The sequence below is a fragment of the Balaenoptera ricei genome, chromosome 1, assembly GCF_028023285.1.
Source record: "Balaenoptera ricei isolate mBalRic1 chromosome 1, mBalRic1.hap2, whole genome shotgun sequence".
Taxonomy (NCBI): Eukaryota; Metazoa; Chordata; class Mammalia; order Artiodactyla; family Balaenopteridae; genus Balaenoptera; species Balaenoptera ricei.
This window is the reverse complement of record NC_082639.1, coordinates 166965410-168057741: the sequence shown is the minus strand read 5'-3', so window position 1 is coordinate 168057741 and position 1092332 is coordinate 166965410. Positions and strand designations below refer to the sequence as shown.

The 1092332-nt window shown below is 39.3% G+C and overlaps 5 protein-coding genes, 2 long non-coding RNA genes, 1 other non-coding gene and 4 pseudogenes across 18 annotated transcripts in view; 5 read left to right on the top strand and 7 right to left on the bottom strand.

Annotated features, from left to right (window-relative positions):
* Positions 1 to 60762, top strand: part of LOC132372542 (kinesin-like protein KIF28P) — a 75578-nt gene extending 14816 nt beyond the window's left edge. The window contains exons 3-23 of the mRNA XM_059934652.1: positions 3728 to 3931; positions 14431 to 14466; positions 18246 to 18470; positions 20114 to 20268; positions 23953 to 24064; positions 25755 to 25822; positions 27734 to 27843; positions 30263 to 30369; positions 31831 to 31921; positions 33245 to 33299; positions 34880 to 35003; positions 36043 to 36187; positions 41464 to 41582; positions 42225 to 42332; positions 52045 to 52319; positions 53833 to 53967; positions 54754 to 54920; positions 55172 to 55278; positions 55538 to 55685; positions 55971 to 56161; positions 60561 to 60762. Of these exons, the coding sequence (XP_059790635.1) occupies positions 3728 to 3931; positions 14431 to 14466; positions 18246 to 18470; positions 20114 to 20268; positions 23953 to 24064; positions 25755 to 25822; positions 27734 to 27843; positions 30263 to 30369; positions 31831 to 31921; positions 33245 to 33299; positions 34880 to 35003; positions 36043 to 36187; positions 41464 to 41582; positions 42225 to 42332; positions 52045 to 52319; positions 53833 to 53967; positions 54754 to 54920; positions 55172 to 55278; positions 55538 to 55685; positions 55971 to 56161; positions 60561 to 60713 (2835 nt within the window). The 3' untranslated portion in view covers positions 60714 to 60762. The remainder of the gene's footprint in view (positions 1 to 3727; positions 3932 to 14430; positions 14467 to 18245; positions 18471 to 20113; positions 20269 to 23952; positions 24065 to 25754; positions 25823 to 27733; positions 27844 to 30262; positions 30370 to 31830; positions 31922 to 33244; positions 33300 to 34879; positions 35004 to 36042; positions 36188 to 41463; positions 41583 to 42224; positions 42333 to 52044; positions 52320 to 53832; positions 53968 to 54753; positions 54921 to 55171; positions 55279 to 55537; positions 55686 to 55970; positions 56162 to 60560) is intronic.
* LOC132354568 (U6 spliceosomal RNA) lies at positions 47438 to 47541 on the bottom strand. The gene has a single exon (XR_009499338.1). It is a non-coding gene; the product is annotated as a U6 spliceosomal RNA (small nuclear RNA).
* Positions 60763 to 63155: 2393 nt separating the features above from the next.
* SCCPDH (saccharopine dehydrogenase (putative)) lies at positions 63156 to 112251 on the bottom strand. Its single transcript, XM_059941193.1, has 12 exons — positions 111935 to 112251; positions 110129 to 110241; positions 104713 to 104793; positions 102444 to 102573; positions 100292 to 100341; positions 94228 to 94358; positions 93449 to 93566; positions 91521 to 91640; positions 91375 to 91431; positions 66108 to 66219; positions 64860 to 64941; positions 63156 to 63793 (listed from the first exon to the last, which is right to left on the bottom strand). The coding sequence occupies exons 1-12, from the start codon at positions 112122 to 112124 to the stop codon at positions 63688 to 63690; spliced, it is 1290 nt and encodes a 429-aa protein (XP_059797176.1). The 5' UTR covers positions 112125 to 112251; the 3' UTR covers positions 63156 to 63687.
* Positions 112252 to 112325: 74 nt separating this feature from the next.
* On the top strand, positions 112326 to 117571 carry LOC132375911 (uncharacterized). Its single transcript, XR_009506157.1, has 3 exons — positions 112326 to 112785; positions 116380 to 116438; positions 117303 to 117571. It is a non-coding gene; the product is annotated as an uncharacterized LOC132375911 (long non-coding RNA).
* A 36819-nt stretch (positions 117572 to 154390) lies between these two features.
* On the bottom strand, positions 154391 to 154889 carry LOC132353864 (hypoxanthine-guanine phosphoribosyltransferase-like; annotated as a pseudogene).
* A 15573-nt stretch (positions 154890 to 170462) lies between these two features.
* Positions 170463 to 300305, bottom strand: CNST (consortin, connexin sorting protein). 2 transcript variants are annotated; one of them, XM_059941142.1, is made up of 11 exons: positions 299929 to 300305; positions 248473 to 248907; positions 221256 to 221461; positions 212854 to 212884; positions 210983 to 211069; positions 210425 to 210539; positions 208370 to 208391; positions 208096 to 208192; positions 199855 to 200744; positions 177525 to 177660; positions 170463 to 173366 (listed from the first exon to the last, which is right to left on the bottom strand). In XM_059941142.1, exons 2-11 carry the CDS (start codon positions 248855 to 248857, stop codon positions 173161 to 173163), a joined length of 2175 nt encoding a protein of 724 aa, XP_059797125.1. In that variant the 5' UTR covers positions 248858 to 248907; positions 299929 to 300305; the 3' UTR covers positions 170463 to 173160. The 2 variants fall into 2 exon arrangements, with proteins under 2 accessions (XP_059797125.1, XP_059797117.1); XM_059941134.1 differs by having other exon boundaries at positions 170464 to 173366; positions 299979 to 300305.
* Positions 300306 to 300318: 13 nt separating this feature from the next.
* On the top strand, positions 300319 to 315776 carry TFB2M (transcription factor B2, mitochondrial). Of its 4 annotated transcripts, none has more exons than XM_059941181.1 (9): positions 300321 to 300471; positions 300584 to 300812; positions 301504 to 301592; positions 304792 to 304945; positions 305278 to 305426; positions 307752 to 307841; positions 310390 to 310452; positions 313715 to 313866; positions 315334 to 315774. In XM_059941181.1, the coding sequence occupies exons 2-9, from the start codon at positions 300602 to 300604 to the stop codon at positions 315509 to 315511; spliced, it is 1086 nt and encodes a 361-aa protein (XP_059797164.1). In that variant the 5' UTR covers positions 300321 to 300471; positions 300584 to 300601; the 3' UTR covers positions 315512 to 315774. The 4 variants fall into 4 exon arrangements, with proteins under 4 accessions (XP_059797146.1, XP_059797138.1, XP_059797164.1 ...); XM_059941170.1 differs by having other exon boundaries at positions 300321 to 300496; XM_059941155.1 differs by having other exon boundaries at positions 300320 to 300812.
* A 14176-nt stretch (positions 315777 to 329952) lies between these two features.
* Positions 329953 to 330932, bottom strand: LOC132372451 (translocon-associated protein subunit alpha-like; annotated as a pseudogene).
* Positions 330933 to 331462: 530 nt separating this feature from the next.
* Positions 331463 to 1047203, top strand: SMYD3 (SET and MYND domain containing 3). Of its 7 annotated transcripts, none has more exons than XM_059905320.1 (12): positions 331463 to 331719; positions 504049 to 504112; positions 525727 to 525834; positions 527427 to 527484; positions 529488 to 529624; positions 885518 to 885585; positions 887135 to 887237; positions 897506 to 897616; positions 936567 to 936654; positions 940817 to 940991; positions 1028957 to 1029065; positions 1046901 to 1047203. In XM_059905320.1, exons 1-12 carry the CDS (start codon positions 331556 to 331558, stop codon positions 1047000 to 1047002), a joined length of 1287 nt encoding a protein of 428 aa, XP_059761303.1. In that variant the 5' UTR covers positions 331463 to 331555; the 3' UTR covers positions 1047003 to 1047203. The 7 variants fall into 7 exon arrangements, with proteins under 7 accessions (XP_059761303.1, XP_059761313.1, XP_059761324.1 ...); XM_059905338.1 differs by lacking the exon at positions 331463 to 331719 and adding an exon at positions 458309 to 458332; XM_059905348.1 differs by lacking the exon at positions 331463 to 331719 and adding an exon at positions 522990 to 523048.
* On the bottom strand, positions 521077 to 522467 carry LOC132353822 (heterogeneous nuclear ribonucleoprotein A3-like; annotated as a pseudogene).
* On the bottom strand, positions 546103 to 561362 carry LOC132375886 (uncharacterized). Its single transcript, XR_009506142.1, has 3 exons — positions 561270 to 561362; positions 553454 to 553543; positions 546103 to 546198 (listed from the first exon to the last, which is right to left on the bottom strand). It is a non-coding gene; the product is annotated as an uncharacterized LOC132375886 (long non-coding RNA).
* LOC132353818 (non-histone chromosomal protein HMG-14-like) lies at positions 900084 to 900471 on the top strand (annotated as a pseudogene).
* Positions 1047204 to 1092332: the final 45129 nt, after the last annotated feature.

Sequence of the window (1092332 nt, the reverse complement as noted above, 5' to 3'; positions counted from 1 at the left end):
TGGGATACAACGGGGTACAAAGGAAAAGTGGTCATTTCAATCTGGACAGAGCTCATTAAGCTTCTTGAATCTGTGGGTTTGTGATTTCCATCAAATTTTGAAAAAATTTCAAACAATATTTCTCCAAGTATTTTTGGTCTCTCCTATTCCTTCTGTGACTCTAGTTACATGTATGCTTGAGATTGTCCCATAGGTCACTGAGGTTCTTTTTTTTTTTTCTTTTTTTTTTTTTCTTTTTTAACATCTTTATTGGAGTATAATTGCTTTACAATGGTGTCTTAGTTTCTGCTTTATAACAAAGTGAATCAGTTATACATATACATATGTTCCCATAGCTCTTCCCTCTTGCGTCTCCCTCCCTCCCACCCTCCCTATCCCACCCCTCTAGGTGGTCACAAAGCACCGAGCTGATCTCCCTGCGCTATGCGGCTTCTTCCCACTAGCTATCTATTTTACGTTTGGTAGTGTGTATACGTCCATGCCACTCTCTCCCTTTGTCACAGCTTACCCTTCCCCCTCCCATATCCTCAAGTCCATTCTCTAGTAGGTCTGTGTCTTTATTCCCGTCTTGCCCCTAGGTTCTTCATGACTTTTTTTTTCTCTTAGATTCCATATATATGTGTTAGCATACGGTATTTGTTTTTCTCTTTGTGACTTACTTCACTCTGTATGACAGACTCTAGGTCCATCCACCTCACTACAAATAACTCAATTTCGTTTCTTTCTTTGGCTGAGTAATATTCCATTGTATATATGTGCCATATCTTCTTTATCCATTCATCTGTTGAGGTTCCCCTCAAAATTAAAAATGGAACTACCATGTGATCCAGCAATCCCACTTCTGAGTGTTTATCCAAAGAAAATGAAATCACTATCTTGATAAGATATCTGCACCCCCATATTCATTGCAGTATTATTTACAATAGTCAAGACATGGAAACAACCTAAGTGTTCATCGACAGATGAATGGATAAAGAAAATGTATATATACATACATATACATACATACACAATGGAATATTATTCAGCCATAAAAAGAAGGAAATCCTGCCATTTGCAACACATGGATGGACCTTGGGGGCATTATGCCAAGTGAAATAAGTTGGACAGAAAAAGACAAATACTATATGATCTCACTTACATGTGGAATCTTTTTAAAAAATGAACTTTTAGATACCGAGAACAGATTGGTTGTTGCCAGAGGCAGGGGTTAATGTTGGGTGTCGGGTTTGAGGGGGGTGGGGGTGGGACACGGGTGAAATGGGTGAAGGTCATCAAAAGCTACGAACTCCCAGTAAGGTAAATAAGTCCTGGGGATGTAATGTACAGCATGGTGATATACAGACAGACCTCATTTTATTGTGCTTTGCTTTATTTCGCTTCGCAGATACAGTGTTGTTATTGCGGGGTTTTTTTCTTTTTCTTTTCTTTCTTTCTTTCTTTCTTTTTTTTAAAACAAATTGAAGTTTTGTGGCAATCCTGTATCAGGCAAGTCTATTGGTGCCATTTTTCCAACGTTGCCCACTCCGTGTCTCTGTGTCACATTTTGGTAACTCTCCCAATATTTCAAATTTTTCTATTTCTCATGGTGATCTGTGATCAGTGATCTTTGATGTTACTATTGCAAAAAGATTATGAAGGCTCAGATGATGGTTAGCATTGTTGAGCAGTAAAATATTTCTAAATTATGATGTATACATTGTCTTTTTAGACATCATGCTATTGCACACTTAATAAATTACAGTGTAGTGTAAACACAACTTTTATATGCATTGGGAAAAACAAAACTTTTTGTGATTCACTTTATTGCATTATTTGCTTTATTGTGATGGTTTGGAACTGAACCCACAGTATCTCTGAGGTATGCCTGTAGTTAACAATACGGTATTGTATATTTGAAAGTTGCTGAGAGAGTAGATCTTAAAAGTTCTCATCACAAGAAAAAAAATTGGGGGAATTCCCTTGCGGTCCAGTGGTTAGGACTCTGTGCTCTCACTGCTGAGGGCCCGGGTTCGATCCCTGGTCAGGGAACTAAGATCCCACAAGCCACACTGCATGGCCAAAAAATAAAAAAACAAACAAACAAAAACTCTGTGAACTAAATTTATTCTGGTAATCATTTCTCAATATATACATATATCAAATCATTATGCTGTACATTCGAAACTAGTATAATGTTATATGTCAATTCTCAGTTTTTTAAAAGATAGTTTTAAAAGACTGCAAAAACTGTGCTGTAAAGAGACTTGATTAACTTTGTCAACAGCTTTCCCTCTCATCCTCCCTATCTTTTGTTGACCACCTATTAAGATACTGCAGAATTATAGCTTTACATACTGTAGTGTAGGAAAATGTTTCGTATAGTTGATTATAGGATGAAGAATAGGAAGAAACTAGAAATGTAGCTCTGTGAATTCTTGGCTTACCTAATATGCAAATCACTGACATCCAAAAGAGATTTCAGTGGAAACTATACAGAAAACTCTACAGCTAACAAAATTTACAGAATGATTCTATTCTCTAAGATTTTGTTTATTTAATAAAATTCTATGTTGCTTGTTTGAAGTTTTCAATTCATAAAAATTGGCAATAAAAGCATTTCCCCCAAATCTCCAAATAGCACAGAGGAAAAAATGATAGCAAAACCAGTTACTTTACTAAGCTTAGTGAGCACTCCTTAGGTTCAGCTAATAGCTCCTAAGGTAGAGTGGATATCTATTACATAAATACATTTTTTCTGGTAAAAGTATGGTCTCAACGTTCTGGGAAACCACCGGCCAGATTCCACATTTTAAACCTAGAGCTCCCCTAACACTTATAGTGTAATACTTTTTATTCCTTTCTCATGAGAAATGAGTAGTGTAAGAAAATTGATTATTGCCTATTGTCCTTATATAAATCACACTACGTTGGTATGTGCATCTTTCTCAGAAATAAAAATTATATAAATTACACAAATGTATACATTGCAACAAATGGAGTGTATAATGCTTACTTACTATTTTATTGATATTAGAGAACAGAGAAGAATATACACTTTGAAACAGCCTCAAATAAGAGAATTATTCCTGGCTATGACAATAACAGATAATATCTCTCATATTATAGATAACATAATAGATAATAATAGATAATCAGATGATAGATAATAAAAGCCAGACCGCATCTTCTCTTTCAAGCAATTGTGGGCACAAGCATCTGTGTCTGCCACTTAAAAAAAAAGGGTGCACATATATATGTGTGTGTTGGCTTCAGAACCACTAGGTCTTGTTAAAAAAGAAAGAAAGAAAGAAAGAAGGTTCAGGAGCAGCGAGTTAAAATTAGTGTAGGAATTTTGTAACGTTGTTTGGATTAAAGAATACAGAGAAAGTAGAAAACACTTTGACTGGTCTGTGTCCCTTGGTGCCTTGAAATTTTTGTCTAATTGATGAATTTTAAAGACCTAGCCCATGTTTTGTCAAGGCTATAAAATACTCAAATCCATTACTGACGAATACTGGCTAGTTGAATATCCATGGTGATTTGTGGTGATCAGCGTTTTCCAAACTGACAAATCCCTTTTTGGTTGCCAGCTTTATTTCACTGGTTCTAAGACAGCATATGAGTTATATTTCAAGTAAGTCATATAATACTAATTAAGGTTGAACTCACTAAAACCAGAATATTAGATTTTAAGAGTACTGTGAAAAGTCAGTGCTGAACTTGATGCCTGTGGTCTTCTTTCCAGAGAGATGTTTTCCACGATCTTGGCAGGGGAATTCTGGACAGTACCTGGCAAGGCTATAATACTACTCTCCTGGCTTATGGCCAAACTGGCTCTGGAAAAAGCTATTCCATGATTGGGTTTGGGGCAAACAAGGGTATCATTCCAAATGTGTGTGAAGAGCTATTTCAAGCAATTGAGAACCGGGAGAAAAATCAAGAATACCAGGTATGTATTATTCTAGAATCCCTTATTTAAGGAATTTTTTTTTCATTTTGGAAATTCTCTGCCCCCAATGAAAGCTATCAGCATCTCTATTTTAGGATAATGTTAATTTTCCATACCAAAACCTTTACATGATTACAAAATCAAGTTGTAGCTAAATAAAATGTTGAATTGTTCTGGTTCTATGGAGGTAAACCCAAGGAGATATTTTTAAAAGGCATTTTGAGTACCATAGAAACAGGAATGCTGACAATAGCAAGGGATCATTGTTGAGGCTTATAACACAAAACCTTAGCTAACTCAAGTTTCTGGTTCCCTTTGCTCCCCTCTCCTACCAAGGTTGTGGGTGTGTTATCATCTTAATTAATTTATTTTTACTTCTAAATAAAGAATGTTATTTTGTTTCTTAATTATCCCAGCATAGTTTCTCACGTGCCCTAGCATAGAAGGCCCAAGAAGGTGAAAGAGCTGTGCCTGAAAGCTATAAGACACTGATGAAAGAAATTGATGAAAACACAGATAAATGGATGTACATCCTGTGTTCATGAACTGGATGAATTAATATTGTTAAAATGTCCGTATTACCCAAAGCAATCTACTGATTCAATACAATCTCTATCAAAATTCCAATGGCATATTTCACAGAAGTAGAACAATTCTAAAATTTGTATATAACCACAAAAGATCCCAAATAGCTAAAATAATCTTGAGAAAGAAGACCAAAGCTGGAAGCATCACACCCCCTGATTTCAAACTATACTACAGAGCTATAATAATAAAAAAAAGTATGGTACTGACACAAAAACAGGCACAGAGATCAATAGAACAGAACTGAGAGGCCAGAAATAAACAAACACACATATAGATGATTAATTTATGACGAAGGAGCAAAGAACATGCAATGAGGAAAGGACAGTCTCTTCAATAAATGGTGTTGGGAAAACTGGACAGCCATATGCAAAAGAATGGAATTAGACCACTATATTACACTATACACAAAAATTTACTCAAAATGGATTAAAGACTTGAATGTAAGTTTTAAAACCATAAACGTCCTAGAAGAAAACATAGGCAGTAACCTCTATGAAATCGGTCTTAGCAATGTTTCTGTGGCTCTGACTCCAAAAGCAAGGGAAAGAAAAGCAAAAATAAACAAATGGGACTAATAAAACAAAAAACCTTCTGCACAGAGAAGGAAACCATCATTAAAATGAAAAAACAAATAAAAAGAAATGAAACTGAGTTATTTGTAATGAGATGGATGGACCTAGAGTCTGTCATACAGAGTGAAGTAAGCCAGAAGAGAAAAACAAATACCGTATGCTAACGCATATATATGAAATCTAAAAAAAAAATAATAGTAATGAAGAACCTAGGGGCAAGACGGGAATAAAGACACAGACCTACTAGAGAATGGACTTGAAGATATGGGGAGGGGGAAGGGTAAGCTGTGACAAAGTGAGAGAGTGGCATGGACATACATAGACTCCCAAATGTAAAATAGATAGCTAGTGGGAAGCAGCAGCATAGCACAGGGATATCAGCTCAGTGCTTTGTGATGACCTAGAGGGGTGGGATAGGAGGATGGGAGGGAGGCTCAAGAGGGAAGGGTTATGGGGACATATGTATGCATATGGCTGATTCACTTTGGTGTACAACAGAAACTAACACAGTATTGTGAAGCAATTATACTCCAATAAAGATCTATTTTAAAAAAATGAAAAGGCAACCGACTGAACGGGAGAAGATATTTGCAAATCATATATCCAATAAGAGGTTAATATCCAAAGTATATAAAGAACTTATACAACTCAACAGCAAAAAAACCCCAAAAAAAACCCTATTTAAAAATGGGCAGAAGGGGGCTTCCCTGGTGGCGCAGTGGTTGAGAGTCTGCCTGCCGGTGCAGGGGACGCGGGTTCGAGCCCTGGTCTGGGAGGGTCCCGCATGCCGTGGAGCAACTGGGCCCGTGGGCCACAAATTGCTGAGCCTGCGCGTCTGGAGCCTGTGTTCCGCAGCGAGAGAGGCCGCGATGGTGGGAGGCCCACGCAACATGATGAAGAGTGGTCCCCACTTGCCGCGGCTAGAGAGGGCCCTCGCACAGAGACGAAGACCCAACACAGCAATCAATCAATCAATAAATAAATAAGAACGTGAATTTCTAAAAAAAAAAAAAAAAAAAAATGGGCAGAAGACCTGAAAAGGCACTTCCAAAGAAGATATACAAATGAGCAACAGGGACATGAAAAGATGTTCAATGTCACTAATTATTAGGGAAAAGAAACTCAAAACCACAATGAGAAATTGTTACCAAAAGTGGGGTACAGCTGCTCACTGCTCAAAAGCCAACAAAGGGGCAAGGTTGGTGGAAAGGAAAGTTTGCTTTATATTTCAGAGGCTGGCAACCTGTGGGGGAGGGTGGACTCCTGTCCAAAGGCCAACTGCCACCAACAGTCAGTGGGCAAGAGCTTTTACAGAGAAAGGAGAGAGGGGGCTACATGTAGAAACAGTAGTGTCAGCTCTGACATCTTGAAATTGGTCGTGTGGTGATCTGATCAGCATCATCTTGATTGTTTTAAGTATGGTTAATCTTCAGTTCCAGGGTCGGTTTGTTCCCATTTTTTTGAGGCCAGTTCTCAGAATTGTGGCAGCTTTTGTCATGGCTACAGTCTGGTCATCATGCAGTTAACTTCTTCCACCTGGTGGAGTTTTTTAGTATGTATAAGACAGCTCAAAGGATATGGCTCAGAATGTTATCTACAGCCCTTGGAGAGGAACTAAATATCCTTGACTATGCTTAATGGCCATCTGTATGTCTTCTTTAGAGAAATGTCTATTTAGGTCTTCTGCCCATTTTTTGATTGGGTTTTTTGTTTTTTTAATATTGAGCTGCATGAGCTGTTTATATATGTTGGAGGTTAATCCTTTGTCCGTTGATTTGTTGGCAAATATTTTCTCCCATTCTGAGGGTTGTCTTTTCATCTTGTTTATAGTTTATTTTGCAGTGCAAAAGCTTTTAAGTTTCATTAGGTCCCATTTGTTTATTTTTGTTTTTATTTCCATTACTCTAGCAGGTGGGTCAAAAAAGATCTTGCTGTGATTTATGTCAAAGAGTGTTCTTCCTATGTTTTCCTCTAAGAGTTTTACAGTCTTACATTTAGGTCTTTAATTCATTTTGAGATTATTTTTGTGTATGGTGTTAGGAAGTGTTCAAATTTCATTCTTTTACATGTGGCTGTCCAGTTTTCCCAGCACCACTTATTGAAGAGACTGTCTTTTCTCCATTGTATATCCTTGCCTCCTTTGTCATAGATTAGTTCACTGTAGGTGCGTGGGTTTATCTCTGGGCTTTCTATCATGTTCCATTGATCTCTATTTCTGTTTTTGGGCCAGTACCATATTGTCTTGATTACTGTAGCTTTGTAGTATAGTCTGAAGTCAGGGAGTCTGATTCCTCCAGCTCCGTTTTTTTCCCTCAAGATTTCTTTGGCTATTCGGGGTCTTTTGTGTCTCCATACAAACTTTAAGATTTTTGTTCTAGTTCTGTAAAAAATGCCACTGGTAATGTGATAGGGATTGCACTGAATCTGTAGATTGCTTTGGGTAGTATAGTCATCTTCACAATATTGATTCTTCCAATCCAAGAACATGGTATATCACTCCATCTGTTTGTGTCATATTTGATTTTTCATCAGAGTCTTATAGTTTTCTGAGTACAGGCCTTTTACTTCCTTAGGTAAGTTTATTCCTAGGTATTTTATTCTTTTTGTTGCAATGGTGAAAGGGATTGTTTCTTTAATTTCTCTTTCTGATCTATCATTGTTAGTGTATAGGAATGCAAGAGATTTCTGTGCATTAATTTTGTATCCTGCAACTTTACCAGATTCACTGATTAGCTCTAGTAGTTTTCTGGTGGCATCTTTAGGATTCTCTATGTAGAGTATCATGTCACCTGCAAACAGTGACAGTTTTACTTCTTCTTTTCTAATTTATATTCCTTTTATTTCTTTCTCTTCTCTGATTACCGTGGCTAGGACTTCCAAAACTATGTTGAATAATAGGGGCGAGAGTGGACAACCTTGTCTTGTTCCTGATCTTAGAGGAAATGTTTTCAGTTTTTCACGATTGAGAATGATGTTTACTGTGGGTTTGTCGTATATGGCCTTTATTATGTTGAGGTAGTTTCCCTCTATGCCCACTTTCTGGAGAGTTTTTACCACAAATGGGTAAAACGTTTGTCAAAAGCTTTTTCTGCATGTATTGAGATGATCATATGGTTTTTCTCCTTCAATTTGTTAATATGGTGTATCACATTGATTGATTTGCTTATATTGAAGAATCTTGCATCCCTGGGATAAATCCCACTTGATCCTGGTGTATGATCCTTTTAATGTGTTGTTGGATTCTGTTTGCTAGTATTTGGTTGAGGATTTTTACATCTATATTCATCAGTGATATTGGTCTGTAATTTTCTTTTTCTGTAGTATCTTTGTCTGGTTTTGCTATCAGGGTAATGGTGGCCTCATAAAATGAGTTTGGGAGTGTTCCTTCCTCTGCAGTTTTTTGGAAGAGTTTGAGAAGGATGGGTGTTAGCTCTCCTCTAAATGTTTGATAGAATTCACCTGTGAAGCCATCTGGTCCTGGACTTTTGTTTGTTGGAAGATTTTTAATCACAGTTTCAATTTCTTTACTTGTGATTGGTCTGTTCATGTTTTCTATTTCTTCCTGGTTCAGTCGTGGAAGGTTATACCTTTCTAAGAATTTGTCCATTTCTTCCAGGTTGTCCATTTTATTGGCATAGAGTTGCTTGTAGTAGTCTCTTAGGATGCTTTGTATTTCTGTGGTGTCTGTTGTAACTTCTCTTTTTTCATTTCTAATTTTAGAGTCCTCTCCCTCTTTTTCTTGATGAGTCTGGCTAAAGGTTTATCAATTTTGTTTATCTTTTCAAAGAACTAGCTTTTAGTTTTATTGATCTTTGCTACGGTTTTCTTTGTTTCTATTTCATTTATTTCTGCTCTGATCTTTAGGATTTCTTTCCTTGTACTAACTTTTGATTATGTTTGTTTTTCTTTCTCTAGTTTCTTTAGGTGTAAGGTTAGATAGTTTATTTGAGATTTTTCTTGTTTCTTGAGGTAGGATTGTATTGCTATAAACAACTTCCCTTTTAGAACTACTTTTGTTGCATCCCGTAGGTTTTGGATCATTGTGTTTTCATTGTCATTTGTCTCTAGGTAATTTTTGATATCCTCTTTGATTCTTCAGTGATCTCTTGGTTATTTAGTAACATATTGTTTAGCCTCCATGTGTTTGTGGTTTTTATGGGGTTTTTTTCCCTGTAATTGATTTCTAATCTCATAGTGTTTTGGTTGGAAAAGGTGCTTGAGATGATTTCAATTTTCTTAAATTTACTGAGGCTTGATTTGTGACCCAAGGTGTGATCCATCCTGGAGAATGTTCCATGAGCACTTGAGAAGAAAGTGAATTCTGTTGTTTTGGGATGGAATGTCCTAAAAATATCAATTAAGTCCATCTTGTTTAATGTATCATTTAAGGCTTGTGTTTCCTTATTTATTTTCACTTTGGATGATCTGTCCATTGGTGAAAGTGGGTTGTTAAAGTCCCCTACTATTATTGTGTTATTGTCAATTTCCCCTTTTATGGCTGTTAGCATTTGCCTTATGTACTGAGGTGCTCCTATGTTGGGTGCATAAATATTTACAATTGTTATATCTTCTTCTTGGATTGATCCCTTGATCATTATGTAGTGTCCTTCTTTGTCTCTTGTAATAGTCTTTATTTTAAAGTCTATTTTATCTGATATGAGTATTGCTACTCCAGCATTCTTTTGATTTCCTTTTGCATGGAGTATCTTTTTCTATCCCTTCACTTTCAGTCTGTATGTGTCCCTAGGTCTGAAGTAGGTCTCTTGTAGACAGCATATATATGGATCTTGTTTTTGTATCCATTCAGCAAGCTTGTGTCTTTTGGTGGGAGCATTTAATCCATTCACGTTTAAGGTAATTATCGATATGTATGTTCCTATGACCATTTTCTTAATTGTTTTGGGTTTGTTTTTGTAGGTCCTTTTCTTCTCTTGTGTTTCCCACTTAGAGAAGTTCCTTTAGCATTTGTTGTAGACCTGGTTTGGTGGTGCTGAATTCTCTTAATTTTCGCTTGTCTGTAAAGCTTTTGATTTCTCCATCGAATCTGAATGAGATCCTTGCATGGTAGAGTATTCTTGGTTGTAGGTTCTTCCCTTTCACCACTTTAAGTATATCATGCCACTCTCTTCTGGTATGTAGAGTTTCTGCTGAGAAATCAGCTGTTAACCTTATGGGAGTTCTCTCGTGTGTTATTTGTCATTTTTCCCTTGTTGCTTTTAATAATTTTTCTTTGTCTTTAATATTTGTCTATTTGATTACTATGTGTCTCAGCATGTTTCTCCTTGGGTTTATCATGCCTGGGACTCTGCGCTTCCTGGACTTGGGTGGCTATTTCCTTTCCCATGTTAGGGAAATTTTCAACTATAATCTCTTCAAATATTTTCTCGGGTCCTTCCTCTCTCTCTTCTCCTTCTGGGACCCCTATAATGTGAATGTTGGTGCATTTAATGTTGTCCCAGAAGTCTCATAGGCTGTCTTCATTTCTTTTCATTCTTTCTTCTTTATTCTATTCTGTGGCAGTGAATTCCACCATTCTGTCTTCTAGGTCACTTATCCGTTCTTCTGCCTCAGTTATTCTGCTATTGATTTCCTTCTAGTGTATTTTTCATTCAGTTGTATTGTTCATCTCTGTTTGTTCTTTCGTCTAGGTGTTTGTTCTTTAATTCTTCTAAGTCTTTGTTAAACATTTCTTGCATCTTCTCAATCTTTGCCTCCATTCTTTTTCCGAGGTCCTGGATCATCTTCACTCTCATTTTTCTGAATTCTATTTCTGGAAGGTTGCCTATCTCCACTTCATTTAGTTGTTTTTCTGGGGTTTTATCTTGTTCCTTCCCCTGGTACATAGTCCTCTGCCTTTTCATTTTGTCTATCTTTCTGTGAATGTAATTTTTGTTCCACAGGCTGCAGGATTGTAGTTCTTCTTCTTCTGTCTGCCCTCTGGTGGATGAGGCTGTCTAAGAGGCTTGTGCAAGTTTCCTGATGAGAGGGACTGGTGGTGGGTAGAGCTGGGTGTTGCTCTGGTGGGCAGAGCCCAGTAAAACTTTGCTTGTCTGCTGATGGGTGGGGTGGCCTGAGGCGACCCAGCACTGGAGGCTACAGGCTCTTTGCTGGGGCTAATGGTGGACTCCAGGAGGGCTCATGCCAAGGAGTATTTCCCAGAGCTTCTGCTGTCAGTGTCCTTGTCCCTGCTATGAGCCACAGCCACCCTCAGCCTCTCCAGGAGACCCTCCAACACTAGCAGGTAGGTCTGGTTCAGTCTCCTATGGGGTCACTGCTCCTTCCCCCTGGGTCCTGATGTGCACACTACTTTGTGTGTGCCCTCCAAGAGTGGAGTCTCTGTTTCCCCCAGTCCTGTCGAAGTCCTGCAATCAAATCCCGCTAGCCTTCAAAGTCTGATTCTCTGGGAATTCCTCCTCCCATTGCCAGACACCCAGGTTGGGAAACCTGACATGGGGCTCAGAACCTTCACTCCAGTGGGTAGACTTCTGTGGTATAATTGTTCTCCAGTTTGTGAGTCACCCACCCAGTGGTTATGGGATTTGATTTTATTGTGCTTGCACCCCTCCTACCATCTCATTGCAGCTTCTCCTTTGACTTTGGATGTGGGGTATCTTTTTTGGTGAGTTCCAGTGTCTTCCTCTCGATGATTGTTCAGCAGTTAATTGTGATTTCGGTGCTCTCACAAGAGGGAGTGAGAGCATGTCCTTCTACTCTGCCATCTTGAACCAATCCTAGACTGCTTTCTTTTGTTTCTGCATTATCTCACTTCTCTGATTAAACTTATTCTTTGACTAAACTTTTTCCACACACAAAAGGCAGGATGAAGACATAGTGGGCAATGACCATAGGGTCCTGCTCCATTTCAATGCCACCTTGCACCTGTTAGAATGGCTATCATCAAAAATGACAAGAGATAGGGAATTCCCTGGTGGTCTAGTGGTTAAGATGCAGGCTTCCAGTGCCATGGGCCCGGGTTTGATCCCTGGTTGGGGAACTAGGATCCCTCCAGCTGTGTGGCATGGCCAGAAAAAACAAACAAACAAACAAAAAAAAATGACAAGAGATAAGTGTTAGTGAGGAAGTGGAGAAAAGGGAACACTTGTGACTATTGGTGGGACTTTAAATTGGTACAGTCACTATGGAAAAGAGAATGGAGATTCCTCAGAAAACTAAAAAAGAACTACCATATGATCCAGCAATTCCACTCCTGGATATTTATCCAGAAACAATGAAAACAACAATTCATAAAGATACATGCACCCCAAATTGCATAGCAGCATTATTTACAATAGCCAAGATATGGATGTAACTTAAATGTCCATCAAGGATGAATGCATAAAGAAGATGTGGGCATATATATATAAAAAATAATGAAATCCTTCCATTTGCGACAACATGGATGGACCTTGAAGGCATTACAGATGGAGAAAGACAAATACTATATGATTTCACTCATATGTGTAATCTAAAAAAACATGGTCTAATCCTTGACCATTTTTTAAATTTTAGTTCTTCTCTGTTAGTTCTTCTTTTAGTTTCTTCCCTTGTGGTTTGATGATTTTCTTTAGTGGTATGCTTGTGTCCCTTTCTCTCTAGTTTTTGTGTGTCTATTGTAGGTTTTTGACTTGTGGTTATCATGGGGTTCATATATCTTAACCTATATCTACTTGTTTGAAACTGGTGGTCATTTAAGTTCAAACATATTCTAAAATCTACATTTTTTCCTCCCTTCCCCTATGTTTTGTGTTTGTGATGTCATATTTTGTATCTTCATGCTTACCCCTTCACTGTTTATTATAATTATAGTTTATTTTATAATTTTTTTGTCTTTTAATCTTCATACTAGTTTATTTAAGTTGTTGATCCACAGCCTTTACTATATATTTGCCTTTACTAGTGAGATTTTTCCTTTCCTATAGATTCTTAGTTGTTGTGGCCTTTTCTTTTCCACTTAGAGAAGGCCTTTTAACATTTCTTTTAGGGTCGATTTAGTATTGATAAACTCTTTTAGTTTTTGCTTATTTGGGAAGTTCTGGAGATGAAGGAGCTAGGGCCAGAGCCAGGTCTGACCTGGGGCTTCTCAGTGGCTGTCACTGCCCCATAGGGGGCAGGGTCGAGCCTCAAGTTACTGGAGCAGAAGCCTTTAGGGTTGGGTCGAAGCTGGCTTTTAAGTGTGTGCTCTTCCCCCTCCCAGCACCTTCACCCCAGAGGGCAGCAGTGCTGGGGCAATAGGGGCTGGAGCAGGTGCGTGACTCTGGCTGGGGCATGCCAGGGCAGTTGCAGGAAACTGGCCAGAGTCCCATGCAGTTTTAATCTGCTTTCTCTGCCTTGTTTCTGGAGTAAGCAAGTGTGTGCACACTCTTCATGAGTGGAGTCTAGGTTTCTTACAGCCCTCTGTCGGTCTCACTGGTTTTCAAACCAGCGAGGGGGACTCATCCTCCCGGTGTCAGACCCCAGGGCTGGGTTGCCCACTGTGTGTTCAAACCTCTCACTCCCCAGGAGGATCTCCAAGCCTGTGTAATACCTCTCCTCTTCTGTGTCCCTCCCAGGGGCACAGGTCCCGACTTGATTGCTTCTCTTCCCTTCCGACCCGATTCTGTGTGGATCTTTCTTATAGCCTTGGTTTTGTAAGCATCCTTCTGCTGGTTTCCAATTAGTTTTCAGTGAGAATTGCTCCACGGGTAGACGTATTTTTGATGTGTTAATGAGGGGAAGTGAGCTAGCGTTCTCCTGTGCTGCCATCTTGATCTCCCCTCCCATTTGTTCATCTTAAAATGTGATGCTCTCTGAAGCTAGTTGGAAGCTCTGGGGAGGTAAGGTTTGACTGGCAGGACTCACTACAGGGTGACTAACAGACAAGCCAGCTTTTCATGGGTGCTGGATTGTGGTGGCAAAATGTCAGTATCTTAGAGCCTTTTCTCTAGACTAGAGTCATTCAGATTCCTCCAATCTCCTGTTTAAGAGGTGTAAGCTTGGCTAGCATTACTCCAAAAGCATAGTAGGGTAAAGACCAATCTTTTTCTCTGCATATGTTCAGATCAGAGAGTGAGCAATAAAGAACAACCTTTTACTCTTCACAATTGAGACTGAAACACACACACACAGGCACACACACATGCAATGTTTTGTATCTGTTTTTAATTTATATGAAGAACTTCCTCCATATCATTAAAATTATTTGAGAATCTCCTATTGCTTGTGAAAAAGAGCTTTACTATATTTAATATTTAGCTTTTTCCTTTGTTGTACATTTATCTTGTTTCCATAGTACTTTTTTTTTTTTTCAAAGATGACTGTTTCAAGAGAATCTTAATTTACTTTATGCCCTTTTTTATACAGGTTACATTCAGCATGCTGGAAATTTACAATGAACAGGTAACTGTGATTATATTTTCTGACACACAAATCTGACTGACTCTCTGCAGCTTAATAAATATCAGAGGCTCCCCCTCACCTATCCTACAGATAAAGTCAAAACTCTTTAGCCCTAACTATTCAGCCCTAACCTACCTCATTTTAGGTAGGTTCCACTTCATTTTATGTCCTTGTATCTCCACACATTCTATTCTTCAGCCACATAGAACTATTCTTCCTTTCCAGAATATGTCATTCTTTCCTACATCTATCTTCCCCTACCTGGAATACCCTTCCTGCTTTCTCTGGCCTTAAAGAAACTACTAAACTTCAAATCCAGCTCAGATGTCAGCTCCTCTATACATCCTAAGGCTTCAGTCAGTCTGGCTTCAGTACAGTGGTTGGCAAACTTTATCTTCAAAGTCCAGACAGTAAATATTTTAGGCTTTGAGGGCCATAAAGTCTCTGTCACCACTACTGTATTCTGCCCTCAGAGCACAAAAGCAGCCACAGAGGATATGTAAGTGAGTGGACGTGGCTGCATACCAATAAACCTTTGTTTACAGACACTGAAGCTTGAATTCCACCTAATTTTCACGTCACAAAATATTTTTCTTTTGATTTTTTCAGCCATTTAAAAATGTGAAGAACATTCTTACCTCAATGATCATACAAAAACAAGTGGAGGGCCGAATTTGGCCCATGGGCCATAGTTTGCCTGATCATAGTTAGAACCTGGTTTCAAATCCCAGCTCTCTCATTTACTAGCTTTGTGACTCTGGGATATCACTTTATCTCAGAGCTCAGTTTGCTTATTTATAAAGTAGAGAATTTAAAATAAGACACTACACTTTGAGATGCACTGAATCTTAAATTTCTAACGTAGTGCTTATCAAACACTAGACATTGAGCAACCTTTCCTCTTTGTGCTTATATCATACTGTAAAATTTTATTTACATATTTGTATCTCCAGAACAGATAATTGCACCTTTCTATTGGCAATACTTAGTATAATACTTGGTTTAGAATGGATGCCCCTAAGGTTTGCTGAATGGGTAAATTGACAGAGGTATCTATAATTGTAAGTTTCTTAAGGGTAGTTTCATACCCCAAGATTTCTTGTGTAACCCCAAGCACTATCCCAAAGCCTTGCACTTAATCATTACTAAATAAATATTATTGAAGGAATAAATCTGTCAGTGTTTTTCTCTTTATATTAAGGAGAGAAAATATCCATTTTTTTCCTCATATGCTTCCATGAGCCATTTATCACTGTTGAAGGTTGATAGTAAATTCAAATGGGTTATTATGTTAAGGTCACAGATTCAGTTTCTATTTCTTTCAAGTTGATGGGCTTGGGAGACAGTATAGCTCCTTTATTTCATACCAATAACTTCAGGAGGACAACTTCACTTCCCTTATTACGAAGTTCTTGTGAAAGGAACGGGGGGGAAATGGCATCACATTGTGGGTCCTTTACTGATACCTATTAATGAGGATAATCTCTCTGGAGTTCTCTTTTCTTATCTCTAAAATAAGGACATTGGACATCCTAAATACTTCTTCATGTCTCACCTTCTATGAGTCTCTGGTATTTTCCAGCAGTACTTCAACAAAGGGACATTTATTAGATACTTTTCATGTTTCAGACATCATACTAGACTCTGAGAATGAATAAAACCTAAGACATGATTCCTGCCATGGAGAAGTTTCGTAGAAGATATAACATCCACTGCAAATAGTAATAAAATATATTACATATGCTGCATGAATGGTGAAAAGAAAGGCATAGAAGAGAGAGAATTAATACTGCCTGGGATTGTTGGTGTTGTTTGTCAACAGAGTTAGACTGGACCTTGAAAGATATTTATGAGTTTGGTGAGGCAGTAGGAGGGCTGGGGGGCACTTTAGGCAGGAGGATTCGTATTTAATAAGTCCAGGGATACGTGAAAGCACATGGCGTTTAAGGGAACAGTGAGGGTCCTGTGTAGCCCGAGCTGGAAGCATGTGGGGAGGTGAGAACAGGGAAGCATCCGGAGATGGAGCTAAACATCAGTTGCTAAAAGGCAAAGGTTCTTTGTCTGGGAGGCAATGGAGAGTCAGTGAAGGGTTCTAAACAGGGAAATAAAAGAATCAGACTGGGGTTTTAGAAGATTTCTCTAGCGGCAAAGTCATATTTGAAGGAGTGCCAGGTAGAGACAGACTTAGGAGAGTTCACAAGAGCTGAGGTGAGTGAGGAAGTTCTCGTGATAACCATCGATTCAATCTACAGGTACAACCTGGAGGATCCGGTACCAGGATCTGCCCTTGTCTCTGGGCACTTCCATATTCCATTTAGATAAACCTACTTACCTTTTTTCTAATAAGCCTTCTTCAGACACATCTTCAGCCTTAGATGCCGCTTCCTACAATTTATAATCACTCAGTGGAAGTTATAGAAAAGGCTTCCTATCTAAGGCAGAGTTGCCTCCGTTCTGATGTCTTCTTATCTCTGGCCTTTTTGTCCACTGTCCTAATTTGCTTTCCTGAATTCAATCTGTGATCTTGCTTTGACTCTAGGACTTAAAGCTACAGAATACTTGGGGAGATCTTAGAGACCATTTTATCCATCGCTCTTCTCTTATGAGGAGAAAACTGGGAATGTAAGAGACTTTCCAAAGCTCTTACACTTTGGAGGCAGAACCAAAACTAAGAACCCAGGTCAGATACCCAGCCCAGATCTCCCTGCATCGTATAACACCAACTACCTGCTGTAGGGGCTCTGGCTCTACCAGGCTCCCATAGCTCAACCTACTGTGCCTTGGCAGAAGTGGCTTTTTTGGGGGAGAGTCAACATTGACTTTCACCTGAGACCATGGTCTAAGTGTGACATCACACAAATCTCCAATAATAAGAAGAAGATCCAAAGAATTACCCACAGTCTCTTGTTAGGTTTGGCTGTAGCAAATACTGTTTGGGTTAAATAAGTTTCCCTTGGAAGTAGATATTCACAGTGGTGGCATTTGTTGCAGCATGATTTAACCTAGGCAGAACATTAGGTACTTTGAATGTTACTAACTTTTAACTATTTTAAGTTTCATTTATCACTGTTCTCAGGAAAGTAAGACTTCATTACTTTGTAATACAAAATTTGTGATAATTCAGAAAGAGGCTGGGATCATTATTTTTATATTATTCACAAAGGAGTTGTGAAACAACTACAAGAGTTAACAAGATTTCTAGGAGAATATTTAGGATAATCCGAGAACAATGTTTTCAAGCACAAAAGCTTTAGAATCAGCTATGTAAAGTCAGACAACTGTAGATACCGACTAAAATGTTTTTTCATGCTACAAAAGCAGTTCCGCCAATACTCCATATTCAGTGTATTAAACATTACTTGTTAGCTTAGCTTCAGTTACACTATCCTCTCCACAAGCATTCACTGAGTTCCTACCACATGTCAGGAACCATGTTAGGATTTACTGTCCTAGTAAAGAAACATGCCCTGCCCTCAGGGACCTCGCAGTCTTGTTGAAGTGCTCTAGGTACTTGAACATAATAAAACTGAATTTCTAAAGAAAAATATGCTTCTGATTTCACTAATTACAACAGGTTTCCATATTTTCTTGCTTGTCATTTCTCTATTCCTTACTTATTTAAATTATGAGGTGGTCTGGTACCTACAGAACTTAAACATTTATTCATTCATCCAATACATATTTACTGAGCACTTAATATATTCTAGGAGCTGTGACGGTGAAATAAACAAAAATCCTTGCCTTCCTGAATTTTGCATTATTTATTCTTTTTTCCACAGGTAAGAGATTTGCTGTCCAAAACCAAGAAACCTGGAGGGCTAAAAGTAAGGGAAGACCAACAACTGGGCTTTTATGTGGATGGTCTAAAGTCAGTGCCTTGTGAGAACTATGCCCAGATTGAAAGACTGATGGAACAAGGAACAAAAATAAGGACCACAGCTTCGACCAACATGAATGCCAGCAGCAGCCGGTCTCACATGGTCATCACCATTCAGTTCAAGCAGGTGAGATTCAAGTGGATGCCATTGTCCCCACCTCCCTCCAAAGGGGTCCAGGGAAAGGTTCCCAGTAGCGTTATGGGCTGGTGAGTATTATGGAATCTTTTTAGATTTGATCTATGGATTAAGGTGGCTCTTTCCAAACATAGACTATAGGGTCAGGAGCAGGAGAAAGTGAGGCACTTGTCTTCTTGCCTCCCTCCCCCGACACCCACGCCCCCCAACCCCAGCCTAAGTGAGCCTGTTACTAACAGAGGGGTGGCAGTAAGACCTACCAGATCCCAGAAATGCCCCTGGGACTAAAGACTGCTTTCCCTCAAGTAAATTCCATGCTCTGGGAAACAGGTTTTGACCCCCAAGTTGATCAAACTGTGGAGATATGAGAGTGGGTCTGTGGTTTGTCATGGAGAATTCTACTAGTAGGCCTTGTGTGCATCACCAATATAATAATGCCCAACTTTCAGATCCATGAGCCTAGGGGACCACCAGATACTGAAGTGTCTTTCTGATATTTGGAAGTACAAAGATAAAGTCTTTGAAATCAGGTAATCCATGTAACGCCCCACTAACTAGAATCTTTGATAAACTAGAGCACACTTTTCTCCTCCATTCACCTTGGTGGATATCACCGAGTGATCTCTACAATTATGGACAATTTGATTCAGACATGGTTATTCACAAAGCCTGGTTAAACATTTAGCTACAATTTTACCACCTCCATCCCCTAAGCCACAGCACTAGTAATAGATAAAATAGTAATAAATAAAGATTGTCCTGCTCTAACCAGGAATAGTGGAAAAACACTAGACCATGTATGACTCTGTTTACCAGTTCTGAAACTTTGGGAAGTAACTTACCTTTCCTAAGTCTCAGTTTCTTGTTCTGTAAAAATGAGATGAATAGTTATCCTCATAGGAATGCTGAGACGTTTAAATAGCATTCTGCATTTTAAAGAACCTTGTAAACTTTAAAATATTATTCACTTAATTTTACAATGTTACTGCAATTCATAAACTTTAAATATGGTTTGCCTTGCTATTTTTTAAACTTGATATTTTAGAGGCAAGAGACAAAATTAACTGGAAAAGAATGATTTTACTCTGTTTATTGGTGTCAGTAACAATATTAACACCTATTAATGTATGCCAGACATGGTTAGAACCATTACATCTATTATCTTTTACCCTCATAACATCCCAATAACATGCTATCATCCCTATTTTACAACTGAGAAAGTTGAAACTCTGAAAAGTTAAATCATTTGTTCACAGTTACATGACAGAAAGGGAATCTGTAGTGTTCTTTCTATTACGTGACTACGCCATCCTGAACAGTTACTTATTTTGCAGATTTCACAGTAGATTTAAAATACTTATTGATCACAGAAATACTAGGGCAATAATTGATATCTAATATATCGTTGGAAGTAGCTTTGCAGAATTGGGAAGGGGCAACTGAGACATTTGAGCCTAGTAATGTTATTGTAAAATGTCATTATAAAGAGGATGGCATTTTAACTTGCAAATTTTATTACATCTTTTTTGAGTGTGAAATACATTTAGAAAAAATATTTTAGAAGGTGAAATAGATTGTCTTCTTGTGTAGTCTGCTACCACTCTAATAGCATGACCTGTGTTGCTTTCCTACAGGTTTTCCTAGACAGAGACCTCAGCAAACAATCCAGTATTAATTTGGTGGATTTAGCTGGAAGTGAAAGGCAGAAATCTTCAGGATCTGAAGGTGATAGACTGAGGGAAGGATCACGAGTTAACTTAAGTTTAACCAATTTAGGAAATGTTATCAGGTAAATAATCAGTGAATAGGTATTTATTTGTGCCATAAAAATAAACTCAAATATCAAAATTTAGATTAATCATGACCCTTGGTTCATGACCCACTATCATCATTGGTTCATTCCTGGCCCTCCTGTAGATTTTATTCTAAACTAATTAATTGCTTTTAAATGAAATAACACACACTAATAAAACCACCACCCAACCCAAGAAACAGTTGATATTCCTCTCCTATTCTCCCCTTGGAGGTAACCACCATATTGAATTTTATGTTTATCTCCCTCCCTCCCTACTTCCTTCCCTCTTTCTTTCTTTTATCATTTCTTGTTTTATCGCTTGTGCACATTATTATTTATTAGTAGCACTGATTTTTGACTTTTATAAAAGGATAAAATATTATATTGCTTTCTGGATCTTGCATTGTTAAGGTTACTTAGGTATAAATTACATATAGTAAAGTGCACAAATCTTAAATGTTCAGCTCAATGGATTTTTATATATGTATATATCTATGTAATTACCACCTAGATTGAGTTTTCTGAGTTTTGGATATTGTCTTTTACATCTGGCTTCATTCACTAAGGATTGTGTCTATGAGACTAATCCATGCTGTTTCACTTAGCAATTATTAATTGTTTTTCATTGCTATGCAGTTTTCCATTGTAGGAATATACCACTATTTATCCATTCTCCTCTTGTATAGGCATTTAGTTTGTTTCCAGGTTTTGACTATTATGAATAAAGTTGCTATCAACGTTCCTGTACATGTACTTAGGGGAAAATAATTATTCATTCCTCTTAAGTACATACCCAGGAGTAGAGTTTGCTTTTAGAGTCAACATTATTAACAATATCTATCCATGTTATGTGTGGCTCTGGTTAATTTATTTTCTGTTCTTTTACTAAACGTTCTGTGTATGAGATTCATCCATGTTGTTACAGTAGTAGTTGTTACTTCTTTTTCATTATTGTGTAGTATTCCGTTGTGGGAATATGTCACAATTTATTCCTTCATTCTCATGTTAATTGGCATTTTGGTTGTTTCCAGGTTTTTGTTTGTTTTTTGCTATTACAAACAGTACTACTATGAACATTCTTGTACAAATCACTGGGTATCAATATTTCAAAGTTTTTTTGGTATAGACAAAGAATTGAAATTTTGGGGTTTTATATATAAGGTGTGTGAATACCTTATTTTTCGAGATGGTGACAAATTGTTCTCCAAAGTAGTTGGACCAATTTATATTCCCAGCAGCAATGTATAACATATCCCATTGATCCACATCTTTTCTAAGGCTTGGTATTGTCAAATTTCTTGATATTTAACAATTAAGTGGGTATAAACATATTTTACTATGGTCTTGATTGCATTGGTTACTAACAAGCTTGAACATCATTTGATTTGCTTATTAGCAATATGTTTCCTCTCAAAATACCTGGCCTTATGTTTTTCCGATTATTCTATTGAGTTATTGTCTTTTTGATTGATCTGCAGACATTTTTTTTTTTTTTTTAATTTATGGTTGTGTTGGGTCTTCGTTTCTGTGCGAGGGCTTTCTCTAGTTGCGGCAAGTGGGGGCCACTCTTCATCGCGGTGCGCAGACCTCTCACTATGGCAGCCTCTCTTGTTGCGGAGCACAGGCTCCAGATGCGCAGGCTCAGTAACTGTGGCTCACGGGCCTAGTTGCTCCATGGCATGTGGGATCTTCCCAGACCAGGGCTCGAAACCAGGTCCCCTGCATTGGCAGGCAGATTCTCAACCACTGCGCCACCAGAGAAGCCCTACAGACATTTTAAACTATTTTTATTACCCTTTTCTCAGGTATATGTATTGTAAATATCTTCTCCCAGTCAGTAGCTTGACTTTTCACTTTTTTAAAGGTGTCTATTGTTGAGCAGAAGTTATTGCTTACGTTTTGCATTTTTCCATTTTCTTTGTCTTGTTTAAGAAAATTTATACTTAAGTTCCTATCCATCTGGAGTTGGTGTGTAGTAGCGTAAAGTGGGCATCCTTTTTGTTATTTTTTTCCTTATAGATTACCAGTTTTTTCAGATCATTTGCTAAATAGCCTCTCCTTTCCCCAGTGATCTTCTATGCTACTTCTGTTATATGTCAAAATTCAGTATATGCTTACTGTTCCTTGGCTCTTTAATCTGTTCATCAACATCTAAATATAATACACACTTTATCCTATTCCTGGATAATATGAGTATCTCCATCTTACATATGCTATTGTTGATATATATTTTAATTCTATTCTTCTTTAACCCCAAAAGACATTATCATTACTATCTTATACAGTTAGTGTTCATTCACATTTATTCCTTTTTATTATTTTTATTCATTCCTTCTTAAACATCAGAGTTGCTCTGTAAGATCAATTTCCTTCTGGTTGAAGTATGTTCTTTAGAATTTCTTTTAGTGTTCATCTGCTGATGGCAAACTCAATTTTTGTTTGGTTGAAATGTCTTTATTTTACCTTATTTTTGAAAGATAATTTTGTTGAGTATATAATTCTGGATGGACAGTATTTTCTTTCAGCTCATTAAGGATAACATTCTCCTGGTTTCTATTCTTGGTCTAATTGCTCTTCCCTTGAAGATAATCTTTTTCCCTACCTGCTTTTAAGCTCTTCTTTTTTGATGTTCTCCAATTTCATTATGTTGCATTTGAGTGTCAGTTTGTCTTTATTTATCCTTCTTGGAATTCCTTAGCCTCCATAGCTCTGTGATAGTGATTTTCATCAATACTAGAAAATTCTCAGCCATTATCTCTCACGTATTGCTTCTATCCATTTTTTTTTCTCTTTTCTCTCCTGAAACTTCAATTAAACTATCTGAATCTTCTCACCCTGTCTTCCATGTCTCCTAACCTTTCTTTCTTGTTTTCCATCTCTATGTCTCCAGGCTGCAACCTGGATTTCTTCTGAACTATCTGGTTCACTAATTCCCATTAGGGCAGTGTCTAATTTGCTGTTGAACCTATCCATAGTGTTTTAAATTTCAATTATTATATCTATTCCTTTCTAGATGCTCATTTTGTTTCTTTTCTAAATCTGATGGATTAATTTTTTAGATTTCTTTTCTCTGTTTGTGATTATAATTTCACAGAGATGGGATTTCCTCCCTCCTCTTCCCCACTCTCTTCAGTGACAACACTACTTTCTCTATAGTGCCCTGAGCAGGGCAGGAACTAAGCTGTTATTTCTCTTATTCACTGTTACTCTGATGCTGTAGTCCTATGGGGTCCTAACGCTATGGGATCTTCCTAAGGCAGTATGAGAGAAAGGCAAGAAAAGGACTTAAACCCACTCTCCATTCCTATCTTCACCCTGCTAGCCTGCCACCCTCTTCCTCAGATCACAACCCTTCCCTATACATAAATTTACAATAGCCTGCAGGCTCTGGGTTTTCCTCCAAGGTTTAGTGTGTTAGTGCCTCAGATCTGGGCTTCTCTGTTATGGTTTCCCCAGTGCTGACCTTGGAGATGGAACCAGCAGCCTGTGCTGCTGTCTTAACTTCAGCATCTTTGTACAGAAGGTGTCTCAACTATTGGATATTCCTTAGAGTCATGTCTCTAGTATATGGGGTCGACAAGGGGATTTGAGGGGTGTTTCTGACTTATCCACAGGGAAGCAGATTTCTTCTTGATACATGTAAAAAATTTTGTTGTTTTATATTTTCTTTTGATTCAGTGCTCTGGCTGATGCAGCCATGGGGAAGAAAGTCTTGCACATTCCCTACAGAGACTCTGTTCTGACCAAACTGCTCCAGTCAGCTCTGGGTGGGAACAGCAGAACTACTTTGGTAAAGTGATTTTCTTACCACATTTTAGACTGTTTAGACTCATGTAGCTGTCATTATTGCTGTTGTTATTATTATTATTAAAGTTATTCTCTGTGGACCACTAAACACAGCACTCTGCATTGATATAGCACGTTCTGACCTATGATCTCATGACTCCCGGAGCTCTTTCCATGGCGATGTTCGAATAGTGTCTATATTGCTAATTTTGATTTTTTAATTTACTCTTTTCTGTAGTTTTCAGGTTCTCTACAGAAATATATATTATTTTTATTATCAGGAAGAAATGAATACAGTTTTAAAACTAACACTAACAATGTCATGTTATTATAAATCAGCAGTCATTCCATGGCAAGACTGGAAATCAATTTTTGACTGTTTTAGACACAGGGCAGGTGTTTAACCTGGAGAGTAGCCAAATCGTGTCATCTCAGCAAAAGACTCCAGACTCTATTATTGAAAGTTTGCCAAGTGGTACCGTGTGCAGTGTGTTAAGTCAGGGCGCTCCGCTCTCAAGCTTCAGATTAGGGAAGGAACAGAACTGGGCAAGCTCTGCTTCCAGCCTCGTACTGGCCTCCAGTCTGTCGTCCTGACTAGGAGAGAAACGCTTGCTGCTGGATCTGTCTTTATCATTTATTCTTGCCTAACTCTTTTCAAACATTTTGTTTAAAGTCTTTCTGGTTGTCAGTACCTGTGGGCCTCACTGGGCCATCCCCCAAGAGCCCGGACTAAAAGAAGGTCCATAAGACTCCTCTGAACGTTAAACTACAAAATCAAATCTAACAGGCCTGAGCAGATGTGGGCAAGTTCTCCCAGGAGAGAGGATGACTTCCAGGTCTGCAAGACGAGGCCCTGGCTGAGGTGTTATGACGCTTTAGCAAAAAGTATGTGGTGGGTGGGAGGTTGGGGGAGTGGTCACCGGTCATCTCAGGAGGCGAATGAAAAAGAGGTTCCACAAAGCCAACATCCAAGCTCCTGGGTCTCCATGGCTCCAATCCCAGTTTCAGCATACTTACCGTGTGACCTCCTTTTCCTCCTTCCTAAAGTGAAGATAACAATATCGCCTTGGAAATACTGCTGTGGTGATTAAATGGGATGATATAATGAATAAGCTTTAAAAGCTGCAAAGCTGGACAAAGATAAAGGATTATTCACCAGACCCTTATGCTCTGAATCTTGACCTCCAGGACCATAAGTTACAAGCTGCTGCCTGGGCAATCACACTCCCCCCTGTTCACCCTCAGTGACCCTGCCCACCTCCAGCTCATCAAAAAGTTTGTTTTCTCATTTGAATTCTAGAACAATTAAGCCAAAGTCAATAGCCAGACTTGAAACCATACAAGTGGCTACTCAGTAATGATTTATTGATTGGTCTCTGCAGTGCCAGTGTTCAACAGTCATTTAAATCCCCGAGGAAATCTGCTGGGGACTCAGTGCTGAGGGACACGTAGAACAGAGGTTAGCTGCACACGTGTCAAGTCAGGGCTGGTTCGGTTCCCAGCTCTGCCATTTATTATCTGAGTGACCTTGGCACATTATTCTTCTCTAAGCCCGAGTTTTCTGTCTGAGTTGTAAAGTTTGAACAGTACCACAAATTACAAGATGTTCCATGACTGTTAGTTGTGTAATATCGACAACAATAGCTCTAAAACCTTATATGAAAAACAAAATCTGAAAAGGTTATTTTTTACAGATAGCAGCCATAAGTCCGGCTGACATCTGCTATGAGGAAACTTTATCAACATTAAGATATGCTGAAAGGTACGTTTATGAATATTTATTATCCACAGTGGTTCTAGGTTCTAAATCTGGCAAATTCTTCTAGTACCCTTATACTTGATGGGTTGGCGTCTTGGGAAGGGGTCCAGAAGAAGGAAGAACCAAAGGATTTGTGAGAGAAGAGTGAGAGAAAATAAAACAAATAAAAGGAGGTAGAACTGGGGGCTCAGGACCCTCCTGAGCCTGTCATTCTGTCACTCCAGCCCTGGATGGGGGAGGAGCCGCGGGATGAAATCCATGGGAGGAAGCACTGATCCCAATCCTGATGTGGTTACTTATCTGTCCCCCTGCATTTTCCTGCCACATAGCATGACCATTCACAGATTCCCCTTCTGTCGTATGGGACACAGGTAGAGCATAGTGACAGGCAGGGCATTTTTGTGCTAATAATAAAGATGAGCACGTCAGAGGCACTCCCAAAGTTGGGAACCAGTCCCGGCTCTGCAGCTTTCCCTGAGCTGCTTCTCATTTCTCCAGGTCCCACACGGCAGGTCACAGGCACCTCCTCCCTGTGCGGGTAGAGGGGGGCTCTCACTGCTGGTTCCCTCCCTTCGGACTGGCCGGGGAAACAAGCCCACTCGATTAGCCCCTGCAGGACGCTGTGGAGGAGCCTCTAACCAGCGGTAGAAACCGCGTGCCGCCACCACCCCTGCATCCTATTCATGTGGCAGATTTGAGAATTCACCTCTGCAGTGTTCCCATCAGCTCCATTCAGGAGCTTGGAATTCTCAGCCTGTGTTCCAGGCAGCTGCAGCTGGCATGTGAAATGGACTTGGTTCCTATTCTAATAGGTATGGGCCTGTGTGTCAGAATCTGGCCCTGCCTGCTATGGGACCTGAACCTCGCTGGCCCTCGGTGACCTCACATGCTGAAGGAGGTGATACCTCACTCTCTGGGTGTGGTGAAGACCACCTGAGATCGTTCATGGACCGTTTCTGGCTAAGTTCTGCTTGGCATGGGGCTGAAGCTCAAAAATGGTAGTTGCTATGATGCCCCCAAGTAATCGCCTGTCCTTCTGGTCTTCCCTTGGCCTCTTCTCAGGGAGGGGGCCCTTGCATTTTGGTCACAAACACTTGCATTCTCATTCTTCACTGTGTGGTCTCAATATCATCTTACTCCAGTAGACATTTTCTTCCAGCATCTGTACCACTCAGATCTTGAATTTTGTCTTTAGTAATATTTAGAATGTTCATTTTCTCTCTGCTTATCAGATGTAAATCTGTTGCTAGCACTTTTTACGTGAGACACTGTGTGATGCAGAGGAAGGAGAAAATGGTCCCCAGGGGCCCTGGGCTCCAGGCCCAGATCTGCCGTGGACTGTGCGACTGTGGGCTTGCCTTGGAAACCCTCTTCCTCAGTGAAAGGAGTGAGGTTGCCAGATTTAACAAATAAAAATATAAGCCGCCCAGTGAAATTTGAATTTCAGATACAGAGGAAGTCATGTTTTAGCATAAGTACACCCCATGCCACACTAGCTGGGAGTGAACTCGGTGATCTCTAAGCCCACTGCTGGCCTGGAGCACATGGCAGAGAGTCACTGGGAACCTCCAGGGTTTGTGGTCCTATAGCAGCAGCAGCAGTGACTGAAGAGAGTTTTTCATTAACCAAGTCAGCCCAGCTGGGGCAGTGTGTTCAGGGCCCAGAACACGTGGCGGGCAGGCTCCAGGCCTCGGTTGAACTGCTCCTGTTTATTTGAACCATGGATATCTCTGAGTCCCTTCTGGTCTTCATGGTTTACTGGAACCTTACATGGTGGAGTTTCGAATCACTTGGGCATGAAAGGCTCCCACTTTGACCTTCTGAGACCAGAGCCCAGTTTCCAGACAGTGATCTGGTGGTACTGCTCCAATTGCAAAAGGTCCAGGGCCTGGTTGTGTGTCCACCTTTGCACAGGGCTAAGAAGATCCGGAACAAAGCCGTGGTCAACACCTCGACCCTGATGAGAGAGTCCAGGGCAGAGAACAACAAACTGCTGCTTGGACGTGGAAACTCCAGAATGGCAGGTAAACCGAGTCAAGAGTTAGCGCGGGTCCAAGCCAGGAGCCAGGAGGCTGGGAGCGGGAGGGAGGAAGGGAGGGGCCGTGGCCAGGCCCAGGCCTGGGGGCCAACCCCTGGGTAGAGTCTTAGGGGAGCCCTAGGGCAGGTTGGGGCACCCCTGGGCCTTTGTCCAGGACATTTTGGCCTGAATGTAGATTCACAGCAGTTATAAGAAATAATGGCCCCGTCCTTTTTAAATGGTCATTTTAATCTCATTTTTTTTAATTGCCATTTTTATTTTGAGGTTATTCTTTCCACCGGGACTACTTTTTCCTTACCAGATTTGGACGGTGGCCGTATGGCGTTTATTCGGCTGATGGCCTCATGCAGTTAAGTGATGTTTGGAGCTAAGAAGCACTAGCCCCAGCACCCTCTTCTAAGACTCTGCTCAGCCCCGGCTGCACGTTACAGTCACCTGGTGACTGTGCGCCACCTGGACCAATTAATCCATCCCGGGGGCAGCAGTGGTTCTTAAAGCGCCCACCTTAAGGCGGCCCACTGTGCAGTTATTGAGGACCACTGCTTTGAGTGAAGGCCTGAGATTTCAGCATGGCAGCATGAAGTGTGTGTAATTTTATGCCCGTGAACAATTTAGAATGGTATGGATGGAAAGGGCAAAATATAAAACTGTTGAAGTAGAACTGGTAAAAGTGTTCAGCATCAAAACAGCCAGACCAGAAGGTCTGAAAGCCCTGCGCTCAGTGCTCTCAGTGGAGTGTGCCCCATTGTCATCGTCCGGCCCTTGGTAGCCGTTCCCCTCGCCCGGCCGGGCTCCCTCGTGCCACACGGGCTCTCCGTCTGGCAGCGGCAACACTTCCCGACCACAACTTGCTCCCACATGCACACACCTGGCTGCCCCCATGGATGTTCCGCTCGAGGGCAAGTTGGCACCACCTGGCATATCTCTGGGTTCCCAAGTCCTGACTCACTAAGGCTTCAGCCTCAACAAAGCACCTCCTAGATTAGAGGCTGTGCCCACGTCTGGTCCAGGCATGACTCTGCTCTGTCACAAATCTCTGTACCTCTAAAATCCGGACATGCGGATTAGATACCTAAATATAGCATCTAATTCCCATTATTCATAAGCACAGACATGGAGCACATGAAAAACAAGGTAAGATAAATCTTTGATTCTTCCTGAATCCCCTGACTTTACAGGAATACCCTGAAATGCTCTCACATGCCCACATGATTAAAAAAACAATTGTTGAGCTTCAGTGCTCCGCCTACAAAGGACCTCCTTGCTCTAGTTTGCTATGAATTAAGAGGTGATCCTAGTCTTTTTTTTTTTTTAATTATTGAAGTATAGTTCATTTACCATGTTGTGTTAGTTTCTTTTTTTTTAATTTATTTATTTATTTATTTTTGGCCGTGTTGGGTCTTCGTTGCTGCGCACAGGCTTTCTCTAGTTGCTGCAAGCGAGGGCTACTCTTTGTTGTGGTGCGCTGGGTGGCATCTCTTGTTGCAGAGCATGAGCTCTAGGCATGTGGGCTCAGTAGTTGTGACTCGCGGGCTTTAGAGCACAGGCTCAGTTGTTGTGACTCGCGGGCTCTAGAGCGCAGGCTCAGTAGTTGTGGCACACGGGCTTAGTTGCTCTACGGCATGTGGGATCTTCCCGGACCAGGGCTTGAACCCGTGTCCCCTGCATTGGCAGGCGGATTCTTAACCACTGCGCCACCAGGGCAGCCCTGTGTTAGTTTCAAATATACAGCAAAGTGATTCAATTATACACCTACACATACATATATATATTATTTTTCAGATTTTTTTCCCATATAGGTTATTACAAGACACTGAGTATAGTTCCCTGTGCTGTGCAGTAGGTCCCTGTTGTTTATCTATTTTATATATAGTAGTGTGTATATGTTCATCCCAAACTCCTAGTTTTTCCCCCTCCCACCTCCCAGCTATCCCCTTTGGTAACCATAAGTTTGTTTTCTATGTCTGTGAGTCTGTTTCTATTTTGTAAATAAGCTCATTTGTGCCATTTTTTTAGATTCCACATATAAGTGATATTGTATGGTATTTGTCTTTCTCTGACTTACTTCACTTAGTATGATAATCTCTAGGTCCATCCATGTTGCTGCAAATGGCATGATTTCATTCTTTGTTTTGGCTAACCTTCCATTGTATATATGTACCACATCTTCTTTATCCATTCATCTGCGGAGGGACACTTCGGTTGCTTCCACGTCTTGACTATTGTGAATAGTGCTGCTGTGAAGATGGTAGTCTTTATAGAACTTGCCAAGTGCAGTCAGTGCAGTTCTACTTCCCACTCCTGCTGAGAGTGCCATGTTTTGACTGAGACATTCTGTGCCTCACCTTTGACACTGCAGACCTTAAATTGGCCTTAAGTTGCTTAAAGTATCTCCCTCCTTCCAGAGCTGCCAGCCTGTTGGCTCAGGCCTCCCACTGATCAGATGAGCTGGGCGCACCAGCTGGAGCAGGCCCGGAGTGAATGGCAGCAGCACTTCGTGGCCATTGCCCAGGTGAGCTCACCACCTCCACCTGCCGAGGCTGACAACCTGGCGGGGGGTGGGTGGCCTTGCCCCTTACCCAGACATGTGCCAATGCCTGGGTTGATGCCAGGTGGACAATTGGGGTGAGGTGTATTATGTATAATATGTGAATGTGACATGTTATATGTGACGTATGACTTTTAATTAAATTATTGGCAGAGTTGGGAAGAGAATGACAGGGCATGAAAGGGAAGGAAGCAAAGAGGCCATGAGGCTGAGGATAGAATTCAAGGCTGTGGATAATTAGAATTTGGGGAGGATCTGAGGAATATGATTGTCTTCTGGGGTCTATGAGTTGTGACCCTGAACCACGTATCTGGCATTCACCTCCAATTCCAGATCATAAATGGGCTGGGGTGTGGACTTCGTACCTGGGCCAGGGAGTTGTCCTCTCTGCCTCCCATGACCTTCCTCCCCAAAGCCACGAGGCTCTGGACAAACTCCAAAGTCATGGGCCAGCCCTGGAGGACTTTAGAAGTGGTGGGAGGGGTCCAGTCCAGATTCCAAAGGGCTCATGACACCAGAACAGATGTGAGCCTCAGGTGGAAGGAGTGGAGTCGGGTGGAGGTCTGTGGCAGCAGGGGGTCAGGTTAAGTTAGGGTCCAGGAACTCTAGAGGTGTGGATGTAATATGGCTGCACCCAGCAGCCAGAAGGGCCAAGAAAGTACCATCCTGTGTAAGGGGTACCTGGGTTTGTGCCTCTTGGCTGCAGGGGTCAAGTAGGATCCAGAGTGAAGAGCTAGGACTCTGTTCTGTATGGTCAGTTAGAACCAGAAGGACTCTCATCCTCTTTACTCTTTATGAGAACTTCAGGATTGAAAAGCTTTCCTTGTGCCTGCATAGCTTATTCCAGTTCTGTTTGACTATCAAACCTCTATAACCGCAATACCAATCAATACCTGTATTAAAAAATGAAGTGCATTTTGGTAACCAAGAGAGGGCAATGCAATAGGCCCCATTTTGCCATCGACACCTGAGGGGTGATGAGCTCGCCAAAGGACTTGGGGGAATGAGATGTAGGGCAGGTGGTTTAGTGGAACCTGGGAAGAATTACCCAGGTGGGGCACCAGAATGGGGCCTCCTGACAGCTGGGGATGCCGGGGGCCTGAAGAAATGGCAGGGGTAGAAACCAAAGTGCAGGGAACCATGCAAGAGCAGCTGGGAATGGTGAACAGAGTCGGAAATCGGCTGTGCTTTGCAACAGTCCTGACGGGGTGAATGCAGGCCCCCGACCGCTGACCTGCCGGGATCGCACCCGCCCTGTCAGCGAAGCCCCTGGTCACACTTTCCTCCTCTGGGTTTGCTTTATGGGGTGAGTTGACGGGATGCACAGACAAATGGCTCTGAGGAGCAGTGGAGAGGAAGGAACGTTGCCGTCTGTGCTGTGCTGCCCTGTGTGGTGAGGAAACCCTCTCTCTGTTTCTCCTCCAGGAGCAACAGATGATGAAGACCTTCCCGCACCTTCTCAACGTCAATGAAGACCCGCAGCTCACGGGGGTTCTCAAGTACTTCATTGAAGCTGGTACTCACTCCTCTAGACCCGTCCTGATCATGCTCATGCTTCTTGCCCCTCTTTTCTTTTAGATTTTTTTTTTGTGGTAAAATACACATAACAGAAAATTCACCATGTTAACCATCTTTGAGTGTACAGTTCATTGGCATTAAGTGCCTTTGCATCATTGTGCAACCCTCACCTGCACTCATCTGCAGATTGATTCTGTCTTCCCAAACTGAAACTCTGTCCCCTTTATGCAATAATTCCTCATTAGCCCCTCCCCCAGCCCCTGGCAACCACCATTCTACCTCCCGTCTCTATGAATTTGACTATTCCAGGTACTTTGTATAAGTGCAATCTTACAGTATTTGTCCTTTTGTGTCCGGCTTACTTCACTTAGCATAATGTCTTCCAGGCTCATCCATGTTGAAGCCTGTGTCAGGATTTCCTCCCTTTTTAAGGCTGAACAATATTCTATTGTATGCGTGTACCACATTTTGTTGATGCATTCATCCACTGGAAAATGGCACCAGTATTTAGTCCCATCTGGTTTTCCCACCCTAGCCCTGTGCACACTCAGGACAGGAGAGGCTCATGCAGGGCGGCAGTGGGGGCTGGATGAGGGGGCAGCCCCAGGAGGCTGGTGTGATGGTCCCAGCACTGTCCTTGGACTCAGTCACTGGACAGAAACAGAGCTTCACAGACCAGGGCCTTCCCTGTGGCCAGGCTTCAGTGGGTCTCCTAAGGCCCAGATGCAACAGTTTCTTCTTCCAGAAGTCCCATGAAGAAGGTAGAACTTTAAAAGAGTTAGGAAATTGAGACATTGGGGTTGACATATACTCACTACTATATATAAAATAGATAACTAATAAGAACCTGCTGTATAGCACAGGGAACTCTACGCAATACTCTGTAATGACCTATATGGGAAAAGAATCTAAAAAAGAGTGGATATACTTATATGTATAACTGATTCGCTTTGCTGTACATCTGAAACTAACACAACATTGTAAATCAACTACACTCCAATAAAAATTAATAAAAATTCATTTAAAATAACAATAATAAATCCATTAAATGACACATAAATGACACATTCTTAAATAAAAAATATTTTCCTAAACAAACAAACAAAAAGTTAGGAACATCACAAAAAAGGTAGAAAGTAGAACAGTTATCCTCAAGGCAAGGTGATGTCCATGTACCATCATGATTGAAAATCGCAGTGAAAAAATCCCTTCACATGATCTAATTGGAGAGGAAATGGCACTTCCCAAACATCAAACATGTTAACTTACTAATGTCAAATCCTGAAAAAATTTGAAAACAACTTACCTTAATTCTTTTCAGGTTCGTGTGATGCTGGTCAGGCAGCTTCAAATGCCATCACTCTTCAAGGTTTGGGGTAAGTTGACGTGACCCAGCACCTCTGTCCAGCATTAGAGAATTGCGACCACTGCATCCAGAGGAGACCCTCAGAATTCATCTAGTTGTCGTCAGGCCAGGCCACAGACCCTGCCGGACAACCAAGGACAAGATATGACCAGACCTTCCTCAGGACCCACTCTAACGCTTATGGAAAATCACCTTCAGAGGGTTTTCTTCTGTCACCGAAATCCCTTGTGCCGCGCTCACTTTGTTTCCTTGGCTCCGAGCTTGGGAGAAAGGGAATAATTCTCCACAAATGGACATGAGTAGATCGGGCAGGAAGTGAAGAGAGTTAGGAGGACAGGCCCCCTACGGGTGGCCCATGCCTTTTGTGGTCCCACCACCAAGAGCAAAACATCCTCGGATCACTGTGCCCAGAGCCCTCACCAACCAGACTAAGGCAAAGCCCAGACTTTGAGCTGATCCCCTCCCTGAGGACCCCACAGGATCCCCGCAGGAGCCCCTGTGGAACCCCAAGGCGGGTTCGTAAACTCACAGTGGGGCCTCTCTCCTGGGGAGGCTGCGGCTCCAGGGTTTCTCTCCCTCTCCCAGGACCACTGTGTCCTGACTGCCCACAGATTTCCAGCCAATAGACTCAGTCAGCCCCTACAAAGAGGGACCTTACTGACCAGTCCCCCCCACATACCTCAGCCCTCCTGAGCCCGCCCGGGGCCTGTGTGTGTGTGTGTGTGTGTGTGTGTTGGTGGCTGGGAGGGGGGTGGAGAGGGGAGGCGGGGGACCAGTGGGCACTAACTCATCCTGACCGCTGGCCTCCAGGCCCTTTGCCCTGATTCTTCCTGGGGACCCCCTCATCTCCCTTTCCAGACCACTTCTTGCAGCAACCCTAGTCTAACACACAGGTCTGGAAAGGCTGAACTCCAGATGAGCTGAGGGTCAAACCTTCCCACAGGACCCCTGAGCCCCAGGCCAACAAGGGCTCCGGGTGGTTGTTGTGTGTCTTGACTTCCCGAACATTCCATGACAGCCAAGGAGTCCAGGAACATTCTAGAACAGCCAGGAAGCCGGTCATTCAGGGCACAGAGATGACGTCTGTTGGGCAGCCAATCTGACACCTCTGATACTGACCCCAAATCCTGTAACATCTCAGGTCTGGATTTGTATAGATAAAGACCAAGAACCAGACCTAAACTTCTCAGCAATATGTGGGCGCATTATTAAGTCACCTTCCCAAGTGTCTCTTCTGAAACACCTTTCTTTCCATTTCCCCTCCTCTCAGTCCTACCGGCCTGTGCATCCCTGCGGGCTCTAGCTTGACCCTGGGTCTCCTGGCTCCTCACACTTCTTGGGGCTCTAGTATGGGGGTGGATGAGGGGTGGTTCTACTAAGAAATGATAGCTTTGTCATCTCCCCGCTGGAGGCAGGGTCCCTCGCACCCACCTCTCCATCTCCACCCACTGAGCCAGCACACAGGAGCCCCACAGGGCTTCCTTGGCAGCTGTAGGGCTTATCTGATTGTGCAAATGAGAAAGAACGATCTAAACTGTTCACTAAAATTGTAATTTATTTGGTCTCTTAGACACAGTCTTATCCTTTTAGAATTTCAGATAAACACGCTTCCTTCACAAATTCGGATGGTAAGGTGACGGTGACTCCACACGGCAAATGCAAGGTCATCGTTAACGGGGTGCCCATCACGACCAAGACAAAGCTGCAGCATTTGGTAAACTCTCCTGTGGAGCCACAGGGTTTCCTAAGTTTGTCCGAGAGAGCTGGAGGGAGGTGGGCAGTGCTGGGAGCTAAGGCCCTCATGTCCCTCTGCTACCGTGTCACAGTGATGACAAGGTCACAGCTGTGGGCTCAGGAGACCTGAGATTAACTCCCCGTGTGTCCTGGGGAAGTCACTTCACCTCCTTGGACCTCGCCTATAAAGCAGAGAGGGGTGAACTAGGTGATCGCCAAAATCCTTCCAGCTCTAAGCCTTGTATGACATTTTAGATTTTTAAAACCGGCCATGAAGAGGGACTGCCAGCACCTTGCCAACACCGGGCTCTCCCCGTCTCCTGCCACCACCCCGGCCCGAGTCCCAGCAGCACAGGGGCTCCAGACCCCTCTCCAGTCCCTTTTCCGCCTGTAGCCACAGAGAGCCTTTTAGACAAGCACACTGCAGCAGGCCACCCCTTTCTCGGAAATCCTTCGATGACCTCCCTTTTAGGACACCCGAGGGAGCCGGCCCATCTCCTGCCTCTCTGGCCTCACTGCTCTGCCTGGGCTTCCCTCGCTCACACGACCCCTTGGATGCTCAAAACGTGCCAGGCTCCGGTGGGCAGCGGCCTTCTCAGCCTCTCCGAAACTTAACACACTTGAAGTGTCACCTTAAATAGTGCACCTTCCAAGAGGTCTTCTCTAATCCCCAGTGTAAATTAGGCCCCATTCACTCCGCGGAAAGCCCGCCCTTTTCCTCCCAGCATCCCGAACGCGCTGTGATTACATCGCTGTGGTTACATGGTTAGTTCATCAAGTCCCGGAGGCGGGGGGTGGGTCTGCCTGGTCCCCACCGACTCTCAGCGCCTGGTGGAGAGTGTGGAATAAAGGAAGGAGTCAGTGAAAGCACGAAAAAGCAAGAGGTCCCCTCTTCCCTCCTCGTTTATGGGTCTCTTCCCTGTTTGGGGGATTCACAGGGTCTCAGGATTTACACAGAGGAGCAGGCTGACCTCACTTCCTCTGGCCTCTTCCCTCTGAGCCCACTCTCTCCTCCCTAGGACCGAATTATTTTGGGATCCAACAGCGCCTACCTCTACATCGGGTTTCCTTCAGAGCGAGGCAGTGAGGACTTGAGCAGATTTGATTATGACTTTTTCCAGCTGGAGAGAGCGGCTTCGGAGGGAGTGAGTGTGGACAAGCTCGGTGAGCAGCCTGGACCTGACTGCTGGCATTTTCCATGGGTGGATGTGAAAGCAGCTGCTTTCACTGTGTGCTCTCCTGCTTTCCTTAAGAAAATAATCTTTTATTGTGTCAAAATACAATGTTTAGAAAGTTAAGGTATGATTTTCATACAGAGTGAGCACACGTCGAAGATTTGTTTAGAGGAGTAGAGAGTGGATGCAACACTGGGATAGGAGGATGCTGAAATGGGATTGCTGGGTCCGGCAGAGCTAATTCGTGCCTTCAGGGCGATAATCTTCTCCTGGACAAAAATTCATTTCAGAGTGCCAGTCTTCTAAATTTAGTCTTCTGTAAATTAACATCTAACGGCTCAGAGTCTGGCCCTAATCAGTAGTCAGTATTGAGGGTACCCCCTGCCCCCTGTGCAGCCCCCTGGGGGACCAGAAGCTCCTTACACGGGCTCTGCTAGGAAAGGGAAGTCATCCTTTGGCCCCATTTCCATGCTTTGTAAGACTTCTTGACAGCTCTCCCTTTTGCCCCTGAAACCTTTTCTTCTGTGGTCACCATGTGGCCCTCTCATGGGCACACTTCCCAAAGCATCTTGGCCAAGAGTCAGCCAGCTTGTCTCCGAGCTCAGACGCCTTTAGCCCCAGTTCTCTGGAGCCCCTTGCCAAGGTGGGCAAGCATTTTGTGGGTTATTCTTAACTCTGACATTTCTTGAAAGGTACACAAAAGTTTCAAGAGTAGTGCACTGAACTCTCAAACACACTCTGCTCAGATTTCCTGTTTAAATATTTTACTACATTTGCTTTATTATATATGTATATGTGTGTGTATATATATATATGTACACATATATATATAATTTTTTTCCTGAACCATTTCAGAGTAAGTTGCAGACATGATGCTCCTTTACCCTTAAATACTACATTGTATACTTCCTAAAGAAAAGAACATTATTCTCTTGCAAAACTACAGTATAATGATCAATATCAGAAAATTAAGATCAATATAATACTATTATTTAATCTATGAATTTTGCTCATATTTAACTAATTGGTTCAATAATTTCTTTCATAAAAAAATATTTTTTGGATCCAGGGTCCAATCCAGGACCCCGTTTAGTTGTCGTGTCTCTTTGGTCTCTTTAAATCTGGAACAATTTACCAGGTCTGTTTTTGTCTTTCATGACCTTGACATTTTTGAAGAGTAAAGGCCAATCATTTTGTATAATGTTCCTTTGTTTGGGCTTTTATGATGTTTCCTCCTGATGGGATTGGGGTGATACATTTTTGGCAGGAATGCCAGCAAAGTGAGGTTGTAGCCTCTGTGCCTCACATCAGAAGGCACATGGTGTCAGGTTGTCCATTTTTTGTGATCCCTTGGTTAAGGGGGTGTCTGTCAGGTTTCTCCACGGTAAAATGACTAATCCTATCTTTTTAATTAATAAATATTTTATGGGGAGAGACTTTGATATGTAGATATCCCATACCTCATCACACTTTCATCCACTAATTTTATCAGCCTTTGATCATTGGATGATTAGTATGATTTTTGTCAAATGGTGAATTTCTAGCTCCACCATTTCTTCTACCTTTATTTGAAACAATGTTACTCTAAGAAATGTTTTCTCTCCTATTTATTTGTTTATTCATTTATCTATGTCACTGTGAACTCATAGAGTCCTGTTTTACTCCATAAGTTATGATCTGTTGCTTTCATAATTCATTTTGATGTGCAAATCGTCCTGGATTTGGCCAGTGGGAGCCCCTTCAAGCTGGATTCTGTGTCTTCCTGACATTCCTCCTCATTCTTTAAACACTAGCCTACTTTCTGGCATCAAAAAATGTTCCAGGTTTGTTTCGTGGGCTCTCAGTCCCAGCTCTGGTGTCAGTCATTTCTCCAAGGATCCTGATTCCTTTTGGTGGAGAAGGACATTTATAAATCAAGATCTGGGACTACGTGTGCAAACTGCTATATAGATACATGGTTCCCACACACATATTATAGCTTCACCTACTCTGTAAAACCATAAGTTAGTTATACCTCCAATTCCAGTTCAATACCACAGGGTTTATTTTTATCTTTCTCTTGGTGGGCGAACATAATATGTTTGCCCATTTTCTCCATCTGTCCTCTGGATTCCATCCCTCTCAGCTTCTCAAGCATTTGTCTCTGAAGAGCCCCCTCCCCCCACCCTCCGGCATCACTAAGTGCTCTCCATGGGTCATTCTATCACATTCAAACATGCTCCACTATCTCCCACCATAAAAACAAACAAAGTCCTACTTAGACCCACATCTCCCTCGAGCTACTGCCATATTTCTTTTTGTTCCCTTTTATAGAAAACTAGGAAGTTGTTTCCATTTTCTCATCTCCAGTCTGGCTTCTGTCCCACTCGTGCCTTGACCCTGATCCCTCTACGTTCCACATCCAGCACTTGTCTGCACCCATCTTACCAAGGTCTCAGCAACATCTTACACGGTTGAGCCCTCTCTCCTTTTTGAAATATTTTACTCTTGGGACCGTATGTTCTCCTGGTTTTCTTCTAGGCCACTTCTTCCACATTCCCTTTCCTGGCTCCTCCTCATCTAACCCATCTTGAAATTCGGAGAGCCCCAGAGCTTGGACCTTGGGACTCTTCTCTAGGTGGATGCTTTCCCCACTCTGCTCTCATCATTCTCGGTGGCTCTAAGTGCCATCTGTGCTAACAACCCTCAGCTCCTCTGTCTTCTTGCTGTCCCTTGATACCCCGATTCAGCTGCCTTCTTGATATCTCTGCTTGCATGACTCACAGACATCTCAACATGAAAGTGTCCAAAACAGAGCCTTGACTCCCCACTCACTCCAAGCCTGTTCTCATTCCCAGGACTTATCATCTTGGCAAACTGCTCAAGGCAAAAATCTAGGCCTCCTCCTTTCCCTCACTTCTTCATCCAGTCTGCCTTTTCTCCGGCCTCCTGTGCCACCACTTCAGTGCAAACCATCATCTTCTCCTGCCTGAACAGTGTAGTCTTCTCTGAACTTATCAGATCATGATACGCTCGGGCTGCAAAATACTCACCAACTTCTCAGTGTTCTTAGAATAAAACCCAAGCTCCCTGCCACGGTCTTGAAGGCCCTGTGTGATCTACCACATGCTCTCTCTCCAACCCCATCTCACACCACTCTCTCCTCACCCCAGTTTGAACCTCACTGGTCTCCTTTCTGCTCCTCCAACACATCAAGCCCTTTCTGCCTCAGGGCCTTTGCACTTATTGCTTGTTTTTCTTTTCATCTTCGGCTCATTCTCATCTTTCATCTCTCAGCTCAAATATTACCTCCTCAGATAGATCTTCCCCTTTCTTGGCTTTGTTTGTTTACTCTTTCTTACTTAACTCTATTTCTTTCCTAGCATTCATCACATTTTAAAATTATTTTATTTATTACTTTGATTATTATTCATTTGTCCACCTGAGAATATAAGCTCTAGCTGGGATTTTTTTTCTCTTGTTTACCCATTCATTTATATATTCCTTCACTCAACAAGTATTTACTGAGCTCCTACTATGTGCCAGATGTGGTTCTAAGCCCTGGGGATCCAGCAGTGAGCAAAGCAGTGCCCTGTCCTTACAGAGCTGACGAGAGCGGGTGCACTTCTGAATCCCCAGAGTCTGATAACGGCCTAGCAATGGGCCTTCAGTAAGTGTTTGTTGAATGAAAGATGAATGAGATTAACCAGATCAGCTCCCACACAGAAGCTTAGTCATGCACACGTGCATGACCTAGGGCCCAAATTTGGGCACGTCCTGCTCTGTTCTGTCTGAGAACACCCTGCCCCAGGAGCCCCATGCCTGGACATCGGGTTCCCCCCAGGGCAGGGCAGGCTGGGGTCTGTGCTCCCCACTCACCTCCCAGCCCCACCCAGGGGCCTTCTGGGCCTATAGAAGCTACGGCCCAACAGCTAACGATGCTGACTGGGGGCCTGGAGAGACGGTGATGAACAAAATCCAGATCCTAGCCTAGAATAAATTACAGCCTTAGGTTTCTGAGTCACAGGCTCCCCTTATCCTCTCAGCCCAGCCTCCACTGCCCAACAACCTGGGATTCCTCATCTGCAGGAGCATTCAGGAGCTCTGGCATCTTCCTTTGTCCATCTCTTCCCTCGCCTCAGATGGAGGCTCTTGACCACCTTACCTCCTCTCCCATCTCCAGGCCCCGGCTCACTCCCCTCCGGGGAGGCCATGGTACCAGGGCCCCTGGAAGCCACGTGAGCTTGGGCTCCACTGAGGTCTCTGGCTGTGCTGGGCTTCCCAAATGAGAAGCATCTCACGTGTGCCGGTACCTTCTCTCCAGCCCTCGCGCCCTGCCTGCACTTGCCTTATAAACCCATGCTTGGAGAGCCATGGGGTGTGCCTACATATGTGCAAAATAGTTCCTCCCTTTTTCATATACCAAAGATTTTTCTTCAGAATTTTAGCAAAATAAACTGACAACACACCTGCCTTCCCAGCCCAGGGCTGGCAGCACAATGAGGTCGAACAAGCCCCAGACGCTGGGCTGAAGGTGCTCAGCGCCAGCAAAGACTGTAGGTCCTCAGCAAGGCGGCTGGTGGGCAGTTCTGGGGAGTCGGACCTCAGGGCACGGAAGCCCTAAATAGCTGAGAGTTCCTGGCACAAGGCAGCACCAACCGGGGTCTGGCAGGGGGATTGGCTCACGCTTCATCTCCGTGATCCCCTCCTCCAAGCCACCCCAAGCAGAAGTAAGAACAGGTTGTTTCTGTGCCAGCTGCGGTTCTCGAGAAATCCCCAGACCTTCCTTTAGCCAACTGTATTCTTCCTGCCCCAGCCTCCTCCCTGGACAGTGTGGAGCCACCTTGGGTCAAGGAGCCTGAGACCAAGATGGGAAACTGGAGGCAGAAGGCCTCCTGTCACGATGCTGCCGAGATTCTTGGGTTAAGTTCAGCAGTTGCTTAAGTAAAGCCAGGCAGTGTCCTCTCCTCCTCGCTTAGTTTTCTTTCTTGGTTTTTGTTTGTTTGTTTTATTACATGCTTGTCATTTTTTTAAACTTTTTATTTTATATTGGAGTATATTTGATTAACAATGTTGCGATAGTTTCAGGTATGCAGCAAAGTGATTCAGTTATGCATATACATGTATCTATTCTTTTACATGCTTGTAATTTTAAAATGTAAATATTTGGTGAACAGTTGAATGAACGACTGAATGAAGGAACCAAGGAGCGTGTACATTTATTCATGGCTGAAAAGTATCCTAGAAGAAGTGAGTGACTTTCCCTTCCTCTCCGATCTTTCCTAGGTGCTGTGAACAGTGGGGATGGCAAGGCAGACCCCAGTGTCCTGGCTGTGTTCCAGGACTACATCAAACTGATGCCACTGGTTGCAGAAGCAAATCAAATGAGTGAAGAGCTGAAGAAGGTAAGGCTAGAAAATGGTAAAATCCCAGCTCCAGAAAGGATCTCAGAGAACAGGTTCAATGCACCCCTCACTCCCATTGCCCTGCACTGGCTTCATGGTGTAGACACGCCTGAAACGTGGGCCTGGAGAGGGCGGGTGCTTTGCCCAAGACCCCACAGTGAGCTAGTGACAGGGCCTCAGCCAACACCCGGGCCTCCCCAGTCCCAGCCTCGAGTCCGTTCCTTCCACCTCTGGCCCCCACGGCTCTGGGACCACCAGGACCCCAGACCAACACTAGCTTGCCATGGCCACCCCACCCCAGACTGTCCTCCAGAGGCCCTCTCTGGGTGCCGGCACCCTGGTGGCTTCTCTGCCACAGAGAAGGCCTGGGCTGGCATTCGCTCTCTGGTGACACAGGATCCCAATCATCGGGAAACTTGCATGAGATTCAGTCACTTTGGTGAGGCCTACACGTGTTAGTTCCAGAATACCGTTGAGAAATTCTGGTGCTTTGGCTTTTCTCTTGACAGGAATTCCAAGGAGCAAGAGGTGGACCATCTTCTTTTAGAAAGCCTGAGTATGGAGAGAATGAAAAATAAATTTCAAAGATGGTATAGGCTGATAAAAGTAGGATTATTTAGTGAGAAGTATTTTTCTTATCAGGGACTTAACATGGAGCTGAAAGTGAAGAACTTAGCGTCATCAGATTCCAGGGGCCATGACCTACAAAAAGAGGTCATGGTGAAGGCGACCAATCAACGGACTCGTCAGGTGAGGCTGCTCCTTGGGGGCAGGTGTGAGACTCCGCAAGGGTTTCTGAGGAGCTTTCCTAGGGACGCAGGTTAGTTTTACTTGCTACAGCTTGTGGGGACCCAGCGAAGGGGCCAGACAGGTTCCAAGTGTGAATGGGGTTCTGGGGGACAGCCTCTGGGGAGAGGGGACCCTCTCCGTGATCCCCTCCTCGGCATCTCTCCCCGACAGCACCAAGACCTGGGATCTTTCCCACACACAGGCTTTCCCACACACGCTTTCTGCTTACTTTTATCATGACTCCAGAGCTTTAGAACCAGAAGGGAGCCTGAGAGTGTGTCCAACTGATACTGCTGTTCGTGTGAGTGCTCGAGAGAGACAGAGCTGCCGTTCTGAGCAATGAGAAAATCCGCACTTTCATTAAGACGCCAGAAGAGGCCGTAAACTCCACTGGCTGGTCCATTCCCATTTGTGACATTGCTCACTGTCAGGAAGGCCCTTCTTAGGCACTTAAGACCCCTTTCCTTTCCCTCTGCCTAACAGAAAAGAGTGGGCCTATAGTTGGTGTCCCTTATGCCTTCAGAGCAGCCCTCCAGCCAAATGTTCACTCCTTACTGCATCTTCAGAGGATGTGCCCCTAAGTCTCAGGTGACCTTTGGGTGGGCTGCTCCCTCCGAGTCCTCGGTGTACACATGCCTCCTTAGCTGTGAGTCTTGTAGCAAACATGCCTCTGGAGGAGGGGCTGGCTGTGGCTGGGGACTTTTCCGCCATTGGATGATCTGCTCCGCCGAACAACTAACTGGTGCTTCTCTGGGTTTAACTTTTCTGCTCATTGCCCTAAAGTTGCCAAAATTTTCTGGGTCAAGACCAATCTTTAAAAACTTTTTAAAATTGTGAAATATGACAAACAGAGAAAAGTTTATGAATGTATCTGTTCACATGGTAAACGCTTGAGTACTCATCAGCCAGGTCAAGGGGCTCTGTGGCTGCCAGGTGCTGGGGACACCAAGACCACGGATTGAACTGTGGGCGCCCAGAAGTCACACCTGAGCAAGGCCGCTCCTGAGCCACAACCCCTGAGATGTGTTCCTGTCCTTTTCTTCTTTTCCTCTGACCAGCACCAAGGTGGCCTCCCCTCCATCCCCTAGGGTTGGAAGAAGGCAGAAACATGTCTTAGTCCACCCAGGCTGCTACAGCAATATACCAAAGACCAGTGCGCTAAACAACAAACAGTTATTTCTCACAGTTCTGGATGCTGGAAGTGCGAGATCATGGCAAGGGCAGGTCCAAGTGTCTGGTGAGAGCCCACCTCCTGGTTCGTGGATGGCTGTCCTCTTGCTGTGTCTTCACATGGTGGATGGGCTAAGGGAGCTCTCTGGGGGTCTCTTTTATAAGGGCACTAATTCCACCATGTGGGCTCCACCCTCATGACCTAATAATCACTGCCAAAGGCCACACTTCCTAATACCATCACATTGGGGGTTAGGATTCAACATACGAATTTTGGGGGCATACCAACATTCAATCCATAGCAGCATGTTTGATGCTGGCTCACCTCACATTCCCAGTGTAGCTCTCAGGGGTCTCAGTAAGACCCCACATCCTGGGAAGTCAGCCTTGACTTCTATGCCAAGTCCCATGAGGCCTTTGGAGCTGAACCTTCAATATGTATGTGATTTTTGTTTTGTTTAATCTGGCGAATGCCATCAGGGCAAAGAAGCTTTGGTGATCCAATATTCCATATGCTTCTCTGGGGTCAGGTGTTACCCTAGAATTTGTTCTGGCAGTTTATTACTATCTTGTCAGACTTTGCTTTAAGGAGATTTTTAGTTTTTGAACTTTTTCCCCCAATGTTATTCCCTTTTATTATTGTTTATTTTTATTACAGTTTAAAGGTGATTTGAAAAAATATTTCATTCAGCCTTTTTTCTTGTTAGCAGAGGGGTTACCTGAGTAACAGCCTGCCATTACCAGAAACAGAACTCAAGATGATGTTTTCACACTTTACTCAGTGTGCCACGTGGGAGAGCTGAGGGCCTGGGCGCATTCTGAGATGCTGTTCTTTTGCTTCAACCTGGCATCCCCGCCACGGCCACAGATAACTGTTTGATAGGAATGCTTCTGCATCAACTGTACTGCGTTCTCTTTTAAGGGATTATGCACTAATTCATTTTATGGTGATTTTTTTTTCTAGTTTTCTTTTTTCTCATGCAGAGATTAATCTTACTGATCTGTCATCTTCAAGTCTGTCCATTTTCACCTTTTAAAAGTACTAGTTACATTCCTCAAATGAAGCCCTGCCTTCCTCAAAAGCCCCGTGAAACGCTGGTAGTAACCTCTGGTAGTTTCTTGGATCGTTCGTGTGTGTGTGATTTTGAAGGCTAAAAGGCAAGACCGGTGAAGAGCAGCGGTGGGTTCCAGGTATGGACACGAGGGGCGCTTTTTTGGTGGTCGATCGTGTCGACGTTCACCCCTGCACCACGTGCACCGTGAGTGCTCCGCCGCCACCGCAGGGGCAGGGCAGCGACTGTCAGAGCCACCCGGGAGCAGCCAGGGCCGCTGGGGGCTGGGAGGGCTTTCTAACCGCCAGTGCTGCGGCTGCAGCTACCAGCCCAAGAGCTGCGAGAGCCCAGCGATCCGCTCTGCGCCAGGCCCCCAGGCCGGCTGCGGGGGTCTGCGCAGGGGCCTCGCTGACCTGCCCGGGTGACGTCAGTTTATCCGCCGCAGGGCACAGTAATGAGGCGGTGGACTGCTTTCATTACCTGGATCCCCATTTTCTTAGTTCTCTAGCCTAAAGGTCTCTAAAAACCCACGTGACTAGAATTCCTGTTGTGCTCGGCTCCAGCGCTGCGTGCGCCACCGCCAAGGTCTCGTGCAGCCTTCACCACGCCTCTGGGGATGGGGTACTGTGTTCTTCGCCGTTGCTTGGGGCAAACAGAAAAAGAATGGAGTCTTTTTTACGTCTGGAGGATGTCCTTTTTTTATGAAGATACATAACACTCCGAGGGAGAATGACTTACCTGTTAGTTTTTTGGGTTTTTCCAAGTTGCTCACAGAAGGAATTGCTACTCTTACCTGGTAACCACTTTCTTTTTTCCTTCTAGTTTTATTGGGAGATACTTGACATACGGCACCGTGTAACTTTAAGGTGTAGAGCATAATGATTTGACTTACATACATCATGAAATGATGACCACAATAAGTTTAGTGAACATCCATCATGTCATATAGACACATCATTAAACAAATAGGAAAAAAATTGTTTCCCTTGTGATGAGCACTCTTAGGGTTTACTCTCGTTATTTAACCGCTTTCCTGTATGATGCGCAGCAGTGTTCATTACATTTATCGTGTTGTACACATCCCTAGTACTTATTGATCTTATAACTGTAAGTTGGTACCTTTAGACTGCCTTCATCTAGTTCCTCTTCCCACCACCCCTGCCTCTGTAACCACAAAACTGAACTCTTTTTCTATAAGATTGTTTGTTTTTAAAGTATAACTGACCTAAAACCCTGTGTTGCTTCTTGGTACCCAACATAGTGATTTGATATTTCTGTGCATTTCAAAACGATCATCAGTCTAGTTACCATCAATCAAGATACAAAGATAGTTTCATAATTATTGACTACCTTCCCCATACTGTCCATTTCATACCGAAGACTCGTTTATTTTGCGCCTGGCAGTATCTACTTCTCCATCTCCCTCAACTATTTCCTCCCCCCACCCCCTTACACTCTGGCAACAACCTGTTTGCTTTCTGTATCTATGACTCTGTTTCTTTTTAGTTATTTTTTTAAATTGAAGTACAGTTGATTTACAATATCATACTAATTTCAGGTGGACAACATAGTGATTCAATATATTTATATATTATACTCCATTTAAAGTTATTATAAAATATTGGCTATATTCCCTGTGCTGTACAATATATTCTTGTAGCTTATTTATCTTAAACATAGTAGTTTGTAACTCTTAATCCCCTACCCCTATTTTGCCCCTCCTCCTTCCTTCTCCCCACTGGCAGCCACTAGTTTGTTCTCTATATCTGTGAGTCTGTTTCTGTTTTGTTATATTCATTCGTTTTATTTTTTTAGAACCCACATATGAGTGATAACATACAATATTTGTCTTTCTCTGTCAGGCTTATTTCAATAAGCATGATACCCTGTAGGTCCATCCACATTGTTGCAAATGGCAGAATTTCATTCTTTTTTATGGCTGAGTAATATTCCATTGTTTGTGTGTGTGTGTGTGTGTGTGTGTGTGTGTGTGTGTGTATCTCACATCTTTTTATTTTTTTTAAAATTTATTTTATTTATTTATTTATTTTTGGCTGTGTTGGGTCTTCGTTGCTGCACGCGGACTTTCTCTAGTTGCTGTGAGCGGGGGCTACTCTTTGTTGCAGTGAGCGGGCTTCTCATTGCAGTGGCTTCTCTCATTCTGGAGCACGGGCTCTAGACGCGCGGGCTTCAGTAATTGCGGCACATGGGCTCAGTAGTTGTGGCTCACGGGCTCTAGAGCACAGGCTCAGTAGTTGTGGCACACGAGCTTAGCTGCTCTGCGGCATGTGGGATCTTCCCGGACCAGGGATTGAACCCGTGTCCCCTGCATTGGCAGGCGGATCCTCAACCACTGTGCCACCAGGGAAGCCCTCACATCTTCTTTAACCAATCATCTGTTGATGGGCACTTTGGGTTGTTTCCACATCTTGGCTGTTGTAAACAGAGCTGCTATGAACATTGGGGTGCATGTATATTTTTGAATTAGAGTTTGTTTTCTGGATATATGCCCAGGAGTGGGATTGCTGGATCATATGGTAGCTCTATTTTTAGTTTTTAAAGGAACCTCCATACAGTTTTCCATAGTGGCTGTGTGAATTAACATTCCCATCAACAGTGGGCTAGGGCTCCTTTTTCTTCACATCCTGGCCAATACTTGTTATTTGCAGATTTTTTTGATGAGAGCCATTCTGACAGGTGGGAGAAAATCTCTCATTGTGGTTTTGATTTGCATTTCTCTGATGATTAGTGATGTTGAGCATCTTTTCATGTTCCTGTTGCCCATCTGTATATCTTCTTTGAAAAAATATCTATTTAGGTCTTCTGTGCATTTTTTTTTTACTCTAGAATATGGAACACTTCATGAATTTGCATGTCATCCTTGCGCAGGGGCCATGCTAATCTCTGTATTGTAACAGTTTTAGTATATGTGCTGCCAAAGTGAGCACTCTTCTGCCCATTCTTTAATGAGGTTGTTTGCTTTTTGGATATTGAGTTGTATAAGCTGTTAATATATTTTAGATGTTAACCCCTTATCAGTCATATCATTTGCAAATATTTTCTCCCATTCAGTAGGTTGTGTTTTCATTTTGTTGGTGGTTTCCTTTGCTGTGCAAAACTTCTAAGTTTAATTATGTCCCATTGGTTTTTTTTTTTTTTTTTTTTTTTTTTTGGCCATGTCACGCAGTGCGCCTGGTTCCCTGACCAGGGATGGAACCTGCACCCCCTGTAATGGAAGTGGGGAGTCTTAACCACTGGACCACCAGGGAAGTCCCCCATTGGTTTATTTTTTATTTTGTTTCTTTTGCTTAGGAGACAGAGCCAAAAAAATATTGCTACGATTTATGTCAAAGAGTGTTTTGCCTATGTTTTATCCTAGGAGGTTTATGGTTTCAAGACTTACATTTAGGGCTTTAATCCATTTTGAGTTTACATTTGGATATGGTGTGAGAAAATGTTCTAATTTCATTCTTTTACATGTAGCTATCCAGTTTTCCCAGCACCACTTATTAAAGAAACTGTCTTTTCTCCATTGTATATCCTTGCCTCCTTTGTCATAGATTAATTGAACATAGGTGCATGGTTTTATATCTGGGCTCTCTATTCTGTTCCACTGATCTATATGTCTGTTTTGTGCCAATACCATGCTGTTTTGATTACTGCAGCTTTGTAGTGTAGTCTGAAGCCAGGGAGCATGATGCCCCTATCTTCATTCTTTCTTCTCAAGACAGCTTTGGCATTTGGGGATCTTTTGTGGTTCCATATAAATTTTAGAACTGTTTGCTCTAGTTCTGAGAACTGTCATGGCAATTTTGATATGGCTTGCATTAAATCTGTAGATTGCTTTGGGTAGGTATGGACTTTTTAACAGTATTAATTTTTCCAATCCATGAACACAGGATATCTTTCCATTTCTTTAAATCATCTTCAATTTCCTTCATCAATGTTTTATAGTTTCAGAGTATAGATCTTTCACCTCCTTGGTTAAGTTTATTCCTAGGTATTTTATTCTCTTTTTTGCAATTGTAAATGGGATTGTTTTCTTGAATTCTCTTTCTGATAGCTCATTATTAGTGTATAGAAAAGCAACAGATTTCTGTATATTAATCTTGTATCCTGCAAATTTACTGAATTCATTTAATAGCTCTAATAATCTTTTGGTGTAGACTTTATGATTTTCTGTGTATCAAATTATGTCATCTGCAAATAGTGACAGTTTTACATCTTCCCTTCCAATTTGGATGCCTTTTATTGCTTTTTCTTGTCTGATGGCTGTGGCTAGGACTTCCAATACTATGTTAATTAGAGGTGGTAACAGTGGACATCCTTGTCTTTTTCCTGATTTTAGAGGAAAGGCTTTCAGCTTTTCACCAGTGAGTACAATGTTAGCTGTGGATGTCATAAATGGCATTTATTATGTTGAGATGTGTTCCCTTTAAACCCACCTGATGAGAGTTTTTATCATGAATGTAAAGCTGGTTTAGTGGTGCTGAACTCTTTTAACTTTTGCTTGTCTATGAAACTCTATCTCTCCTTTAAATCTGAACTATAGCCTTTCTGGGTACAGTATTCTTGGTTGCAGGGTTTTTTCCTTTCATCATTTAAAATATATCATGCCACTCCCTTGTGGCTAGCAAAGTTTCTGCTGAAAAGTTAGCTAATAGCCATATGGGAGTTCTCTTGTATGTAACTTGTTGTTATTCTCTTTCTGCTTTTAAGAGTCTCTCTTTATCTTTAATTTTTGCCATTTTAATTACCATGTGTCTTGCTGTAGATATCTTTGGGATCATCTTGTTTCGGACTCTCTTTGCTTCCTGGACTTGAATGCCTATTTCCTCTCCCAGGTTAGAGAAGTTTTCAGCTATTATTTCTTCAAATAAGTTCTCTGCCCTTTTCTCTCTCTCTTCTCCTCCTTCCGGGACCCCTATAATGCAAATGTTAATATGGTTGATGTTGTCCCAGAGGTCTCTTAAATTGTCCTCCTTTAAAAAATTCTTTTTTCTTTTTATGTTCAGCTTTGGTGATTTCCACTACTCTCTCTTCCAGTTTGCTGATCTGTTCCTCTGTATCATCTAATCTACTGTTGATTCCTTCTAGTGTATTTTTTTCATTTCAGTTTTTGTATTCTTCAGCTCTATTTGGTTCTTTTTTATATTTTCTAAATCTTTGTTAAAATTCTCATTGTGTTCCTCCATTCTTCTCCTGATTTCTTTGAGCATCTTTATGATAATTACTTAGACTACTACTGTGGGTGGTCTGGTAGGCATGGCTGGCCCCCAGTCTGGTTGGTTGCCAGGTCCTGCCTTTTGTAGAGGTTGCCAGCCACTTACGGTTGGGGCTGGGTTATGAGGTGGCTAGCTGTGGAGCCCCAAGGGTTCTGGGGCTAGTCCTGGCCCACTGGTGGGTGGAGCTGGGCCCTGGGGTGGCTGTTTGCAAGGCCAGGGATCTCAGATCTACTCTTGCATGCTTGCCTGCTGGTGGGTGGTGCTGTCTCCTGACATGGCTGGCGGTGGGGCCCGGGGTGTCCCAACTCTGGTGTCGGCCCACCAGTGAGTGGGGCTGGATCCTGAGGCAGATCTACAGATGCCCAAGTTTCTCAGAACTGCTGTTAGCTTGCTGGTGGGTGGGGTTGGGGCTCAGGGGGGTCCTAGGGCTAGTGCTGGCCTGATGGCTGCAGAGTCCTGCAGGTCCCACAGGACTGTTGACATGCTGGTGAGTGAGGCTGTGTCCTGGGGTCTCTGGTTGTATGGTCCTGGGGGTCCTGGAACTGGTTTTGGCCCACTGGTGGGCAGGGTGGGGGCCTAGTGATTCCTGGAGTTATCAACTCACTGGTGGGCAGGGCTGGGTCCTGGGTCCTCTGGTGGATGGGGCTGGGTCCCCTAGCAGCTGGGGGCTCAGGGGGTCCTTAGGCAGCAGCCTGCTGATGGATGGGGCTGTGCCCCCTTCCACTACCTGCTTGGCCTGAGGTATCCTAGGACTGGTGCTGACTGGCTGGTGGGCAGGGCCAGGTCCCAGCGCTAACACACTAGAGGGAGGACTCCAAAATGTGCTTGTCAGCACCAGTGTCCTCTTGGTAGAACAGGCCCCCAAATGGCTGCCCCAGCACCTATGTCCCCCGGTGAGCTCCAGTTGCCTCCTGCCTCTCCAGGAGGCTCTCCAAGATCAGCAGGTGGGTCTGATCCAGGCTCCTTTCAAATTAGTGTTTCTGCCCTGGGTCTCTAAATGTGTGAGATTTGGGGTGCATCCTTTAAGAGTGAAGTCTACATTTCCAACAGCCCTTTAGCTCTCCTGAAAGTAAGCCCACCTGACCTTCAAAGCCAAACGTTCTGGAGGTTTGTCTTCCCAGTGCAGGACTCCCAGGCTAGGGTGCTTGATGTGGGGCTGAGACCCCTCGCTCCTTGGTGAGAACCCCTGCAATTGTAATTATCTTCCTGTTTGTGAGTTGCTCACCTGGGGTTATGGGTCTTGATTATACTGTGTCTCCACCCCTCCTACCCATCTCGTTGTGGTGGTTCCCTCTTTATATCTTTAGTTGTAGAAGATCTTTTCTACTCATCTTCAGGTCTTCCTCATCAATAGTTGCCCTATAAATAGTTCTAATTTTGGTGTGCTCATGGGAGGAGGTGAGCTCAGGGACTTCCTACTCCTCCATGTTGGCCACTCCTCCTGGTAACCCTCACTTACTGAAGGGACAGACAGTGCCAGGCTCTTGTCCTAGATTTTCTGCTCATTGGGTGTGAGCACACAAGTTTATTATCTTATAGTTCAGTAGGTTAAAAGTCCAACACAGATCTGGGCTAAAAGCAAGGTGTCAGGAGGGATGTTTTGCTTTCTGGAAGCTTGAGGGGAGAGTATGTTTCCTTGCTCTTTCAAGCTTCTAGAGCCACCAACATTCCTTGGCTCATGGCCATCTTCAAAGTCATCCACATAGCATCCCTCTGACCCTGCTTCCATCACCATCTCTCTTTCTCTGACCCCCTCTTCTGCCTCCCTCTTCCACATTTAAGGGCCATGTGATTACACCGGGCCTATCTGGATAATACAAGCTAATCTCCCTATTTTAAGGTCAGCTGATAAGCAAACTTAATTCCTCTTTGCCATAAGGTAACATATTCACAGGTTCCAGAGACTGGGACATGGACATCTTTGAGGGTCATTCTTCTGTGTACAACAAGCCCAAACCTTCATTTCTCCTGGGAGGGTCTGTTTTCTACCTCCATCATTTCCTCTAAGTCATTTCCTGGGATCCAGCACCGCTGAAGTAAATAGGTCAGGAATGAATGTAGTGCTCCTGAAGGACCTCACCAAAGCTAAGTCTGAGGAGAGTGTTATTGGTCTTGGGTACCCGAAATCCAGCCCATCAGAGACAGCATGCTGGGGAAAATCATAGAAATGAATCGTTAGAGCAGCAGATGGAATCAAATATTGGCGACCTACCTTTGTGCTTCCAGGTGTGGATTTGGTCAAAAGCCAAGTTTATCAATAGGAAATTCCTAATGGAGGAACTTTACCAGCGTTTTCTGGATGGAGAAGATAGCCACGTAGCTCAGGAAGACGACCCTTTCTGGGATCCTGCTGAGGTCATCCACTTGGGCTCAGCTCACATCTGGCTCCAGTCACTTGCCTACTGCATGAAGTCTGAAGAGCAAGTGGAGTTTCTGAACTGTGACGGGCTAGAAGAGGCAGTGCTGCATATCCACATAGGCCCCTGCTCCCCGACAGGACAGTGGGTATCTCCTCCGCCACCCTGTCTAGTTCTGGGTCGGTCACACAGAAAACTCATAGCACGCCTGAGTTCTCCTGGAGGGGGTGGCCAGCTTGGTACCCTGAAGAGGTCATTCGTGAGGCAAATGAATGAACTCGTTCATTCATAATTTGGCTTTATCAACTCTGATTTTGCCATGGCAGCCAAAGCAGCTGACCTAGAATATTTAAAATCCCGTGTCCAGCAGCCTTTGAGCAGCTCAGCACTGCCCTAGCGGACCAAAGGGGTGAGGAGGATATCCTGCAAAGAGGCAGGAGTGTAGTAGAAGGAAACATGGACATGAACCAAAAGACCCGGGTTGGTAGAGAAGCCAAGGGTGCTGTAGGACCTTCTACTCACAGCCCCCCACCCCCGCCCCGGAGTGCCCGTGAGGTCTGGCACCCACCACATCCACTTGCTCTTTCCAGTGCTAGTCTTCATCCCTGCTGCTGAGGCCCAAGAGCCAGAAGCAGAAAGCTCATTTTGTAGCTCAGCCTATCTCCCTGCACAGACTCTGGTATCTTTGTTCCTTTTCTCAAGGAAGGAACTGTGGTGTCTTTGTTTCCTTCCGTGGCCTCATTCTGAGCTGTTATCCAACCTTTGTTCTAACTCCACTCCATTACCTTTACTGCCCCCTCAGGGTGTCTCATCTGTTTTCTCTCTTTGGGCCAAAGGCAGTTGAGGGAGTTTTTACAAAAGCTAAAGTCTCTTAGCAATTCTAAGCAAAGAGGCTGGCAGGAGGTCTGGTCTGGGTGCCAGGGTCCTCATGGGTACCCGATGCAATCTTTTTCTCTTTCTGAAGAGGAAACAGGCTGAAGAAGGGAGCAAGAAAACTACAAAGTGCTGTGACTAAAAGACCAAGATGACCGCTGACTCACTGTCTTCACTGGGACTCTAAGCAAATTCTTGGTCATTTTGCTACCTTGGGCTCCTAGGCTGCCTGATGGTTATATTTCCCACTCTGAATTAATAAGGTAGCATTCTAGTTTACAGGTTTCAATCTTTGTGAGCTCGTTGATGTGAGAGAGGTCCTCTATTGGAAAGCTGTCCCTATTGGTTTCTGAGCCTGTGGGCCTGGGGTTGACCCTAGACTATGAGGAGTTCACCGAGGTAAATGACACCCGGAGAGGCTGCATCTGGGCAGCCAGCTGGCTTTCTCTGGGTGGCAGCCCCTCTATCCCACTGGGAACCTACCTAAATCTTCAATGCTAGTTTGGGTGCACCCACATCTGGGTGCATTTACTGCAAGAAGTTGTTATATTCCTGTCTCCTCCTTGAGACAGTCCGTATCTTACCTTGAAGTACTAGAGCGTGGAGTGGGCTTTTGTTATATGTCTCTTGAATGAGTGAATTCTACAGCTGGTAATATTACCCATCCTTCCTTCAGAGAATCTGGCCATCTCTTAGGAGTCTATGTAATTCCCATTGACATCACAGTCCTAACTTGCTTGGACCCAGGCTAACCTGTGACAATGTTTACCTCTTCTGTTTGTAGAGCACGTGGTGAGGAGGATGTGGTTACTGACCCACTGGAGCTGCTGGGCAAGAGAATGGATTTCCAGATTCGCATTGTACGGTGCCTTGGCACCAAGTGGCTAAAAGAAGATGCAGAGCGGGGTGTGCAGATGGGGTACCAGCCTGCCCCGCAGAGCTGCTGAACACGAACTGCCCACTTTGTGGGCCCTGGTGGGAGGGAGTCTTTCCTCAAGTTTTAAGAATGAGCTATCATGTCATTTTCTTAAGTTTTTTTGCTTGTTCAACCCCCAAATGACTATTTCCTCCAACTGTTCAACAGACAGATAAGCCGCATGCCCCTCCAGGTCAGTGGAAAGTGATCAGTCCGTACTGATCCTCCTAAGCAACTGAAGCAAAGAGTCAGAAATTTCAATTATCAGAAAGGCTATCCAGTAAAACTGTGTTATCTAAGTAGGCCGATTGGGTTTATTTTATTTAGTTGGAAACAAAAGGACTGTATTACAATATGGCAGAGGCACCAGATATGCTTAAACTAATTAAGCTAAAAGGATATTAAAAGACAGAGCAATAAAAAAGGCAGGCTTTGAAGGACAAAAACAAACTGCAACCTCATGTGGAAAATTAACAATTTTAGATTATCTAAGTGGAAAGTATTTATCAAAATCCTTTTCTCTTTTTGTTAGACATTTAATATTATCTATGTAACAATGATACCCACATTGAGTAGCTGAGATGTTGGAGGTGGCAATCACAAGAATCAATTATAGGTCACCTTTTATCAACTAACCAAAGCAGGCTAAATTCTTTGGCTCACCTGATACTTTTCTTTACAAATGTATCAACTAACCAAAGCAGGCTATAATTCTTTGGCTCACCTGATACTTTTCTTTACAAATGTATCCCTTATGGTTTTAAGTTATGTTTTCTGTTCTTGTCTCAGGTACAGAATTTATGATTTTCCAAACACTTTATACACCAAGCCTGTATGGAAAATTGTGAATCTCCAAATTGAAGAGACTGTCCAATTTACAGCCTTAAATGCATCTCAGGAGTTTCTGAATTATTTACAGACAAATGCTCTCATTGTTGATTTATGGGGTCTTCAAGGTACCATGTTTACTTCCTCTTTTGCATGGTGCATTCCTCAGTCAGATATCATGTCTGTATACCTAGGGCTGCAGAGGAGGGAGACGAAGGGAGGTGGTCGGGGTCTTGACAGCAGTGGCCAAGAGCTATCATCCCTTGGGCCTCTGGGTTTTAGTCCACAGGTGATCATATGGCTTAAATCTCCTCACACAACAGGGGGGCTGGACAACTGAGACATTTCTTTCCTTGATGGTGTCTCCTCCACACTACAGAAGGCTGTGCCGAACTGAGCTGCTCTCAGCCAGGCCTCATGGTCACAGGTGAAGGCCACATCATGGTGGACACCAAGAAAATATCCACTGTGATGGATAAGGGCCAGGTGTGTATACTTAAGTGACATTAAAAATAGATGTCACAGATGACTAAAAATATCTCCGATGACAGTTGCTTGGGGATCATCAATGTTCCTTCCCATTAAAAAACCTTTTTCTTGATTTATTCCTGTGAACCCTGAGGGTCTTAAACCCTGGTCACCACACCCCCCACCCCACCTAGTTTTCACATGGTAGGAACAACTGCCAGTCTCCAAGGGTATGCAAATAATCCAGCAAAAGGCTAAACTGACCTGTTTTTTGTAGGCTACATCAAACCAGATACCAGAACTTTATCTGAAGCTGCTCAAGTTAGAACAGGAGACAGAACTGCTCAGAAACCTTAACAGAGTGCTCAGAGAGGAAAACGTGTTTCTTAAAGAATCTATTGAGAAAACTGGTTCCAGTCAACAAGGTAAGAGGCCGCTCAAGTCTTGGTGTTTAGCTTTTCTCTGAACTCCTACATTTGTGATGTGTATTTTCTTTCTAAGAAATGAGATTTTAAATGAGTTAATATCTTGTTTCAGTTTAAAAAAAGGGGGGGGAACTTTTTTTCCTTTTTCCTTGTAAGATTTCTTTGAATGGGTCCACATTGGTGCCTGATAAATGCTGATGTAGTAAAATGCACCAAGATAATTAAATATATAAATATCTGGATAAATAAATAGATGAATAAATAAATGTTATCTTTCAACCTCAGCACATAAGCCTTCCAATACCCTGAAGTTAACTGGGATGACAGCACAACTGCCAGCAGCCAGAGAGATCAATCAGATGCGCACCCAGCAAGCCAGCTGTGACAGAGAATTTGCCAAAGCTCTTAAGGTGTTCTACCAAAGCATGAATGTGGCAAGAGGGCAGTTTCTCAAACTGAGACATCATAAACCTCCTGTAAGTAACCAGAATCCTGGGAGCAAAAGGAATTTCTTTCCATTAAATGCAGCTGTCTGATATAACTGCATTTCCCGAGCGTGGGGACACGGGTGTGTTTAAGCCGGAGAGCAGGTTGAGGCCTAGAACACTGTGAGTCTGCTGCTTTCGGGGCTCCACCCATCTTTGCTCCCATTTTTCACTTTAGTGTGCATCTGGCTGGTTTCAGGCAGCCGTGGCCGCTGCAGCACTGATATTCCTTCACTTTATGATGTACAGAGTATCTCAGAAATGCAAGTTCGCTTTATCATTATAAAACCAAATAAATATAATTCATCACATTAAGATATTATAGGAGAAAAATCATGATTACTTCAATATATACAAAAAAAGCATGTGATAAAATTCAGCATCCTACCACGATAAAAACTTTTAGCAAACTAGGAATAAAATGGACATTCCTTAATCTGATAAAGGCAATCTTAAACGAACACACAGCAAGCATAATCTTAACGGTAAATCACCGATGCCAGCTATCTTCACTTCTGTTTGACATTGGACTTTAGGTTCTAGCCAGTGCAGCAAGCCCAGAAATAAAAGGTATAAGAATTGGAAAGGAAAAAAAGGTAATAGTAATAATAGTATACATTTATGTAATACTTACTAAGTGCTTTTTCATTTACTGACTCATTTCTCGCAACAACCTGATGGGTAGGTATTATCATTAGCTTTATTATACAGTTGTTGGATCTAAGGCACAAGAGAGGTTAAGTAACTTACATAAGGACACACAACTAGTAAGTGTCAGGGCCAAGCTCCAAACCCAGGGCTGCTCCATGGTCTATACTCTTTCCCACTACACCATGATGCCTCTAGTATTATTTGAAGATGACATGTTTATGTAAATAGAAAATCCAAAAGAATTTATAAATAAATTACAAGGTTGCTGGATACAAAAATCAATAGTTAAACATTAACTATGTTTGAATATAACAGCAATAAAACAAAATTTTTAAAATAAAAGATAGCATTTATAATTGCATCAAATGTAAGAAGTACTTAGGACTATAGCTAATATAAAGTATGGACTTCTATGGAGAAAATTTTAAAGCTTGTTTGAGAGATGTTAAAGATGATCTAAAAAAATGGAGAAACATGCCACGGCTCCATGGTTTGGAAGATCTGCTACTGTAAATCTGTCAAGTCTCCTGAGATTCAATACAATCCCAATAAAATGTAATGGAATCCGACAAGATGATCCTATAATTTAGATGGAATCGCAAAAGCAAAGATTAGCGGAGACAATCCAAGGCTCAAAAACAAGGTAGAGAACTTACCCTACTCTATATCAAGGCTTATTTTAATGCTATTGTAGTAGACGGTAAGGTATTGCCTCAAATGTAGGTAAGATAACCAAAGGAAAAGAAGGCCAAGAAATAGATTCACTCAGAATTAGAGACTTGATATATGACCGAGGTGGAACCAAACATGAGTGTGGCAAGGATAGATTTTTCAATAAACAGTGCTCAGAGCATTAAGAATACATATGAAGATAAATGAAATTAGAGTCTTATCTAAAACTATATACCTGGAAGTCAATTTTAGGTGAGAATTAAAGACCTACATGTGAAAGGTAAACCCCTAACGCTTATAGAAGATACTTTAGGAGACGTCTTCATGACCTCACGGTGGAAAAGGATTTAAACATGACAAGAAAAATACCTAGATTTAGAGAAAAAGATTGATAGACTCACCTATATTAAGATTGTAAAGTTTGGTCCAGAAACCAAAATAAAGTCGAAAGCGATAGGAAAAGTCATTTGCAACACATTTAATATATAATGAGCTAATATCCAAAATAAAGAACTACTACAAACCAAAAAGAAAAACAGAGATAGATTTTGACCCAGTAGGAAAAAATGGTCAGAAGACCCAAACAGGAACTTCACAAAAGAGGAAATCAAAAAGGCCAATAAATATATGAGAAAGTGCTTAACTTCTTTAATAATTTGGGAAACACTAATTGAAACCACAGTGATATGCTAGTATAAAGAAACCACACTGGCAAAAATTTCTGTCTGAAAATATCAAGTTTTGGTAAAGCTATGAAGCAACAGAAACTTTCATGCCACATTGGAAGGAGTATCAATCGGTACAACCACTTAAAAAACTGTTTGCCATTTATCTAATAAAAGTCAAAGATGCATCTACCCTGTAAGCCTGCAACTCAACTCCTCTTCTCCACAGAGTAAACTGGTTCTGCACTTCTCTGCACCTTCATGCCCTGAGGCAGAGGTTCTCAAAGTGTGGTCTTCTCACCAGCAGCTTCCGCATCATCTGGGATCTTGTCAGAAATGCAAATTCCAGGGTCCCCTCCCAGACCTGCTGAATCAGAATCTCTGGGTGTGAGGCCTAGTAATCTGTGCTTTAAAAGCCCTCCAGATGATTCTGCCTTAAACTCAAGTTTGAGAACCACCTTTCTAGGCATCCTATGTATGTAATGAATTAATTTCTCTCCTACCTATCTAGAATGGTACTAGTTACACACCATTCTTGAGAGAGAACTGGGAAAACAGTCACTCAAGTCATTTTCTGTTCTGTAGTTCAGATGATGGACCAGCTGAAAAATTCTGTAGGAACCCAAGCATTCATGCACTGGCTGTATTTTAACACCATCTTCCATAATAGCCCCCAAATGGAAACATCTTAATGTACACCCACAGAAGATAAGTAACTTATGGCACAAATGGCCAAAAGACAGGCAAAATATACTGTTTAGGGCTGCATTCTAGGTGGTGAGAAAATGATTATCACACAATTTAGGTTAGTGGTTGCTTCTGGGGGTAGAGAAATGGGTGTGACCAGGAGGAGCTCGAGAGGCAGTGTGTTTTCTTGAGCAGGTATGTTCACTTTAACTGTACCTATGCATACATTTTGGGTACTCTTTTGTCTGTACACCTCACAATAAAAAAGAAGGAAAAACCAGTGTGATAAACACACTAAAAATAAAGTTATAAGTCACAACCTGGGAGAATCTATGTGTATTATTTATCATCAAAGATTAGTATCCAGAATATATAAACAACTACATACTTTTAAAATAAGAGAAAGACAACATGTAGGAAAACACACTGGAAAAAATGGCCAAAGTATCTGAGCAGGCATTTCACTAATCATCAGGGAAACAGAAACTAAAACGAGATGCCACGACACACTATTGGCCCCCTGCCTGCTCGCATCTCTGTGAGCACCGTCACCTCCTCCACCGTTGCTCACTGGCGCTCTGGCCCACAGTGAGCCCTGCAATCCCTGCTCAGGGATACCTGCTCCTATGCGGCAGGGGACACATCAGCCAACTCTCACTGGGAGAATCCCCACCCAACACGGTCCTGTGCAAACCTCAGAACTTCTACAGTATTAAAAGAATATATACCATACCAATCTCAAATATTTGGATTATCTCACCAATTTTCCCTGTTGGCAGTAAGTAAAGGGTCATTTAGGCAGCCTTCCTGAAACAGGACATGCTCCTAGGTGACTTGTCGCCTCTGGTAGCAGCTTTCAAATGCAGCTTTCTGGCCCAAAGGGAGAACTCGCTGGGCACCCCACTCATGTACACACACAGTACTTTTACTGTAATGAAGTGAGTCCACTAATATTGAAACCGAGCAGGATGCTGCGGGGCCCTCCTGGGTACAAAATCCCCTCTGTGTTCCCCATTTCTTGTTTATAGAAAGTCTTTTGTCTCCTAGACCTTCCCTGAGTTCCAAAGAGCAGATTCAAGCCGTTACTAACTAGGCGAGTGAGGGAACGCAGAAACAATGGAAAAGCAAGCCCAACATAATCTTTTCCATGATTGTTAGCTTAAAGTAATGCCTTGACTTATGACCCCAAACTGTGGAGATAATGTCCTGTGGCTTCAACTGGCTGGGCCCAAGTGGACTTAAAATTGATGACACTGGGAAGGTCAATTAACTGAAACTCCTGAACCATCACGAAGTAAATAACAAAATGCCTCAACCATTGCTTTTGCTTTCTCCTAAAAAGAAGTTAAGGGATCACAAGACCATGATTTACTAGTTTGCTTTGCAGGAACACATAGATCAATCACATTCACCAATGACAGACACAACGAGTCCCAAGACAGTGCTGGGAAGTCTGCAATTGAAGTCTTACAGGAAAGCTGAAATCATGAAGACCCCCTACCCTTTACTTTTTTTTTAAAAACCCTGTGCCCCTGGCCAGCCAGCAAGATGGATTTGAGACGAGTCTAGGTCTCCCATCTTTGGTGTTGGTGCCTCCTTGACTAATACAAGTTTCTCTGCTCCAAACTCCGCCATTTCAGTTTGTTTGGCCTCACTGTGCGTCGGGCACACGAACTTGGGTTTGACAACAATATTGTTTTCTTCTTTATTTTTAGGAAGACGATCAAATGCTTCGACCATTTGTACACCAGCAGTCACAAATGTTAAAGGACTTTGGGGACCTACTTGAATCCAGCTTGTGGAAACTGAAAAATGATGTTGCTCTTATAGTGAAAAAGAAGAGAGAATGTTTATTGCATATGGAATAGTGAGGATACACCAACTGAAAACATTTGAGCTTTGAGTTCTGAAGATTATTTGTGCAGCTAATAAGCTTAATTAACTTGGCTCTCAGAGCTGAATTGTGGACTCAACCTATTATACCACTTTTAAGCAAAACTCCTCTTCTTCAATTTGATTTAAAATCATGTAAAAATGAATCCATAACCAGGTGAAGGTGAGGTGGGAAATATGAAAGGTGAATGGTCAGCACTCTGAGCTCTGGGATCGACTGCCTGGGGTTGAATCCATCACTAATCAATTGTGTGGTTTGGGGCAAATGACTTCCCCTCTCTAAGTCTCTTTCCTTATCTGTTACAGGGGAACGGTAACAGTACTTACTGCAGATGGTTAACAAATATAAAAGAATATAAAGCACTTAGAATGTGCTTGGCACACAGAAGGAATTGATAAGCACCTGCCGTTAATATTTTCAAGATCAACAGCTCCAAACTTCAAATAAAAGCTCTTTTGATAAGTTTCTTGCTGTCTCACCTAGAGAATGGTTATTTCATGCCCCTCATTTTGTATCCTTGTTCTGAACAAATTTGATATTCTACCTCCACTTATTTTCTGTCTTCATAGGTTTATTTGAAATAGGTTCAATTCATTAAGCATCGTTAGTGCCTGTACTGTGGGACCCGTTCAGTGCAAGGGCCTGGGGTGGCAGAGATTAAGATTTACTATGAGATCTGCCGGGAATTAGTCAATCTCAAAGAGATCTTGATTCCACAAAGAACTGATTGATGAGTCTTAGTTAAGGACACACGGGCACTGAGTGCTCTGGGGAAAGGCTTGTAAAGAAAACTTTTGCGGCCTTAGACAGACTAACAATAGCAGCAATAACAGAGACTTATCCAGTGCTTACTGTGTGCCAGGCACTAATCTAAGTGCTAAACATCTGTGAGCTCATTTAATTTTCACCATAATTCTATGAATTTGGCCCTATTACTTTCCCCATTTTGAGGCTTTAAAGGTTAAACAAACGAGGCTTGCCCAGGCACTGTAAGCAGCGGGCTGACTCTGGGACTGCGTTCCTAACCACAGGCCTGGGGCCTTAATATGCAGGACTGTCCCAAGGAGCAGTCTGACTGATTTGCATAAGCACAGGAAGGAGGCAATAGAGGTGACAACTCCAACACTTGCTCCCTAAAATATAAAGTTAGGGGCACTGAAACTCTACTGGCAGGAGAGGTTATCAAGGGCTCCAAGAGGAGTCTCCCTGGGAAGGCAGAGGCATCTGGGCTGGTGATTTCAGCTTACTACCAGGGCCCAAGGGCTTAAGGGAGGGGCTTGGGTTTTGCCTGTAGCTCAGGTCCTGGCTGAGTGTATCCACATGAACTAAAAAATAACCTGTAACCTTGGAGCCCAAGTGTGGAGCTCCATGTTGGTGATGGCAGGGACAAGGGTCAGCAAAGCATCACAGAGTCTAGGAAAGCCTTTGTCCTTGAGGCAGGATAGCAGTGAGGCCATGGGAAGTAGGAACGACTTCTACCTCTTGGACTAAGACTTACTGCTTGAGGCAAGTAAATATACTTTCTGCAAGTGAGCAGGTGGAGCCTTGGAGGGTTAAAAAGAATATCAGGATGAGACACTTGTATCTCAAACTCGAGGACAGGGTCACACAGGTGGTCATGTATCAGCATCAACACTAGAGCACAACACAGCACGCATCGCGAAAGTGGAAAGATGCACATGGAGTCTCACCCAGTAGCTCCCAAGTGCAGATCTAAGCCACGGATTCCTAGGGCCCAAACGTCACACCTCCCGAATGCAAACTGCTGGGGTCCGCTGGGGAACCTATATTATTTGTGGTTCGGATATGCAGCTAGTCATGAGATCTCTTGCTCTTGTCCATCTTCCTGACTTTAGAGATGATAAAACCTCTTCTAAGGTCCCACAAATTAGTGCACAGCTGAGACCCAATTCGACCAGCCCTGGGCAGAGGAAGCAAAGTTAGGATGGACAGTACTATCACCAAGGATCTCCCTCCTCAAGTTAAATAGACCCTCTTTCTTCTGTACAGGCAGCACAGATGGGCCTCCCAACATGAATAAGATTCCTATCAATGTCATGCCTCTCACTGTAGAGTAGAAATTCCATGAAGGCAATGGCTGTCCTCTTTACATAATGAACATAACAGAACACTTATGTGTGTTTATTATATGCTTATTACAAAAGGAAAAGTCCTTTGCCTTATTTTTGGGCTTCAGTGGAAACCTGGTTAAAATATAAAAAGTAAATTCGAGAAAAATTTTGCTTAGGCAGTGAAAATCAATAGAAACTTACCAGCTATATCCTTAAAACTAAGGCACACAGGTACAGAACCAGGGAAAAATGAATGATAAGCCTAATTATTAGCAGTACACAGACCACTTAGGAAGCACATTTCTACCACTACTCAAATACACAGGCACGTCCAAACACAGAACCACTGTTCAATTGACAATCCTTTATTATTAAACTTAGGTAAGAGTCCAAAATCAGTCAGTGTGGATGGGTGAAAAAGTAGGCTAAAATAGCAAAAACTGCAGTTTCATTTGGCAAAGGCCTACACTACGCAGAGAAATTCATGGGGAAGTGAGATCCCATTCAATATCATGGCAAGGAAAACAGCAGTTGCCGGCTTACATGACCACCAGCCTGGGCGTGTCAGCAACACAGACAGAGCCACCCATCCCACCCTCTGATCTTCCAGCTCACTTAAAAAACTGACCTTGAATTCTTCAATGAAAAAGTCAGTCAAATATTAATTTTTTCTCACAAGCAATAAAATCACAAAAATCAGCTAAGAGTTGAAATTTAGGGTAAGCTAGTACAATTCCCTGCTTTTACTGTATACATATTTTAGATTTGACAATTTCTTCCACATATAGTCAGACAGGCTTATAGAAGAATTTCAAATATCAAATTAAAAAGCTGTTAATTCATGCATTTTATGACTTCGGTTAATTATTCAAATGTTTAGACTTCAGAGCTGCTAATGACACTAAATTCAATGCCACGTTGGTTGAGTCTGTCAATCAACTTTGTTCTGGAGAAAGCTGCTCCAGGAGTGAAGACCCCACCCCTGTAAGACAATAACAAGATGAAACAGTGCACAAAGCCCAGCTCCAGCCCTTTCCTCTGCTAGTGTGATTTACTGGAGGACTAGCTATCGAATCAGTGCAGAGCTTATGAAAACCTGATTCTTGATTCCATCATGGACTGGTTTTGGTTCCATTCCTAAAATCAGCCAAATGAGCAAGCAGCTATTATTCAAGAGTAAACTAGTACCCAGCAAACCCGTCTAGGTTGGTTCAGTGACTAATGAGACTGTTTCCATGATACTGGTGTGTGTGCTGGAAGGGGCACACTGAGGGTTATTAACCCAAGTAACAGCTGCTGTTTATAAAGTCAGCCCTTAGACTCAGGAGGATTAAATATGCATATGGGTAAAATAAATTTAGGTAATCAATTATTACTAAAGCATAAACAAGACAATTTGGATGAAAAAGAAGTTTCTTTAAATGTAATGGGTAACATTTAGAAAATGCTAAATATTTTCAAAGGGTATAAAAATATTTGAAGAAAATTTAATTAGGTTTCACTTTATATAATTTTTATGTTTATTACTTAACTATTGTTTCAGGTCAAACCTAAATTTATTTGTTTCTAAGCCTGCAAGCCTATGCTCATTTGTAAAGTTGGCCTACTTTTAGGGTAACAGCTATATGCTCCAGGAAGATAGTTCACTTGATACTTGTCTAGCCAGGATGCCATGAATCAACTCATGCTTGGGGTCAAGGCTCCCACTGCCAACTGGGTATCATTCAGCATGGATTAGGGGCTCCTGCCAATAACACTTAACTACAGGGACCTTTTTTTGAGTAGCTGACTTTGGATCTGAGTTATTTTCAGGAGGAAATGAAGCATGGCTCTCAAACTTTTCTGTCTCCTCTCATTTACTTCTGCACTGTTCCTAAAGGCCAATAAGGAACTGTCCTTCTCACAATATTAAGTTTACCTCTATCTTTGGATCAAAGGTACTGTAAATGCTTATGTACAAACCCAGCGACTGAAAACTGAACCAAGATAAACTAAAATATAACATAAATGAAAAAGATATCTTCAAATTTGAAGAAAACCAGACTTACGCCTTAGGAAGATCAGAGGCGTCAGTTAGTAGAGTTATGGCTGCCTGGACCATGGCTATGGGGGTAGCCACATAGCCAGCTTCTGCAGATAACAGAAAAAGAAAATATTCATAAAATATGCATTCAACAACACCCAAAAATCAAATGGTAGATTTTATATCTAAGTATCGGTGTACAGAATTTCCTCAATAAATACTCTGTTCATGTAATAACAAAAATAACAACATTTATATAGTACTTATTAAGTGTTAGGAACTGTATTAAGTGCTTTAAATCCATTAAACTCATTTAATTCTCCTAACAATCATACTAGGCTAGTACTATTTTATACTCATTTTACAGATGAGGAAACTGAGGCATAGAGAGGTTAAGAGACTCATTCAAATTCACAAAGTTAGGTAGTGGTTGAGCCAGAATCACATGCAGGCAGCCGGCTCAAGTCCAAACTCTTACCAATAATCCCAGGTTTCTTGTTTCTCTATTCATATACTATACTGATCTTTATCAATCAAATACAGCAAACTTCACTTTTAAAAAAAGACTCCATTTCTTAAAGAACAACTAAGTAACTCTCAAAGAAGTCTAACTTTAAGAAGTAACTTTAAAAGAAGTCGATAAACAAGGAGAACATTAGTGTTTATATTCATGTTAAATAAGAACATAGCTTATCTTAAAAACCCAGGTGGAAATTTGAAAAAAAGGCAAGATGCAAAGATATCTTTGCTATTGCGCTTGATTAAAACTGCACAACAGACCCCCTGTGATCCATTAGGAATGATGGTAATTAAACTTATACTATAATTCACAAGTGGGATTGTCTCTGTACAGTTCTCTAAAATTTACAGCATAAGTTATTGAATGTTTTGGAGTGATAGTTCTTTTTAACAATCTATCAAAACTTTTACCTTGCCCAGAAAAATGCACGTGTGCACACACTTTACAAACAACGTCAGAGTGATCCAGACTCCAAAGAAAGCTTGGATCACAGCTTTGATTATGTTATAACTACACTGCTTTAAAGTGACCCTTGACTATGAGAATAGAACAGATAAATATCAATCAGCCCCTTGTCTTCTTAGTATTAAAAATTCCATTCAGAATTACTGAATCATACTGAAAGAAAAAAAAACAGAGAGAGGGACACAACAATAAAACTGAATGATACCAATAACTGCTGTAATAGCACACCACTTTATAGCTTAAGACAATGTAAAACTCCCAAGCATTCTTAAGTCACATGTGAAGTACCTGGTCCTTTCACCTGAGTACAAATTCTGATATTTGGTTTGTTCTTATCAGGACCAAAGTCTTGGCTGTATCCTTGACCAAAAAATGTCAACGTAAATGATGAGGCATCAATCTGAGGAAAAGAAAGCAAAGGGTTTATTAAATAAATATGTCATTTCCTCCTTGAACACAATAAAACCTACTAATATACTTCATATAAGATATTTTCAATAAATAAAAAAATCAATATTCTATCTGCCAGAATATCCTGCCATCCTTTACTTAAGAATGGAGCAAAAAATAATTCTTTGAAGAACAACAAGTTTTGCTGACTGGAGTGATGCTGAGAGGAGGGAGGTAGTGAGGAATAAAGCTGATATAAAGATGAGTCTTAGGTTGTGGCTGAAAGAAGAACAGCACCACCAGAATAGGCAGTTTCAGAGGAAAAGCTGGAGGTAGTTTTTCTTTTAGGATAGAATATGGTACTCTGGCTTTAGATATCTGTTTGAGGTGACAAGACAAAAATAGTCAACAAGTAACGGCAGTATGGGCCTAGGGTATAGATATAAAATTGCTCCACTTAGAAGTGTAAAAATTAGATTCAAAAATTAAATTATAGAAGATCTATCCAAGCATCTGTCACAATCACTAAATTTAGAAATAAAATAACAAAGCCATGGTGAACAAATTTTTATTAAGTATCAACCAAGGGTCAGACACTATGTTAGGTCCTGAGACATAAATAAAGTATTAATAAAATTAAAATAAAAGAAAAGGCATTCCTGGAGCTTACAGTTTAGTGTGTGTGGAAATATATACATATATATATACATACACACACACATATACATATAAGAGATCTAATAACAATATGAGACATGAATAAGAAGTGCAGGACTAGTTTAGCAGAGAGCATTATTAAATTTACTGAGGAAGAGGCGAGGGTTTTGAATTGTGCGTGTGTACGCGTGCACACACACACACACACACACACACACACACATTCTAATAGAGAAGTTTATTACATAGAAAAGTAAGGTGAGTACCAGAAAGGAGAAACCATTATTTAAAGGCAAAACCAGACAAGGATGCCACAAGAAAAGAAAATGACAGCCAATATCACTGATGAACGTTAAGTGCAAAAATCCTCAACAAAATATTAGCAAACTGAATTCAACAATATATTAAAAGGACCATATACCATGATCAAGTGGGATTTAGTTTAGGGATGCAAGGATGGTTCAACATCTATGAATTAGTCAATGTGATATACCACATTAACAAAATAAAGGATAAAAATCATATGATCATCTCAAATGCAGAAAAAGCATTTGACAAAATTCAACATCCATTTATGATAAAAAGTCTCAGCAAAGTGGGTATATAGAGTGGATATACTTCAACATAATAAAGGCCATACATGACAAACCCATTGCTAACATCATACTCAATGGTGAAAAGCTGAAAGCTTTTCTTATATGGTCAGGAACAAGACAAGAGTGCCCACTCTTGTCGATAGTATTCAACATGGTATTGAAAGTTCTATCCAGAGCAGTTAGGCAAGAAAATGAAATAAAAGGTATCCAAATTGGAAAGGAAGAAGTAATACCATCACTATTTGCAGATGACATGATGTTATGTATAGAAAACCCTGAAGACTCCATCAAAAAATAAGAACTAAAATGAATTCAGTAAAGTCATGGGATACAAAATCAACACCCAAAAATCTGTTTCATTTCTATGCATTAATGAACTAGCAGAAAGAAATATTAAGAAAGCAATCCTGTTTACAAATGTATCAAAAAGAATAAAACATCTAGGAATAAATATAACCAAGGAGGTGAAAGACCTACATGCTGAAAACTACATGACATTAACAAAAGAAATTGAAGAAGACCCAAATAAATGGAAAGACAGTCCATGCTCATGGATTCAAAGAACATCATTATAATGTGCACACTACCCAAAGCAATCTACAGATTCAATGCAATCCCTATCAAAATACCAATGGCATATTTAACAGAACTAGAACAATAAATCCTAAAGTCTATATAAAACCAGGAAAGACTCCAAATAGCCAAAGAAATCTTTGCAAGAAGAACGAAGCTGGAGGTATCATGCTCCCTGATTTCAAACAATATTACAATGCTATAGTAATTAAAACAGTATGGTATTGGCATAAAAACAGGCACATAGATCAATAGAACAGCACAGAGAGCCCAGACATAAACCCACACATATGTGGTCAATTAATTTATGACAAAGGAGCCAAGAATATTCAATGGGGAAAGGACAGTCTCTTCAACAGATGGTGTTGAAAAAATGTAACTGGACTGCTTCTTACACCATACACAAAAATTAACTCAAAATGGATTAGAGACTTGAATATAAGACCTGAAACCATAGATCTCCTAGAAGAAAACATAGGCAGTAAGTTCCTTGACACAGGTATTAAAGATGCTTTTTCTGAACTTGACACCAGAAACAGAAACAAAAGCAAAAATAAACAAGTAAGATTACATCAAAGTAAAACGCTTCTGTGCAGCAAAGGCAACCATGAACAAAATGAAAAGGCAACCTACTAAATGGGAGAAAATATTACAAATCACATATCTGATAAGTGGCTATTACCCCCAAAATATAAAGAATTCATACAACTCACTAGCAAAAACCAAACACTCGAACTGAAAAATGGGCAGAAGATCAGAGGACATTTTTCCAAAGAAGACATACAGATGGCCAATAGGTGCATGAAAAGATGCTCTACATCATTAATCATGAGGGAAATGCACATCAAACCACAATGAGATATCACCTCACACCTGTCAGAATGGCTACTATCAAAAAACTAGAAATAGAGGAATGACCAAGATGGTGGAGTTTAGGAAGTCCCTGGACACACCAAAATTATAACTATGTACAGAGCAACTATCAATGAGAACAACCTGAAGACTAGCAGAAAAGATTTTCAACAACTAAAGATATAAAGAAGAAACCACAACAAGATGGGTAGGAGAAGCGGAGATGCAGTGTAGGCAAGACCCAAACTCCCAGGTAGGCAACCCCCAAATGGGAGGATAATCACAATTACAGGCATTCTTCCCGGGGAGCGAGGGGTCTGAGCCTCACACTGGGCTCTCCCCAGCCCAGGGGTCCTGTACCAGGAAAACAAGCCCCCAGAACATCTGGCTTTGAAGGCTAGCAGGGCTTGCACACAGAGAGCTGGAGGGCCATAGGAAACAGAGATTACACTCTTAAAGGACTCACACAAAATCTCACATGCTCTGAAACCAATGCAGAGGTAGTAATATGAAAGGAGCCCAGGTCAACCCACTTGCTGATCTTGGAGAGCCTTCCGGGGAGGCAGAAGGGAACTGGGACTCCCTCTGGGGACAGAGATGCTAATGGGAGCCATTTTGGGGCACCTGTTCTGCCATGAGGACACTGGTGCTGGCAAGCACCATTTTGGGGTCCTCCCTCTATCTCATTAGCACCAGGTGCTTCCCTGCCCAGTAGCAGACCAATACCAGCCCTGGGACTCCCTGGGTCCTGCAGCCAGCTATGTTGGGATCCAGTACTCCTCATCCCAGGGGGGTGGCACCAGCCTGAGCCCCCTGGATACCTGGTGCAGCACGCCATGACTTGGCCACACCTACTATCAGGCTGGTACCAGCCCAGGACCCCCAGAGCCCTGCAGCCAGCCTTTCCAGGACCAGGCCATGCCCACCAGAGGGGCAGTAGCCTCAGCATGAGGCAGGGCCTGGCAGCCATCTGGGGGCCAGCTCTGCCTACTAGTGTGCCCACAGTAGTCAGCCCCACCACCACAGAAAGGCCCATACAGCCCACATAGGGGGCACCTCTAGAGCATATAGCTCCAGTGACCAGTGGGGAGTATGCTGCTAGGCCCCACTGAAAGTCTCCTACAGGAGGCCATTCTCCAGGATTGCAAAATGTAACTGACTTACCTAATATCATACACAGAAATAAAAAACAGAGACATAGGCAAAAGGAGGCAACAGAGGAATGTATTCCAAAAAAGAACAAAATAAAACACCAGAAGAACTAAGATAAGTGGAGATAAGCAATCTACTTGATAAAGAGTTCAAGATAATGATCATAAAGGTACTCAAAGATGCTTGGGAGAAGAACGGATGAACACAGTGAGAAGTCTAACAAAGAGTTCGAAAATATAAAGAAGAACCAAACATAGCTGAAGAATGTAATAACTGAAATAAAAAATACATGAGAAGAAATCATCAGTAGATTAAAGATACAGAACAGATCAGTAAACTGAGAGTAGTGGAAATCATCCAAGCTGAACAGAAAAGACAATGTTTAAAAATGAGAACAGTTAAAGATACCTCTAGGTATAATGTACTAATTTACTAATATTTGCATTACAGGGGTACCAGAAGGAGAAGAGAGAGAAAGGGGGAGAACTTATCTGAAGAAAAAATAGCTGAAAACCTCTCTAACTTAGGAAAGGAAACAGATATCCAAGCCCAGAAAACACAGAGAGTTCCAAACAAGATGAACCCAAAGATATCTACACCAAGACATACTGTGATTAAGATGGTAAAAATTAAAGATGAAGAGAGACTCTTAAAAGCAGAAAGAGAAGAGCAACCAGTTACGTACAAGGTAACTCCCGTAAGGCTATCAGCTGACTTTTCAGCATAAATTTTGCCAGGAAGAAGGGAGTGGCATGACACATTTTAAAGTAATGAAAGGAAAAAACCTACAACCAAGAATACTCTAGCCAGCAAGGCTATCATTCAGATTTAAAGAGAAGTTTTACAGACAAGCAAAAAGCTAAAAGAGTTCAGCACCACTAAACAGGCTTTATAAGAAACATTAAAGGGACCTTTCTAAGTGGAAAAGAAAAGACTACAACTAGAAATATAAAAATTATGAAAGGAAAAATCTCATCAGTAAAGGCAAATATATAGTAAAGGTAATAGACCAACTACTCATAAAGCTAGCAGAAAAGTTAAAGGACAAAAGTAGTAAAATCAGCTATTTTTACAGTAAGTAGTTAAGGGATACACAAAATAAAAAGATGTAAAATAAGATTTCAAAAACATTAACATGGGGTAGGGGGGAGTAAAAATGCAGGGTTGTTAGAAATGTGTTCAAACTTAAAGAGATCAGTAACTTATAATAATCACAAATATATACAGGTTGCTATATATAAACCTCATGGTAACCCCAAACCACAAATCTGTAATAGATACACACACACAAAAAAGAAAGAGATCCAAACATAACACTAAAGATAGTCATCAAATTACATGGGAAGAGAGAAAAAGAAGAAACAAACAAAAAAACTACAAAAACAACCAGAAAACAATTAACAAAATGGTAGTAAGTACATACCTATCAATAATTACAGTAAATGTAAATGGACTAAATGCTCTACTCAAAAGACGTAGAGTGACTGAATGGATACATAAACAAGACCCATATATATGCTACCTACAAGAGACTCACTTCAGATATAAAGACACACATAGACTGAAAGTGAGGGAATGGAAAACGGTACTCCATGTGAAAAAAAATGAAAAGAAAGCCAGAGTAGCAATACTTATATCAGAGAAAATAGACTTTAAAACCAAGACTATAACAAGAGATAAAGATGGATATTACTAAGTAGAAAGGGACCAATCTAACAAGAGGATAAAACAACAACCCAACATAGGAGTACCTAAATACATAAAGCAAATCTTAACAAACATACAAGGAGAAATTGACAGTAACACAATCATAGTAGGGGACTTTAACACCTCACTAACATCAATGAACAGATCACACAAACAGAAAATCAATAAGGAAATGCTGGCCTTAAATGACATATTAGACTAGATGAACTTAATAGATATATACAAAGCAATCCATCCAAAAGCAGCAGAATACACATTCTTTCCAAGTGCACATGGACATTCTCCAGTATAGATCACATGCTAGGCCACAGAATAAGCCTTGGTAAATTTAAGAAAACTGAAATCATATCAAGCATCTTTTCCAACCACAACACTATGAAACCAGAAATCAACTATAAGGAAAAAACTGCAAAAATCAAACATGTGGAGGATAAACAACATGCTACTAAACAACAAATGGCTTAATGAAGAAAGAGGATATCAAAAAAATACCTGGAGACACATGAAAATGGAAACACAACAATCCAAAATCTATAGGACACAGGAAAAGCAGTTCTAAGGGGGAAGCTTACAGCACTACAAGCCAACCTCAGGAAATAAACAAACAAACAAAATTCAAGTAAATAACCTAAGTTTACACCTAAAGGAACTAGAAAAATAAGAACAAACAAGACTCAAAGTTAGTAGAAGGAAAGAAATCATAAAGATCAGGGCAGAAATAAATGAAATAGAGGCTACAACAACAATAGAAAAGATCAATGAAACTAAGAGCTGATTCTTTGGATAGATAAACAAAATTGATAAACTTTTAGCCAGACTCATCAAGAAAGAAAGAGAGCTTAAATAAACAAAATCAGAACTGAAAAAGGAGAAGTTACAATTGACATCACAGAAACACAAGGGATCATAGAAGATTTCTGAAAAAACTGCATGTGAATAAAATGGACAATATAGAAGAAATGGATGAACTCCTAGAAATGTACAATCTCCCAAGATGGAATCAAGAAAAAATAGAAAATATAAACAGACTGGTTACAAGGAATGAAACTGAATCAGTAATTTAAAAAACCCTCGGGGGGGTCTGGGCAAGATGGCGGAAGAGTAAGACGCGGAGATCACCGTCCTTCCCACAGATACATTAGAAATACATCTACACATGGAACTGCTCCTACAGAACACCCACTGAACGCTGGCAGAAGACGTCAGACCTCCCAAAAGGCAAGAAACTCCCCATGTACTTGGGTAGGGCAAAAGAAAAAAGAAATAACAGAGACAAAAGAATAGGGACGGGACCTGCACCAGTGGGAGGGAGCTGTGAAGGAGGAAAGGTTTCCACACACTAGGAAGCCCCTTCGTGGGCGGAGACTGTGGGTGGCAGAGGGGGGAAGCTTCGGAGCCACAGAGGAGAGCGCAGCCACAGGGGTGCGGAGGGCAAAGCGGAGAGATTCCCGCACAGAGGATGGGTGCCGAGCAGCACCCACCAGCCCGAGAGGCTTGTCTGCTCACCCGCCGGGGCGGGCGGGGGCTGAGAGCTGAGGCTCGGGCTTCGGTCGGATCGCAGGGAGAGGACTGGAGTTGGCGGTGTGAACACAGCCTGAAGGGGTTAGTGCACCACAGCTAGCCGGGAGGGAGCCTGGGAAAAAGTCTGCAGCTGCCGAAGAGGCAAGAGACTTTTTCTTGCCTCTTTGCTTCGCGGCGCGCAAGGAGAGGGGATTCAGAGCGCCGCCTAAACGAGCTCCAGAGACGGGCGCAAGCCGCGGCTATCAGCGCGGACCCCAGAGACGGGCATGAGACGCTAAGCCTGCTGCTGCCGCCACCAAGAAGCCTATGTGCGAGCACAGCTCACTATCCACACCGCCCCTCCCGGGAGCCTGTGCAGCCCGCCACTGCCAGGCTCCCGTGATCCAGGGACAACTTTCCCAGGAGAACGCACGGCGCGCCTCAGGCTGTTGCAATGTCACGCTGGCCTCTGCCGCCGCAGGCTCGCCCCGCATCCGTAACCTTCCCTCCCCCCACCCCGCCTGAGTGAGCCAGAGCCCCCGAAGCAGCTGCTCCTTTAACTCCGTCCTGTGTGAGCGAAGAACAGACGCCCTCAGGCGACCTACACGCAGAGGCGGGGCCAAATGCAAAGCTGAACCCCGGGAGCTGTACGAACAAAGAAGAGAAAGGGAAATTTCTCCCAGCAGCCTCAGAAGCGGCGGATTAAAGCTCCACAAACAACTTGATGTACCTGCATCTATTGAATAACTGAATAGACAATGAATCATCCCAAATTCAGGAGGTGGACTTTGGGAGCAGGATATATTAATTTTTCCCCTTTTCCTTTTTTTGTGAGTGTATATGTGTATGCTTCTGGGTGAGATTTTGTGTGTATAGCTTTGCTTTTACCATTTGTCCTAGGGTTCGGTCCATCCTTTTTTTTTTTTTTTTTTACTTAAAAATTTTTTTTTCTTAATAAATTTTTTCTTAATAATTTTTTTCTTATTTTTTATTTTAAAACATTAAAAAAATTTTTTTTCTTAATAATTTTTTCCTATTTTTTATTTTAAAAATTTAAAAATTTTTTTCTCTTAAATTTTTTTCTTAATTTTTTTCTTATTTTTTAATATAAAAAATTAATAAACTTATTTTTAAAACTTTAAAAAAATTTTTCTTCATCAATTTTTTAATAATTTTTTTCTTATTTTTTATTATAATAGCTTTATTTTATTTTATTTTATTCTCTTTCTTTCTTTCTTTCTATTTTTTCTCCCTTTTATTCTGAGCCGTGTGGATGAAAGGCTCTTGGTGCTCCAGCCAGGCATCAGGGCTGTGCCTCTGAGGTGGGAGAGCCAACTTCAGGACACTGGTCCACAAGAGACCTCCCAGCTCCACGTAATACCAAACGGTGAAAATCTCTCAGAGATCTCCATCTCAGTATCAAGACCCAGCTTCACTCAACGACCAGCAAGCTACAGCGCTGGACACCCTATGCCAAACAACTAGCAAGACAGGAACACAGCCCCATCCATTAGCAGAGAGGCTGCCTAAAATCATAATAAGGCCACAGGCACCCCAAAACACACCACCAGACGTGGACGTGCCCCCCAGAAAGACAAGATCCAGCCTCATCCACCAGAACACAGGCACTAGTCCCCTCCACCAGGAAGCCTACACAACCCACTGAATCAACCTTAGCCACTGGGGATAGATACCAAAAACAACAAGCTGGGGTAGCAATTCTCATATCAGATAAAATAGACTTTAAAATAAAGACTATTACAAGAGACAAAGAAGGACACTATATAATGATCAAGGGATCGATCCAAGAAGAAGGTATAACAATTGTAAATATTTATGCACCCAACATAGAAGCATCTCAATACATAAGGCAAATACTAACAGCCATAAAAGGGGAAATCAACAGTAACACAATCATAGTAGGGGACTTTAACACCCCACTTTCACCAATGGACAGATCATCCAAAATGAAAATAAATAAGGAAACACAAGCTTTAAATGATACATTAAACAAGATGGACTTAATTGATATTTATAGGACATTCCACCCAAAAACAACAGAATAAACATTTTTCTCAAGTGCTCATGGAACATTCTCCAGGATAGATCATATCTTGGGTCACAAATCAAGCCACAGTAAATTTAAGAAAATTGAAATCATATCAAGTATGTTTTCTGACCACAACGCTATGAGACTAGATATCAATTACAGGAAAAGATCTGTAAAAAATACAAACACATGGAGGCTACACAATACACTACTTAATAACGAAGTGATCACTGAAGAAATCAAAGGGGAAATCAAAAAATACCTAGAAACAAATGACAATGGAGACACGACAACCCAAAACCTATGGGATGCAGCAAAAGCAGTTCTAAGAGGGAAGTTTATAGCAATACAAGCCTACATAAAGAAACAGGAAACATCTTGAATAAACAACCTAACCTTGCACCTAAAGCAATCAGAGAAAGAAGAACAAAAAAATCCCAAAGCTAGCAGAAGGAAAGAAATCATAAAGATCAGATCAGAAATAAATGAAAAAGAAATGAAGGAGACAATAGCAAAGACCAATAAAACTAAAAGCTGGTTCTTTGAGAAGATAAACAAAATTGATAAACCATTAGCCAGACTCATCAAGAGAAAAAGGGAGAAGACTCAAATCAATAGAATTAGAAATGAAAAAGGAGAAGTAACCACTGACACTGCAGAAATACAAAAGATCATGAGAGATTACTACAAGCAACTCTATGCCAATAAAATAGACAACCTGGAAGAAATGGACAAATTCTTAGAAATGCACAACCTGCCGAGACTGAACCAGGGAGAAATAGAAAATATGAACAGACCAATCACAAGCACTGAAATTGAAACTGTGATTAAAAATCTTCCAACAAACAAAAGCCCAGGACCAGATGGCTTCACAGGCGAATTCTATCAAACATTTAGAGAAGAGCTAACACCTATCCTTCTCAAACTCTTCCAAAATATTGCAGAGGGAGGAACACTCCCCAACTCATTCTACGAGGCCACCATCACCCTGACACCAAAACCAGACAAAAATATCACAAAGAAAGAAAACTACAGGCCAATATCACTGATGAACATAGACGCAAAAATCCTCAACAAAATACTAGCAAACAGAATCCAACAGCACATTAAAAGGATCATACACCATGATCAAGTGGGGTTTATTCCAGGAATGCAAGGATTCTTCAATATACGCAAATCAATCAACGTGTTACATCATATTAACAAACTGAAGGAGAAAAACCATATGATCATCTCAATAGATGCAGAGAAAGCTTTCAACAAAATTCAACATCCAGTTGTGATAAAAGCCCTGAAGAAAGTAGGCACAGAGGGAACTTTCCTCAACATAATAAAGGCCATATATGACAAACCCACAGCCAACATTGTCCTCAATGGTGAAAAACTGAAACCATTTCCACTAAGATCAGGAACAAGACAAGGTTGCCCACTCTCACCACTATTATTCAACATAGTTTTGGAAGTCCTAGCCACAGCAATCAGAGAAGAAAAAGAAATAAAAGGAATCCAAATCGGAAAAGAAGAAGTAAAGCTGTCACTCTTTGCAGATCACATGATACTATACATAGAGAATCCTAAAGATGCTACCAGAAAACTCCTAGAGCTAATCAATGAATTTGGTAAAGTAGCAGGATACAAAATTAATGCACAGAACTCTCTTGCATTCCTATACAGTAATGATGAAAAATCTGAAAGTGAAATTAAGAAAACACTCCCATTTACCATTGCAACAAAAAGAATAAAATATCTAGGAATAAACCAACCTAAGGAGACAAAAGACCTGTATGCAGAAAATTATAAGACACTGATGAAAGAAATTAAAGATGATACAAATAGATGGAGAGATATACCATGTTATTGGATTGGAAGAATCAACATTGTGAAAATGACTCTACTACCCACAGCAATCTACAGATTCAATGCAATCCCTATCAAACTACCACTGGCATTTTTCACAGAACTAGAACAAAAAATTTCACAATTTGTATGGAAACACAAAAGACCCCGAATAGCCAAAGCAATCTTGAGAATGAAAAATGGAGCTGGAGGAATCAGGCTCCCTGACTTCAGACTATATTACAAAGCTACAGTAATCAAGACAGTTTGGTACTGGCACAAAAACAGAAACATAGATCAATGAAACAGGATAGAAAGCAGAGATAAACCCATGCACATATGGTCACCTTATCTTTGATAAAGGAGGCAAGCATATACAATGGAGAAAAGACAGCCTCTTCAATAAGTGGTGCTGGGAAAACTGGACAGCTACATGTAAAAGTATGAAATTAGAACACTCCCTAACACCACACACAAAAATAAACTCAAAATGGATTAAAGACCTAAATGTAAGGCCAGACATTATCAAACTCTTAGAGGAAAACATAGGCAGAACACTCTATGACATAAATCACAGCAAGATCCTTTTTGACCCAACTCCTAGAGAAATGGAAATAAAAACACAAATAAACAAATGGGACCTAATGAAACTTAAAAGCTTTTGCACAGCAAAGGAAACTATAAACAAGACCAAAAGACAACCCTCAGAATGGGAGAAAATATTTGCAAATGAAGCAACTGACAAAGGATTAATCTCCAAGATTTACAAGCAGCTCATGCAGCTCAATAACAAAAAAAAAACAAACAACCCAATCCAAAAATGGGCAGAAGACCTAAATAGACATTTCTCCAAAGAAGATATACAGATTGCCAACAGACACATGAAAGAATGCTCAACATCATTAATCATTAGAGAAATGTAAATCAAAACTACAATGAGATATCATCTCACACCGGTCAGAATGGCCATCATCAAAATATCTACAAACAATAAATGCTGGACAGGGTGTGGAGAAAAGGGAACACTCCTGCACTGCTGGTGGGAATTTAAATTGATACAGCCACTATGGAGAACAGTATGGAGGTTCCTTAAAAAACTAAAAATAGAACTATCATACGACCCAGCAATCCCACTACTGGCATATACCCTGAGAAAACCATAATTCAAAAAGAGTCATGTACCATCTACCCACCACCAGAGCCTCCCATCAAGCCTCTTAGATAGCCTCAACCACCAGAGGGCAGACAACAGAAGCAAGAAAAACTATAATCCTGCAGCCTGTGGACCAAAAACCACAGTTACAGAAAGATAGAGAAGATGAAAAGGCAGAGGGCTATGTACCAGATGAAGGAACAAGAAAAAACCTCAGAAAAACAACTAAATGAAGTGGAGATAGGCAACCTTCCAGAAAAAGAATTCAGAATAATGATAGTGAAGATGATCCAGGACCTTGGAATAAGAATGGAAGCAAAGATTGAGAAGATGCAAGAAATGATTAACAAAGACCTAGAAGAATTAAAGAACAAACAAACAGAGATGACCAATACAATAACTGAAATGAAAACTACACTAGAAGGAATCAATAGCAGAATAACTGAGGCAGAAGAACGGATAAGTGACCTGGAAGACAGAATGATGGAATACACTGCTGCGGAACAGACTAAAGAAAAAAGAATGAAAAGAAATGAAGACAGCCTAAGAGACCTCTGGGATAACATTAAACGCAACAACATTCGCATTATAGGGGTCCCAGAAGGAGAAGAGAGAGAGAAAGGACCAGAGAAAATATTTGAAGAGATTATAGTCGAAAACTTCCCTAACATGGGAAAGGAAATAGCCACCCAAGTCCAGGAAGCGCAGAGAGTCCCATACAGGATAAACCCAAGGAGAAACACGCCGAGACACATAGTAATCAAAGTGGCAAAAATTAAAGACAAAGAAAAATTATTGAAAGCAGCAAGGGAAAAACGACAAATAACATACAAGGGAACTCCCATAAGGTTAACAGCTGATTTCTCAGCAGAAACTCTGCAAGCCAGAAGGGAGTGGCATGATATACTTAAAGTGATGAAAGGGAAGAACCTACAACCAAGATTACTCTACCCGGCAAGGATCTCATTTAGATTTGATGGAGAAATCAAAAGCTTTACAGACAAGCAAAAGCTAAGAGAATTCAGCACCACCAAACCAGCTCTACAACAAATGCTAAAGGAACTTCTCTAAGTGGGAAACACAAGAGAAGAAAAGGACCTACAAAAACAAACCCAAAACAATTAAGAAAATGGTCATAGGAACATACATATCGATAATCACCTTAAACGTGAATGGATTAAATGCCCCAACCAAAAGACATAGACTGGCTGAATGGATACAAAAACAAGACCCATATATATGCTGTCTACAAGAGACCCACTTTAGACCTAGGGACACATACAGACTGAAAGTGATGGGATGGAAAAAGATATTCCATGCAAATGGAAATCAAAAGAAAGCTGGAGTAGCTATACTCATATCAGATAAAATAGACTTTAAATTAAAGAATGTTACAAGAGACAAGGAAGGACACTACATAATGATCCAGGGATCAATCCAAGAAGAAGATATAACAATTATAAATATATATGCACCCAACATAGGAGCACCCCAATACATAAGGCAACTGCTAACAGCTATAAAAGAGGAAATCGACAGTAACACAATAATAGTGGGGGACTTTAACACCTCACTTACACCAATGGACAGATCATCCAAAATGAAAATAAATAAGGAAACAGAAGCTTTAAATGACACAATAGACCAGATAGATTTAATTGATATATATCGGACATTCCATCCAAAAACAGCAGATTACACGTTCTTCTCAAGTGCGCACGGAACATTCTCCAAGATAGATCACATCTTGGGTCACAAATCAAGCCTCAGTAAATTTAAGAAAATTGAAATCATATCAAGCATCTTTTCTGACCACAACGCTATGAGATTAGAAATGAATTACAGGGAAAAAAACGTAAAAAGGACAAACACATGGAGGCTAAACAATACGTTACTAAATAACCAAGAGATCACTGAAGAAATCTAAGAGGAAATCAAAAAATACCTAGAGACAAATGACAATGAAAACATGACGACCCAAAACCTATGGGATGCAGCAAAAGCAGTTCTAAGAGGGAAGTTTATAGCTATACAAGCCTACCTAAAGAAACAAGAAAAAGCTCAAGTAAACAATCTAACCTTACACTTAAAGAAACTAGAGAAAGAAGAACAAACAAAACCCAAAGTTAGCAGAAGGAAAGAAATCATAAAGATCAGAGCAGAAATAAATGAAATAGAAACAAAGAAAACAATAGCAAAGATCAATAAAACTAAAAGTTGGTTCTTTGAGAAGATAAACAAAATTGATAAACCATTAGCCAGACTCATCAAGAAAAAGAGGGAGAGGACTCAAATCAATAAAATCAGAGATGAAAGAGGAGAAGTTACAACAGACACTGCAGAGATACAAAGCATCCTAAGAGACTACTACAAGCAACTTTATGCCAATAAAATGGACAACCTGGAAGAAATGGACAAATTATTAGAAAGGTATAACCTTCCAAGACTGAACCAGGAAGAAATAGAAAATATGAACAGACCAATCACAAGTAATGAAATTGAAACTGTGATTAAAAATCTTCCAACAAACAAAAGTCCAGGACCAGATGGCTTCACAGGTGAATTCTATCAAACATTTAGAGAAGAGCTAACACCCATCCTTCTCAAACTCTTCCAAAAAATTGCAGAGGAAGGAACACTCCCAAACTCATTCTATGAGGCCACCATCACCCTGATACCAAAACCAGACAAAGACACTACAAAAAAAGAAAATTACAGACCAATATCACTGATGAATATAGATGCAAAAATCCTCAACAAAATACTAGCAAACAGAATCCAACAACACATTAAAAGGATCATACACCACGATCAAGTGGGATTTATCCCAGGGATGCAAGGATTCTTCAATATACGCAAATCAATCAATGTGATACACCATATTAACAAATTGAAGAATAAAAACCATATGATCATCTCAATAGATGCAGAAAAAGCTTTTGACAAAATTCAACACCCATTTCCGATAAAAACTCTCCAGAAAGTGGGCATAGAGGGAACCTACCTCAACATAATAAAGGCCATATATGACAAACCCACAGCAAACATCATTCTCAATGGTGAAAAACTGAAAGCATTTCCTCTAAGATCAGGAACGAGACAAGGATGTCCACTCTCACCACTATTATTCAACATAGTTTTGGAAGTCCTAGCCATGGCAATCAGAGAAGAAAAAGAAATAAAAGGAATACAAATTGGAAAAGAAGAAGTAAAACTGTCACTGTTTGCGGATGACATGATACTATACATAGAGAATCCTAAAACTGCCACCAGAAAACTGCTAGAGCTAATTAATGAATATGGTAAAGTTGCAGGATACAAAATTAATGCACAGAAATCTCTTGCATTCCTATACACTAATGATGAAAAATCTGAAAGAGAAATTATGGAAACACTCCCATTTACCATTGCAACAAAAAGAATAAAATACCTAGGAATAAAAAAAAAAAAAAAAGAGTCATGTACCAAAATGTTCATAGCAGCTCTATTTACAATAGCCAGAACATGGAAGCAACCTAAGTGTCCATCATCGGATGAATGGATAAAGAAGATGTGGCACATATATACAACGTAATATTACTCTGCCATAAAAAGAAACAAAATGGAGGTATTTGTAGTGAGGTGGATGGAGTTACAGTCTGTCATACAGAGTGAAGTAAGTCAGAAAGAGAAAAACAAATATGTTAACACATATATATGGAATCTAAGGAAAAAAAAAAAAAGGTCATGAGGAACCTAGTGGCAAGACGGGAATAAAGACACAGACCTACTAGAGAATGGACTTGAGGATATGGGGAGGGGGAGGGGTAAGATGTGACAGGGTGAGAGAGTGGCATGGACATATATACACTACCAAATGTAAAACAGATAGCTAGTGGGAAGCAGCCACATAGCACAGGGAGATCAGCTCGGTGCTTTGTGACCACCTGGGGGGGGATAGGGAGGGTGGGAGGGAGGGAGACGCAAGAGGGAAGAGATATGGGAACATATGTATATGTATAACTGATTCACTTTGTTATAAAGCAGAAACTAACACACCATTGTAAAGCAATTATACTTCAATAAAGATGTTAAAAAATAAAAAAATAAAAAATAAAAAACCCTCAACTCCCAATAAACAAAAGTCCAGTACCAGAAGGCTTCACAGGTGAATTCTACCAAACATTTAAAGAAAAGTTAATGCCTAACCTTCTCAAACTATCCCAAAAAAATGCAGAGGAAGAAATGCTTCCAAAGTCATTCTATGAACATGCATCACCCTGATACCAAAACCAGACAAAGATATCACAACAAAAGAAAATTACAAGCCAATATCATTGATGAACACAGATGCAAAAATCCTCAACAAAATGTTAGCAAACTGAATTCAACAATACATTAAAAGAATCATATACCATGATCAAGTGGGATTTATCCTGGGATGTAAGGATAATTCAATAACTGCAAATCAATCATTGTGATACAGAGTATACAGGGAACATGCTGGGTATACAGGGAACATACTTCAACATAATAAAGGCCATATATGACAAGCCCATAGCTAACATCATCCTCAATGGTGAAAATCTGAAGGCATTTCCCCTAACATCAGGAACAAGAGTGCCTACTCTTGCCACTTTATTCAACATAGTATTGGAAGTCCTAGCCACAACAATCAGACAAGAAAAGAAATACAAGGAATCTAAATTGGAAAGAAAGAAGTAAAACTGTCGCTGTTTGCAAAGGTCACAATACTACATACAACAGATCCTAAAGATGCCACCAAAAAACTATTAAAACTAATAAATGAATTTAGTAAAACTGCAGGATATGATACAAAGTTAATATACAGAAATCTGTTGTATTTCTATACACTAACAACAAACAATCAGAAAGAGATTAAGAAAACAATCTCATTTACAATCGCATCAAAAGGAATAATACCTAGTAAAAATCTAACCAATGAGGTAAAATACTTTAAAAATTATAAGATGCTGATGAAAGAAACTGAAGACGACATATAGAAAGATAAACCATGCTTGTGGATTGTAAGAATTAATATTGTTAAAATGACAATACTACCCAAGGCAATCTAGAGAATGAATGCAATACCTATCAAAATACCAATGGCATTTTTCACAGACCGAGACCAAATAATTCTTAACTGTGAAGTCAAAAGACCTCAAACAGTCAAAATAATCCTGAGAAAGAACAACAAAGCTGGAGTGTCATCTTCCCTAATTTCAAACTATACTACAAAGGTAATCAAAACAGTATGGTACTGGGACTTCCCTGGTGGTCCAGCAGTTAGGACTCCATGCTTCCACTGCAGGGGGCACAGGTTTGATTCCTGGTCAGGGAACTAAGATCCCGCAAGCTGCGTGGCATGGCCAAAAAAATGAAAAACAAAAACAAACAAACCAAAAAACCCAGTATGGTACTGGCAGCAAAAAACAGACGCATAGATCAATGGAACAGAATAGAGAGCTCAGAGATAATCCCACACTTACATGTTCAATTAATCTACGACAAAGGAGGCAAGAATATACAACAGGAAAGACAACCTCTTTAATAAATTGTGTTGGGAAAACTGGACAGCTACTGCAAAAAATCAAACTGGACTACTGTCTCACACCATATAGAAAAATAAACTCAAAGTAGATTAAAAACTTAAGTGTAAAACCTGAAACCACAAAAATCTCTAGAAGAAAATATAAGTAGTATGCTCTTTGACATTGGTCTTAGCAATATTTTACTGGATATGTCTCCTCAGTCAAGGGAAACAAAAGCAAAAACAAACAAGTGGGACTACATTAAATTGAATTTTGCACCGTGAAGGAAACTATCAACAAAACAAAAAGACTGCCTACTGAATGGAAGAAGATATTTGCAAACAATGTATCTAATAAGGGGTTAATAACTAAAATATACAAAGAATGTATACAACTCAACATCAACAAAACCCCAAACAACCTGATTAAAAATGGGCAGGGCTTCCCTGGTGGCACAGTGGTTGAGAATCTGCCTGCCAATGCAGGGGACACGGGTTCGAGCCCTGGTCTGGGAAGATCCCACATGCCGCGGAGCAACTAGGCCCGTGAGCCACAACTACTGAGCCTGCGCGTCTGGAGCCTGTGGTCCGCAACAAGAGAGGCCACGATAATGAGAGGCCCGTGCACCGCGATGAAGAGTGGCCCCCGCTTGCCGCAACTAGAGAAAGCCCTTGCACAGAAACGAAGACCCAACACAGCCAAAAATAAATAAATAAATAAATAAATAAATAAATAAATAAATAAATTTTAAAAATGTTAAAATGATAATATTTTTTAAAAAAAGTTATAAAAAAAAATGGGCAGTGGAATGGAATAGACATTTTTCCAAAAAATATATACAGATGGCCAACAGACACATGAAAATATGCTCAATATCACTAATCATCAGGGAAATGCAAATCAAAACTGTAATGAGATATCACCTCACACCTGTCAGAATAGCTATTATCAAAAAAGACAAATAAGTGTTGATGTGGAGAAAAAGGAACCCTTGTGAATTGTTGGTGGGTATGTAAATTGAATGCCACTATAGAGTATGGAGGTTCCTCAAAAAATTAAAAACAGAACTAGCATATGATCCAGCAAGTCCACTTCCAGATATTTATTTGAAGAAAACAAACACACTAATTTGAAAAAAATATATGCAACCCCATGTTCACTACGGCATTATTTACAATAGCCAAGACATGGAAACAACCTAAATGTCCACTAATGGATAAAGAAAATGCAGTGTGTTTATGTGTGTGTGTGTGTGTGTGTGTGTGTGTGTGTGTGTGTGCGCATATATATATTAAGGTCATATATACAGAAAACAGATAGGTGGTTGTCAGAGGCAGGGGGTAGGGGTGGAAGAAATCAATGAACTGGATATTTTTTTTAGATTAAATAAATTGAATAAAAAATAAAGAAAAAGATAGGAGCTTTTCAGTACACTTATCAAAATTAGGTAACTATTATTTAAAAGTAGCAATAGATTCATCTACTCATGTATGTACAAGGTCATATGCTGTCAAAGGCCAATACCAAAGAAGATGAATTCCAAATAAAAATAGGAGGAAGCCAAGTTGGATAAGTTTCACAAAAGAAACCAAGTGGACTTACTTGGTGCAAAGATATTTGGCAGCTTTCTCAGGCATGACCACTTTTCCTTCCCATTTCCCTCACTTCATCCTACAACATGTAGCCTTATAAATGCCTGAGCATTACATTATAAATTGTGAGTTCATGAGATCCAAACAGAGATTATCTTAATATAATAGGATGAAAAAAATCAAATAATAGGATGGCATCCAGGCCTTTCAAGGCCTGATTGTTCACTATACACTAAATCTCCCAGAATTAGTGTTGGCAAGTAGAGAAGAAAGGAAAAGAGGAAACAAAAGGGGAGAGAAGTTATTGATTTTTCATGTCCAAACATGTCTAAGGGAGAGGATAACTCTTCCAGGCTACCTGAACTGTAGTCCATCTCTTGTGAAGACTGATTCCACCAAAAAAAAAAAGTGAATTGTCTTCTGTAATTTGCTTAAATGGAGAGAATAAGTAAGCAGGACAATGCCTTGTCCTGAAATTATCTTACCTATGTAACAGATATATTTCTGATTAAGTTAAGTAATTGCATTCTGGCTTATATACCTCAGGTTCTTGTGAATTAGTTACAGTGAGTAACCAATTCTTCTGGCCCTGATAAATCTGAACAGTGTTAAGAACCCATGTAACGATTAGTAAGTTTCAGCACTGGAATCAGGACCATTGTAAGCTCTTCCTTCTTTTCACACTTATACTGCTCCTACACCAGTGGTTCCTAATTTTTAACTCAAGAACCCCTTTCAGGGGAAAAAGTCGAGAAGGGATGCAGTAGCATGGTGGATCGCAGTCTAACATGGCTAGAACATACAACTGAAGAGGAACAGGGTGGCATTAACGTGTCAGTGGTGTGAAGAAAGTCAGACACACAGGCTGTACTTGTCTCCTCCCCTGCCTGAGGCACACATGCTATCTGATCGTTACCCTCTCAGGCTTGACACATTCAGTATGAGACAATTTTCAACACAGTCTCTAGGATGCTACTACCAATTAATCAGAGTTGGCATAAAAAAAAAAAAAAAGCCTATCTGCTATCCAGGTCTAGCTCATGAAGGGCCTCACATCTGCAGAGATGGACTTCAGTCACTGGTGCTCTAGGAGTGTGAACCAAAATAACCCAAACCTCACCCAGAACCTTCCTACCTCCACATCAGTGATTCACAACCTTGGCAGTGCATTAACATTACTGGGGAGTTTTCAAAAAGCCCAGTGCCCAGGCCACATTCCACACCAATCAAACCCACATCTCTGGTCATCTGTTTTGGGCTCTCTCCCAAAGCTGAGAACCACTGACCTATCCTTCGAGGCCCCACTCCACACCTACTGAATCAGAATGTCCAGATGCCAGGGCCAAAACATGTATTTGAAAAAATCTCCCTGGGTGATTCTGATATATAAAGTCCCAGCTCTAAGAGTCATTGCCAAAGCAATAAGCCAGGGAAGTATTTTAAAGAAGGTGATAACAGGGTCAGATTTTATTGTTTATTGAAGTATAGTTGATTTACAGTATTGTTAGTTTCAGGTGTACAGCAAAGTGATTTAGTTATACATGTATATATATATTTTTTCACATTATTTTCCATTATAGGTTATTACAAGATATTGAACATAGTTCCTTGTGTTATATAGCAAATCCATGTTGCTTATCTATTTTATGTATAGTAGTTTGTAGCTGTTAATCCCCTTCTCCTAATTTATTCGCCCTTTCCCCTTTGGTAACCATAAATTTGTTTTCTATGTCTGAGTCTGTTTCTGTTTTGTATATAGATTAATTTGTATCAATTTTTAGACTCCACATATAAGTGATATCATGTAATATTTGTCTTTCTCTGTCTGACTTACTTCACTTAGTATGGTATCCTCTAGGTCCATCCACGTTGATGCAAACAGCAATATTTCATTCTTTTTTTATGTCTGAGTAATATACACCACATCTCCTCAAACCAATTGTCTGTTGACGGGCACTTGGGTTGTTTCCATGTCTTAGCTATTGTAAACAGTGCTGCTATGAACACTGGGGTGCACTTATCTTTCTGAATTAGAGTTTTCCTCTTTTCTGGATATATGCCCAGGAGTGGGATTGCTGGATCATATGGTAGCTCTATTTTTAGTTTTTTAAGGAATCTCCATACTGTTTTCCATAGTGGCTGCACCAATTTACATTCCCAACAGTGTAGAAGGCTTCTCTTTCCTCCACACCCTCTCCAGCATTTATTATTTGTAGACTTTTTGATGACAGCCATTCTGACTGGTGTGAGGTGATAGCTCATTGTGGTTTTGTCATTTCTCTAATAATTAGTGATGTTGAGCATCTTTTCATGTGCTTCTTGGCCACATGTATGTCTTCTTTGGAGAAATGTCTATTTAGATCTTCTGACCATTTTTTAATTGGATTTTTTTAAATATTGAGTTGTATGAACTGTTTATTTTGGACATTAACCCGTTTGGCTGCATTGTTTGCAAATGTTTTCTCCCAGTCCGTAGGGTGTCTTTTCATTTTGCTGATGGTTTGCTTTGCTGTGCAAAAGGTTTTAAGTTTAATCAGGTCTCATTTGTTTACTTTTGTTTTTATTTCTTTTGCCTTGGAATACAGATCTAAGAAAATATTGCTATGATTTATGTCCAAGAATGTTTTGCCCAGGTTCTCTTGTAGAAGTTTTATGGTACCGTGTCTTATATTTAGGTCTTTAAACCATTTTGAGCTTATTTTTGTATATGGTGTGAGGGAGTGTTCTAATTTCATTGACACATGAAGTTGTCCAGCTTTCCCAACATCACCTGCTGAAGAGACTGTCTTTTCTCCATTGTACATTCTTGCCTCTTTTGTCAAAGATTAATTGCCTATAGGTGTGTGGTTTTATTTCTGGGCTCTCTATTCTGTTCCATTGATCTAACTGTCTGTTTTTGTGCCAATACCATGCTGTTTTGATTACAATAGCTTTGTAGTATTGTCTGAAGTCTAGAAGGGTTATGCTCCAGCTTTGTTCTTTTTCCTCAGGATTGCTTTGGCAATTCTACGTCTTTTGTGGTTCCATATTATTTTTAGGATTATTCGTTCTAATTCTGTTAAAAATGTCATGGGTAATTTGATAGGGATGACATTAAATCTGTAGATTTCTTTGGACAGTATGGCCATTTTAACAATATTAACTCTTCCAGTCCAAGAGCATGGGCTATCTTTCCATTTCTTTGAATCACCTTCAGTTTCCTTTATCAACGTTTTACAGTTTTCATCATATAGGTCTTTCACCACTTTGGTTAAGTTTATTCCTAGTTTTTTTTTTGATGAGATTTTAAACGGGATTTTTTTTTTACTTTTTCTTTCTGATATTTCATTGTTAGTGTAAAGGACTACAACAGATTTCTGTATATTAATCTTGTATCCTGTTACCTTGCTGAATTCATTTATTAGTTCTAATAGTTTCTGTGTGGAGTCTTTAGGGTTCCCTATATAGGGTATCATGTCATCTGCAATTTTACCTCTTTCCTTCCAATTTGGATATCTTTTATTTCTTTTTCTTGTCTGACTGCAGTGGCTAGGACTTCCAATACAATGTTGAACAGAAGTGATGAGAGTGGGCATCTCTGTCTTGTTCCTGAATTTAGTGGGAAGGCTTTCAGCTTTTCACTGTTGAGTTTTATGTTGGCTATGCATTTGTGGTAAATGGCTTTTATTATGTTGAGATATGTTCCCTCTATACCCACTTTGGTGAGAGTTTTTATCATGAATGGATGTTGAATTTTATCAAATGCTTTTTCTGCATCTATTGAGATGATCCTATGATTTTTGTCTTCTCTTTTGTTAATGTGGTGTATCACACCGAATGATTTGCATATGTTGAACCATCCTTGGGAACAGGGTCAGATTTGCATCATAGATTTCTTATACAGCAGTGGGAAGATGAATTAGAAAGAAATCATAGGAAGGCTATGAACAGTTCAGCTGAAAGATAAGGGCCTGAACTATTAACAGAGTGAAAAGACAACCCCACAGACTGGGAGAAAATATTTGCAAATCACGTATCTGAATAAGGGATTAATATACAGAATATATACAGAGCTCCTCGAACTCAACAATACAGTAGAAAAATGGGCAAACGACATGAATAGACATTTCTCTAAATAAGATATACAAATAAGCCAATAAGCACATGGAAAGAAGTTCAACATCACTAATCATTTAGGGAACTGCAAATCAAAACCATAATGAGAGATCACCTCACAACTATTAGGATGGCTACTATAAAAAAAAAAAAAAGGAAATAGCAAGTGTTGGTAAGGATGTGGAGAAATTGGAACCTTTGTGCACAGTTGGTGGGAATGTAAAATGGTGCAGCTACAGTGGAAAATAGTTTGTTGGTTCCTCAAAAATTTAAAAATAGAATTACCACAGGATCCAGCAATTGAATTTCTGGGAATATACCCAAAAGAACTGAAAGAAGGGTCTTGAAGACATATCTGCACACCCAATTTCATAAAGGCATTATTCAAAATAGACAAAAATAGAAGAAACCCAAGTGTCTATGGACAGATGAATGGATAAGCAAAATATGGTATATACAATCAGCCCTCCATATTCATGATTTCTGTGTCCACAGACTCATCCAATGTCAAATCCAAATTATTCGGGAAAAAACTTCCAGAAATTTCCAAAGAGCAAAACTTGAATTTGCCTCATGCCACCAACTATTAACATACCATTTACAATTATTTACAAAGTATTTACATAGGTATTATAAAGTAATCTATAGATGATTTAAAGTATACAGGACAATGTCTATAAGTTGTATGAAAATACTATGCTATTTTATATAAGGGACTTGAGCATCATGGATTTTGGTACCTGTGGGGCATCCTGGAACCAATCCTCTGAAGATACTGAGAAATAAACCTATATACAATGGAATATTATTTGGCCTCAAAAGAAAGGAAATTCTGACACATGCTACAACATGGATGAACTCTGAGGACATTATCCTATGTAAAATAAGCTGATCACAGAAGGACAAATTCTGCATGATTCCACTCATGAGGTTCTAGTGTGGTCAAACTCATAGACACAAAGTAGAATTGTGTTTGCCAGGAACTGGGGAAAAAGGGGAAAGGAGAGTTATTTTTTAATGGGTATGGAGTTTCAGTTTTGCAAGATGAAAACAATTCTGGAAATGGATGGTGGTGATGGTTGTATAATAATATGAAAGTACTTGATACCACTGAACACTTAAAAATGGTTAAGATGGGGAATTTTATGTCATGTGTATTTTACCACAATTAGAAGGAAGAGAGAGAGAGAGAAGAGAAGAGGGATAAGAGCCTGAACTAAGGTAGTTGTGATGGATTTGGAGAAAAATCTAGAATGATGCCTACGTTCAGGACTGGGCAGATGACAGTGCCACCAACTGAGATGGGAAATACAGAAGGAAGAAGAGGGTTCGGTGGAAAGAAGTTTAGATTTTACACGTGAAATCTGAAGTGCCTGAAGCAGTTATATTGAGGGTACCGGACAGATGGTAATTCAACTTATCTACCGTGGGGATCCAGGGTATGTGAAAGAGGAAAGGGAAGGGAAGCTTGGGGGAGGGGGAGAGAGGACGTAAAAAAGGAGGAGGTAATGAAGGAGAAAAATTGAAGAGTAAAAGTATTTGAAATCTCTATGAAGTAAAGAGAATATAATTTCTGGAGCCAGATAGCTGGGTTCTCATCCTAACTTGGCCATTTACTCACTATAGGATTTTGGCAAATTTCTTAGCCTCTCTGTGACTCATTTTCCTCATTTGTAAAATGGAGATAACACCTCAAGGAGTGTTCAAAAAGACTGAGTAATCTAATTTATGTAAAGAACATAAAAGAGTGTCTGAAACACAGTAAGTGCTTCATCAGGTCTTAGCTGTTATTTTCACTACACTGAGGAAAAGTAAAAATGAAATAAAGAAAAATATTATTTTAGAGACCTGGATACAAAGGAAAGGGTTACCTGTTTTTGTGTTGGACCTTGTTTTGAAAAATAACCAAAGGAGAAGAGCCATGGAAACTAAAGGAAAAAAAAAAACCTTCAGTGATATTTTCAAAAATTCATGGAAAATACTTCTAAAGGTCTAATTTCATAGAAATATTACTTACTTTTATGAGGAGTTGCCTTCCAATGCCAAACTTCACAAAGAATAAAAAGAAAAGTCCAGCAAACATCAGCTTAATAACAGAGGTGACACCTCCCACAGTTACATAAGCAGCATACTGAACCTAGATGAAGAATATAAAGTCAGGATGTTACTCCCTACTTTCTTAGACCAAGTAATACAAGAATGTTAGCTACTAATAACTTACTCTATAGCCATAAATATTGAACAAAAGCAGTTTCCATTTTATGAATGTGTCATAACAAAAGCTTGTTCAGAAATCAGACACTGGGAGGACATTTTTAAAAAGAAATTATTAAAATGGGCAGAAGGCCTAAATAGACATTTTCCAAAGAAGATACACAGATTGCCAACAAACACATGAAAGGATGCTCAACATCACTAATCATGAGAGAAATGCAAATCAAAACTACAATGAGGTATCACTTCACACCAGTTAGAATGTCATCTTCAGAAAATCTGCAAACAATAAATGCTGGAGAGGGTGTGGAGAAAAAGGGAATCCTCTTGCACTGTTGGTGGGAATGTAAATTGATACAGCCACTATGGAGAACAGTATGGAGGTTCCTTAAAAAACTAAAAATAGAACTACCATACGACCTAACAATCCCACTACTGGGCATATACCCTGAGAAAACCATAATTCAAAAGTAGTCATGTACCACAATGTTCACTGCAGCTCTATTTACAATAGTCAGGACATGGAATCAACCTAAATGTCCATCAACAGACGAATGGATAAAGAAGATGTGGCACATATATACAATGGAATATTTTATGGAATCAGCCATAAAAAGAAACAAAATTGAGTTATTCGTAGTAAGGTGGATGGACCTAGAGTCTGTCATACAGAATGAAGTAAGTCAGAAAGAGAAAAACAAATACCGTATGCTAACACATATATATGGAATCCAAAAAAAAAAAAAAAGGGTTCTGAAGAACCTAGGGGCAGGACAGGAATAAAGACGCAGACGTAGAGAATGGACATGAGGACACGGGGAGGGGGAAGGGTAACCTGGGACAAAGTGAGAGAGTGGCATGGAGCTATACACACTACCAAATGTAAAACAGACAGCTAGTAGGAAGCAGCCACATAGCACAGGGAGATCAGCTCGGTGCTTTGTGTCCACCTAGAAGGGTGGGATAGGGAGGGTGGGAGGGAAAAGCAAGAGGGAGGAGATATGGGGTTATACGTATATGTATAGCTGATTCACTTTGTTATACAGCAGAAACTAACACACCATTGTAAAGCAATTATACTCCAATAAAGATGTTAAAAACAAAAATTGTTGCAAAAGGTAATGAGCTCCCCCTACTTGAACACAAAAGTCCACATAATCTATATATAAAAAGTCCATAACAATATACCTGAGTTTAACAATTATACATTATAGAGTGTAGACTCCACTTACAACCTCTTCTATAAGAAAATACTCTTTTTTTTTTTTTTTAACGTGAGATAGTTTCCTTTTCAAGTCTCAGCAGTGGGAATAATTACTTCCCTCACCAAATGGAGTAGGATAGTTCTCTAGAGGTAGCAAGGAGATAAGAGAGAAGAACCTAGACACCTCCATAAGCAACAGAAAGAGTATTAGCAGCTGAAACTCTGAACAGGACTGTTGGGTGTTTACGATACCAGGATTTCCTATATTGAACTTGCTGCTATTGTGTTACATTAAAAAGGTATTCAGAAGGTCAGATTTGAATTATGGGAGAAGGCTATTACCACCCCCCATAAAATGCAAAATGTTCTACACTACTAATTCTTTATGCTTCCAGAAACTGAAACATGCACTATTTTAGCTCTTTCTTTTTTTGCTTTATAAACATAAAAATCCTACATTAAAATGATAGGGGAACTGAAACAAACATAGAATACTCTTTATTAAAAAATAAATCATATACACTTACAGGTGATTGCTCTAAATTTTCGTGCAAGTAACGCTGAGTCCGCTTCACAACAGACACATCTGCTCCCAAGAAAGGAATGGAATAACTGTTGAGTTCTCTGCAGTAAGAAACTGGCCACCTGCAAGACAGAAGCATGTTGCATCTTCTCCATTTACAGTGACCACAACTTCAACTGGTAAATTTCTGAATAAAAACCTTAACTCTTCTTGAGGCAATTAATAATAACAGTAAAGATGGCAGATCTGCTCTTAATTAAAATTTACTTCAGTATTTGTCCTTTGTTCTCTACACCTGCACCCAAACAAATGACAAGTTGGAACAATGTAGTATTCTTCACACCATGGGCACTTAACACATATAGTTTAACCATGTTTTATACCCCATCAATTTCCCTAGATAATGATAAAAAGAACACGCATTTCAACAGCCAAACTCTGAGTTTAGAGTTCTCACATATAAATATTATTAATAGGTTGATTAATATACATAAGTTCATCACATTTTTACTGCATGAAATTTAACTGATGTTTAATTTTGATATTGATAGTGAAGTCATAAAATTGATTTTTTCCAGAATTTTCCCAGAATCCAAATGTATTATTATATATGAAGTACTTAAACTTAGGGTAACATATTAATTATATTTTATTTATCTTTGAAAACAATCCTGAACTCACTATAAAAGTCTCCAGGCTTTTCTTAGTAGCATATGTTATTAACAGTCAGATAGACAACAATATGGTTAGATAATCTGAAGAATAGATTTTGAGATAATATACCTTCTTTTCAATTTTGGACCAACAATTGGGACAGGCTTCAAATTGGACTCATTTCGTAGTTTTTTCAAATTACTCTGATCTCCAAAACCATAAACCGCTGACTTCCAGGTACCATCATGAATGCACAACCCCTAACAAAATAATTCAAGAGTTAAAGCAACTTGTCTTAAAACTGACACAATATTGTAAATTAACTATACTCCAATAAAATTAAAATATTAGAAGAAACATGTCTTAAGGGATAATTACTAAAATGTAAAACCAAGTAATTTATAACTGATACAAAGAACATTTCACCTCTATTTGAGCAAGGCATAATCCCTTATTTAATAATCTTGAGATAAATTTTTATGACTGGCTAGGCAGCATTGAAACTCATTAGGTTTGATCACATTCACTATTTACACCCTATTTATATATTATATATTTACAAACATATGCCCTTTCTTCTTTCCTCCTACCATTGTTTATGCTCTTTTTAATAAGTTTCACCTCATCATTTTCACTCAACTATTTATCACTGATTGCTTTAAGCAGAAAAAAAGAAACACTAAAACCATCAGAAGATTCAGGTTTTCATATAACAGCTTTGATGAAACTGAAAGGTAGAGAGACACCAACCTAATTTCCATTTTGGTACAGATTAATTTCTTCTGTTTGTTAAAACTAAATCAGAGCTAAAAGTCTTAGGAGTTTGATTTGTGAAACTATCCTCAATCTGCACCTAGCCAATTTGACCTATTTGCAAAGATTTCCAAAAATCAGGAGAAAATAGTTTTTTAAAAAACGTTAAGAGTATCTTCTCATACAAATAAGCCATCAAAAAGGCAAAAATTACATTCCATTTTAAAAACCTTTTATTTTGTTGAAAAATAGAAAGAAAAGTGCACAAGACATAAAAGTATAATTTAATGTAATTATGAAGCTAACATCTATGTAAACCCAGAAGGCCCTCCTTCTGTCCTGCCTTTGTGGTAATCAAGAAAACTCCTTGCTTTTTTAAGAGTTTTACCACCTAAGTATTCATTTCTAAACAGTGCAGTGAGTTTTGCTCGTTTCTAAATTTTACAGAAATGGAACCATATAATGTATATTCCTTGAGTTTGGCTTCTTTTGCTCAAAATTGTGATGTTAGGATTCATCATGTGTTAGAAGGACCTCCGACTCTGCTGTTGACCTTCCATTTTCTTAATGGTGTCTTTTGATATAAAAAGACATACTCAATTTAAAATTTTAAATGTATTCCACTTTTTTTTTTATATTTAATGTCTTCCGTGTCTTTTTCAAGCAGTCATTCCCTGTACAACATGGTGACTATAGTTTATATTATATAGCAAATTAGAAATTTGGCAGGAGAGATGATTTTAAAAGTTCTTAGGACTTCCCTGGTGGCGCAGTGGTTAAGAATCTGCCTGCCAATACAGGGGACACGGATTCAATCCCTAGTCCGGGAAGATTCCACATGCCGCGGAGCAACTAAGCCCGTGCACCAAAACTACTGAGCCTGTGCTCTAGAGCCCGTGAGCCACAACTACTGAGCACGTGAGCCACAGCTACTGAGCCCGTGTGCCACACTACTGAAGCCCATGCGCCTAGAGCCCATGCTCCTCAACAAAAGAAGCCACCGCAGTGAGAAGCCCACGCACTGCAACGAAGAGTAGCCCCCGCTCGACACAACTAGAGAAAGCCCGCATGCAGCAACAAAGACCCAACACAGCCAAAGATAAATAAATAAATAAATTTTAAAAGATTGTTTATATGCTTAAAAAATAAACATATAAAGAGCTGCTGATAATCAGATTCCAAATAAAGAAAAGTTACTTCAAAAAAAACAAATACAAGTTCTCATCACAAGAAAAAAAACTTAAGTATGGTGATGGATGCTAACTAGTGGTGATCATTTTGTAATATAAACAAATATTGAATTATTATGTTGTACACCTGAATAGTACAATGTCAATTATACCTCAATAAAAATAAATTAACAAAATAAAATATATTTCTGGAAAAAAAGAAGCCATTCCTGACCCTGAGGCCATGAAATGTCATCTTCTAAAAGCTTACTCTTTTGCCTTATGCATTTAGGTCTATAACCCACCCAAACTTGATTTTTGTACACAGTGCAAAGTATGAGTCCAATTTCATTGTTCCCCCATACCCATCATCTCCTGAAAAAGACCCTTTACCATAAATCAAGTGCTCATATATGCACAAACTACTCTGAGTTCTTTATCCTAATCTGCTGGCCTATCGATATCTCCCTGCCAATGTAACACTCTGACTTAATAATGTCTTGATATTCAAGAGCATCCTTCTACCTTATTCCCCTTTAAGAAAGTGTTGGCTATTCTTGACCCTCTGCACTTCCATATACATTTTAGAATTAGTTTGTCAAGTTGCACACTAAAACAAAACAAGCAAGCAAAAAAAAAAACCTGTTTGCGATTTTGATTGGAATTATATGGGATTATAAATTAATTTAAGGAAAACTGACATTTTAACAAAATCGAGTCTTCCAATCCATGAATATGGTGGATTCTTCCATTTATTTGTCTTCTTTAAGGTCACTCAATAACATTTTATAGTTTTCTTCACAGAAATCTTGTACATTTTACATCCCTTATTCTTAAGTACTTGATTTTTTAATGCTACTATAAATGGTCTCTTTTTAAAAAATTCATTTTCTAACTGTGGCTGGTATACAGAAATGCAACTGATTTTTATATTACTGTTGTATCCAGCAACAATAAAGACTAGAGTGGAAATAAATAAAACAGAGAATAGAAAAACAATAGAGAAAATCAATGAAACCAAAAGCTGGTTCTTTGAAGAAATCAACCAAATTGAAAAACCTTTAGCTAGACTGACAGAGACAGAGAAAGAAAAAGAGAGAGAGAGAACTCAAATTACTAAAATCAGGAATGAAAGAAGGGACATTACCAACCTTACAGAAATAAAAAAGAGTATAAGGGAATACTATGAACAACTGTATGCCAACAAATTAAACAACCTAGATGAAATGGACAAACTCCTAGAAAGACACTGTTATGGATTAAATTTTGTACCCACCCCAAATTTATATGTAGAAGGCCTAACCCCCGGTACCTCAGAATGTAACCTTATTTGTAAGCAGGGTTGTTGTAGATTGTAACTAGTTAAGTTGAGGTCATACACATTGGAGGAAGTGGGCCCCCAACCCCAAACCACTGGTGTCCTTATAAAAAGGAGAAATTTGGACACACGCACATCATATGAAGATGCAAGAGAGGTCTGAGTGATGCATCTACAACAAAGGAACACCAAAGATTGCAAGCAAACCACCAGAAGCTAGGAGAGAAACATGGAACAGATTCTCCCTCACAGCCCTCAGAAGAAACCAACCCTGCCAACATCTTAATCATGGACTTCTAGCCTCCAGAACTGTGAGAACAACATTTCCCTTGTTTAAGCAACCCAGTTTGTGGTACTTTATTACGGGAGTCCTAGGAAACTAATGCAGACACAAACTACCAAAACGGACTTAAGAGTATACAGAAAATCCTAACAACCTATAAGAAGTGAAGACATTGAATTCTTATTATCTCTTCACTGATTTCTAGTATAATTTCATTATAGTCTAAAACATACTCTAGAACAGGGGGTTGGGCCAACTATTTCTGTAAAAGGTCAAACTAAATATTTTAGGCTGTGTAGGCCACATCTGGTCTCTGCTGCATATTGTTTTTTTTATTATAGCTCTTTAAATATATTAAAATTATTCTTAGCTTGCAGCCATATAAAAGCAGGCCGTGGGCTGACCCTGCTCTGGAGCTGCACTACCTTGTATGGGAGCCATTATATAGCACATACGGAACACCTTCATCACTGCGGGAAGATTTACTGGACAGCACTGTCCTTGAGTATATGATTCCAACTCTCCGAAATTCTTTTGAGTCTTGCTTTATGGTCTAATACACAGTCTAAGATTCAATTTTTTATGTAAAGTAACAAAGCTTAAGGGGAAAAATAGGATAAGGAGTAGGAGGAGAACAATCCTGTGCCAAGGGATGCATAGAATCAAGGGAGTTATCTCTGTCCATCCTTGTGAAATTAAGGCTCTGTATTTTGCTTTAAGGGGAATGAGAAGGAGCTGGATTGATTTCGATGTTTTCAAATGTCTGGTCCTGATTAAGGCCCAACTTTGAGTCCTTATAATAATAGGACTTAATAACATTTATTGAGTGATTGTAAAGTGCCAAACACTGTTCTGATTTATATTCATTGACTAATTTAATCCTCAGAGCAACCATATGAAGGAGACACTATTATCATCTCCTGTTACAGATCATCTCCTGCTCCTCTTTCAAAAGAAGCCTCTTTTCTAGCTCTGTTTTCTCACTATCTCCCTGTAGTGGACATCTGTTTTTTGTCAGTCCTGCACTAATTTCCTGCAGGGAATTCTTAATTCCCCTGTCCTATGTTCTGCTTACGACACTCTCTTTTCTATTTGGAGTTTGTTACGTGTTGTTGAGAAGGGCTTGGCCCTATGAGTCCCTCTCCAGAGGCCCATGACCCAGGCCTGGGCAATCTTATTACTCCATTACCCCAGGTCACACTGTTTGGCTCAAGAATGACCAAATGATCCAATACTTGACTAATCTTCCCCATCTTTGAATATTCAAACTCTGCTAGCTGTTCCTGGGAAATCATGAACCTTATGGACAATGCATACCTGGGGCTGCCAGCACCTTCCCCCCCGATTGTGAGAGCCTACACTGAGAAGCACAGAAGTAATGCAGAGACAGGAAGAGGAAGAGAAAAAAATGAGTTCCGATAATACCATTTGAATATCCAGATCCAGCCATACTGTTTACTTGCAGATGTTTGGTTACATGAATCAATAAATTCCTTTCTGTTTTGTTGGTTTAAACCAGGTTGAGCTGGCTTTCTAACTCATGTTCCCCAGACCTCCAAGCATGTCCTTCTTTCTCATTTCTGAGCCTCTGTTTAGGTTGCTGCCTCTCACCTTCCAAATGTTATTCACTTTTCAAGGTTCAATTTAATAAGGCTTCTATGAGGCATTCCCAAATTACTCAGGCCCACTGTCACTTCCCTTTATTCTGATACTCTACTGGATATTATCTGTAACCACAAATTTTAGCAAGTTTTATATAGTTCTTCATGTTTATTCATCTGAACCTACAATCCAGACAAATAAAACCATTACTTAAACATGCTCCACTCCATCCCACAGTTACATCTTTATTAAACTATTTCCTCTCCCTTATCCACATCTCCTCAGCACCAACCTTTAAAATTCCATATCCCAGCTTCTCCAAAAAAGTCCTTGATCTCTGGCCTCCCAGCTAGATGTAACTCCCCATTCTCAGAATCCTATAGTATTCCATCTGACCTCTTTAATAACAATTTTTGTCTCCTGCTCGTCTAAATTATTACCTCTTTAAGGGTTTGCATGTTGTTCATTTATGTGTCACACTATCTTGCACTACTATATATACTTGCATTACACAATATTTGAAATACTGAATATTTTTTAAAGAGAACAAATACTTATGAAGCCTCAAGTACAGACAGAGAATTGGGTTAGACACTACTGGCAGTAAAACTACTACCACAAAACACGGTCCTTTCCCAGAAATGCAACTATCTTATGCTCCCAAATAGACCATAAATTCAGTAAGATTACATTTACATTGTACATTTCTTGTATGGCCACAACAGCACCTAACTCCAAGTTAGGCACATAATAAAAATGCACTGATTTGCACTAAGGTGATAATTTTCTAGGCTGACAACATTCATCACATAACAATGATAGATCTTTAGTGTTAGGATGATGGTAACTCATTCTAATAATTAACTGTGCAGTTTTAAACAAATTCTATTTTAAGTCAAAATAACTCTCAGCAATCTTTACTTTTTAAAATTAAACAGTGACTTTCATACACTAAAAATTACAACTGTATATACAATTTAATTAATCAAAACCTTTTTAACAGGCAAGTGTCATTTCCAAAATGTTTTTAATATTAACAAAGAAAACACGTGACAAACAAAAACTAACCTCAGGTCCCGAATGTATAGTCAGGAAACTTTCCACAGCAGTCAATGTACCTAAAAGAGAAGGAAAATGGTAAAAGTAAAATCAAATAAAAATCTATTAACCCAGGGTAAGTAATAATAAGCTATTCCTATTCATTTAGGGAACATTTTTATTAGGCCTACAGTGATTTAATCAGGAAAATCTGTGCTATAATGGTATTATTAGGTTATTGTAAACAGATTTAAGGAGCAGCTAAAGCCAGATAAATTATCAGAAAAATAGTAGTTTAGTATAAATTAACTGCTGGTACTCACAAAATCTTTTCTAGTATTCCAACTGACATTGCAAAAAATCTCTTCCAATAAGGCAACAATTTAGCTCACTGATTCTGGAAGGCCATCAGTTCTCAAAACTACGTCTATGGGAATTATTCTATTTTCCAATATGAGAGCTTTCAAGAAGACTCATTAGTAGTGACTTACAATGAATATACAGAAACCCTACCAAAATGGGCCTTTGTGATGGCTTATTAAATACTTAAAGTAAGGCTATTTAAATGAAATAAAAATATAATGAGTAAAAACAAAGTAGAAAACCAAGGCCAGAAAAAAAGGGGAGAAATCAATTATATTAACCATGAGGACTAATACATACGTATAGTGGTTAAGTATTTAATTAATCTTTGAGCTTATCGAGAGCAGTAAGACAAAAGAAAAACATAATGGGCTAGCTAATTCTCAAAATCTGATAAAATATATCAATTTGTTAAGAGACAGTATTCCTAGTTTTAATTCCAAGAGAAAATTAAAGCATGGGGCCTTAGAAAGTTGACACTGAGCAAGGTAACAAATAACCACACCATCCACAATGACGTTACAGCAGAAAAGAACTAAAGCCACATAAATATCACTTATCTGACACTGTCAAAAACCAAGAACAGATCATTAAACTCTAACTCACTGGAGAGGATTCTGAAGAGTTGTTAAGAGAATGTGGCTTGGATACATGGCTCTTTGATCTAACCCTGTGCACAGAAAGAACATGTATCGCCTAAGGCAGTATGTAATGAAATGTGAGCCACCTGAATCAACAATTAGCTGGGGTATTTGTTAAATGCTGACTCCTAGGTTTCAGTGTCTGAAAAAAAGTTTTAAAATAAATCTTAAAGTAATATTTCTCCCTTAAAAATAAAAAAGGACCTATTCAAAATAACAACTATTAAATATTTAAGAATAACCTCAATAAGAAACATGTAGGACCACCATGAAAAATAGTCTAAACTTTTTCAGTAAATGGAGATTTTTTTAGTAAGTTTTTTTAATAAATGGAAATATACCAGATCCATGGGTTGAAAACTAAATAAATATTTTAAAGATGTTCAATTCATGCCCTTCTCTTTATTGGGAATGGTTCCAGCGTTTCATCATTAAGTATGATGTTGGCTACTGCTTTCTGACATTCACTGTGTTAAGAAAGTATTCTATTCCTCAATTTCTAAAAATCTAAAATCAATAAATGGCGAGCATGCACGTTACCTTTGTTGAGCTTTGGTTTCAGAGTTACCTTTCTAATATAAACTGGAACACTTTCCATATTTTTAAGCTCTAGAATGGTTTATATAGAGTTGGACTTACTTGCTTCAGGTCATTTTATAAAGGAACACTTTTTATGTATGTATAACATTCCACTGTTTTACTATAATAGTGATTTTTTTCCATTCTTATTGTCTCCATTTTATAAATGAGCTAAAAAAGATGTCAAAAACCTTGTTCAATACTTTCTAGCTTTGTTCGTTAAAAAAAATTAAAACTTTCCAATTATAGTATGTGTATAAATTATACTTTAAGATGTATTAATTCCTAAACAAAGCAAGTTTGAATTTATAATGCCTGCCAAAAATTTTTTTCCAGAAATTTTATAGCTATAACCACAACTAAATTCTAATGGAGAATTCCTTCCTTTAGAACACTTATAGTACTATCCATACCTCAAAAAACAATAGTGTCAATATCATTTTCTAACAAGTACAGCTATATTAAAAACAAAGTATGTGTTTTAATACTACCCATTAATAGTTCTGTTTCTTTTCTCAAGAAGATTTTAGTTCACCACAATTACAAACATGAAACACCTCTATTTTAAATTCCATTATTGCTTCTTGATCAATAATTACCATTCATTTTATTTCTGGTATATATTACTCCCAGATCTGCTGGAATGGAGTCAAAGCCACTGCTTCCAACAATATAAGCCCCTTTTTCTGCAGCTTTCTCATGATACTTCCAATACATTAGTTCCAGAAACTAAAGATTCAAGACAAAAGATCTGAATCAGAGTTACGGAGAAACATCTAGACCAAAATTAAATGATTTACCTTTAAAAACAAAGCAATTAAACTGTGAAAATGCTAACCAAGATGGCTCTGCAGCAAAATATTAACTGTCAAAGAGTTGGCACTTACTCAGCAAACATACCTACTATGTTCCAGGTGATGTGAGAGGTATGCAGATCTGACTTAATTCATTTTTTAGAATGACTTTTAAATGCAAAAGTAATACCTATTATGAAAAATTAATATATAAAAGTTCAAAGAAAACAAAAAAAAGTTACCGCGAATCACATCTTCCAGATGAACATCATTACAGACATATATCTGTGCACATATGTAAGTAGAAAGAGTGGTAGGAAAGGAGGGAACGCAAGAAGGGAATAGTGTCTGTTCAAATTCTCTGCCTGTTTTTTTTAAAAAACAGTTTCAGATTTACAGAAAAAAATTGAGTACTAGAGAGTTCCTAGGTACTCCACACTCAGTTAACCTTATCATTACATCTTTTACATTAACATCTATTATAATTAATGAACCAATACTGATACATTAATACTAACTAAAGTCCCTATTTTGTTCAGGTTTCCTCAGTTTTTATCTAATGTCCTTCTTCTGTCCAGGATCCCATTCAGGATACCATACTACATTTAGTTGTCATGCCTCCTTAGGCTCCGTGGGCTGTGATGGTTTCTCAGACTTTCCTGGGTTTTGATGACGTTTACAGTAGTGGTCAGGTACTTTGTAGAATGCCCCTCTATTGGAAATTATCGCATGATTTTCTCATGACTACACTAGAGTTACAGGTTTTGGGGAGGAAGACGGGGTAAAGTGCCATTTCCTGATGTCATATCAAGAGTACATACTATCTCACAGACATAGAAAATAAACTTATGGTTACCAAAGTGGGAGGGAGGGAGAGATGGATAAATGAGGAGTATGGGATTAAAAGATACACACCACTATGTATAAAATAGATAAACAACAAGGATTTACTGTGTAGCACAGGGAACTATATTCAGTATCTTGTAATACCCTATAATGGGAAAGGATCTGAAAAAATATATATATATAGCTGAAACACTTTGCTGTACATCTGAAACTAACACAATATTGTAAATCATTAAAAAAAAAAAAAAGAGTACATACTATCAACATAATTTCTCACTGGTGATGTTGACCCTGAATACCTGGCTGAGGCAGCGTTTGTCTGGTGGCTCCACTGTACAGTTCCCCCCCCTTCCATACTGTACGCACTGGAAGGCAGCGACTGTGCAGCCCCCACATAAAGAGGGAGGAGTGAAGCTCCCCCTCCTCGAGGGCACAGGAGTTATGTGAATTATGTGGAATTCTGAACAGGTGATTTGCCTCTTTTCTTCCCTTTGCCCATTTTAAATTGGGTTATTTAAGTTTGTATTTTTGACTTATATATATTCTGGATCATTACTAGGTTTTGATGCCACGTTCATGGTACTTTATAAGATAACTTAGAAGCTTTCCACCATTTTCTTTGCTCTAGAATATTTTAAATAAGATAGGAATCAGTTTCTTTTACATTCATATTTCCTACCTCTTCTTTTATCAGTCTTGGTAATTTACACTTTCTTAACGCTTTCCAATATACATCACCAACTGATAAGCTCTAAGTATGTATATACCGGCACACTGATGATGGTACTCAGCAGAGACTATAGGGACATATGAGGTTACAGTTATAAAGGAGCTAGTGTAGCTCAGTGCTTATTAACACTCCACTTCCTGCAGTGTTAATTCAGGCAAACCTCAATGCAAGTCCTAGTTTTTCTACTTAATGGTTGCATGACTCTGAGCAAGTTTTATTTTAATTAATTCTGTTTACAGCATGCAGTAGCAATATAAATCAACACATCCTATACACAAAAGCCATGGAAGAAATCAGGATGTAGGGAAGAAAAATTCAAGAAAACTGAAGCTAAGACCTTACCATCATGCTCTCCTTCAAGCTTTCAATGAAATACCATCTCTAAATGCTACGGAGTCATCACCTTCTAAAATCTGTCTGCAAAATTACACTAAATATTTTTCACTTTAACAGAAAGTTGTATTGTTAATTTTGTTCCTTCTTTTCCATTTTACATACCTGAGGTTCTCCACAGATGTCAATATAGCTAGTTCCATTTTCAACACATGCTTTTACTACAGGTTCTCCATAAAATCGGTACTGGGGGAATAAAGAAAACCAACAGTTTACTCTTACTTAGCAAGCTTAAATGAAGGAATACCATTGAGTATTGGAAGTACAGTCTTCACTATTAAGAAATCAAATATTAATAAAGTAGCCTAATGAGAAAATAATGTCAACTGCAATCTACTGACTCTCACAGTGTAAATAAAAGCATGATGGAATTACCTCTAACTGAAGACAAAGTCGGAAGTTTTACAAAAGAAGTGACTCATTTGAGTTGAATTCTGAAGAACAGTAAGGATTTGCCAGGAAAAAGAAAATCCAAATAAAGGGAAAATTATATGTCAAAGTGTAAAAAAGGGTGATGCTCAGGATAGCTGCAGCACAGAGTAGTGGAGAGGGAAGTGGTAAGAGATGAATCTGGAAAGAAGCACTTGGGCCAGATCAGGAACGACCCTGAGTGCCATGTTATCAAGACTGAACTTTATCTTTTCTGCATTGCTGAGCCCTCCTAGAGTATTTTAAACAGGACAGTAGTGGAACGTTTATAACACAGACATATCACTCTGCCTGTGGTATTGGAAAACAAAACTCATGGCAGGTAAGAAATGAAGGACAAAACTAAGGAAGCGGAAGGATATACTAAGAGTGAGATACACTTAAAAGACAGAAATGACTGGACTTCCTGATTAGCTGGACATGGGGACCAACAACTAATGGCAGTATTAGCAAAATAAAGAAAGGACAAAGAGGTTTGGAGGGGATAAGTTTAATATTGTACAAAGTAGCTATTCTGAGCCTGTATGATTTTGGATCTCCCGAACTATTTGTTGCTCAAACTCAAGGAATTAAAATTTAAGAAGTTTTATATAATAGTTAATACATCAGAGTCAGTCCCATTTCAAAGGAAGCATGACGAATTTTCCCTTTGTGAGGGAAGGGTCAGCGGAAGCATAAACTCCTCTGCTCCTCTCATTCCTCACAGCAAAAGATGGAGAAAGGAGATGGTCTGCTGCTTCTAGCCTTCAAGAAACAGGTAAAGGGACACTTCAAAGAAAAGACAGGGCACTACAGGGATTGACCTCTTCAAGTGGGTCACCTAGGCTCCTCTCTACCTGACTCCACAGCCTCAGCTCCACGTCCTCCTCCCCCTTCTTAAAAACAGCAAATGACACTGGAATTACAGGACTAGAAAAGTGTGTTTAAGTTCTAGTTCATCCTCTGCTATTCACCAACCATGCAAAATTACTGAAGCACTTAACTTCTGAGGCAACGTAGTACAACGGAACAAACAAGGGCTTTCAAGGCAGCAGGACCCAAGTTCACATTCTAAATCCATCATCTACTAAATTGTATGAATTTATTTACAAATGACATACGTGGACTACTATACGAATAAAATATACACTTTAAACATACATAAAATGGACATAAAGTTGAAATTAAAATAAGTACAAGTCAAAGCTCTATTTTCTTTCTGTACCCAATGGATCATCTTGGGTAATCTTTACACATATCCATTTGAAACTCACTTAGCAATTTCCTTGGCCTTTGGTTATTTTACCCCCGAATACCTCAAGTTGCCCCGTAGTTCACCTGGGTCAGAATCAGCTGGGTCACTCGTTAAACATGCTGGTTACTCAGTCCCACCCCAACTCCCTCCAGTAATAAGTTTTCTGGGGTAGACTGCAGTAACCTGCATTTTAAATGAGCCTCACTGGTGACTCTTACGTACGTTAGAGGTGGAGATCACCTCCCTAGACATTCTCCCTGGAAAATCTCACCAACTTTCTGGATTTCAACTACAACATGTATGCTGATGACGTCCAACTCCTATCTCCAGAGCTGCTCACTGATGAGGTTGCCTCATCTGTGGCTTCTGTTATAAACTTCAGGACCCGCAAGAGCACAGGACATGGGGCAAAACGAATTTCACTTTGGCTTCTTTTTCTCTCCTCTATTTCCTCGTCACCCTGACTTCCTCACTTGCTTAAAAAAATAATTCCACTATATAGTACGCATTTCCTGTCTTAATTCAAAAATATCTAGCAGACACCTCAGTTTCAACACATCCAAAATCAGATTCATCATCTTTCTCTCAACAGCAGTTTTTCCCCCTCCACTTCCTAGCACAGGAGACAATAAAGAATAATGCTTACAAGTATTCATTCAGTCATTTTCTGTATATTTCGACATAATACTTGTTTACATATGCCTGACTAGTTTTACAGCTATCATTTAGCTCTCACTAAAGAGGCCCTCACAAAATAGAGAAATGGGTAAAAAAAAATACCTTCAAAGAAACAAATTATGACACCAAAACTGGTAAACTGGAGTCTACCCCTGGGAGTATAATCCATATTACAAAGTGAAAACGACCTTCCAAGTAGAGCTTAGGGAGGAGGCATGTTTTGGGGGCAAAAAGCTAGAGATGCCTATAAACCATCCAACTGGAAACATCCCGAAGGTAATTTGATCCACCAGTCTGGAGTTTAAGGGGTAGTTCCTCAGTGGAAATAAATTAATGTAGGCATCATCAGCAAACAGATGGTATTGAAAGCCATGGCTTTCAATTCTTTCTGACTACAACCCACCCTAAGAAATTCATTACACATAGTAGCTCCACACACAAATATATCTGACACAAAAGCTTCATGAACCAGTACTTGCCTGTATTACGTGTAATTCACCCTATTTTCTATTTCAGTCTGTCTGGTTTTTCTTTTCAATGCCTAATCTTAACGTACTGAACTGATTTCACAAAGTTTAAAAAATACTGGCCCAGTTACAGTTTCTGTTTGGGATGGTGAAAACGTTCTGGAAATAAAGAGGTGACAGTTATATAAGATTGTGAATGTACTTAATGTCATTGAAGTGTATACTTAGAAATGGTTAAAATGCTAAATTTTATGTTATGTATATTTTACCACAATAATAATAATATTAAAAAATGGTCCAGGGAATATAAACAGAAAAGAGTTTCTAAGGCTTAAGCTCTGAGACCTCTGGCATTCACAGGAGGATAAAAAGATCCAACAGAGGAGACCGAGACAAAGCTGGTGGAGAAAAAGAAAACCAGGAGAGGGCAAGAATTCAGATACCAAGTGAAGAAAGGAAAAAGTGATCAACTGTCACAAATGCTGAGAGGTCTGATTAAGATGAGGACTGAGAACTGACGACTGGATTCGATAGGACGGGGATGCTGGCAGAGTAGTTTCAATTAAGGAGTACGGATAAAAGCCTGACAAGACTAGATAGAGGAGGAGGTGAGGGAGTGGAGACAGTAAGTAAGGCGAACTCTTTCAAGTTTTGCTAAAAAGGGGCACAGAAAAATGGGAGTAGTTAGAGGAGCATGCAGAATTCAGAGAAGTTTTTCTTTAAATGGGAGATATAATCCCATATTTGTATGTTGAGAGAAATAATCCAATCAAGAGGCAAAATTTGATGAGAATAAGAATATGTGTAACTGTAAACCTGTAAATATAAAGTCTTTGAATACCATGTCCATGAGAAGCAGGGGTAGTTTTTCCCTGTAAAAGGAGATAAGGCAGAGTCAGGATACAATGCAGATAGGAAGATCTGGTGATATAAATTCTCTTCTGACAGCTTGTATGTTCATAGTTTAAAAAAAAAAAAAAAAGGAAAGAAAGAAAGGAAGGGAGGGAGAAAGGAAAGAAGGAAGGAAGAAAATCACGAGGTAAGAGTGAGGAAAAAGGAAGAAAGGGGTGGAATGCTAAAAGTATGAGAAAAAAGAAGTTATAAAACTGCTGCTTCAGTGAGCAGGAGAGAAAATAGCCTAGGAAAATAGATTCGAATTGCTGGAGGTCCTGAGGCTGCACGTGAGGTTTGTAACCACATACTGAACGTGGGACTAGTCAGCATCGGGATGCATTTTTCTCCAGCCAGACTGGGTTACACATGTTCAGGTAGAGTAAGCAGCGAGCTGGAATAACCAGGGCTGGGGTTTCTCCAGAGTACTTGGGAGGGAGGGACAAGCTGGCTGAGGATATATATAAGACAGTGATTCAAGCAACGAACCACAGACCACATTCTAAACTAGTTAATGAAATAAACAATAGAAATACATTTCATTTGATGACAATCAAAAACCTTTCTGGTTTCCTTTGATGAAATTATCAACAATTTTCTAGATGCTTAGTTTTCAAATGTTTTGACAATTGAGGAAGCTTCCTCAGATCCATAAATGTCACCAACGTTCACCCTGTTACACAGACCACAAGTGTCTCTTTCATATCCAGTCCAACAGCAGCAGCTAGAGGTTCTCCTTTCAAAATATCCGCTTTCAACCACTTCTCACCACCTCTAACACTCCTACCCTGTGCTTGGCTTGCTTGGCCCATTCCACTGTTGGTTCCCTACCATCTATTTTTCCTCTCAGAAACCAAAGAACTTCAAATACGTAAATCAAGTCATGCCCTTGCTTTTAACCATTCAATGGCTCTTTCATATTTAGAAGGAAACCCAAACCCTGATCTTGACCTTGCAGACCTAACCACCTAGTTCCTAGGTACCTCTCCAGTCTAACTCCCCACCTCTCTGCCCTGCTCACGCCCAACCACGCAGGCCTCTCTCACATCCCTCAGTCTGGCCAAGCACATGCTCATCTCAGGACCTTTGTATTTGCTCTTTCCTGGAACACCCTCTCCTCAAATACTCGCAGGATTTACTCCCTCACTGCATTCAGATCCCTATGCAAATTTCAGTTCCTCACAGAGACCTTCCCTGACCATCCATCTAACAGAGACTGGTATGCCAATCTTTTTATCTCCCTTCCCTGTTTTATTTTTCTTCAAAGCACCTGTCACTTACTATTATAACATTATTTTTCTGTCTCCCCGCTGGACTGTAAGCTCCATGAGGGGTTTTCTGTTTTATTCACCATTATGTCCGTAGACTAGTTCAGTGTACATATAATAAACACTCAATAAACATTTACTGAATAAATGAACAAATCCTTTTTTAATATCTTTCTTTGTACATGCACTAACATATGTACTGGTACAGTAATACAGAATGTAATTTAAAAACAAATAAAAAGTAAATTATGGGTACATGCTCAAACTTTTTTAGTTAAGGGGCATGCAGCACAAAAAAAAGTCTGGCAATTATAGCTGTAACCACTAAATAAACCAGCACACATTCCTGGAGTCTAGTGTCACTCTCTCTCTCAGGAGACTTTGGTCATATCCATTTGCTTCTCATGAGAAGTAAAAACTCCCCATACGGGGTTAAGGCCCTGAATCAATTCTTCTGTCCCCTGTCCTTATGTTTCTCTGGAATATAAAATACCAGATTCTGCTAGAAATGAATAGACTGTTTGTTCTGATTCAAAGAAGGGCAGATTACTTACTGGTCCTACACAGTTGAGGACAACTGTTGCCTGTTTAGCCATTTCATCAAGTGAGGCTGGATTAGTGATATCACAAATTATTATTCCAACTTCAGATGACAGTGTCGGCCTTCCTAAAATAAGAAATAAACTGTTTTAAGCAAATCCCGATACAGTATTAGATCGCCCAGCCCTTCTTTTCATAATAACCAGTGACGGCAAATTTACTAAATATACTAAAAGCTAATTCTCCCTCTCAAACAAAAGATAAAACTGTTTTTAACCAGGTAATTTAAAAAATGGAAAAGACTATGACGAAAATGGAGTTAAAACTAAGAGTTAATAAAACACATTACTGAACTTTAAAAGAAAATCTAAGATAAGGAATGTGTAAATGACAACTCTATGCAAAATGCCAATTTTACAAGTTTTCAGATACTGAGAAGACGATTTTCCTGACCTCCTCTCCAGGAAGAATTATACTATTATACTATAAAAGTAGTTTCTCATCAACGATAAAATTATGAGTAGGGGAGTTAACATCAACATAATGAAACAAAAGAGGACTGAGGTAAAAAACAGTCTAGGGAAGAACACTCAGGTTCATAATAAGGAAATAACTGGAATAAACTGAATCAATAGAGTAATGCAGGTTTCATGGCTCAAGGTGTATTTCCTGCAATAACCTGATCTGGGCACTACAAATGGTAGGCAACTAGGCTATACCTGTACAGTCTCGTTGAACAGAAAAGAAGAAAGGGAAGCATATATTTTAGTCGTGAAGGTATTTCTCTTGGACAAGTAAAGAAAGACCAAAAAGCTCTTTGGTCAAGATTCTGTACTTGGGAGTGGCAGCAGGAGAGCTGTATGAGAGTCCAGCCTACATGGTATCTTCTGTACCAACCACAAACAAAACAGGTTCCAAAAACAGGGCTCTGTGTGGAATTAGAAGGAAGTGAGATGAAGGTGAAGGAGAAGAACGAAGTATGCCCGAAACTCTAATAGGTGCTGTCTGTCTGTATGACAGGGCAGTAGGGTGGAAAACTGACAGCCAAAGTTAAAGGCGACTGACTCCTAACTTAGATGTTCCCACCACGGGGAACATGGGTAGGGTCTGTGTGTGTGTGTCTCTCTCCGCCACATCTGTATCTCCAGCATTTAGACTAGCACCTGAGATTAAAAAGCCCACTCAATAAAAACAGGCTGAATGAATGCCGAAAGAGTAAGTAAACGGCCGAAACAAAAACACCAAAAAAATGTTTGGATGAAGAGTGGGACTGCTGGAGAATGCTTACAAGTAAAAATTAAATAAAAAAGTAAAGCCACAGCAACGTTCTCCGCAAAACTCCTAAGCTTCCTCTCCCATCTCCAAAACACAAGGCAAAGGGAGAGCACAAACCATCCTGAAGGAACCAGTGCTCTACTTTTTGTACCCGATCAGACATTAAGAGACTTCCAAGCCCACCAGGTTACCCCCGCTCTAGAAGGGGACGGAGCAGAGAAAGGAAAAACTAAAGTTCCTACTTCGCCAGTGGGGATCCCCTAACTATGGGAGAAATTCAATGGGAGATGTCTCTCTCTCTCTCTCTCTCTCTCTCTCTCTCGTTTGTTTAGGGAACGGAACGAAGCTCTGACGCCATCAGGAGCCCCGTGCTCCTCCTCCTGGCCGCTAACAGCGTTGGGGAGCTCGAGGGGCACCCAGGGAGAGAACCTCTCATTTCAGGCGACTGAAACCCCTCAGCCGGGAGAAGGGGGCTTGGGGATGAGAGCCGCGGCGGTAGGGCCGAGACCGGGGTCCCGGGGCCCCGTCCCAGTCGCCCCCTTTACCCAGCTTCACGGCAGCCCTCTCCAGGACTCGCTGCAGCTTCTCCCGAGAACGGCCCGCCACAGCCCAGGGCAGGCGGGAGCTCCGCTCCGGGGACACCTGCTCCCGGGCCACCTCCTCGGTCACGAACTGGCCGGTAAAGCCAGAGGCGCCGAACACCACCAGGTGGAAAGGCCTCTGCTGGGTCGCCATTACGAGCCCACAGCGATGCAAGGACCAGAACGGGATGAGTCCACGGCGCCTGCGCCTCAAGCAGCGACCCCAAGCTCCGGCACAGCAACCGCCTCCTCCGCGGCCGCTGCGGTCTCCGCTGCCTGCGCGCCGCGTTCCCGAAGGCCAGCGCGCGCCGCTGCGCCAAGGCCCCGCCCACGCCGCCTATTTCTGGCGGCGCCGCTACGCCTCGTTCTCTTCTGCGGTGTACGCCGCACTGCTGCTGGCGGCCGTGGCTCGCGAGGCCTGTGTGCTTGGGGGGCTGGCGGCAGCAGGCGGCGGCCCATCCTCCGCCCGTTGTTGGTCCTGCATAGCTCTGACTGCCCCAGGCGTTGCATCTTTTCGCTCTCCCGAAGGTTGTAGAGAGCTCAAGAAAACCTTCTGACGGCTGAGAGCACTTCCCGCGCTGAAACCCCCCTTTTTTTTTTATTTTCGAAGCACGTTGTCTAAGGGGGTGTCTGCGGAGCCGGGTGGAGGTTGAGGGTGGACACGGAGTCTGGGGTCCGCCCTCTGTCGTAGGCCCCGCCTCCACCGCCTCGGTGCCCGTCACCTCCGGGACCCCCTTGGTGATGGCGACACACAGTTAATGGTGAACCTCCGCCGGAAAGAAACTCCCAGAGTTGTCGTGCCTTTGAGCTGTGAGGTAAAGATGAATGGTGGTTCAGGACGTCCTCGAAATGCAGAAGAAATCAAAAGTTTCTTGAGCAGTCTTTATTTATATAGTCAAAAACGTTTTAATATAAATAAATGAATAAGTGAATACATAAATAAACGGGGGAGAAGAGACACATCTCCCAGTACAGAGGCATTCCAAATAATTTGTGTCATTACGACCTTCTCCAGGAGAAGAGTTTAACTCCCTCCCCTTTGAATATAGGCTTTGCTTAGTGACATACTTTAAAGAGAAGAATGTGGAAAGGGGGAGGAGGGGTGGGAAAGAGAAACCAGGTAAAAATTACCCTGGCCAAATGATCAAGGTTAACATCATCAATACATCATGTTGATAGCACACATCCTTAATATGATGTGATAAGAATGATAGATATTTCATCTCTGTCGGGTTCCTCCCCCAAACTCATAACCTCATTCTAACCATGTTGAATATTCTAGAAAATACCTGCCCAATACTCCCCAAAATGTCAAAGTCGTGAAAAAACAAGGGTGGTAGGAGAAACTGTCAGTAACTAAAGGAGCCTAAAGGGACGTGATGACTAAATGTAATGTGGCATCCTGGATGGGACCCTGGAACAGAAAAAGGACATCAAAGAAATGCTAGTGAAATCCAAATGAAGTGTGTTTAGCTAATCACAATGCACCAATATTGGCTTCTTATTTGTGACAAAGGTACCAAAGTAGAGTTAAATGTTAACAGTAGGGAAGACTGGTGAGAGGTATAGAGAACGCTCTGTACTATCTTTAACTTTTCTGTAAATCTAAAATGATTGTAAAATTTAACATGTAATTTTTTTTTTTTTTTATAGCTACTTTATTTATTTATTTATTTATTTTTGGCTGTGTTGGGTCTTCGGTTCGTGCGAGGGCTTTCTCCAGTTACGGCAAGCGGGGGCCACTCCTCATCGCGGTGCGGGGACCGCTCTTCATCGCGGTGCGGGGACCGCTCTTCATCGCGTTGCGCGGGCCTTTCACCATCGCGGCCCCTCCCGTTGCGGGGCACAGGCTCCAGACGCGCAGGCTCAGCAGTTGTGGCTCACGGGCCCAGCCGCTCCGCGGCATGTGGGATCTTCCCAGACCAGGGCTCGAACCCGTGTCCCCTGCATTAGCAGGCAGACTCTCAACCACTGCGCCACCAGGGAAGCCCATGTAATTTTTTTTTAATAATAGTGATTTTAAGACAGTTTATTTTATTTTATTTATTTATTTATTTATGGCTGCGTTGGGTCTTCGTTGGTGCACGCGGGCTTTCTCTCGTTGCAGCGAGCGGGGGCTACTCTTCGTTGCGGTGCGCCGGCTTCTCATTGCAGTGGCTTCTCTTTGTTGCATGGGCTCTAGGTGCAGGGGCTTCAGTAGTTGTGGCTCGCGGGCTCTAGAGCGCAGGCTCAGTAGTTGTGGCGCACGGGCTTAGTTGCTCCACAGCATGTGGGATCTTCCCAGACCAGGGCTCGAACCTGTGTCCCCTGCATTGGCAGGCAGATTCTTAACCACTGCACCACCAGGGAAACCCCAACATATAATTTAAAAAGAATTTTGTGCATTTGTATCAGATGCATGTAAATATGTCATCTCATTTAATGCTATTCATCAAGCATTTCCAGAGAGCTTATGTGTGTCAAACTCTGAAATAGATCCTGGGAATACAATGATTCCCTAATTGGGGGATAAATAGTTTAATTGCAGTACATGTGGCAAATGAGGGGAGGCACTATCTCTAGGGCAGAAGAAACAAGAGAGGCGTATGCTAGGTTACGTGCTGTTGATGATGCCCAACTATGCCAGGGACCCCTGCGTGTGCAGTCATGGGTACAGTTCACTGAAGAGGGAGTCTTCCAAGGGAACTTGACTTTGATTTCAATTAGTAGAGCTTAGATATAGAAGGATTGAGAGAGGGACAGGTGTTTGTTTATTCATCCAATAAACATTCAGTGTGTGTGTCATATGTACCAGATCCAGAAACCAGGGCCAGATTTTGAAGTAAAGTTATATTAATAACCATCATTAAAATATGAATAGATGGATGCTTTTTAAATTATGAAATATATTAATCACACAAAAATGGTAAAGCCAATAACAAATATGTACCCACCACACAACTTAAGAAAAATATTCCATGGAGTGAGGCTTCTGGGTACCCATCCCTGAACACATTTCCTTCCCCACCCCCTAGGTGGCCACTTGCCTCAGTTTGGTTTTATCATTCTTGTACATGTCTCCTGAGCACATGTGCAAGGGAATATTTTAATACATATCTAAGAATTAAAATAGTCCTAGAATATGCACATTTGAGGTGTAATCAAACTGCTCTCCAAAGCAAATGTACAGATTTACACTCTCAGCAGGATATGAGAATTCTCTGTTGTTTAATCTATGCCAAAACTGGGAATTGTCAGACTTTGAATTTTTGTCCCTCTGGTGGTTATAAAATGGTACGTGTTCAAGAATTTATTGAACACCTGTTACATGCTAGACACTAGGAATAAAATACTGAGGGTACTGCAATAAACAAACCAAAGGCTCTGCCTTCATGAAATTTACATTCTAGTGCAGTAGACTATCAGTAAAAAATAATCTTACACATATGCACGTTTGCAAAAATATTTGTCCAAGCATGCTCATTGCAGCATTGTTTGTAATAAGAAGAAACTGAAACAACTGCAGTGTCCTTCATTAGAGGATGTGTTAAATAAAGCACGATATCCTATCCACTTCATAGAAACTATGCATGTAAAATGAATGAGGTAGGTCCATGTATAGTGGCATGGAAAATTGTTCAAGATATATTGTAAGTGAAAAGAACAAGTTTCCTAACAACCTGAGAGCATAAATCCTTTGTTAAAGATGAAAATGGGGCTCCCCTGGTGGCACAGTCGTTAAGAATCCGCCTGCCAATGCAGGGGACACGGGTTCGAGCCCTGGTCCAGGAAGATCCCACGTGCCGCGGAGCAACTAAGCCTGTGCACCACGACTACTGAGCCTGTGCTCTAGAGCCCGCAAGCCACAACTACTGAAGCCCGCGGGTGGGCTTAGAGCCTGGGCTCCGCAACAAGAGAAGCCACGGCAATGAGAAGCCTGCACACCGCAACGAAGACCCAATACAGCCAAAAAATAAATTAATTAAATAATTTTTTTTTAAAAACATGAAAATGACATGTGTATATTGTTGACTGAAAAAAAAATGCACAACTTGAGAGTTGTGAGTTAAATTTTATTTGGGGCCTAATAAGGACTATAGTCCGGGACACGGCCTCTCAGATGGCTCTGAGGAACTGATCCGAAGAGGAAGGAGGGAGGTCAGTATATATGTGATTTTAGTGAAGGGGGGATCAAATCAAGCACACATTTTGGCAGAAGGTTGCTGCTTGTCACCAAAAGGTTGCTGTTAGTCATGAGGAACAGATGTCTCTGTTAATGATTTTAGTGCTTTTCTAGGTATGAGAAGATGCAAGAAATTGGGCTCATAAAATCTTCTTCTAAAAATATCTGACTATCTGAAGGCCTGTTCTGCCAGGTTTTCCCAGAGCACAGTGTCTCATTCCTGATCTCTGCCCTGAAATTCTTTCAGAGTGTGTTGAAGATCAGTGACTACAGAGGCTAGTGACTTCATTCTTGTAGAACCAGATGGTGAGTGACAATTTTTAGTTGGCAGTATGCATACAAAATGTTGGAAGAATATATGACAAATCTTACTTTTAAAAAAGAGCTGTAACAAAACATAAAAGAATAATGTGAACTGTTGGTGGGGTGTGCACATAGGAGATAAATTGAACACACTGCTGTGTTCACATGCTTTATTATTGCTCTTTCAACACCGTGTCCAAACCGGTTCCCTTCTTTCACCGGCCGTTTTAGAGGCTCCTCTGTGGCTGGATGTAGCAAACTGCTGTCTAGTTTCCTTTCCGCTGGGTGCAGAGGTGCTTTGGGCACTGCAGGTGGTAGCGCGGTGCTGGGCTCACTTCCTAGTGCGGCCCCTGCTTCCTCTCAAATCCCTGTTGTCCATGTGTTCTGCATCACTCCCTGTGTTTATCTGTTTCCTGATACAAGTAATAATGAGTTACTGCGCTTCCCACCATCCCTTAATTTTAGAATGAAAAAATGGGCCTAGAATCTGGCACTTTAGTCTCTTTCACTTGATTAATTGAGAATTTGACTGTGCAGAGCTGTCAGATAACTGGTAGGTGGCTTGAGGTCACTAGTTCTCAGCTTTAGGACGTTCACTCCCACATACAGTGTTCAGCGCTCACCCAGGCTAGGCAGCTAGGCAGTAGCTTTTGAGCTTTAACACCTATGTGTGAACAAATTCTTTAGCACCCGAGTCCCACTTCATCCCCTTGGGAGCAGTTCGGGGTCAGCTAGAGCCCCAGAAGAGAGAGACCCTCACCAGCATGACTGGAGGGGCGGGGGCAAGCTGGCCCACGCAGTGTGCTTAGAAGGCAGCTCCTCACTAGCTGCCATCCTCGGCTTCTCTTATTTTGTCTTTGTCACCAGGTCTCAGCAATTTACAGAACGCTCCCTCCTTTCCCTCCTTCCACCTGTCATCTTTGCTTCTGAATAAGAACCATTTGTGTAACACCAATACTTACCTTAAGAAAGACATGCATTATGTGGTTGTAATCAAACCTGATGCTTTCAGATGACCTACTTACATCTTCAACGTGGAAAAGATTAAGAACAAAACAAATTCATCTAAACTTCTGGGCAATCCAGTTGACTTTTAAATGTAAGGATGGAATTACAAGCACTTAACACATTCAGCTATATGACAGAAAGTAAATCTATGGATATGGTATTTTGTGAATGATAAAAGAAAACCTTACGTTAAAAAAAAACTGTAAAATGCTTAAAAACATACCTTACACATATTAGTCAATAATTGTTAGCTATTGTTAATAGTAATAGTGATAATTATTGAGAAGTGGGTTTGTATGAATTACAGAAGAGGAAAGGGACTTATACTTTTCACTTTTTAACCTTTTATACTGTATAAACTTCTGTTTTTTAACAGCAAGTATATATTACTTTTATGATCATACTTTTTAAAAAGGAGCAGGAGGGACTTCCCTGGTGGCGCAGTGGTTAAGAATCCGCCTGCCAATGCAGAGGACACGAGTTTGAGCCCTGGTCCGGGAAGATCCCACATGCCGCAGAACAACTAAGCCCGTGCACCACAACTACTGAGCCTGCGCTCTAGGGCCCGTGAGCCACAAATACTGAGCCCGTGTGCCACAACTACTGAAGCCCACGCGCCTAGAACCCGTGCTCTGCAACTGCAGTGAGAAGCCCGTGCACCGCAACAAAGAGTAGCCCCCACTCACCACAACTAGAGAAAGCCCACACACAGCAACGAAGACCCAATGCAGCCAAAAATAAATAAATTAATTAATTAAAAAAAAAAAGTATGCCATGCCAGGCATCAGTTGTTTAAAAAAAAAAAGGAGCAGGAGCTGGCTTTGCAGAAGGGGGTTGAGGAGCAGCTGTGGGAATCACCCCTGATCATTTGCAGTCCTGCCACTGAGGCCAGGTTCCTGTTGCCACCAGGGCAGGTTTTTTGGTCCACTGTAACACACAATAATATGAATGAATCTCACAAACATTAACTTGAGCAAAGAAAGTCAGGCAAGGAAAGAGCACATCTGTATGATTACATTTATGTGAATTTCCAAACCAGGCAAAACCAATCTATGGTGACAGGAGTCTTGGAAGGATTTGCTCTTGTGTTGAGCAGTCCCAGAACGTCAGGCTCTTTTTTTTTTTTTTAATTTACTTTATTGAACTATAGTTGATTTACAGTATTGTGTCAGTTTCTGGTGTACAGCAAGGTAATTCAGTTATACATATATATAAATATACTTTTTCATATTCCTTTGCATTATGGTTTATTACAAGGATACTGAATATAGTTCCCTGTGCTATGTAGTAGGACCTTGTTGTTTATCCATTCTATATATAACAGTTTGCATCTACTAATCCCAAACTCCCTATCCATCCCTCCCTCACCCGCCCTCCCCCTTGGCAACCACAAGTCTGTTCGTAAATAAGTTCATTTGTGTCCTATTTTAGATCCCTCATATAAGTGATATCATGGTATTTGTCTTTCTCTTTCTGGCTTACTTCACTTAGTATGATAATCTCTAGGTCCATCCATGTTGCTGCAAATGGCATTATTTCATTCTTTTTTATGGCTGACTAGTATTCCATTGTATCTATATACCATATCTGTTCATCTGTCAATGGATATTTAGGTTGTTTCCATGTCTTGGCTATTGTAAATAGTGCTGCTATGAACATAGTGGTGCATGTATCTTTTCAAATTATGGTTCTGTCCAGATATATGCCCAGAAGTGGGATTGTTGGATCATATGGCAACTCTATTTTTAGTTTTTTAAGGAACCTCCCTGCTGTTTTCCATAGTGGCTGCACCAATTTATATTCCACCAACAGTGTAGGAGGGTTCAGGCTCTTCTTTTTTTTTTTTCTTTTTTTTTTTTTTTCTTTTTTTTTCAGGCTCTTCTTATAGTAATCCTCCATCTGAAGGATTTCCAAGGAATTCCTTCTTTCCAGGGACCAGCATAGAGGTTCATTTCAGCCCCAAGGTTAGTACAAAGAAGAAGGGAAGACACCTCTTCTACTAGAGAAGACAGGTTGACTTGTGAACAAGGCTGCTAGCCACCATCTTCAGAAAGTCAGAGACCCAGCCCTCTGAGGCTCAGGGGTGAAGGGAGGAAGTGGGGGGAGGGGATTGAGAAGGGAGAATTCCTGGAGCATCAGCTGTGAGTGGTTGCTAGGTAACAAAGATCTTCTCCTTGAGCAGACACTAGCCAAGCTCCTCTGAGCCCTCTTCACAACTAGGCCTCAACCTTGGCCTATAAAGACTTGAAAAAACACTAACATAGTTTATAAGAGCTCAAGGATGCAGCCCTAGGATGACAGTACACTCCCTTAAAGTGTCTGCAGGAGAAAAACCAAGGCTGCCAAAATAATTTACCATTTGTTCCAGCCAACACCTGAGGATGGGGCCTCTGTCTGCCAGCCTCTGTGGGAGGGTAGGAGCCTAACTTCAGAAAGCACCAATTAGCAAGCCCAGATTAGTTACAGATGGACCAGCCGCTTACCACTTTTTGTAATTTTCACTTCCCTGACTCTACTGAGCCCCTGCTCACCTCCCTCCCTATTCCCTCCTTCTCCCTTTAAAATATCCAGACAACTCTACTGAGTTCAGTTCACACTGGACTCTTTTCACTATTGCAATAATAAATTACTGATTAAAATCCGTCCTTACACATTAACTCATATCTGGCTTTGTTCATCTCTAATGAAGTAAACCAGAAAGAGACAAATGAACATTTAGGTAGTTCTAAGGGTCCATTTGAAGCTGAAAAAAGAAGAAAACCAACTTGCACTGTGCAGGTTGTGCTGCAGCACTTTAGGGCCCAGCAGGCAGAAAGCAGACATGGGCATGACCCACCTGAGCACATGGTGTGGCAGTTATGGCTAAATATGAAGGGGAAAGAGAGACCTTCAAGATGGCGGAGGAGTAATATGTAGAGATCACCTTCCTCCTCACAAACACATCAGAAATACATCTACATGTGGAACAACTCCTACAGAACACCTACTGAATGCTGGCAGAAGACCTCAGACTTCCCAAAAGGCAAGAAACTCCCCACGTACCTGGGTAGGGCAAAAGAGAAAAGAAAAAACAGAGACAAAAGAATAGGGATTGGATCTGCACCTCTGGGAGGGAGCTATGAAGGAGGAAAAGTTTCCACACACTAGGAAACCCCTTCACTGGTGGAGACAGGGGGTGGGCGGGGGGCAAGCTTCAGAGCCATGGAGGAGAGCGCAGCAATAGGGGTGCAGAGGGCAAAGTGGAGAGATTCCCGCACAGAGGATCGGTGCCGACCAGCACTCACCAGCCCGAGAGGCTTGTCTGCTCACCCGCCGGGACGGGTGGGGGCTGGGAGCTGAGGCTCAGGCTTCAGAGGTCAGATCCCAGGGAGAGGACTGGGGTTGGCGGCGTGAACACAGCCTGAAGGGGGCTAATGCACCATAGCTAGCTGGGAGGGAGTCCAGGAAAAAGTCTGGAACTGCCTAAGAGGCAAGAGACCATTGTTTTGGGGTGCATGAGGAGAGGGGATTCAGAGCACCGCCTAAATGAACTCCAGAGATGGTCGCGAGCTGTGGCGGCACAGCTATCAGTGCAGACACCAGAGATGGGCATGAAACGCTAAGGCTGCTGCTGCAGTAGCCACCAAGAAGCCTGTGTGCGAGCACAGATCACTATCCATACCTCCCCTCCCAGGAGCCTGTGCAGCCCGCCACTGCCAGGGTCCCGTGATCCAGGGACAACTTCCCCGGGAGAACACACAGCATGCCTCAGGCTGGTGCAATGTCATGCCAGCCTCTGCCGCCGCAGGCTCGTCCCGCATCCGTACCCCTCCCTCCCCCTGGCCTGAGTGAGCCAGAGCCCCCTAATCAACTGCTACTTTAACCCCGTCCTGTCTGGGTGAGGAAAAGACGCCCTTAGACTACCTACGCCGAGAGGCGGGGCCAAATCCAAAGCTGAACCCCAGGAGCTGTGCGAACAAAGAAGAGAAAGGGAAATCTCTCCCAGCAGCATCAGGAGCAGCAGATTAAATCTCCACAGTCAACTTAATGTACCCTGCATCTCTGGAATACCTGAATAGACAACGAATCACACCCAAACTGAGGTGGTGGACTTTGGGAGCAACTGTAGACTTGGGGTTTGCTTTCTGCATCTAATTTGTTTCTGGTTTTATGTTTATCTTAGTTTAGTACTTAGAGTTTATTATCATTGGTATGTTTGTTTATTGATTTGGTTGCTCTCTTTTTTAAAAAAAAAATATATTTTTTCTTTTTCTCTTTTTGTGAGTTTGTATCTGTATGCTTCTTTGTGTGATTTTGTCTGTATAGCTTTGCTTTTACCATTTGTCCTAGGGTTCTGTCTGTCCTTTTTTTGTTGTTTTTTTGTTTTGTTTTTAGTGTAGTTTTTAGTACTTGTTATCACTGGTGGATTTGTTTTTTGGTTTGCTTGCTCTCTTCATTCTTTCTTTTTTTAATTACTTTTTTATTTTTAATAATTTTTTTATTTTAATTATTTTATTATTTTTCTTTCTTTCTTTCTTTCTTTTCTTATCCCCCTTTTCTTCTGAGCCGTGTGGCTGACAGAATCTTGGTGCTACAGCCATGTGTCAGGCCTGAGCCTCTGAGGTGGGAGAGCTAAGTTCAGGACATGGGTCCACCAAAGACCTCCCAGCCCCACGTAATATCAAACAGCAAAAGCTCTCCCAGAGATCTCCATCTCAACACTAAGACCCAGCTCCACTCAACGACCAGCAAGCTACAGTGCTGGACACCCTATGCCAAACAACTAGCAAGACAGGAACACAACCCCACCCATTAGCAGAGAGGCTGCCTAAAATCATAATAAGACCACAGACACCCCAAAGCACACCACCACTGTGGACCTGCCCACCAGAAAGACAAGATCCAGCCTCATCCACCAGAACACAGGCACTAGTCCCCTCCACCAGGAAACCTACACAACCCACTGAACCAACCTTACCCACTGGGGGCAGACACCAAAAACAATGGGAACTATGAACCTGCAGCCTGTGTGAAGGAGACCCCCAATGCAGTAAGTTAAGCAAAATGAGAAGACAGAGAAATATGCAGCAGATGAAGGAGCAAGGTAAAAACCCACCAGACCAAACAAATGAAGAGGAAATAGGGAGCCTACCTGAAAAAGAATTCAGAGTAATGATAGAAAGGTGATCCAAAATCTTGGAAATAGAATGGAGAAAATACAAGAAACGTTTAACAAGAACTTAGAAGAACTAAAGAACAAAAAAAAAAATGATGAACAACACAATAAATGAAATTAAAAATTCTCTAGGGCTTCCCTGGTGGCACAGTGGTTGAGAATCTGCCTGTCAATGCAGGGGACACGGGTTTGAGCCCTGGTCTGGGAAGATCCCACATGCCACGGAGCAACTAGGCCCGTGAGCCACAACTACTGAGCCTGCGTGTCTGGAGCCTGTGCTCCGCAACAAGAGAGGCCGTGATAGTGAGGGGCCCGCGCACCAAAATGAAGAGTGGCCCCGGCTTGCCACAACTAGAGAAAGCCCTTGCACAGAAACGAAGACCCAACACAGCCAAAAATAAATAAATAAATAAATAAATAAAAATTTAAAAAAAAATTCTCTAGAAGGAATCAATAGCAGAATAACCGAGGCAGAAGAATGGATAAGTGACCTGGAAGATAAAATGGTGGAAATAACTACCACAGAGCAGAATAAAGAAAAAAGAATGAAGAGAATTGAGGACAGACTCAGAGACCTCTGAGACAACATTAAACACACCAACATTCGAATTATAGGGGTACCAGAAGAAGAAGAGAAAAAAAAAAGGGGACTGAGAAAATATTTGAAGACATTATACTTGAAAACTTCCCCAATATGGGAAAGAAAATAGTCAATCAAGTCCAGGAAGCGCAGAGAGTCCCATACAGGATAAATCCAAGAAGAAACATGCCAAGACACATATTAATCAAACTATCAAAAATTAAATACAAAGAAAAAATATTAAAAGCAGCAGGGGAAAAGCAAAAAATTACATATAAGGGAATCCCCATAAGGTTAACAGCTGATCTTTCAGTGGAAACTCTGCAAGCCAAAAGGGATTGGCAGGACATAGTTAAAGTGATGAAAGGGGAAAACCTACAACCAAGATTACTCTACCCAGCAAAGATCTCATTCAGATTCGACAGAAATTAAAACCTTTACATACAAGCAAAAGCTAAGAGAATTCAGCACCACCAAACCAGCTTTACAACAAATGCTAAAGGAACTTCTCTAGGCAGGAAACACAAGAGAAAGAAAAGACCTACAATAACAAACCCATAACAATTAAGAAAATGGTAATAGGAACATACATATCAATAACTACCCTAAATGTATATGGATTAAATGCTCCAGCCAAAAGACAGACTGGCTGAATGGATGCAAAAACCAGACCCACATATATACTGTCTACAAGAGACCCACTTCAGACCTAGTTACACATACAGACTGAAAGTGAGGGGATGGAAAAAGATATTCCATGCAAATGGAAATCAAAGAAAGCTGGAGTAGCAATTGTCATATCAGACAAAATAGACTTTAAAATAAAGACTATTACAAGAGACAAAGAAGGACACTACATAATGATCAAAGGATCAATCCAAGAAGGAGATATAACGATTGTAAATATTTATGCACCCAACATAGGAGCACCTCAATACATAAGGCAAATGCTAACAGCCATAAAAGGGGAAATCGACAGTAACACAATAATAGTAGGGGACTTTAACAACCCACTTTCACCAATGGACAGATTGTCCAAAATGAAAATACATAAGGAAACACAAGCCTTAAATGTTACATTAAACAAGATGGACTTAATTGATATTTATAGGACATTCCACCCAAAAACAACAGAATACACTTTCTTCTCAAGTGCTCATGGAACATTCTCCAGGAGAGATCATATCTTGGTTCACAAATCAAGCCTTGCTAAATTTAAGAAAATTGAAATCGTGTCAAGTATCTTTTCTGACCACGACGCTATGAGACTAGATATCAATTACAGGAAAAAAAATCTGTAAAAAATACAAACACATGGAGGCTAAACAATACACTACTAAATAACCAAGAGATCACTGAGAAAATCAAAAAATACCTAGAAACAAATGACAGTGAAAACACAATGACCAAAAACCTATGGCATGCAGCAAAAGCAGTTTTAAGAGGGAAGTTTATAGCAATATAATCCTAGTTCAAGAAACAAGAAAAATCTCAAATAAACAACTGAACCTTACACCTAAAGCAATTAGAGAACAAAAAAACCCCAAAGTTAGCAGAAGAAATCATAAAGATCAGATCAGAAATAAAAAAGAAATGAAGGAAACAATAGCAAAGATCAATAAAAGAAAAAGCTGGTTCTTTGAGAAGATAAATAAAATTGATAAACCATTAGCCAGACTCATCAAGAAAAAAAGGGAGCAGACTCAAATCAATAGAACTAGAAATGAAAAAAGGAGAAGTAACAACTGACACTGCAGAATAGAAAGGATCATGAGAGATTACTACAAGCAACTTTATGCCAATAAAATGGACAACCTGGAAGAAATGGACACATTCTTAGAAAAGCACAACCTTTCGAGACTGAACCAGGAAGAAATAGAAAATATAAACAGACCAATCACAAGCACTGAAATTGAGACTGTGATTAAAAATCTTCCAACAAACAAAAGCCCAGGACCAGACGGCTTCACAGGTGAATTCTATCAAACATTTACAGAAGAGCTAACCCCTATCCTTCTCAAACTCTTTCAAAATATAGCAGGAGGAACACTCCCAAACTCATTCTATGAGGCCACCATCACCCTGATACCAAAACTAGGCAAAGATGTCACAAGAAAAGAAACTACAGGCCAACATCACTGATGAACATAGATGTAAAAATCCTTAGCAAATACTAGCAAACAAAATCCAACAGCACATTAAAATCATCATACACCATAATCAAGTGGGGTTTATCCCAGGAAAGCAAGGATTCTTCAATGTATGCAAATCAATCAATGTGATAAACCACATTAACAAATTGAAGGAGAAAAACCATATGATAATCTCAATAGATGCAGGAAAAGGTTTTAACAAAATTCAACACCCATTTATGACAAAAACCCTCCAGAAAGTAGGCATAGAGGGAACTTACTTCAACATAATAAAGGCCATATATGACAAACCCACAGCCAACATCGTTCTCAGTGGTGAAAAACTGAAACCATTTCCACTAAGATCAGGAGCAAGACAAGGTTGCCCACTCTCACCACTATTATTCAACATAGTTTTGGAAGTGTTAGCCACAGCAATCAGAGAAGAAAAAGAAATTAATGGAATCCAAATCGGAAAGAAGAAGTAAAGCTGTCACTGTTTGCAGATGACATGATACTATACATAGAGAATCCTAAAGATGCTACCAGAAAACTCCTAGAGCTAATCAATGAATTTGGTAAAGTAGCAGGATACAAAATTAATGCACAGAAATCTCTTGCATTCCTATACACTAATGATGAAAAATATGAAAGAGAAATTAAGGAAACATTCCCATTTACCATTGCAACAAAAAGAATAAAATACCTAGAAATAAACCTACCTATGGAGACAAAAGACATGTATGCAGAAAGCGATAGACACTGATGAAAGAAATTAAAGATAATATAAACAGATGGAGAGATATACCATGTTCTTGGATTGGAAGAATCAATATTGTGAAAATGACTCTACTACCCGAAGCAATCTACAGATTCAATGTAATCCCTATCAAATTACCAATGGCATTTTTCACAGAACTAGAACAAAAAATTTCACAATTTGTATGGAAACACAAAAGACCCTGAATAGCCAAAGCAATCTTGAGAAAGAAAAATGGAGCTGGAGGAATCAGACTCTGGGACTTCAGACTATACTACAAAGCTACAGTCATCAAGACAGTATGGTACTGGCACAAAAACAGAAATATAGATCAATGGAACAGGATAGAAAGCCCAGAAATAAACCCATGCACATATGGTCACCTTATCTTTGATAAAGGAGGCAAAAATATACAATGGAGAAAAGACAACCTCTTCAATAAGTGGTGCTGGGAAAACTGGACAGCTACATGTAAAAGAATGAAATTAGAACATTCCCTAACACCATACACAAAAATAAACTCAAAATGGATTAAAGACCTAAATGTAAGGCCAGACACTATAAAACTCTTAGAGGAAAACATAGGCAGAACACTCTATGACATAAAGCACAGCAAGATCCTTTTGACCCACCTCCTCGAGAAATGGAAATAAAAACAAAAACAAACAAATGGGACCTAATGAAACTTAAACGCTTTTGCAGAGCAAAAGACACCATAAACAATACGAAAAGACAACTCTCAGAATGGGAGAAAATATTTGCAAAGAAAGCAACTGACAAAGGATTAATCTCCAAAATGTACAAGCAGCTTATGCAGCTCAATATCAAATAAACAAACAACCCAATCCAAAAATGGGCAGAAGACCTAAATAGACATTTCTCCAAAGAAGATATACAGATTGCCAACAAACACATGAAAGGATGCTCAACATCACTAATCATTAGAGAAATGCAAATCAAAACTACAATGAGATATCATCTCACACCGGTCAGAATGGCCATCATCAAAAAATCTACAAAAAATAAATGCTGGAGAGGGTGTGGAGAAAAGTGAACTCTCATACACTGTTGGTGGGAATGTAAACTGATGCAGCCACTATGGAGAACAGTATGGAGGTTCCTTAAAAAACTAAAAATAGAACTACCATACGACCCAACAATCCCACTACTGGGCATTTACCCTGAGAAAACCATAATTCAAAAAGAGTCATGTAGCACAATGTTCACTGCAGCTCTATTTACAATAGCCAGGACATGGAAGCAACCTAAGTGTCCACCGACAGATGAATGGATAAAGAAGATGTGGCACATATATACAATGGAATATTACTCAGCCATAAAAAGAAACGAAATTGAGTTATTTGTAGTGAGGTGGTTGGACCTAGAGTCTGTCATACGGAGTGAAGTAAGTCAGAAAGGAAAAAACAAATACCATATGCTAACACATATATATGGAATCTTAAAAAAAAAAATTGGTCATGAAGAACCTAGGGGCAAGACGGGAATATAGACGCAGACCTACTAGAGAATGGACTTGAGGACACAGGGAAGGGGAAGGGTAAGCTGGGACAAAGTGAGATAGTGGTAGTGTATATATGGACATATATACACTACCAAATATAAAATAGATAGCTAGTGGGAAGCAGCCACATAGCACAGGGAGATCAGCTCGGTGCTTTGTGACCAGCTAGAAGGGTGGGATAGGGAAGGTGGGAGGGGGGGAGATGCAAGAGGGAAGAGATATGGGGATATATGTATATGTATAACTGATTCACTTTGTTATAAAGCAGAAATTAACACACCATTGTAAAGCAATTATACTCCAAAAAAACATTAAAAACAAATATATATATATATAATAGAAAAAAAAAACTAAAAACTACAATGAGGTATCACCTCACACTGGTCAGAATGGCCATCATCAAAAAGTCTACAAAGAATAAATGCTGGAGAGGGTGTGGAGAAAAGGGAACCTTCTTGCACGGTTGGTGGGAATGTAAATAGATACAGCCACTATGGAGAACAGTATGGAGGTTCCTTAAAAAACTTAAAAATAGAACTACCATACGACCCAGCAATCCCACTACTGGGCATATACCCTGGAAAACCATAATTCAAAAAGAGTCATGTACCACAGTATTCAATGCAGCTCTATTTACAATAGCCAGGACATGGAGGCAACCTAAGTGTCCATCAACAGATGAATGGATAAAGAAGATGTGGCACATATATACAATGGAATATTACTCAGCCATAAAAATAAATGAAATTGAGTCATTTGTAGACACATGGATGGACCTAGAGACTGTCATACAGAGTGAAGTAAGTCAGAAAGGAAAAAACAAATACCATATGCTAACACGTATGTATGGAATCTAAAAAAAAAAAATGGTTCTGAATAACCTAGGGGCAGGACAGGAATAAAGACGCAGACATAGAAAATGGACATGAGGACACGGGGAGGGGGAAGGGTAAGCTGAGATGAAGTGAGAGAGTGGCATGGACATATATACACTACCAAATGTAAAGTAGATAACTAGTTGGAAGCAGCTGCATAGCACAGGGAGATCAGCTCGGTACTCTGTGTCCACCTAAAGGGGTGGGATAGGGAGGGTGGGAGGGACACGCAGCAGGGAGGAGATATGGGGATATATGTATTTGTATAGCTGATTCACTTTGTTATACAGCAGCAACTAACACACCATTGTAAAGCAAGTATACTCCAATAAAGATGTTTAAAAAAAATGTGAAGGGGGAAGCGTGGGAAGTCACTTAGAAGTGTTTATGATTGCCAGAATTACTTGCTGAGCTCTGGTGGATAATGCCATGCCTCTAAATATAAACAAAAAGCAAGGAAAGCAGCTAATCCAACTCAGAAATTCCTTCACAGGCTACCAAATTTAGAACACATTGTGGTCTGAGCATACTGAAAGCTGCAAAATGATACAGCACAGGCCCATCTCCTGATATCCAGTCTTTCTACCAATCTCTCCCCATCCTGCTGGCATGACTCAGTGAAAACATATTAGTTTAGGTTGATCTTATAGGAAACCAAAAGAAACAAAGTCTTTTTTTTTTTTTGCCAATTAAAGTAGCTATTTTCTTCCCTTTACTTTTATGTATAATTTCCTCCTTTTTTCTACATTTAAACTAAAAATGTTTGTTAATGAAAAGTTCTTTGTACAAATCCTCAGAAATCTGTGCTTTATTATTTTTAACAAACAAAGTAGCTAGTGGTGCAATGAGGCCAGTTTTTAAATTTTCAGAAATTTTTTGAGCCAGTTGAAATCATATTGGTAATTTGAAATCAGCCATGGTGGGAGTATTCATATCATGGAAATTGGCAAACACTAGAAATGAGGACTTTTCCCCTAGAGATTGTTAATATTTACCAGCATACCACTAGAGGTATTGTAAAAAAAAGAGAAAGAATCAAGAATATTGTAGAAAGCAAGAGAAGTCTGGAAAAAGCTCTTTGATAAAATTAAAAATCAGTTTAATAGAGAGAGGAATCTAATTTTCCTGACCCTGTGAATGATTCACTTTGTTATAGGCAAATTATTTAACCCCTGGGTTTCCTTTTGGCTAAAAAGATAATAAGCCCTGATGAAAAGGTCCTATTTGATAAAAATGTAACAAAGCACACATGTATTTAAGCAGTGATAATTTTCACTTGTGAAATGAATGTGCATCATCTTATAAGTGGTATAATTTGGTTAGGCAATGCTGTCCTCAGTTAATGACCTGAGGAATCATGAATAGTGTTTCTCAATTTACCTATTTCTAAATTAAAAACCAAAGATTGTAAAGACAACATCCCATGAAGCAATACACAATATCTTAATCTTCCAATATGCACAAAAACTTGATAATCCTTCAGAAACATTTTATTCATATCTACCTGCCAACTGACAAGTCAAACAGCTTTCCACCCTTGAACACAGAAAACACTGAGGCTGGGACTTCCCTGACAGTCCATTGGTTAAGACTTTGCCTTCCAATGCAGGGGGTGCAGGTTTGATTCCTGGTCAGGGAGCTAAGATCCCACATGCCTGCAGCCAAAAAACCAAAACATAAAACAGAAGCAATATTGTAACAAATTCAATAAAGACATAAAAAAGAAAAGAAAAGAAAAGAAAAGATTGAGCCTTCAGAGAGATCAGGTACCAGCACAGAAGTCTCACAGACTCTTCTCATCTTCAGCAAACAATGTGACATTCCTGCTGAGGCCCACGGGAAACCAGCACACCATCTATAAAGAGTACTGTATTGATATTTTTGTACTGCTATCTGTAATATTTAGTGCATATGATACTTAATAAAAAACACACTCCCCAAGATTAACCTTGTGTGAAACTGAGTGCCTACTACATGTTAGGAACAATGCAAGTCCATTTTAGACACTGCTATTGCTGCCAGGAGGTAGCGACTTATTTTATTAAGCTGTCATGAACACAAGCTCTCCAATCAACCTTTGAGCCTTGTATCACAAAGACCAAAATTTGAAACACTGGCCTATTAGGAAACCCTACACATCACAGTGCCAGGTTCCTGGTAGGATGGGCAGTTAGACACAATATTCATTCTGCATTTCCAGTGGGCTCATAGTAATAATAGCAACCTATTATTCACCAGTTATATGCCAGACACTTTACAAATACTTACAGCTCTGCAAGTTACACATTTAACTCTCATATTGTTACTGAACTGAACTTGGGTCTGCTTGCCTGTGTGCAGCAAAGCCAATCTACTCACACCGTATTATTAGTGAAGGCATGTACAGTGTTTATTGCAGGATGCCAAGTATGAATGGGCAGCTAATGCTCAAAAGATCCAAACTCCCCAATGGCTTTCAGGGCAGGGTTTTGAAAGGCAACATTTGGGGTGAGAGTTGCAAGTCATGGACTTTCTTCTGATTGGTTGGTGTTGAGGTAACAGGGTGATGTTTTGGGAATCTTAATCATCAGCTTTCTGGTTCCAACCAGAAGTATGGGGTCTGCATACTTGTGGTCAGCATGTAGTCACCATCCTCCACTGGGGTGAGGGTCTTAATTTCTGCAGAATGACTCAAAGTATGCATCAGATTGTTATACACATATATCACTTGAGGAAGAACTAGGACTTTGCTTCATCCCTGAAGAATTGTTTAAGCTATCATTACTTTTCTTGCTGGACTGCTTTTCCATTTTTTTTTCTGTTCCCTCACTTCCCTAATTAATAACTGCTCTTTGGAACTCAGGGAAGGCCTAGGAGACTAAAGATTTTTTTCTACAAACAAGAAAGGAGGGACAATGATACCTCATTGTAGTTTTGATTTGCATATCTCTAATAATTAGTGATGTTGACCATCTTTTCATGTGCCTGTTGGTCATCTGTATGTCTTCTTTGGAGAAATTTCCATTTAGGTCTTCTGCCCATTTTTGGATAGGGGTTGTTTTTTGTTGTTGTTGTTGAATTGTATGAGCTGTTAGTATATTTTGGAAATTAATCCCTTGTCAGTCAGATTGTTTGCAAATGTTTTCTCCCATTCTGTAGGTTGTCTTTTTGTTTTGTTGATGGTTTCCTTTGTTGTGCAAAAGCTTTTAAGTTTAATTAGGTCCCATTTGTTTATTTTTGCTTTTGTTTTCATTACTCTAGAAGACAGATCAAAACAAATAATGCTGCAGTTTATGTTGAAGTGTGTTCTGCCTATGTTTTCCCCTAGGAGTTTTAGAGTATCCAGTCTTACATTTAGGTCTTTATTCCATTTTTTATTTTTATTTTTTTTAAATAAAAATTAATGCAAATAAATCCATGATGAACAAAATACGAAAATTTAAAATAAAGACATGGCCAGTGTTTCTGATTTTTGCTTTGGCTTCAGACTCCAATATGGTTAACCACAGCATTGTTACTGATGCAGCATCCAAAACTCATCTGATGACACAAGCACTACCAGTTTGACCCAACCCCAGATGTCCTTCTTCCTGCCTGCCTGCCTTCATTTCTTTTACCCTTATTCACTGAGAGCCTACTATCTGCCAGACACTGCTCTAGGCATGAGGGATACAGCAGTATGAAAAAACAAACCAGATGAAATTCTCTGCCCTTATGAAACTCACATTCTAGTAAGGAAGACATAAATAAGATAATAAATAAAATATACAGAATGTTAGATAGTTGGTGATGAATACCAAGGAGGAAAATAAAGCAGGGAAGAGAGATGTGAATAGTCAGGGTGGGGTTCTGTGTGAAATTTTAGATGGAGTGATCAGGGAAGGCCTCAATCAGAAGGAGGCTTTGAGGGAAACCCTGAAGGGGAAGAGGGAGCTGGCTATGCAGTATCTGGGAGAACATTATAGACAAAGGAACACAACAAGGCTCTAAGGTGAGAACCTGCCTGGTGCATTACAGGTACAGTGAGAAGACTGGGTAGTCTGAGCAGATTGATGAGGGGACAATAGAAAGATCTGAGGTCAGAGAGACGATAGGAGGTCATATCACATAGGGGCTTTTAGGGCAAAGTAAGGATCTGACTTTTACTCTGAGTGAGACAGGAGTCACTTTTGAGCAGAAGAGGTATTCTACGCCTGTCTTTAAGCAATTATTCTGACTACTTTTTTGGGAATCCACTAAACAGAGACCAAGTGCAGACTCAGGGAACTGCTACAAGGTTTTTGCAATAACCTAGGTGAGAGGTGATGGTGGTTTGGCTTAGGATGTTGACAGTGAAAGTCCTGAGAAGTGGTCAAAATGCAGGTAGAGTAAATGGGATTTTCTGATGGATTGGGTGCGGATGGGGAGCACTGATAGAGAGACTGAAGATGACTAAGATATTTGGCCTGAGCAGCTGCGAGTTTGGAGTTACCATGAACTAAAATGAGAAGGACTGAAAAGGGCTCAAGGTTTGTGTTGGCGTGGGGTAGTGGTGGACATTAGGGGATCAGTTTTGGTATGTTAAGTTTGGGATGTCTATACAACATCCAGGTGAGGGTTGTCAAGCAGGCAATTTGATATTCTCTGCTGGAGCTCAGGGGTAGGATCTGCCTGGAGATATATGTTTGGGGTTATTGGTATATGGATGGTATGTAAAGCTATGTGACTGGATAATATTACCTAGAGCGTGAGTATAGGCAGGAAAAGGAAAAGGAAAAGGTCTAAGAACTGAGTCCTGGGACACTCCATTCTCTAGAGCTGTCCTGTTCAATACAATAATCTCTACCCACATGTGGCTGTTACAATTAAATTTTAAATTAAATCTAAAATTCCGTTCTGCCATCACACGAGCCACTTTTTTTTTTTTTTGTATTTTGGCCACAGGGCATTATTGCAGCAAAAATAGAAATGAAGCTTTTCCTCTCCTGAGAGCAAGGAAAGTAAAGGGGACAGTGAACAGGCCAGAGAAGAAACATAACCTGGCCTGAAGGAGTTAATCACTCCTTGTTTTATTTTAACTGTTACTAATAGTTAACGTCTGTAACTAGATTTGTACTTCACAAGGCTAACCTATTGTTCTCTGACACTATGTAAATTACATCCTGCACCTGTCACCCCTAACGCTGGGTGGGTTACTTACTGCACCTGTCACTCCCTAACTTCATGTAAATTCCCCACGCTCCCTTGTAACAAATCACCCCCTGTAGCTTTTGCATTTCAGAAAGAAGGTTGCAGGCGGATAAGCCAGAGACAAATGGATCCAACTTCCAGGCTGCGGGCCCCATTTACCGGGCTGCCTGACGCCAGCTATGACTATTTTGAAATAATGCAAGGAGAAAAAGAACGCCAGACCTTCACCACTTTGATCCTTATCATATACCCCAGACTTCCAGCCCCACACGTAAAATCTTCTCCGATTCCCCAGGGTAGGGCGCACAGTTTTGGGAGGCGCTAGCCCACTGTGGCCCCACTTTGCTTAGCAAAGAAATAAAGCCACATTTTTCTCTTTCCTTCTAAATTCTGTCTCTGTATTTATATTTGGCACCGTACAGAAGCTGAGATTCCTGCAACAGCATGCGGGCTGTGGGATGGTTCCCTGACAAGCGATTGAACCCTGGCCTCCACAGTGAAAGCACCAAATCCTAACCACTAGGCCACCAGAGAACACCCCCAGCCACATTTTAAGTGGTTAATAGCCACACGTGTCTACCATATTTGCAAATCCAGATAGAGGACGTTTCCATAACTGCAGAAAGTTCAAATGGACAGTGTTGATTTAGAGGGGAGGAAGGTGAAAAGGAATCAGCAAAGGAGAGTGAGGAAGAACTAGAACCGTACAGATTAAACCAGGAGAGTGTGGCATCTTGGAAGCCAACTGAGAAAACGATTTCTAGGAGAAGACACTGGTTCACTGAGACAAATGATGCTGAGGACTGAGCAAATGCCCACTGGCTTAGCAACGTGGTGGGATCTTGACAAGGGCAGCTTCTGGAGAATGAAGGGAGTGAACGTCTTACAGGGTGAATTCAAGCAGTTTTATTGTAAAGTGGAAAAAGAGACAAAGGATAATAGCCAGTGGAAGAAAGGGGATCAAGAGAGATTTTTTGGTTTGCTTGCTTGGTTTGGTTTGTTTGTTTGTCAGTGACGCAAATGACCCAGTAGAGCAAGAAAAACTGATGATGCAGGAGAGAAAAGGCGAAAGGGCTGGAGGGATGTCCTTGAATAAAAGACAGGATGGAACCTAGTGCACACGGGAATCCCAGATAGTGTGTTAGTGATATTAGGGGAGGAATTATAGTATTGGGGCATAAATGCAGGTAGATGGGCAGGTGTAATGGTGAGAGCTTGTGCAAATTCCCTTCTGATTACTTGACTTTTTGCAGTGAAGTAGGAAACCAAGTCTCCACACAAGAGTGAGACTTGGGGAAATAGAATCAAGAATGAATGGATCGTCTGGAAGGATGGGAGAGCTAATAATGGTCCAGGGACAGACAGTGTGGCCACCCTCCTGAGATCATAAATTTAAAGAGAGACTGACTGATCAGCTGGGGTTGTTTACTCAACCACGTTCAGCTGCACAGGTGAGGTACTGAGTAAGCAGAGAGTTGGAGTCAAACAGGATCATGGCTTAAGCCAAGCGACATGATAAAGCAAGAGCGATGTCTCGGGGTTCTGATCACAAGCATGTGCTTGTCTTCTGCTTAACACATGTGGAATTCATTTTTTGTTTTTTGCCACTCCCTTTCTACTGCCTCTTTATGTGCCTGTTGCTCCAAATAGTAGGTACAGAGAAATTTTATTCCTGTTCATTTGGGAACTTGGAAAAACACCAAAATTTACTTAAGTTCAAAGTAACCCTTAAATGGACACATGTTGATATCATGCATTTGGAGAAAGAGATGTATATGCCAGTAAAATAATTAAGGATGCTGGGCTCCAGCTCTTTAGCAGGAAAGAGAGATGAAAAGGACATCATTCAGGGAAGTAAACTTAGTTTGTTTATTGGGCTTTTATTATTCCTTTCAGTGTATATCAGGGTTTCTCAATCTTGGCACTATTGACATGTAGGGCCAGAGACTTCTTTTGTTGTGGAAGCCTGTCCTGTGCATTGTAAGGTGTTTAGCAGAATCCTTGGCCTCTACCCACTAGATGCAAATTGCAGCCCCCAGGTTCCAACAACCAAAAATATTTCCAGATATTTTGGGGTGGCAGTGGAGGCAAAAATCACCCCAGTTGAGAACACTTCGGCCACCCAACCCTTGCTAATGCTTAGCAAGACGAAATGTGAAGGGAGATTGGTAAACTCGCACATATCTCCTCATTACGAGTGTCCAGACACTAGTTTGGGCCCAGCTGGGAAAAGGAAGTCAGATACATTGGAAGCTTATCAGGGTGGTATATTCACTGAAGCAGAATATATTCTTGGCCACATGACACTTCAGGTAAACACTTAAAATATTTTTCAGGGTAGAAAAAAATAGGGTGGGAAACTTAGGTCTCCCAATTGTTTGTTGGTTTGATGGTTAATTTTATGTGTCAACCTGGCTAGGCTACGGTATCTAGTTTGGGTCAAAACGAGAGTTTAGATTTTGTTGTGAATGTATTTTTTAAATTCAATTTAATTGAATTGAATTTTATCTTATTTTATTCTTTATTAAAGTATAGTTGATTTATAATGTTGTGTTAGTTTGAGGTGTACAGCAAAGTGATTCAGGAATACATATATATATATATTCTTTTTCAGATTCTTTTATATATTATTACAAAATATTTGTACAGTTCCTTGTGCTATACAGTAGGTCTTTGTTGGTTATCCATTTTATATATAGTAGTGTGTGTATGTTAATCCCAAACTCCAAATTTATCCCCTGTCCACTTTCCCCTTTGGTAACCATAAGTTTGCTTTCTGTGTCTGTGGGTCTATTTCTGTTTTATAAATAAGTTCATTTTTATCTTAAAAAAAATTTTTTTTAGATTCCACATGTAAATGATATCATATGATATTTGTCTTTGGCTTACTTCACTTAGTAGGATAATCTCTAGGTCCATCCATGTTGCTACAAATGGCATTATTTCATTCTTTTTTATGGCTGAGTAATACTTCATGAATGTATTTTTAGAAGAGATTAACATTTAAACCAGTAGACTTTGAATAAAGCTCATTACCCTCCAGAATGCTGTTGGGCTTCATCTAATCCGTTGAAGGCCTTAAGAAAAAAGACTGAAGTCCCCTGAAGAAGAAGGAATTTGGCCTCCAGACTGCCTTTGGACACAAGATTGTAACATCAGCTCTTCCCTGCATCTCCAGACTGTTGGCTTGTCCTGCAGATTTTAGACTTGTCAGTCCCTGCAATTGAGTGAGTGAATTCCTTAAAATCTCCCTCTCTCTCTTTCTATCTCTCCACACACACACACACCCTATTGCTTCTGTTTGTCTGGAACCCTGACTAATATGATTGGTTTCCCTCAAATGAAACATGTTTGAATCAAACCAATTAGATTTCCTAGGAAGCACCCTCTGGATACCTATTAGTATCCCCATGATGGCCCAGCCACAGCAACAGTTAGGAGAACTATGTTACAATATTGGGGCATACACAATTCAAACTGAATGGGCCAAATGACTTTTTTTTTTTTTTTTACAGAAGACATCAGGAAGGCCTAGGGAAATATTAGCAAAGAGTTTTGCAACAATAGATGTGTGAGCCAGCTGGAACCATCCTCAGTAACAACCGTCATATAAAATCATGATGAAAAATCTCAGAACAATTTGCTTGCTGGCGACTAAAGGCCTAATGACTTTTAATGGACAATGTACAGATAACAGACAAAGAACTTCTCAGGGTGGGCATGCATGGTGCTACTTCAGTGGTTCTCCAACTTGAACGTATATCAGAATCACCTGGAGGTTTTGGTGAAACACATTGCTGGGCCCCATCCCCAGAGTTTCTGATTCCATAGGTTTGGGGTGGGGCCTGAGAATCTGCATTTCTAACAAGGTCCCAGGTCATGCTGACGCTGCTGGCCCAAGACCACACTTTGGAAACCACTGTTAAAGATGATTGCTTCAAGAGAAAAACTAGAAGGAACAAGGATGAGAGAGTTGCATTTGGTGGGTATCTTTAGCACTCGCCTGGACCCCACATCTGAAAGTGCTAAGTTATTTCAACACAATGATCATTTGTTGAGCATCTGCTAGGCACAAGCACCAAGCTAGGTGCTGGGTATATTAAAAACATCGACACAACCCCTGCCTTCTACTCCGTTCCCCCTACTCACTTGACTGACAAGGTAATCTAGACCATTATAAGATCCTTATTGAGTGTACACCACCCTCCATAATCTGGCACCAAGACCCTGTCAGCAGCACAGCTCAGAAGAAAAGGGAGAAAAAAAGAAAGAAAAAAAATTAAAATAATAATAAATTTTTAAAAATAATAATAATAAAAAGAAGAGAGCAACCAAGCCAATAAACAAATCCACCAATGATAACAAGCACTAAAAACTATACTAAGATAAACATAAAAATCAGAAACAAATCAGTTGCAGACAGCAAACCCCCAAGTCTACAGTTGCTCCCAAAGTCCACTGCCTCAATTTTGGGATGATTCATTGTCTATTCAGGTATTCCACAGACGCAGGGTACATCAAGTTGATTGTGGGGATTTAATCCACTGCACCTGAGGCTGCTGGGAGAGACTTCCCTTTCTCTTCTTTGTTCACACAGCTGCTGGGGTTCAGCTTTGGTTTTGGCCCCACCTCTGCGTGTGGGTCGCCCTCAGGCATCTGTTCCCGCCCAAACAGGATGGGGTTAAAGGAACGGCTGATTAGGGGGCTCTGCTCACTCATGCCGGGGGTGGGGGTGGTACGGTAGTTATAAGTGTATTGCAGGGCGAGCCTGAGGCAGCAGAAGCCAGCGTGATGTTGCAACAGCCTGAGGCGCACTGTGTGTTCTCCGGGGGAAGTTGTCCCTGGATCACAGGACCCTGGCAGTGGCGGGCTGCACAGGCTCGTAGGGGGTGGGAATAGTGACCTGCTTGCACACAGGATTCTTGGTGGCTGCAGCAGCAATGTTAGGATTTCATTCCCATCTCAGGGGTCCGAGCTGATAGCCATGGCTCGCGCCCATCTCTGGAGCTCGTTTAGACGGTGCTCTGAATCCCCTCTCCCTGCACACCCCAAAACAATTGTCTCTTGCCTCTTAGGCAGATCCAGACTTTTTCCTGGACTCTTTCCTGGCTGGCTGTGGTGCACTAGCCCCCTTCAAGCTGTGTTCACGCAGCCAACCCCAGTCCTTTCCCTGGGATCTGACCTCCAAAGCCCAAGCCTCACCTCCCAGCCTCAGCTCCCAGAGCCTCCCAGACAAGCCTCTCAGGCTGGTGAGTGCTGGTCGGCACCGATCCTCTGTGCGGGAATCTCTCTGCTTTGCCCTCTGCACCTCTATTGCCGCGCTCTCCTCTGTGGCTCCAAAACTTCACCCCTCCACCCCCCATCTCTGCCAGTGAGGGGGCTTCCTAGTGTGTGGAAACTTTTCCTCCTTCACAGCTCCCTCCCAGAGGTGCAGGTCCCATCCCTATTCTTTTGTCTCTGTTTTTTCTTTTATCTTTTGTCATACCCAGGAACGTGGGGATTTTCTTGCCTTTTGGGAAGTCTGAGGTCTTCTGCCAGCGTTCAGTAGGTGTTCTGTAGGAGCAGTTCCACATGTAGATGTATTTCTGATGTATTTGTGGGGAGGAAGGTGATCTCCACGTCTTACTCCTCCGCCATCTTGAAGGTCCCCCTCGCATTTCATGAAAATGTGGCTCCTTTCTTGTCCATATAATTGACGTAATGTGTTACTCAAGTTCTCACTCTCAGTAGAATTGGGAAGTAAAACGGTCCATTAACGTTACTCCTTTTCTTCCGGTGGTAAGACACTATTCCAGGGTAGAATAGTAACTTCTGGCTAAGCGAGGCCTCTTTGGGGTAATGGTAGATTGTTAGAGGCTTCTCTCCCTTTCCATTCTCCCAGACGGCGATGCTGCAGGTGGCACCTCGCGTGCTATCTCCAGGCCTGGGTCTCTGTCCTAGGGAACCTACTGCGGACATGCTGGGCTCACCCAGCATTTGGACCCCAGCAGGGTCTCCCAGGAGCAAGGGGTAACTTCTAGGCCATCTCCTATCCAGTTGGGATCTAATTAATTTAAAAAAATATATATATATATCATCTATACGTTGCCCAACATCCACTTACATCTAATCCTTTCACAGTATTTGCTGATTTTTTATTTAATTCTATTGAAATAAACGGATTTTTAAAATGATACCGTAAGTTAATGGGGGTTTTTTGCTGCAAAAACTACTGTAATTTTATCATAGGAAAATTTAAGGAAACAGACTTTTAGTTCTGTGGCTGACAATAATGTTCCAATTCCAAAAATATACTAGTGTTACTCAATGCATTTGATGTAATTGTTAACATACATTTATAGCTGGAACTAATATAAGATTTTTTTTTTAGTCATATTGGCTCAATATTTCTTTGATTTAGTAGACATGTATTAAGAAATTCTTACCATTATTTATATTGTTTTGGTTGTTACACAAGTACAATCACACAGTTACTAACATTTTATGTTCATAATTATTTATTAAAATTTAAGCATTAACTGACCACATAAGATTATTGTGTCAGTAATTAGATATGATACTGAAATGGCTGTAACACATTTTTGTAAATACTGATTTTTTAATTTTATTTCCTTGTAAAATTTGAAGCTATGACAAAATATTATTATCCAAATATAAAATAAAATGAAATTTAAAATATAGAACAAAAGTTACTTGTCCTCTAATAGAAAACTTTTAATAAAATAACTATGCCATCAACATTAGGTTACTGTTATGAAATGATAATGCTGTCTTTGATCACTCTTTTCTATTTTCTGATTAATATTACAAAAAAACAAACAAATATTTTTCTTAGGGATGACCTGGCTTTCACTTTTTGCATGGTCAAATAGAGAATTCATCTCTTACGTTAAAATTTTAAGGTGGCTTTTAGAATAAGTATTTACTCCTTTTGTATAATTTTATTTCATTGTGTTTTCTTTAAGGGTAGAGAAGCTGTGCAGCCCCGTAGGAGGGTTGGCACTTTGGTGATGCTGAGATGAGAAAAGGTCAAGACCTTGCAAAGTGTTAAACTCACTTTGGCCTTGGACTCTGTTCTTCTTTTGCATTGCTTCCTTAAGGCTCCTGATTTCATGGGTGGTGGGTACCACTAGAGTAGCCTCATCCTGTAAGATTCAGCAAGATTTCTTAAGTGAATTCTGGGTTAGGTGAAGTTTCTTTCTTGATTATTATTATTATTTTTTAAATGTCTTTTTTCTTTCCACTTAGCAGACCATGTTCCTTGAGTCCAAGTGGCACAGTAATCTGGCAAGAATGTATTCCCAGAAGTAGAACTTTATGTGACAGCTTGAGTTGAAGGAAGGAGACGGCCAAGACCCATGTAAGATGAGAATGGTGGTCTGAGAAGAGCACTGGGATGCCCTTGGAGTAGCCCCAAGCCTGTGATGGAAGCACTCATTCACATCCCTGAGTGTTTACTGTGGAACAGGCACTGCCTCAAGACACAAAGAGAAAAGTAAAAAATAAACAGGAATTCCTGTCTTCCTGGTATTTACCTTCTTTTTTTTTTTTTAAACATTTTGCAATTAATTTCAATTCTGTATGGTCAATTTTTTGTTTTTTAATTTATTTATTTATTTATTTATTTATGGCTGTGTTGAGTCTTCGTTTCTGTGCGAGGGCTTTCTCTAGTTGTGGCAAGCGGGGGCCACTCTTCATCGCAGTGCGCGAGCCTTTCACTGTCGTGGCCTCTCTTGTTGCGGGGCACAGACTCCAGATGCGCAGGCTCAGTAGTTGTGGCTCACGGGCCTAGTTGCTCTGCGGCATGTGGGATCTTCCCAGACCAGGGCTCGAACCCATGTCCCCTGCATTGGCAGGCAGATTCTCAACCACTGCGCCACCAGGGAAGCCCGGTATTTACATTCTAATGGGAGTGGAGAGGAAGCAGATTGCTAATAAGTAAATAAAGCAAACTACATTAGTGAGGAATAAGTGTGATAGTGAAGAGTAAATCGGGAAATTGAATTCATTATTACTAGAAAATTGAGACATTAAAAAGTAAAGTCTGGGTTGAATCAGTAAAAACATCACATTAAAAATAGATGTAGGGCTTCCCTGGTGGTGCAGTGCTTAAGAATCCACCTGCCAATGCAGGGGACACTGGTTCAAGCCCTGGTCTGGGAAGATTCCACATGCCATGGAGCAACTAAGCCCGTGCACCAAAACTACTGAGCCTGCACTCTAGAGCCCACAAGCCAAAACTACTGAGCCCACGAGCCGCAACTACTGAGCCTGCGTGCCACAACTACTGAAGCCCGCATGCCTAGAGCCCGTGCACCACAACAAGAGACGCCACCACAATGAGAAGCCCGTGCACCGCAACGAAGAGTAGCCCCCACTCGCCACAACTAGGGAAAGCCTGAGCGCAGCAATGAAGACCCAACTCAGACAAAAAAAAAATAGATGTAAAGTAGATGAGGTTACTAACCATACAAATAGTTCAGGGAAAAGTGTCTATACAGAGGAAGCAGCCAGTGCAAATGCTCTAGTGTTTGAGAAACAATAGGACAGTCTGAAGGAGTCCCAATACGCAGAGGCTACTGGGAAGATATTGTTAGGGAGGCATAGGTGTTAGATTCCCCATAAAGCTATATTACCAGCTATTGCATTTGCTGTGAGTCAGGGGGAAGCTGACCTTTTGAGCAGGGAGTTGACATAATTTGATTCTATTTAACCAGATCACCCTGGGTGGAATTTTTAAAGGGCAGATTTATAAGGACAAGGACAAAATCAGGTGAAATCTATAAGGAAGTTATTGCATATTCCAGGCAATCGATGATGGTAGCTGAGAGGATTTATTGGAGGATTGAGGTGTGTATTTGAATAAATCATCAAGGATTGATGTTGGCAGGGACGAGGACCTTGGTCCTTGTCCTCTTTGAAGAAAGAATTCCACAAAGAAACACTGTATAGCAGGCACAGAGTTTATTGGAAGCACAGTGCATGCAAATAGAACAAAGATGCAGTTAATTTAGAGCAGAAGCAAAGCAGAAATACACACCCAGAGAAGAGTATGGGCATCCTACCTAATGAGGAGAGTGCCAGAGAGGTGATTTAAATCACTTATATAGGGGGGTTCTTCCCAGTCTTTGTTCTCCTCTGGCCAATTACCTCGCTTCTTTTCCCACATATGACCTGTCCCAGTGCCCTGCCCGACACGTGTGCACATCTTTTACCCAAGATGGATTCCAGCTCAAGGGCCTATGGGAGATTGATAGCACCTACTATGGGGTAACGCCCTCTCCCTTTTTGACCACTGAGGAGTCTTTCTGTGCATGTGCACTGAGGGATGTCTCCTTGACCTCAGGAGTGATAGATGTGGTCATCTTATCTCTTTACTCCAGCAGAGCTCAGCTTCTGCCACTAACTTTGTCCTTGAAAAGGACAAAGCTCCTTTGTGTCAGGGCAAACAAAGCTCCAATTCACTCCACTTGACAGACTCCAGCTGTTCAACCCAGGGACCCATCTATCTCCTACCTCAGGACGAAACCAAGTTTTTTGTCCTGAGCAACTAAAAAGATAGGTATGGGGAAAGTCATAGCTGATTTTAGGTTGAAGTGAGAGAAAGAGGTCAGAAGTTCAGTTTTAGGCATGTTAAGTTTGAGAAGTTTCTCAGAGAGCCACGTGGAGATGTTCAGAAGGTATTTAGTATATAAATCTATACAAAGATCTATATATCCATGTAGCTATGCATTTACTTACCTACCTATAAACCTATTTTATTTTAATTTTTAATTCAATTGTTTTATTTGATTATTCATTTTATATTGCTATGTCTAATGAAACTTCTTATTTATTTTGTTTGTCTGATGCAAATTAATCAGGAATTGGTCAATTAAAAAACTTAACTTGGCAGATGCAAAGCTGACTGTTCCATTGAGATCAATGCTCACAGAAAGATTGTAAACTAGAATAAATCCTCATTTGATATTTTAAAGATTATGTTAATGTATATTTTCTAGAAACTGAATTTTTTCCCATGGAACAAAAATAATTGGTAACATTAAATATTCAGATAGAGATATGCTGTATTTTCCTATGTAATTCAGTAATATATTCATGAAAGTGGTATAGATTTTAGAAATACCATCCAATACTCCAAATTTCAAAACTGTATCAATCTGTAGTGAAGGAGACACTGGCTGAGTTACTGGTAGATTGGCTACCTGAATCAATCAGTATTTATTGTAGAAAAAAGACATATTAACAGTTTTTCAGCAACAGGTATCAAATACAGGGAATCAGACATTTATAAAATTGTTTAGGTACTAAAGAAATAAAAGCCAAAGGGAGAATTTGTAAGTTTCAGTTTTACTCATGAGTTTTTAGCCAGGGAATCGGTAAGATGCTGCTTCTCGTCTCCCTGCTTCGTCAAGACACTGTCACCATTACTACTCCTGGCTTGCAGAGCCAGGGCAAGTGCATGAAAAATGACCTAAAGTCACTGGGGAAAAAACCCCAAAACCTCACTTTTAGAAAAGCATACACTTCTGGTCTTTTGGCGGGAACTGCCATCTTCCAGTAATTCACCAGAACGACCAAAACAAAGGGAAAGAGGAGAGGCACCTGTTATATGTTCTCTAGGCCTTTGGAAAACATGGATTTGTTCGTTTGGCCACATACTTGTGAATCTACAAGAAAGGCGATATTGTAGACATCAAGGGAATAGGCACTGTTCAAAAAGCAATGCCCCACAAATGTCACCATGGCAAATCTGGAAGAGTCTACGATGTTACCTGGAATGCTGTTGCCATTGTTGTAAACAAACAAGTTAAGGGCAAGATTCTTGCCAAGAGAATTAATGTGTGATAAAGCATATTAAGCACTCTGAGAGCCGAGATACCTTCCTGAAACATGTGAAAGAAAGTGACCAGAAAAAGAAGGAAGCAAAAGAGAAAGATTTTTGGGTTCAACTGAAGCACCGGCCTGCTCCACCCAGAGAGGCACACTTCGTGAGAACCAATAGAAAGGAGCCGGAGCTGCTGGAATCCATTCCCTGTGTATTCATGGCATGGCTGGTGTAAAGAAAATAGAAGACCTGGACTGTAAAACAAACAAACAAAAACACGCACTTCTGCTCACCACTAGTACAGGAAGATTAATAGGACATCCACTTCCTTTCTACCTTCTGAACGTCATGCAAGTTTGTCTCATTGGTAGAACTTAAAATCCCACCAAGAAATCTGGAGGCAAGGGAATTGAGATATGTAATTCCCAGGCTTACAGTCCTTCCACCAGAAGGGTGAGCACAGAAGGATTTTGGAATTGATGTCATTGCCAAAATTCCATTCTTTCCCACAGTTCAACCCAATGACTTATATTTTAACTTTTGAACAATGGCAAAATCAACAAGAGCATGCGTTGATCTATAATAACACAACCCATTCCTCATTTACATGAAGATGTCCTGAAACTCTCTTTTCAAGGTAAAGATCCACAGTTGAATCCATCACTATAGCCATCTCTGGGTGATGGCTATGTTGTTTTTTTTTTTCTAATGAAAATATACTGTTCTATGATAATCAGAGATAAAATTATAAGGTAAAAGTGCACCAACACATCTTACATGTAATATTTAGGAAGAAAGGAAGTAGTGGCTAATATATGCCACTTAAAATGAAAGGGAAGTGTGCCTATTTCTAAATGTCTAAAACTAGTCTTGAGATGTTGGTGCTTTTAATTTCATTTTTCCACTACCTAGTCCATCTCTTTCTTGCCCTCAAACCATTTTAGTTATTTATGATTATTTACTTGGTGGAAATTTCTTGGTAGCTCCAACTATATTAGATTCAGGGGTCTTCACCAATTAGACAAGGAAGTACGATGAAGTATCCCTTGGAAATCTTCTGGATTCCAGATACACACCCCTTTATAACCATTATGTAGCAGGATCAATCACTCCAACCAGGGTAATAACCCACACCATTGCCTGCTGGTTTCAGAGCCATGAAACCCAAACTATCCAGTATGCAGTCTCAATGCTCAGATCAATCTAAATGCTTCCATATATATTCAGCTGAAATTTAAAGGTGATACTTTTTCCTAATTAATGCTCTAAATTTCATGTAAGACTTAGCTATGCTCTTAATTCACTCACCTCTTAATTATGGAACCAAAAGTATTAGATGGGTCTGGTTTTTAGAGACAGCTATGTTCTGCTACTATAAAAAAATAAAAAAACACTTAAGAGTGATCTGAAAAACGCATAAAAGCCTTTTTTAATCACGTTTGGGCTGAAAATTTAAAGTCCCAAACTAGTAATTTCCCACTCACAGGCTATTGCATATTGACAAAATCAACCAGTCCACCATCAAGTCTCGTAGTGACTAACCCTTCATACTGTTTCTTTTGTAACAGCCAGTTCATCTCCCTAACTAAGACTTGCTTTCAAAGGGCACATTATTCAGGCATACATACATGATAATTTAAAGAGTTATTTGCAATTTCATACTATGGAAAGCCAGTATCTTCCCTGGTGGCGCAGTGGTTGGGAATCTGCCTGTCAATGCAGGGGACATGGGTTCGAGCCCTGGTCCGGGAAGATCCCACATGCCGCGGAGCAACTAGGCCCGTGTGCCACAACTACTGAGCCTGTGCTCTAGAGCCCGCGAGCCACAACTACTGAAGCCTGCACGCCTAGAGCCCGTGCTCCGCAACAAGAGAAGCCACCGCAATGAGAAGCCCGCGCACCGCAACGAAGAGTAGCCCCTGCTCACTGCAGCTAGAGAAAGGCCGCGCACAGCAACGAAGACCCAATGCAGCCAAAAATAAATAAATTAAATAAATTAAAAAAAAAAAAAAAAAAAGGAAAGCCAGTATATATTTTCCACTTAGGACCTTCCAAAACAACCTGCAGAGATAAAACAATTCCCAGCTGCCATTTTTGATGGTCAAGTTCTTGGAAACACTTTTGGTTCTCTATTCTATTTTATTCAAGTCTTGTAAAGAAGCCAAAAACTTCTTTAAGTACTTCAAGCAAAAAAAAAAACTAATATAGAGTGTTGATACTTACAAAACCATTAGAATTTTTGGATGAGTGAAAGTCTCTAGATTCCTTTCTGGGTTTTTTAGTTGTGACCTAAATAATCAGAAATTTGCTCTTAGGAAACATGTTATAAAATGACTGGAAATCCTCACTGATTACTGAGACTTCCCTGAATATTTATGGAGTTAAGGGAGAATAACTTGCAGCCCCTGTAATGTGTGGTTATAGGGATTGCACAGAAGGGCAGGAAATAATTTCATTGAAATAAAAAGAAAAGGTAAAGAAGAGCTCTCAACGTAGACTCACAGTTGTCCGCCTCAGGGTTCTGATGTAAAGTGACATGGAAAATATAATAAAGATTGTTGTATATTGATTCAGATCTTTATAGATATTTTCTAAATGATACAATGTGAAAAATACTTATTAACCTTGGGAATGTTACAGCAAACTAACAAACATTATCCCTCTCCTCCCATATCTTACAGTCTAGGAAGAAATACAGATAAGCAGGCAGAGTTACAACTGAATGTCTTAAGTGTATTGTTGGTGCAGAAATAGGAGAGTAATATTAGTTACTAAGTATAATTTTAAATTTAATTTTTAAAACCCTCAAATTGCTTTAGAAAGTATTATATGTTTATGTTTTTGTTTTTTCATCATGTAAGTAGATTCTAAGGATTGACGCATATATCCTGGAACAGAATAGAGCCCAGAAATAAACTCTTGCACTTATAGTCAATTAATCTACGACAAAGGAGACAAGAATAGGCAATGGAGAAAAGACAGTCTCCTCAGTAAGTGGTGCTGGGAAAACTGGACAGCTACATGTAAGAGAATGAAATTAGAACACTCCCTAACACCATACACAAAAATAAACTCAAAACTAATTAAAGATCTAAATGTAAGACCAGAAACCATAAAACTCCTAGAAGAAAATATAGGCAGAACACTCTTTGACATAAATCATAGCATACATTTTTGAATATGTCTCATAAGGCAAAAGAAGCAAAAACAAAAATATAAGACCTAATTAAACTTAAAAGTTTTGCATGGCAAAGGAAACAATCAGCAAAACAAAAAGCCTACTGAAAGGGATAAAATATTTGCAAATGATATGACTGATAAGAGGTTAATATCCAAAACATATGAACAGCTCATAGAAGATTGAAAAATGGGCAGGAGACCTGAATAGACATTTTTCCAAAGAAGACATACAGATGGCCATCAGGCACATGAAAAATGTTCAACATTGCTAATCATCAGGGAAGTGCAAATCAAAACCACAATGAGATATCACCTCACAGCTGTCAGAATGTCTATCATCAGAAAGACCACAAATAACAAATGTCAGCAAGGATGTGGAGAAAAAGGAACCCTTGTACGCTGTTGGTGGGAATGTAAATTGGTATAGCCACTGTGGAAACAGTATGGAGGTTCCTTAAAAAACCTAAAAATAAAACTATCATGTGATCCAGCAATTCCACTCCTGGGAATATATCCATAGAAAATGAAAACACTAATTTGAAAAGATACATGCACCCCAACGTTCATAGCAGCATTTTTCACAATAGTCAAGATATGGAAGCCACCTAAGTATTCGTCAACAGATGAATGGGTAAAGAAGATGTGGTATATACATGCAATGGAATACTACTCAGCCATAAAAAAGAATGAAATTTTGCCATTTGCAACAACTTGGATGGATCTGGAGGGTATTGTGCTTAGTGAAATAAGTCAGACAGAGAAAGACACTATGTTATCGCTTATATGTGGAATCTAAAAAATAAAACAAATGAATGAATATAACAAAAAAGATTCACAGGTATTGAGAACAAACAATTTAGTGGCTACTAGTGGAGAGAGGGAAGGGGGAAGGGGCAAGAAAAGGCAGAGGGTTAAGAGGTTGTGGTAGGTCACACAGCATCACCCTGATTTTTCCTGCAAGTTCTCAGACCTTCCCTGTGCTCTGTGGAGTCAGAGCCCTTTAACAAGACATTGATCACAGTTTCAAACCTTCAAATGAGAGAAAGATCCTGAAGGAATCACCTTTCAACTTCTCACTTCTATGGGCCCATTATAGCTCTCACCTCTAAGTTTACAAACCTGAAATTCCAACTGTATCGACAAATTTGAAATGTGGCTAGTGAGACTGAGCAATTTGGATGCTTTATTTTATCATAATAGATTGAGTTAATTATAGATTGACTTAAATTAATTATAAACAGGCACATCTGGCTAGTGGCTGCCACACTGTACAGTGCATCTCTAGAGATCCAAAGAGAAGGAAGATGTTACTGCCTCTCCCCTGGCTGTTCCTTGCTGCAGAGTCATTTGCTGGCCTGATCTGTTCATTCATTTGTAGGTATATCCTGTGCTCATGCAGATGTGCCAGGCATTATGTGAGGCCTTGGGGACACTCAAACAGTAATGTCAACACCTAAGTCTTAGAGGAATTCCCAGCAGGGGGCCCACTTGTAAGCAGAGGTGAAGAGCATGGCCCAGTGCACCTCTGCTAGACATATTCAGAGAGCAGGTACAAAGGGGAGGGAGGTAAATTTCTCTCTCCTCATGAGCCCATCCTTCTCACCCCTGACTCTGGAAGATCCAGGAATGGCAGGGGCAAAAGGCCCTAAGGAGGTAAATTACTTGTACACTGTAAACTACAAAAGATTGCTCAAAGAATTAAAGGCAACACATTAATTGGAATGACATTACATGTTCATACACTGGAAGACAATATTGTTGACATTTCCATACTACCCAAAGTGATGCACAGATTCATTTGCAACATCTATCAGAATTCCAATGTCATTTTAATAGAAATGGAAAGACATTCTTAAAATACATAGGGAACCACAAAAGACCCCAAAGAGCCAAAACAATCTGGACAAAAAAGAACAAAGATGGAGGTTTCACACTTCCTGACATCAAAACATTACAAAGTCACAGCAATCAAAACAGTATGGTACTGGCATAGAAATAGGCAGATAGACCTATGGACCAGAATAAAGAGCCCCCAAATAAACTGACACATACATGGCCAAATGATAATCGCCGAGGTTCTAAGATGACACCATGGGGAAGAATAGTCTCTTCAACAATCAACAGAATGAAAAGGCAACATACAGAATGGGAGGGAATATTTGCAATCCTTATATCTGAAAAAAATCTTATATCCAAAACACACAAGAACTACTACAACTCAATTGCAAAAAGAAAAAAAATAAAGGACAAATAACCTGGTTTTAAAATGAGCAAAGGACTTGGATAGATATTACTCCAAAGAAGAGATACAAATGACCAACAGACATATGAAGAAGTGCTCAACATCACTAATCATCATGGAAACACAAATCAAAACCCCAGTGAGACATCACCTCACACCTGTTAGGATGTGTATTATAAAAACAAAAAAAAATTAACAGATGTTAGCAAAGAAGTAGAGAATTGGAACTTTTGTATGTTGTTGGTGGGCATGTGAATTGGTGCAGCTGTTATGGAAAACAGTATGGAGGTTCCTCAAAAAATTACAAAAAAAGTACCATTTGATCTAGCAATCCCACTTCTAGGAATATATTCAAATGAAATGAAATCAGTATCGAAAAGAGATAACTGTAATCCCACGTTCATTGCAGTTCTTCAAACAATTGCCAAGATGGGTCAGTCGATTGGGTGCAGTGGGGAGCCTGGAACTCACACCTGTGCGGAGCTGGTTGCTGCACTGAGAGAACATAACAGGCAGAGCTCCTAACCCAGGCCCAGCGGCCCAGCCTCGGGGTACACCCCATCCATGCCCAGGAGGGGCAGGTATGTTTACGTAGACTACTTCCAAGCCATTGTCTGGAGACTAGGACACCTTTGTTGGCATGTACTGTCCCCCAGAAGCGCTCCAGGGTTTATGTCTGCACAGTATGAAACCTTATAAACGCCCTATGTGCAATACTCCTGCTTCCCTGCCAGGGACAAAGCAGGGAAAGATGAGACTGTAAACACAAAGAGCTGTGAAATTCCTCTGAGAAAAGCTATTCCACACTTTCAGTATTTACAGACAACATCCTCCCTCTGATTTCAGGCCCTCAGGCAATTGTAAGCTACTTGGAAGGCCCACAGGGGTTACTCCCGGGCAAATGAGCTGCCCTAGTCACAGACTTACAAGGTTGCCACCTTCCTCAAAGCAGTCATTTTCTTTCTTCCAGGCCCTTGGACTCATTAGTAGGGTAACCGTATGTCCCAGTGTGCCTGGGACAACCCTTATTTACATCTACTGTCCTGGTATAATTATACCAGCTCCAAAGTATCCTGGTTTGTTCCATAAATTGAAGACCATCCTACCCATTAGCCATACCTGTGTTTCAAGTTAAACCAGCCCTCTAGTGGTTAGAGAGGCTCATTACATGTATCCCAGACACAGATGGCCCTGGAGGAGGACACTCCCGGGAGCCCAAGCTTGTAGGGGTAACATCTGAGGTTGCCTGCAGGGGTGTGAGGGACAAGAGGGGAGAGAAGAGAGGCTGCCTTGGAAAATGGGGCTGGTGCCTACACCCCAGGAAAAAAATGAGTCCCTCAACTCCAGAGGAACTGTCATGAGTATTAACAAATATCCACTGGCAAGGCAGAGAGCAGGTTACAAAGGTGAAACAAGCCAGGTTCCCAGACCTAAAGAAACCTCCAATTTAGTTGAGGAGACATAGAAAAATAAACGAAATGCAAGGTCATGTGTGCCGGGTCCACATAAGCATATATTTATTGAATCATTTATTCATTCAGCCAACATGAATGGAAACATCCCAGGCTCCCTGCTAGGGATATATAGCCTAGGGTGGCATACACTCCAGATGGAAGGTGCTATATACCAGAGTTGTGGTGGGCTCGCTGGGTCTCATTCCAAAATTGCCTTGCAAAGCTCTCATGAAATCTTTTTTTTTTTTCAGTTTTACAGCACACTTTATTTTTTTTTAATTTTTTATTTCTTTTTAAATTTTACTGAAGTATGTGGAATCTAAAATAGGACACAGGGACTTCCCTGGTGGTCCAGGGGTTAAGATTTTGCCTTCCAATGCAGGGGGTGCGGGTTCAATCCCTCTTCGGGGAGCTAAGATCCCACATGCCTCGGGAACAAAAAACCAAAACATAAAACAGAAGCAATATTGCAATAAGTTCAATAAAGACTTAAAAAGAATGGTCCACATCAAAAAATCTAAAAACAAAATCAAAATAAAAATTCTTTGAAAATAAAATAAAATAGAACACAAATCAACATACCTATGAAACAAAAACAGACTCACAGATATAGAGAATAGACTTGTGGTTGCCAAGGGGGAGAGGGGTGGGGGAGGGAAGGATTGGGAGTCTGGGATTAGCAGAGGCAAGCTATTATATATAGGATGGATAAACAGCAAGGTCCTATTGTATAGCACAGGGAACTATATTCAATATCCGGTGACAAACCATGATGGAAAAGCATATGAATATATTCTTTGTATATATATATATGGTTTGTCACTGGATATTTGAATATAGTTCCCTGTGTGTGCATAACTGAGTCACTTTGCTGTACAGAAGAAATGACCACTTCATTTATTTTTGCATAAGGGTAAATAGCATTCAACACAACTTACTGACCCAGGCACTGGAGAGGAATGAATCCTCATTGGTTTGCACTGGAAGAGGCAGCTCTGGAGCTATGGTATGGGAGAAAGAAGAAGTGATAGAACTGGAAGGGAGAAATCATTTCCATGCTGGAAACCTTAAGTGGGACTTCCCATCTTACTGACCACTGAATGTCCAAAATGCTAGGTACTGAGTAATAATATTTGAGTAAATGAATAAATGAAAGAATATTCCCACAACCCCAAAGTATTCACTAAATAATCCTCATGCCAACTGTGACAATTAGGAAATGAGGGGGCCAAGAGGGAGGGCCTGGTCTAGCTGCTAAGCTACTTCGAGGTCTTACTGCTGTGAATTTGCTTCTCCTGGAGAACAACTGCCTCGCCACGCAGGGTGGTGCTGGAAAGCGGTAGTCGCTGCAATCTGGGGGCAAGGCCATGTTTTTGTTCTGACTCTGTGAACTTCTGGCATGAGAAGCAGTCACTGGCTCTGTGCTGCCCTAGACAGATCGGACGGAGCCCCTCTTTGGGATGCCTCGGTGGAAGGCCAAGCTTAATGAGAGATGACACTCTCACTCTCACTTTGTCCAATTAAGAATGCTGATTAATGAGCTCCCTGGGCTAACCAATAAGTGGATAAGATTCTAAGACCAAGGGTACTCCCTTGGGGAGGTGACCTTTCTGGAGGAGGTCATAAATTTGCATAACTGGGTCTACTTACTTTCTTGAGGGTTTGAGGGATTCTTGGCCAACCGCTGAGCCATGTCTGGAAGACTCCCCACATTCCACCTACTTCTTTCCCCTGCCCGTCACCCGTCCAGCCACTCACTCGGTGGAGAAGATCTAGGTCACTCAAAATGACCTCAGGCACCTTCTAACCTTTCTTATCTGTCCCCTCACCCTCACCTCTCTTCTCTGCAGTAGTCAGTGCCTGTCTCTGGGCCCTTGGTCTCTTTTTCTCCCTCCTTCTCTGGGGAGCACAGGGCATCGATCATTCCCCTCCACACCCTCAGTCCTTCCGCCCCACATGCCTTCTCTTATCCCCACACTTCCATTGACCTTGCTGTTCCTTCCAGTTACCTCCTCTTTCTTTTTCAGTTCAAACTTTTTTTTCTGTTTAAAAAGCATTACATGTATATTGGAGAAATTTGGAAAATACAAAAAGTATCAGAAGGAAAAAAGTCACCTATTATTCCACTACCATGAGACAACCACTTTTAAATTCATTAACAGTTCTGTTGATGCCTAAACTCTTGTGTGTGTGTGGTGGTGGTGGGGGTGTAGGTGTACAATATACATCGTCATAAAATTGGTGGCATGTTGCATTTACTATGTTATAATTTCCCATTTAATGTATCACGGACATTTTGTCATATGATGTTGCTAAAATATATATTTTGATGATTGCTATCTCAAAATGGCTGTATTTAACCAATATTTATTAGATATTTAATGTTTTCTATTTTCTTTTTTTTTTTCTTTTAAAGAGACAGCCTTCATTTTAAGGATTTTTACATTCAAGAATTCAAAAAGTAGTAGGTTTTTGGAATTTATTGATCTGCATTTAAAAGGAACTTTTGACAAAGCTTCACCGGAAATAATCTGAACAAGCGGGAAAATACAGTTAACATTACTGAAACCTACTAAAATAATTCCAGGACATATGGTTTATCCAACATAACAGCACCTCTAAGTGCTGTCACTGACATGAAATTTAATGCTTCTTACTTTTCTAAACACACAGTGGTGTAATCAACAACATTCAATCACTTCTGTTCTTTTTTGAATATATAAAAATTAAAATACCAATTAAAAAACTAATATATTCTTCTCTTTAAATGTTTCTCACAGATATAATTTCAATATTTTTATTCAATAGTGATGTGGTTTAAGAGAATTTTCATTCACGAGTCCAACAACAGTCCACCCAAAGGGAACTGATAGTCCATAGGCCCATAGTGCAAATAAAGAGTTCGGGACTACAGCAACTGACATTTCTAAAATGCAAAACAGATAAAATTCTTAGAAGATACATGCAATAAGCTCTACTGAGCAGCTGAAAACAGAACTAGAAGATTTAATAATTTTACTGGTGATTTCAATGGGACTCTAGATGTTGCCAAACTCAACTTGAACTCTCTCTTAGGCTTTGTATTTTGCTTTTCCAGTTTCACTAATAACACAAACATGATTCAAATCCCTGAAGTAGTCATTATAGTCAAGGGCATATCCTACAACAAACTTGTCTGGAATTTCAAGTCCAACAAAGTCTGGTCTATATCCAACACTTCGAGGGGTCCTTTTCACCAGCAAGCTCGCAACCTTGACCATCTTTGGATTAAGCTGCTTGACCAAGGAAAGCAAGGTTTGCATTGTTTTACCAGTGTCAATTATATCTTCAACAATCAAGACAGTCTTTCCGGTCAAAGTTGAGAGATCTTCTTCACCAATTACTTTTATGGCGCCTGTTGACCGGTCATTACAGTAGCTCTTCAGTCTGACAAAATCTACAGTCATAGGAATGGATCTATCACTATTTCTGTTCAGCGCTTTGATGTAATCCAGCAGGTGAGCAAAGAATTTATAGCCCCCGCTTGAGCACACAGAGGGCCACGATGTGACGGCCTCCCATTTCCTCCATCACATCTCAAGCCAGCCGTTCGGTACTGTCCATAATTAGTCCATGAGGAATAAACACCTTTTCCAAATCCTCAGCATAATGATTAGGTATACAAAATAAATCTAGGTCATAACCTGGTTCATCATCACTAATCACAACGCAGGGGCTGCAGGTCACTATAACGGAGCCGGCTGGCGCGGGGGCTGAGGGCAGCCTGGTGAGGAGGCTGCATGTGGGAAAGCCAGAGGTCCATCCCAGCGCTCTTCCTAATGTCTGCTATTTTCTGCCATCATAAATGTGTCCATGGTTTATTATTTATGCGAATAAATTCCTAGAAATATAATTATGTGGGTATGTCAACATTTTAAAGGCTTTCAATATTTTATCAGATTATGAGCCAAAAGATTTGCACACATTTATATTCTCCCAGCTCTGTGTGTGTTTTCCTTTTCTGAGCATCCCCTGGGGATACCCCCCCCTCCCCAAACTGGGTAATATCATTTAAAAAAATAATTGCTCTCCCTGTGCTATACAGTAAAAGAATATGAAAAGAATGTATACATATGTATAACTGAGCCACTTTGCTGTACAGCAGTAATCAACACAACATTGTAAATCACCTATACTTCAATTTTTAAAAAAAGTTGCTAATCTAGCAATGTTCTCTCTCTCCATGTTTTCACCACCTATTTATTTTTTACCTTTTGCAATCTGACTTCTGGCCTCACAGCTTTTCTAATCCAAAAGTCTTTTCCAGACTTGATTCTTCTTGTTCCTTTGATTTGTTTTATTCTCTTGATCTCTGGAGGCTCTCTGTCCACACAGCCTGGAGCCCTGAAGTTAGACATTCTGCTCTGGCCCCCACAGCCCTCTGGCAGGCTCCTCCCTGTCAGCCTTTCCCAGTGAGCTTGAACTTGTGGACTGTTGGGGCAGATTTTAATACACCCCTCATCTGGATGGATGGATGGATGGATGGATGGATGGATGGATGGGTGGACAGATGGATGGACGGATGGATGATAAGTCTGTGTCCTCTCCTCCTCTTCTGGCTTTTCCTACACCCTCTGTTTCCCTGCTCTGACTACGTATGCCCCCTGTGCCCCTCCACCACCACTACCAGTAGTCTCCTTCTCTGCCCCAGCTGGGAGCTCACATCTCTAGGGCTGGCTTCCAACTCACATCTCAATCCTGAATCATGGACAGTTTCCATGTCTGCTGAACATCTTCTTCTGAATGTCTGGCCACCTCATCAATTCTGTCAATAACTCTGATAACAAATTCAAGGTCTCCTTCTTTCTCTAAGCCCCTCTTCTTTACTTCCTCTTCTTCTGTTTGTGGCTAGAGTGACCATGACATACTTGACTCCTTTTCCCCTCTTGCTCTCTTCCACCAATTGTCCACCAAGCCCCATAGGAGAACGTCTTCCTGGTGGGCTTCTCCATCTACAGCCCTCTTGCCAGTCTCACGGTCACTGCCTTAGCTCAGGTCCTCATCCTCTCTTCTCTGGACAATCTCATTAGCTTCTTTCCTATGGGTCTCCTTCTCCTGACCTCTCTCTGCTCCAAATCAGCCCATGACCCCAATGGTTACCAAAGGCTCTTACCAGAGCCATCTCCTTGAAACACTTCTGATCAACTCAATTATCAGCTTAAAACTTTTCACTAGTCAGTAGTTCCTCACTGACTACCGAATATCAACCTCAACCTTTTCAGCCTATCTTATAAAAAACACTTTGGATTTCAGCTCCAATCTTCACTCTTAGCCTTAACTCCCACCTCACCCAGCAAAGATCCATCTGATAGGGGCACCCACATGTTACAGGAACACGCCTTACCCTTCGCCACCTACATAGCTTTGTTGATGTTATTCTTTCCACTTGGATTTGCCATGCTTCAGAGACCAGATTAAATCTTACATCTTCCACAGAACAGTCCTCATTCTTAAAAAAATTAAAAGTGACCCTTTATCCCACTGAATCCTTACATCATTTACAAGTAACATACTTGGACATTCTTATGTAGGTTTGTCTGGCACTGAGGAGGGTTCCTGAGATGAAGGTTGGAGAGACTGGGATGAGTTGATCACTTTACCCTTATGTTACTTTCTGAAAAATGCCTTAACAATGCTCACATTTACTGGACATTTACACGAGAAAGCATACTGCATGCATTGCCTCGTTTAATTTTCACAGTATATGAGGCAAACTGGTAGCTCAAAGATTTCTATATAAGAGGGGCTTCAGGACTGCAATCTAACTGGAAGGGGGAGATGCCAAGTAAACATGCTGATTTTAACTTAGATTTCATACTGATTCAAGGTGGCTTTGGAGGATGCTCATGGCAGTTATGGAAGAGAGGGACAAAAACTTCCCATCCCAACACTTGGAGATGCCAACTGGTAAGTGTTATTCTTATCCTCATTGCACAAGTGAGGAAACTGATGCTTAGAGAGGTTGAGTGACTTGCCCAAGGTCACACAGCTGACCCAGGGTGGAGCTGGGCCTTGAGCCCAGTCCTTTTGATGACAAAGCCCACGCTTTATGGCATCATCATTACTGCAGCACACCTTATTTGTCTTACCAAAATATTCCCTCTTTGGAGGTGGGATTTTGATTTTTACAAGGTTATTTTTCCCAAATCAATTAGCACAATGCTTACCAGGTAATTGGAACCCAATGATTAGTGTTTGAAGGGATGAATAAATGAATAGTGAGTGAATACAAGAGGTAAAGCCATCATAGTAGCCTTTTTCTTTTTATACTCAGATACTACCCCCAGAAAATCCAGTTATCCTATTATGTCCAAAAACTCCCCTTGTCCCTTCTTGGGTGTAGAGTCTGTGTTTGTGTGTATACATTGGTGTAAATACACTGGCTGGCCTGGCCAGTGCTAAGATTCCTGGATGAAGTAGAGTGGATATAATGATACTCATAGCTACTAGATAAGAAGGCAACATCATTTTAAAAGGCTACGATTGGCTACTTGTTTAGCAGTTTAAATTCTGTGGTTCCTTCAAACATAACCTGGCCAACTCTGTCTTATGTAACTAAATACTGAATTTGATCTTTTATAACACTGGGCTGGATGTATGCTAAAGGGTACTATATATCTGGGATAGAGTAAAATCTTGGGATTTTGTTATGGACTGAATTGTGGCCCTCCAAAATTCTTATGTTGAAGTCCTAATCCCTGTACCTCAGAACGTGACTGCATTTGGAAACAGGGCCTTTAAAGAGGTGATTAAGGTAAAATGAGGTTATATGGGTGGGTCCTAATCTATTAAGACTGATGTCCTTATAAGAAGAGGAGATTCAGACACAGACATGGAGGAAGACTATCTGAAGACCAGGAGAAGGCAGCCACCTGCTAAGCTAAGGAGAGAAGCCTCAGTAGAAACCAAACCTGCTGACACCTTGATCTTGGACTTCTAGACCCCAAAACAGTAAGTAAATAAATTTCTGCTGTTTAAGCCATACAGTCTGTGGTATTTTGTTATGGCAGCTCTAGCAAACGAATACAGATACTAAGATCTTGATGTAGGAAGGGACCTAAAGGACATACAGTCCATCCACCCTTAGGATTCTTGCTTTCACCCCTTCACATCCCCCTCATCTTTCCAACAGTGTTTTTCTTTGAACATCTCCTCTTTGAAGATCTCCTCACCTTCACAAGATGCTTATTTCATTTCAGGCAGCTTTGACTAACAGCGAGATTTGTAGATTGAACAAAATCTTAGTCCAGTTTCTGAAGGCAGCTCTGCAAGTGTGTTATAACCAGCACAGAGCAGGGAATTGGCACACTCCGAAGTGGAATTTAGGGGGCAGGATGTTTATAAAGGAGTGTCTTCAAGATCAACACCTGTGGAAGAGAGGGGACCAAAGCAGGAGTGGGCAGAGGGAGAAGTGGACCTGAGTACAGGCTCAACCACAACCTTGGAGAACCCACAAGGACCTCTGGCTTTGATCCATCACTGGATGTGGCCCCCTGGCTAGGTGTGTGATCTTGGAGAGGCAGCTCTCAGAAGCTGAGGCAATTCCTAATGCCTATAACCTGTATGCAGAAAAGCAGCCTCTCCATCAAGGCCTAGCCTGTGGAATCTCTTATTTGAGGATAAACAATGTGAGCTTGCCATGGAATTTATTTATGAAACAAACCCACAGAGCTACCCTGAGCAACTATCTCCAGGAATCTTTGTAGCTCAACTAGAACTGGAGCTGGGTCACCAGGTAATCTCACCACGGTACCCCCAGCAGCTGAGGCAACAAGTCTTCCTTCAAAGCAGGCTCTGAAAGCACACCACTGTGTTCACCACCCAATCCTGGTTTTATAAAGTACATTTTTAATTAATGTAGTCTAAGGCATGTCATTAGCATATGGAGTCACATACCACTAGTGACTTTTGATGACTGTCCACTAAACCCTTGATTCTTTTTCACAATTACAGATCTCTGCCTGCCAGGGTCCTGGGAGCCAAAGCACCTATAAGACTGGTTTTCTTAGAATAAAAATTTTAAATTTTAAATGTCTGTAACCTGTACATTGTTCATCCCTTGTCCTCATCAAGCTCCTCCCACATAAAACTCCACTTGCACAAGCATATTATTAGGCAATGACTTGGGGGACTGCACTAGACTGATTTCTTTAATAAGAGATTTGTATTTCAAAGGGCAATAAATTCCACTTAATGGATTAGGAAAAATGTTCTTTACCTGTAATGTCAAAAGTCCCGGGAACATTTGAGTTAAAGCGTATGTTTTTGATTTATTCTTGTGATGTTTCAGACTCTTTTTGACCAGTGAAGTGGTCTGGTGGGCCTTCCATTAATCTGGTTTTATGGGAGCAAAGGGGAACGTGAAAGACAAGGTTCCTGCAGAAGTAGGATGGGAGCCGAAGCAAACACTCCCAAACAGCATCATCCCAAAGGGCTCGAAGGAGGAGACAAGGGGAATAAGATAGCTGAGCACGTGGTCCAGAGTGGGACCATGCCGAGTAGGCAAAGTCCAGAGAATCTGGGGCCTTCTGATACAGTGAGCTTGAAGCTACATCTGCACTTGGGGAGGGGGGGGTTCCTTGTTTTCAAGACACACATACGGAACTTTAAAAAACAGAACAATCCTACTAAGTTTAAATCCTAAAAAGTGCCCTACCTTTCCCCTGCCCTCCCTTCTCTTTGCTCTTCTCTTCTTTCCTCTAAACATAGTAACATAACAACAAACACCTGGAGGTACAGCATTCATGCAGAGATTTACCATCCGTGTAGAGGATGAAGGAATTCATGTGGGTTTTGATGAAAAGGACTTTCTTTCTTTGTCCACAGCCTTGATTGGAAGATAAGAGTAGGAAGCTTGGCTCTGATTGGCAGGGGAATTGGTGGGCAAGGGGGAGGGTGCAAGCCCTGATTGGAGGAAAAGAGAGGAGAAGAGGGCCTGGCTCTGATTGGTAAGGGAGCCTGCAACTTGCAAGCCCTTGACTGGTGGAGAGGAGAGGGGAGTCATGCTCTGATTGTCTGGGAGTTCACCGGATGCAAGCCAGGTTCACCTCTGTGCCTCTGAGAATTCTCATTGCCTATTCCAAGCCTCTTCTCCCCAGCTCCCCATCCCTCCAGCATGGGGTCCATCTTGGAAGCTATCTGGGTGCCAGTCGCTCCTCACCCCAGATTGGCACTGCTCAACCCTCACCTGCCATGCTGTCAGCCTCACTGTGTTGTAAGGAAGGCCGTATCCAAGCTACCAGCCCTACATTTTTTTCAAGGGCGAGAGCCAAGCTTTCCCCCAATGATCAGCTTCAACGACCCGAGGCGACTCAGTGATGCAGGAAAGATGACATGCATTAAAATAGCATGTCAATAATTTTGTTTGTAACTTACTAGAAAATATGAAAATATGAAAAATAATGCACCTCACTTCCTTGTCACCATCTGTACATTACCGAAGAAGAAAAAAGACTTTCTCGCCAATGCCTGGCTTCTCGTTGCCTTAACTGACTCTGGTGACATGCATTAATAATTGTTGAAGACAGGCTCTGTGTCCTTTCCAGCCCCAGCTCCCAGCCCCAGCTTCTCCAGTGGACCATGTGTTTTTAAGGGGTCTTCAGACTCAGATTGGTGTACCCACAAAACATTCCTCCTTGTAATTATGCGAGGCAAGAGCTGAAGTCTCAGAAAGGCATCCAGGAATTAATTGAAGACTGGGGCTTCTCCCCTGTTGAGGTCTTCTGAGGCTTCTCACTTGTCTCAATTTATCCTTATTGGAATACGAGAATTTTTCCTTTCATTTTTTACTACAGTATTCCACAAAAGAACTAAAAAAAAAAAATCCTATAGAAAATAATGTAGGGAAAAACAATACCATTAGAAATAGGAGCTAGAATATTTAAGGAGGGAAGGGCAACGGGGGGTCCTAACCCACACGTAACCCAAGAAGTAATGTGGTGGCTGACTGCGTTTCCCACCTTGTAGCTGAGACAACACTCAGAATGTGAGGCCACAGAAAGGTTGCTGCGGGAGGCTCCCCAGGAGCACTGCCCCTGGGCCTTTGGGGAAGGGAAACGCAGGTTCTGGGCAAAGGGCTGTTGGCTGTGTGAGCACCTTCTGTACGAAGGCTTCCGCGGACAGGTACCTCTCACCTCTTCCCAGACTCTGTCCTCTTTCAGGCCTGCATCTGGGATTTTTTTTCTTTCACCATTTCAGTGTTACCCATATAAATGTATTATTATTTAAATGATGGATCCCTTAAGTGCTTAAGCCTTGCTAGACTGAATAGTAACTAACCAGATGGGGGAAAAAACCATATATACACACACTCAAAATGCATGATTTCTCAAATTCTGTTATCTTTCATTGTTTTCCCCTCTATTCTTTTTTTTTTTTTTTTAAGCTGGTGCTGTTTGTTTTTAATTTATTTATTTTATTTATTTACTTTTGGCTGTGTTGGGTCTTCATTGCTGCATGCGGGCTTTCTCCAGTTGCAGAGAGCAGGGGCTACTCTTCGTTCTGGTGTGCGGGCTTCCCATTGCAGTGGCTTCTCTTGTTGCGGAGCACGGGCTCTAGGCACACGGGCTTCAGTAGTTGTGGCTCGCAGGCTCTAGAGCTCAGGCTCAGGAGTTGTGGCGCATGGGCTTAGTTGCTCCGCGGCATGTGGGATCTTCCCGGACCAGGGATCGAACCCGTGTCCCCTGCACTGGCAGGCGGATTCTTAACCACTGCGACACCAAGGAAGCCCTTCCCCTCTATTCTTACTTTTTCCTCTGACAAATCCAGGCTGCTTTGCAGACATGTAGGCAAACATGGCATTTACTGTGTCCTATGTTAGATCTGCAGTGGTCAGGGAGCTCTGGGGAGGGTGAGACACAGAGATGCTCACCCCGCACAAGGAGCCTGGCATCTGTCCACAGGCTGTGGCTCTGCAGGGACCAGCCTCACCTGCCCCTGCACCCTCCCCTTCCTGTCCTTTTGCCAATTCATCACTCTGAGCAGAAGGGAAGCGACCAGATGGAGTTTGGCCACAGCTAATGCTAATGAACTTCTATTTATGAGTAATCATTTTAAACAGAAAATGGAGTTGGCTGTCCTGAAGAGAAGATCAGACAGAGAAGACCAAAGCTCTCATCATAAGATGCTGGTTTCACTGATTGAAAATAAAAAGGCAGAGGAGCTAAAAGTTGTTGGTGAAAAGCAGTGGCAATCGAAAGCTAAGCCTGTGAATACACCAAACAGAAAAGCCGTCTTTTTTCATGAGAGGAGGAAATGAATAATTTAGTTTCAGCTAGAAACAGCCAGCAATCATATATCTGGAACAAGGGGTGAATAAAAACAAGATGACCTAGGAGCTAAAACAAAATGAGTAGTAGAGACCATATCATATTTGTGTTAATAGCTGGTGACATCTGAAAACCAGGAGTAAAACACAATTCTGTGAGTTTGGAAGGTTGACTGACATGGGCACCATAAGACAACCGTCACACAGAACCACATTTGGAAGGTTTTTCACTTCAGGTAAAGTACTAAATTAATTTTTAAAATTACATTCTAAGCTCTGATTAAATTCTCATTTTTGTCTTGGATTGAAAACGCTTTAAATTCTACAGACATAAATGCCAACAAATTCTGGCCGCATTCTGACCCTCTGTAGACACATCGGTCTCATAGCTGTGCTGATGCTCTGTCTTCTGTTTTACACCGAGACATTGCAGATGCTTAGGGAATCCAGAAAGGGGGGACTGAAGGCTGCTCCCCAGAGCTCCTCGTGTCTAAGCCCCTCTGCTTCGCTCACACTGATGAGCTGCTCTCTCTCGTCCTCAGTGTCTGTACTATGCTGTGGCACTGATAGGGCTTCCAGATTTAGCAAACAAAAATATAGGATGCCCAGTTAAATCTGAATTTCAGATAAACAACAAAATTTTGTAGTATAAGTTTGTCTCGTGCAATAACCGGCATCCTGTATTTTATCTGGCATCCTTAGGCTATGTATAGGCGGTCTGCCTTCTCACTAGGATCCCCCAGAGTCCCTTACACAAGCACGGGATGGCCGCACACCAACTGCTCCATGCCTGTGGCCTGCAGTATGGAGTAACTGCCTCTGCTGTCTTTTCCACATGTAAGACCCAGAGTGACAGTGATCTAGGGTACAAACTTGTAGGTAAAAAAAAAAACAGTAGGAGGAGGATCCAGTGGCAACCCCAGGAGAAATGCTCTATAGATATTTCCAACTTCATGTTCACAGGTGGAGAATCTTTTGTAACTCTCTTGATCTTGACCTTAAGGAAGTCACTCTAACTTCTTGGATCCCAGCTTCATTTCTGACACAACAGTGTCTACACTGACTAATAACTCTAAAAGAATATGGTTTTAAACAGCCAGGCAATGCTTACACACAAGATCTGTTGCATAGCTGGTTTCTCTTCATTTGCAGGGAAGAGACCTTTTCCCAGGTCACCAAGTATAAGGAGCACTTATAATAAAGAATGTTTTCTAAGTGCCAAGCCTTCTGGAAACGGAGTGTATTTTAGGCGATGGGTCTTGGTGACTCTCAAGAGCCAGATGGACATCCCAGCTCTCTGCTCTAGAGGCTCTGTTGTTTGTGGGACTCCAGCCTATGCGGTCTCCCTGATGTCTGCTCGACTTCTCCTCCTTCCTATTTGCCAGGGCTGGATGCAAACTCTGGACCCCAAATTCAAAAGAGCTGAGAGAGGACCTGCTGAGGCAGATACTATTTACTGAAACTCCCAATTCTATGTTGTTTTGGAGACTAGAAATTTGTCCAGATCACTATCCTTCCTCATGTTCAGGCTTCAAGAAATGCATCAGTCTAGGGCACCAAGCCCCAGATCTAAACAACTGTGGCCAGAGTTTCAGGATGATGTAACACATAGCTTAGCACCTTGTTGAGAAGGAACCACCTGGCCCAGTCTCTTCCTCCGAAGGGGCTTTGGGCACAGAGGGTACTTCAAAGTCTATGAATCGATTAGTATACTCCACGTCTTCCTCCCATGCACAGCTTCAAAGGACCCCTATCCACCCTAATGCAACTATTGCAGTTATCCACCAAATACAGACATCCAAGTTGTCCTTTCTCAGTGACGGAAAGTGGAAAGCTTTTGTTTATTCAAAGAATCAGAGGATTTTAAAGTTTGAAGTTACATTAAAAATATATAGAAGAGGGGACTTCCCTGGCGGCGCAGTGGTAAAGAATCCGCCTGTCAGTGCAGGGGACACGGGTTCGAGTCCTGGTCTGCGAAGATCCCACATGCCGCGGAGCAACTAAGCCCGTGCGCCACAATGCAGTCATATATCTGTGTGTGTGTGTGTGTGTGTGTGTGTGTGTGTGTGTGTGTGTGTAGAAGGGGAAACTGAAGTACAGAAAGGAGGCTAAACAGCTAGTTGATGTGATCTCATTCATCATCCAGATTCCAACTCTGGGGACTGCCTCCCTTCTTTGCCTTTTATTTACCACCAAACTATCCTATATCCTAGTCTCCCCTCCAGCAATGGCCAAACTACTACTGTTCCTATCTTAATAATTTAGTTTTTCCAATCAAGAAAAAATGCAATGAAAAAAAAAAAAGACTGCCTATATTTACAGTCACTTTTGGACCAAGTTCCTGTCCAGACCAGAATCTTAGGCAAGGATTATTTTCTTCTTTGTTTGTTTAGTTTGTCAACCCCCAATCTTGTACTTAGAAAATAAGAACCAGCCATTTATGGGCTGTCGTCATTCTGATGAACGATGTGAACCTTCTCTGCTCCCTAAGTGCATGTCTCCTACCTGACCCTTGATCCAAGGCAATTAAGAAAAGCAATAAAACCACAAAACCTCACTTCTGATCACTGCATTCCGGCCAGAGGAGATCAGGTTGTCCTTACAGAATATCTATAATTAGATTGGGTTTGAAATTTGAACTGCTGCATCAAGTAGAAAAAGAGCATAGATTTAAATCACCTTCTCAACATTTCTGAAGGAACTAGGGAGATCCAAAAGCTGTGAACAGAATTAGGACTGAAATCAAGGCATTTTGAACTAGTGACCTCATTGCGACACTTTATAAGGTGACACTTTATAAGGAGCTGGTTGAGTAGTTAGGTCTTGTACAAATGAGGGGTAGTACTTGGACGTCACCAAACATTTTTGTTTAGCCCAATTAAGCAACAACAGTGAAAGGGAATAAAGTATTCTTGCCCCTCATGATACCTTGAGATGCCATGTAGCTACAAACGGAACTTTTTTTAAAAAATTATTTTTATTTTTATTTTCTTATTTATTTTTGGCTGTGTTGGGTCTTTGTTTCTGCGCGCAGGCTCTCTCTAGTTGTGGCCAGCGGGGGCTACTCTTCGTTGTAGCGCGCAGGCTTCTTGTCACGGTAGCTTTGCTGTGGAGCACAGGCTCTAGGCACACGGGCTTCAGTAGTTGTGGCATGTGGGCTCTAGAGCGCAGGCTCAGTAGTTGTGGCACACGGGCTTTGTTGCTCCACGGCATGTGGGATCTTCCTGGACCAGGGCTCAAACCCGTGTGCCCCGCATCAGCAGGTGGATTCTTAACCACTGCGCCACCAGGGAAGCCCTGAACTTCTTTTTTAATAACAATTTTATTGAGGTAGAATTTATGTACATAACTGCATCTATGTAAAGTGTACAATGCATTTTGAAAGATGTATAAACCCATGAAATTATGACCACAATCAAGATACATAACATTTCTATCAATTTCAGAAGTTGCCCTGTGACCTTTACAATCCATCCTCCCACCATCCTTTGCCCCTCAAGGAAACACTGATCTATTTCTGTCACTATGGATTAGTTTGTATTTTCTAAAATTCTATATAAATGGAAACATACAATATGTACTCTTTTGTTCCTGGCTTCTTTTCACTCAGTTATTTTGAGATTCATCCATGTTTGTTTGTGTATCCATAGTTTGTTCGTTTTTATGGCTGAATAGTATTCTATTATATTAGTGATGAACCTTGGGGTGTTTCCATTTTTTGGCTATTATGGATAGAGCTGCTATGAACATTTGTGTAAAGTTTTTGTGTGGACACATTTTTATCTCTCTTAGGTAAGAACCTAGGTGTGGAATTGCTGGGTCATGCAGAGATGTGTACTTAACTTTATAAGAAACTGCCAAACTGTTTTCTAAAGCAGTTGGTGCCATTTCATATTCCCACTAGTTGTGTATGAGAATTTGGTTGGTCCACATCCTCACCAACAAAGGCACTTGGTAGTGTCTTTTTGTGTGTGTGCACATGCATGTGTGGTAAAATATGTTTAACATAAAATTTGCCATTTTAACTATTTTTAAGTGTACAATTCAGTGGCATTAAGTACATTTACAATGTTGTGCAACCATTGCCACCACTATCTATTTACAAAATTTTTTCATCCCCCAAACAGAAATGTAACAGTTGAGCTATAACTTCCCTTTCCCCCTTCCCTCAGCCCCTGGTAACCATTGTTCTATTTCCTGTCTCTTTGAATTTGCTAATTATAGATATTTCATTCAAGTCAAATCATACTATTTGTTCTTTTGTGCCTGGCTATTTCACACAGCATGTTTTCAAGGTTCACCCATGTTGTAGTATGTATCATTTCATTCATCTTATTGTGGTTTTGATTTTCATTTCCCTGATGATCAGAGATGTTGAGCATTTTTTCATGTATTTATTGGTCATTTGTGTATCTTCTTTGGAGAAATGTGTATTCAAGTCTCTTGCCCATTTTAAAACTGGGTTGTCTTTTTGTTGAATTGTAGGTCATCTTTACATATTCTGGATATTAAACCCTTACCAGATATCTGACTTGCAAAAATGTTCTCCCTTTCTGTGGGTTGTCTTTTCATTCTCTTGATAATTTCCTTTGATGCACAAATTAAAAAAAATTTTTTTAGGAAGTCCTAAAAACAATGTTTAGTCCTATGTTTTTTCTTTTGTTGTGTGCCTTTGTTGTCATATCTAAGAATCCATTGCTAAATCCATAGTCATGAAGATGTACCCGAATGTTGTATGTACCCCTTATAAGAGTTTTGTGGATTTAGCTCATATTTAGATCATCAATCCATTTTGCATTAATCTTTGTATATGGTGTGAGGCAGGGGTCCAAATTCATTCTTTTGCCTGTGGAAATCCAGTTGTCCCGGAACTATTTGTTGAACAGAGAATTCTTCCTCATTGAATGGACCTGACACCCTCATTGAAAATAAACTGGCCAAAGAGGTGTGGGTTTATTTCTGGATTCTCATTTCTATTCCATTGGTCTATAGGTCTATCCTTATACCAGCATCACACTGCTTTGATTACTGAAGTTTTGTAGTAAGTTTTGAAATTGGGAAATGTGAGTCCTCCAATTTTGTCTTTTTCATGACTTGTTTGGCTACTTGGGTCCTGCTGCAATGCCATATAAATTTGATAATTGGCTTTTCCATTTTTACCAAAAAGGCTCTTAGAATTTTCATAGGGATTGCATTAAATCTGTAGATCACTTTAGGTATTATTGACATCTTAACAATATTGTCTCCCCATCCATAAACACAAGATACCTTTCCATTTATTTAGATATTCTTTAATTTTTTAATCAATGATTTGTAGTTTTCAGTGTACAAGTCTTCTCCTTGGTTAAATTTATTCCTAGGTATTTTATTCTTTCCAATTCTGTTGCAAATGAAATTGCTGTCTTAATTTCCTTTCTGTTATGTTAATTGCTGGTATAGAGAAACACAACTGATTTTCGTGGGTTGATCTTGTAATGCTGCAACTTTGCTGATTTATTAGCTCTGGCATCTTTCTTGTGGATTCTTTGGGAGAGATATATTATTAGCTGTGGGTTTTTCACCAATGCCCTTAATTGTGTTGAGGAAGTTCCCCTCTATTCCTAGTTTATTGAGTTTTTTTTATCATTAAAGAATGTTGGATTTTGTCAATTTTTTTTCTGCATCAGTTGGGATAATCATACAGTTTTCCCCCCTTATTCTATTAATGTGAGGTATTACATTGACTTTTGTAGGCTGAACCACCCTTTCATTCCTGGGGTTGTGTCAGTCTTTTAAACTTTATTCTACCAGGTGTGTGGTGGTATCTCAGTTCTAATTTGCATCTTGATGACTAATGATATTCAGCATCTTTTCATGTGCTCATTAGCCATTTGTATATATATATATATATTTTTATTTGAAAGGGGTGTTCAAAGTTTTTAAATGGGTTGTCATAATACTGAGTTGCATGAGATCTTTACATATTTTGAATACAAGGCCTTTACTAGATAAACGTATTGTGAATTTTCCCCCAATCTTCAGCTAGCTTTTTCATTTTCCTAACCATGTTCAAAGAGCATGTGCTTTAAAAGTCCAGCTAATCCTTTTTTTTTTTTTATGGTTTGTGTATTTTGAGTTCTAAGAAATCTTTGCTTACTCAAAGGTTGCAAGGATTTTCTCCTGTTTTGTTTTAGAAGTTTTATAGCTTCTACACTTAGATCCATTTATTTCAAGTTAAGTTTTGTGTTGTGTGAGGCAAAAGTCTAAGTTAATTATATTCCCCAGTGGGATATAGAGTTGTTCCATCAATTATTTGTTGAAGACTTCCTTTCCCCCTTTGAATTGCCTTGGCACCTTTCTGATCATTTGAACACATACACGTGGATTTCCTTTTGCCATAACATGGTTTGATTATTGCAGCATTTGGTTTTGAAATCAGGAAGTACAAGTCCTCCAGTTTTGTTCTAACAAGTTCACTGACTGTCTTCTAGGGCACATGCATCTCCAAACATTTTAAAATCAGCCTGTCAACTTGTAAAAATTGCTGCAATTCTGATAGGGATTGTGTCAGGTCTGTGGATCAATATTGTTTTCATAAAATGAATTAGCAAGTATTTTCTCCTCTTTAAAGAGTGTTTTGTTGGATGGGTATTATTTCTTACTGAAATGATTGCTAGAATTTACTGGAGAAGCATCTGGACCTGGAGTTCTGTGAGAAAGTTTTCATTTGTGCTATTTAGTGCTATTCAGACTTTCAATTTTGAAGAAGGCTCTAGCCAAGCAGTTTTCTACTCCTGTAAAGCCCACCCATTATTAATGCCACAAATGCTAACTAGAAGCAAAAAGTAATACTCACTAGAATTTTGGCTGGGAGAAAAGATTCCTGTCTATCAAGTTGCTATGCAGGTGGCTTAGAGAGAATTTTACTTTTCCTCCTAGTAAAGCATGACACATGGTAGGGAGGAATGAGCTCAAGTTTCTATCCCCATGAGTAGTAGTATCCTACATTTCTTCATTTTTTTTTTCCCCTTTCACAAATATATTTAACTTACCAGACACTAACTTCTTTAAGCTGGTACCATTTCTTGTTTCGAGAGCCCCAGCACCCAGCTCAGTGGTTGGCACACTGCAGACATTCCAATGTTTGTCAAGGTACAGAGAGTAATAAACACTGTTGCTCATGGTTCTGCACTGTTCTCGGGGCAATAGACAAGAGGTTGATTTTAGGACTTATTCTTCTCAGGACCAGGAAGAAGAGATGCCCAGTAGCCTACACCAAGAGAGATTTAAAAGCTACTAGAGTTCCTTGAAGAAAATTCCTTAGTACATGAGGCTCACCAAATATTTATCTTTGAGGTTATTAAAATAGCAGATGGCACTAGAACTTGTGCCATAAACCCTAGATCACTCTTATTCTTTTTGAGGATGGAGGCAACATGATAGAAGAGAAAGTATAATGGCTTCGGGAGTCACAAGACCTGATTTAAGGGATGTGTGTTTACTGATCGAAGCATCAAATGAATAAACGTGAAAACACTATATACACTTCATAATTAAGTATACAAGGGTGAGTTAATATTAACTGAGCCCATAGAAATGAATAGAGTTATACAGGTCACGTCAGTGGGAACACAAATATTCAGTCTCTCTCTGGATTGGGATTAAATGTCACAAAGTCAGCTTCAGCAAAACAGGTAATAGGTAAAAGATTTCTTTGTTCTTTTCCCACCTTTCCTCTTTTATTTCTCAATTCCTACCCTTTTCTCCACCCTGCCATTCCAGCAAGATCCAATTCACATCTGTCCTTTCAAAATAAGGCCTACCTTCAAATTTTAAATCCTCTTAGCATAATACACAAATTCACAGCTCAATATAGTAAACCTCCCAGAGGGATTTGATTTTTAAATCTAAAGGAATGAATTTTTAGAGTGAATTTCGGTTGCTGTTTCAGGCAGATGGGGAGGTGTTTTAGAAGCACAGGAGTGTTTACGTAGGGACCTATTAGACTACCCAAAGTAATCTACTCGTGGCATCAGAACAACTTCTGAAATTATTTTACTTTCACTTTAAAGCGGTTTTTCTCAGTACCCAAGGGGTTCAAATAAACTCTCTGAGACATTTTTTTGGTATAGATTTTAAATTACAAGCTTGATCTGTTACCCTCAAATACAGTTCTTAAGGAAGATTAGTTACAAATAGTTGTCAGTGCTTTCAAATGACAGAAAAAATTACATTATAGTAAAACTGGATGATTTTTTTATGCAAGAGATAACAATTTCTCTCATCACCAGATAGAATTACTCCAATTCATGCAATAAATGACAATTACATTTTTAAAAGTTGCCCTAATTTTTCTAGTTGAGATTTCATGCTTATTTTAAATCAAGACATCAATATGCTCCTGAGCTCACCTCACCCTCCCTGGGAAGTAGTGAGGACCCACGTGGTTTTTCTGAGACTCAGCTGGACTCCACAGAGTACCAAAGTATTATCTCAGTTCTCTCACTTCAGTGTGAAGGTTCCCAGGAAATCTTCAGTTTCAGAAGTAATGGCCCTGGTGGCCAATAGGAAAATATGACATATAGATTTTTTAGAACTTCAATAGTGACCTAAAAAGGTGAACAGGAGGGAAACTTTGACTTATCTTGACATAAAACCGGCAGAAATCAGCATCACCAAATTTCTGTAACTAGAAATCATGAGGGTAAAACAGAAGAGGTTTGTCTCTGATGGGGATGCCCCTCACAGTAGACTTTGTGAATGTCTTTTACAGAACCACATAATATAGTACCATCAACATTTTACATATTTACATACAATTTGAATACAAATTCTTAAAATTTATAATAGAACATTAAAATAATCTTCTAATAAAATCAGCCTTAAGTATAAGGAATCTAGATTTCAGTATCTTGTACACGTCTAAATAAATAATCTTTGATCTATAATCCTTGAAAATATTATAGTTTATGCTGACATGATACAGACAAGTCAAACAGTATTATAAGTAAAAATAAAACATCAATTTAAAAATAAACAAGCCTAAAACCACATTGAGCTGAAATTATAGAAAATCAAAACACTAAGTATACAGTAATTAAATATCTAGCATTGGGATAACCAGATGCATGCTAAATGACACAATTTCAACTCTATAAAAAGCCCTTTAAAAATCATAAGTCTCAATAAATAAGCAGAAACACGAAGGGAGGTACTGTACCAGCCAGTAACAACTAGAAAGGAAACTCTCTCTTTTTCTTTCAAATGATCCTAACAGAAAAACATGAAATAATAATCATTGCCAAAAAACTATAGTTCATGTGTTTTGTTTCTTTTAGAATGCTGCCAATGATATAAAAAGCCAAAAAGCAAGGCTTCCTAATTGTTAGATCACTGTAACCTAGAAAAGGAAATTGACAGATTTAAATAAAAATCAGACATTTGCCTATTTAAGATATGATTGAATTTTCGCTTAATGACCTCACATTAGGTCTAAATCAAGCCCATGATATGAATGTACATTCAAGCATCTGAATGTATGATCTGTTAATACTGAATTATATATGATGATTTAATTTCATTTGCCAAAGTATTAGTTTATTTTACATAAGGCCAGAATTAAAACATCTAGAGCAGGAACTAATACCTTATTTATCTTTATAGAAGGGTTCTTAGATTCTCAGAACATAATAGGTGCTCAATAAGTATTTACTGAATTGAGATGAATCCAACATTTATTATATCAGGAAGCACTGAATCCACGATGAAACTGGTTGCCTGACACTCAGAGGGAGCTCTTTAATTTTACCTCTAGGCCGGTGATTAATTTCTGGCTAGTTAATCAAGTTAACTGTCACAGATCTGTCACAGTTTCTTAATTCAGGGCCAAGATTTGTACAGTTCATTTGTTCCACAGTTAAGCCTTCTTGAAAGTTTTGTGGCTGCACATCTATAGTCACGTTGAAAGAATAATCTTTGTTATTCTACGTTGGGTTTTTGCTTATGATAACTGTCTGAAATACACATACACACACACACAAACATAATCATTTCACAAATGGAAATCTGGAGAGTGCACAAAGCCTAAATTACATAGCTCCCAAGGTGAACTAAAAAAAGACATTGAAACTGTAAGGTTACTCTTTTTCATTACACACAAACTTATTGCATGATGGCTGGAAGCAATGTCTTTGGACAAATGGTTATAAACCACAAGTGTCCTTAGCCATTAGCCTGACAAGGTAGCCCAAAATGGTTTGGCTCCAACACTGCCCTGTTTAATTCTGTAGCTCATTAGACTAGGAAGCAGCGAGGAGAAGGTGGACATGCTCTCCAAAGACTATTCCTTCCATCCACAGTGCTCAGATCAATATTTGTATCATTATGTGGATTATTCTGAGTTCCTCTGTATTGCCAGTTAAAGTTGCTGTTTCTGATGTTTGTGGTTCCTCACTGGGGAAGGGAGGCGCATGTTACAGAACTCTTGAAATAAAAGCTATTTAAAAAGTTTCACTCTTTGATTCTCACGGCCAGCATGCCTGTCCCTCTTGAATGCTGCTAGGAGAGGTAGATCCAGTGTTTAAGTCCTGCCATTCCCTGCAGTAACTTAGTGTAATAGAAGTCCACGTTGTCTGCAAAGTCTGTACAAACAGGTGACTCCGTGTCACCAAAAGTGCAGTATAATGCAGTTCCTCCCACACTGAGGAAAACCGTTGCTATGCACAGCAAGACCAGTAAAATACAGGAACCACCTCCAACTTCATCTGCAAACAGGAAAACAGAGTAAGGTTAAACTGACACAAAATTAATGCCTAGTATCTTGCTGTCTGCTCACTGATTAAGATAACTAGATGTTTCTCATATTAGCCCTCTATGGATAGTCACTGACAGGAAGCTAGGACACCAATGACTATACAAGGACCAATCAATTACCATAAAGATATACACTTGTGGAGCTTGTGAATGCTACAACTAAAACTAGCTCACTTATACAATGAATATAACCATTTCCATAAAAAAAGAAGAAAAAAATGGCAATACTTCTCTGATGTGCTCATAGCATTATTTTAGAGTACAAATTATATATAACCTCACTATTATGGTATCTTTGGAGTTCACATCATGGGACCACCTTAAAGCAAAGTCAATTTGATATTAAACAAACAAACAAAAATGTCTGAGTGGGACACTATCAAACTCTTAGAGGAAAACATAGGCAGAACACTCTATGACATACATCACAGCAAGATTCTTTTTGACCCAGCTCCCAGAGAAATGGAAATAAGAACACAAATAAACAAATGGGACCTAATGAAACTTAAAAGCTTTTGCACAGCAAAGGAAACCATAAACAAGACCAAAAGACAACCCTTAGAATGGGAGAAAATATTTGCAAATGAAGCAACTGACAAAGGATTAATCTCCAAGATTTACAAGCAGCTCATGCAGCTCAATAACAAAAAAACGAACAACCCAATCCAAAAATGGGCAGAAGACCTAAATAGACATTTCTCCAAAGAAGATATACAGATGGCCTACAGGCACATGAAAGAATGCTCAACATCATTAATCATTAGAGAAATGCAAATCAAAACTACAATGAGATATCATCTCACACCGGTCAGAATGGCCATCATCAAAAAATCTAGAAACAATAAATGCTGGAGAGGGTGTGGAGGAAAGGGAACACTCTTGCACTGTTGGTGGGAATGTAAATTGATACAGCCACTATGGAGAACAGTATGGAGGTTCCTTAAAAAACTACAAATAGAACTACCATACGACCCAGCAATCCCACTACTGGGCATATACCCTGAGAAAACCATAGGTCAAAAAGTGTCATGTACCACAATGTTCATTGCAGCTCTATTTACAATAGCCAGGACATGGAAGCAACCTAAATGTCCATCGACAGATGAATGGATAAAGAAGATGTGGCACATATATACAATGGAATATTACTCAGCCGTAAAAAGAAATGAAATGGAGGTATTTGTAATGAGGTGGATGGAGTTAGAGTCTGTCATACAGAGTGAAGTAAGTCAGAAAGAGAAAAACAAATACAGTATGCTAACACATATATACGGAATCTAAGGAAAAAAAAAAAAAAAAAAGGCCATGAAGAACCTAGTGGCAAGACGGGAATAAAGACACAGACCTACTAGAGAATGGACTTGAGGATAGGGGGAGGGGGTGGGGTGAGATGTGACAGGGTAAGAGAGTGTCATGGACATATATACACTACCAAATGTAAAATAGATAGCTAGTGGGAAGCAGCCGCATAGCACAGGGAGATCAGCTCGGTGCTTTGTGACCACCTAGAGGGGTGGGATGGGGAGGCTGGGAGGGAGGGAGATGCAAGAGGGAAGAGAAATGGGAACATATTGTATATGTATAACTGATTCACTTTGTTATAAAGCAGAAGCTAACACACTATTGTAAGGTAATTATACTTCAATAAAGATGTTTAAAAAAAAAAAAAAAAATGTCTGAGTGGGATCTTGCATCTTAGTAATACTCAATTTTATCTTTCAGTGGAATAATGAAGTTCTAGCTAGTACAGTAATTTCATTTCTTAAACAACTTTGGCAGGCTTGTTTTTAATAAAAATGTCCACATAAGTCTTTCTATATTGAAGAAAATAACTATTCTCTGGTTGAAAGTCTTAATGATCACTCATAATTAAAGAAAAATAAAAAATATTTGGAAAAGACTAAGACTTTTATGATCAGCATGAGGAGGGTGTACCAAAACCTTCTTGGAAGGTCATCTGGCAGTATCTATTAACATTTTAAATTAATTTATCATCCTGCCTGGGGCACTTTTGAGAGTGAAAGCGTGTTAAGTGAATGCAGTGCTGGGACAACAGGTATAAACAAGGAAGGGCTGCCTGAGGCCAACTGGTCCATAGGGTCCTGATCACCTAGCCTAGCAAATCCACTTTCAGGAATTAAGCCTACAGATCTGCACAAAACACAGTATCATATTTACAAGCATGTTCACTGCAGCAAAGTTTGTTATAACATAAAGTTGAGAATAACTTAGTTATTCTAGTTACAATGGAAGAGTTAAATAATTATGGGAGATTCATATCATGGAATACTATGCAACTGTTTAACAGAATGAAGTAAATTTAATATGTTGTTCAAAGAAAGATGTCCAAGATTGATGGTTAAATTAAAAAGACGTGACATAACGGTATATAATGAACCATTCATGTTAAAAAAAAAAAAGGGCACATGTGTATGTACACACATATACATGCATATATACAGAATGCATTTTGAAAGGATGGTAAGAACTTCAATCAATACCTGGGGGAAACCCCCAAGGGAGGGAGGGTTGAGAGCCTTAAACTTTTTACTTCATTACTGTCTAAGTTTTTTCATGATTAGTGTATATTACTTTTATGATTAAAAAAACAAATTTTACAGAACCCAATATAAACCAAATAGAATTTATTTGGAAGATTTTACAGTAATATGTGAATATATTCTCCCCATAAAAAATTAAATATGGTGTGTATCCTTCCAGATCAAACACATGTGGTTTCAGGATTTTTATAGAAACAGGATTATGTAATTGTATTGTCCTGTGATTTACACATTTACAGCTTAATAGATTTTAATAGTTAATAGACATTAATAGATTTAATAATTTATACTTAGTATAATTTTTATACACACAAATAAAAAGGATCATATCATTCATGTTGTGTTTCTTGGGGTTTTTTTGGTTTTTGGTCAGTTCAGTAGTTTTACCATCTTCTCTCTTTTTGGCATGATTCCCATCCACCTTCTTATCTTTGTTAACAATCTAGTTTATGTATTTTTCTGGGTATTTCTTCATTCTCATATATTTATATACAAACATTTAGATACAATTTATTTTAAAACATCTATTTCGTTTTATCTACATGCATTGATAGTATTTAGAGCTGTGCTGTCCAACATGGAAGCCAAGAGGCACAGGCGGCTACTGAGCACAAGTTACATAACTTAGTGTAAGACGAGATGGCTACTAAGGGAAGTGGGGACTGTCAGTTCTAAATCCTGGGTTCCCCCTACTATGTATGCAATGATTCAATACCAATTGGTACAAACAAAGAATTGAGCACTTGATCTGCAGAGGACTGTGACAGCTACAAGCAAGGTGCACAGGTAAAATGAGGGGTGGGACAGATTATTTCCAAGGTTCCTACCAGCTTTACAATTGTAAAAATTTAGAAACCTCTACTGCTATCACTTTATGCCATATTTAGAAAGCGTATCTACACGTTGACACTGTTATTTTAACAATGCAGTTGTTTTATAAACATGAAAAGCATACTGACAGGTTCTTGGCTATATTTCTACTCACTCTGATTTACCTAGGCCTTAGATAAATTTAACCACCACCTTAAATATAAGCCCAGGAGGAAAAAAAAAAAAATCAAACAATAGCAACAGTGTTAAACTGTACTCTTGAGAGACACCTCTTTCTATAGAGTCAAGAAGAAATCAGCGAAGAGAAAATATTTGTAATCCATAAATATTTTCCACATCAGTCAAGAAGGAGTATGAACTGCCACTGAAAAGAAGACAAAAATAGCAGGCTCACTAAAAAACAAAAAACAAAAACCAGAAAACAAAACACGAAACAAAGAAACTGAAATAAGCTCTGAAAATTGAGGACTATCTGTGGGACAGGAAGGCAATGAGATGAATTTTGCAACTTGCTCACTTATTTGAGCAAAACAAATTGCTTAGGAATTATTTAAGAACTGATGATAGTTTGATCCTCCGTGTTTCTTTATGGAAGATAAAGCAACTAAGTCCACATATTCTGTACAAATCCTGTTACCAAACACCTTATTGTACATTAATTCATTCTTTCAGCAAACACTGATCAAATCTGTGCTAGACATAGTCCGAGCACTTTACCTTGATCTAAGCTGTCATCTATTTCTTGGAATCTCACTCTTCGCTTAGATGGTTTCTGTTGCATCTGGGCAGGATGATCTCCTACAGTATTATTCCTCTTCTTTAATATAGAGACCAATCCTTCAGCATGAACAACCTGTCAGAGATTATAAGCACTGTTTGTTATATTATGGTGGGACATATCAGTGATGTTTTACATGTAATGGTAAGAAGGCTAATTCAGTTCAAGGGGTATCTGAAGTCCTATTAGAGGTTTAACCAATTCCGATAGAAAAAAATCACAGTCATCAAAATCTAACAGAATAATACTTTCTCTTGTCTTCAGATATTGCCAAATACACATATCTAAAACTCTGATTGCTCTTCTAAAGCTCTGAACTGATTCCAGGGCCAGGCAGTGTGACACAGCATGAACTGGACATCAGGCCTACTTTATCCTCATTTATAGCTCCGCTTCCCTGTTAAGTCATCTATAAAATGATTCCTTATGGCCTCTCTTTGCTTAATCATTAGTCCTGGGTTTTGCTTTATAACAGAGGCTGCTTTTTTCATTCATCAGCAATTTTTAAGAAATGAACATGTGAGACTTAAAATATATTCGATACCAACTTTTAACATCAAAATGAGTGTTGTCCCCAGTTCCTCTGAGAAACTACACATTTACTGAATAATGTTCTAGTGCTCTAAATATCTTAAGGACTTCTCTTCTAGACTATCTCTCAGACCCAGTTTACTAGGGACATATTACCCTGTAGTATGCAGAGGGTGGCAAACTATGGCCACTAGGCCAAAGGCCTGCTGCCTAGTTTTGCAAATAGAATTTAATTGGAGCACAGCCAAGGTTACTCATCCACATATTGTGTATGGCTGCTACAACGGCAGAATTGAGTACAGACCATAAAGTCTAAAATATTCAATATTTGGTCCTTAGAAAAAGAAAAGAAATAGAAAAAGACTGCTGTCTATTATTTCTTTAGTCCCCCCTCTACCCCTTTCTATGCTGTCTTTCTGGTTTTCACTTGGGACACCTCTCTTCTGCCTCCACCCCACCCTTTATTTAGGAACAAAGACAAAACAGAAACCGTTGCCATTTAGGAGTTAAAAGACTCTGAGGCACAGGGAGAAAGAGAACAGAATCAGGTGGTAGAGCCAACTGGGAAGCTGGAGGCCTTACCATAGGCCCCCCTAGGCAGTAGGTTGATTCACAAAAGTTGACTTGTGAGTTGCCTGCTTGAACAAGCTGTAGGTGATGACATAGATGGGCATTGTGGCCCTAACACTGTTGATGTCAGTGGCTTGCTGGTATCCGATCACTGTAAGCTGAGGACTTCCTGTAATGTCATTTATCTGATCAATGGTATAAAATACTTATTATGACTTCTAGTTCCAGCCAGCCATCTCTGATAATAAGCTATACATAAACATTATAGATTCTATTAGTTCTTTTTATAACTCAATGCTTTTGGGGCCAAATAACTCAATATAGTCTTCTACTGGGCTTCCCTGAACATGGGTCTATAGAAACCATTATCTCAAAAAAAAAAATAAGTTAGCAATTTATTCTTTTTACAGAAAATATGTACTTCAGATGATGTATTTCTTCTGAGAAAGCTAAAATACTTTAGTGACATTAAAATAAGTACAAATTATGCAAAGGAATAGTTTTTCAAATCTTTCATCAGAAAGCAACAATATTAAAGACCATCTTCATACAACAAAGAAAAATGATTTTACAAGTACCTTGCTGAAACTGGGTACTTGAGGAAGGGAAAGAAATCCTAATAAGTTTCTAAAGAGCAAGACATGGAAAATGGAAATTAATTTTAATGAGTATATTACTATTAAAGATATATCATTGACTTTTTAAATTTTTAGTAAATGTAAAAAAAAAGGGAGTTTTCATAGATTCATTCACTATCTATTTCACTCCATAAAATAGTACATTTACCAAGAGTGAATTCACCCACCATAGGTGTTTTCAAGTTGCTTTAACTACTTAGAAAAAACAGTCCTATTAAGAATAGTTACAAAGACAAGCTCCAGAGTTGCATTACTGTTAACTGTATGTCTTTGTGATCTGAGTTTTGAATCTGTAAATTCAAGAGACAGACCCAATAATAAATCAAAAGACACTGCAAATATGAATAAATGGATGTTGAAAGACCAAGAGAAACTCTCAAAATCATCTGGAAAGACACAGAATGTGCTTCCAAGACCTAGAAGCTAGTCCTAGTGCAGCAGCTGTTAGGCCCCTACCTTAGCTCCTGCTTGCCTTAATACGGTGTGTTGGGCTCCAGAAGTCAAATAGTTAAGGGATACAAGACTTCCCAAGTGGCCCCATCTTATTTACTGTGGATGGCAATGAACTTTGGCAAATTTTTGAAAAAGGGAAGAAGTAAGAGTATGAGACATTAAAGTTGTGTGGGATGAGCCAACATTTTATCTTGACACCCTCCCCACTCAACCCTTAACTCCTGGCAAAAAATCTATCCACAGCCTTTACATGCTTTTCCTTTTTCTCTCCCACCAAGAATCTTTTGTTTCAGCAGGGCTGCTCCAGTGTCTGAAGTGAAGGAATGTGTTATTTTCCATTATTTCCTTTCAGTCTTATTCAGGGATCTTCTCCAGGGATCTTTCTTTTTTAACTGCTCTCTTTTCCTATAGTTTATAGGGATGGTGGGACCAAGTTTAGGCATAGGAGATGCAAGCCAAGGGGGAAACTCTTAGAAGACAGGTGGGTGTGGTCCTTTCTGTTCTGACAAGAGTTTTGGGCAAAGGTCTTAGAACCTACCCCTAGTACAGAAATTCCTACTTATCATACCAAGACAGTCAAACAAAAAGAAATGACTTTGGTAGAGTTTACCTTAATTTTATGGTAGAAGGGCAAGTAAGTTAAAACAAAGTCATGGTCTTAGTCTAGGGTCTCATTCAAAAGACTGCCAAGTGTTTCTAAGTAGGTTGGGAAGTTGAGTTAGGGCACATAGAAATGTGTCTTCTCCAAACTACTCTTAAAAAACATTTCTATGCCTTTTAATTTTTTAACATAATGTCAATATTAAAAGGTTAAGAAACTTTAAATCTCAAAAAATAAAGCTTTAAAAACTAAATTTAGGGAATTCCCTGACAGCCTAGTGGTTAGGACTCCATGCTCTCATTGCTGAGGGCCTCGGTTCAATTCCTGTTCAGGGAACTAAGATCCCACAAGCCGCATGGTGCGGCCAAAAAAAAAAAAAAAAAAGTTTAAAAAAAAAACAAAACTAAATTTAGGTTCCCACTTAAATTACCAAATTCCTTTCCTACCAAAACAAAGTATACCAAGCTTTACACTGAGAACAAAAAGAATGTCTAAGCTGTAATTAGTGTAATTGTTACTGGTGGTACTCTATGAATAAGTGCAGAATTAAAACAAATAATGAAACATCCATCCGACCCAGCCCTGTATATTTGTAAATAAATAGCTCTTCTGCACTTCCCCCTCAAATACCAATGATCATCTTAAATAGCACTTTAATAATGAACTATTTGTAAAAAACAAAATTATTCTGCAACTCTGCTGGCACAGAAAATCATAATATGACAAGGAAAACATTCAGAGAGGCCTTGCTGTTAGATCTGCCTCCTCAAATTAAAGGAGAAAATAGATACCAAATAATATTCTTTTACTGATCAAGGCTTTACTCAACCCAGAAACTCAAGGTTGGTAAATTTTGCTTGGTTTCCAGAAAACTTGAGAAATAACATTCATAAATCATATTAGTATATTATAAACAGCTTAAATGCCAGCAATTTCACTGTAGAGAATGAAATTCTGGTCATTCAATGTCAAATTTTCAGGTACTATTCTTCACTGAAGGAACAAGTCATGGTTCTCTGCCTGGTTCTTTAGATTTGGGTTCCATAATAAGAACTATGATTTAGTGAATCTGCACTTTATGTAAAGACATTTACATAATATTTCATACTTAATCTTTACAACTCTGTTATACAGGCATTACCAGTCCTATTTTACAGATGAAGAGGCCAAGCTGAGAGAGCTTAAATAACTTGCTTACATTTGTAGCACCAGTTACGGGCAGAGTTGAATACTAACTCAAGATTAAACCTCTTGCCATTTCCCTAATGTGAAAAGATCTTATTTTCTATGATTATTAAAATTTTGCTTAGTGTCATTTGCTATAATACATATTACAATTAAAATTAGATGAACAGAACTTTCAAATAAACCTAATAAGTTTCTTTTGTCTTTCCAAAACACTTTATAGCAACAAATCCTTATCATACACATCACCTGAATTAAGAGATACTTAAACTAATGGCTAAAACTGTCAGTCTAGAGACACTGGGGAGGAGAAGGTGAGATGAAAGATCCTTTGTGTCATTCAATAATCCGAAAGTAGATTAATGTCATGGCTACTACTACAGCAAATTAATATAACAAGTCACAGCAGGAGCAAGAGGAGGTGGCTAAATGGAGGAAAGCCATCTTCTGGAAATAACACGACGGTGATCTCTGACCCTACAATGCTTCATCTTAGAACACCACAATATAGAGAGTAAAAAACAAATGATGATGAAGTACATTGATATTGAATTTTTCAAAGATTAATTTAAAAAGGAAAAAAGGGCGCATGCGTGGTTCTACCACAATGTCGGCGCCTAGTCCATAGTGAGGGTGACAAGAAGTTAGTTTCCTTACGACCAAGGAGGCAACCTCGCAACTGCAGGACGACTTGTTGCCCCATCCATAGGGAAGAATAAGCTTCCTGTAACCGCTGCAACTGCTAAGAAGCTGGCCTTGCTGCGGTTTCTCCCAGACGTTTTTTAGATACTGTGTGGCTGACAGGGTCTTGGTGCTACGGCCAGGTGTCAGGCCTGAGCCTCTGAGGTGGGAGAGCCGAGTTCACGATATTCGTCCACCAGAGACCTCCTGGCTCCATGTAATATAAAACAGTGAAAGCTCTCCCAGAGATCTCCATCTCAACGCTAAGACCCAGATGCACTCAACGACAGCAAGCTACAGTGATGGACAGCCTATGCCAAACAACTAGCAAGACAGGAACACAACCCCACCCATTAGCAGAGAGGCTACCTAAAATCATAATAAGGTCACAGGCACCCCAAAACACACCACTGGATGCGGTCCTGCCCACCAGAAAGACAAGATTCAGCCTCATCCACCAGAACACAGGCACCAGTCCCCTCCACCAGGAAGCCTACACGACCCAATGAACCAACCTTAGCCACTGGGGCAGACACCAAAAGCAACGGGAACGACGAACCTGCAGCCTGTGAAAAGGAGACCCCAAACACAGTAAGTTAAGCAAAATGAGAAGACAGAGAAACACATAGCAGATAAAGAAGCAAGATAAAAACCCACCAGACCAAATAAATGAAGAGGAAATAGGCAGTCTACCTGAAAGAGAATTCAGAGTAATGATAGTAAAGATGATCCAAAATCTGGGCAATAGAATGGAGAAAATACAAGAAACGTTTAATAAGGACCTAAAAGAAGTAAAGAGCAAACAAACAATGATGAACAACACAATAACTAAAATTAAAAATTCTCTAGAAGGACTCAATAGCAGAATAACTGAGGCAGAAGAACAGCTAAAGTGACATGGAAGATAAAACAGTGGAAAGAACTACCGCAGAGCAGAATAAAGAAAAAAGAATGAAAAGAACTGAGGACAGTCTTAGAGACCTCTGGGACAACATTAAACGCACCAACATTCGAATTATAGGGGTCCCAGAAGAAGAGAGAAAGAAAGGGACTGAGAAAATATTTGAAGAGATTATAGTTGAAAACTTCCCTAATATGGGAAAGGAAATAGTTACTCAAGTCCAGGAAGCGCAGAGAGTCCCATAAAGGATAAATCCAAGGAGAAACACGCCAAGACACATATTAATCAAACTATCAAAAAATAAATACAAAGAAAAAAATATTAAAAGAAGCAAGGGAAAGACAACAAATAACACACAAGGGAATCCCCATAAGGTTAACAGCTGATCTTTCAGCAGAAACTCTGCAAGCCAGAAGGGAGTGGCAGGACATATTTAAAGTGATGAAGGGGAAAAACCTACAACCAAGATTACTCTACCCAGCAAGGATCTCATTCAGATTTGATGGAGAAATTAAAACCTTTACAGACAAGCAAAAGCTAAGAGAATTCAGCACCACCAAACCAGCTTTACAACAAATGCTAAAGGAACTTCTCTAGGCAGGAAACACAAAAGAAGGAAAAGACCTACAATAACACACCCAAAATAAGAAAATGATAATAGGAACATACATATCGATAATTACCTTAAATGTAAATGGATTAAATGCTCCAACCAAAAGACATAGACTGGCTGAATGAATACAAAAACAAGACCCGTATATATGCTGTCTACAAGAGACCCACTTCAGACCTAGGGACACATACAGACTGAAAGTAAGGGGATGGAAAAAGATATTCCATGCAAACGGAAATCAAAACAAAGCTGGAGTAGCAATTCTCATATCAGGCAAAATAGACTTTAAAATAAAGACTATTACAAGAGACAAAAAAGGACACTACATATGATTAAGGGATCAATCCAAGAAGAAGATATAACAATTGTAAATATTTATGCACCCAACATAGGAGCAACTCAATACATAAGGCAAACACTAACAGCTATAAAAGGGTAAATCGACAGTAACACAATCACAGTAGGGAACTTTAACACCCCATTTTCACCAATGGACAGATCATTCAAAATGAAAATAAATAAGGAAACACAAGCTATGAATGATACATTAAACAAGATGGACTTAATTGATATGTATAGGACGTTCCATCCAAAAACAACAGAATACACTTTCTTCTCAAGGGCTCATGGAACATTCTTCAGGATAGATCATATCTTGGGTCACAAATCAAGCCTTGGCAAATTTAAGAAAATTGAAATCGTATCAAGTATCTTTTCCAACCACGACGCTATGAAACTAGATACCAATTACAGGAAAAAATCTGTAAAACATACAAACACATGGAGGCTAAATAATACACTACTAAATAACCAAGAGATCACTGAAGAAATCAAAGAGGAAATCAAAAACTACCTAGAAACAAATGACAATGAAAACACGACGACCCATAACCTATGGCATGCAGCAAAAGCAGTTCTAAGAGGGAAGTTTACGGCAATACAATCCTACATCAAGAAACAAGAAACATCTCAAATAAACAAACTAACCTTACACCTAAAGCAATTAGAGAAAGAAGAACAAAAAAATCCCAAAGTTAGCAGAAGGAAAGAAATCATAAAGATCAGATCAGAAAAAAATGAAAAAGAAATGAAGGAAACAATAGCAAAGATCAATAAAACTAAACGCTGGTTCTTTGAGAAGATAAACAAAATTGATAAACCATTAGCCAGACTCAACAAGAAAAAAAGGGAGAAGACTCAAATCAATAGAATTAGAAATGAAAAAGGAAAGTAAAAACAGACACTGCAGAAATACAAAGGATCATGAGAGATTACTACAAGCAACTTTATGCCAATAAAATGGACAACCTGGAAGAAATGGACAAAATAAACAGAACAATCACAAGCACTGAAATTGAGACTGTGATTAAAAATCTTCCAACAAACAAAAGTCCAGGACCAGATGGCTTCTCCAGAGAATTCTATCAAACATTTAGAGAAGAGCGAACATCTATCCTTCTCAAAATCTTCCAAAATATAGCAGAGGGAGGAACACCCCGCAACTCATTCTATGAGGCCACCATCACCCTGATACCAAAACCAGACAAAGATGTCACAAAGAAAGAAAACTACAGGCCAATATCACTGATGAACATACATGCAAAAATCCTCAACAAAATACTAGCAAACAGAATCCAACAGCACCTTAAAAGTATCAGACATTCACAGAAAGATAGACAAAATGACAAGGCAGAGGGCTATGTAGCAAATGAAGGAACAAGATAAAACCCGAGAAAAACAACTAACTGAAGTGGAGATAGGCAAACTTCCAGAAAAAGAATTCAGAATAATGAGAGTGAAGATGATCCAGGACCTCGGAAAAAGAATGGAGGCAAAGATCGAGAAGATGCAAGAAATGTTTAACAAAGACCTAGAAGAATTAAAGAACAAACAAACAGAGATTAACAATACAATAACTGAAATGAAAACTACACTACAAGGAATCAAGAGCAGAATAACTGAGGCAGAAGAACGGATAAGTGACCTGGAAGACAGAATGGTGGAATTCACTACCACGGAACACAGTAAAGAAAAAAGAATGAAAAGAAATGAAGACAGCCTAAGGGACCTCTGAGACAACATGAAACGCAACAACATTCTCATTATAGGGGTCCCAGAAAGAGAAGAGAGAGAGAAAGGAACCAAGAAAATACTTGAAGAGATTAAGAGGAAAACTTCCCTAACGTGGAAAAGGAAATAGCTACCCAAATCCAGGAAGTGCAGAGAGTCCCAGGCAGGATAAACCCAAGCAGAAACACGCCGAGACAAATAGTAATCAAACTGACAAAAATTAAAGGCAAAGAAAAATTTGAAAACAACAAGGGAAAAATGACAAATAACATACAAGGGAACTCCCGTAAGGTTAACAGCTGATTTCTCAGCAGAAACTCTACAAGCCAGAAGACAGTGGCATGCCATATTTAAAGTGATGAAAGGGAAGAACCTACAACCATTATTACTCTACCTGGCAAGGATCTCATTCAGATTCAACGGAGAAATCAAAAGCTTTACAGACAAGCAAAAGCTAAGAGAATTCAGCACCATCAAACCAGCTCTACAACAAATGCTAAAGGAACTTTTCTAACTGGGAAACACAAGAGAAGAAAAGGACCTACAAAAACAAACCCAAAACAATTAAGAAAATGGTAATAGGAACATACAAATCAATAATTACCTTAAACGTGAATGGATTAAATGCTCCAACCAAAAGACACAGGCTTCATGAATGGATAAAAAAACAAGACCCATATATATGCTGTCTACAAGAGACCCACTTCAGACCTAGGGACACATACAGACTGAAAGTGAGGGGATGGAAAAAGATATTCCATGCAAATTGAAATCAAAAGAAAGCTGGAGCAGCAATATTCATATCAGATAAAATAGACTTTAAAATAAAGAATGTTACAAGAGACAAGGAAGGACACTACATAATGATCAAGGGATCAATCCAAGAAGAAGATATAACAATTATAAATACATATGCACCCAAAATAGGAGCACCTCAATACATAAGGCAACTGCTAACAGCTATAAAAGAGGAAATCAACAGTAACAGAATAATAGTGGGGGATTTTGACACCTCACTTACACCAATGGACAGATCATCCAAACAGAAAATTAACAAGGAAACACAAGCTTTAAATGACACAATAGACCAGAGAGATTTAATTGATATTTATAGGACATTCCATCAAAAAACAGCAGATTACACTTTCTTCTCAAGAAATCATATCAAGCATATTTTCTGACCACAACGCTATGAGATTAGAAACCAATTACAGGGAAAAAAATGTATAAAACAGAAACACATGGAGGCTAAACAATACGTTACTAAATAACCAAGAGATCACTGAAGAAATCAAAAAATACCTAGAGACATAGGACAATGAAACACAACAATCCAAAACCTATGGGATGCAGCAAAAGCAGTTGTAAGAGGGAAGTTTATAGCTACACAAGCCTACCTCAAGAAACAAGAAACATCTCAAATAAACAATCTAACCTTACACCTAAAGGAACTAGAGAAAGAAGAAGAAACAAAACCCAAAGTCAGCAGAAGGAAAGAAATCATAAAGATCAGAGTAGAAATAAATAAAATAGAAACAAAGAAAACAATAGCAGAGATCAATAAAACTAAAAGCTGGTTCTTTGAGAAGATAAACAAAATTGATAACCCATTAGCCAGACTCATCAAGAAAAACGGGGAGAGGACTCAAATCAATAAAATTAGAAATGAAAAAGAAGTTACAACAGACACCGCAGAAATACAAAGCATCCTAAGAGAGCACTACAAGCAACTCTATGCCAATAAAATGGACAACCTGGAAGAAATGAACAAATTCTTAGAGAGGTATAACCTTCCAAGACTGAACCAGGAGGAAATAGAAAATATGAACAGACCAATCACAAGTAATGAAATTAAAACTGTGATTAAAAATCTGCCAACAAACAAAAGTCCAGGACCAGATGGCTTCACAGGTGAATTCTATCAAACATTTAGAGAAGAGCTAACACCCATCCTTCTCAAACTCTTCCAAAAAATTGCAGAGGAAGGAACACTCCCAAACTCATTCTATGAGGCCACCATCACCCCGATAGCAAAACCAGACAAAGATAATACAGAAAAAGAAAATTATAGACCAATATCACTGATGAATATAGATGCAAAAATCCTCAACCAAATACTAGCAAACAGAATTCAACAACACATTAAAAGGATCATACACCATGATCAAGTGGGATTTATCCCAGGGATGCAAGATTCTTCAATATAAGCAAATCAATCAATGTGACACACCATATTAACAAAATTGAAGAATAAAAGCCATATGATCATCTCAACAGATGCAGAAAAAGCTTTTGACAAAATTCAACACCTATTTATGATAAAAACTCTCCACAAAGTGGGCATAGAGGGAACCTACCTCAACGTAATAAAGGCTATATACGACAACCCCACAGCCAACATCATTCTCAATGGTGAAGAACTGAAAGCATCTCCTCTAAGATCAGGAACAAGACAAGGATGTCCACTCTCACCACTATTATTCAACATAGTTTTGGAAGTCCTAGCCACGGCAATCACAGAAGAAAAAGAAATAAAAGGAATACAAATTGGGAAAGAAGAAGTAAAACTGTCACTGTTTGTAGATGACATGATACTGTACATAGAGAATCCTAAAGATGCCACCAGAAAACTACTAGAGCTAATCAATGAATTTGGTAAAGTAGCAGGATACAAAATTAATGTACAGAAATCTCTTGTATTCCTATATACTAATGATGAAAAATCTGAAAGAGAAATTAATAACAATTAAGAAATTAATAACTACAAAAAGAATAAAATACCTAGGAATAAACCTACTTAGGGAGACAAAAGACCTGTATGCAGAAAACTATATGACACTGATGAAAGAAATTAAAGATGATACCAACAGATGGAGAGATATACCATGTTCTAGGATTGGAAGAATCAACATTGTGAAAATGAGTACACTACCCATAGCAATCTACAGATTCAATGCAATCCCTATCAAATTACCAATGGCATTTTTTACAGAACTAGAACAAAAAATCTGAAAATTTGTATGGAGACACAAAAGACCCCGAATAGCCAAAGCCATCTTGAGGGAAAAAAACGGAGCTGGAGGAATCAGACTCCCTGACTTCAGACTATACTACAAAGCTACAGTAATCAAGACAATATGGTAATGACACAAAAACAGAAATAGATATCAATGGTACAAGACAGAAAGTGCAGAGATAAACCCATGCACCTATGGTCAACTAATCTATGACAAAGGAGGCAAGGAAATACAATGGAGGAAAGACAGTCTCTTCAAAATGTGGTGTTGGGAAAACTGGACAGCTACATGTAAAAGAATAAAATTAGAACACTCCCTAACACCATACACAAAAATAAACTCAAAATGGATTAGAGACCTAAATGTAAGACTGGACACTATAAAACTCTTAGAGGAAAACATAGGAAGACCACTCTTTGACATAAATCACAGCAAGATCCTTTTGATCCACCTCTGGTGGTCCAAATGGCACCTAATGAAACTTAAAAGCTTTGGCAAAGCAAAGGACACAATAAACAAGACGAAAAGACAACACTCAGAATGGGAGAAAATATTTGCAAGCGAATCAATGGACAAAGGATTAATCTCCAAAATATATAAACAGCTCATGCAGCTCAATATTAAAAAAACAAACAACCCAATCCAAAAATGGGTAGAAGACCTAAATAGACATTTCTCCAAAGAAGACATACAGATGGCCAAGGAGCACATGAAAGGCTGCTCAACATCACTAATTATTAGAGAAATGCAAATCAAAACTATAATGAAGTATCACCTCACACCGGTCAGAATGGCCATCATCAAAACATCTACAAACAATAAATGCTGGAGAGGGTGTGGAGAAAAGGGAACCCTTATGCATTTTGATGGGAATGTAAATTGATACAGCCACTATGGAGAACAGAATGGAGGTTCCTTAAAAAACTAAAAATAGAACTACCATATGACCCAGCAATCCCACTACTAGGCATATACCCAGAGGAAACCATAATTCAAAAAGACACATGCACCCCAATGTTCATTGAAGCACTATTTACAAATAGCCAGGTTATGGAAGCAACCTAAATGCCCATCGACAGACGAATGGATAAAGAAGATGTGGTACGTATATACAATGGAATATTACTCAGCCATAAAAAGGAACGAAATTGGGTCATTTGTGGAGATGTGGATGGATCTAGAGACTCTCATACAGAGTGAAGTAAGTCAGAAAGGGAAAGACAAATATCGTATATTAACGCAAGTATGTGGAACCTAGAAAAATGATAGAGATGAACCGGTTTGCAGGGCAGAAATTGAGACACAGATGTAGGGAAGAAATGTATGGACACCAAGGTGGGAAAGCGGTGGGGGGTTGGGGGTGGTGGTGTGATGAATTGGGAGATTGGGATTGACATGTATACACTGATGTGTATAAAATGGATGACTAATAAGAAGCTGCTGTATAAAAAAATAAATAAAATAAAAATAAAAAATAAAAAATTAATTAAAAAAAGGATCATACACCATGATCTGTGGTGTTTATCCCAGGAATGCAAGGATTCTTCAATATAAGCAAATCAATGTGATAAACCGTATTAACAAAATGAAGGAGGAAAACCATATGATCATCTCAATAGATGCAGAAAAAGCTTCTGACAAAATTCAACACCCATTTATGATAAAAACCCTCCAGAAAGTAGGCATAGAGGGAACTTACCTCAACATAATAAAGGCCATATATGACAAACCCACAGCCAACATTGTTCTCAATGGTGAAAAACTGAAACCATTTCCTCTAAGATCAGGAACGAGACAAGGTTGTCCACTCTCACCACCAGTATTCAACATAGTTTTGAAAGTTTTAACCACAGCAATCAGAGAAGAAAAAGAAATAAAAGGAATCCAAATTGCAAAAGAAGTAAAGCTGTCACTGTTTGCAGATGACATGATACTATACATAGAGAGTCCTACATATATATGCTACTAAAAACTACTAGGACTAATCAATGAATTTGGTAAAGTAGCAGGATACAAAATTAATGCACAGAAATCTCCTGCATTCCTATACACTAATGATGAAAAATCTGAAAGAGAAATTAAGGAAACACTCCCATTTACCATTGCCACAAAAAGATAAAAATCCCTAGGAATAAACCTACCTAAGGAGATAAAAGACCTGTATGCAGAAAACTATAAGATACTGATTAAAGAAATTAAAGATGATACAAACAGAGAGATATACCATGTTCTGGGACTGGAAGAATCAACATTGTGAAAATGACTATACCACCCAAAGCAATCTACAGATTCAATGTAATCCCTATCAAATTACCAGTGTCATTTTTCACAGAACTAGAACAAAAAACTGTACAATTTGTATGGAAACACAAAAGACCCCAAATAGTCAAAGTGATCTTGAGAAAGAAAAATGGAGGAGGAAGAATTAGGCTCCCAGACTTCAGACCAGACTACAAAGCTACAGTAATCAAGACAGTATGGTACTGGCACAAAAACAGAAATATAGATCAGTGGAACAGGATAGAAAGCCCAGAGATAAACCAACACACACATGGTCACCTTATTTTTGATAAAGGAGGCAAGAATATACAATGGAGAAAAGATGGCCTCTTCAATAAGTGGTGCTGGGAAAACTGGACAGCTACTTGGAAAAGAATGAAATTAGAACACTCCCTAACACCATACACAAAAATAAACTCAAAATGGATTAAAGAACTAAATGTTAGGCCAGACACTATAAAACTCTTAGAGGAAAACATAGGCAGGACACTGTATGACATAAATCACAGCAAGATCCTTTTTGACCCACGTCCTAGAGAAAGGGAGATAAAAACAAAAATAAACAAATGGGACGTAATAAAACTTAAAAGCTTTTGCACAGCAAAGGAAACCATAAACAAGATGAAAAGACAACCCTCAGAATGGGAGAAAATATTTGCAAATGAAGCAACGGATAAAGGATTAATCTCCAAAATTTACAAGCAGCTCATGCAGCTCAGCTCAATATCAAAGAAACAAACAACCCAATCCAAAAATGGGCAGAAGATCTAAATAGACACTTCTCCAAAGAAGATATACAGATTGCCAACAAACACATGAAAGGATGCTCAACATCACTAATCATTGGAGAAATGCAAATCAAAACTACAATGAGGTATCACCTTACACCAGTCAGAATGGCCATCATCAAAAAATCTACAAACAATAAATGCTGGAGAGGGTGTGGAGAAAGGGGAACCCTCTTGCACTGTTGGTGGGAATGTAAGTTGATACAGCCACTATGGAGAACAGTATGGAAGTTCCTTAAAAAACTAAAAATAGAAGTACCATATGACCCAGCAATCCCACTACTGGGCATAGACCCTGAGAAAACCATAATTCAAAAAGAGTCATGTACCACAATGTTCATTGCAGCTCTATTTACAATAGCCAAGACATGGAAGCAACAACCTAAGTGTTCATTGACAGATGAATGGATAAAGAAGATGTGGCACATATACACAAAGGAATATTACTCAGCCATAAGAAGGAACGAAATTGAGTTATTTGTAGTGAGGTGGATGGACCTAGAGACTGTCATACAGAGTGAAGTAAGTCAGAAAGAGAAAAACAAATACCGTATGTTAACACATATATATGGAATCCAAAGAAAAAAAAATGGTTCTGAAGAACCTAGGGGCAGGACAGGAATAAAGACGCAGACATAGAGAATGGACTTGAGGACATGGGGAGAGGGAAGGGTAAGCTGCGACAAAGTGAGAGAGTAGCACTGACATATATACACTACCAAATGTAAAATAGATGGCTAGTGGGAAGCAGCCGCATAGCACAGGGAGATCAGCTCAGTGCTTTGTGACCACCTAGAGGGGTGGGATAGGGAGGGTGGGAGGGAGGCGCAAGAGGGAGGAGATATGGGGATATATGTATATGTATAGCTGATTCACTTTGTTATAATGCAGAAACTAACACACCATTGTAAAGCAATTATACTCTAATAAAGGTGTTAAAAGTAAATAAATAAAAAGGAAAAAAGTTTTCTAAAATAAAAATATGAGTTTTATAATGTACCTAAGTTTCTAGGTTAGGTACTATCTCATGTTTTTGTAACTAGTTTTTATTTGCTTAAAGGGACAATTTAATAAGTATAAAATAGGAAAAGAAATGGTAAGAATATCAGGATACCATCCCACTTTTTAACCCCCAGTAAATCATTTAGATAGGTAGATTCTAAAACAGAACTCCTGATTCTCTTCCTCTCAAAACTGCTCCTCACCACCATACCCCATATCTAATCCATTAGCAAATCCTTTTAGTTCTTCCTTCAAAAATATATCTTCACCACATCCATCACTACTGAGTCCTTCATTATATCTCATCTGAATAATTGCAATAACTGGATTGGTTGCCTTTCTTTGGCCCCTACCTGCATTTTGCTAGTCTCCATAGAGCAGGCAGGAAACAAATCAAGTCACATCTTCTGTTCAAAATCCATTTCAAACTTCTACCACCATTTAAATTTCATTCCAGTTCCTTACCCTGGTCTATGAGGCCCTACGGGAACAAGCTCCAGCTTGCCTTCTCCACCTGAGCTTCCTACTGTTTTTCTCCTGTTCACCGTGCTCCAGATGTGCTGGCCCTCCTGCTGGTCTTCCCACTGCCTTCCCCTACACCCTGGTTAATAGAGCCTGCTCCTCCATCCTACCCACCACTTCAGTCTCTCTACACCCCTTCACCCTGATGAGATTTCTTCAGAGCCACTACCAATATATGAAACTGTACTGTTTGCTTTTATGTGAACTCATTTATTATGTGTCTCTCCCTCTGGAGAGTAAGTGTGACGAGAGCAGGTACTTGATCTGTGTTCACTGGTGCCTCCTTAGTTTCTACAATACAGTAGGTGCTCAAGAAATGTGCCAAAGAGCAAATGAATATATAGATGAGCAATTTATATAAAGACAGCACCTAGCCTATACTAATTTGAATAACATAGCTATTTCCCTTAAAATAATCAAATCTGTCCGTAAATGTAATTTATTTTTCTAAGTGAACTAGGTCAAAAAAAAAAAAAAAAGAAAAGAAAAGAAAAGAAAAAAGGGGGAGGCGGGGAGGAAGGCCTACTGTGTATAGGTGGCTGTGTTGGCTCTGTAGAGAATACAAGAAGGTATTCAACAAGATCCCTGCCCTTAAGGAGTCTGCAATTTAGTGTCCAATGCAATGCGCCCACGCATGTGTGTGTCCTATAATAACAAGGGAATATTACAGGTAGACAGGACTTTAGGAGGAATGGTGTTCAAGCCCCTCCCTCATTATGGACTTCCGTGATCAAGAAATAATGGCAGCAGCTAGCATTTATTGAGTACTGACCATGGCAGGCACTGTGTCTGGCACTCTATGTGCTAAAAAGTCACGAACTAGATCTTGAGGGTTGAGAAGAAATAATATGTGGAAAAGAGTTCATCACCTGTGACAGAAGGTAAAGATCAGAGGTGACAATATGTGAGATGTATCTGGAAGGCAGCAGGGAGGCCAGGCTGACCACAGTATAGGTTAAGAACAAAGGAACAGCAGGAGATGGTGTTGGAAAGGTAAAGTGGGCCAGATTACCAACTGTCCTGAATAACAAGCCACTTAGTACAGCCTTTATCCTGGAGCCAAATGGAGTCGTGGGAAGAGACTGACAAGCAAAAATTATTTTATAGCAGAGGTTTAAATTAACAGTCTGTGTGTTAGACCCAGACCCTCAGGTGTGTTTGGTTTCATCTACAGTATTTCAAAAAGCTATTCAGCCTTCTAGACAAGGCATGGGAACATTCTATTCTCCCTATCACCTACAACTAAGTCATTTCATCTACTACTATTGTCTGACTGGCCCCTTTGGGTATCAGTTTGAGACCCTAAGTTTATACAGTGCTAATGTAAGACCATTTGGAGAGGGAAACGAGGAATGGGGAAACTTATTAAGTAGATCTTGCAAAAGTCCAGGAAGAGGCAGTAAATATGTAAATTGAAAGAACGATTTAAATGGAAAAGAAAAGGAGCTGGGTGCAAGAGACATGACAAATAAGAGAAGCACTAATTAATTAGAGGGCAGGATGAAAAAGAAAGGCAAAGACGAGACCATCTGGCACAAAGAAAAGATAGGTAATCCCTGGATAATCCTTTGGGGTTCATTTAGACACTTACATAAGTCCTGGGTCAAACATTTTCCATGAACCCTCTTATGTTATTGCAAGACTGTATTTCCTCTTTTGTGAGGAAGCCGGACTCCCCCTGCTCCCCTTAAAAGAGCCATTCAAGAACACCATGATTGCTGTTTCTAAGACTCTCCTTTGTCCAAGATCCAAAGAACAGTTAACTATATGATTGCATAAAATCCTACTGCTTAGTCCCAGACTCCCATCTTAACTTGGTAAGGGAATCCCACAGTGGCTAGTCTTAATGTAACTTAACTTTCCTGATCTCGGCCAAGAGACAGAGATGAATATTGCACAGAAGTCACTTAGATTAGACAGCTTCTCTGAAGACAAAACCAAATTTTGGGCTCTCATCTTTCTCCCCGTCAGAAAGTTCTAGGTTATGTCCTCCCCTATTTTGTTTCTTGTGAGACAGGTAGACCTGAAGATATCTAAGTAAATGTTGCCAATAAAGACAGAGGGGCAGGGAACATACTTTGCCCTCTTTCAGATTAAAAGCTTTTTAAAAACCCAAGCAGTAGTAAAGTGGCTTCTTCTCCAGCTATCACATTAGGATATTACTTCTAAAAACAAAAATCACTTGAATCTGAAGCATTTAAAATAGTTTTCTGAACATATGACATCTCTGCAAACAGATCACACACACATATGTTAAATGAAGAAAAATGAGTGGTTTATTTCCATATGGCACATCATGTTGCTAAAATCTGCTCACAAAGGGATCTCTGAATTACATACTATGATTATTTTCAATGTGAATAGATTACCTTTTGTAAGATTTACCCAATACTTGACGCGTTACTTATTTAGAAAACAAAACAAATCCTTCACCCCCACACATGTAACAAACAGCCTACTGTACGCTGAGTGGACTTTTATTAGCAATATGAGGTTCGATCCTAATGCCAACTTGAACTTGTATAGCATATTTCCTCTCTAAGGTTTTGATGCTAGGAACAGCTAAAGAGTTTAAAGAGAAGATAATGCAACCCTCCCAGGTTCCAGAACACAGCAAGTCAATGATTTATTAGCATTACTAGGTTCCTGGGTAAAAGGGGTTTGGATTCTGACATTAAAATAATGTCAGCATATTATGGGTATTGGGATAAAATTTCATCTTTTTCTAAAAACTGGGATACTCAAATTCAGCAAACAGATAACACTTGCCATCAGACAACCGTTAGACTGAGGCTTCATACATATAGCATCCTTCTCTGAATTTTTAATCACTGCAACTGTAATATCATGGCACTCACACAGAAGTTACTCATATAAAAATTACTTAACGAAGGGATAAATAAGTGAATCTCTCTAACTTGCTGACACTCCACATGTGATAAACTTTTTTTCTTAAAAATCTATGAAATGGGGACTTCCCTGGTGGCACAGTGGTTAAGAATCCGCCTGCGAATGCAGGGGACACGGGTTCAAGCCCTGGTCTGGGAAGATCCCACATGCCGCGGAGCAACTAAGCCCGTGTGCCACAACTACTGAGCCTGCATGCTGCAACTACTGAAGCCCACGCTCCTAGAGACCGTGCTCCGCAACAAGAGAAGCCACCGCAATGAGGAGCCCGCGCACTGCAACTAGAGAAGCCTGTGCGCAGCAACAAAGACCCAACCCAGCCATAAACAAATAAATAAATAAAATATTAAAAAAACAAAAATCTATGAAATGAGCATAAATGTTTTTGATGCTTTTTTAAAACAGTAGAGGTTATACTTTAGATGACAGTATGTCACCTTTTTTACATAAGAAAGAACACCAATGCTTCAGATATTAAGCTATCGTTTTACTTAGCAAAATTACTCTGGTTTTGAAAAAGCTTCCCAAACCTAGAAAAGTTTCATTTATACATGTCTCTCTTTTTTTTTTTGGCCGTGCCATGCAGCATGTGGGATCTTAGTTCCCCGACTAGGGATCAAACCCATGGCCCCTGAAGTGGAAGCCCAGAGTTTTAACCACTGGACTGCCAGGGACGTCCCCCACATGTCTCTATATTAATGAATTAAATTAGTGTACATATTTTCAGTTCTCTATATGATTTTATATAAATACTTCATTTTATGTGATGAAACTAATTGTTTAAAAAAAACACAACAGACACTTCCACCGTGCTGGTAATGGTTATCAAGGCCAAGTTCTCCTGAAGCCAGAGTTGAGCAATGCAGAAGTGACAAGAAAATGAAAGCAGAGATACAAGAAAAAAGGGGAAAACTGGCAATGAGAGAACGTACTATTATATTCTACCATAAACACAGTGGTAGAAAGAGTGACAAGCAGTAAGGAAATCTGTAAGGGGCAGAGTCACTGACAGGAAGAAACAATAGATTTGGGAGAGAAGGACTCACAGGATAGCACAGTGATGTGGAGGAAAGCAGGCTCACAAGCCTCAGTGGTTCCTGAGGGCAGGAAAAATATTATTCGTGAACATTATTTAGTTATTAAGAGATTATGCTCTGTATCCTATAGTCACAAAAGTATGGACAAATGTGGCAGCAGAGTCCCCAAATGCCAAGAACTGCATCTGATTCCTCACTGTATCCTCAGCACCTGACACATGAAGATATCCCTAATACAATTTCATTGAAAGCACGAAATAAACAGTGTTTGGATTAACAAGAAGTTTGTACTTATAAGCAAACCCACTATTACCTGGACATTTTACTTAGCTCAAAACTTCATTCTTAGCGTACTAAGGAAGTAGTAAGCATAGTGATTTCCAGTTTTGAAATTTTAAAAACTTTTCCTGACACAGGCAGATTTTATTAAAGGTATATTTTTCAGAACAGAGAAGGAAGTATTCAGAAACAATCTGTTTAGCATTATCATAGGAAAGTAAACCAGTTTTGTTAGTCATATGTAGCTTTTGGGGTTTTTAAAACAGTATAACTTAACAGACCAATAGACTTTTAGGAAAGGGGACCTTCATGTATAAAAAGTAACTTCACAGGAAAGACAACTTTAAAATGTACATACATATAATTTCCACCTCTAGCTAGGTGTTATCTACAGGAAAAACCAACATTACGAGTTTGAGAAAGGACTATTCCATTTAGTTGTAGTACGATGTTAATTTAACAGTAATTCCCCACCATAAATGCCCTTTAAGGCAGGGAGACTCAACAGGAGTACTCTGGTCCTTCTTCACAGTTTATACTTAAAAAAGTAAAATTAGACCATACATAAGGTCAGCTTGATTCAACTTGAAAATAAGCAGTCAGATAATGGTAACTTTTTGGTATTACAGCTAGATTTGAATATGGTTGTGACTTCTGCTTTGATAATTCCCTGTACCAGAGGTCTGATGAAAATAAACAAGAGAAGGTCCAGTGTTATACTATTAGCTCTATTTAAATTTTTTTTTTACTATTCTTAAAAATTATGGTTTAAAAATATGTGTGTGTATATATATATATATATATATATATATATATATATATATATATAAAAACATAAAATTGTCATTTAAACCATTTTTAGGTGCACTATTCAGGGGCATTAATTACATTCATAATGTTGTATAACCACCACCAAAACTATTTCTAAAAGTTTCATCACCCCAAACAGAAACTCTGCACTCATTAAGCACTACTAAATAATTTTAAGAAAAAATTAAGAAGAAAAGTCAGTTTATGGAGGATTGATTATAAATGGCAATAAAAAGATCTAGTTAAAATAAACAAAAGAATGACTATTTTATCGAATTTTGTCAAGAAAAAAATTAAGAATAAAAATCATAGTTGATGGAGAGTTGACTATAAATAGCAATAAAGGAAGCTAGTCATGTAACAGTAATCACCTTAGAAAGCTTTCACAGGGTTCCGTTTTCATATGTATTCTGTTGTCTATTTTGTCTTTGTTACATTTCCATTTTCTACTTGATGGGTTTTTTTTTTTCCAGTGATAATGCAGAATTAGAAAACAATGGATATAAATTAAATTAAAAGCTTACTTGGAAAAAAATACAAGATGAAGAAGAAAAGTAGTTAGCATCCTAATTCTCAGAGAAGTAAACAGAATTAGAGAGTTAGATAGTAACTCCATAAGGCTGGTAACTGGTGGAGTCAGTATTTGAACTAAGGCTCTCCAGACTCTGCTCTTTCCACTATGTCAGGCTGCCTTCCTGAGGCGCTATAGTTTTGGTATGGCTTTTTTTTTCCCCCCTGAACTTTAAAAAATTGTATTATCAAACTAAGGAGGATGGTCATCTTGATATTCTCTCCTGCCCCCTTTTTTGGTTTTTGACTAGCTTAATTACTGTTTAGAGAAACTTTAAAACTTTGAATTCTTTGTAATATTTGACTTAGTCAAGTAGTAAGTATTAAGTTTGTTCAAACCTAGAGCTTATAAATCCATTCAGTATCTCCTACTCTTATTGTATTTTTAAATGTTTCCTTCATTCTGTTATACTGTTTGAAAGAATTTTAAAATACATTAATAAGAAGAAGAAACAGTGAGTATATATTTTATCTTCTAGATGCATGAGAAGAAAAATAAGATTTCCTTACAAGAATGTAACTAATCTTATCTTGTTAATAATTCCCAGGACTGCCAAATAAAAATCATAAGAATATGAAAAATGAGGTACATAATGCTTACTATACTGGAGGCATGCAATATAATTTTTGAGGTATAAACATCATGATAATACATAATGATTAAAAATTTATGTTAACTAAATTTCCCCCTCATGTTTGAGGCCAGGGAAAATTTACAAAAACAAGGCAATATTTAGCATATATGTGCTTTCAAATTTCATCTTTTTAATCGTATTTTATATTAAATCATATTTATATTAAATCTCAAATTTACCTCTGCAATCTCTATCCTTTTTGCAAGATCATCGAGAGAAAGACAGCTTTCATCAGAAGGCAGGTTCTCCTGTAGACTATAAGATTCTTCTTCAGGAGAAAGATCTTGAAGATCAGGGTCTTCCTCTTGGTTATCTTCATATGAAAGGGAATCTTCAGGATCTTTTAAGCATCCTTCTAAAAGGCTGTTCAAATAGTCTTCTGTTTCCTTACTGACTTGTTCGTGTTTATCTCCCTGTTCCTCTGGGGCCATATACACCTCTGGAAGCACTGTACTTAAATCAGATACTTGATTATTTTCGCAAAGTACACTCTCAGAGCCCTCTGAGTCAGTCTGCCCCTGTGGTGATTTTCCATCACTGTCTGTGAGATCAGGTTGCTGCAGCTCATTGAATTCATTGTTCTCAAGTTGGTCTGTGGGCAACGCCTCAGAAGCATCCTGAAGTAGCAACTGGAGTTCTTTTCTTTGCGTCTGTGAGTATTTACCCTCAGAAATCAACGCAGGAGGTATATGGTCAGAGCCTGGTAAAATCAGTGGCTCTATCACTGACTCGCTGGAAACCTTAGGATCCTTAGCAATGCCCTCTATTTCGGCCACATCTTGGCTGGCCTCTGACGGAGTCAGCTGCAAGCAGCTGTCATCCTCACAAGCATTCCCTGAAGAGTGTAGCCCAGACCTGCTCCCTGCCGACTCCAAGGGCAGGGCGGGGAGCTCCAGTGTGGCTTCAGCGCTGCAGGGCGGCTCCTCCGTGTGGCCCTTCCCTGCAGTTACCGGAAGGCTCAGGGGATCTGCCTGCCTGTCCATCTGATTACAGCAGGGACTGCTCTCTCGGGTCTCTTTTTTATGGTGGCTTTCTTTTCCTGATTCCATGCCAAGACAAGTTTCACTCTCTGAAAACGAAGGAAAACAAGTTGTTTTAGGATTCAAAACAGAACTTTGTACAGGAGGGAAGAGAAAGGACATGAATAATATGTGGGACACAATGATATTCTAAACCTCTGAAATGGAAATTCTGCCTGATGGATAATAGTGTCTTTAGGTAGAGGAAACATCCTAAACATTTAGTAAGTAATCCTTTAGATATAAAAATTAACAGAGATTATTCAAAAACATGTTAAAATATGAATATATAACTTAGTCTTCATTATAATTGAAAAAGTCATTTTTTCAAAGGTTTAGAAGATATTCTTCTGAGCTTTATTGGCTGTATATATTTAAACGAATATTTTAAAGTGTAGAAAAATTATTTTCAGTGTATTTAAGACATGGTATATTAAATAAATATTTTTACATGATGAACCATAGTAATACATAATTTAAAGTGTAAGAAAAACAATACTGGTTCTGATCTATTAAAACTAAACTAAGGAACATAAGTCTGTTCTGTTCAAATTTATTTAAGCATAATATCCTTAATAATAACATCCTTAATTAATGTGTTGGAAAATTACTTGTAACTTCTTAAAGGGAGGCAGTCAAAGGTAGTGGTATAAAGCGTAAGTCTTGGTACCAGGCAGAAATGGGTTTGGAATTTTAATATTTCTTTCAATTTCTATTTTAAATAAAACAATTTAAAATACTTTTCTTTCACTTTAAAACTAAACCATTAAAAACTTTCACAAAATATATATTGAATGCATAAACTAGTAGATAAGAGGGAAGCTTGCTCATGATTCAGTTTTTGGTCAATTAAGCATTCCTAACTACCACAGGAGTTTTAACTTTTTCTTGTGTCATATATTGTTTAATTTATACAAATCATGGGCCAAAGGTTAAAATCAAGGATGAAATATAGTGATGATTATATTCTACCTGGTTTTTCATTTATTGGTACTTTAATAATTACCAATTGGCAATGGCAGCACGTACCATACCAAAGAAAAGACAGAACTTAAATGCCATTTTCTGGTTTCAGAGAATCAGGGATGGAGGCTGGCCACCTCAACTCTGCACTGCTGAGCTTATCAGAGTTCGTATTACCTCCCCCAACGTCTTAACTTGAACATCAGATGAGGAGAGGACAAGGAAAAATAGGTCTCTTTTGGGGAGAGTACAGCATTCTTTGTCTTGTCCCACCCCAAGGAATCATTCAAAGTTTGGAAGACTGCAAAAAAAAACACATGGACATTTTAATTCCCATTAGGTTGTCTGCTTCACCACTGAGCTTGCTGGTCTGCCTCTCTGTTAAGATGCAGGACGTCAGAGCAAAGAGGGCCCCAGCCAGATGGAAAGGGGGCCAAGCTCTCCTCCACAAGTTCCCAGTACCCAAAGGTTAAGAAGACGGCCCTCAAAACACATCCATAGAATTCAGAGAGTAAATAGCATAAACACAGGGCGGAGAGGGCCCCACATCAGAGGAACGGGGTGTGCTGTCTCTAGCTGAGGGCCAGTTACCTAAAGGACCACAGATGTCTAGGAGAGCAACTTGGAAGTAAGCGCCTCCTCAGTCGGTCCTGCCGTAGCCACCACACATCCCCATAGCCTGGATTCCGTCCTATGCACTAATCTAGCTAGCTTCACCAGAGAGCAGACCATGCTCCCAGCCCCTGCAGAGCTGGTGGACAGAGAAGAGCTTTGAATAAAATGAGATTTAAGTGTTATGGTAAAGTTTGGAATTGAATAGGACTAAGTCATAAAGAATCAAAATAAGACTATTTATTTAATAGCTCTAAGTGACTGAAAAGTTAGAGAATCAGCCTGAGATGCCATTACATGAGTAGAAAGTGACGTGGCTGACTATAGTTACTTAGACAAAATACAATCATTTTAAGTACTGATTCTAATGAAGCAAGATACCACTTAAGTGGTGTGTAATAAAGACTACGCATAGGTACAATGTATTACTTATAAAACACTGGCCTGAAAACAGTTGCTTCATTCCACTATTAGAAACAATATAAAATATGAAAAAAAGTAGTAATTTAAGATGCAAAGGGCAAGAGTTTCAAACTAGATCAGGAGAGTAGCTATAGTTTGTTTGAAGCCATATAAAATCTAAGTGATATTTTTAATAGATATTCAGTCTCCAAATCAGACATAATATATGCTATTTTATAATTTGTTGTATCAAATCATGCTTTTGGGGAAAAACTTAAACCCTGTCTTTACAGGTAATGAAAAACAGTCTGCTGCCTCACCCTCCCATCTGTCTGATTCCTGCTTTTTAGGTGCAGCCACTTTTCAATTCCTTTAGCTGTTTCCTCTCATATTTACCCTCCATTTCTAGATAAGACTTACATTGTTATTTATTGACTTTTCAGTTTTAGAGACCACCTACTGACTTCCCACTATGGAAGAGAGTTAGTTCTCATGGTTCCTTTCCCCAACAATGATGTTTTCTTTCTCCTCCTCTAGCTCCCATTACAATTCAACACAATTCTGGGGCAAATCAATATTCAAATGTTTATGTTACTATGGCTTTGTAAATATTATTCACAACTGACCCACACTATGTACTCTGATACGTCTTCCTTTCTCATTTATGCTTTGTTTTCCTTGGTGTTGATAACTGCCTCATTACTTCATTAAAAAAAAAAAACTTTACCTATGTGTCTTCAAACTCTGACAGATGTACAACTACGGCATATGTACCAACAGGTAATCCATTAGTTTTAAAACATATCCTTCTTGAGTCCCTGACCTGGAACTCCTCTCCAGGGCTGCTACACAGGTATCATCCTGGAATTTCCTTTCCCAGTGATCCTAGGAATTCATTTTGGTTCTATTTTGGAAACCTTGTTTTCTCTGAATCCCAGGTCTTCCTCTTTGTTTATTCTCTCTTAGTAGAACATTTCCTAAGAAAAGGTACATGGAAGGTAAACTTTCTAAGATTATTCACATCTGAAAGTCTTTACTTCTTCACCCCTGACTAAAACTTTGGTTGGGTAAAGTTTTCTAGGTTAGAAATCATTCTCTCTCGCAATTTTGAAGGCACTGCTGTATTGTGTCTAGCTTCCAATAGGCCTCCGATTCAGTAGAAGGGGTATATAAAGGTCTAAATGCTTCTTGTACAGTGTTTTAGCCCGACCTTAAACCCTTAAATTTAGAGGTACCCTCTGTGCTTCCAATTCCCAAACCTTCCCAAGCAGAAATCAACCTTTTCCCTGTAGACACTTAGTTTTTGGCTTTCTCTGGTATGTTAAGCCAGGTGTCACTCATCTATCTGCTTTCCAGCTTCCAAAATTTTCTGGATGTCATATCTGCTGCTGGTTCCTTGCCAGTTCTGTCCTTCTGGCTTTCTGCCTTTAAGGATTCCCTTCAGATATTTTAATAGTGTTCCAAAAAAAAAGTGGAAGTAAATGTTTGATCCACTATGTTTAACCAAAAATATTTTCTGAATTTTCTACAAGTATGTATCATAGTATAAAACTTATTGTTAATGTTTCTGTTAATATTAACATGAATTTCAGTTAATTGGCTCTCCTGAACCCAAAGATCTAGTGAGGTAAGTTTACTAATCCCTATTGCATTGACTTAAGATGTACTAAAAAAAAAAATTCTACTCTGATGAAATAAAAATGGAATAAAAGCTGAGTGTATGACAAATACTTAATAATACCAAATTAAAGAGGTAGTTCTAAAATGAGAAGTTAGACTTAAACCTAAGTTCTAACTGATCTACAAATGCACATACCTTTGCGTTACTCTCTCATCTCCCATTCCCCCATGAATTCTCTTTAGGGAAAAATCCCCTATACAATACATGATGTGAGACTAAAGCATTCATGAATTAACACATTTCTTATATTTTCTGAGTATCTCATTAATTATCATCAGGTAAAAATATCTGAGTGATATCAGGCTTGAAAAAGAAATTTTCAATGTTAATATCTATTTTAGCAGATGGAAAGAAATGTGCCTAAATTAAGTCTGAACTGTTGGTAATAGTATAAATTAGTACAACTTCTACAGAGGCTAATTCAAAACTAAAAATGTACACACTCAGTCATCAGGGAAAAGCAAGTTAAAACCACAATGACATTCATATCCACTAAAATGACTTAAAAAAAAAAAGACTGACAACATTAAACGTCAGCAAGGATGTGGAACAATTGGAATTCTCATATATCGCTGGTGGGGGTATAAAATAGGACAACAGTGTTGGAGAATTATTTGACAGTTTCTTAGAAAGCTAAACATGTACCTTCCCTATGACCCAATGACTCCACCCTCAGTTCTTTACCCAAGAGAAATAAAAACATGTATCTACAAAAAAAATTCCTACCGTTTTATTCATGATATCTCCAACGTGGAAACAACCCAAATATCTATCAACAGGTGTATGGATAAACAAATTGTGGTACAGTCAAAAAGTGGAATACTACTCAGCAATGAAAGGAAATGAATTAACGATACATACAACAATATGGGCGACTCTCAAAAAGAAAAGGATGCTGAGCGATTCTACCTATATTACATTCTAAAACAGGGAAAACCCACTGATAATAAGAGACAGCACTGGGTTGCCTGGGACTGGAGGTGGGAGGGACTGAGTGTAAGAGGGCTGGGAGAAAGATTCTGGAGAGATGAATATGTTCCATATCTTGACTGGGGTAGTGGCTACATGAGTGTATGCAGTTGTCAAAACTCATCAAATTATACAATTAAAATGGGTACATTTTATTGTATGGAAATTGTACTTCAATAAAGTTGATTAAAAAATGGGAAGGGAATGATAAATAGAAAACTCAGGATAATGGTTACCTCAGAGGTGGAGTGAAGCAGGTGATGGGATAGAGAGGAACACAAAGGTAGCTGTAACAGAACTGACTGTTTAGTCCCTCGTTGGGTACAAGGTTCACAGGTCTTCATTTTTCTATCAATTGTTAAAATGTATGTATGTTTCATATTATTTTTACATATAAAATATTACTTAATAAAAATGAATTAAAAAATAAATTAATAAAAACACATGGGCTTCAGGGTCAGAAAAATAGGGTTTAGCTTTGTGTTCTAATTAGTTCTGTTCCGGAGTAAGTCACTTACCTTCCTTGAGTTTCTTAAAATGATTTAGCTTACCTTAAATTGGTTGTTAGGAAGAAAAGATGAGATAATATACATAAAAGTATTTTGAAAATATAAAATACTCCATAAATTACTTTAAGACTTTAATAATGGTAGATTAATTAGAAAAGTAGCAATGAATAACACATAGAGAACATTAATGGAATACTAGTAGTAGGGGGTGGTGATAACATGAGGAGGAAGTGGTGGAGGAAGAGTAATGGGAGCAGTGAGCACATATATTTCTTACCTTGTGCCAGGTACTGTTCTAAACTTTAATGAAATTACTAATTTAATCCTCATAAGAATCCTATGAGGTAAGAACTATTAATGTCCACCTTTTGGAGCTGAGGAAAGGGAGGGACAGAGAAATTAGGCAACTTGCTTATGGTCACACAACTTTTTTTTTTTTGGCCGCACTGTGTGGCATGCAGGATCTTAGTTCCCCAACCAGGGATGGAACCCATGCGCCCTGCATTGGGAGCGCGGAGTCTTAACCACTGGACCACCAGGGAAGTCCCTTAGGGTCACACAACTTTAAGTGGTGGAGAGAGGATTCAAACCAGACAAGTTTGGTTCCAGAAACAGTGTCTTTAACCACCACACACACAAAAAAGCAAGTTACTTATTATATAAGGAGCTTAAGACCAAGATATCTAGAGAGAAAGAAAAGGGAAAGTCTCACTGTAGAACATGTAAGACATTAGAAATAAGGAATATGGGGTAAAACAAGGACAATATATTAAATATAAATCATTTAAAGTAATATTTTCATATTTCTCTTTCATATTCTTTCTTACATTTCTATGTATTTATTCATAGAATAACCAATCTGAGTAGGCTCATTATGAGAGATTTGATATTTTTCTTTAAAAGATATTATTTTATCAGACTTGGCAAGATTTCTTTCTCCAGAATTTAGTCCACACCCTCCCCCTAAAATGGCTATTAATGAAATGTCTTCATTGTGAAAGTCTTTGAAAATCCACACAACTTACTTAGCAGAAGTATGCTGTAATTTAATTAGAAACCAGAAGACCCAGGTTCTAGTTGTGAATCAAAGCACCAAGCAAGTGGCTTAAACGTGGTATCTCAGTTTCCTGTCTGTGCCACCTATCTCGCAGTAGAGCCCAAGCTAGAAGTAGTGCCAAGCTAGTGCTGGGCAGTGTCAGACTCAAACAATCAGCATGTAATAACAGCCTTCTTCCCAATGTGCACAGCAAAGAGACCCATTCACACCCAAACTAGGTGACTATTTTGTGACTTTGTCCCCTAAGATTTTTATGAAGCTCATTGTATTCTGATTTCCAAAATAAAAATGACTGGAAAAAAGAGACAGGAAGAACAGAGTATAGTAGGATTGACCTAAGGCGACCCAAATTTGCCTCATAAGAGAAGAGGGGATAAAGTAAGATTTTGGGGGAAAAAAACGTAAAGAGAAAAAAGCAAGTGAAATTGCAGGCATCATCGTCGTCATCTTACCTCTTCAGGCAACTCAAGTCAAAAGACCTGATGCTGCCTGTTTACTATCAAGGCTCTCAGGCCCAGGAACATAAAGCCCAGGAATATAAATTAGTACTAAAATCATAAACAAGGAAAAATAAATGCCCTAAAACATATTTATTTATCTTTATTTTCTATATTTTTTATAATGAACATACATTACTACTGCAAGAAAAAAAATTTCTAGAAATCTTTAACTTTTGACATAAGACACAGTGTTATAAAATATACTATGAATGCTATAGAAATATATATGTACAAATTAAAGTATACCATATGTTAGTCAACAAAAAAAGGAAGAGAATAAATTACTATAGATAAACTATAAGGATACAGAGCTTATCTTGATAATATCTAGATTTACAGAAAAAATTTCCGATAAAGTTTGTACAAAAATTGATTTTTTTTAACAGAAAGGGATGTCTGAATACACTAAAACCAATTCTATTTCAGAGCTTATTTGTACAATCTTGTCATATTCTGTTAGACACATATAACCACCTACTGAAAACATGAAATAATTTTATGTTTTTATAAGAATTCAGATTTTATCATTCCTACTACCAGATATCTAAAAATAGAATTACACAATGTAAAAAAATCTTACTTTGCTATTTGTGTAGGAGAGGTATACGCAAAAAAACTCCTTCACAGCAACTCAGATTAACACTTGTAGAATATTTATTACAAGAGCCAGGCATATCTCTTATATCCCCCTGTAATTTAAAAACATACCCGGCTCTTTGGCTGTAGCTCCTCTTTCCTTTGGATCTTCAGATACTATTAACTGCGTAAAGCATTTCCTTCCCAGGGACTTCTGTACAGCTGCCATCTAAAAAGTTTTTTAAAAAGAAGAAGAAGAAAAAAAAAAAACTTTGGAGGAAACTGTTACATTAAATTAGAAAGCTGAAAATAATTTGAGAAAGGTTTCATTATTTTCTAAAACAGTACATACAACAAACATGATACAACATTTTTCCTATAGACATTTTCAAAGAAAATCTCTTACCTTATATTTGGATAAAAGAGGACTGTAGAAAAAAAGAGAGAAAAAAAAGAATTAAAAAAAAAATTACAGCAGCAATATGCTTCCAAACAAATGCCACTGAAAGGGCTGTAAAAAAAAAAAAAAAAAAATAGAGCTTCTCTGGATTCTAATATTAGCACAGAACATTTCCACTGCTGAAACATTACCACTGGTTCACATAGTTCAAAGTGCAGCTATCTCATGTGTTAATCTCCTTAGATGGCCAATAACTAATGAAAACCTCCATAGAAGCTATAAATACAGAGATTCAGGGGGGAAAATGTCAACCTTTTGCTAATAATGTATTTCAAGAGCATTTCACAGATATTATTAAAATTTTAGTTTATGCCATTATAGTCTAAAATTATGGTGGAAGATAATTTTATATGCATTATCCATAGAAAAGGATAACAAAAGTAATCTTTAAATACTGTATTTTAGGAAATACCCAAGATAAAAGAATGCATATATTCACAAAAAGCATACACAAAAATGTTCACAGCCATTTTATTCATACAATTCAAAAACTGGAAACAAACCAAATGTCTATTAATAATATAATGGATAAATAAATTGCTGCACAGTCATATAATGAATCCACACAGCAGTAAAGCAGAGCAAGTTACCATAACATGTAACAATATGTAACACCAACATAACCATGGGCAAAAGAAGCTAGATACAAAAATCTACTCTGTGTGATTACATTTATATTAAATTACAGAACAGGCAAATACACTGTTATAGAACCCAGACAGTAGTTACTTTGCGGGATGGGTACTGACCTTGTACACAAATTAGGGAGCTTTCTGAGGGGCTGGACTGTCCTGTATCTTGGTCAGACTGGTAGTTACACTATGTATCTGTACATGTACAAATTCATCAAGCTGGGTACTTTAATGTATGTATAACTCAAAAATATTTTTTATATTAAAAATTTTAGGAGTATAATTTTTGGAAATTATCAAATTTAAAGCATAAAAACTTGGGGTTTTGTTTACTATGCCATCCACTATTCACTAGCCAGAAATTCTCTAGTGATCTGAAGCAATGTGACTAGCTTTTAAATTATGTGTTGGCAAGTTACCTTATATTTAAAAAGAGAAAAAAAAAAAGAAAAAAAAGTCATGCTCATATTAGGTTCAATAAATATTTGTTTTTAAATAATTAAAACATTTGTAACACATTAAAAAATTATTAGTTCCATGGGAAGGGCAGAAAAAGTGTCTATATTGAAATTTGAAAGTAAGAAAACAATCTCCTTTATCTATTTTAAAAGATTCCATTGTTTAAAACCTCTACAAAGTCAAAAGTTAACCTATTTAACTCACTAAGAAATTAGGTTATAATGCAAAATCCATAAAAATACTGTTCTAAAGGTTCAAATTGACTAACACAAGAAAATTGTACATCCCAGAAATCTGCACTAGTTTAATGACTATCATGTCCCCTCACCTTTAAAATTCTGAGTCTTCAAATAATGAATTAAAAAAAATATATTTAAGTGCTTTATTATTACTATATTCAGTTTTAAAAATCCAACTCTTCGATACAAATCAAACAATTTAAAATTATCTGGTAAATGGAGTTTTCCTTCTACAGTATTTTGGTTAAATACCATAGTGCATTTGCTTTCCAGTATTAGACTACTCTTAAAAATGTGTTTTTACTCTAACCTAGAAACATTGACAAACATACAAACATTGAAAAACAATTATAATAAAAAGTCCTAACACAAATTTTTCCATCTGAATGGCCTAATCTCTTAACCAAAAAGTAGTCAAAATTAGAAGTTACATTTAAAAATTTCTAATTAGAAGGTGCTTTGAATTTTGTAAAGTAGACCTTTCGCTGAGTTTAGTGTAAGAAACAGATAAAAGCTGAGAAAGGAACCTAATCATTTTATCAACTTTAATTTCTCCAGTTGAAAGCATTAACAAAACAAAGAAATGAATCTTGTATTTCAAATATTCAATGCTACAGTGCTTCTTCAATATTCTATTCCAACTCATTGTAAACAAATACTGAAGTACTTACTCTTGATGTGTTGTACAAAATTTAGCAAGCCGTTCAAAATCCTCACCATTAAATCCTCTTTCTGAATTCCTCAAAGATGTAACTGTATGTGGTTGTACAGTTTTCCATTTTGTTTCTAAATGTAAAATATTTGTTAGTCACTGGCTGTTACAAAACATGTTTAGAAGGGAAAAAATAGTTAACTGGCACCACTGATAAAATCATCATGCAAAAGTATCTTCTCAACCCCAAAGTTAACACAGAAATAGCTAAGTGATTACTTTTCATTCTAAGTAAATATTATCCCAGAGACTAAATTAGCCAATAGGGCATACAAAGGGATCAGAAGAAATGCAAACAGTTGCAAGTGTTCTTTTCTTGGCACTGATATGAAGAACAAAATACAAAGAGAAAAATTTTCTTACAATGACATAAACTTGCGGTAAAAATGCTACTTTCTTTGCAACATTAACTTGACTAGAAATGTCTATTTCCTAAAACTAGGTCAAATATGTTAACTTTCTAGAGAGCAACTTGTTAGATTATTGATAATTCCACATTCTGTTAGTCTGTACTCACCCCACTGTTCTTGAATGGCAGAAAGATTCGCGAGCAATTGCTCATGGTACAGTCGTTCCAGCTGAATGAATTTCATTGCTTTCTCATCTGAATAGAAAATTTGAGGAAAATAGAAATCCAGCCTAAAGAATAAAGTCCTATATCAGTTGATAAATTTGAAGCTTGCCAAAAAATGAGAGGACTCTAAATACTTTTAAATTTAAACAAAACTTAAGTAAGGTTTCTTGGTTTTGAAGTAGGTAAATTTTAATGTAGCATATCATGCAGTAGCTACCTGGGTTCTATTCTATCAGCAAACAGTAGAAACAAAAAGAAGGTTTTAATGTTCAAGGAATGCCTGCTTGCTAATAATATCTCTAGGAGAGTCAATTAAATATAATTTAATTAGAAATAGGACCCATGTGGAATCCTGTAATCTAAGTGTTTCCCTCCCCCCCTTTTTTTTCTCTCCTTAAATTACCTTCTGTCAAGCAACTATGTTACCCTCTAGTCAAATGTTTGTTTTTGATTTCAACTGCCTGTGATCCTTTACTTATTTCTCACTGAATACTTTAAAAAAAAAAATTAACTTGCCACAGTAATTTTCATAATTATGTGCTTCTACTTTTTTGGTAGATTTTCTTATAAACTGCTGCCTTCTCCATCTGTATCACACATTTAGCATCATATGAGGTCATAATAAATTGTCCAACTGTCTACCTTCCTTTGGGCCATGTTCTAAATGTTGACCCAGAAAGAAGGACGAGAAAAAAACTCACTGTTTTAGCTTTTTGTCCTTCCCATGATCACTCAGAGGTTTAATTCTCTCTCGCATTTGCAGTCTTAAAGATATGCCAGGAATCATAAAATAGGCCAGGGAGAAGCAGAGACAATTCCATTTTCCTCTGTGCATGGCTTAAAAGTATATCAATGTTTCTCAAGCTTTACTGAACATAAAAATTATTTGAAAATCTTGCTAAAATAGTGATTCATGGGTCTGATCCCCAGAAGCTCTGATTCTAAGGCCCATGAATTTTCATTTCTAAGAAGCTCCCAGGGATGCTGATGCTGATCTGCACTGCACTACATCATACTCACTATTTGGGTAGTTCTAGCTTCCCTTCCATAAGAATTTGATTTCCTACATACTTAGAAATGAACTGCCACTGTCTGAAGTTTCGTTTAGTAGTTTACTTGATAGGATTCAGGATGATAACTGCTTATCCCTCAATCTGTGGTGAAAGTCCATAAGGTTAGGAGGAAAAAGAAATCACACAAATGGGGAAATAGAGATACTTAGGATACATTCTTTCTAGAGTATATATTGGACCATCTTTGAAAAACAATTTCAAATGAGGAAAATTTAAAAGCTAAGGGAATAAATCTTTCCTATACAGAAGTTAACATGCAGTCTCCCTTGAGAACATTTATTCTGTTTATTACTAGTGAAGAACTCAATCTTCCCTTTACTGATATATAGCTACAATAAGACAGTTATGAGATTTACTATGTATAATACGCTTGACAGACTCTAACGTACAAATATTACTTGACTTGTACTTCTGTTTAATTCAAAAGAAAAAAAATTCAGTGGGTTTTGTTTTCTTTTTTGGCAACATGCTTTCCCCCCTCCCCCCGACACACAAATATTTAGATGTTGGTAAAATTAGGGCTTGTTCATGGGAGGTCAAATTTGGGTGGTTCTAGAGAATTTTCTGGAGTGACAAATTCCCTACATCTTGTTTTCTGAGATGGTTACATTGGTGCATACAACAATTAACCCAGTGAAAACAACAGATTATACATTTCATTGTATGTAAATCTCAGTTTTTAAAAATGGGCAGTTCTGTACGAAATCTGTGAATTTCTTCTTGTAATTAAGAAAAGGATACAGTCCTCCTCCTGGAAATAGGACTCTGCTATCTGTTAAAAACAAATAAAAAAACAGAGGAAATTAAATTAACATTTGGATGAAAAGACAAATTTAGAAGAAACCAAGACCTTGAAATTCTCAAAGTCTTTGATATTGAACTAAGAAAACTCTTATTTAACTACATTCACCAGTTCAGAAAAAATCTGACTGTAGGCACAGGACACATTTCTGAAGTCACTTATCTCAAGAAAAGCAAACATAGACATTCTTTGGTCCATATACAATCTCATTCTTCCTACTCTATTTCAAGTCAAAGCAAACATCACTGATTCATTAGAGTTTAGAAGTAAGAACTCTAAAGAATGAGGAAAATGCTACTGAGGCTTATAAAAGTATAACATGAGTGAAAGGATGACTTCATCGTAAATTAAAAAGTTGAAATATGTCATGTCACATGAGATCTTAAAACCTATTCATTTCATTTCTGTTTCACAAACTACCTCATGGGACACTGATTTTTCATTCTCTTTTGATATTTCAGAAAAGGACAGACCAAGTGCTAATAGTTGAGCAATGATGTTTGGAATATATACAAAGTGCTGCACAGTATAAAGGGCACTGGATGGGAGGGTGGGGTCCAGAGACTCATGATCTGGACCCAGTTGAGGCTTATCACTTAGCAGATTCATTCTAGAGCACCTTTAAATTTAAAAATTCTTTGATTCTAAAAACTTTGGGATCTTTTATTTAGGTCTTTATTTAGATATAGCATTTATAAATAGAATAGTAAAACCGAAAGTATTCACTGAGAAATACTTGCATAAATTGACTACTCTCATATTTAAAATATTTCATTAAGTACTTTATGCTTTCAAACAGTTTCCACTGATTTTTAGTAAGTCTCTAGTGAAAAAGGTATTCCATTTATAGATCACTATCTCCATTTTCCAGGTAGCTGCCAAGGCAAAGAGCAATAAAGCACTTGTCAAACCTATAAGCTAGCAATAAAAAGGAATGGTTTTTCCCAAATCCCACAGTGGAAAAAGGATAGTTTTAAAGGAAATATTTGCCTAGCTTAAAATTTATTCTATATATCTAACATTCTTCCAGGAGCAACACAGCAATATAGATGGACTCAATCACCTCTTTGTAAACTGTTAATCAATTAGCTTTCAGATTTCCATGACAGTTCTAGTACCATAAGTGCAACCAAAAAGACAGGGTCAGGGGACTTCCCTGGTGGTGCACTGGTTAAGAATCTGACTGCCAATGCAGGGGACACGAGTTTGAGCCCTGGTCCAGAAAGATCCCACATGCCACGGAGCAACTAAGCCCGTGCACCACAACTACTGAGCCTGCGCTCTAGAGCCAGCGAGCCACAACTGAGCCTGCAAGCCACAGCTACTGAAGCCCGCACGCCTAGAGCCCGAGCTCCACCACAAGAGAAGCCACCTCAATGAGAAGCCTGCGCACCGCAACGAAGACTAGACCCCGCTCGCCGCAACTAGAGAAAGCCCGCGCGCAGCAACGAAGACCCAACGCAGCCAAAAATAAATAAATAAATTTAAATATATATAAAAAAAGACAGGGTCATGAAACCCAAGGTCTCAAAAATAAAAGGCATTTCCAAGGTGAAAGGCCAGCTTGAAAAATAAATATACAGATCATTTCCCCTATAAAAACCTACCCCTGGCAAGTCTAGCAGGGCAAAAGAAAATGTGATTTTCTTTGATGCCCCATATGTCTAGATCTGGGAGGTAGCCTGGTAGAGCAGAAAAACGTGAGGTTTGAAAGTGAATAACCTGACTGCGTTCTAGTCCAAGCTTTGCCACTACCAGCTATGTGACCCTGGACATGTCATTTCATGTCTCAAACTCAGCTTCCTTATCTGTAAAATAGGGACAATAATACCTACAACTCTGAGACAGGGCTGCTGTAAGGACTAAGTGAGGGAATGTGCATCTAGCACAGTGCCCAGCACATAGCAGTAAGTGCTTAAAATGGTTTTCGAGTCTGACTCTGGACCAGAAGTGAGAGAGGCAGAGTAGAATCATGTGAAGAAGTAAGTTGAAAATCACTTTGGGGTGGTAATAATTTTAAGGTTCTCCTGGTTTCAGGCTTCTTTTACCTACCAGAAACAAAAAGAAAGGGAATTAGGAAGGTGTATTTTTTCGGCCATAGTCTCACAGAGTGGCTTCAAGGATCCCAGCGGAGCCATATCCTGCCTGAGTCTGAGTTTCAGTATAAGCTCACTGAGCACAGAGTACAGCACTTGATCTTTTTCTTCTTACTTCTGTATGAGAGACTTCTAAGTTTATGACTTCAGTTACATATTTAAAGCTAACCTGCAGTCATATTAACTAAGTCAGTGTAGGAAGATTACTCAAACCCAAGAAAAATAATTTTTAAATGGAATCTTCAAGAGTTCCAAGAGCTAAAAGTATAAGTGTATATCTAAAGTAATCGTAGTCATTATATCAAATGGCCTTTAGCATATATTCATCCATATAATATCATGTTAAAAATAATATAATTGTCCCCTAATTAACTCTTCCCATCCATACTTCCTTATTTCTGTTAGTGGTACTACCATTCCTTTCAACTGGATATCCTAGCATTATTCATCTATGATTTCCTCTTCATCCCTTTTTTTACTATCTACACCAAGTCCTTCCATCAAGATTTCAAATTCACCCCTCTGGATTTACACTGTCACCACCCTAACCTAGATGCTATTCTCACCTTATGCCTGAATTATAAATTTCTTGTTTTAGCTCTTATTTTTATCAAGATTACACATGTATATGGTTTAAGGAGTCAAATAGTTCAGTGAGGTGTGTTAAAAAAGGCCCTACCCTTCTTGCCCTATTCTCCTTTCTTCAGGAGCAAGCACTTAGATTTCTCTTATCTGTTTAAAATAATTTTATTTTGCTGTATCTCTAAACATTATGCTTATATTTGCTATTTCTTTGATTTTTTCAGTTTTAGAAAATGAGGATTGGGTCTTTTCCTCCTCCCCCATCCAAACCCTATAAACATATACGACACACACCTTCTCTCACATATTCACCTATACCATGTTATTATATTGTAGTAATAGGTAGATAAACATTTAATGTTTACCTTATTATGAGTTAAGCCAAGTAGTAAACTCATTATTTTTCCTTTCCTGAAAACTTTTTATTTTCCCTGGAGTTTCTTTCCTCCCCCTTTTTTTTTTAAATAGTTTTCCATGCACTTATCACTTATACGACTCTAAACAGTCCACCAAGAGTCTAAATCTTCCCTCAATACATTCAGATACCGCAAATATTCAGAAATAGGAAAATGATATAAAAGTTCCTCCCCAGACCCTTCTGATCTGCTCAAATAGAAGTGGTTACTCTCTCCTTCTTGGTACAAAGCTGTCATCTTAGAATCTCCCTTCACCTAGAGATTCCCTTCACCTCTCTCCTGGTAGCATTCCCAGTTTCCTATATCTCAATCTTCCTGTTCCTTGGTTTACTCCCTTGTTTTGATGGAGTACATTATCTAGTGGCTTCCTGAGAAAGGATGGAAAGGAAGTACCACAGACCCTGATGTAGGAACATTCTTGGTATATCTGACGAACTGCTAGGAGGCCAGTGTACCTGGAAAGGAGTGAACAAGAAGGAGAGTTTTAGGAATTAAGGTCTAAGAGGTAACAGGGCCAAATCATGTAGGATCTCGTAGGCCATGGTAAGGATTTTGGCTTTTACTCTGAATGCGAAGAGAAGTCAGTGGATGGCTTTGAGCAGAGAAGTAACATGATCTGACGTAACATTTTATCTGAATCACAATGACTGCTGTGTAGAGAGAAAAAAACCTAAATGGAAGTAAAGGTAAAGCAAGGAGGTTTCTACAATTACTTTACTGCAAGAATCCAAGTGAGATTTGATAATGTCTTGTACTGAGATGGTTGCAATGAAGGAGGTAAGAAGAGGTCAGAATCTGGATATATTTTGAAATAGAGTGGCAGGACTTGTTGATTGGATTTGGATGTGGGGAAAAGTGAAGGATGACTTCAAAGTATTTGGTCTCAGCAACTGGAGGGATGGAGTTGCCATTTAACAAAAGGGGGAAGACTAGGAAAGCAAAAGATTTTGGAGAAAAAAATCAAAGTTTGATTTTGGGCATCTTAAGTTTGAAATGCCCATGAGATGCCTCAGGAAGCTGCATGTTTAAGTCTGTAGTTCAGAATTGAATCCTGAAGCACTTCAATGTTTAAGAATTAGTAAAACTTGGAGGACTCAACATATGAGCCAGAGAAGGTATGTCCAGTGAGGTAAGATGTAAAAGCCAAAAGTGAGGGGTCCTAAAAGGCAAAAAAAGAAAATGCTGTAAAATAGAGTATGTGGTCAACTTGCCAGAGATTCTAATACTTCCAGTAAGATGAAAACTGAGGACTGACCACTAGATTCGCATGGGCACGCAACATGGAGGTCATGCCTGGCCTTTACAATGCAATTTTGATGGAGTAGTTGGCACAAAGGCCAGATTGGAGTGAGTTCAAGAGAGAACTGAGTATGGAATGTTACCTAGGTAGAATTCTTGGCCAATATATTTTAACCTGAATCAAATCATGAAGAAATAATCAGGCAGATCCTAATTATGGGACATTTTACAAGAATTCTTGAGTCTTTAGAAGTGTCAATGTTATAAAAGTATAAACAAACAAGCAAATAAACAAAACAAAAGGCAGGGAATTGTTCTGGATTACCAAAGACTAAAGAATCTTCCCAATGTGTGCTCCTTCACTGGATCCTGGATCTGGGGAAAACTAGTTATAAAGAATATTTGTGGAATAACTTGAGGGAAACAAATATAGGCTGTATGTTAAATAATATTAAACCAATGTCTCATTTCTTGGGGTTGATAATGGCATTGTAGGTTATGTAGGAGAGTATCATTGTTCTTGGGAAATTTATGCCCAAGTATTGATATTTAAGGGTGAAGTGATATAATGCCTGAAAATTACTTTAAAATGCGTCAGTGGAGGGCTTCCCTGTTGGCGCAGTGGTTGAGAATCTGCCTGCCAATGCAGGGGACACGGGTTCGAGCCCTGGTCTGGGAAGATCCCACATGCCACGGAGCAACTAGGCCCGTGAGCCACAATTACTGAGCCTGCGCATCTGGAGCCTGTGCTCCGCAACAAGAGAGGCCGCGATAGTGAGAGGCCCGCGCACTGCGATGAAGAGTGGCCCCCGCTTGCCGCAACTAGAGAAAGCCCTTGAACAGAAACGAAGACCCAACACAGCCATAAATAAAAAATAAATAAATAAAATAAAATAAATAAATTAAAAAAAATGCGTCAGTGGAAAACATGTGCGTGGAGAGGGGTTGGGGGATAGGAGGAAAACGAAAATCTGGCAAAATGTCAACAACTGTCAATCCAAGTGAAAGGCACAGTATGAGATATTGGGAATTACTAAATAATGAAAACAAGAAAAAGTCACTCCACTTCTCCCTGATTTGTGTCTCCCTTGGGACGTGACAGGATATTTTGTATTCTTGGGCTGAGGAAGGCAGCCATCAGCTGAATCCTGTTGCCCTGATGTCTCAGCTTACTGCAGGCTTCAGCATCTGCTTCCAACAAGCAATGTTTGAATTAGTGACAGAGAAATATAGTTATAATGCTTAATATTTATTTAGCTTTTATGTTAAGTGTATCAAGTACTATGTTAAGTACTTTTACTGCATTATTTCAATGAGTCCTCTACAACTTTACAGAAAAAGAAACTAAAAGCTACTTTGCTTGTTAGTGGTAGAGCCAAAGCTCATACTTTAAAACCATCACTATAGGGACTTCCCTGGTGGTCCAGTGGGTAGGGCTCTGCACTCCCAATGCAGTGGGCCCGGGTTCGATCCTTGGTCGGGGAACTAAATCCTGTGTGCTTGCCGCAATGAAGATCCCACATGCCACAACTAAGACCCAGCGCAGCCTAGGTAAATAAATAATTTTTAAAAATAAAATAAATAAATAAAAAGTGGCATTAAAAAAAAAACAACCCACTATACTTTCTAAGCTCCTTTGCCAGGAGAGGACAGATTGCTGAGATATATAAGAAGCATAACATACGGGACCCAGCAAACTGACATGTTCCTGGGGGATGAAGGTAGAATTTTATTTTGAGACATAAAAAAAATTAAATAATCTTCATCTGATCAAGACTGTTATCGTCTTCCTGCCTAAAAATGTGATTTTCTACTAGATCTGCTTCAGCTGTAGGATCACCTGCCTGTAGAAAAGAGCATTCTTCTTACCTTTAATGTAATAGCCCAGTGACATAAACTGCTTGAAAAGATTTGACTACACTTGCTATTTCCATTTACTCCAAATGTCCTTTTCCCCAACTTTTTATTGAAATTCTACAGAAGAGTTCAAAGAACAGTAAAATCAACAACCATATACCTTTTATTTAGATTCGTCAATTATTGACATTTTGCCAAATTTGCTTTCTCTCTCTGTCTTTCCCTCGCTTACATATTTTTTCCCACTGAAATATCTTAAGCTGCAGGCATTATGTCACTTCATTCCTAAATACTACTTGCACATGTATGTCCCAAGAATAAAGATACTCTCCTACACGATCTTCAATTCCATTATCAATCTCAAGAAATCTGGCACTGATGCAACAGTATTATTTAATATACAGTCCATATTCAAATTTCTCCCAAGTTGTCCCCAAAACAGATTCATTGAATGGAATTAACAAATTGTAGCCCTAGAATTATAAGGAACTTGCTTTGTGAGGGAGTCTCAGCCTCCCTACTTGTAAAGATGGTGATAATAATTACCTCTCTAGATTGTTTGGAGAATGAAATAACAGTTAATGCAAATACCCTTTACAAACTCAATCCACTGTACAAATTCAAGGAAGCCTGAAAGATTAGAAAGCTACCTTAATATAGGTGGTTCTCAACTACAGTTCTCAACTATGGTAAACATATACCATATATGTCAGTAACACATTAGAGGTCAAAAAGTAGTACACATTTTCTCAGAGGCATTCTTCAAGTCCAGCAAGGAGGTAACATAAATTTGTAAGAATATATGTTTTCCTGCCTTAGGACAAAAGCTGTTTTACTTTTTAAAAATTATTCACTGCTCACTGCAAAAGTTAAATGAAACAGGAGGAGTGAAATAAAAAGTGAAGCTTTTTCCACACCCATATACAAATTATTTTCATTTTAAAAGAAAATAAAACACAGCTCATAAATATCTTAATCTTTTCGGAATTATCTCTTGTGTATCTTCCTCATCACTGTCCTAAAGATCTCTCAGTCTCCAGGCTCTCCATCTTCTAGCTTACCCTCCCAATCATCAAAAGAGTTATTTTTCTAAAATTCAAATTCTGGCACCTGCATAATTAAAAGCTCTCAGTCTCGGGCTTCCCTGGTGGCACAGTGGTTAAGAATCTGCCTGCCAATGCAGGGAACACAGGTTCGAGCCCTGGTCCGGGAAGATCCCACATGCCACCGAGCAACTAAGCACATGCGCCACAACTACCGAGCCCACGTGACACAACTATTGAAGCCCACGCGCCTAGAGCCCATGCTCCCCAACAAAGAGAAGCCACCTCAATGAGAAGCCCGTGCACCACAACGAACAGTAGCCCCGGTTCGCCACAACTAGAGAAAGCCCATGCACAGCAACGAAGACCCAACGCAGCCAAAAATAAATAAATAAAATAAATTAAAAAAAAAAAAAAAAAAGGCTCTCAGCTTCTAAAAGTCAGGCCTTAATGGCACAAGCTACCAGTCTTAATTCCTGTCTCTTTTACATCTTAATCTTCAACAACATCCCAGTCATGTCTTTGCAGGGACTGTTCTCTCTTTCTGTACCAGCTCACTTTGTTCATCTAGTGAGAGCCTATACATCCTGCAAAACCCAGCTCAAGAATCACCTTTTTTTCACCTAATGTCCAAAGGACCAAGTTAATCATGCGCTTTTGCTGAACCTTAAACACATATCTACTCTAATGCTTTGTACAGACTTCTACAATTAGTTATCTACAAACTGTTTCTCCTATTCCACAGTGCCTCTCTTAAGGACATGCTCTGTTACATAATCTGTTTCCCTAGTGTCTAGCTTAGTTTTTGATACCTTGTTGGTACTTATTAAGCACTCACTACATTCACTCTCATTTTTACATGGCTTATTCGCTAAGCAAAAGAAGTTAGCAACAGTATGAACTATAGATTGATGATCCAAGCCAATGTGTGGCCACGAGTCAGTGATATGCCAAATTTCCTACCAGCCACTGATCCAGGGTCACCTCCTCTTGGACTCACCAATGACAGGTGAGGTAGAATCAATTACAGAGAATAAGATTTTAGATTATTACAAATATTGGTCCCAGAATTCCAGTGAGGCTGAAAGTGAAGGGTTTAACATGATACCTGATGAAGGCAAAGGGGAAGTGCTCTTGAATCCAACTGCTCAACTTCACCCCGTATAAGTGAGAACAGAGATTGCAGAACCAGCTTCGGGGCTTCTAGTTGATCATTAGCATTTACTTCTGCAGACTCTTCATCACTAACAGCATGTATGGCTGCATGTAATATATTTTCTTGCATAAAGGGTGTGGTATCTCCTGAAGAAAGTCCTTTGAGAGGTAAATAAAATGCCTATGTTAGGATAAATTTCCATCATGGTAGAACACCTTAAAACAATTATGCCTGTTAACCATAAAATTTTCAAATAAAGCTAATTACATAAAAAAAAAAAAACCACAGAAACCACAAGTTATTCTCCTCAATAAATTAAGATTGTGCTGACATCTGATTGTTTCTATTAGCAATTAGTTAATAGAAGCAATTCTATTAGATCTATATAACTTTTTAATTTATAATATATTATAAATTAAGAATATAATTTATATTCTTAATTAAGAATTATAATTAAGAATATAAAAAAAGAGAGGTCTAAAGAAAAGTATGTAGGTTAAAATCTGACCAAAAACTTGATTCTCCCAAAGGAAAAATGAATTAACTATAATCTGAAGTCACGTCTTACGCAAAATGAAAGAACTAAATGGGAAGGTAAATGTGTTTATCATATGAAAGGCTTAAGAAGTTAAGCCTTCCTCTCTAAACTCTGGTCTGATAACTTCAGAACTACTTCTGGATCCCAGCAGAGCAGAAGGAATTCAGATGTCCAGAGCTAATGGCCACAGAAGCTTTTTTCCTAATAAAAAGAAGTAACACAAACTTGGGGAAAAAAAAAATCAGTGAATAAATCCTTGGCCCACAGCTCCTGAAATGACACACTAAAGTTTAAAACTTTAAATGTTACACATTATAACTTCACCCTTCACTGAAATCTCAGCATCAGTTCTAATTTTCATATTGAAATTGAATAGACTGTCTGCATCTGTACATACTTTCAGCTAGTCCGCCTTGGAAAGGATCTTTCTCAGTAATTTAGCGTGTGCATACCAGGACTGAAGTTGCCTCCTGCCAACCCTCTAGAGCAGGGGTCCCCAACCCCCGAGCTGCAGACCTATAGCGGTCCGCGGCCTGTTAGGAACCGGGCCGCACAGCAGGAGGTGAGTGGTGGGCAAGCAAGCGAAGCTTCATCTGCCGCTCCCCATCGCTCGCATTACTGCCTGAACCACCACCGCCCCCCCGACCTTGGAAAAATTGTTTTCCACGAAACTGGTCCCTGGTGCCAAAAAGGTTGGGGAGTTTGCCCAGAACCCTGTCTTCTACTGCCTTCTAAATAAATCCACTGCTCTAGCCAAGCTGGCCAATTCTGTATCTCCCTAGTATTAATACTCTGTGCCTTTCTGACCAATTACAAATTCTAACAGTTAAAAAATTTTCCTTCCCAGACGTCCCTGGCTGTCCAGTGGTTGAGACTCTGCACTTCCAATGCAAGGGGCTCAGGTCTGATCCCTGGTTGGGGAACTAAGATCCCACATGCTGCACAGTGCGGCCAAGAAAATTAAAAAAGAAAAAAATTTCCTCCCATCTGTCTAGTTAAGTTCTACCCTAAAAAAAATTCATATATTTCTCTATAACATGAGCCTGAAGTAAACTTACTTTCCTCTAAATCCTATATATGGTCTATGGTCTTGCATTAAACCATAGTTAGACGGGGTTGCATTATAGTGACTGGTGAAGGGTCTTATCTTTATTAGATCATAACTCCTACAGCACAGGGATTAATTTACTTACCATAGTATTGCAGTTATATCCAGTAGCGTACTCAGCATTAAAATTCCAAGTGCTGTGCTTTCTACAAATAATCACCTACAGTGATTCCTTATATTTTAGAAAATTCTCTTCTATAAATTTTATGTCATTTGGACTCTGGAAGTACGAGGCCTAGAGATGGCGCCTGCCATTTTATTTTGCAGGAACAGTATTTGTGAAAACATGGATGATTCTTCTGCCTTCTAATTTCCTAACCACAATGGTAGTAGTGCCAATGTAGGAACATAAGCTTTGTATAGAGAACTACAAAGAGACTAACAGAAATACTGTTTTCTTTCCTTTTTCTCCAGCCACACTACTGTGCCCAAGTTATTTAATTTCATATAGACTGTGATAAGGCTAACCTCTCAAATTCTATACTTCTTTTCATTAAATTCTTCCCACATACTTATCAAATATTACTCCATATTTCCTCTTTGAAAAATTGAATTTTATAATGCTCATTTTCTGTAGAGGGAATTTAAATAAAACCCTTGAAGGATATGGCCAAAGAAGGGCAGGATTCTCCAAAGTAAGGATAAAGGACAGAATTTATGACTCTGTTATCTAAAGGAGGTCTAAAAAGGGTCCTGTTAAATAATGGAAATGAAAACACGCCATGTGATTACCTCAGTTATTTAGACAGTATAGATGCATAATGGTCACGGTTCCTGCTAGATCCATTTCCTAAGTTATTTTATTTACTTATTAAAATTTTTTTCTTCCAGTTTTATTGAGATGTAATTGACATACAGCACTGTATAACTTTAAGGTGTACAGCCTAAAAATTTGACTTACATAAAACACGAAATGAATCCCACAATAAGTTTATTTCATATAGATAAAACATTAAAGAAATAGAAAAAAAAATGTTTTCCTTGTGATGAGAACTCTTAGGATTTACTCTCTTAACAACTTTCACATATAACATATAGCTGTTAATTATATTTATCATGTTATACACTACATCCCTAGTAATTGCTTATCCTGTCATTGGAAGTTTGTACCTTTTGACCACCTTCACCCAATTCCCCTTCCCACCACCCCACAACTCTGGTAACCACAAATCTGATCTTTCTCTATGACTTTGTTTGTTTATGAAGTATAATTGACCTGCAATACTGTTAGTTCCTGGTATACAACCTAGTGATTCAATATTTCTAAATATTTCAAAGTGATCACCAGGATACGTCTCATTGTCATCTGTCATCATTACAAAGATATCACATAGTTATTGACTATATTCCCCACACTGTACATTTCATACCTGTGACTCATTTATTTTGTAACTGAAAATTTGTATCTCTTAATCTCCCTCACCTATTTCTCTCCTCCTCCCATCCCATTCCCCTCTGTCAACCACCTGCTTGTTCTCTCTATCTATGACTCTGTTTCTCTTTAGTTAGGTTTGTTCACTTATTTAGTTTTTTAGATGCCACATGTAACTGAAATCATATAGTATTTGTCTTTCTCTGACTTATTTCACTAAGCATAACACTCTCCAGGTCCATCCATGTTATCACAAATGGCAAGATTCCAATCTTTTTTATGGCTCAGTAATATTCCACTGTATATGCATGTATCTGTGTGCACGTGTGTGTGTGTATAGAACACATCACCTTTATCCATTCATCTACTGATGGGCACTTAGCTTGCTTCCATAACGTGGCTATTATAAATAATGCTGCAATAGACACAGGGGTGCATGTATCATTTTGAATTACTGTTTTCCTTTTCTTCAGATAAATACCCAAGAGTGGAATTGCTGGATCATACCTTTGCTTTGTTCTACCTTTGCTTTTTTGAGGAATCTCCATACTGTTTTCACATAGTGACTACTCCTATTTACATTCCCACCAATAGAGCAGAAGGGTTCCCTTTTCTCCACGTCCTCACCAACACTTGCTATTTGTTGTCTTTTTGATACAAGCCATTCAAACAGGTATGAAGTGATATCTCGCTGTGGTTTTCATTTGCATTTCCCTGACGATTAGTGATGTTGAGCATCTTTTCTTTCTTTCTTTCATTTTTAAAAAAGCAGAAGAGTACTGTATACTCCTCATTTGTGTATGGGAAAAAAGAATGCAAGGAGATCATACCCTAAGATCTGAGCTAGTGCTCGGTGCCAGAATTTTAAAATATTTCTGGAAAGATACCCAAGAAATTCCCCTATAGAGAAGGGAACTGAGGAATCAAGATTTTGGTCAGGGAGGAGGACTTACATTTGTTTTGTTTTTTTTGGATTTCATTTATTTTTTTATACAGCAGGTTCTTATTAGTTATCCATTTTATACATATTAGTGTATACATGTCAATCCCAATCTCCCAGTTCATCCCACCACCACCCCCCCAACACTACCTTCCTCCCTTGGTGTCCATACATTTGTTCTCTACATCCGTGTCTCTATTTCTGCCCTGCAAACCGGTTCAGCTGTACCATTTTTCTAGGTTCCACATATATGCGTTAATATACTTGTTTTTCTCCTTCTGACTTACTTCACTCTGTATGAAAGTCTCTAGATCCATCCACGTCTCTATAAATGACCCAATTTCGCTCCATTTGATGGCTGAGTAATATTCCATTGTATATATATACCACATCTTTTTTATGCATTCGTCTGTTGATGGGCATTTAGGTTGCGTCCATGATCTGGCTACTGTAAATAGTGCTGCAATGAACATTGAGGTGCATGTGTCTTTTTGAATTATGGTTTTCTCTGGGTACATGCCCAGTAGTGGGATTGCTGGGTCATATGGTAATTCTATTTTTAGCTTTTTAAGGAACCTCCATACTGTTCTCCATAGTGGCTGTATCAATTTACATTCCCACCAACAGTGCAAGAGGGTTCCCTTTTCTCCACACCCTCTCCAGCATTTGTTGTTTGTAGATTTTCTGATGATGCCCATTCTAACTGGTGTGAGGTGATGATACCTCATTGTAGTTTTGATTTGCGTTTCTCTAATAATTAGTGATGTTGAGCAGCTTTTCATGTGCTTCTTGGCCATATGTATGTCTTCTTTGAGGAAATGTCTATTTAGGTTTTCTGCCCATTTTTGGATTGGGTTGTTTGTTTTTTTAATATTCAGCAGCATGAGCTGTCTATATATTTTGGAGATTAACCCTTTGTCCGTTGATTCGTTGGCAAGTATTTTCTCCCATTCTGAGGGTTATCTTTTCGTCTTGTTTGTAGCTTCCTTTGCTTTGCAAAAGGTTTTAAGTTTCATTAGGTCCCATTTGTTTATTTTTGTTTTTATTTCCATTACTCTAGGAGGTGGATCAAAACACATCTTGCTGTGATTTATGTCAAAGAGTGTTCTTCTTATGTTTTCCTACAAGAGTTTTATAGTGGCCAGTCTTACATTTAGGTCTCTAATCCATTTTGAGTTTATTTTTGTGTATGGTGTTAGGAAGTGTTCTAATTTCATTCCTTTACATGTAGCTGTCCAGTTTCCCCAGCACCACTTATTGAAGAAACTGTCTTTTCTCCATTGTATATCCTTGCCTCCTTTGTCATAGGTTAGTTTACCATAGGTGCGTGGGTTTCTCTCTGGGCTTTCTATCCTGTTCCATTGATCTATATTTCTGTTTTTGTGCCAGTGCCATATTGTCTTGATTCCTGCAGCTTTGTAGTATAGTCTGAAGTCAGGGAGTCTGATTCCTCCAGCTCTGTTTTTTTCCCTCAAGACTGATTAGGCTATTTGGGGTCTTTTGTGTCTCCATACAAATTTTCAGATTTTTGGTTCTAGTTCTGTAAAAAATGCCATTGGTAATTTGATAAGGATTGCATTGAATATGTAGATTGCTTTGGGTCGTATAGTCATTTTCACAATATTGATTCTTCCAATCCAAGAATGTGGTATATCTCTCCATCTGTTTGTATCATCTTTAATTTCTTTCATCAGTGTCTTATACTTTTCTGCATACAGGTCTTTTGTCTCCCTAGGTAGGTTTATTCCTAGGTATTTTATTCTTTTTGTTGCAATGGTAAATGGGAGTGTTTCCTTACTTTCTCTTTCAGATTTTTCATCATTAGTGTATAGGAATGCAAGAGATTTCTGTGCATTAATTTTGTACCCTGCAACTTTACCAAATTCATTGATTAGCTCTAGTAGTTTTCTGGTGGCATCTTTAGGATTCTCTATGTACAGTATCATGTCATCTGCAAACAGTGACAATTTTACTTCTTTTCCAATTTCTATTCCTTTTATTTCTTTTTCTTCTCTGATTGCCGAGGCTAGGACTTCCAAAACTATGTTGAATAATAGTGGTGAGAGAGGACATCCTTGTCTTGTTCCTGATCTTAGAGGAAATGCTTTCAGTTTTTCCAAATTGAGAATGATGTTGGCTGTGGGGTTGTCGCATATGGCCTTTATTATGTTGAGGTAGGTTCCCTCCATGCCCACTTTCTGGAGAGTTTTTACCATAAATGGGTGTTGAATTTTGTCAAAAGCTTTTTCTGCATCTATTGGGATGATCATATGGTTTTTATTCTTCAATTTTTTAATATGGTGTATCACATTGATTGATTTGCGTATATTGAAGAATCCTTGCATCCCTGGGATAAATCCCACTTGATCATGGTGTATGATCCTTCTAATGTGTTGTTGGATTCTGTTTGCTAGTATTTTGTTGAGGATTTTTGCATCTATATTCATCAGTGATATTGGTCTGTACTTTTCTTTTTTTGTAGTATCTTCATCTGGTTTTGGTATCAGGGTGATGGTGGCCTCATAGAATGAGTTTGGGAGTGTTCCTTCCTCTGCAATTTTTTGGAAGAGTTTGAGAAGGATGGGTGTTAGCGCTTCTCTAAATGTTTGATAGAATTCACCTGTGAAGCCATCTGGTCCTGGACTTCTGTTTGCTGGAAGATTCTTTTTTTATTTTTTAAATTATTAGCACCTTTAATTATTATTTATTTATTTTTTCACTTTTTTGGCTGTGTTGGGTCTTCATTTCTGTGTGAGGGCTTCCTCTAGTTGCGGCAAGCGGGGGCCACTCTTCATCGCGGTGTGCGGGCCTCTCACTATCATGGCCTCTCTTGTTGCGGAGCACAGGCTCCAGACGCGCAGTCTCAGTAGTTGTGGCTCATGGGCCTAGTTGCCCGGCGGCATGTGGGATCTTCCCAGACCAGGGCTTGAACCCGTGTCCCCTGCATTAGCAGGCAGATTCTCAACCACTGCGCCACCAGGGAAGCCCCTGTTGGAAGATTCTTAATCACAGTTTCAATTTCATTAGTTGTATTGGTCTGTTCATATTTTCTACTTCTTCCAGGCTCAGCCTTGGAAGGTTATACCTTTCTAAGAATTTGTCCATTTCTTCCAGGTTGTCCATTTTACTGGCATAGAGTTGCTTGTAGTAGTCTCTTAGGATGCTTTGTATTTCTGTGGTGTCTGTTGTAACTTCTCCTTTTTCATTTCTAATTTTATTGATTTGAGTCCTCTCCCTCTTTTTCTTGATGAGTCTGGCTAATGGCTTATCAATTTTGTTTATCTTCTCAAAGAACCAGCTTTTAGTTTTATTGATCTTTGCTATTGTTTTCTTTGTTTCTATTTATTTCTGCTCTGATCTTTATGATTTCTTTCCTTCTACTAACTTTTTGGGTTTTGTTTGTTCTTCTTTCTCAAGTTCCTTTAGGGGTAAGGTTAGATTGTTTGAGATTTTTCTTGTTTCTTGATGTAGGCTTGTATTGCTATAAACTTCCCTCTTAGAACTGTTTTTGCTTCATCCCATAGGTTTCGGATCATCATGTTTTCATTGTGATTTGTCTCTAGGTATTTTTTGATTTCCTCTTTGATTTCTTCAGTGATCTCTTGTTTAGTTAGTAACGTATTGTTTAGCCTCCATGTGTTTTGTGTTTTTTACCTTTTTTTTCTTCCTGTAATTGATTTCTAATCTCACAACGTTGTGGCTGGAAAAGATGCTTGAGATGATTTCAATTTTCTTAAATTTACTGAGGCTTGATATGTGACCCAAGACGTGATCTATCCTGGAGAATGTTCCATGAGCACTTGAGAAGAAAGTGTAATCTGCTGTTTTTGGATGGAATGTCCTATAAATATCAATTAAATCTATCTGGTCTATTGTGTCATTTAAAGCTTGTGTTTCCTTATTTATTTTCATTTTGGATGATCTGTATATTAGTGTAAGTGAGGTGTTAAAGCCCCCCACTATTATTGTGTTACTGTTGATTTCCTCTTTTATAGCTGTTAGCAGTTGCCTTATGTATTGAGGTGCTCCTATGTTGGGTGCATATATATTTATAATGGTCATATCTTCTTCTTGGATTGGTCCCTAGATCATTATGTAGTGTCCTTCCTTGTCTCTTGTAACATTCTTTATTTTAAAGTCTATTTTATCTGATATGAGTATTGCTACACCAGCTTTCTTTTGATTTTCATTTGCATGGAATATCTTTTTCCATCCCCTCACTTTCAGTCTGTATGTGTCCCTAGGTCTGAAGTAGGTCTCTTGTAGACAGCATATATATGGGTCTTGTTTTTTTATCCATTCATTAAGCCTGTGTCTTTTGGTTGGAGCATTTAATCCATTCACATTTAAGGTGATTATTAATATGTATGTTCCTATTACCATTTTCTTGTTTCGGGTTTGTGTTTGTAGGTCCTTTTCTTCTCTTGTGTTTCCCACTTAGAGAAGTTCCTTTAGCATTTGTCGTAGAGCTGGTTTGTTGGTGCTGAATTCTCTTAGCTTTTGCTTGTCTGTAAAGCTTTTGATTTCTCCGTCGAATCTGAGTGAGATCCTTGCTGGGTCGAGTAATCTTGGTTGTAGGTTCTTCCCTTTCATCATTTTAAATATATCATGCCACTCCCTTCTGGCCTGTAGAGTTTCTGCTAAGCAATCTGCCGTTAATCTTATGGGAGTTCCCTTGTATGTTATTTGTCATTTTTCTCTTGTTGCTTTCAATAATTTTTCTTTGTTTTTAATTTTTGTCAATTTGATTACTATGTGTCTTCACGTGTTTCTCCTTGGGTTTATCCTGCCTGGGACTCTCTGCACTTCCTGGACTTGGGTGGCTATTTCCTTTCCCATGTTAGGGAAGTTTTCGACTATAATCTCTTCAAATATTTTCTCGGGTCCTTTCTCTCTCTCTTCTCCTTCTGGGACCCTTATAATGCGAATGTTGTTGAATTTCATGTTGTCCCAGAGGTCCCTTAGGTTGTCTTCATTTCTTTTCATTCTTTCTTCTTTCTTCTGTTCCGCGGCAGTGAATTCCACCATTCTGTCTTCCAGGTCACTTATCCGTTCTGCTGCCTCAGTTATGCTGCTCTTGATTCCTTCTATTGTAGTTTTCATTTCAGTAATTGTATTGTTCATCTCTGTTTGTTCTTTAATTCTTCTAGGTGTTTGTTCTTTAATTCTTCTAGGTCTTTGTTAAACATTTCCTGCATCTTCTCGATCTTTGCCTCCATTGTTTTTCTGAGGTCCTGGATCATCTTCACTCTCATTATTCTGAATTCTTTTTCTGGAAGGTTGCCTATTTCCACTTCAGTTAGTTGTTTTTCTGGGGTTTTATCTTGTTCCTTCATCTGGTACATAGCCCTCTGGCTTTTCATGTTGTCTATCTTTCCGTGAATGTGGTGTCTGTTCCACAAGCTGCAGGATTGTAGTTCTTCTTGCTTTTGCTCTCTGCCCTCCTGTGGATTAGGCTAACTAAGAGGGCTGTGAAAGTTTCCTGATGGGAGGGACTGGTAGTGGGTAGAGCTGGGTGTTGCTCTGGTGGGCAGAGCTGTCTTGAGCATCTTTTCATGTGACTGTTGGCCATCTGTACATCTTCTTTGGAAAAATATCTATTCAGGTCCTTTGCCCATTTTTTAACTGCATTGTTCAGTTTTTTGATTCACGTTGTATGAGTTTTTTGTATATTTGGGATATTAACCCCTTCTCAAATATATCATTTGGAAATATGTTCTCCCATTCAGTAGGTAGCCTTTTTGCTTTGTTGATAGTTTCCTTCACTGTGCAAAAGCTTTTTAGTTTGATTTACTTATTTTTGCTTTTGTTTCCCTTGCCTGCGGAAACATATCCAAAGAACTATTGCTAAGACCAATGACAAAGAGTGTACTACCTATGTTTTCTTCTAGAAGTTTTATGGTTTCAGGTCTTACATTTAGGTTTTTAATCCATTTTGAGTTTATTTTTGTATGGTGTGAGGAAGTGGCTCAGTTTGATTCTTTCGTGTAGCTGTCCCGTTTTCCGAACACTATTTATTTAAGAGGTTAAATTTTCCCCATTGTATATTCTTACCTCCTTTGTCTTTAATTGACCATATAAGTGTGGGCTCATTTCTGGGCTCTCTATTCTGTTCCACTGGTACATGTGTCTATTTTTGTGCCAGTAGCATATTGTTTTGATTACTGTAGATTTGTAGAATAGCTTGAAATAAGTGAGCATGATACCTCCAGCTTGCTTCTTCTTTCGTAAGATTGTTTTGGCTATTCAGTCTTTTGTGCTTCCATACAAATTTTAGATTTATTTGCTCTATTTCTATGAAAAATGCCATTGGTATTTTGATAGGGACTGCACTGAATCTGTAGATTGCTTTGGTACTACAGTCATTTTAACAATATTCTTCCAATCCATGAGCATGGTATATCTTTCAATCTGTGTTATCTTCAGTTTTTTTCATCAGTGTTGTAGCTTTCTCAGTGCAGGTATTTTACCTCCTTAGATTTACGTATTTTATTCTTTTTGATACAATTGTAAATGGGGCCGTTTCCTTAATTTTATTTTCTGATAGTCTGTTGTTAGTATATAGAAACACAACAGATTTTGTGTACTAATTTTTTATCCTGCAACTTTGCCAAATTCATTGATGAGTTCTAATAGTTTTTTGGTGGCATCATTAGGATTTTCTATGCATAGTTATCATGTCATCTGCAAACAGTGACAGTTTTATTTCTTCCTTTCCCATTTGGATTCCTTTTCTTTTTCTCGTCTGATGGAAGACTTCAAATACTATGTTGAAAAAAAGTGACACAGGTGGGCATCCTTTTCTTGTTCTTGATCTCAGAGGGACTGCTTTCAGCTTTTCACAGTTGAGTATAACATTAGCTGTGGGCTTGTCAAGTATGGCCTTTATTATGCTGAGGTATAGTCCCTCTATACCCAATTTGTGGAGAGTTTTTATCATGAATTGGTGTCAGATTTTGTCAAAAGCTTTTTCTGCATCTATTGAGATGATCATATGATTTTTATTCTTCATTTTGTTAATGTGATGTATCACATGATTGATGTAAACACTTTTAACTCTGGTATTACAGTTAAAAGACAGAAGTATTATGAGTAACTATAGCTACAATAAAGTGTTAATGGATAAACCATATATTTAAGATGTAAATTGTGACATCAATAACATAAAATGTCGGGGGAGGAGAAGTTAAACTACTTTTTTTTTTTTTTGCCACACTCTGCAGCTTGTGGGATCTTAGTTCCCTGTCCAGGGATTGAACCCAAGCCTCAGCAATGAAAGTGCAGAGTCCTAACCATTTGACCTCCAGGGAATTCCTCAAACTGTACTTTTTGATTATGGTAAAAGTTAAGTTGTTATCAGCTAAAAATACAATATGTATTTTGTAAATTTTATTAAAATACAATATGTGTGTGTGTATATATATATATATATATATATATATATATATATGATGTTTTATATAAGTCTCATGGTAACCAAAAAAAAAAAAACCTGCAGTATACACACAAAAGATAAAGATATCAAAGCATAACACTATAAAAATTATCAAATAATGAAGACGGAAAGAAAGGAAGAAAGGAACTACAAAACAGTCAGAAAACAATTTATAAAATGGCAATAGTAAATCCTCACCTACTGATAATTACTTCAAGTGTAAATGTATTAAATTCTCTAATCAAAAAACATAGGGTGCCTGAATGGTTTAAAAAACAAGATCCAACAATTGTTGCAAGAGATTCACTTTAGCTTTAAGGCACACAAAGGCTGAAAGTGAGGGATGAAAAAAGTATTATATGCAAATGATAAACAAAGAGAGGAGAAGTGGCTGTACTTGTATCAGACAAAACAGAGTTTAAGTCAAAAACTGTCAAAAGAGACAAAGGTCACATATAATGATAAAGGGGTCAGTTTATCAAGAGGATATAATAATTGTAAACAGATATGTAACCAAGCACATATATAAATATATATAAGCACATATTAACTAAACTGAAGAGAGAAATAGACAGTAATATAATAATAGTAGAGGACTTCAATACCCCACTTTCAACTATGAATAGATCATACAGACTGATAATGAAAAGGAAACAGTGGACTTGAAGAACACTACAGAAAAGGCCCTAACAGAACTATATAAAACATTGTGTCTAACAGCAATAGAGTACAGCATCTTATCAAGGTATTCTCCAGGATAGATCATATGTTAGGCCACAAAACAAGTCTTAACAAATTTTAGAAGTCTGAAATCATATCCAGTGTCTTTTCTGACCACAATGTTATAAAACTAGAAATCAATAACAGGAGGAAATTTGGGAAATTCGTAAGTAAGTGAAAATTAAACAACACACTCCAGAACAACCAATGGATCAAAAAAGAAATCAAAAGGGAAGTACAAAGTATCTTGAGAAAAATGAAAATGAAAGCACAACTTATCAAAACTTATGTGATGCAGAAAAAGCCACAATAAGAAGAAACTATATAGTGATCAATGCCCACATTACAAAAAAAGTAAGATCTCAAATAAACAAACTAACCTTATACCTCAAGGAACTAGAAAAAGAACAACCTAAGCCCAAAGTTAGCAAAAGGAAAGAAACAATAAAGATTAGAGTAGAAACAAATGAAAGAGACTAGAAAAACAATAGAAAAGACCAATGAAACAATGAGTTGGTTTTTTGAAAAGATAAACAAAATTGACGAATCTTAAGCTACACTATGAAAAAAAGAAAGGTCTCAAATAAATAAAATCAGAAATGAAAAAGAAGACATTACAACTAATACCACAGAAATAAAAAGGATCATAAGAGACTATTATGAAAAATTTATATGTCAACAAATTGGCTGACCAAGAAGAAATGGATAAGTTCCTAGAAACATACACCCTACCAAGACTGAATTATGAATAGAAAATATGAACAGACCAGTAATGAGTAAGGAGATTGAATCAGTAATCAAAAACCTCCCAACAAAGAAAAGCCCAAGCCCAGATAGTTTCATTGGTGAATTCTACTAAATATTTAATGAAAAATTAATGTCAATCCTTCTCAAATTCTTCCAAAAATCAAAGAAGAGGGAACAGTCCCAATCCCATTTTTACAAAGCCAGCATTACCTCAGTACTAAAGCCAAGTAAAGATACTACAAGAAAAGTAAACTATAGACCAATATCTCTGATGAATACAGATGTAAAAATTCTCAACAAAATACTAGGAAATTGAATTCAACAGCACATTTAAGGGATCAGACACCATGATCAAGCAGGATTTATTTCTGGAATGCAAGGATGGTTCAACATACAGAAATCAATCGATGTGATACAGCACATTAACTGAATGAAGGATAAATATCATATGATCATCTCAGTAGATGTGGGAAAAGTTATTTAACAAAATTCAATATCCTTTCCTGATAAAACTCTTGACATAGAAGGTACAGATGGAAACCTCAACATAATAAAAGCTATATATGACAAGCTTACAGATAACATCATACTCAACAGTGAAAGGTTAAAATAGTTTCCTCTAAGGTCACGAACAAGGCAAAGGTGCCCACTCTCACCACTCCTATTCAACACAGTACTGGAAGTCCTATCCAGAGCAATTAGGCAAGAAAAAGAAATATAAGGCATCAAACTCAAAAAGGAAGAAGTAAAACTGTCTCTGTTTGCAGATGATATGATCTTAGAAAACCCTCAAGATGCCACTAAAAAACTGTTAGAACTAATAAATGATTTCAGTAAAGTTGCAGAATACACAATCAACATACAAAAATCAGTTGCGTTGCTATACACTAACAATGAACCATCTGAAAAAGAAATAAAGAAGAAAAATCCTATTTACAATAGCTTTAAAACGATCAAGTACTTAGGAATAAATTTAACCAAGTAGGGGAAAGCTCTGTACACTGAAAACAATAAATATTGATGACAGGAACTAAGAAGACACAAATAAATAGAAAGATATACTATGTTCATGGGTTGGAAGAATTTTAAAATATCTATACTACTCATAGCAATCTACAGATTCAATGGAATCCCTATCAAAATTTCAATGGCAGTTTTCAAAGAAATAGAAAAAAGTCCTAATATTTATATGGAACCACAAAAGATCACATATAGCCACAGCAGTCTTGAGCAAAAAGAACAAAGAGGCATCACAGTACCTGATTTCAAAAAATACTACAAACAAAGTTTTAGTATTCAAAATAAGATGGTTGGCAATAACAACAGACATGCAGACCAATGGAACACAACAGAGAGCTCAGAAATAAATCCACACAATTATGAACTTCATCAAAGATGCAAGAAACAAACAATTGGAGAAAGGATAGTTTCTTCAATAAATGGTACTGAGAAAACTGGTTTTCCACATGTGGAAGAATGAAATTGGACCCTTATCTTACTACATATACAAAAATCAACTCAATATGAATTGAAGATTTAAATGTAAGACCTGAAACCATACAACAATCAGAACAAAACATAGGGGAAAATCTTCTTGACATTGGTCTAGGCAATAATGTTTCAGACATGCCACCAAAAGCATAGACAACAAAAGCAAAAGTAGAAGACAGGATTTCATCAAACTAAAAAGCCTCTGCACAGTAAAGGAAACAATCAACAAAGTGAAGGGACAACCTATGAAATGGGAGAAAATATTTGCAAACCATCCCATCTGAAAAGGGGTTAATATCCGAAATATATAAGGAATTCAAACAAATGAATAGCAAGAAAACAATTTGATTGTACCCTGTTGGTGAAAATGTAAATTGGTACAACCATTGTGGAAAACGGGACAAACATTCCTCAAAAACGTAAGACTAGAACTACCATATTATCCAGCTAACCTACTTCTGGGTATATACCCAAAGGAAATGAAATCAAGACTCAAGGAGATATCTGCACCCCCAGGTTCATTACAGCATTACTTATAATAGACCAGATATGGAAATAATACAAGTGTCTGTCAATGGATGAACAGCCGAAGAAGAGGTGGTACACATATAAAATGGAATATTACTCAGCCATGAGAAAGAAGGAAATCCTGCCTGTTGCGACAACTTGGATGAACTTGGAGGACATTATGCTAAGTGAAATAAGCTAGGCAGAGAAAGACAAACACTGCATGATTTCACCTTACATGTGCAATCTAAAAAAAAAAAAAAAGTTTTTTTTTTAAGTGAAACTCATAGAAGCAAAGTAGTATAATGATGGTTCCCAGGGACTGGTGGGGGCAGACGGGGAGATGTTGGTCAAAAGGTACAGAGTTGTAGTTATGTAGGATGCATAAATCTAGAAATCTAATGTACAGGCATGATGACTATACTTAATAATACTGTATTGAACACTGAAAATATACTGAGAGTAGATTTCAGTTGCAGTCATCACACAATAAACGGTAACTACGTGAGGAGATATGTTAACTAGCTTGACTGTAGTAATCATTTCACTATGTATATCAAACCATCATGTTGTACACCTTAAATATGTACAATTTAAATAAATTAATTAATTAAATGAAATGTAAAATACTGCTGTATACAAGGTTATTCAATTATTTAAGAAAATTGAAGGTAAGGGTACCTGTCTAATACGAGTATCTTCTAACTGCCCTCCCACACACATTGTATTTTTTTAACCACTGTGACTAACTTTGCATAAAATGTAGATTGCATAAACAGTGGCATATCAGAGTTTCATGCAAGAAAATAAGTGCATGGCCTTGCAAGAATTCTGCCACATTCCATACTAAAAAGCAGGTTTCTGTTTCCAGTGTTGTCAAGCTTTAAGGATAATAATTTTATCATGGTTTAAAGAAACATATAAATTGTTATTATACATGTTATTAAATGACAAGGATATACTTTGCCTTAGGCACACAAAATATTCAATAGGAAAACAGTATTTAGCCATATTCTAGATAATCGATTTTTAAACTACTTAAAATACGTCCTTATTAATTTCACATTACTAGGATAAAGAACTCATACTGAGAAAACTATCTATCCCCAAAGAGTTGGAAGAAGAATGACAGGGAAATCAGGGCAGCCCTAAGCACCCATCCTACTTCCACTATGTATTAGCTGTACCTGGGGCACATCTGTCAATCTCTTCACCCCGCAGTTTCCTGATCTGTAATCTGGGCACTCTACCAACTTATAAAATTATTGTGAGAATTAAATGAGATAGTGAATGTAAAAGGTAGGTGTGCTCGCAAAGCTTATCCTAAAAAGAGGTTTTACTGTCACTTGAATTAAAAAGGTCACAGGAATCATAAAGCACTTCTGAGACAGTGTGCTTTTACATTTTTTTTTCATTTTGAAGAAAACATTCAGAGCAAAGTGTAAATAAAGCTAATGAAGCTCATATTGCTAATGTCATGGTGAATAATAGGAATTATAAAAAGTACGTTGGAGTATTAAATTGTTTATTTATTAGTCACCAATATAAGTTTGAACATGATTAAACTTATTTTTAATAAAGACAATAAAGAAAATAAACACTAGCATAACCATGAGTACTCAGAAAGATTAGCATATTGTGAATTGATACCTTTATAATGTACTAAAACATTTTAAAGTAATAGTAATCAAGCATTTATGACATAACATGGAAGTTTCAGTATTTTTCCATGTAGATTTCAAAATAATTTTTATGTCATTACTTCTCATGTCATGTGGTCTTACAAAAGTTTTGCTTGAAAAAATTAAGACTATATCATCAATTAATACAAAAATTTCTTCTAAATATCTTAAAAGTTTTCTGGTAAAGATATATTTATAGTTACTGAGAAAAGCCAAATCAAAACATGTATCAGCACATATAATTTCACCTTAATTACAAATTGTCATTCAATATAAAAGCAGCTTTCTTTTACTAGATATGAATCTACACATCCACATAGGAGCAAAAAATTCTATTTATCTTCATCTGTGAATGTCAAATGGGCTATAGTTAAAATACCCCATTAAGCAATTTGGTGATTCTATTTATAAGTATATGTAGGTGGTGACAGTCAATCATAGGCCTTCATTTAATTTAATATCTGTCAACTTCATCAAGCTCTAAAATAGACATCATAGTTTACATGTACCTATTGAGGTTTTACATTTTTAAAAAAATTACCTGTAACTGCCTTGGGCCAGAGATTAGAGGAATTACCTTAACTGAGAGATTGTGCTCAATTCATCATACCACCTGAATTTTGTGTCAGTTTTGACACAGAGTTATTTTATTCAGTTTAGAATCTGTCTCTGATAGTGGTCAAGAGACACACCTGTGGGAGAACAGTACTAGTATCCTTTATCCTAAAACATTAGGAATGTACCCTGACATAATTACTCATAGTATTCTTCTTTAATAATCTAGCATTGATCTGCCATTTGTTAATATACAGAAGGGATATTAACTGTTTCTCTGTGAGACAGGGAGAATGATATGACTAGATAATTTAAAGGTAAAAATCTCATACCTTAGGTAGTAATTAATCAAGATAATGAAAAATTATCACAGGCAAAATGGGGGTTGAAAAGATGCTACATAGAAGATATCAAGGCCTAGGTAAAGATAGCAGCAATGACTAAGGATAAAATAGTGAAAGTAATAATGTAAACTAAGCTGATGGGGATGTTTGGGGATGGGAGAAGGGTTATTTAAAGGCTTAATGCATTTCACCCCTGTGTTCATAGCTGCACTATTCACAATAGCCAAGACATGGAAACAACCTAAATGTCCATCGACAGATGAATGGATAAAGAAGATATGGTGTATGTATACACACATACACACACACACACACACACTACTCAGCCATGAAAAAGAATGAAATAATGCCATTTGCAGCAACATGGATGCAACTAGAGATTATCATACTAAGTACGTCAGAAAGAGAAAGACAAATACCACACGCTATCACTTAGATGTGAAATCTAAAATATGACACAAATGAACCTATCTATGAAACAGAAACAGACTCACAGAGAACAGACTTGTGGTTGCCAAGGGGGAGGGGGCTGGGAGAGGGATGGAGTGGGAGGTTGTGGTGAGCAGATGTAGGCTATTATATACAGAATGGATAAACAACAAGGTCCTACTGTATAGCACAGGGAACTATATTCAGTATCCTGTGATAAACCATAATGGAAAAGAATATGAAAAAAAGAATGTATACATATGTATAACTGAATCACTTTGCTAGACAGCAGAAATTAACACAACATTGTAAAACAACTATACTTCAATTTTTAAAAATGAAGGCTTAATGCATTTCGTATACTGCATACTACTACTCAAGAGTATAAGGAGGCTATCTTACATGCAGGTTTGTGGGGCTTTAGAAAACAATCTGCTTTTCGTTCATGCTGTTCCCTCTGCCTGGTCTGTCAGCTTTTATAGGGCAGGGGTATGATTAACCATTGTGACATCAATACTGAGCACAGTGCCTGACACAGAGCAGGTACTTAAAATACTTCTTGGGAAAAAAGTTGGTTAAATTTGAGTAGGTACCATGGAGTATACTACAAGCCCATATTCACTATGCCACTGGATTCTCACAACAGTATAAAGTAGGTATTAGAAATTATAGATGAAGCAATTGAAGTTCATCAGAGATTAAATGAGAGCCTTGGCTCTGAAGTCAGGTGCCTGGGTTTGAATCCCAAATCGACTGCTTTCTAGTTCTGCAACTCTAGGCAAGTCAACCTCTTAATTTTCCTACCTGTTAAACGGGGATACTGCCCTGTACAGACTCTTCTCAGAAATTACATTTAGATAAGAAATAAAGTAAGAGACACTGCTATTCCGTGACCTCTCTTCTTTCAACTAAGAACACTGAGCTTTTTGAAGAAAAGTATTAGGAAAAAATACTACATTCACTGCTTTCATAAAAATACTTTCCTTGACCCAGTTGTCGAAGGTCCCTTTCACTACATTGAGGCTAGATCTAATAACGAAATCTGAGGAAAAGTTATACCAGGATTCAGAGACAATTGCTGAAACAAACCAAACTCCACCACTTCCTTCAGAGTGAACCATCACCCCTTTCTCTGATTATGTTTCATCTTGCTGAGGCTGGCAAGCAGGAATTGTTCTGAAAAAGCACGGCTGGCAACATACTCAGAGAAAAGGCAAAGTATGGTGAGTCAAACATGAAACAGAACTTTCCTTTAAACACACATTAAAATTCAGAAAAAGTCAAATAGCATGGTTTAACAATCAGCCTCAGTCTGAAGTCAGACTGCCTGGGATCAAATCCTGAGAGTGTCACTTGTGAGCAATATGATATTGGGCAAGTTACTTATCTCTGTGCTTTCAGATTCCTCATCTGTAGATTGAGGCTAATTGTGGTACTTAGTAAGGCTCTGGAGAAGATTAAATGAGATATTTCATACAAAGCATGCATCATGGTGGCAGTCATACAGTAAGTGCTCAATAAATACTCAAGAACTTTTGTTTAAAACTCAGCAAGCTGCAATCAAATTAACTCTGTATGTCCATACCAGTGAGTTTGGAACTCTATTAATTTGTTTTGGTGATTTTTTTTAAATAGGTAACATAAAACCATTTTAACCATTTTGAACTGTACAATTCAGTGACATTAATTACATTCACGATGTTGTACAGCCATCACCACTAACCATTTCCAGAACTTTCTCATCACCCCAAAAACTCTGTACCCATTCAACACTAGCTCCCCATTCCCCTCCTGCTTCACATCTGGAATCCTCTGCCACATCAGTAAACAAAGGATGTTGCGGCCATCAAGCCATTAGCCACTGCAGCTGCCCAGACGGTGAGCCCTGAGGGAACTCAGGATGGAGACAAACAAGCTGCCTGCCACCATCACCAGCCACTGCAGCGGCCCCCCAGTGGTGCACCCTGATGGGATTCAGGATGGAAAAAAGCAGGATACTGGCCCTAGATAATTATGATGCATATCAAAGGAATGATTTCAATGAGCCCAGACCCTCACATCTTCCTGTACATAGAAAAGGACTAAATTCATTAACTTGAGATGTCTGGTTTTCTTTAATTAACAGTCATCTTTCCATGTTCTGACTAGCTGGTTTTTGTTGCAGAAACTGCTGTATCTCCTGGCTTTTACTTTACCTCTTGGGAACAGCCACTCAGAGCTATCTGAGAGGCTGCCTCCTGTGTTTAGGTCTTCAGAAAGTCTGCCAAATTAAACGTTCTCAACTGCTAGGTTCTGCCTTCTTTTTTCTCAGTCGACACCTCTACTCTACTTTCTGTCTCCATGAATTTGCCTAGTCTAAGTACCTCATATAAGTGAAATCAAACAATATTTGTCCTTTTGTGTCTGGCTTGTTTCACTCAGCATAATGTCTTCAAGGCTCATCCATGTTGTAGCATATATCAGATTATCACTCCTTTTAAGGCTGAAGAATGTTTCCATATATATGGTTTTTTTCCATACATTTTGTTTGTTTCATACATTTTGTCAATGGACATTTGGGTTGTTAACACCTTTTGGTTTCTGTGAATAATGCTGCCATGAACACTGGTGTACAGGTATCTGAGTCCTTACTTTCAATTACCTTGGGTATATGTCTAGAAGTAGAATTGCTGAATTAAATGGTAGTTCTATGTTTAACTTTTTGAGGAACTACCAAACTGTTTTCCTGGAGCTCTATTGCATTTAAACTCCTTCTCAACCACTGTATCCTTATGAGGCTTCAATATTTAAGCTTTTTGCCCCCTCCATCTATAAAACAAAGATAATATCACTTCCCAAAGATTGAGGTGATGTTTCTTAATCAACAGCATCCCTATCTAAAAAGGTGCTATCAAACAAAAATATGAAACAGTAGTATTCTTCAGAGCATTTTAAATCTATGCATCTGGGCATAGCTCTTGCTATTGGAAACCCTAAAATTAAAAGGCATTGAGTGATATAAGCAAAATCATGGAGTAGGCAGCTCCAAACGCCCATCCCTTCATAGAAATATTAAAACAAACAAAAAAAAAAACAACAAAAAAACTAGAACTACCGAAATCAACTTTGTCAGAACTCTGGAAAAAGAGTCACAGGTATACAGCAACAAAGTGAATGCTGAATCAAGAAAAAGGCATTGTAAAACTGGTAGGCAAGATTCGTGGCATATTAAAACCCTTGCCCTCTCCAGCTCCGCAGCAGTCTTGAAGACAGCAGCACCCTCCCTATACGGGACGCTGGTCTCTGGTTCCAAAGGAAGCAGGGCAGACCTTACTTGAAAATTATTGTTTGTCTATTCGAACCTGTCTGGGACTACCTGAAGGACTGATGCAAGGTGTTCACCTCTGTTTCACCTAACTCAGAACCCCCTCAGAGCAGAAAAGCAGCAGGCTTTGCTGGCAAGCATTATTTATACCAAGTGCCCCTAAAACCAAGTTCTCTTGCTGAGTTTAAGATCAATCTCTCTATGCAAAACTTCATTCCCTTTCTTGTCCTCTCTGACCTCAATCCTGTGCTAACTGAACACAAACATACCAGTCAGATGGCTAAAATTGCTGTTGCCGATAACAGTATTATTAATGTACTAAAATTACTATTATAGATATCATCATTAACATACAAACTCAAGTTGTTTCTCTAAGGCAAGATAAGCTAATAGATTTCCCGAAGCTGTGGACCACCTGGCCTGAAAATTGTAAACCAGAGACATACTGACTCCTGAAACACTGACTAAGAAATGTCACAAAATGACAATCCCAGCCTCTCTTTCTTCCCCTAAAAAAAAAAACCAAAAAACAAAAACAAAAAAACCCCATAACTTAAAGACCAAGTTGAATTGGATCTAAGACTTGGTTCCCACTCCCTCACTTGGTGCCTTGCAAAAAACCCTTATTTTACTGCAAACACCAGCTCTCAGAGTTTGTGCCGGAGTTTCTGCTGGGGGCACAGAAGCCCTTGCTTTGTTACATTATCAGGTGATCAAAAAATCTGCAGCCACCTGGGGCAAAAAATTCACAACTGAGGCATACAATAGACTGCTTAAAACCAGGGAGCAAAGGCCAGGGATAGAGTTTCTTTGGGAAATCAGAGCATTCAAAAGCGCTGGCATATACTAGGGAATTTAGAAAGTTACACATATGCCCAGGCCAGGATGCATGCTTAGAAGGGACGGGAGAACACCTTAAGCTTTCCCCACTGGATGAATAAGCTCAGTGGCAGCAGGAAGTGAAGGCTGAGGCAGAATTGTAAATGGCCTGGCTAAGTGTTAAAGGAAGGACCTAAGCATAGAGCCATAAGGAATGGAAAAGGAATACAAACCATGACTTCAATCAAGAACAGCCAACCTTAAGAGGGAGAATATAATTTCCAGAGTTACCACATTATAATATTCAAGTGTCCAGTTTTCAACAACAAAAAGTCACACAGCATACAAAGAAACACTAAAGTATGGCCCATTCAGAGGAAATAAACTGACAGAAGCATCCTTGAGGAAGCCCAAATGTTGGATTAGAAAAACACTTTAAATCACCTGTCTTAAATATGCCCAAAGAGCTAATGGAAACCATGGACAAAGAACTAAAGGAAATCAGGAAAACAATGTTATGAACAAAATAAGAATATCAATTAAAGAGATAGTAATTACCAACAGAAGTGAAACAAAAACTCTGGGACTTAAAAATACAGTGATTGAAATGAAAACTTCACTAAGGGGATTCAACAGCAGACTTGAGCAAGCAGGAAAAAGAATCAGTGAACTTAGTAAGATGTTAAAGAAAAAATGTTGCCTGCCATATCAGTAAACAAAGAATGTTGCAGCCATCAAGCCATCACAGTACAGCTGCCCAGAAGGTGAACCCTGAGGGAACTCAGGATAGAAAGAGGATGCCCACCCTCTAACAGTCAGCCACTGCGGCCACCCCAGTGATGCACCCAGAGGAGACTCAGGGTAAGAAAGCACAGGATACTGGCCCCAGAAAGCTGAGGTGTATATCAAAGGAATGATTTCAATGAGCCCAGACTCTTGCATCTTCCCATTCATAGAAAAGCGCTAAATTCCTTGAGATGTCTGGTTTTCTTTAGTTAACAGCCATCTTTTGATGTTCCGACTACCTGGCCTTTGTTGCAAAAACTCCTACGCATGCTGGCTCCTCCCTTACCTCTTCAGAGCAGTTCCTTAGAGCTATCTGAGAGGCTGTCTCCCGGGCTTACATTCTCAGTTTTGTCGCCAAATAAAACTTAATTCTCAACTGTTAGGTTGTGCTTTTTTTTTTTTTTTTCAGTTGACAAAGATAATTATCCTATCAGACAACAACGCCCAATCTAGAAAACAGTGCTACCACTTGGAATGTCTACTAAGTGCTTCATTTCATCCATAGCCATTAATTTATAAGGAGCCAGGCTGAGAGGCGTCAGGTCGCTTGCCTTAGGTCACAGGGCAGCTTGACTGTGGCCTGAGCTCCTAACCACAGACCTGTGCTGCTCCCTCTAAGGGCAGAGGCTGCCACCTGAGGGCACAGGAGGAGAATGTGCCATGCAAAGCAAATGGTAATTATGCTATAATTACATAAGATATCCCTTTGACCCCAGGTCAGGTCAGAAGGAAGCTGGCTCATTTTCAACTTTATCTCTCATAATACTAGTACGTAGTGTTGAGGAAAAGGAAGGAATATTTCCTTTTAACTGCTTAAATGTGTTTAGCCAGCAACTGAAGATATTTAAATGTTGAGCACTCTTCTCTCTATTTTCATGGCACTGACTTGAACCTTTGAGAGAGGAAATTTTGGAAGGAAAAAAAAAGGAACAAAGCACAGAGAGTCTAGCATAGGAACTACAAAACCATGTATTAAAATTTATTTCTGATCCATTTTCCAAACTTATGGCCAAGATATGCATGAGCATATGCAGGTGATTTGAGGAATTTAGTTATGCAATGGCTCAAAGAATCATAATATGAAATTACAGCAATGAAGGCATTTTTTTCAATGTCAATATAAAGAAGGAAAGACATCAAAACAGCCACAACTTTATTTTAGGCAGCGTCTTGAAAATTACTATTAATACCTCAGGACTGTTTTGGGGGATGGGACTCAAACAAGGATGAAAGACCACTACTTTCACTAGCTAAATCAGTCATGTTTAAAGTGTTTTAGTAGGAATGTGCCATCATAGCAGACTCTGACATATAAACATTCAAAAGATTATCCTTATTTTCTTCTCATATGCCACAAAGGGCACTTTTCTTGAGTGGAAAGAACAGCACTTCTTACAGCTTGTTTGCGTTGCTGAGCCCTTAAAGAAGCAGAGCTCTAATTATTCGTTAGGAAATTTAATGAGCCACACTAAGCCAATGTCTAGCTCTACAAGCTTACCTGATTATTTAAGCACCTCTGCCTCCAGCCAGACTGTCCTGAACTCAAAAACCATTATTTATTTTCTCCTTTCATATAAAAGGTTTACTTAGTTAGGATACACATTTGTCTGAGTATCCTAAACTCAATATTTAGATTTTATATACAGCAGATCTGAAAAAGCATTTCAAGAAATGAACTTCACAAAACTCCAAGGGAATCTGACAAACGCATGCCCATGAGAGCTCTCATAGACTGTTTAAGGGCAGAGTCTGAGAAATGGGGAATGACTGCTAATAGGTAAGGGATTTCTTTTTGTGGTGATGAAAATGTTCTAAAACTGACTGTGGTAATGATTGCACGGCTTTGTGAATATACTAAAAATCACTGAATTGCTGTATACTTTAAATGTATGAGTGAATTAGATAGTATGTAAATTATCTCTAATCAAGCTGTTAAAAATTTATTGGTTTCAACTATACTTCAATAAAAAATTTTAAAATATTATTGACTCATTTTCATTCATTTTTAGGATATTTACCTAAAGCTACACCAGATTTAACCACAGTGAAAACGTGATGTAATGCAGCTTGAAACCCTGCTCCATTCTCTTAAGAAAAAAAAAATTCTTGTAACATAATGCCAACTGGACTTTTCCTGGGGACAAGTTCCAGGTTTTAGCAGGTTTACAGAAATGCTGCTTCCAGAAAACCAGTAAATAATGATGTCCCCTAATACTATTGCTCCAATTTTTTCCCCTAGTACTAGCTTTTGGATATATTAAAAATTACTACAAATTAAACTAGGTAAGCATAATAGTGAATAAATTCACCTTAATGTATGTTTCCAAAAAACTGTTGAGAGGGCACCCACCTACAAAAAACTTATTTCTGGTTTGGAATTGAATATCATGTTTTATATGTCATTTCATTTCACATTTGAGAAGCTACTCTATTATTAGAAAAGTACTTATCTGCTAATTTTGTGAAACTTTATTTACTTAGGATCTTAGAATTAAATAGTAAAGAGTAAATATGCCCATAGATCTCTAACCATAAACTCTGTGCATTTTTAGTTTTGACATGAAGAATGGATTAGCAAGAAACAAGATGGGGGACATCTTTAGGGGGCTTTTGCAGTACTCCAGCTAAAGATGACGATTAAAAACAAAAATGTACCAACGTACCACTTATACATGAAAAACTCTATAGATACACTGGAGGTGAATCACCAAATTTTAATTGAGTTTAGACTATACCATTTCTATTCAGAAATCTGAGAAATTCACAGCTCAGAAAGGAGTTTTATAGATATATGTAGACGAACATCATTATTACACAGATGAGGAAACTTAAGTACAGAATGGTTAAGTCTCACCAAGTGACCCAGAACCAGAAGTAAGATTTGAACTTAGGTTGTACAACTCCTAATTCAGTTTTCTTACACTCTTAAACTCATTTTATTAAAGATATATGAAATAATTTTTAAAATAATCTGTATAAAGGCTGCCCCTAACTTTTATAAATCATATATTTCAAATGCATAAGGGGACAGTAATTTTATACATATCTGCTCACTGATAATCACTGAATAACTTGAAATTAAATAATCACACCTAGGGTAACTGGAATAGGTCATGGAAAGAAGAAATAAAAGGAGCCATGAATCTTGAAGCTATGATTGACCCTTACATATATGCAACTAGGTCTCAGTTCTTAAAAACATCACTAGATCAGATTAGAAAGGAACAAATAGCACTTGAATTATGGTTACTGAATAAATCAATTTATATACAGATAGCACTGTATATATCATCTGTTTACACTTAGTTCTTTTAAGAAAATGCTTTCATATCTCTTGTCAAAAATTTTTTAAATTTGCTTTAAGTCTACTAAGGAAAAGCAAAGAAAAAGGGATCCATTAATTGGAAAGCCAAATGAGTTTAATGAGTTACATTAAAAAGTTATCAAACTGCCTGATTGAATAAACAAGGATTGACTTGTAGAAACTGGAAAGTTTCATATTTTACTGCAAATAAACAAATACAAATAAAAAATAGGATATGGACAGACTGGCTATGTTTCTAATCAGCCAAAGAAGCAGAAGAGAGGAGACACTCCATTTTGTTCACTAGAGCAGCTGCTAGTGTGGGTAAAGTGGTGCTACACTAAAGAGTCCCAGTCTAGGGTGTCAAGAACTCTCTAGAGATAAATGGTTCTGATCAAAAATAACCAGAGGCTGCCTCTTCCCAAGGGTGCCCTGTGATTCAGGCAAAAAAGTCCACAGCTCCAAATTTTAACTGCCAAATTACAAGCCAGATGAGAAATACTGTGATTTACTTTGTAACCAAAGTAATATAAAGCTAGATGTCTTATTCAACATTGTTAGATGATGTATATTATTACATGTTAATGTTTACCACTCACCTACTAAATGAGATGGAAAGATCCTATAAAGAGGTTGAGTAAGATTGTACTAGCCCATAAACTCACAGGGTAGAAATCAAAGCCAAAGTGATGAAAGAAGGAAACTTTTAAGGCTGATATTGGTAGAAAATGGTCTAATATATAAAGGAAGGAGGCTATATATATATATATATATATATATATATATTTAAAGCACCTAGTGAGAAGACAGGTACAAAGAATGTCAATTTCAGCACATTTATTACATCAGAATGCTGGGAACAGCCATAAAGAAGTGGTTAAATACTTTATGGTACACCCATATAATGGAACACTATAGAGACACACATCACATGCATGGCATACCACACAGCTGTATCTGTATGTGCTATCACAGAACTAGTTCTGGAATATATTAAGAGAAGAAAAGCAAGAAGCAGGACAATACACACAGTATGGGATGGAAGACTTTATTCTTAAACAATAGTCTAAATAATTTTTTAAAAATACCTTGTGGTATCTTCTTAACAGTGCCTTTTTTGCTTCTTGAACTTCTTTTTCCAGGTATTTTTTGGTCCTTTCTCAAGAAGGCCTGTCCATCTTTGGGGCCTTCACAAGCAGTGTTTTCCAAGTTCTCACTTGCAGCCACCTCACAGCTTGATGTGCAGCTTTCATTATTGTTGAGACTGTCCGGCTCAAACACTTCAGGTTTGCCCATTGCACTGTCACTGCTGGTCAGAAGCTCATGCCCATCCCCATCCCCATCAAGCTGATTTTCATTTTCATCTGATGCAGAGGGCAAGCATGTTACAATACTTTCCACACCATCACGAGGATGACATCCATCTTGTGGTTCTATCTGCAGATTATATGTAGGAGTTTCGCTGTCATCCATTAGAGCATCTTTTGTTGAACCGTTTAAGTTTCATTAAAGTCCTTCAATGTCTACAATAACAAAAAGAAAAAACATTCATTTTTTAAACTCTGGATTTTCACTGATCTTTGACTTTCCTCTTCTCCTGGGTTGTTTTACTGTAAGTAGGGAAGAGAGAAATGACTAAGGCTTATTCCTACTACTTCTATCCCACTTACAACCCTACCTCATCTCACCTAGTTCTTGCTTGAATACAATGGTTCTAAACCCTGGCTGCATGTTTATAGCCTATGGAGCTTGTCAAATTTCTATCACAGACCTCTGAAATCTAAATCTCTGGGGATCGAGCCCAAACACTGATATATTTTTTGAAGTTCTCTAGATTATTCTAATGTGCATCATGTTGGGACCACTGCCTTGAAGAAAGAAATTAATGGTTAAATAAGGTTGTCTGCTAAAACCAATCACTCATGTTATCCCTGGATACTTAACAGACAAGTGAAAGTTACTTGTGTAAGTTGTTATATGGCCAAACAGCAGCAATATTTACAAATGAAAACATTTAAAAATAATTTTAAAATAAATTTTTTAAAAAGTATACGGGGGAAAATTCAGGTAGCATATATTTATACTATATTCTCATTACATCCTTCCTAAAAATAAGCCCTGAAAAGTACCTTAGAATTGTCAACAGATTCCTTTTATACAATTAAAAAAAAAATAAGAGGGCCATGATTAACTCTAGGCTATTTAGTTTAAGACTTGGAAAAAAATCTCAATCTACTCCAAGAATCCTTCTAACATTTTAAAGATATACAAAATATATTTTAAGCCTTGTATCAGTCATGTTTTACACTCTCTTCTCATCCAAAAGTATATTACATTTTAAGAAAAATCATGCCAGCCAGATTTAGATATTTTTATGCTTGCCAAGTATTACTTTGGATTTGAATGAAATATAATATTTCAGCAATTTTGAGAAAAACTCAGTGATAAAGAATTTTGTAAATTCTTCAAACTAATAAATAGAAATGTTTATTTGCTCTTTAGAAAGTCAGTAAATATATACAGTAAATAAATATTTAAGTAAAGTAAAATTTTTTAAAAAACAGGAAAACAAAGTATAAAACAAAACATGAGCTCTGCACTGATTGTATCACATGCTTTCAACTATTTTGCAACTGGAATATTTTATTTTATTCAGACATAAAAGTACTGCTTGTCAAATATAAAAATATCTAAATCTGGCTGGTATCATTTTCCTTAAAATATATACTATATAGCTCCACTAAGAGGTATGTAATACGAAAAGTAAAATGATTTAACTTGACTATAATAACTTAGTTTAGACCTAAATGAATTCTAACTAGAGTATAATTTTTAATTGAAAAGTAAATTAAAAAAAAAATAAATTTATTTATTTAATTTATTTTTGGCTGCATTGGGTCTTTGTTGCTGCGCGCAGGCTTTCTCTAGTTGCGGTGAGCAGGGGCTACTCTTCATTGCGGTGCACGGGCTTCTCATTGTGGTGGCCTCTTGTTGCAGAGCACGGGCTCTAGGCGCACAGACTTCAGTAGCACACAGGCTCAGTAGTTGTGGCTCGTGGGCTCTAGAGCGCTGGCTCAGTAGTTGTGGCACACGGGCTTAGCTGCTCCATGGCATGTGAGATCTTCCCAGACCAGGGCTCGAATCCATGTCCCCTGCATTGACAGGAGGATTCTTAACCACTGCGCCACCAGGGAAGTCCCAGTAATTATTATTTTAATAAAGTGTCTTCAAGATCTCTATTATGAGAGAATCCAAATTCAAATGAGACTTTAAAAGTGCCATGTGGCTAATATGGTGGAAACAACCCAAATGCCACTGACGGATGAGGAGAGAAGCAAAATGTGATATATTCACGCAATGGAATATTATTCAGCCATAAAAAGGAATGAAGTTCTGATACATGCCACAACATGGATGACCCTTGAAAACATTAAGCCAGACACAAACGGATAAATACTGTATGATTCCACTTATGTGTAATTTTATAATAGGCAAATTCATAGAAATAGAAACTAGATTAGAGGGGCTGAGGGCAGGGGAGGGAGTTACAGCTTAATGGTTACAGAGATTTTGCTTAGGGTGATGGAAAAGATCTGGAAAGAGACAGGGGTGACGGTTACACAACAGTGTCAATGTAATCAATGCCACTGAATTGTATACTTAAAAATGGTAAAAATGGCATATTTTCTGTCACATATTTTTTATCACAATAAAAACAGTGAAAATTTTATGTGGCTATGTAGGAAAAATGTCAGTCCTTAAAACTGGCAACAGCCTCAGTTGTTTTCTAATTTAAATAACCAAATTATTTTCTAGCATGTATTTGCAGTTGAAAATATAAAGGTCTTACTTTTATCTGAAAGAGACACAGAGATCTCATGCCAAGGGGGAAGGAAGAAAGCAATCTACAGAGCCCCAAACAATAAGAGCTGCCTCTTGTTGAGTCTCTGTCATGTATTAGAAGCCGTGCCAGGCACTTCACATACCTTATTTCTAATCCTCCAAACAAGCCTACGTGGGAGTGTTCATACTGTGTTTCAGATGAAGACTCTGAGGCTTGGAGAGGCAAAAATAACTTGTTTAAAATCATATTCTTGGAAAGAAGTGGAACTGGATCTGAAACCAGGTCTTCCTGATTTGAATCCTGTGCAGTTCGGCATAATAGCTGAGAACACAGGCAGACCAAGGGTCAAATTCTGGCTCTGCCATTTAACAAACTGTGTGGTGACCTTAGGCAAGTTACCTAGCATCTCCAAGCTTTAATTTTCTCTTTGTGAAAGTGGAGAATTGTAATACCTACCTCGAAGAGTCATTTGTGAGGCTTAGACAATATGGCAGGTAAAGCAGTTAGCAGAGTACTTGGCCCACAGTAAATGCTCAAGAAAAGTTAGCCATTATTACTGCCCAAGAAATCTTACAGATTGGCCTTAAACAGCAGTAGGTTTATTCAAGCAGGTCTGTAGCCTTACTGAAGGTTCAGAAACAGAGTTTTTCTAGACCTCCTGGAAATAATTAGGTTCCTGATGATAGACTAATGTTAACCAGCATCATTTGAGAATGCTGAAGTATTAATTTATGATAAGGGATATCTCAGCAAGTTCCTGGAATATTTAATGGTCTGTTCTGTGCACCATTTCAGATGATGAGGATGTCTAGAAATTAGTGATTAAGGGATTTCCCTGGTGGTCCAGTGGGTAAGACTCCGTGCTCCCAATGCAGGGGGCCCGGGTTCCATCCCTGGTCAGGGAACCAGATCTCACATGCATGCTGCAACTAAGAGTCCGAATACTGCAATGAAGAAGCCCGCATGCCACAACTAAACACGCCGCAACGAAGATCCCATGTGCTGCAACTAAGACCCGGCCCAGCCAAATAAATAAATAAATATTTAAGAAAAAAAAAAAGAAATTAGTGATTAAGCCTCCTTGGTGAGTATAAAATTACAGATCACACTTTGCAACTTTAATGAGTATCATGTACCAGTTAAACTCTTCAGACCAATACTCTTATTCAATTCTCACAATTACTCTAGCAGATAAGTAATTTTTAGTCCTATTATACTAATGAAGAAACCAAGTCTCATATCTCATCAAGGGTCAGCTAGTAAGTTCAAAAATAGAACATGGATCAGTTGTGATCTTGAGGCCGTACTCTTAACAATTATGCTTTATGGACAATGGGGTAAAAGTATCAATAACTTAAAGAATATTTCACTCCAGCTGTGGTATACCTCAGTGAAGAATCTCTACCCTACAACAGAGGACACATCTCTAATAAACATGAAGTTCAAGTTCCTGGAAGTTCTCTCTTTCCCTGGGAATTGCTAGATCCACACAATATACAATTTCTTAAATAGTCCACCTTCTTCTGTTGAGAACTTTTTTTTAAAAAGACATACTAATATACTATTTATGTTAAATATCTATTACCAGTAAAGTAGGTCTTCCTTTCTTTGGGCCTCAAGACATTTTGCCTCCTATTATTTTGTGATGATGTAATTAGTTTAATTCTCAAAAGGCTACTTTGTAAACTACTTTCTAATACTAATACTTACAGGTGTGAATCTCCTGTAATTATTCTTAATAGACACTGACCAATTCTTCATGGTTTGGCTCAAAAGTCACTCCAGTTTGTCTTCCCTGACTTCTCCATTCCAAAAGACATAATGTATTCCTCTATGGCACTCTGTACCACGCATAGAGTCCCTCCCAAATACAACTCTCTGCACTGTATATATTTGCATATGTGTCCTACCAGATTTAAGCCATTTGAATACCCATAACCCAGCCATAGATAATTTTTATTCTTCACAATGTCTAGCTCTGGGCCTTATACTTATCATATATATGAAGGAGTAGAAGGCTTATTTTCTACAGTTTCTGTCTTCAAAGGAGAAAGGCACATGGATTTCTATACACTCCTCTGCCCCTACTCTGAGAGGTAAAGGAACCTATTACACCATATTTGGCTTCTATCTGCATTCCTAACACATTTCAATTGGAACACTTTAACTTAAGCAGTAGGATAATATTCTTAATGGGATTTGAAATTAGTACAGGCCTACTGCTTTTGGAAACAGTTATAAACAAATACTATTTTTGGAAACAGTTATAAACAAATACTATTTTTGTCTCTTCTTCCTCCTCTTTCCTTTCCTTCGATGCTATAACAACAGCATTTAAAAAGGTTCATCTTCATGTACACCTGTATCTCGCTATATGAAAGCACCTATGCAAGAGAAAAATCACAGGCAGAAAGAAGCCCCAGTTGATACATAGTATTTTTAAATATGCCCTAACATTACATGGGACCTGGAGGTTAGAAGTACAGTAGAAAAGGCATTCTAAGTTATTTGCTATATCTAAACTGTATGTCTATTCTATAAGAGTCCCTATGGCTGTACCAATTATCACAAAAGAAACAGCGAGGGCTTCCCTGGTGGCACAGTGGTTAAGAATCCGCCTGCCAATGCAGGAGACATGGGTTCGAGCCCTGGTCCGGGAAGATACCACATACCACAGAGCAACTAAGCCTGTGCGCCACAACTACTGAGCCTGCGCTCTAGAGCCCGCGAGCCACAACTACTGAACCCACATGCCACAACTACTGAAGCCCGCATGCCTAGAGCCCGTGCTCCACAACAAGAGAAGTCACCGTGATGAGAAGCCTACACACCTCAAGGAAGAGTAGCCCCTGCTTGCCGCCACTAGAGAAAGCCCGCGTGCAGCAATGAAGACCCAACACAGCCAAAAAATAAAATAAATAAATTTTTTTAAAAAAGAAAGAAAAAGAACAGTGACACAGTACAATCACTGCACAGCACTGACTCGGGCATATTTTGCCTTTCAAAAGCATGATAGTAAGTGCTGCCCAAGTTTCCAGCCTTTTGTGGCAAAACAGCATACCAAATATGTACATTGTATAAAAGTTATTTGACATGTTGACTCAGTACGCTTAAGAATTTCAAGCAAACTATTCAAGCTGAAGAATTTCAAGCAAACTATTCAAGTAAGGCTCATACAAAAGTTGAAAAACAAAACTTTGAGGAAGAACATTCAAATATAATGAAGTAACAGACTAACAAAGAGAAATCTACATTTTGTCAAAAAAATAATCTCACTCCCAGGTATGATTTGACTTCATTTTTGATACATCTTAATGCATTATCTGGTGACATTAAACATCAGGTGTTACTGAAATTAAAAAATTAATGTATAGGAATGGTTAAATATATAATATTACACAATTATTTTATTAAAATGCTTTAAGAAGATTCTGAGTGCCATTTTTCTGTAATCCAAGTAAATTAGGCCTAAATACTATACTTTTACCTTCAAAAGAAGGCAAGATTCTTCTTAAGAATTAAGATGCAACCCCAAGTTTAAATTTGATAACTTAATAGTCAAACCAAAATTTAAAAGAAGACAGTTACCAAATAACGTATTCTATTAACCCTAAATTCAAATCTGGCTACTCACAGTTAACTCAGAATTGAGGAAGAAAGTCACCACACTCATATGTTGTGTTTATGATGGTAACTACATATCACTTTACATTTTGTCATCTTACTCACTTGACGTGTTCCAATACTACTTATATCTCATTGCTAAATCTATAGTTTTCTGTGATTAATGCTTTGTTTAGACATATGTACCTGTAGGCAATATTCAGTATACCAGCAATAAAAAGCATACCCCAGAAGAATGATTCTCAAAAATTTTGCAGCCCAAAATAAACAATTCATTTTTCATTGAAATCATGTACATACAAAATACGTATACATAACTGAAACAAAGATTTCTCAAAACTAAACACACATGAAGCACTCTGATACATTCTATTCAACACTATTTCTTATTTTCTTTAAATGCTGATCAAGGTCTACTAGGTAGATTTCACACCTCACTAATAAGCACTGACCACAGCAATAAGGCAGTTTCTAGGAATTAACAGTCTCATCCTAAGGACCACCAACTGAGCACTAGAGAAGTTTGTAATTATCTCCAAATTTTTTTCTGAAAATGATGCAGATCATATGAAACTCAGACATAAACTTCACTTAACATGTTATCCCCCAAATCTCAATAAAATAAATTTTGCTAATTTATATCATTCACCTCACATTAAAATTTAGCTAAAATACTATGCTTGATTCAGGGTCCCTTAGTTGATATCTCTGGTTGTCAGCTATACTCTATACCTCTGCTAACCAATATGGTAGCCACTAACCACACATGGCTTCTGAGTACTTGAAATATGAACAGTGAGACTAAGGAACTGAATTTTTACTTTATATAATTTTAATTAATTTAAATTCTAAAACATATTGATTCAGTTACTGAAAAACTTATGCATGTTTGAAACAAACTGGGTATGTGAACCTGCTTTTTCACCTAAATTTTAGGAAATTTAAATACAGATCAAGCATTTCCAACAAAAAATGTGTCCAAATTGAGATGTGCTATATTTGTAAAATAAACACCATATTTCAAAGACTTATTAGGAATAGAAAGAATGTAAAAATAATAGGCGTTTAATAATTTTAAATACTGATTACAAGTTAAAATAATATTTTGATCTAACGGATTAAACAAACTCTATTAAAATTAATCTCACCTTTTAAAACCCTTTTTTAATGTGGTTACTAGAAAACAAAATTCTGTACATGGCTCACATTCTATTTCTATTAGACAATGTTGCTCTCCATTACACTGCTTTGATAGTGCCACTGTAGCCAAAGTCCTGGCTCATAGTGAACCACTCCATTCAGGATTCTTTCTTGCTAATACTAGTTAGGCTGTCGACATTTTCCGGGTATAGACATTACTATTACTATAATTAAATAAGGTAAATACCTAATGAAAGAAATAAATACTAAAAGTTTTTAAAATTAATTTGTTAGTACTTGTTTATATCCTATTTTCAGGATCATGTCTTCCCCCTCTTTAGGTACTTTGCCATAGTCAAATTATTCCTGGTACTTCAGAAATGTTGAATGGTAATTATAACTAGTAAAATGGCCTTATAGAAATCTTCTAAATAGTTTAATTTCTATATAATAGTATGTACAAAAGTAAGCCAGATTGTTTTAGTATTTCTTTAATAAGAATAAAAAACACAATTTCACAATAAGGAATTTACTCTTAATTAAAAAAAAAAGGTCATAGAAAACTTATGTCTTAAGAAGGAGGATAAAAATATAACAAAGTATATAGATGCAAACTATTACATATAGAATGGATAAACAACAAGGTCCTACTGTATAGGGAACTATACTACTATATACTACAGGGAACTATATTCAATATCCTGAGATAAACCATAATGGAAAAGAATATAAAAAGAATAAAATATTAACTCTGTGGAACTAACTGAAAAAAATGCTTGTGTTGCTACTATAATTTCATATGCTGTGATTTTCCCACCCTTTATCTTCAAGTGATAACAGAAGTTGTTAATTTCTAGGAGCATTTGAGTCATAAAGTCAGTAGGCAAAATTTATAATTAATGATTGTTAAATGAAAAAATTGTATAAAAATAAAACAGAATATAAAAAAGAATGTATATATGTGTATAACTGAGTCACTTTGCTATATAGCAGAAATTAACACAACATTGTACATTAACTATACTTCAATAAAAAAATTTTTTTAAATAATAAAAATGCAACAAAGTATACAACACAACTACAAGAATACAAAAAAGAAAAACAAGAAAAATAAATAATCAATTACTGTAAAATGTGAAGGTAATGATTCTAAGGGAGAATACAACAAACATGGATTTTATTTATGCAGAGAAAGTACTCTTAAAATATGAAGGAACTAACAAATCATGTGACTCGTAAACCTAAAACAACCTTGGGGCAGGTAAGTTGAATAAAAGGAAGCATAATTTGTCTCATTTTCTTCAATCCTCCCTTTCATAATGGGACTCAGTTCAAGATAGCTTACACATCAACAGAGACTTTGAGTTCAAAATCCATTACATAAACGGAAATGACACGTCAAAAGCCTCAGTGGGGGTATATCCAAGCAGTGCAAAGATAAATAGAGTCATCCCTCTCCTCTCTTTCCTCTCTCTTATATACAGACATATATAAATTTTACTTAAAGAAACAATAGAGAAGTAAATCTCTAAAATAGTGTGAATGCAAGGACATCTTCAGGCATCCAGAAACATGTATTTTTAGCAATAATTTCTAACAATTTTTTCATTTAACAATCATTAATTATAAAATTTGCCTACTTCAGGGTGACTGACTTTATAATTCAAATGCTCCTAGAAATTAACAACTTCTATATCACTTGAAGATAAAGGGTGGGCAAATCACAGCATACGAAATTACAGTAGCAACACAAGCATTTTTTTCATTTAGTTCCACAGAGTTAGTATCACATGCATTGAGAGAACCACAGTTTAGGGGAAGGAGTCATTTCACTAGGGTCATGCATAAGTTGTGTTTTTTTGGTTTTAAGTACTTCTTTGTTGTAAAACTTATTGCAACCATACTTTGAAGCCACAACCAACAGAATCTAAGAACTTGAAAATACTTTTTAGTTCAGACCATAACTTTTAAAATACTTTTAAAACAAAAATTATGTTTACTATTACATATATACTATATATCTTCATGGAAACTGTCTTAATAATTTTTAAACTTTGAGCACTTTGCTATACAACTAGTAACATAAGGCAATCTATCTACATTTTAATCATTAAATATACATAAAAATCTAAATATTTTGTTTTAAAATGATAATTCTTGCTAATATAGTGGTAAGAGCAAACTGTTCATTAGAACCTTCCCTTAAGAGGCCTGACCAAATAGCATTATCTGAATAAAATGCTAATTATTAACAGTAGTCAACAGTTATTGAATATTTACTAAGTATCAGGCAGTACTTCAGTCATATATAATATATATGTGAATTTATGAATTTAAAATAATTTAAAATTATAAATTTAAACATTTATAAATTTAATATATATAATTTAATGTTCACACAGGTCCTACAAATTAGTTCTATAATTATATCCATATTATAGAGAAGGAAACAGCAACAAAAAGATTCAATAAATAGGCCAAGGTCACAGAGCTAGTACATGACAAAGTCAGGATTCAAACTCAAAGAACCTGACTCCACAGCCTATACCCTTGACCACTATAATCATTTTTACATTAATTTAAAAAATCAACTATATTCATATGTATATTTTGTAAACACCAAATTGCTAGCTTTAAGGAGACAGCAACATGAAAAATTTTTAGTATCTTGAAATGTTTTTCAGATATATAGAGTTTAGAAAACAAGTTGAGGCAAAATAAAATAAAACCCACCAATAAGACTATTTACTTGCTGTAATTTTTAAATGTGATGAACTCATTTCTTTAGGTTTACACATATATCACATCCCCATTAGAGACCATCATCAAGAATTTGACATGTTCCCTTGTACACACAGAATAATTTCTACTAGGCCGATCACAAGTATTTACTGAACCAACATCACAGCTAAAGGGAATAAAGTACAAGAGTCTTCATACTTTGATAGTATACCTCTAATGAGCAAAGAAATTGCACACATACCCACTATATGCATATTTGTTCATAACCTATATGAACATATACTGGATATATATATATATACACTCATTTTTGAACATGTGCAAAAACATATTAAGAAAAGATGAAAGGGACTTCCCTCGTGGTCAAGTGGGTAAGACTCTGTGCTCCCAATACAGGGAACCCAGGTTTGATCCCTGGTTGGGGAACTAGATCCCACATGCATGCCACAACTAAGAGTTCTCATGCTGCAACTAAGAAGTCTGCGTGCCACGACTAAGAAGCCTGAATGCCACAACTAAGAGTCTGCATGCCGCAACTAAGAGTCTGCATGCTGCAACTAAGAAGCCTGCATGCCACGACTAAGAAACCCACATGCCGCAACTAAGAGCATTCATGCCGCAACTAAGAGCCTTCATGCCGCAACTAAACATCCTGAATGCCGCAATGAAGATCCCGTGCGCTGCAACGAAGATCCCATGTAAAATAAAATAAAATAAAATTAAATTAAATTAAAAATAAATATTTTTTGAAAAGAAGAGATGAATGAGTTCTGCTTCTGGGAAGTGCAGACTAGCTCATTTCAGACAAACCCTCCTGTTGATAGCAGTTAGAGAAGCTGGCAGAGAGCTTCAATTTGGAAGCCAAAAAAGCTGAGCAGAGCCTTTAGCAGACTTACAGAACTGGCACAAACAATGGGATTTAGGACTTGCCAAGAAGAAGGGAGGCTTAGGCTTTCAAGTGGGACCTAAAACAGCTACTCCCCAGAAGAAACAGTGAGTCTGAAATAGACCAGCCTTCACAGGGACTAAAGCCCAGTAGAATGATTTTCATTTCTGGTTGAATTAAGATGATCTGCCCTAACTTGGTTGCCTGCCAGCAACATGAATAAATCTTCTCTGGAAGAAGAAATCCAACAAAGGCTCAAATTACCTCCACAAATTTTCATCTATAAAGCCTGTAATATAATCCAAAATAACCAGGCATACAAGAGTAAAAAATGTGACAAAAAACTGGGAGGAAAAGCAGTTAACAGAAGCAGGTTCACAAGAAATTCATATATTGGAGTTAACTTAAAGAAACTTTAAAACAACTATTATTAAAATGTTCAAGGACTTAAATGAATAGGTGAGAAAATTTCAAAAGAATTGACAATATAGCGACAAAAGCAAATAGTTTATTTTGCTTTTTAATCAAATCACTATATTTGAATTTTTAAAAATCCAAATGGGTATTCTAGATCTAAAAAATACAATAACTGAAATTACTCTAGAACTGGAACTCAAGGGTAAATTTATTAATTTCTAAAAGATTTTAGAATGAAGAAATGAGTATAACTTTTGAACTCATGCAAAATGGTGTCTAATAACAAGAGAAAAGGTTGAAAAATGTGACATGAAAAACATAAAAAACATGGAGGGGAGTACAAACGGAGAGTTTTAGAATGTGTTCAAACTTAAGTTGTTGTCAACTTAAAATAGACTATCATAAGTAGAAGCTGTTATATGGAAGCCACATGATAACCACCAAGCAAAAACCTATAATGGATACACAAAAGATGAGAAAGGAATCTAAGCATATCCACTAAAGAAAGCCATCAAACCACAAAGGGAGAAAGCAAGAGAAGAAGAAAAAAAATCAGAGGAACTACAAAACGGTCAAAAAACAATGAACAAACTGGCAGTAAATACATACCTATCAATAACTACTTTAAATGTGAATAGAATAAATTCTCCAATCAAAAGACAGAGAATGGGGACTTCCCTGGTGGCGCAGTGGTTGAGAATCTGCCTGCCAATGCAGGGGACACGGGTTCGAGCCCTGGTCCGGGAAGATCCCACATGCCGCGGAGCAACTAAGCCCGTGTGCTGCAACTACTGACCCTGCACTCTAGAGCCCGTGCTCTGCAGCAAGAGAAGCCACCATAATGAGAAGCCCACGCTAACACAACGAAGAGTAGCCCCCGCTCACCGCAACTAGAGAAAGCCAGCGTGCAGCAATGAAGACCCAATGCAGCCAAAAATAAATAAATAAATAAATAAATTTATTAAAAAAAAAAAAAAGACAGAGAATGGCTGAGTGTATAAAAAAAAAAGCAAAACTCATCTATATGCTGTCTACAAGAGACTCACTTCAGACATAGGTCCTAAACAAACTGAAAATGAAAGGATAGGAAAAGATATTCCCTGCAAATGGAAACCAAAAGAAAGTTGAGATAGCTATACTTATATCAGACAAAATAGACTTTAAAACAAAGACTGTAATAAAAGAAGGGCATTATACATTGATAAAGGAGTAATACAACAAGAATATAAAGAATTTGTAAATGTTTATGCACCCAGCATAGGAGCACCTAAACATTTAAAGCAAATACTAACAGACCTAAAAGGAGAAATATATAGCAATACAATAGTAACAGTAAAGAAATTTAATAACCCAATTACATCAATGGATAGATCATCCAAAAACATCACCTTTAAATAATATGTTAGGTCAGATAGACTTAACAGATATATACAGAACATTTCATCCAAAAGCAACAGACAGGGCTTCCCTGGTGGCTCAGGGGTTAAGAATTCGCCTGCCAATGAAGGGGACACGGGTTCGAACCCTGGTCTGGGAAGATCCCGCATGCAGTGGAGCAACTAAGCCCGTGTGCCACAACTACTGAGCCAACGCACCTAGAGCCCATGCTCCACAACAAGAGAAGCCACTGCAATGAGAAGCCTGTGCAGTGCAACAAAGAGTAGTCCCTGCTCACTGCAACTAGATAAAGCCCACGCACAGCAACGAAGACCCAACACAGCCAAAAATTAATTAATTAATTAATTAAAAAAACCAAACAAACAAAAACAAAAGCAACAGACTCACATTCTTCTTGAGTACACATGGAACATTCTCCAGGACAGATCATATGGTAGGCCACAAAAAGTCTTAACAAATTAAAAAAGACTGAAATCGTATCAAACATCTTTTCCAGCTACAGTGGTATGAGACTAGAAATCACTTACAAGAAGAAAATTCACAAATATGTGGAGAGGAAACAACATGCTACCGAAAAACCAATGGACCCACAAAGAAATCAAGAGCGAAATTCAAAAATACCTTGAGACAAACAAAAATGGAAATACAACATATCAAAACTTATAAGACACAGCAAAAGTTCTAAGAGGGAAGTCCATAATGATAAATGCCACCTCAAGAAACTAGAAACATATCAAACAAACAACCTAACTTTACATCTGAAGGGAAAGAAAGGACAAATGAAGCCCAAAATTAGTAGAAGAAAGGAAATAACAAAGATCAGAGCAGAAATAAATGAAATAGAGACTAGAAAAATAATAGAAAAGATCAATGAAACCAAGAGCTGGTTCTTTGAAAAGATAAACTAAACTGAGAAACCTTTAGCTTGCCTCACCAACAAAAAACGAGGACTCAAATAAAATCAGAAATGAAACAGGAAACATTATGACTGACACCACGAAAATACAAAGGCTCGTAAGAGACTACTACAAACAGCTGTAAACCAACAAACTGGACAACCTAGAAGAAATGGATAGATTCCTAGAAACATACAACCTTCCAAGACCAAATCACGAAAAACTGAAAATCAATTACTAATAAGGAGATTTACTGAATCAGTAACTTAAAACCTCCCAACAAACAGAAGTCCAAAAGCAGACAGCTTTACTAGTGAATTCTACCTAACACTCAGAGAATCATTACCAATCCTTCTCAAATTCTTCCAAAAAATACAAGGGGAGGGAACACTTCCAAACTCATTTTACGAGGCCAGCATTACCCTGATACCAAAACCAGACAAGGATAACACAAGAAAAGTAAATCACAGGCCAATTTCCCTGACGAACATAGATGAAAAATACTCAACTAAATATTAGCAAACTGGACTCCACTATATGTTAAGAGGATCTCACACCATGCATAATCAAGTGGGATTTATCCCAGGAATGCAAGGATGGTTCAACATCCACAAATCAATCACGTGATACATCACATTAACAAAATGAAGACTAAAAATCATATGACCATCTCAATGGGTGCAGAAGATGCATTTGACAAAATTCAACATCGTTTTATGATAAAAACTCTCCACAAAGTGGGTATGAAGGGAACATACCTCAACATAATAAAGACTGTATATGACAAGGCCACAGCTAACATCATACTCAATGAAAAGCTGAAAGCTTTCCTTCGAAGACTAGGAACAAAACAAGGATGCCCACTCTCCCCACTTTCATTGAGCATAGTATTGGAATTCCTATCCAGAGCAAGAAAAAGAAATAAAAGGCATCCAACTTGGAAAGGAAGAAATAAAACTGACACTCTTTGCAGATTACATGATACCATATATAGAAAATCCTTAAGACTCCACCACAAAAATTGCTAGAACTAATAAATGACTACAGTTGCAGGATACAAAATTAAAAGGCAAAAATCTGTTTCTATACACTAATCATGAACTATCAGAAAGAGAAATAAAGAAAATCCCATTTACAATGGCATCAAAAAGAATAAAATACCTAGAAATAAATTTTACCAAGGAGGTGAAAGACCTATACACTGAAAATTGTAAGACACAGAAGAAAGAAATTGAGGAAGACACAAAGACATTCTGTGCTCATGGACTGGAAGAATAGTGTTAAACGGTGTTAATAGTGTTAATAGTGTTAAAATGGCCATACTCCTCAAGGCTGTCTACAGATTCAATGCAATCCTTATCAAAATTCCAATGTCATTTTTCACAGAAATAGAAAAAACAATTCTAAAATTTGTATGGAACCACAAAAGACTCCAAATAGCCAAAGTAATCTTGAGAAAGAACAACAAAGCTGGAGGCCCCATGCTCCCTGATTTCAAACTATATTAGGAAGCTACAGTAATTAAAGTAGTATGGTATTAGCATAAACACAGACACAGAAATCTATAGAAAAAAATAGAGAACCCAGAAATAAACCCATGCACACATTTATTTATGACAAACTAGCCAAGAATACACAACGGGGAAAGGACAGTCTCTTCAATTAATGGTTTTGGGAAAACTGTACAGGCACATGCAAAAGAAAAAAACTAGACCACTATCTTACATCATACACAAAAATTAACTCAAAATGGATTAAGTCTTGAATGTAAGACCTGAAACCATAAAATTCCTACAAGAAAACATAGGCAATAAGCTCCCTGACATCAGTCGTGGTAATGATTTTTTGGACAACTGGGACTACATCAAACTTAAAAGCTTCTACACAGCAAAGGAAATCATCAACAAAATGAAAAGGCAACCTACTGAATGAGAGAAAAAAATCTGCAAATCATATATCTCTGATGAGAGGTTAATTTCCAAAATACATAAAGAATTCACACAACTTAATAGCAAAATAATCCAATTTAAAAATGAGCAAAGGATCTGGATAGACATTTTTTCTAAAGACATACAGATGGCCAACAGGAACGTGAAAAGATGCTCAATATCACTAATCATCAGAGAAATACAAATCAAAATGACGGGATACCACCTCACACCTGTCAGAATGGCTATTAGCAAAAAGATAAGAAATAACGTGTTGGTGAGGATATGGAGATAAGTGAACCCTTGTGCACTGTTGATGGGAATGTGAATTGGTACAGTCACTATGGAAAACAGTAAGGAGGTTGCTCAAAAAATAAAAAATAGAGTTACCATGTGATCCAGCAATCCCACTTCCAGGTATTTATCCAAAGAAAACAAAATCACGACCGTCAGAAGATAACCACAACCCCATGTTCACTGCAGCATTATTTACATTAGTCAAGACTTAGAAACAACCCAAGTGCTCATCAACAGATGAACAGATAAAGAAAATGTGTGTACACACACAGACACACACAATGAAATATTATTCAACCATTTTTAAAAAGAATGAAATTCTGCCATTTGTGATAACATGGATGAACCTTGAGAGCATTATGTTAAGTGAAATAAGCCAGAGAGACAAAAACAAATACCATATGATCTCATATGTATGTGAAATATTAAAAACAAACAAACAAAAACAAGCTCATAGATACAGTGAACGATTGGTGGTTGCCAGAGATGGAGGGTGACGAGTAGGCAAAATGGGTGAAGGAAGTCAAAAGACACAAACTTCCGGTTATAAAATAAGTCATGGGGAAGTAATGCAGTGTGGCAATGATAGCTAATACTGCACTGTATATCTGAAAGTTGCTAAAACAGTAAATCTTAAAAGTTTCATCATAAGAAAAAAATTCTATAACTATGTATGGTGACAGATGTTAACTAGACTTATGTGATGATCATTTCACATTATATACAAATATTGAACAATTGTGTTGTACACTTGAAACTAATATAATGTTGTATGTCAATTATACCTCAAAAAATAGAAAATTTAAATTTAAAAAAATAAATAAAAGCTAAACTTTACAAAAGGTGTCTAATAACTTTTTAACCAATTCAAGAAAATTTCATTTAACTGAGCTGCTAAGTGGGAAAGCAAAGAGTAACTTTCCTAAAATCTATTTTGTTTTTTAAATCTAATCACTAGGCCTATCTAAGTATAATTTACTATGATGAACAAATCTTTACCTATAATATCTACATATTATATAACACTGATTTATATTTCCTCTCTTTGGTAGTTTCAGAATAAATACTAGACTGGATGAAAATTTATATCCCCAAACAACTAAGTCATAACTAAATTAGTGTAAGTGTTAAGATAATAATCATATACTGTCTTTTACATATGCACACCAACCTATATATTTGTGCCAATATCAACAGTCCTGGGTAACTTAAGACCTGATAACATTGCTAAAAGGTCCATCTGTCTTGTTTGTTTGTTTACCTCAAATCTCTTCAGTGTTTAATAAATAACTGCTATCTCTGAGTCCCATGGTTTATTTTGCAGCTACTAAGACAAGAAACAGAACTGACACTGAATTCAATGACAGAAATGGATATCATGAAACTGCATTCAAAATTTCTGAAAATAAATTTCACTGCTTTTAACTTCTAACAAATGAATTAATGCTGTGCTGTACTTTGGAGGGAGAGGCAGACCAAAAAACAAACAAACAAAAAACAAAAACAAACAAAAAAGTTAGATAACAGCTATAATAAAACCATAGCTCCAAATCATTAATCATACTGTATCAGAAGGGATCCTCTGAAAGATTTTTAATCAGAGTAGTTGCATCATCTGGTTTACATATCAGAAAAATCACTTGTGTGGATCTTTAATAACCTGAAACGAAAGGCCCAGTTGAGAGAGAGAAGTTAAGGATAACAGGAGAGAGAGTGCTGAACAAATAATGGTGCAAAGACTGAGGAGTGGGAAGGCATCCAGGACACAGGCAGAGGGACTATCCTTACACAGGAGAAGGGGCACATTTTCCACTGAGACAGAGGATTGTGACAGAAGTGGGGTGAGGGATAGTGTTTACATTGGAGTTAAGTTAGAGGCATTTCCATTTAGTAATATATCTTTCTCAGGGAAACACTGAGTAGGATATCTGCTGAATGGGGGGAAGGGGTATTGGGAGCAGGGACCTGGGAAACATACAGAAGGATTAAAATAGCCAGTGGAAGTTTGTAGGGCTGCTGCTGAGGGCCCACTGAAATTAGTTCACTACAAATTCGTAGTCTCCATTCTACTTGGTTATATACACTGCCTTCAAATCAATCTCATGGTGCAAACAAACCACAAAAAAGCAGCTAAAAGGAGACTCTTTTACCTAACCTTCTACATGAGTTCAAAGTATCAAAAGAAATGCTGGAATTTTCTCAGGGTACTAGAAGGAGAGAGATTTCTTCAGTCCATCTCAACACCTATCTTCATTTGTATTCCTCTGCACAGCTCACCATTCTTCTTCCTACCTCTGTATGCAGACAACTGAATGCAGTTGGTAAAATACTTGCCTCAGGTTTATTTCACTTAAAGAAAATGAATTCTTAAAATCCTGATCTATACTGTAATTGTACTTAAATGTACACCAAAAATTTTTTTTAAGTAATAGCACCTCATTTTAACCTCCTGCAAATGCTATTCACTAAGCTTTTATGTTCTGCATAGTTTAGGAACACCATATCTTTGGGCTTTTGGGGGGGGGGCTGTGTTGGGTCTTCGTTGCTATGTGGGCTTTCTCTAGTTGCAACGAGCGGGGACTAGTCTTCATTGCAGTGCGGTGGCTTCTCTTGTTGCAGAGCATGGGCTATAGGTGCACGGGCTTCAGTAGTTGCGGCACGTGGGCTCAGTACTTGTGGCTCATGAGCTCTAGAGCGCAGGCTCAGTAGTTGTGGCACACAAGCTCAGTTGCTCCACAGCATGTGGGATCTTCTCAGACCAAGGATTGAACCCGTGTCCCCTGCATTGGCAAGTGGATTGTTAACCACTGCACCACCAAGGAAGTCCCATACCTTATCTTTGAAACGCCACTTTTTTGGTTAAAGTCAGTTTCGAATTTCATCTTACTTCCTCTTAGCAATTTGAGATTTTTCGAACGTAGATACAAGACTAAATTCTTGTGCCTGTATAAGAAAATCAACATACTGATTTAGTGAATCAGAAAACTTGAGTTCTGATATCATCTCATTTCCTGGGATATAAAATTCCTCCAAACATTAACATGTGATGATTCTAGTTATTAGTTCCCAAATTCTCGATTATTTGTCTTTTACTGCATTAAGTCTAAAACAAATATCTACTTTCTAGGGTATTATTTTGTGAGCTGCAATCACTTGTAATCTACTTAAAAAGTACAGGGGCTTCCCTGGTGGCGCAGTGGTTGAGAATCTGCCTGCCAGTGCAGAGGACACGGGTTCGAGCCCTGGTCTGGGAAGATCCCACATGCCGCGGAGCAACTAGGCCTGTGAGCCACAACTACTGAGCCTGCGCGACTGGAGCTTGTGCTCCGCAACAAGAGAGGCCATGATAGTGAGAGGCCCGTGCACCGCGATGAAGAGTGGCCCCCGCTTGCTGCAACTAGAGAAAGCCCTTGCACAGAAATGAAGACCCAACACAGCCAAAAATAAATAAATAAATAAATAAGAAATAAAAATAAAGGAATTCCTTTAAAAAAAAAAAAAAAGTACAGCTACTGGCAAACACATATTTTCTTCTGCCTTTCCTTATCTTGAAAAACAATGATATAAGGTTGCCCTTTGAATGGAAATATGAAGCTCCTGTCCCACATACAAGAGAATATTAGTTTTGAACTGTTTATACAATTCATGTGCTAATTCATTGTTTTTCACCCAGTGCTCTTTGTAATCAAAAGCAGCGGTCCCCACCCTTTTTGGCACCAGGGACCAGTTTCGTGGAAGACAATTTTTCCACAGACAGGGTGTTGGGGGGTATGGTTCAGGCAGTAATGCGAGCAATGGGGAGCAGCAGATGAAGCTTCACTGCCTCGCCCACTGCTCACCTCCTGCTGTGTGGCCTAACAGGCCACGGACCAACACCGGTCCACAGCCCAGGGGTTGGGGACCCCTGATCAAAAGCGCACATTTGGTCAGCATTAAAGGTTTAGTATCAGGACACAAAACAACGCCAATAAATCACTACAAGAAGACTGAACTTTGACCTCAGAAGTAAAGTACTTTAACTGAGCTAGCCTCAGGTTAATGTAATCAATCTGGTCTACTATGAAGAAGCTATACATATTAGGTACAGTGGGGGAAGAGGGAGACAGACAAGACACAACCTGTCCTTAAGTGTTTACTCTAAGAGGTTAATATCCAAAATATATAAAGAACTCATACAACTCAATAGCAAAATCCAAATAATCCAATTAAAAAATGGGCAAAAGACCTGAATAGGTACTTCTCCAATGAACATTTACAAAAGGCCAACAGGTACATTAAAATATGCCCAGTAACCAGTGTCATTAAGGAAATGCAAATCAAAACCACAATGAGATATCACCACACGTTTGCTAGAATGTCCATCATCAAAAAGAAAAGAGATAACACAGAAAGAGAAATTAAGAAAACAATCCCATTCACCACTGCAACAAAAAGAATAAAATAGCTAGGAATAAACCTACCTAAGGAGGTAAAAGACCTGTACTCAGAAAACTATAAGACACTGATGAAAGAAATCAAAGATGACACAAACAGATGGAGAGATATACCATGTTCTTGGATTGGAAGAATCATTATTGTGAAAATGACTATACTACTCAAAGCAATCTACAGATTCAATGCAATCCCTATCAAATTACCAGTGCTATTTTTTACAGAACTAGAACAAAAAATCTTAAAGTTTGTATGGAGACACAAAAGACCCCGAATAGCCAAAGCAGTCTTGAGGGAAAAAAATGGAGCTGGAGGAATGAGACTCCCTGACTTCAGACTATACTACAAATCCACAGTAATCAAGACAATATGGTACTGGCACAAAAACAAATATAGATCAATGGAACAGGATAGAAAACTCAGAGATAAACCCACGCACCTATGGTCAACTAATCTATGACAAAGGAGGCAAGGATATACAATGGAGAAAAGACAGTCTCTTCAATAAGTGGTGCTGGGAAAACTGGACAGCTACATGTAAAAGAATGATATTAGAACACTCCCTAACACCATACACAAAAATAAACTCAAAATGGATTAGAGACCTAAATGTAAGACTGGACACTAAAAAACTCTTAGAAGAAAACATAGGAAGAACACTCTTTGACATAAATCACAGCAAGACCTTTTTTGATCCACTTCCTAGAGTAATGAAAATAAAAACAAAAATAAATAAATGGGACCTAATGAAACTTAAAAGCTTTTGCAAAGCAAAGGAAACTACAAACAAGACGAAAAGACAACCCTCAGAATGGGAGAAAATATTTGCCAGTCAGTCAGTGGACAAAGGATTAATCTCCAAAGTATATAAACAGCTCATTCAGCTCAATATTAAAAAAACAAACAACCCAATCAAAAAATGGGCAGAATACATAAATAGACATTTCTCCAAAGAAGACATACTGATGGCCAAGAGCCATATGAAAAGCTGCTCAACATCACTAATTATTAGAGAAATGCAAATCAAAACTACAATGAGGGGCTTCCCTGGTGGCGCAGTGGTTAAGAATCCGCCTGCCAATGCAGGAGACATGGGTTTGAGCCCTGGTCCGGGAAGATACCACATACCACAGAGCAACTAAGCCTGTGTGCCACAACTACTGAGCCTGCACTCTAGAGCCCGCGAGCCACAACTACTGAGCCCGTGTGCCACAACTACTGAAGCCCACGCGCCCTAGAGCCCATGCTCTGCAACGAGAAGCCACTGCAATGAGAAGCCTGCGCATCACAACGAAGAGTAGCCCCTGCTCACCGCAATCAGAGAAAGCCCATGTGCAGCAACGAAGATCCAACGCAGCCAAAAATAAATAAAATAAATTAAAAAAAAGATAAAACTACAGTGAGGTATCACCTCACACCAGTTAGAATGGGCATCATCAGAAAATCTACAAACAACAAATGCTGGAGAGGGTGTGGAGAAAAGGGAACCCTCTTGCACTGTTGGTGGAAATGTAAACTGATACAGCCACTATGGAGAACAGTATGGAGGTTCCTTAAAAAACTAAAAATAGAATTACCATATGACCCAGCAATCCCACTACTGGGCATATACCCAGAGATCCCACTACTGGGCATATACCCAAAGAAAACCATAATTCAAAAAGACACATGCACTCCAATGTTCATTGTAGCACTATTTACAATAGCCAGGTCATGGATGCAACCTAAATGCCCATCGACAGATGAATGGATAAAGAAGATGTGGTACATATACACAATGGAATATTACTCAGCCATAAAAAGGAACAAAACTGGGTCATTTGCAGAGATATGGATGGATCTAGAGACTGTCATACAGAGTGAAGTAAGTCAGAAAGAGAAAAACAAATATTGTATATTAACGCATATACGTGGAACCTAGAAAAATGGTACAGATGAACCAGTTTGTGGGACAGAAATAGAGACACAGATGTAGAGAAAAAAGGTATAGACACCAAGGGGGGAAAGTGGTGGGGTGGGGTGGGGGGATGAACTGGGAGATTGGGATTGACATGTATACACTGATGTGTATAAAACAGATAACTAATAAGAACTTGCTTATAAAAATATAAATAAAATAAAATTCAAAAAGAAAGAAAAGAGATAACAAATGCTGGTGAGGATGTGGAGAAAAGGGACCCCTTGTGCATTGTTGGTGGACTGTAAATCAGCCATCCATGGTGACACCCATTCCAAGACCTACATGGTTTTTGCCCAAGAAACACAGATGGAATGCACAGCTGTCAGGTACACTAACTGGCGGACAACAGCACTGGTCAGGTGTACTTGTCCCTGCATTTCTCCACTAGGGCGAATGTTGGCTCCAGGCACCTTCAGTTTGTTGAGTTGCCTTGCTCATCCTCAACTCTGGTCTATACCATCAGCCTAGAAGGGTGATATAGCAGGGAGAGGACAGGACATATGAATAACCTGTAATCCAGCTCCCAGGTTGTGTGGTCCTTCCACTCGACTTGCACCCTATCCTAAGTACATGGAGAGACAACTTCAAGAGAAGAAACAAGCATGAGCAAAATTAAAAGGTGAGCAAACACAGGGTGTGTTTTAAGAACACTAAACACTGTACTTTGGAATAGGAGTACTCTAGGAAAGTAGTGAATGGTGAGACTGATAAATTAAGGTGGGGCTACATTGTGATGACAAAGGAATTTAAACCAGTGTTTCTCATACTACTGGCTGTGAAAGACCAACTTTTTTCCTCCAAGTAGGCCATGAATCATTTACTAGAAAAAAGGAGAGGGGAAAGACATAAAACACAAACCCAATTTTAAAAATTATTATATTCAGATGAAATTTACTCTGTTGAAATATCAGGGAAGTGTCTGAACACTCTCAATTCCTGTAAGGATTTCATGCAGACAGGTAACTATCTGGTGGACTGTCAGCAGACCAAGGACCATAATTTGAGCACTACTGATTGAGACTTTGTATGGATGGGGTTAACAAGTCAGAAAAGGATTCTGAATAAGAAGGTATCAGAATTGTGCTATGTACAGACTAATCTGATGGTGAGACACATGATGGATCAGAGGAGAAACTGGGTTAGAGATGAGGAAAGAGATAAGCAGTGAGATCCACACTTAGAATGATAGTGGTGCAAATATAAACAAGACAGGTTAACAGTTTGGACTGACTAGATGTGGAAGGTAAGAGACAGTAAGGAATCCAGGATACCTCTCAGACTTTGATTCCAGAGATATGGGAGACAGCAGTGTATTGAAAGAGAGAACACAGGAGGAGGGATTGTTCTATTTACCAGGCACCTTCTTCCCTGTCATAGCTTCTCTAGCTGCCTATCCATCACCTCCAGATATAGGTCCCTCTTTCTTCAAGTTGTCAGTAATGGAGTACTTATAAGATTAACAACTGCATATCTGACTGATATAAAAGTTTACAATTATCTTTTAAACTTTAACCAAAAGAAGTCTATAAATTCAAAAGGCATTAAACTATATTGGATACCATTAATATTATGAAAAACAACAGTCACTGAAAAATACTTTTTTTTAACTGAACTATAGTTGATTTACAATGTTTCAGGTGTACAGCAAAGTGATCCAGTATGTATATATATATATATTTATATATATATATACACATTCTTTTCAAGATTCTTTTCCATTATAGATTACAAAATATTGAATATAGTTTCCTCTGTGCTATACAGTAGGTCCTTGTTGTTTATCTGTTTCAGATACAGTAATGCATATCTGTTAATCCCAAATTTCTAACTTATCCCTCCCCCCATTTCCCCTTTGGTAACCATAAATTTGGAATGTCTGTGAGACTTTTGTAAATAAGTTCATTTGTATCATTTTTAGATTCCAAATATAAGAGATATCATATGATCTTTGTCATTCTGTCTGATTTACTTCACTTAGTATAATAATCTCTAGGTCCATCCATGTTGCTGCAAATGGCCTAATTTCATTCTTTGTTATGGCTGAGTAAACTTCCATTGTGTGTATGTATATGTGTGTGTGTGTGTGTTTGTGTGTGTGTGTGTATATATATATATACACACCACCTCTGCTTTATCCATTCATCTGTCGATGGACATTTAGATTGCTTCCACGTCTTGGCTATTATAAATAGTGCTACTATGAACAATGGGGTGCATATATCTTTTTGAATTAGTTTTCGTCTTTTCCGTATGTATGTCCAGGAGTGGGATTGCTGGATCATATGGTAATGCTATTTTTAGTTTTGTAAGGAACCTCCATACTATTCTCCATAGTGGCTGCACCAATTTACATTCCCACCAACAGTATATTTTCTCCACACCCATTCCAGCATTTATTATTTGTAGACTTTTTGGTGATGGCCACTCTGACTGGTGTGAGGTGATATTTTGTTGTAGTTTCAATTTGCATTTCTCTAATAATTAGTGATGTTGAGCATCTTTTCATGTACCTGTTGGCCATCTGTATGTCTTCTTTAGAGAAATGTTTATTTAAGTTTTCTGCCCATTTTTTGACTGGATTTTTTTTTTGACATTGAGTTGTATGAGGTGTTTGTTTATTTTGGATATTAACCCCTTTTTGGTCACTTGTTTACAAATATTTTCTCCCAGTCTGTAGGTTATCTTTTCATTTTGTTGATGGTGTCCTTTACTGTGCAAAAACTTTTAAGTTTGATTAGGTCACATTTGTTTGCTTTTGCTTTTATTTCTTTTGCCTTAGGAGACTGGTCAAGAAAATACTGCTACGATTTACGTCCGAGAATGTTTTGCCTATGTGTTCTTCTAGGAGTTTTATGGTGTCACGTTTTATATTTAGGTCTTTCAACCATTCTGAGATTATTTTTGCATATGCTGTGAGGGAGTGTTTTAATTTCATTGGTATACGTGTAGCCGTTCAGCTTTCCCAACATCACTTGCTGAAGAGACCACCTTTTCTCCATTGTCTATTCTCGCTTCCTTTGTCGTAAATTGACCATAGGTGTGTGTGTTTATTTCTGGGCTCTCTGTTCTGTTGCACTGATCTATATGTCTGTGTTTGTGCCAGTACCACACTTTACTATAGCTTTGTCTGAAGTCTGGTAGGGTTATGCCCCCAGCTTTATTCTTTCCCCTAAGGATTGCTTTGGCAACTCTGGGGGACTTTTGTGATGCCATATAAATTTTAGTATTATTTGTTCTAGTTCTGTGAAAAATATCATGGGTATTCTGATAGGGATCACGTTACATCTGTAGATTGCTTTGGGTAGTATGGCTATTTTAATAGTATTAATTCTTCCAATCCATGGGGATGTGCTATCTTTCTCTTTCTTTGAATCATCTTCAATTTCTTTCATCAATGTTTCATAGTTTTCAGCATATAGGTTTCACCTCCTTGGTTAAACTTATTCCTGGGTATTTTGTGGGGGGTGGATGTGATTTTAAACCAGATTTTTTTTTAACTTTCTCTTTCTGATATTTGTTAGTGTACAGAAATGCAACCAACTTTTGTATATTAACTTTGTATCCTGCAACTTTACCAAATTCATTGATGAGCTCTAGTATTTTTCTGGTAGCGTATTTAAGATTTTCTATGTATTGTATCATGTCATCTGCAGACAATGATAGTTTTACTTCTTCCTTTCCAATTTGGCTTCTTTTTATTTCTTTTTCTTCTCTGATTGCTGTGGCTCAGACTTCCAAAACTATATTGAATAAAAGTGGCAAGAGTGGGCATCATTGTCTTGTTCCTGGTCTTAGAGGGAAAGCTTTCAGCTTTTTATCATTGAGTATGATGTTAGCTGTGGGTTTGTCATACATGCTCTTTATTATGTTGAGGTATGTTCCCTCTATACCCACTTTCTGGAGAGTTTTTATTATAAATGGATGTTGAATTTCATCAAAAGTTTTTTTTGTATCTACTGAGATGAACAAATGGCTTTTATTCTTTAATTTGTTAATGTGATGTATCACATTGATTTGTGGATACTGAAATATCCTTGCATCCCTGGGATAAATCCCACTTGATCATGGTGTATGATCCTTTTAATGTACTGTTGGATTCAGTTTGCTAGTATTTTGTTGAGGAATTTTGCATCTATGCTTATCAGTGATATTGGCCTGTGATTTTCTTTTTTTTTTGTGATATCTTTGTCTGCTTTTGATATCAGGGTGATACAGGTGATACTCATGAGTTCAGAAGTGTTTCTCTGCAAATTTTTGGAAGTTTCAGAAGGATAGGCATTAACTCTTCTCTAAATGTTTGGTAGAGTTCACCTGTGAAGGAGTTCACCTGGACTTTTGTTTGCTGGGAGTTTTAAAATTACTGAGTCAATTTCAGTACTGGTAATCGGTCTGTTCATATTTTCTACTTCTTCCTGGTTCAGTATTGAGATGTTGTATTGTTTATCTTTCAAAGAACCAGCTTTTAGTTTCATTGATCTTTTCTATTGTGTTTTTACTCTTTCATTTATTTCTGTTCTGATCTTTATGACTTCTTTCCTTCTACGTTTAACCTTGGGTTTTGTTCTTCTTTGTCTAGTTCCTTTAGGTGTATGGTTAGGTTATTTGAGATTTTTCTTGTTTCCTGAGGTAAGCTTGTATCACTATAAACTTCCCTCTTAGAAGTGCTTTGGCTGTGTCCAATAGGTTTTGGATCATCATGTTTTCATTTTCATTTGTCTCCAGGTATTTCTTTATTTCCTCTTGGATTTCTTCAGTGATCCATTGGTTGTTTAGTAGCATATTGTTTAGCCTCCATGCATTTGTGTTTTTTGCAGTTTTTTTCTCGTAGTTGATTTCTAGTCTCATAGTGTTGTAGTTGGAAAAGAGGCTTGATATGATTTCAGTTTTCTTAAATTTACCAAGGCTTGTTCTGTGGCCCAGCATGTGATCTATCCTGGAGAATGTTTCATGCGTTTCTGAAAGGAATGTTTATTCTGGTCTTTTGGGTGTAATGCTCTAGAAATATCAATCAAGTCCATTTGTTTTAATGTGTTATTTAAGGCCTGTGTTTCCTTATTGATTTTCTGTTTGGATGATCTGTCCACTCATGTAAGTGAGGGTGTTAAAGTCCCCTGTTATTATTGTGGTACTGTTGATTTCTCCTTTAATGTCTGTTATTATTTGACTTATATATTGAGGTGCTCCTACATTGGGTGCATATATATCTACAATTGTTATATCTTCTTGGAGTGATCCCTTGATCATTATATAGTGTCCTTCCTTGTCTCTTGTAACAGTTTTTATTTTTAAGTCTATATTGTCTGATATTAGGTATTGCTACTCTGGCTTTCTTTTGACTTCCATTCATGTGGAATATCTTTTTCCATCCCCTCACTTTCAGTCTGTATGTGTCTCTAGATCTAAATGAGTCTCTTGTAGGCAGCATATATATGGGCCTTGTTTTTGTATCTATTTGGCCAGTCTGTGTCTTTTGTTTCAAGCATTTAGTCTGTTTACATTTAAGGTAATTATCAATATGTATGTTCTTATTGCCATTCTGTTAATTGTTTGGATTTGTTTTCATGTGTTATTTTTTCCCCCTTTCTTCTTTTGTTCTCTTCTCTTGTGATGTAATGATTACCTGCAGTGTTATGTTTGGATTCCTTTTTCTTTTCTGTATGTGTATCTATTATAGATTTTTCGTTTGCAGTTACCATAAAGTTTTTGTATAGCAGTCTATATACATACGTGATTGTTTTAAGTTGCTGATCTCTTAATTTCAAATGCATTTTGAATACCCTGCATTTGTACTCTCCTCCATTCACGATTAATGTTTTTGATATCATATTTTACATCTAATTGTTTTGTGTACCCCGTAACTGCTTATTATGGATACAGATGATTTTACTACTTTTGTCTTTTAACCTCCCTACTAGCTTTGTGCATGGATGATTTCCTACCTTTACTGTATGTTTGCCTTTACTGGTGACCTTTTTCATTCCACAACTCTCTTGTTTCTAGTTGTGGCCTTTTCTTTTTTGCCTAGAGAAGTTCCTTTAACATTTCTTATAAAGCTGGTTTGGTGGTGATGAATGCTTTTAGCTTTTGCTTGTCTGTAAAGCTTTTGATTTCTCCATCCAATCAGAATGAGAGCCTTGCTGGGTAGAATATTCTTGGTTGTAGCTTTTTCCCTTTCATCACTTCAAATATATCATCCCACTCCCTACTGGCCTGCAGTTTCTACTGAAAACTCAAGTGATAGCCTTATGCGAGTTCCCTTGTATGTTACTTGTTGCTCTTCCCTTGTTGCTTTTAGTATTCTCTCTTTATCTCTAATTTTTGTCATTTTGGTTACAATGTGTCTTGGTGTGTTCTTCTTTGGAGTAATACTGTTAATCATAGGTAAATATAGTTTTGCCTATGATATTAACAGATATCTCATAACTTTTTGCCTGCAAAATATTTCTCCTTTCTCCCTAAATTATCTGGTTCACACAAGTGAAGGAAAATAATATAAAGTTTTAAAGGGAATCAGGTAATAACTAAGTAACAGTAATGTTTCTTCAAATGTTTATTAAAGAACAGTTTATAATCTAACAGAACCAAAGGCCAAATTTATTAATATCATCTTGTGAAAGCTTCTGAGAAATGTAAAACTGTAAAATACAATATCCTCTTGGGACTGCAACAGAAAAACAGTTCTTGAAAACTGAAGGAACTGGTAAAAGGTGAAATGCTATTTTTACAAGGGCTTTCTCTGGAAAATCCTAGTAAAGTCAGTTTTCTTGCATTGCTGTTTTTAATTTAGTCCTCCCAGTATTTCTGCCTGAAGGCCCTTTCGCACTTTATATCCTTTTTTCTCTCCTCTTTCTCCTGACAGGTATTTTACAGTTCTACCAAAATACAAAAATAGTATTTATAATTTGTTCCATGATCTGTCCCAACAAAATCTAAACTGGATCTATTCATGTTACTCATGCTGCCTCTTGTTTAAAAATAAGTTTCTAACAAGACAAAATCATCGTGATTCTTGATTATTCCTATTATCCTTTTCTCTATCCTATTTCACTATTATGTTTTTTCTCATCATTATCTTTATTATTCTATTAGTTGGTAAGTTTAGAATTTTCTAACTTCCAAAAGGTTAGAGAAAAACACATAAGAGATTAAACTGTAATTTACACCTAAGACCCAAATCCCCAGTCTTGTATGAAATAGTATTTATAACTGACAGGTTAGTTGAGATCTACAACTAACCTCTAAGGGGTATAAATTTATATATGTATTATGGACTATGAAGTAGAAAGATACTTTGATATGAAAACAGCATTCAACAAAAAGGAAAGAAAAGAGTGTGCTACAAAAATCTCACACTTAGTACCTTTAGTTGCTTGCCATTTAACACTGCCTTTTATATGCTAGGCACTGTACCTTATATTAGCTCATTTAATGCTCAGAACTCCTCTGTGAAGAGCATAAAAATATTCCCATTTTTCAGATGCAGAAAGAGAGGCAAATAAGTTTAAGTAACTTGATCAAGGTCACAGCTAGAAACTAAGTCACGATTCAAACCCAGGTTTTAAAACTGTTTTAAATCCGTACCCTACATCTTTCAAATAGGAGAAATTGTGCAGAGATAATGTTTAAGAGGGTGGTATGTTCTGGTTAAATTAAAAATTCTTTACCTTATAAATTAAGCAAAGTGGTAAAGAAATTCCTTAATTATTACTACTGGTAAGTCACAGAATTACCTTACCTTTTTTGGCTCTGATTTGTATTTAAGGATAGCCTCGATTTATATCTAAGGATAGAGCAAAAGTTAGAAATAATTTTCAACTATGTCCCTATACCATCTGTGCACATTACTCACTTGACAAGTTCAGTGGATAGATTTTATATTTTATAAGTTTCAATTTGCTTCGAAAGATCATCAACTATTAAGATACTAAAAAAATTAAGTATATGTCAGTAACAGTAATTATTCAAAAGCTATCTTTATGTGTGGCCTTCAATAATTTCAACTGAGACCTCGTTTTTGAAAGACCATCCTTCATTGAAAGGAATCACTGATCCTTTGAGAAACGGCTGATTCCAAGAATGGGAGGAAAGAAAAGCACAAGATGAATCTGTAATACTTTGTGGTGCCAGAAAGTGAAAGCCATAAAGATGGGGAAATGTCAAAAAGACAAAAAAGGAAATAGCCTGATGGGGCTCCCAATGGCAAAATAGAGAACAATTTAAGCATCAAGATAATAGATCATAACCTGCTGATTAAATAAGAATCCATCAGTTCGGGCTTCCCTGGTGGCGCAGTGGTTAAGAATTCGCCTGCCAATGCAGGAGACATGGGCTCGAGCCCTGGTCCGGGAAGATCCCACATGCCATGGAGCAACTAAGCCTGTGTGCCACAACTACTGAGCCTGTGTGCCACAACTACTGAAGCCTGAGTGCCTAGAGCCCATGCTCCACAACAAGAGAAGCCAACGCAATGAGAAGCCCACACACTGCAACGAAGGGTAGCCCCTGCTCGCCGCAACCAGAGAAAAGCCCACACACAGCAATGAAGACCCAACACAGAAAAAAATAAAAATACAAATTAAAAAAAAAAAACTTTATAAAGAAGCCATCAGTTCATTCTCTCATAAATTAATAAATAAATAGGTGAGAAGACAAAACTCTTTCTTCAGTAGAATACCAACTAATAAACATAGAAAGCATAATCATTATGGAAAAAAATCACCACTTTGCAACCATCATAGAATTAACGAATTCAAGCAAGAATCGTTAAGGGATGTCAAAACTAATGGGGTCAAGTTTAATCTGAGAGGCTCCACCTTAAGCAAGCGATTAAAGTTAAGATCATCAAAAATGGGACAAACTGACATGTGCCTCCTGATGTGATTCAACAAGAAGGACATGATTACACTTTCTTTGGTGTTTAATGCCAAAGAACCATAACCTAAATCTAATCATTGGGGGACATTCTTCAAAATAACTGCCCTATCCTCAAAAATATCACATCAATAAAGAAGAAAGACTGAGGAATATTCCAAATTAAAGAAGGCTAAGAAAACATGACAACTAAATGCAATGTATGATCTTGTGTTGGACCTTGTACTGGGATAAAAAAGATAACTATAAATGGTATTCTCAGGACAACTGTCAAAATTTGAATATGGACTACAGAATAGGTAACACTATTATATTAACATTAAATTCCTTGATTTTGATAACTGCACTGTGGTTATGTGAGAGAATGTCCTGTTCTTAGCATATTCACCTGATATATTTAGAAGTAAAAGATATGTACGCAAGGTACTCTGAAATGGTTCAGCAAAAGTCAGTATATGTGTATGTGTATGTGTGTATGTGTGTGTTACATATATATGTAACACACACATACACACATACATATACATATTTATATACAGAGTGGTAGAACACAAATGTATGCTTTTCTTCCTCAACCAATCTGATCCGTGGAAACGATAACAACCACAATGGATAAATGTTGTCAGTACCTGCATATTGTATCTGCACCTATCACAATCTTTCAGAAAATATATTCTGAGTCTTTGAAAATTACTTGGTTATTTAAATGTATTCTATTACAGCTGCAAACTTCTTGACAGTGAGAAAGGCAGCATCAAACTACAGAATCAGAAGACAGAAAATATCCCCCATCATACTGCCAATTTTCCTTATACATTTTATGCATCTCTCTTTGTGCCTTTTTTTCTAATGATGCATTCCCCACCAAACTTCACAACACTTGTGTAAAGCTTAATTTTCTTTGCCAGATTTCTACCAGACCCAGTGAAGATTTTTTAATATGAAAATAATGCAAGGAAGAGTTTACATAGTGAGAGTTGTTACACTGTGTTAATATTTTTTCTGAAATCTTTTTCTGGAAACAGAATTTTCTGAGAGGAATTTATTTGTAAAGGTGTTGTAGGATGATTAAAATTCTTTAAAATTAGATTTATTTGGCTATAGCTATGTAGCTGTTATTGTATCCCTGAATGGGATTGGTTGAGAAAGAAAAGCATACAGTTACAAAGAAAAAACTGGACAGAAATACCACCTGAGGGCAGATTACTCAAGAAAGCATCAGAACGTAAGTGGATGTTTTATGAACTAATTGTTTTATGCTATAAAGAAACCTACAGAAAGACACCAATGTTCTCAAAATTAAATCCATATAAAATATGTTCAATCTTTAGAAAATAACACTTCAATTAGGAATACTTATAAAGTGACTAATCAAAAAAGCTCCTTTTGTCATGGAGTCAATCAAGTATTTGAAGCTCTACTGTATGCAAAGTATTATAAAAAGTTAATAGAATCCATTTAGAAAGATAATAAATATGTCTAGAAATTGTACTTTGGGCTCCAATGAATTAGCCTTTGAAATCAGAGAAAAACTTTACAACTGTTCTTACCTTTTTCTCTGGCCTTTAAACTAAGGTAAGTAAAAAATTATGCTGGTAAATGGCAAAATAATGTCCAGATGATTATGGTAACATGTTTAGGTGTTATTTTTAGTTTACTCAAAAGAAAGAAAATTTCAGTATTTTTATGCATTCATTTCTTTTCTGACTGAATATGCTTATAAATGCTACAAAGCCTTCATATTTACACATCAAGAATGAAATCTACAAATAGGCCTCAAAAGATGGCAGGTTATTTCTTTAAAATATAAGGAAAACATCAATAAAACAGGCAACTAATAATGTTACATCATAATAAAAAAATTTAGAAATTCACTAGTTTATAACTATTTTCAAGAATATAATTCCCAGGACTTCCCTGGTGGCACAGTGGTTAAGAATCCACCTGCCAATGCAGGGGACATGGGTTTGAGCCCTGGTCTGGGAAGATCCCACATGCGTGGAGCAACTAAGCCCGTGTGCCACAACTACTGAGCCTGCGCTCTAGAGCCCGCAAGCCACAACTACTGAGCCTGCATGCCACAACTACTGAAGTCTGTGCGCCTAGAGCTCATGCTCCGCAACAAGAGAAGCCACTTGTTGCTTGGCTACAAGCCCGTGTGCCACAACTAGAGAAAGCCTGCGCACAGCAACGAAGACCCAACGCAGCCAAAAATTTTAAAATAAATAAATTTTTAAAAAAAGAATCTAATTCCCCATCATTCCTAAGTATGAGACATTCCATTTCAAAACATGAATGAAGGCCAGAGACAGGATAAAGGGAAGCTCTGATCTTGGAGTCATTCCCTCCTCAGTTCAAAAACGGGCTCCTATACTTACCACCTGTGTAATTTTAGTCAAATTAGTTCAACTCTATGAGACTTATTTTCTTCCTTGTAAGAATGAAATGAGATCTAATTTATGGGAAACTTCTAAGGCCATCCATAAGTCAAATTAAGAACACTCTTGTAAATAGTCCCTGGACATCAGTCAAGACAGTCATGAAATCCTATGCTCCAGTTAAAAAAAATCAACTGCCTAATCAGAAATATTTCTTGCCATGTATTCTAAGTAGAAATTTAATTTGTTCTGCTTAGGACTCTGTGTGATTTCCAAATCTAAGTACTCAGGTTTCATCAATTCTGGTAAACAATCAGTTTACCTTTACATACTGTCTTTCCCCCATTCATGTTCCTCTTTCCTTCTGTGACTCCTATTAGATGTACTTTAGATTTCCTTACTATCTGACCTACATCACTTAATTTCTCTTTAATAACTTCCCTTTATATTTTTGTATTGAGATTGAGGGCTTGAGTTCCAAATCAAACTTCACAGATAACATCCGATAACTACTTCTTTCTTCAACTGTATACAATTTGTTGCTTAATTTGTCTGCTCAGTTTCTGTGATTTTTATGTTTAGAAGTCATACAGTACTATTTAAAATAGCTTTAATTTTTTGATAGTATCTTTTTCCTTTTCCATTTTTATCCCACTTTAATATTTATTTTATTAAAGATAAATATTATAAGTATATAATTATATTATAAGGATAAAGAAAATGCTCATTCTTAGGAGTCTAAATCTATTGTTTGTTTCTGTCGACTCCTGATCACAGTGGATTATTTTGTAATTTTGGATAATGAGCTCCTCTGCAGTGAAGGGCTTTATCTGTGGGCATCTTGCACAGGCTGATTTAAGGATCACTTCGTCCAGATTGCTTTTGCCTTTGCCAGGTATCCCTGGTTATGTTACCAACCAGGGCCAGTTTTTATATTAATTCTCAACTGAGGAAAGCATTAATATGAACCCCAAACCTCTGGGTTAACAGACTCATGGTTACAAACACAAATATAAACAGAGAGAAGTCACTCTCTTCAACAGAATGTCAAGGCAGAGACAGAAAAACTGCTTAACTCTTTGCTCCTAGGCAGACACCCCCTCCCCCCCAAATCCATCACTGGAGAACTGAGATCTTCAGGGTCCTGGCTGTATGTGCAGCTCTCAATACCAATGCCCTGTTCAGGTTCCTTGGTTCAGTCTTAAGGCCTCCTTTTCTGTGCTAATGTGGCAGTTAAAATTCAAGCCCACTGGACAACTGCCCCCATCCCGTTCTCCTAAAACAGCTGTTGATTATATGTGATTATTTTTCGAACATTTAATGAATGCCAGGTACTATGCTAACACTTTACATATCTTATTTCATTTCGTTCTCATGGAAACCCTTCTTTTTTTCCCATCTTACAGATGAGGAAACAGAAAGCAAGATAAGCAACTTGCTCAAAGCTTATGCAGCAAGTGAGAAGCAGAACTGAGATTTGACCTAGATCTATGTGAGCCTGAGTATGCACTGTTAATTACCATACACTGCCACTATTATTTATTTATTTATTTATTTATTTTTGCTGTGTTGGGTCTTCGTTTCTGTGCGAGGGCTTTCTCTAGTTGCGGCAAGTGGGGGCCACTCTTCATCGCGCTGCGGGGGCCTCTCATTATCGCGGCCTCTCTTGTTGCGGAGCACAGGCTCCAGATGCGCAGGCTCAGCAATTGTGGCTCACGGGCCTAGTTGCTCCGCGGCATGTGGGATCTTCCCAGACCAGGGCTCGAACCCGTGTCCCCTGCATTAGCAGGCAGATTCTTAACCACTGCGCCACCAGGGAAGCCCCCCACTGCCACTTTTAAAAACTTCTTCCTAGTGCCTAGGCTAGTGCTAGATGTAAAGTAGTCACTCAAGGACTGTCTGCTGAATGAACATTCTCCTTCGGCATATAAGTCTGTTATTGGAAACCCTGAGAACAATTAAGTGTTTGGTAGATTTTTAAGAGTAGAAACAATGGGTATAAAATAGTGGGTGGATAGGATATCACCCAAACTACTGAGTAGAAATAATGTTGGATGGCACTTCCAGCCATGTTTTATACTTGACTCACAATATTAAAATGTTTGTTTTATTGACTAATCATGAAATCATGAATTTTCTAGTGATAGCAAGATGCACGACAGTAAGTGTTCAATAATTGTTACATTTGTCATTTGTCATCATTATCAAGACAGAATGCCTCGAGAAGAATTTATAAGCTAGTGGAGAGCACACATGTATAACCTAGACAGCCAGGTATAATGAATAAATATTTAACAGAAAAAGTAAAGAGAAAAAAAGGAAAGAGCAAAAGCTGACCAGGGATCTGCAAAGTCACAGGATGATAAATGAACATTTTCTGGTAACATCAATTCACTCCAAAAATTGAGGTGGGAACTATTTAACTATTTGTATGTTAAAACAGATGTTACAGAGCAGAATTTAAGAATATATAAAATTCCTGGGACTTCTCTGGTGGGGCAGTGGTTAAGAATCCTCCTGCCAATGCAGGAGACATGGGTTCAATCCCTAGTCCGGGAAGATCCCACATGCCGCGGAGCAACTAAGCCCGTGTGCCACAACTACTGGGCCTGCACTCTAGAGCCCGCGAGCCACAACTACTGAAGCCTGCACGCCCTAGAGCCCACGCGTCGCAACTACTGAGCCCACATGCCACAACTACTGAGCCTGTGTGCTGCAACTACTGAAGCCTGCACGCCTAGAGCCCATGCACCACAATGAAGAGGAGCCCCCACTCGCCACTACTAGAGAAAGCCCGCGCACAGCAATGAAGACCCAATGCAGCCAAAAAATAAATAAAAATAAATTCATAAAAAATATATATATATATAAAATTCCAAAAAATCTTTAGGTTCAAATAGACATCTTCATAGAATGATTACACTTGTTGTTAGGAATAACCATTAAAAACAAAGTATGAGAATAAAAGCAAATATTTATATGGTGCTTACTCTGTGCCCTGTACATATTGACTCATTTAGCCTCACAACAATCCTCTTAGGCAGCTTTGATATTATTAGCACCTCCATTTTATGGGTAAGCAAACTGAGGCACTGACAGGTTAAGCACTCATCACGTCAAACAGCTGTCGAAACTGGGACTCAAATCTAGGTTGACTGGCTCCAGAGTCCATGCTGCCTCTGATGGCCATACACAAGGTACAGTTTGAGCTAGGTGTTGAAGATGAAGAGTTTGGACAAATAAGGAGGAGGAGGAGGAAAGGAAACTGTAATAATACAATTTACAATACATTTAATACAAATTTATTATTTGACCTTAGAAAAGTCCAATCATAGATGGGGACAATAGCTTACACAGAATCTATGCTAAAACATTCACAAAGACTTTTTTTTTTTAATGAAATAAGCACTGTATTTTTTAAAGTATCTAGTGGATGCTGTTCCAAGTTTGCTTATTTATTGCTTTAGGCTTTTTCACAAGCTATTCCATACATGTGTATTATTTCCCAAGTAGAATTCAAGTGCTTGAAGCAAGAGAATGTATGTGTTACTTCTTTTGCAGCCCTTACCACAGCACGGTCCTAGGCACATAATTGGCGCTAAATAATGCTTGTTCAATTGAACTAAAACACTAACGTCTCTTTTTCACTACCTCTTACCTAAGGAAATAGACTTAGAAAAAATGATTACATCACTTAAGATAATGTTTAAAATATATTTAACAACAAAAACCCCACAAATATTATCTGGTAGGAAACAGAAATAGAGGGGAAACGACAAAACAGAGAGTACTTTTGTCATTGAAAGATTAAATATAACGGCAAGTCAGCAAATTCGAAAAAAGCATGAATTAGTACAAAAAGCAAAGATTAAATTAAATGGGCACACTCTACTTTCTGATCCAGAAAATTTTAAATCTGTAATTATAAATCCTTACTGCTCAAGCTATGCAAATTAAAGGATAAGATTTAAATATGCCAAGAACATACAGAACTGTTTTATGTTACTTTCAAAAATAGAGATGAGACAAATGGAACTAGACCAAGGTCAGATTTATTTTAACCTAGACTTTCCTTTTTTTTTTTCAACTACAATTTTACCTGAAAGCTTCACCTTCTCATATTCTAGACTGGATTTCTCTACTATAGAAAAACATAAAAGATATTTCCATGCCCATTTAAAAGACAAAATGAAATCTATGAAATAAATGGAATAAAACTGGTTCCAATAAGAATTATGACCATTCTTACTGAAATTAAGAAAATATATTATTTTACTAATACGACTCTCCTGAAATTTTCAAAGTAAAAGACTAAAATAATAGTAGAGTAACCTCAGAGGTCCAAGTGAAAGTGGAGATATACTTTAAAAATTTGAATGATGGGTATAAAATAGCGGATAGATTACAGGGTATCACCCAGACTATTGAGTTTCAGAGTAACCTGGGCCCAAAGTTAGTTCAAAAACAGACCCAGGGACTTCACTGGTGGTGCAGTGGTTAAGAATCAGCCCGCCAATGCAGCGGACATGGGTTCGAGCTCTGGTCCGGGAAGATGTCACATGCCGTGAAGCAACTAAGCCCGTGCGCCACAACTACTGAGCCTGCACTCTAGAGCCTGAGAGCCAAAACTACTGAGCCCACATGCCACAACTACTGAAGCCCACTCGCCTAGAGCCCATGCTCTGTCTGCAACAAGAGAAGCCACCGCAATGAGAAGCCCACGCACAGCAACAAAGAGTAGGCCCCACTCGCCGCAACTAGAGAAAGCCCACGCGCAGACCCAACACAGCCAAAAATAAATAAATAAATAAAATAAATTTATTAAAAAAAAAAACAAAACAAACAAACAAAAAACAGACCCAGAGAATGGTCAGAAGGTCTAGAAAGAGAATTTGAATAAGGAGGTAAAAGTAGGAGAGGGAAGAGGCTATAAAGGCAGAGGGATGAACAGCAAAGTCATAATAATAGTACAACAGGATTTGTTGGTACTGCTTAAATCTTTATTTCATAAGAATTGTCAATTTTGAAGATGTTTTAACCACAAAAACATCTGCACCTGAATCATTTTAGTACATGCTCTTTTCTTTACTAAAAGGAAGATGTCCACCTTAGCAATCTTCAAAAAAAGCTATAACTTGGCAATGACCCATCAAAAACAGAGGGCAGGATAGTTTCTAAAAAGGTAAGAACCAAAATCAAGGGAATTCCCTGGCAGTCCAGGGGTTAGGACTCCACGCTCTCATTGCCAAAGGCCTGGGTTCGATCCCTGGTTGGGGAACTAAAATCCCACAAGCCGTCAAAAAAAAAAACAAGAACCGAAAATCAATATTTTAAAGTTTTTAACATAAAACTGTTACTTTACTTGTTCCAGGTTAGAACAAGACTTCCAAATGTTTGCACTCTGGCCCGTGCCTGTATTTTCAAGGCCAAGTTTCCATGGCTCCCAGAAGGCAAAGGTAACACCCTTTATTAACATTTATGGAGAGCCTACTAAATATATACCACCAGGCTCAGTGCAGCATATGTTGGGGGCAGAGGGGGGTGGGGGCATGTATTTATTGGCCATTTGTCTCTTCGGAGAAATGTCTATTTAGATCCTTTGCCCAATTTTTAATTGGGTTATTATTTATTGAGTTGTAAGTTGCATTATTTTTATACTCAGAAAAAACTTTTTAAAAGGCATTGAATATATGCTAATATACATAATCACTAAGAATGTGGTGAGGTTACTACAAATATTGAGGGTTATGAAGAAACTTCCCTCGTTCCTGATGTACTCCTTCACTCATCTCTGGGGAGGGAGACTGATTTATCTGTTTGGTAAATTTGGTAATACCTGATCTTAACTGTCTCAGTCACCTTTCTTTCTTGAGTGAGCCTGTCAGCAGAAAACAGACCCTGCTCTGCTCTGCTCTGTTGTTTTAGCTGGGCAGGCCTCCCGGACAGGAAAAGACAGAGGAGAAAAGATTGAGAAGAAGATTAAGAAGATTAAGAAAGAAAAATTAGATAGATGGAAAATAAGGAGAGGTGGGATAGGATAGAGACTTCAGTACAGATAAAAGACAAGGAGTTTTTAGAGGAAAATGAGTGTGACAGCTTGGTTGGATGGGAAAAGTATAAGAAATAGCTATAGGTCTACTGAAGTTGCCTCTTCAACTCACATTGCCCTTAATCCAGTTCAAGTCCTAACTCCTAAACCTTAATACAATCTCTCAGCAATCCATCTAACTTTATTCCTTACTAATCTTCTACTGAGATATGCCTTGTCACATGCTGTTCAATTTGAATATAAATTGGCACAATTTATCAGAAAACAATTTCATAATATGTAGTAAGGCTATTAAAGCAATTAAGACCTACTAGGTTTCTTTCTGAAGGTTTATGCTAAAGAAATATTCTGAATAGCAAGCAAAAAAAGAAAAAAGGGAGAGGGGGAGGATTCTCTATGCACAAACATGAACAGCAAGGCATTATTTTAAAAGCTTATTCTGTTCCAGCAACTGTTCTGTGTATTTTGTACACATTACCTCAGTTAATCCTTTTAATTCCTTTGAAGAAGTACTGTTTCTCCCATTTACAAATGGGAAAACTAAGCAGCCAGATAGTTTGTCCAAGGTCATTGTGGCAATGAGTGAAAAATTGGAAACAATCTAAATGTTCAATAATAGGGGAATGATTAAGTAAATTAGCTCATACCCTAGATATTACAACACCACAAAATATGTACATTATGAATCTATAATAAAATGAGGGAAATAGAATCTAAAACAAATCATAAATATGATCTCAACTATGTTTACACACACTCCAGAGACACTGAAAGTAAATATACAGAAATGTTCACAATTCTTGCTCTTGGCTGATGGGAGTACAAGTTAATTTTTTTTGTACTTTTCTGCATTTTGCATATATTTAAACATACAATATTTTTCTATTCAAAAAAATTTTTAAAGCATTGAACCAAGGACACAATACTTTTTAAAACTCCAAAGAATGCTACACAGTTAATCTATATATCTATATTGTTCACCTCTTTATAAAGAAAATAATCCAAATATATACAAGGTTATCACAAAGTTAGCAAATTAAAAACAAAACAACCAATTTACTAACTGCTCTATGTGCTTAACACTGTGAAAGGCCATCACTTTAACATGTATTATCTCATGCAATAAATGTGTGGGGTTTTGTTTTGTTTTTGTTTTTCTTTTGGAAGGTTTGTTTATCCACCATTTCAGAGGATTCCCATTGCCTTAAGACCCTAACTATTTTAGAGCATCAAAGAGTCACTGGATATATTTGCCAATAACCTACAGAAACAGAAGTTCCTACAAAGCCAGTTCTCAAGGGCACAAAGTAGAAACCTCTATGGTGGAACGCTACAGATCTTAGAAATGAACTCATCTGAATTGTTACATAACTTTTCCCTATATGTTTACCAAACCCTAAGTCAAAAAGGTGGCATTTAAAATTCTGGTAAAATGAGGAAACAAATTCTACAAAATATTTAGTGAATTAATTATAAATTATACTAAACCAAAAAAGGTTTTCATGTAAGTTTTCTTCCCTTTCTTAAAAAACTACTTATATGTATTTGGGACTTGTATTTTTCATCAAATGTTTTGATGAAAGGGCTCATTTTTACTGCATTTCCCACAGTACTTAGTACAATGCTGATCACCTATGGGCTCAAACATTAGCCAATAAACTAACAGGAACTAATGCTAGCTTCAAGGTCATTGACAAACCACCATATTTCAAAATTATTCACTGAAGTGTATATGGATGTTGTAATGTATAGGTTCATATGGATTATCAGTAAATTAAAGTTAACCTATGAATTCAACTAGGAAAAAGAACATAACCCATACGGTATCAAACATAATTTTAACACTATTTCAGTTATAAAACCTAAGCCAGGAGCTCTCTAGTTTACTCTCTATTCTTCTTTTGAACAAAAAGCAAAAATGTATTAATTCTATCTTTTCAGAAGTTATGAAATTTCAAAATGAGTTTAGGCTGATATGTTTACTTTTAATTAAGGCTCTTGTCTCACATAGCCTTTTCAATCCATCATGCAAGCCAGAGGCAGATTACTGTTCAGAAAACACTACCTTTGTTAGCAACTACACTCCAGTAAAAATTAATTTTAAAAAATAATAAAATTTTAAAAAACAAAAGAAGACACACTATCTTCGTGTTTTACATAAGAAAGACAGTGACTTGATAGACTTGTGGAATGAATATTTCTCCATGTCTCAAAGTTCTATAATGACATCTTACTGTCTGGTGAATTTAGCAACTGTCACCCTGGTCTTAGATTTTACTGAGCATCAAAACAATCTGTTCCTTCAGATAAGTCTCAATATCTCCAATATGCCACTACCAATATCTCATTATCTGGTTCTATTCCTATTTTTAACTCTCAATCCCCTACTGTCATTACCCCCGCTACCATTACCCAGTTCAACCACATCGAGAACTCCAGCCTCAAGAGTTCCCCGGTGGCCTAATGGTTAGGATTCTGGGCTTTCATTGCCATGGCCAGGTTTCAATCCCTGGTCGGGGAACTGAGATCCTGCAAGCGGCACAGCGTGGCCAAAAACAAAAAAAAGTAAACAAAATAAAATTATTTTAAAAACAACAACAACAAAAAACCTTCAGACTCCTGCCTTTTTTTTTCTTTTTTACATTAGTCAGCCTCCTCCTGGCATTACTTTCTTTCCTATTGAGCACTGAATTCATGGATCATCTCTAGCTACCTCCTTAGTTCTCATACTTCTACTGCACCCACCCTATAAAACCCCAGCCCTGATCAACCTAACCACTTTCTCTGCTCTTATACCCAAGTTGCTATCTGTTGCTAAAGAAAATCACAACTATGCAGATTGGTAACTCTGTAAAAACAGTATCCATCCAACCTCCGGTAGGAGCCTCGATGATGGCCAGACATCCTTCCTCATAGAGCTCCCAGGACCACATCCCCCAAAGCTATACTAAACCTTTACCACTGGCCCCCAGTCCTCTTTGTATTCCTAGCTCAGCAGTCTCAACTGGGCCACATGTAAACAGAGGTTACCAGATGTTAGTTGGTAACTAGTATTTCCCCCTCTTATCTCAGTAGTAGAATGTTTCTATCTGCTGTTCAAGGATAATCTTTCCGTTTCCTATCCTCTTCCACTTCATCAGGAGCATGTGTGTATAATCAACCTACCTATGGACTCATTCCTCTCACTGGGTAGGGCATCCTCACAAAATGCAGCTTTCCTTTATCCTAATCCTTACTCTATGAACAACTCTTTGAAGTGCCAGGAAAAATTCAGTCACAAGAATTAATCATCTTTCTGTAAAATGCACAGATGGCAAACAAATGATAAAAAACAAAGTAACCTGCAGGATACTTGAGAAATGTCTAAAAGTATACAAAACAATAGGTTAGGTATTTGAGGAATTTGTTTTTTAAAAGAATCAGTATGCCTTTTCCTATAAGATAATCTATTAAATTATTTGTCATAAATAAAATATTACTAAAAAATGATGCTTATATATAGAAATCCTTATAAAACTATCGCTGCTGATAAGGATTAGAGATTTATAACCAAGCTCAAATTAATTCTGTGGTTCTTATCTTTTTCTGGGTCATGGACCTTTGAAAAATCTGATGAAAGCTAAGAATTCCCTCCTCAGAAAAATACACATATACTACCACTAAGTTATGAATGTTATTTCAGGGGGCTCACAGATCCCTTGAAGTCTATTCTTGGGCCTGACGTTAAAAACTCTGATTGTTGGGCTTCCCTGGTGGCGCAGTGGTTAAGAATCCGCCTGCCAATGCAGGGGACACGGGTTCGAGCCCTGGTCGGGAAGATCCCACATGCCGCAGAGCAACTAAGCCCGTGCGCCACAACTACTGAACCTGCACTCTAGAGCCCACGAGCCACAACTACTGAGCCCGCGTGTCACAACTACTGAAGCCTGCGCACCTAGAGCCCGTGCTCTGCAACAAGAGAAGCCACCGCAATGAGAAGCCCGCGCACTGTAACGAAGAGTAGCCCCCGCTCGCCACAACTAGAGAAAGCCCGTGCGCAGCAACAGAGACCCAAGGCAGCCAAAAATAAATAAATAAAATTAAAAAAAAAAAAACAAAAAAAACTCTGATTGTCCCAAAATTATATCTTATCCATGTCAAATAGGTAGATACTGTTTTCTATTCCTATAATAAAACATCTAAATAAATATTTACGATATTATTTCTTACTGTGCTGTTTGACACAACAGTGACATACTAATTTATATCTCCAGCATACCAAAAGTTAATAGAAAGGCAGGAAGGGAGACAGGTGTAAAAGTGAATATGCTTTCTTATAATTAGTCATTCAAGAGAAAGTATTTTGATGGGGGTTTGGGAAAAGAAAAAATTCCAGAGTAAGGTAGTTTATTCTAGGTAAGAAATTCTAAGAAAAGAATAAAAAACCAAGAGAGAAAAAATTTGTCCCAGAAGAAGATACCTTCCAATACTTTGAAAGACTGTTGATAGAATACGATTTTCCCCCGAAGATATTTTATTTCAGTGGAGAATATTCCCTAAAGAAAACACATATGACAAAAGAGACACTATTAAATATATTCTAATGGGAATTCCCTGGCGGTCCAGTTGTTAGGACTTGGCACTTCCACTACCGAGGGCCTGGGTTCAATCCCTGGTTGGGGAACTAAGATCCCACAAGCCACATGGTGCAGCCAAGTAAATAAATATATATATATGTATTTATATATACACTCACACACATATATATATTCTAGCACAGTCTAGTATCAGTGCACTCAAAGTTACCTTGTGTAATAGGGAAGAACAAGTCTGACACCATATTGGATCTGTTTCTTCTACTTTAACCTTTGTATTCTATTGTTTTTGCCACAAGTTAAGAATGTTGTCTATAGCCTAAAATATACAGGATAGGCCATTCTCAAGACTCTGACCTTTAAAGGTAAAACACTTTTCCATTCACGTAGAGATAAAAAGTTGCAGAACAGAAAATAACATTTGTCTTGTTGGAGGTTTATAGGAACACTGTGATTGGACCTACCTGGAAAGCTGAAAGAACAAAGGACTCTGGCACCAAGAAGTTTGCAGCAACCAACCACACCCCCACCCTTTTTAGTATAAAGAAGCCTGAATTCTAACTGGGGGAAGATGGTTCTTTGGGACACTAGTCCACCACCGTTTCAGTCTGCTGGCTTTCTGAATAAAGTCACTCACTATTCCTTACCCCAAGAACTTGTCTCCCAATTTACTGGCCTGTTGTGCAGTGAGCAGTATAGGTAACACTTGTACTCAAAGTTTCTTCCTGGCAAATCCACCAGACATCAAAAGTAAGATGAGAGTGATCAATGGATTCTAACTGCTAAATTAAAGCTTCTGTTCAACTTTCATTATAGGAAAAAACTCTAATTTTTGAATAACCATGTTTTCCTTAAGTTAAAATATATCAGGCTTCCCTGGTGGCGCACTGGTTAAGAATCCGCCTACCAATACAGGGGACACGGGTTCGAGCCCTGGTCTGGGAAGATCCCACATGCCACGTAGCAACTAAGCCCATGCGCCACAACTACTGAGCCTGCACTCTAGAGCTCGCAAGCCACAACTACTGAGCCCGTGTGCCTAGAGCCCATGCTCTGCAACAAGAGAAGCCATCGCAATGAGAAGCCCGCGCACCGCCACGAAGAGTAGCCTCCGCTCGCCACAACTAGAGAAAGCCTGTGCGCAGCAACGAAGACCCAATGCAGCCAAAAATAAATAAACAAAAAATAAATAAATTTATAAAAATAAAATTTATCCACCTTTTTTTCTCTCTGGAGCACTATTGCTTTTGTAATAGAGAAGAAGGAGAGGAAAAAAGAAAGGCGTAAAATGTGTGGCACTCCTATCCCACCCCCACCCCAAGGTTATAATAAACCATGACCTGTTCTGACTTTTGAACTTTTCATGGAAGACAGGTTAGGAAAAAACAAAAAGGTGAGGTAAGACAGAATAAGCTATAGGAGATATTATTCTGGATATCTCTTTACGTACTCTGAAGCACTGTAACAAAATGGAAACTCTCCAGCAAAGGCTATACAAAATACATAGTTTTATACAAAGTATTATACAAGTACATGGAAACTGTAGTTTTAAGACAGACATTCTTAGAATATCTGTTTCATCAGCATAGATAAGTGTTCCCGGAGGAGAATTTTTGCTCATAAGTTTTCTGCACACATAGGTATACTCTTTGAGGCTGTCAGGGAAGGTAAGCCATATACTCAAAAGGTCAAAGCCCTGTCATGGTTTACTAGGGAATCCCTAGGTTTTCCCCAGGCATACAGCTGAAAGAGGACAAAAAGCCTATAGGCATCAAAATCCACAAAATTATAATTAACCAAGAGGGTACCTGATATAATAAAAAGTTACCTCCTGAATTAAACACTTTAGGTTAATTTGAAATAGACCTTTCTCTGGCTAGCAAAAATACGAACTTTGGTGGACATAAGACCTATTAGGTCAATTTTAAACTAGAGTTCAACTGTAAGACTAAGATGACAAACCATTTCATCTTATAAAACATTTAATTATATGATTAAAATAAGGAAGTCACATAACATTGCTTCTAATCTTGGCTCTTTACAGTGCTTATGCAATGCTATAGTTATAAACTCTAACTGGCCTGACAACTCCACAACAGCTTTGTTTTCTTAAACTACTGGAGCAAAAGAAACCTAGTGATTACTTTGTAAATTGTTGAAAAAAATAAAGCCTAATGACTGAATTTGGATTAAGAAATCACAAATGGATATAAAGCCTTTTTTCAGGAAACTAAACTTCATAATTTTCTAATCAGTATAGTTTCTACAAAATTCCACTCCTCTTTTGAGTTGAACATGAGAGAGGAAATCAAGTCTGTTACTTGGTATGAATCCTTTTGAGACCTGATTTAAGTAAACTTTTTCATGTCCACAGTGGAAAAAAGAAAAATCTAAACTAATCTTTGGTGGTTAATAAGGGAGAAAAATAAAAAACAAAACAAAACACCACTAGGCTTCAATAAATAAAACACATGTTCACAAAAATAAGTCCTTGTTGAAAAATCTTAAGCAATGTTTTTCAGTTCATTTAATAATTATTTTTAAGATTTTGTTGTACAGCGGTAATACCTGCAGAAGAGAGAAATAGTGAAGAAGAAAAACAATGCAGGCATAAAATAAAAATACAAGTGGTATGCTCTCCAATATCCAGGAACAACAGCATTCTTTATCTTATTATAAAGTTCACATATTTTAAGGAAATTATTTATTTAAGAACCTATAATATAAAAGGTGCTTCAAAATATTAGTTTGCCTTCATTCAAATTACAAATCCACAGCCACCTAATTCACTGGGTTTTCAAAAAGCAGCAAACATAGAAAAAATGTAATTATTTATTCAGGTAGTAGTTTTCCAAGAAAATCAGGTTAGTATTCTCAGAAGAGAACTTAATAGGTACAACAATTATAAAATATTGTTAATTACTAAAATCTCTTAGGTACTGTCAATTAAAATATCAAATGCCCAAATGTCAATAAAGTTGACTAAATGTGTCACTTACTCCTTCAGAATTCTTCCTACAGTCAAAGGGAAAAATAATCTTGATTTGTCAGTATTTTGACAAACACACACTATTTTTCGTTTCCACATGGCTAATGATGATGAAAAAGGGGGAAGTCCTAAGAGATGGAAGGGAGGAGGTGATATAAAGGCAAAAAGTTTTCATCTCCAAATATGTTGAAGAGCAGAATCTGAAAACTGTGACTAAAACAATTTAAGAAATCTCAACCTATTATAAGATTCAGAACTTTTTAATGTTGTATTTCTTTTTTTTGAAGATTGTTTAGATATGATTTTTTTTACTTTTTATTAAAGGATATTACAAAATAGTTACTTCAAATGCATTAAAAAAAAAGTATTCCTTGGTTAAAAGGAAATATAATTTCCCCCAAAGGAATGATACATAAATAAGGAAAAGCCTATATTCATGTGACTCTTCAAGGCCCTAAACAGAAGAACACACTCATAACTGTATCAAGACAGATAGACATATTGAGTGCAGAACTTCTCAATAAAAATATAATCCTTGTAGAGACCACTTAAATCGAGCCTTTTTAAAAACTGAAAATTGCCAGACTATCAATTATTCTTCCTTAAATAACTAAAGAAAAATTTACTAAGACTTATTTGTAGCAACAAAACAACGTATTCCCTCTCTTATCCAACTAAAATGGTGTCAATGGATAGCTATCTATATTTAAAGACAAATGAAAATGCTCTGTTTTCCTACATAATGTGTATGCACCTCTCACGAAACAAGCAACATCCAATAACTATCCCCTTCCCCAAATCTGTCTTTGATCCTTTAACACTCCACACACTGCCAACACTGTGCTAGGTTTATACTGACTAGGTTTTACAGAGGGAGTTTGTTACTGATCAGGTAATTTAAGATTTCTTCATACCATAAAAGTTGTGGAGGAGGCATGTTGCTCATATTAAATTATACTGAATATTAGTTAGGCCTTCAAGTAAATTTTGACATTAAATGTAAATGTAAAAGAACAGCTAAAATAGTATTTAGATAAGTTTATCAGAATACAGACATCAAGATAAGAACGATGATGGGTCCTATTGATCCCCACTGAAGTCAGTGAGCTGCAGTTACCTTTCAAAGAGGGTTATCTTTAAGTTATAACAGCTCTGAACAAGAGATGGTGCAAATCACCACATCTGTTGCAAACACAACTTAAAACACATTCCTAGTCAGTATGTCAGTAGCGTTCTCTAAAAAACTGCCATATTCCCTTTACAGTTTAACCAAACCACCACACACGTGTGTGTTTTGCTATTACTCAGGCTCCCAGTGTTTCAGAGCCAAAAAACATACCCTCTTCCTTCCTAGTTTTTGCTAAAAAGATTTTATCTTTCCTTTAATAACAACATCATATATAGAAGTGCATTTACAGAACTCTTAGCCATACCTGAAACCGACTCAGAAAATAAGCCTCCAACAGTGGGTACTCTACCCGTTCACCATAAAGTTCAAACTTCCCATATGTTTTCAAGTTCTCCCTATTTCATACCAACAGATATAGTAGACAAAGACTCATACAGTGTCTTGAGACATTGCTGACACGCAGATGTAATTAACTGTAACAGTGACACACCAGGAAATGACTGAGCGCTCTATACATCTTACGACACTCACTAAACAAGCACAGGGCACCTGTTAATCCTCCTCAGTATTAACACAGTCAACACAAAGAGGAAGAGACTTTTTGGGACTTTCATCCTGCTAGAATCTTCTCAGTTTGAATATCCCAGCACTTTAGGAAAAAGATTTTTAAATTTACTCCACAGAATTTACCCCAGACTCTCAGGGTAAGAAGGTATCTTAAGAATCACACAGTAATCCTATAGATATGTGCTGCCCAATAAGGTCTTAGCCACCAGCTAAGACACGTAGCTGGTTGGAATTCAGATGTACTGTAAATGTAAAATACACATGAGATTTTGCAGATTCAGTATGAAAGAATGTAAAACCTCTCATCATTAACTTTTAAAACTGATCACATGTTGAAATGATATATATAGAAGTCAAATCAAATATGTTAAAATTAATTCCACCTACTTCTTTTTTACTTTGTTAATGTGACTAGAAAACTTTAAATTGCTCATACAGCTTGTATTATATTTCTACTGGACAGCACTACTGTAGACCCACAGCCTAAATTCTGATAGCAAACTATCACTTGGCATTTCCCAATTACAACTGCCATATAAAAGTCAAAAGAAAAATCAGTATTTTGACTTCTCTGTCAATTACACTGGGATAATAAAAAAAAATAACTTAAGAATAGTGTAAAAATAGTAGAATCACTTTGCCTGACACCACTAAATAGGTATTACATTACTTCAAAAAGGCAAAAATAGCACAGGATGCAAAAACTACACCTCTTAAGAAAATAAGATGGGAAATATACAAACAAGGTTTTTCTAATAAAGTAGGTCTAAATGCTGATTATAAGGTTCATTTTTAAGGGAAATGGATATTTCTGTCATTTCTAGCACCTGGGACCTCAGAAAAATAAAATGTGTAAGACTCTGTCTCTTTTATTATTCAATCATCATCAACCACAAACAAACCATTAACACTATAAAAAGGGAAATAATTACCATAACCTAATTCTCTTTTCCAAAATCAAAAGAATGTAACACCACTCAAAAGCAAAATTAAAAACGACATTAATTTCTCTAGGGTTGAGCAGGTTACCTTTGGTCCACAAATATTATAAAATAAGAAAGCATATTTTAAGGTAGGTATTTTTTACCACAATTTTTTAAAGTATATTTTAAACGTGAGAAATTCAACAACACAGTTCTATGAGTGAACCATTTCTTCCTCTACCGTAATAGATCTTTCTGCTTTGATTTTTAAAATATTTAGGCCTCAAGGGGTCTTGGGGAAAAAAATCCAGTGTATTTCTGAATGTACAGAAATATTTTTATAAGGAGAGATGGGGAGACAGCTCAGTAAAAGGATCGGGGGTGTGGAGCTCTCTCAGGCGTTCAGAGGATGCAAGAATAACTTCTAGAGTTGTCAATGGGGAAACTGCATTAAAAAAAGAACTAAAAAAAATTAAGACCAAAGGGTTCCCAGGGCTTCCACAACAGTTGACAAGACACTTTCTACGGTGTCCTAACAAATTTACAACCCGAAAAAGGCCATACTTGGCCATCAATTCTTTATCCATTTGATATTCATCAGCCGAATAAATCTTCAGACTTCTATTTGCTAGGCGATACATTCCTTAGGAAACTTTTTCTTGTGCGTTTAAAATGCCAAGCTCAATTACGCTCCCAGTAAGGTACGCAGAAAGGACTGTACATATTTTAAAATAGGAAGTTGAATGGCTGCAGTTTCCTGCCTTGGTGGAAAGGGTGATGGGTAAAGCTCTTTCTGAGTATAATCCTTAAATACTGAAATCGCTCTCAAAGAATTGAGCCTTCTATCACTGTCCAATAGGTAAAAAGACTGCCAAAATTTCCATTAGAGCATCCTATTTTTAGAGTCTTTGGAATCGGTCTTTTAAACTGTATTCCACAGTACAATGTGTTTGACCAAGTTTACAAAGGCAACAAAATAAGCATCCTAAGACCTTAATGTTTTCAAGCTCTGGAAGGAATTTTAAACTTTTCAATCTTATTTTTTTATCTTAACTTTAAGTCTTATAAACGCGCAAATAAAAATAAAAACTAAGATAAATATTGGCCCAGAGGGAGGAACGGAAGGGAGACACTAGGTGCTTCTTGGCAACCTAACTGGTGAGGGGAAGAAAACAGGTATGAAGGAAAATAAAACCACCCACAGGGGGGGAGAGACACGGCTGTGGGCAACAGGACAAAAAGGAACAGAGGCGCCGTGGAAGCCGCAGGCTCCGCGGGGAGCCGGGCGAGGGACGACTCCTGGCGCGAGTGCCCTAGGGAGGGAGAAATGGGCGCGCTGCGCAGGAAGAGGCCACGGCGGCGACAGAAGAGAGGGAAACAGGAGAGCGCAAAAAGGGAGGAGGTGAGGGAACAGGGCTCCACCGCACCGAGAGGGCAGAGGCGGCGCTGCCGGAGAAAGACAGCGCCGGGGGAGCAATGAGGGGGTTCCCAAAGGCTTTACCCTAGTCGCGAGCCGGCCGGCCAGCTGCGTCCCGCTCTTCCTCTCCTCACCTGGGAACCGGAGACGAAAGGAGGGCTACCGCCGGGCGCCGGATCCGCTTCCAGCCCCGCTTGCTGACATGGCGGCCGACCAGCTGTCACAGAGCTTGCTCGGGTCTCCCGCCGCTTGAGTGGAGGAGACACCTCTCGCCTTCCCGCCCCGCCTCCCTCTGCGCACCCCTCCCGGCTGGCTGGCTGGTGGCCGGCCGCCCGCGACCGCGGAGCATAGAGCGCGGTTGGCTAGAGAGGAGGCGCAGAGGACGGACGACCATAGAGTTCGAGTTCAGACACCGCCTGGATGGTCCGTCTCTCTCCTCGGCCGTCCACTCACAGTCCTCGGGCGTCTGCGCCGGTACGGAAACGGAAGTGACGGCAAAGGCAAGATGGAGAGGTCGTTCGCCCTCAAGGTTTGGAGTGTTTACTTCCGCCGGCCTAGACCCGGGGCCGGGAGATGTTGCACGTGGGCTTCCTTGTATGGAGTTCGTCGACGATGTGACAACCCTGGGTAACACTGGGACAGGCCTTAGAGGGTGAGAATGTGGGTCCCAGGGGTGGGACTTCCCTCGCGGCTGATGCTGTCAGCCTTGACCCGCGCTGCGCGCTTTTGCATTTTGAAGTCGGGAGCGGTGAGGCGGATGGACGTCCCGGCGGGGAACCGCCGTGGCTTGTCTGACTACTACCCGCACCTGATGCCCAGTGTGGGATTCGGAAAATCGTCCTCGCGTGTGTACAGATGCCGCTCAGAGACCAAGCGGTACATAACCAGCCCGAGAGTGGCTGAGACCTTGGTGCGGATCCTAAGGGGAAAACGAAAATCTTGCCAGCTATTCCTGGAGTGCAATCCAGGTGAGACCCTCGGGGACTTCATTTTCTTGGATGTTCACTTCTGCAGACTGTGTAAAACATGGCCCCTTCCTTTAAGCAGCTTATGTGGCCTTTGTTAATCATCGCTCCACAAGATATTTCTGTAGCAGTTTGCACTTTACAAAATATTTTGATAAAACATGCTCTTAGATTTCACCATCTTCCCAGAAGAACTTTTATCTTACCCTTTCGTGCATGTTCTATAGACTGCAGCAGGATGCTGGGAACACAACATTTATAGACTTCTTGAAAAATAATTTTTTTAAGCACCATTTCCTATCATGGAGAGTCAGTTCTGTTTAGGTTTGGCAATATCTTTGATGATAAAGTATCCAGAGAGTCTGTGAGTAAGTGGTAAGCTAGAGGCAACTTTTTTGTTTGTTTGTTTTTTCTTGAGAGGTAGTGAAACATTGTAAAGAGCGCAGGTTTTGCAGTCTTTGACGGAATGGATTCAAAGCCAAGCAGCACCACGTTCCAGTTGTGATGGTGGAGTCAAGTGACTGTATCTAATCCGCAGTTTCCTTATATGTAAATCAGGAGTGTAATATCCACTTTGGGAATGTTGTGAGAATTAAAATTATATCATACAGGTAAAACATCTAATTTCTTTGATATTGAAAAAGATTATGTTGTTTCTTTTGCAAATAAACTTTTCGTTCTGTTAATACACTAGGTCCTGGAATCCTGACGCGAGCATTGCTTGAAAGTGGTGCCAAAGTGATTGCCCTTGAAAGTGACAAGACTTTTATTCCACAATTGAAGGTATATTTTTGTTTCTAAAAATAATTTATTGTTCAATCAGCTACCTTTGAGTGGTTTAGGGAAGTAAAATTAAGCACACAGTTTATTTTTAAACAATCATTTTTAGGGGCTATGCCGTATCTTGTTAGCCCCAGTGACTAGAACACAGTATCATTGATTGTTGAATGACTGAAAGATGGATTCAGAGACTTTTTTTCTGGTTCTAGCTCTGCTACAGATGGGTGACTGAACAAAATGTATAACTGGTATCTCTAGGCTTGTTTCCTCATTCTAGCAGGCTATGCTGTGCCTCTTCTTTCTTAGAAGGGGATAAGTGAGCTTAGAATCTAATTGGAATGCTAAGATTAGGTTAATGGGACTGTGTTAACTCTGGACTTAGGGTTTCAGAGGCAAGAAAAGTTTGGTGTATTCAGAATAAATTGCATGGAGTAAAGGCATTATCCAAATGGATTTTTTAGTGAATTTGGCTTCATGTATAGCTGACAAGTTCACATAACAGTAAAGTGGAAATTCCTTGCATCATTGCCAGCCTCTTTTTCTTTCTCTCCTTCCCTCCTTTATAAATCTTTTGATTCAATTCAGGAAACTTATACTTCTCTGTGCCAACTTCCTGAAACCATGTAAAATAGCGTTATCTGAAAGTGCAAGATGACAACAAAAAATGATGAAAATGTATACAAAATCCTGCTTTTTTAAATATAACTATCACATTAGATCGTTGTTTTTCTACAACTGAAAAAATTCAAGGTTTTTGCATTCAGATTATTTAATTGATGTTAAATCTGCTGGAATTCCAAAAACATGAAGAGAAAAAGAACCCATAAAATTATTCAAAGATTCAAGATCATGAAATGTGATTTAGTAAACATAGCCATCTGTAATTTCAACCCGGAAATTAAAAACAAGATAGCTCTTATCTTGGTCTTTAAAGGGGGGTACTTTTAAAGATTAATCTGCATGTTCACAAAATAATTAAGGTGGTATTAAAATGTCCTTCTGTTTACAGTTTGTTATCCTGTAACACAATGGTTGCTTTTCTATAAGATCAGGATAACAGTATCAATTTAAAAACAGTTGAATCAATGAATAGAGTGAATAGGGACTAGAGAATTCCTTACAGTATTTCTTACAGGAATATCAGTCATAAAATGTTTCTGAAGCTGTTAACATAAGCACAAAATTTAAACGTCTAACTCCCTATTCCCCCTCCCCCCTCTCAGCACTAACTTGAGCTCAGCCATTAGTACACATTCTTTCACTCATTGTAAAGTGAAAAGCCATTCAAAGTTTTGTGTGAATTCATGTATATTTGCAAGAATAAAAGAGAAGTAATCATTTATGTAGAACCTTTGCGGCCCTGAATCAGGGCCTTGAAGTGGTGCTCTTAGCAGACAGTGCTTCTAGCCACCCAAAGGCTCACAGTTTTGCTCCTAAGAACCAAAATTATTTTCAAGGATAATGCTTGACTCTGGATTTTAATCTAAATTTAAAATCCCATGGACTTCCTTGGTGGTGCAGTGGATAAGAATCCACCTGCCAGTGCAGGGGACACACATTCGATCCCTGGTCCAGAAAGATCCCTACGCTGTGGAGCAGCTAAGCCCATGCGCCACAACAGCTGAGCCTGCACTCTAGAGCCTGCGAGCCACAACTACTGAGCCTGCGTGCCACAACTACTGAAGCCCATGCATGCCTAGAGCCCATGCTCCGCAACAAGAGAAGCCACCGCAATGAGAAGCCCACGCACCACAACGAAGAGTAGCCCCTGCTCGCTGCAACTAGAGAAAGCCCGCACGTAGCAATGAAGACCCAACACAGCCAGAAATTAATTAATTAATTAATTAATTAATTATTTAAAAAAATCCCTCTCACCCTACTCCATTTCTCTGATAAAATTCCTGGGACTTCACATTAACAATGTTTCAAACAGGAACGGTTTGTTTTCCTATATGGATGTGCTAGAGATACACATGTTGCCAATTGTGTTGTGTAATAATAATAAATCACAATATTGTAATCAACTACACTTCAATTTTTAAAAAAAGATAAAATATCTTTAAAAAAACCAAAATAATAATAAATCGTGATATATCTCATTTGAATTGTGAAGACTATTGCTGCAGAAATATCTGTATGTGTTCAGTTGAAGGGACATCAGCTTTTGTGGTAAACTGTCTTATTTCAGCACATTTATGTCTTCAGCCTGGACTTCAGTATTCAGGTCTATAACTTCCTACCTGCATCTCCACTTGAATCACCTAAAAGGCATCTCAAAATTAACATGACCAAAAATATATGGTTTCCACCTCCAGTCTGTTCCTTTCACTAGTTTTTTTCAAGGGTCCCCTTGAAAGTAATCATTAAAATTTACTAAATTTAGGAATAGAACCATATTTATAGGTTGAATTCAAACGGTTAAGAAAACTTAGGTTTTTTAACTCATAACTTTAAATTGCAAATTCACTGAAACCTTGATAAATACCAGTAGAATTTTCTGTGCATGAGAACCTCAGTGTGCACATCAAAACATTGCTCTCTTCTATTTGATTTTTTGTAACTTCGAATTAAGTTTGTAGGGTCTATAGCTAACACTTATTCTCACTACTAAGTTCTCCAGTGCTACTGCCAGGTGAGCACATTAGGGCAGTAAAAAGATTGAGATATATTGGACGTCTTCTAGTGTGCAGGGAGCTTTCCTTCTATAGTTGGCTCTGTCTTTAAGAAAAGTAAATGAACAAGAGGAAAATGGAGAGTGACCTACACAGTGAGCTAAGTTCATTTGGTGAAGGACTAACTAAACTGTTCTGGAAAAAAGGAATACTCTCTTGAATCTGTCTGCCTTTCACTTTAATGGTTTTATTGTTATTTTCTGTTAAAACATCTTCCCTTGACTAGCAGATGAATCACAGCTCTGAATAACGGAAGCCATTTAGATAAAGAAAGTAAAAGGATATGTAATAATTTGTTGAAGGTTTCTATTTTGGGGGCTTTTTCTTGGTAATATTGTATTCACTTTTCAGACATTAATTGATTTCTATTAACTGTTACATTTTAGGGTATGTTAGTAATGTTTTCTTTGCATCTTTATTGAGGTAGCAATATTTTTTATGAGAATTACTTTTTGAAGTAGATCTTGGAATTGTTACAAGGTCTGCCTAACACTGAAATTTCTAAACATGTTCTCTCTGTCTCTCTTTAGTCCTTAGGAAAAAAGGTGAATGGAAGACTAGAAGTGGTCTACTGTGACTTCTTTAAACTGGATCCTAGAAGTCGTGGAATACTAACACCTCCCATTATGACTTCAGATATGCTTTTTCAGTATTTGGGAATAGAAGCACAGCCTTGGTCAAAAGGTGATTTTTGTCATTCAGTAAAGCAAGTACCTTATAATTTGTCAGCTTTCTCTAGCAGTACACCAGGTTTGTTGAGATTTGTGTAAATGTTTATATTACACAGTTTATGGGTGGTTGCTCTTAAGTTGAATATGGCTTTTCCCTCACCTAGATACAATCAGCAGTTTTGTGGAAGCCAAGTTCCAGATCAAGGAAAGATGCTAAGGCTTAGTTTTGATCGAAATAACCTTAAAGTAATACAGTTTGTTAACCTAATTTGACTCAGTAAAATATAGTCGTAGGAAAAAAGTGTTAAGAATTTATTTAAATATTTTTGCTTGTATTCTTAACAGGTGCCCCTTTAAAAGCAATTGGGATCTTACCACCTAAAAATGAGAGAAATGCACTTTGGAAACTTTTACATGACCTATATTCCTGTACTTCTGTATATAAATATGGACGAGTAGAACTAAATTTGTTTATTACTGAAAAGGAATGCCGGGTAGGTTATTAACAAGTACCTAATTTTTTGTTTTAAATGTTCTGCGATTTTTCTCAGAGTAGTCTTAATCTCTGTGATTTTAATTTGGGCTCATGACATTTGAGAGTACTAAGGTTGTTTTTAAATTTTATAGAGCATTCTTTAGGTATTATTTTTAAAAGGTTTTTTGTGTGATAAAATATATATAACATAAAGTTTACCATTTTAACTATTTTAAGTGTACAGTTCAGTGGCATTAAGTACATTCACATTGTGGTACAACTATTATTACCATCCATCTCTTCTCAGAACTTTTTCATCATTCCACACTGAAACTCTGTACCCATTAAACATTAATTCCCCATCTCCCCCCCTCCCCTATGCCCCTGGTAACCACTGTTTTATTTTCTGTTTCTATGAATTTGACTATTCTATGTACCTCATGTAAATGGAATCATACGGTATTCCACTTTGTGTCTGGCTTATTTCACTTAGCATACTATCTTTAGGGTTCATCCAAGTTGTAGCATGTGTCAGAATGTCATTCCTTGTTAAGGCTGAATAATATTCCATTATATAGTTAGACACCACCCCACCACCTTTTGTTTATCCGTTTCCGTCAATGGATATAATTGACATGTTGCACTGTATAAGTTTAAGGTATATAGTACAATGTTTTGACTTACATACATCATGAAATGATTGCCATAATAAGTGTGGTGAACATCCATCCTCTCGTATAGACACAAAATAAAAAAATATTTCTCCTTGTGATGAGAACTCTTAGAATTTACTCTCTAACGACTTTCATATGTAACATACCACAGTGTTAATTATGTAGTTGTACACTACATAACTGGACGTTTGTACCTTTTGACCACATTCATTCAATTCCCCCTCCCCTCCACCCCTGCCTCTGGTAACCACAAATGTGATTTTTTTCTATGAGTTTGTTTTTTGAAATATAATTGACCTAAACATTGTGTTCGTTCCTGCTATACAACATGGTGATTTGATATGTCTATATATTACAAAATGATGACATGTCTATATATTACCATCTATCATCATACAAAGATATTATATTATTATTGACTATGTTTCCCACACTGTACATTTCATCCCCCTGATTCATTTATTTTGTAACTGGAAGAGTGTGCCTCATAATCTCCGTCATCTGTTTCACTTATTCCCCCACCCCCTCATCTCTAGCAACCTTCTGTTGTCTCTATCTGTGACTCTGTTTCTGTTTTTATGTTTGTTCATTTGTTTTGTTTTTTAGATTCCACATGTAAGTGAAATCATATAGTATTTATCTTCTTTTGTCTGACTTATTTCACATAGAATAATACTCTCTAGATCCATCCATGTTGCCAAAAATGGCAAGATTTCATTCATTTTTATGTCTGAGTTGTATGTGTGTGTGTATATGTATATGTAAAACATATACATCTTCTTTATCCATTCATCTACCAGTGGACACTGAGGTTATATACCTTTCTCGGCTGTTGTGAATAATGCTGTAGTGAACATAGGGTTTTAGACTTTTTATTCTTTGAAATCAAAGGGCTTCCTGAAGTCCTTGAGAGTTATGTTTCTTTGCTGCCGAGAATGCTTCATGTTATTAATCTTATAATCCAAGATAACTGGAAATGCTTATTTGTATATAAGAGAACTCTGGGTTGAGATGGGGGGTGGCGGGAGATGAAAGCAAGAGATGAAAGGATGATTTGCTTACCAAGATCCAAATAGTAAGTAAATAGTGACTGTCCCTGGAAGAGAGCAGGGGACTCAGAGCCTTGAGGCTGTGTGCATACATGAAGGAATGAAAGGAAGAGAAATAGGAAATGCTTTGTCAGGTTTCATCTTGCTACTAGTAGAATGTTCTAATGTTTCTTTTACCATGGACCTTTTCACATTTGGTTTTCTCTCTCTGTAGTGCCCTTTCATTCAGTGAGGTAACCTCTGATCCTCAAGTGTCAGCCTAAGTAATTCTTGACTCAAAATTTAATAGCCCAGCTAATGCACGTTTCTATCACACTTACCCTTCACCACAGTAATTATACACTTCTGTGTCACTTTTTGTTTAATGAGAATTTGCCCTGATAAGTGATATGGTTAAAGGAAATCAGTCTCAAATACATTATATTTTAAGTGTACATGATGATATATTTCAATATGAAAGTTTAAGAAGACTTTCTCTTCTTTGAAATGGTTAAGATTCTGCATTTAATTCTAATTTTATTTCATTTGTAGATATCATTAAGGTATTAAGATCTGACATATGATTTTGACTGATTGGCTATAGCTATGTATAACATGTAACTTTTATTTTCCTTTTACTAGAAAATAATGGCAAATCCCCAAAATCCAGGCTTGTATCAAGCATTAAGTGTGCTCTGTCAAATAGCTTGTGGGATTAAGCTCTTGCATACAGTGAGTAAAATCCTTCTAAATTTCAACAAAAAACTTCATGGTTTTTCAAAGAGCCTGTATTTCTGTGACCAGATTAATTTTATTATTTTTCCCAAGTGTTTAAGATAATAGAGCACTGTACTGATGTTTTTCTGTCACAAATATTTATATACTTCTCTCATTATAAAAATAATATATTCTCATTATAAAAATGTGAGACATGTTAAAGAAAGAAAAGAATTTTAAAAATCATCACTACAGTTCTACCACCCAGAGGTCACTATTGATGTTTGTGGCATAATTTCAATTTTTTATTTTTCCTGGTTTTTTTTTTTCTTTTTTGTGTAGAGGAGATTATATTATTTTTTCATTTAATAGCTAATAGTTCATTATAAGATTTTTTTTCCCTTCTATCTAAACATTTTTCTTAAATTTTTAATGACTACTTAATACCTCATTATAGAGCATTCCCCTTTTTAGTTCATTTCCTTAGGCAAGATCAGAGTTGCCTAATAGGAAGGCAATACAAGCCACATATGTAGTTTTACATTTTTTTTAGTAGCCAGGTTATGAAAAGTAAAAAAGAAACAGGTGAAATTAATTTTAATATTATGTTTTATTGAATCTTCTCAATTCAAAACATTATTTCAGTGTGTAATATTTTTAAATTAGTTATTACATAATTTACATTCTTTTCTGTGTACTAAAAATCCATTGTATATTTTACACTTACAACCAATTCAGACTGGACACATTTCACATGTTCAGTAGCCACATGTGACTAGTGTCTACCATTTTGTGTGTGTGTGTGTGTGTGTGTGTGTGTGTGTGTGTCTGCCATTTTTAATAGAGGCCTAAAAGCATAAGAAAAAAATAATAAATACCATTTCTTTCATACCATAATTTACCCATTCTCTTTTTTTTATTTTAGTAGACTAGAGTATATATCAAATTGTTTTTATAAGGAATATGTTTGTATATTTTATGAGCCCTTGTTCTTCCAAGGATATATTGGTTTAATTTTAAAAGGGTGTTTCTCCATGTAGTCTCTTCATTGCTTTTGTCCATGAACACATTAAGACCTTCAGTGCATACTTAGTTGTTAGAACGTTATCTCATTTGATTTTAGCTTTTGTTCCGATTCTGGTTTTTTTCCTCTAAAATGTATCAGGCTCTTAGGTTGGATCTGTCTGTTCTTTGTCTTTCGTATCTGTCATACTCTCATCCTTTTTCTGTATTCCCAGAAATCTTTTTCACATTTAGCCTTCATGGCACTGACCCTGCTTTCTGCCTATACTACATATTGTAATCTTGGTACTGTAGTTCTTGGTTTCCCTAAAATCCTTTCTTAACCCCACTGATCTCCTCTCATTCTGTTGGCTTTTCATCTCAGCTCTTCTCTCTTCCTGGCTTTTGGCTAGTTTCTTCATAGAAGGCCCTCTGAGGACTTCAGCTTTCAGGATAGTTTTCTTTTTCTGCAGTATTTGTTTTCAAAAGCCCTATGTTGAGTTTTGCCATTTACTAACCTCCAGAAAGGAGAGGTCTTTCTGGACCCGGCATTTTTAACATTTGTCCATTATATATCTACTACTGGATGGTCCGTTGTTGAATTCAATTCCCAAGGTCTTGCAGGTCTTCCTCTCCTGTGGGTTTGGTGGATGGGAGTGAGGTCTTCTCTGTGCCCACTGCAGTGCCCTAAACTGCTGTGGATAGACCAAGTGTGGGGGGAAGCTGCAGTGCCCGCTGCTGGTGCTGCTTTGCCTTCCTCCACTTAGTGACATTCCTGGAACTGCTGGGAGTTTCACAGATGAGCAACAATTGCATTTTTCATTCGACGTCAATTGCCACTGCAATTAGTAATAAATTATCGTTTCTGACAATAGCCTTCAAACCTTACATCCAATATTATAAGTTTTAGTCTTTTAAGTCTGTGTCAAATGCTGTTATTTTGGAATTTAATGTGTGTATATGAATTTATATACACACACACACACACACACACACACACACACACAAAATAATTTTTCAGTTGGGTCATCTTTTAAAATTGCTTCACGTACAAAATTGTATGTACAAAAGTTAGATACAAGGAAGTAATGATCCTTTTAAAAATTGACACGTTTCTTTATTTGTCTATCTCCTTACATGTCCCAGCATATTCATATCAGTGGTTTTTTCACTAAGGTAGGGCAAAAACATCCCCATAATTGATCTGATAGCCCCTAAACTGATTGTGACGGTAATATGCTGGCTATTAAAAATAACTTTAGCATGTATTTGCATAATTATATTAAGGGCAACTCTCTTTTATCTAAGCAAGTAATAGAGTTACCAGTATTTGGATAGACCTTTGACTCCCCTTTTCTTTATCAAAAAAAACGAGAGAGAAGAGAAATGTATATGATTTAACTGTCACATGTTGTTTTTCTTACATTCAGTTAGACTGGAGACTTGGCTTTAATTCATTCTGCTGTTTAGGCAAGACATTTTTAAAGGCAGTAATAATGTGGGGCACTTTGCACAAAGAGAACTGAAAGAAATGTTTTCTTTTTGTTTATCTTCACTCAAGGAGTCTTGCTTATCATTTGGCACATATACCGCAAACGGGCAGCTGGCAAAGCAAAAGCATAGGGTAAGAACGAATGAATACCTTTCCCTTGTTTCCTCTAATGTAACAGTCTTTGTTTTCTTTTACATTATCTGGTATTCTGTATTTATTTAAATTTTTAATTTTAGAATATCTAGAAAATTTTTTAAACATATCTTATTGATTTTAATATATTCAAATTATTTTGGAAGGGAGTTATACTTTTCAGCTGTTTATACGATGAATGCTAGCATAGTAATAGGCTTAAGCACAGATTCGGACTTTATTTTTATATATAAATTTATTTATTTATTTTTGGCTGTGTTGGGTCTTCATTGCTGCACGCGGGCTTTCTCTAGTTGTGGTGAGCAGGGGCTACTCTTTGTTGCCGTGCACGGGCTTCTCATTGCGATGGCTTCTCTTGTTGCAGAGCACAGGCTGTAGGCACACGGGCTTCAGCAGTTGTGGCGCACGGGCTTAGTTGCGGCATGTGGGCTCTTCCTGGACTAGGGCTCGAACCCATGTCCCCTGTATTGGCAGGTGGATTCTTAACCACTGCACTACCAGGGAAGCCCCTGACTCCTATTTTTAACTTTTGAAATGAAGATACCTCTCAAATTTGGAAAACACATGAATATTAAAATAATTATTCATCTAATTTGATAAACTGAAAACAAGACTTTATACCTTATTAATAAATCAGATAGGGCTTCCCTGGTGGCGCAGTGGTTGAGAGTCTGCCTGCCAATGCAGAGCACACGGGTTCAAGCCCCGGTCCGGGAAGATCCCACATGCCGCGGAGCAACTGGGCCCGTGAGCCACAATTGCTGAGCCTGCGCGTCTGGAGCCTGTGCTCCGCAACAAGAGAGGCTGCCATAGTGAGAGGCCCGCGCGCTGTGATGAAGAGTGGCCCCCACTTGCCGCAACTGGAGAAGGCCCTCGCGCAGAAACGAAGACCCAACACAGCCATAAATAAATTAAATAAATAAATAAATAATTTAAAAAAAAAAAAAAAAAAAAAAAAATAAATCAGATATGTAATATTACTACTTAAAATGGTTTATTTCACTAACAGGTACATCTTGTTTCTTACCCTAGAGGTTGGGCTTTAATTTTTGTTTATTTTTTCCCTTCATAAAGAACCAAAGTGATTATGTTACAGAGTGATCCTCCATTTAGATTATATAGGGCTACTTATAGTGAAGTTGTAATAAAGTAGCTGAAGTTTTAAAAACAATTTTCGGACTCAATTCAGAAGTTCCACTTCAGGATTAAATGCTAATGATTCCCTAATCTCAGCGTATTAGTTCAGTCTGACTTTCCCATTGCTTACTACTTTGGTTTTTTTCTCGCTCTTGCCGCTGAAGGAAAAAAGGAAAATTATCAATTTAGAAATATTCTGATTTTAGAATAATCAGTGGTCATTGTGATTTTAGTTCTGTTTCACTATCCATAAACATAATTTATGTAGCCTCACAAAACAGAACAGGGGTAATACATTTTGGCTTGATACCAGTAGGAATTTATCCAAATGACCCTGAAATTAATAACCCTGCATATAGGACACTTTCCCATTTTCTCAATGACAGTGTCAAAAGCTAAAACATTTTTTTGGCTGACATAAATGCATAAACTTTTAGGGATGAAAATGAAATAACCAAGTGTTATGTTTTATGAGAAAATTTTATTCAGATATTTCACGTCTGATGTCAGTGTGTTCATAATTGTTATAGAAGCACTTTTAGATATTTAACAGTTTTTTTAAAGCACATGATCTTCATTTCCATCCAAGTGGTTTGAGGTTTATACTTTTTGAAGCCATGTTTTCGTGCTGTCACTGGAACTTTTTTCCTAAGCTACATATAACCATTTATTGAACATCAGGAAAGTTGTTTTTTCCCTACTTATCAAGTAAACCTATATCTGTAACTCCAAATCTATTTACAAGATGCTGTTTAAAGTCACCTTCCAGGGACTTCCCTGGTGGGACAGTGGATAAGAATCCACCTGCCAGTTCAGGGGACAGGGGTTCGAGCCCTGGTTCAGGAAGATCCCACACGCTGCAGAGCAACTAAGCCTTTGCGCCACAACTACCAAGCCTACGCTCTAGAGCCTGTGAGCCACAACTACTGTAAATAAATATATTTTTAAAAATAAATAAAAAATAAAGTCACCTTTAAAAGACTTGTTAACAACAACATATAATGCTATCAATTGTGAGGTTATTCCCCTCCCTAATTGATAATTGCTAAATATGTTAAAATTTTATTGCCTTCCTTTTATACTAATTTCTTCAGCTACAGGAATTCAAAACTAGAAACCAGAATTGATTGAAATTTTTTTTGGCCAACATGTCTTCCACAAACAGTATTTATGTTTAAATATGTATATGCATAGGTATTTATTATAAAGTAAATAAGGGGTTACTAGCTAATATGTGAGATTTCCTAAGAACTCAAACATAAGGCTCCCTCTGTTCTGAGGAATAATTTTAGAGGAAAAAACATCTTAATGTTACATCAAGTCACATACAGTTTTTATTTTAATCTGTATAATACTATATACTAAAGCAGGTTGGCAAACTTTTTGTGTAAAGGGCCAGAGCGTAAATATTTTATGCTTTGCAGGTCCCATATTCTTTGTGGGTTTGTTGTTGTTTGTTTGTTTTTTTAAGAATCCTCTATAAATGTAAAAACTGTTCTGAGCTCCATATTATACAGAAACAGGCAGGCCATGTACCATAGTTTGCTAACCCTATATTTTTTAAAAATCCAACTAAAAATTATAAGGCAATAGTTTTTTTTATGCTTAGGATCTGGTGTTATGCCTCAAATACAGAAGAGACTCAGCATATGCTAGTGTCACGTTTAGGATTTCATTTTTCCCTGCTTACAAGTTAATAAGCTGTTACTGTTTCATGGGTTCTGGGCAAAGACACAGACTCCTGTGTCCTGTGGAATAATGTGATATTGCGCAGTTGGGTGGTGTGCATGCAGTGGGTTTGCACTGCAGCTGAGGAACACAGAGCTGGGGGAACCCACCTCTCTTTAGCAAACATTAATGTCAGTCTATAGAGAGACATTATCTCATCCCCCAAGGTGACTCACTGCAAACAACCCTGAGGAATGGCCCAGGTTAAGAGGCAGTTGGGGCCTTGCATTCTTGTCACATCCAAAAAGAACCTATAGGGACACGCAGGGTGTATTGTGATTGCCTCTTCCAAAAGGTAGCTTGAATGCGTAAGTGAACAATGTCTTGCACTGGCAATATTTTATGACTAACACATTTTATTTTCCTTTCTCTGCAGGAATCATTAGAACAAAACCTGTGTTTTATTCAACTGACTCCTCATAAAGATTTATTTACGGGAACCTTAACACCTTTTAACTACGATGTGTTTTTTCACATGTTAAGGCAGTGTTTTATGAAACGCGGTGCCAAGCTAATAGACCATTTACAGTAAGTAAGAAAAATAAAAGCAAATATAAAAGTAGCAACTTAATGTGCGAATTGTACTTTCACGTTAGGGCTTTGTTTTTTATATTTTTTATATCTTCATTAACAGTGAGGTACCATGTTTTCACTCATCTATTTGTCTCTACAAAATATTTCATTCTCGCCGGTACACATTTTGAGGAAAATGTATTTTCCACATAATCTCCTGAGCTTAATTTTTTTTTTTTCTTCTTTGAAAAACAACCAGGGATGCCTACAGTTTGTTTTATCTTTGTCAGGATTAATCTACATGAAGAACTGGCTGCTTGCCCCGGCATTAGTGGTAGCATTCCCACCATCCACCTCTTGTCATTGCCTGTCATTAGTGGTTCTGTTTCCTAGCCAAAGTAGGCACAGATCATTATACCACCCTAGTCCTCCTGCTCTGGATCAAATTCTGTGTTTCTACCTAAAGCCTTATAAGAACTATACTGTTACTGCCTGCTTTGTATCTATGTAATTTTTACATAGGGCTGATGTGTACAGTTCTGTAAGTTACGCATTTTACCATGTACTCATCAGCCCATAGTCATTCAAAGTACTGTCAGAGGGTGGGCAAAATAAATAATCATTTTAATTAATTTGATCATCATTTCATGTATAACTCTGAATGAGCTGATGATTGAACAATATTTATGTAAAAATAAATGTTAAAAGTGGCAGTCGACCAGTAAAAGTCATCTGTTTTTCATCTTGTCACCTTGTGATAGTGGCTATTTTGAATGAAAATACCAAGAGTGTAGGAAATTAAGGAATCCATATGATAAACTGTGGTTTAAAATGTTAAGAATTGCCTTGGAGAGCCTGTGGATTGAAAGGATGTTTACAGCTGTGACCAAGATTCCATTCACAGTCAAAAAGTATTGGAAATATTTTCCACCAAAATATTTTAGTACAGTTGTTTACTTGTTATTGTCAGAGGCTCACTGGTGGTTTCTTGCTAGGCTAATAGAATAAGGCAGTTTTCTGCTTTATAATTTATTCACAGTAATTGTTATATAAAAATGTGAAAATTATTTCCTCTTCTGAAAACAAACAGTAGTTTCTGCTGTTTGTACTTATTAAACTTTTACATGAACCTAAATGGTGTTAAGAATATTTTTGCAAAGAGAATTAAAAGATGAAAGGTAGGCAGAAAATTTTTAAGGGCAATGTTAAACCCTTAGGCAGTGTTAAAAGAATTTTGCCTAAGAATTGATTAGAACATGTTAAAGCCTAAATCAGCTCTTTTCATTACAGGCAAGCCATGAAACTTTAGGAATAGACATAGTTAAAGCTATATATAATAGGCAGGCTATTAAACTGAATAAGATTAATTATATATAATAAGTTAGGCATTTTAAATTGGGCTTATAAGCCGCCTCTATCAATATTAACTGACAGTTGTTATGATAAAGAATTAAGCACATTTACTTTGTATTTATTTTGCAGTTCATTGAGTCCAATTGATGCAATGCATATATTGAAGCAAATTAAAAAAAATAAAGATGTGAAAGTAATAGATATGTACCCTGAAGACTTTCAGCACCTTTTTGAAACCATAGAGTGTTACAAAGATGATAACTATAAGTGGCTATATGATGACTTCATGGAAGATGTGATCATATAGAGAAGTGGACTGATAAGACATTAACCGGAGCTGTTTATTTATTTGGAAATTATGGCACAAATGAAAAAGAACCGAGTTTGAAAAGCTCACATCCTCTCAACAGAAGATAACTGTTCTTGTTTTGCACAGCTAGGCAGATCATTTCTTGTGCCGTTGATACCATTACTGTATTGGATAAAATAATGGCTGCTATTTTATTCAAACTGAATAAAAGGAAAACTTCAGTTAATTGTGGATTTGATCAAATTGGATTTGTTTTGTTTTAAATTCCTATCTACTATAAGCATACTGGTAGTTATAGGGTATTAGCAGATGAAATTTAGTTTTAGAAATTCTTTTGACCAAATATCTTACGTTATATTTAAATATTCCATTTTCACTGTCGATTTTTATATCCTCCTGGGGGAGCAGAAGAGTTTTTACATAATTAAACTTGGAAAGTAAACTGATTTAGTGAGTTTTTTTACTTCTCAGTTTGTTGAAATGTATTATCAAGTACTGTACAATGAAATTATTTAAATTTTAATATGGTTTAAATTTTTTTAGAAATTAAAATATTTTAAGTAATAAGAATTTGTGCCTATCTGTTCAAACATAAAATTGACCCTAACTTATTCACTTTAAATTCCGTCACTTATAGTCAGTGTACTTTCAGTGAGTAATTCAGTCTGTGTTATTCAAAACTCTCGTGCATTTTTGTTCCATCAAGAAAGTTCATCTGAAGTTAGACCTTTACATGAACCTAAATGGAATTAAGAATATTTATTTTCTTAGCTCTTTGAAGAAGCTACTAGATTTTACCTGAGACATCTAATCTCCTCTGTTAGATTTCTTTGCTGTTATAACACTTCATAATACCTAAGGCATATTATTAGTAAGTAACTCTTTGTAAGCTGTGTGTTTTTAATAACACTTAGCCAAACCAGTTCTTCCCGACTTCCCTACTATTGTCCTTGGTTCACAATTCAGTCCAGCTAGAAACTCTGAATCCTTTTTTTTTTTTTTTTAATTTTTTTTAGCCGTGTTGGGTCTTCGTTGCTGCGCACGGGCTTTCTCTAGTTGCGTCAAGCGGGGGCTGCTCTTTGTTCCTGTCTGCTGGCTTCTCATTGCGGTGGCTTCTCTTGTTGCGGAGCACGGGCTCCAGGCCCACGGGCTTCAGTAGTTGTGGCTCGTGGGCTATAGAGCGCAGGCTCAGTAGTTGTGGCGCACAGGCCCAGCTGCTCCGCGGCACGTGGGATCCTTCTGGACCAGGGCTCGAACCCATGTCCCCTGCATTGGCAGGCGGATTCTTAACCACTGTGCCACCAGGGAAGCCCTGAATCCTTTTTTCTCTTGTAATTCCTATCCTGCCATTACATAATCTACCTAATCTTTATAATGTCATTCTGTCTTCTCAATCCTATGCCTTAGGCCTAAATTTCTCCTGGAACTTCTTAACTACCTCTCTCTCATCTTCCAATCCATCTTGTTTATTACTGCTATATTAACTTTCTAAAACATTTATTTCACCATAGATTCTTCTAAGGCCTTGGTTTCCTAATGGGTAATAGTGGCATCTATTAGGGTTCTTGTCAGGAGTAAATCATTTACGAAAAAGGGTTTAGTGTAGAAGCTGACGGTGGTAGTTATAAGTGTTGGTGTAATGCATTATCTTCCTCCACTCCCTCATATATAGGTAGCCAGAGACCTCTGTGCTCTTCATTCTGCATTCAAAAAACTAGAATTTAAAAAAAAGGAATTTACAGTTGTGTGTTCACTAAAAGATATGAGTAATTAATGAAGCTTAATATGTGGGGGTAGTTGCTCATGGTAGCAGTCAGGTGCCCCAAGAATTTCAAATTAAAGGTAGCCTTGTTACACAGTAAAAACCCAGAGGCGTCAATAGGAACCGACGCCTCTGGAAAGGCTAATTAAGTTAACTAAAAATTTACAGCCAATATCATTAGCAATCAGTAGGTCAGGCCACTTTCAAATAGGGGGTGGAGGCAGTACCCTGATGGTGGGAGTGTATGATTTGTAATAACCTTGGCTGTGTAGGGCAAGAAAAAAGAGAATTCAGAGTTGGGAGATGGGTTCCTATATTTCTTAGTTTATTTTTTTTAAGATGAGACATTTAAACATGTTACTAGGTTATAAGAATGAAGTCAGCTGAGAAAGACATATTAAATATAGCTCAGAAGGGTTAACTGATGTTCTTAAGAAAAGGAATGGGATCAAAATACGAGAGAAGCACATTTTGCTCTTAGCCTAGATAAAGGGTCAAGTATGGGGACTTCCCTGGTGGTCCAGTGCTTAAGAATCCGCCTTCCAATGCAGGGGATGTGGGTTTGATCCCTGGTCGGGGAACCAAGATCCCACATGCCGTGGGGCAACTAAGCCTTCACACTGCAAGTACTGAGCCTGCGTTGGGTCTTCACTGCTGCACGGGCTTTCTCCAGTTGCGGCAAGCGGGGGCCACCCCTCCGTTGCGTGCAGGCTTCTCATTGCGGTGATCTTCCTGCACCAGGGATCGAACCCGTGTCCCCTGCACTGGCAGGCGGATTCTCAACCACTGTGCCACCAGGGAAGTCCTCAACTCGTTTTAAAAAAAACATTTATTTATTTATTTGGCTGCATTGGTTCTTAGTTGCAGCACGCGGGATCTTTATTGCAGCACATGAGATCTTTGTTGCAGCATGTGGAGATCTTTTGTTGTGGCTCACAGGTTCTCTAGTTGCGGCATACCGGCTCCAGAGTGTGCAGGTAAAATCATGTTGGATCAAAGATTGCTAGGAGAGCTAAGAACTTGAGTTATTACAACAGGAGACCCTTTCAGTGGTATTTAGGAAGTTTTTGTGTGTCCGTTTTTGGAATATTGGTAGATAAGAAATATTGATAAGAAAATAGATGTTTTGGTGCTTCCCTGGTGGTGCAGTGGCTGGGAGTCCGCCTGCCAATGCAGGGGACATGGGTTCAAGCCCTGGTCCAGGAGAATCCCACGTGCCATGGAGCAGCTGGGCCCACGTGCCACAACTACTGAGCCTGCACTCTGTTTTAGAGCCCACGCACCCCAACTACTGAAGCCCATGTGCCACAACTACTAAGGCCTGCGCGCCTGGGGCCCGTGCTCCACAACAAGAGGGGCCACTGCAATGAGAAGCCTGCACACCACAACAGAGGGGTGGCCCCCGCCCGCCACAACTGGAGAAAGCCTGTGCAGCAGCGAAGACCCAACGCAGCCAAAAATAAATAAATAAAATGAATAAATTTATAAAGAAAAAAAAGAAAATAGATGTTTTTCTCTAGAATATATAAGAATGCAGTCAGTGTAAATTCAGAAAGTGATTGGGACCAAAACATGCATGCTCTACATTAGTAGGGTAAAAAAAAATGTTCTTTGTTACTGTGGAACATTACCATTTGTTCTTGTATCACTAAATTGTAGAATGGCATTTAGCAGGTTACTTATCTGGGTCTTGATTTTGCACATGCAAAACAGAAGGATTTAACTATGTGGCCTTCTTCTCTGTGATATTCTATGTAATTATCTGACAATGTGTTGTCCAAAGTATATCTCCTATAGGGAAGAAAATTTCTCCTTTGCGCACCACATAAGGAAAACCTTCTAGAGAATGAAGTCAACATAGAGAAAACATGGAAATAGGGAGACAACATTCTGATAACATTTGAACCCCTGACTTCAGCCATACCCGAAGCCATGCACGTGTCCAAAGCCAAGCAAATGCCTGAAGCCAATCAATTTCCTTTTTTGTTTAAACTAGTTCGGGATGGAATTCTGTCACTTTTAATCCAGAGTCCTAATATAAATACTATCTTAATAACACTCATCAATAACATCCCATTTCTACATTAATACAGGGACTCTTCTGAGTTTAACTACTAAAAATTAGCATGCTCCTAAAGTGATGACTGTGGCTGGTGACCTCCAAGCCACAAGTGTGGACCTTTGGATTAGTATAAAAGGAAGGGTTTCTTTAATTCCATGACCTGTGAGTATATTATTTGCACCATTCTGAGGCTTGAAAGAGGAATTCTAGTTACCTGATGAGATATGTAATAGACTTTAAAAATAATCCAGTAATTCTTGGTTAAATGTTCATTCAGTTTATTATTAAAACTGCTGGGTAATTCTGTATTAAACATTTATAAGGGATTTCCCTGGTGGTCCAGTGGTTAAGACTCTGCGCTTCCACCGCAGTGGGCGCATATACGATCCTGATCCCTGGTCGGGGAACTAAGATCCCACGTGCCTCGCTGCACAGCCAAAAGAAAAAAAAATTATAACTACTACTTAATTTACCTCTTGCTAATAGTGTGTTAAACTTTCAGTTTGGGTTTATGGGGAATAAGGCACAACATTCTATGCTCTTCTTGGTTTTTATCTGCTCATTTAAAGTGAGGATATGAAACTAATGGAACAAGTAGAGTATATTTTTGAATTTCAACTTAGATTCCTGGTGAAAGCTAATTGTAAAGCACATTAGTAAGGATTTTTATTGGAAACATCAAATCTCCAAAGAAGATTTCTCCAAAACTTTGAGAAAAAAGGTCAGCTCCAGGATTTCCTTATTATTTACGGTATAGAAATCTCTACTACATATCATGAAACTCTCATAACATCCTCCAGTTCTCTTTAAAATAAACTTTTTCTTTTACTGTTTTCATACAAAAGAAACTTCCACAAGAATTTGTTGAGTGCAGGATAGGAATGAGTGCCTAGGGATTCTGGACTTCTGTTTCTGTAATATGTCTAAACCATAATGTGGTCCCTCCTAGGTAACTTTTTTTTTAATATATATCTACCAGCATTTTTAAAAATTTATTTATTTTATTTATTTATTTTTGGGTTTTTTTGGCTGCGTTGGGTCTTCGTGGCTGCGTGTGGGCCTTCTCTAGCTGTGGTGAGCGGGGGCTATTCTTCGTTGCAGCGCGTGGGTTCCTCATTGCTGTGACTTCTCTTGTTGCGGAGCACGGGCTCTAGGTGCGCAGGCTTCAGTAGTTGTAGCTCACGGGCTCAGTAGTTGTGGCTCGCAGGCTCTAGAGCGCAGGCTCAGTAGTTGTGGCGCATAGGCTTAGTTGCTTCTCGGCATGTGGGATCTTCCCAGACCAGAGCTTGAACCCATGTCCTCTGCATTGGCAGGTGGATTCTTAACCACTGTGCCACTAGGGAAGCCCCCTCCTAGGCAACTTTAAAGAATAGTATGAGTCAGCCATCTTTAGTTTCTGAGTGGTCTTTGTATAGAAAATCTGGAATCTGATGTTTGTGATTTATCATTTAGGATTTCTGAAAAGCAGAACTTCCCATTTTCCAATAGTTTGATGAATCTCGTTTATTAAGAGGGAAAAAAAAACCCTTAACCCTTCTGTTACTGAATATGTGATTCTCATTTTAGAATGTTATATTTGTGTTATTATGGAATTGTTTATTCCATTGGTAGGAACAGATCCAAGTTTGTGGGCCTAAGGCTTAAACAACTTTAGGGAGGCCCCTTTTAAAACTGTGGAATAAATAAAATGGTAAGAATACATATATGCCATTTTAACCGTTTTAAGTGTTCAATTCCCTGGCATTAAGTACATTCACATTGTTGTGCTACCATCACCATTATATATTTTCAGAACTTTTTCATCATCCCAAATAGAAACTCTATAACCCATTAAACTAATTTTCCATTCCCCCCTCTCCCCTGGCCCATAACTTTTGTCTCTATGAACATATCTATTCCAGGGACCCTATATAAGTGGAATCATACAGTACTTGTTGTTTTGTGTCTGGCTTATTTCACTTAGCATAATGTTTTCAAGGTTCATTCACATTGTAACATAATCAAATTTCATTCCTTTTAAAGGTTGAATAATATTCCATTGTATGTATATACTACATTTTATTTATCCATTCATCTGTAGATGGACACTTGGGTTGTTTCTACCTTTTGACTATTATTGTGAGTAATGGTGTGAACATTGGTGTGCAAGTATCTCTTGGAGTCCCTGCTTTCAGTTCTTTTGGGTAATGGTATCTCTTTTAAGAAAAAGGATACAAAACAATGAATACAAATGTAAGTACAAAAGGAGGGACTTCCCTGATGGTCCAGTGGCTAAGCCTCCACACTCCCAATGCAGGGGGCCCGGGTTCAATCCCTGCTCAGGGAACTAGATCCCACATGCCACAACTATGAGTTCGCATACCGCAACTATGAGTTCTTATGCCGCTACTATATAAAAGATCCCGCATGCTGCAATGAAGATCCCACACGCAGCAATGGAGATCCTGCTAGCCGCGACTAAAACCCGGCACAGATAAATAAATAAATAAATATTAAAACAAAACAAAACAAATATAGGGGGACTTCCCTGGTGACGCAGTGGTTAAGAATCCACCTGCCAATGCAGGGGACACGGATTCAAGCCCTGCTCCAGGAAGATCCCACATGCCGCGGAGCAACTAAGCCCGTGTGCCACAACTACCGTGCCTGCGTTCTAGAGCCTGCGAGCCACAGCTACTGAGCCCACGTGCCACAACTACTGAAGCCCGTGCACCTAGACCTTGTGCTCCACAACAAGAGAAGCCACCGCAGTGAGAAGCCCGTGCACCACAACGAAGAGTAGCCCCTGCTTGCCGCAACTAGAGAAAGCCCGCGTGCAGCAACGAAGACCCAATGCAACCAAAAATAAATTAAAATAAAATAAAATAAAAAATTTAAAAAAACATATAAGTACAAAAGGGAATATTTGGAATAAGAAAAAAATAACAAAAATATAAGTTTTTAAAAGCTGATAAATACAAACAACAAAAAATCCAGAAAAAGTAACATATGTTGTTATTAGCTGTGATAGAGCATGATTCTAAAGAACAAGGACAAGATCATGGAACATGGAAGTCTGGTGTGCCGATGAGGTCGACAATAATATCGGAGAAGCATGGAAAAGTGATGGAGGAGATGGAGAAACTTCTCAGCGTGTGGATGCAGGATCAGCATCAGCTTTGAGTCCTGCTCAGCTTAATGTTGATTCAAGGGAAAGCTAAAAGCCTTTATGAAGACTTAAAGAAGAAACACAGCAAAGAATCAGAGGGTGCATCTTTTAATGCCAGCCATGGCTGATTTCATGGGTTCAAGGCTAGAGCCAACCTTCACAATGTAAAAGTAAGTGGTGAGGCAGCAAGTGCGGATATGGTAGCTGCCCAGGAATTTCCTGAAACGCTTCGAGAAACTGTTGATGAAGGCACGTATTTACCCGAACAGGTTTTTAATGTGGATGAGACAGGACCATACTGGAAGAGGATGCCAGACCGAAGTTACATCAGTAAGGAGGAAAAGTTGATATCAGGCTATAAAGCAGCAAAGGTTAGACTAACTCTGTTGTTTGGTGGCAATGCTTTTGGCGATATGAAGCTGAAGCCTCTCTTAGTTTATCATTCAGAGGACCCAAGAGCCCTTAAAAACATAGCCAAGGGCTCTCTTCCTGTTGTGTGGAAGAGTTACCCAAAGCCTGGGTTACACAGGCTATATTCCAGGACTGGTTTTTCCACCACTTTATCCTGGAGGTAGAGAAATATTGCTTGGAGAAGGATGTCCCATTCAACATTCTTTTGCTGCTGGACAGTGCTCTGGGCCACGCTGCATTCTCGTGCAGCTTTAATCCCAACATCAAAGTAGTGCACCTGCCACTGAATACTATGTTGCTCATCCAACCTATGGAACAGGGAGTTATAGTGTATGCACGTGGCTGATTCGCTTTGTTGTGCAACAGAAACTAACACAGTATTGTGAAGCAATTATACTCCAATAAAGATCTATTAAAGAAAAAAAATTATTTATTAAAAAAATTTTTTTTCTGCTGACCTTGGGTTTTTTTTTTTTTAACATCTTTATTGGAGTACAACTGCCCCACAATGGTGTGTTAGTTTCTGCTTTATAACAAAGTGAATCAGCTATACATATACACATATCCCCATATCTCCTCCCTCTTGCGTCTCCCTCCCATCCTCCCTATCCCACCCCTCTAGGCAGTCACAAAGCACCGAGCTGATCTCCCCGTGCCATGAGGCTGCCGCCCACCAGCCATCCATTCTACAATTGGTAGTGTATATATGTCCATGCTACTGTCTCACTTCGTCCCAGCTTACCCTTCCCCCTCCTCATGTCCTCAAGTCCAAGGAAATATTATTTAAGTCACACTTTTTCAGACAGTAAAGGTGAGTGATGAATCAGGAGCAACCTTGCGACAATTTTGGAAGGACTGTAACATCTACGAGGCCATAAAAAACATTGACATTGTTTGAAGTGAGGTTACGGCTGTCACCATAAATGGAGTTTGGAAGAACCTTTGCCCAAAGTTTGTTCACAATTTTTATGGATTTGAGAAGGTGAATGAGGAGTCCAAAGAGGTCTTCAGCAACTTAGTGACCCTCAGCGAGAAGCTGGAGCTAGATCTGCAAGAGGACGACTTCATTGAACTCCTTGCTGTGCAACACGAGGAGCTTACTAATGAAGACCTGATGGAATTGGAGGCCCACAGAAAGGACGAAGAGAGACAAGAGGAAGAAGTAACTGAAGAACTGATGAGATTCAGGACGCAGGAAATGGCAAGGGGATTTTCTTTATCTGAGGAGGCACTGTTAGTTTTTGAGGCACAGGACCCAAACATAGAAAGGTACACGAAGTTTGCAGCAGTTCAGAATGCAATCCAGTTCTACCGTGTCCTCTATGATGAGAAAAAAGAGCTACTACCCAGACATCACTGGATCATTTTTTCAAGAGCGTAGATAGAATTGAATCCAGCAAGGAACCAGAACCTGTGCCATCAACGTCAGGCATGAGTGAAATTGCAGCTTGCCCTCGTCTCCTATTGCTGATGATCCTTCATCTCTACCATCTCCCACCTCCTCTCCCTCCTCCAGTCAGTAACTCTTCTTGCCTTTTCACTTGCAGCCAGCCCCTGTATGCCAGCTGTTGTACTGTACTACTCTACTTTTCAAGGCACTGTACTGTAAGATTAAAAATGTTTCCTTTATTTTTTGTGTTTGTTTTTTATGTACTATTTGTGTGAAAAGTTTTATAAACCTCTTACAGTACAGTACTGTATAGCTGATTGTGTTAGTTGGGTACCTAGGCTAGCTTTTTGGACTTAACGAACAAATTGGACTTACGAACGTGCTCTCGGAACAGAACTCGTTCATATGTGGGGGACTTACTGTACTATACTGGCTTTTCTACATATCTATATATTTACCCATTTCTTTATTTATCCATTAATCCATCTTATTTTTGGTGCACTTCAAAGTAGTTGCTAGCAGCCAGAGCTCCCCAAGGCCTCCATAACTCTGCAGTGGGAAGGCCAGATGGGCAGAGCCCAGGTATTACACTTTAGGTACAAAAGAGGCTAAAGATGATGACATTGGTTTTGTTTCTTTAACACAGACCAAAATAAGGGTTATTTAACCAAGCTGTCTCTCCTATGGAAATGTCCAACCAGGTGAACAGTCAGGGGTGTAGGGCTCTTCCTTTCTCATTCCATCGTTTTCTGGGATATTACCTTTTTGTTTATGGTGGGTAATGGCTCACCACTAGCCCTGCATCCAAGTTCCAACCAGTGGGAAATGAGAAACATATATATGCACAGACTAGGAGAAAGTTAGACTGAAGGAATGGGACATTCCTCTAAGATCTGGGGCAGTTGACTTTCTGGGTCTTGGGAACAAGACATACATTAGAGAAAATGGGATCATGTCCAGGTAGCTGGAACCACATCCCAGAATAGGAAAGAGTAGGTCATCCCGTCTCTGAGTATGGAGCCCAGCCTAATGTTCCCCTGGAGAACTCTTTTCACATGCTCTAGTAATTGGGAATATTCTATGGTAGAATTAGCCCCTGGTTCTCTGGAACTCCTTAGGACATGTTATTTTGTTCAGGAAACGGTTTCTGAGTTCCTTCAATGTATCATTCTTAATGCTAAGCAGTGTTATGGGATGATTATACTAGTAGTGCTGGTGAGTGCTCAGGCATTATCCTATACTTACAGACATAAAAGCTTTAACTCAGAATAATGATTCCTTACATTTGTAAGGTGAATTAAAGATTTTTCAGAATACTTTCATAGGATTTATTCTCATCACTTTGTAAGGTATTATCTTCATTATAAAGTTAATAATCAGGCTTGGAAAATTCGCTGAAGGTCACACAGCAGAACTAGGACTCAAATCCATGTCTTTGAAATCCTCACTCACTGCTCTTTCCACTACAGCACAGCCACTTCTAGATTATTTCAGGAAGTGCCAAAAGTTTGCCTCTCCAGGTTGTGAAAGTCAGGCTATTCTTACAGTGCAGGAATATCACCACATAGATTACTTACCAATTGCAAAGGTAAAATGTACCTTTACAATGAAGAGTTTTAGCAGCTGCCACTTTTACCAAGTGATCAAACTTAGTTTTATTAATAGTGGACAACCTGATATTATGCACACTCTGATATGATGTGATGCAATAAGAAGTGAACAATATATAATTTGTAGTGTGTTTTTACTAAAAAACACTTAACTTGAATCAAATCAGACCTTTAGTTTCTAACATCTAGATCTAGTCTGAAGTTTACAGGAAATACAGGGAATAGCGGAACAAGTGAAATGGCACTAGGAGGAAACAATAGGCAAATACAGAATGTTGAACATTTTAACAAGAATCCTAGCTTGGAATCTTTCTTTTTTTGAATTTTTGAATTTTATTTTATTTTATTTTTTTATGCACCAGGTTCTTATTAGTCATGCATTTTATACACATCAGTGTATACATGTCAATCTCAATCTCCCAATTCATCACACCACCACTCCCACCCACCGCTGCTTCCCCCACCTTGGTGTCCATACGTTTGTTCTCTACTTCTGTATCTCAATTTCTGCCCTGCAAACCAGTTCATCTGTACCATTTTTCTAGGTTCCACATATATGCGTTAATATGCGATATTTGTTTTTCTCTTTCTGACTTACTTCACTCTGTATGACAGTCTCTAGATCCATCCACGTCTCTACAAATGACCCAATTTCGTTCCTTTTTATGGCTGAGTAATAGTCTATTGTTTATATGTACCACATCTTCTTTATCCATTTGTCTGTCGATGGGCATTTAGGTTGCTTCCATGACCTGGCTATTGCAAATAGTGCTGCAATGAACATTGGGGTGCACGTGTCTTTTTGAATTGTGGTTTTCCTCTGGGTATATGCCCAGTAGTGGGATTGCTGGGTCATATGGTAATTCTATTTTTAATTTTTTAAGGAACTTCCATACTGTTCTCCATAGTGGCTGTTAGCTTGGAATCTTTTTTAAAGTTTAATTTTTATTTATTTATTTATTTATGGCTGTGTTGGGTCTTCGTTTCTGTGTGAGGGCCTTTTCTAGTTGTGGCAAGTGGGGGCCACTCTTCATCACGGTGCATGGACCTCTCATCATCGCGGCCTCTCCCGTTGCAGAGCACAGGCTCCAGACGTGCAGGCTCAGCAATTGTGGCTCACGGGCCCAGTTGCTCTGCGGCATGTGGGATCTTCCCAGACCAGGGCTTGAACTCGTGTCCCCTGCATTGGCAAGCAGATTCTCAACCACTGCGCCACCAGGGAAGCCCCAGCTTGAATCTTGAAAGAGTCAATGTCATGAAAAAGAAAATGCAATTCCGGTTTTTTAAGAAAAAGTTACCAAAGCCATTCTTAAAGTGAATATGTTTTTTTCTTGTTATTATAGAGTAATTTTCTTAGATGGATAGTATTGTAGTTTTTTTGTTTTTACATGTATAGAAAGTTTATAGCTCAGCATTGCCAATATAGTTAATTTGACACCTTAGTCCTTAGTCCTACTTGCAAAGTGATTAACAGCTATACAGTAACTTGTTTTATTGTCATCAGCTTTGGCTCAGATGTTTAAATACTTAAGCAACTTGGAAAGATTTTTCATTTGTGTTCTGTTTTCTTGTTTTTTGTGTGGGCATGGGTGCAGGTGGGGATTATAATAAAGAGGGGTCAGTTCAATATAATGAAGACAGATCAGGAACTAAACAGCTACTAAAATTTCATTTACTGGGACTTCCCTGGTGGTCCAGTGGTTAAGAATCTGCCTTCCAATGCAGGGGACAGGGGTTTGATCCTTGGTCAGGGAACTAAGATCTCACATGCCACAGGGCAACCAAGCCCGTGCGTTGCAACTACTGAGCCTGTGTGCTCTGGAGCCCGAGTGCCGCAACTAGAGGGCTGGCACATCACAACTAAGACCCAATGCAAACAAGTAAATAAATAAATATTTTTAAAATTTATTAAAAATTTTTTCGTTTACCACTTCCTTACAAAATATATGTGGGAGAATATGGCTTAAAGACAGAGGGGAAAAGCCTCTTATTTGTTCATACTACTTTACTGTACTACTTATCCAGTCTGACAATAATGCCAAATTTAATTTACTACCTAGGGCAAGGGTAACTAAGAGGAATTTTATGAAGTCCAATTAATTTTGGTTCTGAGATCTTAAGTGCTTAAAATTTTGGAGTTCTTCAGATTAACTTAAAAAAAATCAACAACCAAAATACCCCAAAGATTAGATAAAAAGCAATTGGTTAGCCATTAACAATTATCCAACTCTTTAACAGATTAGGATTAGTTGGAATTTGGCATAGTCTGTAGACCAAGGCAACTTTTCTAAAGCAAGATGCTTCTATTAAGGAGAGAAAAATGATCTCTTAAAAAACAAAACACTAGAGTAATGGAAATAAAAACAAAAATAAAGAAATGGGACTTAAAATATTTTGCACAGCAAAGGAAACCATAAACAAGACAAAAATACAACCCTCAGAATGGGAGAAAACATTTGCAAATGAAAAAACAGGCAAAGGATTAATCTCCAAAATATACAAAGAGCTCATGGAGCTCAATATCAAAAAACAAACAATCCAGTTAAAAAATAGGTAGAAGACCTAAATAGACATTTCACTAAGGAAGACACACAGATGGCCAAGAGGCACATGAAAAGATGCTCAATGCTCAACATCACTAATTATAAGAGAAATGTACCTTAGACACAGAGAATGGACCTGAGGACACGGGGTGGGAGGGGGAAGCTGGGGCGAAGTGACAGTAGCATCGACATATATACACTACCGAATGTAAAATAGTTAGCTAGTGGGAAGCAGCAGCACAACACAAGGAGATCAGCTCGGTGCTTTGTGACCACCTAGAGGGGTGGGATAGGGAGTCTGGGAGGGAGGCTCAAGAGGGAGGGGATATGGGGACATATGTATGCATATGGTGTACAGCAGAAACTAACACAGTATTGTGAAGCAATTATACTCCAATAAAGATCTATTTTAAAAAAAAAGAGTGGTCTAAAATCATTCTAGAGCTATCTCTTGGGTCAGAAATAGGACAATGGACAACTCACTTTCCACAAACGTACCATTTTCCCTTGCTTCCCCCCATCCCTCCCTACATCTTCCCTCCCTCCCTTTGTTTTATTTGAAATATTTATTTATTTATTTATTTTTGGCTGTGTTGGGTCCTCATTGCAGTGAGCGGGCTTCTCATTGCAGTGGCTTCTCTTGTTACAGAGCACGGGCTCTAGGTGTGTGGGCTCAGTAGTTGTGGCTCACGGGCTCCAGAGTACAGGCTCAGTAGTTGTGGCACATGGGCTTAGTTGCTCCGCGGCATGTGGGATCTTCCCAGACCAGGGCTCGAACCCGTGTTCCCTGCGTTGGCAGGCGGATTCTTAACCACTGCACCACCAGGGAAGCCCATTTCTTTTTAAAAGAGAGAAGTTGGTTTTATATATCAAAACCAGAATTTTCATGTTTCCCAATTTTGGTGCTAGAGATCCCCAAATTCCTTGAACTCATTTGGGAAGGTTTCTGAAGGTGCACATTATAGTAAACAGCAGCAAAATACTAAACCACTTCTATTGCTAAAAAGCAGCTACTCCTGCTTGTGCTTTTAGAATACTAGTTGTAAAACAGCAACAACATGCAAAGGTGTGCCATCAATTGGGATTTGAGCTATTCTAAGAAAAAAACATTGTTTTCTTTAAAAACAGTCCAAGGCAGGACGTCTATAATCATATTGGGCAAATATTGAGTTTTGGGGGAAAATGTCAGAAAACATCCAAAAGGAAGAGACAATAGCATTATATTTAGTATTCTAAAGGCATGCTTCAGGTAGTTAACTATGATTCTGGTAAGACCAACTGCTCACACGCACACACATAGATTTTAATGGTTTAAAAAACTTCAAATTTGTTACTTTATTTATTTATTTATTTTTTGGATGCACCATGTGACATACAGGATCTTAGTTCCCCGAGGAGGGATGGAACCTGTGTCCCCTGCAGTGGAAGTGCAGAGTCTTAACCACTGGATCCCCAGGGAAGTCCCCAGATTTGTTACTTTAGAAAAATAAATGCAGTAGATTTTCAGCAATATTATTGACTCTGATTGCTCAGTCCACACATAAGTAGTAGTTGCTTTCTATGGTGATAGGGCTTCTCTGCACTAATTCCCATCATGTTGAAAAACACTAGTGCGGTTAAGTAAAGACCGAACTGTTGCACAAAGGAGGATTTACTCATTAGATCCCACTGATGTGCCTGTTTCCTGGGCAACATTCTTGGTGAAGCTTTATTGATTTGATTCAAAGTTTCCTGAGGAATCCAGCTCATGTCAACATCATTCTGACTTGACCTACCCATCTCTACTTCTGTATGGGTCTCTTGTACTTTCTAGATTCTAGGAGCTGATAAAGGCCAACAACAACAAAGAGCCCAAGACCAGTAAGGAACATATACACAAAGATTGTTTCTCCATCTAACCCATCTTCTGTCTCAATAATTGTAACTGTTTGATAGAAGACAAGCATCTTGGAAAATGTTGCCTTTCAAATCTTCGTAGTTCAGATTGATGACCAGACCAAAGGGCCTTCCACCCATGGGCTCTGCAGGAATGAAGGAGTACTCAAAAACTGCCTGTCTCTGGGGCGGCATTACAGTGTTCAGAGGAAGAGCTGTGAAATTCTGGATGTAACACTGGTACTCCTGAAGATAACGGAATGAGGTGTCTAGAGATTCAACAATAAAATCTGGTCTGTAAAGCCTACCAGGAACTTCACAATGTTATCTGCTGGAAACCCTCCTTTCACAAACAGGATGGTTGTATCTGCACTCGGTGAAGCTTCAGGTTCACCAGATACATCATCTTCCTCTTTATCTTCGTCCAAACAGGTGGGTTCATCATCTTCCACCACTGCTTCATCGTCTTCATCTTCATTTATAGAATCTTCCACTGTTTCTTCATCTTCTGTAAGATGTCGAGCCGCTGCCAGTGAGCCACCAGGATCTCCTCGGAGCAAGAGGCTGGCGGGGAACTGCAGCAGGAGAAGCAGCAGCAGGCGGGGGAGGGACTTCATGGCGCCGCCGCTCCGGCGTCCAGTCCCTGTCCGTTGTAGTTGCATAGCATATTGTTCTTATTCTGTGGAAATGCATGCTACAGTATTTATGACATGTCATGATGTAAAGTATTAGTTATGAAACGTTATGACATCTGCAACTTTCAAATGGTTCAACACAGCAACTTACTTTCAAGTGGTTCAACAACTTTTATAAACACACACACGTACATACACACATGCGTACAAACATACTGGGAGAAAATGAGCAGAAACCGCAAAATGGTAAGAACTGTTTGATCTAGGTGGAGGGTATACAGGTGTTCACTGCACTGTGCTCTCAACTTCTCGTCTGCATTAAAATTATCGTAATAAAATGAAAGAGGGGAGAAACACCGCCTCTCCTCGCGGAGCCGCCTCGGGTCCGAAAGGCCGGGGGAGCAGGTGGGAAGGCCAGCAACGCCCTCACCCCGGCCAGCGGGACCAACCTCGAGACTCCATCTGGGCATGCTCAGAGGCTCCGCCGCGCCCGCCCCGCCCCTCGGGGTACGTGAGCGCAAGGCGCAGGCGCCCGGCTCCCGGCAGCCAGCGAGACGCCAGCTGCGAAACGCGGCGGACGCCTGAGCTGCGGGAGCTCTGCGAGAATGGAGCCGTCGAAGGTGGAAAAGTTCAGCACCGCCGACAGGGGAAACGGGCTGCGCGCGTTGGCGCCGCTGCGCCCCGGAGAGCTGCTTTTCCGCTCGGATCCTTTGGCGTACACGGTGTGCAAGGGGAGTCGTGGTGTCGTCTGCGACCGCTGCCTCCTCGGGTACGTACCTCCCTCGCCCACCTGAGTCCAGAGCAGTGCGGGGTCCGGGGTGCTGAGGGCGTGGCGCGGGGGGGTGCAGCCCTCCCCGGGACTCCCCCTGGCCGTGGCTGCACAAGGTCTCGGCGGTGCTGCCAAGATGCCCAGCCCCGCACTTCCCCAGATGCGCGGCTCCCGGGGGCGCCTCGCAGCTGACAGACTCCGCTTGGCCGTCCCCTGGGCTGCCGCAGCGGGGGTTGGAGGGACCCCAGGCGCAGCCCCTGCAGCTCTGCAGGGCAGAGCTGTACCCGCTACCACCCCACCCCGCCGTCGTAGTAACTGGAGAGAGCCGGTGGGCAGACTTAAGGGGAAACGTTGGGCTGTGGGTAGTTTTGCTGAGGAACAAAAAAGTCTGTGTCTCGGGCGATAAGCTTCATTGGTGCCGTTGTGGAAATCACAGTTGGCGGAGGTGGGGGTGAGTGGGAGCACGGATGGTGTAAGTCAGGCTGACAGCCGAGGCCTCGCCAAGAAAGTGCGGGGCTCGCAGGACGCGGAAGAATCTTGGTGTTCACGGAGCACTTCCTGTGGTCCAGGTTCTGTTTGGCCTGGGGATACAAAGATGAACGGGACGTCCTTAAGAATCCTTAAGGAGCAGATAAGTGAGCGAGATAATTAATTACAGTGTATCAGAAGGGCTGAAATAGAGATGCAGTACTGTGCTGTAGGAGCATAAGTTACTGAGGTTCCATGGTGTGCTTTGCATTTAATGACTGTGCAGGCAGGTCTAACTCGTAACCACCTATCTAGATGCAAGAATTCATGTGAAAGTGTTTTATAAGCCTGTAAGCACTGGGTCAATGTAAAGTGCTATGGGAGAGCAATTTATGGAAATGTGTAATATGTATGCACAGTCATAGGAATTGTATTCAAGCAACAGTTGTTCTTGAGCTCCTATTATATGTCAAGGAGAAGAGCTCTGTTTGAGATGGCCGGGATGATTTTTTTCCATGACTGCTCTTCCAGACCTATTAGTCTGGGATTGGGGTGGATGGAGGTGAGGGGGTAAGTGCAAAGCTCAAATCAGTAGCTTGACCATTAGTAGTACTATGTCCTTCTTTGGTTCACAATAGAGGAATTTATTTAATTTCGTATTTTAAAGTTACTTAATTGTATTTGTTGCTTCCTGAAGTAATGATAACAGCAACAACAACAAAAATTCATTGAGGAGAGAACACCTTGAAGCTTTTGTAAACTGTATGGTTGAAAACAATTCATTCCTTTCAAGGAATGAAATGCTGAAGGCTTCAACATTGAAAGTTATAGACCTTTGATTCTCATTCAAGCAAATTAGAGAGAAAGCTGGGATGTTCATCCTGTTAAATCCTTTGGAGGTGTTTCTAGAGTTTGAATGTAGTCCAGAACAGAGAACTTGCATTTTCTTAAGTCTCATAACATTAATTGATGAAGATGTGGATCATCTTGCAGATAAAACCAGACTGCCAAGTTATTTAGTAGTTGGAATAGAAAAGTTTTGGAATGAATACACGATGACAAATTATTAATTGAATTATCAGAGCTGAACTTGAGTTCACATGGAACATGGAATTGTCCATTTTCCAAATAGACTGCACAAACCCAGCCCTTTGTATGTGGCATACTTCTTGATTTACCATACAGTTCCATTACTGCTATCACTTATTTTTCTTATTAACAAGAACTGTAACGATTTAAACAAAAAAAGGAATTTCATGAAAGAGTTTTGGGGAGTTCTCAGCATCCTTTTAAAGTCTAGAGGAAACCCAGCTCTGAAAATGGGCAGGAACCAAGGGAGTTCCACAGTCAGAATTGCACTTCAGAAGTAGATGGGGTTGGGACCTGGAGAGTACGTTCCTTCTGATGCTGCCTGGTAATACTGGCTTCTGCAGCATGTATCGCCAGCACTATGACACTGGACCCTACTGCTGCTGCTATTCTTGCCACCACTGCCGCCGCCACTGCTGCTTGGGAAACTGGTTATTGCTGGAAAGTTGCCAGCTCAACCATGCTTCTTTGTGATATTAGCTTTTTCTTTCTTTTTTTTTTTTTTATTTAATTTTTTGGCTGTGCCGCAAGGCTTGCTGGATCTCAGTTCCCCGACCAGGGACTGAACCTAGGCCGTGGCAGTAAAAGCCCGGAATCCTAACCACTAGGCAACCAGGGAACTCCGGATATTAGCTTCTGATTCAAAGTTCTCAGTGGGTGTCTTGGATTGGTTGAGCTTGGGTCACTGCCTGCATCCTAGCTACCAGGGAAGTTGAGAAGGTGAGTATTTGGCCTTCTCAGCTTTTAAGAAAGGAGGCAGGTTCTACTTCCCACCATATTCATATTATAATGGGGAAATCAGCAAACATAAACATAGGAAAGGTAATATCAGTAAATGCCAAGGATCCAAACAAAACAAACTAAAACAAACAAATGGATATTTTTATACTGGACTAATACTTGTTTATTAGTACTTTACACACACAAAAATATTTGCACTTAGTTTTGGATTGCTAGGACATAGTTCACAAGTGCTGAACTAGTGCTCCTAGTAGTAGGAGCTCTGTTGAACACTTCTGCTTCAGTGGTTGTTGTGTTTCTGAAGTGCTTAGTTGGGAATCACTGCAGCCTGAGGATAGTGTTAGAGAAATCAAACTTTGGTGCGTTGTCTTATGCAGTTTTCTACCAATATTGAATGCTCATCATTGGGGGGATACAATTCTGTGTTCCTTATCACGTTGTAAGTAAAATTTGTTTCTTATCATTAGGTGTGAAGTCCTTAAGAGTAGATGTCTTTCAATTTTTGTAAACCCCAGTGCCCGGCATGTAGTAAGCTTTTAATTTGTAGTATGAACATCTCGCAGAATTCTTCTCTAGTTGTTTTTGTCCTTTTGCTGCCTACCATTTGAATTAAGAAATGGAATGAAAATATTAGTTTGTAACGAATAACAACAGTTCCATGGGAAGTGGGGGGGACCAAAATAAAAGAACAGGTATTTATTGTAATTACTTCATTAGTCTCCAGATGATTTATTGTTATAAGATTCTACCTGATTTCCTTTGGCCTTGGGCTGTTTTGATTAGTGCTTTAGTTCTTGCATATTTATTTTTATTAATAGAGAAACTTAAACCTGCTTCATGACTTCTCTTGCTTTTTTCCTTTCATGAAGGATTGGCTTCTGGTTTTTTGTGTTGTGAGTAGGAAGGAATGAGGTATATACATTGGAGAAAGATTAAATGACAATGAAATTGTGACCTGAAATAATTTATATTATCCTTTTTCTGCTGTTGCATACATTTTTAATTTGATGGAGCTGGAGAAGATTGACAAGGGTTATTTGTGTCTTCTGTTTGTTTTGGTATATATAGCACATAAAATTCCATTGTAATTATTTTGTTTGTAGGTCTCCCCACTTCAGTGACCTAAGTCTAATCTTTATGTCTCTGGGACCTAGTACACAAGAGATGCTAACTGTTGGAGTTGTGAAGGGATAATATTTTGGGGAAGTTAAAATCATTCTGTTTGTTTTTGGTTTTCTAAAGTTCCAAGTTGCCTGCAGTTTCCATATCAAGAGCTTCCATGGCAAACTCTAAAGATAGTTTCTTCTGTAGGGTAAAGAGGGTATTTCCTCCATCACTAAAGCCGAGTATGAGGCTTAGTGCCTCCCAGGAGGAAGGAGAATGAATTGGAAGTGGAAAGTCCATCTTTTTCAGCCCTGGTGGCTTATGGGAAGCAGGGGATAGAGGTTGGGAAAACAGATTGTGAGAAATATATGTTCTGACCTTCCTTGTCTGGCCAAAGTTCTGGGGTTGGGGTGAGGGTATTAAATGGGTTGATGGGGCAATCAAAAGTAGAAGGCCTTAAAAAAAAAAAAAAAAAAAAAGTAGAAGACCTTTGGCTCTGCTCCTTATTTGTAATCTTGAGAGCTGTGTAGGCTGGTGCTGTGCCAACATTGGGGGCTAGGGCATAGCAGTGGTAAGAGAAAGTGCCTGGCTGTATGAGTCTGTGGTAGCAGGGGATTCTGAAGTGCTCTCATATCACTTCAGGGATGTGGACGAGCTTAGAGGCGTGGTGGAACAGCAGACATCATGACAAAGGACTGTGTGACTCTAGGTCAGGATCATGGATACCAGAGATGGGAGGCAGCGTGACATCCTAAAAGGTGAGATGGCACCAGTCCAGCCATAGGACCTGATCACTGCCTTGCAGCAGAGACCAGTGAGGATCCATAGAGACGTCAAGATCTGAGGTCTTGCCACCATAAGGATGTCCCATAAGCCCCACTTGGAGGAATATTTACCTGAAAGCGACTGTTTAAACCAGCTCTGGTAAGGAGTTAAACTGAAATGTCTGAATATTAACTGGAAGAGACTGAGATGTTATTTGGCAAATATTACATTTTTGGCTATTTATGAGGGTGAGTGTTCTTGAGGAAGCTTGGATTAATTATAGAAAAAACAGCCCCATGTTCATGAGACAGATTAGATCAATTATAGAAAATAAAGCAACTACATTTGAGCTACAGGGTGGGTAAATATGATCAGGCAGTAAAGGGCAAAAAAAGAACACTGGTGAGATGATGTAATCCGTCTTGGCCAAGGACTGAACCTGGGGTGGAAGCAGGAGGGAATACCTTCTTATACTGGGGTAAGAAGAAGAGGTGCCTGAGAAGGTAACAGCAGTGCCTGAAAGGCTTGAGGACAACTAGGGAGGTGGTTGCTGAGTGACAGAGTCTTAGAGAGGAGAAGGTCTGAAATATTCTACTAGGAGAGAAAAGTGAATTGCTTAGGAAAATATAGTGGGGTTGCTGGGAAGTGCCAAGGGTCCACTTAAAACTTTTGTTCATTTATTTACAGTGAGAGCAGTTAGCAGACTAGTGCTTTTTTCTCCCAGTGGTCGGCAGTTTGACTATGAGAATTGGGCTCACCCAGGACTGCCTGGTTACCATGATGGGTGGAGAGAGGGAGCAGGAAGCTGAAGTCGTGGGCAAGGAAGAGTGTAATCATGGACCATATTTCTAAGCTAGGGACCGAGGTCATGAGGAAGGTGATGGAGAGTGAAATGTGGTGGAAGCAATGGATTAGAGGACCTGATGTGCTCAAAGAAATGGTGGAGTGGTCAGAGGATGGGATGACTTGACACATATATGCTTTAGAAGTAGTGTGTGATTTGGTACAACAGGGTTTAGGGTATGCAGAAAGTGGCTGAGGTAGGGAATAAGAAAAATGTTGGAATGATCAGGAAACTGAGAGGCTGAGGTGTTAGATGAATCTTCTAAGTAAGTGAAATTACCAAGAATGCTAGGCATTGGAATGAATAGTTTCAACAAAGGCAGAATTCCCATTTTGGCTTCCTGACCCGGGGTTTAAGGGCTGACCAGAAAGAGCCAAGTGGAGACAGGGAGGCGCTCACTTCTGTTCAAATAGTGTATAAAAGACCTTCTCTGGGTTTACAGCTGATTTTGTGAAGTATCCCAGCACCACGTGCAAGTGAGCAGCTGTAGTGTTGCAGACTCTTCCTGGGGGGATGGGCTTGGAAGGTGGAAAGACTAGCAAAATCTTCTCAAGGGAAGAACCTTGAGAGATGCATTGAAATCAGGATTTGCACATTCCTGGACAATGGCTAATGGGCTTACTGGAGGGTCAAGGACTTAGAGCAAAATAAAGTAGAAGGATTGATAATGAGGTGGGTTGGGAAAGGACTCTTTGGATATGACTTCCATTTTTCTTTTTAAGTGGGAGTTATAATTCCTGTTTCTTTTGCTTCTTCCTTTTCTTCTGCACGGAAGTTTGGTGAAGGGCTGTATGGCAGAGCCCTGAGCCTGAAAACATTTGGTCCATGTGAATGCCACAGCAGAGGACGTTCTTAATCAGGCAGGATGACCTGCTTTGTGGATAGCAGTAAGTTCTCCTTCTTCAGACAGCCTGGTGCTTCTTCGAGGGCTCAAGAACAGAGCAACCATGGGGACAAGGATGGAGGCTGGTGCCTAGAACTTAACAGTGCACACTTCCTCTCACCATGGCTATTGTGGCTTCTACTGGTACAGAGTGCCCAGTTTGTTAGGGATCCTGAGTTCCCCAAATGGCAGCACATGTTTGGGATCCTGGCCAGCTGGTATCAGGTTTTTATTTTAGACCCTTTTGTCATGGAGGGATCATTGATCTGTTCTCATTGGAACACTCATTTTTTCCTGCCCTTGGATTTGCCTTTTCTACTTGTACTGCCATCTCTGAGACCCACTGAAATCTTCTGTGAAGCCGTGGGATTCCTTACAAGGTTGGCTCTGACCTTCACAGAAAGAGAATTGAAGCAGCGGGCTAATACCTATGGTTTGACTGCTCTTGACTTATGCTGTCATTTGAGGCAGCTGATGTCATACACCAGTGGTTCTCAAACTTCAGTCTCAGGACCACTTTACCCTCTTAAAAATTATAGAAAAAGATTTCATAGGAGGGTTTAAGAAAAAAAAAGTTATTTAGGGCCCTGCAGGGGTTTAAACAAAACATAACCATGCAAGCAGTGTGGTTATATTTATTGATTTTACTGCTTAAAATAATAAAACTGATAAGTTTTGAAATTATATACAGTCGGCCCTCCATGGATCAAAAATATTCAGGGGACAAAAGAAGTCCAGAAAGTTCCAAAAAGCAAAACTTGAATTTGCAGTGCAAAGGCAACTATTTACATAGCATTTACCTTTTGTTTACAACTATTTACATACATTTACATTGTATTAGGTATTATAAATAATCTAGAGATGATTTAAAGTATATAAAAGGCTGTGTTTAGGTTGTATGTAAATAGTATGCTGTTTTACATAAGGGACTTGAGCATCTGAGGATTTTAGTATTGTGAGGGTCCTGGAACCAATCCACTGCAGATACCAAGGGACGACTGGATTTAAACATAATGAATCATTGCATTTTGACAAGGATTTTAATGACACAGACTGTATTTGCAAAACAAAAGAAAATTTGCTGAGAAAATTCACTTGCTTTCATTTTTGTGTGTCTCTTTAATGTCTGGCTTAATAGAACACCCTCAGATTCTCACAACTGCTCCTGCATTTAGTGTATTGTAAAATCACAAGTCATTTAGCCTCTAGAAAACTCCACTGTACATTGTGAGAGAAAGAGAATAAAAAAGACAAAAAATGTCTTAGAATTATTATGAAAATAGTTTTGACCTTGTGGGCCTTCTGAAAGGGGTTTGGAGTCCCGGGACCATGCTTTGAGAACCACCGTTATAAAACACTGTACATGTTTTTTGTGACATTTGGAAAGGCTCAGATTTGTTCTCTAGTGTATGTTGTAAACCATGAACAATATTTGGTTCTGGTTTTCTTGTAACCTGCCAGGATATATTGGGATCAGGAACCAAAGTATGGAGTTAGTGCCTCTCTGTTAGGATGCCTTGCTCAACGTTTGCTTCCCATCTTCTAACTCTGGCCGGTTCTGGTTGTTTAAGAGTCAAGGGACGTGCGATGGTGATTAACCTTGATTATTAAGGGAAAGTAAGAGAGCCATTTTCCATTTACTTGTTACCACAGTATATGATGACTGAAAATTATTACTCAATAGCTACTATTGATTATCACTTACTAAGCAATGACAGGCATGATTTTAAGCGCTTTACCTTAAATAGTACTTAATTCTCATAATGACTCTAAAAAAGTGTCTATTATGTTCCTTGTAAGCACAGATATGAACTAGAGAGCATTCAGACATTTGTAGGAGTGTAAATTGGTATGCCCCTTTGGAGGGCAATTTGGTAGTACCTAGCAAAATTGAGCACTATATTTTCTTGACCCCATTTTTGGGATTCTGACAAATGAAAATAACAATGGTTGCACAAGGATACTTAGTATAGCATTTTGGTAATTAAGAAAAAAGGAGAGAGAATTTTTTGAAGTAATCTTTTATTTATTTATTTATTTATTTATTTATATTTATTTTTGGCTGTGTTGGGTCTTCGTTTCTGCGCGAGGGCTTTCTCTAGTTGCGGCAAGCGGGGGCCACTCTTCATTGTGGTGCGCGGGCCTCTCACTGTCGCGGCCTCTCTTGTTGTGGAGCACAGGCTCCAGACGCGCAGGCTCAGTAGTTGTGGCTCACGGGCCTAGTTGCTCCGCGGCATGTGGGATCTTCCCAGACCAGGGCTCGAACCCGTGTCCCCTGCATTGGCAGGCAGATTCTCAACTACTGCGCCACCAGGGAAGCCCAGGAGAGAGAATTTTAATGTGCATTAATAGGGACTAGTTAAGTTATGGTGCAGCCATATTGTAGAATCCATGTAGCTGTTAAGATTGAAGTGGATCTGTTTCTACAATGGATGTGGATGGATGTCAGTAACACATTGTTGGGTGAATAAAGTTGTAGAACAACGTATGTATTTTAAATAAAATTTTTGTGTGTATGTACTTGTGTGTGTAGAATAGGTCTGGAAGAACACCCCAGAATTCTAATATGGTTACTTTTGGAGGATGGGACTTGGAGGGGGGAAGATATCCTTTTGTACTTTATATATTTTGTATTTTTCAAAGCTTGTATCACTTTTTGTAATTAAAGATTTGAATAAACTTTGAGAAAGTCTTTGTTTCATTTGGAATTGCATAAAAGGGTGGTGCTGCTTGGGATGAAGATGACTTTGAAATTTTTGCCAGTTTATGTCTGCTTTTTTTTTTTCTTTGAGTTGCTAGCTGATTAGACCAAGAGTGAACCTCTTGATAAAACATGAGCCAGGTGAGCCAGTTTACTGGCTGGCCTTTGGCATTAGAATTTGAACTGAGAGAAGTAGAACTTCTGTTAATGGCCCTCATCATAATTCTCCTTGCTCTGACTTTGCTCAGGCCTGGTTATTCAGCTTTTCCATGGTGTTTCTGAGATACCACAGTATCCATTAGCAAACTTTATTCATTTTCCTTGGGTGGATACATAAGGTGACTACATTTCCGAGCCTCCTTGCAGTTAGACTGGGGCCTTGTGACTCAGTTTTGGCCAATGGAGTTTGGGCTAGAGGTTGCACAAGACATTTCCAGGTCTACCTTAAAATATCCTGTGCCATGTTCTCTGCTCTCTCTTACCTTGTCTTGATGACTGTGGAGGCGGTGAGTTGAGATGGAGAAAACAAGAAGTATGAGTCATGGCATGGAAGAGAGCTGCTCTGGGGAATCACTCTACATGCACCAGATTTAGTAGGAGCTAGAAATAAATCTGATAAGTCACATAGAGGAGCCCTTATTTAACTTTAATGTGCATAAGAATCACCTGAAGATCTTGTTAAAGTGCAGATTCTGATTCAGTAAAGTCTGGGTTGCGTGTGAGATTCTGTGTTTCTAACAAACTCCTAGGTGATGCTAAAGCTGCTGGTCTGCTGATCACACACGCGTAGCAGAGATTTAAAAGGGTAAATGAAATGACTTATAGCCTACTGTAAGTACTCAGTAAACAGTTATCCAACGGATATTTGAGCATCCTGAATAAGATGAAAAGGAATTAGAGACTATACATATATAATCAAATGTTTAAATGATTCCTAAGTGCATATCTCTTTTATGTATCATGGACTGGAATTTAGTTTTAGTATTGTGTGCAGAAAATATGAAATGAGAACCTGGAATTATTTTAAAGATCATTTTGAACATTTACTTATTTTTAAAATTTTATTTATTTATTTATTTATCTGTGGCTGCATTGGGTCTTTGTTGCTGCACGCGGGCTTTCTCTAGTTGCAGCGAGCTGGGGCTACTCTTCCATTGCGGTGCGTGGGCTTCTCATGGCGGTGGCTTTTCCTGTTGCAGAGTGTAGGCTCTAGGCGTGAGCTTCAGTAGTTGCAGCAGACATTTTTTTCTTTTTAACAGAACATTCCTTATTTTAGGTATCACATCTGGAGGTTAACAAAGTCCTTTCATTGATAGTGTTAAACTGATCACTCAGTCAAGATGTTGTCCTATTTTTTCCACTGTGTACTATTTTCCCCCCCAACCAGTTTGTGGGGAGATGTTGTAAGATCATGGAAATATCCTGTTCATTAAAATTTCCTCTGAGATTTATGCATCCATGGATGATTATTGATTGAATCTTTGGTATAATAGTTGCAAAATGCTAATTTTTCAACTATAGCACTCCTCCACACTTACCAGTTGACATTCAGTTCAGCATTCTACCATAAGAGCCTGTCCTCCTTCCTTATTAGTTATCTTGTTATTATCAGTATAGACTCACGAATTTACATTTTTTCAGTGGTTTAGAATTAATTAGGTACCTGATTGTTTCGGTACTCAAATTGTCCCAGATCTTTTTTTAGTATGAAACCTTTCAAGGTAGATCCTGTGTCCTTGTGATATGCCCCCAAGTTTTCTTTCTTCCTCCCTCCTTCCTCCCTCCCTCCCTCCCTTCCTTTCTTCCTTCCTTCTTTCTTTTCTTTCTTTCTCCCTCCCTCTCTCTTTCTACCTACGCTTCCTTTTCTTTCCTTCTCTTCTCTCTCTCTTTTTTTTTTCTCTAACACTGCCTTGCTTTCTGGCATAACAGATGTTCTAGACTCATCCTGTACCCATCCTGCCAAAACTCTGGAATCAGTATTTCTCTGAGGATTCCTGGTTTCTTTTAGTGAGGTATAATATTAGAGACCAAGATCTGAGCACTAGATATGCTCACTGCCCCGGGATGTTTTTGCTGTTTGACTCTTTCAGAGGACAGAGGACATATGCAGGTTCATGCACATATGCATACATATACATATATATACACATATTTTAGAAATCATGAGTTCACATCAGTACTTTCAATTCCGACTTGTCTCCTCAGGGTTCTTTCTTGCCTTTCCCCATTCCATAATTGTATATCCTTTCTGGCTCAGTGAGAACTCTGGCCCTTGAAAGCCTCAATGTATTTACTCATTTGTTCCACTCTATACATTATCTAAAATTGTTTCAGAATTGCTTTGCCCACGTCATTACCAAAAAGACCCTATTTGAAACAGTACAGAATTTGTTTACAATTTCCCTTTCCCCTCTGCTCTGCCAAAGACTGAGAATATACAGTTAAATACTGTGTTCGTTTTACATTCTTTCTTTTTTTCCCCTTCATTATATTTATTGGTATTTATTAGAAATACAATTGAGGGACTTCACTGGTGGCACAGTGGTTATGAATCCACCTGCCAGTGCACGGGACACGGGTTTGATCCCTAGTCCGGGAAGATCCCACATGCTGCGGGGCAACTAAGCCCGTGTGCCACAACTACTGAGCCTGCATGCCACAACTACTGAGCCCACGTGCTGCAGCTACTGAAGCCCCCACACCTAGAGCCCGTGCTCTGCAACAAGAGGAGCCACTGCAATGAGAAGCCTGCGCTTGCTGCAACTAGAGAAAGCCCGCGCACACCAACGAAGACCCAACACTGCCAAAAAAATAAATAAATTAAAAAAAAAATACAATTGAGTTCATTTGTTTCACTTTGCTTTCAGTTTTAGTTTTTCCCCCTCATCCTTTTTGATTTAATTTTGTATTTTGAATATATGGAACATCCACATGCTTCTAAAACTCAAACTATGAAAAAGAGAAATGTTAGCCCCCCTCCCATATTCATACTGTTCCTCCCTGCCACCCTTTGTAGGTAAGCAAGTTCATTGTTTTCTGGTTTATCTTCTCTCTGTCTGTCTCTCTCTCTTTGGTAGAGAAGCAAATATATGTGTTTATCATTTTCCATTCTTACACAAAAGGTAGCATACTGTGTTTGCTCTTTTGCACTTGCTTTCTTCACTTAAAAAATCTACTCCATATCGTATTTACAGAGATCTTTCTTATTCTTTTTTATAGCTCCAAAGTACTCCATTTTATGTGTGTACCATAGTTTCTAATTTCCTATGCTTGGACATTTAGGTAATTTCCAGTGTTTTGCAATTGTGAATAGTGCTGTAATCAATAACCTTGCACATAGGTGTTTTTATATTGTTGCCGGTATATACTCAGGTTAAATTCCTAGAAGTGGGATTGTTAGGTGAACGTGTAAATGCCTATGTGTGGGGCGGCACCATTTCACATCTCCACTAGCAACGTATCAGTATGAGAGTGCTGGTTTCCCTCAGCTTTGCAGACTCAGTGTACTGTCAAGCTTTTGAATTTTTACCAGTCTGATGGGTGAGCAGTGGTATCTCAGTATAGTTTTCAGTTTGCATTTAAATTGTATTATCAATAAAGTTAAACATCTTTTCATATGTTTAAAGGCCATGATTATAACAATATCTCTTTGTGAATTGTCTTTATATATCTTTTGCCTGTTTTTCTGTAAGACTTCTGTTCTTTCCTTCAAATTTAAAACTTTTTTTGTATATTAGAGATATTAGTCTTATATTTGAGAAATATTGCAAATATTTTCTTTCTGGTTGTCATTTGTGTTTTAACTTTTCTTGTGATAGAGTAATTCACATGTTTTCTTCTAGAATTTGTATACTTTAAATCTTTACATTTAGATCTCTGATTCATTTGCGTTTATTCTTATGTATGGTGTAAGGAATGGATCTAATTTTATCTTTTTCCAAATGGATACCCAGTTGTTCCATTTATTAGGAAGATTATTTTTGTCCCAATGATTGGCTCCAGTAATCATATTCTAGATCATATACTAATTAGGTCTAACTCTTGACTTCCTGCTCTTTTCCATTGGTTTATCTGTCTATTTATGCATAGGTACCACACTGTTTTAATTACAGATAATTTAATTTCTAGGAGTACTCTTATGTCATCTTCAAACACGTAGTTTCTTCTTTTTCAATTTTTATGCCTCTAAGTGTTCTTTCTAGGCTAATTACTTTGAGTAATGCTTCCAGAACAATGTTTAATAGTCGTGAAGATAGTTGACATTCTTGTGTTGTTCCTGGCCATTAGGGTTTCCTTATTAATTAAGGTGCTGGTTTTAGGACTCAGGTACATATATTTTATCATGTTAAGGAGGTATCCATTCATTTACATTTTCTCATGAGTTTATTTATTTATTAACATTTTTATTGGAGTATAATTGCTTTACAGTGTTGTGTTAGTTTCTGCTGTATAACAGAGTGAATCAGCTATATGCATACATATATCCCCATATCCCCTCCCTCTTCTGTCTCCCTCCCACCCTCCTTATCCCACCCCTCTAGGTGGTCGCAAAGCACTGAGCTCATCTCCCTGTGCCATGCAGCTGCTTCCCACTAGCTATCTGTTTTACATCTGGTAGTGTATATATGTCAATGCTACTCTCTTACTTCCTCCCAGCTTACCCTTCCCCCTCCCCATGTCCTCAAGTCCATTCTCTACGTCTGTGTCTTTATTCCTGTCCTGCCCCTAGGTTCATCAGAACCTTTTTTTTTTTTTTTTAGATTCCATATATATGTGTTAGCATACGGTATTTGTTTTATTCTTTCTGACTTCACTCTGTATGACAGACTCTAGGTCCATCCACCTCACTACAAATAACTCAGTTTCATCTCTTTTTATAGCTGAGTAGTATTCCATTGTACATATGTGCCACATCTTCTTTATCCATTCATCTGTCGATGGACACTTAAGTTGCTTCCATGTCCTGGCTATTGTAAATAGCGCTGCAGTGAACATTGTGGTACATGACTCTTTTTGAATTATGGTTTTCTCTGGGTATATGCCCAGTGGTGGGATTGCTGGGTCATATGGTAGTTCTACTTTTAGTTTTTTAAGGAACCTCCATACTGTTCTCCATAGTGGCTGTATCAATTTACATTCCCACCAACAGTGCAAGAGGGTTCCCTTTTCTCCACACCCTCTCCAGCATTAATTGTTTGTAGATTTTTTGATGACAGCCATTCTGACTGGTGTGAGGTGATATACCTCACTGTAGTTTTGACTTGTATTTCTCTAATGATTAACGATGTTGAGCATCCTTTCATGTGTTTGATGGCAATCTGTATATCTTCTTTGGAGAAATGTCTATTTAGGTCTTCTACCCATTTTTGGATTGGGTTGTTTTTTTTGTTTGATATTGAGCTGCATGAGCTGCTTGTATATTTTGGAGATTAATCCTTTGTCAGTTGCTTTGTCTGCAAATATTTTCTCCCATTCTTAGGGTTGTTTTTTCATCTTTTTTATGGTTTCCTTTGCCATGCAAAAAGCTTTTAAGTTTTATTAGGTCCCATTTGTTTATTTTTCTTTTTATTTCCATTTCTCTAGGAGGTGGGTCAGAAAGGATCTTGCTGTGATTTATGTCATACAGTGTTCTGCCTGTGTTTTCCTCTAAGAGTTTTATAGTGTCTGGCCTTACATTTAGGTCTTTAATCCATTTTGAGTTTATTTTTGTGTATGGTGTTAGGAAGCATTCTAATCTCATTCTTTTACATGTAGCTGTTCAGTTTTCCCAGCACCACTTATTGAAGAGGCTGTCTTTTCTCCATTGTATACTCTTGCCTCCTTTATCAAAGATAAGGTGACCATAGGTGTGTGGGTTTATCTCTGGGCTTTCTATCCTGTTCCATTGAGATATATTTCTGTTTTTGTGCCAGTACCATACTGTCTTGATTACTGTAGCTTTGTAGTATAGTCTGAAGTCTGGGAGCCTGATTCCTCCAGCTCTGTTTTTCTTTCTCAAGATTGCTTTGGCTATTCAGGGTCTTTTGTGTTTCCATACAAATTGTGAAATTTTTTGTTCCAGTTCTGTGAAAAATGCCGTTGGTAGTTTTTTTTTTTTTTTAAACTGGGAGGTGAACAAGATCTAGGAGAATTATTTATTTATTTATTTATTTTATTTTTGGCTGTGTTGGGTCTTCGTTTCGGTGCGAGGGCTTTCTCTAGTTGCGGCAAGCGGGGGCCACTCTTCATCGCGGTGCGCGGGCCTCTCACTATCGCGGCCTCACTTGTTGCGGGGCACAGGCTCCAGACGCTCAGGCTCAGCAGTTGTGGCTCACGGGCTTAGTTGCTCCGCGGCATGTGGGATCTTCCCAGACCAGGGCTCGAACCCGTGTCCCCTGCATTGGCAGGCAGACTCTCAACCACTGCGCCACCAGGGAAGCCCCTGTTGGTAGTTTGATAGGGATTGCATTGAATCTGTAGATTACTTTGGGTAGTATAGTCATTTTCATAATGTTGATTCTTCCCACCTAACAACATGGTATATCTCTCCATCTGTTTGTATCATCTTTAAATTCTTTCATCAGTGTCTAACCGTTTTCTGCATATAGGTCTTTTGTCTCCTTAGGTAGGTTTATTCCTAGGTATTTTATTCTTTTTGTTTCAATGGTAAATGGGAGTGTTTCCTTACTTTCTCTTTCAGATTTTTCATCATTAGTGTATAGGAATGCAAGAGATTTCTATGCATTAGTTTTGTATCCTCCTACTCTACCAAATTCATTGATTAGCTCTAGTAGTTTTCTGGTAGCATCTTTAGGATTCTCTATGTATAGTATCATGTCATCTGCAAACAGTGACAGTTTTACTTCTTCTTTTCCAATTTGGATTCCTTTTATTTCTTTTTCTTCTCTGATTGCTGTGGCTGAAACTTCCAAAACTATGTTAAATATTAGTGGTGAGAGTGGGCAACTTTGTCTTGTTCCTGATCTTAGAGGAAATGCTTTCAGTTTTTCACCATTGAGAACAATGTTGGCTTTGGGTTTGTCATACGTGGCCTTTACTGTTGAGGTAGGTTCCCTCTGTGCTTACTTTTTGGAGAGTTTTTAATCATAAATGGTGTTGAATTTTGTCAGAAACTTTTTCTGCATCTATTGAGATTACCATACGGTTTTTATCCTTCAATTTGTTAATATGGTGTATCACATTGATTGATTTGCATACATTGAAGAATCCTTGCATTCCTGGGATAAACCCTACTTGATCATGGTATATGATCCTTTTAATTTGCTGTTGGATTCTGTTTGCTAGTATTTTGTTGAGGATTTTTGCGTCTATGTTCATCAGAGATATTGGCCTGTTGTTTTCTTTTTTGTGTGACATCTTTGTCTGGTTTTGGTATCAGGGTGATGGTGACCTCGTAGAATGAGTTTGGGAGTGTTCCTCCCTCTGCTATATTTTGGAAGAGTTTGAGAAGGATAGGTGTTAGCTCTTCTCTAGATGTTTGATCAAATTCGCCTGTGAAGCCATCTGGTCCTGGGCTTTTGTTTGTTGGAAGATTTTTAATCACAGTCTCAATTTCAGTGCTTGTGATCGGTCTGCTTATATTTTCTATTTCTTCCTGGTTCAGTCTCGGAAGGTTGTGCTTTTCTAAGAGTTTGTCCATTTCTTCCAGGTTGTCCATTTTATTGGCATATAGTTGCTTGTCGTAATCTCTCATGATCCTTTGTATTTATGCCATGTCAGTTGTTACTTCTCCTTTTTCATTTCTAATTCTGTTGATGTGAGTCTTCTCCCTTTTTTTCTTGATGAGTCTGGCTAATGGTTTATCAATTTTGTTTATCTTCTCAAAGAACCAGCTTTTAGTTTTATTGATCTTTGCTATTGTTTCCTTCATTTCTTCTTCATTTATTTCTGATCTGATCTTGTTGATTTCTTTCCTTCTGCTAATTTTGGGGTTTTTTTGTTCTTCTTTCTCTAATTGCTTTAAGTGTAAGGTTAGGTTGGTTATTTGAGATTTTTCTTGTTTCTTGTTTCTTGTATGGGTATAAACTTCCCTCTTAGAACTGCTTTTGCTGCATGCCATAGGTTTTGGGTCGTCATGTTTTCATTGTCATTTGTTTCTAGGTAGTTTTTGATTTCCTCTTTGATTTCTTCAGTGATCTCTTGGTTATTTAGTAGCGTATTGTTTAGCCTCCATGTGTTTGTATTTTTTACAGATTTTTTTCCTGTAATTGATATCTAATCTCGTAGCATTGTGGTTGGAAAAGATACTTGATATGATTTCAATTTTCTTAAATTTACCCTGGCTTGTTTTGTGACCCAAGATACGGTCTGTCCTTTAGAATGTTCCCTGAGCACTTGAGAAGAAAGTGTATTCTGTTGTTTGTGGGCGGAATGTCCTATAAGTATCAATTAAGTCCGTGTTGTTTAATGTGTCTTTTAAAGCTTGTGTTTCCTTATTTATTTTCATTTTGGATGATCTGTCCATTGGTGAATGTGGGGTGTTAAAGTCCCTTACTATTATTGTGTTACTGTCGATTTCCCCTTTTATGGCTGTTAGCATTCGCCTTATGTATTGAGGTGCTCCTATGTTGGGTGCATAAATTTTTACAATTGTTATATCTTCTTGGATTGATCTCTTGATCATTATGTAGTGTCCTTCTTTGTCTCTTGTAATAGTCTTTTTTTTAAAGTCTATTTTGTCTGATATGAGAATTGCCACTCCAGCTTTCTTTTGATTTCCATTTGCATGGAATATCTTTTACCATCCCCTCACTTTCAGTCTGTATGTGTAACTAGGTCTGAAGTGGGTCTTTTGTAGACAGCATATGTAAGGGTCTTGTTTTTGTACCTGTTCAGCCAGTCTGTGCCTTTTGGTTGGAACATTTAATCCATTTACATTTAAGATAATTACTGATATGTATGTTCCTATTATCATTTTCTTAATTGTTTTGGGTTTGTTATTGTAGGTCTTTTCCTTCTCTGTGTTTCCTGCCTAGAGAAGTTCCTTTAGCATTTGTTGTAAAGCTGGTTTGGTGGTGCTGAATTCTCTTAACTTTTGCTTGTCTGTAAAGGTTTAACTTCTCCGATGAATCTGAATGAGATCCTTGCTGGGTAGAGTAATCTTGGTTGCAGGTTTTCCCCATTCATCACTTTAAATATGTCCTGCCACTCCCTTCTGGCTTGCAGAGTTTCTGCTGAAAAATCAGCTGTTTACCTTATGGGGATTCCCTTGTATGTTATTTGTTGCTTTTCCCTTGCTGCTTTCAGTATTTTTTCTTTGTATTTAATTTTTGATAGTTTGATTGATATGTGTCTTGGTGTGTTTCTCCTTGGCTTTATCCTGTATGGGACTCTCTGTGCTTCTTGATCGACTATTTCCTTTCCCATATTAGGGAAGTTTTCGACTATAATCTCTTCAAATATTTTTCAGACCCTTTCTTTTTCTCTTCTTCTTCTGGGACCCCTATAATTCGAATTTTGGTACATTTAATGTTGTCCCAGAGATCTCTGAGACTGTCCTCAATTCTTTTCATTCTTTTTTCTTTATTCTGCTCCCTGGCAGTTATTTCCACCGTTTTATCTTCCAGCTCACTTGTCCGTTCTTCTGCCTCAGTTATTCTGTTATTGATTCCTTCTAGAGTATTTTTAATTTCATTAATTGTGTTCATCACTGTTTGTTTGTTCTTTAGTTCTTCTAGATCTTTGTTAAATGTTTCTTGTATTTTCTCCCTTCTGTTTCTGAGATTTTGGATCATCTTTACTATCATTATTCGGAATTCTTTTTCAGGTTAAGTTGCCTATTTCGTCTTCATTTATTTGGTCTTGTAGGTTTTTACCTTACTCCTTTGTCTGTAACAAATTTTTTTGTCATTTCATTTTTTTTTTTTTTTGATGGGTGGTGCTGTATTCCTGTTTGGCCTGAGATGTCCAGCACTGGAGTTTGCAGGCAGTTGGATAGAGCTGGGTCTTGGTGCTGAGAAGAGGACCTCTGGGAGACTTCACTCCAATTGATATTTCCTGTGGTCTGAGGTTCTCTGTTAGTCCAGCGGTTTGGACTTGGAGCTCCCACCACAGGAGCTCAGGCCCGACCTCTGGCCTGGGAGCCAAGAATCCCGCAAGCAGCCAGTTGCTGGGGGTCCCTCCCATCCCCTTAGGTGTATGTGGTCCCCCACCGGTGCCTGGTGGGTGCCCTAGTTGTGAGGAGACATGAATTCTGCATCCTCTTAGTATGTCATCTTGACTCCCAGTCTCTCTCATGAGTTTTTAATTAAGAAGAGGTGTTGAGTTCTGCCAAAGGCATTTTCTTAATCTGTGGAGACTCATATGATTTTTTCCTCTAGAGTTATTAATATCCCACCATACATTTACTTAAGAGAGACTATAGAAACAATTTGTATGTAAGTCTCTTTATATTTCCGGCTTACTTGCTTAGGTAAAGAGCATCAATAAAATAAATCTGTGTTTCAGTGTTGTGAAATTTTAATTAGTGTGGCAAGTTTTAATCAGTTTATGCAAATTACCTCCCCTACTGCAGTCTTGCTGTCTAAAGTTTCCAAGTTTCACCAAATAAAGGTGAAATTCTTATTTTAAGATGTTAATAAAATCATGGGATAGAATGTTTGAGTTGGATGGGATCTCAGAAGGAATCTAATCCAGTGCTTTTGGACAAAAATCATCAATGGATGCTAAAATAAGTGGGCAAGGGTATGATCAGAAATAGATATTTACACAGTTTCAAAGAGTCTTCTTACTAGATACTTATTAAGTACAAGGGAAAAATACAGTAACTTTACAATGCAAAAACAGGTGATCAAAGTTAGTATCACCTGTAACAGGACAGACTGACATCATGTGCTTCCTGATATACATTGAACAGGACACAGCATCACTTCTGTGATGTACAGATGCCAGAACACGTAATCTGAATTTAATCATGAGGAAACTTAAAGGAAAACCAAATTGAGGGACAGTCTACAAAATAACTAGGCAGTACCCTGCAAAAGTATCAAGGATGTGAATGACAAGGAGAGACTGAAGAACTCCAAGATTAAAGGAGATCAAGGAAGCATGGCAACTGAGTGCAAAGTGTGATCCTGGATCAAAAATTGGACATTAGTGGGACAACAGATGACATTTGAATAAACCCCATAGATTTGATAATAGTATTGAATCAATGTTAATTTTTTGATTTTGATAATTGTTCTTTAGTTATGTAAGATATTAACATTGGGGGAATCCTTATGAAGGACATATGGAAATTCTTTACTATTCCTTGCAACCTTTTTTTTAATCAGTCTGAAATTATTTCAAAATGAAAAGTTAAAAAATAAAAACAATGAAAGCTTTATCTTTTTGAGATGGATAATGGATGAAGTGACAGGTTGTCTGGTGTTTGCTAATTTTTTTTTTTTTTTTTTTTTTGGCTGTGCTGTGCGGCTTGTGGGATCTTAGTTCCCCAACCAGGGGTTGAACCTGGGCCCTTGGCAGTGAAAGCCCGGAGTCCTAACTACTGGACCGCCAGGGAGTTTAAAATGATGTAGTTAGGAGGTGTTGGTGGGGTTTAAGTTATACAAGATTGGTCATGTGTTGATAATTTCTGAAGCTGGTTGGGGGGGTGGTATATTATACTATTCTCTCTACTTTGGGTAATGTTTGAAATTTTCTATGATAAAAAGTAAAATAAAAGGAAAGGAAAAAGAGCTGTCCTTAAGTGTCTGCTCATTCTTGGCCAATCATATTTAAAAGCAAGGCACCAAAAAGTCTTAGGTTTACAAAAAGTCTGAGCATTTGCCCAGTAGGTGACTGTATATATGGTCATCTGGTGTCTCCCAACTGTTAAGGCTGTTCTCTGGGGCTGGTCAGTTTTTGTGGGAAGGGATTGTATCAATTAGGGTTTGAGCAGAGGAGAACTCTTGAATGACAAAGCATAAGGATAATAGAGATTAGACTTTACATAAGTTGATAGAGGTGCTGTTGCCTCTGCATTATGGGGTAGGCCTGGAGACACTATAAGTCAGCAGAGCTGGCAGGAAGGTAAGCTGATATCAAGTGGGAGAAAGCAAGAACAGATTGGAATCCAACTGGAACTAATAGGACAATTGGAACCTGTGTCTGTCTGTCACTGCCTTCCCCCTCAGTGACACTGATGGCCTGCAGAAATTGCTAATGCCCTTTGCCACAGAACTGTTCATGTGCTGGGCCCCATGCCTTGGAGAAGGTTCAGGAAGAGATACAGCGGGAGCTGTCGGAAGAGAGGGTCTGGCTGCTGCCCCAGGCCAACAAGGCGAGCCATTAGATCAGCGACAGTGCACACAAGCTGCAGCAGTACCCTACACAAGCTGTCAGAATATAATGAAGGTTGCTGCACTTCTGCCTTCCAAATCTCACCCATGTCTTTTGTGGCCAAGCTTCACCTAGAATCATACAGAGAGGGAATTTTCGGAAATGTAGTTCCAGTTTGCTGTGTTAATAAACTGCAGAAGCCACCACAGTCCCTTGTCAACTATACATACCTTATTTAACCATACTTAAGGTACTTAAGAGACAAGTGTAAGCTCTCCCTCCCACCTAACTATTCTTTGCACAACTAAAAACACTAGCCCTCTTCCACAAAGAGTATACAAAATCCCTTTACCCATCTTTGGGTGATTTCATTCTTCTTACAGCTGAATCACAGTCTCCGTTTGATATTCTATAACTTTGATATCCTGTAATCAATGTCATTCTCCAAGACCAATCTGTCTTCTACATTGGCCATGTAGGCAAGTTAAATGAGGATGTGGGTGGAATCGCCACTTTTGCATCTCACAAATCACTGATGGTAGCATTACACCCTCCAGAAATGCAGTATTGGTTTTGGTTCACTGTTTAGGTAGGTAAAGGCAGTTTGACTTCCAGTTGGACTTTTATGCCTTAATAGCCATTACTCTATGGGTTAGGGAACAAGAGAGGGGACTCTGACAGTTGTTGAGGATTTCTATTCCAACTATGCGTTCTGGAACTGGAGAATATGACTGCAAGATGGATTTGGGGGCTTACAAAGCCCACTGTGAGATGAATCTGAGCCCAAATCCCGTTGATCCTCTGACGTCCATAAGCTCCTGTTCCTGAGAGATTGGACTACAGTGGTATTTTAGGTTTTCAGGAATTAACTTTAGTTCAGAGCCAGTGTCCAGTAATCCCTGGCCCCCCTCCGCCCCCGCCCGAAGTCTGGATTATGTCCTCTTCATAGTGCAAAGTCATCCTTGTAAATGGCTGTAGATTGCTTTTGGAAAGCCTAGGAGGAAAATTTATACTATCCATATTTGGCTCTGTAGTAGAGTTCTTCTTCAAGGACCTGACCCTTCCCTTCATTCAGAGGACTCTGGGTCTGTGAAATGGCTCAAATCTGGGAATTGGTGGAGGGACTACAGCACTTTATTTTTTTGGTTATTGAAGTCATACTTCTGTTTGCCAGACCCAGAGCTTTTCCACTTACACTAATCAAGTGAGACTTCAGTAGATTGCCGTTCTGTTTCATTTCTAGGGACACCGTGATTAATTAGCCTAGGTCAAAGGTCTCTGCAGTTCAGATCTTTCTGGTTACTGTCTTGGCTGCCTTTATGGTATCCTCTCCCACCTTATCTTTGGTGACTAAGTACTATCATCTCTGCTGCCATGGGACCCCCACCATCCCCCCCTCAATTCAGGGGGCCCAGTTTGATGGCAGGAGTTACCACTTTTATTCCTGGCCTATGGAGAACAGCCACCACAGAGCTCTTAAGGGAGGCCAGGGCTCCTCACATGAAGGTATTTCTCTTAGCTTGGTGAATGGAATGTTTTCTGGGTCCTCCCAGGGACATGGTTAAGGGGTGGGTAAGCAGGTCTTAGATATTAAATCCACTCAGCATTCTCATCTCCCTAAGCCATCAGATAACTTCCTTCTCCGTGTACCAAAGTTCTGACATTTCAACTTCATTTAGTGTAGGTCACCTCTAGATTCAGCTTTCAGTCAACCAACCAAGCAGACTGTTAGAGCCATTTCCAGCTGCTTGAGCCAACCTGCTGAATCCGCAGTCTCTGCTCCATATCGATAAATCCACTCATATCAATAAAGTCATCTTCATCCAGCATTATTTTCCACCTGAATCCAACACTCCAACACTCTTAGCATCCTTTCCCATATGTGTTCCCCAAGTTTTTGTTGATATAAGTTGGCAAAATCTTGCAGTTCTTTTGGTATGTTATGCACCTCCGAATGGATCGCATTTTTTAGCTTTATCCTTGGGGCCCAACTAGGACTCGAGTCTGGCCATAGATCTAGAAACTCTCAGAGGTGGTGAAAGTAGTTCCTGAGGAGGATCAGTAGTCTTTCATAAGGCATAGGGCAGGCCTTTGCAGGTTCTTCAGACAAAGGGAAACCAACACATTCAGAGTGCTTTTACTGGTAAAAGGAATTCAACACAATTTGGGAGTTCAGGGTACCAAGTTTCATGAGCATCTGCCCAAATGTTTGCGTCTCATATTTGGGACCCCACTCCTTACAGTCGGTTCCCTAACTTTATGTAAGAGTTAAACATTTGAGTTTGGAAATTCAGTTTATGTTGTCTTTCAGTCCTTGCTGCTCCAAGTGTGGTCTCTGGACCAGCAGCACCTTTATCAAGTGGGAGCTTGTTAGCAATGCAGTTTTATGCTGCACCACAGACTTACTGAGTCAGGATATACATTTTCTGTACATAATTTCAAGATATCTATGTAACTTGTATTTACATTAAGCTGAGACAAACTGATTTCTGTAAGTACTTTTATTTTTTAATTTTTGGCTGCATTGGGGCTTTGTTGCTGCACACGGGCTTTTCTCTAGTTGTGTCGAGCGGGGGCTACTCTTCGTTGCAGTGTGCGGGCTTCTCATTGTGGTGGCTTCTCTTGTTGTGGAGTATGGGCTCTAGGCATGCGGACTTCAATAGCTGTGGCACGTGGGCTCAGTAGTTGTGGCTCGCAGGCTCAGTAGTTGTGGTGCACGGGCTTAGTTGCTCTGCGGCATGTGGAATCTTCCTGGACCAGGGCTCGAACCCGTGTCCCCTGCATTGGCAGGCGGATTCTTAACCACTGCACCACCAGGGAAGTCCTGTAAGTACTTCTAAACTTTAACTTCTCAGCAGCCCAGTTATTGGATAAATATTACATTTGCGATTATTTTGAGGGATTCTATATTTTACTTTTAAATCTATATACACTACATCTAAAATTTTTGCAGGTTATTGTTTTAGATGATTTCCCCTTTCCGTCTGAGAGTTCTGCAAGCAGTCTTAATTAGATATGATGCTCCCTCTGGTGGACAATGGCATGAAAAGCACACAAACATTTTTCAGAATAGGGAGGGACTTGGTTTTCTGCTACTAAAACTTAATATCCCTGAGTGATCACCTTCATGACTCTCCTTTCCAAACTGTTCTCAACCTATGACATTTACCATAACTTTTGTTTTGAACCAAAAAAAACCCACTCAAATTAAATTTTGTCATGAATATCTATATAAAACTCACCATGATGAAAGAGCATTGGACAAACTGATAAGGTAACAGTGCCTTTTTTTGGGGGGGGCAGGAGGCTGTGCTGCGTGGCTTGTGGGATCTTAGTTCCCTGACCAGGGATTGAACCCAGGCCCTCAGCAGTGAAACCACGGAGTCCTAACCACTGGACCACCAGGGAATTCCCAACAGTGCCGTATTAATAACGATCATGTTATTCACATTAAGAGTCAAAAAATCATGTCTGAAACTAGTAGTTGAACTTGAATTTGTGATGACCTGGGGGAAAAATTGTGCCTGTTGATCTACTTACATTTATTACTATGAAATATTTTGTGCAAATGATTTCCCCCCAGTTTTTGCTATAATAATTACTTGTTAGGATGAAAATAACAAATGTGACTGTGTGCAATAACCTTGTCTTTCATATCTCGTTCTAATCTTAGAACTCGAATGGTTGCTTTCCCAGGAGCATAGGTATATATCTGAATAGTTCCTGAAAAGGCAGATAACCGATGTGACAAACACCTTAGACATTTTATTTTAAAAGTATAAATTGTCAAATAAAGCCATTATTTTACTTGTTTGAATACGGTAAAAATCAAGAAAGTATCCTTTTTAAAGTTAGCTCATTGGGCTTCCCTGGTGGCTCAGTGGTTAAGAATCCGCCTGCCAATGCAGGGGACACAGGTTCAAGCCCTGGTCCAGGAAGATCCCACATGCCACAGAGCAACTAAGCCTGTGCGCCACAACTACTGAGCCTGCACTCTAGAGCCCGCGAGGCACAACTACTGAAGCCCGTGCGCCTAGAGCCTGTGCTCCGCAACAAGAGAAGCCACTGCAATGAGAAGCCCGCGCGCCGCAACGAAGAGTAGCCTCTGCTTGCCACAACTAGAGAAAGCCTGCGCCCAGCAACAAAGACCCAATGCAGCCAAAATAATAATAATAATAATAATAATAATAATAATAATAATAATAATAATAAAGTTAGCTTGTTTCCATTTTACTGTTTTGCACGTGGCCTATTCATGCTCAGTTTTAAACATTTAAGGGCATTTATAGTCCTAGGTTAATATTGATTTTTTTTTTGTTACTTTTGTTGAGAATTATAATGTTATAAAGTTCTCAGGTTTGTTTTGTTGGTGTTGTTATTAACCATCGAGGCAAAAATAAGAGAAACCTCACAAGGAGTAAAGATAGATTGATAGATCAACAGATTTGACTTCATAAAAGTTAAAAACACGTGTATGTCAGAGAACTTGTCTTATAATGGGAAAGCCAAGAAACAGGAAAATATTTGCAACATAAAAAGGCACATATCCTTAATATATAAAAATCATTCATAAATTAATAAGACAAAGCAACTTACTTATAAAGTAATACTTGATTTCTGGGATTTTTTTCCCTCTTTGTCTCAGTCTCTGAACAGTTCTGATCTTCAGATTTTTCTCTGAGAGATTTTCTGATTCATAGGTTCTCAACATTGGCTACACATTGGAAGCAGCTGAGGAGCTTTAAAAATACTGATGCGTGGGTCCCACCCAGAGATTCTGTTTTAATTGGTTGACAGTATGGCTTGAACATAGAAACTTAAAAAACTCTCCAGGTTGCTATAATGTGCAGTCTGGGTTGACTACTACTCTCTTTCTTTTTCATCTTAGCTGACTCCCTTCCTGCATCTTTAAATTCAAGGGCTAGGGTGAAATTGGCACAGCTGGGTTCAGTCAAGCTACTTATGATATCCATAACTCTGCTGTTGAATTTCAAACTGGATATTTGCATTAGCATGTTCTGTTCACATTTAAATGATTGTCATATGTAGGACAAGCATGTATTAAGTTGCATTTTTAATTTGAATGGTTGCGATGTTTCTCACAAATTAATTTGATGAATATATCAAAATTTAATTCTTGTTAGCATGTTTCAGCTACTGTGTTTACCTCTTGTTAGGAAACAGATGTTAATTAGAAAGATTTATGTTGTACAGGTGATCAAGAAAAGAATGCTTGGATATTTAGGTAATACAAAATTAAATTGCCCAGAGAAACTATTACCTAAATAATAACTGTATTATATTAGATATTACAACACTAATAATGTAATAACTGTATAATATTAGCACTCAGTTTAGGTGCTGAAATCTTAACCATTTTACAGAAGACCTTCTTACAGTCTGTGAATCATTGATTTTCACTCCTTGTAAAAATTTACCTGTAGAATTTTGAAAAATATCCAGATGTTTGGGCCACATCTTTAAAGCCCTACAGGTAAGACTGTTGCATAGCCTGAACTGAGAACCTTTAGGAAAGGGGGAAAAAAAAGACAAACAGGTTAATAGTTAACATAAGTGGCATAGATAGTAACTATGGGGGTATAACTAATGGAGAGATGCATATGGATTCTGTAGTAGATCAATTTGACTGCATTGGAGTGGTTTGTGTAGAAGGTTATTGGGGATGAGATTGGAATAGATTCTGGAATACAGAAGGCCTTGATGATCACGCTAAAGAATTTGCACTTTATTTTGTCGGTATTGAGGCGCTCATAAAGATTTTGAGTAGCAATGTGAAATGTACAAAAATTTAGATTTGTGCTGGAGTACTGATTTGGTGAGTGGGATTGGGGAGAGATGTGGAAAGACTGAAGATGGGGATTCTAGACAAGAGAAAATTTGCTTTACTTTGGGTGTGAAGTAGTGAAGGCCTGAGTTAAGAGGGTGGTAGAGAGCCTGGCAATAAAATGAGTCCTTTTGAGAGAAGAGTTGACCCAATTCTCTGATTGTCAGGCGAGGGAGAAGTGAAGGATGAGTGCAGGGTTTTGAGCTTGAATTGTTGGAATAATGATACTAGTAGTAGTGATACTACTGCTATTTGAAGACTTTGGTGTGGGTGAGACTTCCAGGTAGTAAGTTATGCAGCAAAAGATAGCCCTGCTGAGGACCAAGCTTCAGAAAAATCAGTTCTCAGGGCTGAGAGACAAGAGAGGGCTATTAACTAAGGTAATAGATCCCCTTTTTTGGGGTTTAGGTTTTACTGTCTATGTGAGGTAAGTAATTTAATCCTCTGAGTCTCAATTTTACATTTTTTGAAATGAAGGGGGCCTGAAATGAAGAGATTGAATGATTTCTGACATCCTTTAAAAGTTTTCTACAGTTCTTGAGATCATTTCTGTATTTGCAGCCTCTTCCTCCTTTTTTTGTAACAGTTTTACTGAGATATAATTCCTATACCATATCCATTTAAAGTGCTATAACATAAAAGACCATCTTATCCATTTTTAACTGTATAATTCAGTGGCATTAAGTACATCAAAATGTTACACAATCATCACCGCAGTCACTTTTAGAATATTTTCGTCATCTCCAAAAGAAACCCTGTACCTTAAGCCTGTCTTCTACTGTAAATAAACAGAGGGAAACATTAAGATTAAACCCTTGAATTCAGGCTCTTTTCCACCTGCCTTGTAACCAAATGAGTTCACAGCCACCTAGAAATCACTTCCAGCTCAAATCAGCTCCTTGCCATTCTGACCCACTAGATGGCAGTGTGGGAACACCAGGTAGGAAAAATGGCTGGAGGAATCCACCTCTATTTGTGCACAGCTACAACAGGCTGTACCTGGTTACATCTGTTTGTACTAGTAGGTGTAGTTGTTATGCAGGCAGCCTCAGAGGACTGAAAGTCTCCCATTCGAAGATTTTTCTAATGCAGAAAATTGTCTTTACTAGTCGACCATGTTTCCCAGTCATCTAAACCTATCTTCACATTGCTATCTTGTTTCTGTGTATCATTTGTTAAGTGCAGTGTCTCTGTACCTTGGAATTCTGTTCAGTCTTCAAGCCAGTTTTTTCATTTTAGCTTTTTGCCCCAGTAATTCCCTGGGTCTCTTTCACCCTTCCCATTGCTTTTCCTTTTTCCTCCCAGCCATGAGCATCCTCGTGATAGTGATTCTTGACTTTGTCTGCTCATTGGAACCACCTGGGAGCTTTAAAACATCCTGATGCTCAGGCTACACTCAAGATCTATTAAATCAGAGTCTTTGGAGGTGGGACCCAGACATCATTATTGTTTAATCTCTAAATTGCCTACTAAATATTTTTCTGTCTTCCTTTATCTTTTATGCAGTCCATAAAAAATGAGCTAATTTAACTAGATCCACTCTAAGTTCATAATATTTCAGTATTCCAAGTGGTGTATGAGTCTTGATTTTTTTTTCTTCTTTAATTGTCTGTTACTAGTTCTTTTCATTCTTACCTGGAAATGTCTTTTTCTTTCCTCCATTCCCACTGCCACCAACACACTAGTAGTTGAACAAAGTGGGGTTTATTAACTTGTTGCAGAGAGAAAACTTACAGATCATGGGGGAATTGTGGGGTGTCTCAGAGGATGTTAGAAAGGATTTATTACAGGATTTGGCTTGTGTTAGGTGATTTGGAGAGGGTTCAAGGAAGTAGGGCTTTGCTCAGAGTTGGATGCTGTCAAGAGTGGGGCAATTCCATGGTTGAAATCTTACTAGAAGGCCGGAGGAATGAAATGAGGCTAAAGCTGTGATTGGTAAAGAAGCAGCAATCACCTGTGTTAGCCAGGATAGGGAATGTTTGATCATTTTTGTGGCTTGGACATTGTTCACGTTTCGTCCATGTTCCGACATGATTACAGAGAGGTCTTGTTTTTTGTCTTGATCCATCCTGGCCACAGAGTAGCTTTGTCTGACGTCGACGCTTGTGGAATTGTTTACGTTCCACAGGAGAACACCACTGCCTAGCTGTGTCAGCCAGCTCCTGGCAACACCGTGGCATAGCTGATGTTGCCAGGCCTGCTCTGGCCGTGAGGGGCAGCTCCTTCCTAGAGCCGTTTCTTAGCTCGGTGGTCCCCAACTGTTTTGACACCAGGGACCGGTTTCGTGGAAGACATTTTTCCACGGACCGGAGTGGTGGTGGGGATATGAAGGTTCAGGCGGTAATGTGAGCGATGGGGAGCGGTAGATGAAGCTTTGCTCACTTGCCTGCCGGTCACCTCTTGCTGTGCAGCCGGGGGTTGGGGACCCCTGTCTTAGCTGATTATATCTTTTTATAGATCTTCCCTAATAAAGTTTGTTCTATTCTGAAGTACTAACATAACAGTTTCCCTTAAATGTCCCTTTAATGACTGGTTCTTATCTCATCAAACATAAATAGTGGACCTTTCTAATCTGGCCCGACTCTGGCCAGCTTTATTTCCCATTGTACCTTCTGTTTTAGTCGGACTGGTTTCCTCAATGCCTTGTGAACCAGTCATACTTACCTTCCCGTAGGTGCTTTCCCTTGTGTTGTCTTTGCTAGTTATGTGAGTTGGGGGAAGCTGCCTAACTGCTTTGAACTTTGTTTTCTTCATCCTGAGCCCTGCCTCTCAGGGTATTCTTAGAATTAAAAGCGATAACACCTGTAAAAGTATTTAGTCTCTAATAGGCGTTCATACTTAATGAGTGTTCTTGCTCCGCTTCTCATTGATTTCCTTCATTGATCTGTGGCATTAGGTAATGTTACATAATTTTGTTCTTTATTTGGCTATTATTAGATTTTATTTTCCATTTGGTTTTAGCCTCCTTGAGGACAGGGACCTAGTCTTACGTTTCTGTGAATTTCCGGGGACGAGCACAGTGCTGAGCACACAGGGATGCTCCAGAAACGTCTCAGTTCCTGAGATGTGCGGGGTTGTCAGGGCACTGTGTCTGCAGGTAACACCGGACACATTTTCCCGATACTCTGAAACTTTCTTCTTCCCTTAATTAATTACCACGCTCTGTCAGTTGGTATTACTGGTTAAGACAGCTAGTATATTTTGGGACACAGGCTGAGTTCTTAGTATCAAAACTATAATTCTATGTAGTCACCAAAAAGTTTTTATCAAAATAAATGTTCATAGATGAGTATTTAGTTCACCTATAAAAGATGACTTTAAAGCTCAAAGAAAGTAAATTTTAAGCATAGATAACTTCATACCAGTGTACTTTTACTCTCCACCTCAGCCTACACGCAGCCAACTTCAGAGGTAATTTTAAATAATTATTTAATGGTTATTTATAATTTTTAATATTGACCTTTCACTTCTCCGTATCTTTGAGTGACACAAGATAATGAAGCTCTCTGATCTAGTATTATTTTTATTTTTTAATGATTTGTAGAATTTTTGATTTTTAGCTTCTTTAGGTTACTCTCAAGTTGCTGTCTAATCAAGCAAATTTCTCTTGTCCTTTTCCTTTCTCCTTAGTTGTTTAATCATAACCCCTGGACTTTTGTTTCCTCATTCATAAAGTAAGGATAATAGCTATGTCACGTGATCTTTATGAGGGTTAAATGAAAGAATGCACTCGAGAGTACCTAGTACAGTGCCTGGAATATTGCATTGTTTCTCAAAGCATGACCCACAACCATCAGAATTAGCTGGAAGTGGGTCTTATTTTAAAATCTGTTTTTCTGTGCTTCTCCTCAAAATATCTACTATTTTAGGCACAGTGATCTACATTCTTATCAGACTACCTGGGTGATACCACCAAATTTTAAGCCCTGCTTACCTGCAGGATAAGGACACATTCCTTTTGGAATCTGTCCTTTGCATACTTTGTCTTATTGGCACTGAAGTTTGAGAATATTAGGGCCAAATAAATATTATTTGAATGTGAATATCTGCAGCAAATCTCAGTAACAGCCTGATTAAAATTTTTACTGTTTTTTCTGAGCTTACTCAGACATTTTTCTTAGCAAACTTCACTTTCATCTGTCTTAACTTTGCTTTTTGATTGAATTTCCTGAACTTGACCTTTTTATATTGGAGATCTATGGTAATATCAGATCTTCTGTTGTCTTCAGTCAAGATATACAACTCAGGGGACTTCCCTGGTGGCGCAGTGGTTAAGAATTCACCTGCCACTGCAGGGGACACGGGTTCGAGCCCTGGTCCGGGAAGATCCCACATGCCGCGGAACAACTAAGCCCGTGCGCCACAACTACTGAGCCTGCGCTCTAGAGCCCGCGACCCACAACTACTGAAGCCCATGCGCCTAGAGCCCGTGCTCCGCAACAACAGAAGCCACCGCAACGAGAAGACTGTACACCACAACGAAGAATAGTTGCAGCCCCGCTCGCTGCAACTAGAGAAAGCCTGTGCACAGCAACGAAGACCCAGCACAGCCATAAATAAATAAATAGATAAATAGGTAAATAAACAAACAAACACAACTCAAGTTGGCAGATGATTCTAGAAGTCTATTTTAAAATGGCCATGTAGGGTTTCCCTGGTGACGCAGTGGTTAAGAATCCGCCTGCCAATGCAGGGGACACGGGTTCAAACCCTGGTCCGGGAAGATCCCACATGCCGCGGAGCAGCTAAGCCTGTATGCCACAACTACTGAAGCCCACGTGCCTACAGCCTGTGCTCCGCAACAAGAGAAGCCACCGCAATGAGAAGCCCGTGGACCACAACATAGAGTAGCCCCTGCTCACCGCAACTAGAGAAAGCCCGCGCGCAGCAACGAAGACCCAACACAGCCCAAAAAAACCAAATAAATTTATTTAAAAATAAAAAACCTAAAATGGCCATGTAATAACTATCTTTAATCATTAATTTATCGGTCACAGAGCAAATAACTTGATTTAATTATAATTTGGAGCCCACCCCTTAATGAGCAGGATTTAGTGAGCAGTGCACTTGTGGAAGATCGATTTATTGAGAGGTCAGGTGATTCATGTCGCTATTAGGCATAGGAAATGGTAAAAGACTGTTAAGTGGAGGCTAAGTTAGAAACTGAGCCTGGTTTTCTACAGCAGACTGACACCTCCTGAAACTATTTTTCTTGTATTTTGGGGCATCTCTTATTTTTTTCCTTTTTCTTTCTGTACATCAACAGATTATTTGAGTACCCTGTTTGTTTCAAGTGGTGCTCTCTCGTCCGTGTACTCATAGCATATATTTTTTATCCCACATACTACATTGTATTTTAGTTGATTATTTGAACCAATATTTATTATATAATTTTCTGTCTCCTCTGGAAGCTCTGATGCAAGAACTATGTCTTGTAGTACTGCCAATATATACCAATTCTGATGGTTCTTCCTTATGTAAATTAAATTCCTCAGTATAGTTCTAAGCTGTATTTTCTTTTAGTACAGGTAGATAATTTTATTTATTTTCTTATCTTGGAGACGGATCCTCTGCCTTCCTTATAGGTCATCGTTTTTGAAGAGTATTATGCTTCTTCTTTCTTTAAATGTTGTCATTTGGAGAACTGCAACATTGTCTTTAAGGCTTTGATCACTGCTAAGAATGAGTATGATGTGTGAACTCCTTTTTTTGGGGGGGGCAGTTACTCTTTTTTGAGATTAGTTTTTAATTAATATTTATTCATCTGTCTATCTACATGGTGTAGTAAAAAAAAAATAGCTGTGTACTTGGAGCAAGAGGACTTAGGTTTGAGTCCTTCTTCCATTATTTGTCAGCTTTGTGACCTTTCATTTTCATCATCTACAAAATGGAGATAATAGTTCCTACCTATATCCATGGGATTGTAGTGAAGATCAAATTAGTTAATATACCAAAGAATTTGTTGAAGTGTGATATATTATCATAATCATCACTCTCATCTCTGAAATAGCTTTTAGAAATGCAAGGTCGATTAATAAATCTAGAGTTGGAATTGGGTTTTTCTGTTTTTGGCTGGAACATTCAGAAGTTAGTGTAGTTACTTGTAGATGAATGTCACCTATAATGTCTTGTGGGTAATGAATCTGCTGTTACCCATTCTAGAGGAATTTGAACCTTTTAATACTTATGTCATAGCTGTTAAGTAGCTTTGTTGTTAGATAGATTTTGGTTTAGGTTCTGGTTATGCTATTTACTAATTGTATGAACCTGGAAAATTACTAGCTAAACCTAGTTTCCTCATTGATGAAATGGGGTCAATAATAATAATATAACAACAACAACACCACCACTACCTTACAAGGTTGCTGAAAGGAATAAATGAGAAAACGTATGATAAAGTGTCCAGCATCCAGTGCAATGCCTAAGATATTGTCTGTGACTGATAGTAAGTAGTAATGATGGTAGTAAGTATAGAGGATGATGATAGTTAACACTTCTGGAGTACTTGCTGTGTTAGGAACAATGCCAAGGGTTTTAATGTGCATTATCTTATATAATCTTGCAAAATCTCATGAGGTCTCTGTAGGTATTGTTATTATCCCCATTTTATAGATAAGGGAATTAAAGTTCAGATAGGTTTTAACTTGCTCAAGTCATGCAGCTAATTCTACCTGAAGTCAGAGCCCATGATCTTTATTACTAATTAAGCTTTTCATTTCTGTTTGAAACTTGTCAGATGTCAACAGTAATTATACATTCTGTGACTCAATAAAATTGACAATAAAATAATCTCTCTCTTAGAGATTAGAAAAAAGTGTACAGACAAGATTGAATATATAAAACCCTTTCTCGTAATGTGTAGCTAGTCTAATAGTTTAGAAATTTAGGTTGAAAGTTATGTATTTTTGTGCTCTTCAGTATCTTAAAATTTTTTTTGGTGAATGGCGTCTGTTAAAATAGTGAAAAAACAATGGTACACTTATTAAAATATGAAATATTATTTGCAATTAACCACAAAACTACTTGGACTGCATTGAGATTTTCTTTGTCTTTATTAGAAAGACCCCCAAATAGCAGAATAGATGAAAGGGGGAGAGAGAGAGAGAGAAAGGAAGAGAGAGGTACTGGTTATTACGTTTTCTGTGAATGCTCATTGCTGGTATATATACATTTTTCTGTGTTGTGCCATCTTATTTGCTCCATGCTCTTGTAAAAAAGCTGATGTGAGATTCACAGGTGTATGAGAGAACATAATTACATAATTACACAACCCTCCTTCCCATAAATGGTCCCTTAAGCCTTTAGGTCAGCAATAGAGATAACTTAGTGGCTGTTCTTCCAAAGAACAAAGAAGTTCTTTAGTTTCATTTTTAGAGAATGCAATCTTTGTGTTTGCATACAACAATGCCTTGGTAAATGTTGTGTATTTAAGGGAAGAATAGGGTACCTTTGGGGGCTTAGTAAGTATTTTGATGTTAGTCTTAAAACATATTTTCGTGCTGTGAATGATAACTTGTGCTAAACTGATGCTCTGGGTGTCTTAATGGTTGTTCTTTTCATCACCAGTTTAATATGACTCATTATATAATGCTCTTTAATGTTTTGCTTGAATTAATGTGAATGTTTTATGAGAATACCAGATTTCAAGGACTTCTCAACAGGTTAATTCTTAGTTTAATGTTAAAGCACATCAACTGAGGTATACATATCATCAAGCGGGAACTCCTTTCATTACCTTAACTTAAAAAGGAACATTAAAAAAGAAGACATCTGGGTGCAGTAGAAAATCAGTTTTGTTGCTGTGAACAGTAAATCTTTTCTAGGTGTACAACTGGGTTTTGTTTAGGTTCAAGAGAGGGGCAGTGAGATCAATCTGGTTATATAAGAATGTTATGGTCTAAGTCAGCAGTAACCCAAAATTTGGGGTAACTAGTTTTATCTCTTTGGGAAATCTTCTTATAACCATAGACTCTTAGGAATCTTAGAGGTTCCCTGGTCCACCCTTGCTTGTGGTGCAATGTTTTCTTGTCTTTGTTCCTGGCTGGCGGTTTTGCAGGATCTTATTGGACGTGTCTGCTATTGAGAGTATATGGCTTTGATTTCCCTGCACTTGAAATTGGAGTAATACTTGCTTCTCACTGTCTCCTAGGTTACTGTGTTTATAAAACATATGTAGCTCGCTACCTTAATTTTACTGGCTGAAGTTCTATGTCTGTTACTTCAGGGGATGGCCACTTCGTTAAAAGAAGGTGCTGTACTGAGATTGAGTAGCTGTTTATCGCAGGACATGTGAGAGGATGGGTGCTTGTGCCTCTGAGGGAGGGTTGTGGAGAGCCCACCTTGGTTTCTCCTCCTTATACTTGGCTCTGATCTAGGCCAGGAAAGGGGATGAGGTAGCTTCCAGCAGCAATTGTAGCTGTGAAAAAAATCTGAGGGAGCTTCTATCACATGGATGCTCGTGTATGTGATGGATCTAGATACGTGATGAAACAACTTATAAAGTGATACAAAGTGCCTAGAATGCATCTGTAACATTGGGGATTGGGTTGGTGAGGAGGACTGCCACGGCTTTACATATAACACCCTTGAGTGAGACCATCCGTGTAAAGATTATATGTCCTGGCCTGACCCAGAATGTCATGTCACCTCTCATGGCAAACTGAGAATCACTTTAATGAGAGAAGTGATGGAAGTTTTTTGAGCTCCTCAGAAAGAAGATGACATACTGACCTGAAAGTATTTGGAGCAGATTTATTACATCCATAATCTTATGTGTAGCGCTGCTTCCCTGTTGGCTACTTTTAAAATTGAGATTTAAAGGGATCTTTTGAAAACAAAAACAAAAAAACCTTACTTGGATTACACTGAGATTTGCTTTCATTTTTTCAGAAAGGCCCAAAATAGCAGAATGGAGAGGCGCAGGGGAGGATTGATTGCTGTGTTTTCTGTGAGTGCTCATTGCTAGTAAAATTTATTTTTGCTGTGCAGTGCCATTTTATAAGAGAGCTGATGTGAAAGCCACAGTTGTGTGAGAGAGCATAAACACACACCTCCCGCTTTCTGTTAGACGAGGAACTGATAGTTATGTCTGAATAAGTAGTTTATTAGTCTTACCTTGCTAAGATTTTGGAAACATCTTAATACAGTGAAAAATGGGTTGCTTATTGTTGAAGCTGATTGATGAATACATGAAGGTGCATTATACTTCTTTGTATGGTTTTAATGTTTTATTGTACAAAATGTTCAATTAAAAATACTTTAAGCATGTGATGGAAAATCTCACATGGAGTCTTAGGAGCTAGACTTCTAAATCTTATTAAACCCAAATGAAGAGACTTGAACTTCCAGCGATGCTTACAAATATATATGCTCAAGGAGGCTGAATCTAAACAAGGGTCATGGCGGAGGGAATAGTTTCTGACCCACCTGGCACTAAACAGTTTATTCAATATTTATCGCAGTATTTATTTCAAGCCTTCTACTTGTCAGTCATTATTCTAGGTACTGAGGATACAGCAGGGAACAAAACAGATAAAAATCCCTGTGTTTTGTTCTTGACACATGCCAAGCACATTACATGTATTTTCACACCTTATCCACAGTGCCTAGCGCAGTGCCAGATGGCAAGGTATACCTTCAGTGGAAGTGTGTTAAATGAATAACTTTTTTGAGTAAGTGCGATTTTTATCCCCATTTGACAGTTGAGGTCACTGAGGCTTAAAGAGGTTACTTGACCAAAGTCACACAGCTGTTAGTGATAGAGCTGGGTATTAAACTCAGGTCTTTGTGACCACTGCAGGTCCATGCTGTGAACTATGACCCTGTACTGCCTCCAAGTTAGAGGACAAGTGTGTACACCTGAGCACTTGCATGTCCATAGACACTTTCTCACCTGCTAACACTTTTATACAGAAGAGCTTTAGTAGTTAGCTGTACTTTCAGGTGTGTCCTGAGATGCAATTAAATTAAATCGCCTATCATTTAAAACATTAGTTATTATATAGTCTTAGTGTGGTTTAGGTTAGTTTATTTTTCTTGTTTTAAATTGTCTTTATCTTTAGTCTTAATCCCTCTCATAAAGTTTGGTAAAATATAACTCAGTCCCTAGCACTATGCTCTCATAGTAGGTCTTCAACAGATGTTTGTTAGAATAAAAAACTGGGAGGGCCTAATAGCTCATTTTCTCAGTCATCTTTGTCCTCAGCAACATACGTATGCATTAGTTTACTTGAGATTCACTTTTATGTTTTTTCCATCCAGTTAGTTGATATTTGATAATCGGTTGTCTTAGTACCAATACTGTAGATGTAGGTGGATTTTGTGATACAGTATAGGTGTAGCCTTTTTAAAATTAAAGATCCACTCAGTGCATGAGAAATACTTATCTCAGTTAAGCAATCAATAACTCCACATTAGAAATGCAATATCTGGGTCAGGAGAAATCCTGGGCTTTGGAGTTGGATAGAGCTGGACTTATTCCAGCTTTTTCAGTTATTATGTGACCTTCAACAAGTTGCAAAAATTCCATGAGCTTTAATTTTCTCTTTTATAAAGGGTTCTATAATATCTGTTGCAAAAATAACTATGTAATTGAGTATCTACTATACACAAAATAAAGAATTATGACATAGCAAGTTTAGATAAACCTGCCCATAGGTCACACAGTGACTAAGAGTGAACATAAACCCAGAATATAGATCTGGGTCTGCCTAATTGCCAAGCTTGTGCCTACTTGCCTGTAGGAATGCCATAAAAAATAGTCCCTTCTACCCTTTTCTTCAAGTAGTTTCTCTAGGTTTCAAAAAGAGCATTAGAATATATTCATGTTGAGAGGTGATTTTAGAACGCAGGGATTTTTTTTAAAGTACCCTTTTTAAAAAAGGGTGACCTGTTAGAGAAAGTTATTATAGTTAACTTGGTTAATAAGACCAGATTTTAATTTCAAAATCTAATAAATTCCTTAATTACATTTATTCAAATATCACATAAGGAGGCAAAATAGAATGCATGAACAAAGAAAACTCTGAGTAGTCCTTAAAAGAGACTGTACAAGCTAATTTTTAGAAACAGCTTCATTTTGAGAAAGAGAAATGAGGTTTAAGTATGTTAGTAATTAACCATATTTTAATGTTGGTGTAGATTCAAACAAGCAAATCTGTTTCAGTTCACGTCAGAGATGTCTTTAAATGTAAGGGCTTAAAGCATGTTGTTTTTAGTAGACAAGCATGACTAGTTGGAACAAAATCTTTTTGTAATCCTTCCTTTAAAAAGTTGCTGAGCTGGAGGAATCCAGAGACAAGCTGTCTTTGCAGCTTTTTGTGGCATATTTGAGAATTGAGTAGTCAAGAGTTTCGTGTCTTAATTATGTGTCTGCTTTCATGTGTAATGTTCAGTCAAATGCCAAGTTGAAAGAGTTTGTCTGCTCCCCCCTCACTCCCCCCCACCCCCGCCAAAGAAAGAGTTGTTTTTCTTCTGTATATTTGCATGGGAATAGGGAGAAATAGGTTTTTGTCCTAAGAGTAGAAAAAAAGACATTGCACAAATCAAGTGTACTTTAGTTGGGTCTAGAACTTCATTGTAAACTGAAACTCTTCACATAGATTGAAAACAGCACCTTGGTTCAGAACTTGAATTTAGAATATAAATGCCTTTTTGCTTAGGTCACTAGATCCTAAGTTCAATATCATCCTATTCTAGTGGGTAGTTGGGCAGCAGGGTGAAGTGATTTAGAATCTTATTACTACAAGTGTGGTCTGTGGACCAGCAGCATGGGTGCTCTTTGGAAATGTAAAATGTCAGGCCCAGCCCTAGACCAGCTTAATCAGAGTATACATTTTAACAAGATTTCCAGGTGATTTGTGTGCATTTCAGAGTCTGAGAAGCACCAATTGAACATCAGCTATGGACAGAGTTTAAATTCTGAATCTGACACTTTCTAATGTTGTGACATTGGGCAAGTTATTTAGCCTCCCGTGTCTCAGTTTCCTTGTTTGTAGAACAGGGATAAAATAATGGTATATGTGCAATGCTTAGAGGAATGGAGTTCACAGGAAGTGAGTGCTTCGTTAGAATTAGCAAGATAGGGGACTTCCCTGGCGGTCCAGTGGTTAAGACTTCACCTTCCAATGCAGGGGGTGTGGGTTCGATCCCTGATCGGGGAGCTAAAATCCCACATACCTCACAGCCAAAAAACCAAAACATAAAACAGAAGCACTATTGTTACAAATTCAATAAAGACTTTAAAAATGGTTCCCATCAAAAAAATCTTAAAAAAAATTAGCAAGATATTTTTAAGATGTAGGGTACATGAGTAATTACAGAATAAAATGCCCAGGTTCTTTACCATGAACCCCACTATTAATTTATTGGTAAGGTTATTAAAAATAGCTTTAGGATCATATACTAGTATTATCCTTCTGTATCAGTATTACTTGTCATAGAATAACAGTGAAATCTAGGTAACTTATGACTTTTGAGCATGAATAAAATCAATTTAAGTACAAATTCACAGTAAAAACTGTTAAATCATCCTATAAATAATAATCATAATCACACCCCATAAATCACCATAAGGTTGTAGTTGAGGATTTGACCATCTCTGCCGAAAGTACCAAAGGCAGCACCTTAAATTCTGATAGCACAGATAAGGCCATTTTCTTACTTCTTTCTTACCAGTCCTAGGTCCAAGGCTCAGCTCCTTCCTCTTCCCGATACTTGACTGAATTGCCTCATAAAACAGCACTTTCTTGGAAAAGGGGGTGGAGGAAAGGAAAAAGGGAGATAGTGGAAAGGAAGGGGGAGAATGACCTGCAGACAGCATCCTCCCCCCGCCACCTTTCCCTGTCTACCCTTTTCTCTCCATTAACCTCGAAGAGTTGTTGACCTGTGCTTTAAATATTGGAATCCTCTATACATATTAGAGATTAAAAGAAGAAAAACCCAGTACCTACATTTTATAATTCTATATGTAGAATTAAGTTTTGCTGTTAATAGTTGTTTAGTATCAATTTTTAAAAAGAGTAGTCAAGCCTCATTACTCCTGAATTTCTATAAGAACTGTGTAAAACGAATGTCTGTCTTATCTGTGGGGGAAAGATACAGATTGTAAAGTTTAAGTAAAAGCTGAAAGCACCCTAATGTAGAATTAGAATATTTTGTATTCTATTCTATTTGTTTAGGTATTAATTATGATTATATATAGGATTAGGTTAAAAATAAGTCTTGGGAGCTTTTGGTAGGCTTAAGGTGTAGTGAGTTTGATGGCCCTACAGATTTGTTTTGTTTTGAAGATCAAAATCTCAGCCTTATTAGTGATAGAGCATTTGGAAGACACGGCTTTGGTATATGGCAACAGTTGGCCTCCACAGGATTAGGCAGCAGAGGCCAACTTAGTCTCTTGGCAACGCTGAACAACCATAGGCTTTCCCCTGAGGGGCAGAACCTGCCTCTCTGCAACTTATGACACGGAGGAGTTGCCCCCGAAAAGAACTCTAAAGGGACTGAGCCCTGTGTGTCCAGCTTCCCAAACTCACCAATCATATAAGGCGTAAATGGGTTTTGGATTGTCAGTGTAGAGCGCGTCTGTCTGCTATGGAAGGGGGGCAATTTTAGTACAGAAAAATGTTTTTTGAACCTTACAAGACCTATTAGAAAGTAATATTCTGAGCCAAAAGCAAATGTTTTTAGAAGAATGGTTCTGAAGTAAGCCTAGAGTGGTAACTTATAGAGCTAGTCATAAAAGAGTTTTCTTCTCTGAGATGAACAGAATACCCATCAACAAAAATAATAAGGAGCCAGGGTACTTCTCCCAGTTTAAAAAATATGTATATAATAAAATAAGTAATACCATAATAAATCAGATTTACTCTAAATATATTCTGGACCCAGACTGCTAAAGTAGTCTCCAAGATGTGAAACAAGTTAGACTTAGTTTACTGGTTTTCTTTATTAACCAGAACCTAAGCAGTGTAAAAAGATTAACTAAAACGTTAAGATACATGCTAAATAAGGGAATGGAAAAGATTCATCAGAGAAGACCGGATTGATCAGAAACTCTTGCATGACTCTTTAATAATAATCAAGCTGTAGAAAGTATGGAAAATCTTTAAAGAGAATTGTCTCATTTTCTACATTCAATTAAACATCGTGTTGTCAGCTATTCCTTCAAAATGTAACTTGAATTTGTACGTTTCTCTTTATTTTCACTGTAGCCAACATTAAGCAGACACACATGCACACACACAAACACAAGCATGCATATATCTATATAGCTATATCTACCTAACTGCACACACACAAACACATGTGTGTGTGTATGTGTGTATTTTAAGAGAAGAAATGGTCTGACAAAACTACATGCACTACATTTGGGTTTCGGAGAAGTAAACCAAAACAATGTTTGCTGTCCCATCCCAGACTTTGCTATTTATCAAAGAGCAGAAAGTAGGAAGCATTAAAACACATAGGGGTGGTCAGGTCATCAAAGAAGAGCAAGTCCACGGTGTACAGGCCTCTGTATTAGCTTTATCGGGTGTACAGTAATCATGATTTTGATCTCTTAGATCAGAAATGTCAGATACATGTCATGCATGCTAGCACTCCTTTTTCTCTGAGCAGACGTGACTAACCTCCTATGGTATTTTGGAATTGGCCTCACAATCTTTCTTAATACCTTTCTCCTCCTAGCAGGCCATTATCAACTGATCATAGATTATAATATGAAATTCTTTCCTATTTATTTATATAAGTGAGGGCCCTGGGCAGACTCATCTCCTAAGGCTTCGCATACCATCACTATGTTTGTGACTATGAAATCTTCACATCTTTGATCATACTTACAATAGCTGGACTCAAGCTCTAGACTCTTTCCTCTGCAGTGAGCAGCAGCTGAAATCTCTGTTCAGTTCTGTTAGCTTTAGTTGGGCTGCTTGCAGCTTGCCCTATCCCTGTGTAGTCGGAGGGTCAGCCAAAAACTTTGGTAGAGTTTATACTTAGAATTTGGGGCACACATTCTCTCTCTGGGTCTCTCTTTTTTTGGTTTCCCTCCTTCATTTTCAAGCTGTTATAGTTGCCCCAGACTCTGGTGTTTCAAGCCAGTAAGTTAAGACAACTTTTATCATAGTTTCAGCTGTCCTGCATAGCACAAACTGGGGCCTGCCTTCAGAGTAAGTCATTCAAACCAACCAACCAACCAGCTGACCTGGAAATTCACCCAGGACCATTCCCTTCTTCCAAGTATAACCCCCATTCCCCACCTCCCCACACTCCTGCCTTCTCCTGTGATTTTCTCTCTGCTTTTGGTTGCTCTCCAGTGCCTTCGGTAGTTGTTTTTTATATTTTGCCCAGAGTTTATAGATGTTATGTGCAGGAGGACTGCCCCATAAAGGAGCAATTACCCATGACATTTTTTGTTCTTTCCTTTTTTAAAAAATTGAGATGCAACTAAAATACCATAAAATTCACCCTTTTAAAAGTACAATTATGTGGTTTTTAGTATATTCACAAAATTGTGCAACCATCACCACTATCTAATTCCAGAACATTTTAATCACCCCTAAAAGAAATCCTGTACCTTTCAGCATTTACTCCCCAACCTCCTCAGTACCTGGCCACCAGGAGCCTATCTCTATGGATTTGCCAATTCTAAGACATTCCATATAAATGGAATTTTATAATATGTAGCTCTTTGTCTCACTTCTTTCATTTAGTGTAATGTTTTCAAGGTGTCTCCATGTTGTATCATGTATCATTACCTCATTCCTTTTTATACTTGAATAATTTCTATTGCATAAATATACCACATTTTGTTTATCCATTCATCCGTTGTTGGGCATTTGGGTTGTTCCATCTGTTATGAATAATGCTACTAAGAACATTCATGTACAAGTGTTTGTGTGGACTTATTGTTTCAACTCTTGGGAACCCATGACTTTTAAATCTTTATCTGTATTCCATGTGCCTTCCCTGAATTCCATACCCATATCTCAAGTAAACTATTGTTCATTTCTTCTTGGATTCAAACTCCTTATCTCTAACTCAAACCAGTAACCTCCTCCTCTATTCTTATCTCAACTGATCAAGCTATAACCCTGTGTATCATCTCTTATTCTTCCCTCTCTCTCTCGCCCACAATATCCAGTCATTACCAGATTCTCATTATTCCATTTCATAAATAACTCTAAAATTCTCCACTTTGCTCCACCCCTGCTGTTACTTCCTTAGTTCAGCTCTCATGATCATCTCTTCCTTTATCAGTGCACAGCCAACTGGTCTTCCTCCCTCCAATATTGCTCTCTACAGTTCCTTTTTCCTACATCTAGAATGATATTTCCAAAAATAAAAGTCTGATCATGTCACTCCCTTGTTTTCAACTTCTTCTATGGTTTTCCATTGCTCTTGGGTTAATTTGTAAGGCAAATTAGCTGGCTTCTCTTTACCTTTCCAGCTGTATCTATTGACCCTCTTTCCCCTCCACCTTTGTAATCCAGCCAAATTGAATTACTTTCAGGTCCATAAGTGGTCCATGCTTTTCCTTGCCTCTGGCTTTTGCCTGTATTGTTCTTTTGGTCCGTCTCCTCCCCTACCTTATACCCTCTGCCTGGCTAATTGCTATCATACAATATCCTTCACATTTCACCTTACAGGTCTCTTCTTCCAGCAGCCTTCCTGTACCTCCTTACATGGGTTAAGTGCTCCTCTTAGGTGCTTCCTGTATTTTTACCGTCATAGCACACTTTGCATTATATTGGTATTTTCCATTCCTTTATCCATGTTTTCTACCATACTCTGAACTTTATGAGGAACTATGTCTGTTTTACTATTGGTGGAGTTCTTTTTTTTTTAATTAAAAACCTTTTTTTTTAATTGAAGTATAGTTGATTTACAGTGTTGTATTAGTTTCTGGTGTAAAGCAAGTGACTCAGATGTGTGTATATATATATATATTTTTTTTTTTTTTCTTTTTCATATTCTTTTCCAATGTAGGTTATTACAAGATACTGAATATAGTTCCCTGTGCCAAACAGTAGCACCTTGTTGTTTATCTATTTTATATATCTGTCCCTCCCCCCCTTTCCCCTTTGGTAACCATAAGTTTTTTTCTATGTCTGTGAGTCTGTTTCTGTTTTGTAAATAAGTTCATTTGTATCATATTGTAGAATCCACATATAAGTGATATCATATATTTGTCTTTCTCTGTCTGACTTCACGTAACATATATATATTTTAAATTTATTTTATTTATTCTTTTTTTTTTTTTTTTGGCTGCATTGGGTCTTCGTTGCTGTGCATGGGCTTTCTCTAGTTGCGGCTAGCGGGGGCTACTCTTCATTGCGGTGCGCAGGCTTCTCATCGTGGTGGCTTCTCTTGTTGCAGTTGCAGAGCATGGGCCATAGGTGCACGGGCTTCAGTAGTTGCAGAGTGTGGGCTCAGTAGTTGTGGCTTGTGGGCTGTAGAGCACAGGCTCAGTAGTTGTGCACGGGCTTAGTTGCTCCACAGCATGTGGGATCTTCCTGGACCAGGGCTCGAACCCATGTCCCCTGCATTGGCAGGCGGATTCTTAACCACTGCGCCACCAGGGAAGCCCCGGACTTACTTCACTTAGTATGATAATCTCTAGGTCCATCCATGTCACTGCAAATGGCATTATTTCTGTCTTTTTTATGGCTGAGTAGTATTCCATTACGTGTGTGTGTGTGTGTGTGTGTGTGTGTGTGTGTCTGTGTGTGTGTGTGTGTGTGTATGTGTGTGTATGCCACATCTTCTTTATCCATTCATCTGTCCAGAGATATTTAGGTTGCTTCCATGTCTTGGCGGTTGTAAATAGTGCTGCTCTGAGCATTGGGGTGCATGTGTCTTTTTTGAATTAGAGTTTTCTCTTGATATATGCCCAGGAGTGGGATTACTAGATCATATGGTAACTCTATTTTTAGTTTTTTAAGGAACCTCCACACTGTTTTCCATAGTAAATGTAAATTGGCTGCACCAATTTAGATTCCCACCAACAGTGTAGGAGGGTTGCCTTTTCTCCACACCCTCTCCTGCATTTATTATTTTAGACTTTTTAATGATGGCCATTCTGACCAGTGTGAGATGATACCTCATTTGTAGTTTTGATTTGCATTTCTCTAATAGTTAACAAAGTTGAGCATCTTTTCATGTGTTGGTCATCTGTATGTCTTCTTTGGAGTACTGTCTGTTTAGGTCTTCTGTCCATTTTTTGATTTAGTTGTTTGTTTTTTTGATATTGAGTTGTATGAGCTGTTTGTATGATTTGGAAGTTAAGCCCTTGTTGGTCACATCATTTGCACATATTTTGTCCCAGTCCGTAGGTTGTCTTTTTCTTTTGTTTGTTGTTTCCTTTGCTGTGCAAAAGCTTATAAGTTTGATTAGGTCCCATTTGTTTATTTTTGCTTTTATTGCCTTGGGAGACTGACCTAAGAAAACATTGCTATGATTTATGTCAGAGAATGTTCTGCCTATGTTCTCTTCTAGGAGTTTTATGGTATCCTGTCATATATTTAAGTCTTTAAGCCATTTTGAGTTTATTTTTGTGTATGGTGCGAGGGTGTGTTCTAACTTCATTGATTTATGTGTGGCTGTCCAGCTTTCCCAACACCACCTTCTTTGTCAAAGATTAATTGACCATAGGTGTGGGTTTATTTCTGGGCTCTATATTCTATTGCATTGATCCATATGTCTGTTTTTGTGCCAGTACCATGTTGTTTTGATTACTGTAGCTTTGTAGTGTTGTCTGAAGTCTGGGAAGGTTATGCCTCCAGCTTTGTTCTTTTTCCTCAGGATTGCTTTGGCAATTCTGGGTCTTTTATGATTCCATATAAATTTTAGGATTATTTGTTCTAGTTCTGTGAAAAGTATCATGGGTAATTTGATAGGGATCACTTTAAATTTGTAGATTGCTTTGGGTATTATGGCCATTTTCACTATATTCTTCCAATACAAGAGTATGGGATATCTTTCCATTTCTTTGAATCATCTTTAATTTCCTTTATCAGTGTTTTATAGTTCTCAGCATATGTCTTTCACCTACTTAGGTTTATTTCTAAGTATTTTATTTTATTTTTGTTGTGATTTTAAAAGGGATTTTTTTTTACCTTTCCCTTTCTAATAGTTAATTGTTAGTATAGAGAAATGCAACAGATTTCTGTATGTTAATCTTGTATCTTGCTACCTTGCTGAATTCGTTTATCAGTTCTAGAAGTTTTTCTGTGGCGTCATTAGGGTTTTCTATATATAGTATCATGTCATCTGCGTATAGTGACAATTTTGTCTCTTCCCTTCCAATTTGGATACATTTTATTTATTTTTCTTGTTCAATTGCTGTGGCTAGGACTTCCAATACTGTGTTGTATAGAAATGGTGAGAGTGGGCATCTTTGTCTTGTTCCAGATTTTAGTGGGAAGGCTGTCAGCTTTTCACCTCTGAGTATTATTTTGGCTGTGGGTTTGTCATAAATAGCTTTTATTATATTGAGATATGTTCCCTCTATACCGACTTTGGTAAGAATTTTTATCATGAATGGATGTTGAATTTTATCAAATGCTTTTTCTGCATCTATTGAGATGATCATGTGGTTTTTGACCACTCTTTTGCTGATGTGGTGTATCGCATTGATTGATTTGCATATGTTGAACCATCCTTGTGACCCTGGGATGAATCCAACTTGGTCATGGTATATGATCTTTTTGTTATTGGATTTGGTTTGCTAATATTTTGTTGAGAATTTTTGTATCTGTATTCATCAGAGATATTGGCCTGTAATTTCTTTTTTGGTAGTTTCTTTGTCTGGTTTTGGTATCAGGGTGATGGTGGCCTCATAGAAAGACTTTGGGAGTGTTCCCTCTTCTCCAGTCTTTTGGAAGAATTTGAGAAGGATTGGTATAAGTTCTTCTTTCTGTCTTTGGTAGAATTCCCCAGTGAAGCCATCTGGTCCTGGACTTTTGTTTGCAGGGAGTTTTTTGTTTTTGTTTTTAATTACAATTCTATGTCACTTCTAGTGACTGATCTGTTCAAATTATCTGTTTCTTGATTCAGTTTTGGTGGGCTGTATGTTTCTAGAAACTTGTCCATTTCTTCTAGGTTGTCATGTTTTGACATATAATTGTTCTTAGTATTCTCTTATGGTTTTTTTGTATTTCTGTGGTATTGGTTTTTATTTCTCCTCTTTCATTTCTTATTTTGTTTATTTGGGTCCTCTCTCTTCTTCTTGGTGAGCCTGGCCAGAGGTTTGTTGATTTTATTTACCCTTTCAAGAAACCAGCTCTTGGTTTTATTGATTTTTTTCTATTGTTGTTTTAAATCTCTTTTATTTATTTCCTCTGTGATCTTTATTATTTCCTTCCTTCTTCTGACTTTAGGTTTTGTTTGTTGTTCTTTTTCAAATTCTTTTAGGTGGTAAGCTAGGTTGTTTATTTGAGATTTTTCTTATTTTTTGAGGAAGGCCTGTGTTGCTATGATCTTCCCTCTTAGGACTGCTTTTGCTGCATCCCATAGGTTTTGTATGGTTGTGTTTTCATTGTCATTTGTTTCAAGGTATTTTTAAATTTCCACTTTGAGTTCATCGTTAACATATTGGTTTTTTAGCAGCATGTTGTCTAGTCTCCATGTAATTGTTTCTTTCTTGTTTCTTTTTCTGCAGTTGATTTCTAGTTTCATGCAGTTGTGGTTAGAAAAGATGCTTGAAATAATTTTTATCCTCTTAAATTTATTGAGTCTTGTTTTGTGTCCTAGTATGTGGTCTATCCTAGAGAACGTTCCATGTGCAGTTGAAAAGAAATGTGTATTCTGGGTTTCTTTGTTTTTTTTTTTTTTTGGGGGATGTAATGTCCTGAAAATATCAATTAACTCTAACTGTTCTTTGTGTCATTTAGGATCTCTGTTGCCTCATTGGTTTTCTCTCTGGAAGATCTGTCCATTGTTGTCAGTGGGGTGTTAAAGTCTCCCATAATTATTGTATTCCTGTCAGTTTCTCCCTTTATGTATGAAAATCTCCCATAATTGTTGTATTCCTGTCAGTTTCTCCCTTTATGTATGTTAGTATTTGTTTGATGTATTTAGGTGCTCCTGTATTGGGTGCATATATGTTAATGAGTGTAATAGCCCCTTCTTGTATTGATGCTTTTATCACTATATAGTGTCCTTTTTTATCTTTCTTTATGGGCTTTGTTTTAAAGTCTATTTTGAATGCTATGAGTATTGCTACCCTGGCTTTCTTGTTATTTCCATTTGCATGAAATATCTTTTTCCATCCCCTTTTTTAAAAAAATATTTATTTATTTATTTGGTTGCACCGGTCTTAGTTGCGGCTGGCAGGCTCCTTAGTTGCGACTCCAGGGCTCCTTAGTTGCAGCTCACCGGCTCCTTAGTTGCGGCACACGGGCTCCTTCGTTGTGGCAGGTGAGCTCCTTAGTTGCGGCTTGTGGCCTCCTTAGTTATGGCTCACCAGCTCCTTAGTTGCAGTGCATGGGCTCCTTAGTTGTGGCATGCAGTCTCCTTAGTTGTGGCATACGAACTCTTGGTTGCGGCATACTTGTAGGATCTAGTTCCCTGACTAGGGATCAAACCTGGGCCCCCTGCACTGTGAGTGTGGAGTCTTATCCACTGTGCCAACAGGGAAGTCCCCCCTTACTTTCAATCTGTGTGTGTCCTTTGCCCTAAAGTGGGCTTCTTGTAGGCAGCATATTGTAGCCTCTTGTTTTTATTACCCAACCTGCCACTCTCTGTCCTTTGATTGGAGCATTTAGTCCATTGACATTTAAGGTAATTATTGATTGATATGTATCTATTGCCATTTTAAACCTTGTTTTCCAGTTGACTTTGTATTTCATCTTTGTTCCTTTCTTTTTGTTTTTCCTTTTGAGGTTTGATAGTTTTCTTTTGTATTATTCTTGAGTTCTCTTCTTTTTGGCTTTTGTGGGTCTGTTGGCGGAATTGACCTCTGTCCTTCGCACACCTGGAGTTGCGGCCCTGGACCTCACTCCAGACCTTTTAGGCTGTCTCCATGAAGCCAACCCCAGACCTCTCCCTGGGTCTGTTTGCTGAAGCCCAAGTTTCAGCACCCAGGCCCTGTGTGCCCAAGCAGCCATGCTTCTCTGGCTGGAGAGTGCAGGGTGGTGGCATGGACTGTCTGTGCTGGTCTCTCTGTGTTCTGCCTGCTGCATACTGGCTGCTGCACTCTCCTCTGAGCCTCTGAAGCTCCCTGTCTGTCCTGGCTGATCTTCCAGCCAGTGAAGGGTGTTCCCAAGGTGAGGTAGCCTTTCCTCTTTCATGGCTCCCTCACGGGATATAGGTCCTGTCCCAATTCCTTTTTTTTTTTTTTTTCGTCCTACCTGGTTATGTGGTGATCTTTCTTGCTGCTTTGGTTGTATGAGATCTTCTGCCAGCATTCAGTAGGTATTCTGTGAGAATTGTTCCACATTAGATGTATTTTTTTTTTTTTTTTACTTTATTTTTGGCTGTGTTGGGTCTCCATTGCTGCATGCAGGCTTTCTCTAGTTGCGGCGAGCGGGGGCTACTCTTCGTTGCAGTGTGCAGGCTTCTCATTGCGGTGGCTTCTCTTGTTGTGGAGCATGGCCTCTAGGTGCGCGGGCTTCAGTAGTTGTGGCACGTGGGCTCAGTAGTTGTGGCTCGTGGGCTCTAGAGCACAGGCTCAGTAGTTGTGGCACATGGGCTTAGTTGCTCTGTGGCATGTGGAATCTTCCCAGACCAGGGCTTGAACCCGTGTCCCCTGCATTGGCAGGCTGATTCTTAACCACTGTGCCACCAGGGAAGTCCCTAGATGTATTTTTGATGTGTTTGTGGGAGGACGTGAGCTCCATGTCCTTCTATTCTGCCATCTTGATCTCTCTCTAGAATAGAGTTCTTAGTTCTTAGTGCAGCGACTGGCATAGTACCTACTCAGTAAATATTTGAATAAAGAAATGAGTAAAATATTGACAGGGGTGTAGATTATTATCTACAATAATAATCTACAATAAATTAAATTTAATCAATAAATTTAATCAATAAGTGTTTAGTAAATGCCCCTATATGCTAAGAACTATGTGAGATATTAGGCAGGATATAAGAAAAGGGAAAATCAAGTGCCAGACCTCATCAATGAGCCTATGTTGCAGTTGTAAAAACAAATGAAATGACTAGAAAACAAATGATAGACTATCATTAATTTTAATTCTTGTGGTACAGATGATAAGCACAGTTCAGGAATCTGGGTGATTACTGGATATTGGAGTAGTCATAGATGTGTATGTTAGAGAAGGAGGCCCTAATCCAACTGGGGAAGAATAATAACCAAATTAGTGAGAAATAATCATTGATTAGTTTAAAATGACTCCTAATACCTTCATTACAATTGGAGTTATATGGAAATACTAATTAACCCTAGAAACAATGCTTTTCACAATGTAGTTCCTTGATAAATACTTATAGGTTGATTGAAGTGGAAAATGTGTGAAATTTAAATAATTTCATCTTTTTTATGATAAGTCCTCATGATTATCAGGCAGCTAGAGTGTTATTTAATGAAGTGGTTAGAGTTGGTGATTGTAATAAAAAACATGACTTAGTCAACTTAATAACCCTCCTATAATTTTGGCAAGGACTTAATGATCCTTACATTTAAATCATTTTCAGCTAAAAAAGGTTCTGGGATGTTTAAAGCATGCAGGGCACAGGAACTGAGAAACGAAGACAGATATGCAGTTGTCTTTAAGCTGAGCAGTGTCCCTGGTGCATAATAAAGCATCTGAACTCACTTATCTCATGGGGAAAAAAAACATGCTATAATGAAAGGATATGCTTGTTACTTGAAATTATCCTTTGTGTACGTTCATTTCCTGTGAAGACCAGCATATGACTAAGTTCTTTGCACATAAAGAACTAAGTTCTTTAGATTTTGATGTCTCTTTCCCCATTATGTTCCTTTATATATTTTTATTAGAGTTTGTCATTTACATTAAATAGGTCTGCTTTCTGCTACTACTTCTGTGTTTGGTCACTGCCTTCTTTTGCCAACTCTACATTGCTTGTGTAGGTGTATTTATTTCAACAAATTTTGCTGGGCATTGTTACAGTTGTGTGCTCAGTATGGGTACTTGTGGGGTCATGGGGATGGATGAATTAGTCTGGGGAGACTCAGAGTGAGAAGAGATGAGGAGTGGTGACTGAGCCTAAGGGAACATTATATGGTTAAAGGGTAGCAGAAGAAGAGAGCCAGCAAGAGACAGAAAGATAATAAGGAGATGGTCATAGATGCCAGGAGAAGGTAGAGTTTCAAGGAGGGGGAATGGTTCACAGTGTGTAAATCCTTGAGAGAAGTCAAGTAACAAGAGAATAAAAGACTGACTTCTGGGGGCATATTAGATTGGGTGGGAGTCAAGTTTGGTACAGATACAGGTGATGTCTGGAGGCAGAGGGGAGATATTTTGGGAATTCATGCTGCCTTCCTTTCTTGGCGTCAGGAGGCAAGCAGGTAGGATTAGAGCCGCACAATTTAAGGGATGGAAAAGTTTACCAAATAAGAGTGCCTTGCTTCTGTGGAAGTGATACTGGAGAGGTTGCAGTGCAAATAAGCCACCATTCATTAGGCTGTTATTCATGAGTAGTTTTAGTGCGTGATTGGATCACTCTCTTCCTACTTCCCTTCAGTTTGGGAAGTAAGTCTCAAGTATCAATCATTTGACCTATAAATATTTTAATATATAACCCTAAGCTATATGACTCTTTGAAAGAGTACTCAAAATCTTGTCATAATAAATAATTAACAGTAATTCTTTAATATTGCTAAACATTCTTTCAGTGTTTAAACTTCTCCAATTGTGTCATTTTTTTTGTTTGTTTAAATCAGGATCCAAATAAGGAAGACATTGTAATGGATTGACATTGGATTTTTAAAACTTTTTAAATTTAGGTGACTAGTGGGAAGCAGCCACATAGCACAGGGAGATCAGCTTGGTGCTTGATCAGCTTGGTGCACCTAGAGGGGTGGGATTGGGAGGGTGGGAGGGAGACCCAAGAGGGAGGGAATATGGGAATATATGTATATGTATAGCTGATTCACTTTGCTATACAGCAGAAACTAACACAACGTTGTAAAGCAATTATACTCCAATAAAGATGTTAAAAAAATTTAGGTGAAATTTACAGAACATAACCATTTTAAAGTGAACGATTCAGTGGCATTTAGTACTTTAACAGTGTTGTGCAACCATCCCCTCTTGATATTGGTTCTTAATTCTGTTGATTCATTCTGTATCTTTTTCTTTTCCTTGCAGTTTATTCTTCGAGGAAATGGGTATTTTTTTGCCTCTAGGGTTTCCCCAAATCTGCTTTTTTTTTCTGATTGTATACCCAAACTGTCATTTAGTATGTTCTTCTTTCCCTGTAAATTATAAATTGATAGTTGGATAAAGACTTGATCACTGTTTTGCAAGAATATTTCAGAGGAGGTTTTGTGTTCTGACAGGCGCCACATAATGTCTGTGAAAAGGCGGAACTTTGGACAGGCTTTTCTGTATAGATATCTTAGAGTGGGCTTCATCTGTTGTCTTCATTATAGTCTGAACATCTGATAAGTCTTGATATTGCCTTGTAGTTGAAAAAGCATCATTTTTGGAGAATTGTACCACTCCCTATCTTACATCTGCCAAGGCTAAACCCAGTGCTACCCTAGGGAGACCTCTGGAGCTGCCCCCCAGGTCTTATGCCCGTACTACTGGGAGTAGCCCCTAGTGTACAATCCCCATCCATCTTTCTCTTTCTCATGCTCCATTATATTCAGTCCACTAGCATAATCTGCTGGTTTTACCTCTCAAAGATATTGAATCCACATACTTTTCTCTATCTTCACTGGTTACCCTCATTCAAGTCACAGTATCTTTTGCCACAGTAACTCTAATAGCTTCCTGGTTCTCTGCTTACATTCTTGCCTTTTCTTAACCACTTTTCTGTAGCTGTTCAGCTTTTTTTTTATGTTAAAATAACATAAAATTTGTCATTTTAACCATTTTTGTGTATAATTCCGTGGCATTAATTACATTCACAATATTGTGCAACCATCACCATTATTTATTTCCAATACTGTTTTAATCATATTGGACTGAAGCTCTGTAACCACTAAGTAGTAACTCTCCACTCCCCCTTCCCCAGCCCCTGGTAACCTCTAATCTAATTTCTGTCTCTATGGATTTGCCTCTTCTAGATATTTCATGTAAGTGGAATCATATAATATGTGGTCTTTTATGACTGGCTTCTTTCACTTAGCATAATGTTTTCCAGGTTCATCCATGTGGTAGCATATATCAACTTCATTCCTTTTTATGGCTGAATAATATTTATTGTATGTATAGATTTCATTTTGATTATCCATTAATCTGTTGATGGACACTTGCATTGTTCCTACCTGTTGGCTCTTGTAAATAATGCTGCTGTGAACATTCATAATACAAGTTTGTGTGTGGACATTTTCATTTTTCTTGGGTATATGTGTAGGACTGGAATTTCTGAATCATGTATGTTTAATCATTTGAAGAATTGCCAGATTGTATTCCAAAGTGGCTGTGCCATTTTACATTCTTACCAGCATATGTGAGGATTCTGATTTCTCCACATCCTTGCCAGCATTTGTAATCTGTGTTTGATTGTAGCCATCATAGTGGGTTAGAAGTGTATTTCCTTGTGGTTTTGATTTTGCACTTCCCTGATGGCTAATGTTTCCCTTATTCTTGAAATACCTAATTCTCTTGACTTGCACTTAATACCACACTTTCTTGGTTTCCCTCTTATCTCACTATCTAGTTCTTAGTCTCTTTTGTTGATTCTGCCTCTTCTGCCTGCCCATGAAATATGGAGTGCCTCAGGTACAATCTTGGGTCTTCTTGTCTTTCTGCACTCTTTTCTTAGGTAATTTCATCCAGTTTCATGCATTTAAATACCTTCTATAGCAGAGGCGACCCTTCCAGGCCTTCATTTTCCTTGGCTTTTAGGTATGATATAATGAGACTCCCTTAAGGTGGTCACCAAGTGACTGACCAAATTAGACTCTGTGGTTCTAAAATTGTGAGCATGGTAAAATTTGCTCATGGTATTCTAAGTGTTAGTTTGAACTTTAGATGAGTGTGTATATGGTGTAGGGGGATAGAGAGGGAAGCTTTTGGACACATTTGTTGGCCGCTGGAAATTCTGAGCATTTTTCTGGAGCACCTGGGAATTTGCTCACCTGCTAAGACCTCCTCACTGTACAGAAGAGCTGTTTCTCATCTGACCAAAAGAGGCTCAAGGAGTCAGTGTCATAGGTGACTGACAGGTTGCAGAGATGGTGGCCTACTTTCCTCCCTTCTGTGTGGCCTTTACTGGTTAGTGAGATTGTGGGGCATTTCTTCTAACCAGGAACCTCACTTTCGTCTCCTTTTGGGATAAGGACAGGTGGGAGTCAATAATAAGTAAGATTGTATATTTAATCTGCAAGTGTTCCTTGTCATTCTGTGATACCGAAGGTAAAGAATATGAGACAGATCTGTTACCAAGTTTATACCCTAGTGATAACCCTTGACTGTCTCTTAAAACATTGCCTGTAAATTGATGACTCTCAAATGTATTTTTCCAGTCCCAACCTTTACCCTGATCTCCAGGAGACTACCCTACAGTGCAATGAAATCCCAGAATGACTGCTTATAGCATGCATTTGGTTCAAATTAGAAGAGAAGGCCATTAGTTTTTTTAATCTAAGCTATAAATGGAATGAGTAAAAAGTGCACACACACGCACACAAAACATAAAGGAAAACAAATTCCAAAGGGGGAAATAGTGCAATAAATTGCGATCTAAATATGAGTCAAATTAAAACCTGGTGTGCTTTGGAGCAACTGGTAGTAGGCAGAAAGGATATTGTATTTAATTGTGACACTAGGAACATTCTTTTTCTAGTAGCAATAGGGTCCTGACATTACAACCATAGAGAATGAAATGTAATCTTAATGTATTATTTGGCCGTTTGTTGAGCAACGTTCTTTATTGGTTTTCGCCTTTAGAGTCATCCTTTAGACCAGTGGTCTTCAAAGTTGGGTCCCTGGGCCAGCAGCATCGGCATCCCCTGGGAACTTGTTAGAAATGCAAAGACTCAGGCCATACCCCAGACCTGTAGAATCAGAAACTCACCACGTGAAGTCCATCAGTCTTGTGTGTTTAACAAGTTCTCCAGGTGACTGTGATTCACATGGCAGTTTAAGAACCACTGCTACAGTCAATGCATGGAAGACTCATTTAATTATGGCTATATAATGGAATGTGAGTTTTAAATCTTAACAATGTGAAAAAAAAAAAGCAGAGCTGAGAGAAGATGGGAAGAGATGTAGAAGAATGGATATAGGTTCTGATAGTCTTGTTTTGAAGGAGGAGTCAGAATATTTGGTATTCGATAGAACAGAAAATGAGATTGGAAGTATATCTTAAAAGTAACCAACAAAAGAACTAAAATTAGTGATATACATTGAGAGGAAGAGAGAGGGGTGTTTATGAGAAGTGTAAGTTGACTAAAGCATCATATCCTAACAGATGTATCTCATGGATAACTATAGGTGATAAAGGAAGAAATAGTGGTAAAAGTGAATTATTTAGAAAAGTGAGAGTAACTGCAAGAAAACTCCTAAAATGAAATGGTTAAATACGATTGCTTTTTGGGAACAGGAGAAGGGAGCCCTTTATACTCTTTGATTTTTTAACCATATGCTGTATATTACTGTGATTAAAAATCCACTCATTAAATTGCAGAAAGGGCTGCCTGTCACTGTTCTGGGTTCTTTTTCATACGGTTGAAGGCCTCTGATTCTTGTAATTACATATGGCACTTCTCTATGAGTGCTAGGTGAGTGGGTTTGTAGAAACGTGGTGTGTGTGTTTTTCTGAGGCTCTTGTGGCTTGTGCTGGGTAATTAACCTTTAGTTTATATTCTTCCCATATTTTTATTACTTAAAGAGCATCAGGAATCATTGGAAAACTAAAATCAGGTATGTTGGTTCAGTGCTTATATAGTTTTTATAGAATCATCCATAGCATAAGACTTCATAAGTAACAACTTGTTTAAGTTTTTATTTCCCAAGAGTGGTCTGAATGGCCTCCACTTTCTATATTTGAATTGGGCTTCCTGCTAATTAGATTTTAAAGGCTAATGAGATTAAGAGATAAATTTGGTGCCTGTGCAGTTCTTAACCTAGTTGACTTTATGAGCTGTCTTCTTACACTTTTATAGAACTTCTTTTTTATCCAAATGTAATGATCTATTTATAGATAAGAGATAAAGTGTTTTAATCTTACTCAGGGGATCCCTGATGAGCCCCAAATGAAATCCAAGTGAAACAGTAAGCTGAGCACCAGTGCATAATTGCTGTGCTAGCTGAAGCTTTAATCCTCTTATAAAGTATTTATCTATGCTTTATATCACATTGAGTTTTAGATCTTTTCCATTGGAAGGTATATTTTATTATTTTGCTAATTATGGTGAAATCAAAGACAAAGTGTAAATGCATTCTTATTTTTAAAATATGTTTTAAAATTGGCTAAACCACTTAAAAAGCTTTATTTTGGAATAATTTTAAAATTACAGAAAAGTGAAGGAATAGTACAGAGAACTCTCACATGTCCTTTACCCACCCAAATTCAGCAAATTTTAACATTTTGCTCCATTGGTTTTATCATGTCTCTTTTTTACTCTATCTACACACACACACACACACACACTATTTTTTCTAAACCATTTGAGAAGACTGCGTACATAATGGCCCTTTACTTAATACTTTAGTGTGTGTTTCCTAAGAACAAGGATATTCTCTTACATCACCACTATACACTTAGTAAAATCAAGGAAATTTAACATTAATACAATACTTGTATCTGTAGTCCGTATTTCCAATTTTGTCAGTTGTTCCAATAATTTCTTTGTTGCATTTTTTTCCTTCCGATCCAAGATCCAGTCTAGAATCGCATGTTACATGTGGTTGTTATGACTCTTTAGTCTTCTTTGATCTGGAATAGTTCCTCAGCCTTTCTGAGTCTTTCATGACATTAATATTTTTACGATGTTAGTATTTTTGAATAATGCAAGATGGCTGTTTTATAGGGTGTTCCTAAAATAAGGTTTGTCTGGTGTTTCCTCATGATAAGACTTGGCTTTTTCACGCCCAGTCAGAGCACTACATAAATTATGGTGTGTCCTTCTCAGGGTGTCACATCAGGAGGCACACAATGTCCATGTGCTGCTCATTGGTGAAATTTTGATCAGCTGGTCAAGGTACTGCCTGGGCTGAGCAGTTACTATTTTTCCCCTTGTAACTAGTAAGCCAGTCTGTGGGGAAGACACTTTGAGACCATGCAAACATCTATTCCTCATTGTTTTCTTTTCTCCATATATTTAGCATCTCTTTATGATTGGTTCTTGCCTGAACCAAAATTTACTGTGATGGTTGTAAAATAATGATTTTCTAATTCCTTCACTCCCTCCACATTTATAAGTGTTTATTCTCTTCAAAGAAGAGTGCCCCCTTCTCAGTTATTTATCTTTTTATATCAGTGTGGACTCTTACTGATAAGTTAAAAAAGTAAAAAACCTATTTTATTCAATGGGTTATGTATGATCGATTATTGTTCTGTTTGTTTTTTTAATAAATTTATTTTATTATTATTTTTGGCTGCGTTGGGTCTTTGTTGCTGGGTGCGGGCTTTCTCTAGTTGTGGTGAGCGGAAGCTACTCTTCATTGCCGTGCACGGGCTTCTCATTGCAGTGGCTTCTCTTGTTACAGAGCACAGGCTCTAGGTGTGTGGGCTTCAGTAGTTGTGGCGTGTGGGCTTCAGTAGTTGTGGCACGTGGGCTCAGTAGTTGTGGCTCACAGGCTCTAGACCTCCGGCTCAGTAGTTGTGGCGCACGGGCTTAGTTGCTCCCCAGCATGTGGGATCTTCCCAGACCAGGGCTCGAACCCATGTCCCCTGCATTGGCAGGCAGATTCTTAACCACTGCGCCACCAGGGAAGCCCTGTTCTGTTTGTTTTGATGCTGAAATTATCATAGATTTAACTGTGGGGCCCCTTCAAGCTGGCTCCTGTATTTTTGATCTTCCTCCATATTTTTTGGAACACTTACTCTGCAACAACAAAATGTTTTAGGTTTGTCTAGTATCTTCCCTCCGCAGTCTGGAATCAGCCGTTTTTATGAATTCCTTTAGCTTCTTTCTTAAAAAAATTATTTTAATTTTAAAAATTTTATTGAAGTATAGTTGATTTACAGTGTGTTAATTTCTGCTGTACAGCAAAGTGATTCAGTTACACTTACATATATATTCTTTTTCATATTCTTTTCCATTGTGGTTGATCACAGGATACTGAATATCGTTCCCTGTGCTGTACAGTAGGGCCTTGTTGTTTATCCATTCTATATATAATAGTTTGCATCTGTCCTTTAGCTTCTTTTGATATACTAACACCCAAGCTTAGACTATGAGATAGTGAAATTTAACAGTATTTTAGGGCTTTTTCCAACCAAGGGAAATTGTGGGAAGAGGAAAAAGACCTGGATTAAAGAAGTAGTTGGTAAGACTGCACCTGTTTGGGAGGTGTGTTTGATAGGTGGTGGTGGTGATGGTGGAGAGCAGATGGCCAGTAGCAGAGGCCCCTCCAGTGGGTGGCCAAAGAGACTGGCTGAATTTGGCAATACTCCTGCTTCTCCATGGTATGGACTTGTCATGCTGGGATTCCAGAAGTTCCCCTTTGCTCTAGTGATGGACTGTGGAGGTACTGAATGGGCCATTGGGTAGGCAGTGACCTGGGTTTAGGATGAAAAGGCTGCCATGTGTCGTGACTTAATGAACAAAGGCAGATGACTGTGCTTGTGGACCTTGGTACTGTGTGATAGCACAGTGTCCCAAAAAAGCCATCTGGCAGTGATAAGGGTTGGAGAGAGGGATTAAATAAGTACAAAGAAGTACCACAAGGGAATTTGGGGGATGATGGAACTGTTCTCTGTATCTATGCATTTATGAAAAATTAGAGAACTGTATGTCAAAATAGTGAATTTAACAGTATGTAAAATTTTTAAAAAGGCATATTGGGTGTTTTTTGTCAAGGTAAAGAGGAGCCATCCTACAGTATATGAAAACTCTAGTTTGTCAAATGTTGTGTATTTCTTGGCCTAAATAATGGAATGATACCAACTTCCCAGTGTTTTAGTGTTAGATGTCCTTTCAATATTTCTTCCAAACTCCTGAATTTCTTTCATTAATTTATGTTTTATTATCAGCACTGAATCTCTGTGCCATAGGAGGAGTTACTAGTAGTGTATTTGGCACAGTTCCAGAAGTAGATGCTATCATATTTCATTCATCTACAGAGTGAGGGTAGTGTAGAGTTCCTACAAGTGCATTACTTACCAGGTTTGTGAATTAGTCCATTTTTCCTGAAACAATTCACATTGTTAGATAGAGGATCCAAATGATTTGGTAGGATACCATCTCCTGCCATATCCATTGGGTTTGATGAGACAGATTTTGACAAGAATCCATCAGTTGGTATTAGGGCATTTCCCCTCCCCCAGCTGTTTTGATATATAATTGACAAATTGTGAAAGTTTAAGGTGTACAATGTTATGACACATGTATATATTGCAAAATGTATACCACAGTAAGGTTACTTAACATATCCTTCACCTCACATAATTACTATTTTTTTGGTTGTTGTTGAGGGTAGTTTTCCATCTTCTCCTTATTACCATCGTGAAGGATAGTAGCGTCTGGAAAGCAAAAATAAGAGGTTTAGCTGAGAGCCTTTCATTTCATTTAATTTATCCCTGCATTTTGTGCTTCTCACTTTCGAGGAATTTGTTTCCTAAAGGAAGAAGATATACCAAATGACAATCTCAAATCCCTCAAATCAAGCTAAAAAAAGATTATATAACAAAACCGTCGTCTTTCTTTGCTGTAACGTACAGGACCAAATAAGACCTTACTTACAATAAATAAACATTCACAGATACCTGGGGGAAAAAAAAAAAAAAGGGCCACACAGGACCATTTGTACCTCAGTGGTCACCAATTTAGTGGTAAGTCCAGATTAACCATAACCAATGGGCTGGAAACACTGAGAATCTGGTGGACTGCTTCCTCAACCACCATCCTAAAGCCACACAAACTTTTGTTTAGCCAGACATCATGTGGGAGAGGAGGGGCTAATCCCCCCATGTGGGTGCTAGAGCCCATTTTCCAGCCGTCTTGGAATTTATACTATTGAGTGTCATTTCTCTTTCATATTGTTAACCTTTCTCTCTATACAGACTCATTCCTATCAGCACTTAAACATGTTACATTGTCTTCCATCAAAAAATAAAACGGCACCCCTCTACCTTAGCCTCTTGTCTCTTAAGGCTACCTAGTGCATTATCTTCTCTTTTCCACGAGCAAATGTCTCCAAAACTTTATTTACAATCAAAGACTCCACTTCAGTTTCCTATGTAGGTTCTCCCTTCCACTAGCATCTAAAGATTAGATTTTAGACCTTTTCCGTGCCTGTTCCTAGGGCATCTTTTCAGTCCACATTCTTCCATTTCCTCTGGTGATCTCAGGTATTGTTGCAATTAATTATATACTAGTGGTTCCCCAAATTATAATTTCAGTGTAAAGAGTCCTCTCTTTTGAGAGATCTTTATATTCAGCTGTGTGCTTGATATTTCTTCTTGGATATCTCAGAGGTGCTTGGAATTGAACATGTTTAAAATACTGTATTCTCAGCCTTCCTTCTTAAATCTTCTTCTCCCACTTTGTTTATTTCAGTGATTGTTACCATCATTTTGCCCTTGTGATGCCTTGGGAGACATCTCTGACATTTTCTCTCCCTCTCTCTGCCCCATAAGTCTGATAACCAGTGAATCCTATTGATTTTAGCAATGAAATATTTCTTTTCTTAACTTTAAAATTTTTTGGAAATATTTCTTAAATATATGTTTATCTCAGCATCTCCACTATCCTCACCCTAGTCAAAACCATCATACCGTCATGCCGCAACCCCTCACGTAAACTGCTATGATCGTTTCCTAATTTGTCACCTTGTACCCATTTTTATTCCCCCTCTAGCTATTGTTCTTTTTTTTTTTTTTAATTATTTATTTATTTATTTATTTTTGGCTGTGTTGGGTCTTCGTTTCTGTGTGAGGGCTTTCTCTAGTTGCGGCAAGTGGGGGCCACTCTTCATCGCAGTGCGCGGGCCTCTCATCATCGCGGCCTCTCGTTGCGGAGCACAGGCTCCAGACGCGCAGGCTCAGTAGTTGTGGCTCACGGGCCTAGTTGCTCCGCGGCATGTGGGATCCTCCCAGACCAGGGCTCGAACCCATGTCCCTGCATTGGCAGGCAGACTCTCAACCACTGCGCCACCAGGGAAGCCCTAGCTATTGTTCTTAATTTACGGTTTAAAATCCTTATGTGCCTACGTGCCCCTCCCTGCCTCATCTTGAACCACTTCTTAACCTTTTCCTTTTCTTTCTTCTCATTCCAATCAGTCAAGTCCAGCTATTTTTTACTGTCTATATTACTGAGTTTTTCTTGAATTCTCCTTCTTTCCGTGCCTACTACCACTGTCATACTTTACGCCTCCCTTATTTCACTTGAATGCCATCCTGCCACAGCCTCTTAAAGGTGGTTTTGCTGCATCCTGATTTCTTATTCACCAGTCCATCCTCTGTTAGCCACCAGGATAGGCTATCTGAAGTTTCTTTGGATCCTGATTCCTTGTAACATCAAGTCCAAACTCCTTAGTGTGTTTCTGTAGCCCTGCAGTTCTGATCCTTCCCTCAACTCTGGGCTCATCTGATTGTCTCTGTCCTGAACCTGTTTCAGCTAGACCGGGTTGCCTGAAGGCGATTCTGTTGTGTTCCTCCACACGCAGCAGGCTGATTCTTCTCTCTAGGGCTGTACTCAAAATGCCAGGCTTCCCACATCTACACACACACACACACACCCCCCCCTCACCTGGGTACCTTCTACCCTTTGTTTTAGACTCACCTGCTGCATGGAAGCCTTCCTTGCTCTCTCTGCCACCTCACACTGCATTAGGTACCCTCCTGTGTTGCACTTTCCAAGTTAAATTACAGTTAGGCTTATGTGTTTGCTCCTTTTCTAAACAGTGAGTACCTTCATCTTTATGTCCCTAGAATTAGGCAGACATGCAGTTAATTTAGAATAAATAAGAATGAATGCATGAACATGGGTGTTCTGTGAGCTGAGAAGTATGTGCCACAGCAAAAAATCAAATAATGGCAGTGCTTTTCTCTGTGTCAGAAAAAAATACGTTTGTGTGGACATTTTCTCAATTGTAGTTTTTTTTACACACATTTTTCTTAACTTTCAGTTACATACTTCTCCCTAACAAAATGAATGAATAAATAGCAAGTATGTTTTTGGAAAAACATGGAAATAGACTGCTATGCTTTGTATGATAGGTTTTTGCTTTTCTAGAGACACATGCTTGTGACATGATCACTTTCTGCCGTTAAAATTGTCCTAAGTTTTTATGATGAATTTTAAAAAATTTTTTTTGAAGTATAATTGATTTACAATGTTGTGTTGGTTTATGCTGTACAGGAAAGTGACTCAGTTATACATATATGTATATTTTTTCATATTTTCCATTATGATTTATCACAGGATATTGAACATAGTTCACGGTGCTATACAGTAGGACCTTGTGGTTTAATCCATCCTATACATATATAAAATATTTTGCATCTGATAATCCCAAACTCCCAGTCCTTTCCTCCTCTACCTCTCCTCCCCCTTGGCAACCATAAGTCTGTTCTCTATGTCTGTGAGTCTGTTTCTGTTTTGTAGATATGTTCATTTGTGTCGTATTTTAGATTCCACATTTAAGTGATATCATATGATATTTGTCTTTCTCTTTCTGACTTCACTTAGTATGATAATTTCTAGGTCCATCCATGTTGCTGCAAGTGACATTATTTCATTCTTTTAATGGCTAATATTCCATTGTGTGTGTGTGTGTGTGTGTGTGTGTGTGTATGTATGTGTATGTGTATATATATATATATATATATATATATATATATATATATACATACACACACATGTATCTTTTCGAATTATTGTTTTGTCTGGGTATATGCCCAGGAGTGGGATTGCTGGATCACATGGCAACTCCCATTTTTAGTTTTTTAAGGAACCTCCATACTGTTCTCCATAGCGGCTGCACCAATTTACATTCCCACCAACAGTGTAGGAAGGTTCCCTTTCTCCACACCCTCTCCAGCATTTGTTGTTTGTAGACTTTTCAATGATGGCCGTTCTGACTGGTGTGAGGTGGTACCTTATTGTAGTTTTGATTTGCATTTCTCTAATAATTAGCGATGCTGAGTATCTTTTTATGTGCCTATTGGCCATCTGTGTGTCTTCTTTGGAGAATTGTGTATTTAGGTCTTCTGTCCATTTTTCGATTAGGCTGTTTGTTTTTTAATTGTATGAGTTGTTTGTATATTTTAGAAATTAAGCCCTGTTGGTTGTATCATTTGCAAATATTTTCTCTCATTTGTAGGTTGTCTTTTCATTTTGTTTATAGTTTCCTTTGCTGTGCAAAAGCTTTTAAGTTTGATTAGGTCCCATTTGTTTATTTTTGCTTTTATTTCTATTGCCTTGGGAGACTGACTATGATGAATTTGAACATATCAATATTTCATGACATTCCACAATATTTATGGTGTTCTGTATAATTCCTGGAGCAGCATGTACTGTGTGTTTAGGAAAGATTCTTGTAAACTAATCAAGGGTATCATAACTTCTGCTATCTGATAAAGATTGGTAGTCTTTAAATTAGAGAATAAACTAAAGACTACTAATTCTAATGTTTGAATTCATTTTCCTTGAAATGAAATCAGATTCTTAGCCTCAAGTCACTTGGAAGATACATGAAATACCAGAATACGCCCAAGTCTTATTTGATGTATTCTTCTTACATTCTCTTCAATTAACGTTTTTCAGACGTTACCTTAGACAATTTAGAGTCATCGTAGGCCTTTAATAATATTTGAACTCCGTTATCTTCTGCCTCATGGTCTTCTTTTTCCAGGGTAACCTGTCATCTCTTGTAGCTCAGTAGTTGCCCTGATGATGATTGGGGTTTCACCCAGTCAGCATTCATTGTAAGTATGGCAGAAACTTGCTAAATTTATACTTAGCTAATTAAGAGTTTATAATATTCTGACATGCTGATTTGAACTTTCTTTGTACTGTTTAAGGCAAAGAGAAAAGGATTTGCTTAGCTAATTAAAACTAAACAAGGAGGAATGTTTAATGTACTTGAGGCAAACCAATAACTGTTTTCAAGCATGTAAAATCAACACAAACTAAGGATATGCCAATTAAAATTATTTTTTATTAATTTAAGCACTAAGGGATTCTCTAGGGCACAACTCCTATCTGGTATTTGTTGACGTTATTAGGAAATACAGATTCACTGGTATTTTTCAAACTCTTTGTTCATGACTCAGTAAGAAATACATATTATATAGCTATCCCTTACAAACACACATGTAGCTGAAAGAAAAGTTATAGAAAACGATATTTAACCTTACCACTTATCTCTATTTTTATCTTCACATATGTCAAAATTTTAAAAAGTGCTTCCTGGGACCAACTAGATTGATTTTACAAATTGATCAAGACTCACATTTTGACAGAATTACTCCACTAGATTATGAATTTGAGTGCAGGGACCATGGCGTCCTCATCTTTCTGTTGCCAGGCCCTAGCAGTGCCTGGCATGAAGTAGGTGCTCATTAGTTGCTAATTGAATGCATTGGTGGTTGGAAAGATGAGTAAGAAATGAAATAGGAGTTATAAAAGGAGTAGTTGTTTTTGGCAATGAAGTTTTTGGATGTAATCAAGGCAGCAGAGGCAAAGCACTTGTGGTTTTAATGTTTGGTGTAAGATTTCTTGTTTTCAGGTAACAGGAACCAGTTCGAGCTAGCTTAAGCAAAGACAAATATATTAAAAGGATTCAGGGTGTCTCACAGAACTGAAGGGCAGGGGTGCATCTCTGCCTTCAGGGAGGCATGAAATTAGGGACTGGGGAGGGATTGAAACTAGGGTCTGGAAAGGCTTCAAGATCCCAGGCATGTTATCCTGCATTTTTTCACCTCTGCTTCTCTCTGCTTGACTGCTTTGATTTTTGTTTGTTTGTTTGTTTGTTTTACTGCAGAATGGTTTGCTCTGATGCTCCGTCCACATGACAGTTTATGTTCAAAGCTCCTGATTTTATATTTCGGTCCAGCCTTTGTATTGCATATGACTTGTATACGGTAGAATAAATTAGTCTTTCGATACGTATTGTATGATGAATGTTAGTAATCTCAAGTCACTGGTTTTAGATTAGATCTCTTCTAACATCCTGCTCTAAAATTAGTGTTTCTAATGTCTTTGGTTTTACCTTGTGGGTCATATGAAGACACATTGTATACATGTGTATGTAATTATTGCTTGCAAAAGTATTAATTAATTCAGCATATTTTTGCAGCATCCATTCCTAGTTACTAGGTTAGGCTGTAGGATGATTACAGAGATTAATATAATGTATTTAGAATGGTTTTGCCCCTTGAAGGTTATGACCCTGTTCCAGTGAAGTGATGCATTGATGAACTGTATTCATGATGTTAGTTCAAAATTAGTCTTCAATTTTTCCATACCTCAGTTTCATCTCTGCCTGCCCTGTTTGTCACTTTTACCTCTGGTCTTTTCATCTGGGAGGAAGATCTTTAACCCTTCTTCATTTTCACTATTTGTATTCTACATGTGGGCTCAGACCAGTATCAGTCCTCGTAGCCTGATCCAGGGCCCCCCACAGTTATGAACTGACCTCAAGGGGGTCTTTACTAGGCATACATAACCTGGCATGCTCGGCTTCTCTTGGACCGAAGTAAGAAAAACAAAAGAGCTGGACCAGAAAATATGGTTCTTATCTTCAAGAGATGCATAGACTGACGGAGAAGATAAAATCACTAGTGTTATTAATACATCATTATAACCGTCATAACTCAAGTTTGAACACGGCACCACTGGTTTATACCAGTGGCTGTCAGATAGTAGGGCCTCCAGAAGAACTTTTGGAAAAAATCAGAATGAATGTGTTCATCTGCTATAGCCTCACTGAAGAGGTAACATTTGAGCTGATTTTTGCAGGATCTGTAAAATTTGGAAGATGGGTGGGTAATGGGTTGACATTTTTGCTGTAAGAACAGCTTGTGTATAGGAACTAAGTTGTGAGCTGATCGAGTGTGAATGTAGCATTGATTATGGTTGGAGAATAGCTGAAGAGATTAGTTACAGCCAGGTTGAGAAAGGCCTTACAAAGGTGATGGTAGAGAATTTGGACTTCATTCTCTGAGAGCTACATGAGAATTTCCAATGAAGGAGTAATGGGAGGAGATTTCTCTTTTAAAAGGTAACTCTGTGGTCAGTCTTAGCCTGGGGTGGCAAGGGATGGGCAGTATGGGCATGAATTAAGGTGCTGCTTTAAAAGTGTAGGCAGAAGACAGTGAAGGCGCCACCTAAAGCCTATCGCAATGAGGGTGAAAAGAACTTACATATGATCTACTTTGGGGAGCTAGACTCTTCAGACTGTTCGCTCCAGCACAGGGTCAGATTTAATCATTCTGGTCCATTCAGTGTACGGGGTGGAGGCTAATAAAGCTGAGCCTCAGGTGTGCCATCCCCTTCCCTCTGTGTCCTCCTTCATGACTCTCACCCTGCGTTTTACCTGGTTAATCATCCCTTAGCCGTTTCTCTTGTTTTCCAGTCTTGCAGTTACTTCTTAGAACTGACTATAAAAACTGGGTTAGTCTTTTTGGCTATCACTCATCCTCTGGTACCACCCATTTGTGGATGCTTTGGGTGCTAAAATGAAAAAAAATCCAGTCTTACGGGGGTGATAGACAGTCAGTTACAATAAATGGTGATAAATGCTTTAATGGCGGCATGGACAGAATTCTGTGGAAGCTTGGAGGAAGGACTGCTGAATGCTCCTGGGGTCGGTTAAGGAAGAAGAGAAGAAAATGCTCTAGCTTAGTGCTGGTGGAAGAGTATGTTAGACAGGAGACAAGTTTGAGTTGCCTGTGGGATGTTCAGGTGAGGGTCATCAGGAGGGGTGGCGTGATGGATGTAGAAGAGCAGTAGGTCTGGACCTTGACTGCCTGCTAGGGAAACTAAACAACAACAAAACCATGACCTGGTGCTACTCATAGAGATTCCAGTTTAATTAATGTGGGATAGGGACCCAGCTAGGTATGTCTTATTTATTTATTTATTTATTTATTTATTTATTTTTTAAACATCTTTATTGTAGTATAATTGCTTTACATTGTTGTGTTAGTTTCTGCTGTATAACAAATTGAATACATATATCCCCATATATCCTCTCTCTTGAGCCTCCTTCCCATCCTCTCTATCCCACCCCTCTAGGTGGTCACAAAGCACCGAGCTGATCTCCCTGTGCTATGTGGTTGCTTCCCACTAGCTATCTGTTTTACATTTGGTAGTGTATATATGTCCATGCCACTCTCTCACTTCTTCTCAGCTTACCCTTCCCCCTCCCCGTGTCCTCAAGTCCATTCTCTACGTCTGTGTCTTTATTCCTGTCCTCCCCCTAGGTTCTTCAGAACCATTTTTTTTTTTTTTAAGATTCCATATATATGTGTTAGAATATGGTATTTACTTTTCTCTTTCTGACTTACTTCACTCTGAATGACAGACTCTAGGTCCATCCACCTCACTACAAATAACTCAGTTTCATTTCTTTTTATGGCTGAGTAATATTCCATTGTATATATGTGCCACATCTTCTTTATCCATTCATCTGTCGATGGACACTTAGGTTGCTTCCATGTCCTGGCTACTGTAAATAGTGCTGCAATGAACATTGTGGTACATGGCTCTTTTTTGTTATTGTTGTTGTTTTTTAGGTACCCAAATTCAACTTATTTATTTGTAATTAAAGTATACAAATAGAACAATTTCTTTAATCAGATTTTCATATAACATAAATGTTTGCCAAGCACTGTTGTTTTGGAATGTAGTCAAAAAGGTATTTTCCAAAGTGAGGGAAGTAGTAAGTTTGGTCAAGTCATGAATGGCATTTTCGCAATAACTATAAACATCAGCATTTCAAATACATATGCCAATTGACTAAACGATTCTACTTCTAGGAACTCACATTTAGAAAATTTCAAAAAGATTTCATTGCAGAATTATTTCTCATCGAAAAAGACTGAGGAAAAGATGAAGAGGACTGGATACATCAATGTCATGACTCTTTTTGAATTATGGTTTTCTCAGGTTATATGCCCAGTAGTGGGAGGTATGTTTTAAAAGCTGCTGGGGTGATGCTAATATGCAGCCAGGGTTGACAGTCACTTTAATCCTGGAGATTGTGGCATATAAGTGATAGCTGATGCCTTGGTTATAGATCAGTTTGGAAACAGGGAGAATTAGAAGAAAATAGAACCAGACATAAACCCTAATTAGGGAACACCAACATTGTGGTAGGTGGCAAGGATGTGCCAGCCAAGGAGAATCTGCAAACATAATTCCTAAATCTTTTTTGTACCCTGTTTTGATTGTTATTAATGTGTATTTTGCTTAATTCTTCCCTTTTATGACCCAGAGTGAATTGTCTATCTCCTGATACCTTAAATACCTGATTCATGTATATATTGTTGATTGACAGACTGATGCAGATGACAAACATTAATCTTTTTGTCACTGGTGGAAAATCATGACCTTTAATTCTTATCAGTAGCAAATACCTGTATCTGCCTCCAAGTTTATTTAAAAGAAGTAACAATTTCCAAGAATCCATTTTATTTTCTGAATTCAAAGTCACCTGTCATTTTTGCCGTAAATTCTTTGAGGCATGAAATAGCCTGCCAGTTGTCTGTTGCTCTCAAAGTTAATGAATGGTTATCAATTTATCATGGGTAATAACCTAGCTGCAAATTGTAAAGAAGGTATTCTATCACTTCCTAGCATTTTTGCCTCAAGGCTGTATCTGCCTTTTCTACAGGATTTGGAGGCTTAGTGTTCCCAAAGCTTTTAGTAGTGCACATTTCTTACTTGGAAACCAATTTACACTTGTAATAGCGCAGTGAAATATTAGCTGTTTATATATTGCTTTGCGTAATAGATTTTGTGTAAATAAAATTTCTTGATGTAGGATGTCATGGTTTTACATTGAACCAGTACAGCATTATAGTTTTAGAGGTATTTAATTTTATTTCCAATTCATATTCCGTTCATTTATTACAAGTCAGGTGTAGTGGTTTTCCAGCTTTGTAGCCTCTTGGTTAGGCACTTAATGATTGGAAAAACACGACTGTTTCAAGGAACCTTACTTTTTAAAGGCATACCATTTTTTCCCCAGTGAAGAGTAAGAACTCTGTAACATGAGTTCTTTTTTTTTTTTTTATTCTTACATATTGCTTTGTATCTTCTAAGTCATTTGTGTTTTTTTGGTTTTTTTTAATCGTTTTTTTTTTTATTTGGAGTATAGTTGCTTGACAATATTGTGTTAGTTTATACTGTACAGTAAAGTGAATCAACTATATGTATACATATATCCCCTCTTTTATGGATTTCCTTCTCATTTGCGTCACCACAGAGCATTGAGTAGACTTCCTTGTGCTAGAGTAGGTTCTCATTAGTTATCTATTTTATACATAGTATCAATAGTGTATACATGTCAATCCCAATCTCCCAGTTCATCCAGCCACACCCACCCTGGTATCCATACGTTTGTTCTCTACGTCTGTGTCTCTGTTTCTGCTTTGTAAATAAGATCGTCTATACTAATTTTTTCAGATTCCACATATATGCGTTAATATACAATATTTGTTTTTCTCTTTCTTACTTACTTCACTCAGTATGACAGTCTCTGGGTCCATCCATGTCTCTACAAATGACCCAATTTCATTCCTTTTTATGGCTGAGTAATTTCATTGTATATATGTACCACATCTTCTTTATGCATTCCTCGGTTGATGGACATTTAGGTTGCTTCCATGTCCTGGCTATTGTAAATAGTGCTGCAGTGAACATTGGGATGCATGTGTCTTTTTGAATTATGGTTTTCTCTGGGTATATGCCCAGTAGTGGGATTGCTGGGTCATATGGTAGCTCTATTTTTAGTTTTTTAAGGAACCTCCATTCTGTTCTCCAGAGTGGCTGTATCAGTTTACATTCCCACCAACAATGCATAAGAGTTTCAGCATTTATTGTTTGTAGATTTTTTGATGATGGCCATTCTGACCCGTGTGAGGTGATACCTCATTATAGTTTTGATTTGCATTTCTCTAATAATTAGTGATGTTGAGCGTCTTTTCATGTGTTTGTTGGCCATCTGTATGTCTTCTTTGGAGAAATGTCTATTTAGGTCTTCTGCCCATTTTTTGATTAGGTTGTTTGGTTTTTTGATATTGAGCTGCATGAGCTGTTTGTATATTTTGGAGATTAATCCTTTGCTTCGTGTAACATGAGCTCTTGTAGATCAAGGACTTGGACTTGACTGTATCTTTATTTAAAAACACAGTAAACTGGGTCCATGTCTTATTCACCTTCACATTTCAGGCACTGAGCATAGTATTAGGACTCAGTACATATTTGTTGAATTGAATTAATGTGAACTATCACCTGCACTTCCTCAATTATAAGTTTGTGGTATTGTAAAGTAGGTTATCGCAAGGATGGGAGGACATTGATTTAATCGCATCATCAGTTTTTATCCTAACAGTATAAATAGAGGTGACCAGACAGCCAAATGTGCTATTTTCAGTTACAGACTCAAGAATTTCAGTCCCAGTTCTTTCATTGTTAAAGAGCTGCCCTCAGAACTTGCTTCCAGTCCTGTTGCTTTATATAAGAACTCTTTGAGTATTTTCATCTGCTTCATTTTGGCTCATTCAGTAGGAGCCTAGCACAGTGGCTTGTGTATATTGTAGCGATTAATTAAATTAGTTAGTGAATATGCTTTGTTGAGGTAGGAGAATAAACATTACTGAGATTTCTTTGAGGTTTTAGTGTGTTTTCAATAATCTCTGATCAGTTATTACCGTTGCTATGGATTATTTACCTGTGTGTGTTTAACAAGCTTCAAGTCCTTTCAGCTTCTAAAAGTTGGAGGAGATAAAATTCTGTTCTGATTGACTGCTTCTTGTATTCTTATTCCTAATACATATGTGGGAAAGCAGAGAGAAATTCTTCGATTACTAGTTTGCCTTATCCATTTCATGTATTGCTTTTGTTCTCTTCATGTGTTTATTCTGTCTCCCCACCCCGTTAATAAATACGTCTCTTGATGGAACCGTATCTTACATTTTACTTAATATTATAACTGCTGCAGAGTTGTGCACATAGTAGGAGTTCAATAAATTATTGATTGGTTGCTTAGCTGACTGATTAGTTATGGGGCTGTCCTTGACAGTGAAAGCATTTTCCCCATCTCAGTGCATGACAGTTTCTTTATGATTGCATATCTGTCCTATAAAAAATATTTCCTAGAGAGAACCCCAGTTTCTCTCAACTCATTTCATGTTTGAATGATCCTTACTTTCTGGGGAGCATGTTTCTGTGTATTTATTCAGGATTTGTATTTTTGTCCTGTGAACAGTTTTTCCTCACTTAGAACCTAATGTGAGTCAGCTGGTCGGAAGCCACTGCCTTCGTCTAGGCATTAACTGCGCAACTTTAGTCAAGGTCTTTCGTGGAATAGGAGCCAATGGGAAGATCTACTGGTTCCATCAGATTCCCTCTCCCTCTCCTTGTTCCGAGATTTGGTGCTTACTTAGGTAATAAAAATGTGGACTGTTGTGTGAACACAGTTGAGGTTTACTGATACTTTGCCGAAAAAGTACTCCATATCCCGTCCATGCCCTTGGACTGGTAAAGCAAGGGATTAAATTTCGTATGGGTTGGTCTGAGAGATTGGGCATAAGTCAATTACTTGACGAGGCTCATGTACTTTTCCCTTGTGATCGTGTGATCACCTGATCCAGGTAGGTGGGGGAGGGGTGGTTCTTTCTCCGGTTGGTTTGCTTCCTACTCTGACAACTAGTGCTGGAGGAGCCCTCTGAGCCAGTCCATGCCACTTGAATACCTCACTTCCCATAAATGTGGAGTTCATACTCATGGATAAGCTAGCAAAGTTGTAGCTTTTTATTCAAATAGGAACTGTGTATTTCCTATTTTCAGTTAGTGTTTTTTTGGTCAGTAGTGTAAATGGCATCTTTGTTAAAAAATGTATTTTCTAAGTTTCTACTGTTAACATATAGGAATACTATTGATTTTTTACATGATTTTGTAATCAACTGCTCTAGTAAATTCTCATTTCTAACAGCAGTTCACCTTTTTTCCCTTTTGGTTTTCTAGCTTCAGTTGTATCATCTGTATTTATGGATGCTTTTGCTTTCTCCTTTGCAGTATCGTTTCATATAGCATAGTGTTGAAGAGCATAGAACCACTACTGCTTGGATTGTAATCTCATCTCCCCTAACTTGCTAGCTGCGTGGCTTTGGGCAAGTTACTTGTGTTCTCTGTGCCTCGATCTCCCCATCTGTAGAATGGGATAATAATAGTACTACCTCATAGGATTGTTATGAAGAGTATATGAATTAAATAATTTAATATTTATAAAGTGCTTAGAACAGTGTCTGACAATCACCATAAAAATGTTTGATAAATTAAAAACTTACCATTTTTTTCCTTGCATTGGCTAGTACTTCTAGATCAATATGATGAGCTTTCTTCCTTCTAGACTTCAACAGAAATGTTTCTAATGTTTCATTGGTTTAGCGTTTCAATAGTGTTTCAAATGAAACATTAGAAAGTTATGGACTGATAGAGCATTTTGTATTTTTCAATTATATTAAGGAAAAAAATCATCTACTGCTATTTTGCTATTGGTTAAAAGTCAGGAGTGGCTTTACAGTTTTGCATAAGCATTTTTGGCATATACTGAGATTGTCATTAACTTCAGATGCCTTTCCTGAAGATCATATCTCAGTCTCCTTTTAATCTTAGAATCTAGTAACAAATATTTACCAAAAGGTAACAAAGTACTTTGTCACTCTTCTTGGCTCTGCTGATACAGCATTGATCAAAACAGACATGAGCTGTGCCTGTCCTCATGGAACCTGGCATAATTTCCAGAACCTAGCAGGTGCATGGTGAATGTGGTTGAAATGTGTTTGCTCACAGCCCCTCAACCCATTTGGAAATTCTGTTTCTTCCTTAAGGAGTTTCCAATCATGGTAGTGTGCATTTATTTCCACTAGGTGGTGGTAGTGTCATGTACCCAGAGCAGTTTGCACCGTAATTGTCACTAATTGTTTGCTTATAAATATAATTCTCTTTATAATAAGTAAAATTTAAATCTGTTTATATTAATTGATTAGGATGTAATCACTAATTAAAATGAGAACTTTTAACATATATCAGAATGAATTCCAATAAGTAAAATTTCTCAATTTCTTAAGTTTGTCTTCCTTTGTTTAATAATGAAATGTTTATTGAGATTTGGCTACATGCTAGGCATTGTACTAGTGTTGGGGATTCAGAATTGAATATGGTTTTCTTTTTGATGAGAGAGAGACAGATATGAAAAGAGAATAAAACATACAGTGAAATGTGTAAGTCTTAGGTGTACCATTAGGTGAGTTTTGACCAACGCATACATGTGTTTAAACCGAATCCCTATCAAGTTATAGATCATTACCATCTTGGGGTGGCTATTTTTATGGGCCACGTGTGGGCAGAGGAAGCCAGTTAGAAGAAAAACGGGGCTTCCCTGGTGGCGCAGTGGTTAAGAATCCTCCTGCCAGTGCAGGGGACACGGGTTCGATCCCTGGTCCGGGAAGATCCCACATGCCGCGGAGCAACTAAGCCCGTGCACCACAACTACTGAGCCTGCGCTCTAGAGCTCGCGAGCCACAACTACTGAAGCCCACATGCCACAACTACTGAAGCCTGCACGCTTAGAGCCTGTGCTCCGCAACAAGAGAAGCCACCGCAATGAGAAGCCCGCGTACCACAATGAAGAGCAGCCCCTGCTCGCGGCAACTAGAGAAAGCCGGCACGCAGCAACGAAGAGCCAACACAGCCAAAAAGAAATAAATAATTAAAAAACAAAAACAGGAATGATCAAACAAAGCATTTCCTGAGAGAGTAACCTGGTTTCTTGAGTTGTTATTTATTAGTTCACATTCAGCCCTTTTCAGTCCTAGATGTACTTTGGATCTGTCTGTGAGATTTTACATTAACTGGTTTTGCTGGTTTTCTGTCATTTGTAGTCAGAACACCACATCCATGCCGTCCTTTACTTTCTAAGATGAGGGACTTGGTACTGTATTGCTAATAATATAGCTTAAAAACAAAACAAAAAATAACTCCCAACCCTAATAGCAGCAGGTTTATTGAATCACAGGATTAAATGTTTCCGTGCTGAAAACTGTAGCCTAATCAAAGCATCTAACTTCATTGAGGACTTATTCTGTGCCAGGCACTGTTCCTCTTGGTGTTCTCTTTAGGGCGATAAGCAGTAGGTGGTTATTGTTGCCTCAGTTGGGAACATCGGTGAGGAAACTGATATTCAGAGAAATTATAGAATTTCTATAAGATCATAGCTAGAGGAGTCAGATCTTGAAACCCAGGTCTCTCTGGTTCCAAAGCAGCACCTCTCCCCCCCATTATATATACTGTCTTAGAAGAAGGAATTTTTATGTTACAGAGCAGAAACACCACAAAAGTAAAATGAGGATCTTAACTTCTTTTATCCTAGTTGTGGAAGTAAATGAAGGCCATCCAAATGAGGACAGCCAATGGCTATTCATTTAGGGCTTGCTGTAGCAAGGGAATCAGCCACCATCACTTGGAATTGTCAGAGATTCAAAGGCAGGTAGTAGAGTGGGAAACCTTGATAGTGGAAAGAAGGGAGGCTTCAGGTATGCCTGGATTGGAGACTATTTGTATGGGGAAGCTGTAGGCAGGCTAATTAGAAGCAGGACATCCTATGCGATTGGTTAGGGGTAAAACCAAACATTTTTGGTTTTCTGTGTTGGTCCTAAGTTGAAGTAGGGGCAAAAATGAGGGAAGCTGTCAGTTATTAATCAACTCCTGGCCATTTGGGGCTGATTGTTGCAGAAGTTATTGTTTGGCTTCCTCGGACTGGTTGTTAGAGACTGCATTCTGGGTTCCTGCACTGGTCACTGTGGATAACGGGTTGGCTTCCTGGGCTTGTTGCTGCAGGTTGTAGGTCAGAGTTCTGTTTTTATATATGGTTTGCCTATTGTTCTTTTGTATATCTAGTCTCTCACAGTAGGTGTGTTAGGGATGGACATTTCTTGCTAAAGGATTGATTGCATAATATGTATTCAAATATATTTTCTTTTCATAGGATAATGACTGTTTGACTTCTGGAAAGGAAAGAGTAGAGGAAGAAGAGAGGAGCATTTCTTGAACATCTGTTTTATCCCAGGCTGTGTGCATTGGTCCTCAAAGTGTGGTCTCAGGAGCAGCAGCTAGAACTTGTTCTCAATGTCATGTGTTAGGCCTCACCCCAGACCCACTGAATCAGAAACTCTGTGAGTGGGACCCAGCAATTGATGTTTTCACAAGCTCTACGAGCGTGACTCTGATGCATGCTAAAGTAGAGAGCCACTGCTTTATATCAAGGAATCCTAACAGCCACGAGGCCGGTTAGACTGTATCCCCATTTCATAGGGAAGAAAATGAGTTTCAGATTGGCAGTTTGCTCTGGAAGGTATAGGAAGTGAGAGAGGAGGCAGTGGAACCCAGGCCAGTCTGACTATAAAACTCGTGCTCATGTGAACTTCATGTTTTGTTCATTTTACCTCAATAAAAACCAGCCAACCAAACAACAACAACAAACTAAAACTGTATTAGTTTCCTAGGGCTGCCTTAACAAATTAACACAAATTCGATGACTTAAAAGAAAAATGCCTTTTCTCACAGTTTTGGAGACTAGAAGTCTGAAATCAAGGTTTGGCAGGGCTTTCTCTAAACATTACAGGGGAGAATCCTTCCTTGACTCTTCTGAGCTTCTGGTGGCTTCCCAGCAATTCATGGCATTTTTGGTTTGTGTTGATAGTTGCATGATTCCACTCTCTGCCTCTGTTGTCACATGGCTTTCTTCCTCTGTGTCTGTGTGTGTCCTCTTTGTGTGCTCTTATAAGGACACCAGTCACTGGGTTTAGGGCCCATCTAATCCAGTATGACTTTGTCCTAACTAATGACATCTGCAAAGACCCTATTTCCAAATAAGGTCACATTCTGAGGCTCTGGGTGGACATGAATTTTGGGGGCACGTTATTCAATCCACTACACCTTTGTAGAAAGCCACTTGACAATATATGGGAGTCTGTTTCTGGGTACTATTTCTGTTCCTTTGATGTATATATCTGTCTTTATGTCAATAATGTACTGTCTTTTTAAAAAATTTTTGGCTGTGTTGGGTCTTTGTTGCTGCACATGGGCTTTCTCTAGTTGTGGCGAGCAGGGGCTACTCTTTGTTGTGGTGCACAGGCTTCTCTTGCAGTGGCTTCTTGTTGCAGAGCACGGGCTCTAGGTGCGCAGGCTTCAGTAGTTGTGGCTCACGGGCTCTAGAGCGCAGGTTCAGTAGTTGTGGCGCACGGGCTTAGTTGCTCTGCAGCATGTGGGATCTTCCCGGACCAGGGCTCGAACCCGTGTCCCCTGCATGGGCAGGCGGATTTTTAACCACTGCGCCACCAGGGAAGCCCAGTAATGTACTGTCTTGATTACTCTAACTTTACAGTAAATCTTGGCGTCAGATAGTGTGAGTTCTCCAACTTTGTTCGTTGTAAAAATCATTCAGGTCCTTTGTTTTTCCATATAAATTTTAGAATCAGTTTGTCAGTTTCTGTAACAGAGCTTGCTGGGAGATGTTCCATGGCTTGTGGTTGCATAACTTCAGTCTCTGTCTCCATCTTCACGTGTCCTTCTCTTCTCTCTGTCTTCTCATCTTCTGCGTCTTGTAAGGACAGTTGTCATTAGATTTAGGGCCTACCCAGATAATTCAGGATGGAGCTCATCTCAAGATCCTTAACTTAATTATATCTGCAAATATCCTTTTTCCAAATAAGGTCACATTCATAAGTTCCTGGAGTTAGGCCATGTTCATATTTTTTTAAGGCTACCTGTCAACTACTACAAGAACCTTGCTCAGTCGCTTGCTTGAAAAATTGTTACTTTATGGTAAAATACAAAACAAAACAAGTCATGTTTATAAGCTTATATAGGGCGGATGTCAGGATCCATTCTTTTCTGATCTTATATCCTGCAACTACCCCCAGCTCACTGGACTCCAGCCACACAGCCTTCTTGCTGATCCTGAAACACTCCAAGCAGGGCCTTTGCTCTGTTCGCATGGCCTGGGTTTCTCATCTTCCAGATGCTACAAGCGACTCTCTCAACTTCATTTGGGTCTTTGCCTAATGTTATCTCATTGGAGGGGCTGTCTCTACTCTAAAATATCAACTCTCTATCATTCTTCATCCCCTACACTGCTTTATTTTTCTCCTAAGCACTTACCCCCATCTGATGTATTACATAATTATTTTTCCTTCTATTGTTTGTCTTCATAAATAATAATAATGTAAGCCCCATGGTAGTAGGGACTCTGTTGTTCATTAATATATCCCCAACACCTAAAAAAGCATCTGGCACATGGTAAATACTTAAGATATATTTTTGAATTAATTTGAATAAATGAGTAGACGATCTTCAGTAGAGAAAAAGCCTTTAAAAAAAAAGACATGACTTTAATCATACTGTATTAAGACTCAGGTTTTTAAAAACAGCAGTTTAGGGCTTCCCTGGTGGCACAGTGGTTGAGAATCTGCCTGCTAATGCAGGGAACACAGGTTCGAGCCCTGATCTGGGAAGATCCCACATGCTGCGGCGCAACTAGGCCCATGAGCCACAACTACTGAGCCTGCGCGTCTTGAGCCTGTGCTCCGCAACAAAAGAGGCCGCAATAGTGAGAGGCCCGCGCACCGCGATGAAGAGGGGCCCCCGCTCTCCGCAACTAGAGAAAGCCCTCACAGAAACGAAGCCCCATACAGTCAAAAATAAATAAATAAATAATTTAAAAAAAAAAAAAAAAAAACAAAAAAAAAAACAGCAGTTTAAAGAAGCTCCTAATTGTCAAATTTGGGGCAATTTGAGTATTTAAGAAAGAATAATAACTCTAATTGATTTTAACATTTTGAATAGGTAACAATCCATTAATCCATGGAGGTAGTCCAAAAAGGTGGTGGGGTTGCGGGGGAGGAGAGAGAAAAATAAAAAGCAAAGCTCTACTTTAGAAACAGAAGAATTCCCCCAACAGGTATAGATGGATGAGAGAACATCACCACCGTGAAGTATTCTTGCAAAAGTGTTTAACTTGACGGTAATCAAGCCTGTACCAAATTCAAGGTTTTAGGAAACACAGGGGACAGAGAAACAAGGTAAATGCCCCAAGAGGAAAACAGTCACATACGTTCAAAATGCATGACATTTAATAAGACAGTTTTCTGGAACTTTTCAAAATGTCATTGTCATAAAAAGCAGACTCTGTGTGTGTGTGTGTGTGTGTGTGTGTGTGTGTGTGTGTGAGAGAGAGAGAGAGAGACAATTCTCCAGCCTAAAGGAAGCTAAAGAGACATAGTTACCAGTTGTGATGTATGAACTTAGATTGGATCCAGGGTCTAGGTTGAAGGGGGAAGTTAAAACAAATGTTCTTTTCACCAGTTGGTTGAATTTGAACACAGACTGAATACTAGATCATATTATGTAATTATTGTTTATTTTCTTGTGTGGGTAATAATTTGTGATCATATAAGAGATGTTAATCTTAAGAATCACGTGCTGGAGATTTTAGAGTTGAGTTATGATTTATGCAACTTTCAAATGGATGACCAAAAGAACGTACACATTTATGTATGTGTAGAGAGATGAAGTAGACATGGCAAATTGTTAACAAATGTTGAATCTGGGGGAAGGATATATTAGTGATCATTGTATTTTTTCCCCTTAACTTTTCTATTTGAAAAAAGTGGGAAGAAAACAAGGAAAACAGTTCTCTTACAAAGCTGGGTGTAAAAGAGTAGAGCTCAGTAATCCACGTGATGATTAAGTGACAATTAATTCCCCACGGGAGATGAGGCTGCCTTGAACTGGGAAAGCATGTTGAATGAAGAATTGACTAAGCGTGAAGCTGACCTGTCCCCTGTGATTTATGATGTGTGCATGTCGCCCCCTCTTCTTATGTGGGTATTTCTGTAGACTCTAAGGTTGAAAAAGAAATATTGGAAAGACAGTCATCCTTGTATTGAGAGAATCAATCTTAAAAGACAGGTACAACAACTTCAGGTATGTGGCCTGTGAGTGAGTGAGTCGGTCTCTCTCTCTGATGTTTTTGAGAGAGAAACTATGGGGATTAGATTTGTTTTCAAATATAAATTTATTTATTTATTTATTTTACTGTTTTCATCTTGTCATAAGCCTGAAATTTCCCTCTGGCTTTTATAGCTAATAATCAATTTTTCTGTCTTGAAGCAATTTGTATCACGGTATTGATTTTACAAGTGTTCTTTTTTTCATACTGCATTTTGTTACTTAACATTAATAAAGCTTATGGAACCAAAAAAAGTATACTGCACACCCTAATTCACTTATTTAATCACCCACCCAATTTCTCAGAAAAAGACAAAACATCACACATTACCTTACAATTAAATCTAGTTTCCAAAAGAAACCCTATAATGATAATAATGCATTTAACACTTCAATAGAATATTCATTTATAGGATTTGGTTTTGAAAGCTGTATATCTTAAAATATAGAACTTTCTCTATGTTATGGTGTGATAAAATTACCTAGGATGCCATTTCTAAATTTCTGTGTTACTGCAGTAATAGAAAATTCCTTTTAATAATGCAGTGACATCAGATGCCTCAACTTACAGAGGTTCATAAAACTTATCTCCATATGATACCAATCTACATCTTAGATAAGTTTTAATTGAATTTCTAGAAATGAAACTTCTCATAGGCAGAGATCAAAGAGTTAGCTTGAATGGGTTTAGATAAACAGCACCTCTTGATAATATCTCTAATGTGAAAGTATCATTTACTAAAGATTAGTACATTTTCTCTCCCAGATCACAGAACTTATTGGATAGTATAGCCTTTTAATTTTTGACATTCTTTGAAGGATTATGTTGTTTATATATAGTAAATTGTCACGCCTTTTCTTATTAGATAAACAATTATTTCTAGAGTTGTCTTTAGGACAAATGAGGTAACACATTATCTTATGGATGTAGCACTGTTATGCCTTGATTCTCTGCCTACTTGCTATTTGCTACATGTAGTGATATACTCTGTTTCATAGTTTGTCCGCTAATAACATAGGCCATGATTTTGGGCTCTGCTTCCACAAAAGTGTTGAGAGGCTATGCAGTATCCTCTTTGTTCTTTCAGTATTGGTCTTTGTTTTCAGAGGCAATTGATATAATTACATCCTGGGTCTCTGATTTACCTTAGTAAATGGGGAGGTAAAGATTAAAAAGGAAACCAGTTCTAGAAAGGTTTTAAAGGTATGAAATGGAATTAACTGCTTGTGATTGTGAATGAACTTGTTCTGTGAGGCATTTCATTGGTTATATGTTCATATGTTGTTCAGTCCTAACAGATGTCTAGTAATGTCTTACTTTTTATGAGTCACTAAGTTAATTCTTTTATTTCTAGGATTTTTTTTTTTTTGGATGTCGACTTAAAGGTAAAGCTCCAGGCCCATTTCAGAAATGAGAATGTTTGTGGAATTAAGTCTAGGTCATTCAGTCAAATTAAGTTCTTATCTGCACTAAGCTCTCCCAGACAGATGACTGGAAGTCCCCTCCATACTTGCACGAATTAAATTCCTAATCTCTTGGTTTGCAAAAGACTGTCTCTTCACACCTGTAGGGGTTTTCTAACTTAGCTCTCTTGAGTTCATTTTCTTTGTTAACTGTGTCATATACTGTTGGACTCTGGGCACCTTAAACACAATTTGAAATTCAGATAAAGATTTGAGAATGGCTTAAAAAATAGCAGAATCTTATTAGTGCTGTTTATCCCTCAGGTCAATAGAAAGAAGGGAAAATTCTTAAGTTCTCCTTAAACTGTGCTCTGATTGGGTTTAGATTCATGGAAGTCAATTCTAGAGACATAGGACAGGCTTGTAGTTGAAAATAATGTCTCCATTTTATCTGAGTTGACTTGATGCTGTTAATAGCCCTCTTACTCATAACCTAAATAACTGTTAGCATTTATTGAGTGTCTACTGCATGCTAGGTTTTGTGCTAAGTGCCTCACGTTATCTTATCTAACCTTGATAGCAATTCAGTGAAGCATGGTTACTTGTAACATAGTTATCATATCATCATCATCATCATTATCATCATCATGACATGATGACCATCACTCCTGTTTTATAGATGAGGAAACTGAGCCTTAAGGAGATAAAGGGCTTGTCATGTATGGCCTATTTATATTGAAATACATTCCTTTTTTATCCAGTGGGTTGAGAGTTTTTTTTTTGGCTGCGCAGAGCAGCATGTGGGATCTTAGTTCCCTGACCAGGGGTCGAACCTGTGCCCCCTGAACTGGAAGCCTGGAGTCTTTTTTTTTTTTTTTTTTTAATAAATTTATTTATTTATTTATATTTATTTTTGGCTGTGTTGGGTCTTCGTTTCTGTGCGAGGGATTTCTCCAGTTGCGGCGAGCGGGGGCCACTCTTCATCGCCGTGCGCGGGCCTCTCACCGTCGCGGCCTCTCCCGTTGTGGAGCACAAGTTCCAGACGCGCAGGCTCAGTAGTTGTGGCTCACGGGCCTAGATGCTCCGCGGCATGTGGGATCTTCCCAGACCAGGGCTCGAACCCGTGTCCCCTGCATTGGTAGGCTGATTCTTAACCACTGCGCCACCAGGGAAGCCCAGAAGCCTGGAGTCTTAACCACTGGACCTCCAAGGAAGTCCCTGTTGAGAATTTTTATCATGAGTGGATGTTGAATTTTGTCAGATGCTTTTTTTTTTTCATATATTGAGATGATCATGATTTTTGTCTTTCATTCTATGAATGTGATGTACCACATTTATTGATAGGCATATGTCAAACATCATACTCAGTGGTGAAAGGTTGAAAGCTATTCCTGTAAGATCAGCAACAAGACAAGGGTGCCCACTCTCATCATTCCTATACAATATAGTACTGCAAGTCCTAGCTAGAGCAATCAGGCAAGAAAAGAAAGAAAAACCATCTGAATTGGAAAGGAAGAAGTAAAATTGTCTCTGTTTGTTGATGGCATGATCTTCTAAATAGAAAATCCTAAAGACACTACTGAAAAACTGTTAGAACTAATAAACGAATTCAGTAGAGTTGCAGGATACAAAATCTAATCTAATGTACAGCCTGGTGACTATAGTTAACAATGCTGTATTGTATATTTGAAAGTTGCTAAGAGAGTAGATCTTAAAAACTCTCATCACACACACAAAAAATTGTAACTGTGTGAGGTGATGGACGTGTTAACTCACCTTATTGTGGTGATCATTTCATAATATGTACATATATTCAATCATTATATTGTACACCTTAAACTTATACAATGTTATATGTCAGTTATATCTCAATAAAGGTCAACAAAAAAAAGGAGATAAAGGAATTTATTTAAAGTGACAGGGCTCTTAAGTGGTAGAGCTGGAATCCAAACCCTGATCATTATGATTCCAGAGGCCAATCTCTGTACCCTTATGTTGAACCTACATATCCTAGAGCTTTCACCATGCTGCCCTGTATCTTGTTTCTGCTTCTTTGCTTAGGACATAATGACTTATAGTTTTTTAAAAATAGATTTAATTAATTAATTAATTAATTAATTTGTGGCTGCGTTGGGTCTTCGTTGCTTCGCGCGGGCTTTCTCTAGTTGCGGCAAGTGGGGGCTGCTCTTCGTTGTGGTGCGCGGGCTTCTCACTGCGGTGGCTTCTCTTGTTGCAGAGCACGGGCTCTAGGTGCACAGGCTTCAGTAGTTGTGGTGTGCGGGCTCAGTAGTTGTGGCTCGCGGGCTTAGTTGCTCTGTGGCATGTGGGATCTTCCCGGACCAGGGCTCGAATCCGTGTCCCCTGCATTGGCAGGTGGATTCTTAACCACTGCACCACCAGGGAAGCCCCATGACTGATGGCTTTTAGTTTGTGTGTCTGGCTTTCAATTTTGAGTTCCACTCTGGAGCTGTTCTTAGATTTCTCGTCTTCGAACGGGAGTATATATACACCTGGCCTTCCTTGGGAACTTTCCAGGGATTTTGCATGCAAAAAGAGCTTAGATGGTATTTAGTTGATCAATGCACATATTTACTTTCCTGAAACTGGTTGCCTGAGAGCACTTGTGGTTGGCTGATTCTCCTTTCCTACCTTCCCCTTCACAAATGGCTTTTCTCCTGCTTGACAAAGACAGTCACTCATGCTTCTCACCTAGCATGAATCTTTCAGTAGTTGATTGCTTTAGGAAGTAAAAACATCTGGTTCTCCCAGTGAAGGGGCCATTTAACAGTTCTTGGCTCCTGAGTGAGAATTTGTAAATAGCAAAGCAAAGATAGCTTTGGCCAGAATCATAGATGGGGCAGAGCCTTATTTTATTTTGGTAACAAACGCATGACAGATTTCCATGCCTTATTTATTTCTTTTAGAGTTGGGCTTGATTGCTGCGTGTGTGTATGTGGGTGGGGGGGCAGGGGGCGGGGAGTAGCAGGGTTTACTGAGAAGGCAGATTAGCATATTTATCTGAATTTAAAAATGAAGTCAGGCTTTTCTGACAGACAGTAAGTTAGATTTGGTTTATTGATTTGACAGTGAGGACATGCTTAGCAGTTAGATTGTTTGGTAGACGTATTTCATTAAGTTAATGAGTGAAATCTACAGTTCCAAGGTTACAACAAAAATATATTTAAAATACATATATGCTGTGGGTATATTATTCTGCCATAAAAAAGAAGGAAATCTTGCCTTTTGAGACAGCATGGATGAACCTGGAGAACGTTATGCTAAGTGAAAGAAGCCAGACCCAGAAAGACAAATACTGTATGATATCATTTATATGTGAAATCTCAAGAAGTCAAACTCACAGAAGTTGGTAGGCAAGAATCCTAGAGGATAGAGAAGGTAGCCTGAGGTTAGGTGGACACAGGGGTTAGGTGCCCAGTGGGAAAACTAACCTTCCTTCCCAAGGCGTTAGATTCCTGCCTGAGTTGATCTCCCATGATCATCCATCCATTCCCTTTTTGCCCTGCTTCATCTCCCAAAACCAAAACCAGTGTTTGCTTTAATGATTCTGCTTCACCAGTGAGCTAAAGCATACATTCATTTGGAAGCTGTAAACCTCTGGTCTAGTTTAATACCCACTTCAAAAATGTTTGTGTGCACTAACTCATGGAATCCTCACAACTATTCCATGAATTACTTCTCAAATTTTATTTCACAGATTATAGACAAGTGAGAGTGGCTTGGAAACTCAGCTTTGGTTCATTCTTAATTGAAAATACCAAGTAAGCTTTTATAGTCTATTTTGATCCACTCAAGGTGGCATTATAGCCTTGAGGTTAAGACTATGGGCTCTAGAGCCAGGCTACCTGGGTTCAAATCCTGGCTCTGACTTTAATTAGCTGTTCAGGTTATTTGGCAAGTGTGCCTTGATTTGCTCATTTGCAAAAAGAGAATGACAATAAAATGTACCTTATGTGATTATTGTGGGTACTGAATACGTTAATGTGTGCAACACGCTTAGGCAGTGCCTATTGAAAGGAAACAGCCACTAAATGTTAAGTATTTTTATTTCATAAGTGACACTTTTACTTATACAATTAAATGTATTGACACTTATACAATTAAATGTCTTGACACTTAATTGCCACTTTTACTCACACAATTAAATGTCTTGAATGTCAGACTTGTGGCTGTCTTCTTTGCTTTTTCAGAGGAGAAAGCTCAGCAATAGAGAATAGGGAGTATATTCTCTGTAGGATTTAAGAGTTACTTAGATGCTAAGATTTGTCTTGTTTATTTAGGGAAAATAAGAAGCTGTTCTTTGTCCTTGTTTCGGTGTTTCTACTGAGCCACTAGATTGCTTTCCAATTTCTTGAAGATTTTGAAGTTTCAATGATGTCAGAAAAGGAGTGACCGGTGGTACTTTGCTCACAGGGTTCTGCAGCGTTGTTACAAACCATGACTTTGCCCTGTAGGTGAAGTGACCTTGAAGCAAAGGTATTTTGGTACTTTAATAAGTAAACGTCCATGAATGAGAGCTAAGAAAGAACCACCTTAGAATGAATTTTACCTACAATGATTCTTTTTAGAGATTTTTCTGTGAGTTTCCTAGTGAGCTCTTTCAAAGTCTTGGGGGAAAGTTTTTTCCTCATAGGTCTGTAATATGTGTATGCATATGAATGGCAGGCCAAGGGGAGAGGCACAAAACAGAGATCAAGGGTTACCTATAATTTGCTTCTGCATAATATGACCAGATTGGAGGACCATGTTTCTCCCACTAACAGGTGTGCACAATTCCGAATGGCCTGAAACCAAGCAGCAGGCATGGATAGCCTTACAACACATGGCACCAAGGGTATTGTTCCATTCATGAAAGGATTTCTTCCTCTCTTAGGAAAATACAAAGGAAGGGGTATACCAGGGCATTCAGAAAGATGGTCACAGATGAGAAGGGTCCAACCCTGTAATTATGAAAGGGATTTTGTGAACTTTTTCTGTGAAAACTCATGATGCTGCTGCAGGTTGTTTGAATTACCCCTCTCTACTTATAGTATATAGTAGTCAAATGTGAGGCTTTCCTTCTTAGTCACATCAAAGTCGAGATTTTCAACTTCATCTTAAATATGTTTGCATTCTTATTTTAATTTAGTTTTTGCACTTTGAACTTTTTTTTTCATAGACATGCACTCGTTGATTTGAGGAGAGTTCCCACCTCACTAGGTTCTGCCTGAAAAGACTTCTATAGATTTGACTTTGCAATAAAAAAAAAAGTACTATTGTGATTATTTGTCCTGTGACCCTAAATATCGCTAAATATTTAACACTCAGTGTGTTCATCAGTATAATGAGCACAGGGTATCATGGAGAGTGCTAAGTCTAGTGCTTGGCAGATGATAAGGACTTAATATGTGGTAGGTATGTATCTTTTATTAGTATTCATTTTTAATGATATTTAATGACATGGGGCAAATAATCATATTGAGTTATAAAAGTAAATTACAAAACTGTATCCCAGGTCTTAAAAAATAAAATCGGATATATATTTTGTGTGTGTATTGATTAACAGTGGTTGTCTTTCTGGGTAATTGCATTATTATCTTATGTTTGTTTTTCTCATTATTTTACAATTAAAAAAAATCTATTTTGCCTTTTTTAAAAATAAATTTAGTTATTTATTTTTGGCTGTGTTGGGTCTTCGTTGTTGCATGCTGGCTTTCTCTAGTTGCGGCGAGCGGGGGCTACTCTTCGTTGCGGTGCGCCGGCTTCTCATGGCAGTGGCTTCACTTGTTGCGGAGCACGGGCTCTAGGCACGCTGGCTTCAGTAGTTGTGGCTCGCAGGCTCTAGAGCGCAGGCTCAGTAGTTGTGGTTCACGGGCTTAGTTGCTCCATGGCATGTGGGATCTTCCTGGACCAGGGCTCGAACTCGTGTCCCCTGCATTGGCAGGCAGATTCTTAACCACTGCAGAGAAGTCCCTCATTCTTTTACAGTTTAAAAAACTCCCCATAAACATGGCTATTTGTCAGAGTGAAAACTTTTTCTTCCCTTCCTCCCTTCCTCCCTTCCTTCCAGAATGCTGTTGAAAACTGCCATGACAGCCTGCAGAAATAATGTTTAACTTTTTTTAGCCAGAGGGTAAATTGAGAATACCTCCACCCTGTTTGGGATGGGATGTTTACTTTGCAGGATATATGGATGACATTTGGTGTTTGGGGCACTAAGGGTAGTGGTGGAAAAGAATGCAGAATTATAGGGTGGCTGATCATTATAAACCTCTCCCAAACTCTATTTTGACTTTTTGAAAAATTTCTAAAGTAGGTTTTTATCTGTCTGAGGTAAAATTAGATGATCTGCCAATCAAATTTTTATTTCTCATGTGTTACATTTGGGTTAAAAGAAGATAAAATCCTGACTGATCCTGTGGTAATAAAATTTCTATCAGAATTTCACATAAAAAGCACAAAGTAGTAATGACTGTCTTCATGTGAAGATATTAAAAATTTTAGAATATATAATATAGCTGCTTCATTTTTAACGTTTGTTGGTATATCTTTAATAAAATGCAAACCGGACTCAGTAGTAACAGTGGGAAATTATGCATTATTGCTGGAATAACTTAAAAAGCGTGTGGAGAGATTTAATTTTAGGTAACAGTCAACCTTTTGTTTTTACTCCCATAATATAATTCAAGAAATGGTAGCTGTAGACTCTGAGACTAGAAACATAATGAATGCACTGGAAGTACTGAAGTTTGATTTCTCAGGTAGGTTACGTATATCCTCTGTGTGTCAGTAAACACTTTATAGTTAGATAATTTGGGTGGACTGAAGTTTTTCCTTGAGTTATTACAAATTCTAAATTAGCAGAACTGGAGAAAATGAAATCTTCTCAGACCCAGGATATGCTGGACCTATGACTTTCTGTTCTGACCCATACCTGGCTATCTATTCTTTTTTTTTTTTTATTTTTTTTAATCTGGCTATCTATTCTTACTGACGGGATGTGGTGATAAGGAGAGTGGCCTGGCAGTCAGGCGGCTCTAGGCTGCTTCTAACAATAACCTTTAGCTGTGTAACCAAACAATCCTGATTGTCTTTTTTTTTTCTCTTTAAGTTGTGGTAAAGCATATATAACATCGAAAGTATCATCTTAATAATTTTTCAGCATGTGCTTCAGCGGCATTAAGTCCATTCATATGGTTTTGCAGGCATCACCACCATCCATTACCAGAATTCTTTTCATTCTGTAAATCTGAAACTTTGTACCCATTAACAGTAACTTCCCCTTCCCCCTTCTGTCTCTATGAATTTGACTACTCTAGGTACCTCATATAAGTGAAATTATATGGAATTTGTCCTTCTGTGACTGGCTTATTTCACTTAGCTTAATTTCCTCAAGGTTCATCCCCGTTGTAGCTGATGTCCTAACTTCCTTCCTTTTTAAGGCTGAATAATATTCCATTGTATATATACACACACCATTTTGTTTATCCATTCATCTGTAGATGGACACCTGGATTACTTCTGCATTTTGGCTATTGTGTGTAGTACAGCTCTGAACATGGGTGTTCAAGAACCTTCTTTAAATTCTTTGGTAAATATATCCAGAAATGTAATTGCTGGATCATATGGTCATTCTATTTTTAATTTTTTGAGGAACTGCCATACTGTTTTCCAAAGTGGCTGTACCATTTTACATTCCAACTAACAGTGCATAAGGGTTCCAGTTTCTCCACACCCTTGCCAACACTTGTTATTTTCTGTTTTTAGCATGCGCTCTGGTTGCATGTGTTTGTGATGGTCAGTGCAAGTTTGTATGTGTATATGTTGTTTCAGATTTTTCTTGGATACACAAACTTTCTGGACCACAAGATTTACCTGGAGTAAGATTCCTTACTCCAGACCTGTTGAATCAGAATCTCCAGGCCTGGAAATCTGTGTATTTGACCCCAGGTGATTCTTATAACCAGGCAAATTTGAGAAATACTGATTAGAGCTTTATTTTCCATGATTATTGATCAGATAAGTTCATAAATCTTCAATAATCTACCTCTTGGAGACATTATCTTATTAAAGGATATGTAAAAATGTCTTCCCAAAAGCTTTTTTTTTTTTAAATTTTTTTGGCTGCATTGGGTCTTCGTTGCTGCGCGCAGGCTTTCTCTAGTTGTGGTGAGCGGGGGCTACTCTTCTTTGAGGAGCGTGGGCTTCTCATTGCAGTGGCTTCTCTTGTTGTGGAGCACGGGCTCTAGGCGTGCGGGCTTCAGTAGTTGTGGCACGTGGGCTTCAGTAGTTGTGGCCCGTGGGCTCTAGGGTGCAGGCTCAGTAGTTGTGGCGCACGGGCTTAGTTGCTCTGTGGCATGGGGATCTTACCAAACCAGGGATGAAACCAGTATCTTGTGCATTGGCAGGCGGACTCCCAACCACTGCGCCACCAGGGAAGTCCCCCAAAAGCTATTTTATCTTAGTTCAGTCCAGCATTTCCCAGATTAACCATGATCAGTCTTTTGGCAGCAGATTTAGCTTCTTATTCTAGGTTATTATTCCTCAAAACATACTTTGGTAAATACTGATTTGGACTAATGTTTCTTAACTCTCATTCCCTGGGAAAATTTTACCATTCTGAAAGTTTTACAGCTCAAAGGTCTTATTAGACTTAGTGATTTATAACCTTACTTAACATATTCAAGCCATAACTATCTATTAATTCCCTGTGTGAAAGAGGTCCTTTGTTTTGTATGTGTCTACCGTAGCCTTCTGCTTATAATTAGTGGGAGCTGGGTTTTTTTTAGTGGTTTCTTAGGTTGTTTTAATTATATTAGTCTTAAATTTATAGACGTATTCATTGTAGTCTTTTGATACTAATGAAAGAGAAAGATGTTTTTCACATGTGAGGGAGAAATGACTAGAGATTCTTCTTGTGCCTGTAGTAGTCAGAGTGAGTCTGGTACTTCAGTATGTTCTATGGCTAATAAAAGTGAAGCTCAGCTTGGTGTCTGCAAAGCAGAAAGTGCTGGGTGTTATCTAGAGCCCCAGAGTCTAGTATAATAGCTACTAGCCACTTGTGGTTATTTAAATTTAAATTGATTTAAATTTAAAAATTCAGTACTTTAACCACATACCTACATATAAAATGTAATGGCTAGTGGCTCCTGTAGACATAGAGCATTTCCACCATTGCAGAAAGTTCTATTGGGCAGTGCCCATCTAGAGGGTCTAAAACCTGATTATGCTTTATTGTTTGACCTACATGAAGTATGTCAAAACTGCCATGTGTCATTTGTGGAGATGATTTGCTGACTAGAACTGTGGAGCCAGAAGTGTTTTCTTTATATCTGAAGATAAAAATTTAGAATTAGAAAATAAACCCATCCAAAAAACAAAACAACAGCAACAATATCTTCAAAAAACTCAAACACCCACAGAAAGGATTTGTTTATAAACCCATCAATTCTTTAAAAATTTTTATTGAACTATTTTTATACATATATAATACATATGTTTAATATATATACACAATATATAAAAGCAACGTTTATGTAAATTGTATATAAATTATATATCTGTACACACACACACGCATGCACACACACACAGCATACAGATTGATGAATTTTTACAAACTGAACACCATAGTGTCACCGGCACCCCATATGCCTGCTTCCTTTTGTGTTGTAAGAATTGCAGAGCTTGTTTATTTACTAACTAATGTATTTTCACTTCCAAATATTAACTGAATGTGAGACACCATATCACAAGAACATTCTTCAATTTATGAAATAAAAATTGAACTCTGAAATAAAATCGAATTGAGGTTGCATCTCCAATCCTCTGTAGTGAATACTATCTTCAATTTGTGAAACAAACCCTTTTAAAATGTAAGAATTTTAGTTGAAGTGCACATAATAGAATAATTATAAAATACAGCCTTTTAGTTTTTTGAATTATCTTTTATTAGACACGACTATAAGAAGCAACAAAAAGCACTATTTGTGAATATTTGAGAGAAACTTTCTTGAGTATTTAATACCTCTGTTCACTAGTAGACTTCTGTTTGAGAAACCTGGAGATTACCAGTTCTCTAGATCACCAAAACATCTATTTCATGTACACTGAAGAAGAGAAACTTACAGAATTATCTTCAAATTTAGTATTACCATAAATATTTAACAAATGAATATAACAAGTTGGAGTGATTAAACTCTTCCCAAAAGGGACAATAAAACTATTAGTATTTTTTCCAGTTGTAAAGCAAAGTTTGGGGCTCTGATGGTGAAAACCAAAGCACGTTTATAAATATTGATTGTTTTATACCTATGTATTGTTAATGGTTGCAACAAAGACTTTCACTAGCTATTGTACACTAGTTTTTTTCAGATATTTTTTGGAATTATAATTCACAAAAATTTATTTTATGTCTTGAGTTAGTACAAACATATATATTTATAACTGAAATTAGTAAATAACACCTTACTACCTGTGATCTGGGATATATTTTATTCCATTCATCTTTAGGCCCTTGTTTAGCTCACTTAAAAAGTGCCCTACTAAATTGATTTTACAACCCACTAATGGGTTGCAGCTGGCTATGCGAAAATTCTGTTCTAATCTCCTACAGAATAGTTCAGCAGTTGCTAACTGAGGGACCCTGCCTTCCTCCCTCTACATGTGGGACTGATGGTATATGTGCTCCCCTTCATGGATACTATTGGTTATCCAAATTCATGTCTCCCTCTGTTAGTAAATGTGAACTCCTACCACCTGTTAGATCCTGTGGCTATCACTTCCTATTCTTAATTAACTCATGTCTACTTAAAGCTTTGACAGTGGTTTAAGGTGTGCCCACTCTCCTGGGACGGGGTGTTCATTTTGGTCCCAGGAAAGAGCCATGGTGAAGGCATTTCTGCTCAGAGAGTCTGCAGTCTGGCTACCATCACCCCTTCCTCCATTTATTATTTTTTTAAAATTAAGATAAAATTCACCATTTTAACCATTTTAAAAGTGTACAATTGGGTTTTTAGCATATTTAGCGTTGTGCAAACATCACCACTATCTAATTCTAGAATATTTCTATCACTCCAAAAAGAAACTCTATAGCTGCCAATTTTCCTCTTCCCTACCCCCTGGTCTAGTCTATTATCTGGCTTTATGAATTTGCCTATTCTGGGCAACTCATTTAAATGGAATCACACAATATATGGTCTTTTGTGACTGACTTCTTTCAAGGTTCATTCATTCCTTTTTAAAAATTGAGGGATAATTGACATATAACATTAAATTAGTTTTAGGTGTACAACATAATGATTTGATATTTGTATATATTGTGATATCATTCCTTTTTATGGCTGAATAATATTTCATTGTCTGCATATACCACCACATTTTGTTTATACATTCATCAGTTGATGGACATTTGGGTTTTTTTTTTCCACTTTCTATTATGAATAATGTTGCTGTGAACATTTGTGAACAAGTTTTGTGTGGCCATATCTTTTTATTTCTCTTGAGTATATACCTAGGAGTGGATTTGCTGGGTCATATAGTAACTCTGTCTTTTTGAAGAACTGCCAAACTTTTCCACAGTGGCTGCACCATTTTACACCAGCATTGTATGAGGGTCCCAATTTGTCCACATCCTCAAAAACACTTGTTACTTCCATTAAAAAAAGTTATGATAGCCATCCTAGTGGGTATAAAGTGGTATCTCATTGTGGTTTGATTTGCATTTCCCTAATGATAAATGATGTGAGCATTTTTTCGTATGCTTATCGGTCGTTTTATATCTTCTTTGGAGAAATGTTCAAATCCTTTGCCCATTTTTAAATCGGGTTATTTGTCTCTTTTTCGTTGAATTGTAAGAGTTCATTATTCTGCATAGAAGACCTTTATCAGATATATGATTTTTCAAATATTTTCGCCTATTTTGTGAGTTGTCTTTTCATTTTCTTGATAGTGTCCTTTGATGCACAGAAGTTTTTAATTTTGATGAAGTCCAACTTACCTATTTTTTCTTTTGTTATTTGTGCATTTAGTGTCATATTTAAGAAAGTGTTGTCTAATGCATTGGTCACTAAGATTTATATCTGCATTTCCTTATAAGAGTTGTAGCTCTTCCATTTAGTTCTTTGATCTATTTTGAGTTAATTTTCATACATGGGGTGAGGTAAGGGTTCATTGTTTTGCATGTGGCTATCCAGTTGTCCCAGTATTATTTGTTGAAAAGACTATTTTTTTCCTCCCTCTGTCTTTTTTTGAGGTGTCTTTTATTTATACCTCTGTATATAGGAGGTAAAATGGGGATTGTTTGTAGGTTCACTCATTGGTTCAGTAACATGGATCCAGTATTATTTCTCTTTTCTTTTTTCTTAAACAACTTTATTAAAGTATCATTTAAATACCATGAGGTTCACCCACTTTAAATGTACAATTCAATGATTGTGAGAGGAGAGAGAAGGTAAAGGCACATTAGGAAAGAACCAGACCCCCTTCTGGAATACTTTGGTGGGTACCAAAGGCTACAATTGTAGATACAGCCTATGAGACAAAAAGTGCTTCTTCTGTTCTAAAAAATGTGCCATGTCGTTTGTCTTCTGGTAATTTCTTGATTGTTTCCAAGATGAAGATATAGGACAGAGCTTCTAGGTTTTAACATAAAGGAAAGTCTAGGGAAGCTCACGAATTGTTGGCCTATACCAGGAAAGTAATTTCTCTGGGCCTGAGTTAACTACATTTTTCACTGTCTTGCTCCAGCTGTCTCTCATCATTCACCCATAAGCTTGTGCTTATAAAGTCCTCTTCTTGGTTGAAAATTCATTCACTATGTGTGGTTTTATAATAGAAATCTGATCATGTGATATATTTGCAGGAAGAAAGATATAAATAAGAGACAGTACTTTATTGACTAGACTTTATTTTCCTATTGTTGACATCGTTTATATTTTGGCAAAAGGGAGTTGGATCTCATAAAGAAAAAATTCCCTCTGAACGTTTGCCAGAATCAGTTTACTGTCATTTCTAGTTAAAAAGGTTTTCTTTTTTCAAACTTAACGTACACCTTCTTTTTGAATAGCAGATGGGAAAGATCAATGAGCTGCTATGGAGAATTACAGGGTTTTTTCCTCTATTTGATCTTTGATCTTAAGGCAGCTTTTAACCCTGTAGTAATCTCCCAAGAGATTTGAGGAAATATTTTGTAAAACAAAATTATAGGGACTATGAATACATGATTGGTGTTCTCAAAGCATTCTGTCAAATGTAAAGTAAATGCTTTTAAGAAATCATTATCAGCTGTTATGTGTTTTTTATTAGGCTGAATCCTTAGTGTAGTTTATGTCTAAATGCATTATTGTAATTTAGTTTTGAATTATTTTATTGTTAGGGAAATAGAGTTTTCTTGATATATCAACAAACAGCTGGAAAAAATCACATCGGTGAACAGCCAAAACTCTCTAGGTTTTAAGACTAAATATTATATTAGAGTATTTTAATTTGGAATTTGGAATGTTGCTTTTAAGTTGACTTTTCAATGCGCTTTAAATTTGGTTTCATAGTCTTATCTTTTAGCAAATCAGTTCATGCATTAATAAAAACGAAATTGTGCAGAAAGAGCGTTTCTTCCACCCTTAAAACATGACCCACCCCCCCAACCCCCCCCAAAAACAGGCCAGACAGCTGCAAGCTTATGATATTTTTGGAATACATCAGAGAGCTTAGGTTACAGGGCCGCCAACTGGCTTGAGGTCTAAGGAGAAACAGGTGCCTACAGAGAGAGACGTGAGCACTTGCTTACCTGGGGCAGCCACTGCAGGGCACTGGTAAGAGTTTAGCTAGAATAAAGAAATTGATGGATGCTGAATGTGGAGACTCTGCAGGCTGCACATATAGGTAGAGTTTATATCCACTTGGCAGCCTTTTTTCTCTATGAACTCTACCAGGTGTTCCCCCAAAAGACAGGTGAGATTCCTGAAAAAGCATCCTCGGGTGGTGCAGGGATTGCGGAGAAGAGCAGCTGCTGTAGATGAAGCAAGAAATTATGCCAGTACTCTTCTTCCCTACCTTTCCTTTCTCCTCTACTGAATAAAAACAGGGGAAGGGCAGAAAAATCACTGTTGCCTTTAGGGTACTGGTAAAAACCCATTGCACTTGAGGGTAGAAAGTAGAATCAAAGCTACCCTTGGGTGGCATGATGAGTTCAGAACCACTGTTGGGTAAGGGGCAGGAGCACTGAGAAGGCCACATTCCTGAGACCCAGGGACACAGTGACTGTCTAAGATTTATGCTTAATCGGAACAACAGAAAATCCCTATTCCTGTCTCCTCTCACCAGAGTGGGAAGCATCAAGTAACAAGTAACAGTGGAATACTGCTGGGAGAGTGGCCAGACCATGCAGACTTCTCTGAGGCGCAGCACAAAGGGAAGACCTAAAGCTGAGAGTACGGCAGACACTGAGAACGAGTTCCCACTCTAAACACTGTAAACACAAGTTACCGGGAGAGGAATTCGAAGACTGTGGTGCCCTGAGGGTAACCATATCTGTAATACATCTCAAACCTAGCCTGATTTCTGACTAGATTACCTTAACCCCCCCACCCGAAAGGCATAGCAAAAGAAAAGGGTATGCCGCTTTTTATGCATAAAAACTGCTATCTTGGTTGCTAATCTCCTTCATAAGTTCAACTTTCAACCAAAAAATTAGGTGGTGTACAAAAAGGCAACAAAAAACCCCAACACACTGCCAAGAGACAGAGCAGTCAACAAAATCAGATTTAGATATGATTTTGGGTCTATCTGACTGAAAATAACTATAATTACTGTATTGAAAGCTCTAATGAAAAAGATTAAGCAATATGATAAATTAGATGGGTAGTTTTAGCAGAAGGATAGAAACTGCAAGAAAGAATTAAATAGAAGCACTAGAAGTGAGAAAAGGCAGAAATGAAGAAGTCCTTTGGTGGGCTTATCAGTAGTTCTGACAGCCAAGGGAAGAATCAGTGAGCTTGTGAATAGGCCAATAGAAATTACTGAAAAAGAGAAGAAAATCAAAAAAGAGAAAAAAGAGTAGAAAAAACACAGAACAGAGCCTCTAAAAGCTATGGAATGGTATCAGCAGATCAAACATAAGCACAATCGATAGACTGTAAACCACTAAAAAATTAAACTGGAAAAGGTAAAACTATAGGAAGGGAAAACAGATCAGGGGTTGTCAGGGTTGGAGATGGGGAAGGGGTTGATTCCAAGGGGCAATATGAGGGAATTTGGGGGTATTCTGTATTATGACTGTGGTGTTGGATACATGACTCTATCCATTTACCAAAATAGAACCGTATACCTCAAAGAGTATATTTTACTCTATGTAAATTAAAAACAACCAGGATGTGAGGGGAAACCAAAATGGAATACAAACTATTACTAATGAACTTAACAAATGAATAACACAACTTCACCAAAGAGAGAGGGAAGGAAAAGAACTATCCTAATTAATGTTGGAAAATAGTCTTTTGACTGGATATTGGAAGGATAAAGACAAAAAAGAGCTGCACACAAGCACTGTAATATTTTTAGCATATTTGTTTCTCACAGAAGTATGGATTAGCAATTCTGAAACTATATATGTTTACTAGGGTTAAAAAATTGGCACAGTGGGTAAGGAGATTCAGTTTTCTGACTGTCAGAGAAATTACAAATAAGGAAAGTGACAGATTAGAATGAACCCTGTGGTGTTGGAGTATAATCAGAAATATCATTAAGAATTCATTCTGAATATTTTAGGTATATATGTAAATAGATACAGAGATAAATATAGATGTATGTGTGTGTGTGTGGGGGTATTATACATACATAGACAGTTGACCCTTGAACAACATGGGTTTGAACTGCATGGGTCTACTTACATGCAGATATTTTTCAATAGTAAACAGGACTTCCCTGGTGGCGCAGTGGTTAAGAATCTGCCTGCCAATGCGAGGGACACGGGTTCGAGCCCTGGCCCGGGAAGATCCCACATGCCGCAGAGCAACTAAGCCCGTGTGCCACAACTACTGAGCCTGTGCTCTAGAGCCCGCAAGCCACAACTGCTGAGCCCACGTGCCACAACTACTGAAGCCCGCATGCCTAGAGCCTGTGCTCCACAACAAGAGAAGCCACCGTGATGAGAAGCCTGCACACCTCAAGGAAGAGTAGCCCCTGCTCGCTGCCACTAGAGAAAGCCCACGCACAGCAACGAAGACCCAACTCAGCCAAAAATAAAACAAACAAATAAATAAATTTATAAAAAAACAATAGTAAATACTACAGTACTACATGGTCCGGGGTTGTTGAATCTGAGGATGCAGAGGATCTGAGGTTACGGAGGGCTGGCTATAGCTATGCGAGGATTAACCCCCATGTTGTTCAAAGGTCAACAGTATTTCTTACCACTGTCCACTGAAAGGGTCTAGAACACAGATAGCCCAGTGGCAGTGAGTACACGTGGTTCCCATATCTTGTTTTCTAAATACCGTTCTCCAATTAAAGGAACTAGGGTTCCTTCAAGAAGTGGTTGATCCCAGGAGTGGGTTAGAGAAAATCCAAGATGAGCCTGGAGCATTTTGTGGTACCAGAACTAAGGAAGTTCTTAAAAGAAGCGTGCGGGCATGTTGAGAGGCACAGGAGCCAACCTGAAAGAGCTCTCGATGGCCAAAGCTGGAACAATTTGAACCACAAAATGTCACAATAGTTTTGGATTATAACTTACAGAATAAAATAATATTTATGAACCCATACTGATATAAAAAATAAAATAAATGAATAAATAAGTGGGGAGGTAGCATATAGAAGAATTTGAATTCTAAATGTAGAAGGGATAAGAGAAGTAGAAAATCATCATTAGAATACCACAGTAGTAATTGTCACAGGCAGGATCCAGTGATGGATGCTAAAATTAGTGGATCAGAGTTTGATAAGAAACAGGATATTTGCAGAATCTTAGTGTGTCTCTTCCAAGATATTAATTAGAAGAGAAAGAGAGTAACTTTACTGTGGATAAACCTGGCAAATACCGCCTTAAGCAAGAGAAGCGCACCTCACCTTTGTGGTGTTCTTGCCAAAATGCATAACCTCAATTTAATTGTGAGAAAACATCAGATGGACCCTAAATACTTGATCATTACTCTTCAAAGCTATCAAATGTCAAAGACAAGGAAATATTTAGGGGTTATCACAGATTGGAGGAGACTAAAGATAGAGGATACATCCTAAATGCATTGTAGAATCCTGGACAGAACAAGGATGTTAGTGGAAAAATGTATTTGGGTGAAGTCTGAGTAAAGCTTGTAGTTACTTGATAGTGTTGCACAATTTTTGTTTCTTAGTTTTGATAGTTATCGTATGATTAAGTAAGATGTTAATATTAGGGGAAGTTGGGTGAAGAGTATTTGGGAATTCTTTGTACTATTCACCTTTTCTGTAAGTTTAAGATTATTTTAAAATAAAAAGTTAAAGGGAAAAAAATGTAGGTTTTTATTTAACTGCTGCCTGATAACTGAGATATTCTAAAAATAAAGCTCCCATCCCCAATTAAGAGATTTAAATTTGTAAATTTCCGTTCACTTTAGGAAGATTAGATTCTTTTGCAATCCTCTACTATTTTTATATAGCTTTATTAAAACAAGGTTTCATAACTAAGTTTCCCTCTCAAATATTTTAGGGTCTGTACGTTTTATTTCTCAAGTTGGTGTGCAGGAAATTTGAACGTGTAACTATTACTAAAAGCTTCAGGCCTAAAAATTTTTTACAACTTGGCATTTACTTCCAGCTCTTATTTGCATTGTTGACTCATGAAATGTTGAGTAGCAACTGTGTGACATGTGCCGAGCTGGTACCCATGGTACAAAGACTTTTAAGGTAGGTCTGTCCCCTTGATAACTTGCAGTTATTTGGAGAATGTAGGAAAAACTGTAGTAGAGGAAATTTCGCTGTCATGTGGGACATCCTCTTCAATGTGGTTTTATTTCTCCAGTCTCTTCATGCCTTCTGTTTGGAATTCTTCTCTTGTTTAGAATCTCAACACCTCAACACTGTTACTTTTCTTCCACCCACTAAAGCCATTTTGGAATTCTCAGTAGTTCCTGATGGCTTTCCTAACTCAGAGAAGAGTGGTAGGTCTTGTCCTGGTTGTACATTGTCTAGTACTACAGTTTCTCAGAATGCCTGTTGCTTAACAGACTACTCTTACAAAAGAAACTTTGGAGTATAAATAAAATACCTTCACTTAAAGGTCTGCTGCTTTGTTTTGTCTATTCTGTGGTGTTATTCATGCAATAAGAAAATAACTTATGAAACCTCTTTGTAGAAAAAGGTATGTATAGGGAATTCCCTAGTGGCCTAGTGGTTAGGATTCTGGGCTTTCACTGCTGTGGCTCAGGTTCAATCCCTGCTCGGGGAACTGAGATCCCGCGAGCTACGTGGCGGGGCAAAAAAAAAAAAAAGAGTATACATACATGTTTTGCAATAATTTCAGATAAGCAGATCTCACCAAAGCTTATTTGTTGACCCCAGATAAAGAATCATGTTTTGGGGCAAAAATGAAGTATCAATTTATCTTGATACTTGATTTATTTCTTATCATATCAGTAAATGATTGGGGAGGGTGATTATGATAACTCAAACAGTGAAAAGTTGTCAAAAAAAAAAAAAAAGACTGTGGAATGTTTTGTAATGATGACCGTGAAGGCATACAGAAGGATCATTGTAAAATAGAAGGCTGCCTTCAGAGTAGGAATATGATTTAGGAAATAATCTGCTATCAATTAAGTAGCCAAGACCAAGCAGATGAGTGCTCTTCTCTTTTTCCTTCAGTGGAATGAGCACGGAATAGAGCTGAAGGATGATAGCTCTGGGAATCTTCTACATTATTCCTGTGTCTCATCTGCAGTTACGTGAAATTCTTTTACTTCTTTCCACTTTCCATTCTTGATGTGTTCCATTTGCCCTTATATTGTCACTGTGATGTTAGTCTATTTGATGTTAATTGTGAACCTTCTATTTCTTAATGATTTGGTGTCAGGAATTGTGCTGAATTCAGATTACATGTGTTTATTAAACGTCTTCTATGTCGTAGACTGTGCAAAATCCACTTTCATACGCCTTATTTCATTTGATCTTATTTAGTTGAATGAGATTGTGAAATATAGCTGGGGCACAATACCATTTTATTGCGTGGGCGGAATTGTCCTGAGAGAAATGTGTGGGATTACTAACGGGATTATGGAAGGTAGTGGAGGAATGGCATAAAATATGTACAAAGTAATGTACAGGAAGGCCGATACATCTGTGGAAGATAAGGTTGTGTGTATGTTTTGAAAGTCACCTCTAACGCAAAATGCTAGTGATGACACATTTGCCTACAAAAAATCATACTGAGTTTACATTTTAAGAGGGAATACTCATCTATAGACGTAAGTTGCTTTATTATTAATGAATCTAGGATGAGGGAAATGTGTGCTGCAGTTGTACCACATGATTTACTTGCTAATTGGTAATATCTTAGATTCTATTATATGAAAATTTTCTTATTTATAGTTTAATTTGTAATGTATTTGAGCTATTGAGCTTTGTTAGTCATAGATTATGACTTTGTTTACCTTTTGTCTCTTAGAAATGTTCTAAGAAAAATGCTAGAGTAGTCATTTATTACATAGTGAAGTCTCACAGCATATTGAAAACTAAACCTGACACAGTGAAGTGAAAGTTTTCTCCTGAAGTGAACATGAGTAAATGCATTAAAGAGAATCTCTTGCTATTTCTTGACTATGCATATTACAGATTTTGAGTTTTTGATAAACTTCATTTCCAGGATGATCTCTCTCTTACCGGGTGCCCTCTAATTGACTTTTTAAAAAGCACTGAGTACTACCACCTCCCTACCTCCTTTAAAATCTTTTTGTGAGAACAAGGAGAATGATTAACTTTCTAATTGATGTATGGTGGCATAGCTGTCTGAAATACTTTCATTAAAGCAACTTATTTTTTTAAAGATAGCTAAGTTAAATATGTAATCACTCTCCAGAGTAATTGAAATGAAAGAATGGATGTAATTAAGAATTGTGTCTATCTTTTTATAGGGCATCACATAAGTGATAGTTCTGCTATGTACATGCAGTTGATAATAAATGGCTCTGATAGTTTCCTTGGAGCAAATGCTAGTGGATATAGTACTTTCACACTTACAGTCCACTCTGAGTTGGACATAACTTTTTCATTACTACTCTTGTGTTGCATCTGTAGTCATACAGTGAGGTCAAAAACCTACATATATATTGTGCTGTCTACGTTTTTTTCTCCTGCAGTGTAGCCAGAAATATGGCTTTTTAGGAACTGACTGATTTTTCTAAATTTCAAAAAGGTAAAGGTAAAATTGAGTTTTTTTAATGGCTCCTTCTTAAGAAAAGAAGAATTGAGTAAAAATGAAGATTAAGATTGAAGTTTCGTTGCCTAAGTTGAGCTTGAACAGATTGTGGCAGAATTGGAAAGTACTTTATATAGCAGATATACATAAATTTGCTCCTTTTAGAAATTGGTCATACAAAAAGTGTGACCTCCTCATTTACATACCTTTTCATCAAATTTTGCTGAGCAGTGTATTTGCCAGATTTTTGATCGGTTTCTTTTTCTCAAAAAATTACCGTTGTAATTAAAAGATTATTTTGCTCAAAATAACAAGTTATTATTCTTGCTAAATTTGAAAATCTTTTTATGTGTCCTTTACAGCTTCTTTTTGTTTAGGATAAACATCTTGGAATTGGATCCAGCTCATCCTTAGCAGATGCTATTTTCCTTTCCTTCCACCTGATGACTTTCCCTGTTCATCTGGGTGACTTCAGCTCAGCTCAAGGGCAGTCTTCTCTGACCTCCCAGTGTGCACTCCACCCCCATTCCTGCCACTCCACTTACACTGCTTTCAGCCAGGTCATCAACAGCCTAAATCCCTGGGGATGTGTTTCTTACTCCATCTTGCTGTGAAATTTGTCAGTATTGACATCTCTTTTTCTCACGTGCTGGTTTCCCGCTCTCCTGATTTTCTTTCCACTTAAATGATTGCTGCTCCTTATTCTTTGTGAGCGCTTCTGCTCATCCCACTAATGGTGATGTTCCTCAGATTATTTCTCTGGGTTCCTTTTTTTTTTTTTTTGCTTATGTGTCACATGCTCTTGGGGAAATGTCTTGTTTCATAGGACTGTCATCTGGTCCTGATGACTCCTAAATAAAAATTCCCAGTCCAGATCTTTCTTCTGCATTCCTGACTCATATCTAGCTGGCTTCTGGGCACTTCCAGTAAGTGAGAAAAATCACCAAGATGTCCCATAAGCCCTTTAAATCTAGTGTCTCCAAACAGCTCTTTAGGGGATCTTCCCCCCCCCCCCCCCCCCCACCTTTCTGGTCATGTCGTCTCTCTCCTTAAAAACATTCAGTGCTTCTTTTTGCCTACCATGCTCTGGCTTCAAACTATATTTCTAGCTTCATTTTCCATTGTGCCTTTGCTTTAGTGAAATAAAGTAGTTGCTTTTCTACCAGTATGTCCTGAACCTGCCCATATCCTTGTTATTTTCTCTTGCTTCACGCCTCCCTCTGTTAAGCAGATCCTCGTCTCTTACAGATGCTCAGACAGGTCTGATGCCAGCTTGATCCTGAAACTTTCCAGGATCCAGTTACTCTCTCTCCTTTTTTGTGAACTCCTATATTTTATTGAAACCCATTTAATGACATGACCTCATTCTGCTAATTATTCTGTATAATTATTTAGTACTTGCCTTATCTCCCCTACCAGCCTATCATATCCTTCAGGCTGGAGTTAAGACGTGTTCCCTCACAGGACCCACACACTGGGCCTGGCATACGGTGGGCATGTCCTGGCCTGTTGGGGTGTCTGATAGAGGGGTTGAGGAGTGATAACTTGTGACAGCTCTTAGTTACCATTCACGATAGTTTCTGGCCGCAGCAGGATTGATTCCTGTTCCATTTCTCAGCCTGCGTGTGCAGTCAGACTAGACTCATGTTAGATATATGTGGGGAAGCAGCTGTAGATTTTTTGAACCCTGGCTGGTTTCATTCATCATATTATTTGACTCTTAAGATGAACATTTTCCCCCACATTTTACTATCTCTGAAATTAGGATGAATTTTACAGCCTCTTACAATTATAATTGGCAGTGTTATACCAGTTTTAGTGGTATATTTAATAATGCCATGTCACACAATCCACAGCACCTTAGGTTTGATGAATTTTAGTAAATTATAGTGTGTGGTTACACAGTGATTTCCATTCATGGGATCGTGTCACCCAAGGGTGTTATTGATTGCAGTGGACGTTGTGGTTTCTATTCAACCTTCTTTCCAACCCAGACACATTACACAGTGGTTGTTCAGGTTGGGTAGGGGGGGACGCCCCTCACCCTCCTGCCCATGGTGGGTTCCTACTGGTATAGATAACGCAGGGCAGCCTCACCCCTTATCTCCAGTAGTTGGTTCTGTGGTGGGAACAACAACTAGATGTGTCCAATTAAAGTAAGACTCCGAGCTTTTGTTTGGTGAGGAGGAATACTTGCTGACTCTCCTTTTGCATGAGAACAAGGTAGTCTGTAGCGATAGGAGCTCCTGGCAGCCATAATACCTCTGAGGGGAGCCAGTCTGAGCTTCAGGCTATCTGTGGAAAAGGGCAGAGCCAAGAGAGTTGAAGAGAAAGGAGCTGCGGCCCGAGAAAGTGTGAAGAGCAGCAGAGCATTAGCGGTTAGGAGCGCAGCTCGGGACTGTAATGCGTGGGCTTGAAGGCCAGCTCCGCCGCTTACTAGCTGTGTCCCTCTGGGCAAGCAAAGTAACGCAGCCTCACTCCGCCTCAACTTCCTCATCTGTAAAATGGGGATAATAACTCTCAGAAAGTTGTGGAGAGGATCAATGATACATGGAAAATGGAGAGAGGGGGTACCTGGCACATTGTGTTTGCTTTGTTACTATTATTGTTATCATTGCTAATCAACTCGGAAACTTACCCTCTCTCCGGGCTTTCTTTTTTTGTTCATGCAGTTTGATTGATGCTTTTGGTTATTTTCCACTGAAAAACACCAGACTGTATATACTGGTGAAGTTCAGAATTCTGAGAGTAATTTGAATTTAGCTTAAAGGTAAATATTTAATAAGTAGTTTGACTTCCTGACCACTACATACTTTACATAACTAGGTTAAAGGTAGTCTTAAAAAATGCGAGAATTGAAAAAAAAATGCGAGAATTATGATTTTATAGACTGCTTTTGTCTAGGACTAAAAAAAATCAGTCCTAGCATTTTTAGGAGAGCTAACTGAACTGGGTCTCCCTCCCCCTCACTTTAACAAATAAGCATTAATAATGATATTGGCTTTTAGCACCTACTTATAAAAAATTTTAAATTTATTTGAAAGTTCCCTTGGATAGAAAAGCAAGTATTTTCAATTACTTCCTGTGTCATGTTGATATACCCATCTCCATGTTTGTTCTTGGAATCCCCATATAATAAGTTAAAGATTTAAGAATCTTTTAACCTTTCAGATACACCTTTAAAGTCTAACTTTTTGAAAATGCAAACTCCTTTACTTCCCCCCCCCCCCCTTTTAAAACTACATTTGGTTGTAATAATGTCCAGCCCATCATAGGTACTAAATGTAACCCTTGGTAAACATTCACTTACATCTCATATGTCACACTGTCTAATGACATGGGTATTGACTGACTTTTCCCCCCAAGTTTTATTGAGATGTAATTGACATATAACGTGTTACTTTTAGCTGTACAACATGATTGACTTACTTTTGAAAACATTCCTTTAAAAAGCAACCTTCCCTGTGGCATTAAAAAAATTCGTTTTAGGCTTCCCTGGTGGTGCAGTGGTTGAGAATCCACCTGCCAGTGCAGGGGACACGAGTTTGAGCCCTGGTCCAGGAAGATCCCACATGCCGTGGAGCAGCTAAGCCCGTGCGCCACAGCCACTTAACCTGTGTGCCGCAACTACTGAGCCTGTGCTCTAGAGCCCGTGAGCCACAACTGCTGAGCCTGCATGCCACAACTACTGAAGCCCGCGCGCCTAGAACACATGCTCTGCAACAAGAGAAGCCACTGCAATGAGAAGCCCGCGCACCACAATGAAGAGTAGCCCCCGCTCTCCACAACTAGAGAAAACCTGCGCACAGCAACGAAGACCCAACACAGCCAAAAATAAATAAAATAAATAAATTTATTTAAAAAAAAAATTCGTTTTAGAAAAATTTGACCTAAAGGTGTGTTTTGGGGAAAATACCTATCATGATTACAAGTTATCTATTACTTTGTTCTTTGGTTTACAGAAGAATACAAGGAAAAGAGACTGTACCATTGTGAGGAAGACAAAAAACCCAAAGTGTCTCAATGTGACATTAGCTTCCCTCCTTCTTATACACAGTTGCAAGGCTGAAGGATCTGGTTTCCTTGTTTCTTTTCTACTAACCTCTTTCTCCCTGTCTCCTTGGTCAGTTGCTAAAAACATATACTTTCAAAGGAGTTCAGTAGTTTGTAAATTTATTTTATTTTTTAATACATTTATTTATTTTATTTTATTTATTTTTGGCTGTGTTGGGTCTTTGTTGCTGCGCCCGGGCTTTCTTTAGTTGCGGCGAGCGGGGGCTACTCTTCATTGTGGTGCGTGGGCTTCTCATTGTGGTGGCTTCTCTTGTTGCCGAGCACAGGCTGTAGGCACACGGGCTTCATTAGTTGTGGCACGTGGGCTCACTAGTTGTGGTGCACGGGCTTCAGTCGTTGTGGCTCGTGGGCTCTAAAATGCAGGCTCAGTAATTGTGGCGCACGGGCTTAGTTGCTCCGCGGCATGTGGGATCTTCCCGGACCAGGGCTCGAACCCATGGCCCCTGCGTTGGCAGACGGATTCTTAACCACTGCACCACCAGGGAAGCCCTCTAAATTATTTTTAGTGGCTAGTCTAACACAGGTTTTTAGATGTATAGAAAGTTTAGTTGTTTACAAAGCATTTCATATCTATCTTCTTTTTAGGATTTCTGAGATGTAGATAGGGCACACATATTATCCTATTGTAGGTGAAGAAACAGTGGCTTCTAGTTAACACACGTGTGGACAGTGACCTGTATAGGAACATGCTTGTCCTGTCAGAGTTAAACTATTAAATAATCAGCATTTTACTTTAACAGGAAACACTAGCAGCATTCCCACTAAGGTCAGAAACTCAACGTAGTTGACGAGAGAAAACAATTAGAGGCATCTTAGCCCTTATATGGTATTTTATTTGGAAATCCCTAGTGAATCAATGGTAAAACTGACGCAGACAATGAACCTAAAGAGCATTATGTTAAGTGAAAGAAAACAGACACAAAAGACCACATACTGTATGATTCCATGTGTATGAATTGTTCACAGTAGGCAAATCTCTAGGGACAGAAAGCAGGTTAGTGGTAGCCTAGGACTGGGAGGTGGGGATGGGGAGTGACTCTGTATGGGCACAAGGTTTCTTTTTGAGGTGATGGAACTTTCTAAAATTAGATCGTGGGCATCCCTGGTGGCGCAGTGGTTGAGAATCTGCCTGCTGATGCAGGGAACACGAGTTCGAGCCCTGGTCTGGGAAGATCCCACATGCCGCGGAGCAACTGGGCCCGTGAGCCACAACTACTGAGCCTGTGCGTCTGGAGCCTGTGCTCCACAACAAGAGAGGCCGCGATAGTGAGAGGCCCGCGCACCACGATGAAGAGTGGCCCCCGCTCGCCGCAACTGGAGAAAGCCCTCGCACAGAAATGAAGACCCAACACAGCCAAAAATAAATAAATAAATAAATAATAATTAAAATTAGATCGTGGTTTTGGCTGTACAGCTCTATAAGTGTACTAAGATGTATTGGATCATATACTTAAAAGGAGTGACTTATATGTAAATTATTTCTTAATAAGTGTTTTAAAAAATCTAACTCGTAAAGTAAAATAATTCAATAGGATAGTAGGATATAAATTAACATACAAAAAAAAAAAAAAAAAAAAATTAACATACAAAAATCAAAAGCCTTCATATACATAAGCAATAGCTAGTTAGAAGATATAATGCAAGAGAAGGCCCCATTTATAATAGCAGCAGAAAAGATAAAATACTCAGGAATGAAACTTCAAAAATGTGCGAAACTGATATGAAGCAAACTTTAAAACACTCCTGAAAGGCTTAAAGGTAGAACTGAACAAAACTAAAGTCATGCCTTGTTGTAGGACAGGATGACAGCACTGTACAGCTGTAATCAAGGATTTGAGTGCAAGGAGTTAATTTGAGAGATGATCCCAGGAAGCACCTGGGGGGGAGTGGGTGTGGGGAATGAGATGAAATGGAAGGAAGCCAGTGTTAGGGTGTGTTCATGAAGGGGCTCCCACTGTTAGCAGCTGGATCTCAGTCCTACTGGGGGCTTTTGTGAAGCTGCATAGAACCCATCTCAGAGTTCTCTCACCTGAGGGCAAAGAAGCTGGAGCATTTATTCACCACCTCCTGCCCAGCTTTGGTGGCTGGCTTCTCCCTGATACTCTGGCCTGCCCTCGACAGTCTTCCTCGAACACTCTCAGGCAGAGAGTAGCTGTGGCCAGCAGTAGAAAGCTGTAAGAATCTAGGGAGTGGTGAGTGCTGAGTAGACCAGCAGCTTATGTTGCAGTGGCATTCCAGATCTGTGCTGTTGAGATGTAGAAGATATTACAGTTTCAAGCCAAACTGAGGAGGTGGAGGCACTCTGTGGGCTTTGTTGTCTGTGTAGTGTCATATCTCCAGTACCTGGAGAGCTGTAGTCTTCTCTGAGTGGGACCATAAATGAGTCAGGGAGCAGCTGTGCATTTTTTCTGTTGCAAAGAGTTGGTGGGCTTCTCCACCACAGGGCCTCTCTTCCCCTGTGCTCTGTCCAGGCCTGCTCAGAGTCTGGACTGGCTCTTGGAAAGAGCTGCTCTTGCTGTGACCAGTTTTACATTGTGCCTGTGGTTTTTGCCAATGAAATTTAATGAAATTGGATAAATTAACATCGACAAGACAATTGTTTATTTTTAAAAAGCAATTTTTTTTTTGTTCAATTTGCCTCTGCCAATATGAATTCTAATATATTTGTTCCTTGATCCTTATTATCACAGTATGAAATAAGGAAAGCATAATTTTGCAAAAAGATATGTTCATGTGATTTTTGAATGTTGATCAAGGACCCATATAGTGCATGAGATCCATAATGGTTCTATGATTCTTCTTATAAATCCTCAGCTGCTAGCTGTTTTTTTGTTTGTTTGTTTATTTATTTATGGCTGTGTTGGGTCTTTGTTGCTGCACGCAGGCTTTCTCTAGTTGGGGCAAGCAGGGGCTACTCTTCATTGTGGTGTGCAGACTTCCCATTGCGGTGGCTTCTCTGGTTGTGGAGCATGGGCTCTAGGCATGTGGGCTCAGTAGTTGTGGCACGTGGGCTCAGTAGTTGTGGTTTGCGGGCTCTGGAGCGCAGGCTTAGTAGTTGTGCCACACGGGCTTAGTTGCTCCACAGCATGTGGGATCTTCCCAGACCAGGGATCGAACCCGTGTTCCCTGAATTGGCAGGCGGATTCTTAACCACTGCGCCACCAGGGAAGTCCCCTCAACTGCTAATTTTATTTGATGATGCCTAGTATTTCCAAAAGCTTATTTGAATGAGAATGTTTATCCGTAAACTAGTTGGCTAATTAAAAATATCTCTTGATTTTGAAAACCATGCACAATGTGACAGATTGAAAGGGAATATGTAAAATGAGCATATTACAGTATATCGTCTGTGAAACCTACCGGTAGACATTTATATCCATTAGTCAAGATGTTGGTTTTCACCTTTATTCCCAATAGATACACTAAGCCAGACTAGCTTAAATATGTTGCTTGGTAGTCATTTTTCTTGCCAAGTTTTATTAAGTATACTTATTTTCTGTTGTTGTTGTTCCTTTCCTTTCTTGTTCTGCCTTCCTTTGAATTGAGTATTTTTAAATATTCCATTTTATCTCTTCTTTTGGTTTATTAGCTATACTTTACTTTTTGTTGTTGTTGCTGTGGGATTTAAAAAATTTATCTCTAACTTATCATAGTCAACTATTAAATAATACTACACCCTTCACATATAATGTAAGGACCTTAAAATAGTATGCTTCCATCTCCCCCTCCCATTTTATCATAAATTTTACTTGTATATATTATGAACCCCACAGTATATTGTCATTTTTGCTTTAAACAATAAGTTACCTTTCAAGTAAAATTTTAAAATGTGAAACAAAGTTTGTTATTCTTTAGCCACATATATAACATTTCTAATATATCTTTGTGTTTATATGAATTTCCATCTGATATTCTTGTTCTTCAGCTCCCTTAAAAATTTTTAAGTTTCAGGTCTGCTGGTACCAAATTATCTTTGCGTTTGTCTGAAATTTTTATTTTGCCTTCATTTTAAATGATGTTTTTGCTTGGTATAGAATTCTGGCTTGGCTTTCTTTCTTTTTTTTTTTTGCCTTTCAGTACTTTATAGCTGTTCCATTGTCTTCTGGTTTGCCTTGTTTCTGAGGTGATTTCAGTGTAAAACCTTCTCAGTGACCTGTAAAATCTACATGATCTCAAACTTTCTGACCCTTTGACTTCATTTCCTCCTCCTTCCTCCCTCCCTCATTCAGGCAGGCTAAGTGTTTACCTGCTGTGGGTTTTTGTGTTTGTTGTTCCATTTTTGTGGTCCACTCTTCTCTCAGATATTCTTATGACTCAGGCTTTCACCTCATGCAGGTCATCTTATGAGAAAAGCATTCTTTTGTTACTCTATATATCATAGTAATACCTTCCACTCTGCACTTATTTTCCCTCTGACCATACTTTATTTTTATCCATAATGCTTATCACTGTGAGACATATTTTGTGTCTTGTTTCTTCTGTCGAATTTTAAATCCAACTGGGGAAGGAGTAAATATTTTCTTTATCTTCTAGAATAGCACCTGACACTTAATAGGGGTTCAATAAATATACGTGGAAAGAAAGAAAGAAAAGAGACAGACAGCAGGCTTCAGTTCATTAAGGAAGTGATGGTATAAATTTTGGGGATTAAAAATAGCTATCTTTGTCCTTAAAATAATATTAAATATGAGGGGGTTTATCATTTCCTTGTGTGGAAACCTTATAGCCTCTGTTAATAATTCTGTAGCTGACCACAAGTATGTTATACTCTCTGAGCCTGATAAATGATGGAATGGGAACAGGCAATGTCTGAAGTCCCTTCCAACTATTTATTCATTCATTCATTATAAACAACTTCATAATGAGGTCGCCTTCCTAGTTTTCCCTGCAAAAATCCATTGTAATCAGGTTAAATATACAGTAGGGAGATTAATTATATCATTTTCCTTTGTAGAAAACCTTTGTTGGTTTTTTTTTTTTTTTGGAAGACTCCCTCTGTATTATTACTATTTTAAAAATTCATTATTTATTTATTTATTTTTGGCTGCATTGGGTCTCCGTTGCTATGCGCAGGCTTTCTCTAGTTGGGGCGAGCAGGGGCTACTCTTTGTTGCGGTGTGGGGGCTTCTCATCGCAGTGGCTTCTCTTGTTGCAGAGCACAGGCTCTAGGCACACAGGCTTCCATAGTTGTGGTATGCGGGCTCAGTAGTTGTGGCGCATGGGCTTAGTTGCTCTGCGGCATATGGGCTCTTCCCTGACGAGGGATCGAACCCGTGTCCCCTGCATTGGCAGGCGGATTCTTAACCACTGCACCACCAGGGAAATCCCTTTTGTTGGTTTTTGATTGCCCTAAAATTCTTTGATCCATCATCAAAGGCTTTCCACCATGTCATTCATTCCTGTTTCCAGTTTTCCATTTCACCATTCCTAGTCTATATCCCATGCGTATTCTCCATTTTCTGTTTTAGATGCTGCTTTTTGTTCCTTCCCTTAGGATTTCCTGCTGCCCATTCCTATTTGTCAAAATCCTTTCTGTCTTTCATGTCTAATATCAAATGCTATCTTCTTTGTGACATCTTTCCCAGTGCTCAGAATTAAATGATTGTTTCTTAATCTGAACTTCTTTTGTACTCTGTTGAAATGAAATATTATATTTGAATATGCTTAACAGATAATAGGGCCTCAAAAGCTTCTTATTGAATTTAAAACATTAAATAATCTCATTGTTTCTTTTTTCTAAAAGTAAATAAATTTATTTATTTATTTATTTTTGGCTGTGTTGGATCTTTGTTGCTGTGCATGGGCTTTCTCTAGTTGCAGCGAGCAGAGGTTACTCTTCGTTGCAGTGCGCGGGCTTCTCATTGCAGTGGTTTCTCTTGTTGTGGAGCACAGGCTCTAGGCGTGCAGGCTTCAGTAGCTGTGGCACGTGGGCTCAGTAGTTGTGGCTTGCGGGCTCTAGAGCTCAGGCTCAGTAGTTGTGGAGCACGAGCTTAGTTGCTCCGCGGCATGTGGGATCTTCCCCGGCCAGGGCTCGAACCTGTGGCCCCTGCATTGGCAGGCAGATTCTTAACCACTGCGCCACCAGGGAAGCCCAATCTCATTGTTTCTTGACATAGGTAAGTACATTGGTGTAGTGCAATAACACTGACTCTAGGAAAAATCGTGCAGCCAGTTAAGTTTTTTTTTTAACCCCCCCCCCCCCCATTTTCCTTTGGAGGAGCATTGACCTCTTGCAGTGTTGTCTTTCTCGCTTTGCGCTTGATAATTGGGGCTTTGCGCGCCAGCTTTCCTCTCCCTGAGCAGCAGCCTCCTCTAGCTCCATTTTAGAGTTAAAAATCTCTTTTTTATATTATTGCCTTTATTTATCCTCTGTTATTTTCAGATACGTCTAAATTCTTTAGAGTTGTTTTTAGTATTTTTTATTTAGTATTTTAAGTCCTATAAGATTGCCTTTAATATAGACCCTGGGGCTCTCTGACTTTCAGTAAAATAAAATCACTTTAAACTTTAGTTTCAAGGTCATAGTTTTCCCCATTTCTCTCATGGACTTGCAGGTTGCCTTTTTGATTTTATCATTTTATTACATTTTATTGGTTTAGTGTTTTTATATAAAGGGCATCTCTCGATATCCTTTTATTCAGATCCTTTTGATAACTTATACTGGTCTTCACATATTCGTAAAGGAATCTTTAAAAAAGGAAAGGAATTTGTCAAGCCATTTACTGTTCTTTATTGTAAGATACACCAACATGTACATCTATTTTAGCCCTATTGGTAGTTTCGTTTATTTGATCACAGTGAAATATTGAATATAATCTTGATATAAATTAAACTTTTCCTATAATTAGTAATTTATATGACTCCTTGTCAGTCAGTGATGCAGAGTTGACCCTTGCCTATTAGACATAACAATGTAAAAATGGAAGAAGAATGGATTTGAGGAGTGTAGAGTTTACCTCAGTGTGGGATATCATACTTTTACAAGACCATGTCTTGACATGTACAGGTATACCTCAGAGATATTGTGGGTTAGGTTCCAGGTGACTGCAATAAAATAAATATATCACAGTAAAGTGAGTCACAATTTTTTTGGTTTCCCAGTGCATGTAAAAGTTATGTTTACACTATACTGCAATCTATGAAGTGTGCAATGATAGCATTATATCTAGAAAAACAATGTGCATACCTTAATTAAAAAATACTTTGTTGCTAAGAAATGCCAACTATCATCTGAGTCCTTTGCTGGTTGAGGGTCTTGCCTGGATATTGACGGCTGCTGACTGATCAGGGTGGTGGTCACTGAAGGCTGGAGTGGCTGGGGCAGTTTCTTAAAATGAGACAACAGTGGAGTTTGCTGCATCGATTGACTCTTCCTTTCATGAACGATTTCTCTATAGAATGCAGTGTTGCTTCATAGCATTTTACTCACAGTAGAACTTCTCCCCGAATTAGAGTCAGTCCTCTCAAACCCTGCTGCTGCTTCATCAACTAAGTTTATGTAATATTCTAAATCATTTGTTGTCATTTCAGCGGTCTTCACCAGGAGTGGATTGCATCTCACAAAACCACTTTCTTTGCCCATCAGTAAGACAAGTCCTCATTCATTAAAGTTTTATCATGAGATGGCAGCAATTCAGTCACATCTTTAGACTCTACTTCTAATTTTAGTTCTCTTGCTATTTCCACCAATTCTCCACTGAAGTCTTGAACCCCTCAAAGTCATCTGTGAGTGTTGGAATCAACTTCTTCCAAACTCCTGTTAGTGTTCATATTTTGACCTCTTCCCATGAATCTCGAATGTTCTTAATGGCATCTGGAATGGTGAATCCTTTCCAGAAAGTTTTCAGTTTACTTTACCCAGATCCATCAGAGGAATCACTAGCTCTAACCTTAACAAAATGTATTTCTTCAATAATGAGACTTGAAAATTGAAATTACTCCTTGATCCATGGGCTGCAAATAGATGTTGTGTTGGTAGGCATGAAAACAGCATGAATCTCCTTGTACATCTCCATCAGCGCTCTTAGGTAGCCAGATGCATTGTCAGTGAGCAGTGATATTTTGAAAGGAATCTTTTTTTTCTGAGCAGTTGGTCTCAACAGTGTGCTTTAAATATTCAGTAAACCATGCTGTAAACAGATGTGCTGTCACCCAGGCTTTGTTGTTCCATTTATAGAGCACAGGCAGAGTAGACTTAGCATAATTCTTAAGGGCCCTAGGATTTTCAGAATGGTAAATGAGCATTGGCTTCAACTTCAAGTCACCAGCTGCATTAGCCCCTAACTAGAGAGTCAGCCTGTCCTTTGAAGTCAGGCATTGACTTCTCCTCTCTAGCTAACAAAGACCTAGATGGCATCTTCTTCCAATAGAGGGTTGTTTCATCTACATTGAAACTCTGTTGTTTAGTGTAGCCAACTTCATTAATTATGTTAGCTGCATTTTCTGGATAACTTGCTGCAGCTTCTACGACAGCACTCGTGGCTTCACCTTGTACTTGTATGTTATGGAGACGGCTTCTTTCCTTAAACCTCAGGAACCAACCTCTGCTAGCTTCAGACTTTTCTTCTGCAGCTTTCTCACTTTTCTCAGTGTTCGTAGAATTGAAGAAATTTCGGGGCTTGCTCTGGATGAGACTTAGGTTTAAGGGAATGTTGTGGCGGTTTGACCTTCTATCCAGACCACTAAAACGTTCTCCGTATCAGCAATAATGCTGTTTCGCTTTCTTATCATTTGTGTGTTCACTGAAGTAGCACTTTTAATTTCCTTCCAGAACTTTTCCTTTACATTCACAACTTGGCTAACTGTTTGATACAAGAGGCCTAGCTTTGGGCCTCTGTCAGCTTTCGATGTGCCTTCTTCACAAAGCTTAATCATTTCTTGCTTTTCTTTCTTTTTTTTTTTTTTAAATTATTTATTTATTTTTATTTATTTATTTATGGCTGTGCTGGGTCTTCGTTTCTGCGCGAGGGCTTTCTCTAGTTGCGGCAAGTGGGGGCCACTCTTCATCGCAGTGCGCGGGCCTCTCACTATCACGGCCTCTCTTGTTGCGGAGCACAGGCTCCAGATGCGCAGGCTCAGTAATTGTGGCTCACGGGCGTAGTTGCTCCGCGGCATGTGGGATCTTCCCAGACCAGGGCTCGAACCCGTGTCCCCTGCATTGGCAGGCAGATTCTCAACCACTGCGCCACCAGGGAAGCCCCTCATTTCTTGCTTTTGATTTAAAGTGAGAGACGTTCAGCTCTTCCTTTCACTTGAACATTTAGAGGCCTCGGTAGGGTTTTTAATTGGCCTAATTTCAATATTGTTGTGTCTCAGGGAATAGGGAGGCCTGAGGAAAGGGAGAGAGACAGGGAACAGCTGGTCGGTAGAACAGTCAGAACATGTACAACGTCTATCAAGTTCACTGTCTTATCTGGGCAGGGTACGTGGTACCCCCAAGTACAATAGTAACATCAAAGATCACTGATCACAGATCAATATAACGAATATAATAATAATGAAAACGTTTGAAATATTGTGAGAATTACAAAAATGTGACACAAGAAACATGAGATGAGCAAGTGCTTTGGGAAAAATGGTGCTCAACACAGGGTTGCCAGAAACCTTCACCTTGTAAAAAATGCAGTATCTGTGAAGTGCAATAAAGCAAAGCTTAGTAAAATGAGTTATGCCTGTATTAATAGTAAAAATGTATTTAGTACTTCCAGACGCTTTTAAATGCCTTACATACTCCATTATTTTTAATTCTTACAACAATCCCATTATTAATTCCATTTGTTAATGAGGGGATTGACCTAGAATTTAGGTAAATGGTATAAGGTCATATAGTTAGTTGGCAGAGCTGGGTCTGGAAGTCTGGCTTCTAGTAATAAAAAAACCTTTTTCTCACTTTTTTTTTTTTAACATACCAGGTTTAAGTTTAAGATTTCATTTGGAGAACAGAAGGGTTTTACTATTTAAAATAAAGATATTAAATACCACTAGTCTACAAAGTTCATTTAGTTATTTTTATCCTTTGATATCACTTTTACTGTGCTCTTGATGCATTCTTTAATTCTGTGTTGCTGTTTAACTTTCTGATGTTTGTGAGAAATATATTTATGTCTTGAATTGCATCTGTTTGGGTATAAACCTCCCACAGATAAGTTCATTAGACTGGATGTTCCTGGAGAACTTATATTTCTTTGTATCTCATATGTGGCACCCAGCGCAGTACCTTGACATATACATTTTTCAACAAGTAAACTTGGTTTAACTGGTTGAATAAACCCATATTTTTGTCCTTGGGAAAACAATTCTAATTTGGTGTAAAATATGCTACCTATTACAGTTAACAATCTTGAGAATGTCATATGAGAACAGCAGTTCTGTCCCACCCACCCCCAATTTCTTATTTGTACAGTGACACCTATGAATTTGTAGGTTGGAACAAGCTACAAAACTATGGAACATACTTTTCCTGCAGAGGGATGGCTAATGTGACTTGTGCATTCTAATTAAGCTTTTTTTGAAGTTTAGCATTCAAATCTGCATTCTTACTTGATTAATATTCACCACCACTATTTTTATGCAGATCACATGAAAAATGAACCCTACATGCCAGGATACCTTGCAAGAAATTACTGTTCATCAGCATGAATCAATAAGCTCACAAGTATAACAGTATCCACTGGGAAAAGTAAAAAAAAGCTGTTACTAAGGTCATATAATATGGAAGAAAAAGGAGAAAAAAATTCATTTTTGCACTGAAAACCATAAAAATGTTTCAAGAGAAAATTAGTATGACTATCCATATTAGTATGCCTAGATCAAAAACCAGTAGATGAAGTTCTGTTATATTTTACTACATGCATGAACCTTGAAAATATCAGACTAAGTGAAATAAGCCAGACACAAAAGGACAAATACGGTATGATTCCAGTTATATGAAATATGTAGAACAGGCAAATTCAGTGAGACAGAAAGTAGATTAGAGGTTACCAGGGCCTGGTTGGGAGGAGGAAATGGGACTCATTGCTTAATGGTTACAGAATTTTTGCAGGGGGGGGGTTGATTTGAAAAATTTGGAAATAATGTTGATGATTGCACAACATTGTGAATGTAATTAAGGCCATTGAATTGTACTTAAAAATGGTTGAAATGGCAAATTTTATGTTAGATATTTAAAATTTTAAAAAGCATATAAATTATTAGGATGGACATTTAAACATTTTCTGCAGTCTTTGAATGAAGAAAGTAACTGATTTCACAGTGAAGCAGGTCACACCACTGGCCCAGGGCTTACTCTCTGCCTGTGAATAAGCCTTGCCTGGCATGCCTCCAGGTTGTGCATGATGTCAGAGACCTGGGAGGTGGCTCAGGTAGACAGAGGAATCTAAAAGTGATCAGCTTGTGAGACACTGTGGGAGAGGAGCTGGCTGACCTGGAGTAGGAGACTGAAATAAAAGTTTGCAAATTTGAAGTCTTCAAAGAATGAAAAGAGGGAATAAAAAGAAAATGAGACGAGCGGTGCTAAGAAAACAAGGCCAGATGTGCAGTGGAGAAAGGCAGCTTGCCTTGGGAAGCTGGACAGCTGTTTCCTCTGTGCTCTGCAAGCACACACAGCTGCTTATCCCTATGTAAATCTTCCTCCGCTGGACTGAGAGGCCAGGGGGCACGTCCATCCCTGTATTCTCGGTGCTCGGAACAGGAAAGGGACTCAGTGAGTGAGTCAATAAGGGTTGAGTACCCGGGCTGAGGGAAGGTTAATCACAGAGTTCTGGTGACCACAGTCAGAATCAGCAGGCCCAACGACCACCAAGAGAGACATTGGAAACTGCAGTAAAAAGGAGGTGGAACCGTTAAAAATGGCTAAGTGAATACCGGCATTTACTTTAGCTTCCTCTTAAAATCCAACTAAAATAACAAAGAAAAGATATTTAAGGAGAAGGGGGGGAGACTTGGCATAAACAGACTACAATGTAAAAAATAGAAGAAAAAAACCCCAGCAATATTAGAAGCTGACTTAAGAAGCCAGAGGCTTACTTAGATGGGAAACAAATGTTGAAGTGTAAACAGACTACAGAAAGTGAGTGTTTGCTAGCATCCTGAACGTATGAAAGAATCTTGAAAGATGCTAAAGATCTGTTGAAAGAATAACAAAGAATAAATTGGACCCCCTGGAGCTCTCCCTCATGTTGTGTAGCCTGGGAACTGCCCCTGGTAGGGTACATCAGGCATAGCTGAGGGTGAGGTGCCATGCCGAACACGGGGTGGGTAAGTGAAAGTCGGTACTGGGTTCCCATCCTTTGCACACTTGAATCCCAGAGCAATGGCAGATAGGCTTATACTCCCACAGCAGGATATGGGAGGACATTTTTCTGTTTTTCTGGGGAATTTTGACCAGCCCTATATCCAATAATCAGGCTTTCCCTCAAATCACTCAAGGCCTCTGTTGTCCAATATGGTAGCCACTGAGCAACATGTGGCTACTGAGCATTGAAATGTAGGTGGTCTGAATTGAGATAGTAAAATGCACTCTATATTTTAAAAGCTTAATAAGAAGAAAATGTAAAACATCTCAATAATTGTTATACTGATTACATGTTGAAATAATATTCTTGATATACTAGGTTAAATAAAACATCCTGTTAAAATTAATTTAACCTATTTCTTTTTAATGTGTTGCTACCAGAAAGCTTAAAATTACATATTTCTACTGGACAGCACGGCTCTAGAATGGAGCCTTCTACTCAACTGTCTGCTCTTGCTCGCTCAGCTTCAAAACAGCTTTTAATACTCTACCATAGGGACTTCCCTGGTGGAACAGTGGCTAAGAATCCACCTGCCAATGCAGGGGACACAGGTTCGAGCCCTGGTTTGGGAAGCTCCCACATGCCGCGGAGCAACTAAGCCCGTGTGCCACAACTACTGAGCCCATGCGCCACAACTACTGAAGCCCTCGCGCCTAGAACCCCTGCTCGCCACAACTAGAGAAAGCCCGTGCACAGCAACGAAGGCCCAACTGAGCCCAAAATAAATAAATTAAAAAAAAAATACTCTACCATAGAGGAGATAGTCAAAGATCATTAGACTTTTGAGGAAATGTGTTAATATGAAAGACAGAGAGAAAACAAACTTAAAAAAAAAAAAAAGCCTTCTGGAAAAGAAACAATGCAAGAGGAAGAAAACAAAATGAAGTAACAAAAACCTGTTGTGTTATCCTTAGGGAAAATTTACCATAACCCTGTTTTAAAAAAAACTCAGAAAACAAATATCCCTGGAAATTAAATCACAAGTGCAGAAATGAACTGTAGTGGGCAAAATAATAGCTTCCTAAAGACGTCTGTGTCCTAATTCTGGAACCTATGAATATGTTACCTTACATGGCAAAAAGTAATGAAGAATGTGGAGGGAATTAAGATTGCTAATCATCTGACCTTAAAATAAGGAGATTATTCCTCGATCATCCTGGTGTGCCCAGTTTTATGACAAGAGTCCTTTAAGGATAGAATAGGGAGGCAGAAGATCAAGGTGAGAGATTTGAAGATACTACACTGTTACCTTTGAAGATTGAGGAAGGGGCTACAAGCCAAAAAAGTTTAAAAGGGCAAGGAAGTAGATTCTCCTCTAGTGCTTCCAGAATGAACGCTGCCTACTGACAACTGATTTTACCTCATCAAGAGCTACTTCTGACCTCCCAAACTGTAAAATAATAAGTATACAGTGCTGTAAGCGAATACAGTTATGGTATTTGTTTTAAGAGCAATAAGAAACTAGTATGAGCAGCTAAATAAAAAGGTTAGAAGATAAAGTTGAAGAAGTTTCTCAGAGAGTACAACAAACATAAGTTGATTCTAGAATGCATGAGACTGCTTCTACAGTTTGGGGCTAGAAGTAAAGAGAACCAGTAGAGGCACAGTGACCTCACAGCCATGCAGTAAACATGTATTGAGCACCTACTTCCTACTGTGCACTGCAGTCAGTGATAATTCAGACTATAGTCAATTTGGAATCACCATCATCTAAGGTTCATTCATAAATAATTCACTTTAACAGGTTGGAAATGATGCATGAAGAACTATAGTTTTTAAAAAAATTATTATTATAATAATCTTTTTAAAAAATTAATTAATTATTTTTGGCTGCGCTGGTCTTCTTTGCTGCATGCGGGCTTTCTCTAGTTGCAGCGAGTGGGAGCTATTCTTCATTGTGGTGCGTGGGCTTCTCATTGCGGTGGCTTCTCTTGTTGTGCAGCACAGGCTCTAGGTGCACGGGCTTCAGTAGTTGTGGCACGCGGGCTCAGTAGTTGTGGCACGCGGGCTCAGTAGTTGTGGCTTGCGGGCTCTAGAGCGCAGGCTCAGTAGTTGTGGCGCATGGGCTTAGTTGCTCTGCGGCACGTGGGATCTTCCCGGACCAGGACTTGAACCCGTGTTCCCTGCATGGGCAGGCGGATTCTAAACCACTGCGCCACCAGGGAAGTCCAGAACTATAGTTTTATTTCCAAGAATCTGTGAGCCTGTCCAGACCTGGTCTTACGAATGGGCAGAGAAGATACTCACATACTTGGCATGATTTCCCAAGGAGCTAAAAGATTCAGCTGCCCCCAGATATCTGATCCATTGGTTTGCTCTGGTATATCAAATTCCCACCAACAGAAAGCTTTCAAGATAATAAGTCTTCAGGAAGAGTATTAAAATGAAAATATTAACAGGAAGGGTAGTGCCCACTAAAATTTTAGCATAGGTTAGGGAGGAGAAGCGGTCATGGAGAAGAGCAAAAACGGTTAATTGGGAAGACGGTCAGCCATATTTGGTGGGAATTTGATGAACTTTCCCATTTTCTTTCTCCAGGTTCTGAAATATCCCTTTTTTTATAAGACAGGTCTCACTTCTCCCAGCTGTGGAATCCTAAGCCTAGAGGCAATAAATCCTATCTGAGTTTAGAGAAGAAAAGATCACAAATTAGCATGGGAATTTTTGGCTAAAAATTACTGAGAATATATCTGTGTTAACAGTTCCAAGGGTTTATTAGTTTTATTATCCTCTTTTGGATATTATCCTCATTAGAGTAATATGAAATATACCTAAACCTAAGTAGTCAGCCGTAAATTAAGACAGCATTTTGTTACGAATGCTGTGCTGCTCACCAGGATTTGCCCAATGTAGATTCAGAAATCTGACTCCAATATTTAGGCTTACCTGATTCAGACATATATTTCCATTTACATATGTGTATATATCTGTGAACATATATGTATGAATATATGTGAAAAATATATATGTATGTATCCTGTCTACATGTATATTATACGGATAAAATATATACATAAAAACCTTCAGAATGATGACAGTGAGAACTATTTACATGTTACAACACATTATAAATCTCTCAGTTCTTCTCGAAAACTTGTGCTGAACCTTAACCTGTATGAAGAAGAGAATGGTTCTCTTTGAGATATCTGATACTTGCTTCAGGGCTTTGTTAATTTATTAGATAATGTTTTTAGTTTTTCCTTACATATTTTCTAAGAACAATCTTTAAATGCCACTAAAATGATTTATTTAGAATCTTTTGCTTTCCTCTAATATATTAGTATATCCTTCACATTTCTCACTGTTGGTCTTATAAATAACAGTGTGTGATACCTTAGCCCTTGTGTTCTCTCTCAAGAGACTGCCTATTCTGTTTTGCTTTTTGTAGCCACTTCTTTCTGACTGCTCAAGGGATAGGAGGGGCCTAGAGTCCAAGGAGAAAAATGGATTTCCAATGGGGTAGATATAGGGAGACATTTCTGTGCTGCACCATTAAATATCAACCACTCCCTTTCCACCCATAAATAGCAATTATAGGGAATTATTCTTTAATCACTTCATGTTCAGTATTTACAGTAGCACATCAAAAGAGGATATTTCATCCTTAAGGTTAACAGTTATGATTTTTAAGAGTTTTAATCATTTGTGCACTTTAAACAATCCAATTTTGATTTGCTAATCCATCCTCATGAATGTAGCTCCTGTTAAATAAACCATCCTGTTGGGAATAGAATTGTTGTAATTCCATTAGTAATCTTTACTGGTGAAAATTAGCTCTTTACTCAGTTTTTGCCTAGTGAATTTTAGTCTTGGCAGAGAGTATAGTCTAATGATTAAGGGCATGGGTTCTGGAGTCTGACTGCCTGGGTTTGAATATAAGCTGCACTATTTACTATGTGATTTTGGGCAATGTAACTTATTTTCTCTAGCCTCAGTTTTCTCATTTGCAAAATGGGGCTAAATTTGGTACCTCTCTCTTAGGATTATTATAAATATTAAATAAAAAATATAGCACAGTTCCTGGTATGTTGTTAGCACTAGTTTAATGATTATTGTGAAGGGGCAGCAAGGTATAATGGAATTAGACAAACAGGGTTTATAATCGTAGCACTGAGGTGGTGGTCTGGGTGGAGGTGTTTTTATACACGACCTTGACCTTGAGCAAACTGTTTAACCTCTCTGTATTGATTTCTTCAACCTAAAAATTTTGGGTAACCTTCCTTATCAAATAATTGGGAAGGTCTGGTACATAGCAAAACTGTAAAACTGCACACTATGTCATTCTCTTCTTCCTTTCTTTCTAGTTCACTTTAGGAATGCTGCAAATTCAGAAAACCTTTTAATTCTCCACCCCTTTTCCAAAACACCCAGCAAGTATTCTTTTATAATACATGTTAAGTAGTTGTCATTCAATATGTTTTATTTAGTTTTATTGGGATCTTTTTTTAATGCCTGCCCTATTTTTTGGCTGAATTATAGGAAACAAGTAGAAGGCATTGAGAAGAGATCAAGTATTAGAGAGCTTTAAGGTTTTATATATAAAGAATAAATAGAAAATAAAAGAATAGGCAATGCAGTTGTTTTGTTTTCATTAGAAGCTGTGAGGTAAGAAACTAAAGAGATGCCTGGTAGGTCTGGGAAATGAAATCGGAGCCCTGTGTTGTGTCTTTGATTTGGTGATGGAAATATCAGCAACATTAGTAAACTATATTCAAGCTGGGAGAGTGCTGTAGGAACTACCCAAGGGATTGTCATTCTTATTCACTGGGTGGCTAAAGATGCTGAGAGTTTGCGATGATCTGATGGTGATCAATCTGAGATCATCATGGGCCTTTCTGTAGCTTCTTGGGGATGTGCTGAGAATGGTAAATTCAAACCAAGTTGGCTCAGCCAGGAGGGCAGTGATGAAAGAGGAGAGATAGTAGTTTCTATTCCTCAGACTTGCTTCAGGGTAGGGATTAGCATAGGGAGGGTCCAGGACTCTGTGGAGAATTTACAAGTTTTAGTTTTTCCTTTGTTTATCCTGGGCAGTCAGAAAGCTAGTGTTGGGGATATGGAGCTCTGAGGATAGTAAAATATTGATAGGAAACAGCAAGGTGGGTATCACATGACTTCATTCTGTGTGCCACCAACTTGTTTCACATAACAATGTCCCCTTTTTGTAAACATGTATTTTGAAACATACACACACACACTTACTATCCTGAAGGAAAAAAAATCTTAGCTAATATAGCTACTTCTGCACATAATTTCAAAATGCCAGCATAATGCCCTAATGATAATATAAAGAAGAAATAAATGGAAAATTATCATAAAATAGTGTATGTTACCATATATGAATGTTTAGGTACTAATAGAATTCATGGAAGAATTACTGTAAATGTGCAGCTCTAATTGAGAGTGATAGAAGTGTATTGAGTTGGTGATTCAAATAGCATGACATTGTCATCTGAAATGATGAAAAACTCTTGGTAAAGTTTTGGACAAAAAAGTACTAATTTTCTTCAGTTTACCTAGTAATAGCAATCCTGGAAAATTCTGCATGTTAAGTATACTAAAACAATACAAGAATTGCTTCTGCCCATATGTAAAAAGGAATTTGGTTCTAGACCGAAATGTGCTAGTTGGACATTGAAAGCTGTGTGGGATTGTGACATATATTGCAGGATGTAAGCACCCTTGTCTCCTGCAGAGTGAATGCCTATGGTGCCCCCCAGTCATAGTGAAAACCAAACGACCCTCACAGCTTTCTACCACACCTCCCAGGGATCAGTGCCAACCCTTCTGAGAAGAAGAGGTTGATTCCATCCACATTTGCCGGGGGGGTTTAGAAGACAGGACAGTGATTACTGCTATGGTCACATCCAAATCTCAGGAGAGTCTCCCCTTGCCTCTCATTGCCAAACCCATTACATAAGGTGTCTGTTTCTGATAATATTACCTAACAGCTAGTTTGGAGATGCTTTGTTTGTTTGGGAAGGGAGCTTTCAGCATATAGAGACAATATTGCATGATGGCTGCGAGCAGGAACTCTGGATCCAGATTGCCTGCATTCCAATCCAGCCACTGCCGCTTACTAGCTGTAGGATCTTGCATGAGTTACTTAACCTCTCAGTGTCTCTGTTTTCTCATCTGAAAAGGGATGGGTCCACTGAGTTACTTACCTTGTGGGACTGTTGTGAGCTGCCACATATATGTGCTTTGAGTAGCTCTTGACACATAGCATTATGCACACAGTGTGTGAAAGAGACTTGTGAGAATAGTGAGCAGGCTTTAAAAGGTGAGAAAGGAAATCATTAAATTGTAAATATACAGTGCAGAAAATTACAAAGATCATGTATTTTGATTTTCTCTCATAGAGGATCTTTTTTTTTTTAATACATTTATTTATTTTATTTATTTATTTTTGGCTGCGTTGGGTCTTTGTTGCTGCACGCGGGCTTTCTCTAGTTGTGGAGAGCGGGGGCTACTCTTCGTTGCGGTGTGCAGGCTTCTCATTGCAGTGGCTTCTCTTGTTGCAGAGCACTGGCTCTAGGCACGCGGGCTTCAGTAGTTGTGGCACGTGGGCTCTAGAGCTCAGGCTCAGTAGTTGTGGCTCACGGGCTTAGTTGCTCCCCGGCATGTGGGACCTTCCCGGACCAGGGCTCGAACCCGTGTCCCCTGCATTGGCAGGCGGATTCTTAACCACTGCACCACCAGGGAAGCCCATCTCATAGAGGATCTTTACCAGAGTTCTAAATAGATTTTAATGGATAAAATTCATCATATTCTTTCCTTTTCCTCCCTTTTGGCGGGATAATAATGGTTAATAGCTAACAATTATAGAGCTCTTAACATGTACCAGGCGTGGTACTAATAGGTTTATAAGTATTGTATCATTTAGTTTTTAAACAAACCTATGAAGTTATTACTATTGTTATCTTCATTTTTACATATAGAAAAATGAGACAGGTTGAGTAATTAACTCAGAGAGTCACAGTTTAGAGTCAGACTCAATCATCCAACTCCAGGGTCCGTTCTTCTAATCACTGGGCAACACTAAACAATGAAATGGGCGAATTACAGACAGCATCCAAGAGAAGCCTCAAGTGTCCAAGCCTGTGAACAATCTCGGATAATTGTGCGGGGTCACTAATCCTCAACATTTTCTGGTTGACTCTAGGATTTTTATGTTCAGCAATCTGGTGGAGGTTTGGTTTGTTTTAAACATGCGTTAGGGTCTAGATCAGGACTGTCCACAAGTACTTTCTGTAATGTTCAGTATGGTAACCAGCCAGTAGTCATATGTTGCTCTTGAGCACTTGAAATGTGGCTAGTGTGATTGAGGAATTTTAAAATTTTATGGAATTTTAATTAGCCTAAATATAAATAGCCACATGTGGCTAGTATTAGACAGTGCAGGTCTAGGTAAGTAAAGGGGATGCAAAGAGAAAATGCTGGACTTGCAAAACCACCACGCTGTGTTTCAGTAGGAGCGAGTCTGCTATAAGGTATAGAAAATAGGGAGTGTGACTGACTTCTTTCTGCCTTTTTGGATACGGAGGCCTTAGTGCCATGCCTTCAGAGGTGTCCTTTGTTTAGCAGGTGGGTGCCCCGTGTAAAGTCCTCTGGTGTGCTCACAGGTCATCGGCTTCAGCATCCCTAGCACTGCTGAACTGGCTCCAGAAACCTTTAATTATCGCAGCATATGTTTCAGTTTTCAGGCTGGAGGAAATTTATTCCCTTCAGCCTGAAGTCAGCACAGACGGGATCTACAGCCGAGACCTCAATATGAAAGAACTAAATTGCTGACCCTTCACAGTTGCCATGATGCTGCTGACATCAGCAGCTGTGGTTGCCACAGTATGTGGAAAGCTTTTATAACAAAAAGCAAAAATTTTCCATTTAGAGCCATCATCGTGATTTGAATTCAAGGTAGGTAAATGAAAGGTAGTGTAAGTTGCTGGCTTTATTTAAAAACAGTCAACAATATTAGAACAGAAGTAGGTTGTTTGTGTTTGGTGCGTCCATGAATAGTGCAATATACATTCCAATTTAAGTGTGTATTCAAACATGAATAAATTTCTGTGAAAACGTTGACTTTGAATCAGGGTATCTGAGATGTTTCTATGCTTAGTTTTATCACAAATGTATGTATGCTTAAACATAGATATTCTTATTTCTTGAGCTCTATAAAGTGGTATCATTGCTGAATGTAGTCTTACGGGATTTTTTTGGTACTCTGCATTTTCAGGATTAATCTGTTATTGCACGTAGCTATAGTTCATTCATTTTCACTGCTGTATGATAGTCTGCTGTATAGAATATATCACACTTTATTCATTCTCCTGTCAGTGGGCTTATGGGTTGTTTCCTAGTTAAATGTTCTTTCAGTTGATTACACTTTCTGTTGCATTACTGTTTGAAGGTAGCAAGGATAGGGCATAGATTATCCACCTCTCAGAAGGAGAGAGCAGTAGCAAGAGGGTCCTGGAATATAGGCTGTATTTAAAATAGGGAGAAGATATGGGAACTAACATATATTATTTTCTGGGTACCTGGAACTGTCACATATGTCATCTTATTTTTTCTCATAACAGTCATGTGAGAAATTTTATTATCTTCATTTAATAAGTGAAAAAATGGACCCACACAGAGGAAAACTAACTTTTCCAAGATCACACAGCTAGCAAGAGATGGAGCTAAACGTTCAGCCTTGGTGTCTCTGACCCAAATCCTTTATATTCTCTCTACACAGAGCTGACTAGACCAATCAGGATTATATGACCCTGAGGGGAGACAAAGTATAAATGGAAAGAGGTTACACTTTGGCCCTGTCACTTAAACCAACAAAGTCAACATAGCACCAGGGAAATTTGAATTCAAGGTAGGCAAATAAAGGAAAACAAAAGGAACTGTATGTTCCAGGCCGTGTGTGTTGCTCTCCAGCACAAATCTTTCTGACCCTGTAACCTTCTGTCTTGGACTGTGACTTATCCAACCAGCTCTGTAGTCTCACTCTTCTAGAAATTTTCCTTCTGTCAGGGATGAACTAAAAAAAAAGCCGTGTAGTCCCAGGATTACCCTTAATCAGCCACAAGTAGAGTAAATTGACCCTGATTTATCAGCAGTCTGCCATGTGAAGCTCTGGGTTTTTTTCAATGGTGAATCTTTGTGAAAAATTAGGGTAGGATTGGGTGCCAGCCTAGCAAATGAGAGATCTTCATTTTTTTTCTGTCTGTAACAATTTTCTATGGCTACTGTGCAATTCATAAAAAAATGTAAGTATACATTCAAAATTTATTTCCATGATTTTAAATTATTGACTGCTACTGCTAGCCCAGGGATCATACAGCCTGGGTGACTGTGTGAATAGAGAAAAATCTCTTTTGGTCAACAGAGGCTGGAAATTGGCATTGCTCTTTGCAGGTGGCTATTGTTCTTGTTCATGTTTTATTTAGGTGTTTAGCAGTGCCATTTGAGTTTTTAATTAAAGTTGTGCCTGCACTTCAATTGTTTATGAAGCCTCACATAGATTTAATTATCAGAACAGCTTGATGAGGATTTGCAAAGGTGAGCTTTATCGCTTCACACCGCGGCTTCTTGTCTCTATCTAGAATGTGAAGGGAGCATTGATTCATAAGAACATTACAAATAGCTCAATGACCGTTGGAGTATATTGAGTAGAGAATGAAATGTGGAAGTCTATTACAGATACTCTGTCTCTATTAACCTTTCCAACCTTCCATTTAGTTTGATGGATAGAGGGATTTGTGCCCTGAAATCACAGAGGTATCACGTGCTCAGATGTGGGATCATCTTTAAGATGGTGTTGTTAATCATTTTAGCACATCAGGACTCAGTTTAAGTGGTTTTGAACAGTTTTGCTTCACATTTCATTATGGTATTTCATAAATTTGGAAAATAGGTAATCAGCAAATGTAATCTTAAATTTACTCAATAGGATGAATAAACATCTGTATTTTGATATGTTAACTCCATATATATTGAATTAATGTTCCTATGATTACAATAAAAATATTGGAATTCTGTTTTTGCCATTCTGTCGGAAAAAGAAAGGATGGATGAAGGTAGTATGTACTGCTTAGAGAGGTTATTTTATCCTAGGCTAGAATGCATTATAATAATAATATAATATAATACGTTTCTGGGCTTTGAAAACAGTATTACTGGGATGTTTTAAAACTTTATATGGTTATTACATACCTTATTTTTAGATTTTAATATTATCAGTGTTTTCCATTTTAATGGCTCTTCTTGGTTACCTAGAAATGTTTTTTTTAGCTTTGAAAGAAAGCTTTGCTTTGAAAGTGATCATTGAATTAATCTAAGAAAATATAAGTCTTAAGATACTGTGATATTCAGCTGTCCCAAACACTTTTTAAAAAGATAGTATCATATTCAGTATTTCCAGTTTCTTTTGATTTACAAATTTCAGATTTTGTGAAATTTATGAATTTCAAGTGTTTCTGAAAAAAGGCAATGGTGGGAATAAAGTCATTTCTTTCCATGTGAATGTTTTTATTTTTCAGTACTTTCCAAAGAATACATGCACAGATACCATGTAATTCGTAGTCCTTTTTTTTTTTTTTCCTGCCCAGGATAATTAAATGAATAAAGTTAGTGTATTAGGTCTTTTATTACATGGCTAGTATCGTTTGTTTTGCTTGTTTTGCTTTGTTTAAAAAAAAAAAATCTTAAGTTTTCCATCTCAACTGCAGTAGCTTGAAAGGGGCAAGAATTTGGAAGTGGCTAGGAAACTATATTGTATCAATATTAGAAGTCATAAAATAGCACAATTAATGACTAATGTCAACCATGTTATTGTTTCTTAAAGTTACCTAAATATCTCAAGGACTTTTAGGAAATGGATTTGAAATGAAAAGTTGAAGTGCAAGTCATTGCTAGTGTAGCTGCAAAGCTTATTTATAAAAAGTGCTTAACATACTGTGTTTTAGTTCCTTGTTAAATTGTTTTCCAGCTTAAGATGAAGCTTTGTGAAGGCAGGTACTGTTTCTGCTTTGTTCTGTGCTTATTCCTCACTGCCTAAATGGTATCTGGCTTAATAAATAATTGTTAGATGAATAAATGAATGAATGACTTCTTAAACTGATGACATATCTTAAAATTAGTCACTTAGCAATTGAACATTTTTTTTTAGGATTATGTGCCTTAAATATATAGCTTTTGATCTTAGAGGAGTTTCTTTGCCTTTTATTTCTTTTAAAAAAGCAATCTAAGGGGATAAAAGGCAAAGATGAAAATTGTCGCTTAAAAATATGAATGTAATTTTAGTGATCTTGTTGAATGGCTTTTTAAAATTATTTTTTATTGATGTATAGTTGACTTACAATACTATATTAGTTTTGTTGAATGGCTTATTAATGTCAAGAATTTTTAATATGTGGATGCCATGAGAGCATTATATAAATTAATAACTAAAATATACTGATTTTTAGATCAGAATCTTTCATTTCTATCCTTGAATTTTATGTTTCTAAACACAAATAATTTTTTTCTTTTTTAAAAAAATTTTATTGGGGTATAGTTGATTTACAATGTTGTGATAGTTTCAGGTGTACAGCAAAGTGAATGTTATACATATACATGTATCTACTATTTTTTAGATTCTTTTCCCATATAGGCCATTACAGAGTATTAAGTAGAGTTCCCTGTGCTATACAGTAGGTCCTTATTAGTTATCTATTTTATATAGATAAATATTTATATATATCTATATAAAATAGATAATAGTTATCTAAATAGATAATAGTTATCTATTTTGTATAGATATAAAATACCTATATTTTATATAGATATAAAATACCTATATTTTATATAGATATAAAATACCTATATTTTATATAGATATAAAATGCCTATATTTTATATAGATATAAAATGCCTATATTTTATATAGATATAAAATGCCTATATTTTATATAGATATAAAATACCTATATTTTATATAGATACATAGTAGTGTGTATGTGTCAACCCCAATCTTCCGATTTATCCCTCTCCCCCTTACCCTCTGGTAACCATAAGTTTATTTTCTATATCTGTAACTCTATTTTGGTTTTGTATATAAGTTTATTTGTAGCCTTTTTTTAGATTCCACATATAAGCAATATCATATGATTTTTGTCTTTCTCTGTCTGACTTACTTCACTCAGTATGACAATCTCTAGGTCTATCCCTGTTGCTGCAAATGGCATTATTTTATCCTTTTTTATGGCTGAGTAATATTCTGTTGTATATATGTACCACGTCTTCTTTATCTGTTCCTCTGTTGATGGACATTTAGGCTGCTTCCATGTTCTGGCTATTGCAAATAGTGCTGCAATGATAAGTGGGGTGCATGTATCTTTTTGAATTATGGTTTTCTCCAGATATATGCCCAGGAGTGGGATTGCTGGATGATGTGGTAGCTCTATTTTTAGTTTTTTAAGGAACCTCCATACTGTTCTCCATACTGGCTCTACCAGTTTACATTCCAACCAACAGTGTAGGAAGGTTCCCCAGCATTTTATTGTTTGTAGATTTTTTGATGACGGCCATTCTGACTGGTGTGAGGTGATACCTCATTGTAGTTTTGATTTACGTTTCTCTAATAATTAGTGATGTTGAGCATCTTTTTATGTGCTTTTTAACCATCTGTATGTCTTCTTTGGAGAAATATTTAGTTAGATCTTCTGCCCATTTCTTAATTGGGTTGTTAGTTTTTTTGATATTGAGCTGCATGAGCTGAGATAAATCCCTTATCAGTTGCTTCCTTTGCAAATATTTTCTCCTGTTCTGAGGGTTGTCATTTCGTTTTGTTTGTGGTTTTCTTTGCTGTGCAAAAGCTTTTAAGTTTAATTAGGTCCCATTTGTTTATTTTTGTTTTTATTTTCATTACTCTAGGAGGTGGATCGAAAAAGATCTTGCTGTGATTTATGTTAGAGAGTGTTCTGCCTATGTTTTTCTCTAAGAGTTTTATAGTATCTGGCCTTACATTTAGGTCTTTAATCCATAAACACAAATAATTTTAAAATTGATGTTAATACATCTTATTTATGGACATGGAATGTCTCATATCTAGTCTCTGTAATAAAGTTTACAGGATGACGTATTGCTATAAATCCATAAATGACTTTATAGCCTGGTAGGATATAAGATCTTAGGGGTAGGTATGTGTCTTTCTCATCTTTTTTTCTCTTTCACAGTACCATTTTCAGTGGTAGTTTATTTAAATATGTGTATGTGTATAATTGAAATCACAAGAGAAAATCTGTAGCCATCTCAAGATTACTCCTTTATGGTGTGACTGCGTGTGCTAGGCAGTTGACCATATGTGAATCAGTCTTTTAGGAATAGTAGCAAGAGGGCTGGGTATTAGATCTAGTTTGATTCCATCTATTTTATACAGCTGTGTCCAGACTGAATTCTCCATTTCCTTGGCTTCTGAGAGTGATGTCACCTGTTTTTCTTCCTCCCTTGTGCATAGCTCATTCTCAATTTTTGTTTTCTGTTCTCCTGCTCCTTTTGGCTTCTGCTTATCTAACTAACCTCAGCCCCCAGTGTTCCCCTGTTTATGCTGTGTGCAGCAGTCATTCTAGGCTACTCATGGTTCTCTGAATGGACTGTGCTCTTTCATGCCACTGTACTTTTGCACGTGCTTTTCCTGATGCCTGGAATATCCTCCTTTTTCTTGTCAGCCTGCTGGAGAACCTTACTGATCCTTTAGGAACCATGCCAAGTATTTCATTTATAAAGCTTTTCTTTCTTTTTTTAAATAAATTTTTTTATTTTTATTTTTATTTATTTTTGGCTGTGTTGGGTCTTCGTTGCTGTGTGGGGGCTTTCTCTAGTTGTGGCGAGCGGTGGCTACTCTTTGTTGCGGTGCACGGGCTTCTCATTGCAGTGGCTTCTCTTGTTGCAGAGCATGTGCTCTAGGCATGCGGGCTTCAGTAGTTGTGGCACGTGGGCTCAGTAGTTGTGGCTCGTGGGCTGTAGAGCACAGGCTCAGTAGTTGTGGCACACGGGCTTAGTTGCTCCGCGGCATGTGGGATCTTCCCGGACCAGGGCTCGAACCCATGTTCCCTGCATTGGCAGGTGGATTCTTAACCACTGCGCCACCAGGGAGGCCCTGTAACGCTTTTCTTAAGCAGAGTTCATCGCCACTGCACCTTGTACATACCTCTGTTATAGCTTTTATCATACGTTTTACAGTTGTTTATATATATTTTTTCCTACTATAGATCATGAGCTTCTTAGGGGCCTGGCAATAATAAACATTTATTATTTTTGATAATGAGTAAGTGAGGGATTTAGGGCTTGTGCTAGAATAGCTCCTATCTTCTGAGACAGTTTTCCAGCACAGACAGCAAAGGAATCAACCATGTCATGTAGTCAAGAAGATGAGAGAGCTAGTATATGATTGGACTATGTCCTAAAAATTCATGGTCCAACAAGCAGATAAGAAATTGAACAGTTTTCCCAAGAGAGCACAAATTCTAAGGATTCCTAGCAATCTCTGGAAAATTGAGGTCACAGTGACACACTTTTTACTTTGTCTTAAGCCACACTTTGCAAAGAAATATTATTACTATCTATTTATTCACTTGGCTAAGTATAGTTTTTATACTTGCTGACTATATGAAAGCTTTGGTTATCTTATAAATATCAAAATAAACTAAGATTACATAATAGTTTATTCTTTGGTTTTATGAAAGCTATCCTGAATTAGTCCAATATGCACAAAATGGAGTATTCATATATGATGATGACATTAATCCATTTCTAATTCAGAAGCTTTCTGATGATCCAAATAGGGTGATAAAGAGGAGCAGAAGCTCAGAGGGCTTTATAGTTCAAGGTGTAATTAGTAAGTGAGCCTGTGCGAACAATCACTTTTGAATAATAAATAATTAACTGGCTGAGAAGGTAAAACTAAAATTTCTAAAGAATATAGGATTGAGAAAAATGGAGACATGCTGTATCAGTGAGATATAGACACAAAAATGCCTATAACGCCTGATTGGCAGAAGACAGTATGTCTCTATGAAACAGATGCATTAAAAGCAACTCCTACTTTTATCTCAATCTTAAAGTAAATGGTATTTTCCTAAGGCTCCCCAGTATTTTGGGGTGTGTTCCTAAGGCTCCCTCCATGGTGAGATACAGTAACCCTCACTCCCACACAGACTCTTCACCTAGCTCTTACTTGCACCAGACATCTTCCTTTTTCCTGATTGATCGGGGTCCCCAACCCCCGGGCCATGGTCCGGTACTGGTCCGTGGCCTGTTAGGAACCGGGCCCCACAGCAGGAGTTGAGCGGTGGGCGAGCGAGCAAAACTTCATCTGCCACTCCCCATCGCTCACATTACTGCCTGAACCATCCACCCCCCGTCCCCCCGCCAACCGCCAGTGGAAAAATTGTCTTCCACGAAACCGGTCCCTAGTGCCAAATAGGTTGGGGACCGCGGCGGTAGACTACCTCATACATTTTACTTACTTTGTACTTTTAAAATCAGGTTTAAAAGCTCCTCTGCCCTCTCATGTACTTGACGTAGGTGTCTTGACATCTGCAGGCTCTGGGCATGTGTTGTCCTTGCTCGTATTTTTCAGGTGGTGGCAGAACACAGAGCCAGTGATTGCGGCCGCCTTCCCTGCCTCACGGCGGTGGTCCTCATTGAAGGGGTGATGCACGTGGTCCATTTGTGAAAATGGGGGAACTTTTCAAAGCTACACTGACAGCCAGTGCTTTGGCTCTGTCTACATTTCGAGAAACCCTCAGGGCAATTCAGATGACTCTGAAAAGAGTAAATTTGTCTCAGGCTGTAAAGGAAATAGAAAAAATATTTCCCCATAGGAATGTATGAGTGATGTTGGTATTGAGGTTGCTTATCTGGCCAATGTTGAACATTTCAGGGATGGAGAAAAATGGCTTATTTCTATACATGTACTTGCATATATGTATGGATTTGTATGGTAATATATTTAGTTGGTTTCATCTCAAACATTTATATTTTAAAATCCATGTTATTTGGTTATCGATTGTTTGCTTGGGGATAATGGTAGAAATTCAGTCTTCTGTTTTGTATTAAAATGGAGGGAGTTTGAACCCCTTTCTTCGTGTTATGGCTGTTGTCCCAGGTGGTTCTATCCAACAGGTGGCCAAATTGTCACTCTTACATGATAAAGAATAGCTAAATTAATGAGTTGATTACTGCCGTTTATTTTTCAATCTCTTTACAACAATAGGATTTAGGCTTGAGTACTTGATACTGGTGGTTTCTTGTTTGGAAATATTCTAATCTCTACATCAAAAGACTGTGATGCAGTGAAGTTCAAAGCAGGATTCTAAAGGTTGGTAGCAATGATTGAGGCTCTGCATCTGCCAAATAGCAGTTATTCTGGTGCTGTTTGTTCATACTGCAAGGCCCTCTCTTTGGTGTTCTGACATCAGGTCTTGTCTGTGTAGTCAGGTTTGTGTACAGTGGGGTTAAACTTCCTTTCATTATGGAGAGGAGGTGCAAGGGATCTCAGAGTGTGTATTGGTTGGTACTAGCCGTTTGGATTCCATTCTTCAAGGAAATCCGTACTTCCTCAGTTTTCAGATGTGTTAGAGATCATTGGTTTCATCACTTACACACCTGTGTTATATGAGTTAGTTTGTCTAATATTTTAGGGAAACGCTAAAAAGAGCAATCAAAATACAAATATCATTTGCCTACTAGTCTAACCCCCTCCCTGAAGAACACAGGATAACATTTTTACGATGTGACACTAGGGAGGAATAATATAACTGTTTAGATTTTCCTTGTTTTCTGTTTATATGAAATAAGTAAAACTAAAACTAAGAAAAACAGAGTCCATATGGAAAAATCATCTTCTTTCAACAGCTAAAGCTAGCTTTCATTTTTTACCATAGGATGTCACCAAAGTACAGAAAGGAGTTAGAAATAATTTTCCTTTAGATTTTTTTATATCATAAATTTTGTTCTTATGCTACTTAGCTTTTTAAAAAAATATTACATTAATAGAAAAATGCTTATATTAAAATTTATTGCTTTGGTTTAGATATTTAGGTGCAGTCCTTTTTTGAAGATGAGCTAAGTATAATGCTTCTGTTTTTAACTTTGTGAAGTATGCAGGTATCCAGAGCACAGAATCAGGCTGCCTGGGTTCAAATTCTGGCTCTGCCAGTTAATAACTATATAATAATGAGTGAGTTAATTTTTTTTAAGTTAGTGCTTTTAAAATATGCAATTCACATGCTATACAATTTGCCCATTTAAATTGTACAATTCAGTCTTTTTCAATATATTCTCAGAGTTGTGCAGCCATCACCAATTTTAGAACAGTTTTGTTCCCCCTAAAAGAAAATCTGTAACCATTAGCTGTCACTCCATAATCTGGTGGATCATATGGTAACTCCATGTTTAATATTTTGAGGAACTACCAAATTGCTTCCAAAGTGATGCACCATTTTACATTCCCACCTGTAATGTGTGACGGTTCTAATTTTTCCTCATCCTTGACAACACTTTTTTTTAATACAGCAGATTTTTATTAGTTATCTATATTATACCTATTAGTGTGCACATGTCAATCCCAATCTCCCAATTCATCACACCACCACCACCACTACCCCCCCCACCCGCCCGGGGTTTTACCCCCTTGGTGTCCGTACGTTTGTTCTCTACATCTGTGTCTCTATTTCTGCCTTGCAAAACAGTTCATCTGTACCATTTTTCTAGATTCCACATATATGCATTAATATATGATACTTGTTTTTCTCTTTCTGACTTACTTCACTCTGTATGACAGTCTCTAGGTCCATCCATGTCTCTACAAATGACCCAATGTTGTTCCTTTTTATGGCTGAGTAATATTCCATTGTATATATGTACCACATCTCTTTATCCATTCGTCTGTCGATGGACATTTAGGTGGCTTACATGGCCAGGCTATTGTAAATAGTGCTGCAATGAACATTGGGGTGCATGTGTCTTTAAGAATTATGGTTTTCTCAGGGTATATGCCCAGTAGTGGGATTGCTGGGTCATATGGTAGTTCTATTTTTAGTTTTTTAAGGAACCTCCATACTGTTCTCCATAGTGGCTGTATCAATTTACATTCCCACCAACAGTGCCAGAGGGTTCCCTTTTCTCCACATCCTCACCAGCATTTGTTGTTTGTAGATTTTCTGATGATGCCCATTCTAACCTGTGTGAGGTGATACCTCATTTTAGTTTTGATTTGCATTTCTCTAATAATTAGTGATGTTGAGCAGCTTTTCATGTGCCTCTTGGCCATCTGTATGTCTTCTTTGGAGAAATATCTATTTAGGTCTTCTGCCCACTTTTTAATTGGGTTGTTTGTTTTTTTAATATTGAGCAGCATGAGCTGTTTATATATTTTGGCGCTTAACCCTTTATCCGTTGATTCGTTTGCAAATATTTTCTCCCATTCTGAGGGTTGTCTTTTTGTCTTGTTTATAGTTTCCTTTGCTGTGCAAAATCTTTTAAGTTTCATTACGTCTCATTTGCCGTTTGTTTAGCTTTGTTTTTATTTCCATTCTAGAAGGTGGGTCAAAAAAGATCATGCTGTGATTTATGTCAAAAAGTGTTCTTCCTATGTTTTCCTCTAAGAGTTTTAGAGTGTCCAGTCTTACATTTAGGTCTCTAATCCATTTGGAGTTTATTTTTGTGTATGGTGTTAGGGAGTGTTCTAATTTTGTTCTTTTACATGTAGCTGTCCAGTTTTCCCAGCACCACTTATTGAAGAGACTGTCTTTTCTCCATTTTATATGCTTGCCTCCTTTGTCATAGATTAGTTGACTATAGGTGTGTGGGTTTATCTCTGGGCTTTCTATCCTGTTCCATTGATCTATATTTCTGTTTTTGTGCCAGTACCATATTGTCTTGATTACTGTAGCTTTGTGGTGTAGTCTGAAGTCAGGAAGTCTGATTCCTCCAGTTCCGTTTTTTTCCCTCAAGATTGCTTTGGCTATCTGGGGTCTTTTGTGTCTCCATACAAATTTTAAGATCTTTTCTTCTAGTTCTGTAAAAAAAAAATGTCATTGGTAATTTGGTAAGGATTGCATTGAATCTGTAGATTGCTTTGGGTAGTATAGTCATTTGCACAATATTGATTCTTCCAATCCAAGAACATGGTATATCTCTCCATCTGTTTGTATCATTTTTAATTTCTTTCATGAGTGTCTTATAGTTTTCTGAGTACAGGTCTTTTAGCTCCTTAGGTAAGTTTATTCCTAGGTATTTTATTCTTTTTGTTGCAATGGTGAATGCGATTGTTTCCTTAATTTCTCTTTCTGATCTTTTGTTGTTAGTGTATAGGAATGCAAGAGATTTCTGTGCATTAATTTTGTATCCTGCAACTTTACCAAATTCATTGATTAGCTTTAGTAGCTTTAGTAGTTTTCTGGTGGCATCTTTAGGATTATCTATGTATAGTGTAATGTCATCTGCAAACAGTGACAGTTTTACTTCTTTTCCAATTTGTATTCCTTTTATTTCTTTTTCTTCTCTGATTGCTGTGGCTAAGACTTCCAAAACTATGTTGAATAATAATGGTGAGAGTGGACATCCTTATCTTGTTCCTGATCATAGAGGAAATGCTTACAGTTTTTCCACCATTGAGAATGCTGTTGGCTGTGGGTTTGTCATATATGGCCTTTATTATGTTGAGGTAGGTTCCCTCTCTGCCCACTTTCTGGAGAGTTTTTATCATAAATGGATGTTGAATTTTGTCAGAAGCTTTTTCTGCATCTATTGAGATGATCATATGGTTTTTATTCTTCAATTTGTTAATATGGTGTATCACAGTGATTGATTTGTGTATATTGAAGAATCCTTGCATCCCTGGGATAAATCCCACTTGATCATGGTGTATGTTCCTTTTATGTGTTGTTGGATTCTGTTTGCTAGTATTTTGTTGAGGATTTTTGCATCTATATTTATCAGTGATATTGGTCTGTAATTTTCTTGTTTTGTAGTATCTATGTCTGGTTTGGTATCAGGGTGATGGTGGCCTCTTTGAATGAGTTTGGGAATATTCCTTCCTCTGCAAACTTTGGAAGAGTTTGAGAAGGATGGGTGATAGCTCTTCACTAAATGTTTGATAGAATTCACCTGTGAAGCCATCTGGTCCTGAACTTTTGTTTGTTGGAAGATTTTTAATCACATTTTCAATTTCTTTACTTGTGATTGGTCTATTCGTATTTTCTATTTCCTCCTGGTTCAGTCTTGGAAGGTTATACCTCTCTAAGAATTTGTCCATTTCTTCTAGGTTGTCCATTTTATTGGCATAGAGTTGCTTGTAGTGCTCTCTTAGGATGCTTTGTATTTCTGTGGTGTATGTTGTAACTTCTTTTTCATTTCTAATTTTATTGATTTGAGTCCTCTCCCTCTTCTTCTTCTTTTTTTAAATTTTATTTATTTATTTATTTACTTATGGCTGTGTTGGGTCTTTTTTTCTGTGCGAGGGCTTTCTCCAGTTGCGGCAAGCGGGGGCCACTCTTCATCACGGTGCGCGGGCCTCTCACTATCGCGGCCTCTCTTGTTGCGGAGCACAGGCTCCAGACGCGCAGGCTCAGCAATTGTGGCTCACGGGCCTAGTTGCTCCGTGGCATGTGGGATCTTCCCGGACCAGGGCTCGAACCCGTGTCCCCTGCATTGGCAGGCAGATTCTCAACCGCTGCGCCACCAGGGAAGCCCCTCCCTCTTCTTCTTGATGAGTCTGGCTAAAGGTTTATCAATTTTGTTTATCTTCCCAAAGAACCAGCTTTTAGTTTCGTTGATCCTTGCTCTTGTTTTCTTTGTTTCTATTTCATTTATTTCTGCTCTGATCTTTATGATTTCTTTCCTTCTACTAACTTTGGGTTTTGTTTGTTTTTCTTTCTCTAGTTCCTTTAGGTGTAAGGTTAGATTGTTTATTTGAGATTTTTCTTGTTTCTTGAGTTAGGATCGTACTTCTATAAACTTCCCTCTTAGAACTGCTTTTGCTGCATCCCATAGGTTTTGGATCGTCGTGTTTTCATTGTCGTTTGTCTCTAGGTATTTTTTGATTTCTTCAGTGATCTCTTGGTTATTTAGTAATGTACTGTTGAGCCTTCATGTGTTTGTGTTTTTTACGTTTTTTTCCATGTAATTGATTTCTAATCTCATAGCATTGTGCTCAGAAAAGGTGCTTGATATGATTTCAGTTTTCTTAAATTTACTGAGGCTTGATTTGTGACCCAAGATGTGATCTATCTTGGAGAATGTTCTGTGTCCACTTGAGAAGAAAGTGTTAACTGCTTTTTTCTGATGGAATGTCCTATAAATATCAATTAAATCTTTCTGGTCTATTGTGTCATTTAAAGCTTGTGTTTCCTTATTAATTTTCTGTCTGGATGATCTGTCCATTGGTGTAAGTGAGGTGTTAAAGTCCCCCACTATTATTGTGTTACTGTCGATTTCCCCTTTTATAGCTGTTAGCATTTGCCTTATGTATTGAGGTGCTCCTATGTTGGGTGCATATATATTTATAATTTTTATATCTTTTTCTTGGATTGATCCCCTGATCGTTATGTAGTGTCCTTCCTTGTCTCTTGTAACATTCTTTATTGTAAAGTCTATTTTATCTGATATGAGTATTGCTACTCCAGCTTTGTTTTGATTTCCATTTGCATGGAATATCTTTTTCCATCCCCTCACTTTCAGTCTGTATGTGTTCCTAGGTCTGAAGTGGGTCTCTTGTACACAGCATATATATGGATCTTGTTTTTGTATCCATTCAGCAAGCCTGTGTCTTTTGGTTGGAGTATTTCATGCATTCACATTTAAGGTAGTTATCGACATGTATGTTCCTGTTACCATTTTCTTAATTTTTGGGGCTATGTGTTTGTTTGTAGGTCCTTTTCTTCTCTTTTGTTTCCCACTTAGAGAAGTTTCGTTAGCATTTGTTGTAGAGCTGGTGTGGTGGTGCTGAATTCTCTTAGCTTTTGATTTTTACGTCGAATCTGAATGAGATCCTTGCCGGGTAGAGTAATCTTGATTGTAGGTTTTTCCCTTTCATCACTTTAAATATATCGTGCCACTCCCTTCTGGCTTGTAGAGTTTCTGCTGAGAAATCAGCTATTAACCTTATGGGAGTTCCCTCATATGTTATTTGTCGTTTTTCCCTTGTTGCTTTTAATAATTTTTGTTTGTCTTTTTTTTTTTTTCACACACACACACTGGATTTTATTTTTACAAGAGATAAATAAACTGACACCAAGCATTGTAAATGGGTGACCACAACAAAAGCAACAATGACTGCAATTACCAAACACGAAACACACTCATACTATGTCATAATATTGACATTCAGTCCAGTAATCCTCCACTGTAACAGCTCCTTTACTTTGCAGTGAAAATTGGTTTGTATATTTTTTGCCTCTGAGTCCTTGTGGGATTTTTTTTTGTTTAATTCAAACAGAAAGTCACAAAAATTATAATCATCCTCATCAGTTCACTCAATCCCATGTAATTATTTTTTTTTTCATCTTGATCTTTTGTTAGCACTTTTATGAATTCATCAGTTTTCCATTAGAGTTCTGAAAATGCTTATTCATTCAGTTCAGCAGTATAGTCAGTTACCAGAAACCTGTACTTGTCAGTCTTTTCCATGAATTCCTTGAAGATGAAACCCTTTTATAGGAACATTTTTGCAAAAGCATCAGAGTACACCCAGGCCTGTCTGTAAATGACAAAAGACTTAAAAATGACCACAGTTAAGGATTTGATGAAAGTTCATAATAATGCAATTGACAAGGAAATTTAGTTATTTCTGAGATATACATTTTAAAGTAATAACTAGAATTATGACTTATAACATTATACCAGAAGATTTTTAGAAATTTCGTGTAATGTCTGAAACATTTATATTAACATATTTCCATACAAATAACCCAAAGAAAGTTTAGTGTTAGTTGTTTTTTAGTTTGTTTGTTTTTTTATACTGAAGTTTCTTATTAGTCATCGATGTTATACACATCAGTGTATACATGTCAATCTCAATCGCCCAATGCAGCACACCACCATCCCCATCCCACCGTGGTTTTCCCCCCTTGGTGTCCATACGTTTGTTCTCTACATCTGTGTCTCAACTTGTGCCCTGCACACTGGTTCATGTGTACCATTTTTCTAGGTTCCACATACATGCGTTAATATACGATACTTCTTTGTCTTTAATTTTTGTCAATTTGATTACTATGTGTCTCGGCATGTTTCTCCTTGGATTTATCCTGCCTGGGACTCTCTGCACTTTCTGACTTGGGTGGCTATTTCCTTTCCCATGTTAGGGAAGTTTTCGACCACAATCTCTTCAAATATTTTCTTGGGTCCTTTGTCTCTCTCTTCTCTTTCTGGGACCCCTATAATGCGATTGTTGGTGCATTTAATGTTGTCCCAGAGGTCTCTTAGACTGTCTTTATTTCTTTTCATTCTTTTTTCTCAATCTGTTCCACGGCTGTGAATTCCACCATTCTGTCTTCCAGGTCATGTATCCATTCTTCTGCCTCAGTTATTCTGCTACTGATTCCTTCTAGTGTGTTTTTCATTTCAGTTATTGTATTGTTCATCTCTGTTTGTTTGTTCTTTAATTCTTCTAGGTGTTTGTTCTTTAATCCTTCTAGGTCTTTGTTAAACATTTCTTGCATCTTCTCGATCTTTGCCTCCATTCTTTTTCAAGGTCCTGGATCATCTTCACTATCATTATTCTGAATTCTTTTTCTGGAAGGTTACCTATCTCCACTTCGTTTAGTTATTTTTCTGGGGTTTTATTTTGTTCCTTCATCTGGTACATAGTCCCCTGCCTTTTCATTTTGTCTGTCTTTCTGTGAATGTGGTTTTCATTCCACAGGCTGCAGGATTGTAGTTCTTCTGCTGTGTGCCCTCTGGTCAACAACACTTGTTTATTGTCTGCTTTTTGATTATATCCATCCTGGTGTTTGAAGCGGTATAGCATTGTGGTTTTGATTACTATTTCTCTCCCTGATGATTAATGATGTTGAGCATCTTTTCATATGCTTATTGGCTATTTATATATCTTCTTTGGAGAAATGTCCATTTATTTTAATTGATTTTTTTGTTGTTGACCCTTCTCTAAAATGGTGGTAAAACTAGTACCTTCCTAATGGAGTTATTTTGAGGATTAAAAGAATTAATATATGCTAACTGCCTAGAGCAGTGCTTAACACATACTAAATGTTCCTTTCATGTTGGTTATTATTATTGTTATCACTTATAACAATTTCTTCATGTGCTATATGCTTCCTAGTGACTCTATTTTAACTTCTCTGAGGGAATTGTGAAAAATAACCTTGATCTTCAACTCCCAATTCTACCAACACTGGTCTTTGCTCCATATGTTCAGTTTTTCATTTGTTTAGTGTGCATTTATTGAACACCTATTATGGATCATATTTTTTGAAAGAATCAGAAAATGCAAAGAAAAAAAATGATGGTTCTTATTTTCAGAAAGTCTGGAGAGAGAGATACCAAAATGATAATTGTAGAATAATGAGTGCTTTAATATAGGTGTGCAAGCTGTGGTGAGAGCCTAGGATTCAGCCAAGGCTTTATAGCCAACCTGAAATTTGAAGGATGAGTTGGGTCATGCACAATGTTGGGGTCACTGTTCTGGGTGGTGCAAGAGTATGTTTAAATGCATAGTAAGATGAGAATTATAGGGCTGCTCCCCTATGTAATGCTGAGAGGGAGTGGAAGTGTAGTATCAGCAGGAAAGCGAAACACCTTTCTTACTTCTGAACCTTTAATGCTCAGAACATTCTTGTTGTTCCCCTTCTTAACATGCCCATTTTTCATTATGAAATGTCTTTCTTTTCATTATGAAATATCTTTCTTTGTCTCTAGTAATATTCTTGTCTTAAAGACTATTTAATATAGTTGCCACTGCACTCTTGTGGTTACTGATTTGTTTTATTTTTAGCCTGTTTGTATCTGAATGTATAGTGTATCTTCTCTAGATAGCATACAGTTTGATCTTGCTTTTTTTAATGCATTCTGACAGTAGTTCCCTGTAGATTTAAATGTTTATTAGTTCATTCACATTAATATAATTTTTGATATAGTTGAGTTTATGTCTGTCATTATGCTGTTTGTTTTCTGTGGGTGTCATATCTTTTTTATTCCTCTGTCCTTTGTTACTGTTTTCTTTTTCTTAAAGTGAATGTATTTTGAGTGTACCATTTTAATTTGCTAATTTTTTAAAGTCATCTTTTTTCAGTTATTTCTTCTGGTGATGGCTCTAGGGCTGCTTTGTCCAGTGACGTAGCCACTAGCCACCTGTGGCTTGTGTGCCCTCAAAATGTGGCAAGTCTGAATTGTTATATGCTTAGGTGAAATACAAACTGGATTTCAACAACATAGTATGAAATGCAGAAAGTAAAATATCTCATTGATAATTTTTATATTGATTATATAAATAAGCCTCTAGCAGATTTTGAAAAATAAATGCTTTCTAACTTGTTATCTGCTTTTGGTCTATTTTCAGTACTCAGAAATGTTGTAATTTTTAGTATAATTTTGTCTGATTTTATACTTGTTCTGTGTAGCGTTGAATTACTGACTTCCTCATGTAGCCATAACTAGAAGTTTCTCCAGAACTGTTACTTTTCCTTCAGGTTTTTCTTTTTCTGAGGAGACTTCCCTGTCTCATACTACTTCTTTGCTTTAGATCTCTCTGCTATGTGTTCTGGTAACATCCAGTACTTCTTTTTATTGTCAGATTAATTGTTGCTTTATGCTAGATTATAAACTCCAGGAGGCAGGTACCTTTTTAAATATTGTATTTCCCTTGCATACACAGTGTCTGGCACATAGTAACAGAATTTGTTGAATGAATTTATGTTTTTCTAGCATTTGAGTCTGTTTTGATATATGTTAACTTAAATTTTGTTGAGGATACCTTGGAAGATAGTAAGAACTGCCCTTTATGAAAGGCCAAGTATGAGGCTACTTACTACATTAAATGTTTTGCATATATTATTAATTTTACTTCTTAAAATAAAGTTAGCAGTATTGTCTCCGTGTTATAGACAAGAAGTCGGAAGTTGAAAAAGCTAACTTAATTATCCTAAATCATATAACTATTAAGTGTGGAACCAGATTCTAATCAAGAGTCTGACGCCCTTACTATATACTTGACGCCCTTACTATATACTAAGTGCTGCAATACATTGCCTCACACAGTGTTTACAAGAGGTATTTATCCAGTGGTTTCTTTTCATTCAAAGGCAGCCTCTAAATGCTGATGGTAATTTCTGAGCACTGGTCCTTGGCGTTGTGCCAGCCAATCTGCTTGCTGTACTCTGCACCTGCCTTCCTTATGGGTCCTTCGTGAAAGTCATGTGATGTGGGTAGTCCCCTGCTCACCAAGCCCCAAAGGATATTAATTTGCTAGTCAGTACCTCCAAGACTCTTGCTTGTTGTGTGGTTCTGCTTCCACGTTCTGCCCAGAAAGAGTTGATCTTTCTGATACCAGACCATTACAGTACAAGGATCCCCATAAGGGGATCGGGAATTATGTAATAACGTGGACAGTTCTTCCCATTATTTCTCTAGCTGAGCATATTCTATGTCCTCCGTAACACCAGTGACTTACTTCTTTATCTACTCTAGCCCTCTTTGTTCCTCCTGCTTCCTAGATAAAAATTATTAAGCTATCCAGGCAACAAATTATCTCTGGTTCTTGACAACCTCGACTCCAGAACAGCCTTCCACTTCCTTAGCCAGTTGTCCCAAATCACCCAGCACAAACCCAGAGCCCATTCCGTGAGCCCCCTAAGCTCATTCTCCTGGGTAGAGATGCCCGGTTTCCCAAGACGCGCACCCTTCCTTGTGGCGAAGCCGATAAAGCTAACTGGCAGACTTTGGGCACAACTTTACACCCACAAATAAGGTGTGGATGTTATTACTCTCTTGCTACTCACAGTATGGTCCATGGACAAGCGGCACCAGTATCATCTGGAACCTTGTTAGAAACACAGAGAAGCCCCCTCCAGACCTAGTGAATTAGAATCTGCATTTTTAACAAGGTTCCCAGGTGGTGAAATAGTGAAAAACACTATTCTGCTAGATTCCTATTTCTACTGGTCCATGTCTATTTTCTTTCTTGTTCATGGAGAATATTATACACAGTTTGGTGGGGGAGTGCTATTTGTACAGTGTTCTTCATTGAATCACTTCACTTAGGTTATTCTTTATCTTTTCTTTCTTTTAGGGGAAACATTTCTGATGTTTATCATAAGTAACAGAGGCTAGCTCCTTTTTCTCCAAGGAACATGACTTGATTTATTATGTGAGGATTTGAGGTAGAAGCAGAAATGCAGTAAGGCATTTGCTCTTAATATTTATAAAAATTTTAAAGTTTATAGAGCCATGTGAGTTTTAAGCACTGAGGAGATATTGAAATATTTAGGAAATCTGCATATTTTGTTTCTCTGTCTCACATGTTTTATGCTCATCATTTACGCAGATCAATTTTCAAATTTTGGTATTGTGTTATCACATAGAGTTTAAATAATTTAGCTATTAAATTCAGTTTAAAAGACATTCTGGAAACAAACAATAAATAATCAATATTTGAGCACATAGGAAAACCTAGTCTTGTAAGATTTTGTTCAGTAAAATGTCCAGACGGAAAATGTCAATGCTTTGCCCTTCAGAATCTTAAACAATTTATTTTCTTCTTATTATTTTTTTAAATGTGTGAATGAAAAGTTTCTTTATTAGAAATTTGGTCACGTTTTTATCATGCTGCAAGTCTTGGGCAATATTATATATGTCTCATGGGTGAAATATTTCTAAGGTGAAAAGAAAATAAGCCCGGTTCAGCTACTACACATAATGTCTTTTGACAGCTAATAAATAGAAGAATCAATTAAGTACCTTCGTCTTTTATTACTGAGTTGTTGAAGTATGGTTTTCATTATAATTTATTTTATAAACTAAGGCTTTTTAAGGAAAGTAAGTGGTGATACTTTTGTAGACACACACACATACGTTACATATAAAATTTCTATCAAGTATAGTCTTATCTTGTTCATCAGTTACATTTTCTTCCCTTTGTATTCATCTCTGCTTAGAACATTATGGGAATTCATTTCTAAATTTAGTCTATAAATATAAACTATAAATAGAACTGGAACTGGAAGGTCTATGGGATCTGACCTAAGAGGAAGATGAAAAAACACATTAAACTTCCCATTTCTAGTTCTGCATGTAAAGAGCATAGAAATTATCACTCCATTTTAACAAAAAGTAAAAAGCTAAAGACACTGAAAAATCAGCAACTCTTCTTGGATCTGTAAGAGAGGTAAGGAGACAGGGCAACCTACTGTCTCCAAAATTGAAGAGACAGACAAGTGAATCCACGGAGTCACAGCTTTCCAGAGCAGAAATTCATGAGCAGAAACCAATCCTGGAGTAGGAAAACCTGAACTGTAACAGATGAATTGATGGGGGCTCAGTGTAGACAAATCTGAGGGTTAAAAACACCAGGGGAACCTAGTCATGGGAGGGAGTCCATACTTTTGTGAGTTTTATCTTAGGGAGCTTGACCAGGTTCTCACAGTAAATATTGGAGAAAAATTCCCTCATGCTTCTGGTAGGGGGAGGGGAAGAGGAACCATTTTGAAAAACACCAGAGCGCTTTGTACTTCCTAACAAGGCCTGCCCTTAGGAGAAATTAGTTTATCATATCCTAACCTGCTGGGGTATTACTGGAGCCTAACTGACCAGGAGAAAGGGTAATACCCACTCCAGTCAGCTCTAGCATTGCACCTGACAGAAGGGAAATACTCACCTCCAGTCCTTTCTGCCTTCCATGTGGGAAGAAGGAAATACCCAACTCCGGTCCACTCTAGCCATTCTCTCACCTAAAGAAACAGAACAAAAACCTGATTAACACTTGCGATGTTCACAGTCCAGAAGCACTGGCTCACTAGAAGGCTGAAGCCTAATCATAAGACTGTAGAACACTTCCTTTCTCCCCACAACTCACCACCTCATTACTAAGAGTCTATTTACAGTGGTTCCTTTTACCCAGTATGTCATATCCAGCTGTCAAGAAAAAAAATCACAAGGCATACCAAAAGGGGACAAACACAATTTGAAGAGAAAGAGAAAACTTCAGAACCAGATATAACAGAGATGTTGGAATTATCAGACTGGGAATTTAAAACAGCTATATGCTAAGGGCTCTAATGGATAAAGTAGACAACATATAAAAACAGATGGACAATGCAAGCAGAGATATGGAACTTCTAAGAAAGAAACAAAAGGAAATGCTAGAAATAAAAAATGCTGTAACAGAAATGATGAATTTCTTTAATATTAGTAGACTGGACATGGTTGAGGAAAGAATCTCTGAGCTTGAGGATATCTGAATAGAAAGTTTCCAAACTGAAAAGCAATGAGAAAAAATAGAACAGGAAATACAAAGACTATAGGACTACAAAGAGTATAACATAACTGAAATGTGAATACTAGAAGGAGAAGAAAGAGAGGAAGGAACAGAAAAAATATTTGAAACAAAAATGAGCATTTCCCCAAGTAATGTTAGACAGTGAACCTTAGATCCAGGAATCTTGGAGAACACCCTACAGGATAAATACCAAAACACTATACCTAGGCATATCATTTTTAAACTACAGAAAATCAAAGAAAAAAAATCCTGAAGAAGCCAGAGGAAAAACACACGTATAGAGGAACAAAGATAAGAATTTACATCCAACTTCTCAGAAACTATGCAAGCAAGAAGAGAGTGGAGTGAAATATTTAAAGTCTTGGGAGAAAAAAACTCTGTCAACCTAGAATTCTGTACCCTGTGAAATTATCATTCAGAAGTGAAGGAGAGGACTTCCCTGGTGGCGCAGTGGTTAAGAATCCACCTGCCAATGCAGGGGACACGGATTTGATCCCTGGTCCAGGAAGATCCCACATGCTGCGGAGCAACTAAGTCCGTGCACCACAACTACTGAGCCTGTGCTCTACAGTCTGCAAGCCACAACTACTGAGCCTGCATGCCACAACTACTGAAGCCTGCATGCCCTAGAGCCTGCACGCCCCAACTGCAGATCCCATGTGCTGCAACTACTGAAGCCCGTGCGCCTAGAGCCCGTGCTCTGCAACAAGAGAAGCCACCACAATGAGAAGCCCGTGCACCACAATGAAGAGTAGCCCCCATTCGCTGCAACTAGAGAAAGCCCGTGTGCAGCAACAAAGACCCAATGTAGCCCCCACCAAAAAAGAAAAAAAAAAACCCCAAAGTGAAAGAGAAATAAAGACTTTCTCACACAAACAAAAATTGCAGGAATTTTTTGCCAGTAGACCTGCCTTGCAAGAAGTTCTTTAGAAGAAGTTAAAAGTGCTTCAGAGAAAAGAAAAATAATATATAAATAATATAGTATTGTTACATCTAATAAAGAAAGAAAAAGCATTGAAGAAGGAATAAGTGAAGGTAAAATAAAAAGTTCTTTTTTTCTTCTCCTTCATTGATCTAACAGAAAACTGATTGTTCAAAATATATGCTTATGTATATATCATATATGTATTTATTTACACATAAGTGAAATGAATCATAGCAATGATACAAGGGATTGGAGGAATTAGGATTATTTTCTTATTATAAGGTACTTGCACTACCCATGAAGCAGTATAATATTATTTGAAAGTGGACTTGGATTAGTTATAAATGTACATGGCAAAGTCTATGGCAACCACTATAAAACGTTAAAAAAAAAAAGAGTAGGAGATAAAAAAGGCATAAAGAACAAGGGCACCAAATAGAAAATAGTAACAGGTATCGTAGATATTAATCCAACTCTGTCAACAATCAGTTTGAATGTTAATCATCTAATGTGCATCAATTAAAGACAGATTGTCAGAGTGGATCAAAAAAACAAGGCCCAAGTATATGTTGTCTACAAGAAGCCCACTTTAAATATAAAGACACATGTAGATTAAAAATAAATGGATGGAGAAAAATATACCATGGTAACACTAATGAAAAGAAAGCAAGAATAGTTATATTAATGTCAGACAAAGAAGACTTAAAAGTAAGAAAATTCCACAGGAGTAAAGAAGTGCATTACATAATGATGAAGCAGTCATTTCTCCAATAAGATATAGCAGTTCTTAACATGTATGCACAACAGAGCCTCAAACTATGTGAAGCAAAAACTGATACTACTGCAAGGAGAAACAGATGCATCCACTATCATATTTGGATACTTCAACACCCCCCTATCAAAAATGGACAGATCTAACAGGCAGAAAATCAGGACATAATTGAACTCATCAATCATAATTGAACAGCATCAATCAACTGAATATAATTGACATTTATAGACTACTTTATCCAACAATAGTAGAATATACATTTTTCTCAAGCTGACATGGAACATTCACCAAGGTAGGTCATATTCTGGGCCATAAAACACTCCTTAACAAATTTAAGAGTAGAAGTCGTAGCAGTGTCTGCTCTGAGACCACAGTAGAATTAAACTAAAAATCAATAGCAGAAAGATAATTGGAAAACCCTAAAATATGTGGAGATTAAATAACACACTTCTAAATAACACATGGGTCAAAGAAGAAATCTCAAGAGAAATTTAAAAATATTTTGAACTAAACAAAAATGAGAAGACAACTTATTAAAATTTTTGGGATTCAGAGAAAGTACTGCTTAGAGGGAAATTTATAGCATTGAATATATAAGAAAAGAAGAAAGATCTATAATCCATCATATAAATTTCCACCTTAGGAAACTAGAGAAAGAAAAGCAAATTAAATCCAAAGTAACCAAAAGGAAAGCAATAATAAGATTTAGAGTAGAAATCAATCAAATTGAAAACAAGAAATCAATAGAGGAAACAAATGAAACCAAGAGCTGGTTCTTTGAAAAGATCAATAAAATCAATAAGCCTCTAGCCAGGCCAACTAAGAGAAAAATAAGAGAATACACAAGTTACTAATATCAGAAATGAAAAAGGAGGCATCACTACAGATCCCATGGACATTAAAGGATGTTAAAGGAATACTATGAACAACTTTATGCCCACATATTTGATAACCTAGATGAAATGGACCATTTCCTTGAAGGGCACAGTCTGCCAAAATGCACACAAGAAATACACAATGAATAGGCCTATACCTGTTAAAGAAATTGAATCAATAATTAATAACCTTCCCAAACAGAAAGTACCAGGCCCATTTTGGTTCACTGATGAATTCTACCAAATTTTAAAAAAGAAATCATACCCATTCTCTACAATCTCTTTCAGAGGATAGAAGCAGAGAGAATACTTCTTGACTCATTTTGTGAGGCCATCATTACCCTAATACCAAAACCAGGTAAAGCCCTTATAAGAGAAGAAAACTTCAGACAGATATGTCTTATGAAGATAGATGCAAAAATCCTCAATGATATAGGAAAACTACAAAACTAAAAAAGAACTTAATAAATGGAGAGACATTCCATGTCCATAGATAGGAAGACTCAATATTGTCAAGATGTCAGTTCTTCCCAACTTGACCTGTAGATTTAATGCAATCCCAGTTATAATCCCAGCAAGTTATTTTGTGGATATGGACAAACTGATTCTAAAGTTATATAGAGAGGCAGAAGGCTCAGAATAACCAACGCAATATTGAAGAAGAACAAAGTTGGAGAACTGACACTACCCAACTTCAAGAATTTCTATAAAGCCACAGTAATCAAGTCAGTATGCTATTGCAAAATAAAAGACAAATGGATCAGTGGAACAGAGTAGACAGCACAGAAATGGACTCACATAAATATAGTCAACTGATCTTTGACAAAGGAGCAAAGGCAATACGATGGAGCAAAGATAATCTTTTCAACAAATGGTGCTGGAAAAACTGAACATCTGCAGGCAAAAAAAAAATCAATCTCACACAGAACTTACAGTCTTCACAAAAATTAGCTCAAAATAGATAATAGATCTAGATGTAAAATGGAAAATTATAAAACTCCTGGAAGATAGGATAGGATTAAACTTGTAACACCAAAGGCACAATCCGTGAAAGAAATACTTGATAAGCTAGACTTCATTAAATTTAAAAACTTCTGCTCTGCAAAAGACAATGTTAAGAGAATGAGAAGGTAAGCCACGGGCTGGAAGAAAATATTTGCAAAAGATATATATTATAAAGGACTGTTATCCAAAATATACAAAGAACTCTTAAAACTCAACAATAAGAAAACAATCTGATTTAAAAATGGTCTAGGGACTTCCCTGGTGGTGCAGTAGTTAAGAATCCATCTGCCAATGCAGGGGACACGGGTTTGAGCCCTGGTCCGGGAAGATCCCACATGCTGTGGAGCAACTAAGCCCGTGTGCCACAACTACTGAGCCTGCGCTCTAGAGCCCACGAGCCACAACTTCTGAGCCCACGTGCCACAACTACTGAAGCCTGCGCTTCTAGAGCCCGTGCTTTGCAACAAGAGAAGCCACCGTAATGAGAAGCCCGCACACCACAACGAAGAGTAGCCTCCGCTTGCCGCAACTAGAGAAAGCCTGCACACAGCAGTGAAGACCCAATGCAGCCAAAAATTAAAAAAATTATAAAAAATAAAAATAAATAAATAAATAAATAAACGGAAGTAACACCTAAAAAAAAGCAATGGTCTAAAGATCTTAACAGGCATCTCACCAGAGAAGATATACAGATGGCAAGTAAGCATATTAAAAGCTATCCCACATCATATTTCATCAGGGAAATGCAAATTAAAACAACAATGAGATGCCACTACACACCTGTAAAATGGCCAAGATCCAGAACACTGACAACACCAAATGGTGGTGAGGATGTGTAGCAACATGAACTCTTATTCACTGCTAGTGGGAATGCAAAATGGTACAATCACTTTGGAAGGCAGTTTGGCAATTTCTTACAAAATTAAACATACTTTTACCATGATCCAGCAATCTTGCCCCTTGGTATTTACCCAATGGAACTGGAAACTTATGTCCACACAAAAATGTGCATGTGGATGTTTATAGCAGCTTTATTCATAATTTCCAAGACTTGGAAGCAACCAAGATGTCCTTCGGTAGGTGAATGGATAAATAAACTGTGGTGCCTCCAGACAATAGAATATTATTCACTGCTAAAATGGAATGATCTGTGAAGCCATGAAAGACATGGAGGTACTTAAATGCATATTGCTAAGTGAAAGAAGACAATCTGAAAAGGCTCTGTACTGTACAATGCCAACTATATCACCTTCTGGAAAAGGCAAAACTATGGAGACAGAAAAAGATCAGTGGTTACCATGGGTTGAGTTGAGGGGAGGGGTGAATAGGTGGAGCCTAGGACTTTTAGGGCAGTGAAAATATTCTGTATGACACTTTAATGATATATGTTATTATATATTTGTCAAAACCCAGAGAATGTACAACACCAAAGTGAATCCTAATGTAAACTATGGACTTTGGGTGATTATAATGTATCTTGTAACAAATGTAAAGTTTGTAACAAATGTGGTGCTGAGGGCATGTTGGTAAGGGGGGTAGCTATGAATGTGGGAGAGGCAGGGAGTATATGGGCCATCTCTGTACCTTCCTCTCAACTTTGCTGTGATCCTAAAAGTGCTCAAAAATGAAAGCTATTAAAAAAAAACATGAAAATCAAAGAGTACATATAACATGGGAGAAAAAATATCTGAAGGTTGATTTATCTCTCAGGATAATTTTCTTGAATATTTCCATGTCATGATATTGCTTTAAAATAGATACATTTTATTTTCCAGTTGACCCAGAAGAAAATATTTTATATGAGATACATGTATAGTGAAAGCAAGCCACATGTTTTCCACCCTCCTTCTCTCCTTTTGACTCCATATCAGGTTCGTCTGTTAAATATCTGCAGGAACCCCTAGGTGTTTACTTTCAGACACTAATTACACCCACTGTTGCAGATCATTTAATTTTTTTTAAATGCCTTTATCTTTTCCTTAACCATAGTTTTTTTCCTGCCATATCTTTCACATTCTTTTTGTGTATTGTAGATAACAAGAAAAGAATAAACGCTAGCACACTTTGGAATGTGTATGACAGGTCAGTAGAAACAAAGGTGTTGGGATTTATTGTGGTCTAAGAAGAGGAGTGAGTTTTGCTGAAAGGAGTTATTTGTTAATTCTGGTAGATTAACCAAGTAGGGACACATGGGCAGAGGAGTGGGAAGAAAGATGAGTGGAATGAGATGCTTATCCTCGATGGGTATGAACGAGCAGCAGCTGGCGTGCCTGTCTAGGGGTCCTTCTTGGACTGAACTTGACGGTGATCTTTCACATACACTTTCACTTGAAAGATTTGTCCTTTGAGGAGGACAAAATGCATTTGATAGTGATGTTTTGTATACTAAGATGATAATACTAAGCTTCAAGTTTTGCTACTTTTTCTTATAGTCATTTCGCCATAACGTGTGATATATGTTTGCAGTGTCCTCAGTGTGGAATGAGGGTTGACTGTTGGGTTGGCAGTTTTTTTCTATGTACAAACTCATATATATATATATATATATATATATATAAAACTATATGTGTGTGTGTGTGTGTGTGTACAAACCTATATATATTTCTTATAAATTTTATCATTAGATTAAGCTATCTGAATCATTCATCCATTCACTAAATATTTAATGAGCACCTGCTATGTGCTTGGCCCTGAACCAGATGCCAATGAAATAAAGACATGGAGAGGGACGAGGTAAAGAACACATGAGTAAGCCACTAAATATAACTCAGTGAAATAGTCCCCCAGTGAGTGGAGGACTCCATTGTGACTTACTTTAGTTTATAAGTTTAATATTTAGAGATGCCTGACTTCATGGCAGCTGTGTCTTGGGAAAGACAGATGTACTTTGGAAATTCACTGTGAGGCATATTTTAAAAGCATCTTCTCTTTTTACTTATCACTTTCATTTCAGAATTGCTCCATTGGCCTTGAAAATCAATTTAAAGTTTTTAGAATAACATGTTATTAAGAAAATAGTAATTGTTTCACATGCTGTCTATAGTCCTGGGAGCACTATTGCACTTTATAACTCACTTTTGCTTTTATTCCTCCTTGCCTTTCCCCTGATCATGAATTTTCCTTCTATTCCTGGTAGGATTTTTGTACCTCTTTTCTTTTAGTCTGGGTACTTTTTAGGTCTACTAAAAAGCTGTACTATCACCTTTACCAGTAATTGTCCTGTATTGCATGCGTCACTGAAAGATTGTATGTTTTAAATTTGAAGCTTCATGTTGGTGAAGTAAATTAGACCTTCCTTTATCAGTGTTTTTTCAAACAAATTTATGTAAAATGATGGCTACCAATTTTAAATTTTCAAATGGTTAGGTAATTTGTTAAGTAATTGGATTGATTATAATTCTGTATTTCTCCTGATCAGTCTCTTTTTGACTTAATTTGGTATAACATAATATTGTATGTAGTGTGTGTGTGTGTGTGTGTGTGTGTGTGTGTGTGTTCTGTACTAAATTTTATAGACCAGGGATAAATCATCTTGATATTTTGACCATCTTCTAAAAAGCATCATGACAGCTTTTATTTCATGTGATATGTTAGACTTTGCTGCCTACCATTTCAAAGATAATATATTTTGAAACCAAGGAGGCTTCATACCCAAAATAATTGCTTACAATTCCATTTCCAATATGGCTATTCTTTGTAGGTAAGACCAGTGTTTTTCTGCTTTTTATGCAATATGAATCACCTCGAGTTGATTCATATAGATATGATATAGAATCTGCATATAGATGCAGATTCTGATTCGGTAGTTGTGGGGAATTTGTTAAGCTCCCAAATGAAACCAGGCTGCTGGTACCAGCAGTTGTCACCTTCTGTCATTTTGGGAGGAGGTTATCATCAGGAAGTCTTCTTTCAGTGATTGCTGAGATCTCCTATCTCATTCAGTTGTCTTCCCAGCTGGTAGATCTTGCTGTGAAGACAGAGGCCAGGTTAGTGATTCCTTAAGCATCTTTCATGCCTGTAAGGTCCTTTTGCCTTCCCTCTGTATGACCCCACCCCCGAGGGGAGGAGGGGCACCTCACTTGAGGAGAGGTTGGAGCCATTCTGTGAGTTGCTTATTTAGCTGACCTCTGGCCTAAGAATGCCAGAACTTGTGTTTATGATATATGTAGAGGCGGACACATTTTAGCTTGGAGACATAGTCTTGGCATGACAAGTGCAAATAAAATTAAATGAATCTAATAATGTTAAGTGTAGTAGAAACAGTCCCATTTAATAGAATACTCCAGTAAATCTTTTTGAAAAGTGAATATACGGAATTCCTTTTTAAAAAATGATAATTATTCCCTAATTTTCATTTTTGTTAATGTTTCTGTTATTGGCTTTTTAAAAGGAAGTGTTATTCTATATGTGCACATATTTTCACTTTTGAACTTATTTTATAAAATTTCAAACTTGCTATATAAGTAATAGGATGGGAAAAACATGGTGGTGTATACTTTTTCCCCTAGAACACTTTATCTGTAAGTAGTTTGCATGATTACCAGGTGAGAATTTTGAGTTTGCCCTTAAACTAAACATTTAACAAAATTTTGAAAACCGTATTGTGTTTGTTGGGATGTTTATCTGAATGAAGTAGAGACCATTTTGCTTTTATCTTTGAAAGAGTACAAGGTTTGAGAAGCACAAAGGGCTAAAATTAGACTATTCGATCTGAAACTTGCCTCTTGACCTCCAGGAAAATCATTTTAGAAAAATTTGCCGATTTTCTTTTAAAGATTTCAACCATTATTGGTGTTGGTGGTCTAGTTGAAAGTACTTCTATATGTAAATGCACTTATTCTTTTAGCAAATATTTATTCACTGTATAAAATGTGCAAGGTAATGTGAGGGACATTGATGGGATCGGGACATTGATGGGATTATAAAGAGGTACCAGATGCAGTTCATTTTTTAAGGAAATCCACAGCCTTCAGTGCATTTATCAATCAATCTGTGTTCACTGGTCTTCCTTCATGGTATAAGAATATCTTTAAGTCTTCTGATTTTGACTTGATTGCAGTTTGTCTATGGTATTTTACAGAAAAGCATTGATATACTTTGTCTCTCTTCCCCACTCTTTTACCAGGCAGTGTCTTTAAATCTCATCAGTGTTATCCTATGTTTATTTTATTACCTGTATCTGTTATGTTATATTTAAATAATTTAAATGAATTACTTAATATCTCCTCTTTTGCATGTAAGCATATCCTGGGTTCACTAACTCTTTCAGTGCTTTCATCTCTAACAAAACTAAGAAATCTGCTTATTCAGATTGCATTTAGACCCTTTATTTTGAGAGCCTTTCTTGGGACTTCCTAAACTCATATCTATCTTGCATGTATTCTTTATGTCAGGTAAAAAGTCTGCTCTGTTCTCTAGTAGCTGTGGAGGGAGAGAGAAGGTGAGAAAACTGTTTCAGGGAGCGTGAAGGGTAGAACAAGCTTGACCCATTTCTACAGCAGGAGGTCTGGGCGTGGGGAGGTTAGAATCTGCCCAGGTGGGATTTAGCCATTGTGTGGACGTTCTGTTTCTTTCCCTTTCTAAAGGAAGCAAAGGGCTACGTTCACTTTAGAAGTAAAGAGTTTTCTTTGCCCCAACAATCTCTGTCCTTCTCAGACTTTAGAATAGAGCTGAACTAATCAGAGGAATCACTCTTGGTTGTCTTTTTTTCTGTAACAGCTTTATTGAGGTATAATTCACATACTGTACCATTTACTCATTTAAAGTATACAGTTTAGTGATTTTTAGTATATCCATAAAGTTGTGAAACCATCACCACAATCAATTTAAATGTTCTAATTTAATCACTCCAAAAGAAATTCTGAGCCTATTAGAGGCACTTCCCACTTCCCCCATCCTCCGCTGTCCCCACCCAGCCCCAGGCAACCACTGGTCCACTTTCTTCCTCTATGGATTTGACTATTCTGGATATTTCATATCAGTGGAATCATATAATATGTGATCTTTTGTGACTGACTCCTTTCACTTAGCATAATATTTTCAAGGTTCAGCCATGCTGTAGCATGTATCAATATTTATTTCTTTTTATGGCTCTAAATCCTCGCAAGGATTGTCCTCTAGCTGACATCTGTACATCTTAAATGCTGTTCCCGTAGTCTGGAGTGCCACCATCCCCTTTTAACCTTACTCACTCAGAAATTCTCATCCGTTCTATAGTTCTGATTTCGTTGATCATTTTTAGTGAGCTGCCTTCTCACAGCTCTTTGTTTCTAGTCTTGAGTTTACCTGGATTTTTGTTACATATTTTGACTAAAACATTTGTCGTTTTGCATCAAGGGTATTTTAAGAGTAGAATGTAGGTAGAATGAGCATGGCCTTTGAAATCAGGTAACATCCAACGTTATCTGTTAGTACCAGACTTTTAACTCCATATGGCTCCGTGTCTACCTTAATCTCACTCAATTCCTCACCCTTTCTTAACACTGGCCCCCATCCTTTCTTCTCTGTCACCTGGAGTGTGCTTTATCATCAGCAAAACCTCTATATCCTGAAGGTCTTCTCTGAATATTCTCTTCTTGTTGCTCTAACTGAAGTCTGACTGCCTTTTAAGGACAGTGCATCCTATCCTCCCAAGTAGTGGCTATTTTTTCTCATATCCTAAGTACCTCAGCGTCTAGAGAGGTACTAAGACCATGCTGCTCTTAGACCATTTCTCTTCTCCCTCGAAATTGCCAGGTCCTTTGAAGCATTTGCCATTATATCCCCATCACCTCACCTTCCGGTTATTCCTTTACATGCATGGCTCACTTTTTCTTTCCTCATCATTCCTCTTGGTGTCATTTTTGCTGAAGCGAATATCCACCCAGCACCTGGCCTCTTCATCCCCATTTCTAATTATCTTTGCCTTTATCACAGTTTAGCTACCTCTTCCTGTGGCCATACCCTAGAACCGGTGGTGACCAATAACTATTACTTCTGTTACTTCAATTTCAGGGTTCCCACTCTCCAACTACTATCTTACAGATGTCTAGCACAGTCCCTGACACCACATAATAGGTGTATAGTAAGCATTATTGCTGTTCCTGCTATTCTGCTTCTGTTGTAGCATCAACAGTCCTTGAAAGCAAGAACTGTATCTTATTATGATCCCTGTTTCTCCAGAACCTCCCATAGTTCATTGTACACAATGGTCCTTAGTGATATTTATGGGCCCAGTAAAATAAAGAGCAGTAACAATAGGAAGGATTTGGCTTTCAAAAGATATTTATATCAGAAAAAATGATAATTCAATTTTACCATTTAAATATCACATAGTTTTAAAAAACCACTTGAGTAATGACATTTCAAAAATTGTTTTCTTTCTCATTTCCTCTGGGGGAAAATAGATGTTATAATTTGTTGCCATTGGGATTCTTTTAGTTTAGTCAAGGTTGATCAATTATAAATTTCCATCATCTAAAGATTATTGTAAATGAGCTATAAACAGGGAGATTGCTTTTTAGTGAAATGGGTCAGCTTACCTGAAAAGACTTAATTATCTTTTCTCTTCTGTGTTGAAAGACTTTTTACTACTAACCTTATGAGTGGAGAGGAGAGGGAAGTTGATGTGTTAAGATTTTCTCAGCCTTTCTTATAATCTTTGTAGAAAAATAAAAGTATAAGTTACCACTGTATTATTTCTGATTTTTTTGAGATAAGAGAAAAATATGTAAAAGTTTTCTACTTATTTGGGTCAGATGTTGACTTTCTAGAACATTTAAAACTCATGTTGATCAACAGTTTTTCCAGAAACACTGGTTTCATTATTATTGTATTCATGTGTGGTTGCCTTTAAGCTAAGAAGTAACTACCATTTCATTATATCCATGAATATTTCAGTAAATGACTTCTACTTATACTGCTATTATACTTTTTCAATAATTTTTCATAGTTAGATGTATGAAGGACTTGAAAATAACTGGGAAAAATATTCCAAGTGTTTATAGACATTCAAGGGTTTATAAAATTCTGAAAGTCTAGAAGGTTAAACTTTTTAATATATTAATATATTTCTACCCAGCACTTGAGGTATTTCAAATAATATCTAGAAACGTCTTTTGAGAGTTTACCATTAAAAAATCTCTTAAAGTAATAATAATAATGTGATGATAATAAGGAGTATTTCCTATAAACCAAGCACAATAAGTTTTCCACATGTTTTATTTAATTCTCATTACAACCAAGTAATTTTGGTATTGTTATTATTCCCACTTTCGTTCAGTGGTTTAGAGAGACAACTACTAAATGATAAACTGGAATTCATTTCCAGGCCATATGGCTTCATTGTCAATGATTTAACTACTATATTGTATTCTCTTATAGTGCCTAATTGAGGAATAAATACAGACATAGTCCGTGAGAAATTAATTTACAAATCATGCATCCAACAAGAGATCAAACTCAGTAGGTTTAATCTTTTTAAAAGACAACCCAGCAGAAAATGGGCAAATGATATGAATAGTCAGTTCACACAAAAGAAACCATGAATGGTGAATGAACTTGAAAAGGTGCTCAAACTGTGACTATTTATTAAGAAAATGCCCAGTAAAAGCACAGTGAGATAATATTTCACCCCCATCAGGCTAGCAGAAAGTAAAATGACTGTCAACAGGGCTGACAAGATATGGATTTAAGAGAACTCTCACTAGGCTGCTGCAGGAGTGTAAATTCCTACAACCACTTTGGAGAGCCATTTGTCAATATGTGAAATATCTCAAGATGTGCATTCTTACAACTCAGCAATTCTACTTCTACGAATATGTACTCTGAAGCAGCAGAAGTCAAAGTGGGGTCCTGAAATGTCTAGGGGGTCCCCAAGGTACTTTCAGAGGATCTCTAAGTTGAAAACTATTTTTATAGTAATATTAAGACAGTATTTGCCTTTTTCACTCTCATTCCCTCATGAGTATACAGTGGAGTTTTCCAGAAGCTCCATGATAACCGATTATTCAAGGATTGAATTTAGAAACATAAATGAGAATCCAGCTGCATTCTATTAAGCCATATATTTAAGAGATTTGCATAAATGTAAAACAGTGCCACTCTGCTCACTAATTTATTTTTGTTTTGGAAAATATAGTTATTTTCATTAAAATGTATTATTTATATCAACATGTAATGGAATTATTATTTTAAACGAATGAATAAATATATTAAAATTTTCTTAATTTTAGTCTTTAATATAGTAAATATGAATAGAGATAACCCACATAAATAAAACCTCTTAGGAGTCCATCAATAATTTTTTTTAATTTAATTTTTATTTTATATTGGAGTGTAGTTGATTTACAATGTTGTGTTAGTTTCAGGTGTACAGCAAAGTGATTCAGTTATATACATGCATATATCCATTCTTTTTTAGATTCTTTTCTCATGTAGGTTATTACAGATTATCAAGTAGAGTTCCCTGTGCTATACAGTAAGTCCTTGTTGATTATCTATTTTATATATAGTAGTATGTATACGTTAAGTCCAGATTGAGACCAAATAGTTTTGAAAATCATTGTATATGTGTACAATGCAGGTAACATTGTTTATAAGAGTAAAATAATCGACCCAAATGTCCATCAATATGGACATGATGCCAATTCTATCCATGTGGAATGGCAAAATAAATTGTGGTATATCTTTATATCTTTATATATACACATACATACACGCACATTCATACATAATTATATATTAGTCAGACAGTATATATTTGTCAGATGTTCCTTACCTTATATGTCAAATAAAGTGATTTTTGAGAATGTGTTTTTCTATTTATAAGTACATGATAAAAATAAGTGCAAAGTTTATTAAGAATTAAATATTAGTTCATAATATTGCAGGTTTGTTGACCTTAACCTCAAAAGGTAGAAATAAAAGTGGTGCCAAACATAAGCTACTCCATTTGACTAGAATGCACAGTAAGCAGCATTTATAGGACTTGGTTTTTCGGAATGTAGAATATGTTTATTGTTTTATTTCAGGAGTACTATACTGTGTGTTTATTGAAAAGGAAGCATCATTTTATTATATCTCTATATATACATTTCCACTGTAATGGCTTAAACAAATAGGAACTTATTTTTCCCATCCAAAAGCTGGAGGTTGGTAGCTGCTGGCTGTTGGATGTTATCGGGGTCTTTCTGTCTGATGGTATTTGTTCTCTTGTTGCCTCTTGTGCAAAGAAAGTTGAAATGGACAAAATGTCTCTCATTAGAAATATAGTTGATTCTTGTTATTCACCACAAACACTGAATTAGCCAAAACTGAACCATCACTCCTAGGGGATATACAAAGTTAGGTTCCTATAAGTCTCTGGGCACATTTTAATCAACCAGTCAATACATAACCTTGTTTTGTGTGTGTTTCTGTTTATAGATACCGTATTTAATACATATTGTTGATTCATTAACATTGAACTCATGGCCAACAGCACTATAACTCACGCCTGAATGAAGCTTATCTAACACACATATTTCCTGGGTAACGCACATCACAGCTTTCTTGTGCTTAGGACACTAGATAGCACTGCAGCACTGTACTAGCTGGCCATTTAAAATAGCGAAATCACCAGTGAAAAGCACAAAAATGAGTGAAGTGTGGCACTAGATAGACCTTGAAAAGGGTTCTTGTTTACAGTATGAGAGCTGAAACAAGAAAGCAGAATGTCACTTCATTGGACCTCAGCTGGGAACATGTGCATTGGGTGACTCAAATGTTTTGCCTCTCCACACATATCCACGAATGACTGCAAAAATGGTGCAAGTATTGATTTGGAGTTACAAATAAATTTTAGTGAGTAGGCAGATTTTCAGATAAACAACCCATAAATAATGAGGGTCAGCTGTATCCCTTTACAAGTCATTTGCCAGAACTGGGTAACAGGGTCTGTTATTAGAACAACCAGTGGCCATGGGGCATGAGATTTTTACTAGTTTAGACCAGTGATGATTTATCCCCCTGGAGTCGGCAACCTACACTTCCTGAAATCCAGAGATCTCTGCTATTTCAACAAGTCACGGTACCCTTGGCAGGGAAGAGTGAAGTGGTTGTTGGGTAAGCAATGGACAGTGCCTGCCATGTGCCCAGTCAGGTGCTTGGCATTTGGAAGGGACTTGGCACTTTTTTGTTGAAGAATGAATTGGTGAATGAATGACGGGGTCATTTTTGGAAACAGCCTTTGATTTCTCTCGTATCTCAAAGATTTTTCCATTTGCATCTGAATTTTTTCAAAAAACATGGTGTTTTGACTGGCCAACTCCAAATCAAAGGGAAAGTTAATGTAAGAGAATAAAGAAATTTTACTTTATATGGATTAACTTCAAGTTAAATAAGTCAGAGAGAATAATAAAAAATGAAGCATCAGTTGAAGTTGAAACTTGTATTCAGAAAGAGGCTGAGTAGCCCAAGTTTCATGTGGTAAAGCTTTTTCTTTTCATATTGTTCCTTTTCTGAAATGATTGCTTTTTATATTTTGGAAGATGTTAAATCTAGAAATATTAGTTTTTAAATATAGTATGATAGATATCATTATTTTAAATTATCAGGTTCTCATATATTATCAGAGTAAAAAAATTTTACTTTTTAACGCTACCATTTGTAGCAAATGCCAGTTAAAAATAAATTCAATTAATAAAGTATAATTTCATTTAAATTTTGTGTAAACAAAGCATACATTTGCGCTTACTATTCCAAACATTGGAATAAATTGTTGATCTTTCTGTCTCTCTCTGTGTCCTGCCTTAGACCAAGAGCAATTTAAAGCCATTAAATAGTACATATTGCCTTTTCATTAAAGTTGATGTTTATTTGATTATGGAAGTAAAATAATATTATTATATAAAATTGGAAAAGAGAAAAAAGAGGGAAAATCACCACAATTCATATCACTCAAAGAAAAGTTTCAACAATTTGGTCTATTTCTTTTCACTCTTTTTTTTCACACATTACAAGAACTTAATTTCACAAAGTATATGTAATATGAAAAAAATCCATTCAACATTCTAGGTGTAGCCTTTATTATTATTGTTATTATAGACTAGAATAAATTACAACTTTAGGGACAGAGAAGTATATTTATTACTATCAGTTGCGGAGCAATAAATGAAGCAGCCAGGATTAAAGTATGGTTCTCCTAGAACTTTTTCTGCTCAGCTTACCTTCTCTATTCCATACCTGTCTGCATACTGAGCCGGAGTCCAAATTTCAGGGCAAATGAAATTGTCTTCTTGTACATTTCTGATTTCCATTTTGGTGCATTGTCACAGTTCCTGATGTCTTTTCTCCCTAGGTCTTTTGGATGTCCAACACTCTGGTAGTTCTCTCCCCTTTCTATACCTGCTCTAAGCAAAATGCCTATTCCCAGAAATCGCAGCTAAGTGTCTAGAGAAAAATAATACGATTATCTGATTAAGGTAATTCATACTAAGTTGCAAATGACTTGTAGTCATAAGGTTTTTGGGGTGATGTCTGCATTTCATCACAAGATATTATCAAACTCATAAGGGTGTTTGATAAGTAGAGTATGTGAGGGTAACATTGGGGGGCCGTGGGAGAACCTTACATCGGCCATAGTACCTGCTCGCTGTAGGAGGACAACACAGGCATGAAAGCCCTTCCACGACCCCTGTTAACTCTCATTCAACGGCTATCAGCTGGTGATCGTTCTCCTTATAAAAATCATTAAGAATTTATAATTAATTATAATGCATTGGCAGGTGAAACATTTAATTCTGTGTCTCCTAAGCACTCATCTTTTAAGGTTTCTTTATTTTGGGATTAGGTCAGCACAGTGTTTCTTTATAAACTTAAAGTGCCATTTTATTCTCCAGAGTTGAGAATGAGTTATTTGAGATTTCATTAATGCTTACTTCCAGGAGGACTTGAGGAAATTTATAGTTAAAAGTTAAATGAAGTAATATACTTAATTATAAAATAGAAGAGCAAATTTTTAAGCAGCCAGAAGGAGAGAATGGCTTCCAGGCCTCTGAAATGAACAGATAAATATAGTTAGATAGTGATTTTGACTTTTGGATTTCTCACTGTTCAAGTTAAAATGGAAACATGCTGCTGATAAGCTTCATTTTCTAATTAGAGGTAGCATGATAGATAATTCATTCATAATGATAAAGTATACCCTGCATTTGAAACCAAGGTGAGCACCTTTTGCCATTTTGAAAGCTTAGGTTATAGTATATTAACGAAAATGTTGACCAGATTTTCTTGTACCTTCTTTGATATTTTGCCCATGATACTTTTATTTTTATGTGTATGCTGTGTGATATTTATAATAGCAACACTTAACATATTTAAAGGGTATCTGATTTCAGTCTTTGAGCAAAGTCAGGTTTTTTTCTTCTTCCGCACTTAAAAAAATTTTAGATTTCAAGAAGACTTAGGGAAATCGAATATATCTCTTAGACTTATCAGAGTTGTATTACTTGACTAGGCTAAAGAGGTTTCCTATTTAGAAACAAAGATATTGTCACTAGAAAAAATCCCTCTTCAGCAATTCATTTTGGTCACAGCTTTCTTCAGTCTACTTATGTGTGCTCTGCCTAAGAAACACCTTTAAGTCACCAGTTTTCAATTCTTAGCTGTTAGAGTGACCCACAGCATACCATATCCAATTTTGTAGAGAAATGTCATATAATGAGGAGAGTTTAAATCTGTACTCTTGTAAAAATGTTAATTTTCTCAACTTGTAATAGACATTATTTTACATAAAGCAAACAGAATATTAGGAGTTGTAATTACCCTTTAATATTACTGAAGATGTAACAGCCTACTCTGATCTTAATTTCCACAAATGAAACTTTCATAAAACGTTTTTAGCTTCTTGAATCAGACCACTTTGAAGTTAATCATTCTGATCAAATTAAAAATAGTAGTTAATACAAACTTTCGTGAACGTGGTTGAGCAGTGAAACACTTACGATGCTAGTCAAATTTTGAAATTAGAGCCAAGTATTATGGGAACATGTGGATTTCAAAAAAAATGGTGAATTTTCTGTGTGCTTGCAAGGAGATGACCAGATTTGTGGCACATGTGGATTTTGCTTTTTTAGCAACCATGGAAGAGGTGTGGGATTTTCAGATATGGCATAGAAATAGGCAAAATTATCTTGAGCACTTTGAAAATATACCTAGCATCCTCAGTTTTAACTCTATGCTTAGACGCTCTATTAGCAGACACTTTATGTAGATTACCTCATATAGTCTACCCAACAGTTTTATGAGTAGTCACTTATTCTCACTTTACAGAGGAGGAAATTGAGGCTAAGAGAGGTTACAAGGTTACACTGCTAGTAGGGAGTGGACTTGGTGTCTCAGTCCTTTCAGGCTGCTGTAATAAAATGTCACAGACTGTGTAGCTTATAAACAACCTAAGTTTATTTCTCACACTTCTGGAAGCTGGAAAGCCCCAGATCGAGGAGCTAGCCTGGTCACATTCTGATAAGGGCCCTCTTCCTAGTTCATAGCTGGCACCTCCTCACTTTGTCCTCACGTGGTAGAAGGGGTAAGGGATCTCTGTGGGGTCTCTTTTATAAAAACACTAATCTCATTAATGAAGGTTCAACCGTCAAGACCTGAGCACCCCCCAAAGGTCCCACCTCCTAATATCTTTGGGGGTTAGGATTTCAACTCATGAATTTAGGGCAGGGGGACACAAACATTCAGACTATAGCACTTGGACTACAGATTTTGAACTCTAAACTGCTAAAATATTTTCCCTCCTAGGTATGGGGTCTTCCTTTTCCCTTATAACATCCTCTCCAATTCACTCTTTACCTGTCAGAAAGTGACTTTTCCTTCTTCTGAACTAGGGCCCTGTAGACTGTGCCACTTTTCAAAACACGGTTTTGTATTGTAGCTCATTCTGCAAGTGATATGTGTTGATCTGTCCTCCTTTACCATGAGCTCCTAGAAACAGTGACTGTAATACCCTCCTCACACTCACCCACCCAGGAGCTTACACCTTACACGGTGGCCAGTCGCTGAACACTTGTTGATTTAACTACTGGAGTTTGTGTTCATCAGGTAGCATAGTCTCCACCAGTACAATAGCTTTAAGAGACCAAGGACAGTGAAAAAGGGAAGTCCCCGAGTAAGAGGGTCTGCCTCTCTTGACTAACTTGGCTCAAATACTTTGCTGTGCTTTTCTCTAAGTGCTAATGTGGGTTTAAATTACTTGTGCTTCTCCCATGAAGTTATGGTGCCTGTGAATCGCAGATTCATTTTCCCTGAAATATTATCCATTGCATTTTCTTGTTTTGTACTTTAAATATTAGAAATAGGAAATAAAGTGATAGGAAATACAGAAAAAGGAGTCCAAACCAATTCTTTCTATATTCCTGTGTTATGAATCTATTATATATTATTTTGATCACGTCTGCTGCTTTGTATTAAAAATCATTTGATAGTTAGATGGATGGTGGATATGAATCTCTTTAATTTTTAAACAGGCCTTTGGGCCCAAACCCACACAGTTACCATCTCCAAACAAAAGTGGAGGATCCCTTTAATATATTATTATGAATATTTATGCCTAAAGGAGTTCTTTAGCATTTTCCAGTGTATTTTATTTGGCCAGAGTACGTGTTGCACTACCCTTGAATACAATAACATGATTCTATTTGGGATAATCTCGTTTTCATAATGTAGAATTTCTTTTACTTCAGAAATTTCCAGGGGGAAATATAGCCAAGTACTTGGTTACATGACATTAACATTTCTAATGAATCAGGATTCTGAGGTTTCAAAGATATTAACAAACATAAAAATTCTGTAAATAAATATTTCTGTGGTATTTTTGTTTTAAAAATTGTATTTAGACTTCTTTCACTTAGGTATTTTAGCTTTCTCCATTTAAAAACAAATGGAGAGTTTTTATTCTTTATTTTTAAGAGCTTGCCCATCATGACATTCAGTATTTCTCATACTCCATAGAGCATCTTCGGTCTTAATTATGTGAAAAAATACTTTCATAGGAATTCTATTCAGGGAATTTTCTTAAAACTCGTATAAAGGCCTGGGGTACTAAATCAGACATCCCATAAGTCAGCACTCTTTGCTTAGCACCTATAAGTGGTACAGGCTTTACTCAATGTGCTCTGGTCTTTTTCTCAGCTCAGATTTCTTCCCAAAGAAATCAGCCACAAAAAAAATTGCCTCAGTGATCAGCCACAAAGTAAAATTTGGTCCTTGAGATATTCAGGGTGCAAAAGATCACTGGGCAGGGATCTTCACCTTGAATGAGGAGGCTGCAAAGGCACACCCCGGGCTCTGGGGTTGCTTCTGATTGTACTGGGCTGTGCTCCATCCAGATGAGTGTGCTTCAGCGAGTGGCAGGGTCGCCTGGCTTCCCTGTGGTGTCTGAGCCTTCACCTGCATCTGACTGGTCAACGGTGAGCCAGTTTCCTTCCATTGTGAGGATGGCTGTTAAAGGAGAGATTCAACCGCTAGACACACTGGGAGACTTCTAGGAGATCGAGGCATGTTACTAGGAAAGAACCCTGTATGATAAGTATATTATCTATGAATGTGTTGTAGATGCATTTTTTTCCTCTATAGGAAGTTTTAAATGGATTCTGTACGTGCCAGGGCTGGGGGAAATTTGGGATAGAATTTGTTCATTTTCTATATCCTTTCCAGGAAACTTCTTTCTGTCTACCTGGCAACTGGCCATATGATTTTAGGGCAGAGTTTCTAAACAGTAGGATACTTTTGCCCTCTGATAACCAAGAAGGACAGAGAGATGTTCCCTTAAATAGTACTCCAGTTGTTGGGATCTGAGGGAGCCAATTAATCCCCTTTCCTCTTTGATTTCTTAGAGACAGTGGTTTCCCCTATATCCATATACGATTGACCCTTGAATAACACGGGCTTGAACTGCGTGGGTCCACTATGTTTTAGTTTTCAATATGTTTTAGTGAAAAAAACACAGAGTTTTTTTCACTAAATACACACTACAGTACAACACCATCCGAGTTTGGTTGAATCCGTGGATGCAGACCCTCAGGTATGTAGGGCCAAACTGTAAAGTTATTCATAGATTTTCAACTGCACGGAGGGTTGGCACCCCTAAGCCCCATGTTGTTCAAGGGTCAACTGTATGACTTTTTAATTTGTATACCAGCAGAACAATTAATTTAGCTTTATTTTAATTTCCTTTCCACACTTCAGTTGCCTAGGCTATTGGAGAAACTAATTATGACCCAACTTTTACTTGGAAGAGAGGACTTAACTTATGCTCCGTGAATCACTATATCTGGAGCACTGAGCAAGCTGAGAAGTTTCTCTGATTTGACATTGTGTTCAGTAACATAACCGAGTTTATATGAACAAGTGATAAGGGAACCCTTTTTGCTTTTTTGGGATGGGGGCCTAAAACTTCCATTTATTTTAGTATACAATAATTTTAATATCTTCTTTAATTTAGAGGTAGACTGCTACTATTTGTCTCTTAAGTGGAGGGGAAAAAAAAGGTAAAACTTAATCACCTTTCTGTTACTGATACATTCCTAACCTGTTTCTTTAGATTCCTTTTTATTCAGAAATTCCAGTTCTGGATGGACTCTTGAAATAATCACTTTGCAAAAAGGATGTTTGTGGAGTCTGTGAAAATTGTATATTGCTCACTTCTCTACTCCTGTGAGATTATCATGTTTGGCCTTATAATATGCACAAATTTTGTTATCTTCAAATTTTGTTTATATTTTTTTGTTACACAGGAGAAGCAGAACCAAATAATTTTGGAATTAGAAGGAAACTTATTTAATTCATTCTCCTTTGCAGTGCTGGAATTTCCTTTACATATGTCTGTAAATGTACCTATCCGATTCTCCTTGAACATGTCAAATGACCTGGAACTCCACCTTCTCAGGGCATTTCTTTTGATTTTTGAACAGTTGCTGTTGCCACAACGATCTTCTTTACCTTTAGACAGAATCTGTCCCTCTCTAACTTCCATTCAGTATTTCTTGTTTTAGCTTCTGGAGCTACCACCTAGAATAAGTGATCCTTTTTATTTAGGGCTTCTAATTAATTCTGTTTTTTATTTGACATGTACATTTCTGATTTTTTAAAGAAAAATGTGGGTTTGTCTTTCAGTTGGAAATGATGTGTTGATTTTTTTTTTTTAAGAGAAAAAGAATGTTTTCATGAACTGTCTGGTGGCTATGTTTCTAATATTTATTTTCCTCTCCCACTGCTGCCCAAGTTTTTTCTCTGCAGGGAAACCTTACCAGGAGGCTATTACTCTGAACCTTACTCAACAGAGAAAAGCAGTAACTCTTCAAAGCCTCAGTGGTTCCTCTAATCAGACACACTACTTTTCTCTTGGATTCAGTTGATCTTTTTTTTTTGAAACTTGAGAACTTAAATTTATTTGTTTGGTTATTTGATATGTAAAAGTAACCCCAAACATTTAAATAACTCATGTTAAGGAATTTTTTTCCACACATCAAATGGCAGCTGAATTATCCCAGTACTTTGAATCATCTTGCTATTTATTTTGCTGAAATTCTGTATTAAAATTCATTAAAGCCTGTGGTTGAGAGCTATGGGAGGGAGAAGACGAAGTTTTAATATTTGCTACCAGGTTCATCACTGATTTTCCTGGGTATTTTGATTCTGCTTATTATTTTTAAAAATCGAGATGAAACACTTTGTATAGTTGGGGATCTTTATTCGCAAGCAACAGAAATAGCCTCTGAATAACTTAGACAAGAAAAAAGGAAATGAGGGGAAATCTGAGGAGCCAGGTCTAAGGCAAGCAGGACTCAGGGGAGCCCCAGGGACCTCATCCTCAGGAGTGTTCCTGCAGAAAGCATACTATCCCAATCTTGGCTGCAGTTCTCAGTTTGGCTTGACAGGCTTTCTGCCAGGGATCTTTTGGCAGTTGGGGGCTTCTTCTGTTTTCAGGTCTATTGGAAGTTGCCTTCTTTGTTTTCTCCCACAAATATACTGATTTAATTCAAGTCTTGAAGCTAGTAGTGTGTGTGTGTGTGTGTGTTTGTTTTCTTTTTCCTGCTAATATTTTTGGGTTTGTTGTAGATATTTTCCAGGGTGGGGAGTGATGGTTAGGTTTTCCTATTTCCTACTTGCTCTGTCATTTTCTTATGGGGAAAATTAAGGAGATTAAAAAATTATACCACTGCAGTCAACATAAACATTTAAAGCTATAAATGTTCCTTTAAGTATTACTTTAGCTTTATCTCACGTTTTGATTTTTTTTCATTATTTAATCTAATACATTTTCTAATTTTCATGACAATTCTTTTTTTTTTAAATTAATTAATTAATTAATTAATTTATGGCTGCGTTGGGTCTTCGTTTCTGTGCGAGGGCTTTCTGTAGTTGCGGCAAGCGGGGGCCACTCTTCATCGCAGTGCGCGGGCCTCTCACTGTCGCGGCCTCTCTTGTTGCGGAGCACAGGCTCCAGACGCGCAGGCTCAGTAGTTGTGGCTCACGGGCCCAGTTGCTCCGCGGCATGTGGGATCTTCCCAGACCAGGGCCCGAACCCATGTCCCCTGCATTGGCAGGCAGATTCCCAACCACTGCGCCACCAGGGAAGCCCCATGACAATTCTTTGATCCTTGAATTATATAAGCTTTTAAATTTCTATAAATATGAGATTTTACTGGGTTTATTTTTTTTACTGATTTCTAATCTAATTCTTTTATGGTTGGAGAAAATTATCTGTATAATACTGATTCTTTGGGATTTTTAGATTTGCTCTGTGGCCTAATATGTGGGCATATTTTGTAAATGGCCAGTGGGTGAATACACATTAATATAAAAGGTGCAAGGGTCTGTGTATTGCATGAGATCAAGTAAATTATAGAGCTCCTTATTCTTTATCTGCTTGATCTATGAATTCCTGAAAAAGACTTGATAACTAATACTTGTATGGTACTTAATATATTCCAGGCACTATTTTAAAGGCCTTACTTGTATTAATTTATTGTGTATGGATCATTTTTTTTTAGGTGTTACTTTTACTTTATGTATTTTTAGACTGCATACATTTGTTACTAGGTGCCTAATACCTGGTGATTGGAGCCTTTTATCTTTGTGTATTGACCTTATTCATCTCTAGTAATATTTTTAACCTTAATGTCTCTTTTTCTGATATTGATATAGTTACACAGGCGATTTTCTATTAGTATTTAATTAATTTTAATATTAATGTTAATATTGCCTAGCATATCCTTCGCATTCCACTTTTGTATGTCCTTTTATTTGAAGTGTGTCTCATAAATAGTCTATGACGGGACTTCCTGGTGGCACAGTGGTTAGGAATCCGCCTGCCAATGCAAGGGACACCGGTTTGTTCCCTGGTCTGGGAGGATCCCACATGCCATGGAGCAACTAAGCCTGTGAGCCACAACTACTGAAGCCCACGCACCTAGAGCCCGTGCTGCGCAGCAAGAGAAGCCACCACAGTGAGAAGCCTGTGCACCGCAATGAAGAGTAGCCCCCACTCGCCGCAACTAGAGAAAGCCCGCGTGCAGCAACAAAGACCCAGCACAGCCAAAAATAAAAAAAGTTTTTAAATTAAAAAAAAAAAATTAATTAATTAAAAAAAAATAGTCTATGGGTGGATTTTGTTTTTATCCAGGTTTGTCTAAGAGTGGTAGCATAATGTGATGGTTAAAAGCAAGAACTTTAGGACCAGGTTGCTTGGGTTTGGGTTGTTGGCTGGGATGTTGATATCTGACACCTATAATTCTACACTTGGGGGTAGGAGGTGTTTTGACTTTGCTTTATTTAGACTTTTAACCTCTCCCCATGTTATATGCTCCATATCTCACTCCTGCTCTCCTGTGGGTGAGGTACCTGGTATATTCAAGTTCTGATTCTCTGTAGGGTTCAGTTGTTACCCTTTCAATGTCACCTGCCACTTGGACTTTATGGTGTGTTTCCTTAGTCATCTGCTTCTTATCTCTTGAAAATGTATTGAAGTATCTCTAAAATGGGCATAATAAAACTGCTTAGTTACAGGACTATCTGAAGTTAAGTGTGAGTCAATAGATGTAAAGAACTTTGAACAGTACCTGGCACATCAGAAGTGCTTAGAAAGATTTGTTCCTGTTTTGTCACTGATGTTAATATTATAGTTTGACTTTTAATGCTCTTGGCTGCCTTGAAAGTATCTACAGTCCTGTCTGATATTTGTTACTATGAATTTCATCATCAGATTTATTGTTTTTATTTTATAATCCAAGTTTTTCTTTGTTTTGGCTTTTTTCTTCCTCAGGCGATTTGGGGAGGACATAACTTTGGTGCATCTCAATTTAGCAAGTTGAAACTAGTAATTGAATTTAATGGAAATTGAAAATCATTTCCCAGAAGGAGTATATTATAATTAAACTATATGATAAATTTAAACTTGTAAAATTTTTCTATTTGAATGGTGTAGGATACTTTCAGTTAGTTGATAGACTAGATTCTTAATTTCATATGGAGACATTAAAAACTCTATGAAAAAAAGAACTCTATGAAGTGAAGTTTTTTGCCTAAGTGGGAATCTCTATGTTTTCATTAAATTTATGTTAAAAAGAACATTAGTGGTGGTGACTGTTACGCAAAAATGTGAATGTACTTAAGGCCACTGGAACTATACACTTAAAAATGGTTCAAGTGGTAAATTGTATGTTATATATATCTTACCACAATTTAAAAAAAAAGAACACTAGTTATTATGTATGTGTCTCACACTGAAGGTGAAAGAAGATGTTCATCACTGTGAAAATCTAAATCTCATGGACCGTACAGATAGAGTGAGCAGAACATATTGGTGTCAATGCCTTGACTTATGTTTTCTTTCTTCAGCCATATATGATTCTCATTCATTTCCTAATGTGAACTTTATTTTTTAACAGGAAGGAAAAGCTGATGCGATGCTCTCAATGCAGAGTTGCCAAATACTGTAGTGCTAAGTGTCAGGTAAGAGGGTTCTGCTGTATGTAAGTTCTCTGCTCTGAAATTTGTTCTCCATTATGCCTGTTGAACTATTTCTGTTTCTTCATAATCTTTTATTTATTTATTTATTTATTTTTTTAAAAGCACTTTTCTTTTTTATAGCTACTTTATTTATTTATTTATTTATTTATTTTATTTTTGGCTGTGTTGGGTCTTCGGTTCATGCGAGGGCTTTCTCTAGTTGAGGCAAGTGGGGGCCACTCGTCATCGCGGTGCGGGGACCGCTCTTCATCGCGGTGCGCGGGCCTTTCACTATCGCGGCCCCTCCCGTCGCGGGGCACAGGCTCCAGACGCGCAGGCTCAGTAGTTGTGGCTCACGGGCCCAGCTGCTCCGTGGCATGTGGGATCTTCCCAGACCAGGGCTCGAACCCGTGTCCCCTGCATTAGCAGGCAGATTCTCAACCACTGCGCCACCAGGGAAGCCCCTCTTTTATTTATTTTAACTTGTTATTTTCCTTCAACTTAAAAATCATATATGTGTATGGTAAAAATTATATATACATAATATGTACATAAACTCTATCCATATAGAGTGTGTGTGTGTGTGTATATATATATATATATATATATATATATATATATATCTCACTGAAGAAAAAGTTAAATGTTTACTCCTCTCCATCTTCTTGTCCTCTTGACTTCAGTCCCATTTCCCAGAGCTAACCACTGTTAAGTTTCTTACGCATCTCTGCAGCATTTTTTTGGTGCAAACACATTCATGTATCTTTATCTTTTGTTTTTAAAAACAGATACAGGTTATTCTGGCACAAATTCTTTTATACCTTGATTTCCTTTTTCATTTAATAATCTATCTAGAAGAACTCTTTTTGTATCCTCGTGTTCATTCTATCATACGAATGCACCACAATCATAATTTCCCCACTAATGAATGCATAATTTTTTCCCAATATTTGGTATTGCCAGTACTGCACCAGGCATCCTTTCGTGCACATTTTTGCACACTTGTGCAAATTGATTGTAGGGTAAATTCTTCCCCGTTGTATTGATTAGTAAGAGGATATATGCATTTTGAATTTTTAAAGAGAATGCTCAATTGCCTTCCAAGAGTTTGAGTTAATTAGCAACAACTGACAGTCTATGAGAGTACTGCTGTTAACATCTTTGAAATTCTTTAAAGGATGTATAATTAACATTCAACATGACCTTTTCTTCTAACCTTATGGTTAATCATTTAATAAGAAATTTAATTATGCTCTAATGAATTAGGTCATAATAAAAAGTCTAATTGGAGGGTTTTTGTCTGTGTCACTTGCCACCCATGTTTCAGGGGACTTCAAGTTAAGAAGACTACATATAGAACCAAATGAATTATATTATTTGATACAGATTTTCTAGTTGAGCTTCCTTTCTGTTCTCAATGAACTAAACATTTACTTTTATTTTCCCTTGTTTTTATGACTGTTTTTCCCCAGGGCTACTTCCACCTTTTGTAGTACACTCAAGAAAAAAAAAACCAAAACCCATTATCTGATTAGAATGAGTAGAGGGAGTCTGGTGGGTAGGTATGTCATTTTGATTCATTATAGTGCATGTATTTTTACCACATATATTAGCTGTTTACTGTAGCATCAATAATAATGTCATCGTCAGATATACTGTAGAAGGTAATGGGAAAATAGCTAGTCAGATGAAAGATCGTATATAACACAGCTAGTGGGCATGCTTGTATGTGTGCGGGGGGATAGGGTATGTGTGTAGAGATGGGATGGGAGTCAAAGAATGGCCAGAACATACGCACTTAAACTGCTCTGTTAAGCTCACCCTTAAGGTACAGCATTAAACATTATTGTGATTATTGTGAATACCTACAAAGCAGCACAAAATTAAACTGACAGACTGAACTATGAACAGTAATGAACCAAAGCACTTGGAATGGAAATTGATATAGAAGATGCGAATTCATAGCATAAAATCCAAAATACGTTTACCCTAGGGGGACATAACTTTTGTCAGTAACTTAGCGTTTGATGTGTGGGACCATAGCATCGATGAGCTGTCCACAAGAAGCTGAGGTGTTATAGGGTATAATGTCCCCTGTGCTCATAAGGAAGGTATCAGTGGCATCAGTTTTCACACTTCATTTTTAAACATAAGTGATAACAAGGATACATTTGCATTATAAAAATTAGCACAATATAGACTAATACAGAGTAAAAAGTAAAAGTCTTCCTCCAGCATTCTTCCCCCATTCCTACTTCTCTTTTCCAGAGGTAGTCTCTCTGTGTTTGTTTTGTGAGTGGAGGATACACACCAAACTGTTAGTCTATGCGTCATACATAGTATACACATACATGTATATATTTACTGCTATGTACAGAACTGTTTGTGTTCCTCTGTATATACCTTGTTATGAGGTGTCATATAATGTAATAGAGGGGTTATATATTGGATCCAGTCTTATTTCTTTCTTTTTTTAAAAAATTTTTATTTATTTATTTATTTATTATTTTTGGCTGTGTTGGGTCTTCGTTTCTGTGCGAGGGCTTTCTCTAGTTGCGGGGAGCGGGGGCCACTCTTCATCGCGGTGCACGGGCCTCTCACTGTCGCGGCCTCTCTTGTTGTGGAGCACGGGCTCCAGACACGCAGGCTCAGTAGTTGTGGCTCACGGGCCTAGTTGCTCCGCGGCATGTGGGATCTTCCCAGACCAGGGCTTGAACCCGTGTCCCCTGCATTGGCAGGCAGACTCTCAACCACCGCGCCACCAGGGAAGCCCCCAGTCTTATTTCTATATTGGCATAATCAGCATATCACAGATGATTATGACATCAAAGAGGAGGAACAGGCTAAGTTTTCTTATGAAAAAACATTCTCAAAATTTGTAATATAGATAACAAGTAAGCCACTTTTAACCAAATTCACCAATTACTATTTCATCTCTGCTGGATGTACTTTGATTCATAATATGTACATTTCTAATTGAATTAATTGCAGAGCAAAATAAGCAGCTGGGTACCACATCCAAATGCAGTTTACATACTTTTAGAAAGTACTGTATTAGCAGAAAGAGGCTGTATTTTATGTTGATAATTATAGGCCTCTTTAAAAATGTGAATCATATTTTTGAGTTTGCATTTTATGTTTAGTTGTAGAATGATTTGATTCATTTTTGATGAATTCCACATTAGTAAGCACTTAACAGCGTGATTTAATAAGTTGGTTTCTGTAGTATCATACCCAAAGTGATGATAATGAAGAAAGCCAAGCCCTTGGTTTTTATAAATAGCTCTGTGCCAGGCTTCAGGCTGATAGAACATGTACTGGGTGCTCTGTAGAGAAGTTGGCTTCGTATCTAACTGTAAACAAAAAGGGAATATTGTATAAAGGTTAAAATTATTTGATCATATTTAACTTTTTGACTTCTGCAAATGTCTGCAGGCCTGAGCTTTTCTTTTCTCACTTTACATTTGCCTGCAGAGTGATCCCATCTACTCCTATGGCTGCAATTGACATCTGTATATTAATTATTCTCAGTTCTCCATCTCCAGCCTCTTCCTTTCTCCTGAGCACCAGACCCATATCTTTACGGGGCACCTCTATTTGGGTGTTGCACAGGTATCTGAAATGCCATATATTTATACCTGAGTGCATTTTCTTACCCCAGACCTGCTTTCCTTCGCATTTTTCAACCTCAGTGAATGATCTCACCAGCCACTCAGCAGTCCTAGTTGCCAGGGTGTCATCATCTCTGATTTACGTTCTTTCTTGGCTCCGCATCCCCTTAATCACCACGTCCTGCTGATTCTACCACCCGAAGATCTGAATTGGTTCACTTCTCTCTAGCTTCTCTACCACTGCTCTTGTGCGTGTTACCATGATCTCTTTCCTAGGTTAGCTGCAGTCTTTAAACTCGTACAAGCTTCTATTCTCTTTTCGACACAGGAACCAGAGTGATTATTTTATTCTAGAATGTAAGCATGATCTGTCACTCACCAGCTTGAAACCCTGGCCCTCTCTTTCCTCAGGGTGAATTTCAAACTCGAAGACTTTGCCACGTTTTTACTTCTAGGCCTTTGGCTGTGTAAGTCCCTGGGTCTGGAGCAGACCTCTTCCCCTAGCTACTGAGCTCCTATTTATCCTTTAGAACTCAGATGAAATGTCACTCCCTTTTTCCTAACCCCCTGAGACTAGTTTGTATCCCTCCTTTACCATACAGAAATTTAACTGTGTTAATTTTGGGGTTAATTGCCTGTTTCTGTAGCTAGATGTCAGGCTCCTTGAGGGTATGCTCTGTGCATGGGTCACTGCTGCAGACGTAGCATAATTTGTTGAGTGAATGAATGAATGAATACATTCATCAGTGATAATCGTTGAATTCGATTTTTAAAATTACATCATCTCTAAATAACCTGTCTGTAGTAATATTTCTTTTTTAGATGGAAATATAAATGGGATTATAACGTTGTATTAGTTTTAGGTGTACAACGTAATGATTTGATAGGTGTACATATGGCAAAATGATCACGACAATAAGTTTAGTTAACATCCATTGCCACACGTAATTATAATATTTTTCCTTGTGATGAGAACATTTAAGATCTACTCTCTTAGCGACTTTCAAATATACAATACAGTATTGTTAACTATAGTCACCAACCTGTACCTTACATCCCCAGGAATTTTTTGTCTGTTTGTTTTTTGTTTTGACCACGCTGCATGGCATGTAGGATCTTAGTTCCCCAACCAGGAATTGAACTTGCGCCCCCTGCATTGGAAGCATGGAGTCTTAACCCCTGCACCACCAAGGAAGCCCTCCCCAGGAATTATTTAATTCTTATAAACCATTTGATCATCTTCACCCATTTCTCCCCTCCCCCACTCCCCCCCCCCCCGTCTCCTGCCTCTGGCAAACACCTGTCCTCTGTATCTATAATTTTTTAAAATTTATTTTTATTTTTATTTATTTTATTAATTTATTTGGTTGCGCCAGGTCTTAGTTGTGGCAGGTGGACTCCTTAGTTGCGGCTCACGGGCTACTCAGTTGTGGCATGCGAACTCTTAGTTGCGGCATGCATGTGGGATCTAGTTCCCTGACCAGGGATCGAACCCAGGCCCCCTGCATTGGGAGCGCAGATTCTTAACTACTGCACCACCAGGAAAGTCCCAATATAATTGTGGGTTTTTTTTAGATTCCACATACAAGTGAGACATAATAATATGTCTTTTTTTTTCTTTTATTCAACAATTGTTTATTTAGAGCCATCAAGCTGGGTCTGCTGCATTTCTCGATTGTGACACTTTCTTAATCCTCTTCTCTTACTCAAAAATTATGGAGCCAGTGATTATTACTGGCACTCAGGAATGCATCCATGGGAAAAAAAACGAGACAAATATCCTTGCCTGTGTATAATATAAATTCTAATAGGGAGAGATAATTAAAAAAATTTGTTTTATTGTGGTAAAAGTCACATAATATAAAACATACTATTTTAACCATATTTAACTGTACAGTTCAGTGGCACTAAGTACATTCACGTTGTTGTGCAACTCTCACCATCATCCATCTCCCGAATTTTTCACCTTCCTAAACTGAAACGCTGTCCCCTTTAACACTAACTCCCCATTCCCCCTTCCCCACCCCCACCCCCTGGCCCCTGGCATCTACCGATGTTCTTTCTGACTCTATGAATTTGACTGTTCTAGGTACCTCGTACAAGTAGAATCAAACAGTATTTGTCTGCACCTAATGTATATTGGAATGCATTTTTAAGGTTTTAATATGTCTTAATTCATCAGTGTAGGCATTATCTATTAACTTCCTGCTCTGATAGACAACAGAATTTAGCTCACCTGTGTCAGCATCTACTTCCTCTCTGTCTTTTTATATAGCTATATCAGGATCCTCCATTCATCCAAAGTCTATCCAATAGATATTTATTGAGTACCTGCTAGCTAGTCACTGTTCTAAGTTGGGATTGGGGTGGTGGGCAGTTAGCAATGAACAAGTAAACAAGGTCCTGGCTTTCGTAAAGTTTATAGGAGTGAGGAGACAGTAACAAATGCCATGATTATATGAGTGAGTGTGATTTGGATGAGCGTGAGCTTGCCATTGCACAGATGGTTACAGAAGGGCCTCCTGTATAGGTGACATTTGGCTGGAGTCTAAAAGTACCCAGCCACGGAAAGATCTCGGAACAGTTTTTTTTTTTTTTTTTTTTAATGTAAAAGGAACAGCGAATGTAAAGGCACTGAAGAGGAAAAAAGCTTGTCATGTTAGAGGAATGAAGAGGAGTTTGAGGTAAACAGATTCACAAATTCATATGAAAAAAATCTTTTACCAGAGTGTGTATCCTTATTATTTTACCAAATATCACCACAAACAAAAATGACTGAATGACTTACAATTAAATAATGCTAAAATAACTTTCTTGCCCTGCTTTTTACAGAGTATTGTGAAATTATGTGTTCTGCATGTTTTTGAGTTATAGTTGCTTCTGGTTAGCTGGAAAATAGAAACATTTAGTGGTCAAAACTGAGACTTTGTCAAAAACATTTTTTCTAGTTCATTACACACCTGGTTCTCAGAATTTAAAAAAACTAATTATTAATAAATTTAAATTGTACTTCTTTGGGGGAAAAAAGGAGTTGGATAATGGTAAATACATGTCATTTGTTCAAACCCATAGAATGTTTGACACCAAGAGTGAACCCTCATGGACACTGTGGACTTGGGTGATAATGATGTGTCCACCTAAGTCCATCAGTTGTAACATACGCACCACTGTGATGGGGATGTTGATAACAGAGGAGGCTGTACATGAGTGGGGGGCAGAGGGTATATGGGAACTTTATGTACTTTCCTCTCAGTGCTGTGAACTTAAAACTGCTCTAAAAATTAATGTCTTAAGGAGATTTTTTTTTTAATTAATTAATTTATTTATTTATTTTGGCTGTGTTGGGTCTTCGTTTCTGTGCGAGGGCTTTCTCCAGTTGCGGCAAGCGGGGGCCACTCTTCATCGCGGTGCGCGGGCCTCTCACTATCGCGGCCTCTCTTGTTGCGGAGCACAGGCTCCAGACACGCAGGCTCAGTAGTTGTGGCTCACGGGTGTAGTCGCTCTGCGGCATGTGGGATCTTCCCAGACCAGGACTCAAACCCGTGTCCCCTGCATTGGCAGGCGGATTCTCAACCACTGCACCACCAGGGAAGCCCCAAAATTAATGTCTTAAAAAAATAAATCATAGGGAAAAAAAGCAGTTGGAGGTGAGGCCAATGAGTTAAGACTTGAAGGACTTGATAATGGATTCATCCATCCATTAATTTACTCAGCAAATATTAGTGCTGATGCCAGGACTTTTCTTGGCTCTGGTACAATATTATTGAACAAGACACAGAAAACCCTTGCCTTTATGGAGCTTTCACTTTCCTTGTGAGACAGATATATAATATTGTCTTATTTTTATGCCTAAAATAAAGGGAGTAAGAGAAAATGATAGGGATTGGGAGGCTATTTTTACATATGTATGTGTGTGTGTATACATATACACACATACGTACATATACATATCTATATTTAATTTCTTTCTATATATCTAATATATAGATATTGAGAAAGAGATATATCTATATATCTATATCCATATCCATATCTATATCTATATCTATAGTGAGATAACTATTTCTATATCTGTCTATCTGTCTACCTAAGACCTCTCAGGAGGTGGCATTTGAGTGGAGATCTGAAAGAAATAAGACATGTGAAGATTGGAGAAGGGAGTTTCAGGTTTGATGTACATCACACGTAAAAGCAGGAATGAATATGGTGTGTTCACTGAAGGACAAGAAGGCCAGTATGGTGGACCAGAGTAAGCAACAAAGAGAGTTGTAGGAGATAGATTAGAGAGACAGGAGGGGCCAGGTTATGAGACCATCGTGTACTATGACTGAAAATAAACATTTTGTTCCATGTGTGATGGGCTGCTACTGTAGGGTTCCGGGAAGGGGAGGGGGGATCAGTATTATGGTCTGAGATTTTTAAAGGCATTTACCTGACTGCTGTGGGGATAGGTTATAGGAGGGCAAGGGTAAAGGCTGAGAAACCAGTTAGGAGGTTATTACACTAGTCTGGTTGCCATATAATGGTGGCTAGGACTAGAGTAGCAACAGCAAAAAGAATTGGTTAGATTTGGGGTATCTTTTGAAGGAAGACCTGATTGAATTTGCTCATGGTTGCATTCATTCATTCAAGTTGAGAACTCAGCATATGCAGGTACTGATCTAGTCAAGAGCTCTGATGGCTTGGATTAGAGTGGTAGCAGTAGAGGTGGTAATAAATTAATTGGATTTGAGATGTATTTTGCAGGTGTAACTGAAAGTTTGCTAATAGATTAGATGTAAGAGGTGAGACGAAAAGAACAGTCAGAGATAGAACTTTTTTTAAAAAATGGAGTTCCGTTTAATATTTATTTATTTATTTATTTATTTAGGCTGCGCCAGGTCTTGGTTGTGGCATGTGGGCTCTTTGTTTTAGTTTCGGCATGCAGACTTAGTTGTGGCATGCGGACTCTTAGTCGCAGCATGCATGCAGGATCTAGTTCCCTGACCAGGGATCGAACCCGGGCCCCCCACATTGGGAGCGCGGAGTCTTACCCACTGGACTACCAGGGAAGTCCCAGAGATAGAACTTTTAAGTTTCTTCCCTCAGCAGCTTTGGGTGAATGGTGGTGCTATTTAGTGACTTAAAGAAATCTTATTGAAGAGTAGGTTCTGAGAAGAGAATTCTAATTTACAAATTTTTAGTTTGTGCCTATTAAACATACATGGAGATGTTGAATAGGCAACTGGATATACTTGCTCTGAATGGGGGCTGGGACTGCATGAAAAAATGTAAGGAGAATGAATATGGGGATGGAGAGGGAAAGAGAAGAATCAAGAATGACTCCTTGGGCACTTTCCTGGCTGTCCAATGGTTAAGACTCTGCGCTTCCAACGCAAGGGGCGCGTGTTTGATCCCTGGTTGGGGAGCTAAGATCCCACAAGCTGCGCAGCATGGCCGAAAAAAGAAAAAAAGAAAAGAATGACTCCTTGGTTTTTGGCTTTAGCAATTGGGTAGATGATGATTCCATTTACTGACATGGGGAAGACAAGACCCCCATGTAATAGCATAATAGACCCAGTTTTAGGTGGGAAAAATCTGCTTTGGCTGTGTTAGATTTGCAATAACTGTTATATGTCTATTAGGTTCAATTTCTTTTTCTCATGTCTGTAACTTTAAATAATACGTGCAAGCCTCCATCTGTGTTTATCAATTGTAGATCGTATCTTTTGATTTCCTACTTCTAAGGTGAAGATATTAGTATTTCCACTCTTTCCTCTCTTATCACTCTATTTTCCATAATTTGCCAGCTGTACCTTTACATTTATATTGTCAAGGTTAATGATATTTACATGCTGTTCTAGAACACAAAATTAAGTCCTGCATAATGATTTTAAAAATTCAAAATCAGTAAAAAGTCATGTGATTTTTAAAATATCACTTTCTAGATTCAGATTCAATGCAGTCCCATTCAAAGTCCCACAGGTTGATAAGCTGACTGAAATTTATGTGGAAATGCAAAAGACTTAAACTGAGTCCCTTATGTAAAAGAAGAGCAAAGTTGGAGGACTTAGACCACTTGATTTAAACACTTACTCTAAAGCTACAGAAATGAAGCCAGTGGTGTTAGGATAGACGTATAGAGCAATGAATAGAATAGAGCAACGGTCCCCAACCTTTTTTGGCACCAGGGACTGGTTTCGTGGAAGACAGTTTTTCCATGGATGGGGTTGGGGGATGGTTCAGGCGGTAATGCGAGCGATGGGGAGCGGCAGATGAAGCTTCGCTCGCTTGCCCGCCGCTCACCTCCTGCTGTGCATCTCGGTTCTTAACAGGCTGTGGACCGGTACCGGTCCGCGGCCCAGGGGTTGGGGACCCCTGGAATAGAGAGTCTAGAAATTGGCCCCGTTCTGTGTTCTTTTACGTGATAGTTAGCTATGGCCACAAGAGATGACTCAGAGAGACTCAGGAAAAAGTTTATTATACTCATAGATCCTAGAAACAGGAAGGATGGATTGCCATACAGCATCATGTGCGGGAAACCTCAGGGTGGTCTGAAGGCAGAAAGGAGGAGAAAGGGGAAAACTGAGGCTAGAGCCTTTATTAAGGTCTCCGCAGGATTACTCAGCCATAAAAAGGAACGAAATTGGGTCATTTGTAGAGACGTGGATGGACCTTGACACCGTCATACAGAGTGAAGTAAGTCAGAAAGAGAAAAACCAACATCGTATATTAACACATATATGTGGAATCTGAAAAAATTGGAATAGACGATCTTATTTACAAAACAGAAATAGAGACAGACGTAGAGAACAAAGGGGGGTGGGATGAATTGGGAGATTGGGATTGACCTATATACACTATTGATGCTATGTATAAAATAGATAACTAATGAGAACCTACTGTATAGCACAGGGAGCTCTACGCAATGCTCTGTGGTGACGTAAATGGGAAGGAAATCCAAAAAATAGGGGCTATATGTATACCTATAGCTGATTCACTTTGCTGTACAGTAGAAACTAACACAACATTGTAAAGCAACTATACACCAATAAAACTTAAAAAAAAAAAAAGGTTTCCTCAGGAAAGGCAAGGCAGGGTAAGGTAAACAGTTTAGGATTGGCTAATTTGAATAATTCCAGAGGGCTTTGAGCTATAGGAGTGGCCTCTAGTTTCCTGGTACCTGGCTCTGTGAATTTTAAAGCAGATGGAGGGAGGTAGGGCTCTGGATTGGTTAGTTTGCGTATCAAAGGCATGCTCCCTGCTGAGCCTTTTGCTGTCTCTAAGAATTGCCTAGCTCTGGGATGGGCAGTCTCTCTTTCCAGCCAGAAAGGTTTTTAAGATGTCAGAATATCATAATATACAGAAAATATAAATGCAACCCCACACATGTATAGCCAGTTGATTTTGTACAGAGGTGCCAAGGTAATTCAATGTTGAAAGGATAGTCTTTTCAACAAATTGTGATAGATATGCACATGGAAAAGAAATGATATAAATACAGTTTTCCCCCACCAAAGTCTCATAATAGATTACAGACTTAAAAGCTAAAGCTATAAAACTTTTAGAAGAAAACTTAGGAGAAAATCTTTGGACCCGGGGTAGGTCAAGTTTCTCAGGCTGGACACAGAAAGCACTCACTATACAAGACATATTGATAAAGTGAACTTTAGCAAAGTTGAACCCTTCTGCTCTTTGAAGACATCACTAAGAAAATGAAAAGACAAGCCACAGGCTGGGGAAAGTATTTGTAATGCATATATATCCAACCAAAGAGTTGTATCCATAATTTTTAAACAGTGCTTACAATTCAGTAGTAAGATAATCCAGTAAAATGGACAAAAGATTTGAATAGACCCTTCAGTAAGATATACAGTAGAAGATGCTTAACATCATTAGTCATCAGAGAAATGAAAATGAAAACCACAATGAGATACCATTACATACCCACTAGAAAGGCTAAAATGAGAAAGACTGACTATACCAAGTGCATACAAGGAAGAACAACTGGAACCTCATACTCTGCTGGTGGGAATGTGATATGTTACAACTGCTTTGGAAAAGTTTGGTAGTTTCTAAAAGTGTTAAATGTGCACTTACCAACTAACCCAGCAGTTCTACTCTTAGGTAGTGTGTGTGTGTGTGTATACACACATAGATACACCCACAATTTACTATTACTCAGCCATAAAAGAGAACTATTGATATATGCAGCAACATGAGTGAATCTCAGAAACATTATACGGAGGAAATAAAGCCAGATGGAAAGAAGTAGTACTGTTCTGGGACAGGCACAGCTAGTCTGTAATGATGGAGACCAGATTACTGGTTGCCAGGGATTGAGGGGTTGAAAGTAAAGGCCCACAAAGGAACTTGTGGGAGTAATGACAATCTATATCTTAATTTTGGTGTTGGTTACATAAAACTATACTCTTAAAATGGGTCCAATTTATTGTAATGTAATTTATATCTCAATACATTTAAAAAAAAATATTGCTCACTGCAGAACCATTAAGTGTGCATAGATCTTATTTCTTCCTCTGTAATAAAGTGATCACAACCTTTCAGCCACTCAAAGAATGAGACTGCTGTTTGAGGGAACCATTATAAGATGGTAAGCACTGGGGAAGGAAGACCAAACAGAAGGCTAAAGAAATGGTCTAGATCAGTGATATTCTTAGCATCACATTCAACTAGAGTCTCCATTTTAACACTCCACTGCTTACTCAAAATCGTGCCAATAGTAAGAAGGTGTTTTGGGACTCTCTGGTATACAGACTTCTGGTTAACTGTCTCTTTTTCACTCACTTTTCAATCCCATTTTCTGTCCCATATGTAGTCTTCAATTCTGAATTCTTGTTGGAGTTCTGTTTGGCAGGAGTCAAAGACTTTGAAGGTAACTGCCTCCAAAGTTACCTGCCACTTTGAGGCAGCCTCCTTTGCCCTGTTTCTGTAGCCTGTTCTTTTACCCCGACTTTCTGACTTAACGGAAATGAGGTTAAACACCTCATCCATTGATGGCCCTTCTGGTTCACTTCGGGAGTTAAAAACTTGATAATTACTTGTGTTGGGGAGATAAAATGCATGTGCCCCATCTGCCATGTTCCACTAGAACTCAGTGTTGACATTTTGATCAATCTAGCATGGAAGTTTCTTGCAAAGAAGTCCATAGAGGTGAATGATTTATTTTGCCCTTCCAGCTAAAATGTATCAATTAGGTCATTCCATCTTGATATGACCTCTTACTAGATCAGAGATTGGCAAACTTTTTCGGTAGAGGGCCAGATAATAAACATGTTAGGCTTTGTGGGCCATAGGATTTCTGTCATAACTATTCAACTCTGTTGTCATAGTATGAAATTAGTGAGTGTAATACTATGAATTGGCTATGTTTCAATAAAACTTTACAAAAACAAGTGGCAAAATGGATTTGACCTGAACCTTGTACTAGATTGACTTACTTTGGGAATCTAATGTTTTTATTTATTATGAGGTTCGTCGGTTAACCAAGAAACTGTAATTCCCATTTTCCTAAGGAGTAATACTTTATTATTGTTTCTTTTGTCAACTTCTTGCCCTATAACCATCCTCCTGCCTTATTCTGTCTTTATATTTGGCCCTATCTGTCTAATTTGATTAAGGCTAGTGGGAAGGCACTCTTGTTCTACATTTGTTACAGCATCCAGAAAGCTTTTAAAGTGCTAAGTCTAATGTCTATCACTAGGTCTCTAGTGTGCTCTAAGGAGATTTTATGCAAGATTTTAATCAATACCTGTCAGTCAACTATAGCTTGTTAGCCAGCATGCTTAGCTTTCCAGTTTTCTTTTCCCAGATTCCAGCTTTTCAGGTCTTCATGCATCTGTCAACCTGTAATTCATTAGTGTAGCACATTTGAAGCATACAGAAGGAGATATTATTTATTTGCTATTAAGCAGCCTGTAAGTGAATGGAAAGCTGTTGGGTCTCGTTTCTTTCCTGCAAGTTGCATGGCAACTCAACTATCCTGAATTTTGCCTATAACAGACCTCTGTAGATGATTGATTGTGAGCGGAGTGAGTCATGAACATGTGGTTAAAAAAAATCATGACAATATTTCACATAGAAAATGTTCAACTAATAGTGGTTATTAATCACAAAATGAACTTGTTGAATAAGCTGGCTTAAAAGAATTTGTTTCTTTTTTACATATTTTAAGGCAATTTCTTTTAAATATCCCCAAATCTGAGGAAAATACCATTCCAAATTTTCAGTTCTCTGTAAGCCTAACATGGGGAGGTTTCAAGCCTTTTTGACATAATTCAGATTATTTGTTATGAATGGGTATTACAGAATCATAGATTTTTATCATTGAGAGGCTACCTTAGATATGATTGAATCCAGTTCTCTTACAGAATAAACGTCTAGTGAGCCCTGGTTGTGAATTAGATGTGTTTTACTGAAACTGGATTTTATGTGTATTGATCCTTCCCACATTCCATCCCACAAAATAATAAGCTGCCCTAAAATGAGTATTTAATCCAACCAAAATTCAATGTTAAATAGTATTTAAATGGGTTATTGAGCCGTACTGGCTTTGTATCCAAGGCAGGGAGGGAAATGTTACAATAATAGTGTAAAGGTTATTTTGTGTAAGAAAGAAGAAATAAATGGATTTTCTCTTTCTATTGTAACATCTCATCAATCTTCTCCTTTCATAATTAAGCAATCAAGACCGTCTCAGACTTGCCAAAGCAAGAATTGCTATGGATTTTCCTGACCTTCTTTTTGCATGGCCTTAATTTCAAATAAACAATGGTAAATATATAGTAAATTATATCTCCTAAATGGTACTGATTTTAGAATAAATCATCAGCTATCTATTGAACACCTGTTACATGCATACTGCACCTAGTTGGTAGTATACTTATTTAAGAAAACCAGACATAAACAAAGCTAAAAATAAAATAATATTTAAAAATTGTTAAAAGTTTACTAAGTCTTTGCGTTACAAAAGATTTCATTGGTATTACAAAAGAATTCCTTGAAGCATTTTTTTAACATTTAAAAATTAATACATTTAAAAGATTTTTTGAGTTACAACCAGGTTTTCCAAAAATAAACAAACGTTAAGAAGTTGTTTATTAACAGTGATTTTGCTTTCTTTTTCATATAAAAATGCTTCTCCCCGAATCACAGTTATTAGATATAAGAAAGATAATTATGTTTTGCTTTTATTTATAAATATAATACATGATATTAGTCGAAGATAACAGTATTGGGAAAGTATAAAGAGAAAAACAAAAGTAGCTTTTTCTTATAGGAAAAGCTGGAAAATTATTGACAATTTCCAGTATTTTAGCAAATCTACAATGAGCATTCTTAAGCTTATTTATGTACATCATTTAAATTAGGATTAATTGCATTATAAATATTATTTCGGTGCCAGGAAAATGGACATTGAAAATCCTGATGTTTACTACCAAACACCCATCAGAAAGATTAGGGAAACTTATAATTCCAAGGACAAGGTTAGAAAGTCCCCACTTCCCTACACCCTAGAAACTTCTGAATTAATATTTTCATTTATCTTTGCTATACTAATGGGTCACCTATGTTCTCTTGTTTCTATTAACATTTCTTTGATCACTTGTTTGGTTTTTAGTTTTTGTTTACTGGCATTTCTTTTTTAGGCATGAATTTTCTCTTCATGTCCTTCACTTTTTTTTCTATTTTTATGGAAATATTCACCCTTTTCTTAGTTATTTTATAAGACCTCTTTGTATTTTGGAGACATTTAACACTATCTACATACATATTTAAAATTTTGTTTTCCTAATTGTCCTTTATCTTTCAACCATATTTGTGGTATTAGGTTTTCTTCCTTCTGATATACAAGTTATTTTTTTTTTTATGTAGTTTAATGTGTACATGTTTTCATTTATGGTTTCTGGGTTTTATGTCCTGCTTTAGAAACTCTTTTCACACCTGAATATTATAAAATGTTAATTCCTATAGGGCAACAGTTTAATCATAAGTGTAGAATAGTATTTTGTTGTTTAATCTATTTAGTATATATATAGTGACCTCCTTTTTAAATTTTGTCTAGCTTAGTGGTTTTTCAGTCTTAGCTACACATGGAATTCCCTGCAGTGATTAAAAACAATTTAGACACCTGATTCTGTGTCATCGGTACTGTGAGACTCTCTGGGTTGTGTCCTAGGCTGTCTATTTAAAAATATTTTTTGTTATGTATGTGTGTGGTGTGTAACTGTAGCATTATTCTAGATCTGGGGTTTTCAGCTCTCTCAGACCCAACTCCATCTTTCTATGACAGTTATTTTTATTGTCCTCTCTACTATCTTGAAATAAAAGTTTTTAGGTAATGCAATCTACCTAGTTACATATTTCAAAATTCAATATCAATATAAATGCCGTAACTGGAACATAAAGGAGAAAAATCATTAGACAACTTAAAATAATATGTACTTTAGTGTGTAAATGCTCAGGCGTGACTAGACCAGAAGACATAATTACAAAGTCACATACTTGTACCTATACAGAGTCACTGTGAAAAGGGAAGTACAAAATGCAGATCAGAATATGTGTTTTATTGGTTAACAGAAATACTGCAACTGGTGTTGGCTTCCGTGATATTCCCTTATGAAATATTGAGTAATTTTAGCTAAAGTCCTTAAAATGCAGTTTTCCCTTGATTTACATAGAGAATTCTGTGCTATTAAGGCTATGTAAAAACAAAGTCTTTGTTTTTATATGTGAAAGGAGGTTTAGTTCTAGGCTCAGATAATTATAAACAAGTTTGTCACCTTTATAGAACGTCTGATTGGACATTTAAATGTCCTCCTGGATTTGGAACAATTCTTTATTCTATGGAAGTATCCTACACAGGATGTCTAGCATCTCTGGTTCCTGGCCAGTGGCTGCCCATAGTGCTCCCCAAGCATTGTGACAAACAGAAACACCCCCATAAAATTCCCAAACAACTCCCAAGATTAGGATTACTCCCATGGGAAACCGCTGGGTTTAGTTAATCAGTTTATGTTCCAAATCAATATAAATACTGTAAAACATACTAAAATGTATAGAATCTGAAGTTGTTTTTGAGTCATACATGGACTTATACATTGAATCAAATTGACATCAAAGAATTGAATCAAAGGCATCTTAATTTCTTTTTATTTCCCCATCTAAAATGCTTGTCTCCCATTGTCTTTGTTTCTTTTTTTTTTTTTTTTTTTTTGAAAAGTTAAAAATTCCTTAATTTTTTATTCCTGGTACCACTACCACAATTTACAGGGCAATATACCTGATGTAATGAAAAGAAAAAGAAAAAGACAGAGCTACAACAGATAAAAGACCTCAGGAATGTACATCTAATTGACACTACGTTGCATTAATCAATAGCTGCACTTTTTGCAAACTGTGGCTAGGACAGTCCTGAACAAGAAGGGTTTCCTGTTTAAGCTGCAGTAACTTTTCTGACTATGGATCATCGTTCCTTCTGTGGCAGGTTTTTACAGTTCCTCTAATGCATTTGGGACGACTGTCTCAAAGTAACCTGCAGCTTTCCTGACACCTCCTCGCTCTCTCTCCTGCTAAGAACTGTAGCCCTTTTCTTCTGAGTTTTTAGAACCTTCTGCTACCATATCCACCACTTCCACCACCAGATCCATAACCACCACCATAGGGACTTCCTGAGCTTCTTCCACCAAAACTGCCCCCCTTCATGGGTCCATAATTTGATTGCTGTTGTCCACTATAATTTCCAAAATCATTATAGCTCCCACCACCACCATAGTTACCTCCAAAATTTCCTCCTTCATTGTAACCATCATATCCTCCACCACCGCCACCATATCCACCACCTTGGTTTCCATATCCTGGTCCACCACCACCATAGCCTCCTCTACTACTGTAACCAGGACCACCGCCATAGTTACCACCGTCGCCTCCAAATCCGTTATATCCACCATCACCTCCTCCATAACTACCTCTGCTGCCACCACCTCCACCACCATAGCCTCCTCTTCCACCAAAGTTTCCACCACGGCCAAAGTTACCTCCACCACCTCCAAAGTTTCCTCCACAACCCATAAAGTTGCCAGATCCACCTCCACGACCTCTTTGTGATCCAGCAGATTGCATTTCTTGTTTAGAAAGGGCCTTTTTCACTTCACAATTATGCCCATTAATAGTGTGGTATTTCTGAACAACAATTTTATCAACTGTATCATGATCATCAAAAGTTACAAAAGCAAATCCTCTCTTTTTTCCACTCTGCCTGTCTTCCATAACTTCTATGGTTTCAATCTTGCCATACTTTTCAAAGTAGTCTCTCAAATTACATTCTTCTGTATCTTCTTTAATACCACCAACAAAAATTTTCTTCACTGTTAGATGGGCACCAGGCTTTACAGAATCCTCTCTAGAAACAGCTCTCTTTGGTTCCACTACACGCCCATCAACCTTGTGTGGTCAAGCACACATTGCTGCATCCACCTCTTCAACACAAGAGTAAGTCACAAAACCAAAGCCCCTGGAACGTTTTGTTTGGGGGTCTCTCATCACCACACAATCTGTAAGTGTGCCCCATTTCTCAAAATGTTCTCTTAAGCTATCATCTGTAGTTTCAAAGCTCAGACCACCAATAAACAGTTTTCTCAACTGTTCTGGTTCCTTTGGATCATGGCCCTCCTCCCCCCGGCAGCGGCGGCGGCAACGGCCGGAGTCGGGCTGGGGGCGACCGGGCGGCGGTTTTACCTCCATTTTGAGACCGGACCTGTCTTTGTTTCTTAATGCAGTATTTTAATTTCCTTTGTCTTTCATGCTAATTTGTGCTTATTGTACATCATCGTTAATTTTCAACTATGAGAACAGAAAACATTACAGTCAGTATTGTGAACAAAATCTTAATTACATCCTGTATTTGCAGTAATAGAAGAAAATAGGAAAAAGTAAGTCAAGGGGTTACCTTTGAGAAAGTGGTGGATATATAATGTGTCCCTTGAGGTCTTGACCAAGGCTAAAGTTTGTAGAGTGAAGATAATGCCTATTGTTTTTGTATGATTGTGAAGCTTTGCTTCAAAGTCAAATGCAGTTGCTTACAAAATATCTTTGTAAACCTTTTCTGTGGTATGCTTCTATTAGTAAGCCTTATGGTAAGATGCGACCCTAACAATTAATGTTTTAAAAACATGGTTTTTAATATCATGGTAAGAAATGAAGTAGGCTGTAAAGTTGACACTATTACAGGCCAGTTTCAAGTGGAATGATTACTTTCCATATTTATATAGATCTGATTTGGCTTTTTGATGAAGAATGAACATCTTTTTTTGCTGAAGCAAGTGGGAAGGTAAGTATGTCTGATGTTTTCATGCAGTGATGGAGGAATAGCCTAAAGAAACATATTGTCTACTTTCTAATTACTGTTGAGAAATAAGAGCTCAATTTTAATTATGTTAAAGAAATAAAGTCATTTTTGACAAGAGTTTTCTAAAATTTGGAAGTTTCACTCTAAATGATGTCATCTAACAGATCAATTGATTCATTACCTTGGGTACATGTTGTAGTTCCTTTTCCCTGGTAAGCTTCCAGGAGGTTGAGCTGCTCAAAACTAGAGGTTTTAACAGGAGAGTTATAGATGATTCCTTATAGTTAAGTATCAATTAAAATCTGCTCTTAAGATCATTTGATCCATTATCTCAGCCTTATTCTACTAGGTACAATTCTTTTTCAGGTAGACACTTACTTTCAATACCAAATGAAAATTCTTCCACCAAAACTATGGTTCACCCTTCAGTCAGTAATCAAAAATGTCCACGCTCTAGTTTCCTGTCAGTGAGAATGATCGTGAATTTGTCTGCTTAACTCACCCTCATTCAAAGACGAGCTGAAGGAAAGAAAGTGTATAGGTATATTTGAATCAGTATATACCAACCTAACTTCCCAAAGGTTGGCAATAACAGTCATGGGAAACTGTGTTAACTTATTTATACAAATCTCTTAAATACAGCATTTTAGAACTTCTAGTAAGCTAAATATATTTCGAATCTCTAAGCAGGGTCTACAATACGAAGTGTTTTTCAAACTTATTTGGCAATGTAACCATATTTATTTTAGGGATCTTACAACACATTGGTACTTGCTGATTGTTAATCCAAGACTAGCCCCCTGAACAATAGAAACCTTTTCTTTCACTGAGTTATATTCTACTGACATTAAAGTAGCTCTGTGAAAGGCCATTGTGTTGTGAACTATTGTCAAAGACATTGTCCAGTTTGCTGATTAGCATTCTTGGAATAAATTCCTCCTGTGATTTAATACTTGGTAAAGCTATGTGTTTTTCTCTTATGTCAGATAAGAATTAGCTAAGCCATTATGATTTCTTTTTGCCTTGCCTGTGAGGCAGCTCAAATAATTGTTGCACACAAGCACGATAATTACTTAGCTCTCCTGTTTAGCTTACTAAGAATTTATACTCTCCCCCTTTATATTTATGTAGCTTGGTAGTTAGATCCCAGCTCTTGAGCCTTACTTTTTTCATCTTTAATATAAGGATGACAATATCTACCATTTGGATTATTGTGAAAATCAAATGAAATATTTTTTAATTGCTTAGTCATGTGTCTAACATTGTAGAATGCTAAGTAAATGCTAGAGGACTTTTTTTTTCATAATTTTTACATTTTCTGTTTCTAATTTTACAACCTTATTTCATACTCATCTTTACTTTGAAAGCAACTCAGTTTTATTTAGAAATGAGTAAAGTATAAATACTAAAAAAAAAAAAAATCACATTAAGAGCATTGCCATAGTGGATATGAAGGAATGAAATGAGGCAACTGTGAATAGAGTTGATAAAAGAAGTACCCCTTGTAAACAATGTCTCCAAGATTTGGTTTACAAGGAAATAGCAGCAGACAGACCACACCTTCACCCAGCAACCTGACACAGGCAGTCTTTCTGAGCAAAATGCTGTCTTGAACTTGAATCTGAGTCATAGTTTCAAAGTAGCTGCAGCTACTATTTTGGTTGTGCTGCATGTTGTGCTGTAAGTGGAAAAGAGAAACCTCTTCTATGGGGATTTTATAGGCCCAGAATTTGGGAGTGATTGAACTTCCAACTCTCATTTGGAAAAGAACATACTAGATATTTGGTTTAGCTGTCTTCCACTTGCCAGGGTTAAATATTGGATACTCTGGATTTTACTTCCATATAGAAGTAATCCCATGTAAAGGGAGTCATGGCATTTCTGACGCCGGACTCAAGGATAATGTCCATCCATTTAGTCCTCTTATTCCTAGTGTTGCGAGATTGGTGACTGGCTCTGTGGTCTCTTCAGCCCCACTAGCACATGGCTAGGATAATGGGAAAAGTGACTATATAATTTATCATCCAAACCACACTTTTCAGAATGGAAAGGGACACTATTAATAATTAGGCCAGTATACCATAAATAAACCAAGATGGTCCTGGGTAAAAATGACATTTGGTCATTTTAGCTAATAACCCCTTTCTATCTTGTCTTAAAAAAACAAAAAGGTTTTTTATTTTTTATGTTAGCCCTCTTGATATTTCTATACTTACTATAATAGCGCAGAAATTCAGAAAGCTATCTGCCCTGTTTTGATTTTTTTGAACCATGTGTTTTATTTTCTAATTTGGAGTGATATTTTCTTTTTGTATTCAAAATCACTGTCTATTATTGAATCCTATTTAATCACCTAAAAGGCTATCTTATAAATTATTAAGAAATACATAATGATTCTTTCTTTGGACTCTACCAGTTAGGTAATAACCAAGGGACAAATTGAAGGACAGAGGTGAAATGGAGGTTCTTGATGTCCATGCCTGGTAATTGCATACTGAATCCTGGATCATTAATAGTATTAGAATATTGCTTTCATTTTCTATTTGCAGTTATATTTAGGCTGTTGAAATTAATGTTGATGACTCACAACATTCAAAACCAGTGTAAATGAAAGTTAAATTTTTATGTCTTATATACCCTTCTCACTCTTGTATTAACAGAAAAAAGCTTGGCAGGACCACAAGCGAGAATGCAAATGCCTTAAAAGCTGCAAACCCAGATATCCTCCCGACTCTGTCCGACTTCTTGGCAGAGTTGTTTTCAAACTTGTGAGTATAAAACTTGTGAAATATGCTTGGGTTTTAATTTAACATAAGCACTTGCAATTGCATGTATTATTCATATTTAAGACTGAATTTAAATCCATGTCAAGGTAGAAGGTGGATTATTCCAGGGAGTGTCTTAAGACAAGACTTGTTGCTTTCCTATTAATCACAGCAGTGATGAAGTGCACCGCCCCTCTTTGAAGGCCCTGTGTGTGATCTCCTGTGAATAGAAACATAAAGTCCTATGTTTGGGGCATGAGATGTTAGTGATGCCTGTTACATTGCCTTTATTACTTTTCTACTGAGAACTAATGCACAGGGCAAGTATATAATTTTTTTGGTTGCCTCTTAAAGTGAGATTTTAATTAGATGATAATTAATCTTACAAGGAAGGATACTTATCTTTTTTTCTTTACTTTTTTTTTTTAAGCCAACATTCACTGAAATTGTTTCTCCAGTCCCTTTCCCTACTCTGCCAAAGCAGCTAGTGGATTCCCTGAAATCCCCCTCTGGTGACACCTTCCAGTTTTGGGTTGTTTTTTTTTTTTTGCCAGGCTTTAGAATGAATATCTCTTTATTGCAGGCTTCTCAGCTCTCTTGTGTCCTGTTGTCTGTTAACTTCTTTTGGCAATAAAATTTCATAGAGGAATTTAGGAATGTAAAAGTATATACCTAAAACTGATGCAATGTTGTATATCAACTACATCTGTACTAAAAAAAATGGATTTAGAATACCAAATTGGCATTGTCTTTGGACTGAATATACAACATCTGTCACATTTACTTACTACTATTTTTAAATGTACATATTGTGTTGAACTAAAATACACAAATTTATTTCAAAGCTTTAATAAACTCAGAGCAACTTTGTCATTATGCGTTTCTTTAATCACTGGATATTAAAAGTATAATAATATTATATTTGAGTCTGAACTTTTTTTTTACTTTATTAGTATTGAAAAGATAGAGAACCACTGTTAGAGCAGAAATGGGTTGCTTCAGAATCACCCAGGGCTCTAGTTCTCAGTCTTCACCCCGACCTACGGAATCAAAATCTAATAGAAAGTAACTGTAATGATAGCTACTTTCTGTTGAGCACTTACTGTTTCTAGGCCCTGTGCTAATTGCTTTACATGATATACCTTATTTCATCCCACAACAACTCAGTGCTATTATTATTCCTGTGTTTCACATAAGGAAATTGACACCTCAAGTTTAAGTAGCGTGCCCAAGGTTGCACAGTTTGTAATAAACTCTTATTTTTATTCGTCCATCTTTGCTTTTCTATAATAATTAGTAGTAAAACCCTTACAGTGATACAAGTCTGTGGTAGAATTGGGGAAAAAAAGAAAAGAATGGAAACTTCTTGTAAAAGAATTTTGTGTTTGGAAATTAAATTGGTGGGTCAGTTTGCAACACAGATTTTAAAGTTGTGACTGATTGAATAATTTAACTCTAAGAATGATGAGAAGGATAATATAGAAAATTATCTTTTTAACAGACTTGCATTTGAATATTTAAAGATATGCAAACATATTCATTTATATATTGGAGCACTTGAAATTGTTTTTGGTGTTTTCCCCCTTTCTTCATAGATGGAAGAAACACCCTCTGAATCGGAGAAACTTTACTCATTTTATGATCTGGAGTCAAGTAAGTGATTCTCTATCAGCATCTTAAAAGTTCTGTCATTTATTTGCTGAGCTGCCTTTTTTTTTTTTAAACTTTGTTTTTCTGTCTCTTTATTATGTGAGGCAGCAAACCTTTTCATGCTTTTATATAGACACATTAGCTTATTTAGTTTATTCCAGGGTAGCTTTGGCCCTAGAGGAGTTTGTGAGGTGCCATAGAGGTGTCCAGGTTAGGCAGTGAGGGGAGTATAACCCTTTGTCCAGCTGACAGAATAAATTTTACTTCTGTTTTTCTCTCCTCTTTCCCTTCTTCCCACTCTTGGTTTCTTTTTTTTTTTTTAAAGATTTATTGATTGATTGATTGCTATGTTGGGTCTTCGTTTCTGTGTGAGGGCTTTCTCTAGTTGCGGCAAGCGGGGGCCAGTCTTCATCGCGGTGCGCGGGCCTCTCACTATCGCGGCCTCTCTTGTTGCGGAGCACAGGCTCCAGACGTGCAGGCTCAGTAGTTGTGGCTCACGGGCCTAGTTGCTCCGCGGCATGTGGGATCTTCCCAGGCCAGGGCTCGAACCCGTGTCCCCTGCATTAGCAGGCAGATTCTCAACCACTGCGCCACCAGGGAAGCCCTCTTGGTTTCTTTTTGATGTTAGGGAACAGTAATGTGAATGGGGGCTCCAGGGAACATTTAGATAATAAGGAAAGTAGAAAGTACCGATCACTTAGGCTCTCTGACAGCGCTGAGCGTTGTTCTTCTCCTGAACTACCACGGCGGTGGCCAACCTCCTTAACACTGAGAGGCCTTGCAAATCTGAGTGTTAAGTGAACGTAGGGTTTCTGTTTCTTTCTACTGGCACAGTTCACAGATCCTCTTCATTGAAACTGTAAATGACTTTTAAGTCAAAAGTAGCAAGAGCTCATGGAGTAAATGTGCTACACAGTTTAATATTTCTGGATGGAGACAAATAAGGTCATCTAGTACAGATTTATGGTTATGGAATCCTAAGTGCCAATGATAATAAATTATTATTTAAGGAATCATTGGGTTAATTTGTTCTGTTGAACAAGTAATGTAAAGAAAATATGTAGACCTGACATGAGCAACAGAGTTATGCTGTAGTTTCATCTTGATCTATCTTTTCAAGTTTTAATAGAGAACTAGCCATTTTTTTCTTCATATAATACTGCTAGGTAAATAACATCTCTTGCAGTGAGTTTTACTATGAACATTAGCCCTGCTCAGTAGCAGTGTCATACACGCTGCCTTAAGTGAAGTGCTCTCAAACGTTATTAATTGAACTGTGCACTCCTAGTCTTCACACCCCTTTGTGGTGTAAATGAAACTGAGTTTTTAAAGGGGTGATATTGGCTTTGGAACTTTCTCCTTCTGTTTGGGTTGAAGCAGTATCATATCTTGTTTATTCAACCTGAAAAGAACTTGAAAATGAGATTTCTTTGGTTGATTCATGTTTTTTTCTTGATGTACTTTCTACTTGACCAATTTCACCAATTTGAACTTAATTTAACTGAACTTTTCAGTTCTTGCTTTCTGTTTTTTTTGTCTTTGAGATGATACTGTTTATCAGTTAGTTATGACCTGGTTGTAAATTGTTTCATGGAAAAGTCTACTTAAATTCACTAACTAAATAAGCATTTATGGTGCTTATTTAGTGCCATATTTAGTGCACTTATTTAGTGCAGGTGCCTCCTGCATGTGTGCAGGAGGATGTAGAAAATCTACTAACACACATCATTACTGATTTTGGTTTTAATGTTTTTTCATCTGTGTGTGTATTTATTTTGTTTTGGTAGGTGTTTGATCTTATTTTGTAGATAACGTTTGGCAGAATTTGATTGATAACGTATGATAATGATTTGTAGTTGTCAAAAAATAAAAAGATGCATTTGATCTCTGTCAGAATGGAATCTAGGGTAGGAAATATCTGCCTTAAGAGCTACCATTGAATACCTGAAAATTATCCATTGAAAGTTCACTGTGTGATTGTACTATTTATTTTCTCTTTAAAAAAGATATTAACAAACTGACTGAAGATAAGAAAGAGGGCCTCAGGCAACTTGCATTGACATTTCACCATTTCATGAGAGAAGAAATACAGGATGCTTCTCAGCTGCCACCTTCCTTTGACATTTTTGAAGCCTTTGCAAAGGTAAGTGTTAACTTTGGTATCTTTGCTAATGCCATAAGTCAACCCTTTACTCCTTATTTCGTTGTTGATCGTGAAAATCCAGGACCCTTCATGCCTTTATCAGTCCCCTGCTTTACTGAGTAGAGAATGGGAGAATGTATTGCTTCTATTGAAAAGAGTATTATTTTTTCTGCTTTATCAGTATTCTTACTAATGGCCCAAGTATGTTCATTGTCAGCTGTCAAAGCACACCCTCAAAAGAGTGTGCTTTCTTTTCTCAAAAGAAAGTAACATATTCCATTATTTTTTATGAATGGATTTAAGTTTGCCATTGAGTCCATTTAGTTTTGTGGTGGTTGTTTCAGCAATGGAGACTTCCTTGAAGTGAAAGAAATTATTGGAATCCATTTCTTGATTAAGTGAATTTTAAATAATATGAAAATATAACCATTTCTGATTTTAAAATAATTGCCCAAATTGCCAAAACATTTGTTTAAATGTTTTAAGTCACGAAAATCTTAGATTAGGGATAGAAAATAGGTATAATTTAATATTTCATTGTGGTCTCTTGGTAATGGGTACCTGAGTGCTCTTTTTGGAAGTGATTCTGAGGGTTTGTTTGGGCCCAGAGAGAAAGAATGCACTGATTGATTCTTTTTCTTTTTCTTTTTTAATTTATTTATTCATTTATTTATTTTTGGCTGTGTTGGGTCTTTGTTGCTGTGCACGGCTTTCTCTAGTTGCAGCGAGCGGGGGTTACTCTTTGTTGTGGTGCGTGGGCTTCTCATTGCAGTGGCTTCTCTTGTTGTGGAGCACGGGCTCTAGGTGTGTGGGCTTCAGTAGTTGTGGCACGTGGGCTCAGTAGTTGTGGCTCACGGGCTCTAGAACGCCGGCTCAGTAGTTGTGGCGCATGGGCTTAGTTGCTCCACAGCATGTGGGATCTTCCCAGACCAGGGCTCAAACCCATGTCCCCTGCATTGGCAGGCGGATTCTTAACCAGTGCGCCACCAGGGAAGTCCCTGATTGATTCTTGATATCTACCCTGGGATAGGGACAAAGGAACCAATATATCCTTTGTTATTCTCATGTGTTTGCCGTCCTTACTTTCTCATATTATGTGTTTGGATTTGTTTAAATATAGATCATATTTTTAATAATAAGTAAAATTTTACATTTGAGGGTGATTTTGTCAATTTTACAATTTATATTCACACATCCAATGATATATTTATCTTGTGAATATTTTTAAAGTATGTTTTATAATCTGCTTATTTTCTAAGAATTTAAATGTGATTAGTGTGATTGCTACAGATTTATTCTTGTTTTTCCCAAATGTAGTTTTATTCTTTAGGATATGCTCTTACGATTTTCTGATAATATCATCTTAGCATTACATTCTGGTTTGTCTATTAATTAAAATTGATTTCAAAATGTAAGTGTTGTTTATAATGCATCTGAGAAGTTTCTCATGTTTATTTCATATGCTTCTGAAAATTACAACCTATAGTAACGCTGTGTATACAGTGCACACAAGCTCTTTTGATGTTACATGCTATACAACGTAACACCTACTGAAAGATAAAAATATACCTTATGATGACTGTAACTTCATTTCTAGTGTTTCCTATTGTTGAAAAATGTTCAAGTGCTAATTACTGGAGTTATTAGTGTTCATAATAACTATTTAAAAATACTTTCATTGCTTAGTGTAAATTGTAAATTACTATCTTATTTCTCTTGTTTCTTTTAAAATAATTTTAATCTCATGTATCTTACAATGAACTTTTCTTTGTGCTGTGTAGGGGGAAATTCTGTCATTATGATTAAGCAGACAAAATTTTAATAATGTGCTTTCCTTCTCCCCACATATATTTGTTATTACTACAAAAGTAAAACATATACATTTTTGTAGTGTATGAGGGAATTGGACTCAGAGCTGTTATTTCTGCCTTAAAATATAGGTTAATAATCAGAGGAAAGCAGCATTAACCTATGGCTCCTGTACTTCCATATAAAAGTTTTGTTTATATTTTATAGATTGTAGTTATTTTTCTGCTTATACATTTGTCCTTAAAGGAGAAAACTCTCCTCCTTCTCCCCTCCTCCTCCCCTACCCCTCCCTGTCCTTCATTTTTTTAAAAGAATAGAATAGTCTTAAATTAAGCTAATCAGTGTCCTGCAAAGCTTAGGGATGAGCCCCTGAGCTTATAACTTTGCAAATGTGTGATGACGCAGATCATGACAAATGCGTTGGAATTGGGTGGAGAATGCTGGATGGAATTTTATCCCTATCTACTGCCCCCGCCCCATCTTACTGGTGGTATAGAATTAATCAAAGAGAAGAAATGGGCACTTCAGAGAGTGCTGCTTTCTTTTGCTGCTCCTACATGTGCAGACTGTCAGGAGTGGTTCTATGCTGACCTGCCTTTCTCAACCTAAGGAACTAACTTTTTAACTTACGCTTCAAAGAAAGCTGGCTTTACCTGGCCTCAAAAAGAAAAGCCTGTTTTATGTTTTGCTTTTCCTCCCACTCATTTATGTTCATTCAGGTTCTGTGCAGGTATTAGACATGCGAAGCTTGTATTTTGGCTCCTCTAATTGTCATTTAAGACGAGGAATTCTGAGAGCTTTTCCAAATTTGTTTCTATCTTATTTTTTTTGAATCTTTGATTATGGACTTTTCCAAACACACACAAAAGTAGAGAGACAATTGTAATGAACCCTCCTCATGTTTCCATCACTTGGTTTCAATAATTTTCAAACTTGTTTTATATCTGATAGATTTCACACAGATGTTCTTTTCCTTTATTTGGATTTCCAAACATTCCTTACAATTACTCTTTTGCTATCAGGCCTCTTGGCCTCCTGAGAGAGGTGTCTGTTAGTGAATTCACTGATCAAATTATGCAAGTTTTGTTTTGTTTTGTTTTTCTTTTTGTTTGCAGCACTCTTGTCCAGGGTTATCAAAATACATGGTTAATTCTAACTCTGAAAATTATCTACCAAGGCAAAGAATCTCAACAAGTCAAAAGTTTTACTTGGGGATATGCATATATTTATCAAACTTGTACTGCCTGGGAAGGAAAGGGGTTGGTGGAGAATGAAAAGGTTCTTAATCCTGAGAGCAAATTTCTTCTCTGCTGAGCTGATAGCTTTTTCTCATAGAAGACCATGATTAATTCCTCAAAAGTTAGCAATTTATATTTTGAACACTCTGGGGTTTTCTGTTGAAAAATAATGTATATTTCCTGTTGGACTAGGTTCTTAGTGCCTCTTGTGCCTCTGTTGCTCAGGACTTGGTTTTGCTTGGAAAATGTCCCCCCGTCCCCCTTCACTGATCCGAACACATTATTGTGCAGTCTTTTTTCCAGTTATGTTTCCAAGTGTTCCTTTTTTCTCCACTTCCTTATTACCAGTATTAGCCTCCCACTCCCATCCCCACATTCACACACACACACACACACACACACACACACACACACACACACACAGAGCAACTGGCAATTGGGATTTAGAGATAGTAGTTTGCTGTATAAAATATCCTGTTGAAATAAATGCTGGAGAGGGTGTGGAGGAAAGGGAACACTCTTGCACTGTTGGTGGGAATGTAAATTGATACAGCCACTATGGAGAACAGTATGGAGGTTCCTTAAAAAACTACAAATAGAACTACCATACGACCCAGCAATCCCACTACTGGGCATATACCCTGAGAAAACCATAGTTCAAAAAGAGTCATGTACCAAAATGTTCATTGCAGCTCTATTTACAATAGCCAGGACATGGAAGCAACCTAAATGTCCATCAACAGATGAATGGATAAAGAAGATGTGGCACATATATACAATGGAATATTACTCAGCCATAAAAAGAAATGAAATGGAGGTATTTGTAATGAGGTGGATGGAGTTAGAGTCTGTCATACAGAGTGAAGTAAGTCAGAAAGAGAAAAACAAATACAGTATGCTAACACATATATACAGAATCTAAGGAAAAAAAAAAAAAAAAAGGCCATGAAGAACCTAGTGGCAAGACGGGAATAGAGACACAGACCTACTAGAGAATGGACTTGAGGATATGGGGAGGGGGTGGGGTGAGATGTGACAGGGTAAGAGAGTGTCATGGACATATATACACTACCAAATGTGGGACAGATAGCTAGTGGGAAGCAGCCACATAGCACAGGGAGATCAGCTCGGTGCTTTGTGACCACCTAGAGGGGTGGGATGGGGAGGGAGGGAGGGAGGGAGATGCAAGAGGGAAGAGATATGGGAACATATTGTATGTGTATAACTGATTCACTTTGTTATAAAGCAGAAGCTAACACACCATTGTAAGGCAATTATACTTCAATAAAGATGTTTAAAAAAAAAAATATCCTGTTGACTTCTGAACTTACTGCCTGGTTGTAAAAATTAAGTAGGAAGGAGAAATTTTTCTAGGGGAGGATATCAAGGAGGACTTCACATAGGAAGCAGAAATTAATGGCATGAATTTCAGAAGAGAAGATGGTGTTGGGAAACAATTATAGAGAATGGTCTAGAAATACTTGCGGGGAGCGAGGGGGTACTGACTCCTCTAACCCCCGGGTAAGAAAAATATATTGACTTCCTATGGAGAAGATTTGAAAAGGCAGTTGTAACCAGTGGAATACATGTTTCAGTTATATTTAGTGATTACAAAAAGAGTTTGAATGAAAGCGTGATGCTTAAAATGTTTGTTTTGCTTTAGGTAGTAAGAGAAAATTAGCGAGGGTAGTAGTACCTCTAGAATTTCTGTAGCTGGGGAGCTGAAGAGGGATGATCTGGTTGGATGGAAATGTGGGAGTGATTTGCTTGAAGCTTTATTTGCATAAGATTTTGTTTTTTTTAATTTAGATTGTATGTTACTTGGGGGTGTGGCTGAATGGAAATAAAAGCATAAGGGTATGAGGAAAGTGGTGGTTCGCCACTGGCAATAATGAAGGTGGCCAAAGGGTGGGAGATGTACTGGGGATACTTGTTAGTGAGCACAGTGGAGGCGTGTGACTATTTGTATATTCATCAAAAATAGAGGCCAGGCTCATCTCTGCGGGCTCTTTTTCAGATTGTTTAGAGAAGGGAAGATGTATTTTTCCATCTCCACAGGCCCCTTCTCCTTCCCACTCCCCAACTTTTTTCCTTCCACTTCTATTTTGAAATAAGATTTCTGGTTAGATTTCAAAATGGATTTATCTTGGCAAGACAACTCCTATGGTTCAATCTGTTGATAGAGTTCGAAACATTTGCTACAAATATAGAGAATGTATATACAAATAATGATGACTATAAACTTTAAAAGGTGAGAAAATTACAGTTAGAGGGCAGATTTAAATGGGAGGTTGAATAGTAGTATGATGGCTAAGTTGCTTTTTCAGACAAGTTAGTGAAATTCTCTCAACCTCAATTTCCTCATCTGTAAATGGGAATAATAATAGTAATATTTACAGATTAAAGTGAGGGTTAACTCTAAAGTACTTAGAGTGTCTGACACGTTATTAATTTCTACTACTGCTGTGCCTATTTCCCATATTTATTTGTATTCTAGTATAAAACTTCGGTGTTGTATGTCCCCCTGTGTTGTCATGTAGCCAAGAGTGTAATCTGCAACTGATTGTAAACCAGAGTCTCAGGTGGTTGCTTACAGTTGTGTCCAGTGCTGGTATCTCATGCCCGTGCTGAGAATTACCTATCTTGTTGAGAAAAAAATTTTGCAGGCAGAAAATAGTACCTTTCCCTTAGTAACTGGCTTGGTTTCAGCCCATAGCTATTGGGAAAGAAATCATTTACTATGTCCTACATTCATCGCAACTCCATGATTTCAGAGTAGTTTCTTGGGATTTCATGTAGGAAATATAAAAGCAAGCTTACTATGGTGAATGAAATGTTTCTCACACATGAATCTTAAAAGGATGAAATTAAATTAAAGAGTTTTGTTAGTTGTCTTGTCATAGTTCACTGAAATGACATGGGATGTCTCTATTCCATCCCCCCAAACATACACTGGTAATTATTGGTAATGGTTATTCTAAATTTAATGTCAGTAGGCTTAGTTCTGAGCTTATTTTCTATGCATAGAGTATATTTTTTAGCGATCACTGTGCAGAGTTCTAGAACAATATACTTATTTTTTTTTCTGGACTTAAAACTTCTTTTCTAAAAATGCATTTGGTAGACTGATTAGAATGTGATAAGCTCTGAACAAAAAAAAAAATAGAAAATGGACTAGTTGCATAAAATGTTTCAAAACCGACATTAAATTGGAAGCAACAAGAATAAAAGTGACCTTCCTGACCACGAAACAGATATCATTGTTAGTGCTGCCAGAACTCTGCAAAGTACTTTTTAACTCGATAATATTATATAACTGCAACAAAATTTTTTGATTAGAAATTTCACATCTGTTTGAGAAGATGTTCCTTCTTTTTTTCTTTTAAACAAAATAATTTTCCTGGTACAATGTTATTTTTGTTATTTAGGGCACATCTGCGACCTCCAGAGCTTGCCTTCTGAACTCTAATTTTTAATGCTATTAGGGGGAGCTGGTTTTGCAATGTACACTGTGGTTGTATAGATTTGAAAGTGAGAATTTTAGGTGCTTTTTGTGCTATGATACTTAAAGTTTACATTCAGTTTCATTCTGAGTAAATTCTTTTTCACTGGGGGAGAATTTTTGTTTATTGGAGAAACAGTGGAGAGTGGGTTAAAACGAGAATCTGCTAATTCATAGGATGAAAATAAATAGTAATTTAATATTTTTGATTGAGATATGTTAGAAATAAGACACAAATGATAATATATTTAAGATTATACTTGCATTTGCCTGATACGTGCCATTAGAGTGTTAATAAATAGTCTTTGTGATATTCTGCCATAGCCTCATAATTTTAGTAAAGTATATAAGTCATCATGGAGGAAAAAATTACTAAATAAACCCTTATTGGGTCTTTTTACTTGCCAAAGAATGGTGTACCTCCGTAAAAGGCAAGAACAAATTTGTTTATGATATATTCAGTTTTTTAATCTTAAATTTTTTGTTTAGTTAGCCCTCTCATTCTGGATGTACTGGTGCTTTATTACTTCAGTGTTGCTGTTAGGCTAATTTGTGGGACAGATATTACCACTATTGTTTTGAAAGGTCAGGAGTGTGTATGTTTGCCACTTGGAGGTTTCAAGTTCATGTAGGACCAAATTTTAGAGCCTTTTTGTTGATCAGCTTAGTTGAATTTCACTACCGTAGCATGCTATAAAGTAGTAAAGAAAGCAATCTTTTGAATTAGTAAAGTGATGAATTATCTAATTACAAAGCTTATATGAAATGACAGTATGATAACTTTGGCTGCATTACTAAATGATCCCAGTGACTGATCAGATGTGCCTGGATTCCATTAAGGAAAAATATGCCATTAAATATTTAATACTAAAAGCGAGGAGACACACCAGGATTACTAACCTCCAATCACAGGGGTACATGTGTCTCTACATTTGGAGGTAGTTGCTAGTTGAGACATCTCTCTCGTCTGCTCACAACAGTTGCTAGAAGACTTCATTATTGGGATTATACTTTTCTTCTGGTTTTAAGTAAAGCAGGCAAACAGCCAACATTCTTAACTGCATGCACACCCTGGCATTCTAATTATGAAAAGCTGATGCATTTATGATGTATTTATTTATTTTTTACAATAGATTGAATCTCTGAGTAGATTCAAGGGACAGTTATTCTCAGAAATGTTCTTCCAAGTAAAGTGACATTTGTAGGACACTTGAGATTTCAAAACAAAATGTGTATTTTTAATGATGATATTTATCTATTATGTTCTTCATTATTAACCATTCAGTTACTATTTCTCTTCCTTTATGTGCAAATAACCTATGATGAGTTGGTGTCTGTTTTCATAGTTAAGGACCAGATGCCAAGTAACTTCTGAAGTTCAGAAGAATAATTAGTAAATTCTTAATCAGCATTTTTACTTACATGTATGTTGGTCAAGGTTGATTATGTACATAAGGCTAATGCTTTGATTAAAACTATTAATGGATAAACGTGTTGGCCAAGCCTTGTTGCCTTATTTACTTGAGTGTATAACTTGCCATTAATTCATATAGAGGTAATATTTTTAAAATGACAGTATGTCATTATGAAATGGTAGAGGTTACTTTCATTGCTTTGGCCTTCCCTTTAGTGACAAAAACCTTTATTAGAGTACTATGTCTCCCTACTAGAGTATGACTTTCTTAGAGCTAGGAATTACATTTTATTTATTTTGAATCCCTAGAAATCTTCATTGTATACAGTAGGTGTTTAATTGTTGACTTAGTTAAATAATGCATGAAAACTGTACCTTTTCTGTTTTATGGTGTATTCTTTGTTAAATATATTTTAAAATTATTACATTACTGTAAATATACAACACTAGGTAAAAAGGAATCTTTATTATGGTAAAATTCAAGAAGTTCAGTTGATAGCTCAGAATCACAGAAGCTGTTATTATCATAAATTCTTCAGGGAATAATGAATCATTATATTAATTATTCCAGAGTTCAGCAAACCTTCTCTGTAAAAGCCCACATATTTTACACTTTGTAAGCCAAGAAGCAAAAAGGAATTATTACTGGCGATTTGTAATGCACGCTGAGAGGGTTACTTATGGTCTCCATGGCAACTCCTTAACTCTTCCATTATAGTTGAAAGCATCCATGGATAATATATAAGTGAACGGGCGTGGGTGTCTTCCAATAAAACTTTGTTTACAGACACAGAACATTGATTTTCATATATTTTTTACTTGTACCCAAATATTCCTCTTTTTATTTTCCCCCAACCTTTTAAAAATGTAAGAAAACATTCTGAGCTTGCAGGCTGTGCAAAAACAGGTGGTGGATCAGATTTGGTCCATGAGCCATTGCTTGCCAACACTTAAATTATTTTTTGTAAGCCAGAAGATTTTTTTGTACACAGTAGGAGAAAGCACGTCTTATCAAAAACTTCTCTAATTAAAAAAAAAGATAGGAAATATTTTATCTGTTACCTTCTAACAAGCCACTGGTTCTACAGTTTTACATTGCCAATGACACTTGTAAGCATAGTATGTATACAATAATTGTTTTTTGAATATATTATTTTTTATCCTCAAAACATTTGATTCAATAAATTTAAAATGTTTTAATTCAGTAATATAGTAGAAGAGATGTAGTATTTCACTAAGGATTAGGAAGAAATAAAATTCTTAAATAGAAAAAATGTGTACTTTACTAATGTCTTACATACTTAAACTATCATTCTTAGTCTTTTGTTGTTGTTCTCTTTAACTACAGATGTTATAGTTTGTTCATTTGCCTTGAAAAGAAATGTAAATACACATTTTTCTTTTTTTAAAAAAATCTATTTGTTTAATTTATTTATTTTTGGCTGCGTTGGGTCTTTGTTGCTGCGCGCAGGCTTTCTCTAGTTGCGGCGAGCGAGGACTACAATTCGTTGTGGTGCGTGGGCTTCTCATTGTGGTGGCTTCTCTTGTTGTGGAGCACTGGCTCTAGGCACGCGGGCTTCAGTAGTTGTGGCTCGCGGACTCTAGAGCGCAGGCTCAGTAGCTGTAGCGCATGGGCTTAGTTGCTCCACAGCATGTGGGATCTTCCTGGACCAGGGATCGAACCCGTGTCCCCTGCATTGGCAGGTGGATTCTTAACCCCTGCACCACCAGGGAAGACCCAAGACACATTTTCCTAGTAGAATTATTTTGGCTGTGTAACTCGGGTTCAGAAATTTTTTGTTTGAGTCTTCAGATCTTTTGCTTAGATAATGGATATTGCCTTCAGATTTTACTTTGTGATTTGACTATTTCTGTTATGAATGAGAAGGACCTCTCATGGGAGGAAAAAAAAGGTTTTAGGGGTATAACACTAATAGTAATGAAAAATTGTGATAAACTACTCTGTTAAATTTTACTATTTTTAGAAACAGAGTGATAGTTTTGATGGCAGAAATCAGACATTGCTATATGATGAAGAAAACAAGGTGGTATATTATAAAGGTAAGCAGGTAAGTTTGGGGATGGCTTCTCTAAGTCAGATGAAAAAAATGTGGCCTGATCAAGAGAGAAAATAGCCCAACTACTATCTGAAAGGGTCAATTTTCATTAAATTTTTCTTCAGTACCTAGTGTTACGTATTTAAAGAGACGTACTTAGATAAATGTTCTTTGTAAAGTATGATGAAGGAAGGACAGAAAGTCCTGTCATATTGGGCAAGCTGACTATAGCTCAGTATCTGGAAGAGCTTTGTCATTAGAGTGGTCCAAGGATGTATCAGGCTGCCCTGGCATAGCTTGGAGCTTCCTGTCCCTGGAAGTGTTTCACTCCAGATTAGAAACACATGTCAGGATGAGTTATCTCCATGAATAAGGTAGGGCTTGATGATATGTAAAGTGCTCTGTGTTTGCCGTATTCATGGTGCCTAATGGAAGAATGTAGTATATCTTTCCCCATCCTCTCTATCCAAGTCCAGCTTATTTCTTTGATGAAATCCACCTGACTAGGATTGATCCTTCCTTGTTGTAAAATCAGTAGCCACTGGTATTTTCTATGCCAATCATTTGACAATGGTGAATATTCTCTCTTTTTATTAGTTGTATGTCTTCATTTTCTACATTCCCAGTTAGATTGTAAACTTTGTGAGAATAGGAGTCATGTTACCCAATTCCTTCCTTAAGCATAGTACAACCGTACAATTTTAGGCCTGAAAAGATCACAGAAACTATCCAGTTCCGTAGTCTCCCCACTTCCTTCCCTCTCCCTCTTTCCATGATGCATCAGTTGTGGCTCAGAGAAGGTTAATAAAATAGTCACCCAATGACAGGATGGATGCTAAAATTTAGGTCTTTGGAGCTCAAATGCTCTTTCTCCTAGTTGATGCCTAAGTGCTCAAGAATTAGTTTCTAAGTTGAAGTAAAAATGTGATAGAGCAAACAGAACTTAACGTTACAAACAACTTTTCAACAATATCTATTCCTTATATATTTTTTCTAGCTTTATTGAGATGTGATTGACATATAACATTGTATAAGTTTAATATGTGCAATGTGTTAATTTGATACACTTAGATATTGCAGAATGATTCTGACTGTAGGGTTAGGTAACACCTCCATCACGTCACATAATTACCAAATTTTTTTGTGTGTGTGGTGAGAACATTTAAGATCTACTCATGTAGCAATTTTTAAATATGATACAGTATTATCGGCTATAATCACCATGCTATCCAGTAGATTCCCAGAATTTATTCATCTTATAGCCGAAAGTATGTACCCTTTGTCCATCTCCCCATTTCCTGGCACCACCCCTCTCTATTCCTTATATTGAAGGTTATCAGTATAAAGCCAGAAAATTAAGAATAAGTTACACCGTAGGATTACTCTTAACAGCATTGGAAACTAGATTAGATTGTCTCTATAATGATGAGTTTCAGTCTCAGGGACTCTGTATGGCTATGTTTAAATGATGGTGACTTTCCAAACCATCTGGATACATTCCCTTCAGACAACTCTGTTATAAACAGAACTGCTGTATTACATACTTGACAGTATGTGGATTTGTTTTGTATTCCTCATTTTTTTGTCCCATATTTACCAGGAAGCCAGTGGGTATTTAGACACTGGTCTTTGTCTTACATTAACAGATCAAGGGATAAATGAGAGATTTATCACAAGCTGCCTAGTGCTGCACTCACCCAATTTTATTTTTTATTTTAATTTTTTTTACTCTACAAAGTACTTTAACAAATATAATCACATTTATTACTTACAGCAACCTTCTGAGTTATTGTTATTATTCCTTTTGCAGATGATGGAATGCTTAAGGTCACATTGTTTGTAAATAAAGGAACCAGAGCTTTAACCTATCATGATTTTAGATTTTCTCCATCCCACCATACTGCATTCTGTGTTATGTTAGTTTTGTGTTAAAGCTCTAATTATGAACTATTGTAAGCCTTAGGAGCAAAACCAGAGTGAAAGAAATGGAAATATGTATGATAAGATTTCTATCACTAATACTAAAGCATTACTATAGGCAAAGCTTTAAATTATTTAATTAGGATTCCTTCTGTTCTCATACAGGTAGTGCCTTACACGTCTCTGCTTCATATATTCAAATCTAAAAAGGGCTGGCAGGGAGGGTCGGGAGAGGGTGGGTTTTTCATATCAAATATTTCTGAGCTGATGCTGCCACAACTCTGTGAAAATAAAGCTGATTGAAATGGAATTTGCATGGAGTTAAGCTAACTTTTGAAATCTAGATTCCACAACCTTGAAGTACTGAATATTAAAACATTAATTATTCAAGAGCCTTCAGCTTGGTTCTATCTTGTTTTCAAGCCGTTACTGGATGTGTTTTTTTTCTTGTAATTATATAAATGTTTGCATTTATGGATTAAACCATTTTATAATGCAAAAGAGTATATATGCAATAAAGAATAAAATCCTCTTTGGCTTCTTTGGCACCTGTTTTTTCTGTTACGGGTATTTATTTGCCCTTAAAATTTATACCTGACATTAATAACATAGGCAAATAATTTAGAAATACTGTTTTTGAACAAATACTTGTCAAGTAAAAGCATTGAAACTATGTGTGACCAAATTTGGCAATTGTGGGAGCTATTTCAAGTTTTAATTAACATTTTGTTTTTGTTTTGATGCTATAGGAAAAGATTTATCAAGGCACTATTTATGCAAAGCTCTTTCATCAGGATCAGTTGAATTAGGAACAGGATTAAAAATACACTTTACAGCACTTTCTTTCCTACCCTCCTCCCCCATCATGGGTGGCAGTATTTTATTGAAATAACAGGGCCAACTCAGCATCTGAAGAGGCCCATGTGACTTGCTGGTTGATGTCCTGGGCCCTGTTTCATCCTTTTTTTCCCCTAATATTTATTTATTTATTTGGCTGCCCTGGGTCTTTGTTGCGGCATGTGTGATCTTTTAGTTGTGGCACGCGTGGTCTTTTAGTTGTGGCATGTGGAATTTGGTTTCCTGAACAGGGATCGAACCCAGGCCCCCTGCATTGGGGGCACGGAGTCTTAGCCACTGGACCACCAGGGAAGTCTCCCTGTTTCATCCTTCACAGCCGTTCATGGGCTCTTGGTGTTTCAAGTTTAGAGCGAAAGTTGGTAAGGTATGTTGTTTTGGTGCCTCAGAAGTCTTTTGTAATAGCAGGTGACTGTGGGTTTTCTTGTTTTCCATTTGTCCAAGAGTCTATAGAACAGTACCCACTTAAACCTCAAGTATGCAGATCTTAAGGTGTGATATTGTCCAAATTTTAGAAATCTTTTAATTGCCTTCTGTGGCATGACCTGCCGCTGATTCTCCTTCTACGTCTCATACCATTTTTTTAAAAAAAATTATCATTCACTAGTTCTCTTTTTACCTGTTGAATGACAAGCATTCCACTGCCATGGCCTGACTTGCTGAGCCTTGCCATTTCCTCTGAGATCCAATCCCATATTTTCTACTTAATAAAAATCTTCATTTGCATGATCTGTTTTAACTTCAGATTCATCCCATACTTAAACTCTTGTCTTATTCTCAGTAGGATGTGCTGCTTCTCCATCTTTTCTATCTTTTTTCTTAGCATGGCAGTCTCCTGAGTCAGCCACACCAGAAGCGTCAGGGAGGCCTCTGAATATTCCCTCTCTCTTGCCTTCTATACGCCCTGCTTATGCTGCTTTTGAAATATCTCTTAACTCTGTTCTTTTCGTTGTATATATTTCTTGCCTCTGGCCTAGTTAAGTCTTTTTATCTTGCCTACTTGGCTCTAACTAATCTTTTTGCCTCTCTTTCCCTGGATCTCAACCCATTTTTAATACCGCCTTCAGAAATATATATATATATAAAATTTTTTTAAAAATTAATTTATTTATTTTGGCTGCTTTGGTTCTTCGTTGCTGTGTGTGGCTTTCTCTAGTTGCAGTGAGTGGGAGCTACTCTTTGTTGTGGTGAGCGGGCTTCTCATTGTGGTGGCTTCTCTTGTTGCAGAGCATGGCCTCTAGGCACACGGGCTTCAGTAGTTGTGGCTCGTGGGCTCTAGAGCACAGGCTCAGTAGTTGTGGCGCATGGGCTTAGTTGCTCCACGGCATGTGGGATCTTCCCAGACCAGGGCTCGAACCCATGTCCCCTGCATTGGCAGGTGGATTCTTAACCACTGCACCACCAGGGAAGCCCTAGAAATATATTTTTAAAATACCAATCTGATCGTTTGTATCCCCTGCTTTAAATGTTGATTTCCTACTGCCTGTTGAATAAAATCAAGGTTTTAAAATATAGCATTTGAGGACTCTGCAGGCCTCATCCCATGCTGCTTTCCTGGAACTGGATGACTGCTTGGATAGACTGTAACTTGAGGGGTGTAACCATTTTCTTAGCACCTTGCATAGTAACCAGCAAGTTGCAGGGATTCAATCAATGCATGCTTTCGCTCTTTTACATTGTTGCATTGTCACCTGCATTTTGCTTTTCCGCCTTCACGTTATTGCACTGTCAGTGTGTTTCTTCACACTTCCAAAGCTTGATGATATCTGAAGCATTGTTGCTATGACAGTAGCAAACAAAGGTAGGCAGGGCAAGTAAGTCCTCTGGATACGGAATTATTTTTGACAGGCTAAGGTATTTTTGAGCCAATTTGTAAAGCTGCCCGTGTATATGAGAATACACAAGGAGAGGTTGTCAAAGCCAGTGTGACAAATCAGCAAAGCCTGATTATGGCTGCTGCTGCTGCTGTGTGTGTGTGTGTGTGTGTGTGTGTGTGTGTAAATGTGTAAGCAAGGAGGTGGAAATCATTGTGTTCCCTTGGATCCTAAAGTAGTGTGCTTCTATCTCGAAGTCATTCTGACTTGATAGAGGAAATTTAGCTTTGAATACTAATTATCAGCAGTAGTTGAGTGGGCTTCTGCTTTGTCAACACTGTTGGGTTTGATAATTAGAGAATTACAGGGATGTGATCAGATTTTGGAATTCCATTCCTGGAAGATATCTATGTGTTTGCTTATGGTTGTCAGGCGGGCTTCTAGCTTTTCTTTAGAGCAATTGCTAAACATAAGTTTTCTGTGCTGAAAATATTTTCCTCATATCAGTGATGTTTGGATGATCTTTGTCACTTCTTACCTCCTCAAAGTCACTAAAGAGAAGCTTGCAAAGTCCTTTGCATTTTGTGGAAGCAAGGCATTATGCTCTATAGTTATAGTTAGAACTCTTTCAGCTTATTAGAGTAGAAGGGTATTTTCTACATGGCAAGGAGTGTTTAGACTTAGATGATCTTGGTATTTAAAAGTTCTTTTGAAAACAACTTCATGTTTTCAATTACAAAATAATACAGTGGCTCAGAGAGTGTGATAATTCACATATATAGTGATAGTTATCAGCATTTCTTGGGTAGAATTCAGAGTACTCTAAACTCTTGCCATTTATCATTTCCCCTAACAGTCAAGATTCCTTTCCTAATTCCAACCTTTGCATGTACAGCTCTTTCCATTCTTCCTGGCAAATTCCTTTTCATTCTTCAAGATTCACTTCAAATGCCCCCTTTTCTAGGAAGTCTTTCTCAACTTCCTTGGACATGGCCCATTATGACAGGAATGAGAAAGTTGAAGTATAAAATATAAGTGGATTAAAGAAATAAGAGCAGTCATGTCTATCATTTTATCCCTCCAGCCAGGAGGGATTAAACAATATATATATGTATAATATATTTTTTGGCCACGCTGTGCAGCTTGTGGGATCTTAGTTCCCCCACCAGGGATCAAACCCAGGCCATGGCAGTGAAAGTACGGAGTCCTAACCACTGGACTGCCAGGGAATTCCGAACCTTAAATAATTTTGAACAATTAAAAATACTTACTGATTTTAGAAATAACTTCGATGTTCTATTATATTAATATAGAATGAATGCTTTAAAATTTTTTAGTGTAATTAAGCTTCTAAAATGTTAGGCAAGGAAGTAATTTTATGTTTTTGTAGATGAATGCCAGTTTGGGTGCTTTTTTTGATGTTGTTTTTAGAATGTTGACGTTGCAGTCCTTTCCATCTTTATTTTCAGTGTCAGCAGAATCCCAAGTATAAGAAAATGTGATTAATTCTTTCACATTGAAGTCATTTAATCGTTCTTTGCCTAACAGCTGCTTTTTATTCAGTACATTGAACATAAAATTCTAGAGTGCCTTTGTGCAATCATAAATTTTAAATGTGAACCATTCTTCCTCTGAAGTATCATATGCTATTGTTGTTTTGATTTGTCAGTTTGGTAGGCTGTTTTGCTAGAGACTGCTATTGTAGTTGGTTAGGAGGGCATTCTTCTGGGACTAACCCCTTTCCCCAGCTTTGTATGTCACTGTGGTATTTAGTGTTATGTACTGACAATAATGAAGTGGGGAAAAATTGGTTTGACTTGTCATTCATAAGGTCCTTTTATTTCTAGAAAATATTGGAGAAGTGGAGAGGTAGGGTCAAAACAAAGCCGTGGGATTCTTACTTGAATATTTTGGGTCGCAAAGAGCCAGCTTAGTAAATTTCAGCTCCACAAATGTATACTGTCTCTGTGGAAAAAGAAGGGTAATTAACACTTAGTTTCTGACTTGTCTGGTAGGAGACATAAAAGAAATATACAAATAACTTAAATATAATTATATTGACAGTTCCTTGAAAGCAGGACTATGCCTTAATCTTCTTTTTAAAACATTTTACATGCCAAACTCCATACGTTGTAGTTGCTCAGAATATTCTGCAGACTAAACTAACGGTAGTAGTCCTGAGATGGAGATCAGGTGTGGGGGGATCATTTGATTCAGGCCTTTAATGAAAGGTGTTGCAGGTGGAAGAGTCAGTGCTGACTTCCTAGAATTTAGCAGCTGCTGTTCCGTATAGGTCAGTGCAGACCCCAGAACTGTGAACTAGACTGCTGTGGCTCTGGATGCCAGAGGAGGAAGCAATCCAAGGAGATTTTTGCTTCTGGTTTAAGTTTAATGAATCTGACTATTTTTGGTTAGGAGCAGTTGCTTTAAGATTTTCCTTGAAACTTATACCTGAGGCTGTTCCAGTGAGTCTCACTTCCCCTAGGTGAGCCCTCCATGTGCCACTTGCTCTTCCTGATCCTGGTGGAATCCCCTAATTCATGACAGGCACGTTCTCAAGTGGGAAATTTAGCTGTAGAATTTTGTTTATTTTGCTTTTTGTTTTTCAAAATAAACTGAGAAGCATCTTTTAAGAGACATGACGAGAAAGAGTAACCTAGGTGTCTCAGGAGCCTTGATGATCTCAGGTTGTTTGGTATCCGTGAGAGAAAACAGTTTCCAAAAGGAGATGGCCAACGTATATGGAAGTGCAGAGATGTTAAGGGGGGATAAATTCAGCATTCAGTTTAGCAATTAGAAATTCACTGGTGGGACTTCCCTCATGGTTCAGTGGTTAAGAATCCGCCTGCCAGTGCAGGGCACACGGGTTTGAGCCCTGGTCCAGGAAGATCCCACATGCCGGGGAGCAACTAAGCCCCTGCACCACAACCAACTACTGAGCCTGTGCTCTAGAGCACAAGATAATAGTTGAAAAATCATAGGACAAACTAACCTTGTATACTTATTAAAGAAAGGGGCCTTAAAGTATTTTTGGTTCCTTCATATTAGATTTTCTTTCTTCTTCTTCTTCTTTTTTTTTTTTTTTGATGTGGACCATTTTTAAAGTCTTTATTGAATTTGGTACAATATTGCTTCTGTTTTATGTTTTGGTCTTTTGGCCGCAAGGCATATGGGGCCTTAGCTCCCCAACCAGGGATAGAACCTGCACCCCTGCATTGGAAGTCGAAGTCTTAACCACTGGACTGCCAAGGAAGTTTGTAGATTTTCCAATTAAAAATTCTGTGGTAGGGCTTCCCTGGTGGCGCTGTGGTTGAGAACCTGCCTGCCAATGCAGGGGACACGGGTTCAAGCCCTGGTCTGGGAAGATCCCACATGCCGCGGAGCAACTGGGCCCGTGAGCCACAACTACTGAGCCTGCGCGTCTGGAGCCTGTGCTCCGCAACGAGAGAGGCCGCCGTAGTGAGAGGCCTGCGCACCGCGATGAAGAGTAGCCCCCACTTGCTGCAACTAGAGAAAGCCCTCGCACAGAAACGAAGACCCAACACTGCCATAAATAAATAAATAAATAAATTTTACAAAAAAAAAAAAAAAAAAATTCTGTGGTAGTTAATAAAAGTCAAACTTCAGTTAGAATTTTCCTTCAATACATACGACTATGGAAGCTTATATGTTAATTTCAAATTATTTTTTCAAATGGTTTTATTTCCTTTATCATCCTTCTTTAATATTCATTTCTTAACATCTGTATGAGAAAGTAGCCCTTATATGCATATTATAAAATGGAGGCAGTCTGACTTGACCATTAAAATTTTTTTCTAATGTAATAAAGCTGTGAAATTACCATGACGTCTAGTATTTTATGTTAAAAGGGCGATTTATGTTATATTGGAGATAACAAAGAAGCTCTTATGCTGAGGCTTGTGCTGAAATGAGGTTTTCTATAATTCTATGAAATTGTTGTTTGAGTTTAACTTTTTTCTTGAGGCAATTTTGTATCTTATAAGATTTTAGAAACGAATGTGAAATGGAATCTTTAATCATTGTTTCAGTAAATGAAGTCTGTGCTCCTCAAAATGTGAGCTCTGAACCCTTTGGGACTCAGCATTTTTTGTGAGATTTACGACACTTCTCATAAAAGCTTGAAGCAACCTCAGGAAAAGTGAATTATAATGTTAGGAATAGGTATACATTTGTAAAATTATCCTTGTTTCTTACTCCAAATAATTGTATCAGAGTTCATTCCACACCACATCTTATGTGCGTATCGAAGAGATTCAGTGGTTCTGGGTTGAGCTGCAGCAAGGCTGTGCTCAGTGATGGAGCTCAGGAATATAATAATTTTCAACCAAGATGAAAGTTTCATGTCTCATTAAGTAAACAATTAAGTCACAACCCACAGAGATTTATCAGTGGACTATTCCTATATTATTTCAGATATAAACTTACTAATTTGTACCCAAGGGCTCAAAAGCAACAGAGGCATTGACAGAACATTAAGTTCCATCTTGATGTCACAGGTCTCTACAGTGATCTTGCTGTAAAATAGTAGTATTTTCAAGATAATTATGACTGTGACTAACTATGAATGCTGGAGATGAAGAGAATATTCCCACTTCCAGCAGCATCGGTGGGTGGGTGGGTGGCCTTTAGGCTTTGGGCTGTGATTCACTTCATTTTGAGGGTGAAGGAAAAAATCTTTATGATACTTTTTTCCTCACTGATTTTTTCTGCTTAATGTGTTCATTGAAGTCTTTTTTTTAAATCACATTCTCAGTTTTCTGTTGCTTGTCATTTACTAATATTCAGAGCAATGTGTGATTTTATGGCATGTATGCACATTACAGGGGTATTTTTTCAAATTCATTATTTTTCTGTATGCTTTGAGCTAGTTTCTTTTTTTAACTGAAATATATTTCTACATGTACTATGGTTACCTCCATAGGAATTTTTTCAAATTTATTTTGCTTTGTACAGATTTTTACTACTGTATTTCTTTTGTATATGTGACCTATAGGAATTCATTCAAATGTATTAGTTGCTAGTTTCATCTGAAATATAGTACCATTATTTAATACTATATGTGTGATATAGGATTTTATTTACCAGTAAGATTATTATGCTTTTTTCCATGCTAAGTATCTGTTGATCTAAAATACTTAAAAAATAACTTTGTGGTGCTATATTTTATTTTTAGGTTAGTAGACTGTCATTGCATATCCTGAACTTGATATTTCCAACTGGATTCTAGTCTACAGTATATGACCCAAACAATTACTTTCCTCCTACAAAATCACTTTAAAATCACTCTCAATACATATATTAATAAAAGTATTTTTATAAATTGTTTGCCCTAGTTCCTTACATCTTTGAAATTCTTCAGAGAAACAACCAACTATCTGTATGCGTGTGTGTGTGTGTGTGTGTGTGTGTGTGTGTGTGTGTGTGTGTATTTGAAGGGGAGGGGGGAGGAGGGGAGAGAGGAAGAGAGAGGGAGGGAGATGGATGTGGCTGCACTGGGTTATTTCCCACGTGACAATGATTTGCTTGAGCTGGGCAGCAGCTACTGCTTGTCGTGAAGTGTGAGCACTCCAGTTTGCTATACTCAGCCCACTCAGCTAACCCCAGCCCATTCAGACTTAATCTAAACTTAAACTTGAGCTATAGATTCTTTTAAATCATTGTAACTGAAGTAGTCTTCTTGTTTCTTTTCCTTATTGCGTATGTAGTTCTTTCCATTTGGAACCTCTTTCCCTATTGAAGACATTCTTCAGTGATCAATTCCAATTCCGTCTTTGCACGAAAACTCTTATAGTTTCATATGATTGAAAATCTGGCTTGATATTGAATGGAGCAAAAAAGGGATTTGTTTGCTATGAACTGAAAAATGCCTCCTCAAGCACTGCTAAATCCAGAGGCTCAAGAGCTGTCATTAGGATCTGGTATCTCTCCATTGCTAGACTCTCTTTCCATGAGATGCCTCCGTTCTCAGATAGGCTCTCCCCTTGTGGTGGCAAGACAGTGGTCGCAGGCTCTAAGTTTTCATCCTCTCAGCTGCAAATCCAGCATGAAAAAGAACTTGTGTTTTTGGTGGCTTAAGCAAAATTCCCAAGATTAGTGATGATTGTATCTAATTAGCATGGCTTGGGTCAGGAATGCATTTTTGAACCATTTTCTGTAACCAGGAGGATGTAGTGTTTTCGATTTGCTCAGCCTAGGTCACGTGCCCACCCCTGCAGTTAGCTCCAAGGGACCAGGGAGACAGATAAAGGGGAAGAGATGATTACCAGAGGAATATGGGGATGAATGCTGGATGACAAAAATGGTACTTACCTTCACCTTCCTTGCTTGCCCTATTGCAAATTCTGTGTCCCTCTGCTAAACTTCTCTGATACTGATGATCAGCAGCACATATAATATTCTGCTTTGTATTATAGTCATTTGTTTATTCAGTTATTTGCCAGACATTTATTTAGTGCCAGTAATTTTGCAGGCATTGTGCAAGGGGATGGGAATACAAAGATAAAAAAGACACATCAGTTGCCCTTGGGGAATTCACAATACAATATGTATCATTTGTTTCTCAATTGGATTGTAAAGCTTAGGGTGTATCAGAAATATTATTGTGTTCCCTTATAGCATGTTACAATATTTTCCACAAAATAGACTCTCGATAGATAGTATAAAGTTTGTGCATGCAGCTTATTAAAACATAGTTTCATTACTTCAAACTTGCTAGGTGAATGAATCTCAATTTGTGACCATCTTGTTTGTACTCATACCTGAAAAGCATTCCCACTATACCTGTATGCTTCTCCCTTGGCCTGGCAAGAAGCATGCTGTCTCTTTGACAGGCTCCTATGGAGCTTGGTAATTCTTGTATCACAGTTACTTGTTGGTTTATCTTGGCTCCTGTAGTAGAACTGGATATTCCTGAGGGCAATGAATTGCTTAATACATGTTTGTTGATTTCATTCTGTTGAATGATGGAAATGTATGTGCTTTGATCGCGGGAAACAGTTTCAGTTCTTTTTTCACTATCTCTTTATAGTTTATTTGTTCATAAGACTTTGTCAAGATTTTCCCTCAAGTTCTCATTTATGTTTAACAGGCAGATTGGGTTTTGTTCTTCATTCAGTTTTTTATGTGTACATTTTGAACTGGTATTATTTTAATACCTGTCACAAAGTCAGGGTTGGTATTAATAATCAGAGAGGACTTATATCTCTGGAAAGCTACAACTATCTTTAGGATGGGCAACATTATAGAGTTAAAATGAATTCCACTGACTGGCTGGGTGTTTTCTGTTATCCAATCTGAAGTTAACATCCCTCGTTTCTATTTTTTCTGCAATAAAATTCAGGCTTCTATTTCCTGAGGTCTTTGTAATTGCTAATGAAAAAAACTTGGTGTGCTTTGAGAAGGATAAGAGCCCAGATCGAATATTGGCCATATGCCAGGAACTGTTCCTTGCATATATTATCTTTTAAATCTTCCCAACAATTTTATGGGGGTAATACTATTATTATCCCTGTATTGTAGGAGGTAAACTGAGGCTTGGAAAGATGAAGGAACCTGCCCAGGGTCACTGACAGAATTGGGCCCCTAAACCATGTATCTCTCATTACAGAGCCCATGGTGTTAACACCTGGAAAGCACAGAGGCATTTAAAAACCCCAAATTCATACCTTGCCACCCATTTCCCCCCCCCCCCCCCCCCACCCTGAAGGTTGATAGCATCTTGGTGCTGGTAATATATTAAACATTTGCTGGACTACTTTTCTCACCAGTATTCCCAAGAAGAAAATTTTGTGTATTTCTTTTCATCTCTTGTGTAATAACAGTGGTAGAATATAGTCAACACATTACCTTTCATATCTCTAAGTATCTTTAATCCTTTGACACAAACAAAAGTCATTGTAATATATGCAAATAGGTATTTTTCAACTGTGGTAATAAATTTCATCACTTATTTCAAACATTTATTCAAGTGTTTAAAAAACTTTTATGTGCATTATAAAAAAATTAAAATAATCAATAAAAGTGCAGATCAGAAATTCAAGTGCCTCAGAAACCCTGCTTCTTAGAGACCACCATTTCCATCATTCAGCAGACTGCTGTTGGGTCTATGTCTGTATCTATATCTAATATATACACTCCTGCATGCATACCATATATAATTTTCTTTTAATGGTTATATACTATTCCATGGTATGAAACATGGCAAAATGTAATTAACCAGTACCCTTTTGAGTTATATCCATTTTTTTTTTCATTGCATGGAACATCAGTATACATATATCTTTATACAATAAAGTTTGTTTTTTTTTTTTGCATAGGATAAGTGAATAGAAATGAATTTCCCGAGGCATGTTTTGCATTTTTATATATGTTGTCAAATTGTATTCCAGTATATATTGTATTAACTTATACCCCATCAACACTGTATGAGTGCAGTTTTTTTACAGCCTTGCTAGCATGAGATATTATCATTCTTTTTAATCCTTGTTCATCTTATAAATGCTGTAAATAATATCTCTTTGTAATTTTAATTTTAATTTTAATTTCTTATGTTATTTAGTTCTGTTGCATTTTAAATCTTGAAATTTTGCATGATAAAACCTTGAGACTGACTCTTTCTCTGTGAAATTGAGGCCATGACAATTCTAAGCAGACCTAGACATTTTCTCTGGCTTTTAAAAGTAGAAATGTTTCTTCCTTCTTTACATGGTAGAGTCTAATATACAGGTAATATTGTATATTCTTGATGGTCCAGTCATTGTCACAACATTATGATAGCTTTTTGAACAGCCTTATTTTAAAAGCCATTAGGTGTAGAATGTTTTAACCTGGTGGGGTATATCTTCTACCTTTAGAGCAAAACTTCCATATCATCTCTGATATTTTGTGAGAATACCTGGAACTAAATGTGGCAGCCCCTATGTGATATCTGAAATTGTACTGTAAACACAGGAGAACCCCTATAGTATTCTCAGCTTTCTTCTTTACATTCAAGTACTTTGAATTTAAATCAGCCCATTAGGCATTAGTTGAGTTTGTAAGCTTTACTATGCTTTTTGGTTATAGGAGAAAATTAATATTCAATATTTAAAATTTTTTTCCATTTACTACCTTTGTAGTACTTGATATTACTATGCAGTTATATTTTATCCCTCCCCCCACTTTTTGCCTGCAGTAATAGGTGCTAATTATTATACTTTACCTCTGTAAGCATGTTCTTGCCTTTTAGGAATACTTCTCTTAGAAGTTCCTTCCTATTTCTCTTTGACTTTTGACAAAACTGTCTCTGAATCTGCAGGTTTAAATAGACAAAGGAAAAAGCCTATGTTGTTTATTGTCTTTCCAGAAGAGGGTGTAGCAAGAGAGGAAAAGAGCAACTGTACTATCCTATTCCTCTTCATATTTGGCATCTCTTAAAAATTACAGATGACGGAATATTCATCATATTGAAAAACACTCCTACACTTGTAATTCATAAATAATATTGGCATTTAAATCCAAGATGTTCTGTTAACAGGAACCAAAAAGTAAATCTGTCTCCCTCTAAAATATGAAGATCATTGTCCTATGAGACAACGATGAATGGAGAAAACACATATTTAGGACTGAAATGGAAGTCTTGGAAGGAAAAATCTTTTAATTAAAAGCATTACTAATCTCAGATAGATTCAGAGCATCCTTTAATTGTTGCAATGGATCTATGGCATTTACACATTAGAAAAAATAAACTAAATTTTGACATTTGATGCATGAGAAAATATTCTTTTTTTTTTGCCAAGAAATTTATTTATACTGCCAGGATTTAAAAAAAAAAAAAAGATGGATTGCTGCTTCCTAGTACAAGTCACTAATTTCAAGTTTTTGCCTTTAAAAACAAATCTGCGGGCTTCCCTGGTGGCGCAATGGTTAAGAATCCACCTGCCAATGCAGTGGACATGGGTTCGAGCCCTGGTCCGGGAAGATCCCACTTGCCGCGGAGCAACTAAGCCCGTGTACCACAACTACTGAGCCTGCACTCTAGAGCCCGTGCACCCCAACTACAGAAGCCCGCGCGCCTAGAGCCCATGCTCCGCAACAAGAGAAGCCACTGCAATGAGAAGCCCATGCACCGCAATGAAGAGTAGCCCCCGCTCGCCGCAACTAGAGAAAGCCCGCATGCAGCAACGAAGACCCAACGCAGACAAAAATAATAAATAAATTAAATAAATAAATTTATAAAAACAAAAACAAATCTGCTATTGTTTCTTTCACATAAGAATGGTTATTATATACTCCAGAAACACTAAGTTTTATTTGTTGAGGATTCTGATTTTAGTATTAAGCATGTAGAACATAGCAATGTTTGATGCATTGTTTCCATTTTCTCACTCTACCCTTTGAGGCTAGCTAGTTTCTGCCTCAGCTACTGTACTGAAAACGACTTCACTAATACAACCTAGTTACATCTGAAATGCAGATGCCAGTATGCCTTTTCTGTTGCTGTGTTCTGTTGAGCTCTTTGAGGCGTATGTTGTTGACTGCTCTCCTCTTGAAACCCTCCTCTCATGACTTTCAAGACACTTTTGTCACCTTGTTTTTTTAAAATTCTACTGACCTTTAAATATTTGGTCTCCCTCAAGGTTTATCCTTGTTTCTCTTTATTAGTCTCTTTTTCACAATGTTTCCCTAAGGGGTATCATCCTCTTTTGTACATTCAGTTATTGCTTATTCACCAGTGAGTGAATCTTCGTTAATACTGCAGACAGCCCTCCTGAGTTCCAACCCTCTGTTAACAACTTCCGACTGTTTATCACATATCCCCACCTCATTATTCAATCTTTCTAGAGCATGGATGATTATCTAGCACTTTCCCTCAAATTTGTACTCACTCGTATATTTCCTTTACCATTTAATGTTATTATCCTCCATCTAAGTTCCTCAACCTAGAAACCTTTGGTCTTAACCTTAATCTCCATAATCTTTAAGAACAATAAGCAAAAGTATGTAATCTGTGCTAGCTATAGTTGTTATTTAAGTTGTTAATATTTTGTTTGAATTTAATAAAATTTAAGATATTAGATTTTATGAAGTTTTCTGAAATCTTAACTGTGATTTTATTTTTTTAATTTTTAAAAATATTTATATATTTACTTATTTATTTGACCACCTCGGTCTTAGTTGCGGCATGCGGGATCTTTTTTTGTAGCACGAGGGCTTATTTGCCCCGTGGCATGTGGGATCCTAGTTCCCTGACCAGGGATAGAACTCACATCCCCTGCATTGGAAGGCGGATTCTTAACCACTGGACCACCAGGGAATTCCCTAACTGTGATTTTTAAAAAGGTGTCTTTAGCCAGTCCTTTTCAGGGAGGCTGGAGACACGTTCTATAATTTTATATTGAAAGTAGAGAGAAAGCATGGCTTATATAGAAAATTTGATTACACATAGTTTTCAGGATTGTATTTCGGAAAACAAACTAGTTATTTTATATATGAATATTTATATTTGTAAAAATTGATGCTATATTATATATGATAAATATATATTATAATAGTATATATAATGTAAATATATATTACCAAATCTGCACTGACTATTGACGTTAAGTAAAGATCTGGCCAATGAAGAAAAAAATTTAATTCTGCATGCTGGTATTTTCTTACAAAACCAGTTTATTGTTGAAGCAGAGGGAGTGCAATTTTTATGCTGGTTGTCTTTGAGGACATTGAGCACGCATATGCTGTTCTGTAAAATCGTTACAAATAGAAAAGAAATGATTTGTTCACAGCTAAAGTTGTGGGGAAAATGTTATCATTTCTTGGATTGTTGTAGAAACAAGTATTAGAAAAGCTTTTACAGAAGAGAAAATCTATATGATTTTCATAGTCATGGCTGAGGCTTTGCTGATTGTGTGGAAATTGTCCTGTCTGCATAGGCAGTCTGTGTGTCCAGACTTCAAAATGGTCTAATTTTGAAGACCATTCAAAAATGATAACTTCCTTCCTTTTTTTTAATTTAGAATCAATTTATTTTGAATATGTCCTTCTGACATTTTCTAAATAAAAGTAGAAGGTTAAATCATCCAAGGATGTCCTAGAGTTCAAAATATACCCCTTCCTCCAACACATACACGCACACATACACACAAAATGAAACCTTCGAGCTTTCTGTGAGAAATTTAGTCTTGATAATCCATACTTCCTTTGAGGATTGATTTTGTTCTCCTTTTGATGAATTCTGACTTTCTTGTTCCATGGCTGTCATCTCAGTTGTTTAATGATTTATTTTTCTTACTCATAGAATTGAGATAATATAGCTATACCTTGTATTGGTGTCAAGGTCAAAATCTTTTAATTTTATTGATGGAACTGTTATTGTAACCTGAGGATCTCTTGCTGTATATTTAAATCATGTCGTATTGCCTAAAAATGGTCATATCTTGGCTTTTGGTCCAGCAGATACTTTCATTAAATTCCTTTGCTACATCTAGTTTACTTTTCCTTGAGAGAAATATAACGGAATAATACCAGCATCATGATTGCAAATAGATTGTTACCATGGCAACCCGACAGTTTTTAATATTAGAATTTTCTTGTTAAAGCAAAACTTATGACATTGGGGACCTTTCCCTGACTATAAAAACTTTATGGTGTCTCTTCTAGTTGGCATTACCCTGTGTCGGGTAAGAAAACTGTTATTCTTTAACAAGAAAACAGTTAATTTAAACACTTTCTTTGCTCATTAACCCCTCAGCTACTATGTTAGGAAGACCTATGCTTTCTCAGCTGTAGTCCCATTCTTTGGTGTAGGGTCTTTCATAATTAGGTGCCAGTGAGATTTGTAAGAGACAATAAGTAAAGAGAATCACAGTTTCATACTTGATACCAAAGAACTTTGCCACTGACTAACTGCATGAGTGGTCTTGGGAAAATTGCTTAGATTCCCTGGTGCTGGTTTTAAAAATTATACGTGGGAATATTAATCCCTGTCTTATTTGTCTTATGTGAAGTAATACATAAAATATTACTGCCTTTTATTTATAGCAGGGGTCCCCAACCCCCAGGCTGCCGACGGGTACTGGTCCGCGGCCTGTTAGGAACTGGGCCGCACGGCAGGAGGCGAGCAGCAGGCGGGCGAGGGAAGCTTCATCTGCCGCTCCCCATCGCTCCCCCATCGCTCGCATTACCGCCTGAACCATCTCCCCACACACACACCCACCCGCCATCTGTGGAAAAATTGTCTTCCGTGAAACTGGTCCCTGGTGCCAAAAAGGTTGGGGACCGCTGCTTAATAGTGAATATAGGGATAACTAATATGTTTACACCATATTGGGTTTATGTATTATCTCATTTAACTCCCACAATAACCCTGTGAAATAGATGTATTCCTCTCAATTTATATACGAAGACATTTATAAGCAGAGAGCTTAGTTGGTTGGCACATAGATCTCACAACTATTAAATATCTAGGTGGATTTGGAAAAAAGAAAGAGTACTCTTTCTACTTCCATTGCTTTCCCTGCTAATTCATGTGCCTACCATGGTAGCTGGCATATAGTTGACACTGGATATTTGTTGAATAAGTGAATACTGAGCTGAATACTTCTTGGAAATGTAAGACTCAGTAAGACTGACCACTTGTAGGTAATTTCTTGAAGGAAATTAGAAATTAGTAATTCTTCAACAGGGCAGGCCCTATTTGTTTCTATATGTTTCTTTGATCTCTCATTCATTAGGCCTTCATCAGACCTTGTGAGTGGTGCTATGTGTCAGGGACTTAGGTATGCAGAGATGAGTAAGACAGCCTCTGTAGCCAGTGGTCTGGTTGATAATTTGGGTAGTCAGACCCTTTGGAGGGCACATGAACTCCTTCAAGTGTATATGATATTTCCATCAAGACAACTTTGTTATTAAGGCCTAGAGACTGGTCCCTTCTTTGACTTTTTATTAGTATTTAAAAATAACAAGAAATATATGACTCTGAAGTTCTGAATAAATACAGTTTGACATAGACTTCTCAGGTGTTACAGCCATTATGCCAGCTGCGGAGTTCAAGCCAAATTATTATTTGTTCATCTTACATTCTTTTTTTTTTTTAACTTCCTTTATTAAAAGGAATTATAAGAATTAAGCGATGACATATTTTACAGGTGAACATCATAGCTTGTATCTACAAGAAGTATAAAAAAGATGCCCATGTTTTAATTCCTCTATTGCTACTTAACAGTTGTGAATATCAGCTCTAGGCCCTAAAAATCAAGATGAAGAATGAAATACTAAGGAAAAGCAACTTCTTCTTCATCACTGGGTATCATCTTACATTCTTTGAAAGCCGTTTATTGAGTGCCTGCTATGCTAGCCGATAAACTATTGGTTCATTTCCTCAAATATGAAGTCACAGTACTGTCTACTATTCATAGGGGGCTCTTGCCCTTAGAGCACATGGGAAGGGCATTACACTCAGGCTGTAGGTGCCTGGGAAGGCTCTGGGAGAGTCTTTGCAGCTAGATAAATTGGTGACAAAAGTTATCAGGCAGAGAAGCAGCATATACCAAGGCACAGATATACAAGATGTTGCTTTGGGGAAGCTGGCAAGCAATTTGGTATGCGCAGGAGGCAGGGACTTGGTTAGAAATGAGGCTAACGAGAGGCTGGAGCCAAGGAGTTGGGCCTTATCTTGAGGGAGACCCATTTACACATTCTTAAGTTGACAAGGGACATGGGATTTGGTGAGTGAGATGTGCACTTCAGAAAGCTCTTTCTTTCTCAGCTTGGAGGATGTTTGGAAGGAGAGTAAAACAGACCAGGAGACCGCTGCAGTCATCAGGTCAAGAAATGATGTGGTCCTGAAGGTCTGGACAGTTGCAAGAGGCAAGGAGAGCCAGCAAGCAGCGGAGCACCTGCCTGCCTCTTCAGCTCAGTCTTCTCTGCTCACTTACGCTTTCCATCTCAGCTCTCCTGGATCCCATGCAGTTCCAGAGTGCACCATGCTTCTTTGTTTCCCTCTGCCTTTACAGGAGTCATGCTATTGGTTTCTGGTGCCTTCCTCTCAGAACTTTAACCTGACCGATTTGTGTTTATTCCACAAATCTGTTCAAGCATCCACTGCTTTGTGAAGCCTTTCCCAGTTTTTTTTTTTTTTTTTTAATTAATTTATTTATTTATGGCTGTGTTGGGTCTTCGTTTCTGTGCGAGGGCTTTCTGTAGTTGCGGCAAGAGGGGTCCACTCTTCATCGCGGTGCGCGGGCCTCTCACTATCGCGGCCTCTCTTGTTGCGGAGCACAGGCACCAGACGCACATGCTCAGTAGTTGTGGCCCACGGGCCTAGTAGCTCCGCAGCATGTGGGATCTTCCCAGACCAGGGCTCGAACCCGTGTCCCCTGCATTGGCGGGCAGATTCTCAACCACTGCGCCACCAGGGAAGCCCCCTTTCCCATTTTACCCAAGAGGAACTCATGTTTCTACCTTTGGGCTCCCCCTATGTCATATACATACCTCTTTTGCTGTACTTCTATTCATTCATTTGACAACTATTTATTTCACACTCCTATGTGCCAAGCACTGTTCTAAACAATGGGGAAATCAGTCAGTCCAAGCTTCTGAATTAATGAAGCTATCTAAGTTTTAAAAAAAAAGCAGGATTTTGAGCAGAGAAATGATTTGATCTAATGTCTCTTTTAAAAGGGTCACTCTGGTCAGAAAGAGAAAAACAAATATCGTATATTAATGCATCTATGTGGAACCTAGAAAAATGGTACAGATGAACCGGTTTGCAAGGCAGAAATAGAGACACAGATGTAGAGAACAAACGTATGGACACCAAGGGGGGAAAGTGGTGGCGAGGGGGGTGGTGGTGGTGTGTTGAATTGGAAGATTGGGATTGACATATATACACTAATATGTATAAAATGGATAACTAATAAGAACCTGCTATATAAAAAATAAAATTCAAAAATTCAAAAAAAAATTTAAAAAATAAAAGGGTAAAAAAAAAGAAATGATGTGGTCCTATACTCTGGCAGTAGTAGCCATGGCTGCGCGAAGGGAAGAGGGAAGTAATGAGAACATTTGAAGAAGGTAGAGTTGCTAGCGCTTGGGGACTGCCCGCTGTGGACGTATTAGAAAGAAAGAAAGGAGTCAGAGAGGGTGCTCACCTTTCTAACTCGGCAGACTTGAGGCATGAGTGGTGGTACCTCAGAAAGACAGTGAGTACAGCCAGAGGAGTTGACAGTAGGGGAAGAGAGAAAGAGGAGAGGGAGTTGCATGTGTAGATCGTGAATTTCATTTTGGATGTGTTCAGTATGAGATGCTTGTGGGACATCCAGGTGGATGTGTTCTTAAGGGATCTGGATATGTGCGACTGAATCTCAAGAGTGATTTGAATAGGAAATTAAGACTTGAGAATATAGTATATATTCTCAAAAAATAGAGAGATGATCGCTTATTCTGTGGAGGTAGAAATAATACAGGGAGGGGGTGGAAACAATGAAGACAGGAACAGTATGGATGGAACCCTGTGGAACAGGAATATTTAAGAGGCTAATTGAAAAAAAAGAGAAGCCAGCAAAGGTGATTGATTGAGACGAAGAGTCAGAGGAAAACCTAGAGAGAAAGATGTCATAGAAACCAAGGGAGAAAAAACATGACATGATTGAAGTTAACAGTTTCATGCTGTAGAGAAGTCAATTAAGATGAAGACTGAAAAGTATTAATTGATTTCAATAGTAAAGAATCCTTTAGTGAGCTTTGCTAGAGCACCTCAGAGTCATGAGTGCTGGATCTTAAGAAATTGGGCTATGAATAAGAAATAAAGAATAGGATGGGGGTTAGAAAGGTAATAATAGTTTTTTGATTGGTTGGTTGTTTTAAAGAGTTTTGAACTTGGGGGCCAGTAAGGATGCATATTTTAAGGTAAGTGGAGGAGATGGTTATTAGTGATGAAGTGAGATTTCTGAGAAGGTGAGAACACAAACGTGTTCTAGTTTGTCCGCAGTGCTTTCCTAGTACAGATGCGGTAAGAAAGACAGGCAATTACTCACCAAGTGTGGCAGCTGAATTGTTTTTCTTTGTAGTCCTCCTCGATTTCGCCTTCAGGTTTTCTCAACTCAGGCTTCAGTTTTCAATCTTAATACCTAACATCAACTAAAATTACTTTCTTGAAAATGGTTATCCATTGACTTCTTTCCTTCTGTTTTATCATTTCCCCTCACCCCCACTCTCCCTGCCTGATATTCCTCTGTCTTTGCTCAGCCCCTTATAAGGTTGCAGACTGCTGTTTGGGCCTGACCTTTTTACCCCCGAGTGATCTCAAGTAATAGGTTGACAATACCTGCTCGCAGTACTTTGTGTAAGGGATACTTGTAATATGTCATACCGTTTACTGTGTCACATGGTTTATTATAGCACATACCTGCAAAAATTATATTGTACTGTGATGGAGTGACTAGTATGTTGGAGTAGATTTTTATTAGCAATATATTTGCCCATATAGTGATCATATCTTTTTAGTACCTGACAGTTATGGTAAGTTTAAGGTACAGACATATTGATTAGTTGTGGGAGGTAGTAATGACTCCTTTGCTACCTACCTGTATGATAATCAAATTCATTTTTTCCCAAGATGAATATTTTCTTCTTTCTATGGTAATTAGCTTTCTCTTTCTGCAAGTTAACTCTGATAATAAATACTGAATACTTGGCATGTTTTCTCAAGTATGAAAATAAAAACTTAAACGTAATGTGTAAATTACAGCTGAACATAGGTACAGACATATGGTTATTAGTGTTGCTTAAATCATTGGGACTTCTTGTCAACACTGTTACAAATGTTCCCAAAGGGCCTTCAAGTTGCTTCCTTTTCTGTCCCCTGTAAATAAAATAAATACATTTTAAAATGCATGAATTTCAAATTTGTTTTGCCCTTTATTTGGAGGTCCACATATAAACAGCAACAGCTAGTACTGAGAAGTACACATGAACTGGGCTTGTTAGATGCCTCGCAGTCTCTAAACATTTGGTCTAGTGTTTCTGGCTAAAAGCCAGCAGCAAATTATACTTTCCGTGCAACGAAGTTCACTCTCTCAGTTCTCAGAGCATGGTCTGCAACATGTACTCATAAGACATCAAATTTGAATTGTAAATTTGTGTGTGAATATTATTTTACAAGTAGGCAGAAAAGAAACCAAAGGGGAACATTTTCCTAATTTGTTAGCAAGCTGTACACATAATTTGTAACTGATGCTCATCTTGACCATACAGTCAATATTCTATAGTATATGGAAACACCAATAATTGTCAAATCTTTCTTTTCTTTTGATTAAAATCACTTATTAACCTACATATTTTCTGTTGTGCTTAAAAGCTTGCTTAATTGTACCATCATAAGACAACAAATAGTCTTACTTTTTAAACAGGGGAAGTTAGTTATTTTATAAAGTGGAAAATTGCCTGTTTAAAAAGAAGTATATGACCTCAGATTTATTATTACTTTTCTTTCAACTGCTCTGTATTTGGTGATAGGGTAGTTGATGATGAAGATATCAGGGTGGTAAATTATGAAGATTGTGTGTCTAATTATGTGTGTTTACTTCAGAATAAAGCTAGATTTCCCCTCTCCCCGCCACCCCCCAAATCTGGGCAAGGGAAAAGATGGAGTGGGAAAAAAAAAAGAGAATACTATAGAGTTTTCTTTATTTTGTGAGGTGTGTGTGCTTTTGTTCCTTCTGTCTTGGTAGTTGTGGTATTGCTTATTAATATTAGGAAAACTGAACTCGTGACACTTGAAAGAAAAGCAGTGGAATGAAGGATCACCAAATGGCTATGGCCTTGACAGTGTATTGATGTATCTGAAAATCTCACCCTCTAAGTTAAAGTCAAAGTTAAGTCCTGAGGTTTCTTATAAGCCCGGTTTTAACATTAGACAAGCTTTTGTTTTTACAGGTGCACTTCATTTGTGAAGAAAATTCCTGTAAAAAATCATACCTTTGGAGTTTATAATTTAAGAAATTAACCATATATTCTCTTTCTGGGAGCTTTTGCTCTCTCCCTTAACCAGTTTCCTCTCTGCTCACATACCAATATAGTTAACTTTACTGTACTGCCTATAACTGGATCAATCGCATAAGTTTTGAATATCATTCAAACATCCCCTTAAAGTATGGAAGAACGCACTTTTGGTCACCAAGCAGATGGCTTCTTTTAGATCAGTGTACTTGATTTTGCTAAATTATCATTGTTTTCTCCCCATAGGCCCACACACCTATTGTGATAAATATACAGGTGATTCTCATCATCTGCATTGATAGTTTGGAAATTATTTTGAGCAGAGTGGCTCTCTATATTCATAATATTTGCAAGTGGCCCCAACTGAGGGAGGCTTCCATGTAACTACTGACCTGGGTCACCCTCGATTATTGCTTTGAAATCCTGTTGGTGAGTCTGTGGCCACTGCTAGAGGCCACGTAAAATCCCTTCCAACTACTAGCAGCTATGAATAATAGCACATTTACTGAGCATTTACTATGTGCTATGCACTGTGCTAAGCACTTTACTTGAATTATCTTGTAAAATATCCATTTGAGATCGGGGTCATTGGGTGGTAGGTTCACAAACACTGTTAGATCTGCAAAGAAAATGTAGTATCAAAGTACAATTTTCAAAAAGTTAGAACTTGACTCACAGAAATACAGAAAGAAATATGTCAGTGATTTATTAACTTATTAACAAGGGAACCTGTAAAGGTTACTGCTGGTTCCAACATTAAAATATATACACACACACACACACACACACACACACACACACATATCATGTCTATGTATATTGTATCTACATATACATATTGTATCTACATATACTTGTTATGTCTACATATATACAAACATTTATATATATATATAATAAGATTTCTAGGTTGGAGACAAAACTGGTAATGTTCTACAGTCAGTAAAACTATAACTTTTAGGGTTATTATTTCTCTTGGACCCAAACCTACAAGTAACTTGCAGTTCTGCAGTGTCTGCACTCTAATGGAAAAGTACATGACAAAGTCAAATGCGGGGACATTCTTCTAGAGAATTAAATAAACCTTGGGTCAGCCTATTAAATGGTACCCCAGTATGACACTGAAAGAACGTGTGGCTCTCTCACCTTTTGCTTTTTTTCAATTTTTGGGTAATTTTAATAACAATGGCTTCTTTCTATTCTATAATTCCTCACTTGCCTCCACCTCAGCCTGGATGGGGTAGGGGTAGGGTGGAGGCATGCACACAACTAGGACAGACTTGGCAAGTCATGGTACTTCTGTTTCTTCTAGTTTCGTTTCTCTTGGGTAGCGCAGCTTCTTTCAGGTAAGTGCTCAACCCTCGGCATCTTCTCCTTCCTGTGCTCTCCGTGACTGTGGGAACGTGGCTGTCCTTTGGACCTATTGGTTTCTGCTCCTGGTGGTTTACATAGTCTGGTCCCTGACTGGCCTTGGCCCCTGTTCTCTTGATCTCTCCGCTCTGGCCCCAGTCTCCTACTTGCAGCCATCCTGCCCCAGTCTCCACATTCCTCCACAGGGTCACAAGATCCTCTGCACAGTCTACACACATGGCTGTAGGGGGCCAGGAGGGCACTGCCGGGTTTTCCTTCCTGTTCTGTGTTGGTCACAGTTTTGAATCAAATGGGAGGTTTCTCTTAGAGCTGTCATTCCAAAGCCAGGCTACATATCAGAGTCACCTGACGGTGCTTTAAATATATTATCAATGCCTGAGTGCCTCGCCCCAGACCAAACAACATGGGTGGGGGTGCGGTCAGGTGTATGAGGTCACGGGGTGGGGGGAGGGGAAGCTGGGGCGAGGTGAGAGCGTGGCACGGACGTGTACACACTACCAAATGGAAAATAGCCAGCTAGTGGGAAGCAGCGGCAGAGCACAGGGAGATCAGCTCAGTGCTTTGTGACCACCTAGAGGGGTGGGATAGGGAGGATGGGAGGGAGACGCAAGAGGGAGGGGATATGGGGACATATGTATATGTATAGCTGATTCACTTTGTTATACAGCAGAAACTAACACACCATTGTAAAGCAATTATACTCCAATAAAGATGTTAAAAAAAAAGTTCCGAAGGTGGCCCAGGTGGTTCTAATGTGCAGCAATGCCCAGGGAATCAGGTCACCACCAGTGCTGAGGTTCTTGTGCCTTCTTCGTCCCTAATTGTTAAAACTGCAGTTTAAAGAATTTAGAAAACACAGTCTCTCCTGACAAGACTTGGCTTTCAGTAACGTTGTCTTGCGGTTTATTTAAAATCATGGTTTCTGGGTTTCAAAACTGATTATTGAGGCTTTCTCTTTGTATTCGGGTTTCAACAAACTTGAATATCCCTTAATATGCCCTTAATATTCAACAAACTTAAATATTCCAAAATGCAGGCAGGGTCAGGTCCAAGGAAACAGAAAAAATCAAAGCTAACTGAAGCAAAGAAAGTGGTAACTGAAGCAAAGATAGATTTAGTATAACTTGCTCGAAGTCACTTAGCAAGGGATGGAACTGGAATTTGAACCAGATCTTCTGTTTGGACAGGGAAGTAAGTTCTTCCGGTGTCCTGACTCAACAGATAGGATGCCAAATACATTTGTGGAAAGTATAAACTATTATAAACTATTAGATTAGTGATTAGATCATAAGCTTGTAATGAAACTATAAAATGAAATCTTGAGCTCCTCTGACCTAATCATTACTCAAAATAGCATTTATCTGAGAAAAACATTTCTAAGTTAGAATAGCTTTGGACTGTAAATATCAGACTTTTGGGGTTTGTCTTTATTAATATTTTCTTATTAATTTTCATGGAGTTCTAAAATGATTGTTGCTTTTTAAAATGTGATTTTATTATGTCTTGGGATCAAGTATTTTCCAAAGATGTACCATTCCCCTTTTATAATGATGGTCAGTGGTAACAAATTTTCCCATTTGAATTTGTAATTCAAAAAGTCTGACTACCAAACATTTGAGAGGCAACAAATCTACTCTTTAGTCAACAAATATTGAGTGTCTGGTATGTGCCAGGCCGTCTGCTAGGTGCTGAATGTACTGAGATGATCAGAAACAGTGTCTCCATATTCATAGCTATATTGGTACATTATTACTACATACAAATTTCTATTTTTCTATTCAACTCTCTATATAAGGAGTTGGTAGAAAACAAGCACTAACAGTCTCAGAATGTGAGTACAGAACTTGTATCAGTCTTGTGTTATACTCAAATTTACACTGAGTGAAAACTTGGGGAATTAATTTGTATGGCAAAATTTCAATCAATTTGTACTTCCCAAGATGGTGGAAAATACTTGCTTGTAAGAGGCATTGTTGGGGGCAGGTTGGTGATTTATGATGGTCAGGTTAAACAAACAAAAAAATGCTTGCAAGTGTTAGAAGGCAAGGTTTTATTCCTATTCTTCATTAAGCTTTTTGTGGGGGAGAGACTTCACTTTAGAGTCAGAAACCCCAGATGATGGAAGATTTGCTCGCATCTCGTGATATCAGGAGAATTCATCTTGTAGACCAGGTGACTCTTGGAATATGCTGCAGATGGCCAAAAGGAAGCTGAAAGACTTCTGAGTCTGCTGCTCTCTTTGTTCTGCGTTTACAACACAGTACCAGATGCTAGATGCAGAAGTACTGCAACATCTCCTTATTGGGAAATCTTAAGCTAACAGCTAAAGTATTGCTGACATGCAGCATCTGACGGCCTTATATGCCAGTGTGCGGCATGTTCACCACCACTCTTGATACTGTCTCTGAGGAAGTGCTTAAGGCTGCACGTGACGTGGAATGCACCTCTCTAGCAAAATTTCATTTCTAAGAAGTACATGTAGTCTTCTTCTTCAAGAGTAATCTATGTGTAAAACAATTTTTCTACTGGTTGGTTTGCTATTTTATTTAAATATTGATGTCCTGGATTTAAATGCTTGACATGAATCTGATATAAACACCTCCTTTTGTTATTTTTTAATCAATTATTGGAAAATGGACTGTTGTGAATGGTATATCTGAAGGTTGTGTATAGTTACAGTTGTCGTGGGGTCTGAAATCTGGAATGTGCTCTGGTCTTTGTTTATGACTGGATAGTGTGAAGAGTGGGAGATATACATTCTAAAGATATGGCAAGCAGACAACCTTGTAGATTTCTGTGAGTGCTGTAAGCTTTATGTACAAATGATCTTGTGCTTTTGATCTTGTAGGTGTGACCATTATATTTTTTTCTGGGCTCACAGAAGATGGTGTCATTTAGGGACCAGTGGGGCAGAATATTGCAATTTGGACCACATTGGTTAATTTGAGACCTCTAGTTACCAAAATAAGACATAATCATAAATATTATATATGAACAGGAGCTTCATTTACGTATGAGCAGAGGAACATTTCTTGAGGTGCTGATTATTGGCAAGAAGGGGAAAGGAAGGAAGGAGGGTAAAATAGACTCATTTAATACATTCAGAGCCCAGCTTAGCCAGAGTGAGGATTCAGAAGTCCTATCTCTTTGTTAAGATCGAGTCGAAGGCAAGACTTTAGGAGGGAAGTCATATAGGGGTTGTAATAATGGTTATAGCTTATGCTTACTGAACACTTATGTACCATGTAGTACGCTAAGCTCTTTGCATGTGATAGCTTGGTTTTACAAAGGTAATCTTACTATATTTGATTTAGAAAAGTAGGGGACTTGCCCACGATTACAGTTGTGGAACTTCGATCTGAACCCAGGACCCATAAGCTTGACCACTGCTTTGTATTTTCTGGGAGCTAATGTTCCCACAGTAAACTTTAGATTTTTACGGTGGCCGTTGTTGAGAAGAACCCTACTTCCTCTGTCTCATGTTTTACTGTACCAGGGAAGGTGCAGGAAGAGGGGGTTAAATTCCAGTCCCTCTTAAGGAATGATTTTGCAACAGTGGTTTGGTGTAGGGTAGGACAACATAGAAAGTATTTACAATACTGAGAATCTGGGGTTATTCATTCCTGTTTGGGGAGAGAGATTGCATCCTCGATTTTACCTTAAATCATTAACAAGCACAACAAACCAGATTCATGTATAATATTTTCTACGTGGTTTTTGACTGTTCAGTTATTTTAGTCATGAACACATTTTTACCATTTTTCCCCATAACATATGTTGAAGCAGAAGTCTCATCTGCTAGAAGCAGTATTAAAAGTGCTTACATAACAATAATGTTGATGCACAAGATCATTTGTATCCAAACAAAGAAGTTTAAACACTGTACTTCATTTATCTTCATCTGTCTCTAAGTGACAAGAAAAGAGATGTTGAAAAATAAGGGGAGGTAGGAAAAGAAAACATACATTAACTTCTTGGGAACATAGTAGAATTTTTGAAACTCTACATTGTGTTTGTTTTCATGATTCTCTTCTTTTCATGGTTTTCTTCTTTTTTCTTTTCTTCTTTTCCCTCCTCTTAATAGATTTCAGGTTCTGTTAAAGTCCAGCACCTGTGTATGTCATCATCTTCTGATGCTGGAGTCCTTTTTCTATTTGGTGTTTAACTGGATAGTGTTAAGCTCTGTTTCCATAACATTCTGTTTAACTCATGTCTTGGGATTTTCTCGTTTTCTTGCCACAGTTGAGTATGGGTGTCTATGTTCAGGAATCAAAACTTTTTTCCTCCTCTTTTTTCCTCCACTACTTTCTCATACTATGAGCTTAAGCACAGGTCATGCTCATAGTATGCATTTAGAAGCCACATTTGTTCAATATTATCTCCATTCATATATCATGCAGACATTTTTTTGAGTACATACTATATGCCAGGTACTGGAGATGTGCTAGGTTGTGGGGGTACAAAAATGACAATGACATGATCCCCTATGCTTAAGATGCTCATTTTCTTGTAGAGGAGAAACATCTGTTTAAAACAAAAACATTGTAGTGTAGTATACAGCTTTCCTCATCTATGAACTAAGCATAAGCATAAATATAACTGTTTCATAGAGTTATCAAGTGAGGTGAATATGATAGTGTCTGGAAAACACCTAGCCGCAGTCCCTGGCACATAGGAGATCGTTAGTAAATGGCAGCCATTATTATTCATGAGTACAATGGGTTCCTAAAGAAGAAGGAGATAAAATTTTCCTGGGCTTGTTCAGTAAAGAATCTTAAGTGAACTCAAGCCCATGAGGCAGGCTATACCACCAGCTCTATGGTAGCCCTACTTCCTTCTTACTTTTGTAGTATCCAATCATATGCTAGAATTTAATTCTCAAATGTATCTTTTTAATGACTGGTAAGTGCCTGTGAGTACCTGGAGGGCAGGTGCTGTACTTCTAAGTATCTCTGCTTTTCTGTGTTCTTCCAGAAATCTGTAAGTGTTTGTTAAATGAATGAATTTGTAGAATAAATCAGTAGGTTCTAGGAAACACTTCTATGGAACACTAGGGTGATTTTAATTGCTAGGTCTTTGCAAATAAAATAGCCAGACTGAAGCAGGCATCTTTCCACTTGAAATTGTGGGAGTAGCCATTCTTTTCCTTTGTCATGTTTTTGATATGGGAATCTGATCAAATGCAGTTTCAACTATAGGATGCAGTTGGGTGTTGTCGTATCTGACAAATGCAGAAAAGATGAGGCCAGCAGGGGTCAGTTTAATACCAGCTTAAGTTGCAAATACAGTACTTTTTTACTTCTCTGTAAACTGGAATGAGAATAGAAACTGAAATGTACAGTCCAAATGTAAGGTTTTTAATACCAAGCTATAGTAGAGAATTGCCAAAAAATTAGGTAGGAATATTTAACCATTTTTAACGAATGATAAAGACTACTAGTGACACAAGATGAACGATGGAAAGTAGATAGTTTAGCTCTCTTTTTTCTGACATGGCAGCATAGGACTTTCAACCAAAGTTATTTTCCTCACTGACTGTTCTTTGTTGGCATATGCCGGAAAAAGCCTGGAAATATCATGTGCATTCCTTTGATCTTAGTTACTTGGTAGGCTTTATAATGTAATACTTTAATTTATGCCTATTTTTTTGCTAGCTGGCTATAACAATAAACCAGCACTACTCATAGCTTGCATATGAAATGTCAGTATTTCACAGTTATATTTATAGTAAGAAACTGTACGTGAAATAATGACTTCTGGACACGAAACTTAAAGTAGAATAACAAAGGAATATATACATATATAAATTAGCTGGAGGTTACCTTAGAGGATTTGAATGGCCTTTTCTTTGCAGCCAAGATACATGGGTTGACATTTATAAGACTAGGCTCTCAAATGCTAAGAATACAATGTGTGCTAAAATTCAGAGCCCTGCCTGCTGATCTGAGTTACTGAGAATAAGTACTCTTAGCAGATAGAATGGTTGTTTTCTTGACGTCTTAGTACACTTTTTTTCTAAGGTAGTAGCTGCTTGTTACTATAATTGTTGAACTAAATATTCTTATGTTAAGACTGAAGAATGTAGGACTGTTAGACCTGGAAGATGCCTGAAGACGTCCTAAGCCTCCCATTTTGTAGCCCATGGGCAGGGCTGCTGCTGGCAGAGCACTTCAGACTTCTTATAGTGTTCTTTTTCCATGATAACCACACTGTCTTTTTTCTCTCCATACTGTGTGTTTGCTTGCTCACTCTTCTGCATTTTTGGGTTTAATGCTAAATATATTGCAGAAATTAAGAGCCTGTCTTTGTCTTATACCCTTCTTTTTCAGTTGTAGACTAGAACCCCATGCTCATAAGGACTGGTCACAGCAGTCTCCCATCCTGACTTTAATGGCTCCTAAAGGATTGTTATGAGCCAAGTCCACTGGGGCCCCTTAGATCCAAGAGAGCATGGGTCTTCCCGGAAGAGAACAGGGTACTGCTTGAAAGCGCAGTAGGTACCATGCTCCCTGAAGTGCTCATAGGGACTGTTGTGAGGTCTGTGATCCATGCGTGGTAGTGCTTTAGGGTCTGGACATGCTGGACCAGTGTGGTGTCAGGAAGGAACACAGGGCAGCGTTACTCATTGAACAAGGAAGTGGCTCTGTGGTCTGGACAACAGACAGGTACCTCTGCCTAGCCCCTGTGTTCTGAAAAAGCCTGCTTTATTGGAGGCATTAAGGTTTTTCTTTTTAACCATATAAGTATCTCCCTCTCTATCTTTATTAGTTTTCTGTTGTGAGTGACAAATTGCCACAAACTTAGTGGCTTAAAACGTTACATACTTATTTTTTACAGTTTCTGTGATTCCAGTACTTAATTAATTCTGTAATATCTAAATTTCACAAACCTCTGATGTATTCTTCCTTTAGTTTTATTATTCTAAGATTCACGCCTGGGCGTCTTATAATGCCTGACTTTTCTAGAAAGAACATAGTCGTATAGCAAAAACACTGATGTGAGCACTTTGACATTCAACCCAATGTTTTATTCTGGGGCTCCTGCTTCAAGCCACTACTGCTCGATGTCGTACACACTGTTTTCCAGATGAACATGATTATTTTTTCTTTTTAAATAGCTAAATTACTGCATATTATTGAAAGCAATATAATGACTTAAAAAATTTTTCTACAACTCTGGATTTTCACTAATTCAGGTTGAGAGTCCTTCCATCCAGTCCAGAGTCATCCAAATTTTATTGACTAGCCCATAAATCCTGTGAAATAAAATGCCTCATCACAGATACAGGCAGCCTGAGAGTCAATCACATCCCATGGGAACACAGCCTGAAGCGTCTCTGACGGTACAGAGAGCCAGGAGCTGCCATCTCAGCCTTGCGCCCCTGCTCTCTGCTATGTAGGAGTTCAGTTTTACAAATAAGTTACTAGAAATGTTAAGCCAACACTGTAGGCTCATTCAAGAATAATATGTGACAGAATAAATGCAAGAATCATACTGTAGTATGGGAGAAAGAATATGAATGTATAAATTAGATCTGGATTCTAATTCTAGCTCCATCACTTGCCACCAGTTATTTTACTTAAGAGCCTCAGTTTCCTGATCTAGAAAATAAGAATATAATATCAACATCACAATATTAAACTAATTCTTATAGTGATAACATAGAAGTCATTCAATTCAGTATTTCTTGAGTTATTAATATAGGTTATAGTTACATCATTAAGTGTATCTACTAAGTATAGTGGCAGAAGGAGTAATATGCCAAGAGCAGTTTGCTGGTATTTGAGAAGTATGATGTCAAGTATGTTCAAATGAAAATTTGAAAATGTTTCCCCAAAGCATTATTCGTGTCAGATTTTAGAGATTTGCTATGGACTGGGAATAATCAAATAACATAAACCATATTTTTTCTATTTTTAGAATGGGGCTCAGAATATAGATTTATAGGTGTCTTATCAATTGATAAAATTTCAGTTCGTATGTCAACGTATGATAATTACCTTTTTAGATTATCTAGGCTATATTTATAATTGTGGTCCATCTTTTCCCTTTGACCAAGCATATATTCACCTATCTCTATGCTGATTTATATTCATGCTATGCATATACATTTTAATATTGCTTTATTTCATCTCTAAAAGGCAGACAAATATTCTCACAAAAAGTTGCAAAGTGAATTTTGCATTATTCAGTACTAAATATATACTTCATATCTCTGGGGCAAGACATTTGTCAGGTTCATAAAACTAGATATAACCATTCATAAATAAAAATCTCCCCAAGTGATGTTTAATGGAAGAGAATTAAGAAACCATAGAAAATGAATGAGAAAAGAAAAATATTATTTTCTGCAATTTATATTTTTGACTTGGGATTATACTCCATTTTGTGTTTCTACTACTTAAAAAGATATTTTCTCTTTCTCATTGCTGTTTCAAAGACTAATATTACAATATTTTCCTTAAATAAAATAAAATTATTACTGAGGACTTTGAGTCACATTAATAAAATTATTCAGCCAAAATTTATTGAATAACTACCCCTGGCTCAGGTATGTTTTGGACATACAGAGATGAATAAGTGATGTTTTGTGTCTTCATAGACTTCATTATCTGGGATATAAACAATTTACTCTAATAAATTTATTAGTACTCTAATAGTAGTATGAACAAATAGTTGGGGAGTACAGAGGGAAGAACTGTTAATTCTGTTAGAGCAGTTTGGAAGTGATATTTGAGCTCGTCCTGGTAGGATGAATATAAACTTGCCTGATGTTGAAAAGAAGAAGGGGTGGGGAGGGAAAGGCGTGGTATTCCCAGTAGAGTTCTCTCCTTGTCCTTTAAGAAAATGTGAACTTTTTAGGAATCTTAAGCGTTGATATACGGTGAGCAAAAAAGTTTATGAGATGGCTGTTAAGGATGACTAAAATGGAAGAGTTGTTCGGGGGGGATCTGCATGATTCTGCATAACTGAAAAAGTTCGTGGTGTCTTGAGGAACAAACTCAAAATTGTAAAGAGGTGAGTCAACTGCATCTGCGTTTTTATAAATAGCAAATATGTGTACCTTAAGCATTAAAAACATTTGCGAAAAATTAGTTAATGTAGAACAGAAGATTCTCAAACCCAGTACTTTGGGGAAAAAAATCCATTTTCTCATTAATTGGAAGATTGTCAATGTAAAGGGATGGCAGTAATTCTCAGTTACTTTCACATAATCCTACTTAAGAAAGCAAGCACTGCGGGAGTCTTTTCTGTTGATTCTTTGGTTTATCAAGATGCCCCACAGGAGAAGACTTACACAAGCTGGACGATGAGCTCATTTATTAAGGTACGTGGTGGTCACTGAATGCCATCATGTTTCTGACATGTTTATTCCTCCTGCTGATTTGCTGACTTTTCATTGTTGTTTCGTGTTTATATTGAGGTCTGCTGAACATGTGAATATCCTAAGAGCTATCATCCCTGAAATACGTGTTCTTTAAGAATGAGGACTGCAGGTTCTCTGGAGTCTATCTTGTCTCGTTCTGCAGGCTCATATTCATGAAATGAGGGTTTATTCTTTAAAAAAAAAGAAGAAAGAAAGAAATATATGCTGACCAGGAATGTCAGTCTGATCCATCGTCAATAAAGACCCATGCAAGAACAATTAACGAGTTGAGTTAATGTTTCACAGAATCAGGATAAACAAAAGCTAGCAGGATTCTTTCTTAGGCGTATTTCTCTTCGTATGTACCTTTGATTTAAAAATCACTCTCCTCTAGTTTTTTATTTCTTCAAGATTACCAGTTGGAAACTGACTTTCTTCTTACAGTAGTAAGATCGCTGGTACTATGTGCGTCATAGAATTGCAAGAATTAAGCAACGGAGTCCATGTAGAAGGTTTGGCACATAGCAAGCACCGAATAAATAGCATTTATCATCCTTGTGGTCACTACTACCAGGACCTCCACCACCACCCCCATCTTCGTCATTCTTGGTAAATGCTTACTCTCATGTTACCTGTTACTGCAGAGTCACTGACAGGTAATGAGGAATAGCCAGTTAGGTGTCAGACCTCAGGAATTCAGGAAGCCCGTCAACGTTGTGCACCGAGAAGGACTTGGTCTAGACTGCATGCTCTTTGTCTGTGAAGACAGTGCCTGCGGTCCCCACAGAATGATTACAAAGCCCTGCATTGCATTTAAGGCCTTGGCATTAAGAAACTATTCCTTGAAAGGCATGGTCTTGTTGAGGTGTGAGAATAAATTCATACCGAAAAAATATAGAAAAGTTACCATGTTTCATTAATTCTAAGATGCAGATCTTTTTTCGCATTTTGTTTTGCCTGAAATCAGTGTGCATTTTAAAGTCAATGCCATGTTATACTTCGACAGCATTTTTTCTTTTAACATAGATAATAATGCATCTTAAAATCATTGGCATTTTAGATTTGATGACATCTTACAAATGCTTAACCATGTGGTACTCACGAGAAGGGTAGTGAGAATCTAGAAAAAGAACAGTCAAGACCAGACCTTAAGAGGCAGTCATGGGACTTGGGTGTAATCCGTGTATCTGACTGGGGTCGGTCAAACCCGCTGGCTTCACTGCCACTTTGTGGCTGATGTTTACATTCATCTGCTGTGCCATCATAACTGCTTCTGTGTTATTTCAGGCCCAGGTTTCTCATCTGGATTACTTTGATAATCTCCCTCTGTCCTCCTTCTTTTCTAACCTACCCTTTGAAATGCTCTAAGAGTCCTTTTAAAAACAGTCAGGTCTTGATACCACTGTCTTCAACAGCCTCTAAAAATTGGCCTCCCGTGATGGCACAGCACAGGTTGGAAGCATGACCTGGTCCCAGTCCTGAATCTGTCACATACTAGTCACATGTCCCTGGGCAAGGTTGTCAGCCTCTCTGAACTGGTTTTCCTAATTATAAGATTGGGGTGATAACAATTCTTTATCTCAGAAGATCATAATGTTTGCTATTTACCTTGCAAAGGGCTTGCTTGGTACATAGTGGATGTTTAGTAAATATTAGTGTTCTTACCTAACTCAGTTTCTTCATCTGTAAAATAGGGTTGATAATTTTTTCCCTGCTAACTTGGTCGGATTGCTCTGACGATTGATGGAAATAATTTACATGAAAGCATAAATTATTTTTATGCTTTAAATTACTATTTTATAAACTATAAAATGCTTTGTCAAATTAGGGATTATTTTTACCAAAGCATTCTAGGCCTTTAAGGAACTCATTCCAGGGTTTCTTTCCAGTTTAGTGCACTCCAGTCTATTCCAGTCACATACCTTCCTGTACATCCCCAGAATATGCCAGGTACTTTGGCAAACTTTGTTCTGTATGTTTATGCTATAGGAATTCTGCTCTTCACTATATTCTGTATCCACATCCAGTAACATCCAGTTCAAATATCCTTACCTTTTCTGATTCTACTAGAAAAAAAATTGCTTTTTCCCATTTTCCCTCAGAAGCCGTAGGAGTTTGGCCTTCTTTTTAATGTTGATTTTATTCTGATTTATATATTTAAAAAAATTTTTTTTTTCATTTATTTTTGGCTGTGTTGGGTCTTTGTTGCTGCACGTAGGCCTTCTCTAGTTGCGGTGAGCGGGAGCTACTCTTCGTTGCAGTGCGCGGGCTTCTCATTGTGGTGGCTTCTCTTGTTGTGGGGCATGGGCTCTAAGTGCGCGGGCTTCAGTAGCTGTGGCACACGGGCTCAGTAGTTGTCGCTCGCGGGCTCTAGAGCACAGGCTCAGTAGTTGTGGCCACAGGTTTAGTTGCTTCGCGGCATGTGGGATCTTCCCGGACCGGGGATCGAACCCATGTCCCCTGCATTGGCAGGCTGATTCTTATCCACTGCGCCACCAGGGAAGCCCTCTTCTTATTCATATTGGGTTAATTGTGTTGTCTGTTTTCTTGTCCAGTAGACTGAAAGCTACTCAAAGGTGGGGACATGTCTAATTTAACAAAGCATTTTGTCCACAGAAATTGTGTAGAATATGTTGAATTGAACAAGGTACACGAAGGCAAGCACAAAGGCATTCTTGACAATGGGGTTAATGGCTGAAGAGGTAATGTACATGGAACTTGTAGAACCCAGTCGTGTTGACTGGAATGGCTGGAGTCTTTGGGAAAGTTGTGAGAAATAAATTTTGAAAGGTAGGGTAGCATCTGTTTATGGATGTCCCCAATACCAGCCAGAGTAGATGGAACTGTATCAAGACAACCATTTTCAATTGTTATTTACCAGCAGAATTTTCTTCTCACAGTTTTACAACAAAACCCCAGTGTATACGAAAGAGAAAAATGGCGTTGCTTTGGTTGATAGAGACGCTGGATTCCCACCCTCCCTGCGAATCCTCTCCCCCATTAACATCATGTTTGCTCCTCAGCAGAACAGTTGGAGTTTCATGAAGCAAGGTTTGAAAATCAGTGTATTACAGATTAGGTTGGTACCTTCTTGTGCAGGAGAATGACATGATGGGAATTATGCTTCACGTCTGGTAGCAGTTTGAAAGATAGATTGGAGAGGAGGTGTTTGATTTCCTTTTTAATTGCTTAATTTTCTTTCTGTACTACCTCAGACTAACTGCCAGTCTTCAAGGATTATCCTGTTGAACAGTTTTTCCTACCGCGTGCTCTCTCAACTTCTTGCCGAGCTATTGTCTCAGTTTTACTAATCTTCACTCTGGTGACTGAGCTGAACGCCTAGATGTCTGACTTTACTAACTAAATATTTCCCAGACTGTCAAGACCTATCACTTCTGCTTATTTAGTGTACCTGTGCCACGTTTGGGCAGGTTTTTGATTTTTGTGTAGGCAATAATATTAGTTTTTAGCCCTTCTATAGCTTGTGCTTTGTTCCTGTCTTCTACTGCTTGTTCAAAAACATACTTAAAATGAGCCCTTGGGAAGATGATTGTATTGAATTATTGTATCCAGAATAATTATATACTAATTCAAAAGGAGATGAATATCCAAGTGATAGAATAAAATGAGTGATTAGTTAAGATACAATGGGTTTTGCTTCTAACAGGAAAAGTTTCCATCTGTCTGGCTTCCCTCAGAGGACTGTATTCTAAACCTGAATTTCCTCATACCTATATGTAGGTTATAAAATTAACAAAACAAAACAAAACATTTATTTTTATTCTACTGGGGCAATATGGTCTTTTGGCTAAGACTTAGAAATTAAAAGCTTAATATATCTGTTGGTTGTATAGGCATCTTACATCAAAGTAATTAGTAATTTGGAGATAAAAGATTAATTGTGTACCTAATAAGGAGGAATATAATTATCTAAGCCAGTTACAATCTTACACATTTTTCATTTAATATATGAATAAGTGGCTAATATAATTTCTTTTTCTGAGACATATTTTTTTAAATGTTAAGCTTTATCACTAATCTTTGGGTTTGATCATGCCTTTGGAAGGAATTAGTGTTTTCTTTATAGAATTAAAAGGCAAAATTTGTTGAGGGAGTATAGAATAATTTAGAAAGAAATCAGTAATTTTTCCCATTTTTACTATATAAGGTTTTTTTCTTTAAGTTATAAGCAGTTATTTTGAATGGTAGTATGAAAAGGTGTGTGTTTGTGTTTTAAGCAGGATGCTGTTAAATTAAGAAAAATAAATGAGGTGATTTTTCTGGAATCCTACATTATGGAGATCAGCTGATTCAGGAACAGGCATTTTCCTACATACTACGAAGCTTTAAAGGTTAGAGAGTAGAAAGGTGTCTAGTCTGTTCAACCCCAGACCTACCAGAAAATTTATTTCCCAGCTTCCTTAATTCTTTTTTTTTTTTTAACATCTTTTTTGGAGTATAATTGCTTTACAATGGTGTGTTAGTTTCTGCTTTATAACAAACTGAATCAGCTATACATATACATATATCCCCATATTTCCTCCCTCTTGCGTCTCCCTCCCACCCTCTCTATCCCACCCCTCTAGGTGGTCACAAAGCACCAAGCTGATTTCCCTGTGCTATGTGGCTGCTTCCCCCTAGCTATCTGTTTTACATTTGGTAGTGTATATATGTCCATGCCACTCTCTCACTTCATCCCAGCTTAATTCTTATTCTAATATAAAGCTAACATTTAATGAACCGTAACTCTGACCTGGGCATGTGCTAAATATTTTATGTATGTCATGTCATTTAGTCCTCAATAATCTCTGAAGGGTAAGCTAGGTGCGGTTGTAATCATCTGCATTTTACAATGTAGAAACTGAGGCTTAGAAGTAATGTAACTTGCCCAAGATGAGGTAGTTTGTAAATGGCCGAGGTAGCATTCAAACTCCTTGATGTCCGACTACAAAGTAATCTTCACATTGTGTGGTTTCCTTATGTTGCTTTTTTGGCCAACACTATGCATTATGCCTTGAGTCTATGAAAACGCATTAGAAGACTATGCCCATGTAATGTTTGTAACTGAATTGGGTATGCAAATCACACACTCTTGAAATAATTAGATGATGACTGTGTGATGGTTTATTTATACACTGGGTTGAGGTAATGTGCGTCATGCTGCACGTATCACACTGCACCACACTTCCTTCTCCGTGTAAGTTTGAAGTACAGGTATTTGCCATCTGATGTGGGTTGCGTGGGTGCTCATAATCAGTGAAATAATTCCTCTTCTTAAAAATTATTTTGAAAATATGTATTTTAGTGTTGAATAGCACGCTATTTTAAAGTAAAATCACCCTGGATCCAGATATCTATTTTAAATGCTTATGTTGTAGAGACAAGTAACTTACTTAACCAAATAATTCAGTGAACCTTCACTAAGAACCTAATGTGGGCTAGGTACCATGCTGGATGTCAGGGACTGGCTATGTGGTGCAGTAAAAGACAGATGGATTTGTAGAATAGTTACTGAGCTAAGCATAGGGCCTGGTACGTACAGAAAGTACTAAGACATGTTTATTAACTGAAAGGAAGGCCAGAGTTGAAATTGTGGTCTATCTAAAATGGGCAAATTAGTTAGTGTTCTTAGTTTGTTTCTTCATCAGAAATAAAGGGTAATAAAATCCACATCAGAAGGATTGTTGTCAAGATTAAATGAGTTAATCAACAAAACGAAAAGACAGCCTACTGAATGGAAGAAAATAGTTGCAAATGATATGACCTATAAGGGATATATAACAGCTCATACAACTCAACATCAAAAAAACAAACAACTTGATCAAAATATGAGCAGGAGAAGTGAATAGACATTTTTCCAAAGAGGGAATGGAGATGGCCAACAGGCACATGAAAAGATGCTCGACATCGCTAATCATCAGGGAAATGCAAATCAAAACCACAGTGAGATATCACCTCACACTTGTCAAAATGGCTATAATCAAAAAGAACCCAAATAACAAATGCTGGCAAGGATGTGGAGAAAAGGGAACCCTTGTCACTATTGGTGCGATGTAAATTGGTACAGCCACTGTGGAAAACGGTATGGAGGTTCCTCAAAAAACTAAAAATAGAACTACCATATGACCCAGCAATTCTACTTCTGGGTATATATTCAAAACAAAAACAACAACACTAATTCGTAAAGATATATGCATCCCAAAGTTCATAGAATTATTTACAGTTTCCAAGGTACAGAAGCAGCCTAAGTGGCCATCCACAGATGAATGGATAAAGAAGATGTGGTTAATATACACAATAGAATACTACTCAGCCATAGAAAAAAACAAACCTAATTTTGCCATTTGTAGCAGCATGGATGGACTTTGGAGAACATTATGCTAAGTATTAAGTTGGACAGAGAAAGACAAATACTGTATGATATCACTTATATTTGGAATCTAAAAAAATATAACAAACTAGTAAATGTAACAAAAAAGAAGCAGATTCACAAATAAAGAACAAACTAGTGGTTACCAGTGTTGGGGGGTGCAGTGTAGGGGTGGTGGAGTGGGAGGTATTGGGTTGGCCAGAAAGCTCGTTCAGGTTTTTCCATACAGTCTTTTGGAAGAACCCGAACGAACTTTTGGGCCAACCCAATACAAACTATTGGGTGTAAAATTGCTCAAGGATTTACTGTACAGCACAGGGAATATAGCCAATATTTTGTAATAACTGTAAATGGAAAGTAACCTTTAAAAATTACATAAAATGCTTAAAATTTTTTTTAAAAAAAGATTAAATGAGGTAAAATATGGAAGTGTTTCCAGGAGTGTGTCCGACACATATCAGATGGTTAGTAATTGTTAGTAAAATAGTGAAAAATAAAGAACACATTTCCCTCTTCTCAAGGCATGTCAAGGTTTAGGACAGGGGATTCTTATACATTATGAAGTTGGACTTTAGTTGTCATTTCCCTGTATTTGCTTTAAAGTTCTGTCTGAGCTTCACTAATAATCCAAAGGGATTTCGGACTCTAAGAAGAAAACACGTGCAAACACACCCACACACTCCCCCGCTTCTGCCCTCATACTTAATTCTCCTTCTCTTGTTCACAACTTTGTTGCTTAAACCCATGAAATATTTTTACATTTAGATGTCCTCTGTAATAACAAAAGAAGATGGGAAATGAGCAGAAGTAGCAGAATTGTATTATTGGATTAAAATTTGGATACAGAAAGAGGTGTGTAGGTATTGAAATTTCAACAGCTTATTTTTTCCTCACTTCTACACATTTTATGGTTCTTATAAACAGATTTATTGCATTTTTTTCCTCGTGATTGAAAATCGACCGAAATAAAGCCTAGTGATGCCAAAGGGATGTGATGTATGTGTGACCCAGGCTGCTGTTTGTGCCCATCTGCACAGAATGCCACATATTTTAAAGAACTTATTCCTCTCTTTCTTAATAGGAAGAGAAAATGATCTGTTTTTCCTTTTAGACAACAGTGAACTGATTTGTTTTGGTCCCTATTGCTGTTTTCTTTTTTTTTTTTAACATCTTTATTGGAGTATAATTGCTTTACAATGGTGTGTTAGTTTCTGCTTTATAACAAAGTGAATCAGTTATACATATACATATGTTCCCATATCTCTTCCCTCTTGCATCTCCCTATTGCTGTTTTTAGGAAGAATTGCTAGTGTGAAATATACTAAATGCAAAGCTGTGTTTTCGCTTAAGGTCAATTCATATTTTAATAATGTGTTTTGTGCTTTGTCTATCTTTAGATTTAACCATTTAAAAAATTTGATTGCTAAACTGATCATTTTGTACGTAATTGTTTAAATCCCACAGGTCATTTGATGACCTTTCTATATTTTTTGATTTTATGGATGTCTTTGTTTGAAGATTATCATATCTTTAATGCTAAAAATGCCTCACTTTTTCTGAAATTGGATTTGAATCATCATTAAAGGATAGAATGCTATGACTGTAAGGTGGCATTAAAAAGCCAGAAACACTTATTAAATTTAAACTATTACTTTCAGGCACAGATTTTCAACCCTTTTAGAAATACTTTTGAGTTAAAATTGAAATGTCAAATAACATAAAATTTAAAATACATATTTGGCTCAGTATTACCATTATATAGTATTAAATATTAAACATTAATTTATTTCATGCTGCTGGCAGGACACAATGATTCAGGGTTTAATGAAAAAAGTATTGTCTGCTTGATGACTTCCATGTATTGTAATAGAACTGTGAGTGTTTATTTACTATGGATTAATAGGCTTTGTTCTGCTAGTGCATACTTAAGTATGATTTATAAGTCATGTATGAATATACTTATTTCAGACACAATCTATAACTGAAATCCACAAATTCTCTTTTTTGAAACATGCCTTTGTTTCTTCTATGAAAGGAGTATTTATGAAAAGATGCGTCTGCCTTATACACTACATTGCTTACAGTAACCAAGGCCTCATTAAAACCAGTTGCTTTGTACCCAGTTGTAGGTTTAATGTAGGTAGTAAAATCTGGCTAAATGAATCTGAAGAGAAATCTGCTTTCAATAAAGGGAATGAATCTAAAACGATAGAATGTACTACTTAGAGCAGAATTAAACAGAAATCTTTAACAGAGAACAAATTTATTTCATTATATTTTGGAGTCAGTGTAATTATACGTATGATTTGTTCCTACCACTGAATGTGTGACCTTAGGCAAGTTACTGATTTCTCTGTGCTTCAGTTTCTTTACCTGAAAAATGGGCATAATAATAGTTCCTACCTGATATAGTATACCTGGAATTGTGCCTGGCACTTAGCAAACACTGTGTAAGTGTTATCTTTTGTTATTGTATGATATGTAGAGTAGGGTAGGGAAATGGGAGTAGAGGAGGAAACCCTTCAAAGTCAACTGAAATAGCACACTGTCAAGGGCCCTTTTAGGGATGCAGGCTGGCTGTTGTTGCACTTGAGACGAGCTCCAATCACAAAGTGATAACATTCTATGGATGGTGTCTTATATCTACAACCTACCTATAAATATCTCAAGGCACTACTATTTGAAGTCAGCCCAGGTTACTTTCTATTATGAGAAAAAAATTGTTCCTCTGTGAAGTTCCTTTCCCTCACCCCCAAACCTCAAATCCAGCAACACAATCCTCACCTCCAACACAAATAGACTACCCACTCCCAACTCAAATCTGTGTTGGTTCTACCTATTGATTTTCTTTGAATTAAGAAATCACATCTGAAACAAACTTCCAGAACTACATGTAGGGTGTCTTTAATTTTTAGAAGAGCTTAAAGTAGTTGGCATTCAGCTTTTCATTTTAGTTTATTGATCTCTTAAAGCTATTAACTATTATTCAAAGATGGCTACCATTTTTGGTTTTTATTGAGGTATAAATGACATACAACACTATATTCATTTCAGGTGTACAACATAATGATTCAATATCTGTGTGTATTGTAAATTATCACCACAATAAGTCTAGTTAACATCTGTCACTGTACATCCTTACAGACTTTATGAGAACTTTCAAGATTTTCTCTCTTAGCAACTTGCAAATATGCAATACAGCATTACTAATTGTAGCCACCGTGCTGTCCATTACATCCCCTTGACTTATTTATACTATAACTGGAAGTTTGTACCTTTTGGCCCCCTTAACCCATTTTGTCCTCCCCCAGCCCTCCACCTCTGGCAACCACCAATGTGTTCTCTGTATGTATGAGCTCAGTTTTTGTTTTGTTTTGTTTTTAAGATTCCACATATAAGTGAGATCATAAAGTATTTATCTTTTTTTGTCTGATTTATTTCACTTAGCATAATGCTCTCAAGGTCCATCCCTGTTGTCTCAAATGGTAAGATTTCTTTCTTTTTCATGGCTGAGTAACATTCCAATATATGTATATGTATTTATTTATTCTCACCAACACTTGTTATTTCTTGTCTTTTTGATAATAGTCATTCTGACAGGTATGAGATATCTTTCTGTGGCTTTGATTTGTATTTCTCTCATAATTTGTGGTGTTGAGTACCTTTTCATGTGTCTGTTGGCCATCTCTGTCTGTTTACATCTTCTTTGGAAAAATGTCTATTCGTATCCTCTGCCCATTTTTTAATTAGGTTGTTTGTTGTTTTACTGTTAAGTTGTTGGAGCTCTTTATATATTTTGAATATTAACCCCTTATCTGATACATGATTTGCAAATATTGTCTCCCATATGGTAGGTTGCCTTTTCATTTTGTTCATGATTTTCTTTGCTGTGAAGTAGCTTTTTAGCTTGATGTGGTCCAGTTGTTTATTTTTGCTTTTGTTGCCTTTGCTTTTGGTGCCAGATGGCTGCCTTTTTAAAGTTTGATTTAGGACAGTTGTATTTACAGTCTAAAGTTTCATAGTCATCTTTAAAAGTATCTATCAAACTTACTTTTTTCTTGTTTTGCTTGGTAAAATTATAAATGCATGAAAATAGCCTTAAGAAATGGAACTTCAATTGTAATTTAATTTCTGATTCAATTAGACACATGCTACCATTTTGTCAGTGTTATAACCCTATTGACTATTTCTGATGTTACCAGCGGGCTCCTTTTGGATTATCCAAGGTGTTATATAAGTGTAATGATGGGCACTTTTTCATGAATTAAAACCTGGGGGAAAATTCATGTAAATTTTATGTCTTTTCTACATCTTGTGTGGAATGTTGCCTAACAATAATAGTGATATCATCCTATGTTTTGTTGCACTTACAATTTTCACATCTTGTTCATGATCTCAGTTGATCCTCAGAAGAACACTGTGAAGCAGGTAGATGGTTTCCTCGTTCTTTAGATGAGGAAGGTGAGGCCAGATTGGTTACATAATTTGCCCAGAGACGTGGGTCTACAGTCCAGGCTTTCGGAGCTTGAATGCAGAGCTGTCACGTGAGGATTAGAACATAAGCACAAGGAAGCCCAGGAGCAGCTTTGATTTAGGAAAAGAAGTATTTAAATACTGATCAGTAGTTGATAGTGGAACAAATGACTCAGACTAAGCTTTATCAGGAAAACCGTGCAGAAGAGGCAGCCTTTGTGAACTAGTGAAAGCAGGCACTTAGATCTGAATTGAAGTTAAGTTTCCAGACTTAGAGGAATTAGTTTGTGTGTACTAATTGGCCTGATTTCATCAAAATTACTTTCCAATAAAATATTGTCTCTGGAGAAGTTCTGAGTTGGAAAGAAGAGCAACTTTTGGATGAGACAGGAAGATTTTAAATCTTGTGAAATCTTTTCAAAATCCAAAATCAGTGTGTCAGAGCCCAGCTTCTGTTTTGTGACCAGACTTTTCCTGTGTATATTACATTGGTTAGAGGGCATGATTTGATTATGTGGTCAGGGAACAGTCTGGGCAAAAATCTTTAAATCATCAGTCTTTGTCTTACTGGCCCCAGCGTTGCTTTCTTGTGGTTATTTTTCAGTTTTATGAAACACTTTACTCCCAAACACTTTCTCAATGACTCAATGTCCTAATCTTTTACTTCGGAATTTGTTATCAAAAGAGATACCCTCCAAAAACAACAACAAAAAAACAAAAAACAAAACAAAACAAAACAAAAAAGAGATACCCTTACTCCCTGATAACTATTTAAATTGAGACCCAAACCTTATGTCAAGAGAATGAATCTTCATGCAACTTTGGGTTTCGGCAAATTGGCGGGAGGGATTTTGGTGATTAGGCAGAGTAAAAGCAGGAAAGGGTGTGTTCCCTTTGGCCATGAAAACAGTGTAGTTCTGAGGTAGCATTTATCCATAGCAGCTACCCAACCCAGGTAATAATCATCCAGATTCTAGAATACCTGGATTCTTTTTTTTTAAAACATTTTATTTTTATTTTACTTTTTGGCCGTGCCACGCAGCATGTGGGATCTTAGTTCCCCGACCAGGGATTGAACCCGCACTCCCTGCATTGGAAGCACAGAGTCTTAACTACTGGACCGCCAGGGAAGTCCCCCTGGATTCTTTTAGGAGGAAAAGACTACTAAAAATTTTCAAAGCAGACATTGTAACCCACTTGAATTTATCCCTGTGAAGAAAATAGGTGACACTTAGCTAGAAAATAAAAAGTGTTACAGTAGTTTTTGTTTTCTTTAAAAAGCCTTTTAAGGTCGTGTATTTAATCACAAGAAATGAAATTTGAGTTTTTAGCATTGTACTTGTAACACATGAAGTTCGAGATCTGGGGCTCGAGATATTTCCTCCCAAGCTGCACAAGTACTTTGAAATGCCATTACCTGCTGGAGTCCAGCATCTGGCAATTTGTTATACTGAGCAGCTAATTTTTCATTGCGGTTCCTCTGGGGGCTCAGTGCAAAGTCATACAACACAACTGACATAGCGGAGTAGCAGCCTGAATTCAGATGAGGAGCCAAGTGTGTTTACAGCTCTATAACCTTCAAGCCTAATAAGGAAGTTGTTTTAGCATTTGGCCTATTAGTACATTTAGTGGTTGGATGTGTAATCTGGGTATTTGACATCTGTAACTAACCAAGACATATGCCGAATGTTATTTTCTCCATAAAAGCATTTACTTATCTGAATAATTGGAATTTAGATGTCTTCATCCGTACTTCAGATACTATAATCATATTCAACAGTGTAAAATGTTGGAATCAGGCAAGTTGGGCTCGAATTTTGGCAGAAACACTGTGTCATTTGGACATCTTCTCTATGCCTTAATTTCCACATCTGTAAAATGAGGATGCTAAAAATAGCAACTTCATAGGGCTCCTGTGGGGATTAAGTAAAAATCATAGTTATACTATTAATGCACATTATAAAGTACCTAGTAAGTGCCATTTATTGCATTTGATAGAATTCATTTATGAATATGAAGCTTTTTTGATCATAACAAATATATAATATATAACATGAATAATTCACTCTTCATAAGTTATACTGGCTCTGAAGTAATATGGAGCATGGATTGAATTTCTCCACTTATGATAATGACTCCACTTGGAAACCTCATTACTTGGGATTGGTGCTCTTTCCACCATGACAGGAACCTTAGCTACTCAAATAGACTCAGTTGGACTGTCCAGTAGAAAAATGTATATTTGTACTCCAGGTAGGATCTCATTTGCATAACTAGAGCAATGTCCAATTCAATATAATAAGCACATTTATATTTATATTTATTCAATGTAAAGAATACCTTTGAACAATAAAGTTTATAGACTATACTTAAAATTCTCTATTTTCCTTTATGTGTACATTATATGTAATAAGTATACTTGAATATCTTTATAATTAAAATTTTTTTTTTAATAAACAGGATTGGTAATCATAATTGTAGGCTGGAGCTTATGAATTGGAGAGGTACAGTTTTGGAAGTGCCCTTGTTTATCAAGGAAATCACCTTCTTTTCACTAAATCAATGGGGCTTCTTCAAGTTCCACATCTCCTAGCTCACTGGAGTCTTGGTCTTGGCCTCTTCTCCTTTGTTGGCAGCTTCCTGGTTCTTGGCATGTTCATTTCGGGTATACCACTGTCAGCCTGGTGCCACCCTGGGTGCTAACGTCAAGAAGGTAATTTTATCAGGAAGAAATAAAAGTGCCTATTTACCCTCTGCAGTCCCCACCCAAACTCCATCTCAAGTGAGCATCACACCCTGATTTATTGTCTTTTTTTACTTTTATTTTTTTAAGCTGTTGGAAAATAAATTCCTTTGATTTCATGTCACATTTCTCTCTCGGGTCAGAGCATCTCATCAATATTAATGCTCCAACTCAAATGAGAGTGCGGTACTGGTGTGTAATTCATACTCTGCACAGGTGCTGACATGATCTTAAGAAGGTGAAGGCCCTAAATCCCTTAGGTTATTAAGTAGAAACCCTCCCATTCCCTAATTATTTAGCCATTTGTTGCCTGCATAGTGAAAAAGATTGCTCTTTAATTCAGTCTGGTCCCTTACATTTGATGAAAAGCTCATTACCCAGTTTTGTCATGGCTGAAGCTGTATGTTTGACTCTTTTCTCATTTGGATGCTAAATTGGTAAGGGGAGCATAGTAACTTGGCTGTCACCTCCCACTCTCCAATTTCATTTTCTGGTAACCTCCCAGGCTTTGTCATCTCTTGAATTGCTTGTCCTTTTTTACATGCCATATCAGTGGTTGGTTCCCATGTGAACTGGGTCAGCCAGGCTCATGGCCACTGACTTCCCTGGAGTAAACCTTTGTTACGAATTATAGATCTTGTGATAACCTCACATAATCAGAGGGAGAGATGGCCATTATTTCTCTTTTCTTCACAGCACAGTCCCAGTAATGAGTTCATTAGATATAGGACTTCGGTATGTATAAATTTCCATATGTATGTCTGGCTAGAGAAAATTCTCATTCACAAATGTCCTTGACTTACAAAGTCAATTAAGGATGTAATTATTTGTGATACAGGAGGATGCACCAGAGTGTTCCTTTAAATCAGAAACCTTACTGAAACTTAGATGTTTCAATCAATGAAGGGAAGGGAAAGGAAGGGGAGAAAAGGAAAGGGTAAAGGAAAGGGACGTGTGAGCAGATCTGCCCTACAGTGTGGTATGACTGGGATCATCCCGGAGCTGCGCAGCTCTAATCTGGCACACTTGAATTTTGGTTAAAAAGCGATGCAAGATATTTTTCTTCGCAGTCAAGATACATGCTGTAGGCTTAGTGGAACCAGAAGACCCTGTGTTCCTGGATCCATATTACATGAAAACTTGGCTCATAAACCAGACCTAAGTTCTGCCCTTTGGACTAACAGCTCACCTTGATCCAGCATTCAAGGCCTCCAGCAGTTCCTACCACATGACTTCACTCTCCTTCCTGTGCAGCCACAACCATTTCCCCAAGATAGTATGTTACTTAAGAGACTTGGTATTGAGTGTAGCAGAAACCAACTCTGGCTAGCTTAGGTCAAAGGGGAATTAGTTGACAGAACCTTGGATTATTTCATGAGATCAAACAAATTCCTCGGTAGCCAAGCCAGAACTCGTGGACCTGCACATCCTCTGGAATGCTCCCTTAGATGCGACCACTCCACCAGTGTCCTGTCTCTGAGTGTCTCTGCTTCAAACCTTTGTACCCTAGAATGGGAATCTGTTTGGACTGGTTTGGGTTAGGCATCAGTCAGCAGGGCCATATAGCTCAGAAATGAGCGTTTGGTACACGTTTCTAGAAAAGGGGAGATTGTGAAACTAAGTTATCCCATGACATGACTGCTTCATAATCCATCTGCTGTCCAGTCTTCATCTCTGTATTTATGATGTTCTTTCTACTTGTCCCCTCTGCCAGGCAAAATCTTCTCAATGCAGTTCACGATCTACCTCCTTTGTGACGCCTTTCCTGACCATCTAGTCAGAATTACAGCATTCTCCTGCTTTCCCACAGCATATTACTAATGTCTTTGATTTAGCACACACCATTATTTTGTTCTTCTGATAAACTGAGATGTTGACTGCTACCAGACAATGATTTCACTTTCTTTCCAGCTGCTAGGAAAGCCAGGGCTAAGGTTTACATTCAAGTACTATGGCTTTCTTTAGTCAAAAAAAAGTTTTAGTATGATCTTTCTCTTCTCTTCCCCTTTACCACCTGGCTTTTGTCTTTGTCCTTGTGGTGGGATCCTTCATCTTATGGTACCTGCGGTTTTATTTCACAAGAAACATGAATAGTAACAGAAAAGACTGCATTTGTCACACAAGTTCTTTTTTGGTGCCCTTGCAGTACCTGGAATAACTCTGACCACAGCTCTGCTCTCACCTTGGTCTGTCACAAACTATGCCCATTGTCCAAGGCTTTACCCAGCTGTCACCTCCTTCATTAAGCCTTTCCTTACCATCCCGATCCCACACCAAGATGTCAGAGATACAGACTTATTTTTCCCCTGAAGATACTTTTATTCACACTTTACATAAAACTTAACACATATATTTGTCATTATTATTGTTGATGTTGTTGTTAACATTTTTATTAGGGGTGGCTTAGGATGGCTGATGGAAATTTGGAGAGGCGGGCTAAAATTGCCCAAGCCTTGGCAACCCCAGTACTGACTGGATTTTAGTTTTGATTCTGCCACTTGCTTCCTGGCTGATCTGGTCAGGGTGTCATTCCCCTTCTCTGGGCTTCAAATAATTTCATTTTTCAGAATGTCTTTATTGAGTATTACAACTGCAAAGGTGATTATTAAAAGCCCCAGTAAACCTTTAAATATCTGTAGAACTAGAAGAAGTGAGAGCAGCTCTGTAGCCTCCTAGACTTTTTTTCACGTGAATATATGTAAACATCAAAGCATTTTAACCTAGATTATGTCATGCTGTCCATACCATATGGCAACTTAATTTATTTTATTCCCTTAAAAATATTGATTTCAGCAATACATTAGTATCTATCATTTGTTTTATCTGCTGCATTATAAAGAAGAACTATAATCTAACAATCCCCTATTATGAAAGTGCCCTTTAAATTTTAAGCTTTTCTTAAAACTAGGAAAGTAATATATGCACATAGTTTTTTTTTAAGTATAAAATGAAAATGTTCCTTCCTCCAACATCACTCTCTCTGAAAAAAAAAAAATTTCTAAAATGTATTATTTTTGTTCTTCTGATGGCTACCATCATAGTTTTAAGTAATATGTTCCTACATTTCTTGATTTTTCTTACAGTAGTATTTTACATTGCCATAAACTATTAAATTCTTTTCCATAACTAGAACTCAGTCCTCTGTACTTTCTCATTAGTTGAGTTTAGGAGGCTAAAAAACCAATAGACAGCATTTACAATATTCTAATTATATAAATATTATTAAGCATAGAACTAAGTATGGTGGCAAGGTGAACAGACCCACAGAAGAGGAAATGCCATTAATCCTGTCTTCTTTAAAGGAAAATATTCCAAGAATCAAGGTCAAGTGGATTCAATCTGCTGCAGTTGTTTCTGACATCTCAAGTTATCTTTTTTCTTAGATTCTTTGTCATTTCATTTAAGTAACTCTCCAAATATTTATTTTTCATATAGGAATCATGGATAGTATTAAATGGCTTATATCCATGCATATTTGAATATTTTTTATTGTTGCCTTAATTAATAGATAGTTTTGACGACAAAAGATTTTTGGCTAAAGTTATTTTCCCTGAGGACTTTGAAAATATTGCTCCATTATCTTATAGAATCCAGTGTGGCTCATGAGAAATGTAATTTTAGTGTAGTTCTTGTATCTTTTGCAACTTACTGTTTTCTCTCTAGAAGTATGTAGGGATACACACACACACACACACACACACACGCACGCACATTTTTTAATCCATGGAATTATAACTGAGAAGAGTAATATCTGATTATTAGATTTTTTAAAAAAATCTGACCCAACACATAGTGAGTTTTTTCAATCTGAAGACTGGTATAGCTTTTATCGGCTTTGTGTAGAATTCTTCTATGATTTCATTTATTATTTTCTCCCCTCTGTTTTGACTATTATCTGCTTCTGAAAATCCTAATAAAAAGATCTTGATCTTCCTAGATGTTAACCTCAAAGTCTTTTATTTCCGAAATTATCCATTACTTAGTCTTTTTTCATACATATTCTGGGAGTTTTTCTGAACTTTACTTTCAAAGTCAGTCTTTGGCTATATTTATTCTATTAGTTTGTCCATATATTGAATTTTTTCTTTTTTAAATCATGGGGCAATTCTTAGGAAAAATTTTAACTATTTCAATATTGTTTTGATTCCTACCTTGAAAAGTTGGTGCAGAAAGAATTCTTAGTTCATGGACAGAGAACACAACAGATTGAGAGTTAAGTCAGAAAGGAACATTTTCAAGGTTTTAAAATGTTTTTTTCCCTCTTATTTGGAGGTAAAAGGTGATTATTTTAAGGGTAAAAGCCAACTCACCTCTCAATCTAATATGAAATACAACCTGAAATGTAGCCTATCGTCAATAAAAACTTTATACTCTGTCCATGTATACTTTTGGGTCATATGCGTAATTTGGGTCAAATTTAAAACATATGTCCAGGCAACCACAGATTCAATCGACCACCGTTACAGATTTTGCCTAGCCTTGTGGTTTAGGAGAAGGATAATAATAGATAAAAAGGAAAATATATATTAAGAGAATCTCTGCTAAATTAGTTTCCATGTAAAAAAATATTTTATTATCATCTCTTACACACAGGAAACATTAACACAAAACACTTCCCTCCTTTATTTTATTGAACTCTAAAATACGCTATAAAAGGGGTTAGCTACAGTTCATGAATCAGCTACTCATCACTCAACTCCCACACCTGAAAGAGTCCAAGGACACTTAAATGCAATTGCATTGCACTTTTCACTTTCTTGAGTGACCCCATTTAAAATGCACCTTGAGAGTAGCTGCAGAGTAGAATTTTTAATTCTGAAGTGCTGACTCACTTCATTGGAGAGAATGAGGCTTCCAATTTGTGAATGTGAAAGAAGTCCTGATTTTCTGGATCATTTTCCTCCATTCACTTTCAATAATGCTACCTTATAAATAGGATTTAATTCACGCAAAACAGCAAACTGAAAGCACCAGTGGTATATACTGTAATAATTTATTTTCATATTTTTAAATGCCTTATTAATGGAAAATAGCTTTAAAGCCATCCATGATATGCTCCACAGCTAACTCAATTTGACAGTGAAAGATGCTATGTTGGTCCATAATGGCAGATATAAAATATACACCATAAGAGCAGATCTTCTGCATATATAATCACATTCTTTGTGCTTCATATTTTTCCATACTATAAAAAGGGAGAGGAAGCACTACTTACACTGCTTTTACTGAATTTTTCCGCAGTGTTTTCTGTTGCCTACTATAAACATTTAAACATCTATTTTTACTGTCTAGTTACAACAGTTTTCTATACAGAAAAAATATATCAGTTCTAATATGAATTGGGTTTATATGAACTCCATCTAAACATTATTTGTGAAATATTCTGAACGCATACAAAAATGATATCTCAATGATCTTCAAAATGCTGAGGTTTCAAGTTTCTGTAATTCTGCTATCAGACCAGGCAATGTGTTCATCTCTGTGTGGCAGCCTGCCTTTCAGGCATCATTAATGTTTTAGATTTTCATAAATTCTGCTACGGCCAAACAGACCAAGAACCTGGAATCTATAAAGTTGCTGAAGGAATTAAACAGCTACTAGCTTTTATTTTTTCCTTATGGTTTCATCTCCAAATAAAGCGAAACTTAAAAATTAGAATAAAGATTGGGAACAAAAATACTTTGGAACATGCTAAAGTTATAATTTCTACTATATTAAGAAAAGAGCAGACACTCAACACCCTCGGGATAATCCCCAGCCCCCAAAGGGAGAGAGAAGTGAAACATTTTATAAATGAAACATCTCATCAAAATAATAGCAACTTGTATCTAAGAGGTAAAAACTTGAGATTTAAAGTAGAAAATATTTGAAAAATGTTGTGATTCTGAGTAAGCCTTATGACATTTCTACACCACCCTTGAGTGGTGCTCCTCATCCCCACTGAGGACCTTATTTCTCAGTATTGCAAAGGTGATCCTTTCATGGTCAGACTTTACTCTGAATGCTGTGTGAAAAGTTACAGCTACAGTTTTTCCAACTCTGTAAGTGCAAGTTCAACCATGTAATCATAGATAACATAGAAGGCCAAGGTCTCAGTCAATTACTAATTTAACCGTGTTTTCCTGCCCAGATATCCATTTGTTTTTGGTGATGGTAATAACAAAATTTTAAAAGTTTATTCATTTATTTGTTTTTCATTTGGTTGTTTAATCATATTTGTGCTCCAGTTTGTTCCATAGAGGGTTTGAGAAAGCCTACAGTAAAAGTACATATGGTACATTAAAAATATCCAGGACAGGAAAACAAAATTTAAATAGGAAACCAAGACCAGAACAAACCCCCCAAGACACAAAGACTCAGGACCTTAAGTTCAGCAAATATTTTGTTCTTCTGATAAACTTCGATGTTGACTACAACCAAACAGTGATTTCACTTCCTTCCTTGGTGGGGAGCTCTGATAGGATGTGGCACTGCCATGAACCTGATGAGTGGAGATGGCTCCCTCTGTATGTATATTTCCCCCAGAGCCTTGCTGTTGCCCATCTGAGGACCACAGTTGTATTTACTTTACCTACATAGCCATGTATGGTTATGTATCCCTAAGCAGACTATAAGTAACTTGAGAGCAGGGATTATATTTTATAATTCTGCATCTTCCTCAGTGAATAACACATTAGTAAGTATATAGGAAGGGCATCGTCATCTGACTTGAAGACAATGTGTTATTCATATTCCAGCAGAAATTGATAATGATTCTTCAATTTCAGTGAACTGGAAGGGGTTAAATATAGGATGATTAGGACAGAAACTAGTGTAGGGCTTATGACACTTTTTTTTTTTCCTAAAAAATTTTTTTTGTAGCAGTTTATTTTATTTCATTTTTTATACAGCCGTTTCCTATTAGTTATCTATTTTACACATATTAGTGTATATATGTCAATCCCAATCTCCCAATTCACACCCCCCCCCCCTTGCTTTCCCACCTTGGTGTCCATACGTTTGTTCTCTACATCTGTGTCTCTGTTTCTGCCTTGCAAACTGGTTCATCTATACTGTTTTTCTAGATTCCACATATATGCGTTAATATACGATATTTGTTTTTCTCTTTCTGACTTAGTTCACTCTGTATGACAGACTCTAGGTCCATCCACATCTCTGCAAATGACCCAGTTTTGTTCGTTTTTATGGCTGAGTAATATTCCATTGTATATATGTACCACATCTTCTTTATCCATTCGTCTGTCAATGGGCATTTAGGTTGCTTCCATGACCTGGCTATTGTAAATAGTGCTGCAATGAACATTGGGGTGCATGTGTCTTTTTGAATTATGGTTTTCTCTGGGTATATGCCCAGTAGTGGGATTGCTGGGTCATATGGTAAATCTACTTTTAGTCTTTTAAGGAACCTCCATACTGTTCTCCATAGTGGCTGTATCGATTTACATTCCCACCAACAGTGCAAGAGGGTTCCCTTTTCTCCATACCCTCTCCAGCATTTGTTGTTTGTAGATTTTCTGATGATGCCTATTCTAACCAGTGTGAGGTGATACCTCATTGTAGTTTTGATTTGCATTTCTCTAATTAGTGATGTTGAGCATCTTTTCATGTGTTTGTTGGCCATCTGTATGTCTTCTTTGGTGAAATGTCTATTTAGGACTTCTGCCCATTTTTCGATTGGGTTGTTTGTTTTTTTAATATTGAGCTGCATGAGCTGTTTATATATTTTGGAAATTAATCCTTTGTCCGTTGATTCATTTGCAAATATTTTCTCCTGTTCTGAGGGTTGTCTTTTCCTCTTGTTTATAGTTTCTTTTGCTGTGCAAAAGCTTTTAAGTTTCATTAGGTCCCAATTGCTTATTTTTGTTTTTATTTCCATTACTCTAGGTGGTGGATCAAAAAAGATCTTGCTGTGATTTATGTCAGAGTGTTCCTCCTATGTTTTCCTCTAAGAGTTTTATAGTGTCTGGTCTTACATTTAGGTCTTTCATCCATTTTGAGTTTATTTTTGTGTATGGTGTTAGGGAGTGTTCTAATTTCAGTCTTTTACATGTAGCTGTCCAGTTTTCCCAGCACCACTTATTGAAGAGACTGTCTTTTCTCCATTGTATATCCTTGCCTCCTTTGTCATAGATTAGTTGACCATAGGTGTGTGAGTTTCCCTCTGGGCTTTCTATTGTGTTCCATTGATCTCTATTTCTGTTTTTGGGCCAGTGCCATATTGTCTTGATTACTGTAGCTTTGTAGTATAGTCTGAAGTCAAGAAGTCTGATTCCTCCAGCTCCGGTTTTTTCCCTCAAGATTGCTTTGGGTATTCGGGGTCTTTTGTGTCTCCATACAAATTTTAAGATTTTTTGTTCTAGTTCTGTAAAAAATGCCATTGGTAGTTTGATAGTGATTGCACTGAATCTGTAGATTGCTTTGGATAGTATAGTCATTTGCACAATATTGATTCTTCCAATCCAAGAACATGGTATATCTCTCCACATGTTTGTGTCATCTTTAATTTCTTTCAACAGTGTCTTATAGTTTCCTGAGTACAGGTCTTTTACTTCCTTATGCAGGTTTATTCCTAGGTATTTTATTCTTTTCGTTGCATTGGTGAATGGGATTTTTTCCTTGATTTCTCTTTCTGACTTTTCATTGTTAGTGTATAGAAATGCAAGAGATTTCTATGCATTAATTTTGTATCCTGCAACTTTACCAAATTCATTGATTAGCTCTAGTAGTTTTCTGGGGGCATCTTTAGGATTTTCCACGTATAGTATCATGTCATCTGCAAACAGTGACAGTTTTACTTCTTCTTTTCCAATTTGTATTCCTTTTATTTCTTTTTCTTCTCTGATTGCCATGGCTAGGACTTCCAAAACTATGTTGAATAATAGTGGTGAGAGTGGACATCCTTGTCTTGTTCCTGATCTTAGAGGAGATGCTTTCAGTTTTTCACCGTTGAGAAAGATGTTGGCTGTGAGCTTATTGTATACGGCCTTTACTATGTTGAGGTAGGTTCCCTCTATGCCCACTTTCTGGAGAGTTTTTGCCATAAATGGGTGTTGAATTTTGCCAAAAGCTTTTTCTACATCTATGGAGATGATCATATAGTTTTTATTCTTCAATTTGCTAATATGGTGTATCACACTGAATGATTTGCATATATTGAAAAATCCTTGCTTCCCTGGGATAAATCCCACTTGATCATGGTGTATGATCCTTCTAATGTGTTGTTGGATTATCTTTGCTAGTATTTTGTTCAGGATGTTTGAATCTATATTAATCAGTGATATTGGTCTCTAATTTTCTTTTTGTAGTATCTTTGTGTGGTTTTGTTGTCAGGGTGATGGTGGCCTCATAGAATGAGTTTGGGAGTGTTCCTTCTTCTGTTATTTTTTTGAAGAGTTAGAGAAGGATGGGTGATAGCTCTTCTGTAAATGTTTGATAGAATTCACCTGTGAAGCCATCTGGTCCTGGACTTTTGTTTATTGGAAGGTTTTAAATCACAGTTTCAATTTCATTACTTGTGATTGGTCTGTTCATATTTTCTATTTCTTCCTGGTTCAGTCTTGGAAGGTTATACCTTTCTAAGCATTTCTCCATTTCTTCCAGATTATCATTTTTATTGGCATAGAGTTGCTTGTAGTAGTCTTTTATGATGCTTTGTATTTCTGCGGTGTCCATTGTAACTTCTCCTTTTTCATTTCTGATTTTATTGATTTGAGTACTCTCCCTCTTTTTCTTGATGAGTCTGGCTAAAGGTTTATCCATTTTGTTTATCTTCTCAAAGAACCAGCTTTTAGTTTTATTGATCATTGCTCTTGTTTTCTTTGTTTCTATTTCATTTATTTCTGCTCTGATCTTTATGATTTCTTTCCTTCTACTAACTTTGTGTTTTGTTTGTTCTTCTTTCTCTAGTTCCTTTGGTGTAAGGTTAGGTTGTGTATTTAAGAATTTTCTTGTTTCTTGAGGTAGGATTGTATTGCTATAAATTCCCCTCTTAGAACTGCTTTTGTTGCATACCACAGGTTTTGGATTGTCGCGTTTTCATTGTCATTTGTCTCTAGGTATTTTTTGATTTCCTCTTTGATTTCTTCAGTGATCTCTTGGTTATTTAGTAACGTATTGTTTAGCCTCCATGTCTTTGTGTTTTTTACGTTTTTTCCCCTGTTATTTATTTCTAATCTCATAGCATTGTGGTCGGAAAAGATTCTTGATATGATTTCAATTTTCTTAAATTTACTGAGGCTTGGTTTGTGACCCAAGATGTGATCTCTCCTGGAAAATGTTCCCCGTGCACTTGAGAAGAAAGTGTAATCTGCTGTTTTTGGATAGAATGTCCTATAAATATCAATTAAATCTATCTGGTCTATTGTGTCCTTTAAAGCTTGTGTTTCCTTATTCATTTTCTGTTTGGATAATCTGTCCGTTGGTGTAAGTGAGGTGTTAAATTCCCCCACTATTATTGTGTTAACTGTTGATTTCCTCTTTTATAGCTCTTAGCATTTGCCTTATGTACTGAGGTGCTCCTATGTTGGGTGTGTATATATTTATAATTATTATATCTTCTTCTTGGATTGATCCCCTGATTGTTATGTAGTGTCCTTCCTTGTCTCTTGTAACATTCTTTATTTTAAAGTCTATTTTATCTGATATGAGTATTGCTACTCCACCTTTCTTATGACTTCCATTTGCATGGAATATCTTTTTCCATCCCCTCACTTTCAGGCTGTATGTGTCCCTAGGTCTGAAGTGGGTCTCTTATAGACAGCATATATACGGGTCTTGTTTTTGTATCCATTCAGCAAGCCTGTGTCTTTTGGTTGGAGCATTTAATCCATTCACATTTAAGGTAGTTATCGATATGTATGTTTTTATTACCATTTTCTTAATTTTTTGGGGTATGTGTTTGTAGGTCCTTTTCTTCTCTTTTGTTTCCCACTTAGAGAAGTTCCTTTAGCATTTGTTGTAGAGCTGGTTTGGTGGCGCTGAATTGTCTTAGCTTTTGCTTGTCTGTAAAGCTTTTGATATGTCCATCGAATCTGAATGAGACCCTTGCCGGGTAGAGTAATCTTGGTTGTAGGTTCATCCCTTTCATCATTTTAAAGATATCATGCCACTCCCTTCTGGCTTGTAGAGTTTCTGCTGAGAAATCAGATGTTAACCTTATGGGAGTTCCTTTGTATGTTATTTGTTGTTCTTCCCTTGTTGCTTTTAATAATTTTTCTTTGTCTTTAATTTTTGTCAATTTGATTAGTATGTGTCTGGCGTGTTTCTCCTTGGGTTTATCCTGCCTGAGACTCTCTGCACTTCCTGGACTTGGGTGGCTATTTCCTCTCCCATGTTAAGAAAGTTGTCGACTATAATCTCTTCAAATATTTTCTCTGGTACTTTCTCTCTCTCTTGTCCTTCTGGGACCCCTATAATGCGAATGTTGTTGCGTTTAATGTTGTCCCAGAGGTCTCTTAGGCTGTCTTCATTTCTTTTCATTCTTTTTTCTTTATTCTGTTCCGCAGCCGTGAATTCCACCATTCTGTCTTCCAGGTCACGTATCCGTTCTTCTGCCTCAGTTATTCTGCTATTGATTCCTTCTAGTGTAGTTTTCATTTCAGTTATTGTATTGTTCATCTCTGTTTGTTTGTTCTTTAATTCTTCTAGGTCTTTGTTAAACATTTCTTACATCTTCTCGATCTTTGCCTCCATTGTTTTTCCGAGGTCCTGAATCATCTTCACTATCATTATTCTGAATTCTTTTTCTGGAAGGTGCCTATCTCCGCTTCATTTAGTTGTTTTTCTGGGGTTTTATCTTGTTCCTTCATCTGGTACATAGCCCTCTGCCTTTGCATCTTGTCTCTCTTTCTGTGAATGTGGTTTTTGTTCCACAGGCTGCAGGATTGTAGTTCTTCTTGCTTCTGCTGTTTGCCTTCTGGTGGATGAGGCTATCTAAGAGGCTTATGCAAGTTTCCTGTTGGGAGGGACTGGTGGTGGGTAGAGCTGGCTGTTGCTCTGGTGGGCAGAGCTCAGTAAAACTTTAATCCGCTTGTCTGCTGATGGGTGGGTCTGGGTTCCCTCCCTGTTGGTTGTTTTGCCTGAGGCAACCCAACACTGGAGCCTACCTGGGCTCTTTGGTGGGGCTAATGGCAGGCTCTGGGAGGGCTCACACCAAGGCGTACTTCCCAGAACTTCTGCTGCCAGTGTCCTTGTCCCTGCAGTGAGCCACAGCCACCCCCCTGCCTCTGCAGGAGACCCTCCAACACTAGCAGGTTGTTCTGGTTCAGTCTCCTATGGGGTCACTGCTCCTTCCCCCCGGGTCCTGATGTGCACACTACTTTGTGTGTGCCCTCCAAAGTGGAGTCTCTGTTTCCTCCAGTCCTGTCAAAGTCCTGCAATCAAATCCCGCTAGTCTTCAAAGTCTGATTCTTTGGGAATCCTCCTCCTGTTGCCGGACCCTCAGGTTGGGAAGCCTGATATGGGGCTCAGAACCTTCACTCCAGTGGGTGGACTTCTGTGGTATAATTGTTCTCCAGTTTGTGAGTCATCCACAAACTAGGTTAGTGGATGACTCACAAACTGGCAGTGTGGTTATGGGATCCACACTTTCTAATTACAGTGGATTAAAGTGTTAACTCTTGTTTTTTTCTTCTGTGATCTTCCTGTCTGAGCCTTAACACTTAAGAGTATATCTGTTAATGAGATATTTGACCTTTAATTTTTTTACAAGTTAGTAGTTCAAAAGTAGTCCTATTTTTAGGACTGGGAGAATAGAAACCTATGCAGGGTAAAATATAAATCTGTGCTGTAAAATCTGATTTAGTGTCACTTTTCAGTAGTCGGTGCATCTCTGCACCCCCTCCCTACCTTTCTCCTTTTGAACTGAAATGGTCTCATAGGTAATACAACCTGATTTTTTTTCCTTTGTATGGGTTTCAGTCACTCTTTATGTTACTTTTGCATCTGCTTATGTAGACACATAATTTAAACATAATTCTAATTCCAAATTGTGCACAAGTTTTAACTGGTATATAGAATTCTATATTCTTAAGTTAAAATGTACATTGCAGCATGGTTCACTATGTTAGCTATTTAGCATTTATCATCTTGCAGGATAAATGCAATATTCCCTCACGTGAGATAATTTAAGGTATTAAAATTTAAGACACATATGGTAAGAGAGGCCAATAACCATCCCAGTGTGGCTTGAAGGAGTACTTTCCCTCTGTACAGTGTATGTTCTTTAAAGGCAGCAGCCATTGCTTTCTACCTCATTGTAATTCACACTGCATCCAGCGCTACTGGAAAACTAATGAAAATGCTAGGACTACAAGGGTTTATTTTACTGTTGAGAATTCTCAGTGGTTACAGTATTATGTAGTGCCTAATTCTCTTGATGTTGCATTTTTTTTAATAGTGATTTTTATTTTTAATCCAGTGATCCATTTCGTTCATTAACCCCCTAACCACTGAGTAAGTTTCATGTCACAAAAGGGCTTCCAAAGGAAGAGGCATGAATTACATTTATTATAAATGTAAATGTTCTAATCATCCTAAATCTCTCTTTCTCTCTCTCTCTTCCTATATTTTTCTCATTGGCATTAAAAACTATGGCTTTTAAGTCAAACTATGAAAGATCAAAGTGCTAGAATAAGAGAGTAAATACTGTGTTTCTCCTGGACTCTGATCTCATGTGATACAACTGTTGCCATAGCAAAATTAGGTTAAATTTAATAAAATCTGCTCATTGCTCCCATGGAAAAATTAAACTAGGGCATAAGGATTTTAATGTCACTTGTTCCCCTTTCATTTAATTTCCCATCCTTAACACAAAATAAACATTGAGTGTACCCTTTATTTTGAAAAAATTGATTTGCTATGGGAAGTTGACTGATATTGGATCCTGTGTGTGATCTGTACAGATTTGTACCCAAAACAGTAATTGTCATTCATGCCATGCCTTTACGTGTCAAGTGCTGCATCTGATGAACAACTGGTGCCCTAGATGACTAAGGCAGTTTTGAAATGTAGGGGATATTATCTCCAGGATATTATGAAATATGTTAAGATTTTATTTTGATTTTTTTCCCTTGCCATTTAAAGCGTGCTTTCTTTTTTCTGTGTATCAGTGTGTGTGGATGTGCATTTTGGTAAAACTCCCAAAAATCAGTTTTTAATCTGGAGTTTAGAATTATCATGTTGATGCTTGTCTGCGCACTGTAAAAATACTACAGCTGCATTTTGTGTGCTATATTGTTCCCTGTAGTAGGGATATGTATTTGCTTTATAAAATAAGTCCACGTATTGCTGCTGCTGTCAACTGCCCATGACCACAGAAGCTGCTTTCTGGACAGCGTCTTTATTACACTCTGCAAGTGTCCATAAGCCATATCAAAAAAGCAAGAAACAGGAGAGAAAGCACACCTCTTTGAAAGTGGAATGTCAGCTGCAGTGAGAGAAGGGTAAGAATGATTGATAGTTTAAGAGAATGAAAGACTGCTTTCAGGAATGAATGAGGACCAGAATCTGAGTGCTTCAAATATCGTGCTTAGCAATAACCCAGGGAACTCACGAGGCAAGAGAATACTGAGTTCATAATTTGAAAAATTCTCTTGAATAAAATGCATTAGTTAGAAAAGTAATTAAATTAAAGTATTTAGGTGAAAATATACCTCATATGAAAAATACGTCTGAGTTAGGAAGCTAAGTAACTGAGAAAGATACTACCATGACAAAGAAATTTATACACATGCATATATGCGTTAGAACTAAACTGTCAAATACAACAGCCACTAGCTACATTTGGCTACTTAAGTTTAAATTAATTAAAATAAAATCAGATTTAAAATCAGGTTTTTCAGTTGCACTACCCATATTTCAAGTGTTAAACAGCCACATGTGGCTACTGGCTACCATATTTAATGGCGCAGGCATAGAACATTTCTATTATTTCAGAAAGTTATCTAGGATAATGGCTGCTCTAGAAGAATGTCTTCTTAATCAAGAGAGGTACAAGGATCATGATACTGTTCTTTAATGATAAAAATAAGCCAAACGGTGTAAGAGTGAAGATATATTTTGCAGCTGACTTTGCCTGGGGACGTAATGGTAACCTGAGAATCATAAACAATGAAGCTATCCCCAGCTCTGCTCTAAAACTTCTCTGTGGTATCTTGGACCTATTATTGTATCTTTCCAAACTTGAACCTGCCTTGCATGTGTTTTGTATTCCAGCCTAACTCCTGGTTTGCTGTTCCCTCTCTCATTTTCTTTAGCTTATGATTTCTTTTTTTTCTCTTTTTTTAAGTTGAAGTATAGTTGACATGCAATATTATATTAGTTTCAGGTGTACCGTGTAGTAATTCAGCATTTATATACATTACAAATTGATCACCACAATGAGTCTAGTAACCATCTGTGACCATGCAAAGTTATTGCAATATTATTGACTATATTCCCTGTGCTGGGCATTATATCCCCATGTCTTATTTATTTTATACCTGGAAGCTATGCCTCATAATTCCTTCAGGCTATTTCAGCCAACTCCTTACTTGCCTGTCTTCTGACAACCACCAGTTTGTTCTTCCTATGAGTCTGTGTTTCTGTTTCATTTTGTTTGTTCTTGTGTTTTTTAGATTCCACATAGAAGTGAAGTCATACAATATTTGTCTTTCTCTGTCTGACTTACTTCCCTTAGCATAATATCCTCTAGGTGCATCATGTTGTCTCAAATGGCAAGATTTCATTCTTTTATATGGCTGAGTAATATTCCATTATATATATAATTTGCATAATTTTTATCCATTCATCTATCAGTGGACACTTAAGTTGCTTCCATATCTTCACTATTGTGAATGATGCTGCAGTGAACATAAGTGTGCAGATATCTTTCCAAATTAGTGTTTTGTTTTCTTTGGATAAATATCTGGAAGTGGAATGACTGGATCATATGGTAGTTCTATTTTTAATTTTTAAAAACTTCCATATTGTTTTCTATAGTGGCTGCATCAATTTACATTCCCACCAACAGTGTAGAAGGGTCCCCTTTTTTTCCACATCCTTTCCATCACTTGTTATTTCTTGTTTTTTTTTTGGGGGGAATAGCCATTCTGACAGGTGTGAGGTAATAAATTTTTATTTGCATTTCCCTAATGATTTGTGGTGTTGAATATCTTTTCATGTTTATGTTGGCCATCTGTATGTCTTCCTTGGAAAAATGTCTCTTCAGGTTCTCTGCCCATTTTTTAATTAGATTATTTTTTTGATATGAGTTGTAAGAATTCTTTATATTTTTTATATTAACCCCTTATTGCATATATGATTTTAAAATATCTTTTCTAATTCAGTAGGTTGCCTTTTCTTTTTGTTGATGATTTCTTTCCCTCAGCAAAAGCTTTTTAGTTTGATGTAGTTCCATTTGTTTATTTTTGCTTTTGGTGCCCTTGCTTGAGGAGACAGATCCAAAAAATATAGCCAAGACTGATGTCAAAGAGACCAGTCTGGGGCTTAGACCCCTCACTTCCCAGGGGGGACCTCTGTGGTTGTGGTATCCCTCCTGCTTGTGGGTTGCCACACCAGGGTTGTGGGTTCTGCCTAGACTGTGTCATATTGTAGGCGGGAGACTCCTCCCATCTGTCTCAATGTGGCCTCTTCTTTATATCCTTAGTTGTAGAGAATCTTCTGCTAGTTTTCAGGTTGTTCTCAGAGATAGTTGTCCTATATGTAGTTGTAGCTTTGGCATGTCTGTGGGAAGAGGTGAGCTCAGGATCTTCTAACTCCACCATGTTGATCTGGACCTCCCTCCAGGTTTTGATTTCTTTGTGTACCTTTAAAAAAATTGTTAACTTACTGTATTAATTGTGTTTATGCAAAGTACTTTAAATCTTTCTGGGGGGTACGAATTAGAAATAAATGACCCTTTCTTTCTCTTTCAAGCTTGGTTTTCCTACTTGTTAAAAAAGAATTGATATTACTAACCCACAGATCATAATAGTGTGAGAATTAACGAATTGATCATTGGGAACAATTGGAAAAATGTAAAACATTATATGCAGAGTGGCATGGATATTTGGAAAACACCATGTAGGAAAAGCAATGGTTCTTAAAGCCTTGGTGCATTTTCAAATTTAAAAATCCTAAGAAATTTCTCAAATTAGTGTTTAAATTCTATGATATTGCAATTATTTTATGGGTCTAGACAGTGACTTTGATGTGAATGCCTCATTTTGGGGGATTCATCTGTTTGAACACCTGGAAAAACCCAGACCCAGATTTTTAGGACTAAAAATATGTATAAGTTTGTTGTAGGTGTTCATAGACATTGAGATAGTTTCAGTATTACGTAAATTTCTCAGAAGCTCAAAATAATTGAAGGGTGTGTTATGTAACTTTGCAACGTCTCTATGAAATGGATAAGGGGTAATTTTAATCATTTTTCTATAGATTTAACATTAAAAAAAATTTTTAAGATTAAATACATTATTGGTATTATTTTGTTCTGTGGCAGATAGACTGAAGCAATGCAATACCTATTATTAACCTAAGCTAATTACTCAGCAGGTTATTGCTTGTTATTTCATTTAAATTGACACTAATCCCTTTTATTTTTAATTAGTGAGAGAAATTGATTTAAAAGAATTTTAGCAGGATGATAAGATGAACAAAAACCAGATATAGAGTTTCTCAGTAAAAAGATAGTGTAGAATTTTGGAGTATAAGCAAAGATAATTTATTAGGAGATGTTCCAACATTATTCCTATAATGACTTTTACTTTTAAATTAATGAACTACTAATTGCAGACTTAGAATAATTGTCATTATTAATGAATATAAAAAAGAATGTTGGTGCTTTACTTGTGGAAATTATTTCAGGCCACTAAATTGTTCTTCTTACTCTAAATGATGTTAATATAGTTTCTAAATTTATCTGAAAATTTAAAATCTGGCTGAAAAATCCCACTTCATTAATTCCTTCATTTTTGGTTTTATTATGGATATTTCCAAGGATAACAGGAACTTCTAAAAGCAATGGAGGAATCTGAAATAATATCCGTAGTTAAAAAGTGGCCTTACTTCTTTTTGAAGGAATATTGTATCTGGATGGTAGAGTTTTAATTGTTTTCATAAAATCAGATTAAGTGACTGCTATCAGACAACACACATCTTGTTTTTCTCTCTCTGAGAAACTCATATATAAAGGAATATCAGTAGAATAGAGGTTTTTGAACTTCTTAACCATTGAAACCTAAATTGCCACTTCAGCTGCTGTAAAAGATGTGATCTAGATATTAAGATTTATGAGCATTTGGGATTTTTTACTGCCATTCAGCCGGAAATACAGGGAGGCCCTGAGATGGGAATGAGGGCAGGTCGAGAATCACCGGCTAGTACTGAAAATGCAAGAAAGGATGTGTGGGATTCAGAACCACATATTTGATTTTCTTCTGCCTCAAAATATTCGAAGTTAGGATAGAAACAGTACCACCCCGTTCAATATTCTATGAACTTGGCCTTCCTTTAAAAATGATATAAACTTAAGAGTCCTATAAGAGAAACTATTTCATTCTTGTTAAACATGGAAGCCAATTGAATTGCCCTGCTTTAGGGTCTTCTGAAGTAAACTTTGAAGTAAGGGAAATATTTTTATGTAAGTGTAAATAACAGCATGTGATGTCAAATCTAGTTTATAAATACATTTGTCATAGATTTTTGGAGGTAGGTGGGACCTTGGAAAGTTATTTGAATGATTAAGTATAAACTAGTATTATTTTCGTTTTATGTATAAAGCTAAAGGGGGTGGAGAGGTCATCTGCTTGAGTTCAAAATGTTAATAAAGTGCCAAAGGAACCCAGTTTTCCAGCCCAGTTTTCCATCTTAGGATGGAGTTTCTTCCACCACCACCGTTGCTTTATTTAGTCCTTCTGAGGGCTCTTGCGTACATTAGATGGTAAGGAAGCATAGAAGGGTAGAATATATAATCAACATTTCCTAAAATAGAAACATTGTTCTCCAATAGTAGAAAAAGTGGAAAGTGCATCTAATCACATATTGTGATGTGTTCCAATGAAAGTATTACCCCATTTCTCCTCAGGGTCTAACATGTTACCATGAGATATATATATGGGAAATTGGGCTTGGTTAATGTCCTCCATTAATTATTGCTGAGGTATAAAATTTAATGTGTCAATAATTATCCTATGTGGTTATTAAGTATTAATTATTAATATTAAAGAAAATTAGGGAGAACAGATAACTTCACCTAATAATCAGATGCTAAACAAACCAAGAATATATTTTGAAACGAAGGGAGATGAACTACATGATTTATAAGATCTTCCTGAGCTTTAAAATTCAGTGATCATGATTACTAGATACTATTTGCTTTGCTGTTTTTCATATTTAAAAAAAAAAAAAAAATATATATATATATATATATATATATATATATATATTTGCCTTTTTGGAATATTTGCGTGCCTCCAGTTTATTCAAAGGTTAGTTTGATAATCTTATAACAGAGTTTCTTTATTCCAAATATGGATTAAAAAAATCAGAACAATAAAGTTATAGAAGGACTAGAAATCACTGTGCTTCCCAGTTCCACTCTAAATAAGTCATAGTTGAAAGAAATTGGACACACCAAAGATTTGTACTGTGCAGGTATAAATGGTAGCACAAATGGTGATGGCGCTACAAGTCACTCCATGACTTGAGTGGAAACCTTTTATCGGTTTTATAATCAGCATTCAAAGATGGTCTCTAAGCAAACTGTACTACTTATGGAATGTTTGATTTTTATATAATTTTTGTATACTTTTAATATAATTTTTATACAGTTTGTCATTATTATTGCAGTAGTCATTGACGAAAATATACCGTACATCCCATGTAGACTAAACAAATCTGCAGTACATGGCATCATCATTAACTGGTCTTTATGTAAATTAAAACTTTTTTCTTAACTTATGCAGTGTGCCTAGTAGAAAAGATCCTCTTCCAAGTTAATGGAAAGGCTATGAAATTGCATTTGCAATACACTTAGGAGTTCACTATCCACAAAAGGCAAGTACCAGGGCTTTCATAGTTATTAGTCCCTTAGTACTTGCTCTGTGAGGACAGAGTCCAAACTGTTTATGGAGATCAAAATGCTACACTTTCAGTTCAATTTAGTAGAGCAGATGGATAGAAGTTTGTATTAGGTAAGGGGAAACTCTCCAGAACAAAATGGGGGCCAGAGAGTGTAAAAAAGAGCAAATAAATATGTTATGGAGACTTATCTTGTGAAAGGTGACTGGAACATAGATTGGCTTTCATGATTGGAAATGGGAGAAAATCAGATTCAAACTTTCTTTAGAGAGTTTTCCCATTTCCAGGTAGAAGAGAATCTTAAAACTTTTTTTGTGTGTCCTATGAGGTACGTCTATCCTTGCAATCTTTTAATACTTACAAAATGCTGCTAATTTGCCCATGTTTATAACAATGAAGACTGTAGTTGATCCTAATCCATCCTCAAAACTCCTGATTAGATTTGGAAGAAAAATATGGATAGAGAGGTTGAATAAAAGAGGTATATGTGTTGTGGGTCTACATCATTTATTCGGTAAGAGTTTTTTTACAATTAGACTTCAGCAGGTTGATTTGAATGGGAAACAGGGGAAGGGGATTTTAAATGTGTTCCATTTCTTACAATGACTTCTCTTATTACCTGTTTTGAGTGCATGTGCACATTCACATATACACACTTCTTCTGACTTACATTCTTTGCAGTTACTGCTATGTTTCTAAGCACAGGGAAACTCTTTTTCCTGATGTGGTTACAATTTACAGGGTGGTCTGCATTGGCCTCTCTTTTCTAGGACCTGCTACTGGTTCTCTTGGTTCTCCAGGCATGTCTTTATACCTGGGTGGCTTTAGATACAGTGAGGAAACATATCCCAAGCAAAAATAAATAATTCAAACTATTTAATTTTTGAAAGGGGACTAAAATTGTATTGTGTCTGGTTGGAATTCTCTGCTTTGGCCCTATTTTTGGCTGATGTTTTCAGTGGAGAGTGTCCCCATTCTTAAACATCACATTAATCCCTATTGCTCTTAATAAGGTAACAAAGAACTGTGTATATAAAGATGAGAGCAGCCTTCCCATCCCAGAGAAAGATATGTTTTGCTGCAACAGATCTTGCTTTTGCAAAGAGACACAAATGCCTTTACTTTATCATTTCTGATTCTTTCCTGGCTTTCAGAGCATCTGCCTCTCTTCTTTCTCTCTCTGCCTTCCTTTGTCAAAAGCATGAAGTGTAGATACGTGGAGCCCTAGAACCTTTTGTTTTTAGGTAACTCTTTTGGATAAAGTTTGGGTGAATAAATTCAGATAACTCAACAACTTACTCAAAGGGAATATGGATGTTTGGGCCGATGTAGTGAAACTTTTTAAAAGGTCTGAATGTAGTCAGTCTCCCCCCGACCCCCGCCCATTTTCCTCACCTTCCGTGCCCTTATCAGCTCATTCTAAGGGGACTTTAATTCCTCATACTTCATTGAAACTCTACTAATAATAAGGTTACCAAAGACTTTAATCTTACCAAATCTAGTGTCTTATCTCTGCCCTCTTGACTCTTCAGCAGCCTTCCACATAACTGACCACTCCCTTTTCTTTTTTTTTTTCTTTTTTTAGAAATTCACGTTCTATCTATCTATCTATCTATCTATCTATCTATTTATTTATTTATTTATTTATGAATGACTGTGTTGAGTCTTCGTTTCTGTGCGAGGGCTTTCTCTAGTTGCGGCAAGTGGGGACCACTCTTCATCGCGGTGCGCGGGCCTCTCACCATCGCGGCCTCTCCCGCCGCGGAGCACAGGCTCCAGACGCGCAGGCTCAGCAACTGTGGCTCACGGGCCCAGTTGCTCCGTGGCATGTGGGATCCTCCCAGACCAGGGCTCGAACCCGTGTCCCCTGCATTGGCAGGCAGATTCTCAACCACTGCGCCACCAGGGAAGCCCTCCCTTTTCTTTAATAGACTCTCACATCTTGGCTCCCAGCATCCCACACTCTCCTCGTTTTCTGTCACTGGATAGCCATTTCTTTTCAACAACTTTTGATGGTTTTTCTGCTGTTATCAACCTTTAAATATTGGAATTTCCAAAGGCTCGGTTCTGGGCGTTCTTCTCCCTTTCTTTCTAACTAAACTGTCTCCTTAAAGGGTTCTCATTTAGTTCCATGGCTTTAAATGCCCTCTTTTAGTGAATATACTCCAAAATTTGTATCTCCAGCCCTGACCTCTACACTGAACTTTGGATTCGTGTGTCCAGCTTCCTACTGGAAAGCTCCACTTGGATATCTGAAAGGCATCTCAGAACCAGAGCAGAACTCTTTATTCCCCCACCTCCTCTCCCGCCTACCTCTCTTTGTCTCTTTCTCACCTCAGTGATTAATATTACCCTCCATTCAGTTGCTCAGGACAAAAATGTAGTCATCACTTTTGATTAATTCTTTCTATCACTATCCACCCCCGGTCTAATCCATCAATGAGTCCTGTTAGCACTTCCTTCAGAATACAACTAAAATCTGTTTTTTTCCAGATTTCACTGCTCTTCTTTCTTCCTTTCCTGCTCCTTTATAACCTTTCCACACAGCAACCAGAGTGATCTTTTAAAAAGTAAATTAGGCTGTACTTGCTCCTTCCTCCCCAAACCTTTCATTAATCCCTGTTACACTTAGAATACAATTTGAATTCCTCATGCCAGTCAGTACTAACATATATAACCCCAGCTTAGCTCTCTGACATACTGCTCCGCACCCTTCCTAAATCACTGACCTCAGCCACGCTAGCGTTCTTTCTGTCCTTCTGACATACCAAGCTATTATTGACTCAAGGCCCTTGTAACTGCTGGTTCTCTGGTTGGGATGCTTTTAAGTCTGTGGGTCTCAGTATAGATGTCACCCCCTCAGAAAGACCTCCTTGACCACTCAATCTAAAGGAGCTCCCCATTAAATCTACTGTATTTTATTCTTTTAGGAGCAATAGCATTGTCTAAAATGTTGTCCACTTATTTACTTGTTTATTGTCTTTCTGCTGCATGAGGACAGGGCCCTTGCTGGTCTGGTTCACTCTAGCTACTAGTACTCTAGTAGCAGTGTACAAAAAGAAACCCTATGTATTCAATGAAAGATGCTTGAATAAATGCTCTAGAAATGAAAGGATTAAAATCTTCTTACAAATGAGAGGTCTTTACAACTAAAAGAATTTTTCAGTCCTTTTCAGGTTATAATCAAAAGTGATTCTGGAAACAAGTCAAACTGAATGCTGTGATTTGATTAAGTTCATCTAATGAAATTATAGAATTTAGCAATTCCAGCATATTATAATTACTGAAGTTTTCCATATACTAAAGGGCCAATCAGAATGCACAGTTCCAATCAAGTGTGCTTATCAGATAAGAGGAACTGGTATGCTGCACGGAGGAGAAGGGGAACATGGACGGGACAGGCCTGCTGAAGTGACATCAAGGTTAGGTGAGATCTTTGAGTGCCTTCAGTAGCTCCAGCATAGGGTTAGGTCAATAAGAGAAGCAAGAGGGTGCTGGACATCGTCTCTAATAACTGTGACTCCCTTTTCAGTGTTTCTTCAAAATGTCAGAATGAGCAAATAAATAAGTGTTGAATGTCACCCTCAAGCAGGAAAATATAGGGACAAGAAATTAAAATCTTGGAGACTGGAAGGTTTCTGAGATATTTACAGGAAACTCAGGCTGCATAGTTGATCTGAGAACACCCCCGGTCTCACTCCCTGGCTACACTTCTTTCTTCTTTGCCTGGTGAGACATTTGTGGGTGGATATGCATCTGCAGACTCTTGCTTCACTGTGCCTACCTCTCTCCTCATCCCTGGCTACAGGGGACTCTCTTTTCTGAACCCTTGCTACCTGCCATCCCCTGCTGGGAACCAGAGGAGTTGGGCAGAGGGGTGTTTGCTTGAAGCTCAGGGAGGATTCTACAAATTACAAATCCCCAATATCAGAAACAAGGAGTCTATGAATGAATGTCAAGGGCTGTCTGTATGTGATATGGAGTATACTATTTAACTGTATAGAAAAGATATGCATATATTAATGTCAAATAACGATATTAGAGCATGTATGATTTAGTATCAGATGAATCATGATTATTACTAATAGGGCAATTGTGTCCCTTGGAAACTACTTAATGACCCACTTATTAGAGTCTGTCTATTCCTTCAGGATGTCTGTGAGAAGCCACTGAAGTGTGACTATAGCAAGTTTAGAGTTCCTTGCAACCTTCAGTTTATATTGACGTTTTAGGTGTAAACTTTGTCTTGTCCTAAATCTCAGGTACCTCAGACTTCTTTTGAAGGGAGTAAAGATGAAAATTTGGACTTTTTCTTGTCAACTGGGACTTCATTATTAAATGGAAGGATATATTTATTAAGAACCTACTCAATGACAGCTACTCTTGTTTGGAACTTTTATAAATTTTATGTAATTCTCATAGGAACCTTGTGAATTAGCTATTATTTCACCTGTTTTACAAACAAGGAGACGGAGGCTCTGAGAAATTAAGTTCTTGCTCAAAGTTATGCAGCTAATGAGGCACAGATGAGCTCAAATCCCAGGTCTGATTTCTGAAGTCAGCCCATTTTCTGTGATAACATGGGTGTCTCCCTATGCTTTATTCCTTGTCTATATAAAGTCGGGCTAATAATACCTCCGTATCTATTTTGTAAAACCATGAGAACCATATGAATATGAATGTAATACCCATACAAATTCCAAGGTCTATTATGATTATTAGTAGCATTAATTTAACAACAATACCAAAGCGGTCTTTTAATTAACTGTCATTTTATACCACCATTTCTAAATACACATCGTGATTCTGTGAAGACTTCTATCTGCAACAGTGGATATTTTAATTATTTGTTAGACTCCTCATGGTTATGTTTGGGTTTCTTTGAGAATGAGTTTTACACCCTTCCAATTGTTGGCAACTATTCATACCGGGGAAAAACTATCCATCTGTTCAGCTGCTAGCCAAAACATCACAGTCAAAATAGCAGATTCAGCTCTAACATGAATTATGATGAGACAGTGTCACACAGAATATAAGTCATATCCTCATCAACAGATGTGGAAAGGGGTGGTGTCCGCCTAGGAAATTTTAAGATTTTCATCATATAAGATGAAAGATGGTATTTTAAGATACCCATCATATAAGGGTAAGGCTAGGTTTAGAAGAACATAGCAAATGCCAAAAATTACATCTACAGATAGCATTAGAGTTGAAACTGAATGAACAGAAATAGAGGGGAAAACAAAAGACTAAATTAGTTAGCTTAAGCCCAGCCTGTATTACAGATAGACTTGACATCTCCTAGGCACTCAAGGAAGGCTGTTGGCGCTCCGTAGGATGGAGGTCTACTTGAGTAGATTGGTCATTTACTCACCACAGTATCCAATATATTCTTGAAGCACACGGATGTTTGCCATGATCATCCTGAATGTTATTATTTTCCTTTTTTCTAAGGCATGTTTCTCGCATGCAGTACTAGTATAACTTTGTGCTTTTGGCCAGCATGCCCATGCCTATTATTGCTTTTTTTGTCTTGTTAAGTAATTTTTATTACTAAACACATAGCAAAAATGTTTATAAAAGTATAAGGCACAAATAATAGTAGACAAAAACTTGTATAGCAATCAGTCAGCCTAAGAAATAGAATGTTCCCACTACCTTTGAAGTTCCCTGTACTTCCTTTATCTTAACGTCCTCTCTGTCCTATGATGTAACCACTACCTCAGATCTTATGTATCATTCACTGGCTTCTCTTTATAGTTTTTTGCATATGTATTACAATTGATATTTTAGTTTAGTTTTATATGTTTTTAACCTTATTTAATTTTTTTTCTACTTTCTTTTTTGGCCCGGTATTCTGAGATTTATCCATGATGATGAATGTAGCTGTAGCTCATTCAATTTCACTACTGTATAGTTTTCTATTATGTGAGTTTATCATAGTTTATTTGCTTTCTGTTTTTAACAATTACACACTCCATTGCCATGAACATTTATAAACTTATCTCCTATTGAACGTATACAGGAGTTTTTCTAGGGTATATAACTTGTAATGGAATTGTTGGGCCATGAGTATGCTTTTCTCAGCTTCACTAGATACTGTCAAATTATTTTCCAAGGGGACTGTATACATTTATACTTAACCATCTGTGTATCAGAGTTCGTGTTGTTTCAAATCTTTGCTAACATTAGACATTGTAGAATTTAAGGATTGTTGCCAATTTTTAATTATCATTTTAATTATAATTTGCAGTTCTAGATTTTTTTGGTTTAGACATTAAAGAATGTTTTTACCTTTACTCATATTTGTATTCTTTTTTAAATTTAAACTTAAAATTTTTTTGTAATCTTTTATTTTTAAAACATGTTAAACATTTACTTTAAATTCTGACAACCCCAATTATGAGATCTTTGTGAGTTTAATTCAGCTATATGATATTTCTGCCGAGTCTTCCTCACTAGTTTTTGTTTCTTTGTTTTGTGATATATTTTCTAAAACTGTAAGCTCATGTCCTTTCGAAATTCTTTGAGGTCTGTTTTGAAGGTGTTTTCATCCAGAGTGAATTTGCTTTTTTTCTGGTGGCTCACTAGGGCAATAACAGCCCTGGATCCCTCTAAGATTAATTTCTGTGTTTGAGGCTTCTTGGGCCAGAAGTAGAATGTTAATTTAGGCTTCATACTTGGCCAATTGTCAAGGTATGGCTATGAGTTCTCCGGAAAAAGATTATCCCACTCTATCCAGTGCTAAAGTCTAGATTGGCAACTTCCTTGCTGTCCCGTCTGTGGGATAGGCTTATTCGAATCCACTCTAAGGGTATGACCCTTGGGAACCCAGGTCTATTCAGGAGTTTGGCCCAGGCACAGTTCCTAGTGCTTTGTATCCTGGCTGCTGTCAAAATGGAAGTTCAGGGTCCCTGTGTTAGCCAAATGTCCCCAGTGAGAGAGCCAGCCTCAGAGTTTACTTAACTCTCTGGTTTGCTGCTTTTGCTTTACTGCAATCATCTAATGATATTTTTCTTTCTTGTCATCTGAATGATGAATTTTATTTTTCATTTTTCTCTTTTTTAATGGAACTTCTTATATACCTTAATTTTTCTTTATTTTTTTTAATTATAAAAACTTTCAATCATGCAGAAAAGATGAAGGGATAAGGTAGGAAGTGTATTACCTAGATTCATTAATTGTTAGTATTTTGTCATATTTGCTGTGTGTGTGTGTGTGTGTGTGTGTGTGTGTGTGTGTGTATGATGAACCATTTGGAAGTCAGTTGCAGATATCATGACACTTGACCCTGGATGTTTTGCTGTGCATCTTCTGAAAATAAGGACGTTCTCCTTTATAGTCCCAGTACCATATCACACCTTAGAAAATGAATAAGAAGTCTCTAATATTTTATCTAATACCTAGTCCATGTTCCAATTCCCCAGTTGTCCCTAAATATGTTTAATGTATTTTTTTCCTCTAAAATGAGAATACAAATAATGTAGTGATGCATTTATTTTTCAGTAGGGCTATTTGGGTTATTTGGTTCACTGTGCTTTCAGATGTGGAAATACATTTTTTTGTTTGCCCTTTTCTGAAGTTTGCTCTTGACTTTTGTTTTTCAAGTAGCCAGCAGTGCTACATCTTTTGCTCTCTATTCACTTTCCTTTGAGTTGCTGATTATTTGGATATGCAGTTAAAGCACTATAACTTAGTTGAAAAAAAATTTTTCATGTCCTTTTTAAAGAGCTTCGCCTCTCAAGTCGAAGATACAGAGGTGGTTAGCTCACTGACTTTCATGCAAATAGTTATAAGGTTTAAGTTTTGTCAGGTAAGTGGACTGACCTCACCCAGGATTTCATCCCTGGGTGTGCTTTAAAAAAAGACATTTGGCTTTATACAACAAAACCAGTTTGTCATTGGACTTTTCTTTGGGCAACTGAATTCTGCTGAACCCCATTGTGTCCTGCTGCTGGTCAACCCAGCTGCATGAAGATGGCCAGAGAATGATGAAGGCGAAGAGTGATCCAAGTTACTTTATGGGGAGAAGACAGATGGATAAAGATTTCTTCTTAAATATAAATCTAACCTAATGTTGCTGCTCATTACTGGTAGCTTTCTTTAGGGCTTAAGACTTGATGAATTTAGTGTTGCCTGACATATTTTTTAAATGGCTCAAGATTAAAAAAATATGTATTTCTGTTGAATAATAATAAACACCAAGTAAGAAATATGGCTGTGCTGCTGCTTTTTGATGATTTCATGGTTATTTATGTATTTAGCTACATACATGAAGCCCCCATGTTTGTATTTTTCTTTGCCACTGACTTCACAGCAGCTCAGTAGGATTTTAAATATTTATATTTTATATTTTCCAACACCTGCCCCATGACAATATACATAGACCATGCAAACAAAGATGTATTTAGTGAAGAGATTGTGAAACTGTTTTATTACTGTCCTGATCTCAATCGGAAATGAAGCTGCTTTTTCAAACACTGTTTAGGCATGCTGTCTAGCAGTCAGTAATTGTGCTGATTATAATCATGAGCTTCTCTTCAACATGTGTATGGCTATTGAGGTAATAACTGGTGAATCATTGCATCTTAATTTGAATGAATAAACAATAGAAAGCTCAGCAGAAGCATTCGTTAGAGAGGTAAAAAATCTTTAAAAAAAGAGAGAAAAAAAAAAAAAGAGAGAAAAAGAAAATAAGGTATATCCATGAATTTTAACTTACTAGATAATGGAAAAATGACTTAGATAATATATATGCTTTTATAGTACTGCTAACATAAACATGAGCATATAATTTTGGGGATTCAGTTAGTTTAGCTGCAGAATAACTTTTCTTCATCCTTCTTTGTTTGTGTTTTTAAATTAGCATTCCTCAGTAATCAGAAGGTTCTGTTTCTTAATTTTTAGATCTAAATATCCCATTCGTTGTCTTTGGAAGATTTTAAACGTATTTTCAGTGACCACAATGGAAAATGTTGGATAGAACAGCCAGAACCCAGTGGTCTAAAACAGTTTCTCTCTTAGCCCTACTTCTTGGGGGCATGTTTATTGTATGGTTATTTATTTACTACAGCATGCTAATTTTTTAATTTCTTGGTTTTTATCTTAACTCCCTAATGTATTTCATTAATCTTACAATAAATAAGCTGTTATTATTAACTTTAACCCGTTGGTTTCAAACCTCAACTCTGCCTTTTCCCTTTATTTTATCCAGATTTGGTTAATGGAGAGTTGTGTTTGTTCTTCCTTTGAGATTTCTTGCCATGCTTGGTTTAATGTTCAAGCACAGACTGGACGCTTCCTATCTAGATTGCTATGACATTTGATACTTGTCTCTTTCCTTGTCAGTCCATCTTGCATGCTTTTATCAAATAAATCTTTTAAAAATATATCACCTCCCTACTGATTAGTGATCTAGGATGTGAAATCTATTCTCTGGCTAGATTTGAAGACCCCTTCCTTGTGTTTTTCAACATCATTATTCACAGCTTGGCTTTATGAAGACCATGTTCCATTTAGGCGAACACCATTACTTCTTCTTCAAAAAAAATGTCTGGCTGCTTCTAGAAGGTGGGGAGGAGAGTATGTATTTAATTTAGTACCTAGAAGATTAAACCATGACCAATTTACTGCAACTTCTGTCTCTGATGTTAAGAGGTAGAGTTTGGTGTTACAGGAGAGCCACCAAACGGGGCAGGTTATGGGAGCCAGTTCCTGCAGAGCTCTTGATAGCAGGAGTTCAGAAGATGTTATAAGCTAGGATACCCAAGGCACCACCAAAGGCATTTCTTGAAGGAAGAGGAACTGCATTGAGGAAGAAAAAGCAGCAGGACAGGAGGAAAAGTTCTTTAGTCATATGCAGATTTAAAACTGGGGTTTACTCAAAGCCAATGGCCATTACAATTGTTTTTGGGATCATGGGAAGTCAATAAGCTGGATGGGTGCGTCAGAGTAGGACTGATCTTGACCTTTGAACAGGGCCACTATCCTGGCCTGGAAATGCAGTTGATGATAGGGCCAGTCTGACAGGAACCAGGAAGCTGAGTGTTCCATTGCCCTGTTGTAGCAGACTTGGGTGGGGAGCAGGGGGGAGTGTGGGCCTGAGAATATCTTGCTCCCTGTTTTTCCCATGCTGTTCCTTTGAAATACATACCTTTCGAAACCTATTCATTTACCCAAATGTCACATGTGCTATGATGGAAGGAGCACAGACTTAGGAAGTAAGCTGACCTAGACTTGAGTTTTGTCTTCTTGCTGGTTAGCTGGGTGACCCTGACCAAGTTACTTCACCATTCAAAACTCCAATTTCTTCCTGTGATAATGGAAATATTGATATATTCTCTGCTGGTGTAAGGAATGAAAAGTCTGTCTCTCAGTTTTTGGACTTAGAAAATTGCTTTTGTCAGCACCCATAGTCACTGAGAAAAAGAATATATGAAATCTTCCATATCTGTATATACATATAAAATGTGAAATCTAGAGGAAGATTTAAAGAAATACTAATTTCCATTGACAAGGTTCTCTTAACTTTATTTGTTTCTCTGCATCCTTGACCCTTCAGTCTCTCTGCTGGCAGGGGGTTAGCAGTTGTAGGTAGCATAATCACCTGCCACAGATGGTACTAGAAACTCCTTTTGTGAAAAGTCAGTACATTCTGGTACAAGAGAAATGCTTGCCTGAAGCCCCTGTATCTTCTGGAAGGTCACTGAAGGAAAACAAGTTACTGAAATATATCCCTAACATCTCAAGAGTATCCTGTCCATATTTGTATGCCCTGTGCTTGGTGCATGTTTGTTTTTTTTTTTTTTTTTTAGTTATTTCTGAGATATATATTTTAAAGTAATAACTAGGATTATTACTTATAACATTATACCAGAACATATAAGATTTTTAGAAATTTCATGTAATGTCTGAAACATTTATATTAACATATTTCCATACATATTTCCATACAAGTACAAATATAAGATTTTTAGAAATTTCATGTAATATCTGAAACATTTATATTAACATATTTCCATACATATTTCCATACAAATACAAATATAAGATTTTTAGAAATTTCATGTAATGTCTGAAACATTTATATTAACATATTTCCATACATATTTCCATACAAATACAAATATAAGATTTTTAGAAATTTCATGTAATGTCTGAAACATTTATATTAACATGTTTCCATACAAATAACCCAATGAAAGTTTAGTATTAGTTGTTTTGTTTGTTTTTTTATACTGCAGGTTCTTATTAGGCATCAGTTTTATACACATCAGTGTATACATGTCAATCCCAATCGCCCAATTCAGCACACCACCATCCCCACCCCACCGCAGTTTTCCCCCCTTGGTGTCCATATGTCCATTCTCTACATCTGTGTCTCAACTTCTGCCCTGCAAACTGGCTCATCTGTACCATTTTTCTAGGTTCCGCATACATGCATTAATATACGATATTTGTTTTTCTCTTTCTGACTTACTTCACTCTGTATGACAGTCTCTAGATCCATCCACGTCTCAACAAATGACTCAATTTCGTTCCTTTTCATGGCTGAGTAATATTCCATTGTATATATGTACAACATCTTCTTTATCCATTCGTCTGTTGATGGGCATTTAGGTTGCTTCCATGACCTGGCTATTGTAAATAGTGCTGCAATGAACATTCGGGTGCATGTGTCTTTTTGAATTACGGTTTTCTCTGGGTATATGCCCAGTAGTGGGATTGCTGGGTCATATGGTAATTCTATTTTTAGTTTTTTAAGGAACCTCCATATTGTTCTCCATAGTGGCTGTATCAATTTACATTCCCACCAACAGTGCAAGAGGGTTCCCTTTTCACCACACCCTCTCCAGCATTTGTTGTTTGTAGATTTTCTGATGATGCCCATTCTAACAGGAGTGAGGTGATACCTCATTGTAGTTTTGATTTGCATTTCTCTAATAATTAGTGATGTTGAGCATCTTTTCATGTGCTTCGTGGCCGTCTGTATGTCTTCTTTGGAGAAATGTCTATTTAGGTCTTCTGCCCGTTTTTGGATTGGTGTGTTTGTTTCTTTGATATTGAGCTGAATGAGCTGTTTGTATATTTTGGAGATTAATCCTTTGTCCGTTGATTCATTTGCAAATATTTTCTCCCATTCTGAGGGTTGTCTTTTTGTCTTGTTTATGGTTTCCTTTGCTGTGCAAAAGCTTTGAAGTTTCATTAGGTCCCACTTGTTTATTTTTGTTTTTATTTCCATTACTCTAGGAGGTGGATCAAAAAAGATCTTGCTGTGATTTATGTCAAAGAGTGTTCTTCCTATGTTTTCCTCTAAGAGTTTTATAGTGTCCAGTCTTATATTTAGGTCTCTAATCCATTTTGAGTTTATTTTTGTGTATGGTGTTAGGGAGTATTCTAATTTCATTCTTTTACATGTAGCTGTCCAGTTTTCTCAGCACCACTTATTGAAGAGACTGTCTTTTCTCCATTGTATATCTTTGCCTCCTTTGTCATAGATTAGTTGACCATAGGTGCGTGGGTTAATGTCTGGGCTTTCTATCTTGTTCCATTGATCTATGTTTCTGTTTTTGTGCCAGTACCATATTGTCTTGATTACTGTAGCTTTGTAGTATAGTCTGAAGTCAGGGAGTCTGATTCCTCCAGCTCCATTTTTTTGCCTCAAGACTGCTTTGCCTATTCGGGGTCTTTTGTGTCTCCATACAAATTTTAAGATGATTTGTTCTAGCTCCGTAAAAAATGCCATTGGTAATTTGATAGGGATTGCATTGAATCTGTAGATTGCTTTGGGTAGTATACTCATTTTCACAATGTTGATTCTTCCAATCCAAGAACATGGTATATCTCTCCATCTGTTGGTATCATCTTTAATTTCTTTCATCAGTGTCTTATAGTTTTCTGCATACAGGTCTTTTGTCTCCCTAGGTAGGTTTATTCCTAGGTATTTTATTCTTTTTGTTGCAATGGTAAATGGGAGTGTTTCCATAATTTCTCTTTCAGATTTTTCATCCTTAGTGTATAGGAATGCAAGAGATTTCTGTGCATTAATTTTGTATCCTGCAACTTTACCATATTCATTAATTAGCTCTAGCAGTTTTCTGGTGGCAGTTTTAGGATTCTCTATGTATAGTATCATGTCATCCGCAAACAGTGACAGTTTTACTTCTTCTTTTCCAATTTGTATTCCTTTTATTTCTTTTTCTTCTCTGATTGCCGTGGCTAGGACTTCCAAAACTATGTTGAATAATAGTGGTGAGAGTGGACATCCTTGTCTCGTTCCTGATCTTAGAGGAAATGCTTTCAGTTTTTCACCATTGAGAATGATGTTTGCTGTGGGTTTGTCATATATGGCCTTTATTATGTTGAGGTAGGTTCCCTCTATGCCCACTTTCTGGAGAGTTTTTATCAGAAATGGGTGTTGAATTTTGTCAAAAGCTTTTTCTGCATCTATTGAGATGATCATATGGTTTTTATTCTTCAATTTGTTAATATGGTGTATCACATTGATTGATTTGCGTATATTGAAGAATCCTTGCATCCCTGGGATAAATCCCACTTGATCGTGGTGTATGATCCTTTTAATGTGTTGTTGGATTCTGTTTGCTAGTATTTTGTTGAGGATTTTTGCATCTATGTTCATCAGTGATATTGGTCTGTAATTTTCTTTTTTTGTAGTGTCTTTGTCTGGTTTTGGTATCAGGGTGATGGTGGCCTCATAGAATGAGTTTGGGAGTGTTCCTTCCTCCGCAATTTTTTGGAAGAGTTTGAGAAGGATGGGTGTTAGCTCTTCTCTAAATGTTTGATAGAATTCACCTGTGAAGCCATCTGGTCCTGGACTTTTGTTTGTTGGAAGATTTTTAATCACAGTTTCAATTTCATTACTTGTGATTGGTCTGTTCATATTTTCTATTTCTTCCTGGTTCAGTCTTGGAAGGTTATACCTTTCTAAGAATTTGTCCATTTCTTCCAGGTTGTCCATTTTATTGGCATAAAGTTGCTTGTAGTAGTCTCTTAGGATGCTTTGTATTTCTGCAGTGTCTGTTGTAACTTCTCCTTTTTCATTTCTGATTTTATTGATTTGAGTCCTCTCCCTCTTTTTCTTGATGAGTCTGGCTAATGGCTTATCAATTTTGTTTATCTTCTCAAAGAACCAACTTTTAGTTTTATTGATCTCTGCTATTGTTTTCTTTGTTTCTATTTCATTTATTTCTGCTCTGATCTTTATGATTTCTTTCCTTCTGCTAACTTTGGGTTTTGTTTGTTCTTCTTTCTCTAGTTTCTTTAAGTGTAAGGTTAGATTGTTTACTTGAGCTTTTTCTTGTTTCTTTAGGTAGGCTTGTATAGCTATAAACTTCCCTCTTAGAACTGCTTTTGCTGCATCCCATAGGTTTTGGGTCGTCGTGTTTTCATTGTCATTTGTCTCTAGGTATTTTTTGATTTCCTCTTTGATTTCTTCAGTGATCTCTTGGTTATTTAGTAACGTATTGTTTAGCCTCCATGTGTTTGTCCTTTTTACGTTTTTTTCCCTGTAATTCATTTCTAATCTCATAGCGTTGTGGTCAGAAAAGATGCTTGATATGATTTCAATTTTCTTAAATTTACTGAGGCTTGATTTGTGACCCAAGATGTGATCTATCTTGGAGAATGTTCCGTGCGCACTTGAGAAGAACGTGTAATCTGCTGTTTTTGGATGGAATGTCCGATATATATCAATTAAATCTATCTGGTCTATTGTGTCCTTTAAAGCTTCTGTTTCCTTATTTATTTTCATTTTGCATGATCTGTCCATTGGTGTAAGTGAGGTGTTAAAGTCCCCCACTATTATTGTGTTACTGTCGATTTCCTCTTTTATAGCTGTTAGCAGTTGCCTTATGTATTGAGGTGCTCCTATGTTGGGTGCATATATATTTATAATTGTTATATCTTCTTCTTGGATTGATCCCTGGATCATTATGTAGTGTCCTTCCTTGTCTCTTGTAACATTCTTTATTTTAAAGTCTATTTTATCTGATATGAGTATAGCTACTCCAGCTTTCTTTTGATTTCCATTTGCATGGAATATCTTTTTCCATCCCCTCACTTTCAGTCTGTATGTGTCCCTAGGTCTAAAGTGGGTCTCTTGTAGACAGCATATATATGGGTCTTGTTTTTGTATCCATTCAGCCAGTCTATGTCTTTTGGTTGGGGCATTTAATCCATTCACGTTTAAGGTAATAATCGATATGTATGTTCCTATGACCATTTTCTTAATTGTTTTGGGTTTGTTTTTGTAGGTCCTTTTCTTCTCTTGTGTTTCCCACTTAGAGAAGTTCCTTTAGCATTTGTTGTAGAGCTGGTTTGGTGGTGCTGAATTCTCTTAGCTTTTGCTTGTCTGTAAAGCTTTTGATTTCTCCATCAAATCTAAATGAGATCCTTGCCGGGTAGAGTAATCTTGGTTGTAGGTTCTTCCCTTTCATCACTTTAAGTATATCATGCCACTCCCTTCTGGCTTGCAGAGTTTCTGCTGAGAAATCAGCTGTTAACCTTATGGGAGTTCCCTTGTATGTTATTTGTCGTTTTTCTCTTGCTGCTTTCAATAATTTTTCTTTGTCTTTAATTTTTGCCACTTTGATTACTAGGTGTCTCGGCGTGTTTCTCCTTGGGTTTATCCTGTATGGGACTCTCTGCGCTTCCTGGACTTGGGTGGCTATTTCCTTTCCCATGTTAGGGAAGTTTTCGACTATAATCTCTTCAAATATTTTCTCTGGTCCTTTCTCTCTCTCTTCTCCTTCTGGGACCCCTATAATGCGAATGTTGTTGCGTTTAATGTTGTCCCAGAGGTCTCTTAGGCTGTCTTCATTTCTTTTCATTCTTTTTTCTTTAGTCTGTTCCGCAGCAGTGAATTCCATCATTCTGTCTTCCAGGTCACTTATCCGTTCTTCTGCCTCAGTTATTCTGCTATTGATTCCTTCTAGTGTAGTTTTCATTTCAGTTATTGTATTGGTCATCTCTGTTTGTTTGTTCTTTAATTCTTCTAGGTCTTTGTTAATCATTTCTTGCATCTTCTCAATCTTTGCCTCCATTCTTATTCCAAGGTCCTGGATCATCTTCACTATCATTATTCTGAATTCTTTTTCTGGAAGGTTGCCTATCTCCACTTCATTTAGTTGTTTTTCTGGGGTTTTTTCTTGTTCCTTCATCTGGTACATAGCCCTCTGCCTTTTCATCTTCTCTATCTTTCTGTAACTGTGGTTTTTGGTCCACAGGCTGCAGGATTATAGTTTTTCTTGCTTCTGTTGTCTGCCCTCTGGTGGTTGAGGCTATCTAAGAGGCTTGATGGGAGGCTCTGGTGGTGGGTAGAGCTGACTGTTGCTGTGGCGGTCAGAGCTCAGTAAAACCTTAATCCACTTGACTGTTGATGGGTAGGGCTGGGTTTCCTCCCTGTTGCTGTGGCGGTTAGAGCTCAGTAAAACCTTAATCCACTTGACTGTTGATGGGTGGGGCTGGGTTCCCTCCCTGTTGGCTGTTTTGCCTGAGGCAACCCAACACTGGAGCCTACCCGTGCTCTTTGGTGGGGTTAATGGCAGACTCTGGGAGGGCTCACGCCAAGGAGAACTTCCCAGAACCTCTGCTCCTAGTGTCCTTATCCCCACAGTGAAACAGAGCCACCACTCGCCTCTGCAGGAGACCCCCCAACACCAGCAGGTAGGTCTGGTTCAGTCTCCCCCAGGCTCACTGCTCCTTCCCCTGGGTCCTGATGCACACATTACTTTGTGTGTGCCCTCCAAGAGTGGGGTCTCTGTTTCCCCCAGTCCCGTCAAAGTCCTGCAATCCAATTCCCACTAGGCTTCAAAGTCTGATTCTCTAGGAATTCCTCCTCCCGTTGCCTGACCCCCAGGTTGGGAAGCCTGACGTGGGGCTCAGAGCCTTTACTCCAGTGGGTGGACTTCTGTGGTATAAGTGTTCGCCAGTCTGTGAGTCACCCACCCAGCAGTTATGGGGTTTGATTTTACTCTGATTGCGCCCCTCCTACCGTCTCACTGTGGCTTCTCCTCTGTCTTTGGACGTGGGGTATCCTCCTTGGTGAAGTCCAGGGTCTTCCTGTCAATGATTGTCCAGCAGCCAGTTGTGATTCTGATGCTCTCACAAGAGGGAGTGACAGCACGTCCTTCTACTCCGCCATCTTCGGTGCATGTTTGTTGAATTGTTAAATAAAGGATGCTTTTCTTTAGATTAAATTAAATTATATGCTTTTATTATAACTGTTCTGTGATAATATTGACTAAATTTATCTATATTTATGGAAATGAAAATTGTTGATCTAAAAATACTTTTTGAAATTTAAGTACTTCAGCTTGTCAGTACTTAGGAGAGACTAGTGAGGGTTGAAGTTCTGAGTTGAAATTTAAAGATCTCTTAATTGTTCAAATAAAATTCTGATGTATTTTATTTATTAGGACATTTTTCTGATTACAAAATATGTAATTGTCAGTATGAAAAAACTAGGAAGGCATAGGAAAAGAAAGGGAAAAAAATCACCCCTAATTACTAATATTTTGATATGTTTTCCTCCACTATGTTTTCTATACATTTTTGTATTGGTTATTTTGTTTCATTGTTTTTCTTCTTATTATAAGAATTATTTCTTTTCATAAAATATTCCTGAAAAATACTTTAATAGTGCTTGTCATACAGGTGTATCATTACTCATTTAATCATTCTTCTAATATTGGGCATTTAAGTATTTACAATTTTAAATGTACATGAAAGAAATGTCTTTTGTTGACATCTTTATTTCCTTAAAATACTTTCTTAAACAATTACTATATCAAAATGTTAAATATGTATATATATATATTTTATATATAAAGTAGTGTGTATATTTTAATCCCAAACTCCTAATTTATCCCTATCCCAACCCCCTTTCCCCTTTGGTAATAATAAGTTTGTTTTCTATGTCTGTGAGTCTTAAGTATGTATAGTTTTTAAAGTTTTTTTTTTATATATTGCCAATATTCTTCAGAAAGGTTGATTTAGTTTACCAGCCTTATGTCCTTTGAAGTTCATTATGACATTTTAATCTCACTATATCCTTACCAGCACTGAGTGTTTTCATAAAAAATAAAGGCTTTGGACTCTTATTCATCTAGTCTGTGTTACAGATATGTTCCTTATTAACTGGGACATTTGTTGTAACTAAACCAATACGTGAGGTAATACCTCTATTCTTCTGTATTACTTCTGCATTACTTTTTAAAAAAAATTTATTTATTTATTTAGTTTTGGCTGTGTTGGGTCTTCGTTGCTGCATGCGGGCTTTCTCTAGTTGTGGCGAGCGGAGGCTACTCTTCGTTGTGGTGTGCGGGCTTCTCATTGTGGTGGTTTCTCTTGTTGTGGAACACGGGCTCTAGGCTCGCGGGCTTCAGTAGTTGTGGCTTGCGGGCTCTAGAGCGCAGGCTCAGTAGTTGTGGTGCACGGGCTTAGTTGCTCTGTGGCATGTGGGATCTTCCCGGACCAGGGCTCGGACCCGTGTCCCCTGCAATGACAGGCGGATTCTTAACCACTGTGCCACCAGGGAAGCTCCTGCATTACTTACTGATGTGACTGTTTCTACCACGAGATTGTACAGGGATCAGATTTTACTCATCTTTATGCTGCCCATAAAGATGTGAGCATGAATTAGGTGCTCAATAAACATGGAAAATAATTATCACATAATACCCACCTCGATGGATTCCACCGCCTACTAACATATCTGTGCATACGCTTTAAGCAAATATCAACTCTTTTTTTTTTTAATAAATTTATTTATTTATTTATATTTATTTTTGGCTGTGTTGGGTCTTCGTTTCTGTGCGAGAGCTTTCTCTAGTTGCGGCGAGCGGGGGCCACTCTTCATCGCGGTGCGCGGGCCTCTCACCGTGGCGGCCTCTCCTGTTGCGGAGCACAGGTTCCAGACGCGCAGGCTCAGTAGTTGTGGCTCACAGGCTTAGTCGCTCTGCGGCATGTGGGATCTTTCCAGACCAGGGCTCGAACCCGTGTCCCCTGCATTGGCAGGCAGATTCCCAACCACTGTGCCACCAGGGAAGCCCCTATCAACTCTTTTTATTGGAAAGCATCACATAAAGTTCCTGGGTGTCATTCTTGTTTTTGTATGAAGAATCCATTCATTGGTAGCCTATAATGATATATTTAAAATAAGAATTCTTATCGCCTCCTCCCAAAGTCAGTGTTAGTATTGAGTATTTGTAATTTAGCTTGTAAACTGCATCGTAAGCACCAAGTAATTTAGCTTGTAAGCAGTGCCCATCTGAAAGAATCGTATGTTGTACTGTCAGTGGAGAGACACTGGAAAGTGTAGCTAGTGGTTGGTAAGAATGTAACCAAGATGTGAGCTTTAACAGAGATGTGAGATGTGTATTAAACCAGTTTCTGGAAGTCATTTGCTTTTTCTATTTTATGGCAGTACCTTGTCGATCTGCATTTAGAATGATAATTCATGCTAATGTCTTTCATCTCCCATGAGGTAGCAGAAATCAATTCTAAAATGGCAGAATGAAAGGATATAGCAAATAAAGTCAATGAGCTGTCAAAGAATTTTTCTTCATCAAACAAGTCCCAAAGCACAGTGTGTTATACTGACCTTCCTTCACTCTTCTTTCTTGGATCCTTATGTTGATTTGATTCATGGCTTTTTCTTTTCTTTTCCTTTCCATAACAGAAAAATTAACAAACATGTTTGGTCGGTGAAACAGAAGGTATTTGAAAATAATACCTTGGAGCACTGTCTCAATCTTCAGGAAAATTGTGAAGAGGAAATACAGCATTGATTGCTGTTGCTAAGCAACAGCTTTCACTGCAGATGTGCTGGGGACAGTGGTGGTGTCTGCCAGCACACTATGCAGGCTAGAAAGCGGTGCAGCACTGTGACGTTTCTGAGGAATCAGAATCAGGGCCCTGCATTTCCTCTTTCTGCACAATTTTCTGTGATCAGTATTTGAGACATTAAGATCATATTGTCAAATATTTAGACTGAAAAATTTGGAACACTTATGGAATTTTTAGAGAGCTAGCTGTGAGTAGATTTGTTAGAGCCAACTCTAAAGGAATCAGAATTCCTATTTTATTTCAGAAATACTATCAGTTTTCCCATTCATGCATTTATCCATTCATCCATGCATATGTTCACACATTCATTTAGCTTGATATTCAAGGCACTATCCTGCCCTTAAGAGTCTGGTATGTCTTGTATTGCTGACAGGTACACAGTAGGTATTGTGGTAGGAAATTAGAGGTGGCATTGCAGCAGTGCAGATGTGGTATGATGAAGAGCCTCTTGGGCCTTCTTCATAGGACTGTACCGCTCAAGCTTTAGGGCACATGAAAATCTCCTGGGCAGCTTGTTAAAAGATTTCTTAGCCCTGTTCCTGGTGATCCTATTATCAGAGGTCTGGAAGGTAATTTAGGAATATGCATTTTATTTATTTATTTTTTTGAATTTTATTTTATTTTTTTTATATAGCAAGTTCTTATTAGTTATCCATTTTATACATATTAGTGTATATATGTCAATCCCAATCTCCCAATTCATCACACCACCACCACCCGCCCGCTATCACTTTCCCCACTTGGTGTCCACACGTTTGTTCTCTACATCTGTGTCTCTATTTCTGCCCTGCAAACCGCTTCATCTGTACCATTTTTCTAGGTTCCACATATATGCGTTAATATATGATATTTGTTTTTCTCTTTCTGACTTAGTTCACTCCGTATGACAGTCTCTAGATCCATCCACATCTTGACAAATGACCCAGTTTCATTCCTTTTTATGGCTGAATAATATTCCATCATATATATGTACCACATCTTCTTTATCCATTTGTCTGTCGATGGGCATTTAGGTTGCTTCCGTGTCCTGGCTATTGTAAATAGTGCTGCAATGAACATTGGGGTGCATGTTTCTTTTTGAATTATGGTTGAATTATGTCTTGTAGACAGCATATATATGGGTCTTGTTTTTGTATCCATTCAGCGAGCCTGTGTCTTTTGGTTGGAGCATTTAATCCATTCACGTTTGAGGTAATTATCGACATGTATGTTCCTATTACCATTTTCTTAATTGTTATGGGTTTGTTTTTGTAAGTCCTTTTCTCCTCTTGTGTTTCCCACTTAGAGAAGTTCCTTTAGCATTTGTTGTAGAGCTGGTTTGGTGGTGCTGAATTCTCTTAGCTTTTGCTTGTCTGTAAAGCTTTTGATTTCTCCATCGAATCTGAATGAGATCCCTGCCGGGTAGAGTAATCTTGGTTGTCGGTTCTTCCCTTTCATCACTTTAAATATATGTGCCACTCCCTTCTGGGTTGTAGAGTTTCTGCTGAGAAATTAGCTGTTAACCTTATGGGAGTTCCCTTGTATGTTATTTGTCGTTTTTCCCTTGTTACTTTCAATGATTTTTCTTTGTCTTTAATTTTTCTCAATTTGATTACTGTGTGTCTCGGCGTGTTTCTCCTTGGGTTTATCCTGCCTGGGACTGTCTGCACTTCCTGGACTTGGGTGGCTATTTCCTTTCCCATGTTAGGGAAGTTTTCGACTATAATCTCTTCAAATATTTTCTTGGGTCCTCTCTCTCTGTCTTCTCCTTCTGGGACCCCTATAATGTGAATGTTGTTGCGTTTAATGTTGTCCCAGAGGTCTCTTAGGCTGTCTTCATTTCTTTTCTTTCTTTTTTCTTTATTCTGTTCCACGGCAGTGAATTCCACCATTCTGTCTTCCAGGTCACTTATCTGTTCTTCTGCCTCAGTTATTCTGCTATTGATTCCTTCTAGTGTATTTTTCATTTCAGTTATTGTATTGTTCATCTCTGTTTGTTTGTTCTTTATTTCTTCTAGGTGTTTGTTCTTTAATTCTTCTAGGTCTTTGTTAAACATTTCTTGCATCTTCTCGATCTTTGCCTCCATTCTTTTTCTGAGGTCCTGGATCATCTTCACTCTCATTATTCTGAGTTCTTTTTCTGGAAGGTCGCCTATCTCCACTTCATTTAGTTGTTTTTCTGGGGTTTTATCTTGTTCCTTCATCTGGTACATAGCCCTCTGCCTTTTCATCTTGTCTATCTTTCTGTGAATGTGGTTTTTGTTCCACAGGCTGCAGGATTGTAGTTCTTCTTGCTTCCGCTAGGAATATGCATTTTAAACAAGCTCTGTGAGTGATTCCAATACTGGTGCTAGGAGTCCCACTCTTAAGAAATACCAAAGCAGATGGATTAGTGAAGATTTTATCACTGTTACGGGGCAAGATGTCATCTGTCAGTTTTAATTCAGTAATGGAAACTACCTGTTGTGGTTTTACTTGTTCAATCTGTGCCTCTTCCAACTTGGTTCTTAAGTCTCTCCATGTTAGAACTGCTTTTGATTCAGTAGAGTTAGACTGCTTGTGACTCACACCTGAGCAAGAAATGGGAGTATGTATATATATATATATATATATAGTACACAAGCAGTGCTTTGTATGAATCTGCAATACAGACCCCAAAGACTAAATTTTCAAACTGCCTTTCATTGAAAGCAAAAAACAAGTGAACAAAAATAGATTTACCATATGATCCAGCAATCCCACTACTGGGCGTATACCCAGAGAAAACCATAATTCAAAAAGACACATGCACCCCAATGTTCATTGCATCACTATTTACAATAGCCAGGTCATGGAAGCAACCTAAATGCCCATCGACAGACGAATGGATAAAGAAGATGTGGTACATATATACAATGGAATATTACTCAGCCATAAAAAGGAACGAAATTGAGTCATTTGTTGAGACGTGGATGGATCTAGAGACTGTCATACAGAGTGAAGTAAGTCAGAAAGAGAAAAACAAATATCGTATATTAACGCATGTATGTGGAACCTAGAAAAATGGTACAGATGAGCCGGTTTGCAGGGCAGAAGTTGAGACACAGATGTAGAGAACAGACATATGGACACCAAGGGGGGAAAACTGCAGTGGGGTGGGAATGGTGGTGTGCTGAATTGGGCGATTGGGATTGATATGTATACACTGATGTGTATAAAATTGATAACTAATAAGAACCTGCAGTATAAAAAAACAAACAAAAAAAGTGAACAAGCAAACAACTGAACTGAGTGGTCACCTATTTTTTTTTTTAACCCCAAAGCTGATAATATTACAGGTCTGTCAATTGTGAATCTGGCCAGTCCTTTAATAAAATCTTGTGTGCTTATATTCCATAAACTAATGAGTAATTATTGTTTATACAGTCTTTTAATAGGATAATTCTTTTTTTTTCTTTCTTCAGTTATGTATGCTCCGAAGCACAGTTTTGGTCTTAATTAGACCACGTTTGCAATCCTGGCTTCATGCCATGTAGTAGTATAGACTAGTAACACGTGGTTCTTATTAGTTTATGTAGTTTGTTAACCATTCATCTATCAAGGTAAATGATTTACAGATGACTTGGACATTTAAATCTGTTCAAAAGTTATTCAAAAGGTCTGTAATTTATCATCACTAACATTTCTGACCTTATTCTTGGTCCCTTACCAAAATGATGTTCATTGAATGTATACAACACAATAGGAAGAAAATTAAGTTGCACTAAAGGCATCACCAATATGTGTGGGGAGGTTTAAAATGTTGGCAGTAATCAAATAGATTACTGTATACTTTGTAATAGAGACATTTTTCATTACACTTATATTTTCTAAATTGCTTCCATTTTAAAATTAGTTGCCTTCATCTTGGACCATACTCAACAGTGAAATAATATATTTTCTGCATTTAAACCATTGTATATGGTTTGACCTTTAGCTGAATCAAGTAGTAAAGATCAAAATGAATTATGCTTGAGTGGGAAGGGATTTTAATGTTGCTCTGCAGTGCATTTTTCCTCATCCCACATGCTGTTTAATATTATTAATTCAGCTTGAATGATGATGAGACAAAAAAATGACTCTAGTTGTTTTTGGCTAATGCATTCTTGGATGTTATAGAAGTGCCTGTAACACCTGAATGGTTCCACATAAATAGCGATGCCTTTTCATTTTGTCCGCAAGAGAAAATGCAGCGCAATTGCCTCTAAGCAGCAGAGAACAGGTTTCTAGATGTATGTTCTTTCCTAGGTACAAATATATAACTTCTGTTATCGCTAATAGGACCTGTGTGTTTGCATCCAGAAATTCAGTTTTTAGAATATGACAAGCAATGAATATTTGAGGAGTTATTACTTAATCTTCCAAATAAGTTGAAAGATATAAATGACTTTAAGTACTGGGAAAGTGTGGTAATCCCTTAGAAATGAACTATTCAGAATATTTAACTCTATTATCAATGAAGTGTTAGGAGAAGGGAACTATCCACATCTTTAGATTCATTTCGGCCTAATAGTATATATGTACATTTTGCAGTCATATCAGCTCCCTGGTAATGCACTTCACCACATGAAGTCAGTGGAATAGTCTCAGCCTTGTTCACAAAGCCGTGGTCTCTCAACTCCCCTTGTTGAATCTGCAACCATTATAATGGCTCTTGCAGCAGCTCTGTTGCAGAAACAAAAGGTGCACACAGAGAAATAGCTGTGCTTTCAATTAACCTATGAGGTAAGGATGACTATCATTCTAGAATTATTATATGTCATATAGGCACAAAGCAAAAATGTATAATCTTACTTTATAGAATAGATGCATCTAAAAAGTTCCCTGTCAAGTGAATTTTTGTATAAATATTTTTCTATAAATATTTTGTACAAATATTTTTGTATAAATATTCCTTTATATTTTCTTTATATAGATAGATATTCATCTAGGTGAAAAGACATTGCATCAAGATATAGGCAATATTAAGAAGGTTTCAAGTCTCTTAAGACTTTAGAAATCACAGATTTATAGGGAAACAATAATTTTTCTAATAAAATATAACAGCTCCCAAATAGCTGTGCTTATTTTTACATTCGGCGTCCTGAAGGAAAAATGAGTCCGTGAGCTGTTTTGGAGAGGCACCTGGGAAGTCTCGTACACAGTTGAGAGCCCGTGTCATGCAGCAATGTACAGGTTTAACTGGTTTACATGAGACAGTGGTTTAAAATGTAGCATTGACTTAACAAATAGGTACAGGGCAATTATTGATCACTCACATCAGAAAACTTGAAAGTTACGTGTTTCTTGCTCTGTAAATTATTCAAGTTCAATTTTCTGTCTAATTCAGTGCTTATAAAAATCTCACAATTTTCCTAAATGTACAAGTATAATTAATAGTACTCAAAACAGAAATTTGAACTTGAATAGAGTTCATATGAAAGGTGAGAACTGCACGGATATAGAGAACAGATATATAAGGTGGCTGCCACAGGTAGGGGTTAGGGGTGGCTGAAATGGGTGAAGGGTCAAAGGTATAAACTTCCAGTTATTAAAAAAATAAGTCCTGGGAATGTTATGTACAGCATGGTGATTATAGTTACTAATATTGTATTGCATATTTGAAAGTTGCTAACAGAATAGATCTTAAAAGTCGTCATCACAAGAAAAAAAAGTTGCTAACTATGTACGATGATGGATGTTAACTAGACTTCTCGTGGTAATCGTTTCATGGTACAGTGGAAGGTTGAACCATGTGACGGTTAGGGGTGCCCACCCTGGTGCAACGGAAAATCCACGGGGGATTCGTTCCAGGACCTTCCAAGGATACCAAAACCTATTTTTAAATGTTACCCACGTTTTAACCTGTAGAGGTAACTGCAGTTGTTTTTCTGTGTTTATGTGTTTTTTCTTTTTCTTATTACACAGTAAGTATCACGTTGTATATGAAATTTTATATGCTGCATTTTTGTTTATTATTATATTAGAGATGTCACATTTCATTACATTCTTTGTAGATACGGTTTTTAGAAAGCAAAAGAAATCCTAGTGAAAAGATATGCTATATTGTATATTAATGCAAATATGTGGAATCTAGAAAAATGGTACACATGAACCTACTGGTGGGGCAGGAACAGAGATGCAGACGTAAGAGAATGGATGTGTAGACACGGGGAAGGGAAGGAGGGGTTGGGATGAACTGGGAGATTGGGATTTACATATATACACTACCATGTGTAGAACAGATAACCAGTGGGAACCTGTTGTATAGCGCAGGGAGTTCAGCTTGGTGTTCTGTGGTGACCTAGGTGGGATGGGGGTGAGGGAGGTCCAAGAGGTAGGGAGTATATGTATACAGATAGCTGATTCACTTCATTGTACAGCAGAAACTAACACAACATTGTAAAGCAATTATACCCCAATAAAAAAAAAGGAAAAAAAAGAAAAAAAAAAGAAAAGATATGCTAAAATTAATATAGTTCTGTATTGTTTAGGTTATATCTAAATTTTTGCCAATAGAAGTACCATTGCAATAAAGTTATGATTTTTTTTTGCTGCCTGTTCCATTATTTACTGTACATTTTATTTTTTCTTTACTCAAGATTTCCTTGGGACTTCCCTGGCAGTCCAGTGGCTAAGACTCCACGCTGCCAATGCAGGGGGCACCGATTTGAGCCCTGGTCGGGGAACAAAGATCCCACATGCTGCATAGCCAAAAGAACAAAAAGATTTCCTTAAGGCCCCCTCCTCTTGCTAACTTGAATGTTTTGGGTATATTTGCTTTTCTTTTCTTTTTATTTATTATTTATTTATTTATTTATTTTTGGCTGCTTTGGGTCTTCCCTGCTGTGTGTGGGCTTTTCCTCTAGCTGTGGTGAGCGGGGGCTCCTCTTCGTTCCAGTGCGTGGGCTTCTCATCGTGGTGGCTTCCCTTGTTGCAGAGCATGGGCTCTAGGCACGCGGGCTTCAGTAGTTGTGGCTCACAGTCTCTAGAGTGCAGGCTCAGTAGTTGTGACGCACCGGCTTAGTTGCTCCACACCATGTGGGATCTTCCTGGACCAGGGCTCAAACCCGTGTCCCCTGCATTGGCAGGTGGATTCTCAACCACTGCACCATCAGGGAAGCCCTTCTTTTCTTTGTAAATTAATAATGAATGTCTTTAAGGATATGAATTTAATTATAAGCACAGTGTTGGCTGCAACCTATACCATGAGTTCTTTTTTGTTACTTTCTATTTTTTTTAAATTTTATTTAATTTATTTTTTTATATAGCAGGTTCTTATTAGTTATCCATTTTATACATATTAGTGTATATATGTCAATTTCAATCTCCCAAGTCATCCCACCACCCCCACCTCCCCGTGGCTTTCCCCCCTTGGTGTCCATACGTTTGTTCTCTACATCTGTGTCTCAATTTCTGCCCTGCAAACCAGTTCATCTGTACCATTTTTCTAGGTTCCACATATATGCATTAACATATGATATTTGTTTTTCTCTTTCTGACTTACTTCACTCTGTATGACAGTCTCTAGATCCATCCACGTCTCTACAAATGACCCAATTTCATTCCTTTTTATGGCTGAGTATTGTATATATGTACCACATCTTCTTTATCCGTTCGTCTGTCGATGGGCATTTAAGTTGCTTCCATGACCTGGCTATTGTAAATAGTGCTGCAATGAACATTGGGGTGCATGTGTCTTTTTGAATTGTGGTTTTTTCCTGGGTATATGCCCAGTAGTGGGATTGCTGGGTCATATGGTAGTTTTATTTTCAGTTTTTTAAGGAACCTCCATACTGTTCTCCATAGTGGCTGTATCAATTTACATTCCCACCAACAGTGCAGGAGGGCTCCTTTTTCTCAGCACCCTCTGCAACATTTGTTGTTTCTAGATTTTTTGATAACGGCCATTCTGACTGGCATGAGGTGATACCTCATTGTAGTTTTGATTTACATTTCTCTAATAATTAGTGATGTTGAGCATCTTTTCATGTGTTTGTTGGCCGTCTGTATGTCTTTTTTGGTGAAATGTCTATTTAGGTCTTCTGCCCATTTTTTCATTGGGTTGTTTGTTTTTTTGATATTGAGCTCAATGAGCTGTTTGTATATTTTGGAGATTAATTTGTCTGTTGTTTCATTTGCAAATATTTTCTCCTGTTCTGAGGGTTGTCTTTTTGTCTTGTTATATTCTTCAACCTTTCTTTGGATTGCTTTTTCAGCTTTTTACTCTTCATACAAGTGTCCCTGATAAATATTACCATAAATGGCATTTTCCCGTGGGTTACATTCCTTGTGACATGGTTTGTTTTCCCATGATCTTTGCTTAGTAGCACCCAAACCATTGTCCTTTTCTATTCCTTATTCTGTATTTTAGATGGAAACAAGAGGACACAATGTTCCATCTTGGAGCTCTGGGAGATCTTAAGGCTTACAGAGTAAGATTAACATAATAGCATGGGCCAAGGGTAAACATGAAAACATGGAAGAAGATGCAATGTAAATAAGTAAGAGAAACATACATCCAGGTAATAGGTATGAGAATATGATGGTGATGAAGAATAATTTAAAAGAGAGGAGTAGATGTAGGAATGATTCATACCCAGGAATTCAGATTTTGTGATGTTTCATGTAAAATATTTATTTTATATAGCTTGGGTATGACAATTCCAATCTAATTTTGATGTCCAATATCTATTATCTGTACAGAAATGACCTCTCATGGTGTTCATTTTAGGTAATCTGAAGTCCTCATATCTGCCTTATATGCTGTGGCATAGAATGGCATTCCCTGCTAATGCCCAGCAATGAAATGTTTGGGAAAATCAATTTTGTTTTTTTTCTTGGAAAGCTTCTGAGTCTTTCAGCACCTTTGGCAAATCACTATTTCTGTTAGTGAATTGAAAAATTAATATAGATTATATACTATGAATTTGGCTTTTTAGAGTTGTTAAATCAGCTGAAATTATGTAGTTTCTAAAACTATATTAAAATGTAATATACTTATTCTAAAGTAGCCAATGTTTTAAGGTTCCCCCAACCTTTTCTGAGTTTTATTAAAGCATTAAATACAATACAAAGTGCTCTCTTTGCCACTGTATGATTAGTTACGTATTGGTCAGAGTGACAAATTTACTTGTCTGAGAAGATGCTGAGTTAGGAGTTCTGTTTAGGCAGTGCCCAAATTGCCTTTATGCACTACAATGGATACAAATCTAGAAATAAATTGGTTATTGATTTTACTTGTTTTGCATTTGTAGCAAGAGAAAAATAATACTTGCAATCTTTCATTCAAGCGTACCAGTTCTGTGCAGAGTTTTTCTCTGTTGGTTTTGTCTGGGGCTTTTTGGTATCACTGAAACTTTCCATGTGATACTAACTCAGTTTCTCTCTTGTATTTGACGTTCAGCATGCTCAAATGCCTGTTTAATATATTCAGCTGCTTCATTTACCCACAGAATTCATATTGCTTTTACTCAAGAGAAGTTCAAAATTCTTCTTACCTTCTTCTTCTAAGAAGATTTCATGTTGTTTTATGGTGGAATATTGACTTCAATATAGATTTCACCCCTTATTTTGATCTTTATTGATTTATCATCTAGACCAATTTTTTGTTTTTTAATTTATGATAGTTGTTTTATGGTAGGTTGGGTCCAAAATAGTTTTCTGATTTTTTTGAGAGTATGTAAACATTACAGGACACGTAATTCAGATTTCCAGAAAGACCTAACATTAAAAGAAAGAAAGAAAGAAAGAAAGAAATACCAATAAAATTAGGTGGTTTTTTTTGTTTGTTTTTTGCTGGGTTTTTTTTTTGCCATTTTATAGCTTTTTCTTTTTATTCAGTTTAGGTTTAAATGGTTTCTAGTTTTTAACAAAACATATTTTCAGAGTGTTGTATTTTTTTCCTATTACTTCCATATGTAATTGAAATTGTCCTAAGAATAAAGAATATTATTTCATGCAAGATTTTCAATAGAAAATCTGACTCTTAACCTGGAAGCCACATCAGGGATAAATGAGGGCAGTTTTCCAAGTCTGATATGAAAACTCAGCTGAAATGGTAATTCTAATATGTGGAGTGTTAGTTCTCCTTTTGAAATTAAAGTGAAGATAGGATGTTATGTATTTCATCACATCACTTAAATATTTTCTCAACCTTCCTAGGTTTTAACATTAAGATCCCCGTTTTGCAGTGGAGGAAGCTAAGGTGCAGAAAAGTTAAGTGACTTGGCTTAACATAGTACTGGAGCTGGTATTTTAATCCATTTTTGTCTGATTCCTGTTATGCAGGAATTGAACAAAAGCAGAGCTGTATGAGAGTGTGTAGGGTCACTCACATTCCCCTCTTCCTACAGAGAGATGTGGTTAGGCTGAGCATTAGTGGACTGGATATCCACCAAAGTCACCACCTTCTTTTAAATAAAAAAACCTCTTTATTGTAATCTTCACAGAGCCCACCCTCCTGGAGTACTTAGACCATGTTTCAGAGAGGCAGACGAGAGGGAGTAAATTCAGTCTAGTCCTGAGTGGGCTCGAAAGACACCTCTACAGAACAATAAACCAATATCTCAGGAATTAAGTCTGAATTTCAGGCTAATGTAATAGAACATACTTCTGGCCAGATATATTTCCCCTCCAAATAAGGTTATGTGTAAAAATTAAAAGCCATTAGGTTCCGAATGAAGGCCTGAAGGGTTCCCATATGAGTGAAATTAATGAACATTAACCATCTATTCTGACAACTCTTAGAATTTCTTTTTATCTCCTGATGCTTGACTATGTTCTAAAATGTTAAGCATGTAGATAATTGACCCTGTGAATAAATGAGATAGAATTATATCAGAATCTTCCTCTCAAGAAGGTATAATTTGCCATTTGGAAGAAAAGTGGGCATTTAAGCTCTCGTGCCATGTAGGAGTAGATACATGACATGATAGGCAGGAATCTTGCTAAAACAATGAAGCGAATAGGTAAGTAGTGAGCCTTTACAAAATTATTCAAGGTGGAATTCTTTGATTTACAGTTCCTCCATGCATTTTGGTTGTTCCAAAGGGATAAGCCAGTCCTTTACTCAGTAATCATTTATTGAGGACTCAAGTGTTAAGCATTTGAAATATGGAGATAAAATATACACAGTCTGCCTTCAAGGAGCTCACATTCAAGATGGGGAGGATGGTAGGAAAGCTGTGGGGACTTCAGAGTGGAATGTGTGGAAAGGAATTGATGCAAAGAAACCTGATTTCAGACATGGAAGAAATGAATGACAGGTAGGAAACGGGGAAGGTAAGAGATTAAAGGGAAAAATAAGGGAAAAAAAGATTTGGGGCCTACTTTATTTGGCCCACCTAGAGTTTTTTGTTTGTTTTTGTCACCAGCATATAAAACTTGGGAAATTCAGCTAAGTAACTTAAACTCTGTGAGCTTCAATTTCAACTCTAGTAAAATGAGGCTGATAATACCCACCTTACAAGGTTATTTGGAGAATTGAATTAGATGTGTGAAAGCAGAATGCCTACTACAGTTCCTGGAGGTTAGCTGGTTATTCCCGTACCCTGCTTCTTCTCCATCACAGGGGACGTCAGAGTTCATGCCTGCCTAGCATCCGAATCTCCCTCTTCTGGGAGCAGCACCCCTACATTTGCTTTGGATAACTTCTCCTCCACCTTTGGATAAAGCCTTGATATAATTGTCAGCCAAGATCCCTGGTGAACATACAACCCAAGCCAGCCATCAGATGTGCTCTTCGGATTCTTGAGCTATGTGGCATGATTCTAAAAATGTGTAGAATAGTGTCCTGAAGGGAGTGACTGACCAGTAGTTTCTACTGTTTAGAGCCCCGCAACTGCTCTGGTCCCTTAAGAGTAAATACTTTTTTTTTTAAACATAAATTACCTGGGTTGTTTTGTTTGTATCGCTTATACCCAAAGTCCCCTGACTGGTACATTTGACTGGGAATAATTTCGCAAGCAGGTACATTCATTTGTGTACTGATTACCTTCCTCTTTATCCGTCCGGTGCTAGGTGCTGGAGTGTATTCAAAGATTGGGTTTCTGCTCCCTCGGTGCTCTCAATTCAGTGGCTTCACAGAGGGCATTTGGTTCTAGCACAGTAGCTCATGTGGCGCACAGTCTGAGGCATAACCCCAAATTAAATTTAGTATTAGGTATAGTGACAGTTAATCTAACTCTAAAAAAGTTAATTAAGAAGTTTTAAGTTAAAAAAAATCCCTCTAATTCCCATTAATTATAGTCTTTTTACAGAATAGCTATTACTCAGCCTTTCCATTAGTTTCACTTAATTTCATCTTTTTATTTATTTAATCTGATCAAGGAAAAGTGTCTTAATAGTTTTATATTAAAAAGTAGGTGACACTAGTAAATTCTGAGCTTTTGCTGAAAATTGTGACCTTTCATTATTCACACTGGTAATTCATTTCTGTTTTATGTTGCTATTATAGCATTCAAGGCAGTAGCCTAAGATCTAATAATTTGGAAGCACCAGAGGCATTGTTGGACCAAGCTGACAAGCCTTTAATGAATATCTTAACTGGCAAAAGCCAGTATAATTGCTGCATGAATATTCATTTGAGAAGCATTCATTTGTAGGAAAGTTGTAAATCTTAACAACATGTAAACTTTTTTATAAACAACACTATGGACCCTGGCCATTTTTTATTCAAAGTATCTTTAGATATTTTCATCAAATTCATTTTACTCCTTTTTCTTAGAATAAGCTTTGCTTGTGGAAAGAAAATAGGATTTCATTAGCCTCATCTGAATATTAGAAGTAAAAAACAGGTAGTGTTCATATCATGTGAAATTGCTGATAGTTCTTAAAATCAGTCCTGCACTTTGCTCAGAGGCATTAATCACTTTGCTGGTTACATCTGTTCTTGGGAAAGAGAACCTGCCTTGACTGTGAATGGGGATGAGGTTGCCATCTGCTTATTCCCGGTGTTATTCAGAGCAACACATTGGCCTGGTCATTGCTAGACATGGTTATCCCGTGGTAAGAAGGTCATGGCTGATTGGGCTTTACTTATCTTATTTTCTCTCGTTGGGAAAGCAGAAGTTGTGCTGAATATAACTGAAGTCAGGCTGGGCCCCGTAGTTAGCTATATACGGTGTTCAAGGCAAGCACATAGCTAGTAAAAATCAATCTAGACAGTTGAGCTGGATTCAAATCCTAGCAGTTTGATACTCTTCACCACAATTGCAATGTCAAACAAATAAATACTGTAAAAACAAACCAAAAATTGTATGTAATATGATTTAGTGTTGAAAAGATAGTATAAATTTCAAAATAAACTTTTAATTTAAATTTTTTTATTAAAATATTTTTTAATTTTAATTTTTAAATTTTTTGTGGGATCTTAATTCCCCGACCAGGGATTGAACCCGGGCCCTCTGCAGTGGAAGCCTGGAGTCCTAACCACTGGACCGCCAGGGAAGTCCCAAACTTTTAATTTTAGAGCAGTTTGGATTTACAGCAAAATTGTGAAGATAGTACAGAATTCCACTATCTCCCGCACTGTTTTCCCTGTTATTAACACTTTACATTAGTATGGTACATTCGTTACAATCAATGGACCAATACTGATACGCTGTTATTAACTAACTTCCATACTTTATTCAGATTTCCTTAGTTTGTACCTAATGTCCCTTTTCTGTACCAGGATCCCACACGCATTACCACGTTACCCTTCATCGTCATGTTGCCTTAGGCTCCTCTGCGACGATTTCTCAGACTTCGTTTTTGATGATCTTGACAGTTTTGAGAAGTACCGGTCAGGTTTTTATAGAATGATGCTTAAATGGAAAGAAAGTAAGATTTGTCTGAAGTTTTCTGATGATTAGCGTGGAGTTTTGGGTTTTGGAGAAGAAGACTACAGAGGTAAAGTGCTTTCATCATATCGTATCAGGGTATGTACTTTCAACATGACATCGTGTTTTTGTTTTTTAATTTGTTGTGGTAACATTTGATTATAACATTATATAAATTTCATGTGTATGACATTATATTTTGGCTTCTGTATACAGTGCAGTGTGCTCACTACTCTTTTCTCTGTATCTGTGTGTTTTGGTTTGCTTGCCTATCTATCTATCTATCTATCTATCTATCTATCTATCTATCCATCTATCTTCCACCTATGATTGAAATCATCTAGTATTTGCCGTTCTCCGTCTGACTTATTTTACTTAGCATAATACCCTCAAGGTCCATCCATGTTGTTGCAAACACCAAGATTTCATCTTTTTTTTTTTTTAAGTGGCTGAAGAGTATTCCATTGTATACATGTACAACATCATCTTTATCCCTTCATCTGTTGAGGGGCACTTAGGTTGTTCCATATCTTGGCTATTGTAAATAATGCTGCTGTTAACTTTAGGGTGCATATATCTCTTTGAATTAGTGTTTTGTACTCTTTGGGTAAATACCCAGAAGTGCAATAGCTGGATTATATGTAGTTCAATTTCTTAATTTTTTGAATATTCTCCCTACTCCACAGTGGCTGCACCAATTTATATTCCCATCAAGTTCATCCTAGCCAACATTTGTTATTTCTTGCTTTTTTGATATTAGTCATTCCAGCGGGGTATGAGGTGGTATCTCCTTGTGGTTTTGATTTGCATTTCCCTGATAATGAGTGATGTTAAACATCTTTTCATGTGCCTGTTGGCCATCTGTGTGTCTTCTTTAGAAAAATGAAATGACTTACTGTTGATGTTGACCTTGATCACTTGGCTGAGTGTAGTGTTTGTGAAGTTTCTCCACTGCAAATTTACATTTCCCCCTTCCACTTTGTCCTCTTGGAAAGGAAGTCACTATGTGCAGTTCACACTTGAGTGGAGAGTTATGGCCCATCTCCTTGAAGGGGTAGTATTTACATAAATCGCTTGGGACTCTTCTGCAAAGGAATGTTGTCTCTTCTCCCTTATTTATTTATTTACTTATTCATACATGGACTCATGGATATTTATTTTATTACACTTTGGGTCATAATTCAGTACTGCTTCATTTATGCTGTTCCTCAGATTGTTCCATCTTTGGTCATTGGGAGCTCTTTGAGTTGAGTCCTCCTGTGTCCCTTTGACATATCCCCACCTTTGTGGAGTTCTGTTTGTTTGTTTTTAGCATTTCCTTACTTTCTGGCATCACAAAATGCTCCACGCTTATCTTGTATATTTCCCACTCTACTCCCTGAATCCACCATTTCTTCAATGAGTCCTGGTTTCTTTTATCGTGGAATGGTATTAGAAACCAAGAGCTGGATGCTAGTCATGTTTATTGCTACTGGGATGTCTTTGCTGCTAGGGCCTATAAAAAGTTAACTCTAGCTTTTTGAGCTGCCCGAGCCTCTGTACTGAGCAGTACTTTTAAACGTTGGTAACCAAAAATGTTAAATGTTTTAATTTGTTGTTCCTTGTAGAAAGAATGTTCTATTATAGCTACAGTCAAAAATTGCCAAAAATAAAATTAAAAAAGAAAACATACTTTATAAGAACTTGCACTCTTGTCTTAGAATTGTGTAACTGTCTCCTTAACTTTGCCTTTATTGTTTTTAAGATATTTTTTTAAAACAATGGTTCCCTGGCTAGTGACTTTGAAGAATACCATCTGTGCTTTTCTTTTACAGTGGAATTTCCATTTATTTAATGTAGATTAGAATTAGAAATGCAAATAGGTCAGCAATTGAATTTAGCACTTGGAAGCTGGAGATTTACTATCTTAGTTACATAATGGAAAAAAAAGAGACAAACTTCAGTATCTGTGCCCCGGAGTAATTTTCAGAGTATTTAATAGCTAGCACTGATTGATCGGTGAGAACAGGATAGCCAGAAACAAGGAGATCACGTCAGGTGTATTCTGGACACATATCACCCCTGCCCAAGCCTAAAGAACTGCCAAAGGTCTGAGATCTTTTGGCTTTTAAATGTTACGAAGTAACAATCTTTTAAATTTCAGTGATATTTTTAAAAGTATGTTGTTTTTGTTTTTAGATCCAGAAATGACAGTAAAAGTTACTTTTGCTAGCTTTTAAGACAGTGCTGTCCTCTGTATGGTAATATATTATTCTGAGAAAATCTTCATTCTTTCAAGGTAAAAAGTAGCCTATTATCACAGGCAGCCAACCACTGCAACAACTGATATCGACAAAGTCTCTGAATCCTTTGGTTAAAAATTTAGCAAAATCAGAGTTTTCATAGAGCTTCCCAATCTGCTGCAGAGCTACATGGAAGAACTATCCACCCATTTTAATAATCCAAGCATGTGATGATATATATTCTAGTAACCTGCAAAGTAATAACTTAGTGAGAGGTGTTCTTTGTCAGAATAGGGAAAGACTGAATCACAGAAGGTAAAATTTAGAAGAAAGGTGAACTATTATAATGCTGTTTCAGTGTGTGTGTGTGTGATATGGTCTAAGAATTCCTGGATCCTTTTGGGTTTATGAATATACTGTACAACTGACAGAATGATGTATTACTTTGTAGGTCACTGGAATAGAGTCCAGATGCGCTTAAGTGTTTGTGAAAATTTACGTGTTGTCACAGAGGCCCAATGTCACATTACATTATGTGGGCCTGCACTACAGTATTGCTCTCCGACTTTAAAGGAAATCTAACTAAAATTGAGGTCTATTTCAAATATAGCTTTTGTTATTTGAAAGTGACATTATACCCATTAAAAAATTTTTTACGTTCATTTAAAAAACCATTAAGTTACTTACTGTTACTGACTTCACAGTAGCACAAGTCCTTTCGATCTCCTGGGCTGAAGCAAAACTTCAGCAGCATAAAGTTGACTTCTGCCACTGCCCTGGGAACATATGTGCAACAATATGTGCAACAATTTGATGTCTTTTTTGACCCAAACCTTTGCTAGACATTCAGGAGAGGTTAGAATATAGTCAGAATTGGAAGACTCGCGCTCTCTACGGGCCAGGTAGAGTGTAGAAAATTGCAGTGGTGAAAAACGAGGCAGTTCTAAGAGAGCTCATGCAGAAGCCTGCAGGGTTCTAGTAAGAGCTTTGGAGTGAGAGAATTCATCTTCATTGTGCCAGAGGGACCAAGTGTAATCCTCCAGATATTTTTGTGGAAAACCTTCAGTAAGGAGAAAGGACAACAATGCTGTCCAGTAGAACTTTCTGTGATGATGTCGAGGACCTGTATCAGGACAATACGGTGGTCACTAGCCACGTGCATCTTTTGTGCACTTGAAATGTGGCGAATGTGCCTGAGGAACTGAATTTTTAATTTAATTTAATTTTTAATTTAAATAGCACAGCTCTAGAGGGTTATGTTTGTCACGTCTTTTCATCAGATAATGTCCAAAAACCTGTGGCACAGTAGAGAACACAAAAAATGTTAAATTTCCCTTTAGGAAGTGTGTAGACCCATATGATACTTCTTTTAAATGACATCCTCGAGGAGAATAAATCTCTTATTTTAACTTTCCAAATATAGCACCATTGCACATATATCTCATATATTTCAAGACAGAATCAGGAACCCTTAGAACTCTGGAACTGTAGAAAAATATACCTGAAAAGAATACACCTCTCTTAACCATATGTGTCCCAGAATGAAAGAGAACATAGATGATAAATTTGTATCCATTTTGTTCCCCAGCTCGGGAATGGATGAGCATGATGTAGGATGCTTTGCTAGTTTGGCCATATATTTCCCCTCCTTGAATAAAAGGAGAAGTTTGAGAGGGGGTACAGAGGTAGGAAGGAAAGAACACAGGCCTGGAATTAAGGAAAGAGAAAAAGAAAGGGAAGTATCTGCGGAGCTAAGGGTACCAACAGCCTGATTGTGGATGCTCTCTTCTGAGGGTGACGAGGGATGTGTCTAGTGTAAGTGGAGGTCCTCCTTGCTTTTCTTGGTGGACCGTGATTGGCAGTTGACTTGGATCTGCTCTATACTGTGCGAAAGAGGGCTGGCGGGAAGTGTGGAAAGGACAAACGTGATAGTGGTGGGCGGGGTGCCTGGGGAGCTTTGCTGTCTCTCTATAGTGGGTCAAACCACAAGGCCACTGCTGGACCTGCACTTTTTTTCTTGTCCAGGCACCTCACCCAGTACGTTGCATAACCTAGATTTTTAATCTGTGGGCACATTAAAAAATGTCTTACAAATAAACATGTTCTAAAGGTACATAGGTCAGTATAGTTCGGTTCTAAGCTCCAAATAGTTGGTAATTTCACCTTTTCGGACAAAGCTTTTCATTAGTTAGTCCTATTTCTTATTGTATTTTAAATGTTAATTTATTCTTCACCCCTCTCCTTCCTTACTTTTCCATCTCATTTACTTCAGAAACGTATATTGTTAGCAATGTGACTGTCAAGTTGTCTCCAATTTGTCAGGGCCTGCAGTCCTGGATTCCCTTAACTAGAAGTAATAAATGGGATATGAAGATGAAAATAAGCTAAGAATATTTCTAATAAGGAATATTTTTGTTTAACATGTTTTATTGGGCTTAACTAGAATGTAGAATGAAAAAATAATCTTCATACCACCTCTCAGTTTTCTTAGCATATTTTGTTCTTAATTTAGTTCTACTTATTAGAATTCCTCAAAGACTTCCTATAATTATTACATGAAAAGCCTACATTGTCTTTGAAGTGCATCCTTTGCAACCACATTCTTTTTATTTTGACTTCACATTTTACCTTTTTAAAAAATAATGAATGCATTACTGTTACCAAGCAAATGTAAAGATCTCAGTAAGATTTATTTTTTTCCTTACCCAAGAGAGATGTAATTTCAAATTCATTCTTTAAGTTATTAATAACTGGATTTAAGTCAATTTAGTCTAATGGTTACTCTTTTAAAGAAAATGTGATGATTATTAATTTGATTTCTTTTCCCCCAGTCCTTTTAACGTTAGGACTAAATAATATACATTTTAACATTGATAAGTGTTTCATAATTTCAGATTTCATTTTATAGTAACGTTTACTAAAGAAGCTGTTGGAATGTGAATCTGGGTGTAACACACACACACCTTATCTATATCCAACTACGTGTAAATGAAAGTCCTTAAAACTTTGAACAAATGTAACATTCTTCATTTTTCTACTGTAACTTTAATGTTTTAAGATTTCATGATTGTTTTTATATATATTTTTGTGATGATTCTCAAACTTTTTAGTGCATTAGAATTGCAGATTATTGGAGTTTCTGATTTAGTAGGTCTAGGGTAGGGCTCGAGATTTTGCAAGTTGAAGAAGTTCCCAGGTTCCTGATGCCGCTGGTAACAGGGACCACGATTCAAGAATGACTGTGTTAGTGTATTTGATCCTTACAAGAACCCAATGTGGTGTTGGGCAGATATAGACGAGGAACCTGAGGCTTGTAGAAATTCATGATTTTCCCAGTGGCCCGTAATGAATTAGTGGTTGACTAAAGATGAGAACCCATGAGGACCTTTCAGTTGTCCTCCTGCTCAGGACAAGAGTTCAGTTCCCCACCCCCCCCAAATCTCTCTTGATTTCAGATGTTTGATATTTTTGTTGCACTGTATACAGACCCATTTTTCTATGTAGATATGTCCTCCCCTGGTATTCACATTTAATAAATATGCATTTAAAATAGTCTTCCCCTTTAAAGATATAAATGATTTTTGTGCCTCAAGATGTTCTAAAAATGCTAGTCCTTCTGTAGAAACAAAAAGCTTACGTAACTTGTTAAGGCCACCCAAGCTGATATAACTTGTTAAGGCCTTCCCTTAATCATAAGGAAAGATGTTGGTTTTTTTTTATCCACTAGCCTGGTGCTCTGGCATTTTTTCACTCTAATTTGTGGTGATGGTTCTAGGCAGAACCACTGTTTGTGGGTGTAGCAAATGAGGATGGATCATGAATGATCCAGAACAAGGAACCTTAAAATCACAACTCTTGTGTGCAAAACAGTGGCATCCAGAATGAACTATGACATGTGCTTTCTCCCCCTTCCTCACAGTTTCTGTCTGAACTGGTTCAGGGTATTCAGCATATGTTTGTAGAATAACTCAAACCTAGTGTCACCCAGTACTTGGAGCTTGCCTTTTGAATGTTGCCTAGTGATCTTTTCTAATATTATGAGGCAAATGTTGGTGCACTTTTCTGATACTGTTTTTTCTAGTTCCTACCTTCTGTGTTCTCTTGCTTTCCTCCTTTTGTTCTACTTTGACCTTGGACCCTTGTAATCCAAAAAAAAAGAAAAAAAGAGTAGAGAAAAATAATGGAAGGAGAACAAATTGAAAATCATGACACTGACTGTCTTCTATTATTATTATTTTTCTGTTGTCTTTTTTTTTTTCCTGTAGGACAGAGGAAGATTTGATATGTTTTACTTAGTCTTATTGAGTATTAATTTAAATCACTGTGCTTTCAGACCTGAAACTCATGCTGTGCTTCAGCTGCTCCTCCCCTCTTTCCGCTCTTTTTAAAGCTTATATTAAGCCTTAATGCGTGCCAGGCTCTGTGTGGTGCTTTATGTGCATCATTTTATTGATACGTAATCCTCACATCGACCTTATGAGGTATAATTTTGAGGAAATAGAGTCATAGAGGTTATGTAAGTTGGCCAAGATGTCACACTTAGTATGTGGTAGAGCTGGGTCTTGAAATCAGGTCTTTTGGACTCCAAAGCTTATGCATTTAAGGACTAGTTTGTATTACTAAGTAGTTTGTTTGAGACCATTACTCAGACGAGATAGTTGAATTTAATAATCTAAATTTCTTGAAATAAATTAGGCTCCACAAAAAACAACATCCTGACTCTAAATTTGTCTCCATGTTTCCTCTTATTTCTCAGTTCTTTTTTTTTTTTCTAAATTATTGTAAAGAGAAGGAAAGAATTCTACCTTTTTCAGCGGTATTTGCCTCTCCCTTAAGCACACAAAATTGGCAGTATCTTGCCTTTGCTGTTCCTGAGAGTTTTTATTCTAGTCATTTGGTCTTTAAAGCAGTGTGTGATGGAGTTTTCAATTTGTCTTAAAACCACAGAGTGCTACCATGATACAAACAACAGTAAACTGTGAGGGTACATCAGGCTCTTTTTCTTTATTTTGCCCTTGAAATATTTGGCAGCTTTTAGAAAAAGACAGCCACCCTAAGTGATTGAGGTGACCCATTTATAGGGAGGTAGTTGGGAATATCTCCCAAAGTGTATCCATTTAAAATCCTTCCTTAGCCTCTCCTGTATCTTTGAAAAAATCATTTTCCTCTTTCCTCTTTTTTCTTATGTGTCTCTTCTTTTATGAATATGTATTTTAATAACAGATATAATACAGCATTCAGATTGAGAATCAGGGTTTAGTGAATATTTATTATTAATGGTAACTCTATACCCAAACCAACCATGTGTCTTCCCTCCCTCTCTCCTTTTTTCCTCTCTCCATCCCTCCCTCCCTTCTTCCTTCTCTTTCTGCTCCGCTTTGCTTTCTTTCATCATTGCTCCAATATAGAATAACTGGTACTGATTCTTGGATTTTTCCCTTACTAGCTGAGTAGCCTTGAGAAAATTCTTTCATTCCTTTGAGCCTCAGCTTCCTTATCTGTGAAAATGTGATAATAATGTCTCTGTAGATATTTGTAAGACTTGGGTAAGATAGTGTACACCACACAAGAAAGTGCATCTCTGCAGTGTCTGGGTGGGGGAAACGGCATGGCAATGAGGTGCCTCTCTTCTCAAGAAATTTATGTTTGCTTCTGGAGAACGATTATAAAATCAAAGCACAATGGCTGAAGTATCACATAGGCTAAAGGGACAGACTTTAGGCAGTCCTATAATCTAACTAATAAGATAGATATCTTTAAAAGAAATAAGTCAACCAGAAGTGTTAGTAACCTGTGGCCCTTTAAAAAAGCAGAATTATTGCAGAGTTTCCATTTGGGGTGATAAAAAAGTCTTGGAAATAGTGGTAATGCCAGTGAATAAAACACTTAGGAATGGTTAAAATGACAAATTTTGTTATTTAAAAAAGTCAGTGAGGTGAATATTCACAGTGTTCCTTTGGGTGTAATCCAGTCCAAGGAAAGCTGGAACTAGGATCATGCAGCACAGATCCTGTGCAAAGTAGACCCTCTTTGTGCAGTTCAGTCCAGAGATTGTAAGCTCCACAAGGCCAGGAATCTGCTCTCTTGTTCACTGCTAGGCAGGCACCTGCTGAATGAATGAATAGCCTCTTATTCAACGTTTTATGTATGCAACTTGCTGCTCTCGCTGTAGTGTCAGACAAAACAGTATTGCGATTGTAATTTGGCTTCTAATGCAGGGAGAGAGCATGCTGGTTAGAAGATGACTATCTGAACCTTTCACTCATTATCTTTTCATTGTAAATAAATAAATTGTTATTTATTAAACATTCTTAAAAATATTGAAATGAGTTAAAGGTTTACGACTGAACTCTGAGGTCTACTAGATGATTTTTACCATGGCCATCCTTAGTGTATGTGAGGAATGTGTGCCAAAGACTTTTTAAGAAGACTTACCAGCAATATTTCTATCAATAGGTCTTCAGTGAGATTAATACTTAATTGAATATTCTTTCATTTTTTCCCTTCCACTTTGCACTATTATTATCTCCAGGGAATGGGTTCCATTATGGTGTTTTGTTTGCTTGCTTGCTTGCTTTTTTTTTCTTTTAATTCATAGTTTTCTATTCAAACAATGAATGTAAGCATGTTTGTTTCAAGAAAAATGGATAGAAATTTGGTAGTCCCTTTAGAGCATCAATATTGCTTAAGAATGAACTGAATCCAGAAACATTTTAATTAAGATATTTAAAGATTTCAAAGCTTGCAATTTTAAGATGTGTTTGTTTTTTTCACAGTGGAGCTATTGAAAAAATCTTTTCAGTTACTTATGTTATGGTTGGTCTTCTGAATGTTTTCTGCAGTGATCCTGTTGAGTATTTTGAAAAAAAAAATTGTGCCAAATTAAAAAAAAATTATCCCTTGATTCCCATTCTCCTCCTGTCCATGTCCTGTGATTCTTTGCCTAGATACAACACACAAGAACAATACCTATTGTTTCTCATCGTTCCTCACTGCACTTTTGAGTCCTCATGTTATACTTTTTCTACTCTTCATCCCCATTTATTTGCCCTTTCTTAAATGTCGATTTCCTGACCAGAGCTGTGGAATTGGGGTCACAGTTAAACTTGATCAACATGTCACTTGTTTATTTATCCTATTATACATTCTTTGTATGTTTGTGTAGCAGATTATTTCTTCTCATGTCTTTTCTCATTTTATGTTTTATCTGAAGAACAATGAAAATTTGTTCTCCTAGACCTCCTTTTCATAGACTTTAAGGGGCTTTGGAGACCTGTGATGTTGTGGAAAGAGAGTGGGACTCAGAAGCAGAAGACCTGAGTTTACATACAGGCGTTACCATTACTTGGGTAAGGAACTTCTGTTCTGAATCTGTTGCCCTCATGGAATTATTGGCTGTATTAACAGGATCATTGTGGGGAGGAGTTCTGAGCGTGGACAGTGCTGGGCCAACCTGGTAGAGATGTTGTTGTCTCTAAGTCTTTGTGCTGACGTGAAACGAACGTGGACCTTTTTTTGACTAAACAACTAAACAAGAATTCTATCTCTTGGCATAACCACCATGCTGTTCTCTAGTTTTATAGTATTTATAGATGGTAAGAGACTGTGAGGAAAAATTGTCAAAGACTTTGAAATTATAAAAAATTTAGTGTGTGTTCTGTCTAGCTCACCTAGTTCTCTCTGCCTTTCATTGTCTTTGGGCTGTTTTATAACTCTGCATATTGTAGAATTCAGATAGTAAAGCAAATAAATGATCTTGTCCATGACAAGCTAATTGTGATCAGTAAATGCAATAGATTATTGCCCTTATGTATAGTGATCAGTTTTTCCTTGCCTTTTTTTCTAGCACTACTGCTGCTTATATATTTGTTTGCTCTTTGGATTCTTTTGAACAGGTTATAACATCTTACTGGTTCCCCAATTAAAGAATTAAATAAAATCTTTCACACTTTTTTTTGAGATTCATGATTTTAACTTTAAAAAAATTACTCCTTAACAATATAGTAGAAGAACACAATTCTGGGAATTAAAAGATCTATTTATGTCACCTTGAATAAGGCACTCATGTCACTGAGCTATGGTTTTCTTATTTAAAAAAAAAAAATGAAGCTGACCTAAATGATCTCTAGTCTATGATTCTCTGATTTTGTGATTTTATGATTTCATGTTCTGTAAGCCCGAAGTGCACTGTCCTAAGTTTGATAATATCTAGGTGAATTGGCATAAAAATCAAGGAACTTAAGTATCTTACTTATATAAAAACTGCAACAGAAATTCTTTGTTTTATTTTTAGCACACATGTGCATATAAATTAGCATTACAGAAGATACTTTATTTTGTTGTTTATATTTCTTGTCAAGGAATTATAGTACTTGAATTGCTATTGACAGTTTTCAGTAGTGAGTGAATAAAGGGTGAGTGTTCTGCAATCTCCTTTTTAATAGGAGAAACATTTGTTTGCTTGTGAAAATGATATCTTGGCTATATTACTGTCAGTGCTTATGGAAAATTGTGGGTGTTATTGTAGTCAGTGGCATTTTTTAACCATTATTATATTCAAAAAAGCATTTCTGAAGCACTCAGCCTCACAGAACATTGCATTATGAAATATAAGAATTAAATTTAAGATTTCATTCCTGCTTTCTAGGAAGTCACTAAGTAACATCAATAGAGTAGGTGTGTCTTAGCTCAGGTTGCTACAACAAAATACCACAGACTGGGTGGCTTAAACAATAGAAATTAATTTTCTCATGTTCTGGAGCCTAGATGTCCAAGATCAAGGTTCTGGCTGATTTGATTTTTGCTGAGGACTCTCTTTGTGGCTTGCAAATGGCTGCCTTCTTGCTGTGTCCTCACGTGGCCTTCCCTTTGTGTGTACTTGTGGTGAGAGAGGGCAAGCTCTCTGCTGTCTCTTCTTAAAAGGACACTAATTTTATTGGATCAGGGCCCTATCCATATGACCTCGTTTAACCTTAATTACTTCTTTAGAGGCACCTTCTCTAAATATAGCCACATTGGGAGTCAAGGCTTCAACATATGACTTTTGCAAGGCCACAAACATCACAAGGTGTGATACTTTTAGAAGCAGAAATCACACATCTAAGGTACAGATTGGGAGATGACAGGAAGTACCGTCCTCAGAGGTGACCAGGTTAGTGTTGAGGACATCAGCCAAGCCTTGATGAGTTTGGTGCTGCCAGTGTGTGTGCTGACTTGGAAACTGTTAGTCATACTGACCTATTACTACTCTTCAACTGTTATCTTCCAAGTATTTCCCAACAGAAAAAAAAGGGCAATGCAGTTGCTTTTCTTTCATTTTTAATTTAAAAGCTGGGACCTCTTTGGGTCAAGGTATTTCTTCAGGTTCTTTCAGCATTTGTAACAGGATCTGGGAAAGGACAAGTGTTTTATATTCTTCTCATTCTTAGTTTTTCCACCTAACTGCCTTTACTGGTTTGATGCAATGGGAATACTGCCTCTTAGGGAATAATAAAGTATGATCTTTCATGGATCTGGGGGTGGCTTACTTGGTTTAAAATAATCTAGTATGTGCGTAGATAGAGTTATTTCGAGTCCTCTGGCTTTACTTCCATGCCTAATGCCTTTTCTCACCATTTATTAAAGCTCGCCTTTTGGACTTTGATATATGTCATGTTCGTATCTTGTAAATCCTTCTAGTAATACCTTTCTATGACTAAGGTGTAAATGCTGTTGTTTCTACACCATTTGCTTCTCTCTTTCTGTCGTTTTTATAGGGCTCTTTAACCTGCTAATGTTCCAGGATATTAATTTGAAACAGCCAGCCAAATAATAGAAACTCCTTCCTGCCTATGATGCACTGACCTCTTTTTACCCATTTCCTTTTCAAATTCAGTTTGGAAAGCTAAATTTTCATAATCTTTTGAGCTAGTACTTCACTTCCCTGATGCTTGCAATTTAGCAGCCTTATTATTCTCAAGACTTAATACCAGGAGTATACATACTATTTTATTTTTTTCTGAACACACTCCCCTAGCTCAATCAGGAATTTTATATATTTATTTGTTTGTTTGTTTATTTCCTTGTAGGAAATGGAATTTCTATTTGCATTTTCCCTAATTTCTTCACCTTGCTTCTTCCTAACTTTGTTCTGTCACTATTTAAGGGATTTAGCTAGGACATTTCTGGCTTTCATCTCTTAGGCTAACCTTCGCATATTTAGCTACATGGTTAGAGCTGTCAGATTAAATAATGTCTAATGGACTGACTATATTTGAGTTTGTGCTTGGAAATGTTTTTAAGACTCATGTAATGTTTTCTCCTTAGTTTCTGGTTGTTCCTTAAGTTCACAAGTTAGTCTATCCAGAAAGTACTGTTGTCTTGAATTCTGCCTCTTTTGCGTGGAGGTGTCATCAATTGCCCTGGACTTATACGAATTTTCTAATACTTTTGTTGATGGCTTTTCTCTTATATTAAGGATGTCCTTGGTCCTTATATTAACCTCTTCTTGGTTCTAGAGTCTAGCTTCCAAAAAGCAACATATTCAATTTGAAGCGACCTTAGACAAAAGCCAGATATATCACTAAAGGATTGATAAAGTTAAAGGGACTAAGATTATTTAACCTGCTAAAGGTAAGGCTGTGGAGAAGTTTAGCTATTGTTCTTACAAAAGTTCCTTGTAGTCTCTCTGTTAATCATGCCCACTTGCACTTGGGGTCTTGCGTCGAGTGCCTTTTCAACCTTTTATGGTGACTGTGCTTCAGTATCACATTTAAGAATCAAGGGCTGTTTCTTTCTTCCTTTTTTAAAAATTTTTTAAAAAAATTGAACTATAGTTGATTTACAGTGTTGTGTCAATCTCTGCTGTACAACAAAGTGACTCAGTTATACACATATAGACATTAGTCTTTTTAATATTCTTTTCCATTATTGTTTATCACAGGATATTGAATATAGTTCGAAGGGCTGTTTCTTCATTCAGGAAGGATTTAGGTTTGACCCGTAGAAGATATCCTTCTAGCCATGTTGAACAGTGGAAAGAACCATTGGGAGAGGGTCACTGTGGAATCGGCCCTCAAATCTTACTCCCTGGATGAGGATTAAGGGTGAAGAAATCTGAACTTTGGAGGATTCCTCTAGATAGAGGATTCTAATCTGATTGATGTGATCAGTTTTATCTTACTTTTCTAATTGTGACTGGAAGCCCTTCTTATGGTAGAAAACAATGGGATGCATCAGCTGATTCCTCAAGTCCCTTTCTTGGGTAAGAGTCAATAGTGCCAGGTAGAAGGTAGTGTGGTGCAGTGGAAAGAGCACTTACACCAGGAGGCAGATCTCTGGATGAGGACCCAGCTTTGCAAATGATCGGCTGCCTGACGCTCAGCCTGTGCCTTCATCACTTCAGGCCTCACCTTTCCATTTTTACTGTGCCTGAGCTTGATTAGAATTCTCAGATCCCTTTCAGCTCACTCTGATGGGTGACAGTGGGAGGGAGGTTATAATTGCTGAGGGAGAGAGGCTAAAATAGGGGAGATGGGAATGATATGGGGTCCCAGGGGTAGCAGGAGTACCTGGGGAAAGGCTGTGGTGGTGGGAGAAGGAGGAAGGAAGGAGATGCAAAGGCGAGGTGAGGAGGTTTTAATTTCAGTAAGGAATTGATAAGAAGAAAGTGTTTATGGCCACCAGTAATGGGTTCTTCCTAGTCTGAGAAGTTGATCTCTCTCTCTAATTGGATTAATAGGGCAGGATTTGAGAGTGTTTGTTCAAGGTTTTCTTTCTGTTTCCTTCATAATTAGGTTAAAGTTGTGCTCTTTCTTTGAAGATTTCAAAGAATTTTGTTGTTGTTGTTATTCAAAAATACCCCTGCAAAATAAGCAAACGTATCAATAGTTATCTCCGTAAAGTGGAGAAATGAAGGTGTAAGGTGGCTAAGCGATTTATTTAGGAAATAATATGCTAGTGCTAGAATGCAGTTTTTCAGCTCTCTCTATGAGGCTTTTCTGCTTTCAGCTGTGTGTGGGTACCTGGAGGATATATTATTTAGACAACCGGTGCTTGGCACACAGGTAGCAGAAGTAATACTATACCTCAAAGATAGGAGCCCTTCATCCTCTTGAACTCATATTTGGGAATGGATCCCAAACCAGACCGCCTTAGTCTATGTCCTTGTTTCATAATCCAGTACAGTAAGTCCCGTATATACGAACCTTCAAGTTGTGAACTTTCAAAGATGTGAACGTTCTCCTACGCAGACATCACTGGATGGTATTTTCAAGAGGGTAGATAGAATTGAATCCAGCAAGGAACCAGAACCTGTGCCATCAACGTCAGGCGTAAGTGAAATTGCAGCTTGCCCTCTGTCTCCTATTGCTGACGATCCTTCAGCTCTACCATCTCCCACCTCCCCTCCCTCCTCCAGTCAGTAACTCTTCTTGCCTGTTCACTCGATGCCAGCCCCCATATGCCAGGTGTTGTACTGTACTACTGTACTTTTCAAGGTGCTGTACTGTAAGATTAAAAATGTTTTCTTTATTATTTGTGTTTGTTTTTTATGTATTATTTGTGTGAAAAGTATTATAAACCTATTACTGTACAGTACTATGTAGCTGATTGTGTTAGCTGGGTACGTAGACTAACTCTGTTGGACTTATGAACAAACTGGACTTACGAAACGCACTCTCAAAATGGAACTCGTTCGTATGTAGGGGACTTACTGTAACTTGAATTCTGTCTCTTATAAATAAAATTATACAAATTAAGAAAATATCTGTACCCCGGGGAACAGAAATACTGAGATTTCCTGTGTTCGTGTGTAGAGAGGATCTTTGGTTGCCCATAGTGCCGTTCATGAATTGACATAATTCAGAACATTTTCTTGAATTTCCTGAGTCCTGTATGTGGCAGATAAGATGTCAGATGTACTGCTGTTCCTGAGCAGTATCAGCTTTGAGGGGTGGAGAGAATGTCAGTTGATAGTCTGAAATGCTTTTCATTAATTTTATAAGTAGAGAGACTGCTTACATCACATCTGCATATAATTTCAAGGACACCTCTCCTTTCCACTGAAGTGGAGACGAGGCTGTCTGTTTGAAGGTGGGATGTAGGAAGAATACAGGGAAAACATTTTCCTCCATTGCAGTCAGCTGTATTTTAATTGTTTATAGTGTACTCTCGGTGAACCTCCATCGGCCTTGCTCTCTTGAGGCACTGCTTTGCATAGTTATTCCTCTGGGTGGAATGGAACCTCTAGGAACAAGTTCTCCTCTGTTCACAAGAGCATTTGTTTGCACACCATGTAGTCCCATAGTTCCTACCACTTCTCAAGTGTGGAAATGCATGTGGGGAGAGAGACGATAGTAATTGTCATAGTTTAAGTGATCACTTTATCTCTAGGGAAAAAATAGAACCCATGTGATGTACATACCATAGTAGAATATGTTCCTTGTGTGGCATTTGGTTGCTTTTATCACGTCTCTTTATGGCTCCTTACATCACAGACTCTGTTTATATCACTTCTGAGGAATGTTTGCAAAGGGAGGCATCTCTTGCTGGAAACTAGCTGCAGTCAGCCTTCCCTATCCATGGGTTCCATATCTGCAGATTCCATGTCCACAAATTCAACCGAGGATCAAAAAAAAATTTTTTTTTAATTCCAGAAAGTTCCAAAAAGTAAAAGTGTAATTTTCCTCATGCCAGCAACTATTTACATAGCATTTACATTGTCTTAGGTATTATAAGTAATCTAGAGATGATTTAAAGTATACTGGAGGATGTGTGTAAGTTCTATGCAAATACTACACCGTTTTATATAAGGGACTCTTGAGCGTCCCCGGATTTTAGTATCTACGGGGATCCTGAAAGCAGTCTCTCGCAGATACCAGGGACAACTGTATATTGATTGCTCCCTATTCCCTTCTGCCCTTTGGGGTTCTAAAATCAGGTGGCAAGCATCTGCATCATGACTTTGAGAGGAAGGTGTTAGATATTTAATATTCTTAAATAAAGACGCAGAATTTTTTAACTTTCTTACTTGGAGGTGTTCAAATTAAGAAAAAAGATCTGCTTGCTGAAGAGGACCTAATGAGACAGACCGTTCTAAAGCAGGTTATATCTTTATTTACTCCAACCCCTAGAAATACTTAGGTAATGGACAGTTTTAGATTTCTGACACAGCTACGGGGAATGTTCCCCTCAAGGAAATTTCAGGGTTAAAAATAAAACCCTTATTGTTTTTTTTGTAATGATATTAGGGAGTCAGATCCTTATTTTGAAAACTGACAAATAAAAGGAAAGAATCAAGTATGTAACTTGCTTTCCTTAACAAATTGTATCTCGTATTAACCAAATAGTTGATGAGACAGTCTCTTTAGAGAGACTTAATCCCACTCAACAGAGGAAGGATTCGGAAAGTCAGAATTCATTATTTTGCAAACCCCAGTGAGTTGATGAATCCAAGTGGTGAGCACCCCTTGCTATAGACATCACAAAGAAAGGCAACCTGAGATTTTATCTCAGCTAATGAAGTACACAGTTTATAAAGTGTTCTCGCCAAAATTTCAAACTGTAATCTGATCTGACCTCTTTCTCTGACTACCAATTAACAGGAAGTACAGAGGGCAGGGGAACAGAGTGAATTAAATAACATGGAAATACAATTTAAAAAATCCAGACTGGGCAGCTCTCCAGGACAAATGACTTTGTTTCATTAACAACAACAACAGCAAAAATGCAACAGAATTAAAAAAGAGATGGAGAGGAAATCTATAGATTAAAAGGATTTACGGGATATGTCAACTAATCCTAATGTCTAGATCTTTCTTGGATGCCATTTTATACAAACTGTAAAAGATTATAATACAATTGGGGAAAAGGTACAATGCCTGACTGATATTAAGGAATTCTTGTTAATATATTTAAGGAATTATTACATCGAAGTTTTAAAAAATGAACCCTATAACTATTGACAGATGATATGATACTTGGGATTTGCCTCAAAATAATACAGGAAGGCTAATAATACAGGGTGTAAATGAAGAAAGATTGGTCAATATTATTAAAGCTGGAAGATGAGTACATGGGTTATTCTCTCTAATTATGTATATGTTTGAAATAATCTGTCATAGAATATTGTTAAAAAAGAACTTGAGGTCAGGGACTTCCCTGGCGGTCCAGTGGTTAAGGCTCCATGCTTCCACTGCAGGGGGTACGGGTTCGATCCCTGGTCAGGGAACTAAGATTTTGCATGCCCGCGCAGCGCAGCCAAACAAAACAAAACAAAACAAGACAAAAACCAAGCAAACAAAAAAAAAGAATTTTAGGTCAAGATATGTAGTAAAGCTTTGGGTACAATGAAAAGGAAATTGGGAGAGGAGGAAAAGAGATATAAAGTGCTTAACATGTTACCTGGTATGTCCTATGTATTGAATAAGTATTGGCTATAATTATTTCTAAGCCATGAACGTACCCATTCATTTACCCAATCTATTGCTTATTTCAGTAAATATTTATTGAGCATGTACGATGTGGTAAGCACTAAAATACTTCTGTAAATCGAGTAAAACGAATAGAGCCCATCACACCCCAGTGGTATTTTTGCCCTGTACTCATTCTACAGAGTCTCTGAACTGAATGTGAATAGCTCCCAGACCAGAGGGTTTAAAAAGGCACTGTGTGGTATCATGCCTGGACTCATTAAAGTTTAGTCGTTAATAAACTTGAGTTTATTGCTACAATTACTACCCTTTAGTCACAGGGTAGCTCTAACCATCTGCTGGGGCTTTGCCTTCCTCTTGAATCATCCAGTTCCTAAAGGTCGTGGGTGCCCCCTGCTTGATTCCAGAAGGACCCTCTCTGATTCCTGGCCTGGTTCGTCCAGTGACTGCCCATTGAACAGCCAGCTCCAGATTTATAGTTGAGATCCTACGGGAAAGCTCCCTCCCCCTGCCATTTCACCTTTGGAACTGTTGTTACACTCTGGAAGATTTTCCAATTACTACATCTAATTACAAGGAAGAATAAATTACTGAAGCAAGTTAAATTATCTTGTGTGTCGTAACAGTAATTAACATTCAAATAGGAAACTGCTGCCATTTTTATAAACATCACCAAGTGGAGGCAGCACCCCTTTTGAAAGCAGGAAACAAGGGGGTGCTCCCTCCCTGAAGGCTGGTGGAAGGTCTGGGAGAGTTGCTAGGTTGAATGTTTAGAAAATCTGTCTGGATGAGATAGATGTAATTGGAGAGATTGATTTTTGAATTGCCCCATTTAAATCTAAATCCTTAGAAATAGCAACTTTCCTCTGCATTTATCATCTACTTTCTCCTCATGGCCCTACATATTTTTCTTATCTCTTTTATTTCCCCCATATTTGAAGTAAGACTGGACACCAGTCTGGTCACAAGACATTTTGTGTGCTAGGATTTGCTTGGAATGCAACTCACAGCCTTTTCAGAATCTAATTTTCGGCAATTCCATGTGTATTCCTTACCTATTCAATGCGCTTCTGCCATGAAAATGTTTATTCTTCTCCTGAGTGGTCTCTTGATTTTACGTTGTGCCTTTGAGGTCCACTAAAGAGTGAACATACTTTTCTTGCTCAATATAGCGTCTAGCCGGCATTATCATGTCTACTATTTAGAAATTCTTAATGGCAGTACTGAAGTTGTAAATTCAAAGAGTATAGGAGGAATGCCTTTTAAATTATGTACTAATGGCGAACAGAGCTAGTACTAGATGGTCTGTAGCTGCTTTTTTTTTTTTTTCCACATCTTTATTGGAGTATAAATGCTTTACTATGGTGTGTTAGTTTCTGCTGTATAACAAAGTGAATCAGCTATACGTATACATATATCCCCATATCCCCTCCCTCTTGCGTCTCCCTCCCACCCTCCTTATCCCACCCCTCTAGGTGGTCACAAAGCACCGAGCTGATCTCCCTGTGCTATGTGGCTGCTTCCCACTAGCTATCTTTTTTAGCTGCTTTTAACCTCATTTGGTGAGTAGTATGTGGGCAATTAAAACTCAGCAAGGTTTGGGAAGATCATTTTAGTCTTTCGTTAGTAGTTGGGATTATAAATTGCTTTTATTTATTCAATAGACTACTAATAAGTCTAGAATTTATTTAGAAAATTGACACCATGCCTCTGGGCACAACTCTGCCTTTGATAATAATGATAATAATGAATTGTTATCATTTTTGTTCTTGTTCTTCTTTGAAATTTACATACTCTTAAATGATATAAGGATTGTGAGCAATGGGATCTAATTTAAGAAAGCAGTGATCTTCTCTCACCACTATTATTCAACATAGTTTTGGAAGTGTTAGCCACAGCAATCAGAGAAGAAAAAGAAATAAAAGGAATCCAAATCGGAAAAGAAGAAGTAAAGCTGTCACTGTTTGCAGATGACATGACACTATACATAGAGAATCCTAAAGATGCTACCAGAAAACTACTAGAGCTAATCAATGAATTTGGTAAAGTAGCAGGATACAAAATCAATGCACAGAAATCTCTTGCATTCCTATATACTAATGATGAAAAATCTGAAAGTGAAATTAAGAAAACACTCCCGTTTACCATTGCAACAAAAAGAATAAAATATCTAGGAATAAACCTACCTAAGGAGACAAAAGACCTGTATGCAGAAAATTATAGGACACTGATGAAAGAAATTAAAGATGATACAAATAGATGGAGAGATATACCATGTTCTTGGATTGGAAGAATCAACATTGTGAAAATGACTCTACTACCCAAAGCAATCTACAGATTCAATGCAATCCCTATCAAACTACCACTGGCATTTTTCACAGAACTAGAACAAAAAATTTCACAATTTGTATGGAAACACAAAAGACCCCAAATAGCCAAAGCAATCTTGAGAACGAAAAATGGAGTTGGAGGAATCAGGCTCCCTGACTTCAGACTATATTACAAAGCTACAGTAATCAAGACAGTTTGGTACCAGCACAAAAACAGAAATATAGATCAATGGAACAGGATAGAAAGCCCAGAGATAAACCCACGCACATATGGTCATCTTATCTTTGATAAAGGAGGCAAGCATATACAGTGGAGAAAAGACAGCCTCTTCAATAAGTGGTGCTGGGAAAATTGGACAGGTACATGTAAAAGTATGAAATTAGAACACTCCCTGACACCATACACAAAAATAAACTCAAAATGGATTAAAGACCTAAGTGTAAGGCCAGACACTATCAAACTCTTAGAGGAAAACATAGGCAGAACACTCTATGACATGAATCACAGCAAGATCCTTTTTGACCCACCTCCTAGAGAAATGGAAATAAAAACACAAATAAACAAATGGGACCTGTAATTGCAATCATTGTTGCTTTTGTTGTGGTCATCCATGTACAATGCTTGGTGTCAGTCTATTTATCTCTTGTAAAAATAAAATACAGTGTGTGTGTTTGAAAAAAAAAAAAAAAAGCAGCAGCAGCTGTTCCAATTGTTCTGCTAAGCTGAGAACAAAATGGTGGTCAGGCTAATAAACCCAAAGGAATGTTGAGGGTCTTCTCAGCCGTGGACACCACTGCTGTTGCCAAATTGCAGAAGTGAGCAAATACCTGTCCCCTCAGCCTCATCTAACCACTTCCACAGAAGACCCAACTGCCTACAACCTGTACATGGTATAGAGTAAAAAAAAAACAAAAAACAAATGGGACCTAATGAAACTTAAAAGCTTTTGCACAGCAAAGGAAACCATAAATAAGACAAAAAGACTGCCCTCAGAATGGGAGAAAATATTTGCAAATGAAGCAACTGACAAAGGACTAATCTCCAAGATTTACAAGCAGCTCATGCAGCTCAATAACAAAAAAACAAACAACCCAATCCAAAAATGGGCAGAAGACCTAAATAGACATTTCTCCAAAGAAGATGTACAGATTGCCAACAGACACATGAAAGAATGCTCAACATCATTAATCATTAGAGAAATGCAAATCAAAACTACAATGAGATATCATCTCACACCAGTCAGAATGGCCATCATCAAAAAATCTAGAAACAATAAATGCTGGAGAGGGTGTGGAGGAAAGGGAACACTCTTGCACTGTTGGTGGGAATGTAAATTGATACAGCCACTATGGAGAACAGTATGGAGGTTCCTTAAAAAACTACAAATAGAACTACCATACGACCCAGCAATCCCACTACTGGGCATATACCCTGAGAAAACCATAATTCAGGAAGAGTCATGTACCAAAATGTTCATTGCAGCTCTATTTACAATAGCCAGGACATGGAAGCAACCTAAGTGTCCATCATCGGATGAATGGATAAAGAAGATGTGGCACATATATACAATGGAATATTACTCAGCCATAAAAAGAAATGAAATGGAGGTATTTGTAATGAGGTGGATGGAGTTAGAGTCTGTCCTACAGAGTGAAGTAAGTCAGAAAGAGAAAAACAAATACAGTATGCTAATACATATATATGGAATCTAAGGAGAAAAAAAAAAAGGTCATGAAGAACCTAGTGGCAAGATGGGAATAAAGACCCAGACCTACTAGAGAATGGACTTGAGGATATGGGGAGGAGGAGGGGTGAGATGTGACAGGGTGAGAGAGTGTCATGGACATATATATACACTACCAAATGTAAAATAGCTAGTGGGAAGCAGCCGCATAGCACAGGGAGATCAGCTCGGTGCTTTGTGACCACCTAGAGGGGTGGGATAGGGAGGGTGGGAGGGAGGGAGACGCAAGAGGGAAGAGATATGGGAACATATGTATATGTATAACTGATTCAGTTTGTTATAAAGCAGAAACTAACACACCATTGTAAAGCAATTATACTTCAATAAAGATGTTTAAAAAAAAAACAAAAACCAAATGATTTAGATTTATCTTCTACCTCATCTTTATTTTTTGGATGGCTATCACAGACAGTTCAAATAAAGAATCTATATTTTCATCGAAAAAAAAAAAAAAGCAGTGATCTTAATATCAGAAATAGGTATATCTGATGTTATGAAAGATCTAAGTCATGGATATAAGCAGAGATCTTTGTACCCTCAGGCCAAATATGAATCACAATGGTTCCTACAATATGCGAAGCATAAGCCTGACAAAAATTTCAAAACTTCTCTTCCTTTTACTTTATATTTAAATAGAAATATTATGTATTTCCACCAATTTTGGTTAAAGTATGTAATTTGGGGATTCATACCTTATGTTCATCTGTTATGTGTGTGTTCTTTTTTTTCTGTTTTTAGCTTGAAGTATAGTTAATTTATAATGTGTTAGTTTCAGGTGTACGGCAAAGTGATTCAGTCATATATATATGCATGCACACACACGTATATGCACACATACACTTTTTTTTTTCAGATTCTTTTCCATTATAGGTTATTACAAGATATTGAATACAGTTGTTCCCTGTGCGATATGGCAGGTCCATGTTGTGTGTTCTTTTAGCTCAAGAGTGGCTAACCTCACTACCTAAGGGGAAGAACCAGCATTTACCAGCATCATTGTCAAAAGCCCAATATAAGTTGTTCCTCTCATTGCTTTGAAAATGTTTTCCTGTTGCTGATTTTAGACCATGTATGTAATTTCTGCTTTAAATAACAAAAAATTACTTTTTGGTCACAGTATCAGTTCAGTTTTTTTTGTTTGTTTTTTTATAAATTTATTTATTTTTTGGTTGCGTTGGGTCTTCATTGCTGCGCGCGGGCTTTCTCTAGTTGTGGCGAGCTGGGGCTCCTCTTCGTTGTGGTGTGCAGGCTTCTCATTGTGGTGGCTTCTCTTGTTGCGGAGCATGGGCTGTAGGTGTGCGGGCTCAGTAGTTGTGGCATGTGGGCTCCAGAGTGCAGGCTCAGTAGTTGTGGTGCACGGGCTTAGTTGCTCCACAGCATGTGGGATCTTCCTGGACCAGGGCTCAAACCCGTGTCCCCTGCATTGGCAGGCCACCAAGGAAGTCCCCAGTTCAGTTTTAAATGCTGCTTTTTTTTTTTTTTTAATAATGTTTTCTCTTTCTGCCGAGGGCTCTGAAAAGCCAAATACAGCCCCAAATTTTGATTCCCTTTTTGGATCTGGATAACAGTGGGAGGAATTAGGAATGACTTTTATACACTGGCACGCATCAGTGTGGTTGAGGGAGGCTCATTTTGTTTACTGATCTCCAATTTTGCAACTCTGCACTTCGTTTCTGAGACTAAGGGTCATGTAAAAAATAAGAATTATTTTGTGGTTACTGGTAATGGAGGTTGTGCGGGGGCCTGGAGGAGGCAATTGAAAGGAAAAGGTACTGGAGTGGAATAAAAAATGATCTCCTTAGTGTCTGCCTAACATTAGCTTAGACTGGAAGACTTGTTCCCCATTATCGTGCTGCTTTTAAATAAATATCTATTCTAAAAGGATCATGGAAGATGTAGTAACTTGGGTCAATGCAAATCGCTTTTCACGGAGAATGTATTTAAGATGGAAACTCCTTTGAATAAATTACATACTTGAAAAAGGTTTCTGTTCTGTGTTTTATACGGTATAATACATTTGGAATTTGTGGCTAATTTACACGTTTCATTTGCAATGTATTTAAAAGCCTTCCTCAATGAATAGTTGGTAATTAGGTGATTGACATGTTCTCCCACTTGACAACCACACACACCAGTAAATTGCCCTCTATTTTCCAGGAGTATCTCCAACAAATATTTGAAACTTCCCTTAGCAATTGTTATTCAGCAAAATTATAAGGGACTGAAAGATACTTTATTTCCACAAATTGAATGAATGCTCATGCTGTAATGCCCTGTCTTCCTGGATGTTTATGAAGTACTTCCGGATCTGTGATGGAAAGTGTGGTTCAGCTTAAGTAGGTAGATGTGAATATTTATAGCATTTTAATCCTTAGGTAGTGAAGGGATTTTAGAGTTTAGGGTAAGTATACAGTGTAAAGGTTACTTAAAAAAGAAAAAAAACTAACCGTTTTTTTTTTTATACATGAATAATTGTTCTTCTAAATCTCAAAGACCAAAGCAATTATTTTGCTTGATTCATAAACTTCTCTCAGGGATACTTTTTGTTTTGTTTGTGATACTGTCATGTATCAGTCGAAAAATACTAATTTTATTATCATAATTCATCTTGAAACCTAACCTTAAGTTTTGGTGCAACAAAAGGATAGTTATCCTGTCACAAAATACCATGACATAGTATTTTTTAGTCAGTATGATTTTATAAATAAAATTGATGTTTATGTCTGTATCACCAGTGTCTCTTCTACACAGGTTATATGACTCCTTGAATCATACTCATATTTTTTCCCATACTCTTTTTTTAAATTGAGTTATAATTCACAAACAATAAGGTATATAGATTTAGATATAATTTGATGAGATTTGAATATTCATGTGTAGGTATTCATATAACTCACACTCCCATCAGTACATAAAGCATTTCCTTGAGCATAGAAGGTATTATAATATTTTAATTTGTAAAATTATAGTATTCCTATTTTAAAATTAGCAGAGAACCCTGGAGTAGTGATCAGAGAAAACCTCATTTCAGTTTATTAGGTACTTACCAGAGGAAAGCATGATGGAAAAAAACAGATGTATTAAAATTAATAACTTAATAGTTGTTGAGGCTCTGTTCTTTGCAGGTGTCTTTTAGCTCCTAGAATAGATCTGCTATTAATAAAAAAATACTCTAAAGTTTAAGATATTTACAGGTGACTACACCCCCCCCACCCCCCCAAAAATTTGTGATTAAAGTAAAATGATAGGCAAGGTGAATCAGGTACATTAAACTAAAAGAAAGGGAGTACAATATCAATGTCATATAAATAGAATTCAAGATAAAAAGAATTAAATGGAATAAACTTTATATCTTTCATAAAGGAAATAAATCTGGGTGGCTGCCAGGAGGGAGGGAGTTGGGGGGTTGGGTGAAATCCTTGAAAGGATTTAAGAGGCACACACCTCCAGTTATATAGTAAATAAGCCACGGGGTTGTAATATCCAGCATAAGGAGTATGGTCAGTAATACGGTAATAACTTTGTGTGGGGACAAATGGCTACTAGACTTATGCAATGTCAAATTAAGGTATGCAAATGTCAAATCATTACTTAGTACACCTGAAACTAACATAATATTGTTTGTCAACTATATTCCCTAAAAAAGGAAATATACTGTTTATTCAGTTATCCTTGAAACATTTTTTAAAATTGATTGTTCGTTCGACATAGGCAACATTAAACATTAGTTCAACCGCACCCATTGCTTGGGAACTAAGAAAATGTAACTGTTGGACCAAAGTGGAAATCAAAAGTTTTTGGAAAATAAGAATAGGGAATCATAACACTTATAGAAAACAGGCAAAATTGTACTCAGAAATTCATAATTTAAAAATAGTCATTCCCATGTCACAACCATAAAAATTTTCTGGTTTAAAGAAACAAGATTGGAGGGTGATATGGAAAATGCTATATATTTTGCTTACAAAAAAACTCTGAGAAGTCTTGCAATAAGCTCGTTAGAGGCCACAAATACCACAAGGAAAATACAAAGAAATCTTCAAACTTTAAGAAATGATAGAAGAAGATTAATTAGAGAAACATACTATGTTCATAGATGAAGGATGAAGCATTATAAAGTTGGCAGTCTTTCCAAACTAAATGTTTTTGAGACATTTTTCCAGATGATTATTTAGTGTTCACCTCGAAGAACGAATAGACAAGATAGTGTACTGTACAGAGAATCCACAAAAAATTTAGCCTATGAAGGTGTGAAAAAAAATTAATCTTACTAATAGTCAAAGAAAGGCAAACAGCGAGATACCATTTGGCAGAAATTAACAAGAAATGTTAATGCTGAAATGTTAGCAAGAGCTTAGTAAGGCAGTCACTTCCATATTAATACTATTATTCTGTACATTGATTTATAATTGGTACAAAGCAAATTTAGAAATATTTATCGAGTCTAAAATTATTAGTTCATAATGATCCTATTTGGTGCAACTAGTAATTGTACTTTTTTAATGGCAAAACAAGAAAAAGTCCAGCAATGTGGAAGTGGTTAAATGAATTATAAATAAAACTAAAAAGAAGTTACTTAGACCGTTAAGCTTACTTAGTAACATGGGAAAATAACCATGGTGCAATATTAGTTGAATGACGTATATATAACATCATTCTGATATTTTGTTATCAGAGGTATTTCTGAGAGGGAGGAAATCATAGTATGTAAATTCTTACTTTAGGATGGCACAAAATAATTAATCATCACCTTTGATAATTAGGAAATATACCCAAAATATTCCTTTTCTTAAGTTGTAAATACCTAACAAACTGAAATGTGATTTTCTCTGATTGCTACTCCATGGTTCTCTGCTAATTTTAAAATTAGGCATATTATAGTATTATAAATTAAAATATTGTAATACTTTCTATGGTCATGGAAATACTTTATGTACTGATGGGAGTGTAGGTTACATGAATACCTATCAATATTCAAATCTAGTCAAATTATATCTAAATCTATACATGTTACTGTTTGTGGATTATAACTCAATTAAAAATAGCATTAGAGGGAAAAGATAAAGTATATAAACTATATATTATAATATGTAGTATATATAGATTCTCTTTTTTCTTCTTTATATTATTCTGTGATTTCTATATCTTCTATAATGGTTAGAAAACAAACAAACAAACAAAATGCAGTACCCAGAATCAAGCTGCAACAAATTCTGGTTGTCACCAAACTTGAAAATCAAAATCATTTCAATAATCTGTGAAAAATGAGCTTACTAGGTATATTTTAGACCTTAAGTAACCTGTCATATCTTTAGAGCTGGAGCTCAAACCTGGGACTCCCAGTACTGTGCATTGTACTATTCTGTTTTTTTTTAACTGCGATCTGGGACAAGCAAGAATATTTTGATGTCTAATCCAGGACTTATTGTTATTTATTTGCTTTTCCAGGAACATAATTTTTTAGAGTAGGTTCACTTATTAAGCTTGCCCATTTCATATGTCATATTACTAGAGGTTTTTCAAAGAAAGAAAGTTTTTTGCAGACTTTCACTAATTTCTCTTCTCTCTACTTGGTAAATTAATTTTGGCATTTTTCCCTTTGAGTTACTAATTTCTGACCACCCCTTCCTTCCTATTCATTTGTTCTAGTATTGCAAATAAATATGAACTTACCCATGACTCTATTCCTTGGCATCTGTCCTTTGCAGGGCTCATGGATTGAAATCCAAGTTAATTAGTAGGTCAGGGTTTTAATTTGCTGGTGCGGGGGATGTGGGGAAGGACGTACACAAGCTTTTAGAAATCCCGGGCTCCCTCAGGAATTCACGTGAAGTCAGGACTCCATTCCTTACTAAAGCAATGTAAAATGATAGGAAAAATTACAGGTATGAAATTGTATATTACAAATTGAAGACTTAATTGGACCAGAGTATGTAGTAGGTGATATTGAACCCCTATCCTGGAAGAACCGTTATTTATCAAATCTAGGATAGAACTGGAGCATAGAGGCCTTTGTACATTGACTTTGAATTTTTTTTTTTTTTTTTTGGCTGTGTTGGGTCTTCGTTGCTGTGCGTGGGCTTTCTCTAGTTGTGGCGAGCAGGGGCTACTCTTCGTTGCAGTGCGCGGGCTTCTCATTGCGGTGGCTTCTCTTGTGGAGCCTGGGCTCGAGGCGTGCGGGCTTCAGTAGTTGTGGCTCACAGGCTCTAGAGCGCAGGCTCAGTAGTTGGGGCGCATGGGCTTAGTTGCTCCACAGCATGTGGGATCTTCCCGGACCAGGGCTCGAACCCGTGTCCCCTGCATTGGCAGGCAGATTCGTATCCACTGCGCCACCAGGGAAGCCCTGTACATTGACTTTGGATTGGTGTCACATGTTATACTGAATGCTCCTTTCTACAGACTGTGCAAAGCATAATAGCAGTAACATAGACTTGGCAGAAAGACGCATATGACTTTTGGATGTGAGCAGGTGCATTGCTTGACATGATTCCTCTGGGTGTGATGACGTTTTTCTTTGTATGGAAAGGAGAGAGTCTTGATGCTTCTCAACTGTATATGATGGTTTATTGTTCTCCCTCACAGTGATGGATAGATATTTCAAAGAAATCACAGTTATAAAATACAGCAGCCTGCAAACTTTCTCCATCTTTTCTGTTCTAAGGAATGTATGATGGGACGGAAGGTTTGGTCCTTGTTTACTGTTTGTGTCACTAAACTGTCTTCACAGATGTGGGTTCTGCCTTCTGTGCCACAGTGTAAGAATGCTTTTTCTATGTTGTTAAAAAGGTGTAAAGAACAATATTTTGTCTAACGCTTTTCATTATTTTGAGACTATTTTATACTTAACATGGAGGGAAAATACTGCGACTTCCTCCCTGGAGTTCATCTTCCCCTCGCATGGCTGAATGTGGAAGAGGTTCATGTATTTCCCCCAACTCTGTGGGAATACATATGTAATTACATGGGGTGCTATCCCTACAAACTATATTGATTATTTGTCAGTCGCTGTTAGACTGAGGAACAAGTCCTGAGAGCAGGTGAGGGGATTAAGAAGAGACAGGGTCAGGAGGGTGGTGTACAAGCACACACACACTTTATTTCCCATCAAAACTCTTTTTATAGATTGCAGTAGGCAATACATGTTTTTGTTAAAATCACAAGACAGTATCATCAGACAGTATTTCCTTAATGTTGAAGTTATAGTACAAAACATTCTGTGAACCAGAATATAAACATGCATGAGAACAGACTGTGATTGCCAAAACATGCCAAGGACAAACTATAGTTAGAGAAACCGCAAGCAACCTCACGGGCCAAGACTCATATCTTCTCTAATAACTCTTTCGGGTCCTGTCAAGAATTAAGCAGGACTTTGCCATGCTTTAAGCTGCAAGGACTGTGTCAGCTTGCAGCTGGTTCCCGACAATTATTGACACATTTTATTGTTCTTACTTTGTGTTGGACACTATTGTTAAGCATATTACATTGATTCCATTATTTACTGCTCACCACACATCCATGAAGTTTAATATTACTGTCTCCATTTTACAGATGAGAATCTGTGGCTCAGAGAGGTAGCTTTGTCAAGGTCACATAGGTAGTAAGTTGCAGAGTGAACCCAAGCAATCCGATTTCAGAACATAACCTCTTAACTACTACACTGCTAATGTCTTGTTTTGCGTCTTGTCTGCTTAAAGCAGTATGTTTAGAGACAAGTATTCGAGTACCTTGCGTAAAAATGACTAAAAGACAAACAATCCAATTAAAAAATGGGCAAAGGGCTTGAATAGACATTTCTCCAGGGAAGTTATACAAATGGCCAATGAACACATGAAAAGATGTTCAACATCATTAGTCATTAGGGAAATGCAAATCAAAACCGCGGTGAGGTACCACTTAGCATTCACTAGGATGGCTGTAATCAAAACAATGGAAAATCACAAGTGTTGGTGAGGATATGGAGAAATTAGAACCCTTGTACATTTCCTGGTAGGAATGCAAAGTGGTGCAGCCACTGTGGAAAACAGTTCCTCTAAAAAAATTAAACATAGAATTATCATGTGACTAAGTGATTCCACTCCTAGGTATATACCCAAAAGAACTGAAAAACAATACTTAACAAATATATTTACACATATGTTCGTAGCAGCACTATTCCCAAAAGATAGAAACATCCCAGATGTTCATTAATGGATGAATGGGTAAATCAGTTGTGTTATATCCATACAATGGAATATTTTTCAGCCATGAAAAGGAAGAAGTGCTGATACCTGCTACAACATGGATGAACCTCAAAAACATTATGCTAAATAAAAGAAGCCAGACACAAAAGCCCACATATTGTATGATTCCATTTATATGAAATGTTCAAAATAGATAAATCTACAGAGATAGAACTCAGATTGGCGGTTGCCAGGAGTTGTGGGAAGGGGGAATCGGGAGCAACTGCTTAATGGGTACAGGGTGTCCTTCTGGGGTGATGAAAATGTTTTAGAACTAGGCAGAGGTGGCGCTTGTACAACGTTGTGAATGCACTAAATGCTACTGATTTGTTCATTTTAAAATGTTAATTTTTTGTAATGTGGATTTCACCTTAATAAAAAATTAAATGAAAATGACTCAGCTATCCCCCATCACCTGGCCTGCAGTTATTGCTGCTTTGATGGAGCACATGCTCACATGTTCTATGGCAGAGCAAGGCAGGCAAGCACTGTCACCAGCAACCATTATGTTGAGTACTTAACATGCGCAGGGCACAGTGATTGACATGGTTCCCAGGCTCTAGGATCCTACCATCTCCAAGAATTAACAGAGGGGCAGACAAATATGAAGACTCTGCGTTTATTGAGCTGACACTCGGTAAATAAAGGGCTTACATTTTGGGTAAGCAAAGAACTAATACGCCTTTTCACACAGTGAGAAGTAAGAAGGGAGTCACAGGGCTTCAAGCATGTTCAGACAGCGTGATGTTATCTTTCTTCTAATTAGGGTAGGTTTCAGTCATGCATACTGGGACAAATGATTCAGGTGAGAGAAATGCTCCTGAAAGAACCCTATGCACATCCGTACCTTTATCTTCCTGAGTGTGAAGGGAGCGGTAGCTTGTGCCCAGAGATCCTTCCTGTTCAGTGCAGGGCTTTGATGTTCTCAGGTGCTTTGCTAAGTTGCCCAGAAGCTTTAAATATACGCTGCATTCATCTCCACAGTATCCCTGAGGAGTTGAAAGAAAATAAGTAGTACTTTTCTTAAAAAAAAAAAAAAAGAAGGACAACTGGGGACACAGCGAGGGGAAACCGCTTGCCTGAGGTTAGGTAACTGGGCTGCGCCTCGCGGCGCATGAACCTGGTCTCGCTGAATTCCTCACCTCTTCAGTTCAGATGTACGTGTGTGGATGTCCTCTTTGGTTACTGAACTTGTTGATTCGGCAATATCTACATTTCCAAGTTTTTTACCCCACACTTGGAGTTATAAATGGAAATTTTTATTTAAAAATGTGCGAATCGTGTTACCCAAGCGTTTCTGCCTAGTTGGACAGATTTTATATGTCTCTCTGTTAAGTAAATTTATTAATCGAACTATAACCCACCTTCTCCTCTCTCGAACTTCCCATTCACTGTTACCAATTGTTAAGTAACCTAACCTAAAGTACACGTTCCTATCTCTGGGGGCCTCTTACCTTTGCACTGAATCTTGCCTGAGAATTTACCTGGCCTCAGGCGTTAGGTAGGAGATTCTTTCAACTTTTAATTGTCTACTTCTGCTCCTCACCCCACCGTTGCTCCCATCAGCATCTTTCCTCCTCCTGTCCCTCAATTCCCAGGGGAAAGGATATCTCCTCCTCCTCCTTTCTAGAGTCCACTCTTTTATTCTTTCAAAGACCTCACTCCATCAAGTTATTCTCCATTATTTTCTCTTTTCAGCCTTTACATGTGGTTATTTTAGGAAGGGAGGAAGAGAGAAAGGAAGGAAGGGAGGGAAAAAGAAAAACTCCTCTGCCCCACCTCTTTCTCTACTTATCTTTGAATCAGTCTCTTCTTTCACAATCAAAACTGAAATTGTCTGCACTCTTAGCCTTCCCTTCTCACTGGCTGACCTGCCCAGTGCAGTCTGGTGTTCAGGTCCGTTAATTCCATTGAAACTGCTCTAGTTGATGTCACCAGCAGTCTTCATGTTGCTCAATCCAGTGAGTACTGGGTCCTCTTTGTATTTAACTTTGTCACTGTGTGTGTGCTATGGATGGCTCCTTCTCGAAATGCTTTTTCCTGGTTTAAGAGACACCATACTCTCCCAGTTTACTTCCTACATCACCACCTTCCACGTTTGTGGGCTCCTTTCCACTCTTCCTTTGTTCTCTACACACTCTTTCTGGGCGACCTCATTAATTCGCATTTACTGTCCAAGTGTGACTGATCCCCAAAGTTCGCCTGTGTTTTAATTCCCTTTGTATACTCCCAGCAGGCAGCACAACAGACAGTCTTTTTTTTTTTAAATGGGAATTATTTATTTATTTATTTGTTTATTATTTTTGGCTGTGTTGGGTCTTCGTTTCTGTGCGAGGGCTTCCTCTAGTTGCGGCAAGCGGGGGCCACTCTTCATCGCGGTGCGCGGGCCTCTCACTATCGCGGCCTCTCTTGTTGCGGAGCACAGGCTCCAGACGCGCAGGCTCAGTAGTTGTGGCTCACGGGCCTAGCTGCTCCGCGGCATGTGGGACCCTCCCAGACCAGGGCTCAAACCCGTGTCCCCTGCACTGGCAGGCAGACTCTCAACCACTGTGCCACCAGGGAAGCCCAGTCAGTCTTTTTTGAGTGAATGAATAGACTGATGGATAGATGTTTTCCTAATAGCACTGATTACTCTCCCAAAGATATTTATTGTTGTTGTTGCTGTTATTATTATTATTATTATTATTATTATTGCTAGTCACCATTTATAACAATATAAACCTCATGTGAGCAGAGACATCGGCAGTCTTGTTCACTGCAAGGATGGTATGCTTGGCACGTGGTAGATGCTCATTCAGTATGAGCAAGTGAATGAGTGGGTCCCCCAGGAAGATCCTGGTTGTGGGAACAACTTCTCTGGTGGCCTGGCTTCCTCAGTTACTTTTTCCCATCTGTGTGCATTCCTCATGGACACCACCGAGAACTGTGGTTACTGAACTCTTTTTTCATCCCAGTCCCACTTGTGCCGCCCCCGCCTATGTTAAGTAGAAAGTCAGACTGTTTTCTAAGAAACTTTCCTTCTCTTTCTCCCGCTCCCCCCCGCCCCCGACTTTTTTCACATGGAAAGAGGAAAGGATTAAGCATAAAGGGTTTGGCTTACTGGGGCCGGACATCATGGCACTTGAAAACGTCAGATTGTTACCTGAAAACTGGGTTCCCCTCTTGGTGGGTGTCAAGCCAAAAGACACAACCAAACCAAAGAGCAGGAGAAGGAAGGATTTACTACTTGCAGCAAGTAAGGAGAGCACCAGAGATCTTTCCCAAAGCAACGTCTCCCACAACAGCTAGATTGGGGAAGCTTTAAGCTAAGGGTATATGCATCGTCATGAAGGGGCTGAGCAGAGGAGAATTCAGCACTGAATTGGGGCAAAGGTTGCCAGAGTCCAAGCTTTAGTTGATTAAAGTCATTGAAGTTTAGAAACAATCATCATTCCTTGGGTTCTGACCAGTCTGGGGTCTCAGCATGTAGTTACCATTCTCCACCTGGGTGGGGGGCTTAGATCCTGCAGAGCTCAAGATAGGTATCAGATTGTTATGAACATCCCTTGAGGAGGAACTAGGACTCTGTTTTATCGCTGAACTACTGTTTCTTGGCTGCTTTTCCTTTGTTCCTGCCTTCCCTCACTTCCCTTAAGACCATTCATTACCGAGACCTGTTCAAGGGCAAGCATGGTGACCAGGCTTAGATCACAAAATGGCTTAGGCCAAAAATGGCTTCTCTTCTGTCAAGAGAGCCATGCCTGATTCTCTTTCTCTGGGGACCTCCTACCATATCTGTTCACAAAATCTCTAAAATAGCCCCTCACCTCAAGAGAACAGCCTTATTTTTACACCATCCTCCTTCAAGCCCTTTTCAAAGGGACCTGTTGGGAAAAACCAGTTCAACACTATGTGCACATTTAAACTTTGTGCTCTGAATTGACTCTGCCAGGGTGGGAGTAGAAGAGGAGGCCCCCCCAAGAGAACTTGAACTAAATTAGGGAAAGTACCTTCTCTCCTGAGTATTCCTTTTATTTGGAGGATCTCTTCTTTAGATCTCTGAGTATTTGGTCTTCCATTCTTGGAGATTCTGACTTTCCTAGGACCTTCTGTCAGTACCCTCTACCCTGAGGTCCTGACGTGTGGCCGGAGGTGACTTCCCTGAGCCCGTCCCGGCCCTGCAGGGGGCACTCTCAGTCGGACACAGCGGGCCCGATAGCATCCAGGTGTCTGTCATAGGTCTTTTCTTTCCATCTCTCTGTCATTTTTTTTGTTGTTATAGTTGCACTTGTTCCTTTTATAAAGTGACAGCAGCTGAATTTATTTATCAAGATGCTTACGTGTTCCCTTTTAAAGGGTGTCTAAATTAATAAACATTGAGCAAAGGCAGCTAATCTGAATTTGTGTTTTTACTGAGAGCACTCTAATTAAATGCAGGCTTATAAAACATCAGGCAGACCCTTATGCCTCTTGGAAAATCTGATCTTTTTCCCAGTCTAGTAGGCTGAGACCTGATTGCCTTTATTTCCAAGCTCAGAGGGATATAGGTAAACAAAGATTAGAATGGCCTTGTGGTGAATATGCATAAGCCTATAAAATACAAGCATAAATTGGTTAAAGAGCAATAAAATTTTCTTCTATTTCATGAATGCTTAGCAGCATTATAAAGACATGAACATATTGTCATATTTCAGTGAGCTGCAGCCTTACCACTTGATATGCTTAATTATTTTCAAGGTCATTTCTTTTTATAAAATCAGGGCAAGCTGGAAAATGTCAAGCAGCCTATAAGTATAGAATGAACTCCTATTTTCATTGTCGTTTTATAGTCATATATAGTTGTGGTTTTGAATTTCTAACTTATAACCAGCCACTGAGTATAAAAGTCACAGTAATTTATAATATCAGGAACATGGCATCTATTATCTCACCAGCCATTAATGTTCCAAGCATCTTTTCAAATGAAAGAATGGCAAAAAAATAATTGATGTGTTCTGAGAGTATGAATATTTAAAGCATCAGGTTAACAATACAGATGAAGGTGATTAACTGTGCAATAGGTCGCTACAATAAGATAAATGTAATTGAGGCATCCAGCTGAAAGGATTATGTACTTAGCCCCTAAGCCATTTAGGATATATATAATATTAAGTAAGCTGCTGGCACCCTACCACTTCAGCTGAAAATAATTTTTCCTTGCATAAAGCAAATACTAGTAACATAAGATCTTCAACATGAGTTGCAATTATAACACTTAAATAGGAAGTTGAAGCCGTTCACTGTGTAGGTATATGGTATAGTTCATATCCTTTTAGGGAATCCTGACATACTAGTAATCTCTACATCTGGAATAATTCTCACATGTTATTGTGCTTGAGCGTTTGAGGTGATTCATAGCTAGGCATCATAACTAAGAAATCTGATCTCAAGATTCAGATTTTTGCTGCCACCAGCTGTTAGGAAGTGCTGGTTATTTTGTAATGATGCCTGAAAATCATGGACTCCTCAGCCTTGTATAAATTTGAATACAGAGGTAACACAAACAAAATTCCAGATCCTTATAAGCAGGAGATAAGAATTTTAAATGATCCAACAGCATTCACACCATTCTATTAGTTTAAAAAGAATTAATATGCCTGGAGTGGCAGTAGCATTCCGATCGGTTGGCTACAATCTTCAGAAATACTTCTGTCTATATAGGGCTTTAGCCCACGCTGTGTCTGAGGCAACTTGTGCCGTTACTTGTGCCAGGGTCTGACAGACTCCTTTTCCCAGAAACACCCCCAACCCCATATACTTATTCTCATTAGCCTAACCTAGTTCTGGAGGGTTCTCTTGGAGTAACTGAGGTAAGACTCTCCCTTCATTTAGGCAACTTGGAGATGCTGCCTCTTCAATTGATGGTCTTTTCAGTCTGGCGTTACTTCACTATTATGCTTGTTTTTCACTTTAGATACATTGCTCCTACAGATGCAGCCTGAACAGTTAGTCTTTCTCTGACAGATTCACCAAGGAAAAACTAATTTAGCTTAGCCAGCTGGATACGCTGCAGCTTGGTTCAGCCTCACTCACTTATACCGGGAGCTCTCGGCTCCAGCCACGCTGTCCTCTTCTCCGTTCCCGAAACTTTCTAAGCTCCTCCAGGCTGCACACAGGCTTTTACCTCTGTAATAACCATCTTTCCACAGATGCACACACACACTGTTGATGGCAACCTCCTACTTCGAGAGGAAACCTACCCTAATCCATGTAACTGGCAAACCTCTCACCTCTTGACACAGACTAGATTAGGTTCCCCTACTAAGCTGTTAACACTCTTCATAATAACCTTGTTATTTTCATCATAAAGCATTTATCACAATTGTAATATTGTAGACATTTATTCATTGCTTTAATTCCATTGAGGTGGGATTAATGTCGGTTTTGTTCGCTAGTGTATTCCCAGAGCTTCCTGTGTGAAGCACATGATACACACTTGTTGAATGAAAGAATATTACCATTTCATAAATAGCATTCAGACTTTTGCTTTGAAGGCTGCTATTGGTTTAACTAGGGAACAGTAATACAAGGGTCTGGAGAGAGGCCAGAAGAGTCATAGCTATGTGTTGAAGGAAAACTCAGGATTTGGGAAGACATATTCCTGCCTGACAGCCATTTGAAATGTACTCTTCTAGGGCAGATCTGTATCTGATTATCTTTTTTTTTTTTTTTTTTTTTTAATAGCTACTTTTATTTTATTTATTTATTTATTTATTTTTTGGCTGTATTGGGTCTTCGGTTCGTGCGAGGGCTTTCTCTAGTTGCGGCAAGCGGGGGCCACTCTTCATCGCGGTGCGGGGACCGCTCTTCATCGCGGTGCGCGGGCCTCTCACTATCGCGGCCCCTCCCGTTGCGGGGCACAGGCTCCAGATGCGCAGGCTCAGTAGTTGTGGCTCACGGGCCCAGCTGCTCCGTGGCATGTGGGATCTTCCCAGACCAGGGCTCGAACCCGTGTCCCCTGCATTAGCAGGCAGATTCTCAACCACTGCGCCACCAGGGAAGCCCCTGATTATCTTTTTAGGCTTTGGAATGAAAGCTTTTAGGTCATACATTTATCATCAAGAATTTATTGAACAATTGCTGTGTTGTAGGCACAGTACTAGGCTCTGGATACCGCAATGGGGGAGGCATGGAAGTAAATTAATGACTTCAGGAGAGCGTGATGCTCTGGGATAGAGTAGCCTAAGGGTGATGGGGGGCGTTGGGGAGGGGAGGTGAAGGAGCCCACCTGAGTCAGATGTGGAGGCTGGGGGAGGCTTGCTGGAGGCAGCGATGCCTGAATTGGGTTTTGAAGTCCCCATAGAAGATAGTTTTGTGAAAGCAGGTGCAGCGTGGAAGAGCGGGAACAGCCTGTGTGTGTGAGGGTGGGAGAGCGTGTAACCTAGCACAGAGGAGACAGAAGGAGCTCAGTCTTCCTGGTGCTCAGGAGTGGGTGGGGAGCAGCACAAGGTGAGGCCGGAGCATAGGCAGGGCCGCTCAGAAGCATTTTAATATACAGTTACATGAATTTGAGGTTTACAATGAAAGCCATTGGGCCCAGAGAAGAAGAGGTCTCTGGAGGAAAACAGACCTTTTGAAGCACTACAGTGAAAACAGTCTGTCACGCTTGGCCGCCAGGGTTCAACTACACCAGGTGCCCTGCCAGATGCATTTGCATTTGCAGAGGACTCTGCTTGGAGACGCTGGGTGGAGGCACGGTGCCCGGGGGGAAGGAATGAGGTTCACCTAAAGCGATTGCTAGAACATGGGGCTTGGCTGATGTTATTGTCTTTTGGTCTCAGCGTGCACGGCAGTAACGTTCTGGGCGAGAGGTGTAAGCAAACAGCCCCTCTTCCGCGTGTCTCTGCCCTGGAGAAACCAGAGGAGCTCTGCCAGCCTCGTGCCCTTCTTTAAGACTCAGCATCTCCTTTTAATCTTCCCAGATTTTTAAATAATGGCTTGTCCTGGGTGTGATGTGATCTCTGTGCGTTTGCCCAGTGCCTGCCCACAGGATTCGCCTGCAGAATCCTCACCCTCTGCGGCCACTTCCCTCCTGTGGAAACTCGGGTGGTGCTGGAATCCTGCAAGGTGTAATGTGAGGTTGGACAACAGGTGGCTCCCTAGCTCCCTGCTCTCTCCATTTCCCTAGAACTCCTCATTCTCCAGTTCCTCGGGAAACTCAATTACCTTTATTTCATTATGCAGAGCAATTTAACTCTCAAACATCCTTAGGCCCTGGGCCCACCTTTGCAAATCTAGAAGCTCATTAATGTTTCACAGCACTAAAGAGCTGGCAGGAGCTTTGAAATTTCACTCTTTGCTTTTTGCCTCCCCGGGTATCTCGGAGTGAAAAGGAGCAGTACAGAGATTTACTTTCCCACTAATGTGAGTTTCACACCCCTAAACCTCAATGTCAGAAAGAGATACAATCAGTTTCGATGTTTAAGAATTTTTTTTCTTCCCATACATATTAGATAGGTAAAGAATCACATGGAAATCTATCTAGAATTCCAAATAAATGAAAATATTAGAACAAATAAAGAAGTATTTCTCATAAATGTGAGTGAATAGGACAGTGGTAATAACCAGAATGGATTTGGAAGAATGAATTCTGTCAGTTCAGTGTATTCAGAGGCATAGTTAAAACAGGGAAATGAAGGCGGAGGAAGAGGACCGGGGTTATGAGCCTGAATTTAGGAGTTGCAGTTGTGTCTCCTCTCCTTTGTAACTTTGTGAATTGAAGTGAGTCACTTAACCTAAGAGTTTGCTTCCTTATTTGTAAAACAAAGGTGATACCCATCCCATGGGGTTGTGGGGAGACTTAAATGAGATGGTGTATGAAAAACACTTCTCTAGTTCACCACATCCAAGACCTGAGGGTCCTCAGTACCAGCGGCTCTCATCTCACTAACCGTGTTCCTGGGCTGTGCTCTGGTGTTCCCTACACTCCTACACACTGGTCTTCTATGTCACAAGCCAAGCCTGTGGTCATATCAGGGTCTTTGCACCTGCCACTGCCCTGTCTACCAAGGCACGGCAGACACTGCTCCTCGCAGGCCAATACCCATTCATGCCTTCTTCTTACTAACAAAGTTCTAGGTTTGGGAGCTGCAAAAGGCCCAGGCCAGTTAAAGGCATGCAGCTTTCCAAGCTGCTTTGCAGTAGCTGTGGTACAGTGTTCAGAGCAGATGTAAGTTGAGGCTTATGGGCAGGGCTTCTGAGAAAGCTGTTATTTTCCCATATGAAGGGACTGACTAGGCTGGCTGGGCCTTTCACCCTTCACCCTTCTCCATTCTTCCCCACCAGGTTGCTGATTTCCTGCGAAGTGGTAGAGTGGCCCTCTGGGTGAGCATAAGGAGGGAAGATACACACCAGGGGTGGCAAAGGAAACATTAAAGGGAGCTTGGGTCTCCAATGGCAGGCCCAAGCTATGAGAAAAGGAACTGCCTCTTTGGGTAAACCACTTTATTTGTTTTACTGTTGCAAGCAGCTGAATTTGATTGACTGTTATATGTGTTCTTCCCCCACCACTTTTTTTTTTTTTAATTGCTATGGCCAACTCCTTCCCATCATTTAGGATTCAGTTAAAAACGACCTCCACAAAGAGGCCTTCCCTGGTCCTCCCATGAATAGCACTTCCTTTCACATTCCTGTTACATCACTGTTTTATTATCATCACATTGTTAACATTATGTGGAATTATCTTGTTTCTTTACCTCTTGGTACTGTACACCTCACTTTCTGTAGAATTAAGCTGCATTAGAATAAAGACCTAGTGTATCTTATTCACTGCTCTGTCTGCATGAAGAACTGTGTCTGATACAAAGTAGATGCTAGTAAATATTTCTTAAATGAATATAAAATGTATTATGTGGATTAAAGAGCAACTTTTTTGATTTAGTCAGTTTGTTGGGAAGAGGAAAAATAAATTGAAGTAGAATGAATGGTATTGGACTGATTATATATCTATATATTTATATAGTCTGTGCTTGTGCGTATCTTTATGTAATTCAGATCAATAAATTGGGCACTTATTATGTGGTTGGGATTCTAAATCGCCTTCTAGCTTTTCATATTTTTCAATACATAGTTTGTATAAAAAAGGAAAATATAAAAATTTACACCTTACTCTACCTTTCCTGGGTATTTCTAGAAAACAAAAGTAAAACCAGTTTCCTCTTTTCACCACTGTATATTTGTTTATTCTAAAGTGTTTGCTCAAAGTGAAGTTTGAGATGTGTGGTGAACTTTGAAATAGAACTGCATTTCTGTCCCAGTAGAAAATGCTGTTTCTTTCACATATATCTCAATGGTTTTGTGTCAGAAACATGCTATTTTGCATGTCAAGACACTCTTCTTCCCTTACTGTGCATTTCAAAGGATGGCAGTACAGAGAATGAAATTTTAGTGTCAGACGCATCAATTACAGACCAATGGAGCTATTTCATTTTTCACCAATGACAGAGAGAGAGAGAGCCAAGGGAATTATGAGTCTGTTTTTACCTTAAAGTCGCAGCATTCAGGAGAAGATGTCCTCACTTAGAAATCAGTCGTACCCTTGACTGTGAACCAGTGCAAGTATTAATAATTCATTCTGAAACCTGCGCTTCCTGGGCCGGTACTCCCTGGCTCTTTACTTATTTAGAAGTCTGTTTACCTCTCGGTTTGCACCTGCAACTGTCCGTTCAATCTACCATGCATAACCAGTGGAGAAGAAGCCTATTAACCAGGATAATTTAAGCATCTGTTTCCTGCAGTCTTCAACTACTGGGATCTCACTGGCAACATGTCTCTTTTATAAAGCTCATCTTTTATATGAACCGTGGGTCCAGATCCTTAATGCAGTGGTCGGAAGCATGTGGTTCTGTGGCAGCCGAGAAGTTAGAAGCCCTGTAATAGATGGCCTGATTTGCAGATTCTCAAAGCAGTTTCAGTAGGGATTGATAGAGTTGCTGATCTCTTGTGTGATTCAGCACGACAGCAGATCGTAGCGGAACACAAAAAAAAGGAAGCAAGACCTGTGAAAAGAAGACAAGCTTATTGTTGTGGCACTGGAGACCGCAGCCCTTTGGGATGGGCTACCCAGATGACCCTGTAAGGCTAAAGAGGAGTCCTGGTATTCACGCAGGCCTTTCGCACGCAGCAAAGAACGAGATCAAAAGGAACCATTTGAAAGGGAATGCCTCTTAGCGTCTCTTTCCTTGATGACGACACATGGTGTCTTAGTGGCTGAGAGCCCATCTTCGGAAAACATGAGTTCGCAAGAGAAGGAATGGCTGCTATTTCTTAAACCAGGCAGTATAGTGTCCTAGGGAGGAGCTTGGGCCCTGAGGCTAGAGGGCCACATGTCTGCTCTTGAGCAAGTTATTGACTGTGCCTCAGTTTTCTCATCTGTGCACTGTGGCTAGCCAGAGCTTCCTGAGACATGCTTTACTGCCAAGGCCAAAGCACAAGCTGCAAACAGGCAAAAAAAGTGGAGTCCATAATGCCACGTGGGGGGAGGGGGCAGGTGACACCTGTGCACTGTCACTGCAGGGGTGCCTGGGGCAGCTCTTGTCCTTTGTCTCGTACCATGTGACTCCTCAGCTTTGCTGATATAAGCCCTAAATAGAAATTCCCTGCTGTTCCAAACAGATGTAAGGCAGAGGTTTAAACTTTGCATGGTCTGCATGTGAACTTTTCATCCTTGCCCTCATCTTTCCTGTGACTCCTTTCTCCATGAAGGGTGCCCACCATGAATCAGTTACCCAAATCAGACACCTGAGTCATTCCAGGCTCCTTTGTGTCACCCACCTCCATCGTGCAATCAGCCACCAGTCTGGTGTGTTCTCTGCCTTTACCTACTAGCTAATTCCTTTTCAACCTTCAAATTCAGCTCAGACATGACCTCTGATAGGGAAGTGTTCTGGGGCTCTCCCTCTTCAGTCTGATTTCGGTGGCCCTTTTCTTCAAAACGCCTTGTGAATATTCTAGAAAACACTTCGAGCATTCTTCTGGAAGCATTATTTCCTCCGCTGGACTCTAAGCTCGTTGGGGCAGAGATTGGGCTTTATTTGACTTTATATTCCAAATTCTTGACACAGTACCTCATAGGCATTTAATGTTTATTGAAGGAATCAGAGAAATAGGTCTTTGTGAGTTAACCTGGGATCCTAACCATGATGTAGAACTTACCTTCATGGGAAAATAAAATAACTTAGGGTTACAAGCTTTAGAGTATTAGCAGATGGCATTCTAAAAGTTCCTTTGTTAAGTTTAGCATCTAAACTGTTTAAAAATTTTGATTCTGTGTGCTGGTGAAGTCGCCCTCATCAACGACATCCCAGTGGCAGGATTTTCACATTGTTGTTTTATTTCCTTTCACTTTTTTGGTACCAATTCTTGGATTTCTGGGACCAAGGGTAAGGACTGTCTGAGGAAAGGGTCTTAGCTAAATTTACTTGAAATGATGAGCACACCTAAGGAAGTCTTTTTGCACGTAGTAAACACATCATAGTCAAATTAAGTATTTGAAGTTAAGAGCCAAGGCAAACCTCCCAGAACTTAATATTAATTAAAAAAATAATTCTCTCCTCAGAACTGTCATAGCTGAGGATAGGTAAGATTCTTGCCATGTTGTAGTTTGGGTTCTACCTCTCCCACTGACTCTGACAATCTTGAGGGCAGGAAGTGGATCTTATTCACTATATTGCCACCATCTAGCGTAATGAATGTTTGGTGAGAGATGAATCAGTAAATGAATGATTATATTTCCTTCTCAGTTTTGATGAGAAATTATTTGATCAAGCTATTTGGTTCGATAACTTTTTTCTTTATAGTGAAGGTAGGTTTTGATTACTGTAGAGAAGAGCTGGTTGATGGGCTCAAAGCTTTATATTTTTATTTAATCAAAACATATAGAAACAATGGATTATTCCTACTGGGTTGCTGTTTTGAATCAAGAAAATTATAGAATGAAAGGGATGAAGATTATCTGCTTTATGTTTTTTATTATCTTCAAAGAACTGGAATTTGCCATGGAGAAAAAGCTAAATATCAAGCAATAATCTTTTCCTTTTTAAAGTAATGCCAGACTATTTGCAATAATAATAATAAAATAAGTTTCTTAGTTTCTTTCACTCTCTTCATCAGATGCATGGTTTGTTTAGGGTAAAGGAGTTTGGGAATGAAGAAAACTAATTCATTAATTCATTTCGCTGGTTAGTGTAATGTTCATTTTGTAGTAACTTCATTTCTTTAATACACTGTCATTGTCATAAATTAAGTAGGATGCCAGAGGTTGGAGGGATTGAGGAGAGATGAATGGAGAAAGCACAGAGGGTTTTTAGGGCAGTGAAAATACTCTGTATGATACTGTAATGATGGATACATGTCATTGTACATTTATCCAAACCCATAGAATGTACAACACCAAGAGTAATGGAAACTACAGACTTTGGGTGATTATGATGCTAATGTGGGTTCATCAGTTGTAACAAATGTACCACTCTGATGGGGGATGTTGATAATGGTGGAGGCTGTGCCTGTGTGTGGGGGGGGGGGATATATGGGAAATCTCTGTACCTTCTCCTCAATTTTGCTGTTAACCTACAACTGCTCTAAAAGTATAAAGTCTAAAAAAGTTAAAAAAAAATAAAGGAAGAGCTCTTTCTGTGTTGTAGTGCTTCTTGCAAAATGTTGTTAGGTACCATCCTATTGTTTTTAAAAGAAAGGAGAGAACATTGGGCCTGAGACTGTATTAAAAGGAAGATTAACTAGGAGGGGTACTGGCTTCAGCTTCCAAGATCATTGTAACACTACTGATAAAGCTATATGGCCTTGAAGTTTGTATTGGGCATCCTTCTGTGTGGTGAGCCAGGGTAAGGCTTTGAAGACTTAAGCCCTGGATCACTCACTATACCAGTAAACATATTTCCCACCAGGAAAAAAACAAGAGCTGAATAGAGTAGCATCAGGCAGAACCTTGGTTCCTTGATATCTCACTTTGCTGACAAAGTCATTTGCTGAATCACTTTTTAAGTTTTTGCTGGAGGTGGAATCAGCAGAGATAGCACACTAAAGGCTTTGGAGCCACCAAGACTCTGATTATTTTCATTGATTCATTCAGTACTGTCTGGGTACCATATTATATGCTTGGATATAGAGACAAAACCTTGCCGTTGTTTTGCCATTGTTCACTTTGCCAAGTGAACTTATGGTGTAGTGAAGCCACCAAAATGTACAAGAATGATTCAAGGGTGGGAGAGTAAGCAAAAAGTACAAACTTTAAAATCCTCTGACTTTGCATATAAGAGGTCATTGGAAACCAAACCAAGATAAGATTGAGGGCTTAATGATGTCACGGTACATATTATAAAATATTGAAAATTTGGGTAATGGAGGTAACAAGTGTAGAGATCTTTTCTAGCAACTTGGCTATAAAGGGAGAAATAAAGTGTAGCTAGAGGTGAATGGAGTTGAGGAGGGCTTTGTTTTACCTTGTTTTAAGATGGAAGGCTCTGAGTAGGTTTGTAGGCTTAGGAGAAGTAGTCAGTGGAGAGAGAAAGAAACTAAAGGGTAGGAAGTAGAAGTTACAACTGCTGGAGCAGGAAGGAGGCAGGAAGGATAAAGTGTAGAACACGGGAGAATGGGTTGTCTGAGTAGGAGGAGGACTGTTTCTCTCAAAGGGGGAGAATTTAAAGGATGGGCACACATGCTGTTCATGGGGGCTGGGTAGGAAGTTGATAGCAGGTTGTAAAATTGGGAGCAAGGTTGTCATTTGAGGAAGAGCAGACACAGAGGATTGGGGCTTGAGCAGAGGGTGGAAGATTTGAGAGAACCTCTGAGGGAATGAATCTGGACCCTGTGATAGGATTCCGGGGTCACGTGCAAGTTATAAGGGTAAACCAGGCACCATCCACGTGTCGAAGCACCAATCCACAGAGTTCCACGAGTCTCTCCATCACAGCTTAGCAACCAGGTGTTATAGCAAATAAAAATAGCAAACATTTATTGAGTGCTGACTTTGTGCCAGGCACCTTACGTGTAGTAACTCACTCAGTCCTCACAACGATGCTATAAAATAAGCTCCTGTTTCTACCATCTGCATTTTGCAGATGGGACTGGAAAGTTAAATACATTGCTCAATGTTCTACAGTTAATAAGTAGCAGAGCTGACATCCAAGTGCAGGCAGTGCTGTTCCGGAGCCTGCACTCGCTTGTGCTTTCCTGGCTTAGAGCAGAAAAGTGCACAGTGGAGTACTCCGTGTTGCATTCTGCTGGGTAGATGAGACACAAATACAAAAAGCAAAGGAGTTGATGATGCTGGTGATAGAAGGGTTGAAGTTATGTGGAATTAAATGATGCCCCTTGGAGTCTGGGAGGGTGGGAAAGGGGGTGGAGCTGGAGTGGGTTTAGGAGTTTAGTGTCTTTGGAGAACAGAGTACCCACGGGACCAGAGTGCAAGGGGAGTGGTTACATAATAGGAGGGGGGTCACAGTGGGTCTGGAGGGTGGGGTAAGGTTTTCATCCAAAATATACATTTGGAAGTTTACTTTTCCTGAGGTATTCTGTTTTCTTTAAAAAGTTTTGGCCACGTTAGGTGTTCTTGTGGGCACTATTTTTTTTTTTTTTTAATTTTTTTATTTTTGGCTGTGTTGGGTCTTCGTTTCTGCGCGGGCCACTCTTCATCGCGGTGCGCGGGCCTCTCACTGTCGCGGCCTGTCTTCTTGCGGAGCACAGGCTCCAGACGCACAGGCTCAGTAACTGTGGCTCACGGGCCCAGTTGCTCCGCGGCATGTGGGATCTTCCCAGACCAGGGCTCGAACCCGTGTCCCCTGCATTGGCAGGCAGACTCTCAACCACTGCGCCACCAGGGAAGCCCGTGGGCACTATTTTTGACTGATCAGTCGCTACACAATTTGCTACCAGTAGAAGTAGAGCTTAGTACTTGGGATATTTCAAATTCCATCCGAAAGACTTGGAACTGAGTATCAGCATTAATAGGGAGGAAATGTACTGGCAGTAATACCACTCTGTTGGGAAATACAAACTGTAAGCAATAACGTTGCTTCATGTGGTCTGTTGCACAGTGGACTGTGTGATGAGTTTATTAAAACTTTTTGGCCTTTAGATCCCCCAGAGTGAAATGCACTGGCTGACTTCTTCACCCACCCGTTATAGACAGGGAATCCCTAATGGGGACAGTGTATGAACACTGAACGGTGACTTACATGGGTTGTAAGGGCATATCGATACCAAACAATACAGGCCAACATTTTTAAAAAGTCTTTTTACAAATGAAGAGACTTGGCAGCCCTCAGACTCACTCCAAAGCAGCTGAGGGAACAGGAGAAAACTTTAAAACTGTTTTTCCGTGAGATTCAAGAGTACATTGCATCTATAGAGAAAGAGAAAACAGCTTTGAGTAAGGAACATTTAGGAGTTCATTTGTTCTTTTACATGATCATAAAACTAATTACAAAATTTGATTATGCATTAGGCCAAAGAAAATCCCAATAACTGCAGCACAAAAACCCCAGAAATTCATAGCAAAAATATGCCCCCCTCAAAATTTAACAGCTTGTTCATTTAAAAAATGCTTTCTACATAACTCAGAAAGAAATACAGCTTGGTTGGGAAGAGCAGAAGAAGAAAGGACATGTGTTCCTTGTTCTTTGTAGAAAATTGGATTTCAGATCATCCCAGGCAAGGTCAGCATGATTTGAGGTAGAATCATACCATTTCTTGATTTCCCGTAGTTAGGATAGGGCAGAGAAAGATGAACTATGATATGCACTAGTGATTCTCAAACTTTCCATCTCAGGATCCCTTTATACTCTTCAAAATTATTGAGGACCCCGAAGATACATTTTTATATGGGTTATATCTATCAATTTTTACCATGTTAGAATTTAAAACTGAGAAATTTAAAGTATTTATTAATTCATTTAAAATAATAAATCCATTAAATGTTAATAAAAATATTTTTATGGAAAATAACTTTTCAAAAACAAAAAATGAGTAAGAAAATTGACATTGTTTTATGGTTTTGCAAATCTCTTTAATGTCTGGCTTAGTAGACAACAGTTGAGTTCTTACATCTACTTACACATTCAGTCTCTCGTGATCTCCCATAACATGTGCCCTCTGGAAAACTCCTCCGTCCACTCACGAGATGATAAGTGTGAAGAAGGCAGATAGTATCTTAGTATTATTATGAAAATAGTGTTGACCTCTCGGATCCTCTGAAACGGTCTTTGAGAGCTGCTTTGAGAACCACTGGTGTACATAGTAGGTATGTTTTCCAAAAATCAATGAAAATCCTTGATGTGAGTTCCAGGGTAAGTCATCTTTTTGGTAATAGCATTCAAAGAATATAGCCTGAGCATCAAAATTAAACCTGCTTTCATTCAAAAGCCTTTATGGTAGAAGTATATCTAAGCAAATAAAATTGAATTCAGTTCTTTAGAATGAAATTACGTGGAATTAAATGAGAAAAAGCCTCACTCTGCTTAAATATAGTAAGTGCATAGAAAATATTGGTTCCCTTCCTCTGCTCCCCACTCCCCTCTTAATAAGCACCTAGTTTGAGATGACATTAAAGGCATGTAACTCTTGGTTTACCAGGTTATTACTAGTTAAGGATGAAAATAGCAACAAAATGCGATGCTCTGTCTCCACATACCCAACTGCAAGTTCCTCCCTCCACGTCAGTTCTGCAAGCTCTGTGGCTGTCAAGTGCACCGTGCCTGCGGGATGTGCTCATAGACGCTCTCTTCCCTCCACTTCTCTAGTTTCATCATCCTTGCTTCTAGGTGCAAGGCATCCTCAGCTACCTTTTCTCTAGTCAAGATGTGGGCCACCTGCTGGGAGCCTCTTCTCTCCATCACCCACGCTCTCTTATCTTCGTGTCCTGCTCCAGCAGCCATTAGGCTTAACGCTTCACCTCAGGTGATTTTATTCTGCTTTGTAGGCTCAAAAGGAAGTCATGCTGTACTGTGCACCCAGAAACAGCCACTTCAGTAAAGCAGTTCTTCATTTATTGTTGTTTCCCCCCCACATCTGAGGGCATTGACCTCAGACCTGGAGGTCTGACAATTTTCTTCTTCTTCCTCTCTTTACTCCTCCACTCTTCTCTGACCAAATTTATAAGCATCTGCTTTTCCCCTTAGGATGACTACTTTCTTCAGAAGATTCTAGGTTCTTCTCACTGGCAGATTGTTGGAGAGGAAGTCTACTAGAATGTGAAACCTGCCTAGATGTATCTCAGTCCTTGGGTATACACAGTGTAGGCTCTTAAAATATCTTTGTAGAGTATTGAATATACTTCCAGGGCTAAAATGGACCTTAAAGATAATTTTTCTTAACTAGCCACATATTTGCTTATCTAATCAAGTGATGTTTGAACCTGTCTCTTGGTAGAATGGAGATTGTGGAAAAAAGATGAACAAATAATTAATAATTATTGAGTGTCTATTGAATGTAGGCCTTAGGCTAGGTCCTTTTCAAATTTTATTTTACTTTTTCATTCTTTCAGTAGTCTTTCAAAGCAGGTTTAGTATCTCCATTTCACAAATTGGGAAACTGAAGATCAGAGGTTAAAGTTACTTGTTTGTTGCACTGTATTTAGTAAGTAGCAGAGCCAGGATTTTAAACAGCGTGGCCTCAAACCCTGTGTTTCTCCTGCTGTCTCAGAAAGACTCACCAGCAAATAGAAACTCCATCCTGCATGGAGAAGGACATAATGACATATGGAAAATAGGGAGTTACAGGGCTATTATTTTCCCTTAAAGAATATTTTAAGTTGTAACTTCTGCGGAATTTCATTTCAGCCTGAGCCAAGCTTCTAAACCAGCCTTTTTTTCTCCAATATCCTTCAGGTTGGTGAACTGGGGACATTATTTTCCAAATCTTTGGGTTTTTTGGCAGGGTTCTAGATAGGAAAATACGCCATTGGGGTATAACCATGGTAACATGGACAGGATTTTATTGGATCTGTCTCCCTGTGGCCTCTTCCCTGTGTCCCCACCTCCGCTGTCTTTCATGGTTGGGTCAGGCCTTTCCTTTCTTGGACAAGCAGTCTCAGTCTGTCCCCTCCATGGCTGCAGAGGAGAAATCCTTGGTTTGGGTCCCAGTCTGTCCACATGGGTTATTCTTATGCTTTATGCAGATAAAAACATTAGTATGTCTAGAATTAGCAATATAGTATTACATTATTTTAACCAATAGATGTAAAACATGTTTCATCAGACCTTCCTACTAGCCCTACTTAGAGGCTACTTAGAGGGTGAGTATAGTCTGTTTCCCTTATTCCTGTGGAAACTCAGACCAACAGCATTAGCAGACTGTAGGCAGTTAAGATGTTAATGGGAGATTCTAGGAAATGATAAACCAGGTAGTTGACCCCTAATTACAAAATCTGAATTACAAATTCACACATTCATTTAATATTTATATTAATTTTTAAGTTTATATATATTCTGTTACAAATTTTGGGTATAGAGAATTTTTCCTGATTGATGTGCTGTATTCTAGATTGGATTTTTAGTGAGGTTTTGGGGGTTGTTGAACATGGCATAGTCATTTTATGATAGCTGGGACAGAATTTTGGAATAATTTGCAGTAAGTGGTTTTAATCACAAATCTGTAGGAAGATGAATTGAACTCTTCTTCCAAGTTTAATTATAACTACTGCTGTGCTCTTGCTGAAATCAAAGCTGAACCTGAGATTAGTGACTCACTTTTTTTGTTGAAATGATATGTTCAGCATGAGTGAGCTATAGTAAAAAATACAAAACCTCAAAATAAGTGAAATGCAATTAACTTCGCTTCATCAAAGTCATTTTTGCCCCAGTTACCTGAGTACTAATATCTAAGCTCAATGTGTCAAAATTGTAGCAGAACCTAATAGCCAAGAAATGTGATGTATTTTGAGAAAGAAGGGAGTATTATTATAGTTATCCTATATGTTAAACTTTCTTTGGGTAACATTTCTTTGGGCATTAAAGTTGTTTGGGAAAGAAAAGATTTTGATGTTTTCTTCTGTGACTTAAAAGATTAAAACATTTGTGTAGCAAATTTATGTTTATGCTAAAAGTTACTATGGTGTTTTCTCCTTTAGAATCAATCCCAGTGATAAGGTGAGTCAGAAAACTGAATTTCTTTTTCGAGAGCTGCGGATGCAAAAGAACAGAGAGGTTAAATGGGCTTCCTTATACACAGAAGTATATGGTTGATTCAGATTTTAAAAATGTATAGAATCATACATTTCTCAGGACATGAATTAAATGGTAGACAGAGAAATCTTTGGGTTAAACTGTGGACAGTAGGACCATCTTGGAATATCAGGAAGCTTCATGTCTTCTGTGTGGTACTTTCAAAGATGGCCCTTAGAATACTGGTCTCTGTTTTGAAGGCACTCAGGATCTAAAGTTAATTCTGATATTCTGTCTACTTGGCACATTTTGGATTTTGTCTGATGTAGCAGAAAACTTCCGAAGCAGAATAATTTTTTAAATATGATTACATTGGATTAGGGCAATGAACACGTTGCTCATCTCAATAATGCTTCCAGCTTTTGAATTCATTAAAATAATAAAAGCTTTTCTTTATCTGCCTCATTATTTTTATGCAGTTCTGTCATAGAGCAGACTTAATCCCTTTATTGGTGAAGGGAGTTAAAATTTCCCTTCTGAAAGGAAAAAAATTCACTTCTTCTGGTTAATCTGATACCTTTGTCTTCAAGCTCTTTTGAAACATCTTAGTGAAAACAAAACCAAAACTAAAATCACAGCGGAGGGAGGGACGTAGCATTGCATGGCCTAGTTGGGGGTGGAGCACAGGCTAAGAGATGCTGATGGGCTCCCAAATTCTGAATGTTCATCAGGGCTGTGTTCTGAACAAAAAGTCATTGACACTCTCTGAGTCTTGGTTTCTTCATATAGAAAGAAGGGCTTCGATTTAGATCTCTGAGGTTCTTTTTAGTGCTAATTGTTTTTATCATTTAATCCAAATGCAACAGGAGGTGTTTTGTTCAATTCCACCTTGTTTAATTTTCATAACTCTTCTGACCCCACACCCGTGACCAGCTACTGCCCCTAGTTTCCTTTACAGAAACACGTCTCAAAGGCGATGTCCCTACTCGTTGATCTACTTCTTGTCCTCCCATTTTTTCTTAAACTCACTCCATCACCCTTTGGTCCCTACCACTCTCACTGAGACTTCCTGTCAAGGTAACCACATTGCTAAACCCAACGCATGTGTCCTAGGATCGGCCATGGGATGTAGGGTTTCCTTGCTGCGCACCCACCTGAGAACACTAGACTAAGCCTTCAGGTGCCCTTGGCTGCTTAGGTGGTGCGGGTCTCTGCCATAGCGTCATCCTGGTGGCAGAGTTGTGACAGATTAGTTATCACTTACCGCACAAGCAAAGGGCTGATCCCAGGAGATTGTTGGAGGATGGAATGGGAATTGTGCTTTTAACTTTAGATGTCACGAAGTAACCTGTTGTTTGAGATCACCTGTGTAGCGTGCCTAGAACTGTGCAGTTGAATAACAGGCACTCTATACCTGTAAGATTTTTCTCCATCTTTTTTTTCCTCCTTCCATCTTTCCTCCACCCTTTAGTCTTGGCCTCTAAATCATAGCGTGGAATTATAACCACGGAGCACATCCTGATTCACATTGCTTTCAACATGCGATAAAGGCATATTCTTCATGGGGGCTGTTTCCCTGCTTTTCTCTCCTGTCTCACCGTAAATGAGGGCTGCTCCCCTGGCTGTACCTGCAGCTCATGACATGAATCCTCTGAGGCATGGCCTTTTTCCAGCAATAAATCAGCAGAGCTGCCCCTCTTCCTGGAGGTGAGCCTTTCCTAGGCGTGGGAAATTAATAGAGCAGGATCCCCTACTTTCCCTTAGGGTTTTCCGAAGCAAAGTTTGTTTACAGTGAAAAAATGTGCCATGCAGCTCCAGCTTTAACCTCACCAGTGAACATATGGATTCAGATGGAAGCAAAATGGGATATTGTAAATATACCGGCTGCTTCTGCCACCAAGGCAAGAAGTGAGGGGGAATCTAATTATTCTTGAACAGATTGTCCTGTGCCAAGCACTGTCATCCTTGTGTGCAGATTAACAAGAAAGTGGCCCGAATCTAACTTGAAAACCACACAGGGCCATCTGTGGGTTCTCTGTGTTTTTACCTCAGTGAATAGACGGACAACACCATGAATCTTCACTAGATTAGGAACAGTTTGGAGCTTGAAATGTTAAGCTGCCTCTTTCGCTTTTCTCTCCTGTTCTCAATCCTTCTTTCTCCTCCTCTCAGAATGCATTTTTCTGTCTTGTTAATTATAGGTTAATTATAGGTCTGTGGCTCTGCTGTAGAGGCGCCATTGTTTAGATTCCTCAGCTAGTTTACCTCCTTTCTGTTAATCCTATTTCCCACTCCAGTTCTCTTTACACGGCTTCCCTTCCAGGCCCTTTGATTCCTTCCTCCTCAAAACTCACCTTCGGGAAAGGTCTCCTATCAGTCATTCACGCCTCACCACGCCTCAGGTCTGTGTGCTGTTACATTTTTCCTTAGTTGTAGAAGAAGTTTTGCCCCTTGTTTGAAAAGGTTGGCAGGGGACTCTTTCTCAAACCCTGATGTTACCCTGCATATACTTGCCCTACTGAGTTCAGTCCATAAGCATTTTCCTTCTTTCTGGCGCCTTTGCACACCTGCAGCTTGAATCCTTGATACTCAAATGTCCTGAGCTGCTGGACATCTCTGGAAATTTTGGTTTTAAGAAAAGGTCAAGTGTGAGTTCATGTAAGCATTTTTATTACCTGTGTTCTTGTCTCCTAAAAAGTCCCGTGTTTATTCACTTCCCTGTCTCTCCCCTGTGGTGCTCCCGGATATTTTTTCTGTCAGATCGCAGGGCACACTATCTTGTAATGTCCAATCTCTTATCTGTTTCTCCCGGATATGTAAGCTCCCTGAGGCCAGGTATACCCTTCATCTTGTTCATTATCATAATAAGTCAGACATACCTGCGATAAAATTCCCACCTCTACTCCTTAGCAGCAGCAAGACTCTTGGACCTTTCCAAGCCTCTATAGCAGGTATAATCCCGAATTGTCACTAATTGGATAGTAACGGCTGACATATACGGGGTACTTACTACGTGCCAGGCCTTGTACTAAGGAATCTACAGGGGTTGTTTCATTCAACCCTCACGATGTCTGTGAGGTGAGTACTGTTATTATTGCCTGCTGTTTTTGTTTTTGTCTGCTTGTGGGAAAGATATCTTTATTTACAATGATAAAAAGAATAAGAGAATTGCTAGCATTTATCTATGTGCAGGATGCCCATTTTATAATAGATGCGTCTGTATAGTCATAAGTTCAGCACTTTATTTTTTATTTTTTTAACTGAATGATTCTTTAAATTCTGTAGTGCTTTACAATTTTCAGAAGTTTCATACACATGATTTCATATAATCCAATAATAACCCTTTTTTCTCCCCCACTTCTGTATTGCCCCTCCCCCTTTCCTCCCCTCACTGGTAACCAATAGTTTGTTCTCTATATCTGCGACTGTTTCTTTTTTGTTTTATTTACTAGTTTGTTGTATTTTTTAGATTCTACCTATAAGTGATATCATATAGTATTTGTCTTTCTCCATCTGACTTATTTCACTTAGCATAATGTCCTCCAAGTCCATCCATGTTGCTTCAAAGCAAAATTTTGTTCTTTTTTATGGCTGAGTATTATTCTGGTGTGTGTGTGTGTGTGTGTGTGTGTGTATACACACACACACACACACACACACACACACGCATTTCTTCTTTACCTGTTCATCTTAGGTTGATGGACATTTAGGTTGCTTCCATACCTTGACAATTGTAAATTGTGTGGCTATGAACATTGGGGTGCATATATCTTTTCTAATTAGTGTTTTTTATTTTTTGGATGTATACCCAGGAGTGGACTTGCTGGGTCATATGGTAGCTCTATGTTTAGTTTTTTGAGAAACCTCCATACTGTTTTCCTTTTACCTGCTATTTTTAGATGAGAAAGACAAGGCTTTAGGAAGTTTAAGTTTCTCACTCAAGGTTACACAGCAAGGAGGTGGCCAAGCTAGAAGCTAATACTCGGTCATCTGACTCCAGAGCCTGTGCTCCTTAGCTTGCAGGTTCCTTAAAGGTAGGAATGTTTGGTAAGAATATAGCAGTTACTTAGTAACCACACTTTGCTAATCAAAACAAATGAAGGTCAGGGACTACACTTTAAAAATTGTCCTTGATCCAGTGAAGCTGAGATACCTACCGTGTCTTTAATTGTCTAGCACTTGCACAAAATTATTTACTGTGATCCTAAACAACTCAGTATTATTAGCCAAAATTAATGTATTATCATTGTGAGAATAAAAGTTGCTATTTATCGAGCAGCTACTCACTGCAGAGCACTTTACATACTTAACTAATTTTCATGACAGCCTTGTGAGTTAGGTGTTCATAGCATGACTTCATTTTACAAATAAGAACCTGAAGCTCAGAGAAGTCAACAAAAGTGATCAAGGTCACATTGTAGCTACAGTGGCAGAGCACAGGTTGAAACTCAGATCTGATTCCCAAGTCCATGTTCTTTCCACTACACACACCTAATTAATTAGGACTGTTACTGGAGAGCCAGCCTATTTGACCGCCTGTGGAGCTTTCTCAGTGAAACTGCCATAATCCTATAAAGGGAAAAACCCTGTTGCCTAGGGTGACTCCAGTTTGACTTAGTCCAATTCCTACAAAGTTGTGAATGGATGAAAATGTTGTGAATTGAGAATGGACTCATGTTTTAAACAATTATTTCATTGATATTTGTGTTTAAAAAAATCTACTTCCAAGGAGGCTGACATTTTATAAAAGGAGTGAGCCTAAACCTAAAAATTACTTTATCATTTTTCAGTTCCACAGGCTTTGTTTCCTAAAAGAAAATACTTGTACAATTTTCAGGAGTCACATATCCACACACACCGCACACCCATGCTTTCCTAACACCAGTTACCAGAATAATGTGTTCTAGAGATTGTCTCCAAACTATTTTCAGGCAGATTAAGTGTATATTTTATCTTAAGGCCGTGAAAATGACATTTGGCTGTAACCACATTTCCCATCATGTTTTTAAGATGCAGCTACTCCCCCTTTAATTCGATTTGACAGGTTAGTTGGACTCAGTCTCCTGAAATGCGTTCCATAGCACTCACAAACAGAGCCACACCTCTGAGTCACTGTATATTGTTAAGTGATGCTTATGTAAGGTGGTGGCCAAGTTGACTTTTTGGCAGTTTTGTGCTACCCAGGGCACCTGTTTCTTGCTTTCAGAACTAGCCATGTAGGTATGCTGCGGGGAAATTCTGTGCCCCTAGTCTTCAGTGATGTGGCAACATAGTGACTATGTCCAAATATTTTATATCTTTCTATGAGATTTCTAAATGTCTTACTTATGAAGGTTATTAGTTATGCAGACTCTGCCTTTATGGATAGTTCTGTGAAATGGTTCCAATTAAAAAGAAATGGATAGATTGCCAGTCAGTGTCAGCTAATTAAATTGTGATATGCTCCTGTCATTAATAGCAATTCTGACTGGAGAAAAAAAAGAAAAAATTAAAAGCAGATTCTTGAAATTTGTTGATAGGGAGGGTGTATTACTTTGTCCATTCTTATATAATTAGAAGAATAAATAAAACAGCAGCTTCCCATTATGTATTTCAAATAGGGAAGTCTGTTATTACTCTCTTCTAGGGTATAATTAATCAATTTCAGTTGTAGTATTTTAGATGCTATGGTGAAATGGAGTTTCATTAAAAACTGTAGTTTAATAATAATGGGTCAGTCAAACTGACACTATTGCAAACATAAAAATGAGCTTCAAATACCAAAAACACATTGCTTCTTCAGTGTTACCCAGAGAAGAAATTGAATTGAGATGGGGCTGGGTTAGAATTTTAAGGCTGGTTTCATCTCAGAATTTTGAGTATCTGAGGGGAAACATTGTAGTCCACAGCATTGCGTCGAAGAGTAACAGCCTCTGTTACACATGGCAGTAACAGCCTCTCAAATCCTTGGTAATACTCCGGTGAGTATATCCATCACCACTTGTCAGCTCTACAAGGATGCTGTCGATCTGGGCAGGGAGAGCCTTGCTGGGCTGCAGTAAGTAGTTTATAAGTACAGTCAGGGAATGGAAAAGAAATCTCCAGCTTTTCTTCCAGCTAAAGTTATAAATCTTTACAGGAGCTTCTAGAAGCAATTTATTCACCATGCTGCTGCTCTGTGAGGATGAAAACATCTGACTGCCCACTGTGAAAGCTTTGGGAAAGTTACCTTTTCTGCAATAAATCAAATTTCATTATCTTCATCTAGTACCTTTCTGTGGGGTTATGTAGTTGGGTGTTCCTCCAGATGAGCAGATAAATGATATTGACTTACTCACCTGATGGGGGGATCCAGGGCAACTTTGAGAAGTATTGTGCCCAGGGAGAAGTTTCTTATGGGGTCCCAAACATAAATAAGCAAAATCTGGAGAATTTAGACTTTTACTAATTCTTTTTATTGAAGTACAGTTGATTTACAGTATTATATAAGTTTCAGGTGTACAACATGGTGATTTACAGTTTTTAAAGGTTATACTCCATTTATAGTTATTATAAAATACCAGCTATATTCGCTGTGCTGTACAATAGATCCTTGTAGTTTATTCATTTTATACATAGTTAGACTTTTACTAATTTGACTTCATGACAATTCACATAGGCATGTGATTTGATTGTTTTGCCATGAACGGACAGGGAAGTTATTAGAAAAGGAGGAATAAGGTGCAGAGTACTCCAAAGTCCTTTTCTTGAATGTAGGGAATTGGTGATTGAAAAATTCGAGTGTATTTTAAAGCCCCTATAGCATGCATTTGAAAATAATCATTAAAGGTGTGTAAAAATACTCCAATTAAGAATGTTTTAGGTAAGTATGAGGTAAACTAAGTTCTAATTCTCTTCTTCTGTGTGATCCTGAGCAAATCTCCTAGGTATTGAAATACTCTTCTTAGCCTCCTGCTTTCGTTAAGATATGTTTTTAAAACATTTTTTTGTGCTCTTGGGAAAGATCCTTTATAAACATAAGGTTAAAAGGTTAATTTTAGGTCTTTGGTTTATGAAAAATTAAACTTCCTGGGAAGTTTAATCAGATATTAATATAATACCCCATCAGTCCTGTGGAACCTGCTGTGAGTTTCACCATTACTCCTTATTGATTAGAGCATGTTCTTCTTGCTGCTCATGAATTATTGATGGCAGATCCCCTCAGGGTATTCAGGCACTGTGAAGGGAGAAAATAAAATCTCTTGCCTTGAATGCTCAGACGAGGGCTTGGTGGCCGCAGTGCCTGTGGAGGCCACCTCCCCTGGCTCCCTGCTTTCTCAACCACCCTGCAGCCCTACAAAATCTGGAGTTGCCAGGAAGAGACATAAAGGGTTAGACTGTGCCCAGCAAACGTAATGGACCTGACCACTTTTGAAAAAAATGTTTCACGTATGCTCGTTTATAGAGAGCTGTTCAAAGAAATGTAGGCATTGTAGGAAGTATCTAAACTGTTAAAAAAGAAAATAGTTTTTTTTTCTAATAGTTGATAGGAAAAGGTGAACTGACCAAAACACATTCTTTATATTTTTTGGCTTGGGTTTTATTTTTTCAGTCCCAGAAGCAAATATCATTAAAACAGTTGTTTTAATATTAATGTCTTTTACAACTGGTGTGTGCACATGTGTAAAGGGGGTGTGGGTCCTCAGAGGGCAGCAGCTGGAGGCAGGGTGGGCATGGGGCAGATGAGAACTGTGTACAACTCCTGTCCTGTTTGTAAATTCAGTCTCTTGGGCCATATTCATAGAATAGGGAAAATAAGTAAAACCCCATATTATTTTTGTTCAGCCTGATTTCATTAACTTGAGGAATTTTTTTTTTAAGGACTTCCTTTATTTTTTATTTATTTATTTTTATTTTTGGCTGTGTTGGGTCTTCGTTTCTGTGCGAGGGCTTCCTCTAGTTGCGGCAAGCGGGGGCCACTCTTCATCGCGGTGCGTGTGCCTCTCACTATCGTGGCCTCTCTTGTTGCGGAGCACAGGCTCCAGACGCGCAGGCTCAGTAGTTGTGGCTCACGGGCCTAGTTGCTGCGCGGCATGTGGGATCCTCCCAGACCAGGGCTCGAACCCGTGTTCCCCTCATTGGCAGTCAGATTCGCAACCACTGTGCCACCAGGGAAGCCCGGAATATTTTTTTAAATGAAAATATTTTGCATCTTTAAAAGAATGTGTGTCGGGGGCATATAAAGGCAAATGAGGTTTCTTCTAAACTTCATGGTAATAATCTCTGAGAGAAATTTGGAGATTTGCTTATTTTAAAATGTGCTACTAAAGAACAATCCCAAAACCCAATAGTAGAATTATAAGTACAAAATTTAATGGAAGTTCATTGTTAGTTGACCTTAAAATGGAAAAAAAGAATTCAGCTAAACTTATTGTTAGCGCAAGTTTGTGTGCCAGATGCACAGTGAGGCCAAACACCAAAACGCTGGAGTTTGGAGCAGAGAAAGATTTATTTTAGGGCCACGAAAGGAGACAGGTGGCTCAGGCCCTAAAAGGCCCCGAGCTCCCTGAAGGGTTTCGGCCAAAGGTTTTTAAAAGCCAGGTCGATTTTTAAAAAGGCGGGGTTGAGGGGGGAGGGGGGGACGAGTCTCAGGGTTTGGATCAGCTTGTGCACAGTTCTCTGATTGGCTGATGGTGAGGTAACAGGGCGGTATCAATGGGGTTAATGTTATTAGCCCTTAGGCTCCAGGAGGCCTGGGGGCTGCCTGCTCATGGTCATCAAGTAGTTAACATCTTCCATTTGGTGGGGGGTTTTCACATCTGTAAAACAACTCAGGAAATGTGCAGCAAATACTGTTATCTAGGTACTTCAGAAAGGAGCTAAAGCAGAGGATATGGGGAAAGGCCTGTCCTGGGACGGGCCCCATAGGGTCCTGCTCGGTTACATTATAACCCACTGATTCCATCTAGGGACTTGAAGAGAAATATCGGTGCATTCTTGGACGAACTTCAGTTTCATTCTGGGGCTTGGAGGAAAAATCAATTATGATCTAAGGCTGTGGTTGCTGCAGTGGGTGATTAGTTGTACACCATCTACTTTAACCATCTTTTGACCTGGCCACTATGTTTAAATTGTTATGATATCCAAAGGGGAGAAAAAACCCTTAAACTTTTGTAATTGGGAAACCAAATGATACTTTAAAAAACTTAATGAACCTTGAAAATTGTTATTTACCAAGTGAAAGTAAAAATGCCACATCAGGTAGACAGAAAATTTTCTTCTTTGATACTTCCTCAGTTCTGACAGTATTTCTTTGGTAAATAATCATTTATCTTCTACTGAGACTCTTAAGTGCAAATCTCCATATATGCACTTTGGGGAGATATAAAAAAATAGAAATTCATATCGAGATTAAACCATGTTAATTCCATGGGCTGCAGGGAGGGAGAATGGGGAGTGACTGCTAATAGCTACAGTGATGAAATTTTCTTGAATTAGATAGTGGTAAGGTTGCATAACTTTGCAGATATACTATATGAATTATATCTCAATTTTTAAAGAGATTATTAATGCTAAATTTCTAGTTATCATGTGCATGTCATATGTTGGTTTTGTGTAGTCAAAGTAGTGGCTTAGCTTGTAGTTATTATACCTGTTGTAAGTCTTCTGTTTCTTATATTTTACCTACTGCTTCCTAATTAATCCTCCTCAATCACTTATTTCATAGTGATAAAAACTTTCAGTGAACTCTCTTTGGTTTTGGCAAGTCTGCATACAGTTGGGCATACTGTGTACTGTACAGCTCTAAGGAGTGCCTTTCTTACCTGCTTTTTAGGGTAGATTCAAACTCATTGCTTTAGGACTAGCTGTATCTTAGTTCCAGCCTACCATTCATCAACCTCATTCACTTATGGGTTCACTCATTCACTTATTTATTTTATTAGTTCATTGGTTGCTTTGTTGGTTGGTTCATTCGATAAACTATATTCCTTATCTTAAAATTGCCTTCTAGTTGGTATGTTCACTCTGCCTGAGATGCAGAGCCCATTCTTTTCTTCATCCCAGCCCTCTTCCCATCTTTTTTCTTCACTCCTAGGCATTCTCAAGGCCCTCCTTACATCCCACCACTTCTCTGCTGCTTTTCTTTACCACTGTAGAGTCAGTGTTTCTTCTGTGTAAAGTGCCCAATAAATAACAAAAGAAGATTCTATCTCGAAGTAGGAATGAAGACAGCAGGAGATTCATTCTTCCCAGCTGTCTCTAGACTCCTCCATGAGGTATCTCAAATATTTGCCTTTCTTTCAACTTTCAGATCTGAGTATGAGGAACCTGTGCTTTTAGAATTGATAACAGATATCAAACTAAAAAATGAAGAGCTACCCCTCACCTGGGTTTTTTGCTATTGCTGGGTGGTAGCTACAAATCAAGGGAGATCTGCATATTTATCAGAGTGGGCCTAAGCTTTCAACTCTGCAGAGTGTTCTGTATATGCTCAACTCCAGTCTGTCAGAACTATGTTGAGATGGTAGTTTGGGAACACGTGTAACTCCTGACATATTTGAGAGGATTTAAGGATATGAATGATAGAGAAACCAGTACCAGTGACTGATCTAACAATCCCAAGTACTATTGTTATCAGTGGGCACTGCCAGATTTGAGAACCCTCTGCTTTTCTCATCCAGTTTTCTTTCCTGGTTGCATAAGTGAACAAAGAATGATTTTGGAAAGCTTTACACCTTTTGAGTGAGATAACCCCTAGCAATTCCTTCTACTTGTGTGATCTCATATGCTTCTCTTTTATTTAGAATTTCACTTTGGCTTGAACATGAAAAGAATTTCAACTGTGTATTTCTACTCTGTTTTTACGTGTATTATTTTGGTGAAAATTCCCACATTCATTTAATTAAGAAGCTTTAGGGTGATTGATATTGGAATCACTTATTGTCTCTGTATTTTAAGCAAGTTTATGCTCTTTGCCCGATTACTTCTATGTTTACTACCACTGACTTGTTATGAAATGACTCAAGGAATGCTACCAGAAGTGATAGTTCTATGGAAGAAACTGACACATATCCCTAGTATGACTTATTTTATTTATGACCCTCCATTATTTTAGAGCATACTGAAGCTGTCCAAATTTGGATAGCTTTCAAAACTTCAAATTATAGGATTTAATCAGGTCATGCAGTATTATAATTAATCAAAAACTATTTTAATTGCCTGTGTTAACCAGCCCCTTTGTCTGACACTAGATATAGAAAGATGAATGAGACAAAGGTCCTAGTCTAAGCAGCACACGAGGAGTAGCATAGACAGACCTATTTTAAAAGGTTTGAATTGAGAAACTTTCAGGTAGACTACCGAACTGTTGTAGCTCTTCAATATATCACGGCAGAAGAAAGATGTACTTTTTGATTTTAATGAGCGTATTAGAGTTTTAAATGATAGTAAGTTTTTGCACTCAAATACTGATGTAGTTTTAAGTCAGAGAAGCTCTTCTTCATTTCTAGTTCTTACTGCCTACTTCAGCACTTACCCAGCGACCAAATAGCCCCTCCAGTATATGTGCCCAATTTTCTTTGTGATTTGACTATGAACGTTTTCTAGGGGACACAATTTTTAGGTCGGCTTAATGTACAAACAGCATCTTTTAAAAGTAGCTATTATTTAGTGCTTGAGTGGAAATTAAAAATGAGTCATTAAAAAGGAGTGAGAAAAAAAAGAAAATTTGGTAAATCCAGCTCATTTCAATTGCATATAAGTGTAGAAGTAAATGGAAAGCTACATGATTAAGTCCTCTAGAAGTCAGAGGGCGTTATGTCTCCTGTTCAGAGATGCTACTTATAGTTAAATAATATAATGGTCATTTGGGAATAAACCAGTGATTCACAGATTCTTTTGAGAAACTGTTTAAAACTAAGCACACATACAAAATTTGCATATAATTTCAAGGAGTTCATGGAACCTGAAGCACATTAGTGGACCTGCTAGGAGCATATAAATAGTATGTATTAATTTATCTTATGAAAGTTATATTATAAATATATAATTTAAATTTTGCCTACATTTATAAATTATCTAGATTATTTATAAATTATATAAATGACCTAGCTGAGCTGAATATATACATGTTTATTAACTGCTTTTATGACAAGCCCCAATTTAAATTATGTCTTAATGGAGTTTAGGTTGGAGTATACTTTTGGAGTACTATTTCTAAAGGAAAATATTTCCAAGTAAAGGCTATTCCTCTTGAAATGTCAGTCATATGCCACTTCTAGAAGGAAGGGTGAGAAAATAAAAACGTTTTTCTTAGTGTAATACAGCAAGTGACAAAGTGAGCTGACATGCTTATGAAGCCAGGTAGGAGATGTAGTTTATAAAGGAAGATTAAAATGTCATTTTATCTGAAGTTTCACTAGTCATTTCCCCAGGGCTACCTTTGCGTGTGTATGGAAATGGGTTCTTCTGGTGCAAATAGCATGCATTTTTAAATAGTTGATCATAACAATAATATGCTCCTTTTGAAGTACTTTTAGCCTAGAGATGGCAATGGTTTAATTATGGAGTTTAAAATGAAAACTTAGGGTATAATTTTAATTATAATAACAATAGCCATAGCGGTGTCAATTGCTAACTTAGCTTTGGCTGTTATTAAAATAATGAAATGTTTTCAAGTATTATTTTGGTAGCAGTTGAGTTTATTGTGCTCTCGCTCCGCTCTCTCTGCTGTTTTTTTAAAAAATGTATTCATGAAAGAGAGAAAGTTTTAATTTCTTTAAGCAGATGTTTCCTCATGCTGCTCCCAGTATAGTACACTCGTCTATTAGTAGCTGCCAATAATGATGACATGAGTCAAGTATCAGCTTTTAGACCAGGAAAGTGGTTATAACAGGCCCCTTAGGTCCTTCTTTTTGTAGAAATTCCCAACTAAGGAAAACAAAATTGAAAACTACTGAAGGGCAATGAGCTATTATCATCAGATAGCAAGTTTAATAACATTCAGGCCTTTTGAAGGTATTTCTTTTCTTTTTTTCTTTTTTTTAAAGCTTTCTAGCGTCTCCACTTAGTAAAGTATGGAGAAATGCTATGGAAAACACTCTCATTCTTTCCTGACTTTGTAGGAATTGGACCAACTGACATTTTCAGTAACTGCAGAGCCTGGGAGCCAAATGCTCACGCTGCTTTTCCCTCAGTCAGGTTACATGAGTTGATTTAATTGACATGTTTTGGGAAAGTTACCTTTTCTGCATTAAATCAAATGTTCAAGTTTTCAAACTGTTGAGGTTTGAGTGTTCTTTATATATTCTAGATTCTAGTTCTTTATCAGATACATGGTTTGCAAGTAGTTTCTCCTAGTATGTAACTCATCTTTTTATTTTGTTGAAGTCTAGTTTATCAGTAGTATTTTATTTTTTTGGATAGTGCTTTTGGTGTTGAGTCTAAGAGCTCTTTGCCTAGTCCTAGATCCAAAAGACTTTATCATTATTTCTGGACTCTCAGTTCTGTTTCATTGATCTGTGTGTCTATCCCTTTACCAATACCACACAGTCTCGGTCACTGTAAGCTGTGTAGTGTCTTGAAATCATGTAGACTGATACTTCTCCCTTTATTCTTTTTCATTATTGTTTTAGCTATTCTAGCTCCTTTGCCTTTCCAAATAAAATTATTATTTTTTTTTTGGCTGTGCCACGCGGCATGTGGGATACTAATTCCCCGATCAGGGATTGAACCCGTGCCCCCTGCAGTAGAAGCGCAGAGTCTTAACCACTGGACCTCCAGGGAAGTCCCCCAAATAAATTTTAGAATAATCTTGTGTATATCTACAAAATTTCTTGCTGGGATTCTGATGCTAATTACATTAAACCTGTGTATCAATTTGGGGAGAATCTACATTTTTTACTATGTTGAGTTTTCCAATCCATGAACATGATATGTCTCTCCATTTATTTAGATTTTCTATGATGTTCTTTATCAATTTGTAGTTTTCATCATACAACTCCTATATATGTTTTGCTAGATTTATAACTAAGTATTTCATTTTTGAGCAATTATAAATGGTATTGATTTTAAAATTTTGTGTGTCCATGTGTTCTTGCATACATGCATGTGCACAAACACACACACACACAGACACACACACACACTCACACACACACACACACACTCTTATTTGATTTTGGTAAGTTTATCTTGCATCCTGAAAAACCTGTGGTGATGACATGTGTAAGTGCAGGTGTTCAAAGCCCTGTCTTTGACTCAAAGCTTCATCTTTTCCCCTTCTTACTGATTGATTGGGTGATTGCATGATTCATTCATTCTTTCATTCAGTAAGCATTCACTGCACGGCGACCACCATGTACATGGTTCTTTGGTAGATACCTCTGATGATCTGCAGTTAAACTAGACAGGATCTTTGATCTCATACAGTGGCAAGAAAGAGGGCAATGCAGGCAGCCACCTATAATGCTAATCATGATAAACTAAGCATCATTCTAGAGATAAACCCTGTGTGTGGTAGGAATGCAAAGGAAGAAACAAGTAATTTTGACTATGAGGATCAGGAACATCTTCATGAAAGAAGTAGAATATGTGTGGAGTAAGGTTGATGTTAAGTTTCAGCGGCAGACCAGTGGAGGGACCCATGAAAGGACTCGGTGTGCACCCAGTCCTTGGAGCCCTGGGGCTGTTGAGCTTTGTTGTGATATAGGGGACTGGAAAGGTGAAACCAGCTTTGATTGTGGGGTTCTTGAATGCTCTTTTATGAAGTTTGGACTTTATTCTGTAGTAAATAGGAAGCTATTTAAAGTTTCTAAGCAGGAGAATAACATGATTATGATGATTTAGTAAGATAATTCTGGTAATAGTGTCAAAGATAGATTAGAAAGTCAAGGGGCTGGAGGGAAGGAACCCAGCTATTAAGCCCTTGCAATGGTTTAGGCAGGAGAAATGGAAATGCAAAACTGGTCTCTTTCAAAAAGGTCAGAACCATCTGAAGTGCAGTGAGTGGCACGTAATTGCTGTTTAATCCAAACAGCATTTTCTCCTTGTGATTAGGAGGAGATTTCAAGTTCTCTGTTCTATAAGGAGAGTAAAAATTGGATTTTTGAAAACAAAAATGCATCGTTTTTACTTAAAATTTCTAGCTGCTTTATAAATAATAAATACAGGTTGTAATTTTCTTTGAGTGATGCAGTTTTGATTTTGAAAGGGTGACCACTCTGTAAGAATCAGTGCATTCGACTTCCCTGGTGGCACAGCGGTTGAGGGTCCCAAAGTGATGTGATGAATTCTCTGGTACTAGAAAAACCGAATAACACGTGAGTCATTCTGCAGGTAACTTGCTGTGGTCACCTGCTTCTGGAGAACCTATCTTCTTGGGGATACTCTTTCGTTTTTTTTTTTGCATTTTTAACTTGTCTTCGGATTGTGGCATCACTTTATGTTCTTAGTTTCCTAGTTTCTGTGCCTTTAAATAGGAGTAGACATAGCTACAGTCACATACGTGGTTCATCAGAACTTTAAGTTTTAGAAATACTTGAGATAATTCAGTGAAGGGCATACCAAAGAAGAATTTACTGTTACGTGGTCATGAATATTTATATGTCAAGAGTTTAGTACAGTCTTTGCCTTACCAGCTAACAGGTACTGTGGAATTATCTCTATTTTCAGTCTTAAAAAAGAGAGAAAGAAATGTGTTCAGAACTTCCTCAACCCTGATGGAGAAATTATTCCTCTTGTGTGAACAGATGAGTCCTCTCCTGGCAGCCCCTTCATGTAACCTCTAGTGAGTCCCTTGACACACATCCCTCAAACAAAACAAAGTACCGTCCTTCCTCAATTTAGATTCAAGGAAATTGTAGTCTTTGAAAATTTAGTAGATATTAAAATGTGCAAGAAACTTTGTGTCTATAAGTAAATTGGGGTTGGGCTCTAAATTTAGATAATTATAAGCAGGACTTTTTCTTCTACGAGAAAGTCCAGTGGGACATTTGAAAGACTTGCAGGATGCAGGGTAATTCTCTGTTATTGAAGACCGTCCTGTCTAGCGTGCCTGGCTCCGGTTTACCAAATGCCATTGTGATAATTGAAAACACCCAAAATGGCCCCTGGGGTGGTACCACTCCCAGTGAGAACTACTGGTCTAAAGCTGTTCTGCGGTTCTTGTGCCGCGTGGGGTCCTACCCAAGCTGCAGTGCTCCTTTCTTCATGACTTAGCTTGGCACCGTGCTGCACCATGTGTGAGTGCCCCTTCGTGCTCTGGAACTGTTCTGCTTAAAGCACTTTTCCAGATGGCTGGCTGGTAGCTTCTGGGCATGCTGAAATCTGTTCAGGTGGCTTCTGATTCTCCTGATTCCCCAGCCCCTTTCTTCAGCTACATTTTACAGATTCTTCAAAAGTTATTGTGTATAAAAGGAATAGAACGGATTGGCAGTTTTCACTCCTTTTCACCACCTTTCTGATTGTGGTTGTTCCAGTTGTTGTTGTTGTTGAGGATCTATTGACCGACTGGCTGCTTTTCTTTCTGTTGTCATCTCAGTTTCACAGTCAGGTGCTGACATGTGTCTGTTGCTCAGTATCCCTGTCACCACGTCTGATCATGATCGTCACCACTGTTGCTGTTCTCTTTCTTTCGTTCCTCTTAACTTTACCAAAGCGTCTTTTATGATATGTTTCCACTTCATCATCAATATCATGGTCCTCAGCCGTACTCTTAACATTGCTGTAAACTTGGGGGTCGCTTCTTTTTTTTTTTTTTTTTTAAATATATTACTGCTTTAGTTTTTTTTCTTTTTTAATTAATTAATTAATTAATTTATGACTCTGTTGGGTCTTCGCTTCTGTGCGAGGGCTTTCTCTAGTTGTGGCAAGCGGGGGCCACTCTTCATCGCGGTGCGCGGGCCTCTCACTATTGTGGCCTCTCTTGTTGCGGAGCACAGGCTCCAGACGCGCAGGCTCAGTAATTTTGGCTCACGGGCCCAGTTGCTCTGCGGCATGTGGAATCTTCCCAGACCAGGGCTCGAACCCGTGTCCCCTGCATTGGCAGGCAGATTCTCAACCACTGCGCCACCAGGGAAGCCCGGGGGTCGCTTCTTCAATATTAGTTTTTTAAAATTCATTTTGTTTTTTGTTTACTCCTCTTTTATTCTATCTATACCAGAATAAGAAATATCTAAAAGAGTTGATCTAGAAAGCCCTAGTTTCTTTGTCATAGAAACCTCTAGTATGTAATGGTTATCACATTTACCACATGGCACAGCAGGACCTTGTCTTTCATTTGATATGACAGACAACAGAGTCAGTACATGTTCTTGAGATGACTGAAATGATGAAAGTTGTATTCTAATGACTTAAATTGTATTCATTCTGCAGGGGTTTTTTTGTGGATTTTTAAATTTTTTTGAGAAAAATTGGATGTTGATTCTACTTCAATATATGGAGCACTAAGGAAAATCATTCAAGGTTTTACATATGCTGTTATCGTCATCTTTACCAACTAGAGTAAATTTTCATAATTTTTGACACATCAGAAATCCGTTAAAGGAAATAGGATCAGATTTTGTTTTAAGTAGAAGATCACACTCCACTGCAGTGTCATGGGTGGCCTGGGATGAGACCTGTCCAGGTCTCTGTGTGTGACCTTGAGACGTGTCCTAGCTTGAGACATCATAGCCAGTGGTTTTCTTTTTAAAATTATGCTGTTTGTGTGTCTCTCTAGCCTTAGGACATCTGCCTTATATTACAGTTAGTCTTTTACTTATTCGTCCCCCCTTTAGATAGGAAGCCCTAGGGATCGTCTTATGCAGTATTGTGCACTCATATTGCCTAGCACAGTGTGTTACACTTAATCAGTGATCAGTACATGTTAGGAAATCGGCTCTGCTCCCGCTTCATCTTCTTATTAGAGCACAGCATCTTTGAATTTTACACTGTTTCTTTAATCACTTTCAAAGACTTTTAGACACTGGTTCAGTTAATGTAGCCTTTAAAAAAATTATAGAATTGTAGACTTTTACTGCTGGAAAGAATTTCTTAAAGACATCACCTTGGCCAACTTCATGTTTAACGGATGGGGAAACAGAAAACTAGAGAGGTTAGTGACTTGCCCTACATCATTAGCCAGTTAGTAAGAGAACTAAGTCAAGAATATAGGTTAAAGTTCTTCAGGAGATTATTTTTCACTTATTAAAAGTGACTGTTGGGGCTTCCCTGGTGGCGCAGTGGTTGGGAATCTGCCTGCTAATGCAGGGGACACGGGTTCGAGCCCTGGTCTGGGAGGATCCCACATGCCGCGGAGCGGCTGGGCCCGTGAGCCACAACTGCTGAGCCTGCGCGTCTGGAGCCTGTGCCCCGCAACGGGAGGGGCCGCGATGGTGAAAGGCCCGCGCAACGCGATGAAGAGCGGTCCCCGCACCGCGATGAAGAGTGGCCCCCACTTGCCGTAACTGGAGAAAGCCCTCGCACGAACCGAAGACCCAACACAGCCAAAAAAATAAATAAATAAATAAATAAAATAAATAAATAAAGTAGCTATAAGAGATCCATGGATCCAAATTTGAGAAAGCTTGCTCTCTTTAAAAAAAAAAAAAAAAAAAAAAAAAGTGACTGCTGCTTTCAGTTGTAGGCTAGTTCATCATTAATTCAACAAATATGTATTGACCATTTTTATGCGCAAAATATGATACTAGGCTTTAGCAGTGAGGTATACACAAAGACAAAAATTGTATTCTGAGAAGGCTCTTAAATGGAGAGAGATTTGAAAATAAAGAAAACGTCATGCATTTATAGATGGACAGTGACAGAGGGGGTAGTGAGAGGGGTGGCTGAGATGACCTGCATGAGTCATTGATGGGAAGAATGGCTATCTCCCCTTTAATCTTTCTCTTTAACTTCATTTCACTGAGTATTACAGAGATGATGTTCCCTGGAAATCACAGTAAAAACCAAAAAACTCAAAGTGTGTTTCCTCTTGACAGAACCTTCCTGTGAATAAATTCCATGAACCATGGATCTAAAATTATGCCTCCTTTGGGAACCATAGGATTTGCCTGAAGTTAGTAGTTGTTATATTCCACACTGTGTTTTTTTTAGTACAGATATGAAAATAGTCCTGGATAGCAGGAAGAATGTTTGCTTGATTTCCTTGGTTAGGACATCAGCTGAGTTTGGTCTATCACAGCACACGCTGCCATCTTGCATTTGGTTGCTGCGTTCCAGCTCTGTCTTAAAGCTGGATTTATCAGAATGACCACCTAGAGTTCATTGACAAGGTTCAGTAAGAGTTAAATGAAATATGTCCTTTAGTCAAGTATGTGATTTTTTTCTTTAATGAGTTGGTGCATTTTTGAAAATTACTTGGCAACTGGGGATATTTCATTAACATGTAATAGGATTTAGTGAATCATTTTTGAAATACATGACAGATGTTTGGGGCTTTAGCAGTTTATCATTTGGCAGTAAGGAGTAGTTTTCAGAATTCTTAGGAACATCTTATACGAATACATTTTCATAAGGATGTAGATGTGTGTGATTGAGATGAACATGTATATTCTTGATATTGTGTCTCCTTGGCTCCATAAAATACTGGAAATTCTTTTTTCTTTTCTTCCTTTCTGTGGTATCAGTTTTTCCTTCCCAAACATTCTATAAAATATGTTTCTTTTTAAAATTTGAGAGAATAAAGGGGGATTTTCCCTTGGAAATGGAAATATTCAGTATTTTCGAGTATCACGGTAGCTCACTGGAGGTGATATACATTACTGTAAAAGAGGATATAGGTATTGTATTAACTGGTATCTTATTCTGAGCATGGACATTTTTAATTTGCTTATGATATTTTGTTTGATTAGAAATCTTTTAGTAAATCTCTTTGTTGTGCTGTGATGCTCCTGTCATGGGTAATATATTCCCAGATGCCATTGTTAACACTGTGTTCTTTATCCCAGAGTGACATCACTGGATACTCATTTAAGGGCCAGTTCCAGAATGCATCCTTCCTCCTTTCCACAGCAGTCATTTTGTAGTTACTGCCCTATAGGGCAAGTCTTTATCCATCTATTAAAAGAGTCTGGTGTTAGCTGCAGTTAATTTTAGGAAGTGGAAGAAAAATAATTGGGACTTCCCTGGTGGCGCAGTGGTTAAGATTCTGCCTGCCAATGCAGGGGACACGGGTTCGATCCCTAGTTCAGGAGGATCCCATATGCTGCAGAGCAACTAAGCTCATGCCACAACTACTGAGGCCTCGTGCTACAACTACTGAAGCCTGCACGCCTAGAGCCTGTGCTCCGCAACAAAGAGAAGCCACCGCAATGAGAAGCCCGCGCACTGCAATGAAGAGTAGCCCCCGCTTGCCACAACTAGAGAAAGACCATGCGCAGCAACGAAGACCCAATACAGCCAAAAATAAACAAATAAATAAATTTTTTTAAAAAAGAAAAATAATCAACAATATTACTTGTCTGGGAATAAACTGAAAAGTAAGTATCTAGACCAAAAAATACATTATATCTCAATTCAACCTCTGTTTATTTTAACAGACACAGTTAGATGAATTTTGTGCTCTTTCTTTTTTTTTTTTTTATTCAAACACAAAGTCACAAACATTATAATCATCCTCATCAGTTCACTCAGTCCCATGTAATTAATTTTTTTTCATCTTGATCTTTTGTTAGCACTTTTATGAATTCATCAGTTTTCCATTAGAGTTCTGAAAATGCTTATTCATTCAGTTCAGCAGTATAGTCAGTTACCAGAAACCTGTACTTGTCAGAGTCTTTTCCATGAATTCCTTGAAGATGAAACCCTTTTATAGGAAAATTTTTGCGAAAGCATCAGAGTACACCCAGAACTGTCTGTAAATGACAAAAGACTTAAAAATGACCACGGTTAAAGATTTGATGAAAGTTCAAAATAATGCAATTGACAAGGAAATTTAGTTATTTCTGATATACATTTTAAAGTAATAACTAGAATTATGACTTATAACATTATACCAGAACAGATAAGATTTTTAGAAATTTCATGTAATGTCTGAAACATTTATATTAACATATTTCCATACAAATAACCCAAAGAAAGTTTAGTATTAGTTGTTTTTTTGTTTGTTTTTTTATACTGCAGGTTCTTATTAGTCATCAGTTTTATACACATCAGTGTATACATGTCAATCCCAATCGCCCAATTCAGCACACCACCATCCCCACCCCACCACGGTTTTCCCCCCTTGGTGTCCATACGTTTGTTCTCTACATCTGTGTCTCAACTTCTGCCCTGCAAACCGGTTCATCTGTACCATTTTTCTACGTTCCACATACATGTGTTAATATACAATATTTGTTTTTCTCTTTCTGACTTAACTTCACTCTGTATGACAGTCTCTAGATCCATCCACGTCTCAACAAATGACTCAATTTCTTTCCTTTTTATGGCTGAGTAATATTCCATTGTATATATGTACCACAACTTCTTTATCCATTCGTCTGTTGATGGGCATTTAGGTTGCTTCCATGACCTGGCTATTGTAAATAGTGCTGCAATGAACATTCGGGTGCATGTGTCTTTATGAATTACGGTTTTCTCTGGGTATACGCCCAGTAGTGGGATTGCTGGATCATATGGTAATACTATTTTTAGTCTTTTAAGGAACCTCCATACTGTTCTCCATAGTGGCTGTATCAATTTACATTCCCACCAACAGTGCAAGAGGGTTCCCTTTTCTCCACACCCTCTCCAGCATTTGTTGTTTGTAGATTTTCTGATGATGCCCATTCTGACTGATGTGAGGTGATACCTAATTGTAGTTTTGATTTGCATTTCTCTAATAATTAGGGATGTTGAGCAGCTTTTAATGTGCTTCTTGGCCATCTGTATGTCTTCTTTGGAGAAATGTCTATTTAGGTCTTCTGCCCATTTTTGGATTGGGGTGTTTGTTTCTTTAATATTGAGCTGAATGAGCTGTTTATATATTTTGGAGATTAATCCTTTGTCCGTTGATTCGTTTACGAATATTTTCTCCCATTCTGAGGGTTGTCTTTCGTCTTGTTTATGGTTTCCTTTGCTGTGCAAAAGCTTTGAAGTTTCATTAGGTCCCATTTGTTTATTTGTGTTTTTATTTCCATTACTCTAGGAGGTGGATGAAAAAAGATCTTGCTGTGATTTATGTCAAAGAGTGTTCTTCCTATGTTTTCCTCTAAGAGTTTTATAGTGTCTGGTCTTACATTTAGGTCTCTAATCCATTTTGAGTTTATTTTTGTGATGGTGTTAGGGAGTGTTCTAAGTTCATTCTTTTACATGTAACTGTACAGTTTTCCCAGCACCAATTATTGAAGAGGCTGTCTTTTCTCCACTGTATATCTTTGCCTCCTTTGTCATAGATTAGTTGACCATAGGTGCGTGGGTTTATCTCTGGGCTTTCTATCTTGTTCCATTTATCTGTGTTTCTGTTTTTGTGGCAGTACCATATTCTCTTGATTACTGTAGCTTTGTAATATAGTCTGAAGTCAGGGAGTCTGATTCCTCCAGCTCCGTTTTTTTCCCTCAAGACTGCTTTGGCTATTCGGGGTCTTTTGTGTCTCCATACAACATTTGAGATGATTTGTTCTAGTTCCGTAAAAAATGCCATTGGTAATTTGATAGCGATTGCACTGAATCGGTAGATTGCTTTGGGTTGTATAGTCATTTTCACAATATTGATTCTTCCAATCCAAGAACATGGTATACCTCGCCATCTGTTGGTATCATCTTTAATTTCTTTCATCAGTGTCTTATAGTTTTCTGCATACAGGTCTTTTGTTTCCCTAGGTAGGTTTATTCCTAGGTATTTTATTCTTTTTGTTGCAATGGTAAATGGGAGTGTTTCCATAATTTCTCTTTCAGATTTTTCATCATTAGTGTATAGGAATGCAAGAGATTTCTGTGCATTAATTTTGTATCCTGCAACTTTACCAAATTCATTGATTAGCTCTAGTAGTTTTCTGGTGGCAGTTTTAGGATTCTTTATGTATAGTATCATGTCATCTGCAAACAGTGACAGTTTTACTTCTTCTTTTCCAATTTGTATTCCTTTTATTTCTTTTTCTTCTCTGATTGCCGTGGCTAGGACTTCCAAAACTATGTTGAATAATAGTGGTGAGAGTGGACATCCTTGTCTTCTTCCTGATCTTAGAGGAAATGCTTTCAGTTTTTCACCATTGAGAATGATGTTTGCTGTGGGTTTGTCATATATGGCCTTTATTATGTTGAGGTAGGTTCCCTCTATGCCCACTTTCTGGAGAGTTTTTATCATAAATGGGTGTTGAATTTTGTCAAAAGCTTTTTCTGCATCTATTGAGATGATCATATGGTTTTTATTCTTCAATTTGTCAATATGGTGTATCGCATTGATTGATTTGCATATATTGAAGAATGCTTGCATCCCTGGGGTAAATCCCACTTGATCATGGTGTATGATCCTTTTAATGTGTTGTTGGATTCTGTTTGCTAGTATTTTGTTGAGGATTTTTGCATCTATATTCATGAGTGATAATGGTCTGTAATTTTCTTTTTTTGTAGTACCTTTGTCTGGTTTTGGTTGCAGGGTGATGTTGGCCTCATAGAATGAGTTTGCGAGTGTTCCTTCCTCCGCAATTTTTTGGAAGAGTTTGAGAAGGATGGGTGTTAGCTCTTCTCTAAATGTTTGATAGAATTCACCTGTGAAGCTATCTGGTCCTGGACTTTTGTTTGTTGGAAGATTTTTTTTTTAAATTAAAAAATTAATTAATTAATTTATTTATTTTTGGCTGTGTTGGGTCTTCGTTTCTGTGCAAGGGCTTTCTCTAGTTGCAGCAAGCGGGGGCCACTCTTCATCGTGGTGCGCGGACCTCTCACTATCGCGGCCTCTCTTGTTGCGGACCACAAGCTCCAGATGTGCAGGCTCAGTAGTTGTGGCTCACGGGCCTAGTTGCTCCACGGCATGTGGTATCTTCCCAGACCAGGGCTCGAACCTGTGTCCCCTGCATTGGCAGGCAGATTCTCAACCACTGCGCCACCAGAGAAGCCCTGTTGGAAGATTTTTAATCACAGTTTCAATTTCATTACTTGTGATTTGTCTGTTCATATTTTCTATTTCTTCCTGGTTCAGTCTTGGAAGGTTATACCTTTCTAAGAATTTGTCCATTTCTTCCAGGTTGTCCATTTTATTGGCGTAGAGTTGCTTGTAGTAGTCTCTTAGGATGCTTTGTATTTCTGTGGTGGCTGTTGTAACTTCTCCTTCTTCATTTCTAATTTTATTGATTTGAGTTCTCTCCCTCTTTTTTTGATCAGTCTGGCTAATGTTTTATCAATTTTGTATATCTTCTCAAAGAACCAGCTTTTAGTTTTATTGATCTTTGCTCTTGTTTTCTTTGTTTCTGTTTGATTTATTTCTGCTCTGATCTTTATAATTTCTTTCCTTCTGCTAACTTTGGGTTTTGTTTGTTCTTCTTTCTCTAGTTCCTTTAGGTGTAAGGTTCGATTGTTTATTTGAGATTTTTCTTGTTTCTTGAGGTAGGCTTGTATAGGTATAAACTTCCCTCTTAGAACTGCTTTTGCTGCATCCCATAGGTTTTGGATTGTCGTGTTTTCATTGTCATTTGTCTCTAGGTATTTTTTGATTTCCTCTTTGATTTCTTAAGTGATCTCTTGGTTATTTAGTAACGTATTGTTTAGCCTCCATGTGTTTGTGTTTTTTATGCTTTTTTCCCTGTAATTCATTTCTAATCTCATAGTGTTGTGGTGAGAAATGATGCTTGATATGATTTCAATTTTCTTAAATTTACTGAGGCTTGATTTGTGACCCAAGATGTGATCTCTCCTGGAAAATGTTCCGTGCGCACTTGAGAAGAAAGTGTAATCTGCTGTTTTTGGATGGAATGTCCTATAAATATCAATTAAATCTATCTGGTCTATTGTGTCATTTAAAGCTTCTATGTCCTTATTTATTTTCATTTTGGATGATCTGTACATTGATGTAAGTGAGGTGTTAAAGTCCCCCACTATTATTGTGTTACTGTCGATTTCCTCTTTTATAGCTAGTAGCAGTTGCCTTATGTATTGAGGTGCTCCTATGTTGGGTGCATATATATTTATAATTGTTATATCTTCTCCTTGGATTGATCCCTTGATCATTATGTAGTGTCCTTCCTTGTCTCTTGTAACATTCTTTATTTTAAAGTCTGTTTTATCTGATATGAGTGTAGCTACTCTAGCTTTCTTTTGATTTCCATTTGCATGGAATATCTTTTTCCATCCCCTCATTTTCAGTCTGTATGTGTCCCTAGGTCTGAAGTGGGTCTCTTGTAGACAGCATATATATGGATCTTGTTTTTGTATCCATTCAGCAAGCCTGTGTCTTTTGGTGGGAGCATTTAATCCATTCACATTTAAGGTAATTATCGATATGTATGTTCCTATGACCATTTTCTTAATTGTTTTGGTTTGTTATTGTAGGTCTTTTTCTTCTCTTGTGTTTCCTGCCTAGAGAAGTTTCTTTAGCATTTGTTGTAAAGGTGGTTTGGTAGTGCTGAATTCTCTTAGCCTTTGCTTGTCTGTAAAGCTTTTGATTTCTCCATCAAATCTGAATGAGATCCTTGCCGGGTAGAGTAATCTTGGTTGTAGGTTCTTGTCTTTCATCACTTTAAGTATATCATGCCACTCCCTTCTGGCTTGTAGAGTTTCTGCTGAGAAGTCAGCTGTTAATCTTATGGGAGTTCCCTTGTATGTTATTTTTCGTTTTTCCCTTGCTGCTTTCAATAATTTTTCTTTGTCTTTATATTTTGTCAGTTTGATTACTGTGTGTCTCAGCGTGTTTCTCCTTGGGTTTATCCTGTATGGGGCTCGCTGAGCTTCCTGGACTTGGGTGACTATTTCCTTTCCCATGTTAGCGAAGTTTTCAACTATAATCTCTTCAAATATTTTCTCTGGTCCTTTCTCTCTCTCCTCCCTCTGGTATCCCTATAATGTGAATGTTGTTGCGTTTAATGTTGTCCCAGAGGTCTCTTAGGCTGTCTTCATTTCTTTTCATTCTTTTTTCTTTATTCTCTTCTGCAGCACTGAATTCCACCATTCTGTCTTCCAGGTCACTTATCCGTTCTTCTGCCTCAGTTATTCTGCTATTGATTCCTTCCAGTGTAGTTTTCATTTCAGTTATTGTATTGTTCGTCTCTGTTTGTTTGTTCTTTAATTCTTCTAGGTCTTTGTTAAACATTTCTTGCATCTTCTGGATCTTTGCCTCCATTGTTTTTCTGAGGGCCTGGATCATCTTCACTATCATTATTCTGAATTCTTTTTCTGGAAGGTTGCCTATCTCCACTTCATTTAGTTGTTTTTCTGTGGTTTTATCTTGTTCCTTCATCTGGTACATAGCCCTCTGCCTTTTCATCTTGTCTGTCTTTCTGTGAATATGGTTTTTGTTCCACAGGCTGCAGGATTATAGTTTTTCTTGCTTCTGCTGTCTGCCCTCTGGTGGATGAGGCTATCTAAGAGGCTTGATGGGAGGGACTGGTGGTGGGTAGAGCTGACTGTTGCTCTGGTAGGCAGAACTCAGTAAAACTTTAATCCACTTTTCTGCTGATGGGTGGGGCTGGGTTCCCTCCCTGTTGGTTGTTTGGCCTGAGGCAACCCAGCACTGGAGCCTACCTGGGCTCTTTGGTGGCGCTAATGTCCGACTGGGAGGGCTTATGCCAAGGAGTACTTCCCAGAACTTCTGCTGCCAGTGTCCTTGTCCCCATGGTGAGCCACAACCACCCCCTGCCTCTGCAGGAGACCCTCCAACACTAGCAGGTAGGTCTGGTTCAGTCTCCCCTGGCATCACTGCTCCTTCCCCTGGGTCCCGATGCGCACACTACTTTGTGTGTGCCCTCCAAGAGTGGAGTCTCTGTTTCCCCCAGTCTTGTCGAAGTCCTGCAATCAATTCCCACTAGGCTTCAAAGTCTGATTCTCTAGGAATTCCTCCTCCCGTTGCCGGACCCCCAGGTTGGGAAGCCTGACGTGGGGCTTAGAACCTTCACTCCAGTGGGTGGACTTCTATGGTATAAGTGTTCTCCAGTTTGTGAGTCACCCACCCAGCAGTTATGGGATTTGATTTTACTGTGATTGTGCCCCTCCTACCGTCTCATTGTGGCTTCTCCTTTGTCTTTGGATGTGGGTTATCTTTTTTTGGTGAGTTCCAGTGTCTTCCTGTCGATGATTGTCCAGCAGCTAGTTGTGATTCTGGTGTTCTCGCAAGAGGGAGTGAGATGTGCTCTTTCATTTTTAAAAGATTAGAATTAAAATGAACAATAATTAGGAGAGCAGTTGTCCTTGACAAAATGGGAGGGGTTTCAAAATTTATGATAATGCTGGAAAGTAAAGTCAAACAAACAAACATGAGGGAGGAATCTCAGTTCAGAGATCCCTGCTCAGTGAAAGCAGGGACTCTAACTGATTATTTTGTATCCCTACTGTAGTAGTGTGGTGAACAGGAGAGTAAAGAAGGCCATTCTTCATTTAGTCATTCTGTGTCAACACTGAGTAAATACTTATTGAACAAGTTTTGTAAGTCAGGCATGGTGCTCTGTGTTGGTACCAAACCTGTGTGATACGTGGTCCCTGCCTTTCTTGTTCTCCCAGTCTGGCAGGAGAGGCAAATATGTGAATAGCTAACCACAGTTCTTTACTCAGTAGTGTGTGTGGAGTGTTCTGGAGACACACAGGAGGGAGAGGTTGGGTTGAGGATAATGATTTCACAGAACAAGTCACATTCAAGGTTGGCTGGCCTGTCACCCATTATTTATAAATCAAGATGTTGGTCCTCTAGTCAAGGTCATGAGCCAGACACTATGCCAGATGCTGAGGATATAGAGATGAACATGACATACTCCCTGCTCTCAGAAACAGGGTTTTATAGAAGACAGATACATATACAGATGATTAAAATTCAACAAGGAGAGCTGTGAGTGGGATGCTGGCAGAGGGAGAAGGGAGACACAGAAAAGGAGAGCCTCACTTGGTCTGGGGAAGAAAGGGCCAGCAGAGACCACATGGGAGTGACCCTTGAGCTTAGGATGGGGGCTAGGAATTTAGTAAGCCAATAGTGGGTGGATTGGGGTCTGGTTTCAGGCAGAGAAACCTGATCTATGAAAATTTGGGGCATGATAGCGAATAGAATTCTTAGGAAAAATGGTGTAGCCTGTGACAGAGGTGAAGTTGGAAAGCATGTGACAGAAGGTGGAGCAGGATTTGGGACATCTGATGGGTAATGGAGAGTCATTCAGGAGGGAGTGTATTAGTTAAAACACCTAGCTGCTAGAAACAGAGACCCAACTACAGTGACATAGATATAGGCACATAAAAGAAACCAGGCAAGTATTGCAGGGCTGGAGTAACAGCTTTAGAAAGACCTCAGAGGTCCTGGCTGAGTCTGTTTTGGCCATGCTGCACCTGGCTTTCTTCTTGCAGGTCCTACATGGTTCAAGGCAGTTGTTGGAGCATCAGCCATTGTTTCTGCACTGGAGAAGGCAGAGAAGCCAACGAGGGCACATGCCCTATGCCTTTGAAGTAATCATGCTATCGTAATTATTAGCTTCTAAGTTCCTAACAGAAAGACACCCTGTCATAGAATACATACATTTGACCAGTGGTGAGAAATACTATTCTTGCACTGTTTTTTAGGAATAAAGGAACCCAATTTTTAAAGAGTAATTTTTTTACTGTAAATGTGAAGTTGCTGGCTGCATGCATGACAGAATGGATTCCTAAGTTGCTTCCTACTTAACAGAATAAGTGCCTTGTCAGCACTGGGTTTGCATAACCTGACACATGGATCGGATTTCAGGATGTACATGAAATGAGTACTGTGGCAAAATGAAAAACTCCTTTAAAAAAAAATGAGTTAATCAAGTCTTAATGCCAGTCTGGATTTTGCATTCTGTTAACCTGGCTTCGAGATATTTTTGTCATCTGGGGAACCTGCTTCCTGTGTCCTGTTGAAGCAGAAGGGGGCAGCAGAGAAATCAGTTGGACAGTCAACAGCCTGGTTTGCTTCCTTCTAATAGAAGTGGTTGTACCATATAAATATGCTGAAAGGAAATGAAAGTTGAAATTAATACCTTTTATTTATTTAAACCTACAAATTATTAGAAAAAATTAAAATAACATGATTTAGATTTCTACTTGTCAGTTTTAGCTTAGTTATACATATGTTGCAAAGTAGATATAATATTTGTGGGTTTTGTTGTTGTTCTGAAATCTGACAAGCAAATGTAGAGTGTGTTATTTAATGCAGTCCTGCTTTCGATGAGGCTTGTTTCCCACAAGATATCCTGTGTGTTTATAGAAAAGCAGATGCTCCAGTGGGTTTTGGTGGTTTATTTTAATATGTTTATCCTTTGGAGTTAGAGTTTCTAAGGAAAACCATTTCATTTCTTGTTAAAACAAAGGGGAACTTAATGCCGTTTGACCAAATTTTGATTTTTAGAGTCAGAGATCTAATTTTTTGTTGTTTTATTTAAAAAATATTGCCTGCATAAAATTTTTTTTTTCCTATTTGTTGCAAGGAATGAGGTCTAAGCTGACTGATTGTTTTCATGCCCTGGACCTTTGAAAATATGTTACCAAATTAATTGAAGCAATACTATTTTTCTGTAAAGGATGGCTTAAGTCCTGTCAATGGGCCTGGCTAACTAGTTTTATTTACTGTGTATGAAATCTATCCTTGTTTCTCATTAATATTTGATATTTTTTCCCTATGATGAAGGACAGTAAAACAGCAGAGCTAAGGGCTTCTCTCTGAAAGAAGAGATATACCATCAAAATACCATCACTCTGGTATTTTGATGCATTCTGTGTTTAAGATAAAGAACAGCCTCTAGTGCTTAACAAGTAACTAGTACTTCTTTTATCTGGTTTATAAGTGAAAAGAGGAATCATAAAGTTTTACAGGATCTCCCTCTGCAAGGGAACCAATGAAGATAAAGCTGCAGTTCTGTTCTAAATCTATTATGTGTGTTGTTTTTATATTGTGGTAAATTTAACCTATTGATTTCATTGTTACAGCCCTATTTTATAAGATAAACTGTGAAGGAAGTGGCCTCAATTGAGAAGTGTTAGTTGTGCTCTAAAGGTTACGATGTGTACCATGGCCTAGTGTCAAACAGAAAGTGTGTATGTGTGTGTCTGAATCTCACGGTGCTTCATGCGTAGGATTACAGTTCATTCTTACCGACAGCACTCAGTGGCTTATCTGGTCCATCTCCTCTTGACCCCAGTCCTTCTCACTCTAACCCTGTGTGGAAGGTGTCATTTGGTAAGTGCTAATTGTTCAGAAGTAATGGGGCTGACTTCATCAAGGAACAGTTGTTACCTTTGTGGTCATCTATGACCCCATACCACATCCTTGACCACATTATGGGACAGCTGTCTAGTGCACATGTGCTGACACCAGACTGCTCTTTCCTCTCAGGTGTATTTGCTCTCTTGAAGTCACAGCTCACTGAGCTCTTTCCCTTTTTAGTTTTTTTTTTAATTATTTTTTTTCTGTCTGTGTTCTATTTTGGATATTTTCTATTGCTGTGTCTTCAAGTTACCCTCCATGAATCTCATCCAGTGCATTTTTTTAAAATAAATTTATTTATTTATTTATTTATTATTTATTTTTTGGCTGCATTGGGTCTTCGTTGCTGCACGCAGCTTTCTCTAGTTGCAGCAAGCTGGGGCTACTCTTCGTTGCGGTGCACGGGCTTCTCATTGTGGTGGCTTTTCTTGTTGAGGAGCTTGGGCTCTAGGCACGCAGGCTTCAGTAGTTGTGGCACGTGGGCTCAGTAGCTGTGGCGCACGGGCTTAGTTGCTCCACAGCATGTGGGATCTTCCCGAACCAGGGCTCGAACCCGTGTCCCCTGCATTGGCAGACGGATTCTTAACCACTGAGCCACCAGGGAAGCCCCCTCATCCAGTGCATTTTTCACTTCAGACGTTGTGGTTTTCATCTCTAGGAGTTTGATTTGGGTCTTTTTAAATGTCTTCCTCGTGTCTAATTTCTCGAACATATGGAATACAATTATAATATCTCTTAGTGTCCTTGTCTGTTCATGCTAACATCTGTGTTGGTTCTGGGTCCATTTCATTGACAGCTTTTTTCTTCCTCATGGATTGTATTTTCCTGATTCTATCTATGCCTAATAATGTTTGAATGCAGGCTAGACAGCCATTATTTTACCTTTTGGAGTGCTGGATATATTTGTATTCCCTCAAAGTATTCTTGAGCTGTTTTTCTGGAACATAGTTAAGTTACCTGGAAACAGTCTGATTTTGTGGAGTCTTGCTTTCAAGATTTACAGGGTGGTACCAGATCAATGTCTGGTCTTGGTTAAGTCACTGAAGCAAGACTCTCTGAGTCCTTTTCCAGTGCCCTATGAATCTTGAGGTTTTCTCCTTGGGCTGATGGGAGCAGATTTTTGGCCTTGTTTGACTGCCTGGTACTGTTACCTCCAGTCCTTTCAGTTGGTGTGTCCCCAGGCTAGGGTAGCGTCCTCATGTGCCTGTACTGATCAGTACCGTGTTGAGTCCTGAAGGGTGAGCACTGGCAGATTTGTAGAGTTCCCACTGTGCAGTTTTGTCCTCTCTGGCGTTCTGACCTGTGAGGTCCAGCCCTTTTGGTCTCCTTCTACACTCAACTTCATCATCTTATCTCAAGGAATCCACCAGGCTTCCCTCTTCTTGCACCATAACTCTCTTCCGTAAACTGGGGCCATCTTTTTGTTCTTTTCCCGTCTCTCAGTGATCCTGGTCTTCGTCTCCTAATGTTCAGTGTCATGAAAACTTTTTTTTTTTTCATATTTTTCATATACTTTGTCCAGGTTTTTTATTGTTTCATGTGGAAGGGTAGATCCAATTCTTATTACTCCATCTGGGCTGGTAGGTGGAGTTTCTCTATCTAAATTCTTAATGCCATCCGCTGTTCAGAACCCATCTGAACTTAGTGTTTTTGCTCTCCTCTTGATAATGGAGTTCTGTTAGTACTGGTATACGTTTAAGATATAGGTCCCACCCTGGAAAACTACACAGCATCCCCAAGAAGTCCCAACCCCATGCTGCCTAGTGGACTTCTCTTCCTTTTGTGGATTCCTAAACAGGTTTACAGGGAGTGCCAAGAGGATGGCCAAGTCTCTGCCTATTGATGGTGACTCAGCATGGAGTGGACATTCTGAAAAAGAGCAGAATGAGGTGGTCATTTCTAAGCAAATATGTTTATTACTCCCCACAGACTCTTTTGAAAAGGTTCAAGAATGAGATTGTAAGTTGCCGTACTTTTAAAGTCTCTCTGTGTGCCAGTCTTGACCGTACAGGTGCTGAAGATACAGGGTGAGTGAGAAGCAGATGTCCTAGTCCATGGGAAGCTCTGTCTATGGGAGAAACAAATACGCAGATATTAAATTGTAATAAAATGTGATAAGCTGTGGCTTTTTTATTTAACGACCTAGGCAACAGAGACAGTCTCTGTCGTTCCTTGCACCATTTTAACATAAGCTGAACAATACCCATCCTGGTGCTTTTATGTACTTTGGATTTCTTGGTGAAAACAAAGTTCTCTATTTTATCATTTATCAACAAACCATCAAAGAGCAAAAAAATATTTTAAACATTTCTTCTTACCAAGACTGTCTCCGGGTGACACTTTTTATCAGTTTACTAATTTGTAGTCATCTATGTAGAATTTGCTGTTTGTTTATATAATTTTTCAGATTGGTGACGAGTTTTATTCTGTTTACCATGTGGAGCATTTCTAAGCCTTGATCTTTCAATATGTATTCCCTTTGGCAGCAATTCTAGTGGAAAAAATAGGATTGTCTCTTTTTATTAAATCTCTTCTATTTTCTATAAAACAACTGTGAGATGTTGGGTTTTCATTGGTATTTTAACCTGTGCTTTAAGAAGCAGAATTATTTCTGTAAAAATACATTATAGAAGCATTGCTATTCTCCAGGATATTGTTAAATGAAATAGTTTCTTTTCCAGGTATATTTGAAAAAGTACATTAGTATACCTAGCTTTTAATTTTCTTTGTTTTGTCTTTTGATACCAAAACAAACAAACAAACAAACAAAATAGTACTTCTCAAAGCTTGGGTTTTCAAAGCACACATAATCCACAATATAAATTTTTCAGTAGCCTTGTCTTAACGTTGCACATGAAGGAAGAAACACCGGACCTATTTAGCTCTGATCCTTTTCTTGGTAGCAATCTATGAATATCGTCATTTCTCTTAAAGAAACCTAATTATTAACCTAGTTTAGTAGACTCTAGTAAAGAATTGATTTGGGAGAAACAAAATAAAGTAATCCAATAGTACAGTCATTGTAGAACCAAAAATTTAACATAGATTTATTAGAACATTTGGCCACTTTTAAATTTCTTCCAAAATTGACCAATTTTGAATTTTTTCACAATAGTCAATGGAAATCCTAGAGAAAACAGCTCAAATTTTGGCAACAACAAGGAAATGAGGGTTGGCTCCTCTTTCTGCCTGGTAATTTACCTTATCTTTTGAAGAATAAACTCATAAGGGTAAATTTGGTAGTGTTTATAAATGCAATACAGCCTTAATCCTAGGATGACTTAGTAATTAGCAATTTTAAGTGTGTAGGGAGTATGCACCCACTCTATCTAGGGTAAGTATTCCTTATTGAATACTACAGAATCCTTTCCCTAAGCATAGTATAGTACAAGTAATATTCCTCCAAAACTAACTTCTGTGCAGTATGTATAAATTAAGAGCTGGTTAATAAGCAGCTCTTGATGGCCTATCTTGTATTAGCCATAAACTGAGCAGACCTGTTGCTAACTATATTGTTCACCCTACATAGTAAAATAATGTGGGAAAAAGTACTGTCATTGATCCCCTCCAGATAGATGGCTGTGATTGTGATATTACATAAACGAGCAGAATGCTGCGGGGATGCAAAGAGGAAGTCCACTGTTTTGGTGACTGTTGGGCTCTCCTCCTTGTCAAGAGGAGCCCAGAAAAAAGGATCACTCATGAGCTGTATAGAGACATTACCCACCTGAAGGAAACCAGTCCTCCTGATGTAGAGGAGCTTATATAGAGGAATGATAGATATGGAGCTCAAGTAAACTTGTTCTTGAGCAAAGCTATCCAGAAGCGTGTTAAGGAAAAGCAAAAGATCCTTCAGGCTGCACTGAATTCTGTCACCGTAGGCATTCCTTGTTTGTGTGGCGTGGAAGGAACCTCTGCTTGCCCAGTGTGGCTTTTTCCAGCCGCACTGGCCCACGTGGATTGCCTTCAAGATCATTTGCTCCTGAGTCAAAATAAGAGGGAGGGCATTCAACTTAGGAAACCTTAAGATGGGTGTAACACTGGTAGAACACTGGCTATTATGGCTGGGATCACTTAGAGCATCAGTGGTGAAAACACCTGGATTCTCTTAACTAAGAAAAACATAAGTTGTCTTCTTTTGGGGTTAAAACTTCTTAATGAGCTATTAGGGGGGTATGAAAGCTCCAGGCATGTCTCTATCATATGAATACCATGCTCGAATATCATGCGGTGCTTAAATGCTGTGCTGGGTGAGGGTCTTTGGTGAGGCTTGTCATTTCTGTTGTATTTTATATTTGTTTCTCTTTGTGAGAGGATATGGTGATTTATCTCTTAGGCAATGAAAGAGGAAACATCCTAATGAAGGTTCTTTCTTAAATTTGTATTGGAAAAATATCTAAAATTATAACATCTTAATTTTCATAGTTTAGAATCCTTACATGGAATTGTAGTAGTTTAAAACTGGAAGGGACCTAAGCGATTATCTGATTGGACTCTTAATTTTACAGATAAGAGACTGAGTCCCCCAAACGTTAACTGACTTGTCCAAGGCCACACGTCTAGAGACTAAGCCAAGACAGAACCTGACTTCTGATTTCTAGACCCATGACCCTTCCTCAGTGGCGTGTAATTCGCAGTTTCTGTTTACTTGTTGCTGAGGTCTGCCACCTCTGAGAGTCTGTCTACCCGGGAGTAGGTGTACATTGCCGAATGAGAAACAGCTTGGATGTGTGTCCTGTTGTGGCTGCAGCTGGAGCTCTGACTGTATGAACGCATCACCACCCCTTGTTTTGTCTCCTGCTCCTACTCTTATCCTAAGAGTCCCGCCTTCCTATAGCATTTAATGGGGAGTCCTGGGACCTTGCCAGAAAGCACTTACTCCTGTGCCCTCGCCCGAGGCTCTGCTTCCTCTTCCGTGCTCCCAGGTGGCAAAATGACATCCTCACCATGAGGCTCGGCCTCTTTCCACCTGATCAGCAGCCTGGTATGCATCTGTAGCCTCAGGAGACATTTATTTTAGTGAAGAAAACAAACTTGGAGACCAGGGCATCTATAATCAGCGGTTCGGTTGTGAGTGAGAACTCGGTAAGAGAGCTCTATTCATGTTTTGTTGAGAGCTGGATGTGTGAGGCTGTCGATGAAACCTGAATTTTTTTTAGTGTAGGTTAATGACTTTCCTGGAGGCAAGCAAACAATTAATGTTTTCTTGACCATACAGAGATTTCAGCTGAAGAGAGAGATTAAAAAAAATTCTTCTGCTTCTTAGAACACATTGTATTTATTTTTTTATAATAAAATCTGACCTTAAGCTTAAAAATAAGCTTGTCAGAAGCCAGTCTTGTTTTCCCTTGAGCTAACTTCAAACCTCAGACGCACTGCGAACTGCAAGGTGGCGGCTGTGGAACCAGCCTTAGAGGCTGATGCGGTGAATCATGAAGAATCCATTTATAAACGGCCTCCCATTCCGGCTGCTTCCACGACTATAACAGTATTTCTTTATCAGGCCCAGGATAGTTTTATCTTTCTAACATGGTACAGTACCAGCCTAATAGGCAGTAATTTCCTTTATTAGACTTGTATTTAGGATGGATTAGTAATTCTCCTAGTTTATTCATCGGATTTTTATCAGATATATTCTTTGTATCGCATATCGTGCTAGGTTCTGGGAGATGACTAAGAAATGGCCTTTTTCTAGGAAGAGAAAAGACATATAAAATTACTCCAATATACTGAATACAGTTTTGTGGCATATGCAGAGTATTATAGCCGCGCAGGGCCAGATGTTAAATCTGCCCGGAGCCAAGGAAGATGACACAGAAGAGACTACACAGAAGACAGCACATTAGAAGAAAGAGAAAGAAGTAGCTGGGCAAGGCCGAGGGGAAGGGGCCGTCTAAGGAGAGGGAACAGCATGTACAAAGCACTGGCGGCTTGATAGAGCATGGGGGGGGGTCTGTCAATACTGAGTTCAGTCTGATTGCTTCTGTGGCAGCTTGCTTGGGGGAAATAAAGCCAGTATTTGCTTTGCTGGTTGGGCTGAGCTCTACTAGTTAGTTTGAACTTCAGCCTCTACCCATCAGGAACTGTCGGAGGCTTTTAAGAAAGGGAGTGAAATCAGATTCTTGTTTGCGGAAAATATTTTAGTAGCTGACTAGTAAATAACGAAGGGTGTGTCTGCTGGAAGTCAGGGCGCAGGTGGAGAAGCATTTATAACAGAAGGTGTAGGGTGTGTGTTAAGCAGGCAGTGGCTGCGATGTCAGAACCAGTTTGGATGATGTTTTAGAGGGAGATCTGGAACTCAGTAAAGCAAGGACCTTAGAAGAGGTGAACTTTAGAGACTAGGTTAATGTTGATGGCATTAATTATGGGAGGGCATAATCTCTGTGATTGTTGAGGTTGTAATTAAGATTGTTTTCTGGGATTCCTGCATTCATAGCTAACCTGTGACCCTCCCTGGCATAGCTCTTGTGCTGTTTGTATTGTCATCGTCAGTTGTTCGCCTGGACCATAAACTGCGTGAGGTCAGGGACCAGTTTCACTTTGTTGTTGCTGTTGTTACTGCAGCACCTGGTACAGTGTTTGGTGTGTAGTAGGTGCTTGGTAAGTACTTGGATGTTTTGATGGGTGCATCAGCCGCCTGCATAAGGAATTCCTCTCTTGAATTCTTCCTTTGCCCAAGATTTTTGTTTCTTGTCAGAAACAAGGCTAGCTAGTTCTAAAAGTCAGTTATAATTTTCAGTGTATGAGCCAGTTTCTCTGGACTTGCATTTTCCAGAAACTGCCCAGGCTTCTTAGCTCCGACTGTTTCCTTGTTGACAACTCACTAAAGTTCTTATTGTTTAGAGATTACATGATAAAGTGGATATATATATATATATATATATATATATATATATATATATATATAGGGGCCCAGGACAGGCAGCCCCAAAATATGCCTCAATGGCATATTGATTATTTTGAATTAGAGTTCCTTAAGAAGCAGCCAATGCAAGAGGGACACTCTGACCCTCCTCTCTGTCCCCCTGAAAGCAGGAAATAAATCTGTCATGTGAAAGGTATACTCTGGGCATCTGAAGGTAGACGGATACCCCTTATTGCCAGATATAGGGAATTTGGGGCCAAGAGTCCTGTATAAACAAACCTATTAACTTCTTTAATTTACTACCCCAAGTCCAGACTCTGTTTAGATTCTTCTTCTAAGTAAGCATCCAAAGCCTAGGTTTCTTTGTCCTGTTGATTCCTCATAAATTTATGTTTCTTTGTCTAAAAAATATAAAAACTACCTGCTTTGGCGACATCTTAGGTCCTATTTCCATGAGACCTCTGTGCACATGAGTTAAAATTTGTTTCTCTTCTGTTAATCTGTATTGTATCTATTTTATTATTAGTCTAGCCACAAGAGCTCAAGAAAGGCGTGGTGGGGGGTGGATTTCCTTCTCCCTGAAATATACATGTGTAAATATATACATATATATTTTTTTCATCATTAACGTTGGCTACTTGAACCTATGACTCTGTGATATAAACTAATTCTTTTCTAGACTTGTTTATTTGGGAGTATTTTTTAAAAACAGTCTTGTGTTTATGGTCTTGAGTTAAATACACTTATAATCGCTGTAGGGGGTTCCCATGGCATGGCCACAGCTGGCGGTCTGGTGGGCTTTTGTATATGGCATTTGGAAGAATGATTAGTTTGCCAGAGCATTAGCCGTCTTTTGTATTGTTTCCATCTGTTTTTTGTCTAAAGAGACAAGTGTTGGAATTTTATTTATTTAAGGAACCTAGTTTGAGTTAGCTAATTTTCCCACTGTCCAGAATTCTGAGGGGAGTCATGAGCATCTCTTGCAAGGACTTACTCTATCCAGTTCTCGCCTGGCAGGGCAGAGGCAGGGGTACACTTTTATGGTGATCAAACACCTGATATTTTGATCTTTTCTGTGACTGAATTTTAAGAATTTGTGTACTTGCTTGATTCTGGTATAAGGCTATATATTTTTTTAAGTTATTTTATTTAATTATAGTTGATTTACAATGTGTTAATCTCTACTGTACAGCAGAGTGATTCAGTTATATATATAGGCATTCTTCTTCAGATTCTTTTCCAATATGGTTTATCACAGGATATTGAATATAGTTCCCCTGTGTTATACAGTACGACCTTGTTGTTTATCCATCTTATATATGATATAAGATGTATTTGTATCTGCTAATCCCAAACTCCCAATCCATCCCCCTCACCCCCCTACCCCTTGGCAAGGGCCATATTTTTAAAGTACAATCACCAGTTGGATACATTGGCTCTATTTTTGGTTTATTGTCTAAAGAAGGGAAAAATAGATATATTTACATTTCAAAAGTTTTCTCTTTGAGAGCCTGTCCTGTACCCAGCTCTTGCGTTACTTTCTCCTATTTCACGTTCACACCAACCCTGCTTGAGCACTATTTTTATCCTCACTTTACTGTTCAGAACAATGTTTCAGAGAGCTTACGAAATCTACAAAACTTCCTTAGTGGTTAGTTATCAGAGGTTGTTTCAAACCCAAGTCTTCGTCCATGGGGAGAAGCTCATCTCAGAAGCTTCTGAGAAGCTGAAAGACTTGACCTCCCTTCGAAGGGGTGGCAGTTGTGCTGTGAAAGTCAACCAGAGGGGGACATTTCAACTCTTTCTTGGTAACCACGTAAATCATAAATTAATTATGGTACCTGGTATATTTAGGACTGTGCATTTTAAGAAATCAACAGTCTTTTGTCTTCTCTCTGTCAGTGTGATGTAGGGTCATGTAAGCACTGGTGACCTGCTGGCTTGTTGGCGGACATGGGAGCAGTTTTACTCCCTTTGCTGTTTGAAAACTCGTGATAATTTTTGCACTCTCATTGTGAGATGGATGCGTTCAGAAAACAGTTTTGAGAATACCTGTATTAAACCAAAGCATAAGCGATTTCACCTTCAGTAAATTTAATTCCTGGCCTCGGCTTTAGACCGCAGAAATCTTAAATGAGATATTTTGTTGCATGCTAATAACCTCAGGGATTGTATCTGCTGCTGCTGTGGTCTTTTGAGAAGGATTCTCCCATTGCAAAGGATGCCTTAATATAATGAATGGCAAGAAGTATCAGGAATATTTCTGAGTGTTTAAACCCATCTGAGGTTTATTAATTTTCCGGATATGCGTTAACATGGTTCCGTGAATAGGCACAAGGCTTAGAGAGTAGGATTAGGAAGGTTTCCAGGGACTCTGAACTTACGTCAAGCAAAACTGGCGCGCTAGGCAGCTAAGTCACCTGAACAAGGAAAAGACTTTGAAAGTGCTTTATTTCACTGCATAATGTTCGCAAATTTTATCCAATTAATTTACAGCTGCAGGGCTCATGAGGCTGAAATTAAAGTTTTGTAAAGTTTCGATAAGGAGGCAGCCAAACAAGTTTGATTAGCTGTGGATACTTTGTAAATGAGTTGGCAGTCGTGCAAAAATCAAAGGTTTGAATTTCAGGAGGTATATTGGCTTTGCAGTGCCCATTTGATTAACCGTGGAAAGCGCGTGTTTTCCACCTGTCATGTCAGGCATCTTTTCTCTCTCTTATGTCTTCTCCAAGCTAACCTCTAACATTGAAAGATGCATCTTTTATAGTTAAGTCTCACCAGCCCAGTGTTCTCAGAAAGCCTGTTTTATTAGTGGAAATCAGTGTTCCCACTGATTTCTTTCTTTCTATACTGTTACCCAGTGCTATTTAATCTTTCTTTTCAAGTTGTGGGCGTTTTAAGAAGGTCTTTCTCCCTCTAAAGGTTGAGGTGGCAGATGTCCCTTTACTTGGAGTTCAGGTCTGTCAGTGGCTGGAGGATCACAGATAAGGAGACACAACACAGGTTTCCACATACAGTGATGTTCAATAGGCAGAAGTCTTCAAAATAACATCGATCACGGGTAAATATTAGTATTTTTTTAGTGAAATATTGCTGTAAACCTCAGCAGGAAAATTTCACATGACTAAACAGGATTTAGTAGCCTATTTAAAAAGTCATATTGGAGGCCGTCTCTGGAGAGGAAAGGAGGACACAAGGACTGGGGAAGGACATAGAGATGGCTTCAACTGTGTCTATATTATTTTATGTCATGGGGGAAAAGGTTTCAAGCGAATATGGACGGTGAATATAAATTGGTTGTGGTACATGGGACATTGTTATATTATTGTCTTTGCTGGTGTTTTTCACACTGTCTCTAGTGAAAGACCATTTTTTCCTTTCACTTCCAATCTATCACGGACCGATATGCAGACCTGTTGAGCCGTGACTAGCCTTCAGCTCTTGCTGTATGTGCCACTTACCACGTAAGTTCAACGAGACCCAGCCAGTACCTTAAGACAAGCCCGTGGATGGTGTATGTGGATGTGTTAACCTTGTGAAGTTGCTATAAAAGTTTCTAAACAATTATTCTTTATTTCAGTTCTTATCTCACAGTAGACCCATAACTGTGTTCCTAGTCAATGGCACACTCTAGGCTTTGTATGCCAGAAATATTTCATAATAAAAGTGTTTAAATCACTTTGGAAATATTTATGTTTTCCAAATATTTCACATTAGCTCATTTACCTATTCTGTGTGTTTGACCCAAAAGCAGGTCATTCTTTTATTCTGCAAGTTTGTCTTGATCTTGGAGCTGTGATAGGTGCTCCTAAAAATGCAGGGATGAATAGGCATTGTTCCTGGCTTTGAGAATTTGCTGTGTAATGAAGACAGCTTAATTATTTTTATTACTTTTTTTTTGGAGCACTCATTTTGCCTTAGGCTTTATCTTAGGTAGTGAATATTCAAAGATGTGTAAGTCACAGACATTTTTTTTCAAAGAGTTTCCATTTTATAGTAGAGATAGATTCAGTATTTTGTGTGCCATACAGGTGTATAAACTAAATGCTATGGAAACACTGAAAACAGTCACAATTTGTAATTGGGCAGGTTGGAAGTTTTAATAGAGGAGAAGCTTATTTGAACTGGATCCTCCTGAAGGATGAGTAGGGATTTTTCAAACTGACAAACCGATAAAGTCAAAGGAACAGCATGAGCAAACTTGGAGAGATGTGGCAGACCATAGCTTGATAAGAAGTGATCAGTGATTGGCAGATGGGTGTGATTCTAGAATGCACCAAGGCAGGTGAGGTTAGAAAGGTAAGATGGGGCAAGATGGTATAGGGCCTGGAATTTCAGGCTAAGAAGTTCAAATTTGTTTCTTGATCGCATGAGACAATTTTAAAGCATGACCAGATTTGTGGGTAGGGATCAGATAGTATAAAGAGTAGGTTATTCAAAGGAGAGGCTAGGGGAGGGGAGACTAGTTAGGAGGTTGTTAAAATAGTCTGAGTGAGGGACTTCCCTGCTGGTGCAGTGGATAAGACTCCTCGCTCCCAATGCAGGGGGCCCAGGTTCGATCCCTGGTCAGGGAACTAGATCCCACATGCATGCCGCAACTAAGAGCCCATGTACTGCAACTAAGGAGCCAGCAAGCCGCAACTAAGGAACCCACATGTCACAACTAAGGAGCCTCCCTGCCCCAACTAAGGAGCCCGCCTGCTGCAACTAAGACCTGGCACAACCAAATAAATAAATAAATGAAATAGTCTTAGTGAGAGGTGATAAAGACCTGGTTCTGGGAATTTAGAGGAGGGAATCAACCTAAGGACCGTATCTGAGGTGAAAGTGAAGGCGTGGAATGCAGGAGAGAGGCTAGGTGAGGGTCAGGAGCTCCTTCACATAGATAAACTGATTCACAGAGGGACACGTTTTTCCGTGGATGAAAATACAAATGATTTTTGCAGCAAAGAGGAGAGAGGATAGGAGTGTCACTTTCAGTGGTCTTGGTATTCTCAAAATAATTGAGGTTACTTCAGGAATGGGAGAAGCAGTGTAAAAATTGAAATAGAGGACAATGGACAAAATACAGATTTGCCCTAGAGAATGTAGTAGGGATTTCTTTATTATATAGCAGCTAGGATCTTTGACTTTCGTTTTCTGATATAGATCTTTAGCTCTCACTTTTGAGTTCCACATGTTCATTCATTCTTCAGTATTTATTGAAGGCTACCTTGTGAGAAGCATTGGATTATGAGCTGGTCATATAAATGTAAGAGATAAGCCCTGCCTTTAGGGAGCTCACAGGATAAATACGGGGACAGCAATATGGTCTGGGCAAGTAGGCTCACAGGAGAGATGGCTAATCTTGCTAATAAGACTGAGGACCATGAAAGGCATTGGAAGAGATGAGTTTTGAAAATAATCTTAAGAGATGACTTCATGTTAGGTGAAAAGAAGTAAGAGGGACTTTTCAAGAAGATGGGAGTGTAGAGGTTAGAGGAAGAGGTAGGCAGGGCCCAGATTCCTGTAGACCCAGTATGACATGTGGGAATTTATGCTCGGGTGAGGAAGAACCTTTGAAACGTTGAAGTGGAGGAGTTAACTGAACAAATTAAGGCTTAGATAGAGTATGCTGGCCACTGTGGAGAGCGGGGTATAAGTTCTACCCTGCAAAGGCAGAATCAGGGAGACTAGCTGCAAGACACTACAGTATCTCAAGTGAGAAATGATCAGGATCTGAACTAGACAGGCAGTATCGGGGATAGAATAAGGAGTTAATATGAGAAAGAGAAGGAGAATTGACAGGACATAGAGGTTGATTCAGGTCAGAAAGTGAGAGAGAGGGAAGGAGTATGACATGACACAAGTTCGATCTTGAGCTACGTAAGTGGTGGGACCACCACTAAGAGCCTGGGGCAGTCATATTGAGGAGAAAGATGATGAGTTCAGCTTTAGACACTGTATGGGACACCTGGAGCTGTCTGCAAGAAGCTAAATATTCATGTGTAGAGAGAGGACTATGTAGAAATTGAAGCCAGCGAGGGTTTGGTGGGGAGGGGGGGAGTCACCAACATGTAGGAATAGGTAGTTTAAACTGATAATGGAGGAGTTTTCACAGGCGGAGCTAAGGGAATGTCAAACAACATCTTACTGCTCCATCATTTAATTAAAATTTATAGGGAATTGACCTCAGAAGACAAAAGAAGCCAATTTAAGTGCAACTGCTGGTGTTGATCTTTTGCTTATCTACTAGGAGGAGTGCAAAGCTACTACAGGAGAAAAGGGGGGACTGTACAGTTCCCCCTTGGACTGTACAGTTAGGCAAATTTTTTTTAAATTAATTAATTAATTTATTTCTTTTTGGCTGTGTTGGGTCTTCATTTCTGTGCGAGGGCTTTCTCCAGTTGCGACGAGCGGGGGCCACTCTTCATCGCGGTGCGCGGGCCTCTCACTGTCGCGGCCTCTCATTGCGGAGCACAGGCTCCAGACGCGCAGGCTCAGTAATTGTGGTTCATGGGCCCAGTTGTTCCACAGCATGTGGGATCCTCCCAGACCAGGGCTCGAACCCGTGTCCCCTGCATTGGCAGGCAGACTCTCAACCATTGCACCACCAGGGAAGCCCTGAGAAATTTTTTAAAATGTAAGCATGAGGACTTCCCTAGTGGCACAGTCGTCAAGAATCCGCCTGCCAATGCAAGGGACATGGGTTTGATCCCTGGTCCGGGAAGATCCCACATGCTGCAGAACAACTAAGCCTGTGTGCCACAACTACTGAGCCTGCACTCCAGAGCTCGTGAGCCACAACTACTGAGCTCGCATGCCACAGCTACTGAAGCCTGTGTGCCTAGAGTCCATGCTCCACAACAAGAGAAGCCACCACAATGAGAAGCCCGTGCACCACAACGAAGAGTAGGCCCCGCTCCCACAACTAGAGGAAGCCCGCGCACAGCAGCGAAGACCCAATGCAACCAAAAACAAACAAACAAATAAATAAATTTATTTATTTATTTTTTTAAAAAGTAAGCACAAAGTAATTTGAGAACAGGAACAATATATTAACATATTTACACATAAAATATCGTTATGAAAATTATATAAGCCATATTTTTAAAATATGAAAAGATACAGCTATAAACTAAGCATTTAAGTACTATGATGATTTAGAGTAAGTTAAAAATACTGCAAGTAGCATTTAATCAGGGAAATTTCCTGCTGTTTGTAGAATGTGTGGATGGGTATTGGCAGAGATTTAAGGAGCCCACTTTGTTTCAGGTCTTGTGTTGGAAGAGGTAGGGATAAATCGGCAGAGTCCAGTAATATTTTTAACAATTTTTAAAGGATAATACCCTGTCTTCACTAAACCATTGATATGAATGTGATACTGTTATATTTGTTCCTGTTTGCTGATGTTAGCCCTTAATCGGAAGATATAGAGATATACTGCACTGCAATTTTTAAAATATTTATTTATTTATTTGATTACACCAGGTCTTAGTCTCAGCAGGAGGGCTCCTTAGTTGTGGCTTGTGGACTCTTTAGTTGCAGCTTTCTGGCTCCTTAGTTGCAGCACGTAGGCTCCTTAGTTGCAGCCGGCGGGCTCCTTGGTTGCGGCCGGTGGCCTCCTTTAATTGCGGCTCACCAGCTCCTTAGTTGCAGCACGTGGGCTCCTTAGTTGTGGTGGGCGGGCTCCTTAGTTGCAGCTCACCAGCTCCTTAGTTGCGACATATGGGCTCCTTAGTTGTGGCATGCGAACTCTTAGTGTGGCATGCATGTGGGAGCTAGTTCCCTGACCAGGGATCGAACCCAGGCGCCCTGCATTGGGAGCACGGAGTCTTACCCACTGTGCCACCAGGGAAGTCCCTGCAATTATTTTTTTTTTCACAGTCAGTCTTATCTTTGGCTGCCTCTGAATAGAAGTATAATTCTAAGCAGAACCAACCCTAGCATCTCAAGAAGTAGTTGACAGGACGTCACGTTACAAGCTTCTTAATCCATAAAAAATGTCAAAATGTATATGGAATGGATAACAACAAGGTTTTACTGTATAGCACAGGGAACTACATTCAATATTCTGTGACATATCATAATGGAAAAGAATATTTAAAAAGAATATATATATATCTGAATCACTTTGTTGTAGAGTAGAAATTGACATTGTAAACCAACTATATTTCAACTAAAAAATCAAAATGTTATTAGTAACGTATTCATTGAAATAAGTTTTATCAATTTATCTGGTGTTTGGAAGAGACTGAAACTTAATAAATCCTTTGCTTCAGCATAGTGACCTACAGTGTAAGTTAAATAGTACTTTTTATTGATCTTGTTTTATTTTGTTTTCTCAATGATAATATCTGTAAGGCTTCATGGGGAAAAAAAAGGTACACAGAGACTAGAAGTTTCTGTGTATAATACTGTAAGCAAAGGAGGTTTGAGTACCTGTGGATCCTCCTCTGCGGATTCAGAGTCAGCCTCTCAGAGGGTCAGTGTCTGAGGTTACTCACAAACACAAGAAATCAAAGTCCAAGGAAAGAGGATGCAGCAGAGCTGACAGTCCAGTGGGTAGGTGTCCTCTGTCTTGGGATAGTGGGCACAACATTGAACTTTGTTTTTTTTACTAGTTTCTTTGTTTGTTTGTTTGGCTGTGCTGAGTCTTAGTTGCGGCGTTTGGGCTCTTCGTTGCAGCATGTGAACTCTTAGTTGCAGCATGCATGTGGGATCTAGTTCCCCGATCAGGGATCGAACCCCGGCCCCCTGCATTGGGAGCACAGAGTCTTACCCACTGGACCACCAGGGAAGTCCCACAACCTTGAACTTTGAACCAGACTCCTGGGTGTGCTTGTTGGTCCCTTGAGCCAGGCTTGTCCAGTCCTCAGGGGCAGCGCGCAGCCTGGGAGGTGGGGAAGCGAAGGTTGCCCGCAGATTTGTGGAGACAGTGAGTGTTAATATAGGATTGACGCCGGCAGTGCTTGTCAGTGTAGTGCTTGCCCAGCGGAGAAGTCTGCAGACATTTGAGTGACTCATAAGTGGGGTGACTTTACTCATCACACTGGCAGGTATGGCAGCTCACACTTGACAAGTGCCTTCTGATTTCTTCAGTACCAACCTGGGTTTTCATGTAAATGAACTCTCTGTTAATCAACATTTCTGCACTGTGTATTGAGGGTCTACAAAAAGGTTATGCTAATCTAAACAGTTAGGAAGGGTGACATGTTAGGTAAATGTAACCTAGTGCATCCCAAAATTGAAGACAAATTTATGATTTTTTTAATTAACTGGAGAAAAACTCCAGCTTTTCTGATCTATTGGCATGAAAAATTACAAACTGCTTATCTGTGTTGGACTGTCCATAAATACGTACTAGACATTGTGCTGTTAATGGTTATTTAATGATTTAATCAGAAAGGGCTGGCTTTAGATTTCTGATGAGGTAATGAGAATTGGCATTTAACAAGTTAATTGGACCTGGAAAGAGCTATTAAAGAAGGTCTTTCATGAAACTCTTGAAGATGCTTCAGTCTGAAGAACTTATTAAATTATGCTAAGGGTGTTTTCCTTTCACTTTAAATCACCCATTAGGATCATCTAATCAACTTCCTGAATGTTCCTGCAGATGAAATTATTATTAACATCATAATTGTTGGAATTTATATTTTTTATATTTTTTCCCTCCAGTTGTCGGTGAATCAGTGTTTAATAGACAATAGTTTTTCATAGCCCCACAGGGACCAAACCAGAATCACTTTTAGGTTTTCTTTACATCTTTTTGGGTTTAAAAGCTTTATTATTGTGGATACTGGTGACAGTTTTTAGTGCTCGTTTTCAGTATTTGCTCCATTGTTTCTTACAGGCATGTTCTGTTCTTTTGAACAGACAGATTTGTTGTAGTCATGTGTTGCACGTAGATCAGTTTGTTGCCACAGAGAGGCAGATGGGGAGATGACGTGGTCGAATTTTGCTAGCCCTTTACCAATAACTCAGAGAAAGCTGTTTATTTCACAGACAGCTGTGGGACAGAATAATTGTTTGTGTCAAAATAAAGGTCAAATTGAATGTTATTCTGAGGAACTAATTTGCCTATTCGATCCAAGGATATTAATAATAAGAACTACTTTTTGCTGAAGTCTTAAGTACTTGTTTTGGACCTAGATTCACAGTTTAAGGCTCTGTCAACACTTTTTCGAGACACTTTACCAAGCAGTGAATGATGAATATGGATTCTCTTTCACATCAATGAAGAGCTTGAAGAGTAGTTTATCAGACATTTTGGTAAGCGAAGGCTTGGCGCCACCTCGTTTGTTTAGAGACTGTTGGCCAGTGAGGGTCTGAGGGCAGTGTCCGTCTCCAGAACATCACAGCACGCGAACTGTGCGGTTACCGCCTTTTGTTCTCAACACACGAGTCCCGCAAAAGCAGACAGGCTAAAGCTGTTAGTTGAAAATTGTTGTCGATCTCTAGTATTATTTGAAGACTGAGCCTGGTTGGAAGAGGTTGGCTGGAATTCCACTTTTCTTTGCTCAGAAACTGCCTGGAAATAGTTTGGCAAATGGCATTTTAGTTATTTTTGGAACTTTTTTTCAATATTTTAACGTTTTCATGTATAAGACTTATGCGTATGGGTTTATGTTTTAATCAAAGGGTTCAAGTTCAAATGTGTGTGTATACACACACATACCTGTCTTTATGTAATAATGTTTCTAAAAAGTTGGGTATAATAAATTTTTTTATAATTTAAAAACTATTTTAATAGGACAAGGGAACCTGTTTAAAGAAATACAGTGTTATATTCTAAGTGATGAACGTAGTTTTGTTTCTTAATGTAAAATTCAGAAAAATATAGATAGTAAGTCACTCAACATGAAAATTTTTCTAATATTTTGTTATCAGCATATAATTATTTTGTAAATGGCATGCAAAATATTCCAGGGCAATTTGAAAAGAGATATTTTAAAAAGAAAATAATAACTCCTTATTTATTAGCTTTTAAGATTTGAATGTTCAGACAGCGGGCTCCAAGTGCACAAAATAGAAAGTATTTTCTTCTAAAGTCTATGGTTGGTGTTTCCGGATCTTCATGAGCTCTCTTAAGACGGTAAGTTCTCGAATGTGCAGGATAACTGGAAGAACTCAAGTCATGCATACAGTGCTTTTAACTTAGGACTTTCTTAGGTGGGCAGTGAGCGAATATTTGAGATATGCTTATTGGCATGCAACAAGCAAATGAATATGAACACCAGTAGTTTGAGAATTAATCCCGTCTTCTTTCTTGTTCTTGATTTACAACTTTGCACTGAATTATATTGTCTGTTTGGATGCGTGTGTAGATACAGTTTTCCCCCAATTGCTTATTATTTTTTGAGGGCATATATTTGTAACTTATTCATATTTTTGATACAAATAAAATATTAAAATGAGTCTAATGGTAATTTAGAAATAAGTAGACACAGGAAGGAAAAACAAGATTATAACAAAAACAAACACTGCTTATTTAGAAATAAGTAGATACAGGAAGGAAAAACAAGATTATAACAAAAAGAAACAAAATTATAAGGATGGTGGAAAAGCAAGTAGGTATAACTTAATGCCAATCGGTGTCTATAAAAGGTAATAGAGACTAAAATTCTGATTCCATATAATTGCAATCACAGAAGCATACTTGAAAAAGAAATAAGTTCTTAAGGAAAGCCAACTAGACTTAGGCTTGTCGCCAAGGAAGGTCAGTGCAGGTGCCTAAGAAGGTGAGCTAGGTCTCGGACACCAAATATTTCTTCACTTCATATTAATATGCTAGGTCAGGAGGTGGATGGTCAAGTCTGATTTGGGCAGGAAGTGGGAGGGATGTGTGACTACATCCGGTGGAGTGGCACAGCCCCGCCAGTGGGAAGTACTGGTTGGGAACTGGGGTGTGGTGCAGGGGGAGTTGGATTTGAACGTTGGAAGAAAGGAGTGATGGGGAGTTAGACATGTCTGTTTGAGAACCCTGGAGTTATAAAGACCTGTTGCTTCTCCAGCCGACTCTGGTCAGGCCAGTAGAGTTTGCACAGGCACATTGGCAACATGGGGGGGCCTTTCTTACATGGAGAGAACCGTGGCCTGGGAATAGTGGAGAGGCTCCCCTGGGGCCCAGTGTGAGCTGGCTTGGAACCATTTCGGCAGGCCTGGTGCTTGCTGTGCACTTCCTGCCTTTGTTATCCCTTCAGAGGGTTGGACTCACCCAGAGTGCAGCGTACTACAGGGAATCACCATAGTTTACACCCCCTCCCAACTTCTGCTCAGTGCTTTGCACAAATTAGGAAAACAGTGGGTTTAAAGGAAATGGGTTGAAATGAATTCTGTTCCTGGGGAGAAAACAGAAGAAGATGAGAATGATGTTTCTTTATTTGAAAAACTATCTTTTCGTATGTTTTATAAATTTCCCACATATTTAAGAACTCTAGAAATGAATACTTTGTAATGCAAGAACGTTTAACTGGCCCAGTAGGGCGACTTTAAATTATATATCTATGCTTGGTACTTATGAAACTCCTTAGATTCCTGGATTATGCATGAGAAAATGGATTGAACACATACAAATCAAAGACTTGGATAAAAAGGGTTCATGCACTAGCAGAGAGCCCATCTTTTTCTTGCCTTTGATAAGATGGGCAGATCATGTGGCAGTTATTGTAAATGTCTCTTCTCATAAACTGTGCTTGTTGTCATGTAATTGGAAGTACGGTTTAGACAATAAACACTTGCAAGAGCCATGAATCCTTTGTTCAACAAAAGCTGGTTCTGGTATCTTTTTCATGTACGTTGTTTCCTCAGGCCAGTAGACTTATTAACTCATTTGGAGACTGAGGCTCTGGTTTACAGCGTATTCTAGTTGGGTCTTTGTGGTCCTGCTTCAGAGTACTCGTATTAATCAGAGTATCTAGAAAGCATTCCCATAAATACAGTGGACTGAGGTTGCCAGATTTCCTCAAAAATTATTCCTGTTTAAAGGATTGAGACCTCAGATCTTCATTCTTCCCGCTGTCATAGTTTTCTGAGTGCTGAGGCATTGCAGACCTTGTCTCTCTGTTTATTCATTTACACATTTTGCTAGCAAAGAGGCCTTGACCAGGGGGTAATAAGAGACCATCTACATGGAGCTTCTGCTAAGTCCTCTGGCAAGGCCAGTTAAGGGTTTAGTGTTTCAGATTGTCTATTCTGTTTGCTCAGAGTTTGCTGATTGAAGAAAGCAAGCTCTAGACACAAAGCAGCTCTAGACACTTGAGCCGATAGAAATAAGCATGAGTGCATATGTATATTCTACATTATTTTTTAACATTTTGGGGTTTTTTTTATACAGAAGATGCTTCCGCTTACTTCTCATTTGTAGAGAAGGAGGTGTTTGATATCCACAAGTTTTGCTTAGTGAATCCTCACAGCATTGCCTTTCTAGTATTCATATAGAAGAATATTTTATAATTTTCACTAAGTTTGGGGAAATACTACTATAATCATGGTTTGATAGAAGGTGTCTATCTTTGAATGTTTAGCTTATTTAAAAGGAGTCTTAATGGTGGTCCGGATGTATGAAAATAACAGTAGGATTGAAGTTGATGTTTCAGGTCATTTCTCCTTCAGAGCTGGTTCACCAAGGCTCTGTTATTGGCTTGATTGGTTTGACCGGTGATTTTGGTCTCACGGTACGCCCTTCCCTGTGTCTCTTGCTGGTGAACTACCAGTGTGACAGTCGTTAGCCCAGGCATCTAGGTTTCTGTGCAGTCTTCTCCAAATCTTTAGGCATAATTTGTCTTCTCAATCTGTGTTCTCAGAGAACCTTGTGCTTACCTTACCGTCTTACAATTATGTTTGCATGTCTGACTCCTTTACACGTTGTAGGGCACTGTGTCTTAATCATCTCTGTACTTGTAGTGCCTAGCAGAGCGTCTGGCATAAAGTATAAGTTCAATAAGTATTTGTTAAACGAACTATTAAATAGCTAAAGCCTAAGAAAGATTAAGAGATAGTAAGTGACTGTGGGGTACTTCCTTCTTCTCATACCTATGTTTTTAGTTTCTTTTCTTCCTGTTAAGGACAGGCATGTCAAGTTGTGTTTGCGCTAGCCACCGGGAAGCTCATGGTGTACAGAGAGACAGACAAGGAATCAAATTACAATACTGTGCGTCAGTGATAGGGTAATGTGTACAGGGGGCTTTAGAAGGCCAGGGGAGGACTGAGAGACCAGAAAAGGCTGTTTGGAGAGGGTGGTGCCCGAGTAGAAGAGGATCGTGGGCTGTAGTGTGGAGAAGCCGTTGATGGGGGGAGGGGTCTCACCAATAAGGCGCTTCCTGAATACACCCAAGGCCAAAGAAGAGAAAGGTCTAACCAAGGCAGGGAGTGGGGTGCGGCAAGGAGGAGCCAGAGTGGAGGTGAGATACATATACTCAGTCGATTTTGGTGCTGATTAGATGTGAAAAATGGGAACCGTGGTATGTGCTCGGTGCGCTATGTTAACAAATTTCTGGTATTTCTGGGGGGATACTTAGACTTGAAGAAATGCAGTGTGGCTCATGTGGTGTATATGACTTTAAAGCTCCAAGGGACAGCCAGAAATAGCTCTGTAAGTTTTGTTTTGGAAAAGAAAAAACAACTACTCTGGACCTTTGTGTACCTGCCTGAGCCATGAAGGGTGATTCTTTGAACTCAGACAAACCAGAGGTCTGAAAGTATGGAAAGTTATGGACTGTGGGAGGGAAAACCCTTTCTAGAGGATCGACTTGGGGAAGCCCAAGTATCCAGACATATAGTCTAAGTCACAGTTACGCAGATGTAGGTGGTGCAGTGTTGTGCAGTGAGCAGAAACGCCGATGTTCCGGCCTTCACTGTGCCATTTCTTACCACGTAAGCTTAGGAACATTACGTACCATACTGAAGGCTGCTTAGGACCAACGGCTGTGATCCCGGCATGGAGTCAGTGTGGGGATTAGATTGGGGATTAAAGGATGCAGCATATGGAAAGCCCCAGCTCAGAGCCTGGCATCTGAGTCCCTTTCTCTTTCTTTCTTAGTTGCATTATAAGGTTATCACCAGCCTTCGTGGTAGTATTTTTCCTGTGGCCAGAAACAACGTGACTGTTAAAACCCCTGTGTACTCCTAGGGGTCTCTCCCTCCCAGGCAGTCGCCCCTGTGATGGGGGCTAGAGAAGTCTCTGCTGTGAGAATACAACTCCTCCCCAGTGGGAACCGACCTGTTGGAAGCTCCCTTCCTTGTGGTCAAGTGGGTTTTGGTGTTTTGACGGTCCTGCCCCTGTCCTGATGGGGAACGTATGTTGGGTGACAGGGCACACACCACACATACGTTACATAAACCAGAAATTTGTATAGATTGTGTGTTTCTTCTTTTTTAAAAATTTTGGGGTGGGGGAGGAGGAGAAAATGCCAGTAAATGAGATTTATTTACGTTTTAAATGAATCCAAATAGGCACAGGGTCCTCCGATAACATTTTAGAACTTTATCCTCATGCTGATATAATTTCTGTTGGAATTTTAAAAATAAACTAGAAAATTGTTGTTCAAAGATACTGTTTTCTACTGTTAGAAACTTCAAATTTTTAATGTACAGGGTTTTTTCCCCAAAAAGTAGGAATGTGTTTATTCCTGGTTCTCCAGTGGTCTCCTCTTATCTGATGGGTCTTGGATAATTTTAAACAGCAGCTTAAGTTTGCACTGGGCCATGTAAGGATTTTGAAGTTATTTCAACATTTTCTCTTTTGGAAAAAAATAAACATTTAAAATGACCCCAACCCCAAAAAAGTAAGATTAACTCCACAATTATGCAGTTTAATTAATCACATTTTATCATAAGTAAAGTATAATAGTACACACGTGGCCTTTCATCTAAATTGATCTTTTATGCTTAAAGTAAGATTTGAATAAATAACCTGCATAATTAGGACAGAATTTTGTATAACATAGATGAGTAATGACTGTATATGCTTTTAAAGAAAAAAATGTATTAAATGATTAGAGGAAGTATCCAGGTATCTCTGTTTCTGTGATTATTACCAGTTTTGCTGGTGATGAACAGTGATAACTTGGTTAAAACACCTGTTTTCTTCTCTGTTTGGTCTTCCATGCCCGATAGAAAGGTTACAGGTATTATGAAAGGTATTATGAACATTGATGTTTATATAAATATCCCTTGAGATTAAAGATGAAAGTAGCATTTGAAGCACAAAATTAATATTCCTGATGTAGAGTTAGCACCAAGCTAATTACTCATGCCTGCTGCCACTATATCTCACTCGGTGAGCACATGCTTTTCCAGGAACTATTAGGATTTCTAGTGAAGCTGCAGTCATACACAGAGCTTTGTCTAAATCACTCAAGTATGTGTTCCAAAAGAGCTGCCTGTCAGTGTGCAATGGAAATGCCAAAGCACAAATCACTAGCATACTCTCCTTGACCATTGGAGAAAGCAACCACAGCCAAATTAAAAGCACATTTTCCCAGTGTGAAGCCAGAACTGATTTTAGTTCTTGGCTGACGTCAGGGTTTTTCTTCAGAAAGAGCACGCCATCCTCTCTGTTTCCCCAGGGCCCATTTAATGACCAACTTGTAGCTGTCGCTGAGGGGCTAGAAAAGAAGAGCCTCTTGTATGTGATTAACTTTTTTTTTCTAGAACTGGTTTCTCTTAGGACACATTCAGTGCTCATGCAAAAGCTTCTGTGTTGGTCAGTTTTGCAGTTTGTATGCATTTTTCTAAAATTGTTTTAAACTTTGATATTTTATCAATCTGCAGTTTAAGCCTTGATTTGAAACAGTTTTACCTTTTCTTTGATGGGAAAATAATTCCTTATCCAATGGTAGATGGAACAACTCCTGAGTGTAACTCCTACAGGACCAAGGGGAAAAAACAGACTAGATTTCTTCTAGTCTCAGCCGCTGGGAATTGGAAATAAAAAATTTTCCCTACCCACATTTCTCCCAATCTCCCTATACAAACATCGCCCCCCCCTAAAAAAATAGTCTACTAATCCAGAGTTAGGTATTGAAATAGCAGCACCATAGAAACTCTGAGCGATTTGGAGGATGAGACAATGTATGTATGGTGACTGGCATTTGGAGTGGGAACAGGTGGTCAGTAAAAGTCTATCATTGTGTCTACTCATCTCCTTGACTCCTCAACTCCTTTACTACTACTGAAGATGAAGGGGCATTTTCTACCAGAGGCTTTGGTTGAATAGTCATCAGCCTGTTTTCATGGGTGTACAAAAGATGTGAACATCACGATCAGGTGAAATGGGAATGTTTTTGGAAGCTGCTAACTTCAACGAGCTTCTGTGAAAGTTTTATGACGATTGGAAATATTCCTTTCTGGATGCCTTAAAGGAACAGTTTAAGTGATTTGAGGCAGTTTAAGTGATTCCAACTAGACATATGGATGAGTTGGATATACATCCTTTCTAAAAAAATAATTCTCTGGATCAAATATTTACAATTAAAATACATACTAGGAAATATAGTATCATAATTTATGGACATGGAGAATGTAACTCCCAGTGCCTAATGTTTCGTTATAGGAGAAGGGAATGTACTAGGAAAATATAATCTTTATGCACTGAAATTTCAAATAAGGTCAGGTAATTACTCACACAGTAGTCCAAGGATTCAAAAACCTCTGAAACGAACAATGTGGTTAAAGCTCTTCTGGACATAGCATATATGTATTTAGTATGAATGCACACAGACATATAGATTTGTTAACCAAAACTTCAGAAATAGAGACCTGACTGCAATAAAGAGGCACTTATTTGGGGTTTGCTAGGACCATAGCCCAAGAGACACAGATTTAAGGAGCACATGAATACAGACTACAAAATGGAAGAAGCTTATAAAGGCAAAAACTGCAAGGCCACAGTTAGTTATGTAAGTTGTTTGTCAAGAATTATAGTTGGAGCTGGCAAGAAGTAAGGGTGCTTGTTAAGCAAGGATTGGTTGGGGTCGGAAATGATTGCATAGTTACAAGGGGGCGACCTTGAAACCATAAAGTTGCAGTTGGCCGATGTTGTTCCAGGTATGGTTGGTTTGATACAGTTCAGAGAAAATTCAGGTTCCCAGTGGCGCAGGGGCATGTCTGAGAACAGATGCTCTGTGGCCACCCGACGCCATTTTTGTATGCCTGAACTACGATTGCCTCATTAGAATTTCAATTTGTCATCATATTCATAAAATAAAAAAAACATGTGACTCCTTCCTGTAGAAATTATAAGCTTTTCTGAAGTTATTAAAATGGGATGCAATGTAGGAAGTATGTTATGGCCTATACAAAGCTAATTTTTCAAAACGTTTTGTGATGTCGTACTCAAAACAGAAATGGGCGATCATCAGTCTCCTCAGACTTACCTCTTGGGTAAAATAAAATTTTAACTAGATTGCTTTGTGAAATTTCTCTCATTCCTCTCAACTTTTGAGAACTCCTGAAGAGTACATGTGTGTGCATGTATATTTATGTGCTTTTACATGGGTTACATTCCTGTGGCATTTCTGGGCTTTGTCAGATGTGCATTTCCTGCTGAAAATGTGCATGGCCCCTCCCTTAGATAGGGACAGTCTGCATTGGAGGTTTCAGAAATTGGCAGCTCATGTACCAGAGGGATCCATAGAGGAACCAAGAGTATGGCATTAGTTAGAAAGTCAGTGTATGAAACAGATTAGAAACAGTACTTTATTTTTTAAGTTTAAATTTAAACATTTACTCGCTGTAAGTCTAGTCAGAGTTGGGAGTCTGTTTTGATTAACATTTGGAGGGGCTCCAGTTTAAATCTTCATGTGGAATCCAGAGTGGACCTGATCATTGGTACTTTAACCTTGCAATCACAGCAATGTTGGAACTCGACTTTGCCAAATTGAGGGGTTTTTTTTGTTTGCTTTACACGTTAAAAATTAAAATCAAGATGCACAAGCAGGTGCAGTCATGTCATATTTGTAGGTAGAGTTGCTGTGTCAGTGGGTAAAAGTATTTTGTATAGAACACTTTGCTTATTTAGAGAAAAATGTCATGGGTGCCACAGAAAACAACTACTATCTAAACTTTTTTCCCTTGCAACCTTTCTAAGAGCCTCTATCCTCAGATTTTTTTTTCCTTGCCATTGCTTTCCCATTGTTTCAAAAGGAGAAAAGCAACTATTGAAGTCTAAAGGAGAAACCAGGAAATCTTTCTCTTATTTACTCATTTAACAAATATTTATTGACTAATCAGTACATGCCAAATGTGCTAGAATCCAGGGATATAGAGATGATTAAGAAAGGCAACGCAACTGACTTTATGGAGCTTATAGTCTAGTGTTGGAAAAAAGATATTGGACAAGTGGTAAAAAGTAGCAAAAGATTCTAATTCCCTTATAACAAGAATGGCAGGATGCATCTGGAAATAGGCAAATGGACTTGTGGATTTGGTGGCAAGAATTTGAGGGTGCTTCTGGCCAAAAGCTCTATTTGCTCTGAGATACAGGACGAGCATTCATCTGCTGGGAATTGCAGGCAGGGTAAATGGGGAGTTTGGGTTTGAGGAGAGTCAGAAAGACCTGAAATAGCCATGAGAGAATGGGGAGGCTAGAATTGCAAGACGAAATTTAGGGCTAGTTGAGAGTGGTGTCCATGAATGGATGGGGATGTGAGCTTCTCAGTCACGTGGTTTTCCCCCTAGGACCACTGAAGGTCTGGATCGCGGCAGGGGGAGACAGATATTCTTAGAAATTCTTACTCTTCATTCATATGAGGGTATTGATATTGAGGATCTCTCCATTTTCATTCAGTTATTATGTTTATTCTAGCAAATATGTGGAGGACTTATCCCTTTGTTAAAAACATTTGAGTCATAAGAAATTTTCAAGAGCTTATATGATCTTGAAGTTGGCAAAATGGTTAAAATTGACATCGTGTGCACTATAGAAAGCACTAACTCTTAAGAAAAAGACATCTTTCTAAGGTATTCTGGCTAATGATCCCTTCTTTGGGAGCTGAGGATAATGGTATTTGTGTGTCTGAGAAATAAGTTACAAAAGTAGCTAATTTAAAATGAGATTAAATTAAAGAAGATATTTTAAAGATGCCTATTAAATGTACATACTCAATAAACTTTTCCTTACTTAGTTTTTCTTGATCTCTCTTTCCCTTTCATATAGATAGACAAAAAAAGGTGTTTTATACAGTGTATTACATCAAGTTGTGCTATTCTGTGCTGAGCAGGTATTCCTAAGAAAGATCTCGAAAATGCTCAATTTTTCTTTTCAAATATTAATAGGAAATATTTTGCCATTGAGGATCTTATATATTCCCTAACCCCATTTACCTTTGGTTTTAGTTCCACATGATTGTTTACTTTTGTCTGGATGTGCCCACAGCCTCAGACCCGGGGACGCTGATCCCGGTCTCATGGGTGGGAGTTGGCAAGCAGCTCTGGTAGGCTTTGCTTGGGGTCCTGACCAGAAAAAACTTGTCAGAGCTTGTCATTATTGCCTAAGCCAGTTGTGAACAAGATCTCCACCTCAAAGTTCAGCTCTAGAGATCAGTGTATCGAGAGGAATTTTAGGTTGTGTTTAGTTGTTCCCATAGGTTGGAATCTACTTAAAAGAAAATCAATGATAGCGCCTCTTAGGCTGTATCTCTGATGTTTTTTGCTTTTTAAAAGTAAGTTGCATTTATATTATTCCTCTTCTTGTATTTGGCAATATCCTTAATGATTTTATACACAGACACATATTCATATTTATTTATGTAAGATTAGGCCTTGTGTCAGCACACAGCTTAATACACTTGCCATAACAGAATGTGATTAAAAGTTGATGGAACTGAGGAATTTTTGGATGCATTTTGGTTCTCTGTGTTGTGCTCCAAAGCTATAAAAGTACTGAAGTACCTTTGCCTTTAAAACACATCTGCGCAAGCTGTGTCATGTTTATAGGTAATAATAGCAAAGAGGAGAGTAAAGAGAAGTGAGTGAATGATGCCGCTGGCACTGCTTCTGAGGTGTTCTGTAGCCCTAGGAGGGAAGGAGAGAAGCACCTCAGCCTGTACATGAAAGAAAACCCCATTTCCGTAGATGACCTTTTATAAACCTTCTCAGTAGTTCCGCTGTGTTTCATTTGTGCTGTATTTGAGTCTATTATTATCCAGCTCATCACAGGGTTTCCAACTCGGAGGTTGATTTGATTCCCAGAGCTGGAGTTTTTAAAGTCTTTTAATTCCTTTTGTTTGTCCTTGTCGTATTGTTGTTTCAGGGACTGAAGCATTTTACTGCCTTCCTCACTGTACTTTTTTGTAACTGTACAGTCCTCTCACGTCACCATTTTTGCCATTCAGCTTTCTTTCCAGGGTCTTCAGAGGTATGTGCACAGTGACAAACGTCATGACGTCCTCAAGGTGTATATCTATTGCAAACTGACCTAAGCAAATTTATTTGTTATTGATTATTTGGAAATATGTCTGTAGCCTCCAGCTGTTAGAGGTAAATGAAAACTGAAGGTCTTGTCACCTGCAGGCAGTTCCAGGCAGTGTGTTGTAATGAAAACAGGTCTCAGATGGGATCATGCACAAATATGAACATTTATTATCAAGCAGGCACAAAAATTGTCACACTGCCTGTTCTGTAAACTTCTTGAAGTTTGTCCTTTTAGTACTGTAACAAGCACCTTGCAACGACCATTCACCAGTGGCAGATGCAGTGATATTTTAGCTTCAGGACTCAGCTATTCAACCTAGTTGGTTGACAAAAGTCCATTCAGGTTCCAACGTATTTTTAAATAGAGGGGGCCTTTAAGAAGGGTATGCTATATTGTACAGTGTCCATATAATTTATTGTCCAAGCCAGAATACTTTTGAGAACAAAAGGAGGAGCTATTAGTAATTATTCTGGGATAAGTGGTGTAAACCAGGACTATACCACGCAAATTGGAACCTATGGTTATCCTAGCATTGGACAGGCTAGATTCTCGTACGCTGCTCATGCAAAGCAAAGATACCTATTTACAAACTGTTTTTATCCATACGCATGTCTTAAACACTCATTGTTTCCACCAATCATCTGTGGTGCAAATTAACATACCTTTTAAGGTTGACCAGAGACAAAGATATTTGAAACCTTTTTGTAGCTACTTCTGGCTCTGAGGCATAGTGAGCGTGTCAGATTGTAACTAACCACTTCTGGAGTAATTCCTCATTAAAGTACTTGAGATGTTAACTAATACCTTTTGGGTGTGAATTGAAACTCACTAAAACATAAATCACACTGTGCTACTTCTGTATTGAAGTACTTAAGAGTTACTATAGAAAGTGTAACAGTGCCTTTGCTGGAAGATAAAATTGGGTGGTTTTAAAAGAGAAAATGCAGTATTCTTTAGTATGTACAGCATAAATATAGCTTAAGGCTGCATTGGGAGGAAAACACAGGTAGATGCAGCATTTAGCAACAATATGTACTCTCTTTTATGTATTCTTCTGGGTACTCTAATCATAAAATATTAATGTGCATCTTTAGGGGTAAAATAGTGTACACTAAAGAATACAGATAGTCACTGATAATTTGTAATTACTTACTAGACTTTTTAAGTAAATAATTCAACAGTAGCACTATAGGATCAATAATCAGCCTGCTGAAGAATGAATAATGCAATTGATTTACATTCTTTTGTTGCCACTGATAGGACGGTAACAATTTACCTTTCCTATATTCTGTAGGCATCTGAGAAGAAAGTATATCAAAACTTTAAGCTGTCAAACTGTATTTTTCAAAAAATACATGAAAATAAGATTCTCATACAAATACAAAGTGAACACATCATAAATTCATTTGCCTAATGAGTGTGGCAAACGGCATGGTAAAGCTGATTTCCCCCAAATCCAGAGGCTAAGTATACGTAAGCACTTACAGAATGCCGAAGTAAGCTTGTAAGATTAGTAAATTGGGTTATTATTTTATAGAGCAATGAAACTGTAATCTTTGGGGTTATCTTTCTCCCACAGAACAATCATTTGCATCTCTATGGACAAAAATCTACAAGTTAACAAGTAACAGCAGTCTGGACCCTGATAAATAATAAATAGTAAGCCAAACAAAGGTGCAGTATCCTACACTGCTAAATAATCCTTGATTGGGCCTGTGAGATAGTGATCCAATCTGACATTGAAAGGACACAAAGTTATCCTTATTTCCAAGTTTTTCATAATTTTTCCTAACAAAGGTTTTTGTTTAGTTTGGCTTTGATTTATATTGAATTATGTGATTCTTAAGCAGATACCACATTGTGACCGTTGTGTTTTGTCTGTTTTTTTGTTTGTTTATCTGTTTGGATCAAGGAGTGGAACTTGGAACCCAGTAAGAAAGGGCTAATAGTTTTGACTTAATCTGAAATGTAAGCAAGACCAGCTGTGTTACTGGTTTGGAGCTTTTATTCTGCATGAAGGGAGCTCTTCAAAAATCCAGGAGCTCAATTTGGCCCTTAGGCCAACTTGAGAGAAGTACATCTATTTAAAAATTTTTCTAGCAAAGGGAAAGGTGTATTCAATTCTCAGCTGGCACACTAGTAATTAAGAGACAGAAGCTAGGAAAAAAAAAAAAAAAAGTCCTATATTTAACTGTGCTTATAGCTTGTAAGAAATGTTATCTCTTTTGTAGCTCCCTGTCCTTACAGAGTTCACATTCTAATTGAGAGATAGACAAGAAACATGGTAAAATAAAGGTGTGTGTTATGTAGCGAAAGAGTACACTGAACTTGGACATTAAGTTCAAGGTATCTTAAGGATTTCCCCCTTTGTATGGCAAGAAGAAAAGAGTCCCTGATAATCTTTCTTTTTATAATAGTTCTCTTTCCTTCTAGATCCCCCAGCTTTCTTAAAGGACTTTTCCTACAAAGGTAAGGTTCTGCTAGGGCACTGACTTAAGAGTTGATGAAGAAAGTAAAAGATAATTTAAGGATTATTGAAGTTGTGTTTTCCTGTGCAGCACTAATATTCCAAATTGCCCCAAAAGGTCTGAAAAGGCCCTCTCCCAAACTATTTCCTTACTTGATCATCCCTTTCTTTATTCTACCTCTCTCATTCTTTTGTAATTATTTGGGCATTAAACTACTCTGTGGTGAGTCATTAGAGATCCCATTTATCAGTGGAAATAATCAGTAAACAATCTATAATAGGAATAGAAAGGAGTTTTATTTGAGCCAAACTGAGGACCGTACCCTGGAAAACACAGATTCAAGAAGCACTTGAATTGTGTTCCATGGGATTACAAAATGGGAGAGAATTACAAAGGCAGAAACCGCAAAGTTAGATAAATTGTTTGTCAAGAATTAGGATTGGAGCTGGCAAGAAGTAAGGGTGCTTGTTAAGCAAGGATTGGCTGGGGCCCGAAATTGTTGCATAGTTAGAAGGGGAGATCTTGAGACCATAACGTTGCAGCTGCTAGCAGATACTGTTTTGAGAACGGCTGGTGGTGTCCTTGAGTTTGATACAGTTCAGAAAATTCATGTCCTCAGTGATGCAGGAGCATGTCTGAAATCACACCCACAATGGCCATTGGCTCCTTTTCTTTCTTTTTTTTAAATTAATTAATTAATTTATTTATTTATTTTTGACTGTGTTGGGTCTTTGTTGCTGCACGTGGGCTTTCTCTAGTTGCAGCGTGCAGGGGCTACATTTTGTTGTGGTGCGCCGGATTCTCACTGCGGTGGCTTCTCTTTATTGCAGAGCACGGGCTCTAGGCACGCGGGCTTCAGTAGTTGCAGCACGCAGGCTCAGTAGTTGTGGCTCGCGAGGTCTAGAGTGCAGGCTCAGTAGTTTTGGCGCATGGGCTTAGTTGCTCCGTGGCATGTGGGATCTTCCCGGCCCAGGGCTCGAACCCGTGTCCCCTGCATTGGCAGGCAGATTCTTAACCACTGCACCACCAAGGAAGTCCCCCATTGGCTCCTTTTCTATGAAGCTTTCCTTGCACTCCCCAGTTGGAGACTTCTACACTTTTATGCTCCCATAGTGTCCTGATTCTCTCTTTTTAATTAGAGTGCTTATCCCATGGTATTGAAATTGCCTGTTTACTTATCTGCCTCCCTTGGTATTGTTTTATTTTTCTGAGGCCAGGGACCCTATCTTATTAATTTTTTATAACTTTAGAAGCAAACATAGGTCTGACATAGAGTGTGCAATAAATATTAAATGAATGAGTGAAAGGCTAATTCAGTGGGACTTGAGTGTCCCACTTGACAGATGGATGGACTTCATATACTCTCAAGACTAAAGTGAACTGAATAGTATTAGAGGTGAGAGAATATCATAGTTGTAGGGTAGAGGGGAAACAGCTAAAAAAGAGTTCATTTTATTGTTGTTGTTAGAAATGAACTATGCATGTCTTAGGGAACGCTGGGAATTGAGGGCATCTGGGTCTGTGTGGTATTTGAGTCATTAAGTCATTTCATTTCATTCCTTTTTTTTTTTCTCCTTGTCTTCTAAGAGTGAAATTGGGATAACAATAGCCCAATAAGGAGTGTTTTGGGGAAAAAATATTTGAATGGCTCAAATAAAAGTTGCCCAGATGCTTTACAGTAAAAAAAAAAAAACAACTTACATTATCTCAAATTAAAAAAAAAAATGTGTGTGTATGTTTGTGAGTGTATCTCCTGCTTGTTTTATGGAGGACAGTTAAAAAGAAGCTGCCGAGATACACTTTTATTGAGCACTGGCAATATAGATTTTTATCTGAGCTAATTTTGAAACTTTAAAGAAGGGATAACATTAGTTTTTTGTTTTCATTTGACAAACCATTATTTCCTTTTTTTAAATGAGAATATCACCAGAACAAGAAGGGAACACCAGAGCATGTGCAAAAGAGGTTTCTGCAATAATTTTTGCCACAAAAAAAATCTCTTTCTTCTCTCAGGCTAGTGGTGTTATTTTGCACTATTTTATGACCTTTTACTAGATGATGGGTATTCTGATTACAGCAAAAATTGATTCCTCTAGTCTCTTCTTTATTTTTTATTATTTTAAATTACTCCGTTTTGCATGTTGTGTTACATGTCGCCCAGAGGGCATGAGTTGGGTAAGGCACTCCCAGTCTTGGCTTAGTTGCTGGGCAGAGCCATATTACAGTCTGTTCTCCACACTGCTGCTTTGGAAATTATTTATCTTTACACAGTTAGCTCCCACACTAGACTATAGTCTTTTTGAGGGACTTTGTGGCATTCAGTTTTGTACTCTTACTTGTTAGCACAGTTTTGGGCACTCAATAGACTCTCAAAGAATATTTGTTGTAAATGAAGAAGCATGCTAATTGATCGTTTAAAAAAAATCTTCATCCAGCCAGGGATGGAACCCAGGCCCTGGGCAGTGAAATTGTGGAGTCCTAACCACTGAACCACCAGGGAATTCCCTTCATTTTCTTTTTGGACTGTTAATTGCTAGCATTTACACATACTATGACGTTTGCATGGTGACCTTGGGTGCTGAGACCTTGCTGAGCTTGTTTATTAGTTCTTGGTTTTTGTGTGTGTGGATTCCCTAGGATTTTCTGCATACAGGGTCATGTTTTCTGCAAATAAAGACAGTTTTAATATTTCCTTTCCAAAAAAATAATAATAATAATCTTCAGTGAACCCCACTGCCTGTCGAATAAGGTCTGAGCTTTTTAGCTCCGCGACAAGACCCAAAATTACATATCCAGCATTTTCTCTCTCACACAGCTTTCACCTGTGTCACCTGTATACTCCAGCCATACTGGGTTACCCCCCTGCCTTTTGCTCAAATGCCCTACACTTCTCTGCTCTCTTATTTCTACCTTAGTTTCCCCACTCTGATCTCACCTCTGAAATACTCATCAAGGACCAGCTCCTCCTGATCCTCTGACTGGAAACAATGTTTCCTCATATCTGCTTCCATATGACAGTCAGCCTTGTTTTTTATCTGTTTGTGTGTATAGCTTAGGTATTTCACTTAAGTCCTAGAGGATGAGGGCTGTCTTAGTCATCTGTGGATCTGTCCTTACCTGCCAATAAATAGTGTTACAATAAATACATTTAATAAATGCAGACTCATTATGAAGCACAGTGTCTTTTTCTGTTTTTACCTCAACCGAAGGGCAGACAAATCATTTATCTGCCTTGACCATGGCAAAAATTATAGGATGCTAGTGGAAGCAGTTCAAATAAAGGAGCCAAAAAGGGCAAGTGACTGACATACTCTTGGCTTATTTTTTAGTATTTTAGTCAATACCATTTATGGTCTTAAATTATTAGTTTATATAGTAATCAACCATGCAGTAAAGTCTAAGATTTTGAAGTTTGTTTTAAACCCAGAAGAGTTACACTGAACCAAATTTGATTCTGCCCTGAATAAAAGGGGATCTATTAGAAAGCCACTGAAACCTAACCTAGTGTTTCTCTGCCCTGGGTGTTTTCAGTGTGGGTCAAGTGGGTGGATTACTCTGAAGAAACAAACACTGCTTGGCTGCATATGTAGGACATGAAGTCTCAGCTCAGTTGTTTCTTTTCTTCAGCTTTTCAAAGAATAGTGGGAATCGTGAATGGACACAGCAGAACTAGAGATGGATTTGCTATTTTGCCTTTTGGTGTCTCATGCTATGGTTTCATTCTTCTTTAATTGAATGAAAAGTAGAGAACTAAGACATTTTAATGGATGTATGTGTTTGTGTACATGTTTAAATCTGCCAGTGTGTCTCTTACCACTTCTTATGCAAATGACCACATTGGCAAGGAATGGATGAATGAGATGATTGCTGGCTGAGACTTTATAATGGCATTGCCAAAAGTATTTTCCATGAAAAACTAATCCTAAGTGATGGTGTCAAGGTACAGGGCTTGGGTGGTATAACCCCTGGAGAGTCCCAGTGTATATTTGCATATTAAAGGATGAGAAGTTCTGCTCAAAAAAAAAGTTTGTTTAACTTTGTTTATCCCTGTGTTTCTTAAACTTGTACGATGGTAGAACACTTTTTTCACTTATCACTTATGTCTTAGTCAGCTTGGGCTACTATAACAAATTACCCTACACTGGGGAGCCGAAACAACAAATATTTATTTGGCACAGTTCTGGTGACTGAGAAGTCCAAAATCTAGGAGCTGGTGGATTCAGTGTCTGGTGAGGGCCCACTTCCTGGTTTGCAGATGGCTGCCTTCTTGCCATACCCTGACATGGTAGAGAAAGAGATACTCTCTCTTGTGTCTCTTATAAAAGCACTAATCCCATTTAAGAAGGTTCCACCTTCATGACCTAATTGCCTCTCAAAGCCCCACTTCCAAGTACCATCACATTGGTGATTAGGGCTTCACCACAGGAACTTAGCAGACGCAGAAACATTTAGTCCATACCAACTTACTTTGGGAAATGCTGCTTTATTTTACTGCGGTTATTATACCTTTTAGGTGTACCATCTCACCAATATTTTTCTGTTTGTCCTATTGTTTTTTGTTCCTCTGTCCCTCCTTTCCTGCCCTCCTTGGATTAATTGAAAAAAAGAAAATTTTATTGAATATTATCCTTTGGCCTTCTGGCTATACCTCTGAATTATTTTTTAGGGTTTACAATACACATGCTTAAATGTTCACAGTTGTTAGTATTTGCATATTTCAAAAACCTCACAATACAATGTTTTACTTTTTTGTTTAAATAGTTATATGTATTCTGAAGAAATATAGAGGGGGGGAAAAAGTCTTTTATGTTTATCCACATAACTACCATTTCTAGTACTTTTCATTCTCTCATGAAATTTGAAGTTTCCATCTGATACCATTTTCCTTCAGCCTGAAGGACTTTCTTTAGCACTTCTTGTAGTTTGCAGGTGTGGAGGCAATGAACTCTCTTCGCTTTCTTTTATATAAAAATGTCTTTATTTTATTTCTATTCTTGAATAATATTTTTGCTAGGTGTAGAATTACGGGTGACAGGGTTTTCTTCCCCTCTCAACATGTTTTAGTTTTCTATTGTTGTTGTACCAAATTACCACAAACTTAGTGGCATAGAACAATACAGATTTTTTTATCTTACAGTTCTAGAAGTCAAAAGTCCAAAATTGATCTCAGCAGACTAAAATCAAGGTGCCAGCAGGGGCTGTGTTCCTTCCGGAGGTTCTAAGGGAAACTCTGCTTCCTTGCTTCTCCAGCTTCTAGAGACTGCCTGCATTTCTAGACTCATGGCCCCATCATCCAAGCCAGCAATGTCAGGCTGATGCTTTATCATTGCCATTTCTTTTTCTTTCTTGTCTGCCTCTTTCTTCCATTTATAAGGACCCTTGTGATAATATTGGGACGAGCTAGATAATCCAGGATAATCTCCCCATTTTAGGGTCAGCTGATAAGCACCCTTAATTCTGTCTGCAACCTTAATTCTCTTTGCCACATAACATAGTCACTGGCTCTGGGGATTAGGATTTTAACATCTTTGGGGGACAATTATTTGCCTATCACAGCACTTTAAAGATATTGTTCCACTGCCTTCTACCCTCCACAGTTTCTAAGGAGAGCTCAAAATAATTTTTTAAAAAGATTTGTTATTTATTTATTTATATAATTTATTTATTTTTGGCTGCTTCGAGTCTTAGTTGCGGCACGTGGAATCTTCATTGAGGCATGCGGGATCTTTCGTTGCGGCGTGCGGGCTTCTTTCTAGTTGTAGCGTGTGGGTTTTCTCTTCTCTAGTTGTGGCGTGCAGGCTCCAGAGCACGTAGTCTCTGTATTTTGTGGCACGCAGGCTCTCTAGTTGAGGCACATGAGCTCAGTAGTTGTGGCTCACGGGCTTAGTTGCCCCGCAGCATGTGGGATCTTAGTTCTCTGACCAGGGATCGAATCCACATCCCCTGCATTGTAAGGCGGATTCTTTACCACTGGACCACCAGGAAAGTCCCTCAGAATAATTTTATCAGTGTGTCCCTGTATGTATGTAATATGATTTTCTCTGGCTACTTCAAGATTTTCTCATTCTGTTTGTTTTTTACCACCAGATTGAGTATGATACCTAAATGTGGGTTGTTTTTTTTTTTTTTTTATCCTGCTTGTGGTTTGCTGAACTTCTTGAATGTTTTTTTTTCTTTTGCCAAATTTAGTAAAGTTGTGGTCATTGCGTTTTCAAGTAACTTTTTCCACCCTATTCCCCTTTCTCTCTTTCTGTTCCTTCTCTGGACTCCAATTACACATGTTAGACCTTCTGATATTTCCTCACAAGCCTTTGAGGCTTTTTAAAGTTTTTTTCAATCGTAGTCTCTCTGTTCTTTAGAATGGATGATTTTACCGACTTTTTTCTGTTATTTGCCACCCGCTATTAAGCTATCCAATAAATTTTTTATTAGAGATATTGAAGTTTTTAGTTTTAGAATTTCCATTTGATTCTTTCTGGTTTTTAAAAAGTTAACTTTCTGATGATATTTCCTATTTGTTCATTTATAACAAGCATATTATCCTTTCTTTCCTTAGGCATAGTTATAAAAATATTCCTATCTAGTTACTGCAACATCTATATCACCTTCGGTTGGTCTCCACTGGTTGCATTTTGCCCTGGAGAATGGATCATCTATTCCTCTGTCTTCATATGTTGAGTAATTTTGAATTTTATCCTGATTATTTTAAATATTTTATAGGATTTTGTTTTTTGTTTTTTTTTATCTTTATTGGAGTATAATTGCTTTACAATGTTGTGTTAGCTTTTGCTGTACAACAAAGTGAACCAGCCATATGAATACATATATCCCCATATCCCCTCCCTCTTGCATCTCCCTCCCACCCTCCCTATCCCAACCCTCTAGGTCGCCAAAACACACTAAGCTGATCTCCCTGCACGATGCAGCTGCTTCCCACTAGCTATCTATTTTACATTTGGTAGTGTATATATGTCAATGCTATTCACTCACTTCGTCCCAGCTTACCCTTTCCCCTCCCCGTATCCTCAAGTCCATTCTCTATGTCTTTATTCCTTTCCTGCCCTTGCGTTTGTCAGAACCATTTTTTTTTTTTAGATTCCATATATATGTGTTAGCATACAATATTTGTTTCTCTCTTCCTGACTTACTGCACTCTGTATGACAGACTCTAGGTCCATCCACTTTGCTACAAATAACTCAATTTCGTTTCTTTTTATGGCTGTGTAATATTCCATTGTATATATGTGCGTCATCTTCTTTATCCATTCATCTGTCACTGGACACTTAGGTTGCTTCCATGTCCTGGCTATTGTAAATAGAGCTGCAATGAACATGGTGGTACATGGCTCTTTTTGAATTATGGTTTGCTCAAGGTATATGCCCAGTAGTGGGATTGCTGGGTCGTATAGTAGTTCTATTTTTAGTTTTTTAAGGAACCTCCATACTGTTCTCCATAGTAGCTGTATCAATTTACATTCCCACCAACAGTGCAGGAGGGTTAACTTTTCTCCAGACCCTCTCCAGCATTTATTGTTTGTAGATTTTTTGATAATGGCCATTCTGACTAGTGTGAGGTGATACCTCATTGTGGTTTTGATTTGCATTTCTCTAATAATTAGTGATGTTGAGCAGCTTTTCATGTGTTGGTTGGCAATCTGTATGTCTTCTTTGGAGAAATGTCTATTTAGGTCTTCTGCCGATTTTTGGATTGGATCATTTGTTTTTTTGATATTGAGCTGCATGAGCTGTTTGTATATTTTGGAGATTAATCCTTTGTCTGTTGCTTTCTTTCAAATATGTTCTCCCATTCTGAGGGTTGTGTTTTCGTCTGGTTTATGGTTTCCTTTGCTGTGCAAAAGCTTTGAAGTTTCATTAGGTCCCATTTGTTTATTTTTGTTTTTATTTCCATTTCTCTAGGAGGTGGGTCAAAAAAGGATCTTGCCGTGATTTATGTCATAGAGTGTTCTGCCTGTGTTTTCCTCTAAGAGTTTTATAGGGTCTGGCCTTACATTTAGGTCTTTAATCCATTTTGAGTTTATTTTTGTGTATGGTGTTAGGGTGTGTTTTAATTTCATTCTTTTACATGTAGCTGTCCATTTCTCCCAGCAGCACTTACTGAAGAGGCTGTCTTTTCTCCATTGTATATTCTTGCCTCCTTTATCAAAGATAAGGTGACCGTATGTGTGTGGGTTTATCTCTGGGCTTTCTATCCTGTTCCATTGATCTATAATTTATTATTTTTTTTTTTTTATTTTTTTTTTTAATTTTATTTATTTATTTATTTATTTATTTATGTGTTGTGTCTTCGTTTCTGTGCGAGGGCTTCCTCTAGTTGCGGCAAGCGGGGGCCACTCTTCATCGCGGTGCACGGGCCTCTCACTGTCGCGGCCTCTCTTGTTGCGGAGCACAGGCTCCAGACGCGCAGGCTCAGTAGTTGTGGCTCACGGGCCTAGTCGCTCCGTGGCATGTGGGATCTTCCCAGACCAGGGCTCGAACCCGTGTGCCCTGCATTGGCAGGCAGATTCTCAACCACTGCGCCACCAGGGAAGCCCCTGATCTATAATTTATGTTTTTATGCCAGTACCATACTGTCTTGATGACTGTAGCTTTGTAGTATGGTCTGAAGTCAGGGAGCCTGATTCCTCCAACTCTGTTTTTCTTTCTCAAGATTCCTTTGGCTATTCGAGGTCTTTTGTGTTTCCATACAAATTGTAAAATTTTTGTTCTAGTTCTGTGAAAAATGATATTGGTAGTTTGATAGGGATTACATTGAATCTGTAGATTGCTTTGGGTAGTATAGTCGTTTTCACAATATTGATTCTTCCAATCCAAGAACATGGTATATCTCTCCATCTGTTTGTATCGTCTATGATTTCTTTCATCAGTGTCTTATAGTTTTCTGCATACAGGTCTTTTGTCTCCTTAGGTAGGTTTATTCCTTTGTATTTTATTCTTTTTGTTGCAGTGGTAAATGGGAGTGTTTCCTTAATTTCTCTTTCTGATTTTTCATTGTTAGTGTATAGGAATGCCAGAGATTTCTGTGCATTAATTTTGTATCCTGCTACTTTACCAAATTCATTGATTAGCTCTAGTAGTTTTCTGGTGACATCTTTAGAATTCTCTATAGTATCATGCCATCTGCAAACAGTGACAATTTTACTTCTTTTCTAATTTGTATCCCTTTTATTTCTTTTTCTTCTCTGATTGCCATGGCTAGGACTTTCAAAACTCTGTTGAATAATAGTGGTGAGAGTGGGCACCTTTGTCTTGTTCCTGATCTTAGAGGAAATGCTTTCATTTTTTCACCATTGAGAATGATGTTGGCTGCAGGTTTGTCATATATGGCTTTTATTATGTTGAGTTAGGTTCCCTCTATGCCTGCTTTCTAGGGAGTTTTTATCATAAATCAGTGTTGAATTTTGTCCAAAGCCTTTTCTGCATCTATTGAGCCGATCATATAGTTTTTATCCTTCAATTTGTTAATATGGTGTATCACATTGATTGATTTACGTATATTGAATAATCCTTGCATTCCTGGGATAAACCTCACTTGATCATGTTGTATGATCCTTTTAATGTGCTGTTGGATTCTGTTCACTAGCATTTTGTTGAGGATTTTTGCATCTGTGTTCATCAGTGATATTGGCGTGTAATTTTCTTTTATCCTGACATCTTTGTCTGGTTTTGGTATTAGGGTGATGGTGACCTCGTAGAATGAGTTTGGGAGTGTTCCTCCCTCTGCTATACTTTGGAAGAGTTTGAGAAGGATAGGTGTTAGCTCTTCTGTAAATGTTTGATCGAATTCGCCTGTGAAGCCATCTGGCCCTGGGCTTTCGTTGGTTGGAAGATTTTTTATCACAGTTTCAATTTCTGTGCTTGTGATTGGTCTGTTCATATTTTCTATTTCTTCTTGGTTCAGTCTTGGAAGGTTATACCTTTCTAAGAATTTGTCCATTTCTTCGTGGTTGTCCATTTTGTTGGCATATAGTTATTTGTAGTAGTCTCTCATGACCTTTTGTATTTCTGCAATGTCAGTTGTAATTTCTCCTTTTTCATTTCCAATTTTATTGACTTGACTCCTCTCCCTTGTTTTCTTGATGAGTCTGGCTAATGGTTTATCAATTTTGTTTATCTTCTCAAAGAACCAGCTTTTAGTTTCATTGATCTTTGCTATTATTTTCTTCATTTCTATTTCATTTAATGCTGCTGTGATTTTTATGATTTCTTTCCTTCTGCTAACTTTGGGGTTTTTTTGTTCTTCTTTCTCTAATTGCTTTAGGTGTAAGGTTAGGTTGTTTATTTGAGATTTTTCTTGGTTCTTGAGGCAGTATTGTAATGCTATAAACTTCCCTCTTAGAACTGCTTTTGCTGCATCCCATAGGTTTTGTGTTGTGTTTTCACGGTCATATGTTTCTATGTATTTTTTGATTTCCTCTTTGATATCTTCAGTGATCTCTTGGTTGTTTAGTAGCATATTGTTTAGCCTCCATGTGTTTCTATTTTTTACAGTTTTTTTTCCCTGTAATTGATATCTAGTCTCATAACGTTGTGGTCAGAAAAGATTCTTGATACGATTTCAGTTTTCTTAAATTTACCAAAGCTTGATTTGTGGCCCAAGATGTGATCTATCCTGGAAAATGTTCCATGTTTACTTGAGAAGAATATGTATTCTGTTGTTTTGGAATGGAATGTCATAAAAATATTAATTTAGTGCATTTGGTCTAATGTGTCATTTAAAGCTTGTGTTTCCTCATTTATTTTCTGTTTGGATGATCTGTCCATTGGTGAAAGTGGGGTGTTAAAGTCCCCTACTATTGTGTTACTGTCGATTTTCCCTTTCATGGCTGTTAGCGTTTGCCTTGTGTAGTGAGGTGCTCCTATGTTGGGTATATTTTCAATTGCTATATGCTCTTCTTGGATTGATCCCTTGATAATTATGTAGTGTCCTTCCTTGTCTCTTGTATTAGTCCTTATTTTAAAGTCTGTTTTGTCTGCTATGAGTTTTGCTTCTCTAGGTTTCTTTTGATTTCCGTTTGCATGGAATGTCTTTTTCCATCCCCTCACTTTCCGTCTATATGTGTCCCTAGGTCTGAAGTGGGTCTCTTGTAGACAGCCTATATACGGGTCTTATTTTTGTATCCATTCAGCCATTCTGTGTCTTTTGGTTGGAGCATTTAATCCATTTCCATTTAAGGTAATTATTGATATGTATGTTCCTATTACCATTTTCTTAATTGTTTTGGGTTTGTTTTTGTAGGTCTATTCCTTCTCTTGTGTTTCCTGCCTGGAGAAGTTTCTTTAGCATTTGTTGTAAAGCTGGTTTGGTGGTGCTGAATTCTCTTAACTTTTGCTTGTCTGTAAAGCTTTTGATTTCTCCATAGAATCTGAATGAGATCCTTGCTGGGCAGGGTAATCTTGGTTGTAGGTTTTTCCATTTCATCACTTTAAATATATCTTCCCACTCCCTTCTGGCTTGTAGAGTTTCTGCTGAAAGATCAGCTGTTAACCTTATGGGGATTCCCTGGTATGTTAGTTGTTGCTTTTCCCTTGCTGCTCTTAATATTTTCTCTTTGTATTTAATTTTCGATAGTTTGATTAATATGTGCCTTGGCATGTTTCTCCTTGGATTTTTCCTATATGGACTCTCTCTGCTTCCTGGACTTGATTGACTATTTCCTTTCCCATGTTGAGGAAGTTTTTGGCTATAATCTCTTCAAATACTTTTCTCAGACCCTTTCTCTTTTTCTTCTTCTTTTGGGACACGTATAATTCTAATGTTGGTATGCTTACTGTTGTCCCAGAGGTCTCTGACACTGTTCTCCATTCTTTTCTTTTTTCTTTATTCTTCTCTGTGGCAGTTATTTCCACCATTCTGTCTTGCAGCTCACTTATCCGTTCTTCTGCCTCAGTTATTCTGCTATTGATTCCTTCCAGAGTATTTTTAATTTCAGTCATTGTGTTGTTTATTACTGTTTGTTTGCTCTTTATTTCTTCTAGGTCCTTGTTAAACGTTTCTTGTATTTATTGTATTTCTGAGATTTTGGATCATCTTTACTATCATTACTCTGAATTGTTTTTCAGGTAGTTTGCCTGTTTCCTCTTCATTTATTTGTTCTTGTGGGTTTTTATCTTGCTCCTTTGCCTGCAAGATATTTCTCTGTCTTCTCAATTTGTATAGTTTACAGTAATTGAGGTCTCCTTTCCCTAGGCTGCAGGGTCGTAGTTCCTCTTGCTTCTGTTCTCTGCCGCTGGTGGTGAGGTTGGTCCAGGGGCTTGTGTAGGCTTCCTGATGGGAGGGACTAGTGCCTGAGTTCTGGGTGGAGAACTGAGTCTGGGTGGGTGGAGCTGATCTTTTCCTTTTGATGAGCAGGGCCGTGTTGGGTGGTGTGTTTTGGGGTGTCTATGAGCTTAGTATGACTTTAGGTAGTCTGTGTGCTGATGGGTGGGTTTGTGTTCCTGTCTTACTTGTTTTTTGGTGTGAGGCGTCCAGTGCTGTGAGCTGCTGGCAGTTGGGTGGAGCCAGGGTTTGGATTTAGAAAGAGGCCTCCGTGAGGGCTCTCAGCAGTTAATCTTCCCTGGCGCTGGGAATGCTCTAGTGGTCCAGCATCCTGGACTCAGTGCTCCCACCCCAGAGCCTCAGGCCCGACTTCTGGTCGAGGAACCAGCACTCTGCAAGTCACTCATCCTGGCAATAAAGGGGATTTAAAAAAAAAGAAAAGAAAAGACTAAGAAAACCCCAGACAAATGGTTAAAAATAAAATCAGGGAAACAAAAACAGAAACAAGGAAACACGCACACACACAAAAGAGACAAAAAGAACCAAATAAAACAAAAACAAGGGAACAACCAGACAAACAGAAGAACTCAAAAACGAAATCAAACAATTAGGATCAAGACTAACAGAAACACAAAACCTAAAAACAAAACCAAAGCAGTGTGCCAACTGAAGAATAAAGCAAGGAAACAGAACAAACTGATAAAAATGATACAAAAAATAATAAAATTAAATTAAAAGGGAAAAAACACAGGACAACAGAAAAGTAAAGTAGAAATGGAAATATAAAAAATATATATGTTAAAGAAAAAGAAGAAGAAAAAAATAAGGGAAAAGAACACAGAACAACAGAAAAACAAAGTAGAATTAGAAATATATATTTTAAAAAAATGTTATAGACCACGAAGGTCCCAGAAGACTAAATAAAGAAAAAAAAAAAAAATACTGAAACAACAACAGCAAACAAAAAGAAAGACAGAAAGAAAAAACAACAACAAAAAAAGCCAGAACCAACAACAGAATGAATCAAAACATAATAAAATTAATAGTAATAATTATGTTTCCCTGGGGTCTCCGTTGTAAGTGTCCTTGCACTTGCTGTGAGCCACAGCCCACCTCCACCTCCGCCTCCCCAAGAGGCTCTCCTGTGCCTCTGGGCTGCTCTCTGGACCTGCTGTGGGCCCTGTGGGGACCCCTCAGATTGTGATGTGGCCCAGTTCCCATGTGTGCTGCCCCCGAAGGCCACAGCTGCCAGAGCTAGACCGTTGCCATTTGTGGGAGCAGTCACTGTCTGCTCAGATATTCCATAGACTCAGGGTCTATCTAGCTGATTGTGGGGATTGAATCTGCAACTGGTACAGCTGATGGAAACACTTTCCATCTTCTTTCTTAGTTGCCCCATCCCTGGGATTCAACTTTGGTTTTATCCCCACCTCTGCATGTGGTCTACCCACAGGAGTCTGGTCCTGAGGCTGCCTTGGAGCTCTTGGGTCTGCCCCGTGAGGACCGGGCACAGAGGTGGTCTGACTGCTTGGATTGCAGGAGCCCCAGTGGCGCCAAATGCCCATGGAAGCCGTCGGCCACGGGCGCAAGAGGTACGGCCCTAGTGAGGGCCTGTTCTGGCGCCTGGCATAAGGCGTGTGAGGGCCAGCCCTGGGAGGGCTTTTTCTGGTAGCCGGCAGCAGGCGTGTGAGGCCCAGCCCTTAGGGGGCTTTTTTTTTATTGCTGGCAGCCAGCCCACGAGAGCCAGCCCCGAGTGGGCTTCTTTTATCATCATCGGCAGGCGCTGGCGTGTGGGGAGAGAGAGGCTACAATAGTGGCTCCTCCCCTTGCGTGGGACTCAGCAGTAGCGCCCCCCTTCCATGGCAGTGCAGTCCTCCTCCGTAGGCATTCTCTGCTGTGGATTTCCTCCCTCCTGTCCCGTCAGTGCATCTTCCCAACAGCAGTTCTCGCTCTGGGCCTTTTCTCCAGTCCTCACGCTCCAGCTCCCAGCCCCCTTGCACACCTGTGAACACACGTCCCAGTCCGGGGCATGTAGGGCCGGGACCATCTGTGTATTTCTCACTCTCTCCCATCTGCCACCGATTGGCCGCTTCACCTTCTTCCGACAGCCTCAAATACTTCCCTTCTGTCCCAATCGATTTCCCCGTCGGAGACGGGGTTTCCTCAAATTCGGAAATCTCTCCTCTGCTTCAGCTCCCCCACCCTGGGGTGCAGGTCCCATCCCACTTCCTCTCCTTCTCCTTTTCCCGTCTGTTCTCTGTCCTACCCAGTTATACAGGGATCTTTATTGTCCTTTCTGGTGTCCTAGGTGTTCTGCTAGTTTTCAGCCAGTGTTCTGTGAGAATTGTTGCATCTATAGATGTATTCCTGATGCATCCATGGAGAGAGATGAACTCCACGTCCTCCTACTCCTCTGTCATCTTGAATCTCCTATAGGATTTTGGATTCTGTTATATTCCTCTGAGGAGTACTGAATTTTTTTGTTTGTTTGTTTCAGGAAGCTATTCACTTGGCTCAACTCATGCTCCAAAGTTTGTTAACTCTGTGAAGGGGAGCCTTTCAGTTCCTTTGCCCTTAGCTGGGCTGCTTGTCATCTGCTTGATGCAAGTGGATTTCAGGGATTAACCAGAGATTCAGGTGGAGTTGATGCAGTCAATTTAGGTTTTCCTCTCTGTGGCGCTTATTGGGACGTTTCTTCTCACTTTCTTCTGTTTCTTCAAGTTTCCATTGCCCAGCACAGATCTTCCTTCAGTTAAAAGGCATTAAAAACAAGAAACAACACCAAGTGTTGTTCATTTATTTCAAATGTTAACTCCCCTACAGTTTCTGCCTACTTTTCATCACTCTCCAGTGCCTTCAGATAGTTGTTTTTTTATATTTTATCTAGAGTTTATAGCCATTATATCTGGGAGGGTTAGAAGCTACTTCATCATTACTAGAAGCCTTATTATAACTTTTAATAACTGTTACTTCTAGTGCATGTTTATAGCTTTTTTGGCAAGCCAATAAAGAAGGAAGATAATTTTTTCTTCTCCTGTTTTTATTTGCAAAATGTGTTTTACTCAGAGTTAGTCTGATTCTCAGAAGTATCAAAGTAAATTCTTTGGAGGTACAGACTACTTCTTAATTTAGTATGATCCTGTCTAGATATTTTTCTGGTATTAAAGACCTAGACCGATCAGTTTGCCAGTCACTACATTTGATTTCTTCTTCGGAAATTGTGCCTGAGACATGGATCTCAAAAGGTGGAACATTAATGGAGTCATACGCTTTAGGAATTTCTACAGCATCTACCATAATGCTTTCCTAGTACCTTTAGGCGCTAGGCTTCTACAATACCCAGCAGTCATGGCTTGTGATTAATTACAGTGAGGTATAAATAATCTGAAATCTTAAAATTAATTTTTCGTTGCAAAAACAATAATGTAAACACAATCATTTCATTTAAAAAAATCCATACAAAGCTAAAACCCCCCCTTTAGTCATTGTTCTCCATCCCCATTTCCTCTCCTTCTACCTGTCCTGCGCACCTTCCCAGAGGTGCTAACATGTTGGCATGTGATCTTCAAGATCACACAGACACACACACACACACATCCCATAAGAAAAATAGAGAATTGTTCTGTGCTGTTTTGATAGGTAGGATTATATTTGTGTGTGTGTGTGTGTGTGTGTGTATGTGTGTAACATCCTTATTTTTACTCACTAACAGGCCTTAGATATCTTTCCATGTTTACTACATACAGATCTACTACATTTGATATTCTATTCTCCAGTGTTTCTGTAGATAGAGTTAATTTATCCTATTGTAATCTCCTTAGGAAACCCTTCAACTAGTATTCTTAATTGAACCAGTAAAGCTTCATTGTTTTGGAGCCTACTTACTTGAAATTTGTGATAATTAGGCCAAGAATAGAATTAAAATTTATGGTTGCCAATTAATGACTTTAAAAGAATATATTTTTCTAATTAAGAGATAAATTGCTTTTAAACCCTAGTTTAAAATGTACCGATTACATATAAATTTTTATGTTTCATTATCTAACAAAGTAGTAGCTTGTTCTGCTAACTCTGTGTATTTGAAAGCAATAAAAAGTACATGCCATTAAAATAATTCCACAATCAGATTTGTCACTAATTAGGACTCTGCCTTTGTAAAGTTAGACACAATCATTAACTTTCCATTTTATCCCACTGCCTTGCTTGGTTCTGTTACTTTCTGATTAGAGTTCTGACAGATCCCTGGGTGAGGGGTACTCCCCTTGGGCCTGATCCCTGGGGTAGTTAGGGGAAGGGAATACAGACAGAGACTTTCTCTTCTGGTGCTCTAATAGCCTAAAACTTTAAAAAAAAAATCATTCTGGATGTAACTTTCAAAAGATAAAATGGGAATGAGTAAAGGGTGTTTTCAAATGGATACATTTGTAAAGTCTCTTACAGATTGCTACAGAAATACCCAATTGTATTTCTGGCTAAACATCAAGAAAGTATAATTGGACCTGATCAATTTAAAGTACCACTTTCTGTTTCTCCTTCTTTGAGAATTTAACTCACTTGTGGCAAGTTTTCTCATCTTACACAAAGAGGTAAAGTGGATGTTATCAGTGCAGCCCTCAGGGATGGAGGGGGACAGGAAAGGAAGAGGACCTGAGACATATGCTATTGCCATGTATTTAGGAATTGCTAGTTCATTCCTTGCCAGTTTTCTGTGTCTCTGGTTTTTGTGACTCTTAAGTCCCCATTGCCTTACAGTAGGTTAAGAAAGGGAGGGTGAACATCTCTCAGAGCACAGATTCAGGCCTAAGAAGTGACCACCACATCCATGAGCATGATAGGGAAATGGGGTGTTGTAATTCACTTCTCACAACTGAGGCTACACAGCGTGAGGATGTGGGGAGAATGATGGGGTCCGAGGCAGTACCCTATGCAGGGCCTGCCCAGTGCTAACTCCAAGTGGAATTTGGCCTTAGCAGGTGGCTGAAGTAGGGAGAGAATACTGCTGCCTCTGATTCAGGAATGAGCCTGCAGAGAATGTTGAATTCTTGTTTCGAAGCAACAAAGCTGTTCTACATACTTCTGGGGTTGGATAGAGATGAGTTTAAAATAGCATAATGAAAAGCTTGAGGTGATATCTTTTGGGATTACAAATGTCATCCTCTCCTTTATGTTGGCTTTGTTTCTTGATTTGAGATTGTTTGTTTGACTTACTAACGTTAAAATAATTAGGAAAATAATACATGCATTTAGGAACTTGTCTTATGTTTAATTGCTGACAACATATTTGTCCTTAAATGTTTTGCATGGTTTATTTGCAAAAACAAATACGGTGCATTATTGTAGGTTAGCATATTAACTCTGTAGAGAGACTTGTTTTCAAGATTTTTATCCAGTTTTGGAGCATAATCATTACCATGACAATATCCTTTTGTTTATGTGAAATGTGTTGGATATTAATGTTGAGTTGAAGGTATCTGACATGAAGCTTTCCTTACACAGAAAATTTTCATGTCTCTATCAAATTCTCATAGTTTGTTTTCTTTTATTAAATATTAAAACATTTTGATTTAGATTTTTGTTGCAAAATTTTTCTTTTCATGGCAGAACAAGATAAGGCAGCTACGGTGTCAAGATTAAGAATAGGGGGCCCAGAGCCAGACCACTTGCTTAGCAATTTGCCATAGGGCAAGTTACCATCTCTGTGACTCTGTTGCAGTATCTGAAAAATGGAGATAACAGTCAAAATGGTACTCTATGTAGTTGATCATTTTCATTTTATTTTCAGATGGGAGATACTTTGTTTCCAGTTCAGACATATCCTAGTCAGTGATTCTTCCCATGTTGGTTTTGGTGTTTTATTGTTGATAAGGAGATCACCTTTTCATTAACCATGAACGTTAGACGTTGGCCCTTTCTCTGTGGAGCTACGTGTGGTGATTCTGGATGGATGACTTTGCAGATTGTATGGCTGTTATGCCTGTAAAACTGATTCCCTGCCAAGAGCCATTCACACTGATTCCACATGAAGGAGATTCTTCGATTTGTTACTAATGAGTGGTATTTATTATTGTGGTTCCTATTAGTGTAACTAACAAATGCTTGTGAAATTCATTACTACTGACAATATACTTATGTGCATTATGACACTCTTGGTAGAGATGAGGAAAGTGTGACTGGCCGAAGGGTACTGTCTCTTCTGCTCTTGTTCTTCCCCAGCCTTTCATGTTCCTTCCTAATCGTACCCTCCTCCTGAGCATTGCATTGATCAACACAGACATATTAAGCTTAGGCGTTCAGTTTTGTGTTATTTTTACTTTTGATTTTTCTTTTTTCAGTTCTTTGTATCACCAGAATACAAGTTTTTTTATGAAGAAGAGAATTATAAAACATTGATTTGAAGGAAGCAAACTGCACCCCTTTAATAAAGGCAAAATGACATGACAACTTTTTACCTCTTGGGTGTTCTTTTTTTGCTGACCTATAGTTTAATTTCCAGTGTCTAGATTTAAGAGTCTGGATATAAACAAAATCATCTGGAAGTGATTTTTTTCACACTAAACACTTCTTTCTGACCCTAGTTTCCAGGAGGCTCCCTCCTCCAACCACACCTCCAGGTGAAAATCAATTAACCAAGAAGTACTGACCTGTCCTTAATTGTTTTTCTCAACAGTCACATATGTTGGATTCACTTATGTTGAGAATTGACTAGCCAGTTGCAAAGCACAAATTCATTGCCATGGACCGTCCACACAGTCTCTTGTTCCCGCAAATAGGGTCTTGCTAAGGACCATTTGCTCGTCTTCCAGCAGCACCAGCTTAGTCGGCACTGGAGTGTGTGGCCTTACAACTATTTGTGGTTTTCCTGCCACATGATGCTGATTGAGCCACACCTCTCCTGAGCATGGTGCACATACAATAACATGCATCTGAAAGCTCCAGTTTCTCTGCCAGGCTGCTGTTATGCATATGCTTTTTATTCAAGCAAAATAATAGAGTGGATTTAAATCAAGTTATTTATTGAATCAATGTGTCAAATGAAAATAATCTTGCTCGTTAGATTCACATCCAGTAGTAAGTTGTCCTCAGTTAGTTATGGTATTGAGCTCTACTTTCCTTGGAGACCCCCAAGGCTGTGGGCCCTGGGAGGGCATTAGTGAGTGAAGGAGTATCTATTATTTATACAAGTCTGCAGAGCAGCGTTAAGAATTTTAAGAACCCCTGCAATCAGGTAGTTTAGCTCAAAATCGTGTGCTAATTAAGAACAAAACTGTGCTCCGCCACTGGCTGTCTGGTATATGGACAAGTATGGAGGAGGAGATATGTAAAAACAGTTGTGGTATTAGAGCTTAGTGTGTTTTAGCACTGATGATAGGGTTTAGTTTAGTTTATCATTGACAATAATCATGATCTTTGTGACATACAGAGTCCCCCAGTTCTTCTAACTCTGCCCTAATTGAACTGTCCTGTCTCCAAATGGCTGTTACAGTGATCTCAAAACGACTCTAACCAACTCTTATTCACCAGAACTTTTACTGTTATTGACTCTCTCTCTGAAAGTTTACTAATTCCAAGAAAGATTATTCCAACAAAAATAAAGTAGTAAATTCTGCCATCCTCTCCTCCCATTCCACACTTTAATTATCAAACCACTCTCACACCAGATAGTAAACCTTAAATATTTTAACATTTTTCCCAGCAGGGAGACAGCAGCACATAAAGCAACGTGCAATTATACTAAAAGATTTATTTGTCTCTGACCTGGGAAGCCATGCATCAGTGCTTTAAGATGATAAAGTCTGCCCTTCCCACCCTGAGGGAGCTAATGAATTAGCATAAATACCTGTGAGTAGGTTAAGTACATGCAGTGTGAGAGATAACAAAATAAGGGACCTTTAAACAATTAACAAGGGTTTAAAAACACTGATCTATCAAATGTTCTAGAAAGTGTTTGCTTGTAAATTTAGAATTCAGCTCAAATTTTATTGAGCAGCTTAAACAACAGTGTCTTCTTTTTCTTTCTAAGTCATGGTTCATTGTCACATTCATTCATAAGATAGTTTCCATCTGATTGTACTTATTTAGAAGCTGTTATTTTGGACATAAACTGGCTAAAATTTACCTTTTCACTGTTTGTAAAAAATAATTTAAAAAAAAGTAATGTAAAAAATATTAAAAGACTGAATCTTTTTTTAATTAACTTTTTTTAATTGAGATAACATTGGTTTATAACATTATGTAAGTTTCATGTATACATTTATTTTAGTTCTTCTTCTGTATACACTACAGTGTGCTCACCACCAAAAATTTAGTTTCCATCTGTCACCATACTAAGACTGATTCGTAACCGACAGTAAAGAACAGTTTTCAGATGCTTTCTTAAATGTCTTGTTTATACGCAAGTTGATGAGAAGTGAATTACAAATCTATTAATTCATTAAAATCAAACCTCCTACGGTGTCCACTAAGCCACTTTGATTAGCCCAGTTTGAATTACTGTCTTTGTACTTGAGACAAATTAAACTGAAATGCTTTAAAAATTCAAATCTGTAATTAATTCAGAAGTTTTCATCCAGTAATTAAAACTAGTAAGATTTTTTTTTTAACATCTTTATTGGAGTATAATTGCCTTACAAAAAACTAGTAAGATTTAGTATTAAATTTAGATATTTTTATGGTGACAAGCCTTGAGTCTTCTTCAGGGTTTTTTTTTCCAACTCTGCATGTGCTGTTTTCCCTTCTCTTTGTAGTTATTTGTTAGGAATTTTATAAAGCAAATTAATGAAAATTATCTCCTGCCTGGGTGTTTATAAAACAAAAGCAGATATAAAGGAGGGAAAAAAAAAAACCTGGAAAAAAGTGTCTGATGTCAGTAATAGATATTCTTGTAATAATGAAAAAAGGGGGGTGGGAAGGAACAGAATGAGTTTGCTCATTAAGTAGGCATTAAAGTTCCTTGAGGGCAAGAACTGTACCTTAATTACATTGAATCCCATTTGACACTTAGCACAGTGTTTTACTTAGGATTTTGTTAAAGAATGTTTGTCACGGGGGCAGAAATTAACAGGACTTTGAGCACATTCTCACATTTAAGGTGCTAATAATTTCTGGTGTGAATTCAATGATAACAGTGTTTCAGTATTTAATGTTAATTTGATTTTTCTGGCTGGTTTTGAACTTGAGTTACATTTAGAGGTGATGAAACAAATTAAAAGGATTGCGTATTTATACACAGTAGAATCTGAGGAGGATTTTCTCATAGTACATTTTTAAATAGCCTCAGTATATAAATCTGGGATTACAAAATAGGTATAATTGTGGGGTGATTACTCCCTTTTCCCCAGAGTTACTTCATTGATTTGCCATAGCATTCCTTTAGAAAGTGAGCATCTCAAATAAATTTAAATTTTGATTCTGTTTACACAACTCATTTTACACATAGCTTTTCAGCAGTGCATTGACTGAAGAAAGCAAGGTGCACATCTGGACTCGCTTCTTTGAGTTTTGTTCCTAAATCCTCTGAGGAAAATATGGGCACACCTGTGCACGCCTTTTGTTAGACTGACTTAATTGCATGAAGCTGAGCTGAGAACCAGAAGGAAAATATTTCCTCTGGTAAGATGTGCTTTGGATTCAGCTAGGAAGGGGTCGCCGAGAAATATCAAGGGCTCACTTTCTCGAGAGAAAAATGGGATAGTGTGTGTTTCCTCTCTCTGAGACTTATGCATATTTATTTATATTCTGCCTTATTCTAGAAAGGACTTAAGTTTAAAAAAACAAAACAAAACAGATAAAGTATAAGTAAAGTAATCAGGTTGAGAAGTTAGGAAAGGAAGATAAGTTGAAAGGCAGATTGGGGATTAGTATACAAATTCCATGCTGTGAAGAGCTACACAGTCACAAGAGGTAGACCACACATTTGGCTGCTGGCTTTTGAACAAAGTCAGTACAAAGAGGATAACATGAATAATGCAACACTCCCAGTGTCTGTGCCAGAACTAAGTTGAGTCCTCTCCCAAAGGTTCAGAGATAAAGCTGACCTAAGGAGAACCTTGCTAAAAGGGTAACATTCAACCAATTAACAAATATTTCTTGAACCTGAACAATTTGTCAGTTACCATGCCGACCACTGAGGATGCACAGACCATACTTTAAGGAGTACACAGCGTGAGGGGATAAATAAGTGAAATAGACTTGGACATTGCAGTGCAGTGTAATAAGTTCTGTGGAGGCGGGGAGGCACAAGGTATCACGACACAGTCCAGCCTGGGAGAGGGAGCGTATCTGGGGAGGGTTTCTGGAGGAGTTAATGCCTCAGCTAAGTGCTAAAGGATATGTGCTTCTTAACCCTGGCAAAAGTAGAAAATGTTCCAGGGACACAGGGCAAGTATTCTGTACAAAGTGCCAAAGGCAGGAAAGCGTGATGCCTTCTGAGAATCGTATATAATCATTCAGTATGACTGGAACAGAGAGTACAAAAGGGAGAAAGTCTTGAGAAATGAGACAGAGAACTTGGGCACACGAGAAAAGGGTCTGCTATGCTGTGCCCAGGAGATTGAGAGCAGTGAGATGAAGACAGCAGGTTCTTCATCACGGGAAGCCCTGTGGCAAATGGAGTGGAGCATAGGCAGGGAAATAGATGGGAGTTCCTGCAGGGATTCAAATAAGAAATGACAGAGGTCTGGACCAAAGTGGTGATAGGATGGAGAGGAGGGGCTGGATACAAGAGTTATTAAGGGGCAGAATTGATGGGTTTGGCTTTCAACAGATGAGGGACAGCAAGGAAGAAGTAGGCACTGAGATTACTCTTTGGCTTTGGGCATGGTCACTGAACAGAAGAGAGTTAACGTAGCAGGCCTGAACTGCTGTCCTTGGAAACGCCTCCTTGCAAGGTTGGTCCTGACATCCAGGAACTTAGATTTCAGGACGGTTTTCCCTATATCAATTGTGCCAAGCTGTCTGTACAAACACTGTGGTTTATGCTGAGCACCTAGTGTCTTTTTGGGAGTCTGAAATAGACAGAGGCTGCCTGTGTGACCAGCTCCCAATGCAAACCCTGGGCGCTGAGTCTCTGCAAGCTTCCCTGGTTGACAACATTTCACACATGTTATCACAGTTCTTTGCTGGAGGAATTTAGACTCCACTGGGAGAGGACCCTTGAAAACTTACACTTGCTGGGTCTTACCCCATGTGCCTTTTCCCTTTGCTGATTTTGCTTGGTGTCTTTTCACTGTAATAAGTCATAGCTTTGAGTATGACTGTGCAGTCTTGTGAGTCCTTCCTGTGAATCATCGAAACCAGGGGTGTTCTTGGCTTCCTCCTGACACAGTCATCTCTCGATGTAGTGGTACCTCTCACAGAGATGAAGAACGTGAAAGGAGTAGCAGGTTTGGGGGTGGGAGCAGTGATAAGTTCTACTATAAGTTTTCCAGTTTAGTTCTTGTATTGCTTTATTAGAGTTATTTTGAGCTGACATTTAGTTATTGACTATGGGTTGCCTATTTCAAAATTTATCGGAAAAATTAATTTTTTTCAACATATCTTCATTCATTAATTCATTCAGCAAGTATCTGTGGAAAGCCGTATTGAATGTTTGGAACTGGTTGACATTTTATAGGCCATATTGTTGCTTTGGAATATGGGTCAAGTGTTCAAAGAAGTTATTGCACTGGGAAAAATAAGGTATTTGCCTTTGAAAAATAAAATGGCATTCATTTCAGAAATGAATTGCTGAAATATCTCAATATGTAAATATTTTTGTCATTGAGAGAAACAATACCTTAAGTGTTCCTCTGTTAGTGGTCCAGGGCACTAGTATATGAAATTAGGAAACTTGTACTTGATTCAAAATGGACACACCACACATATCAGGTTCATCATCACTCAAGCAATATTTCTCCTCTTCTGATGTCACGATATATTTAAAACTAAGACTCAGAGCCTTTTTCACTGGTTTAGGAGGTGTATAGTGGTAGTCATTTTAGGTAAGTGCCCTAAATTCAGCACATTTTCAGGCTACTCCTGATGGGTATTTTTTCTTGAAGAGAGGTCAAGTCACCCTCAGATGGTAGACTAAAAGGTCCCCTAAATCAGTGACTGACCTGTTTATTGTCTCAGGGAAATAGTCTTCAGATGTTTTTTTCCACTTATGAGCAATGCATGGTGATGATCTTTCTGTTACCACTAAGTTGATGATGTGGAACACATGCAGGTGAACTAAGAGTCTTCCCTGCTTCAGTCTTTGATTTAAAACACCTGAGCAGTACCGCTCCTTTCTGAGGCTGCGCACATCTTTGTGACAGAGCCAGGCTGCCAAGGCAGGTCTCCTTTTATTGCAAATGGATCAAGAGGGTTATACTCAAACCACTATGTATGGGGTTTTATTTGTTAGGTTGCGTTTTTTTCTATTTTACCAAATTTAACATTTGAAAACACTTTTTGTGGCTTTGATGTGGATTGCCACACGTTTGATCCTAAAAGAGCATGAATCAGCACATTTTTTCCAGTTGTTATCTTTTGCTGAAACACTCATATGGTACCCAACTCCCCACTTATATATCTTGTTGCAGCTATCTTTCCCTGTTATTTTACCTGTAAGCATTTAAAAAAGTTTAAAACATCTATTTCTAATGAGGGTAGGTACCTGAATAAAATCAGGATTATGTTAGAAATGAAAAAGAAGGAGTGGATGTCCGGTTGGTGACCAGTAATGTACACTAAGCCGATGGTTATTCCTGGTACTGGTAAAAGTGACCACCTCCCCAGGCTTCTGACTGCCTGGCTTAGCACAGCAACAAGAAGATAAAATGGGTCCTGGGTGTCTTTCTTGGTGAGAGCTGAGTGACTATGTCAGAGCTCAGATCTATGACTCATTCTGCAAATGGGAGCAACAACTAAAAATTCATTAAAATTTACAAGTCAGAAATATGTTATTTAAAGAAACTTTTTTTTTTAAAGCAGTAAATTTAGTGATGTCTGGAGTAGCTCTGTTTGTTAGCACTGCCAAATTTGAAATTATAACTTAAGTATCCTGCACTGTCTTCTCTATTTTAACTTTCATGATAATACTTATATGCCTCCTTTCCAACATAAATGGATTTTGCTTAACAAATATTGCTGGTAATTAGGCTTTTTACCAGTTTTAGCTGGCTTCTACAAGCAAGAAACATTTCTTCTTCATTAGTTCTCCTAATTGAGTTTCCGAAAATGAAATATTACTATGACGCAGAATAACTATCTTATTTGCCTTTTTCCTGAAGCTTCTTATAAAAGTTTAAGACCTCTTAAAAGGAAAGGAACAGTTGTTTTTCTTAAATCCATCTATCCCTCAGCCTCAAGTCTAAAATTACTTCTTATAATTTCTGAGAGATACTGCTTTTAGTTTTGGTTCTCAAGACTGTGCAACATTCTGATATGACAAAGGTCAGCTCAACATACCTGCTAATAAAATATGAGCAAAAGGATCCTAATTCCAGGGTCACAGCAGATGAAACACCTATAGTTGGTCAAATAGCTGTTTAGTTTTAAGCACAATTAATTCTAATTTAAAATCTTTCCTATTATTGTCGAATATTTATAATCATTTTAATCTGAGTATTCTTTATTTTTTCTTTCTTTTTCTAACTGACTGTCTTTTATTATCCCAGACTCTGCTACTTTGGAAAACCTAGCAGCAGCATGCCACCTGACTTGGCTATACATCATACCCCAAGGATCTGTTGCCTTTCTCATTTACTTTTACCACTAGTGAATTTGGAGTCCATTAGAAATGTAGGATTTGACTAGGCAAGTGGCTACCTTTGTTAACTATAGGGAATATTATCTATACATTATTTTTATTACACTAAAAGTCCTTTTCTATACTACATGACTTTGAAATTTTCCAACTATTTTTTATTGTTTCCTCAATAAAAATGGTTTTGCTTTTGTGAGGGCTTGGATTTGAGTCTATAGAACAGCAAAATGTTTTTATATGGCCCTTCAGACTGTGAGCTGTTATACTGGGCTATAAAAAGACTTCCTCAAGGTTACTCACACTGGCTTTTCAAAAGCGATCTCCCAAGTTTTTGAGAAAGGGTAAAATTTTTATTTCCCTAGAAAGAGAAAGGCAGGGAAAAGACCCAGTTCTGCCAAAGAGAAATGAATCATTTATTCTTTCATAAGAACCTACTTTAGGTTACTGACGGGTTTGCTTTTATCATTCATAGTTTCCGTCATACATTTTTAATGCAAAAACTTTATTTGAAGAACAGTAGTGCATTAAGAGAGAGGGAGGGAGGGAGGAAAACGCCAGTGCATGTAAACCACCATCTAAGAAGCTGCCTTTTTCTTCTTCGTTTTTGCATGTAACTCTATTCTTGCTGTACCTAGATATTACAGGTGAAGTTTATGGAAGAAGAAGAAGGCTAATATTTATTGAGAATCCATGATGTCCCCAACATTATGCTAAGTGTGTCACATCTATTATTTAATTTAATCACCACAAAAGCCTTTTGAGGTGGATACTATTATAATCTGCATTTTGCCTTTGAGAAAGCTGAAGCAGGAAGAGATCATATCAATACACAGCACCAGGATTGGGACCTGGGAAGTGTGACTCTGGGGCTTGTGCTCCTAACCTCTGTGTTCAAATGTTGACTTAAGTAAGGAGAAATTGCCAAAGACAAAAGTTTTGAACTCTTTACAAGACGTTCTTCAGTGTGAACAGAGGTATCTGTTTTCCACACATTTTATTTTGATTGATAACACAAGATTGTCATGGCCTTGCGTCTTAATCACTTCCACTCCTGTATGTAGGATCCTGCTCGTGCATCATTTCCCCTCACATCTGTGGGCCTGGTGAGATCACAGATAGGGAGAAGATCTTTGCAGTGCACATCTGCGAAGACTTTGAATCACAGACAGTGTTTGCAAATTGAGCTCTACTGTTTGTTTACTCTCTGTGGGACCTGGATAAATTACTTTACCATGCCAAACCTTAGTTTCCTCATCCGTAAACCTGTTAACTGGAGTAACAGATGAAAGAGATGCTCCCCAAATATTTGTTGAATGAATGAATTTTTCTCCCTTTTCCTCCTGCTTGTCATGGCAGTGGCAGGGGTTGGGGGCTAGTAGGCATGGCAAGATGAAATGAGGGAAGGCAGGGAGGAGGAAAGGCATGATAAATTATATTCTTGCTAATTTGTGGGTGTCTTTTTTTCCCTTATCAACTTTATTGAGCAATAATTTTATACAATTAAATGAATCTATTTAATTGGATGAGTTTTGACAGTTTTATACACCCATGAAACCATAATCACACTCAAGATACAAAACATTTCCATTACTCTAAAAAGATTTCCTGTGCCGCTTTTTTCTTCATACTATTTTTTATTGCAGTAAATATACACAATATGAAATTTGCCATTTTAACCATTTTAAGTATACAGTTCCATGGCATTAGTTATATTCACCATGTTGTACAGCTATCACCACTGTTTCCAACAATTTTCATCACCCCAAATATAAATTTTGTACCCCTAAAGCTATAACTCCTCATTCTCTCCTTCCCTCCATCTTCTGGTAACCTCTCACCTACTTTCTTTCCCAATGAATTTGCCCATTCTAGATATTTCATGTTAGTGGATTCATACAGTATTTTTTCTTTTGTGTCTGGCTTTTTACACGTAGCATAATGTTTTCAAGATTATTCCACATTGAAGCAACTATGAGAACCTTATTCCTTTTTATTACTGAATAATATTCCATTGTATGTATATACCACAATTTGTTTATCTACTCATCAGTTTGATATTTGGTTATTTCCACCTTTTGGCTGTGGTCATTAATGCTGCATTGAACATTGGTGTACAAATGTCTGTTTGAGTCTCAGCTTTCAGTCATTTTACTTAATTTACCTAGAAGTGGAATTGCTGGATCACATAGTGTTTAATTTTTTGAGGAACTGCAGTAATGTTTTCCACAGCAGCTGCACCATTTTACATTCTCATCAGCAATTCACAAGGGTTCCAGTTTCTCTGCGTCCTACCAGCACTTGTTATTTTCTGGGTTTTGTTTTGTTTTGTTTTTGATAATAGTTATCCTAATGGGTATGAAGTGGTATCTCATTGTGATTTTGATTTGCATTTCCCTAGTGATTAATGATATTGAACATCTTTTTATGTGCATAATAATGACCATCTGTATATCTTCTTTGCAGTTGAACCCTTTTCTAGTCCATCCCTCCCTCCTTCCATCCCCAGCCCTAGGCAACCACTGATCTCCTTTTTGTTTCTGTACTTCAGTTTGCATTTTATATAAGCAGAATCATTCGGTATATACCCTTGTATCCAACTTCTTTCACTTAACATAATGGTCTTGAGATACATCCATTTTGTTGGCACTATCAGTAATTCACTCGTACTTATTGATGAGTAGTGTTCCATTGTGTAGACATACCACATATTGTTTTTCTATTCACCTATTGGTGGACATTTACTCTGAATAAATCTGCTATGAACATTCATATACAAATCTTTGTATGGACTATGTTTTCATTTCTTTTAGGTAAATACCTAGGGCATAGTGGCTAGGTTACATGGTGTTTATGATTAACTTTATTAAAAAACTTCCAAACCACTTTCCAAAGTGGTTATACAATTTTATATTCCCACTAGCATGATATGAGAGTTCCAATTGCTCTACATCGTTGCCAACATTTGGTGTGGCCAATCTTAATTGTAACCATTCTAATGTGTGTGTAGTGGTGTCTCATTATGGTTTTAATTTGCATTTCTCTGATTAGCTAATGATGTTGATTATCTTGTCATGAGCTTTTCTGCTGTTTGTATTTTTCTTTTGAGAAATATTTGTTCATATCTTTTTCCCATTTTATATATTTTTTCTTCATGTTATTAAATTGTAAGAGTTCTTTATATAGTATGGATACAAATACTTTGTCAGATATGCATTGCAAACATTTTCTCCCTATCTGTGATCTTCCTTTTTGTTTTCTTAATGGTATCTTTTGAAGAGCAAAAGTTTTAATTTTGGTAAAGTTCAGTGTAACAATTTTTTCTTTTATGGTTTATTTTTTTTTACATCTTATTAAAAAATCTTGGACTACATAAATTCACAAAGATTTTCGTATAGATGTTTTAAAATTTAGCTTTTACATTAAGATTTATAATCTATTTTAAATTAATTTTTGCACATATTGTGAAGTTAAGATTGATGTTTATTTTCTATACAGATATTCAGTTGTTCTAACATCATTTGTTGAAGAGACTTTCCTCTTCCTATTGAATTACCTTCTCATCTTTGTTGGAAGATGATCACGTATATAATTGATCATATATATATATATATATATTTGGCTCTGTTTCTAGATTCTCTATTCTGTCTATCCTTTCTTCAATATTGTACCATCTTGATTCATATAGCTTTTTAGTACGGGTTGAAGTCAGGTAGTTTACACCCTCTAACTTTTTCTTTCTTTTTTAAAAGTTGATTTGGCTGTTGTGGGTTGTTTACCTTTCCATATAAATTTTAGAATCAGTTTTGTTAGGTTTTTTCTTTTAAGCCTGCTGATATTTTAATTGAAATGGTATTGAATATAGATCATTTGGGGGGAGATTTGACATGTTAATATTGAATTTTCCAACCTGATGAATATGGTAAATCTCTTCATTCATCTAGTAGTCATCTTTAATTTCTCTCAAATGTGTCTATCTCTTTTGATTGTGATTTAATTTATTGAACACCTGCTCTAGGCCAGGCAAAGTACAAAGATTACAGTTAATCCCCCGTTATTACCCTAAAGCATGTATTGTTCTCACCATGTTCAGTGGGGCAACTGCAACTGAGAGAGGTTGTCACTTGCCCAGAGTCGCAGGGCTAATGAATATTGGAACTGGGATTCAAGAGAGGTCTGCTTGCTCCAGAGGCCGTGCTCTTAGTCAAGGTAATATATTTGGTAACTACAGATATTTATTTAACGATATTCTTAGCAATTTTGGCATGCCTATTTCTCACCTTCTATTTCTCCCAACCTAAAATAAATCTGTAAGCTATATGAGTGGATAGATACATTCATGGAAGGATAGATAAGTCTTTAGTCCACCATCTCAAACTCATGGTGGACTTGTATATCACTGGAAAGTCATGTCAGGTTTATCTCTGAAATGCATTTTAATTAATTAGCCTGGATTTTTTTTCTCTCTTGTCTATCTCATCTAGACACCAGGAAGCAGAAAATAAGTCTTATACTATCAGTATCACATAGGAAATCATTAGAATTTTAGAAAGTTGTCTAATCGCATGCCACCTCATTGATGTGTTGGTCACCTGGTACCATTATCATGCCCTATGTGTGAGGTCTCAGAATATGGCAGACTTGGATTTCACTTGTTAAAAGTTTTCTGGAACTTTGGTTGTGCCTAATGGCTCTTTCTTCCTCCTTTTAAAAGACAAGAAAAATGAATGGGCTGTTTTATAACCCTTTTTCAATCCTCTGATCTTCAGAGAAGAAAATGTTGAAAGGCATGGTGCAGCTGTTTTATGTTGCAGTTAATAATCTAATTAAATGTATTTTATCCAGATCATTATGGACTTCATTAGAGCTGGACTTTTGAAAAGAAAGATGATGAGTTAGATTTATGCAGAATCATCTGGGTCTTTTAAATTTTGTGATCATGCCAGCAGTGCCTGATGAAAAAAAATTTCAAATCTGCCTATCTGATTTAGTTGGTTATTTATTTTTGAAAGGTTCTTGCTTCCAATTTTGCTCACGTTTTTGTGAGCATACAGTTTTCAGAATGATTAATAAGTGAAGCTTGTTGTTTCAGAGAGAGTACCATTGTGGAATCATGCACAGTCTTCTTAGAAGGCTATGTATCATTTGAACATCCTGGTACATATGGGAAATAAAACACCTAAAGTAATTGGCATAATCTAGGTCAAAAAGAGAAGAAATGGCATTTTGCTTGCTGTGTTTTTTTGTTTTGGAGAAGAAATTAGTTTTCTGGTCTTCAGTTTAATTGCTGAATTTTTCCAGTGTCAGGGAGAAGTATCTAAGCTAGAAATTGATTTGAAAAGGGAAAGTGACTCATGTTAGCCTTAGTTACATAATTTGTATAAAGGTTTGAGAGTACTTCTACTCTCCATTTGTTTCAGATATGATACTGGCTTCTGCATGACTCCCTAGTGTATCACATTAAAAAGGAAATTAATATTAAGCTGTGCTTAACAGAAATCTCATCTTTTTAAAGAATTATTCTTGGGATGTGTTCCTCTCCATAATTTTATATTTTTAAATCAAGGTATGTCTGTGGTCTTGAATTTCCTTATCCTTTTAGCTCTCAACATGGGATCCTAATGACATGCATAGCTTTTCCCCACTTGGATAATTTATTCTATCAGTTTAACTGTGGTTGGTCCCAAGCAATCCTGAATTGTTATTCAGTAAGAGACAATATTAAAATATTCAGTAAGAGACAATATAATTTGATGGTTAATGTCCTGTTGGAACTTTGGTCTTGCCCACCTCCTTTAAGCCACGAAACCTGCACTTCCCTTGCTCTCTCCCAGTTGGTTTGTATCCACGTGTGGCCTGCATAATCACACAAACACACTATGGAACTGGCACAGTATAACAAATTCTCCACCCATCTCTCAGTATTCATAATTTTGGTTTTGAACTGCTTACAGAGATCCAGTTTTCTTTCTCTATACCCTTTAGCTCCTGATCTTCCTCACGTTTGGCCTTGGAATCCTTTTGCTTTTTATGATCTCATCATGTACATTGGACCTGACATTCAGAACCACCTCTTGTATGTGCTTTTGTTTCCTTCCTCAACAGTGATTAACATTGTTCCTCCAGGTAGACTACCTTTGGTTATTCGAACAGCACACCCAATCTAGCCCGCTCTAGAGACCCTTACCTTTTGCCCAGCCTCCCATATAGGATGCCCTCCTCTTAGTTTACCTGGTAGCTATCTCTTAACAAATATACAGTATGCCCTCCATATCCATGGGCTTTGCATCCTCACATTCAACCAACGACAGATCAAAAATATTCAGGAAAAAAATAATCTATTTCAGAAAGTTCCAAAAAGCAAAACTTGTTTGCTGTGCACTGGCAACTATTTATATAGCATTTATATTGTATTAGGTATTATCAATAACCTAGAGGTGATTCAAAGTATACAGGAGGATGTGCATCGATTATATGCAAATACTATTCCATTTTATATAAGAGACTTGAGCACCACAGATTTTGGTATCTTCAGGGGGCTGGGGAGGTACTGGAACCAATCCGTGGCTGAAACCAAGGGAGTGCTATATTGTACATTGATGCTCTTTGAATTCATAGTTGGCTAAGATTATATCTATGAAATTTTTTTTGTGTAGTGGACCAGGCTTACCTGTCTAGAGACCATTGTGGGGCTAGGGCTTTTCGGTGATCCTCTGAAGAACGATATAAAAATTCTAGACGTGACTATGGGTCTAGTGAAGGCCTATACCAAACCTCTAATCTTTCATTTTGAAGTGAAAAGAACATTGGCTTATAGTTTATGGCCCTAACCTCCATGCATTTTGTGAAAGGCTGCCCATTGGTTGTATTAACACACTCACTGTTTGCCCTCTGCCTAATTAACTTGTATTACTTATTGACATTTCTTCATATATACCTTATATTTTTTCTTGTTAAATTTACCCTATGTATCATATATGTATTGCTACTTTTTGTTGAATATTTTTTATGAAATATCTAGCTGTTTATTTCTACTATTGTGAAAAATTAATGATTTTTTGGTATATTTATCTTACATCTATGCATCTTAGTAAATCCTCTTATTAATTTAACTATTTTTTCAGTTAGAGTTGGATTTTCAAAGTATGTAATCTTATCATCTGCAAGTAAAGACTATTTGTATACATATATAAAAATTTATATATATATATAAATGTAAATTTATATATATATATAAATTTTTCTTACATCAACCTCACCTTCGAAACAATATAGTAAAAGAGATAATGACAGGCATCCTTGTTGAGTTTCTCTTTTTATTTTATTTATTTTTTAAATTAATTAAATAATTATTTAAAGCATTTTTATTGAGCTATAGTTGACATATAACATTGTGTAAGTTAAGGTGTACAACATGTTGATTTGATGCATTTTTATATTGGAAAATATTTAGCAGTGTTGTTTCTCATTTTAATAAAAATGACTTTAACACTTAACCATTTAGCACTGTTTGCTATTGAAATTTGCTAAATTGTCTTTATCATGTTTAAGTAATTTTCATCTTTCCTATTTAAGTTTTTTTTTTTTAATTTATTAATTTATTTATTTTTGGCTGCATTGGGTCTTTGTTGCTGCGTGCGGGCTTCTCATTTTGATGGCTTCTCTTGTTGTGGAGCATGGGTTCTAGGCGCCCGGGCTTCAGTATTTGTGGCATGCAGGCTCAGTAGTTGTGGCTTGCGGGCTTTAGAGCGCAGGCTCAGTAGTTGTGGTGCACGGGCTTAGTTGCTCCGCGGCATGTGGGATCTTCCCAGACAGGGCTCGAACCTGTGACCCCTGCATTGGCAGGCAGATTCTCAACCACTGCGCCACCACGGAAGCCCTATTTAAATATTTTTAATACACTTATTTATCGACCTAATTTGTTGTATACATGCTGGTCTCCATAAAGGGCCTCATTACCTGTTCTGCAGCCTTGATTCAAATAGAGAATTCTTCATCATAAAATTTTGTGCCTGGTGAGGAGGGCTGGAAATCAGTTTACTTGATGAAGCTTTTTCTCAGTGACCTGACCTCTGGCCTCTCTGCCAAATATGAGACAGCCTCTGTCATCTTAAAATTAGTTCTGTTTTTATGTACCTACATGATTTCTACCCCAAACCATCCATTCATATGAGAGTCTTTATACTGGCATAAGTATTAACAGGTTTATGCCCATTTCCCTGAAAGTAAAATGAACATCATGTGATATCTTCATTTTCCTGCTGTGTATTCATCTAGAACATGTTATTTTGGTGTGTATGGACGTGGACTTATTTAAGCTATTCCCTATAAACTGAACCATGAATCATTATAATTTGCACTAAGAACTGAACCCAAGTAATGCATTTTTATTGCACAATGAACTCCCCCTAATTTAGAAAAATATACTGTGTATCAATTGAAGTTAGATCTGTGTTTAATTATTTACAAAACCATTCTAATTCAAAGAAAATTTGAATATATCTTATTTTGCAGAATGATTTCATTTTTTAAATACAAGTCATAGATAAAAGAGGCTGCAAAAAGACATCATTGAGATCTGGGAGAAAAATGAAACATACCTAGAGGGTCTATCCTTTCTCACTGGGAACCACCTGAGGACACTGCAGCAGTTATAATAAACCCTGAATCTTCCTAAATTGAGTGTTCTGACAGGTTTTCCTTTACTTTTACTTCTACTTTCTCAAAAATCCTTGGTGAGAATCGTTATTCAATTTACTGTCTGTGTTCAGGATTTTTGCCTCTTGAAGAGTTCTAATCCCAGTGTTTCTGAGAAAAGAGCATACTGTCATAGCTTTGGGAAGTTGCCAGGGAAAAACTAACCCCTCAGATAATTATTTTATCTTTATTATCCTTTTACTGTACATGTGATACATCATTCATCAGTTTCTAAGCATGTTCATTATAAATGCTGTTTAATCACATTTTAAAGGTAAACAGCATTTATCAAATTATCAAATCACTATCCACTCTAAGTCAGCACTGATTTTTCACCATAAACCTGTGCTCTGCAGGGGAATGTGTGTTTATTTTTTGTCCCACTATCTGTCCAAAGGCTGAGAGCTACCCCCATGTCCCGTTGAGTTATTTCCTGTGTTTCAGGCCATCCCCCATAATAAAATAATCATCTTATTTTTTGATAGTGTTAGTTCTATTGCAAGATATGTTTTAATTATGTGCAGTAGCTAATTTTGCTTTTCTGGACTTTTCTGAATATCTGTGATGTTCAGGCATTTCATGTTCAGAATATGTGAGTGCCTTAATTGACTTGCTTTTAGTGCTTTACATAGCAGTATGAGCTCAATGAATATTTGTTTGATTGAGTGGCAGCAATGCATGGTGAGACTGAAGGATTATACAATTTTGTGTGAGTTATCGGAAATTCTTAGGTTTCTTGATTCCTCTTTGCCTATTTTTGATAATAATGGTAGAAGAGACAGTGTTAGTCCATGGAGAAGGCAGAATGGATGATGATGATGATGTGTGTGTTTGTGTGTGTGTGTGTCTCTGTGTGTGTACTTATGTGCATATGTTGGCATGTATTTATCTGTATGTAGGTAAGAGTGAGGATAAAGAAGTAGTGAGAATTGCTGAAGAAATAGATAAAAGTTTCCCACTGTGTTCTGGAAATTGTTTTAAGCCATTTAGGCCATTTGATTTTTCCTTTATCCCTCAAGACGCATTTATTAAGCATCTACTAAGAGCAGGAACTATACAGAGCCCTGGAGACAGCCTCAGAGAACTTAGTCTAGAGGAAGAGATAGCAGGGAAATATGTGGTCAAGGCTTTGGTAAAGGCAGGGTTCCCAGGTCAAGGCACAAAATAAGGCCTCCATACTAGAGTGGAATTCAAGAAGGCTTTCAAGAAGTAAGTCTTGGGTTTAGTCTTGAAGATTAAGGAGGTCACTTGACAGAGAAGGGAGGAAGGGAGGCTTTATGCAAAGGAAACAGCAGACGTGACTGGTTGATGAATACAGCTTTCATTTCTTCTTGGGGGATGGGGAGAAACATTTTGAACTTAAGATATCACACTAGGTGCCTGTTTTAGAATTGGTTCATTAATAATGTTAAATTCTTTCATATGGATAGATAATCTAACAATACAAAGAGCAAAACTGTTGCCATTGAATGTTCTGTGGTTCTTATTGTTTAACTTGCAACTAGGAATTTATAGACGGTTTGAGTATGTGGTTCTTTTTTAATTGAAGTATAACTGACATACATTATTATATTAGTTTCATGTGTATAACATAGTGACTTGACATTTGTATACATTGTGAGATGGTCACCACAATAAGTCTAGTTACCATCTGTCACCATACAAAGTTAATACAATATTACTGACTATATTCCGCATGCTGTCCATTACATCCCCATGACTTATTTATTTTATAACTGAAAGTTTGTCCTTCTTGCTCCCTTTTACCCAGTTAGCCCCCTGTGCAACCCTCCTTCCTCTGACAACCATATGGTTCTTGAATTATGATTATTTTCCAAAAATTCCCTATAGATTTTCCCCCCAATTTTTTCTTGTCATATTAATTTGTTTCTAATCTTAACTTTTCCCATTCTTACAATATGTAATCTATATCTTGGAATCCAGAGGAACATCTTAGAAATATTAATTAGCATTGAAGAATATAAAAAATCCAAAGGAAGTTCTGCATAAGGATAGACTTTAGAGGAAAATAGTTGGCTGTCCATTGTCTTTTTAGCTATGCATTCCATAGATCACACAGATTACCTACCTCAGCAGCCTGTTGTAGTTGGGAGAAAGTGGGCATTGGAATCAGATGGGCCCAGTGTCACATCCTCAAAATGTCACTTGACCTAAGAGACATTTGACCTAAGAGGCATTTGACCTAAGAGACATTTCTGAATCTTTTGATTCTCAATTTCCTTGACTGTGAAATGAACACACTAAAACTAACTTTGTAGGAGAGGCTGTTAGAGACAGTGTTACAAAGTACCTCATAAGGGCCCAAGAAATAGTAACTATCCTTATTGGAAGTTTCATCTAGGAATGCAAACTATGTATTTGGTCAAATCTTTATTATAAAAATAAGGATTTCATACCATCTAAATTGAGCTAGATATAACTCCATCTGAATCTACTGGAAAAGGGATTATGACCTCTCTAACTGGCTTTCAGAACCAGAAATTCAGATTTTTCTAATGTACCCAGTGTATTTTATTGTTCTAGTTATGAATGTTTTACTCGTTCTCTCTTTAGGATTATTTTCTTGTAGAGTATAGCCATTGTTGAATTGCCCACTAAGCAGATTTCAGGCTATTGTGTGCATGCTTAATGCCCCAGCAGCATTGAGATGCATGCATAGGCACACATATGTGTGTACTTTGCTTTCATAAAAAAGGTCAACTCTGAACAAGTTAACCAGAAACATACTATTAGAAAGCAGCTCTATAAAGATGTAGGTTAATTTCAGCATGGGCAGCATTTTTTCTTTTGATGTATAGTGTTTTTATTTTGAAATCTACATTGTGGGGAGAAAGTAAGGAGCCCCAAATCTTTTCACTGCGTGGGGGCTTTAAAGATTTTATTCCCACCCTCAGGATGATAGGTATATCTTAATTAGGAAGTAGTATAGCTCCAAGTGTGTAGTTCTTCAACAATTTTATTTCAGAAATGGAAAAAGCACAACCATCTGTCTTTCAGTTATTTGCCATTTGTGTAATATTTAACAATTTTCAAACAAAACTCTAAGCAGCAGGATATTAGGATGCAGTAGAATCAATGAAATGTAGACCGCAAGATGTTAAAGCTCTGTAAGAATTTAAGAATCAGCTTGGTATAGGAGTTGTCAAAATATTTTAGCATAAAACCCTTTCTTCAAATGAGAGAGGATATAGGAGCCCACCAAGCCATTTTGGTAAGAGTATATAGTTGCTTACTGAGGGTAGTGGGGTCCCCAGGAGCCTGACGCCTCTTCCTTGATTGCCCCCCACCCAGCCTGCTGGACTCTGGGGAGGTTCTTGGAAGCAGAGTTTGTAACTACTGAGTTAATATAAGCCCCAGCTGAGAAACCTGACACCCAGAAAGCTTTATCCCAATATGGCTAAACTCTGAGTGTTTCTGTCTTCTGGAGCTGCGTTTTGAATTAATTTGGCAAATTCGTATCAGAAAGCAGTGTTCAGAGGGCATTGTCAGCTTTATTGGGATAGTTCATCTGAGAGAAGCAAAGCATTGTGTCAGAGTCATTCCAAGCCCAAGTTCATGTTTGTGTGAGAGAAAAGATAAGCAACAGCATTTCTTACTTCTGTGGTGGCAAAACACAAGTAATTGATTTTTGAATAAACTGTGATGGATTAAAAGCCAAGAGTTTTTAATCCTGGTGGTTTTCCTATTTCTTTAACCCCTCAGGTTGGAGCTACATAAATCCTCCTCCTTTTTAATCTTTCCATGTTAATAACATTCAGATTGTGATGCAGTAAATATCCAAAACAGCCCCAAATTAATTGTAAACCAAAGCATTAGAATACATCCATTTGAAAAGTGAATGCTTTTTCTGATTCATGATAGCGTCTTGTTAGGTGATTGAATAAATTCAGTTTTACGCTACCCAGGAGAAATGTTTTACTTAATTTTACATAGCCACATATTATGTTGGACGTTAACTATAATTTAGACGATGACAATGGTGCTGATTCACCCTGAATTAGTATAAGTTGCTTTTCTAGTACTTGGGATGGATTTGGGCTTAGCCACTCTCTTTTCTTCCCAAATCTCTTTTGATCTTGTGGTAAGATGTTGAGAAGTCTCAGGCCTGGGCTGTGTCTTTGAAGCACAATAAAAGGTAATTGGCAAAGAGAGGATTGAACCTGTGACCTTGCTTCCACTACAGCATGACCTAATCAATTGAGAAAACTCCTGGCCACAGCTTTTCTTTTGAGGGTTCTCCTCTCTTTACTGCCATATAACTGATGTTTGTTAGCTTGTGACTCAACTCAGCTGTCACCAATTACTCCTACCCTTTTAATCCCACGTGGTATTCTTGCACATGAGGCGCTTAGTAAAATTTATTGAGTCAATTAGTGAATGGAGACATGAGGTCTCTAACCAGTTTGTAAGCATTGGTTATTCCTTTGAGGAATATAGTGATATTATGGTCACATTTCACAGGCTGCCTCAGATTATCCTAGGTATTGTACTTATTATTGAGCTGTGTCTTTCTTGTCCCCCAAAGCCTATATCTACCTTGGCCATTTTGGTTTTATACGTTGGCCTTTGTAAATATATATTTTCTAATATATATTTTGTAGGCAAGATAATGAGATGGTGTGGGTATATATCTGCATGTATCTATGTTTACATGTGGATGAACATATAATATATATATCTGCATATGGACATATATGGAGAGAGGGGCATCTAAGTATGAATAAATTTGTTCTGCCATGGACAGAGCAACCGATCGCAATTTCAAGGATTATTTTTATAACTCAACTGAGAAATTTCAGATTGTTATTACTCATTGCTAGTATTATTATTTAGAATGCAAATCCATGTTGAAACCTCCAGATTTCCAGTTTGCGTTTTGTCCCTTTACCTGTAATTGTGTTTGCTTCTTTATGGTAGGAGAAAATAAGCAAAGCTAATTGTGGCTTTAAAATATTAAATCCCGGTAGAGACTTGAATGTCCAATATTTTTTCCTACAAGAAAAACCAATCTTAGTTTATGCAAATCAGTATTTAAATTGGCAATGTTTTAATTGCCCTGTTTCTCCTTACAAAATTTCCCTGAAGGTATTTGTTTTTTAATTTGTAGACGGCAGAAATTCACTACACTAAATTCGCTACAAACTAAGGCTAAGAACCCTTATACCCTGGAGCAAAATTATACAGGAAGGAGAGTGTGGGTCTGAGATGGAAACACTGAGAGATGCCTTCATGGTGAGACCCACAGCAGGTGGTGGGCATGCCATCTGCCTCTGTACATGATGCAATGGAGAATTCTTGGAATTGTTACAAGGATATGATGTAGAAAACTCTTCTGATTCCTAAGGTCCTTAGTATTCATGTAGAGAAGTGGCTTCTAAGGTCCAGAATCTAGTGGCCTGGGAGGCCCCTCAGGCGCTTGGGAGTAGATAGTTTGCCTCAGCCATGGCACTCACTCTATTTTATGATTCAGCCTTCCTTCCATGGAAGATTTTATTAGGTTCCACTAATTGAGACATGTTGTTAAAACTCTGGTCTTAGAAGGCTGAGTGGTCTCATTAATAAGACTATTGATGGTAGCACAAGCTACCTGACTGAGTTTAAGATACAGGCTTTCGGCCTTGAGTTTCTTGTGGTTTTACTAACTCTTTGTTCTTTTTCTAAGCGTAACACAAAAATCTGAAGCCATAAATAGCAGATGAATTCCACCATGTTAAAATAAAAATTTAAAAAATTCTTCAGTGCAAAACCCCTATGAGAAAAGTTAAAAACCAAACTGGGGAAAAAATATTTGCAGCTCATATCCTAGAGTAGGGATAATTTCCCTAATGCTGGGTCTGTAACTACAGCCCCAAGGCCAAATCCAGCCTGCTTTTGTAAATCAAGTTTTATTAGGACTTGATTTACACGCCCATCCGTTTGCATCTTGTTTGGGGCTGCTTTCACCTTACAGTGGCAGAGTTGAGCAGTTACAGCAGAGACCATATGGCACACAAAGCCAAAAATATTTACTGTCTGGCCCTTTACAGAAAATGTTTGCCCCCACCCTTCCACTAATGAATAATGAGTTCCTACAGCTACAACTCAATATGAAAAAGACCAACAGCTCGACAGAAAAATAGGCAAGGGGTTGTATGTTAATATCTCAGCAAAAAACACAAAAACAGCAAACAGTTTTCAAATGAGGAGACATAGATTAAGGGGCAAGATTAAGGGAATGCACAAGGCAGGATGAGACTCTCAGACCAGCAAGGGCAGGAAGCCATTACCATCCCTTGGATTGAAGGCACAAAGAGAGAAAAGAGTGTTACCGGAACTCAGAACCGCAGCAGGGGATGACGGATTGCCCAAAGGGAGTATGGGGGCATGTAGCCACCATAAGAAACATGGCATTGGAATGAGACAGAAATAGGAAAGAAACACGCTGACGTCTCTCTGCTCCCACCTTCCGGTCCCCTCCTGGTGCCTCCTGGTTACTGAACCCCACCAGGCAAGGGAGACCAGGTGATGCTGTCCTCCGGAGTCAGCCTCCTGGGGCACAGATGAAAAGATCCTCAGCTCATTCATAATAGGAGCAGTGTAAGGGAAATCGACACTGAAATGTCCTTTTTACCAATCAGATTGGCAAAGAGCAAGGTGTTTGCTAGTACCCTGTGTTAGCAAGGGTACAGGGAAACAAGCTGTGTGTGTGTGTGTGTGTGTGTGTGTGTGTGTGTGTACACATTATCTCTCAGATTACAAATGCATATACCCTTTGACCCAGCAATTACACTTCTATGAATTTTTCCAATAGATACTTTAGCAAATACATGAAGTGACATATGTATAGGGCTATTCACTACAGCCTTATTTGTAACATGAAAAGAATGGAAATAACCTAACGTCTACCAATAGACTGGTTATATAAATTAAGCTATATCCGTTCAATGGAATACTAAGAAGTCATAAAAAAGAATGAGGTAACTCTTTATGTCCTCATATGAAATTAAATCTAAGTTATATTGTTAAGCATGAAGAGAAAATGAAAATAGGGTGTGTAGTATATGCCCATTTGAAAATTAGGAAAGAAAAGAATACATAAACATTTTGTTACATATGCACAAAATTTTAAAACCCATGAACTGATAAAATTGGATGCCTCTGGAGAGGGGGGCTGGGGGCAGGGAGACCTTTTATGTGTTTTTGAACCTTTTCAATTTTGATTCATGTCAGTGTATGTACCTTTTTTTTTTTTTTAAGAGTGACTTTATTGCTTTGCCAGGCAAAGGGGGGCACAGCAGGCTCCTGCCCTCGAAAACTGTGTGTCCCCTATCTGTTTAAAAATAAAGTAAGAATAATCTTGTGGACCAGTTAGTTGCAGTCTTAGATAGCTTTCATCTGAAAATTTAATTTAGGAGAATCTCAAAATTCTAGTCCCCGACTTGTGACTTCTGATAATTTCACAGACAAGATCTGAGAAGCTGATTGGCAGATCCAGTGTGATGTGCTGGCTCTTAAGGCTTCAGTGAGGACGCTGGGTCTCCTCGGCCCAGTTTCGCTGGCCCGTTGGGCTTGGTCCCTGGTACTGCCTCTTAAATCTTTGTTTTCCTCAGCGTGCTTGATATCACTAACACTATTTATTTTTTAAAATGTTCTCTATCATTGGGCTTTCAATTAATTCATCCTGCCCCCATCTATTGGTCTGATTTATTGAGATTTTTCTGTGCATGTGTCGTCTCTCTTTAAGATAGATGTATGCTTCAGTTATTTGGAGCTACGTCTTTTGAATATTTATTTTGACATGGAGAAAATTGTGGATTATCAACAAGTAAACATTTGGACAATCAGAGAATCAAAATATAGGAACAAATCTGGATTTCTCAAATCTGTCTCCTTTTATTTATTTATTTTTTTCTGGGCAGTATTTGCCTGAAGTGGAAAAAACTGAATATGGATGAGCGCATGTTGCAAACGAATTTTCAACTGTAATTGCCTTGCAGTACGAAAATAGGCAGAGAAAGTAGATTGAGAATATAGGCAATCAGAGATGAGATTCTTACACCTGCCAGATACCGTGTAGCACACAAGCATCCACAGAGAAATTGAAATGCTGCTGTCTTGAGACAAGAGGTTCCAATTAATGTGATTCGGAGGCATCTGCCCGATAGCTCACCTCATGAAATGACAGTACTGTCCTGAAGTCGGAGTCGGTCAAAAGGCTCGTTTAGTGAGTGGCACAGGAGTCATCCCGGGAACTTTGCTGTAGGCTGTGACCCTCATTCCCTTCCATTTATTTCTACTCAGGACCAGCGGCTTACAGGGAACTCTCCTAGCTGGAAGGCTTGTGACAAGATGGCATTTATACAATAAATGCTATTCTGAAAACACATGTCCCTCAAATACATGGCTATGGAGTAGGGGTTTAACGTAACAAATTGCCAGGTTTTGATCACTGAAATAAAGGTATGTTTACCACCTTAATTTTGGCATGAAAAAGATTTGGACAGTGTGTAGACCATTTCAGACCCTAATTTAGAGTTGAAGAGTTCAAACAGGGCACCTGGTAATTATATATCCCAAGGCAGTGAACTGGAGGAAAAGGGGTGGGAATGTTTGTACTGCCAAAGACTTTGCTCCTCATTCTATTTTTGAGGCTAGAACACGATGATGCTTCATCCTCTTTGCATATGCGTTTGTGTGTGTTTTCCTTTGCCTGTGTTGTAATTAGGAGCTTCATACAAGCTAATTCATATAGCAAGGATCAGGCAAAGAGGCTAGAGATCTCTGGGAAAGGTGGGATTACTTTGCAACATCAGCAAAGTACTAAGGATGGCTGCAGTCCTTCAGGAGGCCAAGGTCATGTACCAGGTACATGGTACCTGGTACAGCCGGCAGTACCAGGAGTGGCACATCCTGCTTAGACATGCCCCGCCCCCTCCCAGCCACATGCCCAGATCCCCGGACCATACTCACCTCTCCCTTCTTGGCAGATGTGTTGCACTGATGGTCTGTTCTCCACTTACTTGTTCTCTGACTCTTCGTGTGAGAGACTTTTCCTTCCTTAACTAGATGTGAACTCTTGAGCATGTGAAACCAGGTTTTATCCTTTCCATTTTCTTTCTTCAGTGTCTGTAACAGAACATACACATTGATTTTCAGCCATGGTTTTTCTCTTTTGACAGTGGCTCTTGGCCAACTGAATTAAAATCCACTGCCGCCTGCCCCACTATTCACATTTTTGATAAAAAACTTGGTGGTTTCTGAATTGTACAGTTTTGCTATGGGAATTGGACTGATTCTGTTTGGTATGAAATAATACAAATATTCCTGAAAGTCTGGATTTACAGAAATAAAGGCCAAGAAAGGTCACAAACAATTAATAATACAATAATACAATAATTATCAGACCGTTTTCATGGAGTTACATTTTCATTTGATCCACAAACAGAAATCCACCAGAACACATTCTAACTGTGAACAACTTCCTAGAGGAAAGAAATGAACATTTAGTGAGTCTTTGTTTTTGCCAAGAACTGGCCATGCTAGGAGATTTAATAATATTTAATAATTATTTAATTATTGTTTAAGTATTGTTTAATTCCATATATTTCTTAATCCTTGTAGTGATCTTCTGAAATATGCATTATTATTTTAAAAATTTCTTTGAATTAAACCTTTTATTTTGAGTTAATTGTAGATTCACATGTAGTTGTCATAAATAATACGAGAGATCTCTGTGTTTTTTACCTAGTTTCCTCCAGGGATAACATCTTACAAAACTATAGTACAGTATCACAACCAGAACATTGACGTTACTACAGCCAAGAAACAGCACTTTGGGACTTCCCTGGTGGCGCAGTGGTTAAGAATCCGCCTGCCAATGCAGGGGACACGGGTTCGAGCCCTGGTCCAGGAAGATCCCACATGCAGTGAAACAACTAAGCCCATGTGCCACATCTACTGAGCCTGTGCTCTAGAGCCTGCGAGCCGCAACTACTGAGCACTTGTTCCACAACCACTGAAGCCCATGCACCTAGAGCCCATGCTCCGCAACAAGAGAAGCCACCACAATGAGAAGCACGCACACCGCAATGAAGAGTAGCCCCCGCTCACCACAACTAGAGAAAGCCTGTAGGCAGCAACGAAGACCCAATGCAGCCAAAAATAAATAATAAATAAATAAATAAATTTATTAAAGAAAAAAAAGAAACAGCATTTCCTCACCACAAGAATCCCTTGAATGTTGCCCTTTTATAGCTTCATCCGTTTTCTTTCCACAACAACCCCTCTTTAACCCAAACAACAACTAACCTGTACTCCATTTCTATAATTTTATCATTTCAAGAACGTTGTATAAATAGAAACATATATTATGTAACCTTTTGGATTGGTTTTTTTCACTTAGCATAATTCTCTGAAGATTCATCCAGATTTCTGTGTGTGTTAATCGTTTCTTCCTTGTTTATTACTAAGTAGTATTCCATTTATTACGAAGTAGTTTAACCTTTCACCCAGTGAAGGACATCTGGGTTGCTTCCAGTTTCTGGCTGTTACAAATAAGGTTGCTATAAAAATTCATGCACAGGTTTTTATGGAAACATAAGTTTTCATTTCTCTGGGATAAATGCTCAGGAGAACAGTTGCCAGGCTATATGGTAGTTGCATGTTTTGTATGAAACTTGCAGTGATCCTCTAAAGTATGCATTATCTTTGTTTATTACAACTACTACTAGTATTAATTATTCACAGATGAAGAAACTGAAGCTCAGAGTAGTTAGTTGACTTGCCCAAGCTTACATAGCTAGTAAGTAGCAGAGCTATGACTTGAACTCAGGTCTGTCTGACTCTCCAAATCCCTACCCTTTCCAGTCAAGGACTCTAATACGGTATGTAGTCTTTACATGTAACAGTGTTTGGAATGGAAGACTGAGGATGCTGTTTCCACCTGACCTTGGATCCCTAAAAATGAGGAAGTGATTTAATGGTTATGCTACTGTACATGAGAGCAGACAGCAAGTATCAGTACAGAAGAGACCAGAGTCCATGATAGACATTATTATATTAGAGCGCCTAGCATTTCAATGCAAAGGCAGCAACTTTTACAATCCCTGCTTTGCTGAAGGAAGGGTTGAAGGACTTGTCCAGTGAATCAAGGGCAGAGCCAGGGCTCGGATGGATATAAACTCTCCATCCCTCTTCCGTCTGGTTGCCGTGTCTCTTTCAGCTTGTACATCCTTCAGTGCTGGGGCAGGCAGCTGGTGACTGGTGATCCTCAGAAAGGCAGATGCCATCAATTATTGCTGTGTTTGTGGGAAAGATGTGAGTGGAGGAAGGAGGGAGGGTAGTGAGACAGTTCCAGGTGCGGGGTGATCTGATCGTGGCGGGTTACTGAAACTCTGACAGTGTTTATGGTTTTTAGATGCAGTGTGGGGAACTGCAGCCCCTTCCTGTAATCTGAAGGGTTATTTCTGGGTGACATCTTTTTTTTTTTTTTTTGGCATCAGGCACTGCCTTTTTTAAAACTTTTTATTTTGCGAAGTTGCAAACATAGTACAGAGTTCCTAAATACTCTTCACCTTGTTTCTCCTAAGGTTAACATCTTACATATATATTGAAGCCAGAAAATTAACATTAATACAATACTGTTAACTAATCACTTTATTTGAATATTGCCTGTTTTCCACTGTCTTTTTTTCTTGTCCATGATCTAGGTGACATCTTGACAGGAAACTGTCCTTTGGAAGAAGAGGGCTTACTCAGTGTGCCTGACCAACAGTTAATTATTAACACTTCATGCTCTGGATAAGTAGAGTGATGTTACCTGGGTGTCTGTTATGGAACTATTGGTACTTTGCTTTCTTTCTTTCTGATAAAAAGGAGGAAGTTTTATTAAGCAGTTTCAAAAACTTGCAGCCACAAAATTGCACATTGCTGCAAGAGTGAAAGGTCTTTTCCATATAACTTTAGAGCCTGTGTAATTTATGCTATTACAGGAAATATCCCTTTTGTTTCAGAGATTTTAAACAAAGGCAGGGTGGTTATCGCTGCTTTCTGCCACCTAAATAATGTTTCTGAATTAAAATGGCTGATTTCAGTTTAGTCCCTGCAGACTATGATGAAGCTGGAATGAAAATGACCTGATTTTATGTTCATAGCAGTAAAGCCTTTTGAAATCAGCTTCTTCCACACTTAACATCTTTGTAAACTGAAATAATGTTTATTTCCAAAGGTCAACATTATTTCTATTATAATAACAGATTTTCTCAGTTAATTCTTCACTCAGTTTCAGATCTCAATATTTAATATATAATAAATACATAAATGAGATTCCAGGGTGGTCTGAGCTCTTTTCTTGGCAGATAGGTGATTTGCCACCAGGATTGTTTAGTGTGATCTATTGTAGTGATTATCGTGCCAATGATCCTTTCTTTGTTTATGTGATTTCCTATGAGGACCCTATATCATAGTCATAAAATACTGTTGCTAGAAGCCTATAGGAGAAAACAAGCTTTTATGTATAAGGAAGTTCCTTACCTGGAGCGTGATCACCTGTTTAATTTTGTCTGGGAATGAGAAACTTATACTGCATCCGTGATTTTCAAACAGCATTCTGGCGAAGCAGCCTTGTCCTCTCCCCACAAACACCAACATGTTCGTGCACCAACCCCCGCATCCCAAACACACATACACGTCTTCCTCCTGTCACATCAGATCACTTTTATTTTGAGATTCTGTGTTTTGGGGGGTTTATGTAATGTGTTGGTTGATGTAAGGGTTCCACTGCAAAAAAGTTTGAAAATTATAGTCAAGATGCTTAATAAGGCTTCTTAGGGCTCTGTCATCGATGATACATAGTAAATGACATAATTTGTGTGTGGGTACATCCTTATGATCTCCTGTGTGACAAGTCTGGCAACAATGGAAGTTTGAAGAAGCTTATAAGCTTTTTTAAAAGACTACTTAAGTGGATTGGCCATCTAGAATATGATGTAGAGCGCTCTAAGTATCTGCTTGATTTTGCATGTCCTATAAGATTCTGACTTTTACCTATATGATTAATCTAGATGTACTTAAAGAAAAAACCAACCTGTCTTCTCCCAAAGATAAACAGAAAAACTACAATTTTGTTAGGCAAGTGTGTGTTTCGGGGTTCTGTGGTTAAACTACGTATATCCTATAGATAAACAGATAATTAATTTTAAAGCACTGATTTAATTGAGAGTACATGATCTAAGAGTTCCTTATTACCTCTTCTGTAGAACTTAGGGAAGGTTAGAAGGACTCTGTGTTTTTGAGGAAAGGGCAGCCTTATTCCTGGGACAGGGCTCCGTTTCAAACACTTAGGGCTTAAAGTTTACAGCTCCTTCGTTCATTGGAATTCCTGTTGCTCTGTCTTAGTCACATCACCATGTCCATTCATTCTCTCTCTATCCACCCATCTACCTGCCCACCTATAATATAATCATAAATCTACTCAGGTGACAAAAAGGAGAAATTATGCTCACTGTCTTTATCAAGATGGCATATCGCTAAGCTTCAGGCAGGCCCAAGTCCCTCTCTCTCCAAAGGCTCTGAGTCTTGGAGAGTCTGTGTCCTCTCTGTGGGTTAGGCCAGCAGAGTGTACAGGGTACCTAGCCAGCCTTTTCTGAGCTACAGGCTCAGACCTAACATTATTCTCTTTATGATTCAATCAGTTAATTCCAGAGACCTGACCTGTGTAGTCACTGGCACTGCTTTTTGGTTTATAGAGGGATGTCAGGAATCTGTTTGGCAAACATTTGGATGGAGGGGACAGATCCTTTCTGATGGCGCTCTTACATTCAAGGTGATCTGTTCTATTTCTTTATTTGTTTTCCTCTTGGATCAGATCTGTCATAATTTCCTTTCTAGATGCTGTCCATCAATATAGTCTTTAACATTTTGTTGTTCAGACAGATTATACTGAGGTTCTCCTTTTTCTGGAAAAAGACTAAGCTATATTTTGTATCTATTACTGTATCCGAGATTCCTATTTTCTCACCTCAATATCACTCCACAGAAGGCAGAATATGGTGTGATGTTGTTGAAAATATACTGAACTGTGATATGAGACCTGATTTTAGCTCAAGTTCACTCCTAGATGACCTGACCAAGACATTTGACTGTCTGTCAATTTGATGATCTCTGTAGTTTCTCATTTTATCTCCTCCCACCTAGTATAGTGGTAGTCATACATATAGTAATTTGAAGGAGTTAATCTGTCATTATTCTCTATTTATTTTTGCTAAATGACCAGCATTTACCATCCACAAAGGTCTCTCTGAAATAATAGCTAACAGCTACTCGGTTTGTACTAAGAACCAGGCACTGTTTTAAAGCACTTTACATGAATTAATTCATGTGATCCTTAGAATAATCCTTTGAAGGGGATTCTAGTAGTTTCCTCATTTACGTGATGAAGAAACTTAGCTCCAGAGAGGTTAAATAACTTGCCCAACATGAGTAACTAAAAAGTGGAGAGCCAGGGTCTGCACTCATGCAGTTGAACTCCTGAGCATGTTGACTCTTTTCTTCTATGTTATCTGCTTCTCTTTGTCTCAAAGTGAAAGCCACAGCTTCATTTTCCAAACAAGACCAGGACCCGAAGTGAAACAGCTCATTCTCAGCACCATCCTGTACACTGAAAGGAAAAAACATGTATCCTTTTTTCTTGACAATTCTAAAATAGCAATGACTTTGGAAAATGACAAAGCATGACCCTTTTCTAGTGAAAACCGTCAGGGAAAAAGAGGAAATGATTCAGGCAGCTTCACTTGGTCATTTTCACAGATTCAACTTTCTCTTGTCGTATCTGAATTCCGTAATCTAGTAACAAGACACATTTGATTTATCAGTTAGAGCTTGCTATATTGTCTAATCTTCTGTTTTCTAATTGCTAATTTTAAAGGACCACAGTTCTTCCTGGACTCATATTCTAACAAAGCTTTCCATCAGAGCTCTCAGCATATCATTTCTTGAGACTCTGATCGGTGGTTAGCAAGAGTTTGCTTTTCAAGTAGGTGCGTCTTTAATTCCCATTACTTGTGCGTCCTAGCTGTTTTCATTCACCACTATACTCAGTCCAAGACAATTACCCAGTGAGTTTGAGAGGAGCAAAAATCGGCCTGTGTGCTAGGTGGAGAGGCAACCCTGGCTGGGAATTTTAGACAGTGGGTTGGTAGAGAAGTAGAGAGGTATACTTTATTGCTGCTGTAAAAATTCCTGGGCTAACAAGTGGCCTCACTCTTCCTAAATTACATCTTACTGTCCTAACGTGAAAAAGAAGCAGAAAATTCTTCACAGAATTAAAATTTAGATAAGAAAATCTAGAGTTAAGGTTGTTATGATTGCTGTTTACTACTGTGATGTGGGATCACCCTGGCACCATGAAAAGTGTAAAAATGAAAGCCTTCTATCGCCTTGTCACTCCTCATTTTCCAAGGGGATCCATGTTACAATTTGGTACGTGTCCCTGCAGACCTTCCACGTGCACTTGCGTGCGTGCACACACACACACCCACGCAGAGACGTGTGCACACACACGCAGAGGTATGCGACTTACACTCATCTACAGCTTGCAACAATGACTCAAGGTCATCTTTATGTGCTAACAGATACAGACCTATCCTTTTTTTTAATGGTCACATACATAGCATAATAGTAATGTATAATAATGATTGCTAACATTTGTCGAGCTCTTACTCTGTGTCCGGTATTGTACTAAACCCTTTACATACAGATGAGGAAACCAAGATTCAGAGAGGTTTAGTAACTTGCCCAAGGTCACGCAGTCAGTATGTGGTGGAACCAGGATTTAAACCAAGGCTGTGTGGCCCCAGAATCCATGTGTGCAGTGTAATTCATGTTACCAGTCCCCTGCTGACGGACTCCGGTCTCTCGTTTTTCACTATGACAAATATTTCTATAGTGAACATCTTTGTATATAGATGTGTGTGAAATATTTCTCTTTGATATGTACCTTTTGATGTTTGAGAGCCAACCTCTTTTTTTTTTTTTTTTTTTTTAATAATATTGACTTGTGCAAAGAGGTTACAGCCTACCTCCAGAGGGGCTGATGCCTTAAGCATAGCAATGTATTGTCTTGATAATGACAATGAATTTCAGTTCTTTTGTTGTTTTATTAGATTTTTATTTATCTAATACTACAAGGCCTACCAGTCTTCGGCTGTGTTCAGCGGTAGTGGCTCTCAATTGCTGCTGGAATCCATGTTTTCAACTATCAGTGTCATTCAAAGCCTAGGAGAGGAAACCCTGATTATCTAACAATCTGGGGTACTTACTCATCAGGAGTCAAATCTTCAGAGAGGTCCCCTGCAGAATACTGAAGTAATACAACACTTACAAAGTGAGGTACTGATGTCTTATGTCTTTCAGTACCACACTGAAAAGTGCAGTTTCATTTTTCCACTTTCCATTTGAATGGGTTTAGATTTGCTTAAAAAAAAGAATAAAAAATAAACAAATAAACAAAACTTGGCCTGTGAATTTTTTGCCTGTATGGCTGAGAAAGCAACAGAATTGTAAAGCTGAGATGCCTTTTCATCAATACAGTGATTCATTACTACATCAGAGAATGTTGAGGCTGATCAATAATATAATGATTGATAAGTGAATTTTCTGCCTCCCAAGAAGCATCTCCTGTACCTTTCTTCCCTCATATCTACCCGACAGATCCTTATACTAGATCGGGTGGCTGGTTGGCCAGGCAGGTGTCTTTGTGGTTGTAGGACTCCAGATCCATGGGCTGCAGTCCTTCCGAGCTTAGGCTTCAGTCCACACTCTGTTGTCTGACCACAGGCTGCCCTGTAGCAAAGGCTTGTGGGATAGTGTGGGTAGATCCGAAGTCAGACTATGCTATCCCACCACAGGAAGATCAATTCTGGACACTTCCCATCATGGTGGAGTTATATTTTGCACTGAGGTAGAAAGACATAGTGGAATTCTGTACCCATGTCCCGAGCCTTCAGAGCTCCTCTGTCTTCCCTGAACTCTGCTGATGGCAGAAAGGGCAGCAGAAGGGTCTTCCCGATCTTTGCCCCAGGTGGAGAGAGAAGGTGATAGAGACGCCTTTCATCTGCGTTTGGAGAGATGCACTCCGTTTTTTTTCTCAGATAATTTGGTGACTACTTTGTGATAGTCACATGTTTCTGCCATAGGTGTTGAGAATAGTTGCTTGTCATCTTAACAAAGCAAATGATGCTCTCTTTAGCTTTTATTTTTGCAATCAAACGTGCCATTGATTCAGACAAACCTATAAAGAATTGTACTGGCAACTATGTAAACGTGCTCATGCAGTTAGGCCTTATAAAAAAGGGGCTCTCTGGGTTTCATGCTGTAATGAATGTTGAAGTTTCAGATTCAATCAAAAATAAAAGTTGAAGAAAGTTTTTTTTTCCCCATTACAAAGTAACATTCCTTTTAGCATATAACTTAATGAACCTAAAAGAGAAACCATAATGCTGTGAGGAGGGTGGAAATCAGAGAGACAGAATAGTGGTTGATACTATGTTTCTAATCAGGCTTTCTGATTTCAATCCTGGTTCTGACCTAGAAAAAGTTATTTAAACCCCTGGGCTTCAGTTTCCTTATCTATAAAATGGGACTAATAATTATAATAATAGTATCTACTTCATAGGTTGTCATGGGATTGAGTTAACACATGTAAAGCATTTAGAATAGTATGTCACACCATAGAAAACCCTCAATTCAATAAATGTTAGCTACTATTATGATTGTTGTTATTATTAAATAATAATTATTTGTCATTCTCACAGGCTTTTTTCTTGTAACAAGTCAGGGAAGGGACAAACCATTTAAAATAGAGTGGTTAAAAATTTGAACAAAAGCTAGGGTTAGTGCTTGTAGGAGAGGAAACAGAAGTTACAGAATTTGTAGGCTTTTAACCTACGTCGTAGGCTAAGAAGAATTCTCTTCATTGTGTAAGTTCCCACGGCTCCTTAGGGAATCAAGACCACAAGAAGCCTCTCTATCGAGTTTAGCAGTTTCTCACTGGAAATCACAGTTTCTGAAAATACTGTTTAACCTGTGGTACTTTTTTAAAGGTACCGTGTTGAAGAAAAGGGATTCGGCATAGAGTTTTGTTTGGCTCTTAGCCTCTCGATGAGTCTTATTGGCCTCAGCACTCTGCTCCATTCCTGTGCAGTGGTGGCAGAAAGTAGATGTCAAATCTGTCAGGAGGATAGGATTCTGTTCAGGTGGATCTGGGACAAAGACATTGCTCTGATTGGGTAGAGGAGCTCATGAAATCCCTTGGTTCTAAGAATTGGATACTTGTGAAAATGATAGTAAACTGTTCTGGCAGGCCAGTAACGATTCTATAAGCAAGAAGATACATGCTGTGTATGCGAAGAGAAAAATGTTTTGAAATCTCCTTTCTTTCTAATATATCTTATATATCTTGTTAAATTTCTTCCCCCCCCCCTTGGCTTTATTGAGGTATAATTGACTCTTGTTTTATTTCTTCCTGTTATTCTGCTATATAAATATTTTCTGTTAAGGACCTGAGTTCCAAGAAAGCAAGGATTTTATTTTGAACACTGCTCTTTATTTTAAAATATATATGTTTATTAGTATTTTTTTTTAGTACTTGCCAAGGTCCTTGGCATTATAGGATTTGAAAAAACTAAATTATTCATTTCCTTCCTTTTTTGTGGCCATTTATGATAGAGCAAATGTACCCAGATAATCGATATGAATTCTTGACAATATAGCAAACACAGATTCAAGACTTAATGGAGCAGGTGAATGTCTATGTCAAGACCTCAGCTAAGAGAATCCTTTGTGGAAATAATAATAACAGCTTTTTTTTTTTTTTTACAATGACTTTGGATTATAGGAGGCTCTATGACCAATATTTATACATCAAATTTAGAGAAAGCCATTGTCTACATTAAAGATCCTTCCCTTTTTAGTCTTTCTTCTCCAATATCTTGTTTTGGAAGAAATCGAAAGACTGCCTATAAGCAGTGGAGAGAGTATAGAGCAGGGTTTTTCAACCTTGGCACTGTTGACGTTTAATTCTTGGTTGTGGGCTGTCCTGTGCATTGTAGGATGATTAGCAGCACCCCTGGCTTCAACCTACTAGATGCCAATCACACTCCCCCTCCCCAGGTAACAACAATCAAAAATGTCTCCAGACCTTGCCAGATGTCCCCTATGGGGCAAAATTACCCCTGATTGAGAACCACTGGAATAGAGAATAACAGAAATGCCAAAAACTCAGAAAAAAAGTGGGACTCAGAGGCAGTAGAAAAGCAGCAAGGGGTTCAGATGTTCTAAGTCAACAAAATAAAAGTTCTTGTTAAAAAGTAAAAGAAATTAAGAACTAAAGAAGACATCAGGAAATTATTTGCAACAGTTAAGCCAAAAAATTAAGTACCTTTACCATACAAAGATCATAAGCTAATCAACAGGAAATTGACAAAGATCCATTTCGAGAAATAGGCAAAGCACATGAAACCATTCTCACACCGAAATATAATGGCAAACATGAAGTGTTCAAACTCATATATAAAACTCATAATGTCTCTTGTTCTCAGTGTTTCTCTGTAGTTCAGTGTAAAAGTTATTAGATGAAGCAGAGCAAATTAGGGGCCTTGGTTAGGAAAGGGTCCTGGGAGAGAGGAGAGCTACAATGGCCCAGAGCCAAATGTCAGAACTCAGGGGAAGTGAGGAGAACAGTCACAAGTTCATGTCGGAGCAGGACTTGGGGAGAGCGACAGAGGCATGACAGAGGCATGGAGAGGGAGGAAACTGGAATGAACTCTGTTCATTGAAGGTATTGGTGTGAACTCATTAAGTCGAAAGAGAGAGATGGAGAAATAGACATGGGTGTAAATCATTGTGTATGTGAGCAGTGCTACCTAGTGCACACCTAGTCCTAGACGTTGGTTTCTAAACACTGTCTACACTTAAAAGTGTTCCTTGGACAAATGGCTGATACTAGGGCTGAGACAGAGAAAGTAGATGAGCCTGGAATATCTTGTAAGGAAGTGCTCAAAGAAAAGTAGGGACTATATCAAAAGGACATAGGAGCAAACTTAAAGGGGCTCCCACTAGCCAAATCTGGGGCAGTTTGAACATCAAAATAATGATAGTAATAGATTATAACCCGTTGAATAAAATGGGCATTCATGATCCCCTACTGATCTAAATAAATCAATGCTTAAAGGCTGAGTTTGATGAGAAATGGGATATTTGCATAGTCTCAAAGTAACTCCCCTACCCTAGAATACTAATTAATTACAAAGGGAAAATGAGTGACTTCACAGTGGAGAAGCCTGGCAAGACACCACCTTAGCCAAGTGATCAAAGTTAATAGCATCGGTAATAGGACTGATTGAAATTATGTACCACCTGATAGGCTATAATGAGAAGAACACAGCATCATTACTGTGATAGTCTCATCAAAGATGCATATCCTGAATCTAATCATGAGGAAACATCAAGCAAACCCAAATTGAGGGACATTCTACAAAATAACTGGCCTCTAATCTTCAAAAGGGTCAAAGTCATGAAAGTTAAGGAAATGTATGCTTTGAACTGGATCCTTTTGCCGTAGAAGTTGTTACGGAATGATTGACGAACCTGAAATAGAGTCTAAGGATTAGATGGCGGTAATGTGCCAGGGTTAATTTCCTAATTTTCATGGCTCTGTTGTAGGACAATGTTGTCGTGTACAGGAAATACACAGTTTGGTGGGGATGAGGCAACTACCTCTCAAAGGGTTCAGAACAAATAAATTGTCCTGTTTTTGCAACTTTAAGTTTGATATTCTTTTGAAATAAAAAAAAATTAAATAACAAAATTAAAAATGGCAGTGCTGGTAGTCTCGTACCTTGTTGATATAACCCTTTGGATAGCAGACTAACAATATGTATCAAAAGCCTTAAATGTTCATATCCTGACTGACATCTGGTATTCTATTCTATGGAAAGACAGGGAAAAAAAATGGAAAGATACTTGTATTATAGTGTTCAGTGGAAAAGTTCTATTAATAAGCAGTACATACCGTGGGTTCTTTACTGTGTACAAAAATATCATTAAAAGACTGGAAACGACCCTTCACCATTATTCTTAGTGTTAGCCCCTCACGTCAGCTCTGAATGGCCACGCGTTGGCTAAGCTGTTTTCCCGTTACTTTTTTTTTTTTTTTTAAATATTACTACCTCTTAGAAAAGTGTTTTTTAAAAATAATTAATTAATTAATTTATTTATTTATTTTTGGCTGTGTTGGGTCTTCGTTTCTGTGAGAGGGCTTTCTCTAGTTGCGGCAAGTGGGGGTCACTCTTCATTGCGGTGCGCGGGCCTCTCACTATCGCCGCCTCTCTTGTTGCGGAGCACAGGCTCCAGACGCGCAGGCTCAGTAGTTGTGGCTCACGGGCCCAGTTGCTCCGCGGCATGTGGGATCTGCCCAGACCAGGGCTCGAACCCGTGTCCCCTGCATCGGCAGGCAGACTCTCAACCACTGCGCCACCAGGGAAGCCCCCATTACTTTTTTTTTCAGTATATATTTTTATTTCCATGAAGGTAGTTCAGTTTCCTCATATTCTTTTTTCTTTTATGTTAGCCAGCTCACTATCCCCCCCCATCCCCACTCCATCTTCATCTCAGCCTATCCCTGCCCCCCTCTTGCATCTCACTGAGGACAGCATTTCATCTGTTTCCCGCGTTGAAACATTTTCAAACGTGTGCTCTTATTCTTTGACTTTGGTGTTATGTTCTCTTTCCCTTGTACTGTATAGACCCGTGTTCATGCTTTTTTCTTTCTAACCTGCATCTGCCAGTAGACAGACAGGATGGCTCAGCCATGAGCAGCGCAAGACGCCCGCTTTTCATGTGAGCAGGGGTAATTGCTTGGGCTTCTGGATCTTAGATTTCAAAATGCCAGCCAGTTAGAAGTTCGAACATTCATTCACTGGTGCTGCCCTCAAAGGGAACTCCCCTCAGATTGTTGAGTAAAGAATCTTCTGTCATCTTTAGTTGATAGTACTGTGGCTAGAGTCTATGCATTTTCAGGGGTATTTTAATGGGAAATTAAAAGAAGATACCTACTGAAGTCCAGAAGGCCTCAAATTAACTTTTATTAAACATCTGCTATAAACAAATAATCCTTTTAAAATATTCACAATAGCCTTACAAAGGATTTGTTATGTTATCATTGAACACTGGAAAAGCAGGGTTTAGAGAGGTTAATAATATGACTGGTTAACCAGCTAGTAAGTGGTAGAGTCAGGAGTAAGCCCACACCTCTTGGTTCAAAGTTCATGCTGTTTCATGAAAGCCCAGTTCCTCCAGAAAGCACAAATGAAATGTTACCTGATCACCAGGAAATCATATGGGCTAAACTTTATGGTTTGTTACTTAGGACACGTACTTTCTCTTTATGACAAAGTTGCTAATGAAAGCCAAATTTTTATAATGCTTTTGAATTCTAGGAGATATATTTTGATTTTTTTCTGCATTCTTCTCTCTTTTTTTTTGTATTTATAGATAATATTAATAAGATAGTGTAAACTGTACACCAGAAGGCTTCTCAGGTAGAATTTTCAGGTTCTCTGTTCTCGGAAAGCAAGAGTATGGACATTTGATACTATATGACAGAGGCAGCACAACAAAAGCACATTATTTTTTTGCAGTACAGCCTATGATTTTCCTTGTAATTTTCCTCTTACCCACTCATCCATTTTTACAAAAATAAACTTTTTAGTACTTCTGCAGCTAAACATGCCAAACTGTCTCATACCTGGCATGTCCCTTTAGGCTTGTGACTTGCCCATCCGTCGTTTTGATCTCAGCCTTGCTTCATTGGCAAGATTTCCATTGGTAACTTGTCCTAATAAAAAAAAGCAACCCACAAACTCAAAATTAAATAAATTTAATATATCAAACCAATAACTGTTACATTATAGTCTAGAAATTGTATAGTAACTGCTGCTACATAATAAAATTGTGCATGTGAATAAAAAAGGGAGCCATAGGTGTTGAATGAGATTCTTTGACATAACAGTTTTCTCATATTTAAAGCAGACACAAAAAGCCTATGAAATGTAATCTGTCTTCTTGGCACATTCGAGAACAGTCCTGAATTCTGTGTTTTCCTTGTAGGAATACAATTTGTGTACCTATTTGTTCCTTCTAAATATTAACCATGCTCTTTTGGTGCAGAAGAGTGAAGACAAGTGCTTATGAAAAATGGACAGTAAAGTGTTTCTTCTTGATGTGAATTAATCAACAGACTTCTCAGGTCCTAGATTTCTCAGTCATTTGCCTAGAATGTGCCCCAGCACCTTATGATGCTGCCCTTCTCTTGTGCACCTGTCAGGGGTGGGTGGAGATATACATGTCTATGGTAATTGAAGATCAGAACAAACGTGATGGAATCTATTTCCCTTCTGCTTCTTCCCTGCCGTGGTGTGTCCTTGAGGGACATTACACCTGTGTGTAGATGATTGTGTGGGGAGGGGCATGAGTATGGGAGGGTGGCGATTGGTAAAACTGCAGTTACACGAATTCCAACGTTTCCCTACTCGTGTTTGCATTTACCACATAGGAACATATGTACACGCTGTCGATAGAGGTGACTACAAAAACTGTTGATGCCTCCTGGAAGGTGAAATCGCAAACTGCAAAGGCTTCTTGCCAGGGAAAATGTAGCAATGGCAGTGCCACCTGTTGTTTAAATCAGGGAACAGCTTCAAGTTCTGTTGCACAAATATGGGGGCAAACGCTAGGAGTGATCACCGGGGAGCTTTTCTCTTGTCTCCTCATGGGGAAACTCCAGTGCTTCATTTACAATCTCATACATTCCTTATAAAGTAGGCTATCAAATATGGGTTTTCACAGTGTATGGGAAGATAATTTAAATTGAAAACATACATTGGCCCTTGTTTACGTTGTGCGATTTTCAACACTTTCTTCCACATGGTGAAGCTTAAGGCTCTCCCTTTTGGTGCTTTTTCCCTTAAGAAAACAAAAACAAAAGAGGAATTTCTCTTCCTTACAGCTGCTAATGATGGATGGGATGAAAAAGTAGGAAAGTGCTTGAGACTACTGTCGCGTCCTATCATCCAGCAAGCAGCTAATCCACGTTTTGTGACGGCCAATACTGGTTGCTTTTACTGCTGTCCATACATGGACGCATTTGGGTATCAGATGACTTGCTCCATTACTGTGTGTTCACCCTTCTGCGGGGAAAACAGTATAGCTCTTGAGGGCATTAAGAGCTGGTGTTAAGTGTATGTAGTGGAGCAAATGTGAACTTAGCAGGAGTTTCTGGCAGATGGTGTGTGATGGTAGGTTTCAGACCACTTTAATTGCAAGAGACCAACGCCCGCTGTACAAATTTACCGTGGTATAATTCAGTGGCTTTCACGGAGTGAAAGAACTCTATGTTTAGGAACAGGTAGCTAGGTCAGAAGGCAACCCAAGGCCAGGTGAAGGACATAACCTTACTGTGTTCCAGTCTCTGAGGCTGCTGCTGTTTTTTAGACCATTTCTTAACATTCTAAATTGTAGGGAGCTTGTACTGGAGCCTGGGGGAGTGGGGATTCCCACCCACAGGGTAGACAGTGGCCTAAGTGGCTTTCTGAATTCTCCCCCTTCCTCATACTCCTTTTCTAAATTTTTCAGACATATGGGCCAGACATGTAGTGCTCACTTTCTGACCCTGCTAAACTACTAGTGGTAAACTTTAAGTTGTCTTATTGAGGATTGACACCAACCCGTGGTGTTCATATTGGCTTTTTAAGCTCAAGAAAGCCAAAGCTCAGGGAGAGTAGTAAAAAAAAAAAAAAAAAAATGTAGAAACAGTAAATAGATGGGAGACAGTAGACGTTTGAGGGCTGCTTCTTAAACTTGGGTAAGTTCTTAAGCTCTTAGGGCCTTTATTTCCTTGTCTATAAAATGGGAAATTCAAATCCGATCAGATAAGAAGATTTTGAGGTTTCTTGTACCTATGTGTTTGTATTTGGAATTTGTCTTATAATATGCCATTAGATATATAAATTTACAATCCGATTTAAAATGCAGATTTCTAGTCCAGTTGCAATATTAGACTTTACTTTCCCTGGATTACATGTGGTGACAGGATAACCTCTCCAGCCCTCTTCTAGCCTCATGATTCTGGGAGAAAGTTATGTGTTTTCCGTGACAGAAATTCTCCAAAGTTTTCCTAGAAGATTCACAGATAAACTAGGATAAACACAGCTTTCCTTGGGGAAACACCATCTTCCCTTAACCCTCTTCAGCCTGATATTTTTGACCTTTAATACATAGTAAATAGATGACATACATTTTATATCCGATGCCTTGTAACAGCTATTTTTGGAAGTTATTTTAGACCTCCAGACCTTAAGCATGGATAAGATTTTTTTTTAATCTAAGAAATATTTTATGATGGCTATTTAAAGATGGGGAAATTAAGTTTTCGCCATCTCCTGTTCTTTTTCCTATTGGGATTTTCTCTGTCATAACTATTCATTCTACAAGTCAGCAAAGGTAATTCAGTTAACTGCTTGCCGAAAATGCACTCAGATTTTCCCTGTAAGAACTCATTTTTGAGCAAACCGAAATAGTAGGAAAGGAAGAAAACATAGAGGGAGTTTCTTAAATTATGCTTAGTGTGGATACATGTTGATCTGGCTGCTTGCTTTAGTGGACGTTTCTATCCAAGGATAAAAGCTGGGCACGACTCTCATTGGTGAATACCTCATGCTCCTTACCTTCTGTATGGAGAAGCTTCATCACTGGTGTGAGGCCTGGTAGTAAACTGGTGAAGGGAAGGAGAATACAAGAGTAGACGTCCATTTTTAAAAGTCCATTTTTATTCATTTCACGATTTTGACTACAACCAAATTGTTGCTCCACATAGAAAATATGATTCTGAATTCTGGTTCCCATCAGAAATCCAGAAAAAGGGGAGAAGAGTCTTGTAACACCCACAAATACCATTTCCAATGTTATTTTTTAAATTGTTATCATTATTATTTCAAGCTCTTATTCTTATTGGGGATAATAATAAACTTTGTGATACACACGATCTTATATGAGGCAACACCACCACTCAGTAGCTTCTTCCCCTTCATTCTACTTATTCTTCTTGGGGTCACAACAATATTCTGAAGGGTTTTTTCATTTTTAATGAAACAGAAAACATGTTTGATGTTTCTTTCCTTTTTTAAATAATGAGAATACTGAGACCTGATCAGAAAGGTTGAGGCTTGCCTGAAGATTCCTGCCATCCTCAGTATTGGAAGTAGGTGGTCTAACTTGGAATCTAATATTCTTTCCACTATGTTATACATACAAACCCATATTGTTTTCTCCTTTGATACCTGTTCATGTATATGTGTGTATAAACGTGTGTGTATGTATGTGTGTGTGTGTACACACATGTACATGTGTATCCGTAAATATTTCCGTGACTTCAAAAAGTGTGAAAACTCCTATCTTAGATGAGAATGCATTGAAGTTAGGATTGTAGAATCTTCCCACGAATGGAAAGGACACTTAAGGGTAGGTTAATTAAGTCCTCTAGTTTCAGGCTGTTCTGCACCAAAAACAACCTTGACGTATCACCTAAACTTTCTATATGTTGGTGTGGTGTTTCCCCCATTACAAGGATCCATAGAGCGTTTATGACTTGACCACCACCGTCTGGAGCACCAGAGCATCATGACGGATGTGCGTTAAGGGCTTTGAGTATAATATCTCATTGCAATGCAAAGTTACACACTCCTGTAGGTATTTTGTTCATCTTGCCACTGTTTTATGTAGTTAACATTTATTATGTATGGACTATGCGGGGGTCAGGCATTTCACAGCAACCCTAGTTTCCTTAGTTTTCAGCTAAGGAGAAGCAACAGACTAAATGACTTGCCCAAGGTCGCATTGCCAGCAAGTGTCTTGGCTCGTCCTTGAACCTGGGTCTCTTTGACTCCAGGGTCTAATAAGCTCTTCACCCCTGTCCTCTGCCATCTCACCTGGAAAAGGTGCTGTGGTGTCTCAGTGGATTTGCCCACAGTCTGCCGGCCAAAACACAGTCAATCCTGTGGTTTAATGTTTTAACAGGGATACTGAGGGCAAAGGAAGGGCTCTTATTTTCTAAACAAATGACTTCGGCATTCATGGAAAACTGAAGCCTAGAAAATTGTCAGCGCCTTGCTGTGTGTGTTGACACTGCTGCTTTGTTTCCCTGGGTTGCTGCTCATTTTTTTTTTTTTTAACATCTTTATTGGGGTATAATTGCTTTACAATGGTGTGTTAGTTTCTGCTTTATAACAAAGTGAATCAGTTATACATATACATATACCCCCATATCTCTTCCCTCTTGTGTCTCCCTCCCTCCCACCCTCCCTATCCCACCCCTCTAGGTGGTCACAAACCACCAAGCTGATCTCCCTGTGCTATACGGCTGCTTCCCACTAGCTATCTATTTTACATTTGGTAGTGTATATCTGTCCATGCCACTCTCTCACTTCATCCCAGCTTACCCTTCCCTCTCCCCGTATCCTCAAGTCCATTCTCTAGTAGGTCTGTGTCTTTATTTCCGTCTTACCCCTAGGTTCTTCATGACCTTTTTTTTTTTTCCCCTTAGATTCCATATATATGTGTTAGCTTACGGTATTTGTTTTTCTCTTTCTGACTTACTTCACTCTGTATGCCAGACTCTAGGTCCATCCACCTCACTACAAATAACTCAATTTCATTTCTTTTTATGGCTGAGTAATATTCCATTGTATATATGTGCCACATCTTCTTTATCCATTCATCTGTTGATGGACACTTAGTTTGCTTCCATGTCCTGGCTATTGTAAATAGAGCTGCAATGAACATTGTGGTACATGACTCTTTTTGAATTATGGTTTGCCCAGGGTATATGCCCAGTAGTGGGATTGCTGGGTCGTATGGTAGTTCTATTTGTAGATTTTTAAGGAACCTCCATACTGTTCTCCATAGTGGCTGTATCAATTTACATTCCCACCAACAGTGCAAGAGGGTTCCCTTTTCTCCACACCTTCTCCAGCATTAATTGTTTGTAGAATTTTTGATGATGGCCATTCTGACCGGTGTGAGATGATATCTCATTGTAGTTTTGATTTGCATTTCTCTAATGATTAGTGATGTTGAGCATCCTTTCATGTGTTTGTTGGCAACAGCCCCCTCCCCGTGTTGGCTGGAAAGAAAGGAAAGTTAAACTTCAGAGGTGCACTACTCCCAAAGCACTGTTGTTGCCAGACCTTCTAGTATTTGCTCTTCACAGTTTGAAAAATAGTGGTGGCATTCATACAGCCCTCACTCCCTCCAGGATCCCGGAGGACTTCCAAGCACAGAAATGTTCATGGGCCCAGGGAGTGGGAGGCGAGAGGGCAGCCTCGTTCCCGGAAATTCAGGCTAAGCCAGCCCTCAGCTCAGAGGAGCGCTGGCCTCTCTGAGGCCCACCCTTATTTCTTATTTATGTGCAGTTGTAGAATATAGAAAGAGCCCTCAGACATCACAGAGGGGAGTGGTGACTGATGTTTTCCCCGCATGGGCTCTGAGCATGTGTGCGTAAGGGCCTGATTGCCACCATTTCTCTGAGGTCACTTGGACCAGCTACTGAACATAGCCTGTGGCTCTTCATTACCTTCAGAGTTTAAAGGCCCTGAGTGTTTTGACCCTCCTCTCTTGTGCTATTTACAGATAAGGAAAGGCAGGAGAAGGGAAGGGACTTCATTATTGTCACACAAGCACAGCACCAATGATCCCCCCTCCAGACACCCAGCATCCGGGAACAGCATTCATTTAGTGGCATCGCTTGGCTTTTTTTTTCCTGGCAACTTTGTTGTATGGACAGTGGCCATGACTTATACTTTTTTTTTTTTTGGTATAAAATCACCCCCTTGACATTGGTAATAGGGTAATAGCTTGTTAATTGACTAATTACCGAAATTTTTCAAAATTTCAGTTTCATTCTCTTCTAATAAATTTAATCCTGTTTCTCACTTCTGAGTACAGATTGCCCTGGAGTGTATTTCTTGTCTTACCGTTCTGCCTTTTCTTCCATTATTTTCTTAAAAAAAAGAATTTTATTGTGGTAAGAATGGTTAACAATGAGATCTACCCTCTGAACAGATTTTTAAGTGAACAATACAGTATTGTTATCTACAGGCACAGTGTTGCACAGCAGATCTCTAGAACTTGTTCATCTCCCATAACTGAAATTTTATATCCATTGATTAGGAATTCCCCCTTCCTCCTAGCCCCTGACATCCACCATTCTATTCTTTGCTTTTATGTGTTTGAATGTTTTTTTTAAAATAAATTTATTTATTTATTTTTGGCTGCATTGGGTCTTTGTTGCTGCACACGGGCTTTTCTCAAGTTGAGGTGAGCAGGCTCTAGGTGCACGGGCTTCAGTAGTTGTGGCTCGTGGGCTCTAGAGCGCAGGCTCAGTAGTTGTGGCGCATGGGCTTAGTTGCTCCGCGGCACGTGGAATCTTCTCGGACCAGGGCTTGAACCTGTGTCCCCTGCATTGGCAGGTGGATTCTTAACCACTGTGCCACCAGGGAAGTGCAATGTGTTTGACTATTTTAGATAGCTCATATGAGTGGAATCATGCAGTAGTTGGCCTTCTGTGAATGTCTTATTTTACTTAGCATAATGTCCTCAAGGTTTATGTATGTTGTCACATACTGCAGGCTTTCCTTCTTTTTAAAGGCTGAATTATATTCCATTGTATGTACATACCACATTTTAAAAATCCATTTATCCTTCAGTGGACATTTAGATTGTCTCCACACCTAGGCTACTGTAAATGATGCCACAGTGAACACAGGGCTAATATCTCTTTGAGATCCTGATTTCAATTCTGTTGGATAATACCCAGAAGTGGAATCTTCCATTCTTTCCTTATCACCTTTTCTTCCCCTAACTCTTCCATCTCTCCCTCTGTAGAATGAACATCCAAAGTGCTAGATGCACGAATCTGTTTTATTAAGGAGCCCCAAATCCTAACGGTATTTACTTATTTCTTTAGGTGTTTATTGCTAACAGTTGTTCTATGTTTAACTCCCCCGCCCTTTTTTTTGAACCTTTGTGAGATTTTGGGCAACTATGTTGGTTTTCCCTTGGTTATTAAAAATAGTCCAGTCCAGTTTAAATCCAATTTTATATCTGATTCAAATCTCTTTCTCCCCATCACACATTAGACTTAAAACTCAGGGAGCTTAGAGTAGAGGGGATATGGAGCCTCTCTTTTCCTTGCTTCACGTTCCCTCTGATGATACGCTTTGGCACATGCGCCCTGGTGGGCCAATCGGGATGGTTCAAGACAAGTGCTGTTTTCTTTCATGGAGAAGGTGCTGCTGCTCTAGATCACCCTCTGTTGCAAGAGTCCAAGTACCGACTGTTGCAACATGCATGTGGGTAAGTTGGAGGGCCCTGTCACCCTGTCTTCCTCCCACCGTGGTGGAGGTGCTGGATGTGGAAGCTTTGGTCCAGCTTCGTTGGCCACTTCTGGGGTTAGGCAGTAGCAAGAGGGCTTAAACTCAGCTATATTCTGTGGTGTCCACCTGTCCCATGGGACGCATATGTATTTGTGACAAAACAATTGATAGCATACGGGCTATGCCACTGCCTTCTTATCAGCTCTCCCCTTCTCATATTCCCTGCTCAGGTAGGCAGGGGTGATGAGATCAGGAAATTGGCTGCTCAAGTAGACACCTAACCAGGGAACTGACACTAGGCTCACTTCTTTTTTTTTTGTTTTGTTTTAATTTATTTTTTTATTGAAGTGTAACTACACTTACAACGTTGTATTAATTTCTGCTGTACAGCAGAGTGACTCAGTTAATATACATATATACATTCTTTTTTATATTCTTCTCCATTATGGTGTATCCCAGGATGTTGAATATAGTTCCCTGTGCTATACAGTAGGACCTTGTTGTTTATCCATTCTGTATGTAATAGTTTGCACCTATTAACCCCAGACTCCCAGTCTATCCTTCCCCACCCACCCCCCCTCACCCTTGGCAACCATGAGTCTGTTCTCTGTTAGACTCACTTCTTATAGGTACCCCAGAACATTCCATTCTGGAAGGGAAAGCACCCTTTCTCATCCCTCATGGAATCACTTTTCATCTTGAAAACAAGGCCAAAGACAAACTCACATTTTTCAGATTCTACAGTCTGGGAAAGACAAGTGTGGTCACAGAGAGTTGATAGCAAGAATTCTGCTTAGTAAGCCCTGGGGGGAAGGATGTCTGGTACCAACCGTTGGCAGCTTCTCCAACAGTCTCCTTAGACTATGGGGAATTTAGCATTTTGTCCTCAGCTTTGGGCTTTAGCTTCAGTTCTGGACCAGTAGGGAAAGCCCCTCTAAGTATGTAACTGGGATAGCAGGAAAGAAGCGGGGAAGGGAAAGACGTGGCACTTTTCTTGCTCTGGATCAGGAAAGAATAATCCAGCCCTTCCCCTCCCTTGCTTTTCTCGATCTCCGGCTGTTCCTGTTCTTGAATTTCGTGGTGTTAATTGCTCTTATATTCTAGAGGTTTCAGATCCTTTGTCTCATTCCTTGTCAAGTCGCCAGTAGCCCTGCCACTGTGTGTTCACTGTGCTCACAATGTTAATTACAGTTGACACAGTAGTGGGATGCACGTGGAGGGCTTCTTCAGAGACAGCTTGCTACGCTGTCTGTGCTCCACCTGTGTTCTGCGGGCGGGAAGGACAGGTGTTTTGCTATGTGAGACAGGTCAGTGTGCCGTACCTGTTGCCTTTACCTGTTGAGCCACACACCGGGAAGGCTGTAGCTGAATTCAGGTTACTTCTGATTTTTTTTTTAAGGTATCCTGAAAACAAACCTCAGGATACCTTAAAATATCCTTGATTTACCTTGCTGTCTTTGACAATGACCAAACTTGAACAGCCCCCAAGAACAATAGAAACTAGCTGGTTCTCCCTGGTACACGATCTCTTTTATTCACAAGAAATCTTCTCAGAGTAAGTCAGAATCATGCATGGGTTGCTTATCATGGCGCAGTTTTCTCACACATTTTCTAAAAATGTGAGGAAAGGCAGATGTGAGGGAAGGGCCTTCCATATCACCGCCCAGTGTTTCCGTCTGGGAAGGCGGGGAGCAGGCTTCAGCTGCCGTTGGGTAGGAAGAGCCACCTAGGTGGGGCTGCCTGAACACTCCTGACCTGTCCCTCTCCACACGTATTATCTCCCCTCTCCTACCCCAGCCTCTCCAACACTCTGTGCGCACGCGCATCCCTCCATCAACTCCCCCTCCCCTTCCCTTTCTGGTCAGTTATAATGCAGAATGGCAAGACTTGCTTTTCCTACAAAGTATATGTGTGCTCCAACAACTTTAAAATTTACCTTGGGGGACCATTGCATATAGTTAGATTTCTTTTAACAATCAGGGCATGTTTGTGCTTTTAATGCAAACATCAAATGCACAATCTTTATTTTTTAAACTAATATTAAAACATTATAGTAGAATTGATTCCCAAATGTACAGTCAAGACCCACTGTTTCTCCTTTTCCCTTACCCTCTAATTGCCCAGTTGTCTTTAGAGTACGTAAACCCCACTCACAGAGCTTGGGGACAATTAGATTCTCAAACGCCACGTCTGGTATGGAGGTCAGCTCTGTATAGAGGCAGACTGGAGATAAACTTTAAATATCAAGAGACGTGTGCTGACCTCTCGCCAGGGCTGGTTCAGTGAGGACCTCAGGTAATGATAGTGAACGACTGACTGGAGCTTTGAGGGACTTGGCCTTTTCGTTACCCCCTTTGCAGTTTTCATAGGACTCTGTACTAAGCAGATACGTATGTTTTACTTTTGCAGTATCATTCTAAGGTTGCCTCTTTGCATCCTTAAACCGTGGCCATATTGATAGTTGTGGAAAACTGGAGATGAGGAATGGAGCCCTCCCAGGTGGTTTGCCTGACTTTCTCACATCCTCTCATTTTAGCCTCACGGCAGCCCCTCGTACAGCTAGGTGGCTATCCCTATTTTAGATGACCAAACCAATGTACAGGGAAGTTGTCCAAGGTCAGACAGCTAGTTAGCGGAGAAACCAGTGTTTAAATCCAATTTCAAGTGTAGTCTTCTCTCCACCGTGTGTGATTGCTTCCCTCCTGTAAGCATTTGCTTTGCTGCTGTGAAAAAGGTTTATACTTTGTCTACTGGGTCTCAGGGCAATGGGAATCTCTTAGGCTTGCCTTAACCTAGCTAATAAGTGGTTAGAAAGATAGGAAGAGCCCCCATTTGTGAAGCCTTTCTTTCCTTCCATTCCTAATATGACCCTCCTCCCTTTAAATGTTTTCATTGTTATCCCATTATTTTATTTCTGATAACATCTGTCATCACATGGGTTTTCCCAGGGAACAGTATTTACTTGCTCCCGATTTCATGGGTCGTCCCCAACTCCACTTTATGGCCTACCCTGTTCTAGTCCCAAACCCCACGTAACCCTTTGTGTGCATGTGTGTTCTTGGGCTCCCAAGGATAGAGTCCCCTGCAGGAGGAAGCTGGATGAAAGCCTGGAAAGGTTATTTTGTTTAAATTCTTTCCTTGAAGTTCCTTCGGTGAGGGAGCCAGGCTGGAAATCATACCAGAACAGTTGTGTTTCATAGTTACACTGTAATCAGGAAACTGTAATTCATGGCCATTAAATTGCTTCCTTTGAAGTGTAAGAAAAAACAGAACAACTTTTATGGCCCTTTAACCCACAGGATTATAGTGCACATGAATTAAAGTCAAGTGTTTTATGAACTCTCCCAGGTACCACGCCTGGCAGAATTCCGTCTTCACCCTAGTGCTCATTAACTGGTTGACTCTCAACTGAAAACTGGAGTGAGGGCTATCAGGATCTTGGAAGGCTTCTTCTTCTCTCTCATCTCTGTATTTTTATAAGACAAGTCAGAGGTGAGGACACTTGCTGTGGTTGCTCGACTGAAGATGAGACTTGTTCTTTCTCTGTTGGCTCTCTTCAGGAAAGGGCAGCTGAAAAAGAATGACTTAGCACTTTCTGAATGTCAGCACTGGGCTGGCCATTTTACGTACCTGTTTTCGTTGAGTCCTTACAACAATCCAATGAAGTAAATGTTAGCATTCCTGTTTTACAGGTAGGAATGATACAGACTCAAGAAATTAAATAATAAGCCCAAGGTCACTCAGTAGGTGGTGGTGCCTGAACTCTGGCTGAGAGCGGAGTCAAAGCATGTTCTTCACCACCACCCTATGTTGCTTCCCAGAACTCACAGCTGACGCCACAGAAAAGTCAGTAGTACTGCTGGAGCCCCATGCCCTGGGTCCTAATATCTCTAGTATAATCAGTTGTACGATAAATCGCTGAGATTTACACTGTTGTAATTTTAAGGAAATTTCATAGGAAAGCTATGGAGAAAGATAAGTGATAAAATTGTATATTACTATTCAATGACTATATATGAAATATTTGTATTAAATATAATAAACATGTTTTATGACATGTATCTCTGTCTAATTTTATTAAAGGCTTAAAATAGATATCATTAGAAAAAATAGCAATGTTTTTTCCATTAAAAATGTCATTGATAGCTGAGCTGATTTTAAAAGGAGGGGTGGATCTTTCAGAATGTGGAATGTCAAGTTGTGTTCCACTTGTTCTGAGAGGAGGTGACCCACAGGACATAAAAAATTTTGAACTTAAGTTGCACATATTTCTTAGTAATAGGTTCTGCCACCTGTATTTATTGCCTGGAATATTTTCAGTATGGACTTAGTCCTAGACAATTATGATTAGGTCCATTACAGGTCCCACCACTCCACTAGATGGCGCTGTGGTAGCATGGATATGCCTAATGCCCCACCATGGATTTGAAAAGCAGGTAAGAACTTTGTTCTGTTGGGACGCCCCAAAGCCTAATGGAGTGTGAATTAGAGCCCCGCAGCATAATATAATTTCTCCACTTTTCTTATTTGGGTTCCAGTTCTTCTTCTTTGTGTCTGCGTGTCTTCACTTGGTGTTTCTTTGCCCTTTTACCATCTTTCCCTCTAACTCTTCAACATTTCTTCCTAAGTCCTGCCCACCAATCCTCTTTGCTTGGAACCGTCACTCTTCTCTCCCTTGCTATGCATACACGTTTTCTCTTTGAGGGTGTACAACACACTTACATTGTGTGGTGACAGACTGAGACTTTTATGAGCCATGCAATGGGACCAACTACTGGGGCTGCTTTGCAAGGAGATGGTCATCTTGCTCTTCAGACTGGAGTCTTCCCTCACATCTGCATGGTCTCCTCGGTGGGCCCACCTTGCTGCTTTTCCCTACAATGAATTTGGTGCTTTCTCAAAAATGGTGTGTTTGGTTCTAGCAAATACAATCAGAAGAAGGATAGAGGCTCTGGCAGGGGGTGTAGAATATGGGAGGCGTACAAAGTATCGTGATCTTCTAGGGCATCATTCAGAACCAGGACTGAAAGGGGGCTGCCAGGGCCTCCGTCTAAATCCCTCCAGAGGATCCTGTCTCCTCCCAGTCAGTTTAGTGCTCTCTTCTGAGTAGCTGCCAGCTCCAAAGAGGAAGAGCCTTGATATGCAAGGAAGGGAACCATCTGTGAATGTTGTTTATTGTAGGGTCTGCAGTTCTGAAGATTACTCAGAGAAGTGACCTCTGTTTGACTATCATTTGTAGTTCAAAAGAGGATCATGAAAAACATTTAAACTATTTGCAGTCATCCCCATAGAGTGTTTGCCTTTGCTGTATGGGATTATAACTGTTTCCTGCTTCAGACCACAGCTTTGCAAAGCCACGGATCACCTGGTGGGAAACAAGCGTGCTTCTCAGATTTAGATTTTGGCAAGGGTGGCTAATGTAAAATCTCCCCACCTTCAAAATGTGATGAATTCCTCATTTCTTTTGGTTTCTAGAATGAAGCTAGACCTGTCTCTTTATAGTACTTAGAGCAAGGAGAAACTTTCAAAACACCTATACTCCCTATGAGGTTGAAGATGGATTGGCAAGAGGAGGAGGTGCTTATGGGAATCAAACTTGTAGGTGGGTGAACATGTATGGGCTTGCCTGGCATGTTTTCTCTTGGGTGCAATTCATCTTCTCTTGAAGTAAAACTTCCTCACTAGTCAGAAGTACATTTTGCCAGATGTAATTTAATTCACACTAACAAATTACAATGAAGTTCAGGTGAATAGGTTGGAAGGCAGTGTTTGCAACTGGCCTACAATGACCCCAAATGTGGTTCTGTCTGGTGACCTGAGGAGTGCCATTTCCATTAACCTTGCCCCCCTCTCCGTCAGAGGAGCAGGACGGTGGCCCCATTTCATAAGGCTTGGTTGAAGTAGTATAAATAAATTTGTTGCTTATTGGGAGGCTTTTCTTTTGCCACCACAGGACTTTAAAAATTAAGTAAAATCTTACTTAGGTGAAATAAGGCAGTCTCGGTTTAAGTTATCTAGACATTCAATCTGTGTAGAATATTTTTTTCAAAGAAATCTTTGATCTTGTTGTTTTCCAACACTGGATAAACCAAGGATGAATTTAACAAATACTCACTGATGTTACATTGTAGTAAGACATGTTCTCTGCCTTCCAGAATCCTACAGTTTACTAGAGAGTAGGAACTCAGTGAATAACCAGTGATCAACATAAGGCCTATTGACCTCGTATTTAAGTTCTCTGTTATCTTGATTAGTGAATCTTAGAAAATGAAACTCCTTAATGACTGCTTGGCCTGTTGCAAACTAAAGAATCATAATGTGAATGTGCATGTGGTGGTGTCTGGGGGAGGGGGATATGGGGAGGAGTCCTTTGGACCCAGGCCTGGTTTTGAGGGTATAGATAAGTTTCCTGTCATCTTCAGTTTGGGGGCATGATTGATGCTATGGGACATTCTAGAGAGAAATGGAAGTGGGAGCTTCCTACAGACCACAGCCTCTCCTCCCCTGCTGGGAGGGAAGGGAAGGAAGTAATATCCCATCTCTGTCTTCACATCCTGTTTCCTTTTTTTTCTTCCGTGTTCTTTTTTCTCCCCACTCCTTCCTCTCCACTCTTCTTCCCACGTCTTCTGGGAAAAATAGAACAGTATATACTGACACTTTTATTAGCGCCCTGCCTTGTGTCTGGCTAGCTTGAGGGTAAGAAACAGGGAGGGACAAAAGAAGCAAGGTAGCTGTTTGTGCGTATTTGTCTGCAGCCTGGCAGACACAATTCCTTCCTTGGAAAAACAAGCACCAAGATTTATATAGCTGATCATTACCAAGAATCTTTATTCTGAGGAGTTAAGCGAGAGAAAATGTCTTCAATCATCCATTATGGAGAGTAAATGGGAGTCAAGAACAGTCACAGCTTCTTTCTTTTTTAAAAAATTTTTTTTGAATTTTATTTATTTTGAATTTTATTTATTTTGAAATTTATTTATTTTTTATTATTACTTACCTATTTTATACATATTATTTTGAATTTTATTTATTTTGAAATTTATTTATTTTTTATTATTACTTACCTATTTTATACATATTAGTGTATATATGTCAATCCCAATCTCACAATTCATCCTCCTCCCACCGCTTTTCCCCCTTGGTGTCCATACGTTTGTTCTTTACATCTGTGTCTCTATTTCTGCCTTGCAAACTGGTTCATCTGTACCATTTTTCTAGGTTCCACATATATACATTAATATACGATATTTGCTTTTCTTTTTCTGACTTACTTCACTTTGTATGACGGTCTCTAGGTCCATCCATGTCTCTACAAATGACCCAATTTCATTCCTTTTTATGGCTGAGTAATATTCCGTTGTGTATATGTACCACATCTTCTTTATCCATTCGTCTGTCGATGGGCATTTAGGTCACTTCCATGACCTGGCTATTGTAAATAGAGCTGCAGTGAACATTGGGGTGCATGTGTCTTTTTGAATTATGGTTTTCTCTGGGTTTATGCCTGGTAGTGGGATTGCAGTCACAGCTTATTTCATTTACCTTTCCTAACAATTTGTGAGGTAGGTATAATTATTCCCATTTTATGGCTGAGAAGCTAGGATTCAAAACATTGAGTGAACTGGCCAGCGCTGTGCCCCATGCCCAGGAGACAGTTGATAAACATTTGCTAAATGAATAAGTAAAGTGATAGAGCCAGGATTTAAAACCAGATTTTATAACTTCAAGTCCAGTGCTCTTTCTGCTTTATTATTCCTCTTCCTGGAAGGGACTTGGGTGAGCCTAAAAGATCAGTGGTATCCTGTGCTATTTATTCAAGAGTTAATGTTAGATTTTGAAAGAAGAGGACTATGTCAGTTTCATCAGCCTTTATCTGTCTCTTTTACTTTAACCTATCATTTTTTTATACATCCCCATCCTTAACCTCCTTTTTTGTGGGGTGGGGGGCCGCCCTCATCCTTATGTCTTTTATACTGGCAAGAGGCTCAGTTGTGAAAAATATAGATTCTGGGTCCAGACTTCCTGAGTTTAAATCTGCCACTTATTAGCTGTGTGACCTTGGGCAAGTTATTTAACCATTAGGTATCTCAGAATCACTAACTTTAAAATAGGGATTATAACAGAAGGTACATCAAGGGGTTACTGTGAGGATTATATGAGTTGATATATGTATAGCACTTAAAACAGTTCCTGGTATAGAATAAGTATAATGTAAATTAGTTAATATAACCCTATTGTGAATATTACCATTATCCTATATTTTTTCTACCTTTGGAAATAAACTTCATGACAACAGAGTATGTCATTATGACAGTCTCTCTTTTTTTAAAAAATATTTTTTGAGTAAGCTCTCTGTGTTATCTTTTTTAATTTCCACATTGTATTCTCCCTTATGTTTTGGTTTCATATTTGGTTGGTTGTTTTTATTATGGTAGAATATGCCATTTTAACCATCTTTAAATGTACAATTCAGTGACATTAATTACACTGACAACATTGTGCAACCATCACCACTATTTATTTCCAAAACTTTTTCATTACCTGAAACAGAAACTGAACCCCATTGATCAATAATCCCCATTGCCTTCTCCCCGGCTCTTGGTAACCTCTTATCTACTTTTCATCTCTATGAACTTGACTATTCTATTTATCCTTTTATGGCTGGCTTCTTTCACGTAGCATAATGTCTTCAAGATTCATCCCTATTGTAGCATCTATCAGAACTTTATTTCTTCTTATGTCTGAATAATAGTTCATTGTATGCATATGCCACAATTTCTTTATTCATTCATCTGTCCATAGACATTTGGGTTGTTTCTACCTTTTGGCTACTGTGACTAGTGCTGCAGTGAACACTGGCATATTTGTTTGAGTTCCTGCTTTTAATTCTTTTAGGTATATACCTAGAAGTGGAACTGCTGGATCATATGGTAATTCTATGTTAATTCTTTGAGGAGCTGCCAAACTGATTTTCACAGCAGCTATACTGCTTTGCATTCCCACCAGCAATGCACAAGTATTCCAGTTTCTCCACATCCTCACCAATATTTCTTCTTTTTTTTAACATCTTTATTGGAGTATAATTGCTTTACAGTGTTGTGTTAGTTTCTGCTGTATAACAAAGTGAATCAGCTATGCGTATACATATACCCCCATATCCCCTCCCTCTTGCGCCTCCCTCCCACCCTCCCTATCCCACCCCTCTAGGTGGTCACAAAGCACCGAGCTGATCTCCCTGTCCTATGCGGCTGCTTCCCACTAGCTATCTATTTTACGTTTGGTAGTGTATATATGTCCATGCCACTCTCTCACTTCGTCCCAGCTTACCCTTCCGCGTCCCCATGTCCTCAAGTCCATTCTCTACATCTGCATTTTTATTCCTGTCCTGCCCCTAGGTTCATCAGAACCATAATTTTTTAGATTCCATATATATGTGTTAGCATACGGTATTTGTTCTTCTCTTTCTGACTTACTTCACTCTGAATGATGGACTCTAGGCCCATCCACCTCACTACAAATGACCCAGTTTCATTCCTTTTTATGGCTGAGTAATTGTCCATTGTATATATGTGCCACATCTTCTTTATCCATTCATCTGTCGGTGGACACTTAGGTTGCTTCCATGTCCTGGCTATTGTAAATAGTGCTGCAATGGACATTGTGGTACATGTCTCTCTCTCTCTCTTTTTTTTTTTGATAAATTTATTTATTTGTTTGTTTGTTTATTCATTTTGGCTGCGTTGGGTCTTTGTTGCTGTGCGTGAGCTTTCGCTAGCTGTGGTGAGTGGGGGCTACTCTTCATCGCGGTGCTTGGGCTTCTCATTGCAGTGGTTTCTCCTGTTGCGGAGCATGGGCTCTAGGCGCGTGGGCTTCAGTAGTTGTGGTTCACGGGCTCTAGAGCGCAGGCTCAGCAGCTGTGGCCCACGGGCTTAGTCGCTCCGCGGCATGTGGGATCCTCCCGGACCAGGGATCGAACCCATGTCCCCTTCATTGGCAGGTGGACTCTTAACCACTGGGCCACCAGGGAAGTCCCCATGTCTCTCTTGTTTTTTTTTTTAACCATCTTTATTGGAGTGTAATTGCTTTACAGTGTTGTTAGTTTCTGCTGTATAACAAAGTGAATCAGCTGTATGGATACATATATCCCCATATCCCCTCCCTCTTGTGTCTCCCTCCCACCCTCCCTATCCCACCCCTCTAGGTGGTTGCAAAGCACCGAGCTGATCTCCCTGTGCTATGCAGCTGCTTCCCACTAGCTATCTATTTTACATTTGGTAGTGTATATATGTCAATGCTACTCTCTTATTTCGTCCCAGCTTACCCTTCCCCCTCTCCACGTGCTCAAGTCCATTTTCGAAGTCTGTGTCTTTATTGCTGTCCTGCCCCTGGGTTCATCTGAACCATTTTTTTTTTTTTAGATTCCACGTATATGTGTTAGCATACAGTATTTGTTTTTCTCTTTCTGACTTACTTCACTCTGTATGACAGACTCCAGGTCCATCCACCTCACTACAAATAACTCAATTTCGTTTCCTTTTATGGCTGAGTAATATTCCATTGTATATATGTGCCACATCTTCTTTATCCATTCATGTGTCGATGGACACTTAGGTTGCTTCCATGTCCCGGCTACTGTAAATAGTGCTGCAATGAACATTGTGGTACATGACTCTTTTTGAATTATGGTTTGCTCAAGGTATATGCCCAGTAGTGGGATTGCTGGGTCGTATGGTAGTCCTATTTTTAGTTCTCTAAGGAACCTCCATACTGTTCTCCATAGTGGCTGTATCAATTTACATTCCCACCAACAGTGCAAGAGGGTTCCCTTTTCTCCACACCCTCTCCAGCATTTATTGTTTGTAGATTTTTTTGATGATGGCCATTCTGACTGGTGTGAGGTGATACCTCATTGTAGTTTTGATTTGCATTTCACTAATGATTAGTGATGTTGAGCATCCTTTCACTTGTTTGTTGGCAATCTGTATATCTTCTTTGGAGAAATGTCTATTTAGGTCTTCTGCCCATTTTTGGATGGGGTTTTATTGATATTGAGCTGCGTGAGCTGTTTGTAAATTTTGGAGATTAATCCTTTGTTCGTTGCTTCATTTGCAAATATTTTCTCCCATTCTGAGGGTTGTCTTTTTGTCTTGTTTATGGTTTCCTTTGCTGTGCAAGGGCTTTAAGTTTCATTAGGTCCCATTTGTTTATTTTTGTTTTTATTTCCCTTTCTCTAGGAGGTGGATCAAAAAGGATCTTGCTGTGATTTATGTCATAGAGTGTTCTGCCTATGTTTTCCTCTAAGAGTTTTATAGTGTCTGGCCTTACATTTAGGTCTTTAATGCAATTTCAGTTTATTTTTGTGTATGGTGTTAGAGAGTGTTCTAATTTCATTCTTTTACATGTATGTAGCTGTCCAGTTTTCCCAGCACCACTTATTGAAGAGGCTGTCTTTTCTCCATTGTATATTCTTGCCTCCTTTATCAAAAATAAGGTGACCATATGTGCGTGGGTGTATCTCTGGGCTTTCTATCCTGTTCCATTGATCTATATTTCTGTTTTTGTGCCAGTACCATACTGTCTTGATGACTGTAGCTTTGTAGTATAGTCTGAAGTCAGGAAGCCTGATTCCTCCAGCTCCGTTTTTCTTTCTCAAGATTGCTTTGGCTATTCGGGGTCTTTTGTGTTTCCGTACAAATTGTGAAATTTTTTGTTCTAGTTCTGTGAAAAATGCCATTGGTAGTTTGATAGGGGTTGCATTGAATCTGTAGAGTGCTTTGGGTAGTATAGTCATTTTCACAATGTTGATTCTTCCCATCCAAGAACATGGTATATCTCTCCATCTGTTTGTATCATCTTTAATTTCTTTCATCAGTGTCTTATAGTTTTCTGCATACAGGTCTTTTGTCTCCTTAGGTAGGTTTATTCCTAGGTATTTTATTCTTTTTCTTGCAGTGGTAAATGGGGAGTGTTTCCTTAATATTTCTTTCAGATTTTTCATCATAAATGTATAGGAATGCAAGAGATTTTTGTGCATTAATTTTGTATCTTGCTACTCTACCAAATTCATTGATTAGCTCTAGTAGTTTTCTGGTAACATCTTTAGGATTCTCTATGTATAGTATCATGTCATCTGCAAACAATGACAGTTTTACTTCTTCTTTTCCGATTTGAATTCCTTTTATTTCTTTCTCTTCTCTGATTGCTGTCATTAAAACTTCCAAAACTATGTTGAATAATAGTTGTGAGAGTTGGCAGCCTTGTCTTGTTCCTGATCTTAGAGGAAGTGGTTTCAGTTTTTCACCATTGAGAACGATGTTTGCTGTGGGTTTGTCATATATGGCCTTTATTATGTTGAGGTAGGTTCCCTCTATGCCTGCTTTCTGGAGGGTTTTTATCATAAATGGATGTTGAATTTTGTCAAAAGCTTTTTCTGCATCTATTGAGATGATCATATGGTTTTTATTCTTCAGTTTGTTAATATGGTGTATCACATTGATTGATTTGCATATATTGAAGAATCCTTGCATTCCTGGGATAAACCTCACTTGATCATGGTGTATGATCCTTTTAATATGCTGTTGGATTCGGTTTGCTAGCATTTTGTTGGGGATTTTTGCATCTATGTTCATCAGAGATATTGGCCTGTAGTTTTCTTTTTTTGTAACATCTTTCTCTGGTTTTGGTATCAGGGTGATGGTGGCCTCATAGAATGAGTTTGGGAGTGTTCCTCCCTCTGCTGTATTTTGGAAGAGTTTGAGAAGGATAGGTGTTAGCTCTTCTCTAAGTGTTTGATCGAATTTACCTGTGAAGCCATCTGGTCCTGGGCTTTTGTTTGTTGGAAGATTTTTAATCACAGTTTCAATTTCAGTTATTGTGATTGGTCTGTTTATATTTTCTATTTCTTCCTGGTTCAGTCTTGGAAGGTTGTGCTTTTCGAAGAATTTGTCCATTTCTTCGTGCCTGTCCCATTTTATTGCCATATAGTTGCTTGCAGTAATCTCTCATGATCCTTTTATTTCTGCAGTGTCTGTTGTTACTTCTCCTTTTTCATTTCTAATTCTGTTGACGTGAGTCTTCTCCCTTTTTCTCTTGATGAGTCTGGCTAACGGTTTATCAATTATGTTTATCTTCTCAAAGAACCAGCTTTTAGTTTTATTGATCTTTGCTATTGTTTCTTTCATTTCTTTTTCATTTATATCTGATTTGATCTTTATGATTTCTTTCCTTCTGCTAACTTGGGGGTTTTTTGTTCTTCTTTCTCTAATTGCTTTAGATGTAAGGTTAGGTTGTTTATTTGAGATGTTTCTTGTTTCTTGAGGTAGGATTTTATTGCTATAAACTTCCCTCTTAGAACTGCTTTTGTTGCATCCCATAGGTTTTGGGTCATCGTGTTTTTATTGTCATTTGTTTCTAGGTATTTTTTGATTTCCTCAGTGATCTCTTGGTTATTTAGTAGCATATTGTTTAGCCTCCGTGTGTTTGTAATTTTTACAGTTTTTCTCCCTGTAATTGATCTCTAGTCTCATAACGTTGTGGTCAGAAAAGATACTTGATAGAATTTCAATTTTCTTAAATTTACCAAGGCTTGATTTGTGACCCAAGATATGATCTATCCTGGGGAATGTTCCATGAGCATTTGAGAAGAAAGTGTATTCTGTTGTTTTTGGATGGAATGTCCTATAAATATCAATTAAGTCCTTCTGGTCTAATGTGTCATTTAAAGCTTTTTTTCCATATGTATTTTCATTTTGGATGATCTGTCCATTGGTGAAAGTGGGGTATTAAAGTCCCCTACTATTATTGTGTTACTGTCGATTTCCCCTTTTATGGCTGTTAACATTTGCCTTATGTATTGAGGTGCTCCTATGTTGGGTGCATAAATATTTACAATTGTTATATCTTCTTCTTGGATTGATCCCTTGATCATTATGTAGTGTCCTTCTTTGTCTCTTGTGATAGTCTTTATTTTAAGGTCTATTTTGTCTGATATGAGAATTGCTACTCCAGCTTTCTTTTCATTTGCATGGAATATCTTTTTCCATCCCCTCCCTTTCAGTCTGTATGTGTCCCTAAGTCTGAACTGGGTCTCTTGTAGACAGCATATATACGGGTCTTATTTTTGTATCCATTTAACCAGTCTGTGTCTTTTGGTTGGAGCATTTAATCCATTTACATTTAAGGTAGTTATCTATATGTATGTTCCTATTACCATTTTCTTAATTGCTTTGGGTTTGTTTTTGTAGGTCTTTTCCTTCTCTTGTGTTTCCTGCCTAGAGAAGTTCCTTTAGCATTTGTTGTAAAGCTGGTTTGGTGGTACTGAATTCTCTTAACTTTTGCTTGTCTGTAAAGATTTTAATTTCTCCGTTGAATCTGAATGAGATCCTTGCTGGGCAGGGTAATCTGGGTTGTAGGTTTTTCCCTTTCACCTCTTTAAATATGTCCTGCCACCCCCTTCTGGCTTGTAGAATTTCTGCTGAAAGATCAGCTGTTAATCTTATGGGGATTCTCTTGTATTTTTAATATTTTTGCTACTGTTAATATTTTTTCTTTGTATTTAATTTTTGATAGTTTGATTCATATGTATCTTGGCACGTTTCTCCTTGGATTTATCCTGTATGGGGCTCTCTGTGCTTCCTGGACTTGATTGACTATTTCTTTTTCCATGTTAGGGAATTTGTCAACTATAATCTTTTCAAATAATTTCTTGGGTCCTTTCTCTCTCTCTTCTTCTTCTGGGACCCCTATTATTCGAATGTTGGTGTGTTTAATGTTGTCCCAGAGATCTCTGAGTCTGTCTTCAATTCTTTTCTTTCTTTTTTCTTTATTCTGCTCTGTGGCAGTTATTTCCACTGTTTTATCTTCCAGGTCACTTATCTGTTCTTCTGCCTCAGTTATTCAGCTATTGATTCCTTCTAGAGAATTTTTAATTTCATTTATTGTGTTGTTCATTATTGTTTGTTTACTCTTTAGTTTTCTAGGTCCTTGTTAAACATTTCTTGTATTTTCTCCATTCTATTTCCAAGATTTTGGATCACCTTTACTATCGTTATTCTGAATTCTTTTTCAGGTAGACTGCCTATTTCCTCTTCATTTATTTAGTCTGGTGGATTTTTACCTTGCTCCTTCATCTGCTGCATATTTCTCTGTCTTCTCATTTTAACTTACTGTGTTTGGGGTCTCCTTTTCACAGGCTGCAGGTTTGTAGTTCCTGTTGTTTTTGGTGTCTGTCCCCAGTTTGGGTGAGGTTAGTTGAGTGTTTCGTGTAGGCTTCCTGGTGGAGGGGACTGGTGCCTGTGTTCTGGTGGGTGGTGCTGGATCTTGTCTTTCTGCTGGGCAGAGGTGGGTTTGTGGTCCTGTCTTGCTAGTTGTTTGGCATGGGGCGTCCACCACTGGAGCTTGCTGGCCATTGGGTGGAGCTTGGTCTTAGCGTTGAGATGGAGCTGTATGGGAGAGCTCTCGCCGATTGATATTACGTGGAGTCGGGAGGTCTCTGGTGGTCCAATGTCCTGGACTCGGCTCTCCCACCTCAGAGGCTCAGGCCTAACACCCTGCTGGAGCACCAAGACCCTTTTATATGCACTGGGAAACCAAAAGATTCATGTGACTCTCTTTATTGTAATATCCACTTTATTGCCGTGGTCTGAAACCAAACCCACAACCTCTCCGAGGCATGCCTGGTCCCCACACCCAGCTGCCACGCAGCCAGGTCTCCTGCCCTTGTTGGGGCTGCTGGCTTCACTATTCAGTAATACACATGTGCAAATGGTGTCTCCAGGCCATTCTTTCACCAATATTTCTTTTTCTTTCCTCTTCTTTCTTTTTCTTTTCTTTTCTTTTTTTTTGTTTTTTCCCCTTCCTTCCTCCCTCCCTTCCTTCCTTCCTTCCTTCCTTCCTCCCCCCCCCCATCTCTCTCTCTCTGTGTCTCTTTCTTTCTTATAGCCATCCTAATAAGTATGAAGTGCTATCTCATTGTGGTTGTTGTATAGTCCCTTACTAAAATTATAGCTCTTAAATAAAATGAAACTGATTTATCATAAAAATTGAAAACATCAAACTATATTTCAGACATGAGTCCGTGGTTAGGTCACTGACTTATAGTTATTTATTCAACAAGAATCATGTTCTGATAAGAGCTATCAGGTTTCAAAACAGTGAGAGTTCAGAAAAGAATGTTTCATTGTACTTTTTATCCAGGGTTAATGATCTCCATACCGTCCCAAAAGGCAGTTCGGAGAGGGTGGATGTTACCTAAGTGGGGCTCTTAGCAGAAATATTCCTTCTCTTCTTCATTTGTCTTTTGAAGAAACACTGTGAGCCGAGTCTCAGAGGAGCCAGCCTGTGACTGTACGTTTTGGAATTCACTCGCTCACAGGTGTTGGCAGCCCTGACCTAGGTCCAGCGCAGCATTTTCCCTGGAGGAATGCCACGCTTTGGATTTCCTTGTCTACAGACTATGTTATTGTCCAGCCTTTCAGCTGGGACCAGAGAGAGGTTGGTTTGTCTGGGTGCTGCCAGAATGGTGCCTACGCATGACCTCTTGTCTGAGCACCTGCCAGAGAAAGCTCTTATCTCTTCAGGGCAGCTGAGGGCTTGGAGATGCACCTCATAGTGGCTAGTCCCACTCGCAGCCCTTCTGTTCACTCCCTGACTGCAAGGCCCTCATCCTCACCTGTTGCCTTTGTACTTCCTCCTGTGTCCTCACATACCGCAGCTGCCTTCAGTTGGGTATGGTTTTCCTGGTGCTGCTGGATGCTCTGCGGTTCTGGGAAGGCGCTGGGAATCAGGAGTGTGGGCTGCAGCCCTTGCTTATGCCGTGCCATTTGCATAGCTAAGTGACCTGGAGAGGGTTCCTTACCATGCTGCCTGTCCTGTCGCAGCCCACATCTCAGTTTTTCTCAGGGAAAATAATCCCTTGTCACTACTGATTCACGGCTAAGATTGAATAAGATCGTGTGAGATGCTAGTGCATTGCTCACCAAAAATGTTAGTTGTTAATATCTCTCAACAGGTTCTTGAGGAGAGATGGAGTCTTCCGTGTCTTACAGCACAAAGCATAAGCTCAGTAAATTCCCGCCGAAAGAAAGATGCTCACACTTCTGATTTCACAGCGAAGTCAGTTTTCCAGGGATCCACCCCCCAGTGACATTTCCAGTTGCCTTTGATTAGCACTCAGGTGACTCAGTTGCTCTGAGATGTCTTGTAACAAGTCAATCTTTCTCTTCCCGTTCCTTGTGCTATTCCATTTAAAGGGGGCTCCCCATATTTGGCACCGTTAAATAAATTCACTAAATGTCTCGTTGTGTCGGGCCAGTTTTGTCATTTCTTTGATTAAACTGCATGCCCTGAACTGAGTTCAGAAGCCCCGAGAGCCAGAGCTGACTGCACCCGTGGAAAAACGCTCCGTGTATACATCTCCCCAAAACAGACGCCCTGGTGGTCTGCACCAACTGATGTAGTCTCAGTGCCAATTCATAAATCAGAACTTTTCTGGAATGTAGGTCATGTTAGGGCTTCAGTATCTGGGGCAGACTGCTTCATCCAAAGCACAGAGGCATCTTGCTAAACAATAGGAAAGAGCTGAAGGAAGTTGAAGCCTGGGGCTGATAAATAGCTCTTCCCTCTCCCCTCTGCCCCCCAACCACAGGCTTTGAGCTTTCTGTGTCTTGGGAGGTGTCCCCAGTTTGGATGGGGATACTGGAAAACCACCCAGCTCTTGTTCTGAGTGCTATTCATGATTTAGTTGGACTCTTTTTTTTTTTTTTAAATGAATAGCCCAGTTTGCTTTTTTTTTTTTTTTAAAGAAATTCACGTTCTTTTATTTATTTATTTATGACTGTTTTGAGTCTTCGTTTCTGTGCGAGGGCTTTCTCTAGTTGCGGCAAGTGGGGACCACTCTTCATCGCGGTGCACGGGCCTCTCACCATCGCAGCCTCTCTTGTTGCGGAGCACAGGCTCCAGACGCGCAGGCTCAGTAATTGTGGCTCACGGGCCCAGTTGCTCCGTGGCATGTGGGATCTTCCCAGACCAGGGCTCGAACCCGTGTCCCCTGCATTGGCTGGCAGATTCTCAACCACTGCGCCACCAGGGAAGCCCTAGTTGGACTCTTGAATCCTGGGTTTGGCTATATTTAAGCTACCCCTACCTTGTATATTTATATTTTAGAAATATATATATATATTTCATACTTGGAGGTAGCGGTCTTATGTCTTCTGTCTGTCAAAATGTGTCAGGTATTTACTGAATTCCTACTATGTGCCTAGCACTCTTCTGGACCCTGTGAATGCATTAGGTAACTAGATAGACAAGGTCTTGCCCACATGGGTTTATCTATTTGTTCCATTCTCAAGTGGTTAGATCACAGTGTTTAGAGTAATGTCCATAACCTGAGTTCTATTCTATGCAAACCCGTAAGCATTACATAGAGAAAAGTTCCATTCATCACAACACCCCACATCCCTCATTCCAGCCGCCTGGTTGGCAGGTTTGTGCTACTGATCTCAAGGATCTCGCAAAGTTAGGAGCGGCTCTGGATGGTTTGTCACCAGTCAGCCAACAGGTTTTCGTTGAGCATCTTCTGTGTACCTTGCAGCATGTAGAAAATCATTTCAGAATATGCCCTGCTAGTGCCCTTTTTGTTAAAGCAGTATAATGCGTATGTTCTTTTTAGTCAGACAAGACGTCTTTTATTTATATATATATATATATATGTAAAGCAAAGCAAGAAAATTTATTAAACATTCATTACATTGAACATTGTTAACTGACAGAAAAATATTAAGTGTTGGAAATTAGACATTGTAATGAGTATAATCTCAATCCAAAAACTACAGTGTGCAAGAAGTAACACTTGAAACTTTTTCTCTCAAGCTGCCCAGTTTCTGGCTCAGATTCCTCTTTCCACTGGTGTGGTGGAAAACAGCCTCCCTCCCGAGGTCCTGGGGTGACCCCAGGGCCAAGCCGTTGGGGGCTTGGGTCTTTCCGCGGCCGTCTCTGCCGCAGGGCTGGCAGCTCTCTGCTGCTTCCTCGCCGCACAGAGGACTCAGGAAGCTCACGTGAAGTTGCGTGTGGCTCTATTTACCCATTTCCTACTCCTGGGGAAGTTGTGCTGCCAGGGTGTCAACGCTACCAAGAATCGGGGCCCAGGCCCCTGTTCATTCAGACCTCCCGGCCCCCCTCATCCCCAGCGCCTCCACTGAGGCCCTGGGCAGAGTCTGCTCCCTGGGAGAAAAAGAGGAGAGTACAGATTACTGCCTCGAAATGTCATCCAGCCCCACAGTTCCTATCTGCCTAACCTGTAAAGGTTTACCAAACTTGTTGGCATAAATCATCTGTTTAATGCTCAGAGTGGCTCTGAGTTTGTTACTGTTTTCGCCGCCGTTCAGGTGCATGAACAGGCTTAGGTTACGCACTGTCACGCGAGCGGAAATCACAGGGACAGTACAGGAGTTGGCAGTGACCTTTCTGCAGCTCAGGGCTTCTCAGGCTGTCCTGAGGGTTGCGAAGCCACCTTCAGTGTGTAGCGTTCACAAGCACAAAAGTTAGTGTGGTAAGTGGGCATCAGAAACATTCAGGTAAATGATATGCTTTGTTTTACTTATTTGTTTATTTGTATTTTTTTGAGAATTTAATTTTTTTGGAGGTTGGGTTTTACAGACTGTGTCCTTTTTACAGTATCTTCTTCTTTTTTTAAAATTTTCTGTATCTTTTGCTTTATCTCACTCCATACCACCAAATATTGTGATCTGCCTATGGATGGATAATAAGGGGAAGTGATTGGTGAATTACAAATTTGTGTTCTTAACTAAGGGCATAAAACTTCATTTATGGCTAAGGTCTTCCCTGTTTCTGAAATGAGACCTGAGACACCTCGTGGAAGTATAACTGCTGCCCAAACGTGGAGGACAACCGTGGTGGTGAGGAAGTAGCCAAAGCCCTGGGCTGTGAGCCCCGGGCTCCCAGATGCACCAGGAGAAAGTGTCTCTGCTGGAGGATGAGGACGAGGGAAGAACATTAATCCAAGGGGCCAACCCGGGAAGAAAGTAACCTTCCCGTGTCCCCTCTGACGAGCCAACACATCCACAACAGGAGTTTAGTAAGAAACCCTGACTGCCAGGTGCCCGTTTGTTGTTGTGGATCTTTACCCCCAAGTTCCCAGCTCCCTCTCTCCTGACTCCGGTGCTTTCAGTTTGCTGGGCCAGTCTCTGACTCTTGAAACACACAGGAGACATCTGGGGAAGAGTGTAAATAATGATAATCACAGAGTAGTTCCTAAAGTATAGGCTATGAAGCACTTAATAGTGTGGGCAGATTTTTCCTGGGTTTAGGATTGGGCTGCAATTTTCACTTTAAAATTGCTGCTTATACAACTTGGGAGATAAAAGCGTAAAGGAAACGATTCTAACATTTTATTTTTTGTGTGAGGGCAAGAGCAGCCAGAAGAGGGTGAAAGAAATATGATGAACCAACCAGAACAGACAAATCCTCTGGCTTCTTTTCCATGCTTTACAACTAAACTATTTTCTAAGCATCTAAAGTGCTTAAATACGTGGGATTCTTCATTTTGTGTGAGTTTCCGAATGGAATATCAGATACTGAGTTTAATGTCTGTTTTTTTTAATGGTGGTAAAATATGCATAACGTAGACTTTACCATTTTACAGTATACAATTCTGTGGCATTAGGTACATTCACAGTGTTGTGCAACTATCACCACCTTCCAGCTCCAGAACTTTTTCAGCTTCTCAGACTGAAACTCTATACCCATTACACAGTAACTGCCTATCCCTCCGTCCCCCAGCCCCTGGCATCCACTCTCCTACTTCCTGCCTGTATGAATTTGACTACTCTAGGTCCCTCATATAAGTGGAATCATACTGCCTATTTTTGAACCAAATTTTAAAGTGTGATTTCTTTTTTTCAAGTTTTAGTACTGCTAATGTTTTATAAGTAGTGTATTTACTTGCATTATTTCCATACTCTCTGTTAGAGAACCAGTAGAGTACAGTGACTTAGAACGTGGATTCAGGTACTAAAGCACCTAGGTTCAAATCCTGACTGCCTCTTCCTAGTGATGCAACTTTGGGCAAGTGGATGAACCTCTCTGTGCTTCAGTCTCCTCAGCTGTCACTTGGGGGTAAAAACTCTGCTCACCTCATAGGGGTGTAGTGAGGAGAAAATGAGTTAATAAGGGTGTGATGCTTCCAACTGTGTCTGGCACGTGATAGACGCTCAATAAATGTAAAGTGGCAGGAAGAGCAGCCCAGCTACCACCCAGTGTTATTAATAATTGGGACTCCATTCACATTTTAGTTGTGGAGACTGAGCCTTGGTGGGTCACACATACTGAAGAGTAGCAGACCCGTGACTACCGCAGACCTCGTGACCACATTCTAGTGCCATGCTTGTTAAGCTCTTTGGCTTCCTTTGTTGAAACGTTTTGGAAGAACACGGTGTGACAACCTGCCTCCAACATGGCCCCCGATGATTCCTGCCTCCAGACGTTCTCATCCTTGTGTAGAATCCCCTCCCACCTTGGACTGGAGTTGGTCTGTGTGACCAATAGAATATGGCATGACAGATGGTATGCCATTTCTGAGATTAGGTTGTTAAAGACCTTGGCTTCTGTTTTGGTCCTTCTCTTTCTTGGGTCCCTCGCTTGGGGAGAAGCCTCCCGCCTTCTTGTAGCAGCCGTTCTGAGAGGCCGCATTACGAGTAACTGAGCCTCAGGGAGCACCTGAGGCCTGCCTGCAACAGCGCGAGTGAGCTTGGGAGTGGACCCTCCAGCCTTCGTCCATCCTTGAATCGCCTGTGGTCCCTGCCGACAGCCTGACTGCAACCTCATGAGACGCCCTGAGCCGCAGCCCGCTAAGCCACATCCAGATTGCTGAGCCTCAAAACTGTGGAATAACGTTTGTTGCTTTAAGCTGCAGCAGTAGGTCACAAATACACATGGCTGTGCTCTCAATTTTCTTGTTATAATGACATAACTTTTAAGTGTGATTCTACCCCAATTTCCTATTTTACTGTGGATGAGCTAAGACGTGAAGAATTTATTTCTGTGCTTGCCCTTGCTCACATAGGTTGTAAGAATCTTGAAGGTAGAATATCCTCAGGACTCTGACACTCACAGCACCCGGTACATGCAAGGGACTCTGTAAAATGCCGTGTTGAATTAATGAATTAATTCATTTTGTCCACATAAAGAGAAAAAGGCATTTAAGTTAAAGTATCTACTTATTTAAGTCTGTTTTGTAAATACGGGAGGAATGTTTGATGCTCAGATCTGGGCACTTATCTGAATTTTCCTCTTGTTTGGATCCTTGATATATTTTAACAATATTTTCTTTTTCCTAATCTAACTTTAACTTATGATTATGACTTACTACCATGCTCTGTGTTTGAGAAACTTAACAGTTTGTTTTAAACAGTAGCACTCAATTTGGAAAGGAGCTGCTATAAATACCAAAGAGGTAGCAATCACCTGTATGGGAAAGTCAAAGTATTTGTGTTCTAATATTGTCATAACAAGTTACCACTGACCCAGTAGCTTTAAACATCACACATTTGTAATTTTATGGTTCTGTAGGTCAGAAGTTTGATACAAGTTACACTGGGCTAAAAATCAAGGTGTAGGCAGGGCTGCGTTCCTTTCTGGAGACTCTAGGGGAGAATCTGCTTCCTTGCCTTTTCCAGCTTCTACAGACCACTCTGATTCCTTAGATTATGGCCGCATTCCTCCAGACCAAGGTGATGCATGCCAATAAAGAATCTGAGTTGCAGGAAAGCTCCCGGTCACTGAGGATGTGATGGAGTGTTGGATTAACAGATCTACTCCCACTTACTGTTGCGTGTTTCCTTCCTGATTATAGCCCTTTGAAACCATGTCAGATCCAGAGATTTCACATAAGGTCCAGTGACCTGGACCACACTGAATTAAGACTATGACTACGAGAGAGTTCTTCTCTCTTAGCACTTCTCTCATTTAAATACAGCGAATGTAGGAGGAGCATCTCCCCACATAGGTAATACAGGATGATATTAGAATTTAGAGTTGTGATGTTTACAGTTTACAGAAGAGGTGATAGTTTCGTTACATCTGTCAGAGATCACTGAATAGATGTCTTTCATTTGGCATATATAATATTTTATTTTAAAAAACTGCATTTTCATACCGTAAGGCAAGGTATCTGTAAGATTTGAGTTTTTTGCCTTTATTGTACATGTTAAGCTCTGATTAAGTTTAATAAGGTTGGAAAAGACTATAAACCACATCTATCACCACAACCCTATCACACCTAAATTGACCTGTAAGCTTGGGTTGGGGGGACACTTGTAATTGGAAATCGGCAGTGCAAGATAGAAAATGCTTCTCTTTGATTTCTTCGAGGCACAAGGCAAGGCGTCTAGAAGGCTAGGGCAGAAACCTTCGTCATTTTTTTCCCCTCTCCTGTATCCAGCTAACCAGTCACCTGGCATTTAATGAATCAGCAGTAATTTATTGCCTGCCTTCTGCAGGTCCAGCCCTGTACTGGCGTCGAACACACAAAATAAGCTAGATTTGTGCTATTTGCTGCACAGTTTGCCTGTAAGCAGATAATGCCTGGAGATGATGTCCTCAAGGTGCTCACCACCTACACTTAGGGGGAGATCAGCATGAGGAAAATTCACAGCGACATTAGGGATAAAAGAGGAACAGTAAAGTGCTTGTGGGAGTACAGAGGAAGAGTGTTTCTCTTAAAGGCCTTGGGGCAATGGTCACATTTAAGTTGGGCCCTAAAAGATGTGGAGGAATTTTTAGGAGGAGAAGGGGGGCAGGGCACTCCAGGCTGCAGAAACCAGTCATCATAAGTGTTGTGAATTTTACGACAGGCACTAATTATGTAAATAGTCTAAGAAGTCATGGAATCATAAAGTTAGAAATGATCCAAGTGGTTCTGTCTCACCACTCCCTTGCAGGTGATTCTGGATAAATTATAATGTTTGCAGTCTTAGTAATAGAAAAAGAACCTCAAACCAACTCAAATTGTAAAAGGGAATTTATTGGTACACAGATCTCAAAAAATACAGAGTTAGCTCAGGTTTAGATATAGTTTGATAAAGGCTCTTGGTAGCAAAACAGCTGCTGAGTGTCAGGTCTCGTGTTGGCATACCCCACAATCTGGGAGAGGAAGTACTCCTCCTTCTCTCAGACAAAAGCCTTTGGGTTCATTCTGATGGGCCCCATTTAGGGCACATATGCAGCCTCCCTTCCAAACCAGCCTCTGTGGCCAGAGGAACACCATCTGCTGATTGGTTTAGGCTTCTTATTGCCTATCGCTGTGGCAAGGGGGCCAGGTGTCGGCTGATTGGATTGGGCCAACCAGGGCCCACAGTAAACTGAGGCTGGAGCCCCTTCCGTTGCATCCCACGCGGGAAGGGTGATGGTGGGGATAAGGGGAATGGATGCTGACAGAGGCCCCTGCAGCAGCCAGCGAGGGTGGCTGCGTGTCAAGTGGGCCGAGGAGTCACTTGCTCATGAGAGATTAAGGGTGTCATTATTGAGCACCCACCTCAGGCCAACCACAGTGCTTGGAAGTTTACCTAATTGTCTCTAATTTGTAACAAGAGTTTTTTGAGGTAAGTCATATTCTGTAATTTCCAGTTGAGAGAACAGACTCAGAGAGAGAAAATAACTTGACCACTACACGCCTAGAAAACGGCTGAAGCAGGAGTGGAGCCAGCCGTGTGTGTTTGCAGGGATTGAGCTCTTTTCCGTATGTCGTGATCCCCTAGGACGTAGCTGCTACCATGTTGGGGAAGCTCTGGTTGTTAAGGCTGGTGTGTGAGTGAGATTTGGTTTGGTTGGTCTGTTTAATAATGTAAAGCCGAACCTGCCTCTTGGTAACCCCTCTGCATTTATTCCAGTTCTGAGGTCCAGAGCAGTAGTTCTCAGGCCCAGCAGAGCGTTGGAGTCCTCTGGGGACAGCGTTATAAAAATACAGTTCCCTGGCCTCTATGCCAGCTCAACTGAATTAGAGTCTGGTGGTGAGACCTTGGAATTTTTTTTTTTTTTTTTTTAAGTTCCAGAGGTGATTCTCTGGCACAGACAGGTTTGGGAACCCCTACTTTGGAACACAGCCAATTTCTTCTCTCTTCCACATCACATGTCTTCAAATATTAAGACTGCTGTCCCGTCTCCCATGGCCGTTTGCTTCAGGTTCTCATGTGGTGCTTCAGAGCTGGGGCTTTGGAATCAGAAAGACTGAGCTCAAATCCCCTCTCCATTGTTTCTAAGTCATATGTTTTGGGCAAGTTTCTTATTATCCCTAAGCCTTAGTTTTCTTATTTGTAAAGTGGGAATAATAATGCAGCCGATATTTTAAAAATTTGTTTCAAGGAATAAGTTTAAAAAACACACGACATTTCTTAGCACAGTGCTGGCACACAGAAAGGGTTCAGCGGATATTACTAGTTATCAATAATTATTAAACTCCCCTGCTTCCTTCAGCTCTTTTTAACGATGTATTTTCAAGATCCCTATCTTTCACCCCTAATTTTTGGTGCATTTTAATTTTTCTCTTAAAATATGATCCCTTCCACTTTCTTTAGAAAGTGGGTAGCAGTGGGGGCGTCGAAGCTAGCACAAAATTCTAGATGTCTGACCACATCAGCAAACAGTAGGACTGTGACTTCCTGTGGTCTGAGTGCAAAATTTCTCTGCGTGCAAATATCCTCTGGGTATTAAACATCTGGGAATTTCCCATCCTTGTGTAAGTTCTCTTCTGTTGGGAAATTTATCAGTGGACGATTACAGGAACATCTGGATTCTTCAAGATTTTTTGGATGCTCTTCTGCTTACTTTCAGGCCTCAGCTGTGTTTGGAGGCATAATATGAGAGTCGGTTTCATCATAAAAGTGGGTTGTTTCCAAGGCTGCTGTGATCCACTTTCTCTAGTGTAGATCCGTCAGCATTTTCCTCTGCAGCTGTAGTGACGACTAACTCAACATGAGAATGAGGTGTCCTCTCCAGCAGAGTCACCTTACCCCACAACGTGTGCATTGACATTTACATAAAACGCAAGTGTGTTCATTTAGTTCTATTTATGTTTGTTCCTTGATCCTCAAATCCATGTTTGCTTGCTGTACCCATCTGAACGGATTTTCTTTAAAATGCCCTTAAGGCAAGACCGTAACTGTTGGGCTTCCCTGGTGGCGCAGTGGTTGAGAATCCACCTGCCAAGGCAGGGGACGCAAGTTCGATCCCTGGTCCGGGAAGATCCCACATGCCGTGGAGCAGCTGAGCCTGTGCGCCACAACTACTGAAGCCCGTGTGCCACAACTCCTGAGGCCCGTGCGCCTGGAGCCCATGCTTTGCAGCGGGAGGCCGCCGCAATGAGAAGCCCACGTACCGCAACTGGAGAAAACCCGCGCACAGCAACGAAGACCCAAGGCAGCCAAAAATAAATTGAAAAAAAAGACCGTAGCTGTTGAGAGTGGATGGAGGTAGCACCCAGCTCACCCCCTCTGAGGGGTGCTCTGCTGCAGCCTTGCTGTGGGTGTGGGTGGTGCCTCACACTGAAGAGCTGGGCGTGGAGAGTGCAGAGTGTCCGTTCTTCTTTGATGGTGCACGTTCTTCTTTGATGGTGCACGTTCTTCTTTGATGGTGCACGGCTGGGCTCTTCAGGGCAGTAAAGCCTTCACTGGAGGCCATGAAAGTGCCCAGAGGCTACCGGTTTCAGTCGGTTAATTGGGGCATTTACGACTGGCCTTAAAATTTCTTGTAATTTTATTTCTGGCCTCATAATAGTGTGAAAGCAGTTGGGCTTCCTGAGGGGCTGTGTGGATAGTCTGTCGTACTCGGCCCAGCTGCAGGAGTAACAGCCCAGTTTCATACAGCCCACGTGTAATCTGAGCTGGCTGTCTTTGATTCAGATGTCAGAAAACAAACTCAGGTACTTACAGAAAATGGAAAATTCCCAAGTACCAGCGTCCCTTAGCTCCCCTCATTCTTCTAATGACTAGAGGAGAAAAACTCTTGTAATGAGAGAAACTCTTCAAAAAATCTTTCAACAGACTCCTAACCATCCCCAAATCCAGTTTCAGTGTCTCCTTCCCCAGTTCCTTGAAGAAATGAAGTGAACAAGAAATCAACACATTCAGATTGAGGTGAAATAAGTACAAGACATTGGTGGTCTAAAATTTAGTATTTCAGTGGCTCTGCCAGAGGAACATGTCCCCTTGTTCAGGGTCATTGATATGTTAGTTAAAATTTATTTTTAGTAAAGATCATACTTTGAGCCTGGTATTACCCTCAGCAGTGGAGCTTGAAAGATTTACTTCTGAGAACCCTACTGTCTGGTGCAGTGGTAGCCTTAAGAACAGATCATTGCTTTAGTGGAAGGCAGGTGCCACGTGGAAAGGGAGCAGGAAAGGGACCTAAATCCAAGAGGACTGGGGAAGGTTTTGGAAAGGAGAGAGTACTAGTGCAGGGATTTTAAGGACAAATGGTTTTCCAGGCAGGGGGAATAGGATATACAGAAGTTTTTAGATGTGCGAGAACGTGACACGTTCAAAGATGTAATTAAATAGTTTGGTATTGCTAGAGCTTAAAATGTGAGGAAGGGGTGACTAGAAATTAGGTTAGACAGATAGGGAAGAGCCAAATATTGAAAGCTCTGAATGCCACATGGAAGAGTTAAAAACTTTATTTCAGTGGTAATGGGATCCATTGAATAATTTTGCATAGAGGATTATCAGATATGGTTGAAAGATCACTGTGTTTGCAACGTAGAGACTGGAAGCGGAGAGCTTAGAAGTAAGGAGACCTGAATGGTAGACATTACATTGGTCCAGACTGGATGATGTTGACCTAAGTTGGGGCAGAGGTGATGGGGATGGGAACAAATGGCCAGTTTTGAGATAGGAGGTGGATTGGACAGGCTTAGGATATGATTGGTCATGAGACATAAGGACATGCTTGTCCTTAAGGACTGGCTTGCATGACTAGGTAATGGAGCGGGAGGATGTTATGAGAAAATAAAGGGAGGGGAACAGGAATGAGGTTGAAGGTAATGGGTTCACTTTTAGGCATTGATGTCTTTGAGGTGCCTGTTGGACAAATAGAAAGAATTGTCTAGTTGGTGACTGTTCGATGTATTTGAGGTTTAGGAGAGAGGTCTAGATTCGAGAGTCATCAGGATATAGATGATAGTTGAAATACAAGCACAGATGAGAATTCTCAGGCAAAATGTATAGAGCGAGAAGAGGAGGGCCAAGGAGAGGACCCAAAGGATTACTAACACTTAAGGGGATGGTGAAAAGCACACATTCCTAAAAAAGGAGACCAAAAAGGGACAGCAAGAGAGGTGGTAAGAGACCCAGGGTAGAGAGGTGTTACAGAATCCAAGGGAGAAGGGAATGCCATTTGGGCAGGTGAGCAAGCCAGACATCGTGGAAAGATTGAGTAAGATAGGGACTAAGAAGCACCCATCGACCTGGAAACTCTAGTGCATGCAGGACTATAGGCTGTGTGGGTCCAGTGAACTTGAGAGGCAGCTCTCAGGTTGCACAGCAGTGAGGAGCGAGTGGGAAGGAAGAAAGTCATATGTGGAGAACATTCTCTTAAGAATTTGGATGTGTAAGAAAGGAGAGAGAAGTATACTACTCCCATTCCCGATGAGGTCAAGGAAGATTTTTGTTTGTATTTTAAGATGAGAGGAGTTTGAAATTTGAAAAAAAGCAATATGGAGGGAGAGTTTCAAGCATCTGGGAAGAGAGGATAATCAGTGTAACGGGTTCTGTAATAGTGTTGCTCAAAGTCTGGTTTGGGACCAGCAGTGTCAACATCACCTGGAAATCTGTTAGAAAAGCACATCTTCAGCCCCCACCTCACATCTACTGAATCAGAAACTCTGGGTTTGGGCCCCAGCAGCCAGTTTTAACAAGCCTCCGGGTGATTCTGATACACACTCAAGTTTGAGAACTCCTGTCCTAGAGGGAGAGGAGGGGTGGGATCCAGAGCCCAGGTGGGTGCACACACCTTGCACAGGAGGGGAGGCACCTCTGTAGGGTTCAGGTGCAAATAGATTCATGGTGGATGGTTGTGAAGTTGCTTGTGATGGCATAAGTTTCCTTTTAGAAATAGGCAGCGGCTTTGTCTACTGAAAGAATCTGGGATGAGAGTAGGCTTGACTGAGTCCATCCTAATGTAATACACCTTTAAGTTTTGGAAGTGTTGCCTTCTAGTTGAACTAGTATGTGATTAGTTTGAAGCTAAAATATCTCTTTATTCTTTCTGTCATTCCATTCCTTCTCCTGGCCGTTTCTCACCAGGAGCAAACTATTTTACTTACTGGTTTCTGATTCCTTCCAACCAAAACTGTCCCATCACACCATTACGTTTGGAGACTATGTCTTTAGGTGTTTGGGGCTTTTTGTTTGTTTGTGATTTCAGTGGAGCTTTTACATCATTGTCTTAGTCATTGGATACTTTGGGAGATTGCTGAGGTCACATCACTCAAAATCAGAATAAGGAAGAAAACTTGAGCAAGGATCCATCATATCAATATGAGAGATTCACAGATGTTAGATTTTATTAACACTCCCACCCAGAAGGTTTGAAATGATCAAACCTTAAACCTTTCTTTTAAGAAGAAAAGTGGAACAATTTAAAAATCGACTGTGGATGTCTGGTCAAGGGTCCAGGTGACCCATATATGCTGGACTTTTGATCTCCTCAGATATGTTTCTTAGCTGGCCATGAAAAGGTGGTTGGTTGTCCTTTCATTTTACCATTTCAGTATTGTGAAGGACTTTGACAAAGAAGCACCATTTTGACATGCCTGAGAAAATAATGATCTGCTGTAATTAGCCATTACTTTTCTTTTGCTATTTTCTTTCCATTTGATGAAAATGCATTTATATTAGTTCTAATCTAGGCACAGAATCCCTTAAGGGTGAGAGTCTGAAAATCTACCACTGAAAACAGTGTCCTGAAGGTCATGGCCAAATAAGATAAGGAAGGAAGAGAGGACAAGTTACGTCTGTTAGATCTTCAGTACCGGGTGTTCTCAGCTGGTAGCAGGGGAGCAGGGTCATATTGGGGCATCATCTACCATCACGCAGACAGAGCGCCAGCGCTTTAGAGATTGTTGTAAGAAACGCTTGACCACATCCCTCATGGTGTGACTACAAAAGAAATTGTACTCCTTCTAAATGGAATACAGCACTCCCCAAAGCAACTCCAGTGAGTCAATCCTTGTCTGATTTTGTGCTCATCCTGTGGAATAAGTAAATTTTCTTAACATTGTAAAAACAGTTTATATGGACCATGCACATTTTCCCATAGTACCTGGATTTTTGTTATAGGGGATATGAATTAAATATGAAATAAGTGGGCTTAGGAGGGAGTTAAATTTTAAAAATTTGTTATATTGAGATTTCTTTGATACAGTATTTAACTTAAAATTATACTTTAATTGTTATGTCAGGTCAGCCTTCGGAATGATATTTTGTTTCATATTTCATCAGAAACTGAGACAACAAATGCCACTTTTAGTTAAATCTAAATGTGATCCTATCATAACAGTAATTAAAACTTCCAATGCCTTCAAAGATGGTAATTCAGTATTACCCAAAAAATTTTAAGGGAGAATATGCCTGGATTAGGAGAGAGTCACAGCTCTATAGGCCTCCCAAAAAGAAGACACCACAGTGCTTAGGGTCCCAGTGACCATGAATTTTGCCCCCAGTTCCTGGAGGCAGGACTAGGAGAGTCTTCCACCCAAGCCTGCCTTGAAGACGTGCATGGAAGCAAGGGTTCTTTGAGTGAGAGGAAAAAAATAGAAAGAGGAAAATAATATCAAAATCTTTCCATATGGAACAAGTTCCATGTGATCATTTTCCAAGTTAAAGGACCCTTTCTTACTTTAAATCTAACCATGAACAATTTTATTGGAGCCAGAACTTGCACATGCTTTTAATATTAATGCTAAAGGATCTTGCTCAGAAATGTCTGATTTTTCTGTTTCTTTGCTTTTGTTATGGCAGGTTAAATTGGGCTTTTTCTTTCAGATCTGAGAGTCTTTTTTTTTTTTTTTCATCAGTACCTTGAGCGTTTGTGTTTATAAATGTTTGGCTTCTGACAGCTGTTTTGGGTTCAACTGTGTAAGGGAACCCTTAAATTTGAACTGCTTTGCAAGTGTTTATTCCCTTAAAACATTTCTAATGTAAATGTATATATATAGAAAAAGGATTTTGAAAGGTTCTTCGTAGTTAGGTTTAATCTGTCCTGACAGGCCAGCATTATCGAATTCTTGTAATCATTACATCCTGGTTGTTTGTCCAGCCTGGGCTCCCAGAGGGCTCCTAGGTACTTAGTTAACCAAGGGACATCCAGTTGCTGCACCAAGATACTCATGGTTTTGCCCCCTCCAAGGGGACAGAGCCTCTGGACACTGTCCTGGCCCTGTAGGCATCCCACTAGTACTTGGTGTGTTGTTGCTACTACCTGTCATAGAATCTCAACATTTGTTTGGCTTAAGTGTTCATTCTATACTCAAAGGTTTATTGAGTACCTGCTATAAACCAGGTATTCAGAGCATCAGAGATAGAGGTCTGTGTGAGACAGGCAAGGTTTCTGTCCTATTAGGGCTTAAATTTTAGTATAATCACAGCAGGATGGTTCAGATTAGAGGTTGGCAGACTTTTCTGTAAAGAGCCAGGCAGTAAATATTTTAGGCTTTCTGGGCCTTTCTAGGTTTTCTGGTCTTTGTTATAGCCATTCTACTCTGTCCTTGAACAAGCAGCCATAGACAATATGTAAGTGAATGGGCAGGGCTGAGTATCAATAAAACTTTATAACAGGTGGCTGGTGTATCAGGGGCTGTTTGTCCAGATAATGCCCGCGATCTGGTGGGGCAACATCCATATCACACAGTCTGGACTTGGCTTTTGTTCTCCAGACTGTAAGGCATCTGTCCAATCAGCATCAGGCAGCCATAGAGAGTAAGTGCATTTCTCAGCATTTGCTGGTTATTGCAAAATTACCGACTGCTGCATTTGTCATGTTTTTGAAATTGTTTTCTCTGCCTTGGATTTAATAGGTTTTCCCAGAGTCCTCAGTTAGGAAGTATCACCCTGATTTGTTCTACATGTTATGTGTGTGCGGTGAGCAGAAAGGAAATAGGCAAACTCAGCTCCAAGCACTGAACTTGGAAGGAAGCGTTTAATTCTGGCTCCCTTTCCAGCTTGGTAGAGCGGAGAGACCCAGCCACAGACATCCCTCCCGCAGAAGGACTTCCATTTACTCTGTGTGTAACCTTTTAGCTGATGCCGGACACTGTGGATGATACCAAACTCAGGTTTTGCCCTCAAGGAGTTCACAATCACAGAGGTCAAAGAGATGAAGTAAATTCCTGCCGCCCTTCCCCAGCTGTGTTTGACTGTCTATCACATAACATGCAAGGAAGGTGAAAATGCCCGAGACACAGGCCCTGTCCTAGACAAGTTCACAATAAAGCAAACAGAAAATAATGCACAGCAGAATGCAGTCAAATGATCCAGCCTGTGATAGAAAGTGCACTGCTTGCGCACAGAAATGAAGACCCAACACAGCCAAAAAAATAAATAATTTTAAAAAAACAAAAAACCTTGTCTTATTGTTAAAAAAAAGAAAAAGAAAGTGCACTGCTTGGATCGCTGAGTTTTCCTTCCTCTGTGTCATTCAGAAGGCTGCCCAGTGTACCCTGTGTACTCACTGGTGAGGCGCATTATAGTATCATCCCCATTTAGTACAGATGAGGAAACTGAGGCGCAGAGCGTCCGAACCCCACAGCTGGTGAGCGGCAGGGCTAGCACACGAGCCCAGGCAGCCTGAACCCATGCTTCTAACCTCCAAACCCTGAAAGATAATTCTGCTCTTTACAAGTACATACGCTGATTTGTAACATCCGGAGACTGAATATTTTGGCCGGCAAAAAAAAAAAAAAGTTTTATAATAGCGTTTTTGTTTCTCAGCAGAAATGTGACTGCCCCCTGGATGGTGAGCACTGAAATACAGGCAGTCTGGCTGCTGGGGCTTGGATCCAGCCCACAGATGTGTTGTTTGGCCGACACAGGTTTTTTAGACATCTGAATTTGGACACTGTATTAGTTTCCTGCAGCTGCAAAGCAAAATACAAAAACAAAAACAAAGTACCACAAACTGGGTGGCTTAAAACAACAGAAGCTTATTTTCTCACAGCTCTGGAGAACAGAGGTCTGAAATCACGGTGTCAGCAGAGTTAGTCCCTTCGAAGCGTTCTGAGGGGGAGGCTGGCCCACTCCTCTCTCTCTGGGTGACGGCGGGCCACCCTTAGTGCTTCTTGGCTTGTGGATGCATCTGTCTAACCTCTGCCCCCATCTGCATGTGGAGTTCTCCCTGCATCTCTCTTCGTATATCCTTCTTACAAGGCTCACCTTTCCTATTGCATTAGCGGCTCCCTGACTCCAGTGTGACCTGATCTTAACTAATCCCACCCACAGTGACCCTGTTTCCAAAGAAAGCCACATTCTGAGGTCCTGGTGGCTGCGGCTTCGCCATATCTTTTTTGAGGGGGACGTAATTCCACCCATAACAGACACCTTTAGACAGGACGGCACTGCCCTCTTCACCCCCGCTTCACTCACATTCGTTTACTCTAGAACAGGTTCACAAATATCTGTTGCTTCTGGCCTCCTTGGTCATTTGAGTTGACTGTTCCTGCCCTCAAGATGTTTCTGTTTGGTGGTATGGTGGTGGTTACAGAGAAGGGTTGAATGCCAAACCTTCAGTCATCTAGATTTCCTTCAACAGGAAGCTGAGTTTATTCTTTTCACCAAGGACCATTTCTACCCTCTCATGGAGGAGAAAGGCACATTCCATAAAAGGGAGCCCTAGTTTATTACAGTGGCCATCTACTTTAAAAATACATACCCATTGTGAGAGGATGGGTATTTCGGATTAGGCTGTACTGCCCTGAATTTGTAGTCCCTTTGCCAGGTGTTTCCCAGGAGAGAGTTTTGTGTGTTTTTTTAATTGAAGTATAGTTGATTTAAAATGTCGTGTTTCTGCTGTTCAGCAAAGTGAATCAGTTATACCTATACATATATCTACTCTTTTTTAGATTCTTTTCCCAAATAGGTCATTACAGGGTATTGAGAAGAGTTCAAATGGCACAAAATGAACTTATTTACCAAACAGAAATAGAGTTCTTTATGAATATGGTGGAAAGGACTTTCCAGCCCCAAGCACCATAATTTGGATCTAGCAGAAGTTGGAGGCAACAGGAGGAAATGGGAGAGGAGGCTGGGAGGGAGGAGCAGAGGGGCGGAGCAGGGGGTAGTGCTGATGAGACACAGCAAAGGCTCTTGGAGGGTCAGGCCACGCTGACTTTCCCCGCACGGCTTGTGGTGGACCAGCCGCGCTGTGAAATGCTGGATGTGCCCAACAGTGGGGGATTCAGGCTTTTGAAATCGTTCTCCCTTCCCTTCCCCACACCTAAATTTTTTCCAGTAAAGATGATTCCTACAGATGTAGAGAACAAACGTATGGACACCAAGGGGGGAAATTGGGGGGGGGGGTGGTGTGATGAATTGGGCGATTGGGATTGACATGTATACACTGATGTGTATAAAATGGATGACTCATAAGAACCTGCTGTATAAAAAAAATAAAATAATATTCAAAAATTATAAAAAAAAAAAAGATGATTCCTACTTAACTCTGGAGTAGAATGCCGCACTCCATAAAATGGCTCTTTAATTTTGAAATACAAAGAATACCTGTAGGGTCAAATCAACTCTGTAAGTGACTAAAATGATAAATGGTGACTGTTGTACTTATTTTATATAGGAACACGTAGGCAACTTTTAGTTTATTGCAATTCTGGTTCACTTCTGCTAACTTTTAATTTGCCGGCACAAATTAAAGTTTTGAGCACCTACCATTATATTGGATACCATGAGAGACATGAAGATGGATAAAATATGGTTCTTGCCCTAGAGGAGCTTATAAATAGTAGGGGAGAGACGGTGCATGCCAACATAAATAATAGAATTGGGAGTGGGTAAGGGAACATAAAAGTTACCCAATTGCTCTGGTTGTTCAGACTTAGAAGACTTTACTTCATTGTTCATTGAACCATTGTTTATAGAGCTCCACAGTGAGCCAGCCCCACTGCTTATACAGGGGGTTTACATGCTGTAGTCATGCTGAGCACGCAGTCTGAGCCAAGGCTTCCTGGGCTTGCGCTTGGCTCTGCTTCTCACTGGCTGTGTGACCTGAGGGAGGTGCTTAACCTCTCTTTGCCTCAGGTTTCTTCATCTGTAAAATGGGGATAATATTAGTGTTTGCTTAACCTCATAGGGTTTTGGTGACGACTGAATGAGCACGTACATAGAGACTGAGAGCAAGCCTATGCTATAAAGTAGCAGGATCCCTGCCTTGCTGGAACTTCCCTTCAGAGATGCTAATAACAAGCAACAAAGAAATAAAGGCATTATTACAAATTGTGGTAAATGGAAGCAAATGAAAGAAAATATTATCATGCAATGGAGAGAGAATTAAAGAGGGAACTACTTTAGATTTCGTGGTCAGGGATGGACTCCTACACGGGTGGCATTTGAGCTGCCGTGAGGGAGTGAGCCTGAAGAAGAGGAGGAGGAGAGGCCTGAGCTCTGGGTAGCAGGCAGGTCTGATCTAACAGAGCCTCATAGGCCATGTGAAGAAGTTTACATTTTATTCCAAAGCAGTAGGAAGCCATCGAAAGGTTTGAAATACGTACAGAATGGATCCAAGAAGTCAAGAGTATAAGCTGAGTTCAAGGCTGTTACAGTCAGAGGAGATAGAGGATGGCGTTAACTAGGAGGTTGGCATGGACGACGGAAAGAAGTGAATAAATGCAGGATACTTTCGCAAGGCAGAATTGTCAAGACTCGGATGGGCCCGATGTCATGGGTAAGAGAGAGAAAGGGGAAGGTATTAAAATCCCTCTCAGGTTTCTGGGGTAGCATTTGGGCTGAAGAGATGGGAATGAGGCAGGAATAGGTTTGGGGGTAGAACTTGGTGATGTTAAATTTGAAAAATGTGCTTTAAAAAGAGACTTATGCTCACTGAAAAACAATTTTAGAATACACGAGAGTCAGAGCTCGGGCACTCACAGTGAGAGAGATGGCTTTGAGAGATGCGTGGGCCATGAGGAGAGGAGGACACCTGAACAAAGAGTGGCGCCTGTTAGCAAAAGCCAGCATCTGGAGGGAGGGGCATGAGATTAGTGTGGAATGTGACCGAAACTGTTCAAAGATCTATAAGCACAGGTACTGATGATGATGACTTTGTTAAGATGCCAAAGTCTATTTTGCAGGATGACTCTCAAGTGAAAAACTATTCTGAAATTGAATTAACTTGACATCCAGAAAGTTCTATAGTATTTAAAATGTACATTTCTGGGCACTTAGTTTCAGAATGATTTGGTAAGAAATAGGTCTGTAGCCAACTCTGTGAACCAAAGAAGGACTAATATAAGTATAGTTCCTTGTGCAGATCAAAGGATGTTATTGAGGGAAGTATTCCTTAGCCATGGCTCACTGGGACAATTGTCCTTGCATCGAATGGCACCATGCTACTTGGACAGTGTCTGGTTACATGAGCAGCTGATGGGTGGAATGTGGCTCTTTTTACTGAGAAAATAAACATGAGTCTGGCATTTTTGTTCTCTGTCTCTTGCCCTCACGAAGTGAGTACTTGTTGCCCCACTCCTTTCCCCTTCCAGGTGTATACAATAAGCTATTTATCTTCACCTGGTTTTATTTGGATAAAACTCTTGTGAAAGTAGAGGGAGGAACTAACGTCTATTCCTTCATCATTTAGCAAACACTTGGTGCCCAGTTGGTGTTTAATGGATATTTGTAGATTGCGTGAATACCCTGTGCACAACACAGACACACCCAGTTATATGGCCTCCTGAAATTCCTTCTAATGCTGTGTCTGCAGACTTTCCTGCTGTAACCTCAAAAACATGATGATCACCCCAGCAAAAGCAGCAAAGAATATAGCTATTTTATCACAGCGCTGTGCACTTTGAAAACAACTTAAAGCTCTTTCCTCTACAGGTGGAAGTTTTGTCTTTGTTTTTCCCCAAGCCTTCCTCATCTCATAGCTCTTCCTTCCCGTAGCCGAGGGCAGCAGTGGGGTCTGCGGGCGTGGAGCCACGCAACCTGTGTGGGCAGTGAGGTGCTTTGCGTGGTAGTCAAGGCAATAGTGGTGTCATCATTTATCTATTGAGTGCTTGCTTTGTGCCAGGCATTGTGATAGGTGGTAATACTCTGTTGGTTAACATAAGGCCAGGCTCCTGTAACAAAGGGGCGCAGCAATAATTCAGCAGCTCGAAGGAGATAAGACGCTTGTTTGTTTCTCACCAGTAGATGGCTGGGGCTCTGCTCCGGGTTCCTTCCATGGTGTTTCTCCACCATCCCTTAGGGGCTTGTCGTAGGTTCTATCCATCAAGAAGGAGAAAAGAGAGCACAGAGGGGCCAGCCCACATCTCAAGGCTTAGACCCAGAAGTAGCTCCCCAAGCTTTCACTTACATTCCCCTGGGGAGAAGCTTAGCCACGTGACCGAGCCTGGCCCTGGAAACTTAGTTCGGTCCTGAGCCTGGGAACAGGAGGGAACAGATGTTGGTGAACAACACAGCCTGCGGTGTAAGCATCATTCTGTACATCGTGCAGATGAGGAAACTGAACTTTGAGAGGTTAGCTAACCTGTTTGCCTGAGATCACCAGCTTGGAAGGGGGAGAGCGCAGATCCTAACTATTAGATTCCAAAATCCGTGCTCTTCTCACCATCCCATCGCCATCCAACACTTTGTCCTTGTCCTCGAACCCTTCGGAGTTGACAGTAGAGCTTCACGTACATTAACTTGCTTATGGCTTCAGAAGCATGTCTCCAACCAGACTTACCCAGCAGCTGAAGTGCCCGTGACCTAGTAGTGGAATGAAAATACAGCATAATCCTAATGAATCGAAATCTGATTTCCTTGACCTCTGCTTTCAGGAGATAGAGGTGAGGACAAGAAAGCGATCTGATGTCAGGACTTATTAAGATGTTCGAGGACATGGCCTGGGGTCAGAATACATTCAGATCAGTGCCCCCTGCTCACTCGGGTCTGTTGAAGTGAGGGGTCAGTGGTGCCCCGAGGCCCCGGGAGACCAGCAGTCATCAGGGCAAGGGGTCCGGTGATCGGAGGTGACCACACGGAGAGGACAGCGCATGGCTCACTTCAGCTGGGCTTTGGAGTCTGAATCTCTTTTAGTCACTTGCCAGCTGTGTCACCTTGCACAGGTTTCTTAATCTTCCCAAGCTTGAGATTTGTCCTCTGAAAAGTGGGGTTAGTGAAAGCTATCCCACAGCATCGTTTTAAGGATCACGGATTGTGTGAGCCAAGGGCCTACCACAAAGTAGCTGCAGGTGTTCCCTCAGGAAGGATAATGCATTCTAATCAGACTAGAGTGTGTGTTCTGTTAATAGATCGTAATAAACTAAAATAGTGCAATAGCCAGTTTGGGGTGCAACTAGGTATTCAGATGAAACATTGACATTTTTATATGTTGTTTTAATAGTTCTTATGATAAATGCCAACAAAATAATACTTTTCAGAGACACTTGGTTTTTACACACACTTTGAGAGGTAATAAAATCTCCCATTAATGCTAATAGTGTTCTGACGGAGTGAAGACTTAGTGGTGTGATGAAAAGTAAGTGACCTTGCTCTTTTCTTAATGTAGTCTGAATTTTAAAACAACACAGAGGAATGCTCTTGGTATTTATTCAGGGATTTGTGTGTGCATTTGATAGGTACCATTTATCTCCAGCAGAGGAATCCATACTTCCGGCCTTTTTCCCTCCTCAGTTAGTTCGGATTTCCTCAAAACCCTTTGCCCTGTGAAGAGGTGTATGCTATTAAGTAAATGAACGGAGTACGTTTCTGGGTTCGTGCTGACTGATTTACAACAGGATGGCAAATTCAGCAGGGAGGACAGGGTCAGGCAGATACCCTGGCTGAGAAGCTCAGCTGATTCAGACGAGAGAGCTTTGCTTGTGCTTTTCCCCGACTATAGTAGAGAGAGGTCTTGGCTGAGGCCTTGAAAGCGTGTGTACTGTAAGCTCTGGCAGAATATTCCCATCATTACTGTTGGAAGAAGTGGTTGTAGTTGTTACATTGTTGCTATGTTTTATGTTCTGTCTACTGAAATCATTAATTAATTACTGAGATGAATTTTCACAGTGACCCTGTGTTAGTTTTAATTCATCCAAGGCTCTCAATTTATTAGTTGAAATAAATTCTGCAGATTTATTTTTATTTTATCTTGCCTCCCCTTCTGACTTAATGAAGAGAATTCACAAGTACTTATATTTTGGGAGAAATAGATCAGTTTTCATAGTACTACCAGGGTAACACATTATTAACTGAGAAAACAATCAGAATTGCATGCTTTTTAGAGGTTGCTTTCACAGGACACAGTAGCAATCCCTGAAGTCTGGAAGTCTCAGAGTTTTCGAATGTAGAATATTATCAGCTTCCCTCGTGATCAGGGATGCGGAGAGGGAACGTTTCCTCAACAGTCTGTGGAGGCATCTTCCACTAGCCCTTGGAACTAAGCCTCCATTAGTGACTAGCAAGAGAAAGAGACCTGAAAAGGCCCAAAGTAACAACATAGGAGGGACACGGGCAGCACAGAATTATTCACTGGAATATGGGAAACGTGTGTTTTGTGTCTACCATCTCCACTTGTGACATAGATATCCTTATGTCTGTTCTATAGTGGAGAAGGCTCAGTTTCAGAAAGGTTGAATAACTTAAACAAGGTCACGAGATTAAAAGATGTCAGAGCCAGGATGTAAACCCACATGTATCTGACTTCAAAATCGAGTACCTTCTGCTTTGCCTCAAGAGTGGTTTGTGTAACATGTATTGGTAACAAAATTTATTTGGCCTTGAACTTCTTTCACCCTCTGTTTTAGATAGTGTCCTTTTTCAACGTAGTGCAAATTCTGAATGATTTTGTTAAAATGAAAAGTTTTAACCATTCCTTCTTAAAAAAGGAGTAGGGGCCTTGAAGGATGATTGCCATTTCAATTGTCTGATGAAGGGCACTTCAGGAAGAAGACACAACACGGGCAAAGGCACGGAGGTGAGAGAGTTGCAGGCTTAGTCAGGGAATAAAGAGTAGTTCATTTTGAGGAGATCTGAGTGTATCAGTAGGTGAGGGTTTTAGGCCAGGAGCTGGGAAGCAGAAGGAGGCCGTTTCTGAAGGGAGGATTAACGCGCTCAGAACTGTGTTCTAAGATTGTTCTGACAGCAGTGTGCAGATTGGAGTAGTGTTGAAATAAACTGAGGGAGAAGTGACATTATCCATAGAAGCTGTTACGGAGCTAGAGAAATCTGGGTTTTCATTTATCGAGTTCAGGGAACATTAACTTTGTCACAGATGTTTCCCAGAGGTATGAGTAAATACTGCACTATACTGGTCCAGGATGCAAGGTTTGGGGGAAGTTAAGAAACACCCTTAAGCCACAAGGTAGATGCTTAAAAATTTAACATTCCCTCGAAGTGGTGCATAAGCAGTGGAGATACGAAGATGTTAATTCATGCCACTCTTCCTGCCTGTTGCCTTACACCAACCATTTCACTGAAACTTGATTTCTCCTTATGGCTATTTGGGTAAATTAGTCACAAATGGAATTATTCAAGGAATGATGCGTTTACTTTGCATTTAATGCTCTGTCATTACTGCTCTGTTTAGGTCTTTGATCTCTGTTGCTTTAATTAAGAAGAAATTCTTGAATTATGCCTGCCCCTGATCTGAGGGCCCCAGGAAGTCTGTGTCACACAGTAAGCAGCCCAGTGGTGGGCCCTCCAGATGAACTAAGTCTGTGTTACAGATGCTTCATTTTTTATGGCCCAACACCCATCGTAGTAGGTACATATACATACCAGATGCGGTCACAGGCCAACCTATTTTGCTTCTCATACTGAAACAATTCACAGTACAACAAATTTTCAGGGACAAGCCCAGGTTTCCATAAATGCTGCTATGCTATTGACTTTTCCCAGACAGCTTGTTCATAATCACTCAACAGGTATTGATCACCAGCTATGTGCCTGGCATTATCTTAGGAGCTGATGGAGGAAGTTCCACATATGAAAGTGGTATTTGGAATTTTGAACTTTTTTCCAGTTCATTTATTTGGCAACTTATTCATAATTAAAAAAAAAAAAAAAGACTTTCAGAAACATTTAGTCATATTTGAAATGGGTATCTTCCTAACAGACAATGAAATATATAAAAAGCTATAATAATACAGAGAATATAGTACTAGAACATCATATAAAATTAAGAATTATGATGGGATAAAGACCTTTCAGCCTCTCTCTTCTCTCAAAAATCATCCATCACCCGACAATGATGGGAAGAGAGAGGAGTAGAATTGATGAGACCAGCAGTCACCTACAACACTGGTCCACCAACAGTGAAGACAGAAGGCCATCGGAGGTCTGATGGCCGCACTCACAGGGTAGGGCTCGGCGAGATCTAAGAGCTTACAGCAATGGCTGCCAAAGAGGAGCAAGCAGATTTCCTGCAGAACTCTGGAAAGGCTCAGAAATTAAAGAAGCCAGGTACTGAGGAGGATGGGTTGATGTGGGAGCTTGAAGGAGAAGGAGTGTTTGAGAGACTGCATAAAATCCTCCCCTCTACTCCCTTCAACCAGGGGCAGCGCCCCGTCATATGCAGTTACGGATTCTGGAGCGAGCCCCAGACCTCAGGCGCAGCAGAGGTTGAGGGTGAGGAGGATATAGGGGTGTTGGCTTATCTAAAAGTCTATCTCCCCAAGGGCCAGACCTTTAGCAGCCAGAGCTAAGCAGATTTTTTTTTTAATCTATGCCTAGAAAAAAGCTTAGAAGAAAATAATCCATAATTGTAGTCCTAGTTGGAAAACTCTTGGTAATTTTTCTTTTTTCCTCTGTTTTTCACATTTTAGTATGTATATGTTATTTTCTTGCTAAAAATAGCTAAATAATGCAGGAAAATAATCATTGTGATGAAGAAGAAGAAAGAAGGAGGAAAATGGTTGTCAAGGCTTAGTGAATATGCTCCTGAAAATCACCTTTTTTAAACAAACTTTATTTTTTAGAGCAGTTTTAGGTTCATGGCAAAATTGTACAGAGAGTGCAGAGGGTTCCCCACACAAGCACAACCTCACTACTGACACCCCCTCTGCAGTGGTACGTTTGTTACCGTCAGTGAACCTGTACTGACACATCCTTAGCATTCACTCTTGGTGTTGTGCATTCTATGGGTTTGGACAGATGTTTAATGGCATGTATCAACCATTATAGTATCATACAGAGTAGATTCACTGCCCTAAAAACCCTACGTGTTCTGCCTATTCATCCTTCCCTCCCCATTAACCCCTGGCAACACTGATCTTTTTACTGTCTCCGTAGTTCTGCCTTTTCCAGAAGGTCATATAGTTGGAATCATCATGTTGCCTTTTCAAATCAGCTTCGTCGCTTAGTAAATAATATGCATTTAACTTTCCCCCATGTCTTTCATGGCTTGGTAGCTCATTTCTTTTGAGCACTGAATATTTTATTGTCTGGATGTACCACAGTTTGTTTATCTACTCACCTACTGAAAGGCATCTTGGTTGCTTCCAGGTTTTGGCAGTTATAAAAAAAGCTGAATTTTATATGATACTTTTTTCTCTCTTTTCTTAGCATATCAATTATATGTCTTTTAAAACTTTTTTTTTAGTGGTTGCCCTAGAGTTTGCAATATATATTTAACAACTAATCCAAGTCCACTTTCAAATAACTCTGTACCACTTCATGGATAGTATGAGTCCCTTATAATAACAAAATAATCCTGATTTCTCCTTCCTGTTCTTTGTGTAATTGCTGTCATTCACATCACTTATATATTAGCATACATCATTGACTACATTGTTGTTATTATTTTGAACAAACTTCTGTTTGTTAAATCAATTAAAAATAAGAAAGATAAAAGTTTTATTTTACCTTCACTTGTGGCTCTCCCTTTTTTTATGTAGATCCAATTTTCTGACCTACATCATTTTCCTTTTCTCTGAAGACTCTTTCAACATTTTTTGCAAGATGGGTCTACTGGAAACACACTCCCTAAATTTTTCTTTGTCTGAGAAAGCCTAGGTTGGTGATTTTTTTTTTCTCTCAATATTTTAAATATTTCAACTCCACTGTCTTGCTTGCATGGTTTCTGAGGAGAAGTCAGATGAATTCTTTTCCTATTCCTCTATAGGTAAGGTTCTTTTTTCTTCTGGCTCTTTCAAGATTTTTTCTTTCTCTTTGATTTTCTCAAGCTTAGATATGGTATGTTTAGGAGTAGTTATTTGGGCATTTATCCTGCTTGGGGCTCTTTGAGCTTCTGGAGGTGTGGTTTGATGTTTGACATTAATTTGGGGAAAATTCTCATTCATTATTGCTTCAAGTATTGATTGCTTCTGTTTCTTTCTCTCTTCTCCTTCTGGTGTTCCCATTACACATTTGTTACACCTTTTATGGTTGCCCCACAATTCTTGGATATTCTGTTCTTTTTTTTTTCCTTTGCTTTTCCATTTTGGAAGTTTCTATTGTCATTTCCTCAAGTTCAGAGATTTTTTTTTTTCCTTAGCTATGTCCATCAAAGGCATTCTTCATTTTTGTTACACTGTGTTTCATCTCTAGCATTACTTTTTGACTCTTTCTTAGAATTTCCATCTCTCTGCTTACATTATCCATCTATTCTAACATGTTGTCTACTTTTTCCATTAAAGCCCTTAGCATATTAATCAATATTTTAAAATTCCTTTTCTGATAATTCCAAAATAGCTACCATACCTGATTCTGGTTCTCATGCTTGTTCAGTCTGTTCAAACTGTGTTTTTTGCTTTTGATTATGCCTTGTCATTTTTTGTTGAAAGGCAGACATGATGTAGAGGATAAAAGGAACTGCTGTAAATAGGCCTTTTATAAGGTGTGAGGGACTGGGAAGCATTCTGTAGCCCTGTGGTTAGGTTTCAGTCTTTGGGTGAGCATGTACCCTGGGCTGTGGACTTCACAGTGCTTCTCAGTTTTACCCCCCCTCCCAGGTAGGACAAGACGGCTAAAGTGTTCAGCCAAGATGGAGTAGGCTATTTCCCTTCCCCAGGGCATTTAGGCTCTGATAAAACTCCAGCAGGGGTAGGCTGTGGTAAATAGCTTCTCCCAAGGCCAGGCCTTGTGAAGAACAGAATTCCGTGGTGTTTTTCAAAATGGTTCCTTTTCCCCTTCCTCTGCCAGAAGCATGAAAGGATTTTTCTCCAATATGCACTGTGAGGACCTGGTAGAGCTCCTGCAGGTAAAACTCACAAAGGTGTGGGGTCCCCTGTCACTGGGTCCCCTGGAGTTTTTCAGTCTCAGATTTGTCAACACTGAGCCTCCAGCAATTTGTCAATTACAGTTTAGGTTTTCCTGTGCCAGCACTGGTTCCAGTGGAGGTTTCTGCTTCCTGTAGGTTGTGATTCTCTGCAACTCTCTCTCCAGTTTTGGGGCAGCAGTCTGCCCTGTGACCTCACTTCTCTGGCAGTTTTGAGAAGAATCATTGATTTTTCATTTGTTCAGCTTTTTACTTGTTGTTAGGATGGAGTGGTGACCTCTAAGCTCCTTACATGCTGGGCCAGAAACTGGAAGTCTCATCCTGTTTTTAAAACAGGGCTTTGTGAAAAACTGAAAGCATTTCCACTAAGATCAGGAACAAGACAAGGATATCCAGTCTTGCCACTCTTATTCAACATAGTTTTGAAAGACCTAGCCACAGCAATCAGAGAAGAAAAGGAAATAAAAGGAATACAAATTGGAAAAGAAGAAGTAAAACTGTCACTGTTCACAGATGACATGATACTATACATAGAAAATCCTGAAGATGCCACCAGAAAACTACTAGAACTAATCAATGAATTTGGTAAAGTTGCAGGGTACAAAGTTAATGCACAGAAATCTCTGGCATTCCTATACACTAACAACGAAAACTCAGAAAGAGAAATTAAGGAAACGATCCCATTTCCTATTGAAACAAAAAGAATAAAATACCTAGGAGTAAACCTACCCAAGGAGGCAAAAGACTTGTACTCAGAAAACTATAAAACACTGATGAAAGAACTCAAAGATGACATAAACAGGTGGAGAAATACACCATGTTCTTGGAGTGTAAGAATCAATATTGTGAAAATGACTATACTACCCAAAGCAATCTACAGATTCATTGCAATCCCTATTAAACTGCCAATGGCATTCTTCACAGAATTAGAACAAAAAACTTTACAATTTGTATGGAAGGACAAAAGACCCTTAATAGCCAAAACAATCTTGAGAAAGAAAAATGGAGCTGGAAGAATCAGGCTCCCCGACTTCAAAATATACTACAAAACTACAGTAATCAAGAGAGTATGGTACTGGCACAAAAAGAGAAATAAAGATCAGTGGTACAGGATAGAAAGCCCAGAGATAAACCCACGCACATATGGTCACCTAAGTTACGACAAAGGAGGCAAGAACATACAATGGAGAAGAGACAGCCTCTTCAATAAGTGGTGCTGGGAAAACTGGACAGCCACATGTAAAAGAATGAAATTACAATACTCCCTAACACTGTACACAAAAATAAACTCCAAATGGATTAAACATCTAAATGTAAGACCAGACACTATAAAACTCTTAGAGGAAAACATAGGAAAAACACTCTTTGACATAAACCACAGCAAGATCTTTTTTGACCCACCTCCTAGAGTAATGAAAATAAAAACAAAAGTAAACAAATGGGACCTAATTAACTTAAAAGTTTTTGCACAGCAAAGGAAACCATAAACAAGACGAAAACACAGTCCTCAGAATGGGAGAAAATATTTGCAAATGAAACAACGGACAAAGGATTAATCTCCAAAATATACAAACAGCTCATGGAGCTCAATATTAAAAAAACAAACAACCCAATGATAAAATGAATGGAAGACCTAAATAGACATTTCACCAAAGAAGACATACAGATGGCCAAGAGGCACATGAAAAGATGCTCAACATCACTAATTATTAGAGAAATGCAAATCAAAACTACAATGAGGTATCACCTCACACTGGTCAGAATGGCCATTATCAAAAAATCTAGAAACAATAAATGTTGGAGAGGGTGTGGAGAAAAGGGAACCCTCCTGCACTCTTGGTGGGAATGTAAATTGATACAGCCACTATGGAGAACAGTATGGAGGTTCCTTAAAAAACTAAAAATAGAACTACCATATGACCCAGCAATCCCACTACTGGGCATATACCCTGAGAAATGCGTAATTCAGAAAGAGACATGTACCACAATGTTCATTGCAGCACTATTTGCAGTAACCAGGACGTGGAAGCAACCTAAATGTCCATCGACACATGAATGGATAAAGAAGATGAGGCACATATATACAATGGAATATTACTCAGCCATAAAAAGGAAAGAAATTGAGTTATTTGTAGTGAGGTGGATGGACCTAGAGTCTGTCATACAGAGTGCAGTAAGTCAGAAAGAGAAAAACAAATACCATATGCTAATGCATATATATGGAATCTTAAAAAAAGGTACTGATGAACCTAGTGACAGGGCAGTTATAAAGATGCAAACAAAGAGAGAATGGACTTGAGGATACGGGTGGAGAGGGAGGGGAAGCTGGGGCAAAGTGAGACATGTATACACTACCAAATGTAAAATAGATAGCTAGTGGGAAGCAGCTGCATAGCACAGGGAGATCAGCTCGGTGCTTTGTGACCACCTAGAGGGGTGGGATAGGGAGGGTAGGAGGGAGGCTCAAGAGGGAGGGGATGTGGGGATATATGTATGTATATGGCTTATTCTCTTTGTTGTACAACAGAAACTAACACAGCATTGTGAAGCAACTATACTCCAATAAAGATGTATTTTAAAAAATTAAAAATAAAAGTATCTCTGCATTGAAATAAATAAATAAAACAGGCTTTGGCCCATTTCATTTTCCTGAACACAATGCCTGCAGCAGGAACTGTATAGCAGTCCCGCAGTTTCTAGTTTTATAAGAGCTTATAAAGAAGGACTTCGTGTCTTACCCAGTAAGCTCTCCATGACTCTGTTACAGTTCAAGTAAAATCCCAATTTCTGGCAAGATCTGAAACTGTAGCTTTTTGGGTTTTGTCACGTAGTTAAAGCATCATACCAGAAGTAAGCCCATGGGAGGCATTATCATATATTAAAGGCTACTGTGATTTTTCCTCCATGGATGTTTCTAGAAACATAGTGAAACATTGAGATGATTGGATTTGCAGCTGTTGAGGTCAAACCTTGGCCCAAGATTTTGTGTCTCTGTTTTCTCTTTAGTGTTCAGCACAACCAACATGCAGGGTTCTGTTTCTCCTCCCCCTCCACCTCATCTGCTTGACACGTTGATAGGAACTTGGCCAGGTTGCCTGGCAACCGAACCAAAAGCCATATGGCTTGTTCAGTCAGAAGGGATGTTCAAGAATAAAATAACCATGTGGACAGCCCTGCACAAAGTCTTTTAATCATGGAGGCATTGAACTTTAGAAGGAGTGTAGTGATCACCTAGTCCTTCCCCTTGTTTCACAGTTCTGGAACCAATGTTAGCAATATTGTATTTCTGACAACATCAGGATTCTCTAATCACTTCGTGTATGGTAACCTTGCAAGGTAAATGATGAAGAGAGATGAGGGAACCTAAAGCAGTGAGAAATTCAACCACTTGCTTTAAAGTCCCAAAGGTAGTGGTAAAAACAGAGCAACAGTGAGATTTGTTACTTGCAGCCTTTGGATCTCACCTCGAAGTCAATGGTTTTGAGGCATATTTTTTCTCTACCACCCACCCGTTCTTTAGTCTAGTGCTGGGAAATAGCTTCTGTGAAGTAGATGAGAAAAAGCTGCTGGGCCACGTGGGAGGCTGTATAGTGTGGTGTAGTATTTGATTGAATTGAGACTCTGAAACTACATTGCCTGGGTGCCTCATCTGTAAAAGGAGGATATCCACTGTACCTGCTTCAGAGGGTGGCTGTGAAGACCAACCAAAACAGTGTCCGGGTATCTTAAGCATACAATTCATCCATCCTTTCGCTTGTACACTCAGAAGTTTTTGTTGAATATGTCAGTGAAGAAAACACGTAGATATCCTTGCTTTCATGGAGCTTACATTCTCATAATAAAGATTAATTGTAGTAAAATGGATTTAGGGGACATGGGACCTCTCCTGATTCTACCTCCTCTCTCTCCTTGGCTCCAGGGGTTCCTGAGGGCACAGTGTGAAAACTACTGCAATAGGTCATGCATCTTAACAGCCAGAACATTGTTCAGAGCTACAGTGGGAAAAAAAGTAGAATTATATGACAGCATTTAAGTTTTCCATTACTGACATAAACTCTTCCAGAAATATCAGGTAGGAGAGAAGGATGATTTCTATGTTTGAGTGTCCAGTTTGGAGAGCTAATTAGCAACTTGTCTGCTTTGCCCTCCTTAGCCATCTTGTATGCTCACAGCTGTGTGTCTTACTTTGTGTCTTATGCAAGCTGATACTGTAGGGTGAAAGGATGAGAAGGAAATTTAGATCCAAAATGCTGACAAGATCAAGTGTTCTCTAAAGACTCATTCCTTTTAAAAATGAAGTTATAACCCAGATATCTTCTCTTAGCCAGCTGATGGGGGGAAAGTGGAAAACTCAAGAAAATCATTTGGTTGAAAATTGTGTTCTTAGAAATCAGGGTTGACTCAATTTAGAATGAGCCTGTGCAGCTCAAACTCAAGAAAATCATTTGGTTGAAAATTATGTTCTTAGAAATCAGGGTTGACTCAGTTTAGAATGAGCCTGTGCAGCTCTGCAAAGAAGCATTTGAAACTTCTTTGTTGTAGTGCCTGAGAGAAAATTGAGTAGATAATGAACCCTAGTTTGTGATTATCTTCAGTTCTTTTCAGATACCTACAAACACTTAAACCTTATCTAACTCTGCCTTCCCTCAGTAATTTTCAAAGACATCTGGTAGCATTTCACTAAACTGAGTTGATTTGGGAGGGGGGAATTTTTTTTTTTTACTGTTGCCATTTTAAGGGGCTAAATACCACAGAGGAGACCTTTGGCATTCATATGGAATATGTCCCAGGGCAGTTACAAATCTCCAAATGTAAAAATGCCATATAACATGTAATTCTCCTTTTCTCTCCCTGAAAAATATAAAGTATAATTGAAAAAGTTAAGTAACCCAGATATGTAATGATTCCATAAATTCAGGATTAAAGTAATTTATAAAGCTAATTTCTGGCTATTCTTTAGACTGATTCACCTCTGTCACCAACACTATCAATTAATTTTCATGTCAGGATCATTTTCAGACAGAAAAAAGTTTGTTCCATTTTACCCAAGTTTTTGCTTTCATTACAAAAGCCAAGAATAATAGAGCCTATGAATCAGTCACTAGGTAATGGACCTTTTCCTGTGGACATCAGCCTTAGAGCAAGGAGTCAAATATCTTTCTCAATAAAATTAAAAATGATCATGTATCATGTACCTTCAGCATTACATATGCAAGTGTAAAATTCATGAATACTAAGTGTCTACTGTAGTGCAGCTGATTAAATTTTGAAAGTCAATACCAATTTCCCTTTGAACTTGGATTTGACCTGCATTCCTTTTATTAACTTTTTTTCCAGAAGTCATCCTGTCCAGTGCACTCAAATAAAATACGTAGGTTTTACTCAGTTTTTTTCTATGCATATCATACCTTATTGTTTAGAAAAAGAGCCATCAGACAGAGAAAAAAGTTTTGGTGCAAGGTAGATGGGCAGAGGGCTTTGGGCCCTGGTATCAATATGTCGCATAAGAACACAGCAAATGATGGGAAAACAAACAGGAAGTCTTTCTCTGAGTAGGAAGGCATTTGAGAGGCCATCCAGTTGGTCACCTTTACCCAACTCTCTTTTCACCTTTGATTTTATAAATGGGGAAAGTGAGATGAAATGACATATCTCCCTAAAGCCACGCATTAGAGTCAGGGCTAGGACCCAGGTTTTCTGACTCCTGTGCCTGTCTTCTTGTTATTGTGCCGCGGTAGCTTCTGAGATGTCAACTCATCTTCATCGGAGAACTTGGTTAGGAGTCGTCAGGAACCACAGACCATCTGAACTAGAATGGGTGTGCTAGCTCACCTGCACCACTCCGCACGTGGTGTTAGGAGTTCTTTACCACCCATGATGGGTTATTATCTAGCTTCTGCTTGAACGGTGGTTCATGAGATGGACAGTCCAGCTCTTACAGATTTTCTGTATGCGTATCCCAGTTGGACTACCCTCTGATTTCTGTCCAGTTGTCCCAGTTTTCTTCCTTGATGTATCAGGCATTCACTATATGCTAATGATACAAAGTGGAATAAGATGTGGCTCCTCCCCTCCAGGAGTAACTTTATAACTTACTAGGGGAAACCATCAAATAAATGAGCAATTATGGTCCAGTGGGATAAGTGCTTTGGAGGGGTGTGTACCTTGCTATGCAGGAGGAACATCTAAATCAGACTGGAACCAGGTGAGGAAAAGCTTCCTGAAGGAGGTGACCCTTGAGCTGGGGTCTGGAATAGGAGATGAGTAGATGAAGAAAGAAGAAGGGGCATTTCAGACAGAGGAAACAACCTGCGGGAAGGCACAGAATCATTCATCAGTACATCACTTTAGAGAACAGTACTATGTTCTCTATGGCTGGGGGAAGGGAGATTTATGGCAAGTGCTAGGAGGGAAGGTGGGGAGGAATGTGGGAGCAGACTTTGCAGCCGCCTGCATTGTGTGCCGTTGTGTTGTCAGGCCTTCACCCCTCTTTTTTTTTATTTTTTAATTTTTTTAATTTTTTTTTAAACATCTTTATTGGAGTACAACTGCTTTACAATGGTGTGTTAGTTTCTGCTTTATAACAAACTGAATCAGTTATACATATACATATGTTCCCATATCTCTTCCCTCTTGCATCTCCCTCCCTCCCACCCTCCCTATCCCACCCCTCTAGGTGGTCACAAAGCACCGAGCTGATCTCCCTGTGCTATACGGCTGCTTCCCACTAGCTATTTTACATTTGGTAGTGTATATATGTCCATGCCATTCTCTCACCCTGTCACATCTTACCCCTCCCCCTCCCCATATCCTCAAGTCCATTCTCTAGTAGGTCTGTGTCTTTATTCCCGTCGTGCCACTAGGTTCTTTGTGACCTTTTTTTTTTTTTTCCTTAGATTCCATATATATGTGTTAGCATACTGTATTTGTTTTTCTCTTTCTGACTTACTTCACTCTGTATGACAAACTCTAACTCCATCCACCTCACTACAAATACCTCTATTTTATTTCTTTTTATGGCTGAGTAATATTCCATTGTATATATGTGCCACATCTTCTTTATCCATTCATCCGATGATGGACACTTAGGTTGCTTCCATGTCCTGGCTATTGTAAATAGAGCTGCAATGAACATTTTGGTACATGACTCTTTTTGAATTATGGTTTTCTCAGGGTATATGCCCAGTAGTGGGATTGCTGGGTTGTATGGTAGTTCTATTTTTAGTTTTTTAAGGAACCTCCATACTGTTCTCCATAGTGGCTGTATCAATTTACATTCCCACCAACAGTGCAAAAGTTTTCCCTTTTCTCCACACCTTCTCCAGCATTTATTGCTTCTAGATTTTTTGATGATGGCCATTCTGACCGGTGTGAAATGATATCTCATTGTAGTTTTGATTTGCATTTCTCTAAATGATTAATGATGTTGAGCATTCTTTCATGTGTCTGTTGGCAATCTGTATATCTTCTTTGGAGAATGTCTATTTAGGTCTTCTGCCCATTTTTGGATCGGGTTGTTTGTTTTTTTGTTATTGAGCTGCATGAGCTGCTTGTAAATCTTGGAGATTAATCCTTTGTCAGTTGCTTCATTTGCAAATATTTTCTCCCATTCTGAGGGTTGTCTTTTGGTCTTGTTTATGGTTTCCTTTGCTGTGCAAAAGCTTTTAAGTTTCATTAGGTCCCATTTGTTTATTTTTGTTTTTATTTCCATGTCTCTAGGAGCTGGGTCAAAAAGGATCTTGCTGTGATGTATGTCATAGAGTGTTCTGCCTATGTTTTCCTCTAAGAGTTTGATAGTGTCTGGCCCTAAACTTAGGTCTTTAATCCATTTTGAGTTTATTTTTGTGTATGGTGTCAGGGAGTGTTCTAATTTCATACTTTTACACGCACCCCTCTTAAGATGCCATCAAATTTAACTTGTCCTGCTTCAGAACGTGAGGATCAGAAAACTCTGGATTCAAATCCTGACACCGGTATTAGGCCTTTCTAAGCGTTAGTCTCCTCATCTGTAAAGTGAGGTTGATATTAACTTTTCCCAACTTTTGTATAAGTAAAAGGATGAGTGAAAGCACCTCACGTAGTACCTGACTCACTGTAGCTATTCAGAATATTAGTTTCCCTTCTTTTCCTAAAGTCTCTGTAATAATTACATCAAGAGCCCCTACCTTGGCTGTTGTGAACTCTGTCATTAGACTGGCCCTTTTTTTTTTTTTGGCAGGAATCCTGTCATTTTTACCTAACCACACAATTCTACATTTTCGAGTGAAATTAAATCCAAAGTAAAGATTTCCCTTATTACTTCCTAAGGCTTTGAGAGAGAAAGTAATTAGAAAGGTAAGTTATGACTTTTCCAGATATCCTGCATTTAGCAGGCTAACTAAGAGAGTAGATGAGGAGGATTTCTGGGAGAGTCAGACAAAAAGGTCAGGGAAGCTACTAGATTTGACTGAAGTATGTGGAGGAGACAGTGTTTATATGACAGATATATTTTGTTTGAAGAAGGATTTTGAACCTACCCAAATATAGTAGCAATATATCGGGAGCAGAGGGTGTGCGTTAGCTAAAGCACATGTAAGAAATATAGCAACCCTAGGAAAGATCCAGAGTGTAATAGAAAGAGTTGAATTATTTGCAATGAAATCATAACTCAAATTAGAAAGGAAAAGCCTTGCCCAGAGGAAAGTGGAAGTTAAAGAGTAAGGACTGGCCACTCTTTAACCCCTTCCAAGGGTCTTTATCAAGAGAGGCAAGGGAAGTGTGGAAGAGGAAGTGAGCCTAGTGGAGCAATGGGAAAGGGGGAGGAGGGAGATTTAATGACGAAGCAGAAGTGAAGGAAAGGATGATGTGTAGCATTTATTTGTATATCTAGTGTGTCAGAATAATGGCTTTTTCCCTTCCTTTCTTTCCACAGGCACCCCTGCCTTTTTTTTTTTTTTTTTTTTTGGCTAAATAGTCAGGTCTAAATTATGACCATGGTAAAATGATGAAGGCAACTCAAACTGAGATGAACTTCTGTTAATAATACTCAAATTCATGGAAAAACTTGTCTGTAGTTGACAGTCTTTACTGTCTTTAAAGTCTTGGCTTTAATTCCTTTTCATTATTTTCTATACCAATTCTTTGAAAGTAATTGACTAAGCGCTGCAGATAAACACATACTCATCTGGTTTGGTGTAATTTGTCTTCCCTGGCATCTTTACTGGCAGTGTTATCCTGAGGATTAGTTTCTATTTCAGTAAAATGAGAAATAGACTAATAGCATGCTGGGATGGTGATCATTTTTCTAGGGGGTTGGTTTTGCTCAAGAGCTGACATCAAATATGTTAAAAAGGAAATAAGCAGGGTAGCTCAACTGCCTTAAAATGGGTACACAACGTTCAAACGGTGACATAGTGAGAGACAAATCATTGCCCAACAGAATGTAATTATCATTGGACTGAGTCAGAGCTTGAGATGGGTCAGCAGAGAAGGGAAATTTGAAAGTCAATTCTTACCACCATCCCTAAATCCTTCCCAGGTATACCAGAGCAGATTCATCGAGAAGAAGGGAGTAGCAAAGGAGATAGAGGAGGTGGGGGAGAAGGAGGGTTGCAGAGGGAGAGAGGGATACTTATGAACCACAGTGGTTTGTGGGAACTCAAAAGTAAGCAGGTAGAATTAACACTATCAAAGGTAACACTCCGTCCGCCTAGCTTGTGGTAGGCATTCCCACGTCACAGTTTCCATTTTGTTCTCTCACTTGCTCAGCGCAGATTATCTGAGTTGTCAGTTTATGAGTATTTTCCAGTGCCAGCCTCAGGGGCTAACATGGTTTTGTGTATGAATATCTCAAATATTTACTGAGCCTCTGAGCATGTGTTGGGCTCTGAGGAGGAGGCCATGGTGAATCAGTTGTATTTCTTTCCTCAAGTCTATTTATCTATTCAGAAAATACTCATGGAGGCTTACTGTATGCCAGACACATTAGTAAGTGCAAGTGTAGAAAATATCATGATTTATTTGCATAGCCTCCTGATAAGGAACACTTGGGTCATTTGCAGTTTTGGCATTTACAAAGGATGTTACTATGGACATTTTTCACATATGTGCCTCCCAGAGCTCCTTTGCAGGAGGTTCTCTTAAGTAGTGAAAATGAATGTACTACGGCTACACGCGTCAATGCATGCGAATCTTAGGAGCATAATGTTGAACCAAAAAAACAAAAACAAACACATACAAGTTGCAACCGTAAACGTGGTATGATTCTGTTCATAAGAAACCAGAAGCGTGCAAAAATAAACAATATGTTGTTTAGGGATACATGCATATGGAATGAACTATCATAAAAACAAGGGAATAAGAAACACAAAATTAAGATTGTAATTATCACTGGAAGATGGAGAGAGAATGAGTGAGATGGGGGGGTACAAAAGCTATTGTACTGTTCTACCAATATGGGAAGCTCTAGGTAATTTCTGTTAATTCAGTGGGTAAATGGAACCTTGACATAGATTTATATTAAGTATTATATTTATATTTTAAATATATATTTAATTTTTTATTTAAAATATTTTTAAAGGGAGGTGTGGATCATGACCTCAAGAAATTTATGGATTATTGAAATAGAAAAGACATATTAGCAAATAAATGCCACAAAGTGCTTAAGAGATGTAACTCGTTGTATTCAGTTGCTTATAGTCTAGTATAGAGATTGATTTTACATAATTAGCTTCAATTCAAAGTAGAATGTGATAAATGCTGTATGAATAAAGTGCTATGAGAGTACAGAGAAATAAAATTAATAGGTTATAAGAAAGCTTCTTGAAGGAGGTGCCATTTAAGCTGGATCTTGCAGGATGAATAAAATTATGAGCAACTTAGATCGTGATGGAAGAATTTGTTTAAAGAGGAAACACTGTTAACAAAAACGTAACACCACCTGAGTACAGGACACAACTGAGGGATGACAAAGAGACCAGTGTAACTGAAACAGACAGTGAGGGCTGGGTGTGGTGGAAAGGAGGGAGGAGGCTAGATTGAGGACCTTTAATGTCATGCTAAAGAATTTTGTCTTTATTCTGCAGCCACGAGGTGGATCTCATATTTCTCTTTATCTGGTGAAGTTTAAAGAATGGATTGGAAAAAGATGAGGGGGAGGGGATGCAGAGAGCCTACCTTGGAAAGTTGCAAGCAAAAGATCGTGAAGGTCCAAGAAGTAGTGGAAATGGGAAGAAAAGGATGAATGTGAGAGGTGATACAGAGATATGACCTGATTGGTCATTGAATTTGGAATGATCTACCACTTTCCTTAGCTTACCTTTTTGCCTTGGTTCTACATTGACTCCTGTATCTGTCTCATTTGATCTGCATCTTTGATTTATTTAATTGCCACTGAACAGCAACTCAGGAAAAGAGTTACCAACTGCATTTTACCTAGCATCTTTAAAACACTTGTCTGGGAAAGATTAGCAGTATGTGACCACTACAAGTATTTATACCAGGGCAAATGTGTAAAGACTAAGGAGAAATATACTTTTCCTAATTACAGGATCTCTCAGGATTTGACCACTTATCTCTGATTTAATCACATCCGTGCATTAACATGTAAAGGTATTATGCCTAATGCGCTACATGTTAGTTTCTTTTCACTTAAAAGTATTGAGGCAGAAGGTAGATTGTCTGTCCACCCCCCCTTCCCCACCCCTGCCCCGGGAAAGCAATTGGAGATTGGTTTCCTGTGGACCGATACTCCAAGATGAGAATAGCAAGACAACTGAGAGAGGAGGCTGGGCCCTGCCCAGATAGAAGATAAAGAGACCACATATTTATCATTCTTGAAGTCAAGAAGACCTTCCCGACTAGAAAGGTCCTTGGAGATCAAAAAGGGAGGGGGCGCCACCCCATAGTAAGTGATGCAACTACCCATAAGCCTCTTCGATAGAATCCATCATGGCTGAGAGATGCACGCGCACACATGGGAGGATCCTGAGACATGACCAAATACGGACTCTGAACCAGGCAAATCAAAATCATTGGCCAAAGGAAACCCAGAAGAAACGCCCCATATAAGTGATTTAAACTACCACGAGGGCGCGACTCTCTCCCTGAGTCTGCCCGTGTGTCTATCCACACGTACTACACTCTGTTTTTCTCCTAATAAACACTTGTTTCACAACTTTCCATCTTTGTGGGGATTCTTTTCTGCAAAGCCGAAGGGCCAGGGCCTTGTCACTGACCCCTGGTCTAATGGCTAGGATTTGGTTCTGTCACTGCCGCGACCCAACCTCAATCTCTGGCCGGGAACTGAAACCCTGCTTCAAGCCGCTGCAGGCCGAGGCCACCCGAGATCAGTATTACATCCATTAGCTCTTTTATTTTTAATTATTCAAGGTAAAGAGGATTATTGCGTTCCAAAAACATTAAACAGAAAATCTTTTTTAAAATTTCAACAAAAATCATTGTTGAAAATGTTTCTGAAGTTCTCTTGGCCTTAGTAGGTACAATTTACTGAACACATTTTAACCTTACTTGGTGTTGAGCTTCTAGGCTTCATTTGTGATGTGTAGTACTGTGGTTGAAGAACAGGCCACAAACTAATCACAGAATATAATTCAGAAACTATAAGCAGAGTTTTTGTTATTTTTGCTGTTCGTTCTTTAAAACTGAACCCTACATGTGAGCTAGTTTTCTTAAATTTTCTATCCCTACCTCCTCTGCTCAGACTAATATCCTGAAAAATATTTTTAGTTTATTTAAAGATTTCTTATAGTTGGAGTCCAGTATATCAATGTGTAGACAAGTTTCCCAATGTAGTAAATTTAAATATGGAAGAAAAAAAAAATCTCACCTTACTTTGTTTCTTTCTCCTAATACACTGATATAATAGTTTATATTATGACCAAAGAGGTCTAACTATCTTGAATTCCTCTTTGGGGAAACAACACTTTACCCAAAGGTATTTATTTTTATCACTTTCTGGGATGTTTTGGGGATTTCATGATTACATGCCTACCAAGTTCCTTTGTTTTAGATTCTTATAGTCTCCTGCTCAGCCTCTAATTGCTACCTACTCTATCTGATAACTGCCTTTCTGTTTTGATCCTAGTGCCTTACTAAAACTAAAGATATTTAGTCTTCACCTTGATATAGCGTCTAGGTATGTGCTGACCCCTGCGTAAGGAAAGGTAGTTGGATATATTAAGAAGGCTTTGGTTGGGACATGACACTCTATATGTGGTTGAGGGCATTTGGGGAGTTGAGGCTCATTTAGGAAGAGTTTTTACACCCCTCTGCTGTTGTGTGTAGCCAATGCTCTATCTGCCTTTAGCTTAGTAAAAACTTGCTCTGTCTACACTATACTACGAAACATATCATTAGAGCATGTCGACTTTCAGTGTTTCTTTTGCACAGAATGTTAGCCATGGTGGAAGCAGGGAGGGACACCTACCTTTAGTCATTAGCAGGAGCATCTGGGGAGCCTGTATCACAACCTGCTCAGTAGAACAATGGTAACAGTGGTGCCCATCACCCAATACTCTCCCTGCTTACCTATAAGCTGCCTCTTTATTGATTTGCTTCTGAAAATAAACTCTCTGACTTACTGGACTGAATTATTATCAGGCAGCCATGTAAAATCATTATATCTTTTTTCTATCCTTGTCAATCTTTTATTTTTTTCATGACAAGCCAAATACATACTGGCAATCAGTAATTCTCATACTTCTCTTTACTGTGAGTCTTTGTAACTTGTTTATTGTCAACTTACTGTTTCCTTAATCTTCTTTTCATGCCTTTTACTTTTCTATTTCATTTTTGCTCCATTTCCTAAAATGATCCTTGCATTTCAGTTTTTTTGAACTTCTCTTTTATTGATAATGCTTTGGTTTATTTTTCCGTTTCAGATACGCTTTACAGTAATAATCTTCACTTAGGGATATTTGTGTGTTATTTTCTTTGAAACCAAATTTCTTTTCCTGCCATTGATAACTTGACTAATTTTTTTCCACAAACTTCAGATTAATTCTCAGTTGGACTGTTATGCTATTCATTGTCTGTGAATTCAAAGTTGGAAACCTCACATATGCAAATTCATTTATATTTGCTTTAATTATCAAAATCTGTTTCCTTTAGTGAATATGTTCTGTTTTGCATTTAGATGTTGCTGGGAAATGAGGAGAGAGTATATGCAAAATAAGGCTGGAGGGAAAGAAAGAATCATTTGGAATTTTATTTTTTATTTTAAAAAATCTAATTAAATCTGTATAACTTAAGAAAAGGAAAACTTGACTCTTTTGTGATCATGAGGGTGGACTGTTGAATCTCACAAATTAGGAAGTTCGGATGTTTCTTCTTTGTGGAGGCAACTCTGAGAGTGATCATTATAAAGGACAATGCAAAGGAAGTGGGGAGTTTTAATGGCCAGACCACAGGCAGGATAATCTGATTTTTAATAGTTAGGATTTGTCTATGGTCATGAAAAAATATTCTTAAAAAGATATCTGAAGAGTATATGAAAATTGTGATAAAATGAACATTGAGTGGACAATTTACTCTCAGATACTTGTATAACCAAGGAATGCAGTGGGCTCTTGGCCACCAAAGACTCTGGCTGGTGCTATAAACGATTACCCACTCCTTGGCATTTAGGTAACAAGGGTGTTGCAGAAACAACATGCCCTGTTTTTCTTCAGGTCCTGTGTAGTTTCTGTATACGTCTTTGTATATCTTTCTTCAGTTCCTTACGTGTTGTCTTGAAGGCCAGTACTCTCCTTGAAAAATAGCCAGCTAAGATTCCGGAGCATACAATACCTATCTGTATGACTTGTCAGGATAATCATGAGTGACTTTGAAATCCGTCTGCAGTGTCTCTACCCAATGTATCCTCATAAACGCTTTCACTTGGTTATTTAGAGGGAGCTATGTGGTAGGTGGGGAAAAATGTGAACTTGGGTTTTAAAGTAACTAATTTAAATTCCATTCCAGGGAAAATTGCACTGCTTAACTGAGTATGGAAAGAAGATAGTGGGAACATATGTGCATTAGGTCACCTCCAGAGCATAGCCAAATTTGGCAAGACCGTTGACTTGACTCAAGTGATGTAACTTCATACCGGGATTGTACTTTGGGTTTTGAGTGACTTATGATAGTCTGTTTTATGATGACTGATTCAGAGGATGGTGAAAACAATGAACTGACAGTGGTGAATGCCTTTGGGTGATGCTAAGAGTCACCCAACCCAGAGCCAACCCAGTCTGTTAGTGGGAGGGGTTCTGAGAGGTCAGAGCTCAGGGCCTGATGTGGCCGTGCTGACACAGACGTCCTGTATGTCCTCCAATACCAGCTGTATAGACCTCTATTTACATTCCTCCGGGAACCTGGAGCTGTACATAGTGATGTTGTATTTCATTAATCCCAAGGTTCATATTTTTCACACTTTCACATCTCTGAAATTGGAATCTGTTTTACGACTAATAGCATAATATAGTTTGTTAGTGGTTTTTCTTAGTGGTGCAAAATATAATGGTGCATCTTACTAATTACCGAGTTTGTCTTATAGTTGATGAACTGGGTAATAATAATGATCTCGCTACTATTTACCAAGCTTCCTGTGTGCCAGGAGCCATTCTGAGGCCTGCATGTATTATCTCACTTAATCTGCACAATTCCTCAGGTTTATAGCTTTCTGGTAAATTCTGCTCTTTTATTTCTGGCTTTTCCTAATCTAAACTAATTGGCCAATAGTGTAGAAATGCAGACACATAATTTAGCACATTTCACCCCACATAAAAAATACAGATTCCCTATGTTTTTAAATGTGATCAGGTGGGAAGGCAGAAGGCATCCATGAAACAAGAGACCACGATCATGCTTATTTGGGAGGAAGATGGCAGGAGGGCCATGTGGGAAGGAGGAGTTTTCTCCATATTCTGTCTCTGATCCTTCCCTGTGTGAATGCCTACAAATACCGTGACAGTCACGTGACAAGGTATCAAGGCCTCATTTTCTCCTTCTTCCTTTAGCTGCTTGCTCTTTTGTAGCTGATTGATCTTTCCAGCCTGTGTTGGGGAGCGAGTATCCCTTTCTTTGTGGCACTAATTTGGTAAGGGCGGCTGGCTGCAGTCAGACAATGGAAGAGTGGAAACTTCAAAGGCCACCCATTTTAATTTACGTCTCCCAGCTGGTCTTCAGTAATCCCCAGCAATCCTTCGTGTGAATGATCAGAGGGTGGGGGGGCCAGTGCGCCACCCAGGGCCGTGGAAGACCAGCGGTCTCATGTGTTTCTAAATTGAGCAGACAGATTAGAGTGCTGCCCTGCGTCATTGCAACTTGGATTTTGACAGACTGACTTGCAAAGAGATACGGCCAATAGTCAGGAAAATAATCTTTGGCTGAGGAAGGCCAAACTTTGTCAGAACTGGAGAGAAATGTGACGTTTTTTACATTCTTATTTCACTTGGATCACCAGGCAAAGTGGTGAAAGGGGTAGTTTTTGCTCCTTGCTGTCGGTGCCTTGGTGCATAATAAGCCCTTAATAAATGAGTGAATAAATCTCCAATTCTGAAGGCCCCGGCTACAACACTGTTCCAGACCTCGCCTTTCACTTAACCCCCTCTCCCAATCTGTCCTGTATATAATTCCTTCGGGCCTGAGTTTTCTGCTAAGACAAACTAAATTCTGCTACCTTTGTGAGAGCTGGTGAATATGTACCAGAGAATAGCACATGGATTTCTCTTAGCTTGCTTTTCCTCGTCCTTAAAATGAAGCTAAAGTACTAATAGCTTGTTGGTGAGGGGCTGGAGAAGTAGACAAGATAAGATGAGAAGTCCTTCAAAGGGCACCACAGAAATGTCAGATGTCTCTCAGGCTACACATTTGGGTTTAGTAAAGGCTTTTCTGTGCTGGAAAACTGTGAGCTCAGTAGTATGATTTTCACACAGCCTCAGCAAGTGGTGGAGGAAGGCGTTGAGGTCATCCCTACCCAGGCGGCTGTCCTCCCGAGAGTCACCCTGGCCTGCATTCAGCCCTTCCTGCATCTCCTTTCTGGTTCTTTTTCTTTGCTTTCTTTCTTTCTTTTTTTTAAATTGAAGTATATCTTTCCTGGCTCTTCAGCAAAAACAATTAAATCATGGTATTTTAGGTACTACTATCTTTAATACTGCTGTGCCTTTTTTTCTCGTCTCCACAACATGGAGTGAGAAGAAGAGACATTTTAGAGGTTTGTGAGTCTTTTTAAACCAAGAAAGAAATGTGGTGGGTATTTTCTACAATCTGTGTCAAAACCCTAGACTCCTATTCCTTTTACTTATTGGTGTTTACTTTGTAATAGCTACTATTATCAGATGTCACCACCTTTAACTTTTGAAAGTCAAAGGGGTCTGTGTAGGTATTAGGTTTATGCCAGTTTTCCTCAATCTAAGGAACCAGATTTTTAGAGTTTATAATTAAGTTGATATTTTCCCACTGTGTCACATAAGGAATAAGAAGTTTGAGTTACACTCGTGACTCCAGACTCCAGGTACCTCCTCTGGCAACTGCTTCTTCAGTGAGCCTTCGCTGACCTGCCCCAGCTGAGATAGTGACCCCTCTGCTGGGCACTAGTACAGTTCGCATGTTGTTAACTGACTAATACAGCTGTCTCCCCTGCTGGTCTCAGAGTCCTTGAGGGCAGGGTTCTGACCTTGTATCTTCTTATAGTTCCAGAACCTAGTCTGTGTAAGTCACTGTGACTTCCTACAACTCTGACTTTGTTGTAGGAAGGAATGGAGATGGGGAGAGAGAGAAAAGTGGGAAGGAGAGGAGGACATTAAGAGAACTTTTTTTTTGGCTGTACGGTGATGATTGCCTTGGTTTATTTATACATTTTTTAAATAATTTTATATTTTACATTTTAAAAATAAATTTATTTATTTATTTATTTTTGGCTGCATTGGGTCTTCGTTGCGGTGCAAGGGCTTCTCATTGTGGTGGCTTCTCTTGTTGCCGAGCACGGGCTTTAGGTGCACGGGCTTCAGTAGTTGTGGCACACGGGCTTCAGTAGTTGTGGCTCGCGGGCTTCAGTAGTTGTGGCTCGCGGGCTCTAGAGCGCAGGTTCAGTAGTTGTGGCGCACGGGCTTTGTTGCTCCGCGGCATGTGGGATCTTCCTGGACCAGGGCTCGAACCCGTGTCCCCTGCATTGGCAGGCGGATTCTTAACCACTGCGCCACCAGGGAAGTCCTGCCTTGGTTTATTAACAATTCTATATAGAAGTCACAAAGGCTAACAAAGTCACTGATATTAAACAAACATTTTTTGAACGCAGTGTGTCAGACATGTCTGAGCCAGGAGGAAAAAAAGAATAAAGTAGAAGTTCTACTCTCTTGGAAGTCAGGTATACAGAAATAGCTGTAATATCGTGTGCCGAGTGTGGGCGTGAGCATGTGGACAGCGTGCAGGAGCAAAGGGCGAGGGGTCTCCCTCCCCAGCTGGCTGAGACTGGAGGCCTCCCAGGAGAGAAGACTTTTCAGAAGAGGCCGGGAAGAGACTGGAAGATTTGGCCAGGACCAGATCCAAGCCCAGCAGTCAGCCACTCTCCCTCGCCCGGGGCTTGTCTATCTTTTTAAAGCTCGTGCTTCTATATTGCTTTCCTACTAAGGAGTCCCTCTAACTAACCAAGAAGAGTCCATCAGACTTTACTTTCAGCAATACGCATTATAGAAGAAAAGATGTATTTAATCTGCCTTTCCAAATCCCCTCCTCTTCACATTCTGATGAACTCTGAATGGGACAAGGGGGTCTTCCCTTACGAATCTCTGTAGGTCACTACTGAAGTGGTGCAGGGTGCGTGCCGGTGTTTTATCATCACCAACTCAGGCGCCTGGTCAGGAGAGAGGCTGGGAAGAGTACCATTTATGTATTCATTATGCTGTTTAATTTAATATGGTACCAGAAGAAAGGACAAATAATCACATCGTGTCCTTGCATTGAAGTCCCACCCATCTGTTGTGTATCTGTCTGTCTGTAAGAGTGGCTGGTGGAAGCGGGGAAGGGCTGATTACCTCTTAGAGAAAGGGTTGGGGTGTGGGTGGGAATGAAGCCATGGTTTATTTTCTCTTTTACTTGCTTCTATATTTCTGAAAATAAAGGAGCACACCTTGAGAGATCACAAGAGGGACTGTCTAACCTGAGAGCCTAGTTTCTTGCATCCTCTGGACTCCGTAACTAGAGTTGTGACTCTCTAGTCTGGTGTCCTTTGCTTCCTGGCTCCCGCTCACGTGGGTCATTGGGCAGTGTCCAGGGATTGGGTAGGCATGGGAAGCCACAGAAGGATTGACCCACTGAGGTGCTCCTGCATCTGTGGCCACTGCTCGCCAGAAACAGCTCCAGATGCTGTAGACCCCAGAACACCCTGGTGCAGGCCTGTGCAGCTTGCAGATGAGTCATGCACACTTCACGTGCTCTAATGTGAAATATGTGCTTCTGGGGTTTCAGTCCCTGAGATGTCAAGTACGATCAGTGTGACAAACCCTCGCCTGCCAGATTTTCTCCTGGAAAGAATATTCACCTTAATTTCTACATAGTGAGCATAACCTCAGCTCACACTTGAATTCATCCTTCGTTTGGGGATTACATTAAGCAGTTGGTTAGTGTTCAGTATTATCTTTCACATGGAATATTTTTCTGCAGTTTTCTTTTCTCCATTAACTTGATGGAAAATCAGTTACCTTGATTGGAGGCGCACTCTGCTATATTCGATTCAGCCTCAATCAGGTGATACTCACCACCTAGCATACGTCATTTAGGAATTTAGTACTGGAACTCAGAAAAGTTACAGTGAGGAATACTGGCACTGCCCACGGGTAGATTTTTGCTCCAGTTACATGGAAAGAGAATGGTGAAACTGGATTATCATGTAAGAGAACATTTTTAGAGATTCAAGTTGAACAAAAGAATCTTTAAGTATGCTCTGTGGAAAAAAGTTGAATTCATTGTGATAATAAACTTTTTGGATAGGAGCATGACTAAATACAATTTTTAACAGAAAAGACTCCTACGTCAGAGCTATGGAAACCTACAACAATATTCTATAGTAAGTTATTTAAGAATATCATAGTAGTTCTGAGCCTCAGGATGTGGGAGGGAAATTAAACAATGGAAATCATGTTCCAGGGCTTTATATTTTTATACATACTTGGCAGACATCTATAGTAAGTGCTTTTTTCATCAGATGACTTATAAGGAGGTGAAATGCTAGGTGATGTCCTCAGGGAAAGAACAATGGGCAAATTTGTGAATATCATTCCTGTTCTGCTTTCGATTATCAAGGACAATTGTTGAAGATATAATAAGTTCTGCTGTGAGTAAAGAAAGCCCTTAGAAAAATGAAAATATGGGTGGATTTTAGAAAGCAAACATTTTATCTAAAGGGGCTTCATTCTGTGAATCCTCATTTGCTAACATTTGGTAGTTTGACCTTGGAAAACATGTAAAATAGGAAGCACAATTTTATGATTGCTGTTCCCTCAGTTATGACATTGGCCTTGATGTTGATTTTAGCCTTGACAAGTCAATACTGAGTATTCTATATGTCTAGTGAACACTATTTGTGACCACAGCTTGAAATGTGACAGACACTTTTAAAGTTGTGGAAGCAGTACTTGAATGTACCAGGGTCTAGAAGGACACATGTCCCAGTATATTGTGATATGGGATGTGATAAAGTACTTTACTTAAGTAAGATTATTTTATTTATTACCTGGCTTGTATAGTAAAATACATTTGCAAAATCAATAATATTCATATAACATAAGGACAAAATTTTAATTTTTCCATTGAACAAGTGGTATACATAGTTTAATTTGCTTTAAATTAGTTTTGTACCCCCCCCCACCAAAAAAAAGCATTATTTATCAACACATAGATTTTTAAATGAATGTTTTTGGTTTGGCCTTAGATAGCATCATGGTTTCATGACCTGATGTTTACCGTTACTATCATTTACTTTTTAAAAACCAGTCAGCTAAAAAAAAAAAAAAAAAAAAAACCAGTCAGCTTAGATTTTATAATTTTTGTATTCTGTTTCTAAGTGACAAGGTAAGAGAGAAGGTTTTGGGTAACTGGTTGCAGCACATTTCAAATAACACACTGCAGGGACTTCCCTGGTGGCGCAGTGGTTAAGAAACCGCCTGCCAATGCAGGGGGACACGGGTTCAAGCCCTGGTCCAGGAAGATCCCACATGCTGCAGAGCAACTAAGCCCGTGCACCACAACTACTGAGCCTGTGCTCTAGAGCCTGCAAGCCACAACTACTGAAGCCACGCTCCACAGCAAGAGAAGCCACCACAATGAGAAGCCGGTGCACCGCAATGAAGAGTAGCCCCTGATCGCCACAACTAGAGAAAGCCCGCACGCAGCAATGAAGACCCAACGCAGCCAAAAATAAATAAATAAATTTATAAAAATAAATAAATAAATAAAATAATGAAGAGAAGTAAATCTAACACATGGCACATATTGTTTAAAATTTCTCTTTCTCTTTCCTGCTCCATCCCTATTATTTACTTATTTATTTATGGCTGTGTTGGGTCTTCATTGCTGCGCGCAGGCTTCCTCTAGTTGCAGCGAGCGGGGGCTACTCTTCGTTGCGGTGCGCAGGCTTCTCATTGCAGTGGCTTCTCTTGTTGCGGAGCATGGGATCTAGGGCACATGAGCTTCAGTAGTTGTGGCACATGGGCTCAGTAGTTGTGGCTCGTGGGCTCTGGAGCACAGGCTCAGTAGTTGTGGCTCACGGGCTTAGTTGCTCCACGGCGTGTGGGATCTCCCTGGACCAGGGCTCAAACCCGTGTCCCCTGCATTGGCAGGCAGATTCTTTTTTTTTTTTTTTTTAACATCTTTATTGGAGTGTAATTGCTTTACAATGGTATGTTAGTTTCTGCTTTATAACAAAGTGAATTAGTTATACATATACATATGTTCCCATATCTCTTCCCTCTTGCATCACCCTCCCTCCCGCTCTCCCTATCCCACACCTCTAGGTGGTCACAAAGCACAGAGCTGATCTCCCTGTGCTATGCGGTTGCTTCCCACTAGCTATCTATTTTACATTTGGTAGTGTATATATGTCCATGCCACTCTCTCACTTTGTCACATCTTACCCTTCCCCCTCCCCATATCCTCAAGTCCATTCTCTAATAGGTCTGTGTCTTTATTCCCATCTTGCCACTAGGTTCTTCATGACCTTTTTTTTTTTTCCCCCTTAGATTCCATATATATGTGTTAGCATACGGTAGTTGTTTTTCTCTTTCTGACTTACTTCACTCTGTATGACAGACTCTAACTCCATCCACCTCACTACAAATAACTCCATTTCATTTCTTTTTATGGCTGAGTAATATTCCATTGTATATATGTGCCACATCTTCTTTATCCATTCATCCGATGATGGACACTTAGGTTGCTTCCATGTCCTGGCTATTGTAAATAGAGCTGCAATGAACATTTTGGTACATGACTCTTTTTGAATTATGGTTTTCTCAGGGTATATGCCCAGTAGTGGGATTGCTGGGTCGTATGGTAGTTCTATTTTTAGTTTTTTAAGGAACCTCCATAGTGGAGGATAGTGGCTGTATCAACTTACATTCCCACCAACAGTGTAAGAGTGTTCCCTTTTCTCCACACCCTCTCCAGCATTTATTGTTTCTAGATTTTTTGATGATGGCCATTCTGACTGGTGTGAGATGATATCTCATTGTAGTTTTGATTTGCATTTCTCTAATGATTAATGATGTTGAGCATTCTTTCATGTGTTTGTTGGCAATCTGTATATCTTCTTTGGAGAAATGTCTGTTTAGGTCTTCTGCCCATTTTTGGATTGGGTTGTTTGTTTTTTTGATATTGAGCTGCATGAGCTGCTTGTAAATCTTGGAGATTAATCCTTTGTCAGTTGCTTCATTTGCAAATATTTTCTCCCATTCTGAGGGTTGTCTTTTGGTTTGTTTATGGTTTCCTTTGCTGTGCAAAAGCTTTTAAGTTTCATTAGGTCCCATTTGTTTATTTGTGTTTTTATTTCCATTTCTCTAGGAGCTGGGTCAAAAGGATCTTGCTGTGATTTATGTCATAGAGTGTTCTGCCTATGTTTTCCTCTAAGAGTTTGTTAGTGTCTGGCCTTACATTTAGGTCTTTAATCCATTTTGAGTTTATTTTTGTGTATGGTGTTAGGGAGTGTTCTAATTTCATACTTTTACATGTACCTGTCCAGTCTTCCCAGCACCACTTATTGAAGAGGCTGTCTTTTCTCCACTGTATATGCTTGCCCCCTTTATCAAAGATAAGGTGACCATATGTGCATGGGTTTATCTCTGGGCTTTCTATCCTGTTCGATTGATCTATGTTTCTGTTTTTGTGCCAGTACCATACTGTCTTGATTACTGTAGCTTTGTAGTATAGTCTGAAGTCAGGGAGCCTGGCAGGTGGATTCTTAACCACTGCGCCACCAGGGAAGTCCCAAGGATCCTACATTTTATTTTGAAAATTTTTGTTGTCTTGCCTATGAAGTTTCTTAGGTGACTGGTAATCCTGTCTCCCCCTTGTTTTTACAGGTGATCTGCAACTCTTTCACCATCTGTAATGCAGAGATGCAGGAAGTTGGTGTTGGCCTGTATCCTAGGTATGGTGGATGGCATTTCATTTACTGGAAGAAGCAACTTTAATTCCCACCCACCTCCCCACCCTTTTAAAAGTAGTTAGAAAGGCTGTTACAAGCAGCTGGTTCAAGAGCCACGCTTGAAACTTAATGATAAGTTACAAGAAAATGGAAAATGTGAAGTTAAAAAAAAAAACCGTTTTATATCACCACATTATATGCTATGGTATTAACAGAGAGGCATACCTCAGATCTAAATTCTTGTTCTCAGGAACTTTGAGGTAAAAAGTTGGGGATTGTGGGTGCTAATAAACCATCAGGCTGAGATTTTGTTATTCCCCCACCCTTCTGGGCTGATGCACATGATCGTTTCACCAGACTTGCCATACTGCGCCAGTTGGGTTCATTTGGTCTTTCGACTTAGCATACTCTGAGCCCCATTGCTCCAGGAGGCGAGAACACTTTCAGGCTCTGGCCTTCTGAAGTGTTCTCTCCAGCTATCTCTGAGGTGATCTGAATCACTGAGCTACTAGACTGTCCTTCCACAAGCACTCCAGGGTCACTCCTAGTTTCCTTTTGTTTTCATGCTATTAGGGTCCTAATACAAATAGGGTCTTTCTTATAATTAACTGTGAGTCTGAGAATTCAGCTTCTTATTTTTCACATGTTATCAACTACATGTCTATGGTATGGGTCCTCAAAAAGCAGTAACATAGACTAGTTCAGAGCATGGGCTCTGAGTTCAGACCACCTGGTTCAAACTCAGTCACCATTTACTAGTTATGTGTCCTTGGGGAAGTCATTTAACTTCCATGTGTCAGTTTCCTCATCAGTAAATGATCCTCAGAAGATTATGGTGATGGTTAAATTTGATAAACATGCTCAAGTGCTAAGAAAGTGGTTTCTACATGGTGATGCTCACTTACAGTTATTTCTAACTGTAAATGTGGTGGTAGCTTAAATCCATTCCCTCCCCAGATGGAAAAAAAAAATGTGCCTCCAAGGTAATAAAATGACTTGGCCATGGCCCAGAATGCATGAGGGTCTCGTTAGCGAGATAACCTAGCGTTCTGTTGAAGAGGAAGTACTCCTAATTATTCTTCAGCATAGTTGTGCATGTTCTCGTGAAGGTGGCAGTTCCTCCAAAGGACATTGACAAATGCAGTCCTGTGTGGGAAGCTCAGTGGTGTCTTGGCTGCGGTTTTAACTGCCGTATCCCATTATCTCAGAAATTATTCCTTTGCAAGTCAGTTTTTTTCTCCCATCTTCATGTTGGGTTGCCTTACTGGCTGGTATAATGAGACAACTACCTCCCCTCACCCATCCCCCCCGAAGGACTCAGAAAATGTTTTTATTAACAAACTTCCCTAGTGAGCCTCCGTCTTGGGGAGCGTTTCACTTCACAGGAAGTGGGCTAGTGGCCCTAGAGCACTCAATCCCTGGTACACTGTCAACCTTACCTGTCCCCCTGCCCCTAAGCTAAAGTGTCTTTTGCCCACAGTAGTCGTTAAGTTTAGATATTTGATTCCATCTTCTGGGCCACGATGGTCTCTCCTTTTTTTCTTTCCTGCAGTATGTCTTTGCTCAATCACAGCTGTGACCCCAACTGTTCAATTGTGTTCAACGGACCCCACCTCTTACTGCGTGCAGTCCGAGACATTGAGGCCGGAGAGGAGGTAAGGAACCCGTGTTTCCCACTGGCTGGCCTCCTTTTCCATCAGAGACCCTCTCAGCAAGGCGCTGCCCTAAAGCCAGTTGTGCCTGAGGGGCAGCTTTTCATTGTCCTTCTGCCAAGGAGCAGATGTATAACACCTCTACCCAGCGACTGACTTACCCATCACCTCTCCCAGATTATAGATGAGCTAACTTTTTTTTTTAATCACCGTTTTTCTGGATGATGATAGTTCCTGTTGTATGTGTGTGTGGGAGAGGTGTGTGTGTGTGACAGAGTGTGTGTTCTGTGCATGTGACAGTTCAGCGGCCCCTTGCATCTCTGCAAGTGGTCATCCTTCCATAGGCAGGGAGGGCAGCCCAGCTTGTGAATGAGATCCCAAAGGCTTACTTATTCCCAAGGTCCCTAATTGCATTTCAGAGGTGACTCGTTTCTACCTTCATGTTAAGAAAGCAAACGAGTTTTACTCTTTCAGGTTATCGTTGGACCTTTACAAACCTATCAGCATCAGCATCTCTGGGTAACTGTCCAAGCAGAGATCTGAAGGGAATAGGGGACAGGAAGTGTGACCTCCAGCAGTGAACTGGCCTTGACTCTTGCAGTTTTGCAGGCTGCCCAGCCAGTCTCTTTTGATGAGGAGCCTTCTGAGAAGTCCGAGGTCTCGCAAGGCAGCTGCAGGTGGGCTGCTCCAGGGCTGCTGAACCCGATCCTGACAGGGTTGACACAATTACTACCCGGAATTCTGGGTTATAGATATTTACACTTTTTAGAACCCAGTTTCCTTCTACCTTCCAATTTGCTAAAGTGGATATTTATTGCAAGGAAAACAGACCATCATAAGCTTTTATTGCATTTATGCAGCACTCAGCCAATAAAACCTGAACTCAGAGGTACCATATTTTATGTAGACAGGGATTTGGCTTTGATAAGACTCAGTCCAAACTGATTTTCAACTGAATAAGCTGTCTCTTATACAGCCACTTACTGAATTTCCAATTTTTAGGATCAGTGTAGTTGGTACACTGGGATATCTGTCAACAGTATATAGAATTTAGATATTTTTCCTTGGGTCGTATGTGACTTCAAGGCAGGTAAGAAGTGGGGACCACTATCCAATTTCAACTTTAGTTTGGGAGCTGAGAGATGGCTACCTTTTGATAATGATGGTGGTGGTGTTGTTTTACTAAATTTTTTGAAAAAGAGGTAACTTGACAAGCAAACAGAAAAACTATTGGAAACAGTTGGACTTTTCAGAAACAACAAAGAAATCTCTTTATATCTTGTTTTCTAGGCTTGGCTGCCAGTTCTTCTCCTTGGTTGTTTTTCATTTAGTTGAAAAAACACTGTCTTTTGGTGCTTATTTCACGTCCTTCTCTTTCCATCTCTGGAGCAACAAGCAAATCCTTCCTCTTGCCTGACACAGAATATTCTGCTCAGCATCAGGCCCTGCAGACTCAGATATTTTTCCCTATGGTACTTATCAAAGCGGCTTCTCAACAAAGAGAGGATTCTCCCCATAAGTCCTTTATATACCAGCTTGTTCAGAAAATAAATTTCTTTCCCTACCATTAGACATGTCTTGGTGCGTGACGTTTTCTCTGCTCAGTTGCTCCCCTCTGTCTGCCCACCATTTCTACCTGTCTTAACATTACCCACCCCTCAAGGCCCTCTCAAACATCATGTCTTCTATAAAGCTTTTGCTGATTTCTCAAATTAAAGTATCTTTTCTTCTGAGCTCTCTCTTACAGCAGTTATTAATATTTCTTTGGCACTTATTCCAGCTCTTTTGGTGACTTCTCCACTCAGCTGTGAGCTTCATGAAGACAGGCAGTTGTGTCTTACTGTGTCTCCTTTAGTACCTAGCACTTTGCCTTACACCCCAGGAGGCATTCAGTAACACTTCGTTGGGTTGCCTTTCTGTTAAATCGAGCATACATAGTGTAAAGACCAGCAGTGTTCCTCACTGAGGGCGCTGTTGGCATCCCGGATGGGACGGCTGTTCGCTGTGTACGATGGTTGCATCAGTGAGGAACTCCCATGTCTAGTCCCTGCTCAGTTCATGCTTGTAGCCACCCCAACACTGAAAATACATCCTGCACACTTAAAACCGGCCCCTTGTGGTAGAGGTAGTGGAGAGGGAGAAAGGACATTTTGAGGTTAATTAAGAGGGACAATTCCTTTTTACTGTGCAAATATTGGCTTTTGTGAAATTGGATAAAGAAGGAAATGTAGAAATTTTGAATTATAGCATCAATTTTGCATTTTGGCTTTATTGCTCATTAGGGCACCCCCAGTTTTAAAATGTGCTATTTGGGATGGAAGTACCAGAATGTAGGCTGCATGAGAGAAGACTGGATAGCGCCTGTAATATAGAAACTCCTCAGTCTGTATTTGTTGAGTGAATGAATGAGGTTTGCTGGAGACAAAACCAGAGGTGGAATAGAACCTTAGACCCATTTTGAAACTACCACCAATCCTCAGGTGTGTCCCATGGGCCCCAGAAAGAAAGTAACATGAAAGCCAACGCATTGCCAGTTTGAGATGAGAACATTTCAAACCTCAGACAAGGAGAACTGGAAAATTACACAGGGTTCCACCATAACAGAAATTTCTTACCTTTGTTTCTCTCCACATAAAGTCATCCTTTGGACTTTTTGGACCATTTCCCTTCATACCAGCACCACATATAACACTTTGCTGTTTAAGGATTTTCACTGTGATGTTGAGTTCTGGGACTGTTTTGTGTCTAGCAGGGGGTGGGGGCTGTTTTTTGTTTCGTTTGTTTGTTTGTTTGGGTTTTTGTCTCCTCATCCAGCACCTCCTACCAGGAGATGTGTGTATTATAGTTTAAGTCGTGGCTCACATGCTGGGTTGCTGATGGCTGCCTCTTCTGGGTTTTGTTAAGCTACGAAACACATGTTATCACCTGACAGTCTTCAAGAACGTGGACCATGGAAGAAAGCTGGACAGTCCAGGCCACCCTCATGGGATTTCCTGGTTAGAAGAGATTGTAGCTGTTTTACAAATAATGCCATTGGCTGCCAGTTTTCTCTGGAGCCACAGCAATTGAGAGAAATGCGATCTGCACAGATTGAGCGTATCAGTATCCCCAAGTATCAGTTTTCATCTAAAATGTTTTGGGATCATAACGGTCTTTGTCTTCTCCCAGCCATCTCTATTTGCTAAGTCATTTAACAAATTCACTGCATGCTTACTGGTATCATGTACTGGGGTGGGCGTTGGGAATACAAAGATGAGTAAGACCTTGACTTGCCTTCAGGAACTCAAGGTGTAATTGAGGAAACTGACACAGAACAGAACACAGTAATAGAATATGAAAACTAAAATAGTGTAAATGGGCACAGGGCTTTCTAGAAGTTCAGAGCAGGGACACTCAAGTGGTGGTAAGGAGCAGGGGTTGTGGGAGGGGATAAGGAAGGCTTCCAGAGAAGTGACTCCTAGACTATTAAAGGATCCAGCGGGTTAAAGTTGGCTAAGACAGGGGCAGGCATTCTAGACAAAGACATAGGGGCCAGGGACAGAATGGTGACTTCAAGGAACAGGAAGCAGTTCACATCAATAGACTGACAAATTCAGATGTGAACAGTGGATGAGGGAATATGCAGGGACCAGACCAAGCAACCCATGGGGGCCTTATTGAGGATCTCAGTTCACCTGAAGGGTCTGTAACAGTGCCTGGTGTATAGGATGCACTCATTAAATATTTGTTGGAAGGGAGGGGGACAGGAAATGGGACATCACTGAAGAGTTTAAGCAAAGGAACGGCATGATGAGTTTTTCCGTGTGTAGGCAAGATTGGGAGAATGATGCATAATCCAGGCAAGAGTTGACAGTGGCAGCCTGAAGACGGGAGATTCAGGTGGTGGCTTGTGATGGGGGATCTGAAGAATATATTTATAAGCTAGAATTAGCAGAATTTGAAAATTGACTGACTCTGAGGGTGTGACAAAGAGAAGAGACATGAATAACACTCAGGTTTGACTTTAAAGAGAGGGAGGATTTTTCAAAGTCTATTTTCAATTGAGAGCCAGTATTAGAAAAATTTATAACTGTGACAATGTAATTCGAGAAATGAAGACCAAGTCTAATTTTTTTTTAAAAAATTATTAGCACCTTTAATTATTATTTATTTATTTGGCTGTGTTGGGTCTTCGTTTCTGTGCGAGGGCTTTCTCTAGTTGCGGCGAGCGGGGGCCACTCTTCATCGCGGTGCGCGGGCCTCTCACTATCACGGTCTCTCTTGTTGCGGAGCACAGGCTCCAGACGCGCAGACTCAGTAGTTGTGGCTCACGGGCCTAGTTGCTCCGCGGCATGTGGGATCTTCCTAGACCAGGGCTCGAACTCGTTTCCCCTGCATTAGCAGGCAGATTCTCAACCACTGCGCCACCAGGGAAGCCCTGACCAAGTCTAATTTTAATTTGATCTTATTATCCACTCCAAAGTACATAATGAGAAGATGGGCTTCAGGGAAAAGGGGTTCACTTTGCCTTGAAATTTTCAAGTAAGTAATAAAGTCAATATCCAGCAAATACCTTTCATGATATTACTCTAATGTTGGAATTGATTTACTGCATTTTCCATAAGAGCTGCACTAAAACGGCAAAGCAACGGTCAGTAGCATTAATATTTTAATGCAGTTTTGTTCTTTGCCATTAAAACATCCACTGATCAATGGCAAAGTTTCATATATATGTTCCCACTAAATGAGCCCTACATTTAGTGAGCAGATTCTCCATTAAAACTAGTGAGTCAATGAGTCTTTTTTTTTAAGATTCATGATCTTCTAGTGATGAGTACATAAATACTGCTTTATTTGGCTGAATTACCTAACAATGTTATTAGCACTTTATGATAATAACACCATTCCCCGCACAATACTCTGCATTTTTCTGTTATTATGAGCAATTTTAGGATATCCTCTTTTTTCCTTCCCCTTTCAGAGACTGTTTATATGCCCTTATTATCTTGATATCATTCTGAGTCTTACATCCTTTTAATCTTTTTTTTTTAAACATCTTTATTGAAGTATAATTGCTTTACAATGGTGTGTTAGTTTCTGCTTTATAACAAAGTGAATCAGTTATACATATACATATGTTCCCATATCTCTTGCATCTCCCTCCCTCCCACCCTCCCTATCCCATCCCTCTAGGTGGTCACAAAGCACCGAGCTGATCTCCCTGTGCTATGCGGCTGCTTCCCACTAGCTATCTATTTTACATTTGGTAATGTATATATGTCCATGACACTCTCTCACCCTGTCACATCTCACCCCTCCCCCTCCCCATATCCTCAAGTCCATTCTCTAGTAGGTCTGTGTCTTTATTCCCGTCTTGCCACTAGGTTCTTCATGGCCTTTTTTTTTTTTTTCCTTAGATTCCATATATATGTGTTAGCATACTGTATTTGTTTTTCTCTTTCTGACTTACTTCACTCTGTATGACAGACTCTAACTCCATCCACCTCATTACAAATACCTCCGTTTCATTTCTTTTTATGGCTGAGTAATATTCCATTGTATATATGTCCCACATCTTCTTTATCCATTCATCCGATGATGGACACTTAGGTTGCTTCCATGTCCTGGCTATTGTAAATAGAGCTGCAATGAACATTTTGGTACAAGTCAACGCGTCTTTAATAAAGGTTTTTATCTTTGGTTGATAAAATGATTTAGCTGTCGTTACTAGTTAGTAATCCGGCTTTTTTTTTTTCCCCAAAAAATATGAATAAAAATGTTTTTGCCTTTGAGAACTTCAGCTTTGATACAGTGTATTTTTGCAGACTTCAATGGTGTGAAAGAGGCACGGGAGGAACTGGACATTCCTCATTGGAGGAGGCGTATTTGAGCCAAGCCTGAAGGAGGAGAGAATTCTGAATAAGCTGAGAGTGGAGGAAAGGGCGTTGGCTGGTGAAGGCCAACACCATACACGTTGCATGGCGTGCATTGTTTCAGCGTGTAGCGTTGTACATAATGGTGACAGATGGTAGGGTGTAGGGAGAGATGCGGAGTCTAGAAAGGCAGACAGAAGATCTTCTGGGGAAGCCTTGTGTATCCTTATCCTATAGGCAGGGAGAAACCATCAGAACTCTTTGCATAGAGAAATGACATGATCTAATATGAGCTTTAGGAAGATCTCTCTTAAAGCAGTCTAGAAGATGCAGTGTAGACTGACGGCAGCAGGGAGGCCAGTTAGAAAGCCATTGCACAGTCCGGGTAATGGTTCCAGGCAGTTACAGAACACTGAGGGAGGCCGTAGGAGTCTCTTTTTGGGGTTAAATGAAATAACTAGTCTCCTGTTGCCCATTCACTGCCTGGCATGATCACTCATGAGTTTTGGCCCTTGTAATAAACTCTTAGGTTTGTCAAGCATATTTCTCTGGTGTGACAGGCCCTGGATTTGTTGGCTTCACACTGGGCCCATTGTAATCACCCGATAAGTACTACCGATTAATCTGACCCGATAGCTGGGGCTGATGACTAAGAGCCATTGGTCTGGATTGAGAATTAGGGTCCTAGAGTTAACCCAGAAGGGAACACAGAGATCAGCGCATTTTACCATCTCATCTCATACAAGGAAACTGGGCCCCTGAGAGCCTGATAATTCAAAATGAATGTGTATGCTGCCCCAAACTTACTAACGGGCTGTTTCAAAAAGTGTGCTTAGAAATCGGTTATTTGGAATTTAAGAGGAACTTGCCTGATATGGTGGCCCTTTGTACCTCAGAGGCAGCTCTGGCTTCAGATCATGAGGGAAAAGAAAGACTTAGGGAATTAAAAAGTGGCTGTGGTCTCGGCTGCAGGAGCCCAGTTGTTACTGACTGTTGCTTAGCGTGGGCTTGAGGATCTTAGGTCTGATGGTGCCGCAGCAGCTCCTTAAGAAGCCAGCCTCTCCTACTTTCCCCCCTCTCCCCTTCCCACCACTCGAGCAGAGGTATGAGAAGCAACTGTTATTGTAAAAAGAGCATCAGGCTTAAATCAATAGATGCGGGTGCAAATCCCGAATGGATCTAAGACTTGGCTGGTTTTCACTGCCTTGTGCTGCCTCACTAGGTGAGTGCCCAGCACATCGTAAATGTACAGTAACGTCAGTGTACATTTCTAAAGGGGGGGTACTCTGATTTCTGTGTGTGGAGAGCATGTTATAGCTGCCTAACAGGTGAAGGGTCTGTAGAGGGCCGGCCAGATGAGGTGGTGGCTTCTGTCGCCCTGGTACCGTCCAGGGTGGACTTGACCTTCTTCCCCACTGACCGCTTTAACGAGGCCTCCCAAAGGCGTGTTTTCTGTCCGAGGATGGCCTTCTCTGCCCTACCATGCTGTCAAACGAGTAAAATCATGCTTTGTAGGCATGAGATGCTTTCTTTTGAGTCGAAGAAAACCGCATGGAGTGTTTTGCTCTAGGGAGTTTTTGTCATCTCCCTCAGTGGATAATCCCGCCTCCTTCCTCTCCTACAATATCCCCTTCTTCCCCCACCACACAGGCCCCCATAATTACTTTCTACACGTAAAAGCAAATGAAGAAGTAATTTACACAGTTATGTCACCAGCCGATTAAGTTACAGAAAAAGGAAAACTAGAGTGGGGTGAGGGAATTAGGAGTGCTTGGGTGAGGTGGGAGTCGGGTTGTTATTGTAAATAGGGTAGTGAGGTTGGACCTCAGTGAGAAAGTCAGATTTGATGGAAACTCAAAGGAGCTGAGGGAGGTCACCGCGGTAGAGCCGGGGGAAGGGCAGAAGAAACAGCCAGTGCGCAGGCCTTGAGGCAGGCCTGTGTGTGAAACCAGGGTGAGGCCGGGCTGGCTGGGACAGCCGGGAGGGGAGAGGAGATGAATGCGGAGAGGGAACAGGCCTGGATGGTGTGAAGCCACTGCTGCTCCCAGTACCTGTCGCGGAGGACCCGTTTCTTTATTATTGTTTTCCCTAATCCATTGCCGGCTAATAGTTTTATAAGACTTAATGGAAATGAATTACTAGAAAAATGACATTTAAAAAACATATAAAACAAGAGCCCAATGTCTTATTATTAGAGCCATCTAAAATTTCTCTTACCAGATTGCTGTAAAAGTTTCTAAATGTGAACTCTGCATTTCTTTTCTCATCTCGACGTAGACCCGTAACCCACACCGCAGACCCACGCTGTGAGTTGCACTGTGGGAATCCATTATAAGGACTTAGCTGTTGCTCTAAGCAAAAGGGGGAGCATTTGGAGCAGAGGAAAGATTTGATCCACCTGACATTTTAAGTGAATCATCCTGGTTAGAGGATGGAGTGTAGGGGACCAAGGGGAGAAGCAGGGACACCTGGTGAGACTTGTATTCTACTGGCAAGACATGATGGTGGATCCGACCAGGATGGAACAGGGGGAAAGGGTGGAGCGTGGTTGGTTCTGGGTGTTGTGGTTGAGCCCACAGAGCTTCCTGGTGGACTGGGGGGTGGTGAAAGGAAGAGAAGTCAGGGGCGACTCCGAGGTTTCCGCTTGAATAACACAAAAGATGACTTAGTAACTTGGGAAGGCTCCAGCTGTGAGGGAAAGATTGGGGAAATCGGGAGTAACGTTTTGTAAATTTTGAATTAGACTTTCAGTACATAGGAGATCTAGTCAAGTGAGAAGTGTTTAAACCTCATGATGTTACCTAAAGACCTATGTCTTGAAGTGGAATCTTAGGGCTAGAGAGAAACTGGAAAAGTCCCTGAAGTGTGCCCTCTCACCCATGACCTTTTACCATTCAAGGCAGGGCATAGTTATAATATTTAAAAGGGTCCGAGGAAGTCAATTTAGGAGCCTCCATCGGTGATTGCATCCTGACATGAAATTCTCCCTATTTGGGAAAGTATTCCACCTTTTTTAAAAAAGCCACACAAGTGGGACTTCCCTGGTGACGCAGTGGTTAAGAATCCACCTGCCGATGCAGGGAACACGGGTTTGAGTCCTGGTCTGGGAAGATCCCACATGCCGCGGAGCAACTAAGCCTGTGCACCACAACTACTGAGCAGCGTTCTAGAGCCCACGAGCCACAGCTACTGAAGCCCACGTGCCCTAGAGCTTGCACACCGCAACTACTGAGCCCATGCGCTACAACCACTGAGCCTGCGCTCTAGAGCCCACCAGCCACAACTACTGAGCCCATGTGCCACAACTACTGAGCCCATGCTCTAGAGTCCACGAGCCACAACTACTGAGCCCCACGAGCCACAACTACTGAGCCCCATGAGCCACAACTACTGAGCCCCATGTGCCACAACTACTGAAGCCCGTGTGCCTGGAGACTGTGCTCCACAACAAGAGAAGCCACGGCAGTGAGAAGCCCACACACCGCAACGAAGAGTAGCCCCCTCTCACTGCAACTAGAGAAAGCCCGCACACAGCAATGAAGACCCAGTGCAGACAAAAATAAATAAATGAAAGCCTCAGAAATAAGGGAACTGTCTCCTAAGTTCCAGGATTCCAAATCTGGTTGACCCTAAATTCCATGAAGCAGCTATAGAATTGATTAGGATTTAAGAGCAATCTGGCTACATAATCTGCCACCCATTTGATTGCCAGGATTAATTTGGCTTCTCTGATTGCCAATGGTTACAAAATTAATTACCAAAACTTAGTAATATCAAACATACAACAGCTCTTGATATTTTACTGTTTAATGAATAAAAGATAAGGTGCAAAAGTATATAGAGTTGGGCTTCCCTGGTGGCGCAGTGGTTGAGAATCTGCCTGCCAATGCAGGGGACGGGTTCGAGCCCTGGTCTGGGAAGATCCCACATGCCACGGAGCAACTGGGCCCGTGAGCCACAATTACTGAGCCTGTGCGTCTGGAGCCTGTGCTCCGCAACAAGAGAGGCCGCGATGGTGAGAGGCCCGCGCACCGCGATGAAGAGTGGTCCCCACTTGCTGCAACTGGAGAAAGCCCTCGCACGGAGACGAAGACTCAACACAGTCATAAATAAATAAATAAAGGAACGTGAATTTCTTAAAAAAAAAAAAAAAGTATATAGAGTTAATGAGCCCAATTCTTTAAAATAAATGTATGATACACATGTGCTCACCACATAACAAAGACTGGAAGGTAATGCATTAAAAATTTTACATGTGATTATTTGGGTGGAGAGACCACAAGTTGTATGTTCTCTCTTACTTACACTTTTTGGTGTGCAGTAAAAACGTGTTTTACTTTAATGATTCACAATAATAGCCATTGGTTAAAGAAAATGATCACAGCAGCCATGTGACCCCTCCCTCTCTGGCCTCCGCAGCTCACCATCTGCTACCTGGATATGCTGATGACCAGCGAGGAGCGCCAGAAGCAGCTGAGGGACCAGTACTGCTTTGACTGTGACTGTTTCCGATGTCAAACCCAGGACAAGGTATGTTGTATGGAACCAGCTTGGAACACCTCCTGGGCAATATCTGTCTGCATGGTTTTTCAGAGAACTCTGCTTTTATTTCATTAATCCAGAAGTAAATGACCCTCAGTGCATAGTAGGAAACAAAGGTAAATAAAATAATACATTGTGCTGCATATGTTTTATTTCCTGGAACTCTTAATCACCCACCAGGCAGTAAGAGGTTTAATCTCAGGTAAGGATCCATGGAGTTTAGAGTCTAGAGGGAATGTAGGTGTAAAACATGTAATTAAAAGGACACTGAAGGCCAGAGTTCTATTAGAGCCTGCGGCAAGAGGGTTAATTATGTTATGATTGGTAACAGCTATTGCTCAGTAGTAAACCTCTCAAGTTTTATCTAGCTTTTTATTTCCTTCAAATTTCTTCTGTAAGCCTTTCTGCTGCACTACTTTATCAGATGGGGACCACTTATGTAGCAACTTTTACTCTCTGAGAAATGAAGAAGAGCCAAAATAAATGTCGTAAAGATAATGAATAAACTTTTCTCATATGAATTTTATACTTTCCTCACATTGAACCTATTTACTCTTAGTTTGCACACAATCAGGTTATCTAATGAAATCTTACTTTTGTAGAGTGTTTTACATTTGTTGGAATTCTTTTGTAATCATTATCTCGTTTGAACTTAATACTCATAAATTAAGAAACAGAACTCAGAAAGGTTCAGAGATATGCCTCTGGGAGAGGATGAAGGAAAAGTGGCAGCACCAAGTCTCAAACACAGATCTTTTGATAAAGCTAGTGCTCCTTCCCCTGTACCACAGCTACCTGTGACTTCTGGCACTGACATCGATGGAGAGAGGTAGTTGCTTTCACTGCATGCGAAAGGACCATGAGCTCATTCTAAAGATGCAGGAGTCAGTGATCATGATTAGTTTTTCATTAAAAAGAGCTTTTAGAAATAAGTGAATTGAACGGGAAAAGTTGGACCCATTGCTAATAGTTCCCCAAGATTCAGTCCACTTCAGTGTTCCCGTTTTGCCGTTCACAAACATTCCAGGAATCATAGGGGATCCCCTGGGATTCCTCCTCAGATTACAACCTGGAATGGCAGGGAGCAGGCTAACTTCCCATCAGCATCTTTGGTTGGGAATGGGAAGGTTTTTGGATTTAGTGCCTCTTACATGCCATCTATATGGCAGACCCTCAGTTTTTTTTTCTTTGAGTAAGTGATTGTTTTATTAAAGCTGGGGTCATGTTCACTTTTGACTTATTGTTACAGTTGAAATCTGGGCTAAAATAGTATATTAGGAAAGAGTTTGGCTACAAATAACAGATAACCTGACTAAAACTGGCTTTAGTAGGTGTGATGTGTTTTTCTCAAGAATTCTAGAGAAGCAGTCCAACATGGGAGCAGCTACTCATAGGTCTCAACACAGACCCAGAATCCTCCTGTGTTCCTCCTTAGCTAGCCCTAGCGTATGCTTTTGTCTTCATGGTGCCAGGATGACTGCTGCCCACCAGCCCCAGTCAGTGCATCCAAGCTCTAGACAAAAAAAAAAAAAAAGGGGGGGGGGGTAATAAAATGCAAAGAACAAAGGGAAATCCTCCTAGGGATTTCCACCTATATCTTATGGGTCAGAGCTATGTCACATACTACTGTAGGTGTAAAAGAGGAAAGGAAACAGAAGTTTAGCTTTTCACTAGAAGCTTCTTCACTAGAAGAAGACAAGGGAGAAGAAAGCTGTGGATAGCTTTTCGGTAGCTGATCTACAGTGTCTATCATATCCGTTAAGACCATTTTCTTTACTCCTTTGAGTTCAACGTTTATTTGAGATAGGATTGTCCAGAGAAAGAGAACCAGCAGGGTGTGTGTGTGTGTGTGTGTGTGTGTGGAGAGAGAGAGAGAGAGAGATTGATTGATTGATTGTAAGGATTTAGCTCATGTGATTGTGGGGACTGAGAAGTCCCCAAATCTGCAGTTGGCAGGCAGGAGACCCAGGATTGCTGATGGTGTTAAGTTCCAGTCTGAAAGCTGGCAGGCTGGAGACCCAAGAAAGGCAGTGTCTTGGACTGAGTCAAAAAGCAGGAAGAAACTGATGTCCCACCTAGTCAGGGAGGAGGAGTTCTCTCTTGCTAGTGGTAGGGTCAGCCCTTCTGTTCTTTTCAGGGCTTCAACTGATTGGGTGTGGCCCACCCACATTGGAGAGCGCAATCTGCTTTATTCTGTCAATTTATCCAGATGTTGATCTCATTCAAAAACACTCTCACAGATACAACCAGAATAATGTCTGACCAAATGTCTGGGCACCCTGCAGCCCAGTCAAATTGACACATACCGCTAGCCATCACAAATATTGTGTTAGAGGCAGGCCAAGCTATATAATCAAAAAAGTACTTGAGGGTGGGAGGAGTGGCAGCATCCCGCTTTGGGAAGGTGTGTGCAGTAGCCCACAGGCACCTGGTGCACACCTGCCCCACCATCATGATGCCCAAGAGGAAGGTCAACTCCACGGAGGGGGTGGTGAATGGGGAGCCCAAGAGGAGATCAGCAAGGTTGTCAGCTAAGCCTGCTCCTGAAAAAGTGGGAATGAAGCCAGAAAAGACAGCAGGAAAGGATATATCTTCAGACAAAAAAGTGCACACAGAAGAGAAAAAGGGGAGCAAAGAGGAAACAGGTCGAAGTGGCTAAGCAAGAAACTAAAGAAGGTTTACCTGGAGAAAATGGAGAAACTAAAAATGAAGCGAGTCTAGCCTCTGATGAAGCAGGAGAAAAAAAGCCAAGTCTGATTAATATAATCTACTATGTCTTATCAGTGGCTCCTGTCTCCCTTCTTGCATGATCCAGAGGAATATTTTTATCAACTATTTTGTAAATGCAAGTTTTTTTAGAAGCTCTAGAAACATTTTTAAGGAGGGAGTCCCACATCCTCACATTTTTTAAGTGTAAAGGGTTTTTTTTTAAAGAGGTGAAATCATTTGCTGGTTGTTTATTTTTTAGTACAACCAGAAGATAATGGGATATTGAATAAGGAGGCTTTGATTGTCTTGGGGGTCAGCTTAACGTTCCATAGATGGGGATTAGTTTTTATATCTTATAATACAAAGCATACTAGATGGCAATTTGGAGTCACATTGTACATTTACTATGTCTTGAACATTTTAAGTTACTTCCATTCCCATGTTGTTTTTGGTAGAATTGTTTCCTAAAGAAAACTACCCATTGACCTTGGCTGTCCCTTTCAGAACTGTGTGCGTTCCATAACATCTTTGGTCTTGGTAGTGCAGTTTTCCTAATAACTTTGGTAATGTATTGCAAAAGATTGAAAATTTGAGTATGTAATGTACACGATATTAAATTGTGAATTAGTGGTATTTATGATGTAACAGCTTAATAGTATTTGAAGATATTGGTACTTGATATCCTATTAAGGAAAATTTGCCTTCAAATTTTAAACTGGAAAGTCTCTGGAATAACTGTTTAGAAAAGAATCACAACTACGTGATTTTTCAGATTTTAAGAATTATATACAAATTGAAATGTCTGTGTACTGATCCTCAAAACAACCAATAAAATCTCAATTATGAAAAAAAAAGTGCTCAGTTACTCTGCTGGATTCCACTCCACTCTGTATCTAACAGACTGAGTGATCTTGGGCAAGTCATTAAGCCTCTCTGGTTTGCTCCATCATCTGTAATACAAGGGAATTAGACAAGATGGTCTTAAGGCCCCTTCCGGCTCTATTATCCCATATTTCTGTGAAATGTTTCCTAGTGGAAATGAGTAGGATATGTATTTAGATGAAAATATAAACTTGATTTCGGTTAGTTCATCAGTTATATTTTTGAGTTTCTATTTATCTGAGAATTTTGTTCTATTTAGTGATATAAACATCCCTTCTGAAATCTCTATACTGTTGATTTGATTTGAAAAAATACTACTGAGGTAAATTCAACTTAGCCCATCCCCAAAAGAGCATAAATTAAAAATTAGTTCAAAAATTAAATTTACTTCAGTTCCTAGATTTAAAGTTTTCAAGCTTATTTTTCCGCTTTTCTTGGGACCTAGAAAATTCATCTTAACAGGTTTCTGCATCAAGCAATATTTATTATGTGCCACATCTGTATGTTAGTGGACTTGCATGGTATCATGTTTCAGGAAGGCAAGAGGCCTTTTAATAACAGGTGTAATTTGCATTTGTGGAGTTAGTTGTCATTTGTAATCAGCAACAACTTAATTTCTGGAAGAAATAAAACTTACCTTCTAGAGGAGGTTTTGGGATGATTTGGCTTGTGCAGGTCAAAATCCAAGGCAGTAGAAGCAGAACAGACCAAAGAGAATTGATTGTTTCCATAAGTTTGTAGATAGTACATAGTGTGCTTCCTTGAATGTCACATGCTTTATCGCAAAAAAAAAAAAGCTGTATTTACTTTCTTTCCTAAGCCTGTTACCTATGATCCTTCTTTTAAAACACCATGTCAGTCAATTTACTCACAGCCCTCTTGCCTCATTCCTAGTTTATTGAAATAGCCTCTAATTGGTCACCTGGCACTCAGTTTCTTTCCTTTCATCTCTTTTGCACACTGTTTTTGCGTAAGTTTTCTGAAATAGCACTATTTCCATGCCGTTCTTTGCTCAGAATTTTTAAAATATTCAGCATTATCCCTAGTCTTCAGGATAAACTTCAGACTCTTAGCTTGGCGTTCAGTGTCCTGCAAAGTCATGACCCCAAGATCCAGCCTATATTTGTTTCTTTTTTTCTCTTTTCCTTTTTCCTCTCTTTCATAACTTGTTTTACCTAAATTGTTTTATCTAATTATACCATTTCCCCACCCAAAAGATTCTGAAGTGGCTTATAGGCACCCATGCACACATATGCACATATATGTATCAATATATACCTGTATATGCAATACAACAACAATAAATTTTATATTGACTTGTGAAATAAGAGTGACAAAAAATAAGATAAAAGCAGGTCAGAACCCAGAATGCATGCCGTATGATCCTATACGGTGACAAGAAATAAATCACAAATTTGCTTTAAATTTCTCAGCAGCCAAAGCTAAAGACTAATTTCAAAATGCACAGTAGCTGGAAGACTGGACACATATGTGCTTCTCAGCTGAAGCAGTTTCTCCTGGAACTGAGGCCTGAGGCACTCACCAAGGGTCCCACTGAGACTGAATGAGCAATATCCTTATCAGAATCCGCAATGACTTGAAGAGCTGATTTTTATAATATTCTTCAGTGTGGTTGATTGACATAGTTTCACATTATAACTTAATAAAAGAAGTAAGGAAGGTGAAAATTTATGTAATCTATGTTCTCATCTCTCTGATGGTTTACTTCATTTCAAGAATAAAACTGAGACCATGTAGAAGAAAGCAAGAACTGCATGTCCTTCATGTAATCCTTCCTTATTTCTTGTAGTCTTTTAATTTTTTTAAAAAAATTTTATTAAAGCTACACATGTATACAGTTTGAGAAGTCAAAGTACTAGACCCAAGTTGAAAACTTTAGTACGTTCTTTCCTGCTCCTGCCTGAGTCCTGCCCCTGCAGAGGGTGCCCCCTTTCAGCTTCTGGCATTTATTCCGTGTTTCTAAAACTAAAGTTCCCTTAAGTCACATCCTAGGGATTTTTTTTTTTGCTATTGGGTTGGTTTAATGACTATTTTTTATTTCCAGGATTTCAAATTTGCTTTTTATTTTTTTCCCATATCTTCCAGTTTAGGTTTTATTTCTACCTGTTTCTGTTTCATAATTTCTTACTCACTTCCAATGCGTACTCCTCTGTTATTTATCTATTTGAGCACCCTAATCATACTTCAAGTCTTGGTCAGTCAGTGCTATAGTTTATTTTACTGGAGTGCAATTGTGTTCTGACTGTTGATTTTTGATTTTTGTCGGTTATCTTCCTTAGCCTTGCATTTCACTGTGTGTTCTGGAATTTTGTATGGCAGGCCCATTTTTAGTGGAAAGTTTTTTTATTTTGTTCCTTTTTCTCCTCTCTGCACATCTGCTCTGTCTGCTAGCTTTGCATGTGCCTCCCTCAGGCTCCTCAGGCCCCAGTTCAGAATCCAGACTTAATGACATTTGGAAGTGTGGCACCGCAGCAATGCTGAGGCTATTGCAGACCTGGTTACTTCGGCAATGGGCATCTGACTCCATACCTGGAGAGACTCTATCTGTGCCTTCTAGCCTTTCCAGGTCCAATAGTTTCTATAAATGTTTATCCCAAGGAAACATCTCATCAACCTGTATTTTCAGCCTCTTTTTTTTTTTTTTTAATTAATTTATTTATTTTGGCTGTGTTGGATCTTTGTTTCTGTGCCAGGGCTTTCTCCAGTTGTGGCAAGCGGGGGCCACTCTTCATCGTGGTGCGCGGGCCTCTCACTAATGCGGCCTCTCTTGTTGGGGAGCACAGGCTCCAGACGCGCAGGCTCAGTAGTTGTGGCTCACGGGCCTAGTTGCTCCGCGGCATGTGGGATCTTCCCAGACCAGGGCTCGAACCCGTGTCCCCTGCATTGGCAGGCAGATTCTCAACCACTGCGCCACCAGGGAAGCCCCTCAGCCTCTTTTTGTTACCAGGGGAGCCTCAACTCATCCCCTGCCTTTAAGCTTTAAAGCAGACTCTACTCACCTTTCTTCTGTGAAGCATTTTTATCTCTTTTAACCGTTGGAACTGAACTCGTGCCTGTGACTGCCAGCTTCTAGACCTGAGGCCCTGACTTCGGCTTTGCTGAGTGCTCTGCGTTTCTGTTCTGTTACTGGTGCAGGGAGAAGTTTATCTTGTTTTTTGAATTAGTAAAGCCACTTTTGGTTTTTCTTTTTATATTTTACTCGTTATTACTACGGGTTTGGAGTAGAAGAGAGCACCTCCAAGTCTGAACTTACAACATCGCGTTGGAAGCCTGCTGTTCGCTTTTCATAGCTAAGAATTCAAGTCTTTGGCGGCAGAGGAAAATATGAGGATAAACAATGATCTCATTCTCCTGAGGGCTTCCAAGCATGTGTGCACTTTTACCCAGTACCTGCCTGTCTGTGGAGCAGAGATCTGTGTCTTGTATCCCTGGCCTTCTTTGGAGGGAGAGTTGAGTAGAGTCATTCTGAAAATGTATCCATTTCAAAAAGAGTTTAATAGGAGGAAACGCCCTAAGAAGCTTCTCATTCTTTGATGCTACAGTTCTACGTCCACCCGCTCTCATTTTCTTTTGTAGAAATAAAGCAATGTTAATGATTGTCTTTGGTAAATATTTCAGTTTCTTTTCAGGGACTCTCTTTTGTAACATGGAGTCACCTTTCTTGGGTCCCTATGAGACCCTTCACAACATCTGTGGGTGACGGAGCCCAAAGTAGCCCAGCATCCCTCAGAGACACGACTAGTACTGGCCAGAGTGGCCTCGGTTCCTGTATGTGCTGCATCTTCCCCAGGCTGTCACTGTTAAACCGGGAAGACTGGGGAAAGGAGGCAGCGTTGAACCAAAGGAAGGAACAATGATTGTCTGAAGAAGGAGTAAAGGAATGTAGGGTTAAAGCTGTAGTCAAAGGAAATGAGAGTTTACTGCCCAAGAAAAAGTTTTTATGGTAACTTGAGTCTATTTGAAATATGAGCAATTACTTACCAAGATTTTTTTCTGCTGCCTTCCTCTGTTTTGCTAAATTAATGGTAAGCAGGAATGCCTCGTGGTGCGATGATGAGTCCAGCCAGCTCTGAATTGTTTTATATTTCAAGTTTTAACAATCTAAGCAGAATGTGTTTCCTGTTTCTAAAGTTTTCATCATAACTGAATTACATTATCTTCAGGAAGATTAGGAAGATTTGGCAGGGAATTGAAGGAGAGAGAAAGAGAGAGCACGTGCGTGTGGTGAGTTTTAAGTAGTCAAACCTAACATTACTGTGTGTTACCCGTCTTGCTTCTCCAAACAACCAGAAGAATGGGTTTCCCAGGAGTGGGTGCAGTGCTGGCTGTCATTAACGTTAAAGTGAGGAAAGGGGTTTATGGATTTCATAACCACATAATCCCAGCTGCAGTGTCACTGTGAATGCCTGGGCGAGGCTTCTGGGCGTGACACAGTGGACACAGCGGGCTGTAAAGTCAGCTGGGAGATAAACACTGTAGCTACCGTGTTAGCCCTGGGATATGCCGTTCCCCCCATCACAGGACACAACGCTTCAACACCCTCTTCTCCCCAGAGAGCAGACAGCTTTACCCCCCAGGCTGCTTCATGTGACTCTGGTTTATCCAGAAGCCCACGCCAGGGGTAAGAAGAGGGTCTCTCTGTAATTTGTGGTGACATGAATTCCACTCACAACCTTTCCAATCGTTGCATAAAAATTCTTTTCTCCTGGCTTTGGGTGTACAAGAAGCTCTGGCTCGGGGAGCAGATTCAGTGATGGCAGCTACTGTGACATGGGAGTATGTATTCTTGTGTAGCAGGCACATTACCTCGCTCAGCACATGGCACACGGTGTTCAAGGAGTGCTGTGGAATGAGGTGCTCTTCCGCAGAGAATATTATCATCGTGATGCCTGCCAGAGCTTCGGGGGCACTTAGACTGTGTGCTGGGCATGTGAACTGGGGGATTATGTACCTCGTCTCATTTAATCTCCGTCATTTTATGACGGGAGTGGTTGCTCTTCTTCCCACTTTGCAAACGAGGTATCTTCAGGAGCTATATTCCTAACCACCCCACTATACTGTCTCTATAATTTCATGAATAACGTACACACTTTCCCTATCTTAGTTTTTAAATATTGGAGTATAATTGGCATTCAGTAAAATTCACTCTTTTTAGTGCACAGTTCCACGAGTTTTGACAAATGCATACAGTCTATCACCACCGCTAACAAGATACAGACCAGCCCCATCACCCTTCCCCAGATTCTTTTATACCGCTTTACATTCAGCCTCCACTCCCGCTTCCAGCCCCTGCTAACTCCTGATCTGCTTTCTGTCACTATAGCTTTACCTTTTCAGAATGTCGTATAAATTGATCCAAACAACCATTTGATTCTGTCTTCCTTCATTTAGCGTAATGCATTTGATATTCAGCCATGTTATTTTTACACGCGTGTAAATATATAATCTCAGTATTTGGTTCCCTTTTATTGCCCAGTTGTATTCTATTATGTGGCTATCCCACGGTTTGTTTATCTGTTCACCAAGTGAAGGACATTTGGGTTCTTTTTCAGCTTTTGGTGTGGTTATCAGTGAAGCCACTTTAAACATTCACATACAGGTTTTTGTATGAATATAAATTTTTATTTCACTTGGGTAAATGCCTAGGAGTAGGATTCCTGGGTTGTGTGGTAAATATATGTTAAACTCTGTAAGAAATTGCTAAACTGTTTTCCAAAGTAGCTGTGCCATTTTGAATTCCCACCAGCAATGAATGAAAGTGCCAGTTACTTCACATCCTTTCCATCACTTGATTTTGTCAGTTTTGCTTTTGTTTTTGTGTTTAATCATTCTAATAGATTTATAGTGATATCACATTCTGCTTTTAATTTGCATTTCCTTAATGATTAATGATGTATTTTTTTTCATGTGCTTATTTGCCATCTGCATATCTTATTTGGTGATACATTTGTTCACATCTTTTGCCTATTTTAAAAAGGTGTTTTCTTCTTCTTGAGTTTTGAGAGTTCTTTATTCTGTATACAAGTCTTTTATCACATACATGTTTCAGAAATCTTTTCTTCCTGTCTGTGGCTTGGCTTTTCATTCTCTTGAAAGAGTATTTTGAAGAACGGAAGTTTTAAATTTTGCTGTAGTCCAGTTTTCATTATCTGTTTTTAACAGATCAGCCTTTTGATGGCACATCTAAGAAACCTTTGCCTACTCCAAGAGGATAAAGATTTTTCTCCTGTGTCTTTTTTTTTTTTTTTTTTTTTTTATTTATTTATTTATGGCTGCATTGGGTCTTCGTTGCTGTGCACAGGCTTTCTCTAGTTGTGGTGAATGGGGGCTACTCTTCGCTGCAGTGCGTGGGCTTCTCATTGCGGTGGCTTCTCTTGCTGTGGAGCACAGGCTCTAGGCACATGGGCTTCAGTAGTTGTGGCACACAGGCTCAGTAGTTGTGGCGCACGGGCTTAGTTGCTCCGCGGCATGTGGGATCTTCCTGGACCAGGGCTCGAACCCATGTCCCCTGCATTGGCAGGCGGATTCTTAACCACTGCGCCACCAGGGAAGTCCCTCTCCTGTGTCTTCTATTAGAGATTTTATAGTTTTAGGTTTTAGGTTTGATCCATCTTTGAGTTAACTTTTATATATGGTACAAGGTTTATTTATTTATTTATTTATGCACACGGATGTCCCATTATTCCAGTACCATTTGTTGAATCAATATCTTATGTAAGACAGTTGGATACTATAGAAAAAGTGCAGAATTAGATACAGGAGTAGTTGGGTTCTGGTCTTGGAGCAGTGACACTGGTGACGTCAGCCAGAGAGATCAAGTCTGAATGGTGGGTAACAGGGCAGTTAACTCTATGTGCTTTACAGGCATGTAGAGTCTGCTGCCTCCTAACTATTTGATATTGGCAGGTTTCCCTATATTAGCCTTAGTTTTTTCTTTTGTAAGATGAGAATAATCCATATCTGGCAAAGCTGCTGGGAGGGTTCAATTAGATAACGTAAGTCTAGCTTGGGAGATGGTAGTTCCTCAATAATGGTAGCCATTATTGCTACTGAATGATCTGAGGAAATAGTCTATATGGAAAGTGCCAGGAATTACAGCATCCTCAGTTCCCATCATTTGCTGATCAGGTTCTCCGAACTGCTCACATAATCTTCTTGATAGCTTTTAAAGTCTTCCCGCTCCAACCTTTCGTAATCTCTGATTCCTTCCCCTTTCCTGTCCCTTCTTTGCGGCTCCGGTGTTGACTGTGTTGCAGTGGTTGGCGCTTTTCACTCCTGTATTCCCCCTGGCATAGCCCGCTCCCCAGCCTGGGCTCTCCGTCCTGAGAGGGGAGCTGACGTGTGTCCAGACTGGGGTATCTCACTGCCCTCCGTCACGTGCTGCCCTGTTCACGCCTACAGTTCCTGACATGGCTCATACTGAGGGGTGTGTGGGCGGGCTGTATGTAGGGGTGTCCAGGTGTGTGTGTGGGCGGGGGAGGTGTACTAGGGCGGGGGCTTTCAGACTGAGTAAGAAGACAGCGCATGAGCGGCACTGCACAGAGTGATGTGCAGGCCATTTCTCCCCTTCCCCCCAGATCCCTGGACGAAGTAGACGTCCTCCTGGACTCTACTTCGTCAAGTTCCCTGCCAAAGGAGATGACGCTCCTTTTAGGGTTTACCACATGGGAATTGTTCTCCCTTTCTGAGTGTGACCATACGGAGTCTTATGCCCACAATGAAACAGAAATAATGAAACTCCATGGGAGCAGAGATCAGACAAGGCTTCCCTTGCCGTTTCTTTGTTACTACAGTGCAGGGGAGGGTGACTCACCCTTCCTCAGCCCTGAGCCTGAGAACAGTCCTCTTTAGTGGTCGCAACAGCTTCAGGGCTCCGAGGTGGGTGGAGACCAGCTCATTTTGCAGTGGGAGTGGGCAGCAGAGGGCTGTGCCTAAAACCTATAGCTGACCCTATAGCAGTGACAACGGGAAGGACGTCCCAGAAGTCAGGAGTGGGAAGACGGGGTATTCTAATCCCTTCAATTATCTTAATCTGTGTAGAAATTAAGAGGAGATGATGCCATTCAAAAATAACTTTTATTTGTTCTACTTGCAAAGTACGTTTGCTGGGCTCAACAGCAAACTTGAAGGCTGAGACTTTTGGTCCATGGTACCTGCTCAAAGCCCTTAAAATATGACGTGGTTGAACTCACAAAATTTTGGAATCCTGCAGGTCTCGGTCGCACAAACTTCCACTAACATCTCACTGTTGTAATGTGGGAAGAAGTAAACTAAGTAGTGAATTTCATGGTAACTATTTGGGGCTCACTATTTGCGTAGTCATAGACAGGCCCCTGCAGTGACACTGCCTCCTTGAAGGGACGAGGCTGGGGAATTGGTGCCATTGGTGAGCTGCAGGAGAATACACAGTGCAGGTCTGTGAATTGGGGATGGGGGGCTGCCAACTGTGGTTCCACTTTCTTAGCCCCGTGCTCTGAAAAGTAGCTATAGAGCTCCAGGTAAATACGTTATTTCAAGCACCTGCATTTCTCCACACTCTCTCCCCCAAACCTGCTGAAATGATGGTCACATTGGGCTCTTCCTACGTGTTGTTGAGTGCATACCTTCAGAGCCTAAAAGTTGGACACAAGAGTGCATACTTTTTACTTAGATCCATAAATATCACAGAGGCTCAGTGGTATGTCAGAAGGAATCAATTCAGTTTGAATAGCTGGAAGAAACATTAGGCATCTGGTTCAATACCTTCCTTGTATAGAGAGGAAAAATGACTTGTACGATGAGTGACATTGGAGAGTCGGGACCAGAAATTCCGGGTATCCTAATTCTGAGGCAGTGCTCTTTTGATGAGGCACTGTGGTTACTGCACCTGGGCATGGGGGCAGAGGTTAAAGAGTAAATTGGCTAGAAATTCCCCTTTGACTGTTTCTCTTGAAAGATCATTTCTGTTTGTTCATGCCTCATTTGAAAGTTCTTAAAATAGTGTCTTTATCCAATTTCTCAAGTCTTTTGGATAATAGAACTATAGAAATAAAAACAGAAAATGTGTATAGTAGCATATTTTCATTATAAATGTCTGGATAATTTAGCATATTTTAATTAGAATGTCTGTCCAAGACCATGGGCTAACATTCACTAATGCTTTCACTGCCCAACCAGGAGGATGAGACTAGGTCAAGCCTACAAGAAGAGATTAAACCACTAGCTACTGTGGGGTATCCCAGGAGCCTGGAGTCACCCCCCAAGATAGGACTGTGATTCCCAAGCAGGTCTTTTCTATTCCCAGCCTGAGCGTTAACCCTCAGGAAATCAGGCTTCTGCTATTGCTTAGGACTTAAGAGTGGACCTAAGTCTCCATTTTTGCCTATCACTCGTCCACAGTCACCATGTATCTCCAGTCTTTCAGCAAACCTGCTTGAATGCTTCCTTCCCTCCTTCCTTTTTTTTTCCCTTTCTTTCTTCCTTCCTCAAGTGTTTAATGAAGTAAGGCTTGTAATATGCCAACTATGGGAATCCTAAGATGAAAAGATCTCCCCTTCCCACAAGTGGCCTACATTCTAGTGTGGAGATAGACACCAGACACACAGTTCAGTTCAGTGCAGCAGTTATCTTAATGGAAGCCTGTTTTAAGTGCAGTGGGAACAGAGGAGAAAAAAAAAAAAATCTCCCTGCACAATCAGGGAAGACTTCACGGAGGAGGAGACACTGACCTGAGATGTAAAAGTTATATAGGAGTTTTCAGTGAGGTAGGTTCAGAGGGGGCAGTTCAGACTGGGGACACACCCCGGGAAATGTCTCGGAGGTTTGGAGAGTATCGTGTAGCAGGGAGCTGCATATGGTTCAGTGTTCTGGAGGATGAAGGCTGGTAAGGGTAGTGATTGGGGGCGAGGGGAGAGGTATGCCAAGCAGAGTTTGGATTTTCATCGTGGAAGGGTGGGAAGCCATTGAAGAAAGTGAGGGTTGGCTTTTGACCAGCAGCAGTCAGAAGAAAATATAACAGTGTGTGTAGAAACAGAGTGAGAAACTATTGCACAAGAAAGGAGAATCGTACACTCTAAAAACAGGCAAGGAAATTAGTGAGGTTCTCACACTATTCCATCCAGAAGGGCTTTTTGAGAGCTGCTTGTGCATATTTGTGATGGCAGCCGTTCCCCCTCCTCACCGCCCCAATGAATGAGATGTTATTGGGTCCAGTTAATACCAGGGGATATAGCAACTGGTCTGTTTCCAATGCTCATCTGCTTACAGGCTGTGTCTGGGTGCTTCAGTTAAAGACTAGAATATTTACCAATTGTGCTGAGTATTAATTGCTAAGGAGAGGGTGTGATGGTTCTCTGAACTAACTGTACTTCTTGGTAATTTGGATATTGTATTGTTTCACATGCAGACATCGGCATGTCTGCTGTTTTCTTTCAACCTTTATTGCCAAGTCATTTTCAGACCCTGAGCACTCTAAAAAGTAAAGGAAGATGTGGGCTTTCTCTCTCATTTTGATATGTAAATTGGAACCCTGGAATTATTAAAGCATTGATAATGCTTTCCTGTCTGTGAAATTAAAATTTGAAAGCTGCAGCTAAGGGCCCATAAAAAGTCATCTCCACATTTGTCATTAAATTCCTTTATGCGATAAATTTGCGTATCCTTAATTTAGAATCATCTTGCTTTTTTCAGAGTTTAGTCAATCTTGGCATTTTTTTCAGTGCCTTCTTATGCTAATTTCTTTATTTATTGTGCCTCTTAAAGTGAAACACATAAAGTAGCAGCCAGTTAATAAATTATGTTTTCTACAAATGAAATAAAAGCATGTTAATTATTTCTAAACAATTAGGCTGCATTCAACATGGATGGAGAGTTTCTCAGTGGGAATAGCACACAGCCTCAGAAGATGAGAAAAATTCCCTGCGTTTGACATCATATCAGTGACTATCTACTTTTTACAACCGCTTCTTGCTACAAATAAGGTCAATTAAAGTCATTGTAAGAATTGCGCAGACTAACCCGCAAATCCATAGCACTGCTTTTCAGCTCAACAAAAAGCCCCAGAGCAGCTTTTTTCTGAAGCTGCAGTTCACCATGTCCAGCAGCCCCGAAACTTAAAAAGGGACAAGGAGAACCTCCCATGTGCTCAGAGAAGCGCTGTAGAAAAATACGACTCTAAGGAAAGATGAGGGGACTAGGGCTCTCCGGCCTGCAAGGGAAGGGTGGGGACTGCATCCAGGCAGGGTGACCTGCAGTGTTTAGTTGTCACTAAGCCTGGGGAAATAGACTTAAACTGCAGGTATTTGGAATAGATGTACTGACCTTATGAACTTTTTTTTTTTTTTTAAACATGGTGACATTTCCTCTGTGGGGCATCTTCTAAGAACAAAGTCTTTCCCATCTGTCTGTCGCTTGAATTCCCAAGAAGCTTCCCAGTCCTCAAGTTCAGGAATCCTTTGATTCCAATAGGTTCCTGGATAAGTTAGATGGGGGGAGGTGGGGGGGGGGGATTTTAAAAATCACACGTACTACCACTAAAAAAAGAATTTCACCCTGAAAATTAGAGTGTTTTAAAATCACCCACTCTGGGTTTGGGCCCTTTCACCTTTATCTGCTGATTCGCATGACACATGATCAGTAAGCATTTGCTGAGTACCTGCCATGTACTCGAAGGGCTAAGAGAAGACCCTGTTAACTGAAGCTCCCGGGAAGCAGGCCAGAAATAGGCAAGAATGAGAAGAGGGTGAAGCCTGTTAGGTTTTTGCCTATATTCTTACCATATCGGGCCCATCTGTGTGTCGTGATGTCCTGCTGGTTTCCAGGGATAGAGATGCTGGGTGGCCAGAAGGAAGCAATTCTCCTCCCTCGTCCTCCAGGATCAGCACTCAAAAAGAAACAAATTGGTACACAGGAAATAAAGTTTACTTCTGGACTTCAGTCCCAATATTTTTGTTTGTTTGTTTTTTCTGTTTTTTAAACACGATAGAGTGGCAAAGAGAGAAGTGAGAAGGGGAGTTTAAAAATGAAAGAAAGGTGGTAGACCATTTTGTTCTTTACCCCCAAATAAGTGGGAAATAACAGGATTATTACAGTGTCTTGGGTTTCAGACTTTTCTTTGGGTGGTTTCAGGGTTTGAACAAGACATCCCTGTCAAGTTTATTTGGAGTATGCCCCTCAGTCTTAGTGCCGGGAGCCTGCTTTAGATGTTATCTGGATTTTTCTGAGCTAATCTAATACCATTCTGTAGTCTGGAAAAAATAAACTGTTTTCGTAATGCTGTTGGTTTAGTATCTAAGTATCAAGGGTGTACTCATGAAGAGTAGAAGGATTTTTAATATTCATAGGAGAGCTTTAAGGGATTGTTTATGCCCTTTCTGCATTTGTCATTTCATACCTTAAAGATTGAACAGACAGGTTTAAGTGTAAAATCACTCATATTGTCCATGATGGGCAATGACTGACTCTCAGCCTCAGTTTCTTACTGTAACAATCCCAGTGCCACTGTGTTAGCAATTAGAGAAGCCCAGCCTACCCTTTCTATAAAGTATAGCTGCTTGAAAACAGTTTGCCTACAGAAGTCCCTTTATTGATTGAGCTTTTCATGCTACCATAAGCTCATCCCAATGATTTTTACCCAAGAAAATTACTACTCTTGCCATCCAGCCTTTCAATTAAGTATGCTTTGCTATGAGATGTAGCGTTTAGATTTTTATTAATTTAAACATTTTGTGTCAACAGAAGGTAGATCATTATTAACTGGTACAGTGCGATGTCTCACAAAATACATACATGTCATAGAAAAGTAATTAGCTTCCTCATTCTATTGCCGAACAGATGTGTATCTGAATGAGAACTGGGGCCCCAGGGTGCTCTAGTACATTTATTTATTTATTTACTTTAAGTCATTAAATTGTTGCCTGAGAGGCCTTGTTGGAGATTTCCCAAACTTTGTTCTCTTTTGCATCGCTACCTTCCCCCTCCTCCACCTATGGTTAAAAGTAGGTTTAGAGCAGTCATCCGAGATTATCAATTCATTGTGGGCTTATTGTAATAACTCCAGGCTATAGAGAGCCCATTGGCTGTCTCTCAGATGAGATAAGGGTTTGATGACTAAGGGAGTTGGGAATACAGAAGCTAACAGGGACTCTGGTTGCAAACCTGCGGAAGGTTTAGCAGCAGCTGTGTTTGCTGGCTGGCACGCCAGAGTGAGGCAAGTCCAGACCTCGTGACCACACCGGACCGTGGTCACTTCTGTCCTTCACAGCTCTGATTCTCCAGGGATTTCTTCAGCAGCGTTCTCTCCTACCTGGACTGCTTCACTGCAGGGGTGTGCTAAGTGGGCTGCCTCTTTCTCCCCCGCTGCTCCAGAATTTAGCTTTCACACGGAAGCCAGAAGGACGTTTTCAGGAGGGACCTCAGCCACTCCCCGCGTGCTGAAAGGGGAGACGGGGCGACACTGGCAAGACCCCTGTGTGTCCTGCTCCTACTCACCTTTCCAATCCCAGCCCCGTCTCCTGGCTGGAACGTGCCAAGCTCTTTCCTGCCCCGGGGTCCTCGCACGTGGCTTCCTGGTGCCTGCCTGGCTCTTTATCACTCTTCAGCTCTTAGCTCAGCCTCCCCTCCTCAGGAAGTCATCCCCGACTCCCCTGTGAAAATCAGGTGCCTCCTTCCTTGTTATTTCCTGATCCCTCTTTCTCTCCACTGTAGCACAAACAGTCATTACGTATTATTATTGTTTGTATTTGCTTGTTTGCTCACTTGTTAAGAAAGTAAGAAGGACCTTATCGGTCTTGTTTTCTGTAGTGTCCTCAATGCCCAACACACTGCTTCCATAATTATTATAGCTCTTAACAAATTTGCATTGCATGAATGAATAAGTCAATAAATACTGCTGTTTGCCTACTGTTGAGTTAAGCGCTGTAGGATATGCCAAGTAACTACATTACTGGAAGCTTTGAAATGACTTTTGCTCATAAAACAACATAAACATAAAACTTTTGCTCATTCGTAATAGTTTAAATGATGGGCTGTCAGGAGGGAATGTTCTTGCCCTTCTTCCTCCAACAGTTTCTAGCTTTGAACATGACCTATCCCAGTTCCCGACACCAAGACTTACAAACCTGCACGTAAACCACCCAGAAAGATGGGGTGCATAGTTCCAGTGACCTTCTTGGAAGACCCCCTCTCATGTGCAGTCCGTGCCCCTGGCATGCTTTCTTCCGAGAAAGAACACATTTTCCAGCGTGCGTGAAACCAGACTTTGAAAGTAACCCGGGGTGGTGTGTACCTAGATATGTGATTTTTCGAGTCTGATCAGGGGCATAAATATTATTCCCATTATCCTGTTGGATATCTGTGTTTTTACAATTAATGAAGTATAAGAGAGTTATTTCGTAGGGACCCATAAGCCCAGGATTGGACGGGACCTTAGAGGTCCCACCCGACCAGGGCACCTCCTCTGCGATCTTCCTGCCGGTGGGCGTCCGACTCGATGTGAACAGTTTTGGTGGAGATCTCAGCACGTTCAGTGTCTTTGGGTAGATCCTTCCACTCTCTGGCACCTGTGATTGTTGGTTAACCTCATGAACTCAAGCCTGCCATTTTAAACTTACATCAGGGTCCTAGTTCTGCCTCGTGGAGCAGGGGAGAGTAAATAGCCTCCTTACATCACCCGCCTGAGTACTGGAGGCGGCGTAGCTTAGCAGGGAGCACTCAGGCCGTCAGTTATACAACCAGGAGCTCAACTCCATGTCCACCACTCTCTAGCTACTTGAACTTAAGGACGTTACTTCATCTTTCTCAGCTGCAGTCTTACCTATAAATTAGGGATTGAGTGGTTTTTACCTTATACCTTGTCAAAATGATTTAATGAGATAAAGCACTTCAAGTAACTAGTTCAATAAACCTCAATAAAGGTTATTATTTTTTGAACCGTAGCTAGCCAGCTCTCTGAAATTCAGCCTCATCTGTAAAATAAGGAAAAGAATTCCTACCAAGGAGTGGTTCCAGGTTGACATCAGTTAATCCTAAGACACGGTTGGTTGGTCAGTGAGACAGGAATCTGGTTGCATGCAGATATACATGCATTCTCATCCTAACCAGGTTTCATTACCTTTTTTAAAAAACCACTTTATTGAAATATGACTGACATCCGAAAAGCTGTACATAGTTAACGTATACAACTTGATGAATTCGGAGATAAGTACACACCCATGAAACTATCACCACAATCTATGCTAGAAACATGTCCATCACCTCCAAAAGTTTCCTTCTACTGTCTTTATTATTAATATTAATTTTTTGTGATAAGAACACTTAACGTAAGATCTACCCTCTTCGCAAATTTTTAAGTATACAATACGGTATTGTTATTAGTGATGGGCAGTATGCTGTAGAGTAGGTCTCCGATTTTTATTATCTTGCCCACAGAATATCATGAAAGACTTTGTTAAATACTTGTTGAGGTAGAAATGTACAGTGTTAGTAATATTCACCCTGTGTACTTGCACAGTCGCTGTGAGAAGATGAGTGCAGACTGCTGGATTTGTTCTCACTGCTCCCCTGCTGGTATCCTCTAGTGGAGACCACTTTATCTTTTTAAGTCACAGTAAGCCTTAGCCAGAGAAAGACACTGAGTTATCTGATTGGAGGAGGCTTCATTATGCAAACTTCTAATTTTATGTTTTCTTGGGACCGTATTTGCCACCACTTTGGGCTTCCGCTGCCACTCCCTTTCTCTCATTCCTCAGAGGAATAATAATACTTTGATGACTATCTCTGCAAAGTTCTTTGATTACCCCGGGATATAGTTCGTCTGGAATTAAACATGTGAACTTTCCTAAAATACCTTGTTCTGCTCTGTCCTGTTTGAGAATAATTTCTTTGGGGAGAAAGGAAAGGGAGGAAAATCAGAATCATGTAGCCCTGTTCTTTCTGTCATCTGTTAACTTTGTACCACGTGCCCCAAGCAGCAAATCGCCTTCGTGCTTGCTTCCTGCTCACAGAGCCTGGAACCTTTTCTCAACGCCGCAGTCATTCAGTGTTGCCTTCCTCGCAGTCTTCTCGTAGGTGACTGCTCCTCTCTCGGACTGTCTGGGGGCTGTGTGCTCTTGTCTGAACTTCGGTCATGCTACAGCTTGTGTGTGTGTGTGTGTGTGTAGCAGTTACTGTGCTGAGCACTTTACACACGTTATATTTCGTTTAGTCCTGATACCGACTCTGTGAGGTTGGTCCTCTAGTCCTGTCTCCTGTTGGGAAATGCTTAACACCTATTTTAGCATCATGCTCTCCGATTTTGTTCTGGAAGGTGAACTGGTGCCATTGTGTGAGTAGAGATGGACAAAGCAAATGCGAACTTAAATGACTGTCAAGCATTTTACAAGCTCGTAGTTTCCCAATAGTTTAATGACGACTCTTCCTTCATTATCAAGACTACGGCTGCTTTGTTACAAAACAAAACAAAAATGCATTAAAAATGGGAGTGGACACATGGGCAAGCAGTTCTAAAATCTGTTATTAGCATCATGAAACCTAGATTGCAGAAATGTCACCAGTCATTCCTGGAGGTTAAACAAACATGCGTTGGTTTCTTGGCTGAATTGTAGCTGGAGGGAAGAAAGGTCATGTATCTGCTCATTTGAAAAGCTCACCATGTCTGGCTTCCCCTCCTCCTTGTGCAACTTCACATCTGCTTCAACTCCCCTCTTTCTGCCACCCCTGCCCCCATGGTCCCCACCCACGGCTGAGTTCCAGAGGCTGCAGTACAGAGCCCGCTGGCGCAGATCTCGGGAGCCTGCGGCTGGACACCGCGCCTGCTCCAGGCCTTCCCTCGGCAGGGCTCCCCCCTTGCCGAGTGGTCCTGTGTGTGCTCACTCGGCGCCCTTCCTCCTCCTCCTCCACAGCGTCCCAGCCTTCACTGCTGCTCCGCCCCCCCAGTCCCTACTCCCCCTTGATTTCACTACATAATAAAATCCATCAGGCATAACGTCCCTCAACTTTCCGTCCCATCCCACCCTCTTCACATGCAGCTATGTCTGCATCACCCTTCTCTGTCTTCCTCTTTGGCCTCCTTGCCAAAGCCAAGTCACCGCTGCCCCCTGGCACCTCCTGCCAATATTAAAAAAACGACCTCTTTCCCCACCTTGTCTTTTGCCTCTAACCACTGTTTCCTTTTCTTCAGTTTGTGAAACCCCTTGAAAGAGTCAATCTACACACGTAAGGAATGACCCCGTCTCTTCGTGTTTTCTCTTAACTCCCTCAAACAGGCTTTCACCATCGTCACCCGCTGAAACTGTCTCTCTGGTGTCATCAGTGAGCCCCTGATTCCAAGTCGAGCGGCCTCCTGCGAGTCTCTTCCCCGTTGGCCCCTGTGTTGCATTCCGAGCCGTGGAGCCCTCCCTCCCTCCTTCTAGAAATACTCCCCCCACCCCAATCGCTCCTGCACCCTCCTCCACTTCCCCTCCTTTGCTCCTTAAACGTTGGGGTTCTTCTGGATGGGCTGGTCTCCTCCACTCCCGTATCTGCAGGTTCCACCTATGTGGCAGTGACTTCCAGATCTATCCTTCTCACCCGTGCTTGACTTCTGGGTCTAGTTTTGTATTTCTAACTCGCTGTGGGGCAGCCCTGGCTGGGCTCCCTGCAGGCGTTTCGTATTCAGCGTGTCCAGAAGGAACTTGCCTTTCTAAACGCCTTCGTAATCTATCCCTGATCTCACCTGAAGCCTCATCCTGCACTCGGTCACTGAAGGCAGAGGCTTGACAACGGTCCTGGCATCTCCTCCACTTCCCCCCAAGTCATCACCTTCTTCAGCTCCCTTAGCTTGGTCCCCTCCTCTGCCTCTGTCCCTGGGGCCATTGCCTTATTTGGGTTCATGCCACCTCCTTCTAGACTGCTACGATGTCTGCCTAGCTGGTCTTCCCACCTTCAGTCAGTGTATTTCCCACATAAATGTTCGAACAGCACGGCGGTTATACTTCAGGTCCTTCGACGTCTCTGTGTTGCCCCTGCCCTGCTCTTCGTCCTCATCTCTAAACCTTTACTTTCTCCCCTTTCCCTCCGTTAACTGTTTCATCCAGCCTTATGTTTTCAGGTCTGTGGATATATCTGGAAGTAGGGCCCCAGGTTCACCACCCTACCACCCCTCCGAAATAAAGCCTCGAGCTATGAACAAGCAGCCCCCAAGCTGCAAGTACCCGAAGACACAGTAGGGCAAGAGAGGTCCGAGGTGTGCTTCCACCCACCCCGTCAGCACTTGTGACCTGCGGCTCCGGCTCCTCCCACCCCTGAGCGGCCTGGGGCCCCCAGTTTGCTCGTGCTGCCCCTCCCATTTGCCTGCTCCCGGCTAACACTTGCATAGCCCTCAAGAGCAAGCTCAGGCCTCCTCTTCTCTAGGATACATTCCCTAACCCTGGTTGGGCACAGGGCCCTGCCTCTGCGCTCATAACCCCAGGGCTTCTCTCCCTCTTCTCACATGCTGTGTTTAGGAACAATATGTTTACAGTGGCTCTTTATAAGCCCGTCAAGGCTAAGGCCACGTCTCATCTACATCTTTGCAATTCCAATGCCTAGCCCTAGGGTACATTTGGAAGCGTTGGCATGTGTTGAGCTTAAGACAATCATAGTGCCGTGGACTTGGTCACTTTTTGTGTCTATTCTAAACAAACTCATCTGTGCAGAAGCAGAGAGCATGGGGGATGTAACTGTTGATTGAATAGACCAGGAAAATAAGCCTAAACCATTAAACGCTTGCAGCGAGTCTTGCAAGAAAAGTGACAAGTAGGATCGAAGAGATTAGAACCAATGACTGAGGCAGCAAAGACCAGGTGTGATCCTTGGTCCTGGCTGTGTGGTGGAATAACCTGGGGAACTTATAAAAAATGCAGACACCTGCCCGCCCCTGAGGGTTTCTGCTATCATTTACCCAGAGGAGACCTGGGCCTCTGTATTTTAAAAAGTTCTTCAGGTGATTCTAAAAATATACCCACTGCATCAGACGCTGACAGCAGGGAAGAGAACCAAAGCTGGAGGAACAATAGGTCTGAGTTTGGAACAAAGTCAGAGACCTTGGTATCCCTTAAAGCACATTCCTGGTGCATCTGCTGTTTGTACGTTATTGGTAGCATGCGTCAGGAAGTCAGCGCTCTGTAGCCTCCCAGAGTGAGCTACAGCCTCTGATAGATGTAAAATAGGCATATCCCAAAGAGCTCAGCTCCCGTTGGTGATGAAAATCAGGTTCTCTCATGTGTTAAACTCTCTGAATGAAGTTCTGTCTACACTTGTACAGAGCAAGAGGGATTTTCATATTTGTCTACTTCCAGAAAAGAATTCCATGCATATTCTAATTGATGATGAGCATTGACTAATATTAGAATCTTACTTTCAAGTAATCTGGGAAGTTAAACAAATAATAAAACAGAAATGTTAAAGGAAAACAGCTGGAGCTATATACTTTGACCCACAGAGTATGACTCACAAAGAAAATAAAAACTGATTAAGAGGTAATGATTTTATAAATCCTCTGTGGCTGGCATTATTGCATTCCCTGGGTCAAGGGCTATGAAAAGATAATTAGGCCATCTTGTACACCCAAAATGACATTTTGGACACCCGAAATTTGGTAGGGACCTTGTGAGACATCAGTGTACAGATTATACCTATACTATTTCCGGGCAGATTTGAGATTTGATGTTGCCAACATGCCAGGTCCTAATGAAAGATGCCCATGACTCAGTGAGTATTCTTTAGGAGCAGGAATATTCTGAGTATATACTTGAGTGTGTGTTTCCAGTTCTCCCCAGGATTTCCAGCATGCCATCCGTGGAATCACTTGCCCCTTCCTGTACCTCTTTCTCTTCCTGTGAAGTGGGGACATCTCTGATCATCATCTGGTAATGTTTACGAAGCTCCATCAGACTTTTGTCTGGAAGGCTCTGTTAACAGTAGTGCCTGCTTGGTTTATGAGATGGTTACAAGAGAATGGAGGTGGAGGCAGGGTACCAAACATGGCCAGTGCTTTTATCTTTGACATTATAACAAGGTCCCCTGGCTGAGGGCCAGATTGGAGTTTCCTGCAATATAAAATGCAGACGTGTGCTTTCTATTGGTGGGGCGCCAGGGAATGCTCACCGAGCCTTCGGCCAGCACTTCGGCCAGGAAGAGCATCTGAGTCCTGGTGATTTTGTGCAGGGTCTCTCATGGGTACAAAAAGGAGCTGAACCATGGAATTTGGTCACCTCCTCTCCCAGACCTTAGAAGGAGTGGTCTCCCTGCCAGACCCTCAGCTTATGAGTGATGCCCTCTGGAATGACCCTTCCCCCCACTCCCGCCAGCTTCCAGGAACAGAGCTCTGTGTGGATTAACTCACAGATGACAGGATTGTTTTAGAATAACTGGAGTAGCACTGGTGTTTCTCCTCTGAGAGACAAATGCAATTCTGAGTGCTTTCTTTTTGAAAATATGACTGAGATATTAAAGATAATTCTTCCCTCAAACCGGGACATATTTCTTTTGAACTTTTTGCCCGTCTGGCACATGGTCTGTGGATTTCAGTGCTTCCTTACAGGGTGTTAGTAAGAACTGGTGAAGAGCTGGTGCAAGCCAGCTATGAAAAGGTAGGGGAAGCTAGCAGAAATGGCCTTCACTGGTGTTAAGGGACAGATTCTGATGTCACATTAAATAATTTCCTTTGGTTACGCTTACAATTACCTCCTAACAAAGCATGTCTAGACTTCTGTCCAGGACTCATTATCAGAAATCGTTAGTGTGGACCCCAACTAAACTAGTCCCTCAGTTTCAGACCACAGATTAAATAATCTGATGTGCTTGCTTTAGCAGATAAGCAAATACCGTATTCTCGTGTGAGTTTGGAAAGTTGCCCACTCTAATCATTATACATGCAAGCGTTTGAGGAGATGTGTGGATTAAATAATCATTGTCAGGTTCTTTGGTTGGCAGAGTGCAGTACTGGGCTGGGTCTAGTCTTTGTTCAGTCCTCTGCATACTCTCTCTTCTCTGACTGGTGTATTTTATACATGAGAAAAATCAGCTTAAAACAGAATGAAGGTGTTTGCAGTCTGTTGCACAACCACAGATTCCAAAGTCTCTCCCATCAGAATTTCAGGTCTCTCTTCGCGCACAACAGACACTGTATACACAGGTGACTAATGGAGTGCAAGGATTAGTTTCCATCTCCATGGTAACCTTAGTCAGGTTCTCACCTGGGGAAGCTGAGCCAGGAGGCATTGTTAGCCTACAGGGCGCACAGCTGGCCAGCAACAGAGCTGGGCTTGGGGCTCCAGCCTCCTTATTTCCATTTCACGGTGCTGCCTGTCACACACTCCCATATGCCACAAGCACAGAACCCACACCCTGCTGTTGTTCATCCTATTTATAAATGTCTCTGGAGGAACCATGTCCAGGTCATGCTAACCGTCGCACTCAGAACACTGCCCCTTAGACCTAACTTGAAACCGTTCTGCTGCGGTTCCGAGCGTTTTCCTCTGTGTTTGCAGAGGAAAGTGAAAGCAGCTGTTCCCAAAGAAGGAAAGATGAGGTGGAGGTGTGACAGGCAGGAGGAGGTGAGGGCTGTGGTTTGCATCTCCATTAAAACAAAACCTGCCCTGAAATTTGGGGGTATACTTTGCCTTAATGAGGGTTGCCATTACAACAGTTTTTCCTGTAAAATGTTTGCATTTTTCCCAGTCTCAAACCTTCCACCTTGTGGTGTTTACACAACAAGATCGGCAGGACTCTGCTGGGAGTTGCGACAGAGTCTCCTTAAACGTGCTTTTGCAAACAGAGCCAGTAGCCTTCTGCTGCGTGTAAGCCCGTTCTATATTCTCAGGGACATGTCTTCCTCGTGGAGGAGGGTGGTAGGAAGTGTCTGCTGCTTCCGCGTCTCCGTTGAATCTTCAGCTGCCTTTGCATATCAGCCAGTCACGCTGAGCCGCACACTGTTGCACTAAAGGCAGGTTTGCAGCAAACGCCACTGGCACGGGTAGGCTCTCAGACTCCTCCAAGTGTGTGGATGCCAACTGCTTTTTATTTCCTCTAAATTGACCTGATCTCATATAAGCAAATGAGCTTAATTCTCGGAGAAAGAGTTTTAGTCACTGCTTTGGGAATACCCAGCACAGAGGGAGGGAAGGTGTTGAGGTCGTAGCTGGGAAAGGCCTTTGATGGTTCTCAGGCACACTCAAGGCTTTGGTCACTTTCCTAGAAGCCCCAAAGGGACATTCCCCTTCCTCCTGGCAATTCTGTGTTCCTGGACATTTAACCTTGACCCCGCAGTTGGTTCTAGTGTATGGCCTTGTGGCAATCTGTAGCTGCAGTAGAGTCCTGAGGCATCGAGTTAGATGGGCATTGACACATGCTGACAGCTGCAGCGGGAACAGAAAGTTCAATGGTGGTGAAGTGGAAGAGCGCTGCCGGGGCCCAGGTGGTTTCGTGAGCCTCCCCCTCAGCGTCAGCACTTGTTTGGACTGGGCTTTAGTGCTCCTGGTTGCCCAAATGCTCCTCCCCTGGATCCAAGGCAGTGACAGGATGGGTGTCTGGAGAAGGCTTGCCAGCCTGAGAAGAAGACAGCTAGTCTGGGGTCAGCCAGCTCGGGGGCTGCGAGGGGGCAGGAGGCTGGAGCTTCTGCGTCTTGGAGACGCAGAGTTTTGAGCCCTGCTGTAGACTGTTTGTGCACATCACTTGCAGGCACGGAGATTTCACCATTTTACGAAGTAGGTGAAAGAAAGAACCTTTGCAAAGTGATTGTACCCTATCTGCATCTGGATGGCATCCTTTTCATCTGCATCAGTGTGACCCATTGCTACAGTTATCACGGAACCCAGGGGAAGGTACACGACGGATTGTACCCGTGAAGATTGGAGGGTTTTGGTGCACGAGAGAAGTTTGTCTGGATGACTCGGTTGAGGAAGAGCCTTCCAGGCAGGGGGAATGGAATATGCAGAGATGCAGGGGCATGGCAGAGTGGTTCTTGATTACGTTGTAATTCGCTCCTCCTCCTAATATTAGGTTGAGACTGTTTTTCTCCCTCCCACCAAGCAAAGCAGACTCCAGTCAGACCCCTGCCCTCTAGGATGGTTATTGAAAACTCGGGCCACTATGCCATTCATGACATTAGTGCTGCTAGAGGGTGCAAAGGTAATGGGTTAGAAAGTGCATCTACGCAGAATTATTACTACTGAAAATCTTAGCTTCAGGGAGGTTAAATATCTGGCCAAGATCACACAGCTATGGAGCAGAGATTCATTTTAGGACTAAATCCAGTGTTCCTTTCACTAAGTTCCAATTATTGTGTACCGTTGCTTAATTGCTAAGTAGAACATTCTGCAAGTTGTACATGCTTCATTGAGAGAACATTCTTCTTCCCTGTCCATAATGCCCATTGACTGGTTTGTGGTTGATATAATAGTGAATGCTCTATTTTTAACCACTGTTTTTTCCACTTTATGAAAGAGCCACTTTCCCCCTCAAGTTAAATCTGAAATGTTTTCAGTTTTTTCCAGAGGAGGTGGAAATTGGTTCCAGCAGAGATGTTTCCTGTGAATCATAAGGTTTTTGAATGATGTTGTATATTCATCTATTAGTTCCCAGTATATTGTCCATGAACTAGAGTACCTCGGTCAAAAGCACTGCAAATTATACTTTGTTTCCCTCATAATTTTGAATTTCAGGACTTCCCAATCTCTGTCTGAAGTGCAGACACTACATTTGAACCTCGTTTTGCTTTAGAAACAGAACAAAAAAAAACACAACAAACCTCCTCTTCTTTTAAGACACTAGAATTATTGAATTACTGGAAAAGTTTATGTGTTCAGTAATTTTATTTCCTAGCCTGTACTCATCTCTCTCCAATCCAATCTAATTAGAGTTTGCATGAGGATTGGGTAACAGGAAGTACTGGAAAGCAGATTGCCTTTCTCCTTTTCCTCTTAATGTGAACCATCTGAAATTAACCCAGTGCAAGATTTTCAACATCAAACACTTGTGAGCCAAGTGAACACATCTGTTTAAGTGTTCCAGATGCAAAGTAGATCTGGATGGCTGCCTCTGATGGTTGAGCCTGATAGAGCCACTGGTCACTTTCCCAAGGATGTGGTCAGCCAGTCTTGCTGGACTCCAACCTTGCCCTGTTGAAGAAACTCAGATTTCTAATTCTAACAGTAACCATGGGCACCTGGCAGGGATGCTTCCTACTTTGAAACCTAGAGGAAGCACTTGGCCAATTGAATGTAATTGTGTGGACGGACACCCTTTGACGTAGTGGAGTATCTCATATCATCTGGTACCTATTTTTCACTCTTAAGGGAATAAAGTTAGGGTATTTATTTAGCAGCCATGCATGGGGGAACTTAGATGGCCTCACTGACCCATCCACGGGTAGCTGAGGGCAGGGACCTCTCTGCCAGGTGATGGCGGGAGGCTCAGGCTGATGTTGGAGATAGAAGCCAGGGGAGTGAACAGAGCTCCCTCCCTGACGGCCTTGATGCTGCTGTCCCACAGCACGGGTCCTGAGCTCGCGTGGGGTTTCTTATGCTGTGGGTAGCAGTCACCTTTAGGTTCTAGACCAGTATCTGGGCCTTTGGTAAATCCCAGCAGTTACATTGAGAACACATCATTTTCCAACATAATCATGATATAGTAATATTAGAAACAAGTCAAGATAGGAATATGGAGTGAAGAGAACAATCTTCTGTTTCCTTGGCTGAGATTGTCCTTGTTGTTCTTGTGGAATTAAGGTATTTTTTCTTACAGTACTGTTACCTATGGATTATAGAAGATCACTCCTCTCTCTGTGTTCATCTACTTTGTCCCCAAACATTGACTGAATAACTTACCGTGATGGCACTGGGAATAGTTATGATTAGGTCGTGGTCCCTCAGGGAGTTCTGAGCTAGTTGAGGAAACAGTAGATCATTAATGACAGCTTGGTGCTAAGAGAGAGGTTTGCAGAGTGGTTATGGTGGCTCAGGAGGGCTGGGCTGCCTCAGAGGGCGGATAGACAACATTTGCTGATCAAGAACATTTGACACTGTGTCCAAAAGGGACAAATGGGAAGAAAGCGGGAGAAATGATTGGAAATGGAGATCCAAGAAAAGAGCAGGAAACTGCAATCCTAGTCCTGACAGAATCCAAAGGGAAAAGATTCCACTTGGAAGAATAGGTGTATTGGCAGTAAGGTGGAGCCGGGGATGGGTCAGATTCGGGCAGGGCGGGGGGCTGTGAGAGGAGAGAAAGGGGGCGAATGAGAAGGAATCAAGTATCAAGAGCAATGACTGCAGTTGTGGGGAGTTTGCACCTGGCCACTGGGGGGTGGGACAGGTAGAGGAGCTTGAGTGGTCGAAGGGAGAAGGGAGAAATTCAGCAGACTCATTCCTGCCAAGATTCTGAGAACAGCTGGCACAATCCTGCCTTAGATGAGCTATTTCCACGAGTTTGTTGTTTAAAATGAAGACACACATTTTAAGGACTTTACTGGAGCTGTGTGAGGGAGTGGTCACCAGAAGCAGAGCTGAACTAGCTGTGCACTGCTCCAAGCTCAAGTGGTCATGAGACCACCTTCTCATTTTACCAGTGAGGAAGCTGAGGGCAGACAAAGGAGGACTTGCCAGGGACACACAGGGGTCAGGGCAGAAGTGCTGTTGTTGCTGCGACCAACACGTTCCTAATTCTCTTCATCATCTCCCAGCAGAGCGAACCTTCTCAGGAATCCTGCCTGTAGTCCAAATTATTTTGGTCGTTTGTAGAAAACTCAGCAATAGTACATTTTATTTTGTGTATATATATATATATATATATATATATATATATATATATATATATATATATATATATAATGTTATATATATTATATAACATATATATAACATATAATATATTATATAACATATATATAACATATATAATATATATTATATATTATAATATAATATATATGTAATATATATATTTTATATATATATATAAAATGTTCTCCCCCTACTGAAAACAAATTTCAGGACTCACCTATTCAAGCTCCTTTTACATAGTAAAGCTGAAGTTCAAAAAGGAATTCTTTCCCTAAATGATAGCAAGCATCTTTGATACGTTTGGATAAGAAATAATGAAATAAATTTACTAATTTCATACGTCAGGGACTGTGAAAAAGAGCACACTAATTTACTCTTATATTTGCAAATTGAAAAAGTAGAAGATTTAATTTATGCTTCTCTGAGTAGTTTCTCTGTTTGTGTATATATGTTACACACGTACACACACACACACCACCCCCCGTGAATGGTCTCCTCCTACCTGCTTGGTGTGGGAAGAGGGGAGGTAGACCCCATTATAGGGACAGTTACAGAAGAAGTGACAGAATGGGATGGGAGGGTCAGGACATGGCAGCGAGGTAAGGTGCGCTGGGAACCTGCGAGTGGAGACTATCACCTTGGTGAAACACTCCTGGCGTGGATGGCTAGTTGTTAGTGAATGTAGCTTTGTCCAGCTCCAGTATAAAGTGCTCCCAAGAGCTATTGTTTCTGAATGTTTGGAAACAATTTCAAAGCTTGCCTGCTCTTCTGTTAAGTAAATAAAGCCTTAGGCTCAACCCAAAAAACAGCTAATTAAATAATGGTGGGGATTTTGTTGTGAATATAATTCCCATATGAAATTGCTCTGCCTTGGGCCATGGTCTCACTCTGCTTGGTGGAAGAATACAAGTTCCACTGTGGGTTCCACGTTGGAGGATTTTATTGCCCTTTTCCAAGTGCTAAGACTAGGAAGACCATAGAGACCATGAGTTGAGTATGTGTTGAACTTAACTGTCTCACAAACGTGAGTTTCACCCTTTAAGCAAGCCTAGGAGAAAGACAAATTCAAATTCAACACGAAGACAGTAGAAAGAGCACGGGCTCCAGAGCCAGACAGACTTGAATTTGAGTCTTACCCCTGGCAGCTAGGGGCAGAAGGACATTTGTAACCGTTACTTAAGCTTTAAGACGGTCTTGTGCCTCATTTGTTAATTGTAGGTATTGATGCCCTACAAGGATGTTGTGAGGAATAATTGAAATACGTACAAGAGTCATCCAGATCATTATCAAATAAATGTTAGTTTTCTTCTTCCAAATCCATTCTACAGACACTTAACTGAGCTTTTGTTACATACATGGTTCTGTGGTAGGTGTTTGGGAGAGGTAGGATCAAAGAAGAATAAGACCTATATTACTGTTGGAATGGGGACAATATGACATGCACTCAAACGACAGCCCAGGAACTCTATCCACACCAGCCTCCTTGCTGTTCCTGGAACATTCAGCCCTGCTCCTGCCTCTGCACCTCAAGACTGGCTGTTCCCTGTTCCTAGAACTCTTACCTCTGCTCCTTCACCTCCTCCTTTACTCATAAGTCATCTTCTCAGCGATGCCTTCCCCGATCACGCTAAACTCCCTGGGACTAGTACCCCCCATCGCTCTTCCCTGTTTATTTGTTTTTCCCTCTGACAAATATAATTTGTGTGTGTGTGTGTGTGTGTGTGTTTTCTGTCATCCCATGCTCCTTCTCCCTCTTCAGCGTAAACGCTGTGACTGTCTGATGTCTTCACTGCTCTATCCTCAGTGCCTAGAACAATGCCCAGTTGGCACCCAGTAAATTTTAATTGAATAGATGAGTGATGGAATTAATTACCTTCAGGTACCAGGAGGGGCATGTACCAAGTCCCAGTGGCCAGAAGAGCAGAAGCATGTTAGGGACTGTATTAGTTTCCTACGGCAGCTGTAACAATTATCATAAAATTAGTGACTTAACACAAACTTATTATCTACAGTGCTGGAGGTCAGAAGCCTCACACAGGCCTCACTGGGCTAATATCAAAGTCTTGGCAGGGCTACATTCTTTCTGGAGGCTCCAAGAGAGAATCCGTTTCCCTGCCTTTTCCAGCTTCTGCAGGCTGCCTGTACTCTTGGCTCTGTGGGTCCCTTCCTCTGTCTTCAAGGCCAGCAAAGGCAGGTTAAGTCCTCCTCACATCACATTGCTCTGACATTCTCTTCTGCCTCCTTCCACTTTTAAGGACCCTTGTGATTCCACTGGGCCCACCTAGGTAGTCCAGGACAGTCTCTTAATTTTAAGGTCAGCTGACCAACAGTCTGAATCCCACTTGCAACTTAATTCCCCTTTGCCATGTACGCTAACATATTCACAGGTTCTGGGGATCAGGACGTGGACATCTTTGGGGATGCATGTGTCTGCCTACCACAGAGTCTAACAAGTGAGACATTTTGCCTAGAGCCTAAGATTTGAGCTGCCAGTAGTGAAATATAAAACAGAAAAATTTAATCAAGAATGGCCATGGATGTCAAGATTTTTTTTTTTACATCTTTATTGAAGTATCATTGCTTTACAATAGTGTGTTAGTTTCTGCTGTATAACAAAGTGAATCAGCTATACGTATACATATATCCCCATATCCCCTCCCTCTTGCATCTCCCTCCCACCCTCCCTATCCCACCCCTCTAGGTGGTCGCAAAGCACCGAGCTGATCTCCCTGTGCTATGCGGCTGCTTCCCACTAGCTGTCTGTTTTACGTTTGGTAGTGTATATATGTCAGTGCCACTCTTTCACTTCATCCCGGCTTACCCTTCCCCCTCCCCGTGACCTCAAATCCGTTCTCTACATCTGCATCTTTATTCCTGTCCTGCCCCTAGGTTCATCAGAACCATTTTTTTGTTTTAGATTCCATATATGTGTGTTAGCATACGGTATTTGTTTTTCTTTTTCTGACTTGACTCGGTATGACAGACTCTAGGTCCATCCACCTCACTACAAGTAACTCAGTTTCGTTATTTTTTATGGCTGAGTACTATTCCATTGTATATATGTGCCACATCTTCATTATCCATTCATCTGTTGATGGACACTTAGGTTGCTTCTGTGTCCTAGCTATTGTAAGTAGTGCTGCAATGAACATTGTGGTACATGTCTCTTTTTGAATTGTGGTTTTCTCAGGGTATATGCCCAGTAGTGGGATTGCTGGGTCTTATGGTATTTCTATTTTTAGTTTCTTAAGGAACCTCCATACTGTTCTCCATGGTGGCTGTATCAATTTACATTCCCACCAACAGTGCAAGAGGGTTCCCTTTCCTCCACACCCTCTCCAGCATTTATGGTTTCTAGATTTTTTGATGATGGCCATTCTGACTTGTGTGAGGTGATACCTCATTGTAGTTTTGATTTGCATTTCTCTGATGATTAGCGATGTTGAGCATCCTTTCATGTGTTTGTTAGCAATCTGTATATCTTCCTTGAAGAAATGTCTGTTTAGGTCTTCTGCCCATTTTTGGATTGGGTCGTTTGTTTTTTTGATATTGAGCTGCATGAGCTGCTTGTATATTTTGGAGATTAATCCTTTGTCAGTTGCTTCGTTTGCAAATATTTTCTCCCATTGTCTTTTCCTCTTGTTTGTAGTTTCCTTTGCTGTGCAAAAGCTTTTAAGTTTAATTAGGTCCCATTTGTTTACTTTTGTTTTTATTTTCATTACTCTAGGAGGTGGGTCAAAAAGGATCTTGCTGTGATTTATGTCATAGAATGTTCAGCCGCTGTCTTCCTCTAAGAGTTTTAAAGTGTCTGGCCTTACATTGAGGTCTGTAATCCATTTGGAGTTTATTTTTATGCACGGGGTTAGGAAGTGTTCTAATTTCATTCTTTTACATGTAGCTGTCCAGTTTTCCCAGCACCACTTATTGAAGAGGCTGTCTTTTCTCCATTGTATATTCTTGCCTCCTTTATCAAAGATAAGGTGACCATATGTGCATGAGTTTATCTCTGGGCTTCCTGTCTTGTTCCCTTGATCTGTATTTCTGTTTTTGTGCCACTACCATACTGTCTTGATGACTGTAGCTTTGTAGTATTGTCTGAAGTCAGGGAGCCTAATTCCTCCAGCTCTGTTTTTCTTTCTCAAGATTGCTTTGGCTATTTGGGGTCTTTTGTGTTTCCATACAAATTGTGGAATTTTTTGTTCTAGTTCTGTGAAAAATGCCATTGGTAGTTTGACAGGGATTGCATTGAATCTGTAGATTGCTTTGGGTAGTATAGTCATTTTCACAATGTTGATTGTGAAATCCAAGAACATGGTATATCTTTCCATCTGTTTGTATCATCTTTAATTTCTTTATTCAGTGTCTTATAGTTTTCTGTGCACAGGTCTTTTGTCTCCTTAGGTAGGTTTATTCCTAGGTATTTTCTTCTTTTTGCTGCAATGGTAAATGGGAGTGTTTCCTTAATTTCTCTTTCAGATTTTTCATCATTAGTGTATAGGAATGCAAGAGATTTCTGTGCATTAATTTTATATCCTGCTACTTTACCAAGTTCATTGACTAGCTCTAGTGGTTTTCTGGTTGCATCTTTAGGATTCTCTACGTATAGTATCATGTCATCTGCAAACAGTGACAGTTTTACTTCTTCTTTTCCGATTTGGATTCCTTTTATTTCTTTTTCTTCTCTGATTGCTGTGGCTAAAACTTCCAAAATAATGTTGAATAATAGTGGTAAAAGTGGGCAACCTTGTCTTGTTCCTGATCTTAGTGGAAATGGTTTCAGTTTTTCACCATTGAGGATGATGTTGGCTGTGGGTTTGTCATATATGGCCTTTATTATGTTGAGGTAAGTTCCCTCTATGCCTACTTTCTGGAGGATTTTTATCATAAATGGGTGTTGAATTTTGTCGAAAGCTTTTTCTGCATCTATTGAGATGATCATACGGTTTTTCTTCTTCAATCTGTTAATATAGTGTATCACATTGATTGATTTGCATGTATTGAAGAATCCATGCATTCCTGGGGTAAACCCCACTTGATCATGGTGTATGATCCTTTTAATGTGCTGTTGGATTCGGTTTGCTAGTATTTTTCTGAGGATTTTTGCATCTGTGTTCATCAGTGATATTGGCCTGTAGTTTTCTTTTTTTGTGACATCTCTGTCTCGTTTTGGTATCAGGGTGATGGTGGCCTTGTAGAATGAGTTTGGGAGTGTTCCTCCCTCTGCTATATTTTGGAAGAGTTTGAGAAGGATAGGTGTTAGCTCTTCTCTAAATGTTTGATCGAATTCACCTGTGAAGCCATCTGGTCCTGGGCTTTTGTTTGTTGGAAGATTTTTAATCACAGTTTCAATTTCATTGCTTGTGATTGGTCTGTTTATATTTTCTATTTCTTCCTGGTTCAGTCTTGGAAGGTTGTGCTTTTCTAAGAATTTGTCCATTCCTTCCAGGTTGTCCATTTTATTGGCATATAGTTGCTTGTAGTAATCTCTCACGATCCTTTGTATTTCTGCAGTGTCAGTTGTTACTTCTCCTTTTTCACTTCTAATTCTGTTGACTTGAGTTTTCTCCCTTTTTTTTGTGATGAGTCTGGCTAATGGTTTATCAATTTTGTTTATCTTCTCAAAGAACCAGCTTTTAGTTTATTGATCTTTGCTATTGTTTCCTTCATTTCTTTTTCATTTATTTCTGATCTGATCTTTATGATTTCTTTCCTTCTGCTAACTTTGGGGTTTTTTTGTTCTTCTTTCTCTAGTTGCTTTAGGTGTAAGGTTAGGTTGTTTATTTGAGATATTTCTTGTTTCTTGAGGTAGGATTGTACTGCTATAAACTTCCCTCTTAGAACTGTTTTTGCTGCATCCCATAGGTTTTGGGTCATCATGTTTTCATTGTCTTTTGTTTCTAGGTATTTTTTAATTTCCTCTTTGATTTCTTCAGTGATCTCTTGGTTGTTTAGTAATGTATTGTTTAGCCTCCATGTGTTTGTGTTTTTTTCAGTTTTTTTCCTGTAATTGACATCTAGTCTCATAGCGTTGTGGTTGGAAAAGATACTTGATATGATTTCAGTTTTCTTAAATTTACCGATGCTTGGCTTATGCCCCAAGATATGATCTATCCTGGTGAATGTTCCATGAGCACTTGGGAAGAAAGTGTATTCTGTTGTTTTTTGGATGGAATGTCAGTTAAGTCCATCTTGTCTAATGTGTCATTTAAAGCATGTGTTTCCTTTTTTATCTTCATTTGGATGATCTGTCCATTGGTGAAAGTGCGGTGTTAAATTCCCCTACTGTAATTGTGTTCCTGTCGATTTCCCCTTTTATGGCTGTTAGCATTTGCCTTATGTATTGAGGTGCTCCTGTGTTGGGTGTGTAACTATTTACAATTGTTATATCTTCTTCTTGGATTGATCCCTTGATCATTATGTAGTGTCCTTCTTTGTCTCTTGTAATAGTCTTTATTTAAAGTCTATTTTGTTTGATATGAGAATTGCTGCTCCAGTTTCCTTTTGGCTTCCATTTGCATGGAATATCTTTTTTCATCCCCTCACTTTCAGTCTGTATGTGTCCCTAGGTCTGAAGTCGGTCTCTTGTAGACAGCATATATATGGGTCTTGTTTTTGTATCCATTCAGCCAGCCTATGTCTTTTGGTGGGAGCATTTAATCCATTTACATTGAAGATAATTATCAATATGTATGTTCCTATTACCATTTTCTCAATTGTTTTGGGTTTGTTTTTGTGGGACTTTTCCTTCTCTTGTGTTTCCTGCCTGGAGAAGTTCCTTTAGCATTTGTTGTAAAGCGAGTTTGGTGGTGCTGAATTCTCTTAACTTTTGCTTGTCTGTAAAGGTTTTAATTTCTCTGTCGAATGGTTGTCAAGATTTAATATGGGGGCTTCAACTGGGAGGCACTAGGAAGTTACTAAAGGCTTTTGTGATATAGTGGAACTGTGGCTTCAGGAGATGGAGACGGACTTAGAGCAGGTATTTAGAGGGAGATTGATGTTTAACCTTTTAAAAGCAATTGATTTTTATTTCCCTCTTATACACGAAAAACACTAAGTTCTTACTTAGAATTTCCTAAAAGAAGTAGGGCCCACTTATGGTGTCTTTTTAAAAACCACCCTATTATATTACACATATGTACAACACATGTACACAGAGACTCATAAAGCCCTGTCACACAGACACACTCACACAAATGCACACATTTCCTCCTACACACACCCACTGCCTCTCCCATTCTTGAGATCTCTTTTCTGTGGTACTAGGTGGCCCTCGTTTTTTTCTGCCCTGGCACACTTGAGTGACATGTATCTTCCCACCAGTAACATAGGCTTACTCTGGCAGTGGTTCTCACAGGGGTCATTCTATAAACCTCCCCTAGTAGGCATGTAAGAATCTCCAGGGAGCTACATATAGTTTGAAAAAGTCTTCCCTCCCTCACCTTTACCATCACCCCACAGTGGCCATGATTTGATATCACTTTCTAGAATGGTTCTTCTCCCTGACATCCACTGAGAATCTAGTGGATATGGAACACCTGGTTTTGAGTAGAGTCTGATGAGGATTTCTTACCCTTTGGTTAGCCTCTTTAAAGCAGCGCCATCCAGTAGAACTTTCTGTGATGATAGAACTGTTCTCTGTCTGTGCTGCCCAATATGGTAGCCACAGCCACACGTGGCTACTGAGCTCTTGAAATGTGGACATACAGGAAAAATAGAGGACTCAATAGGAGGACAGACAATGAATAAATGGTAACTCCTACCTTCATTTTGAATTGCTTTTTAAATTTTTTTTTTTTTAAGTTTTTGCAGAAGTCAACATTGGTTCACATGAGTGTAGTTATGCTCATCTTTTACCTAACTTCATTTTGATTGATAACTCAATATTTGATTGAAGTGTAGGGACTTCCCTGGGGGCTCAGTGGTTAAGAATCCGCCTACCAATGCAGGGGACACGGGTTTGAGCCCTGGTCCAGGAAGATCCCACATGCCATGGGGTCACTAAGCCCATGAGCCACAACTACTGAGCCTGCGTGCCACAACTACTAAAGCCCATGCACCTAGAGCCTGTGCTCTGCAACAGGAGAAGCCACCGCAATGAGAAGCCCACGCCCCGCAATGAAGAGTAGCCCCCACTGGCTGCAACTAGAGAAAGCCCGCATACAGCAACAAAGACCTGATGCAGCCATAAATAAATAAATAAATAAATAAATTTATTTGAAGAAAAAAAAAAGTGTTATCCATGGGTCTCCTGACAAATGATTCTTCCTCTTGCCTCTGTTCCCCTTCCTGATAAATACATACATACATATATGTATATATGTAAGCTTTATTGAGATATAATTCACATATGGTACAATTCAATCAGTTAAAGTGTACAATTCAATAGCTTTTCATGTATTCAAAGAGTTATGGAACCATCAACATGATTGATTTTAGAATATTTTCATCACCCCCAAAAAACTCATTAGTAGTCACCCCCCCGTTCTCCCTACCCACCACCCCCTGCCCTAGCCATTTACTAATCTACTTTCCTGTCTCTATGGATTTATCTATTCTGAGCATTTCGTATGGGTGGAATCATACAATATGTGGTCCTTTGTGACTGGCTTCTTTCACTAAGCATGATTTTTTTAAGGTTCATCCATGTTGTAGCATGTATTAGTACTTCATTTCTTTTTTTTTTTTTTTAATTTATTTATTTTTGGCTGCGTTGGGTCTTCCTTGCTGCGTGTGTACTTTCTCTAGCTGCGGCGAGCGGAGGCTACTCTTCGTTGTGGTGTGTGGGCTTCTCATTGCGTTGGCTTCTCTTGTTGCGGAGCACGGGCTCTAGGCATGTGGGCTTCCGTAGTTGTGGCTCGCGGGCTCTAGAGCGCAGGCTCAGTAGTTGTGGGGCACGGGCTTCGTTGCTCCGCGGCATGTGGGAAGTTCCCGGACCAGGGCTTGAACCCTTGTCCCCTGCATTGGCAGGCGGATTCTTAACCACTGCGCCACCAGGGAAGCCCAGTACTTGATTTCTTTTTATTGTCAACTAATATTCCATTGTATGGCTATACCACATTTTGTTTATCCATTCATTGGTTGATGGACATTTGGGTTGTTTCTACTTTATTTGCTATTATGAATAATGCTGCTGTGAACATTTATGTACAAGTTTTTATGTGAACATATATTCTCATTTTTATTGCATATACATCTATGGAGTGGAATTGTTGTATAGTAACTCTGTGTTTAACTTTTAGAATAACTGCCAAACTGTTTTCCAAAGTGGCTGCACCATTTTACATTTCTACAAGTAATGCATGAGGGTTCCAATTTTTCCACAACCTTACCAACATTTGTTATTATCTTTTTTATTATAACCATCCTAGTTATGAAATGATATATCCTTGTGGTTTTGATTTGCATTTCCCCGATGGCTAATAATATTGAGCATCTTTTCATGTGTTTATTGGCCATCTGTATATCTTCTCTGGAGAAATATCTATTCAGATCCTTTGCCCATTTTTTAATTGAGGAATTTGTCTTCCTCTGTTCTTTTAATTTGGCCCGAACAGGATGCTGATATGCTAACTGGTGATGAACAAGTATGGAAGGAAGTTCAAGAATCCCTGAAAAAAATCGAAGAACTGAAGGCACATTGGAGTATCCTTTTACCTGTGGATTGAGTTGTTTTGTGGGATTGCTTCCTTACCGGTTGGAGCCTGGTATTAATGAATCCATGTCCAGGGTTTGACCTCTCCACGAGCCAAAGAGCTTCATTCTGTTCCGTGGTCACAGGTTGCATCCCTGACCCCAGCCAACAATTTCAGTAATGGCTAAGGAAGATATGGTAAGATCAGCATGAATTCCACTCCACCATTAGATGATAATCCAAATTTATAGGCAGGATTAGTGGGACAGTAAGTAGTACTCTCGTTATGTGTACAAGGTAACAAATTTCTGGATTCCCTTCCTCCCGTAACCTACCTCTCTAAAAAGTATAACTTGGAATCCTTATAATTTAATGACTGTAGTCAACCATGACTGCAATGGCAATGGGAGTTGCTTCACAATACATTTTCTTGGTAAATAGTGAGGGGACCTTGGGAGGACTCACTCCCAGTAAGCACTGGAGGATTGTAAGAGCCCGTGGTCTGTCAGTCTTTGAGTCTCAAGGAGTTGATTAACTCCCAGGTGGATTCACTGTGTTCCCCTTTCTCTTTTCCCCCAATCGTCTTATGGTCATGGAAAAGTGTGCAGAAAGGTGCCTGTTCTGTCATCGATAGTCTGTTCTCTTTGGGTGGGTTGTCTGCCCTGCTCCCCTCACCGGAGCAGAGTGACCTGTGGTAAACACCCAGAAAATGCCAGGGGCTAAATTTATGAGCAAATACATGGTCAGCATTAGCTTGGGAGAAAAGCCTCTTAGCTAAAATTATTCCATTTTTTTGCTCACTGAGGGGTTTTACAGGAAAGGTTTACCTTGTTTGCCAGGTGACTGTTGCCAGTGTTTCGAAGGGAAGTTGTCATGTGGTCCCTCCCAGCTTGCTGGGGGATAAAGTAGATGTATTCCTGTCAGCGGCTGCATCTGGTTTTTACTTCTAAGGCTTGTCACCTCAAACCTCTTTAAAATGAGTTGGAGCATATGTAAATGAACAGGCAAATAATTATGGAGGTCATGCAACATGATGTTAAAATAGAGTCAAAGTCTTGCCACAGAAATGTCTGGCATTGTGTAAGAGACAGGCATTCCTCCTGACAATCCATCAAATATCTAATCCTAGGATGAAAAGCCACAGAGGTTAGCGTGGCAGTCTGTTACGAAACCAGTGCGTTGCCTAAGATACTGCTTCCCCCAGCCTCTGGGGGCCACATGCAGCAAACTTTAAACATGCACGTCAGGTGAGTACAACAGAAAGTCATCAAGTCACTTTTCTTCAATAAATGTGCCTCTTCCGAGACCAGAGGCAACTCCTCAGAGACAGGACTCGTCCTAAAATTACAGAGTGTTATGTACAGAAAGGCCCTCAGCCATGTGTTAGGGGGCCTGAAGTTCTAACCAGGAAGTCAGGCCTGTGGGGTAAGGTATTATGACACCAGAGGCCCCCGCTGAAAGAAAAATATATTTCCTGTGAGGGTTAATAAAGATAGGAGCTCCCACTCACGCAAGTGGCTTGATTGGTTTATCAAAAGTGTTCACTGATGTGTTGGAAAGCAGTGCCCTGAGAGTCTGAATGGTGGAAAAGGTAGATTTTGCCGGAGAGAGGGCAAAGGACAGGTGGGCCGTCTGTCCAGGATGGGGGATGCTGTGTTAGGACCAGAGGAAGAGGTTTTGAGCTGGAGGTGGGGCGGAGAGCCCTGGACTGTGTGAGAGTCGGACAGGGTGTGGGTGTATGGCGGGGAAATGCCATCAACCTTACTCCACTGACCCATCTTCCTTAAGCTGGTCACGCTTGGAGGTCATGGCACAGTAAAAGGAGGAGGAAGGCACTGATATTTGTGCAGTATGATCTTGTGCAAGACACTAAATGTTCTCCCACTGTGTCCCAGGTACACAATTCTGCCTGGCTCAGGAGAGAACACGTGAAGCGTTTTTTAAAAACTTTACATACAGTATCTTATTTAATTCTTACAGCGACATTAGGCATTTTTATTTCTGGCCTACTTCAAAGCACAGGTGATGTCCTCAGAACCTCAAATCTGACCAATGACAGAACTAGCTTAGATTTATTTATTTATTTATTTTAACATCTTTATGGAGTATAATTGTTTTACAATAGTGTGTTAGTTTCTTCTTTATAACAAAGTGAATCAGTTATACATATACATATGTTCCCATATCTCTTCCCTCTTGCGTCTCCCTCCCACCCTCCCTATCCCACCCCTCTAAGTGGTCACAAACCACTGAGCTGATCTCCCTGTGCTATGCGGCTGCTTCCCACTAGCTATCTGTTTTACGTTTGGTAGTGTATATATGTCCATGCCACTCTCTCACTTTGTCACAGCTTACCCTTCCCCCTCCCCATATCCTGAAGTCCATTCTCTAGTAGGTCTGTGTCTTTTTTCCCGTCTTACCCCTAGGTTCTTCATGACCTTTTTTTTTTTTCTTAGATTCCATATATACGTGTTAGCATATGGTATTTGTTTTTCTCTTTCTGACTTACTTCACTCTGTATGACAGACTCTAGGTCCATCCACCTCACTCAAGTAACTCAGTTTCGTTTCTTTTTATGGCTGAGTAATATTCCATTGTGTATATGTGTCACATCTTCTTTATCCATTCATATGTCGATGGACACTTAGATTGCTTCCATGTCCTGGCTATTGTAAATAGAGCTGCAATGAACATTTTGGTACATGTCTCTTTTTGAATTATGGTTTCCTCAGGGTATATGCCCAGTAGTGGGATTGCTGGGTTGCGTGGGGGTTCTATTTTTAGTTTTTTAAGGAACCTCCATACTGTTCTTCATAGTGGCTGTATCAATTTACATTCCCACCAACAGTGCAAGAGTGTTCCCTTTTCTCCACACCCTCTCCAACATTCATTGTTTCTAGATTTTTTGATGATGGCCGTTCTGACCGGTGTGAGATACCTCATTGTAGTTTTGATTTGCATTTCTCTAATGATTAGTGACGTTGAGCATCCTTTCACGTGTTTGTTGGCAATCTGTATATCTTAAATCCAGCTTCTTCTGCAGTCAAACGCTGTGCCATTTCTGTAAATCTGCAAACCTTGCACCCTGTGGAATTCCAGCCTATGGAAGCAGATGAAGTCGGAGCTACACAGGTTGCAGGTGAGGGAGGAGCGGGAGCTGGGCAGTCCCAGCCTAGCGTCCTCCTTGGCCTCGGCCGTGCCTAACACAGCATCAAAGGGAAGAAACTGTGTCATGTCCCTGGGGCCTGCCTTCTCTCTCACCTGCAGCTGTGCTTCTGAGGGAGTTCACCTGCAGGACTCGAGGCGCGCTGCATACACCACGTCCTCAGTTGTCTGAGTGCCTCGTCAGTTTTAAAAAGTGAGGTCCCACTGGGCTCCATGAGAGTAAGTTATGGACTCACGGTTAATCGGAAAGTCACAGTGGCTCTGAAGTGAAGATTGGGTCTTCTCCCCACCCTTTTTAAAGCATCCTTTCCCCCTGCCTGCAATTTATGTACATAAGCCACATGTTCTTAATATTTATCTTTTACTTTGGGGGTTTAAAATAAGAATACCTTTATTTGGTTAAGTATAGACTTGAATCACTTTTGTTTTATAATCAAAAACCTTAAATTTGAGATCCAGTGGAAATGGATTTCTTTAAGTTGTTTCCCCTAGCATGTGCCTGGGGTTGTGTTTTTGGTTTCTTATATGCCCAAGGTTCAAATGACACAGAAACAAAAATGAGCTCCTCCTTTTTTAAAAGGAGTGTCTCTAAAGCTTTTTTAATTTCAGATCGTTTTTGAAACAGAAACTAACAGAGTAAATAATTTTAAACTGAATGAACTTAGTCTTTAGCTCATTTAATAAACAGCTGCATTTATTTCATGGCTAGGTTTAAAGAGAATACATGTAGGAATAGGAAGGAAGAATGGTTCTCTGGAAATCTAATCCCTCAAAGCACAAGCTTGGTTGGAAGATGGTTTGTTGATGTAAACAGAATTTCCTTCTCTGAGACACCGCTTACATGTTTTTGTTTCTCAAGTGTGTATTCAGGCAGCTCTCATCTGTGCAAAATAATGGGCGCTTCCTTCCCTCCTGTGCCTGGGAGCTCTTCAGCCTATTCAAGAATCTCATTTTACTTTTGTTTTTTCTTGATGAAGACAATGAATCCTTAACTAAGGTTAATAACAGAGTGGGAACAGGTTCTGGCCATGTGCCAGGCGATCCTAAGCAGCAACGCTGAGCGGCTTCCCGATATCAACATCTACCAGCTGAAAGTGCTCGACTGTGCCATGGACGCCTGCATCAACCTCGGGCTGCTGGAGGAGGCATTGTTCTACGGCATTCGGACCATGGAGCCGTACAGGTGAGTCCGGGGAGGGGCTAAAGTAAGGGCTACAGTGTCTTTACTTGGGGCAGAGGCTCGCGAGAGCCTGACATCATCCTGATCGCTGCTGCTTTGTAAGAGTGTTCCATCTGCTTCTCAGTCAGTGTGTAAAACCACACCTTGGTTCATTGATGCGTTCATTCCTCATTTGTGAAGTTCCTTCCGTGTGTCAGGCACTGTGGGTGTGCAGGGACTGATGAAATGCTGTCTGCACGTGGAGCTAGTGCTTGTAATAAGGTGCAGCGCTTGCCATGGCAGAGGCAAGTACAGAGTTTGGGGGAACAGATAGGGGCTCGGCACAGACGTAGCCTGGGGGCTGCGGCCTGTGGCCTTAGCCCTGCCGATCTAGGTGAGGACGCCGGTGTGGGACCCTCCACCTGGCTGACAGCAGTACTGGTTTCTTCCATTTCTCAGGGCTTTATGGTTCCTGGGGTGCCTTCACTTGAACCATTTGACCTCATAATCACCTTATGACCCAAGCAGGAGAGCAGGGAGACAGCGCTGCTCAAACATGTCATTGAGTCAGGGGAAGGAACTACTGGTAATGAATTGTTTCTTGACCGGCCTCAGCTCCTCCAGACCAGTGCGTGTTTTGCCCCTAGAGGTTCTGGTAACTCAGGGGAGCTTTCGGAGGGAGCGCAGTGTTGAAGTCTAGTGCTGAGAATTTGGTGCTGGTGGGTGTGGGACCCTGGTTTGCAGTGGGCTAAGAACATACGTTTGGAAGATGAGATAGGTCAGTCCAGAAGAAAGGGCACAGAGATGCATATACCATCATCTGAGGTTGCAATAGCCGCCTCCAGCACAGAACAAGGTCACTCACTGCGGGGAAGGTGCCCTGAAAGCATCTGGGACCTGGGGAGGCTGGGGGAGGCCCCTGCGGAGGAGGGGCACCATTCCAGGCAGATACTGAGTTTCCCAGCTCTGAAGACCATGCAGACACGATGTTAGCCCTAAGGGGCTGAGGAAAGGGAGGATCCAGGTCTAGACCTATGCAACATGGCAACAGGCAGGGGAGTGGCCCTCAGGGAAGGAGGGGAGGGAGGCAGAGCCCAGGGCGCCGTCTGTCCCCACTTGAGGAAGAGCCTCAGAAGACACCAGGGCTGGGAAGTTACCAGGATCAACACGATAAGAACAGAAGCAAGTCCAGGGTCTGGGATGTCAGTCCGGGCAAAGGGAGGAAGCCGGAAATGATACATTTGGTCAGGAAGCCAGGAGCCGGAAATGATACATTTGGTCAGGAAGCCAGGAGCACGGTGCAGACAGAGAAGAGCCTAGAGATGGCATAGACCCACCAGCCAGGTGCATGGCAGAAGTCCATAGGCCAGCCACGGCACCAGGGTGACCCTGAGGGTGTTTTTCAGAACTTCTCTAGGTGGTTTCTCCCAGTGCCTTGTGGTTGAACAGCTTCGGAATCCAGACTGTGAGTCAGCTTTAATCAAACTTATAAGAGATTGCCTTGAGGGCTGGGACTGTAGACTTTCCCATGAGCGTGAAATGTCTGTTAGGTATGATGAATCTTGTGGGTTCTCAGAAAATATGAATTGAATACAAAGAGATAAGGCTTCGTTCGTTCTCTGTGTTGCAATGAGAGGCAGGTTGGGGACAGTTGGCGTTACCCCTCTGAACTCAGGGCTCAGGCTCAGGACGCCAAACCACAGGCTGCCCGGTGAGCGGATGGAATCCGGCCAGGAGACAAAGACGGAAAATCCTCTTTCCTTCAGACCCCCTCAGCGGCCGCTTGCCCCGCTGCCGTCTGGGGCTGGAAGTGCGCTGAGCCCGCCGCCCAGGCACAGGAATATATGTTGGTCCCCCAGCTTCATTAAGAAAGCCGCATGCCTTTGAGGGAGCTCATTCTCCATGTACTTTTGAATCCTCTTCTCTCCATAGCCCCCAAGGCTTCTCTGAAGGACTTTCTTACCCCCTTAATTAACTGGCAGTTTCACTGACTTAAACTTGAATCAAACAAAGAGGCCTTTCTTGTAAGTGAGGCCAAGTCCACGGAATGTACTCCATGTTGTTTGGAATACTTTTGGTTATGTTTCCCTGGTGTTGGGCAGGTCACGATCTCTCTGTAAATTTACCCTCTGTTCTTACACTGGGTGACAATTTCCAAGCTTCCCTCCGTTTCTTCTCCCTGGAGCTTATTAAGGAGTTGCTCTGTGGTGTTCTGTATTTCAAGAAATCAAATCTGCAATGATCCACTTCAAACGAGTGAGATCTGAACTGTTTGCTTTCAAAGTTGCAGCAGAGGAAAGGGCTATCAGTAATCCAGACCAACAGAGCTAAGAGAAATGAGAGGGGTGGATGCCGACAGACTTGGCCTTTTTTCCCTTTAGCTCAGGCAAAAGTGAAAATAAAGAACTAACGGGCCAGATGCCCTGCAAGCCCTTTAACAGTCTTAGAGCGTGAGGTAGGAATCCCGAGGTGGGCAGTGGTTTTCACCCCGCAGGTGTGCACGAGGGAACTCACGCTGTGGGCCTCCCCCATCTACACGGTCTCCCGGCAAATGCTCCGGGTGGGCTTGTTGTCCACCTGTAGCCAAGGACACGGGCAGTTAGGCACGCGTTACCGAGAGGTGACTGGATTGCCATCTGCCGTAACAGTTTTACAGTGTTAATATACTGTTTTCAACAACTAGATTGAGGTCAAGACTCTAGTGATGATTTTGTCACTGCTGACCTTGGCTAAATCTTAACTGCTGACCTTAGAGGGGAAGGTGTCCATTATTCCATTTTTATCCAAATCACCGCGTTGCCCTCAGCTCCCTTCTTGTCACTCCATCATTTATTTTTACTCAATAGAAGTTCCTTTTATGGTGCAACATAAAATATTAAGTTCTTTATGTTTCATAAAGCAATTTGGAATTAATTCACATACAACAAAATGTGTAATCTTTAGTATTAGCTCATAATACTTCTCCTGAGAGTATCTATGTGTGTATCTGTGATTATATATGCAGTCATCTGTCTGTTAGCACTACCAACATTAAGTAAAGGTATTTCCCAAATTTTACTTAAAAATACAAGTCAGTCAAACCTCAGCTGTAAGACGAATTAGGTTCCAAAAGTTAGTTTGCCAGTTGGTAGTTTAGAACTTGGAAAGCATTTTCTTACTGAAGAAGGTGTGACAGATCACGCTGAGGTCCCCTGGACTAGCCCGTCAAAGTCTGCTCGGCATGATCAATGTAGGCCATAAGTTTTTTTAAAAAAAAAGGAGAAAGAAATACAAAAACAAAACTGAACATAGTTTTGAAAACTAAGATTTAAATTATGTTGAATACAAATTAAAGTTGATTTTCTTGAGGAACCAGAGGCTGATACGGAGGTACAGAGGCTTCTTAAGGCTTCGAGGAGGACTTTCAATATATTCACACGTTCTGTTAATTTTTTTCTAACATCTTTATTGGAGTATACTTGCTTTACAATGGTGTGTTAGTTTCTGCTTTATAACAAAGTGAATCAGCTATACGTATACGTATATCCACATACCTCCTCCCTCTTGCTTCTCCCTCCCACCCTCCCTATCCCACCCCTCTAGGTGGTCACAAACCACCGAGCTGATCTCCCTGTGCTATGCGGCTGCTTCCCACCAGCTGTCTGTTTTATGTTTGGTAGTGTATATATGTCCATGCCACTCTCTCCCTTCATCCCAGCTTACCCTTCCCCCTCCCCGTGACCTCAAGTCCATTTCAATATATTCACACGTTCTGGTAATTTTTGTTGTAAGAATAATACATACTCCTAGGAAAGGACATTTTCAAAATGACGGAAAGGTAAAAATCATCCTCATCTTTCACACTCGTGTCCCACTCCCTAAAGATAGCCATGGTAAGTTTCTTTCTGAACTTTTCCATGTGTGAGGCACTCGTCTGACTATATTCCAAAGCCCCACTTTTCCCTCCTTTCCTCACTTTCTGTCTTCTTCTTGTCTTTCTTGGGGAGAGACTTGGTCCCAATCCTGATCTATTAAATATGCCTACTGGCGCGGTGGGTGGGTAAGGAAAGGTGACAAGGAGAAAAGGGATGGAGAAGCCAAGAATTCTCCTTAGTGGGAGAGAGAAGGAAAAAATAGGGTCGCTCTCTGTCTCATGTTCCATAACTTGCTTTTTTCACTTTACTACAAAGTGTGGGCATCTGTGCAGATCGACTCCTGCATGTCTACCTCATTCTTTTTAACAGATACCTAGTATATCATCTCATGAATGTACCGTAATTTGTCCATCAGTCCCTCTGGTCTCCATGTATGTTTACCACGTCAAACAATACTATGATTAATGGCCACGTACTTGCATCCTTTTGTTCTGATGTGACTGAAGCCATAGGGTGAATCCATATGATAAATTCCTAAATGCTAACTTGCTGCATCAAAAGTTATGTACATTTTCACTGTAGATAACTGTTACCAAATTGTGTCCCCCAAAATGTTCCTCTTTTCTCAAAAGAATTAAGAATGGATAGCATGATATTGATTATATCTGATTTAAATTCATTTCATAATATATAAGGGCCTTTTCCTGATCAAAGTCTGTTCTTGTAGAGTGAGGTTTGCTTGTATTGATTTACTTATCCAAAAATAGTGCTGGGAATGACATTTTGTAAGTTACCTGGAAAGAAGCAGAAGAACAGGAATGACGATGGGTCTTACGCGTGAGTGCGCAAGGGGTATGAAGTCCTTCTCAAGGGGAAGAAATCGTGAAAGAGTAAGATTTTATCTCATCGTTTTCTGTGCTTTGTTGTCAGAAAAAAAAATGGTGGGAAGAATGGCAGTAAAATGCAGCTGGTGGTTTGTGTACATGACGTAGTTACAAGTAAGTGTTTGTAACTCAGAGATTGCCAGTTATCACATAGCAGCCGTATCCGTTTTGATTTTGCCAGTAATTTTTTGACTTTTCCCTCAGAAGCTTTAGCAGATAAGTTGATGAAATGTAAGGTTTCATCACAGCAGTACCTTCTACGACTGTTTTCAAGCTGGCTTTTCTTCTGAAGACGTTTACAATTGGTCTTCTGTGGGTCTCTGTCTAGTCCAAGAGCCAGCAGAGCACGTGGGTGCACGTTACCCGGGGCGCAGTCACTCACTCACTCGGCACTTACCTGGGCCTGCTCTACTGTTGCCTCATCTCTCCGTGTCACAGACCTTGTTGGGCTGCTCCAGGAGAATGCTTGTGTCCGTATACCTGTCAGTGAAGCTCATTCCTAGAGGGCAGGGTCTTGGCTGGGGGTATCAGCTGTAGGACATTTCCTCAGCCAGACTCACAGAGGAGGACCCCAGAGGTAAAGCAGAGCTGGGTCTCCAGCCAGGAGGGGACCTGAGAATCGGAGCTTCACCCAGCCTTCTGTTCACGCACCTTGTTTGCAATCTGTCTTCCATGGTGAGGTTTACAGAATTATTTCACCCAGTGAATGAACAGATGTTTTATTCTCTGCTTACTGATGTGGACAGTAATCCCTTAGCCACTTAATCATTTTTTTTCCACACTGTAATTTTCAATTAAAGTATCTTTGGTGGCCAAACCCCTATATGAGAGTTTGCGCTCTGTGTGCATGTTTGTGTAAAATACCGAGTTACCTGATACCTCTAATCGGGGCCTCTCTTTCTTTGCTGCCAGTTCTGTGAGGTTATTTCTTAGCCACGGCCCCTTGTCTTGACCCTGGGGCAGTGACCACCCGCCTGGCAGATGGGGTAGGGGCCCATCGAGGCCCAAGCACTCTTAATTTAACCTGTTTAATATCAGCCCCTTCGTTTAATTCCAAAGGGCGCTTTTAATTCAGAATCTAGAAATACAGCAAAAGGAAAAAGAAGGCGAAGGAGAGAAAAGAGGAAGAGGAAGGAGGCGAGAACAGTGCAGATGATGAGATGCCGCAGTTCAGGTGCACGTGTGTTTATTAAACTACTGACTTGAGCTCATTCCTAGTTACTCGCGTTTCCAGGTCCAGATAACCTGGAGCTAGTGTGAGGCTTTTGGTAGGAGAATAAAGAAGAGCAGGATGAGTGATTTCTCTGACTGCACTTTACTTGGGGCAGCAGAGAAATGAAAACATCTTGCCTTCAGTGGTCCACTCCTCTAAAAACACCCTAACTTCCCTTTCGCTCTAACCATCTTGCTGGAGATGCCACCTGTGTGTTTGGGTAAAGACATTTATTGACCATTGTGCTGGGTGGTTCCAGCCCTGACCCCACTAGTTGCGAGAGAATGACCCAGCTTTGTGGCTTTAGTTCCGAAAGAGAAATAAAGGGTAGTCTGTGCATGGAACTGGCATGAGGCTCTGACCCTCCAGCCCCTCTGAAAGAGGGGAGGGGCGGCCACGAGCCCACCCATTCTCCTGGATGCCGCAGCTCCTCTGCCCATTGCCACCACCCCAGGCCTCTGGCCCTTGAACAAGAGCTGCAGATTCTGACAGAGCTCCCGGTGACAGCAGACAGGCCTAGGTGACAGCTTCACAGACCAAGCCTTAATCCAACCTGGGTCTTCCCACCTGACTTAAGGGCGGCACAGATGACTGGGCACTGCTGGTATATGTACAGCCCCTGCTGGGGAGGGGAAGGTGACCCACACGTTGCCCCCAACATGCTGTGCACAGCAGGACACGTGTGAAACCCATGCTTCCTGCTGTCTCCTGGCCACACAGCTCTGTATGTTTGTCTTTCCTGGCTACCGGAGGGCCACCACCTGACCATCGTTCAGAGACCCCACCTTCTGCTTTATCCTGGATCATAGTGTTGAAATCCTCTGCTGAACTTTATTCCGCCCACTCCCCCTGTGCTAGGATTGCTAGATCAGCACATTGCCCAGAGCCACATTCCTCCTCTCAGACAAGAAAATCCCACAGCCGCGGGCCAGCGTCATCCATCCCCACACTTACCTCGACTCTAGACACCCCAGGCTAGGTCGGGGCACAGGACATACTTCTTGTCTGTTGCATTTGTCTGATTCCCGGTAAACAGCCTCCCTGGGGAGCAAGATGAAAGCCGCACTCCACCCTGGGATTAGGTACCTGCACAGGAAAGCATTTCATCTTCTGTGTTCACCCATGTATATTCTCTGAGAAATGGTCTTCTGTCTTCCTATTTAAGAAAGCATTTCCAGAATAAAAACATTTCCTATTGCGTTTCACTTTTTTTTTTTAAACTTTCACAAGCCATCACTGAGTACTTTGACTTTCCTGACAGAAAATCTTCAGTTTCTTATTACAATAGATTGTACCCTAAGCAGCAGGATATCAAATCCTAGGGAATCTTTTGGGATGCATTAAATTTCTCCTGTTGAATCAATCTCTTGCTTGGCTGCCCCTGAAACTACACAGCTGCTCTCTCTTTTCCTTTTTCTCAGCTCTTGGAAGAGAAAGTAGAGAAAAAAATATCCCATTTTCCCCTGTAGGGAGCCAACAGAAAATCAGGCAGGCCTGAGAAATGGGGAATGATGGACATAACTTTGAAAGGCTCAAAAAGAATCGATTAAAACCAACTTCAATTTCATGTAAATACATGTTTTGTAATTAAAAAAATTTTTTTTGGTCACATGCTATTTGTGTATTTTCAGTGAAGTCCATACTGGGTTTTCAGAACTTCTCCAAGGATAGATGAATGGACCTTCAATTAAATTGCACAAGTAAAGCTGATTTATCAAGCCTCATGCTTTTGATCACTTATAGAGAATGGTGGTAGCACTTGTAAGGAACAGTAAGAGGTCCTTCAAAGAAATGAAAGGTGGGGAATAAATGGTCCCGAAAATGATAGGTCCCAGTTTTTGCGAGAGCCAAGTTATTTTGAGCTCGAAAAAATGTCCTTCGGCCCAGATAGCACAAAGCTCTTGAGCTCATGAGAGCACACTGGCTGGAAAAAATGTGTAATATGTTCAAGGGAAGTGGCCCCACCAGGGACTAGGAAACTGGAGTGCAAGAGGGCAGCGGGCTGCGGCCTTGACCAGGGCAGAGGGCGGGGCCCTGGGAGCAGCGAGGGGAGTGGAGACAGTGCTCACTCTGCAAAGAATGCAAGGCTGCTGGAAATGGCTCTTCCCGCGCAAAGAACACCAATCACGCTATCACGCTGCCCTTCAGAATTAAAGAGGAACAAATCTGCTCTCACTTGTAATGGGGACTATCATCGTAATATCCTCCCAAAGTAAGATAAATCAGGTTCAGCCACTGCAGAAGCATCTGTCCGCTATTTCAGCATCATCTTTTGAGAGGAATGGGTGAAAGGACTGTCAGAGCTCTCCTCTACCTTTCAGCTTTCCTCAACTGAAAAGTAATTGCTATTATTTATTAAGAGCCTCCTGTGGGCCAGGCAGCTCGCTTGTCCTTCTAATCTTCCCAGCACAGTGAGGAGGGAGTTAGCCTGTCCTGTCCTCCATGGGAGGGGACTGAGGATGAGAAGTATGTGGCAGAGCTGGGGGTTCAAACCGTAGGCTTATTTATTTTATTTTGGTTGTAATTTACCAAAAGAGCAGTTGAGTCAGCTTGAACCCAGGTTTGCTCGGTTATAAAGGTCTGAATTGTTACTGCACTACGGCGGGCTGAGTGGTCTTTCCAGCTACCCCCTGCCTTCCTACTACGTGGATCTATCAAGATTCTTTTTGTTACAGGTCACAGAAACCCAACTCAGACGGCCTGAGCATGAAAGGGGGGTTCGCCGCCCACGTAACTGCGCAGCCAGGGACAGAATTGGTGTGACAGGATTCAGGGGTACAGTCTCTCTTCCTCTCAGCCCTTCCCCCCTCCTCTCCCTGGATCTGTTTCTCTCTGCTCTGCTCATTCCTCTATGTTGTCTTCATTCTTTACCACCCAGGTGGTCTCCCCACAATGTGGTAGAGAAGGTGGCCTCCAGCAGCCTCCGGTTCACATTCTCCTAGTTCAGTGACAAAAGAAAAGGTTCTGTTTCCTCTAGCTCCAATTTTTTGTTTTAATTTTTTGGCCACACCATGCAGAATGTGGGATCTTAGTTCCCCGACCAGGGATGAAACCTGAGTCCCCCCCTGCAGTGCAAGTGTGGAGTCTTAACCACTGGACTCCCAGGGAAGTTCCTGTAGCTCCAAATTTTAAAATATGTGTTTTGGATGGACTTCTTTGGCCTCTTTGGGTCTCATGCCCACCGCTGCCTGGACCAAGGGAGATGACATGCTGGCAGCCCTACCAGTAACAGGGTGTGGATTGGATGGAAGGTATTCAAAAGATGGAGAGTAGGTGGATGATGGACAAAGCAGAAGAATGTTGTCCACTGTACTAGTCTACTCAGTCTAGTAAAAATTCTGGAAAGAAAAAAATTCACAGGTGGTAAAGAGAGTCCAAAGGCTGATAAGTAAAAAGCTATGACATGGGAGAGAAAGAAAAAGCAGCATTGTACCGTTAGAGTTATTGCGTTAGGAATGAAGTTCTGCAAGAGCAGATTCCTAGAATTTTAAAGGGGGCAGCAGTATTCACTTGGACCAGGACACAAGCTAAGCTGCTTGAGAAGAAGTCTGTCCGCTGTAAGAGGAAAGGATGGGTCGGGAGGCCGGTGAGGCCCTACCCGGGGCAGAGAAGTTGTGTAAGAAAGTGTGCCTGATGGCAGCGTGTGATACATCTTGTGAAGGTTTTTCAGTCCCAGTGTGCATTACCTATTTCGGGCTGTAGGCACTAAGGAACATAGCCAGAAGACTGCATTTGTTTTGGAAGTGCTGCAGGTAGAGTGCACCTTGATTTCAGCAAGGTATTTGATAATGTCTTCTGGTACATTTCCTATAGATGGAAAAATTGGGCTAGTAAGGTTTGTTTATGCCTTTTAAATAGCTGTTTCTGAACTGTAGCCATTAACAGATTGATAGTCTCCTTTTGGGAAATATGTAATGGCACGTGCCTCAAAGCTCCACTTTTTTGGTTCTGAGTCAACATTTTTATTAAAGACTTAATGAGATGAATACATAGATGTTATGTATATCAAATTTGCAAGGGATGCAAAGCTGAGAAGAATAACTAATACTTTGGGGGAATAAACCAAACTTCAAAATTATCTCCTTAATTAAGAAACGTTTGGCCGATATCAACAAGATGAACTTAAACAGGGATACATGGAAAAGTCTGCATTTGTGATTAAAAATTCAGTAACAGGCTGGAGAATTTTTCTAGTGTTTTGTAGTGGATTATGTTTGGATGTCCCACTAGCATTAATTCCTCCGTTCTCTTTCTTAGTAGAACCTCAAATATCCTAGCCATGTAGTTTGTATGTGATTGATTGACCACAGGGGCAGTGCGTGATTAGCTTAAGCTAGAGAATCATATTTCCCTGGTCACCTGACTCAAGCCAGACCAGTTAGAGCCAATGATGGTCTATTCTTAGACTTCTGTTCTCAATATTAAGCAAGTAAACTGCCCATTCCTATGGCTCATGATAGAGGAAGCATATGGCCACAGGAGATGCAGGCTGTTAGGTCTCTTGGGACCACAAAGAGTGAGAATGGAGATGAAACTCAGGAAGCAGACACAAGGAATGGAGACAGATCCTGGTCCCATTGTTCAAGAATTGCCTGAAACCAAATTCAGCCCTGTAGTATTGAGTTACACAGCACTTAGGCTGATAAATTTCATTTTTTATCAACCTGTTTGAATTGGATTTCTTGGTTCATGCCACATAAAGACTCCTAGCTGATACATATGGGGCGTTGCAGGAGACTAGTGCGGTGCGGTCACCAAGAAAGATAATGCAACCTTATGCTGCATGATTGTAAGTAATTGTAAGAGACTGGATACACGCATCCATTGCACTGTGTCTAGAGAGTTCCTAGCTAAGAGTGACCGAAATGAGAAGAATCTTGTAGCAACATCATGTGAGAAATGGCCGATGAGAAATGGAGATGTTTTACCACAAGATGCAAAGACTTTTAGAAGGGAAAAGGAGACCTGTTATATAAGTTTTCAAATCTTTAAAGGGCTGTAGTGTAGGACAGGGGTAGTCTCTTCCTCATGACCAGAGGGGGAGGAACTAGGACATATGACTTGGAATTAGAGGAAGGCACATTTCATGCCAGGCTATTAGGAAGAGCAGTTTAGGGAATTCCACAGTGGTCCAGTGGTTAGGACTCTGAGCTTCCACTGCAGTGGGCATGGGTTTGATCCCTTATATCTCATTTTAAAAATAAAAAGCAACAGGCTTCTGCCTCACCCCTCCCCACTTTCAAGGCTGCTTCTTAAGAGCAACTCTTTAAAAACATTTCCGTTTTCAGCGCATCTGATAGTTATTTGTATACCTCTGAATAATAGTTTTTTGATTTATGCTTCTTGTGTATCAACTAAATAGTCTACTCCTAACTATGAAAAAATAAAGCTCTAACTTGTACTATCCTCTCTCCTTCCTCTTCCTTTCCATTAAAAAATTATAAAGGTTATTTAATTCTTTTAATGGCTAACTGTGAAACTTCAGACAACATACTGAAATCTCTATTTCTCATTCTGTCAACTTTAGGCAATGTCCCTTGATTTCCCACTATGTTAGATGGAGATTTAGTACTCTTGTTCTTAATGGAGAATTAGAATATAAAATTCTCAGTTCAAAATCACTTTCAATGGCTATTTTAAAAGCCTGCTACCCTGTCTTCTAAGATCTATCATTTCTGATTCTACTTGGATTTGGGTTTCTTTGTTGATCACCATTTCATCTTTCTGTAAGTTTTTAGGCTCTGCTCTTCTCCTTGATATTCTGAAAGTTCACGTTGATATATCTAGGCATGGGTATTTTTTCATTTATGCTAGATCCTTTCATTTTAAAGGCTCCTGTCTTCCTTTATCTCTGGGAAATTTTTTCTTTATTTTTTCCTTTTTAATTCCATTTCCTCTATTCTCTCTGTTCTTTTGTCCTGAAAGTCCTGGTAGTCAGATGTTAACCTTCCATTTCCAGTGTCTTGGGCCTTTTGCTTTATGTTCTGAGAGTTATCCTTGACTTAACCTTCCAGACCTTTATTGGAATTTTTATATCTCAGCAAAAATTTTGTTTATAAATTTATAAGAACTGGTTCTTGAAAATTTTCTTTTTCATAGCTCCCGATTCTTATTTTTTTGAACTCAACATCTTCTCGAATCTAAGGGTAATTGGTCTTTTAAAATATTCTCTCCCATTTTCTGAATAATCTCAGTTTCTTCAAGTTTTTTTTCTTCAGTTTATTTTTTCTGGTCTTTTTCTGTGTTCTAAACTTTTCTTGAATGGTTCTCCATTCATAGTTTTTTACAACTTTATTGAGATGTAATTCACATATCATGTAGCTTACCCATTTGAAGTTTACAATTCAGTGGCTTTTAGTATGTTCACAGAGTTTTGCATCTAATACTACCATCAATTTTAGAACATTTTCACTGTCTCCCTCTAAGGAAACCCTACGCTCCTTAGTTGTTCTCTGTCCCGTAATCTCACTCACCCCCACTGCCCCCCTGACCTTGGCAACCACTGTCCATTCACGTTTGGAAATATGGGGTTAGAAGGGTTGGCTTGTTGCTCTGGGGGTTTTAAAATGGCAGTCGGTAAGAAGACAATGGTTGGGAAGGAGGAGAAGGCAGAGGTTGAGATTGAGTAGAACCCAAGTCCCAGAAAGCTGGGTGTAGGAATCAGGACCTTGGAGAGCCCTGAGAGGGGCTAGTGTTGCAGGTAAGCAGTCAGACCTTCTGTATTCATGAGCTTCACTTCTGTATTCAGGATTCAGAGGACATCCTGCCACAGATGATGATGCAGTGCCTCTGGACTCCGGGTTCCATAAGGGGAGGGGGGGAACATGTCTGTCTTCTTCGTAGCTCTGTCTCCTACACTTGGCATACTATTTAGCACACAGTACACATTATTTATTTGTAGAAGAATTCAGTGTCATTTGTTTATATAATGCCTTACAATTTGCAAGGCACTCTTGTATCCTCATCTCTTATCTCTACTGAGATAGGCAGGTATGCAAAAGTGGACTTACCGTGGAGCAAATGAGACTGGAATTGTAGGATCCTCCACTTGCATGAGTCCCTTCTAAAACCCTGTTCTCAATCCTGTATTTGTTAACTTTGCATTCTTTTCCTTAAAGTAGGCCTACAAAATTATGTTTTGTAGTGTCAGGCATGAGAAAACCTGAACCTAGATCTGCCTCTCTAGGTAACAGCAGAAGTGATTAGCCCCAGTTTATAGCTATAAAGCTGTGGCTGAGAGAGCTGGCTACCTCGCCCAAGGTCCCACATCTGGTAAGTGGCAGAGCATTTCATACTTGAATGATGTCTCCCACTACTTCTCGCCCCCCATCCCACCCCCCCAAGAGGTACAGCTTCTGATTGGTGCCTGTTCCCAGGACACCAGTCATAGGGAGCCGTACCGACCTGAGCGTTCTGCAAATACCTGTCAGCAAGGGTTGGGCCCAGGGCAGCTGGTGAGGACTATACATGGGAGGTGTCCGTTGCCCCCCAGCTCACAGGCTGTCTCTCTATCCAACAGGAACCAAGCAAGGAAAGCCATGCATCCTCCCCCGCCTCCACCTACATGTTTAAGTTTTAGTTATGAAGTACCTTTGAAAGTATTTTCTCTGAACAAAGAGAAACACCGAATTCTCCTTTCCACTTCTGTTTCTGAATAAGACTTTTAATCCTGTGTTGTTTCATGGTCTTAAAATAAAATGTAAGATCTAATGAAAAGTCAGAGATCATATTTTCAACTGCCAACTAATTCAGTGATTCTCCCAGGTGGGAATCAGTGTCTGCTCTGCAGAGGTGAATCATGCATTCCATCGTGTTGTGCCGCTGACTTTCTTCTTTGAAAATTAACTTACCCTCCATGCTTTTCAACTTTTCACTGAAGTATATACTTCATGCTTGCCTTTCCCCAGACACAAGTGTATGTGTTTTGAGTAGAAATCTAAGCTGGCGGTGCCTGGAGGAGATGGTCTCAGTCTGTTGGAGGATTGAACTGAATTCCCCGGAGACAGAGAAGAAATCTCCCAGTGTCTCAGGTCTGAGTCTCTCTCTGATGGCCTGCCAGCCCCCAGGCTAATAATGTGAGACTTGGCTCTGGGGGGGAGTTTCATTCTCTCTAGAACTTCCTTATTCTTAAGTTATTGATCCAGTAGCAAGTTACGGGGACCAAACTCCCATGGGTAATACCATGGTGTGATCAGAAAGGCGAAGGTTATAGAGACTTTCTTCCTTCGGTGCTTCTTCCCTCGTGTCCACACCCTCACCCCCAACCCTTAATAGGCCCGAGAATCACCTCGACTTGGTGCTGACTAGTGCTCGTAATAGCATTAAAATAATTTCTTCCCAGTTGGCAAGCAGTCACTGCCCCAGACCCTCTGTGCAGCTACACAGGCTCCTGTCCTGAAACTTTCCATCATCCAGGAACCAAAAAGGGGGGTGCACTACACTCCTTCTGGGACCTGCTCCATCGCTAAGGCTGGCATCATTCCGATTGGTTAGGGACTGCGCCATGTTGCAGGTTATTAAATATTTTGAAAAATCACCCCAGCTCCTGACAAAGTCTGATCACTTGGGATGGGGGTCGAATTGGGTAATAGGCTCCTATTTGACGCCCCAGTTCCTTGGCAAATCAGAGACAAAGTTGCCCCTTCAAAGGTTGATTCTCAGGGCTTCTCTCAAGGCACACCTTTCTTTTGGCTTTGCTCTGTCAAGGTTTCCTTAACACTGGTGACAGTAAAAACACAAAATGAGGCACTGGAGTCACCCGTGGGTCCAAGTTGGAGCATCCTTGCGAGCACCGTAGCGGCGCCCCAGCTGCGAATGAGTGAGTGTGCGCTGAGCTCCACTGCCTTATAAGAGCATGTGTGCGAATGGAAGAATGTACGCCGCCAGCAAGGCCAGCTTTCATCTGTCAGCAGCTGAAAACATTTAGGCCAGTCCGCCGACTGGAAGTGTGCACCACTGCGAGGTGCTCAGCAGCAGATGGAACGCGTAAAGCCCACCGACTCAGAGCATTAGCACCTTCGGTGGCCTTTGGACGAGCCTGGAATTAACCTGCATCAACACATAAACATCGCTCTCAAGATGTCCTGCGAGAAAAGATCACTCCTCGGGGCCGGCCCCTGAACGCTGCAGGGTGTGCGTCCAAGGCCGGGCAGCAGGGGGAAAGTGCAGGGGCCGAGGTAAGGGAGCAGCAGGGATTCAGGTCCAGCCTTGTCGAAAGCCAGCCTCACTCAGCTCAGCTCAGCGTAAGCCAGGCCATCTTGGACTGAGTCACGGCTTTGGCTTTATCCCGTCTCACCTCTTAGGTCTCCGGCGTCTGTTTATATGTAACCCACATGGTGTCATCCTTGTCCCCTGGCCACAGCAGTATTTAAACTAACCAAATTGGCCAGAATTGGGTTTTGACAAAAGGTATTTTCCCAGTAGCTTTAGAGACCCTTGTGAGGGTCACACCCTGCGGGGTGGCTAATATTTGGCAGGAGCCGGGGGCTTCTGGTCTGGCCCGAAGGAGCCTGACCGCATGGGCTCAGGTGTTGTGCTACAAAGGCACCTCCTAGATGCCGTGTAGAGGACCAAACCAGTGAAAACAGGGAGACATCCCTGCCTAACAAGAAGCCACCTACATCCGCAGTCCTGGAGAGAGAAGAACAGAAAGGATGAAGAACCGAGGTCTGTCACTTCCCCCGAAGGTTAATGCAGGAATTAGTTTCATTGATCCTGGTGCTGGGCGTGTCTGTGCAGCAAACGGATGTCTGTGGCATCCCCACCTTCGTATCTGATGCCATTCCTCTTGTACCCCTTCCCCTCTCCCCCCACTGGTGGCTCCTCTAGCCCCTAAGGGGCCAAGGCCTCACTGCTGTCTCCCTATAGCTCTTTCCTTCTAAACCCACTCTCAGATCCTTCTGTCCTACTGGTGTCTCTTGACTGGCAAGCTATGAGCTGGCTTTCCCAAGGACACCTGTATTTAGCAGAAATCAAAGCCTTAAGCTAATTGTTGATCACAGTCTAGTCACCGGGCACCATCCAGAGCAACGATCCCTGGACCACCTTGGACCTTGAAATCTATGCACGTTAATCTACCCACTTGTGCTTAAAACCCGCCTCGCTCAGAGCAGACTGGGTATGACTACAAGGGAAATACAAGTCTTAGCTGCCCTTTTGATTCCTGCCCGTGAGCAGTATAAATGCTAACAAAATGTGGGCAGAGAGAGAACAGGAGAAGGAGGGAGAAAGAGCCTTCGATAATGTCGAGAGAGAGCGAGACGCCTTAGCTCTGGGTAATAGCGGGTTGTTCCGCTGGACTTGCTTCAGGGCACTGGTGTCTGTCCTGATCGTGCTGCACAGTACAGAGACTGCTTTAAATGGCAGCCTGCCTCTCTGGATTGTCTTTGAGGCCTTCTCAAAGCTGGGGCACTGGAGTATCCAGCTTGTGCAGAATTGAGGCCATACCGTATACGTCAACCATGAGATAATCCCCAGTGAAAAGGAAGCTTGCAGTGCAAGGAAATTCCGTGCTTGCTGCTCACCTTCTCTGTGCCAGGCACTGGCTAAAGCGGTTTAGACAAGTTACCTCATTTGATCTTACAGTATCACTGTCAATCGGATATCCTTACAGTCATCCTTGTGTTCTTATCCCCATTTTACTGATGAGAAAACTGAAACTCAGAGAAGTTAAGACACTTTCCTCAGGAGACAGGATTTAAATCATGGACCATTCAACTCCAAGTTTCATACCTTTTCTACCATACCGTTCTTCTTTTTACAAAAGATGACAGATTTTTAAAAATAAAGTGAATAGCTGCCCTTGTTGACCTCTAAGCTCACCTTGTCATATAGCTGAAAAGGTTCCCATTCCCATAATGTGGGATTTTCCCCCAGAGACTCCCTGTATGAGTTATTCATTTGATGGATGGCCGTCTACACCTGTTTCTGCATGTACACATGCTGCTAAATACTACTGTCATTTAGTAGGAAAAATATAACCCCGTGTCCTAAAAGTCCTCGTCAGTAGCCGAGACAGAGCCTGACATTAGATCCCCCTCTTTGGTCTCCCGCTTGTGGGCTGAACCGTCATTACTCAGGACGTTGCTGTGATCTTCTGAAAGGGAAGATTGCTCCATCGGGGCTACTCAAAACTGTGAAATGAGGCTGGCTATCGTAATTTGCTTCCTAAATTTTCAGCCTAGTAGCCTGCCGGTACAGTGTTCTTCAGAAGATGTTAAAGATCCTGTATCAGAGAACAGGAGTGCATTCTATTAAGGTTGTGTATGAGTCCTGGCAGTTAAAGCACAGAAAGGTTCATGGGGGGCTGGGGTGGAGGGCAGGACTTAGCTGCAGCCCGCCGGCCTTCACGGTGGAGCAGTGAGTGGTTCTGATAACGATTCTCGCAGGGGTCAGCCTTTGAGTGCTCGGCTGCCCATCTAGATGGTTTTTACTCCCCAGCATGGTGACAGGGGTCAGCCACTCCCAGAGGACTGTCAGCATGACCTTCTACAGCTCACAGAAGTGCAAGCACAGCCTTCCTGGGGTGAGTGAGAGGTCAAAGAAATCCATTTAAACGCATCAGAAATGTGGCTGAGGATGGCAGAGGCTCTGAAGAGCATTTCTTTATGAGGAAGCTTGGTCACATCAGGCAGGTGGCACTAGAGGCAGATTCCGGTCCAGAGCCCAGGTGGCTGGACCCGGTCCACTGCCTTCCCCTCTATTCTCATTTCCCCAAGAGTATTCGTAGGTTTAGGTGGAGAAAGGCCTCTTAAGTGAAAAAAAGGACTCAGTGATCAAATTAATTCGAGAAGCAGTGGGTTAAACAAGGTACTGCAGGACATCCCAGAGCCTCTACGGTACACTTCATCCTAAAATAAAGAGCACATCTTTCTACATTCTCGTGTCTAAACTTGGAGTAAATCTTAGAATCAGTGTCAGAAGCAGGGTGAGGCAAGTGAACTGTGCAGGGTGCAAGGTTTAAGGAGGCGCTCATTCTCAGGGTCCTGCAGGTAAGACCCAGGAGTGCGTGTGCCCAGAGCCTCCCTCTCCTCCCGGCCCAGGTCAGAACAACCTGCCTGGCACCCAGCAGGGGGTGCATATGCGCTGAGGCCCCCCCGCCTGCACAGAATGTCGGGACTTACTCTTCCCAGAGACCTGTTCATCTCATGGCCCCTCGAGTGAGTTCTTAAAATAGCGCACCAAGGTTAAATTTTAACTTAGATCCTTTCACTGACTCTTAAAATGCCTTTTAAAAGATTGTTATATAAAAAAGAAAGAACGAAAGAAAGGCTATTACTTGCAGTGGAAAAAGCCAAGCAAACAACACCTTAACCAAGTAGATGAGCGTCATCAGTGATGCCATGTGCCTATCATGCCCCCTCTGATACTGTTTACAAAAACCCATAAGCCCCATGTAGTCATGAGAAAAACCCAGATCCGGGTACATTGTACAGAATACTTGGCCAATGCTCTTTAAGACTGTCTAGGAAAGATTGAGAAACTGCTACAGACCAGAAGAGACTGGGGAGACATGACAACTGACTGCACTGTTGTCCCTGAATTGGATTCCAGAACAGAGAGGGGACATTGGCGGAAGCACTAGTAAAATCCAAATAAAGTCTGGAACTTAATTAACAGTAGTATGCCAACATAGCTTTCTTAGTTATGACAAATGTTCCTTGGTAATGTAAGATCTTAACAACAGGCAAAACTGGAGAAGGGTTTATGGGAACTCTGTACTATCTTTGCAACTTTTCTATAAATCTAAAATTATCCCCAAACAAAATGTGTTTTTAAAAAGAAAAGACTGGGCTTCCCTGGTGGCGCAATGGTTAGGAATCCGCCTACCAATGCAGGGGACACAGGTTCGAGCCCTGGTCCGGGAAGATCCCACATGCCGCGGAGCAACTGAGCCCATGCGCCGCAGCTGCTGAGCCTGCGCTCTGGAGCCCGCGAGCCACAACTACTGAGCCCGTGCGTCACAACTACTGAAGCCCACGCGCCTAGAGCCAGTGCTCCTCAGCAGGAGAAGCCACCGCAATGAGAAGCCCGCGCACCGCAACGAAGAGCAGCCCCCGCTCGCCGCAGCTGGAGAAAGTCCACGTGCAGCAACGAAGACCCAACGCAGCCAAAAATAATAAATTTTTAAAAAAAGAAAGAAAAGACTGTTATAAAGTAGCATTGTAAAGGCAAATTTTCTGCCACACCCCAGGTAGTGTAGTTAAAGGTGATAGAAATTGCCAGATTTCAAGAAATGGATCATAGAAGTTTCGAAATGAGAAGACGGTGTGCCAATTCTTGAAACGATGATTCCTTCATTATGAAGAACCTTAATTCCATCTCCAAGCATCTATCAAAAGCTTCCAGCTGACACTTAAGGAAGTTGATACCTTCTAGTGACATGTTATTCAGTTAAGGAAAAGAGGAAACTATAAACTTATCAAAAAGAAAAGGCACGTGAATCTAATATTCCTTTATAGGATTCAGTTATGTTGTTTATCCTAAAGGTGCAAAAGAAATCAAGATCATGAAAAGTTTATAAAAAGCAATTCATCACCGTGATATTTAAGATAACTTCTAAAGGTCAAAAGTGACTCAGAAAACCGTTAGAATGTGAAGGCAAAAATGATTAGATACAAACTGTTACTGAGATATTGAAGAAGGGAGTCTATAAGTACCTGTATAGGTAAATGTAAGCTCTTATAATTTAAAACCAAATTGCTTGTTCTTGTAATCAGATGTTTCTCCCCATACCTTCAAAAAACTGCTGTTAAATCAATGGGGAGCTTACAATTGACGATGCCTTAGAATCCCAGAATAAAGCAGAGGTGAAGTACTTAACTGCCCATGGAACCCTGGGGTTCCGTGGAGATTACTTGGGTAAAAGTGCTCTACCCTATTTACTGCCTCTCCATTTGACACAGGATGAATTCTCAGCCTAAAGGCTACCAAAACTATAGCTGTTAAGTTTGGGAATGAGTGTGCTATACACACACTGATTTATTGAGAGTTTCTGAACCCAGAGGGGCTCCGCATGTAAATGACCCCTAAAAAGTGAGACCCAACCTCTTGGCTGATTATTGAGCCAGGCATTAAGTCAGATGAGACATAAAGATCCTTTTCAGCTTCTTTGAATGTGGTAAGGGTGCCCCAGACCTGCCCATTCATTATACAATACGGCTAAAAAACATGGAGGTACACAGAGTTGACAAGGCCTTTCCTCCCTCCCTCAAGGAAAGCAGTGAGCTCTAGGAAACTCACATCCATCACTGAGGGAAGAAACAAGCTCTGCTCCCATAACACTGGCTTGGGTGATGTCTGGCAAGGTTTTCAATTCAAGACGCCCTACTTGTGAGCCTCCATCACAGACACAGACACATGCATAAACCTTGGCCTTCTCCAGAATCAGCACCAGGTTACTGAGGGCCCATTTGAAGGTTGTTGTCCTCAGAGCCTTGCTTGGCAGTTTTCTCTTCTCTGGTGAATGAAGGGTTAACGTGTCACTGCCGAAGTTCCCCTCACAGGGCTTTATTAATCCAGTCTCCTGCTCCAGACTTGACCTTCAATCACTGGGAAACAAGAAAACATTGAAAACAACTTCAACCAAATGAAAAATACTCTGTTGGACTCGGTCCAGACCTTGGCAACCTTTGTGTGAGTGATGCAGTAAAGCGGCTGCATGACAGGTATGTTTCTAGCTGATGGAAACCTCAAGTTATTAATGGCTCTTCTGGGGCAAGGTGGTAAGGGCAGCGTTGGCCCCTGCTGTGGCAGAATAACAAATGAGAGAGAAAGTTACTGAGGCACATGCTTTGCCCCAAAATAGCCATGGATGGAGGGTACTTATCAGATAGATGTCTTAGCTAAGTGCTAGCTCCTTCCCACTGGTGAAGATGAGGAAAGACACTTAGTTTCTTTGTATATGTCATGGCTAGAGTTCCATCACTCTATACAGGGCAGCTGTATTTTAGCCAATTCATCATTTGCCGTCCTGTGTGTAGCTCTGTTGAGAAGGACAAGCATTTATTACCCTCAATAAGGTAGAGTACTGTCATTACAGAAAAACAGTAATTGAGGGTGGGCCCTGGCTAAAATACTGAGAAGTGTGTCATTCACACAAACCTGTGGACCCAGACTTCTGAAGTTCAAGTACTGTTTACTTGGGATTGGCTCAAGTTTGGTTAAGAAGCTGTGGAATTTGGACGGGGTTGTTGATACCGCTGTTTGTGATGAGAGAAACCAGACCAACTCTTGTGATGTAAAGAGGGAAAGAAGGGCAGGGATGTGGGCTAAGAGGCCACCCACCAAGAATCTACATCTTACTCTAAAGGACAATTGTGTAACTCAGTCCAGGCATTGTGAGCCTGTGGGGTGACATTTGGAGAGGAAGAAGAAAGAAGTATCTGTCTCTTCTAGTTTAAAGGCAGGTGTTGGCAATCTCAAATGAAAGATTTGTGAATCTGCATACAGCTTGTGCCACCATAGTGAGTTGTAAACCTTATCAGTGGCTGGGTTTTGCCAGGAAAATCAGTCATCTCTAAGCTTTCTACTTTCTGTGGTAGTCTGGGCAATATTTGCCGACTACACTCTGTCACACATTTTTGGCTCAGAAAGTTCCCCAGAGGATCATTCTCTATAGGTTTACAGAAGATAAAAGGTAAGGTGGTGCCCAGGCTAGTTGCCTGTTCACTTATACACCTAGCAATTGGGGTCATCTTTCACCCGCTCTCAGTATTTCTTCATACTAGGTTACGCATCATCTTTTCTTTTTTAAATAGTTTTATTGAGAGTAATTCACATAGTATACAATTCCCCATTTAAAGTGTACAACTCAATGGCTTTCAGTATATTTACAGATTATAAAATGCAACTATCTTTTTTATGCAATTTTAGGACATTTTCATTAGCAGTTACACCACAATCCCCTCAGTCCCCAGTTCCTAGGCAGCTAGCAATCTGCTTTCTGTCTCTCTATATTTGCCTATTCTGGACATTTTATGTAAATGGAATCATACAGTAGGTGGCCTTTTGTGACTGGCTTCTTTCGCTTAGCATATTTTCAAGGTTCACCCATATTGTAGCATGTATTAGTACTCTATTTCTTTTTATTGAGAAATAATATTCCATTTTATGAATATGCCAAATTTTATTTATCCATTCATTGGTTGATGGATATTTGGGCTCTTTCTACTTTTTGGCTATTAAGAATAATACTGCTATGAACATATTTGCACAGATTTTTATATGGACATTTTAAAATTTCTCTCAGGTATATACCTAAGAGTGGTACTGCTAGATCATGTGGTAACTCTGTGTTTAACATTTTGAGGAACTGCCAAACTGTTTTCCAAAGTGGGTACATAACTTTACATTCTCTCCAGTAATATATGAGGGTTCCACTTTCTCCATATCCTCACCACCACTTGCTATTATCTGTCTTTTGATTCTAGCCAACCTAACGGGTGTGCATTGGTATCTCACTGTGGTTTCAATTTGCCTATTATTATTTCTTCTATAGAGAAATGTCTATTCATATCCTTTGCCCGTATTTTAACTGGGTTGTTTGTCTTTACATTATTGTCTTTACATTATTATTACATTATAATAGTTCTTTATATATTTCTAGAGATAAGTTCCTTACCACATAGATGATTTGCATGTATTTTCTCCCATTCTATGGGTTATCTTTTCTTTTCTTTTTTTGAGGCACAGAAGTTTTAATTTTAATGATGTTCAATTTATTTATGTATTCTTCTGTTGCTTGCGCCTTTGGTGTCATATCTAAGAAACCATTGCCTGATATAAAGCCATGAAGATTTATGCCTGTGTTTTCTTCTAGTAGGTTTATAGTTTTAGCTGTTACATTTAGGTCTTTGATCCATTTTGAGTTAATTTTTCTATATGGAATGAGGTGTAGGGGCCCAGCCTACCTCATGTAGATATCCAGTTGTTGTATATCGTCTTTTAAGAGAGAAAAACAGAAGCCTTTTCTGGGCAGTCACTCTGGTTGTGTTAAGGACCAACTGCTGTGCACGGCTGTATCCCACAGTTGAGGGAAAGAACATAGAGAACATAGAGACTCTTTTTTGTTTGTTTGTTTGTTTGTTTTTATTGTTTTATGTATTTTTTTTAACATCTTCATTGAAGTATAATTGCCTTACAATGGTGTGTTAGCTTCTGCTTTATAACAAAGTGAATCAGTTATACATATACAATATGTTCCCATATCTCTTCCCTCTTGCATCTCCCTCCCTCCCACCCTCCCCATCCCACCCCTCTAGGTGGTCACAAAGCACCGAGCTGATCTCCCTGTGCTATGCGGCTGCTTCCCACTAGCTATCTATTTTACATTTGGTAGTGTATATATGTCCATGACACTCTCTTACCCTGTCACATCTCACCCCACCCCCTCCCCATATCCTCAAGTCCATTCTCTAGTAGGTCTGTGTCTTTATTCCCGTCTTGCCACTAGGTTCTTCATGGCCTTTTTTTTTTTTTTTCCTTAGATTCCGTATATATGTGTTAGCATACTGTATTTGTTTTTCTTTTTCTGACTTACTTCACTCTGTATGACAGACTCTAACTCCATCCACCTCATTACAAATACCTCCATTTCATTTCTTTTTATGGCTGAGTAATATTCCATTGTATATATGTGCCACATCTTCTTTATCCATTCATCTGTCGATGGGCATTTAGGTTGCTTCCATGTCCTGGCTATTGTAAATAGAGCTGCAATGAACATTGTGGTACATGACTCTTTTTGAACTATGGTTTTCTCAGGGTATATGCCCAGTAGTGGGATTGCTGGGTCGTATGGTAGTTCTATTTGTAGTTTTTTAAGGAACCTCCATACTGTTCTCCATAGTGGCTGTATCAATTTACATTCCCACCAACAGTGCAAGAGGGTTCCCTTTCCTCCACACCCTCTCCAGCATTTATTGTTTCTAGATTTTTTGATGATGGCCATTCTGATCGGTGTGAGATATCTCATTGTAGTTTTGATTTGCATTTCTCTAATGATTAATGATGTTGAGCATTCTTTCATGTGTCTGTTGGCAATCTGTATATCTCCTTGACTTCAGAGAGAACAAACCCCTGTTCACATAAAGCAGGAGTATTCTGGAACCGAGAGAGCTGGAGCTGGCCTCTTAAGCCTCGATCCAAGCCCCAGCCCTCTTGCTCATTAACCAGGCAGCCATGGGTAAATCACTTAACCGCTAAGACTCAGTTGTCTCATCCATGAAAGGGGAGCTAATTGGAATATAATCTCCAGGAGAGCAGGAATTTCCTCTGCTTTGTGTAATCCTGTATCCCTAGGGCCTAGAATAGTGCCCAGCACACAGTAGGCTCTCAAAAATCATTTGTGGATTAAATAAATAATACTTCCATTATATAATCCCCCAAGTCTATGATCAGAATAAGGATTTAAAAAAATAATGTGTTCAGATATTTTATGAACTATAAAATGCTACAGAAATGTATGATTTCCTTTCCTTGTAGTGGAAAGAGAGATGTGGGTAGCTGCAGCAATGCAGCAAACCTGCAAATGGGGTGAATATATATTTTCTAGAAGGCGTAGTACCTTTCATTTTCAAGGTACTAAAGAACCAGCGATCCTTTAATAAAGTTAATTTATTAAAAATGTTGAGGTCATAAAATGTTAATGTCCCCTCTAGATTTTCACACTTTACCCTGGAGAGAATTGCATTCTCCTTGGCCTTCCTTAAAAGCAAGCAATATTGGGGTGGGAGGGGGCAGAGGAAGAAGGACCGTGAGAATCTATCTTGTCTTTCAGGTATTTAATATCTGTATAAGAACTGGGAATTTTTCACTAGTCTTTATTTTTCTCTGTTCAGTATTCCTTTTCATCTTTTCTTCCCCTCTAGAAATCAAAAAGTAGTACTTTCATATCCCCTTAAAATGACTGAATGTAGGATTTAACCTCTCTTTCCTTGTGTTTGCCCACTTAGGGCCTTAGGACACAATTCTGATGCAGAGAAATACGAAAGTCTCCTGGTTAGATGGGGCCCAGCGCCCAGAGCAGCAGGAGAGCACCAACCAGGAGACAGAAGACTGGGTTCCGGGCCCGAGTCTTCACTAATTAGCTCTGTAACCAGACAAGTCACTACATGTCTCTGGGACCCAGTTTCTCAACTGGAAAATGAGAGTGTTAAGCCAGATGTTCCCTAAGGAGGCTCTTAAATTGCATAGTTCTATGGTGCATCCGGTCAGAAAGCATTTATCAAGGGCCAGCCACACCCCCAGGATGCTGTTAGGTGGTATGGTGGGAAGGGAAGCGTGCAGCCTTCCTTGGAGGATCATAAAGCAGCATATAACACTACCTGCGAGAATGTACTGGATTTGTCCATGCAAAGCAAAAGGGAAGCAAAGTACGAGGAATGTCAGTGGGAGCATTTGGTCAGGAAGAAGTGAGTCTTGATCTGGGCCTTGAGGAAGGTATGGGATTTGGATTGAGGAAGAAGTCACACCCACAGGTCACCTAGATTGGGAATGGCCTGGTGAGGTGGGTGGCAGGTGAGCAGGGAAGAGAGCCCTGGGCCAGGAGTCATGAATTCAGGGGTCCACCCCACCTCTGCAGCCAATGGGCAGAGCATCCTTGGTGTCACCTCATGTGTCTGGTCCTCAGTGTCACTTTCTGTTATGTCACTCACTGAGAGGAAGTACAGGTTAATGGAGGACAGCACGCTGTAGAGTCAGAGGAGCCTGGAAGAGCATCAGAGATCCAGATTGCTGCACTTTGAAGTCCTGTGACCTTGAATATGTTATTTCGCCTCCCTGCCCTCCGTTTCCTCATCTGCAGATCACAACAATGACCTTCAAGGGTTATCGTGAGCACAGAGTGAGAGGATCAATTAGCACAGTGCCAGAGCTCGACAGCTGGTGGGGGTAATGGTCGTATTATTAAAGCTCTTCTGTGAGTGAAGTGAAATTAAGAAGGGGTGTTAAGAAAGCAACTTGATGAGATAGGGCATTTATAAAACCTGGTGGAATATATGTTGGAATAATATTCAGCCATAAAAAAGAAGGCAATCTTGCTTTTGTGACCACATGGATGAACCTTGAGGACATTATGCTAAGTGAAATAAGAGAGTCACAAAAAGACAAATACTGCATGATTCCACTCAGATGAGGCATCTAAAGTAATCAAACTCATAGAAACAGAAAGTAGAATAGTGGCTGCCAGGGGTTGGGGGAAGGGGAAATGGGGAGTTGTTCAATGGGTACGGAGTTTCAGTTTTGCAAGATGAAAAAAAGTTCTGGAGATCTCATCCACAACAATGTGAATATACTTAATATTACTCAACTGTACACTTTTTAAAAATCTGATGGAGTGAATGCAGGATGCACATTCTTTAATTTTTATTTAACGAGTATATAAGTAAATATAACATATACAGCACTGTGCTAGGTGCTACAAGTAGGAGCAGGAATACAAAGATAACTAAAAGGAGGTTCCTGCTTTCAGGGGAGAAAGTAACCGAGAGTTTTGTAGAGAGACTTCAATTCTAGTCTGAGATAAGCCTTTGCTGGGGCATGACCTTGGGCAAGTTACTTACTTCTTCCAAACTTGAGCTTTCTGTGGATGTAAAATAGGAACAATTCATGTCTGTCTCACAGATTGCCGTAAGAATTAAGTGACAGTGTATTTAGAACAGTGGGCACATGCTCAGTAAGTGCTTTTATCATCAATTCCTCTCTCAAAGGGGCTTCGACTCTCATGGGAGAGGTGAGCACACAACAGAAGCCACAAAGGCAGTAAGAAAAGTGGGTGGAGGGGCGAGGTGTTCAGGGAAGACCAAGGGTGGCCTCATCCCACGTTGTTAAGCACTTCCTGGCCTGGAGATCAGGAAGCAGACTAGATGAAGGGGCAGCTGTTACAGACTGAATGTCTGTGTCCCCCCAGATTGTATATGTCAAAGCGCTAACCCCCAGTGTGATGGTGTTGGAAGGTGGGCCTTTGGAGGTATTAGATTTAGATGAGGTCATGAGAGTGGGGTCCTCGTGATGGGATGATAAGAAGAGACTAGAAAGCTAGCTCTCTCTTTCTCTCCGCTGTGAGGACACAGTAAGAAGAGGGCTGTCTGCAAGCCAGGAAGAGGATTCTCACCAGGAACTGAATCAGCTGGCACCTTGAATTTGTAATTCCCAGCTTCTAGAACTGTGAGAAATAACTGTCTGTCATTTAAGCCACCCAGTTTATAGTATTTTGGTGTAACGGTCGCAGCAGACTAATACAGCCACTTAGAAATCTCATCCCAGTGACTACCAGTGGTAGAATCTTCTAGATCTGGGGCTGGGACAGGCAGGAACAACTGGAGAAGGACTTAGGCGACAGGCAGGTGGAAAGCCCTCTAGAGGGGGTCATTGGGAGCCGCCCTGAGAGCTCCGAGTCTAGGAAAAGGTGGGGAAATAGAAAAGGCTTCCCAAGGGTGATGGCTAGGAAGTGCTGGCACAAATTGCCAGGAGTCGTGGTAGAACTCCTTCCTTTAATGTCTGCCTTATGGCAAAGCTGTGTTCTCGTGTGTCTGGGGTGGCTTCTCGGGGGTCCTCCCTAAGGGTGACATATCCAGATCCCTGCTGAGCACTTGGTGGGTCTTCATTGTCAGAGGTTCCTCAGTGAAAGCTCCGCCTGCGGTTTGAGAGAACCATGACTTCGTTTTGTTGGCCCTGTCACCCCTTCATCTCCCCGTTCGTTTATACAGGAAGCCTTTAGTGGTGCCCAGTATGGAGGAGATACCCCACTATGAAGCATCTCTTCTTTCAGGCCATTTGCCTAAATGGTGACAGGTATTTTGGTCAGTGGCCAGCTGTGTGCGGCGCCCCAGGGCCAAGGCTGTGCAGGATCCCCCCGGTCTCCGCCCACGTCGGGAGCAGGGCTGAGTGGCCTGGGCCCGGGCGCTTTCAGACGCTGCTCATCAGCTGGCGGCGCCGAAAGCAAGGAGCCTCCCTTGTGGACATGAGTGGGAGCGGAGGCCGCCGCGTCACGGAAAGCATGGCCCCGGGCCTCTGGGTCCCTCCGTGCGAAGGGCTGGCATCTCGCCGTGATTCGGGCGCGCACCCCGCTCCCCGCGGCGCAGTCAGCAGTGAGCAGCGCGGAACGGAGCCTCGCCCGGCCCGCGGCGCCTGGGGCTCCGCCAGGGCTTCCGCGCCAGTGCAGTTTCCTCCCGGGACAAGACTGCGACTGAATCGGGGAAGTCATTCCAAGTTTCTCTTCTCCTTTGGCATTCTTGCCACTGTGCCCGTCCTCTCTTCAGCGGAAAAGGAGAGCAGAAATCCCGCGTCCAGGCTTCTCTGAAAGGTCGCCCGACCACCTAATTGAACGACTTGGGGGAAAAAAACAGATGAGAGAGAGAGTCAGTAAAGCGCACGTGGGCACAGTGAGAGCTTCTTGAATGAGCATCTATGAGAATTGGCCATATGGCTGAATTTGATAAATCCTACCGAGACTGGTGGTAGGATTTAGATGGTTCAGGTTTAAAGGATACTTGCTTTTATTTCCCCTCTTCCTTCCCTGCCTTTCTAACGTATGCTTCTCTGAGCACAGATGCTACAGCCTCGGAAACAGGAGCGCACCCGCACTTCTGTGTGTTGGGGGAGGCGGGAGGGGAGGGAGAGCTCAAGCACAGAAAAGCTTAGGGAAGGGGCAGAGAGGGAGGAAGAGAGAAAAAATGGATTTAAAAATTGTCCTAAAGAAGATGGAAAAGAGAGAAGATATGAATCAGGTCCTCTAAATACCATTCCTGTGTTCCCTTTTTTTTTTTTTTTTGAAGAATTTTTTTTTTTTTTTTTGGCTGAGTTGGGTCTTTGTTGCGGCGCGCCGGCTTTCTCTAGTTGTGGCGAGCGGGGGCTACTCTTCCTTGCGGTGTGCGGGCTTCTCATTGCGGTGGAGCACGGGCTCTAGGCGCGCCGGCTTCAGTAGTTGCAGCACCCGGGCTCTAGAGCGCAGTCTCAGTAGTTGTGGCGCACGGGTTTAGTTGCTCTGCGGCATGTGGGATCTTCCCGGACCAGGGCTCGAACCTGTGTCCTCTGCATTGGCAGGTGGATTCTTAACCACTGCGCCACCTGGGAAGCTCCTGTGTTCCCTTTTGTACTTGCTTATCCAGCCCCTTTCTTCTGAAGCCGAAGGCCTCTGTCACTCTGTGTTTCACACCAAAGGGCTGAACTCTCCCTCTGCAGGGCCAGAGTGCCTGAGGGTGGCAGACAGAGACTGTAATAATTAGGGAGGCAGAGAATGAAAACCCCTTTGCTCTCACAGCATCTGGGTGCGTCGAGGCACCCGCCCTGGGCTGACGGAGCAGGGCATGTCTTGCTCATCCTCCAGTTGTGTTTATTAAACACTCACGTTGGTTCAGCCCTGTTCTGGTAGATTTGAGGACAGTCTCATTGGAGGATTTTTTTTAAATGGGCCTTATGCCACATGTGTACAAATGTCTTTTGATTGAAGAAGTAGAGAAGGTATTGAGACGAGGTGCCACGTGGGCCGGTGGAGGAGCCACGTGGAGTGGCAGTGGCAGCATGGACCGGAGGTCCGTGGGGTTGCGGAGAAGGTTGCTGAGTCCTCGACCTCAGCTGGGGAAGTGAGCACCATGCAAAGGATGCCGCACCCGTATAGTGTCCCAGTGAACGGCCTGAGCCCCTGGGGCTGGGCAGCAGCTGGCGGCATCTGGCTATGGCTTTTTCTACGCAGATAAAGGGGACCTCTCACAGTGGAGGTCGCCTTGGATTACGTGATATCTGGCCTTGCACTGGCTCAGCTGAATATCGCACTGTTTCCGTCTCCCGCTCCGAAGTGTGCCTGAGGATCGTGCTTAGCTGAGCGTGATTACAGCCAACGCCAGAGTGAGCCCCACTCCCCCTGGCCTGTCTGGATAGAGTGAGGGTGCTGTGCCCCCAAGGAATGCTCTCTGTGGGGCGTTTACCACTGAGGTCTGCAAGGAGACAGACTTGATTTTCTCTTCTGCTCAATTGTAATCCGTTTGGAGAAAATCTTGGTTTCTTGGCATAGATATCTGGTAGTGGCTGACTGTAGGAAGGACCTCCTGAATCTGTCGTTTTGTCCCCTTTAAGCTTCACTGGACGTGCTGACCCCTCCCCACACCCCAAGGCTTTGCCCCAAATCTCTTTGAGGTACCCCTGGCCCATCTTCTTCCACAGAGGTGCACTGCTCTTTTAAAAGAGCCGTGAGCCGCATCTTACGCACTCACCCAGAGAAGGTAAACGGTGCAGGGCAGCCACTGGACACTTGAAGGGCAGCTCGAACGAATGGCTGGATCATAGGCCTTAGAATCACCAAACCCAGGTCCACAGCCTCAACTCAGCCACTTAGCAGCAGGCTGTGCAGTATTTTTAGGGCACATAATTTCTGAGTTTGTGAAAATAGAGATTCTAATTCATACCTCAGAGGGGTTGATGTGACGAGACAGTGGCTATGGAGAAACTTTGTAGGCTACAGAGTGCTAAAGATGTTACCTTTCGTCACCATCCTTATCCGTGAGGGGTATTCTAATGCCATCGAGGAGGGCAGCACCACACAGAGGGGGCGCTGCAGGGACACAGTGGCCTCTGCCACCACCCATCAGGTTGCTGTTGGCAACAGGATCTGAGTACTTCCTTGGGTGTGATGCTCAAATGTTAATATGCATCAGGGTGACTTGGGGGTTAAGCATACAGATTCCCTAGGCCCCAACTCTCTAATATCTCCTTGGTTGGCCCCAACTATTCTGATGGAGGTTATCCATAAGCTACACTTCAAGAAAAATTAGAGCACGCCGCTGGGACTGGGTGACCGAGGGAAGAAGGGGAACACAGGTGTGATGTCCACGTGCACCCTTGGGTGGGAGGAAGGGACACTTCATGCTGAGCTAACCAGCAGCTCTTCTGGTTCTGCCACCATGATGTTCCATTTGTCAGCAAGAGCCTTCTCTGTGTTCCTGTTTTCTTCTGGTTGGGATATTTGGCTTCTTGTAGTTGTGGGTAAGGAGCAACGCTGGGTCCCAGATTTCCATTGTTAAGTTTTGAATCTGTTTATAACTTTAGAAGGAAGACTGGAGCATATCCCAAACTAGAGCCCCCATCCCCTGGCAAGTCAGTGGGAATGCTTAGCCACAAATGGAGTCTTCATCCCTGCGCGTCTGGGAAGGAGCCTTGGGGCACAGTGGGGGGAGGGATCACGGATATAAGACTGTCTTCTGTTTCTTACACTGAAGATTCCACCATTTGGTAGCAACAGTTGCCTGGCTTGCCTTAAAGCTGTTTTCCTTGGAGGCTGTACCTGGAGATGCGGAGAAGGGATCAAGACCATTGTCTTGCTCTGGCCTCGTCCAACCTGGTCCTCTGTGAGCTTGGTTTACACTCCATCTCAAGCACTAACCGAGGCCCTTTTGTGACGAAGATGTCCTGGGAGCCTTCAGTGAAGAGAGTGTATGAGTGATGGAATCCATGGTATAAGGTCATTCCCAAGGATCCGGAAGCTGAGGAAAATATACCTGCTGCGAATTCTAAAGTTCTGTCAGGTGGAATGCCCCCAAGTCTTCCTCACTGGCGCTCCTGGCAGAGGCGGTACAAGCTAAGTGACCTCAAATCCTCTGGAAAGAGCAGTTCCTCAGCAATGCCAGTTACACAGCGCAGGAGATCAAACATGTCGTTTAAATAAAATTCTGCGGTAGCATCCATTCCACAGGTCTCTGGGGCTGCACGTGTCCAGTACTAAAAGCACAAGGCTTTGAAACAAGTGTGTGGTGTAACAAGGAAGTTCTCTTTTTGCCCCCAGTTAAATGAGAAGATCAAGAAAGAAGGAATCTTCTTTTAAAAAGCTGACCTGTATCTGTCCTTACACTTGCTGCTGCCTCACAAATTTTTCCACCTTAATTTTCTAATATTCCTGTGAAGACAGTGGTTTGGACAATCGGACATGGCTGTATATGACATTATTAAATTGTTTCTGTTCAAAGCAGGAGGATCCCAGAAATCGGAGTGCTTTCCCTTGGAACTGCAGTTCAAACCGTATTTAATAGTTCATGTAATAGTCATGTTTTACTCCTTTGCTGGACAGTAAGTGTGCTGACCTGGACTTAGGGTCCTTTTTGCAGCTTTCACAGGACTGAAGGACAGCAGTTGGACTTCTGTTTATTTTCCCTTTTTTCCCTTCTGATTATGAAAGTTATGCTATCATTGTTTTTTTAAAAAGGTACAACAGTGGACTCCTCCAAACAACCCCATCACCTAAAAGCAACTACAATTAATATTTTAGCTCATTTCATACTGGTGATTCATCTACGCATAGATGAGGCCCCATGAGGTAACCCAAATGAAAGAACAGTTTCGGTGCTAATATTCTGATGACATCTAAACTCTAAATTTTGCCTTTCTCCTGAGGACAGCTACTCCTGGTCCCACTTCTGCTTTGTGGTTTCCAGAGCCTTTCTCCAGCTCTGGTCTTATTTGCAGCCCTTCTGTGGAGCGTCTAGAAATCATAATAAGCTCTTTGATGGGTAGGCCATTACCCACCTAGTCTTTAGCCTTGCTGTAAAGGTTGAGTAGATTAGTTTGACTGGGGCTTGGCCTTTGAAATCTTTTTTGGTTGTCTCTTTTCAGATAATTACTATTCATGTACTTCTCCCAAATGCCCTTAGGCTAGGGAGTAGCTTCCTTTCTTGCCATCTGTAAGGTGTGATTCTTCTGCTTGGGCAACCTCCCTCCTTCAAGGGTTGGATTCGTTTAATCTTATTCTGAGGCCAGCTGCTGAGGCTGCACCTGGGGGAGGGAGGTTCGCCTCTCAGGCTGTGTGTTGACCCTTGTAAATTTTTTTTTTTATTTTAATTAATTTATTTATTTATTTATTTTTGGCTGTGTTGGGTCTTCGTTTCTGTGCAAGGGCTTCCTCTAGTTGCGGCAAGCGGGGGCCACTCTTCATCGCGGTGCGCGGGCCTCTCACTATCGCGGCCTCTCTTGTTGCGGAGCACAGGCTCCAGACGCGCAGGCTCAGTAGTTGTGGCTCACGGGCCCAGTTGCTCCGCGGCATGTGGGATCTTCCCAGACCAGGGCTCGAACCCGTGTCCCCTGCATTGGCAGGCAGATTCTCAACCACTGCGCCACCAGGGAAGCCCTGACCCTTGTAAATTTTATCTCAGGGACCTTTGCAAATGAAAGAAGCAGTCTCACCACCATTACTGCCACTCTGCATCTTCATCTTCCTCTGTACCCAGGCGGCCTCTCCATCCTTGCTCAAACCAAACTCTCTGGCTTGCCCGTTTTTCAGATTCACTCACTCACTCACAGTAGCTTGTACCAAAAAAGAAAAAACGAGGTGCTAATTATTATATCCTGATAAGCAAGGTAGTGCTTGTGTATCACCCCGCCCCTTTGAGTGGCTGCCTCTCTTTTTTTATTCCTGCTACTGGGTGAGTTTCTCATGCATGGCGGGTGACTGGGAATGTTCTCTGTAGGTTACCCTGATGAGGGGATGGTTCTCTAGACCCAACCCCAAGCATGTTTTCCCAGACAACGTACCTCCCTCACTCAGGGCTGACTCAGGCTGTAGGTGTTATGTTGGTCAGAAAGGAGGAAACTGGGAAGGCACACCGTCCACAGAGCACAGCGAAGACATGTCTGCATTCACGCCTTGCCTTGTCCACTCATCACACAGCAGTCGAGGTACCTGGTGGAGCGGGGAGGGTGTTAACAGTCCACGGGACCAGCTCCTGCTTGAGGAGGGCTGGCACATTCAGGGAACTGAAATCGTACAGGTCCTTCTGAGCACGAGCCTGTCCCCATCAGTGCAGAGGGTAAAGCAGTCATGACTCAGAAACATACAGAATTTTAGAATCGTAAGGAATGTAAAAGGTCTCCAATCCATTCTTATGATTTCCTGGGGGGAGCAGAAATATCACTGAGGGAAATGACCTGCCTGACTGATGTGGCCTGCAGCCGAATCCTGTTCCTGGGCTGACTCATGTCCCAGAGGTCAAACCAATGTCCAGCCACTGAACATAACCATCACCTACTTCCAGAAGGACGTTCCATATCCCTGTAAATGGAAAATCCATTTGGAGACAATCTATGCAGAAAAGAAGGGCCTTTTTCTAAGCTAGTGTGATGTAGAGGAAAGAACAAGGGCTTTGGAGCCAACCCATGGTCAAATCCAAATTCTTCCACTTACTAGCTGGGTGATCTCAGGCAGTGTACTTAACCTCTCAGAACCTCAGTTTTTATTATTTGTGACGTGAAGGTAATAATACCAACCTTCAAGAGTTCATCAAAAGTATTAATGGAATAATATCCATGGTGCACCTGTAGCACATATCGCCTGATTTTTAACATTCAAGTAATGATGGTTATTATTTGCTTGCGATTTATTTTTATTTTTTATACAGCAGGTTCTTATTAGTTATCTATTTTATACATATTAGTGTATATATGTCAATCCCAGTCTCCCAATTCATCCCACCACCACTACCCCACCCCCCGCCCCCACTATTTGCTTGTGATTAGAGATGCCTTTACTCTTCACTGATTTGTGTTTAGGAAGATAGCTTGCTCTAAATATTAAGTTTGTTACGTATCTGGTAGAGAGAGAGGCTGGACATAGAATTGTGCTTGAAAAGGCAAAATGACAGGAACAGCCAAATTGTATCATCATCTGTTCCAAAAACCTCTGATCATATGGTTTTCCAAATTCTGAAGATCCTAAGCCCCGGTCCTTTAAAGAAATAATGTTAAAAGTATAGTGTTAAGAAACCCAAGGCTTTTACCATTTGTTCAAATCTGTCTGGGAGTACAGATACTAAAAGCATAACAGATATCTAATGGAATCTGTCTTTTTGATGATAATTACAGCATTCCTGAAGTAGGCTTTAAACACATCTGTATACATGAACTGCTGCTTCAAAATTGCTTGCTTCAAGGGGGCATTCAGTCTCTTGCTCAACTTTCAAGTTAGATAACTACTGTTTAAATTGATGGCAGGTGTTTGATCTATAAATTAGAGTTGTGCTTTGCACTCCAGCGCTCTGTTTACCTGCTGCACGGTGTTCCTTCGCGTCACACCAGGATATTGGGAAGGCCGGAGGCGTCTGCATCAGTGACCTGCCCGAATGTGACAGCTGAAGTACAGCCTTCACACTGACATTCCGAGAGGGACTAGTTCTCCGTTCAGAGACAGGAGGCCCTGTTGAATTGGAAGATGCACCAGTGAGCCTGAAGGGAGGCGAGAAAATAATATCGGAAGGACAACGAGCACTGGGGACTTTAGCCAGAATATCTGAGAATCTCAACAGCTACTAAAATATCTTCCCTAGTAATTTTTTTTTTTCCGTCTGCCTCCATGTGGCAACAGCATTTTCTCAGTCTCCCAGGCCACGTGGCTTCAGCAGCTGGATCCATTTGTAGCATCCTGCCGCCATCGTATTTCAGTTTTCCACTGAGGACTTCTTTGGAAACTGGTCCTCTCTCCACAGCTCCCAGGACAGTTCCGTCATTCAAATTGCAGCATTCTGATGCAGACCCCGGGGCTCCTACGGGCTAGACACAGAAGCCCTGATGGCTGTCCCTTGCCAGCCTCCTCAAACCTAATGCTGCTGATCAGGTCCACAGACGTGCAGCCCCTCAAGGCTCCGAAGAGAGCGGACCAGCAGGAGTGCAGCTCAGGGCGTCGATCAGTTCTCGAGCCGGCCCACCCGGCCTGGAAGGAGTGGCTCGAGTGGAGATACAACTTTCGGTGAGTGACGGGGAGGCGGTGCTGCAGAATGACCTCCTGACCACTCATACTCATTTGTCAGTTCCAGTCCTGTCTGTACGAGGACCTTTACAGTTCTGGAAATGGAGTGCGGAACATTTGGGGGAGACTCGGACCGGATACCCCCCCTTAGAGCCCCCCAGTTGCGGTGGTCTTTGTCCCGGGACAGCTCATCAGTCCAGGTTGCTGGGCCCGCTTGAGGAGCTCCAGAACAGGTTCTAGACTCTCGGTTCTGTGTTCTGTGAACGCAAGCCTCTCCTAGCCTGTTGCGTGAGAGGCCTCTGCTTGGTACCCAGCAAAGGAGGCAGTGTTGGCTCAAAAGAGACGTTCTAACTCAGGAGCTGTGCTATCCTGGCTTCCACCCGCAGAGCATGAATGGAGGGAGGAAAGCCTCCTTCTGCCCAGGCGGCAGGGAGAACTGTTAAACCTGGTGAAATCAGCTTCTGCTGGTGAAATGAATAGCGCCCAAAGCAGCCTGCGTACCTAGGTTTGCCTCCTCTGAGACCAAAATCTTGGCTCTGATGGTAAGTTGGGCATATCAGCTACCTAGAGGGTTCCTTTATCTTGGGGCTTGGTGAAGATGACAGCGAGAGAGAGCTCACCACCTATAATGAAGACTCAGTATAGTTTACTCCAAATGCTTAGGAATAATAAATTGTCAAGGGTATGGAAGAGTTTCTGCTACCGTTCCTTCCCACTCAGGAGTTATCCCTGAGCAGCATGGCCCTGAGAACAGCTCTGTGCTGGGCTGCCCTAGATCCTGTCTTCGGCGTCCCTACTGTCCTTCTGTCCACTTTGCCCAAGCTAGGAGGTCTGCTGCGTCTCGCTTCCTCATGCTACAAGCTTGCAGTCTTTACTTGGTGATCTGTAGAATGGCGTTCTGACGTTATCCCCCTTTGTTCCTAACCTGAGTATCTTGTGTCCGTGGGCCTAGCTGCCACCCCAAGGAACTCAACGGCAGGTGCTCCGAGAAGGGGTACCTGTAAGTACTGATGGCAGAGTTACACTCTGCTACCTCCTCCTCTTGAACCATGGGGCTCCGTAAGAAAGGGCCTGTGCTTCCTCTGTAGATTGGGACCCACATGGCTGGGATGGGAGCTGTTCAACCCAGCTACTGGGTCCCTGAGAGAGGGACATGCAAATCCCGCCCAAGCCCAGTGCAGCACTGTATGTTGGTGCAGGTTTGATACAGAGGCTTGGAGAAGGCAAACGGATACACAGTTGGAGAAGAGAAAAGTGGCAGATGATTCTGAACATCTGAACATTTACCTGGCAGACAAAATTGGAATCCAGCTACCAAATGATCACTAACACCGAGGTGATGAACCCGGCAGCACAGAGCAGCTGCAGTCAGTACAGAGCTCTAAGCTGTTTGGAGACCTTGTGAAAGATCATATTTTGACCCCAGCCTGACTTTAAAAAAGCACAGCCACATTTCTTCCCATTATAAAAAGTCCTGTGCTGGCGTGGGACAGTGTCTCCCAGAAGAGGCCGAGGCATTCTGCAATCTAGATGGAAAAACACACACACACACAGCAGACACCTCAAGAACCTTGGGGCGTCTAGGAGGCCAACATGGGCTTGAGGACAGGAGAGGAGTGGTCGGCTTCACCTCCCTTCACCTCCTGCACCAGCTCTCAGGAGGCTGCCCTTTCCCCAGGCAGTTGGTTCTCTGATAAAGTGAACGCGTTAGAAGGCTCAACTTGTACCCTCTTGAATTCTTCCGCTTTCCATTTTTGCTAGAGACTTCCGTGATAGTGTTACTTTCTTCCCTTGTTCCTTTAGAAATCATGTTTTTGAAACATCGTGGAAACAGGTGGGAGAGGAGCCCGTGTGTGGGCATGTGCTGTGGAGGTGGAGGGCACACGCCCACACGGGGGCCCAGCGCCAAGAAACCAAGAAACGAGTGTGCTATCTTGGATCTGATTTTAAAAACGGAAAGAAACACCCCAGCCCAGAGCCTTTATCTGTTTAACGTACCAGAACTCAACTGCAGGAAACCGATTTGTGTCTTAGCCTATTACCAAATGTGTAGTGCAGCTGCCTGGGAACGGCCAGTTTATTATTGCTGGGGGCCGTCCTGGGTTATGATCTGGAAGAATCTGAATCACCCTTTACATCTTTTCCTGCTCTCATTTTGATTTTGGCAGTGGCAGAAGAAGAGAATACTCCCCAGAGATTCAATTATTTCCCTTCAGAATTCTCTTGGAATCATAATGACTGTTAGGAATTGAAGGCACCCATATCTCATTGCTAGTCAGCCTAACTGGTAATTAAAGTGCAATTAAATTTTTCACGGTATAGATTGTGCCTGTTTTTTCAGGGAAATTACAAACTCCAGGCCCTTGAGAGTTATGGGATTAATCTATAGACATTTAATAATTCAGCTTTGATCAGATGCAGTCACTGATGGGCCTCTGAAAGGGAGGGGGGATAGTATTGTTTTGTTATTAATGGTGCATTTTAATTTTATTTGGTTTCTTAGAGACCAGAAAATACTACCAGTCCATGAACGAAAGGCCATTTTCAAATTGGCTGTTACTGCCCTCATTAACATGTGCCAGTACTGATATCGCCACTGCCAGCCTCGCTCCCCTCAAATAGATTTGCACAATTTAGAGTCCATTCCTGACTTGTCACCAGCGAACAAGGAATCAACATTTGGCCAGAAGTTGGGAGGCTTAATTGGTTGACCCTGTCTGGCCTTGGCCGAGTGTTTTTTCCCTCTCTCCTTCCCTTCGTCGCTCTCCTCACTTTTTTCTCCTTGTTGGTAAAAATGTCTTTGCATTGCAGGGCTGTGCTCATGAGTAATTTCTTGACTTCTGATCTGAGGCCGGCGTTCCCACAGAGACCTGGTCAGCTCCCGGGTCTCTGTGCTGAGGAGAGTGACCCTGGCCAGAAGCCGAGCTGAGGGCACCCGGAGCAGAGCTCCCACCTGCCCGCAGCCTGGCTGCGGCAGCAGGACGTGCTCAGGTGCTGGCTGGGAGGGGAGTCGATGTGGGCGGCGGAGGCTGGACCACACCCCACTCGTGATTTGTAGCAGAGGCCCACCTTCAGGTCCTGTCCTCAGTCAGATTCATTTCTAACTTTTGAGAAGACATGGCTTTTTTTTTTTTAACCCATTTTGAAAACTCATCTTGAGAAATACCACGTGTCCCAAATTGGCAGGATATAAGTTTACCAGTAAATTAGTGCAGTATAGCATAGCAGCTAAGAGTTTAGATAGGAGTCAAATAGGGCTGTGCTGCAACTCCATTGCCTTGAGGTCCCTTACTTTATTTTATTTTATTTTATTTTATTTTATTTTATTTTTTTGAGGTCCCTTATTTTAGACTTGGGTTTCTTAGCTTCCCTGAGCCTCATTCTTCCCGTCTCTAAAGTGAGTGTATTGACAGTACCTGCCTCACAGGGTTGTAATAAGGATTAAAGGAGTTAAACCTTAGCAAAATGCACAGTACAAAATGAGCACTCAACAAATATTAGCTGCTAATGTTTTAATTACCGACCTATGGGGTGGAGCATTGGCATTCTTTTTTGGGTACATTTTAATTCTGCATCCCCACTTTGGAGTACTTTTAGAATACTTTCTCACACCTCTCCAGACTAGAATTCTTCCTCTTCTCTGTCTCTTCCTTTGATCATCCCTATGAATAACAAAGAAGCTGAACCACTGGAAAGACTGTCTTACTCATCACCGTCTTCCCAGCAGCTAACTTGTTCCAAGGCACATAGTAGGCCCCCAATATGTAATAGATGGCCACAGGGATGGAAGGAATGTCCAAAACCAATTCGATGATGGGATAAGAAAGAAAAAAAAAACAACTCTGGTTTCTTTACCCTTCTATCTCAAGTCATATGCTGCATACAGAAGCTGTAGTGAGGGACTTGGGAGTATAAGTTATGTTAAACTCCTAGCTGCAGATTCTTCAAGTAATGTGCTCGAGCCTGGATTCTGAAGGCATATGTGTAAGGTGAGACAGCAGCTACTGAATCTCGTATTAGCTCACAGGATAATGGCACAACGCATCATCAGTCGGAATTGGGAAGAATACACAATTTTCGTTTGATTGTCTGGAGCCACGAATGGGGTGAACACTGAGTGCTGATTTTCAAATGGTGACTAATAGAGGGTAAAAAGCAAAATATGTTTTTGGTTCCAACTTATCCTTTTCCCATGCCACAAATTTTGGCAGTAAATTAAAATCAATCTTCATTTGCCTGAAACAGTAAATTATAAGAGCAGCATGTAGGCAGGAAGACTTAGGACACAAATGAGCAGTTGGCTGTTACTTTCTGCATTGCACATCCGCAAATGTTTAACCAGCTCAGAAAAGAGACAAAATTGACTTGGAACATTGAGTACTATTCTAATATTTTTATTATTAGAATAATATGGGAATATTCTAATAGTTTTAATCTAATAATTTGATCATTTTAATCAAATCTTAGCTCTTGGCTTGTGTAATTTTACACAGTTCACCTCACTTGCAACTTCTTGCCTATGAATGAGGGCATAACAAGCTTGCTTCTGTCTTATATTCTGAAGACCTAACTGTGAAATAGCCTGACTCTTTCCTTCTCAGCTCTGCATTAGACACTAATACACTGGCCGAATCTATGGATGTAAGAAGCTTCTCTTTCATTTCTCCTGTTTTGACAGGAAACATATTCTTTTTTCTTTTACCCAGAATCTTAGATAAACAATTCATCTCTGTAGTTTTCAGCTACCTGGGCCTTGACCCCGTGGATTTGTGAATCAGACTAGAAGCCTAAGGTTTTTTGAATTTTTGATATGAAATGGGTCCTGCCTCTCTGTGATTCATTTCAACATTTTAAGAGAGTCTGGTCTAGCATCATAAGCTTTTGTGTATATCATAATTCTTATTTGTGTGTATGTGTGAGTTATGTTTTGTAATGGGAAGACTCATGTAACAGAAAAGTCCAGGAATATCTAGCTTCAGGCATAGCTGGATCCAGGGCTCAAAGGATACAACATTGTTTCTCTCCAGCTCTCTGTTTCCCCTTGTGTTGCCTTCATAATCAGGTACATCAAATTTTTGAAAACTTTTGAAACTTTGTGACTCTGTCATTTTTCTATTAATTTTTGTTAACTCTAGAAATAGTGAATTTGTTCTTTTCCTTGAATCCTCACCTAATTGCACTACTTCCAGAAGGCATCTCCATAATTGTCCTTTTGTTATGTAAGAACCATTTAGCCTCTACATGTCCTGGCTTTGTGTTTGGACTGTCATCTATCTTCCTTCTATTGTACTGCACACAGAGGGAGGCCTGTAGAATTCTACTTTCCCCAGCTATCAGGGATCTTTGTGTAGATTTAACCATATGAAACTATTGGTAGTTGATCATTTTTTTTATTTTAATTTATTTATTTTATTTTTGGCTGTGTTGGGTCTTCGTTTCTGTGCGAGGGCTTTCTCTAGTTGTGGCAAGCGGGAGCCACTCTTCATCGCGGTGCGCGGGCCTCTCACTATCGCGGCCTCTCTTGTTGCGGAGCACAGGCTCCAGACGCGCAGGCTCAGTAGTTGTGGCTCACGGGCCTAGTTGCTCCGCGGCATGTGGGATCTTCCCAGACCAGGGCTCGAACCCGTGTCCCCTGCATTAGCAGGCAGACTCTCAACCACTGCGCCACCAGGGAAGCCCGGTAGTTGATCATTTTTTATCTATGAAATTGGCAAGTTCATACAGTTCAGCCTAAAATACCAGTTTGGAGTGGTAAATGTTTTACAGCAGCAGCAGCAATTGTGTCTCAAAAACCTTGCATAAATTGCTATTTTTGTTGTTGCTGATGGTTTGTTACTGGCACTTCTCCTGGCCTCGGTGTGATGTATAAACAGCTGGAGGCAAATGACAGAGTGCTTGAGCATATGGCAAGTCATTCATAACTGAGCCCCATGCCCAAGATGACCATCTTTCATGTCACAGTTGGAGGTTCTGGCATGCTGTTCCGGAATTTCACCGTTAAATTAGGTTCTGTGAATCAGATAATGAGGAAAGATAGGAGACATTTTTAGAAACTGTAACGCTTCACTGCCAGCCCTATGAGTCTTAAACATTCATGATTTTTAACTCATTTCTGCCACTCTTGGTGGGGATTTGGGGGGAATCCATAAATCCCCAAAAGGACAATCTACCTATGTGCTAAGGCCGTTAACAGATCATAGAATTTCAGAGCTGGAGAGGATTCTGAAGACAATCTAGCTGCAGCCACTCGCTTTACAGATGAGAGGATCATATCTCAGTGAGTTAAGAAATTTGCCCAGGGTCAGAACCAGGACAAGGCTCATGGCTCTGGCTTCCCGGTCCTGTCTTTTTCCTCTTATTCTATCATTTCAGAGAGCAATGCTGGCCTTCCAGAGTGGGGAGTCAAGTCCATTCCCCGCCCTCTTCGTAGCTTGACTTTTGTTATTTTTCTGTTTAATTCTGGAATTTTAGGTCACACACAGACCCATGAGGGAACACTAGAAACTGGAACCACCTTAGAAGCCAGAAAGCTGCAGAGCCCAGAGCCAGGCCCTAGACTACAGTCTGTAGCCACTGACCTGGGGTATCCAAAGCATGATCAAATTCCATCTCTAATATAGCAATCCTTCTGCTTTGGGAGGCATAAGAAGTTTAAAAAAAAATCATCTTAAAAACAGCTAATCATTTTGCAAGAAATTAAATAAATAAATAAAATTAGTTCTGATCTTACTATCAAGTAGCTATTTTTAAAATTTATAGTAAAGAAGAAGAAAGAGTCAGCTCATGATTTGGGGAGAAGGGGAGGTTAGTATTTGACTCTGACTCTAGGACTTACGTAGCTGAGGCCTGTGGTGGCCTTGTAGGAGCCTACTGGGCTGGTAGCCCTGAAAACTTGGAGAACTCCATCCCAGGAACACTGTTGGGTCAGATCTTTCCCATTATGTGAGTTTTCTGTAAGTTTTTGCTTATATCAGGTGTACTCTGAAAGTAACTCAAATATTTTAAATAAATCAAATGATTATAAAATAAAACACAGTGGAATATGTTCACAACAATGTTTATACTTTCCTGAAGTCAGTTCCGCAGGAATCATTGGACTGAACTGTACAACACACAACCTTCCTTTAACGGATAGGACTGACTGACTGCTATAGCAAAGCCTTGATCAAGACTAAATGACATTGTTATATTTTGGAAGAACATGATTTGATATTATTCCACGTTTGTTTTTTGATATTCTGTTTTTGTTTGTTTGCCACTCATTTGTTTTCTTCATGTGCCATTGTTTTTGTGTGGATCCTTCCCTAAAGTCATTTTTTTTGAAAACTAAATGTAGGATTCCCCTTTTATTTTGGTATAATAATTGTTAGTTTCAGCCTATTTTTCCAACTTGAGACTTTTTTTTAATCCTGATGCCACCACTCTGCACATGAAGGAGGATAACTAAGTTTATTGGCTCACTTTACATACTTTTAGCTCGTTAATTCTTCACAATAGCTCTCTGAGAAAGGGATCATTATCCCCATTTTATAGATGAGGAAATGGAGAGTCCAATGGATTAAGTAACATGGCCAAGATTACAGAACTATTATCCCTACCTCTGAACTTTGTAGCAGCTGCAGGTTTGATAAACATGTCTTATATAAATATCTTTATCCAGATCGTGGCTACAGACGTTGAATAAATCCAGGCCAAGGATGGCCTGTTTCCAGTGCCCTCCAGGCCGGAGGGAAATGTTAACCAACATCCTCTGGGAGAAGTTTTTCAACCACTTAGTGATCTACCTTGTCAAATATGATACTCTGTTTATTGACATTATTCTTGTTTTTGAAAATGCTTTTACATATAAAAGCATCAAACACATTTTTTAAAGTTTAGCTATTTTAAACATTTGTAATTGGTTCTGGTATAATATGTAGCACACCCAGACAAAAATAAACTTCTTTAAGATCGAATTCTCTAAGTGGGGCTGTTTATTTGGTTTGTCCACCAGAAACTTGACTTTAAAAGCCAAATTGGACCTAGTGAGTTCTGGCACCCCTACATCATAATATCTAGAGGGCTTCTTCAACACAGGATTTTATGTGATGAACAAAGAATTTGTCGAGAATCACTAAGTCCCATGCTGTGTAATGAGAACTACATAAAATTCATTCAATGATGTACAACTAACCACAGATGTGCCCTGTTCTTAGTTTCTGTCTCTTCCCCATCGGGAAGGTAGTGCTAATGTTTAGCCACAGTGTCCAAGGAAAGAGTCTCTTTCATCAGCCAGACTGAACCCTTCTCCCAGGTCCTGGGGACCTGCCCCTGGGCGTCTCTCATTCTCCCATGGGTGGTGCTGGGTTGTCTACTGCTTGTTTTAGGATCCTTATTACTAATTACAAAAAAAATCCTAGTCTTTCCCTATGCTTTTATACAAAATATAGTCTTTAAGAACAAGGTTTTCATCCATTGCTATCCACAGATTTCATTGTTCTCAGCCAGTATGCCCTACAACAGTCCACTGCTTGTTTACACAGGCATGATAGGGCTCTCTGTCTCACCTAAGGTCTCTGCATTCTTACTACCATTCATTCATCAGCTTCTTAAATATTTAACTATTTATTATCTATCTCCCCTGTACCAAGCACTCTTAGATATAGTATTTTTTTTTAAAGCATATATGAATTCTGCCACCAGGCAGCTCACACCCTGGTGTGAGAGGCATACCTTAATGACATGAGTCTAAAAATACAGCATGTAGTTTAGGCACTGTATTAGAGCTATGAAGGGAAGATAACGCTGTTATGAGAGCTTAAGATGGAAGGACCTGACATGGTCTGGGGTGGAGAGAGGTGGCATTAGGAAGGGTACACTGTTCTTAGAAAGTGATGTGAATTAGCCGAGGCAATGGGCCAGCCTCGGAGAGAAGCTCGCCCGCAGGTCCTGAGGCAGGAGGGATATGGGATACTCAAGAACTCGTGCAAAGGCTAGTGTGCTTGGGGGCAACAGGGAGATGAAGGATGGGGAGGGACGAATGACCCCGAATGAGGCTGGTGAAGTGGGCATGTGCCTTAGGCCAGCTGCTGCCTGCTAGGTGCCTCAGGTTTTTGTTATTAAGTGCAGGTGCCCCCTTGGGGTGTCTGGAGTTGATGCCAGCTGCTCACGCGGTTGGTGTGAATTCCTGCGCTGCAGCCCGAGGTGGGCAGGTGCAGCCTGGGGCTGGAGGTGCCACAGGAATCCTCTCTGGCTCACTGGTTCACGAGCAGACATCACAGAGAACCTATTCCAGGGCAGGATGGATGCCTCGTGTCAGCGCTGCCGCCAGGATGCAGGCAGAGCAACGTGCGGAGCACAGTTTACTCCCATGATTAACGTTATTTACGCGTTCCGACAAAGCATGAAAATGTTCATCTGCATAAACTCACTCATCATTTAGTCTGCTTCAGGGCCACTAAATCTACTTCTTGTCATAAATATCCCAGACTCCATGCATTCAAGCCCCTATAGTTGTCATTTCATTGGAAAGGAGAGGAGAGGGACTTCTAGAGTGGAAGATGGTGCCTCCAGCCTAGGACAGCACTACCTGCTGGTTCTGGTGGATGAGCTGCTGGCAGACGGTTCACAGAAACTAGTTTTGGGGTCCTGAACATCTGAGGTTGGGTCTGGGTGTAAGAAGCAGAATGTGTAGAACCGAGCCTTTGGATGAGGCAGGACGTGGTGGACCTTCCGGCCGAGCCGTAGCTGCCTCGGCCCCGCGCTGTGACCTTCTTGCTGTGCTCCTTGCGCACCTGTGTTGGAGGATGCTCACCCGCCCATCGCACTCTGCACCTGACCTGAAGGGGGCGCTTTCGCACGCAGCCCTGCTTCCTGGATGCTGCTGTTTCTTCGAGGAGTGGAAGGGCCTCTGACCCTGAAGGGCCGGGGCGCGCTGCAGAGTAGCGAGAGCGCCGGGAGCTTGGGGGGACGGGGAGCACGGTGTTGGATGTATGGACATGTGGGCTGTGGGAAAGTCACAAGGATGTCGTCAGGGAGAGAAGTTGGAAGTGGAGGGAGCAGGACGTGATGGGAGAGGGACACTGCGGCACAGGCTGTGGGAGGGAGAGAACAACGGGACTCAGGGGCTGACTGCGTCCTTGGGGGGAGGTGAAAGAAAGAAGTAGGAGAAGTAAGAAAATAGGGAGCAAAGGCAGGATGGTGATCTGAAGAGACTCGAACAACGAGAGTGAGGAGTGAAGCTTGAAGTGGTAATCCAGAGATGGAAACACAGGAGCGACCGAAAGTCCAGAAGTGGCAGAGTAAGGATGCCTGCCCTGCTCTTGTTCAGCCCTCACATGGGACAAGCCCAGCCTGGAGAAAACAGGTAGCCCGAGACCCTTGATACTTGCCCCTCTCTTGCTTGCTCTGGAGTGGGTAGGCTGAGAAGCTGGTGACACTTGAGCATGGAGAAGGCTCAAGGTGTGTGCACGTGGCATGTGTGTGCACACTAAATAGTCAAGGCTCCTCACTCAAAAGGCTTCTCAGACTGCAGTTCCCTGCAGGCTGGGGCCCGTCTGGCTTGCGCTGGAAACTGCCTCCTCTGTGCAGGGCTGAGGGACTGAAGCCAAGTCCGGCACCACCTCTACTCAGGGATGTAACAGCCTGGGCTGGGTGGTGGGGCAGGGATGGGGCAGCTGGGGCTGCCATGCTCACCTGCAAGCACTTGATGTGAGAATCCTCACATGTGGTTTCCTGGAATTTGAATTATCCAGTAACAGCCAAGACTTGTATATATATTTAAAGGTAAGATAATTTCTTAAAAAAAAAAGTAAGATTATTTCTACTTTCTGAAACGTGATTCATTTACGTAGGGAAACATTGGACATTTACGCCTAATCTTTATCTGTTTTCTATGCCCCAAGCTACTAATCTCAAATGCTGAGCATCCTTGAACCCATATCATGAAAAGTCTTACAGCTTTTGAAAATGAATTCCCTAGAACACACAGGAAACAGACCAATAGTAACGAGCCTTGGCAATCTCTTGGTCCATCTCTCTTTTGGAACCTAGAAGCAAATGAGGAGACACATCTTGGCACAGTTTTGAAAAGCTACCAGTAATGGACATTTGCAGCAGACCTGAAATCTCTTTAGAGTTGGCCATTTCCTGTACTGGCATCAGCAGTCATTTGAAGGAAGGCCCTGTTCAGAAGAAAAGTACACCAAATCCCCTCATATTCTGTGTCCGGCAATTTGGTACTTGAATAGAAAGTTCCTTGTAGTGACTGTTTTGAAAACGTTCACTCATACTAACAAAGAAGCAATTTCCTCCGTCATCTGACTCCTGAGTGCAGTAGCTGGTGTAGATATGTCTTCTCCTGTCCTTCCAAATTCATCATTATTTCTCAGGGGATTTGCACTATAATCGTGGCCTTTCATTTTTGACTAAACAGAATAGTGATGCCTTCTGTAGAGAGAGCGAGAGAGAAAGAAGGAGAAAGAAACACTGAGTCTCCTCACTTCACTGATATTTGCTGCCTGATTGAAATTGGCAGAATGGGGCAATGATCGAGTTGTAGTAAAAGAGCTCCCTGTACATGCAGTGACTACACTATATTCCCTTCCAAATTCAGATCAAAATATGCAAGAGTTTTGTGCAAATCAAATCCCAGTGATCTGGCCTCACTGGTTTTGAATTTATGGTAGTTTAGAGAGGACTTGGGTTGATGTTCACATTTCCAGTATCTACAGAAGAAAAAAAATGTTTACTAAAAAGCAAATGATGAATATGTAGGAAATTATAGGGGAAATATTCATGCTGTCTTTACAACATGCTATCCCAAATAAACATTACTAATCACAGGCAGTTCCTCACTATTTATTAAAGTAGGTCCTGGCAGAGTCTCTATTTGGAAGTATTCTATTAGCCACTACTCTGTTATTATACAGACTTATAAAAAATCAGTCTCTATTTTATTAAAAGAATCCAGAATTTAAAATTTCTAATAAATAAGTTGCTTCATCAGCCCAATTAGTCCTAGCAAAGTTTTATTATATTTTCTTTCTGTAAAATGTTGAAACAACAGAATCTTTGCTTATTAATCATAATACCAAGTTCCAGGTAATTCCATCATCTAAGTCCCAAAAAGAAAATCAGGCTTCCCAACCCAAGAAATATGTTTCCTTTCACATCAGGGCATTCCTATGTATAATCTTGACCTTTATATTCATAGATAGCACTACTGTCAGTGGGAGTTGTATAGGTAACTTTGGCCAAAAAGACAGAACTGTGGCCTTTGGCTACTGTTTTTGAGATCTTATGGCTGTTTGCAACTTTGGTGTGAAGAAAATTAACTGGATACCATAATAAATACGTTGGCAGGGGACAGGGGAGTGTCTAAGATACAGTGGTCAGAAAAGGACTCTTTGAGAAGATGTATTCAAGCTGAAATGGGAAAGGTGAGAATGGCATTTGGGGAGAGGAGGAACACGGAGGTTTTGGTGCTTGGCTGTTCCTCTCTGGCATGTGTCTGGTCCTAAGGTGGGAGAAATCTTGGTTGACCAGATAACTGAGGAGATGCCAGAGTAAGTGACTGGAACACATGGGCCAAGGGCATGAAATGAGGTTATAAAGGTAGTCAGGGAATTTCTTGGTAAGATGGCATTATTAGATCTGCTTTAAGCCACAAGAGACAAAATATAACAAGGGGAAATTTAAATGTTATTGCCAGGGTCTGTGGATCAGAAAAAGAAGGGAGATGCAAAGCAGGTACAGAGCTGAAGCCACTGGCTGCCCAGCTCTGGGATAAAGCAGGCAGAAAGACGGGTAATTTGACTCCTGCAATGTATCAAAGACTAGATATGTTCTCTATGAAGTGGGAAGCAGAGTCAGGCTCACTGCTTAAAACCAGGGCTGTTTATAAGTGAGAGAGGGCATCCTCACTTATATGACAGGAGGCTGACAAAAGTGACTGCTAACCAATGCCTAGGAGGATGGCTTAAATGAAGCTTGTATCTCTACAGACGTATAGAATCCCAGACACAGGATCCTGACCAGGACCTGAGCCAAACTACCTGCTGGCTTGGTGACTGGATTTGCAATATTTCTGTCACTGAGAGTAGGATCCCTGGGCCATCATTTAAGATTCTGTTCAAGATGGGGGCCCGGGCACTTGCGGGGACATGGTGCAAATAGAGACAGGGACAGAGACAGATGAGAGGGAACATCCCATTGAGAATGCATTTACACACCAAAATTCCAAAACACATGAGGAAATATAACATCAAGAAAGTGAACCAATCCACAGTCAGAAGATAAATTCAATCCATATGGAAATAAAATCATAGAATAAAAGTTTTAAATATATTCTGAATCCTTAAAGAGAAAAAGTATCTACCAGGGTTGGAGAAAATAGGATAGGAGAAGAGGAAAAGAACCAATTATAGACCCTAGAAATGAAAACTATAGTCCCTAAAATTAGAAAACCATAGAAATATATTGAATTTAAAAATAGTACTTAGGAATTTGTTTAGAATGCAGTTCAGAGGTGGGGGGGGGGTACAAAGATGGCAGAATAGGAAGACCTCGAACTCACCTCTCCCACAGATATGCCAAAATCACAACTACTTACAGAGTTGCTATATGTGACAATGACCTAAAGACTAGCAACAACCGCACAAGGCAGGACCTGGCAGCCAACTGGGCTGGGGGTCAACCCCACCTACCAGTATGCCCACAGTAATCAGCCCTGCCACAACAGAAGGGTACATGCAAGCCTAGCTCGGGTGGCCAGGGGAGCATGCTGCTGGGCCCAATAGGACATCTCCAATATAAAGCCACTTCTCCAAGACAAGACTTGGAGACATAATGGACCTACCTAATACACAAAAATAAACACAGAGAATTAAGCAAAACGAGGAAACAGAGGAATATGTTCCAAACAAAGGAACAAGACAAAACCTCAGAAAAAGAATTAATCAGGGCTTCCCTGGTGGCGCAGTGGTTGAGAATCTGCCTGCTAATGCAGGGGACACGGGTTCGAGCCCTGGTCTGGGAAGATCCCACATGCCACGGAGCAGCTGGACCCGTGAGCCACAACTACTGAGCCTGCGCGTCTGGAGCCTGTGCCCCGCAACGGGAGGGGCCGCGATAGTGAAAAGGCCCGCGCACCGCAATGAAGAGCGGTCCCCGCACCGCGATGAAGAGTGGCCCCCGCTTGCCGCAACTAGAGAAAGCCCTCGCACGAACCGAAGACCCAAACACAAACAAAAATAAATAAATAAATAATAAAGTAGCTATTAAAAAAAAAAAAAATCATCCCCTCGAAAAAATAGTCTTAAAAAAAAAAAAAAAAAAAAAAAAAAAAAAAAAAAAAAAAGAATTAATCAAAACAGAAATAAGCAGTCTCCCTGATAAAGAGTTCAAGGTAGTGACCATAAAGATGCTCACTGATCTTGGGAGAATGGATGAACACAGTGAGAACTTCAACAAAGAGAAAATATAAAAAGAACCAATCAGAGCTAAAGAATACAATAACTCAAATTTAAAAATCACTAGAGAGAATCAATAATAGATTCGATGATACAGAAGAACAGATCAGCAATCTGGAAGTCAGGGTAATGGAAATCAAGCCGAACAGAAAAAGAAAAAAAAGAGTATGAAAAAAGAAGATAGTTTAAGGGACCTCTGGGACAACATCAAGTGTATAAACATCTACATTATAGAGGTCCCAAAAGGAGAAGAGAGAGAAAAGGAGGCAGAGAACTCTTTTGAAGAAATAATAGCTGAAAATTTCCTTAACCTGGGTAAGGAAACGGACATCCAGGTCCAGGAAGTAAAGAGAGTCCCAAACAATATGAAGCAAAAGAGGCCTACACAAAAACACACTATAATTAAAATGGCAAAAATTAAAGATAAAGAGAGAATTTTAAAAGCAGCAAGAGGAAAGCAACTAGTTATGTACAAGGGAACTCCCATAAGACAATTACCTGACTTCAGCAGAAATGTTGCAGGCCAGAAGACAATGGCACAATGTATTGAAAGTGCTGAAAGAAAAAAAGAAAGCTACAATTAAGAATACTCAGAAAGTAATCATTCAGAACTGAAAGAGAAATAAAAAAGAGTTTTACAGACAAGCAAAACTAAAAGAGTTTATCACCAGTCAATTGGCCATAAAAGAAATGTTAAATATTTTTTCTTTGTGGGGAAAAAAAGGCCACAACTATATATAAAAAAAAATTATGAAAAGGAAAATCTCACTGGTAAAGGCAAACATACAGTAAAAGTAGTATATCAACCATTTATAAAGCTAGTAGGAAAGTTAAAAGACAGAAGTAGTAAAATAATCCATAGCTACAATAAGTAGTTATGGGATACACCAAAAAATAATGTGAAATATGATATCAGAAACAAAATGTGCTGAGGGAGTAAAAATATAGGGCTGTTAGAATGTGTTCAAGCTTAAGAGATCATCAACTTAATCATACATATAATAATTTTATATATATACACACACACACCCCTCATGGCAACCACAAACCAAAGATTGATAATAGATAAATAAAAATAAAGAGAAAGGAATCAAAACATAAGACTAAAGACAGTCATCAAATCACAAAGGAAGAGAGCATGAGAAGAAAGGAACTACAAAAACAACCAGAAAACAATTAACAAAATGGCAGTAACTACATACCTATCAATAATTACTTTAATGTAAATGGACTTAATGCTCCAAGTAAAAGACACAGAGTGGCTGAGTGGATTAAAAAAACAAGACCCATGTATATGCTGCCTATAAGAGACTCACTTCAGAGCTAAAGACACACACAAACTGAAAGTGAGGGGATGGAAATAGATATTTCATGCAAATGGAAACAAAAGAAAGCTGGGGTAGCAATACTTACATAGAGCAAAATAGACTTTAAAATAAAGACTGTAACATGAGATGAAGAAGAGCAATCTTCTGAAAGAAGAACAAAGCTGGAGGTATCATGCATCCTGATTTCAAACTATGCTGCAAAGCTACAGTAATCAAATCAGTGTGGCACTGGCAAAAAAAAAAAAAAAAAAGACACATAGATCAATAGAACAGAATAGAGAGCCCAGAAATAAAACTCACACTTATATAGTAAATTAATCCATGACAAAGGGGGCAAGAATATAAAATGGAGAAAAGAAGTGGTGCTGGGAAAGCTGGGCAGCCACATGTAAGAGAATGAAATTACAACATTTCCTCACACCATATTCAAAAATAAACTCAAAATGGATCAAAGGCTTAAATGTAAGACCTGGAACTGTAAAACTTCTTGAAGAAAACATAGGCAGTACATTCTTTGACATTGGTCTTAGCGATATTTTTTGGATATGTCTCCTCAGGCAAGGGCAACAAAAGTAAAAATAAACAAATGAGAGTATATCAAATTAAAAAGCTTTGCACAAATGAAGGAAACTATCAACAAAATGAAAGGGTAGCATGCCAAGTGGGAGAAGATATTTTCAAACTATGTACATCTGATAAGGGTTAAGATCCAAAATATACAATGAACTAATACAAGTCAATGTCAAAAAAAACCATGCAACCCAATTTTAAAATGGGCAGAGGACCTGAATAGACATTTTCCCAAAGAACACATACAGATGACCAAGAAGCATGTGAAGAGATGCTTAATATTACTAATCATCAGGGAAATGCAAGTGAAAACAAGGAGATACCATCTCACATCTGTTAGAATGGCTATTATCAAAAAGATAACGAATAACAAATTTTGGTGAGGTTGGGGAGAAAAAGGAACCTTTCATACACTGTTGGTGGGAATGTAAATTGGTGCAGCCAGTATGGAAAACAGTATGGAGACTCCTCAAAAAATTAAAAATTTAACTACTATAGAATCCAGCAATTTCACTTCTGAGTATTTACTTAAAGAAAACAAAACCACTAATTATAAAAGATATATGCACCCCTAAGTGTTCAACAGTAAATCAGTGGATAAAGAGGATGTGGGAGGGGTGTGTGTGTGTATGTGTATGTACACAATGGAATATTTCTCAGCCATAAAAAAGAAGGAAATCTTGCAGCTTGTGATGACATGGATGTTTCTAGAGGGTATTGGTTCTGGAGGCTAAGTGAACAAATCAGACAGAGAGAGTGAAATACTGTGTAATCTTATTCACATGTGGAATTTAAAAAATCAAAGTGAAACAAAATGATAAGATTCAGATACAGAGAACAAATGGCTTGTTGCCAGAGAGGAAGGGTGGGGGGTGGCAAAATAGGAGGGAATTAAGGAGTACAAAGTGCTGTTATAAAATAAATAAGTCATGGGGATGTAATATACAGCATAAGAAATATCATCAATAATGCAGTAATAACTTTTATTGGGACATATTGTTACTAGACTTATTGTAGTGATCATTTTGTAATGTATTTAATTGTCAAATCACCATGTTGTACACCTGAAACTTAGCATAACATTATACATCAACTATATTTCAAAATTAATTAATTAATTTAAAAAATTTTAACAAATACAGCTCAGAGAGAAAAAAAAACTTTTTTAACACATGAAAAAGCAGCTAAGGAGCATGAAAGATATTTTCAGACTCTCCAATAACTTATTTATTTATTTACTAACTTACTTATTTTATTGAAGTAGAGTTGATTTACAATGTTGTGTCAATCTCTGCTGTACAGCAGAGTGACTCAGTTATACACATAGAGACATTCTTTTTTTAATATTCTTTTCCATTATGGTTTATCACATGATATTCAATATAGCTCCCAGTGTGATACAGTAGGACCTTGTTGTTTATCCATCCTGTATATAATAGTTTACATCTGCTAATCCCAAACTCCCAGTCCTTCCCTCCCCCAAGCCTCTCCTCCTTGGTAACCACAAGTCTATTCTCTGTATCTGTGAGTCTGTTTCTGTTTTGTAGATAGGTTCATTTGTGCCATATTTTAGATTCCACATATAAATGATATTACATGGTATTTGTCTTTCTCTTTCTGACTTACTTCACTTAGTATGATAATCTCTAGTTGCATCCATGTTGCTGCAAATGGCATTATTTCATTCTTTTTTATGGCTGAGTCGTATCCCATTGTATGTATGTGCCACATCTTCTTTATCCATTCATCTGTTGATGTACATTTAGGTTGTTTCCGTGTTTTGGCTATTGTGAATGCTGCTGCTGTGAACATAGGGGTGCATGTATTTAAAAAAAATTTTTTTGTAGTAAAAGTCATATAATATAAAACATACTATTTTAACCATATTTAACTGTACATTTCAGTGGCACTAAGTACATTCATGTTGTTCTGCAACTCTCACCATCATCCATCTCCCGAATTTTTCACCTTCCTAAACTGAAACTCTGTCCCCTTTAACACTAACTCCCCCTACCCCCTTCCCCAGCCCCCATCCCCCACCCCCTGGCCCCTGGCATCTATCGATGTACTTTCTGACTCTATGAATTCAACTACTCTAGGTACCTCGTACAAGTGGAATCAAACAGTATTTGTCTGCACCTAATGTATATTGGAATGCATTTTTAAGGTTAACTTCATATATGTCTTGCAAACAGATCGTATCTTCTTGTTTTTTTCCCCCTGTGCTATACTATAGGCACTCACCAGTCATCTACTTCATACGTAGTAGTGTACAGATGTCAATCCCAATCTCCCAATCCATCCCACCCCCCCAACACCCTTGGTATCCATACACTTGTTCTCTACGTCTGTGTGTCTATTTCAGCTTTGCAAATAGGTTTTCTGTACCATTTTGCTAAATTCCACATATATGCATCAATATATGATATTTGTTTTTCTCTTTCTGACTTACTTCACTCAGAATGACAATCTCTAGGTCCACCCACATCTCTGCAAATGGCACAATTTTGTTCCTTTTTATGGCTGAGTAATATTCCATTGTATATATATACCACATCTTTTTTATCCATTCCTCTGTGATGGACATTTAGGTTGCTTCCATGTCCTGGCTATTGTAAATAGTGCTGCAATGAATATTGGGGTGCATGTATCTTTTGGAATTATGGTTTTCTCCAGGTAAATGCCCAGGAATGGGATTGCTGGGTCATATGGTAGTTCTATTTTTAGTTTTTTAAGGAACCTCCATACTGTTCTCCATAGTGGCTGTATCAATTTACATTCCCACCAACAGTGCAAGAGGGTTCCCTTTTCTCCACACCATCTTCAGCATTTATTGTTTGTAGATTTTTTTGATGATGGCCATTCTGAACTGTATGATCTGGTACCTCATTGTAGTTTTGATTTGCATTTGTCTAATAATTAATGATGTTGAGCAGCTTTTCATGTGCCTCTTGGCCATCTGTCTTCTTTGGAGAAAAGTCTATTTAGGTCTTCTGCCCATTTTTGGATTGGGTTGTATTTTTTTTAATATTGAGCTGCATGAGCTGTTTGTATATTTTGGAAATTAATCCCTTGTCAGTTGCTTCATTCGCAAATATTTTCTCCCATTCTGAGGGTTGTCTTTTCGTCTTGTTTATGGTTTCCTTTGGTGTGCAAAAGCTTTTAAGTTTCATGAGGTCCCATTTGTTTATTTTTGTTTTTATTTTCATTACCCTAGGAGGTGGGTCAAAAAGATCTTGCTGTGATTTGTCAGAGTGTTCTTCCTATGTTTTCCTCTAAGAGTTTTATAGTGTCTGGCCTTACATTTAGGTCTTTGATCCATTTTCAGTTTATTTTTGTGTGTGGTGTTAGGGAGTGTTCTAATTTCATTCTTTAACATGCAGGTGTCCAGTTTTTCCAGCCTAACTTATTGAAGAGACTGTCTTTTCTCCATTTTATTCTTGCCTCCTTTGTCAGAGACTAGGTGCATGGGTTTATCTTTGGGCTTTCTATCCTATTCCATTGATCTTTATTTCTGTTTTTGTGCCAGTACCATACTGTCTAGATTACTGTAGCTTTGTAGTATAGTGTGAAGTCAGGGAGCCTGATTCCTCCAGCTCCATTATTCTTTCTCAAGATTGCTTTGGCTCTTCGGGGTCTTTGTGTTTCCATACAAATTGTAAAGTTTTTTGTTGTAGTTCTATGAAAAATGCCATTGGTAATTTGATAGGGATTGCATTGAATCTGTAGATTGCCTTGGGTAGTATAGTCATTTGCACAATATTGATACTCCCAATCCAAGAACATGGTATATCTCTCCATCTGTTTGTGTCCTCTTTGATTTCTTTCATCGGTATGTTATAGTTTTCTGAATACAGGTCTTTTGCCTCCTTAGGTAGCTTTATTCCTAGGTATTTTATTCTTTGTGTTGCAGTGGTAAATGGGATTGTTTCCTTAATTTCTCTTTCTGATCTTTTGTTGCTAGTGTATAGGAATGCAAGAGATTTCTGTGCATTAATTTTATATCCTGCAACTTTACCAAATTCATTGATTAGCATCCGTAGTTTTCTGGTAGCATCTTTAGGATTTTCTATGTATAGTATCATGTCATCTGCAAACAGTGACAGTTTTACTTCTTCTTTTCCAATTTGGATTCTTTTATTTCTGTTTCTTCTCTGATTGCTGTGGCTAGGACTTTCAAAACAATGTTGAATAACAGTGGTGAAAGTGGAAATCCTTATCTTTTTCCTGATCTTCCAGGAAAAGCTTTCAGTTTTTCACCAGTGAGAATGATGTTTGCTGTGGGTTTGTCATATATGGCCTTTATTATGTTGAGGTAGATTCCCTCTATGCCCACTTTCTGGAGAGTTGTTATCATAAATGGGTGTTGAGTTTTGTCAAAAGCTTTCTGCATCTATTGAGATGGTCATATTTTTTTTATTCTTCAATTTGTTAATATGGTGTATCATACTGATTGATTTGCATTGAATAATTGAAAAATATATTTTTTCAATATATTTCAAAATATATTGAAAAAGCCTTGCATCCCTGGGATAAATCCCACTTGATCATGGTGTATGGTCCTTTTAATGTGTTGTTGGATTCCATTTGCTAGTATTTTGCTGAGGATTTTTGCGTCTATGTTCATCAGTGATGTTGGTCTGTAATTTTCTTTTTTTGTGATATCTTTATCTGGTTTTGGTATCAAGATGATTGTGGCCTCGTAGAATAGCTGGGGAGTGTCCCTTCCTCTGCAATTTTTTTGGAAGAGTTTGAGAACGTTGGGTGTTAGCTCTTTTCTAAATGTTTGATAGAATTCACCTCTTAAGCCAGGTGGTCCTGGACTTTTGTTTGTTGGAAGATGTTTAATCACAGTAATTTCATTATTTGTGTTTGGTATGTTTGTATTTTCTATTTCTTCCTGGTTCAGTCTTGAAGGTTGTACCTTTCTAAGAATTTGTCCATTTCTTCCAGGTTGTCCATTTTATTGGCATAAAGTTGCTTGTAGTAGTCTTTCATGATCCTTTGTATTTCTGCGGTGTCAGTTGTTACTTTTCCTTTTTCATTTCTAATTCTATTGATTTGACTCTTTTCCCTTTTTTTCTTGATGAGTCTGGCTAATGGTTTATCAATTTTGCTTATCTTCTCAAAGAACCAGCTTTTAGTTTCCTTGATCTTTGCTATCGTTTCCTTCATTTCTTTTTCATTTATTTCTGATCTGATCTTTATGATTTCTTTCCTTCTGCTAACTTTGGGGTTTTTTTGTTCTTCTTTCTCTTGTTGCTTTAGGTGTAAGGTTAGGTTGTTTATTTGAGATTTTTCTTGTTTCTTGAGGTAGGATTGTATTGCTATAAAATTCCCTCTTAGAACTGCTTTTGCTGCATCCCATAGGTTTTGGGTCATCGTGTTTTCATTGTCATTTGTTTCTATGTATTTTTTAATTTCCTCTTTGATTTCTTCAGTGATCTCTTGGTTATTTAGTAGCATATTGTTTAGCCTCCATGTGTTTGTATTTTTTTACAGTTTTTTTTTTCCTGTAATTGATTTGTAATCTCATAGCGTTGTGGTTGGAAAAGATGCTTGATATGACTTCAGTTTTCTTAAATTTACCGAGGCTTGATTTGTGACCCAAGATGTGATCTATCCTGGAGAATGTTCTGTGTGCACTTGAGAAGAAAGTGTATTCTGCTGCTCTCAGATGTAATGTCCTATAAATATCAATTAAGCCCATATGGTCTAATGTGTCATTTAAAGGTTGTATTTCCTTATTAATTTTTTGTCTGGATGATCTGTCCATTGGTGTAAATGAGGTGTTAAAGTCCCCCACTATTATTGTGTTACTGTCGATTTCCCCTTTTATGGTTGTCAGCATTTGCCTTATGTATTGAGGTGCTCCTACATTGGGTGCCTATATATTTATAATTGTTACATCTTTTCCTTGGATTGATCCCTTGATCATTATGTAGTGTCCTTCCTTGTCTCTTGTAATATTCTTTATTTTAAAGTCTATTTTGTCGGATATGAGTATTGCTACTCCAGCTTTGTTTTGATTTTCATTTGCATGGAATATCTTTTTCCATCCCCTCACTTTCAGTCTGTATGTGTCCCTAGGTCTGAATTGGGTCTCTTGTAGACAGCATATATAGGGGTCTTGTTTTTGTATCCATTCAGCCAGTCTGTCTTTTGGTTGGAGCATTTAATACATTTACATTTAAGGTAATTATCAGTACGTATGTTTCTATTACCGTTTTCTTAATTGTTTTGGGTTTGTTTTTGTAGGTCTTTTTCTTCTCTTGTGTTTCCTGCCTAGAGAAGTTCCTTTAGCGTTTGTTGTGCTGGTTTGGTGGTGCTGAATTCTCTTAGCTTTTGCTTGTCTCTAAAGCTTTTGATTTCTCTGTCGAATCTGAATAAGGTCCTTGCTGAGTAGAGTAATCTTGGTTGTAGATTTTTCCCTTTCTTCACTTAAATATATCCTGCTACTCTATTTTGGCCTGCAGAGTTTCTACTGAAAAATCAGCTGATAACTTTATGGGGATTCTCTTGTATGTTATTTGTTGCTCTTCCCTTGCTGCTTTAAATATTTTTTCTTTGAATTAAATTTTTGTTAGTTTGATCAATATGTGTCTCGGTGTGTTTCTCCTTGGGTTTATCCTGTATGGTACTCTCTGCACCTAGACTTCGGTAGCTATTTCCTTTCCCATGTTAGGGAAGTTTTTGACTATAATCTCTTCAAATATTTTCTCAGACCCTTTCTCTTTCTCTTCTTCTTCTGGGACCCCTATCATTCAATTGTTGGTGCATTTAATGTTGTCCCAGAGGTCTCTGAGACTGTCCTCATTTCTTTTCATTCTTTTTTTCTTTATTCTGCTCCTCGGCAGTTATTGCCACCATTCTATCTTCCAGCTCACTTAATTGTTCTTCTGCCTCAGTTATTCTGCTATTTATTCTTTCTAGTGTAGTTTTCATTTTAGTTATTGTGTTGTTCATCACTGTTTTTTGTTCTTTAGTTCTTCTAGTTCCTTGTTAAACATTTCTTGTATTTTCTTGATCCATGCCTCCTTTCTATTTCTGAGATTTTGGATCATCTTTACTATCATTACACTGAATTCTTTTTCAGGTAGATTGCCTATTTCCTCTTCATTTATTTGGTCTTGTAGGTTTTTACCTTGCTCCTTCATCTGTAACATATTTCTCTGTGATCTCATTTTTGTTGATGGGTAGGGCTGTGTTCCTGACTTGCTGGTTGTTTGGCCTGAGGCACCCAGCACTGGAGTTTGCAGGCATTTGGTTGGAGCCGGGTCTTGGTGCCGAGATGAGGACCCCTGGGAGGGTCATACCGATTAATATTCTCTGAAGCCTGAAGTTCTCTGTTAGCCCAGTGGCCTGGATTCGGCGCTCCCCACACAAGGGCTCAAGCCCAATCGCTGGCCTGGGAACCAGGACCCTGCAAGCTGCACTGTGTGGCAAAAAAACCAAAAACAAACAAAACAAAACAAAAAGACAACAAATAAAAAAGAGCAGAACGATAATAAAGAATAAAAAATTAAATAAAACTAGAAAAATAAAAAATATACTAGAAAAAATAAAATTGAAACAACCACCACAAAACACAACAGGAAAAATAAAATTTTAAAATTAAAAATAAATAAATAAAATAATAATTCCCTGGTGCCTCTGTAATCAGTGTCCTTGCCCCGCCCATGAGCTACATCCAACCCCTGCCTCCCCAGGAGGGCCTCCAAGACCTCTAGGTAGGTCTCTCGACCCACTGTGCCAGCCCCAGCTCTGCATGTGTTCCTTTCACCAGTCTCTGCTCCTGAAGCTGGCCCGGAGCACACATGCCCACATGGGCCAGCTGGGGCGCAGGCTTCCACAGGCATATCTGCAGGGACCAGCACAGCCAGAGGAGGCTTTGGAGGGGGGTGGCGCTCGGTCCACCTGGACCCACAAAGCCAGAGGAGGTTTTGTCAGGGGCGGCAAGCGGGCCGCCAGGACCCGCATGGCCCACAGAGCCTTTGGGTGGGCGTTGCTCGGGTCCACAGGGACCTGTGCAGCCAGAGGAGGCCTTGGTGGGGGCAGGGCTCAGGACTGGGACCCATGCGGCCCACAGAGGCTTTGGCGGCGGCAGGTCCCATGCCTGGCACCTTCGTGGTCAGAGGCAGCCTTGGCGGGGGCGGGGCTCAGGCCAGGGACCCTAGCAGGCTTGCCGGGGCTTGAGGGGTGGGCAAGCCTGCTCAGGTGTGTGCCTCCGCCACTGCCCAAGGAGGGTGGGCAGCGAGGGGCACCACAACGGTGGCCCTGCTCTCTGCACGCCACTCAACACAGGCGCCCCACTTCCCTGGTGGCCCAGGCCCCCACCAACCTTCCGGCCGTGGAACCCTTCCCTCTGCCACTCCAGGCCGTCTCCTCACCGCCAACAGCTGTCCCCCCACCCAGGGTCCACCCTCCAAAACCTAGTGTCTGGCACCCAGTTCCCCCACCCCACCAGGAGTCACACACCCAGGCCAGAGTGCACAGGTCCACAGCCTGGACCACGTGCACAGGCCCCACTTCATCCCAGTCCCTGCAGACCAGTTGCCGCACTCCTCTCCATCCCCCTGAGCCCCCAAAGGTCCCCCCTAGTCCCTGATGATCCCCCGCCATGAGTGGGTGCCCCCAAGTGCGGAAACAGCTCCTCTCCCCCAGCCCCCACCCCCAGGGGTGCTGGTCCCATCCCGCCTCCACCCTCTTCCCCTCCTCCTTCCCTACCACACCCCACCCGGTTGCACAGGGGCCCCCTCCTGTCCCCCCAGGTGTCTGAGGTCCTCCACCAGCACCCAGCAGGCGCTCCTCGAGAACGGATCCGATGCCTCCCTGCTGTACCCTGTGAGAAGATGCAAACTCCACGTCCTCCTACTCCACCATCTTAACTCTGACCCCGCGTGTATCTTGTGGAATTACAGTTCTGTCCAGGTATATGCCCAGGAGTGGGATTGCTGGATCATATGGTAATTATATTTTTAGTTTTTTGAGGAACCTCCACACTGTTTTCCATAGTGGCTGCACCACCTTACATTCCCACCAACAGTGTAGGAGGATTCCCTTTTCTCCACATCCTCTCTAGCAGTGGTAGGTAGTACCTCATTGTAGGTTTGATTTGCATTTCTCTAACAATTAGTGATGTTGAGTATCTCTTCATGTGCCTACTGGCCATCTGTATGTCTTATTTGGAGAAATGTCTCTTAAGGTCTTCTGCCAATTTTTCGATTGGGTTGTTTGTTTTTGTTGTTGTTGAGTTGTATGAGCTGTTTGTATATTTTGGAGACTCTCCAGTAAACTTCTAATATGAGGTTCTAAACAAAAGAACAGAACAAAGAGCCAGCAAATTTTTATTTTGCCAGAAGTTTTAAAAGACATGAGTCCTCAAATTTAAAGCATACTTCCCAGTACTGAGTAGGATCAATAAAAGAAATCCAAACTTGGACATATTGTAGTGAAACTTCAAAACATCAAGGACAAATGATCTTAAAGCCTGATATCAGTTAGGTTGACAGCCATTTCTCAACAACAGCCACTGATGCCAGAACACATGGAAGAATATCTTCAACATGCTAAAGAAAATAATTGTTGAGAAACAATTCTCTGTAGGTAAACTATCTTTCAAGAGCAAAAATGAAATAAAGATATTTTAGGAAGTACAAAGAACCTCACTAAAAGAATTGTTAAATGATGTATATTACAAGAAAAGTAATCCCAGAGGGAAGTTGTAGGATGCATGCAACAATAGTGAGTATAGAAATTATTGAAATGTCAGTAAAAATAATAAATAATGACCACCAAAGTAACTATTTTTCCCATGTTTCTATCAAAAGGTGAAACCAAAATTCTAGATAACAATGACAAGAAGTTTATAAATCCACATGTATCACCATAAATATAAATGGATTGTGATTAAATTTAAATATTAAAACATAGAGATTATCAGATGGGTTTAAAAATAAAAACAAAGTTACATGCTGCTTAAGGAGAAAGCAACACCAAATGGCTAAAAGTAGTAAGATGGAAAGAGAGATACCGTGACAACATTAACCCGAAGAAAGCAGGGTAATTATCATCAGGCAATGCAGGTTTAAAAAAAAAAAAAAAAAAAAAGCATTAGTAAGGATAAAATTCTGTGTAGTTATGAAAGAGAGGTAGGAGTGAGCCAGGGCATCTGGGGCCCATGGCCAGGGTTAGGAGTTTGCATGTCAGCCTAACCTCCATGGGCAGTTGCTGCAGACAAGAGCTGTGTGGAGGGCAGGGCAGAGGCTGAGAGCTGGGGGGGGCGAGCAGGGCTGAGGGCTTGAGAGGTGTGTCTCATGGATGCCAGGAGGGCCTATTTGGAGGAAAGAGGGCTGGTAAACTAGTGCATGCTGCAGAGGTGTGGACCTCTGGGTGGCATTCGCTCAGTGTGACAGCATGGGGGTTTGAGAGGGCTTGGAGGAAGCTGAAGGCTCTCCAGTAGGAAGGAAATTGCTACCACCTTCTTCATTCCCACCTGAGTCTGGTCTGGAAATCATGGCCAAATTAGTGCTGCACCATGTCTGCCACCCCCAGAAGATGCACAGTGAGACTCTAGGTGGAAGACGGTTTCTGACAAGAAATGCAGCAAAGGGCATGAGGTGACTCTTCTGAAACTCAAGCCTTTATCAGAGGCTGTTACTTTTAACACAGTATTTATAACGTAAGGAAGCAGATTTTGTCATCATTATGGCACTGGATGACAGTAGCCGCTGGGCAGCTGCTGAGATTAACGAGCTGAGCCTGCGAGGAGTCCTGCGAAGATTTCATTGTCTTTGAACTTTGATTTCCGGCTCTTGCCCACCCCACCTCCACTCTAACCCTACCCTGAAGACTGCTCCTGCACTCTGAACTGTTTACTAGGGCCACTGTTTGTAAAGAAGCTGTATGTTAACTACAGACAATTCTCAGATCTCTCTGAAGTCGTGGCCTGCAGGTAACTTTGACAGGCTCCCTGTGCTCCCTGTGAGCTTGGTACCCCCAAAAGGCAAAGCAAATGGGATATCAAAATTCCATGCTTATTGAGAAGCGAAGAGGTCTAGAAACTCGTTCTTGACTTGTTCCCAAAGTGATCAGGATCTTGCCCATGGGTTGTCATCGTTAACAAATCAATTTTTGGAGTCTGCTGTGGCATGAAGAATTAGGCATGTTTGATTACAGATCTGATTACAAAGAGAGAGACCTGTCTGCTAATAGCTTGTAGCACCATAAAACGATTACCAGCTAGAGACAGACCAGTTTTGCACTGTACTAGTTATGTGATTTAGGACAATTATTTAACCTCTATGAGCTGCAGTTTTCTTATATGTAAAATGGAAATAAAAATGTTAACCACACATTATTGTAAGGATTAACTGAGGTAACGCTTTTCTAGAAAAGTACCCAGCACCTAGAACAGTGCTTGGCTAATTGTTGGTACTCAATATTCCAGGAAGGAAGGAAGCGGGGGCAAGGAATCGAGGGGAGGGAGGGATGTAAAGCCTCTAGGCACACAGCACTCTTTTATCCATATTTTGAGAAAAAGCCAAGAACAGTCACATAAATAGAATTCCTTAGAGCAGTCTTTTGGGGAAGAAATTTCATATGCCACTAACACACACACGTATACGTGTTTAAGATTAGAATGTTTTTAAAAATCTAATCAGCTGTCATTGGGCCTGACGATGAGAACTAATCAGAAAGAATGAGAGGAGAGCTGGTGATGGGGGGAGGGAGCGGCTCGGAGAGAAAGGAGCCAGGCAGTGATTCTGGAGAAAGAAACAAGAGGGGAGGGGAGGAGGCTGCCTGTCCTGCAGAAGCTGCTCAGCGTCACTTCTTCAGTGGCTTCCAAACACATGTGACCCTCCGGCTATCAGAAGCAATCTGGCTGGAGGCTAAAAAAGACCAGCATGCTCATAGGAGCACGGACACATTCTGTTTCCCTCCCTCCCCCCGCCTTTCTCTCTCTCTCTGTCTCTCTCTGTCTCTCTGTCTCTGTCTCTCTCTCCATTTCTTTCCTAAGAGACAGATAAACTCATTAACTATAGAAAATGATAATCCATCTGGCTGAGCCCTGCTCCACAGCCCTACTCAAGGAAAACATAGACAGTAAGCGCATAAACGTCAGTTACCGACAGAGACACGTGTGTCACAGCGCCCCGAGCTGGGACTGCTGCTGGTTCCGTACGCCGTCCTGCAGTGTCACCGAGTTAGCACGATAAACTGATCCATTGCATTAACAAGTGTTGCAAGTAGTACTTTGGTGCCCAAGAGGGATTTGGAAAGGTTCTTGCTGTGCTTGCCAGACCTCTTTGCCTAGGTGAAATAACACGTTGTCTTTTTCCCAGCTGATTTCATTCCCTGCAAAATGCCCCAAACAGTTTCATAAAGACGTCCCTTGTGGATGAGCAAAAAAAAAGGCCAGTTTGAGGAAACGACTGAGTTCTTAGATGCTGGGGAGGAATTGCTTGTCTGATAGGGACATCACTTTTTTTTTTTTTTTTTTAATTTTACTTATTTATTTATGGCTGTGTTGGGTCTTCGTTTCTGTGCGAGGGCTTTCTCTAGTTGTGGCAAGCGGGGGCCACTCTTCATCGCGGAGCGCCGGCCCCTCACCATCGCGGCCTCTCCTGTTGCGGAGCACAGGCTCCAGACGCGCAGGCTCAGTAGTTGTGGCTCACGGGCCCAGCCGCTCCAAGGCACGTGGGATCTTCCCAGACCAGGGCTCGAACCCATGTCCCCTGCATTGGCAGGCAGATTCTCAACCACTGCGCCACCAGGGAAGCCCGGGACATCACTTTTTAATGGCACAGCTCACTAAAGACATAGAGGCTGGCTGAATAGCTCACTGCAGCTGCCTCCTTTCTTGCCCTCTCCCGTGCATCTTTTCTTAATGACAAAGACCAAATTCATGTCCCTAATTACAGAATGGATTCTTTTGTGTCACCTGTGTTTATATTCCCTGGGCTTTTGAGGTAGGTGTAGTACTTTTTCAACTGAAAAATAAACTTTACTCAGGAATATACAGTGAATTAGGCAAAAAATTCATTACTCCATAGTGGAAAACAATGGGGCCAGATGGTTAAGATGGAACAGAGAGCCATCCAGAGTCTTGGATTCAAATTCAGCCCTCTTGCTAAGTCTCAAATTTTGGTGGATCCATAACGATGCTCAGATGTCTTTCTTCAAGTTAACCATGTCGATGCAAATGATTCAAGCAGCGGTGCCAGAGAATCACGGAGCACATTCACCTCCCACTGTGGCTTGTCTGTGGCAATTCCTGCTTCAAAAATTTAGCTGCTGCTCTGTCTTTAATTATGTGCTTGTGCCCCTCTCTCCCTTTTTTGTAGACTTCACATTTATTGGGTGCCTGCCTGGTTTGAAGCTAGGTGTGAAAGGTACAGTCGCCCTTGAGCCCCAGGCCCTGCCCTCTAAGAGCTTCGTGACCCTGACTCTGGCGAGGCTCCCTTGCTTGGAGCCGACACGTGAGTGGGTGGATGAGGGCGGGCTCTGTCTTATGTTGCCTCACTCACCACCAGGGTTGACTGAGCTGATCTGGCTGGTAGAGTAGTGCACCCTTTCTTCCTCACTGCAAATCAGTATTATCTATATCACCTTCATTCTGTACTCAGAACACTCTGGACTTTTTATCAGTTCCTGGAATATGTAGTGTTGTTTTGTGCCCAAAGACCTTCTCACCTACTGTTCCTTCTGTCCAGAATATTCATCATCAGTCTAATTTTGACTCATCTATCACCCACCAACTAAAATGTTTCCTCTTCTCGGAAATTTTTCCTGACCCTCCAGTTTAGATTAGATCCCCTGCTGTAGACCCCTATAGAAGCCTACCTGGTACTCACTAGACCTGTCAGTACTTCTCAGTGTCTGGCCCATCCACAGTGATAGGACAGAAACCATTGTCTGCCTTATTTCCCACTTTATCTGTATAATACCTGGCATATAATGGGTGCTCAGTAACGGTGAATGAATGAATGAATGAATGAACTAATGAACAAATAGATAAGTGGATTCTCCTGGTGTGTCTCCCCCAGGGTGTATGCCACATCAATGATGGGGATTTTACTTTGATCAAGAATATATGAGGAAAAAAAAAAAAAAAAAAAAAAAAAAAAAGAATATATGAGGAGCTTTGCTTTCCAGCTAGAAAGTTCAAACCCCTGAGCAGGGAAATCCATTAGCTAATTGATAGTCCTTGTGGCAGCAACATTCTGAGAGAGGCTAAGAGAAGCCAGCTATTAGTGTTGAGTGGAATTGGAAAATGGTGGAAATAGGTACAATGGAAAGCTTATGAAATTCTCTTTACACTAGACCTCACTTATCTGGCACCAGTATTTAGTTTGAAGGAAATTTCCAAAACACAGACCACACAATTCTACTCAAATATAAATAAAAATAATATTCTATAGCTGATAAAAGATTTGGGGTTTCAATAAAAGATTTGGGGTCATTCCCTGTTACCCTAGTCACTTATTCTCTGTCCATTCAATTAAATAACTGAATGTTGACTACAGATTTTCCATTGGTCTAAGATTTTTTTTAATTGGAATCCTTGCTTGCCCATAGGTTGCAAAGTTGCAAACTACTAATAATACCAGGTCTATGCTAAATTGCACTGGGTTCTAGTGCCATTCCTGCCCTGTGTTTGGTTGAGAAGGCCCTCATCCCCTCTGTGCAACAGCTTTCCATTTATAGGTGAGTGGTGATGGAGACATTTGCCTCATTAGGGAGCTGCCTACAAAAATATCTCTAAAAGGAGTTATATCCTTCAGTTCCCAAAGGATGGCGCATTATCATGCTACAAGACCTAGAGCAAGTCAGTGGACTTAGAGTAACTTTTCTAGGCTGTTACAGCATCTTTAAATTGAAGGAGTTGAAGTAGGTGATCTCTGATGCCTTCTAGCTCTAAACAGTCTATGATTCATTTTAATAATTGTAAGCAAAGCACCTCCCACCCCTTTACTCTCTGAGGCATGTACCAAGAATATCATCTGGCATCCCAATCCTATGAAAGGTTGGTAGAAGGGGAGGAATGCAGATGACAGAGCTCACAGTATTAAGTTTTCAAATACTGACAACTAGAAAGTAGTTGTTGGTATTCACTGTGGTGGAGCCTGGTCAGGTGGTTTTAAGCCCTTCCTGGCATCTTGCATTTACCTCACAGGACTAAGCAATCAAATGGACATTTCAGTAGCAAGGCTGAGGGTGTGACCAGCACATTGCTCACCTTGACTGTACCATGCTTGGTTGTCAGCTACCACACTTGTGAACCTCAACTCACCATGGTTTTTTAAAATCCTGTGAGGTACTTGTGCCCAAAAATACTTTTCCATCTCACTGATGAAAATTCACTTGGTTACATTGTTTTGAATTTTACCCATTTGAAATTCTTTCTAGTTAATGAAAATTTCTCCTTCAAAATGCAAATGCCTCTCTGAAATTATCAATCATTAACAACTATAATTTAATCTAATAAGATGGCTTTCTTTTAACACCTTGATGAGATCAGACTTTTCTAAAGGAAGCTTACAAGTTTTGATTGGGTGAAGAGGGATCTTTTTTGGGGGAGTGGGGTGCACTGGGGAAGGCAGTGTGTGTGAGGCACCACGGAGAAGACCACTGATGAGTCCTCCAGCCTGGATAAAAACAAAAAGTTTCTAGGAAGTAGGAGAGATGAAAAGAGTGAAGACAAATGGTGCTTACTGCAAAACTTTAATGTCAGTTCTAGACCTGGTCCAGCACCAGGACTGGGCTTGATGAATTGCTTATGGAAGAGGTTGCTCCCCACAGGAACTTATGAGTCTAAAATGATGGTAGCTGCCTGTAAACAAAGGCCACATAGGCTTTTAGAGAGAGTTCTCTTCCCTAGCAACATAAAGAGCCCCTTATAGCAAGAATAGCTGTAATTTGCAGAAGTGTAAAAAATCTACTTCCAACTGTAAAAATACTGAAAAATCTAGGGCGTAGCAAGGTGCCCGTTCTGCCCTGTGATATGATGTGTGATCTTGAAAAATAATGAAAATGGAATACGGCATTGTAAAGATATTGCTCTAATGAACACAGTTCTGTTTGCCAGCCTTTCTTCCTGCTAGCAAATTATATCATTCCATCAACTTGGTAGAACATCAATAATGTTTTCGGAGAATAGCTTGTAAGAGCTGAGATACTCTATGGCAGGATTTGTGACGACAATGTAATTTGGCATTTCTCAATTCTCTTTGATTTTGCACAGAGAAAATGGAAGACTGTGATAAATATTTTCCACAAATGGCATCTTAAGTGGAAACACAGCTAGTAGCAACAGTATTCTGCTGTTTATTTGGATGCTGGATTCCCGGTTCTCTATGTGAAACAACCATGTTGGCAAATTCATTGGTTTCACATTTTTTCAACACTTTTTTTTTCAGTTAAGTGATGAATTTGGTTTCACCAGTAGGCTTCTGGTGGTGAGAGGTAATGTCAGGCTGCTGGCATGTTTGTACTCAGTGGAATCAGAGTTGTGTATTAGGGGCTATTGAAATTGACTGGAGATGTTTTAGTTGCATTATGAGAAGTTAACAAAGTGCACAGAGCTAATCTAAGGCAAAACTTAGATTGGGGAGGTTTGGCGAGGCAGTGAGGTAGACGGGAAGGAGAACAGATTCAAGAAGCAAACTGCTGGGTTCTGGATAGCTTAGTGGTCAGCCAGTAATGTGGGCAGAGGTGTTGCTCAAAGGCCTTGAACCTGTAAGGCTTCCTTCCACCTGCTGCTGTGTGTGGGGAGGTGTATGCATTCAAAGCTGTAGCCAGTTCTCAAGTCTCCCTTGGCTTTTAGTTTTCGCCAGGCTTTCTCGTGTCTCCCTTATATACGTCCACTTTCCCAGGTACCCAGGTGATATGGAGAGCTTGTCTCAGTCCTTCTGTGGCTCATTCAGGTCGGGGTGGTGGATGCAAACAGCCCCAGGCAAGCAGGCTCTAGACTTCTGCTTTTCTTACTCTAAGCTCTAGCTGTTTCTTGGAGAATAAAAGCTTCTCAATTTGTTGTTTAACTTTGGTCAGTTTCTCATGCCCTGAAGTGGTTGCTTTTGGCAGTTTTGTCCAGCTTTATACTTGTTTTTTGCAGAGGAGACTCTCCAATCACATCATCATTACCAAAGTTTACTTGCATAGGTTGTTTTAGAATAAATTTAGCTGAAACAAACAAAGTCGTTAGAACAGTGCCTGGTATGTAGCAAGGACTCTAGCAGTATTTGGTATAATTATCATTATTCTTCTTATTGACAGAGACAACTATATAGTCATGTATCTAATACATATTCATAGTTACCCATTGTAGAGTATTCTTTTTATAAACTAAATGTATTTTCATATATAGACAGGGTCTTTTTTTATTTAATTTTATTTATTTTTATACAGCAGGTTCTTATTAGTTATCTATTTTATACATATTAGTGTATATATGTCAATCCCAATCTCCCAATTCATCCCACCACCACCACCCCTCCCCACTTTCCCCCTTACGTGTCCATCCGTTGGTTCTCTACATCTGTGTCTCTATTTCTGCCTTGCAAACCGGTTCATCTGCAGCATTTATCTAGATTCCACATATATGCGTTAATATACAATATTTGTTTATCTCTTTCTGGCTTACTTCACTCTGTATGACAGTCTCCAGGTCCATCCACGTCTCTACAAATGACCCAATTTCGTTCCTTTTTATGGCTGAGTAATATTCCATTGTGTATATGTACCACATCTTCTTATTCCATTCGTCTGTCGATGGGCATTTAGGTTGCTTCCATGACCTGGCTATTGTAAACAGTGCTCCAATGAACATTGGGGTGCATGTGTCTTTTTGAAATATGGTTTTCTCTGGGTATATGCCTAATAGTGGGATTGCTGAGTCATGGTAATTCTAGTTTTAGTTTTTTAAGGAACCTCCATACTGTTCTCCATAGTGGCTGTATCAGTTCACATTCCCACCAACAGTTCAAGAGGGTTCCCTTTTCTCCACACCCTCTCCAGCATTTGTTGTTTGTAGATTTTTTGATGATGCCCATTCTAACCAGTGTGAGGTGATACCTCATTGTAGTTTTGATTTGCATTTGCCTAATAATTAGTGATGTTGAGCAGCTTTTCATGTACCTCTTGGCCATCTGTATGCCTTCTTTGGAAAAATGTCTATTTAGGTCTTCTGCCCATTTTTTGATTGTGTTGTTTGTTTTGTTAATATTGAGCTGCATGAGCTGTTTATATATTTTGGAGATTAATCCTTTGTCCGTTGATTTGTTTGCAAATATTTTCTCCCATTCTGAGGGTTGTCTTTTCATCTTGTGTATAGTTTCCTTTGCTGTGCAAAAGCTTTTATGTTTCATTAGGTCCCATTTGTTTATTTTTGTTTTTATTTTCATTACTCTAGGAGGTGGGTCAAAAAAGATCTTGCTGTGATTTATGTCAAAGAGTGTTCTTCCTATGTTATCCTCTAAGAGTTTTATAGTGTCCAGTCTTACATTTAGGTCTTTAATCCATTTTGAGTTTATTTTTGTGTATGGTGTTAGGGAGTGTTCTAATTTCATTCTTTTACATGTAGCTGTCCAGATTTCCCAGCACACTTATTGAAGAGACAGTCTTTTCTCCATTGTATTTCCTTGCCTCCTTTGTCATAGATTAGTTGACCATAGGTGCATGGTTTTCTCTCTGGGCTTTCTATCCTGTTCCATTGATCTATATTTCTGTTTATGTGCCAGGACCATATTTTCTTGATTACTGTAGCTTGGTAGTATAGTCTGAAGTCAGGGAGTCTGATTCCTCCAGCTCCGTTTTTTTCCCTCAGGATTGCTTTGGCTATTCGGGGTCTTTTGTGTCTCCATACAAATTTTTAGATTTTTTGTTCTAGTTCTGTAAAAACTGCCACTGGGAAATCTGAAATATGTGACAACATGTATGAACTTTGAGAACATTATGCTAAGTGAAGTAAGCCAGTCACAGAAAAACAAATACTGCACAATTCTACTTATATGAGTATCTAAAATACTCAAATTCATAGAATCAAAAAGTGGAATAGTGGTTGCTAGGGACTGGTGGGGTGAGGGTAAACAGGGAGTTATTAATCAATGGGCAAAAAGTTTCAGTCAAGCAAGAGGAATAAGCTCTAGAGATGTGACTATACAACACTGTACTTATAGTCAACAAAAATGTACACTTCAAAATTTGTCAAGAGGGTAGATCTCATGTCAAACGTTGTTACCACACACACACACACACACACACACAAAGTAAAACAGAGGATATGCATACTCTGCAACCCAGAAATCCCACTTCTAAATATATTCCCTAGTGAATCCTCCACGTGTATGAAGAGTCATGTGCAAGAATGTTCACTGCAGCATGATTTGTAGTAGTAAAAGCCTATAAACAACCTGAATGATCACCAGGGAGAGAATGTCTGTGGAATGCTATATGGCAATTCAAATGAATAAACTAGAGCATTTGTATTTTAAAAAAAAAAAACAAAAAACTGCCACTGGTAATTTGATAGGGATTGCATTGAATCTGTAGATTGCTTTGGGTAGTATAGTCATTTGCACAATATTGATTCTTCCAATTCAAGAACATGGTATATCTCTCCATGTTTGTGTCCTCTTTGATTTCTCTCATCAGTGTCTTGTTATTTTCTGAGTACAGGTCCTCCTTAGGCAGGTTTATTCCTAGGTATTTTATTCTTTTTGTTGCAATGGTGAATGTGATTGTTTCCTTAATTTCTCTTTCTGATCCTTTGTTGCTAGTGTATAGGAATGCAAGAGATTTCTGTGCATTAATTTTGTATCCTGCAACTTTACCCAATTCACTGATTATCTTTGCTAGTTTTCTGGTGGCATCTTTAGGATTCTCTATGTATAGTATCATGTCATCTGGAAACAGAGACAGTTTTACTTCTTCTTTTCCAAATTGTATTCCTTTTATTTCTTTTTCTTCTCTGATTGCTGTGGCTAGGACTTCCAAAACTATGTTGAATAATAATGGCGAGAGTGGGCATCCTTGTCCTATTCCTGATCTTAGAGGAAATGCCTTCAGTTTTTCACGATTGAGAATGATGCTGGCTGTGGGTTTGTCATATATGGCCTTTATTATGTTGAGGTAAGTTCCCTCTATGCCCACCTCCTGGAGAGTTTTCATCATAAATGGGTGTTGAATTTTGTCAAAAGCTCTTTCTGCATCTGTTGAGATGATCCTATGGTTTCTCTTCTTCAGTTTGTTAATATAGTGTATCACATTGATTGATTTGCATATATTGAAGAATCCTTGCATCCCTGGGATAAACCCCACTTGATCATGGTGTATGATCCTTTTAATGTGTTTTTGGATTCTGTTTGCTAGTATTTGGTTGAGGATTTTTGCATCTATATTCATCAGTGATATTGGTCTGTAATTTTTTTTTCTTGTAGTATCTTTGTCTGGTTTTGGTATCAGGGTGATGGTGGCCTCATAGAATGAGGTTGGAAGTGTTCCTTCCTCTGCAATATTTTGGAAGAGTTTGAGAGGGATGGGTGTTAGCTCTTCTCTAAATGTTTGATAGAATTCACCTGTGAAGCCATCTGGTCCTGTACTTTTGTTTGTTGGAAGATTTTTAATCACAGTTTCAATTTCATTACTTGTGATTGGTCTGTTCATATTTTCTATTTCTTCCTGGTTCAGTCTTGGAAGGTTATACCTTTCTAAGAATTTGTCCATTTCTTCCAGGTTGTCCATTTTATTGGCATAGAGTTGCTTGTAGTAGTCTCTCATGATGCTTTGTATTTCTGCGGTGTCTGTTGTAACTTCCCCTTTTTCATTTCTAATTTTATTGATTTCAGAGTCCTCTCTCTCTTTTTCTGGATGAGTCTGGCTAAAGGTTTCTCAATTTTGTTTATTTCTCAAAGAACTAGGTTTTAGTTTCATTGATCTTTGCTATTCTTTTCTTTGCTTCTATTTGATTTATTTCTGCTCTGATCTTTATGATTTCTTTCCATCTACTAACTTTGGGTTTTCTTTGTTCTTTTTTCTGTAGTTCCTTTAGATGTAAGGTTAGATTGCTTATTTGAGATTTTTCTTGTTTCTTGAGGGAGGATTGTATTGCTATAAACTTCCCTCTTAGAACTGCTTTTGCTGCATCCCATAGTTTTGGATCATCATGTTTTCATTGTCATTTGTCTCTAGGTATATTTTGATTTCCTCTTTGATTTCTTCAGTGATCTCTTGGTTATTTAGTAACGTATTGTTTAGCCTCCATGTGTTTGTGTTTTTTACGTTTTTTCCCCTGTAATTGATTTCTAATCTCATAGCATTGTGGTCAGAAAAGATGCTTGATATGATTTCAGTTTTCTTAAATTTACCGAGGCTTGATTTGTGACTCAAGATGTGACCTATCCTGTAGAATGGTCCACGTGTACTTGAGAAGAAAGTGTAATCTGCTGTTTTCAGATGGAATGTTCTATAAATATTAATTAAATCTATCCGGTCTATTGTGTCATTTAACGCTTGTGTTTCCTTATTATTTTTCTGTCTGGATGATCTGTCCATTGGTGTAAATGAGGTGTTAAAGTCCCCCGCTATTATTGTGTTACTGTCAATTTCCTCTTTTATAGCTGTTAGCATTTACCTTATGTATTGGTGTTCCTATGTTGGGTGCATATATATTTATAATTGTTATATCTTTTTCTTGGATTGATCCCTTGATCATTATGTACTGTCTTCCTTGTCTCTTGTAACATTCTTTATTTTAAAGTTTATTTTATCTGATATGAATATTGCTACTTCAACTTTGTTTTGATTTCCATGTGCATGGACTATCTTTTTCCATCCCCTCACTTTCAGTCTGTATGTGTGCCTAGGTCTGAAGTGGGTCTCTTGTAGACAGCATATATAGGGGTCTTGGTTTTGTATCCATTCAGCGAGCCTGTGTCTTTTGGTTGGAGCAATTAATCCATTCACGTTAAAGGTAATTATCGATATGTTTGTTCCTATTACCATTTTCTTAATTGTTACGGGTTTGTTTTTGTAGGTCCTTTTCTTCTCTTGTGTTTCCCACTTAGAGAAGTTCCTTTAGCATTTGTTGTAGAGCTGGTTTGGTGGTGCTGAATTCTCTTAGCTTTTGCTTGTCTGTAAAGCTTTTTATTTCTCCGTTGAATCTGAATGAGATCCTTGCCAGGTAGGGTAATCTTGGTTGTAGGTTCTTCCCTTTCATCACTTTAAATATATTGTGCCACTCCCTTCTGGCTTGTAGAGTGTCTGCTGAGAAGTCAGATATTAACCTTATGGGAGTTCCCTTGTATGTTATTTGTCATTTTTCCCTTGTTGCTTTTAATAATTTTTCTTTGTCTTTAATTTTTGTCAATTTGATTACTATGTGGCTCAGTGTGTTTCTCCTTGGCTTTATCCTGCCTGGGAGACTCTGTGTTTCCTGGACTTGGGTGGCTATTTCCTTTCTCATGTTAGGGAAGTTTTCAACTATACTCTCTTCAAATATTTTCTTGGGTCCTTTCTCTCTCTCTTCTCGTTCTGGGACCCCTATAATGTGAATGTTAGTGTGTTTAATTTTGTCCCAGAGGTCTTTTAGACTGTCTTCTTTTCATTCTTTTTTCTTTATTCTGTTCCGTGGCCTTGAATTCCACCATTCTGTCTTCCAGGTCACTTATCCGTTCTTCTGCCTCAGTTATTCTCCTACTGATTCCTTCTAGAGTATTTTTCATTTCAGTTATTGTATTTTCATCTCTGTTTGTTTGTTCTTTAATTCTTCTAGGTCTTTGTTAAACATTTCTTGCATCATCTCGATCTTTGCCTCCATTCTTTTTCCAAGGTCCTGGATCATCTTCACTGTCATTATTCTGAATTCTTTCTCTGGAAGGTTGCCTATCTCCACTTCATTTAATTGTTTTTGCGGGGTTTTATCTTGTTCCTTCATCTGGTACATAGTCCTCTGCCTTTTCATTTTGTCTATCCTTCTGTTAATGTGGTTTTCATTCCACAGGCTGCTGAACTTTAGTTCTTTTTGCTTCTGCTGTCTGCCGTCTGTGTAGAGTGTTTTTTGTATGAGATCCTCTCTCTAGCCTCTTACTTCTAGAAACTCCTATTTAGACCAACTGTCTGCAACCTTTTTCTGTAAAGGGGTAGGTAGTAAACGTTTAGGCTTTGCAAGTCATACCGTCACCTACTCAATTCTGCTCTGTAGCCCGAAAGCAGCCATAGACAATATGTAAATGAATAGGTGTTGCTGTATGCCGATAAAACTATTTATGAAAACATGCTGCAGGTGGGATTTGGCCTTCGGGCCATAGTTTGCCAACCCTTGCCACAGACTGACTGTCTCACAATTCTACATCTAAGCAGTGCCATCTGCTCTGCCCCAAGAGACTATATTTTCCTTTGGAAATCACTGCAAAAGAGAACATCTCTGCTTCTCAGCACACATTCCAGCTCTTCCCAACACCTGTGCTCTGGGAGCTTAAGACTTCTTCAAGAGTTAGGGGCTCTTGAGTGCTTGGCATCTGTATCAGCTAATTTCAATAAAAGTACCTGTCACTTCTGGAATACATGTCAACCGCAACACTCTTGGTTTTGTTAGAGACACACTGTATTATAGATACAGACATACAACTTGGTTAAGCTTATTGATGGCAAACTATATTTCATCTTCTATTTAAAACTAGATTGTGCAACTTTTTACTAGTTGTTAATTTTTTGTAAATCTAATTTTTTCCTTCCAAACAAAGGAAAAGTATGTACATTTTAAAAACCACAGTGTCGGGCTTCCCTGGTGGCTCAGTGGTTAAGAATCCGCCTGCCAATGCAGGGTCCGCGGGTTCAAGCCCCAGTCCTGGAGGATCCCACATGCCACGGAGCAATTAAGCCCATGCACCACAACTACTGAGCCTGCACTCTAGAACCCACAAGCCACAACTACTGAGCCTGCGTGCCACATCTGTTGAAGCCTGCGCGTCTAGAGCCCGTGCTCTGCAACAAGAGAAGCCACCTCAATGAGGAGCCCACACACCGCAACGAAGAGTAGCCCCCGCTCACTGCAACTAGAGAAAGCCTGTGCGCAGCAACAAAGACCCAAGACAGCCAAAGATAAAAATAAGTAAAATAAATAAATTTAAAAAAAATTTAAAAACCACAGTGTTCCCTTCTTGATTTAATACTCAATCTTGAGATCATTAAGTTCATAGGTTATAATTAAATTGTTCTTTACACAATGGCTTTGTATCTAGAAATTAAAACTGAATGTTAAATCAGTTATTTAAGACTATTTTATTATTAAATATATCCTACCTTCCAAAGGGTATATAAATTATAGATGAACTACTTAAAGAAATATAAAGTAAATATGCATGTAACCACTGTAAGTTCTTCCGGGATTTAGAAGGACTTTAGAATTCTTGAATCCTGTTTTCTTCCCCGCTGACATATATGATGTGCTTATTGTATGTTTTATTTTTACCATATTTTTAACCCCCTAAAATTGTTTTGTTTGTCAGTGTTCGTAGATTAACCCATGTAAGCATTCTCTTTATTCTTCAGTCCTTCTTGCACCTTAGACTTCCCGTCTTGGCTCACTTTCCTTCTACCAGAAGTACATAATTAGAAATTCCTTTTGTTAAGATCTGAGATGACAAATTCACAGTTTTTCTTTGTCCAAAAATGTCTTTATTTCAACCTCATTCCTTTTTTTAAATTAAGGCTTAGTTTTTTTAAAAACAGTTTTATGTTCACAGCAAAATTGAGTGGAATGTACTGAGACTTCCCATATACTCCCTACCCAACACATGCATAGCCTCGCTTATCATCAACATTCCCCATCAGAGTGGGACATTTGTTACAATCGACGAACCGATAGTGACACATCACAGTCACCCAAAGTCCATAGTTTACATTAGGGTTCACTCTTGGTGTTGTACACTTTATGGGTTTGGACAAATGTATAATGACGTGTATCTATCATTATGGTATCATATAGAGTATTTCACTGCCCTGAAAAATCCTCTGTGCTCTGCCTCTTCATCCCTCCTTCACCTATAAACTCCTGGGAACCACTGATCTTTTTATTGTCTCCATAGTTTTGCCTTTTCCAGAATGTCATAGAGTTGGAATGTAGCCCTTTCAGATTGACTTCTTTCACTTAGTATTATACACTTAAGGTTCCTCCATGCCTTTTCATAGCTTGATAGGTCATTTCTTTTTAGCACTGGATAATATTCCATTGTCTGGATGTACCATAGTTTATTTATCCATTCACCTACTGAAGGACATTTTTGTTGCTTTCAAGTTTGGGCAGTTGTGAACAAAGCTGCTGTAAATATCCATGTGTAGGTTTTTGTGTGGATGTTAAGTTTTCAACTCCTTTGGGTAAATACCAAGGCGCACAAATCCTGGGTACTGTGGTTTAGTCTGTTTAGCATGTTTAGTTTTGCAAGAAACCGCCAAACTCTTCCAAAGTGGCTGTACCCTTTTGTAGTCCCACTAGTAATGAATGAAAACTGTTGTTCCACATCCTCGCCAGCATTTAGTGTTGTCAGTGTTCTGGATTTTGGCTATTCTAATAGGTGTATACTGATAATGTCATTGTTATTTTAGTTTGCATTTCCCTGATGACATATAATATGGAGCATCTTTTCATATCCTTAATTGCCATCTGTGTATCTTCTTTGGTAAGATGTCTGTTCAGATTTTTGGCCCATTTTTTAAATTGGTTTTTTTCCTATTGTTGCATTTTAAGAGTTCTTTTTATATTTAGGATAACAACCCTCTATCAGATGTGTCTTTTGCAAATATTTTCTCCCAGTCTGTGGTTTATCTTCCCATTCTCTTGACATTGTCTTTTACAGAGCAGAAGTTTTTTATTTAATGAAGTCCAGCTTATCAATTATTTCTTTCATGGATCATGTCTTTGTTGTTGTAACTAAAAAGGCACCACCATACCCAAGATCAATTTTGAGTTCTTTTTTGTGAAGGGTGTTAAGAGCTGTGTCTAGATTCTTTTTTTTTTTTTTGGCATATGGATGTCCAGTTGTTCCGGAAACATTTGTTAAAAAAAAAAAACTGCCTTTGTCCCATTGTATTGCCTTTGCTTCTTGGTCAAAGGTCAGTTGACTGTATTTATGTGGATCTATTCTATTCCATTGATCCATTTTGTCTTTTCTTTCACAAATACAGTACCACACTGTCTTGATTACTGTAGCTTTACATTAAGTCTTGAAGTTGGGTAGCGTCAGTCCTCCAGTTTTAATCTTCTCCTTCAGTATTGTGCTAGCTATTCTGGGTCTTTTGCCTCTCCATAAAACTTTAGAATCAGTTTGTTGACATCCACAAAATAACTTGCTAGAATTTTGATTGGGATTGCATTGAATCTATAGATCAAGATGGGAAGAACTGACATTTTGACAATATTGACTCTTCCTATCAGTGAACATGGAATATCTTTCCATTTATTCTGATTTTGTTCATCAGAGTTTTGTAGTTTTCCTTATATAGATCTTCTATATATTTCGTTAGATTTATACCTAAGTATTTCATTTTGTGGGTGCTAATGTCTCATTCTTTTTGTTAAAGTTTTGTTGAGATGTAATTAATTCACTTACCATACAGTTTATCCATTTAAAGTGTACAGTTCATTGGTTTTTTATTATGTTCAAAGATATGTGCAACTATCCCCACAGTCAATTCTAGAACATTTTCATCACCTCCAAAAGTAACCTTGAACCTTTACCTCTCCATCTTGATTCTTGAAAGATATTTTTGAAGATATAGAATACTAGACTAGGAATAATTTTTCCTAGGCACATTGAAGGTATCATTCTACTGGCTTCTGGCTTCCACTGTCAGCCTTACTGTGACTCTTTTGAATGTAATCTGTCTCCCATGATTGGCAAGAGGGGAAGCTTCCCTATTAGACCCTTCACCATTGGGTAGACACTGAGCTTGCTCTTCTGCCCCACAAGCTCCAAAAAGCAGATGAAGCCAGAGGTTTCAGCACACCAGTATAGCAGTGGTTTCACAATCCTACTTACTTCTCAAGGGTACCTCTTCATTTATATTTTGGCCTGACAGTTCTTTACTATCTTGCCAGCACATTATTACTTTTAAAAATATTTTATCTAGCATTTTACATTGTTTTCAGTGAGATAATCAATATGGCTATTAAGCTTGCCATATTACCAGAAACAGCATTAAAACAGTTTTCATAAATCTGAACAGGCCCAAATGAATAAATAATTTATGAAAATAAATTTTAAAATTTCTACTCAAGGGCTTCCTTTTGGGAAATAATCTCAGAGTGATATGACCATCTGTGTATTCAGATATTTAGGGGATTTAGAGTACATATCCAGAACTTCAGAGGTGTCTTTTATTGCCCATATAAGTGGACAAATAGACATTATACAGGACAAGTGGAACTTTTCTTTTTTTTTTTTAAAGGGAGAAACTTTTTTAAAATTTATTTTTTATTTTTATTTTTATTTATTTTGTCTGTGCCAGGTCTTAGTTGCTGTGTGCAGGATCTTCGTTGCGGCATGCAGGATCTTTTAGTGGCGGCAGGCGGACTTCTTAGTTGCGGCATGTGGACTCTTAGTTGCGGCATGCGGACTCTTAGTTGCGGCATGCATGTGGGATCTAGTTCCCTGACCAGGGATCAAACCCAGGCCCCCTGCATTGGGAGCGTGGAGTCTTACCCACTGGACCACCAGGGAAATCCCCAAGTGGAACTTTTCTAATGAAAATCTCACTGCCATTTTTTTCCTAAGGACTTAATAACTAAATTATAGTTACAGTATAATTCAGTCATGCTGGCTGGCCTTTCTGAAATATTTCAAAATAGTATTAAATATTCCACACCCTAAAAAAAAAAGTGCTGTAAGATATGAGACAGGCAAAAGCCAGACAAAGGACAGTACTCTCACCATTATGAGTATTAAAAAGGACTATTTGCATACAGTGGAGTACCATCCTGCCTGCCTGGAAGATTCTGACCAGTTCTTTCCACTGTGCTGCATGCAAGGCCAACTGCATGGACAGGCCTATGATGTCTCCCTGCTGTTAGCCAAACTGCCAGTGGGCCAGGCAGCACATGAGCAGGTCTGGAAAGAGCATGAGGAAATTTGTGCACAAATCAGCATTAAATGAAACTAAGCACACCTAAGTTGAAAGTTATAAGTATGGGCAATGTCTTCTCTGTTCATTTTTCTAAAAAGAAAGCTAAAACTCAAACTTTTAGGTTCAAAATTGGACACTTAACCCTATCTGCATCATAAGTCTTTCCTTAAGGAGGCAGCTTCTGGCTACTCAGCCAGTATCTTCTCAATTTCTCCAGACCCCACCAGGCTTCTCTTTGTGTTGCTAAATATTCAACTTGCATTTAAAAAGAAACAGGCAAACATACAGGTGATCCAGGTGGGTCTTTTGGCTTTTGGAATGTAACTATTTTGGTGCTATTAGGCTATCTTTTTACACTTTGCAACAAAATTGAGTGATTTTTTTTTTCCCATTGTTTATCTCAATATGGATGTAAAAGTGCATTGCAACTAATTACCTTACATCCAATATCCCTGGAAACTTAATAATACTAGTTTGGGTTTATATGTGGTTGACAGTCCCAAATGTTCTCCCATATCTTTTCTTACCATCAGGTTAATTGTGATGTGAAGTGGTCACTCTGCTAACTGCTTGGAAGAACCAGGTCTTAAATCCAAATCTCCTCTAACTCCCTCATTCTAATTTATCTACCATAAAACCTCTGCTCCAGAGGCTGAATTACATGAGCATTTAAAATAAACTAAAAGCTCTCTTGTACTTATTATCTGATTTAGAGATTCTTTCGAACAATGGATCATATACAAATAATTCTAAATTGTCAAACTTCTTTCTGAGAGTAAGAAAGCTCTGCCTTGTGAGTGAAGGACCTATTTGGGGGAAATTAAGAGAAGCAGAAATGCATTCTTTGTGTAAGGAAATGATCCTGCTTACTCATTTTATGGCATAAAATAAACCCAAGAAAAATCTCATTGCATTGAGACAAAGTCTCAGTGTAACACTGTAAAATCCCATTGTAATGTGTGGTGGGATTGTAAGAGCACTATGAATTTATTTTCCTATACTCAGGTGGCAGGAGGTGGGGTGTGTGTGGCAGAGCCATCTTTCTCAATGCTGTGGGGCTGACAGCACATGTCACAGATGGAGCAAGAGGTGAGGGTTCAATCTAGGCTGGAAGCCAGGACCTTTTTCTTTTGGAAACAAGTGAGAATTCATGGCCCTGATCCTCCTGTCACCAACAGAACCAAGCTGTAGAGGTAATGGAGAAGTAAGGATTCATCACCCCACTCTCCAGACTAACTGTGTGAATTAATAAAGAAATGGTAAGAAATAGTTCTCCTTGTTCTGAAGTTCCCAGTATAGTCTGTCTTTTTTTCTTTGGTTTTGTTTCCCAATGTTAGGATCATTTTTTTTTTAACTAACAACAACAAAAATGTATCATATTACAAATAAAGCTACCCTACCACAAAGGCATAAATAACTTCCATACAGCAGCTGGTTTAACTCAAACAGACCCTAAGGAACATCCTATGACTCTATCTGCCTTTTCATGCTTCCTTGTCTCAGTTACCCATGGTGTTTGACAATGAGTTTCTACACTTGATTTAAGACCTAGAGCAAAGCTTCTTAATGCTGAGTGTGAGCTGCTGTTACATCTGCTGTACTTCTAGCTATCAAGTAGTGTCGATCTGATGTCTCGACAGTGTGGAAGGCCACTGTATGCCACTCATTGTGTGTATCATTTCATTTCTATATAAGACTTAGAATTAAGTAAAATTCCAAAATCTTCTGAAACTTGGGGCAGTTATCTACCAGAGTCCATAACTTCTGAAGGTGAAAAAGTAAAACCCAGTGTCCTGCTTTTTTAATTATGAAAAATTTCAAACATACACAAAAATAGAATATAATGAACCTTCATATATCTATTATCCAGTTTCAATAATTATCAAGATTTTGCAACACTTATTTTATCTCTCACCTTACTTCCCCCTCTTTTCCCCTTATTTGAATTATTTTATTCTTTTTGCAGTTCTTAGCTTTCATTACTTTTGAAAATTCTCAGCCATTATGGCTTTAGATATTGCTTCTGCCATTCTCTCCCATCTCTCATTTGAGATTCCAGTTTACCTATACGAGACCTGTGTTCCTCTTTATTTTCCATTTCCTCATCTCTCTTTGTTTTGCAACTGATATATTCTTTTTTTTTTTTTTTTTTTTTTTTTTTTTGCAACTGATATATTCTTTTGACCTGCCTTCCAGTTCTCTAATTCTTTCCTTGGCTGTGACAAGTCTGATGTTAAACTATTGAGATCTTAATTTCAGTTTTCTATTTTTCAGTTCTAGAATTTTCATTATGTTTTATGTAATTTCATTTTTCTGCTAAAATTCTTTTCTATTATTAAGTTTGCAAACATACTTATTATAATTATTTCTTAATTGATTTATTAGAGCCTCAATATCTGCAAACCTGTAGGTTTGTTTCATTGTCTATGTTTTTCTCTTGGTTTTCAGACAGTTCTTGTCTTTTTGTATGCCTGGTTATAATTTTACTGAATGCAGGACACTGTGTAGAAAAATTAGAGAGATAATTGAGATTCAGGATTATGTTATCTTCCTTCAGAGAGAATTTACTTTTGCTTTTGGCAGTCAGGGTAGAAACAGATCACCTTACTCCAATCAGGGTTTGAAATGATTCAGTCTTTGTGAGGGCCAGTCTGTTTCTGGCTTACCACTATTCCTGGATTGTAGCCCTTTGGTGGGGGTCACAAATGAAAGTCAGGGATGTTTACTAGCGCTCCTTTTCATCTTTGCTAAGCCCTGAACTCCAAATTCTGTGTCTCCATATCCTTGAGACTGCCAAAACTTCTGCTCAGCTGTTTAGCCTATCTGCCTCTACTTTCAAATCAGCAAAGGGAAAAGCAGCAACAAATGTAAGGATCACCTACTTGAGCTTCTGTTCTTTCTGCCATTTTGACACATCCAGACCCCTGTCCCTCTGTGGTTCTTTGACACCTTCAAACAGATTTTTATAAATATTTTGTCTAACGTTTCTTGTTCTTAGCACAGAGTTTGGTCTGAAACAGGGTAACCCACCATTGCTGGAAGGAGAAATTATGCTGAAGAAATTTAAATCAAAACTCAGTCATTACATCATTTTACCCATGCATACTTCAGTTTGTATCTCTGAAAAATGTGGACATTTTCTTACCCACAATGCCATTTCATGTTCACATTTCCTAGATTGAATCAGAAATGTCTTTTTACAGTTATTTTACGATGCAAAAGGTCTACAAATTACATTTGACTGTTGTATCTCTTAAGTCTCTTTTAATCTAGAGTGTTCTCCTCCCCTGCCATCTTTTTCTTTTCATGCCATTGACCTGTTGAAGATCCTGGGTGAAGGTCCTGTAGGATTTCCCATATCTCGAATTTAGCTGGTTGCTTTTATTTGTTCCTCTATCCCTTGTTTTTCCTATGAAATGGAATTTAACTTTATGGGCTTGATTAAATTCAGTTTCTTTGTTTCTGTTTTTGTTTTTTGGCAAGGATCCTTTATAGGTGGTGTAAAATCCTTCTTATTGCATCATATCAGATAGCATGTAATGTCTGGCTGTCCCACTTTAGTGATGCTAAGGCTGATCAGTGAGTTCATATGGTAACAACCTAATTTATTCATTTAAAAATTTTCCATCATTCTTTGATCTACTGATTTCATCTAGTGATACTTTTTTCGTGGATTCTTCAAGAGTTGCAAAATGCTGATTTTTCTAATTCCATCATTAGAATTAGATTTCACATTAATCAGCTAAAATTCACATCAGCTAAAATTCATACATTATAGCTATTTGGTTACTCTAAAATACAGTTTATACAGTCAAGTTAAGCTCTTGTTTTAAATTCAGCGATGTATTTTATATCAGTTCTAAAAAATAATCCTAACAATAAATGGTTTTTCCTGTCATATAAATGTCAAAACTGCTACCTGTAATGAATCAATGTGATTGGTAATTGCATCATGTGGAAAAACCTCAGCAAGACCAACAACATAGGTCCTGCCAGCATAGGTCCTGCCATGTTTTTCTCTACCCCCTTTTAACTTGAGACGTGCCAGTTCCCTGACCCTCAGCCTCCTTGTAGAATATGGCAGCAAGATCTTGGTGCTTATGGGTCTGAATTAAACTAGCAGGTGTGCTGCTCCTTTTCTCTGCTTGTTTAAACACCTTCTTCCTATACACTTACTCACCACAGAAACACCAAGGGCACTTTTTCCATTCTAGGCCCAGCATCCTGGACCATGTGATTGCTAGCACTGTACCCATGAAAAGAAAATTTACAACAACACCCAAACAAGTAGAATGCCTTGCTGAATGATTTTGTTATTGCATAGTTTGCTTGTGTTTTTTGTGGCAGCATTTCAATTTCTGAATCTTGGAGTCAGCTCTGACTGCCAGACCCCAGCAAGTCTCCAAGTCCCGTTGAATCAGCTGTAGGACATTTTTTGCATCAGATCCTTCTTTTCTGTTCTCATTACCACATCCTGACTCAGGTCTCTCTGCCTCTAGAGTCTCTTTTCCAATCTATCCTGTTTCCTATTCTGATGAAACACCCTCAGCCCCCTCTGTAGTGCCCAGCTGCCTGCAAGCAAAGTCTAAACCTCCTAGCTTGGCGTGGATGCCGCTGCACAGCCTGGCCTCAGGTGCACCTCCTCTCCCGCTCTTCTTCGCTGCCGCTCAGATCATGCATTCACTGGCCCTTTGTCTCCAGCCTCCTGTACCATTGCCAGAGCTACCCGCCCTTCCCATGCTCCACATGCTGTCCTAGCAGCCCATCCCCTCCACCAGTCTGAACCAGCTCAAGCTCTGCTGCTCCAAGGAATCTCCCTGATCACCGCGGTCTCCACTGCTTCTGGAGCACCCATTGTCTGTGCCGTGGTCTGGCAGCTCTCACAGTCCTCTCTGTATCATAACTCAGTTTGCTTCATATCTGCAGTTAGACTGTATACTAAGCAAGGGCAGGGACTGACCGTGGGCTTCTTGCATCCTTTGTGCACTGGGCACAGTACCTGGCCTCTCCTAGCTACTACACCTTCCCCTCACCTTCCCACTCAAACTCCTGTTTTAGTCCTCGCAGTCCTCAGGCATCCCTGATTCCTTCTCTGGTTCAGCCTCTCAGCCTGGCCTTGATTCCTGACAGTCCTGTGATTGAAGACCTCTTGCAGGCCTCCTCTCATCACTGTCACACACGGTAAAGTTGATGAAAGCCCATGCCCTGGGTAGAGAACTTCTCCCAGCAGGAGTGAGCATCACCAGTTTTCCTTGGGGTGCTATTCCAGCAAGTAATCATGATGCTTATTCCATATGTCAGCTGGGAGGCCTCCAGAAACAACCCAGGCACACACTCAGCACCCCTGCCAGAGCTGTTAGGCTGCTCTGTAAATATTTATGTGGAAGTCCCCCTCCCAGACACTTCCTCATCCTCTCCTGATTAAACTCCACTTCATTTTTTAATATCTTTAAGCAACCAGAGCAAGTACCTTTCATGGAGTAATTATGCACCACTTTCTCTGCCACCATAGAACCAAAGATTTTCTTTCCTTCTGCTAACTGATGTGACAGACATCCACTTAATGGAATGATTATTAGTATGAAATTACATTTTGGCCTTTAAATTTAATTATGCCACATTCACAGCAATAAAATAAAGTTCCAAATGCAGGTGTGCTTTTCAAGGAAAGTGTCCAAGGCAATTAAGTACAGGGCAGTGGCGTCCTATATTTAAGCCTTTTGTCTGGGGCTCTTAAAATCTTTTCCACACAAGTAGATAATGATGTTCATTTTGTAAGGGGGAGAGGTGATGTGACTGATCTCTTGGCATGCTCAGAAGACGATGGGAAATCCAGGACCCAGGTTTCCCCCCTTCCCTCCCTTTTCAGTTGTTTAAAAGAAGCATGGCCGACCTTCTATTAATTTAAATACCTCTCTCTGAGGTACTGCTTTCCACTTCTTTGAGAGCCTGAATGAAAAAGGTTTCTATATCACATTTCATGTGGGGAAGAGTTGGGGTTCAGGGAGAGGGGATGGTTTGAAGATAATACACTAATCAGAGAACATACATGTCTCTCCTGATAAAGCTCCCTCATCTTTATTACACAGTAGAGCCTAAATGTGGGTTCCATGACTAGTTCATAAATGAAGAGCAGAACAGTGCTTGGCACATGGTAAGCCCCGTATAAGTCACGACTCAGGGTTATCTTTTGGAGGCCTACAGGCAGGCACCTATGTTCTCTGGACGGGGAGCATCTGGAATGCACCCTCGCTCGTGCCATCCAACAGTTTGGATGCGTTTCCGTTTTCCCCACCGAGACAAACCTTCTCAGATCCTGGGGAGCCAGATTAAGTCCTCTTTCCCTCTTCCAGGAAACCTTCCCTGGTCCAACCCATCATCATAACTCTCCTTTTTCATAACTCCTGTATCATTTTCTCAGTTCCACACTCTTGAACTGAGCATTGCCATCTACTAGTTAATGTAGGCTTCATCGGGACACTAAATCATGCTCTATTCTGTGATATTTTTCAACTGTGGTATGAATGTTTGCCTTGTGTCTCATGGGATTATTGGGCCTTGAGGAAAAAGATCATATATCTACAGTATAGTATGTCCCCCGGCCCCAGGATCGATCTTGCACGTACAGCAGGAGCTCAGGAGACTCTCAGGCTAGAGGATGTGGGGGGCAGAAGAGGCCAAACTGTACACACTTTGTTGAATCTAACATAATACATTCTTGTTGAATCGAGTTGAAATAACACTGGGTCTGAAACATAGCCCTGGGTTTTCGTTCTTCGGTCCACTGCAACACCCTGTTCTATTCTGTTGTGTATGAAAGAGGTCAAGTATGTACAGAGTTCCTACATGCAACACGGCAGCAAACACAGATGGGGTGTCTGAATCCAAAGAGTCCAGTGATATATATATGGAATCTAAAAAAAAAAAATGGTTCTGATGAACCTAGGGGCAGGAATAAAGATGCAGACGTAGAGAATGGACTTGAGGACACGGGGAGGGGGAAGGGTAAGCTGGGACGAAGTGGGAGAGTGGCATGGACATATATATACACTACCAAATGTAAAACAGAAAGCTAGTGGGAAGCAGCTGCATAGCACAGGGAGATCAGCTAAGTGCTTTGTGACCATCTAGAGGGGTGGGATAGGGAGGGTGGGTGGGAGACGCAAAAGGGAGGGGATATGGGGATATATGTATAGGCATAGCTGATTCAATTTGTTATACAGCAGAAACTAACACAACATCGTAAAGCAATTATACTCCAATAAAGATGTTAAAAACAAAAACAAACAAAGAAACAGAGTCCAGTGATGACAGAATAAATACACAGGGCCTGTAAGGAAGGTGCACTGTGGTGAACGATGGTCTCTGCACTGAGACTCGGGGGGCTTTGCGGTTAAAAGGAGTGTGTGGGCATTTCTAGATGGCGAGTCCTGAAAGCTTTCATTCATTTACTTAACAATTATATACTGAGAGGCCAGCTTCTGGTCCAAGGCTATCCTGGGTGTTGGAGCTTCATGGGGGAGGTTGGAGGATAAGATTAGCACCTGGTCCCTACACCCCCTGCCAAATATAAACGCAGAGGTCCAGATTGTCTTCCTTCATTGTTTATTAGAGAGGTATTCCAGTCCTGTCATTTTTTTGCAATGCCCAGTGCAAAAGGCATTCTGGGGAACAGGAGACCAATAGTGTGCTTCTTCCCTCAGTATCATGTTCTCCCGGCGGCAAAGCTGATTCTTCTCAGCGGCTCACTGGCATTCACAGCCAGCGTTTGCTCCCACTTTCATAGTCTCCTGACTATGCTGACTGCACCAGTGAGAGCTACTGACACTGTTTGCCATTTGTTTTCTTCCAGGATTTTTTTCCCAGGAAACCATCCTGTCAGAGGCGTGCAGGTAATGAAAGTTGGCAAATTGCAGTTACATCAAGGCATGTTTCCCCAAGCGATGAAGAATCTGAGGCTGGTGAGTGTGCCAAGATCGCATGTAGTTCTGCCTGGAATACTTTTTCCTGGTTGTTGCTAGGCCTCTTCCTTGTGATTCCTAGCGACTCTACACACGTGTGTGCATGCACATGTGCAAGCACACATATGGACACACACGCGTATTTGTACACAAACACGTACCCATAAATGTTAAAAACCAGCTTCAAAAAAAAAATGATTTGTGATGTTTGCCGATTCCTTTGGTATAAACATGCCCACCATTGCTGATTTTAAACTACCAATGTCGAATCAACCAGTTCACAAAAATCAGTAAAATTTAACAATCAACTCCTACTAACTGGTGCAAACTGGCCTCAGACACCACTGCGCCTGTGCCCTTCTCCACCGTGGACAGGCCACCCTTCTCCATGCCTTCCCACCCACAGAACAGAATCCACATTCCCAGCCCCCTGACCACCTGTCTGCAGACCACCTTTGCAGCCTCCTCACCTCCAGCCTCCCCCCACCCACCTACACACACACACACACACACACACACACACACACACACACACACACACACAGCTGGTGTACACTGAGCCGCTCACCGTTGCCCAGGCATGGTCCTTTCAAAGCTGTCTCCTTTGCCTTATATGCCCTCCCCCGACCCCAGCCCCTGGGCCTGGCAGAACTCTACTGACCCTTTAAGGCCCAGCTGGAATATTGTGTCCTCCCTGCCCCCCTACAACTCCGCTCACTCTGCCGGCTGAGCACTCATCACAGGGCAGCAGGAATACCTGCTGCCCCGCCCCCCAGGAGGCTGTGAGGTCTGGGACTTAGGAAGTACTCACTGCTGGAGGAAGGAGGAGGAAGAAGGGAGGAAGGGAGCGAGGCCGAGAGGTCAATACAGTGCTAGCAGTAAGTGCGGAGAAACTAAGTGGGAGAACTGGGTCCGCATTGGAATGCAGTGTTAAAGAGTGACGCCTGTCCTCACCCTCTCAGTGAGTCTCCTCTGCCACTAGGGCCCAGGGCTCTCTGCTGTCTTGGCCTTTCCACCCTGGCAGAGCTCCCCCTCACCCAAACCGTGGCTTCCAAAGGCAGAGCTCATGTGCTTATCTGGTCCAGGCACTGGTGGCGGGTATGGAGAGCTGGTGTGTGGGGTTTCATGGGCAGCACCTGGCACTTTCCCGGGTCCTCTGGGCCACGATGCCCTTGTCCGCAGAAGGGTGGAGAGACCCGGGCCTTGAATCAGGATCTCTCAGGAAGTGTCTAGGGGCTGGCTGATCCACATTTAGATGAGAAAAATAACAAATGCCTACGGGATTCTTAAAAGTGAGATTCCCCAATGCTGGTTTTTGTTGAATGCTAGCCCTGTTGCCTTTTCCTGATCTCTAACTGAAATCAGCCCATGGTCAACAGGAAGAACCCTAGGATTCCTGAAGGTGTTCAGCTCTTCCTGTTCTCTTTGCCTTGTCTGACATCTTTACCAGACTGATGGAAGGACACTGGAAGCCTCCTGCAGTCTCAGGAGAACTTTCCTTTTCTGGTCTGGCTAATGGTTGTCAGCCAGTCAAATCAGTTGGGCAGAAAAGAAAAGACTCATTGAGGGTCTACTATGTGAATGTTCTGACAGAAAAACAACGTGGAGGAAATTTCCCAAGTATATGATGGACCCAACCCAGGGTCACCTCCAAGTAGGTATTTTATAAGTGATCAGATTAGTCCTTGATGTTTTATGGGACTAGAAAGTATTAATACTGCTCAAACGTACATGACTGATCTGGCCCTCATGACAGATGACAGCCATCTGAGGCCAGTGGGCCAGGCATTTTCGTATCCATTTGAAAACTGAAGGAGCTAAGGCTTGGAGTCACACTGAACCAGAGCCAGGTCCAGTCTGTTCGATTTAATCTAACATGTGTTGATTAAATGCTTCTATGAATCTGAATAAGGCCCAGTGTTGTCCTCACAGTTTAGTGGAGGAAACAGAGACGTGAACAAGTCATTAGATCCAGACTGGAATCCAAGGCTCTAGACTGGCCCAGCAAATAACTGAGACTCTCTAGTAACACTCAGTATAGAAATCCCTTCAGATCCCGCTGAGGTCCTGGTGCCAACTCCGAGGAGGATGTGAAGGAGAAATGTGAGGGGATTTGGATCTTTTCTGCTCTTCACGTGAGGCTTTATCATTGCCATCACATGCAGGACTCTTGGTGGAGACATCTCATACCCTCAGCTGCAAAGACAAGCATGAACGAACCCACACTGACGTCTAGATACAGATTTACGGGATATTTGTGGGCCAGGCGGATCACCAGCCCTTCTTATGACACTCTTATTGCCCTTTTATACCCTTCGTGCCCTGTTCCATTCTGTCTTCCTCACATCCTTCTTGTGAGCTTGCCTCATTTCCTCCAGAAGCCTCCCTTGGTGATTGTTTTAGCATCTTCTGCTCCTGGTACCAAAGATAAGCCCACATATGGACCCTGACAGCTGCCAAATGAAAGACCTCGGAGCAGCATCAGAACGTCTGTCGTGAGGCCTGGGGTTAGTCTTGGCCTTACCCAAACTTCCTGCTTGGCTCTGGAAAAGACACGGAGTCTCCTGGGTTCTGATTATCGACCAGAAAGCAGATGTTCACCCCGGCAGTGTCACGTAGTAGGAAGACACTCGGATTCAGAGTTCAGGTTCCGGTCCCGTCATTTACTACTTTTATGACTTGAAGCAAGTCTCAATCCCTCTGAATATAATTTTCTTATTTTAAAGATGAGGATCATACCTACCCCATAGAGTTATTTTAGAAGTAGATAAGGTAGTGTGTAAGGGTGTGTTTGGCTGAGTCCCAAGTGTTTTGAGAGTATAAAGGATTATTATTGTGTAGGAACCCTTGTTCTGATCACTCCCTCACTACCCAGTCCCTTTAGCACTTGCATTTGGAGCTTGGGGTTATACAGTGTTTCCCCTGTTGAACAATTATATTATAGAACTGCTCCCCAGCAGTTCACATGGGTGTGTTCCATTTCCTGGAGGTGAGTGGGAATTCCACAGGATACCTTTTGTATCTCCTGGGGCTACCAAACCTAGACACATGCCCTGAACACAGCAAGTTCTATCAAGTACCTACTTGAATGAATGGATTTTTTTTAATGAGGAGAGGTCTTTAAAAGCACCACCCTGGCCCTGTTCTTTTAGCTAATATGTATATGTACTATGTATGTGGCTAGTGGACCAGATCTTCTCAGGACATATGCTGACCATTTACTAGCAGGGTAAGGTTCTGCTCACCCAATTCCAATGCGTGGCAGGGGTTTTCCCACTTCAACAAGCAATTCTGACACAGCTGGGTGTCCTACAGTTCAGCTCAATTCTGACACCATTTACCTGGAGATGGCATCAGATCCCACTGCCCCACGAGATTGCCTTCCACACTTCAGATGCCAGTCACAAGCCCAAGTCGTCACATATGCTTCAGACTGACTGGCTATAGCTTAGAGGTTCCAAGGATGCCACCATGGTTTTGATTAATTTGCTAAAGCAGCTCACAGGATTCCAAGAAACATTTTTACTTACTAGATCACCCGTTTATTATAAAAGGCTATAAATCAGGAGCAGCCAGATGGAAGAGATGCATATAGGGCATCTCTCCGAGTTCACCACTTTCCACGAATCTCCATGTTTTCACCAACCTAGAAGCTTTCAAACTCTGTCCTTGTGGGTTTTTATGAAGGCTTCACTACAGAGGCATGACTGGTTAAATCACTGGCCATTGGTGATTGATTCAACCTCCAGTTCCTCTTCCCTGAAAGTTCCAACCCTCTAATCATATGGTTGGTTATCCTGGCAACCAGCCCCCATCCTTAGGTGCTTCTAAAAGTCACCGTATTAAAATAATAAAGACACCTTGATCATTTTCATCACTTAGGAAATTCCAAGGGCTTTAGGAACTCAGTGCCAGAAATAGGGATGAAGACCAAGTATATATTTCTTATTATACATCACAGTATCACACAGAGGGACAGCCTGCACACCTCCGTCTTTTTGCAAGTTCATAGCACCTGTGAGTCTAGAAGCAGGGCAGTTTCATTCTGCAGAAAGCCTCTCCTCCTGCGCTTTCTCAGGGCTCAGGTAACCCAGAGAGGGGCAAGGGAAGATATATTCTTGCCTTTTTAAACTGATGTTCTCTTTAGACTGGCACCCCCAGACATTCTTTCTTAGAAACTCTGGAAATAACAGGATGAAAGACAGAGTTTGAATAAGGGTTTCAAAGGCTGAGTTTGGAACAAAAATGAGAAAAGCTTCAGAAACAAAAATTAGTTACAGATTCAATTAGGCCCAGCCTCCTCCAGGAAAGGAATCCTCTTAGCCCAGCTCTGATTTGGTTTAGGCTCCCATCTCCCCTGGGCTCAGCTGAAATTCTTGTGATTGCTGCCACAGGACAGTCCTGGGGTCCCTTCACAGTACCTCCCTCTTGCTTTCTCCTGTCTCTAATCTATTTTCATTTCTTTCCATTTATTTCTTAGAAGAATTTTGTTAGCCACTAATTTGACTTCTTGGCCCTCAGGGGCAACCATTCTCATCTGGCCTGTCTTGTCAGTGAGCCTGCTTCTTTTCTGTGAGCTCTGCACGCTGCCAGCTCCCTCACCCTGGGCTAGACTAGCTGCTTTGTTAGTAGTGCCTTGTTAACTGAAGTCAGGCTGGAAAAAGTCAAACTTCTTCCCCCTCAATAGCCATTTTTTACTTAGATGTAAATTTCTTATATTACACTGTAATGTTTTTTCTCATCTCATATTTCATTATGTTGAAGCATTGTACACTTCTTTGAGGATCTTTTTAGCTTTTTCTGCACCTGAATAGGGAGCTCAGGCCCAGTCCCCAACATAGCTCCTCTCATACCCATGTGGTTATTAGCTATTCCAGCTCATCCAGGGAAAGCTCCAAGCACATGCTGGTCTCTCTCTACTCCAGCCTGCACCCCGATTTCAAGTCCCTCTAAATGGATGATTTAGAGCCTGCAAGTCTATTGCTCCCGTTTCTTAATCTGCTACAATGATTTTTAACCTCTTTGGTCATGCTCTTATTTAGGAATTGTGTGAGGACCACTGACTCACCAGAGAAAAAGAACATACACACATTTTTTTTTAAATTGGGGTATAGTTGCTTTACAATGTTGTGTTTCTGCTGTACAACGAAGAGAATCAGCTATATGTATACATATATCCCCTCCCTCCCCCCCCATCCCACCCATCTAGGTCACCCCAGAGCACTGAGCTGAGCTCCCTGTGCTATACAGCAGGTTCCCACCAGCTATCTGTTTTACACATGGCAGTGCACATACGTCAATCCCAATCTCCCAATTCATCCCACCTCCCTGCCCCCCACCCTGTATCCACACTGCACAACATTTTTTTTAATATTTGGTGGGGAAGGGGGTTTTAGGGACCACCTGAAGCCTCTCCATGGACTTTCTATAGGCCCGCAGTCTCAAGGTTAAAAAGCTCTCTTCTAAATGAATAACATCACCTTAACATGTGGACAGATGGGAGGGAGAGGGGGAGGACAAGAGGGCATGCAGAGGTGATGTGCCATAATCATCAGTAGTGCCTTCAAAGGACTGTTTGGCAGTCCCTGGCTCTGATATTTATGACTGTCCCCTACTGACTTAAAATAGAGAATATCAGTTTCAAGAGTATGTTTCTGAACCAAAAAATGAGAAGATAACTAAGAGAATAATCATAAAACGAAAGCATAGTGATTAAGTCACATTACAGGAAACAAGCAGAAATTTACCTACCAGAAAGTGTAAGCCCAGCAGTGACAAGGAACCAAGTGAGGAACCTGGACTTGTACTTCCACCTGGCAGTAACATGGTGTCATCTGCCATACTCCTGCTGGAGCAATATTGGAGAGAGCCAGCTAAAACAGAAAGTTTACATAAAATTCAGAATCTCAACATAATACTCAAAATGTCCAGGTTTCAACTGAAAATCACTCACCATACCAAGAACAAGGAAGAGCTCAATCTTCATGGAAAAAAAGACAATCGACAGATTGCAACTCCAAGATAACAGATTTTAGAATTATCTGACAAAGATTTTAAAGCCAATCATAAATGTGCTCAAACAAGCAATTACAAACATCCTCAAAACAAATGAAAAAATAGAACACCTCAGCAAAGAAATAGAAGATAGAAGAAGCAAACAGAAATTAAAGAACTGATAAATACAATTACCAAAATATACAGACTGGAGCTTAACAACAGAATGGAAAGGATAGAGGAATGAGTTAATAATGAACTTGAAGATAGAACAATATAAGCTGTCCAATCTAAAAAACAGAGATAAAATGACTAAAAAAGGTAAAATTGAACAGAGCTTCAGGGACCCATGGTACCTATAACAAAAGATCTAACAGTGGAGTCCCAGAAAGAGAAGAGAAAGAGGGCAGAGTGGAAAAAGTACTTGAAGAAATAATAGTGAAAGCATTCAAACTGAAAAAAAGTAAAATTGTCTCTCTTCATAGATGTAGGAAACCCTAAAGATACCACAAAAGAAATTGTTCCAACTAAGAAATTCAGCAAAGTGGGAGGATGTAAAATTAACAACATGCAAAACTCAGTTGTGTTTCTATACACTGACAGGGAATGATCCCAAAAGGAAATTGAGAAAACAGTTCCACGTAGCATCTTACAGAATAAAATAATTAGTAATTAACTTAATCAAGGAGGTAAAAGACTTATACACTGAAGACTATAAAACATTGCTGAAAAAAATTAAAGATGACATAAACAGAATAATATTCCATGTTCATGACTGAAAGATTTAATATCATTAAGATGTCAATACAACCTAAAGCAATCTATAGATTCAATGCAATCTCTGTCAAAATCCCACTGACATTTTTTTTTTAGAATTGGAAAAATCCATCCTAAAATCCATATGAAACTTCAAGACCCCAATAGCATAACAATATTGAAAAAGAAAAAAAAAAGTTGGAGGACTCACACTTTCTGATTTCAAATTTTGCTACAAAACTACAGTAATCGAAACAACATGGTACTGGCATAAAGACAGCCATATAGGCCAATGAAATAGAATAGAGAGCCAGAAATAAACTCTCAGATATATGTCAAATAATTTTTGACAAGGTTGCCAAGACCACCCAGTGAGGAAAGGACAGTCCATTCAATAAACGGTGTTGGGAAAACTGGATATCCACATGCAAAAAATAAAGTTGGACACTTACCTAACACTATATTTTAAAAAATTAATGCATGGATTAAAGACCTAATATAAGAGCTAAAACTATAAAACTCTTAGAAGAAAACAGAAGAAAAGCTTCATGAGACTGGATTTGGCAATGATTTTTTTTGGATGTGCCACCAAAGGCACAGGCAACAAAGAAAAAATAGACAAATTGAACTTCATCAAAATTTTAAATGTTTGTGCATCAAAGGATGCAATCAACAGTGTAAAAAGGCAACCCACAGAATGGAACAAAATATTTGCAAATCACATATCTGATAAGTGAATAATATCCAGAATATAGAGAGAATGCCTAAACTTCAATAATAATACCAAAACAGCCCAATTCAGAGATTCGCAAAGGACCCAAATAGACGTTTCTCCAAAGAAGATATACAAATAGCCAAAAATCACATAAAAAGAGGCTTAACATCACCAATCATTAGGGAAATGCAAACCACAACCACAATGAGATACTACTCACCTGCTAAGATGGCTATTATTAAGGAAAAAAAAACAGAAAACAACATGTATTGGTATGGATGTGGAGAAACTGGAACCCTTATGCATTACTGGCAGGAATGCAAAATGGGGCAGCCACTGTGGAAAAATAGTATAGCACTTCCTCAAGAATATGAAACATAGAATTACTATTTGATCCAGCAATTCCACTTCTGGGTATATACACAAAAGGATTGAAAGCAAGGACTTGAACAGATATTTGTACACCAATGTTCATAGCAAGCATTATTAACAATAGCTAAAAGGTGGAAACAACCTAAATGTCCATGGACAGATGAACAGATAAAATGTGGAATATACAGACAATGAAATATTATTCAGCCTTAAAAATGAAACCACATGGATGAACCTTGAAGACATTATGTGAAAAAAGCCAGTCACAAAAGGACAAATATTGTATGATTCCACTTATGTGAGGTATATAGAGTAGTCAAAAACATAGAGACAGAAAGTAAAATAGTGATAACCAGGGGCTGGAGAGAGAAGGGAATGGAGAATTATTGTTTAGTGGGTACACAGTTTCAGTTTGGGATAACACAGAAGTTCTGGAAATGGATAGTGGTAGCGGTTGCACAACAATGTGAATGTAATTAATGCCACCGAACATAAAAAAACTGTACCTGGGGATTCAAGAAGGTAAGTGATTGTGAAAATGACTATACTGCCCAAGGCAATGTACAGATTCAATACAATCCCTATCCAGTTACCAATGGCGTTTTTTACAGAACTAGAACAAAAAATCTTAAAATTTGTATGGAGACACAAAAAACCCCGAATAGCCAAAGCAATCTTGAGGGGAAAAAACAGAGCTGGAGGAGTCAAGACAGTATGGTACTGGCACAAAAACAGAAATATAGATCAATGGAACATGATAGAAAGCCCAGAGATAAACCCACGCACCTATGGTCAACTAATCTATGACAAAGGAGGCAAGGATATACAATGGAGAAAAGAGAGTCTCTTCAATAAGTGGTGCTGGGAAAACTGGACAGCTACATGTAAAAGAATGAAATTAGAACACTCCCTAACACCATACACAAAAATAAACTCAAAATGGATTAGAGACCTAAATGTAAGACTGGACACTATAAAACTCTTAGAGGAAAACATAGGAAGAACACTCTTTGACATAAATCACAGCAAGATCTTTTGTGACCCACCTCCTAGAGAAATGGAAATAAAAACAAAAATAAACAAATGGGACCTAATGACACTTAAAAGCTTTTGCACAGCAAAGGAAACTATAAACAAGACGAAAAGACACCCCTCAGAATGGGAGAAAATATTTGCAAATGAATCAATGGACAAAGGATTAATCTCCAAAATATATAAACAGCTCATGCAGCTCAATATTAGCAAAACAAACAACCCAATAAAAAAATAGGCAGAAGACCTAAACAGACATTTCTCCAAAGAAGACATACAGATGGCCAAAAAGCACATGAAAAGCTGCTCAACATCACTAATTATTAGACAAATGCAAATCAAAACTACAATGAGTTATCACCTCACACCGGTTAGAATGGACATCATCAGAAAATCTACAAACAACAAATGCTGGAGAGGGTGTGGAGAAAAGGGAACCCTCTTGCACTGTTGGTGGGAATGTAAATTGATACAGCCACTATGGAGAACAGTATGGAGGTTCCTTAAAAAACCGAAAATAGAATTACCATGTGACCCAGCAATCCCACTACTGGGCATATACCCTGAGAAAACCATAATTCAAAAAGGCACATGCACCCCAGTGTTCATTGCAGCACTGTTTACAATAGCCAGGTCATGGAAGCAACCTAAATGCCCATCGACAGACGAATGGAATAAGAAGATGTGGTACATATATATAGTGGAATATTACTCAGCCATAAAAGGGAACGAAATTGGGTCATATGTAGAGACGTGGATAGACCTAGAGACTGTCATAAAGAGTGAAGTAAGTCAGAAAGAGAAAAACATCATATATTAATGCATATATGTGGAATCTAGAAAAATGGTACAGATGAACCGGTTTGCAAGGCAGAAATAGAGACACAGATGTAGAGAACAAACGTATGGACACCAAGGGGGGAAAGCCGTGGGGTGGGGGGTGGTGGTGGGATAAATTGGGAGATTGGGATTGACATGTATACACTGATGTGTATAAAATTGATGACTAATAAGAACCTGCTGTATAAAAATAAATAAATTTTTTAAAAAACCTACAAGAACTTAAAAAAAAAAACAAAGTGAATCCAAATAAGAAAAATCCAAAGAAATGCACATCAAGACTCATCCTAGACAAACTTCTGAAAACTAAAGACAACAAAAATATCTTAAAAGCAGCAAGAGAGGGGCTTCCCTGGTGGCGCAGTGGTTAAGAATCCGCCTGCCAATGCAGGAGACACAGGTTCGAGCCCTGGTCCAGGAAGATCCCAAATGCTGCGGAGCAACTAAGCCTGTGCGCCACAACTACTGAGCCCGTGTGCCGCAACTACTGAAGCCCACGCGCCTAGAACCCATGCTCCACAACAAGAGAAGCCACCACAATGAGAAGCCCCCGCACCGCAAGAGTAGCCCCCACTCGCCACAACCAGAGAAAAGCCCGCACGCAGCAACAAAGACCCAACACAGCAAAAAATGTAAAAAATTAAAAAAAAAAAAAACGCAGCAAGAGAAAAATGACATCTTGCTTATAGGAGAAAAACAATTTGAGTTACAGTGGCTTTCTCATTAAAAACCATGAAGGCCAGGGACTTCCCTGGTGGTCCAGTGGTTAAGACTCTGTGCTCCCAATGCACGGGGCCTGGGTTCGATCCCTCGTCAGGGAATTAGATCCCGCGTGCCACAACAAAGATCCGGCATGCCGCAACTAAAAACAGATCCTGCATGCTGCAATGAAGATCCCGCACGCAGTACTGAAGATCCCGCGTGCTGCAACTAAGACCCGGTACAGCCAAATAAATAAATAAATAAATATTAACAAACAAAGAAACATGGAGGCCAGATGAAAGTGGCACATTTTTCAAGCACTGAGAGAAAAGAACTGTTGAGCCAAAAACCTATACTCGGCAAAATAGCCTTCAAGAGTCAAGGGAAAATCAAAACATTCTCAGATGAAGGAAAAGTAAGAGAATTTGTCACCAGCAGACCTATTCTAAAAGGATTGCTGAAGGAATTCTCTGAACAGAAAGTAAATAATAAAGGCAGGAATCTTTGAACATCAGGAAGAAAGAACATGGTAAGCAAAAGTAAGGGTAAATAAAATAGACTTTCATTCTCCTCTTGAGTTTTTGAGATAAGCTTTGACAGTTGAAACAAAATTTATAACACTGTCTTCTGTGGTTCTAAATGTATATAGTGGAAATATTTAGGTCAATTATATTTGACAATTATATGTCTATGTCTATATATATATACATATATATACACACACACACACAAACAAGTACACTCAAAAACATTACAGAATTCTAAAAAAAGCAGTAATCCACCGGAAATGCAAGAAAAAGAAAATAGAAGCAAAAAAGAAAAAACCAGAATAAACAGAAAATTTTTTTAAATGGCAAACTTAAAACCCTAATATATGAATAACCCCATTAATTATGCAAGTGATCTATGTAAAAAATATAAATTGTCTAAAATATACTAATTAAATGACAGAGATTATTAGAATGGATTTTTTTTAATGACCCAACTATATGCTGTCTATAGGAAACTCGCTTTAAATATAGTGATATAGGCACGTTGAAAGTAAAATGATGGAAAAAGATACATCATGAAAACACAGTTCATCAAAAGAAAGCTGGAGTGGCTATATTAATATCAGATAAAGTAGATTTTAGAGCAAAGAAAATGTTGCTAAAGACAGAGAAGGACATTATATAATGGGAAAAAAAGGTCAGTTTACCACGAATACATAGCAATTCTAAATGTGTATGCACCAAACAACCCAGTTGCAAAATGTGGGAAACAAAAACTGATAGAACTAAAAGAAGAAATAGACAATAGACTTATGGATACGAGTATAGCCGGGGACATCAACACTCCCTGTCAACTACTGACAGAACAACTAGACAGAAAACCAGCAAGGATATAGAAGAATTCAACAACACCATCAACCAACAGGATCAAATTGACATTTATAAAACTCCACCCAGCAGTAGCAGAATACACTTCTTTTCAAGTACCCACAAACTGTATACCAAGAAGGACCATATTCTGGGCCATAAAACAAGTCTCAATAAATGTAAAAGGATTCCTGTCATACAAAGTAAATTCTCTGACCCCAGTGGAGTTAAATTAGAAATCAATAACACATTTTGAAATGAAACCAAACCTGCACCTCCTAGCTCTGTGTCTGGGACTTGGTTTGTCCATAGAATTTATCTAGTCCAATCTCCTCATTATTCAAGTGAGGAAACCGGAGCTCAGGGAGGAGACATGATGTCTTCAGGGTCTCTCAAGTGCTCAATAAATATGCATTGGATCGATTGATTAGTTAAACATAACAACACAACAGCAACTCTTTCTGGAATAGCTACTCCCACTGGAAGGCACAGACCTGAGCTCACCACATCTGTAACCCCTTCTGGGGTCTCTCCTCTGGACCCCCCAGCACCTTACATCTCCCTTTATCACACACTGTCCTGCTAGAACCCTGATTTCTGGCTGTGCCAGAGCTCCTCCCAGGGCAAGGACGAGTCTTATTCATGACAGCTGCTTAGCCGATATTTAGTGTATGAATGGATAGATCTTTTCTTTAAGGAATCTTGCCTCCCAGGAGGACAGGTCCTTCCAGTGGATTCTGTACAAGGTGTAGAGCACAGTGGAGTCAGCAGGGGTGCTGTGAGCTCAGGAAGGTCATCCAAGGCTTTGGGATTTCCTGCTGCCCCTTGTGAAGGGCTGTGGTGGCTCTGGAGCTGCTTGAGGGGTTGTAGGTCTGTCTTCTTACATGTCCTGCTTTGGATGCCCCAGCGCAGGCCCACCACCTCCCACCCCTCTACTCTGCTTTCATCCTGAGGTGGGCAGAGTGAGAAAACTTGCCTGCATTTTCCCCTCTTGTGATCTGATTCCAGAGGTTTTTATCATGCATACATTTCTTTTCCCTCTGATTTATATCCATATTTAAATCCTGCTTGGGGAAGTCATTACTGGATTCCCTCAGGCTTTTGGTAGAGAGTATATGAGATCCTTGATAAGCTTAATATATTTTTATTAAAAATTAATAAGAAAGCTATATTGTTTGCAACTTTAAATCATAATTTAATTCATTTTATTTAATATATGACCCACAATTCTACAATTACTTAAAAAAAAAAAAAAAAAAAAGCTGGGATGAGATTGAAATCAGTTCTGGGGACCCGATCTTTCAAAGACCCTATCTTTACTCCTGAGTGAGCCATGCCTGTCGTGTGGCAGACAATCTGTGCTTCCATTTCTCGTGTGACATTTAGAGTCAGTACATGGGGGGCAGCAACGCCCCCTTGAAGGCTTCAAATAGGTCCTCTGTGGAAGATTACAGGCAGGCTCTTTTTAAATGCTACCATTAAAAAAATAAAATTTAATGGAAAGAGATAAGCTTTTCCCAGCACAGGCTGGCTCTGATTTTATATTTCCTTAATCTGTTGTACATATTGCTGCAGGAAATTAAATAAAAATTGTCCTCTCTGACATGTGCATGTGTGGCAGTTGGGAGGGGCTGAGAGAAGGGAGACACAGACCTACAGCAAACAATTGTCCTGGTTTGTCAGAGATTTACTGTAACTTTGTTTTGGGGGGAAAAAAAGACCTCCTCATCTTCTTGCTGGGCTGAGGGGCTGTGGCCACCATGCAGAGGCAGCCTGTGCTGACAGCTACATAGGGCTCCCTTCCTACACCGCTGAGAACTGCTGCCCCAGCTCACCTGTGGGCCCAGGTGATGTCCAAGACAAGGACCAGACGTCCCGCCGGACCAAGTCTGAGTTGTGCCTTCCCGTCCTGTATACTCAACCTGCTGTATTACTCTCTCTCACACACACACACACACACACACACACACACACACTCTCTCTCACACACACATACACACACACACACACACACACACACACACACAGGGAACATAGTTATCGCCATATTTTGCACATTACTAAATCCTATTTCTTTCTCTCCTTTTCTCTTCTACCCCACCCATCACTCAGAGAAAATTACAGTGTTTACTTGTTAATCCTATTTATACTTGGTTTTACCTTCTAGACAAATTATATGGATTTTTTCCAGTCTCTTCAATGTGGTCCTCTGCTCCCAGCTATGCCCATTTCCTCTCTGCTTCTAGCCACCCCTGTGGATAGGATCCTCTAATCTTAGTATCTCAAATCCTACACATACACACCCAGGGGTTGCCCCTGCCCCACTTTTGCTACCGGTGCTGCATCCACCACCGAATACGAGAACGTAGGTCACAACCAGCAGCATCTTGACTAGGAAGACCTCATGGCTCCTCAGGGTGTCCCCGAAGCCACATCTCAGAGACCCTCCAGGCCCTCTCCTTGGTCACTGAAGACTGTTTGTGGGTGGAGGCTGCACTGTGCAGTCATGGAATGAACACTGGGTTCACCCTGGGCTCCCTCTCAGGCCAGACATGAGGACATTGCACCGGATGGTCTTTATGGCCCTCCCGCAAGGAAGCAGGCTGGGAGGTATGGAAGTGAGGCCTGGGGAAGGCCAGGTGGCTTCCCTTCCTGGCTGTGGCTCTGCAGTTCGTGAAGGGCTGCAGGGCCAGAAGCCTCCTTCTGACGCTCAGGCACCTGCCGTGCTGTGGGATGAGCAGGAATGAACAGGAAGACTCCAGATCAGCTACAATTAACTAACTTTGTCTCTTGAGGAGTAGGCCTTATTCTTAAAGCTGGAAGGGAGAAGAAAGTGAAACGTATGACTGGAAGAAAGGCAGCGAGGAAGGAAGCTGGAGCTACAATACATTTGAAAACATGCAGATCGACCTTACCCTTCAGAGTGGTATGAAGATGACTGTCATGTAGCCTCTGAGTCAAGTCCCTGAGAAGCACAGAACGTTCTCCAGATGAGGAACCTGGAGAAATAAAACAGGAGGACACAGAGAAGCTGGTCTGGGAGTTCTCCTGAGAAACGAGGCCAGGCCCTCACCCAGCAGAGAGCGGTGAGGGGCCGGGAGGGCGAGAGCCCTCACAGGTCAGGCAGGCCTTTCTCCGGCAGACCTGTCCATGGGGCTGGGAGGAGCGTTATTTCTCTTTCTGCAAAGAGCTTTTCAGGTGGTGCTCCTGGCCCATTCACCCTCCTGTGTCAGATCACAAGTACAGCTGGTCCTCTGTCGAGTGGAAGGGAAGAGAACATCTAAGCAGCTTTCGAGTGAGAGAATTTCCCATGAAGGGCTCAAAGCACCTCTTCAGTCTCTTTTTACAATCGCACTCTCATGCAGGCCCCTGCCTGGGACCTTGAGATGTCTAGAACAACAGAGGACCGGGGGGAGTGGGGCGGGAGGGAGACAGGAGACATTTGTTCCCTGAATGGCATCAAACATTTGTTGTTGATCTACTCCCAACTCCTCCCCTCCATCTCGAACACCCCTCACCCTGCCCCACTGCACCTCGGGATTTGCTTGCAGACGCTCTGCACCCACAGGGCAGACCCACTCAGGTTACTAAGAACCAAATCCTCACGGCGCTGACTCATCACAGCCCCCTTCTGGGTTTCCAGCTGGGATGTCACAGGTGATGGGCCAGTGCGGGATTACAGCCAGCTCCATGGGCAGAGCTCTTTTCCAGGCTGGGACACCAGAACCTGAATGGTGGGCCTTTCCCTTTTTTCTCTCTCTCGGCAGCTAAATCTAGACCCCGTCTGTCTGCCTGTTTCCCTTTATCCCAGCTAAAGGGAACATTTTTAAAGAGGCCAAAAAGCCAGGAACACAGGCCAAAAGCACTCCTAGTCCTGAACACCCAGTAGAATGAAGGGGTGCTCCGCAGCTCTAAAGTCTCTATGGTTTTAAAGAGGTTCATACCCAAGAATCCCACCTCCAGAGATTTATCTTAAGCAAATATTCAGCAAAGGCAAAAAAGTCCTATGCTAGAAGAGCTACATCATAACAAAAAACTGGTAGTGATCTAAATTTCTAAGAGTAGAATTGTAAGATGAATGGATAAAGAAGATGTGGCACATATATACAATGGAATATTACTCAGCCATAAAAAGAAATGAAATTGAGTTATTTGTAGTGAGGTGGATGGACCTAGAGTCTGTCATACAGAGTGAAGTAAGTCAGAAAGAGAAAAAGAAATACCGTATGCTAACACATATATATGGAATCTAAGAAAAAAAAAAAAGGTCATGAGGAACCTAGGGGCAAGATGGGAATAAAGACACAGACCTACTAGAGAATGGACTTGAGGATACGGGGAGGGGGAATGGTAAGCTGGGACGAAGTGAGAGAGTGTCATGGACATATATACACTACCAAACGTAAAATAGATAGCTAGTGGGAAGCAGCGCATAGCACAGGGAGATCAGCTCGGTGCTTTGTGACCACCTAGAGGGGTGGGATGGGGAGGGTGGGAGGGAGGGAGACGCAAGAAGGAAGAGATATAGGAACATATGTATATGTATAACTGATTCACTTTGTTATAAACAGAAACACACCATTGTAAAGCAATTATACTCCAATAAAGATGTTAAAAAAAAAATTGTACACAGCCATTAAAACGGTAATTATGTTGGCTATAAGTCACCACTGAATAATAAATAGTTGTTATTATTTGGTGAGAGCTTACTGTATCAGTTGTTCTCAACCCTCAGGGCACATTAGAATCTCCTGAGCCCAGGCCTCACCCCCAGAGAATAGGCTTCAGTTGACCATGTGTGGGGTTTGGACGCTGGTACCTTTGAAAGCCCCCAGTTGATACTACTGTGCAGCCAAGGCTGGGAGCATGGTACTGCGAGGCAGGTGCTTTTCTGGGTGCTTAACAGCCCCAAAGTCTCTTTACCTATCTCTCGAGGCACATTCATATTGAAGACAATGGGTCTGGTGCCCCCACCCCGTTGGGGAGCCCCCAATTTGGGCAGTGCAGGATGATACTGTTTATCTCTAATTTATTGCAAAAATATTTTTGAGGATAGTCTGGCTATTTATTGCTTGATAACAAACCATCCCAAAACTTAGAGTAAAATAACCACCCTTTTATTATGCTCACAGATGATTTGAATCAGGAATTCAAACGGATCACAAGAGGAATGGCTTGCCTCTTTTCCATAATGCCTCTTTTCCACAGTGTCAGCTGGGAAGACTGGAATCTGGCTATCTTCTGGCTGATGGCTGAAATCATCTGGAGACTTATTTATGCACATTTCTGGTGTCTAGGCTAGGATGACTTTAAAGATGGACTCAGCTAGGACTATCAACCAGAGCATCTCCACTTGGCTTCCCCATGTGGCTTGGGCTTCCTCACAGCACGGAAGCTCATGGTTCCAGGAGCAGACGTACTAGTGAACAAGGCAAAGGCTGCATGGCCTTTCTGACCTAGCTTTGGAAATCAGTAGCATTAATTCCATCACACGCTATTACTGAAGTAGTCACAAACCCATCCAGATTTCAGAAATATCTTGGAGGTGGAATTGGCAAGATTTAGTGAAGATTGAACATGGGGAGTGAAGGCAGGGACTGTCAAAATGCCAATGTTATAATGTCATATGACATGAAAAGAATACAAAAATTATATGTATACATTATATGTATCACAGTGCTTATAGATGAGAATTAAATGCAGCATGCAAAAATGAAAATTGTATTTTAAGGTGATAGCAGCATAGTAGCTCATCTTTAATATTACTTAATCGTTTTAGTAACTCTTCTTAAACCTCTTTACCTACACCAAACCTAAGCTCTAATAATCCCTGAAGATTGTTGTTGGACACCAGGCCCAGCATGACTCAAGTAGTAAGTCTGCTTTCCAAGCACCACATTACAAAGTCACCCTTGTCACTTCCCTGCTCGTGTAGAGAACAACCGCGCTGCTCACACTGCAGACCCTGGGCTTCTTCGGGCTCCTGGTGTCACGGGAAACGACGAGGAGCAGGCAGGGACCTGCCTAATCTGGGGTTCTAATCCGTCTTCTTTCTTTTCCCTTTAGGCTTTTGATATTATGAGAGTGACACATGGCAGGGAGCACAGCCTGATTGAAGATTTGATTCTGCTCTTAGAAGAATGTGATGCCAACATCAGAGCACCCTGAGGGAACCCCCATAGAGGGAGAGACAGCTTATACCTTTACTGAATGCCTTATTGAGGTCACACACTGTATTTTGTTTGTTGTGTGAACCTCCCCTATTGGGAATGCTGTTCTGTATTTACTTTGGTAAATAAAGTCAGACATATGGTTTGCACACCACATGAATCTTTAGTTGTAGAGAAGCACGATTATAATAAATATAAAAAACTTGTTTGAAAAATGCCATCTGGTAATTGTTTTCTTTGCTTACTCACTGGTAATGTTTAAGATCGCAGCATTAAAGACAGAAAATCCTATTAAAAGTGTAACAGAATAAGTTGTAACTTTCTCCTTAGATATACGGAGGGATAGTTGGATAAAAATCAATGTTTTCATATTTGCTTCCAAGCAAAAACTTACTTAATGTCCATTTTGGCAAGAAGCAGGATTTTCAGATGTTGTCTTCACTGCTTGCAGTAAACGATATGTGTGTCCATTATTCACTTCCAGATACATCATCTCCAACACAAGAAGTTTTACTCTAAATCCTAGAAAGACGTCATGTTTGTTAGGTTTTATTAGAAAAGGACAGGAGGTCTTCTTAATGAAAAAAAAACTGTTTTTCATACGTCTCATGGCTCTTTGTGTAACTCATTCTGAGCACTTTATAACCCTTCGTGTATGCCATGCTTTTTGGAGGGGAATTTTCTTCTATAAATCTCTATGTCTAAGGTTCGACCCTGTGATCTACATAGCGTGGGGCTCCATTATCCTGCAGGAAACAGGGTTCTAACATCCCAGCTCAAATCAGGTTTGCTTTCTTTTCTTTTTTCTTGCTATTATTCCCCAATTCTACGGCCTGCTTTTCCACTTTCTGCTTTAGACAAATACAGAAACCTTTTCTTTTCCTCTAGCAAATAATAACTTCTTTCATGGCTCTGTGACCCTGTGAGCAGTTTAGTCCCTCAGGCTTAGAGAAGACTCCAGTAGTATTACTGAAGCCCTTGATTCCTGCAGCTGACAGGATTCTCAGCTTCCTGTCACCCACACCTTATTTTACAAGCGAGAAAATGAGATACAGGGAGTGATGGCAGAATCCAGAGCAGCAACTCAGGAGCTTCCCCCACCACCCCAGAAGGAGTGGCACGTCCTCCGGCCACGTGGCCGCACTGCGGCAGCAGCCGTGTCAGAATGACACATGGACGTCTGGTCGAGCCAGAAGGAACCACCCTCATTTTGCAGCAGAGAAAGCTGACGCCTAGAAACTGGAATCCACGTGAACACCTGGCGGTCACTGTGATCCCTGAAACGTGCCTGATCTCCCGCACGCTGATGAGTTCTGCAGCCGTTTCGTCAGCTTGCTTGGCTCGGGCTACTGTCCATCAAGAATCAGGCACCTCTAAAGCACACAGTATCTCTAATGGCCACAGTAGCCCAACGAGGTAGGTGTTTTGAAGCCCATTTTATAAGGAAACTGAGGCCTGGAGTTAGATGCTCTGGGATCGCTCCTGATTTACTAAGTGACCTTGAGAAAGTGGCTGAATCTCAGTCTTTTTGAGAGACCAGTTCTACCCAATTCAACAAATACGTATTGAATGGTTATTGTGTTTTTAGGAAAAAGAGATATAAAGGCTGAATAAGGTGTGCCCCTCATCCTCAAAATGCACACTGTGTGATATGGTATTTGTATCAGTTAGCTTTAACTGCATAATAAACTATCCCCAAATAACACTTATTTTGTTCACTATTCTGTATGTCAGCAGTTTGGCTGGACAACTGCTTCTGGTTTGGCCCAGGCTCCACATACCCCTGCCCTTGCAAAGTCCCACTGCAAGAGCCTGGATGTGTGGAGAGGAAGAAGTTGTGGCCATGTATGCGGTCCACCATATCAGCCCTTGCACTCTTTTGGCATTATGGAACGTTTAGTGATTTTAATGAAATCCATAGACCTTGGCTTGGCTGGCCTCAGCTGGGCACACTCACTGTCTGCAGTTACTGGGGGGTCAGCTGGGGAAACAAGGGTGACTGGGGCCATGTAGCTCATTGGGCTAGCCCAGCCTTATTGACGTTGCAGCAGGGTTCCAGGAACAGTAAGTAGGCAAGCCCCGAAGTGCAAGCACTTTTCAAATCTTCTTGTATCACCTTTACTATGTCCCATGGGCCAGAGCCAATCACAGTGCTGGCCCAGAGTCAAGGGTGGATAGACTCAGTCAGAGGGGCCACAAAGTCTATCACAAGGGCATAGATCTCGGGAGAGAAAGACGTCGTAGACGTTTATGCAGTCCCCCATGGCAGCCCTTAAGCTATCTTGGTGTTATGGAACATTTAATGAATTTGATGAAACCCACAGACCTTCTTTCTAGAAAAACATATATACACATGAGCAAGTTGCTTGTTCACATTTGCTTGTAGGATCAGGGATTCTTGAACTTCCTACAGCCCATCAATGGATTCCCTGGGGTCCTTCATCTAATGAAAAATAGACTTGCTGCCTTTCAAAAACACTGTGAATTGTATTGGTTCCTAATTTTTAACTCATTAGGAAAAGAAAAAGGCCATAACAGAAGGTAGGGGTAGTAACTTACGTGCCAAATGAGCAGAGTTCACCGATAGAGCCCCATGTTTGCCAGTATTCTGAATGAAAGTTATCAGTCAGTGATGATCCTGGATTAAGAGATTTGCCTTCACGCCTCCTAGAGAAAGCATGATAGGCTTTTAAATCCCTCTCAGCCCACCTCCAGTTTTCTGAGCAAAGCTCCTTTAAAGGAAGGGGCCCAGCCTGCGCCAACTTCTAATAGAAAGCAAACATTTAAGCAATGGTAAACATTTACCAAACAACTCTACAGCTAAATAATTTTGGAGAAGGAGAAAGGAGATGGAGAATATAATTTAAAATCCATGTCACCGGTGGCTGACAATTTATTGCTGCCCCAGCCTCCATGACTGCTATTTCATTAATCCATAGTCACTGTAGCGGCAGGCTTTTTTCACATCAGTAACTTGACGCCATTAGTTGCTCCTCTGGGATGAGAACACATTTAAACTGAAAATGAACACGCTGGGCATAATTTATGGCCATGCCACGTGAATGCCAAGGGTGCAGGGCAGGAAGGCTGCCGGGGAAGCCTGCTCACTAGAGAGCTCAGGACAGCCTTCCTCTAGCCAAGCAAGAGCGCCGGGGGGGTGAAGAGGGCAGCCATCCTCTGATGAAGCCAGACAGCCGCAAAGCACAGAGTCCCCTCATTCAAGCTTCACTGCAGGGATGAAAGAGCAATTTCATATGTGGGAGCCCCCCACCTCGAGTTACGCCCTGAAAATTCTTTTCTGGCCCAACCAGGAGGTGATGTTACACTCACTGAGAGTAGCCCACTGGGGTTCCACAGGGACATGGTTCTGAGCATTGTCTGTGAAGCAGTACAAAATCCTATCACTGGCAGCAGCTTTGGGAAGACACCAGAGCCCTGCTTTCACCTGAGCTCTGTAAGAGGTCAAGCTGACTGAGAAAGCCCAGCAGTACCCCCCCCCCCCAAAGTGGGACACTCGACCTTTTTGAGGTTTGTAAACATCAAAATGCTATTGGTTCACAGTCACTGTATTCAAAACCAGTTCAAAATATATCAACACTCAATTCTCTGTTCTTCATATTTAGCTCAGCTCCATCATCGTCCTTCTACCCTTCAGCACAGAAACTCAGAGCCACTGACTCTTCCCTTGCCCCTTATCAGAGGAATAAGTTCTGTCTATTCATCCTCTGAAATGCTTTTTTAAATTTCAGCCATTTTTATCCTTATCCATTTCCAGGCTCTTCGCAGGCCCCCAGCACCTCTGCAAAGACTTCCTCGCTGACCTCCTTGCTTGCCATCCCTCTGTCCCCTGTCCTCCATCTAGCTGCCAGTCATCTCCCCAAAACACCTATTCCGTCATTTCCTCATATAACTCCTCTGCTCAAAAACTTACAGCGGCTCCCCATTGCCACCACACTCGAAGTCTAATCTTCAGATTGGCATTGATGGTCGAAACCACCAAATCTTACACTTACTGATCCCTGTGTGGCCCTGACGACCTAGCTGGACCAACTGCCCCCCCACCCACACTCTGAGCTCCTGAGTTATGCCCTCTTCTTTATCACTTCCTTCTTTTGTTCATACTGACTAAACCACCTTTCTTCTCCAGCTATTTAAATTGAATCCATTCTCAAAGGTCTAGCCCAAGCCTCTTCCTTTTTCTTTTTAAAAAAACATTCAGATATGTTATAGTCTATAACCAGAATTATTCTTTTTGATGCTCAAGTTGTATCAGCCTTGGCTACTGGGATCGTCTTCAAGCTGGATCCTGTGTCCTGTGTTGCTGTGATTTGGGAAACACTTTTTTGCTTTGGGGTGCAGCAAGATACTCCAGGCTCACCTGACACTTTTGCACTCTAGACCTGGAACGAACCATTCTTCAAGGAGCTCTGGTTCCCTTTACTAAGGAATGGTACGTAGAAGCCCTGATCCGGGCACTGTGTTTGCTTATTGCTCCTAGGGAGTCACTGCTTCCTCGGCCTTTTTAAAATCGTGAGCTCACACTGATACCACCAATTAAAATCCAGCATCCTGGGTATTCTTCCTCTTTCTCCTTCCATATTTGTACATATGTGTACTTATACACACAAAATAGTTCTGAAATTATGACTACAACCATTACTAACAGCAAACCTACTAAGTGAAATTTAAGATTCTTTTCTAGTGCTTTTTGTTCTTAGGCAAAAAAAGGTTGTATTTTCAAAATACTATGTTTAAAAATTATTTGAATTAAATTTTCCTGTGTGATTATGTAATCAATTTGATATCCAATTAGGTTTGTTTCTTTTTTTATTCAACTTTAGGGTTTGCCCCATTACTGACTTACGCTGGCATATAAATATCAATATAATATATATTAACATAGATTATATTTTGCTATTACAAATAATGCCATAATGAAAAAGCTTGTACCTATGTTTTTTCATATTGCTAGAGATGTATCTTCAGGATAATTTCCTAAAAGTGGAATTGCTGAGTCAAAGGGTAAATGTATATGTAATTTTATTAGGTACTGTCAAATTTACCTTGAGAGGGGTTATAAAATAATGCCTGTGGGGCTTCCCTGGTGGCGCAGTGGTTGAGAATCTGCCTGCCAATGCAGGGGACACGGGTTCAAGCCCTGGTCTGGGAAGATCCCGCATGCCGCAGAGCAACTAGGCCCGTGAGCCAGAATTACTGAGCCTGCGCGCCTGGAGCCTGTGCTCTGCAACAAGAGAGGCCGCGATAGTGAGAGGCCCGCGCACCGCGATGAAGAATGGCCCCTGCTTGCCGCAACTAGAGAAAGCCCTCGCACAGAAACGAAGACCCAACACAGCCAAAAATAAATAAATAAATAAATAAATAAATAAATCATTTAAAAAAAAATAATGCCTGTTTCCCCTCAGCCTTGCCAACAGAGTGGATTCTTCTAAGCTGATAGGTGAGAAATGGTATCTCAATGTAGTTTAAATTTGCATTTTTCTTATTAGTGAAGTTGGATGTCTTCAAATATTTAAAGGCCTTTTGCCTATCTTTTGTGAACTATCCTTACATGTCTTTTGTCCATTTTTCTACCAGATTTTTAAAGGTTTTTTTCCTCTTGATCTTTATATATTAGGGAGATTTTCCCTTTACAATATTTAATCTCTCAGCTTGGCATTTGCTTTTTGACTTTGCTTTAATTTTTTGCCCTGAGTTCCTTTGGATAGGATTTTCAAAAGCATTCCATAAGAACTCTATTCCATGACAATCCAGCTTCCAGTTATAAAAGTAAGCACTACCAACCTTCCTCACATGGTTCTTGACACTTAAAAATTCATGAGTTGGTTGATATTTTAAAATTCATTCTTCTACTACCCATTCTATGATCTTCTTGTCTTCAGTCAGCACCTTGCCTTGTCAAGGTGCTGACCTGGTGAAATGATTCAGATTTTCATTCCTGAACTGTCCGGATCCTTAGTGGTTTTGCCTTTGTGGGTTGCGTCAATCTTCATTAAACTAGTTATACAACTGCTAAGATGCACTTCAGAGAATCCCCTGGGTTCAGACATGGTCCTCCTTTACCCCATTGTATAGCAGCAATTTGATACTGAGATCAGTCAGTTCAACCAGATCAGTAATCTGCTCTTCCCCTGTTGACTCAGAGGCATGAAGAGCCCCAAAAGACTACATGGCAGTCTCAGTTCCCATAATAATGGAGCCACTTTTGCATTCCCTGAGGAATCATTCCTCCCTTAGAAAGACATTTAAGCCAGCAGATCCAAAAGTCACAGGAATAGGAAGCAAAAATCTGCAAATGCATTATTAACTGTAACTGTGAGAAAATATTATTTACAACCCCCAATTTGAAAGATAAATGCCAACCTACCTAGTATATTAAAAGTAAATGCAGGGAGAGATTAACCAAGATGGCGGAGTAGAAGGACGTGCTGTCACTCCCTCTTGCGAGAGCACCAGAATCACAACTGACTGCTGGACCATCATTGACAGGAAGACCCTGGACTTCACCAAGGAGGATACCCCACGTCCAAGGACAGAGGAGAAGCCACAGTGAGACGGTAGGAGGGGCGCAAGCAGAGTAAAATCAAACCCCGTAACTGCTGGGTGGGTGACTCACAGACTGGCGAACACTTATACCACAGAAGTCCACCCACTGGAGTAAAGGCTCTGAGCCCCACGTCAGGCTTCCCAACCTGGGGGTCAGGCAACGGGAGGAGGAATTCCTAGAGAATCAGACTTTGAAGCCTAGTGGGAATTGGATTGCAGGACTTTGACGGGACTGGGGGAAACAGAGATCCCACTCTTGGAGGGCACACACAAAGTAATGTGTGCATCAGGACCCAGGGGAAGGAGCAGTGAGCCTGGGGGAGACTGAACCAGACCTACCTGCTGGTGTTGGGGGGTCTCCTGCAGAGGCGAGTGGTGGCTCTGTTTCACCGTGGGGATAAGGACACTGGCAGCAGAGGTTCTGGGAAGTTCTCCTTGGCGTGAGCCCTCCCAGAGTCTGCCATTAACCCCACCAAAGAGCACGGGTAGGCTCCAGTGTTGGGTTGCCTCAGGCAAAACAGCCAACAGGGAGGGAACCCAGCCCCACCCATCAACAGTCAAGTGGATTAAGGTTTTACTGAGCTCTGACCCGCCACAGCAACAGGGAGGGAACCCAGCCCCACCCATCAACAGTCAAGTGGATTAAGGTTTTACTGAGCTCTGACCGCCACAGCAACAGTCAGCTCTACCCACCACCAGAGCCTCCCATCAAGCCTCTTAGATAGCCTCAACCACCAGAGGGCAGACAACAGAAGCAAGAAAAACTATAATCCTGCAGCCTGTGGACCAAAAACCACAGTTACAGAAAGATAGAGAAGATGAAAAGGCAGAGGGCTATGTACCAGATGAAGGAACAAGAAAAATCCCCAGAAAAACAACTAAATGAAGTGGAGATAGGCAACCTTCCAGAAAAAGAATTCAGAATAATGATAGTGAAGATGATCCAGGACCTCGGAATAAGAATGGAGGCAAAGATTGAGAAGATGCAAGAAATGATTAACAAAGACCTAGAAGAATTAAAGAACAAACAAACAGAGATGACCAATACAATAACTGAAATGAAAACTACACTAGAAGGAATCAATAGCAGAATAACTGAGGCAGAAGAACGGATAAGTGACCTGGAAGACAGAATGATGGAATTCACTGCTGCGGAACAGACTAAAGAAAAAAGAATGAAAAGAAATGAAGACAGCCTAAGAGACCTCTGGGACAACATTAAACGCAACAACATTCGCATTATAGGGGTCCCAGAAGGAGAAGAGAGAGAGAAAGGACCAGAGAAAATATTTGAAGAGATTATAGTCGAAAACTTCCCTAACATGGGAAAGGAAATAGCCACCCAAGTCCAGGAAGCGCAGAGAGTCCCATACAGGATAAACCCAAGGAGAAACACGCCGAGACACATAGTAATCAAAGTGGCAAAAATTAAAGACAAAGAAAAGTTATTGAAAGCAGCAAGGGAAAAACGACAAATAACATACGAGGGAACTCCCATAAGGTTAACAGCTGATTTCTCAGCAGAAACTCTGCAAGCCAGAAGGGAGTGGCATGATATACTTAAAGTGATGAAAGGGAAGAACCTACAACCAAGATTACTCTACCCGGCAAGGATCTCATTTAGATTTGATGGAGAAATCAAAAGCTTTACAGACAAGCAAAAGCTAAGAGAATTCAGCACCACCAAACCAGCTCTACAACAAATGCTAAAGGAACTTCTCTAAGTGGGAAACACAAGAGAAGAAAAGGACCTACAAAAACAAACACAAAACAATTAAGAAAATGGTCATAGGAACATACATATCGATAATTACCTTAAACGTGAATGGATTAAATGCCCCAACCAAAAGACATAGACTGGCTGAATGGATACAAAAACAAGACCCATATATATGCTGTCTACAAGAGACCCACTTTAGACCTAGGGACACATACAGACTGAAAGTGAGGGGATGGAAAAAGATATTCCATGCAAATGGAAATCAAAAGAAAGCTGGAGTAGCTATACTCATATCAGATAAAATAGACTTTAAATTAAAGAATGTTACAAGAGACAAGGAAGGACACTACATAATGATCCAGGGATCAATCCAAGAAGAAGATATAACAATTATAAATATATATGCACCCAACATAGGAGCACCTCAATACATAAGGCAACTGCTAACAGCTATAAAAGAGGAAATCGACAGTAACACAATAATAGTGGGGGACTTTAACACCTCACTTACACCAATGGACAGATCATCCAAAATGAAAATAAATAAGGAAACAGAAGCTTTAAATGACACAATAGACCAGATAGATTTAATTGATATATATCGGACATTCCATCCAAAAACAGCAGATTACACGTTCTTCTCAAGTGCGCACGGAACATTCTCCAAGATAGATCACATCTTGGGTCACAAATCAAGCCTCAGTAAATTTAAGAAAATTGAAATCATATCAAGCATCTTTTCTGACCACAACGCTATGAGATTAGAAATGAATTACAGGGAAAAAAACGTAAAAAGGACAAACACATGGAGGCTAAACAATACGTTACTAAATAACCAAGAGATCACTGAAGAAATCAAAGAGGAAATCAAAAAATACCTAGAGACAAATGACAATGAAAACACGACGACCCAAAACTTATGGGATGCAGCAAAAGCAGTTCTAAGAGGGAAGTTTATAGCTATACAAGCCTACCTAAAGAAACAAGAAAAAGCTCAAGTAAACAATCTAACCTTACACTTAAAGAAACTAGAGAAAGAAGAACAAACAAAACCCAAAGTTAGCAGAAGGAAAGAAATCATAAAGATCAGAGCAGAAATAAATGAAATAGAAACAAAGAAAACAATAGCAAAGATCAATAAAACTAAAAGTTGGTTCTTTGAGAAGATAAACAAAATTGATAAACCATTAGCCAGACTCATCAAGAAAAAGAGGGAGAGGACTCAAATCAATAAAATCAGAAATGAAAAAGGAGAAGTTACAACAGACACTGCAGAAATACAAAGCATCCTAAGAGACTACTACAAGCAACTTTATGCCAATAAAATGGACAACCTGGAAGAAATGGACAAATTCTTAGAAAGGTATAACCTTCCAAGACTGAACCAGGAAGAAATAGAAAATATGAACAGACCAATCACAAGTAATGAAATTGAAACTGTGATTAAAAATCTTCCAACAAACAAAAGTCCAGGACCAGATGGCTTCACAGGTGAATTCTATCAAACATTTAGAGAAGAGCTAACACCCATCCTTCTCAAACTCTTCCAAAAAATTGCAGAGGAAGGAACACTCCCAAACTCATTCTATGAGGCCACCATCACCCTGATACCAAAACCAGACAAAGACACTACAAAAAAAGAAAATTACAGACCAATATCACTGATGAATATAGATGCAAAAATCCTCAACAAAATACTAGCAAACAGAATCCAACAACACATTAAAAGGATCATACACCACGATCAAGTGGGATTTATCCCAGGGATGCAAGGATTCTTCAATATACGCAAATCAATCAATGTGATACACCATATTAACAAATTGAAGAATAAAAACCATATGATCATCTCAATAGATGCAGAAAAAGCTTTTGACAAAATTCAACACCCATTTCTGATAAAAACTCTCCAGAAAGTGGGCATAGAGGGAACCTACCTCAACATAATAAAGGCCATATATGACAAACCCACAGCAAACATCATTCTCAATGGTGAAAAACTGAAAGCATTTCCTCTAAGATCAGGAACGAGACAAGGATGTCCACTCTCACCACTATTATTCAACATAGTTTTGGAAGTCCTAGCCACGGCAATCAGAGAAGAAAAAGAAATAAAAGGAATACAAATTGGAAAAGAAGAAGTAAAACTGTCACTGTTTGCGGATGACATGATACTATACATAGAGAATCCTAAAACTGCCACCAGAAAACTGCTAGAGCTAATTAATGAATATGGTAAAGTTGCAGGATACAAAATTAATGCACAGAAATCTCTTGCATTCCTATACACTAAGGATGAAAAATCTGAAAGAGAAATTATGGAAACACTCCCATTTACCATTGCAACAAAAAGAATAAAATACCTAGGAATAAACCTACCTAGGGAGACAAAAGACCTGTATGCAGAAAACTATAAGACACTGATGAAAGAAATTAAAGATGATACCAACAGATGGAGAGATATACCATGTTCTTGGATTGGAAGAATCAACATTGTGAAAATGAGTATACTACCCAAAGCAATCTACAGATTCAATGCAATCCCTATCAAATTACCAATGGCATTTTTTACGGAGCTAGAACAAATCATCTTAAAATTTGTATGGAGACACAAAAGACCCCGAATAGGCAAAGCAGTCTTGAGGCAAAAAAATGGAGCTGGAGGAATCAGACTCCCTGACTTCAGACTATACTACAAAGCTACAGTAATCAAGACAATATGGTACTGGCACAAAAACAGAAACATAGATCAATGGAACAAGATAGAAAGCCCAGAGATTAACCCACGCACCTATGGTCAACTAATCTATGACAAAGGAGGCAAAGATATACAATGGAGAAAAGACAGTCTCTTCAATAAGTGGTGCTGGGAAAACTGGACAGCTACATGTAAAAGAATGAAATTAGAATACTCCCTAACACCATACACAAAAATAAACTCAAAATGGATTAGAGACCTAAATATAAGAGTGGACACTATAAAACTCTTAGAGGAAAACATAGGAAGAACACTCTTTGACATAAATCACAGCAAGATCTTTTTTGATCCACCTCCTAGAGTAATGGAAATAAAAACAAAAATAAACAAATGGGACCTAATGAAACTTCAAAGCTTTTGCACAGCAAAGGAAACCATAAACAAGACGAAAAGACAACCCTCAGAATGGGAGAAAATATTTGCAAATGAATCAACGGACAAAGGATTAATCTCCAAAATATATAAACAGCTCATTCAGCTCAATATCAAAGAAACAAACACCCCAATCCAAAAATGGGCAGAAGACCTAAATAGACATTTCTCCAAAGAAGACATACAGATGGCCACGAAGCACATGAAAAGATGCTCAACATCACTAATTATTAGAGAAATGCAAATCAAAACTACAATGAGGTATCACCTCACTCCTGTTAGAATGGGCATCATCAGAAAATCTACAAACAACAAATGCTGGAGAGGGTGTGGTGAAAAGGGAACCCTCTTGCACTGTTGGTGGGAATGTAAATTGATACAGCCACTATGGAGAACAATATGGAGGTTCCTTAAAAAACTAAAAATAGAATTACCATATGACCCAGCAATCCCACTACTGGGCATATACCCAGAGAAAACCGTAATTCAAAAAGACACATGCACCCGAATGTTCATTGCAGCACTATTTACAATAGCCAGGTCATGGAAGCAACCTAAATGCCCATCAACAGACGAATGGATAAAGAAGATGTGGTACATATATACAATGGAATATTACTCAGCCATAAAAAGGAACGAAATTGAGTCATTTGTTGAGACGTGGATGGATCTAGAGACTGTCGTACAGAGTGAAGTAAGTCAGAAAGAGAAAAACAAATATCGTATATTAATGCATGTATGCGGAACCTAGAAAAATGGTACAGATGAGCCAGTTTGCAGGGCAGAAGTTGAGACACAGATGTAGAGAATGGACATATGGACACCAAGGGGGGAAAACTGCGGTGGGGTGGGGATGGTGGTGTGCTGAATTGGGCGATTGGGATTGACATGTATACACTGATGTGTATAAAACTGATGCCTAATAAGAACCTGCAGTATAAAAAAACAAACAAAACAACTAATACTAAACTTTCATTGGGTTATTTGTATGGAAACATGTTAATATAAATGTTTCAGACATTACATGAAATTTCTAAAAATCTTATATTTGTATTTGTATGGAAATATGTATGGAAATATGTTAATATAAATGTTTCAGACATTACATGAAATTTCTAAAAATCATATTTGTATTTGTATGGAAATATGTATGGAAATATGTTAATATAAATGTTTCAGACATTACATGAAATTTCTAAAAATCTTATATTTGTACTTGTATGGAAATATGTATGGAAATATGTTAATATAAATGTTTCAGACATTACATGAAATTTCTAAAAATCTTATATGTTCTGGTATAATGTTATAAGTAATAATCCTATTTATTACTTTAAAATGTATATCTCAGAAATAACTAATTTTCTTGTCAACTGCATTATTATGAACTGTCATCAAATCTTTAACCGTGGTCATTTTTAAGTCTTTTGTCATTTACAGACAGTTCTGGGTGTACTCTGATGATTTTGCAAATATGTTCCTATAAAAGGGTTTCATCTTCAAGAAATACATGGAAAAGACTCTGACAAGTACAGGTTTCTGGTAACGGACTGTACTGCTGAACTGAATGAATAAGCATTTTCAGAACTCTAATGAAAAACTGATGAACTCATAAAAGTGCTAACAAAAGATCAAGATGAAAAAAAAAAATTAATTACATGGGACTGAGTGAACTGATGAGGATGAGTATAATTTTTGTGACTTTCTGTCTGAATTTTAAAAAAAAAAAAAAAAATTCCACAAGGACTCAGAGGCAAAGAATATACAAATCAATTTTCACTGCAAAGTAAAGGAGCTGTTACAGTGGAGGATTACTGGACTGAATGTCAATACTATGACATAGTATGAGTGTGTTTCATGTTTGGTAATTGCAATCATTGTTGCTTTTGTTGTGGTCATCCATGTACAATGCTTGGTGTCAGTCGATTTATCTCTTGTAAAAATAAAATACAGTGTGTGTGTGTGTGAAAAAAAAAAAAAAATAAAAAAATAAAGCCCGTGGTAGAAAATAAAAAAAAAAAAAAAAAAAAAAAAAAAGTAAATGCAGGGCTTCCCTGGTGGCACAGTGGTTAAGAATCCAACTGCCAATGCAGGGGACATGGGTTCGAGCCCTGTTCCGGGAAGATCCCACATGCTGCAGAGCAACTAAGCCCATGCGCCACAACTACTGAGCCTGCGCTCTAGAACTTGCAAGCCATGACTACTGAGCCCACGTGCCACGACTACTGAAGCCCGCGTGCCTAAAGCCCTGCTCTGCAATAAGAGAAGCCACCACAATGAGAAGCCCATGCACCGCAACGAAGAGTAGCCCCCGCTCGCCACAACTAGAGAAAGCCCATGTGCAGCAACAAAGACCCAACGCAGCCAAAAATAAATAAATTAAATAAATAAATTTTTTTAAAAAGTAAATGTAGAATAAGGACTGTAAGTCTCCCAAATTGTATTTCCAATGAAAACTTTCTTAGGAAGCTACTGAATGATTTTAATACTCTAATTTTCTTATCTTGTCTCTCTCTCTTTCCTATTTTCTATCTTTTCTATTTTTGTCTTACTTTATGAAAGATTCTCTCCACTTTAAGTCTCAAATTTTTATAGAAATTTTTTCACTTCTGCTAGCATTATTTTTTTAACTTTCAAGAGCTCTTGCTTTATTCTCCAGTGTTCTTTTAAAATAGCATCTTGTTCTTGTTTTACGAATTCAGTATCTTATCTCTCTAAGGACAAAGAGATAATGATAGTGGGGAGAAGGTTAATTTATTTTTCTCTGCATAATTTGTTTCTACCAAATTACCTTTTCTTTTTGTTTGTTTTATTCTCTATCAATCATTCATATAATATTTTTTTCTCAAATATCTGGTGACCACTGGCTATCCATTCATAATTTAGAATAAGATTCCATAAAAACTGATTGGACACTTTATGGCTTCTGATTATGGAATGCTGAGTTTTGTGTCACAACTCTCTCATCAAGAACAGTGAAAAATGCCAGGGGGAAAACACAAGAATAACGTTTAAAACACTGAAGAGAGTAAGAAACACTGAGGAACCTCGAGGCTAATTTTTGGATGAAAGCCTGTAACAGAGAGGTTAGTGAACTATTAGATATCAGAACCAAAGCTGCTTGCCCATGAAAGGCATTTGTCAGTGCCGCATACATGGATTTCAGAGGCTGTATGGGGAAAAGGGGACAGAAGTTAAGTCTCATGAAATCCCTAAAGTGGTAAGACTTAAGAGAGATTCTGTTTATATTGAACTGGGACCCCAAAAGGCTAAATACTTATTGTAAGGGGAGATAGGCTCAGGAATGTCTTCATGTTGAAAAGAATAATAAATTAAAAATGAAAGGAAAGGGGAGGCAAAAAGAAGACTCTGTAACTCTAGTGCCTAAAGCCTAGTCCTTATGTGAATTTACTATCCAAGCAGGCAAAGTCTGGGCTGACCAAGGAGCCTCAGGTTGTGAACTGACTTGGGATGATTCTCAGCTGATAATGTCCCCTAATCTCTGGCAGAAACAAATGAAAAACCTCACTGGAGAAGGGTACATTCATCCTTGGCCTCTGGGAAAGCCCTCAAGTCATTTTTCAAGGTCAGTGACTGACCAGTCAATGGTAATCAGGAACTGAAGAACAAAGGTGACACGGGTATGTACCAGGAAAACAACAAACAGCAGCAACACGCTCACATCCCAAATACAGAAATATCATAGACGTACTTTAAAACAATTACATTCACTATTTAAATTAATAAGTGATAGATTTTTAAACTACAGAGAATAAGGAATAATAAGAAGTGAAACAGTATATTTGAAAAAGAATCATACAGATTCTAGAGATAAAAAATACAACAACTGAAATGAAAACTGCAGTGGATACCCTTGGTAGCCATTTGGTCGGAGTAGAAGAAAAAATTCGTGGACTGGCAGATGGGTCTGAAGAAATTATTCATAATGCAGCACAGTGAGAGAAAAACATGGAAAATATAGTAAATAAGTGAAAAGGTGAGGAGGAAATAGTAATCAGGTCTACCATACACTTGATCTAATAAGACCCATAAGGATAGAGGAGTAAGAATACGCAGCATATAATGGTTGAAAATTTTTCAAAACTGATAAAAGCATTAATCCACAGATTAAAAGATCCAATGAATTTCAAGCATGATAAGTAACAAGAAATTCACAACAGGTACATCACTGTGAATTTAAGAAAAATGAAAAAAGAGAAAATCTTAAAAGCAACCAAAGTAAAAAGGCAGATTACCTTCAAAAGAATGCCAGTTAGAGTCACAGGTGATTTCTCATCAGCACCACTAGAAGTCAGAAAGAATGGAATGCTGTTTTCCATTGATGAAATTGATCAATGAAATTGATGAAAGAAAATAATGGTCACCCTAGAATATTAAACCCTGCAAAGGTATCTTTCAATAGTAAGGTGAAATGAAGACATTTAAAACCAAAATCCAGGGGCTTCCCTGGTGGCGCCGTGGTTGAGAATCTGCCTGCCAATGCAGGGGACACGGGTTCGAGCCCTGGTCTGGGAGGATCCCACATGCTGCGGAGCAACTGGGCCCGTGAGCCACAACTACTGAGCCTGCGCGTCTGGAGCCTGTGCTCCGCAACAAGAGAGGCCGCGACAGTGAGAGGCCCGTGCACTGCGATGAAGAGTGGCCCCCGCTCGCCACAACCAAAGAAAGCCCTCGCACAGAAACGAAGACCCAACACAGCCAAAAATAAATAAATTAATTAATTTTTTAAAAAAATTTATAAAACCAAAATCCAAGAGAGTTTATTAAAAGTCCCTTACTGGAAAAAAAATCCTAAAAGATGTGCATGATGCGGAAGGAAAGTAATCACAGATGGAAGGTCAGAGTTGCAAAAAGAAATGGAAAAGAAGGAAAATGGCTACTATTTGGACAAATACAAATGAAGTTTATCTTTACAAAAGAGTAATAATAATGTCTACTAGGGTTAAAAAATGAGACATAAACACTAGATAACAATAAAAGTATACAAGGAGGGAGTAAATAATGTTGAAATGTTCTAAGGTCCTTGTATGGTCCAAACCATACAAGGGTAAAGAGTTTGATTAACTTTATACCTTGATAAATTAATTATGCATGTTTTAATTTCTAGGGTAGCCACCAACAGGACAGAGTCAGAGTGTATAACTTACAAACTCTTAGAAGAGAAAAGGGAATTATTTTTAAAAATACTCAGACATCTCTTATCAAAAGAGTAGGGGAGGGGGAAGCAGGGAGGCAGAAATTTTAAAATAAGAGGGAAATTTTAAGCACAAAATAAGATATTAGATTTAAGTCTAAATATATCAGTATTTACACTAAATGTAATTTAGTAAACAGAGTAAATACACAGTAAATGTTTCCACTAAAATAATATCAGATTGGATTTCAAAAGTCCAACTATATGCTCTTAAAGAGAGACATCTAAACATAGGGGTACAGAGTTTTAAGGTAAAAGAAAAAGGTATGTTATGCACATACTAACCAAAAGAAATCTGGTGTGGCTATTAATAATTAATAAATATAATAGACTTTAAGGCAAAAGGTATTATTAAACATAGAGACATTAATCAAGGTAAAATATTCTATCTACCAGGAAGATACAACAATTCTAAAATTTGTAGACACATAATAATATAGCATTAGTATATATAAAGTAGAAATGAACAGAATTATTAATGGAAATAGACATATCAACAATGATAATGATATATTAACTCAAAGATCAAAGAAAAAATTACAATCGAAATACAAACATATTCTAACTGAATGATAACAAACAAAAACTTGTATGATCAGTCATAGTTAATCAGATATTAATAGTCATAAATATATACATTAGAAATGTTCTAAGGTCCTTGTATTGTTCAAAGAGAAAATTAGGCCAAAAATAAATGAGCTAAGAACCTATCTCAAGAGCTTAGAAAAAGCTCAGAAAATATACTGAACAAAAGTAGAAGGAAGGAAATGATAAAGATCAGAGCAGAGTTTGAGAAAACACAAAGTAAGCACAAAATAGAGTGGATCAATAACAATAAAAAGTCTATTTTTTGAAAAGACTAATAAACTGACAAACCTCTGGCAAAATTAATGAAGAAAAAAGAGGAGCTACAAATATGCAGTATTCGAAATGAAAAGGGAACAGCAATCCAGATGCCTCAGCATTAAATAAGAGAATTTTTAACAACTTTATACCAAAATTCTTGAAAAGATATGAAAATGAACAAATTCCTAGAAGAATACAACTTACCAAAGCTGACTCAAAAAAATGATTAAAAATCTGAAAAATTATATATCCACTAATGAATAACAATGAACACTTTATACTCTTTCATACTCTTCCTAAAAAGATAATGAAAAGCTGAGTTGGTTTCACTAGTGCATTCCACCAAAACATTTAAGGAAGAAAAAAATGCAACCGTTCACAATTTTGTTCCAAGGAAGAGAATAGTAAGGAATACTTCCCAACTAATTTACACGTTTTTGCCTTAGTACCAAAATCTGACAGTATAGAAGGGAAAAGCACAAACCAATTTCACTCAAGAATATAGGTGTAAGAATCCTAAACAAATATTAGCAAATCAAAGTTAGCAATACTTAATATACTGCTAAGCCAAAGTTAGCACAAATAAAAGGGATAACACATCCAGTAAATCCACTACATTAACACATTAGAGAGATGTTATCATGTGAACATCTTAGGATGTGCAGAAAAAGCATTTGATAAAATTCAACATCTTTTCATGATTAACTAAGATCTCAGCAACTTAATAATAGAAGGAAAATTCTTAAAAGGTGAAGGATATCTACAAAAACATATAACAAGCATCATACTTAACAGTGAACATTGAAAGTTCGTCTTTATTAGTAGATAAGTTCTGGAGATCTAATGCACAGTATAGTGAATACAGACAAAAATATTGTATTGTAATCATCAAACTTGCTAAGAGACTAAATCTTAATTGTTCCCATCACAAAAAAAGAAATGATTATTATTTGATGTGATAGAGGTGCTAGCACTACAATGGCATTCATATATAAATATATCATATCAATATTTTGTACACCTTAAACTTACACAATGTTATATGTCAAATATATTTCATTTAAAAAAAAGAAATATTCTATCAAGAAATATTTTCTCAGCATTGTACAGGAGCTCCTAGCCAGTGTCATAAGGCAAGAAAAAGAAATAAAAGATTTAAGAATCATTATTAATCATTATAATCACTATACCATTATAATCATTAAAATTATATAGTAATAATTATATATTATGCATTATATAATAATATGTAATAAATATAATCATTATAATGATATAAATATATCATTTATATTTATATAAATGAATATAAGTGTATCATATATATAAATATATCAGAGACCCCAAAAGTCCACCATTTCCTAGAGAGACCAGCCAGTCATCTGGAGACAAACTGAGATTAATTATATTGGATATTTTTCATTATGAAGGTAAAATTATTTGTTCTTACTGGAATAGAATATATATATTCCACACAAATATATATACTATAATCTATATTTATGTAAATATATATTTATATACATATGTGTAAAATATACATGTGTGTGTACTTGTATGATTAGCCTTCCTTCTCCACAATGTCTCTGCCAGAACCACTGTCCATGGACTCACAGAATGTCTTACTTTCCCAGTATCCTACACAACACTGCTTCTGAGAAACTCATTTTACAGCAAAAGAAATATGGTAACATGCTCAAGTCCATGAAATATACCACTCTTATCATGTACCCTTATCTTCCAGAAGTAACTGAGCTGACAGAATAGTGGATGGTCTAATGAAGTTTCAGTTAAAACACCAATTTAGAGACAAGCAAAGGATGTTGGGTACTGTCCTATGGCCATGGTTTGTGCTCTGAATTAGTCATCAGTATGTGATTCTCCTATGGAAGATTTGATGAAAAAACACACTTAAAAATGTAAATTCAAGCCATGAAGTTACAAAAGACTAGCACGTTTAATAAACTCATTAATATATACCAACAAAAAAAGGCAAATAACTCAAATGGCAGAAAATCTAAACAGGCAAAAGAGGAAATTCAAGGGCCTGAAAAAAGCATATGATCTTGCACTCAACAACATTAGTAATCAGAGAAATCCAAATTTAACCCACAATAAAACATTACTATGCATTCATCAGACTGGATGGTTTTTAAAAATCTGATAGTACAAGTGTTGAGCAGGCCATAGATGACAAAAACTAATATATTAGGGAATAAAATGTATATAAGCACTTTGATAAGCAGTTTCTAATTAACCAGTAATGTTAAAGCTATATCTTCCATATCTTTTGATTTCAAACTTTTTTTTAATCATTCAGATCTCTTATACACAACATAAAATAGATGGGTTTTGTTTTTTCTTAAAAATTCTTTCTCATAAATTTTTTCATTGGAGCATTTAGTTTGCTTAATATAACTACTGATTTATTTGGGTTTAAATCTATCGTTTTACTATGTGCTTTCATTTGTATCAATTGATCTATATTCCTTTCTTGTCTTCATTTAAATTTTTTATATGTTTTATCCCCTCCATTAGCTAGAAGTTAACACCCTCATACTATTTTGTTTTGAATTTTATATTATTTATTTTTTATACAGCAGGTTCTTATTAGTTATCTATTTTATATATATTAGTGTATATATGTCAATCCCAATCCCCCAATTCATCCCACCACCATTACCCCCGCCCCGCCACTTTCCCCACTTCGTGTCCATATGTTTGTTCTCTACATCTGTGTCTCTATTTCTGCCCTGCAAACTGGTTCATCTGTACCATTTTTCTAGGTTCCACATATATGCGTTAATATACGATATTTGTTTTTCTCTTTCTGGCTTACTTCACTCTTTATGACAGTCTCTAGATCCATCCACGTCTCTACAAATGACCCAATTTCAATCCTTTTTATGGCTGAGTAATATTCCATTGTATGTATAGACCACATCTTCTTTATCCATTCGTCTGTCGATGGGCATTTAGGTTGCTTCCATGACCTGGCTATTGTAAATAGTACAGCAATGAACTGTGGGGTGCAAGTGTCTTTTTGAATTATGATTTTCTCTGGGTATATGACGAGTAGTGGGATTGCTGAGTCATACAGTAATCCTATTTTTAGTTTTTTAAGGAACCTCCATACTGTTCTCCATAGTGGCTGTATCAATTTACATTCCCACCAACAGTGCAAGAGGATCCCCTTTTCTTCACACCCTCTCCAGCATTTATTGTTTGTTTCCCCCTTTAGACTTCCAGCATTTATCAGATTTTCTGATGATGCCCATTCTAACTGGTGTGAGGAGATACCTCATTGTAGTTTTGATTTGCATTTCTCTAATAATTAGTGATGTTGAGCAGCTTTCCATGTGTTTCTTGGCCATCTGTATGTCTTCTTCAGAGAAATGTCTATTTAGGTCTTCTGCCCATTTTTTGATTGGGTTGTTTGTTTTTTTAATATTAAGCTGAATGAGGTGTTTATATAGTTTGGAGATTAATCCTTTGTCCGTTGATTCATTTGCAAATATTTTCTCCCATTCTGAGGGTTGTCTTTTCGTCTTGTTTGTAGTTTCCTTTGCTTGTGAAAGCTTTTAGGTTTCATTAGGTCCCATTTGTTTATTTTTGTTTTTATTTCCATTACTCTAGGAGATGGGTCAAAAAACAATCTTGCTGTGATTTGTGTCAAAGAGTGTTCTTCCTATGTTTTCCTCTAAGAGTTTTATAGAGTCCAGTCTTACATTTAATTCTCTAATCCATTTTGAGTTTATTTTTGTGTATCGTGTTAGGGAGTGTTCTAATTTCATTCTTTTACATGTAGCTGTCCAGTTTTCTCAGCACCACTTATTGAAGAGACTGTCTTTTCTGCATTGTATATCCTTGCCTCCTTTGTCATTGATTAGTTGACCATAGGTGTCTGGGTTTCTCTCTGGGCTTTCTATCCTGTTCCATTGATCTATATTTCTGTTTTTGTGCCAGTACCATATTGTCTTGATTACTGTAGCTTTGTAGTATAGTCTGAAGTCAGGGAGTCTGATTCCTCCAGCTCCGTTTTTTTCCCTCAAGCCTGCTTTGGCTATTCGGGGTCTTTTGTGTCTCCATACAAATTTTAAGATTTTTTGTTCTAGTTCTATAAAAACTGCCACTGGTAATTTGATAGGAATTGCATTGAATCTGTAGATTGCTTTGGGTAGTATAGTCATTTGCACAATATTGATTCTTCCAATCCAAGAACATGGTATATCTCTCCATCTGTTTGTGTTTTCTTTGATTTCTTTCATTAGTGTCTTACAGTTTTCTGAGTACAGGTCTTTAACTCCTTAGGTATGTTTCCTAGGTGTTTTATTATTTTTGTTGTAATGGTGAATGGGATTGTTTCCTTAATTTCTCTTTCTGATCTTTCGTTGTTAGTGTATAGGAATGCAAGAGATTCCTGTGCATTAATTTTGTATCCTGCAACTTTACCAAATTCATTGATTAGCTCTAGTAGTTTTCAGGTGGCCTCTTTAGGATTCTCTATGTATAGTATCATGTCATCATCTGCAAACAGTGACAGTTTTACTTCTTCTTTTCCAATTTGTATTCCTTTTATTTCTTTTTCTTCTCTGACTACTGTGGCTAGGACTTCCAAAACTATGTTGAATAACAGTGGCGAAGGTGTACATCCTCATCTTGTTCCTGATCTTAGAGGAAATGCTTTCAGTTTTTCACCAGTGAGAATGATGTTTGCTGTGGGTTTGTCGTATATGGCCTTTATTATGTTGAGGTAGGTTCCCTCTGTGCCCAATTTCTGCAGAGTTTTTATCATAAATGGGTGTTGAATTTTGTCAAAAGCTTTTTCTGCATCTATTGAGATGATCAAATGGTTTTTCTTCTTCAATTTGTTAATATGGTGTATCACATTGATTGATTTGCATATATTGAAGAATCCTTGCATTCCTGGGATAAATCCCACTTGATCATGGCGTATGATGCTTTTAATGTGTTGTTTGCATTCTGTTTGCTACTATTTTGTTGAGGATTTTTGCATCAATATTCATCAGTGATACTGGTTTGTAATTTTCTTTTTTTGTAGTATCTTTGTCTGGTTTTGGTATCAGGGTGATGGTGGCCTCATAGAATGAGTTTGGGAGTGTTCCTTCTGCAATTTTTTGGATGAGTTTGAGAAGAATGGGTGCTAGCTCTTCTCTAAATGTTTGATAGAATTCAGCTGTGAAGCCATCTGGTCCTGGACTTTTGTTTGTTGGAAGACTTTTAATCACAGTTTCAATTTCATTACTTGTGATTGGTCTGTTCATATTTTCTATTTCTTCCTGGTTCAGTCTTGGAAGGTTATCCCTTTCTAAGAATTTGTCCATTTCCTCCAGGCTGTCCATTTTATTGGCATAGAGTTGCGTGTAGTAGTCTCTCATGATGCTCTGTATCTCTGGGGTGTCCATTGTAACTTGTCCTTTTTCATTTCTAATTTTATTGATTTGAGTCCTCTCCCTCGTTTTCTGGATGAGTCTGGCTAAAGGTTTCTCACTTTTGTTTATCTTCTCAGAGAACCAGCTTTTTGTTTTATTGATCTTTGCCTTTGTTTCATTTCTTTTTCATTTATTTCTGCTCTGATCTTTATGATCTCCTTCCTTCTACTAACTTTGAGGTTTGTTTGTTCTTCTTTCTGTAGTTCCTTTAGATGTAAGGTTAGATTGCTTATTTGAGATTTTTCTTGTTTCTTGAGGTAGGATTGTAGGGCTATAAACTTCCCTCTTAGAACTGCTTTTGATGTATCCCATAGGTTTTGGATCATCATGTTTTCATTGTCATTCGTCCCTAAGTATTTTTTGATTTCCACTTTGATTTCTTCAGTGATCTCTTGGTTATTTAGTAATGTATTGTTTAGCCTCCATGTGTTTGTTTGTGTTTTTTACGTTTTCTTCCCTGTAATTGATTTCTAATCTCATAGCGTTGTGGTCAGAAAAGATGCTTGATATGATTTCAATTTCCTTAAATTTACTGAGGCGGATTTGTGACCCAAGATGTGATCTATCCTGTAGAATGTTTCGTGCCCACTTGAGAAGAAAGTGTAATCTGCTGGTTTCGGATGGAATGTTGTATAAATATTAATTAAATCTATCTGGACTATTGTGTCATTTAACACTTGTGCTTCCTTATTAATTTTCTGTCTGGATGATCTGTCCATTGGTGTAAGTGAGGCATTAAAGTCCCCCACTATTATTGTGTTACTGTCGATTTCCTCTTTTAAAGCTGTTAGCAGTTGCCTTATGTATTGAGATGCTCTTATGTTGGGTGCATATATATTTATAATTGTTATATCTTCTTCTTGGATTGTTCCCTTGATCACTATGTAGTGTCCTTCCTCATCTCATGTAACATTCTTTATTTTAAAGTCTATTTTATCTGCTATGAGTATTGCTACTCCAGCTTTGTTTTGATTTCCATTTGTATGGAATATCTTTTTCCATCCCCTACTTTCAGTCTGTATATGTCCCTAGGTCTGAAGTGGGTCTCTTGTAGACAGCATATGTATGGGTCTTGTCTTTGTATCCATTCAGCGAGCCTGTGTCTTTTAGTTGGAGCATTTAATCCATTCACGTTAAAGGTAATTATCGATATGTATGTTCCTATGACCATTTTATTAATTGTTTTGGGTTTGTTTTTGTAGGTCCTTTTCTTCTCTTGTGTTTCCCACTTAGAGAAGTTCCTTTAGCATTTGTTGTAGAGCTGGTTTGGTGGTGCTGAATTCTCTTAGCTTTTGCTTGTCTGTAAAGCTTTTGATTTCTCCGTTGAATCTGAATGAGATCCTTGCCGGGTAGAGTAATCTTGGTTGTAGGTTCTTCCCTTTCATCACTTTAAAAATATCGTGCCACTCCCTTCTGGCTTGTAGAGTTTCTGCTGAGAAGTCAGCTGTTAACCTTATGGGGATTCCCTTGTATGTTATTTGTTGTTTTTCCCTTGTTGCTTTCAATAATTTTTGTCTTTAATATTTGTCAATTTGATATCTATGTGTCTTCCATGTTTCTCCTTGGGGTTATCCTGCCTGGGAGACTCTGTGTTTCCTGGACTTGGGTGGCTATTTCCTTTCCCATGTTAGGGAAGGTTTCGCCTATAATCTCTTCAAACATTTTCTCTGGTCCTTTCTCTCTCTCTTCTCCTTTTGGGACCCCTATAATGCAAATGTTGGTGTGTTTAAGGTTGTCCCAGAGGTCTCTTAGGCTGTCTTCATTTCTTTTCATTCTTTTTTCTTTATTCTGTTCTGCACCAGTGAATTCCACCATTCTGTCTTCCAGGTCACTTATCTGTTCTTCTGCCTCAGTTACTCTGCTATTGATTCCTTCTAGTGTATTTTTCATTTCAGTTATTGTATTGTTCATCTCCGTGTGTTTTTTCTTTAATTCTCCTAGGTGTTTGTTAAACATTTCTTGCATCTTCTAGATCTTTGCCTCCATTCTGTTTCCGAGGTCCTGGATTATCTTCACTCTCATTATTCTGAATTCTTTTTCTGGAAGGTTGCCTATCTCCACTTCATTTAGTTGTTTTTCTGGGGTTTTATCTTGTTCCTTCATCTGGTACAAAGTCCTCTGCCTTTTCATTTTGTCTATCTTTCTGTGAATGTGGTTTTCTTTCCACAGGCTGCAGAATTGTCACTCTTCTTGCTTCTGCTGCCTGCCCTCTCCCTCATACTATTTTTTAGTGATTACTTAAAAATTACAAAATGTGTCTTTGACTTACCAATGTCTAATATTTCCTAGTACTTTTACTTGCCTCCCAAACAATGCAATAATCTTAGAATTTATGTTCATTTAATTTCTCCTGATTTGCATGCTATCTTTGTTGTGTATTTGTATTATTTAAATACTTTAAATCCCATGAGATTGTTGTTTTATAGCATCAATGTTCACTTAGATTTTCCACATGTTTACCCTATTTCTTGCTCATTTCTCTCTGCATTTCTGAACTTCCATCTGGGGTCACTTTCCTGCAAAAAATTCCCTTTAGTATTTTCTTAATGGTGGATCTGCTGATAATGAATTCTCTCAGTTCTTGTTTGTCTGAAAATGGCTTCATTTCACCTTCAATTTTGAAGTATATTTTCATTGGAATTCTAAGTGGCAGATACTTTCATTCAGCACTTGAGGATTTTATTCTATTGTCTTCAATTTCCATAGTTTCTGTTGAGAAGTCATATATTGTTCTATTGTTGCTTCTTTGATAATGTTTTTTCTCCATACAGCTCTTTGTTTTTCCTTTTTAGCAGTGTTACTGTGACGTGTCCAATTTGCAATTTCTTTTCATTTACCCTAATTGGAGTTGGTAGGTCTCCTTAAACCAGTGGTGGTTTGATGTCTTTCGTCTGTTATGGAAAAGTCTCAGCAAATATCTGTTCAACTATTGCCTCTGACTCATTATCTTGCTTCTTCAGAGACTCCAATTCCGTATATGTTAGACCTTCTTTCTGTGTCCCCCTTGTCTCTTACCCACTCTTGTATTGTCCGTTCTTTTGACTGTGTCACTTCATCCTGAATATTTTCATTTAATTTTTTTCCAGTTTATTAGTTCTTTCTTTCTCTGAGTCTAATCTGCTATTAAACCTAACTACTTAGTTCTTACTTTGTGCTACTTTCTTAGTTACAGAAGTTCTGTTTTAGAATAGCCAGTTTCTGTACAAATTCTTAATTTTGTTTTTCTTCTTCTTGAATATATTAAGCTTATTTATTTGAAAGTCTGTATCTGATCATGCCATTATCTGGGCCTCCATGTAACTGTTTGTTTGAAGTATATGTTGTTTCTTTTGGTTTTCCTTCAAGTTGTTTTTATCTTTGTATGCCTGATTATATTTTAATTGAGTGTTAACATCGTTATAAAAAGTTATAGAAATAAGACATTGGAAAATGTTATCTTGGCTATGCAAAGTAGCAATCTTAGATAACTTTAGTCTATTTTCAAGAATTGAGATGATTTGTGCTGAATTTCAGTCTACCCCAGTTCACCCTTACTCCTAGGGTATAGCCCTTTGGGGTTACAACCCAAAGTAGAGGGGATTATCAGGTCCCTGTTGTTGAGCCCTAGACCCAGTTTTTGTCCCATATTCCCATGAAGCTGTCCAAAGTGCTGCTCAGCTTTTCAGCTTCTCACAGTCTCTTTTGATATCAGTGTAGTGGGAAGAGCTGAAGCCAAAGTATAAAATACCTTGAATAATGGGATAAAAAATATTGACTTGATCTCCGCTCAAGGGGATTTTGCTTCATTAAAAGTACTCTCGCATTTGTAAAAAGATCATTATCATACTGTATCTGGTCCCTCCAAGTGATCAGATAAATCATTGGAAATTTTTTTATAGTAGAATCACTTAAGAGTGCCTGTATGCTATGGCTTATAAGTTCTAATACTGTCAGGGTAAGTTTGGCTCTGATCTCTGCTGTAGAACACATGGGGGAATGTTGCTGCCTGTGCCTTGTACTGGGGTGAGAGTTGAAAGGAAGACATATGTGAGAATGAAGGCAATGTATTCAAGGGCCCTTATGCAGGCCATCCCACTCGGCTTGGCTAAATTCAGAATCAACAGAGTCACCATGAAAAGAAGGAACAACAAAAGTACCTGCGGTAGAATAAGGTTGCAAAGGAGCTGATTTGGCTGAAGTTTCCAAAAGAGCCTCTGGGATAGACAAAGGCACTAGGGCTGGCCTTCTCTGGAGCCAGAGCCATCAGGTAAAGATGAGCAAGTCACCACTGCACATGATGCCAGGGACATAGACAGACACCCCCCCTTCTCTCCATCTCTATGGTTCTGCCTGCTTCTCCCCAGGGTCTCCTGGTCTTGAGTTATCTTACCTATAACACAGTTACAAGGGGGCTATCTGAATGCCTAGGTTTTTCCAGGGCAGATTTCACACGTTTATTTTTTTGTCCACATAAACAACTCCAATATTTTTACAACCAAATTACCACTTTAAAAAAGAAATTATAGTAAAATATATATAACAAGCAATTCACCATTTTAACTATTTTTAAATGTAAAGTTCCATGACATTGAGTACATTCCAATTGTTGTGCAACCAATCTCCGGAACTCTTTTCATCTGCAAAACTGAAATTCTATACCCATTAAACAATAACCCTTCATTCCTCTCTCCCTGCAGCCTCCTGAAAACACCATTTTACTTTCTGTCTCCATGAATTTGACCATTCTAGGTATAAATAGAATCATACAATATCTGTCCTTTTGTTTCTGGTTTATTTCACTTAGCACATCTTCAAGGTTCATCCGTCTTGTAGCATGTATCAGAATTTAGTTCCTTTTTAAGGCTAACAAACATGCCAGTGTGCGTGTGTGTGTGTGTGTTGCATATATATCACATTTGGTTTTTCAGTCAATGGACATTTGGGTTGTTTCAACCTTTTGGCTATTGTGAATAATGCTGCTACGAACATTGGCATACAGATTTCTTTTCAAGTACTTCCTTTCAATTCTTTTGTGTACATACCCAGAAGCGGAATTACATATGATAATCCTATGTTTAATTTTTTGAGGAACTGCTGTACTGTTTTTCACAGTAGCTGCACCATTTTACATTCCTCTCTGCAATGCACAAGGGTTCCAACTTCTTCATATTCTTGCTAACTAACACTTGTTATTTCCTTCCTTCCTTCCTTCCTTTCCTCCCTTCCTTCCTAATACTAACCATTCTAATGGGTGAGAAGTGGTATCTCATTGTGCTTTTGATTTGCATTTCCCTAGTGATTAGCCAAACTGCCTTTTGTTTGGCCAGATTTGACATTTAAACAGCCTTTATACGTACAATCAGAATAAAAATCCTTTGCTAAACCACATGTGTATTTTTGGTTAAAAAGAAGGTAAGGGCCATCAAAATCAACCAGACGGTTTGCTGGGCTGCCCAGTCTGTGTGCTGAGCCTTGAGATATTTATTGGGGAAGGCTCTTCTCTGAGACCCTGTAGGCCCAGCTTAAGGCATGTGGGTGGAGCACCCTTCTCTTCACCCCTTACCATCTCAGATACAGCAACATTCACTTCATATACAATGGCTAGGGCCTTTTTACTATTGGAGACAATTTGACATTAATTTCCAAGAGGTGCCATCTTTCAGTTCAATGTGTTTCACGGGTCATATGATCTTCGATTACTAAGGTGACACTCAGGACAATTTTACAGCAAATTGAGTCCCAAATTACAGCCCCTGAAGGAGTCCGCATTAACAATGGTCTGTAAGATCCCAGCAGGGGGCCTGAGCCAGGTTATACTGCAATCAAATGTGGTCACTAATATAAATTTCAGTAGGAACAAGAGGAATGTATTGTTAAGACACGTGTGCTGATCTTCTCTTTTCAGAAAAGGAGGACTCAAATCACCATAGACACCCCTAGATTATGGAATAATAAAGACAGAATTATTTTTGCATGAATTGGGATTTCCCTGTAGCTGAGTTAAGAAGCATGACCCACTATGAGTGAATTGGAATTACTCACCCTTCTTTTTCTTTTCTTGTCTTCTCTTCTCTCTCTCTCTGCTGCATCAACCACTCTACTGCAGGCATTTTACTCCTCACATTTAATAAACCAGTGCCTCTAGAATAACAGAGTGTGAGAAAGTCTAAGCAAAACCTGTAAAAATAACAAGCATCACCCATAGACTAATTTCTGAGATATTTCATGATTTGAATGCCCCTGCACATAGCAATGTGCTGAGTTTTGCAAAATGCTAGTAAGACAGACAGGCTTCCTACCTTTTGAGAATCTCCTATAGAAATCACATATTGATGTTGATGTTCATATGGCTACATATGCATTTACAATCACAAATGTGAAACAAAAACAAGAATTAGATATGAAAATTGATTGTGCCCCTACTGATTGTGCAACATTCCCCTATGATTTAGGTAGCTTTTTCATACATTAAATATTGGGCTACTACTGGATTTTCATGAGTTTTTGGGGAACACGGACTCATCACATTTCAAGCACATGTGAAAACCATGCTCTGGGAGTTCACTCTATGGGTTTGTACTTCCTATGTATAGAGTATGCATTTCTAACTACTACACAAGGTTAAATATTATCTAGTTCTTTGCTGTTCTGGTTTTCTTAAAAAACTTCAGATTAACTGCTATGTGACTACTGAACCCACTTACCCAGTGAAAATATATCTATTTTGTGCAAGGCCCTGTGCTGGCTACTGGGAAACAGACACTGCAGAGCCCATCAGAGCTCACTGTCCAGTAGTGAAGACACAGAGCAGGCAAAACAATAATATGTGATTTTCAGTCACTAAGTACCCATCTCCTGGGTGCTGAAGACATGGAATGAGCCTTCTAGAGACTCTTCATTGTTAATCCCCAGAAAATAGAGGGTATTTGACTCTAAGAGAGAGGAGTCAGGACAGTGAAGAAGTTAACTATTATGGGCTGAATTCTGCCTCCCCCTCAAATTCATATGTTGAAATCCTAACCCCCAGTACCTCAGAATATGACTGTATTTGGACACCAGGCCTTTACAGAGGTGGCTGACTTAAAATGAGGCTATTAGGATGGGCCTTAATCCAATCTGACTGGTGTCCTTAAAATAAGAGGAAATTTGGACATACAAAGAAATACCAGAGGGATGTGTGCAGAGAAAAGATGATGTGAAGAGACAGCAAGAGGATGGGCATCTACAAGCCAAGGGGAGAGGCCCTTGGAGGAAACCAACCCTGACAGCACTTTGATCTTGGACTTCAGTCTCGAGAACAGTATGAAGATACATTTCTGTTGTTTAAACCTGTGGTATTTTATTATTGCAGCCCTAGTAAACTAATATATTAACCATTATTACTATTGGGATATTTTTAAACATCTTTATTGGAGTATAATTGCTTTACAATGGTGTGTTAGTTTCTGCTTTACAACAAAGTGAATCAGTTATATATATACATATGTCTCCATATCTCTTCACTCTTGCATCTCCCTCCCTCCCACCCTCCCTATGCCACCCCTCTAGGTGGTCACAAAGCACTGAGCTGATCTCCCTGTGCTATGCGGCTACTTCCCACTACCTATCTATTTTACGTTTGGTAGTGTATATATGTCCATGCCACTCTCTCACTTTGTCCCAGCTTACCATTCCCCCTCCCCATATCCTCAAGTCTATTCTCTAGTAGGTCTGTGTCTTTATTCCTGTCTTGCCCCTAGGTTCTTCAGGACCTTTTCTTTTTTTTTACATTCCATATATATGTGTTACCATACAGTATTTGTTTTTCTCTGTCTGACTTACTTCACTCTGTATGACAGACTCTAGGTCCATCCACCTCACTACAAATAACTCAATTTCGTTTCTTTTTATGGCTGAATAATAGTCCATTGCATATATGTGCCACATCTTCCTTATCCATTCATCTGTTGATAGAGACTTAGGTTGCTTCCATGTCCTGGTTATTGCAAATAGAGCTGCAATGAACATTTTGGTACACGACTCTTTCTGAATTATGGTTTTCTCAGACTATATGCCCAGTAGTGGGATTGCTGGGTCGTATGGTAGTCCTATTTTTAGTTTTTTAAGGAACCTCCATACTGTTCTCCATAGTGGCTGTATCAATTTACATTCTCGCCAAATGTGCTGGAGGGTTCCCTTTATTCCACACCCTCTCTAGCATTTATTGTTTGTAGATTTTTTGATGATGGCCATTCTGACCAGTGTGAGATGATATCTCATTGTAGTTTTGATTTGCATTTCTCTAATGATTAATGATGTTGAGCATTCTTTCATGTGTTTGTTGGCAATCTGTATATCTTCATTGGAGAAATGTCTATTTAGGTCTTCTGCCCATTTTTGGATTGGGTTGTTTGATTTTTGATATTGAGCTGAATAAGCTGCTTGTAATTTTTTCAGATTAATCCTTTGTCAGTTGTTTCATCTGCAAATATGTTCTCCCATTCTGAGGGTTGTCTTTTGGTCTTGTTTATGGTTTCCTTTGTTGTGCAAAAGCTTTTAAGTTTCATTAGGTACCATTTGTTTATTTGTGTTTTTATTTCCATTTCTCTAGGAGGTGGGTCAAAAAGGATCTTGCTGTGATTCATGTCATAGAGTGTTCAGCCTATGTTTTCCTCTAAGAGTTTGATAGTGTCTGGCCTTACATTTAGGTCTTTAATCCATTTTGAGTTTATTTTTGTGTATGGTGTTAGGAAGTGTTCTAATTTCATTCTTTTACATATAGCTGTCCAGTTTTCCCAGCACCACTTATTGAAAAGGCTGTCTTTTCTCCACTGTGTATTCTTGCCCCCTTTATCAAAGATAAGGTGACCATATGTGAGTGGGTTTATCTCTGGGCTTTCTATCCTGTTCCATTGATCTATATTTCTGTTTTTGTGCCAGTACCATACTGTCTTGATTACTGGAGCTTTGTAGTATAGTCTGAAGTCAGGGAGCCTGATTCCTCCAGCTCCATTTTTCGTTCTCAAGATTGCTTTGGCTATTCGGGGTCCTTTGTGTTTCCATACAAATTATGAAATTTTTTGTTCTAGTTCTGTGAAAAATGCCAGTGGTAGTTTGATAGGGACTGCATTGAATCTGTAGATTGCTTTGGGTAGTAGAGTCATTTTCACAATGTTGATTCTTCCAATCCAAGAACATGGTATGTCTCTCCATCTGTTTGCATCATCTTTAATTTCTTTCATCAGTGTCATATAATTTTCTGCATACAGGTCTTTTGTCTCCTTAGGTAGGTTTATTCCTAGATATTTTATTCTTCTTGTTGCAGTAGTAAATGGGAGTGTTTTCTTAATTTCACTTTCAGATTTTTCATCATTAGTGTATAGGAATGCAAGAGATTTCTGTGCATTAATTTTGTATCCTGCTACTTTACCAAATTCATTGACTAGCTCTAGTAGTTTTCTGGTAGCATCTTTAGGATTCTCTATGTATAGTATCATGTCATCTGCAAACAGTGACAGCTTTACTTCTTCTTTTCCGATTTGGATTCCTTTTATTTCTTTGTCTTCTCTGACTGCTGTGGCCAAAACCTCCAAACTATGTTGAATAATAGTGGTGAGAGTGGGCAACCTTGTCTTGTTCCTGATCTTAGTGCAAATGGTTTCAGTTTTTCACCATCAAGGACGATGTTGGCTGTGGGTTTGTCATATATGGCCTTTATTATGTTGAGGAAAGTTCCCTCTATGCCTACTTTCTGGAGGGTTTTTATCATAAATGGGTGTTGAATTTTGTCGAAAGCTTTCTCTGCATCTATTGAGATGATCATATGGTTTTTCTCCTTCAGTTTGTTAATATGGTGTAGCACATTGATTGATTTGTGTATATTGAAGAATCCTTGCATTCCTGGGATAAACCCCACTTGATCATGGTGTATGATCCTTTTAATGTGCCGTTGGATTCTGTTTGCTAGTATTTTGTTAAGGATTTTTGCATCTATGTTCATCAGTGATACTGGCCTGTAGTTTTCTTTCTTTGTGACATCTTTCTCTGGTTCTGGTATCAGGGTGATGGTGGCCTCGTAGAATGAGTTTGGGAGTGTTCCTCCCTCTGCTATATTTTGGAAGAGTTTGAGAAGGATAGGTGTTAGCTCTTCTCTAAATGTTTGATAGAATTCACCTGTGAAACCATCTGGTCCTGGGCTTTTGTTTGCTGGAAGATTTTTAACCAGTTTCAATTTCCTTGCTTGTGATTGGTCTGTTCAGATTTTCTATTTCTTCCTGGTTCAGTCTCGGCAGTTTGTGCATTTCTAAGAATCTGTCCATTTCTTCCAGGTTGTCCATTTTATTGGCATAGAGTTGCTTGTAGTAATCTCTCATGATCTTTTGTATTTCTGCAGTGTCAGTGGTTACTTCTCCTTTTTCATTTCTAATTCTATTGATTTGAGTCTTCTCCCTTTTTCTCTTGATGAGTCTGGCTAATGGTTTATCAATTTTGTTTATCTTCTCAAAGAACCAGCTTTTAGTTTCATTGATCTTTGCTATTGTTTCTTTCATTTCTTTTTCATTTATTTCTGATCTGATCTTTATGATTTCTTTCCTTCTGCTAACTTTGGGGGTTTTTTTGTTCTTCTTTCTCTAAATGCTTTAGGTGTAAGGTTAGGTTGTTCATTTGAGATGTTTCTTGTTTCTTAAGGTAGGATTGTATTGCTATAAACTTCCCTCTTAGAACTGCTTTTGCTGCATCCCATAGGTTTTGGGTCGTCGTGTTTTCATTGTCATTTGTTTCTAGGTATTTTTTGATTTCTTCTTTGATCTCTTCAGTGATCTCTTGGTTATTAAGTAGTGTATTGTTTAGCCTCCATGTGTTTGTATTTTTTACAGATTTTTTCCTGTAATTGATATCTAGTCTCATAGCATTATGGTTGGAAAAGATACTTATACGATTTCAATTTTCTTAAATTTACCAAGGCTTGATTTGTGACCCAATATATGATCTATCCTAGAGAATGTTCCATGAGCACTTGAGAAGAATGTGTTGTTTTTGGATGGAATGTCCTATAAATATCAATTAAGTCCATCTTGTTTAATTTATCATTTAAAGCTTGTGTTTCCTTATTTGTTTTCATTTTGGATGATCTCTCCATTGGTGAAAGTGGGGTGTTAAAGTCTGCTACTATGATTGTGTTCCTGTTGATTTCCTTTTATGGCTGTTAGTATTATCCTTATGTATTGAGGTGTTCATATGTTGGGTGCATAAATATTTACAATTGTTATATCTTCTTCTTGGATTGATCCCTTGATCATTATGTAGTGTCCTTCTTTGTCTCTTGTAATAGTCTTTGTTTTAAAGTCTATTTTGTCTGATATGAGAGTTGCTACTCCAGCTTTCTTTTGATTTTCATTTGCATGGAATATCTTTTTCCATCCCCTCCCTTTCAGTCTGTATGTGTCCCTAGGTCTGAAGTGGGTCTCTTGTAGACAGCATATATATGGGTCTTGTTTTTGTATCCATTCAGCCAGTCTATTTCTTTTGGTGGGAGCATTTAATCCATTTACATTTAAGGTAATTATTGATATGTATGTTCCTATTACCATTTTCTTAATTGTTTTGGGTTTGTTATTGTAGGTCTTTTCATTCTCTTGTGTTTTCTGCCTAGATAAGTTCCTTTAGCATTTGTTGTAAAGCTGGTTTGGTGGTGCTGAATTCTCTTAGCTTTTGCTTGTCTGTAAAGGTTTTAATTTCTCCATCAAATCTGAATGAGATCCTTGCTGGTTAGAGTAATCTTGGTTGTAGGTTTTTCTCCTTCATCACTTTAAATATGTCCTGCCACTCCCTTCTGGCTTGCAGAGTTTCTGATGAAAGATCAGCTGTTAACCTTATGGGGATTCCCTTGTGTGTTATTTGTTGTGTTTCCCTTGCTGCTTTTAATATTTTTTCTTTGTATTTAATTTTTGATAGTTTGATTAATAGGTGTCTTGGAGTGTTTCTCCTTGGATTTATCCTGTATAGGACTCTCTGCACTTTCTGGAATTGATTAACTATTTCCTTTCCCATATTAGGGAAGTTTTCAACCATAATCTCTTCAAATATTTTCTCAGTTGCTTTCTTTTTCTCTTCTTCTTCTGGGACCCCTATAATTCGAATGTTGTTGTGTTTACTGTTGTCCCAGAGGTCTCTGAGACTGTCCTCAATTCTTTTCATTCTTTTTTCTTTATTCTGCTCTGCAGTAGTTATTTCCACCATTTTATCTTCCAGGTCACTTATCCATTCTTCTGCCTCAGTTATTCTGCTATTGATTCCTTCTAGAGAATTTTTAATTTCATTGATTGTGTTGTCCATACTGTTTGTTTGCTCTTTAGTTCTTCTAGGTCCTTGTTAAACGTTTCCTGTATTTTCTCCATTCTGTTTCCAAGATTTTGGATCATCTTTACTATCATTATTCTGAATTCTTTTTCAGGTAGACTGCCTATTTCCTCTTCGTTTGTTAGGTCTGGTGGTTTTTTGCCTTGCTCCTTCATCTGCTGTGTGTTTCTCTGTCTTCTCATTTTGCTTAACTTATTGTGTTTGGGGTCTCCTTTTCGCAGGCTGCAGGTTCATAGTTCCCGTTGTTTTTGGTGTCTGTCCCCAGTGGCTAAGGTTGGTTCAGTGGGTTGTGTAGGCTTCGTGGTGGAGGGGACTAGTGACTGTCTTCCGGTGGATGAGGCTGGATCTTGTCTTTCTGGTGGGCAGGTCCACGTTTGGTGGTGTGTTTTGGGGTGTCTGTGGCCTTATTATGATTTTAGGCAGCCTGTCTGCTAATGGAGGGGGTTGTGTTACTGTCTTGCTAGTTGTTTGGCACAGGTTGTCCAGCACTGTAGCTTGCTGGTCATTGAGTGGAGCTGGGTCTTGGTGTTGAGATGGAGATCTCTGGGAGATTTTTGCCGTTTGATATTACGTGGAGCTGGGAGGTCTCTTGTGGACCAGTGTCCTGAACTCGGCTCTCCCACCTCAGAGGCACAGCCCTGACGCCTGGCTGGAGCATCAAGACCCTGTCATCCCCATGGCTCAGAATAAAAGGGAGAAAAAAAGAGAAAGAAAGAAAGAAGAAGATAAAATAAAATAAAGTTATTAAAAGAAAAAAGAAAAAAAATTATTTAAAAAAATTAAAAAAAAAAAAAACGGACAGAACCCTATGACAAATGGTAAAAGCAAAGCTACACAGAGAAAATCACACACAGAAGCATACACATACACACTCACAAAAAGAGAAAAAGGGAAAAATATATATATATCGTTGCTCCCAAAGTCAACCTCCTCAATTTGGGATGATGCGTTGCCTATTCAGGTATTCCACAGATGCAGGTACATCAAGTTGATTGTGGAGATTTAATCCGCTGTTCCTGAGGGTGCTGGGAGAGATTTCCCTTTCTTTTCTTTGTTTGCACAGCTCCTGGGTTTCAGCTTTGGATTTGGCCCCGCCTCTGCGTGTAGGTCGCCTGAGGGCATCTGTTCTTCTCTCAGACAGGACGGGATTAAAGTAGCAGCTGATGCGGGGGCTCTGGCTCACTCAGGCGGTGGGGGGGGGGGGCGGGGGAGGGAGGGGTATGAAGTGCTGGGCGAGCAGCAGAGGCCAGCTAACATTGCAACAGCCTGAGGCGTCGTTTGTTCTCCCAGGGAAGTTGTCCCTGGATCACGGGACCCTGGCAGTGGCGGGATGCACAGGCTCCCGGGAGGGGAGGTGTGGATGGTGACCTGTGCTTGCACACAGGCTTCTTGGTGGCGGCAGCAGCAGCCTTAGCGTCTCATGCCAGTCTCTGGGGTCCGCGCTGATAGCTGCGGCTCACTCCCGTCTCTGGAGCTCCTTTAAGCGGCGCTCTTAATCCCCTCTCCTCGCCCACCAGGAAACAAAGAGGCAAGAAAAAGTCTCTTGTCTCTTCGGCAGCTCCAGACCTTTCCCCGGACTCCCTCCCGGCTAGCCATGGCGCACTAACCCCTTCAGGCTGTGTTCACGCAGCCAACCCCAGTCCTCTCCCCTGCGATCCGACCTCCGAAGCCCAAGCCTCAGCTCCCAGCCCCCGCCCGCCCCGGCGGGTAAGCAGACAAGCCTCTCGGGCTGGTGAGTGCTGCTCGGCACCGATCCTCTGTGCGGGAATCTCTCCGCTTTGCCCTCCGCACCCCTGTTGCTGCGCTCTCCTCTGTGGCTCCGAAGCTTCCCCCCAACCACCCCCCATCTCCGCCAGTGAAGGGGTTTCCTAGTGTGTGGAAACCTTTCCTCCTTCACAGCTCCCTCCCACTGGTGCAGGTCCCGTCCCTATTCTTTTGTCTCTGTTTTTTCTTTTTTCGTTTGCCCTACCCAGGTACGTGGGGAGTTTCTTGCCTTTTGGGAGGTCTGAGGTCTTCTGCCAGCGTTCAGTAGGTGTTCTGAAGGAGTTGTTCCACATGTAGATGTATTTCTGATGTATCTGTGGGGAGGAAGGTGATCTCCACGTCTTACTCTTCCGCCATCTTGAAGCTCCTCCTATTGGGATTTTTAAAAAACAATCTCAAAATTCCAGAAAAGTTGCAAGTACAGGACAAAAAGGGTTTTTTTCCTAATTATCTGAGATAAGTTGTTGACACACTAGACAGTTCTTGAGAGTTTTCTATAAATGAGAATAAGATTCTGATGGAGCTAGAGAGGTTAGCATCTTAGAAAAACAAGGGACTGTTTGTTGAAAGCTCTTCCTGAGAATGTGAAAGTGCAGGCATCGCCTGAGGGTATAGGATGTTTGTGAAAAAGACCAGGAGACTTCTTGTGTCCTCTCTCTACCATAAGCTTTGTGACCTTGGGTAAATCACCTCTGCATCCAGTGACAGCTGGACTAAATGAGTAACTTCTGAGTTCGCTTCCAACACAAACATTTTGTGATTTTTATGTCTGAGGGGCATTTTTTTCCTACCATGAGGTTAAAGGGCAAAAATGATTCAGTCCTGTCCACCAGTGCCAAGTGCCCTTGCCCACTATTTGCCCCTGTGCTTGCCAGCCTGTGGCCTTTGACAGGGCTTCCAGCCTCCCCTTCCTCCAGCTGACCAGAGGCCTCCTCCCCTGCAGCCAAGCCAAGCTCCCGGCAGTCTGTTCCCTCATGTCCCTGTGCTCATGCTACCTACTCTATGCCAAATGCCCTCTTGCCTTCCCCCCGATGCCCTTGGACACTTTCTGCTCATTCTTCCTGATCTTTCCAAGCATTTCCTCCTCTGTGCTGCTTGAGCATCTATTCATTCCCCTCAAATCTTTTCACATCAACATAATTGCTTCTTTATTTCTCATTCTCCCCACTAGACTCCAAATCTCTAGAGGAAAGGGCCTGGGTTTCTTCCTTTTCTGCAGCCTCAGCTACTGACACAGTGCTTGGCTTATAATAGGTCATCAGTGGATAAATATGCCTTAAGAACTGTGGGGCAGATACTGTGCTGGGCTGGGTGGAGAATGATCCTGCTCCTGGGGAGTTCTAGGCCAACAGGGGGAGAAAGATGATTCAATAGGCAATTGCCACGGAAGGGAAAGTGAGCAACACTGTGGCAGAGGTGAGCTAGAGCTGATAAGGAAGCTCACAGGAGGGCACCTTTCAGACTTGGAAAGCCTTCCATTAAGCTGGGTTGCCTCACACTTGGACTTCGCCAACAGTACCTTGCCAGGGGCAGGTGTGGAAGAAATGTGTGTTAGACTCTAAGCTCCATAAGGATTTGGACCATGACTACCTCATTCACTGATGTCTCTACAGCTTCCAGCATATGTGACACATTGTGGTAACCAATAAATATTTGTGCGATGAGTGCATGAATGAACTAACAACCAGGTCCTCCTTTCTGTTCTTTTCACATGCTTTTCCCACCTCGCCTCTCACTTTCTGACTTGTCCAAAGAGGCGAGCTAATACTTACCTCAAAGCGGGTGGTGCTGAAGATCAAAGACACTAATAAATATGAAACCACTTAGTATAGTATAAAGTGCTCTATACACGAGTTACTACTTACCGCTTCTTCCCTTCCAAGGGACGTGTTGGGTGCAGCCGTGCTGGGCTGAACTGGTTGGGGTCCAGAAGCCCTCAGGACCTGTTATGTTCCTGTCGATGCAGGAAAAAAAAAAAAAAAAAAAGACTCAAGCATTCTCAATTTACCATTCTTTAGAAATTTCCTACGTTTTAATAAGGACCTTAGAGATTTCTTCCTTTGCAACTAGAAAAGACTAATTCAAGGGCAGTAATTAGGGTTCACGCAGTCACTGCTCCTGTGGACAGTCCTAATGAGGGTTTTTCTTTTTTCTTATTGAGCTCTCCCAAAGGGACCTCTTATTAGAGAAAAATGAGTTCCACAGTCACGGTGGGAGGCAGCCTGTATTAGGGTTCTCCAGAGAAACGAAACCAGTAGGATGTGTGTACATACGGAAAAAGGATGCGGATTCACCCCGTCTGTCCTGCAGGAGTATGGAGGGGCTGAACCATGCTTAAATCATGAGTTGGGGCCGGTAGAGGAACGTCACTGGCCTGGAGCCTGAGATGGCTCAGGAGGCTGCAGAGAGATGCATCGTGGATCAAGCTCCTCGGCCTGTCTGTGCCTGAGTGACTCGAAACGTGCCATCAGGGACAAGGAGATACTTCCGTCCCAAGAACCCCTGAACGGAAAAGTCCCCAATCCTTTGCCGTGACTTAGGATCTCAGCTGCTGTGGGACACAGACAAACTAAGTGGCCTCATGAGAGGTGTGAGAAGCCTGAGGGCTCAAGTCGCTCCCTTCTCCGGGCTGGTGCAGTGCCCGTTGTCTAAGGCGCTTACTCGGCCATTTTACAGCACAGCCTCCCCTGCCTATTAAAAAGCACGTCATGCTGAGTGAAACAGACAAGGACCGGGATGGATGAAAATATTCCCCGGGAATGGGGGGGACGGGAGGGGGGGCGCGAGAGGGCGGGTAAAGTCAGTTCAGCTTTTCAGGTGTCCAAAAAGGAAACTCCGGGAGCAGGAGCTCGGGGGCTGAGAGAGACTGTGGAGAAGGTAAAACCGGGGTCTCCTCTCAGCCTTGGAACCTTTCTTACCTCCAGCCTCCTCTCTACTTCTTAGAGATCCAGGCCCCTCAACCTGTCTGCCACTCCCTCAAGGCAGGCCTAGCTTCTAAAGCTAAGACTTTTCCTTTCTCCTCCACAGTTAAAACTTTCCAGAAAGATCAGCAACCCGAGGATGGTGTCGTCTGATTAGCCAGCACTGAAGTTGCTCAGGCCGAGGGCAGCGGGACCGCCCGGGCGGGTGTGGGTTGCCGGGTAACGTGGGGTGCGCTGAGGCTGACGCTAGAGCGCGGGGCTCGCGGCAGCGCGGTCCCCGCCCCCAAGAGCTCCGCGCCTTGGTGGACACGGAAGACGGCCGATCCCTGGCGCGTGCGCCGAGGCGAGCATCGCCCCCACACCGTCCTCCTCGCCTTGCGTCGGAGCCCACGGCTGGACTGGGACGCCCCGCCCTCCGCCAGGCTGAGCCGGGACCCGGGCGCTACATGCCCGTCACTTCTGCAAGCCGTTGGATTCTTCGGCGGCCGCACAGGCCTTGAGGGTGGGGTTGCCTCTCCTCTGACAGGCACGTGCGAGTACAGTGCGGTCTCAGGGCACTGGTATTCGACAGACTCCATCACCACCCGCATCCGGGTCAGCCGTGGCGCGGCGACCGCAGGAGAGTCGAGAGCGCAGACCCGTCAGCTACCCCCACACCCTGCCCCAGCGGGCCCTGTCCTTTCCGTTTGGGAGAGCAGGCGCGTGCGCAGAGTGGCCCGGCCGCCCCGGCGCAGCGCCTGCGCACTGTGCTGTTCCCGGGCTGCTCCCGTACTTTAAAGCGTTCAGTGTGAACAGCGGTGCCTGGGAGTTTCAGTGAACACCTCTGGGGTAGTTAGTCCGCTTCTGCAGCGAAGTCTGGAGGCACCATCCAGCAGGGCTAGTCAGCACGTGAACGACTCTGATCCGCACCAAAGAAGCCCCCGTAATAAGCACTTTAAATCTCATTATCTGAATCGAACCAGGAGGCTCGTGAATTAATAACTAAGGCATTTTGAAATTATTTCTCTCAGTAAAATAAGAGAGATTGAAGACATGTGGTCGACTTGAAAAACATAAGCTGGACCATCATGGCCTGACGTGGGTATCTGCATCCAGCAAGCCAGGCCTGTCCGTTTGGCGCGAGGCCCTGGATCTGGGCCTCCACTTGGTCCCGTGTGCCCTCCGCTCAGGGAAGGGCTGGCGGCTCTTGGAGCCGGCTGCCTGCCCCGCTCGATCGGGGTCTCCTCCGAGTGCCCGAGGACAGAGAGCAGGCGTGGCCACGGGAAGAAAGTTACACGTGTAACAGAATCCCACCACCTGGGCCTTCATCAATCATCCCACCTGGGAGCAGAGTTTAGGGAGTGGGGGACAGCCAGCCCGTCTGCGTCTAACAGGTGGAGGCCACTGACATTTATAAACGAATGGACAAGTGCTGAATGAAGCCAATGGGAGAAGTGAAGGCTGTCGGAAGGGTCTTTGTTCTAATTATTAGAACAAATGCCTAGCACTCTACTACCTTACATCTGGTGAGCACTTAGCAGATTCTGACATCCTCCCGCATAGTGTCTCCTTTCATCCTCAGAACAAGCCCGAAGGACCCAGGCCACACAGATGAGGCTTCCCTTCTACACAGACAAGGAATCTGAGCCCAGAGATGTTCTGTGACTCCCTCAAAGTTGACTGAGGGACGCAGTTCTCAAACCAGCACCCAGGCTTCATGACTTCTTGGCTAAGAGTGAAGACATATGTCGGAATTCTCAGGGAAGTGTTCCCAAAACATGTATATTTATAATGTATATAAAAGTTCCTTTCTGAGAGTGATGACCCAAACCCTCTGTATCCTAACACTTATTTTGTGCCCAGCACTGTGGTTGACACCTGGGGCCATAGAAAAATCTTCTACTCTTGGAAGAGTTGCAGAACCTGCCGCCCAAAACATGCCAGCTCAGCATGAGGATTATTTTGAGCTAAAGGTGCTTGAAAAACAGCAGATGCAAGAAGGATGTTCTGATCTCCCCCTTTCTTCCTGAAAACAGGAGATATAACTCCCATATGAAAAATGCCCTCCCAATACCAGGAGAAAAGAAACGTTCTTATCATCAGGGATAGGGAGTCAAGGCTGAGAGAAATCTGTACAAACAGACTTGTTAAAATAACTCATCTTCCTTTAGCCTCCTGACATATTTTAGTTCCGTTTCCACAGCTGCCTCTCTTTCTTCAGCAGAGTTTAAAAGCATTTAGGTTTTGCCACTTCTTTGGGTCTTCATTTTTTTATGAAGGCTCCCGTGGCACTTAAAGCTTATATTAAATAAATGTGTTTACTTTTCTCTTGTTAATCTGTCTTATGCCAATTTAATTCTAAGGCCCAGCAGTAGACCCTAAGAGAGTCGAGGTAAAGTTTTGCCTCTGCTACACCTCCAGAGCTTAATATTTAGGGACAGATACACCTGTCCTACATTAGATGCAAAGGAATATAGTAAGAACTTGGTGCATTTTACAGCAAGAGCGTGTCCCACTTTGGAACTCCTTGATATATGTTTGTGGAGTGAACAAATAAGTGAATCAATGAAATAGGAGTTTAGAGAGGAAGAGATGACTGTAAATGGGGCCATCAGGGGAGGCCTCGAAGTACTGTTCTGGGTGGATGATTAAAAATGGCCACTCTCCATGTGTATAAAATGACTTGTAATGTTTTATTCCTCTTGTTACAGCTATTTCACTTCTAGGAATTTATCTTAAGGGACTTGCCAGAGAGGCAAAAAAGAGTTATATGTTCAACATGTTTATTATAGTGTAACTTATCATAGCAAAAAAATGGAAACAATGTTAAGGTCCAATAGCAGGGAATTGTAGTACTAAAATGATGGTCAATCTACCCGATGGAATATTCTGCAGCCATTAAAATCAGTTGTAAGAGCACATGTTCTTGACTGGGGAAATATAAGTGTATGGTAGAATTATTAAGGGGGAAGAAAGCAGATTCCAAAAAAGGGTTAAGTCTGTGATTATCCAAAAGTTGTAAAGGTGTTTGTGTGTGTCTATTGTGACAGTGGTTGTCTGGAGTGAGATTAAAGGTAATTTTTATTTTCAACTTCCAGCTTTTCAAAAGCCCAGTTTAAAAAAAAAAAAGACCTTTTTCTTGCTGGCTTTTCAGGGAACTTGGGGTTTGTGGAGCTCTGTGGTCTGGTGGAAAGCCTTTATTTTGAGTTTTTCTTCTGAGCACAGGCAAAGTGGTGTAATGTACACGTCTGGACCTGGGACCGCTACGGAGGGAAGGGGCCCAAAGGACAGGCAGAACAAGGGCAATTTAACAATTACAAATGAAAAATAAACAGATGACACACTGTTTACCCAGCACACAGGAGGTACCCAGAGCAACTTCCTTGGGTGCCTCCAGGTCACTTCCCCTGATGGAGAGGTCAGGTGGCTTGGGGGGACAGTCTACCCCTCACTCCTAAACCCCTCGGCCTCCTGGATTCTTCTCAAACTCTTGGCAAATGCAGGGAGAAGGCTTACGAGCAAGGGCTGGAGGACCCAGCTGAGTGGCACTAGGGATGGCCAGGCCCAGCAGACAGGTGGGGGGGGGGGCGCCATGGGGAGTGAATTTCCATCGCAGAAGTAAAGTGACTTGCAGGGTGACCTATACTTATTCTCTCTCCCTCCTCCCCTTCTCCTTGCCCTCCCAACCTTGGACCCAAGAAGACTCTTCTGGAGGTGAGGCCTGGCCCAAGGCCCCAAATAGAGGAAAAGGGGCATGTGGTGTGGTCGGAGGTTGGCAAAAGAAGCTTGCACCCTACTTTGAGGAGAGCTGTGTTTGCCTCTTTGTACTAGGGTTTCGGTTTGCCAGCTGGTGTTGTCAACTTACTGAGTTCTCGGAGGCCGGTGTCTGTTTTGTTCATCAGTCCCAGCAGTGTGTGAGACAAAGCAAGTGCTCGCTAAAGATTTGTTCCGTGATGACTTTGTAAATGGTGAATAGACGTCCATGTGCTTGAACACCACTCTTCCATCTCTAGGAGGCCTGAAGGCCAAGGCTGCTCAGTGATAGAGAAGTCAAGTCTGTGTGTATGGCAAAGCAAGGGCACGGGTTTGCCTGGTGTGGGCCTGGTGTCCATTGTGAATCAGGGACTTAATCCCAAACGGGGCATCTGCAATGCAGACCTTTGGTTCTTTTGTTAAAGAAGTCTGACATTTCTGCAGACTCCTGCCCAGGTTTTTTCTGTTTCCTCTTCTTCTTCCAAAGATGATCCTTTCATTCATTCATTCATTCATTCACGCATTCAACTAGTATTGTTTGAGTACCATGTTCCAGACTCTGTTCTAGACGCTGGGGATATAGAAGAACAAGAGACACCCATGGGTGCTGGGGCGCTTTGGCTGCTGCCAGGCCAGTGTGTTTGCACTCAAGTGCTCTGTATGTTTATAAAGGTTTTCTGGAAACAAAGCCTTCAACTAGAAGAGAGTGCAGAAGCGTCAGACAATGCAACAGGCCCTAAGTGAGACAGGACGGCATTTTCTCCACACAGATGCAGGGATGGCCCAATCTGCTGCTGCTGCTGGAAGGTGGTGTCACCTTGCTTTGGTTTTTACGTCCTTCCAGCCCCCACGTCTGGAGGGGTGTGCCACGGTGCCGTGGTAGACAGAGTGTTTATGTCCTCCCTGAGACCAGAAGACGGGATGGAAAGGATGAAAAGCATAACAGCTATGTTAATAACAATTTGGAGAGTTTAATGGTTTAGGAGACAAATGCAAGTAAGGTCATATATTTGGTAGTCCTCCCCTGAGGGAGGGGGAAGAGCAAGGGGTTAGAAGCAGTTCTAGGTGCTGCCTTTATGGTCTCTCCTCTCCCAGGGGATGGTCAGAGTTAGGTGGCCACTCCACCAGCTCTTCTGTTGAAGGCATTATGTCTAGAAAACCCTATGGCTCCTGGCTTCTTAAGAACTCACGGCTTCTGCTACAGTGGCCCAAAGGGAGCCCACGAGGGTCTGGTCTAGCATTTGGGGACAAAAGAAAGGGGTAGCTGGAGCTGTGCGTGTCCAGGCCAGATCAGCAGAGTAGGAGACACGGATTCAGAGCAGGGCTGTGCCAGGAATAAAGAGTATGATTTGCTAGGAGTGGCTGCTGCATTCTCTCTCGGACTGTGGAGCACTCGTTGATTGGACGGACGAGGTACCAGCATCTCGGGAAGTGCCTCATGCTGCCCAAGGGAGTATCTTCAGGGGAGGGAAAGAGACTGTCCTTGAGGGTGGGGAACCCTAGGCCTTCTTCCAGTTTTTGACCTGTTTCTGCTTTCTTACCTGAGTGTATCCAGGTGAGACAAGCACTGTTGTAACAAGGGGCTGTGTGTCCAGGCCCAAGCAATCCACAATGACTGTGAAGGCCTTTATTCTGTGCCAGCCCCAGAGGCACTGGACTGAGGGA

Coding starts and splice junctions, on each gene's coding strand:
- SCCPDH (XM_059941193.1), bottom strand. CDS start 112,124: ATGGCGACCCAGCAGAGGCCTTTCCACCTGGTGGTGTTCGGCGCCTCT. Junction 104,794..110,128: donor TCCTCAACTGTGTAGGACCA/GTAAGTAATCTG, acceptor TTATTCCCCCAG/TACCGATTTTATGGAGAACC. Junction 102,574..104,712: donor ACATCTGTGGAGAACCTCAG/GTATGTAAAATG, acceptor TTGAATCTTTAG/TTTCTGGAACTAATGTATTG.
- CNST (XM_059941142.1), bottom strand. CDS start 248,857: ATGGATGACAGCGAAACTCCTACATATAATCTGCAGATAGAACCACAA. Junction 208,392..210,424: donor TTTTGTACAACACATCAAGA/GTAAGTACTTCA, acceptor TTTTTTCTACAG/TCCTCTTTTATCCAAATATA. Junction 208,193..208,369: donor CTCTTTTATCCAAATATAAG/GTAAGAGATTTT, acceptor AAAACTTTTTAG/ATGGCAGCTGTACAGAAGTC.
- TFB2M (XM_059941155.1), top strand. CDS start 300,503: ATGTGGGTCCCAGGGGTGGGACTTCCCTCGCGGCTGATGCTGTCAGCC. Junction 301,593..304,791: donor CTTTTATTCCACAATTGAAG/GTATATTTTTGT, acceptor GTCTCTCTTTAG/TCCTTAGGAAAAAAGGTGAA. Junction 313,867..315,333: donor AAGCTAATAGACCATTTACA/GTAAGTAAGAAA, acceptor TTTATTTTGCAG/TTCATTGAGTCCAATTGATG.
- SMYD3 (XM_059905320.1), top strand. CDS start 331,556: ATGGAGCCGTCGAAGGTGGAAAAGTTCAGCACCGCCGACAGGGGAAAC. Junction 887,238..897,505: donor ACATTGAGGCCGGAGAGGAG/GTAAGGAACCCG, acceptor TGGCCTCCGCAG/CTCACCATCTGCTACCTGGA. Junction 940,992..1,028,956: donor CGGACCATGGAGCCGTACAG/GTGAGTCCGGGG, acceptor GTTTTCTTCCAG/GATTTTTTTCCCAGGAAACC.